At 41.9% G+C, this 1,153,433-nt stretch overlaps 2 protein-coding genes and 2 pseudogenes across 2 annotated transcripts; 1 reads left to right on the top strand and 3 right to left on the bottom strand.

The window, feature by feature from the left end:
* The first annotated feature begins 211,357 nt into the window (after positions 1–211,357).
* On the top strand, positions 211,358–893,664 carry LOC126471216 (rho GTPase-activating protein 45-like). The gene is made up of 19 exons (XM_050099339.1): positions 211,358–211,371; positions 211,458–211,626; positions 401,125–401,290; positions 546,882–547,025; positions 648,736–648,817; positions 648,949–649,024; positions 668,931–669,170; positions 677,425–677,532; positions 700,226–700,354; positions 765,754–765,948; positions 775,887–776,082; positions 776,549–776,682; positions 783,009–783,197; positions 783,287–783,471; positions 801,766–802,015; positions 817,703–817,964; positions 826,701–826,834; positions 871,772–871,910; positions 890,912–893,664. The coding sequence occupies exons 1-19, from the start codon at positions 211,358–211,360 to the stop codon at positions 891,280–891,282; spliced, it is 3,183 nt and encodes a 1,060-aa protein (XP_049955296.1). The 3' UTR covers positions 891,283–893,664.
* On the bottom strand, positions 630,697–630,814 carry LOC126471662 (5S ribosomal RNA; annotated as a pseudogene).
* LOC126471730 (5S ribosomal RNA) lies at positions 716,077–716,194 on the bottom strand (annotated as a pseudogene).
* Positions 893,665–1,066,335: 172,671 nt separating the features above from the next.
* On the bottom strand, positions 1,066,336–1,146,726 carry LOC126471215 (Hermansky-Pudlak syndrome 3 protein-like). Its single transcript, XM_050099338.1, is given in 8 exon segments — positions 1,066,336–1,066,633; positions 1,066,750–1,066,875; positions 1,077,913–1,078,231; positions 1,088,357–1,088,441; positions 1,103,187–1,103,470; positions 1,121,515–1,121,782; positions 1,126,911–1,127,152; positions 1,146,516–1,146,726. Coding segments are annotated over 8 exon segments (1,833 nt in total).
* Between the last annotated feature and the right edge of the window lie 6,707 nt (positions 1,146,727–1,153,433).

Below are 1,153,433 nucleotides of genomic sequence, written 5' to 3'. Positions count from 1 at the left end.
CTTAAGCTGGATTTTCGCATCTTCAAAGAGGTGAAAGTGAAACGATCGGAGATTGGTGATGTCACTAATTAAAGTATAGAATCAAATAGCTAAACGAGACCAGTAAAAGAATGTAAATAACTCAGTAGATACTTTGTTACCATGGCATAAATAATGTTGTGATATAACTACTCGGTATTTCTAATGTTTTCGCCCTTTGTATAGCTCAGGAATGATTTTTAATGTACTTCTTAGTGCTGGAATGAAGGCACCAAAATTCTTGAATAGTTTTGTTGTGGAAAAGAGTTGTGTCACATGTTAATAGTTAGTAAGGAATATATAATGTTCCATTCCTAGTATTTTGGACAAGTGATTCAATTTATCATCACATGAAGGACAGCATGGGGGAGCTGTCAATAAGCAGTTCCTTGTGTTTTCTACTGAATTGTTTCAGTGAGGCAAGAGATTGATTGGAAATCAGTTTTGTTTTCCTATAGCTTGTGTTTGAAATTTTTCAACATCTATCTGATTTGTAATAATTCTTCTTTGATGTTGTAAGTAGTACACTAAAACATATTGGCTCTTCATTTTAGAGTAATTGATTGAGAGATGTGCAATGTTAGGAGCCATCTATATACACACAGTGCCTTGGTTTTTCAACATCCTGTGTTATATTATTGGGTAATAGAGAATTTGAAAGATTTGTGATTTAGTGTTGTTGCACTAAAGTATAATACATAGCTATAATTTGAGGTCTATTATAAAAAAACCAAGGTATAAGAGTTACATTTGCTTGTTATTATTATATAGTCTTCGGAGATATTATCTTTTTGGATAGAAGTCATGTTAAATGTTAAATGTAATTTGGGAGGCATTTTAAGTGGCAACAAAAAGCGAGAATTAGTAGTTGCATGACAATATTACTTTTCTGGCCTGATAGCAACAAACAATGTTAATAAGGGTGTTAGTTATGACAGCTGGTTGTTGGATGTCATGTTTATCAACCTTCGCAGTGTTATATGTTTGCTAATAACACATTTACAGGTAAGACATCATTCCCAATACATCGTCAAAAAGTTGTGGTACTAAGTGCATAAGATATACATTGTGAAGAGTTATTTTCTGCACAGAAGTAATGTTCTGAGGTAGGTATATTGTGTGAATCATGTGATATTAACAGATAGTGTAACATGTGAAATAAGTTGTGTTTTGCCTTCCTGTATCTTTTTTCCCCTATACATATGTGTTGTATTCATAATTTGTCAAACAAAATGTCTGTGAAGAAAATTTTGATATATACAAGATTGGCTTATGGTAGAACAGCCTGAGGAATGATGAAACCTTTTATAGAACAGAAAAACGAATCTTCTACTGATTTCAATGGCCATCATGAGAAACTTTACAGGTATTTGCCAGAGTGTATGTCTTTTATTTCTGTCCACTCGACCACTAGATTCAGATCCACTGGAACTTAAATCAGTGCACACAGGACATGTTTCTTATCAGCCACTTTCATCACAAAAGTTTCCTTCATCCTCAATGCCTTTGTGAAGCCACCTGACCAAATCTAATGATGTTTTGTCTGAACAAGAGACAGACAGGGCAAAAGCACCACGGGCACATGGATGCAAGCTGGTGCCACTGACATAGACTCACTACATGCAAATGTTTTTACAGTGCAACGAGCAGTGCTGAGGATGAAGGTATCAACTGCACCTCGGCGCATTGCTGGCTGAGTACAGTCCACCAGTTAATGGACGATAATGGACAGAAGGCCACTCAAAAGACAGAAGAGCAGCTCTTACACTTGGTTAAAGATTATTGTCCAGGGCTGACTTAGTCAGGGAAAGTCAGTTAGAAGTGAACAGATGGTTGCTGTAACTTGTGTCTGGTGAATTTTTTATTTATATTACAGATGGTGTGGCAGGCTTCAGTATTCAACTTGTCACAAGGATAAATAACACTTTAACACATTTGTGTGACTTTATTCCTAATTTGTTGGAGTGTTGTAGAGCCTTATATATCCTATCCTGTTACCTGACGCTGGGACATAGCTGTTCAGTAGTGGCAGAGAAAAATTGTCTTAGCCATGTACTCTACTAGAAGCTGTTTCACGAACCCACGAGCTCGGACTTCCAAACCAATAGTGGCTATTCGGCATCCACATCAGTGGCAACAAGGGCTTTTGAAAACCAGTGATGAGGCTGTACAAAATGTTCATCACGCATCTGTTTTCCACCGGTTGATACTGTGCTTTAAGCATATGAGCACAATATTTTCATACTAAGTGCTGCTATGCACCACACGAATTCCATAGTGGGGCGGTTTGGAGGCATCATATTGGAATAATGTCAGACATTTTCTGACATCGGAGCCATAGTGGAAAATAGTAATGTCAGACATAGTTTGACAGTGGATCAGAAAGGATCAAAGGTATCAGGATACCATCTTCCCTCTTTATGAAGTTGTGGGGGACTCTGAGTTGCTGTATAAGTGCATTTGATGGAACAACTAAATAGTGATCAAAGGTAGTGTGGCACAAATTTCAAAAATGATGTGATAAGAAACCAGATGGTAAAATGTATAGTTTTATGTAGATTTACAGTTTGTGATATAGGTATGTCTTGAGATGTAAAGTGTTACTAATTCAGTAGTTTCATTATTCCATTTGACTGTATGAACACAAAACACCTGGGTACTGAAATATTTTGGATGGTAATACATTTTATTTGCAGGCACTGGGTGTGAAATTCACTTTCATATGAGCTGAAAGTTGTTGTGCATTAGTGTAGAGTCTGCATGGATTCTAGTTAATGTCTCTGTCTATAGCAGCATAAGCCTCACAGTTATCACAAGTACTGTAGAATTGTTTGTATTGTCGTTCTTATAGTAAACACACAATTTTGGTTTTATGCTTTATGATAAGGCCTAAAACAATGACTAGTAAAATAGTGAGGAGTTGTAACTTGTGATAAGACAGAATAACATTTTAAATTGGAAGTTGGTGGTATGAGGTGGGATTGTGCTACTGGACAATGATAGGATACAATTTCTTAAAAGACATGATATGTGTAGTGCAACGCTTATATCAGGGTAGGTGTGCTGTGTTAATACATAGAATCTTATGTTTATTCATTGTCATACCTCTTGTTGATGATAACATTATGTACTATTGCAGATGTGCAAGAGCGGGTTTTCTTGGTCTTGTTTCTAAAATAATTATCGTTTAAATAGGCCAATGATGTATGTGTTTAACTGCGCTGACACCGGTGTACTCCAGAAGATATGGACATACATTCATGCCAGCGCATATTAAAGGGGACTTCTGTGTGCACATTGAAACATATTTTGATGTTGTCCTCAGCATTTCCAACAGTCCAGCCATAATGCATAGGTGTTTGTGGATATAATTTCTTAGCTACTACTATTCTGTATTTTGCAAATACTGTATGGATGTGAGCAATTATGAAACGTTTGCAGTGTTTTTTATATGTTGCAAGAGGTCTTACACACTTTTAGATCGATATCAGTCACATGTACTAGGACTGAATTGTTGTGGTGTGGTGGAAAATAAGACCTCTATAGATTGAGATACTGTGCAATAAGGTTTCAAACACAAAAACGTGAATGAAATATCAAATACTCAGATTTCACTTTGTAGAACTTGTATCAGGATGCATTTGTGTAAAAACTGTAATGCACTGTGGTGTACAATTGATGACATTAATGCATATAGACTGCAGTTTATCGTTTGAGTTTGCAGCTTATAGCTTGTCTTTGCAATCAAGTCTGGTAGTCTTATGTTGACTATGTTAGGAGCTCCACATGACATACCATGCAAATAATAAGTAGTTGAATCTTAGGTCAGTGAGAGTAATTATTTTTGGGGTTGTTTTTGACTTTTGTGAGACTGAAATTGACAACTGCAAGGAATGTGATTCTCTAATTGATGGTTTTACTTGTCCAAAGTCAGTTGTCTACATGATGTGGATGTTCTGCTTATACAGAGGAGAGGCAAGGTATGAGTTACACCTATAAGCTTTGGTTTAGACTGTGTGCAATTGTCAAGTACTTTATCAGCAAACCTACATGTGTAATTACAGAGGCCAATTGTTGCTTTATTATTACAAGGTTTCCTTGTGATGTCAGTTGAATACCGAGCTATAAACTCTGCACTAGTATCACCTTCAGTAAGGCATAGATTAAAAATTTCCACAGTGAACAAGTTCATCATAGTATAGAGAACTGTAAAATTCAACCATTACTTTTGAGGACTCTAAAACATATTGGCTCTTCATGTTAGAATAATTGATTAAGAGATTTGCAAATTCAGGAGCCATCTATATACACACAGTGTCTTGGATTTTTAACATCCTGTGTTATATTAATGAGTAATTTGAAAAATTGTGCTGAAGTATGATACATAGCTATAATTTGAGGTATATGTATCAAAAAACAAATGTATAAGAGTTACATTAGCTTGTTACTATTATATAGTCTTTGGAGACATTATCTTTTTGGATAGAAGTCACATTAAATGTTAAATGTGGTTTGAGAGGCATTTTAAGAGGCGACAAAAAGCGAGACTCAGTAGTTGCATAACAATAATTCTTTTATGGCCTGATAGCGACACACAATGTTAATAGGAGTGTTAGTTATGATAGCTGGTTGTCGGTTGTCATGTTTATCAACCTTCACAGTGTTATGTGTTTGCTAATAACATGTTAAAATCTGTTTACAGGTAAGAGACCAGTCCCAATACATCGTCAAAAAGTTGGGGTACTAAGTGCATAAGATATGCATGGTGAAGAGTTATTTTCTGCACAGAAGTAATGTTTTGAGGTAGGTATATTATGTGAATCATGTGATATTAACAGATAGTGTAACATGTGAAATGACTTGAAATTTATAACATGAAGATTATTTGCACACATCAATGTTAACCCAGTAAAATTCCCAATGGTCCAAATTAGTGTCTTGCACACTGCTCATGAAAAGCGGTCTTCTTGGACTAAAGTTGGATTGAAATAGTACATTAGGATCATACTGAGGTAAGTGATTTATTATTCTTAGTTTTGCATAAAATGGTTGATGCTTTGTGTTGTGTGTTATACACTTCAGGAGTTGAAGTGTAGCACCGTTCGAAATGCAGGAATGAAAATAGTTAATTAACTATAGCTTCAACCAAATGTGAAGAAATTTTCAAGTATTCCCAACAGTTCTGAAGTGCTGTATTTGAGTGTGTGATCGGTTAGAATAGTACATGCGTTACATATTTCGCACGTAATGCGAATGAGATGGGGCTATTTCATAGATTTCATCACGGCTTTGTATAGTAGGAATGTAGACTGTTTTGTCGGTAACAGGCGTTTTACTACTATCCGTTACAAATTTCTAATCTGTGCATTCTCCCCAATTCTTATTTAAGTGATGAGGGTAAGGTATTTTGATACCAGTTAATAAGCTTCTGTTTTAACAAACGAAATGCAGTGTGAGGTCGCTTTGACAGCTTTGTTATCTGTTACTCTGCTTTTGAAACTTAGTTATAATTGCTTTTTGTATGTTCTGTATTGCACTTCTTAAAATACGATCATGGTTGAAGTCTAGGCTTCTTCTTGCGTTCTTAAGAAGCAAATATTGTTTCCCTTTGTCTTCCTTTCTCTTTGTGGGTGCTGCAATTGATGCAGTAATTTGTTAATTTTTCTTTCATGATGAGGAATGAAATGTATCCTCCCTTTTAGTATCTGCCGAGTGTCGGATGATGGTGGTCCTCCTCTTTTCTTAGAATCTGTATTTCTCGCCTGATCAGAAAGCCATCTGTATAGATTTTTTGTGAAGGAAATGTGAGGCTGCAGTTTTTCTCAACATTCAATTTTCTCTATTGAGTACAGAATATAATTCTCCATTATAGCAACTTCAGTGAGCCGAGGAAATAATTTTTGCACCAGTTGTAGGGTTTTGTTGTAAACAGTAGAAACCACAGTAACCATCAGCCCTCTTCACTCCAAGGATAAACTCCATGTGTTCCAGAACAACAGTGGTTTTCAGGAACTGCACAGGCTGTTTGTTACTTTAGGCTGTGATGAATTGAGTATGATGATGAAAAAATGTATTCAGTATTGTCAGTAACCATTTGTCATGGAAAGAAAGATACACAATTAGCATCTGAATATTGTATATGTTTTCATTGTATATGTTTTCTTAAGAAGTCTTACTGTTAGATCAATATCAGTCAGATGTACTCACTATTGATTTCCTGTGGTGTGTTGGAAAATAAGACCTGTATAAATTGTATTACTGTGCCGTAAGAGTTAAACACAAAAAAATGAATGAAATATCAGATATTCAGATTTCACTTAGTAGAAGTTGTTTCGGGGTGCATTTGTGTAAAAACTGTAATGCACTGTGGTGTACAATTGATGACTTTAATGCATGCAGACTGCATTAAGGGATAACATCGAATGGACGGGGTGATCAATTGAGATGGAGCTGTAACGAGGCATGATTTAATGAAAGACTGATGATGCATTCTAGGGAGGGAAGGACATGTTGGCACAGGTCATTTGACCATTTTTTCCGCTGATCTGTCAGGATCAGTCACATGACATAGCTGGTGTTTGACTCTTATCAACCACTTGTTCTGTGTGGGTCTTAGAGCATTGTCTACTTACGATTGTTAACAGTAAATCTCTCGGTCATCAGAGGACTTCCATCCCACATGTGATGAACCATAACATATTCCTGTAAACGAACGAAGATTTATGTGATGTACTCCATTCCCCTGTCGCATCTTTATTTTGAAATCGATACTTCATTTTCAAAACTAAGATAGCTATAGACGTTTGTGAGACACTGCAATCCCTGCGTATATGTCTGCTTGACGGATGTGCTGTTTACAGAGTTAGTGGCGGCAAGACTTCTAATTTCACATCTCGGACACTGCTGCTATGCATTTATCTGTTTCCTTGTCAGAGGTATTCTCAGTTATTAACGATCATTTTATACAGGACTGATGTGGGCATAGTATAATTTCTGAACCTCGATAGGATGTTCAGAGTGAACGGTATACATCTCTAGAAAGTTATATTGTTCATGTATCTCACAGAGCCAGTGCTTTACAGTTTTTTAGCATAGTTTATCGTAGAGACACCTGCAAGAAGGATGTATGTCATGCGCTGGAAATATATTTCTTACATTGGAATATTAACAGCACTGCATTCCACATGACTGATAGGTCAAAAAGGCAAGCAATCTAACATTATAGCCCGTTTTAAGTGCAGAGCATTGTAGCCTTAGGAGTGCATGTGTTTATGTTCTCTCTTACCAATACCTTCCAGGTACTGATCCTAGACTCTGAAACCATACTTTAGAGTTGATAACGTAGTTGATTTACGTAAAATGCTTCGAACTCCATCTATCTGGAGCTCCATCATGCATAAAAATCACCCGTTTCTTGTTCTTCTTAACCTTGTGCTATTTCATCACAACACTATCAAATCTGTTACTGTACACCGATAAGGGGTACTAACCTCCTCAGCATGGGTGCATATGGGGAAATCTTGTGCACTTGGATGGGTGAGGACTCAGCAAGCTCCATTCATTCATGAGACATGGAATGTAGCGGTGTATTTCTAGTCAGCTGCAGATTAAATCGGTAATGGTGCTGCAGGGCGGGCTATCCTAAGACTGCGAGAATGCTCTATGACCCCCATCCACATAAAGATAGATCGTAAATTATGTACTATGCTCAAGGTGTTAGGAATATGTAGAGCACTGTCTAGTATACTTTGATGATTTGTGTGTTCCAGAATTAACAATGAATGGATGTACTGTACAGCCATCTATCTACATTCACAATAATACTCGCAAAGTAGAGAAGGGGCAGTTTTGCTATGATACTGAAACTGGGGAAATATGCTGTCACATCATTGGCCGATGTTGAAATTACTGTAAAATTGCTAAAATTGTTCACACTATCAACTGTGATGCTTATTATTAGAGTACATCAGCGGTGCCTTTTCCATCCTATCCATCCACTGACAGGCTGTTAGTTACCACATAATGATTGACTGAAAAAGCCTGATGTCCTTGTTGCCTGCGAGAGGCTGTGGATCAGAATGTCTTAATGTCAGTTTAGAGCCAGACACAGACCTCAAAGTCGTGGCATAAAAGCAAAATGTTTGGTAGTGTATAAGGTGTGTTAGAAAATAATGTTTCAAACAATGGGACAGGGCCACAGGGGTGCGACTCACAGTATAGTCCACAGGATACGATCATCCTAGAGTACATGTGATGGAACTTTAAACTGGTCTGTGTAGTAGATCAATGCCTGTATATTTAATAGAATTGTCACATGTGTTTGTTGCCTGCATACATGCGTTATTTGGATTTGATATATGGGAGGAGAGAGATCTTTAAAAATCGTATCTAGTTCTCTATCGGATGAAGTTAGTTGAGCTTTTATAGTTCATAATTTTTCTCTGATGGATGGTACAGAATAACGAAGGTAGAGAGAGATAGATGTGAATGGACTTGGATCTGTAGTATCTGTATCTAGTTTGAGGATGCACCACAACGTGCCCATTTCTACCGAATGGTCAAACCATGGTCCTGTTACAATAACTCAGGTCGCTCTGTTTCTACACGGGTTGCATGACGTGGTGGATATGGTTTTCTCTGACTTCTACCCAGTTCCGACTTAAATTGGAACGATCACATGCGCAAAGCTGTGAAAATGGCAGCAGACGCAGGATGCGTAGGGACTGACTAAAACCACGTTGGAATTTTACTGTAGCAGACAGGTTCAAGAAAGATGACTCGTTTAGAGATATGAGAGTGTCAGAAATATTATTCACTTGTGGCTGTAGACTTTAAATGACTTCTCAATAGGATCAAACGCAGGTATGTGGTTGAATGGAGAGACTTGATTCCAAATCCCAGACAGCATTTCTAGCAGATAGCGTAGCATTAGAGATCTGTAAAGTAGTCTACATTTCTTACGACCCGAATCAGCACACCATCTACTGTTTGTGATTGTTCTCAATCAGTCATCGCCTATAGTCCAGTGGATATATCACCAAAGCTCTGGCATGGTGTCGAATGCGTTACAAATACTGTAGAAATATCTAGCTATCGTAGCGTGAGGGATTTTCAAATACCAGTATTATACCATGTTCCTTAGCCGAATCACTTTCAAAATTGAGTGATTTTATGATGAGGTTGCATCGTGGCTTACGTGAAAGCAGACTGCCGGTCTGATAACATACACTCGTACAATCACCGTCTCGATATTTGTTTGGAAAAACCACGTGATTCATAGGGAATGTCTACCTCAATTTATAAAGCAAGTATAGCTTTTAACATGGATACTTGTGTGAACCTGTAGAACCAAGACTCCTTGTGACAGTAACATACAGTAGTTGTTGAGATCAAGTTTTTTATCATCTGACGGTTTGTAAGATTATTACTCCTATCTTTCTAAGACACAGTGGTACCATTCACAAGAAAAACTCATTAGACATGTCCACCCATCATTGATTTTCTCTCAGTGTTATTTTGTATCGTAGGCAATGAGTTAGTGACGAAGTGTTATACTCAGTAGTAGTAGGGGATGTGTGATAGGTTCACCTTGAGCATCAGGCTTATAAAGTATGTGTTTGTGTTCCGACATGTGCCAAGGATATGACTATGTCCTGTTGTAAGGAAAGTTTGCAAAAAACTAAGATGAGACAAAATATCCATGAAACATGGAGTTTGTCCTAGCTTGTCTTGTGTACACTGGTGAGCTAAGACATTATGACCACCTGTTTAACAACAGGTTGTCCCACTTTTGAAACACAGTTCAACAGAGATTTTACTTGGCATGGGTTCTAAAAGTCCTTGAAATGACTCCAGAAGTATGTTGAACCAGACATCTATGCACAGATCAAGTAATTCCATAATATTACAGAGTGGTGGTTTATGTGCACGTAGCTGGCATCAGCTTCATGTTCCAGAAGGTACAGATCAGGCAGATTTGCTGGCGAAGACATCAATGTGAGTTCACCATAATGGCCCTCAAACCACTGTAGGATGATTCCGACATTGCAACACAGACAGTATCCTGCTGGAAGATGTCATCACCATAGGGGGAGATTTCAAGCATGACGTGATAGAAGTCGTCTTCGATAATGTTCATGTAGTTCAATACTGTTATGATGCTTTCGATTACCACCACAGGTCTCATGGAAGCCCAGCTCACCGTACCCCATAATATAATTGTGTCGTCTCTGGCATGCATCTGTGACATAGTGTGTGTTTTCTGCAGCCATTTTCCTGGATGACAGCATGTAGGGACACAACCATTGACCTGGTGTAATAAGAAATGGAATTCACTTGACAGGCAACACATTTCTATCAATCCACGGTGAAAAACTCAATATCCTGTGCCCACTGCAATCATAACTGATGATGATGTTGGGGGATCACAGGGATATGTACGGAATTATGTGATGTGTAGCTTCATGTTCAACAATGGTCTTTGAACGGTGTGCTCTAAAACACTTATACTTGCACCAGCATTGTACTCTGTCATTAGAACTGCCACAGATCACTACCTATCCTGGATCACACAGGGGGAGAATGGCTGATCTCAACATTTTGTGATGAGACGTTGTTATGCAAAACCAAACAGCCCACTCATTATTTCACCATTCTTCAATCACTGTCCATACGAGCTGATGACAGTAGTATGCCAACAAGTGACCAGCATCGCCATTTCAGAGAAAATTGTTTTTAGCCACGGCAACACAACAGCGTGCCCTTTGTCAAAACCACTTATATCAGTGGATTTACAAATTTGCACCTGTATCTTCACTATAATGACTGCCCATTAGTCTTTCTTTGACTTATGTTTTTCCTTTCTGTGTCAAATGCCACCAACATCACCAGGAGACATTCAATTCCAAATTGGGCATTTTGGCTCATAAGTGTAAAATAATTCTACCTACACGTTGAAGGCCATGTTCAATATTGCACTAATAAAAGCATCAGTTCTTCTAATGAAACATCCCTCCTCTAGTACCACATAGAGTATATTATAAGTGGAGTGACTTTCTGCATTTTTTTCTATAGCATTTGCAGTTTCACAAATGGGATCGTCAGTGAAGAAGAGTTGGCAATATTGAAGTCCAGATATTGGTCGAACACCATGAGGAGTGGTGAAACCTTTTTGCATGGCTGATAAAGGAAACTCAATGTGCTAACCATCATCTTCACAATATTTTTCCCGTGTATGTGCTACAGGTTGCGTCCTTTCACACCTGTCCACTCTGTCGGAACATGTATCACTGCACAAGTTTCATCCCAGTCATTTTCAACACTAAATTACCCTTCATCCTCAATATTTTTGGGACACCACCTGGCAATATCATAATCACTTACACGTTTTCTACCTGGCATTATTATGCTATAAACACATAAATGCAAAATGCTTAGATAAGTTAGATCCTCATAATAAGTGCTGTCTTGTACCTAGCAAATTACAACAAAGGAGCAGACGGAAAGCACAATACTTGAAACGTGTTGCACATTGTCCACAATCAGAGGCATGAGTGAAAATCATAATGTTACACTTAGTCCTACACTGGATCACAAGGTATTAAATATATAAGAATATCATCTCTCCATTTTATGATATTACAGAGAACACTGAGCTACCATGAATGTATGTATTAGGAAACAGATAAGCGGTGAACCAAAGGAGTGTCCAACAAGTGTGGAAAATGAAGTGATATCAAATAAGCAAGTAGACTACATCATTTCATCTATTTGAACATGAAGTGTTATAGTTTGTGCTCTAGGCGTGTCTTGAGTTGCATGTTCTCACTAATGCACTATGTTCATGCTGTCATTTGGCTGTATGAACCTAAAATTCCTGAGTGCAGTAGTATTTGGGATGTTCATACATTTAAATTACTTGCATTGAAAATACACTTATATTTCATTTCAAAGTTTTCATACGTACCTATAATGTCTGCATGGAATCAACATATCTTTTAACTGTGGGGACTTATCAGTGCAGGTTTCTCTTGAGATTTACATCTTTGCTTAATGTTCCTATCTATAAGATCATAACAGAAATACCATACAGTTCTTTTCATTGTCATCCATATGATAAACTTATTATCTCAGTTTTGTGGTTGGTCATCAACAGTAACACATTCACATGTAAAATCATGGGGTGTTGTAACTTGTGATAGCTCCAGAATAACATTTTATTGTGGAAGTCAGTAGTGTGAGGTAGATTCATGCTACTGGACGTCGGTAACTTACTGATATATTACATTTTATTAAAAGGCTTGATTTGTATAGTGCAAGGCGTATATCTATGTAGAACAGCTGAATTAATATATGATCTCTTACTCATATTTTTTCTGAACCTCTTGTTCATGGTAATATTATCTGCTAATGCAGATGTGCAATAACATCTCTTCTTTGTGAGAGAGTTATTGTTTAAACTGGTCATTGATGTAAGTGTCTCAATGCACTTACACCAATATACTCCAGAAGACGAGGACATATCTTTTTAACAGCACAGATATCTAAGGGGGCAAGTGAGTTCACATTTAATCAGATTTTGATGTTATCAGGTTTTCATATAGCCCAGCCATAATGCACTGGTGGTTGCTCTCTTTTATACGTTGTCACCCCAGAGCTGTTAAAGGTGGAACTAAATGCGGACTCCAAAATATTTGGAAAAAAAATGAGATGAGAAAAAGTATCGTCGAAAAATGGAGTTTGTTCTAGCTAGTCATGTATACACTGATGAGCCAAAACATTATGACCACCTGTTTAACTGCAGTTTATTCCACTTTTGAAACACAGTACAATAGAGCTTCTGCTGGCATGGATTCTAAAAGTCCTTGACAGGATTCCAGAAGTATGTGGTACCAGATGTCTATGCACAGGTGAAGTAAATCCCAAAAATTACAGGGTGGCAGCTTATGAACACGGAGGTGGTGCCAGATGTATGTTGCAGTGGGTACAGATCAGGCAAACACGATGGCCAAGACATCAATGTGAGTTGACTATAACGTACCTCAAGTCACTGTATGATTATTCTGACCTTGCAACACAGACAGTTATCCTGCTGGAAGATGTCATCACTGTAGAGGAAGACTTCAAGTATTAAGCAATGCAGGCCATCAGCAATAGTGTTCACGGAGTTCACTGCTGCCACGACGCCTTGGATTACCACTACGCATCCAATGGAAGCCCAACTCAGTATACCCCGTAGCATAAATATGCCCTCTGAGGCCCACATCTGAGGTGCAGCGCATGGTTTGTGTAGCCATTTGCCTAGATGATGGTGTGTAAGGATCCATCCATCATCCTGGTGCAACAAGAAACGCAATTCACCTGACAGACGATACATTTCTATCAATCCACTGTAAAAACTCAATGATGCTGTGCCCACTGCAGTCATCACTGATCATGTCATTGCATCAAAGAAGTAACACGTAGAATAAAAACTACATAATTAAGTTTTTATTTATTTGCAGGTATATAACTAAAACTCCTTTACATATTAAAGTTGGCACATCACAATACTACAGCACACTGTAAAAACAGCCAGAACCAATGGTGTATTCACTTCATAAAGTGGAGTATCATGTGGTAAATGGTTTTTTGCATTTGAAGGATAACAACACTGCAATACTCTGTGTATAGTTGGTGGAAGCGTACAGTAGCAGTACATGATTATATGACATGGTGGTCATGTGCCACAGAGCTTCCAGTGTTGCCAAACAAGTATGAATGAACAACGAAGCGGCAGCCCAACTCTGTGTGAAGAACCAGGAGTCCAAGAGAACTAGAGGCCCGGGTGCTCGAATAGCAGTGTCTCATTCGAGGCGATATTGGAAAAGTAAAAATCGGATGGGATACAGTCACATGTGCTTTTCCTTTTATCCATCATCATTCGTATTCTCCTGACATTACACACGGTGACATCTTCTTTCCTCAGATTAAGAAAACGTTGCGTGGCCAGTATTTCCAGAATGACCGCAAGGTGATTTTTGAAGTGGAACGTTTCCTGAACAACTAAAATGCGTTGAGGAAAATGTGCCGCATTTTATATATTACCATAAGTAAAGTCCTAGTTTCAAAGAGCTGTAGAAGGGAACCACTGCTCAGAATGATATCAAATTTGAGCATGATATTACTGACGCAGGGAGAAACGTCATTGAACAAGAAAAGGAAAAAAATGGAAAATGTTTCTAATAGATGGCGCTGTAAGCGTCTTAACATGAATGGGGTCGGCTACAAATGACAGATGAATCGCAATACGACAGCTCTTGTTTGAGTTGCACATTAAGCCAGCTGTACTGTTCACTGTGCATGACTGCACAAATTCAGCAGTTAGCAGTTATGGCACTGTTAGTTAGATAAGCCTATCCAGCACGGCAAGGATGTACCACATTGGATGGGAAAAAGCGGTTTTCATTATCCTAAGGCCAAGAACCACATAAAATGCAAAAAACATTTATTTCTATTTGTCGTCAGACAGGTGTAAGACATGTTCAGTATGCTGTACACTGTTTCTGACACAAGTTGAAATAGAGAACCAACATGTTTCAAAACAGGTCGGAGTGTCTCAGGGGTCACGTTCAGAATGCGTTACGCAGCGTGTGCCTTCATGTCAGCTACGTCCGTTATAGGAGTACTAAACACAGAATCTTTCACATAATCCTCCAGCCAGAAGTCACACAGATAAAGATCAGGTTATCTGGATGGCCAGACTGTAGGGAATTGACGGCTGACAATTCTAGCGTTTCCGAAATGTATCTACCACACCCGCTTCGCTGGCTATGCAATGTGTGGAGGAGAGCCATTTTCGATGAGCAAAAGCTTCTCATAGTGTTTAACAGGACACATAGGACTCATCTCCTCGAAGAAATACGGCTTTCTGATAAACGATGCCATCAACCTGCTCCACACAGTCACCTTTGCAGAACGAAGTGGTACCGGTTAATTTGCATGGCGATTTTCCGTTACCCATATTCTACAATTCTGCGTATTGACATGTAGATGGAAATGAGCTTCGTTGGCCCACAGAATGTTCCATAGCCATTCATTGTCTATTTCCACGTGAGTCAGAAATTTCAGAGTGAACGTTTGTCATGCTGGCTGGCCAACAGGAAGCAGCTCCTGAACATGGATACTTTTACATGGATAGCAATGCAGGATATTTTGTGGGATTTTATGCACAGTTGTCGCAGGAATGTCCAACTTTCAGGCCGTCTCTTGTGCATCACATGTTTGTACACCACCGCTCCACCCCTCTTACAATACTGTGACCACTTCGTCGACAGAAGTCGGATCAACTGCTTTCCTGCCTCTACCACACTGCACTTCAAAAAAGAACTTGTCTTTTCGAATTTCGTAATCATTTTCTCCAGACTCTTAGCAGACATCTGACCAATGCCTCTTTCATACCCTTAAGTGTTGGGAACTTCTTCAGGGCTACTGGTGCACAGTTACCATTCTGGTAAAAGAGCTTTACCAGCAATGCGCCATCCTTCATGGAAACAGTCATGTTGTGTGTCCCAGACACAAACTGAGGGACAGTCGTGTGCCGCACCTCTGTTGGTGTGCATATTCAGATGCTTACAGCGCCATTTATTCGTAAAATTTTCATTAATTTTTTGGCCTCTTCTTGGACACCTTGGACCATTACTGCACTCTCCAGTTTTTATGTTGTTGTGCCCACTGCAATCTTCACACCTTATTTTGTCTGTGCAGTTAAGGATTTTTGACCACTATGCAGTCCTTTACCCTTTCAGGTACAAAAGAAAACTAAAGTGCTAGTGATTGAAATTTTTGTATCTCTTTGGTAACTGGAGGTTTTATAAACAAAATATGTTATTATTTCAAACATTTTTATTTGTACTGCTAAAAAAAAAAAGCTGGGACGTATTTGTCCCTGTGGTCCTTAAAGGACAGTTACAGAACACATTACACTTAACACATCGAAAAATTACAGAGACTGTGTATATGTTGTCTATTTGATGTAAAATTCTGCAAAACAGTTTCTGCTTGAAGTAAAGCATTCACTGCTCACAAATATTGTAAGTGTGATTTTCAACACACTTTGAAGCACAATGAACACATCTCTTCCTTACGTCTGATTTTATCATTCGGTGCTCTGGACTCTTTGGATTGCAACTGGTCTGCAACCTTCTTGTTGTTCTCACTACTGTTGATAAATTCCTTCGTCGACTTGAATAATTGTTTACAGCAATGTCAAGAAGATCAAAGAAAATTCTCAGGTAATACTTAATCTTCGCCTTCCTGTCGATTTGATAAGTCACTTTTTTCTGGTCCATAAGTTCCACCCCTCCCATCCACTCGTTGTACCTTATTATCATAATAGGACACTGAACATTGATCTTTTCAGAAGAACCAGACTGACGCCTCTTCATTGTCGTACATGTTGTTGGGGAAACAAAATTAGTCAGTAGAAAAACTGGCTTGTTATCCATCCATTTGAGGATTGTCAGACCATTGTTATTGAGACTATATGAATCACCTCTTTTCTTTTCATTGTCTGGAGGGAATGTCTATGGGATGTTTTTACGATTGGTGCACACTGTTCCACATGATCTGATATTTTCTAAACCAAGTTAATACTGCAAAGCTGGAGAGTTAAAAAAGTTATCTATGTAAATTTCACATCTCAGTCCGGATAGTGATTTTGTCAGTTGCAGAACTACTGACTCACCAAGCCCTACTTCAGAACCTGAGTTTTTTTTGCCAATGTATAAATTACATTCAAATAGGTAGCCAGTTTCCGAATCACATCTGCAACACATTCTGAAACTCCATTTGACTGGATTATTTTTGACATACTGTCGCATAATATTATGTCCTTTGAATCTGATCATATGCTCATCTACAGTTTGAGCCCTAGTTGCACTAAGAGATTCCTGGAAGGTTTTATTCAAATGGGTAATTACAGGTCTCACTTTGTATGTGCGGAATTCCTTTATTGACTGATCTGCATTGTTGGAAAAATGTAAGTACTTTCAAATCTCTTCAAACCGATGTAGTGGCATAATCTGAGCTATATAAGGAACACCTAAATCGGGTTCAGTTGCCCAGTAGCTTCTAAATGGAGGCAAAATATGGTACCCCATTACCAGGTTCATACCAAGAAATGGCTTGATTTCATCTTCATTTGTGCTGAATGCGTTGCCTGAGTGTTCTGCATACCGAGTACTTTCAGGAATTAATATATCATGCACCAAATATTTTAGGCCAATAGTGGAAGAAAAAATTACAAATGGCTGTGGCATTTCACAATTTTCACTGACACTAAAGAAAAGCACTTTCCCAAATTCATGATTCATGTTATTACTGAACTGTCTCGGTTGGTAAGTCCTGGACCATTTAAATTCTGGTAAATCTGGAAGGGAATCAGGTACCTCAGAATTTGGTTCTGATATTTAGTCTGTATGCCTTCTTTTGCTAGGTGGGCTACGCATTTCTTTTTCAGGATCTTCTATAGTAACATGTTCTCTTTCACCTTCCATATCTCCTTCAAGAAAATTTTTATCTTCTTCATTCAGTAACAGATTATCTTCGTCATCACTACTGCAAGCCTCCAAAATCTGCAAAACACTTTCATCAATTATGAAAATTCTCTTTTTCTGGAGCACGTAACCTAAAAGCAGATTTGAAATTATACCAGTACAAATTTTTTCCGCTTATTTAATAAAATGAAAAATAATATATTTTCAACCGAATTTTAAGTACCGTTCTGCTCGTTTCTTTTATGTAATAGTAACGATATCATGACATTCAAAAACAAGTACACAAATTACCATTGTGGTACATTGGGACAAGAATGAAAATAAAGATTTCCACTGATGAAATAGTTATTTTCTAAATGAATGGTCTAAATTAAAAGAGAAACTTACTTGAATATACCTTCAAGCTGTGACAGTAAGGCAGAGAACACAATATGCACACAATAAGTGAATAAATTTGTGTGTCTGCTCGAAGTGAGAACCACCAACAATAACCGACGACTAATGGTAGTTCTACTAATTGTTGCCACCAAAGATGTACGATATTAAAGAAAACAAATATCTCTGCTTGAAGTAGAGCATCTGCAGCACATCAATTCAGATTACAGTCCAATTAGTAAGGTGATTTATATGAGGGACAAATGTGTCCCATATACGTGAAAGGGTTAAACACTGTTCACAGATCGCATTGCACTGTCCAGGTAGAGATTGGAGCTGCTCGCATATTATTTACTTTCTCGCGAATGTCAGGTGCAGTATGGGTCTTCTGAAGTTCTCTTTGTGCACATGATCTTCCATGTATGATGTAACTTGAGGTCTTTCAGATAGCAAAACACTTGCATTGGCATCAGTTTACTTGAACCAATGCCATTTATGAATCAGTGTAGATTGGGCTGCGCCAACTTTTGTTGCTATTGTTATGCTAGAATAGACTTTCTGATGGAGAACTGCAATTACAGCAAGTTGTTCAATTCTAATAACCTGCTCCTGTTCGATTTGGGGTTACTTTGGTATGATCCTGATCAGATATACAGACACAGAGCTAAATGCACACACTGTATCATATACTAAGATGAACTGATTGATACACAGACAGCTGAAGAATGAGGCCTATGTGAATGGATCCGTCTTCGATAAAGGCACATCAATCTTGTTGTGGATGGTCATCAGTGCCACTCTGTGTGAACAGCCAGTTAGATACACAACACAGACGGTTTTTCTTTACATGTTTACATATGTTTTATTCTCAGAACAGGGATATGACACAATATTCAAAATGAAATTTCTGTTTTAACCACAAATCCATAATTTTGATTGGTGACCGAAAACTTTCAATCATTCGCGATATATATGGTTTTTAAACTCACATTTGAATACACGGTAATAATATTCGATCTTTAGATACATATATTTCAGTATGGTTAAAAGTTTTGTGTCATATTTCTCTATGAATAGCCCTTTTTATATTTAGTTTAGTAGTGGAGCTATATGCTGCTGAGCCCAGCATGCATTCTTGCCAGATCTGCGCTAAAATCAGCGTCAATAATAACCCCTCCACAATCCTGCTGTCTCATAGCCCCGTTGGGTCTCATGTAATGGTGGCAAATTAAAATATGGGGAATGGGGCGTGGTCCTATTGTTCGAGGCATGTGAGTTCAGCCTGCATGATTGCAGGATTTCTGGTACCTTTATTGCAATTATTTATTACCCAGTTACTATAAATAATGACCATTATTATTACAATTTATTACTCAGTTAATATGATTCATGACCCAAGAAATAGTTGCCAAGATATCGGATATATAAAGGATTGTATGGTATCACATTTAAAAATTAATGTAAACTGAGTAAGATAGCATGGTTTCTCCATTTAGGAATGCTTCTGTCATGTACAAAGCAATATTACATTACAAAAATATGCTGCAGAAACAATCAGCACAATGCTAAGTATAAAATTGCATGCTGTATTCTAGTTTCGAATTCGAAGAGGTCCTCAACACATGGAGCACCTGGTCCTTCAGCATGACAATACCAGACTGCATATGAGCGCTGCAACATCTGCAACATTCCAACGTCTTGTGTTCACTGTCGTTGATCATCTTCCACACAGCCCCACCTTGGCCCCATCTCATTATCTGTTTCCAAAAACTTAAAGAACACCTTCCAGGTCTTCACTTTAATAATGATGAACTGGTGCAAGAAGGGGTGAAGTACTTACTCTGTCAATGAAATCATACATTCTTCAGTGATGGTATCAACAAACTTGTCTCTTGTTGGGAGAAACTTGTTGGCTGCCAGGATGAGTATGTTGCAAAATAAACAGTAGACATGAAAATAATCAAGTAGAATTTTCACAAGATTTGTTTTATTTAAAAAGCCTTGAGCACTTTCACATAAAATCTTTAGAGGCATTAGTTTTCAGAATGGCCTCGTAGAACTCTAAGCCACTGCAGCACTGCTATGCTGTGGATTTGTGCGCACCGGATTACTGCAGTATTCTTAAACATATTTTCAGTTCAAACATAATAAATGTCCTTCAGGGGAAAAAGCTTCTGTCCACGAATCAACGTGGTTTAAGAAAGTATCAATGATGAGAAACTCAGATTGCCCTTTGCTCACACGATATCCTGTGAACTATGGGTGAAGCGCAACAGGCAGATTCCATAACTCTAGCTCTCCTAAAAGCATTTGACACGGTACTCCACTGCAGACTGTTAACATAGGTACGAGCATAAGGAATAGGTTCCCAGATAGAGCAGTGGTTCAAAGACTTCTTAAGGAACAGAATATAGCATGTTGTTCTCGATAGCGAGTGCTCATCAGAGACAAGGGTACCGTGAGGAGTGCCCCAGGGAAGTGTGATAGGACCGCTGTTATTTTCTGTATACTTACATTATCTGGCAGACATGGTGAGCAGCATTTGGCGGCTGTTTGCTGATGCTGCTGTGGTGTACAGGAAGATGTCGACGCTGAGTGACTGCTGGAGGATACAAGATGACTCAGACAGAATTTCTAGTTGTGTGGTGAATGGCAGCTACCTCTAAATGTAGAAAAAGTATGACACTGTAGATGAGTGAGGAAACTATCATGTGATGTGAAATAGAGCATTAGTAGTATGATGATTGACACAGTCGCGTCGATTAAACATCTAGGCGTAAAGTTGCAAAGCGATATGAAATGGAACGAACATATAAGGATTGTATTAGGGAAGGAGAATGGTCGACTTCGATTTATTAGGAGAATTGTAGGAAAGTGTGTTTAATCTGCACACGAGACCACGTATAGAAAACTGGTGCAACCATAGTTGAGTACTGTTCGAGTGTTAGGGATCCCCAACAGGTCGGATTAAAGAAAGACATCGAAAAATTCAGAGGCAGGCTGCTAGATTTGTTACGATTAGGTTCGATCGACATGTAAGTATTATGGAGATGCTTTGGTAACAAACACGGATCCCTCGAGGTAAGGCGACTTTCTTCTCGAGGAACAGTATTAACAAAATTTAGAGAACAGACATTTGAAGCTGAATGCAAACAATTCTGCTGCCGACCACATACATTTCGCGTGAGGACTATGCAGATAAGATAAGAGAAATTAGGGCTCGTATGGAGACATATAGTGAGTTGTTTTTCTCTCGCTCTGTTGCGAGTGGAACAGGAAAAGAAATGGCTATAAGTGGTACAGGGTAACCGCTGCTATGCACCGTACGGTGGCTGGCGGAGTATGTATACAAGATGTAGACATTATTTATACCATCTGCCACGCAGGGCTTCAAACCACAAGATATTTCAGGTTTTGGTAGGAGTTAATAATCCGTTATTCTCTGAAACACAAACATTCTCTAAATTTACCATCGTGACCAAGTGGTCATCTGGAACGATAAAATCACAACACTGAGATAGTGCACACATACTACATACCAGCACGAGTTGGGGTGATGGCATATTGCATTGCATAAGGTTTGTTCATTATCTGCTATTGTCTAAGTCTGTGTATACTGCCACATATTAAAATATTACTTAGTCAGCACCAATAAAATTGACTACCTACTTAACATTACTTGATTGCTAACTCATTATGAGCAAAAACAATACATATTATGCAACGGAAGTGCAGCTGACGCTTTCCACATGTCCGACCTCCCCCAACACCAAATGTATTCTCGCTAACATTGGCACATCGCCACCACTGCTACTCATCCAGGGCTGCAGTGATCTCAGACCATCAAATTAGGAATATTTAATGCTCTAAATATTATAATAACTTATACAGGATGACAATTATTGAGCTATATGAAATGAAATTGGCATAACGTCTGAACCGTTTGCGTTAGGACGTTCAAACAGCATGGTTGGCAGCAGGGCACGATGTGAATTTTGATGTGAAAATGGTTTGGTTTTGCGCGAAGCCTACTTTCATTTGGATGTTTTCTTCAGTAAGTAAAATTGGCGCATTTCGGGAACTGAGAATCCGCTTCCACCCCAAAAACGGGTGACTATATAGTGTGCAATGTCCAGTCACAGAATAACTGGGGGAATATTCCTTGATGTCATGGTGACTACTGAATGGTATGTGAAGATGTTAGAAGATGATTTCATCCTCATTACCCAATGTTACCCTGATTTCGACGAGATATGGTTCATGCAAGATGGAGCTCGACCCCATCGAAGCAGGAGAGTGTTTGATGTCCTGGTGGAGCACTTTGGGGGCCGCATTCTGGATCTGGGGTACCCAGAGGTCACTGGCATGGGCATCGATGGGCCGTCATATTCTCCGGATCTGAACACATGCGACTCCTTTTTGTGTTGCTATATTAAAGGCAAGATGTACAGAAATAACCCCAAAACCGCTGCTAAACTGAAAACAGCCATCCAGGAGGCCGTCGACAGCACCGATGTTCCAACACTTCAGCGGGTCATGTTGAATTTCGCTATTCGTTTGCGCCACATCATCGCCAGTAATGGCAGGCATATCGAACATGTCATAACCTAAATCCGAACATCTGTAGTGACCTATACGTGTTGAATAAAGTGTGTGCAGGCCGTAGTTTGTAATTAATTTACGTTTATTTCATATAGTTCAATAATTGTCGCCCTGTACCAATGGCTCCATTGGAGACACTTGGCAAGTGGTACATAACTTAATTTCTCATAACTTCTATGATAATTCTTAATTTTATGTTGAATTATTTATCCCTTTCTTTTCTACAAACCATTGGACTGTTCCACCAGATTGTAGCTGTAGAGTGTAAGTAACTGGAAACTGTGACGTATTTTTATTTTGGTCACCGTTAGTTATTACACCAGCCATCAAACTTCCAGATGCCGTAGTCTAAATTTCCGTCAAGCTGACTTGCATTTTTATATGTACCTTCACAAGAGTGGTTCTAGGCACTTTAGTCGGGAACCGCGCTGCTGCTATGGTCGCAGGTTCGTATCCTGCCTTGGACATGAATGTGTGTGATGTCCTTAGGTTAGTTAGGTTTAAGTAGTTCTAATTTTAGGGGACTGATGACCTCAGATGTTAAGTCCTACAGTGGTTAGAGCCATTTGAACCATTTTGAGCACTGCAGTTGTCATCTGGTACCTTTAACAGTTTGAGGATGTATGGATGGACCTCGGAGACTTCAGAGGTGCAAGACCAACATGTAGGTTTGTAATTCATTTCAGTCACGCACCCTTGTTAGGGTTCCACTTCCTCATACAAGCAGGAGGTTCAGGATATGTTGTTAGTGTTTGGATATAATTCATTTTCTCTCAATGTCAAACCAATGTGGCTTGTTTTTTGATTGTTCAAAAATGGTTCAAATGGCTTTGAGCACTATGGGACTTAATATATGAGGCCTTCAGTCCCCTAGACTTCGAACTACTCAAACCTAACTAACCTAAGGACATCACACACATTCATGCCCGAGGCAGGATTCGAACCTGCGACTGTAGCACCAGCGCGGTTCCGGACTGAATCGCCTAGAACCGCTCCTCCACAACGGCCGGCTGTTGACTGTCCTCCAAGAGTATGTTTTGAGATTCTGAACGCATCAGTGAGCATTAGCACCTAGAAGTAAAAAAGCATCCTACCTGCGGCAGCAAGTGAGAGTATACCAATGGGTTGACGACTTTAACCTATGCTGATAACATGACCGAGCGTTTGGAAACATGCGATAATGGGTAGTCCAAGCTGGCAGCAGAAGGACGAGGCAGAGCCACAGACGTGCAGACCTGAACAGAGGAGCGATCTTCCACCTCAGCAGCAGAGGCAGCAGGAGCGACGGCAGACAACACGGTGCCTAATTCTTCAAAAGGTAAGCTGTAAGTTTTTATCAGCTGTTGGGCACAATTGTAACACTACACAACAGAATGGCCTGTAGCGATAAAGGCCCAGTAGATTCCATTTCACCAGGAGAAATAGAGGGTATAATTGACATGCACAGAATTAAGAGGGAGCTAAGTAGTATAGAAGTACTGGGTATGTTGAACTAGCTAACGTGGAACCAACGGAAGTTAAGCGGAGTGAATCAGAGCTTGCAAGTATTGATGACACTCGGGCAATGAAGGATTCAATAGCAGAGCAGTTGTATCCAGAAGTCAGTGCAGATGGGAAAATGTTTTACTGTTGTCATTAATTGAAAATTAAAGTAATCGCAAGACGGAACAAGCCACTGACATAAGGAATGATAAGGATCACGTGTAGTTTAATGTAAAATCAGAGATAGACACGGTCAATGATCATATGTCAACCGAAATGATGATGTTAAAATAGGAAGTAAAGCACGACACTGATGAATAGTTTGCCCAATGCAAACTACAATTAGAGCAGCAGGTGGAGGAAAATTTGAAAAAGATTGTGTCAGAAGTGGATTCAGGCATATCGAGGTGCACAAAAATTGCGTAGGACGTGCGAAGAAATCTGAAGGAGAGATCTATAAAAGGTTTGAAGCTAACAGACTGTATATCGCACATTCTTGGTGTAAAGGGGCTTAAGTATGAAGAACAGGAGACAGTGGTCAAATAATTAACTAGTACCAGTGATAAGATAATACTCGATCAGCGTACTACTTATAAGTTTCCCGTAATCGAGATGAATCACATGCTGGATGCTGAACGAACAGCACACAAATCGTTTCAAACATAGCAGCTGGCGAATAATCATGTTTTGGTGAGAAACTGCTCAGACCAGACCTGTAGGTTTTAAAGTTGTCCGGTCGTTTATTACATCATTCGCCTACCTTATTGGAAGTGGTATTCATTCACTGTAGAAAATTTAATTATCTCGATCTGTACGAAAATGTGTATCCAGAATTGTTGACAGAAATTTGAAGAATTGTTACCACTAACCTGGTAGGCATAAGAACAAAATTCATTTCTATCAGGACATTAAGAGGTTGACGTCGTTAGGTTTGCGAATGATGTAACCAAAGGCTGTAAAAATTTAAATGGTTTCAAGTAAATAATTAAAAAGAGTACTGGTTTCTAGAAAAAAAATTGTTCAAATGGCTCTGAGCACCATGGGACTTAATTTCTAAGGTCATCAGTCGCTTAGAACTTAGAACTACTTAAACCTAACTAACCTAAGGACATCACACACATCCATACCCGAGGCAGGATTCGAGCCTGCGACCGTTGCGGTCGCGCAGTTCCAGACTGTAGCGCCTAGAACCGCTCGGCCACCCTGGCCGGCTGGCGCTGCAGAGCCCTAATACATACCATTGACACAGACAGTGGTACACATCTGATGTCACAAAATGACCATTATAGTCGATGATCCCCTGGGGAAGGACACGAGAGGACAGCCCTACAAGACATTACGCACACACTCTTTGGGACGCTCGATCAAGAAGCAGAGGCCATACCACTGGAGGAAATTAACGAGGACGATTTGGTAGAGGCTACAGGCAAGGGGGTGCTCAGTAAGTCACTGGGGCCAGACGGAATACCCCTGAAGTTTTACTGGAACACTCGATGGCCCCCTGGTGGACTCAAATCTGCGACAAACTTATGTCTCCCGACATGATACTTTCGCCTGCCTTTGTAGAGGGGCTGAATCATCACAATTTCTAAACCTTCAGGTGTCACACGACTCAGAGGCTACTACCCACTAACTCTACTAAATTGTATTTTAAGATTTTTACCAGGTAATTTGTTTGACTTACGAGAATACTGGGTCACTTGAGCAGACATCCCTCAGTGGCGATAGTAACATTTTGACCACACTTGGAGAATGCCGTCATTCGATCACAAAGATAAAAGCATGTTGACTATGTGGAGCTTTGATGTCCATAGACTTTTACTGAGCCTTCGACAGCCATACCTATGTTACAGAAGTGTTGACATGAATGATGTTCCTGCAGCCCTCCATCCCCACAGTAATGGGATTACTACATGGAGCCTCTTCTAAAGTGCTTGTCAATGGTTGATTGGTAGGGCCTCTTACTATTATGAGATCAATCCGACAAGGGTGTTCGTTATCCATCATCTTATAAGCACTGGATCTTGAACCACTTTTCAGTGGCCTATGCCAACATGTGACAAGACCAATGGTACAGGGACGCGCTTTTCAGTGCAAAGAGTATGCAGACAACCTATTGCTTGTGGTTTGGATGGCAGCAAGACAAATGCGGCATTGGATTGGATCAATAAGTATGGTGCCACTATGAGTAGCCGTACAAACGACAGATCAGTCACCTTGAATATTGGTCCTGGACTGCCTGCTAACTGTGTTGCACCCTTCCAGGTATGAGACAGTACTAAATGCCTGGGGATCGTGTTCACGAATGACGTATGATGCAGACTGTCGATCAACTTCTAGGGATTGCTCCAACCCGTCAAGAACAGTGTCAAAGCGAATGCCTTGTGAATCTTACACATGATTCAATGGGTCATCTACATAATTACGTACCTGGCGTCACGTATCCCCTATTATACGCATATTCTTCCGACGCTGAAAAAGATTGGTCGATGTATACTGGCAGCATTTGGATGCTTCGTCAGTGTGGGATTACTCTTCAAGATCCGAAACGATGCCCTGACCCCACCCATTGGTAAAGGAGATCTCAGGGTCATACACGTTTTCAGTCATATGGTGGCGCTTTATCTTGGTACAATGTTGATAACATGGGGTACACAACGGGATTCTTGATAGGGGAACTGGTGCCAGCTTCTCGAATTGGGACGGTGCTGCTGAAGAACATTTCCCAACCATTTCATCATATCAGAGTTTTTCCTTGAATGTAGCTATGTTACGCCAGTTCTAATTGCCAACATCCCAACGACAACGCATGGCATCTGCCAAATACTCATGAGCGAGCGCCCCACCAACACTGTGGAATCACAGCACTCCACAGTCCATTAGTCGGCGATATGGCGGACAATTCACTACACCACGCTTGACGCAGAAACACGAAAAATGTAGTACCTGCTAGTTAACGGTAAACAAGTCACTGGATCGTACCTCCACGTCATCAACATGCTGAACTTCCCATTATGCCATGTGTCAGGTTATATACGACGACGCCTACCGACTTATGCACGGTTCCTCTGCGGAATAATGCCATTTAGTGACGAATATGATTGCATTTCTTCTCTGCAGAGGACAACAAGTTGTTAACTCTAACACTGTTCTGTTTCCAGACAGAACGTACTACCCATGAGCCACGAAGAACGCAGTGACATGCCTTCGAGCCCATACAGTGCATTATCTGTTTAATGATGGCCCGAAGAATGTGCTGGACTTTTGGAACCACCTGCCTGAACGACATACAGCATAGCCCGAAACATCAACAATATTTTTCTACTTTCCTGGGCAGTGCATTACGAGAGCCTCCACCCAGCTGGAACTTCTCGGGTATGAGAAGCTGATCTTGAACGTGATGAAGAAGCATAGAGTGACCGCGACGAAACGGTTGTCTCTTCCAATTCTAAGACATGACGTGCCTGGAGGCAGAAGCGCCGGAGAGGACTGCTATTATACTCACCCACCAGAGGAGATTTACCGTTTTTCTTCTCTTTTCCTTAGTTGTTTGACAATATGGATAATTTCTCTAGTGAAGAGCGACCAGTGGATGGTATGTGTATGTAGAGTGATTCACCTGAAACTTGCACCCAAAATATTGGGAGATTGAAAGTGCTATTGATGTCCAGTTTTTACAGAATGAACTGGTAGTCAGGGGCTCGTACTGTTAGCCAATAAACAGATCGCAACAATATTTAGAAAGTGTACTTTTGTGCAAACATACACTTTTTTTAAATGGAACAATTCCTTTTGACATTAACAAAAGAAAAGGATTTAGGAACGAAGAAACAACCGACATGCTAATGGTGTTTGGAGAGTGTAGGAAAAATGCAGTTGTTCTTGACGGTGTATGCAACAAGATATCCCAACAGACATTAACTATCTCTGAAATTATTTATCAACGTCTTCAACCAGTTACGTGACAATGGTAGTGTAACACCTAGACAATCTAACAGAAGTAAGAGACGATAGAAGAAGGGGAAATTAATGTTCTTACTACTGCTGCAGTTGATCCCCACTTTAGCTCCCACGCAATCGCACGAGAAAGTGGCATGAGTCAGGCAAGTGTCCTACACATATTCATACATCGACATAGTTTCCATCCATATCACATCTCTCTTCATCAAGAGCTGCATGGAAACGATTATGAGAATCGTGTTAACTTCATAACTTCTGTACATGGGCATGAAGACAGGATATTCCAGACATATCTTGTTTAGTGATGACTCCACATTTACCATTGATGGGCAGGTAAACCACCGAAACCCGGATTATTGGTCTGTTGACAACCCCATTGGTTTCGTCAGGTAGAAAGCCAGCATCCATATACTGTATACGTTTGGTGTGGGATAGTGAACCATCAGCTTATAGGCCCATTTTTCACGGATGGAACACCGAATGCGCACACACAAGTATCGCAGCCTCCCACAGATGCTAGAAGACGTTCCTCTGCAGACTAGGAGGGACCTGTGGTACCAATGTGGTAGCTGTCCAGCCCATAGTGCACGAAGTACTACAGCATGTCTTCACGATTCATTCCCAAATCATTGCACTGGATGCAGAGGCCCTGTACCTTGGTCGTACTGTTCCCCATATTTGACACCTGTAGACTTTTTTTCTATGGGAAAGGCTGAAAGACGCTGTGTACAAAGATATACTCACTACATTCGATTATATGATATGACGCATTATTGTAGCCTGCTCCGACATCTCTGCTGCAGTGCTGGCATGTGTCCAGCAGTCGTTCCATAGCAGCCTGGAAAAGTGTATTGCAGCTGCAGATGGTTATCTTGAACACAACCTGTGATGGTCAGTTTCTCGTTACTAGTCAGAATCCACATAACTAGTGTCTGCACTTGTGCTTTTCTTCAGTGTGTGCTGCCACAGGTATTGTACAAGTGACAGTGTGGGACCATTTCAAAATACGATACCTCATAAATGACTCCTACAAGAATCCTGCAACAAACACCACTTACATTATAATTTCCCATAATTTCAGTTTGTTAGTGTCAGTAGGTTATGTTCTATTTAAGGAAATGTATGTTTGCACCAAAATACACTTTCAAAGTAATATTATAATATGTTGATTGGCTAACAATACGAGCCCCAGACTACTAATCCATTCTATGAAAACCGCACATCAGTAACACTTTCCATTTCGGCAATATTTCCGGTGCAACTATTAAGTGATTCACCCTATATATGTGTAGGGTGGCCCACTCAAACCTTACAGCGCAAATATCTCTGGAACATCAATAGATACTGAAACCTACTTTCACGAGTATAAATTTAAGGCAGGGGCTCATGAAAGTAAACGCTATGAGACATTCTGAAACATAAGCAAATATTAGTTTCAACACAGAGCTATGGCTTGTTTTTTATTGGACACCCCGTATTCTCTGTTACGAAATCAATAATATGAAAAATCGCCAAGGGAATTGCCTCGGTTGCATCGCAATACACCAGTTATTCCCCCCCCCCCCCTCCCCCCCGCGAGAAACTCCAAAGCGAAGTAGCTGCTTGAATCCGAGAGGTGAGCGTGGACCCCTGATGTTTACGTTTTAAAATGTCTCAGCTTTCACGAACCCTTTCTCTAATTTCATATCCGTGAAAGTCGTTTTTCAATATCTAATGTTATTCCAGAGATATTTGCGCTGAAAGCGGTCGCAACACAAAAACATAATTAATGTAAAGTAATGAAATTACAGGAATACATTTTTATAGCTAACGTATTTAAGTGATTACCCGTAAGAACGCTTCTATCATATGAAATGGTACTCTACATCATAATTACAGGTGGAGGTCCTGTGTGTCTAATACACAGATAGGGTGGTCGCAGGACCTCAACTGGCCTCCTTCTAATCAACACATGGCAATCGCTGACACCGAGGCAGAACCAGCTTTCATCAGAAAATACAACAGACCTCCACCGTGCCGTCAAATCAGTTCTCACATGACACAACTGAACTCGCAAACAGCGGTGGTTTGGGGTCTGTGGAATGCATGCTACAGGGCGTCTGTCTCGGAACCGTGCTCGAAGTAACACATTTTTAACAGTTCGTTGTGCCACTGTGGTGACATGTGCGCTAAAAATGCAGATGCAGATGCAGTACAGTGCGCCAGTGCCATAACCCAAACATGATGGTCTACCCTGTCTGTAGTTCTAGTTCCACTAGAACGTCTGGAGTCCGACCTTCTTGTGACTGTACAGTGTCACCTCCCGCAATCATGTACATGGTTACAGTCCTGCCAAGTCCTTCTGCAGTACTGCTCGAAGGAACATCCAGCTTCTCGTAGCTGTATTACACGACCTCATTCAAACTCAGTTAGGTGTCGATAATAGTGTCTTTGTCACCTTAAAGACATTTCTGGCTAACATCAATGCACCACGTTGAGTCTCAAGGGTTACTAACGCTCACGACTGTTGCAGCTTTTATTTAAAGCAAACCTGGTCTGTATCCACATTTATGCAACTGGGGTGAGATTTGAATAGCCATCATCTTTCAGATGCAGAAACGCACCTACCAACGTTCGTTTCTGTCACACAACTCCTTGGTGATGTGATTTTTTACCCGTCAGTATATACAAGGTGAAGAAAAATTCACGCACTAGGACTTAGTAGATCGATTCCACACATACTAGCAATACAAAAATGTCTGTCACAAAATTTCGTCCTGCACATATTTCTGGCAGTAAATGGACGTTAAAGATTGGGAATCTGGCAACACTGTAATCACATGAACGGCAACTAACTCTTGTCATCAGAGCTGGGCACCGTTGTGCTATAGGTGCAGTGAATAGCATTTTGGGTTAGCATGTAGGAGGTCGATGGTCCTATTCTGGGTCGAGGCGGATTTGTTTTTATATGCTAAATATAGCCTACATGATACGGTATCTGTGGTCTTAACCGCCCTACGGCGATTACAGTGGGTCTTCTATAAAACATTTGCATTTATGTACTACGAACGGAGAAACAGAAGTACAATCGTTTTTGAAGGTCAGCTTTCAAAGAACCCTTTTAAACGCCGTGGACTCGAATTGTTTCACATCACTGCATCTTCTATATCCCAAACCTGTTTTCTGTGAACCCTCCCCCAATGGTCTCATCGATTAGTATCAACTATTACTCTTGCCACGTTCAGGTCCATTACATTTCAATATGGTCTTGCATCACAAGTAGGGCTAGTAATGTGCTTTGAAAATAATTTCGGTACTCTGTTCCCATTTGTATGTATTATCACCATGGAACCACTAATTATGACTTTCAACATTGAGTCTGATACGGGCGTGCTGTTTAGCAAGTATCTCCAGGCGTTACCATAATAATAATAATAATAATAATAATAATAATAATAATTATTATTATTATTATTACTCATGGAAATGAGGAAACATCACGCGCATTGTTGTTAGCGTAACAGTGTAATTGGAAAACGAACATTTAACAGTTAACAATGTCGAGATGAATCGTGTAGAACGAAAGCTGTAAGAGAGGTGATGTGCATTAGGTGGAATGGCCGGCTGCGTGTTCATACTGTGTCCGCTGGTCACCAGACAGGAACTAAAAATGGGTCTAAGCACTAGGGGACTTAACTTCTGAGGTCATTAGAACTACTTAAACCTAACTAACCTAAGGACATCACACACATCCATGCCCGACGCAGGATTCGAACATGCGACCGTAGCGGTCGCGCGGTTCCAGACTGTAGCACCTAGAACCGCTCGGCCACCACGGCCGGCAACAGGACCTAGTTGCTAGCAGAGTAACGTGCCCATGACAGACTTCATGTACATTAGTACGCATATACTATTTTCTTCTTGTGTTATTCTAAAACAGTGTATCAAACGATGACTATGTGGAAATGCTTCTGGTCCTTGGTGCAGCTGCTAACTGGGCTTGTGTTACTGCTCGTGAGTATGCTGCTAGATATCCTGGTCGACATCATCCAGATATAAATGTGTTTCGTTGTCTTGAGGCATGGTGCCTTATATCGCTCCTGTCTAGAGCCTGTGTACTGAGAGAGACTCATGCGTGCACAGTAACAAATGGCCTGAAGCGGGTTCAGTCGAGTATGCTGTTCTAATTTTCATCCACCAGAGTCCAGTAGTGCCCAGAGACATTCAAGAAACAGGTCAAGAGAATGTTTTCGTGAATTGTTCTATTTATTTCTTGAAACATTTTAGTAGCTAAATAAAGCTGGTTCTGGCTCAATAGCCCAATTTCTGGCTCAACCTTCGGTTTCACTAAAAATTGAGCTATTTACCAAAAACCCATTTTATTTAGATGCTATAATATATATTTTCTGTTCAAGTTTGCTATATTTTTTGAAAGGTGAATGTATGAAATTAAATTTAATATATTTTTTATGAAAGCTGAACAGAAAAAAAGTAATAAAATTTTTTGTAAAAGGTGAATGTAAGAAAATAAATAAAATGAATTGGTTAATGAAAATTATTCACTAACAGTCATCAGATTTTTATGAAGAGCAGTTTGTAAATGTCTTTTTAAATAAGATCTGTTAACAATTGTACCACATTCACATGGAACTTTAATTGTTTGGTGAGTCACCTAACATTACCGCTGGATATATTTCGTAAACCACATCAAATACTGACGAATCTATTCCACAGATCGAACGTGAGGAGAGGGGCTAGTGTAATTGGTTAATACAAACCATAAAAAAAAAAATGCACGGAAGTATGTTTCTTAACACAAACGTACGTTTTTTTAAATGGAACTCCGTTAGTTTTGTTAGCACATCTGAACATATAAACAAATACGTAATCAGAGCCATTTGTTGCATTGTAAAATGTTAATTATATCAGGAGATATTGTAACCTAAAGTTGACGCTTGAGTACAACTCCTCTGCTGTTTGATCGTGTGTATCGGAGAGCACCAGATTACATAGGGATCCAAAGGGAACGGTGATGGACCTTAGGTACAGAAGAGACTGGAACAGCACACTACGTCCACATGCTAACACCTTTTTATTGGCCTTTTTCACTGACGCACATTGTGGGGCGGCGGGTGGAATTAATTGTTGTTAAAATGTTCCTGTTATTTATACTGTCTTTTGCCATTCTCAACACTGGCTCTCTAACTACAATATTGGCAACCAGAAAGTGATTAGCAAAATGTGAAGCCTGTAATTAGAATTCCTAGTGCCCACTTCATCTGAGAAATACACTTATAGCTACAACTTATAGCTCTGAGGAATTAGGAGATTGTCTGGGATTCATAATCAAAAACGATCTGTGAAAAAACGTTCGCTATATTCTGATAGTCACAGATGAAAAAAAAGAATCCACACAATCTGACTAACAGAGCAGTTCAGAGTCTAATGCGCTGATGCAACTATAACTGTCCAAATTAAATGTTTAAGTGAATGCTCGCCATAATTTGATGATAATGCTCATCAAACGCCACGCTAAATAATGGTAGAATGTTTGTCCCGCGACGGCTCGTGAAAATACTACATACGCAAACTGAAGATAGATAATTAAAGTCATCCCAGAATTAACACTTCACTCGAAAATGATTTCATGGTTACGCGTATCCCGAGTAACTTAATACGGCATCCGAGGCTGTTTATAGCAATGATACCGACGCGACGCGACTCCCGACACAGGTGGTGTGCTATTCAGTGTCTGGAGAAATCTAGGGCCTTTCTTCCTCGCGCAGCGTTCTTATATATAAAGCCGCGGTGTGGACACTAAGGGAACGCCTGATCAAATAGGCTCTCCCGACCAGCCGCTGGGCTAGTAGTGCACCACATTAAGTTATTGAATAAATCATTGCTTCCTTTGCTGATGGCCGATGAAGCTCTCAATTTAAATGTGCATTCAACACACAGGTAAGTAATCATAATAAAAGTTTGACGTGGCTAAGTTAAATATTTTAGGCGAGAGAATTAATTTAATTACACTACACGCAGTAGACGAGCTCTGAACTTGCCCTTTGGAGATACACTATCGCTATAGTTTTATAGTTATTCAATTGAATCTTCTCACATCTTTATGATTATAGCGAATCTCCCTTTTACTTAAATCTAAACATCCTAGCCTTATTTATTAGCCTAGTTAATCTATCTTGCTTCCTCAAGTTTTAAGACAAAAACCAGAGAATCATGAATTTCCACTAAAATTTTAATTGGTGGAATCCAAAGTACTGTTTCTATTAAATTATTATGAAAGAGGAATCTAAATATAAATTATCAAGTCTCTAGCTCTTTTCTGTTGCGCCAATGATTTTTACAGAAAAACATCCAAATTTCGAAAACGGTTAAAGTTATCGAACTGATATTCAACACATATTAATTTAGTATTACTCCTGACATGCTAGAACCATTACAGGTTATTTACTTGATTTTTAATGTATTGCGCAACATTTATGACGTCAGAGCTAGTTACAGCAGACTGGCTGGCACACCACGGAAAGACTGACATGAATCTATTACGGCGTGAGTAGGCTGCTTCCATACATCACCCTCTACTTAATTTTTTTTTGAATGTTAATGAATGAAAAAAAATTTAATTACAAAGAGGGAAGCAAGAGTACAGCTTAACTCCCTATGAAAAATTAAAATTGAAATATAAACATATAGAAATATTAAAAGAAAACTGATTACCTACTTCGCCGGCCGAAGTGGCCGTGCGGTTGAAGGCGCTGCAGTCTGGACCCACAAGACGGTCTACGGTCACAGGTTCGAATCCTGCCTCGGGCATGGATGTTTGTGATGTCCTTAGGTTAGTTAGGTTTAACTAGTTCTAAGTTCTAGGGGACTAATGACCTCAGCAGTTGAGTCCCATAGTGCTCAGAGCCATTTGAACCATTTGAGCCATTACCTACTTCAATTATTTAAATTATTGGCATGTTCACTGCCTCTTAAGCAATATTATCCCTCAAAATTTAAGCAAAATCAATGAAACACTTTGGCATACATATTGCCTTAGACAAACAATCACATAAAAATATGTAAAATTATGAAAATCTTAAATCCATTAAATACATTTTTACATACACAAATTCAAAGAAAATAACACAGTTATTCATGATACATAAACAGATGATTATATCTTAGCAGTCTTTTCCAAACATGAAAGAAAACTTCACAAATCATTTTTACACACGTGGTTGTAGCCTCTTTGGCTAGCGTTCTACACTTCCATTCACAAGGGTAGAGGAGGGGAAGTTGCTATGGTGTGCGTCCTTCACGTTCACTCTAAATTAAATGGGGAAACGCGAGGGGTCACTGTGAGTTGTGTCCAAGTCACACCACCCTTTCACGCAGCTACCAGGCTGCCATTATCTGGTTTGTCCTGTAGAACAAACAAAAAGAGTGCCTCAGACTCTGTTCACTTAATATATAAGGGTGGGTCACAATGAAATGGGGATATATACATTTTATCCTTCAATATTTTGCTGGAACTAAGTTAGCAGAACGTTTTCAATTTTACTCTCGTGGTTACTTAATTGTCATAAAATCGGTAAACAAAGGCTCAAAACGCCGTTAGTCACGTACTAGAGAAAATTTGTGCTCAAGGCATACAATCATAAATCCTATTTAATTTCAATTTATTATTTCTGGGCCAGAACACTGAACCAATGCTCGGTACATTCCTGATACATTTGTATTTTATTCACTTAGCTGACTCATCTTTGATTACCTTATTCTTAGAGATAGTATGAGTATATTTGATTAGTAGTTGTTTTCTCAGTTTCTTTGTACATGTGAGTAACTTTTGGTAATAGTACAGTTCTGAGTGTTCAAAACACACTACGTTTAGTTGACTACAAAATCCTCATATAGGTCCTCTGCTGCTGTGTCAGTTCCACATCTGCAATTATGTACTTACTTCATCCAAGTGTATTTATGCTGAGCTATAAATAATGTTTCACGTCTGCTATTAAGTTACTCAATTATGTTGCTAGTCTATGTACTTATTTAACTCTCACTCTATTAACATTTAAAGCATAGGATAGTATTTCATATCCATAGTGTATTGCAGCTGATCAGTTTGCTCATGTGGCAATCCATTTCCACTCGATCGGACGCTGAAACCACAGGTAGTCTCTCTCGACCTACCACTAAAGTGCATCAAGTAATTATGGACGAGCGTAATGCTAAATTCCTTAAACCTATAGGACATCATGAGCTGCTCTGTCTCATCTAACGTAAGGGTACCTATGGTCGCATTCACGCCTCCAACTCATAACCTCAATACGTGTAGGTGTGTCCTGTCACATACTACACCAAATAACGGCCAGCTTCAACCTTATAAATACTTCATGGACGTGTCCTTCACGTCTCAACCACAAACACTGTTCAATTCTATTACACTGCCATTCCTTGCTACACAAGGTGAGTTTATTCTTACAACTTATCTGCATTTTTTCATAACACTAAGCAATCTCTTTTACTATTAATTAGTTAGCTCTACAGCATACAATAGGTTTCACTGCCACTTCAGATCCTGCTTATACACGAATTCGTATATCTTTTTAAAATATTATTGTGGGACCATTTCCAATAAAACAACACTTTGTACTTACTATATTACCAGGGTTCTATACATAATTGTTACTCAAATACATTTGTATCTTAATTACGTCATACTTCTCTATTGTTTATGTCACTGTTAGGTTTGTCACATTAGGTTTTTTTTTCACTTATCGGTGGATAGAATGGTTACAGAACTCATGGCTTGATAGCCATGACGGAAAATTTTCATATTGGAAAGAAGGGGTCGAAATTTTTGTGGATAGGAAAGATGAAGAATGAATGAGACCTGAAATGGAAAGAAGATCTCACACAGCTGGGACTGCACAGCTGACACACTGTGTAGAGGTTACAGAACAACCTCCTCCCTTCAGAATTCATTAGTTTATTATTGGTTTGATAACCATAACGGAAAATTTTAGTGTTTGAGAGTAAGAGCCGAAATTTTGGTGGATAGAAAAGATGAAGAGTGAGTGAGACCTGAAAAGGAAAGAAGATCTCACACAGTTGGGACTGCACAGCTGCCACGCTGTGTAGAGGTTACAGAACAACCTCCTCCCTACAGAATTCATTCACTACCTATGAACTTCTTTAGGTCGATCACGTTCCTGAGACCTAATACCTTTTTACTCTTAGGGTACTCTAGCCTATATGCATTGGCATGTGGTTTTCCCAACGAGCTAAAATTTCATAGAGTGGCTATAGGTCCGCCATGTTTGAAGCAAATTGAAGTTCTGTCCGCCATGTTTTATTTAGTCAAGGCGTTCGTCTGATGTGTCCCGCCCCCTTGTAACTGCGTTTGACTTACTTGAAATAGCCCATACTAGCCTTATTTTTTCTAAAACAAGCAATAGACAGCAATGATTTCTGTGTACACTGACAGCAAAAAGGGATGTTTTTGTCGAAATATGGCTAAACGTTTCGATGTAGATACCACTACAAGACAACTCAAAGAAGTCCGTCCATCCACTATAACGTCACTTGTTGCCCATAAATTAATGCAATTAGAGCAGGTACCACCAGAATATTACGGTGAAACTTCTAGACATGCTGTGGTTAACTATTAGAAACAGTAACTGGGGCAGAAATGCGATATTTTTGTCGCTATTTCAAAGTGAACAGTCAAAGCCTCAAAAACCAGTACACTGTGAACGAGAATATTATTTGAAATATGTGTTACAAGTAGTTAACACAAGCATAGTAATTCAATAATAATAATAATCTACAAGAAAAGTAAAATAATTTATTTACATTTAATTTTTACAATGTTTTAACTGACGTTCGAATTTTTTCAGTCTTTTCACTGACTTTTAAATAAAATAAGCTTGGTGTGTAGTTGTCTCACAACTTTACCTCTCTGCTCAGAAGATTTTGATATGCATAAGTGATTTATTCGACGTATAAAATAATGTTTGAGCAGCAGTTTTATCAGTTTAACATAATGAGTTTCTTCACCAAATTCAGTTTCTGTAAAAAGATGTTCATTGTTTATAAATAAGGAGCCTCTCACAAATTGCAACACTTCTGTCTGGAACCTCGACAAAACGTTTTTCTGGCATTTGAGGATTATGTCCTCATTATTTCTGAAAACCTTCTTAGCAACATTACAAAGCTTAACAACGTTATTAGCTGGATTGATTAAACTGGTTTTCACATCTTTCACTGCAATCAATCAAGTTCTTTTCGGCTCAATAGAGGCAAAAATAACTTCTAAGCAGTCAGTACAGTTAATTTATTTGTCACCTGTCTCACTACACTTCCAGCTATGTACTCAATGACACATTCAGAGTACATACTCAGTGAGGCATAATCTGGCACATAATCATGGTCTACAGCTGCAGGGCTTACCTTAGCAAAAGGAAGTGATGGAACAGTAGCAGGAGGTAGCATACTAGTATTTGATTCTTGGCAATTTCCATTTTGAGAACCTTCTATCTGTGCAATTAAGCATTTCCTGTATGCTGATCTAAACTGCACAGCATTTGGGTTATTTCTGTTTCCTCCTCTACTACGAATGCTGGAGAAAAATAATTCCAAGTTATCTTGACTTATTCTATGGGTCAAAATATAATTGATCTCTGCATTTTCTTTCCAAACATACAATTCTGCAATTTGCCTTAGGCTCATTAAACGCAGCATAAGTTCATACAAAGGCATTTTTCTGTTAGACAGAATAACATGACTTCCATCAGAAAGCTTTAAAGACTTGAAATAATTAATGTATTCATTGATCCTTTCACTGTGCTTCTGTTCCCTCTGAAAATTGGTGCCTTAGAGCCCTTGCCCATTGTGTGACAAGAATTTAATAAATCAAAGGCACTGTCTAACATTTTGATAAATTTAACTGTTTCGTCACACCCATAAAATTCTTTAATGCCTAAATCTTTGCAGAACAACATGGCATTTGCAACAGAATTGCTAAGGGTTTGTGCTGCCAAAGCCACTTTCATTTTTTGAGTATGGTACAAACTGTGCTGTCTCCTAAGTTTGTTTGCAGCATGCAAACCTTGCCTTTCATGCAAGTGTACTAACTTTTTAAAATATTCCCATTTAATTATGTCATCACTGCCTGAAATGGTACCATCTAACAAAAAATACTTTTCTACAAGTAAATTACATGCCAGCTTTAGCATGTGAGCTGTGTCGAACATGCAAAATGCCCTCATATCATTATTTGAAGGGTGGGGAAACCAACACTGTGCTCCCTGATCCCTAAATTTGCCATTAAAGATTTGTGGCGGTACCATTGCAAACCACAGCTACTATAGTAACACCAGTGTCTTCAAATTTTCGGAGATACTGTTGTACCAAATTTAGCCTTACAGTAGAAGATATGGAGTGAACTAAACAATAACCCACAGGAATTTTCCAATTTCTGTTTAGCACTGTGCCCATGAACACAAGAGCCTCTTTTGCTGCCTCGCTATCATCACTTTCTATGCCGATCTCCCCAAAATCAACATAGCCTCTTATTTTTTCCCCATCCCAAACAAGGTCCTTCTTAATAGCCATCTCATCAAACATCAATGTTGCAAAAATTTGGGTTGTGCTATTCTCAACTTCAGAGGCAATTTTAGTGAAACCCTCTTCAGTAAAACCTGGATGGCCACCCATTGACATTGCCCAACGGCGAAGCGTTCTTGGGTGGGGTAATTTCACAAATTTTCGTAAGTAACTATATGCCTTGGCAGAATAAAAGTGTAGGGTCAGGGCAAATTTCCTTATTTGCTGAGAATAATGGCATACTTTACCACTGCACTGAAGTTCCAATAGCTCCTTCAACAAACCAACTACATGTTCACTGTTTAACATATCAGAAACTGAACTACATAGCCTTCTTCTCAAACCAGCAACTAAGGTCTGTAATAGCACTATTCTTGTTTTGTGTCGTACACTAAGTTGCTACATTTGCTTTATCCGCTTTTTTAGTGGCACATTCTCTGCTTGTACTCTGTTATATTGTGTTTTCAACTTCTTAGGGCTTGGTAAACAGTAATTAAAGTCAGCAGAAACAGATGTGGGTCCAATACGCACTGCAAGAATGCAGTTACGTCATAAGTTTATAACAGAGTTACACCATAAGATTATAATTGAGTATGTAATTCAAAGTAATAAGAACATGGAGTAAAATTAAATTATTGACTTACTTTATGCTAATGATGTCACATTAGCAGCACTGTCTTGTAAATTGTCGAAAGATCGCTTTCTGGGTTGTGGTCATAATACATTATCTTTTTTTTGTAAATGTGGTGGAAAATTAAAGACAGTTGGTGCTGCTTTTGACAAAAGGTGCCTCTGGACATTTGTGTGGTACATATATTTCTCTTCAAAATGAGCTGAACAGAGGTAATTGGCACTGTAGTAGGAAACCAGTTTTCTCGCTTCATATTTATAACCCAACTTTTTCTAATTTACTTATCTTTTAAAGGAAATCTGTAATCAACTATAAATAAATTACTTCCCCCATTTGTCTTAAGCATAATTACAATTCCAATGCAAATGACTCTTTAATAAACATTAAAAACGTGTGTCGTATTTCGTTACTAATATACTTACTTATAATATGAAATATTTGTTGTTATATCGTTGCGATTTGTGCAGTTGAACGCTGAACAAACTGCAGGTATGTTGACTTTATATTTTCTAGCAAAAAAGTCAACTAAAAACGTTAAATGTTGCAGTAATATCACAACAGCTGACACACTTCCAACACAAACAAAAGTAACGCTTTCGTAATATTTTGACTAAGGAGAACATGGCGGCCGAGTTAGCATTGGTCGCCGCTAAGAGCGCTGTAACTAGTATCTCAGCCACTCTATGAAATTTTAACTCGTTCGGTTTTCCTATGATCCTGAAAGGTCCTTGGTATACAAACATGAATTTCTTTGTTTCTGCATTTATTTTCTTTGATTTTTCCTTGGTTTTGACAAGGACTAACTGACCTATTTCAAAACTGGTGGGTACAGCTTTTGCGTCATGACGCTTCTTCCTTTCGAATTGTCTTTTTCTTATATTTGCCCTAGCCATTAACTTCTTCTCGTCTGTGGATATTTGCATTAGAATAGGAAATTCTACCATATCTGCAATCACATTGTGTGGTTCTTGGCCAAACATCAATTCCAAGGCGCAAAACCAGTTGCATCATGCCTTCAGTTGTTAATTACATTCTCAAAATACTTAATGTGCTCTGCCCAACTTCAGTGTTTCCGAGCAGAATAAGTCCTGCAAAGCCTATTCAATTCTCTCATAATACGTTCACTCGTATTTCCTTGGGGGAAATACGCAGATATTTTCAGATGTTTCACGCCGACCTTATCTAGACATTCCTTAAATCTATCAGAAGTAAATTGAGGCCCATTGTCTGACAGCAAATTTTTCGGAACGCCAACGTTCACGAAGTAATCTTTTTCCAACTTTTCTACCAACGTTTTTGCATGTGCTCTTTTAATTGTGTATAGCTTAACACATTTACTGAATCCATACACAACAACAAAAACATGGGTGCAACCACCTCTCGAAGCAGGAAGAGGGCCAAACAAATCACAAGCCAGTAATTCTAGGGTTTCAGATGGCTCTAATGAATGCATATCCCCTTGTATTCTAGTGTTAGCAGCACGGACTTTCTGGCACACTACACAAGATGCTAGACGCTTGGCCACACGGCGGTACATGTTGTCAAACACAACCTTCACTTTTAATTTTGCAATGCACTTCTTTGCACCGTAGTGCCCATACCTCAGGTGTACATAGTCGATTAGTAAGTCTACATGTTGTGAGGGAAAGCACAGCTTCCACTCAGAAACACCTACCTTTTTCGTTCTAAACAGAATACCTTTATGCAGATAATAGTATTGCGAAACCTTAGGATAGTTTGCATTTTCTAAATAGCTCTTCACTAATTTCAGCTGGTCATCTGAATTCTGCTAACGTCTCGAGATCTTAATCACTCTCAGTAATGCACTTTCTTTCTTCACTTCGTGCAACGCAAACATTCGTACTTCACTTAGGTCTGTTGCTGTAATTCCCGCGTCATCACCTAGCTCCGCACATCTAGATAACCCATCAGCTACCAGGTTGTCTTTCCCTTGAATATATCTAACCTCAAGGTCAAACTGCTGGAGATACAATGACCATCTTACCAAACGAGCATTCCTCAACTTACAGGTCTTTGAAAAGGTCAACGCCTTATGGTCACTGTAAACAATTATCTTGTGACCTAATAGATACTGCTCAAACTTCTGTACCCCAAACAATTGCCAGTGCTTCCAGTTCTGAGATGCCATAATTTCTCTCTGCTGCCTGTAAAGATCGACTTGCGAAAGCTATAGTCTTGTGCACTTCTTGTTCGTTTTCTATTTCTACTTGGAATATCTCCACAGCTATACCATAGCCACTACCATCAACAGACATACAGAATGGTTTTTCAAAATGTTTAAAATGTTAGAGCTCATTGTATGGAGAGTGCTACGGGAGAATCAGTTGTTTCCGTACCGTGTATCAGCAACTGATTGGCCTCCACGGGTACACTTCTGCGAATGGTTCATCCAACAATGTGTCAATCCTCATTTCAGTGCAAATGTTCTCTTTACGGATGAGGCTTCATTCCAACGTAATGAAATTGTAAATTTTCACAGTCAACGTGTGTGGGCTGACGAGAATCCGCACGCAATTGTGCAATCACGTCATCAACACAGATTTTCTGTGAACGTTTGGGCAGGCATTGTTGGTGATGTCTTGATTGGGCCCCATGTTGTTCCACCTACGCTCAATGGAGTACGTTATCATGATTTCATATGGGATACTCTACCTGTGCCGCTAGAACATGTGCCTTTACAAGTACGACACAGCATGTGGTTCATGCACGATGGAGCTCCTGCACATTTCAGTCGAAGTGTTCGTACACTTCTCAACAACAGAGTCGGTGACCAATGCATTGGTACAGGCGAAGCAATTCCATGGCCTCCATGCTCTCCTGACTTAAACCCTCTTGACTTCAATTTGTGGGGGCATTTGAAAGCTCTTGTCTACGCAACCCCGGTACCAAATGTAGAGACTCTTCATGCTCGTATTGTGGACAGCTGTGATACAATACGCCATTCTCCAGGGCTGCATCAGCCCATCAGGGATTCCATGCGACGGAGGGTGGATGCATGTATCCTCGCTAATGGAGGACATTTTGAACATTTCCTATAACAAAGTGTTTGAAGTCACGCTGGTAAATTCTGTTGCTGTGTGTTTCCATTCCATGATTAATGTGATTTGAAGAGAAGTAATAAAATGAGCTCTAACATGGAAAGTAAGCGTTTCGCAACACATGTCCACATAACATATTTTCTTTCTTTGTGTGTGAGGAATGTTCCCTGAAAGTTTGGCCGTACCTTTTTGTAACACCCTGTACTGTTCTCTATTATCAAACAAACAATTTTTATAGTCTTCTAAACTTATTCTATTGTTAACAACACATTTCTTAACCGGTTTGAACTTTTTCTCTATTTTATCACAAACTTTATAAGCATACATTTTTGCTCTTATACCACAGAATTCTTACCATTATTTTTCCATTACATTAATCTTTAATTTAACCTAAAACTTTCTTGTTTACTTGTGGAACGCCGAAAATATTATTTGTTGCATAATCACTTGTCCAAAAGTAATTAAGCATCGATTTCATGTTCCCATAAAAATCTTCCATTTCGATATTGTAAATCTAACTGCCTGTGTCTTCATAATATAACTCAATGTTTTCTCCATATTTCAGTTTCACTATTCTATGTTTGTTAATTAAACAATTCTTTGTATGTTCATTTAATTTTTCTTTACTATTGAAATGAAGTAAACGTAAATCACAAATAAATTCTGTTTCTTTGTCTGTAGTTATTTGAATCGAATCAAGTCGGGATGAATTCTTTATACAACAGTAGTGTGAATTATTTACATTTTTGAAATAAAGTTGATTTACATATTTCTATCTTTTACATTTAGCTATTTTTCATGGATACACATAATATTTTTCGACAAACGATTAAACATTAATAGACACATTAATTCCACTCTCAAATTTTGGAATATGATCAATCACTATAGGAAAGTCAAAATTTTCTAGTTTCTGATTAAGATCAAGATCAACATTTTTATATTTTGTCACTCCTTCTAAATTTTCTTCTTCAGGATATAATGTAGATTTTATAGACCAAAACAAAATTTTGGTCTTTATTTTTTAACATTAATACATGCTTTCTTACTTTACATTTTATCTGGTAATTCAATGTAAGTTGATCCTCAATGGTTCATATCTATAAATTCCTATTTGCAATCCAATAATTCTGTTTAATGCCCATCCTGATCCATGAACTTGAAAACCAAATATTTCATTTACCTTTTTTAAATCTCTCTCTCTCTCTCTCTCATTTGATCCTATAGGTGTGTTTCTGAAACTGAAATTCTGTAACATTTCTGTTGGTCTGCATTTGTTACTCACAAAAAACGTTTAAAGTTATTTTCAGTCCACAACTTAGTTTTAAATTGTCTTTCACAGCCCGCATCTCGTGGTCGTACGGTAGCGTTCTCACTTCCCGCGCCCAGGTTCCCGGGTTCGATTCCCGGCGGGGTCAGGGATTTTCTCTGCCTCGTGATGGCTGGGTGTTGTGTGATGTCCTTAGGTTAGTTAGGTTTAAGTAGTTCTAAGTTCTAGGGGACTGATGACCATAGATGTTAAGTCCCACAGTGCTCAGAGCCATTTGAACAATTTTGTCTTTCACAATTTTCAGTTTTACTGCAGTCAAGAAGCGATTAGAATCAACTGAGTTTATGTCTTTCTCAAAATTTATTGTTTTTAATCTGTTTTGAAATGCGGTATAATCTAGATAATCTCTTATTTTTCTTCAGTCTTATGATTTCTCAAGTAAATTTGTATAAAAAGGAAATAATAATTCATTGTTATTTTTAGTGTTTTGTTTTGCAAGCTTGTTGGTAGAAAAATGAAATTAAACAATTTTTCAATTATTTCAGTTAAGTGGTAAGTCAAATGTTCTCGAATAAAGATTGACTGTACCTATATGAGATAGTTATACTAATATTTACTTTTTAGTTTTCAACAGCTTCTTTAACTCCAAATATAACATCGAAAAATAATAGATTATATAGTGAAGGAAAACGATATAAATTGCTGTTGGTCAGTATAATTTTAAAAATTTAGAAAAATGTATAAAACCAAACATTCACATTAAAGCAGGTTAAATTTTAAACAGAGTTAATACCAAGAGCGATGTTAAATTATGTATGGATGTGGAAGATTGTGTTGAACAAATTTTGGAATTTAATAATCAGATTTTATTGAGCACAATCAAAAATCTGTTGCTAAAGATGTTCCTAACATTATTCCATTACAAATAATAAATATAAATTTTAGTTGGCTGATGGGATGTTTGTAAAGCATTCTGATCATTTTCATTATTGCCTCATTCAAGCCTAATGCGGAACTTGGTGGACCAATAATACATGAGCCATGTTATCCCATAAATATTCCAATTATTGGTCCTATTCAAGATTTAAAAATAATTGTAATTGGTGAAAATGATAATTTAATTGACTTTAATAGAGCTACAGTAACACTTCTTTAGAAATGTTTTTATCTTAATGATTTTCTCCTTAACAAATCATGAATAAAATCGAGAGTTACCAACTCTACTAATTCTTTGTAAATGAGAAAACTAAAAATAATTAAAATGCGCCAAATAAGGATACAGAAATTGAGATAAATATTTTTGATGGATGGCTTCTTCCAAATAATGTACAACTTAGTATGAATTTCAGTATTACTGGAACTGATTTAACAGATTATCCAACATATGATGGAAATTCAAAAAAAAATTAATCGATAAATATGTGGTAAAATTGTTTGATTTTAAAACCATAAAGAAAGGAAATAATATTTTATCTACAATCGAACATTCCTTTATTTCCTCATCAGTTTTACTGCATTTCACTGCACCTGTTACTCATAAAATAAACTTAGAAGGGCATATTCTTAATAATGGAAAAATAAAAAGTAATAAAAAATAAGTGCTTTTATCCGTTAGCAATGTTTGGTGGATGTTTTAGGGATTATGAGAAAATTATGTGGGAAGGAGATCTAATAGTAATTTTTAGAAGGTCATCAAGTTCTGGAGATTCTATTGTTCAATGGGCTGATCGTAATGATGCTGGAGTTGAAATTAAAGATATACCTCCTTAGGAAGAAAAAATTGTCGTTGAATCGATGGAAATTCGTGTACCAATTGTTAAATATGAACCAAATTATGATTTAGAACATCGAGAAAATATTCTGAAAAATCCAAAAATTCTGCTATCCTTTTACTAATAACAAACTGCAGAAGTTGCTGGATTAAGTAGCAAGTTAAATTTCCAACAAGATATCACGAACTACTATAACTTAGTGGAATTTGACATGGCATATTTTGTATTTGCTACATTTCAGATAAATCGTAAGAGTACTCAGGTAATTGATTCATCATTATTCAATCACGTTAAACTACATTATATATATATATATATATATATATATATATATATATATATATATATATATATATATATATATATATATATATAGTTTATGAAAAATGGAAGTAAGCAAATTTTCCAACAGGAGGTGTGGAATATTAATTCTCCAGATAATATTCTCAAAGCATACAATGCATTTTTTGATTTTAAACAAGTTACTCTACTAAAATGAGATGTAGTTGCGAGTCCATTTAATTTCATAACTAATTATCCAATCTATGTGATTAAGATGATTCAAAAAATTATTGTATTGCCACAGAAAACTACCATGAAACTTTGTGCAACTTTTAATGATAAAATTACTGCAGGCACTTTAGGCTATGTAGTACTGTATGGGAAGAATAACCTTACATATGATTCACATCACCGAATACTTACTGAAAATTTTGAATAGCTCTTTGTGTTAGCACTTAGAATTTTTTAAAATCGATCAAATCACTTACGATACATATTGTATAATATTAACTGAAAATTTTTAATTATGTATTTTCCAGATAATTCTTTTGATGTACATTATGTTAGCACTTTGAATTTTTAAAATCAGTTACTATTTGGGTGAAAAGTTAACTCAGAATCTTCTGGATGCATAAAAATAGTGTAGGCCTCACTCTCTCAATGGCTCTGAAAAGACCAACAGATAGAGAATGTGTATGCATCGAGTGTCTGATTGCACAAGGCCTCTGCCCGCAGATAAATATAACTGACCTAGAATGAGATTTTCACTCTGCAGCGGAGTGTGCGCTGATATGAAACTTCCTGGCAGATTAAAACTGTGTGCCCGACCGAGACTCGAACTCGGGACCTTTGCCTTTCGCGGGCAAGTACTCTACCATCTGAGCTACCGAAGCACGACTCACGCCCGATACGCACAGCTTTACTTCTGCCAGTATCTCGTCTCCTACCTTCCAAACTTTACAGAAGCTCTCCTGCGAACCTAGCAGAACTAGCACTCCTGAAAGAAGGGATATAGCGGAGACATGGCTTAGACACAGCCTGGGGGATGTTTCCAGAATGAGATTTCCACTCTGCAGCGGAGTGTGCGCTGATATGAAACTTCCTGGCAGATTAAAACTGTGTGCCCGACCGAGACTCGAACTCGGGACCTTTGCCTTTCGCGGGCAAGTGCTCTACCATCTGAGCTACCGAAGCACGACCCACACCCGGTACGCACAGCTTTACTTCTGCCAGTACCTCGTCTCCTACCTTCCAAACTTTACAGAAGCTCTCCTGCGAACCTAGCAAAGGTCCCGAGTTCGAGTCTCGGTCGGGCACACAGTTTTAATCTGCCAGGAAGTTTCATATCAGCGCACACTCCGCTGCAGAGTGAAAATCTCATTCTGGAAACATCCCCCAGGCTGTGGCTAAGCCATGTCTCCGCTATATCCTTTCTTTCAGGAGTGCTAGTTCTGCTAGGTTCGCAGGAGAGCTTCTGTAAAGTTTGGAAGGTAGGAGACGAGATACTGGCAGAAGTAAAGCTGTGCGTACCGGGCGTGAGTCGTGCTTCGGTAGCTCAGATGGTAGAGCACTTGCCCGCGAAAGGCAAAGGTCCCGAGTTCGAGTCTCGGTCGGGTACACAGTTTTAATCTGCCAGGAAGTTTCATATCAGCGCACACTCCGCTGCAGAGTGAAAATCTCATTCTGGAAACATCCCCCAGGCTGTGGCTAAGCCATGTCTCCGCTATATCCTTTCTTTCAGGAGTGCTAGTTCTGCTAGGTTCGCAGGAGAGCTTCTGTAAAGTTTGGAAGGTAGGAGACGAGATACTGGCAGAAGTAAAGCTGTGCGTACCGGGCGTGAGTCGTGCTTCGGTAGCTCAGATGGTAGAGCACTTGCCCGCGAAAGGCAAAGGTCCCGAGTTCGAGTCTCGGTCGGGCACACAGTTTTAATCTGCCAGGAAGTTTCGTAACTGACCTAGCTCACCCAACGAAAAGTGTTATCACAAGAACAAATTCCAGATGCTGCTTGCTGGCGACTAGGCAATTAGAGAGCATGAGAAAATGATTTTAGAAACACACAATCACTTTAGAGATTATGCTGTCTTAGTAAAGCAACTCACAATATTTAGTATAAGTTAAAATTAGAGCAAAATTCTGTTAACGGATGGTAACACTGTTTGTTTCATTTAAATTAATATAGGAACATTCTTGACTTTAAATTCGAATAACTTTTTTTCAAATGATAATTTGAGCATTTTAACTATTATTACATTATATTTACAGTTCCACTCTTCAAATAAAAGTATATTTTGATAAAATAATTCGCTTTTTACTTTTAGAAAGCACTTTGTCACTCGAATACCAACTATATATACGATTTGTAAGTAGAATTGCGTTGCTCTGTGGGGCAAAAAGCTGAATTTCTATAGAATTTGTTCGGCCAACCAGTACTATTGTTATTTCCTGTTCTCGCTTACCGCTCGAGCCCATCAAGAAGAAGAATATGTCAACATCACTCATCAGCAGCTCTTCCATCTATTCCAGAGATAGATGACAAGATGCAGCAAGAAGAAAAAGAAGGTGGTGGGTGGACGAATAAGCAACTAAAGTCACAGAACAACAGTGACATTCAGCAAAAAAGAACAAACTCAAAGGGTGAAAATGAAATAAAGGGGGTACCAACTAGAAGAAAAAAAACAACCTCTGGGTTTTCCTACAAATGTGCCAAAGGTTTTGCATGTCTTGACAATGATTTTTTATTTTTATGTATCCTTTAAATGGAATAATTTTCGATTTTTTTAATGTGTACGAAATGTTCGCCTGTTTATTTTCTACCGTTCTCCTTTTAAAAAGTCGATATTGAATTTATTTTCTTAGATTCACCTTCTACAAAAAATTAAGTTAAATTTGTTTTGTTACATTCACCTTGTAAAAAAAATATATTAAATTTATTTTCTTACATTCACCTTTTAAAAAACATAGTGAATTTAAACTGAAAAAATATATTATACTAACTAAATAAGGCGGGTTCTGGGTAAATAGCTCAATTTTTGGTGAAAACGAAAGTTGCGCCAGTAATTTAGTTATCGAGTCAGAACCCGCTTTATTTAGCTACTCCTTTTTTGTTTATTTATGTTTGTGCAGTTTTGTATACGCTTTTAGTAGTGTAAAGGATGCGTGAATGTGGTCTAAAGTAAATACGTATATCATTGTTCTACTGATAAACGCTGTACCAACTAGCGTGAGAAATTTTTAAGACAGTGTGAATGCAGACGACAGGGAATTTTGTATCATAATACGTTAAGTAAGTTTATGGTAAAAGGAAAGCTAAGTTGAGTGTAAATGAAAAACTAAAATATCAAAATGTTAAATACTTATTTCGAGAAAAATTGCAGTTCGAAAGTGTGTTATTTGTTGATTGGTTATTCATGAAAAGCGCAGACTAACGCGGTAGAATAATGTTTTTCTTTTGGCCTTAAAGAAAAGTGACCAATCAGAACGGAATATTCTTCGCGCGTCTTTTATCTTGGAGATACAGAATGTGTACAGCAGTCTATGTAGTCGGAGCCCAGCCTTTAAACGGTAGCGCCGTGTGTAGTATGATGTCCGAATGAATTTATAATTTGCGGGCTTTAGTTTTGCTACATGTTTTAAAACTGTTTTAAAGTGGAGGCATATTTATTCCGGTGTGTTTTAATAGTATTCCTGGCCAGCAATACCTTACGATCATTTCATTTCGTTTTTTCAACTGAATAGTATGGCGAGCATTTTCATTTAAGAACAATCCGTGGTTAGTAGCTGTTCAGAATTCCGGAAATACGTTACCATAAACTTGCTAACGTGAATAAAAGGGTCCGTACATGACTGGGTTAAGATTAGCATGGGCTTGGCAGCGAACATGTACATTATCAAGATTCAGAATATACCGATGCTTTGTCAGTATTTCCATCTTTCATTCAAAATTAAGATCTTTATCCGATCCTTAAAATAGTTGCGTTGTATGAAGACTGGTGCGTGTTGCAGTACGGTACGTTTCCGCTCGGTTTCCCTACCAGCGATCTGCTGCAACGAGTTCACAGGTAATGGACGAAAGGAAACGTGCCGCCGCAGTCTGGAGCTTCGCCTTCAGGAGAGAGGTTCTCTCCTTCCATCATCGCGTGACAGAGGTCGTCCAAGGACTCTCCATACTCCGGCTACTGGGAAAGCTATTCTGGGGATCATACACTAAGAATCCCAGAGAAATACAAGTAGCGTAGCAACGTTGCGGAGTGTCTCGCAACGTACTGTCGCTGATGTGCTGCTCGTGCATGGTCTGCAACCCTGCCATTATTCCTTATCGCAACACTTGCATCCTGCAGACGGTCTTCTTCGGATGCTATCCTGTGAATGGTTCGAACAACAACAGGTAACCAACAACGACTTCATAAATACTGTAGTATGGTCGGATGAAGCAACGTTCACTCGTGAGGGTGTCTTCAATACGCATAATGCCCACCGTTGGTGTGACGTTAACCCGCGCGTCACCCACGATAGTGGATATCAAGTTTGCTTTGGGAATCTACGTCTGGTCGGTATACTGGGAGACAGGAGTTTGGGTCTCTACTTGTTGCCTGATCGGTTGAATGCATGAAGGTATCATGCATTCCTCTGAAACTACTTGTCTGATTCACTGGAGGATGTTCCACTTCATGTTCAGCAGTGATTATGTTTGCAACATGAAGGGGTACATCCACACTTTAGAGATAATTTTTGACGGTATTTAGGCACACATTTTCCAGGAAATTACTCCGACGGGGAGGTACAGTTGTGTGGCCTCCAGGTTCACCTGACCTAAGTCCCCTAAATTTCTTCCTGTGGGGACACTTGAAGAAGGATTTGTATTCTACTCCGCCATCAAATATGGACGAACTGATGATGCATTTTCATGCTGCTCTTGTATCTGTGTATGATGTCATGTTGCGAAGAATCCAAAGTTGTAAGATCCAGCGGATCGCATAATGTTTAGACATGCACGGGCTCGCTCTGAGCAGCTGCTCCGAGGACAATAATATGGAAATTGCTGTTGTTACTGGTTCCCAATGTGTTACACTTTGCCGGACGTACTGCATGCAGTATAAATGACTAGTAATTCTTGAGTTATTTAACTGTACAGTAATCTTCAGCATCTCGAAATTGATATTGTTTCTGTAGTTATTCTGTCCTATGACAGCTCATTTGTTTCAGCTGCTATTTCCGACTTGTCTGACCATGTTTTAGTTATTTGTTCATCGTTACAAAACACTGTACTGTGTAAGTGTCGGATACGTATGGCTTAAAAGTGATGTAAACTACAGTATTGTGTGGCAGAACGAAACTGGCAAATAAAAACGAATCCGCTTCGTCTCAGAATCGGACTCTCGACTTCCTATATGCTAACCCAAAACACTATCCACTGTACCAACTGCACAGCACTACTCAGATCTGCTAACAGAAGTAGTTCCCGTAAAAGTGGTTACAGTGTTGCCAAACTGTCAATCCCTAACGTTCATTGACTATGCGCAGGATGAAATGTTTTGAGAGATACACTCCTGGAAATGGAAAAAAGAACACATTGACACCGGTGTGTCAGACCCACCATACTTGCTCCGGACACTGCGAGAGGGTTGTACAAGCAATGATCACACGCACGGCACAGCGGACACACCAGGAACCGCGGTGTTGGCCGCAGCATTTGTGCACCGCCGCCGTCAGTGTCAGCCAGTTTGCCGTGGCATACGGAGCTCCATCGCAGTCTTTAACACTGGTAGCATGCCGCGACAGCGTGGACGTGAACCGTATGTGCAGTTGACAGACTTTGAGCGAGGGCGTATAGTGGGCATGCGGGAGGCCGGGTGGACGCACCGCCGAATTGCTCAACAAGTGGGGCGTGAGGTCTCCACAGTACATCGATGTTGTCGCCAGTGGTCGGCGGAAGGTGCACGTGCCTGTCGACCTGGGACCGGACCGCAGCGACGCACGGATGCACGCCAAGACCGTAGGATCCTACGCAGTGCCGTAGGGGACCGCACCGCCACTTCCCAGCAAATTAGGGACACTGTTGCTCCTGGGGTATCGGCGAGGACCATTCGCAACCGTCTCCATGAAGCTGGGCTACGGTCCCGCACACCGTTAGACCGTCTTCCGCTCACGCCTCAACATCGTGCAGCCCGCCTCCAGTGGTGTCGCGACAGGCGTGAATGGAGGGACGAATGGAGACGTGTCGTCTTCAGCGATGAGTGTCGCTTCTGCCTTGGTGCCAATGATGGTCGTATGCGTGTTTGGCGCCGTGCAGGTGAGCGCCACAATCAGGACTGCATACGACCGAGGCACACAGGGCCAACACCCGGCATCATGGTGTGGGGAGCGATCTCCTACACTGGCCGTACACCACTGGTGATCGTCGAGGGGACACTGAATAGTGCACGGTACATCCAAACCGTCATCGAACCCATCGTTCTACCATTCGTAGACCGGCAAGGGAACTTGCTGTTCCAACAGGACAATGCACGTCCGCATGTATCCCGTGCCACCCAACGTGCTCTAGAAGGTGTAAGTCAACTACCCTGGCCAGCAAGATCTCCGGATCTGTCCCCCATTGAGCATGTTTGGGACTGGATGAAGCGTCGTCTCACGCGGTCTGCACGTCCAGCACGAACGCTGGTCCAACTGAAGCGCCAGGTGGAAATGGCATGGCAAGCCGTTCCACAGGACTACATCCAGCATCTCTACGATCGTCTCCATGGGAGAATAGCAGCCTGTATTGCTGCGAAAGGTGGATATACACTGTACTAGTGCCGACATTGTGCATGCTCTGTTGCCTGTGTCTATGTGCCTGTGGTTCTGTCAGTGTGATCATGTGATGTATCTGACCCCAGGAATGTGTCAATAAAGTTTCCCCTTCCTGGGACAATGAATTCACGGTGTTCTTATTTCAATTTCCAGGAGTGTATTTTTGTATTGCTGTATGTGAGGAATCGCGCTGCGAAGTCCGAGTGCTTGAATATTCTTCACCTTGTATATAAAACAGATGGATTGTTTAAGATTTGTTTGCTTTGCAAAAGTGTTTTGATTACTCTCCTACTTTTGAGTTGTAAAAACAAGAAAAATGTGAAACTTCCTGGTAGATTAAAACTGTGTGCCGGACCGAGACTCGAACTCGGGACCTTTGCCTTTGGCGGGCAAATGAAAATTTCATTCTAGAAACATCCCCCAGGCTGTGGCTAAGCCATGTCTCCGCAATATCCTTTCTTTCAGGAGTGCTAGTTCTGAAAGGTTCGCAGGAGAGCTTCTGTGAAGTTTCGAAGGTAGGAGACGAGGTACTGGCGGAATTAAAGCTGTGAGGACGGGGCGTGAGTCGTGTTTGGGTAGCTCAGTCGGTAGAGCACTTGCCCGCGAAAGGCAAAGATCCCGAGTTCGAGTCTCGGTCCGGCACACAGTTTCAATCTGCCAGGAAGTTTCATATCAGCGCACACTCGGCTGTAGAGTGAAAGTTTCATTCAACAAAAATGTGGATTTTGTACAGTTTGGGTTGCTTCCTTTTCAAAAGTACTTCAAAAATAAAAAATAGGGAAAAAGAAAAAGTATACTGTTGGGGCATCAAACCTACAATAAAAAAAGACAGTTATGGCAACCGTTCTAGAAAAGTGGAGCATCCGATATCGAGTCCTGACCCGGCACAACTTGTCAGCTCTTGCCGTTGTAATGCCGCAATGCCCTGTATTGCTGGAAGCCATTATTTCCTTCCTATCTCTTTCCCATCCCGTTTCCTTTCCATTCCTTTCACCTCAGCTATTCACGAACACCTCACGAGATGTTACCGGCGAGGGGCGACTGCGGTATGTCAACCAGTTCCGCTCTCTGTCTTACCTCCCGACCAATACCCCACCCCGCCCCGCACCAGGCCGTCATTTTTTCTGCCTGCGTAGAAGAATGGCACTTCAGCGGCCACTGGACAAGCAGCACGATCAAGTGTCGTCCAGTATTATTACATCAGCTTGTCTTCTAAAGATACAGTTTTCCGACCCATCCAGTGTCAGGGTGACAATGCTCTGTAAATAATAAAGTGGGTAATAGCTCACATACATTATTGTACGGAAAGGACGTTCCACAGTACGCGTTTCTGGGGGTGCTAGACTTCCCTCGTTTAAGTTCCATAAAGCTACCACAATCGTAGTGATCAGAGATACAGGTTGTCCTTCCTAAGATTCTTCATGTTTATTTTCTCTATTGTATCTGCAGATTGAGGAAAGGAGCCTATTATGCGATAGTTCCCTAATATGAAACTCCCCAACTGTGCTCATGTTGGGGGTTGCACTCTGGTGGAGAGTTTCTTAAACACGTCTATTGCGTGCCAGACGACGACATAGCGAGTAGGACGCCATAGTTGATCCGGACACCGTACTTAGAGGTTGATACAAAATTTCTTGTGTTTGCAGTTTTTGCGACATCGGTGTTAAGAAAATATTTCAGCTTAAAGGTGAATGAATATTACTGCACTCTTTTATTGTTGTTATTTGTGACGGTATTACCTATAATTATTGACAATTAGGTTCATTTTCCAATGAACGTTGATAACAAGTGCGTGATTCTTTGTGTAACATTGCGAAATTCCTAATATGCGATAGTATGGGAATCCAAATATGCGACAGTGTCGCGTATTACGATACCTATCGCATATTGCGGGAATTCGTTCTATCACGATTTGTTACATGTAATATACGCAATACTATCATGAGATAACAATATTTTATCATATTTTGTAGTAAAATTTTGGCAACTGCGTTTATTTTAATTTGATTTAATTATCATAAACAGGGATTACTTTGACTAGTCATATTATCAGAAATAGGAATGTTTTCTGGAACTTTCTTTCAAAGCAGTATTTTGCTCAGAGGTTGAACAATATTACTCCAAATTTAAAATACTCCGTTCACAGCACTTATAAAAATAATCTAACAAATAAAATCATAGAAGTTGAAGTCCTTTAAGATGTATGTCTGATTATTGTATTTATTCTTTGTAGATGGCATTGGCACCTAAAAGGAAAACTTGGGATAAAGGCGCCATGGTTTGTGCCATTACATGTGTGAGAAATGGCGAGATGGGGTACATAAGAGCCTCAAAAGCTTTTGCTGTACCAAAACGTAGTTTGGAAAGGTATGTGAAGGATAAAACTCGTACACCCGATAAGCTGGTTGGCAGAAGGCCTGTTCTCTCATCTCAGCTGGAAGATGAACTAGTGAAATGCTGCCTTGCAATGGAAGAGCGATTTTATGCTCTTAAATGTGAGGACATACGAAGCATGGTCTTTCAGTTAGCTGTCAGGAATAGGCTGAAGAATCCCTTCAATTCAGAAAAGGCTTCAGCAGGAAAGAAATGGCTCCGAGCTTTCCTTAAGAGACATCCCATTTTATCAATGAGAACTCCTCAGGGTCTTGCAGCAGCAAGACTGAAGGCTTTCACTGCAGAAAATGTGGAGAGATTTTGTGATATTTACGAATCTGTGCTATCTAAAGTCAACCATAACCCGCATCGAGTCTTCAATGTTGACGAAGCTGGGATGACGTCCGTGTAGCACAAACACAGCAAGGTTATTGCTATGAAAGTGAAGAGACAAGTTGCTGCCTTGACTTCAGCGGAAAGGGGAAATCTCATCACAGTTGTAACGTGCATGAGGGCAGCTGGCACTTACGTTCCACCACTGATCGTCTTCCCAAGGAAGAATATGAAGCAGGAATTGATGGACGGTGCACCTGCAGGATCAATATCAGCTTGTCATCCAAGTGGCTGGATACAAACTCACTTTTTTACTCAGTGGTTTGATCATTTTGTGAGTCATGTAAAGCCATCTTCAAATGACACTGCAATTTTGATTCTTGATGGACATTATTCCATCACAAAGAATCTCGATGTGTTAGATAAAGCACGTGAAAACAATGTTAATATTCTATGTTTGCCATGTCACTCAACGCATAAAATGCAGCCACTTGACTCCGGATTTATGGGGCCTTTGAAAACCTACTATGCCCAAGAGACAGAAACGTGGTGGGCAAGTAACCCAGGTCGTGTTATCACCCCATTATTAATAACCAGGTTATTTGGGGCAGCTTACAACCGAGCAGCGACAATGGAAGCATCTGTGAATGCCTTCAGAAAAACAGGTCTCATCCCATGCAACAGATACATCTATAGGGAACGAATTTTCATTTCATCGCCATGCTGACGCTCTTCAAGAAAGAGATGTCAAAAACGAAAATGAAACTACTGATGGAGATGGTCAAGCAGTCAGCCCGGCAGACATGAGACCTCTCCCACACATCGCAAAACCACCTAGAGATAGTCAAATAGGTCAAACATCGCGTTCGTGCTCTGCTGCGTTCAACTTCAACTACTTATGTGAAGCAATTGCAAGAATCTAAACAGAAGAAATCAGAGGCTGAAGCTAAGAAAGCAGCCCGAAAGTTATTTGTGGAGAAGAGTGGAAAATCTTCAAATCGTACACCTAACACAGAAGAATCGTCTAGTGACTCGGCATCCGATGTTCATCTTGATGACAGTGGGGATTCAAACAGCAGCGATGATGATGACGCAGAGTGTCTGTTCTGTACTGGCCGCTTTTCTGACGACAAACACGGGAAGAAATGGGTACAGTGCACGAAATGTTATCTCTGGTCTCATGAAGACTGCGGTGTCACAGAAGACAATTTTGTTTGCCCTGGATGTCGTAAATATAAACCTAAGTAGTGTGAAATGAGTGAAGGATAACAGAAATGAATGAACATGTAAAAATTGTATATTCATATGTCATTATTGTGTAATAAAATAATTAAAGCAAAATATTATTACTGTCTCATATTAGGAGAAGAGAAGTTTGTGGCACAACTTCACCAGAAGAAGGGATCGGTTGGTAGGACATGTTCTGAGGCATCAAGGGATCACCAATTTAGTATTGGAGGGCAGCGTGGAGGGTAAAAATCATAGGGGGAGACCAAGAGATGAATACACTAAGCAGATTCAGAAGGATGTAGGTTGCAGTAGGTACTGGGAGATGAAGAAGCTTGCACAGGATAGAGCAGCATGGAGAGCTGCATCAAACCAGTCTCAGGACTGAAGACCACAACAACAACAACAACATATTAGGAAACCTTGATCTCATTTCTACGAAATACCTTGTTTGTGAAGATTTAATAACTACTCTGAAAGATTGTTTATTATTGCAAATACGATAATTGTACGATAAAATTAAATAATGCAAGATATTATTACCATCATAAAAAATACAAATGCACTTACTTTTAGGTCTTTCAAACGGGTTTACAAAAGTGTGTCTGATATTAGGCACCTTTCCTCTATTTGTATTTTCGTTGTGGCAATGTGTAACAGGGGTAACTTAAACAAATATTGCTGATCATGTGTTTCGCGTGATGTCCAATGTTGACGAAAAGCTTCGGTTTGTTTCCCATTACGAACAAATTGATTTTTAAAGCGGAGTTTTTCTTGCCCATTCGACAGAGCGGTCCCAAATTAGTCTATGCGATATTCTTTTAACCGGTATGTATTAACAGAAACATTAAAACATATAGAGAATAACCACTAATCTAGCAGCAATGAACTTGCTTCCCTCCGAGCTGCTTGAAGTGCGTTCTGTGCTATTTGCATTATACATACACTATCTGACTATGAAGTATCAGAATACCTACTGGTGGTCATTAATAAGAATATTTCTACCAGCTGATACATACACCGTAATTAGGTTCTCTGGCACTGCTTCATGTTGATGGTAACCACTCTTTAGGTCTGTTGTGGAAAAGCACCTATATCATCCTAAATCATCCAGAACTTCTGTAATGTTAGATATGGCATACGCTCTACAATTTAATTAGCGATGGTCACAACAAAATGTATACTTCTTTGTTCCTCCCGACTACTTATTTGGAACAATGACTAGCGCCGCTCGCAGAGACCAGTACTTTCCTACATTATGCCATCGTTCAATTGCTGGGTGACAAATTGTCCATAACCGGTTGTGACAGGGGACTCAATTCAGTTTTAGATATGCAGCTGGTTTATCTGCATTCGGTATTCTGCAGTGTGTGATGGGTGTCACCAGAAACGAGCCATGAATATTGAACAGGTCCTTGAATTCCAACAACATCTTCTCCAAGCTACTCTAATGGCTCTCTTCAAATGCTCCACCTTTGCACGTAATGCAGCTGTGGCTTGCTTTTAGCTATGGTCCATGCCTGACCTGTCTAGATCAACTTTGTCTGGGACGTCTAAATTAGCAACTAACAACACCTTAACCAAATGTACTTTATCGATGTCGAAATTATGCACACTGTCGGGAAACAGACGCTCCCCACTTATATCCTTTATCTATACGACACCTTTACATATAGAACACTGTGATGCATCCAATAAATCATCCTCCTGTAGTGGTTCCCCTACACGCTACATGTCAAAAGGTAGTCCCATTCCCACATGCAGCGAAAGTAATTTCCCGCAACCCTGTGGCACTTTATCATGTGAATCAAGCTTTACTGATTTTGTCTGCAGTTAAATTGGTTCAAATGGCTCTGAGCACTATGGGACGTTACATCTGAGGTCATCAGCCCCCTAGAACTTAGAACTACGTAAACGTAACTAACCCAAGGACATCACACACATCCATGCCCGAGGCAGGATTCTAACCTGCGACCGTAGCGGTCGCGCGGTTACAGACTAAAGTGCCTAGAACCGCTCGGCGACAGCGGCCGGCGCAGTTAAATTGGTTTGTCCTTAACGACGGACTAACTCTGCGACTGTACATGACTGGTGACAGTTTCCCCAGTTGGAAAAATATTCTCCCGAGGTCAGCTGTGCGTCGCCAAAGGTCAGTTTCAGCATGATGATTAAACACAAAATCCAACACTAGGACTTCTCAGTACCCTTACTGTACATGGGGTACAATTTCAAAATTCTTCAGGAAGCGTTCTGTCCCAACCTGGAAGTTCAGTTATCCTAAGCTTTGTGATTCGACGTCAAAGCACACTATCCCACTTACCCTATAACGTGGAGTGTTCAACTCTACCCAAGAGGTCTTGACTCACTGTTGACACATGCATGCTAGGATACTTTGTGATATTGCGGAATGAAAGGATATGCTTTTTGCCCTTTTCCCTTTTATTCCCCTTCTTGCTGCTTTCCTTTTCTTGTATGGGGAATCTTATAACTGGAACTTAACACATATGAGTAAATGTGTTTCCACTGTACATTATGGGACGAGGTGATATTGACAGGATGATGTACCTGATGAATATACACTGTAGGAAAAAATATATCGACGCACCACGATGGAGTTATTCAAATTGGTCACAAATTGATGTTCATACAGATATCGACGGAAAATCCAAAATTGTAAATTTTTGCGAGAACGATGTACGCAGATATCAGCATTTGAAAGAGGACGCGTGGTTGGGCTGAAAGAAACCAAATGGAGTAATCGGCGAATCGCACGACATTTGACGAGGAGCGATGGCACTATTCGAGGATGTTGGGAGGAATGGATGAACCATTGCCAAACGCAGTGTCAATTAGCAAGTGGTCGAACTAGAGAGATGACTGAATGTGAGGACTCAGCAGTCTTCAGAGAGGCACTAGAGCTCCTGATTCACGATTATCACCGATCCGACGTGCAACTGGTGCATCAGTTACCACCATTAATAGGCGGCTCACAGAAACGAGACAGCGATCATGGCGCCGTTTGCGCCTGCTACCATTGATCTCTGTACGCCAACAACCTCGTTTGCGGGGGTGTCGAGCACATTCGACCTGGAATTATATTGAATGAAGTAGAATTGTCTTCAGTGATAAGTCCCGCTTCGAAGTGAGCCCAGCGAAGACGTGTCTGCAGACGCCTGGGATAGCAGTGGAATACCAACCTGATTGTTTCCCGCCATACAGCCAAACAGCTAGAAGTCATGGACTGGGGTGCCACTTCATTTCATAGGAGTTTCTCTTTGGTTGTCATCAGTGGTACCCTTACAGCACAGCACAGTGGTGATATTTTATGTCCCGTTTATTGCCCTTCATAGAATGTCATCCTGGCCTTTCGTTTCAGCAAGGTAATTCCCTCAATCACACGGCAAGAGTTTCTGCTGTTTATCTTCATTCTTTCCAAACTATTGACCAGAAAGGTCGCCGGATCTCTCCCCAAATGAGAAAGCTTTGAGCATTATGGGTAGGACCCTCCTTCTAGCTCGGGATTTTGACGATCTAACGAGCGAGTTGGACAGAATTTGGCACGTTACCCCTCAAGAGAACAACCAGCAACTCTATGAATCAATGATAAGACGAATAATTGCTTGAATAAAGGCCAGAGGTGGACCGCCACAATACTGACATGCTCAATGTGTGAAGATCTTTCTCTTGAATAAATAATCCAATTTTTCTGAAAATGTAATGTACATGTGCATCACGTCTACTGATTTCCCTCCCATTTGGTTAATTCTTTCGTGGTGTATCTTTTTTTAAGGGTGATGTAGCTATGAAGATATTTATGTGGTATACTGATTAACGATGTAAGGATAATTGAAGTTGAAATTGAATGCTGACAGTGAAATAATGTGGAGATTATTAATGTGATAATGTACTGCACTGATATTGAAGTTATTGTGGGTGAACAAATCCTCTTCTTTTGCTGTACTATTGTGGCAGGAAGTTCTGACTACCTTATGTAGCGACTTGATAATATAACATGAGTGACTGTAGAACGTCTAGGATGGCTCATAGTCGCCACCTTGCGACGAGCCAGGACTGCTGCTCCAAACATTCCCCCTTTCCCTTTCCCTCCTCACCTTCAGCACCTACCTCACCTGCCTCTTCCTCTCCAGCAGAAACTCAGAAACTGTGTCTCCACGAGAAATAACCTGTCCTCTCGGCTCTCAACTTCTTGGCAGCTATCAAGGAAGGTCAGACCGTCACAGCCCGCTACAACTTACTGTACACGGGGCCCCATGTTGACATGTGCTTTTAAATGCCATGTGACAGTTCCTGAACGCGCACGATTGGTCACTCCGCTGTCATATTTTACTGTAACATAGCTCTTTTATACTTCGTGCGCTTTTTTAAGTTAACTACTCTTTCAGCCGGAATTTATTTGATGACTTTAAGACTCTTATTATTTTTTCAGTCGACAATAAACTCTACCTTCTACACGTGGGTTGGTACTGTGAAGTTTGTAAATCCGTGGGATATACAGTGTGATTCTTACCAACGTTTAGAAACCCCGGAAACGATATACACTGAAGAGGCAAAGAAACTGGCACAGCTGCCTAATATCGTGTAGGGCCCCCGCGAGCACCCAGAAGTGTCGCAACACGACGTCGCATGGACTCGACTAATGTCTGAATTAGTGCTGGACGGAATTGACACCATGAATCCTGTAGGGCTGTCCATAAATCCGTTGGAGATCTCTTCTGAACACCACATTGTAAGGCATCCCAGATATGTTCAATAATGTTCATGTCTGTTGAGTTTGGTGGCCAGTGGAAGTGTTTAAACTCAGAAGGGTGTTCCTGGGGTCACTCTGTAGTAATTCTAGAGTTGTAGGATGTCGCAGTAACTGCTGGAATTGCGTAAGTTCGTCGGAATGCACAGAGGATATGAATGGATGCAGGTGATCAGACAGGATGCTTACGTACGTGTCACCTGTCAGAGTCGTATCTAGACGTATCAGGGGTCCAGTATCACTCCAACTGCACACGCCAAACACCATTACAGAGCCTCCACCAGCTTGAACAGTCACTTGCTGAAATATAGGTTCCATGGATTCATGAGGTTGTCTCCATACCCGTACAAATCCATCCATTTGATACAATTTGAAATAAGACTCGTCCGGCGTGTTTCCAATCATCAGCAATCCAATGTCGGTGTTGAGGGGCCTAGGCAGGGACGTAAGGCTTTGTCATTAAAGGTACACGAGAGGGCCTTCGGCTCCGAAAGCCCATATCGATGATGTTTCATTGAATGGTTCGCACGCTCACACTTCTTGATGGCACAGCATTGAAATTTGCAGCAATTTGAGGAAGGACTGTACTTCTGTCGCGTCTTCAGTCATCATTGGTCCCGTTCTTGCAGGATCTTTTTCCGGCGGCAGCGATGGCGAAGATTAATGTTTTACCGAATTCCTGATCTTGACGGTACACTCGTGAAATGGTCGTACGGGAAAATCCCCACTTCGATTCTGAGTCCTATCGCTCGTGCGCCGACTAGCCGACAATAACACCGCCTTCAGACTCACTTAAATCTTGATAAAGTGCCATTGTAGCAGCAGTAACCGATCTAACAATTTCGCCAGGCGCTTGTTGTCTTATATATGCGTAGCCTAACGCAGCGCCGTATTCTGCGTGTTTACATATCTCTGTATTTGAGTACGCATGCCTATGCCAGATTCTTTGGCGCTTTAGAGTTCATGACGCTGAGATAAGTAAGATAATGCGAGACACATCAGGCCGCAAATGTTGAACATGTGACGTCACTGGATGATGTATCTCGCCGCACGTGCGGCGGTTGAGCCCATCGGTCTGTCGCACCTAATCATCGCAAGCCAATTCAACTACTCAGGTCGGTGTGATTCCGGGCCTACATGCATGACTTCAGAGCGTGGGGCTCAGGATTCGAGTCTTCCGTGTGGCATGCAGTACTGTTTTGCACTGCATTTCAGAGCTGTGTGTTTACACTAAGGTAAGAATTATTATTTTGTATACTGGTATTATGGTCTCCACTGGTTTATTGCAAAGTGCAGGAAAATAAATGTGTAACGTCCATAAACGAAAAAAAGAAGGACAAAAGGAAAGAAACACAAAATAAAAACATCTGCTTGGTTGCAGCGAGGACAATAAATTTGTAACTTCGATCTTTACAACACATCACATTTGCAGGTGGTGTTGGAAAAAAGAACAGCCCAGCGGGGTGACGTTCAGAACTGCTCCCTTCCGGCGAGGGGAGGCTCAACAAGCCAATCATCTGGTGAGATCAGATGCTCAATACTTGTCATCCACTTCTGGGGTATTTCCCGACATTTGTGGCACCATGTGCTTTATTTTAAATTACACTGCCGGCCATTAAAATTGCTACACCATGAAGGTGTGCTACAGACGTGAAATTTAACCGTCAGGAAGAAGATACTGTGATATGCAAATGATTAGCTTTTCAGAGCATTCACACAAGAATGGCGCCGGTGGCGACACCTACAACGTGCTGATATGAGGAAAGTTTCCAACCTATTTCTCTTACTCAAACAGTAGCTAACCGGCGTTGTCTGGTGAAACGTTGTTGTGATGCCTCGTGTAAGGTGGAGAAATGCGTACCACCACGTTTCCGACTTTGATAAAGTTCGGATTGTAGCCTATCGCGATTGCGGTTTATCGTATCGCGACATTGCTGCTCGCGTTGGTCGAGATCCAATGACTGTTAGCAGAATATGGAATCGGTGGGTTCAGGAGGGTAATACGTAACGCCGTGCTAGATCCCATCGGCCTCGTATCACTAGCAGTCGAGATTACAGGCATCTTATCCGCATGGCTGTAACGTATAGTGCACCCACGTCTCGATCGCTGAGTCGGTAGATGGGGACGTTTGCAAGACAACAACCATCTGCACGAACAGTTCGACGACGTTTGCAGCAGAATGGACTATCAGCTCGGAGACCATGGCTGTGGTTACCCTCGGCTCTGCATCACAGACAGGAGCGCCTGCGATGGTGTACTCAACGACGTACCTGGGTGCACGAACGGCAAAACGTAATTTTTCGGATGAATCCAGGGTCTGTTTACAGCATCATGATGGTCGCATCCGTCTTTGGCGACATCGCGGTGAACGCACATTGGAAGCGTGTATTCGTCATCGCTATACTGGCGTATCACCCATCGTGATGGTATGGGGTGCCATTGGTTACACGTCTCGGTCACCTCTTGTTCGCATTGACGACACTTTGAACAGTGGACGTTACATTTCAGATGTGTTACGACCCGTGGCTCTACCCTTCATTCGATCCCTGCAAAACCCTACATTTCAGCAGGATAATGCACGACCGCTTGTTGGAGGTCCTGTATGGGCCTTTCTGGATACAGAATGTTGTGGATTGGCAAGACAGCCAATCCACTGGGAGGAAGCCGAAAGGCACTCGTTTAAGCTCACGCAGGCTGGCGTGAGGTCTGGAACAGGACACGGAAATGAGAATAGCCAAAAACGTACGTAGCTGCTGGAATACTTAACTTTAATCCATAATTGGTGAACATTGCTCTTGACGGTACATGTTTTACAGCATCAATAGTGACTGGTAATGGCGCCTTGCTAGGTCGTAGCAAATGATGTAGCTGAAGGCCATGCTAACTATCGTCTCGGCAAATGAGAGCGTAATTTGTCAGTGAACCATCGCTAGCAAAGTCGGCTGTACAACTGGGGCGAGTGCTAGGAAGTCTCTCTAGACCTGCCGTGTGGCGGCGCTCGGTATGCAGTCACTGATAGTGGCGACACGCGGGTCCGACGTATTCTAACGGACCGCGGCCGATTTAAAGGCTACCACCTAGCAAGTGTGGTGTCTGGTGGTGACACCACATTCCTCCCCCGCAAATCGGCGGATGGTTGTGGCATAAGGCTTCCGCCCGTTGGGGGAAGGACCCCATGTTGACGTATGGGACGAGGTGGGGAGCCTAACAACAGGCGAGGCTGTGCCACCCGCACCCTGCCATTCGGTCCGAGGGGAGCTAGGAAACGCCTGAAAACCTACAACAGGGGGCACGCCAACATGCGGTGCATGCGCCCGTAGAGAGACAGTAGGGGCCGAAGGGTCGACCTCCATCGTGTCGGGGCACCCGACGGGCGAAGACGACATATGGTCCGGAGTGGGAAAGACAACTGGTCACGGGAAGCGATCGGCGGCGCGTGACCCAGGGAGGCGCCCGGCGGTTGCAGCGACGCGTCCACTGCCGGCGGCGCCGGCGGGAGAACAGGCGGCGGCGGCGCGTCGCCATGGGGCAAAATGGAAGGCATCGTCGGTAACACCTGGGGCTGAGGCGAGCCAGTAGATGGGTCCCCAGGGCGCTGACCGGACGGCACCGTCGCTGAAAGCAGACGGGGAGCGGCAGATCCCGTGCGACGACAGAGGCGCAGTTGATTGAGATGCCGACGCACCTCACCAGAGGCCCCCAAAACCAGATACATAGCGCGGCCGAGGCAGCGAAGAATGCGCCCTTCGAGCCAACGCCGTGAACCTCGATAGTTGCGGTAGTAGCCAACGTCGCCTGGAGCAAAAGCAGGTGTCTGCCGCTGCTCAGGAATCTGATGCGGCGGATGTAGCAAAGACATCAAGGTTCGATGAGGGCGACCGTGGAGCAACTAAGCCGGTGAGCGACCATCTCGGGGCTGAGAGCGATACGAGGACAAAAAGAGCAATAACGCGTCGTCCCGAGAATGCGACTCTTTCAACTTCAACATCTGTGACTTGAAAGTCCGGACCAATCGTTCAGCGGCACCGTTTGACTGTGGCGAAAACGGCGCGGACGTCAGATGTTGAATACCATTGACCCTGCAGAATGACTGAAATTCTGCGGACATGAATTGTGGGCCATTGTCGGAAACAATAGTCTGTGGAAGACCTTTGATGCAAAAGATAGCGGATAATGCTTGGATGGTGGCAGAAGACGTCGTGGAAGACATCCGGACAACAAAAGGAAAATTACTGAATGAATCGACCAGAACCAACCATGGAGCATTCCAGAATGGACCAGCAAAATCGATGTGTAAGCGTTGCCAAGGGGAAGTGGCTTTTGGCCATGCAAAGAATTGCCGCGGTGGTGCGGATTGTTGTTCGGCACACACCATGCAAGAAGAGCACATGTGTGTAATTGCAGCATCGATTCCGAACCAAGTACAGTGCTGATGACCAAGTTGTTTCGTTCTCACTATACCCCAATGTCCTTGGTGGAGAAGCCGTAAGACAGAGGACTGTAACGAACGTGGGACCATAACCCTGGACTGATCATTATCAGAACGCAACAGCAAAACACCACGTCGTACAAAAAGTCTCTCCTTGTGAGCAAAAAATCGGTGAACCAACGGATCCTCGATCCGTGACTTCGACAAGGGCCATTGCGTAGCAACAAAACGCAGAACGGTAGCAAGGACAGGGTCGGCAGCTGTGGCTGTAGCTACACGACGAAAATCAATCGGAAACGATTCAACCACGTCAACGGTTTCCGCATCAATGAACATGCAAGCAAGTTCGGAGGAATCGAATGCTCTATCCTCAGCAACAGGCAAACGGGATAACGCATCGGCGTTTCCGTGCTTAGCAGTGGACCGATACAAGATATCGTAGTGGTACTGCAAGAGGAAAATAGACCAGCGAATGAATTTCTGCACTGTACGTGGAGGTACAGGCTTGTTCGGATGAAAAAGCGATGTCAAAGGTTTGTGGTCTGTGATGATGGTAAAGTGACGACCATACAAGAAATCATGAAACTTTGTAACACCAAATACGAGAGCCAATGCTTCTTTCTCGATCTGTGAATAATGTCTTTGCGCAGACGAGAGCAATTTGGACGCAAAGGCAATAGGGCGATCGTGCGAACCATCTTTGTGCACAAGCACAGTACCGATCCCGAAATCCGATGCATTCACCATCATCAAAAGGGGTTTCTGGGGATCGAATGGCGTAAGGCAAGTATTGGAAAGCAACGCCGATTTCAACTGGCGAAAGGCGCGTTCGCATTCCGTCGTCCAGACGAACGGAACACCTTTACGGCGTAAGTGATGAAGCGGAGCTGAAATGGAAGAGGCGTGGCGCACATAGCGATGATAATAATTAATTTTTCCCAGCACACTCTGTAGCTGCTTCAAATTCTGCGGCAAAGGCAAGTCTTGTATGGCACGGAGGTGCTCTGGACTGGGATGTATGCCTTGGGCATTGAGTACATGTCCCAGATAGGGTAAGTCACGAGCAAAAAGCACACGTTTGTCCTTCCACAAGCGAAGACCATTTTGTCGCAAGACCTGAAATAATGTTCTGAGATTGGCTAAATGTTCTTCTTCCGTCTTTCCGGAGATCAGAATATCGTCCAGATAGTTTGCTGCAGTAGGGACTGACGCACAAACAGTTTGCAGATATTGCTGAAACAATGCAGGGGTGGATGTTCACCCGAATGGCAGTCATTTGAATCAGTACAAACCAAGATGCGTGTTAACCACCAAAACGCGCTGGGAGTCTTCGTCCACCGGTATTTGCAAGTACGCATCTGCTAGGTCCAATTCGAAAAATATTTACCCGGGCACAGTTTGTCAAAAAGATCTTCCGGGCGGGATAAAGGAAAAGTTGCAGTCACTAGTTGGGGATTCACTGTTGCCTTGAAGTCCACACAAAGTCTCAATTTTCCGGAAGGTTTTTGCAAAATTACTGGGGGTGATGCCCAGAGAGAAGCCTGCACACGTTCAATCACACCTTGTGATTCCAAATCGTGTAATGTTTTTGTGACCTCATTACGCAATGCGTGGGGAACATTGCGCGCTCTGAAAAATTTCGGTTGTGCGTTTACTTTCAGTTCCAAATGTGCTTTATAGTTCTTAGCGCAACCGAGGCCCGGTGCAAAAATGTCTGCAAATTCTTCACATAGACGAGAAACACTGGCTGAAGGCACAGTCTGGTTCACTGAGAGGACCTGATTTACTATAGACAAGTTAAACAACTGAAATAAATCGAAACCAAACAAGTTCACTGCATTTGCTTGCTGCCGCGGGACACGTGGCTGAGAGCCAGGCGGCTTTGGCGCGGCCGGGCGCGAGGACTGTTTACTGTGCTGTGCAGCTCGCCCGGCGGGCCGGTTAACCTGACACACGGGTGGCGAAGTTTCAAATGATTCCTGAGCAAAGTCAAGTGTGTCCTGCCGATCCAATATGTCCATCACTTGTTGAAGGGAGGGATTGACTAGTTTCAAAATCTGTTCTCTTATACGAACATCAGAAACGTTCTGTGCAATTGCATCACGTACCATAGTATTTGAATAAGGGAGCCCACATTCACACTCAAAAGCACAATCCCTAGTAAGGCCTTGCAAGGTTGCAACCCACTCTCGATTAGTGTGACCTGCCGTACGTTTTGTACGATAGAAGGTATACCTTTTCGCAACTACATTGACTGATTCTTTGAAATATGCATCTAATGCAGACAAAAGTTCGTCGTAGGACAGAGTTGCTACGTCGCGTCGGGGAAATAATTTGACTATCACACGGTACGTGTGGAAGCCGACGAATGAAAGAAGATATGGCTGCCACTCATTACCTTGAATTCTGTAGGCGGCGAGATGGAATCCAAATTGGCGTGACCACTCCGTCCAGCTTTCCAGTGCCACATCAAAAGTACGAAAAGGCAGTGCAACTGCGTGTTGTGGCTGTGTGAGCGGTGGAGCGGCGGCTGCCGCATCGTTTTGCATTGCACGTTAACCCTGGACGAGCTGTCCAAGGGCATCCAGTAAGGCCTGCGTCTGCTGATTCTGTAAGCAATAAAATTCGGACAGTACATCTGGAGACTGTGGCGAAGCCATTACACTAGTAAATCAGGGCAGTATAGTTACGAACGCGAAGTGGCCTCGTCGCCACTTGTTGTGGATTGGCAAGACAGCCAATCCACTAGGAGGAAGCCGAAAGGCACGCGTTTAAGCTCACGCCGGCTGGCGTGAGGTCTGGAACAGGACACGGAAATGAGAATAGCCAAAAACGTACGTAGCTGCTGGAATACTTAACTTTAATCCATAATTGGTGAACATCGCTCTTGACGGTACATGTTTTACAGCATCAATAGTGACTGGTAATGGCGCCTTGCTAGGTCGTAGCAAATGATGTAGCTGAAGGCCATGCTAACTATCGTCTCGGCAAATGAGAGCGTAATTTGTCAGTGAACCATCGCTAGCAAAGTCGGCTGTACAACTGGGGCGAGTGCTAGGAAGTCTCTCTAGACCTGCCGTGTGGCGGCGCTCGGTATGCAATCACTGATAGTGGCGACACGCGGGTCCGACGTATACTAACGGACCGCGGCCGATTTAAAGGCTACCACCTAGCAAGTGTGGTGTCTGGTGGTGACACCACACAGAAAATGTTCGACTGATGCCCTGGCCAGCACATTCTCCAGATCTCTCACCAATTGAAAACGTCTGGTCAATGGTGGTCGAGCAACTGGCTCGTCACAATACGCCAGTCACTACTCTTGATGAATTGTGGTATCGTGTTGAAGCTGCATGGGCATCTGCACGCATGGGCAGCTGTACCTGTACATGCCATACAAGCTCTGTTTGACTCAAGGCCCAAGCTTATCAAGGCCGTTATTACAGCAAGAGTTGGTTGTTCTGGGTATTGATTTCTCAGGATCTATGCACCCAAATTCCGTGAAAATGTAAGCACATGTCAGTTCTAGAATAATATATTTGTCTAATGAATACTAGTTTATCATCTGCATTTGTTCTTGGTGTACCAATTTTAATGGCCAGTAGTTTACTTGTCTCATCGTCATCTACGTCGCTTTGAGAGTTTTTAAACACTAATAAGAATCGTTGTGTATGCTCCAGCTGGATGCACCGCATGCCTCATTTCTCAAGCCTCCTGCCTTAATACAGGGATTAGGAATGTGTTAATAATTTCTTGTAACTGATTCCTTTACGTATTAGGAAGTTTCCATCTATAAACTTTGTCTTTAGTAAGTAAGATGTGAATCAAGTATCTCAGTATAAGGTACTATATGGAAAGCTGTGTTCTAGAAAATTTTCATGCACGTGAGTTGAAAAAGGACTGTTAGACATTGTCTCAACTTTTTTGAGAATCATATTGAGGTAAAGTTCGGCAAGTGACATGGTGCTACTTAGATATTGTCCTCTTTTCAGAGGATAATGTTTTTGAATTTGCTTTGATGGTGCACGATTCTTTATTTCTTGTATGAATTTTCTAGTTGTAAGTATTAATAACCTACTGTTTTTCCCATATGAGTTTTGTCTCCCCACGTCAACTTACCCAAGTCGAGTGAGTGACATTTTATCAGATGATCTGACTAGTTCATATTGCCATTTTTCCAGTTGAGGCTATACATCGTCAAGATTTCATGATAATAGGAGTTTATATATTTATTGTTAGTTCTACCCCTTACATGGATTTCTTGTGTGTATGAGTATGCACTGTCTTAGCGTCTATAGTAACACAGTCCCAGGTTAATTGTGTTTATAGGACATAAATGGGATTCAAGGGTTTTATACAATTTTCCATAAGCAGCGAGAGAACTATATATGGTCAAAAAATTTTTGAAGTTTACATAACAAGTGCATTATTTCAATTAACATTAATTTTCAAATGTTTTAATAGTGTGTAGAGCCTATGAGCATTTTTGCAGTGGCCAATGCAGACTTTTGCGTTTCTGTCTGCATTTCATTATCAAGGTTGATGTAGTACAAACAAGCCATGGATTTCTACACATTCGAAAGTAAACTAAAAGTATGATGTAACATCATTATAATTGCAAGGAACAATTCCTTCAGATTGCTCCTCAAATTTTGTTTAGAAGTTCGGTAAGTACGAGTGACATGTAAAGATGGATTACTCTGAAACTTGAAAAATTTAATTATTGAAAGATATTGCATTTGGTGCACATATTGAATATTTAGTGTATTTTTATTTGGAAAATTTGTGACACATAATTACATGAAGTCTCCCCTTTAGACAAAAGATAATTTATCATACCTGATTTCTCCCACACTCCGTATGTCACCTACCGTGGCAAACGCGTCCTTCATGCAGCTGTTTGATGCCTCTTGTTAACAATGTAAGTCATCACATCTTACAGAAGGGGGAAGGTTGTACAGTGGGTTGTACTCTCTGGAGATATTTAGAAATTTTTGCAAAATTTTATTTCAACCTTCTTTTCCATCGAGTCTTTCAAGTAATCAGTATAACTTCACGAAATCCTGCGCGCCCTCCCATCCTGCCTTTCAGGAGACAGGAAGTTCGATGCAGTGTATGAACCAGAATCCAAAATCACGCCACTTTTTCGATGTTTCTACTGAAACTGCCACCGAGTTAACCAATAGCAAGCGTGGAAGGCGCGCCAGGTGGCAGTTGCTGGAGGGTCCTACGGTGGAGAGCACAGTTGCATTTCTCTCGTATTGGATGCTTTAGCCTGAGTGGTCGCCTTCTACAATCTTCCTCCGTCTCTATTATCTAGGACCAAACGAGCATACAGCGGAAAATCAGAATTTTTAACGAGGGAGATGACATTACATATGTGCACTTCAATGTCATGAATGTCCACCTGCATTGTTCTGTGGCATTTGTCTCGTGTCGCAGCTCCAGGGGGCATGTGGCCGACCTTAGCGGGGCTGGCAGTGTTCCATCTGCTGGCCTACAAGAATGGTCTTGTGAGACTAGGCAGCAGTGTTTTTGAAACGTGTAATTGGTCGAAAGTTAAATAAAGCACCTTAGATGTTTGAATAAATGAATGCAGCGCCCCGAGCCTTACTTCGGTGTCACTACAATACTCGCCATTAAAATTGCTACGCCAAGTAGAGATGCAGATGATAAACGGGTATTCATTGGACAAACATATTATACTAGAACTGACATGTGATTACATTTTCACGCAAGTTGGGTGCATAGATCCTGAGAAATCAGTACCCAGAACAACCACCTCTGGCCGTAAAAACGGCCTTGATACGCCTGGGCATTGAGTCAAACAGAGCTTGGATGGCGTGTACAGGTACAGCTGCCCATGCAGCTTCAAAACGATACCACAGTTCATCAAGAGTAGTGACTGGCGTATTGTGACGAGCCAGTTGCGCGGCCACCATTGACCAGACATTTTCAGTTGGTGAGACATCTGGAGAATGTGCTGGCCAGGGCAGCAGTCAAACATTTTCTGTATCCAGAAAGGCCCGTACAGGACCTGCAACAGGCGGTCGTGCATTATCCTGCTGAATTGTAGGGTTTCGCAGGGATCGAATGAAGGGTAGAGCCACAGGTCGTAACACATCTGAAAAGTAAGGTCCACTGTTCAAAGTGCCGTCAATGTGAACAAGAGGTGACCGAGACGTGTAACCAATGGTACCCCATACCATCACGCCGTGTGTTACGCCAGTATGGCGATGACGAATACACGCTTCCAATGTGCGTTCACCGCGATGTCGCCAAACACGGATGCGACCATCATGATGATGTAAACAGAACCTGGATTCATCCGAAAATGTTTTGTAATTTGTGCACCCAGGTTCGTCGTTGAGTCCTTACTACTTCAGACGTCGTCGAACTGTTCGTGCAGATTGTTGTTGTCTTGCAAACGTCCCCATCTGTTGACTCAGGGATCGAGACGTGGCTGCACGATCCGTTACAGCCATGAGGATAAGATGCCTGTCATCTCGACTGCTAGTGATACGAGGCCGTTGGGATCCAGCACGGGGTTCCGTGTTACCCTCCTGAACCCACCGTTTCCATATTCTGCTAACAGTCATTGGATCTCGAACAACGCGAGCAGCAATGTCGCGATACGATAAACCGCAATCGCGATAGGCTACAGTCCCACCTTTATCAAAGTCGGATACGTGATGGTACGCATTTCTCCTCCTTACACGGGGCATCACAACAACGTTTCACCAGGCAACGCCGGTCAACTGCTGTTTGTGTATGAGAAATCGGTTGGAAACTTTCCTCATGTCAGCACGTTGTAGGCGTCGCCACCGGCGCCAACCTTGTGTGAATGCTCTGAAAAGCTAATCATTTGCATATCACAGCATCTTCATCCTGTCGGATAATTTTCGCGTCTGTAGCACGTCATCTTCAAAGTGTAGCAATTTTAATGGCCAGTAGTGTAGTTTGGATACAGTTGAGTAATACAGCGAAGTAATGGTTAAAAATGAATCCCACAATTCCACTGTATTTTTCGTGCATACCAAGAATGAATCTCAAACCACCAACTCCTGTTTAATTTAGCTATGTCCTAAGACGGCGCATAACTGCACATAATCCCTTTGATTTTAGGTGTGGGGAGGTAGATTGTGTTGACAATGGATACAGAAAAATTCTTGGAAAATGATTAAAGTGAAAACATGTAACTCAGAGTGATATATTGCACTCCGTCATCAGGCCACAAGTGGCCCACCGGGACCATCCGACCGCCGTTTCATCCTCAGGGGAGGATGCGGATAGGAGGGGCGTGTGGTCAGCACACCGCTCTCCCGGTCGCTACGATGGTTTTCTTTGACCGAAGCCGCTACTATTCGGTCGAGTAGCTCGTCAGGTGGCATCACGAGGCTGAGGGCACCCCGAAAAATGGCAACAGGACATGGCGGCCCGGATGGTCACCAATCCAAGTGCCGGCCACGCCTGACAGCGCTTAACTTCGGTGATCTGACGGGAACCGGTGTATCCACTGCGGCAAGGCCGTTACCTAGAGTGATGTATCAGAACTTGAAAATTTTATCTAGTAATAGCTGGTTGATCAGTTATGGTGACATGGCACACAGTCTGTGGATAATAAATTTCTGTAAATTTTACTGTCAGCAAGACATTCACAAGACATAAATTTGTGTGAACATGGCGGACGCGCTACGGTCGCAGGTTCGAATCCTGCCTCGGGCATGGAAGTGTGTGATGTCCTTAGGTTAGTTAGGTTTAAGTAGTTCTAAGTTCTAGGGGACTGATGACCTTAGCAGTTAAGTCCCATAGTGCTCAGAGCCATTTTAACAATGGCGGACATCAGAGAGGGAAGACAACGCCTGGTGTAAAAGGGTGGCTCGTGCGTGAGGCTTGCAAGCTGTGGACCAATTTTTTTTGTAGAGTGGAGGCTGCAGCTTGTAGAAGGCGAGATAGCACCCTTTCTGCAGCTCATTCAGCTCAAGCTGTTGGCAGTCGAGATGCGTGTATGCTGTGAATGCGGTGCTGTGCCTGTTGCCTTCCACTCGCTGGTTGTCGGCTAGGGAATATACACACACTTCCTCCACCACAGTGTAACTGTTAATGCGAGCCACAGTGTAAATGTGTATCATGTAATAAAGACGTGAAATTGTCCCAAAAAACGTTCTTTAAACAGTGTACTGACCTCCACGGCGTAGTTGCTGAAGTGAGCTATGTGTAATTGTGCTTATAAAACACCCTGTCAAATAAATCGTAATCTTGAACTTCGCAGCATAATGAAAACTTTTGTAATTGCACTCTTCCTTCCTGATCACATCCCCACACTGTAATTGCTAAAGTGAACCACAGTGTAAGTTGTGACAGGATCGCATCTATTGTCTATATAAATTGAGGCATTGACATGGGAAATGCAGTAAGTCAAAACAAATAATTTTTCAAATTCTTTACTGAAAAGGTAGTAAAACGTGTCGCCTGTGGCATTGAAATAGCAGAATGTCAAATTTATGAGCGGTTGCTTTCTTACAAACGACGCAAGATAGCACTTGTAGTAACGTCATGTGAGCTGGCATGGCTATGGAAGTAAGTCAATAAGCCACCGAGTTACCAGCTTTTACTCTATGACCAACCATTCATTACTGTGTTATTAATTCAGTAGCAGCGTTGATAGGAGTTATTAGTACAACAAAATGCCTCCGAAACCTGTTACATAAAAACCCGTTAGTCACATTTTCCGTCTTCAACGAATCTTACTTGATAACAGTCAGTGGTACCGAGTAGTTTTGTACTTTATTGTGACTAACCGGTTTGTATACTTCCTTTGTGCACTTCTAAATGCAAATACAGCTGCCAAGGCTTTGAAGAGAATGGCGTACAGAAGCTGGAGCCAAGATTCGGTAACGCAAGGTAATTTTCTTTTTGGTTTAATCAACATAGTGTAGATAAAATAAAGACGGCTGCGTAATATCGACGATCCTGCTTTGAGCAGAAGACAAATATCTGTCACTGACTCTAACTTTGCGGTGTAACCGTTGCTCCAGCTAAAATAAAAGTTGGATGGTTTTAATGGGATTAATCTACGCTGTGATAAACACTATGGTTGAGAATGGCAATTTGAAATTTCTAGTGTCAAGGCATTCGTACATGCCTTGTGAACGAGATTTCGCCATAATAGAGAAGAGGAAGCAGGGTTTCAACACCAATGACTCCTGACGAAGTAGCTAATATGATTACAGAAGCAAAGAGTGTAGAACCCTGCACTGTTGTAATGATGACAGAGGAAGATTTCTATGATTTCTCCTCAGTATGCGATACATTACTGCATACAACAACAATTAAGATCAATTCTGATTCTGCCCATCAAAGACATAAAAGGTTCACACTCAATGAAATAGAACAGTGCAGGGAGCACAATATTTTGAAAAGGATTAAATCTGTCGAGAAAATCTCTGGAGTTCGTTCTCTAGTAACAGCTGAACGAAGGACTTTCATTAGTGACGCTTAAAAAGAAAAAAAAAAAAAGACCACCTGATGATGTTTGAGTACATGGATACAAATATCATGCATCTTACCGCAATCTTTGTACTTTATAATTATATTTCTTATAAAAATGTGAAAACTTGCTGTAGGTATATTCATAAAGATAATTTGGAGCTTCTGGAACCATTTTGTAAATAAAACTTCGTATTTCGTAGTGTCAAGACGGTTTTTTGCTTCTCCTGTCAAATTTGCATTTCATAACTTACTCCCTTGCCCATGTAAACGCCTCAGTAATCTGACGGACGAGATGAGCAGCAATTTACGACTGTTTGCTGACGACGCTGTGCTGTGTGATAAGGTGTTGTCGTCGTTGAGTGACTGTGGGAGTAATCAAGATGACTTAGCCAAATATTCCAGTTGGTGTGATGAAAAGCAGCTTGATCTAAATGCAGAAAAACGTAAGCTAATGTGGATGAGTAGATGAAACAGTTTTGGAAAGTTCGTACATAGCATCAGTAGGGTGCAGCTGGACATGGCCACATTAATTAGATATCAAGGCATAATGCTGCAAAGCGATATGAAATGGAATGAGCACATCAGGTTGGTAGTAGGGAAGGCAATTGTTCGACTTTATTTTTTTGGAAGAATTTGGGAAAGTGCAGCTCATCCATAAAGGAGACAGTATATAGAACTCCAGTGCAACATGTTCTTGAGTACTGTTTGAGTGTTTCGGATCCCCACCAGGTCAGATTAAAGGAAGACATCGAAACAATTCAGACGCTTGCTGGTAGATATGTTACTGGTTATGTTTGATACGCATGCAAATATTACAGAAATGCTTCGTGGACTGAAATGGAAATCCCTGGAGGGAAGATGATGCTCTTTTCACAAGGCACTATTGCAGAAATTTGGAGAACCAAAATTTGAGACCGACTTCAGAAAGATTCTACAGCCACTAACGTACATTTTGCGTAAGGACGATGAAGGTAAGAAGTGAGAAATTAGGGTTAATGCGGAGGCTTTTACACATTCACTTTTTTTGCGATTCTTGACCTTTAACTTGGGCACAGTCTAACCACCTTGGCTGGTAAATTGGTAACTGGCAACAACGCAAACTGCTATCTTGTCCCCAACCAATATGACAATGCCCCTTTGATATTGCCTTAGTTCCAACTCGCCAAATTGGCCCGGAGAATGGGTCAGGCGAAGGGGTTACCTTGACCTTGACAGATGTCTAACAACAGTGCAGAATGCACTGGAACTCTCTTTATCCCATTACTCCCTCTGCCATACCTTTCATACCGATTCACAGTGTATACAGTAGGTGTAGGTGTAGAAATATTGTATAATGTAGCTTCTACATTCACACACCTTTTTTGAGACTGAAACTGTCCTCTGGACAATATGTGTCTAAGGACTATTGAGACAGGTATGTATCTGGACTGAAGACACCAGAACGAATAGAATACAGCATGTCAGTCTTCGAGGAAAGACGTCATTAGAAGCACAGTTGTTTCCTCTGTACCTAAAAGATATGTGACAAGACATGTAAATTCCATAGCAGTCGTTAGGCTGTTCCTGGGGCTGTAAGCAGGCTATACACATATATTCCCGGTGGCTATATCGATATAATAAATGAAGGAATACTTGCAGACGATCATGATTTGGGACAAAGACTAGCTGGTGACACGGAAATTAAATAACTCTTATATAAAAGACACAGGTGGAAGATAAGACTAGACGTCATATGCGTTTAATTATTTATCTGTCGTTTTCCTCAGACACTTCCCGTGTGATCGGTAGTTTCGAATTCCTCCAATTTGTTAGTCTCAGTGGAGGTACTCGTTACTTACACGGACTACCAAATACATTATCAGTCGCCAAGTTTTGTTTTCCGCGTGCAGTTCGTGTTCGGCTCAGGCAGAGGCTGCAGTATTCATGGTACTTCAGTTCTTAACTTATCAGATATGTTTCATGCATACAATAGATGGCACGAGTAAGTTGTGCAGGAGCAGCATGTCTTCGTTCTACCTATGATGTTTACAGAATGTTCAGTTCTATTACAAAACTAAATTATGATTTCAGGCGAATGACGATATTAGTTCCATTTTATAACTACTCGTCACACTGCTCGTATGAATTCACATTAACATTAATTTAGTACATATTTGTCTATGTGGGATGCAATTGTTATGGAGAAGAAAAGATGTAAACTGTGGGCTTTCTTTTCAGACAACAAGAGAACAGAACAAAGTGCGATTTATGCTGATAGTCAAACTCAGTCAGAGGAGGGTACACAACAAATCTGGAAGAAAATTACTTAGAAACATATATCTACCTATGATGGTTTATTACCATCAGAGCTACAACGTCTGACATAGGTTTGTACAGAAGCATTCACCTCGTCATTGATTCAGTGTAAAAGTACTGAGAAATGTGATACTGTATAGTCGAGACAGACAAATCTCTGACCCATTGTAAGAGTACCTATGAATGTAGTTAAAAAATGACTTTGTCTTAAAACTGATTGTTAAAGCTCTCGCCGGCCGAAGTGGCCGTGCGGTTCTAGGCGCTACAGTCTGGAACCGAGCGACCGCTACGGTCGCAGGTTCGAATCCTGCCTCGGACATGGATGTGTGTGATATACTTAGGTTAGTTAGGTTTAATTAGTTCTAAGTTCTAGGCGACTGATGACCTCAGAAGTTAAGTCGCATAGTGCTCAGAGCCATTTGGATCATTTGTTAAAGCTCACCAAACTTTTTCTATTGTAGAAGGTTCAGGTTTTTCTGAACTACTGCATTACCTGGGTGCCAATTACACAATTTCATCTCTATATTTGTTGGGTACTGGTTTACTTGAAGCACAAACAGGTTATTTCAATAAACAGAACAGAAACGATGCATTTTGATAGCTCCACAATACGCCGCGGATAGAAACTAGATTTTTTCGTCGAACTCAGACTGTTATACAGAAACCATCCCACACGGTACTTTAACTTCAGAACTATGAAAACATATGTGACCTAACTCTAACTACCATATACCATGTTGAAAAATGTTTATTCCGTTACATGTCACGTCATTAATTTGTCAATAAATACCTGCGTGCTCATTGCTCAGTGGTAATGGCACGTTTTAGACGTTTTATCCGTAACGACGTCCGGTACATCTACATCTACATTTATACTCTGCAAGCCACCCAACGGTGTGTGGCGGAGGGCACTTTACGTGCCACTGTCATTACCTCCCTTTCCTGTTCCAGTCGCGTATGGTTCGCGGGAAGAACGACTGCCGGCAAGCCTCCATGCGCGCTCGAATCTCTCTAATTTTACATTCGTGTCTCCTCTGGAGGTATAACTAGGGGGAAGCAATATATTCCATACCTCATCCAGAAACGCACCCTCTCGAAACCTGGACAGCAAGCTGCACCGCGATGCAGAGCGCCTCTCTTGCAGAGTCTGCCACTTGAGTTTGCTAAACATCTCCGTAACGCTATCACGCTTACCAAATAACCCTGTGACGAAACGCGCCGCTCTTCTTTGGATCTCTCCTCATCAACCCGACCTGGTACGGATCCCACACTGATGAGCAATACTCAAGTATAGCCGGCCGCGGTGGTCTAGCGGTTCTAGGCGCGCAGTCCGGAACCGCGCGACTGCTACGGTCGCAGGTTCGAATCCTGCCTCGGGCATGGATGTGTGTGATGTCCTTAGGTTAGTTAGGTTTAAGTAGTTCTAAGTTCTAGGGGACTGATGACCACAGATGTTAAGTCCCATAGTGCTCAGAGCCATTTGAACCATTTTTTACTCAAGTATAGGTCGAACGAGTGTCTTTTAAGCCACCTCCTTTGTTGATGGACTACATTTTCTAAGGACTCTCCCAATGAGTCTCAACCTGGTACCCGCCTTACCAACAATTTATTTTATATGATCATTCCACTTCAAATTGTTCCGGTAACGAGTAACGAATACTTTGGAACGCGTTTATGTCTCGACAATACGAATACACACACTACAAAACTTAGCAGTCACCCAGCCCAACACACGAATATACTGCACGGTTGAATCTTTTTGACATGCGCTGTGTACTTTTACGGCCCAGTTTCAAAACGTATTCTGATAAGGAACTGTGCATTTACTTAAAGGAAAATACACACACCAGCCATCTGTGTGACAGTATCCTTAGCATTTTTCAGAGAAATCTCTGCCTTTTACACAACTAAATGTATGTCAGACCGGTACTCGCAGGCACCTGGTGGTTTGTCTTTTTTCCAATGTAATCGTCCAGCTTCGGCTCTTCTCGTCTCACCTTTAACGTTAAAATTATTTTCTCCTGTAATACAACACCAATGCCACTTCCTACGAACGCTACACTGGGGAATTGTATACTTCGACTACTAAATTACTTAAATTCACTATTCCAATGATGGCAATTTGTGTATTGCTACAATGAAATTATTGTTTACAATCCAGTGAGTAGTGAATTCAGTTTTCATACTGTAAACTACCTACACTCAAGTCATAAATGCAGTTTATATGTCCTGCAAATAAATATGTTATATTTTGCATGCTTAACCGTGGTTTTTCAGTGGCTCTACCTGGAAAAACACAACAGCGTCCTGCTATAGCAGTATTCTCTTTTGGGGTGGTCTGTAGGAGTGTAACTTGAGGTTCTGTTTCCAAAACATCACTTCATCACCGAGTACCACATCCTCTTCAGCATGATCATAATCATTGCACTCATTTCTTGGGCCTATATTTGTCTCCTCCTCCAGTATCACTTTCATCTTCACAGTAAAGTATCCTGACAATCTCTTCGTCTGGGTAAAATGAAAAAGATCTATTACTCATCTTTCGGACTTGTAAGATTTGTAATTGTTATTATTGGAATAGTAGCATAGTTTTATACCGCTGCAAAAATTTCATTAAACGGAAATTTGGAAATGAATACTTAAATTAACATTATACAAGGTTACGTGGTGTCCCAAAAATGGTGCTAGTGAAAAACACAACTGCTTAAAACAAACTTATATCTGCCCAGAGATTACTTGGAATTCCAAATCATAAATTGTTGCCGTCTATTAGCAGTTTTTAAAAGAAAAGTAAGTGTGGAATACAGTACCCACACTATAACATTCTGGGGGTAATCTGAATGTCATCAGCCTGGCTTTGCACCAAATGCTGATCATCTGTTAGTCTGCCCGCATTTATTAAACAGTTTATATCCATATATTCTCCCAGTACGTAACTGCGTCGTCTTCTAACAGCCTCACAAGAATAGTATTCATCCAGTGCTATAAATACGTGAAAATACGGGTTCCTTTTTACAATTTCTAAGGAATGAAAGTAAAATACAGCAAACCCTGGTAATTGCTTTTGAACTCTGTGATGTGTTATGATAAATTATGTGCCTCATTGAGCTCATATCTAAGACGGAAAAATACACAAACTGAGGACCAGACTAGCGCAAGTGTAGGAACTCACAACTAACACAGACTAGGCATACTGACTTAGTGCACAACACTGACGATATTGTAACGAATTTTTTCACTATATAGAATTTTAAAAAAGGCTAATAACTACTTTAAAGTATATAAATGAAGGAAGACGCTCTGTTTCAGTAAAGGAAAGTTCTAATTCCAGAATGATATTGTCCCACAAAAGAACGAGCCTTATAAAATGACGTTGGAAACGCACATGTTCAACAATGAAACTTACAACACGAACTAACGCAGAACAGCTTGACGTAGTGGCGGCCGTTGTGTTTGCGGTTGCATAGCCGCAACTAACACTGGGTGCGCAGCTGACTGCGTGGCTAAATCGTCAGTGTGTCAAGCATCATAGGAACTGCTTGTTTACTGACTTCGAGACTCAGTTCTAGTGAGAAAACAACCTAAGGAAATGTAAAGCACGCATCCAGTTCGATCAGTTCTTGAGTAATTTTAACGGTGTGACACCCGTACCAATTTCGATTAATAATAGCGGCAGAGAGAATTCAATCAAATGAGAAGTGCTCTGTTTACCACAAGTTTTCTCGTTCGGCACGATATGCTCAACGAACTCAAGTAGGTGACTCTGCAAGAACAGCTTTGTACATGCTTTCAAAAGTTATTGTTCTCACGTTCCTGTAGGAGTCAAGAATCATTATTTACTCCAACATACATATCTGGCAATTACAATCATAGTAAAACTGAGGAATACCTCTTTAAACAGATGGGTGCTAACAATTTTTCTTTCTGTGTACCATTACGAATGAATGTAATTGGCAGGGAGAAACATGATTTGCGTCATTCTTTAACTCCCACCACACGAGTGACGGTGGCTTCCGCGTCAGTGGATGTGGACTGTACAAGTTACTACAAGTTGCTGACGGCAACAAACGAAATTTTCGATGAATAGAGAAAAGTGATTATGAGAAACAAGAGCAATCGAATAAAAATCAGCGAAATTTGACAAACACAGCATAGCTTCTAGGGACACCTACGCTTCAGCCACGCAACGACTGTACTCGTTAAGGTTTTGGTTCTTAGGCCTGCCTCTAGCTGCTCGATAACTTCAGAGAACTGGTCACGTTTATGAGAAGAATCATCTACAGATTTATACGTGGTCTCTAGCACTGCCGACACGTGCCGTGAAACGAAAGGTCGTATCATCGGATACTAAATACTCGACGTCAGTACTTCAGAACACGCTGGAATCGATAACTTGTCAGTTCTCGATTTACACAGCAAAGGTCAGTAGGACGACGCCTGCCGCCAGCACAGAGGCAACCTGGCATACGCCGCAACAGCTCTACATCAGCGCTGTGCTATCATTTCAATCATAATGTCTTCGAACTCTCTGCAACGTGTGTTGCATTCTGTTAACGGATATAAACCAAATTAGCTTACCCCATTATTGATTAAAAGAAAACTACTTCGGAAGTGCTCAAGGAGATGAGACCTACACAAATTGAAAGCAGCAGCAGTTGTTGAGAGGTTCAAAGACATCATTATTCAGCATTTGACTGAAACAGAGAAAAGTAGCCATAAACAGAATAGATCTTATCGACAGTGTCAGTACAGAGTCAGGGAATAGTGATAATGATGTCATCACAGCGAGGATGGTTACAGAAATCAGTAAAGCTATCAAGAAGGCTAGCAGAGTATTTATGGTGGAAGAAGCAGATGAACAGTGGTTTGCATCCTACTTAGACAATGAATGGAAGGACGTAGAGGAATTATGGACAGAGTTTAAACCGATTGTAAATCGCATTCTGGAGATGTAAATGGTTAAAGGACAGAGAAGACCCAGCGTGGTTTTATAGGAAAATTCGGAAAATGCCGAGGATGCATAGACCGTTACATCCTCGGTTCAAAAAAGAACCTGGAAATCTCGACAGGCAAAGTTAGAAGAGAGTTCTGCGTCTATAAAAAGTTTTATGTGAGAAGCATACAACAATTACCACTGTATTATTGCAGCGAAAGATACTGCCGAAGAACCGAGAAAATTCTGGTACTACGTAAAATCAATAAATGGAGGGAAATCTCTCGTCGACCGGTGTGGTGTAGCAACAGAAGAGAACAAAAGGAAAACTGAAGGTCATCACTGATGCAACATCGCATAGACTCTCGTATGAAGGACATAGTAATGGACAGCTCCTGGGGTGGAGAAGCAAATACAGGAGTTGGAAACAAGTAAGTCACCAGGTCCTGATGGAATCCCAATTTGGTAATACAGAGACTACTCCACAGCATTCGGTCATTACGTAGCTTGCATTTATAGCGGTTCTGTCGCCCAGCATGAAGTCCGAAGAGAGTGCAAATAGTGCAGGTGACTCCCGTATATCAGAAGGGTAAAAGAACGCACTCTCAAAATTACAGAACAATATCCGTAACATCGGCTTGTTGGAGAATTTTTGAGCGTATTCTAAATTGGGAGAAAATAAATTTTATTGAAACAGAAGAGCTTCCGTCCACGAATCAGCACGGATTCAGGAAGCACCGCTCATGCGAAACTCAGCTTGCCCTTTTCTCATATTTTATCCTGCAAAGCCTGGAAGGATAAGAGACACATTCCGTATTCCTAGATCTCCGGAAAGCTTTTGACACGGTGCCCCACAGCAGGTTGTCAATGAAACTCTCAGCATATACAGGGTGTTACAAAAAGGTACGGTCAAACTTTCAGGAAACATTCCTCACACACAAAGAAAGAAAATATGTTATGTGGACATGTGTCCGGAAACGCTTACTTTCCATGTTAGAGCTCATTTTATTACTTCTCTTCAAATCACATTAATCATGGAATGGAAACACACAGCAGCAGAACGTACCAGCGTGACTTCAAACACTTTGTTACAGGAAATGTTTAAAATGTCCTCCGTTAGCGAGGATACATGCATCCACCCTCCGTCGCATGGAATCCCTGATGCGCTGATGCAGCCCTGGAGAATGGCGTATTGTATCACAGCCATCCACAATACGAGCACGAAGAGTCTCTACATTTGGTACCGGGGTTGCGAAGACAAGAGTTTTCAAATGCCCACATAAATGAAAGTCAAGAGGGTTGTGGTCAGGAGAGCGTGGAGGCCATGGAATTGGTCCGCCTCTACCAATCCACCGGTCACCGAATCTGTTGTTGAGATGCGTACGAACACTTCGACTGAAATGTGCAGGAGCTCCATCGTGCATGAACCACATGTGTCGTACTTGTAAAGGCACATGTTCTAGCAGCATAGGTAGAGTATCCCGTACGAAATCATGATAACGTGCTCCATTGAGCGTAGGTGGAAGAACATGGAGCCCAATCAAGATATCACCAACAATGCCTGCCCAAACGTTCACAGAAAATCTGTGTTGATGACGTGATTGCACAATTGCGTGCAGATTCTCGTCAGCCCACACATGTTGATTGTGAAAATTTACAATTTGATCACGTTGGAATGAAGCCTCATTCGTAAAGAGAACATTTGCACTGAAATGAGGATGAACCATTCGCAGAAGTGTACCCGTGGAGGCCAATCAGCTGCTGACAGCGCCTGCACACGCTGTACATGGTACGGAAATAACTGGTTCTCCCGTGGCACTCTCCATACAGTGACGTGGTCAACGTTACCTTGTACAGCAGCAACTTCTCTGACGCTGACATTAGGGTTTTCGTCAACTGCACGAAGAATTGCCTCGTCCATTGCAGGTGTCCTCGTCGTTCTAGGTCTTCCCCAGTCGCGAGTCATAGGCTGGAATGTTCCGTGCTCCCTAAGACGCCGATCAATTGCTTCGAACGTCTTCCTGTTGGGACACCTTCGTTCTGGAAATCTGTCTCGATACAACCGTACCGCGCCACGGCTATTGCCCCGTGCTAATCCATACTTCAAATGGGCATCAGCCAACTCCGCATTTGTAAACATTGCACTGATTGCAAAACCACGTTCGTGATGAACGCTAACCTGTTGATGCTACGCACTGATGTGCTTGATGCTAGTACTGTAGAGCAATGAGTCGCATGTCAACAGAAGCACCGAAGTCAACATTACCTTCCTTCAATTGGGCCAACTGGCGGTGACTCGAGAAACTACAGTACATACTGACGAAACTAAAATGAGCTCTAACATGGAAATTAAGCGTTTCCGGACACATTTCCATATAACATCTTTTCTTTATTTGTGTGTGAGGAATGTTTCGTGAAAGTTTGGCCGTACCTTTTTGTAACGCCCTGTAGAATGTGTTCACAGGATTTTGAGTGGTTCGAAGACATTTTAAGTGATAGAACCCGGTACGTTGTCCTTGACAATGAGTGACCATCAGAGACAACGGTACCGTCAGGAGTGCCCAGGGAAGTGTAATACGACCGCTCTAATTCTCTATGGTCTGACGGATAGGGTGACCATCAAACAGCGACTGTTCGCTGATGACGTTGTGTTATAATGGAAAATAGCATCACTGTGTGACTTCAGAAGGGTATAGGACGAATTAGACAGCGTTTATATATGATTTGATGAATATCTGCTTGCTCGAAATGAAAAAAAATTTATGTAAGTTAATGCAAACGAGCAGGAAAAAGTATCCTCTAATATTCGAATACAGTGTTATTGGTGCGCTGCTTGACTCAGCCACATCGATTAAATTTCTGAGTTTAACACTGCATAGCGATATGAAACAGAACGAGCACATAAGGACGATAGTGGGGAAGACGAGTGGTCGACTTTGGTTTATTGGGAGAAGTTTAGGAAAGTGTAGCTCCTCTATAAAAGAGACTGCGTATAAACACTAGTGCCACCAGTTCTTGCGTACTGTTCAAGTGTTTGGGATCCCCACAAGGTCGGATTAAAGAAAGACATCGAAACAATTCAGAGGCATGCTGCTAGACTTCATACTGGTAGGTTGGATCAACATGCGAGTATTACGGAGATGCTTCAAGAACTCCAGTGGGAATCCCTGCAGGGAAGACGACGACGCTATTGAGAAATTTTGGAGGGCCGCCATTTGCAGCTGATAGCAAAACAATTCTACTGCCGCCAATATACCGGGTGATCAAAAAGTCAGTATAAATTTGAAAACTGAATAAATCACTGAAAAATGTACATAGAAAGGTACAAATTGACACACACGCTTCGAATGACATGGGGTTTTATTAGAACAAAAAAAAAAAAAAAAATACAAAAGTTCAAAAAATGTCCGACAGATGGCGCTTCATCTGATCAGAATAGCAATAATTAGCATAACAAAGTAAGACAAAGCAAAGATGATGTTCTTTACAGGAAATGCTCAATATGTCCACCATCATTCCTCAACAATAGCTGTAGTCGAGGAATAATGTTATGAACAGCACTGTAAAACATGTTCGGCGTTATGGTAAGGCATTGGCGACGGATGTTGTCTTTCAGCATCCCTAGAGATGTCGGTCAATCACAATACACTTGCGACTTCAGGTAACCCCAAAGCCAATAATCGCACGGATTGAGATCTGGGGACCCAGGAGGCCTATGAAGAAAGTGGCGGCTGAGCACACGATCATCACCAAACGACGCGCGCAAGAGATCTTTCACGCGTCTAGCAATATGGGGTGGAGCGCCATCCTGCATAAACATCGTACGTCCCAGGTGGTGTTTTTTCAGCCAGGCTGTGGATGATGCGATTCTGTAACATATCGGCGTACCTCTCACCCGTCACGGTAGCAGTTACAAAACTAGAATCACGTATTTCCTCGAAGAAAAAAGGCCCGATAACGGTAGATGTAGTAAATCCAACCCATACCGTGACTTTCTCGTCGTGCAATGGAGTTTCCACGACAGTTCTACGATTTTCGGTAGCCCAAATTCTGCAGTTGTGGTCACTGACAGACCGTCGGAGCGTGAAATGAGCTTCGTCGGTCCACAACACGTTACTCAATCAGTCGTCATCTTCCGCCATCTTTTGAAACGCCCACACCGCAAATGCCCTCCGCTTCACTAAATCACCAGGTAACAGTTCATGATGCCGATGGATTTCGTACGGATAGCAGCGGAAGGTACGCCTCAGTGCCAACCAAACAGTATTGTAAGGAATGCCAGTGCGACGTGCGACTGCACGAGCGCTGACTTCCCCGTGCCTAGACGAACCCAATACAGTCTCCATTTCTTCCTGAACTGTCTCAGCAGCATTACGCCTTGTGCTTGGTCGGCCACTACGGGGTCTATCGTCTAAACAACCCGTGGCTTCGAACTTCGAAATCATTCTCGCCACAGCTGAATTTGTCAACGGACTTTTACCCGTTCTGGCCGGCCGCGGTGGTCTCGCGGTTCTAGGCGCGCAGTCAGGAACCGTGCGAGTGCTACGGTCGCAGGTTCGAATCCTGCCTCGGGCATGGATGTGTGTGATGTCCTTAGGTTAGTTGGGTTTAAGTAGTTCTAAGTGCTAGGGGACTGATGACCACAGCAGTTGAGTCCCATAGTGCTCAGAGCCATTTGAACCATTTTTACCCGTTCTAATCCCCTTCCTACGGCGATAGGATCGTAACGCTGAACTTGCACATTCCCCATTCTAATAATACAGTTTCACTAAAAGCGCCTTTTCAGGTAACGTCAACATGCTGCGACTGCTGGCACATCTGATTCTCTCCCTCATTACAGCTCCTTTTATACACAATTGCCATGCGCAGTCACTGACGTTTTGCTGTCCAGCGCCATCTGTCGGACATTTAGTGAACTTAGGTTTTTTTTGTTCTCATAAAACCCCATGTCATTCCAAGCATGTGTGTCAATTTTTACCTCTCTATCTACATTACTCCATGATTTATACAGTTTTCAAATTTATACTGACTCTTTGATCACCCGGTACATTTCATATGAGGACCATGAAGACAAGATATATGAAAGTTGGGCTCACACGGATGCAAAAAGACAGTCGTTTCTCACGCACTTCATTCGCAAGTGGAACAGGGAAGGAAAAGAGTAGTAGCCGCACTGAATTTAACTCATGAAAGAAGAATATGTAAAAATCAGCAAATCTCCAGCATCACAGTAGGTACACAGTGGAGACAATGAGGTCGGACTCTTGTGCTCTCTGGGAGTCCATGGCATGGGCAATGGTCCGATTACTCGTCTTTTAATTCTCTTCTATGCGGCTAAGGACATCCTCTTCGATCTCGTTAGTGGGAACGTCCTTGGAGCACCACAACCAACCCTTCTAGTGCGAACGTTCCAGTTGCTCGCAGCCGATGTTGTAGTCGGGCGAAAATGTTGTGTCATGACATACTTAAAACAGGGACTGAAGACTGAACGCTCTTCTGAATTAGTTTGCGTGGTTTGATTAGGGATATTTGAAAGTTATCCAATCTCCAGTCTTATTTTAGACACATTTCCGGACATAGGTTCCTTATTAAAACTTTACCTGCTAAGTTCCCTCTACAGCCCCTAGAACCCTATGATAGGAACTGTGAAATACCTCCTGTATAGTAGGCCTACGCAAGGGAGATGAACGAGACGATAATTTTATAGGAACGAAAGAAGAAATAAACGAAGTTGACATGGTAGATATAATATCGCGAGGAAAATGTGACAGAAAACTATAGGATATTAGACGAAATGAGATCTTCGGAATAGACGACATTCCAGTTAGAATTATTCAGATCCTTTTGACAGTCAGCCGTGACAGAACTATTCCACTCGGTGTGTAAGATATGTGAGACAGACGAAAACCCTTCGACTTCACAGGACGAATGTAATAATTCCAATTAAAAAAAAGTGTGAATATTACCAAACTATCAGGTTAAAGAGACATGATATAAATTAATTACAGAAGAATGGCAGAAAAGATAGAGATTACCTTGATGAAGATCAGTTTGAGTTTGGGAGAAATGTAGGGACACGTGAGGCAATACTATCCCTACGATTTACCTCAGAAGATAGGCTAAAGGCAAACCTCCGTTCATAGCATTTTTAGATGCACAGAATGTTTTCTTACACATATTATGAAGGTATCAGGGATCAAATACAAAAAGTGAAAAGATATCCAAAACTCGCACAGGAAGCCGATTGCAGTTGTAATGGAGTTCTAAGAGCCAGAGGACATGAAAGGAAAGCACTACTTCAGAAGGGAGTGAGACAGGGCTTTAGCCTATGCCCGACGATTTCAATCTGTATAGTGAACAAGCACTAAAGGAAACCAAGGAGAAATTTGGAGAGGAAATTGAAGTTCAAGGAGAAGAAATAAAACTTTGTGATTAGCCGATGCTGCTGTGATTCAGTGAAAAACGGTAAAAGAAATGGAAAAGCAGTCCAGCGGAATGGATACTGTCTTGAGAAGAGGTTATAACATGGGCAACAACAAAAGTAATCAAGATAAGGTAATACAGTCGAATTAAATCGGGAAATGCTGTTGGATTTAGATTAAGAAATGAGTTACTGAAAGTGGTAGTTGATTTTTGCTACTTGTATTACAAAATAACTGATGATGGATGAAGTAGAGAGGATATAAAATGCAGACTGGCAATAGCAAGGAACGCATTTCAGAAAAAGAGAAACTGTTAACTTCACAAATAAAGTGAAACGTTAGGAAGGTTTTTTCTGAAGCTGTCTTAAATTTAGTCTAATGGGGAAGAGAAATCTGGCCGATAAAGAGGTCTATAAGAAAAGAATATAAGCTTTTGAAATGTGCTTTTACAGAGCTGGTCAAAGTTAGATGAGTAAAACGAGTAACTAACGAAGAGGCGGTAAACGGAATTGAGGTAACAAGTAATCTGTGGTACAACCTGACTAAAAGAAGGGATCCGGCGATAGTAAACTGATTGAGGCATCAATTAATCACCAGTTTTGTAATGGAAGGAACAATAGTGGGTAAAACGTTAAGGCTAAGAGCCGAATACATAAGAACTTTAAAACTGACACGGATTGCAGTAGTTACGCAGCGATTAAGAGATTAGTACAGGATGGACTAGCGTGGAGAACTTCGTCAGACTAGTCTTAGCACTGAAGAACACAACGCCAGCAACATGTAAAAATCATAGCAAAGCGATCGCCATTTAGCCCTTGCTATAAACCATGATTATGAGATTACTGTCACATATATACGAGGGCGTGCTCAATAGTAATGCCTCCGAATTTTCTATGTGAAAACTCTTTAACCGTTAGAAATAAAAAACCGTTAATAACTTTCTACATCTTCATTCTTCATGTCTACATATCTATTCCTCAACATAGTCACCCTGGCGACGAACGCAATTCTCCCAGCGAGAGTCCTGTAGAATGTTTGACTTTGTTGACGGAACCGCAACCTCACCTCTACTTGCGCTGCTTCATCACTATCAAAGTGAAGTACTCGCAGGGATTCTTTAAATTTTCGAAGGAGATGAAAATCGTATGGGGTCAAGTCGGGACTGCATGGAGGATGATCGATGATAGCGAGCCCAAGGCGTCGGACTGTTGCAGATGTCGCAGAGCTCGTATTTGACTGGCACTGTCATGTTGAAGGAGAAGGTGGTTCATGTGTGGACGAACTCTTCCATTTCGAAACTCGATTACAGAACGCTGTTGCCCACTCATCGACATAGTTACGTCACACATCGCCATGTTCCACGCTACAATACGCTGCCCTCTAACGACAGAGTGTTGCAGTTTGCGTAAGCGAAGAGGGAAAGTCGACCCAGTAATATGCGTGGCATGTAATGCTTCAATCGCGATTAACGGAATAACAAATTCGGAGGCATTAGTTTTCAGCACCTTCTCGTGTTTTAGAACCCCAAAATTTCAATTTTTCAACTTCATAAAATAACTTTTGACATAATTTTATTGTCTGATTTTTGCAAGAATAAGAAAGGGAAAGTTTATATAAAATGATTGATAATGCCAAACACGGATGTTATTATAGGCATTCATTTCAACAATTCATCTTTTAGAACATGTTACAAGTTAGTGTTTTAATATATAGGATTGAATACCCGCGAAATTATAAGTAGGTGGTTGGCAGTCAGTATGTGCAATGTGCAATTAGTCTTTGTGGCTCGGTAAACGTCCCCGGCGTAATAACTGGTTGTTTTCATGTCGGGTCTCCAGACGGAACACATCGCCATTTGGACACAATATTTCGGTGGTGCACCTGGCCACTATCTTCAGGTGAGTAGGGCGTTGCACTAACTCGCCGGAACTGAAATCAAATAGGCCGCGGCGGCTCCTTTATACACCGAACGTGAGTCCATTGCACGTGCGCGAACGGAAGTTCCCTCCAGCCCAAGGCACAACAGTGCACCAGTGGTTAGTTAGTGAGTTAGTTACGTGTTCCATTGATCAATAGCACGCAAAACCGTTATGATGTGGAGCGTGTCAAATGCACAAGAAATGCGCACAGGAAACAAGTTTTTTTTCTTTTTTCGTTTACATTTTAGCATTATACCTAAATATTTCTATTAACTATCCCATTCCCTTAAATGGCACAAAATGCATATATTATGTCTCCAGATTTATTTACTCATATTCAAGAATTCATCTATGGTATAGAAGGAGTTGTCAAGGAGGTATGATTTCAATTTGTTTTTGAGACTATTACTCCTGTCTGTCAGACATTTTATTTCATCTGGTAACTTATCAAAAAATTTTATAGCCGCATATTTTACCCCTTTCTGTGCCAAAGATAGGTTAGGTAAAGGATAGGGTAGGTCTTTCTTTTTTCTGGTATTGTAATCATGAATGTCGCTGCTGATTTTAAACTGGTCCATGTTGAGAAAAAATTTCATTACTGAGTAAATGTACTCTGAAGCAGTTGTAAGAATTCCTAACCTTTTAAACAGATGCCTACAAGATGTGAGACTATGAACCCCACACATTATTCTAACTACTTTCCTTTGAGCAGTGAATACCTTTTGCCTAAGTGTTGAGTTGCCCGAGAATATTATTCCGAATGTCATCAGAGAGTGGAAGTATGCAAAGTATGTTAGCTTACTAATTTCTACATCCTCAAAATTGGAAATTATTCTGATTGCAAAAGTAGCTGAACCTAGTCGCTTTAGGAGATCCAAAATGTGAATTTTCCAATTAAGATTCTCATCTATATGTACAACCAAAAACTTAGTATGCTCTACCTTGGCTACTGACTTCTTTTGATGTGTTATGTTTATTGAAGGAATTATATTTTTTTGCAGCAGAAAATTGGATATACTGTGTTTTTTCAAAGTTCAGAGCAAGCCCATTCGCAGAAAACCAATTAATAACTTTTCCAAAGACCTTATTTTTATCGTTTTCTATCGGACTTTCTTTTACTGGATTAATAATTATGCTTGTATCGTCAGCAGACAGTGTTAGTTCAGCATCTTGTTTCACATAAGAACGGAGGTCATTCACATATATCAAGATCAGAACCTTGTGGAACACCTAATGTAATTTCACCCCAGTTAGACGAATTGGCAAACTCCTTTGAATCACTTGAAGCATATAAAGAGACTTTTTGCTTCCTGTTCTGTAGATATGACTAAAACCACTCATATGCTGTTCCATCTATACCATAGAATTGTAATTTCTCTAACATAATGTCATGGTTTACACAATCAAATGCTTTGGATAAGCCACATTTTACTATTTAAAGACTCTATTATGTGGACCGTGAAATTGTACATTGCTGTCTCAGTGGAACAGCGTTTCTGAAATATGAACTATGATTTACAAAGTATCCCATTACTGTTGATATGGCTAACCACTCTTGAGTACATTACTTTCTCAAAGATTTTTGAAAATGCTGTAAGCAAGGATACTGGCTGGTAATTGTTGACATCTGTGGTTTCCCCCTTTTTGTAGAGAGGCCTGACAATGGCATGTTTTAACCTGTCTGGAAAAATACCCTGAGTCAGTGATGCATTACATATGTGATTCAAAACATCAGCTGTAATTGCTCCACATTGTCTTAATAACTTGTTAGAGATGTCATCTACTCCAAAAGAACATTTGTGTTTCAAAGATTTAATGATTTTCCTTATTTCACAAGAGGTTGTTAGATGAAACTTAACGTGACTAAAATTTTTCAAAACTGACTATTCCATGTACTGCCTGGTTTTTTCTTTTGAACTATTCTCACCAATTTTTTCTCTTCACTTAAGAAATGATTGTTAAATACATTGGCTACCTGTGTACTGTTGGTTAAAATGGTCTAATTCTCTTTAACAGTAGTACTACCTACTCCAGTGGTTACTTTTCATGTCTCCCTTCTAACATCTTTCCATATTGATTTTATTTTATTGCTGGAGTTGTTAATTTCTTCTCTAATATACATATTTCTGATTTCCTTACAACTTTTCTCAGTATGTTACAATAATTTTTATAGTGTAAGACCACTTCTGGATCTTTACTAGTTCTTGCTGTCTCATATAGTTTTCTTTTTCTTTCTGAAGACACTTTAATACCTGTATTAATTCAAGGTTTCTTTGAACAGTTTGTGGTGTTACATTTAGTAATTTTGTTTGGAAACAATGTTCAAAAAGGGATATAAATTTATCAAGAAATAGCCTGCATTTATCATTAGCATTTGGCTCATTATATACGTCTTCCCAGTTTACATTTCCTAAACTTTCTGTGAAGTGATCTATAGATACCGGGTTGAGTACCCTCACACTTTTACTTAAAGGCTTCTGAAGTATACACCCTGTTATGTTTTGTAAGTTAATCAGTTATGCATCATGATCAGATAATCCATTTACCACAGGAAAAACATGTGTTTGTTCTACATCACCTTGCTGTACAAATACATTATCTATTAGAGTACTACTCTCCTGAGCTATACATGTAGGGAAATTTATCACTGATTCTAAGTCATATGTTGTTAACAACACTTCTGGTTCACTTTTCCTATCCGAATTGCTTAGAAAGTTAACATTGAAATCACCACAGATTAATAACTTCTTCTTTTTGTCCGAGAGACAGCATAATAGGGAGTCAAAGTTTTTTATGAATAGCTCCCAATCTCCTAGTGGAGACCTGTACACTGTTGCTAATATCAACACAACATTATCAGGCTGAAGTACACATGCACAAACCTCAAAGTGCTGATCAACACAAAATTTGCGTACTTCAACAGTTCTGTATTTATACCCTTGTTTTATCAAAATGGCAACTCCTCCTTTATCCATACTAGATCTACAAGTATAAGAAGCTAAACTATACCCATTAATACTGACATTTTCCATCCTGACAGTTACATGGTGCTCAGACACACAAAGTATACGAATATCATTCTTATTTTTGAGATCATCTAAACACATTATCTGCTCAGCTACTTTATTTTTTATTCTCCTGATATTTTGGTGAAGTAAGTTGTAGGGAAGCAGCATACTCACGCCTTATAAAATTCACATCAGTCTTTCCATTGTGTGCCAGCCTAGTCCACTGTAACTAGCTCTGATGTCATAAATATTACGCAATACTTTAAAATGAAGTAAATAACCTGAAACGTTTCTAGCATGTCAGGAGTAATACAAAATCAATATGTGTTGGGTATCAGTTCTCTAACTTTTAACCATTTTCGAAATTTGGATGTTTTTCTGTAAAAATCATTGGCACAACAGAAAAGAGCTAGAAACTTAAAAATTTATATTTATATTCATTTTGCATAATAATTTAGTAGAAACAGTATTCTGGATCTTACAAATTAAAATTTTGGTTGAAATTCATTATTTTCTTGTTTTTGTCTTAGGAATTAAGGAAGCAAGATAGATTAAGTAGGCGAATAAATAAAGCTAGGAAGTTTAAATTTAAGTAGAAGGGAGATCCGCTATAATCATAAAAATGTGAGAAGTTTCAACAGAATAACTATTAAACTATAGCTATAGTGTATCTCCAAAGAGCAAGTTCAGAGCTTGTCTACTGCGTGTAGTGTAATTAAATTAATTCTCTCGCCCAAAATATTTGACTTAGCCACGTCAGACTTTTATTATAATTACTTACTTGTGTGCTGATTGCACAATTAAATTGAAAGATTCATCGGCCATCAGCAAAGGGAGCAATGATTTATTCGATAACTTAAAGTGGTGCATTACTAGCCCAGCAGCTAGTTGGGAGAGCAGATTTGATCAGGCATTCCCTTAGCCGTCCACACCGCCGCTTTATATGTAAGAACGCTGTGCGAGATAAAGTAGGCCCCAGTTCTCTCCAGATGCTGATTAGCGCACCACCTGTGCCGGGAGCCGCGTCGCGTCGGTATCGTTGATATAAACAGCCTCGGATGCAGTAATAAGTTACTTGGGATATGCGTAACCATGAAATCGTTTTCGACTGAAGTGTTAATTTCGGGATGACGATAATGATCTATCTTTAGTTTGCGTATGTCATATTTTCACGTGCTGCTGCAGGACAGACATTCTACCATTATTAGCGTGGCGTTTGATGAACATTGTCATCAAATTATGGCGAGCATTCACTTAAACATTTAATTTGAACAGTTATAGTTGCATCAGTGCATTAGACTCTGAACTGCTCTGCTAGTTGGATTGTGTGGATTCTTTTTGGTCTGTGACTTTCAGAATATAGTGAACATTTTAGAGAGAATAGTTTTTGATTATGAATCCCAGACAATCTCCTAATTCCTCAGAGCTATAAGCTGTAGCTATAAATGTATTTCTCAGATGAAGTAGGCACTAGGAATTCTAATTACAGGCTTCACGTTTTGCTAATCACTTTCTGGTTACCAATATTATAGTTACAGAGCCAGTGTTGAGAACGGCAAACAGCATAAATACAAAACATTTATTCTATTATTCCACCCACCGCCCCACAAAGTTGATACCACCCTTAGCTTTATCCCTATTTGCTGTGCATGAAGTTTCTTTTCTTCTATTTTCCTTGGTTGTTGTCTGTCTGGAATTTGGCTTTAACCTAAAAAACCTGTCTGCCTGTTCCCAATAACCACAGGGATCACCCCTTGTATGACTGTGGCCCCACTTAGAGTATCTGCTAATAGAGAAGCTAACTTATCTTTCACATTCCTATTTAGGTGCAGACAATGTGTAGTGTAACCCCACCTACCAATAGCATCAACTGGAACAACACTCATGTACGACTTTGCCGGTGTCTGGAGCATCCAGTTCAGCTCAGTGTTAACAGGCCTTACAGCGGTGTTTACCCAGGGCTGATCATGGCTCTGAAAGAACTCCACAAACCCCACATTCGTGTGGGCAGTTTCTGCTCCTGTTTTATCCAGGTCACTCCTAATACTATATTTTGTTTCATAACCAGGCTGTTTCCGGCTCCCCCAACTATAATTACCTGATCTTCCTTCTCAAAGTCCTTGCATAGGTGACCTAAGTTTTCTGTCACCTGGTTAAGTCTAGCACTTGGTTTCACAAAACTTGTGACCTGGCACTCTGTCCCTAATTTCTCCTGAAGCTGTTGGCCCACACCCTTCCCATGACTGCTACCTATAAACAGAATTCTTCTTTTCCTATTCTGGTTTGATCCCGACCTATCTTTTTTCTTTAAGCTAGTATTCTGTTTCAACCTACATTCAACTACAGCTGAATGAGGTCCTTCCTCCACTACTTCAGATAGCAAGCCAAACTGATTTGCTAACTGAATTTCAGACGTTTTATCAATTGTTTCCCTTTTTCGCCCTTTGCTTCATACCTTTTCCCAGCGCCCAGAGCCCTTTTCCTCCCTTAGCTTACATAGTTCCAAATTCTCGATTTATAATTCAGCCTTAAGTGCACAAATCTTTGTCTCCTGTTCCGCAATTTTTCTGTCCTTTCTACATAACCTACACTGCCATGGAAGAGCCTCATTATCTACCCTTGTTTCCTCTCCGCTGCACTAGCCCAATGAAACCACGACCTACAGTCTATACAGAAAACCCCCTCTTTCAAATTTCTACGGCAACCACCACACTTCTCACACATGGTTTGTTAGTAAAACGTAACACAAAAGCAGAAAATAACTTCAACAACGCAATAGTTTCGTAACCTGTACTAATACGTAACTAAACACTAATGTAAACAATCTTATAAACTTGCTTCAGAAACTTTTAATTAACCCCACAAATTCTGGATGAGAGACACGAATTAATTTAACTTTGAAGCGCTAAGTCTAATCAAAAACAAATATCTACGCTCGTCCGAAGTTTACGCTTAAGTATGTAGACAAACTCGCGACTGCCGGCCTTTACGAAATACTTCCTTTTCGATGTAATTACGTTCAGGAAAGCGAAACCTCCAATAGATAGATTAGATAAGAAGTAAATGTACTAGTCTAAAATGTAATATTAACTAAATTAGCTCTTATTTCAATATTAATCGCTTAACTTAGTGAGAGGTTCGTACTCGCGCGTCCGCCTGGCTGCAGGGCTGAAAGAACGCGGAAACGATAAATCGATGTCAAACACTACGACGGCTTTTGATGACCAAAACAAAGACCGTTGTTTCTTGATGTCAGACAGAACAGGGTTCCAGCTCTTACTTAAAGGGGACCTCTTATCTCTGTTTATAATACTGTCAGAGAGCCGGATTTCAGTGGCTTCTTTCACTACACAATACCAATACCGCGACGCAGGGCACCCACTTGTGTCTCCTCATACAACATTATATGTCCTTCAGTAAGACAATTTTCCTCCTTTGCTGATTTTTCTGGCTGAAATAATCGCATGTGGTGATGATGCTTGACGCAAAGATCCTGGACTGTACGAATCGTCTGTCCAATATAGGCTTTCCCATAATGGCAGGGAATCTTGTAGACCACGGGTTTTATCAAACCCAAATAATTCTACACTGAACCCAGCAGAGCCCTGATCTTAGCTGGCGTACGGGATACACTTTTCATATAAAATTTCTTTAAAATATTTTTGAAGATATGCTTCCCGCAAAAGGTAGGAATGTCACCGATTTGCTTGTATCTTCTCTTTGTTCCCGCGAAGGGCGAATCTGTAAAGCACTACGGATCTGATTGTCAGTATAACCACTCTACTTGAATACAGCTTTTAGATGATTTGGTTCTTGTGTCAAACTACCTGCATCTGAGATGGCGTAATCTCTTTTTACCAATGTTCGTAGGGCCCCATTGCATTGGTACGATGAATGACAACTTTATGCATGAAGACATCGGTCCGTATGCGTCGGCTTACGATAAACAGTATGTCCTAATGTCCCATCATCCCTCCTGTAGATCAAGACATCTAACACCGGAAGTTTTTCAACTTCCATTGTGAACTTAATATTGAGATGCAGATAATTAAAATGGTATAGGAAACGAACCAGAGCATCCCTCCCATGAAGCCGTACCCTAAACGTATCGTCGACCCATCTCCAGAAACAAGTTGGTTTTCAGAACGTCGTGTTCAGTGCCATGGCCTCAAAATCTTCCAGCGGAGGCGCCTTGTTACGGTCCGTGAACCTCCCCCCGTCGGAGTTTCTAGACCTCCCTCGGGCATGGTTGTGTGTGTTGCCCATATCGTAAGTTAGTGTAAGTTGGATTAAGTAGTGTATAGGATTAGAGACCGATGACCTCAGCAGTTTGGTCCCGTAAGACCTTACCACAAATTTTCAGAATCTTCCATAAACGAATTGGTGACTATGGGGGATAATGGTCTTCCCATAGCCACTCCGTCAGTTTGTCATTAAACAAAATATACGTCGACGTCAACGCACGACGATAAAGCTTAGTTGTTTCTTCGTCCAATTTTTCACTAATTAACTGCAAAGAATCTACAAGAGGTACTATGGTAAACAGAGACACAACATCAAAATTAACAAGCAAATGCGTGGGATTGAGACACCAAGACTTCAAACGCTGAATAAAAACCACGTTCGGTGTAGTGTTTGATTTCAGTTCCGGGGAGTTAGTGCGACGCCCTACTCACCTGAAGATGGCGGCTAGGTGGACCGCCGAAAATTGTGTCCAGATGACAATATGTTCCGGCTGGAGATGCGACATGAATACAACCAGGCATTAGTCTTGGTTTCAGCGCGCCTACAATAAGTCTTTTATCTCATAAAGGCGCGAGTGAAAAGCTCTCTTTAGTGTTAAAAGCTGAATATTGCATTTTTACTGTTGTCAGGAGCTGAAATGTGAAGTAAAACATGTGCTACGATATTGTGAAAAAGTGTTTTCACGTTGTTAGTAAAATACCCGATGCCTGAGACCACCACCTAGCAAAAGACTAAGGCCGTATTAAAGACACAATATTAATGAACATTAATAAAACCGACAAACTGCAGGGACAGATTCCCGCCTGGAAATAGGGAAAAAAGGTACAATGAACATGTGTGCGAAAATGCATCATTACCACGGTAGATGGCGCTGACGAATGAACTTCCTCTGATCACGTGCCGTGTCTTCCATGTGTGTTGCAAGTTTTGTGATAGACGCAGCGTACTGTAAGCAGGACAATGGTCCGGTATTCATGCGGGGAACAAGCCGAGATGCCGGCCGGGGTGGCCGAGCGGTTCTAGGCACTACAGTCTGGAACCGCGCGACCGCTACTGTCGCAGGTTCGAATCCTGCCTCGGGCATGGATGTGTGTGATGTCCTTAGGTTAGTTAGGTTTAAGTAGTTCTAAGTTCTAGGGGACTGATGACCACAGAAGTTAAGTCCCATAGTGCTCAGAGCCATTTGAACCAAGCCGAGATGGTGCACGTGTACGGCCAGGCAGATGATAACGGTCGAGAATCCGCACGGCTATACCAGAACAATCACCATTACAGATACCAACCACATCACACATTTCAAGGGATTTTTGGGCGTTTGTGTGACCGTGGGTCCTCTCCGACAGACGAAAGTGCCGGTAGGCGGCGGACTGCGCTTATAGTAGATTTGGAGAACGAGGTTCTACGGGATATTGAGACAAACCCTACTACAAGCTCCAGGCAAGTGGTCCGCAAACAAGATGTAAGCCAAAGTACGATTATGTGGATCCTGCATGACAACCGATTGCATTGCATCCCATGAAATCCACTTTGAACATTTGTTATGACGTGGATGTGCTGCAACTCTGTACTGCGTTCCTGGACGATTTGTTGTCGTTGCACGTGCACCGCCCATTTCCGGACACATGCTCATAGGACCTTTCTTCCTGCATTTCCAGTCAGGAATCGGTCCCTGCAGTTTTATTAATGTTCACTTTATATATATATATATATATATATATATATATATATATATATATATATATATATATATATATGGCTGCAGAAGTTTCGCTGTGAAGCTCTTGGACAGCCTCCATATAGCCTCGATCTCTCCCCATGCAATTTCCACATTTCTGGGACCCTGAAGAAAATCATGGGTAGCCGTCGATTTGTTTCCTAAGAAAAGATGCACACCTGGGTACAGTCATGATTCTGTAGACAAACGTTTTTCCCTGGAGAGATGAACAGCCGGCCGGAGTGTCCGAGTGGTTCTAGGCGCTACAGTCTGGCACCGCGCGACCCCTACGGTCGCAGGTTAGAATCCTGCCTCGTGCATGGATGTGTGTGATGTCCTTAGGTTAGTTAGGTTTAAGTAGTTCTAAGTTCTAGGGGACTGATGACCTCAGAAGTTGAGTCCCATAGTGCTCAGAGCCATGTGAACCATTTTGAGAGATGAACATCTTGTCTCACAGTGGGATAAATATATTAACAGTTATAGCGATTATTTTTGAAATAATAAACAGCTTACTTGCTTTTGTTTCCATCTGTCTCGTTTTCATTCGACTGACCCTTATATTTGTGCTAGTAGGAATCCAAACCATTGTAGGACAGAAAAAAAACTGATTTAAACATTAATCTTAGTGAATTGCAAGGTGTTATCCCAGAATTACTCTCACTTGTTGATGTAAGTAGTGTTCAAGTTATTCCTGGAACAGAGAGGTTATTGAAATCAGAAACGCAAATAAATTGCAGCGAATTCTTAATTTCCGAATGGACTACATACCGAAAAGGTAACGTACACGACATTAACGGTGAATAGCTGTTTGCATAATGATGTCGGTACTTTATGGTAAGATGAATACAGAGAATGTGAAATTTGTGCCATACCGTGATTCGAATCAGGATTTTCTGGTCTTGGCGAGCAGTCGCATTTATCATTCAGATGTCTGCAAACGTATGAAATTCTCTCTATCACTCGAGATCCATCAACGGTTCCGGAACACTACGAGCAGATGTTCTTCCACAAGATATTTAGGAACAGCACCATTGTCGGATCGGATCTGGTAGAAGATCGTGGCATACCCTGTACCGAGCGAGGTGGCGCAGTGGTTAGCACACTGGACTCGCATTCGGGAGGACGACGGTTCAATCCCGTCTCCGGCCATCCTGATTTAGCTTTTCCGTGATTTCCCTAAATCGCTTCAGGCAAATGCCGGGATTTCCTTTGAAAGGGTACGGCCGATTTCCTTCCCAATCCTTCCCTAACCCGAGCTTGCGCTCCGTCTCTAATGACCTCGTTGTCGACGGGACGTTAAACACTAACCACCACCACCGCATACCCTGTACGCGGGAAGAAAACTGCGTCACTCCCGTAGCTTGCGCAGTCTACTTTTTTCCTACTTGAAACCTATATCTCAATACTCTAGATCTTAGGAAACCTCCGCGGCCAGCCACTTTTGTGATAAAGATACGTGTAAAACGCTTTCTCAGTGCAGCTGGATCTCCAATGATAGAACGATCATTTCAAGCTCAGACCACGATTGAGTTACCAAGCGAATCGACTTACACCACAGTGAAGTCATTCGAACATTCAGCTGATGTAATGAAGTACAAAACATTGAATGTGTATACATTCGGGGTCGATACTACCTCCTGACGATCGTTGTGTACAATTTGCGGTTCCTGGGTAATCCGACAACAATGAAAAAGAACCGGATACTGCCTTTTTGGAGACGAGTGGGCGCGATGTGTCGACCCAGACTGTAGGGAACTATCTGCAAACAAACAATTTCGAATCCAGGTGCCCATTATGAACAAACAACAGCGTTAGCCCCCTCCCTTCCAGAATGGTGGTGCGTAAAGAAGATTGGTAAATGAACACCTGGAATGGAAATTCGATCAATACCTATCTACATCTACATGATTACTCTGCCATTCACATTGAAGCGCTTGGCAGAGGGTTCATCGAACCGCAATCATACTATCTCTCTACCATTCCACTCCCGAACAGCGCGCGGGAAAAACGAACACGTGAACCTTTCTGTTCGAGCTCTGATTTCTCTTATTTTATTTTGATGGTCATTCCTACCTATGTAGGCTGGGCTCAACAAAATATTTTCGCATTCGGAAGAGAAAGTTGATGACTGAAATTTCGTAAATATATCTCGCCGCGACGAAAAACGTCTGTGCTTTAATGACTTCCATCCCAACTCGTGTATCACATCTGCCACACTCTCTCCACTATTACGTGATAATACAAAACGAGCTGCCCTTTTTTGCACCCTTTCGATGTCCTCCGTCAATCCCACCTGGTAAGGATCCTACACCGCACAGCAATATTCTAATAGAGGACGAACGAGTGTAGTGTAAGCTGTCTCTTTAGTGGACTTGTTGCATCTTCTAAGTGTCCTGCCAATGAAACGCAACCTTTGGCTCGCCTCCCCCACAATATTATCTATGTGGTCTTTCCAACTGAAGTTGATCGTAATTTTAACACCCGGGTACTTAGTTGAATTGACAGACTTGAGAATTGTACTATTTATCGAGTAATCGAATTCCAACGGATTTCTTTTGGAACTCATGTGGATCACCTCACACTTTTCGTTATTTAGCGTCAACTGCCACCTGCCACACCACACAGCAATCTTTTCTAAATCGCTTTGCAACTGATACTGGGCTTCGGATGACCTTAGTAGACGGTAAATTACAGCATCATCTGCGAACAACCTAAGAGAACTGCTCAGATTGTCACCCAGGTCATTTATACAGATCAGGAACAGCAGAGGTCCCAGGACGCTTCCCTGGGGAACACCTGATATCACTTCAGTTTTACTCGATGTTTTGCCCTCTATTACTACGAACTGCGACCTTCCTGACAGGAAATCACGAATCCAGTCGCACAACTGAGACGATACCCCATAGGCCCGCAGCTTGATTAGAAGTCGCTTGTGAGGAACGGTGTCAAAAGCTTTCCGGAAATCTAGAAATACGGAATCAACTTGAGATTCCCTGTCGATAGCGGCCATTACTTCGTGCGAATAAAGAGCTAGCTGCGTTGCACAAGAACGATGTTTTCTGAAAACATGCTGATTACGTATCAATAGATCGTTCCCTTCGAGGTGATTCATAATGTTTGAATACAGTATATGCTCCAAAACCCTACTGCAAACCGACGTCAATAGTGCAGGTCTGTAGTTCGATGGATAACTCCTACTACCCTTCTTAAATACTGGTGCGACCTGCGCAATTTTCCAATCTGTAGGTACAGATCTATCGGTGAGCGAGCGGTTGTATATGATTGCTAGATAGGGAGCTATTGTATCAGCGTAATCTGAAAGGAACCTAATCGGTATACAATCTGGACCTGAAGACTTGCCCGTATCAAGCGATTTGAGTTGCATCGCAACCCTTAAGGTATCTACTTCTAAGAAACTCATGCTAGCAGCTGACCTTACTTCTTCACCAACGAGAGCAATATTTGACTGTCAGTCACATAAAAGTGTACAGGAGGCAGTAGTACAGCACTGTGAGTTCTTACCAAATTAATGATCTTATCTGAAGGTCATTGGTAAGATAAGGGGGTATCAGGTTACACATCTGGTGTCAGGTTACACACTTGGCCCAATTATAATCGTCATCTCACACTACTGTACCCCTGGGGAACCACTGGAAATTGGTTAGTGTCATCTAGGGGAACCCCTTCCCCCTCCCCTCCTCTCCCCATACACCAGTCTGCATCTATAGAAAGGCTGGACCAACAGGAATGATCTCCCCACCTCTCCAGTTATTATAGTATGAATAAGGCTACCTGACCTTTCCTCATTCGTAGTTGGATCAAATAGTGAAAGAATGATGAAGCTTCAGTAGCAGCAGTAGCAGAGATTAGCCAGCGCCCCATGGCAAAAGCGGAATAATACTGCAAGATTTGAAAGTAAGTATCTAATGATATTATAATTTTGATTGCTTTTAACAAAAGTATATTGGATGTTCAAAACGTCTCTCTGCAGTGCCGTATGATTGTTCGCCAGCCTGGGTTACTTCCCTTCTAGTGGACTCTCCCAACATTCCAATGTTTCGTTTATCTCAGTCAGCGTCAGTAAAAACGAATATTCAATAAATTAATGACTTGTATTTCACAGAGTTTCTTTTCGGTATATTCACTGCGGCATACGGCACGCGCGGCTGTCAATCATACGGCACTGCCGAGAGACTTTTTGAACACCCCGTATTTGAATATATACTTATAGTTTGTTGTTGTTCCAGCAGCACAATGCACCTCTGAATCTGTAGTAGCAGAACTGCTCGACGAGGACATGCGCGTATTATTGGTCACACAGCCACAGCAGCAGTCCGCTGATGGGTTTTCTGATTTATCAGACCTGGTGTCATTCAAGTACACTTTACAGCCACGGCAGCCACTGCCATTCACCGCCACAGCAGCAGCAGTGACTGACAACATTGTAGCTGCCACAGCTTACAGAACCACAGTCAAGTCACACATAAAAAGTACTGCTGTTTGCCAACACATATAACATTGCTGCATATAGATCGAAATGAGTACATGTGGGTCTGGATAATGAAAAGGTGCAGTGTGTTAATTCCAAAGTTCAATATTCATCGTAAGAGTGGGAATGTGTGTGCAGTATTATGTGTTACACAAAGAGTAAGGTAATGGATGAGTATGATCCATTCCATACATTGAGTGATGTTAAAATTCTTGGATACAAAGTCACCACAGTCGACATGTAGAGCAAAGCCACTTAGGATTAACTTCACAGGACCCAAATGCATACTTAAAACATTTGTGTGTTGTGAAATTAGATGATGCGTACTACACAACATTGATAGCTACAGAGAGACTGTGCCATTGGCATCCATATCTAAGGGCTATTTGCGCAATATACGTCACAATGAACCAAGTGAAGCAGTGTATAAATTCCTGTATACCCCCTGTGCCAAAGTGTGTAACTTTGCAACCCTTAAAGACTGTAGATGGCGAGTTCACAGAGGGAATTCCTATCTGGTGGTGCCACCCATTGTCCTGAACGCTACACAGGCCGAATTTAAGGCCTACACAGGACAACTTTTTTTCGAGTTTTTTTGAGGATTACCTAATCAAGCACGGTGTGTTTCCTACAGAACTCTTTCACTCACAGACCCTGACCCACCTATGTCCTATCTGACTACTTATTAAAAGAATATACAACTTCTTACCACTAATCAGAGCGCTCAAGCACCGCCTCGAGCTATGAGGCTGCAGCTGTCTCCAGCACCATTGCTTGCTGGTGCCACCCGTCACTGTCTGCCACCGCCTAACACACCCAGCGCCACTCCCTATACCACCTGCGCCACCGCTTGCTGCCATGCACTGCTGCCTTTACCGCCAAGTCCAACATATGTGAGCAACTGTTTCGTAAGAAAATTGTGCTGAGAGGGCCGAAAGCCTGCAGCTTATTGGCGCTTACTCATGGGGTGCTTCACACTGTTCAGAAACGGTCCAGTTAGAGCAATACTCAACTGTGTCTCATCGAATTAAAGTTGCGGCATATTTGATAGTGTTTTACATACTTGCTAAACCGCAGTGTCTTCACACATATCATTTTTTAAATAAATTTAATAGAAAAAATGATTTACTACCATTTTACATTTTACAACAAATACAGTGCAGTTTTACTGGGAACACGGCCATCAATTTGGCATCATTTATTAACATCATAATGTTTATAGCAAGGTTCATACATGGAAAGGAACACATCATTTTTAAACAGTTGAGGCAGTAATTTACATCTGTGTGAAATAGCACATAGCACAGGTATAAGTTGTATAGGAAACGGGTAGTAGTCTACATTATTCAAATTGTTAAGTTTTTCAGTAAATTTCCTATGAATGTCCAAAAACATTTAACAAATATTTCGTGATTTCAGCCATTTGAACATGGAATAGGCAGTAGTAACTCAATCGTCATCATCTTGAAAGCCATGATCTTCCATCTGAATCGTGATAATATATTCAGGAACATACAGAACGTCTGAGTTAAGTCTGCAGTCGCCGTCCTCCCTAAATAGCGAGGTAATGGTCGACATATCAGCGGAACTCACTCACAGAATACACACATTGCCCTCACTTAAGTTAACGTCGAGCACAGTTGTTCCAGAAAGCATCAACACCTTGTTCATTCTGATGATAAACTGGCAATAGAGGCCAGTATATTCGTCTTCTATACTCTGATTTTTATTCCTTGTTAAAAGTTGCATACACTGCTGAAAATAATGTACCCTGCTGGAAAAAAAATTAGTGCACATGGAAAGACGACATCGATTTTGATCCGGTGACGGCATATGCCACCTGGTGTGTAGTAAATCTACTGATAATGGTTTTAACGTCGTCCGTGAACAGATAGCATAGTGGCATTGCTACCAGAGTGCCATCTGTGCGTAAACCATAATAGGGAATGCTCAATGCCAGAATGCTCAGTGTGGTGCAAACGCGTGAAGCAAGCAGTCAACCACGCACGAAGGCGCACTCTACACCCAACTGAGCGAGTTTGAAAGGGATGAAATTGTGGTCTACCAAGTGGCAGAATAGTCCATTCGGAGCACTGCCACGCTAGCTGGTCGTGCTGAGACTATTGTGTAACAATGCTGGTATCAGTGGTCAGTGAACATTTTCACACCTGCAGATGAGGTTCTGGACAACTCAGCACAGACGCCCACCAGGATCGTCGTATTGTAAGAGCAGCAGTGACAGATTGTACAGCTACCACAGCACAGATAAGAGGTCTTATGAGCCCAGACATGTCAACACGTACTGCTGCGACCTTTTTACTAGCAGTGAGACTATGGACATGCACATCTGTAGCCCATATTCCACTCACGCCACAGCAGCGACATACTCAGCTCGAATAGTGCAATGAGAGGATCACTTGGGAGATGGAACGGCGCACTGTGGTCTTCAGCAGTAAATGCAGAATCTGCCTGTAGGAAAGTGATGGTTGTTTGCACATACGATGTAGATCTGCTGAGGGCTGTCTCGTAGAGGACATTGACCCAAGGCACGCTGGCATCGCCCCAACCTGTTGGTCTGGGGTGGGATAAGGTATAGCTTCCGTTCACTTGTGGTGTTTTTAGAGGGGATGCTAAGCAGCACTCGGTACCAGCAGAATGTTGGTAGGCCCTTTACTTTGTCGTTCTTGCAACGGGAATGTGAAGTGTTGTTCCAACAAGATAATCCTCGCTCATTCACTCTTTAGGAGATACATGCGTGTGTGTTCTCTGCAAAATGCCCTGTACGTCACTGTGAGCACAAAGTCTTCATCGTGATAGAGTATGAAACATCCCATTCACAAGCATGTCGTAGGAACCAAGTGGCCCTGCAGTGATGATACTGGGAGCTGGAGGAGAAAGAAGAATGGCTCATTATTTCCCGATAACTTATGTGCTTTAACTATAGGACATTCAGACTGTGGGAAGAGTAAGCTTTTTCTAATACTTTTATCACATCCTGAATGGGTACATTCCGTAAATGTGTATATTTTTTCAAAACCTCTGTTTCAGTCAAAATGTCAGCTATTGCAGAAGATCTTGCATGGTTTTGAGGGATTAATGTACCAGACATTCAGTGAAAGCAGCAGTACTCCACCACCTGAAAAATGAAGCTAAACAATGTATTCATGTTGACTGACATCACAGTGGAAAATGAGAACGAGATCGGGAAATATTTTCGCTTTGGCTACCATATGCAAGTTGACACATTTTATTTAAGGCAGACATACTCAAGGGTCCTGAGTATGTCCGGAATAAAGCAATCCTTATTATCGGTTTCAAACAGGAACATCTGAATTTATAGCATATAGGAATTCGTCACCATGTGTGGGATTTGCTGGAATAATTCTCAGTATGGCTTTCTGGTCACTGATAAAACTAGAAATCTGAATGAGGGTCAATTTAGACGAAACTTCAATGAGATTCTGCATTAAAGGTAGTGTACCAGAAAATAATCCTGTCAGTATATTGTATGCTCTCGACAAATTCGCATAAATGCAGTGTGCTCACATGCAATTAGAAAAACTGAAACAGTCTACGAGAGTGTCAATGTACAATTAAAGAAACTGGATGGGTTTATCAAAGGATTAGCTATGCAAATTTAGTTTTACAAGTCCCTGATGGGGAGAAAAATGAAAGAGCCCATTGACATAAATCTGAGACAGAAGAGTTAAGAAGGTGAACAACCCATCACCACAACTAGCTCCCCTCCTCTCCCCCCCCCCCCCAAACACACACATCCCAAAGATGTGTACCATCTCGAAGTGCGATCAATATGCGACAGATCATCGGCAAAACGCAAGGGATCATTGAGATGTGGAAAGCGATTCGTTACAAACTGTGACTCTTAAAACCCGGACAGTTGGATTGCGAATAGTCTCTCTCCGAAACTTCTAAACCTACACAGAAAGTATGAAACAGGTCTCGCGCATGGTGGTGGCGTAAGATAATGGCCGAGGAGAAGAAGAAGAAGGAGGAGGAGGAATAGAAGAAGTCCAGGAACGATAGTCTATCATCAATTTCATCAACTGTCACATTGCTAGCAAAGTAGATATGACAATAAAAGAAAGTGGATGGGTTTATCAAAGGTCAGTCGGTATCAGCCATATTTGCTCAGGAAGCTACTTATATGCTTAACGAAGGACACCATCCATGTCGGAGACAGGGAGCTTGGTGAAGTGGAGCTACTATTCCTAAAACCGTTGAACACCCGAATGTATATACTGAAAGAGAAGATATCGTATGCTGAAATAATACAAATGACTAATGCACATAGAAAGACAACGCTACAAATGAACAATATAGAAGCACAAACAGTTAGAAATACGTTAATGTACGAGACTAGTGTTAAGCGCTGAATATGGCAAAGGGCAAGGCGTTGACATTAAGCATAAAAAATGAAGACATTGTATCTGTAGTATGTATATTATGATGACACCAAGGAAATGATAGACCGACTTTGGCTACTGAGAGCATCAACCACCACAGAGATTGCAGTTCACGTGATTGAAATAATATCGATCATCTCAGGGATTCGGGAAAGGAGCATTATTGCATAATGGAGACGGTGGTCTGTGAACTTCATAGGTCTGCTGGATAAACGTTACACTGCAGACGAGTCATAAGGCGTGGTCTGGGTGATAAATAGTAGGCTAACCTCGTGAACATGAGAGAATACTCAAGATCGAATCCAGCGTTCAAATAAATTCGAATGATCATCGATATATATTCTGAACTCGCCTCGGCCCTTCCTGTGAGGGCTGAGATTTGGAGGGGCATTACACAAGCGTTCAAAGAACTGGTGCAGATTGGTAAAAATCGGTATCGTGACACCCTGCAGGCCGACCGCAGAAATGAATTTTACAACAAGTTTTGAAGTTGGTAATGGAGTAATACGGAATAAACTAATGCTCAGCACTCTACCACATGAAAGATAGTGCTGTGGAGTGTCTGAAGAGAACCATAAAAACCGTATGTTGATGAAACTTAATCTTCGTGGTTCATACACATGACTAGTCCTTCTCCCACAAATTAATGTGGAGTATTTTCGAACTGATCATTCCACGATTAAGATGAGACCTATCGAAGTACATGGCAATAGACTTCTAAATGCAGCATACAATCGTATTAAGATGGTGGGTCCATGCAAGCTTCTAAGTTCAATGTACGTGACTTGGTGTGTATTTCGAATTGAAAAAAAAAATGTTTGAGAAGTCTGTCGTTGCAAACTGCCCAACGGGTATAATTACATTACGGTGTCAAAATTACAGGAGACAAACCCGAGAACCTACATCTTAAAGGAAAGGAATTTACTCAGAATAATTACAAAACAGTTCTGAATCAAATGTGTTTCTCGTAGAGCATGTGGTAAGGCATCACGGGAATAAGGCTTTAATGAAATAGCCTGGATTTCCTGCATCACGAAACAATTGGATGAACGATCGCAATTTGCAATATAATGACATGCGCAAATCTCAGACAGTGCAGTAGCTTACCGTGAGTGCTAGGAAGCGTAGCAGCAGAGGTGGCGGTGATATTCTGGATAATCTGCCAGTTAAATTCATATCCCTGGATACAGCTTATGGATCTGGCACAAAACCGAAAAAGCATCTGGCTCGTGGTGATAAGGGAAGTAATCTACTTGACAAAAAAAAAAAAAAATGGTTCAAATGGCTCTGAGCACTATGGGACTTAACATCTATGGTCATCAGTCCCCTAGAACTTAGAACTACTTAAACCCAACTAACCTAAGGACATCACACAACACCCAGTCATCACGTGGCAGAGAAATACTTGGCAAAACCTGCAAGGAGCATGATTTAACGTACTCTGCAAATCAAGGTGTGGCAGAATGTCATGCTGCATATTGAATTTTATCTGATAAAGTGACGCAAATACATCTAAGAGTGGACAGAGGCATAGGACAACGAATTGCAACTCTCACAGTTAATAAAGAATTGAGTACCAAATTTAAATTGGAATAAATTTCAACTAAAGAACCAGCAGTGGTAGTGGCAAAAAGTGTCTTCGTCTTGAAGAAGTGAGTAAGAAGGGACCATGTCAAAAGTGCAGAGGGTTCTGCCAGTATCTAAGACTTCTGGTGGAATTATCTCGTTTCTAATTACAGCATTGGTAGTACTTTCGGCCTCGTTGGTGGGAGGAGTTGCTGCCGTAGTCCGAACAGTGAATAATGTGCAGAAGACTCAGGAGGAACCACTGGAATGTAAAAGGCATAACAGGATGATAGCGACTACCATTATCAGTAAAGATATAGATTTAAAACCATCCAAGAAAGGCCTTGGGGTGTTTATTAAAAGAGTCCCCTAACTACACAACCCGACAGACTGTTACCAATACTGATCTGCTTAAATTCGTAAAGAAACTCAAAATCCAAAGATTTAGTGGTGTGTTGATGTGGAATATTTGTGAAAAATATTTGAAAATGAAAGGAATTTGGGATCATAAATTTGGACGTTGCAGTACAATAGACATTAGTCAGGAAGGCTCAATAGGATCAATACCCAGTTTCTTTAGGAGTCAAAACATTTTGTGGTGGTGGTAAGTTCCTACGGAACCAAGCTGCTGAGGTCATCGGTCGCTAGGCTTGCACACTACTTAATCTAACTTAAACTAACTTACGCTAAAGATAACAGACACCCATGCCCGAGGGAGGACTCGAACCTCTGCCGGGGGAGCCGTGTGAACCGTGCCAAGCCGCCTTCAGAACGCGAGGCTACCTCGTGCGGCTGGTTTCCAGAGTCAACTTTTGGCTAATAATAGTGAGAAAATTTACGAGTGGGATCAACCAATAGACATTCCCCTGTTTGTCAGCATGACTAGTGTTTAGTATACTCTCGCAATGAGTTATACATCAACTAACTTTTAATGGATACCATAGAAGGTTTTTTCTCCACTGTGAGATCAGGATACAAACTTGTTGAGATTCCCAGCAGTATAATACATCTCCCAGCGACTACGCAAATGTTAGGCCATCTCAGGTTGTGCATTTCTTAACCATGACAGAACACTGGTTGATTTTCGAGAAGAGGAAATTGTGGCACGTCTTCATCTTAAGCAGCAGTAACAGCAGTGCTGTGGGCATTAAGTATGAAAACAGGGCACAAAGCAGTCAGTATTTCAGCCTGCAGCTGAAAGACAAGGCGATAGTATGTCAGCATTACAAATTACTGAAGTCGATATGAGTGAAACCTCGCAATGATGTCACTCGAAATAGCAGCTCCAGTTCAATACGACATACAAATCAGTCCTTAGGAATACAAGTCATACAAACCTTTTGCTTCAACGACGTTCAATAATAACGATCAGATTAGAATTCAGATTTAGCCTCAAGACGATTTAACAATTCTGAGTAACAATTTCCCACATGTATAAGGCACGTTTATAAAGACTGACGCAGGTGGTCGAGCACAAACATTGCTACTTACGTATGATTCATTTGCCTTCTTGTTTCAAGCAATATGAAATAAACTTAATGGTGTTGTAGTCGATAGTATGAGAAAAAATGGAACCACAACACTCAAAACTTACGTACCTGCATCAAATTTGGACCTGAGTGTTCTACAAAATGCAGAATAGTTCATTGACAGACCGATCACTTTAGTATGTGCATCTCTCTCAAAATGCTTATAGGACTGTTTGAAGACAATAAGCAGGCCATTATGAACTGCAATTAGGAAATGATTTTTGTTCACATTGTTACAGGTAATAATGCATACATTCAAGAAGCACAAGAAATGGAAAATAAAATTGTTTTTCACAAATTAACATGGAAAGTACTGCACGTTTCTACATCAGATGAGGTCTGCCTGAAACTTTTATGTCTTCTAGACTCTGGAGGTCAGCTGCCATTAAGTTTCTGTTTATGCGATTTCTACGAGTACCCAGTTCTACCGACAACTTCATGCCTCGATTCATTATTCTAAAGCTACAGACAGACGGAAGAGGGAATGTGCCTAAGGATTCCATCGTATTTAGCAACTGTGACCTAACCAATCCAAAAGTGTTCCTAAATTCAGTAAATTAACCAGACGATAATCTACAACTTAACTGGAGCAATGACAATATCGATCTATTGACAATATGTATTCGAGATTTGGCTCTTCTTATTATGAGAGCAACGAATTTGGATGTAAGCTCAGCCCACAGAAGTTAAAGAATTAGCACCAGTTGGCATGATTGAAGTGACTGAAGCAATAGAAATGTATCAAGGCAAGTCCTACAAAAATTCGCATTGAATTTCTATCATCAGATTATTTCTCCCAAAACACATCAGTGCCCACATTATTCTTGCATGATCATATTATTTACTCGCTTCTCACAGGAATCGCGCGGCAATTAGTGTAAATGTGGTAGAACTACTTCATACCAGAGGCGATCCTCGATGACATCTCAAAGTGTGAGCATCGTTACGGATCTGCAAGGGTTTCACGACTAGTGTGGACTATTTGTGCTCAAAAATGTTGCATTCCTTGCATTCTAAAACAGTGGGCGAGTACTGACAACGTTCTCAGCAACTGTCGCTACACTAAAACACTTTAAAACAGTAGGCCAAGTGCCAAGACTCGCCAGATAGCTGTTTGGTTAATCCATACTCACTACAGAAAGTGGTGATACGACGATGGACTGCAGTATGAAGAAATTGTGACATTACTCTGAGTCTATGATCGTAACGGCATCATTATATGCGTCAGAGGTCGAAAAAAGATTTTGTAGCTTCGTGACATTTTCAGAAGTGTTTCAATACGGAACGTTGGAGATTATATGCTCAACTATTTGGAGACTCAGGAGAAAGTATTGTGGTGGATATATAAGTGATTATATTTGTAAAAATACAATGTAGATTTTAGAGGCCATAGAAAATTATTTTTTATCATTATTTTTAACATTAATACAAGCATTTTCCCTTCTTAGAGTAATTCAATAACGATAAGCCTCTTAATGAAACATAACTATGAATTGCTAGTTACATTCCATTAATTCAGTTTAATGTTTAACCTGAAACACAAGCTTGAAAATTAGTTAATCTTTGTTGTTAAAATTTCTTGTTTCACATTCCTAAAGCTTTTAAATATATATTTTTCTGCAGTAATCATAAATATTGGGACTTTGATGTCCATATTAGTTAACATGAACATTTCCTTGCATTTTGTATTCACAAGATAAATAAATATTTATTTTTAAACGTTTAAACAAGCTTAAATTTTATCTAACTACATTCATAATTATAGTCTTTATTGCATTTAAGACATAATTACACCTAACTGTGTTTATTTTATTTTCGAATTATGCAGTTTGTAATTTTTTAAAATCATTTTTGAACTAAATAGTAAATAACTGGTGCTGTAGAAGGTTTATTTTTAAGAACTTCATCATTATTTTCAATATTAAAAAAGGTAAATCGTTATCATTCTTCGGTTTTGTATTAAATGTTTAATTATAAATATAACTAAATTAAGTTTTTCATTTATAATGTCTATTTGAATATTCTAACTTACAAAAATCAAGAAAATAATCAACAGTGATGTAATTTTTAATGAAGTCATGAGCTCCAACTGCATCCGCATATATTAGTAATTCTAGATTTAAAAACTTAATATTTTTAATTCCTTTATATTTTAGTTAAGAAATACCGTTTACATTAAACAAAATGCTACAAAACTAAGCAATAATGTTTTATACCAATTAAATGTTTAAAAAATATGACCCAGATGTGGTTAAAAGGTAGATAAAATTGAAATGTAAAATAACAATAAAAATAAAAATAAAAAGAAATCAGAAAAATCAACCTAGAAAAGAATATGAAAAATAGTCAAAAGATCAACATGTTATTGATCTAATTGAAAAAGTGGGTGATAGTGTATTAAAGGAGTTGAAGAGTACAGTGAAGTTGGAAAACAAATTGTTCCTTATCATCAACAGCAACAATTTTAAAAGAATTTAATAATATACCAACAATCTAACAATATGACAGTGATTATACCTTAAGCATATAATAAATATAAGAGTTATTGTATAAATATGAAAATTAAGTTAAGGATAAAAAGTTAAATGATGATGAACAAACATCAAATATTAAAAAAATAAATGTAAGTTAAAGATGTCTTGAATACATCAACCATAGTGAAGATAAAGTTTTTTAATTATGATCATTCAGTGCATCTAAATTACTTGGTAAAAGACCAGTTAAATTTGATGGTAATAAATTAACAGTTAGTGATGAAGCATATGAAGGAAGAAATGTATTAATGTACCTTTTAACTAAAAACAGATTACTAAGGATGATATGAATAAAAAACTTGGTGCTGTTGAATTATCAGATTATGGGGATTATTATACGATTCAGCTGAATTATATCCTCATACTAATCCATATAAAAATTAACTGTACATTTAGATTAACATCGAGTTTAGCTGAAGAAATGGGTATAAGATTAAAAAATACAAAAAATATTATTCCAATGCTTTTAGTTGAATGATAATCTTCATTAATCGACAGATTACCAGCAGCAATTCATGGAAAAGAACTACTGGCAAATAAAAATTATTATAATGAAAACATTGGAATAACTAAAATTTGAACAGGTAAATTTAAAGATTTTATTATTAATAATACGATATCGCTCTTATTTTAAGTAGATTTTTCAAGAATTTTCGTCACACATTTTGAAAGTCAGAAAAATGGAAAAGGATAGTTTAATACTATAAATAACTTTGTAATACAGCTTCCTGGTTATAAATATTACGGTCCTGGAATAAAATTAGAAAAAAGGGATTAGTTAGATGTAGCTAAATAAGCAATGGAAAAGAAGGGTACAAGAGTAAAAAAACACAACAAATATATAAAAACCTTTATCAAATTTGATTTAGAGAATCTTGTTAAGGAATTAAAACTAACACATTTTAGAGGTGATTTATGATTTGATGAATTAGCTAATAAACAAAAATATGTGAATGCTGTATAGTCAATTTAGTTACTTCTGATAATGTTGTTACCCACTGAATTTGTTTTATTAGACAGATAATTCAAAAATTGTTTTCGATCATTCGGTGGAAATATACCAAAAGAATTAATTAATTATGTGGAAAAATTATTTATTTGAATAGAAAACGTTAAGGAACTCAACTGTGATCATTTGTGTTTAGTAACAAATATTGTCAGCTGATTACAAATTTCATGGTCATTTAATTTCGAGAAATGGAGAATTTTGGAATAAACTAAAAATGACATATTAAGAATTATAATAATGTTAGAATAAAATATTAATATAAAAATTAATAAATATGAATTAGGAGGAATAGTGTCAAAAATTAATACATAAATTACACTCAAAATATAATTCGAAATAAATGAAAACGAATTAAGAGGGATTAATACTGAAGTACACTGAAGAAGTTACAGACAAGAGTTAGCAAAAATATAAAATGAAATAGATAGAAAAATAGAAAATTTAAATAAATATGAATTAAAAGTACAATAACAAAATGTTTAGAATGTATTTTGAAATACAATCAAATCTAATACAAAGATTAATAAACATTAATTACAAAAAGTGAAAAATGAAAGGGAGTTAAAAATAGAAAATGTAACTAATGAATCTCTGAATTAATTAGGTGCATTTTTTGAATAAGTAACAATTTTATTTCTTTTAAAAGTACGAGATTAGTAGAAGTGAGTGAACCATGTAGTGTTAATGATGTTGTTAGCCAAAATTCGTTAGAAAAAGAATTTCAAAACCTTCTTACTGGAACTGAATATTTGAGTATTCTTACACAATGTAATGACTAGGTTACTACACTACTGGCCATTAAAATTGCTGCACCATGAAGATGACGTGCTACAGATGCGAAATATAACTGACTGGAAGAAGATGCTGTGATATGCAAATGATTAGCTTTTAAGAGCATTCACACAAGTTTGGCGCCGGTGGCGACACCTACAATGTGCTGACATGAGGAAAGTTTCCAACCGATTTCTCATACACAAACAGCAGTTCACCGGCGTTGCCCGGTGAAACGTCGTTGTGATGCCTCGTGTAAGAAGGAGAAATGCGTACCATCACGTTTCCGACTTTGATATAGGTCGGATTGTAGCCAATCGCGATTGCGATTTATCGTATCGCGACATTGCTGCTCGCGTTGGTCGAGATCCAATGACTGTTAGCAGAATATGGAAGCAGTGGGATCAGGACGGTAATACGGAACACCGTGCTGGACCCCAACGGCCTCGTGTCACTAGCAGTCGAGATGACAGATTCATGGCTGTAACGGATCGTGCACCCATGTCTCGATCCCTGAGTCAATAGATGGGGACGTTTGCAAGACAACAACCATCTGCACCAACAGTTCGACGACGTTTGCAGCAACATGGACTATCAGCTCGGAGACCAAGGCTGCGGTTACCCTTGACACTGCATCACAGACAGGAGTGCCTGTTATGGTGTACTCAACAACGACCCTGGGTCCAGGAATGGCAAAACGTCATTTTTCGGATGAATCCAAGTTCTGTTTACAGCACCATGATGGTCGCATCCGTGTTTGGCCACGTTGCGGTGAACGCACATTGGAAGCATGTATTTGTCATCGCCATACTGGTATATGACCTGCCATGATGTTATGGGGTGCCATTGGTTACACGTCTCGGTCATCTCTTGTTCGCACTGACAGCACTTTGAACAGTGGACGTTACATTTCAGATGTGTTACAACCCGTGGCTCTACCTTTCATTCGATCCCTGCAAAACCTTACATTTCAGCAGGATAATGCAGAACCACATGTTGCAGGTCCTGTATGGGACTTTCTGGATACAGAAAATGTTTGACTGTGGGCAGCACATTCTGCAGAACTCTCACCAATTGAAAACGTCTCGTCAATGGTTTCTGAGGAACTGGCTTGTCACAAAACGCCAGTCACTCCTCTTGATGAACTGTGGCATCTTGTTGAAGCTGCATGGCAGCTGTCCCTGTACACGCCATCCAAGCTCTGTTTGACTCAATGCCCAGACGTATCAATGCCGTTATTACGGCCAGACTTGGCTCTTCTGGATACTGAATACATTAAGGAAAATGAGTGTCACATGCAACTAGAAAAAACTGTAAAATCGGCAGTAGGAGAACATCATGAGAACTGTCACTCAGACATCAATTTTAATCATATACATGTGCTGCCTACGGAAGCAAACACTCATAGAAGAAAGATCCGAGAAGCGGTTGAAATTTCCAAGAATTCATATCATTTCAATAGAGAGGACAGCTATTGGCTTCCAGCAACGTGACTTCCTGCCATCAGGGAAGTGAATATGCACCCGCGGTGTGCACGTAACATAAACATCCCGCTTCAAATCACCTCGGCGGCCAATAATATTTTGGGTAAGCATTACCTCTCTCCTGCTCTGTCCATATCACATCTAGCCAATGATGACTGCCAACCAATAGCAGTAGGAGGAATTTCAACCAATAACCCTTCTCCAGCGTAATTGTGGAATAGTGCCTTTCTATCCGATTGCGATAGGCCTCCAATAGTATTCACAATAGTTTAGCCAATAACGTCCCTTCTTCTGCATCAGCGCCGGAATATTAGCCTATGACTATGGCCCATGGCGATGGCCCATGAGGATGGCCCATTAGTGGTAGCCACAAGAATTTTAACCAATACTCCCACTTCTCCAGCACAATGGGAATACTTACCTTTATAAGACAACGCGACAGTGCTCTATGACAGTGTCCTAGCAGTATTGGACACTGGAAGATCCTGAGTGAGACCCTAGCAGAGGGGTTGAAACGTCGATTATTTTAGAGGGGATACGACGCGACATAATAACCCAGATTTTATGATCTGTCCCATGAACAGTATGTCTTGGGTTACAGAAAGTAATGTGCAAGCTAACGCCAAAGTTAAGCCTAATTATGGAACTCAGTTGACAAAACCTACCTTTTTATTACCACATAGCATAAGCAGAAGTGAAAACTGACCGCGCACGATTGTTTACTGTTATTCGATGCCCAGTAACAAGTAATGCACAGTTTAAGTGTTGCAACTTTCACATGTACCAAGTAAAGTGGGAAGTTCTTGGAAAACTCACGGAGGTTGGCATCCGTGTGGTACTATTTATTTTGGGAGATAGTAGTAGACACGCAGTAATGATGGAGGACGAAAGGGGAAGGTCACAGAGTGTCCAAACATTGTAATACAATTCAGCCAGAACACTTGCACACCACAATTGTTCTTAGCCAGGCAGAAGAGGCAAGATTATCTCAGGAATATCATAGAATCCAGACTGCATTTCCAGCAAGCAGCTGTTGATTGGAGTTGTTCCACTTATGATTACTTGGTAATTGTGGCAAATTGTTATGAGCAAGGTAAGCTCACAGAGGGCTGACAGAGTGAACTGAAAGGCTGTGGGTTTTGATCATTGGGAGTACATGCGACATAATGGGGCCAACAATACGTCTTGCAGCCATGATTATGGGAATGAAGAAAGTGAAGATCTCACAATCACAGTTGTGTTGGCCATGTGTACCTCTCAAATTATTGCCAGCACGAAATAAAACATATCTAAACTAAACTCTAGAACTTTACCAAATCCATTCCTCAGATAGGCTCATTTAGGCAGAGGAATGATGCTGTTCAGCTGAGCAATTAATGCAGCATGCAGACCAATTAACAGGACAAAGATGCATTGCAGTGATGTTGAGTACCGTGATACCATGTGCCATAACGCATCTAGCTCTCTTGTGCATAGCTTTTGTTATTTTGAGGCCGATAGACAATGGTCAGAGTTCTCCACCAATAGTCCAGATTCCAATAGACTGGGCCTTTTGAGTGTAAGAGAGTGAGAGAGAGAGAGAGTGAAATGAAACTTTTTTATGTGAATGCAGAACTGATGTATGTTTAGTGCTAAGAGAGCACAAGCAGAGAAGGTTTAATTGCCAGAAGTGAAAAGCAAAAGTGAAAATTAGATTCATAAGTAAAGGAACAACAAGCAACATAATATATAAGATTGGATGCCTAATATAACCCATGCTGACAAGTCACAATTGTTTAGTTATAAAATTTCTCAGAATTCTGTACATATGTTTAGTTTGATATGAAACTGGTTTTAAGGTTGACCCCAGGAGCTACATCTTCTTCATAGTGAACCGTACTGTAGTGTAATGACCATATGTGGGCATTTGATGTATGCCTGAGTAATATGTTGTAGCTGAACTGATGACATGCAAGAACAGATTGTTGTAACTGTAATAATTCAAGAAGGTCAACACAAAGTTACAAGGCAGATAGACTTGCTGAAAACAGTGAACTAAACTGCACTACACCAAATAGTGTAGCAAGGGGCGAGGTAGATTTCCACACTGACAGTTGCAATAGTAGTTTAGGTTAGGTAACTAGAAATGTTGCAGATGCACAAGAAGCATGCAAGAAGTGAATATAAATACTGGTGATTTTTGTAATAGAATTCTGTTACATTTTCCGGTTTACTAAGGATGATGAGGCTGTGCTTGCCGAGGGCACCTCATGTAACTGCTGGCAGAGGTCACTGGTTGGAGGCGATGACAGGGAAACAGCTCTGCACGATAAGTAATTCCTTGCACTTAGTGCCATTGTGTGGCCACCCACAGTAGGTCATCTCTAACAGCTTCCTAGGCACTCCAACCACCATCTTCTATGGCAGGTGGACATATCAGCATGATGTGTATATCCAGTTGTGACTCCATTAGATGGTGCCAGGGGTAGTGGTCACTGCAGCACTATTCTTATGATCAGAGGTTGCTGCAGAAGGTGCAGGAATGAAAATGTCTAGGTAGTGATGAGAATTATCGTTTTTCATCAGATGGAATATGTGCTCTATCCTATAGAAAGGGACATTTCAGTGAGGACGGTGGTCTGATCACCAACAAGAGTCACTTCCCTCATTCTCATCAGTGAGCAGACTCATGAAAGCAACTCTCCCGTGCATCTCTGTATCTACCCCACTTCTTATTGAGTAGACTAGCTTAAGCGACATAATAGTAACCATTCTAGCACTGCTTTCATCTTGTAATGAGTAGACTGGCTGGAGGAATTATCCATTGCTTCTCAGCAGTAATCATCACAGCATTGCCTGCGTTCCTATTCCTATTGCCCCCATCTTTTCTTTCTTTTTTCATATCTACAGAGATAAATTACTGCAGCTTCCGATGACGACAATATCGCTAATAACATGCTAAGATTGGCCTCTGACAATGTTTATATAGGCATTTGAGAACAATTTCTATCCATGTTATTGTGTGTGTGTGGGTGATGAGTAATTCTGCTTTTTCTTCTTCTGTTGCAAATGGGGGTATACTATAATCCCTGTTGATCAACAGTACCCATTGCTCTTGAGGATTTAGTGAGATAGTGAGGCAACTTGGATTCCAGATTTTGGCCAGATAAATCTGGGTTTATGTGAATGTGAGTACCAGTCTCTATCTGCCTGTCTCTCTGTCTATCTCTCTCTCTCTCTCTCTCTCTCTCTCTCTCTCTCTCTCTCTCTCTCTCCCTCTCTCCCTCTCTCCTCCTCACTATATCCGTGGATATGCACAGTATACAGGAAATGGGGCTACGAGCACATATTTTGTGTGCAGTCCCAAGTTCTACCTACAATCAACTGAATTCCACATAAGTTTTAAGCACATCATTATTTTCAATCAAAATATCATAAAAAATGAATATTGGAAACAAAAATAAATAAAAAAAATATTTTAGGCAAATATTAAAATGAGTAAAAAATCATAAATTATAACTGAATATGAAAATGAATGAGAATCAGTTAATCATCAGTTTTTAACTGAGGGAAAGGGATCTATATTTTAAAAATAATTATATTTTTGAGATTAAATTTGTGCAAGTTTTAATGAAATTCTTTAGGTAATTAAAAAAAAAATTAATCAATTAAACTCTGGAGCACAAATGTTAACAATCAAAGAATATTCTTAACTCACTAAATCTAATCTTATTGAAAAAATCGTTAATATTAATAATGATTTTTTTAAATATTAATAATGATTTGAAAATAATTTTTGACAATTATCTTATATACGAATATATATATATATATATATATATATATATATATATATATATATATATATAAATTTAGAATTTATAGAATTATGTAATTTATATTTAGAAAAGAAAGATATAGAATTTGTGTTGGTAATTCTAATAAAAAACTTTTGAATGGGCTGTTATTTGTCTTCCCTGTAAATTATTTGAAATGTTTATAAGAGAGTTTAAAGCTAAAGTAAATTGTATTTATCTATCACCAAATAATAGTCACAAAATTTTATTTAGGAATTTAAATATAATGTAGATTAGTTTTGTACTTCTTTGAGTCAAGATTTATCAGGAAATTTTATTAAATAATTTGAAGGTAAAGAATCTGATCTTGTATATCTAAATATAAAAAATACAAGAAAATCTTGTATGAGAAATTAAAGATAATGTAAACTGAAGGAATATATATATTTATCAAGATTTATTCAAAAATTTTCAAAAAGGATTTCAAGACAACACATACAGAATGGAAATTTTTATCATTTTCCGAACATGAAGAAATGGATTGTTATTGAAAGACATAAAAATAAAAAATTTCAGTTAATATTCAGTTGTGAATGCCGTAATACTAACTCTATTTTTCATAAAATATTATATAAGCTTATACATAATTTTATATGTATTTTTGTTTTGTTATATCATTTTTTTGTTCATCACATCTACAACATAAATAGAATAATTCGAAATGAAATTATGTGGATATAAAAAATTTTTTAAATTGTGTTACTCGTTTAAATTCCCGAAATGAATCATAGGCTTTCAAAAAATTATTTGATGGATCTCAGTGCCACATTTATTGAGAAAATTTGATTCCTTCCATTTTTACTTATTCTTAGTTAATCATCTACTTGTGTTTAGGCTTAGTAACATCACAATTTTCTTATAAACAGTTTGCAATAAAATTTTAACATTTTCTTTACTTACACCTTTTGGCTTCATTTTATCATTGAGTGTTTTGTATTGTTATATTCTCATTAATTAAGAAACTAAATCAATTCAATGTTAATTTCTATGTAAGTTTAATTCTCTCAATGTTTTCTTTTAATGTGCTATTAAATCTTTCAACAATGGATGTTATCAATCCAGTAAAAGCTGATTAGTTGTTAATAATATAATTTTCAACAAATTCTAAAAATTCCTTGCTATAGATACTTCACAATTATAAGTTCATAAATTTCTTGGTGATCTTTGCCTTAAAATTTTCCAGAGTTTATATTTTTATGATTAGCTGTATATTTTTGATTAAGACCTGTTATTATATTTTTAATTCTTTTCCATATGTTGGTTAATAACCTAGCTATTACATTGTGTAAGAATACTCATATATTCAGTTAGAAGGTTTTGTAATTCCTTTTCTAACTTTTGTTGTGTAACAACATCGTTACCACGAAGTGGTTCACTCACTATTTAGAAAAGAAATAAAATTCTTACTTATTTGAAAAATTTTACCTAATTGATTCTGTGTTTTCTTAATATCATTTTCTATTTTTGCCTCTTTTATTTTTTACTTTTTCTGATTTATGTTTATTATTCTTTGTAGTAAATTTGATTGTGTTTCTAATTCATTCTAAAGGTTTTATTAATTGTATTTTTGATTTTTATTTAATTAAATTTTCTATTTTGTATCTATTTCATTTTTTCATTTTTCTAACTCTTGTCTGTAAATATTGCATCATACTTCAGTACTAATTTTTCATTCTATCCTTCTTAATTCATGTTAATTTATTTTGAATTATATTTTGAGTGTAATTTATGTATTAATTTTTTACACTGATTCTCCTGATTCATGTTTATTACTTTTTGTATTAATTTTTTATTCTAAGTTTATTATAATTCTAAATATTTCGTTTTAAATTTATTTCAAAAATGTCAATTTCTCGAATTTAAATAATAATGAAATTTGTAATCAACTGACAATATTTGTAATATAAACACAAATGATCACATTTGAGTTCCTTAAGGTTTTCTATTCAAATAAATAATTTTTCCACATAATTAATTAATTCTTTTGGTATATTTCCACCGAATGATCGAAAACAATTTTTGGATTACCTGTCTAGTAAAACAAATTCAGTGGGTACCAACATAATCAGAAATAACTAAATTGACTATACAGCATGCACATATTTTTGTTTATTAGCTAATTCATCTAACCATAAATCAACTCTGAAATATGTTAGTTTTAATTCCTCAACAAGATTCTCTAAATCAAATTTGATAAGGTTTTTTCTTTATTTGTTGTGTTTTTTTTAATCTTGTACCCTTCTTTTCCATTGCTACATCTAACGTGTTTATTTATTTATCACCTATAACTAAACCTTTTTTCCTAATTTTATTCCTGGACCATAATAATTATAACCAGGAAGCTGTATTACAAAGTTAATTAAAGTATTAAACTATCCTTTTCGATTTTTCTGACTTTCAAAATGTGTGATGAAAATTGATGAAAAATCTACTTAAAGTAAGAGAGCTATCGTATTATTAATAATAAAATCTTTAAATTTACCTGTTAAAATTGTAGTTATTACAATTCATCCATTATAATAATTTTTATTTCCAAATAGTTCAGTGCTGACGAGCTGGTAATCTATTGATTAATGATGATTATCATTCATACGCAAGCATTCGATTAATATTTATTTATTTTTTAATCTTTTACCCATTTCTTCAGCTAAACTTGATGTTGATCTAAATGTATTGGTAATTTTTTATTTGGGTTAGTATGAGGATATAATTCACTTGAATGGTATAATAATCCCCATAATATCATAATTCAACAGCACCAAGTTTTTTATTCATATCATCTTTAGTAATCTGTTTTTAGTTAAAAGGTGCATTAATACATGTCTTTCCTCATATGCTTCACCACTAGCTGTTAATTTTGTACCACCAAAATTTTGAAAAGCACAGCTATCAGTGATGAACATAATTAACTTGTAGCCTACGTTTCTGTGCCACAAGGGACATCTTCTTCGGACAAAATTGTACTAAATGTTACAGCATAACATACCAACAAATACAACAGCTGCGGTCATACCTGACAGCGTCAGATAATCAGAATTAAAATGAAATGCAACAGAGGTGCAAGCCACTAGGAGCTGCCATGTGTCCTTTGCTACAGTCAATACAAAACTGAAACATCATTTGACTTCTGCACCATGGCAACTTCAAGCCAATACCACCATCTTTTGGCTAATTGATAAAACTAGCTATTTTGTAAACATCTCTTCTAACCGCAGGGAGGGGAAATAAACAAATACCTGAATTGTTTACATGAAGTAATTACAATAGCGGGATACTGCATGATATAAAATACAATGAATGACTGGCTGTAGTACAAAATTCACAAAAAAAATCCATAAAGAAGACATACAAGAAATAATCCATTAAATGACATTACTGCCTTCTATAATAGATATGTTATAAAAACCAAAAAAGTTTTTTTTAATTTACATATATGAGCGGTAAAAAGTAGAAAGAAAAGGTCTCTCTGAATCTACAAGAAGTAGTTGGTACGTAAAAGTGTTAGATCTCGTCAAGCAGCAGCTTTATACCTTTGAAATAACTTCTTCCACGCAACTGCACATTCTCCTTGAGAAAAAGTCTGTCAATCGAAAGCAAATGCTTGAAAATTTCCAACTCCTCCAAAATATCATGTTTACGCCATTTTTTTCAGTATGCAAAATTTCCAACTTCTCAACCCCTTTAGAAGAGTGCCCTGTGATAACAGGTGATCTGAAAAAGAAGAATTAGGGGCACACAAACCGTTTTTCCTCAAAAATTGTTCTTTCCAGCGAATTGAAAAGGCATGTTCTGTTTGACCAGAATAATAGGCATTAGGCATTATATAGACAACAGTTTAAAAAAGAACATAGAAGACAAATTACTTTATTATATGTTGTAGAAGGAAAGATTTCACATTATTGTTCGATAAAAGATTTATTTAGACTTGTTTTACATCAAATCCCAAACCATAAGGAATCGAAATTTATTTGTCATATGGGTTTAAATATTATAGTAATAAAGAGAACTTAAAAATCACGTAAGTAATAGTTCAGTTAGTAAGCCAGCAAAAGCAGAATTACCAGAGAAAGGTTAATATATAAAATTCCACAATTATGAATATCCTTAAAAAGTTCCTTCTGTTATTTGTGTTGGTTTCATATGTTTCTTATGATAGATTGATTAATGTCTAACAAAGCTGAAAATTATAAAAAATATTTACAAAAATATTTACAAAATAAATTTATAGTTTGCATTAAATATATTTAAAAAAATGGTATTTTTGAACTCATAGCTAAATGATTAACTGAAAATTATTATTTTTCATTTTTTGTGAATTTAAAAATAATTATTTCTTATAAATGGAGAACTTAACGAAATTCAAACAAAATTAAAAGGCACTTAAGGACTAATTGAGGTATGTGAAATAGATGTTGATTGTCCTATTTGTTTAAGTGATGAAAATAGTCATCAATTTGTTAAAACAAGTCGGAATCAAATTTTCATAAAGAATGTATCGATAAATGGTTACAGAAAAAGAAAATTGTCCACTTTATAGAAGTATTATTAAAAAATAAGCACAAGAAAAAAATTGAAATAATTATTTTTAGGTAACCCAGCATATTATTATGATTATAATTAATTAAATATTTAAATTGGGAAAATTTTAAAATTTTTTCCTATTCACAAATGTAGTAAATTTTTTATATATAAATGGAGTAAGTTCAACAAGAATCTTCTGTGAAAACTAAATTTATTAAATATTGTAATACAGATAAATCAATTGATAATTTTACTTCACAAAATATACAAAAATGGTTATAGAACTATATGTAGACCATATATAAATAAGTATCATGCACAAATTAACAATAACAATCGAATTCCTTGTGTATGTGGGATATGTGTTGCTAAATATTATTTCAATGAACATTTACGACGAAATCCAAGTGATGAAGATACAAAAATATTATTAACAATGGATAATGGAGGAAGACCTCAATGGCAGTGAAGGCGGAGATGAAGAGCATTGGTACAGCGGAACTGGCGGAAGAGGCATCCTTGCTTTTTGGGATACTATAAAAGCTATCGTCCAAGGTTATTTGGACAAAGGGCATGACGGTTCCACAGGTTAGTGGCGGTAACCCTACAGCGTCTGTTCCACATGTTAGTGGTGGCTGATCTATAAAACTCAGAAGTGGAAATCTGAGCTTAACCAGACTGAAATCTCAATTTCAGTCACAAACCCAGTCCAATTAAATCAACATGGATAGAGCACCTTCAAAGACAAATTACCCCAGTGGGTCGAATCCCATGGTTGAAAAACCGCAAGTGGTCTATTCAGATTCTGGGGAGACCACAGAAGTGTGCATGGAGGTAAATCGGAGTACCTCAAAACCCCCTAATAACAAAATCAAACCAAAATCTAAAATTTGGCTAATGACATTTTATGTAAATTCTCTCTTAGAAATGGGGAAACTAAAAAACATCCTGGACGAATCCAGAGAACGTAAAATCAAAATTATTGCATTTCAGGAATCACGATATGCAGATGAAAATCCTTTTAATTCGGACAGATACAGGATATACAAAGGAAAACTTGGAAAATGAGCCATGGCAAATTGCCACAATTTGGAGCTGAATTTATAGTAGATACATCAATACTTGATTCAGTCCCAACTTTCAAATCTTACTCAGGTCAGCTCTCCACGATGACAATAAAATCAGCTAATAAGATATACACCCTAATCAACAGACATGCACCAACTAACATCACTAACAAAAACAAAATAGAAGAATTCGAAGAATTATGGAACCATTTAGATAATATTCTCCAAAAAATCCCAAATAACCATGTCAAAATCCTTATGGGCGATTTCAATGCACAAATCGGTAAAGAAAAGAAATATCGATATTGGGTAGGTAAATGGTCAGGGCATACACAGACCAACTGGAATGGCATGCGACTCATTGAAATTTGCAAAAACCATGACCTATTTTTCAAATCAACATTTTTCAAGAAAAAGCCTTGAAAACGAGGACTTGGATCTCACCTAATCCATTAGTAGGTGAATATCAGTTGGATCATGAAATGATCTCCTACGTAAATACAGTAGAAATCATGAAACTTAAAGTCTTTAATGGACTAGACCTAGATTCTGACCATTACCCAACAAAATTCTCCCTAGATGTCATTCCAGAGAAAAGGAAATTCACTAAGAAATCTCCACACCGTAAATATGATGTACAAAAGATAAACGGCAATGAACAATTTACAAAAGAAACGCAAAATTTAAAACCACAAAATTGGCAACAACTGCAAGCAGGACTTTTAAATGCAGCTGAAACTGTAGCACCACGAACAAGAACATGTAAATACCCATGGTGGACAGATGAGTGTGACCAACTGATAAATCTCAGACAACAGGCGTGGCAAAATTGGTTGTGCAACAAAAATCAAAAGACCCTGGAAGCTCTCAAAGATACCAGGAAAACAGTCACAAAAGCAATACGAACAGTCTGTAAACAACATGGGGACAAAAAATTCCAAGACATAGAAAATGATTTCAAGAAAAACAATTCTCGAAATTTCTACAGAGTATTCAAACAAAAATTAACAAAGTACTCTTCTCCATCACTCCAGTTCAAAAAAACCATGGGGAAATTGCCCATACCAACACAGAAAGCTGTGAAATTCTTGCAATATACTTTTCTAAATTACTGAATTGTGAAAAGCGTACCGAAAAATTTGAGTTCCATCGTACACAACGAAACCCAGACTCAAAGCCACCAAGTTTACAAGAGATTAAAGAGATAATTCAGTCACTGAAAAATAGCAAAGCATCAGGAGAAGACCAAATCATCGCAGAATTATGGAAAAATGCAGGAGAAAATCTTATTGCAATACTCAAAGAAATTATATATGAAATCTGAAAACTGAAAAAATCCCCACAGATTGGAAGACTGCAATCATACAGCCTCTGTACAAAAAGGAAGTAAAACAGACCCCAACAACTATCGTGGAATCTCTTTATTGTCAATAACATACAAAATTCCGTCTAAATCCCTACTAACCTGCACAGAACCTCAGCTGGATTCAAAACTAGGCGAATACCAAGGTGGGTTCAGAAAAGTTCGATCTTGTGTAGAACAAATCCTTAACTTGAAAAACTCAATGAAATATTTACATTGTACTTCAAACAAAAGTTATGTCATCACGTTTGTCGACTTTAAAAAAGCATATGACAGTATAGACTGAGAATCCCTTTTTGAAGTATTAGCAGAATTTGGACTAGATCAAAAGACAACAAACATCATAAAAGAAACACTCACGGAGACCAAATCCAAAGTAAAATATATGGGAGAATTGAGCACAGAATTTGAAATAGACACAGGAGTACGACAAGTGGATGTACTGTTCCCAGTGCTCTTCAGTTGTGCTCTTGAAAAAGTTGTTAGAGAATGGAAAAAAGCAGGTGCACCAGCACACAGACTGGGACCAAGACATAAGGGTATAGAATTACACTGTTTAGCATTTGCTGATGATGTGGCACTGATCACACAAGACATTACCGATGCACAGAAACAGCTAAAATTATTACAAGAACAGGCAGCTAAAATAGGATTACAAAATTCATTTGAAAAAACAAAATTTATTACTGACATCAAAGATGCACCTTCTGATCTCAAAATTGGTAATAACTACATCTCTCGAGTAAAAGAATTTAAATATTCAGGTGAATGGATTGCAGAAAATTGTAATGAAAAGAAATCTGTTAGATCAAGAGTCCAGAAAATGGAGATGGCGTTTCAGTTAACAAAAAAACATTTACAACAAAAAGAGTCTCTCGAGGAACTACAAAATATGACACTACACAACAGTAATTAGACCCAAAGCTCTCTACGCATCTGAGATACTAAACCTTCAACACAGAACACTAAAAGAGGAATTAGAAGTGAAACAACGAAAGATAATGAGGAAAAACCTAGGACAAAGAACTAAAGATGGGGTATATTATCCAAAACCCAATGCAGAAATATATAAAAATATTTCCAAAATAACAGGCACAATGTGCATGAGAAGAATCCAATTCATGGGTCACTTAGAAAGAATGGACTGAAACAGGTTAACGCACAAAATCCATACATTTTTAAAGAACAAAACTACAAGACCGAACTGGTACAAACAGACGGAAAAAGACCTGAGAGAATTAGGGTCTCCAAATCTACATGATAGAAATGAGATCAGAAAAATCACAAACACACGAGGTTTTGAGGAAGAAGAGAGAAAAACTAACCGGCATACATGGTCTACGCAAAGAAAGCTAGCCCATTTGTTGTTTATGATGGAATATTGGGCGAAAAGGAAGGCCAACAAATATTGATTACACGTGGTCCTAAGTGATCCATCTGCGAAGAAGAAGAGGAAAGAATGGATAATGAAGAAATATCTACATCTACAATGAATAACGAAGATGTTCTAACTGAAGAAACATCTACATCTACAAAGAAATGTAAAAGTTGTCAAGAAATTAAAGATTTAAATTGTTTTTAAATAAATCCTTCACATAAAGATAAACATAATAATAAAGGTTAGAAATGTACATTAGAATATATTAAGAGTAAGAAAGCTTTAACTGTATGATTTATTATTTATTAAAGAATAATTCCTTATGGTTAATTAAATAAATAAATTAAAAGTATTTGATTGTTAAACTAAATAATAAACTAATGATTATTAAACTAAATGATTGTTAAATTAAATAGTAAACTAATTCTTTTTATTTTTAATTATGAATGTAGCCAATGTTTCAAAACTAATTATTGAACTAAATAATAAACTAATTCTTTTTTATTAATTAACTATTAAATAATAATCAATATCCATTTATTAAATAGTTATCGTTTAATCAAAAAATATTTTTTTCAAATCTAATAATATTTTTGTAAAAAATTAAAGAGCAAAAAAGAAAGTTACATTGATGGTCGACAACTAGAACAATTTACTTCGTGAACTTTGTGAAATAAATAATTTACAACAATGTTCAAATTTACGTAAAGCTGTTAGAAATCTACCAAATATTGTTAGAAATTATATATCTGAAGTAAGTGAAAATAATACAAATATTGTTAGAAATTATACATCTGAAGTAAATGAAGATAATACAAGTATTGTTAAAAATTATACATGTGAATGCAGTTCTAAGACTTCGACAGTTGTCGTTGAGGAATCACCAAAATTAAGTAAACGAAGTAAGTGAAAATTATACTAATTTTGTTAAAATTTATTTCCTGAAGTATGTGAAAAACATAAAAATATTGTTGAAAGTTATATATCTGAAGAAAGGGATAATTTTAGGAAATGTTAGATATTATGTTATTTATAAGTTTTTCTAACTAAAGAAGAAAACTGTTAAAAAGAATATTTCCATTTTTTACTAATTTATTTGTAAAACTGGAACCAAGAGATAGAAATACAATTAAAGATTATTTAGTTGAAAAAGTATTTGAAAACAGATTACAAACTATAAATGTTGAAAATGGTATAGATATACTTGAGCCTAATCATTTCTTAACTGCAGTAAAACCAAAATTATTAAAATTGTTAAATTCTATTTGGAAGTACATCATGGTTTAAAGACAAATTTTAATTTCTATTGTGAATATAAACTACTAACAAATGACATAAATGAAAAAGTTCACGAATTTGGACAACAAACACGAGACAATACTACTTTAACAGAAAAAGACACTAGTTAAAAATTTCAACAAAGCGAAGAGATATTTTAGAAAAAATATCTAATTTTCAAGCATAAGGATCAGGATGGTCATTAAATAGAATTATTTGTTTACAGCTAGCAGTTAATAAATATATTCCACTAAAAGGACCTTCTTATATTGATTTCCTTACAATATCTAACAAAAAACTTTTATTATTGTAAAAAAATAATGATGAAGGAAGTTTTCTATAGGCCATTAAATCTGCTTTGTTTCCTGTAGACAAAGATGCTAAAGGAATAACAAAATATAAAAATGTTGGTCTTGATCTTGATAAAATAATCAAGTGTATCCATTAAAAATTAAATAATCTAAAAATGAAAAACATGTAAATTTACTTTGCTTCAACAAAGATAATAATTCACACTATTGTTGCATAAAAAGTTTGTGTAGTCTAGTATCACGTCAAATCACCAAAAATGAAACAGTAGAATTTATTTGTGATTAGACTTTACTACACATCAATAGTAAAGAAAAATTAGATAACCATACACCAAACTGTTTAACTAAAAAACAATATATAGTTGGAAAGCCAAATACAGAAGAATGTGTATTTTTTTAAATTATCAATATACACAATTAGTTCCATTTGTTATTTATGCTGACTTTGAAAGTTTACTTATAAATATGGATAATTGTGAACCAAATCTTGAAAACCACATACAACGAAATGTAAAAAACATGAAGCAAGTGGATTTTGGCATTATACTAAATGCATATATGTAAGTTGTAAAAATCCTGTTGATAATAGAAGACTAAATTGACATAAAAAAGTTATTTAATGTATAGAACAAGATGTTGAAGAAATTGGAAAAGTTTATTCTGAAATTGAAGAAATGAAACTATTTACATTTGAAGGAAACAAAATACACTATAATTCTAAAGTTTTTACATTGTGTAAATGTAATTATAAAACAAGTTCATCATCATGATCATCTATCTGGAAAATATATTGCTCCATTATGCAATAATTGTAATTTAAAACTATATCAATCTCATTTAGTACCATCTTTTTTAAAACAACTTGGTTATGATAATAGAGAAACAGAACTAAGAACAAACAATAAAATAAATACATTAGTTTTAGTAAATATACAAAAAATTTGAAAATGAGATTTGTTGTTCATTTAAATTAATGGCTCTTTACTTGATAAACTTTCAACACATTTAAAGAAAAATCAATTTAAAATATTAAAAAATATTTTTCTCCAGAATTACTTAATTTAGTGATCAGTAAAGGTGTTTATACATTTGATTAAATGGATTCTTGAAAAAAATTTGAAGTATCACAATTAACAACAAAAGAAAAATTTTACAATATCTTAAATGATTGTAACATAACTGATGAAAATTACGAAAATGCAAAAATTGTTAGGGAACATTTAAATATAAAAAATTTTGATGAATATCATGATTTGTGTCTTAAAATTGATGTACTATTATTAAGTGAGGTATTTCAAAATTTGGAAAAACATCTATACAAACATATAATCCGGATCCTTCTAAGTATTATACAGCACCCAGTTTAACTTGGGATGCAATGTTAAAATTAACTGAACAAAAACTTGAATTATGATATGATCATGGAAACTGCAAAAAGGTGGGATTTTAAGGAGGTGGGACCTTGATAAACTGACTAATCCATAGGTTCTACAGAGTTTCAGGGAGAGCACAAGGGAAAAGTTGACAAGAATGGTGGAAAGAAATACAATAGAAGGAGAATGTGTAGCTTTGAGGGATGAAGTACTGTCCCTGGTTGACAGAAGAAATATTGAATTTAATTGATAAAAGGAGAAAATATAAAAATAATGTAAATGAAGAAGGCAAAAAGGAATACAAGCGTCTCAGAAATGAGATCGACAGGAAGAACAAAATAGCTAAGCAGTCATGGCTAGAGGACAAATGTAAGGATGTAGAGGTTTATCTCACTAGGGGTAACATACATACTGCCTACAAGAATATTAAAGAGACCTTTGGAGAAAAGAGAACCACTTGTATGAATATCAAGAGTTCAGATGGAAACCCAGTTCTAAGCAAAGAAGGGAGAGCAGAAAGGTGGAAGGAGTATATAGAGGGTCTATACAAGGGCAATGTACTTGAGGACAATATTATGGAAATGGAGGAGGATGTAGATGAAAATGAAATGTGTGATATAATACTGCATGAAGAGTTTGACAGAACACTGAAAGACATGAGTCAAAACAAGGCCCCGGGAGTAGACAACATTCCATTTGAAGTACTGACAGCCTTGGGTGAGACAGTCCTGACAAAACTCTACTATCTGGTGAGCAAGATATATGAGACAGGCGAAATACCCTCCGACTTCAAGAAGAATATAATAATTCCAATCCCAAAGAAAGCAGGTGTTGACAGTTGTGAAAATTACCGAACTATCAGTTTGATAAATCACGGCTGCAAAATACTAATTCATTACAGACAAATGGAAAGACTAGTAGAAGCCGACCTGAGGGAAGATCAGTTGGGATTCCATAGAAATATCCGAACACATGAGGCAATACTGACCCTACGAGTTTTCTTAGAAGCTAGATTAAGGAAAGGCAAACGTACATTGCTAGTAATTGTAGACTTAGAGAAAGCTTTTGACAATGTTGACTGGAATACTCTGTTTCAAATGCTGAAGGTGGCAGGAGTAAAGTACAGGGAGCGAAAGGATATTTACAATTTGTACAGAAACCAGATGGCATTTATAAGAATCGAGGGAAATGAAAGGGAAGCAGTGGTTGGGAAGGGAGTGAGACAGGGTTGTAGTCTCTCCCCAATGTTATTCAATCTGTATATTGAGCAAGCAGTAAAGGAAAGAAAAGAAAAATTCGGAGTAGGTATTAAAATCAATGGAGAAGAAATAAAATCATTAAGGTTTGCCAATGACAATGTAATTCTGTCAGAGACAGCAAAGGACTTGGAAGAGCAGGTGAATGGAATAGGCAGTGTCTTGAAAGAAGGTTATAAGATGAACATCAACAAAAGCAAACCAATTATAATGGAATGTAGTCGAGTTAACTTGATGATGCTGAGGGAATTAGCTTAGGGAATGAGACACTTAAAGTAGTAAAGGAGTTTTAATATTTGGTGGGCAAAATAACTGATGATGCTCGATGTAGGAGTAGGTAAAAATCATAGTGAGAGACCAAGAGATGAATACACTATGCAGATTCAGAAGGACATAGGTTGCAGTAGGTTCTGGGAGATGAAGAAGCTTGCACAGGATAGAGTAGCATGGAGAGCTGCATCAAACCAGTATCAGATCTGAAGACCACAACAACAACAACATGCTTCGCATGGTTGGAAAAGGAATAAGAGGAGTAATTTCCCTATGATGTAAAAGATATGTAAAAGCAAATAATAATTATTTAAAAAAATTTAATAATAGAGAAATATCAAATTATAACATATCTAGATGCAAATTATTTATAATCTTAGGTTATGAACCAATATTTACCATAGGGTCGACTTAAATGCGATGTACCAAATAATATTAATTGTTCAAAGATAAATGAAATCGCAAACAATTGTGAAAGTGGTTAGATATTTGAAGTAGATTTGAATATACAAAAGAATTAAATGATTTACATAAACAATTACTATTAGCCCCTGAATCATAACTAGTTCCAGATACAAATGAAAGTGAATTAAATAGTACTTTAGATAAATAACATTATTGTGTAGTACATTATAGAAAACTTAAGCAATATTAATCTGTAGGAAAGCAACTTGCTGAAATACATAAAGTTTTAAAATTTAAACAGACTAATTGGTTAAAGGAGGATATAGATTTAAACACTCAGTTAAGAACAAAAGCTACAGACAATTTTGAAGATGATTTCCACGAAATAATGAATAATTCTGTATTTCGTATAACAATGGAGAATATAAGAAATGCACAAGATATGAAATTAGTTTCAAATGGTAAAATATGGGTTAAACTTGTAGCTAAAACAAACTTCAAATGTGGAACTATATTTAATGAAAATCTTACTGCTATTCATATGAATAAAACTAAAATAAAATTTGATAAACATAGTTATGTCGGATTAAGTATAGTTGATTTATGTAAAGAATTTATATATGATTTTAACTATAGAGTTATGAAACCTAAATATGGAGAAATTATTGAATTATGTTTTCAAGATACATGTAGTTATATTTATAACATTAAAACTGAAGATTTCTATGAAATCAGTGATTTATTACTTTGATAGAAGTCATTATTAGTCAAACGATAAAATATATAATATTTCTCAAAAAGACATAAACGTTGTTGGAAAAATGAAAGATAAATATAATGGAAAAATATTTGAAGAATTTTGTAGTTTTAGAGAAAAAATGTATGCTTATGAATTTGGTGACAATATAGAAAAAATCTAAAGAAATTAAGAAATGTGTTGTTAAAAACAAAATAAGTATTTAAGATTATAAAGATTGATTAACAACATAGATCAGTTCAGGAAAATTAATGTAATTAAAAGAGAAAAACATGAAATATAAGCACTTCAAGTAAACAAGAAAGCACTAAGTCCTAATGATAATAAAAGATATATATTGGAAAATAGAACAGATACATAATCATATGGTATTTATAAGTTATTTAATAACTAAAATAATATCTATATAAATTTAATCAATTTCTTTTAAATTTTTACATTTAAAATTTTACAAAGCTTATTGTACACAATAACTACAAAGATTGAATAAAAAAGTAAAAATACTGAATAAAATAAGGATGAAATAATTAAAATAAATGATGATAGAATTAAAGAAATAATGAAAGAATTAAAAAAAAAGTGGATAAACTAAAATGAAACATAAAAGTATTAAAGTAAAAGATGAAATAATTAAGTACAAAATGTTCGGATTCAAAATTTAATGGAGATCATTGATACTTATTTAAAAAGTAATGGATTTTTAAACTAAATAGTAAACAAATTATTTAAAAAAACTATTTGTTTAAAAACTGATTGATTGTTGATTTAAATAGTAAACTATATCTTTGTAAAATTACTGCATCTTTATCTATCCAACTGTTATGAGACTTATCAAAACCTAACTACATAACATAACCGTGATTATTTTTCTTTCTTAAAACATTTTCAACAAAATTACATATGGATAATTTGTTTTCTGTTGTTCTTGTTCATAAAAATTTCCTTTTATATCTTTTAATTTATGTGTAATGGGATCAGAATAATAATTTCAAAAATTTCTGTTTACCAATTAGCTGTATAACCTTTATCAAAGAGTTTTTTTTACTAATTCTAACATAATCAACTGTTTAAATTAGGTTCTTCATTACATACAATATTACTTATTTATTAATTTTTTTTCATTTACTACTATTGGTTTAAATTTTATTGTAGAATGTTTAGTGTTATTGTATTCATCACTTAGAATTGAACTAAATATAATAATTAATAATTTCCCTGTAAAGCTAATTTCTTCCACATTTTTCTTTAAGTGTTCTGTTCAAATGTTATACAACAGATACTTTTAATTCCGAAATAGTTTAATAGTAGTTAATGTTACATTTTTCCTTAATTTTTGAAAATCTTTATTATAAAATTCATTTACATTAACTGTTTGTAAATTATTTGGTTTCCTAACAACTAAATTTTTTTGAAAAGCACAACTAAAGTTTTAGCTTTTTTATCTTTAATAGGAACAGCAAATGCCAATTTTGAAAAAAACTTCAGTTATTGTTAATAAATATTTATAAATTTCAATTATTTTTGAAATTCCTTTTACATTACCTGAATCCAACTCACCTAGATCAGCTTGCCATAAATCATCTATATTTAAAGAAACAACATTTCTTCTTTTAAAATTTTGTCTAATTGGTTTATGTAATTCATTAATAATATTTTCACGAATAATATATAAACCATAACCATCTACTAAACTTTCTTACTAAATTTACTCCTCTTAGTTTACAAATCTTAATGATACCCTCAATTCGTTTTATTCCGTTTTTAGATGTAACTCTATGATGGTCTTTAAGTACTATATGTGTATTTAGTATATTCATTTATTTCGATAAATAATTTATTGTATTTTAAATTATTTCACGAAATACTATTATATTTTTATCTATATGAATAGTTTAACAGTATTTTTCAATTTTACAGTAACAAAATTTAATATGTGTGCCATTATTGATTAATTATTATTGTTTATTTGATATAGGTTCTCAGATACACTTACTGTAATATCAAAATCATTAAAGCTTAAATCTCTATTTATATTTTTACCAACAAAAATTATCCTTTTAAGTATGAAATCATATTCGAAACTGTACATTTTTTGTTCACAATCTGTTATAAAAGTAAATTCAGTTATTTGTTTGTCAGGGACTTTGTCTGTAAGATTACTCAACTTATTTAGGTATGGAGTTAAATTTGCTTTTGAGAAATAATCTGGAAAAGCTTATCTACATCTTTTTTGGTAAAATAATTATTAAATTGTGTTAAATTCATTGTGTATTCTGGTTTTGTAGCATATTGTTTTTCTAAGTATGGTTTAGTAACTACATTTTTTTCATCAATTGGATTATTTACAGTAACATTTATTCTAGTTTTAAAACCAACATAACTTTTAATTACTTATAAAATAGAATTAAATTCTTTTTAAAATTGTTTAATGGCATTAGTTATAATTGGATCTCCTTGTAATTGAGGTTGTTAACTAAAGTTTTATATATTTTCAATTTTGTCTAAATTGAATCCAGTTTTTTTAAGTAATTGTTCATTTTGTTTATTGAGATGTATCTTACTTCGAAAATTGTCCATTTATGAAATCTAATATATCATTAAAATTATAATCTTCACATAGGAATAGGAAAACAAATAAAGATAAATTACTTCATCAAAATTTTGTATTATTTCTGTATTGTAATACGGTTCAATTTTTCCTAAGTTGTTAACTAATTTTTTGTATATTATCACCAAATGAATCAAAAACCAATTTTTTGTCTTTATTTTTATTGATCAAATCCAATGAGTACCAGAATCAAGAGATATATCTAAATTTAATATACTATATTGAATTTTTTATATTTTACTTACTAATTTATCAGTCATGTATAAACCAAAAAAGTGCTTAAATTTTGAATGTTTAGAAAGTTTTTCTATATCAAAATTACTTAATGCATTAGTATATTTATCAATTTTTTCGAAAATTTTTTGTTTTCTTTATTCCATGACCAGCTCTTTTCCCATTTATATGTCTTTTTTGTTTTTGTAATTCTTCATCATTAACCTTTTTCTTTAATATTGCATTTGGAATTAATGCAGATACACCAGCTAATGGAACAATTGTTCTTAAATATGGTAATGCAGCTATTAAAAATGGTAAAAATTAAAATTCATGTTGTGTTAATTCTATAGCATCTTTCTCTTTTGTTCAATACCGAAAAAATTTTGCGACAACAGGAATAGCTAATGTAACTACTATATTTCGAGTGACTTTCTTTTCTTTTTGCCTTTTTTTACTACTGTTAAAAATGGTTCTATTGCATTTAATTGTTCATTATTTAACTTTTATTTAATTAATTTTGGTTTAATTTAACCGCTAGGTAGCAAATTATGATCAATTGAAAAATTATACATTTATATAGCTATAAATTTAATAAAGATTTTTATATAGTTACAAATTTAATAAAGATTTATATATAGATCAAAAATTTATAAAAATTTTTTGTTTTGTTTAAAAATTTATAAAGATTTTTTATAATCCCCAACTATTTTAATAAATATTAACGTTAATTCCCATACCTCATTTTCTTTTTCTGTACATTATTCCTCTAACTGTTTTTGCTGCAAGTTTTTCACCAAATGAAGCATCATTTACATACATTGTTTCTTTTGCAGTTAATTGAAGTTCTTGTCTTATGTCTTTTTTCTAATTCTTTATTAACTCTATAAGGTACATCATGTTTTTTACAAACTTTATCTAATGGATTTATACATTTATCCCCATTGGCTAATCTTTCTTCTATTTTTGTATCTGGACCACAATAATTATAGCCTGGAAGATGCATTTCAATAGGTAATTTGTTAATTTTTCCATATTTATAACTTTTCGAAAATGTATGTGGAAGATTATTTAAAAACCTAATGAAATATGGAATTCCTTTTGGATTATCATTTATAAAATCACTTAATTTGTTTGTCAACATTTGTGCAGAACTAACTTTTTCATTACGATAATTTTTATTTCCAGCTGGTTCTTCAGCATGAATAGCTGCTAATCTATCAGTTAATTGTCCTACATTATTTAACCAAATATATTCAATTCTCTATCTGTATATTTTTAACAAACCTTCACCTATTTTATGTATTTCAGGAGAACTAATATCTGAAGAATCTATAGTTGATTTTCTTCGTATGTTTGGAAAATAATCATCAACAATTGGTTTTATTAAATATAAATATTTATAACCTTTACTTAATCTTCTTTTATTTGGATTGGTATCAAAATAAACCCAATATGCACATTAATAATATATCTGCACAATTTTATAAATCTTTAACATTAAACTTATCATTTAAATCATATATAGTAATTTGTTTTTTAGTTAAAAGTCTCATTAAACCATCAGTAGCTTCATATGTTTTTTCTTTAACTTTTAATTTATCACCTTTAAATTCTATAGGTAAAACGCCAACGTATTTAAACATACCTAGTGGTTTAAACCAAATACTTTATCATCACTATGATTAATATACTTTAACATTCTTTCTCTAACATTTATCTTTTTAGTTTAATTTATATTCTTACTTCTATTTTCATTTATATTTTTACTTTTATTTTCCTCTTCATATGTATTAAATATATCATTAATTTCTGTGTCACTTAGTGTATAATTACATTTTCCAGGAATATCATCAGACGAATCTATAAATTTGTTATTTGTTGATCAGTGTTCAAAATCAGCTATATGGTAATTATATGGAATCATTTGTTTTTCAACTACCCTATTTTCTTCAGTTACTTTTAAAACATTGTCACCTAAACCTTCAAGGGCTTTTTCACATTTTCAATAGCATTAATAACAGGTTCTTCTTCCTTTTTATATTTCTCATATTCTGTTCTTGGTTGCTTTCTCCAAAGTTTAAATTTTTCTTTTAGTTCTTCAGCTTTCTTAATATTTTGTTTATCTTGTTTAACGACTTTTTCATCATACTTTGCAAACATTCAGTAATGAATTAAAACATTAATTATCTTTATGTTAATATTTATGTTAATGTTAATATTTATATTTGGTGTTGTTTTGGTCTTCAGTCCTGAGACTGGTCTGATGCAGCTCTTTATGTGACTCTATCCTGTACTAGCTTCTTCATCTCCCAGTACCTATCACAACCTACATCCTTCTGAATCTGTTTAGTGTATACATTTCTTGGTCTCCCTCTACGATTTTTACCCTCTACACTGCCCTCCAATACTAAATTGATGATCCCTTGATGCCTCAACACATGTGCTACCAATCGATCCCTTCTTCTAGTCAAGTTGTGCCACAAACTTCTGTTTTCCCCAATCCTATTCAATACCTCCTCGTTAGTTATGTGATCTACCCATCTAATCTTCAGCATTCTTCTGTAACACCACATTTCGAAAGCTTCTATTCTCTTCTTGTCCAAACTAGTTATCGTCTATGTTTCTCTTCCATACATGGCTACACTCTATACAAATACTTTCAGAAATGACATCCTGACACTTAAATCTATACTCGATGTTAACAAATTTCTCTTCTTCAGAAACACTTTCCTTGCCATTGCCAGTCTACATTTTATATCCTCTCTACTTTGACCATCATCAGTTATTTTGCTCCCCATATAGCAAAACTCCTTCACTACTTTAAGTGTCTCATTTCCTAATCTAATTCCCTCAGCATCACCTGACTTAATTCGGCTACATTCCATTATCCTCATTTTGCTTTTGTTGATGTTCCTCTTATAACCTCTTTTCAAGACACTGTCTATTCCATTCACCTGCTCTTCCAAGTTCTTTGCTGTCTGTGACAGAATTACAATGTCATCGGCAAACCTTAATGTTTTTATTTCTTCTCCATAGATTTTAATACCTACTCCGAATTTTTCTTTTCTTTCCTTTACTGCTTGCTCAATATACAGATTGAATAACATTGGGGAGAGACTACAACCCTGTCTCACTCCCTTCCCAACCACTGCTTCCCTTTCATTTCCCTCGATTCTTATAAATGCCATCTGGTTTCTGTACAAATTGTAAATATCCTTTCGCTCCCTGTACTTTACTCCTGCCACCTTCAGCATTTGAAACAGAGTATTCCAGTCAACATTGTCAAAAGCTTTCTCTAAGTCTACAATTACCAGCAATGTACGTTTGCCTTTCCTTAATCTAGCTTCTAAGAAAACTCGTAGGGTCAGTATTGCCTCATGTGTTCGGATATTTCTATGGAATCCCAACTGATCTTCCCTCAGGTCGGCTTCTACTAGTCTTTCCATTTGTCAGTGTTCTGTCAAACTCTTCATGCAGTATTATATCACACGTTTCATTTTCATCTACATCCTCTTCCATTTCCATAATATTGTCCTCAAGTACATCGCCCTTGTATAGACCCTCTATATACTCCTTCCACCTTTCTGCTCTCCCTTCTTTGCTTAGAACTGGGTTTCCATCTGAGCTCTTGATATTCATACAAGTGGTTCTCTTTTCTCCAAAGGTCTCTTTAATATTCTTGTAGGCAGTATGTATGTTACCCCTAGTGAGATAAGCCTCTACATCCTTAAATTTGTCCTCTAGCCATGCGTGCTTAGCTATTTTGCACATCCTGTCGATCTCATTTTTGAGATGCTTGTATTCTTTTTTGCCTGCTTCATTTACATTATTTTTATATTTTCTCCTTTCATCAATTAAATTCAATATATCTTCTGTTACCCAAGGTTTCCCACTAGCCCTTGTCTTTTTACCTACTTGATCCTCTGCTGCCTTCACTATTTCGTTCCTCAAAGCTACCCATTCTTCTTCTACTGTATTTCTTTCCCCCATTCCTGTCAATTGTTCCCTTATGCTCTCCCTGAAACTCTGAATAACCTCTGGTTATGTAGTTTATCAGGGTCCCATCTCCTTAAATTCCTACCTTTTTGCAGTTTTTTCAGTTTTAATCTACTGGTCATAATAGATTGTGATCAGAGTCCACATCTGCCCCTGGAAATGTTTTACAATTTAAAACCTGGTTCCTAAATCTCTGTCTTACCATTATATAATCTATCTGAAACCTGTCGGTATCTTCAGGCTTCTTCCATGTATTCAACCTTCTTTTATGATTCTTGAACCAAGTGTTAGCTATGATTAAGTTGTGCCCTGTGCAAAATTCTACCAGGCGGCTTCCTCTTTCATTTCTTACCCCCAAATCCATATTCACCTAGTACATTTCCTTCTCTCCCTTTTCCTACTGCTAAATTCCAGTCACCCATGACTATTAAATTTTCGTCTCCCTACACTATCCGAATAATTTCTTTTATTTTATCATACAGTTCATCAATTTCTTCGTCATCTGCAGATCTAGTTGGCATATAAACTTGTACTACTGTAGTAGGCATTGGCTTCATATCTATCTTGCCCACAATAATGCGTTCGCTATGCTGTTTGTAGCAGCTTATCCGCATTCCTCTTTTCCTATTCATTGTTAAACCTACTCGTCCATTACCCCTATTTGATTTTGTGTTTATAACCCTGTAGTCACCTGACCAGAAGTCTTGTTGTTCCTCCTGCCACGGAACTTCACTAATTCCCACTATACCTAACTTTAACCTATCCATTTGCCTTTTTAAATTTTGTAACCTACCTGCACAATTAAGGGATCTGACATTCCACACTCCGATCCGAAGAACGCCAGTTTTCCTGATAATGACATCCTTTTGAGTAGTCCCGAATGGGGACTATATTACCTCCAAAATATTTTACTCAAGAGGACGCCATCATCATTTCACCATATAGTAAAGCAGCATGCCCTCAGGAAAAATTACAGCTCTAGTTTGCCCTAGGTTTAGGCAGTTCGCAGTACCAGCACAGCAAGGCCGTTTTGGTTAGTGTTACAAGGCCAGATCATTCAATCATCCAGACGGTTGCTTGTGCAACTACTCAAATGGCTGCTGCCCCTCTTCATGAACCACACGTTTGTCTGGCCTCTCAAGAGATACCCCTCCGTTGTGGTTGCACCTGCAGTACAGCTATCTGTATCGCTGAGACAAGCAAGCCTCCCCACGAATGGCAAGGCGCATGGTTCATGGGGGGATTTATGTTTATGGTTATGGTTATGATTATATTTATGTTTAGGTGTAATGTAAAAAAAATGATTCAAATGGTTCTGAGCACTATGGGACTTAACGTCTTAGGTCATCAGTCCCCTAGAACTTAGAACTACTTAAACCTAACTAACCTAAGGACATCACACAGGCAGGATTCGAACCTCTGACCGTAGCAGTCCTGTGGCTGGCTGCAATGTTAAAGTGATAGTTTATATTTAATGTTGATTTTGTTACCAAATGTTTTATTTTATTCCTAATCTTACCTTTGTTTGATTTTCATGTCATATCTATTGTTAAAAAATCAAATTCATCATTCCAACATTTACTACCCATTTCTTTAAAATTACTAAACTTTAAATCTCAACCAACGAATTATGATAAATGTGATTTAAATTTGTAACACCCTGTGTAAAAATATTTAGTTAATTAAAACAGTCTCAAACTACGTGATTAGGTATTTTTGAATAAGATTGTTCTAAATAAAAGCAATCTATATCTTTGTTTCTACCTCTAGTAAAATATTTTTTTACAATATCTTGATTTTCTAGAATAAAATCATTAACTACAACAACTGAATTATCATCACATTCATCTCAAGGAATAATTTCTTCAGTATTTTCAATAAAATTAACAATTTATCATGAATCGAATTTGAATATTTTTACATTGTTTTATAAATTCTTGATACTTTGGTTTTTCTAAACTTTTTGAATAAACATACAAATGTATAATTTTATTCCAATTTAACCATCCTGGAAGTAAAATATAATTATCAATCATTAATATTTTTTCTCCACATCCACTTGGTCCAATTATTGCACATCATATAGAACTTGGTAAAAGTTTAATATGTACATTTTAAAATTATTTTCTGGAATTTTTGCTTTTGTTTCCAATCTCTTTTGTTGATTTATTAATAATTTTTTCATTTATTTATACTTTTTCATTTATTAATAATTTTTACATTATTAATAATTTTTCAGTAGTTAATGAATAGATTATTTCAACTTAGTTATAATTCTTCTATACTTACAAAAGGATTAATTGTTCCAATATGTGATAATTATACTAATGTTTCATTAGTTGACTTTTATTCATCTTCTCTAGCACCAAATTATTCAACAAAAAATAATAAATTTCTTTGTGATGGAGAAACAATAGAAATTATACGTTTGAAAAACCCAATATACACATTAAAGCAAATGAAATTTTAAACAGAATAACTATTGAAAATGATGTAAAATTGTATATGGATATAGCAGATAGTATTGGAATATTACTTGGGTTTAATAATCAAGGTTTTCAAGCTAATGAAAAAGCTATAGCTAAAGATGTTCCTAAAATAATTCCTTTTGAATTAATAAATATAAGTTTTAACCTTTTTGACAGAATGTATGTAAAACATAATGATCATTTTCATAAAGAAACTAATATTATAGCTTCATTTCAACATCATGGAGAATTTGGTGGAGCAATAATTTATGAGCCAAATTATACTGTAAAGATTCCTATTGTTAATACAATTCAAGATTTAGAAGTTACTATATAAAATTATAATTAAATTGACTTAAATGGTGCTACTGTAACAGTTATTTTAAAAACATCATAACAAATTTTACCTTAATAAATCATGAATAAAATTGTAAGTTATCAGTTTTGTTCATTTCCTGTTAATGAAAAAACTAAAAATAATTTAAATTTTCCTAACAGAGATTCACAATTTGAAATAAATATTGGTGATGGTTGGCTACATCCTAATCATGCCCAATTATTCTGAATTTTAGTATTATTGGAGATGATGGTACAGATTATCCGACTTATGATGGAAAATCAAACAAAAAGTTTATTGATAATTATATAACTAAATTATTTTACATTATAACAATAAGAAAGGAAATAATATATTATCATGAATTGAACATCCTTTTATTTCAGCTACAGTTTTACAACATTTAACATCATTTGTTACTGACAAAATGAGTTTAGGAGGACAGATGCTTAATACAGAAAAAATAGATTGTAAAAGAAATGAAGTACTTTATCCTTTGTCAATGCTTGGTGGATTTTTTTAAAGATTATAAAGAAATCGTGTTTGAAGGAAACTTAACTGTAGTTTTTACAAAAAGTTCTTCTTCTGGAGATGCAATTTTACATTGGTTTGATATAAATGATGCTGGTGTTGAAATAGAAGATACATTTCGTAAAGGAAAAATTATTATTGATTCTATGAAAATTCGTGTACCATTTGTTAAATATGAACCAAATTATGAACTTGAACAATGTGAAAATATTTTAAAATTCCTATTTCTTTTTATTATCTACGGACAGAATAAATTACTAGTTTATCTAGTAAAAATAGTTTAAAACTAGATATAACAAATTTCTATAACCCTACAGAATTTGATACGCCATATTTTGTTTTTGTTGTATTTAAGACAAATCATAAAAATAATCTATTAATTGATTAATCATTATTTGATCATGTTAAACTACATAATATAGATTTAAAAAATGATAAAAAAAGCTTTTCCTCAAGAAATGTGGAATATTAATCCACCGAATAATTTTTTAAAAGCATATGATGAATTTCTTGATTTTAAAAGAATTACTTTACTAAAATCAGATATTGATATTAATCCATTAAGTTTTGTAACTAATTATCCAATTTATGTAATCAATATGACATGTAGAAGAAATGTTATAGCTACACAAAAAACAAATATGAAACTTTGTGCAAATTTTAAAGATAAAATTCCAAATGATACATTTGCTTATGTAATTATATATGGTGAAAATAATCTTACATATGATGCACAACATATATTACTTACTGAAATGTATTAATTATTAATATTTGCTTCTATATAAATAAATGAAAACTTACAAAAATTATTAAAGTGTTAACATCATACTTATATACATTTCTGAAACATTTTAAGAAAGATAGAAAAAGTAAAAGCTCACAATTTTAATATAATTTACTTTTATTATCTAATAAGTTTTGTTTACTTACTTACCTTCACAGTGTGATTTTTAAAAATAATGTACTTTTTTAACTAATACATTTTAATTTACTTACTTACTTTCACAATGTGATTTGTTAAAGTAATGTACTTTTGGTAACTAATGCATTTTAATTAATTTACTTACCTTTACAATTGATTTTTTGAAAAATAATGTACTTTTTTAACTAATACATTTTAATTTATTTACTTACTTTCAGAATGTGATTTTTAAAATAATGTACTTTTGGTAACGCATTTTAATTAATTTACTTACCTTCCCAATAGATTTTTTAAAAATTAATTTCCTTTTTTAAGTAATACATGTTATTTTTCTACAACACATATTAAATTAAATAATGAAGACAAAGTATTTAGTTAGTGTAAAAATCGGTATTTTAGTTAACATTGTAAAAACAGCTTGATTTAATCAAATGTACTGAATTTTTAAATTAATTTTTTAAAATCACTTGTTTTACTTATAAAATACAAAATTTATATTAACATTGCATTAGTGCACCAGAACCTACAAAATTATTCTACTTACATAACTTCAAAATCAAATTCACTTAGTTTTACTCCCCATAGTGCCAACCAGTTACAAGGATCGTTTAACCCCAGCAACCATTTTAATGCGGCATGATCTGTTATTATTATTAACTTTTTACTGTACAGATAACATTTGAAATTTGTGAATCCTTAAAACCGAGCGAGGTGGCCCAGTGGTCAGCACCCTGGACTTGCATTCGGGAGGACGACGGTTCAATCCCGTCTCCGGCCATCCTGATTTAGGTTTTCCATGATTTCCTTAAATTGCTTCAGGTAAATACCGGGATGTTTCCTTTGCAAGGATATGGCCAATTTCCTTCCCCATCCTTCCCTCACCCGAGCTTGTGCTCCGTCTCTAATGACGTCGTTGTCGACTGGACGTTAAACACTCATCTTCTCCTCCCCCTCCCGAATCCTTAAACAAAGCTTAACGTCTCATTCTGCATTGTGGAGTAATTTCTTTTTGCAGAATTTAGTTGTCTTGTGATAACACACAGCCAATTGCATGATTTGATGCATTGTATGATAAGACACGGTCTCTATTAAAATTCGGAAAAACCGATATCGGATTCAATGTTAAGGCTTCTTGTAGCTCCTGAAATGCATGCTGGCATCCTTCTTTAACAGTTGTGTCAATGGTCTGACAACATCCTTAAATTCTTTTACAAACCACTGATTATAGTTCGCGAGTCCCAAGAACGATTGCAGCTCCTTTACAGATTTTGGTACAGAAAATTCATGTACACATCTAATTAGTCTTAGTTCTATTTTAACCTTAATCTTTACCTATCATATGACCTAAGTATACTACCACTTCCATCACAAAATTACACATTTCTGTACTCAGTGTTAACTTAGCTGCTTTTAATCTTCGGAATACTTCCCTTAATTGTGCATCTGCTTTTCTATATCTCTTTCATAGAAGATGTTGTCATCGAGATACATTAAGCATTGCCATGCTTTTAAACCTGTGAGTACTCTGTCCAGTCATCTCTGAAACGTTGCAGTTCATTTTTTAATCCAAATGGCATTCTTCTGAATTGGTAGTGCCCCCATGGTGCCGAAAACGGTGTTTTCTGTCACTCTTGCAGTGGAACCTCTATCTGGTGATAACCACTCTTTAAATCCATTGTTGACAAATATTTCCTTTCCTCTAAATGATCCTAGGTTTCTGTGATATTTGATAAATGGTGCATGTCAGGTTTTACTCATTGTTATGTCTACAGTCACAACAGAACCTATATTTTCGTGTTCCAACCATTGATTTCTTTTAGTACAACCATTCCTGGCCTCCATCGATTATTACTTTCTTGAAATACTCCATCTTTCAGTTGTTGATCGATAAATTAATTTAAAAGTGGCTGCAAGTACCTAGGTATTCTGTATGGTTTGCTTTAAACTAGTGATTCTTTTCCCATTGGAATGTGGTGCTGTGTCATATGCACAGCTGGTAATGGCCGTTTCCGAAAAAATAAATCCTTATATTTTTGAAGTAATTTTTCCATCCATTCCCTATTGCTTGCCTCTAGGTGCTTCACTTTTCCTTATAATATAGCTCCAATGGCTTTTGGCGATTATTCGTGGCTGACATCCCCTATGTCCCATTGTTCTTCCTTCAGGATATCCAATTAGCAACTAAAAAACCCTTCGTCAGTCCTACATCCTCTGTGCTAAAACTATCTATAGAAGCAGGTACCTTCTTTTTACCCTTCATTTCTTGTATGCATACAATACCTCTTTTAACGAAGCAGCCCACCTGATTTAATATTTCATTCTCTTCTATTGGTTCTACTACACACAAAATTGCTACCGGCAAGACAGACTCAGCACTGACCGAAAGTGGTTTCGCAGTACTCTTAGGTACACAATCGCGTGACTCAAGTATTAGTGTGGTCGTTCGCGGTTTAATCGGTTCGTCTTTCGCAACAGCCCCCTTTCCTGCCAAATTCAACACTATGTTTCCAAAGACCGATTATAGGACAATGCTGATATAAGAAATCTAATTTCAGGATCATGTCATAGCCCTCACTAAATTGTGGCAAAATCTCTACACGGTGTTTAAACTGAACGGTATGCAGGCAAAAGTCTATATCCACCGTTCCTAATGGTGTACATCTTTATCCCCCACTCTACGCAGTTTTTACCATGATGTGTCCCACTGCTTACATTTCACCATATCACTACTGGCCACCAACACATGGGCCCCTGTGTCCAGAAATATCCTGGAAACTTTTTACCTTACTTTTTCTCTTATCACACAATCCTTCTCTGCATACGATTCTGTAGCGTTCAGTCTCACTGGGAATTACCGTAGGTGGACTTGGAGTTCCCGTTGGTGTTTAACATCTTATTGCTCCCCTGTCCTCTTCTTCTAAAACTATTACTTCCTCTTACTTTATTCACATCACCCAGGGGTTGGCGACACTGCCTCCTTACATGCCCCGTTCCTCCATGCCTGAAACCTTTTATGTTAGCAGCAAACACTGTCCGTTTACACTGCATTCCAGTCGACAAATCGATCTCCTCACACCCTATAGCTAACTGCACTACTGTGCACTCGTCCATCGGAAACCCTGTCTGCATACGTCTTGACATTTCCACATGCAACCCTCTTAAAAACACATCGAGCGCTCTCTGTTCAGCTTCTTGAAAAATAATTTCATTAACTACAGCACCGTGTTCTAACTCATTGATCCATCCATTAACTTCCCTTATCCTATCTGCAAACTGTTCCAAAGTTTCCATATTTTTCTTAGTTATTACCTGTAATTGTTTCCTATTGTGTCTGATACTATTTCGTTTTGTATATCCCTGAATTAACCCTTCTTTAAATTCTTCGAATTCTGTGGCTCCCTTAGAAGTTTCCGTATACCCTACATAATTTTAGCTTCCCCTGTTAGTCTTAGTTTTGCAACACTCAATAATTGCTTATCAGACAAACCTTTCGTCTCAGCCAGATTTCCAAGGCCTGCACATACTCGATTGCCGTACCAAAAAAAGGAGCAATTAAACTTACCACTGACAACTCTACACCTCATTGTGATGAACATGACCCTACCAATACAAGCAGTTCTGTTTTATCCATTTTTAATTGTACTACCTTTTCTAACAGTATGCATTCTGCTTCCACCTCTCACACATCTTACGTCTCTGGTTCTGTCGAAGCTTTGTCCTTGACAACACATATTTTGAGAACTAACATTCACGAGCCAACGAAACAAAATACATTAAATACATTCTTACGTCTATTCATAAGCCACCCCAAATCCAGAATTGGCAAGCCATATGCACTGAACACGTATAACATTTTACTGGAACTGATTTCATACATGGCACTCAGAGACCCTCAAGCTTACGCTTTGCACATCTAACAGGCACTAACCAGACGTGACTTACATTATCTTTAAAATTAGCCAAATCCACTGATTCTCTAATTGCAATAAAATCTACTTCACAAGATTCATGACCATCAAACTTCTTCTCCATGACCAAAATACAACATTTTCTTTTTTAGTCACCATACCGCAAACTGTAGGTTCAGACATTGCTCCAAGAAGGTGATGTAAGTGTTTTGGCACCAGTGTTAAATGACCCTTGGGTTGTCATCCGTGAAGAGTGAAATGAGGCATCAAGATGACAGTAGTATTGTTCAGTTAATTTCTTTATTCCAGCCCTTGGCCATAGTACATCAGGAACAGCTTGGTGGAAGTATCCAGTGGCCTCTCATAGGTCTAGCATCGCTGACAGCGTAAAAAGTGTGACCAAGCGTGGTGTCTCCAGCTGCGACCGTGATGACAAGGCGGCGGCGCAGCTGACTAGGGCCGTAAACTCCCTCCGGTGAGCGGACTGCTCCCACATGACTCAGGGCAGGCTGCCCTGTCTCGTGGTCAAGGGGCAAACCCCATACCGTATTCTGGGATGTCGCTCCAGGTGTCACAGTCTCGTGGTGTAGGCTGTGATACTGAGAAGAGAATGATCTAGTACACGAACGACTGTGTACTTGTACACTCCAGATTAGATTCATTTGGGGCTTAAGGCACACTTCCATGGTGGTAAGCGAGGTTAGGCTTCCAATGACATGGTGTTATGAAGTTCCTGATGCCTGCTAGTTTCTATTATTGTTTAACAAATAACAGAAACAAGTCTCAGCATCAAAATAAAATGTATGTAAAAGAAATTTTGGGAATACATTTGTCTAGGTAACATATTTGAGTGATTAACATTGCAAGACCACAGCTTAATGTGAGCGCAACACAAGCCATTGCAAGTGTGGAATGTTGATACATAATAACTGTAGGCACCCCGGGGGTCCCGGTCGCCTACGGTGGACTGGAAGCTGAGCGGTCACCTCTCCAGTTGTCAGGATGCTAGGAAATGACTGTTGACGCGCCAGAAACGCCAAAGAAACATTATTAATTCGTGATACCTTTATTCCTGTCGAGAACAATGTGGCCCACGTAACACAGGCTGGCTGAGCTTGGTGATATCAACGACCTTCCCCGAGTCGTCGCTGACTCGGAGTGATGACACCCGCACCGGGCCGCACCAGTCTTGCTAGCGTAGCGCCGCGTGCTATGACGTAGCGGTGGAATCGCCTTACTTCGGCCGCACATGGCTAGTGGCGCCCGGACGGCTCAGCGGCGGACAGCAGGCCGCTGCACATAGGAGGCTCCGGGTTGGAGTCCTAACGCTGTTGGCACGAGAAGCGTTCTCGTAGTGTGCAGTGTATTCTGTCCCACTCCGTCTTCTTCCCTGCTCCTCCTGGTGGCTCGTCCGCGGTGGACGGGCGGAACGGGCTGCAATCCCCCAGCGTCGTCGGCTCACTCGGTTGTGATGGCAGATGCACAGGGCCTAGGCCCCGCACGATCTCGATGATGGCTCACTGATGCGGTCAGCAATGGCGGCGAGCGAGTCTGCCGCGATGTCTGCTAATCCTAGGTTGATGATTGACAGCGGCAGCAGAGAGGACGAGGGCTGGTACCGTCCCCTCACGTCTGCTGCTGGATCGGGCGCCCTTACTGCAACATCTCCTTAATAAAGATTAACATGTCGATCGCCGAGCTGAGCGCTATGCAGCGACCCAGTACACATCTAACTTCAAGTCTAACTGCGAGTCCCTTGTTGTTATCAAAGCTGGCGTATTTAAAGGAAGCACGAGCGACGTCCTGATGTCATGCTCGTTTGTAATGAACGCATTCGTTCCACTTATACTGCTGATTTATCTGTCGTACTCGCCCCTTAGGTGTTCTTGTGACAGATTTACGTGTTGTTATGGGAAATTTACGAGAAGTTGTGAAATGCAGTACAGCTGACGCTATACCTCTGTCTTACACTCTACGAAAGTCTCCGTCTGTCTCTCGCCTGTTGTGTGTAACCCGGCCATTGCACCTGCGTGACGACACATTCCGATACGTGTGCAATCGTCTTACCTCTTGCCTAACATGTTGCCTCTGGCTCTCGGCATAGGTAACGAAACTTTGACAATAGTCCACATTTCCAACTCTTTACTATTCCGCGACACTACACATCCCCCTCCTTTATAAGAAAATTCGTCCAAAATTTTACAATTCTGGACTTACTGGTTGTGCACGCCATACTTCCTTTTACTCGACAGGTATCTTACAACTACTCCTACAACACTGTCAAAGTTTTCTTATCCACTAATAATCTATTTACACTTAATACTGATTCCAATCTTATCATTGGTTATCTATTTACATTACGTTCCACTATTTCCGATCCATCCCATAGGTATTTGATGTAAGGTTGTTATTTCAGAACGAGACATCTTTTTCCGTGTACAAAAGTAAGTTGCACAAATAAACACTAGAACTAAGATTATGCTAGTCGTTGACACACCAAATATGATTGTGTTTTGCTTACGTTTCTCCCGATATTGCTGCACGTGCTGCAGTAGTTGATTAACTGAGATCTGCTCCTTTTCTGAGATAATCAGGCTATCTAAAGATTGTAGCAATGTGGGATCCAAGAACTCATTAGTAAACGTTAGGTTCTGGCGAGGCAATATGTGTGGTGGTTCCTCTGGATAATACAAGATAGGCTGTGTCACGTTAATCATTGTTGTACCTGTGAAAGTAGCTGGCAGGTGAAAATGCTTCCCCACTATTTCACATCAAGTGGCATTAATCAATAATCCACTGCCCTGCAATTCAAGCTTTGATGTATCTGTCAATCTACCATTTCTGTAACAAGTGGCCACTACGGTCTCTAGTTCGAGTAAATCCTATGTTCCCCAACTTTCTGAAATTTCGGTCTCGGAAGTAACACCTTCTTTTCGCATTCTATGGTTCCCATATTCCCCAAGAACAACTGTATCTCACACGAATGATTGTGGGTTGCCACCTCCTATGCTGGACAAATAAAAACACTTCCTCTGAAATAGTCTGTCAAATCTTCCGTAGACATTACCACATGAGCACTCCTCCGTCTTGACACTAACAACACTTCCCGAGTTTGCACTTGCACCCACTTCCCAAGTGCACCCCATCTAATTGGATACGGGTGCACTGTATAACACTGGTACCGCGAATTGATACCCATCACTGGTATTTGCACTTCTACGTGTATATTCGCCTGATCCGTAATTACTCTCACTTTAGACATGCGATAGAATAACGGTAAATTCCGCTTCGCCGGAGGCACGAGATGACGCACTCCTTCCGAAAATTCTTTCTGCGCTTTCAGCAACGCCGTCAGCATCTGATCTGGACCTAACAAAGTGGCACTCAATTGACCATGCACTGCGTGATACATAGCTTCGTATAACGCTTCCAGTTCGACACGTGCATCATCAACCCTGTCCGCTAATGCCCTCAATAAAGCTGTAACTTGTATTTTCCCGTCTATTCGGCTCAATCTCGCCTGTATAGCCTCTATATCCCCATTAAACACTTTCCTATTTGATCCATACCGTTCCAGGTCTGGCGTCAACTCCCGAACTGTTCTAGTGACATTCAATATCCCCTGCTCCATGTTACCTATACGTGTCATGTGCCAATCCACTTTCGACTTTGTCTCCTCCGCCAACTCCTGCACCTCCCCCACTGCACTATTTAAGCTCCTTATATCTTCCTCGTTCGCGGTTCCAAACACTGTTTTCAGCAATTTTCCCCCTGCATCCAACCACCCTCGTTTTCTGGGAACGAGCGTCTGCGGGACCACTTCCGTTACTTGTTGCAGCTGCGTTCTCAGCTTTTCATATGAGAGTTTCAATTCCTGATACTTGTTCCGTATGTCTTAAAACAACCCCTCCTTCCCCATGGCCACCTGTAGCACCGTAAACCTATCCTGTGGTGTCTGTACATCATTCCTCACTCCCCATATATTATACGTGAACACAATGGTCCACCTGCGGCTTGACAATACCACATCTAATTGTCTTGCAAACAAAATTCCCTTATCTAGTGGTTGCACCTGCACCACGTCTCCTCTGCAACAGTGTAGCAGTACCAGACTGACGAAAAGTTTCCCGGGCCACATCCTGGCACGGCACCTGAAGGAAAAGGAAGCCATGTCAATCGCTCCCTTCCTTACCACGTCTAAAACACACAAATGACAAGTAAAAACCACACATACCTTATTACCTAATAACAATAAATACGACATGTTCCTCCCCGAGGACACTTAATCTACTTATCCCTAGACCTAACTGCGTAAGGAACGTTCCTCTGCTGTTCTTTTAGCTTCGGTACCCTCACACCCTTTGTTACTGATGGAGGAATCTGCGATAACGCATCCACTGCGCCCTTAAACGGCTTAATCCTACTCACATGAACTACTGACGACTTGGTTGGTAACTGCAACTTTACGTTCACTGAAGACACTATTTCATTTACCTGATACGGTCCAGAATATTTCGTCAAAAACTTCTTCGTTTTATCCTTCGGAACATAAGGAATAGCCAACAATACCCATTGACCAATTCTGTATTGCGGCAGTTTACCTGTTCTTTGCGCAATACTCTCTTGTTTCTTCAATTTAGTATTAGCACGCCGTACCCTTTGCCAAATATCTCTCAATTTCTTGGCGAAATTCTTCACTGACTCATCCTGTGAACCTACCTGAGGTTTGAGCACATCAAATGGTGATGGCATTTTCCGACCATAAATTATCTCATACGGAGCGTTCTTGCATGAACTTTCGCGTTATATGCGCTTGTCAACAGATTTAAATACACATCCCAATCCGTGTGTTCTGGATTTACGTAATGACTAATCATCTTAACTAACGTCCTATAAACCCGTTCTGTTCGTCCATTCGACTGAGGATGAAAGGGGCTTGTCCGCAATTTCTTAACTTTCAATAAACGGCATAACTGCTTCATCAGCTCCGACATAGAGTTACTACCCTGATCTGTAATTATGGTATCAGGTACACCATGCTTCAGCAACCAGTTATTTACTAAGGCTTGCGCAACAGTGCTTGCCTTCTGATCTGGAATAGCTACCATTACCAGATATCGGGAAAAATGATCTAATATTGTTAATACGTATCGATTACCCACTTGGGTCTTGTTAAATGCTCCGATTACGTCTAATCCGATGAATGCGAACGGACGATCCGCTTCAGGTAGTCTCTGTAACTGAATTTTCTCATAACTTAAATCTGCTCTCTGCGCACACGGTATACAATTTTGCACATATTGCTCTACATCACTGCGACGTGTCTTCCACGAAAACCTTTCAGCTACCCGTCTATCAGTTGTTCTTTTACCACCATGACCCGACAATACATGGTCGTGCGCTTGTTTCAACACTTCTTCCCTCAGCGACTCCGGTACTACGACGCATAGTCCGCACTTCGTCTTCCTGCAAAGCAACCCATCCTGCATTTCAAACAGCGGTTGCGTTCGGAACAATTGACACTCTCTGTCAGTGGCTTGCGACTTTATCCACTCCTTCCCACGTATGCCCACAACTTGAACAGCTGCTATTTTTCTACTAAGCGCATCTGCATTCGTATGTTTTACCCCTGGTTTGTCAATTACCTCGTAGTCAAATTCACTTAGTTTCAGTGCCCATCTCGTTAAACGACTCGTAGGATCTTTCAACCCCAACAACCACTTCAATGCTGCGTGATCTGTAATCACCTTGAACTTACACCCATATAAATAACAGCGAAAATACGAGATACCGTAAATCACTGCTAACATTTCTTTCTCTGTAGCTGAATAATTCTTCTTTGCCTTATTCAATTGCCTGGAAGCATAAGCCACTGGATGTTCCTGTCCATTGACCCTCTGAGAAAGAATACAACGTACAGCAATATTACTAGCATCACAAGATAGTATGAACTCTTGTTCGAAATCAGGAAGTAGCAACATTGGGTCTGATGTTAATATCTGTTTGAGCTTCTCGAATGCCCCCTGACACTGTGCTGTCCATTCAAACTTAACACCTTTATTTAACAATTTCGTTAATGGATGTGCAATTTCCGCGAACCCCTTTACATATCGTCTGTAGTAATTACATAAACCGACATATTGCAGAACTTGTTTAGTGGTCTATGGTACTGGAAAACCATGCACAGCCGACGTTAGACGAAGATCCGTTCTTACCCCATCCTGACTGATAATATGCCCAAGATAAGTCACTTGCGTCTGAGCAAACTGACATTTCTCGACATTAAGCGTAAGATTTGCCGCTCTTAGCCTACTAAATACTTCGTTCAGTCGTTCCACATGCTCTTCTATATTACGCGAAAAAGTAACAATGTCATCGTGGTATACCATAGCAATCTTCGGTTTCAGTCCCCGAAGCACACCATCTGACAGACGCTGGAAAGAAGCAGGAGCGTTTTTCAACCCAAATGGCATTCTGCGATACTGAAAGTGACCAAAGCTTGTTTTAAAGGCCGTCTTCGGTCTATCCTCGGGACTTACTTCTATCTGATGGTACCCACTCTTTAGATCTAGTGTCGAAAAATATTTACACCGACCTAGGTTGTCCAATGTTTCCGTGATGTTCGGTATTGGATACGCATCTGTTACAGTTCGTGCGTTCAAAAAACGATAGTCACAACAAAACCTATACTTTTTAGTACCGTCCAATGACTTCCTAGGAACTACCACTATGTTGACAGACCACGAGCTTTCATTGTTCTCCATAATACCGTCCCTTAGCTGTTGATTAATAAATTCTTCCACTAGTGGTTGTAGGTGTTTCGCTATCCTGTATGGTTTTCTATAGACCGGCGGACAATCGCCAGTCGGTGTACGATGCTGTTCAATAGGAGTTGCTGGTAATGGACCTTCTGAATTAAACAAATCTAAATACTCTAATAACAAAGCTTCCATAGCTTTACGATCACCATTCTCCAAATGATGAATCTCATCACGTAGTACAGATGCCTTGACGGTTTGCTTGACGTTATAATCACCTTGGGATTCACCTATATCCTCATCGTAGAGTATTTCCAAACTTGCTACCACTAAACCCTTTGGGAGATCCACTTCATCTGCCCCAAAATTATCTGCACTGACCGGAATCATCAGTTCCCCATTTATATCCGTTACGCGCACAACGCTCCTCCTAATAAAACAATGCATTTCATCCAATGCTTCACTGCTCTGCAGTGGCTCCACCACACTTAGTCTCTACTGTGGTACATCGGTAACTACTGACAACCAAACTAACTTCCCTGTACCCGAAGGCACTTTGACATGCGTAATCATCTTTAATGCCCTTGTACACGGTTCAATTGGTGACATCTTAGCAACGGATGCACCTCGCGATGTAGAAACATTTACAGCTTTTGTACCCATTGAAAAGAAGTTTCCACTAAGTTCAACTGTACGCTGTGAAAGACTAATTTTGGCATAGTGTTTATCGAGGAAGTCCAGTCCGAGAATCACAGAGTACCCTTGTCCCACAGTTGGCAACACTTCCATTTGCTCTCCGAACTCTACAGTTCCAATCTTAAAAATGAGCTGTGTTGTACCCAATGATTGCAACTCATTATTCCCTACTCCACGTAATCTATACCTAGGAGTACCTAGTCTTCTCCTACCCACGAGGTCTAGACCAGTAACAGATACATGTGCCCCTGTATCAATCAAAAACTTACATCTGTTATTCCTTACAACACCTATCAAGCAACAATCCGTCTCTGTACTAGTTTTCACCGTACTTCTACTTACCGGGAATGTCTTGCGACGGACGAAAAACTCCCGATCCCGTTTAACGCTTTTCCCTGTTTATTCCCGTTACCATTCTGCTAGCTACGACACTCATTCGCCTTGTGACCATAAGGTTTACAAGCGTAGCACTGCGGCTCTCTACATTGAGCCTTCACGTGACCTTTCCTCTCACAACGGTAACACTTCCTCTCCGACGCAAAGATGCGTTTACCATTGCGAACCCTTGTTGCAATGTCTATCGCCTGCACATGCGTTGCAATACGCAGTGCTGCAGCTAAATCCCCAGGATTCTCCATCCTAACCCTACGAGAAAATTCTGCAGGAATTCCCCTGAGGAAAAGGTCGAGGGCTCTATTTTCTGCCTCTCGTAGTAATACACGGTCCGCATCAGGAATACCCGATAATTCATAGGTCTGCGAATTAATTTTCCGTATCCTATCTGAAACATTCAAGAGGGAACTCAAGACTTACATATTAGGGACGGTATAGCCACCACTGTTCTGCCCCTCTCATCTCTTTCTTTCTCCTCTCCATCATAGCTTCGAATTTTACCATTCTATTTCTCTTCCTCTAACCTATCTACCTCTTCTACATCTCTTTCACCCCATTCTATGGTCTTATGTATCTCCTTGATGAGAATAATTCACAAGCTGCAAGAATATAACGAGAAAATTCCCAACTAGCAATAGGACTGACATTCATAAAAGAAAAATATGTTTACTTTCATATACATAGTCATTATTATTATTATTATTATTCTTGATTGTTATAATAATTTTTTGATTGTTATAATTATCATTGTACTACTTTTATAATCTCTATTTTTTTTCTTTGACATTAATACTGTATAACATGTTATATGTCCTTAATGTTCTGTAGAAACTGAAATTAGTTGAATCTGAGTATGCCTGGTTAGGTGTAAGAGAGGGCCTGAAGGCCCTAATCTTGCCCGGTAAAATAAATGCATGAATAAAAAGACTCCATAGTCTCACTGACATTCTGTGAGAAATTAGCTAACTTCTCCCTAAAAAGTCTTACACTATTCTGCTTACGATATGTTTGCCGTAACCTATCTGCCAATTCTTCAAACGTACTCGCCTTACTAAGCGTCTCATGGTACAGTCATACCCAAAAGTATCCGAACGCCCTGAATTGCATTTCGCCTGATTCGCATGCAACCCACATAACGCAGCTGTCTAGCAGGTCCTCTAATCGCTCCTTGGTACAGTCGTTTGACTATTGAAAATGGTCCCAACAAGTCACCACAAGAAAATTCTGATCTTTATCGCAATAACTCAAGATATAAAGTAATGCCACGATTCTACAAATATCAGGGAACACCTTATCACAGATAAGACTGTCCTTAAGGCTTGTAAGCTCACATTTATTGCAATAAATGAAATACGTGAAATGTTACCACTCTCATTGTTATGTCAAATAGGTAATGCACGTAGTAAGTTGGTCGTATTCTTGATTTCCTCTTCAAAGTATCATATCGTACTTGTTATTTAACACAAAATGACATTACAAATTTACGTTATTCTCTAGCAGCTAGTTGAGAATATGTATTAACTTCAAATGACACGACGAACCGCCTCGTTCTGCATATGGATTCAAACCCAGGTAATGCAGACTGAGATTTCGTGACTGACGAAAACTAACAGACATTCCTGACTAGGCATAGAGAGAGTGATATACCTCGATTTTAGACAGTATCAGTTAGCAAATATCAACTTTAAATTACAAAACGTAAACATTTTCAACGGGCGCGATTTCCTACCGAGCATCTATTGTCCCTGTTAACGAACTACGAGAGATGATAAATATTGCTTCTTCACAAGTAACTTACTTGAAATGCCGTGAGGCAAAGCTTTGTGTTGGACAGGGATTCGAACCCAGAACCTAATAGGATTGTTATCAAAGCACAATCAACTGTGACACATCGGATTTTCTCGGCAGTAGCTAGATGTTTTAACTGAAATGACGAGACGAAACATTAATTTTTTCCTTCCCAGGACACCAAGCCGGCACCTATCGCTGTTATATTCTAAAGAAATCGAACGTTAAATATGGGTTTGTTACACCAGCAGCGACACGTGAGCATGTTTGAACTAGAAATAATATGACGAAGAGTTCAGTGCTGACTAGGAATCGAACCCCACACATATCATTATTGACTACACACAAAGAGACGTCAGCTACCGAATTCTTCTCCACCAGCAGCTCCTAATAACATCTTTGAACTTACAGTGATCTCTCAAATAGTTCTGTGTCTCACTGGGAGTCAAAAACGTCAGATATTGTTAGTGCTGACAACGAATGAAAAATGCATTAAAAATCAAAATTATTATCCACCAGCAGATAGGTGTTCTCATGCTGCAGCTTGAAAATACATAATGAAATTTTTAGTGCCGGCCCAAGATTCGAACCAGTTCACGCGCAATCTGTGGAGATGTTGAGGAATCTGCAGTTTTGAACAAACAACAGATAGTAGTCGAGCTGTATTGTCACGAAGGGATCAAATTACGCGTTATGGGCGGTCTGAGTTGCATTCCAAGTTCAGATCCAATTTTATCGACATACAGAAGCTCAAATAAGAGGTGGAATAAGTGTCCTGTGACCCTACATAGCGTTTGTTTCGTCACTACAAATAAATAACTAGTATAATAAAGATTACAGGTGATAGAGTTTCCACATTTCGCCACTCCTGTCTTTACTGTGGTTCAACCTAACGTGTACTTGGTAGAGAAGGAATAGCATGTTTAATGTAAATTTCAGACCACAGTGCCATTATACCTCTTCACTTGGCGTAGTGAGAAGAGAATAGAATCTGTCTCTCCATATTAAAAAATCATCAGCAGAAGTTGGAATCGAACACATGCCACCAGCACATGACCCTATCAGCAATCCAACAGACCACCAATCACTCTTCGTTGAGGCTCATTTTTCTTTTACAATACCGTTGCGGCACACTCGATGAGAATTCTGACACACTGACTCTCTGTAGTGGGTTTCAGCATGTTCAGTACATTCATTTACTTGGTTGACCGAATTGCCATGAACTAGCTGCCTCGGCTACCCAGTGCATACATTCGACTCTATTTTGTAATCACCAGAATAAAATCACGGAACTGCCACCTACACAGAACTGCCAACAGTGTAGGATGCAAAATTTAAATAGGAAGTGTTCCTATCCATTTGAGCTACTCTATTGCGCTTTCTGTTTGTTGAAAACGTCGTGCAGTGCAAAGCAAAAGCTGTAACTGTCTCACAGAAGTCTAGATACGACCATATGCTTTATCTCACAGCACTGTGGACTGCGGAAGTTCTGGAAGAACTGCTGTTGACTTCCGGAGCTACTACAGCTAAATGACAGCTAGTAGCGTAACGGTAAGCCTCGCGCACCAAAGATAAAACGTCGCGGTACCTCTTACACTCACTGCTACATTTTTTAAAACGCAATTCTGCTGTCTGCTGAAGTTATCAAAATAATGGAACTTTGAACATAATTTTCTTCACTTCTCAACCCAAAACAGCTGCATGTGGAAAAAGGGCTAACTTCTGTCACATTTTGTTCTTTTCAGGTTTCATAGGTGGCCAGGCAGCAGATGCGTCTCGAAGCTTTTGTATTATGTATGGGGAGAGCGCAACGTGCCAAAACAGTCAGAAAAGTATTTTCTACATTAGCAGTCCTCTGGTAGTGGCATTTTATTCTTCTTCAAACCTTGTTTGACAGCTTTAACTCAGAACAAGTTTTCTACATGCATGTAATCAATAAACTGCATGTGCATTGTCAGATTGTTATAGATAACATCAGAGAAGTCGCATATATCGTTCATGATTAATTTCTCTCTCAGGTGTTGTATTATTTTAACAACACTAAAAGAAACCTTACGAAAATTGTGCACTGTATTATAAGAAATGAAATAAAACTACCCACGATAACCTTACGACGAAAGTCTGTTTTAATAAAACTGAGTATCTGTACACAAGCGTGCCTCTATCGGCACAAATTAGTAATATACTGCTCACTCACATTTCGCTTGGGTTTGTGTTTAATTGGTATACTGTGTCATACTCAACAGGTATGCAAATGTGGCATTTCATAAACAAAGTTATGTATTCCTAGAAACCCAACATTTGCTTGTCAGCAGCGAAAGAGGTGTTACCTGTTGTGCAGCATTGTAAGTTTTTCACCACTGCGCAATGAGCTGAAAGTATTTACTTGCTATTTCCTTATCGATGTTTGATCTCACTGCTTGCAGCTCTTTCACAGAAGGGATAAAAACGTTGCAGTCTGCAAGACTGGAACCACGAGCCATAACACAAACTTTTTCACACACCAGCACTTCCACACAGAGCCAGCGAAGAGGTACGTGCTGTGTTTTGATCTTATGAGGACAATAGTGGCTAGAACTCGTAAAGCGCTTTTTAAAGGACGGGATTAGTTGCGATTTCCACGTGCAACGACTTTCCTGGACTGAAAATCGTAAATTTTCAATCATTTGTTACACCTGAAGCGATAATAACGCAGATTATTCAATGGAAGTGACAGGAAAAGTCAAGTGAAATTTGAGGCTTAATTCCGTGCAAACCAGGAAGTAACTCCTCGATCACAGAGTTGCTAAACACACCTTGCTTTGTTGCCAAATCTCAGTTACAGTACAAGCAGGAAGAAGACGAACCGATGTGATCCTACAGCGGGCTGGGAAGTGACCATAGCTGGCGTCTCAAAGACGCGGTTGCTACGGCATGGAATACGTAATGCGTCTGATTCGCATTTCTGTAACTAGGTTTAGGGACTGGAGCGTAGTTACTAATAATACTCAGAACTGAATGCAAATTAAGCATCATAAACCAGTAACTCTCATAGTTGTTTTTATATTTCTTTCGTAACTGTACTCAAAACTAAGATACTCATTCACGGACGTTTTCGTGCCTCGCCGATAGTCGAAAACACCAAACAAATAAAAAAAAAAGAATGTATGTGTGTGTGTGTGTGTGTGTGTGTGTGTGTGTGTGAGTGTGAGAGAGAGAGGAGAGGGAGAGAGGGAGATGAAACTATAAAAAAGAATGAGAGAGAGGATGAAGGATTGTTGTAAAGAAATTGTATACTGGTATGTAAGGAAATCTTTCATTAAATTGACACGTTCCACATCATTACGAAATGTTGTATTCATGATCTATGGAACAAGTATCAGTCTAATCTAATCTAATCGTATTATATTGCTGACTAGCCGTGAAGAGTCATGAATTACCGAAATTTTCACCAATATCAGTAAAAAAACTTGAAGACAAAAGACGACAGTTTTTGTAATAAACCGGGACTCCTATCAAGACCCTTTCATCCCTGTTAACTAAGCACGAAAGATGTCTGATATACCTCCATTCAGAAGCAACAAAGTGTGCCTGCATTTAAAGTTGAAGTGCATGATGTGAAGTTCTGTGTCGTAGATACGAACCCAACACGTAATCGGATTGTTAATTAAGTAAAATCAAACGTTACTTATCGGTTTTTGTTACCAGCTGCTAGGTGTTTGAATCTAAAATAAGGATAAAAATTTTTGTGCCTGAGCAACAATCGAACCACACTCCTATCGTTCTTCTTTATCGTCCATGAATATAGCTTAAGTATCAATTGCTTACTCACCAACAATAAGATGTGTGCGTGTTTGACCTGAAATTGTTGGCAACACGTGAACAGTCGTTAAAAATTCCCGTTAATTTTGACTAGCAGGCCGGTGTGCACGTGATAGGGCTTGAAATGAAATTATGAATATTTTTTTACTGCATCAGGATTCGGACCCACATACTTACTTTTGGAGGATAGGGCTTGAAATGAAATTATGAATATTTTTTTACTGGATCAGGATTCGGACCCACATACTTACTTTTGGAGGAGACCTAGAGAAGATCGAAGTCTTGGAAAAAGGAACGAAATGATGGAACAATACTGTACCGAGAGATTCAGATCCTCGAAAGAGGAGATACGAATTCTAATCACAGTCCTGCTTCAAATTTTTCAACGTCTCCAGTTCAATCAAGTTCATGTAAAACAAGAGCCCTGTTCATTTAAATGGATATCAGTTCATCAAATAAAACAAAATTTTTAAATGTAGTAAGTTTACTGGCGACAGTATTTCTGTTTACCTCGAACTCCACCTATATCATTTCCCAACGTAAACCGGCTCTGCCCAGTTGGGAATGAAGGAACGTGATGTTTAATGCGGATTCTGGATTATAATATCTTTATCTTGAGGTTACCAAAGGTAACATAAATCTGTTTGTGCCTCTTAGAAGTAAATGCCTTGTAAGTAGGCAGTTTAGGTTTTCTTACTGGTAACGCCACGTAGAGCTCTGTATGAAAAATCACTGGCTGTGCTGTGTGCAGTCTGTGGCTAGTTTGCACTGTTGTCTGCCATTTTAGTGTTGGGCAGATGGATGTGAACAGCGCGTAGCGTTGAGCAGTTGGAGGCGAGCCGCCAGCAGTGGTGGATGTGAGGAGAGAAATGGCAGAGTTTTGAAATTTGTAAGACTGGATGTCATGAACTGCTATATATATTATGACTTTTGAACACTATTAAGGTAAATACATTGTTCATTCTCTATCAAAATCTTTCACTTGCTAACTATGCCTGTCAGTAGTTAGTGCCTTCAGTAGTTTGAATCTTTTATTTAGCTGGCAGTAGTGGCGCTCGCTGTATGGCAGTAGTTCGAGTAACGAAGGTTTTTGGTGAGGTAAGTGATTTGCGAAAGGTATAGGTTAATGTTAGTCAGGGCCATTCTTTTGCAGGGATTTTGAAAAAAGTCAGATTGCGTTGCGCTAAAAATATTGTGTGTCAGTTTAAACACAGTCATGTATAATTTTTCTAAGGGGACGTTTCATATGTCGACCCTTAGCCGAGGATACCTCACTGGAATCTTCTGATTTGTTCTTGCAGTTTGTGTAATTAGTGTATCTTTTGTTTATTGCTAGCGCGTAATTGTAGAGAGAATCTCCTTTGTAGTTGCAGTCTTTCATTGTCGTACAGTAAAACAGTTGAGGCAAGCATGTAGATTTGCACCAAGTATTTCGCAGCTGCGCTTGCAAGTAACTAGATATTATTTTCAGCGCTATGTTAATGTGTTCTCTTATTTTTGCTCTTCAAATTGTGCTGTTCTGTGTTATCGTATGAAGTATTATGACAATAATGGCGTGTGAAAAACGTAACACTAGGCTCCAAAGTAAACTGAGAAATAATAGTGACGACGAGCGTAGCTTACCAGCACCACTGTGTAATGAATTAACAGACATTCAAAGTAGTAATTTGGTAACTGTGCATAGGGAAATGGAGCGGGCGTCAAATAATGGTGTAGACAGTGAAACAAGTAGTGAACAGGGAAGCATTATCGATCGATCGGTCGGCAACAGCTCGCCTCAGGAATCGGGAATGACAGAACACAATATTGCAAATACTGTAGACTCAGGTTTTGCGTCCTCACCGTTTTCTCAAATAAGTCAAGACACATTTTCTGCTTGTCAAAATGTGAATGTTGCCGGTGCAAATGCACTGCCGAAAAGCATAGAGGAACAGATTCCAGACACTAATACATTATTATTGCAATTAATGCAACAAATGAAACAAAATCAGAGACAAACACAGCAAAAGCTTCAAAAGTTAGACACAGTGGAACAAAATCTTCAAACGTTAGACACAATGGAACAACACCAGAGATAAACACAGCAACAGTTAGACACTCTGGAACAAAATCGGAGACAAACACAGCAAAAGCTTCAAAAGTTAGACACCACACTTCAACAAACACGTGAAAATTTAACTACTGAGTTGCATAACATTGAACCGAAGTGTCAAAAAGTCTGTAATGACGTAAAAACACAAATTTGTGAGCATTTTCAACCTATTTTTTCGCGGCATGAAAATGCATTACAGAATCACGAAGCAGCCATAAAAGAACTGCAAACTATTGTTCATGAATATCATGAGACCTTGCAAGCTAAAATTCACTCAGTTGCATCTACCGATTCGGTTACGCAACTTGCAAAAACTGAGGAAAACTTAAAGGACACAGTAGATACGATTTCAACACAAATGGACACTCTGAAACTTGGTTCAGAAAAACACACAGAGGAAATAAAATCACTATCGGATAAAGTAGCCGAACTTTCAGATCAGTTCACTAACTTACCTACAAAGGTAGATGATGATCTGAATGACACAAGACCTGTAGCCTTCACTGACACTGAAGAGTATGAACAAATTAGAAAATTCAAACAAAATCAAAATCAAATCAATACACTGTACAAAAGAGAAATCCGGGAAGTACAAGTTCAGTTGGCACAAGTAATACAAGAATTACATATTTCAAAGGACACTCGCGCTCCAGTACGGGAAGAAGGACATAGAAATACGGAACAACCGCAAAATAATAAAACAGGACACTTCGGAAATTATGAAAGAAATTGGCAAGGCGCATTGAATTTTGAGATGGAACCGCCGAAACGACGTAACAATGAGCGATGTGCGACTCGACGACACGATGATTTTGACTATAAGCTGTTCATTACTACACCTAAATTCAAAACATTTAAGAATTCTGGCAACGACATTCATCCACGAGCATGGCTTCATCAATTCTCTCATTGTTTTCCTCCCAACTGGCCATTGCAGCACAGATTAGAATTTATGTGTGGCTACTTAGAGAATGAACCAGCTGTAAGAATGCGATCGGTCATTCACGATTATCACAGTGAAGGAGAATTTTATCATGCCTTCCTCTCAGCGTATTGGTCTCAAGCTACACAAGACCGAGTAAAACATAGCATCATAATGATGAAACATTTCGAACAATCTGAATTTTCCAGTCTTGTGAAATATTTTGAAGACATGTTGCATAAGAATCAGTATCTTTCAAACCCATACAGCCCCTCAGAACTCATCCGCATTTGCTTAATCAAATTGCCTGAACATTTACGACATATTATTTTGGCAGGACGTTGCAAAGACGACATTGAAGCTTTTCAGGGACTCTTACAAGAATTGGAAATTGACACTGACAATCGCGGGACGCGAAAACAGGAACACAACAATTACAGGTCACATCCGTCACAATTCCGCAACGAAAGAAATAATAACTGGACATGACAAGGCTATTCTTACAACGTAAATCGTGACCAAAACAGACACCACTCGTATGACAACCGTTGGCAGAGTAGTAATAATTACAGGGAAAGATCACATCTCTGCAGTAATGACTATCACAGAGACAATCAGAGAAACAGACAATATGGGAATCAAAATAATTATTATCAAGGGAGACAGTATAACTTCAGGCGCAACGGTCCAGCGCGCAGTTACGATTCCGGGAGACATTCTCCACCACGTGACTGACAAGAAAGAAACTATGGAATCTACCGACATGACGACAGATGATATGATCACATGACAGACCTGAATTGCATCAGGACTGGCGGGATTCAAACAGAGCAGGGCCCTCTCTACAAGGTGAATTTGTAGAAGTTAGGTCTCCAAATCCCAATAACGACGCGCGCCAACAAAGAGACAGGCAATGACTCGCACCGCAGGCAGCCACGTGCGCCGGCTGACTCAGCGAAAAATAACATAGATGCTAACCTTGAGAAAAATTTTATCATTTCTTACCGACGTATACAACATGATAATTACTTTGCACTTGAAACTCTGCGTACTAGAAAGGGTAAATGATTGCACCACATTTCACATGTAAAACCGTTTCTTGTGAGATAATCTGCTTTTTAACTTAGCCTCTGACATAATAGTTTTCGCTTCACGTTACTAGTACTCTTTGTCACACTTAGAAACTGTTAACATGCAACAATGTTTGAAGTTAACTATCCAGTCTAGAACCTATGGAACATATGTAGACAGTAATTACAAATGCATTGTTACAGTGAACAGACAACACAGTGTTACTGTGTGTGTACATTCTTGCTTGTTAGTTGCACGATTACATAATGACTATAAGGCTGACATACTTAGAACATGTACCGGTACTGCTAATGAGATTTTAATGTAACATTTTGGTTTACTTGAAAATACATTCTAGATTTAAAGTACTTTCTGAGAGATACCAGATGACACAGTGGTTAGTTTATTTGACAGTTACACAATTATGTCACGACACTACTAATATGTGACACAATTTACATTGTTGCTTTTGCGGTGTATCTGTTTTATATCTGCACAGTTTTTCTGTATTATTCTGGAAAGTAAAACATGTTTTAGTAGTAACTTTGGTGGTATAGCTACAATGAGATAGCCTTTTCAGTAGCACAACAATACGTTACGTTATAGTACTTTCTTGATCACGGTAAGGTACGTAGTAACTACGATATCTATACACAAAGCATTTCACTTTCGTTTGTGATGAGGTAAGTACATTGACTTCAGCAGAACTTTGCTTACAGAGGACGATAACTACGACACTTCCACAGAGTTATCTTACAGCAAGACGCACATTTAGCGCTACAGGACACGCATTTGAGAGATAAATTTAGTACTTAAGCCATTTATTTTTCAAGATTTTTGAATTACAAAGAAAGTCTTCCATGATACATTTCATTCCATTGCTGTAATCTGTAACACCTGAGGGTATAATTACATTAATCCTCAGGGGGGTACACGCTTACTTTGTGTACCATGTGTTTGGCAAGCACAAGGAGCCGTAGCTAATATGGTATTTGCTTATACAACTTTACATATCGGTACCATATTTCTCTAACACATAAAATACACAGCTATCTGATTATTTAAACAGAGAAACAAACAATTTTTTACTATGTCAGTGACAGATGTTTAGCAATTACACAGTTAGATAACTTCACACTTATGAAATTGTATTTCGTCTGTACTTTGTGAACTGTTCATATTTTTTCAGAACCATTGTGATACTATGAGAGCTTTCAATGATGTATTAGGTATGTGATCATGATTTTTAAAGTACGTTTGAGGTAGATGACACTACTGAAATGAGCAGAGAATTTTTTTTAGGTTTTGAAATTATTGGAGGAAGCCATGACGATTTTGAGAATTGACTGAGATGTTATGATATTATTACGACGACGATGTGTTTTATGCTGTTGAGATATGTTTATGATCAATAATACGATGCTACCATATGTGAGGAATTTCATTATGCTACGTATTTCTTATGATGAAATATTGAAGAAGTGTCGACGAATATGTATATGTATAATAAGGTAAGGAATAATGAGTAGTGGTTAGGGACTCTGATTTGTGGAAAAGGATGTTGGAAACCAAGAATCGTACTTTAAGAATTATGAAATGTGTGTACATGCGTGAATGTATCACAATGCTGTCGAAAATTTTTTGGACACTGTTATATTTATAGGATTTTATTTTCTACACATTTGTATCGCAAATTCGCCATCTGTGAAATTATTTTTATATGAGACTGTCACTGTAGCGGAAACTGCTGTCGTAAATATTTCAGTAAGAAAGGTAAATGACCTTGACATAATGCGTTTTGGGCGCCCAGCTGAGAGATAGTCGTCTGACAAAAGAAAGCCATTAGGTGGAAAAAAAAAGAGGCCATTATCCTCGCTATTGACATTCCTTTTTAGAAAGCATCGCAAATACGACACGCTCAGACTTGAAAACATATGATTACACTCTGGAGCTCGTAATTTATGATATTTACTAAAATGTCTAATGAAATAATGAGAAACATTTTACATCTATTGTCTTTCTAGTTGAGAGATTTTTTTTGCCTTTGGAGACGCCATTTGCATAGTGAATGACGTTTCATATGTTGCTTTATATATATATTTGCTCATTTTGTTTAATATCAAGTTTCTAGCTGCACTGCAGCATTGGTTAAAATAAAATTTAATAGATGTACTAATATCACTATTTTCTGTCTACAGAACCAGTAAAGAATACGTTTATGATGTACTTTCGTAGAAAAGAGAGCACAAATAGACATTTCCTTTCACAGGAATTTTTTAACGGTTTGGTAACTTGTCTGCTAGAGTAAGTTGTTGTGATGCATCACTCTAGTGTTGAGATGTGACATAGGTATTAAACATGGCCATTTTTACTGTAATATTTTTTCTGCTTGAGCTTTGTCATGATTAGATATAAGTTATAGCATTTGCTGCTGCTGTTTGCCAGGCCTAGTGTTACTGAATTTCACTTTGTATTACTCTGTTAAGTCAGTTTTACTACTGATTTATTTTTCTTGTTGCTGCACGTTGGCTCATATTATTTGTAATGTTGCATTGCTTGGTAATTTAGATCTACTGTAGCTTGCTTTGACAATTTTCATTTTTTTCATTGCTGTTTGAATTAATTGTTTTGTGCTGCTGCATTGCCTCGTCCCTTAGTTTAGCATCTGAGCATAGTAGATTTAAGTTAGCTTAAGAGGGGGTAGACTATATAAGAGAATGAGTTGCGATGAATTGGAAGAAATGCATTGAGAAGTTATACGAAAAAAGTACCGAAAGCAGGTATAGATAGGACTTTTAGAGAATATTGATGAACGAAGGGAGATCCCCAAGAAAGGAAAAGGTTTTGTTTGCCAAATACTGCAGTACCAAATGTTACACTGAAAACAAACCCTGTCCTTCCCCCCTGTGTTATTCTGCTGTGTTTGTGTACTCTTGTATATTTGTGTTTTTCCTGTCTTTATGTGTTTAGCTAATAAGATTTATGTTGTAGAATTTTTCAAATACTATGTTATTTTCTTCGTAAAGATGTTGAGACATTATTTATTCTTTTTGTTTTAATGCTCATGTGTGAAGTTGATGTTTCGAAAGTTATTCTGATCTTTTATGTAGGTACTCATGTCATAATTCCTGTAACACTGATGTATATGTTATTTCGATTGTTTTGTAAGGCTTGTACTACAAATGTTATCTGTATTGTTATGTTCTTTAATGATATATTTTGTACCTTTGTAATTGTATTCTTATGTTATAAAATTGTAATTGACACCAGTTCATCATATTATTAACTTGTAAGTTCCCTTTCACTGCACACGTTTCTGTTGGTCACAGTAATGCACAATATGTGAGAAGTTGGGACTGTTGGTGTTTGCATGTGTGTTAATAATTCAGCAAGGGACTGGATAACAGCATTGCTGGTTCATAGGACAATTCCAAAAACTTTTTGAGTGCACAAGTGGTGGTTATGGACTTGCTATATTGCCCGCAAGACTCTTCGATGGTGATTGTGCACCTACACAGTCGCAGCGGATGGCTGCTGGCCATCTCTACAAGGACTACAGTGGGTCTACACCTTTGATGACTCACCAATACCATTATTTCTACAAGGACTGCAGTGGGTCTGCACCTCTGGTGGCCCACCAATACCGTAATCTCTAACAAGACTAGATTGGTCTGTTCTGTGATGACCTACTTACCAATATTCTTCAAAACTTCGACTGACTCTGCGGTGGGTTTGCTCTGTTGTGGCCCATTACGTTTCAGCATGTCAAGAGTCAGCACTGTCTTTCCGTTGGAAGGACAACACTACATCTTCAAGACTCCATGGAAATCCACTGCTTCCGTGTGCATTGTCTTTTACTGCTCAGACTTTGAGAAAAGAAACGGCAGTTTTACTGTGATGAATGATCAGGGCTGTCTTTATGGACTGTGAGAAAATTTTAGTTTTTTGACCAACATTGTATTAATAAGTGTGTGCATTTGATATCTTTATTACAGTAATTATGAAAAATTTTTTCAAATCTGTATTGGCCAGTGCCCAAAACAATTTGTAAAATTTTTTGTGGTGAGCATGGGGGCTATGTAAGTAGGCTGTGTAGGTTTTCTTATTGGTAACGCCACGTAGCGCTCTGTATGAAAAATCACTGGCTGTGCTGTGTACAGTCTGTGGCTAGTTTGCATTGTTGTCTGCCATTGTAGTGTTGGGCAGATGGATGTGAACAGCGCGTAGCATTGAGCAGTTGGAGGCGAGCCGCCAGCAGTGGTGGATGTGAGGAGAGAAATGGCGGAGTTTTGAAATTTGTAAGGCTGGATGTCATGAACTGCTATATACATTATGACTTTTGAACACTATTAAGGTAAATACATTGTTTTTTCTCTATCGAAATCTTTCATTTGCTAACTACGCCTGTCAGTAGTTAGTGCCTTCAGTAGTTTGAATCTTTTATTTAGCTGCCAGTAGTGGCGTTCGCTGTATGGCAGTAGTTCGAGTAACGAAGATTTTTGGTGAGGTAAGTGATTTGCGAAAGGTGTAGGTTAATGTTAGTCAGAGCCATTCTTTTGTAGGGATTTTTGAAAGTCAGATTGCGTTGCGCTAAAAAAAAATATTGTGTGTCAGTTTAAGTACAGTCATGTATAAATTGTTCAAAGGGGACGTTTCAGCCTGAGCACACGCATTGCACTTGTGATAGTTCGTTCCACCACACTATTGTGGCCACATTTCCCAGCCCTAGTAGTGTGCTGTAGCGTATGATGTGCTGAGCTTACAAAATTAGTCACGGTGGAAAAAATGGGAGTCTGTTAAATGGTTAAGTAGAAGCAAGCTTCTGTCACGGAGATTATGCTATTCTCATGTCAGCAGGGTGTAAAGACTTTTCTAGACATCATAGCATCGATGAAGCTATTTTGAAATTTTCACTAATTAAGGAAATTTTTTAGTTCGAGAAAATCCACAGTGAAATGTGAAGTTACCGGATAATTCGATTATTGCTGTCATTATTACTATCATTTTCTTCATACCGCTGCTGAAACACACGTGCTTGAAGATCATTTAAGGCCTTTTGGTCACTACAGAAGTTGTTGCCCAAGAGCAGGCTCTTTCCCTGTCTACGGAATCCTTTTCATGTTAATATCAAACATCAGCAATTACTCGTAGATTACATTAAAACTAAAGTAATATATGAAGACGTTACTTGATAACAAAAACGCACTGCCTTTCTTCATTTACTTGCGCCTAGAAATGGCTGTCGAATACTACCAAACCAAAAGCCAAGGTATCTTACTGCCTTCCGGTGTACGTTGCTGTCAGTTCTTCCATATGATTTGGTTGACGTGATCTGTTTCAAGTTGGGTATGACAGAGAATGTTTTAGAAAATCAATTGTTTTCCTTTGCAATAAACAGAAAGATTTTTATTCTAAGCTACCTAAGTTCAAAATATTCGTAGTATTAGTTCAAATTCAATATTCGCTTCTATAATGTAGGAAAGTATTTCACGGTTGCAAAATCCGCATCCGAATCATTGTCCTTACACTTAGTCGCTGACCATGAATTCTAGCTCAGGGTGACACCAGTTTAAGTAACCTAATGTAGCGAAGACTGTTTTCCAGTGTTCTTTCTCACCGGAAAATATGCAATTCACTCATTGGGCTCCATAAGTACACTATAACAGTAATTTCTGTGTGTATACAATGCATACGGATTGTAGAATTTAGTGGTGCACTCTCTTCCACTTCTGTATACAATATACCTGACCTAAACGGGCCCTTTATCATTACAGGCCCTGGGCGGTACAACATCATACTGCCAACAGTAATGTGCTCATACTGACAACCTCATTGTTCATTTTACCTAATTTTGTAATCATTTAAATAAAACAACACGACCTTTCAGAGGGAGACATTTCGTCCCCGTTTTCCTTCTGTGAAATTTGTCAGTAAGCTTTTTGCCTTGCAACCACCGAAATGCGGCAGAGTACGGCCGGTAAACGATTCACAAACCACTATTTAGTGCCGTTAAGACGAGTTGTTTAAACTTTGGCGTACCTGAAGCAATTTAGTTTCTTCTTAAATCGTTTTATGCAGGAACGTTCACAGATATCTCAAATAGGAAAAGCTCTTTATCCAGGTACGAAGGTTGTAAAACAGACTTCCCACAGTTTGTGTCAGGTTGATCTTTTAGTCTGATAGCACTGCGTAAGTATTTTGTCTAAGAGGTATCACAAGTTGTGTTCCTGTAGCCGTGGGAGTAATTGGTTGAAAACGAGTTTAGCACCAGCGGGTACAGCACTGCTAAATATTCAAAATGATTATCAACCTAAGTCTGAGTTCATCCATAAACTGCGGCTTATTTACAATATTAAAGCTAGACTGTGTATCATTGTCTTCCTTGAGTGGTCATTGGAAGGCACACACGTATACAATAAAAGAAATACTTCGAACGCTGTAGTTAACGTTGCTCTTATAACCTAATTTGTTTTTTCAATACTTCTGGTTCTTAAGCATGCAATATGTGTTGCAGACACAGTCTTTGAGAAAAACACTGACGGCCGATTCGTTCACGTAAGGTGGACAATACAGTTGTACTCCCCTCTGAATTCTATGTTCGGCAATATGCTCGTTTTGGCAAAGTTGTAGACTGATTCACCTCCCGGAAGAACTCTTGACTGCAGTCTGAGTACATGACTCTTAGTTACGACCGTAGTCTTGAGGTAAAACGCGGTACTAACTGATACTATGTCTGGTAACCAAAAGCACACGTCGACAAAATTTTTATCGCCCCTTTCCTCTCGGTGCTGAAGCTATGAGTATAATTCAAGCGAATCTACAGTATATTTTGCTTTCTGTCACATTGGTAACAACAATTTGATTCAACAATATTGTAGCGAGAGATTTCTTGGTCGACTATCTGCCTCTGAACACCGCATGCGTCTCACTTCTTTGGGACCCGTTTGCTGCCTACCAGCGGGGGCTGAGGCACATCCTGTTCTTTTTCCTTTCACAGGAGATTCTTCAAATATAATGTCACCAAAAGTAAGATAACAAACACTTTGCCCCTCGAAATCGATTGTATCTATGTGCAGTCTAGTGATCATTCAAGTAGAATTTCATGAATTGCACGTAATAATCGATTCATTTGAAAATTCAGAAGAAACTAAAAGTTATGCCCATTAAGACAGAAACTAAAGTGCAGATGCGGGCACTGTGCAGATCTGCGCTTTTTCATCTTCAGATCTATACAAATAATGTATGCTAACCAGCGTATTCATTGCTTTCGTAATGTTTCCCTCTTGTTTAGTCTTCTAGTGATGAATTAGATCCACACCCATGAGTCTGACTGTTTCTTTGTATCCTTCCATCTACTGTTTTTGTGTGTTATTGTTCAGTGTTTAAAAAGCAAAATATTATGCCTGTTCCCACGAGGTATTAAAACGAGGTAGCAAGAAGGCTAACGAATTATAATAGAAATACAGTGAGACGCAAATTTATCTGTCGTCATGGTGTTAAGTTGACAGAAATAGTTGGGTGTTATTGCCTGCATCACCAGCATCCTGTTGTCGTCTGCACTTATTGAGATTTTCATATTACCCTTAACACAAGACGCCGAGATAAATGTGTATATTCTCCGCGACGAAACATTCCACATTCCATTCATACTGATCAATTCGTTACGTGCATCGGCAACATGAGTGATAGGAAAGCTGTTGTGAGGTGACGAATAACAATAAAAATGGTAATAACAAAAAAATCAGTAAACAAGGATGTTTACTGCATTTGAGACGATTAACAAAATAACCAAGAAAGGCTGTTTAATTGGCCCACTGCATAGGTGTTCTTACCACTTTGTTACTGAATTCTGTTCTGGTTGTTTGCAGAGAAAAAATAAAGAAACCTCTAGCCACACCTGTCGCTAGTACAACGAGATATTACCTACCAACTATATTTGCTTTACATCATGAGACGAACACGGCGTCACCGAGCTGATATTTGAAATACATTTCTGTTTTCTCTCTCTGTATCTCTCTCTCTCTCTTTTTCTATTTATTTTTATTTTTTGAGGAAAGCATCGAGAAGAGCGATTAATAAGCAAGTAGGCATTTAACCTGTTTACAGTTATTTTCATTGGGATACAAAATGCAAAAATACAACTTTTAAGTGTATTATTGCGTAATATCCAGTTATTGAGAGTCTATTCACGAGCTTGCTCGCATTCAGTGGGGTAAACCTATCACAGAAGCAAGCAAAACACAAATATTTCTTGCACCATGCGCAACACACAAACGAAATCTCGCTGCACTTAAGTGTTATTCGATATATTGCACGGAAAACATACTGATTCATGTTGCTAAATACAGCTGTATCAGATATCAATTTGGATGCGTACCAAGTGTATAAAAGTATATCTTGAAATACGCAGAAAGTCACATAGAGGTATTCGACTGAAACATAACCATGACCAAGACTGTAACTGGGGTCGACAGCATCGTCGTTTACCACCTTGACAACTCGAACGGTGACAGTGGTCGGCCATTTACTTACGTTAACTGGTATCAAAGCTACAGCATGAAAGCACAAAAATATTAATATAACCCGAAGGTTATTAACATTGGAACCCATAGAAAGTAAAGCAGTCATCAGTCGAAAGAGTGGTTTGAACACCACAGTCTTTAGTAGGCACGGTCTTGTTGGAGAGGTATGCCGTTCCTGTCCTCCGACATTTGAGTTGACTTTACTAGCCAGTTAATAGGGGAACGTACTGTTTAACGTGGCTTTCGAACCACAGTGGAACTCGCCATTTTTCACATCAATAAACACTACCTGAGGTGAAATAAGTGTAAAATGGCACATAAAAATGGTAGGCCAGACGAGGGACAGAACCTGACACCTTCAAATCAGTAATCTTGCTCTTTATCACTTTGCCACAAATCAGCTAATACGGTGATTTCTGCTTGACACTAAAATTAAGGATCTCTCGTTTGTGCCTGCGTTGGCACTTGCGTGTCCCTTAGGTGACCTCGCTTTGGGATTACACTCGTATACGTGTGAGTAAACGATTTCAGATGTCCACTCAAGGAAGACAAGGATACACAGTCTAGATTCAATATTATAAATACACCTCAGTTTGTGGACGAACTCAGACTTAGGTTGATAATCATTTTGAATATTTAGCACTGCTGCACCCACTGGTGCTAAACTCGTTTTCAAACCAATTACTCTCACAGCTACAGGAACACTACTTGTAATACCTCGTAGACAAAATTCTTACGCAGTGCTATCAGACTAAAAGATCAACCTGACACAAACTGTGGGAAGTCTGTTTTACAACCTTCGTACCTGGATAAAGAGCTTTTCCTATTTGAGATATCTGTGAACGTTCCTGCATAAAACGATGTAAGAAGAAACTAAATTCCTTCAGCTACGCCAATGTTTAAACAAATCGTCTTAACGGCACTAGATAGTGGTTTGTGAATCGTTTACCGGCCGTACTCTGCCGCATTTCGGTGGTTGCAAGGCAAAAAGCTTACTGACAAATTTCACAGAAGGAAAACGGGGACGAAATGTTTCCCTCTGAAAGGTCGTGTTGTTTTATTTAAATGATTACAAAATTAGGTAAACGAACAGTGAGGTTGTCAGTATGAGCACATTATTGTTGGCAGTATGATGTTGCACAGCCCAGGGCCTGTTATGATAAAGGGCCCGTTTAGGTCAGGCATATTGTATACAGAAGTGGAAGAGAGTGCACCACTAAATTCTACAATCCGTATGCATTGCATACACACAGAAATTACTGTTATAGTGTACTTATGGAGCCCAATGAGTGAATTGCATATTTTCCGGTGAGAAAGAACACTGGAAAACAGTCTTCGCTACATTAGGTTACTTAAACTGGTGTCACCCTGAGCTAGAATTCATGGTCAGCGACTAAGTGTAAGGACAATGATTCGGATGCGGATTTTGCAACTGTGAAATACTTTCCTACATTATAGAAGCAAATATTAAATTTGAACTAATACTACGAATATTTTGAACTTAGGTAGCTTAGAATAAAAATCTTTCTGTTTATTGCAAAGGAAAACAATTGATTTTCTAAAACATTCTCTGTCATACCCAACTTGAAACAGATCACGTCAACCAAATCATATGGAAGAACTGACAGCAACGTACACCGGAAGGCAGTAAGATACCTTGGCTTTTGGTTTGGTAGTATTCGACAGCCATTTCTAGGCGCAAGTAAATGAAGAAAGGCAGTGCGTTTTTGTTATCAAGTAACGTCTTCATATATTACTTTAGTTTTAATGTAATCTACGAGTAATTGCTGATGTTTGATATTAACATGAAAAGGATTCCGTAGACAGGGAAAGAACCTGCTCATGGGCAACAACTTCTGTAATGACCAAAAAGCCTTAAATGATCTTCAAGCACGTGTGTTCCAGCAGCGGTATGAAGAAAATGATAGTAATAATGACAGTAATAATCGAATTATCCGGTAACTTCACATTTCACAGTGGATTTTCTCGAACTAAGAAATTTCCTTAATTAGTGAAAGTCTTTACACCCTGCTGACATAAGAATAGCATAATCTCCATGACAGAAGCTTGCTTCTACTTAACCATTTAACAGATTCGCATTTTTTCCACCGTGACTTATTTTGTAAACTAAGCGCATCATACGCTACAGCACACCACTGGGGCTGGGAAATGTGGCCACAATAGTCTGGTGGAACAAACAATCACAAGTGCAATGCGTGTGTTCAGGGATTTACTTTTAAGAGGCACAAACAGATTTACGTTACCTCTGGCAACCTCAAGATAAAAATGTTATAATCCAGAATCCGCTTTAAACATCACGTTCCTTCATTCCCAACTGGGCAGAGTCGGTTTAAGTTGGGAAATGATACAGGTGGAGGTTATTGTAAACAGAAATATTGTCGCCAGTAAACTTACTTACATTAGAAAATTTTATTTTATTTTATGAACTGATACCCATTTAAAGGAAAAGGGCTCCTATTTTACTTGAACTTGATTGAACTAGAGACGTTGAACAATTTGATGCTGGATTGTGATTAGAATTCGTATCTCCTCTTTCGAGGATCTGAATCTCTTGGTACAGTATTGTTCCATCATTTTGTTCCTTTTTCCAAGACTTCAATCTTCTCTAGGTCTCCTCCAAAAGTAGGTATGTTGGTCCGAATCCTGATCCAGTAAAAAAATATTCATAATTTCATTTCAAGCTCTATCACGTGCACACCGGCCTGCTAGTCAAAATTAACGTGCATTTTTAATGTCTGTTCATGTGTTACCAACAATTTCAGGTCAAACAAGCACACATCTTATTGTTGGTGAGTAAGCAATTGATACTTAAGCTATATTCATGGACGATAAAGAAGAACGATAGGAGTGTGGTTCGATTGTTGCTCAGGCACAAAAATTTTTGTCCTTATTTTAGATTCAAACATCTAGCAGCTGGTAACAAAAACCGATACGTAACGTTTGACTTTACTTAATTAACAATCCGATTACGTGTTGGGTTCGTATCTCTGTCACAGAACTTCACATCATGCACTTCATCTTTAAATGCAGGCACACTTTGTTGCTTCTGAATGGAGGTATATCAGACATCTTTCGTGGTTAGTTAACAGGGATGAAAGGGTCTTGATAGGAGTCCCGGTTTATTACAAAACTGTCGTCTTTTGTTTTCAAGTTTTTTTACTGATATTGGTGAAAATTTCGGTAATTCATGACTCTTCACGGCTAGTCAGCAATATAATACGATTAGATTAGATTAGACTGAAACTTGTTCCATAGATCATGAATACAACATTTCGTAACGATGTGGAACGTGTGAATTTAATGAAAGATTTCCTCACATACCAGTATACAATTTCTTTACAACAATCCTTCATCCTCTCTCTCATTCTTTTTTATTTTCATCTCCCTCTCTCCCTCTCCTCTCTCTCTCACACTCACACACACACATACATACACACACACACACACACACACACACACACATACATTCTTTTTTTTTATTTGTTTGGTGTTTTCGACTATCGGCGAGGCACGAAAACGTCCGTGAATGAGTATCTTAGTTTTGAGTACAGTTACGAAAGAAATATAAAAACAACTATGAGAGTTACTGGTTTATGATGCTTAGTTTGCAGTCAGTTCTGAGTATTATTAGTAACTACGCTCCAGTCCCTAAACCTAGTTACAGAAATGCGAATCAGACGCATTACGTATTCCAGGCCGTAGCACCCGCGTCTTTGAGACGCCAGCTGTGGTCACTTCCCAGCCCGCTGTAGGATCACATCTGTTCGTCTTCTTCCTGCTTGTACTGTAACTGAGATTTGGCAACAAGGCAAGGTATGTTTGGCAACTCTGTGATCGCCGAGTAGCCGGCCGGAGTGGCCAAGCGGTTAAAGGCGCTACAGTCTGGAACCGCGCGACTGCTGCGGTCGCAGGTTCGAATCCTGCCTCGGGCATGGATGTGTGTCATGTCCTTAGGTTAGTTAGGTTTAAGTTGTTCTAAGTTCTAGGGGACTGATGACCTTAGAAGTTAAGTCCCATAGTGCTCAGAGCCATTTTTGATCGCCGAGTTACTTCCTGGTGTGCACGGAATTAAGCCCCTAATTTCACTTGACTTTTCCTGTCACTTCCATTGAATAATCTGCGTTATTATCGCTTGAGGTGTAACAAATGATTGAAAATTTACGGTTTTCAGTCCAGGAAAGTCATTGCACGTGGAAATCGCAACTAATCTCGTCCTTTGAAAATCGATTTATGAGTTCTAACCACTATTGGCCTCGTAAGAGGAAAGCTCAGCATGTACCTCTTCGCTGGCTCTGTGTGGACGTGCTGGTTTGTGAAAGAGCTTCTGTTATGGCTCGCGATTCCAGTCTCGCAGACTGCAACGTTTTTATCCCTTCTGTGAAAGAGCTACAAGCAGTGAGATAAAACATTGATAAGGAAATTGCACGAAAATACTTTCAGCTCATAGCGCAATGGTGAAAAACGTACAATGCTGTGCAACATGTAATACCTCTTTCGCTGCTGACAAGCAAATGTTGGGTTTCTAGGAATACATAACTTTGTTTATGAGATGCCACATTTGCATACCTGTTGAGTATGACACAGTATACCAATTAAACACAAACCCAAGCGAAATATGAGTGAGTAGTATTTTACTAATTCGTGCCGATAGACGCACGCTTGTGTGCAGATACTCAGTTTTATTAAAACAGACTTTCGTCGTAAGGTTATCGTGGGTAGTTTTATTTCATTTCTTATAATACAGTGCACAATTTTCGTAAGGTTTCTTTTAATGTTGTTAAAGCAATACTAAACCTGAGAGAGAAATTAGTCATGAACGATATATGCGACTTCTCTGATGTTATCTATAACAGTCTGACAATGCACATGCAGTTTATTGATTACATGCATGTAGAAAACTTGTTCTGAGTTAAAGCTGTCAAACAAGGTTTGAAGAAGAATAAAATGCCACTACCAGAGGACTGCTAATGTAGAAAATACTTTTCTGACTATTTTGGCACGTTGCGCTCTCCCCATACATAATGCAAAAGCTTCGAGACGCATCTGCTGCCTGGCCATCTATGAAACCTGAAAAGTACAAAATGTCGCAGAGGGTAGCCCTTTTTCCACATGCGGCTATTTTGGGTTGAGAAGTGAAGAAAATTATGTTCAAAGTTCCATTATTTTGATAACTTCAGCAGACAGCAGAATTGCGTTTTAAAAAATGTAGCAGTGAGTGTAAGAGGTACCGCGACGTTTTATCTTTGGTGCGCGAGGCTTACCGTTACGCTACTAGCTGTCATTTAGCTGTAGTAGCTCCGGAAGTCAACAGCAGTTCTTCCAGAACTTCCGCAGTCCACAGTGCTGTGAGATAAAGCATATGGTCGTATCTAGACTTCTGTGAGACAGTTACAGCTTTTGCTTTGCACTGCACGACGTTTTCAACAAACAGAAAGCGCAATAGAGTAGCTCAAATGGATAGGAACACTTCCTATTTAAATTTTGCATCCTACACTGTTGGCATTTCTGTGTAGGTGGCAGTTCCGTGATTTTATTCTGGTGATTACAAAATAGAGTCGAATGTATGCACTGGGTAGCCGAGGCAGCTAGTTCATGATAATTCGGTGAACCAAGTAAATAAATGTACTGAACATGCTGAAACCCACTACTGAGAGTCAGTGTGTCAGAATCTCATCGAGTGTGCCGCAGTGGTTTTATTATAGAAAAATGAGCATCTCGGAAGAGTGTTTGGTGGTCTGTTGGATTGCTGATAGGTTCGGTTGCAGGTGGTATGTGTTCGATTCCAACTTCTGCTGATGATTTTTTAATACGGAGAGACAGATTCTATTCTCTTCTGGCTACGCCAAGTGAAGAGATATAATGGCATTGTGGTCTGAAATTTACATTAAACATGCTATTCCTTCTCTACCAAGTACACGTTAGGTTGAACCACAGTAAAGTCAGGAGTGGCGAAATGTGGAAACTCTATCACCTGTAATCTTTATTATACTAGTTATTTATTTGTAGTGACGAAACAAACGCTATGTAGGGTCACAGGACACTTATTCCACCTTTTATTTGAGCTTCTGTATGGCGATAAAATTGGATCTGAACTTGGAATGCAACTCAGACCGCCCTTAACGCGTAATTTGATCCCTTCGTGACAATACAGCTCGACTACTATCTGTTGTTTGTTCAAACCTGCAGATTCCTCACCATCTCCACAGATTGCGCGTGAACTGGTTCGAATCCTGGGCCGGCGCTAAAAATTTCATTATGTATTTTCAAGCTGTAGCATGAGAACACCTATCTGCTGGTGGATAATAATTTTGATTTTTAATGCATTTTTCATTCGTTGTCAGCACTAACAATATCTGACGTTTTTGACTCCCAGTGAGACACAGAACTATTTGAGAGATCACTGTAAATTCAAGGATGTTATTCCGAGCTGCTGGTGGAGATAAATTCGGTAGCTGACGTCTCTTTGTGTGCAGTCAATAACGATATGTGTGGGGTTCGATTCCCAGTCAACGGCGGCCGGTGTGGCCGTACGGTTCTAGGTGCTTCAGTTTTTAACCGGGTGACCGCTACGGTCGCAGGTTCGAATCCTGCTTCAGTCATGGATGTGTGTGATGTCCTTAGGTTAGTTAGGTTTATGTAGTTCTGACTTCTAGGGGACTGATGACCACAGATGTTAAGTCCCACAGTGCTGAGAGCCATTTTGAACCAGTCAGCACTGAACTCTTCGTCATATTATTTCTAGTTCATACATGCTCACATGTCGCTTTTGGTGTAACAAACCCATATTTAACGTCCGTTTTCTCTAGAATATAACAGCGATAGGTGCCGGCTTGGTGTCCTGGGAAGGAAAAAATTAATGTTCCGTCTCGTCAAACCATCTAGCTACTGCCGAGAAAATCCGATGTGTCACATTAAATTGTGCTTCGATAAGAATCCGATTAGGTTCTGGGTTCGAATCCCTGTCCAACACAAAGCTTTGCCTAACGGCATTTCAAGTAAGTTACTTGTGAAGAAGCAGTATTTAACATTTCTCGTACTTCGTTATCAGGGACAATAGATGCTGGGTAGGAATTCGCGTCCGTTGCAAATGTTTATATCATGTAATTTAAAGTTGATATTTGCTAACTGATACTGTCTAAAATCAAGGTATATCACTCTCTGTATGCCTAGTCAGGAAATCTTAATCTGTATGACTTGGGTTTGAATCCATATGCAGAACAAGGCGGTTCGTCGTGTCATTTGAAGTTCATACATATTCCCAACTAGCTGCTAGTGAATAATGCAAATTTTTAATGTCATTTTTTGTTAAATAACAAGTAAAGTATGTTACTTTGAAGAGGAAATCATGAATACGACGAACTTACTACGTGCATTGCCTATCTGACGCAATAATGAGAGTGGTAACATTTCTCCTATGTCATTTATTGCAATAAATGTGAGCTTACAAGCCTTAACGACAGTCTTATCTGTGATAAGGTGTTCCCTGATATTTGTAGAATCGTGGTATTATTTTACATCTTGAGTGATTGCGATACAGAGCAGAGTTTTCTAGTGGTGACTTGTTGGAACCATTTTCAATAGTCAAACGACTGTACCAAGGAGCGATTAGAGGACTTGCTAGACAGCTGCGTTATTTGCGTTGCATGCGAATCAGGTGAAATGCAATTCAGGTCGTTTGGATACTTTTGAGCATGACTGTACATCACAAACGTCTTGGCTTCCTCTGCAAGTCGCAAATTTGCCATATGTAATGTGGTTATGTCCGACCAATTGCTCACTGAAGCTGTGGCCAAAACATCATTAATGAACGCTGTGACATCCTCTGTTGTTTTACACAAGAAAGGCGTGATCAGGTAAGCTACTGAAGGATATATTGCAAGGTTGGACATTGCTACTGACTTGCACTCACTGCGCCGAACGCAAGGTCTCCATTTGCGTCATTAATTCTACATGGCGTAACTTATGCTGCGGATTCTCTTCTAACAATATTGAGACTTGCTCCGTCAGAGCAACTATACTCACTTCAGTACTAATAGATTTTGTTTCCGGTATGGTTTGTCCAAATTACCAACAACTTACTCTATACTGAATTTACTCCTCTGAATAATAACCAGCCGGCCGGTGTAGCCGAGCGGTTCTAGGCGCTACAGTCTGGAACCTCGCGACCGCTATGGTCGCAAGTTCGAATCCTGCCTCGGGCATGGATGTGTGTGATGTCCTTAGTTAGTTAGGTTTAAGTAGTTTTAAGTTCTAGGGGACTGATGACCTCAGATGTTAAGTCCCATAGTGCTCAGAGCCATTTGAACCATTTGAACAATAACTACACTAGCTACGCATCTCCTTTGTCACAGTTGAACACTACACACAAGAAGACAAACAAGACTCACAATGCACAACTAAACAAAATTAATACTTCCGCCTTGTTATTGCCCAGCGACACTCTCTACAATTGTGCGCTGCGTCACCAAACCGTCTACAAATTGAACATTCTACTGGTACAAACTTCGTGCATGGCTCCCCATGCCCCGTAAAATTACACACAGTACATCCGACTGGACCAAGTACATTTCCCAACTGTTTCCCTTAAACTCAGATAAATCTGCTGTTTCCGTAGGTCTCACAAAGTGCACTCCCAACAAAGAACGTGCATCCATAGTTATTAACAAAAATCGCCTCGTGCACATACCACAAGACTGCGTAGAGTCGATAGTCCTGACCGCAACTCTGTGGTGTCAGTCCTGCAGTGGCGGTGTCGACGACTCCAGATACCAGAGTTACAGGCCAGTGCTGTAGTGGGCGGTTCGAACACTTCTGATACCAAATCCATAGGCGGTGGGCGCGAGGACTTCTGACACCAAATCTGTAGGCACCCCGGTGGTCCCGGTCGCCTACGCTGGACTGGAAACCGAGCGATGACCTCTCCAGTTGTCAGGATGCTAGGAAATGACTGTGGACGCGTCAGAAACGCCAAAGAAACATTATTAATTCATGACTCCTTTCTTTCTGCCGAGTACAATGTGGCCCGCGTAACACAGGCTGGCTGAGCTTGGTGATATCAACGACCTTCCCCGAGTCCTCGCTGACTCAGAGCGATGACACCCGCACCGGGCCGCACCAGTCTTGCTAGCGCATCGCCGCGGGCAGTGACATAGCGGTGGAATGCCATTATTTCGGCTGCGCGTAGCTAGTGGCCGGCTGGGCGGCCGGCTCGGCAGCATACAGCAGGCCGCGGCACGTAGGAGTCTCAGGATTGGAGTCCCGGCGCTGTCAGCACGAGAAGCGTTCTCGTAGTGTGGAGTGTACTCTGTCCCACTCCGTCTTCTTCCCTGCTCCTCCTGGTGGCTGGTCCACGGTGGACGGGCGGAATGGGCTGCAATCCCCCAGCGTCGTCGGCTCACCCGGTTGTGACGGCAGATGTGCAGGGCCTAGGCCCCGCACGATCTCGATGACAGCTCACTGATGTGGTCAGCAATGGCGGCGAGCGAATCTGCCGCGATGTCTGCTAATCCTGGGTTGATGATTGACAGCGGCAGCAGAGAGGACCAGGGGGTACCGTCCCCTCACGTCTGCTGCTGGATGGGCCGCCCTTACTGCAACATCTCCTTAGTAAAGATTAACATGTCGATTACCGAGCTGAGTGCTAAGCAGCGACCCAGTACACATCTAACTGCAAGTCTAACTGCGAGTCCTTTGTTGCTATCAAAGCTGGCGTATTTAAAGGAAGCACGAGCGACGTCCTGACGTCATGCTCGTTTGTAGTGAACGCAATCGTTCCACTTATACTGCTGATTTATCTGTCGTACTCGCCCCTTAGGTGTTCTTGTGACAGAGTTACGTGTTGTTATGGCACACTTACGCGAAGTTGTGAAATGCAGTACAGCTCACGCTATACCTCTGTCTTACACTCTACGAAAGTCTCCGTCTAACACAAACCCGCGTGCTAAGCAATTCTCTCTCGCCTGTTGTGTATAACCCGGCCATTGCCCCTGTGTGACGACACGTGTGCAATCCTCTTACCTCTTGGCTAACCTATTGCCTCTGGCTCTCGGCATAGGCAACGAAACTTTGACAATATTCCACGTTTCCCACTCTTTACTATTCCGCGACAATACATAACCAGTATAATCGCCAGAATGTTGAATGCAAGCAGGCAAACGTGTATGGATTGTGCTCTACAGGTGCCAGATGTCAGTATGTGGGATGGAGTTCCATGCCTGTTGCTCTTGGTAGGTCAATACAGGGACAGTTAATACCGCGTGTGGATGACACTGGAGTTGTCTTCCAATGATGCCCTGCATGTTCTCGACTGAAGACAGATTTGGTGATCGAGCAGGCCGAGGCAACATGTCGTTACTCTGTAGAGCATGTTGGGTTGCAAAAGCGGTATGTGGGAGAGCATTAACGTGTTGGAAAACACTCCCTGGAATGCTGTTCAGGAATGGCAGCACAACAGGTCGAATCACCAGACTGACGTACAATTTTGCAGTCATGGTGCGTGGGATAGGTAAGAGAGTTCTCCTGCTGTCATACGAAATGTAATGCTGACCATTACGCCAGGTGTAGGTCAGTGCGTCTAACACGCAGACAAGTTGGTTGCGGGCCCTCAACTGGCTTCTTTCTTACCAACACACGACCATCAATGACACCGAGGGAGAACCAGCTATCATCAGAAAATACAACAGACCTCCACCATGTCCTCCAATGAGCTCTTGCTTGACACCACTGAAATCGAAATGGCGGTGGTTTGGGCTCAGTGGAATGCACAGTATAGGGATTCACTCTTGGACCTGACCTTGAAGTAACCGATTTGTAACAGTTGGTTGTGTCGCTGTGGTACCAACTGCTGCTCAGATTGCTGCTGCAGCTGTAGTACGATGCGACAGTGACACACGCCGAGCTCAATGGTCTTCCCTCTCGGTAGCCGGTAGTGCCACACGGCCGTCCGGAGCCCAGTCTTTTTGAAACCGTACATTCTCGGGACCACTGCTGCCTATATTTCTGCCAAGTCTTCCTGAAATGTCGCAAAAGGAACATACAGCTTCTGTCGTCCTATTACACTACCTCGTTAAAACTGAGTGAGGTGTTGATTATATCCTTAACATCGGTTTGTTGGAGGATTCTCGAACATATTCTCAGTTCGAATATAATGAATTTCCTTGAGACAGAGAAGTTGCTGTCCATACATCAGCACGACTTTCGAGAGCATCGCTCCTGCGAAACGCAACTCGCCGTTTTTTCACATGATATCTTGCGAACCATGGATGAAGGGTATCAGACGGTTGCCAGATTCCTTGACTTCCGGAAAGCGTTCCCACTGCAGACTCCCAACTAAGGTACGAGCATATGGGATTGATTCCGAGGTATGTGAGTGGCTCGAGGACTTCTTAAGTAATAGAACCCAGTACGTTGTCCTCGATGGTGAGTGTTCATCGGAGGTGAGGGTATCATCTGGAGTGCCCTAGGGAAGTGTGGTAGGTCCGCTGTTGTTCTCTATCTACATAAATGATCTTTTGGATAGGGTGGATAGCAATGTGCGGCTGTTTGCTGGTGATGCTGCGGTGTACGGGAAGGTGTCGTCGTTGAGTAACTGTAGGAGGATACAAGATGCCTTGGACAGGATTTGTGATTGGTGTAAAGAATGGCAGCTAACTCTAAATACAGATAAATGTAAACTAATGCAGATGAATAGGAAAAAGAATCCTATGATGTTTGCTTACTCCATTAGTAGCGCTTGACACAGTCACGTCGATTAAATATTTGGGCGTAACTTTGCAGAGCGATATGAAGTGGGACAAGCATGTATTGGTAGTTGTGGGGAAGGTGTATAGTCGTTTCGGTTCATTGGTAGAATTTTGGGAAGATGTGGTTCATCTGTAAAGGAGACCGCTTATAAAACACTAATACGACCTATTCTTGAGTACTGCTCGAGCGTTTGGGATCCCTATCAGGTCGTATTGAGGGAGGACATACAAGCAATTCAGAGGCGGGTTGCTAGATTTGTTACTGGTAGATTTGATCATCACGCGAGTGTTACGGAAATGCTTCAGGAACTCTGGTGGGAGTCTCTAGAGGAAAGGAGGGTTCTTTTCGTGAATCGCTACTGAGAAAATTTAGAGAACCAGCATTTGAGGCTGACTGCTGTACAAATTTATTGCTGCCAACTTACATTTCGCGGAAAGACCACAAAGATAAGATAAGAGAGATTAGGGCTCGTACAGAGGCATACATGCAGTCATTTTTCCCTCGTTCTGTTTGGGAGTGGAACAGGGAGAGAAGATGCTAGTTGCGGTACGAGGTACTCTCCGCCACGCACCGTTTGGTGGATTGCTGATTATGTATGTAGATGTTGTCTTTGTAGCCTAAAAGGCAGTCTTGATTAACATCAACTCACAACGTCCAACCTCAAAGTTTACTAACGCTCAGGTTCGTAATAGCGTGCATTTAAAGCAAACCTGATTTGAATCCTCATACTGGCACAACTAGCGCCAAAATCAGAGGACTGGCACGAAATCTTTCAGGCGTAGAAACACGCCTACTAATTTTCGTTTATGTCGCGCAACTCCTTCTTGGTGTTGCAATTTTTTTCCGTCGGTGTAGTTATAAATTATTTTTACTATACTGCAAGATTATTTATTAACGTATTTCCTTAATGACGACAATTCGTTTATTAATTATGTAATTATTGTACAAATTTTTATGCTAATCACTGTACTACATAAGTGATCGATGTTTCTATAAGTGCTTAAAACAGCAGTGCATGACCGGACTATTTTTGTGTGACGTACACTCTGCTGGTCAGGCAGCAAATAATTGATACTGAGTGAGGATAAAACTCATTTATTGTTGCCAAAGCAGCAGTAAGGTTACAACTTGCTAAGAAACCAATTCCCAATAATACACTATAAGATGTAGAAAAGGAACTACAGCATTTATGGAAGTCAGAAGGCGCTGAATACCTGAAACATGTCTGGAACTGTTAGTAAACAGCAAGCGCATCAACGTCAAATGCAAGGATCTCGAGAAAAGCAAGTAAAGCAGATGCACAGGACCACAGAGTTGCAACGTCAGTTCTACAACTAAAGGTTATTTTAAAACGATTCTTCCGATTTCACTAGAGTATATCATTATGGCTTTTTCCGCAATTTTGTGAACATGCCGAAATTTCATTTCTCAACAGGCTGAGGTACCACTACACCGCTTCAATGATGAATCGATAGTGAAAGACGCATATGGCATTACACCATTAGTCTTTCAGGACGCCTGATTTCACTGTATGTCACTTTTTGTGGGGTTCCGTGAAAGACCCTGCTTATGTGTATATCCTTCCAACATCTTTGGGTATACTGCGACGCCATGTAGTAAGAGCAGTGAATGCTGTTAACTGCAGACATGCTCGCAAAAATGAGGGACCATTCTGACTGCCGGCCGGTGTGGCCGAGCAGTTCTAGGCGCTACAGTCCGGAACCGCGCGACCGCTACGGTCGCAGGTTCGAATCCTGCCTCGGGCATGGATGTGTGTGTTGTCCTTAGGTTAGTTAGGTTTAAGTAGTTCTAAGTTCTATGGGACTGACGACCTCAGCAGTTAAGTCCCGCAGTGCTCAGAACCATTTGAACCATTCTGACTCTCTTTGATGTTTTACTCTAAAAAAAAAAAAAAAAAAAAAAAAAAAAAACAAACCAGCGGATTACATTACCCGTTTCAACGAACTCCCCTTTTTCTTTAAAGAAAAATTTTGTGTACTGTGACTGCGGCTTCACTATTGTAGTGGCAAATTAACATTTAACAATATTATAGTCACACTCCTTTACAATAGTTTAATGTGGGAATACAGAATCTCTTCTGTCTTCTGATGTTTGCCGAGGACCCAGTGAAGGGAAAGTTGTACATTTGTGAAAAGTAGATGACAGCTTTGATCCTAAATGTATTCGTAAAACATAACCCAACTTTGCATATTAATGCATGTAAAATATGTACTCTTGTAAAACAAGATGTTAAATTTGAAAATAAAATGTTTGTAGTCACATACGGATTTAAAATTGATTTCGAGTAGAAGATATAGTTTCATGAGACGGCGTGAATGTTACTGAAATATCTGATTTTCTTTTCATGAACACACAGAAATAAGTTACAATCAAAGGTATAAATATACACTCCTGGAAATGGAAAAAAGAACACATTGACACCGGTGTGTCAGACCCACCATACTTGCACCGGACACTGCGAGAGGGCTGTACAAGCAATGATCACACGCACGGCACAGCGGACACACCAGGAACCGCGGTGTTGGCCGTCGAATGGCGCTAGCCGCGCAGCATTTGTGCACCGCCGCCGTCAGTGTCAGCCAGTTTGCCGTGGCATACGGAGCTCCATCGCAGTCTTTAACACTGGTAGCATGCCGCGACAGCGTGGACGTGAACCGTATGTGCAGTTGACGGACTTTGAGCGAGGGCGTATAGTGGGCATGCGGGAGGCCGGGTGGACGTACCGCCGAATTGCTCAACACGTGGGGCGTGAGGTCTCCACAGTACATCGATGTTGTCGCCAGTGGTCGGCGGAAGGTGCACGTGCCCGTCGACCTGGGACCGGACCGCAGCGACGCACGGATGCACACCAAGACCGTAGGATCCTACGCAGTGCCGTAGGGGACCGCACCGCCACTTCCCACCAAATTAGGGACACTGTTGCTCCTGGGGTATCGGCGAGGACCATTCGCAACCGTCTCCATGAAGCTGGGCTACGGTCCAGCACACCGTTAGGCCGTCTTCCGCTCACGCCCCAACATCGTGCAGCCCGCCTCCAGTGGTGTCGCGACAGGCGTGAATGGAGGGACGAATGGAGACGTGTCGTCTTCAGCGATGAGAGTCGCTTCTGCCTTGGTGCCAATGATGGTCGTATGCGTGTTTGGCGCCGTGCAGGTGAGCGCCACAATCAGGACTGCATACGACCGAGGCACACAGGGCCAACACCCGGCATCATGGTGTGGGGAGCGATCTCCTACACTGGCCGTACACCACTGGTGATCGTCGAGGGGACACTGAATAGTGCACGGTACATCCAAACCGTCATCGAACCCATCGTTCTACCATTCCTAGACCGGCAAGGGAACTTGCTGTTCCAACAGGACAATGCACGTCCGCATGTATCCCGTGCCACCCAACGTGCTCTAGAAGGTGTAAGTCAACTACCCTGGCCAGCAAGATCTCCGGATCTGTCCCCCATTGAGCATGTTTGGGACTGGTCTGCACGTCCAGCACGAACGCTGGTCCAACTGAGGCGCCAGGTGGAAATGGCATGGCAAGCCGTTCCACAGGACTACATCCAGCATCTCTACGATCGTCTCCATGGGAGAATAGCAGCCTGCATTGCTGCGAAAGGTGGATATACACTGTACTAGTGCCGACATTGTGCATGCTCTGTTGCCTGTGTCTATGTGCCTGTGGTTCTGTCAGTGTGATCATGTGATGTATCTGACCCCAGGAATGTGTCAATAAAGTTTCCCCTTCCTGGGACAATGAATTCACGGTGTTCTTATTTCAATTTCCAGGAGTGTACACAGTCCAGTCACAGTAACGTGACCACGACCTTGATCCGACATCAAAGTGAAATAATCACTCACAGACGACAGATGGCAGCACTACCAATGGAGAGCATTTAAAGCCTGTTGGGCAGACACCCAGTACAGTGAATTTACTGTCGTAATGCGTAAACGGAGCGATTTATCCGATGTGCAAAAGGGCATAATCATTGCTTCCGGTCCAGGGATGGAAGCATTTCGGAAACGGCTAAGTTTGTGAACTGCTAGCGTGCCGCCATAGTTAAAGTATACCGTGCATGGCAAAATTGAGCCATCCAAAACTAGTGCCTAGGCAACCATGGTGCAGCACGAGCCATAGATGACAAGGGTGAACGACGGCAGCGGAGATGTCTGCTACATCTACATCTACATCTACATCCATACTCCGCAAGCCACCTGACGGTGTGTGGCGGAGGTTACCTTCAGTACCTCTATCGGTTCTCCCTTCTATTCCAGTCTCATATTGTTCGTGGAAAGGATTGTCGGTATGCCTCTGTGTGGGCTCTAATCTCTCTGCTTTTATCCTCATGGTCTCTTCGCGAGATATACGTAGGAGGGAGCAATATGCTGCTTGACTCCTCAATGAAGGCATGTTCTCGAAACTTCAGCCCGCATCTCGTGGTCGTGCGGTAGCGTTCTCGCTTCCCACGCCCGGGTTCCCGGGTTCGATTCCCGGCGGGGTCAGGGATTTTCTCTGCCTCGTGATGGTTGGGTGTTGTGTGCTGTCCTTAGGTTAGTTAGGTTTAAGTAGTTCTAAGTTCTAGGGGACTGATGACCATAGATGTCAAGTCCTATAGTGCTCAGAGCCATTTGAACCATTTTTTCTCGAAACTTCAACAAAATCCCGTACCGAGCTACTGAGCGTCTCTCCTGCAGAGTCTTCCACTGCAGTTTATCTATCATCTCCGTAAAGCTTTCGCGATTACTAAATGATCCTGTAACGAAGCGCGCTGCTCTCCGTTGGATCTTCTCTATCTCTTCTATCAACCCTATCTGGTATGGATCTCACACTGCTGAGCAGTGGGCGACCAAGCGTACTCTAACCTACTTCATTTGTTTTCTGATTGCATTTGCTTAGGATTCTTCCAATGAATCTCAGTCTGGCATCTGCTTTACCGACGATCAACTATATATGATTATTCCATTTTAAATCACTCCTAATGCGTACTCCCAGATAATTTATGGAATTAACTGCTTCCAGTTGCTGACCTGCTATATTGTAGCTAAATGATAAGGGATCTTTCTTTCTATGTATTCACAGCACATTACACTTATCTACATTGAGATTCAATTGCCATTCCCTGCACCATGCGTCAATTCGCTGCAGATCCTCCTGCATTTCAGTACAATTTTCCGTTGTTACAACCTCTCGATATACCACAGCATCATCCGCAAAAAGCCTCAGTGAACTTCCGATGACATCCACAAGGTCATTTATGTATATTGTGAACAGCAACGGTCCTACGACACTCCCCTGTGGCACACCTGAAATCACTCTTACTTCGGAAGAGAATGACATGCTGCGTTCTGTTATCTAGGAACTCTTCAATCCAATCACACAATTGGTCTGATAGTCCATATGCTCTTACTTTGTTAATTAAAAGACTGTGGGGAACTGTATCGAAAGCTTTGCGGAAATCAAGAAACACGGCATCTACCTGGGAACCCGTGTCTATGGCCCTATGAGTCTCGTGGACGAATAGCGTGAGCTGGGTTTCACACGATCGTCTTTTTCGAAACCCATGCTGATTCCTACAGAGTAGATTTCTAGTCTCCAGAAAAGTCTTTATACTCGAACATAATACGTGTTCCAAAATTCTACAACTGATCAACGTTAGAGATATAGGTCTATAGTTCTGCACATCTGTTCGACGTTCCTTCTTGAAAACTGGGATGACCTGTGCCCTTTTCCAATCCTTTGGAACGCTACGGTCTTCTAGAGACCTACGGTACACCACTGCTGGCGAATAGACGGGGAACTGTTGAGCAACTGACAACGCAGATGAACCACCCACTCTAACTGCTGTCAATCGGCGACGAAGGCGGGAATTTATACATTAATACCGCTGCTGGACGTTCACTAAGTGACGACAAGTGGCCTTTTAGGATGAATCACATTTTATGCTCCATCGGACGGATTGCCGTTTGCGTGTACGACCTGCAGCAATTGTCGGAAGGATACAGGTGGGAGGCGGGAGCCTTATGACCTGGGAAGTGTTTCCGTGGCATTCTGTGAGTGTCCTTGTCATTCTAGAGGCACAATGGGCAACATAAGTATACACATAACCTTAGGGACCTCGTCCGACCCCTACACGCAGTTTGCTTTTCCTCGGCACAATGCATCTACCAGCAGCGCAATGCAACGTGTCACGCAGCTCTCACTGTACGTGATGAGTTTATAGTACTTCCCTGCCCACGAAACTCCCGGGATTGACACCCAATATGTGGGATCACGTCGATCGAGCTGTTTATAACTTGGATTCTCAACCTAGGAACCCAGTGACGGCACTGGAGTCGACACGGCTCCACATTCTTCTCGATACCATCCAGAACCTCATTGACTCCCTTCTTGCACGTCAGCGCTGCAAAAGGTTGTTAGGCTTTTTGACAAGTTGTGAAATGGTTCAAACTGCTCTAAGCACTATGGGACTTAACATCTGTGGTCATCAGTCCCCTAGACTTAGAACTACTTAAACCTAACTAACCTAAAGACATCACACACATCCGTGCCCGAGGTAGGATTCGAACCTGCGACCGAAGCAGCAGCGCGGTTCCAGACTGAAGCACCTAGAGCCGCTCGGCCACAGCGGCCGGTGACAAGTGGTCACATTTATGTGGCTGGACCTGCATACTATTTTAGATATTTCGTCTGCGACTCTGCAGAACCAATAATGATGAGCTAAACACCAAAACTTCACATGATTATTGAAGCCTCTGAAACGAGTTGTAATTAAAAATTAAAGTTTTGTGACTGGTAGCGTTGCGTTTGTTTATTTATATTGTGACCGTTTTGATGAACGAAAATCTCCTCTATAAGTATCAACAAGGATTCCGGAAACAGGGATCCGGTGAAACTCTATCGCCCTATTCGTCCATGAGATCCCAGGTTGGTATAATGTTCCTTTACTTCCGTATGTTTATTGATAATTCCTGGCAGATAGCATTCAATACAATGTTCTTAAGGAGATACGTAGAGGCGTTACTGCTGAGGATAGAGATAAATGATCTAGTAGATAATATTAGAATCTTCATGAGTGTGTTCGCTGATGATTCTATTGTGTATGAGCAAATCGTAATGTCAAAAAATCGACCCTTGTTGTAGGGACTGGCAGTTAATTCTCACCATATGTAAATGTAAATGTAAATAGGTAGAAAGACCCGTTATTGTTCCATTACAGTAGTATCAGTAATTCAGTAATAACCGTAATATATGAAGATGTGGGGCGGCGGGTAAAGTAAGATGAGAATATAAAAGATTCGCCGTCTTTTTACAAGAGACTGAAAACTACTTTTGGGGTCAGCCAGAACGCGACGGAGAATACACTGACCATAGTTTCCAGTCTGCAAGTCCACATTCTACTTGTGGTCACTGAAAGAAATGTTTCTGCTCTCTGTTTACTCAGCGGGATTAGGAACTATGAATATAAATTCAGTAAAAGTTCACAGGTACAAACATAATTATATTCCTGATAATAATAATAATGTCAGTGTCATAACAACATTATGAGGAGCTCAGAGGCGACCTCTACGGTAAGTTCCAATTAAATTGTCTTTCCCTGACTTCTTATCATCAAAGCTAATTGCTCGCCTCAGAAGTGGAACATACTCTCACCACTTGCCACACGGTTTTGTCAACATTACGGGCGGCACACAAACAATTGCTTCCGTGACATCAAAGAATTCCAGAACAGTGTACAGTCCTCGCAAGTTCACTTCCTATTTGTACCGAAAACATGCGCTTAGCAGCAGACTGGCTGTGACGTCATCCGAGGCAGCGCGTAAGCCGGCGTTTGATTGACGCGGACAAAGTGATAGCTCGGTGCGAAGTGTCTCTGTCACTGCCTCTCAGGCATTTGACGCAGCGCATGGGTACAGCGGACGGTGGAACGGAACCTCTGCCATCATCTTCTCTATGACCAGGTAGCTTGGCCACTTTCTCGGGCACATTGTGGCCGAGCGGTTCTAGGCGCTACAGTCCGGAACCGCGCGACCGCTACGGTCGCAGGTTCCAATCCTGCCTCGGGCATGGATGTGTGTGATGTCCTTAGGTTAGTTAGGTTTAAGTAGTTCTAAGTTCTAGGGGACTGATGACCTCAGAAGTTAAGTCCCATAGTGCTCAGAGCCATTTGAAACATCGGACACATTTTATAGCACTATTGTGTATCAATTTAAATCTTCGTAATTTTTATGAATAGTTTTAGCTTGACTGCATTTAAACTTAGCAGGCTAGAATTTTTAGAACGGAACCGGCAGCAGAACATGACCTCTGAACTACTTCTTTAAGAGACCTTGTGTTGATTGTTTTTTACATTAATATCTTTACACTTGTTACAACTTTATTATTTAATGGGTGTAATCAAGTGCTGTAATCAGAACTTTCTATCACTGATGTAAGCGATACTTATTCTACTACAAATAAGGACGTTTTTGTTCCAAATTTAGATTTTTTTGTAAATTACTTGAAAACCATTAGAGGTAGGTTAATGGAATCACATAGTTAATGTTTTTATATCAATTTGAAGCTTCAAACCAATTTTCATTTGTCTGAGTGTAATATTTAGAGCCTTTGATTTTTCGTAAAACTACCGATTTTGACCAAACTATTTCTCCGATCAAGTTGAGACTTGTAATAGTTGGTTGTGACATACATTTTTACATTTTGAACAAATTTTTGCTTCCTAGCTTTATTATTTAGCGTCAATTGTTTTTTACTTAAAACAACGTATTTAGTGAAACATACTCATCAAATGACCTTGAGGTTTAAGAATTTTAACATTAATTTACGGAAGCATATGTTGACGAAGTTTGGAAAAGCTACCTTAATTTTTGAACTCGCTCGCCTCTATATCTCTCAAATGTTACAGCGTTTGTTTCGCCACACAGAGGTACTTTCCAGACTGACCTAATGTGGAACAACGACTTGAACCTAGATATGTGGAAGCAGATGCGAAACTGAGAATCAGTGGAAGAATGCTGTGGAAATGCAATTCATCCACGAAAGAAGTGACTTACAAAGCCGTCATTCGTGCAATTCTTGAGCATTTGTTAAATTAGCCCCAAAACGTCACGGTGGCGCTGTAACAGGGATGTTGTGTGTTACGGGAAGGATTAGAGACAAAGTTAGTGAATGCACACACAGCATATTACCTCCTCCCACATTCATCTCGTGAAGTAATTATTGCAGAAATATTAGTGAAATTAAAGCTCATACGGAGAATTATCGACAGTTATTCCCGCGCATCTTTCGTGAATAAGCAGAGAAATGGGGAATTATAGTAAGTTCTGATGTACCGTCCACCACCGACTTGTGACTTGAGGAGTATAGATATACAGGGTATCTGGGAAATCGGCATGCACCGTAACAAAACGAGTACCACACTCTCCAGTGTCTCTCTGTCAGTTGTCCTGCATTTCCAAAACTGATTGTGGACAGCGTTGCAGCCAGCGTGCCCTTGGGACAGCCACCTATGCAAATCCAGTCACAAAAATACAGCTAAACTTCAACAAGAGCGGTCAACAATGCATGTCTACATTAAAAAAGCCTCACAAGTGAGTGTTGGACTCGCACTAAAAAGGATTCCGCACAAACTTCATTAGGATATAGATAGTCCAGCTATAAGCTTTCGCGCATCGAACTATGTGAAATATATGACCGTATCTTTGATGCTTTAGCTTAGAAGCTTAAAATACTGCTGGCCGCCGTGGCCGAGTGGTTGTTCAGTGCTGGCCGGAGTGGCAGAGCGGTTCTTGGCGCTACAGTCTGGAACCGCGCGACCGCTACGGTCGTAGGTTCGAATCCTGCCTCGGGAATGGATGTGTGTGATGTCCTTAGGTTAGTTAGGTTTAAGTAGTTCTAAGTTCTAGGGGACTGATGACCTCAGAAGTTAAGTCCCATAGTGCTCAGAGCCATTGCACCATTGGTTCTTCAGTTTGGAACCGCGCGACTGCTACGGTCGACTGGTATCGCTGCGTTTTTCTGTCCTTACACCACCTTCATTGGGTGAAGGAAAGATATTCTGGTCGCCGACCAGTGAAAATTGGTCTCGAGCGATTAACCAGTGACAAGGTGACTAACTGTGTCTTGTCTCTGTCTTTCTCTGTTTATGGCCAGTGACAATGGTCCTCTGGAACATAGCAGTGGGTCTCTCTTCTACTGCTAAATTATTTGTATTGCCCTATCCTAGCGGATTTTACGTTCTGTTAAACATTATTTTTGTAGTGTCTAAGCTCAGTGGTGGCGTCTCATGACTTCAAAGGCGTCCTAACTTTCCTACTCCTCACTTAACTCTCAGATGTTATCTATTGTGGTCAGTGTAGTACGAAGAAATCCTGGTTTCTAGCACACTATTTACAAAAGCATTCTTCCAGGTTGTAACACTTATATCGATTAGAAGTAGGTTTATGTTATGAAACTATGTATCTGCAATTATGAAGTGTGTATTCTGTGTTATTTAAACTCCTTGATCTGTGGCAAGAATTAGAGTTTTTTAATGTATGTATGACAAAAGCAAAAGGATATGTTAAAATGATAAATTGTTATAATATGTGTATGTTAAAAAAAAAGAAAATGTTTATTGAAAGCTGGTTCATACTTAGGGCACTTGTATTTGTAACATGTAAAAGCTATAGGGAAGTCCCCCCGCAACGGAAGTGGAATGGCCGGATGTAAACGGTGGTTTTGGTGGTCGAACTGAGCGGTCCCTTTGTGTGAATGGCACGCAGTATGTGGCTAGTCCTAGCACAGTAGACTTCGACGGTGCTAAGAGAGGCAATAGGAAGCTGCTTCACAAAGCATTTGCCTCGGATGTGGATCTGGCTATTATTTGGTATTCTCGGCATAAAGGAATGGCTCTAATATGTGGAAAATTCGACGCCAAGAAGAGATTTTGTAGAGCATTCGAACATCAAGAGCCGTTGAGTACAGTTAGCCGCCATGTCGCTTGACACCAATCCTCGCCACTGCTTCACTAACTTCATACATTCAGTAATGTATATCGGCATGGACAAGTTAATTTGTGTGTTGTTTTAATAATAATCACAAAAACATAAATTCGTGTCCGGAACCATATTTTCTATCCTGATCACTGACCTATGCAGTATCCTCACCTAAGTGCTACTAACAGCGAGTATCCTGATTTAAATGAATAATTCCTGCATTCAAGTGTTTAAAAGTAAGTTTTTGTCTAATGCAAAAGGAGTGGTAAAAGTTAAAGCTAAAACCACAAAAGTGAAGTTGGATAGGTTTTTGCTAAACTATATTTAGTTTATTACAAAATATAGTTTTGTACGATTACTGTACAAGATTGTGTAAATGTTATTGTCTAGAATACCTGCTTCACAGGTGATAAAAAGGCAAATAAGTTATGCTCATTTTCTAAACTGATGTGGTTTTGATTTCTACCATTAATGGTTCCTTTTTTTGAACTTAATTAAGCCCAGTGTTGTATTTTATTATCTTTCAAAGTAAATTATGAACTACTCGAAGTGAAGTGAGTTATTAGCTTTTTGAATTAGTCTTTTCTACTATAATAATCAAAGAGCGTTGATTGGTAAAATTATACTAGTTTATTGGTCCCCATCATATTCTCCACCTATTAAGAAAAAATTGAACTATTACTGTTTCTAAGGAACAGTGATATATGTAGAGAAGTTTAAACAGTGTATTTATGATATTATTAATCTTTGTTTGTGTTTTTTTTTCATATCAGTCAAGATACAAGCCCCTCATGTCCCAATTTAGTTCTGCACTACATGCAGTAACATTTCAGTATTTGATTAAGTAATGCTCTTGAGTGTAGATGTCATTAGTATGAGCTTGGTGAAAAATTACTTCCTAAAATTTGCTGGTGTGTGCGTTATTGGTAACTATTGCTACACAAAGTTCAGAGTGCACTGTGTCAGTTTGTATCCTGTGTGCTATTCAAAGGGAAATCTCAGCGACAGAAAATTCAATAACAAATATTCAATTTTCTCAAACATATATTTCCAAGTTAATGTACCTGACTGGGCTGGCGACCGTTCATTTGTTTCATTCATTTATGATTTTACCACTTTCATTAACTCACAAGGTTAAAGTCTGTTTGGTTTTTCTGTTAATTTCACCAAATCCAAAATTATAATCTGATACCTTTGTCCATTAGACACACGCGCGATCAATCTCCGAAATCATCTCAGAGGGTGACAATAGCGTGTTTCACGTTAGAGTGGTATACGTTAGTGTTATATTTGGCTTTTCCCGTGACAGGAGTAAAGGCTAGGTTTTAAGGGAAGAGTGACATACAACCAAATGTTATAAGGTCTCTGCTAAAACGGCGAGTTCCCCCCTACCACACAGACCTCTTTATTACAGACTCTGGTTTCCTGTCTCCATGGGAGATGCTTCCTGTATGGTGACTTATAGCATCCCCCATCCAGACAGGCTCTTCAGAGTGTTTATGAACTACAGTGCGCTCACTCGCTCGGATCTAAGGACAACTTGTTTCCATAGAGCCTTCTTATTTAGTAAACATCCAATTCAATATGAACATGTAATCTACCTTAGTTAGGTATAAGCCATCTCTGGTACTGATATCTATTTCATTTCCCAGTGGGGGTAATTATTGTGTTTTGATTTGTCTTTTTAATTGTGGTTTTACATATGTTACAAGACAGTTTGGGAAAAACGGACGCGTAATAGCTTCGCTACTTATAGCATCCCCCATCCAGACAGGCTCTTCAGAGTGTTTATGAACTACAGTGCGCTCACTCGCTCGGATCTAAGGACAACTTGTTTCCATAGAGCCTTCTTATTTAGTAAACATCCAATTCAATATGCACATGTAATCTACCTTAGTTAGGTATAAGCCATCTCTGGTACTGATATCTATTTCATTTCCCAGTGGGGGTAATTATTGTGTTTTGATTTGTCTTTTTAATTGTGGTTTTACATATGTTACAAGACAGTTTGGGAAAAACGGACGCGTAATAGCTTCGCTACTTTTGAGTAAATGTTTAATGTGGCGACCACTAATTTCGTTACGTAATGTGCGACGATGAAACATGTTTTGTTTAATTCTCTGTCAGTTTCCACGTTTACCTCTGATTATATCAAATGCTGTAAAGATGTGATCATTAAGTAGGGGTACTGTTCGAGCTGGTGTTAAGTACGCTAGGGATTTTACATAACTCCAGAGGAAATAGTCAAGAGGAGTGAGATCAGGGGAGTGTGCAGCCCAGGGGAGTGGGTATCCCCTTACAATTACTCTCTGCCGGAAGTTTTCTGTGAGATACACCCCGGCTGGACAATCAAAGTGCGCTGGAGGACCACCGTTATTAAAATACAAAATAACACACAGTTGCAAGAGAACGTCCTCCAGACGTTCATGCAAGGCATTCTCCAGAAAGTTGAAATAACGTGAACCATTCAAACGATACGGTAAGATGTGTGGTCCAATAAGCTAATATCCAAGAAACTCAGGCGAAATGTTTACTGAGCATCTCACCTGGTAACTTCTTGATTAATTAGTGAGTGGAATTTTAACAGCCCTATGGTGGCTGCAGAAATCTCATTCCACATTTACAAATTTCATCCTCTTCAGTCTCCCAAACTTCTAAAGCGTCGTTCTGTTGCAGCCTGTAAACATTCAGCATCACGTGATAGTAGTAGTACTCTCTGTACCGATAAAATTATGCACATACAGCTTCCGATTTAGTAGCCAGTTTTGTCTTTGAAGATAGCTCCAGCACTGACGGAAATCGAAATTGTTACACTACCAACACCTATAGTCATTTTGTGGTGTTCAGCTCTGAGTATTTCTTTTGTTTGTAGCAGTCAGATCAACATCACAGTGTCCGTAGATGACCTGCTAAAAACTCGCAGAAATCAGCGATTCTCAGACCTCTGGGACTCCTGGAATCATTTGGTGGGGAGCAGTTGGATACGACAAAGGTCTGATTTGGTAGTGTTGAAAGGAGACCGAATGCATGCCAGTATGTGGCACGGATAGTAAACCTTGTTGTCATCCCCTTTACGAACAGAGTACGAAATTGCATATTTCAGCATGATAACGGATGAACCCATACAGCACTTGACACCATATACGCCTTTTGGAAAATATCAACCTTTGACTGGCCTGCCCGGGCACCCTATACGTCACCTGTTGACCATGTCTGGGACGCGATGGGAAGACGGGCACTCTCTGGTGAAAAGCATGCAGACACCCCTATGTAATGCGAAATTGACTACGAAGTCTCTTGAGAGTCCGGCCCCTCGGTGTAAAAGGAGGCGGCGAGTATCGTGTTGTCAGTAGAGAAGAAGTAACAGCAGAATGGGTAAGTTAAAAGAAGTAAATTACTTCGAACAAGGACTAGGTATTGGATGTGACTTTAATAAGAAATCAATCAGGGACGTTTCAACCCTTCTTAAGGTACCCCAGTCGACTATTGGTGATGTGGTTGTGAAGTGGAAACGCGCAAGGACAACCACAGCTAAACCAAGCCCAGGCAGACCCCACGTACTGATGGGCAGGGAAAGTCGAGCATGTAAAAATCGCATGAAATCAGCGGAAGGAATCACTCATGAGTTCGAAAGTACTACCAGAAGTCCAGGTAACACAATGGAGTTGCGTAGGAGGTTGAAAATAATGGGGTACAATATTCGAGTAACAATTCATAAAGCACACATTTCTGTAATCAATGTTAGGCGATGCTTGAGGTACCGTAAATAGCGACGCCACTGGACATGGGACGACTGGAAAGTGTGAACTGGAGTCATGAATGACGCTATACCCTGTGCATGAATTTAACGAATTACTGAAGAACGTTACCTCCTGCCATCATGGGTAGTGCCAACAGTCAAGTACAGAAAAAGTGGTGGTACAGTATGGGAGCGTTTCTCGTGGTTACATTGTGATCCCCTTATTGCTCTTAACAAAGCTTTAATGCTGAAGCATATGGCCGGCCGGTGTGGCCGAGCGGTTCTAGGCGCTTCAGTCTGGAACCGCGTGACCGCTACGGTCGCAGGTTCGTATCCTGTCTGGGGCATGGATGTGTGTGCTGTCCTTAGATTAGTAACGTTTTAGTGGTTCTAAGTTCTAGGGGACTGATAACCTCAGATGTTAAGTCCCATAGTGGTTCAAATGGTTCAAATGGCTCTGAGCACTATGGGACTTAACATCTGTGGTCATCAGTCCCCTAGAACTTTGTTGTTGTTGTTGTTGTCTTCAGTCCTGAGACTGGTTTGATGCAGCTCTCCATGCTACTCGATCCTGTGCAAGATTCTTCATCTCCCAGTACTTACTGCAACCTACATCCTTCTGAATCTGCTTAATGTATTCATCTCTTGGTCTCCCTCTTCGATTTTTACCCTTCACACTGCCCTCCAATGCTAAATTTGTGATCCCCTGATGCCTCAGAACATGTCCTACCAACCGGTCCCTTCTTCTTGTCAAGTTGTGCCACAAACTCCTCTTCTCCCCAATTCTATTCAATACCTCCTCATTAGTTATGTGATCTACCCATCTAATCTTCAGCATTCTTCCGTAGCACCACATTTCGAAAGCTTCTATTCTCTTCTTGTCCAAACTATTTATCGTCCATGTTTCGCTTCCATACACGGCTACACTCCATACAAATACTTTCAGAAACGACTTCCTGACACTTAAATCAATACTCGATGTTAGCAAATTTCTCTTCTTCAGAAATGCTTTCCCTGCCATTGCCAGTCTACATTTCATATCCTCTCTACTTCAACCATCATCAGTTATTTTGCTCCCCAAATAGCAAAACTCCTTTACTACTTTAAGTGTCTCATTTCCTAATCTAATTCCCTCAGCATCACCCGACTTAATTCGACTACATTCCATTATCCTCGTTATGTTTTTGTTGATGTTCATCTTATATCCTCCTTTCAACACACTGTTCATTCTGTTCAACAACTCTTCTAAGTCCTTTGCTGTCTCTGACAGAATTACAATGTCATCGGCGAACCACAACGTTTTTATTACTTCTCCATGGATTTTAATACCTACTCCGAATTTTTCTTTTGTTTCCTTTACTGCTTGCTCAATATACAAATTGAATAACATCGGGGACAGGCTACAACCTTGTCTCACTCCCTTCCCAACCGCTGCTTCCCTTTCATGCCCCCCGACTCTTATAACTGCCATCTGGTTTCTGTACAAATTGTAAATAGCCTTTCGCTCCCTGTGTTTTACCCCTGCCACCTTTAGAATTTGAAAGAGAGTATTCCAGTCAACATTGTCAAAAGCTTTCTCTAAGTCTACAAATGCTAGAAATATAGGTTTGCCTTTCCTTAATCTATTTTCTAAGATAAGTCGTAGGGTCAGTATTGCCTCACGTGTTCCATCATTTCTGCGGAATCCAAACTGATCTTCGCCGAGGTCGGCTTCTACCAGTTTTTCCATTCGTCTGTAAAGAATTCGAGTTAGTATTTTGCAGCTGTGACTTACTAAACTGATAGTTCGGTAATTTTCACATCTGTCAACACATGCTTTCTTTGGGATTGGAATTATTATATTCTTCTTGAAGTCTGAGGGTATTTCGCCTGTCTCATAGATCTTGCTCACCAGATGGTAGAGTTTTGTGAGGACTGGCTCTCCCAAGGCCGTCAGTAGTTCTAATGGCATTTTGTCTACTCCCGGGGCCTTGTTTCGAATTAGATCTTTCAGTGCTCTGTCAAACTCTTCACGCAGTATCATATCTCCCATTTCATCTTCATGTACATCCTCTTCCATTTCCATAATATTGTACTCAAGTACATCGCCCTTATATAGACCCTCTGTATACTCCTTCCACCTTTCTGATTTCCCTTCTTTGCTTAGAACTGGGTTTCAATCTGAGCTCTTGATATTCATGTAGGTGGCTCTCTTTTCTCCAAAGTTCTCTTTAATTTTCCTGTAGGCAGTATCTATCTTACCCCTAGTGAGATAAGATCTACATGTACATCCTCTTCCATTTCCATAATATTGTACTCAAGACATCGCCCTTGTATAGACCCCCTATATACTCCTTCCACCTTTCTGCTTTCCCTTCTTTGCTTAGAACTGGGTTTCCATCTGAGCTCTTGATATTCATGCAAGTGGCTCTCTTTTCTCCAAAGGTCTCTTTAATTTTCCTGTAGGCAGTATCTATCTTACCCCTAGTGAGATAAGCCTCTACATCCTTACATTTGTCCTCCAGCCATCCCTGCTTAGCCATTTTGCACTTCCTGCCGATCTCATTTTTTAGACGTTTGTATTCCTTTTTGCCTGCTTCATTTACTGCATTTTTATATTGTCTCCTTTCATCAATTAAATTCAGTATTTCTTCTGTTACCCAAGGATTTCTACTAGCCCTCGTCTTTTTACCTGCTTGATCCTCTGCTGCCTTCACTACTTCATCCCTCAGAGCTACCCATTCTTCTTCTACTGTATTTCTTTCCCCATTCCTATCAATTTTCCCTTATGCGCTGCCTGAAACTCTGTACAACCTCTGGTTTAATCAGTTTATCCAGGTCCCATCTTCTTAAATTCCCACCTTTTTGCAGTTTCTTCAGTTTTAATCTACAGTTCATAACCAATAGATTGTGGTCAGAGTCCAAATCTGTCCCTGGAAATGTCTTACTATTTAAAACCTGGTTCCTAAACCTCTGTCTTACCATTATATAATCTATCTGATACCTTCTAGTATCTCCAGGATTCTTCCATGTATACAACCTTCTTTTATGATTCTTGAACCAAGTGTTAGCTATGATTAAGTTATCCTCTGTGCAAAATTCTACCAGACGGCTTCCTCTTTCATTTCTCTCTCCCAATCCATATTCACCCACTATGTTTCCTTCTCTCCCTTTTCCTACTCTCGAATTCCAGTCACCCATGACTATTAAATTTTCGTCTCCCAGCACTACCTGAATAACTTCTTTTATCTCATCATACATTTCATCAATTTTTTCATCATCTGCAGAGCTGGTTGGCATATAAACTTGTACTACTGTAGTAGGCATGGGCTTCGTGTCTATCTTGGCCACAGTAATGCGTTCACTATGCTTTTGGTAGTAGTTTACCCGCACTCCTATTTTTTTTATTCATTATTAAACCTACTCCTGCATTACCCCTATTTGATTTTGTATTTATAACTCTGTATTCACCTGACTAAAAGTCTTGTTCCTGCTGCCACCGAACTTCACTAATTCCCACTATATCTACTTTAACCTATGCATTCCCCTTTTTAAATTTTCTAACCTACCTGCCCGATTAAGGGATCTGACATTCCCTAGAACTTAGAACTACTTAAACCTAACCAACCTAAGTACATCACACACATCCATGCACGAGGCAGGATTCGAACCTGCGACCGTAGCGGTCACGCGGTTCCAGACTGAGGCGCCTAGAACCGCACGGCCACACGGGCCGGCTAAGTCCCATAGTGCTCAGAGCCATTTGAACCATTTGAAGCATATGAACACAAAAAATGGTTCAAATGGCTCTGAGCACTATGGGACTCAACTGCTGAGGTCATTAGTCCCCTAGAACTTAGAACTAGTTAAACCTAACTAACCTAAGGACATCACAAACATCCATGCCCGAGGCAGGATTCGAACCTGCGACCGTAGCGGTCTTGCGGTTCCAGACTGCAGCGCCCTTAACCGCACGGCCACTTCGGCCGGCGTATGAACACACCTTCTAGCAAGGTTAACTGTGTACAGAAAAGAAATAGTTCAGAGACGATGTCTGTTTGTATCAGCACGACAATTCATCCTGTTATAAAGCAACACGTGTGAGGTAACGGTTTTTGTACAATAACGTTCTGGAAATGGACTGACCTGCCCAGAGTAACGACATGAACCCAAATGCACTTTATAATGAGTTAGAACTTCGACTTAGCTCAAGATCCCAGCGTCCGACATCACTACCTTCCTCTGCTTTCTGGTCTTGAGGAAGAATGGACTGCCATTCCTCGATAGATACTCAGACACCTCACTGTAAATGTCCCCAACACATTTCAAGCTGTCATTTAGGCGAAGGGTTGTCATACTTCATATTAATGTCCAGTAATATCTGCCGAGATAGTCAGATGTTATATACTTTCGTACCAATCTCCAGAGAACAATCTTAATGAAGTACACTAAGTTGACAAAAGTCATGGGGTACCTCCTAATACCGGGTCGGCCCTCCTTTTGCCCATCGTCCAGAATGTTCTTCAAACCGATCAGGAACAATTGTGGCCCAGTGACATGGCGCATTGATATCCACAAAAATTCCAACGTTGTTTGCTAACATAAAGTGTACGAATGGCTGCAAATGGTCTCCAGATAGCCGAACATAACTATTTCCAGTCAACAATCGGTTCAGCTGGACCAGAGGTCCAATTCGATTACATGTAAACACATATTATGGAGCCACCGCCAGCTTGCACAGTGCCTTGTTGACAACTTGGGTCCATGGCTTCGTGGGGTCTGCGCCACACTTGAAAGTACGATCAGCTCTTACCGGAGTGGCCGAACGGTTCTAGGCGCTACAGTCTGGAACAGCGCGACCGCTACGGTAGCAGGTTCGAATGCTGCCTCGGGCGTGGATGTGTATGATGTTTTTAGGTTAGTTAGGTTTAAGTAGTTCTAAGTTCTAGGGGACTGATGACCTCAGAAGTTAAGTCCCATAGTGCTCAGAGCCATTTGAACAATTTTTGAGTTCTTACCAGCTGAAATCAAGACTCATCCAACCAGGTCACGGTTTTCCAGTCGTCTAGGGTCCAACCGATATGGTCACAAGCCCAGGAGAGGCGCTGCAGGCGATGTCGTTCTGTTAGCAAAGGCACTCACGTCGGTCGTTTACTCCCATAGCCCATTAATGCCAAATTTCCCCGCACTCTCCTAACGACTTCTTCGTCGTAGTCCCACATAGATTTCTGCGGTTATTTCACTCAGTGTTGCTTGTCTGTCAGCAGTGACAACCATACGCAAACCCCGCAGCTCTCGGTCGTTAAGTGAATGCCGTCGGTCACTGTGTATTCAGAGGCGACGGGTAATGCCTGAAATTTGGTATTCCCGACACACTCTTGACACTGTGGCTCTTGGAATATTGAATTCCCTAACGATTTCCGAAGTGGGACATCCCATGCGTCTAGTTCCAAACTGCCATTCCTTGTTCATGTTAATTCCCCTTGTGCGGCCATAATCACGTCGGAAACCTTTTCACATGAATCACCTGAGTACTAATGACAGCTCCGACAATGCGCTGCTCTTTTATGCCTTGCGTACGCGATACTACCACCATCTGCATATGTGCATATCGCTATCGCATGACTTGTCACTTCAGAGTAATAAAAAATGATTCAAATGGCTCTGAGCACTATGGGACTTAACTTCTGAGGTCATCAGTCCCCTAAAACTTAGAACTACATAAACCTAACTAACCTAAGGACATCACACACATCCATGCCCGAGGCAGGATTCTAACCTGCGACCGTAGCGGTCGCGCGGTTCCACACTGTAGCGCCTAGAACCGCTCGGCCACTTCGGCCGGCTCAGAGTAATACAGCATACGTTGAGGTATAAAATTCTCCGGATGACATTCGGATTATGTTGGCTTTCATGGTACAATGAACGCAAGAGTGTATTCGTGCTCACTGGGGCCGCAACTCGTAATTATGGATATAAGTTCCGAATAAAATGAATGTACACTACTGGCCATTAAGATTGCTATACCAAGAAGAAATGCAGATGATAAACAGGTATTAATTGGACAAATATATTATACTAGAACTCACATGTGACTACATTTTCACTCAATTTGGGTGCATAGATCCCGAGAAATCAGTACACAGAACAACCACCTCGCCGTAATAACGGCCTTGATACGCCTAGGCATTGAGTCAAACAGAGCTTGGATGGCGTGAACAGGTACAGCTGCCCATGTAGCTTCAACACGATACCATAGTTCATCAATAGTAGTCACTGGCGTATTGTGACGAGCCAGTTGCTCGGCCACCATTGACCAGACGTTTTCAATTGGTGAGGGATCTGGAGAATGTGCTGGCCAGGGCATCAGTCGAACATTTTCTGTATCCAGAAAGGCCCGTACAGGACCTGCAACATGCGGTCGTGCATTATCCTCCTGAAATGTAGGGTTTCGCAGGGATCGAATGAAGGGTAGAGCCACGGGTAGTAACACATCTGAAATGTAACGTCCACTGTTCAAAGTGCCGTCAATGCGGGCAAGAGGTGACCGAGACGTGTAACTAATGGCACTCCATACCATCCCGCCGGGTGATACGCCAGTACGGCAATGACGAATACACGCTTCCAATGTGCGTTCACCGCGATGTCTCCAAACACGGATGCGACCATCATGATGCTGTAAACAGAACTTGGATTCATCCGAAAAAAATGACATTTTGCCATTCGTGCACCCAGGTTCGTCGATGAGTACACCATCGCAGGCGCTCCTGTCTGTGATGCAGCGTCAAGAATAACCGCGGCCATGGTCTCCGAGCTGATAGTCGATGATGTTGGAAACGTCGTCGAACTGTTGGTGCAGATGGTTGTTGTCTTGCAAACGTCCCCATCTGTTGACTCAGGGATCGGTACGTGGCTGCACGATCCGTTACAGCCATGCAGATAAGATGCCTGTCATCTCGACTGCGAGTGTTCCGAGGCCGTTGGGATCCAGCACGGCGTTCCGTATTACCTTCCTGAACCCACGGATTCCATATTCTGCTAACAGTCACTGGATCTCGACCAATGCGAGCAGCAATGTCGTGATATCGATAAACCGCAATCGCAATGGGCTACAATCCGACCTTTATCAAAGTCGGAAACGTGATGGTACGCATTTCTCCTCCTTACACGGGGCATCACAACAACGTTTCACCAGACAACGCCGGTCAACTGCTGTTTGTGTATGAGAAATCGGTTGGAAACTTTCCTCATGTCAGCACGTTGTAGGTGTCGCCACCGGCGCCAACCTTGTGTGAATGCTCTGAAAAGCTAATCATTTGCATATCACAGAATCTTCTTCTTGTCGGTTAAATTTCGCTTCTGTAGCACGTCATCTTCGTGGTGTAGCAATTTTAATGGCCAGTAGTGTATAATCATTTGAGAACTGTTATGTGATTGACATCTCCACAAATTCTGATAAATATCAGACTGACGTTTAATAACGGTAATTTTGCATTTCCGTCAATGTAATGTTGTTCACCGCCACAGCCTCTCAGCTTAATAGATAGAACGTATATACTGTATATGAATGTGGAAAAAAGATGTATGCAGTTTTAAATGGGGAATTCATTCGTTATCTGTATATGGGAACGGAAAACTAAAGCACAGCGAAGTAATTGTGTCGCAAGCAGTGTTGCGAGGTGTAAGCGGGCGTGCAGCACGAAGCCCGCCCAACACCGAAGCGCGATGTCGGGGTGGAGGTGGAGGTGGTGGTTATTGGCAGGTAGTACAAAAAGGTCGCAGCACAGTGGACGGCGGTAGATAAGGGCGCGCAGTTGTATAGCAGCGCGCTGAATGGTGCGGGGGCGAGGGGCGGCGGCGGCGGCGGCGGCGCTAAAGATAGCCGCCCCACGGCAGCCACGCAGCAGCACGCCGCAAGGCAGCGGGCGCGGCCCCGCCGTTGCTCAGTCGCCGGCCGCGCGCCCACACGGCATGCCGCACCAGCGCCCGCAGAGGTAAGCTGTCACGTGCCCCACTGGCGCCGTGCTAAAATCTCGTGCCGTTCTCTTACAACAGTATCATCACTTCCTTACATTGTGGCCTAATGGTGCACAGTGCAGATACGGATATTTCTTTTATGTTTCAAGTGTGACTGATTACAACATTGACTTGTGGTTAACGTTCCTAATACTTGCTCCCGCTCCTGCGTCATTGCTATTTTATAGAAATAGCTTATCAGTCGATTTGCTTGCCACTAGCATTACTCTAACAGTAGATCACTCCAATTCTCAAACCGTCATACACACAATCGGTAATTTAAAAAATTGAGGATTACACGATTAGTGTAAGAAATAAACTATTATTTCCATATAATTAATATTATGCTTGAATAATGAAATGTGAGTGCAACATTCCTTAGACGAGGGCTCAAATACCTGCAATAAGCTTCTACACATATTCTATGCCAATCACTCTGGAGTATGTGGTATATAGCACTTTTTATTGTGCCAAATGTCTGAAGATTTCCTCGCGCTGCGACAACGTATGGAGCGTCGAACGAATGACTTCCTGTACGTTTGGGACAAGTCTGGTATTTGTTTAATTTCATCTCCAAGATCTCCACGGGATCGAGAAGTAGTAAAATGAAGAAAATTCGTAGTTTCCGTTCTGATAGCTGATTTTCGGAAATTCCTGGACAAGCTCTCGCGAGAAACAGCGCGTCTTTCTTGGAGCGTCTGCCTGTTGAGATCTTTTATCATTCCTGATGCTCCTTCCCAGCAATCAATCAAGCCCTTTACCATTCCTTTAGCTTTGTACATTCTTCACGTCACTTAAAATCCGACCTGAGTTGGATCTCGAGCATTTAAGCGGTACTCCGACACGAATCGTGCAAGAATTTTGTAAACAACTGCAACTGCAAGAAAAATTGTAGTGTAACCCAAAGACTGTCGTTCGCTAGTGCTAACCTTTACGTGATAATTCCACTTCACATCTCTACTCACTGTTGCTCTTAGGCATTTGTGTGACATTAATAACTCGACTGTCACTCCTGTTTGGAATTTGCATCTAGATACGTACTCTGTAAAACTGTGTGAAGTACGTGACACACGTATCACGTATTAGGATTTCCTGCCATTCCATTCCCGTGTAGAGTGCGGGAAGCCGTGTGTGAGCTGTAATTGGACGCCTTGTCTTCGCGGTTATACGCCGGGTGCTGTGGTGTGTTCTTAGATTCTCCCATTTAATACTGGTTCTTCAAACTGTGTGAGCAAGCTTACTTGACGTGTATCTTGAAGCGTCCGCCAGTTCACGTCATTCAGTATTTCCGTGACGCTTTCCTGCGGCGTAAACATACCTGTGAACATTCTAGCTGCAATCTAGCAGCTCGTTAGCGTTCACGTTACCTCTCCAGTAATACAGATGCTTGTTGCGTTAGGTTATTAGGATAAGTTCCAAAAACACTCATTTCCTAATCCTAAGTTTAATGGGACAAAATTACGTTATTACCTACACTAACAGAAAGCAAACCACTATCTTCACAGATATACTTGGCAAGTTAGTTGCAGCGACAACTTTTTGCAGCAAATACATGTTTTTAACCGAGAAATGTGACACTCTTCATTCAAAAAGAATCTTCAGTATCCGTTCTGAACATTTACATAGTTTTGTACAAAAATTCATTAAAGATTTAAAAACATTTTAGGCCTAAATTGTTTTTTGAAAAAAAATAGAGGTAGTTATTGTCTACTGGACAGCAGTAAGGTAACTCAACTGTAAATACCATTTCATTTCGGATAAAAATCAAGAGGTGAAAAGTTCTTTAACGTATGTTTTTATTCTTAAACAAAATTCGTGCAGTATTCAGATCGCCCGACGAAGATCCTTTTTCAGAAAGTGCCACCGTGTCTTAATGAAAAATATTTATGACGCAGCCCAAAGAATGCAGTCGTGCTTATTGCATATGAACATACAAAATATACTTATAATTGGAAGATGTCCCCAAACCACTTCATGCATACCAATATAAATTACTTGCAGCTTCCTGTGAAAATGAACACTTTTTAACATTAATATCCACTACTCTAATCATTTTCATTATTGTGCAGCTTCATTCTGGATAGGACCGTTTTAGGTAATGAGTGGCTAGGACAAGATTTGTTTGACAATGCTTCGCGCTTTCACTGAATGACTTAATTCTGAACAGACTCACGTCGGTGCACTCATGAGATCTCACAGCTTCATTTACACGTCTGAATCCTGTACTTTCCCTGAAAAAGTCAACCTGAGGGTAATATTACGGTTTGAACCACAGAGAGTTATAGATACATTACTCCTTTTGCTATTTCTTCCCATTCAGTTTCGCAGTGCAGTGATAGTGATGATATTCTAATTTCGATACTACAACAACAATTATCTATTTAGTCATTTTGAGATTCCAAGAAATATACTCGCAGCGATATGTAATATTTCCAGCGATTTTCAGAAATAAAGTAATAATTGGGTACCGCACTGCAGAGCCAAGAACTTGACTGCAGGCAAATAGCATGAGTAATTACAGAAGACAGGGGAGGACCATGTACTAATGTTGTGTACTAAGATCTATTGCGTTTGGATAACATAATTTCCTCAGCCGTGGCACTCTCATGATTTTTTTTTTCAGTAAACGCATAAACATGTCAGCTCGGAATCGCTTAATGGGCGTTCCGTAATGAAATGTGTGCCTCACTGTACTGTTATGTATATGCGATAGACAGTTCCACTCCAAGTAACAGATTTTCATAACAGTAATACATGGATATCACTTTTGTTTTCACAGTGAGGTTAACGTGAATTAATACACTCTTGTAACTGTTTAAAATAATCTAAATGATTTTGTATGAGCCACTTTTTTGACATATAAAGTGTGCCAGCGTGTGCGTATCCATGCGAGTGAGCATGTGTGTGTGTGTGTGTGTGTGCGTGTGTGTGTGTGTGTGTGTGTGTGTTTGTTTGTTTTAATGAGTCGTCTACAAGAAACTGCATTGATGTTACCGGCGACTAAGTTAAATATAGGCTCATATCATGAATCCATGCTTTACGTGGCACCGCTACGCGTTTTCTTAACCTCAAAATGGCTCTGAGCACTATGGGACTTAACATCTGTGGTCATTAGTCCCCTAGAACTTAGAACTACTTAAACCTAACTAACCTAATGACATCACACACATCCATGCCCGAGGCAGGATTCGAACCTGCGACCGTTAACAGTCGCACGGTTCCGGATTGAGCGTTTCTTAACCTCAACATTACGCAACGACATAACTGGAGCGACTACAACCAATCTTAAAATCTGTGGATTCAATATTGACAGTTGACGGCATGTGTGGTGTAGATAATGAATTTCTATTAAGGTGAAAAGTAGTTCTTACGAAATGCATCCGGTCACTGTGATCGAGGATGCTGTCGGGTATTTTCTCACACCCCCGTTCTCCCCCTCCCCCGCCACCATCCGTTTTGTTGGTGTAAAGCAAAAGTCACTTGCTCACAAGCTGAGTTAAATGGTAGGACTTCTTTCTATGTTAAAAATTTCTTACGTATCTGCTCTTACAGGCATGATTTGAAAGTTAAAATAGATATAAAGGTGGCCACTTAACTTTCTCATACTAAAAAGGTCAGTAGTTGTCGTCTTGCATACAGACATTAGCCATCTGTCTGTTCCGTTTTCACAGAGCTGTATCCATTGTCTTCTTGGTCACTTATGTCTCTCCATTCTTCCGGATCCTAGTTCAGGATTTCCTTCAACTATCTTTCATCTCTCATTTTATTTGCATTTGTTTCACCTTATCTCTGTATTCAGCTTTTTCCTCATTAACTGTGTGTGCATTAACTCATTGCGGACGTTAATTAAATCTTTTGGTGTGCAGACCGTTACTCTCTTCACGAACCCCGTCTTTGCTGATGCTGTTTTGATGTCTTATTTCTCTTTTAATTACTCAGTTCTCACTTCCCTAGTGTCATTGGCATAGTTCCATTAAATTTCATTTTTCTTTTTCTTTGAGTTTTGTAATTAATTTTTCTGTTCATAGTTCCACGCTTGAAATTAATTCCAGGTTTCTTCTATCTCATGATCTTAATCATGACTCTCGTTGCAGCCCAGATATTAAAGCTCCCGTTCAATTATTTTCGAGTTAATTACCGTCTTTGATCAAGAAGGACATTTACCTTGGAGTTTCGACTTCCGTAATCAGATGTTAAGGTTGTATTCAGTGCATAATTGGTTTAGATTATGTACTGCTATCTATCTAACATACTTCATAAAAGCAAGCAAAAGCTTATATCATGAAAGAAAACACACATGGAAAAAACGGACACATTTGAGTAAAATAAATCAAGAAGTCAGACAAGGGTATTCTCCTCCACCCAGTTTTTTACCATTTTGACTGACGAAGTCCTTAGAAAATTGGAAAACAGATAATTACACAGGAAACCTTTGCACAATCCAAGATGTTTTGCAATGACAGAATACTACGCATACGAGCTGTAGATAGGGGGTAGCTACTGTGTTGGACGCAGCCAGTATCTGGACTAACAAGAAGCGCATTTCATCCATCTCGGACAAGCATCCACGATCTGGCCCCAGTTTGGTACGAAAAACGCGCTTCTTGCTTATTCTTAGCTCAACTGTCATTCCGACGTCTAATACCAGCTTTATTTGAATACACACCCAGGTGCATCTGAATTAGACTTGGTTGCAACGTTACTAAGAAGATGTGGCTGTCGCCACGAAGAATGGAATAATTGGGTCGATCACATGACTGATATGTAGTAAGCCTTTGTATGGACAGACAGTGTAACACTTGACCAAGTCCAGATCATGAGTAACAGACAGATTGGGACACTTCATTCCTACGGTTGGCCAAAGCTATACCGGGAGTAGAGCGATTCTTGGAGAACCGTTGCCGTCTGAGTCAGCTGCCATAAGCACCGACTGTTGCTCACATGAACAGATGATAGGCGAGCTACAGCGCATCTATCACTTGGATAATAAGTGACGACTAACAGCCACACAATGGTTCAAATGGTTCAAATGGCTGGGAGCACTATGGAACTTAACATCTGAGGTCATCAGTCCCTAGAACTTAGAACTACTTAAACCTAACTAACCTAAGGACGTTACACACATCCATGCCCGAGGCAGGATTCTAACCTGTGACCGTAGCGGTCGCGCAGTTCCAGACTGAAGCGCCTAGAACCGCTTGGCCACAGCGGCCGGCGCCATACAATGCTCAACAACAACAGTGCTATGTCACAGAGTATCCACCGGCCAAAGGTGTGCCAATGATCATTGCACGTCACACCGCACAGAGATTAATATGGGCGCGGAAACATTACCATTCGATGGTCAAAGCGTCCAAGAACTTGGCTGGAATAAAAAAAATCTAGAAACACGGTGATGCACTTCGAAAGCCACATGAAATGACGCGTCCTTTTTTTTTTTTTTGGCAGATGGTACAGCTATTCTCGCCTTCGGGATGTTTATATGGGATGAAACAGGCCCCCTGATACGTTTTGCATCCTCTTTCAGCGGTAAAGGATTCGTGAACGTTCTGTCCAATTGTGTGCATCTGTTCGTTCGCCATTTGCACCCTGCAAGTGATCTGCATCTTCAGCACGACAATCCACCATACATTCACTTTCGAATGCGACGAAAGGGAGTCTTCTCATTCAGGCGATTCTCAACATACATAACAGCAGACAGCATCAATCTCTACCATTGTCATCCACCGTTAGTAGACAACAATCTTGAATAGCGAAACAACGCATCGATCACAGTTATTGTCATCTGGAGTTAGTAAGTAATAATCATGGTGGCAGTGAAAAACTGTCTGCACCTAATTTGGAGAGATTTATTAGATTTGTGACTTTTTTACTTCGATAGATTCCCAAAAACGACTTCATTGACAGCAGCCAGTAGCTTGGTAATCTTTGCGAAAAGTGTACTAATAGCAATCTAGGTTACACTGAAAGTGCATATAGTCATTTTTTTATGTCTTCCACTTCTTTTAATTCTACTTTTACTTTCCAGTTTCATAATGTGGAACTAGTTTAAAAGGCACGATTTACATTCAAGTAATGAAATATGATATGAATCAGATGGGACATAAAAATAGAAAACATGTTAAAAAAGATCATAGTTCATTAAAAATGGCAGAACAGCTCAAAAAAGTGTCAGGATAAGGTCGAACAATTGCTTTACGTCAAGGTCACAGAACGAGGTGACGCGTCAGTAAGACACGAGACTTGTTCTCGGGAGAACGGCAGCCCAAATTCCCGTTGGGACATTCACACTGAAACTTCTGTGATTGCCTAAACAGCTTAAGGCTAACGTTGGGATGGTTCCTTACTTCCTTTTACAGTTCGAGTTTGCGTTCCGTCTCTAATCCGTTCATCATCGCAGGTACTTCGAGGTGAGCCCACGAACCGCTCATTGTTTACTGCAGACAACATACCGGGCGATGAAAAAGTCAGTATAAATTTGAAAACTTAATAAACCACGGAATAATGTAGATAGAGAGTTAAAAATTGACACACATGCTTGGAATGACATGGGGTTTTATTAGAATAAAAAAAAAGAAAACAAAGTTCACCCCATATTGCTAGACGCGTGATAGATCTCTTGCGCGCGTCGTTTGGTGATGATCGTGTACTCAGCCACCACTTTCGTCATGCTTGGCCTCCCAGGTCCCCAGACCTCAGTCCGTGCGATTATTGGCTTTGGGGTTACCCGAAGTCGCAAGTGTATCGTGATCAACCGACATCTCTAGGGATGCTGAAAGACAACATCCGACGCCAATGCCTCACCATAACTCCGGACATGCTTTACAGTGCCGTTCACAACATTATTACTCGACCACAGCTATCATTGAGGAATGATGGTGGACATTTTGAACATTTCCTGTAAAGAACATCATCTTTGCTTTGTTTTACTTTGTTATGCTAATTATTGCTATTCTGATCAGACGAAGCGCCAACTGTCGGGCATTTTTTGAACTTTTTTATTTTTTTGGTTCTAATTAAACCCATGTCATTCCAAGCATGTGTGATAATTTGTGCCTCTCTAACTACATTATTCCGTGATTTATTAAGGTTTCAAATTTATACTTACTTTTTGATCACCCGGTATAATATAGTAAGATGAACAAGGTTTTTGCGCGATGTCAACTGCGATGTTGGCAGAGACGGAGAAAGACTACAGACTGAACAAGGATGGGCAGGAAACCGGATGTTGGCCTTTCAAGTGAACTATACCAGCATGCATCGTGCGTCATTTTCGAAATTCACGGAACACATAAAGTCTGATCTCCACCACACCTGACCGAACCCTCAGCGTCATCGCAACAGATAATTAATCTATAATACGAATTGAAAGCTACAGTTTCTCTACTTTCAAGCAAACTGCAGTGTTTTTGAAGTACCATAACTACATGCAAAGATCTTCGTTACTACCGCCCGACACTGAAACTGGTTGTGACTGGCAAAAATCTGAAGTAGTTCGAAGCTATGAGCGAGTATTGTATTAAAAACATAACATTATCTAAGTCGAGCTGACGAAAAATGTCACGAGCCAACAGTAAACACGCTACAAATGCAGCCTTTAAGAAGTCACAATTGATTACTCCATTTGTGGAGCCACGTTTCTGCAGCCTGCGGGAATAATACCCCTTTGAGTTGCGGCGGCCGGCTTAATTCCTTTCATTCATCTGCAGGCACCACAGCCGCCTTTGAGGTCGGCGGCGGGAATACGTCTGCAGTCCCTTCTCTCCGCTGCTGGCCATGTGAGCTCACAGTAGGACCCGCCACGATCGACCAGCTAGCTGAAAGAAGACTGTGGCATTGTGCCGATCCGACAGCTACCTCCTAACGTTGCACGGCTATTTTCTAGCGGAATTTCTTTCCCGTCGTCTTCATTTAACACCGCGCCGTAGGGTCCGAAATTCATTGCTTATTGTGAGTCCGACACTTTTTTGCATCATCACAACACTAAGCTAATAAATGACATGTTCATCTGCATCCACATGATTACTCCATAATTCACACTTCAGTGCTTGGTATAAGGCGGTAGACACCACATTCACAGTTTCAACTAAACTCATACCGTATGAACTCTGATTTTCTTTATTCTGCCATGTTGCTTAATCTCTCTCTCCCCAGCCCCCCCTACCCGATTTCTATAGGTAATGAGAGATAACAATATATAGGTTCAAATGGCTCTGAGCACTATGGGACTTAACATCTATGGTCATCAGTCCCCTAGAACTTAGAACTACTTAAACCTAACTAACCTAAGGACATCACACACATCCATGCCCGAGGCAGGATTCGAACCTGCGACCGTAGCGGTCACGCGGTTCCAGACTGAAGCGCCTTGAACCGCACGGCCACAGCGGCTGGCAACAATACATAGGGTGGTTACAATTAAACTCTCGCTACTTGAGAGGGCCCCCATCAAAAACGAGTAATCGTAGGACAAGAAACTTCGCAGATACATTTTTAAGGACATTCGGAAGACAGATAACCAATAAATCATTGGAAGAAACACATTTTTTGATTTCTACATTTGTTAATGCGTACTATATTTACGTTCCAGCTTACAAATATTGCTCAATGTGGCGACCATCTGCATCCACGACGGCCTGGAAGTTTGTAAGGCTACAATTTCACGATTGTTCGCAGCACTTTCCGACCGGTGGATCGTGGAACGTTCAGTTCATCTACATGTATATCTACCTCTGCATCTACATCTACATTTATACTCCGCAAGCCACCCAACGGTGTGTGGCGGAGGGCACTTTACGTGCCACTGTCATTACCTCCCTTTCCTGTTCCACTCGCGTATGGTTCGCGGGAAGAACGACTGCCGGAAAGCCTCCGTGCACGCTCTTTTTGAGTCACTCTAAGTTTACATTCGTGATCTCCTCGGGAGGTATAAGTAGGGGGAAGCAATATATTCGATACCTCATCCAGAAACGCACCCTCTCGAAACCTGGACAGCAAGCTACACCCGCCGGCCGGTGTGGCGGTGCGGTTCTAGGCGCTTCAGTCTGGAACCGCGTGACCGCTACGGTCACACGTTCGAATCCTGCCTCGGGCATGGATGTGTGTGATGTCCTTAGGTTAGTTGGGTTTAAGTAGTTTTAAGTTCTAGGGGACTGATGACCACAGACGTTAAGTCCCATAGTGCTCAGAGCCATTTGAACCATTTTGAAGCTACACCGCGATGCAGAGCGCCTCTCTTGAAGAGTCTGCCACTTGAGTTTGCTAAACATCTCCGTAACGCTATCACGCTTACCAAATAACCCTGAGACGGAACGCGCCGCTCTTCTTTGGAGCTTCTCTGTCTCCTCTGTCAACCCGACCTGGTACGGATCCCACACTGATGAGCAATACTCAAGTATAGGCCGAACGAGTGTTTTGTAAGCCACCTCCTTTGTTGATGGACTACATTTTCTAAGGTCTCTCCCAATGAATCTCAATCTGGCACCCGCCTTACCAACAATTAATTTTATATGATCATTCCACTTCAAATCGATCCGTACGCATACTCCCAGATATTTTACAGAAGTAACTGCTGCCAGTGTTTGTTCCGCTATCATATAATCATACAATAAAGGATCCTTCTTTCTATGTATTCGCAATACATTACATTTGTCTATGTTAAGGGTCAGTTGCGACTCCCTGCACCAAGTACCTGTCCGCTGCAGATCTTCCTGCATTTCGCTGCAATTTTCTAATGCTACAACTTCTCTGTATACTACAGCATCATCCGCGAAAAGCCGCATGGAACTTCCGACACTATCTACTAGGTCATTTATATATATTGTGAAAAGCAATGGTCCCATAACACTCCCCTGTGGTACGCCAGAGGCTACTTTAACGTCTGTAGACGTCTCTCCATTGAGAACAACATGCTGTGTTCTGTTTGCTAAAAACTCTTCAATCGAGCAACACAGCTGGTCTGATACTCCGTAGGCTCTTACTTTGTTTATCAGGATACAGTGCAGAACTGTATCGAACTCCATCCAGAAGTCAAGGAAAATGGCATCTACCTGGGAGCTTGTATCTAATATTTTCTGGGTCTCATGAACAAATAAAGCGAGTTGGGTCTCACACGATCGCTGTTTCCTGAATCCATGTTGATTCCTACAGAGTAGATTCTGGGTTTCCAGAAATGACATGATACGCGAGGAAGAAACATGTTCCGAAATTCTGCAACAGATTGATGTGAGAGATATAGGCCTATAGTTCTGCACATCTGCTCGCCGACCCTTCTTGAAAACCAGGACTACTTGTGCTCTGTTCCAATCCTTTGGAACCTTCCGTTGCTCTAGAGACTTGCGGTACATGGCTGTTAGAAGGTGGGCAAGTTCTTTCGCGTAATCTGTGTAGAATCGAATTGGTATCCCATCAGGTCCAGTGGACTTTCCTCTGTTGAGTGATTTCATTTGCTTTTCTATTCCTTGGACACTTATTTCGATACAGATACAGATACAGATATTGCGTTGCATGAAGATCGCACATTGCGAACAGCATTCTCAGCCATTGCAACAGTAACCTCTTCAACAGCTTGTGGCGCAGTTGGACGTCAGCCTCTCTCAGGAACAAATCCCAAATCGCCAGTTAATTCGAACTTCCGAAACATGTTCTTCAACCCCGGTGCGGAAAGGGGACCTCTCCGTATTCCTTTAATGTGTCGATGGTTGCGAAAAGCAGCAGCACTATTATTGTTGTTTTGATGAAACAACTTTACAAGTAAAGCCCTGCTCACCTTGACTAGACACATGTTGACAGCGACTGTAATACCAACTGATGCTTGTATTTCAATTCTACGTCGCCGTAACAGTACCATCCACTGGGGCCGAACCGCACAATATCCCTGGGTTCGGTGTGGGACTGCTGTGGCATTGTACCACTGACAAGAGAACCTCCCCATCGCACCCCCCCCCCCCCCCACCACCACAGATTTAGTTATAAGTTGGCACAGTGGACAGGCCTTGAGAAACTGAACACAGATCAATCGAGAAAACAGGAAGAAGTTGTGTGGAACTATGAAAAAAATAAGCAAAATGTACAAACTGAGTAGTCCATGTGCAACATAGGCAACGACAAGGATACTGTGACCTTAGGAGCGCCGTGGTCCCGTGGTTAGCGTGAGTAGCTGCGGAGCGAGAGGTTCTTGGTTCAAGTATTCCCTCGAGTGGAAAGTTTACTTTCTTTATTTTCGCAAAGTTATGATCTGTCCGTTCGTTCATTGACGTCTCTGTTCACTGTAATAAGTTTATTGTCTGTGTTTTGCGACCGCACCGCAAAACCGTGCGATTAGTAGACGAAAGGACGTACCTCTCCAATGGGAACCGAAAACATTTGATCGCAAGGTCATAGGTCAACCGATTCCTCCACAGGAAAACACGTGTGATATATTCTATACGACACTGGTGACGGCATGTGCGTCACATGACAGGAATATGTTGACGACCCACCTAACTTGTACACTTGGCGAATGAGTAAAAAGATTCTTCTACCTATCCCGATTTAGGTTTTGTTGTGGATGTGATAATCACTGCCGAAAAGTGATGAAGACATAAGAGTTTGTCACATAAACTGCAACAAATGAATGCAACAGTTTCAGAGTCGCACAGTTTTCCCTGTGCTCTGTCAAAACATATGTTTTTCACGTTTTCAAATTTTTCCGTATGTAGACCGTCAGTTACCACGGATCGGACGGACGGACGGACAGTTAGTATTTGTCTAAAAATAAAAAATTATATTTTTCACTCGAGAGAAGACTTGACCCAAGGACCTCTCGTTCCGCAGCTGCTCACGCTAACCACGGGACCACGGCGCTTCTGAGCTCACACTCTCCTTGATGTTGCCTATCGTACACATGGACTACTCAGTTTGTATATTTTGCTTATTTTTTTCGTAGTTCCACACAACGTCTTCCTGTTTTCTCGATTGATCTGTGTCCAATTTCTCAAGGCCTATCCACTGTGCCAACTTACAACTAAATCTGAGGGGCGTGCGATGGGGAGGTTCCCTTGTCAGGACTACGGCGGGGACGAAGCCTCTCCATCGTTTCTAGGTCCCCGGTTCAATACATACATACATACCATCGCCTAACAGCATGTCATGACACTACTAACAACGCAAATCCTGCAGCACCCAGTCTGCACATCATTCCATTGAAGCTGAGTACTAGCTCAGTAAATTGTTTTCCGTCTACACTGACTCCATTACGATAAGTTTATTTATAACCACTATGTACTTTGGCATACAGAGAATAAAGGTGTCAATAGGAACTTCCTGAAAAGATTTTTCTGCACTGAGTAACGGCTTTGTTTTAGTGATGGCCATCCAAAGCCTTTTATCAAATCTGTGACACTCTCTTCCCTATTTCGTGATATCACAAAACGAGCCGCTCTTTTGTGACTTCTTCCGTTTGTTCTGTCAATCCCGTCTGAAAGAATCCCATAGTGCACAGCAATACTCTAGAAAAGGATGGATGAGTGTAGTGCAAAGAGTTTCTTTAGAGGATTTGTTGTATCTTTCATCTGTTTGGCCAATGAAATGCAGTGTATCGTTTATCTTCCCTACAACAATTTCTGCGCGATTTTTCCACATACTGAAACTTTTAAATTTGTGTCATACACCACACAACAGGAATTCAACAGAATTCTTCTAGCACGCACATAGAGGACCTCATAGTTTTATTGCTCGGGATCAGTTACTACTTCTCCTAACATTAAGATATTTTTCATTACTTTTTTCTTATTATACATGGTCTTCTGTTGATTTCCAAATTTTTTTATTTTCGTTTATTGCATGGCTTTTTGAACATTATAACGTATGCATATATGGGGTGTTACAGAACGATACCACCAAACTTCGAGGGGTTGCAGAGAATGTCTTGAGAGTAAATTGAGGATAGAAACCCCTGTCCAGAATAGTCGTCCAGTGACGCTACAGAGTGCCAACGCGATAGGCGCTGGCGCCTGCTGCTAGGCCACCCTCTCGGCAACAAATCAGACTATCCGCTGACGGTCTGTAGGAAAACGTCTCTCAAATATGTTTTTTATTTAGTGATCGCGACTGATTGCCCCATCGCCAGTGAAGAAATTAGAGCTAGCTGCTGCGTGGACAGGCCTCGTCTTTTATGAATGTCATGTTCTGTTGCCTTGGCGGATGACGATTTATGGACACAGGTTTCCAACTGAAGTTCATTTTTCTCCTGTACACTGAAAAACACTGGAGATTTTAGAGAGTTCCCAGAGAAAATCCCTATCCGAAACCATCATTCATTGAGGCAACAGATGATCACAGTCATAGGAGACCAGGTCTGTTAACGCAGCAGGTATCTTCATCTCTTCGCCGGCCGGTGTGGCCGTGCGGTTCTAGGCGCTCCAGATTGGAACCGCGTGACCGCTACGGTCGCAGGTTCGAATCCTGCCTCGGGCATGGATGTGTGTGATGTCCTTATGTTAGTTAGGTTTAAGTAGTTCTAAGTTCTAGGGGACTGATGACCACAGATGATAAGTCCCATAGTGCTCAGAGCCATTTGAACCATTTTTCATCTCTTCCACTGGCGATCGTGGCAGTCATTCACGTTAATTGAATAACAAAAAACATTGCAAGACGTTCCGCCTACGGACTGTAAGTATACAAAGTCACGTTTTTTGCTGTAGTGCTGGTCTAGCGGTAGGCACAGGCGCCTATAACTTCGCCACGTCGTAGCCTCATTGTCTGAAACATATACCTATTCTCAATTTATAGTAATTAATATAGGCCAAAACAATGAAATAAAATTTGTACCAAGGTCTCCTGCTCACTGGGCAGATGCACTAACCTCTGGAGCTCCCTGGCGGTGCGGCTAACATAGCTGCACGGATTAGCCTACTACGTCTCCTTCCCTAACTTGAATTCACGCTATTTTAATGTAGGAGAGCCTCTGCAATACTGATATAAGTTAAGACGGAGCACATCAAGATGGGCTGAGCCATGAACTGAAATTTGTATTGGTGGCGGGGGGGGGGGGGGGGGGGGGGAAGGGGGAGAGGCATACTAAGGTAATCCGTACAGTTGTGTTAGCTGCAGTACCAGGGTGGTACAGAAGTTGGGGGTCTTTCTTGACAGTGGCCAGTACCTGAAGTGGTGGAGCTGTTCTTTTAGGACTCTTCTCAAACATATGGGGTAAAGGTGACGGTAGCATTACCTCCTTTTTTTTGTAGATTTTAGTTAATTTCAGGAATGCAAGGATAAAAAAGTGGTAAACGTCTCTCAGTGTAGTCACGAAGTCGCTAGATCGAGTCCACCCCATTGAAAAAAAGAAAAAGTGGTTATCACAAGTGCCTAATGAGCAGGAGACCTGGGTTAGAATCTTGGCCTTGGTACAAATTTTAATTCATTACTTTGGACTGTATTCATTATCACAGATAAAGTTGATACTTAATATGTTTCTGGAAGATATAATTTATTTGATCATTATCAATTCGTTCCTCAATACACCCTCTACAGCCTTTCAAAGATTGTCGGTATCGTTTTGCAACACTCCGTATATACGGTATGTTCCGAAACTGTTGGTCCAAATTATTTCAGGAGGTAGAGGACATAAAAACAAATATATTTCGGTAAGGAACATATGATTCCTGAAAACAACTTGTAATTTTAGGGCATATTGTGTGAGTGGTACTGACATAAGCTGTTGTGTCGGTGCCACTGATTGGGAATGTGTACTGTCATTCGAATATCTATAGTTCGCATGATGGGGAATGGGGTACTCGTCCTCGGGTTTATCAACAGCGATTCAGGGTTAATGTGTGGGCTGGCATTCTCGGTGATAGATTGATTGGACCATACATTCTTCCATTCCACCTCAATGGATGGAGATATCGTATCTTAATCGAACATGTACTACCAGGACTGCTGGAGAAAGTGTCTCTGAATGTTAGACAAAGGATGAACTTCCAGCCTGATGGGGCATCAGCCTATTTCAGCAATGATGTGAGTTATAGCGTGAAATTAATGGATCGGCCGAGGTGGCTCTGTGGTCTGGCCACCCAGGTCGCCTAACGTCGCGTGTCTGGATTTCTTACTCTGTGGGCATTTGAAACAGATGGTCTATGAAACCGTTGTGAAAACTGAAGAAGATCTCGTTGCTAGATTTGCCGCCGCTGCTGGTACCATTGCGGACGTGCTAATAATCTTCTCACCGGCACGATAATCAATGGTCCCACGATGAATTGCGTGCATACACGCATTCGAGCGATTCCTGTGAATGCCACTACTGTAATTAGCAAGCTAAGCTTCCTTCAAAGGGCACGGCCGACTTCCTTCCCCGTCCTTCCCTAATCCGATGAGACCGATGACCTCGCTGTCTGGTCTCCTTCCCCAAACCAACCAACCAACCAACTAAGCTTCCTTCTGTGTAAATCGTGCCAAGCTTCAGAAACTGCCGTCAGGGGCTAAATGTACCATAGCTAAATGTATTTGTTTTGCTATTCACTACCTCCAGTAATAATTTTAATGAATAGTTTCGGAATACCCTGTCTAAGTAATAACAGAATGTAGAGAGAGATATGGGTTGTCCCAAGAGGAATGATCAATATTAAAGGATATGACAGGAATGATCATTCGTAGCAAAAATTCCGGTAAACATCGGCTCTAAAATGCATACCTTAAGAGATATGAGCACTTGTGTTTCCCAGTAGCGAGGATTAACAAGTGTCCTTAGTTCTTAAGGTGTGCACTTTAGAGCCCATGTTTATTGGACATTTTTTCTTATTTTGGTCCACACAACCACTTCTCAAAATATGGAAAGCAAAGAGCTTGCAACAGAAGAGATTGTTTCACAGTACCGAAAATGAAGAACTGCTCATAACTCTTAAGGTACGCTGTTTAGAGCCCATGTTTACTACACTATTTCGCTCCGAATGAGCATTCCTGTTATGTACCGAAATAATGACCATCCCTCCTACGACACCCTGTAATGTACTGCAAAATATTACAGACACTTAGAGTATTTATGTAATTTATCGACACTGGGATGGCCATCAGTAGGTATTCTTGTCTACGATCTTGTGGGATATTCTTCTGTGATGAGTCCGATTGTCTGTGGCTCTCCAAAATCACAAAGTGGGGATGCTTTCTTTCCCCACTCGTGTGAAGAAGATGCGCAACTGCCATGAAGGTTCTAATTGTGACTATCACAGACAATGTTTTGCGTAGCAGGTCAAAACCCGTTAGTTTTTGAAAGATAAAAGTCAAATTATTATTATTTTGGTCCAGTCCAGTCTTGAGTCTATCCGTTGATGAAGTTGACCCCGTCTTCCACTGAGAGTCTTGCTATTTTTATTGGTGATCGTCTAGAGCGGAGTTGTTTGTGGTTGCCATCACCAATATCTTGATGCATTGGTAGATTTCTCTTATTCTTTCTCTTCTTGCAGTCGTTCGTTAGAGCATTTATGAGTCGTAGTTAAGGGAGCAGAATGTGCCTTAGTACTAGGAGCCGTTGCATAGGGGTTGATATGATTATACAAGCAATCATTCTCATAAATGTAAATGTACCGAAATAATGACCATCCCTCCTACGACACCCTGTAATGTACTGCAAAATATTACAGACACTTAGAGTATTTATGTAATTTATCGACACTGGGATGGCCATCGACTAAACCGTTCGCCGGGTGCAAGTATTTCGTTTTGACGCCACTTCGCCGACTTGCGCCTCGATGGGGATGAAATGATGATGACTAGGACAACACAACACCAAGTCCCTGAGCGGAGAAAATCTCCGACCAGGCGGGAATCGAACCCAGGCCCTTAGGATTGACATTCTGTCGCGCTGACCACGTAACTACCGGGGGCGGACAATCATTCTCATGATGTTATTTAAATAGATGTATATTTTGTGTACGTTGGCTGTTTAACCAGACTGGGTTACAATACTCGACGGCTGATAGGGCAGGATGGATGTCGAATCTCTTCACATCGACTTCAAGGAACGGTAAACAACGACATAATCAGCAAATAATCTATGAAAACATTTCATATTGTTTCCTAACTCATTTACATCATCTGATGAAAAGTCCGCTCCCGGTAGCTGAGTGGTCAGCGCGACAGAATGTCATTCCTAAGGGCCCGGGTTCGATTCCCGGTTGGGTCGGAGATTTTCTACGCTCAGGGACTGGGTGTTGTGTTGTCCTAATAATCACCATTTCATCCCCATCGACGCGAAATTCGCCGAAGTGGCGTCAAATCGAAAGAGTTGCACCCGGCGAATGGCCTACCCGACGGGAGGCCCTACTCACACGAAATTTACATTTATCTGATGGAAAGCATGCGCAGACCTGATATGGGCTTTAATATGGGGTGTCTGCACCTTTCGTTTTTACACCGGATTGAACTTATGGGAAGACACTTTCCATGAAGTGTGAATGTCTCCGGAGGAATGGAAGCCCATTCTATCTCAAGAGCCGAATTAAGAGAAGGCAATGACGTTGGATGCCGGGGTCTGAAGCGGAGTCGACGTTCTAACTCATTCCAAAGCTGTTACATTAGGTTCAGATCCAGACACTGGCCAGCACAGTCCATTTCAGGAATGTTAATGTCCGCAAACCATATATTCACAGATGCTGCTTCATCATAGGACGCATTGTCGTGCTGATCGAACACTCCCCGTCTCCGAACTGTTTCTCTACTGAATGCAGTACGTAATGCTGGAAAATGTGACCGTATGTTTCCACAGTTAGCATTTTCTTGCGTGTACGCAATAAGGGGAGTACAATCTAACCACGAAAAACACCTCCGTTCCGTAAAACCACCTTCCCCGTCCTTCACTGCTGGCGCTACACGTGATGGCAGGCAATGTTCTCCAGACTTTCGCCTAAAACAAACTTTCCATCTGATCACCACATCATACAGCATCATTCCTCGCTCCGAATCACTCGTTTCCAGTCATTCATTGTCCAGTTGGGTCGCTCTTTACAGCACATCATGGATTTGTTACTGAGGTAATATCCAGTGAGTAGTCCACGTTCGAAGTCACGGAGCTCTCCTAATCGACGTACGAGTATGTTCCTGTCTGAGCTTCTCTGTTGACAACACAGTACTCTTCGCCTCCATTCATACTGGCGGGTACACCTCTCGTGACATCTGGTGATCAGTTTCATATTACTTTGAGGTTTCCGAATACTTTCAGTCATATATTCTGTATAGATCAAGAACAACAGGGGCCTACCATACTGTGACTTTTGCTGAAGGAAATCGCGATTACGAATGCATAGGTGAGGGGATATTTCATAAGTCCGCAATTTGATTAGTTCCCGCTGGTTCGGAACGGTGTCAAAGACCTACTGGAAATCTAGGAGTACGGAATCACCTTAAGAGTCCCTGTCATCTCATTTCTTCTTGAGAGTAGAGCCAGTTGTCTTTCAGATTAACAATTTTTTTTGGATCCGGGCTTATTATGTGTCAGTGAACCGTTTTTCTCGAGGTACCTCATAATGTTTGAGTGTAACGTATGTTCCAAAATCCTGCATGTAAATTATTTAGATTACTTCTTTGTTGTTCTGCTATTTACGCTGTGTGCTAGCCAGTTTCACTGTGACCGACTACACTATACCATGTTGAAAACGCAGGACTGGCAGTTGCTATGAGCAGGATTCAGTTTCTTCCGGCCATTCCGATTTAGATTTAATGTAATTTCCCCAGACCACATAAAGTGCATGCCCGGATACTCCCTACATGGTTCACAGCCGAATTTGTTTTTCGTTCTTTGTCATTCCGCACCAGAACTCCCTCTCTAATCTACTTTCTGTTGTCGGGACATAGCTCTAACGTTCCTTTCACTGTTTCCATTGTCTCGCTGAGGTGGAGCGACAAAGAAAATGAGCATTCGCCAAAAGCTGTGTGGGAAAGCGCTAAAAACCACATTCACGCTGATTGAATGTATCACAAAATCAATAGTGAAACCGATGCTGTTAGTCGGCTCGTATCTAGCTCAATTCCCTATCTGGCAAGCTAGTGCTCAGCGCACCGCTTGTTACCAACAGATCACGTCGTTCGCACCCTTGAATAATAGCGCTTTATTTGCAGCGTGTATTTCTGAATCTTCTAGCTGATTAATGTTTAAGATTTCCGGCAGGGAACAACACAGTTGTCCGCTTGGAAAAATTATAGTTTCGTCATCCTTCTCCTCCAAGCTTGGTTCATAGGACGTTGTCAGTTTTGTTCTCAGTTGATAATTCTAATGACATCCTGCAGCTGGCTGTATGCCTTTGTTCTGATATAAGTACATGCATAAATGACTTACAGGTACAGATCACAATCGCTGCTTTGCGTAACCATTATAGTGTAATACATCGAGGCGACAAAAGTCATGGGATACCTCCTAATATCATGCCGGACTTCCTTTTTTCCCGGCGTAGTGCAGCAACAAGTCACTGGAACTCCCTTGCAGAAATACTAAGTCGTATGTCTCTATGTATGTATGTATTTTGTGTTCTGCCTTACGGCAGGTCGTGGGGGAAGCCTCGTCAGAGAGGTCCACCGCATGAGCGTCTAGGGAGGTGATTCCAGTGGTGGTTTCCCGTTGCCTTCCACTGATTATGATGAAATGATAATGATGATAACTCAACACCCAGTCCCTGAGCGGAGAAAATCTCCGACCCAGCTGGGAATCGAACCCGGGCCCCTTGGCGTGGATGTCTCTATAGCCGTCCATAACTGAGGAAGTGTTTCCGGTGTAGGATTTTCTGCACGATCTGACGTCTCGATTCACGTCGGGGGATCTGGGTGTCAAGGTGACATGGCGCATTGTCCTCCATAAAAGTTCCATTGTTGTTTGGGAACGTGAAGACCATGAATGGCAGCAAATTATCTCCAAGCAGCCGTACATAACCATTTCTATTCAATGATCGGTTCAGTTGGACGAGAGGACCCAGTCCATTCCATGTAAACACAGTCCACACATTATGGAGCCACCACTAACTTGCACTGTGCTTTGTTGACAACTTGCGTCCATGGCTTTTTGGGCTCCGCACCACACTCGAACCCTACTATCAGCTCTTACCGACTGAAATCGAGACTCATCTGACCAGATCACGGTTTTACAATTATGGTCCAACCGATATTGTCACGAGCCCAGAAGAGGGGCTGCAGGCGATGTCGTGCTGTTCGCAAAGACTCTAGCGTCCGTCGTTTGGTACCATAATCCATTAACGCCAAATTTGGCAGTACTGTCCTATCGGATACGTCAGTCGTAGTCCCATATTGATTTATGCGGTTATTTCATGCAGTGTTGCTTGTCTGTTAGCACTGAAAACTCTACGCAAACGCCGCTGCTCTCGGTCGTTAAGTGAAGGCTGTCGAACACTGAATTGTCCGTTGTGAGAGGTAATGTCTGAAATTTGGTATTCTCGACACACTTTTGACAGTGTGGATCTTGGAATACTGAATTTACTAACGATGTCCGAAACGGAATGGGTATAACTTCAACTACCATTCCACGTTCCAAGTCTGTTAATTGCCGTCGTACGGCCATAATCAAATCGGACACATTTTCACACCAGTCACATGAGTATAAAAGATACCTCCGCTATTGCACTTACCTTTTATACCTTGTGGCCGGCCGCGATGGTCGAGCGGTTCTAGGTGCTTCAGTCTGGAACGACGCGGCTGCTACGGGCGCAGGTTCGAATCCTGCCTCGGACATGGATGTGTGTGATGTTCTTAGGTTAGTTAGGTTTAAGTAGTTCTAAAATGGTTCAAATGGCTCTGAGCACTATGGGACTTAACATCTATGGTCATCAGTCCCCTAGAACTTAGAACTACTTAAACCTAACTAACCTAAGGACATCACACAACACCCAGTCATCACGAGGCAGAGAAAATCCCTGACCCAACCGGGAATCGAACCCGGGAACCCGGGAAGTAGTTCTAAGTCTAGGGGACTGATGACCTCAGATGTTAAGTACCATAGTGCTCAGAACCATTTGAACCATTTTTATACCTTGTGTGCGGGATACTATCATCATATGTATATGTACATATCGCTATCGCACGGCATCTGTCACCTCGGTGTACTTAGCCGAGTGGATACCATTCGACAACTAGCGTAATTTCTATTTGCAATCGTCATTCGAATTTGACACTTTGGAGAAGGTAGTATCTAAGAGGTGGGAAATCATAAAATTTCCGAAGTCTTTCACCAACACGGTTTACCATTTCTCATAACTGTTACCTATTTTTGACAGAGTTCTGTAACCCGCCACTGTAGCTGCAAAATTGGAATACATGCCTTAAGATGGATCGCATGCGAGTCGACCTGTGGGATGCATTCCAAAATAGCCACGTCTTTGGTTTACAAGAAGCTCGTTGGACCTTTAGGTGCATCGCGTAACGCGTGCATGGGCGAGAGAACGCACGCACCGTCGACTTAAGGAGGCACCCACACAACGCCAATTATGGAGCAGATGATTAGTTTACTATTTTACAATTCTGTCTCTAGGTATATAGTGTTGCCAGGATAAATAAATACATAAAACAGTATCGCAATATATAGGGATTTACCAAGATGAAAAATTGAATCTTCGAACAGGGCATCCAGTTGTTGTTGTTGTTGTGGTCTTCAGTCCTGAGACTGGTTTGATGCAGCTCTCCATGCTACTCTATCCTGTGCAAGCTGCTTCATCTTCCAGTACGTTCTGCAGCCTACAATCCTTCTGAATTTGCTTAGTGTATTCACCTCTTGATCTCCCTCTACGATGTTTACCCTCCATGCTGCCCTCCAATACTATATTGGTTATCCCTTGATGCCTCAGAACTTGTCCTACCAACCCATCCCTTCTTCTAGTCAAGTTGTGCCACAAACTCCTCCCCAGTTCTATTCAATAGCTCCTCATTAGTTATGTGATAAACCTATCTAATCTTCAGCGTTCTTCTGTAGCACCACATTTCAAAAGCTTCTATTCTCTTCTTGTCCAAACTATTTATCATTCATGTTTCACTTCCATACATGGCTACACTCCAAACAAATACTTTCAGAAACGACTTCCTGACACTTAAATCTATACTCGATGTTAATTTACAGGTAATCACGCTTTAATAGCATGCGTTCTCAGGAATGATAAGTGCACAAATGTGTATGTATCACACTGGAAGAACCGAAATAAAATGTTTAAACGTACCTACGTTCTGTATTTGAATTTAAGAAACCTACCTGTTACCAACTGTTCGTCTAAAATTGTGAGCCATATGTTTGTGACTATTACAGCGCCATCTATCACAAAGCGAAAAAAGTGGTCCAACTAAAACATTCATATTTCTTACGTACTACACGAATACGTAATAAAAATGGGGGTTCCTATTTTAAAAATGCAGCTGATATCCGTTTGACCTATGGCAGCACAATCTACCGCGCCAACCATAGCGCCACCTGGTTTCCCCCTTCAAGCTAGACAAGTTTCGTTCTTTGTAGTTTTTTCGTTTGACGCTTATTTCGTGAGATATTTTGCCCGGTCACGATCAATGGACCACCACGTATATGACCAAAACGTCTCACAGTTTTTAGTCAGATCGGTTAGCAAAATCTTAGTTTCAGTCATTTAAAGCTTCTGTCATTGCTCTCCTTGCGCATATTTTCGCTTCGTACAGCTCTTCTTTGTCAATTAGATTTTGACTTTCCTTGAATTTCTTATGAATCTCTCTTTGTTTGCGTACCTGTTTTCTAACATGGATAGTAAATCACGGCGGATCTTTCCCATCCCTTACAACCCTGCTCGAAACACACTTGTCTAAGGCATATTGAAGGATGATTTCATTTTTTCCCATTTGTGCTCTACAGTTTCGTCCTCAGCACTGAATATTTCATGTTGACTATCCAGATAGCAATTACTGTCCTGTCACTCCTGTTAAGTAAAAATATTTGCCTAATTTCCTTAAGATTCCTTGTAAAACACGTAGTCGTAGATGCTATCACTGCCTAGGGATCATTGATACCCTCTTCCACGTTAACTAATTCGAAACGTTCAGGTCTATTTGTTTCCAGGATGTCTACGACGTTACCTTCACGAGTTGGTTCATTATCTTCTCAAATTAATTTTTGGAAAACACACTCAAAATAATGTCACACGAATACCCGACTCTCACACCAACAGTTTTGACCGCATGAATCTCCCACTCTGTACCTGGCAGGCAGAAGTCACCCCCTATTATAATAGCATGATCACGAAACGTGTTCACAAAATTCTGCACGGTCTCCCTCAAACGCCTACCTGACGCAGGCGGTCTACAAGAGCATCTGCTTAACATTTTTGACCCACCTTTGATGCTTAACTTCACCCAGATTAATACACTTTCGGAATCCATGATGACTTCAGTAAATATTATGGTATTCCTTACAACAATAAAATCGCAGCGACTGTTGGCGTGTAACCTACACTTAAAATAAATATTCCAGTCCAAATTTAGAGTTTCATTGTTATTCACTTACGGTTGCAACCAACTTTCTGTTCCTAAAACTATTTGGGCATAATTTCCTTTAATAAGGGTTACTAATTCTGGGACCTTGCCAAAGATGCTCCTGCAGGTTTATGGTATCTTATGAACATCTTCTGTTTCTGATCTTTGAGGACGAGCATTCTCTGAGAATAGTGAGGCTGATGATTCTTCGATTTTGCCAGGCATTTCATCTATGATCCTATGAGGCGGGAGAAGGAAGTCGGAGGGGAGGGGGGGGATTACCTCAAAATCCTCCTTGTGCACACGTCACGCTGCCTCGATAGCTGTCCATAATTGCGAAAGTGTTGCCGGTGCAAGATTTTCTGCACGAACTGACCTCTCGTTTATGTACCGTAAATATTCGACTGGATTCATGTCGGGAGATCTGGGTGGCCAAATCATTCAATCTAAATGTCCAGAATGCTCTTCAAACCAATCGCGAACAATTGTGACCATGTGACATGGCGCATTGTCGTCCATATAAATTCCGTAATTGTTTGGGAACATGAAGTCGATGAATGGCTGCAAATGATCTCCAAGCAGCCGTAAATAACCATTTTTACTCAATGATCCGTTCAGTCGACTGGAGGGCCCAGTCCATTCCATGTAAACACAGCTATAGGCCCACCACCAGCTTGTTGACACCTTAGATACAAGGCTTCGTGGGGTCTATGCCACACTCGGACCCTTCCATTAGCTCAACAGGCATGCCAGCTCCCTAACGTCATGACGACCTTTTTCTATGAATGCAAGGGGCCGTTACTCATTGACTTTCTGGAACAAAGAGCCACAATTAACACGCAACAGCACAGAGACACTTTGTAAAAACTGAAGCGCATTAAGAAGTCCAAACACCAAGGAATGTTGACGGACAGCATAATTCTGTTGGAGGATAATGTTGCTCACATTTTGCCAGGGTTGTTTCTGGAGTCCTGAAGAAAGACAATGGTGGCAGACGATTTGTTTCGGACGAAGATGTGCACGCCTGGGTCAATCATGATTTCGTAAGCAACCGCAAGAACTTTTTCACGAAGACACTGACCGTACTGTCTCACAATTGGATAAATGTCCGCTCCTGGTAGCTGAGTGGTCAGCGCGACGGAATGTCATACCTAACGGCCCGGGTTCGATTCCCGGCTGGGTCGGAGATTTTCTACGCTCAGGGACTGGGTGTTGTGTTGTCCTGATCATCATCATTTCATCCCCATCGACACGCAAGTCGCCTAGGTGGCATAAACTCGGAAGACTTGCACGAGGCGAACGGTTTACCCTACGGTAGGCACTAGGCACAAGGCGTTTCCATTTTCTAACTGGATAAATGAACCGAAATTTATGACGATTAATTTTGAAATACTAAACAGCCTACTTACCTTTCTTCCATCTGTCCCGTTTGGATATGACTCTTCCTTATATCTTAAACAGCAGCGGCCTTGTTTTAAGACAGACTCTAGCTTCGCTCCTATCAACGCCTCCCCCTTAGGAAAGACATATTGAGAAATGTCAGTCTGAAAGTCTTCGATCCAATCGCAAACGTCTTTGGATATTCAGTATGCACATATTTTGTTTGCTGGGCCACGTAGCTGAAACGTGTCAAATAAAAATAGGCAAAAAATATGTCAACCTTAGCTGCGCTTTTAACTGTCTTCTGGATTACACGAAAAAACAGAGCAAGCTGGGATTCATACTATCGATGCATGCAGAAACAATGTTGACTGTTAAATGAGTATGTTCGTTTTCCAGAAATGTCATCATGAGCGAGCTCAGTACCCTATCTGATCAATTTGCCTTTATGATGGCTTGTACTCTACTGGGGGCACTTTCAGAAATGAAACCAAAGAGGCAGTGATGTTGGATGCTGGTGTCTGTAGCGGATTTGACGTTCTAACTCTTTTCAAAGGTGTTCCACTGGGTTCACGATGGGCTTTGGGGAGGGTAGTCTATGTCAAGGAAGTTACTGACCACATACCGTTGCCTCACATACGTTACTTTATGACAGGGTGCATTGTCATGCAGATAACACATTCAGCTTTTTCCAAATTTTCCTCTACAGTGCGCGGTACGCGATGCTGCAAAATGTGTTTCTACCCTTTCCATTTAGCGTTTTCTTAAGTGCAATGAGAAGACCACATCCAGACCACGAAAAAAAGCACCCATACTGTAACAACACCTCCTTCGTACTTCACTTTTTGCACTGCACATGATGGAAAGCTACGTTCTCCAAGGAATCGCCAAACTTAAACCATTCCGTCGGATTGCCACAGGCTAAGCGTGATTCGTCGATCAGAATTACTCACTTCCAATCGTCCACTGTCCAGTGGCGTCGCTCTTTGCTTCACCGCAAACGTTGCTTAGCGTTGGCTACAGAAATGTGTAGCTTATGAGGGGCTGCTCTACCATTTTAATCCATTAATTTTAACTCCCTAAGCACAGACATTGTGTTTGCTGGATTGATGGTAACTCATTAGAAGTCACGAGTAATTCCATCCTCTGATTTCACGCAATTTTTTACATCAACTCTCCGCAAAGCTCAACAGTGCCTGTCTGTCAATACATGAGGTCTGCCTGGTCTCGGTTTAACTCTGCTTGGTCCATTAGAGTCGAGGGGCATGAAAGGGAAGCAGTGGTTGTGAAGGGAGTGAGACAGGGTTGTAGCCTCTCCCCGATGTTATTCAATCTGTATATTGAGCAAGCAGTAAAGGAAACAAAAGAAAAATTCGGAGTAGGTATTAAAATCCATGGAGAAGAAATAAAAACTTTGAGGTTCGCCGATGACATTGTAATTCTGTCAGAGACAGCAAAGGAATTGGAAGAACAGTTGAACGGAATGGACAGTGTCCTGAAAGGAGGATATAAGATGAACATCAACAAAAGCAAAACGAGGAGAATGGAATGTAGTCGAATTAAGTCGGGTGATGCTGAGGGAATTAGATTAGGAAATGAGACACTTAAAGTAGTAAAGGAGTTTTGCTATTTGGGGAGCAAAATAACTGACGATGGTCGAAGTAGAGAGGATATAAAATGTAGATTGGCAATGACAAGGAAAGCGTTTCTGAAGAAGAGAAATTTGCTAACATCGAGTATTGATTTAAGTGTCAGGAAGTCGTTTCTTGAAGTATTTGTATGGAGTGTAGCCATGTATGGAAGTAAAACATGAACGAAAAATAGTTTGGACAAGAAGAGAATAGAAGCTTTCGAAATGTGGTGCTACAGAAGAATGCTGAAGATTAGGTGGGTAGATCATAGAACTAATGAGGAGCTATTGAATTGAATTGGGGAGAAGAGAAATTTGTGGCACAACTTAGCTAAAAGAAGGGATCGGTTGGTAGGACATGTTCTGAGGCATCAAGGGATCACCAATTTAGTATTGGAGGGCAGTGTGGAGGGTAAAAATCGTAGAGGGAGACCAAGAGATGAATACACTAAACAGATTCAGAAGGATGTAGGTTGCAGCAAGTACTAAGAGATGAAGAAGCTTGCACAGGATAGAATAGCATGGAGAGCTGTATCAAACCAGTCTCAGGACTGAAGACCACAACAACAACATGGTCCATAACGTTTCCACATGACAATCACATTACCAAGAATGACTTGGGTGGCTTTATAAGTGGTGAAATGTCCTTGATGGATTTGTTACTCAGGTTACATCCACTGACTAGTCCCCTTTCGATGTCACTGAGCTCTCCTGGCCGACCTGTTCCATTGTTACTGCTTCACTGCTGACAGCACAATACTCCCCGCCTCCTTTCTTAATGGCGGGTTCGCCTCTCGTTATATCTTGTGGTCAATTCCGCATTACATAGGTGGGTCTGGATATTTTTATCAGATGGTGTACGCGTTCTATAATTCTATGTGAATTTAATGGCAGTGGTGTTGTCGATAGCTCGGCTCGTCCCTCTTGTGACCCTTGCTATAGACTGGATGGATCTATATTTATTTTTACAATCCATTATCTCCTTCCAGCCAATAATCGGATGTGTTTTCGTGGTGACAAGGAAGGCATTTAAAACGAAGAGCTGTAGGATTTAGCACTGTGTTCCACAAAAAGACTATGTATGGTTATGAGCCGGTTCCTTCATAGTCACAGTAGTGAAATGACTGGTCCGATGGATGGCAACAAGAACGCCAGAACTATTTCCAAATCCCATAAATTTTCCACCCTGTAATGTGTTTGTCTGCATGGTCATCTTCCGCTGCAGCTGTTATATATCAATGATTATAGGTTTTTCCGTCTTAAGCAGTCTGAAATTTGAGAGTATTTAGCCATATTTATGAAGCATATTCAGTGATCAGTTTTCAAATGTCAGATACGTTATATCTCTCAACATTTACTGATTAAACTTGTATCTCTTTATAAAATTAGCGTACAATATAATTACAGCATCTTTGCCTGTTGTTTATGTGTCCGGAAGTCAACTGCTATTTCCTCTGTTGTTAACAGAGATTAGAAGACGTAAAAACCTGGTTTTACTTTGATGTTTCTCAATTTTTCAGCTTTTAATAATTGGTTTCCACCCACTGCTTGTTTTACAGCAGAGTTTAGCATGTCCTGTCAACCAGTACTTACCAGTATCAGGTTCATCATCCCCTGAGTGGTAAAATGTAATATTCTGAGGGGTAAGAACTAGTGGGTTCAAGTTTGTTTCGGTCATGAAACAATATTATTTTTAAGTAGTTGTTGCCATTATCAATATTACGTAAGACTGTAATACTGGTTACAAAAGTTACCGCCGGCCGGAGTGGCCGAGCGGTTCTAGGCGCTACAGTCTGGAGCCGCGCGACGCTACAGTCTGGAACCGCGCGACCGCTACGGTCGCAGGTTCGAATCCTGCCTTGGGCATGGATGTGTGTGATGTCCTAAGGTTAGTTAGGTTTAAGTAGTTCTAAATTCTAGGGGACTGATGACCTCAGAATTTAAGTTCCATAGTGCTCAGTGCCATTTGAACCATTTTTGAACAAAATTTACCAATAATAACATATTTTTAAGTACTATCATTAACGTGTGAAACAATGTGGAGGACGTTACGGCTTTTGAGACGGATGTATGAACGTCTTACTCACGTATCTACGCACCAGACACATACTTTGTACTTCTGTATCCATGCCTCTATGGCAGTAAAACTGAGAAGCATAAATCACGTATTTTAAATGTCTCATTAAAATGCCTTCTAAGAACTGTAGGTAGTCCCGCAATAGACCAGAAATTGCTTCATTATCCATTTCGCAACCATACCCGAGCTGACAACACAATATATCTCTAACTACGTAACTGCCAATACACCGGTGTTGAATCTACAGTGTATATTATTCTTAAAGGAAGTGGCAAGACACAAAGCATTGGCAGCCTCGAATCTTCCAGTTTCTACCAGTTCAGATGTAAGAATCCCAGTAGTTTAGTGATTTATCAAAATAGACCTGTATGTAGTGCACACATATTAATTTCGTTGATTTTAAATGGGGTGCTGTAGATATTGAGCAAGTGTTGCTATGAAGAGGAGAGGTGCAGAGGTAACATGATCTGTAATAAGTGTCTGCCCTCAATGTGAATACTTAGCTTTTCGTTTGAGGAGTTGTAGGTAATACTCGCAATGCACTGAGAATTGTCTCATCATCCTATAAAAAAGGTTGTTAGGAATAAGCAATACCAGTTGTATCATTGACTCATGAGTTTCTGGTTTCTGGTTTAAAAAACACCTACAAATATAAGTATCGTTTATCTCCAGTAATTCTGAAAAATAAAGTGTTCAAATAAAGTTATTGTCTTTTCTGAAGAATAGTAAGGAGCTAATTTCGATGATGGAGTAGGAAGGGTATTAGCTAATATCTATATCTACGACAGTAAAACTCATTAAAATGACTTTTCAGACCTGTAGGTAGTTCCATACTCAGTGGTATTAACATGTGTGGGACTGTTTCTGATCTGTCTTCCTACCACTGTACCGCCCTGGCTCAAAGAGACGTGTAGTGATCTCAAAAGTGACGCTACCTTTTCCCATGTCTATCACAGCCCGTGTTTCATTCAGAAAACCCGCACCTATTGTCATGTCCACAGTTAATTTTGGTTTAATAACGAAATTGGCTTCGATCTTTCGACCTTGGCAGAAAAGAATTAACCTTTTTGTTTATTGACATCCGAAGCATGATTTTTGATGGGATCCTTCACTTTAATCTTCTTCGTTTTCAAGACTGATAGTTCTTCATTAGCATTGCATTGGTTAAATAAGTTATCCGAAATCGCGGTTAGCTCGCTTCCGCTGTCTATGACTACATTAATTGGGATTTTTGCTACCATGGCTTTAACAACTGGTTGAATCTCGACCTGTTTGCTCTGTTCTTCCTCGTCTCCCTGCTTTAAAGCATTCTCTATTGAATCATACGTGAATCGTTTCTGGATTTTCACCTGTGAATTCGAATCTTCAATTGGATATGCCTAGACCACTATCTCTCTCTCTTCTACAACTTCTTTTCCACATTTAATTTCGTCTTCCCTCAGATCAACTACATCTGCCTCTTCTTTCTCCGTAGAAACTCCCAAATGATCGCATCTAAATACCCTCATTATATATCTGTAACTCCCATCATTGTACACATTGGGACCTGCGCCCAATTGTACTTTATTTTCAACTTCCATCGACTGCACATTATCCTCCTTGAGTTCGTTTTCCCTGGTCTCATTTTCAAATAACTCTGCAATTCTAATTATTTCGTCCCTTCTCTCTTCTTCCATTGTTCCGGCCTCTAGTAGTTCGCTTTCTTGGTAGCTATCTTTCCAGTTAATTGCTCCCCAGCATGATGTTGTTGTTTTCCTGCCTTCGTTTGATCCCTGCAATCCTATTTCCTCATTTATTACCAGTTGTGACAAAATGTTTATTTTTCTCGATGGTACGTTATCCTCTTGGAATCGGCTCTCACTAGTTTCAGTATTAAACAACTCTACAATGCTAGTGGCCGAGCGGTTCTAGGCGCTTCAGTCTGGAACCGCGAGACCGCTACGGTCGCAGGTTCGAATCCTGCCTCGGGCATGGATGTGTGTGATGTCCTTAGGTTAGTTAGGTTTAAGTAGTTCTGAGTTCTAGGGGACTGATGACCTGAGATGTTAAGTCCCATAGTGCTCAGAGCCATTTTCTACAATGCTAACCACTTTGCCTTTTAACTCGACTTTTGTAATGCTTGGCTCTTTTTCTTCCGGTAGTCCGTTTTTTTTTGGCTGGGTGTGGGGAATCCTCCCAACCAATTCCTGTTCAGTCTGATGTTTGCGGTATCTCGACTTTTTTCCGTCCCTGCGGTTTTGTTCCTTCACCTTTCACCTCTCGTGATGAGGTATATATTTCTTTCGTTATGTTGCTGCTGCTTGCTCGGGTAGGTACGCTGTTCTCCTTGACGTGGGCGCTCTCTCGTCAATTCGAAAGTTATGGGGGTTTGGTGGCCTTATCTCCACGTCGTCTTTCGATCCTTTCTGTCTTTGTTCAACTTGGTGACATGGGTTTCTTTGCTGGTAATTTGTCAGCCTGTTTGTACTCCAATACCCATTGCGATTACTGTTATTCCCCCCTGTAATAGTTATTGCCAGTGCTGGGTGGACAACCGTTACCATTTCTTGTCCTTATCATTTCTTTGTTGGAATCTATTGTCACTTGTAGTCGCAAAGTTAACACGCTGTCCGTAATAGATGTCACTCCTTCGTGAGGTCTCCAGCGCATTTCGCGGTCTTTCATTCACGTTTTCACTATGGTTTCGCTTTTTTCTTGCCTCATCTTCTGAGAATATGAATTCTAGTTCTCTCAAAATTCCTTTGAAGGCTTCTGCGTCGTTGCCTCCGCGCCCTACCAATGACTGCTGGTATTTTAGTGACAGCTTCATGGTACACAATTTAAAAATTCTCCATCGCTGTATGGCACATCGAAACATTGGTTTTTCTTTGCCATTGCTTCGAAAATTTTACAGGTCTCTTCACTCCTGAATTTTCGAAGTATGGATTTTGTAATAGTTCATACTTCACCCTATTTTGCGCTTCACTCGGTATCTTATCTCTGAAATCTTCATATGATCGACATGTAGCTGCTAAGTTTTTCATCGTCTCTGCTACTGTTCCAGTTATATGGGCACATATAAAGTCTAGTTTGTGTGCTAATGTCCAACGCTCTGGTAGTCATACTCTGAATTGATCAATGAGGGTTCGTGGATGTAGAGAGTTTCCTTCACAGAAATGCTGAAACTTTCTTACAGTGAGGAAATGATCGTTGTCGTACCTCGTCATGGTGACGTGCTAAATTCGAGAGTTCAAAAAATGTTCAAATGTGTGTGAAATCTTATGGGACTTAACTGCTAAGGTCATCAGTCCCTAAGGTTACACACTAATTAACCTAAATTATCCTAAGCACAAACACACACACCCATGCCCGAGGGAGGAATCGAACCTCCGCCTGGCCTAGCTAAATTCGAGAGTCCTAGCCACTTCTGTTCCTAATCTTTTTACGTGTCATCCTTTCAGGTTGTGGTAAATCCATTGGATATTGCCCACTGTAGCTTTCACGTAGTCCTGCATGATATCGTTGTAATGGAACGCAATCATCTTCTTCCATTGGCTCTGCGCGAATGGTGGGTTGCATTACGCTGTAACCTTCGCGCCCTTGCGCTTCCCTGTCATGTATTGGCTCGGTATCTTGCTTGCGTGGATAATCTTGCCGCTTCATCACGTGGTCCGTTCTGAAAAGTATGCCTAAGGTACCGGATGTCTTCGTGGTGGCGTCTGCTCTTCGTAAGTTTCGAAACTTCCCCGTGGCATCGCAGGTGGTCAGCTATCGCGTAGCTTCTTTTTCGCCTGTGATTGGAATTGTATTTGCAGGAAATCTTTTTTCCTTCCTTGTCAGACTTCTTGCTGTCTGGTGGCGTTATTGACGCGGAAGTTTTTAGGGATTAAGAGCTTGTATGAACTTGATCACTTCGCTCTTGTATAGTTCCCAACAGTTCTTCTCTGAGTTTTTCGAATTGATTCTTCGGTTTCACTTCTATTCTCACGATGCGAGTATCGTACCTCTTAAGGATCGCTTTGGTGATGCGTTTTTGCAACACACTATCTTCAATGATTTGTCGTGCTGTGCCTGCTGCTTGGCGTGTAATTGCATTAACCTCTTTGGTTATCTGTGCAATTTCACCGTGATATCATCACGTAATGTTTTGATTTCGGTCTGTGTGTCGTCACGCAACGTTTTTTTTTTTTTTTCGGTCTGGGTGTCATTCCGCAATGTCTGCACGTTCACTTGGACCATGTCAATATTTGTTCTTAATTGCGTGTGACCTATAATTAAATTTTCGATCACATCTCGGTATTCTTTTGCCTCTTCGTCAATGTGACGTAATTGTTCTTTGGCCTGCATGTGTTGTTTTTTAATTTCACTTTCACGCAGTTGTTTCTGTGTTCTGCTCACATACTCGTTACAGCTGTTTCGCTGTTCTCGCACTCTGCTCACTCTGCTCACGTATCTGTTTTTTATCTCTCTGTTTTGTATCGTTATGGTGCGCGTTAATTGCTGGAGAATTCCCGACAAATTAACTGGTCGTACTACCTCTTATTCCAACGCATTTCGTTCTGCGTTTACATTCTCGTGTCTGTCCGCAAATGACTGCAGCGAACCATGCGGTGACACCTTTCGACTTGCATAGCCTATACTCGGTTGTGAGGGAGGTCTTATTACATGTACCATGGTTTCTGCGTATTTAAGACGTTCCCCATCTTCCTGCACCTCTGCATTATGTTGGTCGCCTCTTACGGCGCCTAGTTGCTCGGCATTTACGTCCTGCAGCACCCCCTCATCTATTTCTCGTTGCACTGTGCCATCTGTTGTTATGTCCTGAGGTTCCCGTACGTTGTCTTGCTGGGTGTCAATCTCAACTCGGTCAAGGTCTCGATCTGCCATTGCTAAACTCTCTGATTCCCGTATTTGCAATTTTAACTGAGGCCCCCTACATCGCGTAATCATGCAACCATACGACCTTACTTGCGTCATAAAATTATTACCTTCACCCTTTTTCTGCTATTCCTAGTTCCCGCGACACAATAACAAGACTGTACGACCGTCATTTACCAGTTGGGACAGAACCAACTTATCAATGCTGTGTCAGTCACCTGTGCGCTTGCAAGAAACACTTAAAGCTAAGATTGGCGTTAAAACTATACTATGGGGGTACTGCGTACGTATCTCAGTGCATTGGATGTCTGTCTCCCTACTGACTTGTAGGTAGCCACTAATATTTACCATTGGTAGATACAACACAAAAATTTAATATGAAAATTTTGTAAGAGTATATTTTTGTGTCCTACTGATTACATATGGTTGACCACCTTTCCATGGTATTTTACCACCATGGCGGGGTCGCCATTATGTAACATGTGTGAGATGGATTCCGACCTATCTTCCTACTACAGTTGCGCAAGGACGCTCTGTGAGTGTTGTAAGAATTTGTGTTGAACCTACAGCCTGCAAGGTAATAAGACACCAGCTCACCATGCAGCGGTCATAAGAGTGCAGCAGTATGGACAGTGATGTAATCAGACAGTGATCTCGATGTCAGTTCCACTACACTCCCTGTAAAGGAAATGTTATCGCTAACCGAAATTAGTATATGGATTCAGGCGTAATTATATGTTAGCAAAAAATGAAAATCTTAGATTTTCGTTATTAAGGTTTATTTTTAGTCTAAGTACCACTTCATGACATATTATAATACGTACAGGATGGTAAAATATTGATATTGGGTGTTGACGACTGTGAAGCGAAATTCGTAACTATTCTAAAGTTCTTTAATAGTAAGATTGTTGATGACCATGTCTAGAGGTCGATAAAATACGAACAAATTAAATACAATTGAGGCCAGAGATATCGATTAAGCTAAAATGCACAATGAAAATACCCAAAAACGAATGGGGGTCGGTAAAGGTCAATGAGAAAGAAGTACACAATTAAAACAATTTCATAACTTAAGAGTATAAAGCACTCTACAGTGGCTGATCAATTCTTTTCGTTAAATCGGATATCTCGCATTTCTGCTTCAATTAAACCCACAATCACGAATGGTTAAAAAAAAAAAAAAAGGAATTAGGAGAGATGGAGACGACCGCAGCTCTGAATGTCAACTGAGTATCACTTGCTGGCATAGTGCGAGCACTTGCGTTTACTTTTCGTCGTTGGTGGCAGGGACGGCTGTCGGGGCGAGCTGTGAACCTGAGAAGCTATTCTAAATCTCTCTTGACTGTTAAACACCAATCTGATACATTTCCTACATCTTTGGTGAAGCTGAGACTCCTAATTGTTCTTAGATAAGTTAATTGGCATGGTACACGTCGTTTCCCTCAAATCGCTTGCAAGCATTAGCTCGGAGCGATTCTCCGCACTAGGAGACTTTGCAGTTTAACTCTTTCCGACTTAAGACGATCTTGTGACCAAGTATTCACAGAATGACTCTTGCAATCGTCTCAGCGCAGCGCGAGTCGCCTTGCACAAACACTTGACGCAATTTGCTGCAGGAGAAAGAGCGAAATTCTCTGTTTACATTTGCCTATATCAAAGCTGGTGGCCACACGTTTTCTTTCTGGACAATCAGAGCGTCCGTACTTTATATAACTCTACCCACTAGAACAGATGGGTACAGTCAGTCAACAATGTTTTGAGTTGGGTTTCTCCAGACGTTTATCCGCCATCTCCAGCTGTGTTCCTGTATAAAGGCTTTCCAAAGGATCTTCGTTAAAAGCAGGGACAAGGGCAGCTTTTGCCGACGACCTGCACTGTACCTCTGGCATCTGATTGTGTCTGCTAGATGTTCCACTGTGTGAGTTTCGACGTAACATTGTGATGGGCATTGCCGTCGTAAAATTCTCCTTTCCTCAGAAATGCATCTCGTAGCTCAGGTTTGGGAAATTACTTGCATGCAGTTACTAGCGTGAGTGAAAGTGGTTTATATTCACAAAATACTGGCTTGTTTATTTGCTATGTCTATCAATAATTCGTACATTTGCAGATAACTATGTTGTGCGGCATATCGATTTACCCGGAATTGTTTCAGGAATTCAATGTAAGGTGTGTTATTTTTTGACACCTTAAAGGGTAATGATCTCAGAAAGGTTAGGAACCAATGCTGTGGACAGTAGTTTATGTATTGTCGATGAAGGCAATTAAAGTCATGGAAAATTTGAGTAATTTTTTCGAGTTCACTCGGTTAGCTTGCCAATACAATGATGTTCACTCCTGAAACAGTTACAGCACTAAACAGTGGAGAACGCTGGAAGAAACAGTCGTCAGTCGGCTACCCATATGAGGTAAGTCTAATATGTGACAGTGACAAATAAGGACAAAATATTTCATGGGTCTTGTATTTGAGGTGCTTGTGGAATAAGTTTCATTTAGAATGGATGTTACAAAATACTCTAAATTTTGTCTGGTCTGGAGTACTATTGATTTAATTAATACTGTGTCCTGGAATCCAGAAGAATGTGTAAAAGCTGTACGGCCATCCAATAATCGCCAGTGTGAATCCACAGAATTTCATGAAGACTGACAGCGGAGATGGGGCGTTGAAGGGAAACCATGAAAAAAGCAAAGCGTTGGGGAGTCATTCTGATCTGTAAGCACCAGCTGCCCTTCTGGGAACACAGAATGATACTGTTCAGTACTGTGCAGAGCTCGATCGGTAACGTACTGCAAGTGCCGATAGGATGGAGGTCACATAAACTCTATGGCTACATAACCATCCTCATGCCATTGCAAAGTACATTACACATTGCTGACACAATTTGTGAATTACGGGCTGATGCGCTGCCTTGCTGACGATACAGATCGCCTGTTGCGTGCATATACCAACAAATGGATTCACGTGATTGGGTAGTAGCTTCCATTATCGTTCACCGGCAAGAGATCGTGCCAAATGTATGAGGGATATTCCGAAAGTAAGATCCGATCGGTTGTGAAATAGAAACCTCAGTGAAAATAAAAAATGTTTTATTTGAAACAATGAACTACACCTTCCAGGTACTTCTCTACATAGCCGCCGTTGCGACTGAGACATTTGTCATAGCATTGTACTTTCCAATACCCTCGTCACAGAAGGAAGCCACCTACGCCTTCTGTCAATTCTCTACGCTGATCTGCAGCTCGTTATTTGTGCCAAAATGTTGACTTCATAGACAGCGGTTCGTGTGAGCAGAAATAAAAGTCAAAGGGAGCCAAGTCCGGGCTGTGTGGTGGGTGATGGAACACTTCCCATCGAAAACGCTTCGAGAGCTTCCCCATTGCCCCTGTAGTGTGCAGCCGAGAATTGTCATGAAGGAAGAAATGCATGTCAGTTACGTTGTGTGCGATGCATGAAATCTCTCACAAGCACTGATACTTGGCGGGAGACACTATTTTCTAGGCGTCTTTACGTGCGCACTATCAGAACTGAAAAGGGCGTTGTCACGCGATCGATAGGTATCCTAGAGACACTGTCCAACTCATCTACGCAAAGCGTCATCGGATTTTCACTGTGGTTTCCATTTCGCAAACGATCGGGACATACTTCCCGAATAGCCCCCATATCAACAACCATATTTAATCACGCTTCACCTGCACCAAAATACTTTCACTACCTACAAGGATGGTGCCCTTTTGGCGAGATAGTATGTATTGGTTCATTTCGTTTTTAACATTCTCACGCCCGGACACTTGTATGATGAAGCGTCTACCACCAGTCACCAATGCAGGTGACTCCTTCATGCTGCGAGCCTCCAACAGTTGTGTCCTTGAACCACGTCAATCTGTATGTCCTGTGGTGTGCAATAAACAGATGTATACCTTTTGGTGGAGAACGTGTCATTGACTTCAGTATCCCACTGTAAATGAGGGTTCCGCATGTTATGGATCTTAGCCAGTTGTTTCCCAGTTCCGGTCTATCCGCTTTTCAAATCCGCAACAGTTGACATCGATCCCTGTCTGCAATACTTCGTTGTCTGCGTCATTTGATTACAGCAGTGGTGGCTTTGCCGAATCAATGTACTTTTGGAATGTCCTCGGCATGGTGGTATGCGAAAAGCGTGGACACTGTACGAGGTAACGTATCATGCGTCTGCCACGATATTGGGTGTTGCAGATTCTGTTCTCGCGGCGACGTACAGCTAAAGCTCGGACGACATTCCAGTCAAGTGGCAAGTCCAACTAGTTCACTCAGCGCGGCGAAAGGAGCGCTCCTCACTTCAACAAAGCAGCAGTCTCTAATACATCTACTCAAGAGTATGAGCTACATATTCCTATGACAAAAACCGTTCCACGGAGTAATGAATAACTGTGTACGATGTTATGAAAATTGTTGAATGGATAGTGATCCCAAATTTATGGGATGTGTGAACAATATTGGTCGACTTATCAGAACGTAAATTATACACACTATGGATGTGCGTATTTCCTGCTCTGTGTCAAGTTGCTATCCAAGGGGGTTAAGACTAAAGGGGACAGTTGTTCTTCTATCATTTTTACATCTTAGTACGAGGGCGTGCTGAGAAGTAGTGCCCCGATTTTTTATGTCTAAACTCTTACGGCTATTTAAATAAAACAAACGCCTTTAACATTCTACATCTTTGTTTTTCATTGTAGCGTGTAACATGGCGGTGGGCAACGCGACTATACAGGGTGAAAAGTATTTTAACCGACAAACTCTGGGAGAATGTAGGGGACATCAAAACAAATATTTTTCCCTAATGTCATTTTTTCATATGAGGATTATTTAAACCAGTGGAGGCCGTATTATGATCTTCAGTTGTTAGGGGCCGTAATACTATCTTCAGTTGTTAGAGGGCGTATTGCGCTCTTCATTTGTAGGCAACTGCTGTCCACCAGTGTAGTAGTGCATTGTCTCTGTTTACTAAAGGAGCGATACACCTGCAGTGAGTACACTGATATGGTTGGTGCGTACTACGTAGTGCACCACAACGGACGAACTGCACAGCGGGTTTATCAACAACAATATCCTAATCGCCGTATTCCGCATCATACGACCTTTCCTGCTGTGTACCAACGTCTGTGTGAGACCGGGTTATTTAGCAGATTACCTGGACAGAGACGCCGTCGCACGGCAAGAACGCTACAATTTGAGGAAGCTGCTTGTAGCATGTGGAGCGGGATCCTTCAATCAGCACTTGTGCAGTTACACGTAACATGGGGACGAATCAAACGAATGTAAGAACAGTCCTTCGAGAACAATTGTTACGTCCATGTCACTTACAGCGTGTCCACAACCTGGAACCAGTTGATTATCCACCCAGAGCACAGTTTTCGCAGCGGTACCTGGAACAGTGTGAAATGCATCCTACATTTCCATCCTCTGTGTTGTTTACCGATGAAGCAATGTTCGGGCGTGATGGAGTCTTCAACATTAAAACCGTGTGCCGGACCGAGACTCGATCTCGAGAACTTTGCCTTTCGCGGGCAAGTGCTCTACCAACTAAGTTACCCAAGCACGACTCACGCCCCGTCCTCACAGCTTCACTTCTGCCAGTACCTTGTCTCCTACGTTCCAAACTTAACAGAAGCTCTCCTGCGAAACTTGCAGAACTAGCACTCCTGAAAGAAAGGATATTCCGGAGACATGGCTTAGCCTCAGCCTGGGGGATGTTTCCAGAATGAATTTTCACTCTGCAGCGGAGTGTGCGCTGATATGAAACTTCCTGGCAGATTAAAACCGTGTGCCGGACCGAGACTCGAACTCGAGACCTTTGCCTTTCGCGGGCAAGTGCTCTACCAACTGAGCTATCCAAGCACGACTCACGCCCCGTCCTCACAGCTTCACTTCTGCCAGTACCTCGTCTCCTACCTTCCAAACTTAACAGAAGCTCTCCTGCGAAACTTGCAGAACTAGCACTCCTGAAAGAAAAGATATTGCGGAGACATGGCTTAGCCACAGCCTGGGGGATGTTTCCAGAATGAGATTTTCACTCTGCAGCGGAGTGTGCGCTGACATGAAACTTCCTGGCAGATTAAAACTGTGTGCCGGACAGAGACTCGAACTCGAGACCTTTGCCTTTCGCGGGCAAGTGCTCTACCAACTGAGCTACCCAAGCACGACTCACGCCCCGTCCTCACAGCTTCACTTCTGCCAGTACTTTGGGTAGCTCAGTTGGTAGAGCACTTGCCCGCGAAAAGCAAAGGTGTCGAGTTCGAGTCTCGGTCCGGCACACAGTTTTAATCTACCAGGAAGTTTCATATCAGTGCACACTCCGCCGCAGACGGAAAATCTCGTTCTGGAGCACTGTGACGTCTGCAAAATTTCAACGCCTTAGGTTCACCGTCATCGAACGTCCTCCACACATTCCGACGTGGCCCCATCTGTTTTTCATCTGTTCCCAAAACTTAAAGAAGACATCCGAGGAATTCACATTTTATAGTGACGAGACGGTACAAGCAGAGGTATTGTTTTGACTCCATCGACGAAGTCAAACATTCTACAGTGACGGTATTAACAAATTGGTCTCTAGTTGGAATAAATGTGTTCGTTGGCAGGGTGACTATGTTGAGAAATAAAAATGTAGACATGTAGAATAAAGGTGTAGAATGTTATTAACGTTTGTTTTCTTTATAAAGCTTTAGGAGTTTTCACATAACAAATCAGATGCACTACTTTCCTGCTCACCTTCGTAGATACAGTTGCACGTTTACAAAGATTAAATCACTTACAGGTGCAAAAACGTTTAAACCACACACAGTTTCTTACGGATGCCAGGCTTTAATTTCATACTAAGTTAACCTTACAGAATATTAGCATTGCTCTTAAAGGAACACACTGGCTCCTTCGAAGATCTATAAATTGTGTAGAAAAGGTGGTCATGTAACTCCTCAATCGTTGACGTAAGTCATTACTGTGAACTGCTATGCATTTATCAGTTGATTGTTCGAAACGTGACAGAATGGCAGAAAAGAGCTATCGTGTTTGGACGTGACCATCGGTATACCATGAATATAACTGGTGGATGAACGCAGATATACCAAGGTGTCTTCACCACTAGCAGCCATCTAAGACGGCGCAATGACAACGGTCATTAAAATATCCTGACAGGGATCGGAGACTGAGGCCACGCCTTTGTCAGTGACAATCGGTTTGAAACCCAACACGAAGTTTCTGCTGTCAGTGAATACAGGTCCATTTCAACTAGTTTACGCGTGAACGCTGCGGAGAAAATAGCATGCAATGGTCATCTGAAGTCAGGTACCTCGTAAACGTCTATTGCCGACACGGCACATAAAGCAGTGCGAATTCTATGCACCAAACGACGCAGAAATTTGACGGTAGCTGATTGGATTAGTGTAATGTGGCCCGATAAGTTGCGATTTCACCTCTTTTCAAATGGTGTAAGGAGTTGAGTGTGCTGCAAGCCCTATGAAGCGTTTAATTCGCATTGTTTGGATGATTGGGTGAAGGCCGGACGCAGAGCAGAAGTGATGAGTGAGGGTCACAGGAATATATTAGCTGTTAAATACGCCATACTGTATGTTAATTTTTTCTCATTGTGCACAATGTCAGCCATATTATGTACCTTTCGACGATGTTATGTCACAGGCAGGTAAGAAATATTTTAACATTTTAACATGTATTTGAGAATGGCTACAGAGCCGAAATCATGATTGTGCAAAATAAGTGAACAATCAAAAGTCAAATGACGGAAATTTCTTTCAAAACGTGAAACATGGTGTTTATTTCAACATTCTTGCTCACCAAGTGCTACCGTTTCGTCTACAGCTTCATGAGGAGCATGCTGCAGATACTCACTCCCCTCTTGAAAGATGGCAACTGTCACGTTACAGGCAGCACTATTATACTCTTGGTTTGGCGACCACTCATGTGCCCTATCTGAACTCAAGCGATCCACTAAATCACCCAGTCTTAATCCGATAACATCCATCATCCCCGCTATTTGGTAGCTTTGTGGGATGTAATCACAGATAAGTGGCTTGAAAAGGATATGGCATACCTGGAGAAACTTGTGTACTCTCTTTGTCCCTGAACTGAGGCCATTACGTAGGCTAGAGGAGATTACATGGTACTAGCGTGATGCCTCCTACAGGTAACTAATGGTTTGTTCGGTGTGATTATTTATTTAATGCAGTGAAACACAGATGTACATGATAACATGCTAAAGGACTTACGACCAGAACTTACAATTTTATGAAATACTCGTAAGACATATAGCGACTTAAACAGTTACTAAGAAAATTGAGTAAGTAGATGAGAGAAAATTAGGAGACAGTGGTATCTTAGAACAATTTTGATACGTAAAAACGCATATATGAGCAAGTTTAGCAATGTAACGTGTGTACATTAATATGTCTGCACACTGCATTCGGTAACGGAACAATAATGCTTTAATGAGTAGCAAAACGTGTTGAGAGCAGAAATAATGTTCTTAGATTCGAGGACCGAGTCTGCGTATGGACTATTCAGAGAAAAAGTAAATTTCATTGAAACGGGCTGTGTTACGGCTCAGTGGTATCATACAAGCTTCAATATTCTATGTCACTTACGAAAATACTAACCATACATATACAAAAGTGCGTATTGTGATAGACAATTTTTTTTTACATTTCTATGTTTCCGTCTAAAACCGCAGTTCTGCAATTTTTGTTTGGTTCAGTTTACTGATCAAAGCACTGAAGTGCTGAGCAGGAATAGACTGGGCTACAGTGAATCCTAGCTCGAAAGTAAAGTTTTTTAGACAACCGTAAGACTACACTCTAGACTTAGTTTCTTCTACGTCAATCTGAAACGGAAAAATACATTTTGATCAGGGCACGTAACACCTGTCATCTGCTAAATAATTTATTCATTTATTATTAATAATTTTATCTGACGTGCCGTATACGACAATGGTCAGAAAAGGTTTAGATATCTTCAATGTCACAACGAATATTTAAATAATACCAGAAATACAATGCTAACAAACAATATTCTTGAATATTTAGCTTACATTCTCGCAAAGTAACGTGTATACAAGAAAAAAATCACGGATTGGCTCTATTGGGCTCGGACAGCCATTCTGTCACAGAGAACGTAAAATTCATATTGCAATAGACGCAGTTATATATAATATCATATAAAACTTAGTTTTAAGAGCTAAGTCCATACCTGTAGATATTCTTTTAAGAGCTAACTCCATACCTGTAGATATAGCTTTATCTCCTCACGAAATCACTGTCCGCTCTATGAATTTAGATACCATTCGCAACCATCAGAATCACCACCCAAGTGATAAGACTGCGTATCAGTTGAAGAACAGAAATGCGAAACTGTTGACGAAAGTTTCCTACAAACAAGCATAATTAAATTAGTTACATCAAAATGTCAGTTATCACAGACGTTAAAATAAATGTCCTAAAGGTTCATTACGAGGAGATGCAGGGAATATTACAATGTTTACATCTCAGACGGTTGATCAGTGACATGAAGCCTCAGTGGCCATCAGGACAAAACAAGAGGAATCAATGCTCAAATGAAAAATGTGGGTGTCATTATTCCCACACGCTTTCCGACAGTGGTATGATAAAGATATAGTTTGAAAGTGGTGTCCTCCGCCCTCTGCCAAACACTTATGCGTGAATCACAGAGTGAGGTTGTAGTGGATGGTGTAGATATGTGGACTCGTACCAAGGAAATTTCTTCATTCGGTAGGTAATGTAACATTCCACAGCAAAATATTTTAGCGCGGGAGGACTTAATAGCGTCGAACATGTTTCCTAAGTTCGTGCAGAGGTAATTACTGCCAGATCGCCCCTATCAGCCGATTGCGATTCGAGCCTTTCTCTGTACGAGGAGCACTCTTTACTCGTAATAGAATTCACTCTGATTCGGCTGCTTTCGCCGACGTTGCTGGCAAGTATTTTCATTTGTACCTACCTACATACAGAGTGAATCACCTAAAACTTGCACCGCAAGTACTGCGGAAGTCGAAAGTGCTACTGAGGTGCGGTTTTCAAAGGATGCATTGGTAGTCAGGAGCCCGTATTGTTAGCCAACAAACAGACTGTAATAATACTTATTTGTGGTTTTCAACCTGCGTAGTTACTGGGTACTTTGTTGCTATGTTTGCTAACAGTGTGCATGTGTGTTCCTTGAGTGCATTGCGACCTGTTAATCAGTTAGTGTCTGACAGTCCAAACAGTAGATCGTGAGTGGACAATGGGACTTACCAATGCAGGAAAAGCCGACATGCCTATGGTGTACGGAGAGTGTAGGAAGAAAGCAGTTCTTTCTTGTCGGTGTAGGCTGCAAAATATCCCAACAGAGGTCAAACATCTCAGAATCGACATAACTAGTGTATACACTTGCGTAGTTCTTTAGTGTGTGTTACCAAAGGTATTGTACAAGCTTCTGTGTGGGAACTTTTCAAAATACGACATCTCGTAAACGAATAGCATTAGAAATTCTGCACAAACACCACTGACATTCTAATTTACCCTAATTTTAGTTTGTTAATGTCAATAGGCATCGTTATACTTAAAAAGTGTATGTTTGTACAAAAAATACACTTTCTAAGTGTTATTACAATCTGTTGAATGACTAACACGAGCGCCGGAATACCAATCCATTCTGTGAAAACCGGACTCAGTAGCACTTTCCATTTCGAAAATATTAGCGGTGCAACATTTAGTGATTCACCATGTATAATCTACAAGCTACTGTACAGAGTGTGGTGGTGGGTACTTTATACTAAATTAGGGAATTTATGTCCTGTTCTATTCGCCTAAATTCATTGCCTGTATGTCTCTATACGTCCCGAATGACTGTTACCGTGTTCTCATGGCCCCCATGCGAGATAGAAAGGGGAAGCACTTTTCTCCTCGAACTTTAGTTCTCGAAATTCACCGAATAGAGTTCCGTAAGATCAGCACCGCCTTTACTTCCAATCCCTTCACCAAGCGTCTCTATTACACTTTCTTATGGGCTGTATCAATATGTTACGATCTTGGTAATGAGTCTCTGAATTCATTCGATTTCTTCTATCATGCCTTCTTGAAAAGCGCACCAACCGCTGGAACAGTGGAACAGTATTGTAGATGTAGGTGGTTGATTGAAATGGGTGGAGGGGATCAAATAGCAAGGTGATCAGACTCATAGGATTAGAGAAGGATGGGGAAGAGAGTCGGCCTTATCCTTTCAAAGGAACCATCCCGGAATTTGCTTGGAGCGATTTAGGTAAATCATAGAAAACCTAAATCAGGCTGGCCGGACGCGAGTTTGAACCGTTGTCCTCCGGAATGCGAATCCAGTGTAGACTTAGTTGCACCAGCGTCTTGTATGCAGTTATCTTTACAAATGCACTGTACTGTCCCAGAACTCTTTCAACAAACCTAAGCCTTAAATTCGCTTCTCCTTTTCCGATTTTATGTATTTGTCCCATTGGACATGGATTTTTAGTAATATTCCTAAATACTCACGCGAGATGACAAACTCCATGTGGAGATCGACTCTCCTCGCACACGGTGGCAACTATTTGCTTCTGTGATGGCGTGTGTCTTCTTACTGCAGAGTTGTCCGGGAGGCGTGTCTACCCTTCCGGCAGGCTACGCGGTTTCCACGTGAGTAGCGCCGCCCATGCATGTGAGGCAGCGGGGGGCGAACCATTACGTACGCATTACTCACGCTTCAGCAAGACTCCAAGCGAGGCGCCGGGAACCTCCACATCGATCTCCTTGCCCCTACTGCTTTCGGAAGTCCTTATCAGTACTGTACTAACCACTTCTAACATCATATTATGCCAGAGAAACATGGTGGATAACCTCTTGCACTGATGTCACCCAGAAACAAGATATTTGCTGCTTGTTCTGAAACAGGTCTGAAAAGGAAACGATTCAAGTCACGTTGTTGTAAAAGAAGAAGGAAGCTCATACTCAGCTGTAAAGGGTGAACCCGATTGTCAACGACTAAATTTTGGAGGTTTTTCTGGGATGTTTTCTAAGCATTTGGTTTAAGGGACTCATGACTGAGGTGGCTCGTTACAGACTAATAATGTGATCATGATTTATTCGCTTTGTTGCCCAAATAATCTTTATTCCTGCGAAAATACCATTACAGTAGCGAATATGGCCGTAATAGGCAATCACCAAAATGTACAACAGAAGACATATAATAATACAACGACGCTTAGACGACCCAAGGACATTTTCATCCATATGTGTACAGTCAGTTCCGTCAGTGTACAGTACGTGACAAACTCAGAACTGTTCCCTTAAAAGTATTACTCAAAATGTCCATCAGAATGATCACGATAGAATGAGCTGCGACGCAACAGCAACTGCTTTACGCTCTCAAGAATACCGAAGAGTTTGCCGAACTACTATAGCGGCTGCGAGAATCATTGCAACCAGTTACATGTGAGGAGTCTTGTAAACCATGCTGCTCACATGTATCTAGAAGAAGAAGTCCATTGGTGTCATGTCTGGTGACCAAGATAGTTGCTGGCCGTGGAAAAAGATTATCTCGGCCAATCCATTATTGTCGAAACTGTACAGCCTCTGAGGAACTGCCAGCGGTACATTTCTAGGAACTGTGGGACGATAAGTTGAAGGAATGTGTTGTACACGACAGCATTCAGCTTATCGATAAGTACGCAAAATTCAGTTACATACTCCTCCAATACCACCCCATAATTTCACATCGAATTTCTGTGGATAGGATCGACACACCACTGCGTGCGGATTTTCGTCATCCCATATACGACTATTCCTACAGTTAAACATGCCCTTTCATAAACATGGTCCCGTCTATTAAACAATTTGGATGCAGGGAAATCGTGGTTTTCTGCACATTTCCGTGGTAACCCACTCGAATGGGAGGTTCGCTAGTTGTAATAATGGCTGCACCTTTTGTGACAGATAAAAATGCAATTGTTATTCATGTAAGACACTCAAAACACTCGTTTTGCTAACACGCGACCGCTGGTGGCACGATAGTTACGAATCACATCTATATCTACAGCTTTACTCCGCAAGCCACCTGAGAGCGTATTGTAGAGGGTAGTCCTGGTAGCACTATCTGATCCGCCCTTTCCTATTTCATTCGCAAATGACACGTGGAAAGCATGTTTGTCGGTGAAAATGAATATTAGCTCTAATTTCTCGATTTTTCTCGTAATTTCACATGAATTATGTGGGAAGAAGTAGTAAGCCTCTCCGTGATGCACAACGCCTCTCTTGTAGCGTCTGTCATTGGGGTTTGCTGAGCATCTCCGTAACGTACTCGCGCCAACTAAATGATCCCGTGACGGAACGACTCGGTCTTCGTTGGGTCTTGTCTTCCTCTTCGGTTAATCCAGCCTCATACGATTCTTGAGCAATACTCAAGAATAGGTCTAACAAGTATTTTGTAAGCCACTTATTTCGTGATCGAATTGGATTTGCTTATTCTTCCTCTGAACCTTTATCTGGCAATTTTCCTACAATTTGTTTTATGTCGCCATTCGACTTAAGGTCGCTCAGGATGATTACCCCCAGACATGTTTCCAGAAATATATTGCAAGTGCTGTAATAATATACTAGTGGATTTCTTCTTCTATGTATGCGCAATATTTTTCATACATTTACGTTGAAAGTCAACTATCAGTCCTTGTACCAGTCATCAGTTCTCTGCAGGTCTTCCTATAGCTCGCTTAAAGCCTTCTGATGATGTTACCTTCTTATTGCTAACCGCATAATCTGCAAATAGCCTCATGGAACTTCCGAAGGTATCCATTATATACACATGCTGTAAACAGTGACGGTCCTGTTACACTTCTTAGATACCCTTGAAATTACCTTTACATTTGTCGACTTTGTTCCGGTAAGAGAGACGTTTTATGTTCTGTCTGCAAAGAAGTCTTGAATCCAGTTAGTAATCTGAACAGATACTCGATTATCTCTTATACATTTCATTAAATGACGCTGCAGGACTGCATCATATGCCTCCCTGAAGTCAAGCAACACGGCATCAACCTGTGCGTCGATGACTGTAGGGCTGTGGATCCAATGGACGAACGGAGCGAACTAAGACTCGCAAGATCTCTGTTTGCGGAATCGATGGTGTTTTTGGTAGCAAAGAATTTCGTTCTCCAAGAACATCGTAGTAGGTGAGCATAAAACATGATCCATAATTCTAAAACAGATTGAAGTCAGCGATATAACCCTATAATTACGTGCATCTGTCCTACGACCCGTCTTAAAAACGGAAATGATCTGCACTTTCTTCCAGTCGCCAGGTACCCTTCGTTGCTCCGGCGACCTACGATAGACAACTGCCATAAGGGGACCAAATTCTTTCGCATAATCTCTGTAAATACTTAAAGGTATCTCATCTGGTCCATATGACCTTTCAGTTCTAAGCGATTGTAGATACTTTCCTGTTCTGCGATCACTTATCTCAATATCTCTCATTTTGACGTTCATGCGAAGGCTGAAAAGAGGGATCGTATTACATCTTTCCGCGATGAAATTTTGGCTTTCTCTCCGTTATCTTCCGTTTCTGCTTCAGTATGGTCTTTGAGTGACTGAATATATAATTTAGATCTGATTGCTAATTATACTTATGACTAAATCTTATTACGGTTCTTATTCAAAATGGTTCAAATGGCTCTGAGCACTATGGGACTTAACTTCTGTGGTCATCAGTCCCATAGAACTTAGAACTTCTAAAACCTAACTAACCTAAGGACATCACACACATCCATGCCCGAGGCAGGATTCGAACCTGCGACCGTGGCAGTCCCGCGGTTCCGGACTGCGCGTCTAGAACCACTAGACCACCGCGGCCGGCTTACGGTTCTTTTTCAGATCGACTGGGAGTACGTTACTTTCAAGTCCATTGAATGCTTCTCTCATTGCCCTATGTGCGCTTATTTTCGCTTCGTCCAGCTTTTGTTTTTACACCTAGGTGTTGACTTCTCTTAAATTTGTGATGACACTCCATTCCTTTACGTATCAACTACACACTGAGACTTGTACTCAGGCGAGAAGGTTTCCGACGTGATTTTGGCCGCACGACAGGAATTAACAGACTATGAACGCGGAATGGTAATTGTAGCTAGACGCATGGAACATTCCATTTCGGAAATGCTTAGGGAATTTAATATTCCGAGATCCACAGTGTCAAGAGTGTGATGAGAATACGAAATTTCGGGCATTACCTCTCACCATGGTCAACGAAGTGATCGACGGCCTTCACTTGACGACCGAGAGCAGCGCCGTTTGAGTAGCGTTGTCAGTGTTAACACACGAACAGCACTGCGTGAAATAGCCGCAGGATTGTATGTACAACGTACGAAGAACGTATCCGTTGGAAGAGTGTGGCGGAATATGGCGTCAGTGGGATATGGCAGTATATGACCGATGTGAGTGCCTTTGCAAACAGAACGACATCGCCTGTAGCGCCTCCCCTGGGCTCGTGATCATATCGGTTGGACCCTAGACGACTGGAAAATCGTAACCTGGTCGGATGAGTCTTGATTCAACTGGTAAGAACTGATCGTATGTTCGAATGTGGCGCAGACTCCACGAAGCCATGCACCCAAGTTGTCAACAAGGCACTGCGCAGGCTGGCGGTGCCTACATAGTCGTGTGCGCTGTATTTACGTGAAATGAACTGGGTCCTCTGGTCCAACTGAACCGATCATTGACTGGAAATGGTTATGTTCTGCTACTTGGAGACCCCTTTCAACTATTAATAGACTTCACGTTCCCAAACAACGATGTAATTTTTATGGATGACAATGCGCCATGTTACCGGTCCACAATTGTTCACTATTGGTTTGGAGAACATTCTGGACAATTCGAGAAAGTGACCTGACCGCCCAGATCACCCGACATGAATCTCGTCGAAAATTTATGGGAAATAATGAAGAGGTTTGTTCGTGCACAACACAGTGCAATTACGGACGGCTATAGAGATAGCATGGCTCAATACTTCTGCTTCTCTGCCTTGTGATGACTGGGTGTTGTGTGATGTCCTTAGGTTAGTTAGGTTTAAGTAGTTCTACGTTGTAGGGGACTGATGACCATAACTGTTAAGTCCCATAGTGCTCAGAGCCATTTGAAGCAATACTTCTACAGGGGACTTTAATCAACTTGTTGAAACCGTGGCACATCGAGTTGCTGCAGTACGCCGGGCAAATGGAAGTCCGGCACGATATTAGGAGGTATCCCATGACTTTTGTCAAAAAAAAAAAAAATGGTTCAAATGGCACTGAGCACTATGAGACTTAACTTCTGAGGTCATCAGTCCCCTATAACTTAGAACTACTTAAACCTAACTAACCTAAGGACACCACACACATCCATGCCCGAGGCAGGATTCGAATCTGCGACCGTAGCGGTCGTGCGGTTCCAGACTGTAGCGCCTAGAACCGCTCGGCCACTCCGGCCGGCGACTTTTGTCACCTCGGTGTGTAAACGGCATGTAACACAATATCTTCCAGTTCGTGTAATCTGGCATACTTCGCAGTGCCGGTATCTAGCATTCCAGTACGGGAGGATCTGGATTCTCGTGGTCGCCTGCTACGGATTCAAAAGTACAGCGTCTCTGTGCCACTCTTCCACGTCATTCAGTGAACCCATTCACGAAGCACACTTGACAGCACAAAGAGTGGAGTTGAAAAGTCGCAAACAGAATCGTAATCTAGTATAGCAGTGACGCGAATGATTTGCGACATACTATTTCTCTAGATCACGTTGAGCAACGGGGAAGAGGAATCATCGCTCGAAATATTACGCAAAAATTGTACTATCTGTATTTTGCACATACTCGAAAAAGACACAAAAGGATTTCTGCAAGTAAAATACGCCGTTAGTAACTGTATATACACTAAATACATCGTTAAGAGGGATATTCGCTGGACATCGTAGCAGCTGAATGGCTCAGCTGTGCTGCGATAACGCGCCGGTGTGGACACCTCAGCATTTCCCTCCCGTACTATCGGGCGCAGGTTGTTTACACAACTGTGAGTACTGTTAGCTTTACTAAAAGTGGATACATATGTTCCGAGATCTACATTTCGATTTGGCTCCCGTTTGGGCAAGAACGTTCCAAGGTAAATAGTGATAATAGACGGAAAGCAGAAGAGATTTAGTTGCAGGACCCAGATTTTATCGCGAATTCGGTCAGTGTGAAAGTAATAGATGATCAAGAATGTATACGAATAATGATCTTTAAGGACGGAACGGCTAACTTTGCAGAAACTAACGGAGAAATCGGTAACGTGACGACCACACAAGGCGGTCTTAGTTTGTGTACAGTTCAGGTACGTCGATCAGCTTGAACATTAAGACGGGGGGCGACCTGTGATGGAACTAAAATCAGACCTAAATGCTGGACACAGTAAAAGTGTATCTGAACACGCGGTGCACCGAACACTCCGAACTATGAGCCTACGCAGCCGACGACACATGCATGTGCTAATGTTAACACCAGGAACTACGACTGAAATGGGAACGTGACCATCAGCACTAGACGTTGGTTCAGTGGAAGAGCGTTGCGTGGTTTTATGAATTCCAATATCTTCTTCATCATGGCGATGGGAAGGCGCGAATCCGTCGTCTTCCAGGGGACAGCTGCTTGACACCTGTACTGCAGGACGGACACAGGCTGGCAGCGTTTCCATTATGCTCTGCATAACATTCATTTGGGCGTCCATGGGTCCAGTGGAGCTCGTGCAAGGCATCATGACGGCCAAGGAGTATCGTAAACTGCTTGCAGACCACGTAAACCCCTTCATGATTATTATATATCCGGATAGCGGTGCCATTTTTGAACAAGATATGGTGCCGTGCCACTAGGCCAGGGGTGTGATGGAGTGATTTCGAGGAACACAGTGGCAAGTCCGCTTGATGTGGTGGCCCCACCCCTCGCCAGATCTGAGCCCGATCGAAAACATGTGTTACATGGCATTAGAGCTCATCGCTCCCCTCCCGTGAATTTACGAGATGAGGTGACTTGTGTGTGCAGATGTGGTGCTCACTCCCTGCAGCGACCTACCAAGGCATCACTGCTTCCATGCGATGAGGTGTCGCCGCTGTTATACTTGCCAAAGTTGGGCATATCGATTATTAGGTAGGTGGCCATAATGTTCTAGTTGATCAGTGTATACATTGTACTCTTTGAAGTTCTCTGTGCACGAATTCAATAAGCGCTGGCTCTCTACTTCAAGGATACTGAGCGAGCCATACAGGAGGTACAAAGCTTAAAATGCGAGCAGACCATGATCGTGAATGGCATATGCAACTGTTGCAAGCGAAAGAACATATTGCAATCAATGAGGCAGCCAAGAACATCTACATCTACATCCATACTCCGCAAGCCACCTGACGGTGTGTGGCGGAGGGTACCTTAAGCACCTCTATCGGTTCTCCCTTCTGTTCCAGTCTCGTATTGTTCGTGGAAAGAAGGATTGTCGGTATGCCTCAGTGTGGGCTTTAATCTCTCTGATTTTATCCTCATGGTCTCTTCGCGAGACATACGTAGGAGGGAGCAATACACTGCTTGACTCCTGCGTGAAGGCATGTTCTCGAAACTTCAACAAAAGCCCGTACCGAGCTACTGAGCGTCTCTCCTGCAGAGTCTTCCACTGGAGTTTATCTGTCATCTCCGTAACGCTTTCGCGATTACTAAATTATCCTGTAACGAAGCGCGCTGCTCTCCGTTGGATCTTATCTATCTCTTCTATCAATCCTATCTGGTACGGATCTCACACTACTGAGCAGTTTTCAAGCAGTGGGCGAACAAGCGTACTGTAGTAACCTACTTCCTTTGTTTTCGGATTGCATTTGCTTAGGATTTTTCCAATGAATCTCAGTCTGGCATCTGCTTTACCGACGATCAACTTTATATGATCATTCCATTTTAAATCACCCCTAATGCGTACCCCCAGATAATTTATGGAGCTTCCAGTTGCTGACCTGCTATATTGTAGCTAAATGATAAGGGATCTTTCTTTCTATATATTTGCAGCACATTACACTTGTCTACATTGAGATTCAATTGCCATTCCTTGCACCATGCGTCAATTCGCTCCAGATCCACCTGCATTTCAATACAATTTTCCATTGGTACAACCTCTCGATATACCACAGCATCATCCGCAAAAAGCCTCAGTGAACTTCCGATGTCATCCACAAGGTCATTTATGTATATTGTGAATAGCAACGGTCCCACGACACTCCCCTGCGGCACACCTGAAATCACTCTTACTTTGGAAGGCTTCTCTCCATTGAGAATGAAGTAGCAAAATGAAAAATATTTTAATGCCGGTAATGGTATGGGTTTGTAAAGAGAGAATCGGAGAAGTATGTTCCATCCCGTGTCGTGATACGTGGTTTCGAATCATTGACGGTATACAAAGGCAGCCACGCACATGTGCAACATGCAGTTGCCTACTAGCAACACGCTGCCGCCAATACTTCTCCGCATTAAAGGATGAAAAAGAAAAACCAGTGGAATCCAACAACATCACACTCGTTAGCAGGCTAACGAGTCAGTGGGCTCCGATTGTGGATATACCGTCATGGCTACACGCCTACAAAGAAACACTGCCGGCCGTGGTGGCCGTGCGGTTCTAGGCACTACAGTTTGGAACCGCGGGACCGCTACGGTCGCAGGTTCGAATCCTGCCTGGGGCATGGATGTGTGTGATGTCCTTAGGTTAGTTAGGCTTAAGTAGTTCTAAGTTCTAGGGGACTGATGACCTTAGAAGTTAAGTCCCATAGTGCTCAGAGCCATTTGAACCATTTGAAACAAACACTGTTCAAGCTGAAACAAGCACTTGCGATACTGAAACAGCCATACAGGAGATAAAAAGTCTAAAATGCTAGTAGAGCACAAACAACATGAATAACATACGTGACTGAGTGCAAACGAAACGACATATTGCAATCCATGAGGCATTCAAGAACGAACTTCTCCGGAAGTGCAAACAGACGTACTCAAAGGATACAATGAATGAAACTTTAATGGTCGACTTTCACGCTGTAGTCTTTCACAAAAAATGCATCTGGCAAGGATTCAGCTCCTACGTCGAACCCTTGGCGGTCTCTTGGCCGAAGTTAGCAAGCCAAGTCAGGAACGCCCGAAAAAATACTACAGAAACAGAACAAAAAATACAAGAAGCAAAGGGAATGAAATTGCCGAGAAAAAGGAAATCGAACCAAAAAAATAATAAAGGAGACACAGTGGGTGTCCATATGTATTACTGTTGTGAGGGGAAGACACAAGCAGACATGGGTTCAGCAAGATAGTAATCGGAAACATTGAAGATAGCAGAGGATGTGTGGCAGTCTCCTCAATTGGTCTCCACCAGAAGGAAATTAATGACTCATGACACTGATTCTGCTTGTATGGCTAGTTGAAATAAATGAACGAGATACGGGTCGCCAGATGAATGTTACCTAGCGATTCTTCAAATGGTTCAAATGGCAGTGAGCACTATGGGACTTAACATCTGAGGTCATCAGTCCTATAGAACTTAGAACTACTTAAACCTATCTAACCTAAGGACATCACACACATCCATGCCCCAGGCAGGATTCGAACCTGCGACCGTATCGGTCGCGCGGTTCCAGACTGAAGCGCCTAGAACCGCACGGCCACCCCGGCCGGCTCTAATGAAAGTGTCCACGGGTGAAAACGAAAGTATCATTTTAGATATCACAGGTGAAGACCTACAAGATACAATTCTTGTGGCTCTAAAAATAAGTTGGCAGGTTCGGAAGGACTTCCAGTTGAGTTTTGGCAAAAGTTTTGACACTTGATAGAAGAAGAATTCACGTCAACGTTATAAGAACGACTGATCAGTGATATATTTCCCACAACATTTACAAAGGCCTGGTAGTTATCAACCCGAAGACGAATTGAGCAATTAGAATAGCTAGTGGCTCCTGCAACCGTCTCAAGCACAGTTTTAAATGAAATTTTTGCTTCCTCGTTTGGTTCTCACTACAAAAATTCAATGGCATTGCGTATAATTGTACATTCCTGATTATGAAGAACATCCCCTTCATCTGTGGTGTACGAATATTGCGGTGCCATGGTGCGTAATGCAGAGATTAGCTAGAACGCTCGAAGTGTGCAGCTCGGAAGAGACAGTCAGCACAGGTGGCATGCCCTTTGGATCCACGGGAGGGAATTGCCCAGCGACCACGAGGAAAATGCGTTTCTGCGAGCGGTGCTACGTTTTTTTTTTGGGGCGAACCCTGCTGCTGTCGGTGTGACATCGAGCACAGCAGCGCAAGACGTAGAAGTGTCTATCGTTGCCTTATTGGTGACTCCCGTCGCTATGGAGTCTAAGTCTCTAGCTACTGCTTTCATTTTTTTTTCATTCGTTAATTCAATGCTTGCCTACGACTACTGGTGAGCAGCCGTACCATGTCATCGCTATGGGGTACAGCAGCCACTGCTTATACCTGCACCTCTCCTCGTGATTTCTTCTAAGAAAGGTCGCAGTTCATGGTGGTTGACGGACTGCCATAGAGTAAAACAGAAGTGATAGTTGGCATTTCCCACCGAACTGTTACAGAACCTCTGCTGTTCCTAATCCGTGATTTAGGAGACAATCTGAGCACCCTCCTAAGAGATGATGCTGTGATTTACCGTCTAGTAAAGCCTTCAGAGGATAAAAACTATTGTGGACTGAATTAGAGGAGATATCTGTATGGTGTGATACGTGGCAATTGACCATAAATAATGAAAAATGTGAGGTCACCGACGTGAGTACTAAGAGGAATCCACTAAATTCCGGTTACACGACAAATCAGACTTCTGTAAATGCTGTCAGTTCATCTAAATAGATAATAATTACAATACCAACAACTTAAATTGGAACAATCATATGCACTACTGGCCATTATAATTGCTACACCACGAAGATAACGTGTTATAGACGCGAAATTTAACCGACAGGAAGAAGATGCTGTGATATGCAAATGATTAGCTTTTCAGAGCATTCACACAAGGTTGGCGCTGGTGGCGACACCTACAACGTGCTGACATGAGGGAAGTTTCCAACCGATTTCTCATACACAAACAGCAGTTGACCGGCGTTGCCTGGTGAAACGTTGTTGTGAAGCCTCATGTAAGGAGGAGAAATGCGTACCATCACGTTTTTGACTTTGATAAAGGTCGGATTGTAGCCTATCGCGATTGCGGTTTATCGTATCGCGACATTGCTGCTCGCGTTGGTCGAGATCCAATGACTGTTAGCAGAATATGGAATCGGTGGGTTCAGCAGGGTAATATGGAACGCCGTGCTGGATCCCAACGGCCTCGTATGACTAGCAGTCAAGATGACAGGTATCTTACCCGCATGGCTGTAACGGATTGTGCAGCCACGTCTCGATCCCTGAGTCAACAGATGGGGACGTTTGAAAGACAACAACCATCTGCACAAACAGTTCGACGACGTTTGCAGCAGCATGGACTTTCAGCTCGGAGACCATGGCTGCGGTTACCCTTGACGCTGCATCACAGACAGGAGCGCCTGCGATGGTGTACTCAACGACGAGCCTTGGTGCACGAATGGCAAAACGTCATTTTTCCGGATGAATGCAGGTTCTGTTTACAGCATCATGATGGTCGCATCCATGTTTGGAGACATCGCGGTGAACGCCTATTGGAAGCTTGTATTCGTCATCGCCATACTGGCGTATCACCCGGCGTGATGTTATGGGGTGCCATTGGTTACACGTCTCGGTCACCTCTTGTTCGCATTGACAGCACTTTGAACAGTGGACGTTACATTTCAGATGTGTTATGACCCGTGGCTCTACCCTTCATTCGATCCCTGCGAAACCCTACATTTCAGCAGGATAATGCACGACCGCATGTTGCAGGTCCTGTACGGGTCTTTCTGGATACAGAAAAAGTTCGACTGCTGCCCTGGTCAGCACATTCTCCAGATCTCTCTCCAATTGAAAACGTCTAGTCAATGCTGGCCGAGCAACTGGCTAGTCATAATACGCCAGTCACTACCCTTGATGAACTATGGTATCGTGTTGAAGCTGCATGGGCAGCTGTACCTGTACACGCCATCCAAGCTCTGTTTGACTCAATGCCCAGGCGTATCAAGGACGTTATTACGGCCAGAGGTGGTTGTTCTGGGTACTGATTTCTCAGGATATCGCGTACGTATATAACAATTAAAACATGATGACTAGACCAGTTCCTTTTGTCAGTGCAACCACTACAAAGCACAAGAACGAACACAAAAAAACCAGAAAGTCACCTTAGAAAATTTTTTGTACTGAATAATCTTCAAATTAAAAATGTTTGAAGGGAAACACAAATACAAAGGTAATAACCTATCACTCATGATAACAATTACAGCATATGCGGAATGAGCATCATACGTAAATATAGTATTGTAATATTTAGATAACCAGAATATATTGATATGATTGGTAATGCCCATTCCCCTCTCGACAACGATACAAAACGTCTTTCTTCCGTTCAATGATTCATCAACTATTCTGTCTGTTGTTACTGCAGGATGAAATCGATAAATCGGGTATCCTTAACCGAATTTCAGTGGCCAATGGATATAAAATGTCCTAAGTTAGTAAATTATACATCTACAGATGAAGAAGAGAGCCTCTGATCGAGTATCAAATGAACAGAAGGAGTTTAATCAGAATAATTTTTTTGGTATTTTTAACGAACGGCTACAGAATTTTCGTCAAGTTGTAATGATGAGAAACCGCAATATTTCCGGCCCGAGGGCAACGTACTTCTCATGCCATCTTCCGTCATCTAGCTGCGCCTGCGCGTTCGACTGCAGGCTGGATCGCTTTCACGTCAGTTGAGATGCTACCCCATCTGCACCAGCTGTCTTCTCGCCGTAGCTGTTAATTTGATTTTATAAGACGATATGTTGGCAATATAATAATTTTTATGTATTTTTTATTGTTGCGGCAACAGGTCATATTACTGTTTTATGTTCTGCTTGCAATTTTCTTTCGACCAATACTGAGACTATTTTATGGCCTCTGTTTTTATATAATTAGATATCTTTGTCAAGTGTTTTTAATTATTGCATTGTTCTTTTTCCACGAAATTTTAAATAAATTACCTTTTATTCTTTTTATATGTTCTATGTAACTGTATACATTTGCGCACTGAACTGATAATGGTCAAGGCTGCCCCACTGGACACACGAACATTTTATTACGCTATCTACAAGTCACACGTTGTAACGATGACCTTCTCATGTTTTACGGATTTAACTTCGATTATATTGCCCGTGGTATGTCCTTCCTCTTGAATACTGTCGCAGCTATTAACTCGAGATTTAATGTTTTACAGTTTATTGTTTATTTGGTTCGTTTATTCCTACAGGTGTGGAGCCGATCGCATTTTTGTTGTGCTGTTACAACCGAATTTTTCATTCAACTTGCGTCTTATAGAAGTGCAAGTTATTGCATGGTGCGGTTATTACTGGTACATATAGTTTTTATTGAACATGCATCTCACATGATCATGGTATGTTTAAAATTTTTTCTTCGGTGTAACAGGGTATAGTTGCAAGTAGTTACATTCAAACAAAATTTGTATTTGGAAATTTGTGGTAAGCGCTATGGGCCTAAGCTGCTGAGGTCACCGGTCCCTAGGCTTACACACTACTTACGGTAAGGACAACAGACACACCCATGCCCAAGACGGGGGAGAACTGCGCGAACCGTGGCAAGGCGCCCAAGACCGCACGGCTACCCCGCGCGACCAATATGTATACATTATTCTCTTTACACACGTTATATATTGAAATTTCTGCCATGCGTGGCGGGTTAATACCTTTTATTTATGTTTAATTTCAAACATTTTAAGCTTGAAGATTATCCTCTAAATAACTCTTCCTAAGATGACTTTTTTTTTTCTAGTTCGCAGATCTGAGGATTGTTGGATTGACAGCTGAAACTAAAGTAGTCATCATACTCTTATTTTTATATATGTGCGCAATATACGCAACTAAAAGATTTCTCTAAGAAAATATTTTTTTTAACTTTTAAGAGATTACGTAAGATCGATTTCCCCTTATCTGAAAATTACAGGCGTTACTTATGATATTCTTCACTATCTCCTTCTTCCAGCGTTAGCTTCAGGAGTAAAGCATGGCACGTAGGGGCTGTTTAACGAAGAAATTTTTTCGTGTTCTTCAGCTTTTCCGAGGTTTTCCATCGCTGCCTCTGCCGTCCGCATATGCAGCTCATGAGCATTTTTTTAATGTTTCCTTCGTTTTTCATTTCCAGTGTGAATATGAACCTAAATTTATCACATATTTGGCAAGTATAATTTTTGGAACATGGAAAGACAGATAAGAATCTTTATTGAAACATTGGCATAGGCCCATTGCTTGAAGGGATGCAATTCTTTCACAGAAAGAACCAAGCCAGATGCTTGAATTACAGTCGTGACTCTTATCTCACTATACAAATTTTAAATGAAAATTTGGTTAACAGGAATATGTAGTTCACACTTGTCTTCTTATTCATTCTTATGGTCTCCAGAATCGCTGAAAATGCGAAACCCCAAAACACTCTCCATTACGTTCGATACTCAATGACACGGACTACTGTGATACCGAACAACGAGCTCTCTCTTCTTAGAAGTACTCAAATCTGTTACTATTTAGGTAGGAACAAAATACACATGGTCCTTTTCTATCAGATCTCCTTCTCAGTTTAAAAAAACGTCAAATTAAAAAATGGGAAAATTCGACATGGTGTACTTTCCTATTCACGCGTATTTCAACTTAAACAGCGACGGTCCTATTACACTTCCCTGGAGCACATTCGATATTACGTTAGCGTCTGTAGATGACTCTCCATCTAGGATCACGTGATGCATCCTGTCTATCAGGAAATTTTCGATCCCGTTGCCACTCTGATGAAATTTCTATGGATTGTATTTTGTTTAGAAGATGCTGCTGAATTACTGAATCCAAAGCTTTCCGAAAATCTAGACACACTGCATGAACTTTATTCTCTGTGTCCATTGCGCTCTTTATTCCTGACCCACGGGCGCTGTCTCCCTCACTCTTTTCCTAGCACTTTTTTGTCACTGTCAGCTATGTTCTGCTGCCACTATGTCCCTCTCTTCCTCTACACTGCTGTTGTCTCCTTCGTTGTTGCTGTACAACAGCCAATGTCTACTACCTTCCAGTAGTTATCACTTTTCCGTCTCTTTCCCACTGCCACTGTCTCTCTACCTTTTCAGCATAAAAAAGCTCCAGTATTTTCGCATGACAAAATTTTCGGAGAAATTTTGAAAGGTGCGGAGGAAGGTAGAATGAGGCAACTTGCACCCCACTTTTCAGAGTCTTTTAAACCAGGACCATATTACAATTTTTTGTGCTCCGATAGGAGAATTTTACGTCTGGTTCCCTTCTTTCCCTGTTACAGCAGGGAATGTCACTCATACGAAAAGAACTTTATGACTCAGTAAAATATTGAAAGTTTGCTTATGTGAAATTAAAATAATGTAAAACTAATTTTACACCTCAGATCAGATTTTGCGTAGACAAAAATTTTTTTATGTGCTTTTGTACTACAACATGGGATTCCCAGAACGCTTCTGGTGATAACGGAGACACTCCGTGCAACGATACTTTATTAACTACTTTTTCGCCTCACACCGGTTTTACGTGCGTATTTTAAGTAGACGAATTGGTTAGCTTTGAACCTCGGTATCTCGAAAACGGGAAAAAATTGTAAGGTTTATTCGAGATCGAGATCTTAGGAATACATCGTAAAAATTTTAACCATTTACTGTGCATAGCCGCCTTGGAATACATGGGCCGGTTATGGTACGCAAACACTATGTTTTTGGGGTATTTCACGATAACGAATAAAGATTTTTGACAACGGGAAGATGGCACTCCTAGATAAAAGCCTAGACAGTATTCGGTTAACATTTGAGCAATGTGCTATGGTTAGTTATTTAGATATCCTTTGCTGACTGCGAAAAAATTGTGACAAACACTTTTTTTGGTTTTTTTCCTCAGAAACCGCTTATGAACTAAATGGTGTCTCCATAAGCTCCTTAAGGCGCACCGTAGACCACGTCTAGTGCAAAAAGAGCCAAGGAATTTGCTCCATTTGCCTAAGCTGGAGGAGGTGTGTAATATTCAGACTTTGACGCTGTACTATAGGATAGTTAGAGTAAGACTATCCTTCTGTTGGGTACACAAATGGTCCCTAGCCCAAGGGGTATCCAAAACACTTGACCCTACCTTTCTGTAACCTACATAGCCAGAGGTAAGAGCACCGGAAAAGTCACTTTTTTATGCGCGACAGTTTCGTACGTATTGGTAATGCATGCTGTCGCATTCGAGCGACCTGTATCAGTTTCGAACCACAAGTGCTGACGTCACTGTTCCTAAAGATTTGTGGAAGCGAAATATCTGTTCCAAATTTATCAGACAAAAATTGATAACTAGGACGGGATCTTCAGGAGATTCCATTTTTACGTGTCGTAGAGATTCATCATCACAATCGGTGAGACATGTTGTTACCTATTCGGTCCATAATAGATTAGGAAAATACTTTGATCTCAGCGCATAGCATCACATTTCAACGAATATTGAAAGAATTTCGACACTAATGCTTAGATAAAATCCAAAATAAGCCTATGTTAATATTTTTCAATAGCGTTATAAACGTTACCAAAAGTGTTTTGAGATGGTTCAAATGGCTCAGAGCACTATGGGACTTAACTTCTGTGGTCATCAGTCCCCTAGAACTTAGAACTACTTAAACCTAACTAACCTAAGGACATCACACACATCCACGCCCGAGGCAGGATTCGAACCTGCGACGTAGCGGTCGCGCTGTTCCAGACTGTAGCGCCTAGAACCGTTCGGCCACCGTGGCCGGCTAGTATTTTGAGACAAATGTAGATTACTCTGAAGACAATAAAAGGTAGCGTGTTGTGATTTCTTTTGTTTTTATATCATGTAAATGAGCTGCAAATTGCATACCATTTGCATGCTTCATTCATGGTTCTGCAATTTCCAGACATTAAGCTATTCCAAGTGTAATCCCACGCAATGTGCTTTGAAATAAAGCGCATGTACCCGATTTTGAATGGCACTTTATGTTTTATTTCAGTTCCTTATTATATTGTTTTCAATGTAGCACTTGATATAAGGTTATGGCCAGGGTCCATTACATTATGAGTGCAGTGAATATGGTATATTTCCTGCTTAAAAGTGAGAAATGGGTACAGTATCAAAATATTCGTGTCTATAATACTCGTATGTGTCAAGTAGTTATTCGCGGCGAAAAAATATGTTAACGGTATCGACAACCATAAATGAATAAATACTTTCCAAATAAATCATTTTAACTTGATATCGTGGAATTATTCCAACAACCAGAGCTGCATTTTCGCTATGTTAACTGCCTTAAGGCCAATGAAGAATTATCACTGAACTTTTCCGTAACTTGTCTTGATACACGATTCGTGTATCTAGGACTAACTCAAAATTGCTTACTCGTCATACGGTACTAGTAGAGGCCTTAATGAGACAGTAGTTTTCGACTCTTTCACATCCTCACCACCTTCTCACATGTGAAAACAAGAAGTCATTTCATACAGTAAGGCTGACGTCCATATTTCGCTCCGAGGGGAATGAACATAACACAACAGTATAATCATTCGCTGCCTACAAAGTGGGCGTATCGGGTCATATATTTGTCGGGGATATGTTGACCGTTGTAGTGTGTGCTAGTGAAGTACACAGTCCCATCAGAAGCATCCGGACACCCCTATGTAATGCGGAGCTGACCACGAGATGTCAGGAATTGCTCGGTAAGGAGATCGAAGCGACTCCGAGCGTGTCACTGGACACAAGTCACTGGATATCACTTGAGTAACTAATCCATCAGGGACACTTCAGCTTTTCTAAGGCTGCCCAAGTCGACATATCCCAACATCCTACATCACTACCTTCTCTAATTTCGGTTGTTGAGGAAGAATGAGCTTCTATTCCTCCACAGACATTCACTGAAAGTGTCCTCAGAAGAATTCAAGGCGTCATAAAGTCGATGGGTCGACATACCCTATATCAGTGACCACTGACAGATGTACGGATACTTTTGATCAGATAGTATACAGTTTTTCAGTTCTGTAACGAGTAAATGATTATGGGAGTGAAAGGAAGGAGTTCATGTACTGCAGCACGTTCCCCTGTCGATCAGCATTACCATGACTTCTTATTCACATCAGATGGATGTTTTAATGACAATATTGCCTGACGCTGTCACTAAGCAACCTACATCTACATCTACATGGATACTCTGCAAATCACATTTAAGTTCCTGGCAGAGGGTTCATCGAACCACTTTCACAATTCTCTATTATTCCAATCTCGTATAGCGGGCAGAAAGAACGAACACCTATATCTTTCCGTACAAGCTTTGATTCCCTTATTTTATCGTCTTGATCGTTTCTCCCTATGTAGGTCGAATATTTTCGCATTCGGAGGAGAGAGTTGGTGATTGGACTTCCGTGAGAAGATTCTGTCGCAACGAAGAAAGATTTTTTTTTTAAAGATATCCAGTCCAAATCCTGTTTCGAGATAATACAAAATGTGCTGCCCTTTTTCGATTACTCCGTCAAGCCTATCTGGTAAGGATCCCACACCGCGAAGCATTATTCTAAAAGAGAACGGACAAGCGTAGTGTAGGTAGTCTCCTTAGTAGATCTGTTACATTTTCTGTGTGTCCTGTCAGTAAAACGCAGTCTTTGGTTAGCCTTCCCCACAACATTTTCTATGTGTTCCTTCCAATTTAAGTTGTTCGTAATTGTAATTCCTAAGTGGTTAGTTGAATTTACAGTTTTTAGATTTGACTGATTTGTCGAGTAACCGAAGTTCAACGGATTACTATTAGCACTCATGTGGATGACCTCACACGTTTTGTTATTTAGGGTCACCTGACAATTTTCGCACCATTCAAATATCTATTCTAAATCGTTTTGCAATTTGTTTTGATCTTCTGCTGACTTTATTAGTCGATAAACGACAGCGTCATCTGCAAACAGCCTAAGACGGCTGCTCAGACTGTCTCCCATATCGTTTGTATAGATAAGGAACAGCAAACAGTATAAGACGGCTGCTCAGATAGTCTCTGAAATCGTTTATATACAGGGTGGTCCATTGATAGTGACCGGGCAAAATATCTCACGAAATAAGCATCAAACGAAAAAACTACAAAGAACGAAAGTCGTCTAGCTTGAAGGGGGAAACCAGATGGCGCTATGGTTGGCCCGCTAGATGGCGCTGCCATAGATGAAACGGATATCCACTGCGTTTTTTAAAAATAGGAACACCCATTTTTATTACATATTCATGTAGTACGTAAATAAATATGAATGTTTTAGTTGGACCACTTTTTTCGCTTTGCGATAGATGGCGCTGTAATAGTCACAAACGTATAGGTACGTGGTATCACGTAACATTCCGCCAGTGCGGACTGTATTTGCTTCGTGATACATTACCCGAGTTAAAATGGACCGTTTACCAATTGCGGAAAAGGTCGATATCGTGTTGATGTATGGCTATTGTGATCAAAATGCCCAACGGGCGTGTGTTACGTATGCTGCTCGGTATCCTGGACGACATTATCCAAGTGTCCGGACCGTTCGTCGGGTAGTTACGTTATTTAAGGAAACAGGAAGTGTTCAGCCACATGTGAAACGTCAACCACGACCTGCAACAAATGATGATGCCCAAGTAGGTGTTTTAGCTGCTGTCGCGGCTAATCCGCACATCAGTAGCAGACAAACTGCGAGAGAATCGGGAATCTCAAAAACGTCGGTGTTGAGCATGCTACATCAACATCGATTGCACCCGTAACAAATTTCTATGCACCAGGAATTGCATGGCGACGACTTTGAACGTCGTGTACTGTTCTGCCACTGGGCACAAGAGAAATTACGGGATGATGACAGATTTTTTGCATGCGTTCTATTTTATTCACCAACAGCGGTAACGTAAACCGGCATAATATGCACTATGGGGCAACGGAAAATCCACGATGGCTGCGACAAGTGGAACATCAGCGACCTTGGCGGGTTAATGTATGGTGCGGCATTATGGGAGGAGGGATAATTGGCCCCCATTTTATCGATGGCAATCTAAATGTTGCAATGTATGCTGATTTCCTGCGTAATGTTCTACCGATGTGACTACAAGATGTTTCACTGCATGACAGAATGGCGATGTACTTCCAACATGATGGATGTCCAGCACATAGCTCGCGTGCGGTTGAAGCGGTATTGAATAGCATATTTCATGACAGGCGGATTGGTCGTCGAAGCACCATACTATGGCCCGCACGTTCACCGGATCTGACGTCCATGGATTTCTTTCTGTGGGGAAAGTTGAAGGATATTTGTTATCGTGATCCACCGACAACGCTTGACAACATGCGTCAGCGCCTTGTCAATGCATGTTCGAACATTACGGAAGGCGAACTACTCGCTGTTGAGAGGAATGTCGTTACACGTATTGCCAAATGCATTGAGGTCTACGGACATAATTTTGAACATTTATTGCATTAATGTGGTATTTACAGGTAATCATGTTGTAACAGCATGCGTTCTCAGAAATGATAAGTTCACAAAGGTACATATATCACATTGGAACAACTGAAATAAAATGTTCAAACGTACCTACGTCCTATATTTTAATTTAAAAACCTACCTGTTGCCAACTGTTCGTCTAAAATTGTGAGCCATATGTTTGTGACTATTACAGCGCCGTCTATCACAAAGCGAAAAAAGGGGTCCAACTGAAACATTCATGTTTCTTTACGTACTACATGAATATGTAATAAAAAAAATGGGTGTTCCTATTTAAAAAAACGCCGTTGATATCCGTTTGACCTATGACAGCGCAATCTAGCGGGCCAACCATAGCGCCATCTGGTTTCCCCCTTCGAACTAGACAAGTTTGGTTCTTTGTAGTTTTTTCGTCTGACGTTTATTTCGTGAGATATTTGGGCCGGTCACGATCAATAGACCGCCCTGTAGATAAGGAACAGCAAAGGCCATATAACACTACCTTGGGGAACGCCAGAAATCATTTCTGTTTTACTCGATGGCTTTCCGTCAATTACTACAAACTGTGACCTCTCTGACAGGAAATCACAAATCCAGTCACATAACTGAGGCTATATTCCATAAGCATGCAATTTCACTACAAGCCACTTATGTGGTACTGTGTCAAACGCCTTCCGGAAATCCATAAATACGGAATCAATCTGAAATCCCTTGTCAATAGCACTCAGCACTTCACGCGAATGAAGAACTAATTGTGTTTCACAAGAACGATGTTTTCTATATCCATGTTGACTGTGTGTCAATAGAGCGTTTTCTTTGAGGTAATTCGTAGTGTTCGAACACAATATATGTTCCAAAATCCTGCTGCATATCTACGTTAATGATATGGGCCTGTAATTTAGTGGATTACTCCTACTACCTTTCTTGAATATTTGTGTGACCTGTGCAACTTTGCAGTCTTTGGGTGCGAATCTTTCTTCAAGAGAATGGTTGTATATGATTGTTATGTATGGAATTAATGCATCAGCATACTCTGAAAGGAGCCTAGTTGGTATGCAGTCTGGATCAGAATCCTTGCTTTTATTAAGTGATTTAAGTTACTTCACTACTCCGAGGATATTTACTTCTACATTAGCAGCTGTTCTGGATTCGAATTCTGGAATATTTACTTCGTCTTCTTTTGTGAAGGCATTTCGGAAGGCTGTGTCTCATAACTCTGCTTTGGCAGCACTGTATTCGATAGTATCTCCATTGCTATCGCACAGAGAAGGCATTGTTTGTTTCTCGCTGCTAACATACTTCACATACGACCAGAATCTCTTTGGATTTTCTGCCAGGTTTCGAGAACAAAGGTTTGTTGTGGAAACAATTATATGCATCTCCCATCGAAGTCCGCGCTAAATTTCGAGCTTCTGTAAGAAGATTGGCGAGTTTGCGTCTGTTTAAATTTGTCATGTTTGTTACGTTGTTCCTGCAACTGTGTTCTGACATGTTTTGTGTACCAAAGAGGATCAGGTCCGTCATTTGTTAATTTCTTTGGTATAAATCTCTCAATTGATGTCCATACTATTTCTTTGATTCCAAGCAACATCTTGTGTACACTTATATTATTAATTTGGAAGGAATGGAGATTGTCTCTCAGGAAGGCGTCAAGTGAATTTTTATCTGCTTTTTTGAACAGGTATAATTTTCATTTATTTTTGGAGGATTTGTTGGTTACAATATTCAGTCACTAATCCCTGTATCCGTTTGGATACTCGTTATTAACTCAGGATTATATGTTGCTAAGAGGTCAAGTGTGTTTTCACAACCGTTTATTCTTCGCGTGGGCTCATGAACTAACTGCTCGAAATAATTTTCAGAGAATGCGTTTAGCACAATTTCGGATGATGTTTTTTGCTTACCTCCGGAATGAAACATGTATTTTTGCCAACATTTCGAGGGTAAATTAATGTCACCACCAACTATAATCGTATTAGTCGGGTACCTGTTTCAAAGGAAACTCAAGTTTCCTTTGAACCTTTCAGCAACTGTATCATCTGAGTTGGGAGGCCAGTAAAAGGATCCAATTGTTATTTTATTCCGGTTTTCCAACAATAACCTCTATCCATAATAACTCACAGGAACTATCTACTTCCATTTCGTGACAAGATAAACTACTTCTGACAGCAACAAACACGCCATCGCCAACCGTGTTTAGCCTATCCTTTCAGAACACCATTAGGTTCTTCGAAAAAATTTCGGCTTTAGCCAGCTTTCAGTGCCTATAACGATTTGAGCATCAGTGCTTTTTGTTAGCGCTTGGAGCTCTTTTACTTTCCCAACACAGCTACGACAATTTACAACTGTTATACATATGGTTCCTGTATCTACGTTCTTCCTGTGTTCGGCCTGCACCATCTGTGACTCAAGCCCTTCTTGTGTTTCTCCGAGACCCTCTAACGTAAAAATCCGCCCAGTCCACGCCACACAGCCCCTGCTACCCGTGTAGCCACCTCCTGCTTATAGTGGACACCTGACCTATTCAGCGGAACCCGAAACCCTACCACTCTTTGGCGCGAGACGAAGAATCTGCAGCCTACACGGTCGCAGAACTGAGCCTCTGATTCAGATCCTCCACTAGGCTCTGTACCAGAAGTCCGCAATCGGTCCTGTCGACTATGCTACAAATGGTCATTTCTGCTTTCATCTCGCAAGCAAGATTGGCAGCCGCTCGAATCCAGAGAGAATTTCTTCTGATCCAAAGTGACATACATTGTTGGTACATACAGTTGGCTGCACCCTGTGCTCTTCATGGCATCTGGGAGGGCCCGTTCCACATCTGGAATGACTCCACCCGGCATTCACACGTAATACACATTGGTTTTGACCTTCTTTCTTGGCGACCATGCCCCTAAGGGGCCCCATAACGCGCCTAACGTTGGAGTTCCCAACTATCAATAATCCCACTCTCTGCGATTGGTTCAAAATGGTTCAAATGGCTCTGAGCACTATGGGACTTAACATCTATGGTCATCAGTCCCCTAGAACTTAGAACTACTTAAATCTAACTAACCTAAGGACGTCACACAACACCCAGTCATCACGAGGCAGAGAAAATCCTTGACCCCGCCGGGAATCGAACCCGGGAACCCGGGCGCGGGAAGCGAGAACACTACCGCATGACCACGAGCTGCGGACCCTCTGCGATTGTCCGGATCTTGCAGGCTGTGAGGTTTCCTCTGAAACAAGGCTGGCGACGGCACCTGGTTCAGCGGCAGTGTCAACCATAGACAGCACATGGTACCTGTTTGTCAGACCACTACAGTGGTGCCCATCCACTGCGGCCTCAAGCTGTGTAACCGAAGCCATCACAGCCTGTAGATGGGAGCGAAGTGTCGCCAATTCGGCTCGCATTCGCACACAACAATCGCAGTCCCTGTCTGTACTAAAGACCGTTGAAAACTAAATTATGCAGATAAAGGGACTATCGTCATGTGGTGTGCAACTCTAGTGTAGACATTGACGAAAACGCGAGAACTATGTCTAATAAATTAGATTAATACGCAGAGATTCAAAGAACTAACTACCGAAGCATTGAGGCGAAACTAAATATTTCGCCCCTGATTGGGAACTTGTAATATGTCATAAAATCGGTTTACTTTCCGACGCAAACGAAAACGCGAGAACTGTGGCTATTAGGTGTTAAATTAAGACGCAGAAAATCAAGAAACTAAACTATTAAAGCACACAGAGGATATTATAAAATTCACTCCTGGTTAGGAACTCGTAAAAGTCACAGAATCGGTTACTTCCCTGTTGCTGCGTGTGTCTCGGCCGGCAGCTGCTGCCTGACTCAATATGAGATTAGAGATGTAGCCCTGAACACATTAACAAAATATGATAATGTGAGTCTACGTCGGGTTTCCTACGGGAAATGAAAATCTCTTAGACCACTGGGATTCGAATGATATTGTATGACCGTAAATCAACGACCTCGGCAATTAATGCCCTCAGTTCAGTTATGGTAACTACTTATTGACGGAAGAGATTGCAGCCCAACACATAAATTGATTAACTAAGCTAGACGTCCTGAATGCATCAAATTGTCGATCACAAGAGAGTATCTGAAACGTCATTATTACCTTTCCAGCATGCGGGAAGCATGCAACAAGCAAGGATAACATACCGGTCGATCAGAAATCACTGTTATCAGGATTATAATACGGCGTGAAAGCGTCGAGAAGTATTTCGTGGCGGATTCTTCCATTAGAGTGAAACACTGGAAGACCATCCGAACTGACCTCGGATGACCCAGCAGTAACTACCAAACGCCGTGCCATCCGCAGTCCATAGGCTTCACTGGATGCAGATTTGGAGTGGCACGTGGTCAGCGCACCACTCTCCCCGTCGTTGTTAATTTTCGTGACCAGAGCCGCTACTTCTCAATTACCGAACTTCTCAAGTGACCTCACAAAGGCCGTGTGCACCCCACTTGCCAACAGCCCTCGGCAGACTCAGATGGTGAACCCTTCAAGTGCTAGCCAAGACCGACAGCGCAACGCCGAAAGATTTATTCTAAAATAGTGGCATCTAAGGAAATATAATGGTAAAGTAGGAGTTCCTTAGAAATTTCTAACTGCTGTATATTACCCTGGTTTTGAATACTGGCAGCCTCTGTTGTTTATATTGAACTATTAAAGATTATGTGCTTTACCAAGGGATGACCGGTAAGATCTGGAAGCGCCATTGCATCCAGTTCGCTGTATTAAGGGTCAAACGTGTATGTGTTAAAGCGGACCAGACGTATTTTTAAGAGAACGTGCTGAAAAGTAATGTCTTAGAATTTTTTATTCTGTTCTCAATATCGGCTGATGTAAGACATATCATGAATATTACTCGGTCGACGTACCCGCTTGGCTGACGCAATTTGCAACATTCTGCCACCAGAGGGCTCCGTAAAATGGCGGTGTGTACCATAAATATGTCTTTGCGTGACAAACAGCGTGCTGTAACTGAGTTTATAATGGCAGAAAATGTACCGTAGTCCATAGAAGAATGAAAGTTGTGTATGTGATTGTATCGACATCAGTAATGTGCGACTTTGGTTTGTTCGTGCTCATAACGAAGAAAACGGTGGTGCTAACCTCAGCCTGCGTGACGTCCAGTTTTCACCAATATAAAAAACTCAAAGAACACCTTCGAGGCCTTTGATAGTGATGAAATGGTTCAAGCAGAGGTAAGATTGTGGCTCCGTCAACAAAGTCAGACACTCTACAGTGACAGTATCTGTTGTGAATTGGCAGGAGCCAATTCACGGAGTTTGGAGGAAGCCGAAAGGCACGCGTTTAAGCCCACGCAAACTGGCGTGAGGTCTGGAACAGGACAATGTAATTAATATAGCCAATAAGGTACGTTGCTGCTGGAATACTTAACTTTAATCCATAATTTGTGTACATCGCTCTTGACGGTACATTAATAACAATCTCAATATAAACTGGTAATGGCGCCTTGCTAGGTCGTAGCAAATGACGTAGCTGAAGGCTATGCTAACTATCGTCTCGGCAAATGAGAGCGTATTTGTCAGTGTAGCATTGCTAGCAAAGTCGGCTGTACAACTGGGGCGAGTGCTAGGACGTGTCTCTAGACCTGCCGTGTGGCGGCGCTCGGTCTGCAATCACTGACAGTGGCGACACGCGGGTTCGACGTATACTACCGGACCGCGGCCGATTTAAAGGCTACCACCTAGCAAGTGCGGTGTCTGGCGGTGACACCACAGTATCAACATACTGGTGTCGTCTTGAGAAATGTGGTCCTCGCCAGGGTGACCGTGTTGAAAAATTAATATGAAGAATAAAGGTGTAGAATGTTAATAATGGTCGATTTATTTAAAAATGTTTAAGCGTTTTCACATTCCATATTCGGAGACATTACTTTCCCGCAGGCCATCATACGTATAATGTCAGTTCACTGCTAGGGCGGGGACTGGATTGAGTGTGTTGGCTGTATCCATTCCAAAAGACTAGAGCGAAGCTGTCACTGCACGTTGGATGGTGATCTGAGTAGCTGTTTCTGAGTGCAAATAGGTGTCATGTTGACCAAAACAACGTCTAGTGACTATAGAGGGTCCAGAACAGTGCGTTGAAGCTGTTTACGTATTTCACTCTTGCTGGAAACTTCAGGGCTATGTAAGCGTGCGTTCTTCGACAAGTCGGGGTGTGTGTTGGACACACTAAGACATAAAATCCATTGACATACCAGCACACATTCTTTGTTTACGTAGCTTTGGAAATTTGTGGTAAGGACTATGGGAACAAACTGCTGAGGTCATCGTTCTCTAGGCTTACACACTACTTAATCTAGCCTAAACTAACTTACACTAAGGACAACACACACACACCCATGCCCGAGGGAGGACTCGAACCTTCGACGGAGAGAGCCACGCGGACCGTGACAAGGCACCCTAGACCGCACGGCTACCCAGCGTAGCTTTCTTAATGACCATTGTCTAGGTACGTAATATAAGCTGTATATTTTACAAAACTATTTTTAAACAACTTGTACAAAGGTTATATGCAGTGTTATTATTATTTCATACGTTACTCAGAATATTGCTGTGATCTCGTTCCCTGCCACTGGACGATCGCTCCGGCAGTGTGCGATATTCTGCACGTGTTTCCTCTAGAAAATGTACGAGGCTTAATGGACGATTACACATTTACCAGAAAACTGCCACAGCATAAAACTGCAGAAGATAAAAATCTGACAGTAAGAATGACCGAACTATAAATAATAAAAAACGAGACAGAGGGAGGAAATAGGAGAAAGAAGATAAAAGAAAAAAATAGTCACAAAGAGATGACAACTACTCTCTCAGTTTTTTACTAATATTAAGTAAAATCATTGTGTAGGGTACTCTAAGCTGAGGTGGCAAAAGTCATGGGACAGCGAGATGCACGTATACAGATGGAGGTTGTATCGCATACGAAGTGTATAAAATGGGACATTTCATTTTGGAAATCGTTAGGGAGTTCAATATTCCGTGATCCACAATGTCAAGCGGTGACGAGAATACCAAATTTTAGGCATTACCTCTCACCGCGGAAAACACAGTCGCCGACGTCCTTCACTACGCCCGAGTGCGGTGGCGATTGCCTGGAGACGTCAGTGCGGACATACAAGCAACACTGCGTGAAACTACCGCAGAAATCAACGTGGGACGTACGATGAAGATATCCGCTAGGACAGTGCGGCGAAATTTGGCGTTAATGGGCTATGGCAATAGGCGACCAACGCGAGAGCATTTGCTAACAATGTGACATCGCCTGCAGCACCTGTCCTGGGCTTGTGACAATCTCTGTTGGATCCTCGACTACTGGAAAACGTGGCGTGATGACATAAATTCCGATTTCAGTTGGTAACAGCTGACGGTAGCGTCCGAGTGTGGTACAGGCCCCATGAAGCCGTGGACACAACATGTCAACAAGGCACTATGCAAGCTGGTTGTGGCTCCATCACGGTGTGGGCTGTGTTTACATGGATTATATTTATTTAACCTGATCAGATTAGGGCCATCAGGCCCTCTCTTACATCGGACCAGTGTTCCACACATGCAGCATTTCACACATCAGTTACATCATGACAATAGTTTAAATGAGAAAATTAGATTACTCTAGTGACAATATGAATAAAGAGTAGTGACTAAGACCTAATAAAGTAAATGCGGCAGTATTTTTACAGCAGGTGCTATACATACAGATTATGATAAAAGCAATAATAATAGCAGTAAAAAAATCAAATAATAATGATAAACATGAGAAAAATTGGCAATAGTAATGAAGATTTGTGCAGATGTACATTAATATCTTGGTGTGTAAAGTAGATGTTTACTAGTATAGCGAGTTTTGGTTCAAATGGTTCAAATGGCTCTGAGCACTATGGGACTTAACATCTGAGGTCATTAGTCACCTAGAACTTAGAACTACTTAAACCTAACTAACCTAAGGACATCACACACATCCATGCCCGAGGCAGGATTCGAACCTGCGACCGTAGCAGTCCCGCGGTTCTGGACTGAACGCCTAGAACCGCTAGACCACCGCGGCCGGCAGCGAGTTTTGGGAAGGGAGATTTAAGGAGGGGGAAAGAGGGAAGTAATGAGGTGAAGTGCATTCATGTACAGAGGAAGGTATTATTGTTGCTTAAGTAGATACGTCACTAACTGTTTTTTGAAGCCGGACATGTTTTCAATTTCTCTAACATAACGAGGGAGGTTATTCCAGAGTAGGGTTCCCGCTACTGTAAAGGACTTGGAGAAGGTGACTGAGCGATGCAGTGGAACCGAGAGGATTTTATTATAATGGGAACTTGTGTTTCTGTCATGTTGTTCCAACATGAGCGTTAGGGACGAGGAGAGATATGAGGGACAGTGTACAGTAGATGAGACAGAGTATAAGGAAATCTCTGCGTTTGTCTGCATGCAGCCAGGACAGTTTTACATATGCTGCTGAAATGTGATCAAAAAGTCGAACGTCACAGGTATATCGGACGCAGGCATTCATGACCAGTTTTAGACGTCGCGAATTTTCCTGAGAGAGGCCTTGTAGGATAATATCGCTGTAGTCAATGATTGGGAGTATAAGCGTTTGTACTAATTTCTTTTTCAGATCGAAAGGGAAGAGTTTTTTATATTTTTGTAGGACATGAAGGGATGCTGATGCTTTTTTGCACACTGCAGTTACGTGCTCTGTCCGATTTAGATTTTCATCTATTATTACTCCCAAACTGTATCCTCTGGTCCAACTGAATCGATCATTGATCGGAAATGATTATTTCCGGCTACTTGTAAAACCAGAAATGTGGTGCTACGGAAGAACGCTGAAGATTAGATGGGAAGATCACATAACTAATGAGGAGGTATTGAATAGAATTGGGGAGAAATGGAGTTTGTGGTACAACTTGACTAGAAGAAGGAATCAGTTGGTAGGACATGTTCTGAGGCATCAAGGGATCACCAATTTATTATTGGAGGGCAGTGTGGAGGGTAAAAATCATAGAGGGAGACCAAGAGATGAATACACTAAGCAGATTCAGAAGGATGTGGGTTGCAGTAGGTACTGGCAGATGAAGAAGCTTGCACAGGATAGAATAACATGGAGAGATGCATCATACCAGTCTCAGGACTGAAGACGAGAACAACAACAACATGCTCGGTGTTATGGCTGCCTACAGATATCACACGCGCAATTTCGACACTCGCACTGAGCGTATTTAAACCACGATAGCGCGCCACTCATTACGATGCTCTACTTAACTGTTGGTTTTTACTTCGCCTTCGACCCGAGTTGAACAGTTTGCAGCTTTTCATGGACTTCGTGCCCCCAAACAACGATGCAAGTTTTGTGGATGACAATGCACCATGTTACAGGACCGCAATTGTTCCCCACTCTTTTGACAATTCTATTGAATGATTTGGCCACTAAGATCCCCCTACGTAAATCCAATTGAACTGTTATGGGACGTAATTGAGAGGTCAGATCGTACATAAAATCCTGCAGCGACAACACTTTCGTCAGTACAGACGACTGTAGAGGCAGCATGGCTCAGTATTTCTGCAGAGGACTTGCAACGACTTGTTGAGTCCATGCCACGTCGAGATGCTGCACTGAGCCGGGCAAAAGGAGGTCCGACACTATATTAGGAGGTAACCCGTGACTTTTCTCACCTCAGTGTAATATGTTTATATCTTCACTCATCAAGCCCCCATATGGTGTGTGCTGATGGGATTTCATAAAACAAAGAACTTATTTGTAAGGTTTGTACAGAACTAGCATCTAGCGGAATTTAAATGCTGTTTGCTGATGACATTGTAATTGTGTCAGGGACAGCAAAGGACTTGGAAGAACAGTTGAACGGAATGGACAGTGTCTTGAAAGGAGGATATAAGATGAACATCAACAAAAGCAAAACTAGGATAATGGAATGTAGTCGAATTTAGTCGGGTGAAGGAATTAGATTAGGAAATGAGACACTTAACGTAGTAAAGGAGTTTTGCTATTTGGGGAGCAAAATAACTGATGATGGTCGAAGTAGAGAGGATATAAAATGTAGACTGGCAATGGCAAGGAAAGCGTTTCTGAAGAAGAGAAATTTGTTAACATCGAGTATAGATTTAATTGTCTGGAAGTCGTTTCTGAAAGTATTTGAATGGAGTGTAGCCATGTATGGAAGTGAAACATGGATGATAAACAGTTTGGACAAGAAGAGAATAGGAGCTTTTGAAATGTCGTGTTCCAGAAGAATGCTGAAGATTAGATGGGAAGATCACGTAACTAATGAGGAGGTATTGAATAGAATTGGGGAGAAGTGGAGTTTGTGGTACAACTTGACTCAGGACTGATGACCACAACGACAACAACATGCTCGGTGTTATGGCTGCCTACAGATATCACACGCGCAATTTCGACACTCGCACTGAGCGTATTTAAAACACGATAGCGCGCCACTCATTACGATGCTCTACTTAACTGTTGGTTTTTACTTCGCCTTCGACCCGAGTTGAACAGTTAGTAATACGCACCTGCCAGAACTGCAAGTGCTGTATACCAGAACAACACTGCCTCCCTGTCCCGACTCTCTGCTCCATCAGATTCCTCGCTGACTGAGTTTGAATCTGTTTAAACCTGTCAAATTAAAAAATGGATCATGCCCCGATTCCGGTTGACGTATCACACTCTTAATCTTTCCAAGATGTTTACGAAGATTCCTTGACCCTTTCCTCAATATCCTATTAACTGTTAAAGGTGTCCAGCCTGTCTCGTGAATGACCCTCCTTTGAGTTACCTTCTGGTCATTTAAAAATTTCCGTTATGAGAAATCATACAGCCAAGCTCAGTGCTCACAATAAGTTGGTCTCGAACATTGCAGGTGAAAGATACGCTTCGCAATATACACCATATGGTAACTTACCTAACACGATATAGACAGTAAGAAAAGCATGAGTATTATGTGCATACTGACAATTTTTATATCTTGGCAGTTATAACTATTGTTCACAAATTTTTATGGATTGGTAGAAAATAGTAAGCTACTTCACTAAATGAAGTATTTATCTGTACGTTTAGCAGCCGTCTTACTCTACACAGTATTGTTTTAAATTGAAAACTCCGTGGTTGTTATTAAAATCAACACACTATGTAAAATAAGGAAATATTAACAGCGGTTTGTTGTTACTTTGGCGAGCAAAGTGTAGTACAAAGGGTCTACGGTTATTAAGTGGTTGCTACTTCCACTTCTATGGATCTTTCGCTTTCTAAAACTGGAATAGTACGGTATCTGGAGCTGCTCCGATCAGAAACAAGTAACAGTGTAGAGAGAGCGACCTAATTTTTCTTGGACGTCTCTCAGTCTGCCGTTTACTTGCCTGCGCGAAGCTGTTAGGGTACGTTGCCAAAATACGACTTGTGTTATCTACATACCACCCATACTTTCGGCGGCCTAAAAATTTCTTCGCAGAGCTGCCACTCCCTACGAATTAAACATAATGAAAACTACGGTCAGGCCTGTGTTTGTAACACAATCACTCTCAAGTAACTGTACATAATATCGTCTTTTTATTTTTCTTATCTATTATTCAAACATTAGCCACATGTTGTATCGAGAACATTTCACACCAAGGACACTGTACTGAGTGCGGTGGCACAGTGGTTAGCAAGCTGGTGTCTCACTCGGAAGGATGGCCGTTCAAATCTCCTTTTGGCTATCCGGATTTAGGTTCTGCATGACATCCCTAAATTATTTAAAGCAAGTGCCACGATGTTTCCCGTGTGAAGAACACTATCAATTTTCTTACCCACCCTTTCCCCAGTCCGAGCTTGTGCTCTGTGTCTAATGACATAATGACGTCATCACCAATGGGACGTTTAACTATAAACTTCCGGTAAGGAAATTAATTTTTTTTTGTTTTCCAGACGAGAAATCATCAAACAATATGGTATTCGATAACAGACATAATCGTGTATCTGCGTTTTGAAACTCGGTGTTGTAATCTGGCTTTGGAAAATATTAGTATGTTCATTTCATTACTTCATGGTATTATCCCTGGTATCAGACGAGAAAATGTGCAATAGAATAAGAAAATTATATGTATGTGTAAACTAATGAACTGTATTAAGAGTCACTGCATTTGAACGATAGCAAAAAAGCTGGCATATATTCAGGAGTCTCTTAATATCAGAAAAATTATAAGTAGGTTGTATTCATTGCTATGTTCTTCATCAAAGTACGCCATTAGATGTGCAAAATCCCACCTTCTTTAAGAAGACAAATTAATAAAGTTTCAGGTTACTTATGGTAATTTAGAAAAAGGGTTTCGGACTAATGTTACCAAATCGTTACAATAAATTATTATGTGAAGCTGAAGTAATAGTTTCTGCACATCAAGTCATCGAATAACAGAGTATCCCATTAAGCCTAACAGACTACGTTCATCCAAATCCACAAGTCATCTATATTTATTGCCTATGATGACTGACACTTCACTTGGAGTAGTTCATTCTTGCAATATGGTATATAAACATTGATTCCGGGTGCCAAAGAGGTTCCGAAGTTATTTTGGACGGAACACGCTATTTTGCTAAGGACTTAACACATAGCTCAAAACCGAGCGAGGTGGCGCAGTGGTTAGACACTGGACTCGCATTCTGAAGGACGACGGTTCAATCCCGCGTCCGGCCATCCTGATTTAGGTTTTCCGTGATTTCCCTAAATCACTCCAGGCAAATGCCGCGATGGTTCCTCTGAAAGGGTACGGCCGTCTTCCTTCCCCATCCTTCCCTAATCCGATGAGACCGATGACCACACTGTCTGGTCTCCTTCCCCAAACCAAGCAACCAACCATAGCTCAAAACCAGAACATAACTTTGCCGAATTCAGGTCAGAGTGCTCCGTGGCCGTAGATGTCAAACTGTTAAGAGAGGGTTAGTTGAATCAGCTATTGCGTCACTAAGTTGAGCTCTTTTTCTATCTCGTGTTGTTCAGAAGTTTCCCGAAGCCATCTTTGGGCGCTTGCCGCCTCCAGTGAACAATCTAGCTCTTCTGCCCAGCATCCTCCGATCTCTAGACAGAAAACTTTCAGGTTAATAGTTAAAAGCATGAGATCCAAAAGTCCTACAAGTTGAAGTACCTAATTTGCTACATAAACAACTCATTTTACTAAGGTTTGAAGCTCCTCTTTTCGTTCGTCCGTGTTTGCGATTTAAAAACTGGATTGTTTTGGGAATCAGCCCTATACAAACATAATTAGTTTATTTTTTATATTTGCCCAGACGTGTTTCGACACCAATGGCTCATCTTCTGTGGGTCAAATTTTTATTTCTTAAAATTACGTCGCTAACTGAATTGTATTATTATACATCGATTTTAGTGCTCGTTTTCGTCGTATTTTTGACAGCATGTCATCTGCAAAATTGTTCGTCCTGTTTCGTGCCCCTGGTTGGTGTCTCAATCAACTGCTATTCAGAGCATTGTTTTCACTTAGTTTTTCACAAATTTCTGCTCAGGCTGAGTGTGTTGTCAGAAGTGTCTGCTCAGATCACATTTGGCCACCATTTGTGTAAGTGCATGTGAGGTGAGGTAGTGAGCGGAAATTTGTGCGAAACTGTTACGTCTCTTCCGCTCATTAAACTTTGTTAACTCCTGGTAAAACCTCTTGTTAGCATAAATTTCTCACTAACGGCTACAAAAATTTTCATTTGTGTCTTCATGTTTTATTTCTGGCCACAAACATCAGTACTAACTACATGAGAGCCCTGGAATCCTCTGTAACAGTGGCATTTACTGGTGTCAGGAAAATCCAACCTCTGCTAATATCGGCCGCCCAGAAGAAATACGTATCCCGATGCAGAGATTCGACACCACTACCAGCAAAAGTTATCAAATATTGAATAAGTACGTAAAATCGTTCTAACAATCAAAAACTGGAGCGAACAAATAGCCACTACCATGTCCCGCAGCGCACGGCTAAGAAACCACACGTTTCATAAATTGACATTCGGCAGTATGGATAGCAAATAGGCGCAAACGGGACATGGTAGTCATTCATTTAAAAGAGCACACTGGTCGCCTTGGAAAGCTGTAGGTAATGTGACCCTCCACCGCTGACATAAATTGTGGCAATGAGGTGGTATGTATGAGACAGTCTCTTGCATGAAGTCCGTGCAGGAAGATGAGTAGAGTATTTGGATGTGCCCATGACCACACAGTTAAAGAAGTTGCCCGATTTTGATATTTGAACAATATACTGCAAGCTAGCTTCAGACAACTAACAACTAACGAAAAGAGGTACACTCATGTTCATAAAAAAGCATAACACCTTGAACGACTAGAGGTAGGACGATCGTATTCACAGGACATGTGCATTAGTATGTTCCACAGAAATGATTAGCATTTGAACCACGTCGGCAAGCGGGTTCAGGGTCAACATTGATATCGCGGCGCAACACCACCTACCGGTAAAACGTGTTTGCGGCTCTCTTTGTCGCCATAAACTGAAGGTAATGGATCAGTGTGACTTGAGCAAACGTGCAGGATGCCCCGCAGACGTATGCGAGAATCGTACCGTCAAGTCAGCGATTTTGAAACAGGGTGCATTATTGCCGTAAGAGAATGTGATACAGTCATCCGGGAAATTGTTGCTCGTGTGGGACAAAGAGTTTCGGCAGTGCAACGGGTGTGTGCCATTCACACGACGAGATAGGTAAGATCGCAACACGCAGACCCACCATCTCCCGCCCCCCCCCCCCCCCCCCCCCCCCGAGGAGATCGACGCCTCATCCCAATAGCATTGCAGGACAGATCTGCGTACTCGTCGGTTCTGGCGCAAAGGCAGAACAGTGTAACACATCATACACTATCAGAGGTGACAGTCCGTCACCGTTTATTACAGCATGGGTTACGTGCGCGCCGTCCACTTCTCTGCCTACCTTTGACGAATGTGCAGAACCATGCTAGATAGCAATGGTGTACGGAACGATGTCACTGGGGACATGAGTGGCATCAGACAGTGTTTCCTGTTTGTTTGACAATGATGGCCGCATTTTGGTTCACCGCAGATAGGGGAAGCGGCATCACGGTGACTGCATTCGCGAGAGACATACAGCACCAACTCAAGGCCTTATGGTGTGGGGTGCTATTAGGTACAAGAAAAAATCACAATTGGTGCGTTTACAGGGCACTGTGAATAGTGGGACCTACATAAATGACGTCCTGCGACCCGTAGCCATACCCTTTCTGCACAACACCCGAGACGCCAATTTTCAGCAAGACAATGCACGACCACATGTTACTGCACGAACACGTGAATTCTTGGTGCCACAGGATGTCAGCCTTTTGCCCTGGTCCACCAGATTACCAAGCTTGTCGCGAATCGAATATGTGTCTGATATGGCGAATCGACAGGTGCAGCACTGTGACCCAGTGCCAATCATCACACATGAACTTTGGAACCATGTGAATGCAGCATGGATGGCTATACCACAGGACGTCATTCGCGCCTTAAAGCGTCGATGCCATCACGCATAGAACAAGTTATCAAGGTCCGTGGCGGATCCTGTGCCTGTTAGGCAACAGGACACATGCTGAACTGATGTGAGTGAAATGCTAATCATTTCTGCAGAACATACTAAGGTACATGTCCTGAGAATATGAACGTCCTATCTCAAGTCGTTCAAGGTGTTCTGTTTTTTTTTTTCTGAACATGAGTGCACTACCATTATCTCATTCAGGACAGTGCAAGAGCACATACCATCGTTGCACCTACGAAAATCTGTCTTCTTTATGATAAGGAAGTGTTAAATGGGGTAAGAGCTTTTTCAAACTACTCTCCACTGCCACTCATAACTCGTCTAGTTTATTCTCATCTGAAACTGGTATGCCACCTGACATCCTGTCTAAAAAAATGCACCAGAAGTGCTGCACCAACTGAAGCCTGCTTACAGGAGTTTGGGTCCCTGCACATTGCCAGACACAGCAGTTCTGTTGTTCATGAAATACAATTTATTTGAAAAAATAAATCTGTGTGCAAAAAATGTTTCTATGATGGTGGAACAAAGTTGGGGGAATCTTGAAAACACTGTTGGAAAATAAGATAGGGAACCCTGGAAGGGAAATACCACAGCTAAAACGTATGAGCCTAATACCTTCACTGGGAGGTAGCGACAATGCTTATGCAATTTGCAGCAGAGCAGGAGAGCTGGATAACATGTAAGGGCGTGTTATGGAGAGCGGTTCCGTGTGAGCATCAGTAGAGTTGGTTTGGGTTGTTCTGGGGGAAGAGACCAGACAGCAAGGTCATCGGTCTCATCGGATTAGGGAAGGACGGGGAAGGAAGTCGGCCGTGCCCTTTCAAAGGAACCATCCTGGCATTTGTCTGGAGCGATTTAGGGAAATCACGGAAAACCTAAATCAGGATGGCCGGACGCGGGATTGAACCGTCGTCCTCCCGAATGCGAGTCCAGTGTGCTAACCACTGCGCCACCTCACTCGGTGAGCACCGGTAGACGCATAGATAAATGCATCATACGTTTTATTTACAGAGAAATCTAAATTAGGAACATCAGATTATAATTTGATAAATCCTACAGTAAAACAGTACCACTCCTGTGTTAGTTGACATCGAAGCGGTGCATTTATTGTGGGAGTGAGCGGTACTAGTAAACTCAGTTTCAGTCAGTAACGACAATGAAATATCAGTACACTTGAAAGTTGCTATTACAAGTGCATCAGTTCCCTAAAACATTTTTAGTGGAATGCTATTCGTATTCTCAAATTCTGAGGCAAATAAAAAGTTTAGTAAATAGCACTTAAGGTGCAGCACACAGGAAGTTGCAGGCACTGCCTACTCGATGTAGCACCGCTCCTGCCAGCCAGTTAGATCCCACCCTTCCTCTGGCGAAGGACAATCAGGCAGGTTATATGTTCTGCTCATATTCTAAAGCACTTGGTGTTTACATGATGAAGAGTTAATCGTCTATGTATACGTACTGACTACTTACCCCTTCAATGCTGTATGACCAGTGAGACGGAATAAGTCTTTCGTAACGGAAACTTATGGTGTTCGCTTATGGACAAGCTAACAGAAACAGAAGAGAAGCTGAAATTGTGTTTCAGAGCAGCTATACACATCTAAACGTCCACCAGTGTACGTGGATTCAATATGATAGAACTATCTGCCATTGACCATACTGCTTACAAAATAGTCAGGCTTACCATGAGGGTAGAAATAAATATTGGATCATTCAGACACGTAGAAGCAGGAGCAAAACATGCCAGATGATGGGGACCGCTAAAAGTCTCGAAAGATGTACATGAGATCATGAGATTGAAGTAAGCATGGGTGACCTTGAATTCCACCAGTACTCCTATTCCCCCACTAGTGATATGAAAAACTGCACCTTGCCTTCTGCAAAATAGTTTTCGTATTACACAACCCACTTTCAGCAATGTTTATAAAACTCTTGATCAGCGCCAGTGAAGACTCATAGTAGACGTCGTGCTACATGTCTTACGTTATCCGTAGCAATGGCGGCTGTGAACAGCGACCAACGTAGACACCTACCCACCTCTATAATGAATAGGTAGCACAAGGTCTACTCCACTGTGATTTATGAAGAACGTGTTTCCCAGTCGTAAGTTATCTAAGTCTCCAGAGTTTATAGGTAAAGTAAGGTGTTTATCAATGTGAAGGCAGGTTTGAACACCACGCTTTTGTTTGGCACATGTCCCTATCAGATACTGTATGACCTGAATCTATAAATTAACTACACAGACTGATAAAGAAGAGAAACGTCCAGCAGAGGAGGAGGAGGGAACAAAATTAAGCCCATCGGTTTGAAAGGGTGTGTTTTTTATTTCAGTGATTACAAAATCGAGTCAAATTTACAAAGAACTTCTTAGTATGAGCCAAACTATCAGTATCACATTGCAGCACCTCTGATCTATGTGCATGCACTGATACGGTTCACCGACCGGTGTGGCCGAGCGGTTCTAGGCGCTTAAGTCTGGAACCGCGCGACTGCTACGGTCGCAGGTTCGAATCCTGCATCGGGTATGGATGTGTGTGATGTCCTTAGGTTAGCTAGGTTTAACTAGTTCTAAGTTCTAGGGGACTGATAACCTCAGATGTTAAGTCCCATAGTGCTCAGAGCCGTTTGAACCAATTTTTTGATACGGTTCGGAAAGGTCTCATGAAGATTGTGTACCCTCACCTTAGGCAACCTGACCCACAACTGTTGCAACTGACCGTTGATACTCTGAACACTGGCAATTGGACGGGGTTGATGTCCGAGGTAGTCCAGCACATGCTCTATTGCGGACAGATGTAATATGGGTATCTTGCTGACCACTGAAGTACCTATAGATCGTCGCAGAAAGTTCATAGAGAGACGTGCCATGTGTGGCCGAGGACTACCCAGTTGAAAAATAGCACCACGATACCTTCACATGAGAGGAAACACATGACGACGTAAAATGTTCGTGAGAAACCATTGCACCGTCAGAGTCCCCTGAATCACTGCCAGCCGTGGCCTGAAATCATACCCGACGGTCATCACACCATAACGCCATGAGTAACACCGCTGTACTTCTCCAAAACATTGGAAGAATGGGACCTCTGTCTATGTCGCTACCATACTCGCCGACGATGGTCATCCGCGGCCGTGAAAAACAGCAATTTAACGCTGAACACAAAGCGACGCCAATACCGGCCGTTCATGCTTCCCCATCCAAATGCAACCTTTTGTGTCATGATGTTAACGGCAGCCCAAACAGCCCCTGCTTCCCGGTCACGGCCCCACTCCACGCGCAGCCATTTGTGTTGTTGAGTGAACATAGCCTGTGTATGAGATGGTAAATCCGTAGTCCGCCTGCTACTGAATTCCGACCAATGGTGCGGGATGACACACAATGCTGCCAGAAGTCCATTACTTATTGTCGGATGGCTGGCGCAGAAGTGAAGGGGTTATTGTGTACTTACATACAACACGGAGATCCTTCGTTGTGGTGGTCAGAAGTGGTCGACCGCAACCTTGACGACAACTATGCCTGATGTTACGTTTCTATGTCGAATCCGAATGATCCACATCTCTGGTAACTGCACTATTCGTCGAGCCGGGCAAACGGAGATTCACAATCAGGCTCTTGACAGATTCTATCAAGTGCTGATGATGCAGTCTCACATGACCATACGGCTGCTCCGTTTCCTTCATAGTGATCATTCAACATATGATGCTGACCACGCCTATTATATACCGTACCAAGCTTGATAACAACACTTCATACTAACAGCACTAATACACACTGTTGACTGCTCTACTTGTCATAGAGTATTGCAGTTCTAATCAGTTTCATATCTACCAACGATGTTTACGTGTGTGAAATTACACTGACATCCGATCATGTCTTCTGGGTACTTCACCTTTTTCGTCAGGCAATATCCTGCTTGTTCGCCAGATAGACTTACGCTTAGAATGTTCGACGTTACATAGAGTTTTTCCAAGCGTCCAATCGCGTCAACACTAAAAGTTTAGCCCAGCTACAGTTTTAAGTTGGTAGTTCATGTAGCTTCGGTAGGGCTCACCATGGTGCAGCTACCAATGTGCGCCACATTGACATGACAATAGCCGGCCGAAGTGGCCGTGCGGTTAAAGGCGCTGCAGTCTGGAACCGCAAGACCGCTACGGTCGCAGGTTCGAATCCTGCCTCGGGCATGGATGTTTGTGATGTCCTTAGGTTAGTTAGGTTTAACTAGTTCTAAGTTCTAGGGGACTAATAACCTCAGCAGTTGAGTCCCATAGTGCTCAGAGCCATTTGAACCATTTGAACATGACAATAACACAGCAACAAAAGGCGTTTTCCGTCTTCCTTTCAGCAGGTGGAATTCAGTAACAACTGTGTGGCATGAGTTTCGTCGAGCCGGGCAAACGGAGATTCACAATCAGGCTCTTTTCAAATTCTATCATTCTCCTACAGTTCATATTATTCGACCATGGCACGAGAAGTTTCAAGACACTGGTTGTCCACATGAGGATGGGCTTTCAGAAGGTCGAGTACATTCAACAGATTCAACAGAGTTTCGCATGTAGTTCCTATAAATCTACCCATTGTGCCATCCGAGAGCTAGCAATTCCTCAAGTGTATGTATGCGGCTACATTTCAAACCATGCAGGATTCAGTTAGTAGAAGCCCCTCATGCGGTTGATCGGTTGATAAAAAACAACGTGCAGAGTTTTGTGAATTTACTCTGGTAGTGAATACGGAAGAAAAATGGCTCAAATGGCTCTGAGCACTATGCGACTTAACTTCTGAGGTCATTAGTCGCCTAGAACTAATTAAACCTAACCTAAGGACATCACACACATCCATGCCCGAGGCAGAATTCGAACCTGCGACCGTAGCGGTCGCTTGGTTCCAGACAGTCGGCAGCTCGTGGTCGTGCGGTAGCGTTCTCGCTTCCCGCGCCCGGGTTCCCGGGTTCGATTCCCGGCGGGGTCAGGGATTTTCTCTGCCTCGTGATGACTGGGTGTTGTGCGATGTCCTTAGGTTAGTTAGGTTTAAGCAGTTCTAAGTTCTAGGGGACTGATGACCATAGATGTTAAGTCCCATAGTGCTCAGAGTCATTTGAATCATTTGGTTCCAGACTGTAGCGCCTAGAACCGCACGGCCACTCCGGCCGGAAATACGGAAGACATCCATTTCCTTTCACGTTTAGTTGTTTAGTGCTCAGTGACTGAACTACTTTCCATCCCATAACAATACGGATAACACGGCAGCTGTGTACTATAGTCGAGCACGAGATTTTTTTTTGGGGAGGGGGGGGGGGGGGAGAGTAAGGTTACAGGAATGTTCGAGATGTGGCTTTATACACAATTGCGAGAACAGGGTAGTGCACCACCGCACTGCCGCCTGCACGCAAAAGCATTTATTAATATGAGCTGCCTCAGCGATGGATCGAATGCATTGGTGATATGAATCTCGCACTGCACCATTGGCCTCCAACGTCGACTTGTCTCACTGTATGTGGTATATTTTTGTGTGAGGAGGGGGACGGTGAAGGAACCCGTATTTGTGCCTGCCGTGCTACCATCTTCGGTTGAACTGTAACGTCGCATAGGGACAGGAACGAATGCAGTGATTCCAGATATGGGATGAGTTTGACCATCACCTGGACGGTTGTTATGCTTCCGAAGGAGGTAGCATAGAACATTTATGGAAGATAAGTAAAACTTTTATCCTAAACGTGATTGTGAAAAGCACTGAAATACTGTATGTGCATGCATGTAAATGATATACCCTTGCAAAATCGGATGGCTATTTTGAGAATAATAATTTTTTATTCGTATGCGTAAATTAAAATTTACCCCAAGTTCACCGAGCGAGGTGGCGCAGTGGTTAGCACACTGGACTCGCATTCGGGAGGACGACGGTTTAATCCCGCGTCCGGCCATCCTGATTTAGATTTACCGTGATTTCTCTAAATCACTTCAGGCAAATGCCGGGATGGATCCTTTGACAGGGCTTGGCCGACTTCTTTCCCCATCCTTTCTTAATCCAAGAAGACCGATGATCTCGCTGTTTGGTCTCTTCCCCCAGATCAATCCAATACTTACCCCAAGTCCCTCTCTTTATTGACGTACAAGATATAGTTCTATGAAACGGGTTGAATCTTTTTGGAACGCCGTGTATTGTGTACATTTGAAGTCCTATCCCTGTTGAGGACAATCTCACACGGAACGTATAGGCTGGACGTGGAGGTAAATATGGTTCCCAGCAAGGTAGGTGAGCACTCACAAGGGATGTGCTCCCCGACATTATCTGCCACCGCAACTATCTCTAACGGCACTCTCGACCAAGCCAGTCACCCAGATATTGCTTTCGACAGTGGGAAATTAGGAAATAGCTGAGTTAAATTCATATGCATGTCTCAAAGAAGCATGGTGAAACTCTCGAATAACACTGCAAAATGCCACTGAAAACATACTTCAATAAGCAACCAAGGCTTTGAACATTTGTGGGGAGCTGTAAGTTTTTGTCCGTCCAGGAGTCAAACATAGACCCTCAGATTTAGAAAGCAGAACATTATCAAATATGTTACATGTTTTAATTTCTGCACAATCAAAAAAATGGTTCAAATGGCTCTGAGCACTATGGGAGTTAACTTCTGAGGTCATCAGTCCCATAGAACTTAGAACTACTTAAACCTACATAACCTAAGGACATCACACACATCCATGCCCGAGGCAGGATTTGAACCTGCGACCGTAGCGGTCGCGCGGTTCCATACTGTAGCGCCTAGAACCGCTCAGCCACTCCGGCCGGCTCTGCACAATCAGCGGAGGTGCAAAACTAATTGGTTGAGTAAAATATCTGGAGAAATACGACGGCCTATTGAAAAGTAATACCTGCGATTTTTTTATGTCAGTAGTTTTAAATTTTTTTGGATAAAACAAACGTTATAAACTTTCTACGTCTCGATTCTTCATGTATAAATATTTGCAGCCTTCTGCAGCCAGAGGGCTCCGAATTATAGCGTGTATATGTATCATAATTATGTCGGTACGTAAGAGGCAACGTGCTGTAATTGAGTTTCGAATTCGAAGAGTTGATGCGCCCATGGGGCACTCTCTCCCTCAGCAAGATAATGCCAGACCACATATCAACGCAGCGGCGCACAAAACAATGCGTCACCTTTGGTTCATTGTCAGCGACCATCCGGCATACTGTCCGGACTTTGTCCCATGGAATTTTATGTGGTTCCAAAACTTAAAGAACACCTTCGAGTACTTCACTTTGATAGTGATGAAGCAGTGGAAGCCGAGGTGAGGTTGTGGGTCCATCACCAAACATTTTACAGTAACGGTATCAACAAACTGGTCTCTAGTTGTGAGAAATGCGCTCATTGCCAGGGTGACTATGTTGAGGAGTAAATATGTAAATATGGAGAGTGAAAAGCTTTAAGAATTTTTCACATAAAAGATTCGAAGGCATTACTATTCAGCACGGCCTCGAACATATTTCTACTCTATGCCTTAGGACATAGACGCATGGTAGCACTTTTAACCATCAAAGTACAGTTTCGCGTAATTTTACTATAACGTATCGTACCAAAAACGACGAGTTTTAGAAATATCCTTGACACTCTAGTGCCTTGAAACAGCACGTTTTTATATTTCACAAGCTCCGACACAAAAACCTCCAAACATGTCACTTCAGCTTGGTAAGATGCATTCAGATAGGGCACATTATGATAGAGACAGCGATTTCACATTATTATATTTTCATGTCTCGTAGCACTTTCCTGAAATCCAACAAGACCAAATGTTTTTCATCCACGTGAATGCTTTGCAACGTGGCACTACACGTTCTGAAGTAACAAACTTGCTCCGCTTCACGCCCACGTTAGCTTTCGTGTAACGTCTCGGGACGGCTTGAAGTATGATGTCGTATACTTTAAGCAATATTAGCTTTATTTTGTTTCATATCCCACACATGGATAGTAACGCGAGTAGTGGACTCTGTCACTGAGCTGGACAAGAAATACATACCAACCACTAAAGATGTTTAATTTTTTTATTTGATATAGCAGATTTTGTATCACGTTAACGTATATCAGTTTCTTTACAACTGGAAACGTTAGCGGAGTGCGTTTGGCTGGCGAGTGCAAGAATCTTGTGGTGTCACGAAAATTGTTATAGGGGGGAGCCGAGTTCGTCATTTTGTTTTACAAACAAAATGCGCTTGCGACAGCAGGTGGGTAGACGATTTGCGGATAGCTAGAGCGGCAGTGTCAGAGCCGGCGGCCTGCACGTAGCCAACTTGCACAATGGCCTTCCCGTCCATTCAGAGAGCCCACACTGTGTCCAGTGCCCCACTTCGATGCTGCGACTCGGACACCTGTCGGGCCTGCGCTTAACCAAACAAACTCCTGTCACCAAGTTCCTCTGCTTCTCGTTTCCTTTAATGCCCGCGTGCTAGTCTTCACAAATCCTACCCTGGTATAGTCAATACTGTATCGTAGTGTATGCGGCGTAATATTTACGCGCAGTGAGAAGGATGCATCCATAGTAGTGAATCAAGGCCTAAAGTAATGTTACAGCCTGTTTTTTTCTTTGTTTGACTACACGTAACTCCCAGAGAAGAACTCAAGTGTTATATTTATTACGAAACTCTTGTTGTCTAACCATCGCGTCTCAATTGGAGATTCGGAAGACCGCATACAATGAAATGTAATACAATTTAATAGAGTTCCTGGAATGATTAACATTGACCACTAAATCGGAAACTATGACTGCGGAAGAAAAATCTCTTAGGATGGTTACAATGATGGTCACTGGGAAAACAGATCGGCAAATAAACTCTTTATAAAAGCAGAACTGCTACGTTCCTGTATACGTATTGAATGCTTACTTAGTGCGTAATATGTTGTTATACGTAAAGCGACATTTCATGAAACATTTGAGGAAACACTTAAATATAAATTCATAATAAAATATCAAAATCTGTATCATTTTATGTTAGTGAGAAACTAAGCCAGCAAGATAAGTTACAAGAATGTATCTGAAATTAATTTTTTACGACGTGCTATGAGATATAAAATGAGAATCAATGATGAACAAGCTGAACTGAATAACAGTAGTACGGTTCAAGACATCCAGAGCTGTAGTAAGCAATGGCTCTCACATTTACGTGAACAACAGTCGGTAACTGTGGAAAGTTACACTTTTATTTTGACAAAAACCCAAAGGAAGACGAGATGACAATGATCCCTTTGCAAGACGGAATAAGATTCCACCCACCATCGTCTGGAAGAAATGACTATCCTACTCAGTGTTCGTTGCAATGGATAACGTATTCACATTTGCGGAAATAACCTTAAGGCCAACGTAAGCAGTAGATCATACATTGTGCCATTAATAGCTACTCCATTTCTTGTTACATTCGGGAACGGAGCAAGGAGAAAATGGACTTTCTTATGTCTTGATTCTCATCCGAAGCTCTCCTATTTCATCATGATGGTCCTTATTTGAAATGTACTACGAAGATCATAAAACCTGTTTTGGGATTTGTTTCCAGAGATTTCTGATACAAGAATCCCTTAGTATGTAACATCTCAGGCTCAGTCTTTTGCTTTAATAACACTTGTCACTGCAATGCACTGAGCATACCTAGCACTAGTCAAAATTAGTATAATGCTGGAAATGTGTCGTGTTTGTGAAGAAAACGTTTGGGCTGACTTATGGTAGTAGCTGCTGAAAGCACATGAAAATACTTATTACCAAAAATCAAATGGCTCTGAGCACTATGGGACTAAACATCTCTGGTCATCAGTCCCCTAGAACTTAGAACTACTTAAACCTAACTAACCTAAGGACATCACACACATCCATGCCCGAGGCAGGATTCGAACCTGCGACCGTAGCAGTCGCGCGGTTCCGGACTGAGCGCCTAGAACCGCTAGACCACCGCGGCCGGCATTTATTACCTCTTTGCTCTCAGGCTTCTGTTACACAGGGTGAATTACGTAATACATGAACAGAAAACATTTCGGAGATGTAAGGTGCTGTTGACGTTCAATTTTCATGGAAATGAACCGTCACCGGGGGTCTACAACCTCTTTCCACACACAGATTTTAATAAGCATTAGAACATATATTTATTTTACAAAGTCAAAGTTATTAAATGGGACAATGCCTTATTACATTATCAAACTGAAACTAATCAAAACTAAAATCAAAATATCAGAGATTAATTTTTTCATGATTGTTGTACAAGAGCCCACGAGAAGTCTCAATTTGAAAATTTTAACACCGGCAGTTTTATGGTCCATGTATTAGCACTAATGTAAAGAAAAAAGTGAATAAACAAATGATTTGGATTCTAAAAAAGGGAGAGGACTGGTCTTCAAAGGTGTTGTTGCAAATGACGTCCACCAGCTTCGTGAGAAACTTCCAGCGTGCCATGTAAATACTGATACACACAACATTCCAACATTTCATAAGAAATTTCGCCACGGATGACGGAAATACGTCGTTTCATACCATCGTTGATGCAGCGTCTTTTAGCTTTCTCAAGACAAAAGTCTAACATGAATCAAACCCGGCCGAGGACAATACCTAGACACAATTCCCATTCGTCCAATCAAATGATTTAAAAACAGTCTGAGAGACAAACAACAGTACATCATGCATAATGCGTTGGACAACCATTATGGTGATGCCACATGAACAAACAACATGCAAATGCCATTTCTCAGTGAATAACCCTCTTCATGGCTGTTATAATCATTGTCGATACCGTTACTCTTACTTGCTTTGTGCGGTTGCGCTGAAATGATAATCATTTATATATGCAGGCACGTAATACACGCCGGCCGGTGTGGCCGTGCGGTTCTAAGGGTTTCAGTTTGGAACCGCGTGACCGCTACGGTCGCAGGTTCGAATCCTGCCTCGGGCATGGATGTGTGTGATGGCCTTAGGTTAGTTAGGTTTAAGTAGTTCTAAGTTCTAGGGAACTGATGACCTCAGTAGTTAAGTCCCATAGTGCTCAGAGCCATTTGAACTATTTTGAACGTAATACACCTCATGTCACTTTAATGTTTGTCGCACGCAACATTCATGATTTTGTATTTTAAACGGCTAGAAATTAAGGTGTGTACTCCGCACCTTACGTTGTTTGGTGGAGGACAGACCGAGTACCGCTGTCACCTGCCACCCACTCATTCCACACACGATTGTTGCGCGGGAGGAGCCACTGTAAGTAAACCTTTGTACAACGTCGTATTTTTCTAAATTCAGCCCCGCGTGATGTATTGTCTGAGAAAATAATGGTACTTTGCTCGTATTAAATTCTTCACTATCGGAATTTTAACAAGAGCCCTCTCTGTTAAAAAAAAAAAAAAAGTTTCAAATGGCTCTGAGCACTATGGGAAGTAACTTCTGAGGTCATCAGTCCCGCCGGCTGGAGTGGCCAAGCGGTTGTAGGCGCTTCAGTCTGGAACCGCGCGACCGCTACGGTCGCAGGTTCGAATCATGCTTCGGGCATGGATGTGTGTGGTGTCCTTAGGTTAGTTAGGTTTAAGTAGTTCTAAGTTCTAGGGGACTGATCTCAGAAGTTAAGTACCATAGTGCTCAGAGCCATTTGAACCATCTTCTGTCCCCTAGAACTTAGAACTACTTAAACCGAACTAACCTAAGGACATCTCACACATCCATGCCCGAGGCAGGATTCGAACCTGCGACCGTAGCGGTCGCGCGGTTCCAGACTGAAGCGCCTAGAACCACCCGGCCACTCCGGCTGGCACCCTCTCTGTGATGCAAGATGTTTTTCTTGTAGCTTAGCCTAAGGGACTGGGTGAAAGTGTCTGTGAAGATGTCGCTATGGCTTTGTAAGGCTATAAAGATAGCACAGCTCTGTTTTGAATATTTTCTATGTCATCTGTTGTTCCCATGGGCTTATCGTAGTGGTGACACGGTTTCTCACCAGACCAGGGAAGTTAAGTGCTGTTGAGTTTGGCTAGCACTTGAATGGGTGACCGTCCAGTCTGTCGAGCGCTGTTGGCAAGGGGGCTGCACTCAGCCCTTGTGAGGAAAATTGAGGAGCTGCTTGATTCAGAAGTAGTATCAAGCCTGATCCAGTATCCATTCGTTGAGGATGACACGGTGGTCGGTCAGTACCGTTGGGCTTTCCAAGGCCTGTTCCAAAATGGTTCAAATGGCTCTGAGCACTATGCGACTTAACTTCTGAGGTCATCAGTCGCCTAGATCTTGGAACTACTTAAACCTAACTAACCTAAGGACATCACACACATCCATGCCCGAGGCAGGATTCGAACCTGCGACCGTAGCGGTCGCTCGGCTCCAGACTGTAGCGCCTAGAACCACATGGCCACTCCGGCCGGCAAGGCCTGTTCCGACGGAGTTTTATATCATATATTAATCCCCCCTTATTGGATCCCACGTTGATTAATCCCCGCTGATAATAAACCTGGTCTGACGAGCAACACCTGTCCATTGGACGAACATGCTGAACCACACAATTCACAAACTATCGATAAACTGTGGGCCATCTTGTTTTTCTTCTTACTGGATTCGTAAGGAACAAACTGCTGAGGTCATCGATCCCTAGACTTAGACACTACTTAACTAACTTATACTAAGAACACCCATGCCCGAGGGAGGGGCCACGCTATACGTACATGGCGCCTCAAACCGCGCGGTCACTTCGCGCGGCTGTGGACCATCACTTTGTCTTTCCGAGTGGTGTAAATGGATTTTAGGTATTAAGGATAAACGACAGAGAGAGGGACGGCACCGCGTACAACATATTCAAATTACATTTTTTTCTCAAATCCAGTGTGCAAAGCTGTATCTGAACAATAAACATGACTGACTGCATTATCTGGCGTAGCCCTCTGGGTATGTCTACCAACTGCATTCACTGCATCTGGAGCAAAAGTACAGGAAATTCTAAGGGCAGCTCTGCTGAGGGGAAGTCATATTTGACTGTTATACACTATCTGATCAAAAGTATCCGGACACTCCTATGTACTGCGAAGTGGACCTCTAGATGTCATGAGAGGCGGATCCGTCAGTTTAAACCGAGGAGTAATAACAACAGAATGGATCGGTCAGGAGTGTTCACTGACTTCGAACATGGACTAGTCATTTGACGTAACCTGAGTACCAGATCTATAAGGCTCATTTTAACCTTTCTAAACCTACACAAATCGACTGTTAGTGATCATCATCATCATTTTCCTTTCAAGTATTAGGCTGTTGCCTGTTTCTAACTCACAAACAAAACCATTCCCATCTTTTAATGGACTTTCCAATATTTCTTTTCCCATTCGGCTTGTAGTTCGGGATCTTATGAGTAATTCTGTGACCTGGCATTCTCATGAGGTGTTATTTCCAATCTTCACGATATTTTTGAATTTCTTCATTCACGCTGGAAATATTTAATTCTGATCTAATATCTTGTTTCTAATCATCTCTCTTCTTGTGCAGCCGTTCGTCTTTCTTAAGAACCTCATCTGTGCTGTTTGAATTTCATTTCTTTATTATTTTTATTTGGTTTCTGTTTGTATTTTATGGCCCAGTGTTCTGCTAATGGTACCACAGATAGCTAGGAATTTGTGTATTTTATTTTCAATATAAGGGTCCAAATCAAAACTTATAGCGCAGCCTAAATAAGGGGTTTGAGACACTTGTTCTGATACTGAATTATCCAAAACAGTTTTTGATCTAACTGGATATTTTCCTCGGAATGTCATTATTTTTATTTCGTTACTAGAAGTTTTAAAGTTGTACTTCTTACAAATTTCGTTTAGCTAGTGTATTGATCTTTGGAGGTCATCTTCAGTCTTCTGAATGATAACCATGTCATCAGCAAAAAAAAGTACATTCACGTATTCCTCATTCGTTATCTTAATTTCTTTGTTTACTTTACATTTCCATCTGCGAATAATGAAGCCAATGTAAATATTAAAAAGGTTAGATGATAGTCCACATCATTGTCTAAATCCTTGGTTATTAATTATTTCTTCTAATCGATTCCTACCTGTGTTTATTGCAATGTGTATAGTTTTGTAAAGACTTTTGACTACCTCTATTAGGTGATAGGTATATACCCGTTGCGATGTAATCTTTCATAGACTATCTCGGTTCACACGGTCAAAGGCATTCTCAAGGTTGATAAAGGTGATATAGGTTTCTATATTAAATTTTCTGTGTTTTTTATGATGGCTTTAATTACAAACTCATTGTCTGTACATGACCGATTTGATCTAAATCAATTTTGTTTCAGGAATAATATCTTCTGTAATATTCTTCATGAGATTATTGATTATCATTGAGTATAGTTTGCAGCCAGTGTTTAGAAGACTTATGCCACGATATTTTTTACAGTCATTGCGTTTCCCTTTTTTAGAAAAGAGAAATTACTTCTGCTGTTTATAAAGGATCTGAGATCTTTTAGTTTGATCAACATTCATTTATTAATTGTAAAAGTCTCTTATCATGTGGTAACCCTCGATGTTAAATTAGCTCTACATTTATTCCATCTATTCCAGTTGCTTTTCTGTTTTTCATGCCTTTCAAAGCCTGTTGTATTTCGTCCATAGTAATTGGATCTACTGTTTGCTCGTACTTTCCCGAGTCTCATCCTCGTCCTCCTGTGTACAATACAAATCGGCATAATGATTTATCCATTGTTCATTGGCTATGACGTTCAGTGAGGCAATGTATTTTTCTTTCTTGTTAAGGGCTTTCATGACCGTTTATACACATTGCTGTCTGTCATGTACGTCGTGTTCTAAGACGCTTATGAATAAGTCGCATAACTCTTGCTGTGCTTTGCACACTATTTCTTTCGCAGCATTCCTCTTTATTTTGTATATTTCCCTGCTTTTTGAAGTTTTGTCAGTAGAAAATTCAAATAAGCTATTTGTCTTTCTTTAATGGCTTCTTTAATTTCTGTGCTCCAAATTCTGAGTCTTCTTTCCCCATCTATTCCTTCCTTTTACCAAGTGCTTCTGATGCTGCTTCAATGACGCAGATTTTTATATTATTCTATTGTATATCGATGTCTTTATTGACTTGTAGTGAAGCAAGATTTTCTTTGAGTCTGTACTGATAAAGTTTCCAAATACTGATTCCGACAGGAGATGTACTTTGAACAACTCTTGTTGTGGTTTCTGTTGGAATTTCTTTGTCTTCTTCGATTTTGTAGTAACCTTATCTTACCGCCTATAAGGAAGTGGTCACTACCTATGTCACTTCCTCTATAAGCACTTATATATCGCACAAGATTCTTCATTTAATCATTAATTAGTGTGTAATCAATCACATACCTCATTCCTCAGGCACTTGTGAATGTCTTTCTTTCTGTAAAATGTGTTAGTAATTTTAAAACTGTTGAAGGAGGCAAATTGGCGTAGTTCATGTCCGTTATTATTAAGGCTCTTTTCTCCAAATAGTCCTACTATTCCTGGTATAGATAGATTTCTGTCTCTTGCATTAAAATCACTGGCGATGACAACATGATCTGTCTTGTTGATTTTATTCATTTATTTCTGAAGATCATCTTAAAAAGTATCAATATCATCCTTCCTTCCATCCTCTGGGCCGTAGACACCTACAAGTGTTAAAAGACCTCTTGGAATTTGAAATCTGATTGTCATTATTCTTTCATTTATGAAGCTGTATTCACGAATCTGTCCTCTCCATTTGTCATTGACTAAAATCGCTACTCCAACACTAGCTCGTTTCCTTTATGGGACGTCTCTATAAGTGATGTGATTGTAAAATATAAAGCGAAAGGCCAATAGCAGCTGAACCGAGACCATGCAGACGTCATCCACTGACAGACAGGGAGCGTCAATAACTGAGTAGAGTGATAAAAAAAATCACTTGAATTCAGCGGCAGGAATGAAAAGTGACTTCCAAAGCGCCACCAGCAGTCCACCTAGCGCATTGACTGCATGTAATGGGTTAAAAAGAACGGCTTACAGTGGTAGAGCAGCTCACCATAAGTCTGTAATCAATATTAAGCGACACTAGAGGTGGTGTAAATAGCGACGCCACTGCACGGTGGATGACAAGAAGCGATTAATTTTGGGTGATGAATCACCTATACCCTATGGATACGCGACAGGAGGTTTGGGTTTGGAAAATACTTGGAGAACTTGCCTGCTGTCATCTATACTGCCAACAGTGAAGTACGGAGGAGGTGGTGTTACGATATGGGTGTGTTCTCCTTGATCTTCACATTGTGCTTAAGAAAATGCTAAATGCGGATTGGTATAGACATTTTACAGCATTATGTACTGCGTGCTATACAGCAACATTTCGGAAAAGATGATTGTTTGTATCAGCATGACAATGCGCCCTGTCATCAAGCAGCATCTGTGTGGCAGTGGTTTGTGGACAGTAACATTACTGAAATGTACTGGCCTGCCCAGAGGCCAGACATGAACCCAAATGAACAACTTTTGGATTTAATAATTATTCCTTGAATTTAAGCATATTGCAGCCAATTTTGTATGTGAATTTCTACAATCTGCCGTAGTTCACGGTCAAAGTGTCACGCCGTCTGAAACTTTCCCACACTTCCGGTCAAGGTGTCCTAGCATGTGTTGTAGGGCAGCGTATAACCTACAGGGATTGGACAGAAATATGGAAATAGCGCGAAAAGTGCACGGTTGAACATAAATTCAGATGTGAGCCAAGTCAAAATGTTGCACTGTTGTATTTGAACACGAACGACATCCTCTAAGTCACAACGCAGACGAAAGTTTGTGTTGAGTCATCGTAACAGGCGGTTGCTGAAAAGGATTGTGGCGAAAATGAAGAGGTAGAGAGCTGAAAACTCACTGCAGAACTGAATGTCGTACTAGCGAACTCTGTCAGTACCAAATCAACACGAAGGGATATCTTTAAGCAGGAAATTTTAAGGCGAGCTATAATCCCTAAATCACTAATTAGTGATGTAAATGCCAGTAACAGGGAAATCTGGTGCCGAAGTAATAAAATTTGGACTATGGAGCAATGGAAGTTAGTCATTTGGTCGGATGTGTCGTGTTTCACGCTGTTTCCAACATCAAACCGAGTTTACGTCGCAAGAGTGAAACTAACCAGGAAAGTACTTGGTCTCGAACATACACAAATATACCAAAATCGTGTGAGAAATAATGTAAAGGTCTCTTATTGCACTAGTGATACTTCCGCATCTGCAAAGCTTGGCAGTCGTCCGTTAGAGGCCTCTGCGTATGCCGTGCCGCATTGCACACTGACCTGCCGGTACGCCAGTCGGGACCAGTAGGGACGGTGCAGTGTGCCTCTGAAGTTGCGTCTTGTGACATTATTTGTTTATTGAAGTGTCAGATGGCTCTGCGATTGGTAATCAATCCTGCTAATGTATTGCGATTGGTTGAGAGGAAGTTACGAAGAACCCTTCTTCGTGAAGATGGTATTGGTGTAGAAGACGAATCATTCGCATGTTTTCTGGTATTTATTATAGTGCAGAAATATGAGCATAAGTTAGAAACAGGTACTGTTGTAACACTAACACATAATGATGATGATAGGGATGATAATGACGAACAACTCATTGCAAACGGTAGTGCTACTGCAAGTGCGGGAAGAGGCGATGGAGGCAGTGACAGTGAATACCAACCGTATCCCAAGAAGAAGGTTAAAGCTGCAAGTATTATCACGGCGTTTGATGACAACACACTGGAGAACATGTACAATGATTATTACGTAAGAGGTTTCTACACATACGACAAGCTTCTGAAAAGATACCCTAAACTGAAGTCTAAAAGCAATATTAAAAACATACTGGATTACTTGGCAAAGAAAAGAGAAGGAAATACAGTTTTCAAAGGAAATCGTACACTGCTGTTCAAGACCATCAAGGAGCGTGTAATGGCGAAATTCGATGAAGCGCGAGAATGCGGTTCCGCCGTTCATTATTGGCATTTACAACATTGGGCATTGGACGTAGCGAGAAATCTCAGGTGTACAAACTTTACAGCTTCACTAGGATTTATTACTAATTTGAAAAAGGAGTTTAGGATAACATCACGCCGTATCACTATGCTCCAAGCACGAAAAGATAAGGGTGACGAAGAAGAGCTGATTGAAAGAGCTCAAACGTTTGTCGCTGACGTCAATGAGCATATCACGAGAGAAAACATCGATATTAGTTCTGTATGGAACTGTGATCAGAGTCAGTTCAAATACGAACTTTCTTGTGACAGCACACTATCCATGAAAGGGGAGAGAAACACTGTCGCGATGTTGCAGTCAGTTAACTTTGCAACACACAGTTACACGATCGATGTTGCTATATCAATGGACGGACGATTGGCAGACAAACTCTATATTTGCTTCTAAGAATCTAGTGGAAAGTTTGGACCCCGCGTGTCAAGGGAAATAGAAATGCGGTGCCCTCCAAATGTCGTCGTCGATGCAAGTGTGAGTGGGAAGATGACGAAACAACATCTGAAGACGTTTCTTCTGTCAGTTTTGAATCCACATTTGTCGAGAAAGTCATTAGTACTTTGTGACTCCTGGTCTGGACATAAGGATGAACGAGTACTACTGGAAGCATCTGGCAGAAAACATGTAGATTTAAAAATCATTCCGCCTAAAACTACAAAATATGCACAACCTCTGGATGTGTATTTCTTCAGGCAATATAAAATATATGCCAAGAGAATAACAGACTTCATTAAACTACGTTCCAGTAATATGCAGCAGAATTTGCACGACAGATTCTTTGTCATGAATATGCATTCTGTCATTTACAATCAGTTATCTGCGGGAGTATACAGACCAATGCTTCGTTACGTGTGGCAGAACGCTGGCTACGATATTGGTGAACCAGTGAACAACTTCAAAAGTGTCATTGACGTGGCGTTCAACACTGATATTATAGAATGTGCAAATACGCCATGCGATCAACTTGCATTTCTTCACTGTGCGTTTTGCAGTCATTCGTATTGCTCGGAGCATTTTATTGACATTCCGCATTTACATCTATAGTTAAGATTGCTGCATTCCGTATGGCGTCTACAATTACATGTGCAGTGATATCTAGAGCATGACTGCAGAGTTTTGCAGAAAACCGACACCCACCAGCACATTCAGAGGTACATAATGGTCCTGTAACCAAACGTTCATACAGATCTGTTTGTTCGAGCCCAAGTACTTTCCTGGTAAGTCACTTAGGCAGCGTTATCGTGGTATTTCGTCGCCGCGTGGTTACTAAGCAATTTCGCATTACTGCCAAAGATTATGCGACCACTATGGCTGATCAGATCCATCCCACGATACAATGTTTGTTTTCGAATGGAGATTTTGTGTTACAAGGCGACAGGGCACATGTTAACACGGCTCGCATCTCCAGGATTGCATTTGTGATCACAATGAAGAATTATCGCCTCTCCGGTGGCCGCCACAATCAGAAGGTCTCAACATTGTTGAACCTTTGCGGTCTGCTTTGGAGAAAACGGAGCATGATCGCACCTCAGTCATCGTTACCTGAAATTGCCATTATTTTGTAGGACTTCTCTTCCGACAGGCACCACTATAGAAGTATGACTGTACTGAGGTTAAATTATGACCTTCAACAGGGTCTAAACGCCACATAGCCTTTCCATTTTTAAACCAAATTTTTAAATTCGACTCATCTGGATCACCAAGCCTAACTTTAATCATATTTAAGAAGCAGCTAACATACAACATCAGAGGCAGGTAGCTAGTGTCCATCATAGTGGACCTCGTACCTCTAACACAGGACGTGACGCATACCGTGCTTGATTCGTGAATTACCTTCATAGTTTACGCAAACGGGAGATGAGCTACCGACCCAGAGTCTGCATCTACAAATAGAAATGCTGTAGACTGGAGCTCAGGTCACACGCCGTCATGTTCTGCTGTCACTGGTCACTGCTCACAATCTCTCTCTCTCTCACTCACTCACTCCAGTCAACCGCACGGTGCCTTTCTAAATATCGGCGATATTATTAACCAGTGAAGCAGTATTGGTTCAAATGGCTCTGAGCACTGTGGGACTTAACATCTGAGGTCATAAGTCCCCTAGTACTTAGAACTACTTAAACCTAACTAGCCTAAGGACATCACACACATCCATGCCCGAGGCAGGATTCGAACCTGCGACCGTAGCGGTCGGGCGGTTTCAGACTGAAGCGCCTAGAACCGCTCTGTCACAGCGGCCGGCGAAGCAATATTATGATCCATACAAATGCTCTCTTTGCCTCTGATTTCAGAGTAAAATGTTTGTTTCGTTAAATAAAGAAGATTCGTGACGCTCAACATATTTCAGTTAACGAATCACATTTGCCTCCTCCCGGCGATTATGACTTTAGGCTTATAATCGGTCAGATTTTTCGGTTCACTCGAGTTCGTTCAGCTGCGTTCCAGCATCCCATGCTCAAATGGTCTGACTGTCTAACTACCCGATCGTCGCTCATTTGCCTGCTGCAGGAATATATCTTGTGAAAGTCAAAGTAAAGAGAGTGTGAAAGCGTAGCTAAAGTCCAAGGAATATGTTTTGACTGTGAAAGGTTTTGGTCGTAGCACTGTTTGGAAAACATTTTTCCACGTGATTAAACGGGATATTTGTTATGTGTTTTCTGGCAGATGCTTCGCTGTAGCTAAAAAGCGCTTAGAAATAATTGACAGAGAACTACGCGCATTTATATTACAATTATATTACAATATATATTACAATGGATGATTTCGCAAATTATGTCAGGAGGGTTTGGACTTCGGTTCGCAATTTGGACGTGTGGACGCCTCTAATATTCTGCCTCGATATACAACACTGTCATACAACATTTAAAGTCAGATCGATGAAATATGGGTGAATATGATGCCCATCAGTATCGACACCGAAGGTGCGAATGCCTGTTCGTTTACAGCAGGTATCTAGGTCAATACTTATGAAAAAAAGTCTGCAGTGTACTCGAAACAACCTTGGCTGCAGGAGTTTCGCTGAGAAGTCCTTACACATCATCGATACAGTGCCGATCTCTCCCACTGCGATTTCCATAATTTTGGAGCCTGCTTCGGACGAAGAGGTGCACCCCTGGGTACAATCATGATTTCGGAGGCAACGCCAAATAGTTTTCCATGAAGGCTTTGACTGTCTCGTCTCACACTGGGATAAACGTATAAACAGTTATACAGTTTGTCTTTAAATAATTTCCAGTTTACTTTCTTTTTTTTATGTGGTTGTTTTTCATTTCAATGCCCCTTTATATACGTATATATCTACATATAATAGCATTTTATGTTAAAAACCGTTCTTGTATTGTAACGCTGCAATTAGGCAAATGGTCTAGCGGTTCTAGGCGCTCAGTCCGGAACCGCGGGACAGCTACGGTCGCAGGTTCGAATCCTGCCTCGGGCATGGATATGTGTGATGTCCTTAGGTTAGTTAGGTTTAATTAGTTCTAAGTTCTAGGCGACTGATGACCTCAGAAGTTAAGTCGCCTAGTGCTCAGAGCCATTTGAACCAATTAGGCAAATGGATTTTTTAACCGTTCTATCTAGCTCAGTTTTATGTTCTAAACTGTGACATATTTTTCTAGTGAAGTCCAATACGTATCCTATTTAAGCCTCGTTATGTTGCACAGCTGTATCTGATCAAAATAGAATTTGGTTTGAACCAATAAAATAAAAATAAATACTACGCTACAGATCAGGCATTTCACTGTAGCTATGCTCAGAGTTGTGTCGTCTGAAGCTTCCTACATCACATAAATACCAGCACGAACAGAACGAATAAGAGAAAATGAAAATGCCTGAAACAAAAATCCTCTTTGAAAGGACAAAATGGTTCAAATGGCTCTGAGCACTATGAGACTTAACATCTGAGGTCATCAGTCCCCTAGAACTTAGAACTACTTAAACCTAACTAACCTAAGGACATCACACACATCCATTCCCGAGGCAGGATTCGAACCTGCAACCGTAGCCGTCGCGCGGTTCCAAACTGTAGCGCCTAGAACCGCTCGACCACTCCGGCCGGCTTGAAAGTACGTGTCGCACCTTGTTAAATAAATCCTGCTAGGCTTGCCCTGAGTGTCGTACAGGAAATTCCGAAGTCCAAAGGAAAACCATTCAGTGTGTTAACGACTACTGTACATCACTCATTATGCGATGGTGGCAGGAAGAGTAGCTGCTGTTCCGACTATCGAAATTCCTTACGACTACCCAAACGTAAAGAGGTCGCATACTGCAATTGGGTATGTGATGTTGTCTCAAGGCTCATTTAGGATCTCCAGAGGAAAGGATGTGATGACACTGGTGGACTCTCCTCAGTATAACCCATTTTAAAAATTCTCTGTTCTATGCCCAGAGCCTACATTTAGTTGAGCTATGGTACCTGCGTTGTTCTCCAACCATTGTAATCATTATTCATATTGGCAGTATTGATTTTCAGTGACTGTGGTATAACGAAGGTTTTATAAACTAGTCACTATGTTTGTGTATCATTATTTACATTTCCAGCCACTGGTGCTCATAATCATGGCTCAAAATTATACAGACTCTACTATCCTATTACGTCAACAAATTGAGGTGGACCTCACGGTTGAACCCTACCCTCCCGTGGAAGGCGTAAGCGCTTTGTGTGAGCATATGTGAAATATAGGCGAAACTCAGGTAATAATAAGTGTGATAATCAACTATTTAACTACATACTTTCAGGTAATGAATCCTTTTATTTTTTTTATTCACCTCGTATAGTATTTTTTTGATTTTGGTTCACGTCTTTTTTTTAGCTTAGAGGCTTTGATATTTCTCGTGATTTATACTTCTCCAGCAGATCTTACCCTTTCCTCTTCTTAACTATTCTCGTAGATGCAAATTTTTGTCCGGTGGATGTGCTTTCTGTCAGGTGTCCTATACATCGTCATGCCAATAGAAGAAAAGTATCAACTTGGCATCTCGTTGGAGCGTGGCATGCATCCCTGGGACGGCCACTTCACCACCAGCTGAGTCAGCAGGCTGCTGATATTTGTGGAGGTGACACGGATGCTCGCTAAGTGCAGGTGCAGCGCAACATCAAAGCTGCTGCTACCGACACTTCTCACGCTAACTGGCAAGCAAACTCGCTATTTAAGACGGGACAGACTGTATATGTGTAGATGCTAGGTACTTGAGAAGGTTAAGGTAGACACTAAGAACCATCGTCTGTATAATTAGCATTCCATCACATTTACTGAACAGCGACTAAATCTGCCATTAATTACTTTTTTACTGGAATGTCTTACAGGCTCACCCTCCAGAATTTAAACAGTAGGCCTTTACATATTAATTTTAGATCGAAGCCTACAGTGCAACGTTATACAATTATGGTAAGTTCAAATAGTCATATTATGTGACTTTTGTTTTTGAAACTTTACGATATGTACATGTATCTCTAACTTGTGGAATAATTATAAATGTCCAAAAATTACCAACCAGATGATACTAAACATACATCCTGGTAAAGCTAAATTAAAGGGAACAGTAGTAAGAGAAAAACTGGTTATATTAGAAGCAGATTGAAAATACTGTATCGTTATAACTAAAGTGCCTTGATGCATCCATCCTATTTGGCAGTTAGTTGAGTGTGAGCCTTATAAGAACACCAAGTCTTGTACTAGCCTCGTGAACAATGGAGGCCTTATTACGCTTCTTCGGAGTATACCGGCGTTACGTTTGTTATTAGGATCCAGGCGTACTCGTGTGATTAATATTAAGACCTTTGCGAGAACCACATATCACACTGACAGGCGATGTAATGTAAGGTTTCTAGAACAACGAAATAGTGTCATCACCAAAAGAGGGAAGTGCTGACAGGTTTACTATTGAACCATTAGTTTAGTACGTCATCCTTACAAAGCACTAACATTAAGTTTTTTTTTTTTTTTTTACTCTAGAAAGGAGAGCATTTTCTGCCGTGACTGTTATTAAATATGTTTATTTATGAGCACAAGTTCAGTATGTATGGCATTCTCACGTATTAGCTCATTACGAAGTGAATCAACGTATTTTCATTCCAGTTGAAAGAAAACCGTCCTCTCGTGTCAACCAAATTAACGTATTTAATGTCAAATGCATGAACAAACAGAAATCCTCGTCTTGACACTTGGTACACGCACAGTTGCATATAATAGTGCAGGTTTCGCATGAATGCAATAATAACTATTATGTGAAGTGCTATGTCTTTTTATATAGATGAATAACGAATCTGTTTTTTTATGCATTTTAATTGAAAAATGCAAATAGTTGGCAGAGGGAGGATTTCTCTTAATGGTAATGAATATGCATTGACGCACTTTATAATGAACTGTTTCTTGAGAAAGGGGCACCTAATGAAATTGCGTACTTCAGTAAAATGAATTTACTACGTTGATAATTATTACTTTGAAGACGTCTGGTTACAACAAAATAAAACAAGTTTTTGTTACCATATAGTTCCCGCCTTTATTATTTGCAAGGAATCTTCAGTGGCCTGAAATATATTCCTCTTCAGTGACCTCAAACATATACGAATTTGTGTTTAAAGTATTTTATTTTACTGTGCAAATTATACATTGAGATCATAAAGAGTTCTGCCATTTCCTGCTTTTCTGTGACGTAATCATAGTATAAATTTCTACTTACGAATTTCGTGTATCTTACTCTACATGAGTACTGTTTCCCGTTTTACAGATATTCTTCTGCTTACTGCCATACAAAATTTCGTTAGCACAGCACTAGGGAATCAACACACATTTATTGAAGTAAAGTTATATATCTCGTTGTCAACTTTCAAATGTTATTGTCAGCTATCGAACGTGTGTTTGTGATATCAGTGATCTGTTTGTGTGTGTGTTTGTGTGTGTGTGTGTGAATTTGTAATGTTTTAGTATGTTTATGGATATAAATGGGTACATTTTTTTATTACGTTATCACTTCTTTTACTAAATTTAGCAAAGAATTGGTGTTGATATATTTTTTGTCGTTTATCATGTGTTTATTCTCTGCATTGGTTTTCTGGACATGGTATTTTTTTCCTGCATTGGTTTATAAGGCTATTGTTGTAGTTATTTACCTTGATGACTTTCATATCTTGTTCTAAGTTGTAGGATAATGGTTACGGTGTTTCAAGCCAAGCGCTCTGTAAATATGGAACGTTTATTTTCATACTTACATCTGATGTGTTTTAAAATTCCTACAAGTAATCCCTGTGTATACGCTTCACAACTTTGACATTGAGGTTTGTATATTCTCAGCCTCTGGAATGTTTCCTTCTTGATTGTTAGTTGGATACGTTTGGAGAATTTGCACTGTTTTTTTCTGTATGGATGGTCCTTTCTTTTGTATATTTGTGTCTGTGTATTTCAATTTATGGCGTACGGCACGAAAAATTTATTTTATTTAGTTGTCATATATGGGATACAAAGTAATAATTATCAATATAATATTGCACGCAACTGAGGACGACAGTACAACACTTAAAGATGAAAATATATTTAATGCCAGCTTAGGCGGAAAATATTATAGCTTCAGAAATCCGCAGAACTATGGACACAAGTAAACAGATAATAATCCCTGTTTTCATGAATAATACTTAAGTTTCTTTAGCATGTGCGTGTAAATTGTTCCGTAAATCTTCTGCAGATAACCCTAAACTTGTACATCTTGTCTGCCGTTGCTTTAGTCTGCTACGGTGCCAATCTGTCACTCGTGACATATCTACAACGGAAAAAGGATGTATTTGCGTATGGATATAATTTTGAAACGTGGTGACTTATGGGTTATGGATGACACATTATTTTTGTAGCCCACTGTGCTGTTAGAGGAAAGAACTAGATTTATACAGAATGAGATTTTCACTCTGCAGCGGAGTGTGCGCTTATATGAAACTTCCTGGCAGATTAAAACTGTCTGTCGGACCGAGACTCGAACTAGGGACCTTACCTTTCGCGGGCAAGTGCGCTACCATCTGAGCTACCCAAGCACGACTTACGCCCCGTCCTCACAGCTTAACTTCTGCCAGTACCTCGTCTCCTACCATCCAAACTTGCAGAAGCTCTTCTGCAGACCTTGCAGAAATAGCACTCCTGAAAGAAAGGAATATTGCGGAGACATGGCTTAGCCACAGTCTGGGGGATGTTTCCAGAATGAGAATTTCATTCTGCAGCGGAGTGTGCGCTGATACGAAACTTCCTGGCAGATTAAAACTGTGTGCCGGACCTAGACTCGAACTAGGGACCTTTGCCTTTCGCGGACAAGTGCTCTACCAACTGAGCTACCCAAGCACGACTCACGCCCCGTCCTCACAGCTTTACTTCTGTCAGTACCTCGTCTCCTACCTTCCAAACTTACAGAAGCTCTCCTGCAGACCTTGCAGAACTCGCACTCCTGAAAGAAAGGATAATGCGGAGACATGGCTTAGCCACAGTATGGGGAATGTTTCCAGAATGAGAATTTCATTCTGCAGCGGAGTGTGCGCTGATACGAAAGTTCCTGGAAGATTTAAACTGTGTGCCGGACCGAGACTCGAACTCGGGACCGTTGCCATTCGCAGGCAAATGCTCTACCAACTGAGCTACCCAAGCACGACTCACTGTGAGGACGGGGCGTGAGTCGTGCTTGGGTATCTCAGTTCGTTGCCGGCACGGTAGCTCAGCGTGTTCGGTCAGAGGGTTTAGCTACCCTCTGTAATAAAAAACTGAGTAAACAGATCAACGAACAACCTGAACGAGTGTCATCGGACGTCCGCTACGAACAAATTCAACGAATAATATAGAACAAAATGAGATTAAAAAAATGTTGGTAGAGCACTTGCCCGCGAAAGGCAAAGGTCCCGAGTTCGAGTCTCGGTCCGGCACACAGTTTTAATCTGTCAGGAAGTTTTAGATTTATACAGTTGTTTTATACACGTTAGCCTATGTTAGTTTCTCCATAACTTGTAAATTACTGTTTGATTTTCTTTAGCCAATTTTAGCTTGTCATTAAGTTGTGAATGCCCGTTTCATTCATTTGAGCCAAAGTTAGCGTCTCCGTAAGTTGTACACAACTGTTTCATTCACTTTAGCCAATGTTAGCTTACACGGTCGGCTGTGGTAGTCCTTCCGCTAGCCCCAAGGCGCGGGGATCTACTCGTAATTCCTGCGCCCGCAGTGAGCTGGTGTCGGTGCAGCGTTAAACAGCGGCCTGACAGCTCCCAAAATGAGGAAAGAAGGCGTCCACGTCGAGATAGGAGCGCTGCGAGGTCGGCTGCGTGGCGGCGCCCAAAATAAGCGTGATGGCCGCGCCGCAGCTGGCCGCTTGCCACGCTGCATATTACCGCCACTGCGCTCCCCGCACACCTTTTGTTTCTTCCTTACCACTCACACGTGCAAACCAAGTAAGCAGCTAAGTTTCACTTCCACGTCTTTCCACCCCAAAACCAGTTTTGAGCTCTGTTACACAAGGCTGGAGACGGAATCTACCGTGACCTTGGCTGTTCCAGTAGGTATAATATGCAACAAGTCGCTGTTTGGATTTGATACCATTTATTGAATCAGTAACTATTTTTCGAGCCACTGTAGTCTCATCATCAGATAGAGGTGTTTGACATTGATCATGCAGCGGCTCTAACACTAGTTGATGGTACAATAAATCGTATTAAATTAAAAAAAAGGACTGGTTGCGTATTGCACCTACATAAGCCGCCCATTTTTATCTCTGTTGCAGTTGGTTGTTCACAACAGATATAAGGAATCTGCCGTGACCTTGGTAAAACTATCGTCCAGGAATTCACCGCAAGAGAGTTGGTTCAAATGGCTCTGAGCACTATGGGACTTAACATTTGAGGTCATCAGTCCCCTAGAACTTAGAACTACTTAAACCTAACTAACCTAAGGACATCACACACATCCATGCCCGAGGCAGAATTCGAACCTGCGACCGTAGCGCGCAAGCGAGTAAATTGCAGAATTCATGAATGAGGATAGTCTGAAGGTGATTTCCGCATCTTGCGAAAGCACTGTTTGTATTTTTGTCGCTATTTTCTGTTGCGAGAGTGACAGAACTTGCTTCATCTTCCGTGGATCGATTTTATCGTGTTAATACAGTTAATCCTGAAGTTGATACAATGCAAAATAGAAGATTCTCTCCCAAATCAGCAGATGACCATGCTGGTTTCCACTAATAAGTTCATTACGCTGACGGAGACCTAAAGTGCAGAAAATAATTAATGTATAGCAATGAAATTTCGGGAATACGTATGTCTAGGTAACATATTTAAGTTATCAACATTGCAAGATCACAGGTTGATGTTCTAACAACTCTACCACAACAAAGGTCAAAAATTAATTGTGATTGTAGTGTTGCTCAAGCTGCTAAATATTGCATTTTCGGGCAACAACAAAGTTATATTATGTGGCAGGTGTCATTAGAGCATAGTTAATAAAGTCATTTCTTGAAATAATGAATAAACTAGGCACTCATATTTTCTTGTTTCCCACACTGGTCTCGTTGTGAACTCATGGCTCAATCGTCGAAAATCTAGGTAGTGATGATTCCAAGCTCGGATGAAAAGAGGCCTAGGTGTTATTCTGCGATATTCAAAAGTTTTATAGATGTGTTTCATAAACCATTCTTGAAGATTAAACTTTTGCTAGTTAGGACAATGGTGATGTAAAAAAGTAATCAGCACTCCGAATTTAAGTTGCACATCTTTTTTATTACTTTTGTTGCAATATCACGTAACTCGTTCCAAAACATCACTTCACAATATAAAACGTACTTGAAAATATCTTCCTCACTGTTAAAGTTCACATTTCATAAACTGACAACAATTTGCGTCTTTTTAACATGGCGACCAAAACTTGACTTTCTAATAACCGCTTACTCGCCCAAAAATCAGAGTTACAAGTACGTCAAAGATCATAGTGACAAAACAAAGAATACACATAAGCATAATATAATTGCAATATATACATATCGATGTATCGAAGTACCTCTACATTAATGAAATCAAATCTGAATGTTGTCACAGAAATATGTTAACTATTTTACAGAAACACAGTAGAATATTGCTGGTATCGAGTGGTTGAGGTGAGGTGCCGTAATGGTTACGTAATTCAAGTACCATTACAATGTGAACAAGAGATAAGCCGCTGCAAATGTGACATGCTGCTACATTAAAAATCGATATAACCACCAGAATGTTGAACGCAAGCATGCAAACGTGCATGCATTGTCTTGTACAGGTGCCGGATGTTAGTTTGTGGAATGGAGTTCCATGGCTGTCGCACGTGATCGGTTAATAGAGGGACGCTTAATGCTGGTTATGGATGACACTGCAGTTGTTGTCCGATGATGTCCCATACGTGTTCGATTGGAGACAGATCTGGTGATCAAGCAGGTCGAGGCAATATTTTGACAGTCTGTAGAGCATGTTGGGTAACAACAGCGGTTTGTGGGCGAGCGTTACCCTGTTGGAAAACACTCCCGGGAATCCCGTTCATGAATGGCAGCACAACAGGTCGAAACACAAGATTGACGTACAAATCTGCAGTCAGGGTGCGTGGGATAACCACGAGAGTGCTCTTGATGTCATACGAAATCGCACTGCAGCCCATAACCCCAGATGTAGAACCGGTGTGTCTAGCACGCAGAAAGGTTGATTGTAAGCCCTCAATTGGCCTCCTTCTAATCAAACACGGCCATCACTGGTGGCGCGGCAGAACCAGGCTTCATCAGACAAAACAACAGGCCCCAACCTGCCCTCCAATGTGTTCTCGTTGATACCACTGAAGTCACAAATGGCGGTCGTTTGGGATCAGCGGAATGCACAGTACAGGGCGTCTGGTTTGGAGCTGTCCTTGTAGTAACCGATTTGTAACAGCTCTTTGTGTTACTTTAGTGTTAACTGCTGCTGCTAAACGTTTTGTTGTAGGTCCAGTACGATGCACCAGAGCCATACGTCGAACACGATAGTCTTCCCTATCAGTAATGCCACGTGGCCGTCCGGAGCCAGGTCTTCTTACAACTGTACATTCTCGTGACCACCGCTGCCAGCAATCATGTACAGTGGTTACATTCCTGTCAAGTCTTTCTGAAAAACTGAAGGAACATCCAGCTTCTCGCAGCCCTATTACACGACCTCGTTCAAACTCAGTGATGTGTTGATAATGGCATGCATGTAGCGTTAACGACATTCTTGTCTAGCATCAGCTTACCAACACCAATCTCACAGGTAACTAATGCTCACAAGGGAACCTCCCCATCGCACCCCCCTCAGATTTAGTTATAAGTTGGCACAGTGGATAGGCCTGGAGAAACTGGACACAGATCAATCGAGAAGTTATGTGGAACTATGAAAAAAATAAGCAAAATATACAAACTGAGTAGTCCATGCGCAAGATAGGCAACATCTTGGTCAATGTGAGCTCAGGAGCGTCGTGGCCCCGTGGTTAGCGTGAGCAGCTGCGGAACGAGAAGTCTTTGGTTCAAGTCTTCCCTCGAGTGAAAAGTTTTATTTTTTATTTTCAGACAATTATCAAAGTTGAGGCACTCACACATAATCAACTTCGCTTTCCAAAATTCCAGTACATGTTCACATTTGCTTGGACATATGCAGGATTTGACGGTCTATACACGGAAAAATTCGAAAACGTTAAAAACATGTTTTGACAGAGCACAGGGAAAACTGTGCGACTGTGAATCTGTTGCATTCATTTGTTGCAGTTTATGTGACAAACTCTTATATTTTCATCACTCTTTTGGGAGTGATTATCGCATCCACAAGAAAACCTAAATCGGGCAAGGTAGAAGAATCTTTTTACCCATTCGCCAAGTGTACAAGTTAGGTGGGTCGACGACATATTCCTGTCATGTGACGCACATGCCGTCACCAGTGTCGTATAGAATATATCAGACGTGTTTTCCTGTGGAGGGATCGGTTGACCTATGACCTTGCGATCAAATGTTTTCTGTTCCCATTGGAGAGGCACGTCCTTTCGTCTACTAATCGCACGGTTTTGCGGTGCGGTCGCAAAACACAGACACTAAACTTATTACAGTGAACAGAGACGTCAATGAACGAACGGACAGATCATAACTTTGCGAAAATAAAGAAAGTAAACTTTTCACTCGAGGGAAGACTTGAAACAAGGACCTCTCGTTTCGCAGCTGCTCACGCTAACCACGGGACCACTGCGCACCTGAGCGCACATTGGCCTTGATGTTGCATATCTGCGAATGGACTACTCAGTTTGTATATTTTGCTTATTTTTTCATACTTCCACACAACTTCTTCCTGTTTTCTCGATTGATCTGTGTTCAGTTTTTTAAGGCCTGTCCACTGTGCCAACTTATAACTAACTCTGAGGGAGGTGCGATGGGGAGGTTCCCTTGTCAGAACCGTTATAGCGTGTATTTACAGGAAACCTGATTTGCAACATCATACTGGCACACCTAGCGCCATTCCTATGAGAAGGACGCGAAATCTGAATAGATATCATATTTCAGATGTAGAAACTTTCGTTTATTTCTCACGAATCGTTCTTGTCGTTGAGATGTTTTACCGTCAGTGTACTTCAGAAAAAGATGCAATACATATGGATACAGTAGGCAAAAGTGGGAATCACATTTCTACACTCAAATAATGACCTCTAAACATTTCTTACTTTGAACGTAACTGTTTTGTTTCTGCGTAGTTTACAAAAGTCTGGAAGTTTAGCTACTGGCTCTCACTTTGACACCATATGTTACCTAGGATTGAAGATGAATAGCCGGCCGGGGTGGCAGTGCGGTTCTGGGCGCTACAGTTTAGAATCGCGTGACCGCTACGGTCGCAGGTTCGAATCCTGCCTTGGGCATGGATGTGTGTGATGTCCTTAGGTTAGTTAGGTTTAAGTAGTTCTAAGTTCTAGGTGACAGATGACCTCAGAAGTTAAGTCCCATACCGCTCAGTGCCATTTGAAGATGAATATTCACTACAGTGGACATCAGTACTTGCTAGAGCTTAACTTTGAAGGATGAGTACATATGCTGAGAAATTTAGTCAAGTGTCGGAAAAAATATCGACTAGCCACAACGGTGAGGGAATTAGCTTTGCATATAAAGCTACGAGGTAAAGAGGGACTAGTAATCGGTTGTCATATTACACTACTGGCAATTAAAACTGCTACACCACGAAGATGACGTGTTACAGACACGAAATTTAACCGACAAGAAGAAGATGCTGTGATAGCTTTTCGGAGCATTCACACAAGAATGGCGCCGGTGGCGACACCTAAAACGTGGTGACATGAGGAGAGTTTCCAACAGATTCCTCATACACAAACAGCAGCTAACCGGCGTTGCCTGGTGAAACGTTGTTCTGATGCCTCGTGTAAGGAGGAGAAATTCGTACCATCACGTTTCCGACTTTGATACAGGTCGTATTGTAGCCTATCGCGATTGGAGTTTATCGATCGCGACATTGCTGCTCGCGTTGGTCGAGATCCAATGACTGTTAGCAGAATATGGGATCGGTGGGTTCAGCAGGGTAATGCGGAACGCCGTGCTGGATCCCAAAGGCCTCGTATCACTAGCAGTCGAGATGACAGGCATCTTATCTGCATGGCTGTAACGGATCGTGCAGCCCCGTCTCGAACCCTGAGTCAATAGATGGGGACGTATGCAAGACAACAACCATCTGCACGAACAGTTCGACGACGTTTGCAGGAACATGGACTATCAGTTCGGAGACCATGGCTGCGGTTACCCTTGACGCTGCATCACAGAGAGGAGCGCCTGCGATGGTGTACTCCACGACGAACCTGGGTGCACGAATGGCAAAACGTCATTTTTTTCGAATGAATCCAAGTTCTGTTTACAGCATCATGGTGGTCGCATCCGTGTTTGTCGACATCGCGATGAACGCACATTGGAAGCGTGTATTCGTAATTTCCATGCTGGTGTATCGTCCGGCGTGATGGTATGGGGTGCCACTGATTACACGTCTCGGTCACCTCTTGTTCGCATTCACAGCACTTTGAACAGTGGACGTTACATTTCAGATGTGTTACGACCCATGGCTCTATCCTTCATTCGATCCCTGCGAAACCCTACATTTCAGCAGGGTAATGCACGACCGCATGTTGCAGGTCCTGTACGGGCCTTTCTGGATACAGAAAATGTTCGACTGCTGCCCTGGTCAGCACATTCTCCAGATCTCTCACCAATTGAAATCGTCTGGTCAATGGTGGCCGAGCAACTAGCTCGTCACAATACGCCAGTCACTAGTTTTGATGAACTGTGGTATCGTGTTGAAGCTGCATGGGCAGCTGTACCTGTACACGCCATCCAAGCTCTGTTTGCCTCAATGCCCAGTCGTATCAAAGCCGTTATTACGGCCAGAGGTGGTTGTTCTGGGCACTGATTTCTCAGGATCTATGCATCCAAATTGCGTGAAAATATAATCACATGTCAGTTCTAGTATAATATATTCGTCCGATGAATACACGTTTATCATCTCCATTTCTTCTTGGTGTAGCAATTTTAATGGCCAGTAGTGTACTTCACGAATATTGGGACGATGTGGCCAAAGCCTGACGCACACTCCCGAGAGTAACGCCCAGTACAGCACGAGGGTAGTGAATCCGAAACCATTGCGACTTAGTGCCTACGATCACTTCTAGATATTCCTAGCATTTTGAACCTCAAGAGCTGATGTCCAGTACAACCCTAATATGAAATCGCCTCTGCATATCGCATTTCGTCCGAGACTGAGTTAACATGAGCTGAGAGCGGAGTAAATCAAATACATAATTTCGTTACCTCGCTCCTGGAGGAATGACATAGGCAGTTCGCGCCTCCAAGGGGACCCTATGCCAGCACAACTGGTGACCAACAGGACACGGCACCCTTGTTTCTTTCCATAGTGGCAGTGTGAGGCAGTCTTGTTTTTGAAGTTGCTAGATATACAAAGTAGACCTAGCGGCCACGGAAGCGTATTCGTCATGATGGGTTGCGCAATTTCTTTTTAACGTAACCTGCTAGGAGATCCATCCGCTTATCAGTCGTTTCGGCGTGCTCTTGCGTGATCAAGAAACACAACGTTTTTGAAATCAATTGTCCGCTATTGTAGCTAACATTTTTAATATTTGAAAGTTGAGAACTATAATGAAATCTGAAACGTAGTTCTTCAGGTCTTCAGTAGCACACTGATATGTCCAGTCCATCTTCTAATACATTCAACTGCCGTTATATCAGCCCATCAATTTATATGAATTATTAAGTAAACATGTAATCAACGTCTTAAAACAAGTGATCTACTCTACATCCATACCTCAATAACCCCTTACATTTCGTGCTTCCTTCTCCGTATTTCTCAGAGAAATGAGACTTCTCTTGGAATATTTGGAGAAAATTACTGGTGAAAAAAAAAATACTACTGGCGTCCAACTATATAAACGTATCTGAAATAAGGTGGGCCGATATGGACAACAATACTTCCGAAAGTACAGCTCTTTAAATCAACCAGAGCATTACAAGCTAACAAAATGGCGCTTACACTATCTCATCAAACGTACCCAGACGCTCTTTTGTATTCTACATTTAGATTTATACTCTCCGCAAGCCACCCAACGGTGTGTGGCGGAGGGCGCTTTACGTGCCACTGTCATTACCTCCCTTTCCTGTTCCATTCGCGTATGATTCGCGGAAAGAACGACTGCCGGAAAGCCTTCGTGCGCGCTCGAATCTCTCTAATTTTACATTCGTGATCTCCTCGGGAGGTATAAGTAGGGGGAAGCAATATATTCGATACCTCATCCAGAAACGCAACCCTCTCGAAACCTTGACAGCAAGCTACACCGCGATGCAGAGAGCCTCTCTTGCAGAGTCTGCCACTTGAGTTTGCTAAACATCTCCGTAACGCTATCACGCTTACCAAATAACCCTGTGACGAAACACGCCGCTCTTCTTTGGATCTTCTCTATCTCCTCCGTCAACCCGATCTGGTACGGATCCCACACTGATGAGCAATACTCAAGTACAGGTCGAACGAGTGTTTTGTAAGCCACCTCCTTTGTTGATGGACTACATTTTCTAAGGACTCTCCCCATGAATGTCAACCTGGTACCCGCCTTACCAACAGTTAACTTTATATGATCATTCCACTTCAAATCGTTCCGCACGCACACCCCCAGATATTTTACAGAAGTAACTGCTACCAGTGTTTGTTCCGCTATCATATAATCATACAATAAAGGATCCTTCTTTCTATGTATTCGCAATACATTACATTTGTCTATGTATATATATATATATATATATATATATTGCAGAATTGACCACTACTTTTCACGATAGGCGGACCCGTCAGTGTTAAAGGAGGCTAATGATGTTCGTAGAGAAGCAGTAATAGCAGAATCTGCCCGTCAGGCGGGCTCAGTGACTTCGAACGTGGACTACTCATTGGATGTTACGTGAGTAAAAAATCCATCAGGGACATTTCTAAAGCTGCCTATGTGAATCTGAATGTGAAGTGGAAACACGAAGGAACAACCATAGCTAAAGCAAAATCGGGCAGACCTCATCTGCTGTCGGACAGGGACCGCCGAGCATGGCGGAATGCGTTTGTAAAAGATCCACGAATCATGCCATATCCTGTGGAAATCCAGTGGAACACTTTACGTTTCTCAAATGCCTGGAGAACGAAATCTGCCATCATGTTCTAACAACCCTACCACAACAAAGGTCAAAAATTAATTATGATTGTAGTGTTGCTCACGCTGCTAAATATTGCATTTTCGGGGAACAACAAAGTTATATTATGTGGCAGGTGTCATTAGAGCACAGTTAATAAAGTCATTTCATGAAATAATGGATAAACTAGGCACTCATCTTTTCGTGTTTCCCACGCTGGTCTCGTTGTGAACTCATGACTCAATCGTCGAAAATCTAGGTAGTGATGATTCCAAGCTCGGATGCAAAGAGGCCTAGGTGTTATTCTGCGATATTCAAAAGTTGTATAGATGTGTTTCATAAACGATTCTTGAAGATTAAACTTTTGCAAGTTAGAGCAATGGTGATGTAAAATAGTAATCAGCAATCCGAATTTAAGTTACACTTCTTTTTTATGACTTTTGTTGCAACATCACTTCACAATATAAAACATACTTGAAAATAGCTTCCTCACTGTTTAAGTTCACATTTTATAAACTGACCACAATTTGCGTCTTTTCAACATGACGACCAAGACTTGACTCTCTAATAACCGCTTGTTGTTGTTGTTGTTGTTGTTGTCTTCAGTCCTGAGACTGGTTTGATGCAGCTCTCCATGCTACTCTATCCTCTGCAAGCTTTTTCATCTCCCAGTACTTACTGCAACCTACATCCTTCTGAATCTGCTTAGTGTATTCATTTCTTGGTCTCCCTCTACGATTTTTACCCTCCACGCTGCCCTCCAATGCTAAATTTGTGATCCCTTGACGCCTCAGAACATGTCCTACCAACCGGTCCCTTCTTCTTGTCAAGTTGTGCACAAACTCCTCTTCTCCCCAATTCTATTCAATACTTCCTCATTAGTAATGTGATCTACCCATCTAATCTTCAGCATTCTTCTGTAGCACCACATTTCGAAAGTTTCTTTTCTCTTCTTGTCCAAACTATTTATCGTCCATGTTTCACTTCCATACATGGCTACACTCCATACAAATACTTTCAGAAAGGACTTCCTGACACTTAAATCTATACTCGATGTTAACAAATTTCTCTTCTTCAGAAACGCTTTCCTTGCCATTGCCAGTCTACATCAGAGTTATAAGTACGTCAAAGATCATAGTGACAAAAGAAAGAATATACATAAGAATAATATTATTGCAATATATACATATCGATGTATCGAAGTACCTCTACATTAATGAAATCAAATCTGAATGTTGTCACAGAAATATGTTAACTATTTTACAGAAACACAGTAGAATATTGCTGGTATCGAGAGGTTGAGTTGAGGTGCCGTAATGGTTACGTAATTGAAGTACCATTACAATGTGTAGTACCGACAGGGTACTACGAAGGAGGTGGTGTTACATTACGTGGGTGGTTTTCGTGGTTAGGGTTGGTCCGTTGATTGCGCGTAATTTTGAGGAATGTGAAAACATTTTCGTGGTTAGGGTTGGTCCGCTGATTGCGCTTAATTTTGAGGAATGTGAAAACATTTTACAGCATTATGTACCGAGTACAATAGAGAAACAATTCGAAGACGTCGATTATTTGTATCAGCATGAGAATTCATTGTGTCATAAAGCGACATCTGTGAGGTAACAATTTGTGTGCACTAACATTTCTGAAATGGACTAGCCTGTCCAGAGTCCCGACCTGAATCCAATTGGATCCCTTTGGAATTACTCAGAACATCGGCTTTGCTCCAGACGCCGGCGTCCAACATCACTACCTCCTCTGGTTGGGGCTCTTGAGGAATATGGACTGCCGTCCCTCCACAGGCATTCAGACGCCTCATTGAAAGTCTCGCCAGCAGAGTTCAATCCGTCGTAATGGCGAAGGGTGGGCACATCCCAGATTAATGTCGACTAATAATTATCCAAATTCTAAAATGGTTCAAATGGCTCTGAGCACTATTGGACTTAACATCTGAGGTCATCAGTCCACTAGACTTAGAACTACTTAAACATAACTAACCTAAGGACATCACACACATCCATGCCCGAGGCAAGATTCGAACCTGCGACAGTAGCAGCAGCGCGTTTCCGGACTGAAACGCCTAGAACCGCTCTGCCACAACGGCCGGCTATCCAAATTCTTTTCGGTGATTTTAAGAGTGAGCGTATTTGGGCTAATCGACCTGTTACACGTGTGTTATCGATTCAGCACGCGACGATGTTACGTGGGCGAATGCTACATAAAGGATAAATCTGCTGTTATCCACTTACTACATAAGTGAAAAAGCTGTCCGTGTGTACCACAGTAATGTTTCTATAATATATATTGCTAGGGGCATACGTATGAGTACATAATTCAAAGATAAAGAAGTTCTACATTGTGTTCAAAACGCAAGTTCCATGCCTTATAGCATCAGAATGCGTGTGTGTGGTACAAGGGCTAGGGGCTAGTATACAGCGATAAGTAGGAGTACTGCAACTGCTTAGGACTTGTACGTCAGAGTAACTCGACGATGTCTGCCGCAGGCTCGAATGTTGGTATGCATGTCACTGTCCAGAAATGGGTCAGTCTTCAATGGGCACGTGAACGCCGGCGCTGAGTGGCTAAATATACACTCCTGGAAATGGAAAAAAGAACACATTGACACCGGTGTGTCAGACCCACCATACTTGCTCCGGACACTGCGAGAGGGCTGTACAAGCAATGATCACACGCACGGCACAGCGGACACACCAGGAACCGCGGTGTTGGCCGCCGAATGGCGCTAGCTGCGCAGCATTTGTGCACCGCCGCCGTCAGTGTCAGCCAGTTTGCCGTGGCATACGGAGCTCCATCGCAGTCTTTAACACTGGTAGCATGCCGCGACAGCGTGGACGTGAACCGTATGTGCAGTTGACGGACTTTGAGCGAGGGCGTATAGTGGGCATGCGGGAGGCCGGGTGGACGTACCGCCGAATTGCTTAACACGTGGGGCGTGAGGTCTCCACAGTACATCGATGTTGTCGCCAGTGGTCGGCGGAAGGTGCACGTGCCTGTCGACCTGGGACCGGACCGCAGCGACGCACGGATGCACGCCAAGACCGTAGTATCCTGCGCAGTGCCGTAGGGGACCGCACCGCCACTTCCCAGCAAATTAGGGACACTGTTGCTCCTGGGGTATCGGCGAGGACCATTCGCAACCGTCTCCATGAAGCTGGGCTACGGTCCCGCACACCGTTAGGCCGTCTTCCGCTCACGCCCCAACATCGTGCAGCCCGCCTCCAGTGGTGTCGCGACAGGCGTGAATGGAGGGACGAATGGAGACGTGTCGTCTTCAGCGATGAGAGTCGCTTCTGCCTTGGTGCCAATGATGGTCGTATACGTGTTTGGCGCCGTGCAGGTGAGCGCCACAAACAGGACTGCATACGACCGAGGCACACAGGGCCAACACCCGGCATCATGGTGTGGGGAGCGATCTCCTACACTGGCCGTACACCACTGGTGATCGTCGAGGGGACACTGAATAGTGCACGGTACATCCAAACCGTCATCGGACCCATCGTTCTACCATTCCTAGACCGGCAAGGGAACTTGCTGTTCCAACAGGACAATGCACGTCCGCATGTATCCCGTGCCACCCAACGTGCTCTAGAAGGTGTAAGTCAACTACCCTGGCCAGCAACATCTCCGGATCTGTCCCCCATTGAGCATGTTTGGGACTGGATGAAGCGTCGTCTCACGCGGTCTGCACGTCCAGCACGAACGCTGGTCCAACTGAGGCGCCAGGTGGAAATGGCATGACAAGCCGTTCCACAGGACTACATCCAGCATCTCTACGATCGTCTCCAAGGGAGAATAGCAGCCTGCATTGCTGCGAAAGGTGGATATACACTGTACTAGTGCCGACATTGTGCATGCTCTGTTGCCTGTGTCTATGTGCCTGTGGTTCTGTCAGTGTGATCATGTGATGTATCTGACCCCAGGAATGTGTCAATAAAGTTTCCCCTTCCTGGGACAATGAATTCACGGTGTTCTTATTTCAATTTCCAGGAGTGTAGTTCGTTCTGACGAGTCCCGCTACAGCTTGGCCTACAGTAATGGCCACAAATGACTCTTCAGCAGTGACAACTGTATGGCAACATGCGCTACTGTGTAGCATAGAGGGCAAGAAAGTGGGATAATTTGGAATGTCATGGGATTCAATATTTGATCTCGATTTATACTCCCCACTACGTCAGGGAGGTCTTAGAGGCAGTGGTACTGTTCTCACTTGCTGTATTGTAGCAGTCACTGTCGATACCCGTGGGATGACTACTGTATAAGCCATTATTAATAGTATTGGTAGCGGTTTTTGCTGTATTAGTTCTCAGTCTGTACTGTTAGGATAAATGACCTAAGATGTAAACAAATCTTGTTGCACATCATCCTTACTACTATATTACTGCCATTAACATTAGAATTGATAGTATCATAACTGTTATCATTACTCATGTAAGATGTAATGGAAAACGCCTTTTATGCATAAGATGTAAGAGAGAGCCTTCAAGATCAGGTTAAATAAATTATCAATCAGAAATATGAATGATATGGTTGGTTGGAAACTTGCTCATCGTGGTCTTCCAGGGATCATAGTCACATACGAAGTAGGGACTTTTGGATTCCATACTACGTAATATAGAGACTCTTTTGTAGTAGGTAAAAGTTTCGTAAGATACTGAATTCTCGAAGTCAAAGATCACTTAGAGCTCTGTGCTGCCAATGATTTGTGTTCTCTCATTTACCTAAGATGGGATGCCAGTTTCATTTCAGGCATGTGTATATTTCTTGACGTTTTTATTTTACAGCCGTTAGTTGTATCAAAAGCGTTACATATATTTTCCGCGGCGATACGAGCACAAAGGTATCAAAGCAGTATCGAAACACCCTGTAGTACTCAAGTGCAAAACACTACGTATTAATTCTTTCTGGGAAACGAGCTGATAGCACGAGAGAAATTTGTTTGGTAGCCTTGGGACGGGGAGCGACCTGTGGAGAGCCGTATGTCTGTCTTCTAGAAGCAGAGTGCTCCTACACAAGGACACTCGCGCTTTGCTGGGACGACAGGCGCAATATGTGGGACACTGAGGCTTCCGCTAAACAATTTAGAGTGCCCCTAAAAATAGAGCCGGCTGCCAGTATGGCTGCAAGTGCTGGCGCCATGCTTACAGCGTGTACCCCAAGTTAAATTTAGCGAGGGAGCAAAGGTGTGCTCGAGGACGGACCCTGACCCTGCGGGGAACACTTTCGCTGGAATCGTCATGTCAACTGCTAGCAACGTGCGTGCCTTGATCTAATGGTGCGTCACCGAAAACTTACAGACTGCTTGTACCACCTCCAAAGATTAGCGTCTTCGTTTGCACTTAAGCAGTACTCACGCGAGACATGAATGCAACCGAGACGTGTCTGACAACGCACAGCAGACATACTCGCTCTGCGACCACAGCTATCACCAGCGGCAGTTGACGACATTATATGGCGCACCTTTCTCGATAAGGGACACGTTCGAAAGAGCTGCGTATACTTTATTTAAGATTATCAAAGATAAGCGGGGAAAGTCCGGAACACTATGGGGAAGTAATTGATTCCAAGGTCACGTAACATGTTTAAGAGAATGATTTAAAGGTATTCCATTTCCTGCGAGACATAGTGATGGGACAGCCGATTAGTTTTGACAACCGATGGTAGTGTATTTTTCTCAGTCGGCTTTTTTTTATTTAGTCGAATGAGATAATCGAATGAAACTAATCTCTGTGGTCACGTCAGGTGTATGAGTGTTTTCACTCACTCTTTAGGTTTGAGTGGTTTCAGTTAATGTGATACAACTGACTGACAGAAGCCTCTGACGGTAACGTCCGTTACATGAATGTTTTCAATTCTACATCTACGTCTACATAGATACCCCGCAAGCCACCGTAAGACGCGTGGCGGAGGGTACCATGTACCTGTACTTCTCATTTTCCCACCTGTTCCACTCGCAAATAGAGCATCTGTACGCCCTCGTATGAGCCCTAATTTATCGTATCTTATCTTTGTGGTCCTAACGCGCGATGTATGTTGGCGGCAGCAGAATCGTTCGGCTGTCAGCTTCAGATGCCGGTTCTCTAAATTTTCTCAATAGCGTTTCTCGAAAAGAACGCCGCTTTCCCTCCAGAGATTCCCATTTGAGTTCCCGAAGCATCTCCGTAACACTTATGTTTTGTTGGAACCTATCTGTAACAAATCGAGCAGCCCTCCTCTGAATTGCTTCGATGTCTCCCTTCAATCCGACCTGGTACGGATCACAAACACTCAAGCAGTACTCAAGAATAGGTCGCACCGGCATCCTATTTTCGGCCTCCTATACAGATGAACCTCTCTTTCCTAAAATTCTCCCAATAAACCGAAGTCGACCATTTGCCTCCCCTACCACAGCTTTCACATGTTCGTTCCATCTCATATCGCTTTGCAACGTTACGCCCAGATATTTAAACGACTTAACTGTGTCAAGCTGTTTACTAGTAATACTGTATCCTAACATTACAGGTTTGATCCTCCTACTCAGCCGCATTAACTTACATTTTCCCACATTTAGGGCTAGCTGCCATTCAACAAACCAACTGGAAATTTTGTGTAAATCGTCTTGTATCTTCCTAAAGACACTCAACTTCGACAGCTTACCGTACACCACGGCATCATCACCAAAAAACTGCAAACTGCTGCCCACACTGTCCGCCAAATCATTTACGTATAGAGAGTACAACAGCGGTCGTATTACACTTCTCTGGGGCATTCCTGACGATACCCTCTGATGAACACTCGCCGTCGAGGACAACATACTGGGTTCTATTATTTAAGAAGGCTTCGAGCCACTCATATATCGGTGAACTTATTCCATATGCTCCTACCTTCGTTAACAGCCCGCAATGGGGCACCGTGTCAAATGCCTTCCGGAAATATGGAACGGTCCCGTTGCCCTTCATGCATAGGTATCAGTATATCATGTGAGAAAAGGGCAAGTTGAGTTTCGTACGAGCGATGCTTTCTAAAACCATGCTAATTCGTGGAAATAAGCTACTCATCCTCAAGAAAGTTTATTATATTCGAAATGTAAATGTGTTCAAGGATTCTACAGCAAACAGAAGTTAGTGATATTGATGTGTAATTCTGCGGGTACTTTATTTTACCTTTCTTATATACTCTAGTCACTCGCGCTACAATTCAATTTGCCTCTGGGTTACTGTGATTTCACTTACACTCCTTACTTTTATCCATTGCTTTCAGTGTTGCTTCCGTGAGTGTGTTACTTTAATATTAATTTACTAATTCTCAGCAGTTTGGTCCCATAGAGCCTTACCACAAATTTCCAAAAATTTCCAAACTGCAGGTAAAGTCGCAGGTGAACTGTTACAGTAAGAAATGAAGAGATTCTCTGCAGAATCGATGATCAGAGGGGCACGAGGAAGATATGGACAAGACGAATGGAGAAGATGGTAGGACATGTGCTACGGAAACATCAAGGAATAACATACACGCTACTTGAGGGAGCTGTGGACGGAAAAACTGTAGGGGAAGACAGAAATTGGAATATATCAAACAAATAATTAAGGACGTTAGCTGTAAGTGCTACTATCAGATGAAGAAGTTCGCATAGGAGAGGAATCATGGCGGGCCGCATCAAATAAGTCAGAAGACTGACGACAAGGTCCAATTCATTTTGAAAGGGCCTCTTGCTGGATTTAAAGTGAAGACTGCAACGTTCTGTGAGACGATCACCAATACGGCTCACAAAGTGAAACAGCAACCCTCTCTGTTAGGAATTGTACATAGAGAAGCTTCACCTTCGACGAAGTCAGTAGCTTCTACAATAGTACAGGATTAAATTTTGATCCGAAAATGGATTAGATATTTCAGAGAATACACTCTGGGGAAAGGTTAAATTTAATGAAGAAATAACTCTCTATAACAACAGCGTCCAAGCAAATAAGGACTGTGCAGAATTATTCACGGGCTTGTTACAGCCTATGTGCCCTAAAGTATCATTGAGCTGTCGAGCTTCCAGCAAGGATAAATATCTAATTACGCATCACAACTAGACACACCCTTTAGTATAAATTGTTAGCATCAATATCTGAGGAAGTAAGTGACGGTGCCAAGCTAAGAAAAAATTTCGGTCTCCAGGATTTTTAGTCTTCCATACCAAAAAGACTACCTTTCTCGAGTTTATCAATGAATTCTTTCAAACACCTATATCGTAAGCGATGGGAGCTAATCAAAATGAAACCGGTCCTCAAATAGCAAAAAAAAATCTGGCGTGAGTTCACCATTTCCTCCCATTATTCTTAATCTCATGTATCTGGAAGATTGTGAGTAATATGACTAAGAACAGAGATGAGAGTGTTTCGTAGAGCTTACTAAAATATTTCATAATAAGGTATTCCGTTTCCCGAAAACCGTCAGCACAGTATATTCACCAAACATCTTTGATACAGATGTGTAACTGAACTTCTCCTACAAGCTGTGTACGTCTGCACCCTTTCTATGTACAAAAGACGGCTACGACAACGTTGATATTACTATATTACGACAAACCCTATGTGATCTGTGTGTACCACCGAAAATAGTCAACTGCCGAAATGCACTACTTTTTTTGTTCAGAATTCTGTTGCAACCTTTTGCTACATTCCTCATCCACATTAACCCCAGGAGCATCATGTTATCTTAGTTAACATAGAGCAACAACCAAACGCAAAATCTTCCCGTCTTAAAATGTGCGTTTTGTGCATCAGCATAGTATTAATAATTCTTGCCTCACAATGTTGTGTAGTCAACATCAAAAGATTTTTCTTCTGTTTTTCCTTCGTGATGTTAGAGACAACTGTTTCCGGAGGCTTCTTAGTCGATGGATCTGTGAATGCAAACTTACAGGAATACTGCTCTCTGCTTGCTGTCGACTTAAGTCCTTGCGGTATGTGTTTTCTGCCGGATTTGAGTGTTCCAACTAAGATAAGTTTGTAATTTGCATAGAAAGTGTCCACCAATTCTACAGAAGTGTAGAACTGGTCAGTTGTGATACTGTAGCCTGAGTTCTTCATTGGCTCCAACTGTCTCTTACCAATCTCAAAGAGACTTATTTCACAGGCAGGTCTACTGTCCTTTCCAGCCACACATATCCATTTTTATTGTGTATTGTTCAATTGCAGTGCTGAGAAGTACAATAAGTATCCCATATTTCCGAAGATTGTCTTTGAGGAAAATTTCTAATGGACAACGACCTCTGAAAAAACAGAGCATTTGATGAATTGCATTATGAAGTCGACTTATAATTTACCTCGGCAATATTCCATTCAGTTCTTCCAACACTTCACGCAGCAGCGCAAATTTGTCACTTACACGTTTTACTCCTCTGGTGTCCTTATCATGAAAACGAAAAATTAGTTGGTAAGCTGTTGTCTTACACATAGCATCTTTATACATGACTCTTCACAATAAGTTTGATCATAAATCATTTAATGGCATACTGGTGTCCTGATAAACTCTCGTTAAGAATAGTCCCATTGAATCATATATTCCAGAATTGCTAGCAGAAGATACATATTTTCTTTCAGCTTTTTCATTTGTATGGTCTGCAAGTGCAGGAGTGAAAAATTTTTTGAACAATTCATATATACTCGTTACTTTCCCAGCAGTCGTTATTCTCTGAGTTACAAGTTCTATGCTGCAAAAATATCATTTACGTTGCTTTGGAGCTTCTACAAGATGCAATCTGCGAGAACTTTAACATACTTACTTAGAGCATTGTCTGCGTGATTGGTTTTTCTTCTTCATTTGAGTCCTCTTCAGCTACTGTGTAATCCGGCTCGAAATCACTGAACTCTGATAATACGTCGTCTACTAAAAGTTCAGCAAGAATTTATAGAAAATCTTACTCACAAGAAACACGTTTGCTCTACTGTGACAAACTGCTAATAATGATGGTTATGTTGTAAATTAACAATGAAAATGAAACTCAACAGTTAGACTCTCAACAATTCACCATAAAACTGGCATTCAAGGTTGCCAAATGAAATTAGAATCTTGGTCACAGGTAGTACCAACCCCAGAACGAAGTATGCCCTTAAGCATAAACGTTACATATTGTGTTTCCAGTTTTAAATTTTAACCAGATAAATGTACAGTATAGTACTTCATAAGATTAAAGACAAATAGCTCTAATGTTATAGTTGTATGTTCACCTGAAGAGGTACTTTTGAGTTCCACGAAACCGGTAGTGACCAAATAATAAAGGACAAAATAGAGTTGAATCTATTTATTAATACTAAAGATGAATACGCAAGGAAACAGAAAAGGGTCATAAACACAGAAGGATATTTGTGCTGAGTTTTTAACTAAATAAAAATGTACGGTCAATTTTTGCCCGTGGTTGGTGGTTCTAAGGTTAAAAAGCTTTCAGTGTGAGCAGATATGAGGACAAATGCCTTCGACAAAGCATCTACCAGTGTTCCTTTCTCGACAAATGCCCACCTCTATCACTTTATGGAGCCAAGGCGAAGGCAAACAGCTGCTACGTTACTCGTCGTTTTGCAACTGCTTGTAATGTGATTACATATGGCCACCAGACAATTAAAGCCAAGCCCAGTATACAGGGTGAATCACAACTACAGCGACAAAGTTTCGGATGCTGTCTAGGGACATATCCTGAATACTCGTATTTCTGTGTAAGAGACTGGTGGTCTCCGGTGGCGCATTAGATAGTACATTTCGTTTGATTTTTTACTCTGACCTATCTTAGTAGCTGTATCCCTCTGAAAATATCTACACAACAGTGCAAGTGTAGACGATATGCGCCGTTCATCATCTTCGAAAATAAACTTGTTCTACGCACTCACAGCACTTGCTGTTGTCAATGGTAATATGCCTACTTCACTGTGCGCCCTAAAGTTTGCATTTAGTACAGCTCGGATATGTCATGGCTTTGTTTTTCCGGCAATGTTAGTTGCACATTAACAATGATGTACAGAAGTACGGATAACTTTATTGATGAGAAATTCGATGATATTCTGCATGAATTAAGGCAAAAACCTGAGGTAATTTTTAACTTGTTTCAAAGTTTCCGTCTACAAAATATCCATCAGATTTTGCAAGTACAGATCTTTTACACGCATGCACCCACAATCTTAGCATTATTACAGATTCTAGCAGATGACCATATTCCCCAATGACTTACAGATAATATATACAACATTTACAGAAATAATTAAATCTGAGCTCTGTTGCTCCATTGCAGACGCGGGACAGCGGCTGGTCAGATATTTAACAAGGAAAATTGCCAAACTGCCATGCAATTTGAGAAGTTATTTAATTTTATTTTCATAACCAGTTTCGGCAGTTCAGTATGCCATCTTCATGCCCCTGTGTATTAAAAAAGGGTATACATGTATTGTATATCAAGGTATAACACAGCTGACTTTATAGAAAGTAAAGTATAATAATAAAAGTTCTTAGAACCTACAAAATTCAAGTAGCAGCGTCAAGACAAGTACCTGTGCACATACAGCACGACAAAGTATAATATGTACACATACTGGTAAGCACTGAAAGTATTTGAACATCAAGGAGTTGTAAAAGAATATGTCAAACATTAAAAAAGACCAAAAATAGACAATATGCAATCAGAAGCTGAACGGAACAAAGCTTGTTTAGTTTTATTATATATTTTTAATTTCTAATTTATTTTTTAAATAAAAAACCTACATAATTTTTCTAGGTAAGAAAAACCCTATTTCATATTAAGACCTATACGCATTCAATGCAAAACGTCGCGATACAATTTATGAAGCACACAGAAGTGTGCGCATCTATAGCCTAAGTGTTATCACTACTGGTGATATATCAGAATTAGTTCTCACAACGTCCAAGAAGCAACCAGACGCAATACTCAACGGCAGACAAAATTTCAAGTGAATAATGATATGCAAAGAACATTCGAGGAATACTCATAAAATACCTCGACAGCATACATTTACAGCAAACAAAAGTTCCAAGGTATGACTTGGTGTCCCATACATAACTGGATAGGCGGGAAAATACAAGAGTGGAACAAACGAGGACCTCAAATACATATTAACTAAGGGAAGTTCCCCAAAATCTTAGCTGAAAATTTAATACTAGGTCCCCGGGAGAATAAGGTAACACACTAACAACCTATCTATCAAATGACAAACACGTCCAAATAGAAAATGACACATTGCAAGTAGTATCGCTATAGGTAATGCGGGGAACGACCATGCTACAAGTAGGATATGTATGAAAAGACCAAAAAAACACCAAAGTATAAGCCCACTAATTAAGCAACATACTGGGGCATAAAAGGGAGGGGGGGAAGGAACAAAAATGGTGAGCAAATAAATGAGTTGTTATATGGCCTTATATTAGAAACTAATCATGGCGTGGATCAATACTACTCAAATATTGTAAGTGATGGAGGAAACCAAGGCGATAAAACAAAGTATTGTCACAAGCCTAAATATGCCAGAAGTCTTAAGCCACACAGAAAAACTTGAGGCCCACAACAGTAGCCGATAAACTCGAAACTCGTAACGATAATCAGGTTGGCATCAATCCAAAATCCATAAACACCATAAAATACGGGTATATAGGCAGAACGTAGCAACATTCCTTATAAGTTGTATGGTGAAAGCTAGAACCATGCTACACTGAAACACTACTCTTGAGATGCAGTCAAGAAGTCCCGAATATCCCACATGTGACCTGGGAATATGTCAGTTTCGGTCTAAAAATGTAGCCTGCTGAAAATGGTATGCATACGAATAGATTACAACAAATCACAGCATCAGGAAACAGCAAAGACCTGGCTGTCCTGAAGATCAAGAAGACCTCACTATCATAAGGAACATCCCCTTGGAGATGGCAAAAGCTTATAAAAGACCAAAACATGGTCAATAATAAAAACGTGCTACGTACCAACAGATTGGAGCGTTACGAAGCGAGATACAGAGAGTTGCAGAATCAACCAAGACCTTTGAGCTAAACCAAGATTCATAGTAAGGGGATCTACCGTATGTCACAGCCAGACAAATAAATGAGTTACTGTAAAGCCAACATAATACATGCATACTAAGAATCTAAGACCAAAGATTACAGCTAGAGGAAAATGTAGAATATCGGAAACACAAAAACTTGTGTTAATATGGAGGTACACGTATAGGTAAACCAAGGTAATACCTGTAAGCCAAAGAACACAATGAAATAAAAAAAAATTAAATTTACTAGTATAATACCTATAAATGGCACATCATGTTCAGACACTAATGATACCCTCCATCAGTGTAAAAATTCATCTAAAACTGTAGTGGGTTATTCTATCCAAATGAAGTAGGTAGTGTAGTATTAAGGACAGGAAACGCTCAAATGGTATGTAAGTGGAAATGAAGTCCCATGCTTCTTGATAGAGCGTAGTGGAACGATGCGGGAGACCCGCACCGCCGTTCTAGGCAAGGTCCTAATGGAGGTGGTTTGCCGTTGCCTTCCTCCGACCGTAATGGGGATTAATGACGATGATGAAAATGACACAACACCCAGTCATCTCGAGGCAGGTGAAAATCCCTGATCCCGCCGAAAATCGAACCCGGGACCCCGTGCTCGTGAAGCGACACCACGACCGTGGATACCCCAATGAGATACATAATATATAATATTTAGCTAATAAACTACATACCTCGCGCGCAGAACCGACTATATCACGGTGACCGTATTATAAACCATAGTGTCGGCAAATATAAGTCGTCAACGGAAATAATGATGGAGGCCTAACCAGTGACGGCCATTTAACAACTTTTTTCGCTCCCAATCGTTGTCACCCTTTTTGGGCAAGTATGCTACTTAATTAGTGTGCTTGTACTTTTGTGTTTTGTTGGTCTTCCCACATTTACTTTACTTTCAGCTTGGTCCATCCACGCATTACCTATAGCGATACAACGTGCTATGTATCAGTTCCTATTTGGATAGGTTTGTCATTTATTAGACAATCGTCAGTGTGATGTCTTATATTCCCAGGAAAACAGTTTTAAATTGTCATCTGAGATTCTAGAGGACTGCCCTTAGTTAATATGGGTTGGAGATCGTCGTTTATTCCACTCTTGTATTTTACCGCCTATTAGGTGATGTATGAGACACGAAGTCTTTTTATTTTTATCTGCTATATAACAAACGCTGCCGAAATATTTTATGAGTATTCCTCGAATGTTCTTTTTATACCGTTATTCACTTAATATATTGCTGGGTTTTGCTTCTGGTCGCTTTTTTGATGTTGTGACAACTTATTCTGATACATAACTAGTAGCGATAGTATTTTGACAATATGGTTCCAGTCATCAACAGTCAAATGTCGCTGTTGACGGGCCCAGGTGGGGCGGAAAACTTTGTGTCGTGCAGCCATCAAGGGTACACGAATGGGCCTTCTGTTCCAAAAGACCATATCGATGATGTTTCGTTGAATGGTTCGCATGATGATATTTGTAGATGGCCCAACACTGAAATCTGGAGCAGTTTGTGGAAGGGTTGCACCTCTGTCACGCTGAACAGTTCTCTTTAGTCATCGTTGGTCCCGTTCTTGCAGGATCTTTTTCCGGCCCCAGCGATGTCGGAGATTTGATGTTTTACCGGATTCCTGATATTCACAGTACACTCGTGAAATGGTCGTACAGGAAAATCCCCACTTAATCGCTGCCTCGGAACTGCTGTGTCCCATCGCTCGTGCGCCAACTATAAAATCACGTTCAAACTCACTTAAATCTTGATAATATGCCAGTGTAGCAGCAGTAACGGATCTAACAACTGCACCAGACACTTGTTGTCTTGTATAGCCGTTGCCGACCACAGCGCTGTATTCGACCTGGTCACGTATATCTGTATTTGAATACGCATGCCTATAGCAGTTTCCTTGGCGCTTCAGTACACTATTGTGTACTTCATAAGGTATATCGCGACGTTTTACTTTGAATGAGGATGGGTCTTAATATGAACTGGGACTTTTCTCATCTATAAGAATTAGGTAGGATTTTTATAAAAAAAATAAAAAAAAACTGGATAAGCTTCCTTCGGTTGAGTACATATTATATTTTGTTGTGCTGTATGTGCACAGATACTTGTCTCAACGCTGCTAAGAGGGTTGACTGAAAGGTAATGTCTCCATCTTCGTAACTCTTCAACAGTTGGCAGCATTGGTATGCGGCAGGCATTGGCTTGTTCCGTAGCCTCTTCTCTGCAGCACTAGTTGGCGGGAAGCCTTAGCATTGAACGGTTATGTTGCAACAGTGTAAAGTATGGAACCCTGCGCAGGCGGTCGGTCAATGCGATTTAAGCAACGTGCAATCATTGAATTCTTGACAGCAGAAGGTGTCACCCCAAAGGAGATTCATCAGAGAATGGGAGCAGTTTATGGTGATTGTGTTGAAGTGATTACTGTGCGTCGTTGGGCGAGTAAGTTTAAAGATGTTGAGGCGGGAACATCTGACCTATGTGACAGACAAAGAGTTGGACATCCTGTGACAGCAACCACTGAATTTCACAAGCAAAATGTTGACAAATTGATTCAGGGCGATCGTCGTATCACTCAGAAAGAAATTGCAAGCACAATCGGCATTTCAAAATAACATGTGGGTCATATTATTGCTTTGCTTGGCTATCGGGAAAAGTGAATATTGGTAATTAAAGATCACATTCTAAGGATTTTTCGGCATCTGATTTATTAAAATATTCCAATCCAAACCCAATTAACAAAGGTGGAGGCATTACTTTTCATTCAGCGCTCGTACTTGCATTTTGTAGGTCCTAATAACTTTTATTATTATGCTTCACTTTCTGTAAAGTTAGCTGTGGTTTAGCTTGATATACGCTACGTGTAAACTTTTTTAATATTCAGGGGCCTGAAGATGGTATATTACATTGCCGAAACGGGTTTTGATAATAAAATAAAATAACTTCTCCAATTGCACGGCTGTTGACGATATTCCTTGAGAAATAAATATTTAATCTGTGTCAATAAAGGGCACAAATTATGAGAGTGGGGCAGAATACATGCAGAAGTGTGACAATGATGCAGTCTTTCGCCAATTTTATTAATTATTTGTATGAATAAAACTGTCCAAGAATGGAGACAACTGCCACACGGTTTCATGAAGATCAGCAGAAACACAAAACTAGATGATTTACATTTTGCTGATGATGTCAGCTCTTGTAGCATCTTCAGAGGATGACCTACAGCTTTCTGTACACAATTTATAGATTATCTCCGAGAAATACAGCTTGGATATCAACACCGAAAAAACAAAACCTTACCTTCTGCGGAAAATACCAAGTACAATGTAAAGATCCGTTTGAAAAATAATATTCTAGAAAGAATGAACACATTCACACATTTAGTCTATAAATTATCCTTTCTATAAGAAACAGATCTAGCTGAAAAAGCCATCAGCTATACAAAAGCAATGGGAGACCTTAATAATATAATGAATCTTTTCATAGTTCAGAAGCACATCGGAAGAAGTCTTTGCAAGACATTATCAAGACTTGTGCTGTGCTCACAAAGCCTGGACAATAAAAGCAGAAAATATGCAAAAACTAAGACCCTGTGAAATGAAATTCTTGAGACGAACAGCTGGTTACACCAAACAGGATCACAAAAGGGATGAAGATGTTTGAAGGAATTCCATCGCACATTATAATCATACAGGGCTACCAAGAAACGAGAAAACATCTACAACGAATGAGCTCAAAGAGAATCAAAAACTCAATGCTACACTACCATCCCAATGGTGTAAGATCGCTAGCTGGACCAATCGAAAGATGGCAGGAGAGCTTCTCAACGAGATCGTATGAGGTCTAATACTTGGAAGGCAGATGATGATGACAATTAGGACCAAAGTTTTCATTTAACTTTCACATACGTTCATTACCCTCCGCTAGATGAGTGAGAAACATCCAGACGCTTGGTAAACTCGTTCCACAGTCTTACGATCACGTCTGGAGTTATTATATTGGTATGTTGCATCGCAGTTCATTCAGAATTGTTGGAAAGGAAGGCACGTGAAGGCAGTTTTTCACAACCCCTCTCCCACACACACACACAAACACACACACACGCACAAATGAAATATAATGGGGCCAATGGTGCAATGCGAGATCCTTTCGCCCCAAACGGCCGAGTAAGCGTTGAGTCTCTACTTTCCATGAAAACCACGCTGCACAGCTATGATTAAATTAACCCAGGGTTTCCTACGAGCAAGAGTTTTGCATCGTAGTGCCTCGTTCACTTAACAGTGAAGGTGTTTGCGGCTGAGTGCAATGTTTAGTGTGCCAACGCTTTACGTCAGGCGTGACAGGCCGAATGGTACTGGAGAAGCCTACTACATTGTAAGCTGCAAAGTATATAGAAAAAGCGTACGCTGTGTTCTAGTGAAAGGGTGCTAAAGACGCTGGCAGAATATTCTTGGGCACTACAGAATGCAGAGACAAGAAGAACCAGAACAAGTTCTGCTGCAGGAAAGCAAAGATCAAGCTACTGCAAAAGGCTGAGATTTCTAGAATATGTAGAATATGAAAGGAACACTTTTCCAGAGTTATAGTACGCACTAACAATATAGGAAATAACCCTAACGTGTCTGCGGAACCCAATAATGGGCTCTGTAACAACGCTATCGATAACTGTCCGTCGCGCGGGATTAGCCGAGCGGTCTCAGGCGCTGCAGTCATGGACTGTGCGGCTGGTCCCGGCGGAGGTTCGAGTCCACCCTCGGGCTTGGGTGTGTGTGTTTGTCCTTAGGATAATTATGTTAAGTAGTGTGTAAGCTTAGGGACTGATGACATTCGCAGTTCAGTCCCATAAGATTTCCCACATATTTTTGATAACTGTCCAGAAACAATTGAGTGTGAACCACTTTCCCCCGAATCTCAGAGAAAATCGGAACCACGAATTTTAGCCACACGCCAACGGTCTCCGACCAAAGTGATGTCCTTCTCAAATATTTAAATGAGAACAGATAAGACAGATTTCACTTTGAAAATCGCCTGGAAGAGCTGGCGAAACCACCTGGATGAAATACACATGTTCTTCCAAAGCATGGCTGTGACCGTGGAAAAATTTCGGCCAGATCCCATTACGCAGACCAAGATTCAACTATTCCGAATCTTCACAGAGATGTAAGTGTTAAACCAGCAGCATCAATACGATTTAACTTCATTAGGGAATTATACTGACAGGCTTTCGTCATCGCAGCAGTTGTTAGTGCGGTTCCCCACGCTGACGATTCACACGCCTACAACACCTCTTAATGATGTTACTCAGACAAGTGACATTGCCGCTCAGGCACTCAGTTTTTCACTAAATGACCTTACTGATGAACAGTACTAATACAACAGTTAATGCAGAAGAAGGCAGTGGTTTGTATAAGATTCTATAATTTATTTGCTTTATAAAACTCACTGGAATAACCAATGAAAATAGCTTTGTGGCTGTGTATAGCTGAGGCTTTTTTGTGTGTAAAACGTTTGTAAAAGGTTTATTTTTTCTGGGCAGGTAAGAAACGTAAAACTTTGAACATAGCTGCTAAGGTTCAGTGACCGTGTCAGAATTATATTAGAACAAATAAGCCCTCGGTCACAAATATTAAGTCAAAATTGACCAGGTTTCGACGCCACTATGAGCGTCGTCTTCAGAATTAGACTAATTGTTCTAAAACATATTAGGTATATAATACATTAGTAAAATTAAAGTTTGTACTGACTGGAAAAAGATGCAGTACGTACAAGTCACATATTAAAAAAGATCTAAGCCGGAAAGGCGACGTCATGAATAGTTGTAAGTAAGATGGCGAGCCGCTAAGGGCTGCTCGTACTTTAGTGAACAAGGGTTGCAACGAGACTGAGGTGCGTTGTTGCAACCCTTGTTCACTAAAGTACGAGCAGCCCTTAGATCTTTCTTAATATGTGACTTGTAAGTACTCCATCTTTTTCCACTCAGTATAAACTTTAATTTTATTAATGTATTATATACCTAATATGTTTTAGAACAGTTAGTCTAATTCTGAATACGACGCTCATGGTAGCGTCGAAACATGGTCAATTATGACTTAATATTAGTGACCGAGGGCTTATTTGTTCTAATATAGTTTATTTTTTCATTGACTTTCTTGTAAATAATAAAACTTATTAATGACTACATAGGAAATCTATTTTCACACACTGTGCTTCCCAGTCAGCACATATTGACTGAATAGTGAACGCGCTTGCAGTTCCATTTTCTGGGGAAACATAAATGTAACGTTGGCTACTCAAGCTCTGCGTCCCCGCCGGTGCAAAACGCCTTGTTCTTTTCGCGCGGCGCAAAGCTCGCTGCTAGAAAATCCCAGATTTACAGCTGTTAAACGGAGGACGTAAATCGCCAACCGTTTCTGTGTAACAACCATCTGGACTCGACGCACACTGGGTAATGAACGAGCGAGAAAGCGAACTAGCTATCAGCTACCTGCAACTACACGAACCGGCAATTTATAACTTGCGCCATGGTAAACTTTCATCAGGGACGATAAAATTTTCGTTTGTGAACTTTGCTGCAGCGTATACGCAACCCAACACGACACCAAGATAAGCACCGACATGTAGGACTGGGGTTAGTGTGGCCTTCAAACGGAAAATTTTTGATCGCTCCTCACACACTGCGCAACAAAATTTTTAAAAATAACGTTTTCGTAGCCCCGTAAATGTTTCCCATAGTGCCGCATAAGTTGAAAATTTGGCTCAAATATTGTGTACAGCCTTCCTTTGTAGTAGTGAAAAGCGTAGCGCGCTGCGATGTAACCCTCGGGCTCGACGACTCTTCAAACAGCAAGGTGTCAACACATGCGGAAGAAAAAGGCCACTGCTCAGGTGTTCACGTGAGGCACGAGGTGGGTTAATGATGTTACATTGGTGCCAAATTTCACGACAATTCTGCCCAGCGCCACCGTGGAAGTGGTCACACTACTGGAAATTCGTCACACTCATTTTTACTCACATTTCGCTACTTCTTTTGCAGCATCTGCGATGGAGGTCACAACCGCGACACCTAGCGTTGAAGTCACCACGGTTTTCTTATGAGTGACCAAGAAAAACATTTCAGACACACCGCTGACCATAATCGACACGAAAAGGCCTCCAGAGGTGGAACAAAGGGCCTCACTGTTTCCCGTACATTTCGCGGTCGAAAATGAAAGCTCACAGTGTGATGAGCGAAAGCACAACGTTGTTGACAACGTTCGACACTGCTGCCATCCGCTGGGCATTTCAATCCTACTCTAAGGACATCGTAGGTCTGCAAACCCACTGAACGTGATCTGATTCCTTTGGAGTATAGTGTGACCACAATTTTTGCTCTGTTATACAGGGTGGAACCACTAGTGATTGTTCAAATCCTTTCGACGAAATCTGAACGTTATCCAAAGTAGTAAAGAGCCATTATGCTTTTTCAGTCCTGTTTCGAGCCCTGCAATCCTTTAACGATTTTGTGCCGGTTCTCCATATCTTCGACGAGACCTTTATCTTCACATAGGCAAACGGTTTCGGCTGTTGTATAGTTACGTATCCTAATGATCAGGGTAGATAATATTCTGTTGTAGATTGTTTCTGACGGTTGGTAAGCAATCTCAAATTTGCTTACTCGTTCCCTAGTTGCATCATCGTCCAATCTTTTTTTCAAAATTGTCTTCCCCATGTTGATGAACTCCAGGCATTATGGAGTAGACGGGCAATATGTTTCTAACACCATCTACCAAGTAGTTAGTGTATAAAGGGAACTATGGTAACATTATTATCGTAGTCTAGGGCACATCAGAGGATGAGTCTCTGTCTCTGGAGGGCTCTTCATCGATAACACCACCAGAAATTCTTAATGCAGCGACAAACCTGGGTATTTATTCCATATTAATATATTTTCTTTGGTGGACGCGTGTGTGCTACTGAATCATAAGTCTTGGATTACTCGTATCCGTTGCTCTCAGAATTTCATGTTTAGAGAGCATGAATTAGGTTTCTCAGTATCAAAGTTTTGGGAAACCAAGTAGAAGCAACGGAGAAGGTAATTTTGCTGCAATGAAACGTTTACTTTTTCGTATCTGTGTTATGCAGATTACTGCAATTAATGGTTGCATCATGTAGTGCTTGTAGTTGCAGGGAAGGCTACGAAGTGGAAAGAAATGCACGGAATGACACCCAGTGTGGGAGCATATCATCTCGAATTGCACGAGGTGATTTGGCGAGCTACCCATCCTCATCTGACAGACGGGTCATAATCAACGATGTTATATTGATCTACCGAAATTCTGTCAATGCCTGTTTACTTGTTTTACTGTGATACGTAGTAAATACATTGAGGTGACAAAAGTCATGGGATACCTCCTAATATCGTGTCAGATCTCATTTTGCCGGCGTACTGTAGCATCTCGACGTCGTATGCACTCCACAAGTCATTGGAAGTCCCCTGCAGAGACATTGAGCCTTGCTGTCTTTATAGCAGTCCATAACTGCGAAGGTGTTGCCGGTGCAGGATTTTGTGCACGAACTGACATTCTGATTATGTCTCATAAATGTTTCGGTGAGATCCATGTCGGACGATCGCGGTGGCCAAATCATTCGATCAACTTTTCGAGAATGTTCTTCAAACCAATTGCGAACAGTTGTGGCCTAGTGACATGACGCATTGTCATCTATAAAAATTCTATAGTTATTTCGGAACATGAAGTCTCTGAATGGCTGCAAATGTCCTCCAAGTAACCGACCATAACAATTTCCAGTCAATGATCGGCTCAGTGGCACCAGAGAACCCAGTCCATTCCATGTAAACACAGCCTGCACCATTGTGGAGCCACCACCACCTTGCGCTGTGCCTTGTTGACAACTTGGACCCATGGCTTCGTGGAGTCTGCGCCATACTCGAACCCTACCATTAGGTCTTACTAACTGAAATCGGAACTCATTTGACCAGACCACGTATAGGGTCCAACCGATATGGTCACGAGCCCAGGAGAGGCGCTGTAGTCTATTTTGTATTGTTAGGAAGCGCACTCGCGTCGGTCATTTGCTGCCACAGTCCATTAACGCCAAATTTCATCACTCTCGCCTAACGAATACGTTCGTAGTACGTCACACATTAATATCTGCGGTTAACTCACGCAGTGTTGCTTGTAAAGGCTGCTCTCGGTCGTTAAGTGAAGGCCATCAGCCATTGCGTTGTCCATGGCTAGAGGTAATGCCTGAAATTTAGTGTTCTCGGCATATTCTTGACACTGTGGCTCTCGGAATATTAAATTCCCGAACGATTTGGCCGGCCGGAGTGGCCGTGAGGTTCTGGGCGCTACAGTCTGGGGTCGAGCGACCCCTACGGTCGCAGGTTCGAATCCTGCCTCGGGCATGGATATGCTCTCGGTCGTTAAGTGAAGGCCATCAGCCATTGCGTTGTCCATGGCTAGAGGTAATGCCTGAAATTTAGTGTTCTCGGCATATTCTTGACACTGTGGCTCTCGGAATATTAAATTCCCTAACGATTTGGCCGGCCGGAGTGGCCGTGAGGTTCTGGGAGCTACAGTCTGGGGTCGAGCGACCCCTACGGTCGCAGGTTCGAATCCTGCCTCGGGCATGGATATGTGTGATGTCCTTAGGTTAGTTAGGTTTAATTAGTTCTAAGTTCTAGGCGACTGATGACATCAGAAGTTAAGTCGCATAGTGCTCAGAGCCATTTGAACCATTTTGAACCTAATGATTTACGGAATGGAATGTTGAAATGGTTCAAATGGCTCTGAGCACTATGCGACTTAACTTCTGATGTCATCAGTCGCCTAGAACTTAGAACTAATTAAACCTAACTAACCTAAGGACATCACACACATCGATGCCCGAGGCAGGATTCGAACCTGCGACCGTAGCGGTCGCTCGGCTCTAGACTGTAGCGCCTAGAACCGCACGGCCACTCCGGCCGGCGGAATGGAATGTCCCTTGCGTCTAGCGCCAATTACCATCCTGCGTTCAGAATCTCGTAATTCGCGTCGTGAGGCCATAATCACTTCGGAAACTTTTTAACATGAATTACTTGAGTACTAGTGACAGTTTCCGCCAATGCACAGCCCTTTTATAATTTGTGTACGCGATACTACCGCCATCTTATATTTGCACATCGATATCTCATGACTTTCGTCACCTCAGAGTATATGAATTATGTGGCATCAATTTAACATGTAAATAAGGCAAGTGAAACCTGTTACTTTTGAATAAATGGATATAAACTTTCTACGTCGTACCGAAGTCTTTGTAAAGGTCATAGGAACGTCTTTTAGCATGTCATCTGTTTCACTATCGCTGCAGCTGCTGTAGCGTTTCAAATCTTGCACTCAGCCTTCTGGTATCCTTATGTTCGTTCTAACATGGAACATCATCCTAAAGAATAATATTAATCTACGGTAAATTTCTCAACGAGGAAGCTATGGCGTCGTGTAGCTGATGTATTAGTCGCCGAAGACTGCATAGGTTGCAGTCCAGGACAAAACGCTACGGGGGTCTAGCTCTCCCTCAAGAAGTGTCCCTTCTCTGAGTGCGGCTGCGTTAAAATAAGTGCTCCGCCCGTTGTTAAGAATATCTTCAATACCATAATATTCCTTAATTCGATAGAAGCACTCAGTAGGAGATTGACAGCTTGACGTTGGGGCGAAGTCAAATTATCAGGAAATGGACACCACATCTCCAACTTTATCGGTCAGAAAACGAAGATGAAACCATATTCCACCGAATTTCCCTACTTTTGAAACCGTCTCCAACAACCAGCATTCGTACCGTCTACTTTTAGGTCAAGCGTCACAATATAGGAGGGCTATATTAACCTCGACTACAGGGGAGGATCATCGCACGTCTTAAGCCAAAATCCTGTGGTAATGGCCCACACTACATCTTTGAATTGGTAAAGAATTGGTTTAATAGATGTAGAGTCTTCATCAACATATAACGATGAACAATTAAAATGGTTGCTCGTAGCTGCTTCGTAACACTTAGCACAGTGAGGTGATCTGGCCACATCCAAGCGCCCTACTTAGCGACATTCGACGCTCCACGCTCAACGACAAAATACTTCCCAAGTCCACTCTCACACTGTTGACACGGATCTGCGAATAACATACATAATCTTGACATGCAGCTCATTCATTCATAGTTTTGTGGATAAGACACACGCTGCACGTAGCGTGTAGGAGATGCTTTTGCCCTAATGACGACTTCGTGTACACCTCCTGACCTGGACTTTAATCCACGATAGGTCGTCCCTCACGGTGACGGCTGAAACTAAGTCCTGAATATCTTGCTGTATGGCGTTCAGTAGAAATCCGGTCAGCAGTCCTAGGGTCAACACAAGTACAGTCATGGCGGTGGAGTACTTCTCAAACTATTTGATGTCGTGGTGCACTGTCTTGCTGCAGGTACAGGTTGTCTCACCTGTGGTAGGAAACAAGCGGATGTGCATGATCTGAGAGTAGGTTCCTGTATCTTACTCTGATAAACGTCTATGGAATACCATGCAAGTATTTTCCACAAGAGGATAATTTTTTGCTGTACCCGTACTCTGCCATCGGCGCATATCAAGACATAGTATGATCCATCAGTCCATATTAACTTCATGCTATTTTTCAATTCCCAGTGTCACTGTTGCTGTGTCTCTCTACCTAGAGGAGTAACCAGGCTAGGGCAACTGGTGCAATACTGGTCATCGGGGCTCGGTTCGAAGAGGGACGCATCACTGAAGACAGTTCTGCTCTATTCAGTGAGATTCCTGGCCGAAGACGTGTCTAGAGACGCCCCGGGCAGCGGTAGGATACCAAACTGCCTGTCGTCCGCCAACGGCGCATCATTCAGGAATGATGGTCTGGGGTGCCATTTCTTCTCATAGCAGGACACCTTTGGTTGTCATCCGTCGCATCCTTACAGCATAGCGGTACGTCGATGATATTCCATGCACCGTTTTGTTGCCCTTCATGACAAGCCATCCTGGGCTTGCATTTCAGCAAGATAATGCACGCCCGCACCAGTCGGGAGTTTCTACTGTTTGTCTTTGCGCTTGGAAAATCCTACCTTGGCCAGCAACGTCACCGGATCTCTACCCGATTGTAACCCCTGGAGTATTATAGACAAAGGCCCTCTAACCACCTCGATATTCTGAAGCTCTTACGAGCCAGTTGAACAGAATTTGGCATGATATCCTCCAGAAGGATAGCCAACAACTCTTCAATCAGTGCCAAGCCGGATAACTGCTTGCAAAAGGGCGAGAAGAGGACCGACTTGCTCAGTTTGTGAAGCTCTTCATCTTGAATAAATCATCCATTTTCTTCTGAAATGGTAATCACTTGTTTGTCTGCAAATACACATCACATCTACCAATTTCCGTACCATTTGGTTATTCATTCGTGGTGCTTCTTTTTTTCTCTCTTAGAGTCTGTATTCACGAGATTTCCATGGAAAATATTCAGTCAACAACTGTGTTCCGAAACCAGTACTCTGCATGCGAGCTAAATAACTGAAATTCAGTTTGTTCATCGCTGTAATTCTCCATAGTTTTCAAAATTGAAAAGAACTTGTCAACGCTATTTTTAAAAAACTTCGGGAAAATGATGGAACAGAAACAGAAGCATGAAAAAGTTCTTCCTCATTATTAATATTGCTAAATCAACCTACAGAAAATGAAAACTCAAAGATCAACGTTATTAAGTCCACGGCTAAGAATAATTATTAATGTTGTGCCACAACAAAGACGCACACTGTTAACGTTTGACAGAAAGAAAATAATAGAAGCCTAATCTATATAACAATGTTTACTCATTTGTTACATTCTGTATACTTAAATAACTTACGCTAATCCAGGATAGCCGGCCGAAGTGGCCGTGCGGTTCTAGGCGCTGCAGTCTGGATTCGCGAGACCGCTACGGTCACAGGTTCGAATCCTGCCTCGGGCATGGATGTGTGTGATGTCCTTAGGTTAGTTAGGTTTAACTAGTTCTAAGTTCTAGGGGATTAATGACCTCAGAAGTTGAATCCCGTAGTGCTCAGAGCCATTTGAACCATTTTTTTAATCCAGGATAAAAACTAAAGGCTCCTTGTGTGCTCCTTGTGCTACTTATTGTGTGAAATTTAATATGACTTGAGATACTTATTGTTTATACATCGAAAATTTCTGAGTGTGTGTATCAAGGCTTTAAGTAGCATAGTAAACGTGGTGTCGTTTTCTCGATTCTCGTTTCGTTTCTAATCTTTACGTCGCAGTACAAATGTGTCAGAGTTGCGTAAACATAAAAATTTAGGTCACTTAGTAGGCCTACATACATTTTATTGACAGCTAATCCTGCAACAACGAAATTCACACTTATGTACTTCTGTCAATATTATTTTTGGTTTTTGGTTTGTATTCAAATGCTTTGTTAGATATTATTGCATTTTTGTAATATTATTATGTGTTGTAGTTAATTAATATTTCGGTGTTTTTATTCCTAGCGTAAGAAGATTAAATATACATATGTTTGTGATGTTTGTGAAAAAATTTGTCTTTCTATAACTTAAAATTTACTTTGGATACTGCAGTTTTATGTACGATCCTTTAAGGACAAATGGCTGTCTACATTTTTTAAAATTATATTCAGTTTTAGGTAACTACACTCCTGGAAATGGAAAAAAGAACACATTGACACCGGTGTGTCAGACCCACCATACTTGCTCCGGACACTGCGAGAGGGCTGTACAAGCAGTGATCACACGCACGGCACAGCGGACACACCAGGAACCGCGGTGTTGGCCGTCGAATGGCGCTAGCTGCGCAGCATTTGTGCACCGCCGCCGTCAGTGTCAGCCAGTTTGCCGTGGCATACGGAGCTCCATCGCAGTCTTTAACACTGGTAGCATGCCGCGACAGCGTGGACGTGAACCGTATGTGCAGTTGACGGACTTTGAGCGAGGGCGTATAGTGGGCATGCGGGAGGCCGGGTGGACGTACCGCCGAATTGCTCAACACGTGGGGCGTGAGGTCTCCACAGTACATCGATGTTGTCGCCAGTGGTCGGCGGAAGGTGCACGTGCCCGTCGACCTGGGACCAGACCGCAGCGACGCACGGATGCACGCCAAGACCGTAGGATCCTACGCAGTGCCGTAGGGGACTGCACCGCCACTTCCCAGCAAATTAGGGACACTGTTGCTCCTGGGGTATCGGCGAGGACCATTCGCAACCGTCTCCATGAAGCTGGGCTACGGTCCCGCACACCGTTAGGCCGTCTTCCGCTCACGCCCCAACATCGTGCAGCCCGCCTCCAGTGGTGTCGCGACAGGCGTGAATGGAGGGACGAATGGAGACGTGTCGTCTTCAGCGATGAGAGTCGCTTCTGCCTTGGTGCCAATGATGGTCGTATGCGTGTTTGGCGCCGTGCAGGTGAGCGCCACAATCAGGACTGCATACGACCGAGGCACACAGGGCCAACACCCGGCATCATGGTGTGGGGAGCGATCTCCTACACTGGCCGTACACCACTGGTGATCGTCGAGGGGACACTGAATAGTGCACGGTACATCCAAACCGTCATCGAACCCATCGTTCTACCATTCCTAGACCGGCAAGGGAACTTGCTGTTCCAACAGGACAATGCACGTCCGCATGCATCCCGTGCCACCCAACGTGCTCTATAAGGTGTAAGTCAACTACCCTGGCCAGCAAGATCTCCGGATCTGTCCCCCATTGAGCATGTTTGGAACTGGATGAAGCGTCGTCTCACGCGGTCTGCACGTCCAGCACGAACGCTGGTCCAACTGAGGCGCCAGGTGGAAATGGCATGGCAAGCCGTTCCACAGGACTACATCCAGCATCTCTAGGATCGTCTCCATGGGAGAATAGCAGCCTGCATTGCTGCGAAAGGTGGATATACACTGCACTAGTGCCGACATTGTGCATGCTCTGTTGCCTGTGTCTATGTGCCTGTGGTTCTGTCAGTGTGATCATGTGATGTATCTGACCCCAGGAATGTGTCAATAAAGTTTCCCCTTCCTGGGACAATGAATTCACGGTGTTCTTATTTCAATTTCCAGGAGTGTATTATGTATAATATATGTCGTCGTCGGTTTGGTGAGCTGGCAGAGGAGCGATACGTAGTGGCCGTGGGGCCCTCACGACCATAGTCATGTCCCTGTCTTTATCCTATCAGTACAAGTAAGCGTGTGAGGTCGTGGCTCTTTAACTCCATAGTGTCCGCCCCAGTAGCTGAGTGGTCAGCGTGACGGATTGCCGTCCTCTGGGCCCGGGTTCGATTCCCGGCTGGGTCGGAGATTTTCTCCGCTCAGGGACTGGGTGTTGTGTTGTGTTCATCATCATTTCATCCCCATCCGGCGTGCAGGTCGCCCAATGTGGCGCCGAATGTAATAAGACCTGCGATATGGCGGCCGGACCTGCCCCGCGAGGGGCCTCCCGGCCAATGCCGCCAAACGCTCATCATCATCAACTCCATAGTAATCAGGTGGTTCTGTACGCTACTGCTATTCACCGCATTTTGTTCTCCAAGCAGTGATCTGTAAAATGCTTTGCCATCTAACCCGTCACACAATCTGCTGTAGCCAAAGACCGTCCCAATTGAAAACTGAATTCCTGTCCACGGCAGTTGACTCGGTTGGCAGTGGTTTTCCCTGAATAGACGAACTCGCGGTACAGTCTGGACAACCACCCACAATATGGCCGATAACAAATCCGTTAATATTGTGCGTCTTACACATCGTGCGCTGCACTCCGACGATGAAGGCCTGTAAAAGGTCTGTCGTCACGCGGCAATACGAACTTTTTCATTCACTATGGCGACAATGTTTCTCTCTCTCTCTCTCTCTCTCTCTCTCTCTCTCAAACACAACATCTATTTATAATTCAATTGCTCATAAGATTGTTTCGTCTGAGCCAAATACTCACTATAAATATAGGTGGCATAACCCACACATGGCAGTGAATGTTTAAAATGGTTCAAATGGCTCTGAGCACTATGCGACTTAACTTCTGAGGTCATCAGTCGCCTATAACTTAGAACCAATTAAACCTAACAAACCTAAGGACATCACACACATCCATGCCCGAGGCAGGATTCGAACCTGCGACCGTAGCGGTCGCTCGGCTCCAGACTGTAGCGCCTAGAATAGCACGGCCACTCCGGCCGGCACAGTATTTTGAAGTGCGTACGTAATAACTGTACTCGTGCTCCAGGTGCTGACTGGAAACGTAAACTATAGTACAATGAAATTGAAGACGACCTTCGAGTGTTACTTTCTCGTTGTGTTGAAACTATGGCACGAATAACAGGAATAAAAAGAGGAGCTACGGCAAGTTTTTGCTGAAGCAGAAGGCACTGATTTTTCGCGCTGATACGTGCGTCCCGCGAGTGAAGAGAGGACGAAGAGGGGCAGGACAGCGGCGTGGGGCCGACTGCGCATGCGCCGTCTTTGATGCAGGCGGTGCCCCCGTGCTGTGTCGTGTTGTGTTTCCGCTGACTGCCTCACTTTTTTCGTCCTGATATTTGCTCAGCCGTGGCCCTAACGTTTACGCCTGCTTTGTGCTGTTTCGTGACAACATGAAGCGATGGCACCGAATGAAGTGACAGAGTTACGGTATGATGGGTATTAACTGTTTGATTCAATCGTAAGAAACAAATTTAACGAGACAACTTTCATGTAATTATTATAATTTCCTTGAACAGTCAATAACCATCCTGATTTGTTTTTCGATCGTGAATGTTTTTTTTTTAAATCAGTGAACAGGCACTTTTAGAAATTTATGTGACATGTTTGGAGGGATAAACGATGCGACGCAGGTATGGCATTACAAAAAACATTTAGCATACGTCTGTAGTTTTGTTGTGACGTGTACTGCTAAACGTGTAGGACGAATGAGAAGCACACTTGTTTTTAACTAGCGTTGGTTCCTTCATCGATTTGCTGTATGTAGGGGTATAGCAGACGGCCTTTTATCGGTGAATCAGCCAGGCAGTTCTTGTTAAACATTGTGCGGTATCTTTTTTGATTACCGTTGTCTAGTATTTTCAAGTTCAGCAGCAACACGCTATAAACTATGCAGATCGCCACGTAACACTAAGATGGAAAGCAAAACAATGATTCTTTTTCAATTTCACTATTAAAGTTTTAATATTATTGCTTATTTTCTTTCAGACACAGATTCATGGACTGTATACTGATAATCAGAATCTTATGGATCTTTAATTAGCCTTTCTCTTTGCGTCCTTAAGTTCAAGTTTTACAATTTGTTTTTGAATAAATGGAATAATTCATCCGCTTTCGAGGTCTTAATAAGTGAATCTAGGAACGTAGTGTGTACCTTTAGAAAACGTGCCACGATGGTTCAGTGCAGGAGTCGCACAGTTTTGATAAATATGGCGACCCTGAGATTTAATATGTGTAATAAGAGAACAAAATAAAGGACCTTTTTGTTTTTTTTTTTTCAGTTTTCCGGTGGCAAAGAAAACACGTGTGAAAAGAATTTCTGGCTTATGATACTATCAATCTCGCCAATGGATGCCAAAGATTTAGCATCTCTTCCCCCTTTAACTGGCGGACGGAACCAGAAATCTAGATCTACGTACATACTACACAAGCCACAGTAATGTGCGGGGCCACGACTTGTACCACTAACAGCCATTCCCCTTCCTGTTTCACTCGCAGATACAGCAAGGAACAAACGACTGTCTATATTCTTCCGTACGAGAGCTAATATCTCTTATCTTATCCTCGCGGTCCTAAAGCGAAATATACATCGGCGACAGTACAGTGTATTTGATTTAAATTTTCTGAATAGTTCCTCGAGAAGAAGGTCGCCTTCTCTCCTGGGATTCCTATTTCAGTTCCCGAAGCATCTGCACAATAGCTGCGTGTTCCTCGAACCTATCGATAACAAATCTAGCAGCATGCCTCTACCCTTAATCCGACCTGGTGAGGATACCAAACACTCGAGGAGTACTCCAGAATGGTTCACATTAGTTTTCTATAGGCGGTCATCTTTACAGATGAACCTCACTTTCCTCAGATTCTCCCGATACACCGATGTCAACAGTTCGCCCTCCCTACTACAATTCTTACATGCTCGTTCCACTTCATGTCGTTTTGTAGCGTTACGCCTAGATATTTAATCGGCTTGCCCGCGTCAAGCAGCACTCTAATAATGCTCTATCCGAACATTACGGGTTTGTTTCTCCTACTCATCTCCATTAACTAGCAAAAAAATTGCTCTGAGCACTATGGGACTTAACATCTGAGGTCATCAGTTCCCTAGAACTTAGAACTACTTAAACCTAACTAACCTAAGGACAGCACACACATCCATGCACGAAGCAGGATTCGAACCTGCGACCGTAGCAGTCACGCGGTTCCAGACTGAAGCGCCTAGAACCATTCGGCCACAGTGGCCGGCCATTAACTTGCATTTTCTACGTTTAGAGCTGGCTACCATTCGTCACACCAACTAGAAATTATGTCTAAATCATCCTGTATCCTCTTATAGTCACTCAACGACGGCACCTTCCCATACACCACAGCATTATCGGCAACCAGCAGTAGATTGCTGCTCTTCCTGTCCGTCAGATATCTATATGGAGAATAATACAGATGCTGCCACACTTCCCTAGGGCACTCCTGACGATACCCCTATATCTGATGAACACTTGGCGTCAGGGACTACGTACTGGGTTCTATTACTTAAGAAGTCTTCGAGCCACTCGCATATCTGGGAATCAACTCCGTAAGCTCGTACTTTCGTTAACAGTCGACAGTGTGGCACCGTGTCAAAGCTTTTTCGAAACATAGATACACTCCTGGAAATTGAAATAAGAACACCGTGAATTCATTGTCCCAGGAAGGGGAAACTTTATTGACACATTCCTGGGGTCAGATACATCACATGATCACACTGACAGAACCACAGGCACATAGACACAGGCAACAGAGCATGCACAATGTCGGCACTAGTACAGTGTATATCCACCTTTCGCAGCAATGCAGGCTGCTATTCTCCCATGGAGACGATCGTAGAGATGCTGGATGTAGTCCTGTGGAACGGCTTGCCATGCCATTTCCACCTGGCGCCTCAGTTGGACCAGCGTTCGTGCTGGACGTGCAGACCGCGTGAGACGACGCTTCATCCAGTCCCAAACATGCTCAATGGGGGACAGATCCGGAGATCTTGCTGGCCAGGGTAGTTGACTTACACCTTCTAGAGCACGTTGGGTGGCACGGGATACATGCGGACGTGCATTGTCCTGTTGGAACAGCAAGTTCCCTTGCCGGTCTAGGAATGGTAGAACGATGTGTTCGATAACGGTTTGGATGTACCGTGCACTATTCAGTGCCCCTCGACGATCACCAGTGGTGTACGGCCAGTGTAGGAGATCGCTCCCCACACCACGATGCCGGGTGTTGGCCCTGTGTGCCTCGGTCGTATGCAGTCCTGATTGTGGTGCTCACCTGCACGGCGCCAAACACGCATACGACCATCATTGGCACCAAGGCAGAAGCGACTCTCATCGCTGAAGACGACACGTCTCCATTCGTCCCTCCATTCACGCCTGTCGCGACACCACTGGAGGCGGGCTGCACGATGTTGGGGCGTGAGCGGAAGACGGCCTAACGGTGTGCGGGACCGTAGCCCAGCTTCATGGAGACGGTTGCGAATGGTCCTCGCCGATACCCCAGGAGCAACAGTGTCCCTAATTTGCTGGGAAGTGGCGGTACGGTCCCCTAAGGCACTGCGTAGGATCCTACTGTCTTGGCGTGCATCCTTGCGTCGCTGCGGTCCGGTCCCAGGTCGACGGGCACGTGCACCTTCCGCCGACCACTGGCGACAACATCGATGTACTGTGGAGACCTCACGCCCCACGTGTTGAGCAATTCGGCGGTACGTCCACCCGGCCTCCCGCATGCCCACTATACGCCCTCGCTCAAAGTCCGTCAACTGCACATACGGTTCACGTCCACGCTGTCGCGGCATGCTACCAGTGTTAAAGACTGCGATGGAGCTCCGTATGCCTCGGCAAACTGGCTGACACTGACGGCGGCGGTGCACAAATGCTGCGCAGCTAGCGCCATTTGACGGCCAACACCGCGGTTCCTGGTGTGTCCGCTGTGCCGTGCGTGTGATCATTGCTTGTACAGCCCTCTCGCAGTGTCCGGAGCAAGTTTGGTGGGTCTGACACACCGGTGTCAATGTGTTCTTTTTTCCATTTCCAGGAGTGTATATTGAAACTACCCGTCGCCCTTCATCCATAGTTCGCAGGATGTCATGTGAATAAAGGGCAACGCTGGTGTCGTGATCGCCGTATCAGTAGGGGGAAGGTGTGGATGGGCAAATCAGCTAAATGTATGCAGTCCGTTGCGACGTCTGGTTTGATTGTATCCTCTACTTCCTGTTGTGGCTTGATGCTGATGCTGTAGTTGGCTGGAGATAGTATTCCAGTCTCCAGATCCGTGCAGGAAGTCAGTGGTGCTGGGGGTGGAAACGAGTCCAATTCCATGGGGGACCAGTCCCGACAGCGTTGATCCTGTGGGCATCTGAGCGCGTATCGAGCCGGCTTCAGGGGCGATCCTGTTTCCTTCGAGTTGGAAACCACTAAGTGTGAGCACAGTTGGTTGGCGAAGTGGGTCAGAACCTCGGCTCTGGGTGCGTCCAACAGCATCTTCTACATCCAGACCTTAAAGTTGCGGATTGACCGCTCACCTTCACCACTGTAGGATGGGTGGAATGGTACCATAGTGACATGCGTTATGCCAGTCCAGCCGCAGACATCCTCAAACATACTGGACGAAAATTGAAAGTAAATGAAGCCAAATAATTTTAGGCGTTGTGGCATGAGTAGGACTAAAAAATAATGTCTTCGTTAATCTCTGCATTAATGATGTATCATGTATACCTGTGAACTGACTCATCTACATCTACATCTACATTTATACTCCGCAAGCCACTCAACGGTGTGTGGCGGAGGGCACTTTATGTGCCACTGTCATTACCTCCCTTTCCTGTTCCAGTCGCGCATGGTTCGCGGGAAGAACGACTGACGGAAAGCCTCCGTGCGCGCTCGAATCTCTCTAATTTTACATTCGTGATCTCCTCGGGAGGTATAAGTAGGGGAAGCAATATATTCGATACCTAATCCAGAAACGTACCCTCTCGAAACTTGGACAGCAAGCTACACCGTGATGCAGAGCGCCTCTCTTGCAGAGTCTGCCATTAGAGTTTGCTAAACATCTCCGTAACTCTATCAAGCTTACCAAATAACCCTGTGACGAAACGCGCCGCTCTTCTTTGGTCTATCTCCTCTGTCAACCCAACCTGGTACGGATCCCACACTGATGAGCAATACTCAAGTATAGGTCGAACGAGTGTTTTGTAAGCCAACTCCTTTGTTGATGGACTAAATTTTCTAAGGACTCTCCCAATGAATCTCAACCTGGCACCCGCCTTACCAACAGTTAATTTTATACAATCATTCCACTTCAAATCGTTCCGCATGCATACTCCCAGATATTTTACAGAAGTAACTGCTACCAGTGTTTTTTCCGCTACCATGTAATCATACAATAAAGGATTCTTCTTTCTATGTATTCTCAATACATTACATTTGTCAATGTTAAGGGTCAGTTTCCACTCCCTGCACCAAGTGCCTATCCGCTGCAGATGTTCCTGCATTTCGCTGCAATTTTCTAATGCTGCAACTTCTCTGTATACCACAGCATCATCCGCGAAAAGCCGCGTGGAACTTCCGACACTATCTACTAGGTTATTTATATATATTGTGAAAAGCAGTGGTCCCATAACACTCCGCTGTGGCACGCCAGAAGTTACTTTAACGTCTGTAGACGTTTCTCCATTGAGAACAACATGCTGAGTTCTGTCTGCTAAAAATTCTTCAATCCAGCCACACAGCTGGTCTGATATTCCGTAGGCTCTTACTTTATTTATCAGGCGACAGTGCGGAACTGTATCGAACGCCTTCCGGAAGTCAAGGAAAATGGCATCTACCTGGGAGCCTGTATCTAATATTTTCTGGGTCTCATGAACAAATAAAGCGAGTTGGGTCTAACACGATCGCTGTTTCCGGAATCCATGTTGATTCCTACAGAGTAGATTCTAGGTTTCCAGAAATGACATGATACGCGAGCAAAAACAAAATTCTACAACAGATCGATGTGAGAGATATAGGCCTATAGTTTTGCGCATCTGTTCGACGACCCTTCTTGAAAACTGAAACTACCTGTGCTCTTTTCCAATCATTTGGAACCTTCCGTTCCTCTAGAGACTTGCGGTACACGGCTGTTAGAAGGAGGACAAGTTCTTTCGCGTACTCTGTGTAGAATTGAATTGGTATCCCGTCAGTTGACTTTCCTCTGTTGAGTGATTTCAGTTGCTTTTCTATTCCTTGGACACTTATTTCGATGTCAGCCATTTTTTCGTTCGTGCGAGGATTTAGAGAAGAAACTGCAGTTCGGTCTTCCTCTGTGAAACAGCTTTGGAAAAAAGGTGTTTCGTATTTCAGCTTTACGCGTGTCATCCTCTGTTTCAATGCCATTATCATTCCAGATCATTACGATAAATGAATCGTTGAAATGATCTGTGGAACATGTAACTACCTAACGATTGTTCATTGGTGAATATCTTCTGCGAGGTGCTTATTGTCTCCGTTGTCATTGTATTTGACATTCTAACTACCTAAGGAAACTTTGAAAATGAGTGTATAACGATGAGCGACGTGTTTCTGAGGTAGGGGCCGGTGAGGTCGACATGGACGCGCTCACTGCACGCTGTGGTGTCGGCTAGATGTGGAAACCTTGCGGGGCTGCTGACTTTGTTGACGGGGAGCAGGCCACCCAAGAGCGGACTGTTCTCTCGGTGTCCTGAGTGATGTAGGGCCCGTAGGCGTGCCGCCTTGTGATCGCTTTCATCCATGTCATTCCACAGTGGTCAGATTATTGACACGCTGGTTCAGTGGCTGCGGGATGACCACTCGGCAGTGTTCGTTGTCTGACGTCAGCATCAGTAGTCCCTGTAGCATCTGGACTTTTTTTTCTTTCTTTGGAAAAATATGTGCTGGGTTCTAGAAGGGTGTGGGGTGGTTCATAAATGGTTCAAATGGCTCTGAGCACTATGGGACTTAACATCTGAGGTCATCAGTCCCCTAGAACTTAGAACTACTTAAACTTAACTAACCTAAGGACTTCACACACATCCATGCCCGAGGCAGGATTCGAACCTGCGACCGTAGCTGTCCCGCGGTTCCGGACTGCAGCGTCTAGAACCGCACGGCCACACCGGCCGGCGTCAGCTGTTTGGAAGCACAGTGTGTCCTGATGCTAGATCTGGTCTCATAGGTAGTCCAGATAGGGCTTCGGCGTCAGCATGTCGTGCTATCAGTGACAGTGGACTGAATAATTGTAATTGCTGAGGAAGTGGGCCAGTGTTGTAGACATCATGCCGTTTTTTCTGGAAGATAGTTCTTAGGATCAAAAAGGAAACTGACGGTTTAGGGTACGTTATGAGGTGAGATTTTGTGCCGTAAAGATAAGTACGGTATTTGTGCATGCCAAATATGATAGCCAGTGCTTCTTTTCGAATTACTGACTATTGATTTGGACTGAAGTGATCGCTTTAGACGTATGTATGTTGGGCTGTTCATGTTCATCATCGCTTTTGTAAGAAATAACGACCCTGATGCCATATTGAGAAGCGTCAGTGGCCAGGATAAAGCGTTTTGATGGGTCGTACAGGGGTCAGACAAAAATATGGTAACACAAAATTGGAAATTTGTGGTAAGTTGTATGGACCAAACTGGTGAGGTCATCGGCCCCTAGGCTTACACACTACTTAATCTAACTTACGCTAAGGGCAAAACACACACACACACCCATGCCCAAGGGAGGACTCGATCCTCCGACGGGGGGAGCCGCGCGTACCGTGGCAATGCGCCTGCGACCGCACGGCTACCTCGCGCGGCTGGTAACACAACAAACACAGCACATTACCATCCTTAATACGGAATAGGAGACCCGTCGGCACTCGAAACTGCCTCATGTAGTCTCGAAATGGATAAATGCTGTTGCTAAATGGTTTAAAGAGAGTTTTAGAACAGTATTCCTGCAATATTGAGGTAGGTTCAGGGAAGGATGATGGAGGTGGATAACGACCACGTATCCTCCTCTCACAACCAGACCACCAAGGCTCAATACTATTGAGGTCTGATGACATTGGTGGCCAGGAAAGATGCGACAACCCATCCGCGTTCTCTCGTTCTCACAAAAGCAGCCCTGGACTATGCGAGCTGTGTGAACAGGAGCCATGTCACTTCGGAAGACAGCATCACCACTGGGGAACAAACATTGTGTCATAGGATGGACATGAACAGCCGAAATGGTTACGTAATCCTTGGTAGTAATGCGACTTTATAGAGAAACCACGGAGCGTTGTGACTTAGCGGACGATGTTTCTCCGCTTTCCCTGTATGCAGTACAAATCTTCGATACAGTGCCTCTTGAAACACCAAACACTTTGCCTCCCTTGATTACGGAAGCACCAACCATACGAGCACCAACAGTCTGTCCACATTCGAATACACTTAGCTCCGATCAAATGCACTCACAACTACACGGACCACTGTTCTGACCACGACCGACACTTGCGACGTATCGAGGACATTTTACAGGTACCGTTCGTGGTCAAATGACAGCGCTACCTGCAGGCGCGGCCAGCATCTGCATTTGTGTTAAAGCATGCATTTCTCGAAGTTTTACCATATTTCTCTACATCACTCTAGGTCGCCAGCAAAGGAGTGCACTTTAGATAATTTTTTGACTTGTGAAAAGGCTTTTTGATTAGGATGAGGCCCCTCCACGCCCACACCAACGTGGTGACCAAACCAAAAATTCTGCTGTCACCTCCGTAAAACATGTTAGTTTTTGAATCAGGAGTCACAGGATACGGGCTGTGATCCATGCGTCTGGGTAAGATTACTCATTAACATGGACCATCAGGAGATAGAAAGTGGACGAAAGTGATCGAAGGGTAGCGGTTTTAAGGGCAGAGGAAAAAAAAAGTGTCAAGGCAAGCGCCAAGGGAAAAAATCCTCTGCGACAGTAGGACGGGTAGTAAGGGCAGTAGCGGCTTGCTAGCTGCGACAGTGCATGCAAGGTGCGGTTATGTTAGTGCGAGGTATCGTGCATCGTGGCCTTTGTCGTTGCGGAAGCTCGTTGTAGGGCTTGCTGCAGTTGCTGCGTCCCTGTAACAGTTCAAGGTTGTCATACATTAGTGGGCTGTCGGTCATAGTGTAGAAGGGAGGGGGGGGGGAGGCTGGTTTGCGTGCTGTGTACAGTACGGTTTCCCTGCGGTTGCCTGTTTTTCGGTGGGTCGAGCATCTGGGGTTACCAGTAGTAGCTGTGTTGCAGGGGCTCGCCAGTACTGTCGCTTTAGCGTGCTATGGACCATAGATGTTTAGTTTCTTGCCAGTAGTGTCTTTGGTCTATTATGTTTTCATCTATGGTTGTGGTCGTAGTTACCCAGAGAGAGGATAAACGGGTTACGTGAGTGTCTCATGTTATTGTACAGTCGTGTAGAGAGTTTTTGGAATACCTGCAAGATGGTATCCAGCCGATATTCCCGGTGAAGGTCCGCGGTGAGTGTATAGAACGGTGCGTTGCTTATGATTCTGAATACTTTGTTCTGTATGAGCTGCAGACGGCGCAGGCGCAGGCGTTGTGCTGTCGGTCATAGTATTTGTTTGTGGTTCTCAATAACTAATGGGATCGAAGATGGAAAAGGCTTTGTCAAAGTTAAACGTATGTAATAGCAAATATAGGAGCGAAATATATCCTCACAACAAAATGAAAATTTCATTCTAGGAACAACCCCCAGGCTGTGGCTAAGCCATGTCTCCGCAATATCCTTTCTTTCAGGAGTGCTAGTTTTGCAAGGTTCGCAGGAGAGCTTCTGTAAAGTTTGGAAGGTAGGAGACGACGTACTGGCGGAATTAAAGCTGTGAGGACGGGGCGTGAGTCGTGCTTTGGTAGCTCAGTCGGTAGAGCACTTGCCCGCGAAAGGCAAAGGTCCCGAATTAGAGTCTCGGTCCGGCACACAGTTTTAATCTGCCAGGAAGTTTCATATCAGCCCACACTCCGCTGCAGAGTGAAAATTTCATTCTAGTAACCGCAATAGCTGTTACATAATCCTTTATTGAAATGATCGGTTTCGCAGCTTATAGCTGCATCCTCAGGTATACATATGAGTAGAAAATGGAGGGGGGGGGGATGGGGGGGGGGGGGAATAAAATACATCACGCGTACCTAATATGTTCGAAACTCTGCGCATATAAACGGGATTTTCAGGTGGTCATACCCCGTGTTCTATTGGTGATAAAAAGGTATGGTCAAGTGTTTTGAATACCCATTGGGCTACGGACCTTTTGTATACCTAACAGAAGGCTCGTGTTAGTGTCATTATCCCACAGTACACGTTCAAAGTATCAGTATTACACACTTCCTCCTGCTTAGGCAGATGGAGCAAACCGATTGGTTCTCTTTTAATTTGGTGTGGTCTACGGTAGGCTTACTGGGACTTACGGAGGCACCATTAGTTCATGGGTGGTTCCTCGGAAAACCCAACAAAAGTTTTTTACAGTATTTTCGCCGTCATCAGGTGGATAAAACCCAGCCGAGGATTCGAGGACGACTGTGAACAAGAAAAGGCTGTAATATTTTCTATGTATTCCTAAGGTCCTTATCTCGAACAACGTTCAAAAGTTTCTTCACTGAAGCACATGCAAAATTTTTTGCATGTAAAATACGATCTTCAAGCCAGGAAACACCTTCACACATCCTGCGAGGAATAGGAGGCAAGTCTGTCACAAGCCAAAACTCCACCCCCCTCGTGCAAAGAATAAGGCCCGTCAGTAAAGCGTCAGCGTCACAGTTAGCGGAGCTTGTGGGAGTTTGGGGTAAGTTGAGGGTTAAAGAAAAAAAAGCGCGAATATGTGCGCAAGCCAAAATTTTCTTCGAATTTTTTAAGGGGCTGATACTCCCCTTTTTAACAAATATTGCGAATGTAATTATTGCGTTGATGAAATTGGAACAGTTGATCTGCAGACACCATTCGTGTAAAGTAACTGAAGCTTCGAAATCTGATATTTGAGCAGATAGGAAAATCTGTTCAAGGACTAACGTGTAAATACGACAGCGAAAAATGATTTCCAAAATTATATTTTTGCCTTCCGATAGTTGTGTCGCATGTAAATGTAATATGTGCGTTGGCTACAGGTTTGGTCAGCTCTTGGACAGCGCATTTAGGTGGACGAAATCTGCACCTACACCAGGTGCTCTCTAAGCTTTTTAACAACGCAGTCACACAAAGACGAGTCCACAAGCAGGCCTCGCACGTTGTGATCTCAGTACCCAGACAGATAAGTATCCAAGTCTTCTGGTTGCCCTTGTGAAAGTCATTCATCTAGCAGCAGAGAGTGCTTAGCTGACCCTTCAGGCATCTCAGTTGTTCTCTGGCTTATCTCCCTTCGCTTTAGCTTTGGTAGTATTGAATGGTATCCGAAGCCCAACAGAAAGTCAGATACAGATGTCTTAGCCGTATTCCTACCTATGGCTGCTCATATGACCGACATGATACTACAGTTCTCCCAGGTGTATGAGACTCACACATCCTGAAATTATGCGATGTGTTTCATTAATTGGAAGGAAATTCTGCATGTGAATCCCTTCGGAAGGAATCCCTTGGGATTTCAAGCTTATCGTGAGAAGTCACCTTCGTTTTTAGACAATATGAGCACGCTTGCAAGCATTTCCAAAACTTACATTGTAACTAATGTTCCCAGAGTTCCTGTCACAGGGTAAGTGGAAATAACAATTAGAAACACGGAAATGATTACTGACCGTGGCTTACTCCGAAATAAGGGATACACTACGTGAGTCAACTTAGAAATGGTACGCCAATTTCATGTAGAACGAATAAATATATCGACACGAGGTTTTCGTTAAATTACTCGTATAATCAAAAACGTATCCATTTGTCTGATATACGGGAGTAATTGTTAACGTTTATAGTTACTGTAGGACTATGAAATCGGATTTTCTTAGGAAATATATATTTTCCCATGATATTGAAAAGAGCCTTCAAAGAGCATTTCAATAACATGAAATGTGTCGAACTCGATCATATAGTAACCAGATAATATCGCCGCGCCGACTGCCTCGCTATCAGGAAAACAAATTCTATAAACGTCTGCTCTGCTGTGTCACATGTAAGTAGATAAGTAACTCATATATGGTTCTTGAATTTATTATTATAACTGTTGTTTGAAGCACTCAAAATATTGACCTCGAGGATTGAGACATGCTATAAACAGGCAATACTGCACGTAGAATTTCATATGTATTTATGGCAGCAAAGGATTGTGTTACACGGCAATTCATGCGTTCGGGATTTTTTTACTTTAAATATTATTTTATTTTCAGGCCCCATTCGCTTCTATCCAAATAAACGAACTTGTCGTATAGCGCTATTAATCACTGTACAATTGAATTCACGATATCCAGTGATTTGTGGCACTATACGACAAGTTCGTTTATTTGGAGAGAAGCGTGTGGGACCTGAAGATGGTATAATGAAATGCCAAAACTGTTTGCCTTAAGAATAAAATAAAATAATATCTTAAACTACACGGCTGTTGGTGATTTTTATTGACAATGACAATGGTTTGCGTGTTTTCACTGAATACGTCATTTTCTGTTTGCATGACTTGAGAATGGGTCCTAATACACGAAACTGGACATCAGTTAAACAAAAAGAACTGAATTTCGTAACGTTCGCTGTTTACAACATCAAACTGGTTAACGCAAGTTGCTATCCTGTTATTAATCCAGTATGAAAGAAATCCAAAGTCAGCTGCTTACTTCGGCAACTATGAACGTTAAAAATTGCTTGCGAACGTTACAAATTGCGGTGCACCGTGTGCTGTAGCTTAGTGAACATAGCAGCTCGATGTATTTACTTATCATCGATATACTTTTGGTCGATTGTTTGGGCTGCATCAATCTGTGTATCCACTGAATCAGAGTCAGTGATCCGCACTGACTGGATCAATGGATGTGTAATCGATGAACATACAATAACGTAAAATGTAGATCTACATCTACATCTACATACATATTCCGCAATCCACCGTACGGTGCGTGGCGGAGGGTACCTCGTACCACAACTAGCATCTTCTCTCCCTGTTCCACTCCCAAACACAACGAGGGAAAAATGGCTGCCTATATGCCTCTGTACGAGCCCTAATATAGGTAATGAAAAAGGTCAGAAACCCTGACCATGCAATGTAATGGGTATGTCGTGATTGCTGAAAATCGTGTCAGATCGGTAGCCGAACAGAAATTTCCTGTATTTCATCAGCAGTCTCCAGAACTATTAATACATCCAATCCCGCTTCAAGCCCTGGCTCTCGTGTCACTGTGGTTACTATTATTACTCCAGAACATTGCTACCACAATTTCTTCGAGGGGTATACCAGGGTAAGCTACCGTTCTCTCGAAAAATCGTTCATATGCGACACAGTTAATGGTTTATAAGACTTACTTACAAAAACTCGTTCTCCCAGTGGTGCTGTTCCCACATAATCAATGAGAGAACCAAGTTTACTGTTCCTAGCTCAAATGCGGAAACAGCAGTGACACTGACAGATTGAGTCAGATCGGTAGACGTTTTCGGGCAGATGGATAATTAATGTGACTGATCGCGAAAATTATTATTCGGATTCTGGAGCCTCAACTGGTACAAATTTTCATTGATCATGACGTATTTATTACATTTCAGGTTCAGTGTTCCAAATGTTTTTCACTTCCAACGATCCACACATTTCATTTCAGTGAATCTGAATGAGCTCTGCTCCTCAATAGGATTTACCTCGTGCTCATTCTACGCGTCTAATGAGCAAGAAGAAAGACGGTTTAGCCAAAGTTGGAAAGTTTGCAGCGAATGTTGAGAGGGCGTGTGTACAGCAGGAGCAGTGCTGGCTTTGATTGGGTGTTATCGCAGGCGCCCAGCTCCGGCCGCAGGCTGAAACAAAGCGCACGTCACCCACACATCCATCTAACCTATAAAGTCAGCCAGCTCGATGCTTTCATGCCCCCGTGCACGGGTTCTCATTCAAACATTGTAGCGGTCGGTCCTGAATGCCTGTGGCCTATATACTTTCTTGCCGTTGTCTCTCCAAACGTGAACAGAAGCGTTGTGAGTGTAATGACATCGGCGTTGAAAGCGCATTACATAAACTCATTTCAGGCACAGTGTGACCTGCTTGTCCTCGAAATACTCTTATTTTATCTGAGAGCTTCGGCACACAATTATTTCTAAATGTAACGAGTATAGGTTTCCGTCTACCCCTGAGGTATTCATTTATGAAGGTATGTCTCTTTGCTCGAATATAAAATTTAAATAGTCCTCCACCAAAATACGCTCTTAATTCCAATTTATACTCCTAGAGAGGTGAGTTAAAGTGTGTTAAATTATGAAGCAAAGAACATACAAAGACAATCAATATATGAAAGAGATGTACGTGCAAAGAATGGTGTAGCATGCTGTACCAAAGAAGAAACACATGCCGATGCAACTTGCAGGAACAACTGGTAATTTGGAAACTCTTAAAAGTTCGTTAAACCATACCGTAAAATAAAGAAAACTGAAAACGTGAAAAAAATATCTTCATTCGTTTAGGCAATAATCTCCTGAGACCACAATAGAATTCTGGCCGCGTTTCTAAGCCCATGCAAACCGTCAGCGAAACCTATTCTGCAACTGATCGAAGTTCTGATTTCACACACCCTCGCATTTTTTTCTTGTTATGGACGTTGTTGTTATTATGAAATTCGGTCCAAACACTGGTTTGATGCAGGTCTGCACGCTAATCTATCATGTGCAAGTTTCATCAACACTGCAGAACTACTGCACCTTACATCCTCTTGAATCCTCTCACTGTAGCCAAGTCTTGGTTCCCCTCTACGATTTTTATCTGCCTTCCCCAATCCACATCCCAGCATTACCAAACTGACGACTCCATGATGTCTCAGGATGTGTCCGATCTAAAGCTTCCATTTTTAGTCACGTTGTGCCATCAATTTCTTTTCTTCCCAGTTCGAATCAATACGTCCTCAGTAGTTGTCCGATCTACCCATCTACTCTACATCTACCTGCAGTTCTCAGTTAAGTGTTTTCCAAAGGGCCCACATAGCCGGTGCATGAATTACAAAAGGTCAAGAAATAAAATGTACATAAGCATGTTCCATCGCTCAACGTCAGAACGCACAAGTACAAATTATACATTTCACAAAACACATGATGGGCAAAACACAACCCTAAAAGCCATATCCTAGGCCAGGTTTTCTGTTATTTTTAGTGACATAAGTACCGACACGTAAAATGTATCCTTTACGAAAGTAATGTGAAACGCCTACAGATAACTTGTGGTACCTATATACAACGGTAATTAGGCCCACTATGCATCGATGCACATCGACTTCCCATTCTCAGACCGGCCGGAGTGGCCGTGTGTTTCTAGGCGCTACAGTCTGGAGCTGAGCGACCGCTACGGTCGCAGGTTCGAATCCTGCCTCGGGCATGGATGTGTGTGATTTCCTTAGATTAGTTAGGTTTAATTAGTTGTAAGCTCTAGGCGACTGCTGACCTCAGAAGTTAAGTCGCATAGTGCTCAGAGCTATTTTTCTCATTCTCATACACAATGAGCCCATGACCAGACCTCGGTCAACGATTAAGTATTGCCAAGGATTACTGTTTTAAAAATCATACAAACTTACGGTGTATAAAGTTTGTATTGCGATGTAAAGGATTGGAACTGGCAATTGACCCTAAAAATAAACACAAAATTTGATCAGAAGTATCCGCTCCTTTGTGACAGAGTGCATTATTAACAACAGTCTTCACCTCCGAACTGTTTCTCTACTGAACGTATTACACAAGGCTATAGAATGCGTTAAAATCCTGCCGCACTTAGCGTATTCTTAATTGCCGTTAGGAGACGACATTTGAACCACGAAAAACACCCTCACACCGCAACACCACCTCCTCCTCTGTAATTCGCTCTTGGCACTATACATGATGGTAGGTAGTGTTTTCCAGGCATTCGCCAAAAACAAACCGTTGTGGTGTCACCGCCAGACACCACACTTGCTAGGTGGTAGCCTTTAAATCGGCCGCGGTCCGTTAGTATACGTCGGACCCGCGTGTCGCCACTGTCAGTGATTGCAGACCGAGCGCCGCCACACGGCAGGTCTAGAGACACGTCCTAGCACTCGCCCCAGTTGTACAGCCGACTTTGCTAGCTATGCTACACTGACAAATACGCTCTCATTTGCCGAGACGATAGTTAGCATAGCCTTCAGCTACGTCATTTGCTACGACCTAGCAAGGCGCCATAGCATTTGATATATAACTTGTGAAGCATGTACAGTCAAGAGAGATGTTCTACAATTGTGGATTAAAGTTAAGTATTTTACCAGTTACCTCCTGTTTTGCTAGTCTTAATTGCTTTACCGTGTTCCAGACCTCAAGCCAATCTGTGTGAGCTTAAAAGCGTGCATTTCGGCCTCCTTTAGCAACACGGTGTTGGCTCTTCTGCCAACACTTCAACCGTCATGTCGGTTTTCTACAGGTTGCAGCGTAATTCATCATTCCAAAGCGCTAGTTACAAGTCATCCACTGTGCAGAGGTGTAGCTCTTTACACCACCTCAAACATCGTTTAGCATAGAGTACGGAAGTACGTGACTTACGAGGAGGTGCTGCTCGACCATTAATCCCATTCTGTTCAACTCGCTACGCACAGTCATCGTGCTACCTGTTATACCCATACCTCTTCTTTAGTCTTTTTCTTCTTGTTGTTTATCCTGGCTTCTTGAGATATCTTCTGAAGAGACACGATACAACAAGTTCCGTAGTGATGTAGGACAATCAATGAAGTTACACAACAGTTAATAATTTAACTTTTGAAACTGCCGGTTTATTGGCATTTATGGAAAGGAAAACACTCTCATACTCTCATGCTGTCAGAAAACTTCGTGTAACATTTTGTGTGTGTAATGGGCCTTACTGCGTCGCAAATCGTTCTAATTAATTAATTAAGCTGCTTTACATTGTTGCTAGGCGACGTAATCAGCAGGGTGATACGTGTCACAATTAAAACTGGACCTCGATATCTTGAGTAAACTTTCGGTTCATTTTTTGTCAAAATCAGCACTTGTCTCAAAATTAATTTCCAACTTCGTGCATTAACTCCAAACGCATTTGTAGCTATTGTACGCGATTTACTGGACAGCTCGATCACGAACTGACGTGTAACGTATTTCAAATCGAGCGCGCAGGTTTCAGTTTTCCCTAATGGGCTAAAAGACTCTTTTGAAATAACGTGATGTGTCTATCTCACGTAAAGTTTAAATGAAACTGGATTTACTCTACATTCGGGTGAAGATCACAAAATGAAATTCACCACATAGGTCAGCGAACTGTACACGCGCACTTTCAGCACTCTAAGTGATAACTCGTCTCAGAGTAAAAGCCACACATAAATTCACACTTTACTTTATGCATACAAAATTCAAAACACCTTTATATTAAACAAACAAATTATGACATGTAATTACTAATAAAATATTTCCGATTCTGAATAAACTTCAAGAACTTGTATTTCACGATCAATAAAATTTTAGATCTCAGAGAAAGTACACTACTGGTCATTAAAATTGCTACACCACGAAGATTTCGTGCTACAGACGCGAAATTTAACCGACAGGAAGAAGATGCTGTGATATGCAAATGATTAGCTTTTCAGAGCATTCACACAAGGTTGGCACCGGTGGCGAGACCTACAACGTGCTGACATGAGGAAAGTTTCCAACCGATGTCTCATACACAAACAGCAGCTGACCGGCGTTGCCTGGTGAAACGTTGTTGTGATGCCTCGTGTAAGGAGGACAAATGCGTACCACCACGATTCCGACTTTGATACAGGTCGGATTGAAGCCTATCGCGATTGCAGTTTATCGTATCGCGACATTCCAGCTCGCGTTGGTCGAGATCCAATGACTGTTAGCAAAACATGGAATCGGTGGGTTCAGGAGCGTAATACGGAACGCCGTTCTGGATCCCAACGGCCTCGCATCACTAGCAGTCGAGATGACAGGCATCTTATCCGCATGGCTGTAACGGATCGTGCAGCCACGTCTCGATCCCTGAGTCAACAGATGGGGACGTTTGCTTGACAATAACCATCTGCACGAACAGTTCGACGACGTTTGCAGCAGCATTGACTATCAGCTCGGAGACTATGGCCACGGTTACCCTTGACGCTGGATCACAGACAGGAGCGCCTGCGATGGTGTACTCAACGATGAACCTGGGTGCACGGATGGCAAAGCGTCATGTTTTCGGATAACTCCAGCTTCTGTTTACAGCATCATGATGGTCGCATCCGTGTTTGGTGACATCGCGGTGAACGCACATTGGAAGCGTGTATTCGTCACCGCCATACTGGCGTATCACCCGGCGTGATGCTATGGGGTGCCATTGGTTACACGTCTCACTCACCTCTTGTTCACATTGACAGCGCTTTGAACAGTGGACGTTACATTTCAGATGTGTTACGACCCGTGGCACTACCCTCCATCGATCCCTGCGAAACCCTACATTTCAGCAGGATAATGCACGACCGTATGTTGCAGGTCCTGTACGGGCCTTTCTGGATACAGAAATTGTTCGACTGCTGCCCTGGCCAGCACATTTTCCACATCTCTCACCAACTGAAAACGTCTAGTCAATGGTGGCCGAGCAACTGGCTCGTCACAATACACCAGTCACTGCTCTTGATGAACTGTGGTATCGTGTTGAAGCTGCATGGGCAGCTGTACCTGTACACGCCAACCAAGCTCTGTTTGCCTCAATGCCCAGTCGTATCAAAGCCGTTATTACGGCCAGAGGTGGTTGTTCTGGGTACTGTTTTCTCAGGATCTGTGCATTCAAATTGCGTGAAAATGTAATCACATGTTAGTTCTAGTACAATATATTTGTCCAATGAATACCCGTTTATCATCTGGATTTCTTCTTGGTGTAGCAATTTTAATGGCCAGCAGTGTATTAGTTTGCTAAAACGGATTCAGATTCCAATCAACTCGTGTCTGGACGATGACGTCTCGAATCGACAGTTGCTTCGAATGAACGAAATACCTGTACTGAAAAATACTGTCCGTTGATTAATTTTCTGACTTTCATAACAAAATTGATGCCCCTTGCATCGCTACACTGGCCCGGTGGTAGCAGTTTGTAACTCACGAATGATACCTTCCGCAGATTTCATGAGATTTTTCCGTAACGTTCGACGGTCCCTGTCCGTCAGTACACGAGGTATGCCGGGTTTTGGTTTAGCTGTGGTTGTTTTCTCGCGTTTCCACAGCGCAGTCGAATCACTAACCGTCGACTTGTGCAGCTTTAGAAAGGGTGAAATGTTCCTGATGGACTTGTTACTTGGGTGACGTCCATGTTCGAAGTCACTGAGTTCTCCTGACCGACCCAATCTGGTACTCCTGCTTCTCTGCTGACATCACGATACTCCTCGCCTCCATTTATACGGTAGGCTCCGTGACATATCGTCGTCAATTCCGTATTAGATAGCGGTGTCCGGATACTTTTCATATGATAGTTTGGACGATTTGGTGGTTAATGCATTATACATCCATTCATCATACGTGACAAACACGCTGTTAGTTCTCTGTTGTCCAGACCACGACACACCTAGTGAAATACTGTCAAACTACCACCTTGGTAACGTAGTTAACAATAAGGAACCTAGCAAGCATAAATGAAATGGGGCATTTGATCATTATAACTTCTCCTCCTCCGAAATCCGCCGGGATACTTGTTCTCACAACACCTATTCGCTTTCCAGACACACACACACACTCACACACACACACACACACGCACACACACAGAATGATTTCTCTCTTAACGATGGGGAGTATTGTTTAGTACAAAGACTACCTATTTTATGACCTTTGTATCCTACTTCGAAACATCTGTAATCTTGCTTCAAGTCGACGATTGCAAACGTATAAGCAGTTTCATGGTGCGAAACTCTGGTTAATTCGATGTGTGGCGTAGACACCGAATCGCAGTGTTGTGTGGTAATGTGTCGCTTCAACGTTTTCTTGCATTTCATTTATGACTGCTGAATCACTAGCGATTTCACTTTTATCACTGAACAACTCATTTAAAGTGACTTCTGTGCACCTAGCTCCCTGAAAAATAATTTTGGATCCTACACTGCATATCTGTTTCGCTGTTTCTAAGGTACCAATTAACGGCTAGTTAGCAATAACTTCATATTATCAGTTTGGTGGTGGTAAGTTCTATGGGACCAAACAGCTGAGGTCATCGGTCTCTAGGCTTACACACTACTTAATCTAACTTAAACTAACTTACACTAAGGACAACACACACACTCATGCCCGAGGGAGGACTCGAACCTCCGACGGAGGGAGCCACGCGAACCGTGGCAAGGCGCCGTAGACCGCACGGCTACGACGCGCGGCTATTTTCAGTTTATACATTAACAATTTTATGCACTTTTCATCACCTCAGCGGGATGAAAATGGGACTCAAGTATAAATTCATTACTCATTAGTACCCTAGCCGTTCTGGCGCTTCCATTCCCCCTCTTCCTGTCTTACCACCCCTCCCGCCGTCCTGATGGCACAGTCAACAATTAATTGCTGTTTTTGTGCCCCTAACTCCTGAGGGAGACTGCTTTCCATTTATTCTATATTTGCGCAGCAATATGTGACACACACACACACACACACACACACACACACGCACACACAGCAGCTTTATAACGGAGATGTAACTGACTACTTTCGAGGAGACAGCACCCCACATTCGTTTATTGCTGTGTGAGGGACTTTAATTAGGTATTAAAAATATATACTGAAATAAATTGTATACACAGAAATATGTTACAAGATATTGTAATCTCACAGACTTGATCCCTACTATTATTCCTGCAACGTAGTCCAGCTGTTACATTTTTTTGTTCAATAGTAGCCACTTTGTTAAAGCTTTGACCCCTTCTTACATAAAATTTCTTCCGCGCCTTCATTATATGTCATTACTGGATCGTTTAGTTTGAGCACGAGCGTGACAGAGTTGTCTGTCATCAATGCGCACACCATCCGATCGCTCACAAATTGAAGACCAACGAATTCCTACCTCTCTAAGGCTGTGGCAACTATACTGCCAGACAAAAAAAGTCTAACTTGGTATACGTGCACATTATCGAAATAATTGCAAATAATTAGAGCTGAAATTCTCTTTGACAATGAAACGTCCCCTTGGAAAAGTTAATGAATTACTGTGCTGATAAATCTCTTACGTTATTTGATTTTCAAACAGCTGAGCAAAACTGAACGTTCTCAGACATTTCTCTCTTTACTTATTCTGGTCATCACTAAACTGACACACAATATTTTTAGCGCAAGGCACTCTGACTTTCAATAATCCCTACAAAAGAATGGCCCTGACTAACAATAACCTATACCTTTCATGAATCTCTTACCTTACAAAAATCTTCGTTACTCGAACTACTGCAATACAGCGAGCGCCTATACTGCCAGCTAAATAAAAGATTCTAACTACTGAAGGCACTAACTACTGATAGGCATAGTTAGCAAATGAAAGATTTTGATAGAGAACAAACAATGTATTTACCTTAGTAGTGTTCAAAAGTCATAATATATATCAGTTCATGACATCCAGTCTTACAAATTGACTCTTTCTGATGGACACACGTCCAGATCGCCCGTTCTCAAAATTCTGCCATCTCTCTCCCCACATCCACCACTGCTGGCGGCTCACCTCCAACTGCGCAACGCTACACGCTGTTCCCATCCAGTTGCCCAACACTACAATAGTAGATATTCCAACAATGCCAACCAGCCACAGACTGCACACAGCACAGTCAGTGATTTTCATACGGAGCGCTACGTCACGTTACCAACATAAAAACGTAAACAGCCCACTTACAACAAGAATAACGGTCAACAAAGTGCAGTAGTTTTGATTATGTTTAGTGTTGTTACCGGGCATATAATGAAAGTGAACATTGTCAGATGTTGACTTATCACTGTGAAAGACACACAGATGGCGCGTACGAGTATGAGGTAGCGTTATCAGAACCCAACAAAGTTTACAGGGGCCTCACTGTGCTTCTCTATTTTGCTGGCTGTTCGAGTCGTGCAATATCCACATTTCTGGGGTATTCGTTTGTGTAAGTGATCCACTGTTAGACCGTAAGGAAACGTGAGGGCAGGCATGTCTGTTGTCAAGGTTTCGGTCGATCACGTCTAACCACTACGAGGGAGGATCATTGTGTTGCGCACCAAGTACATTCTAACCGTTCACATCTGCGCTTGCCAAGCGCGAACACGTAATGAATCCATGTAATATTCTGTATCATGGTGCTACATTGTTCGGAGTCTGGCAGCAGCCAGACTATGGAATTACCGTCCCATGCTTAGGCTACCATCAACACCACAAGAAAAAACAAAGCGACTGCGCCTGGAGGGGTGCAGTGACCGCAAAGCATGGAGTGCTTATGAATGGCGTCCCACTACGCTCAGTGATTAATCTGGGCCCTCCACTACTCCAGATGACCATCGTTAGTGAGTGTGGTGGCGACCTAGGCATAGGCCTCACATTTTCAATGTTCTTAGAAGGTACAGCGGTATTACTCCAGGCGTCGTTGTGGGGGGAGACATCAGACATAACGTGAGGCCGCCGCTGGTTGTGATTGAGAGAACTCTGACAGCTCAGTGGTACTTCAGAGATAGTGTGTGCTCATGTATTACCTCTCATACTACACTATCGTGACCCCAGATCCGACCGCGATAGAAGGTGCGCGGGAACAGCTCAGACGCCATATCCGTCCCACTGCCAGTATCCAGGATGTCAAGGGCCAGTTACAACAGTTGTGGACCAGATGTCTCAGGAGAGGATGCTACAGCTTTGTGACACCCCCCACCCCCCAATCGAATAAATGCATGTATGCAAGCTCGACAGAGTGCAACGTCAGACTGTTGATTGAGCTCATACCACCAAGTTCTGTATACATTTACCTCTATTTTATAATCACAGAAAAACACCCACGCACGCACACACACACACACACACACACACACACACACACACGTATATATATATATATATATATATATATATATATATATATATATATATATACAGGGTGTTACAAAAAGGTACAGGCAAACTTTCAGGAAACATTGCTCACACCCAAATAAAGAAAAGATGTTATGGGGACATGTGTCCGGAAACGCTTAATTTCCATGTTAGAGCTCATTTTAGTTTCGTCAGTATGTTCTTTACTTCCTCGATTCACCGCCAGTTGGCCCAATTGTAGGAAGGTAATGTTGACTTCGGTGCTTGTGTTATCATGCGACTCATTGCTCTACAGTACTAGCATCAAGCACATCAGTATGTAGCATCAACAGGTTAGTGTTCACCACGAACGTGGTTTTGCAGTCAGTGCAATGTTTACAAATGCGGAGTTGGCAGATGCCCATTCGATGTACGGATTAGCACAGGTCTATAGCCGTGGCGCGGTACGTTTGTATCGAGACAGATTTCCAGAACGAAGGTGTCCCGACTGGAAGACGTTCGAAGCAATCGATCGGCGTCTTAGGGAGCACGGAACATTCCAGCCTATGACTCGCGACTGGGGAAGACCTAGAACGACGAGGACACCTGCAATGGACGAGGCAACTCTTCGTGCAGTTGACGATAACCCTAATGTCAGCGTCAGAGAAGTTGCTGCTGTACAAGGTAACGTTGACCACGTCACTGTATGGAGAGTGCTACAGGAGAACCAGTTGTTTCCGTACCATGTACAGCGTGTGCAGTTACTATCAGCAGCTGATTGGCCTCCACGGGTACACTTCTGCGAATGGTTCATCCAACAATGTATCAATCCTCATTTCAGTGCAAATGTTCTCTTTACGGATGAGGCTTCATTCCAACGTGATCAAATAGCCAATTTCCACAATCAACATGTGTGGGCTGACGAGAATCCGCACGCAATTGTGCAATCACGTCATCAATACAGATTTTCTGTGAACGTTTGGGCAGGCATTGTTAGTGATGTCTTGATTGGGCCCCATGTTCTTCCACCTACGCTCAATGGAGCACGTTATCATGATTTCACACGGGATACTCTACCTGTGCTGCTAGAACATGTGCCTTTACAAGTACGACACAATATGTGGTTCATGCACGATGGAGCTCCTGCACATTTCAGTCGAAGTGTTCGTACGCTTCTCAACAACAGATTCGGTGACCAATGGATTGGTAGAGGTGGACCAATTCCATGGCCTCCACGCTCTCCTGACCTCAACCCTCTTGACTTTCATTTATGGGGGCATTTGAAAGCTCTTGTCTACGCAACCCCGGTACCAGATGTAGAGACTCTTCGTGCTCGTATTGTGGACAGCTGTGATACAATACACCATTCTCCAGGGCTGCATCAGCGCATCACGGATTCCATGCGATGGAGGGTGGATGCATGTATCCTCGCTAACGGAGGACATTTTGAACATTTACTGCAACAAAGTGTGTGAGGAATGTTTCCTGAAAGTTGGCCATACCTTTTTTGTAAAACCTTATATATATTTGGGTGCGTGTTTGTATTTTTCTTTGTGTATGTTTACATTACTTTTTACTGAAGAGACCGTAACATTATTTCAGGAAGTTTGGGAAGATGGAACTGTGGCTAGTCGAGGGGAGTTCCAGAAATTTGAATGTGGATTTAAGAACTATTAGAAAGTGGATAAAGAGTTATAGGTGTTCAGGTGATAAGATTTTTGGTTTAGTGGTTATTTTGAGGGGATCAGTGATCAGCGAGCCTGCGGGGGGGGGGGGGGGGGAGGGTTCTGTGGCAATAGTCTGATGATAATCTGTTGTGGTATTACTCTACTATATTATCGGGTCATGTGAATAGCGAGCTGCTGATCGTGTACACTTGGTCATATAAATTGGTTTTCTTTTTGCCTTTGGGTTTTTTGTATATGATAGTTTTCTTCAAAGTTTAGATGATGTTTTTCTTGTCTTCTTCTTACTTCGTTATTTTCATTTCTTGTGATTATTTTCTCTGAGGTGCTATGCGGATGAGAAGTAATTTGTCACATACCTCCAGGCACTCATATACACTCCTGGAAATGGAAAAAAGAACACATTGACACCGGTGTGTCAGACCCACCATACTTGCTCCGGACACTGCGAGAGGGCTGTACAAGCAATGATCACACGCACGGCACAGCGGACACACCAGGAACCGCGGTGTTGGCCGTCGAATGGCGCTAGCTGCGCAGCATTTGTGCACCGCCGCCGTCAGTGTCAGCCAGTTAGCCGTGGCATACGGAGCTCCATCGCAGTCTATAACACTGGTAGCATGCCGCGACAGCGTGGACGTGAACCGTATGTGCAGTTGACGGACTTTGAGCGAGGGCGTATAGTGGGCATGCGGGAGGCCGGGTGGACGTACCGCCGAATTGCTCAACACGTGGGGCGTGAGGTCTCCACAGCACATCGATGTTGTCGCCAGTGGTCGGCGGAAGGTGCACGTGCCCGTCGACCTGGGACCAGACCGCAGCGACGCACGGATGCACGCCAAGACCGTAGGATCCTACGCAGTGCCGTAGGGGACTGCACCGCCACTTCCCAGCAAATTAGGGACACTGTTGCTCCTGGGGTATCGGCGAGGACCATTCGCAACCGTCTCCATGAAGCTGGGCTACGGTCCCGCACACCGTTAGGCCGTCTTCCGCTCACGCCCCAACATCATGCAGCCCGCCTCCAGTGGTGTCGCGACAGGCGTGAATGGAGGGACGAATGGAGACGTGTCGTCTTCAGCGATGAGAGTCGCTTCTGCCTTGGTGCCAATGATGGTCGTATGCGCGTTTGGCGCCGTGCAGGTGAGCGCCACAATCAGGACTGCATACGACCGAGGCACACAGGGCCAACACCCGGCATCATGGTGTGGGGAGCGATCTCCTACACTGGCCGTACACCACTGGTGATCGTCGAGGGGACACTGAATAGTGCACGGTACATCCAAACCGTCATCGAACCCATCGTTCTACCATTCCTAGACCGGCAAGGGAACTTGCTGTTCCAACAGGACAATGCACATCCGCATGTATCCCATGCCACCCAACGTGCTCTAGAAGGTGTAAGTCAACTACCCTGGCCAGCAAGATCTCCGGATCTGTCCCCCATTGAGCATGTTTGGGACTGGATGAAGCGTCGTCTCACGCGGTCTGCACGTCCAGCACGAACGCTGGTCCAACTGAGGCGCCAGGTGGAAATGGCATGGCAAGCCGTTCCACAGGACTACATCCAGCATCTCTACGATAGTCTCCATGGGAGAATAGCAGCCTGCATTGCTGCGAAAGGTGGATATACACTGTACTAGTGCCGACATTGTGCATGCTCTGTTGCCTGTGTCTATGTGCCTGTGGTTCTGTCAGTGTGATCATGTGATGTATCTGACCCCAGGAATGCGTCAATAAAGTTTCCCCTTCCTGGGACAATGAATTCGCGGTGTTCTTATTTCAATTTCCAGGAGTGTATTGTTTTCACTGGACATCAAACTTTGTACCTGTTTGACCTACATACATTGTAATTGATATATATTTGCTTCCTGGTATAAGTCAATGTCAGTTAGTTTTGGAATTATTTTTTATACAATTGTCTGTTGCTATCTTTATGCCTTGTCTTTTGAAAATGTTGATTCCATACTACTCTGTGTTCTGTATTAAGTGTGCATGTTGGGTGATGTTATGTTGCTGATTGTGGTTGACTGGTTGATCTTTTTCTTGGGATAGTAAGGGTAGGGACCGAACAGCGAGGTCATCAGTCCCATCGGATTTGTGAAGGATGGGGAAGGTAGGTCAGCAGAGGCTTTTCAAAGGACCCATACCTGAAGTTTCTGGAAGCGATTTTGGGAAATCACGGAAAACATAAATCAGTATGGCCGGATGCGTGTTTGAACCATAATCCTCCCGAATGCGAGTGCAGTGTGGTAACCACTGCGCCACCTCGCTCGGTACTGTTTGTGGCTTTGTGTATACTGTTGTTCTTTGCATGCTAATTATGCTGTCTAGCTCTGTCACTCTGTTACTATTTGTGGGGCGGCGGGTGGAAATAATAGAATAAATGTTTTGTATTTATGCTGTTGTTTGCCATTCTCAACACTGGCTCTCTAACTACAATATTGGCAACCAGAAAGTGATTAGCAAAACCTGAAGCCTGTAATTAGAATTCCTAGTGCCCACTTCATCTGAGAAATACATTTATAGCTACAGCGTATAGCTCTGAGGAATTAGGAGATTGTCTAGGATTAATAATCAAAAACCATTCTCTCTAAAATGTTCACTATATTCTGAAAGTCACAGACCAAAAAGAATCCACACAATCCAACTACCAGAGCAGTTCAGAGCCTAATGCACTAATATGACATACGCAAACTAAAGATAGATCATTAATGTCATCCCAAAATTAACATATCACTCGAAAACGATTTCATGGTTACGCGTATCCCGAATAACTTATTACTGCATCCGAGGCTGTTTATATCAACAATACCGACGCGACGCGACTCCCGGCACAGGCGGTGCGCTAATCAGCATCTAGAGAGAACTGGGGCCTTCTCCTCTCTCGCAACGTTCTTACATATAAAGCCACGGTGCGGACGGCTAAGGGAATGCCTGATCAAACCTGCTCTCCCGAATAGCCGGTTGGCTAGTAATGCACCACTTTAAGTTATCGAATAAATCATTGCTTCCTTTGTTGATGGCCGATGAAGCTTTCAATTGAATTGTGCAATCAGCACACAAGTAAGTAATCATAATATAAGTCTGATGTGGCTAAGTCAAATATTTTGGGCGAGAGAATTAAATTAATTACACTACATGCAGTAGACGATCTCTGAACTTGCTCTTTGGAGATAGGCTATAGCTATAGTTTTATAGTTATTCTTTTGAAACTTCTCACATTTTTATGATTATAGCGGATCTCCCTACTACTTAAATGTAAACATCCTAGCTTTATTTATTCGCCTACTTAATCTATCTTACTTCCATAATTTCTAAGACAAAAACCAGAAAATCATGAATTTCAAGTAAAATTTTAATTTGTGAGATCCAGAATACTGTTTCTACTAGATTATTATGCAAAAGGAATCTAAATATAAATTTTTAAGTTTCTAGCTCTTTTCTATTGCGCCAATGATTTTTACAGAAAAACATCCAAATTTCGAAAATGGTTAAAGTTATTGAACTGAATTGATTTTGTATTACTCCTGACCTGCTAGAAACGCTTCAGGTTATTTACTTCATTTTAAAGTATTGCGCAATATTTATGACGTCAGAGCTAGTTACAGCGGACTAGGTTGGCACACAATGGAGAGACTGATGTGAATTTTATAAGGCGTGAGTATGCTGCTTCCCTACATCACCCTCTACTTAATTTTTTGAATGTAAATGAAAAAAAATTAATTACGAAAAGGGAAGCAAGAGTACAGCTTAACTACCTATGAAAATTAAAATTGAAATGTAAACATACAGAAATATTAAAAGAAAACTTATTACCTACTTCAATTATTTAAATTGCTGGCATGTTCACTGCCTCTTAAGCAACATTATCACTCAAAATTTAAGCAAAATCAATGAAACACATGGGCATACATATTGCCTTACACAGACAAACACATAAAAATATTTAAAATTATGAAAATCTTAAATCCATTAAATTGTCTGTAAATATTTTTACATACACAAATTCAAAGAAAATAACACAGTTATTCATGAAACATAAACAGATAATTATATCTTAGCAGTCTTTTTTAAACCTGAAAGAAAATTTCACAAATCATGACAATTTCATATTTACACATGTGGTTGTAGCCGCTTTGGCTGTCGTTCTACATTTCCATTCACAAGGGTAGAGGAGGGGAAGTTGCTATGGTGTGCGTCCTTCACGTTCACTCGATATTACATGGGGAAAGGGGAGGGGTCACTGTGAGTTGTGTCCAAGTCACTCCATGCTTTCACGCAGTTACCAGGCTGCCATTATCTGGTTTGTTCTATAGAACAAACAAAAAGAATGCCTCAGACTCTGTTCACTTAATATCTAAGGGTGGGTCACAATGAAATGGGGATATATACATTTTATCTTTCAATATGGTACTGGAACAAAGTTAACAGAACTTTTTCAATTTTATTCTCACGGTTACTTAACTGTCATAAAATCGGTAAAGAAATGGCTCAAAACGCCGTTAGTCACCTACTAGAGATATTTTTATGCTCAAGGCATACAATCATAAATCCTATTTATTCTCAATTTATTATTTCTGGGCTGGAACACTGAACCAATGCTCAGTACATTCCTGACAAATCTGTATTTTATTTACTTAACTGATTCATCTTCGATTACCTTATTCTTAGAGATAATATGAGTATATTTGATTAGCAGTTGTCTTCTCAGCCTCTTTGTACATGTGAGTAACTTGTTTAAATAGTAGAGTTCTGAGTGTTCAAAACACACTACGTTTAGTTGACTACTAAATCCACTTATTGGTCCTCTGCTGCCGTGTCAGTTCCACATCTGCAATTATGTACTTACTTCATCAAGTGTATTTATGTTGAGCTATAAATAATGTTTCACGTCTGCCATTATGTTACTCAATTATGTTGCTAGTGTATTTACTTATTTAACACTCACTCTATTAACATCTAACATATAGGATAGCACATTTATTTCATATCTATAGTGTATTGCAGCAGATCAGTTTGCTCACGTTGCAATCCATTTCCACTTGATTGGATGCTGAAACCACAGGTACTCTCTCTCGACCTACCACTAAAGTGCATTAAGTAATTATGGCCGAGCGTAATGCTAAATTCCTTAAACCTATAGTACACCATGAGCTGCTCTGTCTCATCTAACATAAGGGTACCTATGGTCGCATTCACGCCTCCAACTCATAACCTCAATAGGTGTAGGTGTGTCCTGTCACACACTACACCAAATAACAGCCAGCTCCAACCTTATAAATATTTCAAGGACGTGTCCTTCACGTCTCAACTACAAACATTGTTCAATTCTATTACACTGCCATTCCTTGCTACACAAGCTGAGTTCATTCTTACAACTTATCTGCATATTTTTCATAAGACTAAGCAATCTCTTTTACTATTAATTAATTAGCTCTACAGCATACAATAGGTTTCACTGCCACTTCAGATCCTGCTTGTACATGAATTTGTATATCTTTTTAAATTACTGTTGGTGGACCATTTCCAATAAAACAACAACTTTGTACTTATAATATTACCAGGGTTCTATACATACTTGTTAATCAAATACCTTTGTATCTTAATTACATCATACTTTTCTGTTGTTTATGTCACGGTTAGGTTTGTCACATTAGGTATTTTCTTCACTAATCGGTGGATAGAATGGTTACAGAACTCATGGCTTGATAGCCATGACGGAAAATTTTTGTATTGCAAAGAAGGAGTCGAAACTTTGGTGGATAGGAAAGATGAAGATAGAGTGAGATCTGAAATGGGAAAGAAGATCTCACCCAGCTGGGACTGCACAGCTGCCACACTGTGTAGAGGTTACAGAACAACCTCCTCCCTACAGAATTCATTAGTTTAATGCTGGCTTGATAGTCATACCGGAAGATTTTAGTATTTGAGAGTAAGAGCCGAAATTTTGGTGGATAGGAAAGATGAAGAATGAGTGAGACCTGAAAAGGAAAGAATATCTCACACAGCTGGGACTGCACAGCTGCCACCCTGTGTAAAGGTTACAGAACAACCTCCTCCCTACAGAATTCATTGGTTTCAGAAAATTTTCGTATTGGAAAGAAGGGGTCAAAATTTTAGGTGGATAGGAAAGCTGAAGAGAGAGTGAGATCTGAAATGTGAAAGAAGATCTCACACAGCTGGGACTGCACAGCTGCCACACTGTATAGAGGTTACAGAACAACCTCCTCCCTACAGAATTCATTCACTACCTATTAACTTCTTTAGGTCGATCACGTTCCTGAGACGTAATAGCTTTTTACTCTTAGGATACTCTAGCCTATATGCATTGGCATGTGGTTTTCCTATGATCCTATTAGCAGAAATTTTATCGATTTCCTGCAATTTAGTTTCTATTTTGTCCAAAATAATTGCTTCTTCTTCTTTTGTGTTTAGCTTACTTTTACTAAGATTAACACCTTCGTCCCAATATCTCCTATTTTTCAGAACTCGTATAGGCAGCTCCCAAGTTTCATCATTAGTTACCACATGTTTATCAGTAAACGGTAACGTAATTACTCCAGTTATCGGCAAGACCAATTTTAACTGGCTTCTTTCAAAGTCAACAACACCCTGATATTTAGACAAGAAATCTATGCCAATTAAAACCTCAATACTGAGATTTTTTACAATTAAGCATGGATGATCAATTAAATTACCATTAATATCAAAGGGCAGTAAAGCTTTTTGCTTTACCGTTTTTGACACCTTGCCAGTAGCACCAATTATTCTTAGTCCTGATACCCTCATTACTGTAAGCTTGTCTTTACCAGGTAATGCATCAAAGAAGGACTGAGATATCGCACTCACCTCACTTCCACTGTCTAAGAGACAACATACATTGATACCAACATATTCGCTATTATTATAGGGTGGCTTATTCTAGGCTGTACAGGTGGTTCCTCAAACTCATCCAATAGTTCCTTTTGGATTTGTCTCCAACTAAAGTGATCGACATCTGTCTTCATTACATTTAGGTCAAAGTGTGTAGGGGTTTCCTGAACTACATTTTCAGCTGCCTTTTCCAGTCGGTCTATTAATTTCAAATCGAAACACCGCATGACTTCATTACATTTAGTTTGCTGAACATGACCCCAATTACTGTAGTCTGAGCGATTCTTCGCCTCCAGACCGGGCATAACACTAGTTACAGCTAAACCACTTTCACTATTATCGTCGAGTTCCTTCTCCAGTGGCAACTGTTCACAGCTACTGGGTTCATCGACCTCCAACAGGCTATCCTCTACATTCTCACTTACCTCCTGTCCTAAATCTATTAGTACACTATCAACATCCTGCACAGGCACTTTAGATAAGAGCACATCAACCTCATCGTAAATATAAGCATGAATTTCTTCTGCTTCTTCACCTGACAATTCAGTATTTTGTAACTCTTCCCTACCGTTACACTGCTGCGCCTTCTCTTTCTCTTCCCACTTAGAAAGCGTCTCTAACACGGTATCTATCAAATACTGTGAGTGGTTTAATATTTCTGCAGTATCATTGGATACTACCGACCCATCATCCGAATCCTCAGTTTGAGTATTCTGATCTGTCATAATAATTACTGTAGTTACTGGCTTAGGAAAAGCAACCGCCTGGTGAGCGCCAGTATCCTCATAGACGGGAACTAGTTTTCCAGCCTCTGCCTACTACTGTTACCTTTATTAGCATTGTATTTAACTGGCACAGCATTGCTTTCAACACTGTTGTTTACTTGCACATTTTTGTTAGAAACAAAATTACTATCTTTTGGATGCCATTGTTGGTTCTGGTAATTATTTCTCCAACTCCTACCTTTCTTAGGATGGTCAACACCTACTGTTCTGATGTTTACATTGCCATTCTGCTCGTTCTTAAAATTACTACTATTGTTATTAGCATTTCTGTTATTACGTGCTTGCTCCTCATTGGCAGCCACACGCTCTACACGTTCCAAATATTCAATGAAACGATCCAGATTGTCTGTAGGGGCAGATATAATTCTAGTTTGCCAATACCATGGCAGTTTGGCTTCAAGACCTAGTATTATCATTTCAGGTTTTAGCTTTTCGGCCAAATGTGACAAACGTGTGATTCATGACCTGGGAAACTCTTTAATAGATTTCTTGCCTGCATTGAAGCGTTTTCCACTCCAAAATTCTCTCAACACTTCATTTTGCTTATTGCTAGACCAATACTCATTAATGAAAGCTGTTTTAAATTCCGCTAATGTTTTACACTTCAACATAACATCAGCTGACCAACGCATGGCGTCATCCGCTAAATGGCTTCTAATAAATGAGATTTTCTCTCGTTCAGACCAATTTGGTGGAATCACATCTTCAAAATCGTTCCAGAAATCTAGCGGGTGGATATTTTTATCTGGATCGAACCGCAAGAACTGCCAACACCCGATAAAATCGGCGTTCGCAGCTACAACTTGTTGCATACTACCATTACCAGAAGTTACTGAAGCTACTTTACTCTCAATGTTAGCAATGTTAGTCCTAATATTTTCTACTCTCATTTCAACATTATCTACTCTTTGCACAATATGAGTAGTATCAGTTTTGATTGCGTCTATTTCTGCTTGACATATGTTTACTTTTATATTAACATCTTTAAATCTATCTGAGCACAGTTCAGATTCCGCCTCGATCTTTTCTGTTAACTTGTGCTCCAGCTTCGCATCTTCCATTTGGAAGTCGTTGCGAACCTCGGAAACTTCGGATTTTACTGTTTTATACATCTCAGATAACTGTTGAGCAACCTTTTTCTTAATATCCTCATGATTGTAATCAATTTTATAATTCAAACTGTCCAGATCCTCTTTCAGCTTATTGCAGCCAGTCTTGAAGGAAGTTTCTAATTCAGCTTTATTGGATTCTAATTTATTGTCTATTGCCTCAAACCACATATTAAAATTGGTTTGGCTGGCCACAATCCTGTTATTTCCCTCAATTATATCAGATTTTAGCTCAGCTGTCATTCTAGCATTACTGGCTGACATTTTTGCATTACTGGCAGCTATTGCTTGTAATATTACATTTAATTCAATAGCTCCAGTATCTTTGGGTTGCTCGCTAGCTGGCTTTTTATCACACTCAGGTGACAAAATACTAGCTCCAACACCAGAATCATCAAAACTAAATGAGACTTCTGATTGACCAGTCATATCTAACTTCTCCTTTTTAAACTCTACCATCTCTGATGACTGTTTCATTTTTAATTCATCAGAGAAACTATCATCCAATAACTTAACACTTTCTAATTTCTGCTTTACTACAGGGGTCTCTACTATTGAATCGTTGCCTTTCTCACACTACTGTAAGGAGACACTAGTTCGGATTTCACTTTAACATTACTATTTTCATGCATATCTACACTTGAAACGTTGCCTGGATTTACAGTTCCTTCAACAGACATAGGTCCTGATTTAGGTTTAACTTCTGTTTCTCTTTGCGGTTCCATCGTCGACAGTCTTTTAGTGCAGGTTAGTAAAAGTTTTAACAGCTATTTGCTTAACTTAGTTCCTTCTGCAAGACGTATGGCGTTGCAGGCGCGACGTACCAGGATTACTGATGTGATGCGGTGCGCTGAACTGCAGACGGCACCTCGACAACTGCTGTGTTGTGGGCGTAGCCCGCAACAGCAGACGCGGCTCCGGTCGCTCCGACGGATGACTGCGGTGTGGCGAGATTGAATTCTCGTGATGCCAGCAGTGTAGCTAGACTCAGCGCCAGCTCCGTCAATCCAGATGCGTTGTTAATCCAATTGCGTCGTCCACATGCACACGTAACACAGTCTATCACTGATCCATTGCTCAGTTGCTTGTCGCATTTCACTTCCGAATCCGAATATTTAAAAAGCACTTTCACTTTTACTCAGTTTGTTTCCTGGCTGATTAGCAACATATGTGGGGCAGCGGGTGGAAATAATAGAATAAATGTTTTGTATTTATGCTGTTGTTTGCCGTTCTCAACACAGGCTCTCTAACTACAATATTGGCAACCAGAAAGTGATTAGCAAAACGTGAAGCCTGTAGTTAGAATTCCTAGTGCCCACTTCATCTGAGAAATACATTTAAAGCTACAGCTTATAGCTCTGAGGAATTAGGAGATTGTCTGGGATTCATAATCAAAAACCATTCTCTCTAAAATGTTCACTATATTCTGAAAGTCACAGACCAAAAAGAATCCACACAATCCAACTACCAGAGCAGTTCAGAGCTTAATGCACTGATGCAACTATAACTGTTGAAATTAAATGTTTAAGTGAATGTTCGCGATAATTTGATGATAATGTTCAACAAACGCCACACTAAAAATGGTAGAATGTCTGTCCTGCGGCGGCACGTGAAAATACGACATACGCAAACTAAAGATATATGATTAACGTCATCCGAAAATTAACACTTCACTCGAAAACGATTTCATGGTTACGCATATCCCGAAAAACTTATTACTGCATCCGCGGCTGTTTATACAACAATACCGATGCGACGCGACTCCCGACACAGGTGGTGCGCTAATCAGCGTCTGGAGAGAACTGGGGCCTTCTCCTCTCTCACAGCGTTCTTACATATAAAGCCACGGTGCGGACGGCTAAGGGAATGCCTGATCAAACCTGCTCTCCCGACTAGCCGGTTGGCTAGTAATGCACCACTTTAAGTTATCGAATAAATCATTGCTTCCTTGATGGCCGATAAAGCTTTCAATTGAATTGTGCAATCAGCACACAAGTAAGTAATCATAATATAAGTCTGACGTGGCTAAGTCAAATATTTTGGGCGAGAGAATTAAATTAATGACACTACATGCAGTAGTCGATCTCTGAACTTGCTCTTTGGAGATAGGCTATAGCTATAGTTTTATAGTGATTCTGTTGAAACTTCTCACATTTTTATGATTATAGCGGATCTCCATACTACTTAAATGTAAACATCCTAGCTTTATTTATTCGTCTACTTAATCTATCTTGCTTCCTTAATTTCTAAGACAAAAACCAGAAAATCATGAATTTCAAGTAAAATTTTAATTTGTGAGGTCCAGAATAATGTTTCTACTAAATTATTATGCAAAAGGAATCTAAATATAAATTTTTAAGTTTCTAGCTCTTTTCTGTTGCGCCAATGATTTTTACAGAAAAACATCCAAATTTCGAAAATGGTTAAAGTTATTGAACTGATATCCAACACATATTGATTTTGTATTACTCCTGACCTGCTAGAAACGCTTCAGGTTATTTACTTCATTTTAAAGTATTGCGCAATATTTATGACGTCAGAGCTAGTTACAGCGGACTAGGCTGGCACACAATGGAGAGACTGATGTGAATTTTATAAGGCGTGAGTATGCTGATTCCCTACATATTCTATCCACTGTTTCTCATTATGTGCATTATGATGGCTAGTTCTCGTTAATAATTTTCATTCGTGAGTGATACTACGTTGAGTATACGGAGCATAAGCCGGAGTACTGCTCCTTTGTGTGAGTTCGGGTGTTACGAAGTTTAGTGTATGGTACCGTCAGTTGTTAGCAGTTTATGGTACATTTGAGGTACGTGTATGTTGTTTCATTTATTGACTGTATTGCCTGGGAATGTAATTCGATTATAATGTTCTCTTTGTATTGCGAATTTAATCATTTTATATAATTTGTTAATAGCAGTATCCATTTTTTGTTTGTGATTCACCTGTTAAGCAGCAGATGTCACCCATTTGTCTGAAACAGTACGAGTTGTACTCCATTGAAAATATTTTTGTAAAAATAGCCTGTTCTAAATTTGCTAAGGCTTCTGAAACTAGGTAACCCATTACTAATCCATCCTCTTGTAAATAAAATATTTTGCTGAATTGGAAATACACACACAAAAAAAGTTTTGCATCACCCCACTTCCCAGACGTCCTGAAGATAGACGTTGACTGTGGATACTGTATCACAGACACAGTCTCTTTGACTTTTCAGAGATGTCACTAAACCCACCCAAGGATGTAAACAACCATGCATGAGCAGCGCCTATTAGACAGCGGGGGTCTGACAGCCGATCACTCCAAGTCATTCCACCAGGAAGGTGGTACACAGCTCGTGTTGTCTGTAGTCCAACCATGCCTAGACGGTCAATAGCGCTGTGCGATCCCGTCTGCATTGTTACTTTGTGACAGGAAGGGCTCTCAACAAGGGAAGTGTCCAGGCGTCTCGGAGTAAACCAAAGCGATGTTGTTTGGACATGGAGGAGATACAGAGAGACAGGAACTATCGTTGACATGCCTCGTTCAGGCCGCCCAAGGACTACTACTGCAATGAATGACCGATACCTACGGATTATCGCTCGGAGGATCCTGACACCAACACCACCATGTCGAATAACGCTTTTCGTGCAGCCACAGGACGTCGTGTTACGACTTAAACTGTGCGCAGTAGGCTGGATGATGCGCAACTTCACTCCCAATGTCCATGGCGAGGTACATCTTTGCAACCACGACACCATACAGCGCGGTACAGATGTGTCCAACAACATGCCGAATGGACCGCCCAGGATTGGCACCACGTTCTCTTCACCGATGAGTGTCGTATATGCCTTCGACCAAACAATCGTCAGGCTGAAGGCTTTAGACACACTGTCCAGCGAGTGCAGTAAGGTGGAAGTTCCCTGCTGTTTTGGGGTGACATTATGTGGGGCCGACGTACGCCGCTGGTGGTCATGGAAGACGCCGTAACGGCTGTACGATACGTGAATGCCATCCACCGATCGTTAGTGCAACCTTATCGGCAGCATATTGGCGAGGCATTCGTCTTCATGGACGACAATTCGCGCCCCCATCATGCACATCTTGTGAATGACTTCCTTCAGGATACCGACATCAGCCGGCCGGTGTGGCCGTGCGGTTAAAGGCGCTTCAGTCTGGAACCGCGTGACCGCTACGGTCGCAGGTTCGAATCCTGTCTCGGGCATGGATGTGTGTGATGTCCTTAGGTTAGTTAGGTTTAATTAGTTCTAAGTTCTAGGCGACTGATGACCTCAGAAGTTAAGTCGCATAGTGCTCAGAGCCATTTGAACCATTGATACCGACATCGCTCGACTAGAGTGGCCAGCATGTTCTCCAGAGATGAACCCTATCGAACATGCCTGTCATACATTGAAAAGGGATGTATATGGACGACGTGACTCACCAACCACTCTGAGGGTTCTACGCCGAATCGCCGTTGAGAGGTGGTACAATCTGGACCAACAGTGCCTTGATGAACTTGTGGATAGTATGCCACGAGGAATACAGGCACGCATCAGTACAAGATGACGTGCTACTGGGTATTAGAGGTACCGTCGCGTACAGCAATCTGGACTACCACCTCTGAAGGTCTCGCTGTATTGTGGTACAACATGCAATGTGTGGTTTTTATAAGCAATAAAAAGGGCGGAAATGATGTTTATATGATCTCTATTCCAATTTTCTGTACAGGTTCCGGAACTCTCGGAACCAAGTTGACGCAAAACGTTGTTTGATGTGTGTAGCTTTGTATCATTTAAGCAGTAATAATGGCAGTATTTTATTAATCTGTCCATCAGGTTTTTGGGTGTATGTCTTCAGATTTTTCCTCTAATATCATTTATCTCGGTTACTGGTGTATTGGAAAACATGCTTTTTATGTTGAACGAGAGAAGTGTTGCTATGTATAGAATTTTATTAATTTTTTATTTGTTTTGTAGTGTATGTAATTGTTCTGTCTTCTAGAACTTTGAAGTCTTCAGACAGTAGTATTTCAACGTAATGTTCGTCAGTGTTGTATCTGGGGGTTTTTCCGAAGTTTACTGTGGTTCTGACTGGGATATCTTGCTTACGGAGACAGTGTGTACATGACAAATAACTCACTATTTATATTAAGGGTAAAATATAAGAGTAACACCACAACAGATGATCCTGACAATAATGTCACACAACTTCTTTTGCTCGCTCACCCCTGATAACCTCAAGATAACCTCTAAAGCAAAAATCCGAACATTCAAATGTCTCCAACTCTTCATCCACTCCCTGAAAGCAGTTAGATTGGGTGCTTATAACACTGTCTCACATGAGTGTGCCGTATCTCCATGTCCTTCACAGTAACCACTTAATATCTAACACTGCTCGCGCCCCTTACATTCCCAAATAGGCCTGGTAACAACAAAGAACACGAAGAGCACTAGTGCACCCTGGTGACCACTCAAATTTTTCCAGTGAATTACAACTGTATTCATTTACATACGAACTGATGGTGAGTACATGTACGAAGTTTCATTAACATCCAAGCATGTCATGTGTGTGCAACACTTTTATCGTCAGGTATTATATTTCTTCTAACTTTCAGACTTTATAGATATACGCTGATACAAGCTGAATACTTAAATAATTTTGGTATTTCCTAATCCTGTGTTATTTTAATCACACAGCCACTTTTTATCATGTTTTATCATGCATATACAATTTTATGTGTAACTTTTCCTTTGTAAAAATGCAACATAAGCTCCTAATTATGAATGTTTGGGCCTAATTACACTGTACATAAATTTATGCTGTGACCATTCATTTTAGTGTGACTAACATCTGTCTTAATATTATAGGATCTTGTTCTTTGACAGGCTGTATTGTTTGACGGCATGTGTAATGTTTTGCTTAAAAATATTTTGGTCTGATGTTTTGCAAGAATATCGGTCACTTGTGACAAAAGTAGTCTCTCCCGAGGAAAATATACACCACTGTATTCCTTTCACTGGTTTGCAGAAGCCGGCCGCGGTGGCCATGCGGTTCTAGGCGCTGTAGTCCGGAACCGCGCGACTGCTACGGTCGCAGGTTCGAATCCTGCCTCGGGCATGGATGTGTGTGATGTCCTTAGGTTAGTTAGGTTTAAGTAGTTCTAAGTTGTAGGGGACTGACGAACTCAGATGTTCAGTCCCATAGTGCTCAGAGCCATTTGTTTGGAGAAGATACACTGTGAATCTACGTAGGCTGCAAAGAATGGTAGCCTATAAATTGAATACTTAAAAGTCGCATCTTAAGGCGAGAGGTTGCATTGAGATAGATGCAGACTTAGTAGTTATATCAGAAACCATGTAAAACTACACTCCTGGAAATAGAAATAAGAACACCGTGAATTCATTGTCCCATGAAGGGGAAACTTTATTGACACATTCCTGGGGTCAGATACATCACATGATCACACTGACAGAACCACAGGCACATAGACACAGGCAACAGGGCATGCACAATGTCGGCACTAGTACAGTGTATATCCACCTTTCGCAGCAATGCAGGCTGCTATTCTCCCATGGAGACGATCGTAGAGATGCTGGATGTAGTCCTGTGGAACGGCTTGCCATGCCATTTCCACCTGGCGCCTCAGTTGGACCAGCGTTCGTGCTGGACGTGCAGACCGCGTGAGACGACGCTTCATCCAGTCCCAAACATGCTCAATGGGGGACAGATCCGGAGATCTTGCTGGCCAGGGTAGTTGACTTACACCTTCTAGAGCACGTTGGGTGGCACGGGATACATGCGGACGTGCATTGTCCTGTTGGAACAGCAAGTTCCCTTGCCGGTCTAGGAATGGTAGAACGATGGGTTCGATGACGGTTTGGATGTACCGTGCACTATTCAGTGTCCCCTCGACGATCACCAGTGGTGTACAGCCAGTGTGGGAGATCGCTCCCCACACCATGATGCCGGGTGTTGGCCCTGTGTGCCTCGGTCGTATGCAGTCCTGATTGTGGCGCTCACTTGCACGGCGCCAAACACGCATACGACCATCATTGGCACCAAGGCAGAAGCGACTCTCATCGCTGAAGACGACACGTCTCCATTCGTCCCTCCATTCACGCCTGTCGCGACACCACTGGAGGCGGGCTGCACGATGTTGGGACGTTTGCGGAAGACGGCCTAACGGTGTGCGGGACCGTAGCCCAGCTTCATGGAGACGGTTGCGAATGGTCCTCGCCGATACCCCAGGAGCAACAGTGTCCCTAATTTGCTGGGAAGTGGCGGTGCGGTCCCCTACGGCACTGCGTAGGATGCTACGGTCTTGGCGTGCATCCGTGCGTCGCTGCGGTCCGGTCCCAGGTCGACGGGCACGTGCACCTTCCGCCGACCACTGGCGACAACATCGATGTACTGTGGAGACCTCACGCCCCACGTGTTGAGCAATTCGGCGGTACGTCCACCCGGCCTCCCACATGCCCACTATACGCCCTCGCTCAAAGTCCGTCAACTGCACATACGGTTCACGTCCACGCTGTCGCGGCATGCTACCAGTGTTAAAGACTGCGATGGAGCTCCGTATGCCACGGCAAACGGGCTGACACTGATGGCGGCGGTGCACAAATGCTGCGCAGCTAGCGCCATTCGACGGCCAACACCGCGGTTCCTGGTGTGTCCGCTGTGCCGTGCGTGTGATCATTGCTTGTACAGCCCTCTCGCAGTGTCCGGAGCAAGTATGGTGGGTCTGACACACCGGTGTCAATGTGTTCTTTTTTCCATTTCCAGGAGTGTATATTACATTTGTACAATGTACAAGTTGGGCGCCTACATGGCATGTAATAATTAGGGACACATATTTAAATGACCAAAAGAAAAGAAAACCCTTGTTATGTAGAAGGAGGTAGTGGAAGTGGACCATAGGAAACGTTAGATTATCTAAAAATTTTACGGAAACTAGGCTACAGTTATATGAGTTGAAGGGCCTGTAAGAGAGGCAGTAGTTAAAAAACGAGGGAGTTAGAGAAATTTTTAAAAATGGGTTGAAAGTTCAAGAAAAAGAAATGAAAAGTAATGTTTTACCGTTGACACTGTAGTTATGTCAGAGACAAAAAGTGACCTGGAAGATCGATTTATTGGAATGGATAGAGTCTTGAAAAGGTATCATGAAATGAACTGGAATAAAACAACGGTAACTGAGTGTAATAAATTTAACTCAATGTTGCTGGAGGAATTTTATAAGATATGGACTGATCCATGCAGTTGATGAGTTTTGCTGTTGGGGTAGCAAAACAAGAGACGACAGTAGTTGTACAGAGGATATACATAATTTATCATAATTAATAGCCAAAACTGACGCGGCGATAAATATACGACACCAGAAGCAAAACCATTCCGCTAAACATCGGTCGGCAAACAAGCCGTTTTCGAGATAATTGCGTTTATGTGGTTCCGAGCCACAACTGCTATCAGTGCGAAATATTGTCCTTGTTAGTATAGTTACATCTGAAAAGTAAACTTTTCGATTAAGGTTTCATCTAATAAACTCAAATTTCACTCATGGCTTACCTTAAGGCGACAAGCAATGCGACTTCAGCGCGTTATATGTTACAATTTACTATACACTCGTACTTGTTAAAGGAGACGTTCCACATCCGGGATCATCTTGACAAGGTTCTGTAATATCCTGATCCAGTTCATCAATGGTATTAACAGAAGTGCTGTGCGCTTCACTGCTTTCTATGTATTCACAATACATTACATTTGTCTACGTTAAGGTTCAGTTGCCACTCCCTGCACCAAGTGCCTATTCGCTGTGTTCTGTTTGCTAAAAACTCTTCAATCCAGCCACGCAGCTGGTCTGATATTCCGTGGGCTCTTACTTTGTTTATCAGGCGACAGTGCGGAACTGTATCGAACGCCTTCCGGAAGTCAAGGAAAATGGCATCTACCTGGGAGCCTGTACCTAATATTTTCTGGGTCTCATGAACAAATAAAGCGAGTTGGGACTCACACGATCGCTGTTTCCGGAATCCATGTTGATTCCTACTGAGTAGATTCTGGGTTTCCTGAAACGACATGGTACGCGAGCAAAAAGCATGTTCTAAAATTCTACAACAGATCGACGTTAGAGATATAGGTCTATAGTTTTGCGCATCTGCTCGATGACCCTTCTTGAAGACTGGGACTACCTGTGCTCTTTTCCAATCATTTGGAGCCTTCCGTTCCTCTAGAGACTTGCGGTACACAAAGACTGGCAAAGCTTAACTTGATGCACTAACCAACAAACCGTTCTCTTGAGGTACAACGTTCAACATTAACAACACTACAAGTTAATCTGAAACTTTACCGACACGTTGGTCCTGGAGTATGATGTTAACTGTTGAAGCTGAGATCTCGAACTGGGCGAGTTGTTCCATGCTCGACGCTATGCAGGGTGTTACAAAAAGCTACGGCCAAACTTTCAGGAAACATTCTTCACACACAAAGAAAGAAAATATGTTATGTGGACATGTGTCCGGAAACGCTTACTTTCCATGTTAGAGCTCATTTTATTACTTCTCTTCAAATAACATTAATCATGGAATGGAAACACACAGCAACAAAACGTACCAGCTTGACTTCAAACACTTTGTTACAGGAAATGTTCAATATGTCCTCCGTTAGCGAGGATACATGCATCCACCCTCCGTCGCATGGAATCCATGATGCGCTGATGCAGCCCTGGAGAACGGCGTATTGTATCACAGCCACCCACAATACGAACACCAAGAGTGTCTACATTTGGTACCGGGGAGCGTAGACAAGAGCTTTTAAATGCCCCCATAAATGAAAGTCAAGAGAGTTGAGGTCAGGAGAGCGCGGAGGCCATGGAATTGGTCCGCCTCTACCAATCCATCGGTCACCGAATCTGTTGTTGAGAAGCGTACGAACACTTCGACTGAAATGTGCAGGAGCTCCATCGTGCATGAACCACATGTTGTGTCGTACTTGTAAAGGCACATGTTCCAGCAGCACAGGTTGAGTATCCCGTATGAAATCATGGCGGTGGATCGAGGAAGTACAGTGCATACTGACGAAACTAAAATGAGCTCTAACATGGAAATTAAGCGTTTCCGGACACATATCCACATAACATCTTTTCTTTATTTGTGTGTGAGGAATGTTTCCTGATATTTTGGCCGTATCTTTTTGTAACACACTGTATTAACCTCGACGTGAGGTCGCTGCAGAGCTGATATGAAAGGCGTGGTCTTCAGCAGCGCTTCCCATACTTCCCATACTTCGTTGCGGACTGCAGTGAGCCCTCGGTGGTATCATTCGTGTTGCCAACTTTGGTGTGGCAACGCGATCTCTGTACGATACCACATTCTCCATTTCTGTCAGCGTAGTTTTTGACGCGATTGCAATGTTTTGTTATTGTTGCAGATGAGCGAACGGGGTGGGGATGCGGACAGCAGCTCGTGCTCGGAGCCCAGCTCCGGCACAGAGGCGGAGGACATGGCAGCACTCACCGCAGACGTGCGCAGCCTCAAGGAGGCGCTCGCCAGCCTGCGACACGCCATCGCACCCGCCTCCGGCTCCACCAACGCCGGTAAGCCTGCAGCATTCATCACTGGTCGTAAGGCGGTTCTGGCTAGGTTAATAAAAATTCAGGGTGCCATAAGGTTACAGCAGTAATCTCTAAATGACTTTTGGTAGGCCGGCCGGAGTGGCCGAGCGGTTCTAGGCGCTACAGTCTGGAACCGCGCGACTGCTACGGTCGCAGGTTCGAATCCTGCCTCGGGCATGGATGTGTGTGATGTCCTTAGGCTTAAGTACTTCTAAGTTCTAGGGGACTGATGACAGCAGCAGTTAAGTCCCATAGTGCTCAGAGCTATTTGAACCACTTTTTGACTTTTGGTAGCCGCATTAGCTGTTAGTAGATCCTCTATTACAGGATCATACACTACCGGCTTCGCGATGATTTAATCGCATCTGAGATGTATACATATAACTAATTAAATATTATTTCGTTAAAAATACGCGGCCTCCCGACGTTCGGACTGTGTTCGAATTGCCAGGACCGCCTAAATTGTATGGTTATGAGATGAAACATCAAAGATTCCAATGAGTAACAAGCGCAGGCAGTGTACATGAGCATTGGTAACCGCAGGTATTGAGAAGTGACGAAAAATGAACAAATGCCAGCACATTGTTGCATTAGTTATATGTACATCTACATCTACATCTATACTCCGCGAGCCACCTTACGGTGTGTGGCGGAGGGTACTTATTGTACCACTATCTGATCCCCCCTTCCCTGTTCCATTCACGAATTGTGCGTGGAAAGAACGACTGCTTGTAAGTCTCCGTATTTGCTCTAATTTCTCGGATCTTTTCGTTGTGATCATTACGCGAGATATATGTGGGCGGTAGTAATATGTTGCCCATCTCTTCCCGGAATGTGCTCTCTCGTAATTTCGATAATAAACCTCTCCGTATTGCGTAACGCCTTTCTTGAAGTGTCCGCCACTGGAGCTTGTTCAGCATCTCCGTAACGCTCTCGCGCTGACTAAATGTCCCTATGACGAATCGCGCTGCTTTTCGCTGGATCATGTCTATCTCTTCTATTAATCCAACCTGGTAAGGGTCCCATACTGATGAGCAATACTCAAGAATCGGACGAACAAGCGTTTTGTAAGCTACTTCTTTCGTCGATGAGTCACATTTTCTTAGAATTCTTCCTATGAATCTCAACCTGGCGCCTGCTTTTCCCACTATTTGTTTTATGTGATCATTCCACTTCAGATCGCTCCGGATAGTAACTCCTAAGTATTTTACGGTCGTTACCGCTTCCAATGATTTACCACCTATGGCATAATCGTACTGGAATGGATTTCTGCCCCTATGTATGCGCATTATATTACATTTATCTACGTTTAGGGAAAGCTGCCAGCTGTCGCACCATGCATTAATCCTCTGCAGGTCCTCCTGGAGTACGTACGAGTCTTCTGATGTTGCTACTTTCTTGTAGACAACCGTGTCATCTGCAAATAGCCTCACGGAGCTACCGATGTTGTCAACTAAGTCATTTATGTATATTGTAAACAATAAAGGTCCTATCACGCTTCCCTGCGGTACTCCCGAAATTACCTCTACATCTGCAGATTTTGAACCGTTAAGAATGACATGTTGTGTTCTTTCTTCTAGGAAATCCTGAATCCAGTCACAAACCTGGTCCGATATTCCGTAGGCTCGTATTTTTTTCACTAAACGTAAGTGCGGAACCGTATCAAATGCCTTCCTGAAGTCCAGGAATACGGCATCAATCTGCTCGCCAGTGTCTACGGCACTGTGAATTTCTTGGGCAAATAGGGCGAGCTGAGTTTCACATGATCTCTGTTTGCGGAATCCATGTTGGTTATGATGAAGGAGATTTGTATTATCTAAGAACGTCATAATACGAGAACACAAAACATGTTCCATTATTCTACAACAGATTGACGTAAGCGAAATAGGCCTATAATTATTCGCATCTGATTTATGACCTTTCTTGAAAATGGGAACGACCTGCGCTTTCTTCCAGTCGCTAGGTACTTTACGTTCTTCCAGCGATCTACGATAAATTGCTGATAGAATTATCAAAAAGTCAGTATAGATTTGAAAACATAATAAACCATGGAATAATGTATATAGAGAGGTAAAAATTGACACACATGCTTGGAATGACATGGGGTTTTATTAGAACCAAAAAAACACCCCCTATTGCTAGACGCGTGAAAGACCTCTTGCGCCCGCCGCTTGGTGATGATCGTGTGCTCAGCCGCCACTTTCGTCATGCTTGGCCTCCCAGGTCCCCAGACCTCAGTCCGTGCGATTATTGGCATTGGGGTTACCTGAAGTCGCAAGTGTATCGTTGATCGACCGACATCTCTAGGGATGCTGAAAGACAACATCCGACGCCAATGCCTCACCATAGCACCGGACATGCTTTACAGTGCTGTTCACAACATTATTCCTCGACTACAGCTATTGTTGAGGAACGATGGTGGACATATTGAGCATTTCCTGTAAAGAACATCATCTTTGCTTTGACTTACTTTGTTATGCTAATTATTGCTATTCTGATCAGATGAAGCGGCATCTGTCGGGCATCTTTTGAACGTTTGAATTTTTTTGATTCTAATAAAACCCCATGTCATTCCAAGCGCGTGTGCCAATTTGTACCTTTCTATGTACATTATTCCGTGATTTATTCAGCTTTCATATTTATACGGACTTTTTGATCACCCGGTATACCTTCACCGAGGAGTCAAGCAGTATATTGCTCCCTCCTACATACATCTCGCGAAGAGACCATGAGGGTAAAATCAGAGAGATTAGATCCCACACAGAGGCATACCGACAATCCTTCTTTCCACGAACAATGCGAGACTGGAACAGAAGGGAGAACCTATAGAGGTACTCAAGGTACCCTCCGCCACACACCGTCAGGTGGCTTGCGGAGTATGGATGTAGATGTAGATTAAAGGATGCTAAAAAGTAATCGCAAAACTGGTTCTGTATGATCCTGTAATAAAGGAACTACTAAAGCTATGCGGCTACCAAAAGTTTTCTGGAAGATTTTAATATTTCTTTACATTTATAAAAGAACAATTGTATCATGTATCTAAGTTTTCGATGTCCAAATTGTAAGATTATATACTGCACAGTAGCTTGAAGCATTACTATCAGACGGCTGTCGTTGTCCGGTCGTAAGCCATGCAACAACCACACTGCACCAACCGCTGGTCTCGCGCACTGTGTGGTTTCACTTCGTCCGTACTATAACAATCTACGTATTTTCGTTAATGGCCCTGTTTAGGGACGTTGGTAATAACTACGTTTGTCATATAACCTAATTTCGAAATGTACCGCGGCTTCATTTATGCGCTTCAAAGCAACCAGAATCTTATTACCAAAAAAAAAATATATATATAAAGTAATGATACTTCGGCCAACAAGTTTAATTGACTAACATTGCAAGGTTGTAGGTTAATGTAAACTCGAGATAAGCCATTGCAAATGTCAATTGCTGGTACATGAATAACCGGCGTCACCGTCAGAATGTTAAATGCAAGCATGCAGACATGCTAACTGTGGTGTCACCGCCAGACACCACACTTGCTAGGTGGTAGCCTTTAAATCGGCCGCGGTCCGTTAGTATACGTCGGACCCGCGTGTCGCCACTATCAGTGATTGCAGACCGACCGCCACACGGCAGGTCTAGAGACACTGCCTAGCACTCGCCCCAGTTGTACAGCCGACTTTGCTAGCGATGGTTCACTGACAAATTACGCTCTCATTTGCCGAGACGATAGTTAGCTTAGCCTTCCGCTACGTCATTTGCTACGACCTAGCAAGGCGCCATTACCAGTTACTATTGATGCTGTAAAACATGTACCGTCAAGAGCGATGTTCACCAATTATGGATTAAAGTTAAGTATTCCAGAAGCTACGTACGTTTTTTACTAGTCTCATTTCCGTGTCCTGTTCCAGACCTCACGCCAGCCTGCGTGAGCTTAAACGCGTGCCTTTCGGCTTCCTCATAGTGGATTGGCTGTCTTGCCAATCCCCAACACAAACATTGGGTTGTACAGGTGTCGGATGTCAGTTTGTGGGTTGGAGTTTCATGCATGTTTCACTTGGTCGGTCAATAAAGGGACGCTTAATGCTATTTGTTGATGACGCTGGAGTTGTCGTCCGATGATGTCCTGCGTGTGCTCGACTGGAGACACATGAGGTGATCGAGGAGCTCAAGGCAACATGTCGACACTCTGTAGAGAATGTTGAATGACAACATCGGTATGTGAGCGAGAGTTATCGTGTTGGAAAACACCCCCTCGAACGCTGTTCCTGAATGTCAGCACAACAGGTCGAATCAACAGACTGACATACAAATTTGCAGTCAGAGAGTGTGGGATAATCATGAGAGTGTTGCTGGTGTCATACGAAATTACACCCCACGCCTTAGCTGCAGATTTAGGTCCAGTATGTCTAGCACGCAGACAGGTTGGTTGCAGGCCCTCAACTAGCCTCCGACTAACACACAGCCATGACTGGCACCGAGGCAGAACCAGCTTCATTCAGAAAACACAATAGACCTCCACTCAGCCCTTCGATGAGCTCTCCCTGGATACCACTGAAGTAGCAAATAGCGATGGTTTGGGGTTAGTGGAATGCACGCTACAGGCCGTCTGGTTCGAAGTTACGTCGAAGTAACCGATTTGTAGCAGGTCGTTGCTTCACTGTGGTTGCAACTACTGCTCAAATCGCTGCTAGGAGATGCAGTATGATCAGCCAAAACAATACGCCGAACACTATGGTATTCCCCCTCGGTAGTGCCAGCCGGAATGGCCGAGCGGTTCTAGGCACTTCAGTGTGGAACTGCGCGACAGCTACGGTCGCAGGTTCGAATCCTGCATCGGGCATGGATGTGTGTGATGTCCTTAGGTTAGTTAGGTTTAAGTAGTTCTAAGTTCTAGGGGACTGATGACCTCAGCAGTTAAGTCTCATAGTGCTCAGAACCATTTGAACCATTTTGAACCTTCACCGAACTGTCATGGCGAATGCAACTTCCTGTAATTAACGAGGATAGTATCCTTCCCAGTCAGAAATGAGAACCTATCTCATCGTATCTGTCAAGGAATTTCTCTGTCGGGGGAGGTCCTACAATTCTCCACTCTAAAGTGCAAACCGAGAAATCCGCATCCCAGATCGTCAGAAAATCGTCAGAGTCTCTGGTTCAATCCCTCCACTCCATTCCAAACCAGAGGACCGCGATCGGTTCTGGGAAACGCTAGCTCTGTTTCTTTCCACCCTATGAACGAGGAGAGCTGTCTTCATCAAAGCAGCCAGCCATCTGTAGGAACTGAGGAGATGATTTCTGAACCAAGCCGTCACTCGTGCCGACATGAGCTACGATTTGCATCCGGGTGTACTTGGTGCACTCAGTTGCTTCCGGTAGAGCGCGGGCGTGACTGCCCGGCAATTCGGACTTATGAGGAAGATCGGCCATAGTCCCAACAGAACAGGTGTCCCGTGCTGGCTCAGATGTACTTTCAGCGATGGGGAATACCTCAAACCCGTTTTTAAGGCGTAGGGAAACAATCTCTCGGTCAGATTTTCGCGATCCCAGCGCTCTTCGCCAAAACCGTCAGGTAAGTGTCGACGGGCCGGGACGTACGCATCGCAAGGCACTGAGCTATCAGGGATAACAGTGACAGTACAAGACCAGAGTAGTTGGTGTAAGTTCTAGGGGACTGATGACCTCAGATGTTATGTTCCATAATTCTCAGAGCCATTTGAACCATTTTTTGAACCCCTCGATAGTGAAACGTGGCCGTCCGGAGTCCGGTCTTCTTGAGGCCGTACATTCTCTAAAGCACCGGTACTAGGACTCATATACAGTGGCTACATTCCTGCCAAGTCTTTCTGCAATAACGCAGCTTCTCGTAGCCCTGTTACATGACCTCGTTGAAACTCAGTGAGGTGTTTATAATGGCGCCTTTGTCGCCTCAAAGACATTCTTGACTAAGATAAACTTATCAGAAGCAGTCCCAGGGGTAACTAATGCTCACGACTGTTATAGCGCGTATTTAAAGCAATACGATTTGCATCCTCATAGTGGCGCTACTAGCGCCAGTCTTTGCCACTGGCGCTAAATTTGAATAGACATCGGCTTTCTGATGCAGAAACGCGAACTTCCGTTTGTGTCACCCAACTCTATCTAATTGTTAAAATTTTTTTCCATCAGTGTATGTTTGATGCTCTTAAATCCAGCAGTAGTTCAGTGCGGTCTTACGTTCCCCAGTTGCCAATAGTGTATGGTTCAAATGGCTCTGAGCACTATGGGACTTAACTTCTGAGGTCATCAGTCCCCTAGAACTTAGAACTACTTAAACATAACTAACCTAAGGACATCACACACATCCATGCCCGAGGCAGGACTCGAACCTCCCTCCGTAGCGGTCGCGCGGTTCCAGACTGTAGCGCCCAGAACTGCTCGGCCACTCTGGCCGGCAATCTGTGTATGATAAAGAATAAATTATCGTTACGTGCCTTCTGCTGTGTAATTCCTGACGTTCACTGTTATTTCTGCTTTACCAGGTTAATCAGACCCCTCAGAGCTGCGACTTCATTTTAATGCTTTTCTCAGCAAATTTCTAAAATCCTTTTCAATTTGCGAACTAACCAACTAATTGACGAGAACTGAAAATTTAATGTACTGTCTGCATTGATATTTTTTCCACTACTACATATTTTTTCCACTACTACATATGAGCCACCTGGTTATGTTCCTAATTTGACACTTGTTTGTGAAGAATAAAAATACTTTCCCTGACTTATTGAAATATTCTGTGCCTAACTGCGAATAATCGTCTGCTTCACTTCGCAACATTACCAACGTAGAAGCGTCCAACGTGTGTTCCAAGAGCCTTAGGCCTCATTTATTGCCATGATTGTGAATTTCATCACACTTCTTGCAACAGCACCTCCTCCTTCCATCGATTCTGAAACTGGATCAACGAAACGAATGGCGATTATTCTCATTAGGGTGGTATTGCAACAATAATTTTTATAGCTGTTCACTTGAAGCGGCGACCTCTCGTTTAAATTCGGGGAATACGTTCTTTCCTCCGCCCTGCGACTGCTTAAAGCAGTACCTACTCTCATTCATTTACTTTCGCTCTATTTACATGAAAAATTACAGAACACGAATATATTAGTATTCAGCATAAAAGATAACAACTAAGTATAATCACAGTACCGTACACATCATCATTTTGTTCCTCGATGAGTAAGTAGTCACATTCCCCAAATGATTACAACACCCAGAATGTGTATTCAGAATCCAGAGAAAATATTAACCCAGCCATGATTGTGGAGCCACTGATTTATCCACCTTTGGTCTACTGGTCTACTGAAATGCCCAACTTATGTGACCTTAATGGCAGAATGTAGAGATCAGCTTCAGATCACTTCTGTCTGCGAGGCATTTCGATGATGTGAAATATGGCTTCTCGAGCAAAATAGCTTCAGTCATTGTGGTAGACAACCAAATGAGAGAGCGTTTACTATACAGAGTGTCTCAGGGAGAATAGTTTAATATTAAGGAATATGACACCTACGATCATTCGAAGCAAAAAAGTTTAGTAAACATGGGCTCCAAAATGAATACGTTATGAACTATGAGCACATCTTCATCTTCGATGTTGTGAAACAAATCTCTTCCACTACAACCTCCTTGCTCTCCATATTTTGGGAGAAGGTAATATGGATAAAAATTAAGAGAAAAATCTAGTAAACATGGGCCCCAAAACGTCTACATTAAGAGCGATGCGCACTTGTTCAGTAGATGAAATGTGTTTCACGTTAGCGAAGATGAATAAGTGCACATAGCTCTTAAGGTATGCACTTAATAGACTGTTTGGTCCATCCTACCACCTCTCAAAATATGGAAAGCAAAGAGCTTCTAGTAGAAGAAATTTGTTTCACTGTATCGAAGATGAAGAAGTGCTGATGGTTAATTAGGTATGCATTTTAGATCCCACATTTACTAGACATCTTTGCTTCGAATGATCTAGCCTGCCATATCCCTGAATACTGACCATTCCTCCTGGGAAATCGTATATAATACAGAAGCATATGAAGTGTCGTGGAGGAAGAGAACGGCTTGGTATCAGCGTCCAAACACACAGAGTGTAGGGAAATAAGTCCAGTGAACCGTCTGCACGTCTTCATATTCGAGGTCGAGTTTGGAAATGAGACTGGATTTCCAGAATCTAACTTACCAAACAGATGCTGAAACTGAAAACACTCTTGAAACTAATGCGAAAAGGAAACCTGGACAGAGTACTCTAACTACTGACATGAATTAAGATGACTCAAAAACTGCCATAGAATACTTCTGGCCATTAAAATTGCATCCCAATGAAACCGGCATGCAATAAACGTTAAACCGGCGTGTAGTATGCTACATGCTTGGATATGCAGTTATTAGCATTTCAGCGCAACTGAAAAGCATGGTTCGGAGTAACGCCCTCTATATCATCTAAATAAGGAAAATTACACTGCGGATTTCTCATTCAGAGATAACATTTGAATGTCGATTGTTTCTCAGGAGGTCGAGTTTTGCCTCTTGTATAGAAGATGAACGCTTACCGGCAGTGTCGCAGTTCGGAGACGGCAGAATTGTGGCCTATGAAGGATGCTGTTTATCATTCCGCGATATTACTGGTCACGTTAGTCGGGATCCCGCGACTGTCATACGAATATAAAATTTATGGGTGCAGGCGGGCAGTTCTCAACGTCATCAGCACTTCAGAGAGCTCAAGTGATATGGGACCAATATGAGAGACATTTTTCGCTTGGCTGTACAGGATTTTAAAACCACGGCACGCAAATTGCGTTAGTAAATGGGCTTGTTTGTAACGAGACAAGTATCCACGCGAACAATGTGACGACGTCTGCAGAACCACGTAATGTCAGCACGGCGATCACTGCTGCAGATCCCCTTCAGGTTGCATCAGAGAGAGGCGCTCTGACAAGCGGTCCTATCAACGACACACTGAACACAGGAGTGACACCATGTCGACTCTTCAGCCATGTCCCAGTTTTGGATACAGTATCACAATGGACGTATCCTTCTGTGGAGGCTCCGAGAAATTACGTTCATCATCACCATACGGATCCAGCACCCGCATAGTGATATGGGATACTACTGGGTACACGGCACGATCACCACTAGTTTGCATAGCAGGTAATCTGGACAAAAAAAAAAGTTCAAATGTGTGTGAAATCTTATGGGACTCAACTGCTAAGGTCATCAGTCCCTAAGCTTACACACCACTTAACCTAAATTATCCTAAGGACAAACTCACACACCCATGCCCGAGGGAGGACTCGACAACTCCGCCGGGACCAGCCGCACAGTAATTTGGACTGTAGGCATAATATTTTTGACGTGTTAAGAAGACCGGTGACTGTGCTCAATCTTCGAGGACTCTGTGACATTACCTTTCAACAGGATAACGCAAGACCGCATGTAATCCGTGCTGTAACTAGGTCGAAAGTATATACTGGATACTTTACGAAACAACAATGCGTACTGTAAGACAGATTCTAAGAAGGCAGTTAAATGTAGAAGGCCGGTAGTTGTTATCCAGTTAACAAAGAGAAATAATAATAATAATAAAACTCGTAAGTAAAATTCACTGCTGTATAAATGTCTTCTATGGACTTAAGACTTCAGCTGTACTACGAGGCCTGTTCAGAAAGTAAGCTCCGATTGATTGCCAAATTAAACCACAGTGAACATCAGAAATGTTTTACTTCTAACAATTAGCTACACCTTTCAGCTACTTCTCTACGTAGTCGCCGTTCTGACTTAGACTTTTGTCATAGCGTTGTACCAACTTTTCAATAGCCTCATCATAGAAGGCAGCCGCCAGTGCTTTCCGCCAATTCTCCACGCTGGCCTACACCTCGTTGTCTGTGTCAAAATGTTGTCTTCAAAGACAGCGGTTCATGTGACCAGAGATGAAACTCAGGGGGAGACAATTGCGGACTGTATTGTGGGTAATCTAACATTTCCCTTTGAAAACGATGCAGGAGCATCTTCATTGCCCCTGCAGAATGCGGCTGAGAATTGTCTTGAAGAAGAAACAGCACGACAGTTATGTAATGTTAGCTGCATAGCTTCAGGCGAAATTTCTCACCAGGCCCTCGTACTTGGTGGCAGACACTATTTTCTAGACATTTTTACGCACTCACTGCGAGCTCAGAAATGAGAAGAGCGACGTGATGCTAACTGGGGTTATACTAGAGACACTACCCAACACATCTGTGCAAAGCTTTATCGGATTTTCATAGTCGTTTCCATTTCGCGACTGATCGGAGCTTACTTTCTGAACGCCCCTCGTAGAACTGCGCTGTAAGAAAACTAAGGCTGGGTATTTTGGTACAGTAATAAGTGATGTAGTAAGTGATAGAATTAACTCTAGTATTGGTAGCATTGTTAGGGAAAAAAATACAAATGAATATGTAAAGGAGGAACTAGGAACCGACTATTTCTCTTTGTTTTTTTGTTTGGTTGGTTGCTTGTTTTGCACGTAATTAGAACCACACATCATTCAGTGTTAGTTCATTGTGTATTTTATTTCCTTACAGAACATTAATTGCTTTTTGTAAGTAAGAAAACTTACTTGATCGCATAACTTCAGCCCTTTTATGCAACCAAACAATTGTTTTTGTTGCAAGTGCAGTTCATGTGCATAAACATAATAAGATATATAAGTAATAGTTGTTATTTTGTATTCAATCATATACTATTCACCATGATCAAAGGTAACCTTTTCGCGTTGGTATTGATAAATGCGAAAGTTGCTTTTGCAGAGAAACGTGTTTTATATAAGCTCGACGATGTATTGAAGCTATGTTATGTTAACCGGGGACTTAGAAACGACGGAGAGGCTCCGTCCCTGCCGCAGCCGCAGTGGTCCGTAACCCCACGACGACTACCGCAGTCCACTTCACCCCTCCGCCGAACCCAGGGTTATTGTGCGGTTCGGCCCCCGTGGACCTCCTCAGGGAACGTCTCACACCAGACGAGTGTAACCCCTAAGTTTGCGTGGTAGAGTAATGGTGGTGTACGCGTACGTGGAGGACTTGTTTGCGCAGCAATCGCCGACATAGTGTAGCTGAGGCGGAATATGGGGAACCAGCCTGCATTTGCCGAGGCAGATGGAAAACCGCCTAAAAACCATCCACAGACTGGCCGGCTCACCGGACCTCGACACAAATCCGCCGGGCGTATTCGTGCCGGGGACCGGCGCTCCTTCCCGCCCGAAAAGCCGTGCATTAGACCGCACGGCCAACCGGGTGGGCTGTATTGAAGCTATGTTCCATATATTTTTGTTCTGCGTGTTTTTTATTTTATCCCTTTTTTTGAGAAAATTGTGTTTCTAACGATGTGTGATAAATCTGTATTTTTTCAAGTTTTCACCACATCATCCTACTTTTCATATCATAAATCAACAATTTTCGAGTAAAACACTGACAGTTTCAATTTTGTTATAAATACTGTTTATTTTCATGTAACCGGCAGGTGGATAACTATATAGAACAAAAATGTTTCGTAGGTTACGCCGCCCTTTGTAAATCATCACTCAGTTTCTAGATGATTCACCGCCTGCGGTATCTACGGAATCAAGTCAGACACAGATCACAAACGTAAACAAAGCGTTCGATATGAGGTAATATTCGATGGGTATGCACGACACCTATCGTACAGGTAACACAGATTCAGTCTTAATTGACCAAGGCGACTAAGAAAACTACCACAGTCTACGCTTACTTACGATAGTCTACTGTACCCTACGGTAGTTTTACAACTCTTAAGCTATACGCATTCATATAGCTACTCAATATTTGTTAATACTTTTTTTTAGACTTTCTGTAATGTTTTTGGTAGGTACATCTCTTCACTAGCCACAAGATGCATTTCATAAGGGCAAAAAACATACTCTACTTCTGATTTACGTACACACATCACATTAAATATGAATCAATGATAAATAAACATGATATAACTAATATTTCATTTCTCTATAACGTAGTAAAAATATTGTAATAGCTTTCAGTTTAAGTATCAGTAAGTAATTATTTTAGTGAACAGTAATAGTGACTTCCGCAATATCGTTCGTTAGCCAGAGGTAAAAATTAAACCGTACGACCGAGTATAGATGATCTAAGCGACTGGTTATACCTGTGTTGGAATAGATAAAAATTCGTTAACTTATTTCACTGTTTAAATCTGAACATGCTAGACACCTTTCCTTAAAAGAGCTTTTAGAAATTTGAAAAATGTAATTTCTAACTTCCTCATACATATCCAAATTATAGTCAACGAATATTTAATTATTATTTTGCGTCTGAATAACATGATACATTGAATACAAGAACAACTTTCTTAGGTCACAGGTTCACTGAAATCATCAAAATGAGAAAGTTATTGAAGAATTCGCTCTGAAAGTTAATGACCTCATAAAAACAGCAAATACGGTACAACTTAATGATTTTAACAACAGAATAACCAGAGAGAGCTGGCCTTAGGAACAATAGCTTCGTATCTCACAGTGGGCTTGTCCTCTTCAAATAAAAATACGATGAAAACAAGGTACACGACATACATCCTGCATGTTGAAATCATTACACAATAAATGGCAGCATCTTTTTCATATTTTACAGTAAGGAATTATTCATAATCCGAGTTACTGATAACTCACTATACATTGCTGCATTTGGTCAAATGGCCGCTCGTCTCACATGTTGACGTAGTACTTGTCCTGCTGCCATTTTCCACATGATTGCTGGGTTTTCCGTGATTTCCCTAAATCGCTTCAGGCAAATGCCGGGATGGTTCCTTTGAAAGGGCACGGCCGATTTCCTTCCCAATCCTTCCCTAACACGAGCATGAGCTCTGTCTCTAATGACCTCGTTGTCGACGGGACGTTAAACACTAATCACCACCACCACGGGCAGGTCCGGCCGCCTTGGTGCAGGTCTTATTATATTCGACGCCACATTGGACGATCTGCGCGCCGGATGTGGATGAAATGATGATGAAGACAACACAACATCTAGTCCCTGAGTGGAGAAAATCCCCGACCCAACCGAGAATCGAACCCGTGCCCCTTAGGACGGCAGTCCGCCACGCTGACCATTTTTTTCCGTTGATCTTATTTTATTCTATATAGTTCGTTGAATTTGTTCGTGGCGGACGTCCGATGACACTCGTTTAGGTTGTTCTTTGATCCGTTCGCTCAGTTTTATTATTATTAGAGAGGGCAGGCAAACCCTCGGACAGGACACGCTGAGCTACCGTGCTGACGATCTCTCAGCTATCGGGGCGGACGTTTCTCTAGTGTACACTCACGAATTACACCACACTGACTTGAAGTTACTGTTACATAGTAGACTGCCAGCATCAATTAACACAGCGTTCCCATAAATGCAGTTGCTACAAATTTACAATTTTTTTTTACTGAAACTATAAATTCTTCTTGTTTGGTACTTTAACGTTAAATAAAATATAAAAATGTATATTTTAAAAGAACGATGGGAAGACAAAGTTATCATTTCAAATACGTTTAACAAGAATCATGATGTAAAAGAACTAGTAATCTAGGCTGCTCGCAGGTGATAGAAGGGGGAAGTTACTACGATGATTTGGATTTCACATGCTGCCCGATTGTTGTTATATAAATATTAATTCAGCCGCGTTTATCGCGTGCATGATTGGATACAATAAATTACTGATCACTGAAATAAAATCCGGTACGCAAATAGTTATATCACAGTGTTTCAAATGTTTAGGTATCTTAAACGAGAATTCTTGGAACAAAGATGAGATGTACTGCAAAGCATTTCTGGGTAAATTCGAAGAAGATTGTGTGAAAATTCTGCTTCTACCATCAAATATCGCATGTACGGGGCATACGTATAAGATGCGAGAGATTAGGTAGCTTACTGCAGAATATAGGGAATCATTTTTTCCTCTCTCAGCACTGAGTCGAACAGAAATTCGATCATTTTGGTACGAAGTATCCCGCCATACACTGCACGGTGATTTGCTGAGTATATACACTCCTGGAAATGGAAAAAAGAACACATTGACACCGGTGTGTCAGACCCACCATACTTGCTCCGGACACTGCGAGAGGGCTGTACAAGCTATGATCACACGCACGGCACAGCGGACACACCAGGAACCGCGGTGTTGGCCGTCGAATGGCGCTAGCTGCGCAGCATTTGTGCACCGCCGCCGTCAGTGTCAGCCAGTTTGCCGTGGCATACGGAGCTCCATCGCAGTCTTTAACACTGGTAGCATGCCGCGACAGCGTGGACGTGAACCGTATGTGCAGTTGACGGACTTTGAGCGAGGGCGTATAGTGGGCATGTGGGAGGCCGGGTGGACGTACCGCCGAATTGCTCAACACGTGGGGCGTGAGGTCTCCACAGTACATCGATGTTGTCGCCAGTGGTTGGCGGAAGGTGCACGTGCCCGTCGACCTGGGACCGGACCGCAGCGACGCACGGATGCACGCCAAGACAGTAGGATCCTACGCAGTGCCGTAGGGGACCGCACCGCCACTTCCCAGCAAATTAGGGACACTGTTGCTCCTGGGGTATCGGCGAGGACCATTCGCAACCGTCTCCATGAAGCTGGGCTACGGTCCCGCACACCGTTAGGCCGTCTTCCGCTCACGCCCCAACATCGTGCAGCCCGCCTCCAGTGGTGTCGCGACAGGCGTGAATGGAGGGACGAATGGAGACGTGTCGTCTTCAGCGATGAGAGTCGCTTCTGCCTTGGTGCCAATCATGGTCGTATGTGTGTTTGGCGCCGTGCAGGTGAGCGCCACAATCAGGACTGCATACGACCGAGGCACACAGGGCCAACACCCGGCATCATGGTGTGGGGAGCGATCTCCTACACTGGCCGTACACCACTGGTGATCGTCGAGGGGACATTGAATAGTGCACGGTACATCCAAACCGTCATCGAACCCATCGTTCTACCATTCCTAGACCGGCAAGGGAACTTGCTATTCCAACAGGACAATTCACGTCCGCATGTATCCCGTGCCGCCCAACGTGCTCTAGAAGGTGTAAGTCAACTACCCTGGCCAGCAAGATCTCCGGATCTGTCCCCCATTGAGCATGTTTGGGACTGGATGAAGCGTCGTCTCACGCGGTCTGCACGTCCAGCACGAACGCTGGTCCAACTGAGGTGCCAGGTGGAAATGGCATGGCAAGCCGTTCCACAGGACTACATCCAGCATCTCTACGATCGTCTCCATGGGAGAATAGCAGCCTGCATTGCTGCGAAAGGTGGATATACACTGTACTAGTGCCGACATTGTGCATGCTCTGTTGCCTGTGTCTATGTGCCTGTGGTTCTGTCAGTGTGATCATGTGATGTATCTGACCACAGGAATGTGTCTATAAAGTTTCCTCTTCCTGGGACAATGAATTAACGGTGTTCTTATTTCAATTTCCAGGAGTGTATGTCAAAACAACTGAAGATAGTTCAAATGGCTCTGAGCGCTATGGGACTTAACTTCTGAGTCCATCAGTCCCCTAGAACTTAGAACTACTTAAACCTAACTAACCTAAGGGCATCACATACATCCATGCCCGAGGCCGGATTCGAACCTGCGACCGTAGCGGTCGCACGGTTCCAGACTGTAGCGCCTTGAACCGCTCGGCCACCCCGGCCGGCTCAAGTGAAGATGTAGAAAGAGATGTGTTAATGAAATATTTTGTATCTTTCTAGGTCCAGCCTATGTGACAGAATACATAAACAATGTACTCTTGTCATTCACTTTTGTAACGACAAAGATGAATACTATACTTTCTGTGGTGACGCTGTATATAGCAAATGTTTCACAAGCGCATAAGTGCCGCTGAAGTGTGGTGGGCTGACAGTGTGTGGTTTTGTGTAGCGGACAGCAGACGTGGCTACCGTGCCTTCGGCATTATTTAAACGCTGCACCGGCAGCTCTGAGCAGCGTAATAAACCTCCGGGACGCCTTCTCCCTAGTGGGTGGCGTGCTAGCATTCATCTCCTTCGTGCACACCACGCAAGGGAAACCGATACTGCGTAGACAGGATGAAGCTCTTAAAACAGTCTACTGAAGTAATACTGCCACATTAGTTTTTACAGAGAAGTACTTTACGCAGAAATTTCTGGAGACAGGAGCGGTCCTAGCCTGCCCATCGCCGGGGTGCGAACACTACCTTGGCGGGCCCAGCTGATGTTGAAGTTATATTGGCTGACCTCAGTATTAAAAAAATTTATTGGATATTAATTTTAAAGACGAGCTCAATAAAATGTATGTCATAAGTGATTAGAAGACTGTCATCCGTATAAAACGAATCTAGTGTCCATATTCATGTGTGAAATAAAATTAGTAATAAAGTAGCTTTGGATACAAAAGAATGGTTGGCTTAGGGATGGATAATGGGCGGTATGGCCGCCACTTGGTGAAACGACGCATGAAGTGGTGCTACCTGCATGTGTTTACATGAATGGATAGAGCAGACATTGTTATCTGATGTATAACAATGCTGCGATTTTCTCCAGTATTGCTGTATTTGGTGTTTCTATCTCAGTGATATACATATTTCATGGGCCAGACAACAGACCACGGAGTAAGAATCTGTTTATAACTGAGATATTTCTGTTACACTTGGGGCAAGTTACTGAATGGCATGCCCTCCTGATATTTATGGCATTCTCAAAGGAAACTGGTGTATGCAACATACGGTACTTTAGTAGTTTGTATTAGCCTTAGGAAGATCTGAATTGAGTTCAGTGAAACCACTGTGTAGAAGTGTTGAGGAATGTACTTGCAAAACATTCACTAGTTCTTCAATAAGACAGTTGACTCCCCAGAACTCAAAGTTCGATTACCTAACAAAAAATTCGAATAACTAGTTCTTCGAGGCTTCCTGGTAGATTAAAACGGTGTCTCGTACCGGGACTGGAACCTGGGATATCTGGCCCGGCTCGAATCCCAATCCAACAGACAGTTTTAATCTGCCAGGCTGTTTCATATAAGCACACACCCTGCTGCAGAGTGAAAATTCATTCTGGATATTGATGGTTAGGTATAAGCAAGTTTGAATGATCATGGCCCGCTTGGTGCTATCAGAGAATAATAGGTTATTTGCCCGGACTGGCTTTCACTGTCTCGCTTCAGTCATCAACATCATCATACAACACAAAATTAACACTACATTGTACACACATCCATTACAGTCATTCACACTCCGCAAGCACGTATGAGATAACTCTCACATATCTGCGAGGAAAGGGGCCAATGTGGGCGGTGGAAGAACAGCCCTTCGGCTAGACGGCTGAAACCATCCCATGAGATATCGCAGTTAATATTGCCATACGACATTTACATTTTTCAGCCTGACACAGCAGAATTCCTTCTCCTTCCTCCCAATATCTTACCTTGTGTTCTGTACCTAATACCGTCGAAATCGACTGGAAGTAAACACTTCGATTTTCCTTTAAATAACAACTTCTCTCTCAGGAGCGACTCATTTTTAGCATTACTTCTCCGCCAATCTCCTTACACTTCGTGAATTTCCGGTGTGTAATACAATTACAATACTTACATCATCTTTAATTAAGTGAATGTGGAAAGAAATAGCAATTTTTGAATTTTTCCGTCAGCTGTAACCTCATTTAGACGCACTCCTGATTACACATGGGGGCCGAAAGCAAACTGCGTACGCCACTATAACCGTTCATAATTTTAAATTGGAAATGTACATAGATATCTCTTAAGAAATCTGCTGAAATAATTACCCCCATCAGTTTTGTTGATCTCTGATGAAACAAGTATCTACAGCTGATAAAGAAATTTACAATGGAAATTGAACTCGTATATGTTTCAGCGATGAGAAGTAGCAGTATCATAAGCGTGCCGACAGCACAGGAAAAGATTTCCTATCCTCCAGGACTTACCAAGTAATTCCATTTGCGGACAACTTCCGAAAAGATATGAAATGGTAAGAACACATAAAATCAGTATCAGGGAGGCGAATGGAAGGCTTGGCTGTGTTGCAAGTGTTCTAGGAAAATACAGTGCATCTGTAATGGAAATCTTATATAAGACACTACTGCGGCCAATATTATTGTTCCTGTTTGAAGTCGTTATCAAAAAGACATGACAGCCAACATTGTAGGAATTCAGAGACATGATCACCATAGGTCGGTATAGCCCTCACGAAAGTGTAACACAAATGCTCGGGAAAATTAAGAGAAATACCCTGGAAGAAAGATGAAGTTGTTCTCGTGGAATGCTGTTGGGTACCTTTAGAAAATTCGAAGTAGAAAGTGCGACCGTTATCTCGCCAGCATAGTATATCTTACGTAGGGATTACAAGAATAAAGTTAGAGAAATTAGGGCAGGTACATACAGACGCATAGGGACAGTTATATTTGCCTCACTAAAAGCGCGAATGGAATAGAAAAGAAAATCGGCACAGTGTAGATGTAGAAGCACCGAGGAACAAGTGTCTATAGAAAAAAATTTTGCAGCAGCCTCCAGGAAACACATTTGTGTTTACGTAATCGGAGAAATACTCCACACATAGCAAATAGCTTGTGAATCAACTTTGAAGTCATATTGGATGTGGGATCCAGAAAAGATATACAAAACTGATGGTCTCTGGAGGTTCACGCGACCTTTGTTTGGCTATATCCAGTTGTTATCAGTTCTATAATTCACTGAATACTACTACCCCAGGGACTCACACGTAGTGAATATGAAGCTGGCGACCACGACGTCTCGCGTGGACTATGGTATTGCTTTCACTTACTTACGTCAGGCTCCTCTCTTTTCATCCCTCCTGTCTTGACATCCTCGGTCTCTTCTTTTTCTTTCACGACTCCGATGCTATTAGGAGTCGAGGCCTAGGGCGTCTTTCATATTCCAGTCTCTACTTCTCAGGTAGGTTGGTCAAGACGGAAGAGTCCGGTTTGTAAGACGTCAACGTCGGAAAGGGAGGCTGAACCATCTTCAACAAAAAAAGAAGTCCTAAATGACAACTACAGCGGAGATAGAGACCATCGGGATGTTCCAAATGGCATATAAGTCAGAAAGAAACGCAGCATCTGTTCTCCAGAAGAGCGGCTACAAAAGGTGTCTCTCCTCCATTCAGGAGCACCCTAACTTCGTGCTGACTGAAGCTTCTAAAATGCTTGGCGACAGACTTTGTGACAAGCCGGCAGTAAAGACTACTATCATGTGACTATGGAAATGCTGCCCCAAGGATTCGGTGCCATGGTTAGATTGTCCCTCGTAAGCGAAGTGTGTTGTCGGGGTCCAATCAGCATGGCAATTATGAAGGGGTTACCGTCGCAAGGTCGGCGACGGCTGAACAAGCGAGCCCTCGCATTCTGTCTCTCGTTATTGAAGGCCGTAACTGTGAGTAGTCGATGTAGTGAAGCAGCTAAGGAACTCTAAAAGAGGTGCATCGACGTTTGTGCAGTACAAGAAACAAGGTAGAATTGGCAAGTGTCATATGACACTCGTATAAGTTGCGGTTACAAACTTTTATGTAACAGAACCAACGGAACAACTAACGGCGTCAGTATTGTCATATCAGAGAAATTTGATGGTTCTGTCTCCGAGGTGCAACGTTACGACGATAGCCTCAGAAAAATTTTCTACATTGCAGACAGACTAAAAGTACACTTCTTCAATGCGTGTACTCCACAAGCCGGCCAGAGCGCGGAAACCAGAAATGCCTTCTGGGCATTGCTAGGCGAGAAGACTGCTGAAGTCCGAGCAGAAGACTGTCTCATCATCGACGGTGATCTGAATCGACATGTCCAACAAGGAAAAGATCATGACGCCCATGGTCGGCGTGGATATGAACAGAAGGACGATGATAGGCAGCGAATCCTTGATTATACGAAAACTCACGATCAGGTCATTTTGAACAGTTGGTTCAGAAAATGTTAAACTCACCTAATCACTTACGAAAGTAATTCGAACTCAGATTGGCTATTTCCTAGTAAGATCTCGGAACCTTAAATATGTGCTAGACGCAAAAGTTTCGATGCAACGCAGACCAGTGATCTGTAAGCTCAAAATAAAAACATTGTGATCAGTGTACTCTGCCAGAAATCGTCCAACAAGAATAAAATGATGGCACTTCAAGAAGAAGAAGGCTGACCTTATGACAGAATTTACAGTGCCACCAGTTACCACAGTTGAGGACAAAAATGTGTGTGAAATGTTATGGGACTTAACTGCTAAGGTCATCAGTCCCTAACCTTACACACTACTTAACCTAAATTATCCTAAGGACAAACACACACACCCATGCCCAAGGGAGGAGTCGAACCTCCGCCGGGACCAGCCGCCCGTCCATGACTGCAGCGCCTGAGACCGCTCGGCTAATCCCGCGCGGCAGTTGAGGACAGCTGGACTAATCTGAAGGTTTGTGCTGATGACGCCGTACGCTCTATTCTCGGAACAACGAAACTACCCAGATGAAGGATCTACAAACACACGTGGCTTTTGAATCTACATTTATAACTACATATATACTCCGCAAGCCACTTTATGGTGCAAGGTGGGGAACCCTCTACCACTACTAGTCGTCTCCTTTCCTGTCCCATTCGCAGGTAGAATGATGATGTTAAGGATGCCATACGCAAGAAAAAATTGTACCACGAGTTTGTTGAAGACAAAACGCTATGCTGTTGGAATACCTACAAACAAGTCCGCAGAGAAGGGAAGAAGGTCATTGCAGTCACAACAGCAGACAAGTATTCAGATCTCTACGCGAAACTTATCACACGTGAAGGAGAGAGAGGCATAAATCGACCAGTCACATCAAAATATCCAAAAACGGAAGTATCCAACGTGTTAACGACATCAATGACGAAATGGACAAGCTGCTGGTCGACCGGGAGTGAGCAAGGGAACGCTGGCGGAGCTACTTGGAGAGAATTTCGGCCGAGAAATCTCTCTATCCACCAATACGAAACACGTCAGCTGTTGAAGGACCACTGAACGAAATTAACAGTGGCGAAGTCGAGGCTGCTCTGAAAGATATGAAGGGAGAGAAAGCCACTGACCCCGACGATCTTCCAGCAGAGTTGTGATATTCTCAACAGCAAATTGCGGCAGGTTGTCTAACAGATATTGTCAACCACCATCAGAGAAGGTCGAGTACCAACAGACTGGTAGCGGAGCATCATTATACCAATCTTCAGAAAGAGAAGAAACCCGGCTGAGTGTTCTAATCAGATAACTGAGCCACGTGATGTAGGTCTTCGAACGCATTCTCGACAAAGGGATTCGCGAAATAGCACAAATCATAGGTAGCCAAACCGGATGTGTGAAAACTGTGACATAACTGAAGCAATCCATGTTGTACGGTTGCTGGCTGAAAAACAACGCACAAAGAGAAAGCTTCTGCACCTCGGTTTTCTAGAAGTCGAAAAGGCTATCAATCGGATACTTCATGACCTAATCTGGTTAGCGCTTCGAGAACAGCTCATTCCATAGTACCTTATCAACAGGGTACAGCTTGTGTGTGTTGAACCGACGAGCTACGCCCAAGCAGCTGCATGAATATCCTGTGGTTTTCGCATCACAGTTAAGAGTCCACTAAGTCTTGGCCTTATCACCCCTGCTGCTCATTCTTGTAACGGACACCGTCACATCAGAGCTGCACATGCCACTACCATGGACACTTCCCTATGTCGATAATGTCCTGTTGGCTTCGGAGAACAAGTTTAACCTCCAACGCCGAACACAAGAGTAGAACGGCCGACTAGCTCGATATGGCCTGTGGCTCAACAAAAAGAAAATTTTGTGTATGATATCAGATACACGAGAAATTGGGACCATCAAGGTCGACGGAGAAGCTCCACCAAGATTAACAAATTTTAAGTGTCTCGGTCCTACAATCTCTAGCGATGGCCAACTTACAAACGCAAGGACGCAGCGGCCTGCAAGAAGTGACGAACGACCGCCCCGTCGGTCCCTACGGCTCTGTGTTGGTCATGAGAAAGAAAATATTTAGATGGATAGGTGGCATTACTCGACCGTATCGCATTTCGAACGATACTACCAGGAAACTTACTGAGGTCGCACCGATCCAGAAGAAAATGCTAGAAAGCTGTCAGTGACTGTCTGGACATATGCTGCGCGCAGAGCACGATACTATAGCAAAGGCAGCCTGGCAACAGATGTCATGAGAAAGAGACCCAAGGGACGACCAAGATAGCGATGGACCGATACTCAGCACAAGGCTGTAAATCTTCATCAAGACATGCCCCACGATCGAACAAAATGCAGACAGCGAATGCACTCAGTGGACTCTGCCATCAGGCGAGAGAAACGCTAAGGAAAAGGAGGACTGAATACTAGTTTACCACTTTACTTCGTACTGTGGGTCTAAATTAACTTAAAAAGATGTGTTTGATCACTACTGGTAGAATGGGTGAAAATGCTGTCGATAAATGGACATACCATAACACGATCTATTAGAAACGACGAATAAAATAAGGATCAGGTTTACTCTGTATCAGTTTGGACAACTGGAGGCAGGTATCCATACGCGAAGAAAACAGAGATTGTTTCAGGTTTATCACAAATTAGGTATCGAGTCCATACTGTGTTATTTGTTATAACTAAAGTTTCCTTAGAGATACTGAAATATCCCACCCATTCATTACTGAAGAGTCTACTTCTGTGAGTTAGCCGGCAGAATACGATTTAAAGCAGACCACAGAGGCAGTAGTTACGTTTCGGTCGCTCTGGAGAACTTTTCCCCAAACAAAGGCAGAGTGTTGCTTTCAGATGTCAAGCTATATGCTCTGCCCAAGCCCTATTACAGGAACCAACACATGAGAGCATGCGTATTTGAAACTGTAATGACGGATCGTAATAAGGTCATAATAAAGGTTATTGGCTACAATGACAGATATTTAATAAGGTTTGGAAGTACTATTCGCAAACTAGTGCCTACAGGGACAGGAATGACCCATTTCTGTGTAATGCTGCCACATGTTGTTGGATTTACGAGCCACGGGAAGATAAAAGGCCAATTTTGTGGCACCAAAGGCGCGGAGTTTCGCTTTGTTACTTCAGAGGTGCATCGAGTATACAGAGTGTTCATTTTAACTGAAAAAAAATTAAACTCCGTCCTAACAGGTGTGGGAAGGCCCAACGTTGCTGACCGACCGCAGTGTTATCCTCTGTCGATAGTCGTCACTGGATCAGCATACCGGTCTCCCGGCCGTTGCCAGTTTTCGTGAATGGAGCCACCACTTCTCGATCAAACAGTTCCTCAATTTGCCTCACAAGGGCTGAGTGCACCCCGCTTGCCAACAGCGTTTGGCAGATATGACGGTCACCCATCCAAATGCTGGCCAGGCCCGACAGCGCCTAACTTTGGTGATCTGACGGGAACCGGTGTAACCACTGCGGCAAGGCAGTTGCCCATTTTAACTGAAGACATTCAAATATCTCGAAAACTATACATTGGATCAAAAAAAGTTAGATTTAAAATTGTTCGTCTAGGAGGGGGACATCCAACGACACCAACTAAACCTGCCACCCCACCCTAGGCGTGGGGTGGTGGGGGACAACTCTGAAATCTCCCATGGGAACCCCCCGTTTTTTATTGCACATTACGGTTCTACGGAAAAATCTGCATACGTTTCATCTGAAACATTTTCTTCGCTTTGCCATAGATGGCGCTATAATCGGAGGAGTAGAAATGTTTACCCAATCGTAATTTACGACATGCTACTCAATGGTCCTTGAATATCCAGTGGCACGTGGGATCTCACCTCCATGCTGCGAAGGTAGATCAGACCAGTATTTCATAATTTCTGATTGGAGGCTGATGACCTTAGCAGTTAAGTCCCGTAAGATTTCACACACATCTGAACTTTTTCTTTCACAAACCATGGTAGCGTTAACCGGCATAACGTGCATTACTTGAGTGTAGGCAATCCCCCACAGGCTGCGGCAAGTTGACCATCAAAGTCCTTGGTCGGTTAACGCATGGTGTGGCATCATGGGGGAAAAACTCATTAGTCCGTATTTTATTGACGGTACGCTGAATGGACGCAAATATCGAACGTTTTTGCAACGGGAACTACCGATACTACTTCAGGACGTTGCCCTGGACATTCGACAACTTATGTAGTTTCAGCATGGCAGTTGCCCAGCTCATTACGCATTTGAAGCGCGGGAGAGATTAGACAGTGTTTACACTGGTCGGTGGACTGGCAGTTGGGGCCCTATTAATTGGCCAGCGAGGTCGCCGTATTTGACGTCGGCAGCTTTCTGTCTGTCGGAATATTTAAAAGATAAGGTGTACCAGCAAGTGCCAACAGGTCGTGAAGACATGGTCGAACACATCAGAAACAGCTGGGCTCACATTCCCATAGATATGCTTCTGTCCTGTGTACGATCATTTGGAAAGTGGATCACTAAATGTATTGAAGTTGGCGGTACTACGTTTGAATACTAATTGGAAAAGTAGAGTATCGTTCGCCTCGAGCCACTGCCACAGTGGCGCGTCGAATAGTCTCCTGTTTGATATGTAGATGTTCAAGTAGAATCGTAATTTGCAATAAAAAACGGGGGTTCCCACTAAAGATTTCAAAGTTTTCTCCCGCCTCCCACGTACGGGACACGGTGGTATCGCTGGGCGTCCCCTCCGAGACAAACAAACTGGAATTTTAACTTTCTTTGATCCGTTTTGCACTTTTCAAAATATTTCATTGTCTTCAGTTAAAATCAACACCCTGTATTGCGTAGAGGCTGTTTCGCTACTTATTTCATTCTTTTGTGAGAAGTAAGACCAGTGAAGATACTATTCGCTTTTATTTCGTTGTTTACCACACATGTATTGCACGACGGGGGCAAGAAGATTCTGACTGTTGTCTTCAATAACTCGGTGTGCTACTGAGACTTTTCACATGAAATCTAATCGGTCTTTTGGCTTCGATCATTTCTTTACTTCTTTTTGTCTATTGATGTTTTTACATGAATGTGTTCTTTATGCAGTGAGCACAGTGAGGCCAAATAGGAAGGGATTGACCGAAACCTTAAAGAGGCAATACCAGTTGCAATACAGGGAGCTTGACTTACGTCCTACTGTCTGTGTATCTAATATGAACTTGCAAACAAGAAGCCAGCAACGTCTCTTAAAGTAATGCTGCATCATCTCACAAGAAATAAACCACGAATTAGTGCAGGTACTTACGAAATGCGGCTACAATGACAGGAAATTATTTTTAGCCAAGAACATAAGAAGGTGGCATAGACCACGAAGCACATGAAAACAACATAACTAATATTACATGTAGTCTTATCAAAGTGATATTGTATATCCGTCGTTGCTTTGAGGTACCGTACAGGTATTAACTTCTGAATAATTAAATATTTTTGACACTATTTTACTGTTTATTCTCTTACTTTACAGAGTCCACTTTTTACCTCGTAAAATAGTTTTCTAAATTTATGTAGACTGTAGTCCAGCGGAACTTCCCTTCGTTGATGTGTTGGACAGGTGGAAAGATAATGGTACACTGGGACATACTGTTTATACGAAGCCAACTCACATTGATTTGCATCTTCAGACCGATATCTGTAGTCATCCAGCTCAGTGTGAACCGGTATTTCGTACCTTTGTTCATTGAGTTCACTTCACCTCAGACTGTCAAAGCCTGTCGGTTGAGTTAGTCCATCTTGGTGTTATCTTTGCCAGAACATGCATTGCGTTATAGACCAATTGTGAATCATGAGAATCGTGGGATGGTGCCGAAGGCTTTTGATTTTTAACTTCAAGCGCATAATATTTCCAATATTATTCGTGGTACTCTGGAGACACACACTGCTAAGTGTGTTTTTTGGACTTCAGGCTAAGATAATAGTTCTTTTGGTTGCTGAAAAACATGATTTTTTCGTAAGGTTTGTTTCTACCGTATTGGTCAGAACATAAGGATCGTGGAGGATCGTTGTATGCAGCATAATTATCACACACACTTACCACAGAAGGGCAAATCACCAATTGTAAAACATGACTTTGGTATCGGTCATCCGATGGAATAAAATTAAAATGACACATCGATTCTGCTCAGTACTTCCAGTTACTGGAACAGTGTCATTAAGGAAACTGTTAAGACTGAAGTGGTAAGTTACCTTATAAATACAGACGGAAAGAATTATTTAAATTCTGGTCGACATACTACCCACGCTGGTTAAACATCAAAGGTACAGGGTCAGTGCTGCTTTCTCACCTGTTGTAGGTTAATATTCCACTATTGATAACATCTGACGTTCGCCATCTATGGTCGTTTTATGGCGCTAGTTGTTTACTGTGTGTTTTATCTTTGCGTGTACGCAATATTTGTTTTCCGTTTGGAGGAGATCCACCAATGGAAACTTAAAATTGTCATGCATAATAATCTGTCTTTGCATTTGTGCATTGAAAGGAACGGGATGTTCATCTTTCGAAATATCGGTGGACGTCGAGGAAGTTATACGACTGTAAGGTATTTGGGTCTTATTTCTATGTTAGATTCATTTTTAACAACATTTTGTAGTAAAATAATCACGGTAAACACACAGGAACAGGAGATATCACATGTCCTCTTGCTTACGTCTGGTTACTGTAAATGCCACTCGGCTTCAAAGCAACAGATCCCGTTACAGATATGAAATGTATTCACAGTTGCAGATATCATTCACCTCCAGCTTTAATGGAATGGCAACAATGAAAATTGATGTCGGACTGGGATTCAATCCCGGATTTCCCGCTTTACACGAGCAGTCGCCTAAACTTTTTTTTAATTTTTTAAATTATACAGTGTAAAAAGAATGACAGAAAACTCCTTTAAATAACGTAGCAAACGGGAAAAATAACTCCAGGATGCTCCTAGTGCGCAAAAACAAATCGGGGACCACCCGTTTTGAAGACTGCAGACGCCGGCTGGGGACATGCATTCCGAAAACAACGCCGAACCTTTGATGATCATGAGAATACAGGTACACCTTTTAGCCTCTCTCACTGGGGAGTTCCAACTGCAGGATGCGTTGGAAGTAGTTAACAAAAGTGGACTGGTATATGGCGTGTCGTCTCATTATGTGGTGTCGTGTTAGCACCAAAAATCGATCAAATTCTTGGATCCATTTCTGAAAAGATAAGGGACAGCCATACCATTTATCCAGGTGACCTCACGCATCTTTGATGGCGGAAAATACTCGCCTCAGGATAGAGGAGCATTTCGGGGACGATCATGTGCGTTGGCACCCGTAGATAAAGGGCCACACCACAGAACAGCCGGTGTCCGTTCGTGTCGTCCACTTTATACCTCAGGCATGATGTTTGTGTCCCGTAGGGCATTTTCAGTTCAGGACAATGTACCAGGTGCAGCTCGTTTCTGTGGTGAGGTACGGTTGATGAACTGTGTACCACTCCGCCGGCAACTTAACTCTGAGTGACGTCCTTCGACAGCATTCCGAGCTTGAGTCCGCATGAAGAGGCGATAAATATCTCACTTGAGGGAAGCCCTAATGCGAGGAAGGTCTCCATGGACATAACTATACTCAAGAAGAAAAAGGTTGATATGTGATAGCACTGATGCAATGTGGGCCACGGCGAACGGCGGTTAAGGTAATTAGGTGGGAGTCCATCGACCAAAAGTCCAATGATACTGCTTAGGCTGTGATTCCGTAACTTCAAGATTGTATGTACGTAAAGATCACACGCATGGACGTTGACCAGGGCGAGACCCTCTTCTTGCTTAGGGAATGTGAGGCTGTCATACTTGATCTTGAATACGTGATCGGTGCTGACAAAAGAACGGAAGGCTGTTTGGATCTGATGCGCCATCACTGTGGAGAAAGGCAAAATTTGTGTGGTGTGTGTCATGCGGAATGCCATATAAATGTTAATAGACTGCACATTTTCGAACATGTCCATTGCTCACAACAACTGACTTCTAACGCCCATCCTGAACTTCTGAAGAAGGTGCCAAAATCTGATCGCCGTAATGTGACGGAAGTCTCGAGTGAAAACTATTCCCAGACAGCATAGCGTCTCCATCGTCCTGAATGGAGCCACACTTTCATTTGTGAGTCTACATCCAATGGTCATCTCGTAGAATTTGTCGAGATTCATATGGCTGCCTGCTCCGCTCCATTATTGCCTGACTGATCTACAGTGCTGTCTCTTAAACCTCCTCATTGGTGCGTATGACGAAGACGAGGACGTCTGCATAGGGACGGCATTTGAATGTGTGTACCCGCAGGGTGACTTCTGTTAAACGACACTGAAGGCGGCAGAGAAATGGTCCATAATCGCTGAAAGGGAACAATCTTGTTGGACTGAATGTGCGATAGGTATGGGCGTCGTCATCCGTCCATTTACCGTCACCCTTGATGAAGAGTCACAAAGTAGGTGCACGATTATGACGACGAGGGCAGGTGAAAAAGCCATCCTTTTCATGACCTTGGCGAGGGAGGTGTGGTTCACACGATCATAAAACTTGATCGAGGTCGATGGGTATCATGGCTCTCTGCAGCCGACAGACTGTTTCAATGACGATGACGTCCCTATGATCACAGAGCGTTGATTTTATATTATCTCCGCCCAACAACGTCTGCAGGAGCGACAGGACCTGGTACAGGACTCGTCTGAGACACATCATGAGGAGCTGCATAAAAATCTTCAAACCTAAGTTGAGTAAAGTGATCGCGGCTGATAGCTGTCCGGTCATATGCCTCCACAGGGTTTGGTATCGGACCTCTCAGGAATACAGTGGTGGTGGTAGTGGTATCGTAAGGGGCAGTAGCTCCTCGTACATTTCCCTCCATCGCGGCAGCATCTAGTCCTTAAAGGTCCTATAAAATTGTAACGGCAGTCCGTCTGGTCCTGGCGATTGGCTGAGAGCCTCCCTGGCGAGCATACCAGTGATGCCTTCAGTGGAAATGTTTGCTGACAGGGAGAGCGTCGAACCATCAATGGTACGATGGACTGTCTTTGGTATGTCTGTAAGTGTGACAACATTAGGGTCTTCCTCACGATAGAAGTGACGAAAGTGAACTTTGAAGGCTGTTGCGATGTCCGATAGTACCAACAGCCGTCGTTTGTCAGGTAAATCTAAAGAATGAGTCAATGATTGTCGACGTGGTCTGAGATCTGCGACGACATGATAGACTGAGCGAGGTTCTCCGTTGATGCTGTCCGACAACTATGCCTTCCAAACGGCGCCAAGTACGGTCCAAAATCTTATACTTGACGCATTGAACCTTCACCTGACGTTCCAAGGATGTCAGGTACTCCATAAGGTTCCACAGTATCATCTAATAAAATTCTGTCGTATGTCGTAGCCAATGCATTCGTTCCTTGCTACACTGTCCACCATAGAAGTATGAACATCTATTGTGTGATGCGTCTTTCACAGGTTTCCCATGTGTTCATGACTATTCGTCAACAGTCCAGTTCCTGTATATAGGCAACGTTAAGTTTCGACTGACCGTGACTGCGCCATATTGTTTGACATCACAGGTTGATTGTGCGCACATAAACGCTATGGTCTGAGAAGACCGAGGGCCACCCTTCCACATTCAGGACATCTGAAGCGGGGGGAAAAATCACATAGATGGGATGCAATCGATTAGCTGAGTGGTTCGTGATGAATGTATATTGCAGGCAATCGCTGTGCAGCGCTTTCTGGGTGTATAGTGACCGAGTCGACGTAATAAATAACGCAGATCGGGACAAATTGTAAAATTTGGATACTGGTCCTTCCTCGCAAGAACACTGCAAGCACACACACACACACACACACACACACACACACACACACACACACACACACACACACAAACTACTACCCGGCACTCCCTGGTATTCATTTTGCCAAGTTTCTATTAGAAACGAAAATATAAAAATGAACTGTGTTGGTGATGTAATATTGAAAACATTTCATACCCATGTATTATACACTATTGGCCATTAAAATTGATACGCCACGAAGATGACGTGCTACAGACGCGAAATTTAACCGACAGGAAGAAGATGCTGTGATAAGCAAATGATTAGCTTTTCAGAGCATTCACACAAGGTTGTGCCGGTGGCGACACCTACAACGTGCTGACATGAGGAAAGTTTCCAACCGATTTCCCTTACACAAACAGCAGCTAACCGGCGTTGCCTGGTGAAACGTTGTTGTGATGCTTCGTGTAAGGAGGACAAATGCGTACCATCACGTTCCCGACTTTGATAAAGGTCGGATTGTAGCCTATCGCGATTGCTGTTTATCGTATCGCGACATTGCTGCTCGCGTTGGTCGAGACCCAATAACTGTTAGCAAAATATGGAATCGGTGGGTTCAGGAGGGTAATACGGAATGCCGTTCTGGATCCCAACGGCCTCGTATCACTAGCAGTCGAGATGACATACATCTTATCCGCATGGCTCTAACGGATCGTACAGCCACGTCTCGATCCCTGAGTCAACAGATGGTGACGTTTGCAAGACAACAACCATTTGCACGAACAGTTCGACGACGTTTGCAGCAGCATGGACTATTAGCTCGTAGACCATGGCTGCGGTTACCCTTGACGCTGCATCACAGACAGGAGCGCCTGCGATGGTGTACTCAACGACGAACCTAGGTGCACGAATGGCAAAACGTCATTTTTTCGGATGAATCCAGGTTCCGTTTACAGTATCATGATGGTCGCATGCGTGTTTGGTGACATCGTGGTGAACGCACATTGGAAGCGTGTATTCGTTATCGCCATACTGGCGTATCACCCGACGTGATGGTATGGGGTGCCATTGATTACACGTCTCGGTCACCTCTTGTTCGCATTGACGGCACTTTGAACAGCGGACGTTACATTTCAGATATGTTACGACCCGTGACTCTACCCTTCATTCGATCCCTGCGAAACCCTACATTTCAGCAGGATAATGCACGACCGCATTTTGCAGGTCCTGTACGGGCCTTTCTGGATACAGAAAATGTACGACTGCTGCCCTGGCCAGCACATTCTCCAGATGTCTCACCAATTGAAAACGTCTGGTCAATGGTGGCCGAACAACTGGCTCGTCACAATACGTCAGTCACTACTCTTGATGAACTGTGGTACCGTGTTGAAGCTGCATGGGCAGCTTTACCTGTACACGCCATCCAAGCTCTGTTTGACTTAATGCCCAGGCGTATCATGGCCGTTATTACGGCCAGAGGTGTTTGTTCTGGGTACCGATTTCTCAGGATCTGTGCACCCAAATTGCGTGAAAATGTTATCACATGTCAGTTCTAGTATAATATATTTTTCCAATGAATACCCGTTTATCATCTGCATTTCTTCTTGGTGTAGCAATTTTAATGGCCAGTAGTGTAGGTGTTCTGTCCGAGACTCCTACAGTCGTCAGGAGAGAGCTGTGTGGGATGTGGTGGCGAGGACCTATTTATGCTCGAGAGTGCCAAGGAAATATCATTGGCAACAACTCACTTACTGGGCAGTAATACAGGATTCGAAAAGTGGTTCAGATGGCTCTGAGCACTATGGGACTTAACTTCTGAGGTCATCAGTCCACTAGAACTTAGAACTGGTTAAACCTAACTAACCTAAGGACATCACACACATCCATGCCCGAGGAAGGATTCGAACCTGCGACCGTAGCGGTCGTGCGGTTCCAGACTGTAGCGCCTAGAACCGCTCGGCCACTTCGGCCGGCTAATACAGAATTGTCTGCCCAAGTGCCGTGCCTCAGCCGGACCGACGGAGCAGCGCCTCGTCAGCAGTGGAAAGCAGCGTTCGCTCGACTAGTAGTGCCACCAGCGCAGCAAAGCGTCCGGTGGTGGTTGCTGTCACTGGCATCCGTCGACCAGTGGACGTTGGCAGACTCTAGCTCTACGTATCCGTCTCCAAAGTGCTCTCATTGACGTCAAAGATTTGCACTCACAAGTCTCGATTGATGTCTGCCTGAAGTACTCGTTGGCACGCAGGGGTCGTCTCTCAGCCCCTCTTTAGGAAAACAGGAGCAAGCAGCATGGATGTCGGCTCTGGGATGAGGAAGAGCAGCAGCAGTGCTGCCCCTCTAGAAGGCGGAAGACGGGCAGCGTCCAGTTCACGCAGGTCAAGTCTCTAGCAAGCTTGCAGAGTGATGGCGGCCTCCGCTCCCAATCAGCATTGCCTCAGAAGTTTACAGTGCAGCCGACACCAGCAGCGTCCTTCCAAACGAACTCGTGGTTCTAGAGACGATCCCAGACAGCTTTCGTCCGGTCGCGTCTTGACTATGGATGCACCGTGTATGGATCAGCGAGGCCTTCGTATCTGAAGATTCTTGTCACAGTACACCATGAGGGTATCAGGCTGACCACTGGTGCCTTCCGTACCAGTCCCATCCCCAGCCTGTCTTCTGAGGCAGGGGAACCGCCGCTCGCCATCCGGCGGAAACTCCTCATGGTGCGAAAAGTGTGTGTCAATTCCTTGCCTGTCCTGCCTCCCCTGCGTACCCTACCGTTGCCCGCCCGCCTATGGAACATCTCTTTTCCTGTCGTCCCAGGGCAACGAGACCATTTGTGATTCGTGCCAAGCTTTCGCTAGAGTCCCTTGGTGTGGAGCGTGTGGCACCCCAACTCCAGGGTTTTACACGCCTGCCTCCCTGGATGCTCCAGAGGCCCAGCGTCCTTTTAGATTTGTCAGAGTACCGGAGGAGCTGCACTCCTGCGTTTGTTTTTACCTCTTTATTTTACGATATTTTAAACCAGCATCCCGATCATGTACCAGTATTTACGGATGGCTCTAAACAGGGGGACTCCGTTGGTTGTGCTGTTGTTTTCCCTGATCGAGTCGTCAAGTTAAGGCTTCCTGCGGCGTTTACCATCTTTGATGCCGAATTGTTTGCGATCTTGCGGGCATTGGAGCAGATGAGATGTGTTCCCAGTCTTAAGTTTCTCATCTGTTCTGACTCCCTGAATGCCCTTCAGACCATGCAACATTTGTAGGCAGTGGATACGGTCGTCCAGAACATCCATGATGCCCTACTCCACCTGCAACAGCATGGGAAGGAGGTTTCCTTCTGCTGGGTGCCGGAGCACGTGGGTATTAGGGGAAACGAGTTGGCGGATGTGGCTGCCAAAGCTGCATGTTCCCTCCCTCACGTTGTTGAATGTGCCGTCCCCCTCCATGCTGTTACCTCCCTTTTGCGTTTTCGTATTTTGCGTCAATGAAAAGAGGAGTGGCTGGCAGTCGGTGAAAATAAGCTGAGTCTGGTCAAGACCACCACGCGGCCGTGGCGTACGTCCTACCAGTCATGCAGGCGGGATGAGGTTCTCCTCACTCGCCTCCGCATCGGGCACAGTCCCTTAACGCATGGTTTTTTACTCCGGCGGGAGGATCCCCCAATCTGCAGTGCTTGTGGCGTCCAGATTACTGTCCGCCACGTTTTACTTGATTGTCTTTTATTCTCTAACCAGAGGGCGGTGGTTTCCTTGCCACCGGATTTGCCCTCTATTTTGCAAGACGACGCAACGACTGTGGCTAAGGTCTTACGGTTTTGTGTCCTGTCCAATTTGTTGCCTCGGATTTTAGGGAGAGGATTTTAATGTGCTGCTGGGTGACTGGCTCACCCAGGTTTTAGGTAAGAGGTCTGCCAGTCACGATTACCTACTCGTTTCACTTCGATTTCTGTTCTCTTTTCCTTGTGTTTCCTTTCCTTTTCTAGTGCGTTTCTTCTCTTCTTGTTTTGCCTTTGTATGTCAGGATTTGGAACTGCGTCAGGCCTGTGTCTTTTAGCCGCTCTCCTTGTTCGCTGTCCGTCTTCGTCCCTTCACCGCATGTTTTCCCGTTTCTATGCGCTGATGTCCATGCTGTTAGCGCCAGAAAACCTCAAACCACACACACACACACACACACATACACACACACACACACACACACACACACACACACACACACATACACACAAGACAGCTAGGTGTGCCGAGGGTCGACCTCCACAGCCTCCCCTATCACTGCACAGCTGCAACTGACAAAAGGACTCAGAATACACACTGGGCAGTCTGTAATAAGCACTGAGCAATTAGCAACTGAGACACTTGTTAAGGAGTGTGGGGTATTTATGTTGGTGTTACCCCTGTGCTCTGCGGCGGTTGGGATGGCTATGACATCATGTGTCCTGGTTTTTTCTCGCTGTCAGCTCTGCTAGTGGCTTGAGACTTTCGCAGCTTCACGTTTCAGAGGCTCTTTCCTGCTGGGTCGACACATGAATATTTATTGTTGCTTTGTGCCTAACCTTCCGAACGAAACTCTGCTTTGTCACTAGTGTGACGCCGTCTCTCAGCTTCCATGATGACATTATGCTTAGCTCCCAGTCTTGGGCGCTCAGTCGTTCCACAGTTCTGCCATAACTTCCGTGTTGGCCGCAACTTGCTCAACATTTTCCGTAGCGACAGCCTACTGATCACTGACACAGACGGTTTGCCTTCAGGGAGCTGCCAAGGTGGAACTTGTACGAATTTTTAGTGTCCGCCGGGAACGCTATCCTGAGATATAACAGTATTCACGGAAACACCTTTGAAATTGTGAAACAATTTTACAAAGAAAGATGTATACCATACAAATGTAATGGCTCTGAGCAGTATGGGACTTAACATCTGTGGTCATCAGTCCCCTAGAACTTAGAACTACTTAAACCTAACCAACCTAAGGACATCACACACATCCATGCCCGAGGCGGGATTCGAACCTGCGACCGTAGCAATCGCGCGTTTCCGGACTGCGCGCCTAGAACCGCTAGACCACCGCGGCCGGCTACAAATGTATAAGAGTAAAGTATCCAAAGTGAGAAATGTGTTGTTGTTGTGGTCTTCAGTCCTGAGACTGGTTTGATGCAGCTCTCCATGCTACTCTATCCTGTGCAAGCTTCTTCATCTCCCAGTACCTACTGCAGCCTACATCCTTCTAAATCTGTTTAGTGTATTCATCTCTTGGTCTCCCTCTACGATTTTTACCCTCCACGCTGCCTTCCAATACTAAATTGGTGATCCCTCGATGTCTCAGAACATGTCCTACCAACCGATCCCTTCTTCTAGTCAAGTTGTGCCACAAGCTCCTCTTCTCCCCAATTCTGTTCAATGCCTCCTCCTTAGTTACGTGATCTACCCATCTAATCTTCAGCATTCTTCTGTATCACCACATTTCGAAAGCTTCTATTCTATTCTTGTCTAAACTATTTATCGTCGATGTTTCACTTCCATATATGGCTACACTCCACACAAATACTTTCAGAAACGACTTCCCAACATTTAAACCTATACTCGGTGTTAACAATTTTTTTTCTTCAGAAACGCTTTCCTTGCCATTGCCAGTCTACATTTTATATCCTCTCTACTTCGACCATTACCAGTTATTTTTCTCCCCAAACAGCAAAACTCCTTTACTACGTTAAGTGTCTCATTCCTAATCTAATTCCCTCAGCATCACCCGACTTAATTCGACTACATTCCATTATCCTCGTTTTGCTTTTGTTGATGTTCATCTTATAACCTTCTTTCAAGACACTGTCCATTCCATTCAACTGCTCTTCCAAGTCCTTTGTTGTCTCTGACAGAATTACAATGTCATCGGTGAATTTCAAAGTTTTTTATACAGATTGAATAACATCGGGGATAGGCTACAACTCTGTCTCACTCCCTTCCCAACCACTGCTTCCCTTTCATGCCCCTCGACTCTTATAACGGCCATCTGCTTTCTGTACAAATTGTAAATAGCCTTTCGCTCCCTGTATTTTACCCCTGCCACCTTCAGAATTTGAAAGGGAGTATTCCAATCAACATTGTCAAAAGCTTTCTCTAAGTCTAGAAATGCTAGAAACGTAGGTTTGCCTTTCCTTAATCTTTCTTCTAAGATTAGTCTTAAGGTCAGTATTGCCTCACGTGTTCCAACATTTCTACGGAATCCAATCTGATCTTCCCCGAGGTCGGCTTCTATCAGTTTTTCCATTCGTCTGTAAGGAATTCGCGTTAGTATTTTACAGCTGTGACTTATTAAACTGATAGTTTGGTAATTTTCACATCTGTCGACACCTGCTTTCTTTGGGATTGGAATTATTATATTCTTCTTGAAGTCTGAGGGAATTTCGCCTGTCTCATACATCTTGCTCTCCAGATGGTAGAGTTTTGTCAGGACTGACTCTCCCAAGAGAAATACAGTATGCAAATGACAAATTCTCTGTAATGTTTAGTTATTGCAGAAGTGCATTGTAAGCAATATTTCTAGTTACCTACGTGTCCAGAAGCTACAATGACTAAATTCTCGGGTGAGCCCACCCTTGAGCAAGCGACATAAAGTTGACCATGAGATAAACATAGAGATATCAAAGCCATTTCACAGCACTTATTAGACTGCCCCTGTGACTTGTTAACTATAGTGGCAAACGCAAGTCTAAAATGTGATTTTTTAGACGTTTCTGTGACAACGCCTCTTCGTAGCTCTATAGGCGACTATTGTTTTCGCCTATAGCCGTTGGCGCTTCGTAGCTGTCAAAAGCGCTGCCAGGTGTGATAGAACTGTTTAGCAAGTAATAAATGTATTAAATTTACATGCATGATGCTGCATTTTTTCCACGCATCACAGTGTTTATGACGTCATAGCTGTTCTACTCTGTGTCGTAAATGACATATTTGTGTACGTACGTTCAGCAGCATATGAGGATACTGTCTGCAAAACGTGTTGCGAATGTAAATAGTATCAAAGGAGTAAAACATTTAAACGTCATGCACAATGTGGCAGTATTTAACACATCTCATTGTTTATGACGTCATACATCCTGAACTATGGTAGGTAATTGGTTCTTACGCCACAGCGATTGTTGTCTGACAGTAAGGATTATGCCTTCGAAGCCTGGTTGAAATCAGTCCAATGGTTTAGGAGATGTGAAACGTACGTACACACATCCACCTATTTTTATGAAATGTTTATGTATCTGAGATAATTACATGACATATTCAGTTATATGTGTCAATGCAACACATTCGAATACTTTTTGCCTTAAATTTGTTCAACATATACCCACAATGCAAATCTACAAGAAGCGTCTGAGAAATATCTCAAATAGCCATTCATACAGCTATGTTGTTTGTCAAAAACAATGTTAATTCTATTTACCTCATCACACTTTTCTCAGCCTTATTATCAATATACGGTTTCATCCAAAGATCTTCACGAAATGATAATATCTGTTGAATATTGCTTCGAATAAGATAATTTTTCACACTGCTTTAAACTTCTGCAGTGAACCACATAATTTTCTTACCGTATAACGTGGATATCAGCCTCTTTGGTACTCCTGGCTTCTTGATCCTTGGTGGTGGTTCCATTTCATCTGGGCATAATGGTAGATCGAGCTGAAGTTCGTGGATGATTATAGGCTTACAGTTCTTAATGATAGAAAGTCTGCAGGACATTGGTTGTTTCGAATTAAGTGGCCGTGTGTACACGCACGATGAGCCGAATGGATGGACAAGTAACCAGACCAACGAAATCGAGAAGTAAATGCACCAAAAGCTGTTATTTGATCGACAATAGAATAGTGGAAATGTCAAACGTTATGTACTGTAAGTGCCAACTTTCCACGTAACACGATGTGAGTGATATTCGAATAATAAAATCACAGAGGAAATGTTTCAGAAATTCATTACTAGATGGCGCATGATCTTTCTGCCAGACAGGCTTCTTCTGGGTCTCAAAGTGTCAAGCGGCAAGGTTTCCCCCATTTAGTTCACGCACAGTTTGTGTGGTAAGAATAATGTATATAAGCTTTCGTTCAATCAATAAAACATCTTTGTAATGGATGGCGATAATGTGAGTTTCAAAGACAGTAAGATAGAGTTAGAGATTTAAACACACAGAACAACATGTATGTGAAGAATAGTATGCAAAGATAAAGATAAAAGGTAGAGTTTCCGATAAACAATGAGGGTAGAAAGTCACATAACTTCGGAAAGATTTTATTTCCAATTTCATGTTGTTTTTATCTGGTAAAATATCTAAAAGTAACGCGAAATGGTTTTTGTTTGCTACATTCCTAATACTGCTGTATTTCTGTACTTATATTATCACATATAAAAATTAGTGCCTCAGTATTAATGGCACTTGAAACAAAAACCTTCTCGTAAACACTTAGAATCAGTCAGTTACCTGGCTTGGCACCTGGAACGTTCTCAATAAATTATTTATTTTCTAATTTGTCCTGTTATATTTTCCAGTGATATGGTGAGCAACATAATTCTGTGGTATCTGAATATCGTTTCAACTTTTGGGATACAAACAAGTATGCACAAAAAGATATAAATTTATTTATGATTCCCCTGACAAATGTCAGGTTTGGCACTTAGAGCGTTTGGCATTTCACCTCTTCTACTGACAATTGCTGCTCTAGATGATTAATTTTCTCATACTGAACTCACCGCTATTTAACATTTGCCATGGAACGCTCAGATCTCGCAAATTGGGTGCAATGTGGCAGCGCAAGTGCCTATCGACCAACACAAAGAGCCAAGAATGTCAAGCGGACGAGCGGTATTCTTCCGATTTGTTTTCCAACATTGTTGTGGACAAAGAGACCTGAATATCCTACAGACCTACACCGACGCTAGAATCAAAATAACACTCAATACACGGGCTCTTTCCGCTTCGTCAAAACTGAAAAAGTTCAACCGATCTTCTTACTCGTGGCGAAATTTTGTGGCTACCGTTTGCTGGTACGAAAATGGCGTTCTTTTGGTTGATTTCAAGAAACTCTGATTTTGTTGTGTTCTTTAGCTACTTTTTATTTCTCGGCTAGTGGACTGCTACGCATTGGAATTTTCCTAACAAATGGCAAAGAAATGAGTACATTGCAGTCGGCGTGCAACAGACTATATCGGTATTCTGGAGCATCAGATAAAGTAAAAATCACGCGCTGAAGCAGGAAACGAAAACTAAATTTGGGAATGCTGTAGGCAGGGCGTGGCTATAGCAGGATCGCTGGCCGCAGAAGCGAGTGATGGATCCCGGGCACGGCAGTCTGTAAGCCCACCGGCAAAGCACGCGATCGCTATGGCAGTGCGTGTCGTTCCTCTAAGCTTCGTACCAAGCCCATTTAGGAAAAGATTATAATCGGCGAGAATTACAGCGAAAACGCACGGGGTCTGCACTGCAGTGGAGCCGTCTCAACTTCCGAGAACCCTTATTTCGCTCAGTTTGTCTGACGTTTCGGAGGGGCACTCTTTCTTATCTTCTGAACTGATCTGTTGTCCAACACAAATTAGTATAACGATGCCAAGAACTTTCCAGTGGAAGACATTAGCAGATATTGCAGTCTTTCAATTGGCAACATTATAGGAAATTATCCACAGAAATACGCGACCAATTAAAGAGGCCCTGATGGGACAAGGTGTTAGTTTACATTTTTTCTCTCGTTAGGTTAGAATGTGAAGATTTAAATTGCAATTCATTAGCCATAGATATAGCGGGTGATTCTTCTATCTGCCGTCAAGCACATTTTTACGGTGTTTCTGAATATTTTTACTGTTCCGTTTTTGCAATATTTAATTTCGGAGGTAGCCGGAATAGAAAACAGGGAAAGAAAGATTATCTACAATTTGTACAGATATCAGGCTGCAGTTGTAAGTCTCGAAGGACATGAAAGGAGAGCAGCAGCTGAGATGCGACGGAGACTGAGTTATTTCCTGTCATTGATGTTATTCAATCTTTACAGTGAGGAAGAAGTAAAGGAAACATAGGAGAAAATAGGAGCGGCAATTAGAGTCCACGGAGAAGAAATAAAACCTTCGATTTTTCCTATGACCATGTATTTCCGTAAGAGACGGTAATGGCCTGGGGACCACAGTTAAATGGAACGGATTGTGTCTTGAAAATACGAGGGGCGTTTGAAAAGTCCGTGCAAAGTCCGAGAGATGGCATCACCGGTGCGTATCGAGGTCATATTTAGTTAGTAGCATCTTTGGAAAGAACGCACACCGAGTTTCAGCCATACTGGTGTATTTATTTGTGTTTGGAATTCGTGTGAATCGAGGAAGTCGAGTGAGTGTCAAAAAATGTACGGAAAAGAATGTCGTGTGGTGATTAATCATTACCTTATGAAAGGCAAAACGCCTCAGGAGACTAAGGAGAAGCTTCATAAACATTACGGTGACTCTGCACCTTCGATTAAAACAGTTTACAAGTGATTTAAAAATTTTCGGAGTGGCCATATGGGCACAAGTGATGCTGAACTTTCTGGACGCCCTGTGGATCATTGATAAAATCCATGATATGGTGATGGATGAGAGAATAGTTAAGGTGCGTGAGATTGCTAGTACTGTGGGCATCTCGAATGAACGGGTACATAATATTTTGCATAAACAATTGAACATGAGAGAGCTATCCACGATTTCTCACCCTTGACCAAAAACGGAATCATGTGAAGTGATGCAAGTATGGTTTGTAGGTGTTCAGGAAGAATCCGTAGGACTTTAATCGTCGTTTGCTTACTGTGGATGAAGCATGGATACATTACAATACTCCTGAGACCAAACAACAATCTAAACAATGGGTTACCAAGGGAGAATCTGCACCAAAAAAGGCGAAGGCCATTCATTCGGCCGGAAAGGTTATGGCGACTGTCTTTTGGGATTCGCAAGGGATAACCCTCATCGACTATCTGGAAAAGGGTGAAATTATTACAGGTGAATATTATTCATCGTTATTGGACCGTTTGAAAACCGGGCTGAAAGAAATACGCCAACGATTGGATCGCAAGAAAGTCCTTTTCCATCACGACAATGCACCAGCACACACCTCAGCAGTTGTGGTCGTAAAATTAATGGAAATAGGATTCCAACTCAATTCACATCCCCCCTATTCTCCAGACTGGGCTCCCTCGGACTACTATTTGTTCCCCAATTTGAAGAAATTGCTGGCGGGACAAAGATTTTATTCAAACGAAGGGGTGATAGAAGCAACTAATAGCTATTTTGCAGACTTGGACAATATCTGTTATTCGGAAGGAATGAACAAATTAGAACAGTGTTGGACGAAGAGTATAAGTCTAAAAGGAGACTATATCGAAAAATAAAAAAGTTTTATCCCAAACACGTAAGTAGTTTTTATTTTTGCACGGACTTTTCAAACGCCCCTGGTAGGTTATGAGATGAACATCTACAAAAATGTAAAAAAGCTGATGGAAGTAGTCAGATCAAGAGAGATCGAGAGAAAGAAATTGTAAATGAGACACTAGAGGTAGCAAATGAGTTTTTCCATTAGGCAAAAAAGTAACTGACTGTGTCAGAAGTAGAAAGAATTTAAATGCAAACTATCTGTCTGATTTGTAACCTTGAACAGAAGTGAAACGTGGATGATAAACAGCTCAAACAAGAAGAGAATAGATGGTTTCAAGATGTGGTGCCAAAGAAGAATGCTGAAGATTAAAAGGGTAACTTCGATAAATAATGAAGAGGTATTGAATCTAAGTGGGAAGAGAACGAATTCGTGGAAGAAGTTGATTGAAAGAAAATATCAGTTAACAGCAAACACCCTGAGGCACGAAGGAATCGCCAGTATGATAATTGAGGGAAGTATGGGGTATAAAAGTTGGAGAGGGAGACCAAGGCTTGGCTATAGTACGCAGGTACAAATGGTTGTACGTTACAGTAGTAATGCAAAGATGAAGATGTTTCCACATGACAGACGAGCGTTGAGAGCTGTATTAAACCAATTCCTGCCAGAAACAAAACTTTCTTAAATTTGAAATTTTATGTTCCAATTCGATAGAGCAGCTCGAAGAAAATCTAATGAGATACACTGAGGTAACGAAAGTCACGCAATACCTCCTACTATCGTGTCGGACCTCCTTTTGTCCGGAATAGTGCAGCAGCTCGACGTGGCACGGACTCAACAAGTCGTTGCAAGTCCCAAGCATAAATATTAGCCATGCTGCCTCTAAAACCGTCTATGACTGGGAAAGTGTAGCTGGTGCAGGACTATGAGCACGAACTGCACCTTCTATTATGTCCCATTATTGTTCGATGGGGTTTATGTTGGCCGACTGGGGTCGCCAAATTATTCGCTCGAATTGTCCAGAATGTTCTCCAAACCATTCGCTTCGACTCGGTGACATGAACTATTGTGATCCATAAAAATTCCGTCGTTGTTGGAGAACATGAAGCCGACGGATGGCTGCGAATGGTCTCCAAGTAGCCGAAGAGGATCATTTACAGTCATTGACCGGTTCAGTTGGTGCAGAGGACGAAGTCCATTCCATGTGAACACAGCCCGCACCATTATGGAACCACTAGGTTGCACAGTGACTTGTTGACAACTTGTGTCCACGGTTTCGTGTGGTCTGGCCACACTCGAACCCTACCATCAACTCTTAGCAACTGAAATCGTGACTTATCTAACTTGATCACGGTTTTCCAGTCGTATATTGACTCTGCGGTTATTTCCTGCAGTGTTGATTGTGTTTCAGCACTGACAACTCTACGCAAGTGCCGCTGCTCTCTGTCGTTAAGTGAAGGCCGTCGGCCACTGCGTTGTTCGTGGTGAGAGGTAATGCCTGAATACATCGCATTTTCGGCACACTCGTGACACTGTGGAGCTTGGAATACTGAGTTCTCTAACGACTTCCGATACGGAATGTCCCATGCGTCTAGCTCCAACTACCTTTCCTCGTTGAAAGCCCGTTAATTCCCATCATGCGGCCATGTTCACGTCGAAAACCTTTTCACGTGAATCACTTAAGTACAACTGTCAACTCCGCCAGTGCTCTGCCCTTTTATAGCCTGGAACGTTTTACTACAGCCCTCTGTGTATGTGCATATCTCTATCCCATAGCTATTGTCAGCTCAATGCACAGCCAATACTCTACTAGCGATTGGTAGTTGTGCTGCACAGCAATAAACAGAAAAAACGGTCTGGCATATGTAGGCTGAAACAATGCCGTTCTACCAAAACATATTGAAAGTGATACTTTACGGAGCTGTATTAGGAGTGCCCCTACGTGCCTTTCAATCTTTGTCAAATTCAGTCCATAAAAACGACAGACAACAATGCGTTAAAGGTCATATAACGTCCTGAAGCCAGTCGGTGCCACTGCGAAGACTTCTGCCTGCGGTCCGTCAGCGTTACAGTGGGCAGACATTCCCTCTTGCAGTTTCTGTGGTCTATCGCGAGGATGAATGACGCTTCCGAATACGGACACATCTTTAAACCGATTATACAGGGTGAAAAGTATTTAAACCGATAAACTCTGGTTGTAGGGGACATCAAAACAAATATTTTTCCCTTATGTCATTTTTTCCTATGAGGATTATTTAAACCAGTGGAGGCCGTATTACGATCTTCAGTCGTTAGAGGGCGTATTACATAAACTCTTCAGTTGTAGACAACTGCTGTCCACCAGTGTAGTAGTGCATTGTCTCTGTTTACTAATGAATCGATACACCAAGAGTGAGTACACTGATATGGTTGGTGCGTACTACGTAGCACACCACAACGGACGAGCTGCACAGCGGGTTTGTCAACAACAGTATCCTAATCGCCGTATCCCGCATCATACGACCTTTGCTGCTGTGTACCAACGTCTGCGTGAGACCGGGTCATTTAGCAGATTACCTGGATAGGGACGCCGTCGCACGGTAAGAACGCTGCGATTTGAGGAAGTTGTCTTGCAGCATGTGGAGAGGGATCCTTCGATTAGCACTTGTGCAATTGCACGTAACATGGGGACGAATCAGACGAATGTAAGAACAGTCCTTCGAGAGCGATTGTTACGTCCATTTCACTTACAGCGTGTCCACAATCTGGAACCAGTTGATTATCCACCCAAAGCACAGTTTTCGCAGTGGTTCCTGAAACAGTGTGAAATGCATCTTACATTTCCATCCTCTGTGTTGTTTACCGATGAAGCAACGTTGGGGCGTGATGGAGTCTTCAACATGCACAATTCGCATGTTTGGAGTAAGGATAACCCACATGCCACAGTCACTAGCGCTCATCAAGTGCGGTTCTTCGTTAATGTGTGGCTCATTGTTGTTGGGGACTGTTTAATTAGGCCGTATCTGCTACCTAGGCCATTAAATGGCAGGCACTATTACAATTTTCTCGCCAGAGCATTGCCAGAATTGCTGGAAGACGTCCCGCTCCCTACAAGACAACGCATGTGGTTCCAACATGACGGGGCGCCGGCACATTTCAGTCGTCGTGTGCGTCGATTCCTGGACCGACGGTTCCCAGAAACCTTGATTGGCAGACGTGGTCCTGTACCACGGCCTGCTCGATCCCCAGATATGTCTTCTCTGGACATTTTTGTGTGGGGAGAGATGCGCAACCTTGTTTACGCAACTCCTGTGGCATCAGAAGAGGCTCTGGTTGCTGCCCAGCAGCAGGAACAATTCAGGAAACTCCTGGGGCTTTTGCCCGTGTCAGACAGAACATGATCCGACGGTGTAACCTTTGTTTACGTGTCAATGGAGGCATTTTTGAAAATCTACTGTAATTGAAATTGGGTTGTGTCAATGTGTTGTCTCTTGGTCACAGAAAAGTGTGAAAGTGTTCGTTGGTTTAATTAATTTGCCGCCAGATAAATCTTCCTCCTCCGGTTTTAATATTCCTCATAGGAAAAAATTACATTAGGGAAAAATATTTGCTTTGATGTCCCCTACAACCTCCCACAGTTTGTCGGTTTAAATACTTTTCACCCTGTAGAGCTACATCTACACACCAAAAGTCACTTCATGGTGTGTGGCGGAGGGTATTCTAATGTCTCTAATATTACCTTCACAGACTTTTAAAGAGATGCACGTAAGAAAAAGCTGTATATTGGTTAACTCTTTTAGGAACCTAGGCCCTCGGAAATCACACCGTGAGGCACAACGTTGTGAGGTAACGGGCGAATTGTGGCGCCCTGAAAATATTCCAAGTTGGCGTGGCCGCACAGAACGTTCTTCAGAGCCGCGGCCCGGCAGCAACCACGTAGTCCCGAACGTTTACTTAGCAACAGCGTGATGCCGCACAACGGCCGGTCCAGCCGCTTGGCTGGGAATTCCGCTGTGACGAGCACGGTGCTTTGTGTCGATGAAGGAGATGTCTATGTCGGGAGTGCCAAAGATGGCGGACTTTGTGAAACACAGTGCGTATAGAAATTAACAGTAGCCAGATGAATCAAGATAACTCAAAAATAAACATGTACATTACTATTATTTGCACGACAATTCTGATGGTGTAATCAGATTTCAGTATCTTTATTAGTTTAAAGTTAAGTATCTGACGGTAAATTATATAAGTAACACCCAGAAACGAATTTTCAAAATCTAAACGAATCATCCGATTTCATCGATCTACGTGTCTTTAGAAAGCTATTAATATGAACCTAAATTGGTATGAATTACACTCATGTATCTTAAATAGTACTTGAGTTATGGGAGGTCATAGTGGCCGATTACTATTGATTGCGTCAGGCCGTAAGTACTCCACAGTTACACGAAAAAACGGTAGCAGCATGCTTATAAATATATTTGTACATCTATGTCTTTGTTTATATCCGATATATACTATTCATGAAGAAATTTGTTAAATATTTAGTGTGTTTTAGAAAGCACAGAGACATTAGGCTACCGGCCTACCTTTTGTTGCTATTCCTTTGATATATGTTTATTTAATTGTTTTATGTATTTAATAATGTATGTTTGAGTGTGTTTATGGTCCAGCCACAGGAATATTTATTTAATTTCGAGTTATTTAAATTTAAATATAGTATTTGGTATATGTTTCAATATGTTTGTGAGTGCACGTTGGCTTTGAGACATGGAGGGAGCGCTCTAGCCAATTACAGCGCTCGTTACTAAGAGAGACGTATGGAGGTTGGGGAGGAGCATCGCTTCCGGAGAGGACACGAGGGAGTTCTGGGCAGTGCGCAGTTCGGAACAGTGCAGCACAGGACACGGGAAAGTCTTGGACAGTGGAGCAGTTTGCGCGTGGTCGCGGCAGATAGAAACACTTTGGAGTGCCTTCTTGTGCATTCTGAGGTTTCCGTGGCTTCTACAATGAAGACGTAGTGTGCGTTCGGAAGTAAACATCTCGCGAGCTGTGTTGTTGTTCACAACGAATTACATGCTGTAGGAATCTATTGTTTCCCTGAAATTCAACTTATATTTTATTTAATTGCTGGACCATCGACACCAATAAGTGCTTTGCAGAAATATACCGCATTCTCAAAAATACTTCTACTATCGTAGTCATCATTTAAAGTCGGCCGGCTGGAGTGGCCATGCGGTTCTAGGTGCTACAGTCTGGAACCGAGCGACCGCTACGGACATGGATGTGTGTGATGTCCTTAGGTTAGTTAGGTTTAATTAGTTCTAAGTTCTAGGCGACTGATGACCTCACAAGTTAAGTCGCATAGTGCTCAGAGCCATTTGAACCATTTTTATTTAAAGTCGTTAAGATAGTACTTGCAGATTTAATTCAATTGCGATCTTTCATTTCTAAATTTATATGTTACATTCATAATTCGCAATTGCCGAGTGATAGAAACCTTCGACCATTCGATTCCTGCGTGTATTCTTATCGTAAAATGTTGACTCAGCAGTATCTGGCCTGTAATGCGGCAACTACGTATCGCCGCCTCTAGACAACGAAACCAGCCAAAACTTTAATGTTTCAATACTGAGTCGGAGGGTCATAGTTGAGGGCCACCAACATCTCATTTCATTTCATTATTAGAAAGCCCGCAACGTGTATCTCGCAGCGCCTGTCAGTGGAGCTGGCTGAGCATCCCCGTAGCGCTTTCGCGCTTACTAAACGAACCTGTAACGAAACGCGGTACTCTTCGTTGGATATTCTCTATTTCATCTAGCAACACTATTTGGTTCGGATTCCATACTCACGAGCAATACTCAAGTATAGGGCGAACGAGGGTTTTCTAAACTATCTCCTTTGTGAGTGGACTACCCTTCGTGATGATTCTTCGGTTGAATCTCAGTCTGCCATCTGCATTACCTGCGATTACATTTATGTTGCCGTTCTCCTTTGAATCACTCCGCACGTGTACTGCCGGATAGTTTATGGATGTTATTGCTTCCAGCGATTGTTCTGCAATTGTGTAATAATACAAAAATGGCTGACTGGCTTCTCATGGTCGGGGTTCACAGTCATGTAGAATTTTTTTAAGGACATCATATTCGCCGTCGGCTGTAGAAATTATTTATTTCGCTATCGCAATTTCAGCCTTAGTGCTATTTTCAAGCGGTGCTACAAAAGACATTACTTCATCACATGTCAGACTTTAAAACCCTCTGACATGTATACATGTCGTCGTCAATAATACGCCTTTTCGATGTAGAAATACAGCAAAATCAGACGAGTGTCAAGCTCTGCAAGACGTGAAATGATGTAAATTACGTGAAATATTACCAATATAAACATCATTCACGTAAATCGTTAGAAATCGATATTCTAGCACACTGTAGACACTTAAACGCCAACGACCTTAGTTAACATGTAATCAGTATGCTGGAACAGAAGTCGAGAAAGACGGCATCGACCTGGGCGCCGGTATTTATTTCTTTTTGGGTCTTATGGACGAACAGAAAAACGGTTTAAATGGCTCTGAGCACTATGGGACTTAACTTCTGAGGTAATCAGTCCCATAGAACTTAGAACTACTTAAACCTAACTAACCTAAGGACATCACACACATCCATGCCCGAGGCAGGATTCGAACCTGCGACCGTAGCGGTCACGCGGTTCCAAACTGAAGCGCCTAGAACCGCACGGCCACAACGGCCGGCGGACGAACAGAGCGAGCTAGGTTTCACACGATCGCTGTTTTTTGTAACCCTGTCGATTCCCACGCAGATTTTCAGTCTCAAGAAACGTCATAACACTTTAGCATAAAAAATGTCCCAAATTTCTACAACAGTCTGATGCCAGTTTTGAGTGTCTGTTCGACGACCCTTCTTGAAAACGGGAATGATGTGGGCTTTTTTCTGGTCATTAGGGACGCATCGACGATATACTGTTGCTGGAGGAAGGGCACGGTCTTTTGCATACTCTATGTCCAACACATTGTTATCCCCTCAGATCCAGTGGGCTTCCATCTGTTGAGCGATTTTACTTGCTTTTCTGTCCCATGGTCACTTATTTCGGGATATGTCATTCTGACGTTCGTACGACGATTTAGAGAAAGATCTACAGTGTGATTTCCCTGCGTGAAACAGTTATGAAAATGGAGTTAGTATGCCTTTCTTGTGTCATACACTGTTTGGATGCCACTATGGTCACAAGGTGTCTAGAAAGACGACTTCGATCCGTTTACTGATATAAAATTAGACCAACACTTCAGATTTTCTGTCAAGTCAGACGGAGGAAGTTTATTTCCGATTACGTTCAACGCTTCACGCATGGCTCTCCTTGCGCTAGTTTTGTCTTCGTTTAGCTTTTGTTTGCCTGTGATATTTTTGGTAGGGATAAATTTGCAATGAAGTTCTCTTTGCTTCCCTAGAAGCTTTCCAACGCGGCTGTCGAACCACAACGGGTCTTCCCCATTCCTCATAACTTTGCTCCGCATATACTTATCTAAAGCGTAGCGTACAATACTATTGAGAATGAAATTTTCACTCTGCAGCGGAGTGTGCGCTGATATGAAACTTCCTGGCAGATTAAAACTGTGTGCCCGACCGAGTCTCGAACTCGGGAGTTCGAGTCTCGGTCGGGCACACAGTTTTAATCTGCCAGGAAGTTTCAATACTATTGAGCTTCGTCCATTGGCGCTCAGCATTGTCAGTAATGGAGATGAAATATTCATGTTCGCCATCCAGGTAGCGTTAAATCTATTTATTGTTGCTTAAAGTAGTAAAGGAGTTTTGCTATTTGGGGAGCAAAATAACTGATGGTGGTCGAAGTAGAGAGGATATAAAATTTCGACTGGCAATGGCAAGGAAAGCGTTTCTGAAGAAGAGAAATTTGGTAACATCGAATATAGATTTAAGTGTCAGGAAGTCATTTCTGAAAGTATTTCTATGGAGTGTAGCCATGTATGGAATTGAAACATGGACGATAAATAGTTTGGACAAGAAGAGAATAGAAGCTTTCGAAATGTGGCGCTACAGAAGAATGCTGAAGATTAGATGGGTAGATCACATAACTAATGAGGAGGTATTGAATAGAATTGGGGAGAAGAAAAGTTTGTGGCACAACTTGACTAGAAGAAGGGATCGGTTGGTAGGACATGTTCTGAGGCATCAAGGGATCACCAATTTAGTATTGGAGGGCAGCGTGGAGGGTAAAAATCGTAGAGGGAGACCAAGAGATGAATACACTAAGCAGATTCAGAAGGATGTAGGTTGCAGTAGGTACTGGGAGATGAAGAAGCTTGCACAGGATAGAGTAGCATGGAGAGCTGCATCAAACCAGTCTCAAGACTGAAGACCACAACAGTAACAAGCAGAAATGGATTCATACCTTTCTTTAGATCCTTATTTCTGCCGGCCGCTGTGGCCGAGTGGTTGTAGACGCTCCAGTCTGGAACCGCACGACCGTTACGGTCGCAGGTTCGAATCCTGCAACGGGCATGGATGTGTGTGATGTCCTTAGGCTTAAGTAGTGCTACGTTCTAGGGGACTGATGAACTCAGATATTATGTCTCATAGTGCTCAGAGCCATTTGAACCATTTCCTGTTCTACACGGAGTTGGAAAGTTCTAGCCGGCCAGTGTGGCCGCTTCAGTCTGGAACCGCACGACCGCTACGGTCGCAGGTTCGAATCCTGCCTCGGGCATGGATGTGTGTGATGTCCTTAGGTTAGTTAGGATTAAATAGTTCTAAGTTCTAGGGGACTGATGACCTCAGATGTTAAGTCCCATAGTGCTCAGAGCCATTTGGAAAGTTCTGGCCTGTAGGTGATAAGGAGATCTAGCCTGTTGCCTTCGCGAGACGGTTCTCTGATTAACTAGTCAAGATAATTTTCTGATAAGACGCTTAGAATAATTACATATAGTTCCCTGTCTCTACTAAACGCCTTAATCACTTGAATCTCAGTCTATAGCTGTTAAGTTGAAATATCTACCCAACGCTATCAGAATTTATACGCGAAATATTCTCTAAGTTTCCCCTTAAATAACCAGCTACTGCTGCTCCTGAGAGAGGGGATGTATAAAGAAATCCGATGATCATGTTTGACCCACTTTCAACGTTTACCTTCACCCGAATTATCTCACTTTGGAAATGTTTACTACCTTACTAGATATTATCGTATCTTTCTCGAATATAAACATTCTCCTACCATTGGCGTCCAGCCTATCTTTGCAATATGCATTCCAACTAGTTTAGAATTTCATATCTATTAAGATCTGGTTTCAGCCACCTTTCTGTCGATAGCACTAAGTGGGCAGTCTTACAACCGTTTGTAAGCGAGACTTCTTCTGGGAGCTTCCCACATACGCTCCTGCAGTTACCTAATACCACACTATCTGATCAAAAGTATCTGAGGGGTGTATTCACCTTTCGCCTTTCTGAGGGTTTCAACTCTGCTAGGGATCGAGCAAGTTGTGACAATGGTTAGTAGATCGCATTCGCATTGGAGAGGGCTACGTGTCAAAATTCCGTCCAGTCATTCAGAATTAGATTTTCCATGATTTCCCTAAACTGGACGGGTAAACTGCCAGGATGATTCCTTCATCAAAGGATACGGCCAACTTCCCTGCACGTACTCCGGTAATCTGAACTTATGCTCCGACTCTAATGAATGCGCTATCGACGGTGAGTAAAATTCTGATCTTCATTTTTTTTCTGGGGAAACTTTCAATGATGTGTCTGAAGAATGTCTTTGGAGGACTGACAGCTCATTCATCCTCAAGACCGAAACCAGAGAAGGCAGTGATGTTGGACGCTGGGCCCTGCAGCGAAATCGACTCATAACAGAGATGTTCCCTTAGGTTCAGGTCGTGCTCCTGAGCTTCCCTGGTCTATTTCAGGAATCTTACTCTTCACACGCCATTGCCTCATAGATGCTGCTTTATGATTGGGTGCACTGTCACGCAGATACCCTCATCTTCTCCGAATTGTTCCACTTATAAACGCAGTAGCCAATGTTGTAGATTGTGATCAAATCCTTCCGCTTGTAGTGTTTTCTTAATCGCTATAAGGGGACCATACGCTAACTATGACAAAATACCGTAGCACCACCTTCTCTGTGCATCACTGTTGACACTACACTTAATCTCAAGTAACGTTTTCATGAATTTGCCAAACCAAAATTGTTTCATCGGGTTGCCACAGGGTATAGCGTAATTCACCTCCCCAAAACTCGCGTTTCCAGTAATTCACTTTCCAGTGGGGTCACTCTTTACACCGCCTCAAGCGTCGCTTAGCACTGACTACAGAAAGGCGTGGCTTACGAGGATCTGTTCGACCATTGCGGCCCATTCTGTTTAACTCACTACGTGCAGTGATTGTGCTATCTGGACTACTGATAGAACTTTGGAACTTACGAGTCATTCCTTCGGCTGGTTTCATGTGATCTCTTACAAAAACTCCCTCAATGCTGGGCAGTCCTTGTCCGTCAGTACATTAGGTCACCCTGGTCTTGGTTTAATTGTGATTGTTCCTTCGTGTATACAGCTCACAACCACATCACCAACAGTCGACTTCGGCAGCTTCAGAAGGGTTGAAATGTACCTGATAGATCTGTTTCTCAGCTAACACCCAAAGTCTAGTCCACATTCGAGTCACCAATCTCTCCAGATCAAACCATTCTGCTGTTATTCATTCTCGACTGATGGTGCAACAGTTCCTGCTTCCCTTTGTACTGGGGAGACCGTTTCTCGTGACATCTGGTGGGCAGTTCCACATTACGTAGGGGTGTCTGGGTACTTCTGACAGATACTGTGTATTAACAGTTTCCTTCACCGAACTGCCATGGCGAATGCAACTTCCTTTAATTAACGGGAATAGAGGAACTGAAGGTTCCAAATGATTGGAAAAGAGCACAGATAGTCCCAGCCTTCAAGAAGGGTCGTCGAGCAGATACACAAAACTATAGACCTATATCTCTGACATCGATCTGTTGTAGAATTTTAGAACATGTTTTTTTGCTCGCGTATCATGTCATTTCTGGAAACCCAGAATCTACTCTGCAGGAATCAACATGGATACCGGAAACAGCGATCGTGTGAGAGCCAACTCGCTTTATTTGTTCATGAGACCCAGAAAATATTAGATACAGGCACCCAGGTAAATGCCATTTTCCTTGACTTCCGGAAGGCGTTCGATACAGTTCCGCACTTTCTCCTGATAAACAAAGTAAGAGCCTACGGAATATCAGACCAGCTGTGTGGGTGGATTGAAGAGTTTTTAGTAAACAGAACACAGCATGTTGTTCTCAATGGAGAGACGTCTACAGACGTTAAAGTAACCTCTGGCATGCCACAGGGGAGTGTTATGGGAACATTGCTTCTCACAATATATATAAATGACCCAGTAGATAGTGTCGGAAGTTCAATGCGGCTTTTCGCGGATGATGCTGTAGTATACAGAGAAGTTGCAGCATTAGAAAATTGCAGCAAAATGCAGGGACATCTGTAACGAATAGGCACTTGGTGCAGGGAGTGGCAACTGAACCTTAAAGTAGACAACTGTAATGTATTGTGAATACATAGAAGAAGGATCCTTTATAGTATGTTATATGATAGCGGAACAAACACTGGTAGCAGTTACTTCAGTAAAATATCTGGAGTATGCGTGCGGAACGATTTGAAGTGGAATGATCATATTTAACTAATTGTTGGTAAGGCAGGTACCGGGTTGAGATTCATTGGGAGAGTCCTTAGAAAATGTAGTCCACCAACAAAGGAGGTGGCTTACAAAACTCTCGTTCGACCTATACTTGAGTATTGCTCATCAGTGTGGGATCTGTACCAGGTCGGTTTGACAGAGGAGATAGAGAAGATCCAAAGAAGAGCGGCGCGTTTCGTCACAGGGTTATTTTGTAAGTGTGATAGCGATACGGAGATGTTTAGCAAACTCAAGTGGCAGACTCTGCAAGAGAGGCGCTCTGCATCACGTTGTAGCTTGCTCTCCAGGTTTCGAGAGGGTGCGTTTCTGGATGAGGTATCGAATATATAGCTTCCCCCTACTTATACCTCCCGGGGAGATCACGAATGGAAAATTAGAGAGATTCGAGTGCGCACGGAGGCTTTCCGGCAGTCGTTCTTCCCGCGAACCATACGCGACTGGAACAGGAGAGGGAGGTAATGACAGTGGCACGTAAAGTGCCCTCCGCCACACACCGTTGGGTGGCTTGCGGAGTATAAATGTAGAAGTAGATGTAGATGCATCCTTCCCAGTCAGAAATAAGAACCTATATCATCGTACCTGTCAAGGAATTTCTCTGTCGGGTAGGTCCTACAATTCTCCACCCTAAAGTACACACCGAGAAATCCGCATCCCAAGTCGTCGGAGAGGGGGGGGGGGGGGGTCCTACAACTCTCCACCCTCCTAAAGTGCACACCGAGAAATCCGCATCCCAGATCTCGGGGGGGGGGGGGGGGGGGGGTCCTACAGTTCTCCACCCTAAAGTGCGCACCGAGAAATCCGCATCCCAGATCGTCAGAGAATCGTCAGAGTCTCTGGTTCAATCCCTCCACTCCTTTCCAAACCAAAGGACCGCGATCGGTTCTGGGAAACGCTAGCTCTGTTTCCACCCTATGAACGAGGAGAGCTGTCTTCATCAAAGCAGCCAGCCATCTGTAGGAACTGAGGGGATGATCTCTGAACCAAGGTGTCATTCGTGCCGACATGAGCTACGATTTGCATCCGGGTGCACTTGGTGCACTCACTTGCTTCCGGTAGAGCGCGGGCGTGACTGCCCGGCAATTCGGACTTACCAGGAAGATCGGCCATAGTACCAACAGAACAGGTGTCCCATGCTGGCTCAGATGTACTTTCAGCGATGGGGAATACCTCAAACCCGTTTTTAAGGCGTAGGGAAACAATCTCTCGGTCAGATTTTCGCGATCCCAGCACTCTTCGCCAAAACCGTCAGGTAAGTGTCAACGGGCCGGGACGTACGCATCGCAAGGCACTGCGATATCAGGGATAACAGTGACAGTACAAGACCAGAGTTGCCAAAGCAATCGTCTTAGTTGCCCCATCGCCACCGCAGCCCAGGACAGCAGTCTACAGCCTGTCGCATGAGGCAACCACAGTTTCCAGATGTTAACGAACCGTGACCAATTCCGCTGCACCCGTACACAACAGCCGCAGTCGTTATCAACATTCAATCAATTTTAGTCTATACCAAAAGCTATACAACGTTAATACAAGCTGTTGATGGGTGCATTCTAAGTTCTGTTCCTATATTAATTTTTTTTTTACTGCATTCCAAAGTCAGTTGATGCTATGCAAATGCACTGACATTCACCAAAAATTTGCAGGAAGTTAGTATAAACTGGGGAGGCAAAAATCATTGGATAGCGATATGCACACATACAGATGGCGGCAGTATTTCGTACGCAAGACGTAAAAGGCCAGTGCATTGTCGGAGCTGTCATTTATACTCACGTGGTTCACGTGAAAAAATTTCCTACCTGATGCTGTCCGCGTGACGGGAATTGACAGATTTTGAATGCGGAATGGTAGTGGGAGCTAGACGCATGGAACATTCCATTTCGGAAATCGTTAGGGAATTAAATATTCCGAGGTCCATAGTGTCAAGAATGTGTCGAGAATACCAAATTTCAGGCCTTATCTCTCACCACAGACATCGCTGTCGCCGACCGCCTTCACTTAACAACGAAGAGCGGCGCCGTTTGCATAAGAGTTATCAGTGCTAACAGACAGACAACACTGTGTGAAATACCCGCAGAAATCGATGTGGGACGTACGACTAACGTATTCGTTACTGCAGTCTGGTGAAATTCGGCGTCAATGGGCTATGACAGCACGACATCGTCTGCAGCGCCTCTCCTTGACTCGTGGCCATATCAGACAGACCGCAGACGATTGGAAAATCTTGACTATGTCAGATGAGTCCCGATTTCAGTTGGTAAGAGCTGAGGGTATGGTTCGAGTGTGACGCAGACCCCAAGAAGCCATGGACCCAAATTGTTAACAAGGTACTGTGGAAGCTGGTGGGGGCCTCACAGTGGTGTGGGCTGTCATGGAATGGGCTGGCTCCTCTGGTCCAACTGAATCGATCATCGACTGGAAATGGTTATGTTCGGCTGCTTGGAGACCATTTATAGACATTCATGGATTTCATAGTCCCGAAAAACGACGGAATTTTTATGGATGACAATGCAGCATGGCACCGGGCCACAGTTGTTAGCGACTGGTTTGAAGAACATTCTGGACAATTCGAGAGAATGGTCTGACCATCCAGATCGCCCAACATTAATCCTATCGAACATTGATGGGACATACTCGAGAGATTCCTTCATGCAAAAAATCCTGCACCGGCAACACTTTCGCAGTTATAGACGGCAACAGAGGCAGCATGGCTCAAAATTTCTGTGGGGGACATCCAACGACTTGTTGAGTCCATGCCACTTCGAGTTGCTGCACAACGCCGGGCAATATGAGATGAGACGCGATATTAGGAGGTACCCCATGACTTCTGTCACCTCAGTGTTGAGTATACAACACAGTAGAACGCACAGATTCAATTCACTTCTTCGCAGAAGCACCTGACAAAAATTAAACTAAATCCTGCGTCTAAACAGAAACTACTGCTTCTGCTGCTGGCGAATACTCTCTTCTGCGTCTAATTTCCTTGAGATTAGACTATTATATGGAAAAAAAGCACTCCATCTTCAGGCCATAAGTGGCCTACCGGGACCATCCGACCGCCGTGTCATCCTCAGGGAAGGATGCGTGGGGTGAGCACACCGCTCTCCCGGCCGTATGATGGTATTCTTGACCGAAGCCGCTACTATTCGGTCGAGTAGCTCCTCAATTGGCATCATGAGGCTGAGTGCACCCTGAAAAATGGCAAAAGCGCATGGCGGCTGGACGGTCACCGATCCAAGTTCCGGCCACGCCCAACAGCGCCTAACTTCGGTGATCTCACGGGAACCGGTGTATCCACTGCGGCAAGGCCGTTGCCCAGTATATTATATGGGGACATAAAATTTAAATTCTGTTACGAGAAACAAATCTAAGATATCCATTTACACCTGTTATGGCATCACAGATGAGCGAAAACGCTGATGCAGCAAAAACCCATCTCTAGAATAAAAGGAGGACAAACAACATGACAAAATAAAAGCGGAAGTTCAGCCCGCTTTCGAAAAGGAAGATATTCCGCGCAAAGACTTCAGTATGACAGACGAAGTGGAAAGTCAAGATATTAAAATAGAGCGAAATACCCAGGACTTTGGTACCTATTTACGTGGAATTATTCAGCAGTTCAGAGCAGATGACAGTGTATTATTATGCGAAGACTGGGGTAAACTGATAAAAAATTTAGAAAAAAGTGCAGTCCTCCAAAGAACAGACATAAAACCTCCACATCTTCGTTGTCTGATGACAGATGACTGTCAATACAATGGCAGTCAATACAATGACAATATAATCTTTGTAAATTAGTCAACATAGCCTTGCTGTGCTGGTACTGCGAATGACAGAAAGCAAGGAGAAACTACACCCGTGCTCTTTTCTTCCCGAGGGCATGCTGCTCTACTGTATGACGTAGTGATGATGATATTCTCTTAAGTATAATATTGCGAAGGTAAAATAGTCCCTGATTCTAATCTCCAGGCGGGGACTGTTCACGAGCATATTTTCAGCAAGGAAACAAGGCTGGTATTCTACAGAGCGGAAAGTGGGTTGTTAGATCACTTACTCGGTTGGATACCTTAGAGAACTGAAAAAAGGAAAGAGATAAGTTGCAGTTAGGTATTGTAGGAATTAGTAAAGTGTAGTGGCATGAAGAACAGGACTTCTGGTCGGGTGAGTACAGTGTTATAAATACAAAATCAAATGGGAGTATATATGTGTTGAGAAGAAAATTTAATTGTAATGGGTGACTAGAATTCTGTAGTGGGAAAACGAAGAGAAGGAGAAATAGTAGGAGAACTGGGAATGATGGAGGGGAATGAAAGAGGAAGCTATCTGGCACTATTTTTAAAACAGTATAATTTTATCATCGTTATCTCTTGGTTTTAGAATCATGAAACAAGGTTGTATAAGTGGAAGGGACCTGTTAATACTGAAGATTAGATTTAGAGACCAGATTCTAAGCTGTAAGATATTTCCAGGCGCAGATGTGAAATCTGACCATATTTTATTGGCTATGAACTGCAGACTAAAACTGAAGAAATTGCAAAATGGCAGGGACCACGATAAATTGAAGAAATCAAAAGTTACTAAGATTTTCAGAAGGACTGTTTCAGTTGGACTGAAATAGGGGAAGTAAATACAACTGAAGACGAATGGATAGCTTTGAGATATGAAACAGGTAAGACAATAGAGGGAAGGGAAGTGATGAACATCAGTTGGGTTGGTTGGGTTGTTTGGGGGAAGAGACCAAACAGCGAGGTCATCGGTCTCATCGGATCAGGGAAGGAAGTCGGCCGTGCTCTTTCAAAGGAACCATCCCGGCATTTGCCTGGAGCGATTTAGGGAAATCACGGAAAACCTAAATCAGGATGGCCGGACGCGGGATAAGACAATAGGGGATCACATAATTAAAGAAACAACGCCTAGCAGGGATCCCTAGATAACCCAGGAGATATCGAATTTAATTGGCGATAGGACAAAACACAAAAAAATGCAGCAAATGGAATAGACGGTGGGAATACAGAGGTCGAAACCACCGTACCAAACGGCTAGGAGGGACTGACTAGAGGACAAATGCGAGGCAGTAAAAATATACGTAAGTAGGAGAAATGTAAAAGAGCTTCAAAAATAGAAGTTTTATTGCCCAGATCGCAGCTGATAGATATCCCGATTACTAGTTTCGGCAAAGTTATATTGCCATCTTCAGAAAATTAGACACGTAAATTATGAAGCCACTACATGTGGCACATTGCCATCTGGCCACTGAAAACGTGGAGTAGAACTCACAGAAAAGACCTTCTCATGCAACACTAAGTACACTTAAATGAAACGGATAAATGTATCAGCAAGGCACTGAAGTGTCAAATACATCAGCTAGAGCTCAAATGGTTCAAGTGGCTCTGAGCACTATGGGACTTAACATATGAGGTCATCAGTCCCCTAGACTTAGAACTACTTAAACCTAACTAACCTAAGGACATCACACACATCCATGCCCGAGGCAGGATTCGAACCTGTGACCGTAGCAGCATTGTGGTTATGAACTGGAGCATTTTTACTGTTGTCATATGTGTGAGACGGTTATCAACATACACACATCTGACAGCAGTCTTAATACTCTATTAGATGCATTTGACACCTCAGTGTCTTGCTGAAACGGTTAAGGCTTTTTTTTTAATGTACTTAGTGTTGCATGGTAGTGTCTTTTCTGTGAGTTCACCTCCACGTTTTCAGTGGCCAGACGGCAATGTACATGTAGTGGCTTTCTAATTTACGTATCCGATGAACTGAAGATGGCAAATCAGTAATCTGGATATGCATCAACTGTAATGTGAGCAATAAAATTTCTATTTTTGAAGCTCTTTTACGTTAATACAGAGATCGCTCTCCTTCTGACGATGTCAGCCATTTAAAGTAGGGGAAATATAATTACTGTCTGAAGGAAAATGAAAGAGATGGTTGGAGAGAAGATTAGCAACTGTGTGTACATAAAGAGCAGATGGCAAACCTGTACTCAGCATATAAGGAAAAGCTAAAAGTTGGAAGGAATATACAGAGGGTCTACATAACGTCCATTTTTAACGGAAACCTCGTATCTCAGAAAAGTGTTGGTTGGTTTTGTCGCTTAATATCGTTTTTTTTTTTCTTTTGCTCACTAGAGCCCAGCACATAGATCGTCACTGGCTTACTACTAGTTGAGATACGAGCTTTTCTAACTAACAATGCAACAAATATATTTTCGCTTTATTTCTAAGACATAAGGTTTTCTTTCTGATACCACGATAAGTTGGACTAACCTAGGGATATCCAGCTCATCGTCGAGGCAGACAATGAGGGAAGGCTGCCATTTTTAGATGTTTTGGTACAACGAAAGTTGGATGGACGTCTCGACCACTCAGGGTATCGCAAGCCGTCGCACACTGTTTTATTTCTTAATGCCCAGCGTATTGACCACCCAGTCCAGAAGAGAGCAGCTTTAAATGTACTGGTACCCAGGCCAAGAACTGTTTCTGACGAGGAACCCTTGGATTCCGAAACTAATCATTTGGAGTATGTGTTCCGAAAGAACGGCTAAGGGCTACGTGATATGAACTCACCAGTGTTCTCCAAGGAAAGGAAACATGAAAATGTTGAACATTCACGTCATAAGCCACCGATTGCATTCGTTCACTTTTGCGGAACTACATCCAGCAAAATAGGTAGAGTCCTGGGAAGACAAGGTATCAGATCTATTTTCCAACCTCCTAAGAAGATAAAGGAGATGCTACGCTCCGTTAAGGCCATCTCGTCCTATGGATCCCTGGGATATACAACATCTCTTCTGACTGCGGCGGTAATTACATTGGTCAACCCATCCGCACCGTTGTCGACCGCTGTACAGGACATCAGCGACAAATAAAAATCGAGAACCGAAGAAGTATTCAGTTGCTGAGCATAGCCTCACAAAGAAACATAAAATGCTGTTTGACGAAACAAAGGTTTTGTCCCAGGCACCTACGTACTGGAAGTATGTAATTAAACCAACTGTAGAAATAAGAATGTGCGGGAAAATCTTCAACCTAGACAGAGGATATAATCTTAGCGGTGCATGAAGTTGAACTCTCGATGCCGAAGAGAGCCAGAGATATTCGTCGCAATGTTTACACTACGGCGGGAGCGATGGCACCGCCAGCACAGACATTGAAGCCATTTGCGGCAGAATGAAGTAATTACTGACCAATCAGAAGTCGTCTTTGGATTATGTAAGGCGACCACAGCAGCAGTTTTGATAGTCAGTTGCTCCTGACGAAGACGATGGAGGGAATCGTCGAAAGCTCGAGGTTTTCCCCTCAACTGACACGCAAGATTATTTACCATTAGAACAGTATCTGAAATAAATGACAGTTCAACACAAAAAGTAGTCTACTTCGCATATTTTCGTACGCTTATGTCATATGGTATTATATTTTGGTGTAATTCTTCTGATTCAAAAAAGGTATTTTTGGCTCCGAAACGGGCTGTTCGAGCTATGTGCGGTGTAAGTTCGAGAACCTCTTGTCGACCCCTATTCAATAGTCTGGGAATTCTGACATTGGCCTCACAGTATGTATTTTCTTTAATGTCGTTTTTTGTTAGCAATATTAGCTTATTCCCAAGAGTTAACAGCTTTCACTCAGTTAATACTAGGCAGAAACCAAATCTGCATGTGGAATGCACTTCCTTGACTCTTGTGCAGAAAGGAGTGCAGTATTCTGCTGTATCCATTTTCAATAAGCTACCACAAGAACTCAAAAATCTTAGCAGTAGTCCAAACACTTTTAAGTCTAAACTGAAGGATTTTCTCATGGCTCACTCCTTCTATTCTGTCACGGAGCTCCTGGAATAGCTGAAAAATTAAGCAAATTCCAGTGTTACATTGTTGATTTTCTTTATTTAAACTTACGAATTGTCCCCTGAATTTGTTTCTTATATTTCATTTTATCTGTTTCTACTATCGTGTTATAGTTTCATGTATTAACTCGTTCCATTACAATGGAGACTTCTCCTTAATTTGGTCCCACGGAACAATAAATAAATAAACAACAGTGCCATAGCGAAAACTTCGTTCTCAACCTAAGGATATTATTATAGAAAGCTATGACAAAATAAGTTAAGATGGGATGGGAGATCTGATACTGCGAGAACAATTAGAAAGAAGTAATTGAAAACAAGGCCCATTGAGTGGACAACGTTCGCCTCTGAATTATTGAGATCCTAAGGGCAGCCTGCCATGGCAAAGCTATACCAACAGGTGTGTAGATATACGAGACAGACGAAGTACCCTCAGACTTCAGGAAAATGTAATAAATCCGGATCCAAAGAAGGCAGATGCTGACAGGTGTGAATAATATCGAACCATCAGTTAAATAAGTCGTGGCTGGAAAAGTTGCAAAACATAGACACGGATTATTGACAGGAGACTGGAAAAACTGATAGAAGCCGACCTTGGTGAAGATCATTTGGGTTCCGGAGAAAATAAATGTAGGTTATATTGACCTTACGATATACCTTAGAAGATAGGTTGACTAAAGACAACCTTAAATCCATAGCATTTGTTAATTTAGAGAAAGCTTTTGAAAATGTGGACTGAACTACACTCTAGGGAACTTAGAAATTAGAGACGATAATATGCAAGGACCGAAAGGTTATTTATAACTTGAACAGAAACTAGACATTAGTTTAACAGTCGACGGACATTAAAGGGAAGGCATAGTTGAGAAGGGAGTGAGACAGGGTTGTAGAATATCGCTCAAGTTATTCAATCTTTACATTGAACAAGCTGTGAAGGAAATCAAGGAGAAATTTCGAAAGCGGATTAGAGTGCAGGACGAAGAAATAAAAACTTTGCAATTTTCCGATGACATCTTAATTCTGTCAGAGACGGCTAAAGACTTGGAAGAGCAACTGAACGAAATGGATAGTGTCCAGAAAAGAGACTATAAGAAGAACTTCAATAAAATGAGAATTCGGGTAATGAAATGTAGCAGAATGAAGCCAAATGATGCTGAGGGAATAAGAGTTTTGCTATTTGGGCAGCAAAACAACTAGTGTTTGCCGAAGAAGATATATAATGCATACTGGCAATAGCAAGGAAAGTGTTAGTGAGAAATAGGGACTTTTTAAAGTCTAATATAAATTTAAATGTTAGGAAGTCTTTCTAAAGGTATTAATTTTGAGTGTAGCCTTTTATGGAAACGAAACCTGGACAGTAAGCAGTTCATGCAAAAAGAGAATAGGAGATTTTGAAATGTTGTGGTATATAAGAATACTGAAGATTAATTGGTAGATCCAATAACGGATTAGGATGGCATTGAATCGAATAGTAAAAGAAAGAAATTTATGGCACAGGTTGAGTGTTAATAGAGATCGATTGGTAGGACACATTCTGAAGCATCAAGCATTTAAATAGGTGTGTGTGTGGGGGGTGGGGGGGTGGGGCGGGGGTGGATAAGATGTGGTGGGGGGGAGGAGGTTACAAATTGTAGAGGGAGACCAAGGAATGACACAATAATCGGGTTCAAATAGATGTTGGTTGCGGTAATTATGTAGAGAAGAAAAGGCTTGTACAGGATGGACTAGCATAAAGAGATGCATAAAAACAGCCTTCGGACTGAAGACAACAACAACTACGATACGACTACAATCTTTTTTTTATTCAAAGAGTTGAAATTATATCTTTCTTATGATTAAATCTACGGTATGCAACGCTTTGTCTACAAAAATATTTATATTCATAAAACAAAAACGTTAGGTTTATAATGAAAATTAGAGCTACTTGACCGGAAAAAGAATGATTGAGAAAATCAGTTTGGATAGCAACAATACCAACAAACAACAAAAGCCATATCAGTTCTTCTCAAAATGAGAAACAGAAAATAAACTTATGAAACGTCTTGTTCAACTGTGATTCTATCCATAACAATTTGTTTGCCTGCAAAAGTTCACATCTGATATGTAAAAGGATTTATTCCATTACTTCCTTGACATCTATTATTTAACTAAACATTATTTAATAAAATATCTGGGCGTAACATTGCAAAGCGAGATGAACTGAAGGAGCACGTAAGGTTAGTTATAGGGAAGGAGAATGATCGACTTCAATTTATTGGGAGTTTTCTAGGAACTTGTAGCTCATATACAAAGCAGTTCGCATACAAGACACTTTTGCGATACGTTCTTGAGCGCTGCTCGATTTCAGGGATGATGGAAAGGAGTATAAGTATCAATTCGAGGTAAGAGACCCTGGTCTGGAAATTACCGAGTGGAAAGTTATAAGTGAAAATCGTCCTTATAACTAGAATGTAAGAGGGTTGCCCAGAAAGTAATGCACCGTATTTTTTTTCTCAGCCGAAAACAATGATACGAATGCGAAACGTTACTTATCTATTATTTGAAGTCTCCTGAATGAGCGCACCAAGTTTCCATCACTTCTGATAGATAGCGTAGCTGCAGGACAGTTTCAAAATGGCGCCTGTAGGTGATGTACGTTGCAAACAATGTGCCGACATGGAATTTCTCACCCCTGAAGGAAAACAAAAAAAACTGTGGGAAATATTCACAACCGCTTGTGCAACGTCTATGGAGCATCTGCTGTCGACAGAAGTACTGTTAGTCGCTGTGCACGGAGAGTGAGGTCATCAGAAGGCGGTTCGGCGGAGCTCGACGATTTCCAGCAGGGGAGACCATCCATGGCTGTCATACCTGACATGTTGCAGCGATCTGATGTTATCATTCGCGAGGACTGACACACTGCGACTCGGCAGTTGGCGCCGCTCCTGGAGGTGATTCACACGGTGAAGCTCCCCGCCACAAGGACAAGGGTTGGTACCAAAAGGGCATACTCGCCCTCGTTTCGCGCTGGAGAAAGGCCATAGAATGGGATGGAGATTACTTGGAAAAATAGGATGTGCAGATAAAATATATAAGATGTATAAGAAACTATCAGACTCTATTGCGGTCATGAAACCAACATTTACCTAGCTTTCAGCCCAAATAATTGAGTCTTCTTCAGAAGATATACCTGAATCTATAATTTTTGTAAGAGCACATGGTCTAGAAATAAAACTAAAACAGCCTGAATAGGCGTAGTCACATTTTAAAAATCTGGTACATAAGTACTACACTACTGGCCATTAAAATTGCTACACCACGAAGATGACGTGCTACAGACGCGAAATTTAACCGACAAGAAGAAGATGCTGTGATATGCAAATGATTAGCTTTTCACAGCATTCATACAAGGTCGGCGCCGGTGGTGACACCTACAACGTGCTGACATGAGGAAAGTTTCCAACCGATTTCTCATACACAAACAGCAGTTGACCGGCGTTGCCAGGTGAAACGTTGTTGTGATGTCTCGTGTAAGGAGGAGAAATGCGTACCATCACGTTTCCGACTTTGATAAATGTCGGATTGTAGCCTATCGCGATTGCTGTTTATCGTATCGCGACACTGCTGTTCGCGTTGGTCTAGATACAATGACTGTTAGCAGAATGTGGAATCGATGGGTTCGGAGGGTAATACGGAACGCCGTGCTGGATCCCAGCGGCCTCGTATCACTGGCAGTCGAGATGACAGGCATCTTATCCGCATGGCTGTAACGGATCGAGCAACCACGTCTCGATCCCTGAGTCAACAGATGGGGACGTTTGCAAGACAACAACCATCTGCACGAACAGTTCGACGACGTTTGCAGCAGCATGGACTATCGGCTCGGAGACCTTGGCTGCGGTTACCCTTGATGCTGCATCACAGACAGGAGCGCCTGCGATGGTGTACTCAACGACGAACCTGGGTGCACGACTGGCAAAACGTCACTTTTTCGGATGAATCCAGGTTCTGTTTACAGCATCATGATGGTCGCATCCGTGTTTGGCGACATCGCGGTAAACGCACATTGGAAGCGTGTATTCGTCATCGCCATACTGGTGGATCACCCAACGTGATGGTATGGGGTGCCATCGGTTACACGTCTCGCTCACCTCTTGTTCGCATTGACGGCACTTTGAACAGTGGACGTTACATTTCATATGTGTTACGACCCGTGGCGCTACCCCTCATTCGATCCCTGCGAAACCCCACATTTCAGCAGGATAATGCACGACAACATGTTGCAGGTCCTCTGCGGGCCTTTCTGGCTACAGAAAATGTTCGACTGATGCCCTGGCCAGCACATTCTCCAGATGTCTCACCAATTGAAAACGTCTGGTCAATGGTGGCCGAGCAACTGGCTCGTCTCAAGACGCCAGTCACTACTCTAGATGAACTGTGGTATCGTGTTGAAGCTGCAAGGGCAGCTGTACCTGTACACGCCATCCAAGCTCTGTTTGACTCAATGATCAGGCGTATCAAGGCCGTTATTACGTCCAGATGTGGTTGTTTTGGGTACTGATTTCTCAGGATCTATGCACCCAAATTGCATGAAAATGTAATCACATGTCAGTTCTAGTATAATATATTTGTCCAATGAATACCCGTTAATCATCTGCATTTCTTCTTGGTGTAGAAATTTTAATGGCCAGTAATGTAAGTCAACACCAAGACTTAGCTTAAGCTCCGGCGTGCGCCTCGTCTCCATGGACGCCGTGCAGTTGGCCTCGGGAGCTCACGTGAAGATAAAACACCATTCTTTAGTATGTGTAATTCTCATTATATCCAATAAAGAGCTGTTAAAAAAAAATACCATGCGTTACTTTCTGGGCAACCCTCGTAATAAATGTACTGGTACTTGTTCATGTACCGGTGTGATTGTAGGAAAAGGTATAGCCGGCCGATGTGGCCGAGCGGTTCTAGGCGCTTATGTCTGGAACCCCGCGACCGCTACGGTCGCAGGTTCGAATCCTGTCTCGGGCATGGATGCGTGTGATGTCCTTAGGTTAGTTAGGTTTAAGTAGTTCTAAGATCTAGGGGACTGATGACCTCAGATGTTAAGTCCCATAGTGCTCAGAACCATTTATGAAGAGGTATAGCGGGCGAAAGCAAGGAAAAAATGTTTGGTCAACATGGGCTCTCAAAATGCGTGCCTGAAGAGCTATGAGCACTTGTTCATCTTCGTTGCTGTGAAGCACGTATCTTCTACTGCAAGTTATGTGGTTTCCATATTCTTGAAGGAGTTAGCATGGATCATAACAAGAAAAAAATGCGCTGAAAATATGGTTTCCAAAATGTATGAATTAAGAGCAATGAGCACTTATTCAATTCCGCCCCTGCGAAACACATCTGTTCTACTGAACTAATGCCCATAACTCTTAATCTATTTATTTTAGAGCCATGTTTACTAGACCTTTTTCTTGTTCTCGTCCATATTACTACCTCTGAAAGTTACTCCCTCCATACTTAGCAACAACAGTACCGGTTCATCTATTGGACTGTCAAAGGTATCAAAACGATTTTAGATTGTATCTTACGACTCTGTCGTTTCAAGACCGGGCTCCGTACCTCAAATTGATACATATAGTCTTCTGCATAGTTTGTAACAGTACCACGGAAACAGTCCCCAACAACATTGACGAAGAACCGCACTTGATGAGCGCTAGTAACTGCGGCATGTGGGTTATCCTCACTCAAAACATGCGAATTGTGCATGTTGAAGACTCCATCACCCCCGGACATTGCTTCATCGGTAAACAACACAGAGGATGGAAATGTAGGATGCATTTCACACTGTTCCAGGTACCACTGCGAAAATTGTGTTCTGGGTGGATAATCAACTGGTTCCAGGTTGTGGACACGCTGTAAGAGAAATGGACGTAACAATAGCTGTCGAAGGATTGTTCTTACATTCTACTGATTCGTCCCCATTGCAGCGTTCTTACCGTGCGACTGCGTCCCTGTCCAGGTAATCTGCCAAATGACCCGGTCTCACGCAGACCAGCCATATTAGTGTACTCACTCCAGGTGTATCGCTCAATTAGTAAACAGAGACAATGCACTACTACACTGGTGTACAGCAGTTGCCTACAACTGAAGGGCGTAATACGCCCTCTAGCAACTGAAGATCGTAATGCGGCCTCTAACAACTGAAGATCGTAATATGGCCTCTAACAACTGAAGAGCGTAATACAGCCTCCTCCGGTTTAAATAATCCTCATAGGGAAAAATGACATTAAGGAAAAATATCTGTTTTGATGTACGCTACAACCTCCCAGAGTTTGTCGGTTTAAATACTTTTCACCCTGTGGAAAGACAACGAAGCCGTTCAGAGGCGTGCTGCTAGATTACTTATTTGTAGATTTCAACTGTAGGTTATTACGGGTATCCTCCATGAATTGAAGTGAGAATCTCTGGAAGGAAGAAGACGTTATTTTGGCAAAAAGCTGTTACTGAAGAATTTATAGACGCTGTGAACGCCTGCTGCTTGAAGTTTATAGTATCACGAAAATTTAGAGAACTATCATTTGTGAGAGGCTGCAGAAAGCTTCTACAGCCATCAAGATACATCTCGCGCAAGGACGGGAAATACAAGACGAGAGAAATCAAGAGCCGTATAGAAGTAGATAGACAGTTGTCTCTCGCTCCACTCACGAGTGAAACAGGCAAGAGAGTCGCAAGCAGCGTTATAAAGTAGCCTCAGCCTTTCACCTTCCGATGGCTTGCAGAGTACATATGTAGATTTAAATCGACGTGCAGACTACGAGCAACAGCAGTCATAAAACCTATTTCGTTCGCTTCGTTTACAGACTGACTTCTTAAGTTTGGTGTAGCATTGCAGTGCCCTTCAAACAACACTTTTTTTGACATAAATTGAGTTGTAATTCTTGCTGAAACAGAATTACAATAATTTAAACGATTCTGGTAATAATTGCGATTACCATCTTAGTTGAATCATCCTGTACGTTGCAATGGCTGGATAGCTTCTTTTCTCATAAAAAGTCTGTGATTTGACGGGTTACCTTCTTTTACAGAAATTAGTTTTCCTTTCAAGTCAGTCTCGACTGTTAGTTTCGTAGTGGTAGCGCGGGAACGTACTTCGTTTACGTTGCGTGCCACCACGTGTTGAGAGCTCACCAGCACGCGTGGTCCTACCGCGCTATCTGCAGTGTCGTGACGTTTAACATTTCGTGCTTCCACTGCAACTGATGTCCTTGTGTAGATGTGCGTGCACAGGTTGACAGCGAAGAGTAGCCAGCGACGAACTCGACGGAGAAGAGATATGTGTTGGCTGTTCAAATGTGTCTGTAAAAAACACTGTGCGACGTAGAGCAACGGTTAAGCCACTGCACTCCTAATCAGGAGGAGCAGTTCAAATCCCCTACTTTTCATGTTGACAGAATCTCACAAGACATAATATTAGTCACCCCGTGATAAGGGCACACAGGTCGATTTGCAGCGCTGTAGATGGTGTGAAACTTACACTAGCCAGTCACGTAACCTTTCATCACTGACATACACTATGTGATCAAAAGTAACCGGACACCCCAAAAACATACGTTTCTCATATTAGGTGCATTGTGCAGCCACCTACTGCCAGGTACTCTATATCAGCGACTTGAGCAGTCATTACACTTCGTGAGATTGCAGAATGGGGAGTTCCGAGGAACTCACGGACTTCGAACGTGGTCAGGTGATCGGGTGTCACTTGTGTCATACGTCTGTACGCGAGATTTCCACAGTCCTAAGCATCTCTAGGTACAATGTTTCCGATGTGATAGAGAAGTGGAAACGTGAAGGGACACGTACAGTACAAAAGCGTACAGGCCGACCTAGTCTGTTGATTGATGGAGACCGCCGATAGTTGAACATGGTCATAATGTATAATAGCAGACATCTATCCAGATCACCACACAGGAATTCCAAGCTGCATCAGGATCCACTGCAAGTATTATGAGAGTTTGGTTGAAGATGAGAAAACTTGGATTTCATGGTCGAGCGGCTACTCATAAGCCACACAGCACGCTCGTAAATGCCAAACGACGCCTCGCTTGGTGTAAGAAGCGTAAACACTGGACGACTGAACAGTGAAAAAACGTTGTGTGGAGTGACGAATCACGGTACACAATGTGGCGATCAGACGGCAGGGTGTGGGTATGGCAAATACCCGGTGAACGTCATCTGCCAGCATGTGTAGTGCCAACAGTGAAATTCGGAGGCGGTGGTGTTATGGTGTGGTCGTGTTTCTCGTGGAGGGGGCTTGCACCCCTTGTCGTTTTGCGTGGTACTATCACATCACAAGCCTACATTGATGTTTTCAGCACCTTCTTGCTTCCCATTGTTGAAGAGCAATTGCGGGATGGCGACTGCATCTTTCAACACGATCCAACACCTGTTCATAATGCACGGCCTGTGGCGGAGTGGTTAAACGACAATAACATCCCTGTAACGGACTGTGCTGCACAGAGTCCTGACCTGAATCCTATAGAACACCTTTGGGATGTTTTGGAACGCCGACTTCGTGCCAGGCCTCACCGACCGACACCGATACCTCTCCTTAGTGCAGCACTTCGTGAAGAATGGGCTGCCATTCTCCAAGAAACATTCCAACACCTGATTGAACGTATACCTGGGAGAGTGGAAACTTTCATCTTGGCTCAGGGTGTGCCAACACCATATTGAATTCCAGCATTACCGATGGAGGGCGCCTCGAACTTGTAAGTCATTTTCCGCCAGGTGTCCGGACACCTTTGATCACATAGTGTAAGTCGTGGCAGTGGAGCGGTATGTATGCGCAAGGCTGTTCTGTGGAATTAGCGCAGTAAGATAGACGGACGTAAGAATGTTATAAAGGAGCTACCGTGTGTGAGCTTGCCCTTGACAGCTCTAGAATTAAGCAGGCCAATTTGCTAATGTATTAATGTGAAATGTCCAACGTCTCTTTGGTGTGACGTCACGTGTGCTGGACTGCTGTTGAAATTGCTCGTCGATATTTGATAAAGTATTAGTCATCAGTTACTTATTTTAAAGTTTGTGTTAATATATGCTGTAAAAGTAACTTATTAGTTAATTTTCATTAATCTCAGTCTTTCTTCCTATGTTATTGACACGAGTGGTCTGTTATTCGCGAGTGTGCTTCGTAGTTCGTCCAAGCCTCACGCCTCAGTAGTGTAATTACATGCGATTGTAAAGCTAAGTTATTTGTGCACTGTTATACAGTTATTAAATTTAATAGTTTTCAGCAGTGATTCGTGCTGTTTGTGGAGAAATAACGATGTAATAAACTTTTGGAATCGTTCGCTCGCTGTGTTTTTTAGAGTTTTCTGTGCGTTGAAGTCGTTGTAATAAATTTTATGCTCTTGTTTTCAGCTGACGTTTATAATTGTTTGTAATGAAATATTTTAGAGAATAGTTTTCATTTAGTGTTTTAACTTCATTGAGTGTTCCAGTGGCCGCTTGAATTTTTGGTTTTAGCTGACAATTTTGTGAAGTTTTATTGGTATTAGTATTAGCTGTGATGTAGTAGTATTAATATAAGTAGTTGCTTTCTTAGTAGACAGAGAATCTCGAGACAGTTATTGTTAGTTCTATAAATAGTTCCACTAGTGTAACTGAACTTAGTAACGTAGACGTGCAGTATTTTTCAGTAATTGTAAAATTTTGCTATGAGTGAGAAGCGTGGCCTCTGTCGTAGTTCTGTGAGTATAGGTCACGGTTTGGGATTTGTTCAAAGTATTTTCATTGGGAGAATGCAGTGGGGAAGCCAGTAGGCATTCTAGCGAGATCCTCTCCTGGGAGAACAGAATCTGTAGTGAAATAAGTTGATAAAGGAGTAGGAGGGTAAGATCTGTGCCCTTCAGGTGCAGTTACAACGCGCAAAGGAGGAACTAGATATGTTGAGGAGGGTGAAGGGCGGTGGGGAATAGGAACTGGCAGTTGACATGCGTCACATTTCAGTTGTGCCAGTTGGGTCTATCAGTAGATGTGGTTTCACTAGGCATGGTCTATACCTCAATAGGTATGGGAAAGGGAGGCCGGCAAAGCTTACAGGTAACAGTGTAGTGGGTGATGGTGGGATTACTGATGGAAAAATTCCTGTAGTAGTTGGTGTTAGAGTTGCACCCTTTTAGATTGAAATCAGTTGATAGGTATACCTGCTTAAAGGAAGTTCCTCTAAGTAAGGGCTCACTTTCACAAGACGTCATGTTTCCAAGTAGAGAAGGAATTAGCATATTTCATCAAAATATAAGAGGTATTAGAGATAAAGTTAGTGAATGGCTTATAGATGTTGACGCTGAAATTATTGGTATATCGGAGCACTACTTAAATAATTTGACAATTCAGAGGCTTCCTTTATCAGAATACAGATTAGCTGGCTGTTTCTCAGGGAGTTCCTTGCGGGGTGGGCGAGTGGCAGTGTACGTAAAGAACAGTATTCCATTTGAGTCCATAGACGTATCACTGCACTACACTGAACAGATACTTGAATGTTGTATAGGGGCAGTTGAATTTAGTAAAACTAAACTCCTAATTGTTGTTATTTATAGGTCCCCTAACTCTGACTTCGGAGCATTTCTGCTCAAGCTAGAGAGGATTCTTGATTCACTTTGTAGGAAGTACCAGAAATCAGTAATATGTGGCGACTTCAATATATATTTTGTATATGGTGGTGCAAGAAAACTGATGTTGGTAGATCTCCTAAATTCATATTATCTGGTGCATATTGTTTTTTTTTTCACTAGAGTGCAGGAGAACAGTAGCACAGCCGTAGACAATATTTTTGTTCATTCTTCATTACTAGATGGGAATTTTGTTATAAAAGGGTGAATGGCTTTTCAGACCATGATGCACAAATTTTAACACTAAAAGGCTTTTGTACTCAAACCAATGTCATATTTAATTACAAACTATGTAGGAAAGTTAATCCAACAGCATTAGAGAGTTTTTTAAACCTTGTCAAGGAACAAGATGGCAGGATGTTTATAGTGCCGACAACATAGATGATAAACATAATGCTTTCCTTGATACATTTCTCATGTCCCTTGAGAGTTGCGTTCCATTAGAACGTTCTAAACGGAGTACCAGCAGTAACAGGCAGCCTGGGTGGGTGACTAGTGGGATAAGGATATCATGTAGAACAAAGCGGGAATTACATCAAAATGTTAGAAGTAGTCACAATCAAGCTACAGTAGTCCATTACAAACAGTATTGTAAGGTGCTTAAAAATGTTATTAGGAAGGCAAAGAATATGTGGTACGCAAATAGAATAGCTAATTCACAGGATAAAATTAAAACCATAAGGTCAGTTGTGATGTAAGTGTCTGGTCAGCAGCACAAGGTATATAAAGACAGTTCGTAGTAAAAATATTTCTGTTACTGATAAATCAGATATAAGTACAGTATTTAACAATCATTTTCTGATCATTGCTGGGGAATTAAATAAAAATTTAGTTTCTACAGGGAATCATATATCTTTTTTGGCAAATGCCTTTCCGAGATTTTTGTCTGAAATACTCCTCTGTGATACGGACAAGGGCGAGACTGATTCAGTAATTAAATCACTGAAGACTAAGCACTCTCATGAATATGATGGAGTGCTTAGCAGAATATTAAAGTATTGTGCTGCACATGTTAGTCCTGTATTTAGCCAGATTTGTAATTTTTCCTTTAGGAATGGTCAGTTTCCTGAATGATTAAAGTACGCAGTAGTAAAGCCGCTTTATAAAAAGGGGGAAAGGGATAATGTAGACAATTTTAGACCTATTTCTACACCATCAGTGTTTGTTAAAGTTATTGAAAAGGCTGTGTATGTAAGGATAATTCATCATTTTATATCACCAGATTTGCTATCAAATGTACAGCTCGGCTTTAGAAGTTGTTCAACAACTGAAAATGCTATATTCTCTTTTCTCTGTGAGGTACTGGATCGGTTAAACAAAAGGTTTCGAACGCTAGGCGTATTTTTTTTATTTAACTTAGGCATTCGATTGTGTTGATAACAAAATATTGCTCCAGAAGTTGGACCATTACAGAATATGGGGAGTAGCTCACAATTGGCTCACCTCTTACTTTAGCAACAGACAGCCAAAAGGTCATTAGTCAAAATGTTCAGAATGGCTGTGACTTGGGGTACAGTCAAATGGGGGATGCCCCAGGGATCAGTGTTGGGACCACTCCTGCTCCTTATTTATATAAATGATATGCCCTCTAGTATTACTGGTAACTCTAAAACATTTCTGTTTGCTGATTACACTGGCTTGGTAGTAAAGGATGTTGTGCGCAACATTGGTCTGGTTACAAATAGACCAGTTCATGACCTAAGTTCTAGGCTTGTAGAAAAAAAACTAACGTTAAATCACAGTAAGGTTAAGTTTTTACAGTTTCTAACATACAATTAAAAAAAACCTGACGTTTTAATTTCACAGAATGGGCATATGATTAGTGATGCTGAACAGTTCCAACTTCTAGGTGTTAAGATAGATAGTAAACTGTCGTGGAAAGCCCACATTGAGGATCTTGTTCAAAGACTTAATGCTGTCATTTTTGCTATTCGAATGGTATCTGAAGTGAGTGATCGTTCGACACGAAAACTAGTCTACTTTGCTTATTTTCATTCGCTTATGTCGTATGGTATTATATTTTGGGGTAACTCTTCCCGTTCTAAAAGGATATTTTTGGCTCTGAAACGGGTGGTTCGGACAATAAGTGATGTAGGTTCACGAACCTCTTGTCTCCCCCTTCTCAAAAGTCTGGGTATTTTGACGTTTGCTTCTCAATATACATAATTCGTAATGTCATTTATTGTTAACGATATTAGCTTATTCCCAAGAATAAGCAGCTTTCACTCAGTTAATACGCAGCAGAAATCAAACCTGCATTTGGATCGGACTCTTGTACAGAAAGATGTGCAGTATACTGCTACATCAATTTTCAATAAGCTATTACTCGAATTGAAAAATCTTAACAGTGAGCCACGTACTTTCAAACCGAAATTGAAGGTTTCCTCATGGGTCACTCCTTCTATTCGCCGAGGAGTTCCTTGAGAAATTAAGCTGATTCTTGTTGCATTGTTGATTGCGTTTACTTAAACTTATGGATTGACTTTTTTCAAATTCATAAACATTTTATTTTAATATGTTCTCTTGTGTTGTAATTCCATGTACTGACATGTTCCATGACCTTGGAGATTTGCTCCTCAATTTGGTGCTAGGGAACCTGAAGTGTAAATAAATAAATAAATAAATCTCTGCAAGGAATGGCGTTGTATTGTGTATTGTGCACTTAAACTGGGGACCTAAAAACGGCGGAGAGGCTTCGTCCCACCGTAGCCCTCACAGGTTCACAACCCCGCAATAGGCCACAGCAGTCCATCCACGCCACCGTCGCTCCACACCCAAAACGGGTTTATTTTGCGGTTCGGCCCCCAGTTATGTTAGTGTTTTCAGAGCACATATTAGCTGATAATTAAATGTTTAGATTACAGTCTATGTCCTGAAGCGTATGAAGTGGTGATATTGTTAGAAAACTGATGTTTCAATTTGCTTAGCTACTTGTATAGAGTTATTTGCTGATTCTTATACCACTTACGCGAAGACAATGTGGTGTTTAAATCACTGTTACTGAGTCTCACGAACAGTTTGGGGTGTTTCGTACGCCTATCCTGTTGAGTTCTTTAGTGAAGTTTCTGTTGCAGATATGCATTCTTATTATTTGCGGTAAAAAGAAGGAAGGAAGATAAGGGTTTAATGTCCCTTCAACAGCGCAATAATTAGAAATGAAGGACAAGCTCTTTTTAGGGAAGGATGCTGAAGGAAATGGACCGTGCTCATCCCGGTTCTGGATGGTTGGATGCGAATTTTAACCGTCATCCTCCCGAATGCGAGCCCAGTGTGCTAACTATTGCGCCATCCCGCACAATTTTATTGACTGTAAAAATCGTTTACCGCTTGTCCAATCCGTTCATCACAGTCTTCTGGAAAGTGGACTTTCACATTAGAGTACTGATGGGTTCTCTGCCATTGTCTTTTCCCTGTTGATAGAGTTCCTTTACATTTAGGCTGCCGACTACGTTTGTACGCACCTGTGTCTTCAAGTGATCCTTCAAGCTGAAGACATTTGAGTTTAAATCTAGTGATCACGGTTCTCAACCTACTGATCCGCCTCATGCTAATAAATCGTTCTCAGTACTCTTCAGTCGTTTAATGCTCCGCTGTATTACTAAAGCGTGCTGGTGCACCACTGTACATGTTTAACATCCGGCTGCGTAGATCTAGCAGCGAATCTTCAAGTACCGGAAACTCCGGCAGGATGTAATTCAAAAAGCTTTGATACAAATATCCGGATATCCATGCAGGAAAAACGTTTTGCCAAATTAAAATCTCACGGATAACCCCTGCCAAATGTTCAGGGAAAGTGTTTACTGAAATTGTGATTCTTGTGCTACATTGGTTGATGTGTGCCCATACATGGTCGTTATGGACTTTGAATGAAAATGATTCATGAAGTCATCGCCTTATCTGACTGTAGAACCAAGTACAATATTCTAAACAGGGAGTCTGTCAGGGTGAAGAAGTACACGCTGGTAGTGACATGCATGGAAACTATTTCACCATTAAATGAGCCACGCCATAGGAAGTTCTGCGAGCAGTGCAACAGAATTTCATCGTGCACTTAAATGAGAACACCGACCGGGGTGGCCGAGCGGTTCTAGGCGCTACAGTCTACAACCGCGCGACCACTACGGTCGCAGCTTCGAATCCTGCCTCGGGCATGGGTGTGTGTGATGTCTTAGGTTAGTTAGGTTTAAGTAGTTCGAAGTTCTAGGGGACTGATGACCTCAGAAGCTAAGTCCCATAGTGCTCAGAGCCATTTGAACCATTTGAAATGAGAACGTGAATATTTTCCAATAAATTGTCTTTATATTAACCTAGGGCGTGCAACCTAACAGAAACTTGTGCATGTAGCACCTGTTGCACCTCGACACCTGTGAAGCGCAGTGGATTCACATGCATCCCGTTAATTGATGAGTTGGAAACATTTAAGCATATAGACGATGGGCATGTGATGGAATATACAGTATTATAAACACACAAAAACATGTTTTGCATCACCTCAATTCCGAGAGTATCGGAACCTGTACAGAAAATTGGAATAGAGATCAACGTAAACTTCACTTCCATACTTTTTACTGTTCATGAAAACCACACATTGCATGTTATACCACCATACAGCGAGACCTTCAGAGATGGTGGTCCAGACTGCTGTACACACCGGTAACTCTGATACCCAGTAGCACGTTCTGTTGCATTGATGCATGACTGTATTCGTCGTGGCATACTATCCACAAGTTCATCAAGGCACCGTTGGTTCAGATTGTCTCACTCCTCAACGGCTATTTGTTGTAGATGCCTCAGAGTGGTTGGTGGGTCACAGCCGTCCATAAACAGCCATATTCAATCTATCCCAGGCATGTTCGATAGCGTTCATGTCTGGAGAACATGCTGGCCACTCTAGTCAGACGGTATTGTTATCCCGAAGGAAGTCATTCACAAGATGTTCACGATGGGGGCCTCGCCAATATGCGTCCAATATGATTGCACTATCGGTCGGAGGATGGCATGTAGGTATCGTACAGCCGTTACGGTGCCTTCCTTGACCACCAGCTGCGTACGTCGGCCCCACATAATTCCACCCCAAAACAGCAGGGAACCTCCACCTTGCTGCACTCGCTGGACAGTGTGTCTGAGGCATTCAGCCTGACTGGGTTGCCTCCAAACACATCTCCGACGATTGTCTGGTCGAAAGTATATGCGACACTCATCAGTGAAGAGAACGTGATGTCAATCCTGAGCAGTCCATTTGGCATGTTGTTGGACCCATCTGTACCGCACTGCATGGTGTCGTGGTTGCAAAAATGGACCTCGCCATGGACATAGGGAATGAGGTTGCGCATCATGCAGCCTATTGCGCACCGTTTGAGTCGTAACACGATGTCCTGTAGCTGCACGAACAGCATTATTCAACATGGTGGCCTTGCTGTCAGGGTTCCTTCGAGCCATAATCCGTAGGTAGGGGTCACCCACTGCAGTAGTAGCCCTTGGGCGGCTTGAGTGAGGCATGTCATCGACAGTTCCTGTCTCTCTGTATCTCCTCCATGTCCGAACAACATCGCTTCGGTTCACTCCGAGACGCCTGGACACTTCCCTTGTTGAGAGCCCTTCTTGGCACTAAGTAACAATGCAGACGCCGCTGGTGTTGACCGTCTGGCCATGTCTGAACTACAGACAACACGAACCGTGTACTTCATTCCTGGTGGAATGACTGGAACTGATCGTCTCTCGGACCCCTCCATCTAATAGGCGCTGCTCATTCATGGTTTGTTTACATCTTTGGGCGGGGTTAGTGACATCCCTGAACAGTCAAAGGGACTGTGTCTGTGATACAATATCCACAGTCAACGTCTATCTTCAGCAGTTCTGGGAACCGGGGTGATGCAAAACTATTTTTGATGTGTGTATATCACTTCGTCATACGTGAGGTACACGCCGAGATTTCTATGTTGCCCCACTCTATGATGCACATAGTCAAAGTCAGACAAACTACCATCTCAGTATCAATGCTAACAATAAGCAACCTCTCCAATAGCTGATGAAGCAGCAAGCATCAGTGAAATAGGACTCTTGACCGTAATGGCTTTTCATTCTCTCATATCTTCTGGGATACTGTTCACGCAACATCTATTCGCTTTCCATCTCAAAAACCGATATCTGTCTTAACGAGGAGGATCAGTGTTTACTACGAATACGACCTATTATATTATCTTTGATTCATACGTCGGAACTTGTGTAATCTTGTTTTAAGTCTGTGATTACAAGGTTATAAGCAGTTTCGTAATGAAAACCTCTGGTTAATTCATGGCGGGCTGTAGACATCGAATCACTGTGTGGCGTGGTAATGTGTCGCTTCAACGTTTTCTTGCATTTCAGTGACGACTGCTTAATCGCTAGCGGTTTCACATTTTTCATTGGGAACACATTTCAAGCCACTACACTTCGGTGCTTCTATAGCCTAAAAAATCATTTTCAACAATCCATTACGTAAACGTCTCGATATTTATTAACCCCAAGGAATGTGTTCATGGCTAGTTAACGAAGAGTAGTATAACAGGCTTTATACATTCGAGTTAAATACCGCACTGTATCTTAAATTTCGTTCCATATTTTACACACTTGTATGTGATAATACAACAACAATTTGGATGCATATTTCATGTCCTTACTAGAACGTTAATTGATTTTATGGCTCTCAATAAATGTACATAACACTACACCGATCATTGGTACCCTATCCTTCCTCGCATCTCCCCTGCCCCCGGCCTCATGGCACAATTACCGATCATTTGCTGTTTTTGTGCTCCTGTAGGAGGCAGCTGTCCAGTCGTTCATTATATGCCTAACAGTTTGTGATACGCACACACACGCACACACGCACACACACACACACACACACACACACACACACACACACACACACACACACACACTTACACATACACATACAAAGCAACATACAGGGTGATAATTATTGAACTATATGAAATAAAATAGTCATAACGTCTGAACGATTTGAATCAGGATATTCAAACTGCACGGCTGGCCGCGGGGCATTATGGCAATTACTATGCGCATGCACACGCACTTTGTTGTTGTTGGCCATGTGTACGTGAAAATGTCATGGTACAGCGTGCCTGAGTGTTTGGAGCTTGTGACGGCCCACTATGGGAGTCATAGCAGCCCAGCTGCGGCTCAAAGGAAGTTCGCGACCGAGTTCAAGCTGAAGACAACCGGTACAAGTGTGCTAACAATCAAGAATTTGATTCGCAAGTTTGATAGAACTGGTAGTTTCCTAATGACAGTGTTAGCTATGTCGGTCGACCACAAAGGATGAAACGCCTGAACACATCGGGAACATACGCGCTGTGTTTCAAACCAGCCCAAGGAAATCGATCAGACGAGTTGCAAAACAGGTTGGAATCAACAGGGAGACACTGCGACAAAATGTTATTGAAGATCTGCATCTCTTTCCATACAAAATTCGAAGCCATCAGCCATTAAACCCCAGGGCTATGGAATAGCGGTTGTGTTTCGCCAACACTACTGTCCATATAATTAACGAATAGGACTTTGATGTGAATATGGTTTAGATTAGCGACGAAGCCCACTTTCAATGGATGGGTTCGTCAATAAGCAAAATTGGCCCATTAGGGGGACTGAGAGTCCTCAGTTCGCGATCGAGAAGTCTCTTCATCCTCAGCGGGTAACTGTGTGGTGTGCAATGTCCAGTCACGGAATAATCGGTGCGATATTCCTTGATGGCATGGTGACTACCTAACGGTATACGAAGGTTCTGGAGGATGATCTCATCCCCATTGTCCAAAATGACCCTGATTTAGACAAGATGTGGTTCATGCAAGATGGAGCTCGACGGCATCGAAGCAGGAGACTGTTTGATGTCCTGGAGGAGCACTTTGGAGACCGCATTCTGGTTCTGGGGTACCCAGAGATCACTGACATGGGCCTCGATTGGCCGCCATATTCTCCCAATCTGAACACATGCGTCTCCTTTTTGTGGGGTTATATTAAAGACATGGTGTACAGCAATAGCTGTTCAGGAGGTCAACGACAATATCGATGCTCCGACACTTCAGGAGGTTATGCTGAATTTCGCCATTCGTCTACGCCACACCATCGCCAATGATGGCAGGCATATCGATCATGTCATAAGCTAAGCCTGAATATCTGTAGTGACGTTTACATGTTGAGTAAAGTGTGTGCACGCCATAATTTGGAACTATTTTACGTTTTTTTCTCATATAGTTCAATAATTGTCATCCTGTGTAACGGTGCCCAGCTATTATTTCTGCAGCATAATTCATTTGTGATGTGCGTTGTTGAACTGTAATTACTTTAGCAAATATTTGCCTCCTTTCATACATAAATTTTCTCCATGCCTCTTTTATGAGTTGCTATGTGAGTGTGTGTCTGTGTGTGTGTGAGTGTGTGTGTGTGTGTGTGTGTGTGTGTGTGTCACAAAATATTTTTACACACATAGTGAACAGTGGTGGATAGCTGTCTCCTACAGAAACACAAAGCAGCAAGGGACGGCGGGACGGGAAATAAGACGAGGAGAGGTGGGGAGGGAAGGGATGGAAGAGAACGGGAGGGGACATACAATGCGTACTTACCGTGAACCAGAAGTCGCAATAACATATTTCTCGCTTTTTCTGTTCACATTCATGTATGCATCTGGTCATTGCTTAGCCACGGAACAATCTGCAGCTGCGTTGAACTGCAAGTGGTGCTTGCTTTGGCATAGTGTTCAGGCACTGAAAGTGATAACAGAAGATGTATGCAAGGGCAGGTGCTACGGCCTATTGTTCATTCTATAAACTGAGAACTTTGAGAAGAGATTAAGGGTGACACAACATGCTTCTAGTATGTTCTGCAGAAATGGAAAAGAAGACTAAAAGCGCTTAATTTAAGTGATCTACGGGTAACATGGATAAAAGTGTTTCGAAGCAGCTAACTCTCTGATACTGTACCAACACAAGGATATTCTAAATCTGCTGAATCTTAATAAATTTTGGCACAATTAGTTGAACTTGAATGGGAGTAGAAATAAACAAAATAATGGTTTTGTGTTATAATTTCACTTAGTCACCAATCCATGTGGCTACTATAGTTTCCGTACATTGAAAACAGCCTATGAGGTGTCGCTGGTATGCATGTATGAACAGGGGCTCCACTCCTAGCAAACAGTGTCACGTACGCAGACACAACTGCTGACACATCTCCAAAACACTGAATTATTCAGTAGCAAAAATACTAAACCTTCACGTGATCGTTGTACAAATAGTCCTAGCCTGTGCCAGTGTACACTTCAGAGTTTATGTCCAAAAGGGTAAAGGCGATTATCTCTTTCCCGGCGTATGCACTGCTCCGTGGTGATGTCTTGCATTGTCTCTGGGCTGCTGACTTAAAGTCGGACTCGTCATCGACGAGTTTAGCGATTCTTTCAGCGAACGGATCGTGACTCTTTGGCAAGTAAGCTGTGATGAACTACTGAACTCGGCAGTGTTGCAACTACGCGTTCAGTTGCGGAACGCGGTTTATATCCTGGTTTGCGGAGTGGTATGAAACTGCGCCCTATTTATTCTAAGTGGTGATTCCCGGCGTCCAACGTAGTATATATACTAAGATGGTATCTGTTGTTTCGTACATGTCCGAAAGAACAGATACCATAGGTGACCATGCAGCTCGTTAGAATGAAATTACAATGAAATGAACACCCTCAGTTGCTTACAGGCGTTGACATACGTCAACGGGGACAGATGAAAATGTGTGCCCCGACCGGGACTCGAACCCGAGATCTCCTGCTTACATGGCAGACGCTCTATCCATCTCAGCCACCGAGGACACAGAGGATAGCGCGACTGCAGGGATTGATCTCTGGCACGCCTCCTGTGAAACCCACATTCTCAAGTTATTGTCCCGCACTACATTCGTAGTGCCCCCACCCATTATACTCATTACTCGCGGCGCGTTGCCGATTCCCGTAAGAGTTCGGGCACTGTTTATGCATTCGCACACAAGAAGAAGATGGTATCTGTTCTTTCTGCATGGAAGAAGGCACTTCGGTCAATGGAAAACTACGCCAACGATTGACTTCAGGGCATCTATCAAACGGAGTAGTGTTTGCTGGGAAGTCCCTCATCCACAATTCCTGTGTACACAGTCACAGACAGTGCAGTTTTGAGAAGACGCCTACCAGACTCTCTGCGGCAGAAGGTCTTAGGAATTATGGAAGCAGGACAGTCACAAACTCATATGACCCGATGGCTTAACGTGAATCTTTCTCTTATTTCTCAGATGTGGCGACAGTTCATAGAGACCGAAACTGCATGAAGAAGATCAGAGGAGGGCCGACAACGTTTAACATCAGAGAGACAGCACCGTTATGTAAGGGCACGATGGTACCGCCTTATTTCTGCGCAGCAATTGGCATCTGTCCTCGCAGCATCCACTGGATGTGTTGTATCGAGACAAACAGGGTAGAGAAGGCTTCGACAGAGTGGCCTTTATTGTCGGAGACCTGCTGTAAGTGTGCCTCTGACGCGTTTTCACAAAAGGGAACGTCTAGGATGGAGTCGTCAACAATTCATCTGGGCAGTGGAACAGTGGGCTAATGTTCTTTCCACAGATGAGTACCGATTTGGTCTGGAGAGTGGTTCCCAACGGATTCGCATGTGGAACACTGTTTTGAGATCCGAACATTGTGGGAAGATACCGATGTCGAGGAGGATTGCTAAAGGTGTGCGCAGGAATTATGTTGATCACTCGAATATGTCTTCATGAAATTGTACTGGTGAATCGGAAGGGTTTAACTGCTGTCAGGTATCGTGACAAGGTCGTGGGACCTCATGTACCGTTGTTGTGAGGTTCTGGACGCCCAGGTTTCGTAATGATGGACCTCATAGGGCACAAATGGTTGATTTTTTCTTCGAAACGGAAAATACTGCAAGCATGGCGTGACCTGCTCGCTCCCCCCATTTGAATCCACAGAGCATGTCTGGGATGCACTAGCGAGACGGGTTGCATCGCGTCAGCATTTACCAGTCACTCTTCAAGACTTGCGAGCAGCTACGCAGGAAGAATGTTCGTTATTGCCTCAACATGACATTGATGACGTTATTCACAGCATGCTCCATCGTTGTCAGGCACGCATTGCTGCCGGAGGTGGTCACACCCCACAGTGAGCGCATTAACCAGTTGTCGGAATGTGTGTGCAGATCAGTTAAGTTGGGAAAAACGAAGAACATTTTCGTCTACTATTATGCATGTTGCAGCTGTTTACGTTCTGAATTCTTTACATTGTTTCTACTTTGCTGTCACCTGTTCATATTGTTTTGTGTCAAAATAAACGCCATCCTGAAATATTTCCGTTTGTTGCTTTAATTTTGGACACATATATGTTGCAGTCTCCCTTCGCCTGGCGGATAGGCTTCCCGATACATCCTTTTTTGCTAAATACACTCCTGGAAATGGAAAAAAGAACACATTGACACCGGTGTGTCAGACCCACCATACTTGCTCCGGACACTGCGAGAGGGCTGTACAAGCTATGATCACACGCACGGCACAGCGGACACACCAGGAACCGCGGTGTTGGCCGTCGAATGGCGCTAGCTGCGCAGTATTTGTGCACCGCCGCCGTCAGTGTCAGCCAGTTTGCCGTGGCATACGGAGCTCCGTCGCAGTCTTTAACACTGGTAGCATGCCGCGACAGCGTGGACGTGAACCGTATGTGCAGTTGACGGACTTTGAGCGAGGGCGTATAGTGGGCATGCGGGAGGCCGGGTGGACGTACCGCCGAATTGCGCAACACGTGGGGCGTGAGGTCTCCACAGTACATCGATGTTGTCGCCAGTGGTCGGCGGAAGGTGCACGTGCCCGTCGACCTGGGACCGGACCGCAGAGACGCACGGATGCACGCCAAGACCGTAGGATCCTACGCAGTGCCCAAGGGGACCGCACCGCCACTTCCCAGCAAATTAGGGACACTGTTGCTCCTGGGGTATCGGCGAGGACCATTCGCAACCGTCTCCATGAAGCTGGGCTACGGTCCCGCACACCGTTAGGCCGTCTTCCGTTCACGCCCCAACATCGTGCAGCCTGCCTCCAGTGGTGTCGCGACAGGCGTGAATGGAGGGACGAATGGAGACGTGTCGTCTTCAGCGATGAGAGTCGCTTCTGCCTTGGTGCCAATGATGGTCGTATGCGTGTTTGGCGCCGTGCAGGTGAGCGCCACAATCAGGACTGCATACGACCGAGGCACACAGGGCCAACACCCGGCATCATGGTGTGGTGAGTGATCTCCTACACTGGCCGTACACCACTGGTGATCGTCGAGGGGACACTGAATAGTGCACGGTACATCCAAACCGTCATCGAACCCATAGTTCTACCATTCCTAGACCGGCAAGGTAACTTGCTGTTCCAACAGGACAATGCACGTCCGCATGTATCCCGTGCCACCCAACGTGCTCTAGAAGGTGTAAGTCAACTACCCTGGCCAGCAAGATCTCCGGATCTCTCCCCCATTGAGCATGTTTGGGACGGGATGAAGCGTCGTCTCACGCGGTCTGCACGTCCAGCACGAACGCTGGTCCAACTGAGGCGCCAGGTGGAAATGGCATGGCAAGCCGTTCCACAGGACTACATCCAGCATCTCTACGATCGTCTCCATGGGAGAATAGCAGCCTGCATTGCTGCGAAAGGTGGATATACACTGTACTAGTGCCGACATTGTGCATGCTCTGTTGCCTGTATCTATGTGCCTGTGATTCTGTCAGTGTGATCATGTGATGTATCTGACCCCAGGAATGTGTCAATAAAGTTTCCCCTTCCTGGGACAATGAATTCACGGTGTTCTTATTTCAATTTCCAGGAGTGTAGAAGGCAATCTTGCAGTAGAGTTGCAACTCGCTGTCACATCTTCTCCCATCCCCAACCCCCTCCTTCACGATTCACGAAGGGAGTGATGAGAGCATCTTGTTCTTTTACTGCTACTTCTATAGGTGGATGAGGTCCACCTCCATACTGACTTCGACACAACAATTGCTGAACTCAACTTTAGTGGGTTCTGGTTGCTGTGGGGTGTTGGTGCTGGTTGACGTCAGCGATTCAGCGACTTCTCCTTCCCTATCCAGAGTTTACATGGTCCCCATCTGAAACTGACAAAGGTTTGTAACTTCTGGAAGGGGGAAGGATATCAGGTTACCATGTTGTGGCTGTAACGGTTATATACTACTGGCCATTAAAATTGCCGCACCATGAAGAAATGCAGGTGATAAACGTGTAGTACAAATATATTATACTAGAACTGACATGTGATTACATTTTCACGCAATTTGGTTGCATAGATCCTGAGAAATCAGTACCCAGAACAACCACCTCTGGCCGTAATAACGGCCTTGATACGCCTGGGAATTGAGTCAAATAGAGCTTGGATGGCGTGTACGGGTACAGCTGCCCATGCAGCTTCGAGACGATATCGCAGTTCATCAAGAGTAGTGACTGGCGTATTGTGACGAGCCAGTTGCTCGGCCACCATTGACACAGATGTTTTCAATTGGTGAGAGATCTGGAGAATGTGCTGGCCAGGGCAGCAGTAGAACATTTTCTGTATCCGTAAAAGCCCGTACAGGACCTGCAACATGCGGTCGTGCATTATCCTGCTGAAATGTAGGGTTTCGCAGGGATCGAATGAAGGGTAGAGCCACGGGCCGTAAAACATCTGTAATGTAACGTCCACTGTTCAAAGTGCTGTAAATGCGATTAAGAGATGATCGAGACGTGTAACCAATGGCACCCCATAACATCATGCCGGGTGATACGCCAGTATGGCGATGACGAATAAATGCTTCCCATGGGCGTTCACCGCGATGTCGCCAAACACGGATGCGACCATCATGATACTGTAAACAGAACCTGAATTCATCCGAAAAAATGACGTTTTGCCATTCGTGCACCCGCGTTCGTCGTTGAGTACACCATCGCAGGTTTTCCTGTCTGTGATGCAGCGTCAAGGGTAACCGCAGCCGTGGTCTCCGATCTGATAGTCCATGCTGCCGCAAACGTGGTGGAACTGTTCATGTAGATGGTTGTTGTCTTGCAAACGTCCCCATCTGTTGACTCAGGGATATAGACGTGGCTGCACGATCCGTTACAGCCATGCGGATAAGATGCCTGTCATCACGACTGCGAGTGATACGAGGCCGTTGGGATCCAGCACGGCGTTCCGTATTACCCTCCTGGACCCACCGATTCCACATTCTGCTAACAGTCATTGGGTCTCGACCAACGCGAGCAGCAATGTTGCGATACTATAAACCGCAATCGCGATAGGCTACAATCCGACCTTATCAAAGTCGGAAACTTGATGGTACGCATTTCTCCTCCTTACACGAGGCATCACAACAACGTTTCGCCAGGCAACGCCGGTCCACTGCTGTTTGTGTATGAGAAATCGGCTAGAAACTTTCCTCATGTCAGCACGTTGTAGGTGTCACCACCGGCGCCAACCTTGTGTGAATGCTCTGAAAAGCTAATCATTTGCATACCACAGCATCTTCTTCCTGTCGGTTAAATTTCGCGTCTGTAGCACGTCATCTTCGTGGTGTAGCATTTTTAATGACCAGTAGTGTATATACATTGCCAGATTTAAGGAGTGCAGCAATTCAGAGTACGTTAGCTGCTACTTACAGCACGAGCACTTAGATTCCATTAAGTATTTCACTCTCAATAGTACCTCTACTACTGTCACTGCTTCCGTCGTCACTTTTACGTCTAGTGGCAGGCCTGTTACAACTTCATCGATCTGAAAGCAAATTTACGGTAATGCGTCAAAATTCTATGCCAGCTGGTAAACGTGATAGGATATCTGCACTGCTGCCTTTTGGGGAAGAATGATATTGTATTTTATAATTGTACACTGATAGTAACAATGACCATCTTTGCAAACTTTGTTGACTTTTTTGCGGAATCTGTATTGCAGAACAGAATATCTTTACTAAAATTTATAGCTGGTAAAAATAATCACGAAATTTCTCTACAACAAATATGAGGGCTACAACATCTTTTTCTACCTGAAAGTAAGTCTACTGCACTGATTTCTAAGTCTTGGATATGAATACAATAGGTCAATCCTTCGTTCCCACTCTTTGTGATAACATTGCATCAGTTCCTATAACTATTAACTGCTTCTTAGAGTCATACATCACTTAACATTTAGAATTTAATAAAGCATCTTTGTTTATCAAAAACCATTTGACAGTTCTTCAACCAATTCCATTTTCCTCCTTTTTTTAGAAGCTTGTGTTTGGCTATTGTGGCTGCCACAGAAATGAATATTCTATAATATCCAGTTTGACCTAACGCCGATTGCAACTGTTTCACTTCTTTCGGTACTGGATGCTTTGCAAATGCTTGGACGTGGTTGGTGGTTGGACGTATAATTTCACCTGATGCTGCGTGCTTTAGATACTCTCCCTCTTCTTGAAAGAAGAAGAATAATTACGTTTTAACGCAGAGTTGAGCTTTCATTAGTGCTTTAAACAATTTTTGTAAGTCTCCTAAATGTTCTTGTATCGCACCTCCTGATATTACTGAACTATCTCCTAGAATCTTTCTGATTAACTGCTCTAAGTATCTTGGGTGTAACGTCGGAGCAGAAATTATTCTTAAAGGTAAGGTATTCTATACATAGAGAGCAAAATATGTGATTATGATCATGGCATTCTGGTTTTCCGTGTTGACTGGTAGTTGAAGATAAGCGACTTTCAAAATAATGTGTGAATAGTAGTTTCCGCTACCTAATTTTGCCATTACGTCTTCTGCTCCCGGGATTGAATACGTATCTGTTATCGACTGTGCAATCACGGTTGATTTGAAGTCACCACATCTTACCACATGGTTTATCTGCTATTGCGAAGGATTCAGTTACGCCATTCTTTTCTAACCTATTTAAATGCTGTTTTCCCTTGTCGCGCATTGTGTAGCGTACTGGTTTAGCCTCGCAAAACTTTGATCTACATCTACATCCATACTCCTCAAGCCACCTGACGGTGTTTGGCGGAGGGTACCTTGGGTACCTCTATCGGTTCTCCCTTCTATTCCAGTCTCGTATTGTTCGTGGAAAGAAGGATTGTCGGTATGCCTCTGTGTGGGCTCTAATCTCTCTGATTTTGTCCTCATGGTCTCTTCGCGAGATATACGTAGGAGGGAGCAATATACTGCTTGACTCTTCGGTGAAGGTATGTTCTCGAAACTTTGACAAAAGCCCGTACCGAGCTACTGAGCGTCTCTCCTGCAGAGTCTTCCACTGGAGTTTATCTATCATCTCCGTTAGGCTTTGGTTAGGTGGAGTATGTAAACTTCTACGCTTCCTCGTGTTTCGCTAACATTTCTGTATACTTTGTATACAGCTTTGCAAGTTATTCTTTCTCTTTCGTTACTTTTATCTGATTTTTCTGAGTAATCTGCTATAACCCCGAGTTTCCCAAAGAGGTTGAGTACCGTGATATTTGTAGCCCTTTGAGACCGCATCTACAAGTACTTATATCTCTATATGTCTACTCTGCAATTCACATTTAAGTGAAACTTCCTGGCAGATTAAAACTGTGTGCCCGACCGAGACTCGAACTCGGGACCTTTGCCTTTCGCGGGCAAGTGCTCTACCAACTGAGCTACCGAAGCACGACTCACGCCCGGTACTCACAGCTTTACTTCTGCCAGTACCTCGTCTCCTACCTTCCAAACTTTACAGAAGCTCTCCTGCGAACCTTGCAGAACTAGCACTCCTGAAAGAAAGGATATTGCGGAGACATGGCTTAGCCACAGCCTGGGGGATGTTTCCAGAATGACACATTTAAGTGCCTTGCAGATGGTTTATCGAACCACTTTCAGACTATTTCTGTGCCGTTCCGCTTCTGAATAGCGCGCGGGAAAAACGAAAACTTAAATCTTTCCGTGTGAGAAGATTGGCGTCAACAAAATATTTCTGCATTCAGAAGAGAAAGCTGATGATGGAAGCTTCGTTAAAAGATCTCGCTGCATAGAAGAACGCACTTGTTTTAATGATTGCCGCGCCAACCAGTGAATCATATCTATGACACTCTCTTCCCTTTTTTGCGATAATGCAAAATGAGCTCCCTGTCTGTGAACTCTTTCAATGTCCTCCGTCAATCCTGTGTGGTAGAGATCCCATAACGCGCAGCAATATTTCAGTCTCTTTAGTAGCCCTCTTTCATCTAAGCGTTCGGCCAGTAAAACGCAGTGTTTCGTTCGCCTTCCCCACAACATTTTGTGTGTGATCGTTCTAGTTTAAGTCCACTGTAATTGCATTATCTATGTATTTAGTTCAACTGACAGTCTTTTTGACCGGGGTGATTTATGGTGTAACCTAAATTTAACGGGTTCTTAGTATTCAAGTGGCTGACCTCACACTTTTTATTATTTACTATCGATCGCCACTTTTCGCACCCTTCAGATATCTTATGAAAATCATTTTGTAATTGTCCTTCGGTGACTTTGCTAGACGGTAAACGGGAGCATCATGTGCAAACAACTGAAGTGCGTTGCTCAGATTGTCTCCTAATTCGTTCATATAGATTAGGATCAGCAGAGAGCCTATAACACTTCTTTGGGGGAACACCAGATATCACCTCTGTTTTACTCGATGACTTTCCGTCGATTACTAAGAACTAACCTTTCTGACAGATATCACGAACCCAGTCGCACAGCTGAGACGATACTCCATTGACACGTAGTTTTATTAGAAGTCGCTTATGAGGAACAGTGTCAAAAGTCTTCTGGAAATCTAGAAATATGGAATCAATTAGAGATCCCCTGTCGATGGTACTCATTACTTCATGTGAATAAAAAGCTAGTTGCGTTTCACAAGAACGATCTTTTCTGAATCCGTGATAATGATGTGTAAATAAACCGTTTTGTCATGTCAATTTGCAATGTTCAGACACAATATATGTTCCAAAATCCTACTGGAAATTGACGTCACTGATGTGGATTTGTAATTCAGCTGACAACTTCTGTTTCCTTTCTTAAGTATTGGCGTGATCTGTGCAACTTTCCTGTCTTTAGGTACGAGTCTTCCGTCAAACGAGCGATTGTATATCATTGCTAAGTATGGGACTATCGTATCAGCATAATCTGGAAGGTACCAAAGTGATATAAAATCTGGACCTGAAGACTTGCCGTTATTGGCTGACTTAAGCTGCTTCGCTATACGTGAGACATCTGCCTCTATGTTATTCATGTTGGTAGATGCTATTGATTCGAATCCTTGAATATTTCCTTGGTCTTCCTTGGTGAAGGAATATTGGAAAACAAAATTTAGTAAGATTATATTCCGTTGGGGAGTTGGTGCACCACAACCACACAATAGGTACTACGAACAAGGGAAACTCCAGCATTCGTCGTATAAATTTGAAATCGTTTTTTATTGTTATTGCTTATCGATTTCAATCACAGAGTTATCATCTGCAGCCAAGACTAAGTCCTGTGAACTCATATAATGATGCACAAAAAATAACTATAGGCATAGGTGTTTATCATGAAAAACATGCCAATTAGCAAGTAAGATTTTGAATCTTACCTGCTAGTTGGCATATTCTTCACGATAAACCCCTTTGTTTGAAGTTATACTTTGTGCATGATTATGTGAACCGACGGGACTCAGTCTTGCACTGAAGATGATCACTCTGTGATTGAAATCGATATACAATAATAATAAAAACGGTTCCAAATTCACACGACCAATGCTGGAGTTTCCCTTGTTTGCAATACGCATTCAGTAACTCCGCTGTAATGACGCTGTCATCGGTAGCATTACCATTGATATCACTTAGTGACTGGTTATGAGAGCCAGAAGGCAGTTGACAGCTACACCCAGGTTGTTGTCGTTTTCTGCCTGGAAAAAGTAAGAGTTGACGGAATAATTGTATTTACATCTACATTCATACTTACAGAGACACCCTTCGCCTCTTTTCTGTTCCATTATTCGCTAAAGGCGCGCCTGAAGAACGATATCAACACTGCTTTGTGTAAGCTCCAAGTTACCGTTAATGTCATTTCCAGACGTACATGTGGGAAGAAATAATTTGTTGCTTGACTTTCCTTGAAACGTGGTTAGCTGGAATTTTACCAATAAATCCGTGATGCACAACGTATGTCCTTTAGTCACTGACAATGGAGTTGGTTCAACATCTCCGTGAACTATCGTGCTCACAAGGCAAATTAGTGACGCAACGCACAGCCCTTCGCCGGCCGATGTGGCCGTGCGGTTAAAGGCGCTGCAGTCTGGAACCGCAAGACCGCTACGGTCGCAGGTTCGAATCCTGCCTCGGGCATGGATGTTTGTGATGTCCTTAGGTTAGTTAGGTTTAACTAGTTCTAAGTTCTAGGGGACTAATGACCTCAGCAGTTGAGTCCCATAGTGCTCAGAGCCATTTTGAACCACAGCCCTTCTTTGAAAATGTCTTAGCAACCACGTGCTAAGCATCCAGACTGACAATTAAAATTCGGCAATCAGTTGAACGAGGGTTTGGTAAGCTACCTCGTTCATCGGTGAATTATACTTCTTTAGGACTCTTACAATGAATCTAAACACTGTGTCTACCTTTCCTAAAACTAGTTTCACATTAAGCTGCTACGGCCCCATACCATGAGAAATTTTATACAGGTGCCTGTTTCCAATGATTTATCGTCAATATGGTAATCAAATAATAATAATAGATCCCAGCGCCTATTTACGCGCAGCAAGTTACATTTGTTTATGTTCAGTTGCTAGTCTCTACGCCAAGCGTCACGGTTTTTCTTCGTTTCACTACGATTATCTGTCGAAGTGACTTTTCTATTTACTGCAGCAGTATTCACTGGCAGCTTCAAGGAAATTATAGCGTTGTCCACCAAATCATTTATGTGCTCGGTGAACAGTAACTTAGCCATAACGCTTCATTGCGGAACACCCAAACCAACTTTCATATCTGAAGAATACTCCTCATTGAGCCTTATGTTTAAGGTTGTGTTAGCTAGAAAATCTTCAATAAAGTTACAAAACTTTCCAGAGAATCTCCTGACTCGTATTTTGTTCTTAAAAAGCAAGGTCATTATGACATTGCTGGAAAGGAGACATCGACATGTTGTTCAGCCTCCTACGTGGTAGAGCATTCCTTCCTCCGCTCACGATGGCCCCTTTCCTCGTGGTGTTTAAAAGAGTTGAATGTAGGCGACTGTAATGGATGTGTGTATAGTCTGAAATCATATTTGTGTTGCACACTGTCGAGTAAGATTAATGTGACCACTTGCAAAGATCTACACAACCACATTTTGCAACGCGCGCCACTGCGAGACGTGTTAGAAGAGGGTCAATGAGGTTCCGCAAGGTACCGATAGGGATATGGAGCCATGCCGATTTCTGTGCCGTGGCCAGGTGCTCTAGGTTTCTTGGTTGAGAATCCATGGCAAAACAGCCTGGTCGAATAGATTCTCGATTGGGTTTAAATCCGGACACTTAGGTGGCCAGGCAAGTATGGCTAACTTATCCTGGTTCTCTTCGAACCACGCTATGACGCTGCATTCTGTGTGAAACTATGCACTGTCCTACTGGTAGATGCCATCGTGCCAAAGAAAAACAAACTTCATGTGGGGATGGACATGGTCTCCAAGGATAGATACACTACTGGCCATTAAAGTTGCTACACCATGAAAATGACGAGTTACAGACGCGAAATTTAACCGAGAGGAAGAAGATGCTGTGATATGCAAATGATTAGCTTTTCAGAGCATTCACACAAGGTTGGAGCGGGTGGCGACACCTACAACGTGCTGACATGAGGAAAGTTTCCAACCGATTTTTCATACACAAACAGCAGTTGACCGGCGTTGCCTGGCGAAACGTTGTTGTGATGCCTCGTGTAAGGAGAAGAAATGCGTACCATCACGTTTCCGACTTTGATAAAGGTCGGATTGTAGCCTATCGCGATTTCGGTTTATCGTATCACAACATTGCTGCTCTCGTTGGACGAGATCCAATTACTGTTAGCAGAATATGGAATCGGTGGGTTCAGGGGGGTAATACGGAACACCGTGCTGGATCCCAACGGCCTCGTATCACTCGCAGTCGAGATGACAGGCATCTTATCCGCATGGTTGTAACGGATCGTGCAGCCACGTCTATATCCCTGAGTCAACAGATGGGGACGTTTGCAAGACAACAACCATCTGCACGAACATTTCGACGACGTTTGCAGCAGCATGGACTACCAGCTCGGAGACAATGGCTGCGGTTACCCTTGACGCTGCATCGCAGACAGGAGCGCCTGCAATGGTGTACTCAACGACGAACGTGGGTGCACAAATGGCAAAACGTCATTTTTTCGGATGACTCCAGGTTCTTTTTACAGCATCATGATGGTCGCATCCGTGTTTGGCGACATCGCGGTGAACGCACACTGGAAGCGTGTATTCGTCGCCATACTGGCGTATCACCCGGTGTGATGTTATGGGATGCCATTGGTTACACGTCTCGCTCACCTCTTGTTCGCATTGACGGCACTTTGAACAGTGGACGTTACATTTCAGATGTGTTACGACCCGTGGCTCTACCCTTCATTCTTATCCCTGCGAAACCGTACATTTCAGCAGGATAATACAGGACCGCACGTTGCAGGTCCTGTGCGGGCCTTTCTGAATACAGAAAATGTTCTACTGCTGCCCTGGCCAGCACATTCTCCAGATCTCTCACCAATTGAAAACGTCTGTGTCAATGTTGGCCGAGCTACTGGCTCGTCACAATACGCCAGTCACTACTCTTGATGAACTGTGGTATCGTGTTGAAGCTGCATGGGCAGCTGTACCTTTACACGCCATCCAAGCTCTGTTCGACTCAATGCCCAGGCGTATCAGGGCCCTTATTATGGCCAGAGGTGGTTGTTCTGGATACTGATTTCTCAGGATCTATGCACCCAAATTGCGTGAAAATGTAATCACATGTCAGTCCTAATATAATATATTTATCCAATGAATACCCGTTTATCATCTGCATTTCTTCTTTGTGTAGCAATTTTAATCTTCAGTAGTGCACATGCTTGTCTTGATGCATTGTGCCACCCACAGTGGCAAGATCGCGTATGAAATGCCATGAAACCATTGCGCAGACCATAACGCTCACTCCTCCGGCCTGCATGTTTGCTTTCAGACGTTTTATGCCATAAATGCCAACGGCTATCTGTCCAATGGAGCATAAAGCGTGATCCATTGAAATGACTACTGGTCGCCACTCAGTGGACGTCCAGTTGCGGTACTCAAATGCAAATTCCAGCCTTCGTCGCCGATGAACAACAGTCAGCATAGATGAATGAACCAAGTGTCAGCTGTGGCAGCCCATACGCAGCAAAGTTCGCTGAAACGTCGTTGACGAGACACTGTTGGTAGTCCTTGGTTCATCTAGTTTGTTAGTTGCTCGATAGTTGCACTTCCATTACTTGCTCAACAGTTACACTTAGATTCGCCCGAACACGTCTCCGTAGCTGTCGTTCAGCTATGTCATCTACCGTCCGTGAGGCGCCACAGTTGCTATGGCGTCGCTTTTGAATAGCGTCATTGTTGCCTGCATGGTATACTTTAACCATGGCAGCACGCGGACAGTTTACAGACTCGAACATATTCACAGTTCGAAAATAATGAACTTCCTTGAGACAGAGAAGTTGCAGACTATGCATCAGCACGGCTTTAGAACATATCGCTCCTGCGAAATGCAACTCGCCCTTTTTTCACATGATATCTTGCGAACCATGGATGAAGGGTATCAGACGGATGCCATATTCCTTGACTTCCGGTAAACGTTTGACTCGGTGCCCCACTGCAGACTCCTAACTAAGGTACGAGCATATGGGATTGGTTCCAAAGTATGTGAGTGGCTCGAAGACTTCTTAAGTAATAGAACCCAGTGCGTTGTCCTCGATGGTGAGTGTTCATCGGAGGTGAGGGTATGATCTGGAGTGCCCCAGGGAAGTGTGGTAGGTCCGCTGTTGTTTTCCTTCTACATAAATGATCTTTTGGATACGGTGGGTAGCAATGTGCAGCTGTTACAAGGATACAAGATGACTTGGACAGGATTTGTGATTGGTGTAAAGAATGGCAGCTAAATCTAAATATAGATAAATGTAAATTAATGCAGATGAATAGGAAAAAGAATCCTGTAATGTTTGAATACTCCATTAGTAGTGTAGCACTTGACACAGTCACGTCGATTAAATATTTTGGCGTAACATTGCAGAGCTATATGAAGTGGGACAAGCATATAATGGCAGTCGCGGGGAAGGCGGATAGTCGTCTTCGGTTCATTGGTAGAATTTTGGGAAGATGTGGTTCATCTGTAACGGAGACCGCTTATAAAACACTAATACGACCTATTCTTGAGTACTGCTCGAGCGTTTGGGATCCCTATCAGGTCGGATTGAGGGAGGACATAGAAGCAATTCAGAGGCGGGTTGCTAGATTTGTTACTGGTAGGTTTGATCATCACGCGAGTGTTACGGAAATGCTTCAGAGCTCGGGTGGGAGTCTCTAGAGGAAAGGAGGCGTTCTTTTCGTGAATCGCTACTGAGGAAATTTAGAGAACCAGCATTTGAGGCTGACTGCAGTACAATTTTACTGCCGCCAACTTACATTTCGCGGAAAGACCACAAAGATAAGATAAGAGAGATTAGGGTTCGTACAGAGGCATATAGGCAGTCATTTTTCCCTCGTTCTGTTTGGGTGTGGAACAGGGAGAGAAGATGCTAGTTGTGGTACGAGGTACCCTCCGCCACGCACCGTATGGTGGATTGCGGAGTATGTATGTAGATGTAGACGTAGTCGTTTTGGGAGTGTTTCACCACTGGCACGAAAGCCGATGATCATGCCCTTTTGGACGTCAGGTAAATCGCTTCGTTTCTGCATTACGACAACGACTGCTTTGTTCTCTGTGTCTCCCGGACACGCTTCGTATACCTTCCACTGCTAGTCCTGCCACCTGCCGCCTTGAATTGCTTCTGCTCGTTGACGTCGAACGTAGATAGTGGTCACATTAATGTGACTGGACAGCGTAGTTCGCAGTACGAGAGTGTAAAAGTACATTGAATACCTTCCTGAAGACAAGGAACACTGCATCAGCACGAGCTCCGCCGTTTACTATCTCCTGAACCACAGAGACAAACCAGAGCGAAGTCAGTTAAGCACGATCGATGTTTCCGTAACCCACAATGACGCGTATAGTGGAGATTAACTCTCTCAAAAGGCTCATAACACGTTATGAAGTAAACTACCTTCTATAACTGTATAGCAAACTGACCAGAGAGAGACAAACCTGTAGCTATCAGACCAACGTTGCGACTGGATAAGCACATTATCGAAAAAATTTTTAATTTTAATTTTTACTTTTTTCATGAATGTACGAAGTGCTAGTGGGAAGACGTCCTCCGTGGATGGTGAAGGTGTAACTTTATCCTTATTACAATCTTGATAAGAACAGTGCGCTTCGTGCCCTCTGGTCCTCATATCATATAGCTCGAAGCTGAGGTGTATAGTTAATGTGGGACTATGATAATCGCCTGGGAAACCCTCACCTGGGACCAACGCTCACAAGAAGTAGCCAGAAGTAGTCAGATGTCGCGAATATGGAGGTTAATCCAAGCCTGCGCCAGTAAATTTGCAATAATCCTACGCAGTGACTCTACTCCTGAAGTATTCATCAAGAAAGCGAAACACCTGTTGTTATACCGGAGCCAAGGTGGCCCCTGAGGACCGGCAACCCATATAACACCACAGAGGACAAGGTTGTCTATGCCCAAAGGCGTACCCAAAAGCACCATGGTAAACACAGGCTATTTACACTCAAGATAATGGAAACAGACATTCCGAGCACTACTTCCAGCAGTGGGAGCTCGAGCCACGGCTTGGAGGAAGTATCACTATACCGAAATCTGATTGGCTGGAGACAGCTATTTAGGGGCTAGAACCAGGCCCAAAGTTCAGTTCACGCCAGATGCCGACCTCGTGTACTGCAACCGTCAAAGATTACGTCTTCGTCTCGGAATTGGACTGTTACTAGTGTGTGAGTGTGTTACCACGAACCTTTGTGGAAAATAAGAAGTGAACTTTTGTTTGCCTCAATTAGGAGACTTTTTTTGTTATTGTTACCTTTCGTTTGTATGTTCAGCATCAACCTTGCGAACTTACATCAATAAAAGTTGTGTTGTAAAAAATTGTGTATTGTCAGTCACAATACCTGCTCGCTGCGATTGGTCTAGTCCCACCTTGCATGAACAAATCGGTGCCTCGACGATCCTACAACGCTTGCCGTCTGGCAATAAATTGTTCCAAATGTGCGACATTAAGTTCCCTAGTGATCGTTTCTCGCATGTGAAAAGGGCCAGTAATGCCTCAGCTGCATACCGCAGCCCAGACAACTACTTTGGAAGAATACAATGGTATCATTTCACATAAATGTGGACTTTAGGTGCCCCAAAATTGCAGTTTTATTTACCACTCCATTCAGGTGAAAATGTGCATCATCTGTAAACCAGATGCTGCCAAATCCTTCGTTATAATAATTATGAAAATCTGTTTTGTAAAAGCCATTCCTCTGGCTCACTATTCGTACAGGTATGGCCTTGGTGAATTTGGATTTTGAATGGAAAGATGTGTAGGATCTTTCTCAGTATTTTCTATGCGCCGGAGCGCTTCAGACAAGTCTCTGCTGCAATTCTTTGGACGGATACCCTTGGATTTTGCTAATCAATTTCATGAGTAACTACTGTTTGCCTGAGGCCTAAATTCCCCGCTAGATTATCACCTGCACTGCTTGTCCATCGGATTTTGGCGAAGAGCTTGCGAATGGTTTTCACATTCGATGCTTGTGGAATGTTAAATAGTATTTGAAAACTGCGTCTTGTTCCAATAGGACTTGGCTCTAACATGTGGTAGTCCAATACAGGAAAAAGATGTTCAACGGAATACATGATTTCAACGTCTTTATTCGCTTTGTTCGGAAAGCTAACATCCTTCCACTTTACATCGATGGAAATGATTACTCTGATCTGCGCCACACTATTTATAGGCTCTCCGTATTGCGATTACAGCGTCATCTGTTAACATCTTTTCGATATGCACTACGGAAAAAATCGCATCACCAAAAAATAATTTATATAGAGCAATGAAATTTTGGGAATACATTTGTCTAGGTAATATTTTTAAGTTCTTAACATTGCAAGATCACAGGTTAATATAAGTGCGAGATAAGCCATTGAAATTGTGAAGTTGTAGAACATTAATAATCGGTGTAGCCGCTAGAATGTGGAATGCAAGCATGCAAACGTGGATGCATTGTGTTGTACAGGTGCCGGATGTCATTTTGTGGGCTGGAATTTCATGCCGGCCACACGTGGGCGGTCAGTACAAGGATATTTAATGTTACATTGAAATGAACACCCTTAGCTGCTTACAGACGTTGACATACGTCAACGGGGACAGATGAAAATGTGTGCCCCGACCGGGACTCGAACCCGGGATCTCCTGCTTACATGGCAGACGTTCTATCCATCTGAGCCACCGAGGGGACAGAGGATAGCGCGACTGCAGGGATTTATCTCTGGCACGCCTCCCGCGAAACCCACATTCTCAACGTATTGTCCCACACTACATTCCTAGTGCCCCCGCCCATTATACTCATTATTCGCGGCGCGGACATGTCCTAAAGAATAGATACCATCTTAATATGTATATAGTTAAGGCTCACCGGCCACTTGACCATCTTCTTCTTCTGTGCGAATGCACAAACAGTGCCCGAACTCTTACGGGAATCGGCAACGCGCCGCGAGTAATGAGTATAATGGGTGGGGGTACTACGAATGTAGTGCGGGACAATACGTTGAGAATGTGGGTTTCACGGGAGACGTGCCAGAGATAAATCCCTGCAGTCGCGCTATCCTCTGTATCCTCGGTGGCTGAGATGGATAGAGCGTCTGCCATGTAAGCAGGAGATACCGGGTTCGAGTCCCGGTCGGTGCACACATTTTCATCTGTCCCCGTTGGCATATGTCAACGCCTGTAAGCAGCTAAGGGTGTTCATTTCAATGTAATTTCATTCTAACGAGCTGCATGGTCACCGATGGTACCTGTTCTTTTGGACATGTCCGAAAGAACAGATACCATCTTAGTATGTAGATAGTTAATGTTATTTGTGGATGAAGTTGGAGTTGTCGTCCGATGATTTCCCACACATGCTCAACTGGAGACAGCTCTGGTGTTCGAGCAGGCCAAGGCAACAGGTCTAAATTCTGTTGAGCATGATGGGTTGCAGTAGCGGTATATGGGCAAGCGTTATCCGGTTAGAAAACACCCCATGGAATGCTGTTCATACCACGACAATGCTCCTGCTGTCATACGAAATTGCACCCCTGACAATAACTCCAGGTGTGGATCCAGTGATTCTAGCACGCAGACAGGCTGGTTGCATGCCTTCAACTGACCTCCTTATAAACAACACACAGCCATCACTGACACCAAGGCGGAACCAGTGTTCATCTGCAAACACAACAGACCTCCACCCTGCCCTCCAGTGAGCGCACGTTTAACACCACTGAAGTCGCAAATGACGGTAGTTTGGGGTCAGTGGACGCATAACGCTATTCCACTATGAACACTGTCAGTGCATTGCCAAGTAGTGACCTGCAATACTGAAAAGAAGTAAAAGTCCAGCTGCAAATGTTCCATTTGCCGTAAGCTAAAACTAACAGCCAGGAAAGCAAACCCTGGAGTAATTAATGATACAAAACGTATATTACCATTTTCACTTTCATTCTAGTGTACAAAGGGCACTCAAACTAAAATGGAACACATGGGAAAATTGGCAAAATACGAGTAGAACTTGTGATCTGAGGGCTCCATACAAACTTAATTATATATATACTCGGAGATAGATAACGAGGAAGTCGTTTCTGAAAGTATTTGTATGGAGTATAGCCATGTATCGAAGTGAAACATGGACGATAAATAGTTTGGACAAGAAGATAACAGAAAGTTTCGAAATGTGGTGCTACAGAAGAATGCTGAACATTAGATAAGTGCCCGCCGTGGTGGTCTCGCGGTTCTAGGCGCGCAGTCCGGAACCGTGCGACTGCTACGGTCGCAGGTTCGAATCCTGCCTCGGGCATGGATGTGTGTGATGTCCTTAGGTTAGTTAGGTTTAAGTAGTTCTAAGTTCTAGGGGACTTATGACCACAGCAGTTGAGTCCCATAGTGCTCAGAGCCATTTGAACCATTAGATAAGTAGATCACATAACTAATGAGGAGGTATTGAATAGGATTGGGGAGAAGAGAAGTTCGTGGCACAACTTGACTAGAAGAAGGGATCGGTTGGTAGGACATGTTCTGAGGCATCAAGGGATTACCAATTTAGTATTGGAGGGCAGCGTGGAGGGTAAAAATCGTAGAGGCAGACCAAGAGATGAATACACTAAACAGATACAGAAGAATGTAGCTTGCAATAGGTACTGGGAGATGAAGAAGCTTGCACAGGATAAAGTAGCATGGAGAGCTGCATCAAACCAGTCTCAGGACTGAAGACCACAACAACAACAACAACAACAACAGTTCATCCATCTCCAGAATCGAGAATCTCGAAGATCTGCCTGGTACCTATATCTTTACTAGCAATATGTGTCTCCCGGGAATTTCAAGACGTTCGAAAACTTTTTAAGTTCAAATGTTTGAGTAATTTCACACATGTTATTGTAATTCCTGAGAAAAAGACAGTAGCATAAAAATGACAAAATATTTTTTTCGTGTGATACAATTAAAAGTTAACAGTTTTCAAATACTTTCCTTTACTTGTGCTGTGAAACCTTGTTTCTTGCCAAATATCTTGATTATACATGAACGGGAAGTTCAAAATGGTTCAAATGGCTCTGAGTACTATGGGACTTAACATCTGAGGTCATTAGTCCCCTAGACTTAGAACTACTTAAACCTAACTAACCTAAGGACATTACACACATCCATACCCGAGGCAGGATTCGAACCTGCGACTGTAGCGGTCGCGCGGCTCCAGACTGAAGCGCCGAGAACCGCTCGGCTACACCGGCCGGCTGAACGGGAAGGCCCTATAGGTTTTCATGACAGAGTTTGCGATCATCAAAATATGTGACATAAACGACCGTATCTCTTGATCGCACTGACTGAGAAGCCTAATATTTTTACACTGCGAAAGAACCATGGAAGTTCGTATGTGCCATAAATCTGAACTTGACACGTCTTACGGTTCCTGAGAAAAAGGGTTCTTAGGTCGCTCAGACGGACAGGCAGACAGCAAAGTGATCCTACAGGGGTTCCGTTTTTACCTATTGAGGTACGGAACCCTAAAAGGTAAGTAACTAGTTTATTAACTCAAAATAATCACCATAACTGTTAATACTTTCATCTCGCTCTCAGACAATATGATGAATGCCTTCATGGAAAAATGTTTGCAGTAGACTACGGAATCTTGAATGTACCCAGTAGATCACTTCGTCGTCCGAAGCATACCGATGGTCTCGAATGTTTTTCTTCAGGGCGATGCTCGAAACATTCTTGTCAACATCAGGGCGGGCCCTCGTGTTGCTAAGTTTGTTTCGACTACTAGCAACATGTATTCCAAATCAGTCACATTGGTTTGTATTTCAAGACTGACTTGACACTCATCTTACGTAGGTGAGGGGACCATGGGAAATCCCAGTCAGGATAGCACTCTAAGAACAAGCTCAGAATGTAACACATTCCACTGCTACAAAGTCTGGTGTATGCGAACTGTAAACCACCATAATTCTTCACCTTGTCGGCCAAATACTAATAACGAAATTTAATTCTACTGTCGTGATTCTAACCGCTTATCCCCGCGATTTACGCTCCAAAAAGCTATCCCCAGATTCGGAGGGAGTTGGAAACACGTTGAATGAAGTATTCATGGCAACTGAAATCAAAACAATGTTCCTCTGCGTTAATGCTGTGTCCATGTAGTAATGTTATGCCTTAGTCATGGCTTCTTTAAAAGTCGAAATCACAGTTCACGCTTACCCTTTTGTTTCATAGTACGGTGTTAGCACTGAAATAATAGTACACAATAATTCCTAGTGCTTTCCTCACTTTTATTTGTAAAACATCACTAAACATGTGGAAGTGAACCTTCTTGGTCACAATTTAGACGTTGGAACTTACTGAATAATATAGTTAACGTCTTTATTCGTATTCTACACTTTTACATTTATTATTATTTATTTATTCGTTGTTGCTGACTCGCAGCACGTTAAGACTTATTGCATGTGGCAAGATGCTCCGATTTCTTCTGGATCCAAGATTGCTTCACTCTTTTTGAATGGGCCTGTTTGCACTCATCTGGCCAGAGGGCACCAGTTCTATTTTTAGTATTCGCTTCTGTTACTTCTTTTTATAATCTTTTTTTCGGCGGAGTTCTTCACCGAAAGTACCTCTAGTCTTGACTTATAATTTTATATATTTTATTTTCTCAAAAGGCACAATACTTCACTCAGCACTATATGAACAGGAACACTCAATCAACCAACATAAAACTCTGACTGGAATTGTTCCTTTATTATTACTGTCAGCAACAAGCTCTGATATACATACTTTTTTTATAAATTTCTCACCTAATATTGTGTTGAAGAAATCGTGTGGAAATAGAGAACTGTGCTCTTCATGGTTAAACAGACACATAAACTAAAAGATCATTGCACCACCATCAGTCCTCAGCGTTCGTATCCTTGACTGACCAGGAAGTGCTCCTTATTCTGTCATTCTAAATATTTGTTTTTCCAAATAACATTATGTGAGACAGTCTCCGTTACCTACCTTAGACAAATGGCATTCCAGTTCCCTTAGACACGAGTCTTTAAATACATTTTATCTAATCACGCGCTATTTGCCTTCTGTAGTCCCACATTTCCTCCCTCTTCTTGCTACTATGATACCACATTGGCCCATTGTAAACTAAATTTCGCAATCGCTACGTGTCCATTCAAAGTACATCATAAAAATCATTAGTCACCCCTAGGGGACGTAACGGTAATACCGTCTAACATGGCCTTTAAACTTGATAATGGCCTCAGTTCAGCAGAAAAGAGAGTCCACAAATTTCTTGAGGTCTCATTGATGATTAGAGCCAGCAAAGATACTAAACAGTGAGGATATTGATTCCTACGTTTATCCAGATATCTCATGTGGGATTACGATCGGGTAATTTAGAGAGCCAGTCGAGGCACGCAGGATGCATGACACATGTGCGTGCATACCATCTGTGAAGACGGCAGGTGTCATCTTCGAAGACAACAGCTTCCAAAGCACATTTATAATGAAGATGTAGACGAATGTGTAATACTTGGCTACCGAGAACGGGCGACATAACATCCTAGTTCATGTTTGCAGTAACGTGAGTGATTGAGCTCAATGTGTGCTGCCAAAACTCCAACAAAACAACACAGAACAGCTGCCGGCCTGAGATACACCCTCCACACTGTTGGTTAAATGCTTTATTGCACTCGAAGCCTTGAATAATTTGAAAACAGGCCGACATGCGTCTCGTTGCGCGCCACTATACACATCCAGACAACTTCTGTCCAGTTTCTCTGTTCTTTGGTCCATTGAAAACGTTGTGTACTGCTGTGAGCATTATCATTTTGCAAGTTTCGTGACTACCAAAGTGTACGTACTCCCCGGAACTCGTTGAGATGGGGCTACACCGAACTACAGCGGTAAATCCTGTCGTATTTGAAACCGCTTGTCACTGAAAAGGCGTTATGCTCGTCTCTGATCCCTGTCGGTTAGGATCGTTCTACGACCACCCTTCTTTTGCCTTTTTACGTCTGTGCGATTAATATAGCTTTCCTTGGAGAGACATGGAACAGTCCGCGGTCCTAACTCGATAGCTCCTTTATACCATTCTGTGACGTTTCCACGTCGCTGATTCACATAACCGCCTGGTATCAGTTCTACACCATCACCTCTATAATGAGGTGACGAGTATTTTGTCCAGCGAGCATATCTTGGTGGACGTTCTTGTACAGAAAAAATAAAACCAAAGGTAATAATCAAGCTCTCTGTAAACGTCTGTTCAGTACCCCGGGGATTTTAACTACACTATGTGAGGGCATTTAACAATCAGTTTTGCACATCAAAAATAATATTGCTAATTACTGCATACACAGATGTACGCTGTTTCGTCAGAAATTGTAAATATTATAAACAGCTCTGTCCGTGACCATGGAACGAGATGTAGTCTGAACTTATATTTATCAGAAAGTAACAAATATAAAACTCAAAACAGCATTTAATGTCGAGGGATCAAATTGTACGATAAATTGCTCAAAGAGATTAAAGGGACTTCTAAAATGACAGTTAAGACGTACTCGTTATATAATACATTCTACACAGAGAACGATTATTTAATTAACACAAATTAGGGATTTGATAAAAATGGAACACCAGTAAATAATAATAATAATAATAAATCATCTACCATTTTACATAACACTTTCAAACTCTGCTTTTCTTCTTTCGCTCGAAATTAAATGCTGTTTTCTGTTTTATGTTTATTCCTTCTTGGTAAATACAAGTTCAGTCTACATCTCGTTCCATGGTCACGGACAGAGCTGTTTATAAGATTTAAAATTTTTGACAAAACAGCATAAACCCACTTATGAAGTAATCCTGGATAACCTTACTCCAAAAGTTTACCGATTTATAATACTAACACCTTATCGTCTTTCTGAGCGCAACATCGCATTCATTATAGAGGGACACCGACTCGATATTTCAAGCTAGCTAATTGGAAACTGCGGCTCACAAAATTAAAACCAAACATCGACACTATGGTCCTGATGTCAGTTGATAGAGTGAGTAGAGTTACATCGTGAAATAATGTGAATATATAGTGTGCAGTATGTGTAGTAACTGGTAATGAGAAATGCTCAGTGTACTGCTAGCCTTTACATTACTAAATAACGTCTTTGCCACATGCTGTTACACACTGAGGATAAACCGAAGGAAGTAATGCTGACCCTATGTTCAGAAGGACGGAAGCTCCAATCTTTATCCGGCCATCCTGATTAAGGCTTTCCAGATTTCCATGACTGATCCTACTACAGGGTGCAAATTTTAAGTTGACAAACCAGAATAAATCGATAAATAAGCTCCACACCAAAAAATGTGTAGAATCCAAAGTTCATTATTTTAGAGAGGGACATCTGCTGTTGCTAAAATTAGCCCGCCACCCCAGGCCCCTGGGGGTCGGGCGGGAGGCAGCTTTAAAATTTCAAATGGCCATCCCCATATTTTTATTGCAGAATCAGATTCTACATAAAAAAACTACGTACATTTTGTCTTAAACGTTTGTTTTGATTGTTGGTAGTTGCCGCTGTAATGCAAGAAAATCCATGTTTTCATTTTTGCATGCAAAATGGTTACGGATAAATAAAAATTACTTATATACTTCGTAGGATGTTTGGTTAGTTAGTTAGCTAGTCAGATGATTTGTTTGATAATTAAAAGTTGTGTGGCCACGAAACAAACAAAACTTATCCGAATCTGCGGAAAAAATTAATATTTGCGTCAACATTTGTAAAACTCTAATTCCTCTCTTTCAAACCCCACCCAGTGGGGAGAGAGAAAGAGTTTTAGTTTTGGCGAATCAAAATTTACGAAGTAAATAAGTATTTTTTATTAATCCGTAACCATTTTCCACGCAAAAATGAGAACATGGATTTTCTTTAATTACAGCGCCAACTACCAAGAATCAAAACAAATGTTTAAGAAAAATGTACGTAGTTTTTAATTTAGAATCTGATTCTGCAGTACAAAATGGGGGTTCCCATTTGAAATTTTAAGGTTGCCTCCCGCCCCACCCCCAGGGGACTGGGGTGGCGGGCTAATTTTAGCACCAGCAGATGCCCCCCTCGAAAATAATGAACTTTGGATTCCACAAATTGTTTTGTGTGAAGCTTATTTTTCGTGTTATTCTGGTTTGTCAACTTAAAATTTACACCCTGTATAATGCCACGGCTGACTATCTGTTCCATCCTTGTCAAACAACACCTGTAAGTACATAAACGTCTGCATATTTCAAGTATTTTTTTTTGTTATTAAATTTTAATACAGAGACATGTACTACATCCTTGTGAAAGTTAGCCACGGATGAATAAAAGTACTACTACTACTGCTATTACTACTATTACTAGTTCGCCGTGGTTCACTCACTTCTGATCTGCGTCTTTGAAGCACATATTTTATATATACTTTACTTCTGGGAAACAATGCATAATTACAACAAGTGAATGTTGTTGTTGTGGTATTCAGTCCTGAGACTGGTTTGATGCAGCTCACCATGCTACTCTATCCTGTGCAAGCTTCTTCATCTCCCACTACTTACTGCAACCTACATCCTTCTGAATCTGCTTAGTGTATTCATCTCTTGGTCTCCGTCTACGATTTTTACCCTCCACGCTGCCCTCCAATGATAAATTTGTGATCCCTTGATGCCTCAGAACATGTCCTACCAACCGGTCCCTTCTTCTTGTCAAGTTGTGCCACAAACTCCTCTTCTCCCCAATTCTATTCAATACCTCCTCATTAGTTATGTGATCAGCCCATCTAATCTTCAGCGTTCTTCTGTAGCACCACATTTCGAAAGCTTCTATTCTCTTCTTGTCCAAACTATTTATCGTCCATGTTTTACTTCCATACATGGCTACACTCCATAAAATTCTTTCAGAAACGACTTCCTGACACTTAAATCTATACTCGATGTTAACAAATTTCTCAAGTGAATACTGAAAGGCAAATCAGCTCTATGTTCGTAATTTTCAATTTTAAATATTTGCGAGTACGGGATGATATATAAGAGCTACTGCCATGCCAGTTAGAGACAGAATATTGGATACGATAGATCTAGTTTGGAAGGAACTGTATTTGTGTTATAAAATGTCTTAGATAATTTGCGACTGCATAGTACCGCAGCAATATGAATTAATAAGCCCTTCTCAGGCTTCCAACCACATGAAATGCTTCAACTCTGAATCAGCCTTCTTTAGATCCATTGTCTTCTGATTCTGACATACTTCAAAGTTCCAACTATGTGCCCCGTGGTATGCTCCGTTTTTACTTCGCAGTTATTCACGTTGCACGCTGCTCTTTGATCTGTGAGATCTCTGGACTTTTCACCAAATGAACACATTTGGGATACGGAGCTTTACCTGGTATTCCTCTAACCGAACAAGAAATTATTTACGATGACTCTTTCTACTGTTTCTTTTTTTCGGCGTACTCTTCACTGTGGGCAGGACATTAGACTATAACAAAAAGAAACTACTCTTCCTGATTTGCCGTTATCTGTCAGAAGCCGAATCGCAGGATTTGGAGAAACAGCTGACCTACTTCCTCCTTGCTTTTAGATGTGGGTCATTTGCTGCGATGTCCCATAACAGACTTTCTGCAGTATTTTATTTGAGCCTTATAACACGAAACTTATTAGTACCTGACTTCAAGGACAAGACTGGTAGAAACGGCTCATTGTACTTGTTCATTTCGAGGTAGTTGGCATGAGACGCTAAGAGGTTGGAGTTTATAGTCGATTGTAAATTTTTCTCCTTCTTGTTGTCCCCTTGGTATGAAGCTACGAGAGTATATGCGTTTTGTGGAACTATTAGACAATCACTAACAACTTACTTAAACAATGAACTCAGCATATTTGGTAGAAAGCCAACAAAGGCTGGACAACTGTGATTTAAGTTGAAAGATACCATAATGCCGGATTAGATAAACGTTTCCCAATTAAATTAATAAAATACGGAGAAGACTTACTTAAGTTTAAGGGTAGCATTCGGAGAATGTGGCGTCAACAGAAATCGCTATGTTTTTGCTACAAAGTAGAATGTTGGGAAACTAATAGGGAAAATGTCATAGCAGTTTTTGCATTCACAAGAATTGCTCAGTTAGATTCTCGCCAAGGACGCATTACAAATTACTAAGAAGTTCTCCTCACATGGAAAGTCAATGAACGGATCCCAAACTACGGTCGGATATATTGTTGATCAGTATGGTGTTGAAACTGAAGGCAATAGACAGGGAACCGCAATGTCGAATTATATTCAGCTTGTGGATACTACCACACACATTTGGGTACCGCGCAGACTCACAAATGAGAGATGTCAAAATAAGCATTTCTGGTATTGCGAAATAATTAAGACTACTCAATGTGAACAAGGTATCAAGACATTATGGAAATCCTATAGGAAATTACATTTATACGCTGCGAGATAAGCCCATTATCTAGCTCACGTACATGGAGAATATTTCTAGTTACGCGTCACTGAAAATGAGCGTAGGTCACTCGTGTGAGCAAATGGGATAAAATAACGGATGAACAGAAATACAAACCAATATATCTAACATCTGTCTGTTGCACGGTATTAGTGCATGTTTTAAGCTCGAACATTATGTCGTTGTTACAGGGGTAAGAAAAAACTTCTCTTAAGTATTCTGCACGCCTTTCGGAAAAACTACTCGAATGAAACATGGTTTGTTTTATTAACCCACAATGTCTTGCATAAAGTGGACGTGAGTCAACAGAATTTCCGTCTCCCTAGATTTACGAAATGCGTTCTACTCTGTAACGAGTTGTCGACTAACAATCGGGATACGATCTACAGATTGTCTTCACAGCTACAAGACTGGCTGGACGAGTTTTTAACAAACAGTAATGAAATTAGCCTCACTTGTACCCCATGGAGGCCTGAGAAGGACAACAGTTGGCCTCAATGTACATTAACGATTTATCCGATTCTTCGCTGACGACAGAGTTCCTACTTGATCTATGGAAATGCAGCTACTCTCCAGTGTTAAGAAACGCACAATAGTGTCCGTAAAAAAGCGAAAGAACCAGTCAGCATCCCATTATTAAATTTATGACTCGCTTCCGGATCCCGTCACATCTTTTAAATATTTATGAGTAATACGAGGAAGCGAAATGAAGTGATGGAAACGCGTTAAATCAGCAGTATGGAAGATAAACGGAAGACTTGGATTTGTTGGAAGGCTTCTAAGAAAGGGCGGAGCAACTCTCAGGGAAACCATATATAAGACGTTAGTGCGACTAATTACAGAGTACTACTCCAGCATTTGGAGTAACAGTAGATATACAGACAGTTTACTAACGTGGTGTTAGGATCGTAACAGGTCAGTGATAGTTAACAGGGGTGTTCAGGAAACTTAACAGAGAAGAAGAGAACATTAGGATTGAACGTCCTGCCGATAAAGAGATCATTAGAGACAAGGCACAAGTTTGTATTATGGAAGGAAAGCGGCAGTGTGCTTTTCAAAGCAACGATCCCTGTGTTCGATTTAAACGATTATCACAAAGCTCAGCATTCACAAATCTGGATTGTGGCACGGGAAATTGAACCGGTGCTGTCCTGAAAGCAAGATGAGCGACTTATCACTGCGCCATTTCGCTCGGTAACTTAAATGAGTATCTTGGATAGGATGGCGACGTTGTTCTCGTGAAACAACATCGCTTAAAATTTAGAGAACTGTTTGTTTGTAGGCGACTACCGTCACAACTTATGAGAATAAATAAGAAGTATGTGAGATTAGCGTGCGTGCAGAGGTAGACAGCCTGTTTCTTCCTCGCTAAGTAAGCTAATGAAATGGTTAATACTGACGTGAAGTACCCCCTACCAAGCACTGTACAGTTAGTTGCGCAGTACACAGGGTGACTCAGCAACGCTGTTCAGCTCAGATATTTCCTGAACCGTTTCAGACGTCGTAATTCTGATTTCACCCAAATTAGTTGTGAAGAAGTCTTCACTACATGATATATGATTTCATTTCATACCTATAATAATTAAAGTGACATCGGTATCAATATTCCTTTCTAAAACGGAACTAAAGTGATTTCATTACTGGTAACATAGTTCTAAAAAGACAATTTCAACGGCGTTCTACTATTCGAAATAAGTTTAGTAGTTAAGAAGAAATTATCGTATTTTGAACTCAGGATTTATATGGTTGAAACATGAAACCATTTGCTGACTTAGTTGGAAGGTGGTGTTGTTATACGGAACTGTCGCATCAGGATGCTGATGTACTCCAGTTTCACACAGTTAAGAAAGTATATTTACAAAAGCAAAACAGTGAGAAAATTCACACTTGGCTATATGTGGTTGGACCAACACACCAATTGGAAGGCAAAGGACGTGGCACCTAGAGATGATTCACAGTTAACTACGGTAACAGTTTTTCTCTTATTTCTCTTACTTATTTGTAAAATATGGATTTGACGTATAAAGGTGTTTAGATAACAGACTAACGTCGTTGGTTTGATGCCAAAATACTCAGTTACACACAGCTACAAAAATGAAATCACAGAAGAATGTGGTCATAAACACTTCCTTAAAACTCCATTTTTGTCTTGAAGAGCTCGAAATTCCCACCGTCTACAGCAATATACACTGAGGTGACAATAGTCATGGGAAACGTTCTAATATCGTGTCGGTCCTCATTTAGCCCTGCATAGTGCAGCAACTTGACGTAGCATGGACTCAACAAGTCATTGGAAGTTCCCTGCAGAAATATTGAGCCGTGCTGCCTCTATAGCCATCCATAATTGTGAAATTGTTGCCGGTGCAGGATTGTGTGCACGAAGGGATTCCTCGATTATGTCCCATCAATCTTCGATGGGATTCATGTTGGGCAAACCGGATGGCAAACCATTCACTCGAATTGTCCAAAATGTTTTTCAAACGCTAACAACTGTGGCCCGGTGACATGGTGCACTGTCATCCATAAATGTTCCATCGTTTGTTAGGAACATGACGTTTATGAGTAGCTGAATATCCAGAGGACCCAGTCCATTCCATATAAACACAGCCCACACCATTATGGAGCCACCTCCAGTTTGTACAGTGCGTTGGTGAACACCTATGTTCTGGCAAGTACTATTTCGAAAATGTAACAAAAACCGGTACTTGCTTCACATAGTTTGTAAATTTTTAATTCAGATCTCTCTCTTTTCGATAGATCAAATTCTCTATATACTAAACGCCCTTTCTATTTCATTAAGGATTCATCAACATTGACTTTTTCAGCCGGTGTGTAAATTTCTTTAAATTTCTCATGCGTAAGTCTCAGTCGTAAATCATGTTCGTAGGTCTCACCTTCCGAAGACGGCCAGTACCGTCAACAGCCCCATTCCTAAAAAATAAAGTAAGAATCTTGAAATCCTTTTAAATTAAAAGGCATTACATTTTTAAATACTGGAGTTTCTATTGCTGGTCTTTTAGAACAATCTTCTTCTTCTTCTTGCGTTACGGCCTCTGTAGCACCACGGGTAGCTCCTTCGTGGACTGCATTTTCCTCTTCTTCTCCCAGAACCTCTTCATTCTTTCTCTCCTTCTCTCCCGCTCTTCTTCCGAGATCTTCAGTTTTCGTTTCTCCTGTCGACTCTACTGGTGACACTCTAATCTTTTCCTGTATTCTTCTTTCTCATTGATCTCCGGCATATTGGTCGGTGTATATTTGTTCCTCCAATTTTCCTTTCCTTCGACCTTGATCCCCAATTCCAACCAGTCCTTCCGAAGTTCAACAACCCACTTGGTTCCTGTCTTTCCCCTTGTCCTCCCTGTTGTTTCCCACACTCTCTTCGTCATTCTGTCCATACTCATCCTAACTACATGTCCAGGAAACCTTGCCCTTTTGAGTTTGATTTCCCCGGATATTGTTCTCATGTTCTGGTACAATTCTTCCCTAGTATTTTTCTAAGTATTTTTCTCTCTTCTTTCTCTAGTTGTTCTGTCCCATTTCTTCCTAGTGTCATCGTCCCAGCAGCATATAATACTGCATTCCTCACCGTTGCCTTGTAGTGGCGTAACTTTGCCTGTGTGGATATATTATTTTTATTGTATATGTCTCTCGACATGCAGAAGGCTGACCTCATCTTCTATATCCTCTCTGTTATTCCCTCCTTGCTCCTGTTCCTTCCTGTTATAAATTCTCCCAGATATTTAAATTTGTCCACCATTTGCACAGTGCCTTCCGGTGTTTCCCAGTCTGCAGTGGTATTTAATGTCTTCGTCTTGTTATAAGCGATCTTCAGTCCCACCTTTCTGGCTACTTTACTTAAGTTGTCAAGTTGTGTCTTTGCGTCTTCTTCCGTCTCACTTACTATTGCTATGTCATCTGCAAAGGCTAGGCAGTCCACTTGAGCACTGTTGTCCTTTTTGTCCCCCACATGGGTCTTTGGTATTCCCATTTCCTCGTTTATTGCTCTCCACTGCCTGATCACTTCGTCCAGTGCTATATTGAACAACGATGGTGACAATGCATCTCCCTGTTTGACACCATTCTTGATCTCAAATTCTTCTGACAGTGCTCCTCTGAATTTCACCCTTGCTTTTGTGTCTATCAGAATTTCTTTGATGAGTTCTTGTGTAGTTCCATCAAGTCCTATGTTCTTCAGGATCCTAACAAGAGTCTGTCTGTCGATGGAGTCATATGCCTTTATGAAGTCCACGAATGTTATTACTGCCTTTTAGTTTTTTAAGGCTCTATGTTCTATCAGCTGCTTCAGGATAAATATCTGTTCTATACAGCCTCTTCCCTTCCTGAATCCCGCTTGGTAGTGGCCAACTGTACTTTCTACCTGTTCTTCTACTCTCTTGAGCAATATTTTTGACAGCACCTTGTATCCGACCTCTAGTAGCGATATTCCTCTGTAGTTGTTTGCATCTCTCTTGTCGCCCTTCCTATGTATTGGTACTACAATTGCATTCTTCCATCCTTCTGGCAACTTCTTTGTTCTTCAGATCTGGTGAATTATGTTGGTCATGTTGTCTATTGCTTTGTTGTCTCCCCACTTTATCATCTCTGCTGCTATACCATCTTCTCCAGTTGCCTTATTATTATTTATATCGCTTATGGCATGTGCGACTTCATCCCTGGTTGGAGGTCGTGGCTCTCTCTCTTCTGTGTCAGTCCCCACTTCCAGGTCTTCTTCAGGTGGTTCACAGTTCAGCAGGTCGTGAAAGTGCTCTGCCAAAATCCGACAGAACAATACGTACGAATATTAGGTTCTCTGACTTGCGCCATCTTAATGCACAATGCATAGTACCCTGAGGTGACAAAAGTCATGGGATATCGTGTTGCCCGGCGTAGTGCATCAGCTCGACGTGGTATGGAGTCAACAAGTCGTTGGAAGTCCTCTGCAAAAATATTGAGCCATACTGCCTCATTAGCCGTCTATAATTGCGACAGAGTTGCCGGTGCAGGATTTTGTACACAAAATGACCTCTGGATCATGTCCCATAAATATGCGATAAGATTCATGTCGAGAGATCTGGGTGGCCAAATCATTCGCTCGAATTATCCAGAATGATCCCCAAACCATTTGCAAACAACTATGTCCCAGTGACATGGCGCATTATCGTCCAAAAAAATCCATCTCTGTTTAGGAACATGAAGTCCCTGAATGGCTGTAAATGGTCTCCAAATAGCCGAACGTAACCATTTCCAATCAATGATGGGTTCAGTTGGACCTGAGGAACCAGTTATTCAATGTTATCAAAGCCCACGCCATTATGGATCCACCACCATCAGCTTGCACAGTGCCTTGTGAACAACTTGACTCCACGGCTTCGTGGGGTCTGGGCCACACTCGAATCCCACCATCAGCTCTTACTAACTGAAATCGGGATTCATCTGACTAGGCCACGATTTTCCAGTCGTCTGTGATCCAAGCGTATGGACACGAGCCCAGGACATGCACTGCAGGTGATGTTGTACTGCTAGCAAACGCACTCGCGTCGGTTGTCTGCTGCCATAGTCCATTAACACCAAACTTCGCGACACTGTACTAACGGATACGTTCGTCGTACGTCCCACATTCATTTCTGCGGTTTATTGTGTGTTAGCACTAACAACTCTACCCAAACACAGCTGCTCTCGGTCGTCGGCTACTGCGTTATCCTGTCACTATGGATCGCGAAATATTGAATTTCGTTCCAATTTCAGAAATGGGATATTCCATACGTGTAGCTCCACCTACCATGCCGCGTTCAGAGTCTGTTAATTCCTATCGTGCGGCCATAATCACATCCGAAGCTTTTCCACATGATTCACTTGTGTGCAAATGACAGCTTCACCAATGTACTGCTCTTTTGTACGTTGTGTACACGATACTACCACCATCTGTATATGTGCATATCGCTATCCAACGACTTTTGTCACCTCAGCGTAGGTTTACAGTAGCTGATGCGAGGACTTCCGGGCAGACTGAAGGTGTCTCTTCGATATCATTGTACATACTGCAACACTGAGACGTTTTCTACATCTAAATCTACATACATACTCCGCAATCCACCATACGGTGCGTGGCGGAGGGTACCGCCTACCACAACTAGCATCTTTTCTCCCTGTTCCATTCCCAAACAGAACGAAGGAAAAATTACTGCCTATATGCCTCTGTACGAGCCCTAATCTCTCTTATCTTATCTTTGTGGTCTTTCCGCGAAATGTAAGTTGGAGGCAGCAAAATTGTACTGTAGTCAGCCTCAAATGCTGGTTCTCTAAATTTCCTCAGTAACGATTCACGAAAAAAAAACGCATCCTTTCCTCTAGAGACTCCCACCCGAGTTCCTGAGGCATTTCCGTAACACTTGCGTGATGATCAAAGCTACCAGTAACAAATATAGCAGCCCGCCTCTGAATTGCTTCTATGTCCTCCCTCAACATGACCTGATAGGGGTCCCAAACGCTCGAGCAGTACTCAAGAATAGGTCGTATTAGTGTTTTATAAGCGGTCTCCTTTACAGATGAACCACATCTTCCCAAAATTCTACCAATGAACCGAAGACGACTATCCGCCTTCCCCACAACTGCCATTACATGCTTGTCCCACTTCGTATCGCTCTGCAATGTTACGCCCAAATATTTAATCGACGTGACTGTGTCAAGCGCTACACTACTCATGGAGTATTCAAACATTACAGGATTCCTTTTCCTATTCATCTGCATTAATTTACATTTATCTATATTTACAGTTAGCTGCCATTCTTTACACCAATCGCAAATCCTGTCCAAGTCATCTTGTATCCTCCTACAGTCACTCGACGACGACACCTTCCCGTACACCACAGCATCATCAGCAAACAGCCGCACATTGCTATCCACCCTATCCAAAAGATCATTTATGTAGATAGAAAACAACAGCGGACCTACCACACTTCCCTGGGGCACTCCAGATGATACCCTCACCTCCGATGAACACTCACCATCGAGGACAGCGTACTGGGTTCTATTACTTAAGAAGTTTTCGAGCCACTCACACACTTGGGAACCAATCCCATATGCTTGAACCTTAGTTTGGAGTCTGCAGTGGGGCACCGAGTCAAACGCTTTCCGGAAGTCAAGGAATATGGCATCCATCTGATACCCTTCATCCATGGTTGGCAAGATATCATGCGAAAAAAGGGCGAGTTGCGTTTCGCAGGAGGGATGCTTTCAAAAGCCGTGCTAATGCATGGACAGCAACTTCTGGGTCTCAAGGAAATTCATTATATTCGAACTGAGAATATGTCTGAGAATCCTGCAACAAAATCACATTCAGTCGTCAAAACTAGTGGATGGATGGCATCTTAGAGACGGTGGCCAGAGAAAGAGGTCTAGCGACGTCCAATCAAGCTAACGTGCAGATAATTTGATTACACCTTCTTGTTTCATACAGCTACCAGGAAAGAGTTAGGTTAGCTCTTTCCTAGAAAGAAGCAGGTAGTGATCTGGGTCACCAATCATAGTGTTACCACATACATTTATGTGTAGCAAGTAGTACTTCCTCTAGAAGAGCTTGTAGCGTATCAGTAAGAATTTCTACATGTAAATCTACATTTATACTCCGGAAGCCACCCAAAGGTGTGTGGCGGAGGGCATTTTACGTGCCACTGTCATTACCTCCCTTTCCTCTTCCAGTCGCGTATGGTTCGCGGGAAGAACGACTGTCTGAAAGCCTCCGTGCGCGCTCTAATCTCTCTAATTTTACATTCGTGATCTCCTCGGGAGGTATAAGTAGGGGGAAGCAATATATTCGATACCTCATCCAGAAACGCACCCTGGCGAGCAATCTACACCGCGATGCAGAGCGCCTCTCTTGCAGAGTCTGCCACTTGAGTTTATTAAACATCTCCGTAACGCTATCACGGTTACCAAATAACCCTGTGACGAAACGCGCCGCTCTTCTTTGGATCTTCTCTATCTCCTCCGTCAAACCGTTCTGGTACTGGTCCCACACTGATGAGCAATACTCAAGTATAGGTCGAACGAGAGTTTTGTAAGCCACCTCCTTTCTTGATGGACTACATTTTCTAAGCACTCTCCCAATGAATCTCAACCTGGTACCCGCCTTACCAACAATTAATTTTATATGATCATTCCACTTCAAATCGTACCGCACGCATACTCCCAGATATTTTACAGAAGTAACTGCTACCAGTGTTTGTTCCGCTATCATATAATCATACAATAAAGGATCCTTCTTTCTATGTATTCGCAATACATTACATTTGTCAATGTTAAGGGACAGTTGCCACTCCCTGCACCAAGTGCCTATCCGCTGCAGATCTTCCTGCATTTCGCTACAATTTTCTAATGCTGCAGCTTCTCTGTATACTACAGCATCATCCGCGAAAAGCCGCATGGAACTTCCGACACTATCTACTAGGTCATTTATATATATTGTGAAAAGCAATGGTCCCATAACACTCCGCTGTGGCACGCCAGAGGTTACTTTAACGTCTGTAGACGTCTCTCCATTGATAACAACATGCTGTGTTCTGTTTGCTAAAAACTCCTCAATCCAGCCCCACAGCTGATCTGATAATCCGTAGGCTCTTACTTTGTTTATCAGGCGACAGTGCGGAACTGTATCGAACGCCTTCCGGAAGTCAAGAAAAATAGCATCTACCTGAGAGCCTGTATCTAATATTTTCTGGGTCTCATGAACAAATAAAGCGAGTTGGGTCTCACACGATCGCTGTTTCTGGAATCCATGTTGATTCCTACATAGTAGATTCTGGGTTTCCAAAAACGACATGATACTCGAGCAAAAAACATGTTCTAAAATTCTACAACAGATCGACGTCAGAGATATAGGTTTATAGTTTTGCGCAACTGCTCGACGACCCTTCTTGAAGACTGGGACTACCTGTGCTCTTTTCCAATCATTTGGAACCCTCCGTTCCTCTAGAGACTTGCGGTACACGGCTGTTAGAAGGGGGCAAGCTCTTTCGCGTACTCTGTGTAGAATCGAATTGGTATCCCGTCAGGTCCAGTGGACTTTCCTCTATTGAGTGATTCCAGTTGCTTTTCTATTCCTTGGACACTTATTTCGATGTCAGCCATTTTTTCGTTTGTGCGAGGATTTAGAGAAGGAATTGCAGTGCGGTCGTCCTCTGTGAAACAGCTTTGGAAAAAGGTGTTTAGTATTTCAGATTTACGCGTGTCATCCTCTGTTTCAATGCCATCATCATCCCGGAGTGTCTGGATATGCTGTTTCGAGCCACATACTGATTTAACGTAAGACCAGAACTTCCTAGGATTTTCTGTCAAGTCGGTACATAGAATTTTACTTTCGAATTCACTGAACGCTTCACGCATAGCCCTCCTTACGCTAACTTTGACATCGCTTAGCTTCTGTTTGTCTGAGAGGTTTTGGCTGCGTTTAAACTTGGAGTGAAGCTCTCTTTGCTTTCGCAGTAGTTTCCTAACTTTGTTGTTGTACCACGGTGGGTTTTTCCCGTCCCTCACAGTTTTACTCGGCACGTACCTGTCTAAAACGCATTTTACGATTGCCTTGAACTTTTTCCATAAACACTCAACATTGTCAGTGTCGGAGCAGAAATTTTCGTTTTGATCTGTTAGGTAGTCTGAAATCTGCCTTCTATTACTCTTGCTAAACAGATAAACCTTCCTCCCTTTTTTTATATTCCTATTAACTTCCATATTCAGGGATGCTGCAACGGCCTTATGATCTCTGATTCCCTGTTCTGCACTTAAAGAGTCGAAAAGTTCGGGTCTGTTTGTTATCAGTAGGTCCAAGATGTTATCTCCACGAGTCGGTTCTCTGTTTAATTGCTCGAGGTAATTTTCGGATAGTGCACTCAGTATAATGTCACTCGATGCTCTGTCCCTACCACCCGTCCTAAACATCTGAGTGTCCCAGTCTATATCTGGTAAATTGAAATCTCCACCTAAGACTATAACATGCTGAGAAAATTTATGTGAAATGTATTCCAAATTTTCTCTCAGTTGTTCTGCCACTAATGCTGCTGAGTCGGGAGGTCGGTAAAAGGAGCCAATTGTTAACCTAGCTCGGTTGTTGAGTGTAACCTCCACCCATAATAATTCTGTGTATCTTTTACCTGTTAAGGTTTCTTTCATGCAATAAGGATCAGTCACGTAGTCATCACCGTTCTCACTCCACTGCCTCTATTGTTCAACCTGCTCAAACAATACGGATTCCTTGAAGAAAGAAACTATTGTCTTGGTTCCGGGTGGAAACAGAGTGGCAGTATCCCTTGCATGTTCTGATCCCTATAATTTACCTGCTGGTGAAGTGACACATGATACGGTTGGAAGCTGCGGATTATGAGTAACAGCTCCCGCATCATCGAATTCGTTCGCATCGCTCGCTGCAGGACTGCTCCTTGCGTAGTTCACTGCTTGACAGTTGCTAATAAATAACAGATATTTGCTAAGGAACAACTGCTGGTTGGTACAGAACAAATGCCAATTGCTACGGAACACCCGATCAATGACAATAAAAACAAATGCAGTGGGTGGGACGTGTTAACTGCTGTAATTCTGTGCACGAATGGTCTGTATGCTTTCGACAGTTCTTGCAGTACGGTGTTTGACGAAGGTTGTTGTGCAACCAAATAGGGCGGCGATCCGTGTGGTACAGCAACATGTGTACGAGACGTCATTTGAATGCTCACGGTCGTGGGCGAGCAGCTGGACAGCCTGAAGTCGGTCAGTGCGCCACTAATGTGACTACAATCATGGGTGTGTCCAAAAGTATCATCTCGCAATTAAAAAAGGTCGCTTAAGATGGAAATGCTATTCGAAAGCATGCTGGTGGTAGTATACGGACCACCACACTGCGAGAGAATCGATACTTACCCCTAGTGGCGAAATGAAACAGGCATCTCACTCCTAGGCAGATAGCTGCAGACCTTGCATCCGCTACCGCTACACCTGTCTCTGCCAGAAACACTTTGCTGCGATTAAATCAGGCTGGTCTGTATGCTAGTAAAACTGTTAAAAGCATCCCACATCCACCACTCCATAGCCGAAAAAGATTTCTTTGGTGTAGAGAGCATGTTAGTTAAGGTCAGCAACGGTGGTCCAGTGTGATGTTCTCCCGCTTCACTGTGGCGAGTGATTCTGGGTACCTGTTAGTGTGGAGAGAGAGGGGAAAACGTTCCGCACCATTGAATCTTCATGAACGCCATCCGTCATCCACATGGCCTAGGCGTTATGATGTGGGCAGGCAATATGCACAATGGCCGAACACCCCTACACATCTTTGCGCGAGGAGCCATCACAGCACAGCGATATTGCAGGGAAATTATTCTGAATCATGTCCATTTCTTTAGGGGCGGGACAAGTTCCGACGTTCTGTTTATGGACGACAATGCAAGCCCACACAGGACCACTGACTCGTCATGCACACTGGAAAGTGAAGATGTTGACCGTATGGAATTCTCTGCCTACTCGCTGGACCTAATCCCTATAGGGAATGCCTAAAATGCTTTTGACAGATGTATCTCCAAAGGAACACTCCCTCTCCGAACTGTTGAAGATCCGAAAACCCTCTTGAGAGAGGAATGGGACACGATCCCTCAAGGACTCCTCAACAGTTTCGTAGCCAGCATGAATAATTAGTGGAAAACGTGGATTAGTGCCCTAAGTGGGCACATTCATTACTCAGAGCCTGATATAGATCTTTATGTTGAGCGACTGATGTGTGTCAAACACGAAAGTTATTTGTGTCTGTTATCCTGCTTTCCCATGTGGTAAAATCTGTACCATTTTTCTAATAAATATACCACTCCACCTTTCACGTATCTATTGTGTTTCTTGTCGTCCAACTTTGCCTGTGATTATTCCTGTCCAACACTATCTCTGTTCCTTAGCAGTTGTCAAGCAGTATACTCTGCTGCTCTTCCAATAACGATTGTTTGCACATTTGATAATTGTTATTCTTGTTGGATACCGTCTGCCGAGATACCTTCGTGAGTAGAGCTCAGCTGTTCTCTTCATATTCTTTTTTCATTCTTAGTAAAGAAGTAGGATAGCTAGTTTTTTTTTGGTTTGTGAAGGACATTCATTTTTCCAGGCTAACCAGCACTCGACACGTCTAGACGAAAGGACAGAATGAAAGTTACATTTCCTCTGTTCCCTTCTTATAGCAGTGTCACAGCGGTGCAACAATCTTTCCTTTCGTCTTGATGTTGAAGCACTTGTGTCCTTACCTGTTTAAAAATAAATTTATATTTGCATGGGAACCACCTTGCGGGATACACAGTTTTTTTCCTCATTTATCCAGGCATGTTTCGCTGAAATTACATCAGTAGGTTTTTATTTTATTTCTTGTTACCATACGCTGCAGTTTTTATGGCTTTTTATATTTTGCATAACAGTTTTTCTCTTTTCACAGTTTGTCTTTCTTTCTGGTTTCCCCACTATCTTCACTGTGAAAAATACCACTTTGTAAAATTTCACTGACAGTGCAATTTTTAACAGTGAAAATAATGAGAAAACCAGAAAAAAACTAACTTTGAAAGGAAAACGACTGCAATGTAAAAGATATAAGACCACAGCAGTGGTAACAAGAAGGAATAAAAAAATTCACTGATTATGCTTTAACTTTAGCGAAACATGTCTGGTTAAATGAAGAAAACTGTATTTCTGAAGATGAGACCCATCCAGAAACTAATTTACTCTGTTTCTTCCTTATCCAGTGTGACATATTTCGTCGTATGGGTATAAGATCATGAACTTAAGCGTAAGACACCAATCGGTTAATTTTGAAATAGATAAATTCGAAAGTCTAAATATTGTAATTACTCCGAAGCTTGTAAACGTGTTTTGAATAGTGAAATACCGTTGAACTCGTCACTTTAGAACTACGGCATTAGCAGCGGAAGTTCTTATAGTTCCACTTAAAAAGTGAAGTTTACACCAATACCTCTGTAATTATTATAGCTGTGAAAAGAGCATGTACGTCGTAGTGAAGACTTTCTAATAGTTCATCTGCATGGAAATAGAATGATGATATCTTAAACTGTTCCGGAAATACTTGAGGTGAACAGCATAGCTTAATCATCTTGTAGGTATATGCCGATGTAGTAGTGTATGGGAACCTAGCTTAGCGGCACAACTGTTGACATAGGAGGAGGGGGGGGGGGGGGGGGAGCGGGGGCTTCCTTCTCATTAAATATTTTATCCTTTAGGATTCGCGCAAATATCTACGCATACTTGTGCCCTGCTGGGTTATATCGCAATAATACAGGTTCAGCAGAAAGAGTGACTGCAGAAATTTCCGTTTCTCTTCTTGTGGAATGTATTCCGAAACTTCACGATGATGTTGAAGCAAGCGGTAATTTGATTACACGTGGTATCAGTGCTTTCTGCTGAGTTGCGATTCTTATCTAAAGTTACACTTATCTTACTTAAGGTTTTCTGGTACGATATTGCATAACATCAAGAACAGTAGGGGGAAACTGTTTGCCAAATTTATGACTAAGTAATTTCTGGTGATACACTAAAATTATTTGAGATTTTGAAATTTTCCCAGGTTTTTTTATCTAGGTGAAGTCAGAAGACAGGTTATCATCATTTGGACTTTGACAGAGTTGACATCTTCAGGACTGGCACTTAAGTAAAGCTGGATGTTATTGGTACGGAAGTAATATTTACAAGAGGATGGAAACGACGAGATGTCACTGTCCTACAACGGGAACAATAGCTGAACCCAGAACTGATCCCTGCGTCGCTCCTCAGAGAAAGCACTTCCAAAACTAGTTTTGATTCCCATAGGCAATATGCTATTTCTCTAATAGCTTTACTCAGACTGGCTGCAGTTGAGATAGTTCTACATCTGTCTAAATCTACATCCATACTCCGCAAGCCACCTGACGGGTGTGTGGCGGAGGGGACCTTGAGTACCTCTATCGGTTCTCCCTTCTATTCCAGTCTCGTATTGTTAGTGGAAAGAAAGATTGTCGGTATGCCTCTGTGTGGGCTCTAATCGCTCTGATTTGATCCTCATGGTCTCTTCGCGAGATATACGTAGAAGGGAGCAATATACTGCGTGACTCCTCGGTGAAGGTATGTTCTCGAAACTTCAACAAAATCCCGTACTGAGCTGCTGAGCGTCTCTCTTGTAGAGTGTTCCACTGGAGTTTATCTATCATCTCCGTAACGACTTCGCGATTACTAAATGATCCTGTATCGAAATGCGCTGCTCTCCGTTGGATCTTCTCTCTCTCTCTCTTCTATCAACCGTATCTGGTACGGATCCCACACCGGTGAGCAGTATTAAAGCAATGGGCGAACAAGTGTACTGTAACCTACTTCCTTTGTTTTCGGACTGAATTTCCTTACGATTCTCCCAATGAATCTCAGTCTGGCATCTGTTTTACCGATGATTAATTTTATATGGTCACTCCATTTTAAATCACTCCTAACGCCTACTCCCAGATAATTTATAGAACTAACTGCTTCTAGTTGCTGATCTGCTATATCGTAGCTAAATGATAAGGGATCTTTCTTTCTATGTATTCGCAGCACATTACACTTGTCTACATTGAGATTCAATTGCCATTTCCTGCACCATGCGTCAATTCGTTGCAGATCCTCCTGCATTCAGTGCGATTTTCCATTGTTACAAACTCTCGATATACTACAGCATCATCCGCAAAAAGTCTCAGTGAACGTCCGATGTTATCCGCAAGGTCATAAATATGAATAGCAACGGTCCTACGACACTCCCCTGCGGCACACCTGAAATCACTCTTATATCGGAAGACTTTTCTCCATTTAGAATGACATGCTGCGTTCTGTTATCTAGGAACTCTTAAATCCAATCACACAGTTGGTCTCACAGTCCATATGCTCTTACTTTGCTCATTAAACGACTCTGGAGAACTGTATCACACGCCTTGTGGAAGTCAAGAAACACGGCATCTACCTGGGAACCCGTGTCTATGGCCCTCTGAGTCTCGTGGATGAATAGCGCGAGCTGGGTTTCACACGATCGTCTTTTTCGAAACCCATGCTGATTCCTGCAAAGTAGATTTCTAGTCTCCAGAAAAGTCATTATACTCGAACATAATACGTGTTCCAAAATTCTACAACTGATCGATGTTAGAGATATAGGTCTATAGTTCTGCACATCAGTTCGACGTCCCTTCTTGAAAACGGGGATGACCTGTGCCCTATTCCAATCTTTTGGAACGCTACGCTCTTCCAGAGACTTACGGTACACCGCTGCAAGAAGGGGGGCAAGTTCCTTCGTGTACTCTGTGTAAAATCGCTCTGGTATCCCATCGGATCCAGAGGCCTTTCCTCCTTTCAGCGATTTTAATTGTTTTTCTATCTCTCTCTCATCTATTTCGATATCTACCATTTTCTCATCTGTGCGACAATCTAGAGAAGGAACTACAGTGCAGTCTTCCTCTGTCAAACAGCTTTGGAAAAAGACATTTAGTATTTCGGTCTTTAGTCTGTCATCCTCTGTTTCAGTACCATTTTGGTCACAGAGTGTGTGCACATTCTGTTTTGATCCACCTACCGCTATGACATAAGACTAAAATTTCTTAGGATTTTCTGCCAAGTCAGTACATAGAACTTTACTTTCGAATTCACTGAATGCCTCTCGCATAGCCCTCCTCACACTACATTTCGCTTCGTGTAGTTTTTGTTTGTCTGCAAGGATTTGGCTATGTTTATGTTTGCTGTGAAGTTCCCTTCGCTTCCGTAGCAGTTTTCTAATTCGGTTGTTGCACCACGGTGGCTCTTTTCCATCTCTTTACGATCTTGCTTGGCAGATACTCATCTAATGCATATTGTACGATGGTTTTGAACTTCGTCCACTGATCGTCAACACTGTGTCCTTGTGGATGACATCGGACGTTCACTGAGTCTTTTTTCAGATGATGCTGTGGTGTATCGAGAGGTTGTAACAATGGAAAATTGTACTGAACTGCAGGAGAATCTGCAGCGAATTGACGCATGGTGCAGGGAATGGCAATTGAATCTCATTGTAGACAAGTGTAATGTGCTGCGAATTCATAGAAAGATAGATCCCTTATCATTGAGCTACAAAATAGCAGGTCAGCAACTGGAAGCAGTTAATTCCACAAATTATCTGGGAGTACGCATTAGGAGTGATTTAAAATGGAACGATCATATAAAGTTGATCGTCGGTAAAGCAGATGCCAGACTGAGATTCATTGGAAGAATCCTAAGGAAATGCAATCCGAAAACGCTTGTTCACCCACTGCTTGAATACTGCTCAGCAGTGTGGGATCCGTACCAGATAGGGTTGATAGAAGAGATAGAGAAGATCCAACGGAGAGCAGCGCGCTTCGTTACAAGATCATTTAATAATTGCGAAAGCGTTACGGAGATGATAGATAAACTCCAGTGGAAGACTCTGCAGGAGATACGCTCAGTAGCTCGGTACGGGCTTTTGTTAAAGTTTCGAGAACATACCTTCACCGAAGAGTCAAGCAGTATATTGCTCCCTCCTACGTATATCTCGCGAAGAGACCAGGAGGATAAAATCATAGAGATTAGAGCCCACACAATAGCATACCGACAATCCTTCTTTCCACTAACAATACGAGACTGGAATAGAAGGGAGAACCGGTAGAGGTACTCAAGGTACCCTCCGCCACACACCGTCAGGTGGCTTGCGGAGTATGGATGTAGATGTAGATGTAGGTGTAGATGTAGATCTGTACTTGAGATAAAACTTTTGTGTTGATCCCTCAAGTACTCTAAAATCTGTTTCGCCGATATCCTTCGTACCTGTCCCACAAGTTCTTGTTTGCCACAAATTGCACAGTTATCAACATTATTTTATCGAGTACAGTTAATGAAAGATATCCTGACCGGAGATTCGAATCACGCGATGTGTCTAGCGGTGCACCATGTCCCACCATTGAACACGTTAAGCCATGGCTAGACTTGACATGGCTTCTCTTTAGCCACTGTCAGATATTAGAGAAGAATGACTCATTAGCTTGCCTACATCAGTTTCGCTTTACTCCATCTAAAGCACTGACTGTCTGGCTATCAAGCTAGGGGTCCGCAATTCGTGGTCTAGTAGCTAGCGTTGCTGCCTCTGGGGTCCTGGTTTCGATTCCCATCCGGATTGGAGATTTTCTCTTCCCAGTGACTGGGTATTGTGTTGCCCTCGTCATTTCATCCTCATTATCATCATTCGTGACACTGGCTCGATTGGACTGTGTAAAACTTTGGACTGTGAAAAAACTTGAGACTTTGTATGGGCGCTGATGACTGTGCAGTTGAGCACCCCACAAATCAATCGTCATCATCATCAAGCTAAGCCTCACTTTCTGTGTTTACTCTTGCTGTACTTTTAAAAATTTCAAATTTACACCTCTTCGACGAGTATGTTACAGGCATCCATGTAAAGTTCAAGTGTGTCAGGCATATTCAGAATACCTCAAGTGGTCTTTAAGAGTACGACTGCACCAACGCTTTTATAAACTAATCTGGGTGTGGACAATGTACGACCTAGACTATTAGCCTGACTCGCTTCCATGTCGTTTCAGTCGGTCGTACAGCAGCATATTAAAGCCAATGCATCTATTACAGAACCGATCCTTAGATCATTATAATGTAGCAAGGTGGATAGCAAAATAATTTAGAAGTAAATAAACTTTATGGAAAAATCCTGCGGGATTAAGGATAATTACCATTTATACGAAATAAATTTGTCTCTTTTGCAACTACGACACCACAGCATAAATTACTCTTGTTCCACTTGAAAAATGCAAAGTTCATTCTAGTATAACTGTAATTAATGTAGCTGTGAAAAGAGATTATTAGTTGTTGAGTGAAGACTTTCTAACAACTCATCCAGATGAAAACGAATTAACAAATCATAAGGTATTGGGTGCAAATTTGAGGTGAACAGCTTAGCTGACTCAGTGTGTATAATAAGCCCATGTCAGAGCTGTAAAACCCAGTGATGAACCAAAACTTTATGACCATACACTTAATAGCGTGAGGTTCCATTCCCAGAGTAAAATACAGTAGCGATTCTGTGGGCAGGTGGATTTCTAGAGGAATATGGCACCAGATGTGTACCAACGGTTAGAGATAAGGCAAAGTAGGTGGCTGAGCCAACAATGTGAGTTCAGTATCATGCTCCTGAAATCATTATAACACGATTCTGACCTTGTGACATGGACAGTTATCCCGCTAGACGATGCCATCGCTATCGGGGAAGACATCAAGCATGAAGGCATAAAAGTGGTCCACACTAATGTTGATGTAGACTACAGGAGTAGATTGATATTTCTAGTTCAACCTCAGGCTGCATCAAGGCCTGGAACTACTGGCAATATTCGTCTACTTCTGCTGATTCCCGATTACCTCCTCGTATCCCAATCTAATTTATTCAGCAAATTTAACAGAATCTAATAAATGAAAATAAAAATAAACAATCTTGTGCACAAAAAAATTAGATCTCAGAATAAAGGGATACAAAATATATTCGACCAGACCACGGTTTTACCATTCAGAAAAAATCTAAAAACTATGTAAATTGACAGTTAAAATCACAAAGAATTTGTGAACAACTGCACATTTCAAAACAAAATATCCGATCGTGAAATTCATTACATTTTTTTTTGGTTTTCTTCACGGCTTTGTATACCAGTTTAATATTTACTTCCTCAAAATATTGGATATCCCATCCACTCATTATTTTCAAGTACCTGCCTGGCAAAATAATCTTAAATTTGTTACTGATCTCCATACAAATTTTGTCCTCATATCTAGTTTTCAAATATTCGCAGCCTGTAATGTTATATAGAGCATTTATTTGTAGCTCACTAATCTTTTTAAAAAAATTACAACTGTTAACATAACTGACTTCATCAGTAAGGGTTCCACTTACACAGAAAAAAATTTAATAACATTTTAAAAAATTCCTCATAAATTATTTCTCACATTTGTCATCTTTCGATAAAAAAAATATAAAAAATAGAAAATCTAATGTTTATTTCCTTGTAAATGAGAACAAAAATAAAACATTTTATTGAGGTTCAAAAATATTTCAAAAGGAACTGCTCCATTGTTGATCTTTAAGAATATTGTTAACTAAATTATTTAAAAGGGTGTTGTTAATTAAATAAAATTCATTTGAATAGGTTAATGATTAAATATTTAATAAGGAAGAAAGGCAAGGAAGAATTGGAAATGATTATTATATTATAAAATAGAAAATAGTTATGATGTATTTAAAAATAACAAGGATATACAATTAAAAGAAATATTCCCACTTTCTACCAATGTGTTTTGGTAACAAATCGATAGCGGAGAGAATACATTTCAAAAAATATTACTATTTTCCACCAATGTGATTGTGGAAGAAAGAAATAGAAAAATTGTTTATTGTTATTTAGTTGACATAGCATTTAACAAAAGATTAGACTATAAATTTCGAAAATCCAGAATGAGATTTTCACTCTGCAGCGGAGTGTGCGCTGATATGAAACTTCCTGGCAGATTAAAACTGTGTGCCCGACCGAGACTCGAACTCGGCACCTTTGCCTTTCGCGGGCAAGTGCTCTTCCAACTGAGCTACCGAAGCACGACTCACGTCCGGTACTCACAGCTTTACTTCTGCCAGTACCTCGTCTCCTATCTTCCAAACTTTACAGAAGCTCTCCTGCGAACCTTGCAGAACTAGCACTCCTGAAAGAAAGGATATTGCGGAGACATGGCTTAGCTACAGCCTGGGGGATGTTTCCAGAATGAGATTTTCACTCTGCAGCGGAGTGTGCGCTGATATGAAACTTCCTGGCAGATTAAAACTGTGTGCCCGACCGAGACTCGAACTCGGGACCTTTGCCTTTCGCGGGCAAGTGCTCTTCCAACTGAGCTACCGAAGCACGACTCACGTCCGGTACTCACAGCTTTACTTCTGCCAGTACCTCGTCTCCTACCTTCCAAACTTTACAGAAGCTCTCCTGCGAACCTTGCAGAACTAGCACTCCTGAAAGAAAGGATATTGCGGAGACATGGCTTAGCCACAGCCTGGGGGATGTTTCCAGAATGAGATTTTCACTCTGCAGCGGAGTGTGCGCTGATATGAAACTTCCTGGCAGATTAAAACTGTGTGCCCGACCGAGACTCGAACTCGGGACCTTTGCCTTTCGCGGGCAAGTGCTCTTCCAACTGAGCTACCGAAGCACGACTCACGTCCGGTACTCACAGCTTTACTTCTGCCAGTACCTCGTCTCCTACCTTCCAAACTTTACAGAAGCTCTCCTGCGAACCTTGCAGAACTAGCACTCCTGAAAGAAAGGATATTGCGGAGACATGGCTTAGCCACAGCCTGGGGGATGTTTCCAGAATGAGATTTTCACTCTGCAGCGGAGTGTGCGCTGATATGAAACTTCCTGGCGGATTAAAACTGTGTGCCCGACCGAGACTCGAACTCGGGACCTTTGCCTTTCGCGGGCAAGTGCTCTTCCAACTGAGCAACCGAAGCACGACTCACGTCCGGTACTCACAGCTTTACTTCTGCCAGTACCTCGTCTCCTACCTTCCAAACTTTACAGAAGCTCTCCTGCGAACCTTGCAGAACTAGCACTCCTGAAAGAAAGGATATTGCGGAGACATGGCTTAGCCACAGCCTGGGGGATGTTTCCAGAATGAGATTTTCACTCTGCAGCGGAGTGTGCGCTGATATGAAACTTCCTGGCAGATTAAAACTGTGTGCCCGACCGAGACTCGAACTCGGGACCTTTGCCTTTCGCGGGCAAGTGCTCTTCCAACTGAGCTACCGAAGCACGACTCACGTCCGGTACTCACAGCTTTACTTCTGCCAGTACCTTGCACTTGCCCGCGAAAGGCAAAGGTCCCGAGTTCGAGTCTCGGTCGGGCACACAGTTTTAATCTGCCAGGAAGTTTCATATCAGCGCACACTCCGCTGCAGAGTGAAAATCTCATTCTGGAAACATCCCCCAGGCTGTGGCTAAGCCATGTCTCCGCAATATCCTTTCTTTCAGGAGTGCTAGTTCTGCAAGGTTCGCAGGAGAGCTTCTGTAAAGTTTGGAAGGTAGGAGACGAGGTACTGGCAGAAGTAAAGCTGTGAGTACCGGACGTGAGTCGTGCTTCGGTAGCTCAGTTGGAAGAGCACTTGCCCGCGAAAGGCAAAGGTCCCGAGTTCGAGTCTCGGTCGGGCACACAGTTTTAATCTGCCAGGAAGTTTCATATCAGCGCACACTCCGCTGCAGAGTGAAAATCTCATTCTGGAAACATCCCCCAGGCTGTGGCTAAGCCATGTCTCCGCAATATCCTTTCTTTCAGGAGTGCTAGTTCTGCAAGGTTCGCAGGAGAGCTTCTGTAAAGTTTGGAAGGTAGGAGACGAGGTACTGGCAGAAGTAAAGCTGTGAGTACCGGACGTGAGTCGTGCTTCGGTAGCTCAGTTGGAAGAGCACTTGCCCGCGAAAGGCAAAGGTCCCGAGTTCGAGTCTCGGTCGGGCACACAGTTTTAATCTGCCAGGAAGTTTCATATCAGCGCACACTCCGCTGCAGAGTGAAAATCTCATTCTGGAAACATCCCCCAGGCTGTGGCTAAGCCATGTCTCCGCAATATCCTTTCTTTCAGGAGTGCTAGTTCTGCAAGGTTCGCAGGAGAGCTTCTGTAAAGTTTGGAAGGTAGGAGACGAGGTACTGGCAGAAGTAAAGCTGTGAGTACCGGACGTGAGTCGTACTTCGGTAGCTCAGTTGGAAGAGCACTTGCCCGCGAAAGGCAAAGGTCCCGAGTTCGAGTCTCGGTCGGGCACACAGTTTTAATCTGCCAGGAAGTTTCAATTTCGAAAATGTTAATAGCTCACTTGAAACAAAATATTTGTAGAATCTGGCAAAAACGAAAATTATTAAAACACATAGAGAAAATCTTAAATTATGTGACAGTTTGAAAACAAATTTTAATTTACTGTGAGAGTATACAATGCAGATGAATAGTAAGCCTGTGGAATTCGGGTATCAAACTCATAATTATAAGATTCTTATAGAAAACGATATAATTAATAATTTAGGAATGGGAAAAAAGATATTTTAAGAAAAATCTCTACTTTTCAAACATGGGGACAGGGATGGATGTTAAATAGAATTATTGAATTACAATTACCAAGTAATAAATATATTTCATTAAGAGGTTTGTCTTACATCAAATTACCAGAAAAAATAAAGGAAAATGGCTTGTGTTACTGTAAAAAATAATAATAAAAAGTTCCTCCTATAGGCAGTAGTTTCTGCATTAAGACCAGTGGATGGACAAATATAAAAATATTGATAGAATTTGTAATTATAAAGATTCTGTTACAGAACTTACAGGAAAAATACCTGATATTTCGTTCCCTGTTGAAATTAATGTTATCTTTAAAATCATACTAAAATTAATGTATCTATTAATGCTTATTCCTGCAAAGAGAAAATTTCCTCCAGAGGATAATATTAGAATGTAAATCTATTAAAAATAACAAAATAAAAAAAAAACAAAATGTATTAATTTATTACATTTTGATAAGGAAATAATTCAAACTATCTCAATTTGTTTCTAGCCAAATTATTAAAAATGAGAACCAAAAATGTGTTTGGGATTTGTGTTTACTGAATTTTTTATAGTAAAGAAGAATTGTTTAATTAATAAACCAATAAAAGTAGAACTACCAAAAAAATGTATATACATACAATCTAGAAGTTGTGAGTTATGTCCAATCGTAGCTTTATTATTTATGCAGATTTTGACTGTTTATTATGAAAAATGGCTAATTGTCAGGGTAATAAAGAGAAATATCAAGAACATGAAGCAAGGGGTTCTTGTTCTTATATTAAATATGTAAATGGACATTATAAGAATCCAGTTGTTTATAGAGGACCAAACTGTCATGAATAATTAATAGTGTATATATTAAGAAAGAAATTGAAGGAATTGGGCAAATTTAATCTGAAATTGAAGAGATGAAACAGTTAATATCTGAAAGCAGTAAATACACAATACACCTAAGTTTGTTCTTTACATCGAAAACATTATGCAAAAAATGATAAACAAGATCTTCATGACGATAATTTCACTGGAAAATATATTAAACCATTATAATTTGTGTTGTAATTGTAATTCTAATTTACAACTGAACCCCCAATTATGTAATAATTTATTTACATAATTTATCAGAGTGTGTTCTCACTTATTTGCAAAAGGAAATTGGTTATGGTGAAAAAGATAAACAATTTACAGCAAACACTGAAAATAAATAATTAATTTTGAGGAATGAACCAAAAATTTGGAAATGAGATGTACAGATACATCTAGTTTTATGTTTCAGGCCTTGATGAACTTTGTTCCAATTTAAGCAAGAATCAAATGAAAAATAGTAACAAATTCTTTCCAGAAGAACTAAGAAATTTAGTAACTAAAAAAGCAGTTTACCCTTCTGATTATATAGACAACTAGCAAAAATTTCAAGAAACAAAACTTGCACTTAAAAAAGGATTTGATAATGATTAAATGAATGTCATATTAGTTAACATTTTAAATATGCTAAACTAATTCGAGAACACATTAATATGAAAATTATAGGGAATATCATGACTTACATTTTAAAATTAATGTTCTATTATTAACTGCTCTTTTTGCAAGTTTCATAAAACATATATAAACACATTTTATTTAGATCCCTCCTGGTGTTATAAAGCACTTAGTTTATCTTTTGAAGTGATGTTGAAAATGATTGATTGAACAGTTGAATTATTACATTGTTATGACATAAATTCAATGATTGCAGAAGAAGCAAGAGATGGCACATCCTAATGTTGTAAAAGATATGTTAAAGCAAACAATAAATATAAAAAAAAATTTGATAAAAATAGGATGGCAAAATATTTAAAATATTTAGATTAAAATAATTAAGCCTGACGCACCAAAGTAGCTGGTATATGCATGTGTATTCAAGTACAGAAATATATAAACAGGCAGAATATGACTCTGCAGTCAGCAACACCTATATGGGACAACATGTCACCATTATTATAATTTAATATATAGTCAAAATGCTCTATGTGTTTATTGCTTCTCAAATGTTCTATTATGAAAGTTGGTTCAAAACAGGTTTTGTAAGTATTACATTTGACTATTTTGCTCTCTTATTTATTAAAATATTTATGTCAAATTTAAATTCATCCCACACATTAGATACATTTTTTGGTTTAATTTCAAAGGAAAAGTTTTATTAGAGTTTTAAAAAATAAAATATTTTATTAGAATTTGTTAAAAAGATTTATCCCTTTATTTAAAAATTAAATGTTTTCTTCATGTGCAACATTTTTAATGATTTTATAGTCAGTAAAATATTAGTTCTTCTGATCTTTTCTTATTGATCATTAGATTTAGTTAAATTTACTAAATAAATTAGTTTCGGATGTGATGGTATGTTAAGGAATTGGCAGTAGTAGATGGATATTGGTGGTAGCCCCAAGCCTTGGGGCAGCCTGCAGCAGAACCAGCAGTATCCATCTACTCCTAGATCCCATTGCGCCTTCGAATTTTACCACAGATCCCATGCAAACCAAGGTAAATGTCCCAATAAAAAATTCGGCCCTCACTGGCATTTGTTTGTGCCACAGTGGATGTTTCAAGCTGCCGTTCTCGTGGATGATGGCGATTCTGGGCACGACTATCAACCAGATATAACAGGAAATGTGATTCATCCAACCATATGTCATCATTCCACTTATCCGTGGCCCATTTCAATGATCTCTTGACCACTGCAAATGTAATTAACGATGTGATTGGGTCAGCATGAGAACATGTAGGGGTCGTCTGCTGCGGAGTCCCATGTTCAATAATGTGTACTTAACGGTGTGCTTCAAAACACAGCTACGCCATCATTGTACTCTCTCGTCAGGTCTGCCACAGATCGCCTATCCTACTGTACAGAGCAGTCATGCCTCCGACGTTCACGTTCTGTGGTGAGGCGTAGACATCCAGCAACTTGTCACAGATTCGTGGCTTCACCATTGTAACCATTTGTTTTCTGTACATATGAATCACATTTACCGATTTGCGCCCCATTCGGATAATTCCTCAGGTGTACAACCTTTCTTTTTTTGAGTGGGTGTATATGCAGCCAACTCCATGGGATATGAAAAACCCTCCAACCCATCGCCTCTGTACAGTGCGAAGAGGATGACATTCAATTGCGTCCTTAGCAGAGAATAATGCAGCAGTCAGCTGTCTCTCTGGCAAGAACTGAATGCATTCGTGGGTTTCATATCATGAACGTTTTTATGAAATACACCTTTCTGACGGAATGCAATAATGCATATCTGTGGCCTTGGAGTCATTTTTTAATATTACACAATTTTACATATTAGGTGTTGGACTTTATGGCATATAGATTATGAAACGTTAGGCTTTTACTTTTAATTGTTACTCATTAGCCATTAAGTGTGCCTGGATGGAAACTTAAGGGGAATTGTGACAACCCGGGAGGAGTGGTAGCCATGTAGTTGGAATGGTGACAACCCAATGGGGGATGGTAGACACTCTGAGCGAAAGACAGACTGAATCTTTAGATGACAGAGATCACTATAGAGAGAAATGATTACTTTGAATGAGAGAGATGTTTGAGGAGTACAGTATTTGACGTTTGAAACGCAGATATATGTGTGTACATATATAATACATATCTTTGAAATTGGAATAATTTTAATATTACGACACAGGTATGTACTAGTGCGTGCTGAAAAGTAAGGCCTCCGAATTTATATTGTCAAAACTCTTGAAGATTTTTAAATAAAGCAAACGTTACGAACATTCTATGTCTTCATTCTTCAAGTCTACATATTTATTTTTAACATAGCCACCCTGGCGATGAACGCATTTCACCTAACGAGAGACCAGTTTGTTGACACCTTCTCTGTAGAATGTTTGACTTTGCTGACGGAGTCACAACCTCGCCTCTGCTTGAACCGCTTCATCACTATCAAAATGAAATCGTCGAAGGTTTTCTTTAAATTTTGGAAACAGATTAAAATGGGGTATTACACGTGTTGAGGTTAGCACCACCGTTTCCTTCACTGGGAGTACGAACAACCCAACGTCGCACGTTACTGATGTCGATACAATCATCACCGTTCACAGCTTTCATTCTTCTATGGATTTCAATTGGAGGCACGTTTTCTGCAGTTAGAAACTCGATTACAGCGCATTGATTCTCAGCACCGACATAGTTACATTACACATCGTATTGTTAAACGCTGCAATTAGGAGCCCTGTAGAGACAGAGGGCTGAAAATACGTAGCCGTGAAGAATAAAGGTGTAGAATGTTAATAACGTTTGTTACATTTAAAAAATATTTAATAGTTTTCACATAAAAAATCGGAGGCATTACTTGCCAGGACGCCCTCTTATGTGTGGGTAAATACGCGTTATTTTGATATTGGCTTCACTATAATATTCAGTCTGAGGTAACAGAGAGGAATCATTAATTTACGTGAAGGGTGTTTAAGCAGGAACGTTTTGCTTACATATGGAATATAGACAGAACACAAAGAGTAAAGAATTTTTGAAATTCAAATATGTGTGTGTGTATGTACCTCTTCGACCTTGGAATCATTTGAATATTACGCCAGAGAGATGTATGTTTCAGTAAATAATGCATAACTTTGACTTTGGTTTCAATTTAATATTATGTTTGAGGTATGTGATTTTCACGGAAACAATGGCTATATATTTGACTTTCAAACTGTCATGTAATTCGTTTACTGCATATCTGGCATGTCATTTTAGTACCAAACTCTAATTGGCTGGAGGCAGCAGAAGGAAACTGGGAACATCACATCTAATGTAATTTGAAACTATTTTTACGCGTCATTGTAATACTATACACTGAGTCTACCCTTAGGACTTGTCACCCCCTAAAAGGTGATCAGTTGTAGACACGCTGCGATGTTCATATGCAATTTGTGCTGCCTACCATCTAGTTTTCTGCTCCACACATAATTCCTTAGGCCTGGCAAAACTAGAATTCCAGATTCGCTTGTAAAATATTCTTCGTCATTTGTAAACAACCATTGTCATTGTTTTAATGTTCAAAAAGTCACTCTGTCAGTTCACTGGGATAGGTAGCATGCAAGACAGCTGGTTAGTAGACCCTGCCACTTCCATGAAATCTCCTCATCCCACAGCCAGCGAACACTAAAGGATGCCTAGCATCGCTGGAAAGTGTCAGCGGCCATCTAGAAAAAAAGTTGTTCTCATATATGTATTTAGGGTATAACAGTTTTAGGAGGAGATATTTTATATGCCGTACCTTAATATGTACACATATCAGTGTGTTGGTTCCTTTTTTTCTTGTGTCAAACAGTCTTTCAACAAACACGTCACGAACTTTATGATTTCATGTCTTCTGCATGGTTGTAACAGCACTACTAAGTGTATTACTCTTCTCACTGTAGGATTCTTTATTTGTGTCCACATTACAATATCTGAGCTGCTGTCCAGGAGTAAATAAGCGTTAACGACTTATTTGTGTACTTGGAGGTACTAACTAAACTAAACATTTTCTTCTCGTAATAGCTACAATTATTAGTCTGCAAAGAAAGTAAATACTGATGTAATGTTGTTCGCAATACTGTCATTAGTCATCAACAAAAATGTCTGCACTTACGCCCCAGACCAGATATATGTGAGCCAACAGGAATATTCATAATAACCATCAGCCAGAGAGTCTACGACCTTACCACGGTAGTAACAATGGTTCTTGTCAGATCTGACAGGCTAGGTGAGCATTGTTGTCAAGCAGTGTGCACTCAGCCCTTGAGAGACCAATTGAGGAGACATTTAATTCAGAAGTAGTGGCTGTGGTCACGAAAGCTGTCAACGGCAGGGAGAGCGGTATGCTGACAACATGCCCCTCCATGTCTACATCCATTGTCGCCTCTTGGAGTTGGGCCTTCCGAGGCCTGTTCGGATGGAGTTATTGGAGTAGGGAACAGATGGATGAAAGTAGGGTAACGTTTAGATCGTATGTATAGGAAACGTCAAGCGTCGTAAGAAATCGTATTTATATCTATATACATTTCACTATCTCAAAAGAATGTAGTGTATCATATTGCTTAATGGTCGTTTGAAAGTTATCATTTGAAAAAAATAGTAATGACACAAAATTTACATTATACTTATACGTTAATATTCATATTTACATGCCCTGATTTAGTCCAAACACATGTTTGTGCTTCAAAATCATTTTAATGCATTATGATACACTGGTCACCGATGCAATACAGTGCTTCGTCACATATCATCAGCTGCTCTGCTTTTCAACACAGTGTCTACATGTTGACGAGTACGTCAAACACAATTTAAAAAATTCTTGAAGCAATGATCTTTGAAAACTACGACGCTGCGAACTAAGAAAAGCATTGGAAAAGTGTCTTGGCTATATTACTATTTGCTCTGCTCTTAATACACTGCCCACATGTTGAGCCGTACTTCACACGTAACTGCATTATCAGACTTCATATGCGGACAGCTCTCTTCCAAATCCATCTTACGTTTAATCTCTGTCAACCAGTCAATACCGACGACTAAACCAATGTTAAGCATATAACCCTAACATGATCTGTTCGTACTCATCTTCCTCAAGTTCGAACCTTAGCACTAGCTGACCTTTGATGGGCCTGCTTCGATTACCTACAGCACTGAAAACATCTGCTTTAATAACAGGAAACGTTGGGAATGGAGCTAGATTATTCAGTTATCAGAATAAATTTTCCGAGATAGCACTCGTCTCATTCGCTGAGTCCACAATGGTGTCCATACTTATTCTTCGAATCTTCACTTCCACAATAAAAGTGTCTTTGTCAGCATCATCTTCCTCGCTGTACAGGTCGTCTTTCAGGTCTGTGATACGTTCGCATTTAATGATATTTATGGTGATATCTGACTCGTTTCCTGTGATATTAGTTTCGGAGGATGAGGTTTCCGAAACTTAATTTAGTTTGCAGCAGCACGGTCTCATGGATGCTACTTGCACGTTCTGGGTATTGATGCTATGCTCTGTCTCCTGCATCGGGTAATCTGATTGATGATTCGAATTAAATCCGTTCGTCCTATCTCTGCATGTCGTCGTCTCCTCGATCGAATGTACTTGGTTCTCCGCAATTTTGAATTTATCTTCATGGTGGGTTAGTATTACAATTTCGACTTCCATCATTATTTCTTCCTCGTTATTCCCATTCTGCTGCGACGACTTCGATTCGATCTATCATTAATCACAATTGCTCCAAATTCAAATATGGCGTGAGTGCCAACATTTTACACGTACCGCCAGTCATAACTTTAGTGTTTGAATTAACATTAATTTCTTACTCTTTAACTGGTTCATCGACGTAGGCATTGTCATTCTAGTATTTCAGCATATATTCTCGCGTTGTACCATGATATCTTCCGTAGATCGCCTGTGGAAGAATTTATAATTTTATGTATTATTGGTTTTCTTGTGAAAAAATTTCTTTTAAAGAATTCTATTTGAGGTTCTTTGTATGTGGAGTAATTTTAGGATGCATTGATACCCCAGATATGTGCTTCACCTTTCATGTAGGTGGTACACGTATCTATGTTACTCTGATCTGTATAATGTTTCGGAAATACATATTTTAACTGTTCGATAAAAGCAACGGCATGAATACGTTGTTTGGGTTAATATTATTGAACGTTTTGTGTAGTCATCGCGTTGTCTATGGTTACTTGGGGCATTTTAACAATGTTACGATCTGTTATACATAGTGCCGCATCAATCTCTTCCTGTACAAACTTTTTATTTGTTTCGTTCATTGCCCTTTCGCATTCTGAAACTTACCGGTAGATTTTTTATACTTCGTTATTCAACTCATTGGAATGCGTCTGAACGCCGCCACTTACTAATCGTCACTTTGTTACTGTTACAAACACCATTTGTGTGTGCAGCTTGACTATCTTGGGCACGAATTTTATTATGAGCCTTGTTAATTTTAAGTTTTCGTTTGTTTGTTTTGTTCGGCAAACTGTCTTAACATCTTGAATTTCTGGTTTGCTTCCATCATGTTTAGACTGAAATCCGTTCGGACTTCGTCATGCCTATGATTAAATGTATTGCTGAGCTCCGTTCGCAGTCTACCAATAGCATCAAATAATTTATTGCAACAGTGTTCTTTTTCCCTTTTTATTTCCCGATAACTGTATAATTTCGTGACTCAACTACTGACGAGAGCTTTTAATGTCATATAGTATTTGAAACAGCAACTCGTTGCTAAGAAAATCGCTACCATTTTGCTCTGCACCGGCCACTGAAATAACATTCACTATAGTCAACGACCGTTACAACTCACGTCGGTATGTAATTTTAAAAAACTTCCTTCATGAATTAAAAATTGTTAATATAGTGCACAGTTTCCTATTCACTCCCAAACAAAGTTGCATTCAGCTCTACACGAAGCGATACTGTCGCAAATAGCTGTTACATTCACGATATTGCTGCGTTGATTTTTTGGACCCATTCGAAAGTTGCGTTGAATTAACAGTCGTGTATCAATTTTCACTATATGTAAACGTACTTCTTTCGCTTACACTTACACCTCCTGCAGTGATCGTATATTTGCTATTGGTGATCTATTTTGGTATCGGACAATGGCTGGGTCAAGTTGCAGAAATGCAAGATTAACTGTATACAACTTATAAAGAATGCAAAATATGGAAGACGAGCGATTCAAAAAAAAAAAAAAAAAAAAAAAAAAAAAAAAAAAAAAAAAAGAAGCTTGCCGTACCCTTTGAGAATCTGTCTCATAGTTGGGAAACAGACTATCATTCTTGATGATCACTTTCACTCATTCCGTTATTGTATTTCAGGATGCATTCGGGCTTCATTGTTTTCCTAAACTGTTTGCCTGTATGTTTCAACCATCTCTACAATTCGACGTTTCGTTGATATCGTGTCTCATACACGTCGCGATTGTCTTTCTATTTCAGAGCCAACAAATTATTGAAACATCTCCATAAACATTATTCATTGTATAAAATTTGTTTCTCAATATTTTTAGCATATTTTGCCTACTGCTGCGTACTGTATCGGTAACATTTTCGTTCTCCTAGTGTAACTTTAAAAAACAGTTGGGGGAGGAATAGGCTACCAGTTGTCAATGTTCCTTCAGAGATGCGTGCATGACCGAAGGAATACAGATGGAGGTGGTTCATATTCGCAACTGCAATTATATTTCCTGTCTTTCATAGCAGCTATAGTCACCGTTGTGCCTGTTTCTTCGGACATCCATGTATGTCTGAAGCAACATTTCATCATACCTGGCCAAGCGGTTAAAGGTGCTACAGTCTGGAACCGCGTGACCGCTACGGTCGCAGGTTCGAATCCTGCCTCGGGCATGGATGTGTGTGATGTCCTTAGGTTAGTTAGGTTTAAGTAGTTCTGAGTTCTAGCGGACTGATGACCTTAGAAGTTAAGTCCCATAGTGCTCAGAGCCATTTGAACCATCATACCTCTTCACAGCACAGGCACTGAAATTTAGTTTTTATCGGCCAATACCGGACCTGCAACTTAAAAATAAACATTAATCGGAAGTACAAGTACAGGTGTGACACATGCACGACGTATTGAAGTTTGGAGCTGGACGTGAGAGTCGTGTTCAGAAAGGTGCAGCAGCGCCGGAGCAGTAGCTCAGCGCATTTACTAAGAGGGTTAGCCCTCTGTAACAAAAAAAAAAAAAAAAAAAAAAGTTACTTAAGCATTCAACTAAGAAATTGAAGGTGTGTCGAGGCTTACGAGAAAGACAGGCCGCGGTGCATACGTCACGAAGGTAGGCCAAGCTCACTCAACTCAGCAGACAAACTGCGTTTCTACACCTGTTAACTCGTAGCTAGGTGTGTATGTACGAACAAGAATTGCATCTTCTACTGGAATCCACTATTATGGGATCTTATTGTTTTTAGTTCTACAATGATAAGAAGTCCATAGGCCTACTAATAATTTGTTACGCCTGCACTGGGGTACAATATAATTAAAATCTGGCCAAAATGGTTATCAGTTGCATAAGGCAGCACATCTTTTATGAAATGAGGATTGTTACGCAGAAGAGACTAAATACTATAAACAAGCCGTTATACCATATATGTCGAGAATTGATTTAAAATTTTGTTGTACAACTAGTAATCAGTAATACTTCATAATAGCAGATCCCAGTAGAAGATCCAATTCTCGTTAGTACGTACACATCCAGTTGTGAGTTAACAGGTTTAGAAACACATTTTGCCCGCTGAGTTAAGCGAGCGAACGAGCTCAGGCCTACCCTCGTGACGTACGCGCCGCGGCCTGTCTTTCTTGGGGGCCTCGAGGTGTATCGTGTGACGTGTGCGTAGGCTAAATGACGAGGACAATAACAAATAAAGTGAAAATAAAAGGGGAAAAAGCGGTTAAGATGACTGCTCGTATAAAGCGGGAAGTCGTGGTCCGTGTCCAGGTCCGGTACAAATTTACATTGACGCCATTCTGTTATACAGCTGGAAGTGGTTCATTTTCGCAAATGCGAATATATTTCCTGCCCTTGTAACAGTCCGCGAAATGGTCCAGGTTGGAGAGCGTTCCCTGGGCGATGTCATCGCTCTGGAAGGCAAAATGGATCAAAACAAATAGGCACATATCCTAGGGGATCACGTCCACTCCTACATGTTTTTCCTCAGCACGATGGCATCTAGAAGCAGGACAATGCAACTTGTCACACAGCTCTCAGTGTAAGTGTGTGGTTCGAAGAGCATCAGGGTGAGTTTACCGTTCACCCCTGGGCACCAAACTCCCCAGATTTAGACTTAATCGAGAATCAGTGGGACCACCTCGTCCGGGATGTAGGCGTTATAGATCTTCAACAGAGTAACCTAGCGCAGCTGGCTGCGGCACTGGAGTTGACATGGCTCCACTTCCCTGTCACTATCTTCCACAACCTCATTGATTCTGTTCCTGCGCGTCTCGCTGCGCTTCGCGCTCCGAAAGTTGGTTATTTAGGCTTCTGACAGGTGGTCACATTAATGTGAATGGAAAATGTACAAGACATAATGAATGGGCAGAAAACATGGGGTTAGAGTAAACCAAAGAAATACAAAAGTAATCAGAAGTAGCAGAAATGAAATTAGTGATAAACTTAACACCAAAATTGAGGACCACGAAGTGAAGGAGCTGTGCTGCCTTGGAAGCAAACTACCGTATAAAGGACGAAGCTAAGAGGACATAAGACGCAGACAAGAACAGGCGAAGAGGGCGAAAGAAGTCTAGTACTGACATGTGGAACAATCGGGTCTACTGCCGGATGTTTGTGTCGCTCTGGCACAATATTTCGGCCACGTAACTCGTTGGCTTCTTCAGATGCTACCTGAGACTGCCGTATTGGAGGATTTTTTTTAGCACTTTTCATTCCTTCCCATAAGGGGAAGGCGGGCCTTTCTAGAGCTTGCTTTGCTCTTTTTCGGCCGAGGGAGTACATGGGACATCACTGGTTATTTTATTTTATTTGTTTGCATGTGTGCTAATGGAAATTTGGGGGGAATTTATCTCCCAGTTGGGAATTTATTTGCAGGAAGTTCGGGGGAGAGCTCCGGTATTTACCTTACGGCCTAAGGAAAACCTGCAACCCGGCCAGAGCTGCTGGTGTTGTCACCTTTGGTTGTTGTTTGTTGTTTCGTTTTGGTTCTTCTCGTTCATTCGTCTCCTGCCGGTCAGTATCGGTTGTAGCAGCGGTAGTTGGAGTAGTATCCTTGTCTGCGCCGTCGTTTCTCCTCTTCGTCCCGGAGGCGACCTTCTTCTTCTTCTCTTGCCCTTTCCGCGCGGTACTCTAGCCAGCTGCGTTGATCCCTGTTTCGCGCTGCGGGATTTGGGCACGCCTCGTCCATCACCTCGAGGTTAACTATAGATCTGCTGTCTGTAATGACTTCTTTGTCGATCAGTGTGGTGCGGTTTGTTTGCACAGCTTGGTCGATTGCAGCAATCGGTCATCATTTCCGATTGCGTCTCCGCTGCTGTCAGTTGCGGTCTGCGCTCGAATGCCTCCCGTAACTTGAGGCAGGCAGCTTCCATCTCCGCATGCAGCGCGATCTTGAAGCGCGTTTCCGCCTCTTTCAGCGCATCCTCGATGGATGCGTGCGATTCTTTTCTGTTGCTGTCCTCTCGTGAGCCGCTTTCTGCCACTGCGGCGTCTTCGGCTTCTCGGCGGTCAGGCGCCTTCCGATGTCGTCTATTGTCGGTCAGCCCCTTTGCCACTCTCACTGGCAATGGGGGCGGCTGTCCGCTCAGGTGGGCAGCTTGTTGTCATCTCTTTGTTCCTCTGCGCTGGGGAGGAGCGTGAGGACTTCTTGCGTCTTCTTCTCCGTCGTCTCTTGGTTTTGGTCTTCTCATGTTCTCCCGGTGCAGCTCACTGCGTTTGGTCGATTTTGGCGCGGTCTGCAAAGGCCTTGCAGCCACGCCAGCTGGCCACGTGCGGTCCGTGACAGCGGACGCACGTCGGTGCATCTTCTCGTGGTCTTGTGCATGTGTGGCTGTCATGATTGCCAGCGCACTTGACACAGGTTGATTGGTTGCGGCAGTATTTTGGAGGATCTTGTCCAGTGTTTATGCCCAGAGGGCGCTGGGTGCTCTCTCTGCAGTCTGAGGGAGCACCGGGGAAGAGACAACACATTACAGGCAGCGCCAGGCGGACGCGGACGGCAGAGAGAGCACCCAGCGCCCTCTGGGCATAAATACTGGACAAGATCATCCAATAAGGCAGTCTCAGGTAGCGCTGTGCTTGAGCAACACTAGCATCCGGCAGTAGACCCGATTATTCCACATGAAAAGATCTCGCCAGTGAAGCCTGAAGAGTTACAAGTCTAGTACTGTCAACTTTGACCTCGAACTGAATAAGAAATTTCTGAGAATTGTACAAAAGTGCATCGTAGAATGTGAGGAAACCGGAAAAGAGAGAATCGAAGCGTCTGGGATGGAATGCTTTAGAAAGATGTCGGAAATTTGGTAGACTGGCACTAAAAGAACTGAGGTTCTCCGCATAATCGGCGAGGAAAGAAATACGTGGCGAACACTGACGACAAGAGGAGACATGATGATTGGACATGAGTTCAAGGAATAACTTCCCATGGTACATGCGGGAACTTGTAATGGTACTTGAATTACGTAACCATTACGGCACCTCACCTCAACCTCTCGATACCAACAATATTCTACTGTGTTTCTGTAAAATAGTTAACATATTTCTGTGACAAAATTCAGATTTTATTTCATTAATGTAGAGGTACTTCGATACATCGATATGTATATATTGCAATGATATTATTCTTATGTGTATTCTTTCTTTTGTCACTATGATCTTTGACGTACTTGTAACTCTGATTTTTGGGCGCGTAAGCGGTTATTAGAGAGTCAAGCTTTGGTCGTCATGTTAAAAAGACGCAAATTATAGTCAGTTTATGAAATGTGAACTTTAACAGTGAGGAAGACATTTTCAAGTATGTTTTATATTGCGAAGTGATGTTTTGGAACGAGTTACGTGATATTGCAAAAAAAGTAATAAAACAGAAGTGTAACTTAAATTAAGAGTACTGATTACTATTTTACATCACCATTGTCCTAACTTGCAAAAGTTTAATCTTCGAGAATGGTTTATGAAACACATCTATAAAACTTTTGAATATCGCAGAATAACGCCTAGGCGTCTTTGCATCCGTGCTTGGAATCATCACCACCTAGATTTTCGGCGATTGAGCCATGAGTTCACAACGAGACCAGCGTGGGAAAGACGAAAAAATGAGTGCCTAGTTTACCCATTATGTCAAGAAATGACTTTATTAACCGTGCTCTAATGACACCTGCAACATAATATAACTTTGTTGTTGCCCGAAAATGCAACAATGGTTCAAATGGCTCTGAGCACTGAGCGACTTAACTTCTGAGGTCATCAGTCGCCTAGAACTTAGAACTACACTCCTGGAAATGGAAAAAAGAACACATTGACACCGGTGTGTCAGACCCACCATACTTGCTCCGGACACTGCGAGAGGGCTGTACAAGCAATGATCACACGCACGGCACAGCGGACACACCAGGAACCGCGGTGTTGGCCGTCGAATGGCGCTAGCTGCGCAGCATTTGTGCACCGCCGCCGTCAGTGTCAGCCAGTTTGCCGTGGCATACGGAGCTCCATCGCAGTCTTTAACACTGGTAGCATGCCGCGACTGCGTGGACGTGAACCGTATGTGCAGTTGACGGACTCTGAGTGAGGGCGTATAGTGGACATGCGGGAGGCCGGGTGGACATACCGCCGAATTGCTCAACACGTGGGGCGTGAGGTCTCCACAGTACATCGATGTTGTCGCCAGTGGTCGGCGGAAGGTGCACGTGCCCGTCGACCTGGGACCGGACCGCAGCGACGCACGGATGCACGCCAAGACCGTAGGATCCTACGCAGTGCCGTAGGGGACCGCACCGCCACTTCCCAGCAAATTAGGGACACTGTTGCTCCTGGGGTATCGGCGAGGACCATTCGCAACCGTCTCCATGAAGCTGGGCTACGGTCCCGCACACCGTTAGGCCGTCTTCCGCTCACGCCCCAACATCGTGCAGCCCGCCTCCAGTGGTGTCGCGACAGGCGTGAATGGAGGGACGAATGGAGACGTGTCGTCTTCAGCGATGAGAGTCGCTTCTGCCTTGGTGCCAATGATGGTCGAATGCGTGTTTGGCGCCGTGCAGGTGAGCGCCACAATCAGGACTGCATACGACCGAGGCACACAGGGCCAACACCCGGCATCATGGTGTGGGGAGCGATCACCTACACTGGCCGTACACCACTGGTGATCGCCGAGGGGACACTGAATAGTGCACGGTACATCCAAACCGTCATCGAACCCACCGTTCTACCATTCCTAGACCGGCAAGGGAACTTGCTGTTCCAACAGGACAATGCACGTTCGCATGTATCCCGTGCCACCCAACGTGCTCTAGAAGGTGTAAGTCAACTACCCTGGCCAGCAAGATCTCCGGATCTGTCCCCCATTGAGCATGTTTGGGACTGGATGAAGCGTCGTCTCACGCGGTCTGCACGTCCAGCACGAACGCTGGTCCAACTGAGGCGCCAGGTGGAAATGGCATGGCAAGTCGTTCCACAGGACTACATCCAGCATCTCTACGATCGTCTCCATGGGAGAATAGCAGCCTGCATTGCTGCGAAAGGTGGATATACACTGTACTAGTGCCGACATTGTGCATGCTCTGTTGCCTGTGTCTATGTGCCTGTGGTTCTGTCAGTGTGATCATGTGATGTATCTGACCCCAGGAATGTGTCAATAAAGTTTCCCCTTCCTGGGACAATGAATTCACGGTGTTGTTATTTCAATTTCCAGCAGTGTAATTAAACCTAACTAACCTGAGGATATCACACACATCCATCCCCCAGGGCATGATTCGACCCTGCGACCGTAGCGGTCGCTCGGCTCCAGACTGTAGCGCCCAGAACCGCACGGCCACTTCGGCCGGCCGTGAGCAACACTACAATCATAATTAATTTTTGACCTTTGTTGTGGTAGGGTTGTTATAAACTGTAGAGGGTGAGAACTGTAGACGCTAGGTGCAAATCCTAGCTTGAGATGAAGAGCTTGGCGGCCAACATCATACCAGCGGCCAACGTCATAACAGTCAGAAGACGGGATCCTAAAAAAAGCTATTTACACAAAAATAATGCTAATACCAATGATATGTGAACTGCGGATGTGGTTTGTCTGATGGTGTACTGCTTCTTGTTGCAGTGGATCGGGAGAGCCAGCGCGTGGAGGCACACGCGTGTGTGGGCGAGGTGACTCGCATCCTGCGAGCAGTGCTGGACAAGTATCCCGCCATGCAGTCGGCGCGGCTGCTCGCCGCTGCGGGTGCGCTCGTGCAACACATGAAAGGTAACACCTGCTGAATCTTGTTCATTAAAATTTCAGCTCTAGTCAGCCATTATCTGTAATCATACTTGTCACTCAATACCCTGCCTGTAAATTAAAGTGAAACACCCAGAAGACATGGTCGTATGTCAGTATAACTTTGTAGACGTACACACCATCGAAGGTTATGTAAATAATTACAGTTGCACTTCTCTGTAAAAGGTAAGCCGCCCACCAGGGTTCATTAGTGATGTTCGCGTTTATTGTTGTTACCAATCCTGGTAAGGGGTATACGAGTGGGGACCCAAAAGAAACCGGACTGTTGTCATAAAAATTGTTGATGAACCTTTTTACAAAATTACTTTAATCACCCTCAAAATACTCTCCATTACATGCGATGCACTTGTCAAGTCTCTTTTCCTACTGTTGGAAGCATGTTTGGAACTCTTCAAGTTTGATATTGTCCAGTGCCCTTTGCGAAGCTGGTTTTACCGTCTCCACATCGTCATAATGCTCCTCTTTTAGCATTTTTTTCATTCGTGGAAATAGGAAAAAGTCGCACGGGGCTAAGTCCGGCGAATACGGAGCGTGGGGAACGATAGACCACCTCTGAGGTGCCAAATAGTGGGTCACTCCTAAGGCCGTTGGTGCTGGAGCGTTGTCGTGATGCAGAAACCAGTCACTTGATCGCCAAAGTTCCGGACGTTTCCTCCTCACATCCTCTCGCAGACGCCTTAAAACATCCAAGTAAAAGTGCTGGTTAACGGCCTGGCCAGGGGGTACGAATTTCCGATGCACAATTCCACGAACATCAAAAAAGACAATGATCATCGTCTTCACATTTGACCTCACTTGCCTTGGGAGAGTTGGGAGTCCTCCACTGGCTTGACGCCTGCTTGGTTTCTGGGTCATACCCGTAACACCAACCCTCACCCCCTGTAATGACTTTGTACAAGAAGTTTGGATCACGTGCAATCTCTGTTTTCAAGTCGTGACACACATTCATGAGGATGGTTTTTTACTCCTGTGCGAGAAGGCGCGGAAAAAAATTAGCAGCAACACGTCTCACGTGCAAATCCTCACTCAAAATCCTCTGGCACGTGCTCCAACTGATTCCTGTCTCTGCTGAATTTTGGTCGATCGTTTGGCGATGATCCTCGTTGATCTTTTGGCGGACCTTTTCAATGTTCTCCTCATTTCGCGATGTTGAATGGCGTCCAGAACGAGCTTGGTCTTCAACACACATCTCACCACGTTTAAAGAGCCCAAACCACTCGAAAACCTGTGTGCGGCTCATAGCGTCCTCCTGGAAAGCTTCCTGAAGCATTTGGTGTGTCTCCGTTGCTGTTTTTTTAAGCAGGAAACAAAATTTCACACACACTCTTTGTTCTTTTAAAGTTGCCATAACGACTTCGCAGGGGTAACCCGCCAACAGTCAGAGAAACACAATACCACACTTGCACGTTCAGCTCTACACTGACGCCGTCTGTACAGCAGTTTCATGAAGGTCTCTACTACACCATCTAGCGTCAGAACCCTGTACTACGTCTACGAGTGGCAGCGCCCTCGGAGTCCGGTTTCTTTTGGGTCCCCCCTCGTATAAAGGGCGTGAACAGTTTCAGATGTTACGACTTTGTGCACGACTCGGAGACGCCACATATTAGTTTGAGACACCGTTATCAGCTTCTGAGAGTTTGATAGGTGCCTCATTGTAGGTCTCCATTGAGCTGGTTGACCTAATCATGCAATATCCAGATTTGTGAGACTTTCGGATTTGACAGCGACCTGATGTCGTGGGAAAGTGACGGCAGGCATACTCGTCGTCTACGCTCCGACCGATCACTTCTGACCTCCAAAAGTAGGGACCGCCGTTTTGTGCAACAAGCACATCGTAGTCCCTTCACATCTGCGCCTCCCATCCCAGAACAATTAATGGACTTCCTGTAACATTCTGTGTCATCGTGCACCGTTGGTTGGAGAGTAGCAGCAGCTGGACCGTCCGATGCTTAGGGTGGCATTAACACTACAACACAAACGGCTACGTTTTGCGTGGTGCAGTGGACTGAAAGCATGGACTGCTGATGAACTGCGTCGTACTGCGTTCAATGACGAACCGTGTTTCAGCACTACGCCGAGTGACTATCGTGAACGTGTACTGCGGCAACCTGGGTGTCACTTTTCAATAGGATAATGCTCGTCTACACATGACGCTTGTTTCTATGAACTGCGGTGTGATACTGATTTACACCCGTGGCCAGTAAGATCCTCAGAGCTGGCCCCGACAGAACATGCAGAGCTCAGCTCGGGCAACTGCGTCCTACTGCCGCTATCCAGGACAGTTACAACACTTATTGGCAAGCTTGCCCGAGGAGAGATACAACAGGTTTAAGACACCATTGCAAACCTAATCAATGGATGCATCCAAGCGAGAAAGGGTGCAGCTTAACAGTGGTAAGTGGGCTTATACTGCAAATTATTTTTCAATTTGACTCGATTTTGCAATCAATGAAATATCATCACAAACCCTTTCAGTCCGTAAAATTTCATTTCGTTTGCTTCTCTCTTTCATGGTGCTTCATTTTTTTTTCTCAGGCTGAGGATCAGGCAGTACATTTACATATGTAGTCCTAAGGAAACTGTACGGTTTATTGCAGAGAGTACGTCGTGGAAAAAAAAACATTTTTTTTTTCCTGTCGTATTCCATTCGCGTATTGAGATAGGGAAAATTACTATCTGTTTCTCTTTTCACCATGAGCACTTTTCTTTAAGAAAATGGAGAATTGAGTTTAATTCTCTGTGTATTTTGACGTATTAGACGACGAAAAACAGTAAAAATATTCTTTCACTAAAAACATAGATGGTTAGAGGATCAGCACGATCGTGCGAGTCCGGGTTTATTTTAGCGTAAATGTTCGCCGAGTTACTGCAACATATTCGACATTATGAAGAACAGTAATAAATAAAAACTTGTCCTTATTCTATCTTTATTTAACAGAAATGCTAGCAAAATGTTACACAGTTTACAACTGATATTTTATGGCATAAAAACGTAATAATCTCAAAAAATTAATAAAACATTTTACGTTCCTTTAAAAATAACCGTAAGTAGCAGATCGCCAAAACACCTCAGTTTAACGTATTTACAACCTACCGACCTGGTGACAGCATGGTGCTTTGTCTTTACAAATATTACATGTGCCGCTATGTTTTGGCACCGAGCAGTATCATAAACAAGAGAATTATGTGGCGCAGAACGTGCACAGTCGCCGAAAGTCAGTTGGAAGTAAGACTATGGACCCAATGCGGCAGAAAGTAGCTAACCCACGCTCTTTTGTGGGTTCAGGTGCAAAGAGTTTGCACTGAATCTTATGATCTTCTATCCATGATCCCTATGCGAGATATAAAACTCGAAAAACATTAGTCCGCCAGGAAACATCAAGCCAAAACAGTCTAAGCCTTGATAACGGCTTCATTTCGGTGGAAAAGGAAGTCTGTAAGTTCCTTTTGGTATGCCATATCCAGCTAAAGCAACTCATTGATGACTAGATCCATTAGAGCTACCATACTGCATCTATATTGACTGCTACGTTTATCTCGCTGTTCCAGACAATCTCAGACATTTTTTGTAGGATTAGAATGTTACGGTATATTTATAATTTTTAACTTTTTGGGTCGTCTGACTACAACTGAATGAAACACAATTTTCGTGCCAAACGCGTTTCGCCTTTCTTCTCTGCAAGGCATCTTCAGTGGCTTGGAATATATACATATTTTTACTATTTAGTTTTCATTTTGGGGCAATGTTCCTATAGGTTATAAACATTTCAGGTGGTTTGTTTTTGCTACGATGAAGTAATATTTTAAATTCTACTTACAGGTTGCGTGGAAGATTTTCCACGTATTACGTTTCTGTTCCATTTTTGGTGCCGTTCCTTTTCTTACAATTGCCACTTCGGTTTTTTTTCACATTTCACAGCACTAGGAACTGAACACTTGTTTTGATGCAATGTTTTAGTTTGTGTTGCCAGCTGTCGGATGTTATTGCCAAAGATCGAATGTTACTGCCAACTACACAAACACGCGCACGCGCGCGCTTACACAAACAGATCACAGATACTTCAAAAATTACACTCGATAGTTAGCAATAACATTAGATCTTTGGTAATAACATCTGACAGTCAGAAACACAAACCAAAACACTCCATCGAAACAAGTGTTCAGTTTCTAATGCTGTGAAATGTGGTAAAAACCTCAAGTGGCAATTACAAGAAAAGAAACGGCACCAAAAATGGAAAAGAAACATAATATGTAAAAAATCGTCCACACAGCCCGTAAGTAGAATTTCAAATTTTACTACATCATAGCAAAAACCAACAACTAGAACTGTTTATAACCTATAGGAACATTGCCCCAAAATGTAAACTAAATGGTAAAAATATGTACATATTCCAGGCTACTAAACATGCATAGTAGAGAATACAGGCGAAACGCGTATGGCACAAAAATTGTGTTTCGTTCAGTTGTAGTCAGACGGTTCAAAAAGTAAAATGTTGTCAATATACCGTATTACACGCAACTAAGGAAGACAGGACTACGTAAATTGAAGATGATTAGGATGTTTTCAGCTTCCAATCATGAAATGTTCACAACACAGTCACCATTAACATGAAGAAGAAAGGGCAATACTTTGCCCCTAAGAATGTTGAAATAAATATCCTGGTTCACATTCACGGTAACAACAAAAAGTGGGTCCATGTCATGATACGAAAAGCACCCCAAAGCATCGCAGAACCACCTCCAGGGTGAACTACACTCTCAGCTACATGGTTTAAAAGACTGATTGTGCCTTTGGTGCACTTCATTCTTTGCATCATTTAAAAAGAGGCAAAATAGCGACCAGCCAGATCACACTACACACCACTGTGAGAGATGATTTTTTTCTAAGGTATCATGCTCTAAATGTGCACTGCATGTCGATCTCTTCGCGTTGTTAACTCGGACATTGGTTGAGACTGTTGTATCCTGCCTGTTCGTCAAATATGGGGTGCCTAGGAAACCTGCCTTCTCAGATAGCTAGACAACAATTCCAGCAAATCGTATTAATGAATTTTATTTACACACAATAAATAACAATACTTAACTTTGAGAATTTACGATGATGTGTCGCAAGCAAAGGGAGACATGCAACATAAGCAATCTCTTCAGTATATACAATTCGCAAAACAAGACAAGTATTACTGTTCCTAAGTCGCTGCTGTACAAGTGCCTATTTTTCATACCGCTGTCGAAGTCGGCGAACTGCTATAGTGGCCGGCACGAAAATACGGCTTCAATGTCATCTCGCCGTCTTACAGCATTGTCAACTTTTTATAGTGATAATTTCAAATATTTGTAGAAATTCAAAAAAAATATTCGGCAATGTTTAGTCTACAATATGATGGAGTACTTTCCAAAAGAAAATTCTCACTATCTGCTGGGAAAAAAATGAAAACTAACGTTACAAGAAATTTTGGAGGAAAATAATTTTTTACTTCAACCTGTGTTAGTAACAGAATCACTAATGTAACTGGACTGAAAAAAAATGAACGTCTTCAAAGTTTACAGATGCATATGCTGCGTCTTTTATTCCAGAAACATAAAAGTATTCTAAGATAAAAAATAAAATGTTATAAGATGTGTGAAACTGCCGACTGCGGAGCGAAAAATGTAGTCGCTGATGAATTTTCGTTCTGTAGGACTGTAGAGGAACTTCCCCCTAGAAGGTTGTTAAGAAAACTACAAAATTATTTTTGGTAAGATTTCAGATATCATTATTGTACCATATCACGCACAGAGGCCAATTACTTCCTTGATATTCCGCGCGCAGCAACGCGCGAGTCGTTGTAGGCCGTCGCCAAGAGTTTTGTTCGGACTGTTTTCCTTAATATGACCGAGAATATTCCCTACTTCCCGAAAATATTTTACTGGCTGCAAATACATATCCTTCGTCCTTGCATCCATCAGACAAAACGCAAATATATCCTACGCAAAAATAATTGTACTAATTTAGAAGCCAATATTTTCACTGAAGTCGAGCAAAATATTTATTCGAAAGTATTTGTGAAACCCAAGTTTTATCTAAATTTTTGTAAGCCTATTATTCTCAGCACGCAATATGTGCTTGGTAGACAAAACCCTTGTTCTTACTACTGCAATGTCCCTGTCTTTTGTTACAAATCTCGTCCATCATTACAATTTCTGAATTAAAAATCAAGTGGGCGGAGAAGACAGTGCATTGAAGTGACGGGCCAGAATAATCAATTTATCATGGACATTACCCTGTATTTCCCTAGCCATCGGATACTATCGTCTGTCATATTAAAGTAGCACAATTTTACGTTCTAGCTTTTTGTAAAAGTCGTCAAGTATCATAGATTTCTATGCTGTTCTCGAAGAATAAGAATAGGTGCTGTGACTGTTCTGATGTGACTGCATTGTTTATGTATACAGTCTATACAGAACCACCACAACATTTGTCATTTTATGAACTGCATTACTAATACTACGAAACAGCCAGTAACTCCTTCTATGAAAAAAAGGAGTTACATCTCGAATGTACAAGTAAACCAAATTCAGTAAGATTATATCTGAATGTAAAGACATTCGATACCGGTTTTTAGCAAGAACTGTTGTTAATTAATGCATAATTGACAATCTTATTTTACAATGAAATAAACACCCTTAGCTGCCTACAGGCGTTGACATACGTCAACGGGGACAGATGAAAATGTGTGCCCCAACCGGGACTCGAACCCGGGATTTCCTGCTTACATGGCAGACGCTCTAGCCATTTTTTTTATAATCTCATTTTGTTCGTTTTCGTTCGTTGTATCTGCTCGGGGCGGACGTCGGAAGACACACGTTTCAGTTCGTCGCTAATCCATTTACTCAGTTTTTTTTATTACAGAAGGCAACGAACCCCCTGACCGAACGCGCTGAGTTACCGTGCCGGCATCCAGCTGAGCCACCGAGGACATAGAGGATAGCGCGACTGCAGGAATTTATCTCTGACACGCCTCCCGCGAAACCCACATTCTCAACGTATTGTCCCGCACTACATTCGTAATGCCCCCGCCCATTATACTCATTACTCGCGGCGTGTTGCCGATTCCCGTAAGAGTTCGGGCACTGTTTGTGCATTCGCACAGAAGAAGAAGATGGTCAAGTGGCCGGTGAGCCTTAACTATTTATATACTAAGATGGTATCTGTTCTTTCGGACATGTCCGAAAGAACAGATACCACCTTAGTATATATAGTCTTATTTTAACTGACAGTTACTTTCGAGAAAACTAATCACCACCAGTTGTGATAAATTTATCAGACATCTACTGTAAGGGAAAAACATTCGAAGTATGTCCTTTCAACTGAAATGAATAGACAAACATTTAAATCAAGTCAGCTTTTTACATAGACGGCTCTTACCTAACTGACGGATCTTCTGGCTCCGTGTCTTCAGATTCACTGTCGCTTGTTTCAGCCATGTGTATCATCACAGATTCTACTGTTGTGTCTCTTAAACCCTGGTTCAAGAAATCAGTTTCTTGCCATGCTTCTACGTGTTTTATGCACCTCTCCCAGTCCTGTTGAGTAATATTGTCAAGAGCTTCTCGACATCAGCAAGTTTGAAAGTAGTATTCCTTTTCGCTACTTCTGGCTTTACTTGGGCCCATATCAATTCAATACGATTATACTGGCTGTGATACGGTGGTAGACGTACCACTTGGTGTCAGATTTCGTTTGCCAGGTGATCTAATCCGTGAGTCTTTTTGGCACGTACGATTTCTTCCTTAGACAGGAGTTCACCCTTCGTTTCATGGACTGAAAATGAAACATTCTTTCTCTTTAACCACACCATAATATCTATCTTGCGCCAATTTGAACATGGCAGCTTTTCTATCTCAGTTGAATGGTAACTGGCATTATCCATCACGATAATTGACCCTTGTTCCAGGCCGACATCAATGGACGAGATGTTCTAGGCGCTTCAGTCCGGAACCGCGCGACTGCTACGGTCGCAGGTTCGAATCCTGCTTTCGGCATGGATGTGTGTGATGTCCTTAGGTTAGTTAGGTTTAAGTAGCTCTAAGTTCTAGGGGACTGATGACCCCAGATGTTAAGTCCCATAGTCCTTAGAGCCATTTGAACCATTTTAACCCCCTTCCAGCGCTGACGACAGTCGAATAAACCAATTCCTAAAAACTTCTCCATTCATTTCTGAATGGTAATCGGATTGGCAAAAAACTTTTCCCACTACGGAAAACAAGTTTGGCCTCTGCTATTAAGCCTGTGGTTAATGAACCAGCGTGGGCGATGATTAATCGGTCACCTCTACCAGTAGGCACTTTCAAACCGCCGTTTCCTTTGGAGTCGTGCCATATATACTTACTGGTGTGGTTCTATGGAACCCAAGTTTCATCCAAGTACACTTCAGGCCTGGTGCCTTCAGCACGCAAGAAGTGCATTGTACGCAAAAACTTAGCTCTTGCTGCTGCAATGTATGTGCGTTCCGTTAAGAATTTCCGTCCGGCATTACAATTCTTGAATCGGAAACCGACGGAGCGGAGAAGACGAAGAACGGAGATTTCTGAGGCCAAGTAATTAATTTTTTCACGGAGGTCAGCCTGTATTTTTGTAGCCGTTGGATACTCTCCTCTGTCGTGATATTCAAGTACAGTTCTACGCACGTTCTCTTTGTTAAAATCGTCAGAGTCGGTTGATTTCCGTTCACGTTCGTATCCCTTTCTTGGAGAATCGAAACACTCATTCATGTCTGGAAATTCTCCCAATGACACAGATTTGCTAGTATGGCCTACAGTTGACTTGGAGACACCACACCCTTTAACAATAAGTTTATGAATTTGCGTAAAATTTAAGTTATTCCTCGCTTCTTCATTGTCGGCCAGATCAGTAAAAAGCTTGAGTACATTCGATATGATATTGTTCGAATGTTTACGAAACTCTTTCCGCCCTTTACGCACCGACCGGAGGAGTGCTACATCTACATCCACATAATTACTCTGCAATTCACATTTAAGTGCTTGGCAGAGGGTTCATTGAATCACAATCATACTATCTCTCTACCATTCCACTCCCGAACAGCGCGCGGGAAAAACGAACACCTAAACCTTTCTGTTCGAGCTCTGATTTCTCTTATTTTATTTTGATGATCATTCGTACCTATGTAGGTTGGGCTCAACAAAATATTTTTGCATTCGGAAGAGAAAGTTGGTGACTCAAATTTCGTAAATAGATTTCGCCGCGACGAAAAACGTCTTTGCTTTAATGACTTCCATCCCAACTCGCATATCATATCTGCCACACTCTCTTCCCTATTACGTGATAATACAAAACGAGCTGCCCTTTTTTGCACCCTTTCGATGTCCTCCGTCAATCCCACCTGGTAAGGATCCCACACCGCGCAGCAATATTCTAACAGAGGACGAACGAGTGTAGTGTAAGCTGTCTCTTTAGTGGACTTGTCGCATCTTCTAAGTGTCCTGCCAATGAAACGCCACCTTTGGCTCGCTTTCCCCACAATATTATCTATGTGGTCTTTCCAACTGAAGTTGTTCGTAATTTTAACACCCAGGTACTTAGTTGAATTGACAGCCTTGAGAATTGTACTATTTATCGACTAATCGAATTCCAACGGCGGATTTCTTTTGGAACTCATGTGGATCACCTCACAATTTTCGTTATTTAGCGTCAACTGCCACCTGCCACACCATACAGAAATCTTTTCTAAATCGCTTTGCAACTGATACTGGTCTTCGGATGACCTTACTAGACGGTAAATTACAGCATCAACTGCGAACAACCTAAGAGATCTGCTCAGATTGTCACCCAGGTCATTTATATAGATCAGGAACAGGAGAGGTCCCAGGACGCTTCCCTGGGGAACACCTGCTATCACTTCAGTTTTACTCGATCATTTGCCATCTATTACTACGAACAACTGATACTGGTCTTCGGATGACCTTACTAGACGGTAAATTACAGCATCAACTGCGAACAACCTAAGAGATCTGCTCAGATTGTCACCCAGGTCATTTATATAGATCAGGAACAGGAGAGGTCCCAGGACGCTTCCCTGGGGAACACCTGCTATCACTTCAGTTTTACTCGATCATTTGCCATCTATTACTACGAACTGCGACCTTCCTGATAGGAAATCACGAATCCAGTCGCACAACTGAGACGATACCCCATAGGCCCGCAGCTTGATTAGAAGTCGCTTGTGAGGAACGGTGTCAAAAGCTTTCCGGAAATCTAGAAATACGGAATCAACTTGAAATCCCCTGTCGATAGCGGCCATTACTTCTTGCGAATAAAGAGCTAGCTGTGTTGCACAAGAACGATGTTTTCTGAAACCATGCTGATTACGTATCAATAGATCGTTCCCTTCGAGGTGATTCATAATGTTTGAATACAGTATATGCTCCAAAACTCTACTGCAAACCGACGTCAATGATATAGGTCTGTAGTTCGTTGGATTACTCCTACTACCCTTCTTAAACACTGGTGCGACCTGCGCAATTTTCCAATCTGTAGGTGTGCCGGCCGGGGTGGCCAAGCGGTTAAAGGCGCTACAGTCTGGAACCGCGTGACTGCTACGGTCGCAGGTTCGAATCCTGCTTCGGGCATGGATGTGTGTGATGTCCCTAGGTTAGTTAGGTTTAAATAGTTCTAAGAGCCATTTGAGCCAATCTGTAGGTACAGATCTATCGGTGAGCGAGCGGTTGTATATGATTGCTAAATAGGGAGCTATTGTATCAGCGTAATCTGAAAGGAACCTAATCGGTTTACAATCTGGACCTGAAGACTCGCCCGTATCAAGCGATTTGAGTTGCTTCGCAACCCCTAAGGTATCTACTTCTAAGAAACTCATGCAAGCAGCTGTTCGTGTTTCAAATTCTGGAATATTCCATTCGTATTCCCTGGTGAAGGAATTTAGGAAAACTGCGTTCAATAACTTCGCTTTAGCGGCACAGTCGTCGGTAATAGTACCATCGCCACTGCGCAGTGAAGGTATTGACTGCACTTGCCGCTTGTGTACTTTACATACGACCAGAATTTCTTCGGATTTTCTACCAAATTTCGAGACAATGTTTCGTTGTGGAACCTGTTAAAGGCATCTCGCATTGAAGTCCGTGCCAAATTTCGCGCGTCTGTAAATTTTAGCCAATCTTCGGGATTTCGCGTTTTTCTGAACTTCGCATGCTTTTCCTGTTGCCTCTGCAACAGCGTTCGGACCTGAACTACAAGTAGGCCGTTGCTCCTGCACTGTTGTTCACCATCGAATACACGTCAAAACACCTTTTTAAAGACAGTAAGACACTGAAACCAGACGTGAACACTCGATATAGCACGGTAACATTGAGCTTTCAGCTGCTCTGGCCTATCGCACCACTACCTACATGGTAACAAAGCCGAGAGGCGGGAGAATCACAGCCCGCCCCTGCTGGCCGCAGGCAGCGGCCGTGACTTTGAGTACTCTACTTCCGTGCTGACCACTTTAGTCTTCAACTGACCGCGGCCAGGCGGCGCGGCGCTTATGTCCTCTTCGTGTCGAGGGCATTGCCGCCCTGGAGTGGCGTGCAACTGACTGACGTCTTCTTCACAACCCTCTCTGCTCTAACGTTCCGATCGGCGTGCCGACCCTTGACGATACGCCGGAACAGAGACAGACCAGCATTCTACATCTACATCTACATCTACATCTACATCCATACTCCGCAAGCCACCTGACGGTGTGTGGCGGAGGGTACCTTGAGTACCTCTATCGGTTCTCCCTTCTATTCCAGTCTCGTATTGTTCGTGGAAAGAAGGACTGTCGGTATGCCTTTGTGTGGGCTCTAATCTCTCTGATTTTATCCTCATGGTCTCTTCGCGAGATATACGTAGGAGGGAGCAATATACTGCTTGACTCCTCGGTGGAGGTATGTTCTCGAAACTTCAACAAAAGCCCGTATCGAGTTACTGAGCGTCTCTCCTGTAGAGTCTTCCACTGGAGTTTATCTATCATCTCCGTAACGCATTCGCGATTACTAAATGATCCTATAACGAAGCGCGCTGCTCTCCGTTGGATCTTCTCTATCTCTTCTATCAACCCTATCTGGTACGGATCCCACACTGCTGAGCAGTATTCAAGCAGTGGGCGAACAAGCGTACTGTAACCTACTTCCTTTTTTTTCGGATTGCATTTCCTTAGGATTCTTCCAATGAATCTCAGTCTGGCATCTGCTTTACCGACGATCAACTTTATATGATCATTCCATTTTAAATCACTCCTAACGCGTACTCCCAGATAATGTGTGGGATTAACTGCTTCCAGTTGCTGACCTGCTATATTGTAGCTAAATGATATGGGATCTTTCTTTCTATGTTTCGCAGCACATTACACTTGTCTACATTGAGACTCAATTGCCATTCCCTGCACCATGCGTCAATTCGCTGCAGATCCTCCTGCATTTCAGTGCAGTTTTCCATTGTTACAACCTCTATATATACCAAAGCATCATCCGCAGAAAGCCTCAGTGAACTTCCGATGTCATCCACAAGGTCATTTATGTGTATTGTGAATAGCAACGGTCCTACGACACTCTCCTGCGGCACACCTGAAATCACTCTGACTTCGGAGGACTTCTCTCCATTGAGAATGACATGCTGCGTTCTGTTATCTAGAAACTCTTCAATCCAATCACACAATTGGTCTGATAGTGTCTGATAGCATTAAGTGACAGCACTCGTGTTTGAAACCAGTTTGACTGACAATGTGTAACACTCGTGTAGAGGTTTGGGTTGGATGACCTCTGATTGGTGGTGGAGCTGAGCTGCTTGTGGTCGCGATAGCCTGTAGTTTTAAATCACAGGAGTGGTTGCTGAGATTTGGTGGGTAGATATCAGGCCGTTGTTTGACGTTCCGTCAGGAATACTACATTACTAAGTAAACTTTTATTTAAGAACCTTCAACATCGCAGGGCGTCAGCAATTATTGGTTAATATACTAAAAGCTAAAAACCCGCCTCGATTACGAAAAAAACACCTAGTGTTGAGTGTTAACCCAGGTTTCGACGTAGATAACTACACCTTCTTCAGAACAACAATAAAACCCACAAGTGCCTAAGAAGACCTTTTTCAATGATTAAAAAAACACCATAGCTATACCTTTATAAACCAAAAAGAAAAGGCATACACAAACAGTACATATGTACAAAGTCAAAACCACTACTTAACTTAATGGTGTACGTTCCACCTCACACCGGCCTATGTTCGATGAGCCATGACCCGTCATAAACTGCAGCTACAATTGGTCGCTCACTTACAAGCCTGACCCGCTACCTACGCACATGTGCAAGACAAGGGACGTTACTTGAATGCGCATGCGCATACGAATACGAGAAAGTTTATACATGGGTCGGGGCTAAATAGCCCATATATTCCCAACCGTGGATCAACGTATATAAAAAAAATGGAGTGGATAGAACAAGACACACGCTAAATAGGGGATGAAACCATTTGTAGCGGCAGTTTATGGCGGGTTATTCTGTGTTATCACGAGACAACACGGAAGGAGCATTGTTGCGTGGTACACGAAGTTTAAACAGACTGGTGGTACGATTAATCTTCCATGAACAAAGAATCTTGAAGTCTTACAGATCTACTCAATGTACACGTCGTGAGTTACAGATTTCTAGGACCAAGTGTACAGCATGGAACGTGTCGAGGAGTTCTTTTGTGACTGATATATTGACACTAGCGATGAATATCCTGCACCGTTGTCGCGATGGCCTTGGTTGGGTCATACATATGACACCGACATCTGATCTACACAGGCAGCGAACACCCCATCTTCTGACAGGAGCAATTCAGAGACCCAGAGGGAAAAGAAATCATACGAGAAACTGAAATGTCGAAGTAGCCGAATTGTTTGTTTTAAATTACGCACTACGGTGGGAATACTGTCGTAATGTTTTTTGTTTGATAATAATAAATAAAAATAGTACGTTGTCGTGATGGTTCATCAGACGCTCTGTACGATGCGGTGTGCACGCGTGTATGTGTCTCTGATATGACGACACGTAAGGTGCGTGGGAGCGCGACACGATGCCAGAATCGCGTGCTGGAGCGAGGGAGATAGCGCAGACGCTGATCTGCACAAATGAGCGATGTGCCGCGAGCCCATCTCGTGGCCGTTGTAGTGTCTCGTGGCAGTAAAACGCTTGGCTGCGTTGAAGTTTCTGACCGGAAATTTACATCACGTGACCATACCCACCCGCCATCAGAGAACAAACTGGCTGCGAGTGTTTTATCATTCTGAAAGTAGCTGCTAAGACGTGTGCTAAGCTTGCCTACTCACATATCTCATGCTTATTCTCATTTCGCTTACTTTCTTTGTGACTTTTTGTTTGTTGTTTTATATTTCCTGCTGGAACTTACTTATTTTGTGTATTGTTTATGCTATTAAAGCGTCGAATCTAGTAAGCAGATTCAAAATGATGTAGGTTGCATGAGTTATTGGGAGATGATGAGGCTTATACGGAACAGAGTAGTGTGGAGATCTACATCAAACCAGTATTCGGACTGAAGATAATAATAGCAACAACAACAACAACTACAACAACGTTGTTATGATGAAGACTGTCACTGTTCAAATAGTCTGCTATTTCTTGCCCATTACGTTAGCTTAAAAAAACTACAGTCTTCATACTATAAAAACACAGTAAATGTAGAATGTCTAAACTGTTAAACAGGGGATAAACAGGAGTTTCTAGATTTATATCCTTTATGATTCTAATCGCCTATTATTATATTCTAAAAACAGGTTTAGCTGCTGCCAAATTACTCCAGAATATGACCCCGTACATAAGGTGGGAAAGACAGTACGTATAATAAGTAACCTTAATGGTTTTTTAATCTTCACATCCATATTTTAAATAACATTGAAGGTGATGCTATTTACATTTGCCATCAGAAACTCAGTAACTGAGTTAATACGAATGTTAGTCATACAACTAGATCTCAAATGGACATGGTATGCACACATTCAGCAAGGATACAGCAAGCTACTGAAAGTGGTTTTATCCTTCGCAAATTAGGAACCATTGTAAGTGGAAAACAGTTTCTCATGTCCTACACTTTCCTCTCTTAAAATTTTCATCTTTGTATTATTCTCTGTGCAAACTATACTGGACACTAACAGTATTTCTGTGGCAAAAGAAAACAGTCAGAGCTATCAAAGGACTATTGAATACGTGATTGAATCGTACAGGCCATCCTACTCAGTTATTTACAACATTAATTGTATAATCATTCTATGCTAAAATTATGCCTTGTTCCACCCAAAAAGCAAAGAAAAGGTGGTTGAGTCATCATCACAAAGACGTGATTTACACAGACATGACCCTGCATACGGTAGTAATCTACTGTAGATTTTGAATGTAGACTGAACAAATCTTAATAGTCTTAACTTCGCTGCAATGTAGATGTCAATTAATTACCTTTAACACTGATACAGACACCTAGAAAAATTTGAATGTTTCATGTCATACACCAAGCTGTAGCAGAGAAGTTCTTGTGAAATTTTAAGGTTGTTTACTTGATTTAGACAAACGCTTATGCAACATTAAAGTAATTTATGGGCATAGTGTAATAATTATATTTAAAATATTTGTGTAAATGTATTTAAAGTGCTCCCAATCGTGTCAGTAGCTTATGGTATTGTTTCTTTGCATTAATTTTGCGAGAAAAACTTCAATACCGTAGTACATTGCTCAATATTTAATACACAGTGATAATTAATTTGACCACATAAGTTACAACAATTGTTGACTAATGTTTAATCTTGAGTCTGCTTCCTCACGGGCTCACACACATGTCTTACAAAAATATCTCTGTCACGCCAAAATCCTTAAACACAATTGAAGTGTAATTAGCACCATATTATTCCCTTTAATAGCAGTCAGCCATTTTATCATATTCGCTGATTTGTTTAGAGCTTCTGGATAGAGGATGGATCAAAATGATGAAAAGTACACGAATTTTATAGCTACGAATATACAGTAATATTACATTCGAGCATAGAATTCCGCGTCAGCTGTTTATCTGCCATTGCAGCCAGGAGTTACACTGGCACGAGTCATTCCCCTTGGCAGCGCAACGCGATACCAGAACTGTGCGCTGGAGCGAGAGAGATAGCTCAAACACTGATCTGCATAATTGCGCGATGTCGTGAGCCGATCTCGTAGCTGTGGCCTCAGACTTCTTCCGCCGCCTTTAGTGCTGTGAAGGAAAAGTAAACTGTCAAAGCACCTGATTAAATAACGCACCGTTCTACTTCGCACTGAAAACATACTACTGGTGGACAATAACAAAAAAAATCGCATAATCGAGATGTATTACAATAAAAGCTTAATTACACACGGATGGTGTATGTTCAAAACACGTAGTTACGTGCTTGTTTGTATACGTCGCAATGCTAGCTGGGACATAAATTGACCCCAAAAAAGGTATTCATCCAATTTTAGCAGATAGAATACAACAAGCACCATCCTAAACATGTAACTAAGAAACAAACAATAATTATTTGCCTTACATCGGTTAACATCCACATCTAGAAATAAAACACTATTTCAGTTCATACGTTGTTTAATGTGGGAACAAATACATGTTATTTAAAATCATGCCCCAGTTAATGTCAAACAAGATGCCATGTATGCCAATGCACTGACACACACCGCTCTCTCCTTCCTTATGTAGCTGTGTTTTATCCACTATAGTGGACATAGAGCGATATTTAAGGAATGTAGGTCGAAAACGTAGCGAAACTACAAAGGAAGTGAGAGAAAATCTCCATTAGTTTGATACTAAAAAGAGAACCCTTTCACAAAATCTTAGAAACCATTGGCAGACCCACCAGTACAGTGAAGAATATTATATATACGTTTAATCTAAGTAAAACGTACGAAAACTAGTCATGAAGCGATCCAGAATGAGATGGATTTGATTTCTGGAAGAAGGTTGCATCTGCTTAAGACAGTCGTTTTGAGCTGTTTAAGTCAAATGAGTGAGTAACATATGGAGAAAAAAGAACTGTGAACTTGAAGACAGAAATGTAACAGCTTCAGGTAAACATGAATAAGTAGCAGTACTTGTATGGGGCTGCGTAAGTGCAAATGCTGTGGGGGATACTTTTTGTTTTTTGATGGACGTATGGACCACAAGGTTTACATAAACATCCTTAAAAACCACTTTTATCCAAAAGTGTGAATAATGTAGCTCTTTTCGAGGATTATTTTTTCATACGTGATAATGATCCCAAACAAACAGCTCTAAAGGCAAGGCTGCGGCTGTTGTACGTATAACATCTCTAGACATCAATCCAATAGAGAATTTCTGGAATGTACTCCATGAAAATATGATGAATCATCATGTATCCAATAATAATGATCTAAAGAACGCTCTACTAGAGGAATGGCATAAAATTACAATGCAAACAGACTATCTGGTTGAATAAGTACCAATGAGAGTGCAAGAGTTATAAAGAAGGAACGAGGGCCTACCAAGCACTAACATAACATATTGTATTCAGTACTGCGGGCGAAAACTTATTTTGCATCCTAAACTATCTTTACTTTTGAATGTTTAACTAAATTTATGTAAATGGAAATCTGTGTTTCTTTATTTATGCACTGAGCGCCAGCTGGTGCGTTCCGTCCTCGACACCTGATGCGCGAGACGAGGCACAAATAAGTCACTTAAACTGCAGAACGATATGTTTTGTTTAAATGCTCTCACGGGATGACAAAGGATTCTAACAGATATTAACACTTGCCAAAACTAACCTGACCAGGCTCATAACTTTGGAAAAAATAGGTCTTAGCTAAAAATACGAAGGTAAGCATGCAAGCAGATTGATGATCTGAGTATACTGAATTAGGCCTAATCTTGATGCAACTTACTATTCACCCTCAAATCAAAATGACACAAACCTCCACTAAGTTTTCAATCAGAACAATAGTACCAAGGCTCTCTAGAAGGTTTATAGACAGTAATGAACTATTAAAATAACACATAACATAGTCAGAAAAGACACAGCATATTAGGAAGATAGAAAGTAATGAGTTATTCGCTTTGAAGAAGGAAGGAAGAATATTTTTATAACAATATGTTTTCCTTGAATACATTCACGAGACGATGAAGGACGATGACAGAGTCGATATCTCGAAAATAACTAAAATTATATTCCCATTTCCAAAAGTACTTGGATAGTTTAGTTTTGGATATTTTATTTTTGGGGTAATTCTTCTGATTCAAAAAGGGTAGTTTTGCCTCAAAAACGGGCTGTTCGAGCTATATGTGGTGTAAGTTCGAGAACCTCTTGTCGACCCCTATTCAATAGTCTGGGAATTCTGACATTGCCCTCACAGTATATATTTTCTTTAATGTCGTTTGTTGTTAACAATATTAGCTTATTCCCAAGAGTTAGCAGCTCTCACTCAGTTAATACTAGGCAGAAATCAAATCTGCATGTGGAATGCACTTCCTTGACTCTTGTGCAGAAATGAGTGCACTATTCTGCTGCATCCACTTTCAATAAGCTACCACAAGAACTCAAAAATCTTAGCAGTAGCCCAAACACTTTTAAGTCTAAACTGAAGAGTTTCCTCATGGCTCACTCCTTCTATTCTGTCGAGGAGCTCCTGGAAGAGCTGAAAAATTAAGCAAATTCCAGTGTTACATTGTTGATTTTCTTTATTTAAACTTACGAATTGTCGCCTGAATACGTTTCTTGTATTTCATTTAATCTGTTTCTACTATCGTGTTATAATTTCATGTATTGACTCGTTCCATGACCATGGAGACTTCTCCTTGATATGGTCCCACGGAACAATAAATAAATAAAAATAAATAAAGTACACACAGCCTATCATAGTATACCTGACTTCTACTAAAAATTCGAGCAAAAATTATTCAGCTGATATTTATCTATCAAGTATGAGGGACTTTCGATAAGTAATGTAACACATTTTTTTCTCAAAGCAGGTTGGTTTAATTCCGTTTTCAAACGCAGCATATTATTTCCCACTCAATGCTACAATAGCATACTTTTCAACATAATCTCCGTTCAATGCGACGGCCTTACATCACTTTACAAGGAGGGCCTGTGCGCGCGCATGGTACCACTCTACTGGTCGATGTCGGAACCAACATATTCCTGCACCAATCAACTCCCCATCATCCACGTACTGCTTCCCGCGATGTGCATCCTTCATTGGGCCGACAAAATGGAATTCGGAGGGTGCGAGATCCGAGTGGATGAGGAATAACATGCAATTTTGTCATATGATGACATGATGAAGACCGTGGCAGTTGTTTGAAGACAAATGTAGATGGTGTTAGGACAGCAACCAGCCACAAATTTACTTTCAGTTCCTTGATTCAAAGGGTACCGTTACCGGTTTCGAATCGTTGTGATTCATCCTCAGACGGTTTACACGCTTTCTTTATGACATGTGGTGTGTTTTTTACAGATTAACTGTCCTAAAATATAAATAATACATAATTATAAACACGCCACACACAGATGGTTGCGTTACAGATTTTCGTTGCATGTGACTTACGTGAAACGTCGGTATGGAGTGTTTGTTTCCATAACATTCGTCCAACACATATAAATGCATTCCCACTGCATTCTTATTGTTGCACAATTAAATTGTTCTCACTGAACACTTAAGATTTGTCACTGAGAAGATTTCTACCACGCACCACATGTTTTGATACATACAAAGAGCTTACAAACATATGAGTATCACAGATGCTATGATATATCGTAACATTTGACGATGATGTCCTATGTTTGGAAAGGATCATATATTGATTTACGCAACTGTAATGCCTTTTACACTAGTACAGAGACATTGAATTTTTGAGTAGATATTGTTAAATTAATTATAATATATATAGGTAAAATAGTATATATTTTAATTACATTTAGCATCATGAGAATTATAGTAACATATAAATTTGCTACTTGATCTGCAGATAGGTGTACTAATATTATTGGCTTTGGAGGCTGGACAGTAATTTTTGGAAATTTTTCAGGAAAGGGGTGTTAGCTAACTCTATGTTCGTTAAGGATATAGTCTGGGGTGCTGTTTTTGTGTGTGTGTGTATTTCTAATTCTTCTAATATATTCATAGTAGCTCCTTTTTCTACTAGATGCAAAATTTTTAAGTTGTCCTCAATGTTTCCCTCTGAAAGGTTTTCTTCAGCAATATGGGATGCAAATGCTGATTTGTTCAAGTTACCAAGTCTTAAAGCATCATCGTCAAATGTTACGATATATCATTGCAGCTGTGATACTCATATGTTTGTAAGCTCTTTGTATGTGTCAAAACATGTGGTGTGTGGTAGAAATCTTCTCAGTGACAAATCTAAAGTGTTCAGTGAGAACAATTTATGTGTGCAACAATAAGAATGCAGTGGGAATGCATTTACATGTGTTGGACGAATGTTATGGAAACAAACACTCCAAACCGACGTTTCACGTAAGTCACATGCAACGAAAATCTGTAACGCAACCATCTGTGTGTGGCGTGTTTATAATTATGTATTATTTATATCTTAGGACAGTTAATCTGTAAAAAACACACCACATGTCATAAAGAAAGCGTGTAAACCGTCTGAGGATGAATCACAACGATTCGAAACCGGTAACGGTACCCTTTGAATAATGGAATTGAAAGTAATATTGTGGCTGGTTGCTGTCCTAACATCATCAACATTTGAGGAATAACAGTTCAGTAAGTTTTGTCAGCTCCTCTTGTGAGAGGCCTTGTGTTGTCATGGAGCAGGAGAAACTCGTTTGCATTTTTGTGGCGACGAACACACTGAAGTCGTTTCTTCAGTTCCGTGAGTGTAGCAAAGTACACTTCAGAGTTGACCGTTGCACCGTGGGGGAGGACATCAGACAGAATAACCTGTTCAGAGCCCCAAAAGACCGTCACCATGAATTTCGTGACTAAGGGTGCGGCTTTGAACATTTCCTTCGGAAGAAGGGTGGTGTGGCGCCATCCATGGATTGCTGTCTTGTTTCTGGTTCGTAATGATGAACCTATGTTTCATCGCGTGTGACGATGTTCGACAAAAATTGTCACAACCACCCCCGTAACGTGCAAGCAATTCCGCACAGATAGTCCTTCGTTGCACTTTTTAATCTTCTATTAGGCGACGAGGAAACCAGCTGTCACACACCTTTGAGTATCCCAGCTGGTGGACGAGTGTGTCAGCACTACCACCAGAGACCTCCAGTTGAGCAGCGAGGTGTTTGTTTGTGATCTGTTGACCACCTCGAATGAGAGTGTCCGCACGTTCCAACACTGCTGGAGTCACAGCTGTGTGCCGACCGGCAAGCTGGAGGTCGAATAGTTCTGTGCGACCTAGTCGCAATGATGACAGTCAAATAGCCCAACGACTCGTCGTGCTTCTGTTCACTTCTAGGTCTCCGTAAACATTCTGGAAGCGCCTATGAATATCTGCGATGCTCTGGTTTTCCGCCGAAATAAGTTCAATGACAGCGCTCTACCATGAACGCATTTCTGTTACAGACGTCATTTTGAAGGCTACGTGTAGCGCCAGCACCTATCGGCACTTCATGAAACTATAGGGGCTGAAGCAAGATTATTCGACATCCCACAATAAATTATGCATTTCCTCAACCGAAACTGGACGGGAAAAAAAGTGTTGCATTACTATTGAACGTCCCTCGTACAATAAGTTTACATATTTAGTCGGTGATATACCTTTCAACTATCGAAAGTGATTTCTGTGTTAAGTAGACTGAAAATTATTGTTTTCAGAGCAACAAAGAAATGACCAAGGTGGTGGCGCCAAAATGAGGCCGTGAGTTCCTAAAACGTCCTGATGCAAGACAACCGCATATTTGATATTTAGAGAAAAGTGATATGTACATCTAAATAACGCTGATTTTTTACTTCTTCTGGCTCGGGAGCGTGGGAGGGTGACATCGATTTAGCAATAGAGAGTACTCTGGCAAGTCTAGTTTTATAGCCATTTGAGGATTTGAGCGCCCATCAAACCAGAATAAGTACAATAGTGTGTATTTTTTTCAATTAAAAATGTCTGCATCATGAACACACATGGATGGTTTACTTAACATTATCCGTTCTAGCGATGTCACATGATGCCGCACGATGTACTCATGTCGCTCGTCGCTCTGCATGTGACAGATTTACTGCGAGTTGGCCTCTACAGCCGCGTCCTTGGATCGTGCCCGTGACATCTGATTCTGATGGACTACTAGTCACCAACTGTCTCTTCATACAACTTCAGTGATATGCCTCGATGTAAAGAGGGAAAGAACATACCATGCAAAACTACGTATTTTAGTTCGACATATTCTGGGCCAAGTACCTGAACGACTTGCATTATTTCTTTCAACAATGCTTTGGGATGAGATATCGACGTAATTCGTAAAGTAATGCACACAACCATGCCAGAAGTCGACCAAATACAGCGCTGGTACTCACCTACCCACCCATACATACACACACGCACACACAAAAGTGCGCGCACACGGGTGCGCTCTCGCGCCAACCTAATACACACGTGGCTGGAGCACGGGCTGGAGTGTAATGAAAGAACGAGTCACAGCATGTCTCTTGGTGCTTGTAGCGATCAGGTTGAAAAAATCATTCGCATAAACTATATACACTCCTGGAAATTGAAATAAGAACACAGTGAATTTATTGTCCCAGGAAGGGGAAACTTTATTGACACATTCCTGGGGTCAGATACATCACATGATCACACTGACAGAACCACAGGCACATAGACACGGGCAACAGAGCATGCACAATGTCGGCACTAGTACAGTGTATATCCACCTTTCGCAGCAATGCAGGCTGCTATTCTCCCATGGAGACGATCGTAGAGATGCTGGATGTAGTCCTGTGGAACGGCTTGCCATGCCATTTCCACCTGGCGCCTCAGTTGGACCAGCGTTCGTGCTGGACGTGCAGACCGCGTGGGACGACGCTTCATCCAGTCCCAAACATGCTCAATGGGGGACAGATCCGGAGATCTTGCTGGCCAGGGTAGTTGACTTACACCTTCTAGAGCACGTTGGGTGGCACGGGATACATGCGGACGTGCATTGTCCTGTTGGAACAGCAAGTTCCCTTGCCAGTCTAGGAATGGTAGAACGATGGGTTCGATGACGGTTTGGATGTACCGTGCACTATTCACTGTCCCCTCGACGATCACCAGTGGTGTACGGCCAGTCTAGGAGATCGCTCCCCACACCATGATGCCGGGTGTTGGCCCCGTGTGCCTCGGTTGTATGCAGTCCTGATTGTGGCGCTCACCTGCACGGCGTCAAACACGCATTCGACCATCATTGGCACCAAGGCAGAAGCGACTCTCATCGCTGAAGACGACACGTCTCCATTCGTCCCTCCATTCACGCCTGTCGCGACACCACTGGAGGCGGGCTGCACGATGTTGGGGCGTGAGCGGAAGACGGCCTAACGGTGTGCGGGACTGTAGCCCAGCTTCATGGAGACGGTTGCGAATGGTCCTCGCCGATACCCCAGGAGCAACAGTGTCCCTAATTTGCTGGGAAGTGGCGGTGCGGTCCCCTACGGCACTGCGTAGGATCCTACGGTCTTGGCGTGCATCCGTGCGTCGCTGCGGTCCGGTTCCAGGTCGACGGGCACGTGCACCTTCCGCCGACCACTGGCGACAACATCGATGTACTGTGGAGACCTCACGCCCCACGTGTTGAGCAATTCGGCGGTACGTCCACCCGGCCTCCCGCATGCCCACTATACGCCCTCGCTCAAAGTCCGTCAACTGCACATACGGTTCACGTCCACGCTGTCGCGGCATGCTACCAGTGTTAAAGACTGCGATGGAGCTCCGTATGCCACGGCAAACTGGCTGACACTGACGGCGGCGGTGCACAAATGCTGCGCAGCTAGCGCCATTCGACGGCCAACACCGCGGTTCCTGGTGTGTCCGCTGTGCCGTGCGTGTGATCATTGCTTGTACAGCCCTCTCGCAGTGTCTGGAGCAAGTATGGTGGGTCTGACACACCGGTGTCAATGTGTTCTTTTTTCCATTTCCAGGAGTGTATGATCAAAAAATTTCGAGACATTAATAAAGACAAATTTTCTTCTCGCCTCCAATGTGATAGAAAGCACTGCTTTGGTCCGAAAAAGCGTCGATATACCTAATCATTGCGTTGACAAGAGTCATGGGATGCCTCCTAATATCATGTCGGCACTCCTTTTGCCCGGCGTAGTGCAACGACTGGATATGGCATGGACTCAACAAGAATGAGTTTTTCACTCTGCAGCGGAGTGTGCACTGATATGAAACTTCCTGGCAGATTAAAACTGTGTGCCGGACCGAGACTCGAACTCGGGAACTTTGCCTTTCGCGTGCAAGTGCTCTACCAACTGAGCTACCCAAGCAGGACTCACGCCCCGTCCTCACAGCTTTACTTCTGCCAGTACCTCGTCTCCTACCTTCCAAACTTTACAGAAGCTCTCCTGCGAACCATGCAGAACTAGCACTCCTGAAAGAAAGGATATTGCGGAGACATGGCTTAGCCACAGCCTGGGGGATGTTTCCAGAATGAGATTTTCACTCTGCAGAGGAGTGTGCGCTGATATGAAACTTCCTGGCAGATTAAAACTGTGTGCCGGACCGAGACTCGAACTCGGGACCTTTGCCTTTCGCGGGCAAGTGCTCTACCAACTGGGCTACCCAAGCACGACTCACGCCCCGTACTCACAGTTTTACTTCTGCCAGTACCTCGTCTCCTACCTTCCAAACTTTACAGAAGCTCTCCTGCGAACCATGCAGAACTAGCATATCAGCGCACGCTCTGCTGCAGAGTGAAAATCTCATTCTAGAAACATCCCCCAGGCTGTGGCTAAGCCCTAAGCCCTGTACCCGCAACATCCTTTCTTTCAGGAGTGCTAGTTCTGCATGGTTCGCAGGAGAGCTTCTGTAAAGTTTGGAAGCTAGAGGACGAGGTAGCGGCAGAAGTAAAGCTGTGAGGACGGGGCGTGAGTCGTGCTTGGGTAGCTCAGTTGGTAGAGCACTTGCCCGCGAAAGGAAAAAGTCCCAAGTTCGAGTCTCGGTCCGACACACAGTTTTAATCTGCCAGGAAGTTTCATGGACTCAACAAGTCGTTGGAACTCTCCAGCAGAAATATTGAGAGCCATGCTGCTCTATAGCCGTCCATAATTGTAAAAGTGTTGCCGGTGCAGGATTTTGTGCACAAACTGACCTTTCGAAAATGACCCATAAATGTTCGATGCGATTCATTTTGGGCGATCTGGGTGGCCAGATCATACGTTCGAACTGTCCATAATGTTACTACTTCAAACCAATCGCTAACAATTGTGGCGAGGCGACATGGTGCATTGCCATCTACAAAAATGTCATCGTTATTTCAGCACATAAGACCGCTGAATGGCTGAAAATGGCCTCCAAGTAACCGAACATAACTATTTCCGGACAATGATCAGTCCATTTCATGCAAACATGTGCCCAAACCATTACAGAGCCACCAACAGCTTGCACAGTGCCTTGTTGACAACCTGAGTCGTTGGCTTCGAGAGGTCATCGCCACACTCGAACTCTATCATCAGCGTTTATCAACTGAACTCGGAACTCATCTAACCAGGTCACGATTTTTCAATTATCTGGGGTCCAACTGATATGGTCACGGGCCCAGGAGAGGCGCTGCTGTGCTGTTAGCAAAGGCACTCGCATCAGTCGTCTGCTGCCATAGCCCATTAACGCCAAATTTCGCCGATCTGTCCTGACTGGTAGTCCCACATTTACTTCTGCGGTTATTTCACGCAGTGTTGCTTGTCCGTCAGCACTGACAACTCTACGCAAACGCTGCTGCTCTCGGTTGTAAAGCGAAGACCGTCAGCCACGGCGTTGTTCGTGCTGAGTGGTAACGCCTGAAATTTGGTATTCTTGGCACTCTCTTGACACAGCGGATCTTGGAGTATTGAATTCCCTAAAGATTTCCAATATGTAATGCCCCCTGCGTCTAGCTCCAACTATCATTCCGCGGGCAGAGTCTGTTAATTCCAGAAACCTGTTCACACGAATCACTCCGCCAGTATATTGCCATTTTATACTTTGTGTACGCGATACTGCCGTCACCGGTCGGTTAGTTGATTTGGGGGGAGGGGACCAAACAGCAAGGTCGTCGGTCGTCCGCCATCGGTATATGTGTATATCTCTATCCCATGACTTGTCACCTCAGTGTACATCACCTAACATTATTACACACGTAGAACAAGGAGATATGTATAGATTTAGGGTGGGATCTGCCTGTTACATACATCATCCCATCACAAATTAGTCTAGTCCGCTATTGGTATAGTTAACAGAAAGCATCTACATCTACATCTACATCCATACTCCGCAAGTCACCTGACGGTGTGTGGCGGAGGGTACCTTGAGTACCTCTATCGGTTCTCCCTTCCATTCCAGTCTCGTATTGTTTGTGGAAAGAAGGATTGTCGGTATGCCTCTGTGTGGGCTCTAATCTCTCTGATTTTATCCTCATGGTCTCTTCGCGAGATATACGTAGGAGGGAGCAATATACTGCTTGACTCCTCGGTGAAGGTATGTTCTCGAATTTTCAACAAAATCCCGTACCGAGCTGCTGAGCGTCTCTCCTGCAGAGTCTTCCACTGGATTTTATCTATCATCTCCGTAACGCTTTCGCGATTACTAAATGATCCTGTAACGAAGCGCGCTGCTCTCCGTTGGATCCTCTCTACCTCTTCTATCAACCCTATTTGGTACGGATCCCACATTGCTGAGCAGTATTCAAGCAGTGGGCGAAGAAGCGTACTGTAACCTACTTCCTTTGTTTTCGGATTGCATTTCCTTAGGATTCTTCCAATGAATCTCAGTCTGGCATTTGCTTTACCGACGATCAACTTTATATGATCATTCCATTTCAAAGCATCTTAACAAGAAGAACAGTAAGGGAAATGTTTGAGCTTCTGAATTAACACTAACCTTAAGAGTGCTGTATGGAGTTTTGAAGGCTCCAAAATGTCGTTGCAGATAGATAATTTATGTTTGCTCTTAAAAAGCTTTGACGTCCGTATTTCCAGCTATTTTTCTTCCACAATACGTCCTTGTAACACCTTTCCACGATATAATTCGTTAGGTTGCATTCACAGTGGCACCGACAACGAACGTCGGACACCGTCGACGTAGGCCATCCAATAACGTCGGGCGACAGTTTGGTCATAGTAAATACAATCTCCTTCGTCAATTTGTAGTGGGTTCAGAGAGGCACCTATTTTAATTTCCGTGGGTACAGTTGATGCCGCAACGCCTCTGTGCTCGGAGACTTGTGCAGCTTTTGATATTAAAAAGACGCTGAAAGCGTGTGAACGATTCACGATAACAAGGTGGCACGTATTATACACTCTTTCCTCTGTTGTTGGACAAATCACACAAATTTTACGAAGATATGAGATGGGGCGAGAGAGAAAAATGTTCTCAGCATTACAAACACTCTGCACGACTTCAAATAAATACAGCGAAATAAACATAGGTCAATTACGCTTCAGTTATTTTCATTCCTGAAGAGAACCATAAATTTTAAAATAACTACTCTGAATACATAAAACACTGAAAAGTGGAATCATGTACGGTACTCCCCATTTGCAAACCATCTCACATAACGGAATCACCACCATACTGGCTTAAAAACGTCAGCAAACAGTAATAATAATATGAAGATAGCTAATACCTATCACAACCCAAAAAGATCCTCTACAGTGACTTGAAGCATAATATATGTCACCCTTCTCACATGAAAAAATTATAATTTACACGTAAAATTTCTGATAAAGATTTTGCCTATTTTTGGTCTTCAATAAAGCGGCATTTTCAGTCCATATATTCCAAACTATGTATCAACTATGACATTTTCCATCCTCAGGATACCGCCAACTCTTTTCTTGGACGAAACTTATGAGATTCTCACAGTCCATGTTGTGTATGTTAGAAAGTTAGCCGACTTGACCGACGATAACAAACTGATTTGAATTCGTCCGAAGTCTGTACGTTCAGGTGACGAGATCGGCAGCATTGTTATCGTGCACGTAGAGGCATACTGATTTGAAAAAGTCAGCTGTCTCAGCTCGATATTAGAATCTTCCGATATAGGTACCACTGCGGTCGCAGTCTTACAGAACTTCGATTTCTTTTTTTAGTAGGTGTGAGAGACACGATGTTTCCATTTACAACCATGTAATGTACGGGGAAATTCTCACTGCTTGTTGCCTGTGACGCAGCACACTTACGGGGTGTAGTGCGAATTTCGGAAAGAGGTCAATGCTTCACACCATATTTTCTAGACAGCCGATCTGTTAACATGAGGAAGTGTTATAGGCCGTTTGCTGTTCCTTATCTATATAAACGATTTGGGAGACAATCTGAACAGCCGTCTTAGGTTGTTTGCAGATGACGCTGTCGTTTATCGACTAATAAAGTCGTCAAAAGATCAAAACAAATTGCAAAACGATTTAGAAAAGATATCTGAATGGTGCGACGATTTACATTTGACTAGAATATCGAAAAGTGTGAGGTCATCTACATGAGTTCTGAAAGGAATTCGTTAAACTTCTGTTACACGATAAATCAGTCTAATCTAAAAGCCGTAAATTCAAATAAATACCAAGGAATTACAATTACGAACAACTTCAATTGGAAGGAACACAGAAAATGTTGTGGGGAAAGACTGCGTTTTATTGGCAGGACACTTACAAAATGTAACAGGTCTACTGAGGGGACTACCTACACTACGCTTGTTCGTTTTCTTTTACGAGGGTTGTCCAGAAAGTAAGCTCCGATCGGTGGCTAAATAGAAACCACAGTGAAAATCAGGAACATTTTATTTGCAGAAGTTTGCTACACTTTCCAGGTACTTCTATACCTAGTCGCCGCTACGACTTAGACATTTGTCAGAGCGTTATACCAAATTTCCAACACCATCGTCATAGAAGGCAGCCGCCTGTGCCTTTTGATAATGCTCTACTCTGGGATATAGCGCCAAGCCTGCGCCCAAGAGTTGTCTTTGTATCCAGCGTTTCATGTGAACAGAGATGATACTCAGGACGAGTCAATTAGGGCTGTGTTGTGAGTGATGAAACACTTCCCATCGAAAAGGCTGCAGGAGCGTCTTCACTGCCCCTGCCGTGTGCAGCTGAGAATTGCCATGGAGAAGGAAGTGCGTGGCAGTTGTGCTAGGTGGGCTGCGTTCAGCCGGCCGGAGTGGCCGTGCGGTTCTGGGCGCTACAGTCTGGAGCCGAGCGACCGCTACGGTCGCAGGTTCGAATCCTGCCTCGGGCATGGATGTGTGTGATGTCCTTAGGTTAGTTAGGTTTAATTAGTTCTAAGTTCTAGGCGACTGATGACCTCAGAAGTTAAGTCGCACAGTGCTCAGAGCCATTTGAACCATTTGGGCTGCGTTCTTTAAGGCGAAGCCTCTCAGCGGGCCCTCCTACTTGGCGGGAGACATCGTTGTTCTAGGCACCTTCACTCGCTCAGAGTGCGCTCATAACTGAAAAGAGCATCTTGATGCTATTGACGATCATACTAGAGACACTACCCAACGCATCTGTGCAAAGCTACATTGGGTTTTCACTGTGGTGTCCATTTCGCGACCAGTTGGAACTTACTTTGTGGACAACCCTCGTAGAATACTGCTGCGCGGTGTGGGATCCTTACCAGATAGTACTGACGGAGTACATCGAAAAAGATCAAAGGATGGTGGCACGTTTTGTATTATCGCGAAACATGGGAGAGAGTGCCACTGAAATGCTACAGGATTTGGGCTCGGCATCATTAAAAGAAAGGCGTGTTTCGTTGCGACGGAATCTTCTCACGAAATTCCAATCACCAACTTTCTCCTCTGATTGCAAAAATATTTTTTTGACACCGACCTACATAGGGAGGAACGATCACCACGATAAAACAAGGGAAATCAGAGCTTGTACGGATAGATACAGGTGTTGGTTCTTTCCGCGCGCTATACGAGATTGGAATAATAGAGAATTGTGAATGCGGTTCGATGATCGTTCTGCCAGGCACCTAAATGTGATTTGCAGAGCATCCATGTAGATGATGATGTAGATGAGAAGTCCGCTGGCTACAACTTCTTGTGTTTCTTTTGAACTGGGAGTGGAAGTGCCAGGCGACTAAAAATCCCTAGCTGTATGCAGTATCAATCTTCGTTACAGTGCTTGATGCACATCACCTGCTGTGCACGGTCTCGTGATTATCACATTTCTCCAACACCGACACGCTGCTGTGAACCTAGTGTACACGTGCACAATAATTTTTTAGCAAGCACAGCACTGTGTAACAGGGAAAATTGGAAATTTTTGGTAAGGTCTTATAGGACCAAACTGCTGAGGTCATCGGTCCCTAACCCTACACACTACTTAATCTAACTTAAACTAACTTACAATATGGACAACACCCCGTGCGGGTGTGGCAAGGCCTATGAACTTGAGCCACGGTGTACAGCTGGTATGTGCCGTATGAGCGGCGGACGTCCGCGATCTGAAATATTTACCTGAATGAATAAATATATGATATCATTTGACTTATAACCCAGAGCGATCGGACAATGAGGGGAACAAAGTTCATTTTTTATGAATGAGGAGTGCATAGAGGCATAATAGATTGCTGCTGCGGTCTCAGCAGGTCAACCAAACTCATTCAAAAGTACGAGGGGCGTTCAGAAAGTAAGCTCCGATCGGTCACGAAATGGAAACGACTATGAAAATTCGATAAAGCTTTGCACAGATGTGTTGGGTAGTGTCTCTAGTATAACCCCAGTTAGCATCACGTCGCTCTTCTCATTTCTGAGCTCGCAGTGAGTGCGTAAAGATGTCTAGAAAATAGTGTATGCCGCCAAGTACGAGGGCCTGGTGAGAAATTTCGCCTGAAGCTATGCAGCTAACATTACATAACTGTCGTGCTGTTTCGTCTTCACGACAATTCTCAGCCGCGTTCTGCAGGGGCAATGAAGATGCTCCTGCATCGTTTTCAAATGGAAATGTTAGATTACCCACAATACAGTCCGCAATTGTCTCCCCCTGAGTTTCATCTCTGGTCACATGAACTGCTGTCTTTGAAGACAACATTTTGACACAGACAACGAGGTGTAGGCCAGCGTGGAGAATTGGTGGAAAGCACTGGCGGCTGCCTTCTATGATGAGGCTATTGAAAAGTTGGTACAACGCTATGACAAAAGTCTAAGTCAGAACGGCGACTACGTAGAGAAGTAGCTGAAAGGTGTAGCTAATTGTTAGAAGTAAAACATTTCTGATGTTCACTGTGGTTTCAATTTGGCAATCAATCGGAGCTTACTTTCTGAACAGGCCTCGTACATTTACACGAATGTGTTGCTCTGCCATGATTAATCACAGTGCTTGAAGTAAGAATAATAAATTAAAAACTTTTGGAGTACGACAATGTGTAAACAGAACATTAATTACAATACATGTGATGAAGACTTAACTGAATAATTAAAATATTAGTCTCTGTCTAATATCAGCCAGATTACATTGTGTCAAAAAAGCTCCTGTAATAATTGTTTCCACATCCTCAACATCATGTTTTCCTTTATTACAACACTTTCTTATATATTTATTGTCTTCAGCAGAAGAATCAAGAGATTTCGTTATACAGGGTGTTACAAAAAGGTACGGCCAAACTTTCAGGAAACATTGCGCACACACAAAGAAAGAAAATATGTTATGTGGACATGTGTCCAGAAACGCTTACTTTCCATGTTAGAGATCATTTATTACTTCTCTTCAAATCAAATTAATCACGGAATGGAAACACACAGCAACAGAACGTACCAGCGTGACTTCAAACACTTTGTTACAGGAAATGTTCAAAATGTCCTCCGTTAGCGAGGATACATGCATCCACCCTCCGTCGCATGGAATCCCTGATGCGCTGATGCAGCCCTGGAGAATGGCGTATTGTGTCACAGCCGTCCACGATACGAGCACGAAGAGTCTCTACATTTGGTACCGGGGTTGCGTAGACAAGAGCTTTCCAATGCCCCCATAAATGAAAGTCAAGAGGGTTGAGATCAGGAGAGCGTGGAGGCCATGGAATTGGTCCGCCTCTACCAATCCATCGGTCACCGAATCTGTTGTTGAGAAGCGTACGAACACTTCGACTGAAATGTGCAGGAGCTCCATCGTGCATGAACCACATGTTGTGTCGTACTTGTAAAGGCACATGTTCTAGCATCACAGGTAGAGTATCCCGTATGAAATCATGATAACGTGCTCCATTGAGCGTAGGTTGAATAACATGGGGCCCAATCAAGACATCACCAACAATGCTAGTACTGTAGAGCAATGAGTCGCATGTCAACACAAGCACCGAAGTCAACATTACCTTCCTTCAATTGGGCCAACTGGCGGCGAATCGAGGAAGTACAGTACATACTGACGAAACTAAAATGAGCACTAACATGGAAATTAAGCGTTTCCGGACTCATGTCCGGAGTTTTTAGCACAGAACACAGCATGTTCTTATCAATGGAGAGACGTCTACAGACGTTAAAGTAACCTCTGGCGTGCCACAGGGGAGTGTTATGGGACCATTGCTTTTCACAATATATATAAATGACTTAGTAGATAGTGTCGGAAGTTCCATGCGGCTTTTCGCGGATGATGCTGTAGTATACAGAGAAGTTGCTGCATTAGAAAATTGTAGCGAAATACAGGAAGATCTGCAGCGGATAGGCACTTGGTGCAGGGAGTGGCAACTGACCCTTAACATAGACAAATGTAATGTATTGCGAATACATAGAAAGAAGGATCCTTTATTGTATGATTATATGATAGCGGAACAAACACTGGTAGCAGTTACTTCTGTAAAATATCTGGGAGTATGCGTACGGAACGATTTGAAGTGGAATGATCATATAAAATTAATTGTTGGTAAGGCGGGTACCAGGTTGAGATTCATTGGGAGAGTGCTTAGAAAATGTAGTCCATCAACAAAGGAGGTGGCTTACAAAACACTCGTTCGACCTATACTTGAGTATTGCTCATCAGTGTGGGATCCGTACCAGGTCGGGTTGACGGAGGAGATAGAGAAGATCCAAAGAAGAGCGGCGCGTTTCGTCACCGGGTTATTTGGTAACCGTGATAGCGTTACGGAGATGTTTAATAAACTCAAGTGGCAGACTCTGCAAGAGAGGCGCTCTGCATCGCGGTGTAGCTTGCTCGCCAGGTTTCGAGAGGGTGCGTTTCTGGATGAGGTATCGAATATATTGCTTCCCCCTACTTATACATCCCGAGGAGATCACGAATGTAAAATTAGAGAGATTAGAGCGCGCACGGAGGCTTTCAGACAGTCGTTCTTCCCGCGAACCATACGCGACTGGAACAGGAAAGGGAGGTAATGACAGTGGCACGTAAAGTGCCCTCCGCCACACACCGTTGGGTGGCTTGCGGAGTATCAATGTAGATGTAGATGTAGATGTAGATGTAGATGTCCACATAACATCTTTTCTTTATTTGTGTGTGAGGAATGTTTCCTGAAAGTTTGGCCGTACCTTTTTGTAACACCCTGTAGAAGTAGGCGTGGCAGTTACTTATGTACTTGGTACTTTTGTTTGATTACTGGTAATAACAGGCTTTGTTATATTCCATTCCTTATCACGCAAAAGTTCACTAGGAAGTTTTGAACCCTGGACACGAATATGTGGAACAACATTTTGCAAATGTTTAGCAGCTTGACTTGATGCTTTGAAAGTACTACTAGTATTTTTCAGCTTTAGCAGCTTCTAAACTATTGTATGTACCAGTAACGGGTACGTCTGAATCCCAACGAACACCAACACTATCACACTTCATTCTAAAATCGGTATTATCAATCCACAAAGATTTTGCATGACCAATAGCCCGACGATGAGGAGAGTGTGTTTCAAAAAGTATTGAAATTTTACAATTGGATTACATCAACAAGAATATATGACATCATGATCACGAGCCTAGGTGTGCCATCGTCTTGCATCTTTAGAGTATACAAGAACGTAATGAGGTTTAATGTGTGCTATGCAGCAGAGATCTATTTCAGCCAGAGTAAGAGCTCATTTGCAGGAATTACTATAAGTTTGGTTGGTTGGTTGATTTGGTGGAGGAAACCAAACAGCGAGGTCATCGGTCTCATCGGATTAGGGAAGGATGGGGAAGGAAGTCCGCCGTACCCTTTCAAAGGAACCATCTCGGCATTTGCCTGAGCCGATTTAGGGAAATCGCGGAAAACCTAAATCAGGATGGCCGGACGCGGGATTGAACCGTCGTCCTCCCGAATGCGAGTCCAGTGTTACTATAAGTTTATTACACGTATTGCAGAAAACGAAATACATGTATTCCTAGGCAAGCATAATAAAATGTGTAGTGTCAACGTCTACAGCTACATATATACACTGCAAGCCAACATACAGTGCGTGTGTAGTGTGTACATCTACAGATACACATATACACCACAAGCCACCATACAGTGCTTGGTTGTGGATGCCCCGTCCCGCCACTAGCTGTATCCTTTCCTGTTCCACACGAAAACAGAGCGAAGGATAAACTGCTATCTAGAAATGTATGTTGGTGGCAGTTGAATCGTTCGGCAGTCAGCTTCAAATGCCAATTTTCTAAATTTTAATCAATAGTTTTCCTCGAAAAGTTCGCCGTCTTCCCTCGAAGGATTCTCATTTGAGTTCCGGAAGCATCTCCGTAACACTTTGGTGTTGTTAGAACTTACTGGTAGAAAATCTAGCAGACCGCCTCTGAATTGCTTCGATGTCTTCCTTTACTCCACCCTGGTACGGATTCCAAAAAATTGAATAGTACTCAAGAACAGGTCCCACTAGCGTCCTTTACAGATGAACCACACTTTCCCAAAAGTTCTCCCAATGAACGAAATCCACCATTCGCCTTCCCTACCTCAATCCTCATGTGCTCGTTCCATTTCATACCGTTTTGGAACGCTACGCCCAGATATTTAAATGACGTGACTGTGTCATGCAGGACACTACTAATGCTGTATCTGAGCATTACCGTTTGTTTTTCCTACTCATCCGTATTAACTTGCAGTTTTCTACATTTGAGGCCAGCTGACATGAATTACACTACCTAAAAACTATTTATAAGTCATCTTTTATCTTCCTGCAGTCACTAAACTTCGACACGTTTCCGTACACACAGCATCATGAGCAAACAGCAGATTGCTGCCTAACCTGTCCGCCAGATCATTATTTATGTAGAAAAAATAGCTGTCCTATCACGCCACCCTGGAGCACTCCTGACTATACCCGTGTCTCTCATAGATACTCGTCGTCGAGGGCAACATACTGGGTTTCTTTTACTTGAGGAGTCTTCGAACCACTCACATGGAATTAAATACATATTACAAATTGTAGAAAGAAATTGATTTATTACAGGTTCATCTCATATACGCATGTGTTGTTCTTGTGGTCTTCAGTCCTGAGACTGGTTTGATGCAGCTCTCCATTCTACTCTATCCTGTGCAAGCCTCTTCATCTCCCAGTACCTACTGCAACCTACATCATTCTGAATCTGCTTTGTGTATTCATCTCTTGGTCTCCCTCTACGATTTTTACCCTCCACGCTGCCCTCCAGTACTAAATTGGTAATCCCTTGATGCCTCAGAACATGTCCTACCAACCGATCCCTTCTTCTAGTCAAGCTGTGCCACAAACTCCTCTTCTCCCCAATTCTTTTCAATACCTCCTCATTAGTTATGTGATCTACCCATCTAATCTTCAGCATTCTTCTGTAGCACCACATTTCGAAAGATTCTATTCTCTTCTTGTCTAAACTATTTATCGTCCATGTTTCACTTCCATACATGGCTACACTCCATAAAAATACTTTCAGAAACGACTTCCTGACACTTAAATCAATACTCGATGTTAACAAATTTCTCTTCTTCAGAAACGCTTTCCTTGCCATTGCCAGTCTACATTTTATATCCTCTCTACTTCGACCATCATCAGTTATTTTGCTTCCCAAATAGCACAACTCCTTTACTACTTTAACTGTCTCATTTCCTAATCTAATTCCCTCAGCATCACCCGACTTAATTCGACTACATTCCATTATCCTCGTTTTGCTTTTGTTGACGTTCATCTTATACCCTCCCCACCAACGGCAAGGTCCATGGTTCATGGGGGGCATATACGCATACATTCAGTATGTACTAACTTTTCCTCCGCCAAAACCATCTCCCATATGACAGTATTTACGAAATAATTTTTTTGCACTCTTCGTTCATCATGTATGTAAACTAGTCCATGGGCTGCTATGAAGTTACCCAATTCGGAGCCAACACACAGGCGATGTTGCAGAACACCTCGTGCGGTATCATCGAACACGTTACTCACATCGTCACTTAATGGATGTATCTGGTCAGCAGGAAGACATATTGCATCACACAGCACTCGGATGTTTGTAACACTTTGCCGTTTTGCTAATACAGTATACGCCGTCACAGGATGCAATAGTTTCAGTGTTGTACCGCTAACTACTTAAGCACTAGGATCTTCACTGCTGGTGAATACACCGATGTTGATGTCGACGTTGTCTGGCCTGAACTTGTCGGTGAATAGACACTCCATGTGCAGTAGTCTATTACACATCTATTTCAACTACCACCTGCCGTAACTCAATGTCTGGTGCGTCGCTCAAATAAAATTTTCTCGTGAACAGCAGCATTCTATTTAGGCCGATGATTTGCAGCCTTTGCATCACTTTACAGTGGGACTCAGCAACAGCAGCATTCTCCTGAAGACGGTGGACAGTTCGATCGCCGAAATATTCAGTCATGTTGATCTTACAATCCGGCAACAACCCCGAAGAGACTTTCAAGACGTATTACGCCGGGAAAGCCTACGAAGTCACAGTAGCTTCGTACTTACCAGTTGCTGTTGTTTACCAATCACCTCTCTCACACCTAGCTAAAGGGACTTAACCACGTGAAAACACAGCTAGAATCATTCTCCATGGGGAATGATGTTTTGTGTATGAAACTAAATAAAAAAATCAATATTGTAATATGAATCGTAACTAAGTAGCTAAGTAGTTGTACCGTGTGTGTGTGTGTGTGTGTGTGTGTGTGTGTGTGTGTGTGCGTGCCAAAATGCTCCTCGTCGTGTGCGTAAGCATCGTATCTACCATCGACATTGGATTTATAGGTTAGAACTGTCTTCCATACAACGGTTGTCATAATATTATGCATCAAGTGTTATTGATCTTACTGTGTATAGCGTTTTGCACAATAAGTGTGGAGGTGGAGTATTGTGAGGTGCGATGTCGATGGCGGAATTAATGTGAGACTTACTTTGATTTTTTTCTATAGAATACCAAAACTCACACATGGAATGGTTGGTGTACTAAAAATCACTGGTAGTGTTATCCTTATGGAATTTAAATGAGGAAAAGACCATCGAATTCGAGTGATAATCGTTATTTAAAGTGGCTGGGTTACACCCATGTCGTAAGAAAAAAAAAAAAAATGTGTCTCATAGCTGAGCGCAGAGTGTCTCTGGAGAGAGTACATCTATAATGGATATCCTTCCACATTCAACCCCTGAATCAGTAACGCAGAGTAGTTCAACAAATGATGTGGACGCATTGGGACAGACTACACTAAATATAGAACATATGGTGCGAGGCTGACATCATTTGATGTTTGACGGTTACCTTTTAAGTAGCTTCCTGACAAACTAAGTGAGGCTTGAGTCTTCTAAACTGGTGATGGAGATCAAACTGCATTATTCCACTGTGGAGTAGGATTAAGATGCTGGGAAGAAACACATAATCCATGGGTCGAACATACTGTATGATTTTCCAAGTGCCTCCTCGCAATTGCTACAAAGGGTAAAGATTTTGCTGGAACAGAGGTTTGAAAATTGCCGCGAGGCATGTGGTTAATATCAAAACTCCATCATATCCTCTGAAAGCAGCGTCAGAAAGCTAAGTGACTACGAGAGCTTCTGGCACTACACGACACTGCAAAATCTGCTTCCACGAAGAACTGGGAGTAATGTTAATACGCGTAGGCATATCGTTTTTTGTATTAAATGTGGATTTCTGCTTTCCTCATGTGCTGTGTGCCAGAGACCTGATTCAGCTGCAGTAAAAGCATTTTTGTAGGAACTACCATTATTTTATTATACGTATTGTGAAGATTGGAAGAGTAGTTGAACGGAATGGACAGTGTCTTGAGAGGAGGGTATAAGATGAACATCAACAAAACCAAAACAAGGATAATGGAATGAAGACGAATTAAGTCGGGTGATGATGAGGAAATTAGATTTGGAAATGAGACACTTAAAGTAGTAAAGGAGTTTTGCTATTTGGGGAGCAAAATAATTGATGATGGTTGAAGTAGAGAGGATATAAAATGTAGACTGGCAATGGAAAGGAAAGCGTTTCTGAAGAAGAGAAATTTGTTAACATCGAGTATAGATCTAAATGTCAGGAAGTCGGTTCTGAAAGTATTTGTATGGAGTGTAGCCATGTATGGAAGTGAAAGGTGGACGATAAATAGTTTAGACAAAAAGAGAATAGAAGCTTTCAAAATGTAGTGCTACAGAAGAATGCTGGAGATTAGATGGGTAGATCACATAACTAATGAGGAGGTATTGAATAGATGTGGGAAGAAGAGGAGCATGTGGCACAACTTGACTAGAAGAAGGGATCAGTTGGTAGGACATGTTCTGAGACATCGAGGGATCACCAATTTAGTATTGGAGGGCAGCGTGGAGGGTAAAAATCGTAGAGGGAGACAAAGAGATGAATACACCAAGCAGATTCAGAAGGACGTAGGCTGCAGTAGGTACTGGGAGATGAAGAGGCTTGCACAGGATAGAGTAGCACGGAGAGCTGCATTAAACCAGTCTCAGGTCTGGAGACCACACCAACAACATTGTGAGGATACCTTCATCTATTCCCATGGTGACACATTAATGTTAGGTGACTCACTGAACCGCAGTCCGTCAGATACAAAATTTTCGTGAATTTATATCCAAGATAGGATCGTTATCCGTGAATGTTTTTTGTATATGAAACTAAATAAAAATGTCGGGAACTGATTACGTACTTGTCTTCTAGTATTCAAACCCATTAGTCATATGAGTGGCCAGGTGAAGACAATCTGTAGTTAGAAGTAATACTTCTCTTTTACTTCAAGACAGCTAGATATATCATGTCTTAATTTAATAAGCATGCGTTCATCGATTGCCTCGATAACTAAAACACTAAGCAACGACATTTTTCTATCCTTTTTATCTTATAAGGATATTGGGGGTCCAAACAAACTCTCATATCTTACTTTGCGCGGAACACACATAACAATAATTAGAGAGATGTGTGGATATTTACCGACAGGTGCTGCAGCACGTTGTTCTGATCCTCTCTCTCTCGCGCTCTATCTCTCCCTCCCTCCCTTCCCCTCTCTCTCTTTCTGTCGCTCTCTAGACTATAGTGATTGGTGCATATAAAATCCATGTTATGCCTCGCTCATAGTGCTACTGTTGCCAGGAATAATGCAATTTTGTATGAAATTATTATTTATTTTTGCTTCTTTTATACATCAGTAAAACCATGCATCAAGCACAGTAATCATTGTCTTTAGAAAAACGCTGTGATAGTGGGAACAGTTGTTGTACCACTGCACGGCCTGATTCCAATGACAGAGCTCCTGATTATTCGGTAATACGAATAAACTGTCATACCCTCTCCCTTTATCATGTCTTTCCAGTCCACATTTAGGCGACTGTGAATATATTCCTCTGTCAGATGCTTGTAAGAAATACACTTGTTAAAGTCTTCCCTACTCGACACAAGCGCCTCATGATGGAATTATCTTCAATGTTATGTACACACCCCCTCTTTTTGTTTATACCGAGAGAAATGTATATACGCATCTTTAAACTGCGTAAAGAAAAGAAAAATTTTCCCTTCTGCTACCACACACCTTGAGGTTAGTCACATCTCTCTGTCACACACACATACCCTCGCATCATGCGGACCGTCTGGTGAACAATTACGACAGCGTATTATTATTACTATTATTATTATTATTATTATATAATAAAAAGATTACAACGTTATTCCCACTGCAGGGCGTTATTTAAAGCAAATAATTCGTGTACTTTGACTGGTTTTCTAATCATTGTTTTTTCTCCACCTCCCTGTACTGTCGCTGTCGGAAAATAGAACTGTTTACGAATAGTGAAGTGAAGCATCGATCTGAGGAACAGATGATGGCGGAAACTCAAAGAACAGTTAAAAATGGTTCAAATGGCTCTGAGCACTATGGGACTTAACATCTGAGGTCATCTGTCCCCTAGAACTTAGAACCACTTAAACCTAACTAACCTAAGGACATCACAAACATTCATGCCCCAGGCAGGATTCGAACCTGGGACCGTAGCGGTCACGCGGTTCCAGACTGAAGCGCCTAGAACCGCTAGAACCGCACGGCCACACCGGCTGGCTCAAAGAACAGTCCGATGATACAAATCATTACTTTCAATCTGTTTCTGATGATAATGTTTCATTGCGGTCCTACAGGGTGATTGCAATTAAACTTTCGATGCTTGAGTTCAGACTGTTTACCGTTATATGTGATAAAACACATGCGCACATTCAGCATGGACCTGCGTGAGGTGAGCACTGCTTAGTATCACTGACGGGGAGAGTATGTTTCCATGGTATAAAACTGAAATCTGCTATGAGACACCACGCAGACGATGTCACTCATCTAGGGATAATATTACTTCAACGTCACTCTATGACGGAATTTCGAGTACAATCACTGGATGAAACTCAAGACGATGACGCATCTACATGTGCTCTTGTTTAAGTTGTAACTGACTATAAATAGCATTGTTGGCGATGACATGGTTAGCCTTTTAAAGTTCAATATTAATAACAATAAAGCCATAATTTGCCACAAAAATATATTATCGGTGAGTCACCACCCAACTTTAAAAGGCTAACCATGTCATAGCAAATAATGCTGTTTACAGTCAGTTACAGAGCACTGCAGATGCGTCATCGTCGTGAGTTTCATCCTGTGGTTGTACTCGAAATTCCGTCATACAGTGACATTGAAGTAATATTATCCTTTAAATGCGAACATTTTAGGTTAGGCTTTACCGTGACTGTTACTGACATTAAATGAAACAAGTTTACTGTTACCAGTCACCGTTTTATTTTTTCCACGACGCGTTTCGAAGGTTTAAACCTCCATCGTCGGGTGGATTTGCGTTAGTTAGTATTACATATGTGTGTGTGTTGTGTTACGATTTTGGAGGAACTGGTGGCACTGCCTCCAGTGGTCACAGGTTCCTTTTGCTGTCGTAACACATCACATGTATACATGTATACCACTGGAGGCAGTGCCACAAGTTCCTCCAAAATCGTGACACAACACACACACATATGTAATACTAAATAATGTAAATCCACCCGATGATGGAGGTTTAAACCTTCGAAACGCGTCGTGGAAAAAATAAAACGGTGACTGGTAACAGTAAACTTGTTGTTTCATTTAAATAATATTGTGCCTAAATGAGTGGCATCGTTTACGTGGCCTCTCATAGCAGATTGCTGTCGGGTGGTGACTTACCGATAATGTATTTTTGTGGCATATTGTGGCTTCATTATTATTAATGTAGAATGATTTTATTACTCTTCACTGAAACGCTACGATCTTATTTCCAACTGGTACTCAACACATGCATGTCTCGGCTAGCATTACAGAATATAGAAACAGCATGATCTTATATCAGAGGTTTGTTTCAGTGTATGTCATCCACGGGTGCAGTTACAGACGTCGTACAAATGATTTAGTACATCGTGGGAAAAAGAAGGAAGCATGAATGGGTTCTAACACACAAATAAATACTTTATCGTATGGGTACCAAACTTTATAGGAATAATATTCAGACTGTTTGCCGTTGCACTGTAGTGAATGTGTGATGGTTCAAATGGCTCTGAGCACTATGGGACTTATATGCTGAGGTCATCAGTTCCCTAAAACTTAGAACTACACTCCTGGAAATGGAAAAAAGAACACATTGACACCGGTGTGTCAGACCCACCATACTTGCTCCGGACACTGCGAGAGGGCTGTACAAGCAATGATCACACGCACGGCACAGCGGACACACCAGGACCCGCGGTGTTGGCCGTCGAATGGCGCTAGCTGCGCAGCATTTGTGCACCGCCGCCGTCAGTGTCAGCCAGTTTGCCGTGGCATACGGAGCTCCATCGCAGTCTTTAACACTGGTAGCATGCCGCGACAGCATGGACGTGAACCGTATGTGCAGTTGACGGACTTTGAGCGAGGGCGTATAGTGGGCATGCGGGAGGCCGGGTGGACGTACCGCCGAATTGCTCAACACGTGGGGCGTGAGGTCTCCACAGTACATCGATGTTGTCGCCAGTGATCGGCGGAAGGTGCACGTGCCCGTCGACCTGGGACCGGACCGCAGCGACGCACGGATGCACGCCAAGACCGTAGGATCCTACGCAGTGCCGTAGGGGACCGCACCGCCACTTCCCAGCAAATTAGGGACACTGTTGCTCCTGGGGTATCGGCGAGGACCATTCGCAACCGTCTCCATGAAGCTGGGCTACGGTCCCGCACACCGTTAGGCCGTCTTCCGCTCACGCCCCAACATCGTGCAGCCCGCCTCCAGTGGTGTCGCGACAGGCGTGAATGGAGGGACGAATGGAGACATGTCGTCTTCAGCGATGAGAGTCGCTTCTGCCTTGGTGCCAATGATGGTCGTATGCGTGTTTGGCGCCGTGCAGGTGAGCGCCACAATCAGGACTGCATACGACCGAGGCACACAGGGCCAACACCCGGCATCATGGTGTGGGGAGCGATCTCCTACACTGGCCGTACACCACTGGTGATCGTCGAGGGGACACTGAATAGTGCATGGTACATCCAAACCGTCATCGAACCCATCGTTCTACTATTCCTAGACCGGCAAGGGAACTTGCTGTTCCAACAGGACAATGCACGTCCGCATGTATCCCGTGCCACCCAACGTGCTCTAGAAGGTGTAAGTCAACTACCCTGGCCAGCAAGATCTCCGGATCTGTCCCCCATTGAGCATGTTTGGGACTGGATGAAGCGTCGTCTCACGCGGTCTGCACGTCCAGCACGAACGCTGGTCCAACTGAGGCGCCAGGTGGAAATGGCATGGCAAGCCGTTCCACAGGACTACATCCAGCATCTCTACGATCGTCTCCATGGGAGAATAGCAGCCTGCATTGCTGCGAAAGGTGGATATACACTGTACTAGTGCCGACATTGTGAATGCTCTGTTGCCTGTGTCTATGTGCCTGTGGTTCTGTCAGTGTGATCATGTGATGTATCTGACCCCAGGAATGTGTCAATAAAGTTTCCCCTTCCTGGGACAATGAATTCACGGTGTTCTTATTTCAATTTCCAGGAGTGTAGTTAAACCTAACTAACCTAAGGACGTCACACACATCCATGCCCGAGGCAGGATTCGAACCTGCGACCGTAGTGGTCGCGCGGTTCCAGACTCTAGCGCCACACAGTGACTGTGTGATCTTCAATCAGTGCAATGTAATTAATATACGCTCAAGTTTAATTTACATTTACACATCTCGATTATCAGGATAAGTTCTTTTAGTGTCTCTCTCTCTCCGTGTACGACTGCTGTCAGATGGCATGCGCCGGCTTCGCAACGCCAGAACAGAACTTCGTCTTGGTGTGTTCGCAAAAACTGCGCGGCGCCACTTTTGCAGAAGAGATCGCCACATGTGTGTATGTGTGTGAGTGTGTGTGTGCGCGCGCGCGCGCGCGTGCGTGCGGTGGGGCTAAGGAGAGATTCGCCATCGTAACATGAAAAACATAATCGGTGCGTGCGCAAACTCGCGGGTTAGCAGCGCGTCGCGTAGGTGCAGCGTCGCGTCAGTGTCGGAGTCGACGCTGATGTGACGCTTGTGCGACGCCAGCGTCACGACACCGCTTCCATCGATCAAATAATTTTTAGAAACAATAATTACTCACAAAAAGATCAAAAAGGCTTTACACTGCAAAACACAAAACTCGAATAATTCCTATTGGATGAGTGCAATGTAGAAACCTCGATTCAGATTGGATGATCTCCCCCTCTCCCTCTCCCTCCCCCCCGCTCCTCTCCCCTTCCTCCTCTCCCCTCCCCTCCTCTCACTTCCCATCCCTTGGGTGAACTTGCTACACGCTGACATTGGCCTTCAAGAAAGCTGTAATATGACACTGATCAAAAATTGGTGACGGATGCTGAGTTAATGATTTGGGCTGCATTGGGCTACATTGCCCCACTTCTGAAGGTTTTCTGTGTGCTAGGGCTGAATTCAGCGCCAAGGCATTCCATGTTCTGATTCTCAGTTAGTAGTCTTTTTTATGATTTTTTTATTCCTGTCTCAGGGTATTACTGTGAATTTATCTCGAAAATTTGTGCAGTTTACGTTGCAGCACCTTTACATTATCTTGAAGAAGCAGAAGCAATAGAAAATGTGGTTTTAAAAGTATTTGTGGCTGGTTGCGTAAATACAAGGGTCATTCCATAAGTCATGGCAAATTTGTATATATTGCGATAATGAGACAGCATGAAAATTCCACGATGTGTTTTGAACTAGTATGGCAGTGTGTACTTGAATACCAACATAAAATGCGGTTCCAAAAAATGGTTCAAATGGCTCTGAGCACTATGGGAGTTAACTTCTGAGGTCCCCTAGAACGTAGAACTACTTAAACCTAACTAACCTAAGGACATCACACACATCCATGCCCGAGGCAGGGTTCGAACCTGCGACCGTAGCAGTCGCGCGGTATCAGACTGCAACGCCTAGAACCGCTCGGCCTCCCAGGCCGGCAAAATGCGGTTCCACTACATGACGTCACCATGAACGATGAAATGAAACGTAAGTATTGAAGCTCTGTGTTAATTTACTATACTTGACTAGAAATGGAACAAAACTGCGTCCAAATCAACCACCGTGCTTCAAAATAGTCCCGCAGCGTATCACAGAGTGTCGCCAACGATGGGGAAGACGTTGAATTCTATTGGCAATGCCATCAGTGTGTGTTATCACTCGCCGAAACGCCGTGAGAACATTCGCCCTGTTAGCAAAGCGTCTCCCACACTAAGATTTCCTCAGCTGCAAAATGATGTCGAAGTCGCATGGTCTGAGGTCTGGTGAGTGGCTGAGGAAAGATTCATCTTGTACCAAGACTAACCACACACTGGATGTTTCAGGCGATGGTTGCGAGCCATCCTTGCATTCGGTCGCAATCTGTCGGAAGATTTCGGTGATGTTTGCCGCGAGATTTCGGATGTATTTACAGCGAGTACGGTGATTCCATACGTTCGCAAGATATACCACAGCTGGCATGAATAAAGGAATGACTCTTGTACATATTCAGGGTGTATGGTAAACTTACATGGGTTGTAGAGGGTCTCTTGAGAAACAAGTGAGAATAGAAACCCGTGAACGGAACGCCATCCAACGGCACTACAGAGCGTTGAAAACAGAAAAAACTGGAAATATCTGAAGATTCCTTAGAAAAATAAATTATGGATGGAAACCAGTGTATGAAACCGTCATCCACAGAAGCAACCGAGCATCTCATTCATAGCCGGCCGTTGCGGCCGAGCGGTTCTAGGTCGCAGGTTCGAACCCTGCCTCGGGCATGGATGTGTGTGATGTCCTTATGTTAGTTAGGTTTAAGTAGTTCTAAGTTCTAGAGGACTGATGACCTCAGGTGTTGAGTCCCATAGTGCTCAGAACCATTTGAACCATGTCATTCACAGGAGACGAGGCCTGTCTTCGCAGCACCTAGCTCCATTTTCTGCACTAGCGATCGTGGCCATCAGTCGCGATCACTGAATAACGAACAACATCGCAAGACGTTCCACCTAAGTCCGTCAGCAAACAGAGTCCCGTTTGCTGCCGAAGGGATGGCCGAGCCGCAGGCACCGGCGCCTATAGTTTCGACGCTCTATAGCGTCGTTGGATGACGTTTCCGGACACAGGTTCCCATCCTCAATTTGTTCTTCAAGACACCCTTCAAAACCTATGGAAGTCTGTCGGTATCGATTTATAACACACTGTCTGTGATGCATGGTCAGCAACAGTCTGAAAAGCTTGTTAGGGTGTGCAGGTTAGGTTGCGCTGAGATATAACTGTTAAGAAAAAAATTAAATACTTTACACCGTTTCATGTTTAATTAGCATTGTAGTTAGCAAATCAGGACTTTGCTCGCGCAGGTTCCGGCAGCCTGACAGAAACAGTGTGGCCAAACATGTTATTTATATGGTTTCGTAAAAGCAAACAAGAGAGAGATGAAAAAATTAGACATGGGATGGTAGCAATGATTGAACCCGACCCAACGACTGAGCAGTCTCTCTACGCCATGAGAACAACTGACACAAATTTTATCTGACAGGCCACTTGAATTCACACATGCATCAACCATATTAGCTAACTTCAATGCTACTTAAATCGGAAATGGCATACACAAATCGAATTTTTTTCTTAACAGTTATTTCCCGCCGTACCCTACCGTGCAATACCGTTAGAAGCTTTCCAAACGCTTTCCGACCTTCCTGTGTATATCGAGGGTATATCTCCAGAGGTGTTGGGGTGGTGTGTCATAAGAAATGGGTCTATGGCATCTTTTCTCAACAAAAGGCAGTCAGTGAATCCAAATAGGTGAAGAGTGCCTCCTTTGGAGATATGGGCAGTTTTTATGGAAATCAGGTAGCAACCTAATCCGCAGCTTTATATAGCTACACTGGCACCTGCATCCCCTGTGGCCCGTGAACACCTCAGACGCCCTACAATCCTCAGAGAATAGTTCAGCAGAAAACTTTATCTTTCTGCATGAACATCAAAGAGCAATACACGCCGCAGCAAAGTCTGACGAGATTTGGAGACTCAGTTGCATACGCTCTAAAAATAATTGGTTCAGCCAATAGAATAGCATCGCTCTTGACTATGTTCTTGCCCTGTAGGGCTGACCAATCATGAAAACTCGGCTTTGGTTAAGTGCCAACTTTGTTTTTAAAAGTGTGCATCTTGTACACAAAAGGACGAATATTATGTCTGCTCTCCTCTGATTTTTCATGAACTGAGCCATTGTTCTCACTCGACATATTGGCAATAGTGTACTCTCGTCCCCTCCATTTAGAGTTTTCTGAAACGAGGATTTGGGTAGGAGCTAATAGGTGAGGGGAATCGTTGACTGAATACTGTTTAGAGAGGAATCGCGTCCTGGCGGTTCCGTGATGTTGTTCAGCACATTTATTGACGAAATCTAAGTTCACAATATGTAGAAGTGTGATCCATATCCTTAGCAGCTCCCTTACTTGCGTGTTTCTAACACACAACTTGTGTTGATTTATTGTAAATTGTAATATTGGATTCTTTATAATTGAATTTGCCAGCGGAACGGATATGTTTCTTGGTTCTTTATTCTTCACGCAATTTTCCACGTAAAGTTGGTACCTCGTGCGGAGTTAGCGTCATTCTTGAATGTATGTAATTGGATATTCGGATCACTTTTTCCTCTGACAATTTGTTGTTAATTTCTTGAAGCATACATAGCAAATAAACTCTTGTTGTACCCGGACTTTACTTAAATTTCAAGAGCCTTTAACTTTCCCTACAACTTTTCCTGGGTAAGTGACCCATTAAAAATAAATATAACTTGTCGTATACCCAGTTGCTTAACTTCACTGTGTCGGTGTTGTCCTTGTGCACAATAGCCAAGTACAAGGATAATTCACTTATTATTTTCTGAAGGCAATGACCATTGAGCTTGCCTGTCTTGCATCAGTACGATTTAGTTTTATTTGCTGTTGGGTGACAGCAATGAACATTGCCCTCGCTACTCTTGTATTACTACGATACGGTTTTATTTACTAGGGAGAGTTGATTTCACTTTCCTAGAAATATAAGCCGGACATGTGCTGACATTAATTCACAATTTAACTACCATAGCACGAACTTCCATGTCAACGCTGATCCAGGATCTTAGTTTTGGTTACTCTGGGTTTCCCGCAGTTAGGACGCCACAATGAAACACGGTTTCGGGTACAAAAAGTTGTAACGACTATTTTGCCCCATTCATATATGCTTGCTCCAGCAGCAGCAAACGTTTTTTGTGTGTTAGTATTTTGTATGTACGTCTATATCAGGGGATTATATTGAGATTTTTGCGTTGCGTGTGAAAATGATGTATTGCGTATGAAGCTTTTTTTGTATCGCAGGTAAAGATTTTGTATTTTTGTGTGAAGGTATTCTTGCACGTACATTTATGTCTTCACATTTTTTGTGCTAATTTTCAATTTAAGTTCTTCCATACATTCATGAGGTTAATCGGGAGTGACCTAAAGAAGCAAGGAAAGGGTTGAGCCAGAAGGATTCGTTGGAATCAGAGCAAGCGGTATCAAAAATTTGTGTTTGGTTGAGGTGTCAACAGCGGCTGCGATACCTGGAATCCAGTAAACCGTAGCGCGAAGTCAACAGCGGGAATAGAGTGAGACTTGCGCAACGGAATCGGCAGTAGCAGAGAGCAGTTCAGACTCTGGCAACATGGGAGGATATTCCATTGTGGGCAAAGCAGATCCTAGAAAATGAGGAGAAAGATCGAGAAAAACCAAAGTAGACAGTAAAAAGACACAGGAAACATATAGAAAAGTCGAGGATAATAGAAAACGATCTGAGACCGGCAGAGAAAATGGGGTAGCAGACAGAAATCTGTTCATAAAAGTAATGACAACATTACGACGGGAATTCGATGGTCATATTAATTCGGTAGAGGAAAAAGTGGTTTGAAGTGTCTAAGGTAGTCTAAAGCAACGTACCAGGCTGAGACAAATCTGAAGAAAATCGAGGAGAAGAACCACTCGCTTTCTCAACGAGCTAGGCTTGGAAGGGGCATACTAAATCTGAAACCACACAACCCATGATCTTCTCGGAAACAAGAGTCTGCTTCACTTAAACGAGGTTTACGGGTCCTAAGAAAGAAGACTGAGCGGCTGCGAGTTGCGAAGTTCGGCATTGAGTAGGGTCCGAGCTAATAATAAAAGGTATGTTTGTGATAATTCTGTGTCTAGTGGCGCACCGTCAGCGACACAATGTAGGGAGGGAAACGCGTCCATCATCGTCCATGTCCATCAACGAACAGGACTTTGAAGATAAACACTTCTTTTCACAAAGAAAATGTCTCACCTTAACTGCAGGCGGCCTGCATATTAACAAGGAACCCCTTCAATCTGCAGTAAGGCTCATTTGAAAGTGTTAACAAGAACGACAAGAAAAATAATAGCTGCTAAAGACTCACTGACTGTATATTGAGCAAGCAGTAAAGGAAACAAAAGAAATATTCGGAATAGGTATTAAAATCCATGGAGAAGAAATAAAAACTTTGAGGTTCGCCGATGACATTGTAATTCTCTCAGAGACAGCAAAGGACTTGGAAGAGCAGTTGAATGGAATGGATAGTGTCTTGAAAGGAGGATATAAGATGAACATCAAAGAAAGCAAAACAAGGATAATAGAATGTAGTCGAATTAAGTCGGGTGATGCTGAGGGTATTAGATTACGAAATGAGACGCTTAAAGTAGTCAAGGAGTTTTGCTACTTGGGGAGCAAAATAACTGATGATGGTCGAAGTAGAGAGGATATAAAATGTAGACTGGCAATGGCAAGGAAAGCGTTTCTGAAGAAGAGAAATTTGTTAACATCGAGTATTGATTTGTCAGGAAGTCGTTTCTGAGAGTATTTGTGTGGAGTGTAGCCATGTATGGAAGTGAAACATGGACGATAAATAGTTTGGACAAGAAGAGAATAGAAGCTTTAGAACTGTGGTGCTATAGAAGAATGCTGAAGATTAGATGGGTAGATCACATAACTAATGAGGAGGTACTGAACAGGATTGGGGAGAAGAGGAGTTTGGGGCACAACTTGACCGGAAGAAGGGATCGTTTGGTAGGACATGTTCTGACGCATCAAGGGATCACCAATTTAGTATTGGAGGGCAGCGTGGAGGGCAAAAATCGTAGAGGGAGACCAAGAGATGAATACACTAAACAGATACAGAAGGATGTAGGTTGCAGTAGGTACTGGGAGATGAAGAAGCTTGCACAGGATAGAGTAGCATGGAGAGATGCATCAAACCAGTCTCAGGACTGAAGACCACAACAACAACAACAACAACAACAATGACTCACCATGTGAATCTGGAGAGCAATAGAAAATGAGAGTCCGGGAGGTGCAGAGATCAACCTTCTATCGGATGACTGTATAACATTTCACAGTATGTAAGTCGTCGATATTAAAGAAATGTTCAAATCAAACCATTAGCTTGTACCATGAGCACCGAATGAAATATGGCGTGCAACAGCGAGAACAAAGGTTGGTGTCATGAAGATCGAGGGCGAAATCCTTGGGAGCTACAAACTGTGCAGGATGTTCAGCTAGGTATCCGCTCTTAACTTTGCTACAGTGCTTATTTTGCACATACACTTCAGATGTTCGGGTCAAAAAAGACCCGTTTTTTTAACTTATTAAAAATTCAAATTGCATAAAAGAATAGTACAACAATACAGGGTGTACATAAAGTTCGGGAACACTTTCAATTATTGCACAAGAACTAAACATCCTACACGTGTCATACATATTGCATTTTGAAGAGAAATTCTCGAAGTTTTTTTTTTTTTTTTTATACAAACATTCTATATGTGAACTGTGAGTGGCGAGGCAGACATCAATATGGTAATCGAATTCTTGCCATACCTGTCTCTCTTACGCGCTCCACATTCACTTCACTCACGCTGGGACATCCGCATCTCCCTGTCGGGCACAAGCAACCCATCGTAACGAATTTGTAGTGCCAGTGGTAAATGGCCTTTCTTGTTAGTGGCTTCTTACCGTACTTGGTTCTAAACATCAGTTGAAAAGCTGTAGCACACTTGTTATGTCGAACTCCAACACTCAGAAAGCTCACTCCGCACATGAACTCGCCATGTTTTCGACTAGCGCTGACTATAGGCAAATTACCAAACTACGCTGTGGCTGTATACATGAAAAAGATTTTCAGGGTTTCTCTTCAAAATGACATATGTATATCTGCACAATGTTTGGTTCTTGTGCAATAAATAATTGAAAGTGTTCTCGGACTTTATGTACACCGTGTATTATAATTGTTTATACACTGATTTCATTACATTATGCCTAACTTTCACTAACAGTTTCTACGTGTGTATGTAAGCTGTTTCTTGCAGGTGAATTTTTTACACTTGACACATTTCACTGAACTTTTGTTATCGGTTTTTCCACATGCATATCTGCCTCTCTACTGACTCCTAGGATCATTTCCTTCAGATGTAGAGGGTGCAAGATCAAACACACACACGCATGCCCCTGTCTGTGATGTAGCGTGAAGGGTAACCGCAGCCACGGTCTCCGAGCTGATAGTCCATGCTTCTCTTATTTTCTCTTGGAAGATGTCTTGTTTCTTCATATCCGCATCGATTAGCCACTCTCCAAGAGTTTCTAGGAATAATCTTCTTCGCTGTAGGAAGTTTGCTGCCCTTTGGGGTAAGTTCCCTTGTATAGCACATAATGGCTATATGGAGATATATCGACGATATTTGAGAACACAACAATAGACCATCCGTTTGTCACCATATTGTCTAATGTGCCCACAGCTGCTTTCGTAGCGTTGTAGTCTAAAATACACTATTGGCCATTAAAATTGCTACACCAAGAAGAAACGCAGACGCTAAACCGCTATTCATTGGACAACTTCGTGCATTATCCTGCTGAAATGTAGGGTTTCGAAGGGATTTAATGAAGGGTAGAGCCACGGGTCGTAACACATCTGAACTGTAACGTCCACCGCCCCGCCCGATTAGCCGAGCGGTCTGGGGCGCTACAGTCATGGACTGTGCGGCTGGTCCCGGCGGAGGTTCGAGTCCTCCCTCGGGCATGGTTGTGTGTGTTTGTCCTTAGGATAATTTAGGTTAGGTAGTGTGTAAGCTTAGCGACTGATGGCCTTAGCAGTTAAGTCCCATAAGATTTCACACACATTTGAACATTTTGTAAGGTCCACTGTTCAAAGTGGCGCCAATACGAACAAGAGGTGAGAGAGACGTGTCACCAATGGCATCCCATACCACCACGCCGGGTGATACGCCAGTATGGCGATGACGAATACACGTTTCCAAAGTGCGGTCACCGAGATGTCGCCAAACGCGGATGCGACCATCAAGATGCTGTAAACAGAATCTGGATTCATCCGAAAAAATGACGTTTTGCCATTCGTGCACCCAGGTTCGTCGTTGAGTATACCATCGCATGCGCTCCTGTATGTGATGTAGCGTGAAGCGTAACCGCAGCCATGGTCTCCGAGCTGATAGTCCATGCGGCTGCAAACGTTGTCGAACTGTTCGTGCAGATGGTTGTTGTCTTCCAAACGCCCCGATGTGTTGACTCAGGAATCCAGGCGGGGTCAGGGATTTTCTCTGCCTTGTGATGACTGGGTGTTGTGTGATGTCCTTACCTTAGTGAGGTTTAAGTAGTTCTAAGTTCTAGGGGACTGATGACCATAGTGCTCAGAGCCATTTTTTGATCGAGACGTGGCTGCACGATCCGTTACATCCATGTGGATAAGATGCCTGTAATCTCGACTGCTAGTGATACGAGGCCGTTGGAATCCAGCACGGCGTTCCGTATTACCCTCCTGAACCCACCGATTCCATATTTTGCTTACAGTTGTTGGATCTCGACCAGCGCGACCAGCAATGTCGCGATACGATAAACCGCTATCGCGATAGGCTAGAATCCGACCTATATCAATGTCGGAAACGTGATGGTACGCATTTCTCCTCCATACACGAGGCATCACAACAGCGTTTCACCACGCAACGCCGGTCAACTGCTGTTTATGTATGAGAAATCGGTTTGAAACGTTCCTCATCTCAGCAAGTTGTAGGTGTCGCCACCGGCGCCAACCTTGTGTGATTGCTCTGAAAAGCTAATTATTTGCATCTCACAGCTTCTTCTTCCTGTCGGTTAAATTTCGCGTCTGTAGCACGTCATCTTCGTGGTATAGCAATTTTAATGGCCAGTAGTGTAATTTGAGGTTTTCTTTTGGTACCATGACTGACTTTTGCATCGTTGTCCAGAGCACTTTGATCAGTATCACACTTGCTTTTGTTTGGGACGTATGACGGAAGCGATGAGTCCTTTGTGAAAGCAAATGTTGTATGAGTAATTAGGAATCCTCCTGGTCTGCAATAGTTTTGGTGGGATGAAAGCTTCCCTTTTTCGTACTGTTATAATCATTGTGCTATTTATTTACATCAGCATTTGTCCTAGCTCGCAGAAGGTGAAAAATTTGTCGCAGTTAATTTTATTCCCATTTAGCCATAAGACAAGTCAGTCAAGATTCTTAGACCTTGGTCCTTTCCAGGGGCACTACCGGGTCGTTTCCCGGTATACGGCTGAATATTCCATGCATGACTTGTTTCACAGTCAAAAAGTAGGCCTCCCCAAAACTGGATACTTTGCCGGTTTAATAGGCAAAAAAAAAAAAAAAAAGTATGGTTCAAATGGCTCTGAACACTATGGGACTTAACATCTGTGGTAATCAGTCCCCTAGAACTTAGAACTACTTAAACCTAACTAACCTAAGGACATCACACACATCCATGCCCGAGGCAGTATTCGAACCTGCGACCGTAGCGGTCACGCGGTTCCAGACTGAAGCGCCTAGAACCGCACGGCCACACCGGCCGGTTTTACTAGGCATATACTAATGGAAAGGGCAGTTCCCTCTGAATGCAACCAGTTGTTCGTCTTTTGTAACAAACATATTTGGGTTGTATAATTAAGGGAAAAAAAATAACGAGCGTATGGCATCGTTGGCCGGGAAGCCCCATCTGGGGATGTTTGGTCGCCGAGTCTTATCTCAGTCGAGGCCACATTGGGCGATTTGCGTTGCGGTGATGAGGATAAAATGATGATGGCAACACAACACCCAGTCCCCGAGCGGAGAAAATCTCCAACTCCTCCGGGAATGGAACCCGAGCCCGCTTGCATGCGAGGCAAAAACGTTACCGGCCAGCTAATCAAGCGGACATAACTAAGGTAATATCACGACACATTTCTCCCAAAAATCCCTTATAGGTGCCAACTGATCGTTTTTGTAACTTTGTCTCAGGTTTATCAAACAGAATAACTCTTGATATCTTTTTCGTGGTTTCTAGTGACATTGTAGATCTGGAAACTTGGCGATTTTTATACTCATCCCACTTACTTTCAGTAGACTCATTATGTGATTTAAAAACTTCTTCTAATAACAACCGGCCTATGTAAGTATCTAGGTCAAGAACATATAAGTTTTTTCCACTTCTCTCCATATAAGCACATTCCTTCATCATTAGAATGCGTGAGTATGCCGGCCGGTGTGGCCGCGCGGTTAAAGGCGCTTCAGTCTGGAACCGCGTGACCACTACGGTCGCAGGTTCGAATCCTGCCTCGGGCATGGATGTGTGTGATGTCCTTAGGTTAGTTAGGTTTAATTAGTTCTAAGTTCTAGGCGACTGATGACCTCAGAAGTTAAGTCGCATAGTGCTCAGAGCCATTTGAGCCATTTTTTTGCGTGAGTATAATGTTTTCAGTTGCTGGAGGAAGGAACAGTTTGAAAGCTGAGTATTCATTTGTAATGCGAGAAGTGGCGGTCCTGGAGTCAGGTGAACTATATTACATGTTGCATGCCGTCCCATTTGAGGTACGGGTTCTGTCTTCCATTCAATTGATTTATCCTTTGACGTTATAATTGCACAATTTACCGTTTCTTGTTCTGGTGTATCATCTGCGCCTTATAACGAAGATGAAGAACTGCGTTCGGAAACATGGCCTTTATTCCCCGAAACTACTTCATCACTATCATGTGTTTGCTGTGTCATCATCTTGGAAAGAGGTCATTATCTTGAGAAAACGACTTCCAACATATGTGAATTGTAAAGGTAGAAACTTAATGAACTGAGTAGAAGTGGATCAGTTTAAATACTGATATGTTTACAGACGGAAACTAAGACTCGCAGTCCTCTTTCCTTCCTTTCCACAGAAATAGACATTCAGTTGTTCAAAGCATGAGTGACTTCACCTCTTTATACCCATTTTCCTGCACGCAAACACGTTCCATTGTTGGCAAATCGAATATTGTCGGAATTTGCTGTAATAATGAAAATTAAAATACACAGAATCTAAGAAGGCCCGAACAGCCTGAGAATACTACTTCTGTGGACGCCAAACTAAGGCTCCAAAATATATATTTTTCTGTGAGAAAACAGACAAACTAAGTCAATGAAGGCAATTTATTAAAACCAAATATTTTTAGAATTATAAATCATCAGGAATCCTTTTGCATCAAAATAGATCCGAACACTTTACGACGGGTAAATTATACATATAGAATCATATTGGTGTAACGGGGTGATGAGAACTGATGGAATGCGATGACGTGCAACAAAATAGAAAAGTGTCTGTTGTCGAACTTATAGTGCAACCGGCTATCCTTTAAGAGGTTGCTTCAGATAGTGTGATAATATATTTTATAGGCGCGGAAAAAACATGCAAAGGCTGAATTTGTCCTGTGGTTTCAGGTGATATGAACTGCAATGTCACACAGTTTTCAGAAGGGATAGTTTGCTCTAAAAGAGTAAGATTTTGATACGCAGACCAGGCATCAAGCAAAAGCAGGTTATTTTGACCAACTATTGGCCAAAAGCAATTACGCCGATTTTCCCACTCTTGTTTGCTGTGACATAAATATTTCCTACTGCCCTTGCAACATCATGCGCACGGGAAAGAATCGTAGGGCGCAGAGCATCTAGAACCTTATGGAGAACTATAAATTACATTTCAGCCGATTTGCTATTAAGATTAACAGTCGGCGTAATTGTATACGAATGCCTTAAGAAATTGATGTTAGCTGATCTTGATACAACTCTCTTAGTACCTTTAATTTTCAGGGTTCCTCTTCAAATCCTGGCTGCTTGGAGTTCAACGATGGGATAAGTTTTTTTATTCTTCTGCGAAGTTTCGAGCCGATTCGCAGTTTGCTGTTCATCGTCAATTTGACGCTTTGTTTGAAATTTCATTATCTTACGTCTTCCAGTTCTGTAGCACTGTTCGAAGTTATGCGATCATCCACTGATTCCTTTGAAATCACTGTGAACGATGCGGCGTGCAGTTTGATGTGCATGAGGTAGTAGGTCAATATTTACAGGCGAAATGTCAACTTCGGAAACTGTTGTTGTAGATATAATGCATTGTTTGCTTTGTTTTTTTTTAAAAAAAAGTTTCCATTGTTCTGCTTTGTATAAACCACCAGCACTGGAGCACTGTTGTGAGTTAATCGTCTACTAAGCAGTTCAACTACGGTCCGTAGCCTCATGCTGTGTTCTCCATCGGATACCTTTAGTCCCACCTCCTGAATGGTAGACAATATGTAGGGCATCGAATGCCGTAAACATCATTGGCCTTTCACGACCTCGTACACAAGGGGTTCCTTGTAAGACCTGGATATGGCAATTTAAGGACACTCTGACGAACCTCTGGCCATTCCAAAGAAATTTAGAATTTATGAATAGTCATATTAGTGGAGAGATTATCATGAAAGTATTGCCAGTCACCGGACAGTGTACTACCTTTGCGTAATTCGGACCTGAGATAATAAAGTTGTAGTGGTCAGCTGCAGAACAACATAGCGCATAATTATCATAGAAGCCCCCTCCACTGGCAGCAACATCTTATCTACAGTATCCTCGGGAGATTTGTAAACGGCATCAATTCTCTCACAACTCAACCAAGATTTTAACGAGCACAGAACCAGAACACAGAATCTGGGAACTAGTGGCATTTCTGTCACAGCAGCTAGCCAGGCATGGACATAACGAAAGCGGCAATACGATGGCAGAGGAGCAATGTCAAGAATGTAAATTAGTGTTTCTTCTACACAGAGGGAAGGTGCTGTAAGAAACCACTGCCTCCCCTGCAAGGTGAAGAATGAGTCATCTAAGCTCTTTTCCCTGTACGTTTTGCCATTTGGTTTTTGTAAACGTGCTCCAATCTCTTTGTCCAATATGGTTACAATAGTTTTAGTTTATGTTGTGTAATTTGAGTTTGTTGTGTAAGTTATTTAGAGATGCTCCTTACCCGCAAGTTCTTGCTAGTGATTATGAGTAAGGTTTTAGCATAATCTGTGTTGTGATTTGACTTGGAGGTACTATGTTTTGTACATGTGCGTGTGGGCTTAAGCAGTATATAAAGAGTAAACTGATGAGTAGGACTTCAGAGTTAGATGCATCTCATAAGATAATTTTTATTTTAAAATTCGTGTGCAGACACACAGCGCACAAGCACAATGCCTTTCTTTTCCACTTTGAAGTGAGGTCATTATCAACGAGAATTATCAGTTAGTTCTGACAACATTGTTGTAGTTTTGATTCAGTAGCTCGAAGAAGGTACAAGGAGACAAACTGATATCGTTTCTATAAAACTGTTTTCCTTTTCTTTAACATCTAGTACATACGTTGTGTGGCATAAGTTTTCTGATGAGAAAGTAAATTTTCTTTGGGACAAACCTTTAGTTTAAACCGTTTGTCGCAGAGTTTTCGAGGCTGTAGCGAATCATATTGTATCGTAAAAGGTAAAGTTTTGAGTGTGGTATGAGGAGGATTAATGGATTTCGAGTTTCGCGTGTTCATAGAACTCACTGCAGATGTTATTATGAGAGTTTTGGCCTACCAGCCCCAAAGAAGAATGCTCTGCGATACTAGCCAAGCTGGTTTTTAGGATTTGTTGGAAGCCACTTTTTGCCACAGAGTAATCTCAACCACGTTTTGCCTTAGCTATCGTGAACTCCTCTGTCATTTTTTGTTTGTTTGTTCAGTGGCCTGTAGAGCTAGAAAACGTTGTCAATTTCAATTTATGCCGCCCTCTCTGAACTTGATGCACAGCATATATCTCACTTTGCTTACCATTCCGAAAGACCAAGCTGTGTGCTTCGAAAAATAGTCTTTTGCCCTCCACATACATGTGTACGGGTGGTGCGTCGCCACAAATGTGTGCGTGGCATCTTTCCTCGGCAGATTATAGTCTGTAGATCTCAACAGGTGAACAGTGCCTTCTTTGGTGACATGGACAGTTTTCGCAGAAGTCGGGTAGCGACCAGCTCTGGGACATTTCAAAGCCAGGCTTCTGCCTACACCTCCTCTGGTGAGTGAATGCTGCAGCTGCCTACACTGATAAGAGAATAACAGAGCATCACAATTTTTACCTTTCTGCATGAACACCAATGGTCAACACACCACAGAACCATCCAACCAGAGTGGGACAGTTACGGGCCACAATTTTCGCCCGTCACATAGGCAACAGTATACTGGTGTCCCTTCATTTAGAGTTTTTTTAAAGTGAGGAGTTCCGTAGGAACTAATAAGTGACGGGAATCAGCGACCGACTACTGTCTAGACAGGTGAATGGAAGGGATCACATCCTAGCGGCTACCTGGCGTAGTTCAACACACTTTGCTGTTCTTGAGGAAACGTAAGTTCACAATCTGCAGTGGCTCGATCCATATTCAGAGTAGCTCACCCACTTCCGTGCTTCTGATTTGCAACTTGAGTTGATTTACTGTAAACTGTAATTTTGGATTCTTTAACTTTGAATTTGGGAGCTGCACAGATAAGGATCTTGTTGCCTTATTCTCCGTGCAGTATTCCACGTACAGTTTGGTACCTCGCATAGAGTTAGTGTCATTTTTGGATGTGTTTAACTGAATATTCGGATATGTTTGCTCTCTGACAACTGGTTGTTAATTTCTTGAAGCCTACAGAACAAGTAAACTCCTGATGTACGCAGACTTCACTTAAATTTCGAGATTCCTTAACTAGTCCTACAACCTTTCCTCGTTATGCGAACCAATAATTTTAAGAAAACCACTTCCGCAATAGATTTTGCGAGGCCTTACTTCAGCATTACAGCTTATTTAGTCGGTTACCTAAAACATATTTTGAAAAATATTTCATAGCAAAAGAATAACTCATTACTTGAAATATATATTATCGGAATGCACTCTAAAGTAATGTAGATAACCGTACTGAAAAGTAATGCCTCCCAACATTTTACGTGAAGACTCATAAGTTTCTTCAATAAAATAAACGTTATTGACATTCTATGTCTCCATTCTTCATGTCTACTTGTTTGCATACCTGTGCCGCTACAGGTTTCCGACTTGTAGTGTGTAAGATGGCAGTGTATAACGTAGCTATGTCACGTGTGAGGAACAGCACACTGTAATCGAGTTTCGGATACTAAGAGTTGGCCCACAAATGAAGCGCTCTCCCCGTCAGCCATACGATACGTGAGAGCTGCGACATTTGCAACGATCCGACGCCTTGGGTTCACTGCCATCGATCATCCTCGATACAGTCCCAACTTCGGCCCATCCCATTTTCACCTGCTCCCAGAACTTAAAGAACACCGTCGAGGCTTTCAGTAGTGATGAAGCGGTGCAAACAGAGGTGAGGCTGTGGCTCCGTGAGCAGTGTCAAACATTTCACAGTGACAGTACCAACAAGCTGGTCATTCGTTGGGAGAAATGTGTCCGTCGCCCTGGTAACTGCGATGAGAAATAAATATGTAGATATGAAGAGTAAAGATGTATAATCTTAATAACGTTTGTTTTATTTTAAAATGCTCAAGAGTCTTCGCATAAGAAATTCGCAGGCTTCACTTTTCAGCTAACACCTGTATGTCTTGCGTGAATAAAAGTAATCAATAAATAATAATAAAACTATATGTTTGATCATTTTCATATCTTAATCATTGAAATACTTAAGAAAGTGAATCAACTATAATCCAAACAGTGATTAACTTAACTTTTTAAGTACACATTTTCGTAGCCTTGTCTGGGAGGCTAGAATTTCAGAGCGGATATTCAGACTATTTTATTTTGTTGGTCAATGAACCTGCCGATTTTAAAGATTCAGATTATTCAGTTTAAGGCCTCCAACAAACAGAAAGCTTATTTAACGCCAACCACCGGCAGACAAGACGGTGTTGTTATTGTACTGAACAACAGCACTCGAAACCAATGAACAACTGCCACTATTCTCGTGGAAGTCGTATATTCATAATCGTGATTGGCAAATGCTATTATTGTACTGCCTTGTGTGTTGGTAAAACGTTTGTAAAGAATGATTACGTTTCACATACACAAAGAAAGTATCACAATTAATAGCGAGTAACTTATATAAATGGAAGTACACAATAGCAAATGCAAAAAACCAAATGTGTCTGAAAATATGCCGTTTGCAAGATGTCTGGGAAGGCGTGGTTAAGAACCAACACTGATATAAGACTGCGCAAAACTTGAGCTGGTGGCAATTTTTTTCAAACGGAAGAATGGCAGACGGATACGCTAAAATTACACATGGTCACAGACTTGCGAGATACGCATCCAGCTGGCTACCGTTGCACCACCAAACATTAGTTGTCAAGCAGCTAGTGTGACTTATTAAAAATTGTCTGAATTTTGCGTGATAACGTTATGCTTAAAAGTATCTGAACGATCTGAATTTTCTCGTTGATTGCAACTGTGTTCTAATGTTTATGAACGATTTGTTGGTTAATTTAACACAGCCGGCCGCGGTGGCCGTGCGGTTCTAGACGCTACAGTCTGGAACCGCGTGACCGCTACGGTCGCAGGTTCGAATCCTGCCTCGGGCATGGATGTGTGTGATGTCATTAGGTTAGTTAGGTTTAAGTAGTTCTAAGTTCTAGGGGACTGATGACCTTAGAAGTTAAGTCCCATAGTGCTCAGAACCATTTGAACCATATTTTAATACATTCCATTAATTATTCTACTTATGTTATGGGTCTGGGTTAATGATTTAACTGATGCGTGATAAAATAATGCTTGATGTAAAGCACCTGGAAAGCACAGGAAAAAGTTTTATGTGGCTCACGATTCTCGCCAATACATTGTACTCGGCTTGGAGTAATATGACACACATCCTGATTCCTTTGGGTACGCAGACAGTTACCAGCAAGTCTGAATTCGTTGACGGAGTTTTTGCTTGTTGAAACAAGTCTTAACTTGTCCTGGCTTGTCTGTTTGAGAAAGCATACAAATAAGTTTTTCCTGAGTCAGTAATGTATGACATTCTTGGAGATTGTGAAGATGTTGACTCGCTAATAAAGACAACAAACAGGTATTGAAAGGATGAGTCAGGCACTTGCAGAAGTAAGTTATTTGTTGCTTCTGCCCTCTTTGCGTGTGTCATCGAGAGATTTTGCATATCAGAATACTGTGACATAAGCAACTTGTTGGTAATGAAGAGGACTGCTATAGACAGTTCAGTAATATAAGATACGAATAAGGGTTGAGTCATCTATGAAGTGTGTTAAAATTCATTATGATAGTCTGTAATGGGTTTGTGTTAATTCACCTTTAAAAAATCGAATATGTGACGTAGTAATGGCCAGTTGTGATGAAATGGTCAGTTGTGATTAGTTGGAAGAAAGAAAGCAATGTACAGGATTTTAACACCAGGATTGGATACTGATTGCCAATAGTTATCAATGGTTAACACTTTAACAGAAGACTGTTTCACATCCTTTGCTCTGTCTTGAGTGCATAAATTTTAGCTCACAGATTGAAACATTGAGTAATATTTTCTATGTTCAACTCATCTTACAGTAACCCATTTTTTCCTTTTTTTTTCAAATGAAATATTATGTTGGTTATTTTCAGGGATACCTATAGTATTAACCCACCTGATATCTTTGTAACACAGTTTTGTATCCTTTGCTGGAAACTTGTTACGTATGAATCTATAATTAAAGTCTGTAATATGGGTCACTAATATATCCAGAATAGCCATTCCTACAGCTATTTTCTTATCGAACACTACATCAAGCCTGTTTCATTGAATAGCACCTAAATTTTCATTAAAAATAAGGCTCCTTTGAAAATTAGGTGTTTCAGTCAATGCATCTCCTCTATATCTACCTTCTCAGGATGTTACTTTTATGTTTCTTATCTACTGTGCATTTTACATAGTTTTACCAAGCACTATTGTTCATAAAAGTGTAAAAAAGATTCTTTTCGACTAAAGATGATAAACATTTCACACTGGATGGTAAATTCAGAACTGTTCCGTAAGATCATTGCTGTGTGTGCAACAGTTGATTTAGCAGAAGCCTACTGAGACATAAAAGAAGTTTACATGTTATGGTACACATTTCTACATCTACATCTACATATATACTCCGCTAGCCACCAAGCAGTGTGTGGCGGATGGCACAATTCGCGCCAAAGTCATGTATCACCCCTTTGTTCCACTCCCGAATCGCGTGAGGGAAAAACGACTGTTTGAACGCCCCTTATCTTTGAATAGTGATTATTACGCGACTTGAAAGTTGGTGGTAATAATATATGCTCTACATCCTCGGTGAAGATCGGCTTTTGGAATGTAGTGAGCAGCCCCTTCCGTTTAGCGCTCGTCTATCTGCAAGTGCGTCCCACTTCAAACTTTCTGTGAGATCCGTAATGCTCTCGCGATGGCTAAATATACCAGTCACGAATCTTGCCGCTCTTCTTTGGACCTTCTCAATCTCTTGAATCAGACCCAACTGGTAAGGGTTCCATACAAACGAAAAATACTCTGACTGGACGAAATAAGGTAATGTAAGCAATTTCCTTTGTTGAAGGACTGCATCGCTTCAGGATTCTACAATAAACCGCAATCTAGAGTTCGCCTTACCCGTTACTTGTGTAATCTGATCGTTCCACTTGAGATCATTTCGAATAGTCACATCCAGATACTTGTCGCATGTTACCGCTTCCAAAGAACGGGCATTTATTTTGTACTCGTACAATAATGAGGATTTTCGCTTTGTTATACATTCTAGGTTACACTTACTAATGTTGAGAGATAACTGCCAGTCATTACACCACGCATTTATTTTCTGCAAATCCTCCTTGATTTGTTCACAACTTTCGTATCATATAACTTTCCTGTAGACTACAGCATCATCGGCAAGTAGACTAATGCCGCTGGCAATATCATCAACCAAATCGTGTACGTAAATCGTAAAAAGCAGCGGACCTATTTACACTGCCCTGGGGCACACTTGATGTTACGCTTGTTTCTGTTGAAATCTCCCCATTCAGGACGACTTAGTGTTCTCTAGAATGGGATTTTCACTCTGCAGCGGAGTGTGCGCTGATACGAAACTTCCTGGCAGATTAAAACTGTGTGCCGGACAGAGACTCGAACTCGGGGCTTTGCCATTCGCGGGCAAGGGCTCTACCAACTTAGCTACCCAAGCACGACTCACGACCCGTCCTCACAGCTTTACTTCTGCCAGTACCGCGTCTTCTACCTTCCAAACTTTATAGAAGCTCTCCTGCAAACCTCATCTCTTATGAAATGAACTTTTGGCACAGACAACGAACTGTGGACCAGCGTAGGGAATTGGTAGAAAGCATAGGTCGCTGTCATCTATGACAAGGGTATTGGAAAGTTGGCACGACGCTACGACAGATTTCTAGGTCGAAGCAGCGACTATGTAGAGAAGTAGCTGAACGGTGTAGCCAACTGTTGCTAATAAAACAGTTTTTATTTTGATTGTGGTTTCCATTTTGTGACCGATTGTAATTTACTTTCCGGATAGACTTGGTATTTTGTTCAACAAGTACTGGAATAGCAACAGATGGCAAGAAAATGAATTACCTGATTGTGGCCACCGACACAACTTTGCGAGGTGCCGGGGCTAGCAGTGTATTTAACACTAAATTCTAGAATCTACACATGTAAATAATGCTCTAAGCCCCCCCTATTCTAACTCCGACTTTTGCTGTTGCACAAGGATTAAAAAATATACGCGAACTGACTGTAATCAACCCTGCAAGTGGAGTAGAAAAGAGTTTGGCACCTGCAATAATTTAATTTGATAAATAAGTTAAATAAAGGAAGGTTTCATTAACGTAGTGAGAAATGATGGGTTCCTCTACCAATTAACAAAATGAAAGTTCTGTCCAAAATAACAATATGATTTATTAAGACTAAACACAAAATAATAAACAAAAACACATGAAACATTTATAATACATCAAATTGGCTCAAATTGGATACACAGACAAACGCTGTGAAGGTGAAGTTGTCCCTAAACTAGATTGTGAGATTTATGACGAAGTGGTATGTGGAGCCAATTCCTTGCCACTCAAATCTTAAGAGAGACACACAGCTAACCCAACATTAATTGCTGCTACTCAAGACAGAACAAAGTTAGAAAAAGACGAACAGGCGCACTCTGCTGGGCTCTGATTATCACCTAAGAAAATCCCTATCTGCCGGTGCTGCGGACATACATTACCAAACTGTCTTCTTATCTGCCAGAACACGATCTGGCGTATCGGAGGCGAGGGCTGGTTGCTTCGACGTCCTCGACCGAAAGGCGAGAGCCGACTACCCCAGAGCACCCGTACATGCCGAACACAGAACATTCCCGTCCCCACGACAGTGGCCATGGTAAACGTTCCAATCAGCAACTCGAAAACCGGCGGAAAATTCCACTCCATTGCCGGACCACTACCATTCCACCAATGGAGATTCTTGGCGCCAATTTCTGCGCTGATTTTGCTACGTCACGGGGCTATGCCCTGAGCAAGCCAATCACAGTTACTATTTTGCAGAAAGCGCGGGAATTTTCCCGCCACAACTGCCTGGGTACACAAGTCATTCCCACGCCTCGCTGGTAGCTCGCCAGAAAGTGTTTTCGCTAAGCTTCTGCGAAGTAACGGAACCTCTAGCCCAGTCGCTACTTCAGGCCCCGGCGGGCTTGTCTCTTGACAATGTCGGCGTCTGGAAAGCATTCACTCGACTGCCTCCCACCCGTCGGCTTAACCCTCTCGAGATCAGTTTAGCCCGCCTGTCACCGGACCACCTGGGTGACGAGAGACGCTGTGTGGGAAGTCCGCGTGTGAAGGAATAGTAACTTTCCACCGCATGCAATTAGAGAGGAGAATCGTAAGATAGAAATATGAGAGGGGGCTCATGCCACCTCTCATTGCCCCTACGCCATTTTAGATTGTAATTGTTGAGCGGTTGGCTCACTTAGGCGCAAGGTAGTGAGTCAATCGCCGAAGGACAATCTTACAAACTGACTCCACATGCCGCACTCTATAAAAGAATCACTGCAACCGAAAAATGCAGCTCATAGAGGGAGGATTATATATGATGTAGCCAACTTCACCTTCTTAATATGGAACACTAACACTCACATCACACATCCATACCCAGGGAGCCCCTTCCAAACACCGATTCACACAGACATTCACGCTCTAAATATGGCCCGGGCATGTGAGCCAAATATGGAGCAGTTTATTCTTTACAATCAGAGTTGGAGTGCTCTGCAATTAAATGCCCAAGATTTTACAACAATTTGAATCATGAAACTAACCTGAACTCACTCACACATGATACTATTTAAGTTAACAATCTCTTTGTGAGCTTTCAGAATCTAGTTACAACCTCTAGGTCTCTTCTCTCGCTGGACAGTACTTTACGTTTCCCTTTCTGTCCTGAGGCACATGAGGCGCAGGTTCTGACCGATATGTGATGGTCCATTCACAATGACATTGGTGGTATCTGCTTCAGTTTATGGGGACTTCAGGCACACTGATTGCATACACACAACAATAAATACAAAATACAAAAAAAACATGGTGTGGAGAACAATACAGTAATTTGTAATAAGAATTACAGTGTAAAACACAAACACATACAAGGTATAACATATATTACAAAAACAACACTAGAGAAAGAAAGTTAAGAAAAAAAAAGGTTCATGGGGCATCAAGTTGTGTGTGCACATTGCACGAAGTTCACGACTGTGCTGAGAATGAGACACTAAATCACATTGTTAGAAATATTCGAAGCACTTCACAAATTCCACAGTACTGACATCACATAGGGCTAAACGTCGGGTGTTGTTGCTACGTTGTTGCAACGGCAATAGGGTGTGCTGGAGCATCTGCAGTACTCTGTTGAGATTGCACCAAGACCCACGCATATGATCACAGCAGTACGGTAGGAAGACACAGTGATAGGCTCTCCTCACGTCGATTAATTGTCTCTGAGGTCTACCTGTTGGGATACATCACTAGTCTAGGTCTCTTCTCTCACTGGACAGTACTTTACGTTTCCCAATATTGCAGTTTGACGAGGGATGATGGCACGTGGAGTGACTCCACAAGTGTGTGAGGACATCCATACAGGATCGAACTAGGAGCGACGATTGCTACAACTGCTCTCAAATAGAGAGGAGAAGTTAGAAATGAGACCATTCATTTGTTAGAGTGTGTGGCACGATACTGCTTTGTGTATGCAGATCGGCCAATGCTAGTGAGTTGTAAAAACCCAAACAGGTGAGTATATAGCGTCCCTTTCTGTCCTGAGGCACATGAGGCGCAGGTTCTGACACGATATGTGATCTTCTTCGTGTACTCACGACAACGTGGTCTGCCGCAGGGAATCCCTCGAAACGGCTGCTGCGTCCGGAGAGCTAGCAGGCTGTCGCGTGTGGGTCGCGTGTCAGTGTCAACGGCCAGCCTCACTTTCGCTTGTGGCCCGGCGAGGATTGTCTGCCGCCTAATCCCTCAGGTATACGGCCCGGTGACTGTCAGCTTGTAGGACCGGATGCTCTCGCGCCCTTCAAGTCAGGTGGTGCGCTGACGCTCTCTTCTAGCAGGTAGCCGATGACCTCTTGTCATTGCTCCGGCTGGCCTCTGCATTGCCTCGATCCCCGTCATCTGCACAATTCTTACAAAAATCTTATGCCTAACTTTTCCCCTTGACCTTCTATATTATAATAAATTTACATAATGACACATTGATGGTCTGTCAATTCGGACACTCTTATTTTAATTTTATAGTTATTTATCTGTAGCTATCATTATAACATCTAATCTAGACATGCAAATAATTTATTTTGATATATGTGTAGAGACCGATATCAGTATTGTACATGGTGTGTGATAACTGATGCTATGTAATGGATGAACAACTAAATGTGCGGGCCCGCACTAATATTACTATTAATTATATAGATCGACAGTAGACATGCTCAAGAATTGAATACCATTTGCCAACGATCTACATTCTATGTCTTTTAATTAAATTATGTTGTTAGGCAGGTCTAAGTTTTACTGTGATATAAAGAACATGCAACTATGCTACTTTCGCTCGCCCGTCGTCCCTCCATCTCGGGTCTGTGGTTTGGTGACCTGAAAAATAGCATCTCAACAGGCGCGCGCCAAACACTTGTGGTAGAGAACCGCCACAATATTAAGAATCTAGTTATTGTAAAATCCTAAAGTTTAATTTATCCTAGTATATGGTACTCTCTCTATTATTATTATTATTATTATTTTTTACCTTATACAACACTCTTACATAATTCCTGTTACGCTGAGACGTCTCGCTGCTCGCCGCTATTGACGACAGTGATGTGCGCGCCGTACGACATGGCCTCCGAGTTCTCACTACGCCTCACTGAAACTCAAGAGACTGGGTTAGCCATGGCTATACAAGACAATAAATTTATAGTTGCAACTTCTTTTTTCTATGTTATGCAGTATTCGCAATCAAAGCACACCTTTCCAGAGGCAATGTAATATGACCAAGCCAGGACTGGTTCCTGTTGAGGATTCCGTCTCCCACCACACATCAGCTACACAGTTTGTCACGAATTTCCAAGTATAATTCCTTGGTTATTCATCTGTGACAGTCACAAGCAGCACGCTAAATCCCCAACCAGCACATTGGCATGGTAGGCTTTATGCCCGCATTTCTACCGTCTAGGCCCTAGGGCACCATTGGAGTCAAACGCTCACAGGTTCACCCCGACTTGCAAGACGACGATGCTGGCGCATCACTGTAAAAACTATACTGCACATGTTCATCCTCGAAATCACGCAATATACCACAATCTTGCAGTGCACTGACGCGTGCCTGCAAGCATTGGTATGAACGTCTCACGAACTGGTTTTGGCCGCTATGGAGCGTATCACGACTTCTCAGAACGCTTCTAAGAGCACGTTCTTGTATGCGCCCGTTTGTGCGACATCTCCTCATCATTATCCCTCAACATGGACACCAGACAGGAAAGGACTAAAACATTGCATCATGGAAAGATAGGGTCTCCTACTCCACCGACATTGGAAGTCGCGAACAAAAAAAAAAGGATAGCAGCAGTAAATTCTTATGCGAGACAACGCAGCGTGTTAATACTTTAGCAATCTTAATCTATTAATGTAACGATTATTGTTCCCCGAAGAAAGGTTCTTATATTTGCCTATTCTACTATGTACACCACTTCCACTACTACTATAGCAAGGTTCATGTATTTGCCCATTCTACTATGTACACCACTTACACTACTACTATTCCACGAACTCCTTTATGTGAGAGATGTGGTGGAGTCCTATGGACTCCTTTCCTTTCAGCGTCTCCAATTCATAAGCATTGTGGTGAGCTGCTCTCCTTATACGGTACGGGCCGTTGTAAACAGAATAGAATTTTTGGCATTTCATTTTTTGTTTGTTCGAAAGTCGGAAAGACTTCACGAGCACCTTTTGTCCAATTTGGAAGTGTCGTAGACGAGCTCCCCTGTCGGCACGTCTCTTCCTGGCCTCTGCTGCAGCCCGTATCCTCTTGAGAGCCAAATCCACTATAGCTTGGTGCTGCGTTCGAGCCCTTGGTGGGAAGTTTACGACCTCAGTTATCAAGCCCTTAGGAATCCGGTTTTTCAGTACTGTAATGGGTGCCAATTTTGTTATCCCATGGGGTGCCTCGTTGATCACCTCCTGGAAGTCTTTAAGGAAAACGTCCCATGTCGTGTGCTGTTTGTTACAGTACAACCGGCACAAGTTTCCGAGTTCCTTAATAACCCGTTCTGCAGCATTCGAGCTCGGATGGTGTGAAGATATAAAAATGGGATCAATTTTACATCCACGCAACGTCTCCTTCCATGTTTTTGACTTAAACTGTGGCCCGTTATCAGAAATAATTTTACTCACATGACCAACCTGTGGTAGGAAATCCCGGATTAGGGCTCGTGATACAGTTCGTCCTGTCGCCCTCTTCAGTGGCGTAAAGGTAACGTATTTGGACGTTAGTTCAACAAACACTAATACGTAAGTATATCCTCTTCTTGTTCTTGGCAAAGGTCCCATCAAATCTGTTGCTGCTAATTGTCTTAATTTGGTCGGTACGATTGGGTATAATGGTGCCTGCATGCTCACAGTGGTGTGCTTAGCCTTTTGGCAATCTTTACACACCGACAGTACCCTCCGAATTCGACGTTCCATGTTTCGAAAGTAACACATGGTCCCTAGCTTGAGACTGCACTTGCGTTGTCCGAAGTGTCCATAGCTGATGTGAGTATGTCATATAACCTTGTTTATTAGGTGTTCAGGGATGCATACCCCCCATTCAGTGTCATTGGCATAATTTCGGTGGAAAATTATGCCTTTCCGCAAGAGGTAGAACTGCCTGATGGTGGCGTGTCTTCTGTCTATCCATTTCTGTTTCAATAACACTAGGGCAGGGTCCTTGTCTTGCTCCTTCTTGATGTCCTGCATACTACAGGTAATAAAATTTTCAAAGGCTACTTTCTGTATATAGAAAAGGCAGTAGTGATTTTCCTCCAGATCTTCTTCCATGTTGTGCTCAAATCCGATCGGTGACCGTGATAAGGCGTCTGCAATAATGTTCTGACTGCCGGGGATATATTCTATCGAAAAGTTGTACTGCTGCAGATATGATGCCCACCTAATGAGCCGCCTGTGATTAAGCTTTGCAGTCATCAAGAACTCGAGTGCCTTGTGGTCTGTGTAGACCCTCGTCTTGCGACCAAACAGAAGGTATCTGAATTTTTCAAACGCCCATACAATAGCCAGCGCCTCTAACTCGGTTACTGAGTAATTCCTCTCACTCTTGGCTAGTACTCTGCTACCAAACGCAATTGTCTTCCACACCCTGTTTCCTTCATGTACATAGTCTTGGAACACCATGACACCCAGACCTGAGTATGAACTGTCCGTTACTATGCAAAGCTGTTCTGCTAAATTAGGGTGTGATAGGATGGGTGCTTGTAATAATGCGAATTTTAATGCTTTCCATTCGGATTCGGCCGCCTCATCCCATTCCCAAGGAATCTTCTTTCCTGTAAGTTGATGCAACCAAGGACTGCTCTGAGTTTTGACATGTATAAAGCGGTTGTAAAAATTTATGATCCCCAAGAACCCTCTTAACTGCTTCTTTGTCGTAGGAATGGGAAACTTTTCAATCGCTTCGATCTTTTCGGGATTTGGAGCAATGCCCTCACCCGTGTTGATATGTCCCAGAAATTTGACAGAGGACGTCCCAAAATTCGATTTTTCAATATTGATAGTTAATCTGTAATCCTTGAATGTCGCAAGGAGTTCACCGAGTACCGCATTGTGCTCTCCCCAAGTTTTCTCCGCGATCAGCAAATCGTCCACATAGCTGATGACATGACGTTTCAAATTATCGCTTAGTATGCCGTCCAGCCCCCGAATGAATGCGGCAGATGAAACGTTCAAACCAAATGGTAGACGACGAAACCGGTAACATCTTCCAAATGCTAAAAAGGCTGTGTACTGTCTGCAATTTGGATGGAGCTCGATCTGCCAGAAACTCGATTTTAGATCAACTGATGAGAAGATTGATATTCCATGGAAGTTTTGTAAGAGTTCCTCTAATCGTTCCGGTCGGTCTGTTTCGGGTTCTATTATGGTATTAATTTGTCGCGAGTCCAAGACTAAACGAATACTACCATCTGCCTTCTCGACTACTCTTAACGGGTTATTATAGGCTGAAGCCGTAGGTTCTATTATTCCTTCGCTCAGCATTCGCGTAATTTCAGCTGCTACTTTCTGTCGATATGCCAAGGGGATTGGATAGGGTGGCACACGAAACTGGTTGTGCGGACGTACACGAAATTCATATTGGAAGTTCTTTATTGATCCTGTCTTGGGAAGGAAGACCTCCGCATGTTCTACTAGTAATTTATGAAGTTCTTTGCGGTGGTCGCACCTTATATTCTTTATTGCTTCCACTTTGTCTCCTATTTTTTCCTTTATTTCTCCCATTATTCCGACTTCATTCTCATCCGTGTCCTCTCCCCTACCCGCAACGTCGACCTGTTCTTCCTTTCTGTCTTTCAGACCCACATAGTTTATCCGTACACAGTTAGACGGTAGTTGAGCTGGGATCAGCTGGTCATCGAACTTAATGTGGACGGGATTCCCTTTCCTCAAAACCACTTCACCTAGTCCTAGATCAACTATCGCTTCATGTTCAATTAGGAAGTCCGTTCCTATTATCATGTCGATCGCCAGATTTGGCACGATCCAGAAGTTAGACTCTATTTTATGTCCTTGGCAGTAGAATTCCAGTCTTGTTTGTTGGGTGACCTCCGTACATTTACCCGCTAATGCCCCTTTTATTTTGGTTTTCTTAACCGATAGGACAGGCCAGTCCATCTCCTGAGAGCACCTCTTGTATGCTGCCTCAGATATTGCTGTTATGTAGCTTCCACTATCTATTATCGCATTCATACTCTTCTCAGCTATTGCTACTGTGATAAGAGGCTGCCGATGTTGTCTAGGAGTTGCTTTATGTTCCTCGAGCAGGATTTCTGATAAATCTTCGTAATGTATCATCCTTAGTTGGCCAGGTCCGAGATTACGTGCGAAATTCCGGCGGCCTGTGTTCGCACTAGTCTGGCGTCAATCCCTTGTTAAGCTCCCCCTCCTCTGACGTGCATTAGGATTTGCGGGTCTAGTTTCAATCTCCTGGTTCCACTGTTGTCCTTGGTTTCGCTCTCTCCAGTTACGGTCGCTTTGCCGTTCGTTATTCCTCCTATCCCAGATTCCTTGTCTAGATTGACCCTGCTCCCTGACGTTCTGGTTTCCGTGTCTTTGGTTTCCATAACCTTGAATAGCGTAACCTTGACTTCCGTAACCCTGGTTTCCTAACTGACCAGTGCGATTATGCGATCTGTTGTCGTCTTCCCTTCCTGGCCCGTGGTATTTGTTACTTTGCCCCTTCTTCCTGTCCTTTGCGTCTTGTTTATCAAAGACTACTTCGAGTTCGCGCAATAGACTCTTGAATGCTTCTATGTCAGATCCACACTTGCCGACAAGTGTCTGTTGGTACCTAACTGGCAATTTGGAAAAGCAATATTTAATGATTTCTCCTTTGCTATATGGACTATCTAGAAATTGATTCTTCTTGAGTAAATCATCAAGAAATTTGGTTGCGCTCCTATGCCCGGACACTTCCAGTTCAGGACAAAATATTATTTTCTCTTTAATCCTGTCTTGCGTTTCCTTTGACCAGTAGGTCCGCAGGAATGCACCAACAAATTCCTGATAAGTCCGACACGTCACTGCCACACCCCGCATCTTTTCCGCGGCTTGGCCTTCGATGTGTCCACACATGAATTCTAATTTTGCCTGGGTTGGCCATGATGCCGGTAATGAATTTGTAAACTGCATCACCCAGCTCTTCGGATGCATCGACCCTCCATTTTCTTTGAACTTCTGGAATTTTAGTATCGACAGGAAGTGATTGTGATCAAAATCCTGTCTGATCCTCGCACTGGTGTTGTCACTCGTTTCCGATACTTGCACGTCTGCTGAGTGTCCTGTTCTATCTTGCTGATAACTGTGATGTGCTACCTCTGTATCACAGTGGAAGTGGCACTCAGAATTTACTCTCCTAAGTGGGCTATAATTATTGGAGCTATTACTCGCTGTTTCTGCGTGTGCATTATTAGTTCCGCACTCGGTCATTGGGCTAGAGCACGGCGGGCTTTTCCTCGGAGACACAATTCTGTGTATTCCATCATTGGTATCCGAACGCGCAGTGCTCATGTGCCCATTTTGCTCTAGTTTTGCTATCCGACTCTCTATTTCTTCCATTCGTTTCGTGGTGTTCGCAACCGCTATATTACATTGAGTTTTTAAGAATGCTAGGGATTTTGAGTGGGATTGTGTTGTACGTCGCAAGCGCCCTGCGAGTTTAGAAGTTGCTTCCGCGACTTTCATTGCCCCTATTGCTGCCGTTTTGGCCAGGCCTGCTACTTTTTGTGCAGCCATTGACGTTTGTTTTGCTTCTCCACATTCTTTCTTTATTGTTAGTAATTCCCCATGAATTTCCCCTATTGCGAAATTATTGCCTCAGTGTCCTTCTTACGCTGTTCGTCAGCTTCTTCCTTCTCCTTCTTACGTTGTACGTAAGCTTCTTCTTTCATTGATCGTAGGAAGCTCAGTATTGGGTTTACGTCATCTTTTTGATCCTCTTCAAACGTGGGAGATGTAACTCTGGACACCTGGGCGCTAGAGCTCTGACGTGGCCGAGCTAGCCCTTGTCTGCTCTCGTTCGTTTGATTATAAACTTCTGCTACCGTCTTGACCTGTGTGCCTGTCTCTGTTTCATCCTCTACTTCACTATCATAATCACGGCCGCAACGCTGCTCTGAGATCGCGTCCAAATCACCTTCCTCATCAATGACCCCGTCGTCCTGTCCTGCTAAAAATGTGCCCATCTCACCTCCGAACCTATCCCCGTCAGTAACGTGCCCCTCATCCATTATAGTATCCACTTTTGTTTTAGCTTCGCTCACTAATAGTCGTGCCTTACTTCTCGTGATCATTCATGAGAAACAAAATTTATCTAAAATACACAGTAAAAATAATCTACTCCCTGTATTATTACACATAGACATAAAATTTCAATAACGCTGTTCCAACGCTGTAATCACAAACGCAATTTGATGTGGTACAGAAACCGCACACAAATCCGACAAAGTGCGATGTGGTACGGACACCACATCAACGAAACACAAAAACAATGAACAAGCAAAAATATATACACTGAAAACAAAATCTGTAATCATGCGCCGCTACTTAAAACTAAACGTGGAACTACCAGAAAAAAAACTTGAGTATTAATCAATAAAAAAAATTAAGCAAAAAAAATTCTGAGTGTCCCTACTACTAATAATACTTGCTTATCAGCGATTCACAGGAAAGATCCGAGGCTAAGGGTCGCCATTTTATGCGAGGTGCCGGGGCTAGCAGTGTATTTAACACTAAATTCTAGAATCTACACATGTAAATGATGCTCTAAGCCCCCCCTATTCTAACTCCGACTTTTGCTGTTGCACAAGGATTAAAAAATATACGCGAACTGACTGTAATCAACCCTGCAAGTGGAGTAGAAAAGAGTTTGGCACCTGCAATAATTTAATTTGATAAATAAGTTAAATAAAGGAAGGTTTCATTAACGTAGTGAGAAATGATGGGTTGCTCTACCGATTAACAGAATGAAAGTTCTGTCCAAAATAACAATATGATTTATTAAGACTAAACACAAAATGATAAACAAAAACACATGAAACATTTATAATACATCAAATTGGCTCAAATTGGATACACAAACAAACGCTGTGAAGGTGAAGTTGTCCCTAAACTAGATTGTGAGGTTTATGACGAAGTGGTATGTGGAGCCAATTCCTTGCCACTCAAATCTTAAGAGAGACACACAGCTTACCCAACATTAATTGCTGCTACTCAAGACAGAACAAAGTTAGAAAAAGACGAACAGGCGCACTCTGCTGGGCTCTGATTATCACCTAGGAAAATCCCTATCTGCCGGTGCTGCGGACATACATTACCAAACTGTCTTCTTATCTGCCAGAACACGATCTGGCGTATCGGAGGCGATGGCTGGTTGCTTCGACGTCCTCGACCGAAGGGCGAGAGCCGACTACCCCAGAGCACCCGTACTTGCCGAGCACAGAACATTCCCGTCCCCGCGACAGTGGCCATGGTAAATGTTCCAATCAGCAACTCGAAAACCGGCGGAAAATTCCACTCCATTGCCGGACCACTACCATTCCACCAATGGAGATTCTTGGCGCCAATTTCTGCGCTGATTTTGCTACGTCACGGGGCTATGCCCTGAGCAAGCCAATCACAGTTACTATTTTGCAGAAAGCGCGGGAATTTTCCCGCCACAACTGCCTGGGTACACAAGTCATTCCCACGCCTCGCTGGTAGCTCGCCAAAAAGTGTTTTCGCTAAGTTTCTGCGAAGTAACGGAACCTCTAGCCCAGCCGCTACTTCAGGCCCCGGCGGGCGTGTCTCTTGACAATGTCGGCGTCTGGAAAGCATTCACTCGACTGCCTCCCACCCGTCGGCTTAACCCTCTCGAGATCAGTTGAGCCCGCCTGTCACCGGACCACCTGGGTGACGAGAGACGCTGCGTGGGAAGTCCGCGTGTGAAGGAATAGCAACTTTCCACCGCATGCAATTAGAGAGGAGAATCGTAAGATAGAAATATGAGAGGGGGCTCATGCCACCTCTCAACTTGTTACATTTTCTGTAATTCTGTACGCTTTTCTAAAAGTCTATCCCCCCTCCCACCATGCAAGGGATTTGTCCAGTGACAAATAAGGCGCTGCACTTGCTGGATGGACCCTCACTGCAGTTGCTGTTGAGAGCTCTCAGTACGTATTCATTCATCTATTATTATTATTATTGTTATTATTATTATTATTATTATTATGTGTGGATGAAATCAGACTTACGGGTTTGTTACAGTTACAGTGCTAACATGGCTACAACTGGACCAGGATATGGAGGTGTTCCAGATGTCAAAATAGCCACAACAAGCTGCAGTGCAGTGGGACATAGAGGTGCTTCACACAACACAACAGCACAAGCAGCAACAGTCCACACTTGTATATAGCATTCAGGAGGATCAGTGTTATAAAACGACATTGAAGTGCCTGTATTATTCTGATGACAATGCACTGCTGCGATACAGCCGTTACGAAATACGTCAGATGAATTCGCAATTGCAAATAATTACTACCATCAGCTGCAGAATGGAATGACGAGAATAAAAATTTTTGACGGACTGAGACTCGACCCCGGATTTCCCGCCTATGGCAAGAGGTCGCCTAACAATTTGGCTATCCATGCACGACTCACGGCCAGACCCAAACTTCCATTTGTCGTCAACCACAGGGCGATCGCTCGCGATAAGCAGGAGGTCCGGGTTCGAGTCCCTGTTCGGCACAAATTTTCATTGTCGTCATTCCACTCTACAGCTCAGCTGATGGTAGTCATTATCCGCAATTGCGAATTCATCTGACGTGTTGTAAAACTGTCGCATTGTAAATAAATATGATCTTGAAGGAACTTGCCTTTTATTTTGAACCCTGTTAAAAAATCTTGAACCATTCGTGCCTATGAACAAACTTTTCCACAATGATTTTGTGTAACAACACATACACACACACACACACACACACACACACACACACACACACACACTTGTCGTTTATAAAGTGTTAACAGTTGAACTGTCTCTAAGAATGGGAGTGTAGCACTGATGATGGTATTACAACACATTAATGTAGGGAGTGTTCATTGACAGATATGACTAATGCTAGAGACACGGCACCATATTTGTGATAATGTAATAATAATAACAACAATTGCTTTAGATGTCTACCAATGAATCGCCGAGCAGATGCTATGTACTGCTCGATGTGTAACTGCATTGCCTTAACTTTGTGGCACTGAAGCTGTGCTGCATGCTTGTGGCATGATATTTAGTACTCAGCTTGTCATAACTTATTAGTAACGACTAGAATACTTCCCTGACTCAAAAAAATTCTTGGAATCTGCAACATTCACATAATTGCATAGTTTCCTGTTAAAAAATCTTTAACCATTCGTGCCTATGACAGGAACTTTTGCAATGTATGCTTGGGTAATCGCCTCTATAATATCCATGACACACCAGTGTTACGAATTAATGACTGTATTCAATGATGCTACAGTGGTATCAACTTTGATGATGATGAACTGGCAGAAGAAGTCAGCGTCATCGTTAAAAAAAGTCGCGAATGTTATATGTAGAATGTGATCAGTAAACAGTTCACCCACTTGCGAGAGAACCGTCAAAAGGCCTCGATTGTGTGATGAGTCAATGAAGTGCATCCATCTACAATAGCAGACATTTGAAATTCTTATGTACACAGCCTATGCAATACGAAATGAGCTAGAGTGTCGACTAAGGTGGCAGCCATATATCAACTGAGTCTATCGGACGTTGTGGAGTAACCTGCAATAGTTAGCTCGCCAAACTCTCCACCCACTAGAATAAACCACAGCTCAACTCTACAATTCATGCTGTGTATCAATGAATGTGGAAAGGCGTGAATAAACTTTGCCAGATATTGGTTCAGAGCTACAATATCATATAAGTTTCTTTGCAAACCGAGCTTTATGTAAAAGTTTATAAATAAAAAAAGTTTAAGAAATGTAAGTGTTATTTATTCCTCTATCTGACCTGTATATACTAATGTAAGCGAGCAAACGTCGCAATGACCGAGTGTACGAAACAAACTTTTCCACAATGATTTTGTAGTGAGCGACTTGTCCTCCAAAGATACCGGAAACCTGGAGAAGAAGAGGAATGGCTCGCTACATATTAATAATATAGGTCCTTTGGGTGTCAGACTATGAGACTGCAGGAAGGGCTAATCTTATTTTGTTACTGCTAACACATCCTGTAGGCATTAGCTTCGAACGTGTATATATATTTTCAAAAACCCTGTTTCAACTCAAGTATTAACTATTACAGGAGATATGACATAGTATCAAGGGGATAATCTATCAGACACTAGCAAAAGCAGTGATATTCCATCGACTATGAAAGTGAAACCAAACATTGCATTCACATTTTATGACATCGCAGTGGAAAACCAGGATACAATGAGTAAATATTTTTGTTTCAACCATCATATGAAAACCGATGTCTTTCATTTGAGCCACACATATTCCAGGATTCCAGAGCTGTTTGAAATGGAAAATGCGGATCTTATTTTCACATTCAACCAGGTCATACAAATTTAAAACCATTTACGACGTACATGTAGGAACTGACATGGTGTGTAATGAATTTGTTAACGTATGTTCTGATTGCTGCAGTCACACGCAGTACACCTTTCTGATTGTTGACAAAATGTGTAAAATGAATGACGGCCGATAGGAATGAAACTACCAGGAGTTTCTACTTAAAAGGCACTGTACCAATACACAATGTTGTCTACTTACTGTAGACTATGGACAAATTTGCACTTGTGTTACACACAGGGGCCGAGTGCGCAAAACACCTGCAGCTATACATTTCCAGTAAAATAGCGACAGGCAGTGCAAGAATGATGGAAGTAGAAATTCTTATCGAGGCAGTAGCTAGAAAAGGTGATATACAGATTGACAGAACTGAAGTAGTCAATATAATACCAATTGATGCACTTCGTTTTATGCAGAAAATATCTAAAACAGTTGCATCCTATCGCCACCAGTTGTCTCAGAGTAAATATAAGTTGTATGCCATGACAAAAGCATGACGACAACCAAGTGTAATGTTACTGAAGTGCAGAAAGCTATTCAACAAAAATTACGATTGTTAAAATTAGGGCATTTTTAACGAGATCAGCCTCTCCCGGGAACACGTAAACTAGTAACTGAAACTCTAAGTAGGTTCTCACACAATATGGATGGAGGCGGAAAGGAAGAAGAAAAAAGTTTATTACTGATGTCATTAATCGTCACATTATAGTGTGACACAGAACGTGTGGAGTCAGCAGGAAGAAATCATATATGTCAGGTAATCACCACATAAATTTAACCGAGAATGAAATACATGTTGCGAATAAGGAATTTGGAAGAACGCCTGGTTCGTTACAGCTAATATACTGCGAGACTCGATCTGTTCATAGAGTAACTTCTACTTTCTGATTCGAATCATAAATTTTATCAGTATTATTCTCCACTACGTGACCCATTGAGAAGACTATTAGCGATGCTATTGAACCTCTTGGCTAAATCCACTGTTCCTTCTGTTATTTTTCTTTCTGTTTTAAACGAAATAACTTTTACATGAATTGAGACCCTTTTACCAACCGTTTTATATACACATTTAAATCATCAGTATACTAGAAACCAGGAAGTATTACCACAACTTCACCACTTCCTAGATACAGTTTATTGTTCACCTTTGCAACATTAGCTAAGCTTATCTGTGTTTCGCGACCTTCTCTGCGTTTGTGCATTCATTGTTACTTGAGTTATGGTGACAGTTCCTCCTGCTAACGAACCAGTGGCTGACGGTCTGGCAAACGCAGGAATTAGAAACTGAATTATTCCACTAGATGTCTCAGGTACTGGCAGAACCTCAGGCGTTTCAACACATAACATTCACCCTCCTTCCTGCCTCAGCGCTCCTTTCCTCACTGCAACTGTTGATTGGCTGCAAACATTCCATAGGTCTTTTTTCTTTTCCTTCACTATACGACAAGCTGCATTCATAATTTCCCAGAAATTTATTCCAGCACCCAATCTAAGTTAAGTAAGCATTGCCTTAGAGACTGTGAACCTAGCAAAATGTTGTCCTGTATCAGTATCCTTTCTTCGATGTATCTGCATGACTTTATCAACTAATATTCAGCCCGAAATGTGATGATCTTTATTTGCTGCAAAACCAATATTTTACTCCTTGCATGTGTTATCTAGTACCTTAATTCCTTTATCATCATGTTCTAGACTCTTCTTCAGCTTTGCTCGATGACCACAGAAGTTATATTCAGGGATAAGAAGTTGAACTGGTAGGTTATGGAAAATACCATCGGCACCTCTGCTGATCGCTTTCCCAGCACTCATGTTACGCTACTGCATTGATTCTGCATCTACATCTACATACATACTCCGCAAGGCACTATGCAGTGCTTGGCGAAGGATACCCTCTACCGCTACTAGTTATTTTCCTTCCTGTTATACTAGAAAACAGAGCGATGGAAAAATGGTTGTCTCTATACCTCCACATGACCCTAATTTCTTCTATCCTTTCTTCATGGACCTTAAGCAAAATGTATGGCAGCAGTAGACTCGTCCTGCAGCCAGCTTGAAGTGCCGGTTCTCTAAACTTCCTCCATAGCGTTTCCCCCTAAAAAAAGGTATTTCCTGTTCCCATTTGAATTCCCGAAGCATCTTTATAATGTGAGTTTTCATGCTTTCTCGACGGATCTGTTGCAAATACGCTTCTCGCGTGTGCCGCCGGATCGTATTGTGTAACTCGCACTGCAACTACTAGACATCATCAGGTGGTGGTAGCTGCTGCTGTCATTGCTGCAAGGCGTGACTGATGATAATCGAGTTTTTTTTTCCTTTATTGACTTTAGATTCTCCCCGAAGGAGTGCGGGCTGGCAGCAGCTTATTACGCTGCTCTGCAGCCTACAGACTTTTTAAAACGTAAGAAGAAGATAAGACACAATAAAAGCAGGCGATAAAACTCTGACTTAAATTGTAAAATGGCGGAAAATTGTGGAAAGTTAAAACATAAAGCAAAGGTTTGGCAAAGCGAATAAAATACACAGGAAGCAGACAGGTAACATAGTAGACAGACAATTAAAAAACATGGCGACAGTCTGGTTTCTGTTCGCAAGAGATGTAAAAATCACACCCAGCGACAGTATGATGTCCGCTCGCAACACTTCGGAAAAGACACACAACACTGAACACTCACTGTAAACACTGCACTAAAATGTCGGCACAAAGAGGACACACCATAGGCAAGGGCAGATGAGGGAGATGGACCTGGACAAATGAGGGGGAAAACAAGGAGGGAGGAGAGGAAAAACGAAAGGGGGGGGGGGGGAACCAAAGGAGGGAGAGGACTTATAAAGGGGGTGGGGAGGGGCAGGGCAGACGCGAGAAGGAATGGGAAAAGGCAGAAGAGGGAAATGCAAAAGGACTTGGGGGAGAGAAGGGGGTGCATACGATGTCCCGTGTCCAGGCAATGCTCCGCTACCGCTGATTTATCAGGTTGCGCCAGGCGTGTATGACGATCGTGTTCGACGCAACGTTCTTGCGCGTTCCGGCATCCCTCTCCAATATAAGATTTGCCACATTGGCATGGGATTTTATACAAGCTACGTTTCCTAAGGCCCAGATCGTCTTTGACCAAGCACAATTAATTACTCTATTTTGCTGGTGGGCGAAAAACACACTTGATGTCGTGCTTTTTGAGGATCCTTTCTATTCTCGAAGACATGCCGCCAAAATACGGCAAGAGCGCTGTTGCAGTGGGTGCCTCCGCATTTTCATTTACATCCCTGTTTCTAGTTTACTTAGAACGGAATGCATGGTGTATCTGCCTAACGGAATAGCCATTCTGTTGGAATACCGTTTTCAGGTGTTGTCGCTGACCAGGTAGATTGTCAGCATCTGAGACTACATGTGCTCTATGCACCAAAGAGCGTAGGACACTGCCGCGTTGCGCAGGATGATAACAACTTGAGGCCTGCGTCGAACACCATCGTCATCTTTCTGTGACTATGTTGTTAAGGAGGCCATACATATCCGTACGGCGGACCATCTTATCAATAGATATGCAAGTTTTCGACTAAGTGCCGCCTGGAATCCTGCACTGGCTGACATTAAATGAAAACAGGGAAAACAAGAACTTCCGGTTCATCACGTGACGCAACGCGTTACTGAGATTTAATTCAGCCTTTAACTGCAGGCCGCACAGCCATTGCCCATAGCGCACGAACGGATGGGCCTTCCGCGGCTCCCAGTAGGGGGCACCAGGAGCGCCGCTTTCCTCCAACTACGAGCGTCTTCCCGAGCACGCCTATTGCCTGCTCCCGGCATGATAAATTTCGACGCCGCCGCGCGATTATTATCAGTCGCTCCTTTCTGCAGTGGCATCAGCAGCTACCACCACCTGATAATGTCGAGCAGTAGCAGTACGAATTACACAATACGATCCGGCGGCAAAACCGAGAAGAGTATTTGCATCTTCATAATACTTGCATGTTGTTCGAACCTACCACAAACAAATCTAGCAGGTCGCCCCTGAATTGTTTCGATGTCTTCCTTTAATCTGACCTGGAGCAGTACTAAATCTCTATTATGTATCTTCTTCATGTTATTCTCATTGTCGACTCGAAGGCTGAAGAGCAGCGTAAGGTGCTGCTGCCAGCCTATCTATGTTTAGGTGTAAAAATTACAATAAAGGAAAAAAAACAGTACTAAAGAAGAAGTCGCACTAGCGTCCTATATATGATCTGCCATACAGATCAATCATACATTCCCAAAACTCTTTCCACAAACCAGATTTGACTATTCGTCTTCTCTCCCACAGTCCTCTCATACTCGTTTCATTTTATATCACTTTGCAACATTACAGCTAGATAATCAAAGAACATGACTGAGTTTGAGATTTTTGTCTCCTATTGTATAGCAAATTGTAAGCATTCATCCAGCTGTTGTGCTTTAATGGGAAAACTAGGAGTTTCACTAATGCCTTGCTCCCTCCGCGTCTTATAACCTGCTGTATGAGAAACATATCTGGTTCAGAGTTCTTCTGTAGTTCCCCTGTGTAGCAACTGCAGTTTCTTCACCATAAGTGTCCTTTAATATGTAAGTCCCCAGGACTGTACGCAGTACTTTGAAACCTATACATAATTCCACTGACAAATTCGGCAAGTAAGACTTCTCAAACACTATCTTTTACTTCGAAATAAGTACCAAATCAGACATGCCGACCTTCTGCTTGTGTGGATTCACAATCTTAATAGAACTGTATACTATATTAAGAAGACCATAATCATACACATCAATACATTTCATATTAATTGTATGATGAGTAGTTCCATTACAGTCACCAACAATTTTTGATAGAATATCTGGCAATTTGTAAGTCCTCAAGGATAAAAATGGCATTCTGTTAAACTGTTCAGCAATACTAGCTTTCTAGCCGAGCGGTCTAGGGCGCTGCAGTCATAGACTGTGCGGCTGGTCCCGGCGGAGGTTCGAGTCCTTCCTCGGGCATGAGTGTGTGTGCTAGTCCTTAGGATAATTTAGGTGAAGTAGTGTGTAAGCTTAGGGACTGATGACCTTAGCAGTTAAGTCCCATAAGATTTCACACACACATTTGAACATTTACTACCTTTCAAATTGGAGAATGTTGGTTAGTGGTTTATTCCGTATCCTTCCACTAGCTCCGCCCGAATAGGCCATGAAGGCTCAACGGTACCGACCGGCCGTCGTGCCATCCTCAGCACAGCAGGCGTCACCGGATGCGGATATGGAGGGCCATGTGCTCACACACCGCTCTCCCGGCCATATATCAATTAACGAGACCGGAGCCGCTACTTCTCAATCAAATAGCTCCTCAGTTTGCCTCACAAGGGCTGAGAGCACCTCCTTGCGAACAGCGCTTGGCACACCGGATGGTCACCCATCCAAGTACTAGCCCAGCCCGACAGCACTTAACTTCGGTGATCTGACGGGAGTCGGTGTTACCACTGCGGCAAGGCCGTTGGCCTATATCCTTCCACTACCACTTTGAAATTCATATTACAAAATTCACGTCCATGGTCGGTTTTGGAGGTTGTCGGCTCACTTATTCATTCCAGTCTGCAGCAGTTGTTCAGTGTCTGCGCAACATCCTTCCTCATACTCACCTTCACAAGCAGATCATGCGAATTGGGAATACGATTCTATTATCATTAAATGTGCCTGAAACCTTTATTTGATCATCATTATTCTCATGTGTCTATGAGATCAGACTGCTATAAATCATCCAGTCTGCATATTATGACATATCCGTTTGAGAATATTTTACATACTTGCCTGTCGACCTCATGACCAATTGTCTCCATAAATATTACTTCATATATCTTTCTTGACAATCTGACGCGATTGATATGCTTTTGTTCGTGTGATCTGAATTCGTTGCGGCAGCTGATGTGGTGAATAGTCATAGCTGCTCTATAGTTTCGTTCGTGTTATCATAAAATACTCTAAGGAACAAAAAACACTGCACCCCGAAGGAGTTATCTGAATGGGATGGATATTGGAAGGTCCAAATGGCTCTGAGCACTATGGGACTTAACTTCGGAGGTCATCAGTCCCCTAGAACTTAGAATTACCTAAATCTAACTAACCTAAGGACATCACACACATATATGCTCGAGGTAGGATTCGAACCTGCGACCGTAGCGGTCGCGCAGTTCCAGACTGTAGCGCCCAGAACCGCTCTGCCACCCCGGCCGGCGTTATTGGAAGATGTGACGCTGATGTACAAACAAGCACATGACTACAATTTCAGAAAAATTGAATGATTTATTCAAGACAAAGAGCTTCACAAACTGAGCAAATCAACAATATGTTGGTACACCTCTCGTCCTTATGCAAGCAGTTATTCAACTTGGCATTGATTGATAAAGTTGTTGGATGTCCTAGAGGGATATCAAGCCAAATTTTGTCCAACTGCTGCTTTAGTTCATGAAAATCCCGAGTTAGGTGGAGGGCCCTGTCCATACTGCTCCAACAGTTCTCATACGGGGAGAGTTTGGAGGCCTTGGTGACGAAGGTAAGGTTTGGCAAGCATGAACACAATCAGTAGCAACTCTTTCTGTGTGCAAGTGGGCATTATCTTGCTGAAATATAAGCCCAGGATCTCTTACCACGAGACACAATAAAACAAGACATAGAATATCGTTGACACACTGCTCTGCTGTAAGGTGCTCCGGATGACAACCAAAGCGGTTCTGCTATGTAGAGAAACAGCACCCAAAATCATTAATGCAGGTTGTCGGGCCATATAATGGACGAAAATTATGTTGATATACTGCCGCTGTCCGAGACGGCTCCAGGCACTTTTTAGGCCTGGAATCTTATTGACTGGTGTAGTGTCCCACTTCGAACTGTACTCCAATGACAAGCGCTGAAGCGTCTGGAGACGCCCTAGACGGAGGTGGGGAATCGATCTGCCAGTCGCCCGCCACACGGACTGACGGCCATGAGTGACGGTTTGGGGTGCCATTTGTTTTCCTAACAAGACTCCTTTGATTTTCATCCACTGTACCTTTACAGCACAGCATTATGTTGACGAAATTCCATGCCGCATCTTGTTGCCCTTCAGGGCAAGGCAACCTGGGCATACATTTCAGCAAGATAATGCCTGCCCACACACAACGAGAGTTGCCACTGCTTCTCTTCATGTTTGCCAAACCCTATGTTGGCCAGCAAGGTCGCCAGATCTCTCCGAAATTGTGAACGTATTGAGCGCTATCGGTAGGGCCAAACAACAAGATCAGGTTTTCAACAATCTAGCATGCCAGTGGAACAGAATTTTTCACGATATCCCTACGAAAGACATCCAACAAATATATAAATCAGTGCCAAACTGAATAACTGTTTGCGTAAGGGCCAGAGGTGGACCAACACATTATTGACTGGCTTAGTTTGCGAAGCTCTATCTCTTGAACAAATCGTGAACAAATCATCCAATTTTTCTGAAATTGTAATCGTTTGTTTATTTGTACGTGCACATCAGATTTACGGATGTCACTCAGTTCGGATAATTTCTTCATGGTGTGTATTTTTTCTTCTTTCATATATATACTCCAGAGGTACATTGTTCAGATCCTAATGTGGGATTAATTATATTCCTGCATTTGTTACTGCTTGTGCCTTTCTTTCATCCTTATGAGGTGTTGCTTTTCCTGTGAACATTAGTTACACATGCATATTTCACCATAGGCTTATATTTTGCTCGGGAGATGTTTCTTGACGCTTGAAATTTTTAGGGTTCAAAAAATGGTTCAAATGGCTCTGAGCACTATGGGACTTAACTTCTAAGGTCATCAGTCCCCTAGAACTTAGAACTACTTAAACCTAACTAACCTAAGGACATCACACACATCCATGCCCGAGGCAGGATTCGAACCTGCGACCGTAGCGGACGCGGTTCCAGACTGTAGCGTCTTTAACCGCTTGGCCACCACGGCCGGCAATTTTTAGGGATACTAGCTCTAAGAGACCAGGTGAAATTCGTTATTCCCAACTTCTACTGCATTTTCGTTAAACATATAGGGTGATAACCTAACGTATACGGTATCTTCGTGCTGCCCCCACATTGTTCTGTCTAACTCACTATCACTGTGACAGTTAATGAAAACGGTAGTAAATCCTTCTTCCTACCTGTTTCTTTTCTTCTTCTTCTTCTTTTTCTTGTTCTTCTTTTCCACTGCATCCATAGTGTGAGAAAGTCTTTTCAGACTTTCAGTTACTGGTTTAAACGTTTCTGATGATGATCTTATCGCAGGTGCCCTAATTTAAAGAATCGTAATTTCCATAAAACAGAATGCAACGCTTCAATAACTTTACGCTTTGTGGTCGACAATATTTTGCATACTAAGTTAGTTTTATCATGGCATGTAACTTATATATATTCTGAGACTATTGGTGGTGAGATGATGCTACTTCCTTAGATATTGTCTGGATCAATCTAAGCACATTCAATATTATTGCATTCACTTCTTCAAGATGATCCATGCACATCTCATTTTTTCTAGCTCCTGGCTCTTCGATATTTTCCGGTTCCTTTATTTTTGCGTTGGTAGCCTCGATTCTTCTAGGAACAAGTTGACGCATGTGTATTGCACTCTCGGGACAAGCTTTCAAAACATGAGCAAATTTGTCCAGAATCTAGAGTATACTGATGCTGTTGCATATTGGTTCACTATCCTTTATGAAGAAACTGTCGAATGTTTCGTTTATATCGACCGTCATTCAATTTCCTCACTTTGTCAGTAACGAAGTAGCGATATATCACATGATTCCAGTAATCAGCGCATTTGCTAACAAACTGTTTGAACCTCATGTCTGTTCCTACATACGCTTGGTAAATACGTTTTAAATTTTTGCCGTCCTGTTTGAAGGCACTAATAGGTAGGCATTATCGCTTAGCAGCCGCTTTGGAATCCCTGATTTTGTCTGTCTCAAATAAAAGATATCAGCTGTAATATGATGGCGGAAAAAGCATTTGCATATCGGATCCTGTTTTTTCCACTACGATGTCATAAAAGGTGAATACACTATTTAGTTTTCCTTTCTCAGGTGGCAGAATACAGCTGCGTTTTCCGATTGTCTTGCAGGTTATCAGTACGATGCCATTCCAAATTTCCTGTAATACTTGCCCTTTGACGTGAAGTATGGCTTTAGAAAATGTATACACACGTGCTAGCAGCGAATCCACTCAGTGTATGTTAACAGTGACAGGAAAAGATTAGTCTTCCCACCATCAGGTAGCCTGATAAAGCACATATTTTGTCAGGAAGTACTGACCCATTCCTCTTCTTCTACAGGTTTTCGGTATCATAGCACGACCAGTTGCCCACTACAAGATCCTTGCAACAATGTTTTTTCGTCTACTCGGTCATGGCGACAACTGCTCATTTACATTAGTACATACGTGTTTGATACAGGAATAAATAACACTCATATAGCACTTAGCTTTTTTATTTACAAAGTCTTACGCTTAGCTGGATATGTAACTAAACTTAAATGAGATTGTAGATCTGTGCCTAAGTTCGTCAAAGTTGATTCATGTACTTCCGCCCACAACGATGAACAACATGAGTCGTAGAGTTGAGCTATGGATTCTTCTGATGGATGTAGAGTTTAGCGAGCTAACTGCAGCAGATTATCCACAATGTCTCATATAATCGATAAACATACTGCTGCCAACTTGGTCAACACTCTATGTCATGTTGTATTGCACTGCACTGACTCATTACATATTCGAAATCATCTATGAATAATATTACTTTGATATCACTAAATTGAGGGGTATTGAATAGCACAATCGGGTAGAACTTCTGGTTCGATGTATCGACACTGACACACTTATAGTCACTAGGGTTTAAACTAGAGGTTAGACTAAACAGCATTAATTTCACGTCAGGTAGCTGCTGCAGCAAAGACTTCACTTCGCCTGAAAGGGAAAAAAAAAAGAATTATTAGGCATATTTGTGTTTCGCCTATATTTTTATACATCGCCATGAATACTAATACTTATACTGCCTCACGGCAGGGAATGTTGACCGAGCGAGGTGGCGCAGTGGGTAGCACACTGGACTCGCATTCGGGAGGACGACGGTTCAATCCCGCATCCGGCCATCCTGATTTAGGTTTTCCGTGATTTCCCTAAATCGCTCCAGGCAAATGCCGGGATGGTTCCTTTGAAAGGGCACGGCCGACTTCCTTCCCCGTCCTTCCCTAAACCTATGAGACCGATTACCTCGCAGTTTGGTCTCTTCCCTCAAAACAACCCAACCCAACCCAGGCTATGTTGACATACATCTCGGCATTTTTACCCTTGAAGATTGTGTCACAATCGATGAACTATTTATCGATTGCTGTCTGTATACAGGATGTCGCAGAAATGTTGCTGCAAGCTTTGAGTGGTTTTAAAGGGTGTTTGAGGAACAAATTGAGGATAGGAACCCGTTTCCAGAAACGTAATACATTGACGCTACAGGGGGCACACCTTGTAGCCACCGAAATCTGCCACTAGGCCACCCCTTCAGCAGGAAACATGACTTTGGACGCTGACGGATCATTGGCTGAAAATCTCGTATTGTTGTTTGCTATTCACTGATCACGACCGATTGCTACGATCGCCAGTGGAGAAGATGGATCTAGCTGCTGTGTAGAAATGCCTTGTCTCCTATGAATATGATGCTCTTTCACCATGGTGAATAACGGTTTCAGACTTGGGTTTCCATCTAGAATTTATTTTTCTTCTGTATACCGAAAAACACTGGTGATTTTAAACGGTTCAAGGAGAAAAATGAGCTGCGTATAGAAACTCGTGTCCAAAGCCTTCATCCACTGAGGCAACAGAGCATTGCATTCCCTTCATAAGATAGAAAGCCTCTCTACGCAGCAGCTAGCTCCATTTTCTCCAATGGTGATCGTGACAATTAGTCAGCATTGCAAACCGTTCTGCCTGCGGTCCATCAGCATACAAAGTAACGCTTACTGCCAAAGTGGTGGGCTAACACAGGCGTAGCCGCCTATAATTTCGACGCTCTGTAGCGTCGATGGATGACGGTTTTCGACACAAGTTCCTGTGGCCGATCTGTTCCTCAAGACATCCTCTATTACCCGTCGACGTCTGTCGCAACATTTCTGGGACACCCTATATACTATTCACGAATTTTTCAAAAAATTAAGTGACTAACATCTCCTACCAGTTCATCATCATTAAAATGATTAAGTTTATTATAACCTTCAGTACCAAATGCAGAACGATGATGCTCATTGCCACATTATATTACATGCTAAGAGCACTGAAGGGTCTTTGAATAGTCATTAATTCGCGAAACTGGTGTATCATAGATATTCTGTAACTAATTAACCGCGTATACATCGTCAACGATGCTTATTATGTAGTGCGTTTCTTTTTTTTTTTTTTTTTTTTTTTTTTAGTACAGGGAAGTATTCTAGGCGGATTTTGTGTGTACTGTGAAGTGGCACGCTGATCTCATGGTTCACGTCTAGCTGAAGACGCAGCTGTGTCTGTTATCGAGAAATGATTACACCATGTGCAAAGTACTGAACAGCGTGCTGAGTGACTTACAAGCACCCAGCCATATCCCCAGCACCTCAGAGTCAAAGTGTAAGGCAGTGCATTCACACAGCGTGCAGTGCATGGTGTCTACTCGGTGCTATGTTGGCAGGGTAAATAAAGTTATTGTTATTATTATTATTATTATAACATCACAAGCATTATGCAGTGCGCCCAACATTAGTCATAACTAACAGTGAAAACACCCTACATCCACCTGATATACTACCGTCGTCAGCAAGGCTCTCCCATACTTACAGACAGTTTAGCTGTTGACACTTTATAAATTGCAAGTATGTGTGATGTTATTGATTGCTTTGGTTGAAAATAAAAAGACATTTTTGTACAACATATTTACAATATGTGATCAAAAGTATCCGGGCAACCCTAAAAAAATACGTTTTTCATATTAGGTGCATTGTGCTGCCACCTATTGCCATGTACTTCATATTAGCGACCTCAGTAACCATTAGACATCGTGAGAGAGTCCGCCCCAGTAGCTGAGTGGTCAGCGTGACGGATTGCCGTCCTCTGGGCCCGGGTTCGATTCCCGGCTGGGTCGGAGATTTTCTCCGCTCAGGGACTGGGTGTTGTGTTGTGTTCATCATCATTTCATCCCCATCCGGCGTGCAGGTCGCCCAATGTGGCGCCGAATGTAATAAGACCTGCGATATGGCGGCCGGACCTGCCCCGCGAGGGGCCTCCCGGCCAATGACGCCAAACGCTCATTTCCATCGTGAGAGAGCAGAATGGGGCTCTCCGCGGAACTAACGGACTTTGAACGTGGTCGGGTGATTGGCTGTCACTTGTGTCATACGTCTGTACGCGAGATTTCCACAGTCCTAAACATCCCTAGGTATACTGTTTGCGATGTGATAGTGAAGTGGAAACGTGAAGGGACAGGTACAGTACAAAAGCGTACAGGCCGACCTCGTCTGTTGATTGACAGAGACCGCCGACAGTCTAAGAGGGTCGTAATGTGTAAAAGGCAGAGCTCTATCCAGACCATCACACAGGAATTCCAAACTGCATCAGAATCCGCTGCAAGTACCCTGACAGTTAGGCGGGAAGTGAGAAAACTTGGATTTCATGGTCGAGCGGCTGCTCATGAGGCACACATCACGCCGGTAGATGCCAAACGACGCCTCGCTTGGTGTAAGGAGCGTAAACATTGGACGACTGAACAGTAGGAAAACGTTGTGTGGAGTGACGAATCACGGTACACAATGTGGCGATCTGATGGCAGGGTGTGAATATGGCGAATGCCCGGTGGACGTCATCTGCCAGTGTGTGTAGTGCAAACAGTAAAATTCGGAGGTGGTGGTGTTATGGCGTGATCGTGTTTGTCACGGAGGGGCCTTGTACCACTTGTTTTGCGTGGCACTATCACAGCACAGGCCTACATTCATATTATAAGCACCTTATTGCTTCCTACTGTTGAAGAGCAATTCGGGGATGACGATTACATCTTTCAACACGATCGAGCACCTGTTCATAATGCACGGCCTGTGGCGGAGTGGTTTCACGACAATAACGTCTCTGTAATGGACTGGCCTACACAGAGTCCTGACCTGAATCCTATAGAACACCTTTGGGATGTTTTGGAACGCCGACTTCGTGCCAAGCCTCACCGACTGACATCGATACCTCTCCTCAGTGCAGCACTCCGTGAAGAATGGCTGCTATTCCCCAAGAAACCTTCCAGAACCAGATTGGACGTATACCTGAGAGAGTGGAAGCTGTCATCAAGGCTAAGGGTGGGCCAACACCATATTGAAAATTGGAAATTTGTGGTAAGGTTTTATGGGACCAAACTGCTGAGGTCATCGGTCCCTAAGCTTACGGACTACTTAATGTAACTTAAGCTAAGAACAACACACACACCCATGCCCGAGGGAGGACTCGAACCTCCGACGGAGGGAGCCGCGCGGGCAGTGACAAGACGCCCTTAGACGGCGCGGCTACCCCGCGCAGCCCCATGTTGAATTCCAGCATTATCGATGGAGGGCGCCACGAACTTGTAAGTGATTTTCAGCCAGGTGTCCGGATAAGTTTGACCACATAGTGTATTTACAAAGCGACAGTTTCACTACCGCGTGTTCTGTAGAGTACAATATTCCCCCTCACTGCTACGCCCACTTGCAGGTTGTTGCTTCTGCTGCTGTGTTGTGTGGAGCACCACCATATCCCATTACGATGCAGACTGTTGTGGCTCTTGTGACTGGAGGAAAAATTCCATCTCCTGGTTACTTATTGATAGGTCTGTCCAGCAACTGCACCCCTCCCAGCGCTCCCACACTCTTTCCCAAATCGCCCTCGCTGCCCGTTCCATCTTCCATCTTACCACCTATGCCACTTACTCCCACAACCAGGCCCACTTCATCTTCACCCCCCTCACCACCCTCGTCTAACTCTCCACTCCCATGGTACAACAACCATACCGTATCTTGTACCACAACATTCGCTCCCTGCCCACCCACAAACTCCTCTTCCTCCACACCCTACGTCAGCACCGCGTGGATGCCTTCGTCCTCAATGAAACCTTCCTTCAGCCCCGTATCTCCGTCTCCACTGCCCCTTACACCCTACATCGCACCGATAACCCGTACCCTCTGGCACGTGGCGGAGTTGCTATAGGCCACCTCAAGCACCTCCCAGTCCGGCCCCAACCTCTCCTTAACAATCCTGCCGAGCATCTCACCCTCAGCCTCTTCTTCCCCGCCCTTACCATCAGCTGTGCCACCATTTATGTCCGCCCTCGCACCCCCATCCCGTACGATTTCCTGGCCCACATTGACCGCACCTTCTCCACCTACGTGATTGCCGCCGACCTCAATATCCACAGCCGTGATCCTGCCGACCTCCGGCGGTGGCATCAGTTTCTCACCACTCTCTAGGGAGACCTGGTTCCCCTGCCCCAGCACACCCGGCCCGAATCCAACACCACTCCTGATGTAGTCCTTGCCTCTCCCAACCTTCTTGGGCGCATCACCGCGGATGTCCTTGACCTCATTGGCAGTGACCATGCTCCTGTCCTCCTCACTATCTCTAACAGTCGCCATCCCCGCCACACTCCTCGCCCTGACGTCCCTCCTAAACTTGTCCATGATTACTCCCGTGCCAACTGGGATGCCTACCGGGATTCCATTCACACCCAGGTTGACAGCCACGACCTTACCCTCCAGTCTCCTGATGACATCTCTCGCACTGCTGCCTTCCTGCACCAGACCTTGTCTGACGCCGTCGCCACCCATATCCCCACCAAAGCCATCCACCCTCACCGCCCTGCCCTGCCTCCACAGGCCGTCCTTCTCCTTCGGGAGTCCTGCCGCCTCTACCGCTCTTTTCTCCGCACTCGTGACCGGGATACACTTACCCACCACCGGCAATTACAGCGACACATCCGCAACCTGCTTGTTGCGAAGAAACGCCGAGCCTGGCGCCAGACATGTACACACCTCAACACCACGCTCCCCATCAACTCTTCCAAGTATTGGTCTGCTTTCCACCGCCTTACTGGGAACCGCCCCACCCCCCAGTACCCTCTCCTCCTTAATGACCGTCCCTTTCCTGACAACCTCAGTAAGGCCAACCACTTTGCCTCCCACCTCTCTGATGTTTTTTCCCTCCCAGATGATCCCCACTTTGATTATTCCCTCTTCCCTGATGTCGTGGACCGTACGGATACCTCTGTTCCTCCCCTTGCTCCTAGCTTCCAGTACTTGGGCCACACCCCACCATCTGCACTTAACACTCCCATCACTACACAGGACATCAGCCTCACACTCCGCACTAAACGCAACACTGCTCCCGGCCACGACTGCGTTACCTACCGCCACCTCAAACACTGCCCTCCCTCCTTCCTTTCCCTCCTTGCCGCCCTCTACAATGTCATCCTTGCCACTGGCTTCTATCCCGACCTGTGGAAAACCTCCCGTATCCTGATGTTCTCCAAACCCAATAAGCCTCCATCTGATGCCTCTTCCTATCGTCCTATCTGTCTCACATCGGTGTTCAGCAAGCTCTTGGAATCCATCCTTTCCCGGCGCATCCATCTCCACCTCCACCAAAACCACCTCCTCCCAAACACCCAATGTGGCTTTCGACCTTCCTTCTCTGCTGATGACCAACTCCTCCGCCTCACTCATCTCCTCTCCCTCCAGCTTAACTCCCGTCGCTGCGCCATTTTTGTCTCACTTGACCTTGAAAAGGCCTACGACCGTGTCTGGCATCCCGGTCTCCTGTTTAAACTCCAAACCTACGCCCTTCCTATCAACTACATCTGTCTGGTGGCCTCCTTCCTCTGCCGCCGCCCCTCCTACGTTACCATCCATCATGCCAATTCCCACACCTTCTACCCCTCTGCCGGTGTGCCCCAGGGCTCTGTCCTCTCCCCTCTCCTCTACCTCCTGTACACGGCCGATATGCCCCAACCCCCCCCCCTCCAGTGCACCTCTTGCAATATGCTGATGACACCGCGTTCCTCGCCCTCGCTCCTACCCTCCAACGGTCCCAACGCCTTCTCCAGAATCACCTTGACCTTTTTGCTGCATGGTGTAACCAATGGCTCCTGAAACTAAATCCTTCCAAGACCCAGGCAATCATCGTAGGTCGTACCACTCACTCCTTCCGGCTCCTGGATTTCTCCCTTACTGTCTGCGCACGTCCTGTCCGTCTCACCCCCACCCTCACCTACCTTGGCCTCACCATTGACCGTCACCTCACCTGGATCCCTCATCTCCGATCCATCCAATCCAAAGCCCACAACCGCCTCCGCCTCCTCAAACTCCTCTCTGGCCGGACATGGGGGTTGCATCCCTCCACCATCCTCCACACCTACAAATCCTTAATCCGTCCCATCCTCTGTTATGCCAGTCCTGCCTGGATATCTGCCCCCCCCCCCCCAAATTCTATCAGTCCCTCCAGATCCTTGAGCGTCATGCACTCCGCCTCGCCTTCCGTATCCGCCTCCCGTCCCCCACGCGGATCCTCTATGATCTCATTCCTTTCCCCCATCTGCTCCTCTTCCTCGAACATATCCGCATCCTCTACACCTCCCGCCGTCTTGAACCCCCTCACCCCCTGGTTGCTCCTCTCCTCTCCCATCCTTGCCCCCTGCCACGTCTTCACCGTTGTGTCCCCCCTACCCTCCATCTCTACACCCTCCATCTCCTTTCCCAAGTTGGCTTCCGTCAGCTCCCCCTCCCGGATGATGCCCTCTCTCTCTCCATTTATACTTCCTATCAACTCTGATCCTCCCTCGCCCTCCTTTCCTCTGTCCTTTCCCTGGGCTCCCTCTTACCCCCCCCCCTTCCGTCCTGTTTCCTCCCCACTACGGCTCTCCCTACCTCCCTTCTCCCCCCCAGTCCTTTTGTATTCCCCTCCTCTGCCTACCCCCCTCCCTGTCGCGTCTGCCCCCTACCCCTCTTATGGGTCCTCATCCTCCATCAGCTCCTTTCCTGGTTCCCCCCCCCTTCGCTTTTACTCTCCTTTCCCCCCTTTTTGTTTTCCCATCTCCTGTCCAGTTTGCCCCCACCTGCTCTCGACTGTGGTGTCACCTTTGCCGACTTTTTCGTGCTGTGTTCTAGTGCCTATTCAGTGTTGTGTTGCGAACAGAAACCATGCTGTCGCTGGGTGTGAATTTTATATACTTTGCAAACAGAATCCAGACTGTCGCCGTGTTTTTTTTTTTAACTGTATATTGTTTTCCCTGTCTGCTCCGTATGTATTTTTTTCGCTTCATCATCCCTCTGTTGCTTGTTTTAATTTCCCCATTTTCTTTTCACCTTGTTACTCACTAAGTCCCCGATTTTATCGCCGTGTTTTTTATTATTATTTATTCTCCTGTTCTTTGTCAGAAAATCTGTAGGCTGCAGAGCGGCGTCCTAAGCTGCTGCCAGCCCGCCCCCTTTGGGGGGAATTGAAATTCAATAAAGAAAAAAAAAGAAAAAAAAAACAGCAACTGCAGCGAGGGTCCATCCAGGGAATGCTTTGCTATTATTTGTCACTGCACAACTTGTTACTACTTTTTGCATGGTGGAAGTGTGGGTGGACATTTCAAGAAGGATATACAATTCGAGCAAATGCAACATGGTGTGTTAGTGGACCAGGTCAGGTAATGCATCTTCCTGCCAATGTGCTGCATTGCCATAATTAGTTGAACGATTTTCCATTTGCCTAGAGTCAAATGCACCTCCATTACCAAGCCTTTCCATTCTTGATGCAGAAAACTGTAATAGACGTCTATAACAAATAGATTAGTTAAAATCTTTTTCCTCAGCTTAAGCAATTCGTCAATTGAACGCATGAGACTGAGATATACCCACAGACAGCAAATCTAATTATAAAAATTGTAATTGCTCGCGGGATGGGGAACTGACCTTGTGTGCCAGTGTTATGCGTATACAAATATCATACATATTAGTTACAATAACAATGACTGAAACTCTCGGCAGTGCACTAAGTCGTCAAACTTTTATGTAAAATACATGCAAGCTATTCTCAAGGCGACAGAATTGTAGGTCCTATCAGCTCATAGCTTCCCCGCAACAATCAGTGGTGGCGGTAAAACTTCACCACACGCAAATTAATTGTGTGACGAGTGGGGCATGGTGTCTTAGGCAGTGACAAGGATTTCTTGCAGTTGTCCAGATGTGATTATGTCAGGATTCCTGGAGCGATGATGTCGTAGTCTTACTGTCTTATTGCAATTGTCCACGTGCGGTGACGTCAGAATTCTGGGAATGATGATGCTGATGTCAGCAACTTTTATGCAATTATCCTCATCTTTTGCTCACACCAAATCATTTGTAACAGCACATAAGGACTGTCTTTGTGTTTATAAAAGCGCAGGTGTGGACAGGTATCAAGGAAGGAACATTGGTGGACAAAGATTTTATGAGGAGCTTCTTTGTAGAAGGATTTATGAGGAGGGAAGTACACCTCAGACGAGAAGAAAAGCACTGAAATATTTAGCAATTCGAATGAAGTAATGGCAAGCGTATGTGTAAGTCTATTCTCACACTATTTTGATCGATTATGATTTTTAGTCCTCACCAATGCAAGCAGATCAAAGTGACTGTTTATGTTTACGGGTGTCATACTAGCCAGGTAATTTTCTCTGGGTACAAGGAGAGATCCCCAGTGATGCAATCGACTTTTTGAAACCATCTATGCTGTGATGTAGGTTAAAGACCCAAATATTACACCGAGCACCCATTCACCATGATGGGTCCTCGTTTGCTGGTAATCGACGAAATACAAATTCGGAATTTCGCATGTTGCTCTACAGATTTAAACAAGCGTTGATCCTCACAAATCAGATTGCCTGGATAGCGTAATGGTTAAGGTACGGTCCACACATGAAAAGGGTTGTGGGTTTGAATCGTCATGTGGTTTGATATTTTTTATTATTAAATCTTTGTCGTAATGAGTTTGATCATTATTTTTATTGAGTTAATTGGTTTAAGTCTAATTTTTTAGTTGTATTCCTTTGTCTCATCATATTACCCATCGTATAAGCTTTTCAACTGCTCCCATTTTTTATTCCTGTAATTCTCTTTCGACATGGAGTCTTTGTGCGTGCGAATCTAACGCTTATTATTTATCTATCGTAACATTTAAGCATTTGAAAATGCCAACCTATCTGTTAAAAGAACTTAAGACGAAACAATCTATTTATATTGGCTTTGAAATAGTGTCGAAAATGTGTTTTTCGTTAAAAGCTGCACTTTTTTTTTAGTGGTAATCTTCATACATACAATTGAAACAGAAATTCGAATCGTACTTTGGACTAAATAACGCAGATAAAATATTAAACAAAAGAAAGGACTGAAGTAAAATGAAATTGAAACTAAATTAGAAAAACCTAGGATGAGAAAACAGAAGAAATTAAATCGAAGCTAATACACAGAAATAATGAAAATAACATGAACGAAGATTCTAAGTGGAAAAAGTGTTATGAAGAAAAATGAGAGCAAATGAAAAAGTTAATACAGTGATTGAAACGACGTGTCAAAGGAACAGAAATAAAAGAAATTACAATTAAATGAACAAAAATAATGATCAAAGTCATTTCAATAAATATTTAAAAATAAAAAATTTCAGATCAGCTGATGAGATCCGGAACCACAACCTTTACCATGTGTCGACTGTACCTCAACCATTACGCAACGTAACCTGCTTGTAGAACAATAGTTTTTCAAAGGTGGAGAGACCATGCTGAATTTTGAAATTTTTTCCATAGATTACTCGGAAACGAGGGCCCATCAGGGGCAATGGCTTCATCCGTGTGTAATACCTGGGACCTTAACCTGCGTTAACCTTTAGATGATTTCAAAAAGTCGATTCCACTTCTGGGGTCTTCTGATAGTTACTGAAAGTTTTATATGAAACAGAAAGCATAAAAATGGAGTCTCAGGTCCTATCCCTAGGGCCTTACAGATAATTAATTCTTAGTTATATCCAATAACTAGCATTTCTCATCTTCCCATTCGCTAAGACTGCATGATGGAAAGAGATATGGATTTCATCATTATGGAAACAGGTCTGGGTTCGTATCTCGCGATTTTTGTGGTCCAGTGGCCTTGGTTTCGATTTTTAAAACTTTCTCAAGAGCACTCGAGATGAATGGCGGTATGATTTCCACCGAGGACCCTAGCAGGCTCAGCTTATATCAGATCATTATTAACTACTCGAATTTTAGTGTAAACTTGATTCCAATGGAAATATTACTGGGGGTGTTTCGTGTAAGACATAAAATCTGTACCCAGCGGCCTAGACTTTGTTCACATCATATATTTCAGCAGTTCCCGAGGCACTGTATGAGGCGCATCAGCTTTAGACGAAATGGACGAGATAACTGCGCCTTTTTAAAATAGTCTTAGAACGTAGTTGTGCCACTTGATGAAGGTCAATGCAAGAGCATGCTCCATCAATTTGCCTGTGACTGTGTTACATAGTTCCTATAACCAAAAACGCACCAGCGGAAAGTGCCAAATGCCTGAACTATTTCCTCGATCTTCTTTCCAGTGCCACACCTAACTCATCCTTTGTATTAAAACTGAAATCCCAGTAGCGAAGTTCCACGATACGCTGTCTCCCTAGGATTTTTTCCCACACAAAGTCGGACAAAGCGCTTACAATGTACGCTGAAAGCCTTGCATTTCTCAACGTATCTCATGACTGCACTTGTTTTTCAGTATGTGCCTAGAAATGTGCTTGCGATTCTTGTAATGAATATATTCAGTTTGCATTTGCAGCCATTGTCAGCTAGTAAATCATACTTTGAAACAATTTGAGTACATGCAGAGTATATTTTCGACTTATAAGGTTGCTTCATATGATAGGCGCAAAGTAGTATGATTGGGGACATGAGCGAAAAGCTTGTTCACTCCACTAACTCAGAAGCGAGCCCTCAGTCTTTTAGCTATTCAGAAAGACTTTACTGTTCTCTAGGCCTTCTTATTCATAAACAAAATGAAATAAAAATGTAATGAATAGGCTTCCAAATCACAAAGAAAACATAATAAATGCGTTTTCCCAGCAAAGATTATAAATAAAACCTATTAAAAGAAGTAAAGCAATGTCGTTAAGTTTTTAAGGGACTGGTTCGTGAACCCAGGGAGAAATCTTGAAAAATTTGTCAGTTTTGTAAATAATGTAGATCAAAAAATAAGACTTGTAAGCCTTGTACTGCTTAGCATCTTTTAACCGATATAACGGAACAATGTGATCTAAGAGCCACAGGTTGTAGTTTTATACTTTTTTCTGAATTGCATTTTTGTTTGCAGGTAAAATAAAGCATATTAACTATTTGTGTACAGCATAGGTAAATATATCTCAAAATAAAGACAAAGTACGAGCTTGTTTTTTTCCCTGGAAGTTTCTCACACTATTATGTTAAAGCAGACTTTCAAAAAGATGTTGTCATAAGTTATGGTTCAAGAAACTTTTTAATGATAATAAAAAATTTCAATAATGAACTCGTAGTTTTGCTTTAAAGAATCTTTAGTTTTCAAATATAAGTCATAAGAGTTGTCTGCATTTTAGATAAGTATGTTCCAAGACAGTACACAAAATTTTAGCTCTCTATCTTCAATAGTTTTTAACCAGTGTGTACCAGAACATTAAAAAATTGGACTTCTGGGAAATTCAAGTTAAAGTTAAATCTCGATTTTCTAATTACTCTGAATAACGCTAACGCATCCTAAGTCCATACTCATACTCACCTTGCTCTCCCTCCCTTTTCTTGTTATGACATTTCCTTCTTATCCTTGCTTCTTTCGTGGTTTCTAGCACTGATTTCTCTGCCTTTGAAGACTCTCCTGCTGATAACGGCAGTTAAAGTTCTTTGCATATTTAGTCCACAAGGCATTCCCATCAATTTCATAACCTTGAACTTTGATAATGCACCATCACTGAAATATAGCAGAGCATCCAGCACACCTATTTTCAAAGTATTTGGTCCTACCAGAACAGTGTGGGTATCCGTTCTGTAATCTCCCCCTCCTCCCCATTCCTTCTTCCATCAGTCGTTCACATTAAATAATACCCACTCCAAGTAATTAATAAGCGAAGTCTTTTATGAAGATTTTTTCTTAACAAACGATTTCCTACTAGTTTTCGTTACATTATTAATTTCGATTATTATTTCATAAATGAATCTAGAAATAAACATAGTAGACAGTACAGGATTGCGTAATAATAGAAATTTTAAGTGTAAAAATAATTCGTAATTTCAAATATTTCTAAAAAAAATTATTTTAACTGTACATTCAGAACTAGTAATCATCGATTATAACATAGAAACTAAAATATTTTATAAAGTAATTCCTTTCCATAAATTTTAGATTTAAGTGTAGCATATTGGTATAACATTATATGAAAGCTTGCAACAAAGCGACTGAGATAATATCAACCAGTCCAAAATTCGAAATATAATACTGGTATCGACAATTACTGTCGAGGAAAAGTAATGCTAGAGGAGGATGTCCCGTTACAGTTCACATACACAGTTATTAAAACTTTCATTTGGCTTTTGAGCCTTACCGCATATAATCTTATGTCACTAAGAGATTAGAGACTAAAAATTCATTAAAAAAACGAGTGAGAACAATCTTCTGTTTCTAACAGAGCTGTCAGTGTGACTTGGAGGTGTCGTCATGTGGCATAACTTTTAAATTCCTCTAATTTTGGGGATTTTAGCGGTACACTTTCTCTTGTTCAGAAAAGTATAGAGAATTTTTCAAGACAGAAATATCAAAATTCGATTTTTGACACTTATTCGCATACTATGTAGTTCACTAAGTACATAAAGTGAAATCAGTAGCCTGTATATTCTAGCCAAGTAAATTCAATGATAGTTCGTATTCATAAAGATAATATTGTACTACTTAATTCTGTCACTGACGTAAACTTCTGAAAACACATCTGTCACTGAGTTCATCTGCTGGTTTTTAGTTTACTACGAAACTAGCAGCATCATCTATGGCCCTTTGGTGTACTAAGCCATGATGATTAAATGTCCAAAATACGAAGCTGAGTAGACGATTTTAGATAAAACTTGAAATTAGGATATATTTTTTCTCTCTTAGTTTGATGAAATAAAGCCTATATGTTGCCCCAAACTACACTCAAGTTACCTATGAAGACCCCCATGAAAATTATTCCAGCAGTTTTGGAGATAACTGTATTCAAACAGACAGACAGGCATGACAGTTTTAGTTTTATTAGTAGTATAGGCATATAAGAGAGATTATAATTACCGTTTTATTATTACTATTACTACAGGTGTTACTCTAAGCATCTTTTTCTGTTCCTGCAGGTTTTGACTTCGAAAGTAACAACTCAGAGCCCAAAGAATTCTTCGAGTGCATTGATCAGTTGGCCCTAGCATTCAGCAGTAGGTATGTAAAAGTGATGAATAAACCACTACTCTGCTTACCGCTATAGATTCGAAAATATAATAATCCTCGATTTTATATTTTGATGTTGTAAGTTGATGTTGAACAAGCCTACAGCTGGTGCTACGTTACAGGGTTTCCGAATATCTAATGGGGGACCTGGATGCTCCAGGTGCCTCACCTGAAAATCGGAGTCTTAGCAGAGCAAAGGTACGGTAGTCTGTGAAACATGTCACTGTTTTCACTACTGTAGTTGGACTGGTGCTATGTATGAGCATGTATAGCTGCTTTCAAACACACTTTCGCATAGTATCGTAATATGTACTTTGTAATCTATAACTTAACTGAAATGTTTCGTGCTTTCCTTGTGAGGATTCAGTGCGACAAGGGCTTTCGCAGTACCACACAGACACTATAATATGTGACTTCAAAGAAATAATAATCGCAATAAGAACGATTATAATGACTTTCATGCCCAATTTCTTCGTATTCAGTCTGTATCGACTTTGCTATTTTGTCAAAATCTGACATTTTGAACCCGTGGCTGTGTACAAAGTATAGGTTGACCCTTACACAGAAGATTACAGCAACCAGCCACTTTTTATTTCATAATGCTATTTATTTATTTAAGTAGCGCCGTTAAAGTTCTGAACCGATAGGTTCATCTTCAGATTACACAGAAGATTACAGCAACCAACCACTTTTTATTTTATAATGCTATTTATTTATTTAAACAGCGCCGTTAAAGTTCTGAACCGATATGTTCATCTTCAGACGGCTATTTCACGTATTACATTACAAGTCATGTTTTGTATCCCCACTTGAAGAAACTTCCTTGAGGTGGTGGTGCCTTACAACCAAAACATTGTAAAAAGTGGCTGGTTGCTGTAATCTTCAGTATAAGAGTCAACCTGTATACTGTATCGACTTTTCAAGGACCTTACAGCGCATTTCATCCTTCAGAAATATTTAGTATTACATAGCATTTTTTCTGCTATGTAAATAATTTAGGTGAAAATCTGACCAGCCCTCTTCATCTATTTCCAGACGATGCAATCCTCTGTTGTTTTGACTCCAAGCAATAAAAGAATTGAGTTCCTCCACCAGAGACCTAAGAGAATTCCTTTAATTTATTTTACTTAAGAAATGACACTTATTTAAAGACTGGCTAATCTTAAATCATATTCTTAGACCTCTGAACAAATTTCTTGGATGAATTTTGTTGTGACTTGGCAAGACAGCCAAGCCACTATGAGAGGAAGCCGAAAGGCACACGTTTAAGCTCACGCAGGCTGGCGTGAGGTCTGGAACAGTTAAAGGAGTTGAGTCTAGTAAAAAAAGTACGTAGCTTCTGGAATACTTAACTTTAATCCATAATTGGGGAACATCGGTCTGACGGTACATGCATCACAAGATAAATAGCAAATGATAATGGCGCCTTGCTGATGTAGCTGAAGGCTATGCTAACTATCGTCTCGGCAAATGAGAGCGTAATTTGTCAGTGAACCATCGCTAGCAAAGTCGGCTGTACAACTGGGGCGAGTGCTAGGAACTCTCTCTAGACCTGCCGTGTGGCGGCGCTCGGTCTGCAATCACTGACAGTGGCGACACGCGGGTCCGACGTATACTAACGGACCGCGGCCGATTTAAAGGCTACCACCTAGCAAGTGTGGTGTCTGGAGGTGACACCACATTCTTCCCCCGCAAATCGGCGTACGGTTGTGTTATAAGGCTTCCGCCCGCCGTGGGGAGGACCCCATGTTGACGTATGCGACGAGGTGGGGAGCCCAACAACAGGCGAGGCTGTGCCACCCGCACCCTGCCATTCGGTCCGAGGGGAGCTAGGAAACGCCTGAAAACCTAGTCCAGGGTGCACGCCAACATGCGGTGTACGCTCCTGTAGAGAGATAGGAGGGGCCGAAGGGTCGACCTCCATCGGGTCGGGCACCCGACGGGCGAAGACGTCGTATGGTCCGGAGCGGGCAAGAAGTCCATGGCGGAGGACAACGGGTCACTGGAAGCGATCGGCGGCGCGTGACCCAGGGAGGCGCCCGGCGGTTGCAGCGACGCGTCCACTGCGGGCGTCGCCAGCGGGAGAACAGGCGGCGGCGGCGGCGGCGGCGGCGGCGGCGCGTCGCCATGGGGCAAAATGGAAGGTATCGTCGGTAACACCTGGGGCTGAGGCGAGCCAGTAGATGGGTCCCCAGGGCGCTGACCGGACGGCACCGTCGCTGAAAGCAGACGGGGAGCGGCAGAACCCGTGCGACGACAGAGGCGCAGCTGATTGAGATGCCGACACACCTCACCAGAGTCCCCCAAAACCCGACACATAGCGCGGCCGAGGCAGCGAAGAATGCGCCCTTCGAGCCAACGCCGTGAACCTCGATAGTTACGATAGTAGACAACGTCGCCCGGAGCAAATGCAGGTGTCTGCCGCTGCACAGGATCCTGATGCGGCGGATGTAGCAAAGACATCAAGGTGCGATGAGGGCGACCGTGGAGCAACTCAGCCGGTGAGCGACCATCTCGGGGCTGAGAGCGATACAAGGACAAAAAGAGCAATAACGCGTCCTCCCGAGAATGCGACTCTTTTAACTTCAACATCTGTGACTTGAAAGTCTGGACCAATCGTTCAGCGGCACCGTTTGACTGAGGCGAAAACTGCGCAGATGTCAGATGTTGAATACCATTGGCCTTGCTGAATGACTGAAATTCTGCGGACATGAATTGTGGGCCATTGTCGGAAACAATAGTCTGTGGAAGACCTTCAATGCAAAAGATAGCGGATAACGATTGGATGGTGGCAGATGACGTCGTGGAAGACATCCGGACAACAAAATGAAAATTACTGAATTAATCTACCACAACCAACCATCGAGCATTCCAGAAGGGACCAGGAAAATCGATGTGTAAGCGTTGCCAAGGGGTAGTGGCTTTCGGCCATGCAAAGAATTTCCGCGGTGGTGCGGATTGTTGTTCGGCACACGCCATGCAAGAAGAGCACATTTTCGTAATTGCAGCATCGATTCCGAACCAAGTACAGTGCTGACGAGCAAGTTGTTTCGTTCTCACTATACCCCAATGTCCTTGGTGGAGAAGCCGTAAGACAGAGGACTGTAACGAACGTGGGACCACGACCCTGGACTGATCATTATCAGAATGCAACAGCAAAACATCACATCGAACAAAAAGTCTCTCCTTGTGAGCAAAAAATCGGCGAACCAACGGATCCTCGATCTGTGACTTTGACGAGGGCCACTGCGTAGCAACAAAGTCCCAAATACGGTAAGTCACTAGCAATAAACACACATTTGTCCTTCCGCAAGCGAAGACCATTTTGTCGCAAGACCTGAAATAATGTTCTGAGATTGGCTAAATGTTCTTCTTCCGTCTTTCCGGAGATCACAATATCGTCCAGATAGTTTGCTGCAGTAGGGACCGACGCACAAACTGTTTGCAGATATTGCTGAAACAATGCAGGGGCGGATGCACACCCAAATGGCAGTCGTTTGAATCGATACAAACCAAGATGCGTGTTAACCACCAAAACGCGCTGGGATTCTTCGTCCACCGGTATTTGCAAGTACGCATCTGCTAGGTTCAACTTCGAAAAATATTTACCCGGGCACAGTTTGCCAAAAAGATCTTCCGGGCGGGGTAAAGGAAAAGTTGCAGTCACTAGTTGTGGATTCACTGTTGCCTTGAAGTCCACACAAAGTCTCAATTTTCCGGAAGGTTTTTGCAAAATTACTAAGGGTGATGTCCAGAGAGAAGCCTGCACACGTTCAATCACACCTTGTGATTCCAAATCATGTAATGTTTTTGCGACCTCATTACGCAATGCGTGGGGAACATTGCGCTCTCTGAAAAATTTTGGTTGCGCATTTACTTTCAGTTCGAAATGTGCTTCACAGTTCTTAGCGCAATCGAGGCCCGGTGCAAAAATGTCTGCAAATTCTTCACATAGACGAGAAACACTGGCTGAAGGCACAGTGTGGTTCACTGATAGGACCTGATTTACTATAGACAAGTGAAACAGCTGAAATAAATCGAAACCAAACAAGTTCAATGCAGCAGAAGAACGAAGTACGTAAAGTGACACAAGTTTTGTTTGTCCTTTGTATGTTGCAAGAAGGCTGCACTGTCCTAACACAGGGATTGCTTGTCCTGAATAACTACTTAACTTAACATTGGCAGCACGCAATGGAGGGGTGCCCAGCAGTTTGTACGTCTCTTGATTGATCAAGGAAACTGCAGCTCCGGTATCGAGCTGGAATGGTATCACGTTGCCATTAATGTCCAAAAAGTTTATTGTCCTGCTGACGACAAGAGCGACTGTCTCGTGCAACGTGAACTGACACTGGTACAGAATCACTTGCGACTTGACGGGATTTCCGGCGATGTCGACGCACACTATTCGTGGGACAAACACAGTCCCTGTTAGAGAGAGTGGCACTGGGCGGAAGGGAATGAACTACATGAATTTCCATGGGCGAAGGTTCACGAGCCTGAGTATTCTGGGTTCGATTCCGATTCTGGCGCGAAGCAAAGGGCCTGGAATGGTTGTGAGTGTCCCATCGGAGCTTTTTCTGGCAAACACTCTGAACATGTCCTTTTTTATTACAGAAAAAGCAAATAGCCTGGAGTGACGGGCAATTCTCACGCGAATGTCTACTAGCACACCGCGTGCATGATTTCAGCACTGCATTTGCTTGCTTGCACCACACACGTGGCTGAGAGCTTGGCGGCAGCTGCGCGGACGGGCGCGAGGGCTGTTTACTGGTCCTTTCAGCGCACCCGGCGGGCCGGTTAATGTGACACACGGCTGGTGAAGTTTCAAATGATTCCTGAGCAAAGTCAAGTGTGCCCTGCCGATCCAATATGTCTATCACTTGTTGAAGGGAGGGATTGACTAGTTTCAAAATCTGTTCCCGTATACGAACATCAGAAACGTTCTGTGCAATTGCATCATGTACCATAGTATCTGCATCAGGAAGTCCACATTCACACTCAAAAGCACAATCCCTAGTAAGGCCTTGTAAAGTTGCAACCCACTCCCTATTAGTCCGTACGTTTTGTACGAAAGAAGGTATACCTTTTCGTAACTACATTGACTGATTCTTTGAAATATGCATCTAATGCAGACAAAATTTCGTCGTAGGACAGAGTTGCTATGTCGCGTCGGGGAAATAATTTGACTATCACACAGTACATGGCCACTCCGACGCAAGAAAGGAGAAAAGGCTGCCGCTCATTACCTTGAATTCTGTAGGCAGCGAGATGGAATCCAAATTGGCGTGACCACTCCGTCCAGCTTTCCAGTGCAGCATCAAACGGACGAAAAGGTGGTGCAACAGCGTGTTGTGGCTGCGGTAGCGGTGGAGCGGCAGCTGCCGCATCGTTTTGCATTGCACGTTGACCCTGGACGAGCAGTCCAAGGGCATCAAATAAGGCCTGCGTCTGCTGATTCTGCAAGCGATAAAATTCGGACAGTACATCTGGAGATTGTGGCGAAGCCATGACAAGTAAAGCAGGGCAATATCAGTATTGGTACAAACGCGAATTGGCTCGTCGCCAAACTGTTGCGACTTGGCAAGACAGCCAAGCCACTATGAGAAGAAGCCGAAAGGCACCCGTTTAAGCTCACGCAGGCTGGCATGGGGTCTGGAACAGTTAAAGGAGTTGAGTCTAGTAAGAAAAGTATGTAGCTTCTGGAATACTTAACTTTAATCCATAATTGGGGAACATCGGTCTGACGGTACATGCATCACAAGATAAACAGCAAATGATAATGGCGCCTTGCTAGGTCATAGCAAATGACGTAGCTGAAGGCTATGGTAACTATCGTCTCAGCAAATGAGAGCGTAATTTGTCAGTGAACCATCGTTAGCAAAGTCGGCTGTACAACTGGAGCGAGTGCTAGGAAGTCTCTCTAGACCTGCCGTGTGGCGGCGCTCGGTCTGCAATCACTGACAGTGGCTACACGCGGGTCCGACGTATACTAACGGACCGCGGCCAATTTGAGGGCTACCACCTAGCAAGTGGGTGTCTGGCGGTGACACCACAAGTTTTATGTGTTTGTCTATTTTATGTGTGTGACAAGTTCTTACCTCGAAAATGTCAGCCACTGACATTTTAACATCAGAATCAGTAACTTTTTAAGCACGAATGGAATATCTTGTAAAAGCTTGTAATATGTGTTACTCACTTTCATTTTGTTTATTTTTAATCAAAACTAGTAAAGCAGATTTCTGATCATTTCTTTGAGTAATTGGTAAATTAGTTTTCTAAAGAGGGTCAATACATGTGCAATCGATTTTTCGCTCTGCGGTGGAGAATGCACTGTTTTGAAACTTTCAGGCAGATTAAAACTATCTGCCACATCGGAACTCCATGCCTGAACATTGACTTCTGTGGCGAATATTCTTACCAATTGAGCTTACCAATGACACGCCTTTATAGCTTTACTTCTGCTGATATCTGCCAGTATATTCATATAATGGCACTAGGGATTTTGGACTCTTTATTTGACAAAACCAATTTGTAGAAACTTTGTCCAATAAATAACCTAATGTTACCATGTTCTAAGAATAGTTTATACTCTGAATATACGTTAGTAATGTTGAGAAAAATCTAATAATTGTAGTCAGTTGATGAAACTTGTGAGAAATATTTATTAATGGAATTGTAAATATATTAGGAGTGATTAGTAGCAAAAGAGTCGGGAATTTATCAGCAGAAATGAGTGCTATGCTGAAATAATGTAAGTTTCTATGCGCAAATTTTGTGCTTAAAGAAATTGAAAGTATCACCCTTCGGATTACTGAAAATAAGTTTCTTGCAGCCGTAATATCATAGATGGATAGTAAACACTTCGATCAATAACATATTATTTAACGAAACTTCCTGGCAGATTAAAACTGTATGCCGGCCCGAGACTCGAACTCAGGACCCCTGCCTTTCGCGGGCAAGCGCTCTACCAACTGAGCTACCCAAGCACGAATCACGCCCCGTCCTCACAGCCTTAATTCCGCCGGTACCTCGTCCCCTACTTTCCAAACTTCACAGAAGCTTTCCTACGCACATATTATTTAGTTTGAAGATAAGACATTTTAATGAAACGGTTCCCACTGATGCAGTTATATCACATGCTGATAAGTGCTTAACACAATGTGCGGTCATTGTAGGCTATCTACAATGACCGTACATTGTGTTAAGTGAGGGAACCCAGCAGAGGGATGCCAGTGATCCCTCTTGTCGCCTAATCGCATGGATTTTCTTAGACGTTCGTAAGTTCTTCTGGATAGCACGACCCGATATATCCTCCATTAGATAAGTAAGATAAGATAGGGCTACATCGAGGTTGCCAGCATCAGCAATATTCATTTGTCAGTTGTTTCAAGGTTGCTTGCACCATCCCTATGAACGTGTCTATGAACAATTACAAGATCTTACTGTAACTAGATGAGGCTGCAATTTTAAAAAATTCAGAAACCTGGTTTCCAACACATCCAGCCCCTATGAAAATCAATGACAGTTACTTGATCAGACACAAGTGTCCCAAGATTAATAAAACATTGTTGTAACTAGGTGTCAACAGAGTAAAATGTCATGTCGAAACCACAATCAAGATTAAATCCGAAGGCATTGTCATCAGTCAAGTACAACACTTAGCACTGAAAGCATGTTTATTATTAACACCAATGTACTGGGAGAAAATATTTGACGTAGTCAATGGAGAATGCAGCTTTTATACAGACATCGAACGTTCGAGGACGTAGAAAAGCAGCATATTTTGAGAACCTTCCAGAAATGATAAATACTGAATAACAATTGCAGGTGGCTGGGTTTGAACTGATGACCCGCAGCAAGCCGAACATGGACTTTGACCACTATGTCACACTGCATGCGTAACAGCTCACAGTTTTACTTCCTATCCTGGGGAAACATCGATCCACTGTTTAAGTCCTCATTGGTGTCCACTACCGCACCCTGGATCTAGATATTATCAATGCTCCTCTGTATGGCGGTATTGGTGCATTCTTGTGTTCTGGCCGTATTGTTACATCCTGAGCAGCATAGGTAGCTCCTCCCACGAAACTTTGCAATCGTCGAATGCGTCTTCAGTTTCCTTGAACCTCCCATCGTTGACCTCCTCCTCTGGACGGAGGTAGGTGTGTCTCTACCAGCCAGTGATTGGCGCCCACCATCGAAAGTCCTCATATGGAGTGCTCTGTGCCTCAGAATGATCTATCTTATAAGGAACGTATTTCCACAGCTTTGACAGTTGACATAGCTTTAATGAAGGCATAGCAGCCGATGTAGAAATTGCAGACAATTATCAATCGATTCCCTTTTGTTGGCCTTAGGAACCTCTGCCAGAGCTAGACTCCATTTCAGTGGAATGACACTCTGGCAGGTGGAATTTCCATTAAATTCCCTGGAGGTAATTTTAGCACATGCCTCCATTGTTGGCATTCCTTATCGTTGCTATCTAATGGATAGAGACCTGACCAGTGATACCTTTGTCAGATTCTGTCTACAGTCTTCATAAATCCAAGGTAAACACATCTCAGAGTGCGGATATACTTCAAGATGGCTGGCCATAGATAAGCTGGGATGATCAAGTACCATCCCTCCCCCTCCCAATTATATCATAGTTCCTTATACAATATTATGTTTATTAATCGGAATTCTCCTTCGATCAGTCCCTTATTCTTCAAGGTTTCTATGGCTCTCATCAGTGCTGGATCTTTCCTCTGTTCAGCAGCGATGCTGTTCAATGCAGTGATGACTGAGATATCATATCTGCTGTTGTATTCTGCAAAATAATCGTTGACAGGCAGTCCTTGTGTTGTGTCAGTTTTTGTATATCACTGTGCTTGTCAGTCGACCTGTCGGATACTTCAAGCTAATCAGCCAGCATAGATAATAGAGGTTCTTCACAGTGGTGAGTGGTCTGCCAAATAAATATATCTGGAACTGCAAGACATTCTTTCTCGGTTGTAGGATAGTTCATTTTCGACATGGAAAATACTATGGAAGTAATCTTTTCAACACCTTCCTGAATTTTCACTAGAACTACACCTATTCCATAAAAGCTAGTGTCGGTGTCAAGTTCTGTTCGGTATTCTCGTTATACAATTGTGAGACTGAAGAAGAAGTTAGGCCCCCTTAAGAAGCAGGGAAGATCTTTATTCCACCTCGTTCAAGAAATTTTTGATGTCTCCTTACAGTAGTTCTTGAAAGGGATGTTCCTTGTTACAGAAGCCCTTTATGAATCACTGGTAGTATGAGCACATTCCAAGAAAACTTCTCACCTCACGAATGTGTCAAGAATTCAGAAAAACCATGAGTGCTCTTATTTTCTCTAGATTGGGACTCCATCGCAATTCGGTACATATCCCAAGGTTTTGGTTTACTGGTCGGCGAAGAGTTACTTTGTCAGACTCTGGCCGAGACCTGCAGACTGAACTCCCTTCAACACTGTGGTTAGGCAGTTTTGATGTTCTTGAAACGTCTTCAGAAAAACAACATTGTCCTACAGACAGCAAAGGAACGTTGTCCATTTAACGAGTCAAAACAGGCTGTCCATCGTATGTTCAAAGATGGATAGAGGTCTCTTTTTGTGATTTTGTTCATTGGTCAGTTGTCGAGGCAGAAACGAGATGTGCTGTCCTAATTCACGGGGACCACAGGAGAGGACCAAGGACTCTCTGAAGGCTGAATGATGTCATCTAATATCATCGTCTCCACTTCCTCCAGGACCGTCTGTCGTTCAATCAGCAACACTCTATGCGAGTGCTGGCTAACTGGCGGATGATCCACAGCGTTGCTATGACGTTTTAATATGGGCTGCTCGCTCTGCCTTTTCTCCACTCTGGGTTTGAAAGGATGCAAAGTCTGATGCAGTATGGCTAACACTTGCAAACGTCGTTCCTTAGTCAGGCCAGATTCAATAGAAGTTTCATCCCCAGCATTGTCTGTAGTGGTAGCGAAGCAGGGTTCTTCGTCGGTGATGGTTCAAATGGCTCTGAGCAATATGGGACTTACCTACTGAGGTCATCAGTCCCCTAGAATGTAGAACTACTTAAACCTAACTAACCTAAGGACATCACACACATCCATGCCCGAGGCAGGATTCGAACCTGCGACCGTAGCAGCAGCGCGGTTCCGGACTGAAGCGCCTAGAACCGCTCGGCCACTCCGGCCGGTCTTGTTGGTGATACTAAACTGCCCTTCCTGAACTTTACGTTTAGGAATGAGTTGTGGCTGCTCATCACAATTAGTGATCCAATATTCTCCTTGATCACCTGCAGAGGTTATGATAATCACTGATGTGTAGTTTTCTTTTGTAAGCGTTAGTAGCTTCTTGCACTCGACAAAAGCTTCGCAATTTGACTGATCATCTGGACTGACCACTGGAATTCGTCTCATTGATGACAGCTGGTAACAGCTTCTTAAACGGCAAATAACTGCCGAGAGTTATCTTTGCCTATGTGTGCTTGTTGCAATAACTTCGTCTGTCTGTAGGTGTGCACTCCCACAGTCTCTGGCTGCTTGTGATGGCTACAAAGTATTCCTTCCTAAAATAATACTACGTCTAAATTTTTTCGTTAAACGGAAAAATTCGAACAGCTGTGTTCCGTCTTTGATAGTTACTCTTGCAATATATGTTTCTTTCAGTTGGGCGAATTTGCCATTTGCGAGTTTCAGCCCAATAGCATTCGTATCACGGAACATAGTCTTCTTTAGCTGACTACGAGAAGCATCTAACATTACAGAAAAGGAAGCTCCTGAGTCGACCGGCGTTGGCCGTCGATGACGACTTCAGTGGGATCTCCTGACACCTTAGTGACTGTCGTCCATGGAGGCATCAACTCCATAGATGGTTGCCCCCCCCTCCCAACTTTCCTAAAGTCGACGGCTACGCAGCAGCTGGTACGTCTGGACAACGACGTGAACGACTACAGCATGTTGGGAGCGACATCATCCAAGGCATGGCGATATACTTCATCCCACGCATGGATGATAATCGTCTGCAGTTGACTGGCGTTGATATAACTCTTAAGACGGTTGACATCTTGCGGTGTAAAAGTCGTAGAAAACTTTCCTTATTTCTCTGAAGTACCTTAAAATGAGTCCAGGACGTCGACTGTTGTAACTCACCGGCGTGTTGTCCTCTGTCCTCGGAATGTCTTTCCTCCTAAGGGGCGTTGTACTTGGCGGATTAGTTGGTTGTTTCTGCAATGGTCGGGTGCTAGATTGTCGTTTGCTATTGCAGCATTAGTCCGGGTAGACCAAGTCATAGCGTGCTCGCCTAGTGGAGGAGAATGGTGCTAAAGATTAGTACACATCTTTCTCAACGTTCTCTATTACCTCCGGATGGATGGGGTCAACGTTCATGGCTGCCGGTTCTTGCTTACTCGACCCAACATTTCGGACTGTCCTGCATCAGCGTATCTCTTCTCTTGCTACCTGGCATATGTGAGAGGAAAGCTCAAGGTGGTCTTCCACAGCTTCAATAAGGACCACTTTAGGCAGTCGGTCATTCTTTTTCGTCCGGCTATTGTCTGTTACATTTAATTGAACCGCTCGCACCAGTTGGTGAATTCCTCTGTAGTTGTGATGTTCTTTATCAGGAAAGCTTTATATATGTCTCCTGCCACTTCTTTCATCAAGTGTGAGATTTTGTCGGTTCCGGTCTAATTCGGATTCATAATGTGACGCAGCGTCAAAATATCGTGTATGCACGGCTGTGTCGCTTTCGCTTGATGTTGAGAACCGTTCTTAAATTGTTCTTCCACTAATCCTATTTGCTACTAGTTGCCACCAAATGTTTCCTTCAGTTCGGCCAGGAGTTTGTACCGGCTACTGAGCTTTTCTCGTTGTTCACGAACCTCTAACACATTACCCAAACTCATCATGTGATCCCACTTGTTGTTTTGGCAACTCGATCTAATCCTTTCAGTTATTTCATCGGATCGTGACCAAAGTCTCCAGAAAACACTCATGGATGCCTGATGTGCAGCTGACTTACTGCTGTTTTGGAAACCATCTGTCTTGTATGTGACGCCTTTTATGTTGCCTGCTTGGAGGCACAGTGATGTAAACGTTTTGGAGTACCCCGCGTTCCTAACAAACAATATCACGTCGAAACCACAATATAGTTCAAATCTCAAGGAAAGATCGCCAACGAAGTACAATATTTAGTACTGAAAGCACCTTTATTACTGACAGCCGGAACAGAGCTGACCACCTGAACGGAGGGTGCAGCTATTCATGCAAACATTGAACATTCTGGGATTTTCATATTTATAAAGACATCGAATATTGAGAATATACAAATATTATAAACACAAATATTTAATATATTCCAGAAATCATAAATATTAAATAACAAATAAAGGCTGATGGTCGCGTCTGAACTGGCGATCTGCAGCGCGCCAGCCAGCAATGCTACTTACTACATCAAATTGCATGCACTATAGCTCCCCGCAATTTTAACTATCATTTGCTCGTAGATGCATGAAGGCGCTCATAGGCACATGAAGTGTAGTCCTAGAGACACCAAGCATCAAATCTGATGCCTCTAAGAACACACGACATTGAGGGCATAAAAGTGACTTTCACTGCTTTTTCTATAGTATAATTGGACCAGATAACAACACCCATTAACAAATGTTTTGCATCACCCCGGTTCCCAATACTCCCGAAGATAGACGTTGACTGTGGATATTGTATCACAGACACAGTCCCTTTGACTGTTCAGAGACGTCACTAAACACGCTCGAAGGTGCAAACAACCACGCATGAGCAGCGCCTATTAGACGGATGGGGTTCGACAGCCGATCAGTTCCAGTCATTCCATCAGGAAGGAGGTACACGGCTCGTGTTGTCTGTAGTTCAACCATGTCTAGACGGTCAATACCGCGGTTTGATCGCGTCCGCATTGTTACTTCGTGCCAGGAAGGGCTCTCAACAAGGGAAGTGTCCAGCCGTCTCGGAGTGAACCAAAACCATGTTGTTCGGAGATGGAAGAGATACAGGGAGACAGGAACTGTCGGTGACATGCCTCGCTCAGGCTGTCCAAGGACTACTACTGCAGTGGATGACCGCTACCTACGGATTATGGCTCGGAGGAACCCTGTCAGCAACGCCACCATGTTGAATAATGCCTTCGTGCAGCCGCAGAACGTCGTGTTACGACTTAAACTGTACGCAGTAGGCTGCATGATGCACAACTTCACTCCCGATGTTCATGGCGAAGTCCATCTTTGCAACCACGACACCATGCAGCGCGATACTGATGGACCCAACAACATGCCGAATGGACAGTTCTGGATTGGCATTACGTTCTCTTCACCAATGAGTGTCACACACGCCTTCAGCCAGACAATTGTCGGAGACGTGTGTGGAGGCAACCCGGTCAGGCTGAACGTCTTAGACACACTGTCCAGCGAGAGTAGCAAGATGAAGATTGCCTATTGTTTTGGTGTGGCACATTGGCGAGGCATTCGTCTTCATGGACGACAATTCGCGCCCCCATCGTACACATCTAGTGAATGACTTCCTTCAGGATGATGACATCGCTCGACTAGAGTGGCCGGCAAGTTCTCCAGACATGAACCCTATAGAACATGCCTGATATATATAGAAATGGGCTGTTCATGGACGAAGTGACCCACCAACCACACTGAGGGATCTACGCTGAATCGCCGTTGAGGAGTGGGACAATTTGGAGCAACAGGGAGTTGATGTACTTGTGGATAGTATGCCACGACGAATACAGGCATGCATCAATGCAAGAGCACGTGCTACTGGGTATTAAAGGTACCGGTGTGTACAGCAGTCTGGACCACCACCTCTGAAGGTATCGCTGTATGGTGGTACAACATTGAATGTGTGGTTTTGATGAGCAATAAAAAGGGCGGAATTGATGTTTATGTTGATCTTTATTCCAATTTTCTGTACAGGTTCGAGAACTCTCGGAACCGAGGTGACGCAGAACTTCTTTTGATGTGTGTATTAATAACTTTTAGACAACATTTTAGGAGTGAATAAAGCTAGGTCAGCAATACTACCATTCCTTCACGAAGCCACGTTCGCCTGTTCGGAAATCACTTGTTAGTAGTTGCTGCAGATCCGTGGGTAGTTCTCTGGCGATGACTGAATATCTTGTTGTGATTTTACGGGGTGCATCGAATACGATGCACTTGACAGTCATGTGAAACAGAGATCAGTCTGAAACCATTAGAATTTGTTCAGATATTTCAAATAAGATATTATTAGAACCTATACTTTGCAGTATGTTGTGGTGGTCATCAGTCCGAAGACTGGCTTGAGGTTGCTCTCCACCTAGTCTGCCTTAAGCTAGCGTCTTCATCTCTGCACAATTAGTGCAACCTACATTCTGTTTATCCTTGTAACAGTCAAGACTTGGTCTCCCTCTACAATTTTTGCCCCCGAACGTGGTCCTGACGATTTCTTAATGCCACAGAATGTGTCCTAATAAGTGATCCCTTCTTTAAATCGAGCTGTGCCATAAATATCTTTTCTCACCAGTTAAATTCGGTACCTCCTCATTAGTAACTCGATCTACCCATATAATCTGCAGCACAATATTCCGAAAAAATCTGTTCTGTTCTCGACTAAACCACTTATCGTCACCGTTTCACTTCCATACAAGGCTACACTCTGCACAGATGCCTTCAGAAAAGAATTCCTTACACTTAAACTTAAATTCAATTTTAGTAAATTTATGTTTTCCGGAAGCGCTTTTCTTGTTATTTCCACACAGCATGTTATAGCCTTTCTACTCCGGCCGTCGTCATTCATTTTGCTGACCAAATAGCGGAACCCATCGACTACTTTTAGTGTATCCATATCCCAAGTAAATTCGAGTACATTCCATTACTTCTGTTTTATTTCTGTTGTTGCTCACCGTGTAACCTGTTTTCAAGACGCTATCCATTCTATTCAACTGCTCTTCCAGTTAATTTGCTGTAACAGACAGAATTACAATCACATCACCAAACCTGAAAGTTTTTATTTCTTCTCCATGAACTTCAGTTCCTTTCCTAAATTTTTCATTCCCAAGCAAGTAATAAAATATTATTGCTTGCTTGTTTTAGGGATTGAGTAACATCCGGTAGAGCGTACAACGCTCTCTCACTCCCTTCTAAACAACGGTTTCCCTTTCACGTCTTTCGACTGTCTATAAAAGCAGTGTGTATTTTATCCCTACTACCTTCATAATTACAAAGAGTATATTCCAATCAACGTTCTTATAAGCTTTCTATGACGCTATAAATGCTATAAATGTAAGTGTGCCTTTCTTCATCCAATCATCTAAGATGAGATTGTAATGGTACTTGAATTACGTAACCATTACGGCACCTCACCTCAACCTCTCGATACCAGCAATATTCTAATGGTTCAAATGGCTCTGAGCACTATGGGACTCAACTGCTGAGGTCATTAGTCCCCTAGAACTTAGAACTAGTTAAACCTAACTAACCTAAGGACATCACAAACATCCATGCCCGAGGCAGGAACGAACCTGCGACCGTAGCGGTCTTGCGGTTCCAGTCTGCAGCGCCTTTAACCGCACAGCCACTTCGGCCGGCAGCAATATTCTACTGTGTTTCTGTAAAATAGTTAACATATTTCTGTGACAACATTCTGATTTGATTTCATTAATGTAGAGATTCTTCGATACATCGATATGTATATATTGCTATGATATTATTCTTATGTGTATTCTTTCTTTGACAGAGCACTGAAAGACCTAAGTCGAAACAAGGCCCCGGGAGTAGACAACATTCCATTAGAACTACTGACAGCCTTGGGAGAGCCAGTCCTGACAAAACTCTACCATCTGGTGAGCAAGATGTATGAGACAGGCGAAATTCCCTCAGACTTCAAGAAGAATATAATAATTCCAATCCCAAAGAAAGCAGGTGTTGACAGATGTGAAAATTACCGAACTATCAGTTTAATAAGCCACGGCTGCAAAATACTAACGCGAATTCCTTACAGACGAATGGAAAAACTGGTAGAAGCCGACCTCGGGGAAGATCAGTTTGGATTCCGTAGAAATGTTGGAACACGTCAGGCAATACTGACCCTACGACTTATCTTAGAAGAAAGATTAAGGAAAGGCAAACCTACGTTTCTAGCATTTGTAGACTTAGAGTAAGCTTTTGACAATGTTGACTGGAATACACTCGTTCAAATTCTGAAGGTGGCAGGGGTAAAATACAGGGAGCGAAATGCTATTTACAATTTGTACAGAAATCAGATGGCAGTTATAAGAGTCGAGGGACATGAAAGGGAAGCAGTGGTTGAGATGGGAGTGAGACAGGGTTGTAGCCTCTCCCCGATGCTATTCAATCTCTATATTGAGCAAGCAGTAAAGGAAACAAAAGAAAAGTTCGGAGTAGAAATTAAAATCCATGGAGAAGAAATGAAAACTTTGAGGTTCGCCGTTGACATTGTAATTCTGTCAGAGATAGCAAAGGAATTAGAAGAGCAGTTAAACGGAATGGACAGTGTCTTGAAAGGAGGATATAAGATGAACATCAACAAAACCAAAACGAGGATAATGGAATGTAGTCGAATTAAGTCGGATGATGCTGAGGGAATTAGATTAGGAAATGAGACAGTTAAAGTAGTAAAGGAGTTGTGCTATTTGGAATGCAAAATAACTGATGATGGTCGAAGAAGAGAGGATATAAAATGTTGACTGACAATGGCAAGGAAAGCGTTTCTGAAGAAGAGAAATTTGTTAACATCGAGTATTGATTTAAGTGTCAGGAAGTCGTTTCTGAAAGTATTTGTATGGGGTGTAGCCATGTATGGAAGTGAAACATGGACGATAAATAGTTTGGACAAGATGAGAATAGAAGCTTTCGAAATGTGGTGCTACAGAAGAATGCTGAAGATTAGATGGGTAGATCACATAACTAATGAGGAAGTATTGAATAGAATTGGGGAGAAGAGGAGTTTGTGGCACAACTTGTCCAGAAGAAGGGATCGGTTGGTAGGACATGTTCTGAGGCATCAAGGGATCACCAATTTAGTACTGGAGGGCAGCGTGGACGGTAAAAATCGTAGAGGGAGACCAAGAGATGGATACACTAAGCAGAATCAGAAGGATGTATGCTGCAGTAGGTACTGGGAGATGAAGAAGCTTGCACAGGATAGAGTAGCATGGAGAGCTGCATCAAACCATTCTCAGGACTGAAGACTACAACAACAACAACATTCTTTCTTTTGACGTACTTGTAACTCTGATTTTTGGGCGCGTAAGCGGTTATTAGAGAGTCAAGCTTTGGTCGTCATGTTAAAAAGACGCAAATTGTAGTCAGTTTATGAAATGTGAACTTTAACAGTGAGGAAGGTATTTTCAAGTATGTTTTATATTGTGAAGTGATGTTTTGGAACGAGTTACGTGATATTGCAACAAAAGTAATAAAAAAGAAGTGTAACTTAAATTCGGAGTGCTGATTACTTTTTTACATCACCATTGTCCTAACTTGTAAAAGTTTAATCTGCAAGAATGGTTTATGAAACACATCTATAAAACTTTCTTTTGAATATCGTAGAATAACACCTAGGCCTCTTGGCATCCGAGCTTGGAATCATCACTACCTAGATTTTCGACGATTGAGCCATGAGTTCACAATGAGACCAGAGTGGGAAACACGGAAAGATGAGTTCAAATGGTTCAAATGGCTCTGAGCACTATGGGACTCAACATCTATGGTCATCAGTCCCCTAGAACTTAGAACTACTTAAACCTAACTAACCTAAGGACAGCACACAACACCCAGCCATCACGAGGCAGAGAAAATCCCTGACCCCGCCGGGAATCGAACCCGGGAACCCGGGCGTGGTAAGCGAGAACGCTACCGCACGACCACGAGATGCGGGCGAAAGATAAGTTCCTAGTTTACCTATTATTTCAAGAAATGACTTTATTAACTGTTCTCCAATGACTCCTGCCACATAATATAACTTTGTTGTCTCCAATGACTCCTGCCACATAATATAACTTTGTTGTTGACCGAAAATACAATATTTAGCAGCGTGAGTAATACTACAATCATAATTAATTTTTGACCTTTGTTGTGGTAGGGTTATTAGAAGATGTAAGGTCAGTGTTGCCTCGCGTGCCCCATGTTTCTAAGGAAATTAAGCTGATCTTCTCTTAGGTCAACTTCAACACTTTTTTCCATTCTTCTGTTAGTAATTCGTACCTTGCAACCATGATTATAAAACTGATGGTTCCGTATATTCACACCTATCAGAACCCGCTTTCTTTGAAACTGCAATTACTACATTCTTCTTTAAGTCTAAGGGTGCTTCACCTGCCGTGTGACATATCTTTCACACCAGGTGGAATAATTTTTCATCCGTGGTTGCACCGTGCATATGTGAATAATACGAGTCATGTGGCGCGATTGCTTCTGGGTGCTCATTTCTTAATTTATTATGCCGGGTGATCAAAAAGTCAGTATAAATTTGAAAACTGATTAAATCACGGAATAATGTAGATAGACAGGTACAAATTGACAAACATGCTTGGAATGACATGGGGTTTTATTAGAAACAAAAAAATACAAAAGTTAAAAAAATGTCCGACAGATGACGCTTCATCTGATCAGAATAGTAATAATTGGCATAACAAAGTAAGACAAAGCAAAGATGATGTTCTTTACAGGAAATGCTCAATATGTCCACAATCACTCCCAACAATAGCTGTAGTCGAGGAATAATGTTGTGAACAGCACTGTAAAGCATGTCCAGAGTTATGGTGAGGCATTGGCGTCGGATGTTGTCTTTCAGCATCCCTAGAAATGTCGGTCGATCACGATACATTTGCTACTTCAGGTAACCCCAAAGGCAATAATTGCACGGACTGAGGTCTGGGGACCTGAGAGGCCAAGCATGACGAAAGTGGTGGCTGAGCACACGATCGTCACCAAAAGACGCGCGCAAAAGATCTTTCACGCATCTAGCAATATGGGGTGGAGCGCCATTCTGCATAAACATCGTACGTTCCTGCAGGTTTTTATCAGCCAGGCTGGGGATGTTGCGATTCTGTAACATACCGGCGTACCTCTCACGCGTCACGGTAGCAGGTACAAAACCAGAATCATGCATTTCCTCGAAGAAAAAAAGGCCCGATAACGGTAGATGTGGTAAATCCAACCCATACCGTGACTTTCTCGTCGTGCAATGGAGTTTCTACGACAGTTCTAGGATTTTCGGTAGCCCAAATTCTACAGTTGTGGGCGTTGACAGACCTTCGGAGCGTGAAATGAGCTTCGTCGGTCCATAACACGTTACTCAATCGATCGTCATCTTCCACCATCTTTTCAAACGCCCACACCGCAAATGCCCTCCGCTTCACTAAATCGCCAGGTAACAGTTAATGATGCTGATGGATTTTGTACGGATAGCATCGGAGGGTACTCCTTAGTGTCAACCAAACAGTAGTGTATGGAATACCGGTGCGACGTGCGACTGCACGAGCGTTGACTTCTCCGTGCATAGACGAACCCGCTACAGTCTCCATTTTTTCCTTGTGCTCGGTCGGCCACTACGGGGTCTATCGTCTAAACAACCCGTGGCTTCGAACTTAGAAATCATTCTCGCCACAGCTGCATTTGTCAACGGACCGAATTCCCTTCCTATGGCGATAGGATCGTAACGCTGAACTAGCAAATTCCCCATTCTGATAATAGAGCTTCATTAAAAGCCCCTTTTCAGGTAACGTCAACATGCTGCGACTGCTGGCGCATCTGATTCTCTCTCTCGTTACAGCTCCTTTCATACACGATTGTCATGCGCAGTCACTGACGTTTTGCTGTCCAGCGCCATCTGTCTTGCATTTTGTGAACTTTGTTTTTCTTTTTTGTTCTAATAAAACCCCATGTCATTCCAAGCATATGTGTCAATTTGTACCTCTCTATCTACATTATTCCGTGGTTTATTAAATTTTCAAATTTATACTGACTTTTTGATCACCCGGTACATCTGGTGTCTTATAAGGACCTGCACGAATAACATCTTTGACTGGCCAGAGATATTACGTGCGATATTGCAGTCGCTGGAGGACGTGCGGGACGGGGACTCCGGCGGAGGGGCGCTGCTGAGCGCGCGGCGGCTGCAGGCACAGCTCCGTGGAGAGCGAGTGGTGCCGCAGCTGCTGCAGCGCGCTAAGGCGTGGGCGCGGCACGCCAAGGAGCTGGCCGCCTACGTGCACAAGCGCTCCTACCTGCACGCAGAATACGCCAAGGGGCTGGCCAAGCTGGCGCAAGCCCTGCGCCCTGCGCTGCACCAAGCCGTGAGTACTCGCTTTCTTGCTGCTCGCCTTACGAATCACACAGATCACGACTTTTCTTCGTAATCCATATTTAATTTACGAAAAGGACACAAGGTCATTTTTAGCCGTACGTTTATTTGCTCTCTTGGCCGGCCTGTTGTTCTTTTCAGTTGTCCTAAATAAAAGTAGTCATCAACTCTATCTGTTTTTTTATTCTTAATTTGTATTGTTTTATTTTCATTTGTTGTACTCCATTTTAGTCTTACTGTAATTGACTTCCCGGTCTACTTTCAAATTTGTTCTTGAAAATAACCTGAAACAGAGGAAAAGACGATAATGTTATCCATAACGCGTAGGTGGTTCACATATGATCTGTGAAAATCTATTCCTTCTTCGTTTTAGATATTTAAGAATCTGAATACTACCTGTGACATGGTTTTGGAATTTCACTTGCCTGAGTACTCTTTAAATTCTGGAATTATCACCGTCCTGCAGAAGTTCAACTGAAGCAGTAGCACTGACGTATATCTATTATAATATTAACATGACTTGTTTCTTAGGAACTGTTGGTAAAGATTTTGTTTCTCTATTTATACAGAGAAAAAAATTTCAAGACTGATAATAAAATAAGTGGTAGAAATATAAATCGAAACGGAAATGTTAATTGTTGAAAGAAAAATGGGATAGGAATCCTACTTATAAGTAACAATGCTCTATGACACAGCAAAGGACTTGGAAGAGCAGTTGAACGGAATGGACAGTGTCTTGAAGGGAGGGTATAAGATGAACATCAACAAAAGCAAAACGAGGATAATGGAATGTAGTCAAATTAAGTCGGGTGATGCTGAGGGAATTATATTAGGAAATGAGACACTTAAAGTAGTAAAGGAGTATTGCTATTTGGGGAGCAAAATAACTGATGATGGTCGAAGTAGAGAGGATATAAAATGTAGACTGGCAATGGCAAGGAAAGCGTTTCTGAAGAAGAGAAATTTGTTAACATCGAGTGTCAGGAAGTCGTTTCTGAAAGTATTTGTATGGAGTGTAGCCATGTATGGAAGTGAAACATGGACGATAAATAGTTTAGACAAGAAGAGAATAGAAGCTTTAGAAATGTGGTGCTACAGAAGAATGCTGAAGATTAGATGGGTAGATCACATAATTAATGATGAGGTATTGAATAGAATTGGGGAGAAGAGGAGTTTGTGGCACAACTTGTCCAGAAGAAGGGATCGGTTGGTAGGACATATTCTGAGGCATCAAGGGATCACCAATTTAGTACTGGAGGGCAGCGTGGAGGGTAAAAAGCGTAGAGGGAAACCAAGAGATGAATACACTAAGCAGATTCAGAAGGATGTATGCTGCAGTAGGTACTGGGAGATGAAGAAGCTTTCACAGTATAGAGTAGCATAGAGAGCTGCATCAAAGCAGTCTCAGGACTGAAGACCACAACAACAACAACACGTAATGAAATATCATTAAATGAAGGAGAAATAGAGAATTTGTAAGTAATGTTTGATAAAGCATGGTATACGTTGGGACGATTGCTTCTGTGTGCTCATTTGTTAATTTGTTTTACATTTAGTGTCTGATAAGATCCTGCATGACTAGCCTCTTTCGTTGGCCAGGGATAAATGATAGACTAGCAAATAGGGAAGGTTGAAACAATGAGGTGACAAAATCATGGGATAACGATATCCACATATACAGATGGCGGTATTATCGCGTACATAAGGTATAAAAGGGCAGTGCATTGGCGAACCTGTCATTTGTACTCGTGTGATTCATGTGGAATGGTGTCCAACGAGATAATGGCGCACGACGGGAATTAAAAGACTTTAAACTCGGAATCGTAGTTGGAATTAGACTCATGGGACATTCCATTTCGGAAATCGTTAGTTAATTCAATACTCCGAGATCAAAGTGTGAAGAGTATGCTGAGAATACCAAATTTCATCCCACCACGGACGACGCAGTGGCCGACGACCCTCAGTTAACGACCGAGAGCAGCAGCGTTTGCGCAGAATTGGCAGTACTAACAGACAAGCATCACTGCTTGAAATAACAGCAGGAATCAGTGTGGGACGGGAAAATCGTGGCCTTGTGAGATGAGTCCCAATTTTAGTTAGTAAGAGGTGGTGGTAGGGTTCGGGTGTGGTGCAGACTCCACAAAGCCATGTATCCAGGCTGTAAACAAGGCACTGAACAAACTGGTGGTGGCTCCATAATCGTTCAAATGGCTCTGAGCACTATGGGACTTAACTTCTGAGGTCATCAGTCCCCTAGAAATGGTTCAAATGGCTCTGAGCACTATGGGACTTAACAGCTATGGTCATCAGTCCCCTAGAACTTAGAACCACTTAAACCTAACTAACCTAAGGACATCACACACATCCATGCCCGAGGCAGGATTCGAACCTGCGACCGTAGCGGTCGCGCGGTTCCAGACTGCAGCGTCTAGAACCGCTCGGCCACCACGGCCGGCACTCCATAATCGGATGGGCTGTGTTTACATGGAATTGACTGAGCCCTCCGGTCCAACTGAACTGATAATTGACTGATAATGGTTGTTTTCCTCCGCTAGGAGACCACTTGCACCCAGTCACCGACTTCACGTTCCCAAACAATGACGAAATTTTTATGTAGGACAATGCGCAGTGTAACCGCACCACGGTTGTTCACAATTGATTTGAAGAACATTCTCGACATTTCGGGCGAATGATTTGGCTACTCAGATCTCCCGATATAAATCCCGTCGAACATTTATGGGACATAATCGATAGATCACTTGCTGACAAAATCCTGCACTGGCAACACTTTCGCAATTATGGTCGGCTATAGAGGTAGCTAGGCTCAATATTTCTTCTGAATACTAATAAAGACTTGTTGGGGCTATGTCAGGTGGAGTTGCTGCATTACGCTGGTCACAGGGAGATATCCGATGATTTTTGTCACCTCAGCGTATGCCGATTACGATATGTCCTCGCTAATGTTTGTTGCCTTGTTTTATATGAACTTTTCTGTACTTCCTTCATTGCTTACATTGTTATTCGCGCTTACGATGTCCTCAGGTCTGCCCAAGGCTATCGATTCAATCTTCTCTTCGAGTGTTATTTTACAATATAAGTACACCGGACGACTAATTACTCACCGCCGGCCGGTGTGGTCGAGCGTTTCTAGGCGCTTCAGTCTGGAACCACGCGACCGCTAGGGTCGCAGGTTCGAATCCTGCCTAGGGCATGGGTGTGTGTGATGTCCTTAGGTTAGTTAGGTTTAAGTGGTTCTAAGTTCTAGGGGACTGATGACCTCAGATGTTAAGTCCCATAGTGCTCAGAGCCATTTGAACCATTTGATCCCCTACTGAATGGCTAAAGCACTCATTTACATTCGCCTGACACAGGCGCAACACTTCCGTTCCCACCGGAATCGAATTACCGAACAATACTCCACCTTATCAGTGGGATGTAGATATTGTTTTAGCTCCTTAAGAGGCGTGCTACGGTATTGAGGCACAGAGATTTCATGGTTGACCGGGGCTGTAGACGTGTACCTGCCAACAGCCAAAAAATTAAATATGTACACTCACGTTCAGAAAAAACGGAACACCTTGAGCGACTAGAGATAGGACTTTCATATTCGCAGTACACGTATATTAGCATGTTCTCCAGAAATTATTAGCACCTCGGTTCAGCATGTATCCCGTTGCCTAGTAGGCACAGGGTCCGCCATGGGCCTTGATAACTTGTTCCATGCGTGATGGCATCGATGCGAATGGCGGTCTACAGTTTAGCCATCCACGCTCCATTCAGCTGGTTCCATAGTTCATCTGTCGTAGTTGGCACTGGGTCACAGCGCTGCACCCGTCGTTTCACCATATCCGCCACATTTTCGATTGATAACAAGTCTGGTGGCCCGGCAGGCCAGGCCAAAAAGTTGACATCCTGTGGCACCAAGAAGGAACGTGTTGTCATCCATTGTCGTTCTCAAAAATGACATCTAGGGTGTTATACAGAAAGGGTAGGGCTACGGCTCGCAGGATGTCATTCACGTAGGTCACACTGGTCACAGTTCCCTGGACACGCACCAGCTGTGATTTGTTGTTGTGATCAATAGCATCCCACACAATAAGGCCTTGAGTTGGTACTGTAAGTCTTGCGCGAATACAGTCACTGTGATGCCGCTCACCCTGTCTGTGGCGAACCAACATGTGGCCATCATTTTCAAACAAATAGAACCTGGATTCGTCCGAAAACACTGTATGATGCCATTCCTGTCCCTAGTGGCGTCGCTCCACACACCATTGCCGTCTAGCATGTTTCTGCACATTCATCAATGATAGGCGGAGAAGTGGACGACGCGCACGTATGCCATGCCGTAATAAACGGTGACAGACTGTCACCTCTGATAGTCTACGATGTGTTCCACTGTTCCACTGTTGCTCCAGAGCCGACGAGGACACAGATCTATCCTGCACCGCCTTTCGGATTAGGCATCGGGAATGGGGGGTAGGGAGTCTGGGTGATGCAATCTGTCCCATCTCGTCGTGTTGGGCCTTCTGTGAACCGTTCGGTACACACCCGTTGCACTGCCGAAACAGTTCGTCCCACATGAGCAGCAATTTCCCGGATGGATGCATGACATTCTCTCATGCGAATAGTGCGCCCTCTTACAAACTCACTGATTTGACGGTACTTTCGCGATTACGTCTGCGAGGTATCCTGCACGTCTGTTCAAGTCGAACTGATCCATCACCTTCGGTTTATAGCGACGACGAAAGCCTCAGGCATATGTTACCGGTAGATAGCGTTGCTCCGCAATATCGATGTTGACATCGAACCCGCGTGCCGCCATGGTTTAAATGCTAATCATTTCTGCAAAACGTACTTATGTATATGTTTTGTGAATATGAAGGTCCTATCTCTAGTCGTTCAAGGTGTTCTGTTCTTTCTGAACATGAGGGGAATTTTATTTTTTGGGGTTTATCAACAAAGATTTATGTCTACCATTGAAGTATCTGTTTTCATTTTAGTAAACTCAATTTATATTTTTGACGTGATTCAGTGTGAAAAACCGAAGGAAGAAGAAAAACACACTACTGCCACGACAATTGTCGAAAACTCTACGATCCCTTGAATCACTGGAATTACTTCGTCATTTTCTCGGAAGTACTTGAACACTAGTTCCAACTTCAACGGTGGAAAAATTTGTAGCATAGTATAAAACCTGACATTCGACTCAGAGGCCTTAAACCTTCGTCGCCAATTAAAGTATCTAACTCTGTCGAATACTCTTATAAGTAACATGATTTAGCAAAGACTGTAGTCCACATTGTTCGTTTACACAATCAAAAACGTAACTGATTTACTGGGCTTTATAACTACAGTATATTAGTTATTTCATGTGTAAGTAGTACTTTCGGATGACTGAATTTAATGGCGTTTTGGTTTCGAGCTCTGCATATGCCTGAGCTAAACCTGCTAAAACCTATTAACCTATTTTTTTTATTAATGATTGTTGTACTGAATTGTCGGACGTGAGGAGACATTGCGATGTCAGAACTACAGAATGAATATCGGAAATAGCGAAATTAATCGAACAAGACAACAACAGACTGAAAGAAAGAAATTTATTGAGCAGCCTGGAAACCACCTTCATGGTGTAAAAAATCTCATCCATTGTGGCGCTGATTCCGTTATGACAAAAATCATGAACGAACAACGTGTTGACCTCAGTGATCTGATGGAATCATTCGGACTTGCTATGCTCAATCAAGTCGCAGCAGCAGAGTCCAGCAGATGTGCCAGCAGCAATATCAATTTGTGTTTATTACACTAAATTTAATTTAGTTTTTGTCTCACATTTGAGCCAGCACGGGATGCCTCTTTTTTTTTTTGGGAGGGGCGAGGCTGATCTTCGAGAAAGACACGAACAGGCGCGGAGGGCGGAATTGTGTGTCAGCGGGAACTCCAACGCGAGACGGACGATGCAGGCCTTTAGGGATGTAGCAGGCAGATCGGGAAAGAAAGCCAGTGTCCACTCTGTTTACTTGTCGGGGTGTCACTCTCGAGATGCGAGGAGGCTCTGCTGGCTGTACTTGAGCGCGCTGGCTGCAGCCAGTTGCAATTCGTGGCTTATGTCGGCACGAATGACGTCTGCCGCCCGGATTCGGAGGCCATCCTCGGTTCCTATAGGCGGCTGCTTGCTTTGATAAAGGCAAGGTGGAAGCAGAGCTAACGTTTTGCTGCATCCTTCTCAGAAACAATTTCAGTTCTCTCGTTCGGTACCGAATTGAAGGCTTTAACTAGAGTTTCAGACGATTCTATGACGATCTTGGTTGCGGATTGTTGTCCGGCCCCCCTCTCCTCACTTTACCGGTCGGGTGCGTATTACACGCAGGAAGCGGCTATTTGGGCATCGGAGTAGCTAAGGTGTGTGGGTGTGGGACTTTCTGATGGAGAAATCTCTCCACAGGTCCCATCTACATCTACATCTACATTTATACTCCGCAAGCCACCCAACGGTGTGTGGCCGAGGGCACTTTACGTGCCACTATCATTACCTCCGTTTCCTGTTCCAGTTGCGTATGGTTCGCGGGAAGAACGACTGCCGGAAAGCCTCCGTGCCCGCTCGAATCTCTCTAATTTTACATTCGTGATCTCCTCGGGAGGTATAAGTAGGGGGAAGCAATATATTCGATACCTCATCCAGGAACACACCCTCTCGAAACCTGGACAGCAAGCTACACCGCGATGCAGAGCGCCTTTCTTACAGAGTCTGCCACTTGAGTTTGCTAAACATCTCCGTAACGCTATCACGCTTACCAAATAACCCTGTGACGAAACGCGCCGCTCTTCTATGGATCTTCTCTATCTCTTCCGTCAACCCGACCTGGTACGGATCCCACACTGATGAGCAATACTCAAGTATAGGTCGAACGAGTGTTTTGTAAGCCACCTCTTTTGTTGATGGATTACATTTTCTAAGGACTCTCCCAATGAATCTCAATCTGGTACCCGCCTTACCAACAATTTATTTTATATGATCATTCCACTTCAAATCGTTCCGTACGCATACTCCCAGACATTTTACAAAAGTAACTGCCACCAGTGTTTGTTCCGCTATCATATAATCATACAATAATGGATCCTTCTTTCTATGTATTCGCAATACATTACATTTGTCTATGTGAAGGGGCAGTTGCCACTCCCTGCACCAAGTGCCTATCCGCTGCAGATCTTCCTGCATTTCGCTACAATTTTCTAATGCTGCAACTTCTCTGTATACTTCAGCATCATCCGATAAAAGCGGCATGGAACTTCCGACACTATCTACTAGGTCATTTATATACATTGTGAAAAGCAATGGTCCCGTAACACTCCCCTGTGGCACGCCAGAGGTTACTTTAACGTCTGTAGACGTCTCTCCACTGAGAACAACATGCTGTGTTCTGTTTGCTAAGAACTCTTCAATCCAGCCGCATAGCTGGGTTGATATTCCGTTAGCTCTTACTTTGTTTATCAGGCGACAGTGCGAAGATACGTTATGATTTCATACAGGAAGAATACTGTCTAAAAGTAATTAAAGACGATAGCTTTCGCCATGGCATATCTGAGAAATAAAATGTTATTATAGCGTAAGTTAACTGCAGAAGCGCCTGTGGAAATATCCCATATGTAATCTCCCCTACAAACTGTAAAAATTCCCACATCGTACTAGGGGCAGAAGCCCGGCTGAAACCAGACGTCAGTAGAAAAGAGATTCTGAATTCTGGTTAGAAGGTATATCGCAAAGGTAGGTTGAACGCAGGAGATAGAGGCGTGTTTATAGCCGTAAAATACATGAAAATATGTAGTGAGATTAGTGCAGATTTCGAAACCACCACCGGAATTTGTTGATCTACTGTGCAACGCTCTCGCGGTAATTAACTGAACCCGTGACGAAACACACAACTCTTCGACGGGTCTTCTCTACATCGTCTATTAATCGAACCTCTTAAGGTCCCAAAGTCACGAGCAACACTCAAAAATACAACGAACAAATATTTTGTGAGCCATTTCTTACGTGGATCCTGGAAACGGCTTATCCTACAATTAGTTTAACGTGATAATTGTACTGTAACAGTAAAGACGAATTCAAGAAATTCATATAGTCCTTATTACTCTGTGCTCCACCATGTTATTAACAGAGGTGAAAGGGAACAAAACAAAATATGTATAAGCAACGATAATAACAGTATTTAAAAGTCTTACTACGAAATGTTATTCCTTTGTTTCAGAGTAATCTCCCTTTCCAGTCTGAGTATTCGACGGCGCTGGACCACGACGTAGAGCTGTGTAACAACAGCCAGACGGTCTGCTGTCAGTTGGATAAGAAGTACGTGCAGGTGAGTCAGAAATATTTTCTCAATCCGATTCTGTGTCTTCTGTCTCTGGGCTATTCGATGTAACAAATATAATCTCAGTTTTGATAATCTCGTATATTATCTTGTCTGTAACTGGCGTAAGCCTGCCTACAAAATACGAAATTCCGACAAACAACTAAGATATAACAACACCTCCCCCTACAAATTCAAACATCCTCCTCAGAGGAGGTCGACGATCACAGATCATAACAGAGACATCACTAAGTATGCAGTAGCAGCAGTGAGAAATTTAGCATATCCAGGAGCTCATGGTATTAAAAGTAAACCTCTGACAAGGTCCTCGTCTTCTATCGAATTTATGCTGAAACTTATTTTCTAAACACCGATCGTATTCCATTTAAGTAAATGAGATCAGGTCTCTAATTTTCTCCTCATCAATAAATTCAAATCGACCCATAGTCCATAAACTGCAAAACTCGTGGCTCTTCTGTGGTTCACTACAATACCTTCTTTCTAGACTGAGAATGTCTTGTAATACGCGAAACGTGATGTTCATAAACCGGCTCATTATTAACAACAAAGTGTTGGGTTTATTATTCGTAAAACTGTCGATCTACCGATAACAATCTTTTTGCTTCTTCCTTCGACTATGAATATGAATCTGTAAGCCTTCATCTATTTCTAGATCAGTCTTCGTCCCTCAATCAACAAGAGGAAATCTGGATGGGAACACATTGCTATCTTCGTCCAAACCGGCCATTACAAATGAACTCTTGCATTCGTACACTATGCATACAGAACCCATTGTTGAGTCCAGGGGGCAGTTTCACTTGCTCTTGCAACACTTTAATGCTCTTGTCCAAAGAGGCTCGCACACAGACATCAGTAAATGAGCGAAGAGCAACAACACATTCTTTCAAGGCTACTATTACACGGAAATATTCGATAACATATTGACAGTTGGACGGACAAATCTTGTAGGGTAAGAGAGATTACTGGATGAATGCTCTTGGTTACCTTGCCGCATCAGGTTCGTTTATATATTCAAGCTGTCACTGACTTTGTCTTTCGTTATCATCAGGATGGACCTTTCGTACTAATAGACCGCGAGGTACTTCCGGATGTAGTTGGCCGAATCATGTCATGGAGACGTCACGAACTCACAGGACTTCTATATGCTACCAGAAATGACTTCAATAGCTATAGTACAACATCAGTAGCAGTACTCATTCCATCTGTCCTCTTTCAGTGTCGAGCCCCCGTTCCCATTCACCACTTCAGGTGTAGATGCTGTCGCGGTTAAATTTGTTGCACATACTGTTCTCTAAGGCTTCACTGATGACAGAAACCACTGCGCAGATGCGTGGGATAAGATCTTCGTTTCATCAAACATAATCGTAGGTTTTATTTGTCTGAGTTCGCCAACAGATTTGTGAAAATCGCAATATGAAATATGGCGTCGGTGCTTTGTTCAGCGTTATGAAATTTTATGTACAGCCTGAACGATGTAGCCGCTACAGCATTCAGAGGAAGTTTTACAAATTCAAGGGGAAACTGGGACCAGATCTTCTACTGGGCACAAAATCTCTTTACTTTTCCTTGGAACATGGATTAAATATCTAGTCATCCTAGAACTGTGCTTATTTTATTTGATATAGCTCAGAAGAAACAAAGGAGTCCACTAGACACACAAACACTCAGTGTTCAGGAAAGATCATTCGACGTGCGGCCTCCTACGACATTAGTGTCCGGTAATGCGGATATATATACTGCATGTCCGTCTTATCGTCCGACACTGATACAGCACGAAGGATTGCTGGACAAGCACAGGTATTACTATTTCCCTGACATCACAGTGGTCTAAGGATTTTCGTTGCTGGGTAGCGATGGAAACGGATCAGGTTCATTTTCCGACAGCCGTATGACAATTTCCTGTGTTGGAAAGATCTGAAATCGAGACTCAGCCTCGTGATTGCAGCTGAGAATTTGACGGAATAAACAAGTAGCGGCCGAATAGAAAATCCCTGCTCTAGCTGATATGCCACAAACTAGACAGACATTACTGAAAGCCAGACGCATTCTATTTTCGTAAACTATAAGATAGCAAACGTATGCACACTAAGCAGAAGGAAGAGTAATAGCTGTTGTGCCGTCGACTACGAGACCACTAGAAAGGCAGCACAAGCACAGTTTGTGCAATGTACTTCATTTGTGTTACTTTTGTTAGCTAATGATTTTCTCAAAACAGTTTATTCACTTTTACCACGTAATATTGTTATTACATATCTTCACACTCTGTTTGCATTCTAAATAACGAAATGTGACGCAGAGGCTACATGATATCACTGTGTCACAGACGTTTTCCAAGGAAAGTAAAATTCACAATTAATAATCTATCATATGGTACATTTAAGTTACATGTCACTACACTGTTATTCAGTTATCAGCTTCTCTGCAGCACTAGAGTTACGATGTACAAGTAGAACCAGGCAGAAAATGGACAGCCCATAAATAAGCATTTGTCTCTGAAAACCAACTGTCTGTTCGATATTTAATTGGCAAACAGAAAGACTGTGTGTGTGAATTCCTAAGGGACCAAACTGCTGAGGTCATCGGTCCCTAGACTTACACACTACTTAAACTAACTTAACGCTAAGGACAACACTCACACCCATGCCCGAGGGAGGACTCGAACCTCCGGCAGGAGAGGCCGCACGATTAGTGACATGACGCCCCTAACCGCTCGGCCACTCCGCGAGGCAAACAGATAAACTACTTGGAAATGTACGTTCATTCAAATCAGTGTCTGCATTAATTCATTACCTTCGTTAATCTGCACTTCTTTCGAATACTTATTTTCGACTGCTACTCATCAGTTTAGTAAAGCAGGTTAATTCTCGACTAAAACCAATTTACTTCGTAATATGTAAAGCAGAAATTGCAATACGACTGTAGCCAACATTCTTTCACTAACGTGAGGTAATCTAACAGAATTTGCTTGGTGAATCAGTTTTCTGTTTCTGAATGTAGTTAGAAAATATACGCCAAATAATACTGCTAACAATCCACTCTTTATGTTCATTTTACCAACTTCGATAATCTTGTCACGATCAGTTATACCCTCCCTGTACTGAAACAATAGGCTTTGTTTGAAGTAAGTTAAACTGTCAGCTTTATTCATGTACACTCCTGGAAATTGAAATAAGAACACCGTGAATTCATTGTCCCAGGAAGGGGAAACTTTATTGACACATTCCTGGGGTCAGATACATCACATGATCACACTGACAGAATCACAGGCACATAGACACAGGCAACAGAGCATGCACAATGTCGGCACTAGTACAGTGTATATCCACCTTTCGCAGCAATGCAGGCTGCTATTCTCCCATGGAGACGATCGTAGGGATGCTGGATGTAGTCCTGTGGAACGGCTTGCCATGCCATTTCCACCTGGCGCCTCAGTTGGACCAGCGTTCGTGCTGGACGTGCAGACCTCGTGAGACGACGCTTCATCCAGTCCCAAACATGCTCAATGGGGGACAGATCCGGAGATCTTGCTGGCCAGGGTAGTTGACTTACACCTTCTAGAGCACGTTGGGTGGCACGGGATACATGCGGACGTGCATTGTCCTGTTGGAACAGCAAGTTCCCTTGCCGGTCTAGGAATGGTAGAACGATGGGTTCGATGACGGTTGGGATGTACCGTGCACTATTCAGTGTCCCCTCGACGATCACCAGTGGTGTACGGCCAGTGTAGGAGATCGCTCCCCACACCATGATGCCGGGTGTTGGCCCTGTGTGCCTCGGTCGTATGCAGTCCTGATTGTGGCGCTCACCTGCACGGCGCCAAACACGCATACGACCATCATTGGCACCAAGGCAGAAGCGACTCTCATCGCTGAAGACGACACGTCTCCATTCGTCCCTCCATTCACGCCTGTCGCGACACCACTGGAGGCGGGCTGCACGATGTTGGGGCGTGAGCGGAAGACGGCCTAACGGTGTGCGGGACCGTAGCCCAGCTTCATGGAGACGGTTGCGAATGGTCCTCGCCGATACCCCAGGAGCAACAGTGTCCCTAATTTGCTGGGAAGTGGCGGTGCGGTCCCCTACGGCACTGCGTAGGATCCTACGGTCTTGGCGTGCATCCGTGCGTCGCTGCGGTGCGGTCCCAGGTCGACGGGCACGTGCACCTTCCGCCGACCACTGGCGACAACATCGATGTACTGTGGAGACCTCACGCCCCACGTGTTGAGCAGTTCGGCGGTACGTCCACCCGGCCTCCCGCATGCCCACTATACGCCCTCGCTCAAAGTCGGTCAACTGCACATACGGTTCACGTCCACGCTGTCGCGGCATGCTACCAGTGTTAAAGACTGCGATGGAGCTCCGTATACCACGGCAAACTGGCTGACACTGACGGCGGCGGTGCACAAATGCTGCGCAGCTAGCGCCATTCGACGGCCAACACCGCGGTTCCTGGTGTGTCCGCTGTGCCGTGCGTGTGATCATTGCTTGTACAACCCTCTCGCAGTGTCCGGAGCAAGTATGGTGGGTCTGACACACCGGTGTCAATGTGTTCTTTTTTCCATTTCCAGGAGTGTATTTATGTCAACGTTCCATGTTACCACAGCAATATTGCATGCAGGTTCGCGCTGAAATACATCACATTAGGTTGCAGTGCGACAAGGCACGGCGCAGTGAGTTATTGATAGGACTACGATCATCGTATACCAAATCTTCAGCCTCTTTTACCTCCGGGGATAATACGACAGGTTTCACTCCCAGTCGCTTGCATCCTAGAATAAACGTTTACATTGTAATGGACCACGAGAGAACGAGAAGTTGGTGCCACGCTACGAACGCAACTTCTAATCTTCACACAGGTTTCACTCGATAACAACATTAGTTACAGCCACGGAGCAGAACTTTCTATTCAGATAGAATCGTTTTGTATGGCAATGCAAGCAAAATTACGAAGGAAAAGAAAAATGTATGTTCTGAACTTACTCGTAAACGTGTATGGCATGAAGTTATTTCACTTAACATCAAATTGTAGCTCCAGTCATATTTAGCATTATTCCAAAACATCGAACACATTGGGATCTGAATACATCTAACGAGAAAATACGAAAACAGAACACTAATTATCGAAGATGAATACAGCCTTAAGAATGGCTAGCGTGTACCCTCTGGATATTAGCAACTGGAGATATTTACGTTAGGAATTGTTTCGCATTTCAATTGCTGCTGTATCTTAAACAGTTCTTGAGATTTGGAGTGATATACGTGAAGCACTTCTAGGATTTTATTAAAATACATATAAATAAGACTAGTCCAATAAAATATGATTAAAGAAATATGAAAGATACATATAACTTATCACATAGGCTACTTGATTAATTCCGCTGTATAGTTTAGTAGAGGGGCGACAGCGTGGCTATGGGAAAACAATTTTTATATATTAGGTCATTTCATAAAAAAACTTCTCTAATTACAGTGATGCATCAGCTATGTCATTACAGTCACTATGTACGTAAGAAACGAGAATGTTCATGTCTTTCTCATATTTTTCATTTTCATCAGCATAATACAGGGTGTTTCAGAAGTGATGGTCAATATTCAGGTATATGACAGGAATGACCTTTTTAAACAAAATAGTCAAGTAAACTTGGGCTCTAAAACGCATATCTTAAGAGCTATGAGCAGTTCCTGATCTTCAATACTGTGAAGCAAATCTCTTCTACTGCAAGCTGTTTGCTTTCCATATTTTGGGAAGTGGTAGTATGGACCAAAACAAGAATAAAATGCGCAGTAAAAATGTGCTGTAAAATGCATACCTTAGCAGCTATGACCACCTGTTCATCTTCGGTACTTTGGATCACAACTCTTCTAATGAACAAGTGCTCATAACTTTTAAGGTATGCATTGTAGAGCACATGTTTACTGGACATTTTTTTCTTGTTTTGGTCCATAATACCATTTCCCAAAATATGGAAAGCAAAGAGCTTGCAGTAGAAGAGATCTGTTTTACAATATTGAAGATGAAGAATATCTCATAGCTCTTTTGGTTTCGAATGATCATTCCTCTCATATCCCTGAATATTGATCATCACCTTTGAAACCCCCTGTACACACATTTACATACTGGTTTATTTTCAAGGAAATTTATTATGCAACTCCTTTTTGATAAAATAATTAAAAACCCTGCTCTCATTTACTCCAGTCTCACCTGCTGGAAAGAACTAATAAATCTATCGTCTAGCTCATGTCCCCAGTTGGGCCATTGAGTGTTTCGGCAATTTTCTGCCGATCGTATATAATTCTCTTCGGCATTTTTGCTCCTTATCTTTTGTGTCCTATAAACAATTATGATATTCAGATTCTTCTATTACTAACATTACATTCTCTGCGTACCACTCCACCTTTCACAGAGGTCATGTCAACAACAAAAGCGTTGATGATATCGATGTTGAGCGCACATAATATCCATCAATCCAACAACAAAAGTACTTAGTAATCCGCACAGAAAACAACAAATAAATATTCTCTCTACTCCTAGCGCCAAAGCGGAGAGGACGCGAACATCCATTGATGATTCGCTAGAAGACCGACAACCAGTGTGGCACGAGTGAACCGAAAATGACTCATTGTTGTTTGCTCAAACTCTTATCGTTTATTCCAGAAAGAATTCTTATTCACTGATGCTCGTCCACTTGTGTACGCCATGATTTTCGTTTCAGACTTTGCTCGAAGGACAATAACAGTGCTAATATTACGTTACTTTTCTCCAACTTCGTACAATATTGATCTGGATTACCATTTGTACTACGCAATACACACTGTTGTTATGATGACGACTAAACAAAGTCACTTTATTCTTGTGGAAAGTCTGTTACTTCTACAACACCGACCGAGAAGTCGCAGTGGTGAGCGCGTTGGAGCCGTTTTCGGGAGGCCGATGGTTCAATCCGGCCGGCCGGCCATCCAGAGTTTCATTTTTCATGGTTTCCCTAAATCACGAATGCCTAGAGTGTCCCTTTGAAAAAGGCATAGTCAAAGTCCTGCCCCATCCTTTTTTAATCCGAGCTTGTGCTCCGTCTGTAATGATCGCGCTGCTGGTGGGACGTCAATATCTAATCTTCCTTCTTTCCTTACTTCCATAATAGCCTTCATACATTCGAGATTAGACTAGCTAAGATGATTGTTTCCACCTCCAGCGATTTAAACCCTACCTCTTTCAAAATGGTTCAAATGGCTCTGAGCACTATGGGACTTAACATCTGAGGTCATCAGTCCCCTAGAACTTAGAACTACTTAAACCCAACTAACATAAGGACATCACACACATCCATGCCCGAAGCAGTCGCGCGGTTCCGGGCACCTCTTTCAAATCATAGTGTAGTCTTTTACACTACTGGCCATTAAAATATCTACACCACGAAAATGACGTGCTACAGATGTGAAATTTAACCGACAGGAAGAAGATGCTGTGATATGCAAATTATTAGCCTTTCAGAGCCTTCACACAAGGTTGGCGCCGGTGGGGACACCTGCAACGTGCTGACATGAGGAAAGTTTCCAACCGATTTCTCATACTCAAACAGCAGTTGACCGGCGTTGCCTGATGAAACGTTGTTGTGATGCCTCGTGTAAGGAGGAGAAATGAGTATCATAACGTTTCCGACTTTGATAAAGGTCGGATTGTAGCCTATCACGATTGCAGTTTATCGTATCGCGACATTGCTCCTCTCGTTGGTCGAGATCCAATGACTGTCAGCAGAATATGGAATCGGGGGGTTCAGGAGGGTAATACGGAACGCCGTACTGGATCCCAACGGCCTCGTATCACTAGCAGTTGAGATGACAGGCATCTTATCTGCATGGCTGTAACGGATCGTGCAGCCACGTCTCGATCCCTGAGTCTACAGACGGGGACGTTTGCAAGACAACAACCATTTGCACTAAAAGTTCGTCGATGTTTGCAGCAACATGGACTATCAGCTTGGTGACCATGGCTGCGGTTACCCTTGACGCTGCATCACAGACAGGAGCACCTGCGATGGTGTACTCAACGACGAACCTGGGAACACGAATGGCAAAACGTCATTTTTTAGGATGAATCCAGGTTGTGTTTACAGCATCATGATGGTCGCATCCGTGTTTGGCGACATCGCGGTGAACGCACATTGGAAGCGTGTATTCGTCATCGCCATACTGGCGTATCACCCGGCGTGATGGTAGGGGGTGCCATTGGTTACACGTCTCGGTCACCTCTTGTTCGCATTGACGGCAGTTTGAACAGTGGACGTTACATTTCAGATGTGTGACGACCCGTGGCTCCACCCCTCATTCGATCCCTGCGAAACCCTACATTTCAGCAGGATAATGCACGACCGCATGTTGCAGGTCCTGTACCGGCCTTTCTGGATACAGAAAATGTTCGACTGATGCGCTGGCTAGCACATTCTCCAGATCTCTCACCAACTGAAAGCGTTTGGTCAATGGTGGCCGAGCAACTGGCTCGTCACAATACGCCAGTCACTACTGTTGAACTGTGGTATCGTGTTGAAGCTGCATGGGCTGTTGTACCTGTACACCCCATCCAAGCTCTGTTTTACTCAATGCCCAGACGTATCAAGGCCGTTATTACTGCCAGAGGTGGTTGTTCTGGGTTCTGATTTCTCAGGATCTATGCACCCAAATTGCGTGAAAATGTAATCACATATCATTTCTAGTATAATATATTTGTCAATGAATACTCGCTTATCATGTGCATTTCTTCTAGGTGTAGCAATTTTAATGACCAGTACTGTAGATTCTCACTGTTTTTAGATATTTGTCTGACACAACTTTACTTCATAAATCCATCGCCGAACGATTGTGTGATTTATTCAACAATTGTCGTTAACGAATTCATCCAGAAGCAATTAATTGGCATCGTTTGATACACAGAAGGTGTGCGACACGTAAGTAGTATGAAGATGGCTTCTGTTCTTTCGGAGATGTCCGAAAGAACAGGTGCCATCTTCATATCGTTAAGGTTGACCAGCTGATGACCTTCTTCAGTGCGGATGCACACAAATTTCCTGAACTCGTACAGGACTCGGTGGATTGTCTGCCGCGAGTAATGGGTATAGTGGCAGGGACACTACGAATGTAGTGTGTGGTCTATATGTTGAGGATGTGGGTCTCACGGGGAGCGTGCTGGTGATAAGTCCCTGCAGTCGCCCTATCCTCTGTGCCCTCGGTGGCTCAGATGGATAGAGCGTCTGCCATGTAAGCAAGAGATCCCAGGATCGAGTCCCGGTCGGGGCACACATCTTCAACTGACCCCGTTGATGTATATCAATGCCCGCCAACAGCTAATGGTATTGATTTAATTGTAATTTCACTTAAGTATTAGGCTTGACTATGACACTTGCCGCATGCTTAAAGGGTGATTTCAATACTGGTATAGAACGTAGCCGGTAGATGCCATACATATATGGCTTAATTACAGCTATATGTTGCTACAGGCTCCTGCTCATCTTCTCGTAATAGGGAGTGAACATTCATTAAAAACAGTATATAACGTGTTAGGCTCTGTCGTCATAGGCTGCCGTTTATTCGAAGGAAGTAACCCAACATTAGCTTTAACTGATTTACGGACAACGTAGGTTGCCTGTCGAGCGTTAGTCAAAAGTATTTTAGTATGTTATAAGGACAATCAAGGATGGTTAAGGTGAAGCTATGAGGATGAAAAAAGATTAATGTTCAGTCTGTTATGTCGACCACTGTCCCAGAATTTGTTAGTCACTTACTCTATTTTCCCTACATCTGCATCCGCAAATACAAAGTACGAAGAATCTACGTGTACATAATTTTATAGTTTGTAGGGAAAATAAAAAGAAACACTTTTCTTCTGTGACAAAAATGTCGCAGGTGCACCGTTTCCCCGTTAGGTTCAAATGGCTCTGAGCACTATGGGACTTAACATCTATGGCCATCAGTCCCCTAGAACTTAGAACTACTTAAACCTAACTAACCTAAGGACAGCACACAACACCCAGTCATCACGAGGCAGAGAATATCCCTGACCCCGCCGGGAATCGAACCCGGGAACCCGGTGTGTGAAGCGAGAACGCTACCGCACGACCACGAGCTGCGGACTCCCCGTTAGGTGTCCAAGATGTTGTCACGCTATTGATGCTTACAGGCCATGTTCAAACTGCAGTGTGATGAATTGTTTTAGAGATGTTGCTGAAAATGTCATTTGTTTATATTAATGCACAACTGGCATCTGCGTGCCAATGATTGTATCTCACTCTCAAAACTACCAGGTTTATAACGCATAACTGCTGCAGTACCAGCCAAAAATGGGCAAGCGGCTCTTCGGAAGTGTCTTTCGGTGTCTCGTGCACAGACGCTTCATCTCCCCAAACAAAAAGAAAACCATAAAAGTAGAGTCGGTGAAACTTGGAGGCTATGCTACCGGTTCACCCCTCCAGATCCAACAGTTGGGGAAACATTGTTTAAATCTTCTCTGGCATCAACGGCAAAGTGCGAGGCTTCTCCAACATTTCAGTTAGTACTTCTCGGAGAAAGATACAGTAACGTCCTTCGCAGAGCGTGTTAGGCAGAAGCTACGGCCCAATCAGATGGCTGTGAACAACACCGTCAGATACGTTGGCACGCAGATGTCAGTTGTGCATTAATGTAAGAGGGCGCCATTTTCGGCAGCATCTTTAACAAAAAAAGCATCACACCGTCTCCGAATATCACTAGCGTCAAAACTTTCATGGATTCCTTGCGGGGCAACGTTGCACCTGCGACTCTATGTCACAAAAAAGTGTCATTTTATGTGTTCCAAACACTCCAAAATTTTTTGTATGTTATTCTTTTACACCGTGTATATTGTGAAAACCACTGCGACGTGCATGGTATAGGGTATTTCGCATGCTACAACTTCTTAAACTTTCTTCCCTTTCCAGTCCCATATGGAGAGCGGGAAGGATGACTATTTAAATACCACTGTGCGTGCTGTAAGTAGCGCCAATTATGTCTTTATTGGCAGTAAGGGAGCGATACGTAAGGGGATGAACGATATCTTTAGAGTCTTCGCCTAATACCAGTTCTTGAAACTTTGTAAGTAGGCTCGAAGGGGTATGAGTCACACACACTTGAACAATATTTTAAGATGGGTAAGTAGTCTCCTTTGTAAACTGACTGCATTTTTCCAGTGTTCTGCTAATGAACCGCCAGCCATCTTACCTTCGAGTCAAACTATACGATCATATCAATCCATATCACTACAAATTTTGTTTTTTTCTGTCTTGTTATTTCGCCCCCAACACTCCGTGTGGGTAGAGGGTGAGCTGCCAGAGGTATAATACCCCGTTCTTCAGTGAAAAGTTATTACAAAAAATTAAAAAAAATGAGATAAAATTAATCTATTAGCAAATCTGGATGACAGTAAAAACCTCAGCAGACTGGAAGGTAGCCTTGGTACATCCACGACACAAGAAAGGCTGCAAGGTGCTGGGGCTAGCAGTGTGTCTAACACTAAATTCTTCTAGAATCTTCTTATGTAAATGATGCTCTAAGCCCCCCCTTTTCTAACTCCGACTTTTGCTGTTGCACATGGATTAAGAAGAAACGCGAACTGACGGTAATCGACCCTGCAAGTGGAGTAGAAAAGAGTTTGGCAACCGCAATAATTTAATTTGATAGAAATAAATTTGATAAAGGAAAGTTTCATTAACGTAGTGAGAAATGAAAGGGTTGCTTTACCGATCCACAGAATGAAAGTTCTGTCCAAAGTAACAATTTGATTTATTATGACTAAACTCAAAATAATAAACAAAACACATGAAACATTTACAATACGTCAAATTGGATACTCAAATAAATGCTGTGAAGGTGAAGTTGTCCATAAACTAGCTTGTGACGTTTATGACCAAGTGGTATGTGGAGCCAATTCCTTGTAACTCAAATCTTAAGAGAAACACCCAGCCAACCCAACATTAATTGCTGCTACAGTAGTGAGAACTCTGACAATGAACATCCAAGACAAAACCACGTAAAAAAAGAAAGGAACAGGCGCGCTCTGCTGAGCTCTGATTATCACAGAGCAAAATTCCCTAATCTAGCGGTGCTGCGGACATACATTACCAAGCTGTCTTCTTAACTGCAAGGACACGATCTGGCGTACCGGAAGCGATGGCTGGTTGCTTCGACGTCCCGTCGTGGTGATGATAATGTCACGAGTATAGCCCGAATCAAATTATTCTGGTCTGATTGTTCCAGACTAAAGACTACCTATCAATACAAATGCGCCTCTGAGGGAAACGAAGAAGGCTCGCTACACAATCACTGACGGTACAGTGATTGATTTTAACAAGCGAAGTCACACAGTAACTCCGATACAGTCAACTTTAGCCAAAACTGCTCAAGACGGACATTACAGGGCGCTTGTATGCAGAACGCTCAATTGCCAACTGTACTCGGAAAGTTACATTGAAGTCGAAACTTCAGCAACTTCGTCAAACAGTTACAATTAAATGAAAGTATATTAGACAGCCAACGGAAGGCAGGCTGTCCAGAGCAGCGAGAGCTCAGTCTTGTAACCTACCCCGACCGAAAGGCGAGAGCCGACTCCCTCAAGAGCACTTGTACAAGCCGAACACAGAACATTCCCGCCCCCACAACAGTGGCTGTGGTTAAACGTTCCAATGAGCAACTCGAAAACCGGCGGAAAATTCCACTCTATTGCCGACACACTACTATTCCACCAATGGAGATACTTGGCGCCAATTTCTGCGCCGATTTTGCTACGTCACGGAGCTATCCCGTGAGCAAGCCAATCTCAGTTATGATTTTGCAGAAAAGGCGGGAATTTGCTCGCTAAGACTGCCTGGGAACACAAGTCATTCCCACGCCTCGTTGGTAGCCCACCAGAAAGTGTTTTCTCTAAGTTTCTGCGAAGTAACGGAATTTCTAGTCCAGCTGCTCCGTCAGGCCCCTGTGGGCGTGTCGCCGCCGTTCTTATGACAATGTCAGCGTCTGGAAAGCATCCACTCGACTCCCTCACACCCGTCGGCTTAACCCCTTCAAGATCAGCAGAACCCACCTGTCACCAGACCACCCTGGTGACTAGACACTGCGTGGGAAGTCCGCGTGTGAAGGAATAGCAACTTTTCACTGCATGCAATTATAGAGGAAAATCGAATTACTCAGAGTAAGATAGAAATATGAGAGGGGGCTCATGCCACCTCTCAAGGCAATAAACAAGACGTTAACAACTACAGAGGAACTTCTTTGAGGCCAACTGCATGTAAAATATTTTTCAAGATTTCACTTAACTGAGTAGAATTACCACTGGACAGTCATTTAGGTGCATGTCATGATGTTTTTAGGAAGGGAAGATCGTTTTCTGAACAAATATTTAATCTGAAGTCACAGATTAAAGAATTCACAATAATTATAGAAATGATTGTCGATTGCAAAAAGATGTTTGATTCCATTGAAGGACTAACTGTGGATATAATAATTCAAGGATTTTGTACAAAATCTAAATTAGCAAACCTAGTTCATAAAACACTAACAGACACTATCTAAAATGAACTTTATGGCAACAAATATTAGCCCTTCGAAATACACACAGGTATATGGAAAAGTGATGGACTATTACCAGTTCTTTTTAGCTATTTGAATGAAAAAGTGCATAAGTAATAGATTTCAGTGCTAAAGTTGGGAAGAGAAAACGAAAATATTCGTACAAATTGTCTCACATTTGCAGATGGCTTTGCTGTACCTTCTGAAAATGTGACATTTACTGTAACAGAACTCAGTCTTTTAGGGAAAAAAATAATCAGTAGGAATGGGATTAAAATTTCTTCAGAGAAAACCAAAACTTTTACAAACATTGAAAACGCACAGAATTATCTGAAAATAGATAGTGACCAAATTGAAAAGGCAAAAAAAAATTAAATATCTTGGAGATATAACCCAATAACCCGTGTGGAGAATGGTGCAGGTCGGGTCGTGTGTAGTTATATAAGCCACTGTGTGTTATCAATGGAAATGAAGGTAGGTGGTAGGGTTGACAGTGGGAAGCTGGAAGGGGAGCATAAGTTTGGTAGGTAGAGAGCCATGATGTGGAGTTATAGTTTGTAGGATTGATAAATGTCGGGGCGGATTTCATTGTCTGGGAGAGCATGTCGGCTGAATTTGTGTTGGAATAGGATACGCAGTGCGTGCAGGTTTATGGATGGTGGTAGTTGTTTGTAAACACGTGGCATTATACTAGCATTGGTGATTAGAAGGAAAATAGTGTGGTGACTGTAATCAAGATTGTGGATAGCATAGGATATGCGGTGGTGTTCGATGTGGGTGTGGAAGGGTGGAATTTGATGAGATTGTAGAAGATCCACGTAAGGGAGGGTAAGTGTCTGCGGAAAACAGTGTGGAGTGCATGAAATTCTAGGATATGGAGAGACTAACATAAGAGGGCCGGAAATGCATGCAACATTGACGTAAGAGAGGACAGGTCAGGGTTTCGTAAGTATGTAGGATAGTGAAGGGGTATAATTTCCAAGTTCGGCCAGTTAGTATTTTAAGCAGTTCTAGTCTATTGTGGGCTTTTATTGGATGATTAGTAGGTGAGGGTTTTATGTTAGTTGCCAGTCGAGGATTATTCCAAGATATTTTAGTTTGTTACTTACAAGGGAACCTCCCCATCGCACTCCCCTCAGATTTAGTTATAAGTTGGCAGAGTGGATAGGCCTTGAAAAACTGAACACAGATCAATCGAGGAAACAGGAAGAAGTTGTGTGGAACTATGAAAAATATAAGCAAAATATGCAAACTGAGTAGTCCATGTGGAAGATACGCAACTTCAAGGGTGACCCGCCGGCAGGAGCGCCGTGGTCCTGTAGTTAGCGTGTGCAGCTGCGGAACGAGAGGTCTTTGGGTCAGGTCTTCCGTTGAGTGAAAATTTTAATTTTTTGTTTTGAGACAATTATTATCTGTCCGGCCGATGCGATCACTTTTTTGGGAGTGATAATCACATTCACAAGAAAACCTAAATCGGGCAAGGTAGAAAAATCTTTTTACCCATTCGCCAAGTGTACAAGTTAGTTGGGTCGACAACATATTACTGTCATGTGACGCACATGCCGTCACCAGTATGGTATAGAAAATATCAGACGTGTTTTCCTGTGGAGGAATCGGTTGACCTATGACCTTGCGATCAAATGTTTCGGTTCCCATTGGAGAGGCACGTCTTTTCGTCTACTAATCGCACGGATTTGCGGTGCGGTCGTAAAACAGACACTAAACTTATTACAGTGAACAGAGACGTCAATGAACGAACGGACATATCGTAACTTTGTGAAAATAAAGAAAGTAAATTTTTCACTCGAGGGAGGACTAGAACGAAGGACCTCCCATTCCGCAGCTACTCACGCTAACCACGTGACCACGAAGATCCTGAACTCCTGTTGTCCTTATTGTTGCGTATGTTGCACAAGGACTACTGAATTTGTATATTTTGCTTATTTTTTTCATAGTTCCAAACAACTTCTTCATGTTTTCTCGATTGATCTGTGTTCAGTTTTTCAAGGCCTATCCACTGTTTCAACTTATGACTAAATCTGAGAGGGGTGCGATGGGGAGGTTCCCTTGTTAGAGGTTTAGGGCGGTAATAGATGGTGAGGCAGAAGTCATGAAGTTAGAAGCTGTGAATGGTTCGTCCTATAATTAATGCCTAGGTTTTTGGAGAGGTTGGTCTTGAGGAGGTATTGCTTGCAGCAGAAGAAACAAATTGTTATGTACACATATTATAAATTAAAGTCCTCAGCTGCATTTTCCTTTCTCTATGCGAAGGCCAATTTTATGAACTATTGTCAGAATTTTTAAACGGTTTTCAATAATAAATAGACTCATACAGGCAAAAGATTTACGTACAAAATTATAGTAACGATGAGTGGGTAATATACAGACATCAAAAAAAGTTTTGCATCACCTCGGTCCTGAGAGTTCCGGAACCTGTACAGAAAATTTGAATAGAGATCAACATAAATATAATTTTCGCCCGTTTTATTGCTCATGAAAACCACACATTCCATGTTCTACCACCATACAGCGAGACCTTCAGAGGTGGTGGTCCAGACTGCTGTACGCACCGGTACCTCTAATACCCAGCAGCACGTCCTCTTGCATTGATGCATGCTTGTATTCGTCGTGGCATACTGTCCACAACTTCATCAAGACACTGTTGGTCCAGATTGTCCCACTCCTCAACGGCGATTCGGCGTAGATCCCTCAGAGTGGTTGGTGGGTCACGTCGTCCATAAACAACCCTTTTCAATCTATACCAGGTATTTTCGATGGGGTTCATGTCAGGAGGACGTGCTGGCCACTCTAGTCGAGCGATGTCTTTTCCTGAAGCAAGTCATTCACAAGATGTGTACGATGGGGGCGCGAATTGTCGTCCATGAAGACGAATGCCTCGCCATATGCTGCCAATATGCATCTACATCTGCCCCTACGCGATTACTCTGCTATTCTCAACAAAGCGCCTGGCAGAGGGTTCAATGAACCACCTTCAAGCTGTCTCTCTACCGTTCCACTCTCGAACGGCGTGTGGGAAAAACGAGCACTTAAATATTTCCGTGCGAGCCCTGATTTCTCTTAATCATTTCTCCCTATGTAGGTGGGTGCCAACAGAATGTTTTTGCAATCGGAGGAGGAAACAGGTGATTTAAATTTAATGAGAAGATCCCGTCGCAACGAAAAACGCCTTTGTTTTAGTGATTGCCACTCCAGTTCATGTTTTTGGCACCATCTCCCCTACTTCGGGATAATACAAAACGAGCTGCCCTTCTCTGTACTTTTTCGATGTCATCAATCAGCCCCATCTAATTCGGATCCCACACCGCACAGCAATACTCCAGAATAGGGCGGACAAGCGTGATGTAAGCAGTCTAATGGTTCCACTATCGGTCGGAGGATGGCATTCACGTATCGTACAGCCGTTATGGCGCCCTCCATGACCAGCAGCGCCGTACGTAGGCCCCACATAATGCCACACCAAAACGGCAGGGAACCTCCACCTTGCTGCAGTCGCTGGACAGTGTGTCTAAGGCATTCAGCCTGACCGGTTTGTCTCCGACGATTATCTGGTTGAAGGCATATGCGACACTCATCGGTGAAGAGGACGTGATGCCAAACCTGAGTGGTCCATTCGGCATGTTGTTGGGCCCATCTGTACCGCGCTGCATGGCGTCGTGGCTGCAAAGATGGACCTCGCCATGGACGTCTGGAGTGAAGTTGCGCATAATGCAGCCTATTGCGAACAGTTTGAGTCGTAACACGATGTCCTGTGGCTGCACTAAAAGTATTATTCAACATGGTGGCGTTGCTGTCAGGGTTCCTATGAGCCATAATCCGTAGGCAGCAGTCATCCACTGCAGTAGTAGCCCTTGGGCGGCCCGAGCCAGGCGTGTCATCGACAGTTCCTGTCTCTCTGTATCTTCTCCATGTCCAGCTGGACACTTCCCTTGTTGAGAGCTCTTCCTGGCACAAAGTAACAATGCGGACGCCATCTAACCGCGGTATTGACCGAATGGGCATGGTTGAACTACAGACAACATGAGCCGTGTACCTCCTTCCTGGTGGAATGACTGGAACTGATCGGCTGTCGGACCCCTCCGTCTAATAGGCGTTGCTCATGCATGGTTGTTTACTTCTTTGGGCGGGTTTACAGACATCTCTGAACAGTCAAAGGGGCTGTGTCTGTGATAGAATATCCACAGTCAAGGTCTATCTTCAGGAGTTCTGGGAACTGGGGTGATGAAATTCATTTCTTGACGTGTTTATGTGTTGTTATCTGTCCCATATTAAATTGGCGTTTGGAGTAACATCTCGTAGCAATGATGGGAGCTATGAGTTGGCCAGGTATAAAAAAGGCTGTATTTGTCAGGAAAATGGAGTAAATCAAACAGCCGCCGCAACATGAGGCAGCAAAGAAGCTTGACCAGAATCTATACATATGTATCTACACACAGCTTAAATGAAAGTCACCCTCTGCATTTTTGTGTCTGTGTTTCACGACTGTACTCCGATTGAAATTACTTTGTGACTGACTTTTAAGCGAGTCGATTGGTAGGTGCCAGCCGACATCCAGTCGCAGCTCTTTCTCGAGAGCCTGTCCGGTAGGTACGTACAGCGCCTTGTGAAGAGTGGCTGGGTTGCACGCCGGCGACGCTGTCCTCTGTCAAGCACCAAGTAATTTTAATTTGAGTATAACACCGAGTATTACGGTACACATTTCGGTACGGTTATCACTAACAGATAGATTGATGCACGATGTAGTTATGTGTTTATAATTTATGACCGCTACGGTAGAGAAATCGTCCGGCCGTAGATACTAGCGAAGCTTTGTTGGTTCGCTGGTACGCAGGTTTTTGCATGAGCTGTTTGAATCTAATTGTGAATCATTGATATTGTAGTCATAGCTTACTACGTCTTTTCGTTTTGCGAAGCGCTTTATTATAAAGTTCTGTACATTTATGGGGAGTACGTATGGCGGAACTGGTCAAAAAGTGACATTTTCGGATTATTATCTCTTATTAATATTTGATCTCTCCTGAATAATTTGATGCTTTATATGTCGAAAAATTCCAATTGGAAGTTAATATTGCGAGTGTAAAATTATCCGGTCGTTCTGCACTGACTTGCCTAAGTATCACTATCTTTTGAACTATTCAATCTAGAAGGCTGTGGTTTTCAGCTATTTATTCCTTGAAATCATGTTAATGTTCGTGTCAAGAGGTTGGATGCACTGTGTAAACAGAAATGGCGGTATAGCACATGCATTTTGTTTATTTACTTAGTGGTTGTCGTGTTTCATAAGTTTAGAACTGAAAACATAGTGGTTTGGTGTGTTATTATACGCTCTTGTACCTCTTTTCAACATGACGAAAAGAAAGGGTTGTTTTAAGAACCGACGTTTCCGTGGAAATCAGCATATTACAAAATCTACATCCAGTTTTGATCCTGAAATAGATTTTTCACAGACCCGTGATAAGGAAACGCCTACTAGTGCTTCAAAGAGGAAAGTTGGATACAATGAGGATTTATTTATTGGCAAAGATCAAAATAGTTTAGGTTATGTTCTTTTAGATTTAAGTGTGTTAGGACAAGTTTTACAAGATGCTGTGTCATGTAAGGTTTGTGGTGGGCAAATTAGCATCTCTGAGGAGTGATCTGCAAGGACTGGACTGGCTAACAAACTTGATACTCAGTGCGAAGTTTGCAGGCTCTCGACATCATTTTGGACTCTGAAAAGTGCAAGAATGACTTGTTTTAGAGCAATGTTAGATTCCTGTATGGAATGAGGTGCATTGGAAAAGGATTGACTGCAGTTGAAGTATTATATGCAACGCTGAACTTGCCAAACCCACCAACCAGATCAAGTAAGTACACAAAAGTAATTGGTGAATGTGTCAAATCTTTTGCTGTTGCTTCTATGAAAGCTGCTACTAAAGAAGCAGTAGAATTAAATAACACAACAGACTTATCTGTGGCAGTTGATGGCACATGGCAGAAGAGAGGTCACACATCAAAAAATGCAGTTGCAACTGTCACTGGTGATGACACAGGTAAAGTTTTAGACATTGAAGTGCTAACTAAATACTGTCATCAGTGTAAATCAGTTGATGAAACAAGTGAAAGCCATAAAACAAATTGCGCTAAGAATTATGAGGGAACTGATAGGGATATGGATGCTACTGCAGTTGTTTCTATGTTCAGACGCTCACAACAGGAGAGAGGTGTGTGTTACACCGAGTACTTGGGGGATGTGATTAAAATACTTACAAACCAGTAGCGGAAAGCCAACCTTATGGTAATATGCAGATTGTTAAGATTGAATGTGTGGGCCACGTTCAAAAACGGATGGGAACACGTCTCCGAAGATTGAAGCAGACAAAAGGAAGAGAGAAGTTATCAGATGGAAAGACTCTAAATGGTAAAGGAAGACTTACAGACAAAAACACTGATGAACTCCAGCATTATTATGGAATGGCAATAAGAAACAAAACACTTGACTTACAAGGGATGAAACGAGCAGTGTGGGCTACATTCTTCCACAAATCTTCCACTGATAATACACCTATACATGGTCTTTGTCCGCCTGGTGCTGATTCATTGTGTAAGTACCGCAAAGCTCAGGCAGCGAGTAGCCAGGAACAATTTAGGCACGAAAATAGCATACCATCTGCAGTGATGGAAGCTAAACCAATATATAGAGAATTAGCTCATCCTGACCTTCTTTCCAAATGTCTCCATGGTCGAACACAAAAACCGAATGAGTCTTTGAATAGTGTAATTTGGACCCGCATACCAAAAAATTTCTTTGCAGGAAGGAAAACTCTATGCTTGGGTGTTTGTGATGCTGTGATAACGTTTAATGATGGTATAATTGGAAGAATTGGAGGAATAGAGGAACTTGGTATCACTCCAGGTGCCAACACACTGCAAGGCTTTCAGCAAATGGATCGACTTAGGATCATGAAAGCCCAGCGTGCAGCAGAGGAAATGACTAGAGGCAAGATGCAGGAAAAGAAGGAAGCTTCTAGGTTTGCAGGATAGTCAAGAACAGGATCCAGATAATGCTGATTATGGGCCTGGCTGTTTCTAGAAGCTGTCATGCCTCCATGTGTAAGTTAATATCAAATACACTCCTGGAAATTGAAATAAGAACACCGTGAATTCATTGTCCCAGGAAGGGGAAACTTTATTGACACATTCCTGGGGTCAGATACATCACATGATCACACTGACAGAACCACAGGCACATAGACACGGGCAACAGAGCATGCACAATGTCGGCACTAGTACAGTGTATATCCACCTTTCGCAGCAATGCAGGCTGCTATTCTCCCATGGAGACGATCGTAGAGATGCTGGATGTAGTCCTGTGGAACGGCTTGTCATGCCATTTCCACCTGGCGCCTCAGTTGGACCAGCGTTCGTGCTGGACGTGCAGACCGCGTGAGACGACGCTTCATCCAGTCCCAAACATGCTCAATGGGGGACAGATCCGGAGATCTTGCTGGCCAGGGTAGTTGACTTACACCTTCTAGAGCACGTTGGGTGGCACGGGATACATGCGGACGTGCATTGTCCTGTTGGAACAGCAAGTTCCCTTGCCGGTCTAGGAATGGTAGAACGATGGGTTCGATGACGGTTTGGATGTACCGTGCACTATTCAGTGTCCCCTCGACGATCACCAGTGGTGTACGGCCAGTGTAGGAGATCGCTCCCCACACCATGATGCCGGGTGTTGGCCCTGTGTGCCTCGATCGTATGCAGTCCTGATTGTGGCGCTCACCTGCACGGCGCCAAACACGCATACGACCATCATTGGCACCAAGGCAGAAGCGACTCTCAACGCTGAAGACGACACGTCTCCATTCGTCCCTCCATTCACGCCTGTCGCGACACCACTGGAGGCGGGCTGCACGATGTTGGGGCGTGAGCGGAAGACTGCCTAACGGTGAGCGGGACCGTAGCCCAGCTTCATGGAGACGGTTGCGAATGGTCCTCGCCGATATCCCAGGAGCAACAGTGTCCCTAATTTGCTGGGAAGTGGCGGTGCGGTCCCCTACGGCACTGCGTAGGATCCTACGGTCTTGGCGTGCATCCGTGCGTCGCTGCGGTCCGGTCCCAGATCGACGGGCACGTGTACCTTCCGCCGACCACTGGCGACAACATCGATGTACTGTGGAGACCTCACGCCCCACGTGTTGAGCAATTCGGCGGTACGTCCACCCGGCCTCCCGCATGCCCACTATACGCCCTCGGTCAAAGTCCGTCAACTGCACATACGGTTCACGTCCACGCTGTCGCGGCATGCTACCAGTGTTGAAGACTGCGATGGAGCTCCGTATGCCACGGTAAACTGGCTGACACTGACTGCGGCGGTGCACAAATGCTGCGCAGCTAGCGCCATTCGACGGCCAACCCCGCGGTTCCTGGTGTGTCCGCTGTGCCGTGCGTGTGATCATTGCTTGTACAGCCCTCTCGCAGTGTCCGGAGCAAGTATGGTGGGTCTGACACACCGGTGTCAATGTGTTCTTTTTTCCATTTCCAGGAGTGTAAAATGTTTCAACTTGACTTGCCGGAAATGACATTTTTAAAATTATTTGACCCATTATCTCAGGAACTATTACAGATACAGATCTCTAATTTTACACTACGTTACCACTTAGTATACTGCAGCTATTGAACCTCCCAAAACATCTCTAACTCTATCGGTTTTTTACTTACGGAAGAAAAAGTGGACTTTTAAAAGAAAATATTGAACAACATTTTTAAAAAAATCATAACTAGCTAATTATTTCTCTGTCCATTTTGATTCTGGTTCAGTAATCAGAAAAGGAGTGATACTATACATCCCAAAAATTTCAGATCTCTATCTGTCACAGGTTCTGAGATAATGCGTCATCAATATTGCAAATTTAACACTGTGAGTATAGGACGTACGTACTCCCCTTAAAGGAAGTCTCTATTCTTTGCACACATTGAAATCATATCAAGGACAAGTTGAATATTCTGCAGCTTTTCCATTCATTGCTTAGTGCGTGGCTCGTGGTAGAATGCTAGGACGTTTCTAACGTTAAGAAATGATGGATCGTTGCTGATACGAGTGTGGTGTGCGCAGGTGCTGACGGACCGCCGGTCGGAGCACGAGCGCGTGCGCAAGCAGCTGAAGGCGCGCTGGGCCCGCGAGGTGGCGCGAGCGCTCGCCGCCGCCGCAGCCGCAGCCGCCGCCTGCCTGCCCGACGACGAGGTACGCCTACACTCCACTCTGCTCTACCTACAGTATATGACCACAAGCGCCCGGACACCCCTATCCAATGAAACGGTGGACATTACGAGAGGCGCACCCACCGGTGTAAAAGGAAGTGGGGGGTATTGTGTTGTCAGTAGAGAAGCAGTAACAAAATAATGGGTCGGTCAGCAGCACTTACTGAGGTACGCCTCACCCTCACTACCCTACACTCTGCTCTACCTACGGTATATGACCAAAAGCACCCGGACACCCCTGTCCAATGAAACGGTGGACATCACGAGAGGCGCACCCACCGGTATAAAAGGAAGTGGGGAGTATTGTGTTGTCAGTAGAGAAGCAGTAACAAAATAATGGGTAGGTCAGTAGCGCTCACTGACTTCGAATGTAGACTAGTCATTAGAACTCAGCTGGATAAAAAAATCCATCAGAAACCTATCAACCCTTCTAAAGACGCCAAATTCTACTGTTGGTGATGTGACTGTGAAGTGGAAACGCGAAGGAATAACCACAGGCTAAACCCCGATCAGGCAGACTTCATGTACTGACAAGCATTACGGAGGGGGATTGTAAGCAATTACAAGGAATCATTAGAAGAAATCACTCGTGAGTTCCAAAGTGCTACCCGCAGTCCGGGTAACACAATGACTATATGTATGGAGTTAGAAACAATGGTATACAGTGGTCGAGCAGTTAGTTCCTCACACGCCACAAATTTCTGAAGTAAATGATAAGCGACGCTTGAGGTAGTGTAAATAGAGATGCCACTAGGCTGTGGGTGACTAGATACCAGTGATTTCTACATCTACACGTACATGGATACTCTGCAAGTCCTGACAGAGGGTTCATCGAACCACCTTCATAATAATTCTTTATTATTTCACTTTCTAACAGGGAGCGCACAAAACGAACACTCATACCGGGTGATCAAAAAGTCAGTATAAATGTGAAAACTTAATAAACCACGGAATAATGTACATAGAGAGGTAAAAATAGACACACATGGTTGGAATGACATGGGGTTTTATTAGAACAAAAAAAAAAGTTCACAAAATGTCCGACAGATGGCGCTGGACAGCAGGTAATTGCTACAGGTAACTGCTACCGTGACGGGTGAGAGGTACGCCGATATGTTACAGAATCGCATTATCCCCAGCCTGGCTGATAAACACCTGCTGGAACGTACGATGTTTACGCAGGATGGCGCTCCGCCCCATAATGCTGGACGCGTGAAAGATCTCTTGCGCGCGTCGTTTGGTGATGATCGTGTGCTCAGCCGCCACTTTCGTCATGTTTGGCCTCCCAGGTCCCCAGACCTCAGTCCGTGCGATTATTGGCTTTGGGGTTACCTGAAGTCGCAAGTGTATCGTGATCGTCCGACATCTCTAGGGATGCTGAAAGACAACATCCGACGTCAGTGCCTCACCATAACCCCGGACATGCTTTACAGTGCTGTTCACAACATTATTCCTCGACTACAGCTATTGTTGAGGAATGGTGGTGGACACATTGAGCATTTCCTGTAAAGAACATCATCTTTGCTTTGTCTTACTTTGTTATACTAATTATTGCTGTTCTGATCAGATGAAGCGCCATATGTCGGACATTTTTTGAACTTTTGTATTTTTTTGGTTCTAATAAAACCCCATGTCATTCCAAGCATGTGTGTCAATTTGTACCTCTCTATCTACATTATTCTGTGATTTATTCAGTTTTCAAATTTATAGTGACTTTCTGATCACCCTGTATGTTCCGTGTGAGCTCTGATTTCCCTTACTTTATTACGATGATCTTTTCTTCCTATGTAGGTCGGCGTCAACGTAATATTTTCGCATTCGCAGGAGAAAGCTGGTGACTGAAATTTCGTATGAAGACCCCGCCGCAATGAGATACGTTTCGTTTTAACGATGTCTACTCCAAATCCTGTATTATGTCCGTTACACTGTCTCCCCCATTTCTCGATAACACAAAACGTGCTGTCTGCTTTGAACTTCCTCCATGTACTCCGTTAATCCTATATGGTAAGTATCCCACACCGCCCAGCAGTACTGCAAGAGAGGATGGACAAGCATGGTGTAGGCAGTTTCTTAAGTAGATCTGCTGCATCTTCTAAGTTTTCTGCCAACAAAACGCCGTCTTTGGTTCGCCTTCCCCACAACTGTTTTATGTATTCTTTCTAATTTAAGTTGTTCGTAACTGCAATTCCTGGGTATTTAGTTGAATTTACGGCCTTTAGATTTTATTGCTTTATCAAATGGTTCAAATGGCTCTGAGCACTATGGGACTCAACATCTTAGGTCATAAGTCCCCTAGAACTTAGAACTACTTAAACCTAACTAACCTAAGGACATCATACACACCCATGCCCGAGGCAGGATTCGAACCTGCGACTGTAGCAGTCCCGCGGTTCCGGACTGCAGCGCCAGAACCGCACGGCCACCGCGGCCGGCGATTGCTTTATCGTATAACCGAAGTTTAACAGATTCCGTTTAGCATTCATGTGGATGACCTCGCGCTTTTGATTATTTAGGGCTGACTGCCAATTTTCGCACCATAGAGATACCTTTTCTAAATGGTTTTGCAATTTGATTTGATCTTCTGATGAATTTACTAGGCGATAAACGACAGCATCATCTGCAAACAACGTAAGAAGGCTGCACAGGTTGTCTCCTAAATCGTTTACATACAGGGTGATCAGAAAATGTGGGAAACACTTGCAGCGCATATTGGACAGAGATATATATGTTAAGTTATTTAGCATTGAAGTTAGTCAGTCAGGTCGTCACGCTCACAAATTCAAGTTTCAGCTCTTCAAACAAAGCACTTCTTGGGCAACACAGTCCCTGGCAGGCCGTTTGAATGTGTGCGCGCGACGTCGCAGTTGGATAATTTCAGTGCTAAATAACACGGAAACGACGCAACGTGTAAACTTTTTAAGGGAAGACCAGTAGAACGTGCCCTGCAGCATCCCTAGAAGCGTTTCAGACATTTTCTGACGTCCCGGTAGATAAACGATCTAGGAGGCAATCTGGGCAGCCATGTTATGCTGTTTGCAGATAATGCTGTCGTTTATCGTCTAGTAAAGTCATCAGAAGATCGAAACGGAGGGCCTATAACAATGTCTTAGGGAATTCCAGAAGTCACTTCTGTTTTACTCGATGGAACTGTGACCTCACTGACAAAAAATTACGAATCCAGTGGCGTAACTGAGACGATATTCCATAAGCACGCAGTTTAATTATAAGCCACTTGTGAGGTACGGTCTCGAAAGCCTTCTGGAAATCTATAAATACTGAGTCAGTTTGGAGTGATGCATCACATTATACGCTGCGGAAATCCGAAGGAAGAGTCTTCGTTCGGCGAATGCCTCGAGAACGTTACCTGCCTTTATATGTTGTGCCAACAGTGAAGAACGGAGGAGGTGGTGTTACGAGCTAGCGGTTTTTCGTAGATCAGCTGCGGTCCCCTTATTACACTTAAGAAAACGCTACATACGGAAGGATATGACCACATTGTAAAGCGTTCTGTACTGTGTACAGTTATGGAACAGTTCGGAGACGATGCTTGTGTAACCTGTCGTACAGCAGCATATGTGAGACAATGATCTGTGGATAATAACATTCCTTAAATGGACTGGCCTGTCCAGAGTCCAGATATGAACCAAATGGAACACATTTTGGATGATACTGGACATAGAATTCGCTCCAGACCTCAGCATCCAACAAAACTACCATCTCTAGTTTCGGTTCTTGAGGTCGAATGGTTTGTCATTCCTTAACAGACAATCAGACGACTCAGTGAAGTGTCCCCAGCAAAGTTCAAGCAGTCATAGAGGCAAAGGGTGGACACACTCTGTGTTAACGTCTACCAATAGGTGTCCTAATACTTTTCATCAGATAGTGTACTACACAACTCCGTACTTCCTCCTCGAAATATTTTAACAGCTTTCGTGTAGTTTCCACCTCTCGCAAGTTCTATCATCCATTCCTAATCTTCTAACATCATACACTTCCTCTCCCCATCAATATTCGTTTACTCTTCTCCCCAACCCCCATCCACCACCACCTGCTGAAGTTCCCAAGCCTCATCAAATGCCTACAATGTGTTCGGTAGGCCTATGTTTTCCGCAGAAGCAACTCGCTAGAATTCACAGTATTCCTTGAGAACCATGGCCAGATGGCGCATCCGTATACAATGTGTCCCCTTCCTCACATCTCCACACACTACACGTACTTCCACAGGCTGACATAAATCACCATGTCCTCCCATACCATGCAATCAATGTCGTATCAGTTATAACACCCACTATCTCTTCACCCCCTTCCGAAGGTCGCTAACGCACACCTGTGATGTGGCGATCGATTCTTGGTAAGCAGGTTCGAATGCTGGTGATAGAACCAATTTTCACTGCCAATATATGGCCTGCAAGAGGAGGATAGGCGGTGGCGTAAAATTTCTGATCACCAGTCTTTGCGACAATGTCTTAGATTAAATTGCAAACCACTCCGCAGTGTCTCATGTAGTGAGTGCATTTGACACTTTCGATGGTGATCCCTAAGTCGAATACAGACATCAAGATCGGAGACTCCCTTTGTGCTATTCGATAGGCGTAGGCTATGTCCCATCACCGGATTTCATCCCCTCCCTTCTCTCGTCGTCATCATACCACTACATCGCACGCGCAGCCATTAAACTCACCTACACTCTACCAATACACATACGACACAATTCTCACATACTCGCAAGCAAAGGAGTCACTGAGAGCGTACGTAAAGCACCTTGAACCTGAACTACCTTCTTACTGAGCAGTAAGAGTTGCTGAAGAGAGAAACACATTTTGCAATAAAAGCTGTTTATTACAAGAACCAAACTAAATACAACTACTGAGAACGAATGTGAGACCTGAGTTTCTCCTGACGTATACAACTTTCAAATAAATTCCGGGAATTCAGCCAGGTAACATTTTCAGCGACCGCTGACAATTCGGCGGGAGAACACCCCGCTGTTTTCAAGGCAAACTGCAACGGACAGGCGGCTTACATGCAAATTTAAAACCTCGGCCTCATGGTAGGGAGAATTTGAATGTCTTTTTAGAACATCTGAGCACGATCCACCCGAACATTCGTTTTACGTTGGAGGTGGAAGAGGATGGTTGCCTTCCCTTTCTTGGCGTGTTGGTTAGGAGGAAGGATGATGGATGATTGGGACATGCAGTCTACAGGAAACGTACTCACACCGACTTGTACTTACAGGCTAATAGTTGTCACCATCCGGCTCACCGTGAAGGGGTACTTCGTACCTTGGTACACAGGGCACATGCCGTTTCTGACGCTGAGACTTTGCCAGCTGAGCTGTCCCATCTTGAAGTTACATTTCGTCAGAATGGTTATAGTGATAGAGTGAACGTGCGTTGCGCTATCGACCAACTGTAAATCGGGTGATTGATGGTAATTCTGAGTCAACACCTAAATCTACTGCCTTTTTGCCTTACGTAGGAAACATGTCCAACAAGATCGGTCGTATTTTACGGAAATACGATGTGAAATGTGTTTTACGACCTCCATCTAAAATTAGAGCACTATTGGGTTCCGTTAAGGATGACCTTGGACTGCGTAAGGCGGGTGTATATCGTATTCCTTGTAGCTGCCGCATGGCATATATTGGTCAAACTATCAGGACCGTGGAGGACCGATGTACTGAGCATAAACGGCACACATGATTACAGCAAGTAGATCTGCTATTGCCGAACATTGCTTGGATACTGGTCACCCCATGTTATATAATAACACCGAGATATTGGCATGCACGTCCAGCTATTGGGACAGTGTTATTAGGGAGCAGTTGAGATTAAATTAGTGAGCAGCCTCGTTAATAGGAATGGAGGTTTCTGTTTAAACTCTGTTTGGAATCCGGCTCTCTCCCTTGTCAAAAAAAGAGGGACGGAATCAATGCTACCTCACCTGCGAATTCATAGTTTCACTATCGATAGCTCTGACTTTGGTCATCTTTGGTGGCACTAGTGTTCAGTGTGTGTGTTATCTTTTCTGCTTCAGTCCGACAACCGAGGTTTTAAATTTGCATGTACGCCGCCTGTTCGTTGCAGTTTGCCTTGAAAATGGCGGGGTGTTCTCCCGGCGAAATATCGGCGGTCGCTGAAAGTGTTACCTGGCTGAGTTCCCGGAAGTTATCTGACTGAGAATGAATGTCTACACAATTTGAGAACAACAATGTCTTGAGCACCAGGGAAGATTAATAACGACACGGTCCCACTAGGCGATGAACTCGTAGACAGTCACATGGAAATTCTGCAAAGTGGTGCCCTCTGGAGCGGCTGACGGAAGTGCAGCGGCGGACGTGGCTCACGAAGGGGCGAGGCGACAAATTGGCAGGCAGCGGCAGGTGGGATTCGTAGCGGAGACTCGTGGCAGAGACTTGGCGCGCCTGTTGGTCGGTCGGAGCCAGGCCGACCTAACTAGACGCCTGTGGGGGGGATAGAGAGGCGGTATCGTCTGTACACGTGACTGCGTGGACGTAAGGTAGTGCCCACGAATGCAGCGCTATGTGGCGAGGCTGCCGCCCCCGGACGCTGTGAAAGCTGCTGGCGGCTTAGTACCCTAACTCTTCCTTTACAAACAACCTCATAGATGAAGCAGGGGCCGTACCTGGCCCCCGAGACATATACGTAATTGTGGTGGTCGAAATATGCAGGGGGAAGCCCTCCCTTGCATCACAGAACGCACCCCACAGGATATTCCAGCCAGCAATGCCACATGGAATTCAATTTTTACTACCTCATTCATTGCAAATAAAGCTTCCCACCCACTCTCTCCACGCATACGAGTCATCTCCTATCACATACAGGGTGATCAAAAAGTCAGTATAAATTTCAAATCTTTAAAAACCACGGAATAATGTAGATAGAGGGGCAAAAATTGACACACATGTTTGGAATGAGATGAGGTTTTATTAGAACCAAAAAAGAAAAAAACTAATTTCACAAAATGTCCGACAGATCGCGCTGGACAGCAAAACTGCTACCGTGACGGGTGAAAAGTACGCCGATATGTTACAGAATCGCATCATCCCTAGCCTGGCTGATAAACACCTGCTGGAACGTCCGATGTTTATGCAGGATGGCACTCCACCCCATATTGCTGGACGCGGGAAAGATCTCTTGCGCGCGTCGTTTGGTGATGATAGTGTGCTCAGCAGCCACTTTCGTCATGCTTGGCCTCCCAGGTCCCCAGACTTCAGTCCGTGCGATTATTGGCTTTGGGGTTACCTGAAGTCGCAAGTGTATCATGATCGACCGACATCTCTAGGGATGCTGAAAGACAACATCCGATGCCAATGCCTCACCATAACTCCGGACATGCTTTACAGTGCTGTTCACAACATTATTCCTCGACTACAGCTATTGTTGAGGAATGATGGTGGACGTATTGAGCATTTCCTGTAAAGAACATCATCTTTGCTTTGTCTTACTTTGTTATGCTAATTATTGCTATTCTGATCAGATGAAGCGCCATCTGTTGGACATTTTTAGAACGTTTGTATTTTTTTGATTCTAATAAAACCCTATGTCATTCCAAGCATGTGTGTCAATTTGTACCTCTCTATCTACATTATTCTGTGATTTATTCAGTTTTCAAATTTTTACTGACCTTTTGATGTCCCTCACCTAGAAAATGTTACTAAGAGTCTACAGCACACTCATTACAGATTTTGGTGACTGCACAAATGAACCCATCAGTTTCCAATCGCCAAGTTATCCCTATCGATGTGTCATACTTCTTTGTATATCAACAATTTTAATCAAAGACTGAAGAGCAGCAAAATTTTTAACATCGTTACTCACTGGTGGGTTCTAATCAAATTGCGAGCCTATGGAGTTGTGCGAATAGACTGGTTATTGCCTGTCAGAGAGGTCATTATTCGTAGTAACTAAGAGGAAGACATTTAGTGAAAGCAAAGTGATATCTGGGGTTTCACAGGCACGTGTTGTAGGCCCACTACTGTTCTTAATCTATGAAAACGAGTTAGGGGACAATCAGAGCATCCGTCTTTGGTTGTTTTGTAGATGGTGCTGTCGTTCACTGTCTAGTGAAGTGATCAGACGATAAAAGCGAGTAGCAAAAGGACTCAAACGAGATATCTGCACGGTGAGGAAAGCGCCAGTTCACCTTTCACAATTAAAATTTCTGTTACACGATAAATATCACAAACTCTAGGATGAAGAGTCAGCTAAATACCTCGTGATTACAATTACAAACAGCTTAAATTGGAAACATCACATAGAAAATGTTGTGGGGAAGGCATGTCAAAGGTTGCCTTTCACTGGCAGAACCCTCAGGATAGATTGCCTATACTGCGCTTGTTTGTCTTCTTCTGGACTATAGCTGCATATTATGGGATCGTTACCAGTTACAAATGATGTATGACATCGAAAAAATGCAATGATAGAAGCTTGTCTTGTGTTATCGGGAAATACGGGAGAGAGTGTCACCGATAAGAGAAGAGAATTGAGGTGGTAATCACAAAAAGAGATTCATTTTCCGTTGCGGCGAGATGTTTTCTGCAAATTTCAATTATCAATCTTTTCTTCCGAATGCCAAAATATTTGTTTACTCCCACCTACCCAAGGAAAAAATTACCGTCGTAATAAAATAACAGATATCAATGTGTTCATTTTTCCCACCTGCTACTCGAGACTCAGGATGTCGAGCAATAGTCTGAAAGTGATCCTGTGAATCCTCTGTCAAACATTTAACTGTTAATTGCGGAGTAAACATGTAGATGGAGATTTAAGGGTAGCTATCAGCTCGCTCCCATACAGTGATAAAGGAAACAGTGGATAACAGTTTTTAAAAATTTGAGCACTTCTCTTCTCAAACTTCTCCAATACCTTCGCAAATCTTACACATCACGTGAACTCAAATATCAACGCTTCATTGTTTTCCCAATTCCCTCTAATCCTATGTTGCTGCTGCGCACATATTGACATGGCTCCACCTCCACTCCCTCGATACCTTACCCCACGAAAACTTCAACAGACTCCCACCTCGTGGCCCAGATAACAGTGCTGATATCTGCTCATCATACGAGCTACCATCGTAGCCCCCACATTCTTCTCATACATTCCAACCTTCTGACCATTATAAAAAGACCCTCGGTCCTTGTATCCCTGCCTGCACGTGTCCAATAATAATTCCCCCTCATTCCCCTTCTTCCCCAGTCACCCTCCCAGGCGTAAGGATTCATCTATCTAGCCTCCATACCCCTTTTCTACTCTCACTGCAACTTATGGAAACTGACCTCTGAGGACTTTCCATCAAAAGCAGTATCGTCGCTCGCACTTTAGCAGCAGCGCCAACATGGACGCTTCGACGAAAAATTTAGTTCACGAACCTCGCTGTCACTCGATGACAGCGTTACTCAGTCTCAACTACTACGTAGCTCATTTAAGCCCCACTGTTACTCACTTAGTGAAAGCAAAGTGATATTTGGGGTTTCACAGGCACGTGTTATAGGCCCACTTAATGCTCGTAATGCACTTACGGAATTCTGAATTGACCACTGGACTAGACGACATACTTCTCATACTTCTCGTGCTGTCTCCACGTTAACAATTCATCGGTTCCCATCAACGTTGTTGTCTCTCTGGACAGAAAATTCTCGTGACAGTCAACTGTCACTCAACTGCACATGCTCAGGCTTCCACAGAAACAAGACAGCTTATTGTCATCCTAACAAATATAACCCAGTCAGTCTCTGATATATATATATATATATATATATATATATATATATATATATATATATATGTGTGTGTGTGTGTGTGTGTGTGTGTGTGTGTGTGTGTGTGTTGTATTTAAAACTACCTAGAAGCTTAGACTACGGTAGTCTCCGTAGTAGCTTTAGTCAGCTATGGTCGTACCCCCGTTACCTGTTCATTATGTTTGTCATATCCACCAGGATTTACGTGATAACCATCTTTTTCTTTACGTATGCGATCAGTGTCTCACTAGATACCCCTAGAACTGGAAGCGGTGAATCATCTACAAACTGAAAGAGGATATATAACTGTCCAAGTAACCTACGGAACGTCTTTGTTCCACGTAGTTGCCTCCCTGATTATTACGTAAAAATAAACGGTATTTATAGTAAATTTGAAATTTCAAACATTTAAGTCAGGTTTTATGCAAACATTGTGGATTTGTAGCGTGAAACAGAGGGATCTTGTAGCAAAAATAAAGGAAACCATACAGATTTATCATATAGCGCTAGAAAATGCAATTTCCTCAACAAAAAGATAAAATAAAACACTGCAAAACAACAATATATCAAATATCGCTTGAATACTTCGTCGAACTTATATGAAACATGTTTCTGTTATTCATAAATAACTTTAGCATTTATCAATAATAATAAGACTCTTGCCTTTGATAATAATGGAGAACGTTCTGTGGAATACAAAATAACAACAATATTCCTATGTATTTTTATGTTTGTACATGTAAACTGTACTTACACCAAAAGTGATTGCTTTGGTTGCATGCAAGCGCAGAACTTACTCTATCAGCTAATATTTATTACCTACAAAATGAAATGATGGGTTACTGACTAGCACTGAATGATGTACCCTTCTAATTACGGGCAAAACAAATAAGAAAAAAATAGATAAGTCGTCGGTTCCCAGTTCCTCTCTTAGACTTTCATTTATGTTCTTTCCCTACCAATGCTACTTATACTACCGCTAATCCTAACATTTACTATGTCATCTATGTAGTGTAGCAAAACTACCGAACCGCAGTCTTGCCACAGCCCAACTCTACGTGTGACAAACAATATATTTAAATAAAATTTTAAATCCATTTGAAAATGTCGGCACTATACTGTTTTATGAAGGAAAGGGAAATAGCTAGGAGAAAAGAGGAATGGAGAGAAAAAGAGAAAGAGAGAGGAAGAGTAATTATAAGTTAACAAAACATGTGTATCTATTTACTATGGTTTTGCTCTCTGGCACGCAGATATTTGGACATCCAGACTCCAGGAAACACTCTACACGCTTTTGAATTCCTCACTGGAAATCAGCAAAGTAATTCTTCGTTTCGGAGCGACGGTACTGGTAGTTACTTGTTATTTACTGGTATGTCTATGTTCTGTCGGATGCTGCTATTTATCCGTTTCGCGTCCCAAACAGAATTGAGATGAAAGTCACATTCTCTGTTCAATAGATTTTCATATACTCTCATTTCTATCTTTTCCTAGATTATAGAATCCTATCAACCTCTACGGTGACAGACATTGATGACCAGAAACATTAGGATCATTGTCCATCGCGAGACTGAATGCCTCCTAGCGGCGTTTCTGGCACGTGACGCGACAAGGAAAGTATTTAAGCGAAGCATAGAAGAAAGAGAAATAATTCTATCGACGACACAGGCCGCAAATCTGGAAATCCACTGACATAAGCGAATCTGGAAAAGGGAAGATTTTTATGTCCCAGCCAGTGGTAACGAGCATCTCTCGTCGTCATCATACCACTGCATTCTACGCGCATCGATTACGCTCATCTACACTGCACCAATACACATACGACAGAACTCTCCCGTATTGGCAAGTAAAGGGGTCGTTGAGCGCGTACGAAGAACACTCTTTCTGACTAGACGGATGTACCTGAACTATCCTCTTACTGATAAGTTGGATTTGCTGAACAGAGAAACGCATTTTCCAATAAAAACTGTTTACTACAAGTATCATACTAAATACAACTGCTGAGAATTAGTGCCTACACAATTTGAGTACAGCAATGTCTTGAGCAGCAGATAAGATTTAACGACACAGCTCCACAAGGCGATGGACTCGTAGACAGTCACACGAAAATACTGCGAAGTGGAGCCGTCGGGAGAGGCTGACGGAAGTGCAGCGGCGGAAAAAAAGCAAAACTGGTTGGCTGTTCGTGTACTACTATCAGGAGCATGAATGGAAACTGACTGGAGGGCGGTGAGAGCACGAAAAGGCGGCAAGTTGTTGAAGGTCCACGCCCCATTACAGAACGTGGAGGTCGGAAACTTGCTCACTCTTTAAAGTGGGATAGACGGCTGTTTTACGACAGATTACAATGCTGGTGCAGATACATGTGTTCCGGTGCACACCGTTTGGTGTACGTTGTTGAACATCGGGCTCCGCCGTAGACGACACCAATGTGTGCCCATGTTAACCCAACGACATCGTCAATTACGAATATAGCGGACACGAGATGACACGAACTGGACCGTGTTACACCAGGTCGAGGGTCATGTCCACATACGCCACGATCTACGCGAACATCTTCTCGAAATATGCACCACATCATGGACACAGTTCGGTTTGCGCAGATTATGCTATGGGGTACTATGACAGTACTATGTAAACAGTATTGCGTGCCGTCTGCATCCCTTTATGCTTGATATCTTCCCCGACCTCGATGGTATCTTCCAGTAGGATAGCTGTATGTCACAGAACGCCAGAATGGTGCTATAGTTCTTCGAGGAGGATGGCACTGATGACTGTTCACCAAATTCACCACTTACAGGTAAACAATGTGAGACTTGAGTTTCTACTGGCGTACACAGTGTTCGAATAACTTAAAGGAATGCTGCCAGGTTACACTGTCGACAACCACCCATGTATTAAATTCCCTTGCAGAGCTATTACGGTGCCATAGCTTTTCCTTGAAAATGACCCGTCAAAATACCGGCTAGTAATTTATGGTAATATAAATATGGTAATATGCGTAGACATCTGGTACCACATACCTCCAGAGACTTACGAAGGACTTGTCGAAGTCTTACCACACAGAATCCCTGATCGGTTACTTTCCATAGGTGGACCAGCACTGTCGTCATGGCTCATCAGTGTAGTGCATTTTTGTCTTCGAAGTTAAAACGTGTTTCCCTCAATGGTGCCACGCTTCGCTACCGTATAGCCGAGGTGAACGTTCCAGAAGTGTCTTGCTAGTCTCTGTGAGAAGCAGCGTTGCGTTTTCCGTTTTACTGCTGGTCATACTCACCCGTGATGGCGTACACGCCAAGTGTTCTTAACTAAGCGATCTTTTACGAAACCAAGCGTATCCCTGATTTTGCATGACATGGAAAACCGTCTTTCACAATGCTTTTTCAAGATCCTGGAGACCTTTTGCACGGGCGGTAAGCGTGCGATAGGAGCCATCATGTTCTTGCAGTAATATACCGTCTTTTCCTTTTTTCTTACCATCTGTCTAGAGACTGCGTTTTATTTACGTCTCCTGTGAAATGCTTGACGTAAATGTAAATAAAGGGTAGGCTCTGTTTTTCGGAGACGCCTCAGCCTCTATGTATCTACGTGGTAAGTACCGAGAAGCGCTACACTGCATATTGGCAGCATCTCGTGTTTCGACAGAAGTCATCATGTATGTAATTGCGTGTTATCGGTTAAAATTGTTAAGAAAGGATGTTAATCCTTCCGTCTCCCATCCCGCCCCCCATGGTGAACACGCTTTCGTGTACACTGTTTGTGTGCCAGTCTTCGCCGTCTGGCCACCCAAGACGAAATTGTCGTCTACGTATGTCTAGAAGAACTTTGGCTTGAGTCGAGAAGTTTCAAGCGCTGTTTTCTCGAAGTGCTCCACGTATAAATCGGTGGTCACTGGAGTCAATGGAGAGTCTATCGTTACTCCGTCTATTTGTAATACCAAACTGAAAACAAGTGGTGGCACCATTGTGCTACTTTATTGTCCGCTATTGCTGTACCACACATTTTGTACTTGATATTCAACACTACACTATACTATACAGCACTGCACTTCACTCCACTACATTATAATACACTACTGTACCCGGAGACAGGAGCGGAATTATTGTTTTCATTTCCTTCTGACTGGTTACCACTCGTCCACCTAGTCGTTGTTCAAGTATCACAGGGACTGTATTGTCATCGCAGCTTTATTGTTCTACTCTCTTGCACGGCTGTAAAGATGAGAAGAGAGACGGCCATTAGGTCTCAGGAAATCTTTCCTGGTGCTTTATGTGTCCCATCCCCTCACAGCTTTCGAAAGGAAATTGTGGTGGGGTGTTCTGTCTCGTTGTCATCGTGTATGGCTTCTTGCAGTCTGTTTCTCGGCCATACAGGATTCCAGCTGGTAGTCCAGAATTCTTCCTGCCAGGAGCTTTCAACCTTAAACTTCCTTTTTCCTTTTGCTGTTTGGAACAGTGGAAAGAACCATGGTGAATAAGACCGCTTCAGATGTATGATAAATCTTTATTTCTGACCCACCTAGTTTCGTGGCGTTAGAGCCACATTTTCATGGATACTGATTAATGTTGAACTACCGACTTCTTGACGATTAAACAGTTTTATCACAATGGGAGAAAGAATGTTGGGTCATCTACTGCTTATCGTTTGAAATAAATTATAAATCTGTATACCTAAAAATGTTGCTCTAATGCCATGAGACTAATATTTTTAGAAATAATGATTTATCATACAGCCGAAGCGAACTTACTCATCATGGTTCAATTCTAAAGCTGTGGACGCCCACAGTACAAAATTTGCTGCAACAGTGGAAAGAGTTATTAGATACCAGTGCAACTAAAGCAGAATTCATGCTGTACAACTTCGACAGCATGAGACCCAGCCTACCAATGACAGTGAAAAACTCGACGGAATCAGGTAGCCAATGGTTAGCAAGATGAAATATCTAAGATCAGTAATATCATTTACGGGAGCTATAGATGTGGAAGTGGCCCGTCGGATTAGTCCTGTGACCGCGAATCGCAACTCATGGTAGCCAGACTGGTGACGTGGGCTTTCCGACAGTGATGTTCCTGACCTTTTTGTAGGTGCCGCATGTACCATGGGTCTTCCAGCCAACCAGTTTTGCACCGTGCGTTTTCCTACCAGAGCCTTCCCCACTGCTAGCTTATGCCACTCGTTCACCAACAGCGGGAGTGTTGTCGCTATCAGTCAGTCACTGCCCTCGCCGACAGCCTTTGTTCCTGTGTTGATTCGTTGGGCTAAGCTATTTGTGTTCTATACACTGTGAGTAATGGAAATAATTACAACAGCGAAGGGGAAGCTGTGTCCTCCCAACGATGGCCATCGTTACCAGGAGCCAAGAAAATGTGATGAGTATTCGAACTGGTTATGCGTGAGTTTCGAACGGAATAAATGCCAATGCCGTTTAAAAATTTTAAATGGTAGAATCATGGCTGAATAATAACATTCTTCCCAATGAAGAATCAGATGTGCAGATTAAGAAACGGATGCGTAACTGCAGAAAGAGGATCCACTTAGAAAAGACAGTGCCTGTTTTCCAAATTTTTTAAGAGAAATTTCGAAATTTGAGAGCTAGAGATTTATATTTCGTCGCAATTATGCCATATTATGAGAACTCCAAGCCTGCATTTTGTAAAGCCAGAAGGGAAGCTATTGGGGCGACCCAAAAACCTGGCACTAACCTGGAGATTCATCAGAGCGAAGTCATTTTGAAATTAAAAAAAGCACTCCGTCTCCAGGCCATGAGTGGCCTACCGGGACCATCCAACCGCCGTGTCATCCTTAGTGGAGGCTGCGGATAGGAGGGGCGTGGGGTCAGCACACCACTCTCCCGGTCGTTATGATGGTATTCTTGACCGAAGCCGCTACTATTCGGTCGAGTAACTCCTCAATTGGCATCACGAGGCTGAGTGCACCCCGAAAAATGGCAACAGCGCATGGCAGCCTGGATGGTCACCCATCCAAGTGCCGACCACGTCCGACAGCGCTTAACTTCAGTGGTCTCACGGGAACCGGTGTATCCACTTCGGCAAGGCCGTTGCCCATTTTGAAATTAACTGAAGGTAATAGTTTTTTTTTATATTAACGATGGATCTGTTCCTGCCAAAAGGATCCTGGCGCTAGGTTGTGAAGAAGCGTAGAAAATCTTGTGTGAAAATGGAGCTGATCTTACGGATGGCACATTTCACAGTATTCGAAACAATTCAGGTAACTATGCTGTCGTAGAGTGATATTCTGTCCGCCTGGTTTCACGGATAAGAAATGTTCATGTAGATTTGGTAGTACAAAGCTTATTTAAAATGAGAGAATGCATCTTTTCCGACGTTTGTTTTACAACAAATTAAGATTTAATTGCTTGACAAGACAATTATTTCTTGAAAAAGGAGTGTTGAAAAGAAAGTTTCTTCTCATGTAATGAAATAACAGTATTATTAGGAACGCCAGATGTCTAAACGAAAACAGTCACTTCTTCGAAGGGCGAATAAACGTCAGTGTTGTCTAAAGGCTGAAGACCATTAGGAAGAAAGTAAACACTGCTAGAAATTACCACTAACTAGTAAGTACACAATGCACCACTCTAACCAAAGTTCAGAACCTGACGCGACAGTCCAAAGTTAATGTTTTTTTACACTGAGACACAGTACGAGTTAAAGTTTCAGAGAGACAGTTCTGTTTCAAAGTTCTACTGTGATAGCAGAAATAAAGGCAATAAATCTTAAAAGTCCACTAGCTGATCACTGATATAAAGCACGTCTTCGTCATTGCGGCAGCTCGAAAGTGAATTCCTCATTGGTAGAACGTGACTGCATTCGGCACCGGACCCAGGAAGCCCACTCGGAGTGAATTGTTCATTGTGGCTCGAGCGCCGGCCTAAATACAGTCCGGGTGCCAGGAGAATATAGGCACTACTTTCAGTCAAATGGTCTGCGGAGAAGAATATGTCCGTGAGCCTAACGACCTCTAGTGGCGCCTGGTATGGTGTTTGGGGCCACACAGATCGTGGCCGAGTTTCATCTGTCTTCGGGAAGGTTGTCCCCTGCGAGTTATGTGATCGCTTCCCTCGGATGTAGTGTCGGCTGCAGGGCATAGGAAACTAAATTCTTCAATAAATCAAAAACATCAGAACCTATACTTTCTGATAAATAAGCGCATGGAGGAAGCTATATTTGAAATTAAAAATTATTCCATTGGTCTGCCTGCTTAAAAAAGTTTCATAGATTTGACTAAAGGTTAAAAGACATGGCAAGAATATATAACGACTCTAGCTCTTTAAGTTGCTTAAGATCTCCAGCTGTTTAAGTTGTTTAAGATCTCTGGCTTTCTTAATAAAGAACTGAGTGAGAAATTAAATTAAAACAACGAAAGAAGTTCAATCATTTGCTGTAGTAATGCTGCAGAAAAAAGTGAAAATAAAAAATATAAAGGTAAAAATTAAAAACATTTAAACATGCCTATGTACTATGTGCATAGCCAGTCCTAAGCCTGGATAAAATGTGAAGGGATGTTGTTCTTACAAAACGGCAGAGCCTCCCCCACTATTGAGTCTTGCTCTGAGGGTAGGGAACTCCATAGTTAAAATGTCTGTGGTTTGCTAAATCACGTTAACGTCACGGGTCGGAAAGCCCATGGTCGAAAAATGCATGATACGACACCATCAGACTTCCCTCCAGCACGAAGGGTAAACGGAGTAGCTTACACGCCCTAGTGGAGCGAGTCCTCCAAAATTCTACGAGGGGCGTTCAGAAAGTAAGCTCCGATCGGTCGCGAAATGGAAACGACTATGAAAATCCGATAAAGCTTTGCACAGATGTGTTGGGTAGTGTCTCTAGTATAACCCCAGTTAGCATCACGTCGCTCTTCTCATTTCTGAGCTCGCAGTGAGTGCGTAAAGATGTCTAGAAAATAGTGTCGGCCGCCAAGTACGAGGGCCTGGTGAGAAATTTCGCCTGAAGCTATGCAGCTAACATTACATAACTGACGTGCTGTTTCTTCTTCAAGACAATTCTCAGCCGCATTCTGCAGGGGCAATGAAGATGCTCCTGCATCGTTTTCAAATGGAAATGTTAGATTACCCACAATACAGTCCGCAATTGTCTCCCCCTGAGTTTCATCTCTGGTCACATGAACCGCTGTCTTTGAAGAAAACATTTTGACACAGACAACGAGGTGTAGGCCAGCGTGGAGAATTGGCGGAAAGCACTGGCGGCTGCCTTCTATGATGAGGCTATTGAAAAGTTGGTACAACGCTATGACAAAAGTCTAAGTCAGAACGGCGACTACGTAGAGAAGTAGCTGAAAGGTGTAGCTAATTGTTAGAAGTAAAACATTTCTGATGTTCACTGTGGTTTCAATTTGGCAATCAATCGGAGCTTACTTTCTGAACAGGCCACGTAGCAGCCTGCTGCGGAGGTCGCTAATAGAGCGGAACTGAGGAAGAACTAGTGAGGAGCTTAGTATTATATATCACTTCCACTAGAATATAAGTCGCGCTACGCGGCTTAACCGGCAGAGTCTCCGAGAGTCTTCTTGAAAGTGTCCTCCAGTGCAGCAGCGAGGTTTTCGACGACAGCCAGTTCCAGTCGCAATCACCGCTAAAGCTCCATTCATCACAGCTCACCTGTCCGAAGAGGATCAGCCGCTGTTCGACAGTGCACTATGCAGCAATCAGACTTAGCCTCAGAACAGGACTGTCATAGGCTAGGAATAGTGTACAACGATGTCTTGAAGTTGAGTATTTGCGTGTCATTGTATAAATATGTGTCCTAGGAAGCAGAATTATGGTCACCTCAGTACTTGCGTCATGTTACTGATGATCCGCTGACCATACGTACAGAACAAGACACGTCCTTTCCACTCAGCTAAAATGCATTTTTTAATTTTTAAGCGACATAGCACAAAGAAAGAAGTTTATAAATATGGTATGGTATATCAGAACCGTTTGTCACAAGCAAAAGCGCTGAACAAAGCAAGTAGGGAACTACAAAGAGAGAAAAAAAGGGCTATTGGAAAGTGAAAACGGAAATGAAGCAGCCGGAAACGAATGCTTTTGAGTATGTTACTTCATCTTTATATGATCAAAATCAGAGGACGAAGATCATCTGAGTTATATATCTGGAGAATACGCTGAAATTTAGTTGAAGAATGACATTTTGTAAGGATCAAAGATTCTGTATTGTTAATGTCGTTCATTTTCCTGTTACATAATTAACAGGATAGAATCTTTGGTTCTTTCAAAATTTCATGGCAAAGCAGTGCAGCATTACATACAAGAAATTTACTGAAATGTTGCCTACACTTCATTTGTGTCATTAGGGTGGCCACAAGAAATTTTTGACAAAGACACCACATATTACCAATTCCAGACAAAAGAATCATTTCACGTTGATAATGTTCATTCATGTTTCAGTAAGTTTATAGTTTAGAAAAACTTTCGATTTTAGCAAATAAAAATCGCTGTCTCCCTACACTAAGCGGAAACCATTCATCGTAAAAACTGATTCTAGTCTAATTTCACAGAAAATTTGGTTCCCTTGAAGATTTACTCTCATCAAACTTATAGATTTTGTGATTCTTGGAATTTTCAGGTGATACCGTGATGCGTATTCTCAAAAGAAACTAACCATATTAAGGCTAAAATCACGTACATTCTCCACATATTATTTGCACTCTTCAATTTTTACATTAAAATGTTTTCAGTAATATGTCTCCTGAAAAGTAAGTCAAACGTAATTCAAACTGAACTAATTCAGACAAAGGAATAAGAACGGTATAACAATGACGACAAGTAGTGTTCCAAAGCATTTCATTATTAATAATATCAGATTATACTGTATACCTATATTAAAATAATTTCATATACAGTTTTCCGATTAACTTGCTACCGGCTTTGATAAAATGACTTATGAAGATTCGTGAAAAAAATTTGTATATTCAGATAGTACTTGTAGAATTAACTGCCCCCCTCCTTCGTCTTGCATCTTATGAGAATCGAAGTTTTAAATTAAATATACCCCTGTTTGGCCTCTTCGCTATATTCTTAACTTTTAAATTATACTGTCTGGTCAAAAGCATTCAGAGACCTGTTAGTGGGTATATATACGCGGTCTGTCCACCCTTCGCCTGTATGATGGCTTGAACTCTCCCGGGGAACACTTGCAGTGGGGTGTCTAAATGTCTGTGCAGGAGTGGCAGCCCATTATTCCTCAAGATCCGAAACCAGAGGAGGTAGTGATGTTGGACGCTGGCGCCTCGAGAGAAGTCGATGTTCTGACACATACCAAATGTCGGAAGTCTGGGCTGACTAGCCCATTTATGGAATGTCATTGTCCACAAATCATTTCCTCACACATGCTGCTTTATGACACAGTGTCTGATACAATCATCGTCCCCGAACTGTTCCTTTACTGCAAGTAGTTCACAATACCATAAATATATTCACATCCTTCCATATTTACCATTTTTAAGCGCAATAAGGGGATCACACGTTAACGACGGAAACCATTCGCAAACCGTAATATCACCTCCTCTGTACTTCACTATTAACATCACATGATGGCAGGTAACCTTCTCCAGGCATTTGCCAGCCCAAACTTTTCCATTAGTTTTGTCACAGGCTACAGCGTGATTCGTCACTCCAAATCACTCGTTTTTAGTCACTCACTGCCTACTGCTGTTGCTCTTTACTCCATCTCAAGCGTCGCTTAGTACTGACTACAGAAATCTGTCGAATATGGAGAGCTGCTCCATCATTATATCCCTTTCTTTTTAACTCCCTATGAGCTCCTCGTCCAGGTTATGAGGCCACGAGTGACGTCGACCGCCTGTCGTGTCATCCTTTGCCATTCAGCTGATGCGGATATGTTGCGGAGGGGCATGTGGTGTCAGCACACCGCTCTCCCGGCCGGTTTGTCGACTTTCCAGACCTTGGAGCCGATACTCCTCACTGAAGTAGTTCCTCAGTTGACATTACCAGGCTAAGTGCTCCCGTGCCATTCCTTGTCACCAAGGAAACATCCATGGCACTATTGGGAATCGAACCCTGGTCCCCCTCATGGCAGCCATTTAAGTTGTCCACTCAGATACGGTGGAGGACATTTTAACATCGTATGCACAGTCATCGTGCTAACTGGACTATTGTTAGCACTTCGGAACACACAAGTGATTCTTCCCGTTGATTTAATGTGGTTTTTACAACTAACCTCTGCAACGCTCTATGGTCCTTCTCCGTCAGTACATGAAGTCTGCCTGGTCTTAGTTTAGCTGTGGTTGTTGCTCCGTGTTTCCACTTTAGTCACACCACCAGCAGTCGATTTGGGCAGCTTTAGAAGGGCTGAAATGATCCTCGTCGATTTGTTACTCATGTGACATCTTTTATTTTTGCACCCAGGTATAACAAGAGTTAAAGACAGGCAGCACTTCACTACATTTATTAATAAAGCACTTATAACTGAACAAGGTTCATTGGCCAGTATACACAGAATAGTTGAAATGATATCGTAGTGAACAGTTCAGACTTCGTAGTTAATCAAAGAAACAGAAGTTCTTGGTGATGATAAGACAAAATGAACAGTCATTTCTTGATCGAGTAAAATGAATTAATGAAACTTCCTGGCAGATTAAAACTGTGTGCTGGACCGAGACCCGAACACGGGACCTTAGATTTCTCATTCTGGAAACATCCCCCAGGCTGTGGCTAAGCCATGTCTCCGCAATATCCTTTCTTTCAGGAAGGTTCTGCAAGGTTCGCAGGAGAGCTTCTGTAAAGTTTGGGAGATAGGAGACGAGGATTGGCAGAAGCAAAGCTGTGAGGACGGGGCGTGAGTCGTGCTTGGGTAGCCCATATGGTAGAGCACTTGCTCACGAAAGGCAAAGGTCCCGAGCTCGAATCTCGCTCCGGCGCACGGTTTTAATCTGCCAGGAAGTTTCATATCAGCGTACATTCCGCTGCAGAGTGAAATTCTCATTCTGAAAATGAATTAATATCCTGAGCACATCAAACAAAGTTCTGTTCCACAATAACTCTCGACTAAACGGAATCAAAAGAGTCACAGGAAGAAAATATCGTAAGTCGCAAGCTGAAAGTTTGTCAAAATCGGTAAACAATCATAAAAGTTAAAGTCCGCCAATCTGAAAATAGTCAGAAAAAGTTAAAGTCCACCAAGCTAAGTTAGACACAGACTTGACGGAAACTGGCACATGAACAAAATATACCAACAGCCTGGAAATCGACCAGTGTTCTGACAGGCAGCAGGCCGAAGCTACTAAGTCCTACTACGATGATGATCTTGGTGATTCTAAAGTTTTATGCTGCAATGTAACGGCCAGTGAGATTTCTTTTGGGTGGGGAGGGGGAGGAGGGTGCGGTACAGCGTCGCCAGTGTAGCAATGAAGCTTTCCTATATTACAATGACATCATTGTATTCTACGTTGAAGGTGTAGAGGAGAGACTTTAAGTCCCGTACCACCTTCCGATGATGGGAGCTCAGTTTTGTTAGTAAGGAGTTACACAACTACATTGGTAGTTACAGCGGTGGCCGTACCAAGGATTTAATTTTATGAGTATCCATACCAAACCTGTCACATTATGAGAGGCCGCAACAGAGCCATCGTTAGGCATGGTCCGAATCCAAGTGTAGAGGATGGTAAGACGAACAGGGAGACGGTGCCAGTGCCAAGAGTCATGGTATCAATTTGTTGCAAGCCATGACCGAGTGAGCGGAGGGCGTTCACTTTGTCATATAGGCGCCTCGCCTAATCTCGAATGGTCGTCTTTAGAGCGACAGTGTTTCTCTCGTTGTGCAGGGTAATAATCCTCGTGAATGGAGGGGCATGCAGGCTTCATCAAAGTGCTTTATTCTTCAGACATTGGAAGGTCTGTATCCTAGAGGCACTAATAGTGGCCCGCACATTGGAGGCATATGTGAGACAGGGGTGGATAAAAGTACAATACAGTCGGAGCTTGGTATCTAAGTTCATATCCCTGCTGACAAAGAGCAGGTAAAATGCTTTTGTCAGCTTCAGTCCATTTTGGGAGACGTATTCTGTGTGTTATGGTTTGTTAGCCATCCAGACTCCTAGATATTTGGTATTTGGGGCCCAGGCGCCTCCAATAGTGATGCTGGGGTGGAGGATAGCGCGCCGTTTGGTGAAGTACACCGTCTTAGCTTTGGCGGCATTGAGGGCAAAGTTGTTTGAGAGACACCAGGTGAACGTTACGTCCACCCACCTCATGAGCTGGCTGGTGTTGCGGCTGGTCATATAGGGCGCCGTATCGTCGGCGAACTGCACCACGTGGCAGTTTGTATGATTGACATTTCATTAACATGAATGTTAAAAAAGATGGGAGAAAACACAGAGCCCTGAGGGCTCATGTGTCGTATGCTGGGGCGTTTTCCTCGCTGGGTAACCAGGAGGGTCCTACCGCAGAGAAAAACGATTCACAATCTTATCATAGATGTCTGGGATGGTAATCTGCGTTAGAATTTTATATACGAGATTGTCTTGCCAAATCTTGTTGTAGGCATTTTACAGGTGCTGGAAAACTGCTGCTGTCAACAAGGTGATGTTAAAGCCGTGATTCTGAGAACGTGTACTCCTTCGATGGTTTGGGGATTGCTATGAGTTTTGCTTCCTTTCATTTTCCAGGAAAAAGGCCAATCGTGAGACAGTAGTTCAGAATTCTGGTGAATAAGACCAGAGGCATGCACAGGAGTGACGAAGGTGTTCAATTAAGATGCCGTCGAATCCAGGAGCCAACTGCACATGCTTCCACTAGTGGATCCATTGCACACCATTTGAGGGTAGAAGGTGAGGGGCAGCAAGAGGTGGTCTGTTTCTGAGAGTGGCAACTTCTATCAGAATATCATGTTAATCTTAGAGTTCGTCAGACATGAGACGCTGGACGAGAAGTTGATTCTGGGCTTCAAATGTATCGGCCAGAGTTTCCACTACAGGCCGGCCGGAGTGGCCATGCGGTTCTAGGCGCTACGGTCTGGAACCAAGCGACCGCTACGGTCGCAGGTTCGAATCCTGCCTCGGGCATGGATATGTGTGATGTCCTTAGGTTAGTTAGGATTAATTAGTTCTAAGTTCTAGGCGACTGATGACCTCAGAAGTTAAGTCGCATAGTGCTCAGAGCCATTTCTTCCACTACATGGAGCACATCATAAGTTAAGCCATACAATGTGCAGATGGGATGGCTCATCCTCAATGTGGAGTGCCTCATGGCTCAGACAACAGTCGGTTCCAGCTAACTGTGGAAGAGAAAGGTGGATGTCTTTCTGTTCTTGGCGATGGCGACATCGAGAATGTCTGGCTGGCAGTTGAAGTGGACTGGTATAATTGTTGGAGTTTGGGGGCCATAGACGGTCACTGCCACAGTACCCCTCCCGCCTCCATCTGAGGAGGAGTCTGCCTTTGGGATTGGCGATGCAAGAATGCAAGCTGGATGCTTGGCATTGAGATCTGCCCAAATGACGAGTGTGAAACGATGTCAATCAGCGGGGGTCTGCTTCGAGAAGTGACTGTTAGACCTCAAATACACCACAGCAAAAGTGATGACTCCAGGGAAGGTAGACAAAGTGACAGTTGTGTCCTCTATCTCTTCCAGTGGTTGGAATCCATTTTAATTGTGGAAGGGTGCACTGAGGGCAATCTTGTTTGCGAGACGCCAGTACTGTTGCACCCACCTGCGTAATGATTTAGCCAGTGTTGCGGCTGGTCGTATAGAGCGCTGCAGAGTCGGCGTATTGCTCCAAGTGTCAGTGTTTTATAACTGGCGTATCATTAACACAAATGTTAAAAAGGAACATTGTCCTCTGTGCCCCCATGTCGGCGAGGGAAGAGGTTAGTGCAATAGCAGTCCATATTGTGTAGACAAAAATCGTCCTCCAGTTTCAGGTGTGTTTCTGTAACAAGTAAAATAATCACATGGTAGTCATAGCTGAAGGTGCTCAATCCAATATTCATCTGTTTAATGCCATTGGAATGAAAAATACAGATGACTAGATTCCTAGCGAACTGGTGGCTGTGTGGTGAGCGACTTGCCAATAGAACAAAATGTGGCTCAGCCCTTCATCCTTTGTGAGCCTGTCCTCCAATCGATGGACCTGCTGAGCTCTTTCATGAATGACTGCCTTGATGTTGAACTGCATGAATAGAGAGATGAAGTGGAAGTTTTCTTGCATGTCATCCCAAAACGGAGCATCTGTCTCCATCATTGGAGGGATATCCTAGGTGGGCTGCTTGACCATTCAGCTATTAGGAGTAAAGGAGTAGGTGTTGTGAAAGGAGGAGAAGGTGTTGCTGTGGAGGGTTATGACTCTTCAACAGGTGGCTGTGAGGAGGCTGCAAATGGCCTTTCTGTTTGGTGAGCATTGGCATTCATCACAAGAGATGTATGAGCAGGAGGAGACCAAGCTACAGCAGCAAAGATGGTCGGAGGGGACTGAGCTGGAGGGGTCCTGTGCCACAGATGTGTTATGTGTCTGAGCATCTGCAGTTGGATGCTCGTCAGGTTGGACCTGTAAGATGGTTGAATAGGTGCAGTTCCATGGTGGTGGGGGTCGACAATTCGTCCTTGGTTTCTTTCGGAGTGCAGGCAGACTTCTTCACCTTCTTGTATAGAGGAAGATTCCTCCAGGAGGCCTGGTGGTAGGGGTCGCGAGAAGTGTCCAAGCATCTGGTGCAAGTGAGTTTTCCAGATGCTGGGAGTTGGCAGTCCTCTGATACATGCGGACTGGCACACTCGACTTACCACAATGGCAGTGATCAGTAGTTACCTGTACTTACAAACATTTACACCTACAGCACATGGATGGTCCATCCCAGCATTTGTAAGATTCAGCACACATCTTGGTGCACAGGAGATACCTGATTTGGTAGACATGCTCAACATCTTCTCCCCTATTAAGAGAGACTATATGGATTGGTAAATGGAGATACTTCCATGTCTCAGGGTCTCCCTTGTTGTGTTGGTGGACCAAAGAATCCATGAAGTTGAGACAGAGCAGTTCAACCCTGATGCCCTAAACTGTAACTTGTGGTGGGAGATGTTGCATTACAGTTTTTGTTTTTCTGTCTCCAGAAGCCTGACGAGTGTTACATTCAATACACTTGACTTCACAGAAAGTGAGGGACTGTGAGGTTGTTTTCTTTCATGTCAAGCATGTATCTGGCATGTTCTGGTAAACTGCCTGTAACTGGCCTTTAATGAGGCGTCGCATTCCAATATTCGGTTTAATGTAATTCATGGGATTGTACACCACAATAGAAGGTATCTTCTCCTTCTTTCGTATGACTGACACTGTATTCTGAGACGTGGGATTGGGAGGGACACTCATTTCCTGGTCCATGGCACCAATAGGTGTGGCTTCCCCTGGTAAAGATGCATCCGAATCTGTGCCACTGCCATTGCAATTGACACAAGTGGAAGACCGTTTGGATGTTTTAGCCATGGGGAAACCGGCAGGGGCAGAGTCCCCAATCGGCCCACTGAGCCAGTGAGATGGTGTAGACGAAGCAGCACTCGGTGGTGCGTCCAAATAGTGGTTGGTTGCACCAGTCTTTGCTTCTGACATAACATAGTAGTGGTTGAGTGGCCCATCACCAGGCGGCCATGGGAGTCGTTGGACGATGAGGTGGAAGTGGAAGATTGGTCCCACACGCGAGGCTGTGGACTAGGCTCTCGTGAATCGTTATCATTGGCAGAGGCTACTGGTGATTCGTGGCAGGAGGCAGGGTGCATTTGGTCCTTAGACCATTGAGTGGCGTCAGTATCGGCGCCTCCAGCAGCATGCCAGGTTGGCCGTACATCTTCAGGTGTCACACCGCCACGTGGAGGGGCTGCGGAAGATTCGCCTAGCCACAGATTCCTGTCCTTGGCCCTATACATGATTAATCCAGGCCTGATTGACGCAACCACGGCCCCAGCCAACAATCACCCTAACTCTTATCGTCCATAAATCCCAGTTAGTCCGGGGCAGTTGCGAAAAACAACAGCAACCTAGAAGGAAACGGCGAATCAACGTCTACTCCGACACTACGACTAGCACCGCTGAGCACAACTCGTGATCGTTACGAACGACGTGCACTTACTCGGCAATAAACACTGTCAGGGCTCAAATCTGACTGAGGCCGGTAAGAGTTTTTCTTTCTTTATTGTTATTTGTATCCCCACAACGGGAGCAGTCTGGCAGCGGATAAAACCGCTGTTCAGTCAAAGGTTACAAAGCTGTATTTGAATATGGTTAAAATACATAAAAGATGAAAGTAACAAACGATTTTGTAAAAAATACACAGGTGCGCGATATTAACGATTTTTACATAAAAACAGGTTATAATAAACGAGGGTTTGTAAGATACACATAGGTGGAAAATACTGATGTTTTTTTAAACTCGTTGACGATTTTATATTACAGTTAAAGTATAGACACTGATGAAGGTGAATGATGGCTTTGTGTAAGGTGATGCTAGACGACACATGAAAAAATTGTCATGACGAAAGTGCGATGATGAGTACGACTATGGGGCGCTATAGAACTGCATGTAGCGACTAGAAGTCAGCAATGTGGGTAAAGGAGCCGGAGGGGAGGGGGGGGGGGGGGGAGAAAATTGGATGATGGTACTAGGTGGAGCATGGTGACTAGGGATGGAAAGAGGGCTATATCTAGGGACGCATTTCATCGTTGAGGAGGGATGTTTGATTAAAATTCCGGCGGGATAAGATGGATAAGTCATGGAGGCGCATAGAAGGTGGAATATTGGTGTAGTGACCACGAAGATTACTTAGATTGGTGATTAGCGGATGAGAAATTGGGTGCTGGGACTAGGTTTTGGGTTTAATGTATCAGATCCGAAGGTGCTTTAGGAAGAGATGAAGGCGTGGAAAGTGGTGCGTTGGAACAGGATGTGACTTGGGGTAGGTAGACAGATGCAGAAGTCAAGGCGGAATGCATGTCTTTTCAGGATTTCAAGGGATTTATAGAATTTAGGCGAGGCAGAGATACAGGCAGCGTTAGCGTGGGTTAGGATGTGAAGGATGCGGGATTTATAAGTGAGGATAATGGTAGAAGGATGCATACCCCAGGTGCAGCCATTTAGTGGTCTCAGTAAGTTTAATCAGTTACGTGCGTTGTGTTGGATGGTAATGAGATGTGCGTTCCATGTTAATTTCCTGTGGGAGTTAATCCTAAGTGCTTTACTGTGTTAGTCAGAAGGATGGATTGATTGCAGATAGAGAGATGGAAATCTGGACGACTAAAAGGCCGAGTGGTGCCACCAAAGTTGATGGATTGGCTTTTCTGCGGATTTGCTTGAAGTTGGAGGGGCATGGCAGATTTGAAGGGTGTGATGAGTGTCTAGGTAGGCGGTGTCGTCAGTACATTGCAGGTGGTATGCTGTGGATGGAAGTTTGGGAATGCCAGCAGTGTACAGCACGTAGAAGAAGAGTGAAAGTATAAACAGCCGTGAGGCACACCTGCTGTGGGGTGAAAGATGCGGGAGCAGGAATGGTTGCTTGTGACATAGGTAGGTTGGTGTTCAAGAATAGATGCTGTAAGGTGGACAAAGTTACCTGAGAGTGCATAGGTTTGTAGCTTGAACAGCAGTCCAGAATGCCATACCCAGCTGAAGCCTTTTTGGATATTAAGGGAGACAAATATGACAGACTTTCGTTTATTCAGTTGATAGGAGAGTAGATGGGTAGGTTAAAAAAGTTGGTCGTCTATGGAATAGTAGGGATGAAAGTCACGTTGGGAATTGGGAATGGGTAGATGGGTCGCAAGGTGGTGGTGGATTCGTTGGGTAAAGATGGTTTCAAAGATTTTGCTGAAAACTGACATGAGGCTGATGGGTCGATATGATAAGGTTTGAGAGGGTGGTTTATCAAATTTCAGGAATAGGAAGACTTTGGACGTTTCCCATTGCTGTGGGTAATAATACGTGTACAGGATGGAAGGCTAAAGAAAGGCAAGGGTCTATTGAAAGACCCTGGGAAATTCTTCGAGATGGCAGTAGGTAATTGTATCATGACTGGAAGTTTCACTTTTTAGCAAGTATTTGTGTAATTTTGCCAACTGTTATTGGCGTGTTTAATCCTATTCGTGGAGTGCTATGTAAGTACTGGAAGTTTGGCGCTAGAGGAGGGATAATTGTGTCAGTACATTCATACACACAAGGGTCTATCGTGTAATCAAAGTTGGGATCATGTGGAATGTTGAATGTGTCTTCCAAGTAGGACACAAAGTGGTTGACTTTTGTGAGGTTGTCTGGAAGTGGTCTATTGTTATGGAGGATGGGAGAGGTGGGAGTGACGTTGATTCTGGGGAGTCTTTGGAATGCATTCGAATACTTTGCGGATATTATAGGTGTTTACTTCAGTTTAGTGCATGTATTGTCCCAATCCCAACATCGTTTGGCTTGTATGTAACTACGAGCATGCTGCTGGAGCTATCGGTGGCGTATGAGTTTGTCCTGGTCACGAGTGCGAATGAATTCTTTGTATGAACGACGGAATTCTTGAAGCATGCCAAGAGCACATGGAAGAAGAGTGGGACAGTCATAGTAGAGAGTTCGAAGGATATGGTGGGGAATGGCATACAAGACGGTGTCTTGTAGAAAGTCAACATTACTTAAGATGTCAGCAGAACTTTGAAGGTTGGAATCATGGTTTTCGATTAAGGTATGAAATTTGGAACGGTGTGCATTCCAGTCTGCACGAGAATAATCCTGGATATGTGGGAATGGATGACTAGAAGTGACAAGACTTAATGTGAGCTTTGGGAGAAAGGTGGTGAGTATGAGGCACTCAGCTGAATCATTTAGGAGCAGTTGAGCAGATAGAGAGGATATTTCGGCGATGACTGATGGCTGCTTTGCCATGGGCAATAGGCTGGGGATTATCAGTGTGATGTAGAATGCAAGGAGACATACGTATGGAATAGTGGAGGTGGAGAAAGGTTTCGTTGAGGAAATGGCATGGATTTTGTGTTGTTGGACGATATGGATCAGAAGTGCTTATTAGAGCAGTGGGATTGAATATTTTGGTAGAGGATGTTGTATATCGGCTGCGCCATTTTCAGTAAAACAAGGAGGAGTTTGAGGGTAAGTTAGACTTGTGTTTCGAGATGAGCTAAAATGAAATGGGCTTGAATTTGGGAATGTATGACGTAGGTACTGAGATGGAAGGTGGTGTGGGCAGAGAGGATTTTTTGTTGCAGGGTGTGGGGTCTTTCAAAACGATGTATATATTGCTGGATTAATGTTATGAAATGGATTATATCTTCAGTCGTGGGAGGAGAATGGTGGGAGTTGTTTGTATGGAGCGGTTAATCAACTGTGTGTATAGGGATGGTGAGCTCAGGCTTTTGGGAAAAGAATTTGGATTTGCATTTGTGGGAGTAGGTGAGGTGAGATTGGGCATGGGTGTTGCAGCTAGGTGGGGAGTCTAGGTTCGAGTATTGTTTGTGATTATGGTTTTGCTTGCAATGAGGACAGGTGGGAGGGTTCCTGCAATGTTCTATTAGATGGTCAATTTGTTGGAGGTATCGCTGACATCTATATGCTTGTGTAGTGGAGTGTGATACTTCTACTGGATTCTTCCCGCGGTGCATCAAGGTCCACTGTTCGATGAGTGTCAATGATTTTGGGTGATTCTGAGAACACTCGTACTAAGAAGCGAGGTCCATTATCACTTTGTATGAGGAATGCCTTATGAACACTGCTTTCCAGTCGCGAACTGGGTTCACTTTCGATCTATTCGTCGGTGTACTCTAAGTTGATCTTTTTGGCCACTGCTGTGAATGTGGAGGGCCGGCGTGGAGATTGGGGTTGTTTAGGTAGATAGTCTGGAAGGGTCATAATGGTAGCATTTCCTTCAAAAGAGGGAATAATTCGGAGAAGTGATGAAAGGGAATGAGAATCTTTAGTTTTAATGATGATGGAATCTCTCCTAGGGATACGTTGCTGGTTTTGCATTGCTGGTATGTGGCACTTAATCTGAGTTAGGAAAGTCTTTGGAGTGTGAAATTTGGTAACACGTCTGCTGAGTAAAATGGAAAAGAAATGTACTACATGTTGCTGTTCTGGGATTGTCTCAGCATGCATGTCGTCAACGTCTGGGAGAGTGAACTGGATCCCTTTAGTTTCACCCTGACGATAAATGGTACTCGGCCATTTGTTAGTTTTAGTGTTAGTTTTAGACGGGGTGTGGAAGGGTGGTTGTGGGATGTCTGGGGGTACGAAATGTTTACTTGTTGATATCGGTGTATGCGTCGCAGCTTGTGGTGTGGCTGGCAGTCTTGGGGCTGTTGCTGGAGATGATGTGGCTTCTGCTGTTGTGGCTGCACCTGATGAGTGAGTGGCTGCTGCTGTTGCTGACGATGCTGTGGCTGATGATGTTGATGGCGTTGACGTGGCTTTTGTTGTGAGACCTGGCAATGATGGTGACGGTGCTGTGTCCTGGGCGGTGGTGTTGAGTGTTGTTAGAAGGTCCTGCGGACGTTCGACAGGTAGTTGTTATCCACGTTGTTGTCCAGGTAGCAGGCGGTGTTGTGTAGATTGCAGCTGTATTTGTTGTGGCAGCAGTTCCGGGAGATGTGCTCATTCTGCAGCCTTGTTCGTCGTAAAGCAATCCGGCGATGGATGTAGCGTCCGTCCCCGACAGAGGAAGCTGTCCTCTCGCACGATGATTTTGTGCACTCTGCTAGCGATGGGAGTCGCGGCGGCGGTGACAGTCCTACGCGATAACAGAGAAGTTTTGACTAACAGATTTGGGAGTCGCGGCGGCGGTGACAGTCCTACGCGATAACAGAGAAGTTTTGACTAACAGATTTCTAATCTACACTACTGGCCAATAAAATTGCTGCACCAAGAAGAAATGCAGATCATAGACGGGTATTCATTGGACAAATATATTACACTAGAACTGACATGTCATTACATTTTCACGCAATTTGGGTGCATAGATCCAGAGAAATCAGTACCCAGAAAAACCACCTCTGGCCGTAATAACAGCCTTGATACGCCTGGGCATTGAGTCAAACACAACTTGGATGGCGTGTACAGGTACAGCTGCCCATGCAGCTTCAACACGATATCACGGTTCATCAAGAGTAGTGACTGGCGTATTGTGACAAGTCAGTTGCTCGGCCACCATTGACCAGACGTCTTCAATTGGTGAGCGATCTGGAGAATGTGCTGGCCAGGGCACCAGTCGAACATTATCTGTATCCAGAAGGGCCCGTACAGGACTGCCACATGCGGTAGTGCATTACCGTGCTGAAATGTAGGGTTTCGCATGGATCGAATGAAGGGTAGAGACACGGGTCGTAATACATCTGAAATATAACATCCACTGTTCAAAGTGCCGTCAATGCGAACAAGAGGTGACCGAGACGTGTAACCAATGGCACCCCGTACCATCACGCCGGGTGATACGCCAGTATGACGATGACGAATACACGCTTCCTATGTGCGTTCACCGCGATGTCGTCAAACACGGATGCGACCATCATGATGCCGTAAACAGAACCTGGATTCATCCGAAAAAATGACGTTTTGCCATTCGTACACTCAGGTTCGTCGTTGAGTACACCATCGCAGGCGCTCCTGTCTCTGATGCAGCGCCAAGGATAACCGCAGCCATGGTCTCCGAGCTGATAGTCCATGTTGCTGCATACGTCCTCGAACTTTCGTGCAGATGGTTGTTGTCTTGCAAACGTCCCCATCCGTTGACTCAGGGATCGAGACGTGGCTGCACGATCCGTTACAGCCATGCGGACAAGATGCCTGTCATCTCAACTGCTGGTGATACGAGGCCGTTGGGATCCAGCACGGCGTTCCGTATTACCCTCCTGAACCCACCGATTCCATTTTCTGCTAACGATCATTCGACCTCGACCAACGCAAGTAGCAAAGTCGTGGTACGATGAACCGCAATCGCGGTACGCTACAATTCGACCTTTATCAAAGTCGGAAACGTGATGGTACGCATTTCTCCTCCTTACACGAGGCTCACAACAACGTTTCACCATGCAACGCCGGTCAACTGTTGTTTGAGTATGAGAAATCGGTTGGAAACTTTCCTCGTGTCAGCACGTTGTAGGTGTCACCAGCGGCGCCAACCTTGTGTGAATGCTCTGAAAAGCTAATCATTTGCATATCACAACATCTTCTACCTGTTGGATAAATTTCGCGTCTGTAGCACGTCATCTTAGTGGTGTAGCAATTTTAATGGCCAGTAGTGTAGAAGAGTGGCTTCTAGCGATGCAGTCACTGCGATTTAAGGAATTCCTACCATTGCTGTAACGGTGAGAGTGGCCGCGAGAGCCAAAGTAGTCACTAGTGCAGTGATACTATATTTCTGACTGGTTGCTGTTGTATCCTCAAGAACAGCAAGTAAGGCGTCGTGCACACGTCTCCAGGTGATGCACGCGCGCGATGTGCTGGCCGGTACGTGGCTGCCGCCCTCTGTTGAGCAAGGCGCGTAGCTTTCATGTGTGTTCGTCCGGCAGCCGCCGTGCGGTCTGTGTTGCGCGGCGTGCACTGGCTGGACTGAGTGGCGAGAGGTGCTGTCGGCGAGGCGTAGCCGTCGCACCACTGGTTGATGGTTCAAATGGCTCTGAGCACTACGGGACTTAACATCTGAAGTCATCAGTCCCCTAGACTTAGAACTACTTAAACCTAACTGACCTAATTACAGCACACACATCCATACCCGAGGCAGGATTCGAACCTGCGACCGTAGCGGTAGCGCTGATCCAGACTGAAGCGCCTACAACCGCTCGGCCACATCGGCCAGCAGCACCACTGGAAACATCCGGTGACTACATGACGAACAAATTCAATACTTTAGCCTGACCGACCAGTTCAGCTGTTGCTGCTTCTCTACTGACGAAACAATAATCCTCGCCTCCTTTTATACCGGCGAGTCCGCCTGTCGTGACATTTAGAAATCGATTCCGCATTACATAGGGGTGTCCGAATACGTTTGATAGTGAATTTTAATTTACACGTGAGACATTGAGATCACTGTTAAAAAATTCTATATCTATTTCAAACCTCTTTAAAATAGAGTTGAAGAAGAAAAAAAAATCAATATTTGGTGCAATAAATTAACAACTGTATTAGAGTGAATTTTGTCTCTACATACCTGTCAACACAATCATGTTTATTACTTTCGTCCTTTTGCCAGAATTTTTTGTTTTGTCGTGCTTAAATCAGTCAGTCTGGAATTTTTATAAAATATTTGGCCGAGGACAAGTTTTCGTGCCCGGTTTGTAACTAAAATTCGCTTTTATAGTAGCTCCTACAATATGGTGGCGACATGCTAAATACAGAAGGACGCTTTTTAATAATTTCTCTAGCAAAGCTTAGAGTCGCTTAAGGCGACTATTATTTGCTACGATTGCGTCGGTACACATGACCTGAATTTTCCCGTTGCCCACTGTTCAAGTTTTTGCCTGAGCAATTTTCAAACTATTTATAACCTGAGGAGCAACAATCAACTTTTCTCCATTCTGAAAAATAAAACAAATTCTGTCCTTTCTACATTTTCAGTAGCAGTAGGTCATAGACTGGCAATAAATTTCCCATTACAGTACGTTACAACTCCCTCTGAATCGAAATTACTGAATATATTTTTTATCGGATCAGTTACTTGTCGGAACTCCTGTCTGATGAATACTATTACTCTTGTACTTAACCAATCTATTCGTCAAGCACTAACGCCTCTGCTCTTCCTGCTATTATTTTCACAGCCTCCCCATGAGAAATGTCACACCTATCTAACAATTAAAACAATTTTTGAGTAACCATCTCTTCAGTACCACTACTGCACCGCTTCCTCTTTGTTTTTGTACCGCATTCTCTCGACACGGAAAGTAATCCTCCATACATACTTGCATAAGCGCTTCCCGTTCTGATGTGCCGCTAGACTTTGCTAATCAGGGTATTTGTTTTAACTTGAGACAACTAAATGCCTGTCACGATTGGGAAACAATGGTTTGAATAAACCGTACGTACTTATTCGCTTAGAATCCGAATATGCAATAAAATGGGGGCTTCCATTTGAAAATGCAAAGTTGACCCAGCCCACGCAGGAGAGGTGATTAGGCTGGTTACGAGGTGGCCATTTGTAGCACTGAGAGAAGTCCCCTTTATGAATATTAACTTTTCACCTAGAAAATTTTTTCGTACGTTGCGTCGTTTTCGAGATATTTAGCTGTAGCAAGTTAAAACAAATTCCTTGTATATTCCAGTTGCACATCTTCTTCACCGTATGAAAATAACATTATCTTCATCATGGCAGCGACAGCAGCAACCATTACGAAAATGTCGCGAATGAAAAACAGCTCACAGTTGCAATAAATTCTATTATTATAGCACAAACCATGGTCAAGGTTTAAAATAAACAGAATTTAGTGCATCTGTGGACTGTTTTTCATTCGAGACAATATGAAACTAAAATATGAATTTTAGTTAATGTTATCAATAAGCCTAAATATCGCTAAGCACATGAATAAATGAATAATAACTCAAACTCACCAACATTTTTTCCTGATTTCTCCCATCTTCTCATCTCATCTGCTCGCCTCTTTCCTGTTCGTTACTCTGACTGTACAAATTTCATGACAGTGCCTCCCAGGAAAAGCAAAAGTCCCCTCTGGAGTAACAGAAACTGCCTGTCTTCTTCAGTCGTGTTTATAAAAGCAAGTTGAAGAAGTAGGTCAGATAGATTATCAACGGTATACTCGAAAGATAACGCTTTTCAATTTTGAGTAGCGTTTGCAGACCCGATAGCTATTTATTTATTTTATTTTACATTTTTTCAGTTTTATCACGTGTCACAAAATTTTTTCCAAACTTAACAAAAGTATTATCTCCTGTATACTGTGCCTTATAGCTTCCCCATTGTTGAATTTCACTTGGCGCGTACTATAAGATAAACAGCTTAAGGCTACACAATTAAAAGGCAAAGTAGTGTCATTAATTTGATGACACGTAGTTAATACGGTCCTGTCCTTCTGTCGTTAACTTCATTGCTTGAAAACTTCAAATGCAAACACATCTACAAACTGTAAATTTTTTTACCAACATAATGCAAAACAGAATTCCAAAACTAATGAAATTAGTTGTGTTCTCCTGAAATGAAAGATACTAAACGCTATTTAATCTAAATATTTTAGCAATAGTGCTAGAGTAAAATATCCACTAAAATTATACGAAAAAGGAACGAATGGTACCCAATACGGAAGCAAACCTGCGATATTTTGCTAAAAGTAATCAGGATATCAAAGCCTTGACTTCACTGAGGCATGTGGTAATAACTTGTAGTTCTTGACATTTTGGCAGTTTTATTTTGTAGGAAACTGGTAACTTTTATGGGGTCCTTCGACGGCCGGAAAAATAAGGAGAAAAATATTTTTCCATATATTGTTTTCGTGACCACTCCTTTTGCGCCACCCAGTCAACGGCAATTTCCATCTGCCTCAGAGCTATTGCATATCGAATATCTTCTAATACGTGGATGCAAAGTTAAGTTTTATTGCTTAAATGGTGAGCGTAAAGTACGAAAGGTAAGCTATGATATCGCAGATACATTAAATAGGCGATACGTTAGGCGAAATAAGGCGTAATAGAAGCGATGGTATTGTTCTTGTACAGATTACTGAACACTAGCTGAGTACCCGACATTGACTGGGTATGTATTTATCTTCTATATATTTATCCGCTGTTAGTCCATCTCTTTCTTCCCGCTCTTTGTGTTCATCTCGTGTTCCCCCTCTCGCCGTCCATCTCCTCCACCCACCACTCCACTTCCATCTCCTCCTGCCCCCACCCCCGCCTCTCTGTCCATATGTGTTCATCTCCTGCTGCCCCTCTCTCTGTCTATCCGCTTCTCTCCCCTCTGTCGATTTGCTTTTTCCCCTCTGTTCATCTACTCGTCGGCGTCTAAGACCATATCCTCCACCTCTATCTCTTCTTCATCCCCTCTAAGTCCATCACCTCTTCCCCGTCTCTCCGCCCACCTCCTCTTAACCGCTCTATATCCATCACCTCCTCCACCTCTCCATGAATAGCTTCTCCTTATCCTCTTTCTGTTCATTTACTCTCCTTCTCTTTGTCTACCCATTTCTCTCCCCTCTCTCTCTGTTCATTTCTGCCTCCACCCTATCTGCGTCCACCTCTCTGCGTCCCCCTGTCTGTCTGTCTATCTACTCATCCTCTCGTCTCTCTCTCCATATTATCATCACCACCCCATTAGGTGGTCGCTGGTTCTTACTCCCACAGTGTTTCTTTCCAGATAGTAGGTAATATGTGTATCAAATTTGGTTGACATCATTCCACGGGATTAGGATGAACTTTATACCCATAGATTTGCCCGTGTACGCACATTTCTCATATATTTAACAAATATCACAGCATTTGTACACATATTTCACCTGTTTCTAAAGCGAATTTAGGCCTGCAGTTTCATTTTCAAGCAGCGCAATGCTTGTGACGTCATATCTCCTGAACTATGTGTCATATAATGATATGCGTCGCCGTGATGAAAAGTAATGCCTCCGAATTCTTTGTGTGAAAACTCTGAGAGGTTTTTAAATATAAGGAACTTCATTAACATTCTACAACTTTATTCTTCATGTTTACATATACATTTCTCAACATAGTTACCCTGGCGACGAACACATTTCTTCCAACTAGCGATCGATTTGTTGATACAATCGTCGTAAGATGTTTGACTTTGCTGACGGAGCCCCAGTCTCATCCCTGTTTGCACCGCTTAATCACTATGAGATTTAAGTCCCACTGATCTCTAAGTTTTGGAAACAGATGAAAATCGGATGAAGCATTGTCGAGACTGTAAGGAGAGTGATCGATAGTAGTGGATCCAAGGCGTCAGATTGTTGTAAAAGCGCTCTTATGTGGTCTGGCATTGTCATGCTGAAAGAGAGGATGCTCCAAATGTGGACGAACTCTTCGAATTCGTGCTCTCAGTTTTCTCAGGCTATCGTAGTACCTTGCAGACTTTATGGTGGTGCCTCCAGGCATGAATTCCAAATGCAGCACACCCTGAACATTCCACAATACTGTTTAGTATGAATTTGCCTGTTGATGGCACGCTCTTGAACTTTTTTTTTTTTTGTCGGTGCTCCTATGTGGCGTAACTCAATTGATGCACTCTTCTTTTCAGGTCCAAATGGTGAACCCAGCCTTCATCACCTGTCGCAAAGTTGTTAGGGAACCCATAATCTTCCTGCTCAAAGCAAAAAGAAATTATTCACACATGTCCATCCTCCCCAGCTTCATGTCAGGAGCGAGCATTCGGGGCGCCCATCGTGCCCACAATTTTCTGTACAGCAGTTGCGCAATGATGCCATGTACACACTTTCGTGATATGCCACTCTTAAATGAGAGCTTTGTCTGTGTTATCCTACGATTTTCTCTGATGAATTCATCATCCCGATACAGATGAGTGTCGTTAGATGCTGTATACCGGGGGTGGCCAACAATTCGACCTGCGAATCATGCCCTGGCACAAGGGCCGTAGCGCTCTGTCTGGATGGCACTTTTCCCTTCCTGCCGCACCACGCTCTCTCAGCGTTAGGACGGGGAAGCTACGAACGCTCCAGATTTAAATAGTAATGCAGTCACACTTTGTACGACTTGGTTTTATATCTCACATTTCTCAATGATATAGATCAAAAACAAACCAAATTTTCAGTATATGGCTCTAAGAACTATGGTACTTAACATCTGAGGTCATCAGTCCCCTAGACTTAGAACTACTTAAACCTAACTAATCTAAGGATCCATGCCCGAGGCAGGATTCGAACCTGCGACCGTAGCAACAGAGCGGTTCCGAACTGAAGCGCCTAGAACCGCTCGGCCACAGCGGCCGGCTTTTCAGTATAGCAGCTCGCTGAAAACAAATAATTTTTATCTGTCACAAACTGTCAGCATACTGACAGACGCAGACCATTTCACAGATTTTCGCTCTCAAGTTGATACGTAATCTTCACTTATTTAGTTTCGTAACCGAAAAAAAGTCTTTCACACTCATATATTAGTCGAAATATAGTGGCGCCTTAGCAATATCATAATGAAGACGTGAAAACTACCTGATGAAAGTAATGTAGACGTACTGGACAATTTTAACATTAAAGGAATTTGTATTTAAAACGGAATTACCCTGCAGATCAGTCAGTTACATCTTCACATTCACAGGGAAGCTCTTAACTGAAACGGCACACCGTCTGGAAAAAGAGTTCAAACACAGATGTAAGGATATGAGTGTAGCCGGCCGGGGTGGCCGAGTGGTTCTAGGCGCTACAGTCTGGAACCGCGAGACCGCTACGGTCGCAGGTTCGAATCCTGCCTCGGGCGTGGATGTGTGTGATGTCCTTAGGTTAGTTAGGTTCAAGTAGTTCTAAGTTCTCGGGGACTGATGACCTCAGACGTTAAGTCCCATAGTGCTCAGAGCCATTTGAATCATTTGAAGGATATGAGTGTCCTCAAAACGTTTAGGAAACTATCCTTGTAATTCCTTCAAGGCCACAATAAATTCATCAAATTTCGCATTTTTTAACGCCTGTGAGCGTAGGAAACTGGACTGTATTTGTCAGAATGTGTTCCTCCTACAACGCGATTTTCTTTTTAAATGCGTACCCACCAGACCAGTGAGAAGTTGTTTCTCATCTTGCACTGTGCAGTCAAGTTCATTCGAATTTCAATGCGAGGTCTGCAATCCATTCCGAATGTTGTAATTTTCATTCATATACTCATTTTTACTTCATACAATCAATAATAACGAGTTTTAAATCAGAAAGAAGATGCTGTGATATGCAAATGATTAGCTTTTCAGAGCATTCGCACAAGGTTGGCGCCGGTGACGACACCTACAACGTGCTGACATTAGGAAAGTTTCCAACCGATTTCTCATACACAAACAGCAGTTGACCGGTGTTGCCCGGTGAAACGTTGCTGTGATGCCTCGTGTAAGGAGGAGAAATGCGTGCCATCACGCTTCCGACTTTGATAAAGGTCGGATTGTAGCCTATCGCGATAGCTGTTTATCGTATCGCGACATTGCTGCTCGTGTTGGTTGAGATTCAATGACTGTTAGCAGAATATGGAATCGGTGGGTTTAGGAGAGTAATACGGAACGCCGTGCTGGATCCCAACGGCCTCGTATCACTAGCAGTCGAGATGACCGGCATCTTATCCGCATGGCTGTAATGGATAGTGCAGCCACGTCTCGATCCCTGAGTCAACAGATGGGGACGTATGCAAGACAACAACCATCTGCACGAAAGTTCGAGGACGTTTGCAGCAGCATGGACTATCAGCTCGAGACCATGGCTGCGGTTACCCTTGACGCTGCGTCATAGACAGGAGCGCCTGCGATGGTGTACTCAACGACGAACCTGGGTGCACGAATAGCAAAACGTCATTTTTTCGGATGAATCCAGGTTCTGTTTACAGCATCATGATGGTCACATCCGTGTTTGGCGACATAGCGGTGAACGCACATTGGAAGCGTGTATTCGTCATCGCCATACTGGCGTATCACCCGGCGTGATGGTATGGGGTGCCATTGGTTACACGTCTCGGTCACCTCTTGTTCGCATTGACGGCACTTTGAACAGTGGATGTTACATTTCAGATGTGTTACGACCCGCGTCTCTACCCTTCATTCGATCCATGCGACACCCTACATTTCAGCAGGATAATGCACGACCGCATGTTGCAGGTCCTGTACGGGCTGCCCTGGCCAGCACATTCTCCAGATCTCTCACCAATTGAAAACGTCTGGTCAATGGTGGCCGAGAAACTGGCTCGTCACAATACGCCAGTCACTACTCTTGATGAACTGTGGTATCGTGTTGAAGCTGCATGGGCAGCTGTACCTGTACACGCCATCCAGGCTCTGTTTGACTCAATGCCCAGACGTATCAAGCCCGATATTACGGCTAGAGGTGGTTTTTCTGGGTACTGATTTCTCAGGATCTATGCACCCAAATTGCGTGAAAATGTAGTAACGTGTCAGTTCTAGGATAATATATTTGTCCAATGAATACCCGTTTATCATATGCATTTCTTCTTGGTGTAGCAATTTTCATGGGCAGTAGTGTATGAAGTTTTTTGGAAGCGACTAAGTGCTTTCTTTCTCAAATACAGGATGAGTTAAGGCTGAATTACAAGAGTATTTATCACCTCCCCCCCAACCCTTTCATATGTAGGTGGTTCTTACACCCATAGCGATTCTTTCAGATAGTAAGTGATATGTGTACCAAGATTGGCTGAAGTCAGTCCAGTGGTTTATGAGGAGATGTGGAACGTGCATACGTGCACTGAGATGGCAAAAAATCATGGGATAGCGATTGCTATCGCGTACATAAGGTATAAAGAGGACAATGCACTGGAGGAACTGCCATTTGTACTCAGATGATTCATGTGAGAAGATTCCCGATCTGATTGTGGCCGTACCACGGGACTTAACAGACTTTGAAATTGGAATTTTAGTTGGAGTTACATGTATGGGACATTCCTTTTCGGTAATGGTTAGGGAATTCACTATTCCGAGATCCACAATATCAAAAGTGTGCTGAGAATACCAAATTTCGGGGCATTGATTCTCACCATGGACATCACAGTGGCCGACGGCATTAACTTAATGGTGAGAGCACCAGCGTTTGCGTGGAGTTGTCAGCTCTAATATACAAGCAACACTGCGTGAAATAACCGCAGAAATCAATATGGGACGTACGACGAACGTATCCTTTAGGACAGAGCGGAAAAATTTGGCATTAATGGGCTATGGCAGCAGATGACGAACCTAAGTGCCTTTGGTAACAGCACGATATAGCCTGTAGGGCCTCCCACTGCCTCGTGACCATATCGGTTGGACCATAGATGATTGGCGTCTTCTAATGATTTCCGATCTGGGTTGGTAAGAGCTGGTGGTGAGGAACAAGTGTGGCGCAGTCCCCACAAAGTCATTGATCCAAGTTGTCAATAAGGCACTGTGTGAGCTGATGGTGAGGAATGGTGGAGTAAGCTGCGTCCCCTGGTCCAACTGAACGGCTCATTGACTGGGGATGATTATGTTAGGTTATTTGGAGACCATCTGCAGCGATTCATGGACGTCATGTTCCCAACCAACGGTGGAATTTTTATGCATGACAGTTCGCCACGTCACTGGGCCACAATTGTTAGCAATTGGTTTTAACAACGTTCTGGACAATTCGAGAAAATGATTTGGCCACACAGGCCGCCATACATGAATCCTATACAACAAGAAGTCACTTCGTGCACAAAACCCTGCACCGGAAACACGTTCATAATTATGGACGACTGTAGAGGCAGGATGGCACATTATTTCTGCAGGGGACATACAACGACTTGTTGAGTGCCTTCCATGGCGATCTGCTGCACTATGATGGGCAAAAGGATATCTGACACGATATTAGGAGGTATCCCATGACTTATGTCACCTCTGTGTACACACATACGCTGACGGAAAAGAAAATCGAAGCATCAAAATATAATGAACATAGAGTAACTAAATTTCTGGAATATATTTGTCTAGGTGATGTATTTAAGTGATTAACATTGCAGGATCACAGGTTAATGTAAGCTCGAGATAAGCCATTGAAAATGAGAAATGATGATACTTTAAAACAGGTGTAAACGCAAGAACAAGGAATGCAAACATGCAACCATTGTGTTGTACAGGTCCTGGATGACAGTTTGTAGGATGGAGTTCCATGTCTGCTGCACTTGGTCAGTTTTTTTGTAGCTGACGCTGGAGATGTCGTTCGATGATGTCCCATATGTGCTCCATTGGAGACAGATCTCGTGATTGAGCAGGCCACGTCAGTCAACATGTCGGCACTCTGTAGAGCATGTTGGGTTACAACAGCGATATGTGAGCGAGCGTTAACATGATGGAAAACACCCCCTGGAACGCTTTCTTAAATGAAAGCACAACAGGTCGAATCACCAGACTGGCATAAAATTTGCAGTAAATGTGCATGGGATAACCACGAGAGTGCTCCAACTGTCATGCGAAATCGCACCCTTGACCATAGCTCTAGGTGTAGGTCCAGTATGTCTAGCACGCAGACAGGCTGGTTACAGGGCCTCAACTAGTCTCCTTCAAACAAGCACGCAATCATCAGTGGCACTGAGTCAGAACCAGCTTTAGCCGGCCAGTGTGGCCGAGTGGTTCTAGGCGCTTCAGTCTAGAACCGCGCGACCGCAACGGTCTCAGGTTCGAATCCTGCCTCGGGCATGGATGTGTGTGTTGTCCTTAGGTTAGTTAGGCTTAAGTAGTTCTGAGTTCTAGGGGACTGATGACCTCAGATGTTAAGTTCCATAGTACTCAGAGCCATTTGAACCAATTTGTAATCAGAACCAGTTTTCATCAGAAAACACAACAGACCTCCACCCTGCCAACCAATGAGCTCTCGCTTGCCACCACGATAGTTTTAAATGGCGGTGGTTTTGGATCAGTGGAATGCACGCTGCAGGACGCCTGGCTCGGAGCTGTTCTTGAAGTATCTGATTTGTAACAATGCGTTTTGTCACTGTGGTGCCAACTGCTGCTCACCCGCTGCATTACGATGCGCCAGATACATACGCCGAAATGATGGTCTTCCCTCTCAGTAGTGCCACATGCCTGTCCAGTCTTCTTGCGAGCGTACATTATCGTGACCATCATTTCCAGTAATCATGTATAGTGGTTAGATTCCTGCATAGTCTTTCTGTAATAACGCAGAAGGAACATCGAGTTTCTTGTAGCAATATTACACAAACTCGTACAAACGCAGTGAAGTGTTTACAATGGCGTCTTTGTGACCATAAAGACATTCATGACTAACATTAGCTCACCACGCCCAGTCTGAAAGGTAGCTAACGCACACGATCATTAAGGCGTTTATTTAAAGCGAACCTTGATTTGCATTATCTTAGTGTCGCTACTAGCGCCACTCTTACGCAACTGGTGCGAAATTCGAACAGATACCAGTAGGGGGACAACAAGGACGCGGCCCTACATTCCATTGTAGCCCGATGTATCCAAGATGGCGGCCGTGACGTCACAGACACACCCCCTGTGACATCATCCAAGATGGCGGTCGTGACGTCACAGACACACCCCGCAGTGACCAATCAAGATGGCCCATTTAGAGGGGAAGTTTGATTTTGGCTGAGAGAAGGTCAATTGGGCTACGTCCACTAACCTAACCCCCCTCCCCCCCAGAAAATGGCGGGAAGTTCAAATTCCAACATGATAATACGACACATCCAGGAAAATGGTGGGAAAAAGAGACTTGATTTTATTTAACAAATTTCAAGCAGATGTGTCCACCACGAGCTCCAGAGCCCAACTGGCTTATTTCATATCCTTGCCACCAGGGAGTGCCACTGTGACGTGTTAATCTGATGCAAGTAGCAGTATTCTAGATGACGGCACCCACTGTGTTCACCTCGAGTTCCATAGCCCAACTGACATAGTTTGCATACATGCAGTGTTGTTTGTGGAGAAATAATTTACAGTCTATATCTTATGCAATATGTTGTGTTAGCGATTGGGAGGCTACTGCTGTGTGCTTGATATCGAGAAGTACAGCGAAAATTGTATAATATTATGGCAAAAATACAGGCGTTCCTGTGATCAACGAGTCTGGAGATGTCTGTAGAAATGTGAGCAAGAAAGCAGAAACAGTAACACGATTGTGCCAAGGGGAACCGAGCCTGTCTTTTCACATCGGTTCTGAGCGTTACTTTGGTTCGCTGATGTAAAGGGGATGATTTAGTATGGTGGGCGGTATGAATTGCATGTTTACTAGATCGAGACGGTACTCGGTGATATATTCCCTGGTTGGAGATCAGTTTGACGATCCAATATTCTTGCTAGTGTCGTATGTATTTGATGACCTGTAGACAACTTTCCGATATTTAGATGTCGGTGCAACATGGTGATCAGTGTAAAATAGTTTATTACCACTGAGTGTGGCGTCTGTAGAAGGAAAGAACAGGTTAGGGGTATATAACTTGAGGGAACTGTCAGTGCAATTTAGCAATATTTGCAAAATAACGACAGGAAGCCCCATAAAAAAAGGTGGATGGTGCTTCGATACCTATGGCGTTAGTAATTCGACTGGTAAATTCGATAAGAGCCAATGAGAATGCTCGATTGATTGTGGTGGGATATAGGAGCGGTGAGAACATTTGCGTACGTTGACAGCAGGAAAGCTATTACATTATCAGTGTCTAGCAGATAGGAATTTCTCAGGTGTTACATATGAATGGGGGTGCCACATCCTCATGCTTGTGGAAGCTGAGCAGGGACCTGTGCGCAGTTTGACATCTGACTGATGTGTCACTTATCGCTACCTCCTGTCTCCTCAACTGGACAGAGGTGGTGGTCTGTGCTTGCGTGCATTGATTGCATTATTTCACGAGGGGCACTGTTGGCCGTGCTGTGCGCTATTTGGACAGTTTACAAGTACTCAGTGTGTCTACAAATCAGTGTGATGAATTATTTAGGAGCAGTTTGCTATTCTCTACTGAAATTACGATATGGTTGCGTGTCTGTAGGCTGTGTAACATGGCCCCAGGCACATCAGGGTGGATCTTTTGTATCGGTGTGATAGATATAGTCTATTGCTAAATAAGTTGTTTCAAAATAAATAGAGTGCAGTAACTCCTTACTCTCCGCAGCAGCCCAGAGCAGGCTGAGTCGTCTTGCCACCATTTTTCCTAACCATCTTGGTTTACGTCAGGAAACGGACGACAGCGTCCTCTGCTGGTGGTACTGAGTACTAGACCTTGTGGAGAACACACCATTTGCTGCCATCATGGATAACTGTACTTGTGTCATCAGCTGGTGTCATGGTGGTGTCCTCTGGCGGCGACGAAATGTACTGAGCCAGTTGGGGCCTGGAGCTCGTGGTGAAGCCATTAGGTGGCACCATCTTAGATTACGGTACTTGTGTCATCATCTGACGTCACTACAGCATCCTCTAGTGGCATCGATTTGAACCAATTCAGTTGGGCTATGTACTCAGTGGCGAATACACTTGGTGGTGGTGTTACCTCTAAATGTTTAAATTAAGAGTGGTGTATGATTTAGACAGTTGACGATTAGGAAGGAGAGTGATTTAGATGAATTATTATTTTGATAATTTAGGAGTTGTTTGGCTATCTGGACGTAAATGTATTGCATTATTTACGAGTGGTTCGCATGTCTGTAGGCTGTGCAATGCATTATTTGGCTCTGAGCACTATGGGACTTAACTTCTGAGGTCATCAGTCCCCTAGAACTTAGAACTTCTTAAACCTAACTAACCTAAGAACATCACACATCCATGCCCGAGGCAGGATTCGAACCTGCGACTGTAGCGGTCGCGCGGTTCCAGACTGTAGCGCCTAGAACCCCTCAGCCACTCCAGCCGGCAATGCATTATTTATGATAGTTTACAATTAACAAGCGTGTGTGTAGAGCCTTATACATAAGTTATGTAGGAGTACTTTGCAGATGTTGTGGGGCATGTCAGATCATGTGCTCTGTGATACATATACTCCATCCCTAAATAAATTGCGCCCAAATAAATAAAGCACAATCCTTCCTCTCTCCATCAGCCAAGTGTGGGCTGAGTCCTTTTACCAGCAACCCCTACGAAGAGGTTGTGCCCTGGAGACTTAGGTTAGTGGTGGTGAGCTTCGTTTGCAACAATTTTCTTAGGTTGGTAGCGAAAGCCTAAGTGACCTTTCTCTACTCCCAGAATTCAAACTCAGTGACGGTCCTTAGGCAGAGGTGGCGGTCTGGTCCTTGAAATGTAGTTGAAACTAGGTAGTTTAAAGTATAGTGAACACCTTTTCTTACCCATATGAAGTCGAATGACGTAACTAATGCAGTAGCCAATAGGAGTATAGCATTATAGAGGTGGGGGTGCTAGGTCATGAATGAACATCGCGCTGATAGTGGGAAAATGTGAAACTTCTCATTTGATAATTGAATATTGAAATTGTAAATTGAATTATTGTATATGATTAAAATTGAAACGAAATTAAGTACTTAGGTAATTGATGGCTTAGATGCACAATGTGGGTGTTACTTTATATAGTATATTTACAGAAAAGTGTGTCTGGTGTGTGTATGGAGGTGGTGGCCGAAGGTGTGTGACATAAGCGGTTGGATGCCCGTGGGCTGGTGGCATGGCATGTGTCCGGTTATAATGCATGCGCAAGAGAGAGCAGACGATCTTGTGTCATCACGCGACTTCACGGTAGCGCCCTCTGGTGGGCACAATATGAACTAAGTCAGTTGGGCTATGGAACTCACAGTGAACACAGTGGGTGCCATCATCTTGAATACCGCTACATGCGTCATGATCTGACATCATGGTGGCGCTCTCTGGTGGTGAGGATATGAACTAAGCCAGTTGGGCTTTGGAGTTTGTGGTAGACACATCTGCTTGAAATTGATTAAATAATAAAGACAAGTCTCTTTTTCCCGCCATTTCCCTAGGTGTAACGCATTATCATGTTAGAAATTGAACTTCCCGCTGTTATCAGGAGGGTAGAGGGGTTAGATTAGTGGAGGTAGCCCAGTTGACCTACTTCCGGGCAAAATTCAAACTTCCCGCCAAATTCGTCTATCTTGATTGATGTCACTGAGGGTGTCGCTGTGACGTCACTGCCGCCATCTTGGATGACGTCACAGGGGGTGTGTCTGTGACGTCACGGGCGCCATCTTCGATGATACCACGGGGGGAAGGGGTGTCTGTGACATCACGGCCGCCATCTTGGATACATCTGGCAACAATGGAATGTGGTGCCGCATCGTTGTTGCCCCCTACTGACACCATCTTTCAGATGTTTATGTTGCACAGCTCCTTCTTGATTTTGCGTATTTTTTCGTCAGTTTATATACATATATATACGGTTGCCATAAAAAGTCTGAAAAGCTTGTAAGAATGTTGCAGGGTAGGTCGTACTCCGAAATAATTGTTAAGAAAAAGTTTTGATACGCTGTGCCTTTTCCGAGTTAATTGGCATTGAAGTAAGCCAATCAGGTTGTTGCTCGCTCAAGTTTAAGTGTCCTTCCAGAGAAGGCATCGTCGAACGTGTTCTTCATTTGATTCCCTTAAACTAGAGACGAAAGCGATCCAAAAATTGGACATGGGCCCATAGTAAGGATAGAACTCGAGCCAAATGCTGAACAGCCTCGTGCGCTACCATCTACGCTATGAGTACAACAGACACTAATTGTATCCGGTGGGCCACTTGAATTTGCACGCGCAACGGCCTGTTTGCTAACATCAATATTGATTAACTCGGAAATAGTGCAACGTTTCGAATTTCTTTCCTAACAATTGTTTCTCAGTACAACTTATTCTGCAACACCCTTACAAGCTTTTGAGTCTGTTTCTGACCACCCTGTGCACATACATACATATATTTTTCTAATATGTGTGGATTCCTTACAAAACACTGACGAGCACTCTTCTGGTGGAATATAACTCTTCAAATGCAGCCAAGAAATTTTACCACTTCGTACTATTCATCAACTCTTAAGTAAGAATAGCGGTTAGTAATGTGTACCAACATTTCGGCCGTTCCCTTCTTGAAACAGTGTCTCACATTACTGGCTCTAGAGAGCTTTAAACATTAATTTACTTGCGTCCATGAAAATTGAAACACTACGAAGGTGGTTTGCAACATGCTTCATACTGGTATGAAATCTACTACATGCTTGGACATGCAAATGATTCGCGCTTCAGCGCAACCATACAAAGTAGGTGGGAGTAACGACATTTGCAGTCTCTTTGTAAATGAAGTTGACATTCGCAAATCGCATTTGAATACTGTTTTTCTTGTGAGGAGCTCGTATTATGCGTTGCCTAAGGAGGAGAAAGATCTTCCATTATCGTGACCTATCGAGACTGCGGTGTATCGTTCCGCTATATTGCTGTTCAAGTTGGTCAGGATCCCAGGACTGTCTTGTACGTATGGGGACGATGGGTTCCAGATTGCCATATTCTGCACAATACAGAATGTCAGTCCCCCTCGCTACTAGAGTACACAGACGTATTGTTCGCTCGGCAGTAAGGGATCGTACTGCCACGTCAAGTACCGCGAGTCAGGGAATGGACTTGTTTGCAGCGAGACTAGTAATACACACGGACAGTGCGACGACGTCTGGAGAACCACCACCTGCCATTATGGCGACCATTGTTGCGGCAGCTGAGAGAAGCGCATCGACTACACTGGGCAAAGGAGTGGCAGCATGCCGTCTTTTAAGATGAATCCCGCTGCTGACTACATGGCACAATGGACGTATCTGTATGTGGAAACTCCGAAGAGAACGAACGTTGCCAGATTTCATTCGTCATTTCCATGCGTACCCAGTACCTGGCGTAATTTTAAGGGGTACCACTGGAATTACAACGCGACTGTATCTGGACAGTAGCCGCTACTTTTATGACGATTTAAGGCCAGTGACGGTGCCCTTCTTCGTTGCTTGCCGTTAACATTCGGCAAAATAACATTAAGTCGTTATATTTTCCGTGTTATCATGACCTGTTTCAATACAGAAGGCGTTCGACTGTGGCCCTGAGGAGCACATTTTCCATATCTCTCACCCAATGGTTTCTCATTCACAAATGATGTTTGGATGTTGATTCTATGTGAGGATATCGGGTTGTTCCCCGTGTGAGAAGGAGAAACGTCTTCCACTATGTGTCGGTATTCCACAGAGGCAGGAAGGTTGCCAAGAGACTAGTGCGCCATTACAAGCCAGCCAGTGCGATTAAAGAGTGATGGAATAGAATTGAAGCAGCATGGAATGAGGTAACCGATCTGTCATCCAAGCTCAGTTCGACTCCATGCCCAACTGCGGTGAAGCCATTGCTGCTATCAGAGTTAGCATCTATGTGTACTAAGTTTATCACCTTTGTACTCCCACATCAACTAAAAATTTAATAATATATTCTTTCTATTCTGTTGTCTGCGCATAACACGTAAACTTTCGTTATCTGCTGTCGTTCCTAGTGTTGCGGTTTTCATGCCTGGCACGTTAGATGCTTATTCCTTGATATGTCTCATGAGAGTTAACAACTATTTTGTACGAAGAGTTGTATTTGAATCCCTATAGTCTCACAGGTCAGGTCCAATTAGTTGTGAGTATATGGAAAGTAAATAGCTTCTGACTTTAGCATCCAAAGTCAGAAGACGGAAAGAGAGCTGAGTTTATAACAGCACATTTAATTTATTCGTATTGTGGTCACAATACCAAATTTAAAAATACTGATTTACAATCTACGTAAGAGCAATAAACTTGATTACTGTTTGCGCAACATTTTCTCATCCTGTGAACAGAAAAGGCCATACGTCCCGCTCCACAAGAAGAAAACTACAACGATGGGCCGGAAGCTGTCTACAGGGAAACAGATATGGACCTATCGATAATAAACAATGAGAAGAACCGAAACATCACTGACGATGCTTTGTTGAAAAAGAGCGAAATGCGTCTGGAGCGGATAAATAAACTACAGAAACTAGCCGTAATATGTAGACTGTTTCTCTTTCGGTATAAACACGAAGTGTCGAAGGTAGCCACACACACCAAGAGTAAATAAACCTTGGCACTGAAAATTCTGTTACATATCACTTAAATTTGCTATTTTTTCACAATAGACTTCAGTGTTTTCTTGACTGTACTTTTTGCTTTTAACTGGTGTAGACTTTTGTTTTCTATTCAGCTGACTGTGGCTAGCTCACTTCTATTGCATATAGGCATGCAAGCCATATGATTGCGGTGGAGCAAATGTCTTCCACCGAACTGACTGTTCAAGCCACAATATCTGGAGCCTTAAGAAAACATATATTTTTAACCAGGCAAATTATGGAATGTGGATAACATAAGATTACCAAGAGAATCTTCAGTAGAAGATTATGATGAGCAAGACGCCCGCGTAGAATTCCTTATAGTAAATAAAATGTTCGTAGAACCATCTGCCCCGTTGTTCTGATGTCATTTTATACCCCACTGAGGAACTGTATGACCTAGAGGTGAAAATTTAGTTCGAAATAGCTAAACAACTATTTACGACTGATTTCGAGACTCATACTTTCGTAAATTATACTGATTCAGCGATTCGGATCAAAAGGATTAAACCTACACTAGATGCAATCCCACATCGTATTCACGTCAGGTGATACACCTCCAAATTGGAGAGATATGTTTCCATTTGCTGTTATTCGTTCGATGGTTATTTTGTAAATACAGCCGAGGCTAACAGAGTCTGGACTGTCATCACTTCTAGAACTTTATTTATATTTATTTCCGTGCATTTCCTTTAATGCCCTGTTAAGTGTACGACACGTTCATTGAAATATACTTCTTCTACTGGTAACATCAGTTGTCTCGCAGTAACATACGTCATGCCCGAAGTAATTAAAATTTCGTGGTTCCTCTATAGTTTTAATATTTATAACTATTTTAATAGTGAAATGCTTTCATTCTAAGCCCACCGCCTTGGATTACAGATATCCTCAGATTAAATCTTTGCCTCTATTTTACAGCTTCTTTGCTCGTAATTGCAGGTCATCTTCGGAGTAGCTAAATGAATAGCAAATGGAAGGGTATTTAAAATCAGACTGTGCCATGAAAACTATTTCACGTGCTACTATCCCACTCCTGTGTGACTGCTCCTATGTATATAGGACAGAGAACTGGTGATATAATAATAATAATAATAATAATAATAATAGTAATAGGGATACTGAAATTAATTATACCAATTGTATTAGTGCCGCTACGTCAGCCCTGTCAACACAACTCGTCTGCCAACTGACAGTAATGGCATGCCGACAGAAAGCATGGCACTGGTTAGGGGGAATAATAAATTCTCCATCAAAAGATAGTTGTTCTACGGAACAGTCAGGAAGAATAGGAAAAATATAGCAAAAGAAAAGAAAAAACGGAAGAGAAATAAAGTAGAAACATGAGAAAGCTTGTGTATAATGCTGACAAGTGTGCTTCTTTTGCAGGAGCGCTCGACACCGCGCGGCTACCTTCGTCGTAGCCCTGTAAGCCTGTTTCACACGAGCGACTTTCTTGTCCGAATCTGTTCCTCTAGGTGAGCGTGCGTCAAATGCTAGCGTGTAAATTAGTCATCAGTCAACTCACATGTGTTTCGGTGACGTCAAGGATTAGCTGACTCTGCCGAGGGTACAGTTCTAAGATCCTGAGTATGCTGAAGTCTGCGTATGAGCACAAACAAGGGACATATGCATTGTCTGCTTACGTCAAGTAGTTAACCAATTCTCTCCTTGCTCACTCATGTTACAGAAATGGATATTGTGTCTTCTTAATATTTATTTTATTGTTCGATATGTTTTTGTGCTTCTGTGTAAACGTGGGACTCTATATTGTTCTCATCAGTGTTCTCCCAAAAGAGAGACCAAATATCTCATAGAAAAATGTTACTTATGGTATACAAAATGGGATCAAGAAATACACTGCAGAAAGAAGAACGTTTGTATATTAATTTTTAAAATGAAACTGGTTTCAACAGCGGAAAGGTCAACGCTTTCCAAGGACAGAAATAGTTTTGTATGTTATTTAGCGGTTAAAAATGAAAAAAAAATACACAAAGGATAAAGTGAAATACAAAAAGTGCTGTCCCCTAACTATAGTTAGATGGCTTTGTTATGTATATTTTCTGAAGCAAATATATATTGATGTTTTAAAATGGGTGGCGACACTTTCTCAACGAGCTAGGTGGCGCATGGTGAGCTCACTGGGCTCGTATTCGGGAGGACGACGAGTCAGCTGTCCGGCCATTCACATTTAGATTTGCCGTGATTTTCCTAAATCGCTCACAACAAATGCCGTGAGAGTTTCTTCGGAAAGGACACGACCGATATCCTTCCCCATTCTTTCTCAGTCCGAGCCTGTGCTCCGTCTCTAATGATCTCGCTATCGGCAGGACATTAAACTCTAATTTCACTGTTTTTGACCATTTCTCTATTACTTGTATTCTTAGCTGTCAGGAGAAACTACTATACAGGGTGAAAAGTATTTAAACCGACAAACTGTGGGAGGTTGTAGGGGATATCAAAATAAATATTTTTCCCTGATATCATTTTTCCCTATGAGGTGTATTTAAACCGGTAGAGGAAGGTTTATTTGGCGGCAAATTAATTAAACCAACAAACACTTTTCCATTTTTTATGACCGAGAGACAACACATTAACACAACCCAATTTCAATTACAGTAGATTTTCAAAATTGCCTCCATTGACACATAAACAAAGGTTACACCGTCGGATCTTGATCTGTCTGACACGGGCAAAAACCCCAGGAGTACCCTGCATTGTTCCTGCTGCTTCTGCTACTATACAGGCAACCAGATCCTCTTCTGAAGTAACAGGAGTTGTGTAAACAAGATTGCGCATCTCTCCCCACACAAAAAGTCCAGAGGGGACATGTCTGTGGATCGAACAGGCCATGGTACAGGACCACTTCTGCCAATCCGCGTTTCTGGGAACCGTCGGTCCAGGAATCGACGCACACGACGATTGCACGAGTGCTGATTGAAGGATCCCGCTGCAGATGCTGCAAGACAGCTTCCTCAAATTGCAGCGTTCTTACCGTGCGACGGCGTCCCTGTCCAGGTAATCTACTAAATGACCCGGTCTCACGCAGACGTTGGTACACAGCAGCAAAGGTCGTATGATGCGGGATACAGCGATCAGGATATTGTTGTTGATAAACCCTCTGTGTAGCTCGTCTGTTGTGGTGCGCTACGTAGTACTCACGAACCATATCAGTGGCTCAAATGGCTCTGAGCACTATGGGACTTAACATCTGTGGTCATCAGTACCCCAGAACTTAGAACTACTTAAACCTAACCAACCTAATGACAGCACACACATCCATGCCCGAGGCAGGATTCGAACCTGCGACCGTAGAGGTCGCGCGATTCCGGACTGTAGCGCCTAGAACCGCACGGCCACGCCGGCCGGAACCATATCAGTGTACTCACTCCAGGTTTATCGCTCCATTAGAAAACAGAGACAATGCACTACTACACTGGTGGACAGCAGTTGCTTACAACTGAAGAGCGTAATAAGCCCTCTAACATCTGAAGATCGTAATACGGCCTCTAACAACTGAAGAGCGTAATACGGCCTCTACCGGTTTAAATAATCCTCATAGGAAAAAATGACATTAGGGATAAATATTTGTTTTGATGTCCCCTACAACCTACCAGAGTTTGTCGGTGTAAATACACTCCTGGAAATGAAAAAAAGAACACATTGACACCGGTGTGTCAGACCCATCATACTTGCTCCGGACACTGCGAGAGGGCTGTACAAGCAATGATCACACGCACGGCACAGCGGACACACCAGGAACCGCGGTGTTGGCCGTCGAATGGCGCTAGCTGCGCAGCATTTGTGCACCGCCGCCGTCAGTGTCAGCCAGTTTGCCGTGGCATACGGAGCTCCATCGCAGTCTTTAACACTGGTAGCATGCCGCGACAGCGTGGACGTGAACCGTATGTGCAGTTGACGGACTTTGAGCGAGGGCGTATAGTGGGCATGCGGGAGGCCGGGTGGACGCACCGCCGAATTGCTCAACACGTGGGGCGTGAGGTCTCCACAGTACATCGATGTTGTCGCCAGTGGTCGGCGGAAGGTGCACGTGCCCGTCGACCTTGGACCGGATCGCAGCGACGCACGGATGCACGCCAAGACCGTAGGATCCTACGCAGAGCCGTAGGGGACCGCACCGCCACTTCCCAGCAAATTAGGGACACTGTTGCTCCTGGGGTATCGGCGAGGACCATTCGCAACCGTCTCCATGAAGCTGGGCTACGGTCCCGCAGACCGTTAGGCCGTCTTCCGCTCACGCCCCAACATCGTGCAGCCCGCCTCCAGTGGTGTCGCGACAGGCGTGAATGGAGGGACGAATGGAGACGTGTCGTCTTCAGCGATGAGAGTCGCTTCTACCTTGGTGCCAATGATGGTCGTATGCGTGTTTGGCGCCGTGCAGGTGAGCGTCACAATCAGGACTGCATACGACCGAGGCACACAGGGCCAACACCGGGCATCATGGTGTGGGGAGCGATCTCCTACACTGGCCGTACACCACTGGTGATCGTCGAGGGGACACTGAATAGTGCACGGTACATCCAAACCGTCATCGAACCCATCGTTCTACCATTCCTAGACCGGCAAGGGAACTTGCTGTTCCAACAGGACAATGCACGTCCGCATGTATCCCGTGCCACCAAACGTGCTCTAGAAGGTGTAAGTCAACTACCCTGGCCAGCAAGATCTCCGGATCTGTCCCCCATTGAGCATGTTTGGGACTGGATGAAGCGTCGTCTCACGCGGTCTGCACGTCCAGCACGAACGCTGGTCCAACTGAGGCGCCAGGTGGAAATGGCATGGCAAGCCGTTCCACAGGACTACATCCAGCATCTCTACGATCGTCTCCATGGGAGAATAGCAGCCTGCATTGCTGCGAAAGGTGGATATACACTGTAGTAGTGCCGACATTGTGCATGCTCTGTTGTCTGTGTCTATGTGCCTGTGGTTCTGTCAGTGTGATCATGTGATGTATCTGACCCCAGGAATGTGTCAATAAAGTTTCCCCTTCCTGGGACAATGAATTCACGGTGTTCTTATTTCAATTTCCAGGAGTGTACTTTTCACCCTGTATAACCTCTGTAAAGAAAACTCACTATAAATTTTGCTTTGTGTCTTAATAAACCCATAGTTCCTGAATGCTTTTACTATATTTTGACTTTTCGTAAGAAGGGCAGGGACCTCATTGCACTATTCTGGCGCCGAAATGCGTAGCAGACAGCACTCACAACAAACGCAATTTTGGCGCTGACGTGTAAACACAGATTTGGGTCCCAGGTTCTATTCCGGGGCGGCTCGGAGATTTTATCCGCCCGGGGACTGGGTGTTGTGATATTCTAATCATCATTTCATCATTGACGCACTAGGTGGCCGAAAAATCCCAAATGGGGATCTCCTCGCCAAAAATGCCATCTGATCACTTCATAAATGTGTCTTACTACAGGAATTAAACGCCAAAGGCGCTGCAGTAGACTCACTTTACCCGAGTGGTCGACTGACACAAGAAATTCGCTTGTGTGAAAAAGGCTTTACATCAGGCTGGTGTACGGTGCCTATGTAGGCAAGATCTGCGTTTCACAGTGATTACTTTGTCCACAGTCTCATTCGTCTTTTGCTGCAGTGGATGGATATGCTTATTCACAAGTAGCGCGTTATTACTGCTAAATATTTCTCAGCTGTTTCCTGCAGCCAGTTCTTTCGATCTGAAGGGCTATCTTTTTTTCCGTAGCTGACATGAACAATGAAATGAGTTGTAACTGGGACAGTGTTTCCGAAGTCCACGAACTTAAGACTACGAATGTAAGGAGCAAACTTAGGCAAAATACCGAACGCAGTCAGACTATACAATATTTCCTTCCATCGGAGGACAACAATGCGAAACGTATGAGTAAGTACACACGGTGTTATTTTTTAATCTTTAATCTTAATACTTTTACCCTGCATTAAGAAACACCGCACACAAAAACTGTCGTAAATAATATCCATGGAAAAATTAGACAAGTTAAGGAATTCCAAATTGGTAAGTATCGTAATTATGCCCCTTACTAGAAATCATGGACTAATGTTGCGTAAACTTATATTTGTGGAACGTACTGAAAAGGTAACAGTAATAAATTGTAATTTCTGCTACGTATTCCTTCCTGTTAAGAGTGCAAAAATGAAAAACGAACGAAGATTAGTGTTTAACGTCCCATCAACACGAAGGTAATTAGAGACGGAGTACAACCTCTAATGAAAGAGGGATGGATCAGGATATCGACCATGGCCTTTGAAAGGAACCATCCCGACACTTGCCATAAGGGGTTTAGGAAATCACGGAGGACCTAAGTCAGGATGGTCGGACAGTGTCTGAACCGTAGTCCTCGCGAATGCGAGTCAAGTATGTTAACGATGGCTCTATCTTGCTCGGTGTAAGGAATGCAGAGTATTTGAAGAAATTTGGAACTTGGAGATCTCACTTGTGATTCATAACCGTTTCATTGCTGCAGATGAAAACCAGGAACGCTAAGAAACTCTCACTCAGCGGTCAAATACTTCCCTGTCGAACGACATCCCCTAACTCGCAGTCATCCCTGCACCCTCCTTTCCTACCCTCAAGCGCTTATTGTGAGATGAGCTCCAGTGACTGACCACAAACAGCTTGACGATATACATTGTTGCACGAATCGTACCATTCCCATCTGTGATTTTTATAATAATATCATCCAAAGGAATCGTTCTTTAGTCATTTTATTCATTTTCAGCAGCTTCGTAGGCAAATTACACTTTGCTGTCGTTCTTTCAATGATTCTTAGTTCGGCATATGATTTCCCCCCAACTAGACTTATCTGGTCGCTCTGGAGAGGTACTCCTAAGTACTTGAAAGTTGTGATTGCTTCCACTGACTAATCGCTGATTGTGTTGTCAAATGATGCGGCGCCTTTTCGTCTACATTGCATTCACTTATGATGAGGGCCAGCTGCCAGGCGTGACTAGGTTCTTCTAAACCATATTTTAAATTTGACTGTTCGTGTGGTGCTATGCAAAGAGTAGAAATATGCTACGTTATTATCTATAAGCTGACTTAGGTATTCAAAGAATGTTCTTTATTTATTCTATTGCAGCATTAGTATCGGACACATCCCCAGCTTCAGCGGCATCACATATATTATTTCCTTAAACATTCCAAAAATATTTTTAATAAATTCGGACTATTCTTCCTGCCACACTTGTTTTGAGGCAGCTGTCTTTCTTTGCTCTCAGTACGATGTTCGCACGTTCCTCTCGCGCCAATCATTCAATCTTTCTCAAAATCCGATAGCAACACGAACACGTTATGTGGTAATATTGTGTTCCAAACTCCTCCTGAGAAGTTCCAGTAACATTAGACCCACTTGATAGCGACGATGTACTCACCTCATTCATCAGCTGATGGGTTGATTCCTTTGCGTACTGAAAATATTCTTGTGCAAGGATGAAATTGTAATCAACATACCCCACAGGCATATAAATACTGGAGTATGAGTTTGCTACAGTTCGGTAAAGCTGTTCATTGTATACAACTTTTCATCTCCGTCAGTGTATATAAAACATGACATACTTTGAATGATCTGAAATTAACATGGTCCATAAATGTTAATTTTGTATGTCTGTCTTTCTTGTTCGTATACATCGACGGCCATCCATCGATGTCGCACGCTTAAATTCGCCCTCTGTCGCCTATCAGTCATAAAATAAAGATTCATTCGTAATTTTAGAGCTTCTATGGTAACTTACGCGTCATGATGCGTGGAATAGTGCGATATTTTATCCGCTTTTTCAGAAAGGCTTTCTGTATAATACGAGTAAATGACATCATCACCACTGTCAGTTCTGGTGCTTCACTTCTTTCTAGTCACCAGTCAAACTTCAAATGTCCGCTTCCGTAGCTGAGTGGTTAGTGGGGCTGACTGGCATTCTTAAGTCCCAGGTTCGGTTCCCGGAATCACCAGGATGTGTCCTCGGAGGGAGGACTGGACAGGGGTTCAGCGGCTCCAGGCCAATAAAAGTGACAACGGCCGGGAGAGCGATGTCCTGACCCCACGCTCCTCCATACTGCATCCAATGACGCCATGATGGAGGATGACATGACGATCAGTCCGTACCGATGGTCCCACTAGGACCTCTTGACGGAGTTTACGTTTTCCGTGGAACTGGAAATACGTTACAGAAATATTGCGTTAGTACCTCTTTGGCTTAATAAGAATTCTGTTGTTGCTGAAAGATTTAATACATCTATTAAAGCTGTTGTGTCTAGACAAGACAGCCTAGACACAATGAGAGGAAGCCGAAAGGCACGCGCTTAAACTCACGCAGGCTGGCGTGAGGTCTGAAACAGGATACGTAATGAATGCTATAAAGAAAAGTACGTAGCTTCTGGAATACTTAACTTTAATCCACATTTGTAGTACATCTCTCTTGATGATACATTAATAGAATCTCAATATCAATTGAATACAGCGCCTTACTAGGTCGTAGCAATTGTAGCTGAAGGCTCTGCTAACTATCGTCTCGGCAAATGAGAGCGTATTTGTCAGTGAACCTTTCCTTGCAAAGTCGGCTGTACAACTGAGGCGAGTGCCAGGACGTCTCTCTAGACCTGCCGTGTGGTGGCGCTTGGTCTGCAATTACTGACAGTGGCGACACGCGGGTCCGGCGTATACTAATGGACCGCGGCCGATTTAAAGCTACCACCTAGCAAGAGAGGTGTCTGGCGGTGACACCACAAAAGCTGAGCTGGCTCATCTTTTCTGCCACGAATTATCGCATTGAATTTGTTGTGTACATAGTTCCGCGCAGTCAGCGCATACACAACTTTCCCAATAGAGCGCGCCCCGCTAAGCACAACAGCACAGGCGCAGTGCTCGTCTGTCTCCGCACTACGAGATGGCGCCATCTTAGAGACGGACCAAATTCTGCTTCCGCCGATCCGCGAATTAACCCATTACTGGCCATTGTCTCTTTTTTGGGATGCGTATATTTTACTTATTTCTACGTAAGCAATGGAGCTTTCAGCTTTTATTGTTGCACCTCTAGGTTCAACTAACTGCTATTATGCCTTTAAATGTAAAACAAATAACTTTGTTTACGTACCTCACGTCATGAAAATTATAAACTTGCCGATTTTTTGTTCTCGCACTTGACACACTGTATGTCTGCTGGTAGTTCCTGGACAACAATGAGCTGTGATTTAGTTGTCTGGTCGTGTTTGTTATGAACATATTGATGTCTGTGTAAGATTAAGTATACTTCAGATTTTTTCTAGAAAGTGCAATATCGATATATTTTATGCGTCCCAATAAAGGGACAATGGCATATTACACTATCATTTATTGTTGATGTGCCCTGTTCTTATATACACGTATTATACAGAGAAGAATTGCACTTTACGTTCTTTACATCTGCGTTTTTTCATATTCTATTCGAATTTTACGATTCCAACAGGATAAAAACATGCCGCGTGGACTTACACTTGAAGAAATTCTAGCAGAATTAGAGAACCATCAAGAGAGTGATGATGAAGATGATGACGTAGAATGGGAGATTATTCCACCCGATGCAGATGTAATAACAGATGAAGAAGACATTGACGAAAATGTACTGAACAGTGAGTCTGTTGTACAAAATGTACTATTACTCCTCTGAGTTCTACTAAAACATACTCACGGGCAAAGAAAAAGGAAATATCTGTAACAATGCCACATCTCATTGAAGAATACAATGCCCCTATGGGTGGCGTTGATCTACTGGACAAGCAGATATCACTTTATGGGACGAGGATAAGGTCAAAGAAATGGTACTGGCCATCCTTCACACAGATGATAGATATCTGCATAGTAAACACATGGCGTGCATACTGTGGTGTCACCGCCAGACACCACACTTGCTAGGTGGTAGCTTAAATCGGCCGCGGTCCATTTAGTACATGTCGTACCCGCGTGTCGCCACTGTGTGATCGCAGACCTAGCGCCACCACAAGGCGGGTCTCGAGATACGATAGAGCACTCGCCCCAGTTGTACAACGACATTGCTAGTGACAATACGGACGAAGCCTTCCTCTCATTTGCCGAGAGACAGTTAGAATAGCCTTCTGCTAAGTCCATGGCTACGACCTAGCAAGGCGCCATTAGCCTTACCTACTTTGAGAGTTATCGTATAAATGTCTCAAGAAGAACGCTGTATTCATCAAAGAATAAAAGTTAAGTATAAAGCAGCTACGTACTTTTCTTGCTACCATTCAATAGTTATCCTGTTCCAGACTTGACGCCAGTCGGCGTGTGTGTACGCGTGCCTTTCTTTCGGCTCCCTTCCAGTGTGGCGTAGCAAACTTGTTACGCCACAACACATACCAAGTTGCTAACTCTAGCAACTTGGTATGCTCTGACTTTTGGATGTCCGACGGAGAATAGTGATGTTTTACCTATCAAAGAAAACAGGATCAGTACCAAAACGCAGAGGACCACAAGGAAGCAAATTGATGGGAGGACGGGTGAGCACTGATGTACGACTAGATCCAGGAAATTATTTCATTGTGCCAAGTAAAACACAGAAGAGATGTGCTTACTGCAAGAAAAAAAAATTGTGATAGGTGCAATGTTGGTGTACACGACAAGTGTTTTGCTTCATTTCATACTTAATAGACATTCAATAATATCAAAACATTCTTTATGTATTGTTTGTGTTGTTTCTTACAATATTATGCATGGAGAATAAGGCTGTGAATTTGGATACCGCATTTGGCCAATGTCCCAAAAATGGGACGGTCTATAGTTTTTGTTCTAATAAATTGAAAATTTTGAAAACAACTTTTTATTCAATTAATCACTCAATGTAACGTATTTATGTATAAAAGTTTGCAAAAAATGATCCGATAGAGTTTTGGCCAGTAATGGGTTAATAGGTAACGCAGCCAATGAGATTGCTGCTAACGTAGAACCTTTACTCCTAGCGGATCACACTCGTGCAGTGATACCTGAACGCGCGAGGTATTATAACGAGTGTACAGACCTCCGGTTAGTCAGTCTGCATTAGTCTGTGCGAGTCTGCATTAGTCTGCATTTGTCTGTACCAGTCTATAGTCAAGTTTCAGTCTGCGCCTAATAAGATTATCATATTCCTGTACATAGCCATGAAGATAAATGAATAGACACTTTGTCAAGTATCAGAGATATGTGAGAATAAGATTAACGTACCAAGACCAAAGGAACTTCAGATTGTCAATTGCAAACAGCATCCAGAATCAAATGGTTCAAATGGCTCTAAGCACTATGGGACTTAACCTTTGAGGTCATCAGTCCGCTAGACTTAGAACTACTTAAACCTTACTAACCTAAATACATCACACACATCCATGCCGGAGGCAGGATTCGAACTTGCGACCGTAGCAGCATCGCGGTTCCGGACTGAAACGCCTAGAACCTCAGGGCCACAGAAGCCGGCGAATCCAGAATCAAGTTACATAATGTCTACTCTTTTTATTTTTTTAATAAATGTGTGTGAAAATTAATCAAGTTCTGTTTAAAGTTGGTCACCGTCAATCTGCTACTCTAAGCGTGCAAGTGGCATTTCTATCGTCTGACCTAACGGCAGAAGATAAAGACGCCACGATAAGACCACGAGACATATTGCTGACACTCGCCTACTTCGTTAGAGCGACAAGTCAAATAATCTGATGGTGTGTGTACCGAAGGTCTTGCAGTACGCACACCACAGAACTGAGGTACATAAGCACTACACAGTATGAAACTGAAATAAATAATAAAAAAAAGCGCAAGGTCCGATAGCTGCCGAACCGAATATCACAGGTGCAACATTAATCGCATTTGACTGTTTCACACAGTTTATTCTTTGAAGAATGTTATCAGAGCACTGTAACAAGACAGTTTCCATCGACGCTTCCCGACTGTATCTATCACAATCGGTAAAAGCATAGCTCTTGCCAACGGCTTGACACAAATTATGAGAGAAGCTAAGAGATGTATTGGGGTTTGGGCTCTTTGGGGGAGAAGACCAGACAGCGAGGTCATCGGTCTCATCGGATTAGGGAATGACGGGGAAGGAAGTCGGCCGTGGAACCATCCCTGCATTTGCCTGGAGCGATTTAGGGAAATCACGAAAAAAATCAGGATAGCCGGACGCGGGGTTGAACCGTCGTCCACCCGAATGAGAGTCCAGTGTACTAGCCACTGCGCCGAGAGAGGTATTATAATGGCACAGAGAAGCTGGATGAAGCAGGCGGAAGGCAGCTGGAATATACTGAGAAGGAAATTACTCCAATCATACGAGTAAACGATTTAGTTCCCTCTTGAATTTATCGTGATTTCGGACCACAAGCAGGTTACCAGGTAGTTTGTCTCCTAATGTATGGCTAATGTGGAGGGGGAGACAGGGAATGATTGAGAGCTATGTACAGATATAAAGACGTTGGGCATATCAGACCCTGTTATTACAATTATGGGAATGTGGTAAGTATTTGATCTGTGATGAATGCTTTTGAGGAGATCACAAACTGAAAAACTGACAGAGAAACACAGTCTGAAAGACAGATCGCTATTCTAGTCGTATCTACGTCAAGTGAGCATTATACTCTAGTCGTCTCCAATTTTCAATACTTGTACCATGCTGAACCGCGTAACAGTGTTAGCGAATCCGCAGGGAATGACTGAAATATGGTTCAAATGGCTCTGAGCACTATGGGACTTAGCTTCTGAGGTCATGAGTCCCCTAGAAGTTAGAACTACTTAAACCTAACTAACCTAAGGACATCACACACATCCATGCCCGAGGCAGGATTCGAACCTGCGACCGTTGCGGTCGCGCTGTTCCAGACTGCAGCGGATAGAACCGCTCGGCCACTCCGGCAGGTTGACTGAAATAGTTTTGATGTTAGATGGAAATATATTCCTGAAGTTTCGAAGTACCTGTACTTGGATGGCGGCTTCTTGCATGCTGTGAGACTCTGTTAACACAAGAAAGAGTGTTCATCGAGGATTATACTGGAATATTTTACGATTTTTCGTTAGTTAGTTTGACAATATCAAGAATTATGAGAGTAACTGCCTCAAGAGACATTTGTTAAAGGTAATTTTATTTTCCATCAGTTACTTCCTGGCAACTACTTCCAGACTCACCTAGTGTGATTAAATGTGTTAATGTTCTTGGTGAATAACTAGTAAATAGAGTAAGTTCTTTAAGAAAAGATTTTGAAAGTAAAAATTAACGGTTCAGCATTGGTCAGTGAATCTCATATTTACATGTTAATTAGATTAAATAAATTTCGTTGTGATACTTAATTTATTTATCAGTAGGAGTGAGTTGATAAATTTCATTTAGTGACTATTTTTTGTAACGATTGATTGTAGAGACTGATTAGTAACTTTATAAAATTATAGCATGTGTGCAGCCCTTTTCACTCTTCATTTACAATTTTATTCATTCTGTTAGCGTTCATTTCTCCATTGCTCATGGGTGGTTGAGCGTATGAGCAGCTCTCATGAAAATCAGCTGAATCCAAGTGTTACACATATTTCTGCACCATGGGGCATCGCAACCCAAACCATCAGTAGGGAAGTTGGTGCTGAGTATTTCTTTAACGCTCTGATGTTGTGGTGTAAACATTTTATGCTTTTAAGGGGAAAACCATCAAAGAGGCATACGAGATTACAGAAGGCTGCCAAGACGAAGTGTTGCAGGAAGTTTTCCTACATGGTAACTGTGCTACACGGCAACACACAAGCCAATTCTGCACTGGACGCAGGTACAAGGACATTGATTCATGATTCTTGGCGCAATTAAATATTGTCTCACCTCCCCAGAGTCCAACTCTTGTATTCTCTTCACGCAGCATTTGGTGACTTCTTTGAGTTACCTTCGATGAACAAACCATTGCATGGCAGGTATATCCAGGGGGAATATTGGTGATTTTAGAGGTGAAACGTTTCCTGTACAGCAAAAATTCTGACTACTACAACCACTGTTGCTAGCAAGTTATCCATAATTAGGAAAAATCTGTGAAACTGAAGGGTGAATGCATAGAGAAGGACTGACATCACTACTGAATTCATGGTTGTAGGTAGTAACTAAAACTTTATGACCAGTGTCGCACCTTGTACAGAAGCTGATGTTTATTGAAACATGAGAAGCCGCCACATATTCCAGTGCTGTCAACAGTTAGCTGTGTTACGAGCAGAGATAACTTGGCGCTGATAATGAAACCGCTTCCACCCACAGAGATGCGTAATCCAGTAAAATGCATCATACTGCATATGCTCTGCCTAACAAAAAAAAGTGAAGCATGCAGAAGACATGGTTGGATTCTAATATAACTTCGTACACGTTGTAGTCATCACTGCCAAATGTAGGTGTTGGCATGCAGTGGAGGAATAGTGGACATGGATGGAAACTGTCAGGATGCGCCATATTAAAACTCGGCCATGACAAAGTGTTTTGCTGTTCCCAGCTACAGTTCCACGTTCTGTGACTTCTTAGACATCAACTTCTTCTTCGTCTTCTCTGCAGCTGCATTATGTATTTACTTAATATTTCGAATAAATCCAAGTTGTCTATTGGTCTTCCCTATAACTGATTTTGCGCGTGTTCTCCTTCATATCATTTTGTAGCGCTGCGTGTAGATATTCAACCGTCGTAACTCGGTTCTGCTGGATCCTACAAGTCTCTCTAACCCATAACTCCTTTCAAATCAGCCATCTCTTAAGTATTGTATTTTAAGAGGCAGACTGCTTATTGGAAGCCTTATCATGGAAGCAGTTGACGAATTAAAGTGTAAGCCGATTAGACTATTGATCGATGAGATTGTAGGCACATGTCGCAAACACAGGTATTTTAATGGGCTAACGCCTAGAAGTGACGTACACTACTATGTTATTAACGCACTGATATCTGTTGAGCAGATGTACGAGGCAAACGCGAGCTGCAGGGCCAGCGTCGCTGAGGCGAATGAATGCTACCAGCAACTACAAAGGACCAAGAATGAAATTCTACAGCAGGGGCAAGAGTTGATGGTGGAAAGTGACAGAGTCCTCAAAACCGCCACAGTGTCTTACTTCGAATCTCAGCAGTCCCTCGCAGCACCCCTACCCTCACAGGTAAGTCACTTATAAGCAATTCACTTATTTAATGTCTGTGTACCCAAACTTATTTCGATGACTGATCAGAATGACGTACAACGGGAGTGAACTGAGAAAGGAATTTTTCTTCAGTTTGGATGTCTGGAGGCGATACTACGTCGTGGAATAGTACACCGTTACAAAACTGATCGCTCTGCCAAGGACCTACAAACTCAATGAAACGTTATAAATGACCGCTCATCAAATTGCTTTTTCCACGTTTCGATCAGATGAAGACCACTGCGTGCTAGTTCGTACTCATCCAACGGACTATGTGAAACATTGCACCTCAGGTGGGAGATATGGGACCACCCACCCTCATAATGGTCTTTACATGTCACCCAATAATTTCCCATACATGGGCTCTGTGAAGGAATACTTTACTAGTAATCGAATCACAGAAAAATGGGACATGCAGTACGCCGTCGTGGTATTGCTTATATGCAGGCATAGGCATCTACCATAAAGAATGTAAATATCGTGTGACATTATGGACAAACAAGTCACGTAGAGGTTTTGTCACCAGTATTAGAAAAGGTTTTTTTATTCAGAGCTTTTGGGCATTTTTCCTTGGGGAAGTATGAAATTTCTGTCTTTAGTGGAGCTGTTTCGTGTACCTGACTGTGAAGATTTGGGGTGAATGTTGTTTCGTGTCTGGGCTGTTAAGATATAGTTTATTTACGAGTATATAAGTAGGTCTAGGGAAACCAGGCGAAACTTAACTCTGGATGATCTACAGAAATTTGAACCCCGCTCCAACCGAAGTCGAATTAAATTGCTTAACTGCGGATCCACGAATATCGGACACAGTCATTGCAGTGTGTGGCTCATTGTCACGCGTCCCATTCCTAGACAAGCACCCTTTCGGGGTTAGCTACGCACCGTGATCCGGGATAACTGCAATCTTCAATCCTTTGGCTTGTAGCGTTCCATTGGAACGGGAGGGGAGGGGGGGGGGGCAATTCTAAAAAAGAAAGATACGTTGTCATATTCATTTTTTTATTCAGTTAAAAGTTTCGACTGACAAGAATGTTCCCTATCCTTAACTATCTCTCTCAGTTTGGCCTGGTATTAATTCGTATTGAACTTGTCATCCTCTTAAATAAATTTCGCAACGCGACCTGACTAAATACTGACAAAAAGGATGTCGTAGAGTTACATAACAAAATTATCCAACTCCCAAATGAATTTGACAGCTTTCGAACAAAGCACAATGGCATGTAACTCAGCACATTTATTGCATTAAGGTGATATATTCCGACGAACTGAGGTATCACCATGTCCTAAACAACAGTGAAAGCGACTGCTGCTGACTGTCTGATTGCAGTTCCCGCACTTTCGGTAGACGCTCGTTGCTGCTCTGAAACTTGCCTACTTACTTGGACTAATATTGTCCTTAATACTCCTCTCTGTGAACTGCTCTGGTATCATACTGTGTGCGAGTGAGAACAGCTGCTTGGCCACTGATCAGATAAAAACAGAGCCTACAACCACGCGAGAATAAAGAGCACTTCTAATGTCCAACTGTTGTTAGAGCTGCTAAATTTCCCCATTCTGCTTACAGAGGGATGAATATACAACTCACAGAGACGTGCTGGTATATCTACTCGATAATCAATCGGAGTCTAACTGCCTTTGCCTTGCGCGCAAGATGTAGCAAACAGTGACACGTTCTCTCTACTCACGGAGAAGGTTCAGACCCGACAGCTCTTTACACAAAACTGACAGCTCCACTATTGCAGAAGACCAGCAGAAGGACCACACTTTCCTGTCCAATCACGGGGCTCGTCTCTAAACGAGTGCCTCCTTTCTACTTCGAGCCATACAGCCTGCCGCCAGTCCACCTAGCAGAAGAGCGGAAATTTCCAGCAAAACTGTCACTCCTGCCTAGTTTTTTCAGAATAGTCAATGTCTGTTTTTTTCTTCAAATTTAAGCTGTCGCCGTTGGACTGTGGATGGGTTGAAGTCGTTTCGTCGGAACAGGCTTCGCTTCCCACTCCACCATCCTCTCAAACCCGTAACAACATGTACTGCTACGTGATGGCTTTCATTCTTCAGGCTGTGTCTCCTGTTGTGCCATTTGCTATGGAACACCGCCACCCCCAACGACACTGCACTGCGAAAACGCTACTCCGCCCCTGACAGGTTCGCAGAAGAGCTTCTGTGAAATTTGGAAGGTAGGAGACGAGGTACTGGCAGAATTGAAGCTGTAAGGGCGGGTTCTGAGTCGTGCTTGGGTAGCTTAAATGGTAGATCACTTGCCCGTGAAAGGCAAAGGTCCCGAGATCGAGTCTCGGTCCAGCACACAGTTTTAATCTACGAGGAAGTTTCATATCAGTGCAGTAGCTCAGATGGTAGATCACTTGCCCGCGAAAGGCAAGGATCCCAAATTCGAGTCTCGGTCCGGCACACAGATTTAATCTCCTATACAGTTTCATATCAGCGCACACTCCGCTGCAGAGTGAAAATCTCATTCTGGAAACATCCCCCAGGCTGTGGCTAAGACGTGTCTCTGCAATATCCTTTCTTCCAGGAGTTCTAGTTCTGCAAGGTTCGCAGAAGAGCTTCTGTGAAGTTTGGAGGGTAGAACACGAGGTAATGGCAGAACTGAAGCTGTGAGGGCGGGTTCTGAGTCGTGCTTGGGTAGCTCAAATGGTAGATCACTTGCCCGTGAAAGGCAAAGGTCCCGAGATCGAGTCTCGGTCCGGCACACAGTTTTAATCTACGAGGAAGTTTCATATCAGTGCACACTCCGCTGCAGAGTGAAAATCTCATTCTGTCTACTTTATTGTTCAATAATAGTAAAAAACACGTGTGGATGAAATAACTTGCTAAGGAGGCAATGCAGCAATTATTCACAGTTCCTCTTGGGCCTTGAAGAGACTATGTCATTCTTTAGACAAACGAGCTCTCATCATATGATCAAGCACCATTTTAAGGAAATAGTTCAAATGGTTCAAATGGCGCTGAGCACTATGCGACTCAACTTCTGAGGTCATCAGTCGCCTAGAATTTAGAACTAATTAAACCTAACTAACCTAAGGACATCACACACATCCATGTCCGAGGCAGGATTCGAACCTGCGACCGTCGCGGTCACGCGGTTCCAGACTGAAGCGCCTTAAACCGCACGGCCATACCGGCCGGCCTCCTATATAGAAAATGTAATTAACGTGATTGACTAGCTCCTTTTATTGCTCTTTTTGTTACTTTCGATATTGAACCAACCTGTGTCTATGTTTCACTGATGAATAAACACGAAATTTCGAGGAAGGCTGACACATTTACAGATCGAAACTGTGGTTTTAGTTCTCTACATAACTTTGGAAACCGTATCTCCATAATCAGCCACTTAGTAATATCAGTACCTGTAGTATGCTTATGCAGTGACATCACATTTTGCGACAGTTTAACGCAACGAAGCGTACTAAAAATTAAGTGTTTTAGGAGAGATCTTTGATATGGTCTATACGTTAAACTACAAAAAGCAGTATAACTTCGAAAGGCACCAAACACGATATTTTATCTTCACAATCACTTGGATAAACATGGCGGCTGCTAGGTTTGTTTCTGTCAAAGTCCGTAATTGACAAGGTTATACTCTGAGAAAAGTTCGAGCTACGAAAATTCTGTCCTTACACCAAAATAAAATTGTCTGTATTATTTATCAGGTTACGTAAAGATTATTTCTGTAACATAACAAAACACATTTTGCAGTAGTGATCTAACTTACATGTCAAAGTCCACTTGTTGACGACTAAACCTCAATGATTGTACCCACTTTAAAGAAATGAATAAATTTTCGGTATTATTTATCAAAAGACGCATGTGTCACTTATAGGTACTATTGAATGAACTTGCAGGTTGAAGTGAACCTGTTGACAACAGTACTTTAGTCTTTGTGCCGCACTTTCAGTGACAACTAGTCCTACTACAACTACTAAATATCGAAGTATTTGATTTTATTCCTTCTCAAGGATTTTCTTTCTTTTCCCCATGTCTAGCTACACTCGGAAAACTGAAAATTTTGAACAAAATAATGTGCTAATCAGGCAAGGCATTGATAGCTAGCAGTTGAAAACAAACAAATAGACATTCAGAGCTGAAACAGTATATTAACACCAGAAGCTGACAGTGTGTGTGTGTGTGCGTGTGTGTGTGTGTGTGTGTGTGTGTGTGTGTGTGTGTGTGTGTGTGCCAAAATCTAACAGTGGGTGTCACCTATTGGATCTCAAATATTATTATAACACCTGAAGCTGACAGTGTGCCGGCCGAAGTGGCCGTGCGGTTAAAGGCGCTGCAGTCTGGAACCGCAAGACCGCTACGTTCGCAGGTTCGAATCCTGCCTCGGGCATGGATGTTTGTGATGTCCTTAGGTTAGTTAGGTTTAACTAGTTCTAAGTTCTAGGGGACTAATGACCTCAGCAGTTGAGTCCCATAGTGCTCAGAGCCATTTTGAGCTGACAGTGTGTGTGCTGAACCTGGTTTTCAGCTACTGGATCTCAGCTATCCCCCATCTAACAGCAACACGGATCAGAACACTGTTGCAGAAAGAATGAAACAGACATGTCAAATTTAAAAAGATGCAAAATCCCCAAGATTGGCGATCTTTTACAGAAGCTCGAAATTTAGCGCTGACTTCAATGCGAGATGCTTATAACAGTTTCCACAACGAAACTTTGTCTCGAAACCTGGCAGAAAATCGAATGAGATGCTAGTCGTATGTGAAATATGTTAGCGGTAAGAGTAATCAGTGCCTTCTCTAAGCGATAGCAATGGGGATACTATCTAAGACAGTGCTGCCAAGCAGAGTTACTAAACATAGCCTTCCGAAATGCCTTCACAAAAGAAGACGAAGTAAATGTTCCAGAATTCGAATCAAGAACAGCTGCCAACATGAGTAACGTAGAAGTAAATATCCTCGGAGTAGTGAAGCAACTTAAATCACTTAATAAAAGCAAGTCTTCTGGTCCAGACTGTATACCAGTTAGGTTCCTTTCGTAGTATGCTGATGCATTACCTCCATACTTAACAATCATATACAACCGTTCGCTCGACGAAAGATCCGTGCCCAAAGGCTGGAAAGTTGCACAGGTCACACCAGTATTCAAGAGAGATACTAGGAGTAATCCACTTAATTACAGGCCAATAGCATTTACGTCGATATGCAGCAAGGTTCTGGAACATATATCGTGTTCAAACATTATGAATCACCTCGAAGAAAACTATCTATTGACAAACAGTCAACATGGGTTTACAAAACATCGTTCTTGTGAAACAAAACTAGCTCTTTATTGGCATGAAGTGCTGAATGCTACTGACAATATAATTTAGATCGATTCCGTATTCCTGGATTTCCCGAAGGCTTTTCACACTGTACCACACAAGCGGCTTGTAGTGAAATTGCGTGCTTATGGAATATCGTCTGAGTTATGTGATTGGATTTGTAACTTCCTGTAAGAGAGATCACAGTTCGTAGTAATCGACGGAAAGTCATCGAGTAAAACAGAAGTGATTTCTGGCGTTCTCGAAGGTAGTATTATAGGCCCTTTGCTGTTCCTTTTCTATGTATACGATTTAGGAGAGAATCTGAGCAGCCGTCTTAGGTTGTTTGCAGATGATGCTTCCTTTTATCGACTAATAAAGTCATCAGAACATCAAAACAAATTACAGAACGATTTAGAAAAGATATCAGAATGGTGCGAAAATTGGCAGTTGACCCTAAATAACGAAAAGTGTGAGGTCATCCACATGAGTGCTAAAAGAAATTTGTTAAACTTCCGTCACACAATGAATCAGTCAAATCTAAACGCCGTAAATTCAACTAAATACCTAGGAATTATAATTACGAACGACTTAAATTGGAAGGAACACATAGAAAATGTTGTGAGGAAGGCTAACCGAAGACTGCGTTTTATTGGCAGGACACCTGGAAAATGTAACAGATCTATTAAGGAGACTGCCTACACTAGGCTTGTCCGTCGTCTTTTAGAATACTACTGCCTGGTGTGGGATCCTTACCATGTAGGACTGACGGAGTACATCGAAAAAGGTCAAAGGAGGGCAGCACGTTTTGTATTATCGCGAAATATGGGAGCGAGTGTCACTGAAATGATACAGGATTTGGGCTGGTCATCATCAAAACAAAGGCGTTTTTCGTTGCGACGGAATCTTCTCACCAACTTTCTCCTCCGAATGCGAAAATATTTTGTTGACACCGACCTACATAGGGAGAAATGATCACCATGATAAAGTAAGGGAAACAGAGCTCGTACTGAAAGATATAGGTGTTCGTTCTTTCCACGCGCAATACGAGATTGGAATAATAGAGAAATGTGAAGGCTACTTAACGTGATTTGCAGAGTATCGATGTAGGTGTAGATGTAGAACCTGATATACGAGCAGCGCAACGAGAGGAAAGAATTGGAGGGGTAAGAGGAGTACCACACGTGTGTGATGTCAGGGGGAGTGTGCTCAGATGCGTATGTATGCTTACTCAGCAAGCTCTGAAATGAGTCAAGACTTATTTTAAATTTAGGAGGCATAACTGGAAGTAATGTCATGATATGATAACATGAGGGGTAGCTGCACAAAGATGTGAACGTCTGGTTAGTCAGCAAGTTCTCAGACATGTTGTGACTTGTTGACGAGTTCAAACTTGCACATGTCTTATTTTTCGTGTTACGGAGATGTGGGCTGAACATGTCATGTTCCTGCCAGATGAGGCAGCTGAGATCTAGTTCCTGCAGAGCAAGTATGGATAGTATCGCACAGGTGACTGATTTGGACAAGACTTGTTTCTAAACACTGGTCCAAGTGACGGCTCTTGAGGCAGCACCGCAGAGTGAACTGTGGAGGATCTAGGCCATTTACGTGATTCTGAATCAAAGCAACTGTGCATTTCGGAGTGGCAACAAATTATCTGTTCCTACTCAGTTTTTTGTTGCATGAATGTGGCTTTTGTGTGCTGTGTTTTACTTGCAAACAATATTACACTTTATTGGATCTTTGGATACAACTGATTGTATTATGTATATTGTAGCCTGTGACAATTTCCAGCCTGAGTTAAAACAATTGAAATGTTAAATTACCACATCCATACCTTACGTCTCGGACGAAACGCTATTTAAGGTTGTATCAGACAAAACAGATCGCAGAAAAGTTTTAATTTTTGCAGTTTTTTTTGTTTTTTTTTTTTTTTTTTGTTTAACAGACATAGGCAGAAATCAAGACATAATCACGATCAAAATAATAGAAAGGATGCCGTAGAATAAGTCAGATTTCTTGACATGACAGTCAGGGGTTCGACTGAGAAATATTCACTACTAAGAAGTACATTAAATAATAGACTTAAAGCTTTAAAGGGAAACAAAGAGGCGACCGTGACTCTTGTTTCATGAAACAATAAGTTTTTCTGAGAAAATTCAGTCATGAACAGGAAACAGTATTGTACGGTCATGTTAAAAACTTCGTTAATCAGCTTATGCCTTTGAGTAAAGGTCAGGTCTTAAATGTAGTGTGCAAATACGCAGAGCAGTTGAAGAGTGGAAAGGGAAAACGTTCTAGATGCCAGATCTAACATTAGGCAGGGGAATGAGAAACCAGTTTATCTCTGATCGTACGTAACTGATCTGTATCCAAAATTTGAGGATGCTTTCTGGTACGACAGAACTGCTACTTATTGCATGACCACACAAAATAATGAGAAATCTTAGAATATAAACACTTCATTAATAAAGTTGTAACGACCATACCAGGGAACTGAAGGGTTCTAAGCGCCAGTAGGAGACCTTCACAAGCTGATTCTTGCAAAGAAGACAACACGAAGCAGCCACTGTTAATTTATTTCACGAACACCGTTGATATCGGTTTCGAACAGCCAGGTTGATGTTCAGATGATTGTTCATGTTTATATTACATTTACACATTAGTTATTGGGGCTTACAAAACTGATGTAAACAGCAACGAATGTAATATAAACGTGACCAGACTTGTAACCTGCCGGTATGAAACATGTAACGACGCTGATTGTGCAAATAAATAGAATTATTATTAACTGACTGATTGCTTTTTTCTTCTTTGCAAGAATAAAGCAGTATTTTGTGCACAGAGACGATCTCAGAATGTTAGTTTTCGACAGAATATAAGGAAGGGAGTTTTTGTTCCAAGTACCATGAATACTGAGGCAGTACATTTTATTTGTGACAATACAAGTACAGAAATACAGCATTAGGCTTTTCATTATTAGAGCTGCAGTCAACAAAAATCGCTTCTCAGATCTTTCCGATTTTCGAGCTCCAGAGGAAAGGGCAGCTTGGAACCAAGACTATGCACCAAGTAATAGCGCACATTTCAAAGAATTTCTTCGTGGTTTGGCACCTGGATCAAGTCTACGTATATATAACAGAGTGTTGGGAACACAACAGCACGAAAATAAGTTTTGTGAAAAAATATAACTCCAAAGGTTTTCCATTTTCACTTTTCGATAGAAAATAAATCATCGGTCCAATAACTCAAAAATGAAAGCATGTAATGAGCTTTACTACGATTTTATGGAACGATATGAAGACTTAGGGCTGAGAACAGCTGAACCGACGATTTTGCAACGAGCAGCAGGTTTCAGAAAGAAACAAATTCAAAGAGGTTTTGACGGTCTAGGTCAATTGATGGGCAGATTCAAGTTTATAACCATTTACAGTCCTATTAAACCCTTTTTTTGCAATAAAAATTTGACTTGTTACGTATTATGATTTCATGTCCGGTATAACCACCCAAAAATTTAAACGACCAAATGCAAAGGGTGGAAAATAAATAAAAATGTCAACAAATGAAAGTCCTTATATAACATATTTTCATAATTCTAGTGAGTTACATATCTTGTACTGTTTAGTGTTAAGAATGTTCCAATACAATCTTCAGGAAATATTACAGAGTGATCAAAAAGTCAGTATAAATTTGAAAACTGAATAAATCACGGAATAATGTAGACAGAGAGATACAAATTGACACACATGCTTGGAATGACATGGGATTTATTAGAACCAAAAAAATACAAAAGTTCAAAAAATTTACAACAGATGGCGCTTCACCTGATCAGAATAGCAATAATTAGCATAACACAGTAAGACAAAGCAAAGATGATATTCTTTACAAGAAATGCTCAATATGTCCAACATCATTCCTCGACAATAGCTGTAGTCGAAGAATAATGTTGTGAACAGCACTGTAAATCATGTCCGGAGTTATGGTTCAAATGGCTCTGAGCACTATGGTACTTAACTTCTGAGGTCATCAGTCCCCTAGAGCTTAGAACTACTTAAACCTAACTAACCTAAGGACATCACACACATCCATGCCCGAGGCAGGATTCGAACCTGCGACCGTAGCGGTCCCACGATTCCCGACTGTAGTACCTACAACCGCATGGCCACCCCGGCCGGCTGTCCGGAGTTATGGTGAGGCATTGGCGTCGGATGTTGTCTTTCAGGATCCCTAGAGATGTCGGTCGATCACGATACACTTGCGACTTCAGGTAATCCCAAAGCCAGTAATCGCACGGACCTGGGAGGCCAAGCATGACGAAAGTGGAGGCTGAGCACACGATCATCACCAAAGACACGAGCAAGAGGTCTTTCACGCGTCTAGCAATATGGGGTGGTTCTAATAAAACGCCATGTCATTCCAAACATGTGTGTCAATTTTTACCTCTCTATGTACATTATTCCGTGGTTTATTAAGTTTTCAAATTTGTACTGACTTTTTTGATCACCCGGTACAATTTTTAGAAAGCTTACGTGTCCGGTACTACGCACCCTCTCCTATACGTAAATGAAATGGTAAACTTATTTCCGTCCGTAACATCGGCGTATACGTAGAGCGGCTGATGTGAGCACACTGCTGTAGCATGGGGTGTGTAGTTCCAGGAGCTGTGTGGACGGAGCGCCTTGTACGAGCCAGGAGCACACTATGCAGAGCTGGCCAAGAACCCTGCAGACTGTGAGGAGGAGCTACTGGAGGACCCGTTCATGTTCCAGCTTTACTACTCGCCGCACAGCATGATCGAGGTCGAGCGCAAGTCAACGGGCTCCATCGAAAGTGAAGATATGTACCAAGGTGAGCAGGTCTTCAGGATTTTCATCATTGTCTTCATTAGATAACTTTCATTCACATGAGTTCACATACTTTTATGCTTCCGCAGTTTGTGTGTGTGTGTATGTGTATGTGTGTGTGTGTGTGTGTGTGTGTGTGTGGTTGGGGTTTGTTAGTTCGCTCTGAAGAAGAACACCGACTGTAACCGTTACAACGTTCGTAATTTTGTTTATGTGACACTAGAGCACTCAGTGCCTCTAGTGTACGGTGGGTGATTATCTTTATGCCTTTCATTATTTGTAATTTTAAAATAAGTAAATATAATCCAGTTCACACATGCCATAGCGGAAATAAGTCTTTCGTTGTGTACCTCCTCAAGAGAATCATTGGCAAATGAGGTTCAAAGGATGGTAGGTAAGTGAAAGGTAATATAGATATCTAATTATAAAGAAGCTTGCGACTTTCTCAGAGAACGCTATTTTTTCTGTAGATTCTTCTCTCTTCGAGCCAGACACTAAGCAGTCGAAAGCTGCTCTGACACACAATTTTCGCTCTCTGAGGACACCTGGCCGTTGCCGAGAATGTGATTCGTACGTCTACTTCATGGGTGTGGAATGCATAGAGGTCAGTAATGTTGTTTCTTCATGTCCACATAACATGACACGCTAATATAGTTTATACCAGATTAGATACTGTTATCGTTAAGAACCACAGAGGTCAATTTATTAGACATACATACAAAATCCGGTCTCGTGCCATTTTACTTGTGCGTCTTCCTGTATCATATATGATATGTAAGCACCTGACACTGATAGGATTCCTGCCAAGATACAGTGGATTCGAGCGGGAGATCTTATAAAAAAGCTTAATCAATCCGTTCAGGTTGGTGTCAGTCAACATACACCTAAAATATAAGATATGTATTGTTTTATTTCTTGCGTAGCAAAGATTTTCAAACGGATGATAATCTTGTGAATTCATTTAGATCACACTACCACTCAACACTGAACTAACACGTAATACTTTGAATACCTACAACGACCAAAAGCTTACTTAGTAGCTGCCTTATAAATGGAACAAGTATAGTTTTTGCATGGTTGCATAGTTTACTATTTGCTTGTTTTATTATCTGGCATTTCCATCAGTGGACAAGTGACGTTAATTCTAAGGGTGCACATTTAATAAAATTAAAATGTCTCCAGTAAATAAGTTACTTGTTTCTATTTTCTACTATGTCCCATGCGCTTAGGTGTTACAGTCCATTTTCAAGAGTTACAATTTACACTTTGAGCTTAAAGTTGCTTTTGCTTCCCACGTAGTATTAAAAACGAGCCTGCTGTAAATTTTGCGAAAATGATAACATGGATGGTACTGACCGTAAAAATAACTGTGGGTTTTTTTGCATTGAACATTATAAATGTGTCATCTACATCTGTGAAAAAAAATCTGCATTCACATTCCCGCTTGACAAAAGTTCCAATTTTATCAACAACTACGACACCAATTGACTGCTCACTTGCTTGATAGGTCAACATTCCAGCCCTGTAAAATTCGTAAATGGTTCGTGGGAATAACGTCTATCGTTTATCCTCTGTGTAAGCTCAAATTTCAAAACTGTGTGATCTTACCGTCGTGGTCATTTTGTATGATATACACATGGGAAGGAGTAATACAAAGTCTGTTCAAAAAATTTCGGAACATTCGTAATTTCGCGCAAATTGTGTGTTGGATCGAAATGAGGTTGGCATCCCTGCATACGCCTGTGTTTAGTGTATAACTACAGGAAGTTTCATTGTTATGTTTGTCAGTTATAGTTCAGTGCTGTATTGAGGAGAACGTTGTATCGCACAGTTAGCGAACTTCGAGACGGCAGAGTTAGAGAAGCAAAGCGTCTGCATTAAATTTAGAGTGAAACTCAAGAAAATCTTTACAGAGACACATTAAATGTTGCAGGAAGCCTACGGTAATGAGTACTTAACTCGTACTCGGTGTACGATTGGTTCACAAGGTTTAAAAACGGCCGGGCGGAAGTTAAAGATGCCTCTCGTTCAAGACGCCCTTCGACGTCGAGCGATGACGCTCATGTCAGGTACATCAAGGAAATTGTGCGTGCCAATCGAAGACTGACCGTCCGAGAAGTTGCAGAAGAATGTAACATTTCAGTTCGATCATGTCATGAAATCCTGACACAGCAGCTAGAAGCGCATCGTGTTGCCGGCAAGTTCGTCCCACATCTCATGAGTCAAGACGAAAAGGACCTTCGCCTCGCAATCTGTAAAGAGCTTTTACATCGCGCAAAGGAGAAGGAGATGTTTCTTAAGAAAATCATAACTGGTGATGAGACTTGGGTCTACCGTTACGATGTTGGTACCAAGGTTCGATCTTCACAGTGGGTCAAGAAAGGTTTTCTAAGACCAAAAAAACTCGTTAGTTCATGTCAAACATCACTGTCATACTGATAGTTTTCTTTGGCTTTGAAGGATAAGTTCATCATTAATTCGTGCCACAGGGACAAACAGTTACTCGATGGTAACATCGAGACGTGTTGCGATGCCTGTGAGAAAATGTGCGAAGGAAACGGCCTGAAATGTGGCGAGACAAATCAGGGCTCTTGCATCACGATAAGGCACCTGCACATTCATCCCTGTTGGTGCGTGACCATTGCACAAAAACCGAAATCACTGTGCTGAGTCGTCATCCGTATTCTCCATGTCTGGTCCCTGCGGACTTTTCTTTATTTCCAAAGCTGAAAACCCCGTTGAAAGGACGAAGCTCTGCACCAATAGAAGAGTTAAAAAAAAATTCGCGCGATCCAACAAGAGGCGTGTGATGACTGCTTCCGGAAGTGGAAACAGCGCTGGGAGCTGTGTATCAGTTATGAAGTAGAATATTTCGAACCATGTAGAAATACACTACTGGCCACAAAAATTGCTACACCACGAAAATGACGTGTTACAAACGCGAAATTTAACCGACAGGAAGAAGATGCTGTGATATGCAAATGATCACCTTTTCAGAGCATTCACACAAGGTTGGCGCCGGTGGCGACACCTACAACGTGCTGACATGAGGAAAGTTTCCAACCGATTTCTCATACACAAACAGCAGTTGACCGGCGTTGAATGGTGAAACGTTGTTGTGATGCCTCGTGTAAGGAGGAGAAATGCGTACCATCACGTTTCCGACTTTGATAAATGTCGGATTGTAGCCTATCGGGATTGCGGATTATCGTATCGCGACATTGCTGATCGCGTTGGTCGAGATCCAATCATAATATGGAATCGGTGGGTTCAGGAGGGTAATACGGAACGCCGTGCTGGATTCCAACGGCCGAGTATCACTAGCAGTCGAGATGACAGGCATCTTATCCGCATGGCTGTAACGGATCGTGCAGCCACGTCTCGATCCCTGAGTCAACAGATGGGGACGTTTGCAAGACAACAACCATCTGCACGAACAGTTCGACGACGTTTGCAGCAGCATGGACTGTCAGCTCGGAGACCATAGTTGCGGTTATCCTTGACGCTGCATCACAGACAGGAGCGCCTGCGATGGTGTACTCAACGACGAACCTGGGTGCACGAATGACAAAATGTCATTTTTTCGGATGAATCCAGGTTCTGTTTACAGCATCATGATGGTCGCATCCGTGTTTGGCGACATCGCGGTGAACGCACATTGGAAGCGTGTATTCGTCATCGCCATACTGGCACACCACCCGGCGTGATGGTATGGGGTGCCATTGGTTACACGTCTTGGTCACCTCTTGTTCGCATTGACGGCACTTTGAACAGTGGATGTTACATTACAGATGTGTTACGACCCGTGGCTCTACCCTTCATTCGATCCCTGCGAAACCCTACATTTCAGCAGGATATTGCACGACCGCACGTTGCTGGTCCTGTACGGCCTTTCTGGATACAGAAAATGTTCGACTGCTGCCCTGGCCAGCACATTCTCCAGATCTCTCACCAATTGAAAACGTCTGGCCAATGGTGGCCGAGCAACTGGCTCGTCACTATACGCCAGTCACTACTCTTGATGAACTGTGGTATCGTGTTCAAGCTGCATGGGCAGCTGTACCTGTACACGCCATCCAAGCTCTGTCTGACTCAATGCCCAGGCGTATCAAGGCCATTATTACGCCGAGAGGTGGTTGTTCTGGGTACAAATTTCTCAGGATATATGCACCAACACTGCGTGAGAATGTAATCACATGTCAGTTTTAGTATAATATATTTGTCCAATGAATACCCGTTTATCATCTGCATATCTTCTTGGTGTAGCAATTGTAATGGTCATTAGTGTAGGTTCCATACCTCATTTTGACAGTAATGTGCTTCTCCATCTTCATTGAAAGTTAGCCTCATCTCAATAGAAAAAAAATGTACATTTCGAAATACAGGTTATAAAGATTAATTGCGTTCTTAATTAGGTAAACTTAATTTCGAATTTGATGAGATCGCTCTGATCACAGGCGAAATGCTACAGGTAGTATTTTTTACGTCTACAGAATGAACACAATGGCCATAGACAAATTTTAGGATGTCGTTTATGGTTATTTTCTGAATATTTTTTCGTAAGGGACCATAGTCTCCGTTACAGATATTTTGTTAATAATATTTCGTCTTCTTTCACAAAATTTTGATATCCAACGTAATTACTGACCAATGCGTTTCAGAGATACACCTGCGTTTTCAAGGACAAAGACAATGGCGTTACATGTGCTTCAGCTTTTTACTCTACGGTTACAGAACGACACCGTTGTTATTTCCAACGAGTAAACTGTCTCAAGTGAAATTAATAAGGAGAATCCTAGGGGAATAAAGTACTTTCAATAGGTTACTTGTGTTTGACCACATAATATTCGTCCCCTGCATTGGCGAAAAACAAATAATTTGTACCACATTAAAGTAGGTTCCTTAGTAAGAGAGCTATAAAACTTTTTGAAGGGATGATGCAGCCAAAACAGTACGTCTGAGATGTCCTTTCAGAGTGTGCAGAGAATAACGAGTTTCTCCATACGGGGGCCCTGTCAGATGGCCGACGATGGCATACAAATGCTAGAACGCCCAATATATGGGACAGTCACGGAGCCAGTGACAGGCTATCATGTAGTCAGTGCCATTCACTCAGTGGAGCATATAAAAGATGTGGCGTCTTGCTAACTAGAAGTTTTCTGCGATAGTGGCGTGTTAGGTCGTTTACATGTAATTGTGTATGAGTCTGGGCCACGGAGCCCATTGTCGCATTTGGGATATAAGTTGGTAACGCGACAATAGCATATACAGTCGTGAACGGTTCGGAGATGTGCTCTCGGTCTTCTTTCTTTTGCGATTCTAATAACTGTGTTGCATCCTTAATCCCGTGGGCATGGAAATATTTTTCCACGGCAGTAAAGACATTTCCGCGTGGCAACGTCTATGTACCAGTGGACAGAGTCATTTCGCTTAGTGAATGGTTACTCTCTTCACGCGAGCTATTTTTATTTACAGACCGTGAGAAATTGTATGTCATTCCACACACTAATTACTAAGTAGCATATCATTGTTGTACAGCTGAGCCCTACTTAGTATTCATTATAGACATTGTTGAGGTACTTTGTATGAAACGCTTGGACGTCTTTATGGATATTCTGGAAGTTGATAACAATCGGACTAACAATATAGGCCAGCATTTATAATTTCAAAGATATAGCCAGTTTTCGTTAATCTCTTAATACAGACACAGGTCGATGCAACATTCGAAATTTCGCAAGATGCAGCTGCCCAGTTAGCTGCAGGATAGTAGTTTTGGCCGACTATTTTTTTCAGTCGACTGGATAAACTAAGATATTCGCACACTCTGAGTGAGAAGAATATACGACAACATAAATGGTAGAACTGAGACTATGCAATGACATTTCAGTATCAAGTTAAACAAGCTCAAAACTTCTCGCTTCCCACGCCTGGGTTCCCGGGTTCAATTCCCGGCTGGGTCAGGGATTTTCTCTGCCTCGTGATGACTCGGTGTTGTGTGATGTCCTTAGGTTAGTTAGGTTTAAGTAGTTCTAAGTTCTAGGGGACTGATGACCATAGATGTTAAGTCCCATAGTGCTCTGAGCCATTTGAACCATGCTCAAAACTTGATTGCCTCATTTCTGGTGTACAAGCTCCCTTTGCCCAGAGCTAGTTGAGCTGCCACAAACAAATTTTGCAGCAACCTCTTTCTATCATAACAGTGTGTACCGAAATGTAAGGAAATAAAATAGCGTAGTACGTTATTGATATTTGTAAAAAATTCTCAGGGCTACAACCAAGTTCTCTGATAATGCTGTGTGCCAATCACATCTCGTCAGTACTGTCCTCCTGCAAATACCATTTCTATGCCGACGGCACCCAGCTTTACCACAGCGCCCTACCTGAAGATTTCGGTACTGTGGTCTTCCAGATGAATGATGTGATCGTCCAGATGAATGATGAATGATGGTATTTAGCGGTAAGGTGGACCGAAATCTTGAGACTAAAACTAAATGAGGAAAAGTCCCACTTAATGTTAGTATCCCATCAAAAATAGTAAGTTCTGCACCCCGTGAGAGTTACCACCCACTCTTCTCAATGGTATTCCAATACCATATCATAAAACAGTGAAGAACTTGGCTGTAACTTTGGATGAGCATCCCAACCAGTTAGGAAATACTGTCGCTACATGCAGGAAGACTTTCACTTTACTCTATACCTTCAATATGCTTCGTAACAAATCTTACTAAACTGCGTTTTTGTCTCAACTATAGTAATTTACAAATATTGTAGTCCATATTAGATGTAACTTATAACGTTGCTTGAAGAAAATGTAAGATACATAGAATGCCCGATCAGATGTAAGAGAGAACCTGATGGCCTTAACCTTGCATTTTAAATAACTCAATAGATAAAAAGAAGTAACTCGTACATGTGGCTTCTGTGTTCCAGTGTGGAATGGTGTGCCACAAGAAGTGCGTTGTCGGGCTTTCTATCACGTGTGGTCATCGCCGTCTGCCTCGCAAAGTACCAGTGTTCGGAACAGACTTGAATAACTACTTGTCAGAAACGGCACACCTCATTCCGTTTATTATCTGTAAGTGTATCGATGAAATAGACGCCCGTGGTCGGCAGTCAAAGGTAAGTCTACTGCATACAATTTACACGCTCTCTCACAGCCACCTAACGTACAACATCGATCGAGAAGTTCATTTCTCTGTGTGTCACAGGGCATATACAGGGTGTCTGGAGTGAAGACAAAATTGGATAAGCTGTGCAACGCTTTTGAAATAGGTGGGGACCTTGTTGACCTCTCAGATATTCATCCAAATGTGATCGCAGACGTGCTGAAGATTTACCTACGGCAGCTCCCCGAGCCGCTGCTGTCCTTCAAGCTCTATCCAGATTTTGTGAGGTGAGCTTCTCTTGTTATTAACAGTGATCTGTGCAACTATAGTTTAGGTACATCACCAGCTTAATACACTACTGACTTTTTGCCGTGCTGAGCCGCTAAAGTACTTAATACTAGTCTGCGCTCAGTTTCCTCTGATCTTTCTACATCTTAATAACAAATTCTTTATGTTGGTGCTACTGTTTTGATAGTGTTAAAAGTACGAGGAGCATTCAGGCAGTAGTGCAATACATTTTCTTCTGAAAGCTCGTCGGTTTTATTCAGGATTCCTATACACCTAATTACTTTCAATCTTTTGGCTAAAAACCCTATTCTTCGATGTAACCTCCATTAAATATGAAGGCCTCCTTACTGGGAGGGCCTGCGTGCCGACATGGTACCATCCTGCTGGTCGACGCTGAAGCCAACGTCTTACTTCTTCAGTAACCTTCCAATCATCCACGTGCTGCTTCCCGTGAAGTGCATCTTTCACTGGGCCTAACAGATGGAAGTCGGTAGATACGAGATCCTGGCTTTAGGGTAGATGACGAAGAACTATTCATTAAGTTCTGTGAGTTCCTCTCGGGTGCTCAAACTTGTTTCAGGCTTACCAACAGGGGTGTCCAGTTGTGAAGAGGGGTGTTTCATTGTGATGCGTCGATAACCTCTAATAAGAGTATATAAGAATATACAGCCTACAGTTGCAGGTTAACTTTATCGTTTACCTAGGTTTCAACGTTAGTAATAACGTCTTCTTCAGAACCTGGAAAAAGTTAATATTGTAATGTGCTAGTAAATTATATTAGATATGGTCATCCTACAGGATGCAACGTGTAGTACTTACGTAAAATATTATTTAAATGTTTGCCTCAAACAAGCCATGTCCAAAGTCAACTTTATAAAACTTGATGCATAACCATAAGGTTTTGTCACTTCTATTAAACAAGCTGTAGCAATTCACTTTAAGCCCGTTGTATGGGCCTCGTCGTGTGACTAGGGACTGCGGACCGCGAGGGCTTCGGGGTCTGCCTTACAGAGGGTGGCGCGCATGCGCGAGACGTATAGAATCAAACTCTTATTACGCACGCGTCAGATAACATTTTTACTATCCATTAATTTTATACTTTACTGTTGTAAGTTAATTACAGTATCCAGCATGACTACATTTTACATTCTACTACAGAGCCTTATAAACTGACCAACAAATCTCGTATGAACATCTGTAGGAAAGGTTCTATTATTACAGAAACTGTAATGGTTACATGCATTATGAATTATTGTAAACCTAATATAGGCTGGAAGCCCTCGAAGTATGCCGTATTTTGTAGATACAGTTGATCGTTCAGTAAATTGCCTCTATCTTTAATTAGGTGTGCATAAATTTGTAGTTCCTCAAGTGTGTCGAGTCTATAGCCCTTAACTTCGTGATGTAGTAGCTCTATGTCACGTAAAGGTTTTGGTGTATGAGCCATTTGCACCAAATGTTCCGCAAAGGCGTGTTCCTACGCCCTTTATTGGAAGAGGTTCTTTAAACCTTACTGCTGTAGCTCTGCCTGTTTGACCTATGTAATAACATGGACAATCGTCACACATAATCTTATATACGCCTGATTTCGCTGACTTATCACAGTCTTTCTCAAGGGTATGAACCAAATTAGGACATGGCTTGTTTTAGGCAAACATTTAAATAATATTTTATGTAAGTACTACACGTTGCATCCTGTAGGATGACCATATCTAATATAATTTACTAGCACATTATAATATTAACATTTTGCAGGTTCTGAAGAAGACGTTATTACTAACGTTGAAACCGAGGTAAACGATAAAGTTAACCTGCAACTGTAGGCTGTATATTCTTATATAAACAATATCAGTTGCTGTCGCTGCATAAAAATGTTAAAAATTATCGAATAAGAGTGTCCTCATGTTCCTACATTGTAGGAGTTACAGCGGTGTGTGGCCGGCCGGCACGCGGGCGTGGGGCAGATTTGCGCGACCGTGCTACGATGATGACAAACGCTTCACCCAACAACAACTCACTGTGCATTTGTTCATCGCCAGGACTCCGTAGACTTTCTGCAAGCGCCTATGAACATCTGCGATGCTCTGGTTTTCCGCCAGAAGAAACTCAGTGACAGCCCTCTGCTGGGAACCCAGTTCCATTACGTACCCCATTTTGAAGGCTATGCATAGCGCCACCATCAATCAGAACTTCATGAAACTATAGGAGTTGAAGTGCGGATATTCCACGATGTCCCATAACAAATTCTGCGTTTTTCCAACTGTAGCGGAGAAAAAATGTGTTTGCTTTACTGACTTAACGCCCCCCTTATATACAATAACCATTCCGCTGATGTACGGAGTGAACCGGCAGTGTTATTTGTTGAAGAATATAGGGTGGATGTTTTGAAGAACATTCGGGAAGAATCAGTTTATATCTACAGTGTTGAGACAGGACGAACAGAATATGTTGGTTGAGGCGACGTGTTAGTCGTTTTGCGATAACTTCGTCTAAGTTACGAATTCTATATCGGTTTTCACGTCACTTAGGGCCAGGCCAGGCTACAGGGTTTCCGCTAGCAAGCGATTATCAGACTTCGTAGATGGAGACGATAACCCATCTCCAGTATCGAACTAGTGGCTGCTGACCATTGAAAGAATATCAGTCTGAAGTTTCAGAAATCTGTAATATAAATGTCGAATAGAATAGAATGCCTAGTAGATTTCCAGAGCTGGAACCTGCTATTTGCTAACAAAAGTGATCTTCGAGATGTCAGCTACTCCTCTTTCCACCATCTTCCAGAAAGAAAACTTCTCCCTAGGGCCTATAAAATTCTTGTTGGCCAGGTGGTGACATTTTGTTGATAGTCGTCAAGTCAGCTACAAAATAGGTTCTTCAGAGTGACTTATACTACTATGTAAAAACTTAGAGCTGATGCATTCCCCTTGAATTTCTACTTATTTGAAATGTATTTCATCTAGTAGCGTGCCTCATCCTTTCTGGGATTAGAACCTTGTACTTCACTGGTGTCCAATGCTGTAAATATTTTACATCCTTACTTTTCGCAAAATACTAACCTCTGCGAATGGACTGTTCTTGATTCATCGAAAATAATTCACGTCTCACCTCCTGCGTTACCCCATAATAATATTACTAATTGTTATAATTCACCATCCAGTCATATAACAATCAGTTTGTTTTCAATCTTTTTCCATGCCTCTTTTGTCACACAGACGTTACATTCTGTTGCGGTTTTATAATAAATGTAGATTGATGTTTAAAAGTGAAAGGCACACAAACAAGGTTTTGTTACCCTACTCTTTGTTGATTAATAACAAGCCTTATTAAACAATAGCTTATTAAATTAGCATCAGATAACAAATGTCTAGCGTCTGTGAAGCCAATAGTGTGCTATAAACCAAATCTTGGAGACTAAAGATGTTAAGTACAGCACAGAATATTTTGTCATATCTTTAGGCAGGAAATGTCTAATGGAGTGGTCATCACACATTCTATGTTACAACTGTTAAGGGCTTTAACTGACTATAGTGTGATGCATCTGAGTAGGGAAAGAAAATGAGAGAGAGTACATACAAGTAAATGATAGGCACTGCACAAGAGTCGCAGTAAAGTACCTGCATTGTATGATCTCTGATTTGTAACACACAGTGACACAAAATTATTTTTCCTCTGATGAGACACACATGATTATGTATAATAGAGGAGATGAGTTCCTCACTACAGTATAACGATACATTTATTTTAAATTACAGTGTGATAATAAAATGGGACATATTCAGATCAAAATTTATTGCCACACTGAAACACACAATTTCTATGACTGTAGAATAATTAAATTCTAAAAATTTTAACACAGATACTGAGTTAGGTGATGCAGTGCTTACACTTGCATTAGGGAGGAAATCGCCATCCAGCCTTCCAACCATCCAGATTTAGGTTTCCCACGATTTCCCTGAATCAGTCCAGGAAAACGCCAGGATGATTCCTCTGGAAAGGAACTGGACAATTTCCTTCCCCATCCTTCCATAATCTGAGCTTCTGCCCCATCTCTAATAACCACACTACAGACATGATGTTAAACTCTAACCTTCCTTCCTTCATTTCTTAACACAGGGAAGAGAGAAATAAATTATCTTACCCACAATATATGAAATATACAAACATAAATGAACATAAATCCCACAAATCACGTTCAAACTACACGCAATAGTAGTCGGTCTATGAGTGTTTTGGTGTAAAGAGCATTTCTGAGTTAAATTCCTAGGATGCCAACCTAGAACCCGGTTTCTCACTTTCCCCCAACCAAAAAATTGTATTTCCCTATATCCTAAAGTTAAATTCTACACAATTACAATGGAAAAAATGGTGAACAAGGCTGAGTTATTTAAAACCCTCAGAAAATTATAGCAAAGCAAATCTTAATTAAAAGGAAATACGAAAATGTTAAATTTATTCAAATTACAAAACATGAGTAGGATGAACTTTATTTACTTTTTTACTGTGATACACAAAATGTAAATTTACAGGTTTATCGAATTATTCATCATCACCTTTAAAAATTTTAGTATAACAATCTGGAATAGTAATTTTATAATTTTATCTACAGGTAGGAAAATTTTATCTCCAAATTTAGTAGGTAAAAGTTCAGCTTTTGAAATTACACAAGATTTATGTTTCTTAACTTCTTATAATTTAGCGAAAAATTCTAATGAGCCATTACTATAATTGTTAAGTTCACTTAATAGGTTTTCAGTGTTACAGTTCTATGACACTTTTATTTATATGGGAAAAATTAAAGGAATAAAATTCAAATCTTTTCCATACATTTGGAGAAAATTTTAATTTTTGAAAAACAAAAGAATTACAGTTTCGGTGTTCTTCAGTTTTATGAAAATAATTCAAATAGGAACGAAAACAAGAGGTTAAGAGATCTTTAATTTTTTTCTAAATTTTCATTCCTTTACTTAATCAAAAATCTTGAGTAAGTATATTATGTTGGGAATCATAAGAGAAGCAATAGTATTATTTGGAATATTCCCATTAAAGAATGCATATAATTTCATTGTTATTTTTTGAGTATTTAAAACATTCGTTCTTCCAGTCAAATTGATCACATAAATCTGATGATTTTGAAGAAAATTGAAAGAACTTATATTTACATAATTTTTTTTATTTTTTTAAATCTCTAAGAGAATCATCAGCCTTTAAGAAGTTATTTGGTGGATCAAGATACCATAAATCTTGTGGAAATCTTCATTTCTCGCATTTTTAATATAGTAATTATGTAATTGAACATGATCGAATAAAGAAGAATGAAGTAATTGATATTTTTTGTTAGTTTGGAAAACAACAAGAATATACTAAGGCATGTCTTATTTTGTAGAATTACAACAATTAGTAACATCTAGTTCAAAATTCTTTTTCCATGTAAACAAGCAAATTGAATTGCTTGCAGTTCAAGGAAAGAAACTATAACATTTTGATTCTCCAGTCTTTCTTGTTCAAATACAAGTGAATATTTTGGTTCATATTTTACAGCACAAACACGAATTTTCTTAGTTTTAACAACTATTTTAACTTCTTTCTAGAGTGTAGATTTATTATTATCAGTAGTCCAATGAAGAATAGAATTAGCTTCATCTTTTCTTGAACTCCAAGTAAATACAACAATTAAATCACCTTCAAACATAATTCCATTACAGTCTTTAAAAAGTCCACCAAATAATTGTAGTGGATAACAAACTCCAATTTGTTTAGTTTTAATTTTTCCATGGTTAAGAATATGTCCTTCCTTCTTTCATTCATTCAAGGGAAGGTAGTTAACTGAATAAGAATTGAAGCAGTTTTAAAAGGAAGTTAAATTCTAGATAAAACATTATTGGCTACTTTAATAGTACTAGCATCAATAAATTTCAAAACTTAATTATCAGTTAATTTAATATTTGATTTTCCATCATACACAAAAAATCCATCTGTATGAATAACATCAAAAGTCATATAAATTGCGAAAAATTAGGATGAATCGAAAAATCATCAAAGTTCATATTAATTTCGGTTTCCTGGTTACGAAGATTTAAATTATTTTATTGTTTCTGTATTAACAGGAAATTAAAAAATTGGTTCATTATTTAATAAGGAAGAAATTCATTAATTCATCATTAAAATAAGTGTTACATTAGAACCAGTGAAGTCAATGAAATTATCATTTTAATCAGTTATAGTAATTTCTAAATACTGAAAAGTATTGAAAGTTGGAATTTTAATATGATGATTTGGTTCACAAATTATAGGTCCTCCAAATTCAGAATTTGGTTTGAAAGAAGCAATAATATTAGTTGCTTGATGAAAATGATAATTATGTTTGACAAATATTCCATCAGCTAGATGTAAATTTATATTAATTAATTCTAATTGGGTACTTTTAGGAAAACCTTAACCACAGTTTATGCATTTGGTTCAATAATTTGATTACTAAACAATAAAACATCTATAACTAAATTAGCTGCTTTAATATAGATAATATTGGACTTTTTCAATGAATAAATTTGTCTATATTTTTCAAACTATATTGCCCAAAAGCAATTTCTATCGTTTCGCCAACACAGTACAATTAATTATTTTTTGATGTAATATTTGGAGTTAAGAAATCTGAATAAAAACCAACAAGCAAAATGTATTTATCAGTTGCTCTTACACAAACAATCTATGGTCTTTTTCAGAATAGAAGAATTATCACTCAATTGAAATAATATACTCATTTATATTAGTAAAAAATTATGTAAATAAATGACAGATTGCGACACAAAAACGTAAATTATAGAAAAGAAATCTAAAAATCAACTTGGTAAACATTCACCAAATTTTATTCAAAGTGCTATTGTATGACCAAGGGGGTTGAGAAAAAAACTTTAATGATTTATAATTACAGTTTAGCACCAGGATAGATAATTAAGAAAAATTAATCATTTGTATGTTTATTGAAAAAACTTAGATCAGCCACAATATCAAGAATTTATAAAAAGGACTGAAGATAAAATTAATGATCAAATTGTTAGTTTCATTCAAAATCATGACGAAATTATTCCATTAGATGAATGTGAAGAAAATTAAGTTGTAGTTTTCGATGATTTTAGTTCCGAAAATCAAGATATAGTTAGTGAATATTTTACTAGAGAAAGACATAAAGGAATAGATTGCTTTTGTTTAAGTATAAGAATAGATATGGATAGAACTATTAAGGAAGGTATATATGGAGAATGGTTTCAGAACATTTTAAATTTTGAACATAAACATAAAAATGAAACATAAACATATAAAATTAAACACTAAACATAAATGATAAATGAAATCATTAAACTAAAATTAAAAACGATTACCCTAATTTTGTTATTAATAAATGTTTTCAAAACATTATCACGAATTTTTAAAAAAAGCGATATTAAACGGAAAAGTGAAAGAATGAAGAGTTTAAGAAATGGAAAAAACAATTAAGAAATGCATAAGAAAAACTTAAAAAAGAAGATCTACCTGTTATCGATACAATAGAAAAAGTTAACCAATCAATTGAAAAAAACAGTAAAGTTGAAAAACAGATGCTCACTTATAATTGACAATATTTATACAAATTTAATGTTAATCCAATATATGGAAAAGATGATGATATTATTCCTAAGAGTGACTACACATTTAGTGAATGTAAAATGAATACTTAATTAGAAAATTATTGAAAAGAAATAATATTAAAATAAAAAGAAAAAATGTTAGAAAACAAATATAAGTCAAGGGATTTTTCGTTTTATCAATCACAGTGAAGATCGTGTTTTCGGTTAATACCTGTTGCTCATTTTAAATATATTGGTATGTTACCAATGTAGCTCAATGGTGATAAAATAAATTAAGGTGTAAAAAATATGAAGCAACATATGGATTAATGATATACTCAATTAAAAAAGAAATAACTGTAGGTGATTTAAGGAACTGAATTTTATTCTCTTGATTTACAAAAATTTGCAAGAATTTTGTTTGATTCAAATGCTGTATATAATAAAGGAAATCTACATAGACTAGAATCAAGTAGGCAAAGTAAATATAATAATTTGATTAAAACAATTGCTGAAGAATATTTTCCTAGTTTTCCAGAAATAAATCTTAAAATATTCTGAAAAACCTGGTGTTTCTATTTGGATCAATGATGTTAGAAATTTAACTGATAGATTAACAGTAATTTATGGTGAAAAATAGGTAGCAAATAAAAACTATCATAATGAGAAAGTGAAAATAATGCAAATGTTAACAAACAAATTTAACGATTTTATTATTAATAATCGCAATGTAATACCATTTTTGATTAGATTATTGCATAATATACCATTTACATTTTGGAAAAGTGAACAACATGGTAAGGCATTACTAAATTGGGTGTAAGTAGTTTACCAAAGCCAGACGTGTATCTATTGAATATTTCTTAGTGTGGACCTTTTACTAAATTAGAAGAAAGATTAACAGCTGATAATCCAGGAAAAAAATTAGATGATTTTGCCTATCTTGATCATAAAGATTAAGAATCTAGACATCAAGTTGATAAAGACCTTTAATTAGCTGCAACTGAAAGAATAAATCCAGTCTTCATTTTGAGAAGAAATAGTTGTAACTGCAGTTATAGGAATTATGTATCAAATTTGAAAATTAATAATGGGATGAGAAGTTGATTAAAATGGATGGAAATCATAAATTTCAAACATCTTTAAACTGTATAAATTAAAAACTTTTGACTGATTTTACTTTGCTACTAAGTAGGAAAAGAAAACCAAAATCAATTATACTTAAACTCAATGGCGAACAATTAAATATTAATAACTAATTTTTAACTGGCGTTCAAAAAAGATATAAGAAGAAACAAACAGGTGAAAATTTATTAGTTTCATGAATTATTCTTGTTGTGAAAAAAAGGTTGAACATGTAACAAAACGGAAAGATGGTTGCCACTTCAATTAGCTGCATTACCTTCTTTAGCAACAATTGGTTTGAAACTTCCTGGCAGATTAAAACTGTGCCAGACCGAGACTCGAACTCAGGACCTTTGCCTTTCGCGGGCATGTGCTCTACCAACTGAGCTACCGAAGCACGACTCACACCCGGTACTCACAGCTTTACTTCTGCCAGTACCTCGTCTCCTACCTTCCAAACTTTACAGAAGCTCTCCTGCGAACCTTGCAGAACTAGCACTCATGAAAGAAAGGATATTGCGGAGACATGGCTTAGCCACAGCCTGGGGGATGCTTCCATTGTGGAAACAATTGGTTTGCTTGCTGGTGAGTCTACAGCGATTGCAAATGTCGTTTTAAATAATAAAAAAAGGTGACAGAAAATGAAGAAGAGAAACAACCATAATTTTAAATGAAAAAGAAAGGAAAAGGAATGAAAATAATTTCAAAGAAATAATCCTAAAGAGAATTAGACATTTATCTATTTTCGATATAGAAAAATTAATTAAGCAATTAGAAATTAAACATTTTCCATGTGTTTTTATGATTGTTGAATTACCTAATGAAGCAAAAAATTAAAAACGTGGAATATTTAAATTAAATTTATCTGATCATGTCAGAACTCTGCAATTAAATAAATGGACATTTTTAGAAAGAAACCCAATAACGATTGAGGAAAATCCAAGGATTTTTCAGTCATTAGATCATAATATTCATAATGGGTTAATTTCAAAATTTGAAGATTTTCAGTTAAAAATAAAACATTTTCAGTTATTAATAAAAACATAAAACCATCATTAGAATAGTTACAATCAACAATCAATGATTTTCATTCACAGTAGACCCAAAAAGTAATTAAAGTAATTAAGCATTCAAATTTGTAAAATAACTAGAGGTTATGGTGGCTATATTGGTAGAAGAATTGTGAATGTAAATAAACTAATTCATCCAAGAGATGTAGTGCACCTACGCTATTCACAGAATTAATTATCAAATCCTCTTATAAAAACTGAATATAGTAGTATTTTAACTAAGTTGTGCTAGTAAAACAGAGTTAAGTAATCTTTAAGAAAAAATATGTGATAAAACAGTAACTGAAGTTATTTTCATCAGCAGAGGTGGACAAATATGAATGTGATTTTATGCTTCAAAATTTCTAGTTGTTGGTCAAAACATAAAGATAGTTTTAATATTTACTGATATATCATATTCTGATGAGAGTTGTTGACAAGCATTATAAAATAACTCATGATACTCAATCACTTAAAATAGTTCACAAGTCAAATTATCTAACTGTAAACTTAAAATATTGCATTAAAAATGTTGCTCATGATGTAACGGTTCCTTGGTTTGACAAATTAATTTATTTATTTATATTCTTAATAATGGAGAACGATAATAACATTTATTGTGCAAAAAGTTTACTGAGCACTTCATCCTCATAGATTAACTACAATTAATGGAAAACAAAGAACATAAGGAATTCGTCCCATCTGTAAAAAACAAAGAGGAAATTTGTTAAAATTTTTTTGTATATGTTGTACTAAATATTCGTGAAAATATTACTAATGAAATACATAAACCAATTAGAAAGAATTTTAAAAGAAAATATTTAATTTCTTTTGAAATAGATGATTTAAGGCAACTTGCTTTACTCAAAAAGGATTCTCGAAAATTAAAAACAATTTAAAAAACAAATAAAGTATATAAATATGTATTATGTGCTATAGATGTTTTTTCAAAATTTGCTTGGACAATCAAGTTAAAGATGAACACCAAAATATAGCTGATTTTTTCGAAAAAAATAACTGTCAAAAAAACTAGAAATATTGCATTTATATTATATATATATATATATATATATATATATATATATATATATATATGATGGTAAAGACTTCTGTATTTAATAATTTCAAGAATTATTGAAAAATTAATCAGTATTCAACTTTTAATGAACTACAAACAACTGTTGCTAAATGGGTTGAAGGAACATAAAAGAAAAAAATTTTGATAAACTTTGCTGTTCAAGGAAATTTTAAAAGGGGTGACATAGTTTCTAAATTAATTCATGAATATAATTTCACAAATCTTTCAATTATAAAAATGGCTGTGAATGATGTAAATTAAAGAATTTGAAAAATTTTATTTAAAACCGCAAATTTATTACATACTGAATCTAAATAGAAAATTGTTGATAAAGAATTAGCCAATTAGAGGAATTTTTGAAAAAGGATATAAAACAGATTGGTCATCGGAAATTTTTGAATTTGGAGATGTTAATCATTCCAATCGAATCAGATATAACCTGAAAGATTTAAGAGGTGAACCAATAAAATGTTTTTTTGTGAAGATGAACTTCTGAAAATGAATTTTCGAGATGTTTGCCTTCTGAGAAACCTTCAAATAAGAATGGTAATAAAGTTTATGTAAAATGGTTAGCTTTCTATAATTCACACAAAAGTTAGTTAAATAAACTAACACTAATTTTTTGAAATGTTAATACATTTTCTATATAAATGGAATACATTGTAAATCTAGACATGTTTGATATTGAATATAATTTTAATAGTGTTTATTGGGTTTATTAAAGAAGATGGTATCTACTTTGTTATTCAAATAGGGGTAACAAAAAAGAATGAATGTCAAAATATTTTATGATTTTAAAATTTAGTTGCTAGAACCAAGTAGGGAATTAGAAAATTTATTAGATATATACAAATATACTTATGAATGTTATATGAAATTTAATTATCAAAAAGTACTTGGGAATTTAGTTTTATATTCAAAAAAATTTGTTAGGCAATTTCTATCTTCACTCAGTTGTTCCAATGAATAATTATGTAAAATACTGAAGTAATTTTGATAATATAATTTCCTTTCATTTAGTTATTTAAATTTACTGAATACGGCACATAATTAATACTTAAAACAATATTTATATTTATATATCTCTTATTATGTATTTGATAATGTACATTTTAACTGAGTTGAAATAACATAATAATCATCAATAAAATTATAATCATATAATATTAAAATAACTATAGTAAGCCTTAAATTTTCATCGTTTAAATCAAGAGATGCATGTGGTAATAATGTATGTATTGCTTCACTTGCTTCAACTATTATTTCAACTGCATCATGAATTACTTCTTTTAAATGTTCTATAGTTTTACCTTTGATTTTATTGAAATTTTCCAAATCAATTATTTTCTCTTTCATTTTACATTTGGCATATTTTCTAGTGGATGGTGAAACATCATGAGTAACCCAGATTCTAAATTATTTAATAACATAAATTATTTAATAACATAACAATATATTCCAGATTTATTAATAAGTATGGTGCATTTTTAATTTTTTATGGGTGATTGAATTACCCCTTTAAAATTCCAAATATCATAGAATCATCTTTGTCATTACTGTTTCTAATAGTTGATCAGTGTCCTTATTTCTAATAACTCTGCAACATCTTTTGCTTTATACTAACGATTATTATTTGCATCAATATTATTAAATCATTTTTACAATTATCAATGAGTTAATTATTTTCTCGATCCATGTTCAACTCCTTTCATAGGTATAACTATTTAATTATTTTTATTTTTAAAATTCAATAAAATCTTTTCCTTACAAATGGAAAGCGAAATTAAAACGATTTGTCCACTGTGCAATGAAGTCAAAAAATTCATAAAGAAATTACAACAACAAGACATAATTTTCCCCAAAATAGGGTTGTAAAGATTGTTAGATACAAGAGTACTTCTTTGTATCTGGTATATTAGAAGAGTTATATGTGAAAAATGTGCAAAGGAAATTAAAAATTCTTCTAAATATATTCATAACAGTGATCATTCAAAAGATGTGTAATTAGCTTTGAAATGTAAAAACGATAAAGGAAGTGATTATCTAAAAGTTGAATTTTTTGTGAAAAATTAGTTTGCCAATTTTATTTACCAAAACATCAAATATTAGCATACCATGAGAAAATATGAAATACTAATTAAATTTTTACTTTTTACTTACTCTTCTATGCAATTGCTTCCTTCTTTTAAAAGTCTTTTTACCAACTGTACAACTGTTTAAATCTGATATTAAATCATTTATATATTCTTTACAACTGTTTAATTCTTGTAAGAAAAAACTTTTTGCTCTGGAGCTGTATAATTCTTTTAAATTTTTTCAGAATATTGTAGTATTTTCGTAATTTGATTTTGAAATATTATACGTATATTTCCCTGGATCTGTTATTTTTTAATATATCTTCAATTTCTAATATTTGTCATTGTCTTACCAAACAAAGAATTTCCCATTAAATTGTCCATATCTTTTGCAAAATCTTTAGCTGTCTTTGTTCTTATTTCTATAATAAAATCGCTAAATTTCTTCGACTACTCTGATTGTTTAAAAGAGAAGACTCTATGAGTTTTCTTTAATTTTAATCCAAGATTTAAATATCGCTTAAGATTTCTATTATGTAAAACTAATTTTCTTTATTATTTATTGTTTTTATAATTTATTTCCTCCTATTCGTGGTAAAAGTAAATCATAATGTAAATCATGTGTTCCTCTTGAATATTCTAAATCAACTTTGAAAATATAACTATCTTGTGTTTTAAGTATTTTTTCAACATTAAAATATTTTCGATCTGTCCACTCGAATATTTGAAATTGAAGAAACTGCGATATTTTTCAACCAAATATATTATTTGCATCTAAATTTGCAATATAAACTGATTGTTATGTTAGTATAAATTTTTTCATGTATTTGGTATTTGATTATGCATGTCTTTAATATTTTGGGAAATTCCACTTTGAATTACTTTTTCAATATACGTAATCACACATTAATCATGAAAAATTTAACATACATTCCCAAGATAATCTCAGAGCTGTAAAGGACCATGATGGGTTAAGGTCATGAGATTTAATATATGTATCTCTAAAAATTTCAAAAATATTTGCTTAAATTAAAACATTAGATTTATTATATGTTTGTATATCGGTCTAGATTTTTTGATATAGAATTATCTAAAACTGAGTCTTTCATAATCTTGATTAGAAATATTATATTAATCAAGGCTTGAATAAAAACATTCTCTTAGATGATTTAGTTTTTTCTAATTTTTCTACAGAGTCCATATCTTCATGTCATAAACCTCTTTTTTTAAATATTCATTCTAATTGTTCACATTCAAATATTTTGCTGTTTATCTTAATTGTTGTTCTGTAAGATCAGAAGAGCATTTATCAGTACTTGATTTCATAAATTTAAATGTATCTTCAATTCTTGAAGATAATCCATCTTCAATTTGTTTACTGAAAGAAATATATTTTTGTTCATTATTTGGAATTGACTCAATATCTTTTATAACAACTGCTAATTCTTTAATTAAATGATGAACATCGAAATTTGTTTGATTTGGAATAAAAACAGGAAGGATTCTTATAATTAAGATTGCAATCTTGTTGTGCAGCTCCTAAATATTTTCCCAATAAGACCAATGATCTATTTGTTTCTTTTCTCCAAATTCAAATTCTTTTTGACAAATATAATAAGTTTCTGTATTTTTATAACTGATTACATCTCCTTTAGTCAATTTCAGGGTCGTATTTGACTATATATTCTAGCAATTCCCTTGATTCTTCTTTTAACGTTTCAATGAGTTTTTGTGGTGTATAAATAAGAGGATTTTTATAATCACTATTGAAAAATTTAAAATAATAACTTAATATTATTGGTAAATATTTTTGTAATTTATTAAATTTAATATTTTCATGATTTGGTTGACAAGTTTGAAAATATTTTAATAAACATTCGAAAACTGCATAAATTACAAAAAGGACTTCTAATGAAATATAATAATTTCTAAATTCAAGTGTAATTCTTTCTTTTCTTTACAATAGTTTTCATCAGTGTCTAATTTTTCTTGTGAATCAAAATATCTTAGACATCTATGGCAAAGATAAATTCTTCCATTGTCCTTGGTTGTTTGTGTAGTAACTGTTCTAGAAAGATTTTTGATCCAACAGTATTATTTTTATTTTGAATTAAAAGAAGATTAACTTGCTTGTCGTGTGTGTGGTAAAGAGGATATACAAACTTCTTCTTCTTTTTCTTCACTGTTTTCTATGCTTAAACATTAAGTGAAATATTTTATTTCTGTTAAGTGTTTGGAATATATGTTAGCTGAACAAGAAATTTAATTTTCTCTTTTTCAAAATTTTCATCTAATTCTAATCCATTAATGTTAAATTTACTAACTCTTTCTGCATCATGTTCTACATGCTATAATGATGATTTTACTAAATAATGAAAACTATTTTGATTGTTATTTTTTATATTCACTATAGCTCGTCTATCTACAATTATTTTTGGTACAACAATATAACAAGAACCTAAATTTGGATGGTGTCTATTAACATTTAATTCTAAATTATCATTATAAAATAAAATGAATCAGGTTATTTCCTTTGCATACCTGTCATTTCAATTAATAGTTTATTTGTTGATTTCTGATAATATTCCTCTAAATCGGTTTTTCTTAATAAAAACTTCATTAGATGTTTTAAAATTAAACTCTCGTGATTCTTCTTGTATTTTAAAATTAACATAAAATTTCATGTTAACATTCTTTGATTTAAAATATTCTTTAATTTGGTGATTATTTTTGCTTTAACTTGATTACAATTCTTGTGGCCCCAAAATTTTAATAATATTATTAATTCCATAAGTTATTATTGTTGATGCAAAAGCAGAAGCTTTTCTAAAAATGCATTTGTTGATCTTAAAAAAATCTTCATCAATTTAGAAAATTGGAATTTGATAAATTTTTCTGATTACTTTTTGTTTAATTTTTTATATTTATCTACTAGAAGTTTTTGAAAATATTTCTTATTATTATTATACTTAATTTTATTCTCAGATCTGTTGCTAAGATCGGTTAATTGTTGTTTATTATGGAGAGAATAATTTTTTAATTTTTCGTTTTACTGATTTTTTGAAGGTCTTTTGAAGATGTTTTACTGAAATCGTTATCATTATTAATTTTAACTTCACTTCCTTTAAAAAGATCACTGAATGGCCACTTTCTAAATTGAGAACAATTTCTTATTTTTTCAACAGACTTCATATAGAGCTTTTGCAGATATTTACTCAATTCATTACAGTTTTCATCGTTATTAATATAGCCGACAAGATCTGCTACATGATCAGTTAACTGGATTTTCTAAGTTTATAATAATTCCGCATTTTTTCTGCTTTAGCAATTGATCGAAATTATTCTAATGTCTTATGTTTTACTTCTTTCTTATTTCTTTCTTTATTCATTTCTTTCCTAGTCAGTTGTTCAATAAATTGAAACAAATCATCTATAGTTACATTTGAATAACCTTTTCTTTACAATAATTTTCTAAATCTTTTTAACTCAATCTGCACATACCTTTGCAGTAATTTTCTAAGTTCTTAAAGAACTCAGCTTTGCCCATCATTTTTTTATCGCATTTATAGAGAAGGAAATTTTATTTTTTTAATAAAATGTTTACTGTTAGAAGTACCTTTTCAAATATTGGGTTTGGAGGTTCTTATTTATAAAGATCAAAATTTATGAGATTTGAAATTGTTTAAATGATAATTTGGTTTTTTCAATATAGACAAATAATATTTTTGGGTCTGATTTATAAACAATAAAATTTGTTATATTTGAAAATTTTTAAATGAGAAATGCGAATTTTTTCTCGAATGGGCACATGCAGTTTTTTGGTTTGTATTTACAAAGTACAAAAGATATTAGATCTGAAAACTTATAAATGAGAATTAGGTTTTTGGAATAGGAAACTGAGATTTTTAAAATTTTATTTTTAATGCAAATTAAGATTTCCTTAACAATAACTTTCTAAGTTTTTTAATTATCTCATTTTTTTCTCAATTTCACTTTTCATTGTGTTAATGTAGGTTTTAATTTTTGAATATAGCGAAATGAGATTTTTTTGGTTGGGGGAAAAGTGAAATTGGGTTCTTGATCGTCATCCTGGAAATTTGATTCAAAAATGCTCTTTGCACCAGAACTCTCATAGACATAGTATTCAGATTTCATGTAAACTACATTCTAGTAAGTAAAGTCTGCACATTCCAGTAAGACTAAAAGTGCAATAGACACAAAATGTTAATACAAAGACTAAATGCCAAATAATTAAATACTGTTTTAAAAAATATGTGTTAATCACAATAAAACATTAACAGTAGACCAGTAACATTGCAGTAGACCAGCACATAATGTATGATAACTAACGTCTGCTACAAAATATTTAGAAATTACAGTAGGAGGCAAAGTACAAGTCACACAAATTTGCTGCAGCTTCCACTACTCAAATGATAATATTAAAATATAATGAAACTATTTTTAGATTTCTCAGTTTTGATTAAAAACACTGGTGGCACACATCTTGGGGATGGTCACTTGTTTGCAGATGAAAAGTGTGTGCCAGATCGGGACTTGTATCTGTGATCTTTGCCTATCATGGGCGAGAACTCTACCGGAGACGAGGTACTGGCATAAGTAAGGCTTTACAGACGGTTTTGAGTCATGCTTCGACGTCTCAGTTTCTAGAGTATTTGACCCAAAAGGCAATGGTCACAGATTGGGGTTCAGATCAGGCATACTGTTTTAATCTGTCTGGAAGTTTCAAATCGGCGCATAGTTCGCTACAGAGTGAAAATTCATTCTGCAGCTGTGATAATTTTGTTACATGCATGTGAGTGGTTGTTTAGATTTAAAAGACGATGCTGTTTGACATGATTAGATGATGGATGTTGTGCTTGTGCAGTTGGGGAAGGTCCTGGAAAAAGCAGAGGGGAATGTTGAACATTTCACGAACGCAAAAGAGACTAGGACAGTTAAAGGCGTTAGGACGTGCACGAGGAATGCTAGTGCTTAGAAGAAAAGAGGTAACAATAGGATTTTACTCAAGTAGTTTTACAAAAATCTACAGAGAAATAGGAATAATATGAGAAGACGACAGATGTAGGTGGGGAAGACAGATGACTGTGCACAGTGATTAAGGTGTTTGAGGGCATACATAGTGTAGGAGAAGTTTGGAGGTGTGAAGATAAACGTAAAGTTGATAAAGATAATGACCGCGCAGCCCATTTATATGGTGTGCTCTCAAAATCTCGACTCGAGGTGAGACCAGGGAGGAAGCAGTTCAATCACTTACACTTTTTTGCACTGGTCGGTGTGCAGTACAAATCCAGCAAACAGTGGACGGCTTCGTCAATGTACAGAAGCAATAATATGTATGTTGCAGGCTGGCCAAAGAATTCGCTTCTGACGAAGACCTGGACCGGGCGCGGTGCGTACAGAGCTTCCGGGAGCTAGTGGCGCGGCTGCCCAAGTCGCACTACCTGACACTGGCGGCCCTCATGCTGCACCTAAAGAGGGTGGCCGACGAGGCGGACGTCAACAACATGCCCGCCAGCAACCTGGGCATCGTGTTCGGCCCCACGCTGCTGCGCCCAGACGAAAGCATGCCATCCATGAACTCTCTGGTCGATACTGTGAGTACGCTTACTGCTGTATGAGAAAGACTCGATTAAATTAACCTGTCCACCGTACTCCCACATTAGACTTTTCCTTCACTCTAGAGATCGGAAGTAGGATATACAGTCGTGAGCAACTGAACTGAATTGGTAGTAGAGCATAGTATCTACACTACTGGCTATTAAAATTGCTACACCACGAACATGACGTGTTACAGACGCGAAATTTAACCGACAGGAAGAAGATGATATGATATGCAAATGACTAGCTTTTCTGAGCATTCAAACAAGGTTGGCGCCGGTGGCGACACCTACAACGTGTTGACATAAGGAAAGTTTCCAACCGATTTCCCATACACAAACAGCTGTTGACCGGCGTTGTCTGGTGAAACGTTGTTGTGATGCCTCGTGTAAGGAGTAGAAATGCGTACCATCACGTTTCCGACTTTGATAAAGGTTGGATTGTAGCCTATCGCGATTGCGGTTTATCCTATCGCGACATTGCTGCTCGCGTTGGTCTAGATCAAATGGTTCAAATGGGTCTGAGCACTATAGGAGTTAATAGCTGAGGTCATCAGTCCCCTAGAACTTAGAACTACTTAAACCTAACTAACCTAAGGACATCACACACATCCATGCCCGAGGCAGGATTCGAACCTGCGACCGTAGCGGTCACGCGGTTCCAGACTGAAGCGCCTATAACCGCATGGCCACACCGGCTGGCAGGTCTAGATCCAATGACTGATAGCAGAATGTAGAATCGGTGGGTTCGGAGGGTAATACGGAACGCCGTGCTGGATCCCAACGGCCTCGTATCACTAGCAGTCGAGATGGCAGGCATCTCCTCCGCATGGCTGTAACGGAACGTGTAGCCACGTCTAGATCCCTGAATCAACAGATGGGGACGTCTGCAAGGCAACAACCATCTGCACGAACAGTTCGACGACGTTTGGAGCAGCATGGACTATCAGCTCGCAGACCATGTCTGCGGTTACCCTTGACGCTGCATCACAGACAGGAGCGCCTGCTATGGTGTACTCAACAACGAACGTGGAAGCACGAATGGCAAAACGTCATTTTTCCGAATGAATCCAGGTTCTGTTTACAGCATCACGATGGTCCCATCCATGTCTGGCGACATCGCGGTGAACGCACATTGGAATCGTGTATTCGTCATCGCCATACTGGCGTATCGCCTGGCGTGATGGTAAGGAGTGCCATTGGTTACACGTCTCGATCATTTCTTGTTCACATTGACGGTACTTTGGACAGTGGACGTTACATTTCAGATGTGTTACGACCCGTGGCTTTACCCTTCATTCGATCCCTCCGAGACCCTACATTTCAGCAGGATAATGCACGACCGCATGTTGCAGGTCCTGTACGGGCCTTTCTGAATACAGAAAATGTTTGACTGCTGCCCTGGCCAGCACACTCTCCATATCCCTCACCAATTGAAAACGTCTGGTCAATGTTGGCCGAGCAACTGGCTCGTCACAATACGCCAGTCACTACTCTTGATGAACTAAGGTATCGTGTTGAAGCTGCATGGGCAGCTATACCTGTACACGCCGTCCAAGCTGTGTTTGGTCCAATGCCTAGGCGTATCAAGGCCGTTATTTCGGCCAGAGATGGTTGTTCTGGTTACTTATTTCTCAGTATCTATGCACCCAAATTGCGTGAAAATGTAATTACATTTGTCCAATGAATAACCGTTTATCATCTGCACTTCTTCTTGGTGTAGCAATTTTAATGCCTAGTAGTGTACCTATCATCCTGATTATGAGAGCGACACGTCGTGGCATCGACTCCAGAAGACTTCGAAAGTGTTGAGGAGCCATCCTCAATTATGACCGTTCAGCTGCCGCCCACAACATAATGAAATCGGGCGCAGCTGATTCGAAGAAGCACACGTCTCGCTCGATGGCGTCCCAGATTTACACAATAGGACTGAGATCAAGTACGCTAATGGGATGGGTTGCACAAGCGTGCTCACATGTGTGTGAAGTGTTGCTCAAATCATTCTAACTCAGTTCACGAGTATCGAAATGATACACTGTTCAGTTGAAGGTGCAGGTCACTCGTGTATTGCTGTATACAGGGTGTTACAAAAAGGTACTGCCAAACTTTCAGCAAACATTCCTCACACACAAATAAAGAAAAGATGTTATGTGGACATGTGTCCGGAAACGCTTAATTTCCATGTTAGAGCTCATTTTAGTTTCGTCAGTATGTACTGTACTTCCTCGATTCACCGCCAGTTGGCCCAATTGGAGGAAGGTAATGTTGACTTCGGTGCTTGTGTTGACATGCGACTCATTGCTCTACAGTACTAGCATCAAGCACATCAGTACGTAGCATCAACAGGTTAGTGTTCATCACGAACGTGGTTTTGCAGTCAGTGCAATGTTTACAAATGCGGAGTAGGCAGATGCCCATGCGATGTATGGACTAGCACGCGGCAATAGCTGTGGCGCGGTACGTTTGTATCGAGACAGATTTCCAGAACGAAGGTGTCCCGACAGGAAGACGTTCGAAGCAATTGATCGGCGTCTTAGGGAGCACGGAACATTCCAGCCTATGACTCGCGACTGGGGAATATCTAGAACGACGAGGACACCTGCAATGGACGAGTCAATTCTTCGTGCAGTTGACGATAACCCTAATGTCAGCGTCAGAGAAGTTGCTGCTGTACAAGGTAACGTTGACCACGTCACTGTATGGAGAGTGCTACGGGAGAACCAGTTGTTTCTGTACCATGTACAGCGTGTGCAGGTACTATCAGCAGCTGATTGGCCTCCACGGATACACTTCTGCGAATGGTTCATCCAACAGTTTGTCAATCCTCATTTCAGTGCAAATGTTCTCTTTACGGATGAGGCTTCATTCCAACGTGATCAAATTGTAAATTTTCACAATCAACATGTGCCGGCTGACGAGAATCCGCACGCAATTGTGCAATCACGTCATCAACACAGATTTTCTGTGAACGTTTGGGCAGGCATTGTTGGTGATGCCTTGATTGGGCCCCATGTACTTCCACCTACGCTCAATGAAGTATGTTATCATGATTTCATACGGGATACTCTACCTGTGCTGCTAGAACATGTGCCTTTACAAGTACGACACAACATGTGGTTCATGAACGATGGAGCTCCTGCACATTTCAGTCGAAGTGTTCGTACGCTTCTCAACAACAGATCGGTGACCGATGGATTGGTAGAGGTGGACCAATTCCATGGCCTCCACGCTCTCCTGACCTCAACCCTCTTGACTTTTATTTATGGGGGCATTTGAAAGCTCTTGTCTACGCAACCCCGGTACCAAATGTAGAGACTCTTCGTACTCGTATTGTGGACAGCTGTGATACAATACGCCATTCTCCAGGGCTGCATCAGCGCATCAGGGATTCCATGCGATGGAGGGTGGATGCATGTATCCTCGCTAACGGAGGACATTTTGATCATTTCCTGTAACAAAGTGTTTGAAGTCACGCTGGTACGTTCTGTTGCTGTGTGTTTCCATTCCATGATTAATGTGATTTGAAGAGAAGTAATAAAATGAGCTCTAACATGGAAAGTAAGCGTTTCCGGACACATGTCCACATAACATATTTTCTTTCTTTGTGTGTGAGGAATGTTTCCTGAAAGTTTGGCCGTACCTTTTTGTAACACCCTGTATGAACAATGGGACTCAGATTTTCAGGTAGTAATGTGAGGCGATGGTAGGAGTAGCCCCTTTCCATACATGTAAACCGATCGCATGAGAATAACTCCATCACGTGCCTCCACTGTGGCTTGTTACCAAGTGTGACACATCGTCTGATACTATCTTGGACGTATCCATTCTCTGCCACTGGTGTGTGTGTGTGTGTTTGTGTGTGTGTGTGTACTAACGTGTACCTAGACTCATCAATCCTGGTATTGTTTCTGCAGCCATGTTAATATATGTGCTCTTTTACGCGTACTTAGCCAGAAGTATTATCGTACTCCAAAACATCCGAACGATCTTAACTGTCTCTGGAACATATGTGTAATTTCGTGTGATTTAAAATGCGTTCGCCTGATTTGCATGCTGGTTTTCCTGCAGTTCCTCTGATCTTCTTACGGAACAGTCGTTTTATTCCACAAAATGCTGACCGCAAGAGATCACTAGAGGTCACTGCTCTTTATAGCAATCAGTCTATATGAAAATTAATACCATCTTACTACAAATATTGTTGCTAGAGTTGAGACAGTCCGTAGCGTTTGTAAACTAAACTTTATTACAAATTAGTGACTGTTTCAAATGTACCACCAACCTCATTCGTATCTACTAAAAAAATAACACCAGTAACTCACTCACATAAATCATTCAGTAATTCTTGGTTGAAACTAAATATTTTTATGAAAGAAATAAAGAATACTTAGACTTATATAGTTCTGTGAAAATTCCAAATAGCCGGCCACTGTGGCCGAGCGGTTCTAGGCGCTTCAGTCCGGAATTGCGCTGCTGCTACGGTCGCAGGTTCGAATCCTGCCTCGGGCATGAATGTGTGTGATATCCTTAGGTTAGTTCGCTGTAAGACAAGTAGTTATAAGTCTAGGGGACTAGTCCCATAGCACTTAGAACCATTTGAACCAATTCAAAATATTTTTGCTCTCTTAAGTCTTTCCGACCATCTATTAACCAGAGGCGAGGTACTGGCAGAAGTAAAGCTGCGAGGACGGGGCGTTAGTCGTGCTTGGGTAGCTCAGTTGGTAGAGCACTTGCCCGCGAAAGGCAAAGGCCCCGAGTTCGAGTCTCGGTCCGGCACACAGTTTTAATCTGCTAGGAAGTTTCACCTATCAACCGATGTTAACTTGGCGACAGGTTTTTGATAAACTGGTTAAAAAACTAATCAGTGAAAAAAAAAAACATGATTAACATCAGCAAGCGCCATATAGAATCCGCAACATGAAAAACCTATTTCTAGTAATGCACTATAATCATGATATGTCGTGATTCTATGTGCAGTTTCAAATTCCGTTATTGCCCTAGTTATCTAGCACCAAGTGACACTAAAAGTCTTAAGGTACTCATATGCATATGTTTGAAATTTGTGTGAGAAAACGAACTGTTTTGTTGTCAATCTGGATTCAGACGCAATTGCCAAGAAACCAAAATTTCGTGCCTAACCGAGAATCGATCAAGGCACCGATTTTCATTGTTGACTAGGCATAAAGACATGTGAAACATCAAACTTTTCACCAATATCAGTTAATAAGTCAGAACTTGAAAATAAATGACGAATTTTCTTCTGCCCCAAAATCCTATCAAGCGCCTATTGTCCTTCTTAACTTAACTAACCACAAAAGATTTTTAATATATTTTCATTCGCAAGTAAAAAGTGTGTTTATAATTGGAATTCAGTGAAGTAAATTTTTATGACTGTCGGGGGATCGAGCACATCACATAATTGGATTATTATCTAAGCACAATGAGATTCTGGAAACATCCCCCAGGCTGTGGCTAAGCCATGTCTCCACAATATCCTTTGTTTCAGGAGTGCTAGTTCTGCAAGTTTCGCAGGAGAGCTTCTGTAAAGTTTGGAAGGTAGGAGACGAGATACTGGCAGAAGTAAAGCTCTGAGTACCGGACGTGAGTCGTGCTTCGGTAGCTCAGATGGTAGAGCACTTGCCCGCGAAAGGCAAAGGTCCCGAGTTCGAGTCTCGGTCGGGCACACAGTTTTAATCTGCCAGGAAGTTTCATATCAGCGCACACTCCGCTGCAGAGTGAATATCTCATTCTGGAAACATCCCCCAGGCTGTGGCTAAGCCATGTCTCCACAATATCATTTCTTTCAGGAGTGCTAGTTCTGCAAGTTTCGCAGGAGAGCTTCTGTAAAGTTTGGAAGGTAGGAGACGAGATACTGGCAGAGGTAAAGCTGTGAGTACCGGACGTGAGTCGTGCTTCGGTAGCTCAGATGGTAGAGCACTTGCCCGCGAAAGGCAAAGGTCCCGAGTTCGAGTCTCGGTCGGGCACACAGTTTTAATCTGCCAGGAAGTTTCATTTTGATACTACTTCTCTACCATTCCACTCTCGAATGGCGCGTGGGAAAAAGGAACACTTAAATCTTTCCGTTCGAGCTCTGATTTCTCTTATTTTATTATGATGATCATTTCTCCCTACGTAGGTGGGTGTCAACAAAAAATTTACGCATTCGGAAGAGAAAGTTGGTGATTGAAATTTCGTAAATAGATCTCGCTGCAAAGAAAACCGCCTTTGTTTCAATGACTGCCAACCCAACTCGCGTATCCCATCAGTGACACTCTCACCCCTTTTGCGCGATAACACGAAACGAGCTGCCCTTCTTTGCACTTTCTCGATGTCCTCCGGCAATCCTACCAGGTAAGGATCCCATACCGCGCAGCAATATTCCAGCGGAGAACGGACAAGTGTAATATAGGCTGTCTTTTTAGTGGGTTTGTCGCATCTTCTAAGTGTTATACCAACAAAGCGCAGTCTTTGTTTCGCCTTCCCCAGAATATTATGTATGTGGGCTTTCCAGTTTAAGTTGCTCGTAATTGTAATTCCTAGGTATTTAGTCGAATTGGTACCCCTTAGATTTGTGTGATTTATCGTATACCCAAAATTTATCGGATTTCTTTTAGTACCCATGTGGATGACCTCGCACTTTCCTTTGTTTAGTGTTAATTGCCACTTTTCGCACAATAAAGAAATTCTCTCTAGATCTTTTCTAATTGGAATTGATTGTCTGATGATTTTACTAGACTGTAATTACAGCGTCATCTGCAAACAATGTAAGGGGACTGCTCAGATTATCACCTAGATCACTTATGTAAATCAGGAACAGCAGAGGGCCTATGACACTACCATACGGAACGCCAGACATCACAGCTGTTCTACTCGATGATTTAGCGTCTGTCACTACGAACTATTTGTACTGTATATTACAAAATGTGCTGTAACTGATGGCCATCAATCTCATTGCAAGCAGGATATTGTCGAACATGATTCTGACGCACGCTGACAAATATCCTTGGTGTGTTTCGAATAACGTCAGAGGTAGCTACAATTCTGGCAATTAATTCCATCTCCGTATCCACTAGGTTCTCATACACAAGTGACTCAAGTGACTTTACCTATACCCATAGGATAAAATCAGGCGGACTCAGGTCAGGTGACCTCGCAGGCCACTGAATAGGACATCCCCTTCAAATCCAGCGACCACGATATCCGCACTGAAGTGAGGCGGTGCACAATGTTGTAACCACATCCTCTCACGAACAGCCAAGGGTGGCCACTCAGACGGCTAGGTAGAAGATACAGTATAATGAAATTGTCCTCTTTGTTTCCTTGGGGGAAATAAAGAATGTATACGTGAATAAACAACACAGTACGTGTATACTTGTAAGTGTGTTAGTTGTGCATCAGCTGGAAAACAGTAATTCTAGACAAAGCGGTAGACAAGTTTATTTTCATATCTCCTTAAGCTGGCTTCTCCGACCCGAGGGTCACTTCCTCGAGTTGTCCGTGCGGTTCTAGGCGCTACAGTCTGGACCCGAGCGACCGCTACGGTCACAGGTTCGAATCCTGCCTCGGGCATGGATGTGTGTGATGTCCTTAGGTTAGTTAGGTTTAATTAGTTCTAAGTTCTAGATGACTGATGACCCCAGAAGTTAAGTCGCATAGTGCTCAGAGCCATTTGAACCATTTGAAACTCGAGTTGTTCAGTGGTGCATCTGTATATCCTCTCGAATTTTTGCACGCTCGTACGGAAACGCCCTGTATGTATACAATAATATGAATAGTCCGAACGCCATATTTGATGTTGTTCTCATAAACTAATAACTCATAGTTTACAACCAATTAAAGTTTTTGTAAGTGATATAACGCGATACCCACAGATTGCAATTTTATCACTTTAACTCCAACGCAATCTTTGAGCTGCTATTACCAAATTGTTTGGTGTGATAAGTGATGTAACATCTTTGCGTCAAAACACACTATAGCCGGAGCAGCATGGACTGTAATTGTACTTTTAATCTCTGAAAACGCCGTTGTTATTACTACGTACGATGTATCGAGACAAAATACGTACCACCGACATTCGAAACAATACTTACGAGTAAACTATTTATGAAATCTTTCTGCTCATCCTGAACTTGTTTAAACAGTTGTAAGCTGTCTTCTAAAATAATACCTTCATAATATTGATCGCATAATGGTTTAAACTCTAGATATTTAACATGTGTGTGGTATAATCCACAGCAGAGTTTAATGGAACGATCAATTTGGCCCAAATATCCATAAACTGAGCCCAGTTATCTGCTGTAAATAAGAGAAAACGGGTTTCATTATCGATATTGCACTAACCATATCAGTGAAACAGTGATTTAAATCTCTTTTCATATTTTTCAGAGTATGTCGTTGGAAATGAATTTGACTTTCGTGGTAGTGCTCGCCACCTTGTAAGACACTTCGTTTCCTGCTGTCTACATCTACAGCTATATTCTGCAAACCACTGTGAAGTGCATCGCGGGTGCTACTTTCAACTATGTCAGTTATTAAGGTTTATCCCGTTTCATTCATGTATAGATTGCGGAAAGAATGATTGCTTAAAGCCCTCTTTGTACGGTGTAACAAGTGTAATCTTGTCTTTGCGTTCTCTGTGGGAGCAATATGTACCGGTTTGTAGTATATTCCTAGATTCGTCACTTAAAGTTGCCTCTAGAACCATTCTATTTAGGTTTTCACAGAATATTTTGCGTCTTCAAAGTGTTCCAGAAATGTTGCGACAAATTTAGAGAGGTTCAGAGGATGTCTTGAGGAACAAATCGAGAATAGGAACAATTATTAGAAGACATCATCTAACGACGCTACAGAGCGTCGAAGTTAAAGCTCCGGCGCCGGCCGCGGTGGTCTAGCGGTTCTAGGCGCTCAGTCCGGAACCGGGGGACTGCTACGGTCGCAGGTTCGAATCCTGCCTCGGGCATGGATGTGTGTGATGTCCTTAGGTTAGTTAGGTTTAAGTAGTTCTAAGTTCTAGGGGACTGATGACCACAGATGTTAAGTCCCATAGTGCTCAGAGCCATTTGAACCATTTTAAAGCTCCGGCGCTTGAGAATAGGCCACCCCTTCGTCACTTAACATGGCTTCATACGTTGACAGATCATTGGCGGTACGTCTCGCAATGTCGTTTGTTAGTCAGTGACTGCTACTGATTGACACAGTCGCCAGGGGAGAAGATGGAGCTAGCTCCTACGTAGACAGGCCTTGTCTCTTATGAATGTGATGCCTTGTTGGATGACGATTACGGACACGGGTTTCCATCTGCGGTTTATTTTTCTCCTGAATACCGAAGAAAGGGAGATTTGAGAGGGTTCCAGGAAAAAATTATACAGCGGATGGAAACCATTGTTCGAAAACGTCATCCACCGAGGCAACAGAGCATCGCTTTCATCCGAGACCAGGCATGTCTAGGCAGCAGCTAGCTCCGTCTTCTCCACTGGTGACCGTGGCAATCAGTCGCCATCAAGGAATAACAAGCAACTTTGCAAGACGTTCCGCCTACGGTCAGTCAACGTACAAACTCATGTTTTCTGTGGAAGAGGTGGTCTAGTGGAAGGTGCCAATGCCAATAACTTCGACACTCCATAGCGTTGTTGGATGATGTTTCCGGACTTCCATTCCTATCCTCAATATGTCCCTCAAGACACTGTCTCCATCCCGTCGAAGTCTGTGGCAAGATTTTTTGAGACAACCTGTATATTTAATCGTCTATCAGCTCAGTTCTTTCAACATCTCCGTCGCACTCTTTCATGATTCTGATTAACCTGAGACCATTCGTGCTGCCCTTCTTTCTTTACATTCAATGTGCACTGTAAGTTACATTTGCGACGGGTCCCATACATTAGAGCAATATTCTACTATGGCTCGTATGAGTGTTTTCTATGAAATCTCCTTTGCCGACTGTTGCAATGTTTTTGTATTCTAAGAATGAACCAAGGTTGTCATCTGCTGTACCTACGACTAAGCCTATGTGAACGCTCCAGTTCATATCCTTACAAATTGTTACACCCTAGTATTAGTATGACTCGACCGACTCTCACTGTGAACCATTGATATTGTAGTCAAAAGATACTAGATTTTCTCATTTTGTAAAGCACAAAAATTTCATATTTTTTTAAAATTTCAAGCAAGTGGCCAATTTTTGCTCCAGTTTGAAATGTTATCAAGAACTGGCTAAATATTTGTGCAGATTTTTTCAGACAGTACTTGATTACAGACAACTGCACCACCTGCCATAAATCTAAAGTTACTGTTAACATTATTTGCAAAGTCATTAATGGACAACAAGAACGCCGAGCGGGATTGGCCGAGCGGTCTAGTGCGCTGCAGTCATGGACTGTGTGGTTGGTCCCGGCGGAGGTTCGAGTCCTCCCTCGGGCATGGGTGTGGGTCTTGCTTGGTCCTTAGTATAATATAGGTTAAGTAGTGTGTAAGGTTAGGGACTGATGACCTTAGCAGTTAAGTCCCATAAGATTTCACACACATTTGAATTTTTTATTTTTTTATTTATTTTTTTTACAACAAGAACAGTAAGGGTCCCAACACCCTTCCCTGGGGCACGTCGGAGACTATTTCCACGTGTTTTGTTGACTCTCCCTCTAAGACACGTTGTCTGATGAGAAGTATCCGGACTCAATGCGGAACTGTCCACTAGATGTCACGAGAGGCTGATCCGCCAACATAAAAGGAGGCGATAGTTATTTTGTTGTTAGTAGACAAGCAGTAACGGCAAAACGGATCGGACGGAAGAGCTCCTGAACTTCGAACGTGGACCAATCACTGCGTGTCACCTGGGTGACAATTCCGTCAGGGACAGTATCAATCCTTCTGAAGTCCCCATATTGATTGTTGGTGGTTCGATTGTCAGTTGCAAACGCGAAAGAATAACCACACCTAAACCTAGACGAAGCAGACCTCACGTGCTGACGCACAGGGAATGTCAAGTTTTGCGAAGATTGGTTGTAAGAATCGCACGAAATCCGCGCAAGAAATCACTCGTGAATTGCAAAGTGCTGAAAGCGACCCAGCTAGCACAGTGACTGTGCCTAGGGACAGTTAATAAAATGTTCCGGGCTAATATGACGTGGTCGAATCGATTTCACATTTAAATCAAACTTTTCAAGGGGGTCGTAGCTTCTTTGAGTGCCAGATTCACACCCTTGAACGTTACTGACTGCAGCAAAATTCCGTTTACTCGTGCTTCCACGCAGTGGAGTGACTTTACATGTTTTGAATACCCGAGCGCAATTGGCCGCTGTCGACTGTCGCCGTCGGCTGTTGCTATCACCCCATGGAAGAAGACTGGTACACATCTTCTTCAGCACAAGAATCCGGATATCATCCAATTTCACCCTTCCTCCTTCCTATTGAAATTCCTGGGGTGTTTTACAATCTCTTAAGGCCTCTCAGTACAGCCTTTCATGGTATCTGCTTCTGGCTGCCAGTGCTTCAGTCCTATGAAAATCACGGGGTTGGAACTTAAAAAGTGGCAACTATTTATTCACAACCGATACTAAAGAATTACATGTTTTCATCTGTTACTGTCCTTCAAAGTAGTCACTAGCGTTGCGTTGAATTCGTTGCCAGCGATGTGGAAGGCGTAGTATACCGTTAGCACAGCCTGTTCTCTTGGTGGTGCGAATGGAGCTGTCTACTGCCTGTCGAATCTCTGGAACAGTTCTGAAGCGAATGCCACGAAGTGGTTCCTTCGTCTTTGGAATCAAATCAAAGTCATAATGACTATCCTGTGGATAGTACAGTACTTCGCATCTATTTCTGCATTTACGTCAAGTCATGCGGAACCCATCGTGATGCTATTTTTCGCATGCCCAGGCGTTCCTTCAGGATGCGAAGCATAGTCGTATGCGCGAATCCTGTTTCGTAGGCGAGCTCGAGAATCGTATGGCGTCGATCACTGTCCACTAACCCGGCAACTGCATGCACTTCTTCTTAAGAGACGCTAGGACGACCTGCCCGATGCATGTCTGCCACAGTTCGCCGACCTTCGTTGAAGGCTTTTACCCAATGTGACACTGTTCTGTACGGCAATGCCGATTCGCCACATACCTCTTGAAGACCTTGATGACACTGTTGTGCTGTACGACCCCTGGCACATTCAATCTTGATCCAACTCCGTTGTTCCTGTTTCGAAAACATAGTGACACCATTAGGTTAGACAGCTCGCTCACAAGTGACTGTGTTTCCCTCGATTGTGCGCACGCCGGTGACATAGGACGTGCGAGTCCATTTGCCCGTAGGTAAGGTAGGTATGTCAACAACGTGTGCTATCAGCGACAATAGTAGATTCCATTGCATGGTGTCTCCACAGCAGTGTTGCCACTATTTACGTTTCAACCTACGTATTGTGGCGGTCTCCTGGCTGCAAAGCATTCCACAACAGCTGATCTGTGAAACTCTTCTCTTCTGCAAGTGCCCTTGTGCTCTCTTAGTCGTTTCTTGACCGTTCTTTTTGTAGCACCCACGTACACCTCCCCACAACTACACGGAATCCTATAAATCCCAGGTTTTCGCAGCGGTTGGCGAGCATTCTTGGCAAATTTTAGGTGGTCTTTTATCTTCCAGGTGGGTTTGTATATTACCGCGATGTTCCGTGTTTCCGAGATTTTTCCTATGCGATCAGTAACGCATAGTCAGTTATATGCAGTATGCGGAAGCACTCGTAAACGAAATTTTGGTGCAGTCAGTAGTAACCCAGGATGTCAATCGGACATTCAAAAAAGCTACGATCCTCCTTTGAAATGTCCTCTGCAGATGGGGGCGAAAGGTTGGGTTTAAATATGGAATCCATAATAGCCCAGAAAATTTTATTAGCTGAGACATTTCCAACCTTGAAAGTTTACATTTTGCACTGAAGAGCCAAAGAAACTGGTACGCCTGCCTAATATCTTGTAGAGCCCCCGCGAGCACGCAGAAGCGTCGCAACACGACGTGTCATGGACTCCACTAATATCTAGAGGGAACTGACACCATGAATCCGGCAGGGCTATCCATAAATCCGTAAGAGTACGAGGGGGTAGAGATCTCTCCTGAACAGTACATTGCAATGCATCTCAGATATGCTCAATAATATTCATGTCCGGGGAGTTTGGTGGCCAGCTGCAGTATTTAAGCCGCGCGGGATTAGCCGAGCGGTCTAAGGCGCTGCAGTCATAGACTGTGCGGCTGGTCCCGGCGGAGGTTCGAGTCCTCCCTTGGGCTTGGGCGTGTGTGTTTCTCCTTAGGATAATTTAGGTTAAGTAGTGTGTAAGCTTAGGGACGGATGACCTTAGCAGTTAAGTCCCATAAGAATTGACACACATTTGAACATTGGAAGTGTTTAAACGAAGAAGAGTCTTCCTGGAGCCATTCTGTAGCAATTCTGGGCATGTGGGGTGTCGCATTGTTCTCCTGGAACCGCCCAAGTCCGTCGGAAATCACAATGGACATGAATGGCTGCAGGTGATTGGACAGGATACTTACCTACGAGTCACCTGTCAGAGTCGTATATAGACGTATGAGGGGTCCCATAGCACTCCAACTGCACACGGCCCCCAGCATTACAGATCATCTTGAACACTACCCTGCCGACATGAAGGGTCCATTGATTAATGAGGCTGTCCTCATACCTGTACACGTCCATCCGCTTGATACAATTTGAAACGAGAGTCTTCCGACCAGGCAACATGTTTCCAGTCATCACCAGTCCAATGTCGATGTTGATGGGCCCAGGCGAGGCGTTACGTTTGGGACCTGCAGTCGTCAAGGGTACACGAGTGGACCTTCGGCTCCGGAAGCCCGTGTAAGTGATGTTTCATTGAAAGGTTCGTACGCTCCACTTGCTGATGGCCCAGCATTGAAATCTGCAGTAATTTGCGGAAGGGCTGCACTTCTGTCACGTTGAGGGATTCTCTTCAGTCGTCGTTGGTCCCGTTCTTGCAAGGCTTTTTTCCGGCCGCAGCGATCTTGGAGATTTCATGTTTTGCCAGATATCTGATATTCACGGTGCACTCGTGAAATGGTCGTAGGGGGAAAATCCCCGCTTTGTCGCTACCGCGGAGAATCTGTGTCCCATCCGCTCGTGCCCCGACTATAGCACTACGTTCAAACCCACTTAAATCTTGATATCATGCCATTGTAGCATCAGTAACCTATCTAACAACTGCGCCAGAGACTTGTTGTCCTATATAGGCGTTGCCAACCGCAGCGACGTATTCTCCCTGTTTACACATCTCTGTATTTGAATAAGCATACCTATATCAGTTTCTTTGGCACTTCAGTGTGTAATGAGACTGTTGCTGTTGTGGTCTTCAATCCTGAGACTGGTTTGATGCAGCTCTCCATGCTACTCTATCCTGTGCAAGCTTCTTCATCTCCCAGTACCTACTGCAGCCTAAATCCTTCTGAATCTGCTTAGTGTATTCATCTCTCGGTCTCCCTCTTCGATTTTTACCCTCCACGCTGCCGTCCAATACTAAATTGGTGATCCCCCGATGTCTCAGAACATGTCCCACCAACCGATCCCTTCTTCTAGTCAACTTGTGCCACAAGCTCCTCTTCTCCCCAATTCTATTCATACCTCCTCATTAGTTATATGATCGACCCATCTAATCTTCAGCATTCTTCTGTAGCACCATATTCCGAAAGCTTCTATTCTCTTCTTGTCCAAACTATTTATCGTCCATGTTTCACTTCCATACATGGCTACACTCCATACAAATACTTTCAGAAACGACTTCCTGACACTTAACTCTATACTCGATGTTAACAAATTTCTCTTCTTCAGAAACGCTTTCCTTGCCATTGCCAGTCTACATTTTATATCCTCTCTACTTCGACCATCATCAGTTATTTTGCTCCCCAAATAGCAAAACTCCTTTAATACTTTAAGTGTCTCATTTCCTAATCTAATTCCCTCAGAATCACACGACTTAATTCGACTACATTCCATTATCTTCGTTTTGCTTTTGTTGATGTTCGTCTTATACCCTCCTTTCAAGACACTGTCCATTCCATTCAACTGCACTCCCAAGTCCTTTGCAGTCTCTGACTGAATTACAATGTCATCTCCGAACCTCAAAGTTTTTATTTCTTCTCCATGGATTTTAATACCTACTCCGAACTTTTCTTTTGTTTCCTTTACTGCTTGCTCAATATACAGATTGAATAGCACCGGGGAGAGGATACAACCCTGTCTCACTCCCTTCCCTACCACTGCTTCCCTTTCATACCCCTCGACTCTTATAACTGCCATCTGGTTTATGTACAAATTGTAAGTCGCCTTTCGCTCCCTGTATTTTACCCCTGCCACCATCAGAGTTTGATAGAGAGTATTCCAGTCAACATTGTCAAAAGCTTTCTCTAAGTCTACAAATGCTAGAAATGTAGGTTTGCCTTTCCTTAATCTTTCTTCTAAGATAAGTCGTAAGGTCAGTATTGCCTCACGTGTTCCAACATTTCTACGGAATCCAGACTGATCTTTCCCGAGGTCGGCTTCTATCACTTTTCCATTCGTCTGTAAAGAATTCGTGTTAGTATTTTGCGGCTGTCACTAAAGAGTTAAAAAGAAGGGGGTACATTGGTCCTCACAAGCCTCACATGGGTAACGACGCTCGATACGGTGTATTCAGCTGCCTTTCTGTTGTGGGCTGTCAGGCGCAGAATTCGCGCGCGGTGGAGCTGATGATCCGACTGAGCGACGAGCTGTTCAGCAGCGAGGAGGTGTGGGAGGCGCGCCAGAAGCAGCTCAAGATGCGAGAGCGGCTGGCGCAGGCACAGGCGCAGCAGAAGGCGGCGCGCGGCGGCTCCTTCCGGCTGCCCGGCACCTCGCGCTCCCACCACGAGCCCGACGCCAAGCCGCGGCCCAAGCCGGACCCGCCGCCGCAGCCGCCGCCTCAGCAGCAGCAATCTCACCCTGGTGCGTACCACCCTCTGCCGCTCTCAAGTGCATGGCAGACGCTACTTCCCATTGTATCACCTATTAGAACATGTCTCTCTTTACTTAACGTACGGAATCCGATAAGAAAATTACTTAAACGCCTCTTTGCGCATTGTAGACAGTCTAATATTGTCTTCACGATCACTATGGGGGCGATACTTAAGAGACTGTACTACAAAGGGGTTGTAATTAAACTTTCGCTACTTGAGCAGGTACAGTCGGAAAACTATTTACCGTGTGGGTACACAACTTTACAGGAATGACGTTCAGACTGTGCGCTGCAAGATTTGCGTAGTTATAGTTCAATTCTTTTATCTTGGCGGCTCGCGCATGCCCGCCCAGACGCGGGAGATTCCTGCGTTGCCAGTTGCACGCGCCAAGAGAAGAAGCGCCATAGTAAAGTATAGTTCGCAAACTTACGTTTAGGGGGGAGCGTGCAGTTTATGAAGTAAAGCCACCACGGCCGCATTAACCCTTTCGCTGCTTCAGAGATGTGCTCCCCACATTCCGCGCTGTGCGCAATTTTGTCATCACTGCATTGCTCGCCTGTGCAGACACCTGGTGTTCCGACTGCTTTGACACACTTATCATTCGATTTCACAAAAACTATTTGTCCCAAAGTTTGATTTTTACACATCTTCTTGACTGATACCTTCCCCCCATAAATGACTTAATTTTGTTTCGATGTTCAACGCAGTTGTGCAGCATTAAATGTAGTAAACCATTGCACAAAATTTTGAAGAGTTTGCAGAGGTAAAAGTCCACAGCGTATACTTTCCGTATGATCGATTTTAGTTGCCACTAGAAATTTCAAAAAATTACATTCAAAGGAATAAAATTCATGAAGTAAGTCACTTCGATATGGTTTTTAAATAAAGAAAATATTAAGCGTCGAATAAGATTTGAACTTGGAACGTTTTGCTTAGCAGCTTTTCTTTCTTTTTTTTTATTTTTAATATCATTTTGTTCGCTTTTGTTCGTTGCATCTGCTCGGTGCGGACGTCGTAAGACATCCGTTTAAGTTCGTTATTGATCGATTAACTCAGTTTTTTCAGTTTTTTTTATTACGGAGGGCAGCTAACCCTCTTACCGAACACGCTGAGCTACCGTGCCAGCGAGCAGCTAAACACTTTAACCGTTATGCTAACGCAGCTCGTCGTTCAACAGAAATTGTGGACGAGAACTTTACAAAGTGACGCAAAATACCGACAAACACTGTTGGTGTGACTATGAATTACTCACGTTTCGTCGAAGTACAATAGGAAATAAACAATTACCGCTGTTCTTTATTGCGAAAAAGCGGTTGGTGAGAATGAATTTCCTTGCTCTCGCCTGAATTAGGAGGCTTATTGCTTGTTTGGTTTAATTAATTAATAGAATATGGAGCAGTTGGTATAAAGAATGCTTTTTCCAAACTTTCCTTTATAGAAAGTCTGCTATCAAGACATTGATTTTGTTCAATTACTTTATTTATGACTGAACGTTTCTAAAACTGAAAACACTCGTCCGTGCTCTGCACTTCAGTCGAGCTCTGGCAACGTCGTTCTCTGTTCTTTGGCTGACTGTGTGACGTCAGATGCGCAGAACGAACCTAAACTCTGCCGCCGTCGTAAATGACGCGTACTTTAGTAGGGTTAATGCCATGACTTGCCAGGAGACGATGGGACTGGTACAGCGACCTAGCGTTGAAACCTAAGCATCAGTGTGCATTAAAGTTGCCGACAGTCAACTTGGGTCTGGAAAAAATGAGCAGGGCTTTTTCGTAAAGCTGCTTTATCCTAATGTTGTGATCTTTAGTCCGAAGACTGGTTTGATGCAGCTCTCTGTGCTACTCTATCCCGTGTGAGCCTCTTCATTTCTGAATAACTACTGCAGCCTACATCCTTCTGTATATGCTTACTGTATGAACTCATCTCTTGGTCTCCCTCTACGATTTTTACCCCTTACATTTCCCTCCAGTATTAAATTGGTGGCCGGCGTGTGTGGCCGAGCGGTTCTAGGCGCTTCAGTCTGGAACCGCGCGACCGCTACGGTCGCAGGTTCGAATCCTGCCTCGGGCATGGATGTGTGTGATGTCCTTAGGTTAGTTAGGTTTAAGTAATCCTAAGTTCTAGGGGACCGATGACCTCAGATGTTAACTCCCATAGTTCTCAGAGCCACTTGAACCATCATTAAATTGGTGATCCTTTGATTTCTCATAATGTATCGTATCAACCGATCCCTTCTTTTTATTAAGGTGTTCCACAAATTTGTTGTCTCCACAATTCTACTCAGTACCTCTTCATTAGTTACGTGATCTACCCATCTAATCTTCAACATTCTTGTGTAGCACCACATTTCGAAAGCTTCTGTTCTCCTTTCCCCTACATTGTTTATCGTCCATGTTTCACTTCCATATATGGCTATACACCACACAAACACTTCCAGAAAGACTTCCTAACCATTAAATCTATTTTCCATGTTAACAAATTTCTCTTCTTCAGAAACGCTTTTCTTGCCATTGGCAGTCTACATTTTATATCCTGTCTAATTAGGCCATCATCAGCTATTTTGCTGTCCAAATAGCAAAACTCATTGACTCGTTTTCCAATCTAATTCCCTTGGCATCACCTGATTTAATTCGACTACATTCGATTATCCTTGTTTTCCTGTTTCTCATGATGACGACTTCCTCCAGAGTAGTTCCCTCTCGGAGATCCGAATGGGGGAATAATTTAATTCCGAAATATTTTACCCAAGAGGAAGCCATAATCATTTAACCATGGATTATAGCTGCATGCCATCGGGAAAAATTAGAGCTGTAGTTTCCCTTGCTTCACGCCGTTCGCTCTACCAGCATAACAACGCTGTTTTGGTTTATGTTTCAAGGCCAGATCAGTCAGTCATCCAAATTGTTGCCCCTGCAGCTGATAAAAAGGCTGTTGCCTCTCTTCAGGAAGCACACGTTTGTCTGGCCTCTCAACAGACACCCATCCGGTGTGGTTGCACCGACAGTACAGCTATCCGTATGGCTGAGACACGCAAGCCACTTCACCGTCTGCAAGGTCAATGGCTCTTGGGGGATGGGGGTATCCTAACAACAGCAATAGTGCTGCTGTTGGTCGCGAGTATCGACACATTAAAGGAATACGGAGAAGTCCTCTTTCGGCACCGTGGTTGAAGAACATGTTTCGGAAGTTCGAATTAACTGGCGGTTTGGGAATCGCTCTCTGGTGAAGCCGACGGCCACTTGCAAAGCACATTGTTGAACTAGCTGCAGTTGCCATAGCTGATGAAGCTGGACGCAGTGTGTGGTCTTCAACTGGTGTGCGAGCTGTGTCACGGTAGCTAAACATTTCATGGTCCACTGTTTTTTCTGGCAACTGTGGAGCAATCTCTAGTGCGGTTCCAGGCTGCTGTGGACACAGATGGTAGTCACACAAAACAATGTTTATAAGTTGGAACGTAACCGTGGTATGTAATAACAAATTTTACCCTCCTGGACAGAAATTAAAATGTGTTTCTTTTCAATGGTTTATTCGGTAATTGTTCGGTAATTCGATCAAAAAGTCTTGTATCCTGTTTGTATATCGGTTGGATTACACCCAAGGTCCATTGCTCCGGGATTCTTTCTTGACTCCATATCTATCTGATAAATACACTCCTGGAAATTGAAATAAGAACACCGTGAATTCATTGTCCCAGGAAGGGAAACTTTATTGACACATTCCTGGGGTCAGATACATCACATGATCACACTGACAGAACCACAGGCACATAGACACAGGCAACAGAGCATGCACAATGTCGGCACTAGTACAGTGTATATCCACCTTTCGCAGCAATGCAGGCTGCTATTCTCCCATGGAGACGATCGTAGAGATGCTGGATGTAGTCCTGTGGAACGGCTTGCCATGCCATTTCCACCTTGCGCCTCAGTTGGACCAGCGTTCGTGATGGACGTGCAGACCGCGTGAGACGACGCTTCATCCAGTCCCAAACATGCTCAATGGGGGACAGATCCGGAGATCTTGCTGGCCAGGGTAGTTGACTTACACCTTCTAGAGCACGTTGGGTGGCACGGGATACATGCGGACGTGCATTGTCCTGTTGGAACAGCAAGTTCCCTTGCCGGTCTAGGAATGGTAGAACGATGGGTTCGATGAAGGTTTGGATGTACCGTGCACTATTCAGTGTCCCCTCGACGATCACCAGTGGTGTACAGCCAGTGTAGGAGATCGCTCCCCACACCATGATGCCGGGTGTTGGCCCTGTGTGCCTCGGTCGTATGCAGTCCTGATTGTGGCGCTCACCTGCACGGCGCCAAACACGCATACGACCATCATTGGCACCAAGGCAGAAGTGACTCTCATCGCTGAAGACGACACGTCTCCATTCGTCCCTCCATTCACGCCTGTCGCGACGCCACTGGAGGCGGGCTGCACGATGTTGGGGCGTGAGCGGAAGACGGCCTAACGGTGTGTGGGACCGTAGCCCAGCTTCATGGAGACGGTTGCGAATGGTCCTCGCCGATACCCCAGGAGCAACAGTGTCCCTAATTTGCTGGGAAGTGGCGGTGCGGTCCCCTACGGCGCTGCGTAGGATCCTACGGTCTTGGCGTGCATCCGTGCGTCGCTGCGGTCCGGTCCCAGGTCGACGGGCACGTGCACCTTCCGCCGACCACTGCCGACAACATCGATGTACTGTGGAGACCTCACGCCCCACGTGTTGAGCAATTCGGCGGTACGTCCACCCGGCCTCCCGTATGCCCACTATACACCCTCGCTCAAAGTCCGTCAACTGCACATACGGTTCACGTCCACGCTGTCGCGGCATGCTACCAGTGTTAAGGACTGCGATGGAGCTCCGTATGCCACGGCAAACTGGCTGACACTGACGGCGGCGGTGCACAAATGCTGCGCAGCTAGCGCCATTCGACGGCCAACACAGCGGTTCCTGGTGTGTCCGCTGTGCCGTGCGTGTGATCATTGCTTGTACAGCCCTCTCGCAGTGTCCGGAGCAAGTATGGTGGGTCTGACACACCGGTGTCAATGTGTTCTTTTTTCCATTTCCAGGAGTGTATGTGGATTCGCTTATGTGACCAGTTCCTCTATTTTTCAACATTCTGCAATTATTCCTTCAGTTCCTGGTGCTTTTAAGTTTTTTTAGACAGTGCACTATTTACTGTACTTCCTCTAATGTGAGTTCTCCTGTTCAGTAAATGGCTCTGAGCACTATGGGACTTAACTACTGAGGTCATCAGTCCCCTAGAACTTAGAACTACTTAAACCTAACTAAGCTAAGGACATCACACACATCCATGCCCGAGGCAGGATTCGAGCCTGCGACCGTAGCGGTCGCGCGGTTCCAGACTGTAGCGCCTAGAACAGCTCGGCCACCCCGGCCGGCAGTTCTCCTGTCTCTGGATCTGCAGTGTAATAGAGTGGCTGCTTACTCCTGGTAGGATTGCCCTCCAGAATTCTAATTTATCTGTCAGCAATTTTCCCTCTTTGTCGCTGCGTGCTGTTGTTTTCGGTCTATATTCATGGGTACCTTCTTTAATTTTCTTTTCAAATTTTCTGCTCTCATTCCTTCGGCAGTGCTCTTCTGTCTCCTCTATCTTCTTCATTACAATTTCGCTTTTTTCCCTCCTACAAACCCTTGCTGCCTCTACTGTCTTTTCATCATATAATACCTGATTTCATCTTGTATTTCGCTATAATTCATCAGTGTTCCTTCGTTTTCTTGTTGCACTGCCTGTCTACATTCATCACACCAGTCTTTATTTCTAAGTATCCTTGTTCCTCCCAGTATTTCATGCACTGTTGTCAGAACGACATTTTTCATAGAGTTACGTCCTTTGTCTATATGTTATTCACCATCTTTTGTTTGTAACTCAGTAGACCTATTTTCTAGCTGATCTACATTCCATTTCTACACTCTGGTACTGTTTCCTTTGGCAGCCATAGAACGCCTCTGTCTCATATTGGCTCCTACTAGATAATGGTTACAATTGGAACTATCTCCTTGCAGTCATGGACTGCGCGGCTGGTCCCGGCGGAGGTTCGAGTCCTCCCTCGGGCATGGGTGTGTGTGTTTGTCCTTAGGATAATTTAGGTTAAGTAGTGTGTACGCTTAGGGACTGATGACCTTAGCAGTTAAGTCCCATATGATTTCACACACATCTGAACATTTTTTTTGAACTAGCTCCTCGGAAAGTGTGCACATTTTCCATAACAGATGCCCACTTCTTCGACACCAATATATGATCTATTTTGTTCCTGGTGTTTTCCAGGTCCCTATGTAGATGTTTTTCCTTGGAAAACAGATTCTAACTGTCTTGAAGTTGTTCGCAGAGGCAAACTGGGCAATCCTCATACCGTTATTATTAGGTTTCTCGTGCAGACTTTCCTCACGATCATGCTTCTGAAAGTCTCTTTTGCCCAGTTTGGCATTTTAGTCATCAAGGACTATTTTGAAGTCATATCTAGGTATTCTCTCACAAACCTCCTGTAGCTCTTCGTAGGAACCATCTACCATATCCTCATCTGATTCTTTTGTTGGTGCATACACATTCAGAATATCATATTGTGTAATTTGCCTTTGATACGCAGAGTACGTATTATGTGGAGTGAAAGCAATTACAGATGTACTCGTACCTTTGGAGACTATAAACAGAGCTCCATGCTCACCTTGTCTTTCATCTATCCCTGAATAATATGGGGAAAATTTATGTTTACGAATCTCACCCCTTCCCTTTCACCTTATTTCCTGAAGTCCAACAGCTACCGTTCCACACCTTAGCGTCTCTTCAGCAATACTATTCATAGCTCCTATCTGTAGCAATGTTCGAACATTTCATGTTCTAAACTTAAGCACCAGTACATCCATATTCCCGTTCCTTGGCGCATTTCGCCTTCATAAGGGAAATCTTACAAACCTTGTTAAATTATTCGTTATTATAGGCTCTTACAAGGTAGGGGTATCGACCCTACACTCAGCGCCAAACCTGAAGGAACAGGCTTTATTTTCAGGGTTAGCTCCCGTAGAGGGGTTGACGTCTTAACCTATGGACCCTACATCCTCTGCCCCCCATCCTATCCTATGGTGTGGTACACTCATAGTCTGGCTCCTCCACTGGGAGCAATCCGGCTTGGGTGATCCTATTAGCAGCTACGCTACAGCCAATAGACCCCCAGGTTCTTCAGAGTTGACAAGCCTCACCACGCGGCACATAAGGTGCCTTCGAGATGGCGGTATCTCCTGGGAAGATCCACTGGACGTCACCAGACAATATTAATTGTTTCCGTTCATCAGTTGTTAATTCCCAGTGTCATAATCCGACAGCCAGAAACTTTATAAATTACATGTGTACAACAGACAATTCGGTATGTTGTTCGCTTCAGCTTAGCGGAAACCGCACCTCGAAATATTTACTCTTTCTTGATATATTATGAGTGGCCTGTTTTACCTGCATTACCCTATACACAGTTTCGATCTTCACACAGGACCATCTGATGCATAGAAAACAACCTACTATTTATATATAGTGCCTGACAAAACTAATTAGCACCCGGAATACATGGTGGGATGTTAATGTAACTTCGTACAAATTCACACCATCGGCGGTTACGTAAATTATTAGAGTTGTAATTCTGTGTGACTGGTAAATAGGCCACCGGTGTGCGTTAATGCTGTTTGTGTTAACTGCTTTTACAAGACCTGGTAGAGTATATAAAGGGAGTGAACAGCGTCAGTGATTACTTTGAAGGATCCGAAGATGCCGCGTACACGTATGAGATAACATTATTAGCATCTGACAGATTTTGAAATCGGCCTCATTGTGGCTCTCCATTTGACCAGGTGGTCGACTCGTGCAGTATCTAGGTTTGTGGGGCACTCGGATTTGCGAGTGGCACGATGTTGGGTCGCATGAAAACGTGAGGGTAAGCTTCCGAGAATCAGCAGAATAAGTGATTTCGAGCAGTTTCAGATTTACTTGAGAAGGGGAGCCCTATGTAATGAGGATGGCGATGCATACACCACAGCAAACATTCGTGCGAATGGATTCGAATTACACTTCGTATAACATTTTTTACTCTTCGGCAATAGTAAGAAAGGTGTTCCACAGTTAATATATTTTTATTTTAAATACGCATTTCGTCGCCAATAGGGTGGCCGTATCGACGTATTGAGGCCGGTCATGATGTAGAAAATACACTACAAGAAAGGCATTATGCTTCAAATTCCAACGTTCCGGTGCGAGTCAAAAAACATGCTACTACATCGAACATATGTCACGCTTAATGACAACGAAGGGAAAGCTACAAGAATTCCAGTGCGTACAGATGGGTCTTTCATACCGCACACCACTTGTAAATGTAATAGGAAGTGATAGAAATGACTCTGAGACACTATGTATCCTCCACCACACATTGCATGATGTGATAAGGAAATGAAGTCACTGCAGGTGAGATTCCCTTTCTTTTAGTTAGAAGTTTTTCTTAGTGTGAGACATTATCTGGTTATGTGCAAACACTTACAGTCTCTTATATCCAATAGTGACTTAATTTTGTAGAATATAATAGTGCTTCCACGCATTCTGTGCCTGGCGATGAAACGCAATGTGACATTATCATTAAACATAAAATGAAATGTGCACCTCACTTTCCTAGTACTTTACTTCTTCGCACTTATGTCTCTGAGTTAGAGAGAACGTTTTCTTATGTACTGCAGGAAACGACATGGCTCCATACGAGTTCCCATACTTCGTGGACATGGACCTCGCGACGGTGTCACAAATTCACAGAAGCGACTCCACACCAAAGATATTCAAAGGTTCACTTAAGGACTACCAAGGACTCGAAGGGGTACGTACCGACAACTTATCACTGTTTCGACGTGACTAGTGCTATGAACCTAACAGGCAATTTCATTACTTACTCATAAATAGCAGTATAATCTTTTTCTGATACGTTCTGGATGTGCCACTTAGTAGATGATTAGAACGTAAAGTGAATGAATGTTATAGACCGTACGATGTTTCTTCATTGTTATGTATATACCATTTACTGCAGCTATGCTATATACACACGAACCCTACCTGTTCACAAGCACTGACTACATTAAAAACAGTAGCCATGTAAACTGAACAGTCTTCCCATATTTCTAAATTGATTATTGGGTGATCAGACGCCAATACTTATATGTGATGGACAAAATTTTTCTTTAGCTCATTGTTTAAAGGAGTATACATTTAACTAAATTTTAATAGATTTACTCGATGCTTGTAGATTTAAATCAATGCAACATTCATTATTTCACTGTCGCTGATAGAAGTTGCTAGAGAGCTCTTTCAAGAGAACAAAATAATGTTCTTGAGGAGGGTTCTGTCTTGGGTATCGTTCGAAATAGGTAATGTGTCTATAGGAACTCTTTATTTCACATGACTATTTCTGTATATTCTCGAATTATTGGCCTTTTGTTCTGCCACACGCAGTATGGCACGAATAGTAATAATCTTAAGATATTTTTGCGAGTACACATTGTGATGCCCTTCTGACAACGACGTATTTAATTCTATCCGCAAGAAAGTCCCCAATCATCTGTGCCTCTGGTTCCATATACAGAAAGCACGTAATTTGTTTACTGAGAGGCGATGTGGAACTGTATGGCCAGCAATCTTCGTAAAAAGAAAAAAAAGCGTCAAATTGAGCCCTCTGAATCTGAAATTTCATTGTTCACAAAACCGATTACACGTGACCACTGTACATCAACACTGTACTGCACACGCAGAAGTAGCTCTGTATGTTACGGTTTCACGACCAAACTGCTGAACCGATTTTCATGGAATTTAGTTGGAGATAACTTCAATCCTGTGGAAGAAGTAGGTAACTTTAGAAAATTGTATTATTTTTTGAGTATTATTAAATATACTCGTGCTTCCGGTTTCTGAAATTTTGGAAACAAATGCTACACCACATACAGAAGCTGGCCAGTTTTTACGGCGAAATATTGTGGAGATAGGATAATAGATTCCGACGGTAAGTCCGAAAATAATATTTAAAATATGACTTCTGGAAAGCCTTAAGAAACATATTGTTAATATTATGTATTTTACGATATGTCTGATTTAGCGCATAGTTCTTAGAGAGCTCGAGTTTTGAAGGGTACTCGAACCCAATAAACCTCGGAGCTGATTCAGATTCGCCGGACTTACAGGTAGTACGTCATGTGACTTAAAGAGTTGGCGACGGCGTTATTTAATGGTGTAAGGTAAACAGACGTCGTGCGTTCACATGTAGAACGTGGTAGGTTTTAGTGAGGCTGCATTTGAATTTAACCCATATCTAACCACTATATACCCAGATATTTAATAAATACTAGCTTATTTACCCACAATAACTCGTCATAGAAAAACTGCACATATGCGAACGCCGTCACGGATAACACCTACTGTACCATACACACATAACAACACCGATTTAGTCTTTCCGATCTACATGAGACGCTCTGCTCGGCCAGCGATATTGATAAATGTCTGCTAGAAGAGCTGTCATTTCTGTTCTCTAATGCATAAAGAGGCTAATAGTCATCCAATAAGTTGCAATAGACGTGAAGTTATCGAGCGAGTAATCGTTTCTGATCAGCATAAACATTTACCTGTTGTCTCTATCACTGTACACCCAGAAAATGCGAGATTGTGATATAATGTCTTTCTTCCGTGAAAATGTTTTGTAAAACTTAATCATTATTTCATCCTGCGTCCCATTGACGTATTTCTACATATTTGACCTTAGATAAGGCCAAAGTTTCGTTGAATATTTCAGCACATTGGTGATATAATTTTGCTTTCTGATTCTTTGGTCACTTCTTGCATACCTTACCCTCTTTCACTCTTCCGTTACCAGTAAGGCTATAACTTCTTTTGACTGTAAGACTGAAAACTCTGCTTTTAGTATCGTTATTGACATCTAGCCAGAGGCGGCTCTTTGTTTCAATACAAGGAATCCTACCATCTGTTACCAATGTCATGAATATAGCGAGTGCACAAGAGTTCCTCCGATATTTTTTGTTCCATTCAGTTTAACACATATTCTTCACATTAACAAATTTTATCAGGGGAGAAAAAGAGAAATGTGTGAAACAAAAACATTAGGACTGACTGGGGATCGAACATGAGATCTTATATCTCTAATCTGACCACTCTTTCTTACGGCCTTGACGCTAGACCACGACGCTACACTCCGTTTTAACCGTTTCTCAAAACATATGTTTTTGGCAGTTATATGCACCGTAAACGTTGCGAAAGTCAAATACGTGCACTTCAAATAACGAAAAGCAACTTAGAAGTAACAGACTTTATCAAACAAAAGTCGCTATCAAACAAGGAACTTTGTAGCAACTAGAGGTACCAAAACATACTTTGCGCCTTTATTTCATATAATTTTCGTGAAACTCTTGCTAGTTGGTGTCACTTATGTTACCGTATTTTAACTGACTGTAAAGAGACATTCAGAAACGTAGGATGCCTTTGTGGACAGAATTACCAATGCTAGAAATAAAAAAGTATCTCTAATACAATCAAAACATTAATATTAAGCATTGACTAACGACGCATGAAAGCATAACAGCGATATACAGGGACAAGGATTCAAAAGAGAAGGTTCAGCCACTCTGATTATTGCTCTTCGTTGTAAGTGGTGGAATGAGAAAATCATGTAGAAGTTAATTCAACTCCATTAGTCTCAATGTTTAGAGTCTTCTGGAATACCATAAGCCAATACTCCGTAGAAATCACGCCACTAGACCTAAGCTACGAGGAGCTAACTGGCATTTCTAGTCGTCGCCTAAAGTCTACTACTTGTTTAAAAAACATCCCTTAGTAAGAACTGTTTTAAAAATATTGACTGACATTATTTCAGTTTGAGTAGAAAATATTTGAAATGCTTCCCCTAGAAGCAGACCGTTAATTTCAATTCTGTAATATAATACTGAGAATCACATTTTACTTAGTCTTTTTGGATGGCTCAAACTCAGAGCCTTTAGAAACAAGCCGGACCAGAACCTGGTGAATTCGTACCTTCACAGTCTCTATGGCAATTAGTTACGTATCCCATTTCTGTAGTGTGTGTTGAGTATAATGTGGCCAAGAGATAAATAACACAGAATTCACAGAATTAGGTACACTGGCTGCCAGATTGTTCTAGTTCATTAAGTTTGCATTATGGGAACAATCCAATCTACTCTGATTCAGTAGCTTCGCATACTGTTAGTAATCGCTACATCAAATCACCGAACATCTGACGTTCTCATGAGAAAGAACAAAGAATTCCGCCATGGTCAGAACTGCCATTCATGGATTGGAATCAAAAGTTCGTACCGAAAGTGCGTCGCTTCCCTCCAAAATTAGGACTCTGAAGAGACACTTTCATGTAAATGTCTTGCGCCCAAGCAAACTATCAACAACATTGTGAGGGCATGTACGCTTCCAGTCCATCAAGGGTAATGGAATAAATTTTTAGAAGCTTCTCCATATCGTCTGATCTGAACTTTAAAGTTAGATACCAACTTACGAATAGTTCAAAAATTTATTTTCTCTTTGAAGTTTGTGCAGACTGTTCCAACCTTATACGTTTTTATATTTCTCTTTTGCATCTTGCATGCCTAAATATTCATTTCCTCTTCTTGTTCCTTTGTCCCAAATCGCCACAGGGGTGGCTGGTTATCAACGGTTTTGGGGTAGGCGGATGCCATTCCTGTCGCCACCTAATTACGCACCAGGACGGAATACTTATACGCCGACTGTTTGTGTGTAGTGTTATTCAAGTGGAAGTGAGCAAAACTTTTCTAAATGTTTGTAACTGAGACGGGATTTTGGTACCAGCCCGATAAACACCTTGTAGGATTTGGGAAACCGACCAAAAACTCGTCATTAACCCACCGGGCGGATTCGATCCGCTTACGGTACATAGCCCCGTCCTGGAAACGGCGCTTTAACACGCACGGCTCTGCGACCGTTTTCGTGCCTAAACACTCATTCATACGTACATACGCCGACGGAAAAAAATCGCAGCACCAATATGGTGTTATGCGACATAAACTAAAGCAAGTAGCCACGTTTAGACATATAAAATATAATATCTATTCAAATTTCGCGCCAGTAGCACAACACTGGTGCTAGTAGCGCCACTAGGGGGATACAAATCATGTTTGCTACAAACAAATCCAGTAGCGGTCGTGTGCATTAGTTACCTTTGAGATTGGACGTGGTGAGATGATGTTAGCCTATAATGGCTTTAAGGCGACAAAGACAACATTATGAACACCTCACAGATTTTTAGTGAGAACGTGTAATAGAGCTACGAGAAAATGTATGTTCCTCACCAGATATTGCAGAAAGACCAGGCAGGAGCGTAGGCACCGTACTTGATTGTTGACAGTGGTAGTCAAGAGAATGTACGGCAGCAAGAAGACCGGGCTCCAGACAGCCACTTGGCACTACCGAGAGGGAAGACCATCATGTTCGGTGTATGGCTCTAGTGCATCGTACTGCATCTGAAGCAGCAACCTGAGCAGCAGTTGTTGCCACAGTGACGCAACGAACTATTACATATCAGTTACTTCAAGGACAGCTCCGAGCCAGACGCCCTATAGCGTGCATTCTCCTGAACCCAAACAACCGCTCTTCGCGACTTCAGTGGTGTCAAGCGAGAGCTCAATGGAGGGCGGGGTCGAGGTCTGTTGTATTTTCTGATGGAGGCTAGTTCTGTCGCGGTGCCAGTGATGTCTGTGTGTTGGTTAGAAGGAGGCCGGCTGAGGACCTGCAACCAGCCTGCCTATGTGCTATACTCACTGGAGCTACCCCTAGATTTATGGTCAGGGGTGCAATTTCGTATGACAGCAGGAGCACAGCAGGAGCACATACCACTGTTGTAACCCAACATGCTGTACAGAGTGTCGACATGTTGCCTTGGGCAGCTCGATTACCAGATCTGATTCCAGTCAGGCACATACTGTACATTGATCAGCCAGAACATTATGACTACCGACCTACCGTCGATATAAACCTGCCCAGGCGATAGCTGTACTATCTAGCGAGGAATGACCGCTAGTCACATACATGTACGGTGAGTGTAGCATGAGTGAGTGTGTTGTCAGTGTGTAGAATGGTGTTTGATTGGAGGCAGACTGTGATGGCCCAGAGGCCCGGCACGAGCATTTCGGAAACTTAACGATTTGTCGGATGTTCGAGTATTACTGTGGTGAGTGCCTTCAACAGGTAGCGAAACCGAGCTGAAACCACATCTAGACGTCGTGGGAATGGGCGGCCGTCCCTCATTACAAATTTCGGACGTCATAGGCTGATCAGACTGATAATATAGGACACTCGGCAAACTGTGGAGGAACTAGCATCAGACTTTAATGCTGGGCAGAGTAGAAGTGTGTCTGAACACACAGTGCACTGAACACTCCTAACGATGGGCCCCTGCAACCGATGACCAATGGATGTTGCAAGGTTAACACCACGACATCGTCCACTGCGACTGATGTGAGCACGTGACCATTGGCAGTGGACGTTGGCAAAGTGGTAGAGCGTTACATGGTCTGATGAATCCCGATACCTTCCTTATCATCCTGATGGGAGGACGCGAATCCGTCGTCTTCCAGGGGGACAGATCCTTGACACCTGCATGCGGGACGGAGTCAATCCACTGGTGGGTCCATTGTACTCTGGGGAACATTCACGTGAGCATCGATGGGTCCAGTGGAGACCGGGGACCTCCTTACACTGGTACTAGACTACATGCACCCCTACATGACAACCATATTGACCGACGGCAGTGGCATTTTTCATCAAAATAATGCGCCATGTCAAAATACCAGGACTGTGATGGAGTGGTTCGAGGAACAAAGTGCTGAGTTCCACTTGATGTGCTGAGCCTCAACTCGCCAGATCTCAACCCGATAGAACACATCTGGGATATGGCTGAATGTGGCGTCTGAGCTAATCTTCTCCCTCTCCGATATTTGCGGGTATTAGGTGACCTGTGTGCAGGTGTGGTGCCAGCTCCCTCTAACGAACTACCAGGGCCTCATTGCTTCCACACCACGACGCGTCGCCATCGTTATACATGACAAACGTGGACAGGCTGGCTATTAGGTAGGTTGTCATAATGTTCTGGCTTATCAGTGTATAGAACATCATCGAAACACAACTCCAATGTCATCCAAAAACAGCACTAACCATCCTTGTATTGACCGAACAAGTGCTCCATGCATGGAACTACATCCCACAAACCGACATCCGACACCTGTATTACACAATGTATGGACGTTTGCATGCTTTCACTCAACATTCTGGCGGTTACATCTGTTATTAATATCCCAGCATTTCGCATTTGGAGTAGCTCATCTCACACATTAAGGTGTGCTCTTGCAATGTTAATCACTTAAATACACTCCTGGAAATGGAAAAAAGAACACATTGACACCGGTGTGTCAGACCCATCATACTCGCTCCGGACAATGCGAGAGGGCTGTACAAGCAATGATCACACGCACGGCACAGCGGACACACCAGGAACCGCTGTGTTGGCCGTCGAATGGCGCTAGCTGCGCAGCATTTGTGCACCGCCGCCGTCAGTGTCAGCCAGTTTGCCGTGGCATACGGAGCTCCATCGCAGTCTTTAACACTGGTAGCATGCCGCGACAGCGTGGACATGAACCGTATGTGCAGTTGATGGACTTTGAGCGAGGACGTATAGTGGGCATGCGGGAGGCCGGGTGGACGTACCGCCGAATTGCTCAACACGTGGGGCGTGAGGTCTCCACAGTACATCGATGTTGTCGCCAGTGGTCGGCGGAAGGTGCACGTGCCCGTCGACCTGGGACCGGACCGCAGCGACGCACGGATGCACGCCAAGACCGTAGGATCCTACGCAGTGCCGTAGGGGACCGCACCGCCACTTCCCAGCAAATTAGGGACACTGTTGCTCCTGGGGTATCGGCGAGGACCATTCGCAACCGCCTCCATGAAGCTGGGCTACGGTCCCGCACACCGTTAGGCCGTCTTCCGCTCACGCCCCAACATCGTGCAGCCCGCCTCCAGTGGTGTCGCGACAGGCGTGAATGGAGGGACGAATGGAGACGTGTCGTCTTCAGCGATGAGAGTCGCTTCTGCCTTGGTGCCAATGATGGTCGTATGCGTGTTTGGCGCCGTGCAGGTGAGCGCCACAATGAGGACTGTATACGACCGAGGCACACAGGGCCAACACCCGGCATCATGGTGTGGGAAGCGATCTCCTACACTGGCCGTACACCACTGGTGATCGTCGAGGGGACACTGAATAGTGCACGGTACATCCAAACCGTCATCGAACCCATCATTCTACCATTCCTAGACCGGCAAGGGAACTTGCTGTTCCAACAGGACAATGCACGTCCGCATGTATCCCGTGCCACCCAACGTGCTCTAGAAGGTGTAAGTCAACTACCCTGGCCAGCAAGATCTCCGGATCTGTCCCCCATTGAACATGTTTGGGACTGGATGAAGCGTCGTCTCACGCGGTCTGCACGTCCAGCACGAACGCTGGTCCAACTGAGGCGCCAGGTGGAAATGGCATGGCAAGCCGTTCCACAGGACTACATCCAGCATCTCTACGATCGTCTCCATGGGAGAATAGCAGCCTGCATTGCTGCGAAAGGTGGATATACACTGTATTAGTGCCGACATTGTGCATGCTCTGTTGCCTGTGTCTATGTGCCTGTGGTTCTGTCAGTGTGATCATGTGATGTATCTGACCCCAGGAATGTGTCAATAAAGTTTCCCCTTCCTGGGACAATGAATTCACGGTGTTCTTATTTCAATTTCCAGGAGTGTATGTTACCTAGACAAATGTATTCCCGAAATTTCATTACTCTAAATTAATTTTTTTTTGTTTTGCGATTTATTTTCGTCAGTGTATTTTATTGCCATTTTTTCATGTATGACATACGACTAATAAATAGCCCGGCGTGTGACTTACAGTACGTTAGAGAATGGGATCTGAGAACTACAAAAAACGAAGATAGCGTAAGAGGGATCTGCAGCCCATTTGTCACGTATAAGTGTGCAGCGTCTTAAACACTGAGTCGTCTAGCCTGGTAACGTTAAAATGAGTTGAAACACTCCAGTGTAGCTCACCTAGAACCTTCTCTTCGTTCAGCTATCGCACAACCGTGTGAAATTTAGTAGCGGTTGCGTGGAACGTAACACGCATACACACATCAAGACTGTAACGCTGTTGCTCTAACTTGCTTCTCTGAAATCGGCACCGTAAGTGCCCTGTTCTAGGATCCTCCTGGTTTGTCCTCCGTCTTCCCCCATCAAATTTCCCACGCAGTTTGTTGCAGATATGCACACAAAAAAGTATCACCGCTGGAAGGTATCGCACCTACCGTATTGCACTTCCTGTAGCTTTGATTATGATCTCGATCTTCGAGGAAGAGAGTCCACAAGTGTCTACAACTGAAACCAGTCATCGAGGATTAGATCTCACAGAGCTATAAGACTGCTGGGATGCTGACTGCTACGTTTCACACTTTGTTCCAAACAGTCTCAGACGTTTCCTGTAAGGGGCAGTCAATTAGAAATATGACAGATGGAAAGAAGTAAGTAAACTGTTTATTATTAAAAAAAATTGTTCAACTGGCTCTGAGCACTATTGGACTTTACTTCTAAGGTCATCAGTCCCCTAGAACTTAGAACTACTTAAACCTAACTATCCTAAGGACATCAACACATCCATGCCCGAGGCAGGATTCGAACCTGCGACCGTAGCGGTCACGCGGTTCCAGGCTGTAGTGCCTAGAACCGCTCGGCCACCCCGGCCGGCTATTATTCAAAAGTAATCGCCATAACTCTTAACACATTTATCCCACTGTGAGACAAGGCGATCAGTGCCTTCATGGAAAAATGTTTTCTGTTGCATATGGAACCATGACTAAGCCCAGGCGTGCACTTCTTCGTTCGTAGTAAGCTGACAGTCACGAATGACTTTCTTCAGGGCTCCAAAAATATGGAAATCGGAAGAGATTGAAACAGTAAGGGCTTCGCAGCGAAATTTCTGAAGCATAGTCGAAGCATCAGGCACGCCAGCTCCTGGAATGTCATGAGGACTTTTTCTTTGACTGCAAGGGCCTTTTCCACATTGAATTCCTGGAATACAGTGCCGCCGGCCGGAGTGGCCGAGCGGTTAAAGGCGCAACAGTCTGGAACCGCACGACCGCTACGGTCGCAGGTTCGAATCCTGCCTCGGGCATGGATGTGTGTGATGTCCTTAGGTTAGTTAGGTTTAAGTAGTTCTAAGTTCTAGGGGACTTATGACCACAGCAGTTGAGTCCCATAGTGCTCAGAGCCATTTTTGAATTCAGTGCCACAAATAACGCACACTGGTACATGAGCATTCTACAAAAGATGAAGCGCATCATCGGGCCCAAACGCCCAGAAAAGTTGACGGACGGCATATTCTGCTGCCCACATGTTGCCCAGGTTGTTTCGACTATGCTGCAGGGATTCCGCTGGGAAGCCCTTACACATTCTCTATTAATCCCGCTCTCTCTCCAAACAATTTCCATATTTTTGAAAACGTGAAGAAATACATTCGTGGTAGTCTGTTTGCCTGAGATGAGGAGTTTCACCCCAGGGTACGCTCATGGTTATCTAGGCAACCACAAACATTTTTACACTGACCTTCTTGTCTTACAAAGAGATAATCGTATTAACAGTTATAGCGATTACTGTTAAAATAATAAAAAATATGCTGACTTATTTACCATTGTCTCGTTTTCATTTGATTGCCCCTTATATGAGAATGTGATCGGATGACTTAGAAGGTCAGTCGATATGCGATAGGGTGTCTGAGTTTTGGTCCAACCAGGAGGGTTTGCGTATAGCCCTTGGAACAAAACTGCGTCCTCTTGGAAGATGGGAGTGTCCGTAGCATACTCATCATGAAGATGTAGAACAAAGTGCATCACTTTATCACCGAGAATGTTGAAGTAAATATCCTGGTTCACGATCACGGTAGCATGAATGAATGGGCCCAAGTCATATTGCGAACAAGACCCCAAAAACATCATAGAACCTCCTCTGGCCTGAACTACATATTTCCGATACTACGAGTTAAACGCGTAATTGGGCCGTCGGTGCCATGCATAATTTGAGAACAGGCAAAATCGGGACTCGTTGGAACACACCACTCGCCTCCAGGCAACCACCGTCCGGTTTCTGTGCTGCCTGGGCACTGAAGACGTCCACCTTTTTCTGCCGCTGTCAGCAATGGTGTTTTGCGATGTACCTGGCTTAAAATGTCCATTGTATGCAGTGTCCTTTGCAAAGTTCGTTCGAAATCTGGTTGAGATGGACATGCGTTCACTGCCAGCAGAAATTCTTGTTCGACTTGAAACAGATTGTCATTGACAAGCCGTGACACTCGCCTCTAATACCAAACAGTTAGGATTTTTTTTTAAGACTACTGTTCTTAACGCTGTGTTGCGTGGCAGCGAGTGGAACATCACTCCTTGTTGACACATTGGACGGTCCTCTTTGATACGACAAAAAATCAAGCCACTTGACTGACAGTATGGAAACGTCCATACACGGCAGCTGCTTTCTGCTGTTCTGTCAGGTCCACACGTCAATCCATCTTAGTGTGCTGATTCCATACAACAGACGGGCTCATAGACATCATTTCAGTGCCTTGACCTAAGTCAGCGGTGGAGGCTCACATAACAGCATTGTACCAGTTCCACAACAAATACAACGCTGTGACAGTGACCAGTATCTTCCCTAAGTAAATTACCATTACTTTGGCAGGTTTTGTTTTATCTAGTCATTTCTAAAGAAGAGAGGAAATTTTATAAAACGTCGGCATTGACGTCTTTAAAAATGGATAGACATGGGAGGGGATTTCCCCTTCAGCTCTCTACCTGAATAATCTGGGTAATCACCTGATGTGATATAGAGAAAACTCGGAAACATAAATCAGGATGATCGAACAGAGATTTTAAGCCTGTTTCTTCTGGATATGGGCACTGAGTAAAAATTGCCAACTCTTCTCCTTGCTGATATTTTAAACTCTTTACCTGGCAATGTTCCTCGCAAGTTACACATCTACATTTACAAGCATATTTCTCAAACCATCGTATGGTGCATGGCAGAAGTTACACTGTACCACAACGACTTACTCCCTTTCCTGTTCCACTCGAAAATAGAGCGAGGAATAAGCGACTCTCTACATGCCTCTGTACGTAACCTGATTTATCTTATCTTCGTAGTTCCTAAGTGAAATGTATGCTGGAGGAGGTACAATCGTTGTGCAGTCAGCTTTAAATGCCGGTTCTCTAAATTTCCTTACTAATATTCCGCGATAACAACGTCGTCTTCCCTACAGGGATTCTCATCTGAATCCACAAAGCATTTCTGTAACACTCGCGTGATGACTGATTTTATCAGTATCTAATAAGGCAGCACGCTTCTGAATTGCTTCGATATCTTCCTTTAATCCGACCTGGTGATGATCCCAAACCCTCAAGCAGGACGAAAGAATTGGTCGCATTAATGTTCAGCAAGCGGTCTTCTTTACAAATCAGCCACACTCTCATAAAGTTCTCCCGGTAAACTGAAGTCGACTACTAGCCTTCCCTATTACCGTCTCTGCGTGCTCGTTCCATTTTATACCCTTTGCAACGTTGCACTTAGATATTTAATCGACGTTCTGTGTCAAGCAACAGACTACTAATGTTGTATTCGAACATTAAGGGACTGGTATCTCGTACTTGTGCGCATCAACTTAATTTTTCCACATGCAGTGCAAGCTGCTATTCATCACACCAACTAGAAACTATGTGTAAGTCGTCCTGTATCCTCTTACAGTCACTCAACGACGGCACCTTCCCGTACACCACAGCATCAGCAGCAAATAGCCGCAAACTGCGCCGGCCGGAGTGGCCGAGCGGTTCTAGGCGCTACAGTCTGGAACCGCGCGACCGCTACGGTCGCAGGTTCGAATCCTGCCTCGGGCATGGATGTGTGTGATATCCTTAGGTTAGTTAGGTTTAAGTAGTTCTAAATTCTAGGGGACTGATGACCACAGATGTTAAGTCCCATAGTGCTCAGAGCCATTTGAACCATTTTTTGAACCGCAAACTGCTGCTCACCCTGTCCGTCAGATCATTTATGTATATGTCCGCAGCTCGTCGTCAAGTGGTTAGCGTTGCTGCCTGGCAGTGAACGCATGTCGTGTTGGGGACTGGGTGTTTGTGTTGTCTTCATCATTATCATCATCATCATTCGTGACAGTGGCTAGACGGGACTGTGAATAAAACTGGATTGTGTCAAAATTGGGATTTTGTACGGGCGCTGATGATCGCTCAGTTGAGCGCCCCACAAATCAAACATCGTCATTTACGTATGTAGAGAATAATACCATTCCTATCACACTTTCCTGTGGTACATCTGGTGACACCCTTGTCTCCGATGAACACTCGCTGTCGGGGGCAATGGACTTGGTTCTGTTTCTTAAAAAGTCTTTGAACTAGTCGCATATCCTAGAACCTAGACCGTACGCACGTATCTTCGTTAACAGTCTGCGGTGGGGCACCGTGTCAAATGCTTTCTGGAAATCTACCACTTGCTCTTCATCTATGGTTCGCGGGATATCATGTGAGAAAAGAGCAAGCTCAGTTTCGCACGAGTGATGCTTTCTAAGGCTGTGCTGATTTGTAGACAGTAGCCTTTCTGTCTCAAGGAAATTTATTGTATTCGAACTGCCAATATACGGGCTTCCGGAGCCGAAGGCCCATTCGTGTATCCTTGATGACTGCACGACACAAAAGCTTTATGCCTCGCCTGGGCATGTCAACACTGACATTGGACTGTTGATGATTGGAAAAATGTTGCCTGGTTGGACGAGTCTCACTTCAAATTGTATCGAGCGGGTGGACGTGTGAGGGTATGGAGACAACCCCAAGAGTCCATGGATCCTGCATGTCAGCAGGGGAGTGCTCAAGCCGGTGAAGGCTATGTAATGGTATGAGGCGTGTGCAATTGAAGCGATATGGAACCCCTGATACGTCTAGATACGACTCTGACACGTGACACGTACGTAAGCAGCCTGTATGATCGCCTGCAGCCATTCATGTCCATTGTGCTTTCCGACGGACTTGGCAATTCCAGGAGGACAATGCGACACCCCACATGTCCAGAACTGCTACAGAGTGGCTCCAGGAACACACTTCTTAGTTTAAACACTTCCGCTGGCCACCAAACTCCCCAGACATGAATATTATTGAGCGTATCTAGGATGCCTTGCAACGTGCTGTTTAGAAAAAATCTCCACCCTCTCGTACTCTCACGGATTTATGGACAGCTCTGCAGGATTCATTTAGTCAATTCCCTCCAGCACTACTTCAGACATTAGTCGAGTCCATGCCACTTCGTGTTGTGGCACTTCTGCATGCTCGTGAGGATCCTACACGACATTAGGCAGGCGTACCAGTTCCTTTGGCTCTTCAGGGGATATGCGGAGAGATTTGAAGCATGTACAACATTCAGGTAACACAGACGTAAGGGCTGCACTGTTTGTGAGTGTAAACTAAAGTAGTGTCTGAAGCAGACTTAACTTCACCTTATGTAAGTGATGAAACCTGAAAAGCTTAAAGATTACGATTCCTAGCTGGGTAGTACGAAGATAAAAAAAAAATGGCATTGTTTCTCATAGAGTAAAAAGTGTATGGTTACAGTAACTAGAAAATATCTTTTTGAATGTGACATGTATAATCAGCTATTGCAGATGCGAATTGTAAACAACAAGGAAAATACAATAATGGTCTGTTTGTAATCGGTGTGATTATGATTTGTAATTGTTATTTGGTTTTCACCTGAAAGGACTTTCGATTTGTTTAATAAATAATGTAAAGTATTGTGGGAGGCTTGATTCGAACCAACGATCTAGGGGTATCATGTTTTAATATTTGACAGTCCACCCCTCTACAAACGGAGCTACCAATGATGTGCACAGAAGCGGGTATAACGATAATTTTTACTGAGAGTTTGATTTCGTCGACTGATGCCATCCTTCTATGTAACAGTGGGAGAGCGTATGTCGGAGGTAAATTAATGTTAACTTCAGAGTGCAAGAAATTTTTAATTAATTAAGGGCACATGGGCATCGACGTGGCCGCATTTTGCCGGTAATGTGCAACCAATTTTTACGCTCCTTGTCGTTCTTTGAAACATTCAAAAAACTTTTTTCAAAACTTTTTATGGATGTATTTGTACAGTGTAGTACTATACACCATTTCTAAACCATTTCCCGAAACGTAAATTTTCGCCCCCAGCTACTATTACATGATCTAGGTATTTTGGCGCTGCTGATCGTAGGCTTTCTTTGAACTATTTGAAAACGTCACGGCGGAATCATGTGGTCGGTAAAAACTTCCGATAATTAATTCGAGTACGCCCAGATAATTTCGTAGACAGACACCTTTCTCTTCCATAGACGCAATATTTTTTTCGACTGCAATCAATTTTCTCCCTCCTATGGCACCTAATCAGTTTTTCCGATATACGTACCATGCCTCGCTAAATATTTCGGAGCTTTCGAATTACGGTTTTAGCCAGCTTTCGGTTCCGAGAATAATTTGAGCACGACAGCTCTCCTAGAGGATATTAAATTTGGGAACATTAATAATACTTCGACAGTTTACTAAGAACCTTTTTACCATCTCAATGTCTTTTCTTTCTACGGGGGTCTGCTTTTGCTCTCTGCTTATCGACTGACGATCGTTGATCGCGAGAGCCTCAAATTATCGTCTAACCTAAAAAAAAATTATGTGCAATCTATAAGTACTCTGGTACCCGACTAGTTGCTTCATTTGTGTAGTGCACGCCGAATCTATCAAGGCAGTCCTACAATTCTCCAGCTCATAACCCAGGTCCAAAATTCTAAAGCCAGTACCGTCACAGGATCGAATTATATGGGCACTGATACTATTGTCAGGCTGACCCAAAAGCCTGTTAACATTTGAAAATGCAATACTTCGTAGAAAAATGTAGGTAGAGAACTAAAAATTGATACACATGTTTGAAACACCCATGGAGTTTTATTGAAACCAAAAAAATGCACCAAATAACGAACAGATAGCACTTCATGTGATACAAAATCAGTGATTATCATACAACAGATTTTTAGCAAAGACGATCTCCATATAACAAATACTCTGCATGTCGACCGTTAATCATTGCTAACACCTGTAGTCGACTTACAATGTTGTGAACACCACGGTGCAGTATATCAATAGATACAGTGAGACAGTACCATGATATGTTGTCTTTTAGCATCCCCAGGCGTGTCGGATGATCGCTGTAGACTTACGACGTCAGGTAACACTACAACCAATAACCACACGGACTGAGATCTGGAGACATCGGAGGCCAAGCATGACGGATGTGGCGTTTCAGAGAGCGATTCTCACCAATCGATGTCCACAAGAGTAGTAGGGTAACAGTGGTACTGGGACCATTTATATCAAACTGATATACATTAATTAAATTATCAATTAATTACCACCACCCCTCTGATGACGTCATGAGACTCACCTGGCAGGCACAACTGGACCACTACCACTAACTGAACTGCCCCAACTCCTATGACATAACCCAACCCCATCAACACTCCCAGTGCTGAAAATGGCTGGAGATATCCCTCAGTCATTTGACTGTTGGACTGGAGAAGCTCATGACAGTAGGCTAATACACCGTCAATCACATTGCATTAAAACTTTAAGGCAATAGAATATTGTTTAAACAATTTTTTGGATATTGTTCATTTAAACAATTTGCAGGAGCCAAGGCAGTGCAGAATATCATTTACTTAAACAATCTGCAGGGTTGGATTTCACGCAGTTTATTTATTTCTAAAATCACAATACACTTCCAAATTGACGATACCACTTAACTGCTGCAAATAAAATTCACAGTACCACTCGAAACTAGTAACATACAGATTCAAACTCTACATTTTGCGCTCCCGTTACCTAAAAATGGAAATAAATAAATAAATATCTTTGCTACTCTACATAAGATGTTCATCACATTTCAAGTTTTAGTCGCTTGTTGCGAGGCATGGTCAGAGAGAGAAAAATTTCTGAGTCCTACAGCTGCTCTAGTGTTCATCACTTTTCTGAAACGCTGAGGAGGCTTAGTATATATTTGTTGCTAGAGTCAGGGATGATAACGCTCTTATTTTTTTATTTTCTCACTTTTCGAAGCACACTGGTGTCTAAGCACAGACAGGAAAATCAGAACAATTATGTATCTAAAAGCTCATTACATAATTCGAAACCCACAACAGATTGTGAAAAATAAAAACACAGACACACAGCAGATCAGACATCTGAAAGATTCTCCTAGAATCCAAAGCACTGTCATACATAAGAAAAAAATGGCTGGAATTTTCGGTGCATTTTCGATGTTCTACAGCCACAATGGTGTGTGGGGGACAGCATGCCACCTGTCAGAAGTAGAGGAGCCTGGTATGCCTGGACATGTCTCTGAACACTTGAGCAATGAAGACGTCACGTGACTCTATTGTGACGGAACATTCTGTAGATACCATTTGCCTGCCCCTGGATTGATCGAATCAATCTGTAGACATTTCTATGTCCCCCACAAAGGATTTCTTGTGACTTCCTGCCATCATGCAACTCCCTGTGAATGGAGCATCCTTATTGATTCTTACTGAATTTAAACTCTAAACTGCTGCTACTGGTGTGGGAGCACTGTCCATCACTTTCTACAGTTGTATCAATTACGAGAAGTTCAGCGAAAAACCATTTCGTATAGATCGAAAAACATACTGAAGTCATATTGCCCTGACACTGGAAAAGTGGTCTATAGATCACGAAATATGAAAAATATCGTCAACGACACTTCATGACTTATACTGCTCTGCTACTGTCGATGAAAGCTGGAATTTTCCGGCGTGAAACCGATCTCCATCCACGCTATATCACCACAAACGATTGTACCATCATATCATAACGTTGTAGTAAACACAAATCGTATCTTGCACCATACAAAATCATCTGCATCCTGCATACAGCTCGTCTGTCACTTATACATATACCGGAAAGACACACAGGTCCCAAAAAACATAAGGACATGCACCATATATATATAGTCACACCTACAAAGTCAGTCGGTCATCCACTGCAGCAAATGCCCCTACCCACGCTGGCATGATGCACGATCACGGCGCCCTCCGCTGACCACGAGCACTCTCTAAATTGGAATACAAAAGCTGGGCTGCTCCCCCAGACACAAAAGCGTCCGATAATGGTACTGTTTCCGGTCTGGCCTGTTTCTGCCGTGTTTTCTGCAACGAATTGTGACCATCTCCATACTCTGGGTTTATAAGAACATTTACTTTCTGAATACTGTCGATGAGAAATGCTTTGTCACTTAGACATTAATTTACCGACCTCGAAATAGATATCAGCTGTATACCAGATTTTACACGCCAAAAATCACGTTGGTATGACTCTTTTATGCTGAAATCATCGAGTAGCATAGATCTGTGATATGTCGCTGAGAAATGCTTCGTCATTAGTCAATAAATTTACCGAATTTGAAACCGATATTAGCTGCAATATTCGATTTTATACGTCAAAAAGTCAACTGAGGTCATAACTGTATGTGTTTTTCATTTCTAGAAAAGCAGCAAATGTCTCTTCGACCTGTGTTTCACCATCTAGAGGCAAACAACATATCGCAATCTACGTTTTCTCAACCAAATAAAGACTAAAAATATGTAGAGTCGTAGTACAAACAGTCATCTGTTCAGTTTATATGGGAGGAAAGTAATTCTCCAGCGTAAACATTCGTCATATTGAATCTTCTGAAATTTACACATAACAATCGTAGAATTCTCGCAACACACGCCATCACGAAGGCTGCCCAACACATACCGACTATTAGTTCGGTATTCATTCGTCCAGAAGGCGACAGTGTTGGGTTAACTGCATCCACATTTTCCGAATCATCGGCTTGGAAAGCCCATTGGTGACCCGCTCTTTGCCGGCCGGAGTGGCCGAGCGGTTAAAGGCGTTACATTCTGGAACCGCACGACCGCTGCGGTCGCAGGTTCGAATCCTGCCTCGGGCATGGATGTGTGTGATGTCCTTAGGTTAGTTCGGTTTAAGTAGTTCTAAGTTCTAGGGGACTTATGACCACAGCAGTTGAGTCCCATAGTGCTCAGAACCATTTGAACCATTTTTTTGACCCGCTCTTTAAGCCGGAAATATCCACCCGTCCCAGCCACCAGCTACCATCTCCAAGCACCCTGTACCGCAAATGGTGTCGTCCTACGAAACCAGCAACATATTTATGTGTTAAATTACAACTGAATATTACGATTTCAGCACCAATCTGGTGACATTCGACAATGAGCGCAGTACTGCAAATAGCCTCTCCTCGACTGTGGCTCTTGAAATATCAATTTCCGATGTAAATCTATATCCTCCTTATCACTGAACATAATTTTCCACGTAAAGTCACTCATATCTCTTACAGCTATCGATGCACTGGAATCGCAGTTTTCCACGTCAAATCTATACCTCCCTTACGAACGGATGTAGACATTTTCTCTGCACATGCCACAAAACTAATCACAGCAGCATTACGATCCAACTGCATAACATTCCTGACAAATAGCATAATTATCATTTATATGTGTATGGCATCCGAAAAATTACCTTGTGTACACTCTCACACCAGATGGGTATCGTTTCGCAAGGCCTACCATAGCTTCCCAATAGCAAAACACAACCGCCCCATTGTCGTTATTACATATTTGTCTAGGAATAAAAAGTGTAATTACAATTAAAAAGCCCTCGCTTTTTTATGTTAAGTACGTTCTTTCCCGATAGATGGCATTTGTCAGAGCAGGTAGAACTGATGCCCCCAACCAAGTCACAGAACCATGCTAATTCTCTCGAAACCCGATCACATTACAACAGTAGTGTTTCATAGTCAGAAGGCTGTCAAGTCTACCATCCATCATTGATTAGATATAGAGGTACCACAAAGATAAAAACAGTACACTAACTTACAGGAGGAAATTCACAATCATGCAGCGTATACATGGATTACATAAAGAAACTTAGAAGCATAAAATATACAAGTCATCGATGCCAAATGAAAATCTATACATATCCCCCTGTACATGTCCTAATCCCCTTTATCGCATTCCTAAGAGACCCAGAGTACTGGTTTCTCATATTGGTGGTACACCACATTGCCCCCAGGTATGTGATCACTGTTGTGATGTCCTAGTTGGTATTCATCACCGCTCCCACCCCCCCTCCCATCCCCCCAAACCCTTGTATATTGCATCTTTAATTTTTATGACTTACGGTGCATAACAACATGTGGATCAATGGTGTATGTGCATGAATTAAGCCCATAGAGCATGGACAGTATACACCGTAAGTTTTCAATTCGATCAGTGGAGGAACGGAAGGACTTTCATACACTGAAGCAAGCATATACGTATATTCATCCCTATACAGTTTTCGTCGTATTTTCATAAACTTTACGTCTTTTCCGTCATTTTTCCTGATATTACAGGGTTTTCCTTAATTTCCCCGCAATTTACTCAATTACTCAAGGTCCATCCCACCATTCTTGAAGAGTTGTCACGTCAACAAGACGTCTCATCACGTCGATCCCCTGCTGCAACAGCCAATGACATTGCAGCACAGTTCACAATTTTTGTATCACTGCCAAACCACCCCCTCCATTACTATGAGATGGTCATATACATGTGAACATATTTTGAACCCTGTTAAACTGCCTACATCAAATGACAAAAATACTGTTTCTTAGTGTAGGAAATATCCATCTACAGCGAGGAGTGCAAAAATTATGTCCTGCAGAATACCCCATTGTTTCATATGCTGTTTTGCATCGTAAGTTATAAAAATTAAAGATGCAACGTCCAAAGATTGGGAGGGTCATGATGAATACCATCCAGGAGACCTAAACAGTGATCACATACCTGGGTGCAATGTGCACCACCAATATGAGAAATCAATGCCCTGGGTCTCTTCGACAACAGAACACTGAGGCATCTTCTGCCCTGTTACTGTGGAAAATGAGAGTATATGTAGAGGTCATCACGTTTGAATAGCTGTTTGGAAACGCTCCACAATGCCGCAAAACTTCCAGTTTCCGTATATTGAGATGTTTTCCCCCTTTTTTTTGTCAATAAGAATCAGGCCTCTATCTTTTATTTCAACCACTCTATGTGTTGTGGTGGCAGCTTATTTTACACCATGCTACGTTCAGATTTCTTAGAGAGTCAGTGGATAGGAACGTGTTTTTGTCAGTTTAGTACCTAACACAAACCTCCAAGTCAAGGTAGAAAAACAAATTGTATGGATGTGTACTGAACTGTAGTCACACACCGCTTCGATTTGTTACAGCAAAAAACAATGTATCGAACTGATTATGTAACAGCAACATAAGAACCCTCCATTGTCACTGATAGCATGTGTAATATGGTCTGACTCCAGTACAAGTGACAAACCTTTAGGCAGGCCCATGGAAGTGATTTCCATCACAGCTAACCTGCTCCAATTGGACCAATACGTATATACTTAACATGTTCGATGTCAACACGCACACATGATCTGACTTCAATATACTGGAGGAGAGAGACGTGGTAATATATTACTCAGTTCTGTACCGGGTGACGTTAGTGAAGTTTCTATACTTCCTAGTTTCATTCTGTTGGATGATACAAAAATAACGATGAGAGAGAGAGAGGGGGGGGGGGGGGCTGTGTGCCGCCAGTGACCATCCTGACACCATTACACTGTCGTATCTGTGGCATGATGATCATAGGAATACGATAAAGCAGATTAGGAAGTTTACAGTACGATATTTATAGACCGTCATTTGGTATCGGCAGAATTTTATATTTTATGGTTCTTAATTTCTTTGTGTAGTCCACCTAAACTCTGCAGTGTTGCGAAATACCTCCTGTAACTTCGTGTGATATTATTATCTTTGTGGTAGTTCTCTATCTAATCAGTGATGGATGGTAGACTAGACAGTCTTATGATTATGAAACACTCCTGTTGTGATGTGACCAGGTTTAGAGAGAATTAGCATGGATCTATAACTTGGTTGTGGATATCAATTGTGCCTGCTCTGGCAAATACCATCTACTGGGCAAGACCGTACGAAACATAAATAAAAGACGGGAAGGCTTTTTATTGTAATTACACTCTTCATTCCTAGGTAAATATGCAATAATGATGATGGGGTGGTTGTGTTTCGCTACTGGGAAATTATGGTAGGCCTTGCGAAACGATATCCAGCTGGTATGAGTGTGTACACACCATAATTTTTCGGCCGCCATACACCTATTAATGATAATCATGCTACTTTTCAGCAATGTTATGCAGCTGGATCATAATATTACCGTGATCAGTATTCTGGCATGAGGAGAGAAACGACTAAGTCCGTTCAAAAGGGATGTGCCGATTTGACATGGGAAATTGTTATTTCAGTGCATCTATTGCCATAAAAGGTATGAATGATTTTACATGAAAAATCATGTTCAGTCATAAGGAGGATATAGATTTACTTTGGAAATTGGTATTTCCAGAGCCACAGTCGTGGTGGAAATATTTCCAATACCTTACTCATTGTCAAATGTCACCAAATTGGTGGCGATATTGTAATATTTAATTGTAATTAAACAGATAAATACGTGGATGGTTTCCAAGGACGACAATGCTTGGCGAAGATAGCCGGTGGCTGAAATGAATGGGCATTTCCGCCTTAAGGCACAGGGTACCCCTGAGCTTCCCGAACTAGTCAGTCAGGAGCGGGGTTTCAGTTTACCTAACCATGCCACCTTCTGGGCACGTGAATAGCGAACAAATAGTCAGAATGTGTTGGGAAGCCTTCGTAGTCGCTTGTGTTGCGAGTGTTCTACGATTATTTTATGAAAATTTGAGAATTTTCAATATGGCGAGTGTTTGCCCTGGGGAATTACTCCCCACCCATGTAAAATGACTAGCTGACTGTTTGTACTACCATTCCATATCAGTAAAAAAATACTGGTGGAACTATCGGTTTACTTCAGTTTCGAATTTTCACGTACAAATCTTCGCAGACGAAATACTTTTGTAGTTACTATTTTGCTTGCAGCATGTCTGACATAATGATATTGCTGAAGGTGCAGTTTTCTAGAAGTATAATTTCCATTCTTTATCTTCGGAATTATACAGTGACAGTGATCGGTGGGTTGCTGCTATGTGGTTGATATCGAGACCAGTACTATGTAATATGATATTCCGGCAAACCATGTGAAAATACACGAACCTCTGAAACTTTTCGTATGCTACTCGATGATTTCAGCATAAAAATGTCATACCAACGTGATTTTTGGCGTGTAAAATCTGATATACAGCTGATATAGGTTTTTAAATCAGTATACTAATTTCTGATTGACAGAGCATTTCTAAGCGACAGTGCTCAGAAAGTAAATTCTCTTGTAATCCATGAGTATGGAGATGGTCACAGCTCGTTGCAGAAAACACGGCAGAAATAGGCCAGACCGGAAACAGTACCGTTACCGGACGCTTTTGTGGCAGGGGTACCAGCCCAGCCTTTGTATTCCAATTTAGAGAGTGGTCGTGGTCAGCGGAGGGCGCCGTGATAGTGCATCATGCCAGCGCGTGTAGGGGCAGTTACCTCATGAGCGTTGGCTGCGGTGGATGACAGACTGACTTCGTTGGTTCGACTATATATGGTACATCTCCTTATGTTTTTTGGGATCTGTGTGTCTTTACGGTATAAGTGTCTGGCGGTCAATAGCTGTATGTAGGATGCAGATGATTTTGTATGGTGTAAGATACGATTTGTGTTTACTACAACGTTATGATATGGTGGCACAATCGTTTGTGATGATATAGCCCGGTTGGAGATCGTTTTCACTCAGTGAAATTCAAGCTTTCCTCGATAGTAGCAAAACAGTATAACTAACGAAGTGTCGATGGCGATATTTTCCATCTTTCATGATCTGTGAACCACTTTTGCAGTGTCAGGGCAATATGAATTCTGTATGTTTTTCGATCTATACAAAAAAGTTTTCCGCTGAAATTCTCGTAATTTGTCTGTCTGTAGAAAATGGTGGATAGTGTTCCCAAACCGGTAGCAGCAATTTAGAGATAAAATTCAGTAAAAAACAATCAGGATGCTCCATTCACAGGAAGTTGCATGATGGCAGGGAGTCACAAGAAATCCTTTGTGGAAGACATAGGAGTCTCTGCAGATTGATTCGAACAAGACAGGGGCAGGAAAATGGTATCTACAGAATGTTCCGTCACAATAGAGACTCACGTGATCTCTTCATTGCTCGAGAGTTCAGAGACAAGTTCATGAAGATCAGCTTCCTCTTCTTCTGATTGGTGGCATTCTGTCCCACACCCACAATTTTGGCTTCAGAGCATCTCCATATCAGCAGCTGTAGGACATCGAAAATTCACCCAAAATTCCAGCCATTTTTCTCTTATGAATGACAGTGCCTGATCTGACGCCTGATCTGCTGTGTACCTGTGTTTTCTTTTTCACAGTCTGTTGTGCCCTTAGAATTATGTCATGAGCTTTAAGATATGTAATTGTTCTGATTTTCCTGACTGTGCTAAGACACCAGAGTGTTTAAAAAGGGATGAAAATAAAAAATAAGAGCCTTATCATCCCTGACTCCCGCAACAAATATGAACTAAGCCTCCTCAGTTTTTCAGAAAAGTGATGAACACAACAGCAGCTGTAGGACTCAGAATTTTTCTCTCTCTGACTGTGCCTCCGAACAAGCAGCTAAAACTCGAAATGTGGTGAGCGCCCTGCGTAGAGTTTTAGAGATATTTATATATTTATTTCGAATTATAGGTGATAGAAGCGCTCTATGTAGAGTTTGATTCTGTATATTACTAGTTTTGATTGGAACACCAGTTATGCAATACCAACAATTTGGAACTGTATTGTGATGTTAGAAATAAAAAGACTGCGTGAAATTCATCCCTGCAGATTGTTTATTTAAACAATTCTGCACTACCTTGACTCCTGCAAACTTTTTAAATAAACAATATCCAAAAAAATTGTTTAAGCTGTATCCGAGTGCCTAAAATTTTTTAATGCAATGTGATTGACGGTGTATTAGCCTACTGTCATGAGATTCTCCCAGTCCAACAGTCAGACACTGACTGAGCGATTTTTCCACAATTTGCCGGGTTGGGTGGGTTGTGGTGGTGGTGGGGGGGGGGGGGGGGGGGGACGTCCTAGAAATGGCGACGAGTTAGGTTGGTTTAACACTAAAATATGAATTTACCGTTTTTTCTATGTAGGGTTTATGGAAAGAGGTGGGGCAAGTATTTCCAAAAAGGGGGGCAAAGGGGCATGGGAATGTGCCTGTGTGGGAAGTCCATAATATAATTGTGTGGGTGTGCAGTAGAGGTAAATACTGAATCAGTTTAATTTATTTGCATAATCCACTTGATACCAATTTGATGTTTATTGATCCAGTACCACCATAATGCTATTACTCACCAGAGATGTCTTACACGAATTGCTGAAACGTGATACCGCACAGAAATCGTACCTTCCAGCAGGCCAGAAGTGATCTGACTCCATGTCTACACCCATATCTATATCGATACCCCACAATTCACCTTACAATATGTTGCGGATGGTACTACTAGCCATTTCCTTTCCTGTTCCACTTATCTTCGTGTTCCTTACGCACAATGTATGTGGGGGCCTCTCTATATCTATACCTGCATCTACATCTACATCGATACTTCACGATCCACCTTACGATGTGTGGCGGAAGGTACTACTAGCCATTTCCTATCCTGTTCCACTCGCAAATAGAATGAGTGAAAAACTACTGTCTATATGCCTTTGTATGAGTCCTAATTTCTCGTATATTATCTTCGTGTTCTTTACGCACAATGTATGTGGGGGGGGGGGGGGGGAGTAGTAGAATCGATCCTCAGTCAGCTTCAAATGCTGGTTCTCTAAATTTTCTCAATAGTGCTCCTCGAAAAGAAATATTCCCATTTGAGATCCCAAAGCATCTATGTAACACTTGCATATTGTTCGAAGCTACCAGTAACAAATCTTGCAGCCTGCCTTTGAATTGCTTCAATCTCTTTGTTCAATTGTACCTGGTACAGATCCCAAACCCTCGACTAGTAGTCAAGAATACGTTGCACTAGCGTCCTGTATGAAGCCTCCTCTGCAGATGAAGCATACTTTCCTTGAAGTCTCCCAATAAATCGAAGTCGACCTTTCCCCTTTAATACCTCAATCCTCATACGTTCAATACATTTCGTATCGCTTTGCAACTTCATGCCCAGTTAATTAAACGATGTCACTATTTCAAGAATGACATTAGTGACACTGTATCTGAACATTACGGATTTGTCTTTCTTCTTCATCCGCATTAATTTACATTTTTCTAGATTTAGAGCTAAATGCCATTCATCCTGTTGTTGTTGTTGTGGTCTTCAGTCCTGAGAATGGTTTGATGCAGCTCTCCATGCTACTATATCCTGTGCAAGCTTCTTCGTCTCCCAGTACCTACTGCAACCTACATCCTTCTGAATCTGCTTAGTGTATTGATCTCTTGATCTCCCTCTACGATTTTTACCCTCCACGCTGCCCTCCAATGCTAAATTTGTGATCCCTTGATGCCTCAAAACATGTCCTACCAACCGATTCCTTCTTCTAGTCAAGTTGTGCCACAAACTTCTCTTCTCCCCAATCCTATTCAATACCTCCTCATTAGTTACGTGATCTACCCACCTTATCTTCAGCATTCTTCTGTAGCACCACATTTCGAAAGCTTCTATTCTCTTCTTGTCCAAACTGGTTATCGTCCATGTTTCACTTCCATACATGGCTACACTCCATACAAATACTTTCAGAAACGACTTCCTGACACTTAAATCTATACTCGATGTTAACAAATTTCTCTTCTTCTGAAACGATTTCCTTGCCATTGCCAGTCTACATTTTATATCCTCTCTACTTCGACCATCATCAGTTATTTTACTCCCTAAATAGCAAAACTCCTTTACTACTTTAAGTGTCTCATTTCCTAATCTAATCCCCTCAGCATCACCCGATTTAATTTGACTACATTCCATTATCCTCGTTTTGCTTTTGTTGACGTTCATCTTATATCCTCCCTTCAAGACACTGTCCATTCCGTTCAACTGCTCTTCCAAGTCCTTTGTTGTCTCTGACAGAATTACAATGTCATCGGCGAACCTCAAAGTTTTTACTTCTTCTCCATGAATTTTAATACCTACTCATTCATCCTACCAACTAGTAATTTTGTAACCCAACCTAACATAACGTAACGTAGCCTAACCTAACGTAACCTAACCCAATTCATCTTGTATCCCCCTAGAGTCATTCAACTTCGACACCTTACGCAGATTGCTGCCCATCCTGTGCGCCAAATCACATGTTTATAGAGAATAACAGTGGTTCTATCACACTTCCCTGGGACACTCCTGACGTTACCCTTGCCTCTGATGAACACTCGCCGTAGAAGACAATATATTGGGTTCTATAACTTAAGAAGTCTTCTAGCCACTCACAAAACTGTGAACTTGTTCCATATGCTCGTACTTCTCTAATGCAATGGGGCACTTTGTCAAACGCTTTCCGGAAATATAGGAATATGGAATCTGCCTGTTGCCTTTCATACATAGTTCGCAGTATATCATGTGAGAAGAGGGTAAGCTAAGTTTGGCACGAGCAATACTATCTAAAACCATACTGATTCGTGGACATAAGCTTCTCGGTCTTAAACAAATTATTTTATTCGAACTGAGAATGTGTTCAAGGATTCTGCAGCAAACCGATGTAGGGGTATTAGTCTGTAATTTTGCGGCTCTGTTCTTTTTGCCTTCTTATACGTAGTAGTCACCTGCGCTTTTTCCAGTCGCCAGAAACTACGCACTGGGCAAGATATGCGATAAATGGAAGCTAATTAAGTGGCCAGTGCCGTAGAGTGTTCCTTGAAACATCGATTTGGCATTCCATCCCTAACTGGTGCCTTATTTGTTTTCAACTCTTGCAGTTGTTTCTCTGCGCCATGGATGCTTACTACTATACCGTCCGTACGGGAGTCGGTTCGATGGTTAAACACAGCTCATTTCATACACGATATTTTGTTGTCTACCGCCATCTGTTGGCCAGTTTTTTCCATTCGTTTTCGGTCTCAATAAAACCCCATGTAATTTCAGATATGTACATCAATTTTCACCTCTCTGCCTACATTATTCCGTTAATTAGTGCAGGCAGTGTTATTCCCAGTTATCCATTGGCTACACAAAGTAGCAGCGCCTACCTCCGGAGCACGTTATGCTATCACCAGATTGCATACATACGGCAGGTTGCATGAGAACTGCTTTCTATAACAAGAATGGAAATTCCTGGATGGAATAATATGTAAAATAAAGGACAGGCAATATCCCACCTATAGCTCACTGATGTGTGGCACATAGAAATACCCAACAAAATACGTTATTTACATTAGATTTCAAGGTCTTGTATTTTCTCTAGCAAAAGTACACACATTCATATTCACAGTCAAACACACAGATACGCAAACGCTCAGACCCGCAGAAGGGGAGAGACTGACTGAGACACTGATCGAGTCAGTTTCGTCGTGGTCAGAGGTGTGAGCATTTGGGTATCTGTGCGGTTGTGTTTGTGAATGTTAATGTGGATATTTTCTCTAGAGAAAGAGAAAGAGCTCGAAAAATAGTGTAAATGCTGTGTTCTGTAGAGTGTAAAGTAGTATTTTAGTTAGAATACAAACAACATCCTATATTTTAAAAATACATTTTGTATAATACATCACACTTTCAGGACCCTCCATTTACATGCAAAAAGCACTAATTGACTGGCGACTCCATGGAGTGTTCTGTGCACCACGACCAGATAATGGATATACTTGAAAGGAGAAACAGCATTGGTCGTATTTTTTTGTTTTATTATCCACAAAATCGATTTTCGGTCACTTTGTGACCATCCTCAGCGCTGTAATATACAATTAAAATTGGTAGGCACTGGTATCAGCAAGCCGGTATCGCTCTAAGCTTGTTGATACCAGTGCCTACCAATTTTAATTGTATATTACAGCACTGAGGATGGTCACTAAGTGACCGAAAATCGATTTTGCGGATAATAAAACAAAAAAATACGACCAATGCTGTTTCTCCTTTCAAGTATATAAAAAAGCACTAAGATAAACCTTTTCTTAGAACTTTAAGACTGTGCCAAAAAAGATTAAAGGTAAACAAACATCAGAAGTTTTCTAGTTACTGCATGAGAAATTGCAGTTTTTATAAACATCAGTGAAAGTCACATTGTCTTTATAGCGACCTCAGTTATGTATTAATACTGAATCACTTCCTCCGAATGTGACAACTCGTGCAGACATTGTGCGGCTGTAAGCAGAATTGCGCTCTACCAAAACTACAGTTCAGTAGTTTTGGTACAGCACATGACGTAGTAAATGGTAGCATTGCGGATAGTATTGATGGCATTGGTAGGGAAAGAAACACAAATGGATGTCAGAGAGAAAATGGGAGCCGTTGACTTCTCTTTGTTTTTTGCTTGTTTTACACATAATTAGAACTGCATACCGTTCAGTAGTAGACCATAGAGAGTTTTATATCCTTATAAAATATAAATTTCATTTTATAAGCAATAGAAATATATTGAGCGGGTAACTTCTGTGCTTTTATGTAACCAAAGCAGTTACTATTGATGAAAGTATAGTTTTCATGCACAAACATAAAAAATCTATATAACTGCTGTTGTTATTTTGTACTGAATTGAATGTTCTTCATCATGAACAAAGGAAAAAGTCTCCTGTTGTTACTGATAAGTGCGACAGTTGCCTATGAATAACAGAAGAATTTTTTATATAAGCTCATAGAAGTACTGAAGCATTTGATATGTTTTTGTTTTAGTTTTCTTAATTTTACCTTTTTTTAGGAAGTTGCAGTTTCTGCCGCTAAATTACCTTCTTTTTTTATTTTTACTACTCTAACGCCCCTCTGTTTCACGTTACAAATAAACAGTTTTCCAATAAAACCGGAATTAAACACTGACAGTTTAAATTTTGCAATACATACTGATTATTTTCAAGTAACATATAGGGGGATTACTATGTAGAACAAAACTGTTCTGTAGGTTACGTCCTCATTTATATACCCTCACTCAGTTTCTAGACAGTTCACCACTTTCGGTTTGCCGGTCAACTATGACCAAGCGGTTCTAGGCGCTTCTGTGCGGAACCCGGCTGCTGCTACAGTCACAGGTTCGAGTCCTTCCTTGGGCATGGATGTGTGTGATGTCCTTAGGTCAGTTATGTTTACGTAGTTCTAAGTCTAGGGGACTGATGACCTCAGATGTTAAGCTCAGTGTCTCTGGTTCAAATGGCTCTGAGCACTATGGGACTTAACATCTGATGTCATCAGTCCCCTAGAACTTAGAACTACCTAAACATAAGGACATCACACACATCCATGCCCGAGGCAGGATTCAAACCTAAGACTGTAGCGGTCGCGCGGTTCCAGACTGAAGCGCCTAGAACCTCTCGGCCACACCGGCCGGCCAGTGTCCCTGTTTGGTGTCTGATTGGTATCCTAAACGGTGGTTTGGCCGATGTTCAGGTTTGACGTCTGGCTCGGTCTGGTGTAGGCTGGTTTGTGTCTTGGTTGGTGTGCTACGTTGCACAGGATCGACGACGAGTCAGAGTTCGGCCGGCACTGAAGACTGCTGCTGAAAAACGCTACCAACATATGAGCTGCAGGGAACAGCCCACGTTGACATAAAGAGTGGGCGAATGCTGTTAAGTAGTAGTTGCACAGCTTCTTAAACTATCTGGTGTAAGGATTTCCTTTAAGTGCCACGTGACGTGCGGAAACGTGTCACGTGATGTACAGAGCAAACTTAGCGCCATTCTTGCAGCGCCACGATTGGATGCGAGCGCTACTGGCAGGTGATGCTGACACCTCTTGTGGAGTCTCCTGGAGTCTGGCGTGTACACAGAGAGGCGTGTTTCTGTTGTCGTCTGACTTGAACGCAGATCAGCATGTTGCTGCAGATGGGCCAGCTGTGGAGAGGTCGGCTATGGTGGGGTCAGTTGCGGAGGGGCCAGCTGCAGAGGGCAGAGGAGACAACTGTGTAGGGGCCGACTGTGGAGAGATCAGCTGTGGAGTAGCAGTGGTGCCTGGGCCAGTGGCATAGAGGCTGGTTGCACTGGGGCTGGTGGTGCTGGAGCCAGAGTGCTCTGGCTCGTGTGGAGAAGGGGTTCAGGCTGGGGTGGTGTCAAAGACTGAGGTGGCAGGAATACTGAAGAGGGTGGTGGAGCCAAAAGTGCATTAGACCACGAGAGGATATCATACACAAAGGAAACAGTGCTGGAGGTAGTGGTGCCAGAGGCAGAGGGGCCAGAGGCAGCCAGTAGAGAAACATTAGGAAGCACAGGCATGAAGGTGGTGGTATAACGCTTGCAAGGAAGGTAGGCCAAGAATCCAAAGCATTCTCGAACTCCAGAAGAAGGGGAAGCAGCATTTTATAGCTCTGGGCAGGGGCGAGTCGTCATCATAGAAGTTCAGAGGTGTGCAGGAAGTATCATGCGAAATGTAGAACCTGTGCCATCTCGTCCATTGCTCATTGGGATGTCGTCACTGAACACTGCAGCTCAGTCAAATGAGTGATGTACTAGTTCAAACAGTGCAACTGCTACCCCCTAACTGGAAAAGCTACAGAAGAAATAGTTCCGATGGATATGGAGAGATGCGATAATTGCAGGGCCAAACTATTATCATCATAATTTTTTATGTCTCGGTCCTTATGGCATGAACAGGACAGTATGTAATAAAGTCAGTCCACAGGTTATAATGAAAGAAATACTTTTATTGGTCAACAAATAAATGAAATGTTCACCATTCTAACGTGTAACAGAAACTAATAGCCACATCTCGTAGACTGACAAAGTCTCCCACTGTAGAGAAATTGCCTGTTCGCTTCTCAAGTTCTTCAGCCATGATTTTTTCTGACGTTTCCCCAGCACGAGAGGCTGGCAGTTTCAAAGCTTCACCTGCAATGCTAGTGGTGGACTGGAGTCGAGCTCGCGGCCACAGATTATGTGTACATGGCAAACATGGTATAAATGCTATTTATAAACTGACAAAGAAGGTGAAAGAGTGTCTCAGATCAGCAAAGGAAAAAAGGAGCTCACTTGCAATGTTGAGAATATACTGCATACCATACATGTACCACGTACATGTGGAAAAGTCTACGTTGGAATATTGTCAGTGGACACGAGCACGACTCCAGTCCACTGCCATCAATGGAGGGTGAAGTTTTGACAATGCCAGGCAATCGTACTGGCGAAACATCAGAAAAATCATCAAACAAACTTTGACCGGAGAACCTGAGTAAGAAACCAACAGACAATTGGTCAACAAGTGGCCACGAAAGCTTTAACAATTTTACTCCCTCAATCTCGTTCATAAAGCCTCTCACTGAAGTCTAGCTCAGTATTCTTTGTCAGTGTCCAGTCAGTGTCCTAGATAATGTTATGACTGGTGTCCTGGGTTGGTGTCTGTCTTGGATGGGTGTAGACTGGACAGTGTTTTGGTTGGAATTCTAGGCCACACTGTATCGACATGTGGTCAGAGTTCTGGGTGGTGCTGCAGGCTGCTGCTGAAGAATGCTGTCAACAGACGAGCTGTGGGGCACATCCAGTGTTGAGCCAGGAGTGTTAACGAATGCTGGTCGAAAGTGGTTTATCAAAGTCTTCAGTAATCCAGCAGAAGGATCTCCATTCCGGGCCACATGATGCGCAGATGTGTGTCAGTAACGTCCAGACTAAACATATTGACATTCTCACAGTGCCGTGATTGGATGTGAGCGCTTGCTGGCAGGTGATGTGGGTGCCTCTCATGGCACTTGCTACATTCTGGCGTGTACACAGAACGATGTGCTACTGTTGTCATATGACGTGAATACACATCTGTGGGTTGCTGTTGTGGCCTGCCCATTTTTCAAGCACATGGTGCTTTGGGCCATGTGTATATGGCTTCAACAGATGATGCCTGGAGTCTCGCTACCTGCCAGCAATGGAAGTATGTGCAGGTGGCATTACTAGCCAGGCGACTGACCCTGATAGTGCAATTTCCGTTTGAGTAACCATTTTTAACGTACATCTTCCTTTTCCTTTCATTAGGTGATTGCAACAGTGCTGTCAGCGCTATATCAGTCCCCTGGTATTTCGACAGAGTAGTTTGCATAGCCCTTGTGTGTGTGTATTCTGCCAAGTGACAATATTTGGCGCTATGCCTGACCATCTGGATGCCACATCACGTTTAGTAGGGCCGAACAAATCAGACTGTCTGTAGGACACTTAACAAAGAGATGGCTGATTCATCCCACTACTCGTGTTTCGCGTGAGCACATGGCACTTCCCTCTCACCATACCGATCCCCCTTCCACCCCCATTAACCCCCACTCCCACCCCTGGCTATCACCCATCTGTAATTTTCCAATTCCTGGCGCAACTACATTTTATCTGTGAGCTTGGTTGCATGCACTTGGTACCATGTGAATGAGGTTCAGCTCGTTTCCTTGCCCCAGGTCCTGTTTAGCCCGCTCTCACAGTTGATGTCAGGTGACCATCACAGAGTCCTCCATCATATGTTTCCATGAGGTGTCGTTCGCTCCGTTAAGACTGCTGCCTCAACAGCACGAATCTATCACAAATGCGTATTTACAGCGCCAATGTTTTAATATTTACAGAATGTGAAGATGAGAAACTGTATAAACATCAATTCAAAAAAGAAGGAAAATAAAAACTGAAGAGAATGTAAAGCAGATAAATAGTGCTGCTGATAAGACTCATGTAATTGAAATGCTGATGAGACACATAGCAAGTTTTCAGCTAACCGACTTCGGATTACCCAGTTTGTAGGTTATCCATGCACAGTTCAGCGAATGTTGGAAAAATCTACACTACTGGCCATTAAAATTGCTACACCAAGAAGAAATGCAGATGATAACCGGGTATTCATTGGATAAATATATTTTACTAGAACTGACATGTGATTACATTTTCGCGCAATTTGGGTGCATAGATCCTGAGAAATCAGTACCCAGAACAATCACATCTGGCAGTAATAACGGCCTTGATACGTTTGGGCATTGAGTCAAACAGAGCTTGGATGGCGTGTACAGGTACAGCTGCCCATGCAGCTTCGACACGATACCACAGTTCATCGCCGGCCGAAGTGGCCGTGCGGTTAAAGGCGCTGCAGTCTGGAACCGCAAGACCGCTACGGTCACAGGTTCAAATCCTGCCTCGGGCATGGATGTTTGTGAAGTCCTTAGCTTAATTAGGTTTCACTAGTTCTAAGTTCTAGGGGACTAATGACCTCAGCAGTTGAGTCCCATAGCGCTGAGAGCCATTTTGAACCACAGTTCATCAAGAGTAGTGACTGGCGTATTGTGACGAGCCAGTTGCTCGGCCACTATTGAACAGACGTATTCAGTTGGTGAGAGATCTGGAGAATGTGCTGGCCAGGGCAGCAGTCGAACATTTTCTGTATCCAGAAAGGCCCGTACAGGATCTGCAACATGCGGTCGTGCATTATCCTGCTGAAATTTAGGGTTTCGCAGGGATCGAATGAAGGGTAGACCCACGGGTCGTAACACATCTGAAATGTAACGTCCACTGTTCAAAGTGCCGTCAGTGCGAACAAGAGATGACCGAGACGTGTAACCAGTGGCGCCCCATACCATCACGCCGGCTGATACGCCAGTATGGCGATGACGAATACACGCTTCCAATGTGCGTTCACCGCGATGTCGCCAAACACGGATGCGACCATCATGATGCTGTAAACAGAACCTTTTTTCATCCGAAAAAATGACGTTTTGCCATTCGTGCACCCAGGTTCGTCGTTGAGTACACCATCGCAGGCGCTCCTGACTGTGATGCGGCGTCAAGGGTAACCGCAGCCATGTTCTTCGAGTTGATAGTCCACGCTGCTGCAAACGTCGTCGAACTGTTCGTGCAGATGGTTGTTGTCTTCCAAACGTCCCCATCTGTTGACTCAGGGATCGAGAAGTGGCTGCACGATCCGTTACAGCCATGCGGATAAGATGCCTGTCATCTCGACTGCTAGTGATACGAGGCCGTTGGGATCCAGCACGGCGTTCCGTATTACCGTCCTGAACACATCGATTCCATATTCTGCTAACAGTCATTGGATCTCGACCAACGCGAGCAGCAATGTCACGACGCGATAAACCGCAATCGCGATAGGCTACAGTCCGACCTTTATCAAAGTCGCAAACGTGATGATACGCATTTCGCCTTCTTTCACGAGGCATTACAACAACGTTTCACCATGCAACGCCGATCAACTGCTGTTTGTGTATGAGAAATCGGTTGGAAGCATTCCTCATGTTAGCACGTTGTAGGTGTCGCCACCGGCGCCAACCTTGTGTGAATGCTCTGAAAAGCTAATCATTTGCATATCACAGCATCTTCTTCCCGTCGGTTAAATTTCGCGTCTGTAGCACGTCATCTTCGTGGTGTAGCAATTTTAATGGCCAGTAGTGTAAAACGAAATCTATTATAATTAGAACGAATATTTTCGTTTAGATGACGATGTAGGGAATCAGTCCTAACGCCCGGTGTGCCTGGAATAATTTACCATTCTTTTCCCTTTCAACTTCAGGTAAATCTGGGAATTCTACTCCTATAACATTTCCGCAGCTCATTTTCTCCCTACGGATATGCATAGCCCTCCCCCCGGAGGTAATGGTGGATAATTTCCGTTTACGAGGAGAGATAAACCGCAATGCTAAATTTCAGATCTTTGCTACCTCTTCTTCAGAGACATATCAACGTCAGTAATTCTTGATTACCTGTTATTGGTCATGCGCAGGAAGCTACTATAGTCCACAGGCTATCGACCATAGAAAGTTTGCGGATCTGGGATTCGGTTCACCCTCTGAAATCTAACTGACCATCTCCACTACTTTTAACATGCCACAGACGCCTCTCATTACACAGTAATAACAATAAATCTACATCTATATTCCGCAAGCCACCTTACAGTGTGTGGCGGAGAGTACTTCTATTAATGTATGACAATGTCTTAAAATATTTTAATACACTGGCGTGCAAACATAAGAACAAAAGTAGCTTTCGCATGATATGCCACTACCAAGTAACATAGCTCGATAGAGCTTTGCCCATACACAGAAAGAACGCCTACAGTAGGTACCTGAAAGAAATAAGCAATGACACTTCTACAGAGATAATAATTACACTGAAATCGCCGCGATTTATGGTCTTTTCGTAGACGTTAAAAAGGCGACACATTGTTCATAGCAGAGTGTGTAAAATCTACGGAAGGAGTCACTCGTGAAATTCAGCAATCCACTTAGCTCAACGACTGTGTGTAGGAAGTCAAATGGAATGCGGTACAGTGGTCGAACAGCTCCTCATAAATCAGTCGTTTCTGTAGTCAGTGCTAAGCGACATTTGTGGTGGTGTAAGGTGCCACTGAACAGTGGATGATTGGAAACAAGTCAATTCTGCCCTACAAAGCTGTGTGCGGATACTTTTAATCAGATAGTGTTTATGTACAAATACATGAAAGTGGGATTCCTTTGACAATTTCAGTTTATTTCTCTCTTAGAGCCTTCAAAGTACGAAGTTTTCTTGATTCACTGATGTAGAAAGATCTCCTCTAATCTTCCCAATGAATTACAGTATTCAAGCAAACCCATCAGTTTGTAACCGAAGGTTCACAATTACACGTTTGATATCAGTCTTTTCTTTTATCTGGCAACAAATCGCATGTAAGCGTATCTTATTATTTCGCAACAGTTACTAAAACAATAGAAGAGATGCATATCGTCGGGGAAAATTAAGGCTGTAGCACTTGCTTTCAGCCATTCGCAGTACGTGCACAGCAAGGCTGTTTTGATTGACGTTACAAGGCCAGATCAAACATCCCAACTGTTGCACCTGCAACTACTGAGTAGGCTGCTACCTCACTTCGTCTCGTTTCTCAAGAGATATCCCTCCGTTGTGATTGCACCTACGGTAAGGCTAACTGTATTGCTGAGGCACGCAAGCCATCCCCCCCCCCCCCCCCCCCCCCCCCGACGGCCAGGTCCATGACGCATCAGATCAGTAAACGAGACAACTTAAAGTAGAAGATGAGTTTTGCTATTTGGGTAGTAAACTAAATGATAATGGCCCAAGCAGAGAGGGAATAAAATGCAAGTGGCAATGACAAGGAAAGCAAGCGTTTGTGAAGAAGAGAAATTTGTTAACATCGAATATGGATTTAAGTGTCAGGAAGTCTTTCCTCAAGATATTTGTCTGGAGTGTAGCCATGTATGGAACTGAAACATGGACGATAAAGAGTTTAGATAAAAAGACAATAGAAGCTTTCGAAATGTGGTGCTACAGAAGAATGTAGAAAATTAACTAATGAAGAAGTACTAAATAGAACTGGGGAGACAAGATATTTGTGGCACAGCTTGACCAAAAGAAGGGATCGGTTGACAGGACACATTCTGAGATATCAAAGAATCACCGGTTTAGTATTGAAGGGAAATGTGAGCGGCTAAAATACTTACAGGGGGATCAAGAGGCGAACACAGTAAGCAGATTCATAAAGAAGTAGGTTGCAGCAGTTATTCGGAGACGACATGTCTTCCATTGAATTTCGATTCCCCCCTAAAGGGGTGGGCTGGCAGCAGCTTAGTACGCTACTCTTCAGCCTACAGGTTTTTTGTAACGTAAGAAGAAGGTAAGAAATAATAAAAGCAGGCGATAAAACGGTGACTTAAATTGTGAAACGGCGGAAAATTGTGGAAAGTTAAAACATAAAACAAAGTGTTCGCAATGCTAATAAAATACACAGGAAGCAGACAGGTAAAATAGTAGACAGACAATTAAAAAACATGGTGACAGTCTGGTTTCTGTTCACAAGAGATATAAAAATCACACCAAGCGACAGCATGATTTCCGTTCGCAACACATCGGAAAAGACACACAACACTGCACTAAAATGTTGGCACAAGGATGACACACCATAGCCAAACGGCAGATGGGGAGGGGGGGACCTGGACAGATGAGGGGTAAAATAAGGATGGAGGAGAGGAAAAACGAAAAGGGGGGAACCGAAGTTGGTAGAGGACTCATAAGGGGGGGGGGGGGGGGAGAGGGGCAGGGCAGAGGCGAGAGGGAATGGGAAAAGGCAGAGGAGGGAAATGTAAAAGGACTCGAGGGAGAGAAGGGGGACAGAGAGAGGGTAGTTGGGGAAAAAAGAGGATGGAAGGGGGGGAGAGGGAGCCCAGGAAAAGGACGGAGGAAAGGAGGGAGGGTGAGGATCAGAGTTGATAGGAGGGACAAATGGAGGGAGAGAGAGCATCATCCAGGAGGAGGAGTTGATGGAAGCCACCTTGGGAAAGGAGAGGAAGGGTGTAGAGATGGAGGGTAGGGGGGAAACAACAGTAAAGACGTGACAGGGGGTGGGGATGGGAGAGGAGAGGAGCAACCAGGGGGTGAGGGGGATCAAGGCGGCGGGAGGTGTAGAGTATGCGGATATGTTTGAGGAGTAGGAGCAGATGGGGGAAAGAAATGAGGTCATAGACAATCCACATGGGGGACAGGAGGCGTATACAGAAGGCGAGGCGGAGTGCATGATGCTCAAGGATCTGGACGGACTTATAGAATTTGGGGGGAGCAGATATCCAGGCAAGACTGGCATAACAGAGGATGGGACAGATTAAGGATTTGTAGGTGTGGAGGATGGTAGAGGGGTGCAACCCCCATGTCTGGCCAGAGAGGAGTTTGAGGAGTCAGAGGCGGTTGTGGGCTTTGGATATACAGGGTGGTCGGAAATTCCCGTTAAAAACTTCTAGGACATGTAGAGGGTAGTGAGTACAGAACATTTTGAATAGGAACCCATGTCCAGAATCGTATCGTCTCCATTCTACGACAGTTTCAATTCAGATGTGTACCGCGTCAACGTTTCCTTAGAGCAAGAGAAACGTCTCACAGTTCCCTGTCCTGGTATGCAACAGTGTAGACACGATGACATGTACTACGTCAAACGAACCCCAGATGTCACTTATTGCTCGCTTTACTGTGAGACCGAGTCAATACCTGTGCATCATCGATAGAGGAAGCATGGTGCAGTACACGTTTGCGGAATACACAGACATGCTCCTTGTGCATGGCGAAGCTGGAGTTAACGGAAGAGCTGCTAACCAGCTGTATCACGAACGTTTTCCACACCGTCACACTCCATTGCAGAAACTGTTTACCCAAGTTATATAACGGCTACGAGAAACGTGTATCTTCACCATGAGGAGGCAGGTCTGTGGTGCTCCACTGCGATGCCGCACTCCCGAATTCGAAGAAGGTGCAATGCGTCGCATTGAAGATAGCCCATCAACGAGTTCGCGAACAATTGCGCGTGCAATGGCTGTTAGTCACAGTACCGTCTTGGACGTCCTACATGAGCAACAATTACATCGGTACCACTTTCAAAGGTTACAGGCTATGGGTCCAGCAGACTTTCCACAATGCGTCGCCTTCTGCATATGATTTCTGCCACATTGCATCGACGCGCCCCTGTTTCCACGTCGAGTTCTCTTCACAGATGAATGTAAGTTCACACGGGATTGTGTTCTGGATGCTCGAAATAGCCATGACTGGACGGAAGAAAACCCTCATGCCACCCATGTTCAGGGATTTCAAGACAGGTTTGGAATTAACGTGTGGGCAGGTATTCTGGACGGTCATGTGATTGGACCATACCTCCTTCCATCCAAGCTCACAGGTCCAGCATACTTAGTCTTCCTACGACACGTAATGGACCCGTTCTTGGAAGCTGTGCCATTGAATGTCCGTCAGGAAATGGGGTTTCAGCATGATGGAGCACCACCTCACTTTTCACTGGCTGTCCGGAGACATCTCAACAGACGGTATGGTGAAAGATGGATAGGCCATGGTGGCCAACCACGTGGCCGCCACGATCGCCGGATTTAACCCCTATGGACTACATCTTGTGGGGTCGTATGAAGAGCCTAATTTATGACTCACCTGTAGAGACAGAGGAAGATCTGCTGGCACGAGTTCTGGTCGCTGCACAAACATTGAAGAGACACCAGGTGAGAAGGAGAGAGAGTAGCAGAACATGCTTCGGAGGTACAATGTGTGTAACAACGTTGGTGGTCACCACATCGAGCCGTTTTTGTAACGCATCGGTACGTTGCGGCTGGTGCCGTAGATGCTGGGGTCTTGTTGTCGACTAATGTAAACCATAAGGTGTAAGTTGTAATGCAAATACGTAAGTAATAACGGAACGAGTCAGTATTCTTTTCAAATGGATTGCAACAATTGTACAGGGTCACGCCTAAGTACATTCCTCAAGTGGGTGTGGATGAGATAATCATTTGCATTGAAACTGTCGTAGAACAGAAACGATACATTTCCGGACACGGGTTCCTATTCAAAATGTTATGTACTCACTATCCTCTATATGTCCTAGAAGTTTGTAACGGGAATTTCCGACCACCCTGTATGTTACCTAGATAAATGTATTTCCGAAATTACATTACTCTACATTAAATATTTTTTGGTGTTGAAATTTTTTTTTCATGAGTGTATAAATGATTTGGTCTACCATTCAGTGGGGTATAAGTAATGTTACTAGACAGTCCAGTCACATTGATGACCACCGCCTATGGTCGACGTCAATGTGCAATAGCCACTCATAGACGGCATTTGGCAGCACTAGCAGTGGAAGGTATATAAAATGTGTCTGGGGAACACAGACAACAGTGCAGTCATGGTCGGAATGCAGAAATGGAGCGCATTATCTCACGTCCAGAAGGGCATGATCGTTGGCTTTCGGACCTGGAGTGGAAGCATTTCTGAAACGACTAAATATGTAAAATGATAGTGTGCCACCATGGCAAAATGGTGCTATACAAAACCGACCTGTGGTGACAGCGGTGCACCACAGCCCATACTTGATAGGGGTGCATGACGACTGAAGAAATGTGTACGGGCGAATAGATATGCAAATGTTGAGGACTGACCACCCACACGAAGCAGGTAGCTACAAACAGTGTCCCCTCAGCGACCGTTCAGGGAACGTTGCTGCATATGGGCTTCCATAGCACTTACCTGATTCATGCACGAATGCTGACTGCTGTCCATCGGCGATATAGGCTGGATTTTCACACCAATACCGCTATTCGATGTTCAATAAGTGGCGGCAGGTGGTCTTTTCAGATGATTTACGTTTTAGGCTCCAAACACCATGCAACGACAAGGAAGTGTTATGACCTGAGGAATGTTTTTATGGCATTCCCTGGGTGATCTCGTCGTTTTAGAAGTCACAATCGATCAACAAAAGTATGCCTCTATCCTTGGGGATAGATAAAGTTTATGTTTTCCTTGGCACGATAGCATCTACCAGCAGGACAATACAACGTATCACACCGTTTGCAGTGTATTTGTGAGGTTCGAAAAGCTCCAGGATGAGGCTATCATACTCCCCTGGCTACTAAGCCATCCGGATTTACTGTAAATCTAGTCAATAATCTGTATGGATCCTCAGCCGAGAAAACTGGCTGGCCACGGCACTGGAGTCGACATGGCTCCACTTCCCTGTTGGGGACTTCCAGGACCTCAATGACTATCTTCCTGCACGTTCGCACTACAAAAAATTGGTTATTCAGACTTCTCGTAGGTGGTCATATTAATGTGACTAGATCATGTATGTTGACAACCGTGATAATACTAGCAAATTGTATGAATATTAAATCATGTGTGTCCTAAATTGGTCTACTGTTAAACAAAGCTATCGACTAGTAAATCCCAAAGTAACTGGTGGATACAAGGATTCGATAGTAAATCTGACACAAACATAAATACACTTTACTCCGTTTGTCATTGCCTGCGTTCGTTATAGTTGCTGATAACGTGTTTATAGCTGTCAGTAATATAGTTGTCCTCTGCAAGAACAGGACGAGAGCTGATTTTAACTCTCCTTATGATCAGCCCTATGCAATCAATACTGTAACTACGAATCTCTTATCGCTAAGCTCTGAAGGAGCAAATTCATTTCATTGATCCCGAAATTTACAATGAATCAGTATTTATTTTTATCAGCGTAATTTGTGCTTAAAAATCAGTATAGGAGCAAGTAGTATTGTTTCTGATTCAACATTTCGGCAGCCATATTTAAAAATTTTCACTTAAGCAGTTACTGAAAATTGTTCATCAGTACCAGCACTTTCTTTCAAACAAAACTAACGTTAGCAAACAGAAAAAAGGCGACCAATGCTTTAATTTTTCTTGCCGTTCTGTTTATATGAACTGAATTAGAAGTTCATAACACTTAGGAATCTGAGAAGTTTTCAGATTATACAAATACAGCCGGCCGCGGTGGCCGTGCGGTTCTGGCGCTGCAGTCCGGAACCGCGAGGCTGCTACGGTCGCAGGTTCGAATCCTGCCTCGGGCATGGGTGTGTGTGATGTCCTTAGGTTAGTTCGGTTTAAGTAGTTCTAAGTTCTAGAGGACTTATGACCTAAGATGTTGAGTCCCATAGTGCTCAGAGCCATTTGAACCATTTGAACCATATACAAATAAAATTTTTAATATTGTGATTTTAATACGAGTCACTAATTACACTATGTGACACAGGAACCAGGATTGTGACTGGATTGTATATGAACTTGCTACCACGAAAAGGAAGAAAAACATATCCAAAACTACCTAGAGTTTAACTTGCCTTTCAGGCCTAACACTCATACCATACAAGATGATGCTCTTTTCCAATTTAGGGGTACTAAAACGTTCTATAATGATAGAAACTCTAAACTTATTGAATAATAGACATTATCAAATTTAAAATGCAGTACATAATGACATCAACACAAAAATTATAAAACAATAAACATTAAAAAAATTTGAATCCAAGTATCCTTCTCGATAAAAACAAAAGAGCTTCATGGACTATAAGAAAGTGAAACACAGTAACATCGATAAATAATAAATCTCATGAAATAGTGTAAACTATATTTCACTTAATATTGTGTAAATTTCTTCTGGATAGTCCAGCTGTGGTGACCTTATGCAGCCCAAAGACGTCTTCTCATTGGTCGGTAGTTACGTCGTGCTGTCGCAGATGGTGTCAACGTCTGTGCAGGTGACGCCATCTGCGACGGCATGACGTAACTACTGACGAATCAGAAGCCGTGTTTGGGATATATAAGGTCACCTCAGCAGCAATGTTGACAGTCAGTTGCTCCTGACGATGACAACGGTGGAAATCGTCGAAAGCTCAAGTCTTATACAACAATGCCGTCGCGAAAGACTTCGTTATCGATGATTAAAACTGCTTACACGCTTCCTATCTTAGATTTGTATCATAATTAGCAACATACCACACGTTAGTCTAAATCAAAATACAGGGTGTATCATAATTAATGGCGTAAACGCATACAGTTGAAAGTATACGATACTAGGAGCAAAAAAGTCTCCCTAAACATAGGGTCTAAAATGCATACCTTAAGAGCCACGAGCACTTTTTCATCTTCGATACTGTGAAGCAGATGTCTTCTACTGCAAGCTCTTCGCTTTTCACATTTTGCGAATTAGTAGTATGGACCAAAACAAGAAAAAATTGTCCAGTAAACATGTGTTTTAAAATGAATACCTCAAGAGCTATGAGCACATGCTCACCTTCGCTACTCAGAAACACAACTCTTCTAATGAGCAATTGCTCATACCTCTTGAGGTATGCATTTTAGAGCAAATGTTTACCGGACATTTTTTCTTGTTTTGGTCCATACTACCGCTTCCCAAAATGTGGAAAGGAAAGAGCTTGCAGTAGAAGAGATTTGCTTCACAGTATCGAAGATGAAAGATTGCTCGTATCTCTTAAGGTATGCATTTTCGACCCCGTGTTTACTGAGACTTTTTTGCTTCTCGTATGATGTACTTTCAACTGTATGCGTTTACGTTATTAATTATGATACACCCTGTATATGTGGTATTATCAAGAACGAGCTGTAGACGACTTGATATTGGCTAGTTTCAGTGCTGCTGTTGCATATCTACGGTCGTACTGTCTAGTGCAAGAGCTGCTCTTCGGGGAAAAGCACCTACACGCGCATTATTAGCGTGTGTCTTTTATGTGTGACTTGGTGAGGGTTAGTTGTTTACAAGGGAACCTCCCCATCGCACCCCCTCAGATTTAGTTATAAGTTGGCACAGTGGATAGGCCTTGAAAAAATGAACACAGATCAATCGGGAAAACAGGAAGAAGTTGTGTGGAACTATGAAAAAATAAGCAAAATATACAAACTGAGTAGTCCATGCGCAAGATAGGCAACATCAAGGATAGTGTTAGATTATAAGCGCCGTGGTCCCGTGGTTAAGTTTAATTTTTTTTATTTTCAGACATTTATTATCTGTCCGTCCGTCCGTCCGAAGCGATCACTTTTTTGGGAGTGATTATCACATCCACAAGAAAACCTAAATCGGCCAAGGTAGAAGAATCTTTTTACCCATTGGCCAGGTGTACAAGTTAGGTAGGTCGACAACATATTCCTGTCATGTGACGCACATGCCGTCACCAGTGTCGTATAGAATATATCAGGCGTGTTTTCCTGTGGAGGAATCGGTTGACCTATGACCTTGCGATCAAATGTTTTCGGTTCCCATTAGAGACGCACGTCCTTACGTCTACTAATCGCACGGTTTTGCGGTGCGGTCGCAAAACATAGACACTAAACTTATTACAGTGAACAGAGACGTCAATGAACGAACGGACAGATCATAACTTTGCTAAATTAAAGAAAGTAAACTTTTCACTGGAGGGATGACTTGAACCAAGGACTTGAAGCAGCTGCTCACGCTAGCCACGGGACCACGGCGCTCCTGAGCTCACACTATCCTTGATGTTGCCTATCTTGCGCATGGGCTACTCAGTTTGTATATTTTACTTCTTTTTTTCGTAAGTCCACACAACTTCTTCCTGTTTTCTCGATTGATCTGTGTTCAGTTTTTCAAGGCCTATCCACTGTGCCAACTTATAACAAAATCTGAGGGGGGTGCGATGGGGAGTATCCCTTGTTAGTTGCTGACGGAGCAGTAGCATAAAGCGGTGATCAAGATGTTCGGTATGTGCAGTATTACTGTGAGTCACTTACGGAGGACTTGCTAAATGTAGAGCTGTTTGTGTTACAGCCGTCACGCAAGCTGGCGAGCGAGCTGCTCAGTGAAGAGAACCGCTCTCGCCTGTATCATTATCGTGAGCTGTAGATGACTTGGTAATGGTGAATTACTTGTGTTGCAGTCGCTGAGTGAGTGGTCGCAACAACGGCTACATGAGCTGCTCAGCAAGGAGAGTGCCTAGGCTCACAATGTTATCACTAGTCAGTTGTAGATGACTAGGTAATCATGAGGTGCTTATGTTGCAGCTGTTGGGGAAACGTATGCACATGGTGGTGCATGAGCTGCTCAGCTAGAAGAAACTCCTGCACACGCGAGTCAGTTGTATACGACTGGGTAATGGTAAGTGGCCTATGTTGCAGCTGTTGGGGGACCGGTCGCACAAGCTGGTGCACGAGCTGCTCAGCGAGGAGAAACGCTCGCAGTCAGATGCGGCGCCCAGCGACCAGTCCCTGGCGCGCAACGACTCCTTCTCCAGCGCTGGCAGCGCCCTCAACTCGGGTTAGATTTTTACACAAGTTACATCATTTTCTTGTTCTGGTCAAGAAGTGCTTGGCGTGCAGTTACCTCGTCAGTTTCAACATCAGTGACAAATTATCCGACACTGGCACAAGAGGCCACAGCTATCCACTGAGCCATGCTCACAGAAGGACTCAAAACTTTAACTTCTCACCAGTTTTTCTATATACCTTACGAACTCCACAGAGTTTCTCGTGTCGTGTTTTGGGTCTAACGTCCGTATCGGAAGTCAGAGAGATTTTGCTCCACATTAATGTTCATTTTTCAGGTGTTGGTATTGGTTTACACGGTACACTAGTAACCACAAACTTAATGTATAATCAAGTGGAAAAGCACATATAATTAAGTGTATACCCTTCGAAGAGCAGTTGAACGGAATGGACAGTGTCTTAAAAGAAGGATATAAAATGAACATCAACAAAAGCAAAACGAGGATAATGGAATGTAGTCAAATTAAGTCTGGTGATGCTGAGGGAATTAGATTAGGAAATGAGACACTTAAAGTAGTAAAAGTGTTTTGCTATTTGGGGAGCAAAATAACTGATGATGGTCGAAGTAGAGAGGATATAAAATGTAGACTGGCAATGGCAAGGAAAGCGTTTCTGAAGAAGAGGAATTTGTTAACATCGAGTATAGATTTAAGTGTCAGGAAGTCGTTTCTGAAAGTATTTGTATGGAGTGCTGCCATGTATGGAAGTGAAACGTGGAAGATAAATAGTTTGGACAAGAAGAGAATAGAAGCTTTCGAAATGTGCTGCTACGGAAGAATGCTGAAGATTAGATGGGTAGATCACATAACTAACGAGGAGGTACTGAACAGGATTGGGGAGAAGAGGAGTTTGTGGCACAACTTGACTAGAAGAAGGGATCGGTTGGTAGGACATATTCTGAGGCATCAAGGGATCACCAGTTTAGTATTGGAGGGCAGCGTGGAGGGTAAAAATCGTAGAGGGATACCAAGAGATGAATACACTAAGCAGATTCAGAAGGATGTAGGTTGCAGTAGGTGCTGGGAGATGAAGAAGCTTGCACAGGATAGAGTAGCATGGAGAGCTGCATCAAACCAGGCTCGGGACTGAAGACCAGAACAACAACAACCAGAAGGGCGCATAACTGAGTTTAGAAACCTGCTCGTATAGAGTAAAGCGTAGCTAACTGATTTGCGGGACAGGTATGTGAACCGTACCCGGATCGAATCGGCGTGGCGCATTAACGGCTGTAGCCTAATACAGCGGCCAGCGTAAATATGAATTTTAGGCAGTTTCCCCGCGTTCTTTGGGAAAAGTGCTGAAATACCGACCCTGTACTATACGTAATAAACGATAGAGGGAAAAAAAAAAAAGAAAAGCCAGCCGCGGTGGTCTCGCGGTTCTAGGCGCGCAGTCTGGAACCGTGCGACTGCTACGGTCGCAGGTTCGAATCCTGCCTCGGGCATGGATGTGTGTGATGTCCTTAGGTTAGTTAGGTTTAAGTAGTTCTAAGTTCTAGGGGACTGATGACCACAGCTGTTAAGTCCCATAGTGCTCAGAGCCATTTGAACCATTTTTTTTTTTTTGAAAAAAGAAAGAAGCAGGACCTGAGATAAGTTTAATTAGAAGACATGTTGCATACGGGAAGAAAGGATGATTGGAGTTAAACGTCTTGTCATAGGCGATGTCACTGCAGACGAAATACAAGTTCCAAACTGACAGGAGTGGAAAAGAGAATCGAACATCCCTGTTGGGAGTACCCGCCCTGACATACCTCTCTCATCACTTAGGGAAACAACACAAAGTCTTTCACAGAAATGAAAAGCCTGAGGCAGCTGTATGCTCTGTAGACAATTGTTTACAGACACCGATGGTTTTTGCTGTCAAGGCCAGATGTCGGCCTTGCTGTCAAGTGGCTACTCCTACTCAGCTTTGTCCTATCATGTGACATTTCTGCGTCTCGGAATCACCTCTTCAAGGCGTCCAAGAATTTTAATTGACGAACGTGACTGTGTTGGTTGGTTCATTTGGGGGACGGAATCAAACAGCGAGGTCATCTGTCCCATCGGATTAGGGAAGGTTGGGGAAGGAAGTTGGCTGTGTCCTTTCAAATAACCATCCCAGCATTTGCCTGCAACGATTTAGGGAAATCACGGAAAACGTAAGTCAGGATGGCCAGATGCGGGTTTGAACTGTCATTCTCCTGAATGCGAGTCCAGTGTGCTAACCATTGCGCCACCTCGCTCGGTCCAAAATTTCACCAAGAGACTAAAATCTGCTCGCAATGAAACACAGTTAAGCGTTTTAGGTTTGACGCTTTTCTCTCTCTCTCTCTTTCTCTCTCTCCCTCTCCCTCTTTCTCTCTCTCTCTCCCTCTCTCCCAGTCTCTGTCTCTCTCTCTCTCTCTCTCTCTCTCTCTCTCTCTCTCTCTCTCTCTCTTTCCTAGCGTTTATCCCTCTGTACGGTATCCGCTGTTTTCATGATGTGAAAAATTTACCTTTATTTTAATTTTGTGACCTGGTACTCTTTCCGTCATCACAGTCATCAGTTAACCGAAAGTAGTAAAGACGTGTGCATCATGTATCTGTGATTCGTGTAAATTTGTTTTATGTATTATCGTATTTTAACTGTGTGTGCATCGGATTCTGTGAGGTGGACATTAGAGACCAACCAAGCATTCATCTCAACGAACAAGGAAAACCACCTAAAAACCACACTCAGGCTAGCCATTTTACCAGACCAACGCTCATTCCATCTCAAATCGCCCCGAACAGATGATGGATTTTACCCATGCCAGTCACTGATCACCATTCACGAAGCTAAACGAAGCCGGTGCTGTCGTACATTTGCACGTATTACATTACGTTTCCTTATATTCATGATCAGTAGCCAACCTTTCGATAATGCACTGACAATTTGCAAGCCTCATAACATTTCGTAACAAGTTTACAACGATGTCACCTCCTTGAACACAATTCCGTTGTCTACGATCAGCCCCATCGGGTTACAGATTTTATCCGCCTGATATTATTTATACATATCGTATACAGCAGTAACCCAGTTATACTAGCTTGAGGACGCTAGTTGCTATCTTAGTTTCTAAAGATTCTTCCATATTAAGAACGATGTATTTGTTTCTATTGGCTAAGAATTCTTCATTTTAATCTTATACCGGTTCTGATGGTTCGTATACCCATATCTTATTTACTAGATGGTTGTACAGAACTGTCTCGAAAAATTTCTACAAGTCAAGTGACACGCCAGTCACCAATCAAAGCTCCGTTGTCTACTACCTTCTGGATATCATGAACGAACGGAGCAAATATACCTAGCAAAGCCATCATACTACAGGAACCACTGCCGCGGGCCCCCCGTTAGAAAACAATTACGCAGTGAGTCTCTTATATTCACAGTCATTTATAATGATTTCTGGGCGCCAGAATGTATAAATTTCTTGATAATAACGAAAATCATACATTAAAACAAATGGTTCAAATGGCTCTGAGCACTATGGGACTCAACATCTGAGGTCATCAGTCCCCTTGAACTTAGAACTACTTAAACCTAACTAACCTAAGGACATCGCACACATCCATGCCCGAAGTAGGATTCGAACCTGCGACCGTATCGATCGCGCGGTTCCAGACTGAAGCGCCTAGAACCGCTCGGCCACTGCGTCCGGCTACATTAAAACAAATCAATACGTTATTTATTTGAATGCTAGCTGAGAAACCCGGCTTTGCCCAGGTATTTATTTCTTCCAACTTTCTGTTAGTTCATCTTCCACTCCCTCCTCTCTCTGGCCGTCTCCTCCTTTCTCCTCTCTCTATCAATCCCCTCTCGCTTTATCCACCTCTCCTCCGTCCTCTGTCTATCGCCCCCCCCCCCCAAAATCCCTGTCGATCATCTCCATCTCTCCCTCTCTCTGTCCAAATCTACCATTCTTTCTATCTGTCTCCTCAGCCCCCTACTCTCTGTCCAACTCCTCCTGCCCCTCCCTCTGTCTACCTAAACCTATCTCCTCTCTCTATCATGCTCCTCACACGCCTGTCCATCGCCTTCTTCCCCCTCCCTCCGTCCATCTGCTTCCACCCCCTCCGTTTTCATGTTCTCTCGTTGTTTACTTTCTGTGTCCACCTCCTCCTCTCCCCACTCTCTCTCTATCTCCTCCTCTTCCCTTCTTCTACCCATTTCCTCCTTCTCCCTCTGTCTGTTCATTACCTCCTCCCTCATCTCTCTGCTTTTCTCTTCCTCCACCTGTCTACCACTATCTCCTCCTCGTTCCTTTCTCTGTCAATGTCCTTCTCTCACCTCTCTCTTTCCATTTCCCCTTCCCCTACATCTGTCCATCTCCTCCTCCTATCTGCCCTTACGTCCTCCCTCCCCCTCGCTGCCTGTCCATCTCCTCGTCCTCCCTTCTCTCTCCATGTTATCGCGTTCCCCCAATAGGAGGCTGATGGTTCTTAGGCCCACAGTATTTATTTCCAGATTGTAATTGATGTGTGTACCAAATTTGATTGAAATAATTCCTGGGGTTTAGGCTGAGCTTCTTTCCCGTGGCTTTGCTAGCATACGTACAAGTCAAATATACCGGGTGATCAAAAAGTCAGTATAAATTTGAAAACTGAATAAATCACGGAATAATGTTGATAGAGAGGTACAAATTGACACACGTGCTTGGAATGACAGGGGGTTTTATTAGAACCAAAAAAATACAAAAGTTCAAAAAATGTCCGACAGATGGCGCTTCATCTGATCAGAATAGCAGTAATTAGCATAACAAAGTAAGACAAGGCAAAGATGATGTTCTTTACAGGAAATGCTCAATATGTGCTCCATCATTCCTCAACAATAGCTGCAGTCGAGGAATAATGTTGTGAACAGCACTGTAAAGCATGTCCGGAGTTATGGTGAGGCATTGCGTCGGATGTTGTCTTTCAGCATCCCTAGAGATGTCGGTCGATCACAATACACTTGCGACTTCAGGTAACCCCAAAGCCAATAATCGCACGGACTGAGGTCTGGGGACCTGGGAGGCCAAGCATGACGAAAGTGGCGGCTGAGCACACGATCATCACCAGCCGATGCGCGCAAGAGATCTTTCACGCGTCTAGCAATATGGGGTGGAGCGCCATCCTGCATTTTGGTTCCAATAAAACCCCATGCCATTCCAAGCATGTGTGTCAATTTTTTCCTCCCTATCTACATTATTCCATGGTTTATTAAATTTTCAAATTTATACTGACTTTTTGATCACCCGGTATTTCACACATAAGTAACATATTTCACGAGTATTTGTTCACATATTTAACCTGTATGTCTAGCGAATTTCGCCCTGCAGTTTAATTTGCAGGCAGCTTAATGTATATGACGTTTTATCTCCTGAACCATGTGCTGTACAATGATATTATTTTGCAGATACATCCAATGGTATATGTGCCTACTCTCTGCGAAATGTGTTGTGAATAGAGTAAGTAGTAAAGAAGTAATAAATTAAAATTTTACGCATAATGCGGCAGTTTCTCATGCATCTTAGTGTTTATGACGTAATATCTCCTGAACTATGTGTCGTACAACGATATATTTTTGTAGGTACATTCAGCGACAAATGTGAATACTGTCTTCGAAGAGTGTTGTAAACAGAATTAGTAGAAAAGGAGTAATAAATTTAAACGTCTTCCATGATGCGGTAGTTTTCCACGCATTCAGTGTTTATGACCTCGTATCTACTGAACTAACTGTCGTACAGTGATGTATTTTTTCTGGTTCACTCGGTGGTATACGCAATACCGTCTGTAAAATGTGTCGCGAATACAGTTAGTAGTAAAGACGTAATACATTAAAAGTCGTGACTCATGTGGCACTTTTACTACATGAACAGCGAAAACGTAGTAAGCGACAATTTTTTTCCTTTCAAAATTTTGCGGGAGTCGTCAGCAAGAAAAAGTTTCGTAAAAGTTTCAAATCATGTGTAAAGTATATTACAGGTCCTGGTGCTCTCATTTTCAAATACTGGATGACTGTCGTATGGCTGTTCTCGCGTAGTGACCTACACTGCTTTTGCACCACTATCCTTACCGCCATGAGAGATGGGTGGTTTTTACCTCCACTGTTATTTTTTTCGGACAGTAAATGATATAGGTACCTAATTTGGTTGAAATCGGCCCAGTGGCTTAGCAGGAGATGTGGAACATACATACACAGTTTACATGGATTTAATTAAACAAAACCGAGCGAGGTGGCGCAGTGGTTAGACACTGGACTCGCATTCGGGAGGACGATGGTTCAATCCCGCGTCCAGCCATCCTGATTTAGGTTTTCCGTGATTTCCCTAAATCGCTCCAGGCAAATGCCGGGATGGTTCCTTTCAAAGGGCACGGACGACTTCCTTTCCCGTCCTTCCCTAATCTGATGAGACCGATGACATCGCTGTCTGGTCTCCTTCCCCAAACAACCCAACCCAATTAAACAAAAAGGGAAGATCACTGCCCTGAACTTCAGAGAATGCTTGGCCTGAGTGGAACGTTTGCTGTATGTTCATCATTCCAAGTGGGCCCCCGAAATCAGCTGCGTTAATAATCTGCATTTTTTCTTTGTGCAGCTCAATATAGATTCGTGTTATCTCAGGCGAAATGCTAGGGTTCTTCTGTGGTGGCAGGGCAGGTAGAACGGTCTATTTTGCGAAGCCATCCCCGGGATTTTAAACGACTCAGTCTCCTGCTGGCCGTTTGGGTTATCGGTGGAGTGCGTGTCTGTCAGCGGCTAGCGATCATAATTAATCAAAAGGGAAGATGAGACATGTCTGGCGACTGTGCTGTGGAAGACTTGGGACGTTAGAAATGAGCGACATGGAATAGGCGACTTCTTGGCTGTGCAGACATTTCCAACTTTTCAATCAATCTCCCCTCTTCCGGGACACCAGCAAGAGTATGTTTCGTGCCATTAGTCAGAAGCAAAGCACAGTTTCCGCCAAAGGTGAAGGCGTTACCCGCTGTGCAGACTCCTTTCATCTATCCACTCAATTGCCGATTCTCTTCCACTGCTCCGTTAGATTTCACCTGTGATTCTAAAAAAACACATTCGGTTTTTTCGATAGATTCCTAGGCATCATATGCCTTCTACTACAGAAAGCGTGGACTGCGTCCAGACTCTCCTTGAGCAATGGAACAGTGCAGAAGGTGATAGCAAAAGGAACAATGGACGGCACTTTAATTGTACAAAAGTCACTCTGGACACCCGTAGCGTGCTGTCTCATACACTATCTGATCAATAGTAGACCAACATCCCTATTTAACGCAATGTCACGAGTGGCGGACCCGGCAGTATAAAAGAAGGCGGGGAGTATTGTGTTGTCAGCAGAAAAGCAGTAACAGAGGAATAAGTTGGTCGGGAGAGCTCAGTCACCTCGAACGTGAAGTAATAATTGGATGCCACCTGAGTTACAAATCCATTGGGTATATTTATGTCCCTATAAAGCTGCCGGAGTCTACTGTTGACGAAGGAACAACGACAGCTAAACCAAGATCAGGCAGACCTGATGTACTGACTGACAGGAGACGTCGGGCATTGGAGAGGGTGGTTGTATAAAAACGCAATCAATAAGCGGAAGGAATCATTCGTGAGTTTCAAAGTGCTACCAGCAGTTCAGATAGGACAAGGACTGTGTATGTTGTTGTTGTTGTTGTGGTCTTCAGTCCTGAGACTGGTTTGATGCAACTCTCCATGCTACTCTATCCTGTGCAAGCTTCTTCATTTCCCAGTACTTACTGCAACCTACATCCTTCTGAATCTGCTTAGTGTATTCATCTCTTTGCCTCCCTCTACGATTTTTACCCTCCACGCTGCCCTCCAACGCTAAATTTGTGATCCCTTGATGCCACAGAACATGTCCTACCAACCGGTCCCTTCTTCTTGTCAAGTTGTGCCACAAACTCCTCTTCTCCCCAATTCTATTCAATACCTCCTCATTAGTTATGTGATCTACCCATCTAATCTTCAGCATTATTCTGTAGCACCACATTTCGAAAGCTTCTATTCTCTTCTTGTCCAAACTATTTATCGTCCATGTTTTACTTCCATACATGGCTGCACTCCATACAAATACTTTCAGAAACGACTTTCTGACACTTAAATCTATACTCGATGCCAACAAATTTCTCTTCTTCAGAGCCGACCGCGGTGGTCTCGTGGTTCTAGGCGCTCAGTCCAGAGCCGCGCGACTGCTACGGTCACAGGTTCGAATCCTACCTCGGGCATGGATGTGTGTGATGTCCTTAGGTTAGTTAGGTTTGAGTAGTTCTAAGTTCTAGGGGACTGATGACCACAGATGTTAGGTCCCATAGTGCTCAGAGCCTCTCTTCTTCAGAAACACTTTCCTTGCCATTGCGAGTTTACATTTTATATCCTCTCTACTTCGACCATCAACAGTTATTTTGCTCCCCAAACAGCAAAACTCCTTTACTACTTTAAGTGTCTCATTTCCTAATCTAATTCCCTCAGCATCACCCCACTTAATTCTACTACATTCCATTATCCTCGTTTTGCTTTTGTTGATGTTCATCTTATATCCTTCTTTCAAGACACTGTCCATTCCTTTCAACTGCTCTTCCAAGTCCTTTGCTGTCTCTGACAGAATTACAATGTCATCGGCTAACCTCAAAATTTTTTCTCCATGGATTTTAATACCCACTCCGATTTTTTTTTTTTTGTTTCCTTTACTGCTTGCTTAATATACAGATTGAATAACATCGGGGAGAGGCTACAACCCTGTCTCACCCCCTTCCCAACCGCTGCTTCCCTTTCATGTCCCTCGACTCTTATAACTGCCATCTGGGTTCTGTACAAATTGTAAATAGCCTTTCGCTCCCTGTATTTTACCCCTGCCATCTTTATAATTTGAAAGAGAGTATTCCAGTCAACATTGTCAAAAGCACTGTGTATAGGGAGTTAAAAAGAATGGGGTGCAGTGCTCCAGCAGCTCCTAATAAGCCACACATAACTATAGTCAATAGTAAGCGACATGGGGTGGTGAAAATATCGACGCCACTGGACAATACACGACAGGAAACGTGCGATTCTAAGTAATGAATCACGCCATACCTTATGATCGAAGAGTTTGGATTTGACGAATGCACAGCGGACGTTACCTGCCATCGTTGGTAGTCCCAGCAGTGAAGTACAGAGGAGGTGGCATTACGGTACGGGGTTGTTCTTCGTGCTTAGTGTGAGATCTCCTTATTGCTCTCAAGGAAATGCTAATTGCACAGGGATCTGAACACATTTTAGAGCATTGTGCACCCCATACAGTAGATGAACAGTCCAGAGACAATGATTATTCGTATCAACACAACAATGCACCCTGTCATAAAGCAGCCTCAGAGAGGCAATGGTTTGTGGGAAATAACATTCCTGAAATGGAATGACCTGTTCAGGTTCCCGATGGGAGCCCAATGGCACACATTTGTGATGAATTACGATGTACGTCGCTACAGACCCCACAATCCAACATCACTGCTTTCTTTTTCCCCGGCTCTTGAGGAAAATTGGCTTCACTCTTTCACATACATACAGGCACCTCACTGGAAGTAGCCTCAAAGAGTTTAAGCCGTCATAAACGCGAAAGTACACACATCTCTTATTGATGTGCATAGTGTCTGGGTAATTTTAATCAGATTGTATATATATTCACACTGAGAAGATGAGGACTGTCGCATGCCTAGCGATTTTCTGTGGCGTCAAAAAGCTGTCGGAATGGGTAGGAATCGAAGGGAGATATTTTGGTCTCGGTGGTAGACGACAAATTTATGGGTGCTTTGTAGAATGATTTATAGCTGTCTTGCTAAATGCTAGCAGCTCATTACCAAACTTGGAAACTGTATCGTTTTGCCCACGATTATTAGAAGAGGCAACACTCTTACACAGCTGCAGAAGAATTTCGTAATGGAACAGCATCTCATGTTTCACGATGCATTATTTTCCATCACAGGTCTTCACTAACGATTACTTATCATCAGTTATCCATGAAATGTTATCCTGCGTTAGAAAGGCAATAACATATATTCTAGTGTAAGTAACTCGAAGTACACACCACGTACAAGGTTCGCGTATGCTTTATGTATGTCTATTACAGTCAAAATTGATGGGTATTGTGTTCAGATCAAGTTGTAAGTGACACGAACTTCATCCGCTTATACAGCTTGAAAACAGCTCTATGTGTGTCACAGAAGGCGTTGCCTTTCGTCCATAATCATAAAATGTAAACATTAAAATTAAAATTTATGAAGTAAAACATTTATTTGCAAAATTTTAATTGTAACGGATTTATCAGGGAGAGCACTTGTTTTTTATGATGTTCTTCCACAGAACAGAAATTTTATTCAGTTATAATACTGTCACTTTGTCAGTTTGTTGATTCGGTACTATGAGATTTTTTACATATGCTATCTACGACTCATGCGTGTAATTCAGCTATTTCTCTGTTTCGTCCTTACTTGGTAGAGGACTGAGAAATCTTATAATTATACTGTGGGAAATGTGCTTTCTTTTGCTCTACTGGATAGCACGAGCTGTTGGTGATAATTTATTTCATCTACGCATGTAGATGTAGAGAAGAAGCTCAAGATGTGTTTCTTATTTTTAAAAGTGAGTTTTGGTGTTTTATTGTGGTTTGGTTTTATGCTGTTAGAAACAGATCCACTTTTTTGAAGGGAGTTTTTGAGCATATGTAGAGTTTCAGTAAATCGTCTATATGACGTTTAATCATACTAGTTATTCAGTTCTTTTTGTGGGTCAAAAACATTTAGTTTCTAAGTGACTAATAAAAATTGCATCTATCGTAACAGACAAGGGAACCTCCCCATCGCACCCACCTCAGATTTAGATATAAGTTGACACAGTGGATAGGCCTTGAAAAACTGAACACAGATCAATTGAGAAAACAGGAAGAAGTTGTGTGGAACTATCAAAAAAATAAGCAAAATATCCAAACTAAGTAGTCCATGCGCAAGATAGGCAACATCAAGGATATTGTGAGCTCAGGAGCGCCGTGGTTCCGTGGTTAGCGTGAGCAGCTGCGGAATGAGAGGTCCTTGGTTCAATACAGTATTCCCTCCAGTGAAAAGTTTACTCTCTTTATTTTCGCAAAGTTATGAGCTGTCCTTTCGTTCATTGACGTCTCTGTTCACTGTAATAAGTTTAGTGTCTGTGTTTTGCGACCGCACCGCAGACTTACTGTTCGGAAAATATTCATTGACCTTGTTATTGAAGTCGCGAGCTATATTTGCTGGATTCGTGTTGCCCACGGAATATATCTCACGTATTTAATGCACTCTCGTCCAAAGTAGCGAACAGTCAATTGCCACCCAGGGAGCCTCGTTAGCAGGAATACTCTCTCTTCCGTGCGCTTTAGTCGACTGACGTCGTGTGTTTCGATGTTTGTTTAGGTGTAGCATCCCCATACTACGGCGCAGTTATTTCGCATCGGACGGACGGACAGATAATAATTGTCTGAAAATAAAAAATTAAACTTTTCACTCCAGGGAAGACTTGAAACAAGGACTTCTTGTTTCGCAGCTGCTCACGCTAACCACGGGACCACGGCGCTCCTGAGTTCACACTATCCTTGATGTTGCCTATCTGGCTCATGGACTACTCAGTTTGTATATTTTGCTTATTTTTTTCATAGTTCGACACAACTTCTTCCTGTTTTCTCGATTGCTCTGTGTTCAGTTTTTCAAGGCCTATCCACTGTGCCAACTTATAACTAAATCTGAGGGGGGGGGGGGGGAGGGGGTGCGATGGGGAGGTTCCCTTGTGAGAATTGCACGTCATAGGTGAGCTTCCTTTTCTATGCAAATTTTTTTTGGAAAAGGGAAGTAATTGTGATTATGCACTCTTGTTAATAACTCAACATCCTCAGTTCTTGCCTATTGTCATTAAATTTTTTTATTACAGTCAGTTAGTTTATTACTTCCTATTATTCTCACCGACTGCCTTATAAGAATATAGGTATACAAATTAGTAATGTCGAGGCATGGGAATCTTGCTGCTTTAGGAATGTCAGTAGCTCTAAGCCGTTCAGACAATTGCTTACTGTTTTCAATAATGTACTTTATTTTGTTCCTCTGTAACTGGTAATATTAGTGGCGTTTATAATGGGGTCTATTGTCTTCACGATTTTCAAATTGAGATCTAAGATTTAGTTCTATTTAGCCATTTATCGTAAAATTATTGTTATTTAGTTAGTTAGTAACATGTTCCATTGTTCATTTGAACGATTCGTTTATCAATATAATGAGGAACGAGTCATTTTACTGGATATGTGTAAATTAATGAACGCATTATTTTTTAGCCCTATCCAAACAGCTACACTTAAAAATAAGGTTTTTTTTACGCTACCAGTTGTTAAATAGAAATTCGTCCCTGGAATAGAAGGAGTTGTCCAGGGTATATGATTTTTGGTTAGATTTAAAACTTACATTTATACCTGTCAGATATTTTATATTATTTGGCAAATGTTCAAACATTTTGGTTGCTGCATGTTGAACTCCTTTCTGAGCCGCTTACAGTTTTAATAATGAGTAATAGTGACCATTTTTTCCTCAAGTGATGAATCTATAGATACGGGTGAACACCACATATCGTTCTTACTGCTCGTTTTTGAGCAAACAATACCTTCTTTCTAAGCTATGAATTAGCCCCCAAAATTATTCCGTAAGAAATTATTGAGTAGAGATATACAAAATATGTCAAGAACATAATATGTTTGTTTCCAAGACTTCCAACTACATGAATGGCAAAGGTAGTTGACTTAATTGTTTGAGCAGCTCATGCTTCTTTGAGTTCAGATTTTCATCAGTATGGACACCCGATAATTATGAGCATTGTGTCCTGTTTACTGATTCCTGTACATGTGGTACACCAGTTGTTGCTATGCCTCTTTACTGTACAGAAGTGAATATAGTGTGTTTTCTCGAAATTAGGGGAGAATCCATTTTCAGAGATCCACTTAACAATTCTCAGAAAAAATCACAACAATCTCTTCTGATGCTTTCTCTCTAATTTGAGTTGTGATAGCCAGCCGGTGTGACCGAGTGGTTCTAGGCGCTTCAGTCTGGACCCGCGTGACCGCTACGGTCGCAGGTTCGAATCCTGCCTCGGGCATGGATGTGTGTGATGTCCGTAGGTTAGTCAGGTTTAAGTACTTCTAAGTTCTAGGGGACTGATGACCGCAGATGTTAACCCCCATAGTGCATAGAGCCATTGGAATTGTGATAACACTAGTATAGTCAGCAAAAAGTGCCGATCTTGCTTGAAATACTTTAAGTGGAAGGTCGTTCACATAGATCAGGAATAGGAATGGACCCAAAATTAAATCTCGTAGGACTCCCTTCTTCATTTCTCCCCCGACACTAAATGTTATCTCCTGTAAACATTGTTTGAATTATGTAGCTCAACTTTTTGCATTCTGTTTGTTAAGTATGATTCAAACAAGTTGTTCAATGTCTGCTAGTGTGCTGTCCACATGTGTTCAGTGAGCTAGTGTTCTTATAGCAGCTTGCGCTTTTCATGTTGTGTAATTAGTTATTAGTACCGCTTTCAGTGCCGTCTAAAATACACCAAAGCTTGTTTTCGTTTTGTTTGATATCGATTAAAGATGGAAAGGAAATGCGCCTGTTGGGTACGGTTGCAGGGGGAGTTGGCCACGGTCTGCAACGGGCTGGAAGCAGCGTTGACCATGGTCGGCACGCTTTAAGTTGCTGGTCTTGGCTGCAGTGGCGTTGGGGAACCTGAGGCGAATGCGTTGGCACCTATGACCCCTATAGTGACGTCTGGGATCCCTTATGCCATTGTGTCCCTCATTCGCTCGTCCCGGCCGGTCGCCAGTTACCTGACAATGACTGGCGAACAGTGGTGGGATTACCAATCGTTGGGAGGAAGGCAAAAGTGGGTACCGGCAGTATGGCTGCCCCTTTACGTCTTAAAAACAGGTTTGAGATATTTTCTCCTGCTGAAAGTACATCTGAGCCAGCACACGATGTCTTGTCTATTGGTACTGTTGCTGATCTGCCTGAGAGGACCGAAGTAGTACAAAGGGTGGGACTGTTTCTCTTTGGGAGCTCCAGCGTAAGACGGGTGATGGAGCCCCTCAGCAAATTAGCGAGTGTAAGGGGACACAAGGCCAGTGTCCATTCTGTCTGTTTGCTGGTGTTTCTCTTCAGAGACGTGGAGAACGCCCTCCCGGCAGCGACTAGGTGCACTGGGTGCTCAGGGCTGCAAATTGTGGCTCATGTAGGCACAAATTACTCTTGCCGCCTGGGTTCAGAGGCCATCCTCGGTTCCCACAGGCGGCTGGCTCATTTGGCGAGGAGAGCTACCCTCGAAGGCGAGGTGGAAGCAGAGCTATCGTTTTGCAGCATCGTTCCCAGAAACGATCGTGGTCCTCTGGTTTGAAACGGAATGGAATGTCTAAACCAGAGGCTCAGATGACCCTGAGACGCTATCAGATGCAAATTTCTCGACCTCCGCTATCCGGTTGAGAATTGTAGGGTATTCATTAGCGTGTCAAGCGTGCACTGAGAGCAGGAAGCGATTACTAGTGTAGCAGAGTACATGTGGGTTTTTTTTTTAGCGATTTTATGAACTGAGAAATCCATCCAGAGACCGCACAGATGCCTTCTGATTCCAGACAGAGTACCATCCATCATAGTAGATCGGGGAAAGAAAATGTTTCTATAGTATTCGTTAATTACAGCAGCGTCCAAGGAAAGGTCCCGCCACTAATCTCATTTGACATTGTTCACATAGTACTAGGGACAAAAAGCTGGCTAAAGCCAGAAGTTAATAAGAAGGTAACTCTAATCTAAAACTGGAATGTTTATGGCAAATATAGGTTCAACCCTGGTGGTGGAGGGATGTTTATAGTAATCAAAATATCTAGTGAGATCAGTGCAGACTGAGAATGCGAAATAATTTGGGTAAAGATAAGTGCTGAGTGCAAATCGGACATGGTTATCGGATGCTTTTTATAGACTCCATGTCTCAGCGACAGTCGTGGCGAAAAAATTGAGTGGAGGAATATTTCGCGTAATTTCCTGGTTATGTTATAGTTTTAGAAGGGTATTTTAACTTACCAGCTATAGACGGAGAGACTCAAGTGATTAGGACGGGTAATACGGACAGAGATTCATGTGAAATTGTTTTAAGTGCCTTATGCGAAAAGTAACTTGTGCATTTAATCAGAGAACAGTCTCATGAAGATAGTATCTGAGACCTACGGGTGACAAACAGACCCGAAGATTTCGACTCAGTTAGCGTACAACAGGGTATAATTGACTATAAGGCCGTTACAGCATCACTGAATGCAACTGTAAATGGAACTACAATGAAAGGTGGGAAAATATTACTGTTCAGCAAGAGCGACAAGAGACCAATTTCAAATTACCTGAGGGATCGTCACAAAAAATTCGTCTCCCCCACTGATAATGCTGAGTATCAATGAAAAAAGTTCAAACGCGTCGTACAACAGGCTTTAGACAAATGTGTACCTAGAAGAGTTGTGATGGATAGAGAAACTCACCGCGGTTTTAAAACCGTGTTAGGAAGCTGCTACGAAAATAAAGAGAGCTTCACTGCAAATTTAAACGTAGCCAAAGCATCACGTACAAACCAAAACTTAACGAAGCCAAAATCAGCGTAAGGAGGGCTATGGGTGAACCTTTCAACGAATACGAAAGGAAAACTCATCTGCCAACTTGACAGATAATCCTAAGAAATTCTGGCCTTATGTGAAAGCAGAAAACTGATCGAATCCATATGTCTAGACACACTGTCCCCATAATGCCACTCAAACTGTGGGTGGCACAGATAACTACCTTACCTGGTATCATTGTACCGTAGGTTTCTATAGGAGCGAAGCGTTTCTAATGATTGGAAAAAGGCGTTGGTCATTCCCGTTTTCAAGAGAGATCGTAGAGCAGACGCACAAAACTAGACATCGGTCTTTGTAGAACGTTGGAACTTGTTTTACTCTCGCGTATTATGACGTTTCTGGAGACCGAAAACTTTCTCCGTAGGAACCACCATGGGTTCCGAAAACAACGATCGTGTCAAATTCTCTTAGTCAACGAGATCTAGAAAGCAGCAGATACAGGCGCCCGTGTGGATGCCGTGTTTCTTGACTTCCGGAAGGCATTCCATATAGTTCCGCACTGTCGCCTAATGAACATAATACGAGGGTACGGAATCTCAGACCAGCTGTGTGATTGGATTGAAGAGAGAACACAGAACATCATTCTCAATGGAGAGTATTTTTCAGACGTAAAAGTACGCCGAGTTGTATTAGCCGAGCGGTGTAAGGCGCTGCAGTCATGGACTGTGCGGCTGGTACCGGCGAAGGTTCGAGCCCTCCCTCGGGCATGGTTGTGTGTGTTTGTTCTTAGGATAATTTAGGTTAAGTCGTGTGTAAGCTTAGGGACTGATGACCTTAGCAGTTAAGTCCCATTAGATTTCACACACATTTGGACATTTCGCATTTCGATAAAGTAACTTCGGGCGTGCCCCAGAGGAGTTTATAGGCCCATTACTTCTCACAATATATATAAATGACCTAGCATATAACCTCGGAAGTTCCATGAGGCAGTTCACGGATGATGCTGCTGTATACAGAGAAGTCGCAACGCTAGAAAATTGTAGCGAAATGTTGGAAGACCTGCAGAGGATGGACGCTTTGTTGTAGGAAGTGTCAATTGGCAGCCAACACAAAAAATGGTTCAAATGGCTCTGAGCACTATGGGACTTAACTTCTGAGGTCATCAGTTCCCTAGAACGTAGAACTACTTAAACCTAACCAACCTAAGGATATCACACACATCTATGCCCGAGGCCGGATTCGAACCTGCGACCGTAGTGTTCGAGCGATTCCAGTCTGTAGCGCCTAGAACCGCTCGGCCACTCCAGCCGGTGCAGTCAACACAAACAAATGTAAGGTGTTGCGAATACACAGATAGGAAGACCCTTTATTATATGATCACAAAATTGCAGAACAATTTCTGGAAGCAGTTGCTTACATGAAACATCTAGGAGTATGCGTACTGAGCGGTTTGAAATAGAACGACCGCATAAAATTAATAGCTAATAAGGCAGATGCCACATTGAAATTCATTGGAAGAATCCTCGGGAAACGTCATCTGTCAACAAAGGTAGTAGCTTACAAAACACTCGTTCGACCTATTCTTGAATATAGCTCGTCAGTAAGGGATCTGCACCAGATAGGACAGAGGAAGTGGAGATGATCTACGGAAGAACAGCACGTTTCGCTACAGGTTCATTTAGTTAGCGCGAAAGCGTCACGTGGACGCTCAGCCAATTTCAGCGCTAGACGCTCCTAAAAGAGGTGATCTACATTACGGTGCAGACCATTGTTACAGTTCCGAGAGCCTACGTTCCTGAAAGACTCAACGAACATATTTCTTCAACCTATGTATACGCAACTGAAACAGGAAAAGGAGGAAGTGGCTCAAATGGCTCTGAGCACTATGGGACTTAACATCTGAGGTCATCAGTCCGCTAGAACTTAGAACTACTTAAACCTAACTAACCTAAGGACATCACACACATCCATGCCCAAGGCGGGATTCGAACCTGCGACCATAGCGGTCACGTGGTTCCAGACTAAAGCGCCTAGAACCGCACGGCCACACCGGCCGGGTGCTACACAAAGTCCTGGTAATCTTTTATATTGGAGGGTCCACCCCTCATGAAATACAGAGGTCAGCTCTCCATTATGAATGGATGTCGGGATACTTTTGATCAGATTTTGTAGGTACATGCAACATTATAGAGCATCTCCTGTTCCAGATAGAATCACTCAGTTGTTTGCGAAGAGCATTGTGTATAGAGTAGCGTTATTTGTTTGAAACTGTCGCGGTAATAATTTTTGCTGTTTATTTATGACACAGGCAACATATAAAAATTAACAGAGTAGGTGACAGGGGGAACCCGTGTCTATCAGTTTCGGCAGCAACACTGTAATTTTTGAAACTTCCTGGCACATTAAAACTGTGTACCGGACCGAGACTCGAGACCTTTGCCTTTCGCGGGCAATTTTCTGCTAACTGAGCTACCCAAGCACGACTCACGCCCCGTCCTCACAGCTTTACTTCTGCCAGTATCTCGTCTCCCACCTTCCAAACTTTACAGAAGCTCTCCAGCGAACCATGCAGAACTAGCACTCCTGAAAGAAAGGATATTGCGGAGACATGGCTTAGCCACAGCCTTGGGGATGTTTTCCAGAACGAGATTTTTCACTCTGCAGCTGAGTGTGCGCTGATATGAAACATCCTGGCAGATTAAAACTGTGTGCCGGACCGAGACTCGAACTCGGGACCTTTGCCTTTCGCGGGCAAGGTAGGAGATGAGATACTCGCAGAAGTAAAGCTGTGAGGACGGGGCGTGAGTCGTGCTTGGGTAATTCAGCTGATCCCGGCGGAGGTTCGAGTCCTCCCTCGGGCATGGGTGTATGTGTTTGTCCTTAGGATAATTTAGGTTAAGTAATGTGTAAGCTTAGGGACTGATGACCTAAGCAAATAAGTCCCGTAAGATTTCACACACATTTTGAACATTTTAACGCCGGCACGGTAGCTGAGCGTGTTCGGTCAGAGGGTTAGCCACCCTCTGTAATAAAAAAAACTGAGTTAACCGATCATCGACGAACTTAAACGGGTGTCTTACGACGTCCGACACGAGCAGATGCAACGAACGAAAGCGAACAAAATGAGATTAAAAAAAAAAAAAGAAAGCTGGCAGAGCACTCACCCGCGAAAGGCAAAGGTCCCGAGTTCGAGTCTCGGCCCGGCACACAATTTTAATCTGCCAGGAAGTTTCATATCAGCGCACACTCCGCTGCAGAGTGAAAATCTCATACTGTAATTTTTGTTTTCTCTAATACAATGAAGAACGCAGCTGTTGCCTACCACAGTGTGAAATATCCTCCAGTAGTCTCGATTTTTGTTGCAGATGAAAAGGCCAACTACATTCCGCAGCTGCACAAACAGATCCGCGTATCGCTGTCGCTGAGCAACGCGTCCTACTCGGACCAGACGACGTCCAAGAGGCAGCAGAAGAGGAGCATGAGCACTTACGGCAAGACGGCATTCCAGAGCACGGAGGCGGTTTCCAGCAAGGTGTCCGTGTCCAAGGTGGAGCACGAGGGCAAGCTGGAGCGCGCCTGCAGCTACCGCCGGCGCACGCTGCAGAGGTTCGACGCGTCGGCCGCCGGCTCCGCGCCGCCGCCGGGCGCCACAGATTACTTCCCGCTGACCCTCACAGACCTCAACGACAGCAGCTCGGGCAGCGAGGACGCACACAAGCCTCGCCGATACCCCTAGCACAGGCGCCTCCTTTCCTACCACTCTGGGGGCAAAAGATAGCCTGACGAGTCAAATGAAAGTGAGCCACGGCCTTGTTTTATACATTTAGAGCGTCACCGACGGAAGGGTATGCAATGACGAAGTAGTGCCGCGTTTTTCTTTAAAAGGGCAGCTCTTCACGTTTCACAGAATATTAAAACAAAAGAACTATGTACAGTCGTGGACAAAACGAGCGGGACCCGTCGCCATTTCGTTATGCTGATCCGCACAGCTTTAAAGTCTGCTACACAGCATAACAGGCAAGCCGACGAAGTGCTACCAACAACTATGCACAGGTGTGGAATTGACAAACTATCTGAACTTTGTCAGACTGAACCCCGAAAACATATTGTTAGAGCTTTGAGTATTTTAATCACATGAAATGAGGTCGACAAAGATGAGAGCATTGTCCTCGCAACGTGTTGTGTTGTGTGAAGTACAGTGAAACAGCTTGAATGTCACCAGTTTATACTGAGTCGCTGAGTGAATGATGAGGGCCATAAAGTGCGTCTTGTGGGCTTTCCCACTTAAGCATATCGTAGATTTCACCATCATAATCGCCGTATGGGATCTGGCACTGTCCTGAACGGAGACTGCACCCCCAGAAAACATAACCCGGCACGTATTTTTAATTACTATGCGCAAACGTTGGAGGATCGTATGACAATAATCGTCGCTAATGATATGCTCATGCCCAGTTGATGTGATGAGTATAGCCATCTTGTTTTTAAAGTACCGGGTGATCAAAAAGTCAGTATAAATTTGAATAAATCACGGAATAATGTACATAGAGAGGTACAAATTGACACACATGCTTGGAATGACTTGGGGTTTTATGAGAACCAAAAAAATACAAAAGTTCAAAACATGTCCGACAGATGGCGCTTCATCTGATCAGAATAGCAATAATTAGCAATACAAAGTAAGACAAAGCAAAGACGATGTTCTTTTCAGGAAATGCTCAATATGTCCACCATCATTCCTCAACAACAGCTGTAGCCGAGGAATAATGTTGTGAACAGCACTGTAAAGCATGTCCGGAGTTATGGTGAGGCATTGGCGTTGGATGTTGTCTTTCAGCATCCCTAGAGATGTCGGTCGATCACAATACACTTGTGACTTCAGGTAACCCCAAAGCCAATAATCGCACGGACTGCGATCTGGGGACCTGGGAGACCAAGCATGATGAAAGTGGCGGCTGAGTACACGATCATCACCAAACGACGCGTGCAAGAGATCTTTCACTCGCCATCTGTCGGACATTTTGTGAATTTTTTTTTCTAATAAAACCCCATGTCATTCCAAGCATGTGTGTCAATTTTTACCCCTCTATCTACATTATTCCGTGGTTTATTAAGTTTTCAAATTTATACTGAAGTTTTGATCAGCCTGTACATTATGTCAGTATCGGTTTTACTCTAAAATTGAGTTGTTTTATTTGCTGAGAGGAAGCTCTTTCTCCTTCGCAGCCAAGGTCCCTAGCGCTCGTTTATGCAGTAGCGTTCGTCTCTGAGTTAACCTATTTGCATTTTGGTGCGAAAGAAACACAAATAAAACTGAAGGTAATTAAACTGTGTGCCTTAGTCACATGCTAAATTATAGATCTCTCCGCCGTGTCTCTTAGAGCGAGAGCATGTGCCAATGTTGTTAGTGACGCAACCGTGAAGCTTAATGGCTTCCTTTACCCAACAGACTTGTGCTAACTCCGTGGTTCAGCTTTTTCATTCTTTATAATCGGTACAAACACAAGAATTGCGGATGACACGGACTCATCAGTCAGACTAAAACAGTTACCTGTGAGATCTAGAGAGACGAGCCGCCGAAGCTGCGTCATCTAGAAGGGCTTGTACCAAAGGAAGCAGCAATGTGAATTAATAAAAATAATTATGAGCTGAAATACAGTAATAACATTAACCAGTCACTTTCAATTATCTTTATACTACACAATTAGGAAGTCTTTATCTCCATCATCAGTTCGATTTGTTTAAGTTAACAATACGTAGACGCTCAGCATTTACGATTTTTCGGGGCAACCCGTGGCACTGTCTGACATTAGAGGACAAAAAACTGTTTTAGTACATGACTCGAAGTTTTGTTGATGTATTGGTTGCGAACGCAGCCAATAATACAATTATAAGTACCAGTAGTGGTCGCAACTGCTTTTCGGAATTGTATTTCCCTCACGGACACTCTCTATAAAAGAAAATAAGCAGAAATTGTAGATTAAGAACTAACGTGAGTCCAAAGAACATAAAAAACATGATTCTGCCAACAGTAGTGAATCGAAATTATTGTTTATCTCTCTTCTTATCGATGTGTGTGTGTGTGTGTGTGTGTGTGTGTGTGTGTGTGTGTGTGTGTCAGACGCTGCCATAGGTTGCCCGGAAAAATCGTATGTATGAACGTATACATGTTGTTAATAAGAGTAAATCCATGTGATAATAGAGGTACGGTTATCAGAAAACGCGTACTGAATAGATTAAAAAATGTGACGTTATAGTTAGTTGTTTATTTCATAACTAATAGCTTAGCCTAACCCAAAATTTTTACATTTAAACATAAAAATAATGGTAAAAATTTGTTTGACTGTGACGATTGTATACCATACTCACTATTCTTTTCTGTCTCTAATAGCGTCACCGAGGAACGTTAGAAGTTGATATAGCTTTCCTACCTTTTACCATCACTGTGTTGCATGACAGCGACATGCAGCAGTTCCATTGATAGTGCCCAGAGAGATAGCACAACCTACGTTCCAGCACGACACCTACAGGTATAAGTTGGCTCACTTTCAGTTGACCCGTACGTACAAACTGCAGCCACTAAGACACAGTCTTATGGATTCCCGTTAATGTCTCTGTCAATAAACTTCTGTGTTGCCCGATATCTTAGCCCCGTTTCGTGCATAGGGCAGAACGGAAGCGGAGGCAGTTCAAATACCTCTGTTTTCTCGTAACTCGTAAGATTACAATCATCTCAGCATACTTTGTTATTACTGTAGTCGTTGCTGAGAAACTGTTTTCTTCTATTAAAGAGCTAGCTAGAGATGCATTTAACTGTGAATACAAATTATGCAGTACACATTATATTGGAAACTCGGCACTGTAGCTGATACCGCATATCAAATACTCCTGGCTACCCTATTCCATTATTCTACTGTATTTCACGTGAAACAGATTTTTATATCATTGCTTGTACTTTTCATAATGTGCAGTGTACTTGCGATACACTATCCCAATCGAAAATAATTCTCGTATATTTAATTACATGAAAGTTGTAGATATTGTTCAAATAAATATGTCGATGGAAAAAAACAAATATTACTGAAAGTTGTGACTGTTCTTTAACAGCGTATTCCCTTCTTATTTATTTAATACTTCTGTTAGAAAAAACTTATGCCCAACGTCAACGTAAACTGTGCTTTCGTAGTGCATAACTGCCAATGAGTACACTTAGCCTAAACTAACAGCGAAGACGCATAATTTGTACGTTGCGTTGAGTGCAGTCGTTCCGGCGACGCGCCGGAAAGCTTTGTTACTTCGACATGACATCAGCTCTACGAGGTACGTAACGCGTTTGGGAGCCGTCCTCATCCATGAGCGCTCGACTCACTGACACAGCGCGCTAAACCGCATACACTGAAAACAGTCCAATGCGACATCTGGTATAAATTAAAACCTTTACAGTAAAAGTACCTTTCTAAAGTTCGCCTGCTTAGCTGGGTGGTAACGTGCTTGCCTCCGCTGCAGCGGGCCCTGCTTCAATTTTCGGCCGGGTTGGAGATTTATCTCCGCTCGTGGACTGGGTGTTATGTTGTCCTCATTATCATTTCATCCTCATGAGCGGCGCGCAGATCGCCCAATGTGGTGTCGACTGAAATAAGACTTGCACTTGGCGGCCGAACTTCCCCGGATGGAGCCTCCCGGTCAATGATGCCACACGCTCATTTCCATTTTTTACCTTTCTAAAAATGCAAATATAAGGAGTTACAATACATTAGTGAACTCAAAATGTGTATCTGCAAACCAATGTCCAGCCTTGAACTACAATCAAAACAAACTGGAAATATCAGAAAACGAATCATTAGGAAAATATTAAGCCCACGAAAACCTACCCAAGATTCGAAATTACAAAGTATCGAAACATCGAAAACATATCAGACGTAAAGAGGAAAAGAAGACCGGTATTTTTTGGACATTTATGGTATAAAAAGTTGAATGAAACTGAGTTCACAAAATAAAAAATTATTTTGAAAAGATATATAAAATCTGAAGAAAAGTGTTCGGGGAAAAGTGTCCAATATGAAGGGATTGCAACGGAGGAGAGCGGAAAAAAAACCTGGTCTAATGTCGGAGAACAGGAGAAATCAACACATTGAACAGCTGAAAGAGTATTGGAAGAGAAGATGGGAACAACGAATAAGGCTTTGGAATTGGCACGTGACTCTAAGTCGACACATCCGACAAGAAACAAAAAGTAAGAACAATTAAAGTCACAGTAATACCGGGTGATCAAAAAGTCAGTATAAATTTGAAAACTGAATAAATCACGGAATAATGTAGATAGAGAGGTACAAATTGACACACATGCTTGGAATAACATGGGGTTTTATTAGAACCAAAAAAAGACGAAAGTTCAAAAAATGTCCGACATATGGCGCTTCATCTGAACAGAATAGCAATAATTGGCATAACAAAGTAAGACAAAGCAAAGATGATGTTCTTCACAGGAAATGCTCAATATGTCCACCATCAATCCTCAACAATAGATGTAGTCGAGGAATAATGTTGTGAACAACACTGTAAAGAATGTCCGGAGTTATGGTGACGCATTGGCGTCGGATGTTGTCTTTCAGCATCCCTAGAGATGTCGGTCGATCACGATACACTTGCGACTTCAGGTAACCCCAAAACCAATAATCGCAAGGACTGAGGTCTGGGGACCTGGGAGGCCAAGCATGACGAAAGTGGCGGCTGAGCACACGATTATCACCAATTTCCTGTCAATAAGTATCAGCTACCGGATCTCAAATTGTACTCCCACATCAAAAGCTTACAGTGTACCTACCTCAACTTGACATGGGATGCCAAATGCTGGATCATAAAGCTGCACTGTAACACCAGAAACTGACTTTGTATGGGCCTTAACACGACACTAGGTGTCAGCTACTGGATCTCAAATAGTATCCCAAGCATCAAACCAAATTGTAAGATCCAGAATGTGATTTTCACTCTGCAGCGGAGTGTGCGCTGATATGAAACTTCCTGGCAGATTAAAACTGTGTGCCGGACCGACACTCGAGACCTTTGCCTTTCGCGGGCAAGTGCTCTACGAACTGAGCTACCCAAGCACGACTCACACCCCGTCCTCACAGCTTTACTTCCGCCAGTACCTCGTCTCCTAATTTCCAAACTTCACAGAAGCTCTCCTGCGAACCTGGAGAACTAGCACTTCTAGAAGAAAGGATATTGCGGAGACATGGCTTAGCCACAGCCTGGGGGATGTTTCCAGAATGAGGTTTTCACTCTCCTGCGGAGTGTGCGCTGATATGAAACTTCCTGGCAGATTAAAACTGTGTGCCGGACCGAGATTCGAACTCGGGACCTTTGCCTTTCACGGGCAAGTGCTCTACCAACTTTTTTTTTTTTTTCATCAGATTGCATTGTCAACAAAGGTGTGTCTGGTTTAAGCCGATCCCCTATAATCTCTCGTTGGCGCTGATCACATTGTTAACTGTTTTGTACCATGCGGAAATAGCGTCTGTAGATAGCCCGGCATAGTTGATGTTCCGCCATACAGCTTTCCAGTCACAATTAGGGAATTTCGTTTCAGATTTGTTAAAAAAAAATGGCTCTGAGCACTATGGGACTCAACATCTGAGGTCATTAGTCCCCTAGAACTTAGAACTAGTTAAACCTAACTAACCTAAGGACATCACACACATCCATGCCCGAGGCAGGATTCGAACCTGCGACCGTAGCGGTCACGCGGTTCCAGACTGCAGTGCCTAGAACCGCACGGCCACTTCGGCCGGCTTCAGTTTTGTTTCTGCCCTCATTTAACTTCCTTTCAAGTATGATGTCGCACGCTGTGATACATGTGTTGCTTCTGATTTCGTCACTAAGATAACTTGCTTCGAGGAAAAAGTTCCTCACATACTGCAGACGGGCATTAATCCTTCGTACATCAATCGGTGATTGCAGGCTATAGCGTGTGACAGCCTCAAAGAGCTTTGCGGTTATACATTGTGGAAGTTCTCTGAGTATATGGAAAGTCCGTTTGAGGAACAGAGAAGACGCTTTATTTCGAATATCCACCAAACCGAGGCCCCTGTTTCTGACATTCAGTATAACGGTAGTCGCACCAACCCTGAATATGTCTCCACGCCATAAATAATTGGTTACAGTAGACATGATCCCTTTCGCTACTAGTTTAGGGGTTGGAAATACCGGCGCAGTGAAATACGCTTTAGACAAAATGGAGGAGTTGATGAATCTGACGTTTTGCACCTAGTCCATAGTTCGATGGATGTTCTCCATTACAGCACCATGAGCTTTCCTCCTAGTTTCTGTCCAGTTAAAAACAGCCATCCTCATCGGACATGCCATTAAGGTTATTCCCAAAGTTTTATGTTTGTTGTCTTGTTTTGCCCATGCCTGTCGGAGGTGATCTAGGCCCCGTAGATTCAATATTTTACTTTTTTTTCATTTGTTGTCGCTTCCGAGGCTAGACAATACTTTTGGATTTCTCTTTCCAGTGTGTCTCCTCCTTATTCCTTATTACAGCACCCACGTCATCAGCATAAGCTCGTATCACAGTTTTCTCACCACTCAATGTTATGCCTGTTAATCTTGCGTGGACAGTGACGAGAAAGGGCTCTAAAGATACGGAAAATAAAAACATAGATAAGGGACTGCCCTGTGGAACCCCTCGCCTTATCTGTATGGGTTTAGATGTTTGGCCATTGATTGCTATTTTCGCATTTATACCTGTTGCAATATTTCTTAGCATGTTGACAATCTGAGAGTGGAAAGCCATTCTTGACAGCGTCGCAAAGAGGTATCTATGACTAACGCGGTCAAAAGCTTTATTGAAATCTATAAAGATTAAAACACATTTTATAGTTGTCACTGAGGTAATTGCAATGACGTCTCAGTATGCAGATAGACTTTAGAATATCGTTCTGGTCGGGGAACAAGATTGATGATGACTCAATATTTTGTTGGAAAAGGCAGAGAGTCTTTTGTGGATAATACGCGAAATTATTTTGTAATCAGAATTTAGTAGCGAAAGAGGCCGAAAATTGTTTAAGTTGGGTTTGCCTTTACTCTTAGGAATCAGTACTATTTTACTTTCCTTAAACTCTGCAGGGGCCGCTTTTCCGTTCAGGACCTCATTCGCCATGGAAGTGATCTTGTCCCCAATTATAGACCAGTTGCGGGCATAAAACTCCACAGGGAGGCCATCAAGTCCCGAAGAGTTTTTGAGAGGTGAGTTACGCACTGCCGCATGCACTTCATCTTTAGTAATAGGTGACAGGATGTAAGCGTTTTCTGTTCCCGACAACTGTGGACCTAAAGTAGTGAGAAAGTCCTCGAGAGCTGCATCTTCCACTGTGGTAGGGGCATATAAGGTTTCATAGTACCTGTGGACTTCGTCCAGTATTTCTTTCTGGCATGTGAGCCTTGTACCAGTATGTGTCTGGACTTCATCAATAAAAGTTGGACGCCTGTTTTTAGCATGCCGCACGATGTGATACAGAGAAGCTGTTTCATCTGCTACTACTGATGTGGCTTTCGATTTAATTTTTAGTCCCTCCATCTGTTGCCGTTTAATGCTTAATAACTTGGCTTTTATTTTTTTGATATCATTCAGACGAATTACGTCATCATGTGCCTGTTGACATAAGTCTCTTAAAAATTTATAATAAAACTCCATTGTATTCCTTAACTCCCTGTGCCTCTCTGCACTAAACTGCATGACAACTTTCCGCAGTCTTGGTTTAGCCCTGCTAGTCCACCACTCAATGACTGTTGCGTGCTTGTCTGCTGTGCGGAGGCACATAGTCCACGCTATTCTTATTTCCTGTTCCAGTTCTTCGTCAGTTAAAACAGAGATATTCAAATTCCATTGGCCTCTGAATCGGTGGGTTGGCTGTACACTTAAATTAAAGCAAGTTAAAAGTGTACTGTGATCGCTAAAATACAAGGGAATAGTTTCAACGTTTAATAAAAAAATTTTGCAAGTTTGGTGACACGTAAATTCTATCTAGTCTGCTGCGGGAGTGGCTGGTCATATACGTGAACTCGACTGACGTCGGGTGCTGAAGTTCCCACACATCCTTAAGTTGTAGATCACTTACTAACTTTTTTAACTGTGACGAATAGTTGAAATTGGGTTGTTGATCTTTCTGGTTTAAAACACAGTTAAAATCTTCACCTAGTATAAGAGAACACGGATTTTTCCTCAATAAATAAATCAGTTCATCTTGAAAAAACTTCGCACTATCCAATTTATGGGAATTTCCTGATGGGGCGTAAATGTTAAGCACGGTGACATCGAAAATTTTTATGCCTATGGCTCTTCCTGGTTCTAGTCGTTCGATTTCAGTCACCGGAATGGCTGTACCGATATTGGCTTCCGTGGGAACATTAACCATTTCAAAAAAGCCTGGGATCTGAAATTCCGTTATCGCAACTTCTTGTAGCAACGCGATATCTGTCCCAGACTGGAACAAGCATTCTTTCAGTGCTGCCAATTTCAAGGGTAACTGTATTTTATTAATGTTAATAGTAGTAATGCTATAAGCTTGCATCACAGACTTACCAGAGGAAGCTATTTGGGTGAGGATCGGTATGATTATAGCAGCAACGTGCTTCTCTACAAGTCACGATCCTTACAAGCTGTGTGCCCATTACATGTACTACCTTCCTAGAAAATGTTTTACTGCTCTTAAACAAAGTGTTTGAAAAGAAAATTATCCTGAACTCCTGACAATGCATTGCTATAAGTCACTGTGGTCTTTCTCCTCGTCAGTGTTGGCTCTGATGACTTCATATTTAATATTCTTTTTCTTGATGTCTTTCTTCTCTGGTGTGGCTTTCGCTTGATGACGCGTGACAGCAAGACCTGGTTTCGGTCCAGCTTCCGACGGTGGCCGTCTGGCGCAACGGCGGTGGCTTGCGAGTCGTCAATATTTGGCTCCGGCGTGTTGTCTGATGTGTTGTCTTGCTGGCGAGGCGGTGATGCTTGTTTATTTCCTCCTTCGGCGTGGTGTTGCGCTTCGGAGTCAGCAGGTTGTTTACTTGGTACTTCCTCGTACTGATCGCACTGTATGGGCTGTGCACTTGATGCGGTTATTGCAGCTGTGACCTCAGGCTCAGGGTCACATTTCCGTGAAAGGTCACTACCAGCTGCGTCACTATCTGTTCGTGGCGGTATAATTCCTTGTGCGGAAGTGGGAGCCACATCGACCTGCATTTCATCTCCATTTTCCACTTCCAACAGATCTTCAGGACTTGGCTTCGGCTTCCTGGCAACGGGTGTTTCACAGGAAGAGTCCTCATCAACATTTTTGTCAGTGTCTTCTAGAGGACGCTTTTTAGTGGGAATCTCGCTGTTACGGGACGGAATTTCAGAAGTTAATGCAGGTTTTAAAGACGGAAATTCATTAACATTAAGTGCAACGTTTTCAGAGGTAGTAACAGGATCCACGACAGCCGCCGGCTCTGTTGTATTACTGGCTGGCAACAAAACGTTGAGTGTTAATTTCCGGCGTTGTGTAAGGTTATTTTTTAGCACAAAAACACGGCGAGGGCAGTCCTGACGGAGGTGACCACACTCGTTACATACATGACATGTGGGGGTTTGCCCTGAGTAAATAACATGCGCCTCGTGCCCGTCAGCAAAGATGTGGGAGGGAATGTTTGCCTTCACTTCCATCTCCACGGAGCGAATGCCGTTAAAGCACTGCAGCTTGAAATTCGAAACCCACTTTTCGTTGACTATTTGCCTGACAACCCCATACTTTGAAAGGACATCTTTAATTTTCGAGTTGTCTACTTCTATGTGAATATTCAAAACCCTAACATTTATAATTACAGACTCGGAATTCCTGAGTTTTACAGTACTTTTAGTACCATCTCGGTGTATAAATTCCGTTTCATAACCAAATTTTTCCAGAAAGCGGTCTACACTCACGAAATCGTTAAACCTTACAAAAATGCAGTATTCATCAGAGTCTAGCTGCATAGTATGAACAGATTCAGAATGAAGGCCAATTACGTCGGTAATCCAGTCGTGTATTTCAAGTGCAGAGGGCTGTACTCGATGGGTGTACTTGTCGAAGGTGAAAATCACGGTGTTTTTTCTCACGGAGTTTACCATGGTGTTCTGCAGCGAAGAATTTCGGACAACGCCGAAATCCCAACGGCACTACTTAGAAAGACGACACGAGCGAAGACCAATAGCTCCATTTATAATACTTAATTCACGTGCAAAACGCCAATAAACAATCACGAAACACGAAAACACTGGCGTAAACACTGAACGTTCACGGAGCAAACTTGAGGAGCGTGCGACCGCGGCGACAGCTAAAGCCAGTCTGTGCTGAGCTACCCAAGCTGCCCAAGCTCTGAGCAGGAGAGCTTCTGTGAAGTTTGGAAATTAGGAGACGAGGTACTGGCGGAAATAAAGCTGTGAGGACGGGACGTGAGTCGTGCTTGGGTAGCTCAGTTAGTATAAGCCTGCATTGCGCCGAGCGTTAATTGCATACGGAAGAGAGCAGATGATGTGGAGGCGACACACGACGGAATTTTATTTCACGATGCTCCGCGAACTTTCTGTACAAGCACTTTCACAGGAGCGTCGTGCCGGTATAAAACGAGCACAGGCCCAAATAATTTCCATAACGCGCCGCCGTCTGGAGGGTGTCGCAATCCGTGCAAGGGCCTTTGAACGAGTCCGTGGAGAATCACCGTCGATGTATCACATTATCAGAGAAAAACAACGTAGCCGCGGAACCTTAATACAGACGGTCGTACTGCCAGATGGTCGCCGTATGACAACGCAAAAAGACATTGCCAACGCTTTTGTGGAACACTACGGTCATCTCTATGAAGAAGCGGAACACGATCAGGCAGCCTTTCATGAGGTCCGACGAACGCTCTCCGCGTGTCTCGACGAGACGGCCAACCTGGAGTTAACAGGTGAAGTCACAGTTGACGACGTAATGGAAGCGATTTATAAGGGAGCGTCGCACAAATCGCCGGGGCCCGACGGGTTTCCGTTGGAGTTTTATCGTACATATAAAGATCTCATGACTACACGATGGACTGCCATGTACTGCGAATTGATGTCTCCCAACGTGCCTCTTCCACCCTCCTTCGTGGAAGGAATGATCATCCCCATCCACAAACCATCCGGCGGCACAGGGATACAGGCCTATCGGCCACTGACCCTTCTTAATTGCGACTACAAGATCTACACCAGGATACTTGCAGTACGCTTTAAACGCGTAATACGCCAAGTGATATCACTCGAACAAACCCAGCTAGGAGGAGATAGCAATATACAAACGGCACTCAGCGACTACCGCGATGATATCGCACTGGCAGCTACATGTCGTCTCCGGGGTGCATTGGTATCGATAGACTTCGATCGCACATTTGACAGGCTGAGCCATGCTTATCTCACGGACGTGATGACCCAAATGAAGTTTCCGGAAAGTTTTGTCACCGTCGTCATGAGACTATTCCACGGCGTCGCATCCAAAGTGCTCATCAATGGGCGCTTGGTGGGGCCCATCACCATCTCACGATCGGTCAGACAAGGGTGCCCGCTGTCAACGATATTATATGCCATCGCTGTCGAGTCGCTGCTCTGCGGGCTCCGGAATCGACTTCAAGGAATGACCATAAGGCACAACAAGTTTATACGCAGAACATACGCGGATGACCTAGTGTTTTTAGCACGGTCAGGCTACGAGGCAAGAGTGGCCTTAAAGGGTTCTGAGCACTATGGGACTTAACATCTTAGGTCATCAGTCCCCTAGAACTTAGAACTACTTAAACCTAACTAACCTAAGGACATCACACACATCCATGCCCGAGGCAGGATTCGAACCTGCGACCGTAGCAGTCCCACGGTTCCGGACTGCAGCGCCTAGAACCGCAAGACCACCGCGGCCAAAGAGTGGCCTTGCATTCGATTAATTTGTATTGTATGGCTACGGGAAGTCGCCTGAACATGGCAAAGTCGGGAGCCATGAACATCGGGAGAGGACTCCCGCCAGGAAGTGTGGCACCATTCCAGCCGATTAACAAGATGAAATGCCTAGGAATTATATTCACTACAGACGTTCGACGCACGGCGGCACTAAGTTACAGACATCTTCTGCAAACAATTCGTGCGAGTGTCCGAAGTCACAGGTTAAGGGCACTGGATATGATACAACGGGACACCTTTGCCAAAACTTATCTAGCTTCTCGCATCCCCCACTTGGCACAAGTTCTTCCTATGCCGGTGGTGTTGGCCCGCCGAATCCTGGCGGCACTAGGATATTTTGTGAGCACAGGTCTGCTTTTTAAGGTCGGATACGAAACCCTCACCCTTCCTCGTAGTCGTGGAGGTCTTGGACTAGTCAACGTACGCGACCGAGCAGTGGCTATTTATGTAACCACAAAGATAAAGATGTGGACACGACACCAGACAAGTCTGACGGGCACCTTGACAGACGAACTCGCTCCACCTTCACGTTCGGCTCCGGTAGCGGTGTCTCACATCTCACCATCGCTTGCCCATATGCGAACCTTTTTTGTGGAACACAGTTATGTACATATGGAACTACCGACAACCAGGACGGCAACGGCACGTGATATATATCACATCTTTACTCGACGACGGCCGAATAATGCCGTAGAGCGCCGCCAACCAACAGTTACGTGGTCAGTGGTATGGCGTACAGTGCACCACCCACACCTTGGTACGGGAACGCGCGCACTGTGGTATCAGGTGGTAAATGGGAAATACGTCACTCGTTCCAGGTTGCATACAATTCATATGGCGGACGAGCCACTGTGTCCGCCGTGCAATGTTATAGACACAGAGGAGCATCGCCTGATATGCGGACCTTCGGCGGACGTATGGTGTTTGGTCAAAAAAATGATCGCCTGCCTCCTTCGGGTGGGGCCGCAAGCAATAGAACCACGGATACTACTTCTCCCAGATAGGACATATTATCCCCGAACAAAGACAAACGCAGTGACCTGGATTCGAGGTTTGACTGTGCGTTATCTTTTCCGAGACGGCAGTAAGAATGTGCTCGACTTTTGGGCCTGACTACAAGATCATCACTCACAGCTTATGAGACATCCGAGATATCGAACGTATCACGCAAATTTTTTAGGGAGTGCCTTGCTTGATCCCCCATCCAGTTGGGGTGTCCCGGGTAGGAGAATGTAATTATTGACTATAAGTATCAGAACAAGAAAGGACCAGGACAGTGGAGAGGATCCACAACCACACGTGTAGACGTACCCGACACCAACGCGAGGTATAACGGGATTAGCGAGGTACGCGCCCAAAAGAGGAATGTAGACCGTTATTGTTTTGTACTGACAGAAGCAGGATTTTTTTTTACTATTATGTAAAAAAAGGTCCACTTATTTACGTTTCCCAGAAATATTTTATTTTATAAAAGTCATCATCTTATATATTTTTTTTAAAAAAAGGCTAGAAGCAGTTTATCTTTGTTATTGTTACACCAGACTGCAAGAAAAAAGTCCATTTATTTACGTTTCCCAGAAATATTTTATTTTATAAAGGTCATCGTCTTATATAAAAAAAATGAAAAGAATGCTAGCAGCAGTTTGTTTGCTATTGTTGCCCCATAAAAATATTAAAAAAAAAGTGGTCAGCGCGACGGAATGTCATACCAAAAAATAAAAAATAAAAAGTTAGTAGAGCACTTGCCCGTGAAAGGCAAAGGTCCCGAGTTCGAATCTCGTTCAGGCACTCAGTTTTAATCTGCCGGGAAGTTTCAAATTGTAAGATGCTGTATAATAATTTGTCATTGTTGTAGACAAGTATCGAACAAACCTGTAAAAAATGTACCAAACTTTGCCATTGATAAACAAATTTATAAGAAATTGTCCCATATATAACCATTGATACATTAAATTGTAATAAGCAGCCCCATAAATCACCAGTTATATGCGATGTATGCAGAAATTCGTTACAACTTTCATATAACATGTCGATGTATTGGGCATTTTCTTACAATATTTGTTAACATGTCGATGTACAGCACATTTTGTTGCAATATTCTTTGATGCTTCTAACCAAATATAAAATGGTAGCAACTCCAACAATTTTGTGATAGCATGGTGATCTGTTGTGCAATCTGTTACACTTTTGTGTAAAAATGGTGACATACAGGGTAATTTATTACAATTTCACTGTCACATAGCGATGTATGGGGCAATTTGTTACAGTTTCGCTGTAACATAGTGATTTGAGGAACAATTTGTTACAATTTATCATAAAGTGGCGATGTATGGAGTAATTTGTTACAGTTTTTCAGTAAAATGGCGATTATGGGGCGAAGAGTCATGTTGTCTCTATTGAACAATACCATAAGCTAGCATTATCAGCAGAACATGACAAATGTTTTGTAGTGTAAGGTAAAGTTAATACTCTACCATGGGGTTCTACAATGTTTGCGTGACTTTGAAAGGTAGTTGAAACTGTGTAGCTGAAATCAAATGCAACCTTTGTTTCTTTCTTACCTATATAAATGTATATTGCTACTGTTCAGTATGCTATTTCCTCATAGCTTCAAGTAGGCTCTACTGTGCAACAGCAAAAGTTAGCGTTATCAGCAGAATATCACAAATGTTTTGTAATGAAAGACAAAAATCTTACTCCCAGCTTGTGGTGTCTATAATGTCTGGCTGACTTTGGAAAGTAGTTGAAGGTATGTATATGAAAGCATGGCAACACTTATTTCTTACCTATAGAACTGTGACTTATTACAGTTCACTAGTACTACAGTAGCATTACTACAGTTCGTCCTCTCCAGGGGAACACCGTCACCTAGTCAAAGCATTTATTGTGTGAGCGGAGGGGCTTGCATGTTCATATGGAACTGAGAGCCAAGCATGCTGTAACACAGCTACTGTCTGGGTCTCCCATGATGGACAGGCCTTAGTAGACGAACCAGATAAGAGTGTCCCACAGCATCCCTCCCACACAGATTCCCATAGTCGATACCCAGTTCCCAACCGAGCGAGGTGGCGCAGTGGTTAGACACTGGACTCGCATTCGGGAGGACGACGGATCAATCCCGCGTCCGGCCATCCTGATTTAGGTTTTCCGTGATTTCCCTAAATCACTCCAGGCAAATGCCGGGATGGTTCCTTTCAAAGGGTACGGCCGACTTCCTTCCCCGCCTTCCCTAATCCGATGAGACCGATGACCTCGCTGTCTGGTCTCCTTCCCCAAAACAACCCAACCAACCCCAATTCCCAAGGTACTTAAACCCTTCCATGGTACTAGAGGGAGCTGTAGAAGGTAAAAACCGTAGATAACCACAAAGAACAGACTACATAAAACAAACAATTGAGAATGTAGATTGCAAGTGCTACTCTGACATTACCAGTTTGGCACAAGAAAGTAATTGACGATGGGCCTCATGAGACCAGTCAGAAGCCTGATGACTCAGGGAAAAATGTCAAACAATGGCATGTGACATTAGAGTCATCATTATCTGACCAAATGTATATCAAATTTGAGATTGAAATTATTGCTAAATAGACCATGGCCTACAGCAATTCTATAAAAATAGATTGGGACTCATACAGGAAAGACCTAAGCTCACACATATCTGAGGTCAGAACTTCAATAATAAATCTAGTAGCTCTTCAGGAAATGGCAGCTGAAGTGACGACTGCCTTCATGACTTCCTACTAGCAAAACCGCCCAACCATCAAAAAGTACACAATCAGGAATGTACCTCGATGGAACAATAGTTGCAAAGGAAGCAAATAAGACAACTTTTTCATGCTGAAAGGAGACAATGGGCAAAATATCTGGAGGCCATTGACAAATTCAACCTTGTGACAAGCGACACCGTCATCCTGGAAGGTATTCTATGTGGAGGTAGAAGGTGCAGCTACCTGAGCCTTTCTTCATAAAACCCTCACTTGAATACCAACCAATTCTGGAAGAACGCTAATGAAGGAGGATGGTGAGGATACAAAGGCAGAACGTTAGAAGTTGGGTGCGCTCCTCAAGACTATCTGCTGTCAGTGTAGTCTGGTAGATAACATAGACCAAGATTCAGTCTCTGGGACCTACTGGTTTACAAGAAGACAAAGGGATAGTGGGGAGTCTGCCAGAGAATATGTTGATTTCAAATGAATCCAGTGGGCAGTGTGAATGTTTAAACCATTCAAGTAACGAGCACCTGATGGACTCTTTTGGCTCTACTGCGTAGGTTCCTGTGCACACTGTTATGAGTCAGCCTAGCAGCAGGAGTCATTTCTAATGCTTGGAGGGCAGCAAAGAATGTCTTCATTGCAAGGCCAGGGAGGGCTGATCATACCAAAGCTAAGGAGATGAGACGGATCAGTTTGCTTTTCCTTTCTCATTAAGACATGACAAAAACTTTTTAATGTTCATGTTAACTGAGGTTCCTCCATAGCTTTGTTCGTATGGAGTGATTGTGCATGTATGGCAGTGTCTCGCACCCCTAGTGCACACTTCCCACTCTACCACGTATCATTATCTGAGAGAGAAGACCTAGTGGGCTTGCGCAGTGGTTAGCACACTGCATTCGCATTTTGGAGGACGACGGTTCAAACCCCCGTCCTGCCATCTTGGTTTAGGTTTCCCCGATTTCTCTACATCGCTCAACGCAAATGCTGGCATGTTTTCTTCAAAATTGTGCGGCCGCTTTCCTTCTTCATCTTTCCCTAATCTGAGCTTGTGCACCGTCTCTTATGACCTCGTTGTCGACGGGACGTTAAACACAAAACTCCACCTGCTCCTGAGGGGAACAGGGGGGAGGGGGGACTGTGAAAGTGCCAGTTTTGTTTTATATTTCTCAGCAACTTAGAATACAAACAAAACAAATATTTTGTATCATTTCATTATTTTTGGGGCACTGAAGACATAATTAAGTATACATCTGGCACAAACTGTTGGCATACGGACACACACAGCCAGTTACACAGATTTTCGTGACTCAGGTTGCGACGTAGTCGTGGTCGTGACTTGTTTGTTTTCATACTCGAATAAAGCCTTTCACGCACTATGTTGAGCGACACATTGATATCAAGTTAGCAGCCTTATTGAGACGTGGAAACTCACCCCGAGGGAAAAAACATAGAACTCCTCGACAATTGTTTCGTAAGAGAATTTGTTTTTAAACGGGAGTTCCATCTGCAGATCCACAGGGGCGTTTAGAGCTGAAATGGCAAACGGTCTCAAAACGATTAGCAATGTCCTCAAATGCTTACAAAGTTATTCCTGCAATTCTTTCACTGCCACAACTGATTGTTAAAAAATCGAGTTTTCCTTAACGACAGTGAGCTTATGGAAATGGATGGTATTTCACAATACGACTTTATATTTAAATGCCTCCACTATCGCCATTAAATCATAAATAAGTTGCTTCTCACCATGAAATGTCTTACTGAGGGCTTCTCCAGTCAACGTTATTTAAAATGCAATGTCTGCAATCCATTTAGAATCTTCTAGCCGGTCTTAAATCGAAATTTCGTCAGTAGCATCCTTTGATTTAACATACGTACTTTGCAGTAATGTATAAGGTCTCCAAATCCTTCACTCAATTCCATCAAAACTCTGGCCACTGAAAATGTAATAATGCATGCGACTTCACAAAATTTGCTATTCGCACCATGAATTGCATCTCGTGTTCCATGCCTGCATATTTAAAGCAAAGTGCTACATGATATACAGAACAATGAAATCTGTTCACATCGTCTGTCGATAGTTATAACTTTTAGCTCTTTCATCGACAAATAAATCTTTAAATTCTTTCTGTATCGTGCTGTAATGCCGGTTCATAGCAAGTCTGCGGTAGCCGTCGATTATGCGACTACGCAATAGATACTGAGAGCTCTCGTCCTTCTCCATGTGATTCCCATTTATTCTCAAAGGAATGCAACAGCAGGTCGCTAGACTGTCTTAATCTGCACAAACAGCCACTCGACCTGCAAACTTCTTGTACGCTGAGGTGACTAAAGTCATGGGATAGTAATATGCTACTATACAGATGGCCGTACTATCGCTCATTCGAGGTATAAAAGGGCACTGCATTGGCGGAGCTGTCATTTGTACTCAGGCGATTCGGTGATTCATGGGAAAAGGTTTTTGACGTGATTACGGCCGCATGGAGGGAATTACCAGACTTTGAACGCGGAATGATAGTCGGAGCTAGATACACGGGGCATTCATTGGCAAATCGTTAGGCCATTCAGTATTCTGAGATCCACAGCGTCAAGAGTGTGGAGAGAATACCAAATTTCGTGCATTACTTCTCACCATGAACAAAGCAGTGGCCGAAGGCCTTCACTTAGCGACAAAGAGCAGCGGCGTTTGCGTACAGTCGTCAGTGCCAACAGACGACAAATACTGGGTGATATAACCACAGAAAGAAATGTGGGAAGTACGACGAATGTATCCGTCAGGTTAGTGTGGCGAAATATCGCGTTAATGGGCTCTGCCAACATACGATTGACGCGAGTGTCTTTGCTAACAGCACGACATCGCCTGCAGTGCCTCTCCTGGGCTCGTGACCATATCGGTCTGACCTTAGACACCTGGAAAACCGTGGCCTGATCAGATGACTCCTGTTTTCGTGTGTTAAGAGCTGATGGTAGGCTTCGAGTGTGACGCAGACCCCAGGAAGCCAATGGCCCAAGTTGTCAACAGGGCACTGTGCAAGCTGGTGGAGACTTCATAATGGTGTGGGCCGTCTTTACGTGGAACCATACTGGGTTGTCTGGCCCATTTGAGTCTATCATTCACTGGAAACGATTATGTTCATTTGTCTGGAGACCATTTGCAGCCATTCAAGGAATTCATGTTCTCAAACAACGATGAAATTATTTTGGTTGATAGTGCTCCATGTCACCGAGTCACAATTGTCGCTATTGGTTTGAAGAACATACTGGAAAATTTGACGAATGATTTGGCCATCCACATCGTCCGACATGAGTCCCGTCGAACATTCGTGAGACATAATCGAGAGGTCAATTCGTGCACAAACTCCTGCACCGGCAACACTCTAGCAATTATCGACGGCTATGGATGCACCATGGCTCAATATTACTGCAGGGAACTTCCAACTACCTGTTGAGTCGATGTCACGTCGAGTAGCTACACTGCGCCAGGCAAAAGAAGGTTCGACACGGTATTAGGAGGTATCCCATGACTTACGTCATCTCAGTGTGTACCACGAACAAACAGCGAATGCTAAACAGCGCTTACTGCAGAAAGCCGTGCCAACCAAACAAATCGCGCCAAATTCTGGAAGGAGTCGCTTCGCACTGGTAAGGGAATGTCGCGATATACCGAGAAGGACTGCGCAAAGCCGAGATGGACCGAGTAGGGCCGATAGGCTGCTGAATATTCATGAATGAAGTTTTGCATGCCATGGCCGACCCTGCTCTACATGTAAACCCACCCACATATTAATCAGACAAATCATGTGAAACATCACTTCACCAGCTGATGAGCGTGGCATTAAGATCATCATATCTAGATAGATTATGACCACGCTGAGTAAACGAAAGGTGAAAGCAATCATGTGGATGAGAAAATGTTGATCAGCACCGCCAGAGAGCTTCCGCAAAGGAGGATGAGGGTGCAGTGGGGGGAGGGGGGGGGCTCCGTCACCACTACTATGGAACCTAGTGGTGAACAGACTCATCAAAAAGTTAAATTTTAGTGGTTACATTTGCCAAGAATATGCGGATGATTTAGTCACAGTAATACCTAGAAAATTTGTTAGTGCATTTGGAGCAATGGCACAATGCATTTTGAACATTGTGGAAAATTGGTGCAGGAAACAGGATCTAAAGGTCAATCCCAAGAAAACTATTGTGGTACTGTTCACAGGAAGGCATAGCCAGGATATGTTCTGGAATCTCAAGCTCTTCAACAAAACCCTGCCACTAGCGGTGGCACTGAAGTATCTAGGGGTTATTCTGGATGCGAAGTTGTCTTGGACAGTACACATAATTAATATATGTTCCAAGGTGAAAGGTGCTCTTATATGCACTAGAAGAGTCTGTGGTAAAAACTGGGTTGGGTCTAAGCTCCTAGAGCATGTACTAGATACACACCACTGTAATAAGAACTACGGTAAGTTGTGGGACTACTGTATGATGGATTGAAGTACAACAAAAGGTGGCTGTTCGAGCTTGGAAGGTGCGGAGATTGGCCTGCTCAGTTATAACAGGCGGAATTAGTAGCACACTAACAGCTGGGATGGAGACCGTCATTGATATGGCCCCATTAGACATTTGGTTACGATAGAGGCAGAAGCAGCTGCATACAGGTCAGAAACAGGACATAACTGTAAACTTTTAGGAAATTCACAATCCCACACAAGCATAGTGAATGTGGTAAACACAAGTTCGGGAAATGTCAGCTGACTAAACGACAACATCCAGCTACTTTAACAAACATTTCAAGGTAGGGACCACCCAGGAAACATTTTCTGTTTTACCGACGTTCCATAAACAGAAGAAGGTTTTGGGGGCTTGCATACAGGGTATTGGCTAGACTAGAGAGAGCAGTCTCTCTAGGAAAGCTGGCCACAGTATTCCAGGCAGACATATCTACTATCAGAGTGTGCACAGAGGAGAATTTGCGTAGGTGCTACAAGGATCATAACATCTACATTCATTCAGAGAGCCAGACAGCTCTGAAATCCTTATCAGCCTCTGCAACGAAATCAATGATCCTTGCAGAATGCCGTGAAGCCCTTTTAAGGCTAGGGGAAAGCACCAGAGTAGACCTGCTGTGGGTCCGTGCTCACCCAGGAACCAGTGGCAATGAACAAGTTGATATGCTGCCGGAGCAAGAACAATGGCCCCATTTTTTGGACTGGAATCTGTCCTAACACTCACTAAGGCGATGGTGAGTGCGAAACTACTTACATACATTTGGGGGAAGCAAGCAGAATATGGGACAAAGATCAGAAAATATAAACATAGCAAGCTAATGATCCAAAGCCCATGTTTCAAAAGAAGCTCTGTAATCCTGAGCTTGAATAGCAGACAGATTAAACTCATGGTAGGATTAATGACTCGTCATTGGAACTTTATGAAATGATGGGTATTAGGAAAAAAAACGCTAAGTGCAGATTATACCACGATGGGAAAGAAACTATACCACATTTAATCTTCCAGTGTGAGCTGTTGGAGACCAAAAGACACAAAATACTCAGGTCATTAAATCCTGAAGGAATTGTGTCTAATAAAGAACTAGTAAAAGACCAACTGCTACTCTTTAAAAAGTTACCAGCTGGCATTATTAGAATTACAGAGAGAGAAACTGAGTATCAGTGTGGGCAACAGTGAACTAATACCACTGCAGTTTTGTCTCCCTGCATAAATCAATCAATCAATGATTGCTATTTCGTAAATGTCTCAAGTAGTTTGCACTATGTGACAGTGTATGTCAGACCCACTAAGTGCAGTTTAACCTGTCATTTAGATTAGTAACGCCACGTGTGTTTTATTCTGTTATAGAAGAAATTTTCTACGTATTTTATAAATAATAAAGGTTATTTCTGCTTTCTTAATAGTGTGGTACATAGACTAAAATGTACTTGTTGGACAATTCGGCTTACCCTGTAAGTTCGAGCAGTTGTAGTGTCAAGTGTATTTTGATAAATAATACAGGTATTTTACAAGTAGAATTATTTAATTTTAGGGTCTATTGAGTCTTGTAGCAAGTGAGATACAAGGATCAAACTATGCTTATTGCCAACTGCCGTTTAACTTGCAAGATAGGTCACTAGCGGCAATATACAGGCCATGTGTATCACTTTTTAAAAGTTAAAAAACAATTAAGCTTCGACAGCATTACCACGTACGTATCCTACAGTTATAGAAAATAACTTTATGTATTTTTAAAAACTTTATGGGCAGTATTATTTTGGGGAAAGATTGACTTTTAGTTCTTAACAAAAACTATGTACTTCTACTTGCATAATATGGTAAGTAACTTCAATGTGGCTTGCAGTCGGAATCTTCACGTATTTTGGTAAACATTTTTATTCTGGAATAAACATAATATTTTTGAGAGATAAAATGTTCCTCACTTTGTGACACATTGTCCATTATTTTCTTTCTTGTGTTGTGTTTGCGTATCTTATTTGGTCCATTATTAAGCTATACTTATGCATTACGTAAATATGCAGTTTAAGTGATATAAAACGTCGTAAATCTCATTAAAATTCTCAATTTTTGCTGCGGTTTGTTCTGCTAAAGCGTTGGAAAATGTGACGTCGGTGGATAAACACGCAACCACAGCTATGTCTAAGATAAAAAAAGGCTCTATTAGCCAATCAGCAATGTTAATTATATTTTTTGATGCATTATCTTCTTCTCCCCTAGAAAGCTGCTCAGTCAGTTCGTTTTTATACTACCAGTGACATGGCCTCAATTAGGGCTAAGACGAAATGTTAATAATTACAGCAGTGTACATTATACTTTTAATAGGGCATATGCCTTTTGCACTCTATGGAACAATTTAGATATGAATATAGCATTTGGGCACTTGATTTGAGAATCCACAAGTAGTAGGGCAACAGGGTTGGCTCTGAGCACTATGGGACTCAACTGCTGAGGTCATTAGTCCCCTAGAACTTAGAATAGTTAAACCTAACTAACGTAAGGACATCACAAACATCCATGCCCGAGGCAGGATTCGAACCTGCGACTGTAGCGGTCTTGCGGTGCCAGACTGCAGCGCCTTTAACCGCACGGCCACTTCGGCCGGCAGGGCAACAGGGGCACCAATGAATTTTATTAGTGTGGGTTGCCTACATCAGGGGCAGGTACTCTCAGAGGCAAACCTGTTGTTCTTCTTTGATTAAAAGGTACTTAATCTCTGGTTCTCCTTTGATTGACAGGTCCTTAATCTATTGTTCTGCTAAAAGGATCCTTGCTTTTGATTGCCAGGTCCTTAACCTATTATTTCCCCTTTCCTCCCCCTCCCCCCGCCCCAACACCTCAGGAAACCACCAACCCATCCCCTCACCCTCGCTGCCACAGGTACACTATTCAGGTCTGAGTTATTGGAATAGTCCTTCTCACTCTTACCAATTCGACTGACTACTTAATTAAATTGATCAATTCATTAACATTTCCCTCTCTGGTAAATGCCCACCCACCCCTGTAAATTGGCACACAAGGACTCAGTTGATCGGTCTTTTGGAGGGAATTCGATTTCAGTTTATGGAATATTGTTTAAACAATTTGCACAATGTATAGAATATTGCTTAACTATTTATGATGTGCATAGAATATATTTCATTTATTTAGTTAAAGAATTTGTCAGGAAAGCGATTGCAATATATGGAATATTATTTAAACAATTTAGACAATGTGTGGACTATCGTTTATTTAAACAATTTATGGGATTCAAGGCCATATATGGAAGATATGGAAATTGTTTGCTCTGTGGTGGAGAGGAAGGATCTCATAACAGGAAATTCAAGGGTTTATTGCTTATTAATAAAAAATTCATTTTGTGGGGGTTGGATTTCTCTTGCTCATCGTTCTCTGCTCTTTGGAAAGACGTTTTCTTTTTTATTCCAGTCATGCAAGGAATACCATCATGAAATACCTTTGACACATAACTACAAAGTTAAAAACCTTTCTATCTCGAAGCACGCAGTGCCCGCCATCACCTGTTCACTGGACAACACAGAATGCCACCGCACACGCTGCCAGGAGTCGGGATGCACCGGCAGCCCATGCGGAGTGACGGCGCGGCCGTCAGCTACCAAGCCATGTTCAGGTGTCCGTTCAAGTCCCGCAAGCATGAGGCGCCGGCATCCTTCTCATACTTCACATCTGAGAAATACTTCTTGAGACACGTGTTCACTTAGGAACTACTGCTGGCGCGATGACGCATAGCCTTTGTACTTGCGGTTCAATGAGATGGTCGCATAGCGCATGACCCTCAGCAACTTGTTATGTTACATATGTTAATGCACATTAGCATACGTTTATGTACGTAAATGTATGTGACACTCTTCCCTTTAAATATATCACTTGGAGTTCATTCTATTGTGTAGCCGTTGTAGCTCAGCCGTTGTAGCTACACACACACATTATTTATCATATAAAAGCCTATTGCACGCCAGTACCTAGCACAGTAAGTATCATGGCAGGCTGGGTGAAGCACCCTCGCCGCAAGGACTTTGTTGTATGTGACTGGTCCTGTGAAGATGACCAAGACCGGAAGACCAATAAGAAGAAGAAGAATGGAGCACTCCTTCCTGACAGCATACAAGCAATAATTGTAGGTCCTCCCAACTGTGGTAAGACAAATGTCCTCATGGCTCTGTTAACGCACATAGACGGAGTCTGCTTCGAGCATCTTTTCGCCTTCTCCAAAACACTCTTTCAACCCAAGTACCATTTACTGCAGAAAATATTAGATGGGGTAGATGGTGTAACGTACAGAGCATTCAGTGAAAGCGACGACATCCTCCTACCTGAAGAGGTAAAGCCTAACAATGTCTTCATATTTGACGATGTGGCTGTTGAAAAGCAGGATCAAATCCGTAGATATATCTGCTTTGGTCGTCACATGGGTATTGCCGTATTTTATCTGAGTCAGACATATTCCAGGATCCCAAAACAGTTGGTGAGGGATAACTCCAACCTCATTATAGCCTTCAAACAAGACAATCTCAATTTAAAACACATTTACCAGGCTCATGTAGAGACCGACATGTCATACAGTGAATTTGTAAATATATGTGCTGATTGTTGGAACCACTCACAATACGGGTTTCTCGTTATTGATAAAAGTCGGAAACTGTATGACGGTAGGTATAGGCAGAACTTCCAGGAATTTCTCCATATATAAACGTACAAAATAGCTGAGTGCGCCGGTAGACACTACACCATGGACAAATTCGCACTCATGGCGGACACTCAGTCTGTGAGGTTAGATGTGCATAGGCAGAATGCTCGCATGTACACCGATATGAAATTTAAGAATCTTCAGGGAAGACTCAGTAAGGTTGTAAGGGAATTAAAGGACACTCAGAAACTTCTTGCGCTTAACCAAAATCGTCTAGAGAATAGAATTAGCGCAACTGAGGGGAAGATAGAAGCTGAGGTTGTTGTTATTGAAGAAGGAGGTGTAGGAAACAAGAAGATGAACAACAACAAAGCATATATAAAACCACGTGATATGCAGAGCTCTGATTGGTATGCTCTGAGACCTCGACAAAGCATAAAGTCATTCAGGCGCACAAAGCAGTTCAAGAGAAATTACGTTTGATGAGGTTGGGACATATGGATCGCGAGTAAACACTAAGAGAAACTTTTAAACCCGTTACCGAATCTATTAGTAAGATGTCTTCGCGTGATAATGATCCAATCACAGAATTCACCAACCAGTGTGGGGTTGGTAATATAGATAGAACATTTGGTGTCAGCAGGGAGAGATCGTACATGCTAGGCTCTCAAACTATAAGATTATCCGATACACATCAGGGATACAGAGTTTAAAAGAACACCTGGCTTAATGAATCTAATCTCCCTAAGGCCCTCAAAAAACTCAAAATACTCTACCAATGATCGCAAAGTGTATAGTGAAATACTACAATTGACTGAGCTTTATAAAAATCCTGACGGAACACTGAAAAACCCGCAAAACTCTAAATACACAACCTTTCCCAATGAGCAACCTAAAAGCATTGGTGAGGGTGTAGACTTTCAGCATAAAGGCGTGAGTAATCAACTCCCACAGTATATACATTACGATGAGCCAGATGAACTAATTGACAGACTTCGACTGTTGATGGCTTCGGCTGCTGCGAGCAATACGGCTCATTCGAATGAGGTTGTTTCGATAATCTCTGAGCTTCGAGAGAGAGGTATCATCGAATAAGTATGGAGGCGGTAGTTTGAGAATTTCACAAGCCAGCACGCAAAACATACCCTCGCAGGCATGTCATGATAAACGGGCTGGATGACTTGTGGCAGCCGACCTTGTAGATATGAGTCAATATTCAAATGAGAATAATGGATTCAAACACATTTTAATGGTTATTGATACATACTCTAAATTCGCATGGGCATTACCTGTCAAAACCAAAACGGGTAGAGATGTTGCTGTAGTGTTTGAGCGTTTGCTGCAGACAGGAACGAATCGATGCCCGAACAGTCTTCAAACCGATCATGGTGGTGAGTTTTACAATGAACATTTCAAGACTGTGATGGAGCAGAACGGGATACACCACTACTCCACGTTTACCCACCTGAAAGCTAGTTTCGTGGAGCGTTTGAACAGAACAGTCAAAGCTCAAATGTGGATGCGTTTTAATCTTAGCGGTTCGTACAAGTGGCTACATATCGTTCCACAGATAATTGTACGGTATAATCGAACCAAACATAGTACAATAAAAATGAGACCGATCGATGTTCGCTATAATTCACTCATGGGCACAGTATATTTCAGCATTAAAATGCTTGACCCCTGCAAACAGGTGACATAGTACGTATTTCAAAACACGAGACAGCATTCGAGAAATCGTACTTACCAAACTGGTCAGCGGAGATATTCACAGTATCCAAAGTGCAGAGAACCAACCCTAGGACATATATCTTAAAGGATGGCAAGGGTGAAAAAATTGCAGGATGCTTTTACACGGAGGAATTGCAGAAGAGCTCTGACCCAGATGTATTTCCCATCGAACGCGTGATAAGACGTCGCAGGAATAGAACGCTAGTTAAATGGTTAGGATTTCCATCATCAGAAAATAGTTGGATTGATGTGTAGACCTCTATCTCATCAGTAGCGTACCATGCATGATATGAGGCACACCATAATAAGAGGTGGAGGTGGTATTACAGACAAATTGCTTGCTGAATTGCACATTCCCGGATATAACATCTCTGGGCCTGGAACAAAGCTTCAGAAACGCCTGGTACGCGACGATAAAGGTATTAACCTACTAGATGAAGCCTGCCTTGTACACGACCTCGCATACGCTGCAAATAAAGATCTCCCAGCAAGCCACGTTGCCGATCGAATATTACCCGATAAAGCTAAGCAAATAAGACGAAGAAAAGATCTCCGAATAGGTCAGTGCGTTGTTGCATTCGTAGCTGATAAAACCACGCGTGGAAAAATTAAGTTTGGATTGGGGGTGATGCATTTCAAACGAATTATGAATGCAGCGCGAACAGCTTTTAGGACGAAGAAGAAGAAACCCGGTTGTTTGAAAAACTGTATTCTCACTTCGATGTGTGCAGCTATACGTGTGTTGAAGGGGAGGAAGAAGAACAAGAAGAAGAAGAAGACTGCAATTAAATCACCTAGGGTCCTACCACTACCAAAGACATCAGGTGGAATTATTCCGTCCCTCATTCAAGCACTTGCAGCTCTGTCGGCGGTAGGTTCACTTACAGGTGGGGCTGCAGCTGTAGCCAAAACAGTCAAAAAACGCACAGAATGCACAGGCACTACTAAAGGAAGCCAGAAGACATAATCGGGTCATGGAAGCAGCATCTGTCGGAAAGGGTCTCTACTCCAAACCATACAGGAAATGACTAGAGCCGGGTTCATACAGGCAACAAAAGTATCGCCAGTGCTAATGGCGAAGTGCAGTTGCTTTGTAGATGCATGTGAGAACTCCTAGTTTTCGGTGGCGCCATTTAAGAAGCGCAACTTTTGTCACGCCACAAAAAGTTGAACTTGGTTCTACTTTGTTGCGCCATTTTGCCTTCTCCACAATCGAATAACGTCATTCGATTGCTACATCGTGGCTGGATTTAAACCTTTTTAGTGCGTATTCGTTCGCAGATAGTGCTTTTGTTTGTGCGTTTGTAGAAAAAGTGGTCAACAGCGACAATTATGAGATTCTTGGAGGTGCATCAAGAACGAGAATGCCTTTGGAACCACATAAGGGAATCATACAAAGAAAGGAATTTGAGAGACGCTGCATTAATTTAAATAGTAAACAATGTGCATGAATATGTACCTGGAATTGATGTAGCTACAACAAAATTAAAAATTCGAAGCATTCGAAATGCTTACATGAATGAACATAAAAAAGTACTGAAATCACTTAAGAGTGGTGCGTCTTTAGACGGTATTTATAAACCCAGCCTTGCTTGATTTGAAGCTGCAGAACGGTTCTTAAAACATGTAGTCAAGACAAGAGAGACGAGAAACACTTTGGTAAGTAATATTTTACATTTATTATGTTTCCAAAACATTTTCTTTAGTAATATGTACAGCCGTTTAATCAGCTGAGACAGGTGACGCCATTTTGCAAACTGCACAATTACGAAGAATTTGTGGCGTCCTGTGTGAACGGTAGCTCACAGCGCCACTTCAGAATGACTTGACTTGTGGCGATACTTTCGTTGCGTGTGTGAACCCGGCTTAGGTCTCTTCATAAATAAAAAAAAGTCAGTTAGTTATCCTACCTGATCGAGCGCTCACAAATAAAGATCTGGTTAATATTGTTAAAGAAAAACTTCACATTCCTCGGTTCTGTGGGGTCTTTATGCGGGATACATTACCGAAAACCATGTGGTGGACTATTGAGAGCGGAATTGTAAATTTTGATGTTGCTGCGGGTCCAGGGACCCATTGGGTGGCGTATGTTAAGAAAACTGCAAATACAGTACAATATTTCGATTTATTTGGGGATTTACAGCCGCCTGAAGAATTACGACGCTACTTCACCAGCAAAAGACGTGTCTTCTACAATTTCTGGCGATATCGGGGCTTTAACGCATACCGGTGTGGGCATCTCTGCGTTATGTTCCTCATCACAGCCATGGCAAATTAGCCTTCGCCCGCATCAGCGAACCTCTGGAATGCGCGCCATATTTAGACCGAGCGGTGAGAAGTCTGGAATGTGCGCTTTCTCCTTTCCTCGTCATAACCGGTGTGCAAACATCCCCACATATAAAAGAGTCATCATTGAACACACGCCCATCATTTTAGGTTTACATGCAATGTCATCCACTCTGACTTTAAAAGAGCGAGGATCAGTATTACGTGCAAGTTACTTTCCACCGATTGATATAAGTGCAGGGGCCTGGAGTATTGCGCTGATTGGTCTGGAGACGTATAACAGCATTCCAAATATCACAAAGAGCATCAATATACTGCATCTGGAAATTGAAGGTCGGAAGGAGATTCTATAAATAAACATGGTGCCTACGATACTGATGATTTATACGAAGTCTTAAAACAGTCAGGAAAAGGTATTGAACTACAGGCAAACATTAATACCCTTAAAACTTAAATACGGACAGAGAGTGGTACGATCGACTTTAGACAGAGAGATTTAATAGGTCCACTGCTAGGTTTTGCAAGGGATTGTGTTTTGGTGAAGGACACCAGTAAATTTTACGCATCGGTTCAAGCTGTAGATATACTTCCAGTGAGCACAATCCACGTTGAGTGCAATATTGCCACAAACTCATACCTCACAGATAACTTGATTCACTCAATTTACGAATTCTTCCCTACAGTCGGTACTGGGTATAAAATAGTTCAAGCACCTACAAACGCTATATATCCCGCGGTGACAGTTCAGACATTGGATTACCTATAACTGAGTACTGTTGTCCAGAATAATCAGCTTGTTAACTTTCGAGGAGAAGAGATCATTGTACGCTTGCATCTAAGGCGGGATGGGAGTAAGGCACACCGAGCTCACAACCCGTCAGTGTATCACGGAAGCGCAAGGTGATAACACGCCTTAATTACGGATTCCTTATTTCAGCAGGTTTCAAACCGCAAAATGATGTCGCTCAACGTAACTCAGTCAGTAGAGTATGATGATCGAATTATACGTGATGAATACCACTCACACAAATCGTACGTCTCAAGCACATTTAACAAAAATCATGAAATTAGGACTGTTATCCAGCATCAGGACGCCGTAACACTGCCTTGCAAGAGCTTCCTGTATCTGGACTGTACATTTAAGAAAGCTGACGGCACTGTGGTAATGCTCTCGAAGTTCACACGAAATGCTCTAGCATTCCTGTTTCAAAAGATATGGTATGAACTTAACGGTATCGAAAGCGAACACACACACAATGTCGGCATAATGTCAACCCTTAAAACATACGTTTCAGCCTCAGCCTGTAATTCAAACAGCTTGGAAAATGCGAGATGGATGGTTCATAGATGCGCCGGTCGGCGTGGGGGGGGGGGGGGGGGGGGGATACAGCAGATTTACCGCGTGCGTGCCACTAAAAATGCTTATGGGTTATTTTGAGGACGTGCATTGAATTATTATAAAAAGCTAAGCAGGTGCATTGAATTATTATAAAAAGCTAGGCAGGAGCTTATTTTGGTGTGGAGTGCAAGTGATACGAATTCGTTCTTTCAAACAGCTGCAGAGAATGTTCAAATCAAGATTAATAGTATAGTATGGAAAATGCCTCACATCACTGTTGCTGACGAGGAACGCTTGAAGCTCTTAAAAGTTCTGAATGCCGGCAGCTATCTACCACTAACATTCTGATCATGGGAGCTTTTTGAATACCCAGTCCTACCTACAGCATCACACATACTTGGGCTACTAAAACATCAGTGCAGTTGGAAGCACCTCGATTCATCATAATCGTATTTCAAACTCAAAGGCATGGGAATGTATCAAAGGACTCATCTGAATTTGACCACTGCAAGTTAACCAACGCCAGAGTCTACCTGAATTCCGAATACTACCCATACAACAATCTACATCTACAGTGGGACAGCAATGTATGCAGTCTGGCATTTGAAATGTATGCGAGATTCCGAGCATCTTACTATTAAGGTGTTGAAAATGAAGGATGCCTACTCAGTCCACAGAGTTTCAAGAAGCTAGCAGCAATAATCATGATTGACTGTTCAAAACAGAATGAGATAATTAAAACAGGGCCTGTAGATGTACGGACTGAATTTTAATCTTCAAAAAACTGCCCAGATAACCCTGCAGTATGTGCTCTAGTTCTGCATGATTGTGTTGTTAACTACTGCCCACTCACTGGTGTAGTGCAACGAGTTGTATAAATTAATAGGCCTTCTGCTAGCACTAAGGCAGATCACAATGTTACACCAAGGTGTGAGCATCATAGCTGATGTTCAAGGATTTTATTATGATAAATGCAGGCAATTCATGATTGAAGACTGTGCATTAATAGCATTCGCACAAATTGATGGAATGATAGAAACATTTTCAAAAATGGCTTCGTTCAAATGGCTCCGAGCACTATGGGACTTAACATCTATGGTCATCAGTCCCTAGAAACACTTTCATCAAGAGTTGCATCGCCGAAACCATTCAAGGATGTGAAGTGAATTAAAACACGTAGAAGTGCAATGTGGTTACAACACTTCTATCATGGAAATAAGTGGGATGACCCTGGCATGTCTTATAAAGATTTGGTGAGAGTACTCCGAGTATTTGATCACAAGGAGACGATTGTCTACGTTAAAGATGATGCAAAGATTACCTGGCTGCGTGGAATATTTAAATTTGCTTCTGTCCAAGACCTGGAATTGTACAAATGTCCATCGATCCATCGACTGGATAACATTTACCAAAAAAGTGATCTTGTATCTGCATATGAGAATGTAAAATTGCTTTTAAGTTGGATTACAAATAAATAATCATTTATAAAATTTGCTCTTTCTCTTTCTTTCTATGACACCCAATGTGCGTAGAATGTAATTTTATTGGGTGATATTGTATTTGAAGCGAATTCCAATGGAACTGTCTGAGACACATACCTCAGCCTTGACATGCTGAGTAACGTTACCTGAGTCAATAATAGATCAGCTTTCACCTCACCTGAGTGGTGATGCGTCAGATGCCAGCCACGCAGCTGCGAGCGCATGGGCTGAAAGAAAGTGCTGAGGCAAGCTGCGTGTTCATGACCGTCGGACGAAGTCCAGCACGGGTCATTCAAAAATGATTTGTTTTTAAAGCAGCAAACCTTATAGCCCTGTGCAGTGCAATATGGCTGTATCCACGTCTTGTAGACACACAATAACATATTTATAATATTTTTTAATAAAAAGAATGACGTTTATAGAGGGGAGGAATAATAACAAAATTCGACATTTTTACAATAAAATAAGTGAATTTATTATTGAATTCAGAATTTTTTTAAACAGTGTTTGCGAAATATCAATTTAAAGTTACATGATTCAGTTTTCACATTTATATATGAGTTTACAGGTATATGATTGGTTTTTGACGAAAAATATCAACCTTTTGCTCTTTGCAAATACGTGTTTAACATTTTACATTATTGAGAAATATAAGCATTCTCCTCACACAAATTATATATATATATATATAGACACACTACTGGCCATTAAAATTGCTACACCAAGAAGAAGTGCAGATAACAAATGGTATTCATTGGACAAATGTATTATACTAGAACTAACATGTGATTACATTTGCAAGCAATTTGGGTGCACAGATCCTGAGAAATCAGTACCCAGAACAACCACCTCTGGCTGTAATAACGGCTTGATACGCTTGGGCACTGATTCAAACAGATATTGGATAGTGTGTACAGGTACAGCTGCCCATGCAGCTTCAACACGATACCACAGTTCATCAACACCAGTGACTCACGTATTGTGACGAGCCAGTTGCTCGGCCACCATTGACCAGACATTTTCAGTAGGAGAGAGATCTGGAGAATGTGCTGGCCACGGCAGCAGTCGAGCAGTTTCTGTATCCAGAAAGGTCGGTACAGGACCTGCAACATGCGGTCGTGCATTATCCTGCTGAAATGTAGGGTTTTGCAGGGCTCGAATGAAGGGTAGAGCCACGGGTCGTAACACATCTGAAATGTAACGTCCACTGTTCAAAGGGCCATCAATGTGAACAAGAGCCGAACGAGACATGTAACCAATGGCACCCCATACCATCACGCTGGGTGGTACGCCAGTATGGCGATGACAAATACACACTTCCAATGTGCGTTCACTGCGATCTCGCCAAACACGGATGCGACCGTCATGATGCTGTAAACAGAACCTGAATTCATCCGAAAAAATGACGTTTTGCCATTCGTGCACTCAGGTTAGTCGTTGAGTACACCATCACAGGCGCTCCTGTCTGTGATGCAGCGTCAAGGGTAATCGCAGCCATAGTCTCCGAGCTGCTAGTCCATGCTGCTGGAAACGTCGTCTAACTGTTTGTGCAGATGGTTGTTGTCTTACAGACGTCACCATCAGTTGACTCAGGGATCGAGACGTGGCTTCACGATCCGTTACAGTCATGCGGATAAGATGCCAGTCATCTCGGCTGCTAGTGATACGAGGCCGTTGGGATCCAGCGCGGTGTTCCGTATTACCCTCCTGAACCCACCGATTCCATATTCTGCTAACAGTCATTGGATCTCGACCAACGCGAGGAGCAACGTCGCGATACGATAAACCGCAATCGTGATAGGCTACAATCCGACCGTTATCAAAGTCGGAAACGTGATGGTACGCATTTCTCCTCCTTACACAAGGCATCACAACTACGCTTCACCAGGCAACGCCGGTCAACTGCTGTTTATGTATGATAAATCGGTTGAAAACTTTCCTCATGTCAGCACATTGTAGGTGTCGCTACCGGCGCCAACCTTGTGTGAATGCTCTGAAAAGCTAATCATTTGCATATCACAGCATCTTCTTCCTGTCGGTGAAATTTCGCGTCTGTAGCACGTCATCTTGGTGGTGTAGCAATTTATATACAGGGTGTTACAAAAAGGTACTGCCAAACTTTCAGGAAACATTCCTCACACACAAAGAAAGAAAATATGTTATGTGGACATGTGTCCGGTAACGCTTGCTTTCCATGTTAGAGCTCATTTTATTACTTCTCTTCAAATCACATTAATCATGGAATGGAAACACACAGCAACAGAACATACCAGCGTGACTTCAAACACTTTGTTACAGGAAATGTTCAAAATGTCCTCCATTAGCGAGGATACATGCATCCACCCTCCGTCGCATGGAATCCCTGATGCGCTGATGCAGCCCTGGAGAATGGCGTCTTGTACCACAGCCATCCACAATACGAGCACGAAGAGTCTCTACATTTGGTACCGGGGTTGCGTAGACGAGAACTTTCAAATGCCCCCATAAATGAAAGTCAAGAGGGTTGAGGTCAGGAGAGCGTGGAGGCCATGGAATTGGTCCGCCTCTACCAATCCATCGGTCACCGAGTCTGTTGTTGAGAAGCGTATGAACACTTCGACTGAAATGTGCAAGAGCTCCATCGTGCATGAACCACATGTTGTGTCGTACTTGTAAAGGCACATGTTCTAGCAGCACAGGTAGAGTATCCCGTATGAAATCATGATAACGTGCTTCATTGAGCGTAGGTGGAAGATCATGGGGCCCAATCATGACATCACCAACAATGCCTGCGCAAACGTTCACAGAAAATCTGTGTTGATGACGTGATTGCACAATTGCGTGCGGATTCTCGTCAGCCGGCACATGTTGATTGTGAAAATTTACAATTTGATCACGTTGGAATGAAGCCTCATCCGTAAAGAGAACATTTGCACTGAAATGAGGATTGACACATTGTTGGATGAACCATTCGCAGAAGTGTACCCGTGGTGGCCAATCAGCTGCTGATAGTGCCTGCACACGCTGTACATGGTACGGAAACAACTGGTTCTCCCATAGCACTCTCCATACAGTGACTTGGTCAACGTTACCTTGTACAGCAGCAACTTCTCTGACGCTGACATTAGGGTTATCGTCAACTGCACGAAGAATTGCCTCGTCCATTGCAGGTGTCCTCGTCGTTCTAGGTCTTCCCCAGTCGCGAGTCATAGGCTGGAATGTTCCGTGTTCCCTAAGACTCCGATCAACTGCTTCGAACGTCTTCCTGTCGGGACACCTTCGTTCTGGAAATCTGTCTCGATACAAACGCACCGCGCCACGGCTATTGCCCCTTCCCATACATCAAATGGGCATCTGCCAACTCCGCATTTGTAAACACTGCACTGACTGCAAAACCACGTTCGTGATGAACACTAACCTGTTGATGCTACGTACTGATTTGCTTGATGCTAGTACTGTAGAGCAATGACTCGCATGTCAACACAAGCACCGAGGTCAACATTACCTCCGCTCAATTGGGCCAACTGGCGGTGAATCGAGGATGTACATTACATACCGACGAAACTAAAATGAGCTCTAACATGGAAATTAAGCGTTTCCGAACACATGTCCACATAGCATCTTTTCTTTATTTGCGTGTGAGGAATGTTTCCTTAAAGGTTGGCCGTACCTTTTTGTAACACACTGTATATATATAATTTTACAACTAATGCAGAGGTACTGCAACCTAATTATACATATCTTACACCGTAAATACTACCGCTAGTGAAGTTCCACCCGAAAAACATTTTCCACTACCACGAGCAAATGAAAATATATTTCTCTGAAGTAAGTGGCTCTAAACATTTTCCACTACAAGAGTGAGGTGAACATATGTATATTTTTCATTGAACTCGATGCCTCTAAACATTTTTCCACTACAACAAGCAAGTGAACATATATAAAAAAAATTAATTGGTGGAACTCACACACTTATAACTAGGTCTGACTGGATGGCTAGCAGTAGGTGAAACTTACAAACTAAAATCTAATCTCCATAACCACTCAAACGGAAGCACATATGAAGTGCGAAAAGTTTACTTTTTCTTCATATAGGAGGTACAAGTCAAGTGGGAAAATTTACCTTTTCTTCATATATTACGTACTAATGCTGGTCAAAACATATTTACATAAATATACTTTTTTTAAGTTTTAATTCTTTTTTTCATTTTTATCATTTTTCTTTCAAAAATAATTAACATATATATTTACATACACATAAAAGATACACAGGCGCCCACACTCATTCATACACTCAGAGATACACAGAAGCACGCAAAGTGCTACACACCAATCAACACTCTCATCCAATATTTACACTCTGATAAAAGAGTCATACTATTTCCACGCATAACCCCCATTCACAGCATTCACATGCTCATTCCCCCCCTATCAATCATCCAGAGTCCCCCACCCCTACTTCGTTTCAAGTAAATAGTGCGATTATGGGAGGGTTTCCACCCCATCCTCACAAATGACTCTTTTATCGTCATGAGGAGACAATCCGACTTTAGACTGTATCACAGTGTACACCTCATGAGCTCGTGATCGAACGCTAGTTTGTTGAACCATGTGTGGACGAGCACTTTCAATGCTGTGACTATATAGGCATTGCAAATAGTCCTCGACCATAAGAACACGAGATGCCATGCGTCTAACACCCTTTTCCCACCTCGGAGTGACCCTCATCCACTGTGTAATATGCATACATTTTGGACCTCAATCCCACAAACTGTACAATTGGTAAACCATTTGACTCATCTTTCATGAGACCGATAACATTCTTGTTCTGTCGAACAATACCATAAGGATTATTGGCCTCATAAGGAGACGTGTTGAATTCTCTACCACTGCACCTAATTACTTCATATGGATCACAGTTCTTGATCCAGTAGATAAAGCTGTCTGTATCCGTATAAAGTAACTTTGGTTCTACGAAATGAGGTTTTACAAACTAATAGTGGAATTGGTACATGTAGAATTTGGAGATATCCAGTATGCACATCCCCAAATAGATGGGCTTCATAAATTCTATTGCTGTCTTCGACATCTCCACAGGAACAAAGTTTTCATTAAAGATTGTGCCCGCTTAAAATTTGGCCTGGCTATACATTTTCTCATGTCATAACGCCCTTCACATGAGGTTCTAATGACAATATCGCGTTCAATCTGCACATTCTGCATAGTTTTCCCGAAAATCGAATTATTCATTAATTTATAAAAGTCTTTTTTAAAATCATTATTCGCGACCGCCCACTTTTCGGTATTTAGTTCCATATACTCCTTCAACCATGGGGATTGCTTGAAGGAGATTGCCCGGGTGACTCTAACAAGCTTCATCTCTAATCTGAGGCACTGCTGTAGGTTACAATAATGAATGATATACCTCGGCTTATCCCCAATAGTAGCCAGCAGTTTAGGGATTGTGCTCCCTGGCAGAATTTGTTCCTCTGGACATAACGGCAAAATGTTTGTCTCTCCATGCAAATTATTAGCATATCCGATGTCTGCCTCAAACACATACCCCACATCAGAATCAGCTGCAAGACCCATTATTTGTCCACCTAATCCCTTCAATTCGTCTTCGGACAGCCACCTAAACCCACCAACCGGCAGCGGTTGTACCATGGCGTGCCCATATAAGTTGTTAACATTGAAGTACAAAATGTAACTAGAATAAAGGAATGCGTTGAACTCGAGACCCATCCACGGGTTAATTGCCTTGGCGTGCATGTGAACACATTGACAAAGTCCCACAGGCATCCCTCGCTCAAAAAATAGAAACATTGCGGGATCTGTCAAAAGTTCAATGTTCAATTTTTGGAGCATAGTGTCTCAGGACAACCCAGGTGACATGTAATAAAAGGCAGGGTCCAGAGAGTACATGGTCATACATACACTCTGGAACTTTTCGAAAACATCTGCAAGCAAAGGCACATCCGTGTCCATATATAACCTTGGAAATTCTCCCAAATTGGGGATGTTGAATTCCCGCCAGACATTTACAGCATGCTCATAATCTGAAGTGGTTATGGCATCGACTGTAAGAGAACTGATAAAAGCAGATATGTCGGGAAGCCTGGTTTCATTGAGTTTTGCCATACTACCAACATACTCGTATGGGAAAACTCCTTTCCTAGTCGCAAGTTGGAACTCTTCGTCATCGCAAAATGCAGATCGAGTGAAATGCATATCATTCTGAGGTAAAGTCTCAACCAGTTTCTGGAGTGAAGTCTGCATACAGCGTAAAGAGTCAAGGAAGCGGAGCATAATTTTTGGCGTCCTTTGTTTTGAAAAAGATATGTACTTCTCAACACTTTGAGGGAGGACACTGACCTGATCATTCTTCATACCGAACTTAGCCAAGGGCTCAACGAGAAAATGAGCGTCATACCAGCTCAAATTATGAAAAAAGACGGGTATACCTCAAGTTACATGCGTTGTGAGCTGCACCACGGAACTTAACCGTAAGATTACAGTGGTCTCTACGAGGAGTTTCCGGTTTTCTATCTAAGACCAGCCTATCTAAGACCAGCCTTTTCATACATTTCATCATCTTCCTTTGATTTGGTCATGGGAATGTTGGTGCTGTAGAGCCTGTCAACTTCCCATGAAAGTTTTTCAAGCTCAGTGAGAAGCCAAACCGCTGGATCGTTACTTACATAAGACTGATAACGGTTAAGTTTAGAATCATATCCACATACAACTTGGAACGCTGCCACATACGGTTCATGTTTTGTGTGAAATTTGTGTGTGAGGCTATGGTGTTTCCTTCACAACGAGTAATAGGAGCCAAGAAGCATTAAAAATCGGCGTACACAACAAAAGGACAACGCTGCTGGTGGTGAGCATTTTGAAATTTAATGGAGTTCTTTTCTTCAGTGGGCATAATCACACGTACAGCATCCTTGGAAGCACAGTCTACTAGATGTGTCACTATGAACTGTTCAGATGAAAAATAATACAAACACCTTGAAAAATATGCTTTTATGGTAATTTTTTGATAGTTGGGTGGAGAGGAGTCGGGACATGTCTTTGATCCACATGTAGTGGTAATTATCACCTTCAGAGAAGAGCAGCATGTTTACATGCTGTTCTCGCTCACCTGCAAATTTTGAGCAATGGAGGGGACCTACTACTGTATGCTTGTCCTGTTCGTCTGAATCGTCCTTTTTATCTCCAGGCCATAAACGTGGACCGATATCCTGGTATTCTGAGCCTCAAACTTATGTATGTCCTGGATCATTACAGAGAAGTCTATTTCATCAAAGTTATACTGTCTCTTAGTATCTTTGACTTTGTAACTGCCCGGATGCTCGGGATGATGTTTGTAATTGTAATTTCTCTGACAAGCCAGAACTGACCATGCAAAACAAACATTACCATGCTGATTTTGAACATTAATGCACGCATGTTTTTTCTCAATATCATTAGGGAGTTTAATATAACTGTACCCTCCATTTATTGGATATGGATGTATATGGATGTAGAGGTGTGGTACACTGCTAAGCGCGTTAGCAGACCCACGTACTCCCATCTCGGAAAATAGGGCCATAATAGTGCTCAAGGTGGATTCTCGCTACCACTCAGCAATGGATGTGCTCCAAGAAATAACGCCATTATCACCCCATATATAGTGCAGAGTCCTTGTCTCCACCTCACCTTGATGTTTAGATGGGTGACTCAATTCACAGCATAACACTGCAGTGCATTTAATGGCGCTAATTCCCGGATCTTGTAGGACTTTGAGGAGCTTGGTCTCCAGGACAGGGAGGCACACTTGTAAAAACCCAAGAGGATCGCGATACCTCCAACCAGATTCTAAATTCTAGTGAATGAGATTCCCCCTTCTAAAGCCCTAGCTACTGGTGAGTATTCTAAGGGGGTCATTATGTGATTCTGATCTAAATCATTATCGATAGGACGGGGGAGACAACTACCGCTAGCCACAGGATAATTACTATTACTACCATTACAGCTAGGGGTCCACCCGGTAGATGAAGCGGCTGGCAATGGTGCGTCGTGATCATTTGCAGGGGGGGGGGGGGGGGGGAATACATGTAGGAACGCGTACCTTGGGAGGACAATGGAGGCGAGCTGGTTTGGTAAGAGGAGGTGGCGACAGCCGACTCGAAGGGCCGGGCTGCGGCGACGGCTTATGGGGGTGCATTGCTGCTGCCGCTACCTGCCTGTGGCGTGGGGGACCGTTGTTGTTGTTCTTCTTCTTCTCGGTCGCAGCAAACCTGTTGAGTTGCCCACGGACACCAGAGGGACTGTGCCGGTGCTGGGGGCGGAGCTTTCATGCCTTCAGCCGCATCTTGCACAGCCCTGATCGGGGCTCTACAAGGCACCGCGTGTCTTTGAGGCTGTGCGCACTGGATTCCCGCCCTCGCAACTGCAGCTCAAGGTACACAGACTACACCATGTGATATACCACTAACATAAATAAGAAAAAAATTACTTTAATGAGTTAGATTTAAAAGAGCGATAAATAATAATAAGAGTAAATAATGATAATTATCTGCAGTAATGTTAATCTTCAAAACTATTCACCTTCTCTGCACTGCCTCCATGGTTTGAGCAACTCATTGCCACATTCAACGAGGCCCCCAAACCAGTTAGGTAGGTCGAACTCCTCTTCCTCCTCCTCTAAAAACTGGGTGCCCCCTGGAGCGGACATCATTTGACTGAAATCGCCTTGTACGTTTTGGTTGATGCACCCCTCCCTCTGCACAGAATTAGGGACATCTACAATGAAAAGACTAGAACATGAAGACTGAATGTATACCAATGGATATATATATATATATATGTATATATATATATATATATATATATATATATATATATATATATATATATATTAGATTAAATTATTTTCATCTAAGAACTACGTTTTTATTAGAAATGTACTTACATTCGAGCTGCGCTTGTGCCCTCTCCAGCTCCAGCTGCTGGTCTAGAGCAGCAAGCATTTGAGGGATGAAATCTAGAAAGATGGAAAAGACTGAGTATAATATCGAGTATGGAAAGGAAAATCTGCAGTGACTTAAATGATACAGAAATCAGCAGACCAGAACATATAGGCAAAAAAGGAAACAAATGAAATATTTATAGAGAGCACTACAAAACAAATATAACAAGTAAGACTAAATCTGTTAAATGACATATCAATCTGGGTAGAATGGGCTACAATACAGATATATAAGATAGAGACGCACAAACAAAGAATGTGTTAAATGACACAGCATTTTGTACAGAATGCGGTCCAACGCAACACAGAACATAGAAACACACATCACTAATAAGCTCAATCTTTACAGAGAGCACTAGAATACGGACATAACACAGAACACACACAATCCGTTAAAATATGCAGCAATCTTTATAGAGAGCGATCAAAAACGGATGTAGCACTCATACACAGAGTTAAAGAGAACAGATATCGGACCACTGAAAATGTACTTACCAAGTAATGTGACATCCTGTAAGTGGGATCCTTTGCTCCTTCCACTGACACTGTCAGTGCTACTGGCGGATCCTGATCGCTTCATATTGAAAGTTTGCTAATGACGATAAACGCACTCGACCAAGTATAGGAGCAGAGCAAGGGCGAGTTAGGTTGTGGTCTGGTTTATATAGGTCCTATGACGTAGAGTGAAGAGACTAGTGCAGTAGTGAATAGGAGAGCTGCATTCTAGGGGTGGGGGCTGGTACATCATGGCGGACCACAGCATCCCTAGTGGGAAAATGTGAAACTTGTCAATTGCTCATTGAACATGGAAGTGGTACATTAAAATTGAAGTGGAATTTAGTACTTGGGTAATTCATACATTAGATGTGGGATGTGAGTGTTAGAATATTTACGAAATACTATGTCTACAGCGTGTATGGAGGGAGCACTTGGCTGCTCGCGGGCCTGTGACGTCAGGAGATGACTCAAGGTCGCCAGCTTTCTCTCTCGCACAGTGTCATGGTGGCGACCTCTGATGGCATGGATATGAACTAAGGCAGTTGCAGTCCAGACTCAGTGGCGAACACATCTGCTTGAAATTGGTTAAATAATAAAGACAAGTACATTTTTTCCGCCATTTTCCTAGGTGTGATGCATTATCATGTTGGAATTTGAACGTTGCACGATTTTTATTGGGGAGGGGGTTATGTTAGTGGAGGTATCCAAATTTACCTTTTTCCCGCCAAAATTCAAACTTCCCACCAAAATCAACAATCTTAGATGACGTCACGGTGGCGCTCTCTGGTGGTGACGATATCAGGTAAGCCAGTTGGGCTCTAGAGCTCATGGAGAACACACATGCTTGAAACTGGTTAAATAATAAAGACATGTCCCTTTTTCCTGCTATTTTTCTTGGTGTGATGCATTATCTTGTTGAAATTTGAAATTCGCGCCATTTTTCTGGGGGAGGGGGGCGTGTCACTTTCTCACCAAAATTCAAACTTCCCGCCCAAATCCGCCATCTTGAATGATGTGACGGCCACCATCTTGGATAACGGTACTTTGAAACCGACCTGGCCTAGCCCCAATACTGTCATGTAAACACTTCAAAACAGATCCTGGAAATCCAATTCTAGTTGCCTGTTTTCCAATTTTGCAGTCGATTTTTGCTCCCATGTAAACGCAACCGGTTTTGAAACGTGCTTGGGTTGTTCACTTACATCTTGTTTTCAGAATATTCGGTTAATATGGATTTACAGTGCAGTGAAGGGGGAGCACAAATGTTAAACTGAGCATGAAGCTGTCTACCTGTAATATTTAAGTGAAGAGAAATAAGTATTGTGATGACTGAATCAGAAACTGGTACAGCTGTTTTCAGAGGCCATATTTAACTGGGCTGGCAAATCCGCAACAGACCTTAACATGTAAAATGACAGCGAAAAATGGTTTCTGAAGTTCGGTTTTCGTCTTTTGGAAGTTCGGTCACATGCAAACGAAGTGACCGCACTGCTGCTACGGTCGGAGGTTCGAATCCTGCCTTGGGCATGGAAGTTTGTGATGTCCTTAGGTTAGTTAGGTTTAAATAGTTCTAAGTTTAGCGGACTGATGGCCTCAGATATTAAGTCCCATAGTGCTTAGAGCCATTTGAACTATTTTGCAAATGTAGCGAGTGTGAGGACTGATTTGTTCGGTGGCAGGCAGCAGAGCGGGACGTGCTCTTCAGGCATGGCCTGTTGTGATTTGATCCATGCCATTTCTCTGTCAGACTAATGAACTTCAGTATACCACTTATCCGGGAATAAGTTTCCATCCTGGGGGCTCCGAAGGACAAGAGGTGGCGGAGACTATTTCTCTTGCGGAAGCCCGTGGCTGTGGCCACTTGGTTAAGTGGGAAGTGTGCTGTCTTAGAATTATGGTATGGTACCTTAAGTATGTTGACTGAATTTAGGGACAGCGTGAGGTTCTCAAAATGTTCCTTCCTGTTGCCTTTCACAGTGCGTTGCTGTCTGCATATGTACCTTACCCACCTTCACTGCTATTACAACTATAAAAATACTGGTTCAACCTTCCTGCTTGCTCAAGCCCTGTTTGTGGGTGCGTTGAGTTGAAGTGAAGAGGCTTGCACATGTTTCTGCCAAATTCTTGTCTTACCAGCGTAAATTTGTGATTTTCTGTCGTCAAGACGTACTGTGTTGTTGCCTTTGTGGTCTTTGATTTAAATTACCTTGTTAGAATTCTCAGAGGAAAGGATTCGTGGCAAATTTTTGATATTTAAGGTACGGTTGTTTGCCAAACATATGCATCCATTTTAAGGTACTGTCGTTTGCCAAACATATGCATCCATTCAAATTTTGTTGATCTTCCGTCCCGCGTGGTCGCCCCTGAATTGCAGAATTGCAGTTGGCAGGCCATTCTTCTTAGTCCTTGTTGAGATTTTGGTTAGCCACATTGTGTTCAGTTTCATGATTGAGGGGTTAAATAAAGATCATATATGATCTGATTATTTGTTGAACTTTTTCTTGCCAGGTTATACTACATGTTACTAGCGCCAAGTGAAGAATTGTCTCGAGGCGGGAGGTGTCCCCATCTGATTTACGCTGGGTAAGTACCAGGGTACATCTGGTTGGTTTCTGAGGTCGCTGGTTGCGCTGCCTCTTGATCAACAGTACTCCTGTGGCCCAAAAAATTCCTCGACGCTACACTGTAATTGTCTTGGTTTTTTTTAAAGTATGTATTTTTTTTAAATGTATACGTGTGTCTTTTTGGGGAACAATGTAAATTTTAAGTTCATTATTTTAGTAAGTTTTCATTTCTTTGTTAAGTAGTGTTGTGGAACATTCAGTGATACCAAGCAATTGTAAATCATTAAACAGCCTATCAGAAAATACAATAAGATGAATTGCTAAATTCTTTGTCACAATTTTTTCTTCTTGCAGCTGTCGTTTCGAAGTATAGATACCGTATTAAAATTTTGCTTCGTTCTTTTGTGTCAACAGCTTGTACAAAAAAAAAATTATGTGCCCTAATAATTACATGGTATGTCGTTATAGGAACTGAAACTTTGTGATAAATGATTATAATTCTCAAGGACATACAACAGATTTCTTTGTCTCTGTAATGTGGGTTGCTGAAAGTATTTAATTCCATAAATGTGATAGTTAAGTGAAAAGCTCATTTGTTGTTTTTGAACACAGAGATTTTCATAACCATATACTACATTTTAGGTTTCCTATGTTTTCAACAATACAATGAGGGCAGTGTGACGGTGAATTAAAGTCTTACTTGCATCCAAAGTAAACACTGTAGCACATGATCAGGGATGTGCACATTTATGAAATTTTATCACTTTTGAGGCATTTTGTTGTTCGTCACGTATTTCTAATTACTTGCTGAAAGCTTACAAGTAAATTTTCCTTAACTGGTTTGATTTATCTTTTAAGCATACATTGTTCAATAAATACTTTTAGTCATGAATGATGTTCAACCCTTACTTTGGCCTAGTCCTCCCCTTCCCAGGCAACTCCATACAGTACCACTGTTACATTTTGATAGCAGAGCATTATTATCTTTGAGTATAAGAGAGTTGTACGGTACTAGACATTATTCATACAAGTTTTCTTTTGCATAATTGTTGGTTGTAGCTAGGCAATGTTGATACTTTTTGTGGGCTTTGGTGTTGAAGATCGATTTCCTTCTCAATGGAGCCTCGATCTTAATTGGAGTGGTCTGTTTCATAAAGGAACATCTTCCGTATGAATGTAAGATCCTAAACCTTTCGGATGATGGGGACGTTTTCGACTTATCAGTGCGACTGCGGGCGGCGACGTGTGTTCTGCTGCATGTAACAGAGGAGCTCGTTAGTCAGGTAAGCGTCTCCATGCAGCACTGGCCACTTCCCTATCCAAACTTTAGAAAAACGTGAACCTTTTAAAAATATAGTGTTCCATTACATCATCCGATTTACCATATGCGAGCTCGAATTTTGCACTGGCTGTGGAGGGTACGGGACCTAGTCACATTTGCTACCAATCCCAGTTCAAATAATTTTCAAGTAACAGCATAGCAAAATAATTAGCTTGCTAATTGGTTTGAGTAACTTAGAGTGGCGAGGCAGCCAGGTTGGTGGGGAGGCAGATCCTGAGGTTGTCGGGAGGGAGGTAGTTATTCCGGGAGCAGGAAATCGGCTCAAGTGCCCTTCGCTAAGTTACCTACTCCTTTTTTGCAGGTGTTGCGTGGGATAGAGCGTCTCAGCGACGATATCCAGGAAGAACTAGTTGAGTTTTTGTTGTTTATTGTAAAGTTGGAGCAGCAAGTTAGTGTTTTCGAGCTATCATGGGAGACCGTTTTCCGGTTGCTATATCCGTTGTATCAAGGGTCCTTGGCGGGATAACTGGGGAGGTCCTTGTCAAAAGTGGGTCCATAAAGGAATTGCGTGCACGCGTACCCAGAAAGCATCTATTGGCCACAGTCAAAAGTGACCTTGTTAACGAACGTTTCTATCATGTTCAGGAGATTAACGAGAGTTTGCCTAAGTCCGTCCAGGACGCGCATACTTCTGCTGTAGCCTTTAATTTGCTACTACCTGAATGGGAAATTGTTGCAACTATCCTGCAAGGCATTGATAAAAAAGATCGGTGTAATTTTGTTTGCGGAGTGCACACGAACTTATCACGATTTGGATGATCTTGTCACGCATGTGGAAGGAGTTCAACAAGTGAATCAGAGGAGAGGAGGAACCAGGGCAGTTGTTTTAAGGCATGTGGACTCCAATCCGGAGGCTGCCTCTTTGTCTAAAGAAAAAAGCACTATTATAGGAAATTTGTACCGTTGCTGCCAGCCTGTCTATTTTGCCTGACAGTTCCGCACTTACGTTAAATATGCTCTGAACACGTGACGCCAGAGGAGCAGATGACGGGGATTTCATCTGTCGTGTCTACTCACTAAGCTGCAACTACTATTGCTCTTCCCTTTTTGTGTACTTATCTTAACAATGAGTCCTTGTGTGCATTGCTCGATTCAGGTAGTAGTGTTTCCTTGACGAGCCAGGAATGGTAAGTTAGGTATCGCCACATTTGTAAGTTTCCGGATTTGCCTTTGGTGGGTTTTTCTTGCAGAGCTGTTATTGGTGAAGCTCCTCCTATATAGCGTTGTATACAGGTCTTTTGTCGTGTTGGTGGCTTTACCTGGCACATAAAGGTTTTAGCCACGAAGGGTCTGAATACTGATACTTTATTAGATTGTGATTTCGTCAGTAATACGAGGCTTGTGTTGAATCATGCACTTAAGCGGTTGTACTTTGTTTTCCATCTGGAGGTGGAGTTTCCTTTGTCTCATCATCCTAGGCGAGTTGCGTTGTGTAGCAACTATAATAGTGTGATTAAAGAATGGGATTTTGATGTGCGGCGTTTGGAACCTGAACAGTCTCAAGCTCTCCTTAGGACGTTACGTGACTTCCCTGACGCTCTAATCGACAAACTTGGTGTTACCAATCATATAGAGTATAAGATTTCGCTGTCTGATCACGTCCCGGTTAGGCAATAGCCTTATTGCTTGTCACCTCCTAGAATAAATATATTGTGGGAGTTGATGAATAAGATGCTCAAAGAAGGCCTTATAAGACCTTCTAACTTGCCATAGTTCTCACCAATTTTCCAGGTTCCGAAGAATAAGGGAGGGGGTTTAAGGAAGTCGTTGATTATCGAGTTCTTAACGACAAGATGACCTTGGGGTCTGTACCCTTCACCGTTTGCATAGGTGTTTCATGTGGTTTTCGTGGGTCTGTTTTATTCGATCATTTACCTTAACTAGGTCTAATATCAAATTTGTTTAGCTGAGGAATCCAAGCCAGCCACCGCCTTTTGCGCTGACTGGAACCTGTATGATTTAATTGGGTTTCATTCGGGTTGTCCACTGGAGCAGCAGTTCTATCAAGCTTACTTGATTCTGTGCTAGGTGATCTTCAGTTCAAATTTGTCTATAACTATTTAGACAATCTTGTTATTTACAGTCCCTACTCAGATGATCATATTCAGCACTTGCATTTGATTTTGGAACATCTGAAGAGAATTTGCCTCACTGTGAATTTGCCCACAGTCAGTCTAGCTTGAAGGGAGATTTCCTTTCCTGGACATTTGGATAGTGTTAGCAGAGATCAGTCGAGGACCTGGGCCATTTATAGCTTCTGTCCTCCCAAAAATAAGAAAGAGGTGGCACGATTCATTGGGATGACCAACTATTTCAGGAAATTCATACCCAGGTTCGCTGAATTAGCAGCTCCTCTGAATTTTCTGCCCAAGGAAGCAGAGCCCTTTGTGTGGATGAATAGTCAGCAAGCTGCCTTTGACTCTCTTAAGGTTGCCTTAAGTAATGGTCCCGATTGGCCACACCTGATTGTAACTTGCCCTTCATCGTTCAGATGGACATCTCAACCTCTAGGATGGCTCCTATTCTTCTTCAGGAGCAAGAAGGTGAGCGATGGCCATTTTCCCAGTGTTTATCAGCGTCAGAGAGAAAATATTTCACTTAGGATTTGGAGGCACTTGCTGTTCTATCCGTCCTCGAGAGGCCGAATACTATTTGGAACATCTAGAGTTTACGCTAGAGACCGACAATCAGGCTGTCATTTGGGTTCTGGCCCGTCCTCATAAATCTGGACGCATTGTGCAATGGCAGTCAGGATTTGCACCTTTCGGATCAACGTGTGCTGTATAAAAGGGTATGATAACGTTGTAGTCGATGCCGTGAGTTGCATGTCTTAGAAGCAAGAAGGAAATGAGTGCTCGCCAGGTATTCTCGAGGCAGTGGAGCAACAGGTTCATTTTGATCTTACCAATATTTCCTCATTATTTGGTAATTTGGTAGGGTATCAAGAGGAGGACCCCAGCGAGCTGAGATATATCAGGGGGTAGTTAGTGTCCGGCCTGTTGGTCCCCGGTTGCGAGTTGAGGAGAAACGAAGACGAAGATCTGCCTTCCAGCCATGTTGATCGCGGCGGTATTTAAGTACTATCATAATTCAGTAACAGAAGTCCATGTAGGTCTCTATAAAACCATCCATAAAATTAGGGAATCCCTTACGTTTCCTACATTCTATCGAGATGTTAGGAGGATGGTTGCTCATTGTCAGGACTGTAAGATGGCCAATCCCAATCCTGATAGGCAAAGGGGGCTACTTCAATCTACTGGAACCAAGATCCCTATGGAACGCCTCTTCTCAACTACATCAGTCCTCTGCTTCATACCCAGGGTGGGTACAGATATATTTTGGCCATCACTGATGGGTTCACCAGGTTAGCTGGTTGTTATCAAGTAGGGGTGTTATGCCTGCACAGAGTATTAGTTATTTCAGTTCAATTTTTTCTTGGTTTGTACTGCCCAGAGTTCTAGTTAGTAATAATGCTCCTGATTTTACTTCTAGGGAGCTTCGTAGCTTTTTTACTGCTCTGGGGTTAAACATGTCACCACTACACCCTATTACCCCAGCCATCATTCACGGAATGGATTAATCTTACTTTGACATCTTCGCTTATTGTCTTTGACTCTGCGGCTCAAACTAGTTGGGACCATACTTTTCCCTCGTTAAATTTCGCCTTTAATAACGCTAGGCACAGAACCAATCAGACTACTCCTACTTTGCTAAAGTTATCTTATCCCCTTAATTCTCCCTTGACCAACCTGTGCTGCATACAAGATCTGTTGCCAAACAACCTCCTTACTGAGTCTATCAAAGATTCCTGGTGAAGGGCCAAGGCTACCACTGGGTGTGCCCATAGCAGGGAAGTGGCATGGTACAACAAGAGACGTCGTTTGGAATGTAGTCCGTGTCAGAAATGTTCATAGTAGGGATTCATGTGGTAGGTTTGCTAGTAAGTTGTCTCCCCATCTTCTGAGACTGTATAGAGTGTTTGAAGTTTCCACTCCAGTCACACTCATGGTCAAAAAACAGGAAAATGAAATAGACTGAAGGTCCATGTGAGTCAAGACAGATGATTTCAGAAATAGTTGAAGGTTTGTAAATCCTAGCCTGTGGTTTCGAGTTTGGGGTGGGTAGGAGATTGTCCCATACTGTGTCGATAGGTCACGGTGCGTCTTTTGCATGCACTCTTTGTCTCTAGTAGAGGGCATGCTGTTTTGACGTAAGCAAGTGGCAGTGTGAGGAGGGAGTCAGACAGCAGCAGGCAGTGGACCAGGAAGGGTTCTTCAAGCATGGCGTGCTGTGATATGAACCATGCCATTTCTCTGCCAGACGACTGGACTTCATTATTCCACCTTAGGTCATATATCCAAGACTAAGTTTTCATCCTGCGGCTCCAGAGAACAAGAGGTGGCAGAAGATATTCCTACTGCAGAAGTCCATGGTTGTGGCACTTTAGTTGAGAGGGAAGCGTGCCGTCTTGGAACTATGGTGGGGTACCTTATTTCTGTTGAGTGAATTTAGATACACCGCGAGCTTCTCAGAATGTTCATTCCTACTGTCTTTTCCAGCACGTCAGTGTCTGCTCATGCGCCTTACCCACCTTCACGGCTATTAGCGCTGTAAAAATACTGGCTCAGTCGTCCTGCTTGCTTAAGCCCTGGTCGAGAGTACGCTGAGTGCAGGTTCAAGGGGCATGCACGTGTTTGTACCAACTGCTTATTATACCAGCGCAAGTTTGTAGTTTTCTATAATTAAGACATACTGTGTTTTTACCTTCTGATTTATGATAAGTTTGTGGACTTTGGTATAAGTTACCTCAATTATTGCTGTGAGTGGCTCTGATGCTTGCTGGTTAACTTGTTAATTCTCAGAGAAAAGGATTTGTGGCAAATTCTTGGTAGTTTAGGTACTGCCTGCTAATGTCATCAAAGTTCATTTGCCAACCATATGCATCCATTTAAATCTTCTTGATTTTCTGTACCGCATGGCCATCCCTTGCTACCAGTGAGCCGTTGGGGGTTGTTTTTAAACTGAATTGCAATTGGCGGGCGAATCTTCTTACTTCCTTATTGAGATTTTGATTTGTGTTCAGTAATAACGCCATGATTGGTGTTTTGCTGTTTATACTGGAGTTCTTGGTTGTTGCCCTTTTATTGGTATGCGTGTTCGTAATTATGCTCACAGCCATACTGTGTTCAGTTCCTTGACTGAGGGGTTAAAAACCATTATAATCTAATTATTTGTTAAAGATCTTTTTCCTTGCCAGCTAATACTAGCAGTTATTAGTGCCATGCGCAGAACTGTGTCGAACGTGGAGGTGTCTATATTTGATTTACGCTGTGTAACTACCTGGGTACAGCAGCATGGATTCTGAGGTCGCTGGTTGCGCTGCCTCTTGATCAACAGTGCTCGCATGGGCAAAATTATGTATCATTTTTAAATAAGTGTGTGTGTAGTTTTTTTAGAACTGAATGTAAATCTTTAGTTCATTGCTTTAGTAAGTTTAAATTTCTTTGGTCAGTAGTGTTGTGAAACATTCAGTGATACCAAGCAACTGTAAATCATAAATAGGCTGTCAGAAAATATAATAAGATGAATTGCTGAATTGTTTGTGGCACAAATTCTTCTAGTTGTAGCTGTCATTTTGAAGCTTAGGGACCGTATTAAATTTCTGCATCGTTGTCCTGTGACATAAGGTTGTATAAAAAAAAATTATGTACCGTAACAATTACAGTGTATCTCGCTATGGAAATTCAAACTTAGTTACAAGTGATTAATTCTCAAGGAACTACAACAAATCTCTTTGTCTCTGTAATGTGGGTTGTTGAAAGAAATTACTTCCGTAAGGCTGACAATTAATTGAAAAGCTCATTTTTTTTTCTTGAACATAGATGTATTCATAACCATATACCACATTTTCGGTTTCCTATGTTTTTAGCAGTACAGTGTGGATCAGTGTGACAGTATATTAAAGTCTTACTTGAATCTAAAGTAAACACTGTAGCACATTATCAGGGATGTGCACATTTATGAAAATTGATCACTCTTGAAACTTTTTGTTGTTGTTCTTCATGTGTTTTGTAATTAATTGTTGGAATCTTACAAGTAAATTTTTCTTAATTGGTGTGATTGATGTTTTAAACATACATTGTTCAGTAAATATTTTGATCACGAATGATGTTCAACCCTTACTTGGGCCTACTCCTACCCCTCCTAGACAACTCCACGCAGTAGCTGTGCACCAACCACGACGAGAACATTCGAGAAATTGTAACCAATCCCAAGACTCACCGACCATCATTTTTCTCACATGCCATTCACTAGTGGAACAGGGTAGGGGAGGTTGTTTAGTGTTACTAGAAGTACCCTCCACCACACACCATTATGTGCCTTCCAGAGTATGATGTACATTTATCAATAATCATTTTCTTATTTAGAGTTCTAGTATTCATGTTGCTGTTATGAATTTGATTTTGCGTACTTGAAACCTTAGGATCGTCTTCAAGCATTATAAAATAGTTGCAAGTGGAAAAGTGTCTCCCACATGGAACACATTGTTCGCTTTAGGGTTAATAGAGTAGTGAAGGCAGCAGTAGCAACTTGAAACATATTTGTTGTGTATGGAGCAAGTGTATTGGGCAAATCACGTGAGACAACGATTTTCTTGTTTCCAGACAGATCGTTTTACATGAATAATGTTTGTCATTTGGGAAGTTTCGATAAGTCACATGCACGATGAACCGCAGCGATTCAGTCTTCATCAGACATTTGAATTCAATAGCTAAAGTTCAGAAGTCAGGTGCAGGAGAGTAGTGGGGCAAGGGGACTGTTGCTATATTAAGTTTGCATGCGTTACATACATTCAGGGACAAGTATATGTTTGGGGGCAAATTACCCCCTCCTTTCCTCTAACCTAAAGCTATGCTAATTGATTTACAATCTCCTGGGGGTTGATTTATGACCCCCTGAGGATAATCTGTCCTTCTGAGAAACACCCCTTCCCTCTCCCTCACCCACCCCTCTGGGAGAAGGATACCAATCCTGGGACACTTATTTTGTCACCCTTTCCCTGGTTCAGTTCTGAGCCACCTTTCTCCCTCTGGAAAATCCTCAGCCCTTCCCACCCTTCCTCCTCTCCTTCGTTTCCCCTTCCACTGCCCCACTTCACCCTCCTCTTCCGCACTTGGGAATTGGCAGGAAAAGGACTCAGTCTGTGCCAAGCTCCTGGAGAGGAAGAACAAAAGATACTGTCTTGTGTATTGTGTTCATTTATTTATATGTGTATTATCCTACTGGAAGAATTTCCTAAATTTAGCCAGGGAAACCTGCCAATTACCCTACAGCTTTGCTGCTTGAAATCCAAATAAATTCAACTGCTTAAAATTTCCGTGATGATAGAAAAACGCTCTTATGAAAAGAGATTCATCCATACATAGAAAAACTCTCAAAATCTATAACTGAAACAAAACTATAATCTCGCCTACACATCGAAAAATGCTTTGTAACTCACTGCACATCATAGAGAAGTTTGAACTACAACAGAAAAACAATGGGGAAACTTTGAAAAAAAAAACCCTGTTCTAATGACTTGCTGCTTGCTACTGACGTAAGAACTTTGTCCATACAGGTATAAAAACAAACACATGGAAAAACGTCTATGAAATGCTCACACAACAAAACCACTTATCATGAGAAAAAACATCTATGGAAATTGTTCTATTTATATAGTGCTAAGAAAACGATAGTGAAACAAAAACCATAAACATACAAAACAGCCTGTCATAAATTGTCTTATCATTAAAAAATAGCAGCTCCATAATGTAGGGAAGATCCCTCTACTGCAAGACATGAAACAGCTGCCACCCATGAATGTAAACAAGGTGGCATACCCCCTGTGGCGAGCTCCCATGGTCAGAGACAACTGATGTACTGGCAATTGTATCGTGGTACCTGCATGATCCTTTTGCCTCACTAGCTGCTCGCTGCCCAGACAGCTCACATTGTCCTGGCTCAGGTGTATGTGTGTGTGTGTGTGTGTTTGTGTGCATCCTTCACCACCACTGAAACAGATGAATGCCTGTTAGAAAATAACCAGAAAATGTCTTGTATCTCTTAACAACCAGTTTTACTTGCAAATAAGCGTATGCCCCAGAACGACTGTGGGTGCCTTAACAATACATGACTCACCAGTGTCGTTCCTAGATATGGTTCCGAGTATCCCAGAAAAACTGGAACTCATAACTTTGTCTGAAACACAACAATATATTTCACTGACAAGGACGATAGCGATCTTTTCCTGAGAAGGACAATGGAGCAAGGACCACCCAGTGGAAGCCAACAGATCTCTTTCCCAACAGATCTCTTCCTCCTGTGGGAACTCGTAGCTTTGTCTGAAACACTGCAATTATTCTCGTTACCAGAGGCAGTAATGAGCCACCGGTTCCTAATAAGAGGAGCTATGCTCACAAAGGTTTCCAAACCATCCACTAGAAGTCATCAGGTCTCTTCATACCAGGAAAACTGGGATCATTGCTTTGTCTGAAACAGAACAAAATATTTAACTGTCAAAGGCGATAACGACTCCTTGCAGAAAGGAGATGTTTCCCCATAACAAGGGGGACTGGACCACCCCAGGTGAAGAAGTAGTCAGTAGCATCATCTGTGGGAACTTGCAGTTTTGTCTGAAACATGGGAACTTATCTCGCTAGCAATCCACCGACTCCTTCTAAGAAGGAGACCACCAAGTAGAGCCAGAAGGTCTCCTCCTGTCAAAGACAATGGTAAAAAATGCTCGTGGGCAGGACAAAGGTTCTTGGTCTAACTTTTTGAGACAGGTAGTCTAGTTGCTAATCAGAGTTCCTGCAACCCTATTGGCTGCCACCAAAATAGAAGGAGGAGCTTGGAGTCATATAAACCCTACCCCCTGCACAATCGTTCTCATTCTACCATCATTCGCGATTGTGTTAGATCACTTGTCTCGTTGTTGTGTGCTAATTGTCAGTCTTTATTCGTTAATTATTGCAAGATGAAGCGTTCAGCCAACAGCGCCAGCAGTGCCAGTGGAAAACGAACCAGGTAATCAGAGGAATGGGAAATATTAGGTAAGTACATATTCAAATCAATAACTGTAATTTTTTCACCAAGAATTCCATGATATTATTGAATACATGTAGCCTTATTGTTTCAGAATATATCCACCAAATCATCGATCAGCTGGTAGCTGAGAGGCAGCAGTGGCAGCAGCTGCATCATAATTATATATATTTTTAAAGTCGTACTTCTGTGTATACGAAATATGATGCAGTTATTTAGCGATCGACGAGTCTTAGACATTTTTCTCGTTAAAAAATTACTTTCTAAAAAAAAATATTTTCTAAAATTTCATCATAGTGCTGTGTATACGAAATAACTTTTGTTATTTCATGGTCAACAAGTCTTAGGCATAGCAGATGATTTCGAGGATTAGGAGCAGGGAGGGACAGTGGTTGTGATAGAGTCCACATCACGGCTATCATGTAAGTGCACATTCTAAAAAATTTTAGTGTCTGGCAGTTTTTGCATGTATACGTTTTTTATTGGATCAATATGTTGCCCAGGTGATGTAGAGGAACTGGATCGATGGGTCAATGGTGATTCAAGCGAGAATGATGAGATGCCGTAACGCGTGGAGGAGATGGAGAGGTAACTGTGTCGCTGAGAGGAGATGCCAGAGGTGACTCCCAATGACCTGAGGGATATGTCACGGAGTCAGAGCCATATAGGTAATTTATTTACATACTCACTCTGTTTATATAATCAGTGTTCTTTCTATTCTTGGAGCAGCAGCAGGCGATGTCTGGAACATTTTTTCGTTACTCTTCCAGCACTCACGTTTGTGGGGCAACAACCATCCCCACAGTACACTGTGGGTCTGGTACTGCGGGCAGTGAAGAAACAACCATTTAGACGAGGTCCTCTGTAAGACTGACACCGTAGCTGTGCGGAAAGCTGCAGCCGCAGCTAAGCCATAGACCCCCCACCGCCGCCGCCCCTGCACCAGCTCTGCTCTGGCGTCAATGGAGCACCCTGCCTCTTGCAAATGGCTCAGGGCTGTGGCAACAAGTATCTGTGTAGCTGAAGCTGTAGCCAGGCTGCTCACAGTGAGGCAACGCACCATCTCCTCCACCAATTCTCGCTGAACCGCAAGGTACATGCACTTCCATGCTCCAAATCAGACCCAGCATCGGCATCGTCACCGTATAGTTGTAGTACTGGTAGTAGGAATCCTGTGGCTAGCGACAGTTCCCTTCCCTGTCCACTTTAGTAACGCCTTGGCTGCAATTATAATACTCGATGATTTCGGATGCCTTTGAGGTGTGAATCTCGTTCACCAGGATCGAGAACCCAGCAGTGTAGTACTGTGATGCTGCAGGGTTTTCCGAAGTTTGCCATCCTGCTCTGGAAACGGAACTCCTCAAGGCTGTTAATGGTCTGCAGTAGCCCCAATTGCCGAATGGTCTCGTGAGTCCATCTTGAGTGCTGTACTGGACCGGTTTTCCAAGATGGAAGTTAGAGGGTCAGCTAAAGCACTCATCTGAGTACTACACCTCGGCATCCATGATCCGGTATATGGGGGGTGGGGGGGGTGGTGGTGTCAAACGATATGAAGCTTCATGATGATGCAGCAGCCAAGTGGGCATGTATTAATGTAAAAAATATAACGGACAGGGTTTGTTTTGCATGATCAATCCTGGTTTGCGAAAGAAATTAAGAGAAAAATCTTTTAGTGCACATCTCGAGATGGTAGACACATAGACATTCACAAGTGTTATTAATTTGATGGGATCGAGTTCTCTGTCAAGATCCAGGATATACCTTGATTTGAGGCGCAGAATACCGGAATATTAGTTCATGCTTATAGTCTGGCTATATCCTTTATGCAATCCCCCTGGCTGAACGAGTGTATTGATTAAATTACGGAATACTTCAATTTTGGCAAAACAGTGGCGAATTTGGCGGAACATCGTGAAATTTTGATTAGAAATGAATGGGATGACAGTTTTATCATAAAGATGTGTATAATCAGAACAAATTTTAAACGTGTCATAATATTCAATAAGAACTTTATTGCTGTGGACATGGCGAGGGTTGCAGTAGAGTTCGCAAAACCTATCTATGTGGTGATATGTATACTAGAACTAACCAAATTCCATATGTACATGAAGTGCATGTGGAGCCTGAAGATGGCATACTGAAATAGTGAAAGTAGTTGTCAAAATGAAGTATAATAACTTCTAAAATAGGTACAGCTCTTTGGAGATCTTCGTTGGATAAAGATTTTACCATTCGCTGTTCTGGGACCACAATAGATCAACAGAGACAGATACCTTCATCTGTTGGACGAAAAACAGCAATCCATATGAAGTAATGAAGTACCATTGTGAAGACTTCCACATATCTTCATACTCAGTCTATAATTCTTCACCCAATTCCTCTGAACAAGAAGGTTGTCAGCCTAACGAAAGATGAAGCAAATGAGTCACCGATTGTGGAGTGTTCAGACCTCTGAGCAAAAATGTATGCATGTCACACATTGGGAGGTGCCACCCAGAGGCACGCTAAGGATGTGCTTTTGTGGAATTGAGAGACCTCTCAATCAGAGACTATTTGCAGTGCCTGTAGAGTGGTGTTTGTGGTGCTCCACCGCAGTAGCAGCATACGGTGCAGCAAACTAAGATTCAATCGTGAGAACATCAAGTGTGCGCTATGCTGCAAACTAAAGTCACCCTGTCGCCTCACTATGATAAAAGGGTAATTTGTGATGACGAATGGAATCTCTCCCATACTCACACTATTCATTTGTTGAGAAAGAGGGAGTGGAGGACACTGTGTGAGAGGCGGAAAAGGAGACTGGGTGTAAATGTTGCAGACTGGTATGATCCTTTCATCATAATGTAAAAAATTGTGTGTGTGTATGCGTGTCAAGCTACACTACTGGCCATTAAAATTGCTACACCACGAAGATGACGTGCTACAGACGGGAAATTTAACCGACAGGAAGATGATGCTGTGATATTCAAATGATTAACTTTTAAGGTTGGCAGAGCATTGACACAAACAGCAGTTGACCGGCGTTGCCTGGTGAAGCGTTGTTGTGATGCCTCGTGTAAGAAGGAGAAATGCGTACCACCACATTTCCACCGAGCGAGGTGGCGCAGTGGTTAGACACTGGACTCGCATTCGGGAGTACGACGGTTCAATCCCGCGTCCGGCCATCCTGATTTAGGTTTTCCGTGATTTCCCTAAATCGCTCCAGGCAAATGACGGGATGGTTTCTGTGAAAGGGCACGGGCGAATTCCTTCCCCATCCTTCCCTAATCCGATGAGACCGATGACCTCGCTGTCTGGTCGCCTTCCCCAAACAACCCAACCCTCACATTTCCGACTTTGATAAAGGTCGGATTGTAGCCTATCACGATTGCGGTTTATCGTATCGCGACGTTGCTCCTCGCGTTGGTCGAGATCCAATGACTGTTAGCAGAATATGGAATCGGTGGGTCCAGGAGTGTAATGCGGAACGCCGTGCTGGATCCCAACGGCCTCTTATCACCAGCATTCGAAATGACAGGCATCTTATCTGCATGGCTGTAACGGATCGTGCAGCCACGTCTCGATCCCTGAGTCAACAGATGGTGACGTCTGTAAGACAACAACCATCTGCACAAACAGTTAGATGACGTTTCCAGCAGCATGGACTAGCAGCTCGGAGACTATGGCTGCGGTTACCCTTGACGCTGCATCACAGACAGGAGCGCCTGTGATGGTGTACTCAACGACTAACCTAGGTGCACGAATGGCAAAACGTCATTTTTTCGGATGAATTCAGGTTCTGTTTACAGCATCATGACGGTCGCATCCGTGTTTGGCGAGATCGCAGTGAACGCACATTGGAAGTGTGTATTTGTCATCGCCATACTGGCGTACCACCCAGCGTGATGGTATGGGGTGCCAATGGTTACACGTCTTGGTCACCTCTTGTTCGCATTGATGGCACGTTGAACAGTGGACGTTACATTTCAGATATGTTACGACCCGTGGCTGTACCCTTCATTCGATCCCTGCAAAACCCTACATTTCAGCAGGATAATGCACGACCGCACGTTGCAGGTCCTGTACCGGCCTTTCTGAATACAGAAAATGTGCGACTGCTGCCGTGGGCAGCACATTCTCCAGATCTCTCACCAACTGAAAACGTCTGGTCAATGGTGGCCGAGCAACTGGCTCGTCACAATACGCCAGTCACTACTCTTGATAAACTCTGGTATCGTGTTGAAGCTGCATGGGCAGCTGTACCTGTACACGCCATCCAAGATCTGTTTGACTTAATGCCCAGGCGTATCAAGGCCGTTATTACGGCCAGAGGTGGTTGTTCTGGGTACTGATTTCTCAGGATCTATGCACCCAAATTGCGTGAAAATGTAATCACATGTCAGTTCTAGTATAGTATATTTGTCCCTTGAATACCCATTTATCATCCGCATTTCTTCTTGGTGTAGCAATTTCAATGGCCATTAGTGTATATATATATATTGTTTTTTGTTTGTGAGAGCTTGAGAGGGATATTAACGAATTTGCACCCAAATGCACTTAGTGCTCTTAGTAGTTGTAATTAGAGACATAAAAATTAATACAGTTTAATTGTAGTTGAGATCAAAGTAATGTGCTTTCTTACCTTTGGTTTCATTTTAAGTCTCAAATTATTTCAAAAAACTTAATTCTAGTGCACTCAAAATTGATATGGATTTTTGTATAGTAGTAGTTGGCATGCTTTTATTGCACATCCTTTTTTTGACGAATCACTTTTCAAGTGTATAGCACCCGATATTTTCATAAATAACATTAATGAAAATGAAATAAAATTAATTAACAACTGAAGTAAGATTAATGTAATTAATTCATACCAAATAAAGTTAATTTAACTAATTCGTTAAAAAGAAGGGTGTGCAATAAAAACATGGGAACTGCACTCAATGTAGTCACTTACTACTTATGGCCATCCTGACCATATATATAACACCTGATTGCAGAATCAAACAGCTGCTGGTCCACTCTTTGCTTTGTCACAATATCCATTGCCTCTATATCCGCTACAATCCAAAGATCTGATGCGGGTATACCACACAGAAATCGTCCAGTGCTCTGTTTTCTGCCTCTTGTAATAACATCCTGTTAGCTTTTGCATTCTTGGTCTGTACATACGTCTTTGCATTCAGTTTACCGATTCTATCTGAGAACATTACCACGGACTCGTCACACTGCATTGACAAAGTGCTTAGTATCTCCCAAGAAAACAGCTCACTGTTTTGGTTTTGGTACCGCTGGCCCACTTTTAAGCGGCCGACAACAGAAACGTTTGTGCTTTACTCAAGGTCTCATGGTATTCAACGTTGCTGTGGCATCCTCCGCCAAACGCTTACTAGCAACATGCAGAGCTATTTCGCCTGACCACCCATGCGCTTCCGTAATGTCCCTAACATCCCTATTAAAAATTGTCACGTCTACCCCTAGAAGGGATTAAGTAATGCGAGAACTGACAGGTTGTATCCAGCAAAAGGCACTCTTAACCCAAACTTGTTTTTGCCTGACTCCAGTTGCAACTGAATATGATTCAATTTCCCAACTTCTAACTCAAGAGTAAGTTCGAAATTTCTCTACTTATTAAGCTCCAATTCCTCTGTTAACTCGTGCACTCGCTGAGTTATAGCATCAACTGCATCTGCAGTAGTAGCAGTACGTATTTCCACCACTTTGCATACTCTACTTCTACCTTAATTCAACTGTCATAAAACCAAAGAAACACAGACTCCCTCTTACCCACCCCAGACAAAATAATCTAACAACAAATTAATTCTTCCAGCGAATCATCACCTATCTACATTCAGTACAGCTACTAGCCAGACAACCAATTTGTCTACATACAGAATACGTAGCTGGTACAGCTCTAGTACACAGCCAATTCTATCCGGACAAATCACAAAATGTACAGCTCACTGGCACTAAATTATCATGTCCACCATTACCTCTAAACAAAGATAAGCCCGCAGGCTCCTGTGTCCTCACGTAACTCACTCTGAACATCACATACCCTAGCTCACACCGAGCTCTGACACCGAGAGCAAACGCTAAAAATAAATAAACAAAACTAGACTCAAGACACCACAATGTGCTGAGCTGATACCACGAACCCCATGTCATGTGTCACTGCCTCACTCACCACTAAACAAAACTAAATCTCGCACTAAACCATAATGTTTGGAGTGGATGAACACTTTTCAACACATCTTGTGTTGGGAAACGAAATGACCATCAAGACATCAAATGTTAGGACCCCGGACCTAAGGGCTCACAACGCACCAAGCTGACAGAGAGATATGGTGTAGGAAACAGGGGTGAATCACTCTGGGACCCCCAAAGATACACAGACAAATTTGAACTGAATTTTATTCCGCCTCTGCTTATCCATATGATAGCGGTGCAGCAAGTGTACGTCTGTCAGAGCAAACTAGAGAGACGGAATCTGCTACTATTCCACCCAGAAGCTCCATGTCCATGATGCAACAGCTCCTGTCCTCGCCCAGGTGGCGTGGCTGGCAGCATGTCGGTTGACACAGAAGTCCTGTACCTGCCCTCCAGAGTGCTGCTAGTAGTCACCATGTACAGCGCCATAGGGTAACAATGAGCAGCTGTCACTGTAGTAGAATCACAGGAATCCAGTCACCCATCTTGGGCAGCTCAGTCATTGATAGAGGACAGCCTTGAGCCTAAAAGACTGCGAGATCGAATCCTGGCTCTGCCCCTACAGATGACAGTTTGCAGTCCATCAGACGACTTCATCCAGAGAGTGGAGACTGGTCACCCCCCAGCCTCCTGTAGCCATGCTGTGCATGCTTTGGAACCACCTTGCCATGGCTGTGGCTTGTCCATATCACACAACTAATATCATATGACAGAAAAATGCATAACAGTAGACTGCTACAGACCCTCACAGGCCAACACTGACTACAGCACAGCACTTCAGCAACGAAGACCCATGAAACAGCAATCAGGCTGACACATCTCAAGAGTCTCCCCTCTCTCTCTCCAGCAAGCGTTAATTCTCCTCCAAAACGCACCAATGTGGAAATGTCGAACGCAATAAATTTCCCAAAAGTGATACCACAAGAGAGAACAATCGAAAAAACGATTAAATGTGAGACAAATGGGTTTAAAAATTGGACAAACGCCAAACAGTAGCACAAATGATTTCATCTCAGTAACATCAATATGCAATCAAAGTTTTTCGCTCCTTTCGGTTCTGAAATCATACCATTTTACACCGCATCTAAATATTTTTTTATGATACTAAACACAAATGATTTAACTAATACAAATGAGGTTGGTGAATAACACAATATTGAGAAGAAAACACACTGCTGTTATCACACACAAGCACAGAACTAACGTCAGTACGCAATTTTGTCTTGTCTCAGTCTAGAACGCACCATCTTTCCACTATTAAGGTATATGTGGAGCCACTCTCTGTCCTATATCTACTTGTTACAGCTCCTCTCGATCAGTTACCCTGTCTGTCCAATGATTTTGTTTTCTCGAAGTATATCTGTCACGCCATGTCTATCCCTCTCTCTGTACAAATAACAAAATCCATATATTTGTTTTCCAAAGGGCCTATGATGAGTTCTCACTCAGCCTGTAGCACGGATTTCCGTTGATTTAGAGCCAGATAGTGCTGTGATTCTTATAGCTCGCTCACCTGTGTTGCTTTCTAAAAAAAAAAAACCTGCAGGAGATCTATTTAGATACTTTCATCTAATGCTTATGTTACATTTCGACTACACTGTAATTATTAATGCTGCACTCAATCCCTCCCTCCCTCCACCGATGCCAAAGGCATCCTCGGAGGCAGTAGTGGTTTTGGGGGTGGCTGCAGCATGGGGATTATTTCAGAGGTGCATCTGAAAGGTGGATCCGCCTGCAGTAAATGTTGGATGTTGGTAATGGTGGATCCACAACACAATAAACCTGGGAATTTCTTTGGGGGTCGATAAATATCTTTGAGTAACAACTAACTGTCACTCTTGAATTTCTACAACTGCCAGATAATAAAAAACGTATTATAATATGCGTACAGCAGCAGATTATCGAAAAACTGTAAAACGTTGCTAAAATAAAATATTACATCCAACAACTACAGACAACAATAACGGTTTCCTTAAAGTTGACATATGTCTATCTACAACATCAGGACATGGCAATAAAGAGAAAATAAGCTTATATACGAAAATAAAAAATCAAGCAGCTTACGGTGTTCCAGTTGTCTGCATAATATCCTACTGTTATATACACTGCAAGTGTAACAATAAGGAAAAATCGAATAGCTTTGCCATATAGTTATCAAATAATATTTTATTTTATTTCCCATCATATGTCGGATAATCTGATCGATCATCTGTAGCAATCCTAAAGCTCATGTATAACTGAGCATAATTAGGATGAAGCCATCCATCTCCTATATTTATGTTAATTTCAGTGTCCTTTCAGGAACATTTAGGTTATATTTACTTTTCTCGTTCACAGGGAATGAGTAAAACTGATAGATCTTTATCTTGTTCGTTTAATAAGGACAAAATTGTATTAAGGCATATCTAAAATAACTATTACAGTATCACCATTGAAGTCAATTAAATTATCATTTTCATCAGTTACAGTTATTTCTAAATCTTGTATAGTAGGGGTGGCCAAGATTTCGCCTCACTGGCTATGCCCAGGCCCAAGGATCAAAGCGCTCAGCCTGGCCAGTACGTTTCCCCCACTGCCACACAGAGCTATCTAAGCGGTAGGAGGGAATAGAGTGGAAAACGGCCAACGTGCTGCACTGAAATGGCAGTCCAATGGCACTACATATGATATTGTGGACTTGACTTGTTAACATAGATCATAAACAAAACAAATTTTCAGTATTGTTTCAGTATTTTTCAGACGCTGAAGACATAATATAGTTTTTATTTTGTACAGGCTTCCGGCATATGGACAGATGCAGAAAATTTCACAGAGCTTTGCACTCAGGTAGCCACGTTATCGTGACTTATTTAGTTTCATAATCTAAAAAAGATCTTTCACAAATATTTGTCGATAGAAACTTTCGCACTTTTGCAACTTCATTATGGTGGCTCTTCCTCAGGAAAGCAATGTAGACGTCCTGGACCGTTTTAACGTAAAAAGGTTTGTCATGGAAACTGGAACTAGCTTGCAGGTCAGTCAATTACATTCGCATGTGCATAAGGCGCCTTCAACTGAAATGGAAAACGGGCTTTAAAACAGCTTGAAAACAGATGGAAGATAGACAGTGTCCACAAAATCTTTATAAAACTATCCTGATACTTCTTTGAAGGCCATAATGGGTTCTTTAAGTCTCACGTTTTCTTTCATGCCAGTGAGCTTAGGGAACTGAAGTGTCTTTGTCAGAATGTGTCGCTTATACAAAGCACTTTTCTTTTTAAATGCATCCCCATCATATCAGAAAGAAATTACCATACAATGTATTACTGTGAGCAGTGTGCAGTCAAGTCCACTCAAAATGCAAAGTCTGCAATCCATTCTGGATGTTCTAATTTTCGATCCTTCAGTCCCTTTTCCTTCATAAATTAAACAATAGCTAGTTTTAAATCGAAAAATCGTTCTAGGCGATCCCCTTAACTTAACCAACGTACTTTGCAGTTATATAATATGAACTCTTCGTTCAGTTCTATTGCAGACTGCTGCAAATGAGAATGGAATAATGCATGCCACTTCAGAAAGTTTACCATTCATACGACCAATTTCTTCATGTGCTCCATGTCTGTAAATATAGCACAAAGTGCTTCTTGATGTGCAGTACAATAAATCCCGTCTATCGATCGTTGTAATTTTTTGCTATTTCACTGTCAACTAAATCTTTAAATTCTTTCTGTATAGTATTACAACGTCTTTTCGTAGCATATATGCAATATCTGTCACTTATGAGAATTGAGAAATCTCATCCCTCTTTCCTGTTACTCCCACCCATTTTAAAGGATTGTGATGATAGGTCACTAGACTGCATCTCTTTGTTCAAACACCCACTGCACCTTTCAGCGTTCTTAATAACATGAGCAAATAGCGAAGGGTGAACAGTGTTGACACCACAATTCTCCCAAACTCAGAATTTGGTTGATTGAAACATGCTGCACCGAAAAGCTAAATGAAATTTGGCTCTGTTCCATGTACTTCCAAGAAGAACCGAGCAAAGCCAAATGACAGCCATGCCTTGACCTGCACAAGGCCAGCACATGCTGCACACATGAAATCTGGCATGCTGTGGCTGGCTCTGTTGTACAGTGTCAAAAATGGGAATATATATGGGATAATGTGGCTCATGAATTAATGAGGCAGCAAATTAAGCATTAGGCTTGATTGAAGCAATATTATTATTATATTATTAGTCTCCAAAGAAAATGTTCAGTACACTACACAAACATTCTATCAGCTATGATTAAAATTTCTACTGATCAATTCGAATGGAATAATTTTTGGGGCATCATTAGCAACAGTTTTTTTAATGAACTTCAATAATTTGGTTACCAAATTTTAGCACACTTCCGATACTATCCTTATATCCATACGTAATTTAACATTACTGTCAACAGTATCTCTATTTAAAATTTAATCTGCTTTAACATGTGTAGCTTAGCGGTTTGCCGCTGTGGCCGCTTAGCTGTGTGTGGTAGATGCGCGTTCGGGCGCGCATGACAACGTATTAGGCCGTGACGGTCCACTCGTGCATGCATCCCACCCCGGCAAGTCAGGCCGGTTCCCACTAGGGCTGCAGCGTAACAAAACATGGCAGCGGGCCCTTGGTTGCCATGGAAACGCCGTCAGAGGCGCTGCATAGCAGACTCTGCACACCACTGCATCGCAGCTTGCCCATGTCGAACCGCTGCCGCGTGCCGCGCTGCAGGTCGCCGCCGCCAATCACAGAACGTCCTGAGCGTGACGTTTGGTACGGAACCCCGGGCCACACGAACTTTCGCCGAAGTGCTGGCGTGGACGCGGTGGCTGTTATGGAATACTTATCATCCGATTTCAAGGAAACTATTTAGTGAAAATTTTGATTCTTTTGCATCTTACAGCCTGATATCTTCTCTCGATAAAGGACCGAATTTCTTTTCATTGTTCGTCGTGGTTACTTGCTGTATCGCATCTACATAAACCATTACACGAAATTTTAATTGAGTGTGCAGAGGTAAAACGGCTTTGCGTGGACCATGCGTGTAGTTCATTTTAGGTAATACATTATTGCTCATGAAATTTAGTCAACATATCGAAATTAATTTAAAGTTGAGAGCAGAACGATAGCTATCACCATTCTCGAGATATTGAATGATACGTCAGCGGACTGGCTGTGGGGTGGCCACGTGGTTGTATCAGCCCCAAATTTCGTAAACGGTTCAAGGAATCGAAACGTGTTTTTTTGCAAATAACTTGGAAAGAATCATTTATTTCGTCGCATGATAAATATCCACAACCTTTCATCTAGCGAGATATGAAAGTAACTACAGTTTCTCAGACTGGATCGATGAATTTTCTTAAACAGCCTTTAATAGCATGTGAAATGAGAATTACAGTGACATGGAACATGTTATTATTTACAATATTCTATATACACCTACAGAAGTTAAACGGAAACTAATTTGCTGGTATGTCATAAGATGTAATTTGGTAAGTATTCACAGCTATTGATTATTTCCTTTGGTAAGTAACCAACGCTTTCTTCTAACTGCCGTTTATTTTTATTTGTTCAAAACACATTTTGTCTTTTACGTTAAGACGTATTCGGTGGCATCTACAATCATTCAATTTTGTTTTGATGTGTGACTTTGGAGATTTTAAAACAGTTAGGCTGGCCGAAGTGGCCTTGCGGTTCTAGGCACTGTAGTCTGGAACCGCGAGACCATTATGGTCGCAGGTTCGAATCCTGCCTCGGGCATGGATATGTGTAATGTCCTTAGGTTAGTTGGGTTTAACTAGTTCTAAGTTCTAGGGGACCAATGACCTCAGAAGTTGAGTCCCATAATGCTCAGAGCCATTTAAACCAAAACATTTCATGTCTTATTTTTTACTTGAATGAGTGATCACTTACAGTTAATCGAGTTTTTGGCTTTCCCCCTAACCTGGTCACATGCTGGAGGTTGAACTAAAACTTAGCTTATGGAACATAAGCACATTTTTATGTTCACTCTTTTTTCTTCTGTCATTAGTTGTAGACATTTCACCGAAAACTGTGATTTAAAGTCATAACTACAGTGTATTCACCTCTTGTATCTTGTTTATGTACATGTTGCCAACCTAACGAGTTATATGCTGAAAAGTAATGTTTGTTTATTTCTGTTTTCCTTATATCTGAATGTGTGTGTGTGACTAGTCAGTGAGAGTTATAGAAAGCTGAAAGTGAATGCAGTACTTGTCAGAGAGTGTTTAAAAGGTTTGGTGTTCAACTGATTCCAATATTGGTGTAAATGTTTTGTGGAGGAGTTCATGTAAGAGTAAACTCACTGCGTACATTAATAGATAAAATAGTAGAATAACATTTCAACAGATTATTATTATGAGAATACTAGCACCTAACTCCTTTGCTCTCACTCTTGAATGAAACCCTCCACAAAATATTTAAACCAAAACTCGAATCAGCTAAACACGAAAACTTTCAACTACGCTCTGGCAGATGTTACATTCACATTCAATTTTCTACAACTCACACACATAAACATAAACCGATATAAAGGGAATGGAATGAACAGGCTTTAGTTTTCAGCATATACTTCATTAGGTTGGCAACGTATACATAAACAAACCAAATAAGAAGAGACGTAAATTGAACACACAGTAGTTATGGCTCTGACTCAGTTTTTGGTAAAGTATTCGCAGCTAGTGACAGAACAATAATTGTGCTCCACACCAATTAGTGCAAAGAACATGAAAATTCTGAAGAAAAAAGTTTGCAACGTAAAAATGTGCTTATGTCTCTTAAGCGATTTTATAGTGCGATTTACAGCCTGCGACCAAATGGGAGGAAACGCAGATGCCAGCCAAAAATTTGATTAATTCTAAGCAATCACTTACTCACGTAAGAAAATAAGACCAGGACTGTTTCATAATCTACAAATATCGCAAAGATTCCACTGGGAGTGCCTTAAAGCAAAAGGCGAAAAGTGTCTACAACAAATAAAATACGTCACAGGAAGAAAATGGCGTTTGTTATTTACAAAACGAGAATTTCTGTGCGTGCTGCAGGTGATGGGCAGGTAAACCAGTTTCTTATTTATTATTTCGTTTTGCCTTAAGACATTTTGTTTGTTTGCAACGCTTAGCACACTTTATAATTACATGTACTAACACAAGATTGCCAATTAGGCCTACTCTTTCCAGCATCGCTAAAATAGTCTCAAAACCAGGATGTATAGCCTCTGATAGGTAGATTTCTTTTACCGACAGATTTTACATCCCTGATCGAATCTTTATGTCAAACACCTTGGCATGAAGTACCCAACATAATATTATGTGAATCGTTTTCGACATCCATAAAGTCTCACTCATCACAGTCTTGCAAGTAGTGATGAAGGACCACTGATAATAATTGGTTTCACAATTACTACTTTAGTTGTTATAATCCAACTGCCGATTCCATATTTGGTTGCCAAAATACCGTATTTATTTTCTGATTAACCTGCTTTCCCTGATATAAACAGTAGTTAATAATAGTTTCATACGACGTTCGCGCATCCTTTAATAAGCTTGAGAATGGTCACATGATATCTGAACTCAGCGGAAAAGCCTCCACTGCACAAAAACGTATGGCAGCGTATGAAAAAGTGCATTACGATACATTTGCAACCGATGACTTCTACACAGTTTGAGAACTGTCAGTGCATTCGAAAGTCATGGATAATACTTAACCAGTCATTGGTTGTTGTTTCATGAAGTATCAGATGTGTTTTGGGAAATGCTACAAATGTCAGAGTGGCCATGACAGTAATTAAACTTAACATTTTGCTGACAGTCGCCAAAAGATAACAGCATTCAGGTTGTAACTTTTCTCTAACATAAGGCTGTTTGCAGAGACTAATAGAGATGTATACACAAATACATCACAAGTATATGTGCTAGAGGTTCAAAAATGGCTCTGAGCACCATGGGACTTAACATCTATGATCATCAGTCCCCTATAACTTAGAACTACTTAAACCTAAATAACCTAAGGACATCACACTACGCCCAGTCATCACGAGGCAGAGGAAATCCCTGACCCCGTCGGGAACCGAACCCGGGAGCCCGGGCGTGGGAAGCGAGAACATATGTGCTAGAGGCTATACTAAACAAATATTCTGGTAATAAATACGCAAATGACCTATCTAATTAAAAGTGATGTTATTTGCTGTTGGGCTGCATTAACAAGAAATACAATTCGTCTGTGTGTTGATACAGTGTTCCACAGTAGTCTATCCCGTGTAGATCTCTTCATCTCTACATAACTACTGCACCCTATATCCATTCCAATCTGCTTACCACTGGCAAGCCTTGGTCTCACTTTACAACTTAGCTTCCATTACCAAACTGGTGATTTATAGATGCCTTGTAGTATGTCCTGTCAGCTAAACCCTCTTGTAGATAAGTTGTGCCATAATTTCCTCTTCCTCCTCTATTTAATTCAGTACTTCTTCTTTAGTTATATGATCTTCGTATCTAATCTTCAGCATTCTTGTTTATCACCTCGTTTTGAATGCGTCCATTGTTCTCTTGACAGAACTGTTCATTGTCCACGTTTCACTTACGTAAAAGGCCACACTCCACAGAAATACTATTATAAAATAATACCAAATCATTAAAATTTTTGTTCGATGTGAATAAATTACCTTTTTCAGAAGCGCTTTTCTTGCCATTGATAGTCTGCATTTCATATCCTCTGTACTTCTCAGTTACTGCTTCCCTTCCAAGTCATTGAAGTCTTAGAACAGCAGTTTGATTTCTGTACACATTGTAGATAATCTTGCGTTTTATTGCTGATACCTCCAGAGCTTCAAAGAGTATCTTTCAGTTAATATTTTCAAAACATTTCTCTAAATATGCAAATGCTTTAAACATAGGTTTGCCTTTCTTTAGTCTGCCACATAGCTACGTGGTAGGATCAGTATTGCCTCGTGTTCAAGCATTTCACTGGAATCTAACATTGTGCTCATGTTAGTATTTATAGCCCCTACCCCTCTCCCCTCTATGGATTCCTTTCTCCTTCTAACCTTCTCTTATTTGCTTAGTTCTGGGTTGCCAAATGAGCTCTTGAAAGTTGCTTCTCCTTTGAGCAAAGTTTTCTTTCTTATTTAATGTCGGCAACTGAGTTTTCCAAGTGCAAAATAACTGTTGTGATTTTGGACACTCTGTCAACGTCATTTTTAGACAACCATATTCCTCATGGTCTGTTTTATTTGCTGCATCTGTATATTTTCCCCTGTCAGCTAAATTCAACATATCGTTTTATCCAAGGATTTCTACCGTTCCTTTTTCCCATTTACATCCTCTGCTGCATTCGCCACTTCTTCTCTGAAACATATTCTTTCGTATTGTAGTAGATTCCTTCCTCTGTTTCAGTTAGTAGTTGTCTTGTGGTTCCTTTAAGATTATTTAAAAACTCTGGGTCTTAACTTACTCAGGTTCAACGTTCTTAATCTGCAGTTCATAAACAATAAATTATCGTCGGTCTGCATCTGCACTGGGAGATGGCTTACAATTTAAAATCCGGTTTCGAAAACTGTTTCAGATAAGTATTATTCTTTCATGATTCTTGAGCAAAGTGTTGGCGATGATTACATTGTGCTATGAGGCGACTTCCTTTTTCATGAATGCAAGAAAAGCCTCAAATATCTGGTGGAGAGGTCGAAAACCTGACGTTGGGAAGTACGTACAAAATTGCTTGCCTTGTGTGCAAAGAGCGCCTACACCAAGAACTAAAGCTCCTTTACAAACGTTACCAGAAGCATCGAAACCATTTCAGATTGTGTCCTTGGATATCGTCAACCCATTTCCACAAAGCACCAAGAACAATAAATACATATTTTCTATTACCGATCACTTTTCGAGATACTTACACTACTGGCCATTAAAATTGCTGCACCACGAAGATGACGTGCTACAGACGGGAAATTTAACCGACAGGAAGAAGATGCTCTGATATGCAAATGATCAGCTTTTCAGAGCATTCACACAAGGTTGGCGAAGTGGCGACACCTACAACGTGTTGGCATGAGGAAAGTTTCCAACCGATTTATCATACACAAACAACAGCTGAACGGCGTTGCCTGGTGAAACGTTGTTGTGATGCCTAATGTAAGGAGGAGAAATGCGTACCATCACGTTTCCGACATTGTTAAAGGTCGGATTGTAGCCTATCGCGATAGCGGTTTATCGTATCGCGACATTGCTGCTCGCGTTGGTCGAGATCCAATGACTGGTGGCAGAATATGGATTCGGTGGGTTCAGGAGGGTAATACTGAACGCCGTGCTGGATCCCAATGGCCTCGTGTCACTAGCAGTCGAGATGACAGGCATCTTATCCGAATGGCTGTAACGGATCGTGCAACCACGTCTCGATCCGTGAGTCAACAGATGGGGACGTTTACAAGACAACAACCATCTGCACGAACAGTTCGACAACGTTTGCAGCAGCATGGACTATCAGGTCGGAGACCATGGCTGCGGTTACCCTTGACGCTGCATCACAGACAGGAGCGACTGCGATGGTGTACTCAACGACGTATCTGGGTACACGAAAGGCAAAACGTCATTTTTTCGGATGAACCCAGGTTCTGCTTACAGCATCATGATGGTCGCATCCGTGTTTGGCGACATCGCGGTGAACGCACATTGGAAGCGTGTATTCGTCAGCGCCATACTGGCGTATCACCCGGCGTGATGGTATGGGGTATGGCACCCCATGGTTACACGTCTCGGTCACCTCTTGTTCGCTCGCACTGATGGCACTTTGAACAGTGGACGTTACATTTCAGATGTGTTACGACTCGCAGCTCTACCCGTCATTCGATCCCTGCGAAACCCTAAATTTCAGCAGGATAATTCACAGCCGCATGTTGCAGGTCCTGTACTGGCCTTTCTGGATACAGTAAATGGGCGACTGCTGCCCTGGCCAGCAGATTCTCCAGATCTCTCACCAACTGAAAACGCCTGGTCAATGGTGGCCGAGCAACTGGCTCGTCACAATAGGCCAGTCACTACTCTTGATGAACTCTGGTATCATGTTGAAGATGCATGGGCAGCTGTACCTGTACACTCCATCCAAGCTGTTTTACTTAATGCCCAGGCGTATCAATGCTGTTATTACGGCCAGAGGTGGTTGTTCTGGGTACTGATTTCTCAGGATCCATGCACCCAAATTGTGTGAAAATGTTATAACATGTCAGTTCTAGTATTATATCCTAGCCAGTAATGCCAACCGAGCCCGCTGCCAAAAGGTTGGCAGCATCAAAGTCCGGACGCCGTCCGCATAAGCAGCGCCAGCGATACAGGAAATCGCCGCAAGTCTGCGCGCGCCACCGCTGGCTTCTGGCTTCTTAAGCGCTGGAGTCGCGAGCGCTAGGACAGTTCTGTATTCGCCGCTCAGTTGTATACTCGCCACCGAATTGTGTACTTGCTAGTCAGTTGTGTGTTCATCGCAGAGGAGTTGTTGTTTGTCGTCAGCCGACGCTGATCTAGCCGCTCCGACTCGAACTAGACAGATTTCTGTAGACACGGAGTTCACTATTGTGTTGCTGTATCTTCGTTAATAAAGATAAGTACCGACTTTTATTTAATCTGAGTGTTTGGGCTTTCATCTTTCTGTTCACTGTTCCAGCGGACCGGTCGGCCCGCTATTAAAAGTGTGGCGGTGACTTCGTAAGCCGTTTCTACAGCGAATTGCTTGTCGCTACGAACACCGCCACAAAATCTAGTATAATATATTTGTCCAATGAATAACCATTTATCATCTGCATTTCCTCTTGGTGTAGAAATTTTAATGGCCAGTAATGTAATTTTCACACTGCTGAAACTGTTGCTTGCACCTTTGTCAGTCACTTGGTTCTGCCTTTCTGAGGTCCTGACGCAATACTCACCAACCAAGGCTCAAATTTTATGTCAGCACTGTTTGCACAAATTTGCAAAATGCTAAAAAGCAAAGAACGGTGAACTATGCCCTTTCAAAAGAAAATAGGCGCCTAGAGCGAATGCACAAAACAGTTGAGCGAATGCTATTATATTATGTAGGGAAGAGTCAGTTACATTGGGGCAGATATGTAGGATTTGTCGCCTCAGCATATAATAGTCGTGTCCACGAGGCAACGGGGTACTCCCTATACGAAGCAGTCTATGGGAGACCCATGAATTCACCATTTGAGATTGACAAATTGCTTTCTGACGTCAGCATATGCAAAGTAAAAAGGCTACCCGCCGTATCAAGGTCATAAGTATCCAAGTTAAACGCAGTATTTTTAAAGCCAAACAAAAAGAGATGGAATGCAGCAACGAAGGTACTACACTACCTCAATATAGAGCTGGTGGTTTGGTATTGGTCTGAAATCCTATGGTAAAAAAGGGACGAACTAAAAAGTTCACTCCACGGTACAAGGGCCCCTTCCCTCTATTGCACATCACCTCCCCGATGAATGCCTAAATTCAGTTACTTGATCGTACTACAATAGCACACTTTGGTCATCTAATGCCATATCATGGCCTAGCTGTGCCACCTCAAGCAGAACCGACTGCTCCTACCCTAAAGTCAGTCTGACAGATAAAGGTGTCACAAGAACGAAGCGCCGGCCGCGATGGCCGAGCGGTTCTAGGCGCTTCAGCCTGGAACCACGCGACCGCTATGGTAACAGGCTCGAATCCTGCCTCGGAGCATGGATGTGTGTGATGTCCTTAGGTTAGTTAGGTATAAGTAAATCTAAGTTCTAGGGGACTGATGACCTCAGATGCTCAGAGCCATTTGAAGAGCGAAGCAGAGTAAGAAGAAAGATAAGCTTTTACCAGCGCGCGCCTTAATTAACAAACATTCTTATGTCCTGAGGTCTAGTGGCTAAATGAGAAAGATGTAGTGATAAAAATGTCATAACAGGATAAGAAAGATAAGAAGCATTTGCTTATTTGTTTGTACCTATAAAATGTATTAGCGGGGCAGAACTGAATGCAACAGAGACACATGCTGTTCCCCCAAAACAAAACCGAAAAAATTGCAAGTTTCGTTTGTGCTCTTTTATGTGTCCAGTTTTGTCATATTATAGGTCGTAGTGTTGGGCATCATCAGCTAGAGCAGAGGAAAATGATAAAATTTAAGTCATAAGAACTAACTGATAAGCCAGCTAATTAGTTAACACTTTTTCAGTTGTGGTAAATTTTTTCCAGTTATATAGTCTTGATGGAGATACGCGTGGAATTTATTGCATATCAGAAAGCATTGTTTCGGAAATGCTGTACAGGTGTGAAGAAGAAGATAAACCAAGAGTCTGATGATTTTTTTGAAATACTGCAACTGATGTATGATATTTCAATAAATAATATATGTATATACATAATCTCAAACTGGTTTTGTGTATTATTTCATAGCTCTCTCATTATAGTCCAAGTATTACTTCTATTAATATCATTATTTTTCAGTGCTACACCTATAATGATACAGCAGCAGCACACAGTTACCGCAGACATCTCCTCACCAGTCACTGATGAAATGAATGATCAAGTTACTCTTCGTGGGTAATATATATATAGGCGATTTCTCTGTGTAGCCAATATAGCTCAGTTGGTTAAGTGATGGAACTATAGTAGCTACATATACTATTACCATCCCTTTAAGTGTATCTTTGTATATATGCCAACTACTTGTCAGTACTTGGCGTAGTTAGTATCATGGCAGTGTGTGTGAAACATCCTCTTCACAAGGACTTTGTTGTCGGTGACTGGGCCTGTGAAGATTCAAAACAAGGTCTGAACAAGAAGAAGAAGAAGAATGGAATACTCCTTCCTGATAATATACGAGGAATTATTGTAGGTCCATCCAATTGCGGCAAGACTAATGTCCTCATGACGCTGGTAACACATGTAGATGAAGTCCCATTTGAACATGTTTGTTTATTTTCAAAACACTGTTTCAGCCCAAGTATCAGCTATTGCAGGACGTATTGCGCGGTGTAGATAGTGTTACATACACAACATTCAGTGAAAGCGGTGATATCCCCCACCGGAAAAAGCAAAGACTAACACTGTCTTCATATTTGACGATGTTGCTGTAGAAAACCAAATTCGAAAATATTTCTGTTTCGGTCGTCTGTATTTTATCTGAGCCAAACATATTCCAGAATCCCGGAACACTTGGTTAGGAATAATTCAAACCTCATTATAGCCTTCAAACAAGACAGTCTGAATTTAAAATACATTTATCAGGCAAATGTAGGAACTGACATGTCGTTCAATGATTTTGTAAAGATAAGCGCTGATTGCTGGAATGGGTTTCTTGTTATTGATAAAACAAGAAAACTGAGTGATGGTAGGTACAGGCAAAACTTTCAAGAATTTCTGTATATTTAGCCTCGTAAGATAGGTTAGTACATCAGTATACGCTGCACAATGCACAAATTCGCTAGTATGTCTAGCTCTCAAAGCGAGAGAACTGGTGTACACAGACAGAACATTCGCCTGTACATGGATGCGAAAATTTAGGCTATTGTGCATAAAGTTGGAGGTTGCGCAGAGGACTAGAGACCTATTACCAGACTCTTCTGAGAATGGTCATTGTGTTAAACGACTTATTTAATAAAATCGGTAAGAAAGTAACCGACCTAACTGTAAAGGTGGAGGCTATTGAGGGGAAAATAGATGCAGAGTTCTTTGTTGTTGAGAAGTGGAGGGGGGGGGGAGCACATAGAGGAAAAGAAGAACGGATATATAAAGCCTGACGCTGCAGAGATCTTTGATAAGTATACACCGAGATGTCAACGAAGCAGAAAGTGATTCATGCGCGGAAAGCGGTTCGAGAGAGAATACGGTTGCTAAGGTTAGGGCATACGGATCAACAACAAACACTAAGAGAGAACTTTAAGCGAGTTACTGAATTTCTCAGGCAATTCTCAGCAAAAACAAAAACACACGATAATGACAGTGTTGCCAAGGACAAATTCATTATCTGTCATGCACCTGGTCAGATAGATAGAACATTCGGCGTTAACAGGCTGAGACCGTACATGTTAGGCAAGTTAATGTAACTGATCACACAATACAGTTTGTTGGTAGGTGGTCTGAGAGAACACCTAGCTTAATAAATCTTATTTTCCTAAGATCTACCAAAAAACTTATAAATTATTCGGTTAATGATAGGGAAATGCACTGTGAAATATTGCATTTGACTGATGTGCATGAGATCGCAAAAAGCCTGAGCAACAAGGAATATAAAACCATTATAAAACCAATACTTGATGCTGAAAACAACAACAACAACAACGGCAACAACAGTGGTGATGGCATTAACAACCAGCACGCAAAACATACCCTCATAGGCATGTTATGATTAAAGGTTTGGATGACTTATGGCAGGCTGATCTTGTAGATATGTGGGAATATTCACATGAGAATAGCGGATTCAAATATATTTTAATGGTTATTGGTCCATACTCCAAATTTGCCTGATCATTACCAGATAAAACAAAATCGAGTGGAAATATCGCGGATGTCTTTGAGTGTTTGCTACAGACAGGGACGAATCGATGCCCAGACAACCTCCAAACCGATCACAGCGGAGAGTTTTACAATGGGTACTTCAAGGCCGTGATGCAGCGGTATGGAATACATCACTATTCAATATTCACTCACCTGAAGGTGAGTATCGTGGAGCGTCTGAACAGGACAATAAATCATCGAATGTGGATATGTTTCAAACTTCGCGGCTTATACAAATGGACAGATATCCTCCCAAAAAAAAAAAAAAATGCTCAGTATTATCAAACCAAACACAGCACAATAAAAATGAGATCAATAGACGCTCGTGATAATTAACTCATGGATACGGTGTACTATTGCATTAAAATGCTGGATCCACGCAGACAGAAATTTAATGCAGGTGATTTGGTACGTATCTCAAAACACAAATATTCTGGTATTCTGTGCCTCAAATTTAAGCATGTCCTGGGTCTTGACGAGGAACTCGATACCATTTAAGTTATAAGACCCACGAATATTATTAACTACATGGTATGTAGTGGGATGTTCAAGATGATCCCTACGATCGTACTTTCTTTCACAAGCCGGGATTGACCATGTAATGCAAGCCTGATCCATTCTGTTTTTGACATTAATACAAGCCTGCTTATTAGCTATATCTTTAGGGAGCTTGATATAGCTTGACCCTTCATTTATCGGATCATAGACATGTGTATGGGTCTCCAGGTATAATATTCGTCTGGGTGCTTTAGCTGGCCCTCTGACTTCCATCTCGGTAAACGGGGCCTGTATAGCACTTAAGGTGGATTTACGAAACCACTCGACGATTGACACGCTCCGCATTATCACGCCTTCTTCCCCCCACAGATAATGAAGAGTAGTCTCTTCAACACTAGAATCAACATTGTGTGGGTGCAGTAGTTCGATGCAGAGCAGGGCTCTGCATTTAATGGCGGGATACCTCGGATCATTGACTACCGTTTGGAGCTCCTTTTGCACGACAGGAAGGCATGCTCTTAGGAAACCAACAGGGCTGCGGTACCATCCTACTGGGTTCTCAATCCTTGTGAACGAGGTAGGCTCCTCAAAGGTGCCTGCAATCATCGGGTATTCTAACTGCGATATGGTATCACTGACCTGATGTCCTTCACTACAAGGACAGAAGAGAGAACTGCCACTAGCCTTAGGATCATCTCTATTACTAATAATGCTATTCTGCACCCACCCTGTTGCAGATGGCGCTGGGAAGGGGCAAGTCGGTATGCGCCGAGGCACACATACCTTGCGTTTACGTCGATTATGACGAGGCTGATATGATGATGCTGATGGAGGAGGGTACTGTGCTGCTACCAGGTCAGACTGATGGGAACAGCCAGGCTGCGGTGATGGTTCCCGATGCTGTTGTTGCTGCTGCTGCAGACCCAACCTGGTAACTTGAGGGGTGGTGATTCGTTGCTCAGCCCACGACGCCAGAGTGGTGGTGTTGGAGTGGCGGCTGGGGCTTCCCTGGTGGTGACTAGCGGCGCCCTTATAGGCGATGTGTGTCTTACCAGGCGCCGCTTTGGGGAGGAAGCAGGTTTAGCCACCACCGGTGTGTGTGCCGCACTGTGTTGCAGTTGTGGAGACGTGACCACTGTAGAAGAAGAGATAAAGAAAATAATAGTTTAGTACGTTGCTTACTGCTGGTGGTGCAGTGAAAGAAAGAATTCTGGCGATCACAAAGTTATAAGCAGAGTGAGTAATTACCTTTTTCGCTCAGGCATTAACACTTCTCAGGTGACTCCACCACACCCTCAAAGAAGTCATCATCATCATGTAACTGGACCCGATCAGAGCACCTTTCCTCTTCCTCTAGTTCAGTGGCCCTTTGTCTGATCCAGTCAGGCATGTCATCGTCCCCATCAGAATTGGCACCTGGCAGTTGATCTGTCTCACCTACAATAGCAACAACAACAGCAGCAAACAAGATATATAAAACGAAAAAGCCGGCCGGATTACAGTCTGGAACCACGCGACTGCTACGGTCGTAGGTTCGAATCCTGCCTCGGGCATGGGTGTGTGATGTCCTTAGGTTAGTTAGGTTTAATTAGTTCTAAGTACTAGGGGACTGACGACCTCAGAAGTTAAGTCCCATAGCGCTAAGAGCCATTTGAACCATAAACCAAAAAAACAAGTATGAAATAAGAAAATTTTCAATCGCTAATATACAAGAGCAAATTACAACGAAAATTATACTCATATGGCAATCCTGGCTGTGAACCCACTACAGGAGACTGGAAGTCGAGAGTCTGCCATTGTCTAGCCTCTTCCGTTCTCTCCTCACACTCCAAGATAAAATCCTGGAGTTGTACTATAAGAAGGAGACGGAATTAACCAGGCAAATTTAACATAAACACTTCAATTTACACACAAAATGCAAATTATTTACTCACTTGGTAGTCCTGCCTCCAGAAGTCTACACCTCTTGCCACTACACTCTGAATCGTTACTGCTGCTACCTCTCTTCATCTTGGGGAGGAAAATCATGTACACACAGAGATGAGAGTACTCACAACAAGGCAGACAGCAGCGGACTGAGGACAATGAAGATTGGTTGTGGGTTTATATACAGACTGAGGCGACCAATGAGAGAGCTTCATTTGAATGTACAGCCAATGAGAAGCTTTTATAAAACGTCACTATTTCCTGGAAGCGCTTCATGCGACCATCATCTCTCTTTCCAAATAACAAGAATGCTTTTATGATTAACAGTGTTATCGCATGTGTGCACATACATGATGAAGGCTTTTAGCGGTGTGAAGTTTATCATCTCTGAGATGTATGTTGAAATCCGGGCATGACGATTTCTGTGAAGGGTAACACATGATGCCTCATTAGGACCATCAGGAAGATTGCAATCGGTGTTATTCTGGGCTGTTTTCGTGAACAAGTCCTGTTAGGACAAGAATTTCCATGCATACCAGCAGAGAGATCAGGAACCTCCTACAACAACAACAAAAGCGACCATTAACTATTTCTGCGACACTTTACGAATTCCGAGAAGGGATGAGCGTTAGGTTAGTGGAGGTAGCCCAAGTGACCTATTTTCCCGCCAAAATTTGAACTTCCCACTATGACGTCATTACGATGTTGCCAGTTCTATCGCCACCATCTTGGATCCGCCATCCTGAATAAATTTGACAACAGTGCAACATGTGGCCATGTCCTTGTTGTACTACTACTAATGCATGGAGACAAAGACCTCCAGGAGGCGTATAGGAAACCTAGTCAGTTTCCATAATGTCACTATAAGTGAAATAGACGATAAATGTAGCAAAAGGCCTCTCAGATACTTAATAGTAATCCATTCCTTAGAAACACATGTGGTTGTAAGTGAATGTACGTTTCACATACATGTGAAGAATGCAAGTTATGCTCCACTCGAGAGTCAGTCAGAAACTACTTCTTGTGCCATAAATTGAACACCAAAAAATGCAGAGTTAGTTAATTGGCATCTCACACAATATTAGTAGTACCCTTGGATAGCTTGAGACATAAAATCTATCACTTGAAAGTAACAGCTGTTACCAGTACACAACTGTTCCTGTTCTTTCTACAGTGCTTCATGCATAGTGCAGTTCTATTTCTTAACAAGTATTATGAGAAGTACTGTTGGTCAATTATTTATTTTGACACAAGTAAATTGGTATGTATGTCTACAAAAGGTGTAATGCAAACGTATCACGTTACCCACTGCCATTACTTTTGAAGTCACCCAATGTTACTTACATGAAGATGAAATGGTTCACTAACACAACTAACTTCTATGCAGTGCTTAACACTTACACGAGTTTAGTTAGAACCCTACTTTTAAAGCAAAGCCATGACTGTTATTTTGAACTCAGGTTTCGCACACTGGAGCAGCAATTCACTCCCATTTAGGTTCAAAATTGTTGATTATTATCTGGTAGTGAGGAAATGTTACTATAAAACAAAAACTGAAAAAGATAAGCTTACCCTCGTCAGCTTAGAGGCAACACGGCCATAAGCGTGTCACTTAAGATTTCTACACCGTAGGAACATTTACCATACCAAGTGCCTGGTAAACGTCTTTCCATTCTCCTAATAAGAACTATTAACAAAGGTACCGTTGGAAATACACTGCCGGTACGGCGAGCGACGCCACATTGTCGCCCCCGCGCAGAGGTTCGAATGTGCGCTTGCTCCCCCACCACTTCTAACGCCAACCGGCGGCCATCGCTCTGACGTGGTATGGGAACCAGCTGTCCCGTCATGAGCACGCTTCTTGTTTGACCTGCACACGTGGAGTATACTGCAAAAATTAGTTCCCTTCATAAAACACTCACTGTACCCAGCTTGGCTAAGAATTATTAAAATGTAAGGTTAAAACATAAAATCCTTTATCAAATAAAGGGTTACGTGCTTGTTTCATGGTTAAACTAAGTCCAATGTTAGACTGCTCATAGCTCACCTCAAACCATTCTGCACAATCTACCATATCAATCCTGGCATCCAAGCTAATGCTAATAGCTTTGATTGGATAAAGGAAAATATTTCTAGTTTCTCACGCAACTTGCCTCCGTTGTGAGAGTGAATAATCAGAGCCATAATGGACGTATTTTAGAGTAGAGTAGACACAAGTCTACCAGCCCCACCTGAAAATTAAGTTACCACTTCCTGGCAGATTTGGCCATCTTATCTGTCACTGTAGCAGAAGTGATTAACAGAGATCCATATTTTACCAATGGCCCCGGCTATGACACGCATTTTCATGGATATCCTTGTTACATGTGAGAGAGACAATATAATACACCAGTATAGTCAAATCCTATCTACGTAAACGTACTCTAATAGAGATTTCAAACTAAGCAGAAATAGCATATTAAGATACAAATACTGCGAAGTTCTACTCAGGATACCATGTAAGTAGCATCAATTATCGATCATGTTCAGTAATGCTCCATTCAAATTGGGGCAAGAACTACCATTTAATTTGTAGTTGCAATCGCGGTATGAGGACTTGAGCATCTGGAGGTGACTAAGCGGAACCAGATTTTCAATCTGCATATTTCCAGTCGTATCCTTACGTCACAAAACTTAGTTGAAGTGAGTTACGTGCTTTGCATATGTAATGATAACAGAAAACAATCGAGCATTACAAATCAGTATGGATTCAACCATTGCGCCAACGAGCTAGATACATTTTCTAACGTTTCTCAGCAGCGTGAATATTGTTTCATCATAAAGACATCGAAGAAGCAGCTCGCGCAACAGACATACGCTCGCTACCAGGGCGACACAAGAATCCTGTGACTACAGTACATACCACTAACATCACGCCAAAGCGACTGCACCGAGCCTCACTTAGCTACAGCATCCAGAGCCTTTACATAAAGCAGTTAGAAAACTTGGGAATACAGCCACAATCTTCCCTTGGCACATCAAAATAGCGTATCGATTTTACCAAACACAATTATACTTGTTCTCACAAAATACATTAAAAAGAGAAACACACTTCAAGCTACTTTTTATGATTTACAACGCCGACTTGCGGTTATCAGACTTCAAGGTTAGTCCATCACTCAGCTTTCGCCCTCTGCGAGAATCTCCGATGCAGCTCAACAATTCATAGAATATTGCGGGTAGGATGAATAAATCACTGCAATGGTCAAGGAGTACAGGCACAAAGAAACAAAGCACGTAGAGATACAAGATTATAAGTGAATGTATCACCCAGTATTAAAGCAATTGAGAGAACCAGAAATTGTTACGGAGATTGTGTCTTAGCAAACAAGCAGAAGTAATATCGGAGTTCATGACGCACCATAAGGTACAGGAAGAACAGTTTGGCGCACATTGTTCAATACTTACACGTGAAATATATAAACATATAAGCATAAGTAAAAGACAGCAGATATAGCTAGTGAAAAGTTACTGCAACAGTCCCTGCTCTAGCTACTTCTGAAAAGCATATGTGAAAATGTTTATTGCGCTTACCTTAAGATTTTGGAGCTCCTCTTGCATGTCTTTGTATTTCAGGATGTATTTGCGTATTTTATCTGACAGTCTCCCCCTCTCTCTGTGCTTGCCTGCCCACTTTGAAGTGTATTTTTATTTTTATTTTATTATGTCATGTACAAAAACGGTCAATGTAATTAGAGGATGCTCAAACTGAGCCATGGATAAATAGCAAATATAGGTACTTCATATAATTGTATCTTTGTTCCTTTGAAAATAGCAATTGAGGGAAACATTCCTTATACGAGGACATACCTTTTTATCTAAGTATTATAAATAATAATTTGCTCACACTGAGAGACGTGCACACGGTGCACTTTTTGTGCTAAACTCAAGCATGGTGTGCATGCCATGACGCATGTTGCTTTAATAATCAAACTACAGTAGCAATCCCCAGTAGAACAAGGGATAGGAAAAGATTAGCCAATAAAACTGATCGTAGTTACCTGCACTAGCACATATTCAGAATCACAGTCACTAACGGTGATGCCACTGGTTCTACTGGGTATGCCAAAATATGGCACCCCGGCTTGCAAAGAACTCGCTTATTGGCGACGCCACTACGCCCTTTGGCAAATCGAGACACCTACTGGTTTCTATGGTAGACCGAGTAAGCTTGGATAGATTCTGATGGTACGATTATTTAAGCTACTGACGCAGCACAGTGCTTGTGCATCCGTTTTTCTGGAATTACCAGTGGCCGCCTGCATACTCCAGCAGTTAAGTTTTTGACCCTCCCACTTTCATTACTTACTCTATTGCCGTGTTGTCAGCTTCATTCTTTATTTATTTCTGCTGTCGATGAGGAGCTAGCCGAATTAATCGGGACTAAGCCCTCCGACAGTACCAGGACTGTCACATTCTTTTCCAGTTACATTATACCATACTATCACTCCTCTCTTGTTGCAGGGATCTGACTCGCTTTGTCAGTTCTTGCCGTAAGGCATCAACAGTGTCCCAACAAAAGAAAAACCTTACAAAGATGTCGAACGCTTCGCACATCGGTAACACACGCCTAATCTTAAAGGATAGAAATACAACTTCGCTGCTTGTTGTTGTCACGAAACTGTGTTCCTGCGTCACTCCACTTGCTACTGCGCACATTGCTCAATGGTGCACTGAGAATTATTCCAATCAAGTGCTCATTTCAAGCGTTACATCTGTGCCTGTAGCTCTAAACCCATTGGCATCATTGTATGGATTTTGTATAAGTATGGCTACTGTAAATCACAGGAGCCATCACCACAGGTTGTACCAGATCCCAAGCCAGACGTTACCGTGAGTAAAGTCTGATGAATCACACCACTTCACAGGCACGACCCTCACAATGGTTTAAGCTAGACAGTTTTGTATAACTGTCCACTCAAGTTTTAAGCTAATTTGTTAAAAGCAGTTTATGGGAAAGTAGTTTTCAGATACCATGACTGAAAACTAACTATTTGTAATGAAAGCCTTTTATACTTTGTTTCTTCATTTGCCAGTTACGCCTATTACAGGCTCATTCTGCATTCGTATCTATAACTTATTGGTAGGTTACCCCCTGTTTGTGAGTCACTTGAGCCTCCATTGATGCGATTCCCACCTGCGAGTGTTACCGTCGCTGGTACTCGATATGCTCATTCCGCCATCTAGCCCTCTGACCATCTTTACTCTGGGTCCATATTACGGCGCCCGGATGCCAACGCACTTAGGCTCAGCTGCAATCCAGCTGGTCGCTGCCACTGCGACCACCACCACCTTGGCTCACGATGCGGTCAGCTAACGGCTACTGCACTGACTCCAACGGTTTCACAAAGTGTATAGAAAAGGACACATTATATTACCAGATACTTCCAATTATGACAGCTCAAGCAACACCATGGATAATGATATTGTAAAGTAAATAAACAAACTTTGTACCCCCTGCCCCTATTGCATATTTCATGATGAATTTTTGAAAATGAGAATTCAACCTTCTAGTAGTTTTAAGACCCCATTTTTTTAAAAAAAAAACACTGAATGTACGTCACGTTCCATGTGCATCAAACGCGAAACTTACTGTGTTTTGAATTAGTCGTTAAGAGTGATTAGTGTCAAGCATTGTAACAATCACAGACCCATAACCGGCTCTCATGGAAGGAGTAAGGAATTGTACATGGTAACAGGTAAAAGTGGTAAAAAATCTGTAGCCTATTCTACTTTCATCATTTTAACTCTCAGGCAGTGGCGTGAGCAGTTACATAAACTACTCCACAGTACTTGTGGCTGGCACCCACACCATTACTCTGAGCTAGGGACACCACCACGTTATTGCTGAGTGAGAGACGCCAACTTTCTGTCAGAAACCCACCAATGGGAGGACCGGATGCCATCACATGAGATACACAAGAGGATCAGTGAGGAAGCGGCTGCAACAGCGCGTCACTCTTTTGCCTGCCAGCTTCCTTACCCTCTGGATGTGTCCACCTGTCCTTCCTATTGAGGGCAAAGTGCTCTTTCCGTTCCATGTCCGGTTCACTCTGCAGCTGTAGCCAGTTTTCATTAACACTGTATGTCTTAGTGATAGTTCTCGGGAATAAAATCCATTTTTTCCCTGAATCCTGGCATCTATCATTTCACTTGTAGGAAAAACACCCTGGATGCTCACCTGCTGCCATCTTGAAATGTCCAGTACTAATAATCAAAATATATTGCTTTGACATTTTGCTGTGTTAATATCAATCTCCAAGTACCATATCACCTCCTTTTCCTTATGTATTTCTAATGGATTGTTACTAATATTTGGAAAAAAATGTCAAACTAATGTACTACGTTTTCCATCTGTCATGGACATTGAATATTTTTATCAATTTCATATTTATGTTCTGGTCTTTTATTTCTAATTAAAATGTTGGGGTTATTACTATTATGATCGAACTGAATCCCAATTTATTTCTGTCATAAATTAAATGCAGCTTATTCTAATTGTAGTACTTTCTTGTTTGCTCCTTTATAACATTGGTCTATATTTTTTAAATTCTATTTATAGGTGCTGGGCAATAGCTGCCAAATGAATATTTTATACTGCATCTTGGCACATTTATGAAATGTAAGGTATTTTCATATAACTCACCATTTATTTCAAGATCAAATGTTAACATAAATAACATTATCTTCTCTGAATAGATCATCAAACACATGACTATTTATATTATCTGCTACATACAAGTAACCAAAATAATTTAAATACCTTATTGTTTTACTTTTATCATCTCAAACTGTTATTTTCTCCATCAACAACAGCATTACTATCTTCCTCTATATATATTTAAAATAGAATAAGAAGTAGATTACATGTATAATACAAATTAATAATACTAAAGAAAAGACATTTTCTGAGAAAAATGTTTTCCTATTAAATAGATACATTCATTGACATCATCAACAATAAACATACATATAATGATAAACAACTATTAGTGTTTATTGCTGAGATGAGGAATCATTGGTTTAAGGCTAAAGATATAGCAGAGATCCTAGAACATTAAAAATAGCAAAGATGTTATTATAAAATATTTAGATGAGGAAGATAACACTGGATTTAAGAATTTTATAGAGGTCACAATTACTGAGCTCAGGAATATTGATGTACAAACTGTATTTATCAATTAATCTGGATTATATTCTCCTATTGTATCATCTAAAAAAGAAGAAGCAAAACAATTTAAAAACCAGGTATCAAAAGATGTTTTACTATCAATTTAAAAATCAACACAATTTACAAAAAGAAAAAGAACAACTTACATTCGAATTTGTAAATAACTAAAAATAAAAGAAGAGGAAAAAGAAAAACTTACTATAGAGCTTGGAGTGGAAAAATCGAAGATTAAAAATTAAGAATGAGAAGCTACAAAATACCAAAAACGGAGTTGAAGACATAAGCTCTATAGTTACAAGTGACTTACTTCAAAAAGATCGTTTCTTTAAAGTTGGTGGTACAACTAAGGAATTAATTAAATTAATATTATCAACATACAATATTGAGGAGTATTCTGACAATAAATTTCGTTATGTAAATATCAAAAAAAGTATCAACTATAAAGTAACTATAAACTATAAAGTACAAAGTAAATCTGTTTTTAAAACCTTTAGAACAGAAGGAGGTAAAGTGCTACACAATATGAAATCTGATAACATTAAATACTTTTTAGATTGCTGTGTAGATAATGAAAATAATTTACTGCTACAGAAATATGAACTAAATAAAGAAAAAACAAAAATTAGTTATATGGAAATTGTGTAACATCAGCAGTATGTGTATTAAATCTGTTATCATCACTCAAGATCTTACAACTTAACTTAATAATGGGATAATTCATAAAATTGTAGTATATAATCTCAGTAAAGAAGAAATAAAATAAAAAAAATAACTGTTTTACTCAATATATCCTAGCAAAGACAGAAAATAAAAAGTAAAATTTTGATCAGTACTCATGTGATAATGGTTATAAAATAAACAAAAGAGACCTATATTTAATTTAACAAAAGAAATACTTGGATATTAAGTGTTTATATTAATCTGTTTTTGACACGGTTAAGACTGCTCCTATTGCTTGTAATATTTATAAAAATTACTAATTTTATCACCATTTATATCAAATAAATAATTCACACAATTATCAGTCAATTGATTTATGAATGTAGGTATATAGACACAGCCTTTGGCATTATCACCAGTATAGCAAACAGAGAGAAATAATGAGAGTGTAATTTTCTTTGTTGGGACTATATTCACTTATATACAAAAAAATTTATGAAACAATTTTATCTTTATTTACCCAACTATTATATGAATTATCAAATCATAACCATTTAACACAAATATGATCACCCTTCTTTTTATATCTTCAATGATTTGTTTTTGCAGGTCTTGTTCATAAAAGTTTCCTCTGATATCTTTCAATTTGGATGAAATTGGATATGAAAATATAGCATCTCAAATATAAAAAATTTCTGTAGGCCGATTTGCACTATAACTGTTATCAAAAATATTATTCAGTTTGCTTATTCTCACCTCCTTTTATATTTCAAATGCTGGTTTAGAATTATTAGCAAGAATTTTAGTAAGATTTAAATTAAATTTATCTCCATCCTTCAGTTTCATCTTTATTCCCAAATGTCGTCAACCAGTTTTATTACTAATCGATCCACTTCTAATTACCTTGAAGAGCAATTTGTCTTTAATTCTGTAAATGTTGATCAGTGGTTAAAGTTATATTTTTTTGTAATCCTTCGAAAATCTTTGTTCGAAAATTCTCTTCCATTATCTGTTTGATGGTTTCCCAGCATTATTATAAAATAATTTTTTTCGAAAGCTTCTCAAACATTTTTACTAGTTTCATCCATAACTGGAATAGCCTAAGTAAATTTACAAAAACAATTAGTTACACTTAATAAATATTTAAATCCATTATCTATTTTTTAAATTCCTTTTTATTGTAGAGAATCCATTTGTTCTGAATCTGCTTGCCATAAATAATCTACATCAAGTGACATATCATTTCATCTTTTAAACGTTTGTCTCATTTAATTTTTTTCTTTTTTGCTGACTTGATGTTAATGGTCATCTGGCATCTGTCATCCATCATCTCTAATTAAAGCGAGCATATCTGTGACGGCTACAACATGATGGTTTATATTCGATGAACTCAGTTCTGGGGCATCCCCCACTCCTGCACTGAGCCGCCACAATAGCAGGAATCTGCTTATAAACTGAAATAAATTATTTCCTTTCCTTTATCCTTATCTACTTAAAAACCTCAATGGTGCAAACAATATAAAATTGTTTAAGAAAATTAATGAACCAGAAGTAGATGTTTTAGAGTATGTAACATCACTGTACCTAAATGTAAAATACAGTGAAAAATTTGTACTGAGCTGTCATGAGTTTAATATTATTTTGCTAAACAAATATTTAAAAATAATGATTGAGTTCAATTTTAAATTTGTTGAAGATGGAAATATTAAACAGTACGGAGGAAACAAGATGATTGTACAGAATTTCATGATATTGAGTTTGTAATATGAAAGTTATTTTGCCCAAAATTTTTCAATGCTTTATTGAGATTTTTTAATAGCAATAAGTGTAAATTCTATGTTCTGGCTCAAACTGGAACAAAATGAAAAAGTTATGAAAGTTCAAGTAAAAGTCACAGGAAGTAGTAGAAGTATTGACGAAATGACAGGGAAATGATTGGTCATTAGAAACGCAATTTAGGAAAAAGTATGATAAAGCTTGAAATATAGTGAAAATATCCAAAAAATGATAGAAATACTCAAAAATGCTGAAAATGTTCTGACAATTAACGAAAAAACTTTTGCTTTTATTCAGTGACCTCCAACTGAAAACTTTTGCTGTTGTTTCTGATATTTTGAGAAAACATGGGAAAACTTGTATTTTGTAGTAATTTTGGTTACTGTCCATGATATTTATTTGAAATTTCATGATTCTTTCATTTTCTAGAAAACTGAGCCAGAAAATACAAATTACATGAACTATACTTACAGCTTTCAGTCCTCTCTGAGAGACTTGCGCGGTTTCTAACTTTTTGTAAAGATTTAAGATGAAGGAGCACTCAGACATATGCAGTTCCTCAGTATTATCGCGAAACAGTAGAGGCTGAAATTGGTGCTTTGCTTCCTCAAGATGTAATAGTGCCAACTGCACCATTCTATAGTAGCCCCATTGATTGTGTGGAGAAGAGGGTCAGATCGATACATTTAGTCTTCCATTCATGACAGATTAACTACAATATGAAGCCAGAGACAGACTGATCAGAAATGGAGAGGAGTTCCTCCACCGCTTTCATAGTGTGAAGGTGCATCCTTCAGTAAATTTCAGTGCCAGCAATAGGCAGATGAAGATTCATCTGGAGTGCCAAAATAACATGCCATTTCACTGTTTTGTTCACTGTTATCACTCCCACAAACTGCCATTCGGTCTTTATAAGAGGTCTAGACCCTTATAAGAGGTCTAGGCAATGTCATTCCAGAAGATTTTAAAAGTAAGAAGTAAGATAACTGGATATGTAGATGAAGTTCTTATCGAAAGCATGGGAAAACGGCATTGCAAAATTCAATTTCGGTTGTTCTGAGTAGAAATTTTTGAAACACATCACCAATAATTTTTTATAAGGAGATCATAGTGAACGATATAAAGAGTTGGAAGTCGTACCGCCTCACAGGCAAGAACACTGTATGTGAATGGAATGAAGAGGGGCAATGCCAGTTTGAATTAATAAAAAGGAGTCTCTTGGAGACAACCATTCTATCTCACCAGGGCTTATGTAAGGATTACTGCCTTAACACTAACAGTGCTCAGGTTGATCTTGGTGTGCATCTGTTGCAAGAGGGGGTGCAGAATTGTTGGGATGCGCAAAAGACAACTGCATTTGCAAGTAGAATGTTGAACAAAGTCGAAAGGTACTAGAGGCTCTAGCGATTATTTAGGAATTTACTAGTTTCCATTATTTTTCTCTTTGGAAGAGCTATGAATGTTGGAGAAACTGTCGCATTGACATATGAGGCATTGGGTCTTACTGTTACAAGAATTCCAATTCACAATATATTACATTCCGGGGAAGGAACAATTTGTGGCCAGCACTCTGTCACGTGCTCAGCCAGGACTCACTCAAAAGATAAACTGGAACTTCAGAGATGTTTGTATCAACGTTGTGCAATTTAAACGAGTCCTCTTCGAAAACTTTGTTGGAATGACACTTAGGAATATAGCTAGGGAACAAGAGAAAGCTCCTATACTGAAGAAAGTGAAGGAGAAGTGTTACAACCGTCACCAGGCCACTATCAGGACTTTCCACAAGGTAAAGAATGATATCCTGTTCCGTAGGAGTGACTTAGGTATTGACAACTGGATGCATTGTATACCAGAAAGGCTGCTTTAAAAATTCATTTGGTATGTACACCTGAACCATGAGCACTACAGACTTAGAAAGTGTTTTAAAAAGTTGAAGGAATCAGTGTACTTTAGAAACATCTAGAAGAGAGTTCACATTGTGTTGGTGTCATATAAGATTTGTCACTTGGTTAAATCTTCAACATTATCACATAGGGCCAAACTATTTTCCTATTGTACCCAACAGGCTGAGAGAACAAGACATGGTAGACCTTTCTGAGGCAGTAGCACATACACCAAATGGATTTCGGTATGTTTTAGTGCCCACAGAACTAACTTCTAGTTATGTGACGTTCACTCCTTCAAGATCTGGGACAGCACAATCAATTGCATAGGCGTTTGTGAGCAAATTTCTAAGGGAGGTAGGCAGTGTAAACGGTTATTTCAGACTGTGGGCGGCGGTTACAATTTACGAAGGTGGAAAGGTATGCTGAGACAGAGGGGAAGCGTCCGTGTATTTACATCACATTACCACTCAAGTTCGAACCTGGCTGCGAGAACAATAAAGAAACTGATAAAATTATGCCACACATACTGGGATCTTTATCCTCAGGACTTTCAGGCCACTGTGAATAACTTGTCTCCCAAAACTACAGGAATGGCTCCAGTCGCTGTACTCAGAAATGAATCCCCAACAGATATACATACATGCTCATAAACAAAGACACCAAGATATATTTATAGTAAATTCTTTATTGTTTATGCAGGACCTTTCAGAGCGAAAAGGTTTGTTTGCTTGAATTGTGTCAAGATTGAGATCTTGAGAACCAGACGCTATAAAGATGTATAACATGTGAATAATTTAAAGAGCTTTTGGGAATAAGGTGAAGGATTGAAGGGAGAGATGAGTGGTTACCGACCTGTCAACAGTATCAAGATCTTTAATTTGTATCTGACGTTCTCCAGTAAATTGTTCATAGTTAACCTATACTGTGATTGTTGATGTTAGCAAAATTATGATTGTTGTAGTGGACTACATATGATTGATGTAACAGGCCAACATCATTCTAGGTACTAGGAAAGCACTAAGGATAATTATGCTGATGGCTAGTCCAATCAGAGATATGGAGGGACTGTTGAGAATGGAATCTGCTGTAAGAGCATGTACTATTTCCTTTTGTAACCATGTTTCACATCGTGTCAGCATGGCATGAGTGATTTACAACTGGCATCACTTGAGCTGAATCCCAGTCTCAGCAGTTGATGGTGTAGCAGACATTGGCTTGATGAACATGAGGTCCATCCAGACAAGTTCGGCAGATGATGACTTTGAGGAGGGCATCAGCTATTCCAGTAGCAGACACTGGTGTTACAAAGGCGAGGTCTCTCCAGCCTTGGTGCGCAGGTGACGACTTTGAGAAGGGTGTCAGCTGACACAGGCACTTGCAGCATATTCCCAAGTGAACACACCATACCAACAGCCTCACTCACTGTGAGCCACTGTACACCCTGGAGCGACCCAGGTAAGCTGCTTCATTGTCACCAACATGGAACGGGCTACCTCAGTATCAGTTTGAGAACCAATCTTCGGAAGAACTAACCGACTACACGCCTTTGTCGTCTCGCCGCAAAAGCGACAGCCATCACTCAATAGATGTTGGTTATCAGCAGTCTCTTAGAGCCATCTCACTTGCCCAACAATGCGAGGATGATAGTCCTAGCTATTAATGTTGCTTATAATTCACCTTGTCTGAGTTGGCAGGAGAGAGGATTATGTAACTTGTCTCTGAATGAACAGCTAGGGAATTGCAGAACATCACTGCTGCAACATGACAACATGGACGTTTAGTAGTCACAGACATTTTCACATTTCTTCGAACTTACAGCATCATTATGTACTGGCACAACTAATGTAGACTTACTTGTGGGTAACTGATTGCGAGTGTAAACAGTATAAAAATAAGATTAACATGAATATGTGCAGATTAACACAGCCAAGATACTATACAACTATGCCAGGTCGCATAATAAAACGTCTGTTACCAAGGACCAAGCTTAATCAAGAGAAAACAAGTGACAGAGACCGGTACACACATGTTTAAATTAAACTAACTCCTAAGATATGAGAAAGAAGCTAGATAAAGTGAAAGACACGCATATAAAGAGATAAAGAGTACAGAGTGAGAGACAACACAACTCAGAACAAGTCGTTAAAGACAATATGCTTGAAAAGTATACCACAATACAAGCAGTAACAACAATAGTAAACAGACATATTGAATAGGCATTACAAAATCAAAAGTGCCCCATCGGCAATTCAGGCAGGTACACTGAACTTTACTAGTCTTGAACTATGTGGTTGCATACACTGAACAATCTCACTTCGAGCACTGATAGGCTGAACATGATGCACGATTTGCAACATTAACATTTGATTCAACTGACAACATCAAGCGATGTGGGTGCACTTAAACATACTTGCCAAGAGTACAGTTGGATTGATGGGAATAGACTGCACCTTCCATCGATTTAATGTATTCTCAATTATATGGAAATTGGTTGTTTTTTGTACCCCTGTTCTCGAACAGACATGGTTGGAGTTATCAAATTTTCTGCAGCATTGCTAATGGTAAGCTGTAGCCACATTGACAAACTGGGTAGACTCTACAACCAATGTACATTTTTTTATCCCTCAAGTGTTGGTGAACAGTTAGACCTTTGAACACTTGGTAGTCAAGGGGTGCTGTGTGAATGACTTCTTACCTCAGTACTACTAACAAGGACATCCCATACTTGGAACAGTGCCATCATTACAAGTGTAACTCACATCAACAGTACCTAATCTCATGTGAATTGAATAGCTAGTGTAGTGCTACAGTTAATGGGTAATCTGTAACATCAAAGGGCTGTAGTGTGTCTATCATGTGAATATGATCCGTGAGGACTGTTCTTACTGCTTATGTTGTGGGATACGTTTCAATCACATTGTCTTTAACGACTTGTTATGAATTTTATTGTCTCTCCCTCTGTGATCTTCATCTTCTTATATATGTGTGTTTCTCTTTATCTGTATTTTTTCTAGTATCTTAGGAGTTAGTTTAATGTAAGCATGTGTGTATCATTATATGTCACTTGTTCTCCCTTGATTAAGCTTACTTCTTACTAATGGCCGTTTTTAGTACAACCTGGCCTATAGCTGTATAGTATCTTGGTTGTGTTAACCTGCACATATTCATTTTACTGTCATTTTTGCACTGTTTACAGTCTCACTTACCCATACTTAAGTCTATATTAGTTGTGTCAGTACATAATGATACACATCCTTAGGTGCTGCAAGTTCCTGTTTTGTATATGGTAACTTGTTCATTGTGATTTAATCCTTGTTTTACGTTGTTTACATTATGATTTATCCACATTCACTATACCTACAGTGATGTGAATCCTTGTTCTGTTCATTGTATAACTATTACAACCATCTATACTAGTTGGGATCTCTTTGTGTCACACTGTTTACGATCTTTGCTAGTAATATGTGTTTCCATTTAGCCTTTACTAATAATATGTTGTGATGGGATTACCGGAAAATAACCCCTATTTTCTATGTATGCTTTACCATATGTCATAGTATTAGTGGAAAAATTTCCTTCAATTGTTTTCCTAGCGATGCCTGTTTGAGAGTCATGACTTGTATTCAACAACACTCTCGTCTTATCCTTATTAGTCATCCCTATTGGTGATATTACAAGTATCTCAATGATAAATGCAGTTATAATTATAGTCATTGAGTTTATGTTATCTGGATTCCCAAGCAGTTGTATGATAATGATAACAAACTTACGCTCTCAGTTATACTTTTACAAAACTCAGTGCTTGAGAAAGTGAAAAGGTACACTAACTGTGCCATACTAGGGTAAAAGTAGTTCGTAGTAATGTAGATTTTGGATCACTGGGCATATTCAGTGTTTGGATTGGAACTAGTGTCCCCTCCAGTTCTATTTTTTATGTATGTGATGATGTTTGTATGTCTCTGGAGCCTAAATATCATTGTTCCTCGTCCTTTTATGAAAAGATGATTCCCCACAGAAATTTTCTCTGGGAAAGAAGACGTTGTTTTTGTTACTCTTTCACTGATTACACACACCCATTAACTTAATTATAGATCATATAAATTTTTAACTGTGTTATTTCTATGAGGTAATATCAATGTAAAGAGGAAGTGCTTGCATAAACTGTGAGGCCGATCTGGCCAGCACTACCTACCTTGTGACTGTTCACTACACTGCATGGGAATATAAGTTTAGCTCGTGTTGGGAGATGTTTCTGCTCTGCCTTAGTGGAACAGGACAGAGAGTGTTCGTTAGCTTTCGCGGCACAATAGCAGCATGAGCGCACGAAAAAAATGGAGGAACGAACAATGGCACATTCCTGTGTGGTCTACATGACTTTTAGTGCAATCGTTGATGGACAAACGGTCCTTCCTGCCAAATTATTAAGTGAGCCGTTTACATTTCTCGGGAGAAGCTTCTCGAATCATATGGTAGCATAATGCCAAAAGCATGTATTCCTGCACGCTGTACTCAAGGCCTATTTGGACTCGACTGTCACACAAACAAATGGGACAGGGTATTGGTCAGTTAGGACTGTGAAAAATGAGGGCATGAAGCCATCTTCTTTTGCTGGCGAGAAGCAGAATGCTTTGGGGTCTTGGAGAGAGCAGTTCAGATAGCCATGGACTCTCATTAGTGTACAGGCAGACAGCTATGTTGTAGCATAAGATTCAGTCACATTGTATTGGGGGCATAATACGGAATATGAAGAATAACTTTGATGCAGAGTCCAATGATATAATAGTGGGAATTTATGGGGAGTAATTTCCATGCTCAGAGTATGATATCGATATTGAGTGCTATATAAATCAGGTCTTTTTGAGGGAAGACAACCGAGGTTACTGCCAAGCAGAGCTGCTTCAGTCTTCCTCACTGAAATAGTAAGAAATATGTAACTGCTAGGGTAGAGATTTAGACCTCAGTGTAATTAATAAATTCCTCAGTAAATCAACTTTGCTCTCTCAAAGATGACATAGATAATGGATAATTTTAGATTCATTCGTTCAGCTCACGTAAGCGTTCCGTTTGCTCTTTCAGAAAAACGAGGTCTCAGAAACGTCCATCCTACTGATATCTACCAAAGCTTTAATAAGCAGTGCTCTTACTAGCTATTCCATGATTGTATCTTACATGTTCTGCAACATTTTCTGCTCAGGCATCAGTGTTCTCTGTCAGGAACCGTAATTCAATTAACTGAGCATACCTGATGCTTACATGGTGTAACACAACAGCCTATTGTAAATGGGAGACACATAGTCACAAACACACGACTGCGGACGCACAACCAGCGACTAAGATCGTTTCATATTCGTGTTGACAGCTGAAACCAGCTTTACAGGAGCATGTCGAGGGCCAGTATCATCCTACGCTCTACAGATGGTGTTGTCTCTGGACATCCACCGGCCACTAAGGTGACCGTGTGAGAAGGAAAACCCATCCGTTGGGCAGCACAATGGCTGCTCGTTCCTCATGGCGCTTTTGCATTCAGTGCAAAGTTAAAGCTTACCTCAAAATTAATAAATAGTGAATCATGTGTCTCACTGAAGAGACAGTAGCCTCATTTGAAGCGTAAATGATGGACAATTACGAATGTGGAAACACGTATTCGATATCCGAACCAATTTATAAATTATTGTAAGTTAAATGTTATAAATAACTCCTGAACTGTGAAAGTGAATATCTTGGTAACACATTATGCGACTGCAATAAATGAGTGTCTATGGTTACAGCTAGTAGAACTGTATTGGACTGCGATAGTAGATTTACTGATATTGTTCACATATTTAAATGAGAGGTCGAAAAGTGGATTTCACGCAATTGAAAACAGCTTTTGCTACAAAATATATAGAAAAACAAAGAAATTGTTATTTATAAATAAACTACGGCAGATGCAAGAAAACTGATAACAACATAATATTTATCGAAAATTTTCCCTGTGATTTGACGTATCATATATGTATAAAAAGGTTAATATTCAGAATTTCAGTAATTTTCATGTTCAGTAGTTTAACTGACTTCAATGGTGCTTCACCGAGGTTTCCTGTGTGAAAAGGGGCATTTTAGAGGGGAGTCTATGTTCGGACGCCGTTGGAGGCAGGCAGGCTATGTTAATCTGTCTTTCGAGAAAGTTTTATCTGATGAGTGGCCAGATAGCCGCTAGTTCGCGTGTGTGAATTATTCAGAATTCCTCCTTTCGGAATGTAGAAATTTTTCAGCAGCTGATGGACTTGTTATTTTCATACGATACTGCAGTGCCTGTGCTATTCTTATTACGCGGCAAATTTCTTTTGGACATGCACGCATGTCGAAAGGAACAGGCACTGCGGCGACTACAGCCTTTAGGAAATAGATTAAACTGTTATTTTTTAGGTTGTGTGTGACACAAATCGTATTTAGAAGTTTTCAGCGTGTAGCAATTGTGGAATTTATAGTTTGAGATACTGTGGAACTTTAACAGTTTTCTAAAGATAACACACGCAATTTATTGTAGTTTGTTCAGCTGCCTCGAAGATCTAAAGAAACTCGACCAGGCTCCGAAATTAATTGATTACAAACTGTGACTTTCGATTTTTCTATGTTCTTATTGGAAATAAACTCAAATTTGTGAAACTTAAAGAAATACATGAGTGCATATGTGAATTTTGTATAGCCAGTCCTACCTGCATACTTTTGTGAAACATTGAGTACATTGCGACGAATGTAGGTTGGCCCCCCATAGCTGAAACGTTAGCTGAATGACATTTACGGGACCCATTGAAGTGTTTGTTCTGTTTAATCAGTGGGTAAACCTTTTCGTGCAGTTGCATGTAGGGTCTCTGAGTTGATGTAGACCATGAGAACAGTTAAGTGCAGAGATCACCTGCTACACCCAGATGTCTCGGCCACCACTCTGTCACCAGAAAGCCGCTCCACACCCCACCGCAACAGCAGCATAGCAGTGCAGCATTCGTCAGCAGCAGTGGCAAAGTGACAGTTGTAAGTTAAGTGTTGCAGCAGGCGCCATTACCTTTGTCATTTCAGCTTTTGTGACAGCTAGAGCGACGGAGCAAAAAATTGTGAAAATCAAAAAACCACTTAGTGTTTGTGAATGCACAGCTAGCGGAAGCGAGCCTCGAAGCCCACAGAGACAAGAAAAAGTAGAGGGTACAACCATGATGAATATGCTTAAGTCATCGATGAGCGGGATGAGATATGTGAGAACGGGTATGGACAATATGGATACTTCTGTGAGGAGTTCAAAAGATAAATTGAGTGGAAAAATTCAGGTATTAACCACTCAAGTCGAGGATTTATCGATAAAATTTGGGGAGATTGAAAAGAACGTGGCTGCCAGAACTGATCAGCTTGCCCACCTACACACTGGCGAAACATCTTGCCAAAAATGGGCTATTGGGAACACCGTGTTGTAAACTCGCAGACATTTGTTGAAGCACTCAGGAACTGAAAATAGGCCGAAACGAGCCTGGACGTTGTATTACCTTTTACGACGGTTCGGGTACAAGATACGCTGGATCTTTTGGTCAAGAGTTTCCACCTGGAATCGTCTAGTTCTTCTGTCATGTTCTAATGACAACGTACTTCTTGCACCGCGATGAATATTATGAAATGACAGATGACAAAGCGATGGGCTCACCACTGTCTCCTGCAGTCGCTAACTTCTCAATGTAGCACTTTGAGGAGCATGCTCTGAATTCTGCAGTGTTGCGTCCGTCTCGCTTCCTAAGCTATGTCGATGACACATTCCTGGTATGACGTCATGGTGAAAATACACTGCAGCAGTTCGTGGATCACATGAAAGGTGTCCACCTCAACATTAAATTTACCACTGAGATGGAGAAGGATGGAAAGCTTCCGTTCTTGGATGTTTTAGTTTGAGCGGAAGGCAGGAGGCTGGCTTGGTCATTCAATATACTGGAAACAGACGCACAGTGATCGAAGTTTGAATGCCGATAGTCTTCACCACCCTACATACAAAAAAGCGGTCCTGAACACGTTAATACACAGAGCAAAAGTTATTTCTGGCGGCGACCACCTGCAGTCTAAACCTTAGCACTTGAACACGTGTTCAGAGAGAATAATTATAGCAAAAGAGACTTTGCAAACGCTTTCATATGCCACTGAAGAAGGGAGGCCTGTGAATCGGCAGAAGAAGCCAAACTGCAGGCGTTCCTGTGTTACAGTGGGGCAACTAGCAGCAAGTTAGCATGTGTACTGCAGAGACATGACTGAGACCAGTATTCCGCCCTCCCGCATGATACGAGATATGCTGCGCACTGTTACAGACGACATAGCAGTGTGTGGTGTCCCTTGCGAGTGCGGCAGTATCCACATAGGCCAGACAAAAAACTGGGTGTGAAATCTTATGTGACTTAACTGCTAGGGTTACCAGTCCCTAAGCTTACACACTACTTAACCTAAATTATCCTAAGGACAAACACACACACCCATGTCCGAGGGAGGACTCGAACCTCCGCCGGGATCAGCTGCACGGTCCATGACTGCAGCACCTAAGACCGCTCGGCTAATCCCGCGCGGCATAGGCCAGACAATTCGCACAGATGCAGAGTGTTTTACCGAGCACAAAAGACGTATTAAACACAGGGAGCTTGACAAATTGGCCATAGCTGAGCATTACCTGGAAAATGGGCACAAAACACAGTTTCAGAACACGAGAGTCCTTGCTCATGTCTCATCATACTGGAATTCCGTTTTAAAACAGGCAGCTGAGACTAGAAAGAACAGCAGCAATTTTAACAGAGACCAGGGACTCACAATTAGCAGGGTGTGAGGGGGGGGGGGGGGAGGGAGGGGGGGTTTGGTTGTCGAAAGGAAGCAACGGTGGATGCTTAACGCTTGTAGGGAGGTGGGAGCGGCAGTTTCAAAACTGGGAGGGGACCTAACAGCGAGGTCATCAGTCCCATCAGATTAGGGAAGGATGGAGAAGGAAGTTGGCAGTGCCCTTCCAAAGGAACCATCCTGGCATTTGCCTGAAGCGATTTAGGGAACTCACGGAAAGCCTATATCAGGAGGGCCATACTTGAGCGTGAACTGTCGTCCTCCCAAATGGGAGTCCAGCGTGATAACCACATTCATAACCCCATAGTTCACCGCAGTGAAACTCCCCACGACCTCACTCTGTATAGTATACTTGAACAAACACGCATTCAAAAACAGACAAACATTGGAAATTGCTTTGCTGACAATATATTATTCATGTAAGCTCTGTAAATTTTAGTATTTCAAACAGTCATTGCGTGCACATGACAGAAATAATGAACATGAAACACTCGTAAACAGTAGTCTGCTAAGGTTTTGAGCTACTTAATATGGCGCCCACATTGGCTTCAAAACAACGTACAGTGTAAATCTGTAGTGTCATCTCCCTTCTTTTTTTTTATCACCATGGTGCACGTATTAGTTCAGCCCTCTCTGATTTGTGCCACAGACCGTAATCATGGCTATACAAGCAGAAAATCGTGCCAGCTCCGGCAGTCAGTAGTTTTACTCCTGACGAAGATGATGGAGATAGCCATCGAAAGTTTGAGAATTTTAGTTGAATTCCTTATTCCTAATGCTGAGCAACAAATGGTTATACACACATCAAAAAAAGTTTTGCATCACCTCGGCTCCGAGATTTTCGGAACCTATACAGAAAATTATAATAGAGATCAACATAAACATCATTTCCGCCCTTTTTATTGCGCATGAAAACTACACATTGCATGTTGTACCACCATACAGTAAGACCTTCAGAGATGGTTGTCCATATTGCTGTACCCACTGGTACCTCTAATACCCAGTAGCGCGTCCTCTTGCATTGATGCCTGTATTCGTCGTGGCGTACTATCCACAAGTTCATCACGGCGCTGTTGGTCCAGAGTGCCCCACTCCCCAACGGCATTTCGGCGTAGATCCCTCAGAGTGGCTGGTGGGTCAGATAATACATAAACAGTCCTTTTCAATCTATCCCAGGCATATTCGATAGGGTTCATGTCTGTAGAACATGCTGGCCTCTCTAGTCGAGCGATGTTGTTATCATGAAGGAAGTCATTCACAAGACGTGCACGATGGAGGCGCAAATTTTCGTCCATGAAGACGTATGCCTCGCCAATATGGTTGCACTCTAAGTTGGATGATGGCAATCACCTATCATACAGCCATTATGGCGCCTTCCATTACCACCAGCGGCGTACGTCTGTCCCACATAATGCTACCCCAAAACATCAGGGAACCTCCACCCTGCTGAATTCGCCGGACAGTGTGTCTAAGTCGTTCAGCCTGACCAGGCTGCCTCCAAACTCGTCTCTGAAGACTGTCTGGTTGAAGGCATATGCGACACTCATCGGTGAAGAGAATGTGATGCCAACCCTAGCAGTTCATTCAGCATGTTGTTGAGCCCTTCTGTACCGCACTGTGTGGTGTCATGGTGGCAAAGATGGGCCTCGCCAAGGACGTCGGGAGTGAAGTTGCGCATCATGCAGCCTATTGCACACAGTTTGAGTAGTAACACAATGTCCTGTGGCTGCACTAAAAGCATTATTCAACATGGTGATGTAGTAGCCCTTGGGCGGCCTGAGTGAGTCATGTCATTGACAGTTCCTCTCTCTCTGTATCTCCTCCATGTCCAAACAACATCGCTTCGGTTCGCTCCGAAACGCCTGGACACTTTTTTTGTTGAGAGCCCTTCCTGACACGAAGTAACAATTTGGACGCGATTGAACTGCGTTATTGACTGTCTAGGCATGGTTGAACTACAGACAACACGAGCCATGTACCTCCTTCTTCGTGGAATAATTCGAACTGGTCAGCTGGCAGACCCCCTCCGTCTAATTGGCGCTGCTCATGCATGGTTGTTTACATCTTTCGGTGGGTTTAGTGACATCACTGAACAAAGGGTCTGTGTCTGTAGTACAGTATCCAGTCATCTTCAGGAGTTCTGAGAACCGGAGTGATGCAAAACTTGTTTTGATGTGTGTAGATGACATTGATTTAAATATTGAATGGTTCGGGAAGGAGGAGTTTGATTATGATGCTGATGACTGGAGTAATTTGCGAAGTTTCACCAGGAGTTAATATCAGAGACATGGGAGGAAGAGAAATATAGGGATATCAGGAAGCTAGGAGGTTGAGTGTAGGAAGTTTATAATTTACAGAGGCTTTTGAAGTAATATTTGCAGGGGATGATGATATAGAACTTTCTAGTGAAGATCACATTTGTACTATGACTAAAGACAGACATGAGACAGAGGAGCACGTGTCAGCTGGAACTGAACTGAAGCATGAGTTTTTTGAAAAAGTACAGCCAATTATAACTACACAAGTGGAAGGGCTTTGTGAAACTGTTTTGGTTCAAAATGGCTCTGAGCACTATGGGACTTAACTGCTGAGGTCATCAGTCCCCTAGAACTTAGAACTACTTAAATCTAACTAACCTAAGGACATCACACACATCCATGCCCGAGGCAGGATTCGAACCTGCGACTGTAGCGGTCGCGCGGTTCCAGACTGTAGCGCCTAGAACCACTCGGCCACTTCGGCTGGGAAACTGTTTTGGTGGACACTGGAAGTTCTACATGTGGGGTGGCAGAGAGTTTTTATGAACACATTAAAAAACAGAAAACTGTTGACTTTCCAGTCACAGGGTGAGAATTAAAAATACCACAGGGAAATATAATAAGCCAATGAGTAACGTGGTGATACTAAATGTAATTATTGGTGGAGAATTATTTAGTCATACATTTTTGATTATCCCAAATATAAGCATAAATCTGGTGTTCAAGATTGATTTCTTGATTAAATATGAGGCATATGTAAACTTTAAGGATCACGTGTTGGAACTTAACATTGCTGAGGGGAGAAAAATGGTAAAATTTAAAAGTCCACTCATTGATAATTTAGTGGGTATGGCTTGCATTTGGCACAGTGTTTAATGGATGAAATGGTGGTTTAGGAGGAGATAAAGAAAATAAATCTAAGGGTATTTCCGAAATTTACAAGACAGAATTATGCCAATTATTAATTAGAAACAGTGATATTTTATCAGAAGACCGTAGAAGGTGACAGACTCTGGATACTTACTCAGGTTAACCCATTATGATCAGGCCATATCCAACAACATTAACAAGCAGAGAGGCAGTTTGAATAGAGCTACAGCATATGTCGGAATGGGGAATTGTTGAATAATGCAGACATGAATATTGCAACTCAGTAGTAGTTGTCAAGAATAAGGACAAGTCAGTGTGTTTGGTTCTATGTGCTAGTAGGATAAATACAATAAAATATCGATAAACTAATCCTAGGTTCCAAAACGTAAAATTATTAACAACTGTGGATCTGTCTGCTGGGTTTTGGCAGGTCCCATTAACCATGGAAAGCAGAAACTATACCAACATCCTATTTTCGAAGGTATGGCACACAAGTACAGAGTAGTCACTTTTGGACTTTGCATATTGTTGCTGTATTTTGTGAGAGCATTAAGTTACATGTTGGGAAATGAGCTGATGAGAAGATTGACCATACACGTGGATGACATACTGACTGCCATGTCAACTTGGAGGGAGCACCATATATATACATGTGTGTGTGTGTGTGTGTGTGAGTGTGTGTGAAGTTTTCTATTTGTATGTTTGTGGGTTACTTCGGTCAGAGAGTTTAGAATGAGATTCTGTACTGTGTTGTGTATTGAGATATTTATCAATTTTTGCTTTTATTCATTTGCATAAAATATAGGTTAAATGGTAATGAACAGAAGTTAACTTAATGTTTGCAAAAGGAGTCGCCAAGACCGTAACTGACACCTGTCATGAATCCAGTCGTGTGTGTAGATATTCTCAGCACCATCCTCGTCACATTTTCAATTCACTTTGGTTAGAGGAACATTGCCTCAGTGTTGTACATTTGCAATGATTTGTGTTTTTCTGTCCTTGAATAAAACAATTTGTTGCTACCGAAATGAAAAATGTGTACCTAGCATGCATTCCTTGCAGACATGATCATTTGTTTGTCTGTGTTAGTTTTTCGCTCTAAAATTTTGTTTCAATGTGTTAAGCCTGGATGGCAAAGGGGGTGGGCTTTTACTCTGACACTTTTGCTGGTCGGAGATTGATAGCATGATTTTTGTTTCTCGCTAGTGTCATGTCAATTGGCTGGCAGGAGAGCTCAGAAAACTGTGCCAAATTACAGTTATGATGATACACATATGAAGACAATGAAGTTTCGTGCAGTTTATGTGTAAACTGTTTGCAATGAAAGAAATATATATAAGTGCGACGTTACATTCATTGTAGAACTTAGCGAGACATTAAATTTGTTTATTTATTGTTTGACATAGAGTTTAATGTTATTCGTCTCTGTTTACAATAATCATATTTAGATTAAGGCAGAAAGTGCTGCCACATAAGGTCGTTTATAGATTCCTTTAGTTAAGTTCTTTTGGTTTTCGTGTGAGAGTTTTTGGTGTAAATTATGTCTAATAATCCATTGCTGTGTTCGATGCTACTTGCGACGCCATTTACTATGTACATGGTATAGCAAGTGAGGGTATTGTAACACAACAGACTATTGCAAAGGGAAGAGACATTTTATCCAGTCACAAATATGCGACCGTGGGCGCACAACCGGCAACTAAGATCGGGTCATATTCGTGTTGACAGCTGAAATCAGCTTGACAGGGGCATGTTGAGGTTATTATCACCCTATTCTCCACATTTGGGGCTAACTCTGGACTCCCATCGGCCGTTAAGATGACAGCGCGACCGGGGAAACCCGTCCATTGGGCAGGCTGCTCATTTCTCATGCCGCTTTTGTGTTCAGTACAAAAGTAAATCTTACCCCAAAATTAATAAATGTCGAACCATATGTGTCGCTGAAGAGCCAGTAAGCTCATTTGAGATGGAAAAAGTGGAAGATTATGTGTGTGAAGATGCACCGTTGATATTCGTATCAGTTTATAATTTATTGTAAGTGAAATGTTATAAATAATTTCTGAACTGTAAAAGTGAGTATCTTGGCAACACATTACATTACGCGATTGCAACAAACAACGTGCGTGTCTACGGATACAGCTCGTGGAGCTGTAATCGACTGTGATAGTAGATTTACCGAAATTATTCACGTGTTTAAATGAGAGGCCGAAAAGTGGACTTCACGCAATTAATAACAGTTTTTCTTACTTAAATAAATAGAGAAACATTACAAGTAGTGGCAGTAATGTGTACTTTGGATATATAGGAAATTATTTAATGTATAATTTAAATTGTTTGTTAATATTTACACTTATAAATCCGAAAACAGAGAAAACCCATAGAAATTATTCATTATAAATAAAGTATTGCAGATAAAAGAAACCGATAACAGCATAATATTTCTCAAAAAGTACATTGCACATTAAAACTGTTTTAATGTGCCAGGAAGTTTCATATCAGCGCCCATTCTGATGCAGAATGAAAATTTCACTCTGCGAACATCGACCAGGCTGTGGCAAAGCCATGTCTCCGCAATATCCTTTCTTCACGGAGTGCTAGTTCTGCAAGTTTCGCAGGAGAGATTCTGTGAAGTTTGGAAGGTAGCAGTCGAGGTACTGGCGGAATTAAAGCTGCAAGGAAGGGTCGTGCCTTCTGCTTGGGTAGCTCGTATGGTGGAACACTTTTCCGCGAATGGCAAAGATGCTGAGTTCGAGTCTCTGTGCAGGACATAGTTTTAATCTTCCAGGAATTTTCAGGTTAGACCTTTGAATTTCGCGGAGAGTGTATTTTACTTCGTCACTCACAACACTTTCACATTCCCATACAACCCGTACATTCACAGTGGCTAACATTCCACTGAGATGTAGTATCTATTTGCTTATGGCACATAGTCTGCCCCATGCTGATCTGTCTTCCCTTCAGCTTTCACTCTGATACAAATTCGTACAAACCAACAATGTGTTGTAATTCTCCATAACTCTGTAGTCCAACACAATCTCAGTCACTATGGAGAATGTCAATAAATGTCATATTTCACAATGCTCCAATTTAAATTGACATTTTCTAAGTCCCAATATCATCATAGTGAGTAGTATAAACCAGAAAGTTACCAGTTATATTCGGTGATCAAGTAGTTATCTCCATAAGGCAGTACTGATTCAGCATTGCCGTGTGCAGGGCTAGATTGCTATTTCTCTCTCCTATGGGAGTTTAGATGATTCATTTAGGATAGTACGCGGTATGACCACTGCACGTATCACTGATTGGCAATGAAAATTGGGAAAGGTGCCATATCTAGTGAGGGAAGGAATTAATATGTTCTTGTAGTACAGGAACAGTCTGCTGTAGCTAAGTCGCAAGTCTTTATCAATGATAAGCCCCAGATTTTGCCAAAGGTTTCTACTACAACTAATCAGATTAAAACAACGAGTACCTTTCACTATAAAGGAGTGAAGTGCATGAACACAATGCAGTGACCTACCTTCCCTCATGCTTCTGCATCATACATCCCCCCATTCACCCTGTTACACCCTCAGAACACAATTTATCCCTTAATACCGCTCTACTGCACATACACATGGTACACACATTTGTTGTTAACCGACTTCAGTTAAGCATAAACACTAATTTTATATGGTTAAAACAGTGTGTTCAACAATCTGCGATCTTTCTATCCCCATTGACGTGGAAATTGTTAATCATAGAGAAAAACGGAATAAAAAAACGGTTCAAATGGCTCTGAGCACTATGGGACTTAACATCTGTGGTCATCAGTCCCCTAGAACTTACAACTACTTAAACCTAACCTAAGGACATCACACACATCCATGCCCGAGGCAGGATTCGAACCTGTGACCGTAGCAGATGCGCGGTTCCGGACTGAGCGCCTAGAACCACTAGACCATCGCGGCCGGCAATTCAATAAAACTTCTTTGTAGAAAATTTACTTTATTTCAATCTTGTACTGAAAAATTTTTTCGATAGGAGCCGCAATTTTCTAGTTATTCGAGAAAAACATAAAAAAAGTTACCTTTAAATGCCCCCTACCCTCCACGCCCACACCCTACCGGTCAGAATTTTTAGTATGTTGTTCATGACACTCCTAACACCTTACGAATACTTGTGGCTGCAAGATATCTCCCCTAACCGACCTTTTTCAGTCTTCATTGACTGGGTTATCCATGCAAATTGTGTTTATAATGTTTTGACTGAACCAGGTTAAAACGCTAAAAAGACACAAAAAACATTAAAAAACCAAAAAATTAATCATCATCTACATAAAAGAATTCAGTCTGACCAGAAGATTACAAAACTGTAATTGGATTTCGTCTAGGCAAAGTATTGAGCTGGGTTTCCACATACAACAAAAGTGACCACTTAGCCACCTCACGAGTGGTGTCACCGATATTGTATGTGTAAACACCCTTGTACCATTGGAGTGACGCCACTTTTAGACGTACCATAAAATTGTTTTAACTTTGTGACACCACATTTCTTCCCCAATAATAGAGTTATGTGTTTCGACTGCTATCTCATGACAGAATTTCGAAGCAACATGACAATATTTCGATTTGAGTGTTAGTTATTTTGCTACGTGTGTGTTTCAGAGTGTCAGAATATGTCTAAAAGTTCTTGTTTACAACAGTTGCGCAGTTTATTGAACCATACAAGGAGCAATTTTGTTTGTGGAAAGGCAGACATGGGTGCTATAGAGTTTAACATATCAAGACTGCCTGAAATTGTGTGTCTGTGTGAAAACTTCCTTGGTTGTGATTAACTTATTACAAAAGCTAAAACGAGGACTATTCACAATGCCTACACCAACCACTACAACAGAACTTCCTGTGGGGGATCTACAGGCCCATTTAGCACACAGAAAATTGATTTCTGACAATTCTGTAACAACTCTACAGTTTCCAGAACGTTGAAATCGAGACCTTTACCTTTCTTGGACAAATGCTCTGGTGACCAAGCTACCCAAGTACGACTCACGACACCTCCTCACAGCTTCTATTCAGCCAGTACCTCGTCAGTCGGTAGAGCACTTGCCCGTGAAAGGCAAAGATCCTGAGTTCGAGTCTCTGTTCAGCACACAGTTTTAATCTGCCAGGAACTTTCAACTGTACAGTTGTCAATAAAATAAACTATAGCTTACTTATTACTTTCTCTCATACATATTTAGAACTACATTCCTACATTTTCTTTAAAATAAAAGCCAGGCAGTTTTGAAAGTTATATAAATAATGCTCCATATTACTTTTCTTAAGCCAATACAAAAATAAGTAAGTGCACAGCTATTATGACAAGAAAATTACGTGGAGTATGATGTCATTATGTATGGTGAGTATCAAGTAACTATGACAACATGATGTGTGTCTTTTATGCTAATAGTATGTACTCTGAACAATGACAACGTGGTATTTTAACAGGAACATAACATTAGCTTTCTAAATTCAACGTTGCTGGTCTTTAAGGGTTTTACTACTGAAGTTATGAACATAATGGTTAATGTCTGTGGTGAAAGTATACGATGTTTCTCATAGGCGTAGCTAGGATTTGATTTCAAGGGGGTTCTGGTTAACAAACATCACAAATAAAGTGGACTTGTAATATAATGGCAAAGGCAATATACACTGATGACCCAAATCATTATGACCACCTATTTGGTAGCTTGTTTGTCCGTCTTTGCAACAAAATACATAACTAATTCTGCGTATCAGGGATCCGACAGTTTGTTTGTAGGTTTTTGAGAATATATTGCATCAGATATCTACGCACAGGTCATGTAATTCAATAACGGTCCACTGATTTATGTACTCGGTGAAGGTGCCCAATAGCGACCCAGTCAGGTTCCACAGGATTTACGTCAGTTGAATTTGGTCACCGAGACATCAACGAGAGTTCACTATAATGAGCCTCAAACCACTGTAGCACAACTCTGGCTTCGAGACACGGATAATTATACTGCTGAAAAATGGCACCGCCGTCGTTGAACACGTCACGCGTAAAGGAATGGAGTTGGTCCGCAGCTGTTAGTGTGTCTTCCATTACTACCACGGATCCCATGCAAGCTCAGGAGAATGCCTCCCACAGCATAATACTGCTCCAACTACTCTGCGTCTGTAGCATGCTGCGTGTTTCGAATCTCTGTTCATTTTGGTGACGCGTCTGTGGAGACGACCAGCGACCTAGTGTAACAAAAAGACGATTCATCCGAAGAGCCGACACGTTTCCATTGATCTACAGTCTAATCCCAATGGTCCCGTGCTCACAGCAATCACACCCGATGAAGTCGTTGGGTAAACATGTGAACACGTAAGTGTGGTCTGCTGCGGAGCTCCATGTTCAACAATATATGATGCACGGTGTGCTCTAAACAATTGTGTGTGCATTGGCATTGTGTTCCAGCAGAGATGCCACAGATCACCGGCTATCCTCCTTTACAGAACAAACAAGCCTCCAAACCTGGTGTTCTGTGAAGAGTCATGGATGTTCAATCATTTAGCACCTATTGGTATGTTAACTGTCTTTCTACCTATTTCTGTATATGCTCACAACAGTAGCACATGAACATTCGACTAACTTTGCCGTTTTAGAGATACTCGTTCACAGGCTCTGCGTAATAATAAACTTTCCTTTGTCAAGTCACTTATCTCAGTGGATTTCCCCATTTGAGGCCCATATCTTCGCTAGTCTGATCACCCATCCGTGTCTGCTCCGCTTGCATATTTTTTTTAGCTCGTCGTGTGCCCACAATGCCACCTGGTGGCGTCCAACGTAGCAGTGGGTAGTGGTCATAATGTTTTGGCTTATCAGTGTACAGAGTGTCTCTGCTAAGAGACTTACTATCTGGCGTTTTGTCAGATATTTGAAGTTCCGTTTTTGTGGAGTGTAGATAGAGTCAGCACAAACAAATACTGCTTGATATGTCTTTCATGCGACGTCGCACGTCGACGAAAAGCGTCATTTTGCTTCCTATTACAAGCAGAATAATTTTTAAATCGGAATGCTTCATGCCCATTTGACAGAGCAGTCTCAAATTAATCCGGTGCGATGTACTTTTTATTGACATTCATTAATAGGAACAGTCAAACACAAAGAATAACCAGCACTCCAGCAGCAACAGCACAGCCCATCCCCACGCTGACCACTGCCCCCATGCAACAGCCTTCCTCAATCACTGCTGGAGCACTGTTTATTCAGGCGTCACATGAGAGGCTTTCGAGCATTCTTCGTCTAGGCTGATTCCAGCTACTCATCGCAGAAACTAAATTACAAATATATGCTGAAACACCAGAGAAACTGCGCCTGAAACGGCGTAGAAGAGACACCCGTATATATATATATATATATATATATATATATATATATATATATATATATATATATATATATATATATATATATATATATATTAATAGAGGGAAACATTCCACATGGGAAAAATATATCTAAAAACCAAGATGATGTGACTCACCAAATGAAAGCGCTGACACGTCGATAGACACAGCGCTTTCGTTTGGTAAGTCACATCATCTTGGTGTGTGTATATATATATATATATATATATATATATATATATATATATATATATATATATATATATATATAATAGAGGAAAACATTCCACGTAGGAAATATATATCTAAAAACAAAGATGATGTGACTTACCAAATGAAAGTGCTGGCAGGTCGACAGACACACAAACAAACACAAACATACACACAAAATTCAAGCTTTCGCGACAAACTGTTGCCTCATCAGGAAAGAGGCAAGGAGAGGGAAAGACGAAAGGATGTGGGTTTTAAGGGAGAGGGTAAGGAGTCATTCCAATCCCGGGAGCGGAAAGACTTACCTTAGGGGGAAAAAAGGGGATCAAAACGACGCTTTTCGTCAACGTGGGACGTCGACATATACAGACACAAGCAGACATATGTCTGCTTGTGTCTGTATATGTGTGGATGGATATGTGTGTGTGTGCAAGTGTATACCCGTCCTTTTTTTCCTTGCCTCTTTCCTGATGAGGCAACAGTTTGTCGTGAAAGCTTGAATTTTGTGTGTATGTTTGTGTTTGTTTGTGTGTCTGTCGACCTGCCATCACTTTCATTTGGTAAGTTACATCATCTTTGTTTTTAGATATATATTTCCTACGTGGAATGTTTCCCTCTATTATATATATATATATATATATATATATATATACACACACCAAGATGATGTGACTTACCAAACGAAAGCGCTGTGTCTATCGACGTGCCAGCGCTTTCATTTGGTGAGTCACATCATCTTGGTTTTTAGATATATTTTTCCCATGTGGAATGTTTCCCTCTATATATATATATATATATATATATATATATATATATATATATATATATATATATATATATATATATATATACGGGTGTCTCTTCTACGCCGTTTCAGGCGCAGTTTCTCTGGTGTTTCAGCATATATTTGTAATTTAGTTTCTGCAATGAGTAGCTGGAATCAGCCTAGACGAAGAATGCTCAAAAGCCTCTCATGCGACGCCTGAATAAACAGCACTCCAGGAGCGATTGAGGAGGGCTGTTGCATGGGGGCAGTGGTGAGTGTGGGGATGGGCTGTGTATCGCTGCTGGAGTACTGGTTATTCTTCGTGTTTGACTGTTCCTATTAATACATGGCAATAAAAAGTACATTGTACTGGATTAATTTGAGACTGCTCTGTCAAATGGGCATGAAGCATTCCGATTTAAAAATTATTTTGCTTGTAATGGGGATCAAAACGACGCTTTTCGTCAACGTGGGACGTCGACATATACAGACACAAGCAGACATATGTCTGCTTGTGTCTGTATATGTGTGGATGGATATGTGTGTGTGTGCGAGTGTATACCCGTCCTTTTTTCCCCCTAAGGTAAGTCTTTCCGCTCCCGGGATTGGAATGACTCCTTACCCTCTCCCTTAAAACCCACATCCTTTCGTCTTTCCCTCTCCTTCCCTCATTCCTGATGAGGCAACAGTTTGTCACGAAAGCTTGAATTTTGTGTGTATGTTTGTGTTTGTTTGTGTGTCTGTCGACCTGCCAGCACTTTCATTTGGTAAGTCACATCATCTTTGTTTTTATATATAAAGTAGCAGCAGAGACTGTATGTGATCTGTTTCTCTGCAAGGTGGTGTCTGCTGTACGGTGGAGTTGGCCAGAGCATTTGCCTAAGGATGCTGATCTGGAATGATGCACATATTTTTCCTTATGGCACATGCTTAATGTTATCAAGGGGGTTATTTTGTTGGGTATGGATGATACTGAATGCCAAGTGGTAGTTCCTCACATGCTCCGCCCACACATAGTGCAACTCCTCATAATTGCACATTGGGGAACGTGCAAAATGAAGGAAATAGTGTGGCATCATGTGTATTGGCCTGAGACTGATGCCATCAATGAATGCACTACACGGAAGTGCCATGTCTGCACCAACAACCAGTCTGCCCCAAGCAGAGGTTCAACCCTTGGCTACCGCCTGACTGGCTCTGGCATCGGGCAAATGTCGATTTTGCTGGTCCATTAGGGGGAGTGAGGTAGTTGCTTGTAGTTGATGCCCTCTCTAGCTTTCCATATGTCACATGGATGGCTAAATTACAACAGCAACTACCATCCATGCGCTGGGCGTCATATCTGTGATACAGAGTTCCCTTCCACTTTAGTTTCTGACAATGTCCCTCAGGATTTTTGTCAGTACAATGGCAGTGAGCACCTGACCACCATTCCTTTCTATCCCATATTCAATTCAGAAACTGAACAGATGGTCAGGACCTCCAACATGCAGATGTGCAAACTAATAATGACAACTTAATTTGGTGGCCTAAGCTGCTCCCCAGACTCTGTTGATCAGCCAGGACTCTCACAGATGGCACCATCTACCACCCCAGCCAAACACGATAATGACCCCCTGAAGGTGTCTTTGACAAGCATTTGTACATTTCTCTCTCCCTTCCCATGGCAAAGTTGGCAGGGGCTGGGCCACTTTCGGTCCTATATGCCCATTAAAGTGGGGAGAGATTTATTATCTGAGAGTGATTTGGATTCTTGTGTAGCCTGTCATCAGAAATACTCAGGTTCCAGGTGACAGATGCTACTTGCAGCTGCAGAGGGTGTGGCTGTGGTGGCAAGCATGTGAGGTGGCACCACCCCCTGATGAGTGTTTACCAATATACCACAGCCCAGCAATTGCAGCCAATCTCTCACCAGTCACTTAAGTCTTAGTTACACACAACTGAATTGCATTTGCAATTGGATTTTTCTCCTTGGATGGTTGTATATGCTTTAGATAACTTAGCTATGCTCTGGACTTGTGATGGTTGTTAGTTCACTTCACGATCTCTACTGTGATTCATCTGCAGAACTGTATGTTTTTTGTTTTGTTCTGTCAGTCTCTATGTTACCGTCAGTTCAAGTTATCATAAACTGTCTTTCTACCTACACAGAAATAGCATAGAAAACTTAGCTCCTGATGAAGATTTTGGAGGCAGTCATCAAACGCTCAGTACTTTACCTGAAACTGATGTAGCAAGTAAACCAAGAACTCTTTATTTAAGAACTCCATCACAAAAGACTTTGTAACAATATGTGTATGCATATTATTATGATTGTGTAAGTTAGTCCTATAACTAGCATTAAGAAACTTTCTACAAATGTTGATAACTTGCAACCAAATGTATGATGAGCATTACGTACAGAAAACTTGTAAAGGGAAGTGTATAGTTTAACACCCTTTTGATAGTGAAGTACTTAAAAGGCGAGGAAGTTTGTACCCCATTCACCTTAAGTGGAAGCAACATCTTTACATCAGAAACTGTGCTTTGTGGCTTGAATTTTGTCACTGGATAAGTAATAATCATGCTGAAGCCACCTTTGAACAGGATGGAATCAATAACAGACTTAATAACCATTCATGGTTGCATTACAATCCACATGGTCCAGTGGAAAATAATTTCAGGGTTACTTTTATGTATCAATGTCTGTCTGTAATGATTACTGATATGTTCATAGGTCCAGCTATTCTTGGAGATCAAATTAAAGGATACAATAACTTGCATTTAAAAAAAAATACATCTATAGAACAATCAGAAAACATCTCATTGGCCACACATAATAGTTATACTTTCAAAATTATGGAGCTCCTTCACACCAGGTGCAGCTGCCCTCCACTGCACCTGACTAGGTATGACAGTGCTGTATACTATACAGTACTCACTCAGGTGATGAACAGGCTTCAATATGACAGACAAAGGAATGAAACTTGGAGAATGGAACATAAATGATTTCAGGTATGTTGATGATACTTCTCTTCTAATACAGAAGAGGAAATATATTGACCAATTGTTGTTCAGAGTAAAGGCATAAAATGAAACTGTTGAGCAGAAACAAATGTGAAGATATCCAACATCATGATTACTAAAATTAACAAGTTTGTATATGCAGCATCAGTACCATGGAAATTAACCAGCATTCACCAACATGACTGAAATGGCAAACCTCTGGACAAACTTTGTTGTAACCCTACCTGAGGAAACCACACAAGGTGTAAATTAGGCATCCTAACTAGGATACAAACTGAGACCGTTCTGATTATGATTCCAGTATTTTGCCACTGAAGCCATCACCCTCACTTTGAACACTTGCTAGCACTATGGGAGTTCTGCATTGTTTTCATATCAGATTTTGTGGAAGTTGTTCGTTACTACTTCCTTAAGATCAAAAGTAGATATTTCCAGAAGCATGAAAAAAAATCAATAACCAAATGTGGAATGAGAACCATAGTGTGGCTTGAGATTCTGCTTATAATTTTTGCCAAATACTGTGCACGTAAAAAAAATTTATCAAAGTCACAAGTGCCTGTCAATCTGGAACCTGTGCATTCCATATTCCTTGCAAAATCAACACAGACAGTCATATAAATACTTAATCTATGGAATGCTAAGCCATATATAACTGTGTACTGTTTTTAAATAACTAACAAACAGACCGGACATTTTTAATAAATCCATGAACTGCCAAACAAATTCACATCAAAATTAACATCACTATACTGGTAACAGATGCAGGACACCAAATAATGGAAAAACCTCCAACATAACTACATATGAAAAGTTCATGCTGTAACATCAGGTTAACAGTTGCAAATACATTTCTCGAGTTGTCACCAGAAAAAATTGTATAAGACCCATGATATTTGTTCAAAGCGACTGTTTGACATATTCAGATAGTTCTGGTATTTGCTATTGACACAAGTGATTATATTTCTGTAGCAGCATCCAAATTTATCAGGGCCATGAGCAGAAATGAGATATGTGGAAAAGCTCTTACGGCTGAACGAAAAGAGCACTCCCTGTGAACCCAGCTAGGAACTGAAGATAAGCATTATGCAAATTCCCCATGGGCAATGACTATGCTGTCGGACATCGCTATGGCTAAAAGCTGAATTAATTATATTATTAAGTAAGCCATATATATCCTTATGGCAGACAATTTCCTCAATAGGGACGTGGGAGTCAATTAAGTTCTGTCTGCCAGTAAATTAAAATGTGAGAAACAAAAATCTCTGATAATATACCCAACACAGCATGCTGCAAAGGTTTAATTCAGTTTTTAGAAGCAGGCAGCAGCATAGTTGTTGCCCATGATGCACTTTCTGAAGGTCTTGCTGTGGTTTTCAACAAGGAGCTCAATGAGTTCTACTTTTGTCACTGCATGACCACAATAAATAAATATTACCAGTTGCATTTCACAGCAGTAACCACCACAACTACATGAAGATATCAAGCAGCTGATTCAAAAAAATATTGTGGGACTTATCACAAAGTTATCCAGTGGCAAACCTAAAAAGCATATTTGTAATGCTGGGAAAGCTGCAATGTCACATCATGTGAAGACTTAATTACTTTATTATTCTTACAGTTGAGTAATAATGAAGAGACAGGTACTTGAGAATACATTAACAGAATAACATCTGATTTAGTATTGGAAGTCTTACCATTCATTACTCGCATGTAGTATGGCTTCAGTAACTCATCAGACAATGCACTGATTTTCTTGTGTAACAATGACAACAAATGTTTGTACTCACTGTCAACAGTATATCTGTCCTGTAAACAGAGACACAGTTTCAGTGTGATTCAAATGTATAACACTTCGGCTTATAGCAGCTATTTACAAACTTAAAAGTTAAATCTCAGATTCACTTAAAATAACAAGAGCTGTTACACAGAAATAACTTTATTTTTCCATGGAAAAAAGAAAAAGACACAATGTATAAATCCACTGGCAAGGCACATATTTAAAATTTACTTACATATAATTGCAAGGATTCTAGATATTATTTGAACGGAGCAGTGAGGTGTTGAAGAGAGAGAGGTGGTAAATGATTTACAATTTGTTTTCTGGTCCCCTTACCAGGAATGGAAGAGAGGTATGTCACTCTGCAATAATATTTTACTATCTTATTTTATATGTCTAGATCCATAGGATAAAACTGAGCAAATATACATAATGGAATGAATCAGTACACTAATTAGCATAAAAAATGTTAATAAAAGAGAAGACAAAATTTACATGAATTATATGAAGATGACAAGCTGCTGAGTAAGAAACTAGCATGATCAACAACATAACACATGAATTTGCTTAATTGTTATCCAGGAACTCCCCAACAGCATAGAAGGGATGTGGTATGAAGAAATACTTCAGTTTAAACTTAAAAATGTTTGGATTACTGCGATGTGATTTTCATTTTTGTAGTAGCTTACTGAAAATGGATGTAGCAGAATACTGCATGCCTTTCTGCACTAGAGTCAATGGCATGTGGTCCAAATGCAGATTGGATTTCTGCCTAGTATTAACTGAGTGAAAGCTGCTAATTCTCAGGAACAAGCTCATACTGTTAACAATGAAAGACATTTAAAAAATGTGAATATGTTTGTGAAAGTGATGCCTCATTTTTTCCCTTCAGTTCTATTTCATTACTGATTTATTAAACTGAGATGCATAAAAATGCTAAATGAACTTTCTTTGGTGTCCAAAATAAGAGTGTGATGCTAAACTTGCAACTTTATATCAGTATTTTTAGTTATTTTTCAGTTTCCTTCCAAAATTCTCAACAAATTTATTTATTATAGTATGCAAATAAATAGAACATTCGGCTGAAAAACGAACTGTTCAAATCATGAGGCACTGTCAGTTTGAAACATACTTCTGAAAATGTTGATATTCAGCTTTACTCAAAGAAACATACACTACCTGATCAGCAGTATCTGGACACCTGTTTGTGGACATTAATATGTGGTGTAGCCAGACTTTCCTCTTATGACTGCTTGAACTCTGTTAGAATCACTTTCAATGAGATTTCTGAATACCTGTGGAGGAATGGCAGCCCATTCGTCCATGAGAGCCAAATCAAGAGAAGGTTGTGATGTTGAATGCTGGGGTCTGGAGCGAAGTCAAAGTTCTAACTCATCCCAAAGTTGTTCCATTAGGTTCAGGTCAGGACTCTGGACAGACCAGTCCTTTTCAGAAATGCTAATATCCACAAAGTATAGCCTCACAATGTTGCATTGGCATGCTGATACAATCAATATTGTCTCTAAACTGTTCCTCCACTGTTCACAGGACACAATGCTGTAAAATATACTTCTGCATTTGGTGTTTTCTTAAGCACAATAAGGGGACTACACCCTAACCAAGATAAACACCTCTATAGTGGTACTTGAGAATACATAAACAGACTAACATCTGATTTAGTATTGGAAGTCTTACCATTCATTACTCGCATGTAGTATGGCTTCAGTAACTCATCAGACAATGCACTGATTTTCTTGTGTAACAATGACAACAAATGTTTGTACTCACTGTCAACAGTATATCTGTCCTGTAAACAGAGACACAGTTTCAGTGTGATTCAAATGTATAACACTTCGGCTTATAGCAGCTATTTACAAACTTAAAAGTTAAATCTCAGATTCACTTAAAATAACAAGAGCTGTTACACAGAAATAACTTTATTTTTCCATGGAAAAAAGAAAAAGACACAACGTATAAATCCACTGGCAAGGCACATATTTAAAATTTACTTGCATATAATTGCAAGGATTCTAGATATTATTTGAAAGGAGCAGTGAGGTGTTGAAGAGAGAGAGGTGGTAAATGATTTACAATTTGTTTTCTGGTCCCCTTACCAGGAATGGAAGAGAGGTATGTCACTCTGCAATAATATTTTACTATCTTATTTTATATGTCTAGATCCATAGGATAAAACTGAGCAAATATACATAATGGAATGAATCAGTACACTAATTAGCATAAAAAATGTTAATAAAAGAGAAGACAAAATTTACATGAATTATATGAAGATGACAAGCTGCTGAGTAAGAAACTAGCATGATCAACAACATAACACATGAATTTGCTTAATTGTTATCCAGGAACTCCCCAACAGCATAGAAGGGATGTGGTATGAAGAAATACTTCAGTTTAAACTTAAAAATGTTTGGATTACTGCGATGTGATTTTCATTTTTGTAGTAGCTTACTGAAAATGGATGTAGCAGAATACTGCATGCCTTTCTGCACTAGAGTCAATGGCATGTGGTCCAAATGCAGATTGGATTTCTGCCTAGTATTAACTGAGTGAAAGCTGCTAATTCTCAGGAACAAGCTCATACTGTTAACAATGAAAGACATTTAAAAAATGTGAATATGTTTGTGAAAGTGATGCCTCATTTTTTCCCTTCAGTTCTATTTCATTACTGATTTATTAAACTGAGATGCATAAAAATGCTAAATGAACTTTCTTTGGTGTCCAAAATAAGAGTGTGATGCTAAACTTGCAACTTTATATCAGTATTTTTAGTTATTTTTCAGTTTCCTTCCAAAATTCTCAACAAATTTATTTATTATAGTATGCAAATAAATAGAACATTCGGCTGAAAAACGAACTGTTCAACTCATGAGGCACTGTCAGTTTGAAACATACTTCTGAAAATGTTGATATTCAGCTTTACTCAAAGAAACATACACTACCTGATCAGCAGTATCTGGACACCTGTTTGTGGACATTAATATGTGGTGTAGCCAGACTTTCCTCTTATGACTGCTTGAACTCTGTTAGAATCACTTTCAATGAGATTTCTGAATACCTGTGGAGGAATGGCAGCCCATTCTTCCATGAGAGCCAAATCAAGAGAAGGTTGTGATGTTGAATGCTGGGGTCTGGAGCGAAGTCAAAGTTCTAACTCATCCCAAAGTTGTTCCATTAGGTTCAGGTCAGGACTCTGGACAGACCAGTCCTTTTCAGAAATGCTAATATCCACAAAGTATAGCCTCACAATGTTGCATTGGCATGCTGATACAATCAATATTGTCTCTAAACTGTTCCTCCACTGTTCACAGTACACAATGCTGTAAAATATACTTCTGCATTTGGTGTTTTCTTAAGCACAATAAGGGGACTACACCCTAACCAAGATAAACACCTCTATAGTGGAACACTACCTCTTTCGTATTTTACTATTGACATTACACATGATGGCAGGTAAAGTTGTTCAAGCATTTGCCAAACCAAAACACTTCTACTGGACTGCCACAGGGTACAGCATGATTCATTATGCAAAATCATTTTTTTAGAGTCATCCACTGTCCAATGGAATCACCATGTGAAGCATCGTTCAGCATTCCCTACAGAAATTTGTGGCTCATGAGGAGATGCTCAACCACTGTGCCCAATTTTTTTAACTTCCTGCACATACTCATTGGGCTAGTTGGACTGCTGGCAGCACTTTGGAACTCATAAGCGATTCCTTCTGCTGATTTCATGTGAATTTTTACAACCGCCCTCCACAATGCTCAACAGTTCCTGCCCATCAGTACGTGAGGTCTACTTGGTCTTTGTTTAGATGCAGTTATTCCTTCGTGTTTCCACTTCACAATCAAATCACCAACAGTAGACTTGGGTAGCTTTAGAAGGGTCAAAATGTTGCTGATGGATTTGTTATTCAGGTAACATTCAATGACTAGTGCATGTTCGAAATCACTGAGCTCTCCTCACAGACCCAATCAGTTGATACTGCTTCTGTGGTGTCACCGCCAGACACCACACTTGCTAGGTGGTAGCCTTTAAATCGGCCACGGTCCGTTAGTATACGTCAGACCCGCATGTTGTCACTATCAGTGATTGCAGACCGAGGGCCACCACACAGCGGGCCTAGTCTAGAGAGACTCCCTAGCACTCGCCCCAGTTGTACAGCCGACTTTGCTAGCGATGGTTCACTGTCTACATATGCTCTCATTTGCAGAGACGACAGTTTAGCATAGCCTTCAGCTACGTCATTTGCTACGACCTAGCAAGGTGCCATATTCAGTTACTATAATCTGAACAGATAATATTATGAATCACGTACCATCAAGAGTGACATTCATCATTAATGGATTAAAGTTAAGTATCAAACTAATTATGTCCACTTTCTGAATTCTCATTCCTTGTCATGTTCCAGACCTCACGTCCGTATAGTTCTTCCCTCCTCACGCCAGCCTGCGTGAGCTAAAACACGTGCATTTTGGCCTCCACTATTAACACGGTGTTGACTCTTCTGCCAACACAACAGCTTCTCTATTGACAACTCCCTCCCGCCTTTTATACTGGTGGGTCTACTTTTTCTGACATCTAGTGGTCATTCTGCGTTACACAGGGATGTCTGGGTACTTCTGATCAGATAGTATAATCTATTACTCACTATTACTATAATCTATTACTCACTATTTTGTGAAGTAATAATAATTGTTATTATTATTATAAAATCATTTAAAAACCACCTAACTTTGGCAAACTGCAGCAGTGTTTGAGCACAGAAATTCAGCAAAACATTCGTTGCTTCCTATGTTGAGGCACACAGGACCTGGAGGCTGAGGATTCCATGAAGTTGTGGGTGTGTTTGAACAAATTGGTAAACTTCTACAACACACTCCTTTGGAAGTTTCCCAGAGAAAAGAAGGTACTATGAAATGCAAAATTATATTTTTACAATCTGGGAAGATGTGAACCTTTGACATAATAATGTATACTTTTATCTCTGAGAAATAAGTCCAATTGGTCCCAAAAATTGGAGCCCACACAAAGTGGGAATATTGTAGTATCATTTTTTAAATAGCATAGCTCACTCTTAAGCAGCAAGAATATAATACCAAACATATGTTCTGACTAATTATAGCCACTCCTCTACAAACTGTACATAATATACAATTAAAAATTGATGAGTATTTCATTCTTGTATAAGAAATACAGAGGTGAGATTCATTAAAAATAAAAAATAAATGCTTAGCTACTTTCCCTGCAGAAATATTACAAAAGGGATAGGTGAAGCAGATGTTCTTTGCCCATGCACCAGTGTGTCTGACTATTATAGAAAGTACAAAAGAACATGAATTGCAGCACATTTCAGATGCTAAATGTAAACTTTAAGCTTTGCCTAATGTTAAGTTGTAATTGAGTCACTTAATATACTTTATGCATGAGGTTCAAAGTGACAACAGACAAGCTTTAAGCAGTTCAATGAGTATAATATGACCCACCACAATAGGAAACAAAAGAATGAGTGAAGAGGTGACTATCTGTAAGTTTATCTTCTCTTTTCTTTCTTTACAAGCTAGTTATACATTTGCAAGGAAAATTATATAATTTTATATAAAATTTTGGAACTGGTTCAATATCCCTGCCAGTGGATAAAATCGGTAGCAGTTCGAAGGTTTTAAAGCTAACAACAGACAGTTGTCACCAGAGGTGTCAGTGATGGGTCACGTGGCCTCAGTCAATAACAGCACAGGTCTAAGCAAGCAGCTGCACAATAGTCTTATTAGTATGCTGCATGACTAACTACCATTCACGCTTAGCTGCTATTGGGTACCAATCCTGCTTTCAGACTTTGACTTTCTGGCTATCGTTACTGTTGTTTCTTCCATGTACTCCTAAAGATACACTTGCCTTTGTTTATGGGTTACACATTTGTACCAGGAGCAGACATAGAAGCGGTGACAAGTTCTTACCCTACCATGTTTATGGTGACACATTCATACCCAGTGCATCAAGTCCCTGGAACTTTGGCAACAACAGCTCCAATTACAATGGCTCTGACTACAACAGCAACAGTTTGAAGTTCAAGAGCATGCTGTTCTCCTGCATCTCTTGTCTCAGCAGCAACAACCACATTAATGGGTGGCTGTGGCTATGCCCTCAATCACTGTTCATTGCCTTCAATGAGTCTTCATATGGCAGGGAAATCTATTTCTACCATTCTGAACTGTACTGTTTTGCTTATGGCATTTCTGGTGAGCAGCAAAGTGCATTACTCTTGTCTTGTAGTAGTTGTTTATACTAAGTAGTACAGAAATTGCAACCACTTTCGGATCCAAATGAATTATCCAAAATATGGATACAGCTTGGGCTGCCAACATGCAGGCTCTTTTGCTCACAAGTCCAATTTTACATGCCAGAGCTGTGCAGATTTGTATGCAGAATCATTGACTAAGGGTGTGATTTTGCACCTTGCCCCTGACACTGAGGTCACATCTAAATCTTTGGCCAAGTCCAATTCTAGTCTTTGTGAAGCACTTAAAACCACTAAATCTTTAAAGATTGCCTCAGCAGCAGACCATACCTTTATGGATGAAATTCAAATTCCCCAAGTTGTTAGTCACCATTACATGCAGCAGTCAATTGGTGATTCTAACTCATCATCTAAAATTATGGTTCTAAGTCTTGCCCAAGTCCACAGGTGTCTAGATCACCATCATCTCATAAGATATTATTCTGCTGTCCACTCAGCATCAAGTGATCTTTTTTGTAATGTTAATTGGGCAGGTTAGAAATGCCCTTGCACCTTGGCATTGCAATCTACTTCACATATGTCAAAGAAACTTCTGTCCTATGCACATGCCTGCACTGTGCAGCAGATCGCTAGGCCTACAGAAGGTGTGGTCACCTTGTAGAAGTTCATCAACAAGCGACCCACTGGCCGTGCCCTCAGCTGCAGCATGAGGACAACACTGTGGTCCACACCATCATTGCTACGGAGAATGCAGCTGCCCTGTTAACAAGTGTGAAGTGAAGTCACGTAAGAGGTATGCACCCATTTTTATGTAATTTGAAGGTTGTATCAGTGCTATAGTGGTTGCTATAAAAGTTCATAGAAGTCACAGGTTGTGTGGTGACTACTTTCCTTTCGGTGCACATTTGAATTTATACGTCATTATCAGATTAATCAGGCTTTAGGTAAACACATCACACATATGTATGGAGTTATTTATTTTATCCGTAAAACAATGTGAGTTTCATACTGATTTATGGATAAGATAGATGACTGCATACATATGTATGACTTGTTCACCCAAACCCTGAGTTAACAAGATGGAAGAAAATAGCTCATTACCAGCCAAGTTCTTTATCGACCTTACAATTAAGGATAAGGCAATCCAGCTACAGGTGGACACTGGTGCTATGGTCAGTTTGATTAATTGTCCAACACATGTCACTGAAGTTGAACCCTATATGGTGGTAAATTGCCAGCTATAACAAACAGCGAATACTGTTAAAAGGCCAAACATCTACATCAGCTTCGTACAGAACATAGCCCAACAAATAACAGTTTTTGTATCAAATAGTAACATCACAGAAAATGTATTTGGCATGTATGCCTTCTAAAGTTTTGGCTTCTCAATCCAATATTCTGTAAACCTGGTGTCAGATGATAGCCACATAAAGAAATATACGCATTATGCAAGGCCTAACATCAAGTTTTTGTTCCCAGATTGGGGAAAGCCAAATCATTCGAAGGTCATATAATGCTCATGCATATGGTGGTGCCGCATTTTTTAGGGCTTGCCAGGTGCCAAAGTCCCTTTGAATCTAGGTCAAGGAGGAAAGAGACTGGTTGGCCCAGTTGAATGTTATTGAACCAGTCACATCCAGCGAGTGGGTCATGTTGCTGGTTGTAGCCAAAAAACCATCCAGGAAGTTGTGGCACTGTAGAGACTTCAAAGTGGCTGTCAACTTTCAAACAGATCACGTGTCTCATTCCTTGGCTGGAGGAACTCTTCACAAAATTGAGTGGGGGCAGGTACTTCTCCAAAATCGACTTGGCTGAGGTGTATCTACAGCTTCCTACAGATGACACCTCTCAAAAAATTTTAGTGGTAAATACCCCCCACAGCCTCTTTAAATTAAAAAGAGTGGTCTTCAGCATCGCCAGCGCACTGGCAATCTTCCAACATTTTTTGGAGCAGCTGTTCCAGAATGTGTCATTGTGCATAAGTACTTGGACGACATCTTCATGAGTGGATCCATGCCAGAAGAACATTTAACAAACCTTGAAACTTTGTTCCAAGTCTTGCAGGAAGTTGAGTTAAGGTGCAGCTTAGAGAAGTGCAGTTTTTTTTAACTATAAATTGAATTCTTGGGCCACATTTTCTCTGCTACAGGGATTCAACCAACCAACAAACAAGTAGAAGCTATAGCCATGCTCCCCAGGATAACAAACATGAAGCAGTTGCAATCCTTCTTAGGAAAATATCATACTACCGAAAGTTCCTGCAACCTGTGCCAGACACAATATGACGCTGTATCAGCTGTGTAAAAAAGGCACTCTGTTCTCTGGACTGATAAATGGCTGGCCAAAGTGGCCGTGCGGTTAAAGGCGCTGCAGTCTGGAACCGCAAGACCGCTATGGTCGCAGGTTCGAATCCTGCCTCGGGCATGGATGTTTGTGATGTCCTTAGGTTAGTTAGGTTTAACAAGTTCTAAGTTCTAGGGGACTAATGACCTCAGCAGTTGAGTCCCATAGTGCTCAGAGCCATTTGAACCATTTGACTGATAAATGTGAACACGCATTCCAAATCATGAAACTACAATTATAGTCTGCACTGCGTATGGCCCATTATTAGCGAGGGAAACCACTCATTGGAGCTGTCAGTGCCTCAGATCACAGCGTGGGGGCAGTACTTGCTCAAAAAATGCTGACATGTCAGAACAGCCCATCGCTTTTACATCCAAGTCATTAAATGCCACACAGCAGACAGCAGAGATATTCACAAATAGAGAAAGAAGTATTAGGAATCATGTTTGCACTAAAACAAATCATTTTTATCTCTATGGAAGTACCTTCCAGTTCATCGCTGACTGCTAGCCACTGATCGCACTGTTCAATGTGGCCTTCAAGATTCCAGACAAAACTGCAAACTGCCTCCAGAGATGGGCATTATTCTTATCCTTATAACAGTATGCCATACAATTTAGGAATAGTTCTGCCCCCACCAATGCTGATGCTTTATCAAGACTGCCCATGGGTCTTGATCATGGTTTTGATCAGGATGAGCTCGTGGTTTTTCAACTAGACGACAACTTGTGGATAACCTCAGACAATTTTCCATTCACCAGTGAACTAATTGCCAAGGAAACTGAAGCAAATCCATACTTCACGTAGTACAAAAGGACATCTTACAGGGCTGGCTGGAGTCAATGCTGCAAAGAGGAAATAAACAACTGCATCATTATTTCTCATTAAGACACCAACTCTTGATAGTGAATACAATATTACTCTTGGATACTGAGTGATGTCAACCACAAGTCATACTCCCATCAACACTTGGCCACAGCATGCTGCAATTGCTCCATCAAGGACACTGGAGAATTGCAACAACGAAAGCCTTAGCCCACTGTTTTGCCAACTGGCCAGGGATTAGCTGGTCCATTGAGAGTATAATACAAATATACCATCACTGTGCAGCACAACAAGTGGCTCCATGTCAGATGTGTACCCCACACCTGGCAGCCACGACACTGTGGGATCGAGACTGCATAGATCTAGCATGGGCGTTTTTCAACACAATGCGTCTCAACATCACTGACGCTTATTATCACTTCACTTACACTGTCAACTGTCAGTATATCACCTCAGAATAAATGATCGCTGCCCTTTCCAAAGTTTTTTCGAATGAGGGCCTCCCTCACACTCTAGTTTCTGGCAATGGGCCCCAGTTCCAGAGCCAAGCTTTCGAACATTTCTGTACTCATAATGGTATGTATCTGACACATTTGGTGTCCCCCCCCCCCCCCCCCCGCTTCCATCCACAAATGTGGAGGCAGTGGACTGGTAGGCACTTTTAAAACCCAAATGAAAAAATATGTGAAAGAACAGTCAACCAAAGATGTGCTACTTCCGTTCATGCATTCATGCAGGTCCACACCGATGGGTGAGAAAAGTCCAGCAGAACTCCTTTGCTGGACACTTCTGCATCTGGTGGCGCCATAGCCCAACCACTCACCAGCAATGCCATTCAACAGGTATCGGCCAGGCAGACCAGTGAGGGCATGGGGGTTTGGATGGCAGGTACCCTGGTCCCTGGCCACCATTGTTCATCAGCAAGACCAGAAGGTCTTCACCATCTGGGTGGAAGACCGGGAGGTCTTCTGGGATCCCACAAGCCTGGACAACATCATGTCTCCTCCAGACACAGAGTGCTCTTTGTGTTCAGCAGGCAATACCCATCCCCATCTGGACCCCCTGCAGAACCTTCCATCACCATTCACTGACTCCCAGCAGCTGTCTCCTGTCAGCCAGCCCACTCCCAAGCAGCCTCAGGAATCACCCTCACTGGAGATTCTGGAGACAGAGATGGCTCTGCTATAAATAAAATTAAAATAAATAACCATTTGGTGACCCTGCCCTTGCACATAGAGTTGTGCCTCTTAGGAGCTGTTGGCAGTTCTGCCCAGGACACTTCCAGTGCTGCACTCCTACCCCAGCCAGCCAGCAGCTCTTGCAGGTCATTAATGACCCAGCACAGAGGGATGACCCAGCACCATACGAGACAAGCCCAGGTAGCCAGAGCAAATGAACATCGCCCACATCCTGATCTCACATCACTTTGATTGTCAACAGAGTCTGAGCAGTGACAGCACCATGTCCGGCTATGGCTATCTCAATCAATCTGCCAAAGAGATTAACAACAACAACAACAACAACAACAGCCACAGTATGCTGGGAAGACTTGCCAGCTGGCCAGACAGGTCGACTTCGATATGGGCTGTAGAGCAAGAACCATCGCAACGTTTGGCCACCACCACATTTGTGCAGGAACAAATACAATGAGTGGCCTTATTTAGATGAGCAGGCAAGCCACTACAGCTAGTTCATCTCAGTTTGCTGTGCTATGACATATCCTATCATTCACTGTCTACACTTGGCCAGACTACCTGGACACATATGAACAGATTTTGGGTTGTGAAATGGACTTTTATTTTAATGGTGCGAGTAATAAAAATGTATCAGTAATAGAGTTTGTGTTCTGTCAATCATAACAATAGTAATTAAAAAACCAAATGGGTCATCATATGTTTGACATGATTTAAATTCACAGTCCTCCATTCATTTCTATGCCCTGTCCCACACAGAGGGGTTCTTGACTTAAGTGTCTGGAGCCAGAATTATTTGGAGATAGATTTAAAGGATGTGTATCACCGACTGCTGCTTGCTGATGCTTCATGTCAGGCGCTGATCACTTTATAAAGATACAACTGCATACCGATTGGGATTATGTGTGCACATGCCATTTTCAAAAAGTATTTCAAACAATTTGTTCCAAGGTATTCTGCACTTTGTTGATTATTTGGATGCTGTGAGGGGCGTTCAATAAGTAATGCAAAACTTTTTTTTTCTCAACCAATTTCGGTTGAAAAAATGTGGACTTTTTTGTGGGACATCATGGAATATTCCCCCTTCAGCCACTGTACCAGTAGCTTCAGGAAGTTCTGATTGGTGGTAACACTGTACACAGCTTTCAAAATGGTGTCTGCAACAGAGGTACATTCCAAGCACGGAGGTGTCATTGAGTTTTTTTGGCAGAAAACCAGTGCACTGCAGATATTCATAGGTGCTTGCACAATATCTACAGAGACCTTTCGCCACAAAGATGCAAATGAACTTCGCCTTCTCAATGACAATGCAAGGCCCCACAGAAGTCTGCACACCTGAGATGAGCTCACAAAACTTCTGTGAACTGTTCTTCCTCATCAACTCTACAACACAGATCTCATACCTTCTGACTTCCATCTGTTTGGCCCAATGAAGAATGCACTCCATGGGAAGCAGTACACAGATGATGGGGAGGTTACTGATGCAGCTAGACGTTGGCTCTGACGTCAACCAGTAGAGTGGTACTATGTGGGCATACAGGGCCTCACCATAAGGTGGCATAAGGCCATTATGTTGAAAAATAGGGATTTTTAGCCAAAATAATGGGTAATAATATGGTGCATAGGAACCATGAATAAAACCAACCATCTTTCAGAAAAAAAAGTGTTGTATTACTTATGGAACACCTCTCATATTATTGTTACAGGGTTGATGCACGTGGAACATCACAAGATTCTTGAACCCCTTTGAAACGGCTCCAGGGAAATGGGTTATACTTCAGTTGGAAATGTGCAGTTTCTTTGCCCCAAGCATCAAATACCTGGATCACATTCTTAGTCACAAATGCAGCCCCCAATGCAGACTATTAATGAAGGTCGGAGCACATGAATTAGGTTCCCAGATATGTGAGTGGCCTGAAGACCTTTCAAGTAAAAGAACCCAGCATGTTCTTCTCAATGGTGAGTGTTCATCAGAGAAAACGGTATCACCAGGAGTGCATTAGGGAAGTGTGATAGGAGTGCTCTTATACTCTATATACATAAATAATGTGATGAACAGGGTGAGCAGCAATTAATAGCTGTTTTCTGATGGTGCTATGGTGTATGGAACAGTGTAACCATTGAATGACTGTATGAGGGTACAAGATGGCTTTGAAGTTATTTCTAATTGGTGCGACGAATGGCAACTTGCTCCAAGTGTAGAAAAATGTAAGCTAATGTGGATGAGTATGAAAAACAATCCAGTAACATTCAAATACAACATTAGTAGGATGCTGCTTAACATAGTTGCACTGATTAAATATCAAGGCATAACATTGCAAAGCGATATGAAATGGAATGAGCATGTCACGTTGAGAGTAGGGAAGGCAAACTCTCAACTTTGTTTTATTGGGAGAATTTTGGGAAAGTGTAGCTTATCCATACAGAAAACAGCCTACAGAATGCTAGGGCAAACAATTCATGAGTACTGTTCACATGTTTGGAGTCCCACCTGATTGGATTAAAGGAAGACATCAAAGCAATTCACAGGTGTGATGCAAGATTTAATATCAGTAAGTTTGATCAGCATGCAAGTATTACAGAGATGCTTCATGAACTCGAACAGGAATCCCTGGAAGGAAGAAAATAGCCTTTTTGTGAGGCACTACTGTGGAAATCTAAAGAACACACATTTTGACACCAATTGTAGAATGATTCTACTGCTGCAAGCATACATTTTGTGTAAGAACCACAAAGATAAGATGTGAAAAACCAGGGCTTGTACAGAGGCTTTTAGAGAGTTGTTTTTCCCTCTCTCCATTTTTGAATGGAACAGAAAAGAAAGTGACTAGTAGTGGTTAGTGGTACCCTCTGCATGCACCATATGGTGGCTTGTGGAGTACATAGGTAGACATAGGGGTAGATCATGCTCATGTGATACCATGACAACAAGATTATAAAAATGCCAACACCTATTTTACTTTTATATTAATAATAAACAGTTTACCTACTTTTTCCCATCTGCCTCATTTCCATTTGATTGCCCTTTATAGATAACACAGAAACAAAACTATAATGTATTTAGTTGCAAGTGGAAACACTTTCCCCCCACAGTTCTGAAATGCTCAAAGCTTTTAATCAAAACAGCAAACTTTCCCTGAAACATGCTAAAATAAGTTTCTATCTGCCAGTTTTACCCACCAAGGAGAAGAAATCATGACCAACAAAGTTGTATAGAGTGTGTGTTCAACAAAACAGCTCTCATGAATCATGCTATGAATGTCCAATTTGTCATGGACAGTTGGCTTCTTGAGTAGAAGAATGCTTAAAGATCATTCACCAATAAAAAAAACTAGTTTAATTACAATTTGGGACAAAATGTAAAGATTTTACATGTAAAACTTTATTATTTGTATGAGCTTTTGTATTCACATTTAAATTACTTTATTCCCAGTATGAAACGAAACAAAATTTTCTATCATGCCCATACAAATTACTATACATGTCTCTGATGCCCACAACCAGTAAATCACACATATCTGCTAGGAAAATTGTAGAAACTCATTTCATATAAGTTAACTTGTAGTTGTTGACGACAGTCAGATTTTCAACTGCAAAATAAGTCGTAGGTGACAGTCTATGACGCAAATGCACAAAAAGTCATGTCATTGATACCATTTGAAGCACCTAAAACCTCTGGAACAAGTACACACATTAAAACAATCAAAAATATTTACTTCTATAAATAAGTTCTACATCTTAAATGAATAAATCAATGGATGAAAAAACTGGAAAATTTCACAATTTTGTAGTCTTTCAATTATATTGCAAGTTCCTCTGTATATTTTGATCTTGCTGCTCAACAGTATACACCTTTACAGCACATTACTAAACACAAAATCGTGTACAAGTGTAAACATCCAAATCTATGACAATATACGAGTATATACACATAAACATAAACGTTACCTGAAGTTTAACAAGACTTTCATTTTTGTGGCCTTTATCTTCATCTGATGGTTGAATTTTTGGATCCGTGTTTTCACCTCTCTGATGCACTAGAAACTATTCATACAAATTAGGAGCAAATGGAGGCATTTTTTGAAGGAACACAAAGCGACAACTTTCAAAGAGAACTGGTGATTTATCTGCACTATCTTTAACTTCTGGAGTTTCAGGTGTGCAACTTTTGTCACTGGCATTCTTTTTACTAGCAAGATTATAGCACTGGAGGTCACTCAGGTAAGACCTCACCAGTATTTTCAGTGCTTCAATAACAGGAAGGTCATACACAGATTTGAAGTCACAATCTGGATACAATTCAAAACAATGCCCAAAGTAGTTTTCCAGGAAAACTTGTGAAACAAGACTTGCTGATGATCCAGAAATACCAATTCTAGATGGGAGATACTCCAAAAAAACCTGTAAGGAAAGAAGATAGAGAAAAACAAATTACTATATAGCTAATAACTGGGCATCTAAAGAATATGTAATACAAAGGAACGCTGGACTGTAACTGTAGTAATGTAGCAACACTCAGAATAATGTAAAAAGATGCAGTATGAATTTCTTTATATCAACAGCTGACAAACACATAAACAAGAGGTTCAAGTGTACTTCAGTACTGTATAACACCATGAAGGAGAGTAGAAAACCTTTTAATAGGAATGGGGTTCACTGAGATGTATACAGTCTGTGGGATGAGTGTGAAAGGAGAAGAAGGGGGGTGGGGGCAGGCAATGGTACAGTATGATAGGATAGTGTACCTAGGCTGGATGAGGAGCAGTTGATAAGTAAATAGTCTCTTCCCTTTCAAACATAAATTTATTAAGGGGCTCCGGAACGCCCTATACTTGCAATGTTAAAATAACGTTTATAAATTACATCTTTCCTCACAAAGTATTTGAGGTAGGAAGTTGAACTTCAGTACTGTATAACACTATGAAGGAGAGTAGAAAACCTTTTAATATGAATATGGGCTACAACTTAACACAGGGATTTTACAAAATTTTCGTTCAGTTATTAAAGATGATTTTTTTTCAATTGTAATGAAAATTCACAACATTTTTTTGCAATTTTTTATTTATATATTCAAAAATATACAGTTTTTTTGGAAAAAGGCTGTGTTAAATTATGCAGAAGGTACTGTGTAACATTTACTGAAAGTTTGAAACAAATATGTTTGGAAGATCCTTAGAAAACATGTAATTAGTATGAGAAAATAAAAGTTTTGGGAATCGAGTGACAAAGATTGGATTAACTTTTTAGTGCATTCCAGGTCCATCGGATGGATTATCTTCATCCTCTGCAAACTCCTCCTCCAGCTTCTTCTTGTTCCTCCTCCTGTTTACTCTTGCTTGTATTTCTAGACTCTTTACAGCCCTGTCAGCAGCCCGAAGGCGTTCCTTGCAAGCATCGCTCGTTGTCGTGTTCATAGATTTTGCTACCATTTTCTTCAGTTGCAGTTACTGCAACACTGTCCCAAAAGGTGGTCATGTATGAACACTTATCACATTTCAGTTGTATTTCACTAGCAAGTCCGACGTGCTTTATTATGGAGAGTTCCAGACCAACTTCACTACAATGAATACATCTTACACAGTTTGAAAAAATTCCTTTGAGAACCGACATATCAAATATTTCATTCACATCCGATTCGCCCATAAAACATTCATAGTTTTCACTCATTGAACCAAGCTTCTTCTGTGAAGTATTCTCTTTCCCACTTTGACTGCTATGGGCAGGTGTACTTGAGAAGTTAGGTTCACTCACTTGGTTATCGTCTTTATTGTTTACAGTAATAACACATACCTTTGGCTTTCCGACATTTCTCCTTTTCTTCAAAGCCTTCAGAGGATTTGTAATAACTTTACTTTTACTCATTATTATACTTCAACAAAACAGAGACTCAAGAAACAGAATTAATTACGAATATTTTCGAGATAGCGACAGAGTCAATAAACATGAAACAATCGACATTCACACCAGTGATATATATTGAACCATCACAGGTTAGCCACAACACATACTTTATCTCACATCACAAAAATGTACCTGATGAACACGGACGTTAATAATAACACCATTTGACAGCAGTTTAACAGCGCCACAGTGGGTCACGCCCATGTAGAACACATTTCTCAAAAAAAATTTAAAAATAGTTGTAGTCTTCGGAATTGAATAAATTATATATCTATTAAAAGGTAATAGTCTGCAGATTCAGAAAACACAAAAAAGTAAAAATTGAACTTTTCATGATTTTGAGCCTTTCCGGAGCCCCTTAAATTACAGGGCTACACGAAGCAATTGCCAAAACCAGTAGGCAGGAGGTAGTCTTTTGATGGTCTTGGCAAAAGAGTGGATGCTAGGTTGAGTCTATGAGGTGTGAGAGTATTATCAGGGAACATGACAGCACACACAGCTTATGGGAGTCCGAAAGAGAACACCCCAAAATCAGAAACCTTACATGTCTCATTCCAAGATGCATTCTGTACCAAAATTATCCAAGTAATTACAGGGTCTCAGCTGGTCTATGAAATCATAGTCACAGCAAACAATAAATAATGTTCCCCATTGGTTTTGTTTGCAGACAATACATTTATGTTAGGCAAATATCAGGATGTAGAAGGAATTCCCTGTCAGTATTCCCACCAGGTTTCAAACTTTGTTTCAGCTAAATGAGTTGAACCTGAACATATCTAAAACTCATGATGTTCAGAACCCAGTCAAAATGTGAACAGATTAATGTTATTCACAACAATGACAACATGCAAAAAAATAACTCCTTCAAAAGCTTAGTCTTGAATTTCAACAAAACTTTGAGTTGGCACATGTTTGTGTGTGTGTGTGTGTGTGTGTGTGTGTGTGTGTGTGTGTGTGTGTGTTTGTGTGTGTGCGTGTGTGTGCACGTGCGTGCGCATGGGTGCACATACATACTCGTTACTCTGACTCTATTATCAGGTATGGTATTGTCTTTTACTAACACAACTGTTCTCATGTATTTGTGAAATTATTATCTTTTTGAAGACCAGACAGGAATTATATGAGGAAAATCATTTTATTCATACAAAGAACACAACTTTATGCTTCCCACCCACCAACTGAAACTGTACATGCTGGCTCTTCTGTATGTATGGAAATCAAAATTTATAACAGTTTAAAAGTGAACAAGTTAATGCATATGAAGTTAGGTCCACTGAAAAAGCAATATGGAACACTAACGCATTAATGCTATTACTCAGTGGATGAATTCATGCAGGACAAACTGGCAATTTGAGGTGGGTACAGCTTATTACTTCTCCCAGTAAGTACATATTTCTGTTCACAGAAATATCATTTGACCGTTATACCATTTTTTTGTTACTGTGAAATTTATTGTATCTGTATGTCAATTTCTGACATGTCAAATATACACAAATCAATTCTTTTGCAAATCTATACTACGAGGTGAACACAATTTACTTATTACAGAACAAACATGACAAAATATTCTGATCAGCTGCTTTGCACTGTGAGTAGTTGCTATACATGAAATAACTTGGGACTGCCTGTCACATCGATAAAATTTTGGAATGAAATACTAAAAGAATGGCACCCTTGCTTTGTATAACAAGTAATAAAGGATTTCCAATTGAAGAGTTTTCCTCCCTTTAAATTTTACAGCATTTAGCCTACATTCATAGTCTCATGGCATTTTATTCCATGATTTTGGTCTGCTTTACTGTCAGACTGATGCAGTAAATTGTCACTGAGTTGGCTCATATATAAGAGCATGGGACACTGTGTGTGTGTGTGTGTGTGTGTGTGTGTGTGTGTGTGTGTGTGTGTGTTTGTTTTTATCACACTGAAATGAAGGCTCATGCAAAGGTGTCTCAACACAATGTCACACAATTTATACTACACTCAATTTCATTTAAACAATCTGCATCTGCAGTCACCAATTCCTCTGAATTGGCCACTGTCATCTTACTAATGCAATCTTACACAGATTCTTATTACAACACTAACTTCTCTTGATTAATCATTTTGAATTTTACTTACTATTAAAAACCCCATTCACATAATGTTTTGTCCGCACTGACCTAACTTTAAGACTTAGTGTACATATGTTACACATTCTAGTACTTGTACAAGTGTGTCAACCCAGATGCTATCTTGTAACCAGCAGTCCTGATTTTGTCTGCTCTGCTGTTTGTAGCCACCAGCTCTATTATCACTGCCACTTACACTGCTGTATCAGTTTCACATACTACAACTATGCCAGTGACATGCACATTGCTGGAAGGATACTGATCATACTGTAAAGCTACGTTGTACCTTCGATTGTTGTGAGAAGTATAGAGGTAGAAATTGGTGTAATTATCCTTAGTTTTAAGGCCCTGTTGTAACTGTCAATTCACCTACTGAGAACCATAGAGGGGAGAGGTGTTCAACCCGAGACACCAGTCTTTTAGAATTTAATTGCTTTACTCAAAATTTGTCTTAATTGATAGATAACCTGAGTTGTGTTTGTGTATAGTAGCTGCTTGCTCTGTAAAGTGACTTACTAGATAGTATTCTGGAATAAAACAGTACTTACTGTTTGCTATGGCCACAGCTTCATGGACCAAATGCCCCCACAACTTGTCAAGTTATATTGGTACAGGGTGCATGTCATAATGAGGTGCAGGAAGTTTATGGTTTTACAGTCTTCTCTTTCCGGACACTGACACTGACACTGACAGCCACATCAAGCATTTCTAGAGCCCTGTGTGTTGCCATGTTCCCACATAACAGTTCCTACAGGTGCAAACAGGGCAAGCAGCATATGAACATTGGATGACAGCCCCCCTCTCTCTCCCTCTCTTCTGCATGAATCACCCCTACCCAATTTGAGATGACAACTTCAATCCAGCTGCAGCATGTGTGTATCCTATTTGTGTGCTCTGAATAAAACTGCAAGTTTGAAAGCTAAGACAAAGTTTTCAAAACTTTTTTTACTTGCAAATCTATTGATCAGCATTTCTACTATATAGTGGTTGGTTGGTTGGTTTAAAAGGGGGGAAAGGGACCAAACTGCTTGGACGTAGGTTCCTTGTTCCTGCTGTAACAATTCCACAAGGGAAAGAATAAAAGAAACTAGACATACAGCACAATACTGAGAGGAAGGAAAAATCACAAGAACGACAGAAGAGCAACTAACACTACAAGGAACAAAACAGGACAAGAAAAACACAGAGGTGCAAAATACCAGTAGAAGAGGGTAAAAGAGGAGATCAGATTACCGTGGCTGGCTGACCACGAAAATAAAAGGATAAGCCAGCCACTCTGCAACACATTAAAACCTCCACCCTAAAAGCACTAGCTTGGAGGACACAGAGGGACAAAGGACATGTGCTAAAATTTAGATCAAAGGATAAAACCCACCCTCACATATAAAATGTAAAAACAAATAAGCCGATGAGGTGTTGCCTGCTAAAATTAATTATAATGAGTCAGGTAACTGAAGATGATGTCTCAGGGCAGCCAAACTAGGACAGTGCTAAAGAATATGGGTCTCCACGGTGCGGGAGGTAGCCATGGGTCACCCAAGGATGGCCAATGGAGAGCCGGCAGAGAACCACAGAGTCCCTGTGGGAGGCCCGCATCGTGGAGAACTTCCACACATTCATAGTCTCCTTAATGGCACGCAGTTTGTTGAGCATACTGACATACTGAGACTATCCCATTCCGTCTCCCAAAGCCAAAAAACCTTGAGACGTAATAATGAATGCAGGTCAGTTATCAGAATGCCGAACAACATTAGCGGTTCCCGTGTAGCCTGTTTGGCTAGCCTGTCGGAAAGTTTGTTGCCTGTGATTCTGACATGACCTGGGGTCCAGATAAACACCATTGAATGACTGGACCGTTCCAGGGCATAGATGGACTCCTGGATGGTCGCTACCAAAGGATGATGAGGGTAGCTGTGCTTGATAGCTTGTAGGCTGCTCAAGGAGTCAGTACACAGAGGAAACGAATCACCAGGGCATGAAGGGATGTGCGGAAGAGCATGAGATATAGCCACCAGCTCTGCAGTGAAAACACTGCTGCCATCAGGCAACGAATGCTGTTCAGTAGGGCCTCTGTGAATGGGGGTGAAGCCCACATGACCATCAGCCATTGAGCCATCAGTGTAAACCACTTCAGAGCCCTGGAACACGTCAAGAAAAGAGAGGAAGTGGAAGCGGAGAGCCGCAGGAGTAACTGAGTCCTTAGGGCGATATGAAAGTTCCAGGTGAAGTTTCAGCCTAGGTATCCACCATGGAGGTGTACGTGAATCGATCTCAAGTAGAGATGGTAAAGGGACGGACTCTAGTTCAGACAGAAGCAACTGGACGCAAACTGCAATCGTGAGCCCTGACCTGGGCCGCCAATGCCGGAGATGAACCGCAGTGGTTGGGAAAACGAGATGGTAATTCCAATGTGCAGGGCAACTACGAATGTGTGCAACGTAACTGGTGAGCAGTTGTGCACGCCTAACCTTCAATGGAGGGACTCTGGCCTCCACCACGATGCTGGTCACCGGACTCGTTCTAAAAGCTCCCGTCACTAGTGGTGCACTGGGTCAAGCAAACACAATGCTGAGGATGCCACCGAACTATAAATCAGACTCCCATAGTCAAGGCGGGATTAAACAAGGGCACTGTGGAGCTGCAGCAGCATAGAGCGATCTGCACCCCAGTTGGTGTTGCTCAGGCAGCGGAGAGCATTGAAGTGCTGTCAACACTTCTGCTTAAGCTGACAAAGGTGAGGAAGCCAAGTCAATTGGGTGTCGAAAACCACTCCTGAGAGTCAATGTCTCCACTACAGTGAGTGGATCATCATTAAGGTAAAGTTCGGGCTCCCGATCAAGGATAGCTCCCTGTAGGTGCCGCTCAGCAACACCAGTACTTGAGCAGCAGTACAAAATGCAGAAGTCATCTGCATATAGAGAAGGTGAGACGGATGGCCCTACAGCTGTTGCTAAGCTGTTAATGACCGCTAAAAAGAGAGATACATTCAATAAAGAGCCCTGCAGGACCCCATTCTCCTGGATATGGGGTGAACTATGGGAGGCACCAACCTGGACACAGAAAGTATGGAGTGACACGAAATCGTGTCAAATTTTTTGGATAAAAATCGGGAGCTGGTCCTGGAGACCTCACTCATACAATGTGGCAAGGATATGATGTCGCCAGGCCGTGCCGTAAGCTTTTTGTAAATCAAAAAAGATGGCAACAAGGTTTGGCATCTGGAAAAGGCTGTTCGGATGGCAGACTCGAGGGACACAAGATTATCAGTGGTAGAGTGACCCTGGCAGAAACTGCCCTGGCATGGAGCCAGTAGGCCAGGTGACTCAGGGACCCAACCCAACTGCCGACATACCATACGTTATACCAGCTTACAAAGAACGTTTGTGAGGCTGATGGGCAGATAGCTATCCACATCAAGCGGGTTTTTACCAAGTTTGAGCACTGGAATGATTGTGCTCTCCCACCATTGCAATGGAAAGACGCCATCGCACCAGATCCAGTTGAAGATGACAAGATGTCACTTGTAGTCAGATGAGAGATGTTTAATCATCTGACTGTGGATCTGATCCAGCCCAGGAGCTGTGTCGGGGCAATGTGCAAGGGCACTGAGGGCCTCCCACTCTGTAAATGGGGCGTTATAGGGTTCACTGTGGTGTCTAGTGAATGAGAGGACTTTTCCTTCCACCCACCGTTTGAGAGTGCAAAAGACTGGGGGGTAATTTTCTGATGCAGAGCTTAGTGCTCAACAAAGTTCTTAGCAATCATGTTTGCTTCGGTAGATAACACGTCATCGATCATAATGCCAGGGACACCTGTTGGGGATTGATATCCCAAAAATATGTCTGATCTTTGTCCAGACTTGGGAAGGAGATGTACAGCACCTGATGGTTGAGACGCACCTCTCTCAACGCTCCTGTTCCCGTCTTTTTATGAGCTGGTGAACGAGGGCACAGAGCCATTTGAAAGCTATTAGGTGCTTCAGAGATGGGTGCTGCTTTGCCGCTGTAGAGCCTGCCTACACTCTTTAATGGACTCAGCAATTTCCAGCGACTACCAAGTTACTGTCTTTCACCGGGGGCATCCTAAGGAACAAGGGATTGCATTTTCCACTGCAGATGTGATCATTCCAGTGACCCACTCAATCACATCGATGGTACCATGTGGGGGAGATTTAGCAGAGGTGAAAGCTTCCCAGTCTGCCTTGTTTAGAGCCCATCCGGATAGGAGTCCATGGGCATAATGCCGAAGGAGTGACAGGAAGATGGGGAAGTGGTCACTACCACACAAGTCATCATGGACTCTCCAGTCGACAGAAATGAGAAGTCCTGGGCTGCAAAGAGCCCCAGTATTTAGGAGGCAGAGGTCGAGCTGAGACAGTAAATTTTTTGCCCCTCTACCTCAGCCAGTGAGCATGGTTTCATTCCACAAGAGGTTATGGGCATTAAAATCTCCCAAAAGTAGGAAAGGTTTAGGGAGTTGATGAATCAGTTCAGCCCAGACGTTCAGGGGTGCCACACCACCTGGAGGAAGATGTACATTGCAGGCAGTTATTTCCTGTGTTGTCCTTATCCTGACAGCAACAGCTTCAAGAGGAGTGTGGAGGGACACAGGTTCACTACATACCAAGTTCAGGACACAGACGCAAACTCCACCTGACACATTATTTTATTCGCTACGGTTCGTGTAATATCCTTTATAGCAGCTGAGGGTAGGGGTCCGCATTGCTGGGAACTAGGTTTCCTGGAGAGCAATGCAGAAAGCAGGTGTAAAGCTTAACAGTTGCCGTAGCTCAGCCAGGTGGTGGAGAAAACTGCAGCAATTCCACTGGAGGATGACATTATTGTGAGGCAGGGAAGGCATGAAACACTCAATGAGACAGTTTACGCCTCAGGATCCCCTGCTGCCACTGACTTACTTTTCGAGCAGTCTATATCCATTGTGTCTGAGGGTCCGCGAGATCTAGGTCCTCAGCAGATGCCGGAATCTCCACCTCATTCTCAGATGCAGAGCTTGTAGGTAGCAGTGGTGTGGGTGCCACCGCAATTTCCTTGTTCTTGGGGGGTCTTCTTTTTAGATTTCTCTCGCTACTCCTTGGGTTTCTCTGGTTGGGAGGGCTTCTTTGATTCAGTCTCCAGGACTGAGGAGGATTGTGAAGCCCTACAACCAGCTGCTTTTGGGCACTTCAGCCACTGGTGGGTGTCATCTTTCCCACTAGTCGAAACCTGGGAAGTGAGGGACCCAAGGACCCCTTCCTAACAAGAGGAGCCGAAGACAACTTACGCTTCTCTGCCTGAGAAGTGGAGACTGATGTCCCTGATGGTTGGAGGGGGGAGAGTGCTCCCAAGGCAGGTAATGGGCTAGAACTGTTCTCGCAGTGGCAACATAAGATGATGTCAAAAGTGCAGGATGTAGGCAGTTAAATTTCCTCTTCACCTCAGTATAGATAAGTCAGTCCAGTGTCTTGTATTCCATGATTTTCCATTCCTTCTGGAGAATCCTGCCGTCTGGTGAGCAAGGGAAATGGTGCTCTCTGCAGTTGACACAGATGGGAGCTGGGGCACATGAAGTATTGGGGTGTGATGGATGCCCACAGTCGTGACATATGATGCTGGAAGTACAGCGAGAAGACATATGTCTGAACTTCCAGCACTTAAAGCACCGCATCTGGGGAGGGATATATGGTTTGACATCACACTGGTATACCATCACCTCGACCTTCTCGGGTAATGTGTCACCTTCAAAGGCAAAGATGTAGGCATAGGTGGCTACCGGATTATCCTTTGGACCCCTATGTACATGACGGACAAAATGAACTCCTCGTCACTCTAAGTTGGTGCGCAGCTCATCATCAGACTGCAAAAGAAGTCCCTGTGAAATACAATACCCTGGACCATATTTAAGCTCTTATGGTCACAGGCGAGTAGTGCCCGTGATTGGGCAGAGGATGCTGTTTTTATCAAGACTGACCCCGATTGCATTTTGGACAATTCCTCCACCTCCCCAAACTATCCTCTAAATGCTCCACAAAAAACTGAGGCTTCATTGACATGAAGGATGCCCCATTAGTTCTCATACATATGAGATACCAGGAGAAGTAAGATTCACTGCCATCCTTAGCCTGGCATTCCTCCCATGGTATGGTCAGGGAAGGGAATGATTTGGGGTCATACTTCTTTGCATTGTAGTTAGATCATGACTGCTTAGAGACTGCTGGTGTTAGGCCACCAGGAAGAGATGATGTAGTACACTTCACTGTGTGTCATCCGCCCTGATGCCAATCACTCCAACCAGGGGGTCTCCCCACGGGCACCACCCAACCACAGCAAAGGCCACCTGGCAGGAAACCATTGCCGGGAGTCCCAATGCCCCAGGGTGATGGGCATCTACTCCTTGGCATATGTGGCAATTTAATGGCACAGGCATCAGCAGAGCGATCCCTGTATAGTCAGGGGGCTACAAGCAACAGAGTACATGGCGGCCCCACCACAACAGACTGGCTACCATGCTGGACATCAGGTGCAAACAAGTCCATTATCATCATCAGTGCAGAAAACGATACTGCACAGTGGATGGAGGAAAACACACCCAGGAGGGTGACCTCGCCCAACAGCTGGAGAATGAGAGGAAGTGCAGTTCCACGTTGACAAGTGATGCGAGAGATCACAGCACATAACGGACACGATGCACCATGTAAGGCACCCTTCACTAGTTGGTTTGCTCTTCAGGAAAATTTAGAATAATGGAGGTCAAACCCAACAGGGGACCATCACATAAAGGTCAAAATGTGTGAAACTCCTTTCAATCACCTCTTACAACAGCAGGAATACGATACTATAAAGTGAGAAGTGGTCATTTCTCATGCCACTGTTTCAGTGTTTCACTGTCTCAGCTTAAGAAACAAATTCTAAATTCTAAAACAATATTTACAACAACAATATACAATGTTACATTTTTAGTAATACACAAATAAATAGAAAAGTAGGCATCAATGTTTGTCTACTTACTAGACATTGGAACAGAAACAACTGGAGCAAGTTTAAGGGAAACACAAATTAAAAACATAGATGAAATATTAACTTTTGGAATTTTTGAAAAATTCTTTATCAGGAAAAATGGAAAATGAAAGAAATATTAAAAATAAAAGGCAAGACCTAAAGATAAACAAGTGAACACTGGATCTGGAGAAACAAGATTCTGTAGAGAATTTTAAAGTAACAATTTCTATTTCTTATCATTTCGTTTGTTCTGATGATTCACCACCACTACCGGCATCATCATCATATTATACAGACTGAACTTTGTTACTGTAACCAGTTTCAAAAATGTCAAAAATGTGAAATGCTATAGACAGAGTAGTGCGTGCATGCACACGCATGCGCGCATGTGTGTGTGTGTGTGTGTGTGTGTGTGTGTGTGTGTGTGTGTGTGTGTGTGTATGTGTGTGCGTGTGCGTGCGGGCGCACGCGCGCACACTTCTTCCTATTGCAAGTGGTCACACTTCTTCTGTGCCAAAGAAAGTTAGTATCGGATGCAACTCATTTCACACACCAAAGGTACAGATATCATGCTTTTATAACACTCTCACATTATATAACGTATATTGTAATGTGAGCACATACATAATTGCAAAACCTCCTGCAGTGACATTTTCTGTGATGCAACCAATTCTGATAACACTCCTGCAAGTATTCTAGGTTTTGAATCCATCAGAACAACAGACAACTCTGAAAATGTTGTTAACTGGTCATTCCTTCTGCTGTAGAAATAAAAATATATACATTAAGAAAAATAAGTTTATAGGTGAATTTCTTTGACTTCAAAAAGTACAGACACAGTACAACCCTATTAATGAACTATATAAATAAGTTTTGACATTATTTTTTTCCTCTAAAAAAATGGGAAAAAGACTCCAAGGACTGGTCAAGAAAATAGAATTTTATAGTTATTTCATCTAAATTTCATACCTACTGTACACAGAATCGTGCTTGCTCATAGACTTCACTGGTGTAGTTGTGTCAAACAGAAGCATACTATTTTCAAAAAGTATAGCTGAAAGTTGGTTTGGTTCAAAAGAACTTAAGACAGCATTTGCTTGTTCTGGTGATCCCTTCTGGATGCATAACAAAACTAAGGCTAATGCGTCACTTGACTTGGGCACTGGTCTGAAAACAGAAGCAAAGTCTCTATATAAGTAAGGCTTTAGTGACTTCTAAAGAAAACAAAACTTTTAATACTTATTATAGATGTTATAGATAGTAACTCAAAAGCATGGCAAAAGAGAAATAATTCTCAATTTTTTAAGAAAATAAACATAAAGTGAAACAAGCCTCACAAAAAATTCTTTCATTCATAAAAAGTATAAATAATGCATTTTTCACCTTAAAGTCAAACGATATCACAACACAAATGATAATCATTATTGATTTTTCCCAGTCCCACGTTTCTTTGTGTAGTGAAATTGGATGGCCCATCTGGTCACATAGGCAATAGCCTTGCTGCAGTGGATACACCGGTTCCTGTGAGGTCACCGAAGTTAAGTGCTGTCAGGCATGGTCGGCACTTGGATGGGTGACCATCCAGGCCGCCATGCACTGTTGCCATTTTTTGAGGTGCACTCAGCCTCGCAATGCCAATTGAGGAGCTACTCGACCGAATAGTAGCGGCTTTGGTCAAGAATACCATCATAACGACCGGGAGAGCGGTGTGATGACCCCACGCCCCTCCTATCCGCATCCTTCACTGAGGATGACACAGCAGTCGGATGGTCCCAGTAGGCCACCACGTGGCCTGAAGACAGAGTGCTTTTTATCTGGTCACATAATGTGTAACCATGGCAGTAGTTTCTCTGTGAATACCAATAAGTTAACCTTCATGCATGTCATCCTGCGACTGCTGAATGTAAAAATAAAAAACAAGACAATGTCACACCTGCACCAATGCTTACCTGAGAATCCATGCACAACTTTTGTGAATGATTTCATAGTTTGTCAGCAATGGGTACCATTTAAATAATGTTATCTTTAAAAGTAATTACAGATGTGTCATATTGATTTTAATTTTAAACGATATTTTTGATTATAATTGCAGGAGAGAATATAATATGATGTGTATGAGAATATAATATGATGTATATGATGTATATGAGGAGAACCCACTACTAACAAAACAGAGGAGACAATGAGCAGGACAGAGGTATGTAGTAAAGATGGGAACTTGTTTAGCTTATGGACAATACTGGCCGCCAGTCAGCAGTACCAGCAGGTGTGTGTGTGTGTGTGTGTGTGTGTGTGTGTGTGTGTGTGTGTGTGTGTGTGTGTGTGTGAGAGAGAGAGAGAGAGAGAGAGAGAGAGAGAGAGAGAGAGAGACAGAGAGAGATACTTGGAGACTTGTATGAGTGAAAGAGAGACTTGTACCATGGATATGTTAAAATCTGGAATTACACACTGATACGCTAAAACATTATGACCACTGCCCTCCATTGTATGCCACTTGGTGGCTTTGCAGGCATGGATGAGGGATCACCCTAGCAAATATGTGTGCTGCAAATGGGGAAATCCATTGAGATGACAAAGGGCAGATTATTATTACACGGATTCTGTGAATGAGTATCTCAAAAATGACAATGCTGGTTGGATATTCACATGCTACTGTTGTGAGCATCTACGGAAAGAGGCAGAAGGGCAGTGAAGCTACCATTAGGCGCTAAATGGTTGGATGCCCACAAATCTTCACAGAATGTGGGGTTCGGTGGCTTGTCTGCTTTGTAAAGTAGGATAGATTGTACTCTGTGGCATTTCTGCCAAAAAAGCACAATGCTGGTGCATGCAGAAGTGTTTTGGAGCACAGTGTTCATTGTACATTGTTGAGCATGAAGCTCTGCAGCAGACCATCCCTACATATTCACATGTTGACCAAACAACACAGACAATTATCTGATATTGCAGTGGGCATAGGACCATCGGGATTTGACCGTCGATCAATGGAAATGTGTCGGCTCTTTGGCTGAATCAAATTTTTGCTACATGAAGTCAATGGTTGTCTCCACAAACACTGTCATTGAGGTGAACAGTGGGTCGAAATGTGCAGCGCGCCACGGATGCAGACTGGTGAAAGCAGTGTTATGCTATGGGAGACATTCTCCTGCACTTGCATGGGACCTTGGTAGTAATCAATGACACACTGACAGCTGCGAACTACATGCATCCCTTCATGCTTGATGTCTTCCCCAACAGCAATGTCATCTTTTAGCACTATAATTGTCTGTGTCTCAGAGCCATAACTGAGCTAAAGTGGTTTGAGGAGTATTATAGTGAACTTATATTGATGTCTCAGTGGCCAAATTTGCCAGATGTAAATCCTATGGAACCCATCTGGCCCACTACTAGGCACCATCACTGTGTACACAAATCGGCGGCCCGTTATTTACAAGATTACATAGCCTTTGTGTAGATATTTAATGTCACACACCTGAACAAACCTACCAACAAACTGCTGGATCCCTGATATGCAGAATCAGTGATGTATTTCATTCCAAAGATGGACAAATAAGCTATTAAACATGTTGTCATAATGTTTTGGCTTATCAGTATATATACTCATAATTTTTTAATAAACTTTTTAGACTCTAGCTCAAGAATTATTTAAACCTTTTGGCTGCTACAGATGTACTTGCTGCTGGCCACATTGACTGCTGTGCCACTATTGGTAATCTGGCTACCTACTCACTATGTGGTTGCAGTTTGGCTAATACATTTAGCCAAGTTAGCTGCATGGCCTGCTTTGCCCTTTGCTGAATATTATCTGGAGTGCATAGTGGTGATTCTGTCTGCCATTTAGTATCTGGGCGATGCTGATACAACATAAATACTGTGAGTGCATAAGTTATTTTGACACTGAAAATTTCTGATTCTGAGCTACTACTGATAAATTACAATACAAACTCACCGAGTCAGTACAGCTGTTTTGCCTAAGTATTATATTTTTCCAGTAGTTTTCAACACAATTTTAGTAGCCTATGAGGAAAATGATAAGTATCTTTAGATTCACCTGAATAGTTTCCTAAGCTACTTTTTCTTAATGCCTGCACTTCTCCATGTATTCCTAACTGCACCAACTCAAGAAAGAATGAAACAACCTGTAGCTTACTTGAAAGTGTTAGTGTATATCAAATTTCATATCACACTCCTTATATGTGAAAGGGAATGCCATTCATCTATCATATTTCTTTAATATATTAACAGTTACTGTGTAAACAGTTAGAGCTAAGCTCACCAGAGAAAACATTAGTCCCCCCTCGAGAAATCATTTTCAGCATAATTTAACACTGTGTAATTCCACTCCTGGACTTTATAATCACCTGGATTCAGTTAGGAAGCGAGTCCAGAAGGTTGCGCACATATACTGTACCCAGGTTAAGCCACTCACTGAGGATTTGATCGTGCAAAGCCATCAAATTGCGTGGATACTGATGTCAGTATTTTACCTGCTGTTCTAACATGTCCCACAGATTTTCTACGGGGTTCCAGTCAGGTGATTCTGTAGGCCAATTGAGATGTAATAGGGTGAGGGAGTGCTCAGAAAACCAGTCACATATTCTTCCAGCTTGATGACGTCTGCTGTTGTCGTCTTAAAAAATAGGGGTATCAATAGCAAACTCATCATATTGACTGAAAGGCACCAGCTAATCATTCATAATGTTTAAATAAACTTGTTGGTTCATGTTACTGATCACCTCAGCAAACAGGCCCAATTAACGATAAGAAAAACATCTGAATATAGGCAAAACATGATTTGTCACACCAAATTATGTTCCACAAGTCAGCTACTGTCCATGTTTTTGTTTTCTAGCCCACTGAAGATGCACAGCTTTATCAACCTGTGTGAGTGATGGCCTCTTGCAAGGTGACCAACTCCAAATGTTCACTACATACAGTTCCCATCGCATGTTCTCTCACTAACAAGTGGGGATGGACCTTCATTCATTGCCTGCAGCAATTCCTATTAGGTTTGGAAGTAGTTTTGATTCACAGCCTGTGAAACACGTCACTATTCTGATAATGTGTTTTGCGTTACCCCACAGCTTGTAGATATGTTGAACAGTCCACCAAAAAACACCAACAAATCCAGCAACTTCACATACCATATGGCCATGGGCACAACCAAACATGATTGCCCCTTTTTGCCACTCTGTTGGCTCCTTATATTTACCCATGTTTACCTACAATGTCCACTTGAAATATACGAGACGTGTGAATAAAATAATGAGACTGACAACAATGCAAGCAATCTGGCAATGCTGTGTTGTTCTACTTGTGCAGACTGGGGGTATTCATTCCTTCCAGATGCTCAGTCCAAGTTTCGGCTTGGTGCAACCATCACGTGATTTTTGAGAGCACCATCTGTGAAGTTGTTTTTTTGTTGTTTGTTATGAAAATGGAACAGCAGAACTGAGAGCAATGTTAGGCCATCAAATTTTATGTTAAGCTTAGGAATCTACAAGCTATGGGGAACATTCCTCATTAAGAGCACAAGCTTTTTGTAGCCACAAATCATTTTTGGAGAATTAAGAACACCTTGAAGATGAACCTCGCTCAGGGAGACCTTCCACTTCAAAAACCAATGAAAATGTGTGCAAGCTCTTGTGACATTAGACTGAATTTGTCAACCAAACTGTTTTACAAAGATGTCACTGAAAGACTCATGAAAAATGTGAATTGTGTGAGACTGGACACTGCAGACAAGTGGCTGCTGTAACATGGCAATGCCCCATGTAACACGGCTACTTTCATCTTGGAATTTTTGACCTCCAAAGGCATCCTTGTTGCTCCACAGCTCCCTAGTCACCTGATCTGAGTCCTTGTGACTTTTTTCTTTTCCCAAAATTGAGGAATGTCTTAGGAAGACATCATTTTGGGACTCTGGAGAACATTTGAAAGGATGTGACCCACATGTTAAAGGCCCTAATAGTTGAAGTCTTTCAGCAATGCTACCAAGACTCAGAATGACAACTCCAAAGTGTATAGCTGCCAAAGGGAACTACTTTGAAGGACATAATATTGTTGTTTGAAATAAATAAATAAAAGCTTTGGTAGATAAAAACTCAGTCTCGTTACTTTTCTCACACACCTTGTAAATGTCTCACTGATCACTACTTCCTTATTCTCACATAGAGGCACTGCAAGCATGGTAGAGCATGTGACCCAAACACTCCACTGTCTGTAAAAGCTTATCTATGCGTGTGCCTGTGGTGACTAATATTTTATGTATTTTATGTGGTGGGCTTATTTTGTTCCTCTTCGCTGAACCCATTTGGTAATTTCATGTACAATATGTCACTTAGACTGTAATAAAACCAAATGTGTTGGACAGATTGTCAACCTGCAATAAGTACGCTGCGTAAACAGTGTAAGTGTGGGACAGATTTTGCATGATATGTACTAGCAAATCAAAGTGATGCTTTATTTTTTTATCTATTATTGTGGACTGGAAACGGTTGACTGTGTGCAATGGTGTTTCTTTAGTGCAGCAGTGCCTAATGTTTTGTACATTAATTATGAAATAAACACTACAGCATTTGAAATGTTCAATCATTACTGTTCATCTGTGCCAGGTCCCTAGGCAATCTTTAAAACAAAATAATGAATGTTTCTGAATACCTTTCATTGCTGTCCAAATAACAGTTGCACATTGGAAATAGACAATTATGTACAATTTTGTTTAATTGACATAATATACACTCATTTTATAATTGCAGTGCTTCACATAAACAGGTGTAAAAGCATCTGAAGTTTGTGAGATCTGTGTGTCTGTCACATCAATAATGCAACTGGACAGTAGTTTCAAAGTCAGGAATCTAAATGGTCAGATACCTTTACACCTGTATAAAATCTGCATCCTCTATTTTGATCCAGCCTTTGACAGGAACTTGCAAAATTAAAAACATATACTACCTGGCAAAAAATTGAAGCACACCCACGATATGGCCAGATCTCAAAGTAAGTTCATACACATACATACCATCGGTGGCTACGTAAATGATTAAGAGTTGCAATTCTGTGTGACAAGTAGAATGGCCATCAGACTGTATTAGTATTGTTTGTGGTTAATGTTGGTACCAGGCCTGGTAAAGTATATAAGGAGTGTGAACAGTTCCAGATGTTCAGTGATCACTGTGAAGGGCATGGAGATGCCATGTACTCACATGAGGCAGTGTTATCAGCACCTGACAGAGTTTGGAAGGGACCTCATTATGGGTCTCCCTTTGGCCAGCTCATCAAATCATACAATATCCAGATGTGTGGGGTATTTGAATGTGATGGTGGCCCAATGTTGAACTGAATGGGAATGTGAGTATAGGGCACAGTCATTATCAAGGTTATGGTTGACTACATCTGGCCACTGTATATGCACCAAGAACATTGTAACCCCATCACATCTAAACCTGCGATTAGAGAACACACAATGGGCTCCCTGCAACATTCTGTGTCATCCTGCACCATTGGTTAGAGTCTAGCAGCACATGAACAAGGGAATCATCACTGCATGTGTAGGATGCCATTAACACCACAACACAAACGACTGCATCTGGTGTGGTGCAGTAACCAGGTAGCATGGTTGGCTGATGACTGGCATCACATTGTGTTCAGGTTGCATTAACCTGTGTAACCATTGTCAGTGAGTATGGCAGCAACCTGCAAAGAGGTCCCATTCTTCCAATGTTTTGGAGAGGCACAGCAGTGTTACTCCGTGTCATGGTGTGGAGCCATAGGGTATGACTTCAGTTCACAGTTGGTGGTGACTGAGGGAACACTGGCAGCACAATGGTATGTCAAAGACATTCTGCATCCTCATTTGTTACCTCCAATGCAACAGTACCATGGTGCCATTTTTCAACCGGACAATGCATGTCCACACATGATATGTGTCTCTATGAACTGTCTGCATGACGTTGAGGTACTCGCATGGCCAGATAGATCCCCATATTTGTAGCTGACAGAGCTTGTGGGGGGAACAGTTCAAACATTAATTCTGTGCCAGTGACCATATCCAGGATATCAGGGACCAGTTACAACAGTTGTGGCCTACACATGCTATGTGTCTCTACGAACTGTCTGCATGACGTTGAGGTACTCCCATGGCCAGATAGATCCCCATATCTGTCCCTGACAGAACTTGCGTGGGAGTAGCTCAAGTATTAATTCTGTGCCAGTGACCACATCCAGGACATCAGGGACCAGTTACAACAGTTGTGGGCTAGCATGCATCAGGTTTTAGCTGCATAGCACAGACAACTGGTGAGTACACCTATTTTACCCACCTGCTGGAAACAGAAGCACTATTATTATAAAGAGTTAGGAAATACAAAGATAAAATACAAAGCATACATGTCAAGCTAACTTATTAATTTTTTCTTCCTTAAAAGGAGGTGCCATGTATGCAACAACCTGCAAGCACTGGAATCTGGTAATGCCCTTTCTGGTTGCCCACATGAGTTACTTTTGATAGGAGGAAACCATTACCATCAGTGCTCTACGAAAGATGCTAGGGATCATTAGAGCTTTCTACAGAAGGGAGTGGCACACTAACGGAGTCAGATATAGCTACCTTTCCTTGTAGTGAGCGTGCTGTTTCCAATTAACATAAGCACTCCGTCTTCAGGCCACAAGTGGCCCACCGGGACCATCCGACCACCGTGTCATCCTCAGTTGAGGATGCGGATAGGAGGGGCGTGTGGTCAGCACTCCGCTCTCCCGGTCATTACAATGTTTTCTATGACCAGAGCCGCTACTATTCGAGCGAGTAGCTCCTCAATTGGCATATCGAGGCTGAGTGCACCCCGAAAAATGGCAACAGCACATGGCGGATGGATGGTCACCCATCCAAGTGCCGGCCACACCCGACAGCGCTTAACTTCGGTGACCTCACGGGAACCGGTGTATCCACTGCGGCAAGGCCCTAGCCTTCCAATTAACATGCAAGTGGAGAAATGTTTGCTTCTCTTCTTTAATCCTATAAAAATTTGTATCGCACATTTGTATCCATCTTTATCATAGTTTCCTCCCCCTTCCCTCTCCCCAAAAGAGCATATACACAAACACAAATTAAATTAGTAAATATAATAAAATATACCTTTTTGGAAGGATTTAACTTTACTTGTACACACACACACACACACATACACACACACACACACACACACACACACACACATGAGAGAGAGAGAGAGAGAGAGAGAGAGAGAGAGAGAGAGAGAGAAAGCTATGTGCAGTACAAAGATTTGACTTAAATCAAACTACCTGACAGATAGCTGTTTTTTCATTACATTCAGAACCCTGTCAGTAGCATACTCTCCCAACAGAGCAGAATGAAGGAGAAGTGTAGAAACTTCAGATGGACTATACTTCTCAAACAGATCCAGTAAAGTATTTGTAAATTCTTGGACGGATGGATTAAATGATCTGTCTGAATTATGATGCATGAATAATAAACTGGTCTTCAAATATTTCATCAATGCTTTCAGCTGAAAAAAAAAGAAAAGATGACTGTTACAAAATACAGTAATTGAAATTTTACACATAAACAACGGCTATGTATCATACATGTCCATACTTTATACAACAATCATTTATTTGTGATCTACCAGTAATCTGTCATATAACTATCCCTTTTGTGGGAAGTTTGAGAGGAGGCCAGATTGGGGGGGGGGATGCAATTGAATATTTTGAGCATTTTTTCACAAAGCCTTAAACTATCATAGAAAGAAGCATTATGGAATAGTCCTACTGATGATGATGATAATGATTATTATTATTATTATTATTATTATTATAAATGACTATAGGAAACTGCAGGTCTATTGTTATTAGGCTTTTGCCAACAAGACATGCTGAATTACTTCATACTGCATCAATTACAAACTAACATTCAATAGCTGTTTGGCCCCTGCATTTTAGCAAATATTTATCTATTATTATTAGTGAGGTAAGTTCACCTCTGCCAAAGATGTGTGTTTTGCTCACTTATATTGAAGTAATTCTGCATGTGGCTCAATACCATAAAATGTTATGTATTACTTATCTACTTGCACCCTGGTTAACAGTATATTACATTACACAGCTGATTTATTCCAGCTCATTATTAGAATGTAAGAATTTAAATGTCAGTTGATGCATCCTCAATTTACTTCCACCTTTTGTTATATTTTGCATGTATCTCTGACACAGGGTCTTAAGTGGCTTTTCTCATAATCAGAATCACATGGATACAGATGTAGATGCTGGTAATCAAATAGTGCTTCCAAGGAAACATCATCATCATATTTTATGGAGAAACAAGTACACTTGCAAGATATTAGCCTCAGAAATCGATCCCATGTAAAAATTTGGGCCATAATTCTGATAGAATGCAGTTATGACCTTCTGGATGTGCATCTTTTAAACACGTGCAAATGCCAGTTGTCACTCATTCTGTCACACTGCAGCTGATATCTTGCAAGTGTGCTTTTGAATGCAGCCCTCACTCATGCTCTCTCTCTCTCTCTCTCTCTCTCTCTCTCTCTCTCTCTCTCTCGTGTGTGTGTGTGTGTGTGTGTGTGTGTGTGTGTGTGTGTGTGTTTATGTTTTAAATGTGTAGACTATTTCTTTCATCATCCTCTGGCATAACCTCGCACTAGTTTCTCTCTCTCTCACTCTGCATTTAAATTCTGGAAAATAAATCTTTGCTTTCAGAGGGGCAAGGCCAAACACTCAGTATTTACTTCCAAGTATTCCCATTTGGTCTATAACAACAATACTTTTTAATAATAGTTGTCTGTTACAACTACCCTGGTCAGAGGTTTAGATGACATAGCACACATTATGTAAAATTAGTATGTAACATGATTCCCTTTCCTGTGTCTCCTTGTATGGTGTGTTGTTAATGGGTCTAGGTGCCAGAAGGATACTTATCATCACGCCTAAAAATGATGATCATCCTATCCACAGTCCTTTCCACCCAATCCAATGTAGTATTCCGCCACTCAACTAATCTACAAAATAATCCAATCCATCCTTGTACCATACCTACTCCCACCCCTGGCCACATTGACATTGTGGAAGACATGGTAAAAGACCAATCTTTCTCATCCACACAACACATCCCATTCCAGTCAAGCAAGAGGCACATACTGCCCATGAGGGCCTACTTTTAACAGCAGCTGTCATAAAACAGCTCTGCCATAAATTTTGCATATGACTTATGAAGGCATGACCACCAACTGGCTGTCCAGTCAAATAAATGGCCACCAACAAACTGTAGCCAGAAGCACAGTTAGCTAATAAGTGGCAGAACACAGTGCTAAGCAACATAAATGGAACTTCAATGGATTCTTCACATCCTGTACCATCTGATTTCCCCCCACCCCTGCCCCCACAAACCAAATACCAGCTTCTTACAACTATGTGCTGGAAAATCCTCCTGCTCCAATCTCTGCTAGTTCATGGTTGGTACCCACCTTCAAACCTGTGCTCATGCATTTCACTTTACTCACTCTACACTCATGCTCTCCTCTTCGCAGTCCCTCTCCCCCTTCTAATACAAACCTATACTTCCTTGTGTGTTGTGCAAAACTCCATTTGCTCAAGTAGGTGTGCTCACAGGTGCCACACTCCTACCTCGACCCCTTCTTGCCTCTCCCTCTCAGCTATGAACCACCCTTCCATCCACCCCTCACTCCCATCCTGCATCCTTTCTCCTCTCACCAACTCCACCACACACAACCCCTCACAGCACGTGTGCTGTGGTTCTGGTACAATTTAGTAGGCCAGGACAGTTTAACTCTCTCTCTCTCTCTCTCTCTCTCTCTCTCTCTCTCTCTCTGTCTGTGTGTGTGTGTGTGTGTGTGTGTGTGTGTGTGTGTGTGGATGGGGGGCTGTCAAAATAGTAGTATGTGATGGATAATGTCTTCATAAAAGTACAAGTTAACAAACTATCCATGGCATCTGATAAAGTTAATGAACACATTATATCCAAAAAATTAGATTTCTATATAATATGGGAACAAGTTGAAAAGTTCTCAGCCTGGCATAGAGATGGCATTAATATCAACATTTTGGTTTTGTTTCCATGGTTCACACAGTGACTGTCAACATGATCTGGGAATGTGCTCTCTTTATACAGCTTCATAAATAAGTTGTTGTGTGTACAATTTGTTCAAATGGATAAACCAGAACATCACGCTAATTAAATATTCATTCTTTTGGGCAGTGTATTACCTAAGGATATACATCCAATGTTACTGAAGTTTTATAAGAATTCTGTTTCCACTAGGTGTGATTAAAAGATGACATCAAAGCAATCCAGAAGTGTGTCGCTAAATTTCATACTGGCAGGTTCTATAAACATGAGTGTGTTACAGAAATGCTCTGTGAACTCAAATGGGAATCCCTGGTGGCTGGAAGAAATTCCTTCTATAAAACACTATTGAGAAATTTTAGAGAACCAACATTTTCAACAGATTGCAGAACAATTCTGCTGCCACCAACATACATCCCATGCACATAAAATGAAGAAAAGATAATAGATACCAGCACTTGTACAGCAGCATGTGGTCTGTCATTTTTCCCACACACTGTTTGTGAGATGAACCAGAAAGGGAATGATACAAGGCATCCTCCACCATGCACCCTGTAATGGCTTGTGAAACATGTGTGTAGATGTAGATTATCATCAATTATGAGAAGGTGGGCTGTGATCAACTGTGGTCAAACTTCCCTGGAAGATTATCCATGTGAAGGATACCCCAAAACTGCAATCATAGATGAAAATTCTGAAAAAATGCACAGTATGATAGTCAACTGTTGACGATTAAACATGTATGATGTCATATGAATGTAAGAAGAAAGAGTATGGCACATTTTACCAGAAAAAATAACTATGAGAAAATTTGCTGAAAATTCATGCTACATTACCAAAAGTACCTGAGAGAATGAATTTCTCAGAATGGTTTGGACTGCTTTAAAAATAATGCAACTGTTTTTGTGTGACCACAGTCTTAACTGAAACACTTTTCTACAAACAAAGATTATTATATGTGATGCTTCATGGTTAAAAAAACTTGGCAGTTTCTGTGGCTCCAGCAGTCAGTATAGAGGATGTGACTGAAGAAAGGAGACCATCAGTCCTACCTATTTATTCCCATTTGTTGATATGGAAAACCTGCACAAAGATACTTTCTAATCCAGTTGCATGGAACAGTTGCAGGAAGAATTGCTACCAGATAGCCTGGGGTTATTGAAGCATACGCTTCTGTCACTAACATTCCCTATAGTAGCTTTCTACATAACGTTTGACAGATTGCTGCAGTCCGGGCCAATGATATCTGTTTATAATTCAATCAAGGCTCTTCACAAATCTCAGATGACCTGATGCCAAAGCATTGTGAAAATACTTCAGTATGGTGCATCATAAATGAGCTCAGATGACCAGCAAACATTTCCCCACCAGTCCAAAACATTTAGAGACTGAATAAAAAAAAACAATAAATAAATAAATAAAAAAATAGAGAAAATCTAAGATTGTTAAGACTGTGGTTTTAATGGTTCAGGTATTCTACATAGTCTCCCCTCACTTGAGTACAATGCACAAAACATTCATAAAACCATTTGAAACTGTCAGAAAAGCCTTCCTTTGGGATGTTATTTAACTCACACATCACATTTGCTTCAATTTGGTTATGTCATCAACAAGTTAGCTCTTCATGAGAATTTCTGCACTTTGTCATATTGTGGTAGGTTTGTATTGGTAACATCAAGTCTCATCACTCATCATGAGCTTTTCCACAACAGAAGTGTCCATGGTTTTCATTTCAATCACATCGTGGCTGGCGTCTGTGTATCTCTGATTTTGTTTGTGAGCCAAGGTGTGTGGAGCAAACTTTGCACACATTCATCTCTTCTGAAAACATTCTAGGCATTGTCTTGAACACTTGATTCAGAGTTGTCGCTCCAGTGTGATATGCCACACCTGCATGTCCATTACTTAACACTGCCTGCTCACAACTGCCTGGTCGAATGCACATCTGTTGTTAGTTCAAGCTGCCACTATACTGATGTTGCTTGTACATCAGGAATGAAATCAGTCTCAGAACTTTTTGGACAGGCAGTGTACACAGTGTACATTCCACTGACTCAGAATTCCTCTTATACAATGTGCCATGTATCATTCTGAATTCTTCTTTGACAGCTTCTTCCTTCTTTAATGCCTCCAATGGATTTGGCCAATGGGATTTAGCACCTTTGTGTTTGCATCCTTTTTTTATACTACTGTGATGTCGTATTACTGAAGTTTCAGTGCCAATCTTGCCAAATGTACTGATGGATCCTACAGTTTTGTCAACTTACATACAAATAATGGTCAGACAGAACAGTGTTTGCCATATAATAAGGATCAGAACTTACTGATTGCCTAAAACAACAACTAGGCACTCTTTCTCAGTTTTAGAGTACTTACAGTACACTGGAGGCATCAGAAATCACTCTTTCAGTGCCTTCCTGAATTTTCATGTGTCCCATAATCACTACTATCATTGTGTAGTTCCATTTCAGCAATATTGTCAAAAAAGAGAGGAGCCATGAAGGTGGCATCTGCCCCCTCCTTAAGGATGCAGACAGATCTTTCTTGCTCCTTATTCCAAGAAAATCTGGTGTCAACCTACATCTGTGTTTGTACTGGCCATGCCTTGCAAATGAAATCCTTTATGATGTCTATGTAGTAGCAGCACACTGCAAGGAAGCCTCTCACATCACAAATGTCCTAGGGAATTGGGTATCAGTTATGGCTCTTACTTTATCTAGATAGGAACAGAATCGGTTTCCTTTAACTAGGCGTGTAAACATTTTTATTTTTGTTGGATGACAGTGAGGCACTTTCTGTGAGTCAGGCAAAGACCTGTGTTGTGGACACACTTCAGCATAGTTGTTAAGTATTTTAGATGTTCTTCAAATGTTTTATTGAAAACAATATCACCACCATCTAAGTTACAAAGCCTCGTCCCTAAGATGTTGAAGCAGTTGGTACACCAGGAGTTCAAAAATGGCTCGAGTGATGCACATACTTTTTTCATTTTATTAAAACTTTAAAATTTAATTGAGCATTCTGACTGCTGATTAGAATTCATCTTGTCTTCAGTTAGACAATCACCCAGAGAAACCATAACTGTCTGAAATTGATGGAGTTCCAATTTTCCATGGTTTATAATTGCTTGTGAGAGCTGCAAGCCCCATCCATGGATAACATCATCTATGAATTCTGGTGAAATAATAAATTCAAAGGGCTATGTCCTGTTATTGATAGTTAGTCTCACAACACAGGTTCCTGTTGGTTGAATGTCTTTTCCATTTGTACCTTTGATTACAACGGCATTTGAATCTCACAATGTAATTCTTTCTTCAGCTGGCAACAGAAGCATTCAATATGACAGAAAATGATACCTTAAGAGTCAACTACTGCCAGGGCCAGTAGGTTGTTGATGAGGACAGCAAAGTGATTTGGCAACATCATTGCAACTGCTGTAATGGTGGATTTTGATCTGTGGTGGTCTTGTTCAGTTTTCCTGACTTCAGCAACTGGTTGAGTAATTGGAACCACTGTGTGGTGACAGGGAATGACTGCTGTGGGTTGGAGAATGGCCTTGTTCAGGATATGGTGATGAGCTTCATTCCACAGATCAGCAGTAGTCATATGCGGTTGCCTAGTGTGCATTGAGTTGCTCTGTTGTTCGATATTTTATGGTGTAATAGTCATCAAGCACTCTTCTTCTTTCTTTACAGGGGTTGTACAATGGATCCATGTACATGGTGATCAAACCAGTAAGGGATCCCACGGTATTTGTGTTGTCAATAACCTCATATGTTGTATGATAGTCATGGTCTTAGTCCATGTTTCTGACTCCATTCCTCTATGTTGGTTTGCCTTGTTGAGATTGGTGTCAATGATCAAGAAAACTCTTCTCAAGTTAGCTATGCAACTTACACCTGGCTGGATTCACTGCAACTATTCATGTTTGATGTCAAGACATTATCCCCTCATATTTCTTCTCCTACTATTTGACGTTTTAGTGATGTGATGTCCTGATGGCCTTGCCAGCTGTACAACATACATGATTCTGTTGAACATGTTGTACTCTACAATACTATCTCAGCTTAGCAACATCCTCAGCAAATCACAGTTTGAATTTCAGAAGGGTCTCTACTGAGAATGTCATTTACATGTTCACTCACCAATTTTACAAGCATTAAATAATAAAATAATGCTGACTGGTATTTTCAGCAACCTAAGGCATCTGAATATATGAATTATGGTATTCTTCTAGATAAAATGAAGTTTTATGGGATTGATGGTACAGTCAACTAATGGATAATGTCATATATAACCAAAAGACTGCAGAAAGTTGTACTTAGTAATTGAACCAATATAGTCTGGGGACATAATTCTGACTGGGGGAGAAATCATGTATGGTGATCCCCAAGGCTATATCTTAGGTCCACTGTTGCTCCTCATAGGCATAAATGATCTTCTGTCTAATGTTCAACAACAGAATTAGTTCTCTTTGTGGATGACAATAGTATTGTAATCAATCCAAGCATATCCATTATAATTATCCGGGCTGTTCTGCCGTGGTCGGTTGATGAATTGTGTGTCGATTACCAACGTTTCGTCTCCGACTGCGGGAGACATCTTCAAGGGGGTCTGTAGCTCAATGGAAGGTCCAACACACCCACTGGCTCGCTACTGACTGCCGCTAAATTCCGTGTCCGCGCACTCCCACGCCACGGCATGACGTCATGTGTTTTGAAAACGTCAGTGCAATTGGCCGCTGTCCATCGCCGTCGATCGACACAGAATTCATCAACCGACCACGGCATAACAGCCCGGATAATTATAATGGACATGATATTTCCGGCTGTGAAAGTCTACATTTTAGTAATCCAAGCATACATACAGAATGAGAAGAAATGGTAAACAAAGGTCTTAAAAGTCTCATTGGTTTCCTGTGAATGGTCTCACTCTCAATTTTAAAAAGACACAACATGTTCAGTTCTGCACATCTAACAGTACTACATCAATGATAAGTGAAACACATAGTGAGGAAACAATAAATAGTCTGCAAACTTAAAAAATCTTAGATGTCCATATTGATGACAACTTAAACTGGAAAAAGTACATTTTGGTACTCCTAAAACAACTTAGTTCAGCCACATTTGCACTTGGAATCATTACAAGTCTTGCAGAGAGAGAAATCAGTAAGTTGATGCATTTTGCATATTTTGATTCAATAATGTCATCTAGAGAATGTTGTGGGATAAGTCTATCTGTAAGAAAGAATGTGCTGTAAGAATAATATGTGATGCTGATCTATAATCATCTTGCAGACATTGTGCATCCTGACTACTGCTTCACAGTATATTTATTCCCTCATGAAGTCTGTTGCAAATAATCTACTACAGTTCAAAAGGTATAATGATGTACATAATTATAAAACTAATAGGAAAAATTACACACATTACTCCACATTAAGGTTGTCTTTGGCACAAAAAGGGGTGCACAATGCTGCAACTAAAATTTTTGATTACTTATCCAGTAATATAAAATCTCTGTCAGACAGCAAAGTAAAATTTGAAAGCAAACTGAGAAAGTTTCTCCTTAATAACTCCTTCTGTTCTATAGAAGAATTTCCATTATTATAGTGTGTCAATGATGGTGGGTAGGAATTATTAACTCACATCTGTATATCTTTTTTCTTAAAAAAGAGGACACGTTAGAAATGTTCAGCATGTAACCAAATGTACAAATTAATTTGTGATGCAAATAATGACTCAGTCCACATCCTAACGATTTATTGTGTAAAATGATCCATGGAACATGAAAATAACTGACTAACTTTCAATATACCCTTTTAAAGTGCATTGCCTCAATGTGCTAGCACCACTTAGTCAAGTGATGACATCCTTCAAAAAAAGCACTTAATATGATACCTTCTGCCACACCGTTCATTACGTGTGAAATTTCATCAGCTTCCATCACATTCAGGTTCACTGTGTGATTGGCATTAAGCTCTGATCTTCCATTGCAATAAAGGATTTGCAGACCAACTGCTAGTTGGCACCAAATGTTTTCTTGATTTCTGCCTGTAATTTTTCCCATCTCATGAGCTGTTCCCTGTTGTTATCAAACCACAGCTGGGCTGCACTGTCCAAGAGAAAGTAGGTGTTGGCAAGACACACCATGTCTTACACCTGTTGTATTTGGTGACATGGTAGAAATTCTTTAACCATTTCATCAAACCCTGACCAGTGTCTCCTGAAAACACATATGGATACTTGACATGCATCTGAATCACTGATGCTTTCATATCCATTGATGCCTTTACAATACAGCCCGCAGGGGGCTATAATGTTTACGTTTGGGGTCCAGCTAGTAAAGGCGATGACTTTTGTACAGTCATATTCAAACCATAGCAATGTTGATGTCAGTGATGACCTGGTCCTTTTGCAAACTATGTGATGTTGAATCCAGGAACAAGTAACACTTATGAGAGGAATGTTGTCAAGAGAAACTAAAACATCACATTGAAAACAGAGCTATAGATCACACAGAAAAGTGTACATTCAGCTAAACTGCCTGCCTAAGCAGTGCGTTCCTTTTTATATATTTCTAAAATGTTCTAGTAAATCACAATATTTCTACATGAGTAAGTCCCAGAACCTTCCAGAAATTACAAATGCCAAATAATAAATAACCACAGATGGCAGAAACTGCACCAGTGACCTATACATCACCAGCCAACAACTATAAGCACTACACAAGGTGTACAGGAAAATACGGAGCATACGGTAATATAAACATGTTTTTGTAACAAATGTGAGCAATTTCTGATTGATTGACATATCACACATTACTATGATCTCTGGAGTATGTAACCAACTACATTAAAGAAAGGGGTGTGCAACACAACATACAACTGAAAAACAGGCTTCCTCAGGACTGTGGTTATTTGTGACCAAACAGGTTTTCAAACACAAATTGGAGACTTTTCTCCTGGCAAACAATTTCTATTTGCCGTACGAATATTCAAACATATACTGGAAGCTTTTCTCCTAACAAATTAGCTTTATTCACTGTAGGAAGTCTTTAGTACAACTTAATTTTCTTATTGGACTGTAATTCAGTAAAATGAATTTCATATCAGCTTGATAGTGCTATTATAAATGTAACTCACTAACATAAATCTAAATGTAGTTCAAACTGTTCATACAAAAAGTATATAGGTTTGTTTATCTGATGTGGTGGTTTTCATTGGTTTCCCTAAATCAATCCGGGATATCTGGAATGTGTTCCAATGGCTAACACACTATAAACAGAAAGTCTCAAGAAAGTAAATAATCATTTATATTTCGATTTAAATGTGGTGGGACATGAATGTGGGTTTTCATAACTGATGGAAGAGAGATGAAAACTTTAGTGGCAGAATGGTGAAGAAGACTTAGATGCTCCAGATCTCTACATAAATCATTTTTAGATCTAGGTTGAAATTTTCACTCTGCAGCAAAGTGTGCACTGATAAGAAACTCCTGGTAGATTGGAACTGTGTGCCAGATTGAGACTTGAACTCGGGACCTTTGCCTTTCATGAGCAAGTGCTCTATCAGTTGAGCTATCCAAGCATGACTCACAACCCGTCCTCACAACTTCACTTCCGCCAGTACTTCATCTCCTGCCTCCCAAACTTCACAGAAGTTCTTGTGTGACACTTGCAAGACTACCTACCACTCCCGGAAGAAAGGATATTGTGGAGACATGGATTAGCGACAGCCTGAGGGATGCTGCCAGAATGAAATTTTCACTCTGCACGCTGAGTGTGCTCTGATATGAAACTTACTGTCAGATTAAAACTGTATGCTGGAACTAGACTCGAACTTGGGCCCTTGTCTGCAATAGGCAAAAGTCCTGAGTTCGAGTCTCAGTCCAGCACACAGTTTTAATCTGCCAGAAAGTTTCACATTAGAGCACACTCCACAGCATTGTGAAAATTTCACTCTGGAAACAGTCCCCAAGCTGTAGCTAAACCATGTCTCTGCAATATCCTTTCTTCTAGGAGTGGTGGTGTTTTCTCTGAAGTTTGAAAGATAGCAGTCGAAGTGCTGGCAGAAGGGAAGTTGTGAGGACGGGTCATGAGTCATGTTTGGGTAGCACAGTTGGTAAAGACTTGCCCATGGGAAGCAAAGGTCCTGAGTTTGAGTCTTTGTCTGGCACACAGTTCTGATCTGAAGGGAAGTTACATTTCTAGATCTTGTGTTATGATCCATGGTATGCACTATTAGATGTAAAAAGAAAATAGTTATTAGAAACAAAAACCACCAAAGAAAATAAATTGAGATGTGATGGTTAATATTTGTAGCTTATGGAACACGTTTCTGCAAGAATATCTTGGAAGACCTCCACCCACAATTCTAACTGCTCTCTTTTGTGTAGCGAAGACTTTTTTGGTTAAAGGTTGATTACCCTAAAAATACACACATCAAAAAAATTTTTGCATCATCTCCGTTCCCAGAACTGAAGATAGACGTTGACTGTGGATATTGTATCACAGACACAGTCCCTTTGACTGTTCAGAGATGTCACTAAACCTGCCCAAAGGTGTAAACAACCATGCATGAGCAGCACCTATTAGATGGAGGGGGTCCAACAGCCGATCAGTTCCAGTTATTCCACCAGGAAGGAGGTACATGGTTCATGTTGTCTGTAGTTCAACCATGCGTAGATGGTCAATATCACAGTTAGATCATGTCTGCATTGTTACTTTGTGCCAGGAAGGCCTCTCAACAAGGGAAGCGTCTAGGCGTCTCAGAGTGAATCAAAGGGATGTTGTTCGGACATGGAGGAGATACAGAGAGACAGGAACTGTTGATGACATGCCTCACTTAGGTCACCCAATGGCTAATACTGCAGTAGATGACCGCTACCTACAGATTATGGCTCAGAGGAACCCTGACAGCAACATCACCATGTTGAATAATGCTTTTCGTGCAGCCACAGGACGTTGTTTTATGACTCAAACTGTGTGCAATAGGCTGCATGATGCGCAACTTCACTCCCGGTGTCCATGTCAAGGTCCATCTTTGCAACCATGACACCATGCAGCATGGCACAGATGGGCACAACATGCGGAATGAACTGCTCAGGATTGGCATCACGTTCTCTTCACCGATGAGTGTTGCATATGCCTTCAACCAGACAATCCTCAGAGACATGTTTGGAGGCAACCCGGTCAGGCTGAATGCCTTAGACACACTGTCCAGCGAGTGCAGCAAGGTGGAGGTTCCCTGCTGTTTTGGGTTGGCATTATGTGAGCCGATGTATGCAGCAGGTGGTCATGGAAGGTGACTTTATGATATGTGAATGCCATCCTGTGACCAACAGTGCAACCATATCAGCAGAATATTGGTAAGGCATTCATCTTTATGGACAACAATTCGCACCCCCATTTTGGACATCTTGTGAATGACTTCCTTCAGGATAACAACATCGCTCAACTAGAGAGGCCAGCACGTTCTCCAAACATGAACCCTACCAAACATGCCTGGGATAGATTGAAAAGGGCTGTTTATGGACAAGATGACCCACCAACCACTCTGAGGGATCTATGCCTAATCGCTGTTGAGGAGTGGAACAATCTGGCCCAACAGTGCCTTGGTGAACTTGTGGATAGCATGCCATGACAAATACGGGAATGCATCAATGCAAGAGGATGTGCTACTGGGCATTAGAGGTACCGGCGTGTACAGCAATCTGGACCAACACCTCTGAAGGTCTCACTGTATGGTGGTACAACACGCAATGTGTGGTTTTCATGACCAATAAAAATGGCAAAAATGATATTTATGTCTATCTCTATTCAAATTTTCTGTACAGGTTCCGGAACTCTCAGAATCGAGGTGATGGAAAACTTTTTTTGATGAGTGTATTATACCATATGACACGACAGAGCGAAAATAGACAGAATAAGCAGCTCTGATAGCATTCATATCACTGACCGCGGTAACCAGACGCAGGGGTAAGTTGCCACACTGAGTCTTTTTTGATGGTATAGAATATGCACAGACCAATTTAACCTGCCATCAATTAGAATTCCCTGGAAATTACAAAATTCACAATGTAATATATTTGGGTTATCATATTTCAAATGGATTACTTCATTTTCTTGTTGAGATAGATGAAACTGCATATATTGAGTTTTTTCAGTATTTAGTGCTAACCAATTAGACTTAAACCAGTGTAAGATGTCTACAAGTACAGCATTACATTTATTTTCTAGTGCACCCATTTTTCAGCTTTCAAGCAGAAAGTAGTGTCATCAGCAAAAAAGCAAATTTGTTCTCAGTATTTGTACAAAGTGGGAGAGTGTTGATGAAGATAAAACATAGTACAGGCCCCAAAACGGATCATCGTGGTACTCAGCACTATCATGTGCCTTTGCTCAAACTGTAAAAAGCAGCCTTCCTTAAAAGAATGTTGTAGTCTATGCAGTCAAAGGTCATTGATGAGTTGCAGAAAATTCTATATGTATGTTACACACCAGTTTCTCTAACATTTTTGAGAAGCAGCTTAGCAGAGATAATGGACAATGGTTTGATAAATTAGTTTTGTCACGCTTCTTAAAAAGTAATTCCACAATAGCAAACTTTAATCTCTCTGAAACACTGATAGGAGTCATTGAAAATGTGACATAGGACTTCATATAGATCTTTACAGCAGTGCTTTATAGCTTTGGATGATATGTTGTCAATAGCTGTGGTATTTTTGGTTTCTAAGATCTTGATTATATTTTCAGCTTCACTAATAGTGACTGGAGCCATACAAATTAGGTCATGTATGTTGTGATCAGCTCCTAATAAATTTACGGCCATATTTAACTAGTCTTTACAACTTTCACATTCTGCTGAAGTTAAGAAGTGATAGTGAAATACATAAAAAATTGTTACAGTACTATGTGATGCGCTATCACTCAATGATGAGTATGGTTGTCTTCTATGGAACTCAGTTTCTATGAGATCTTAAGTGACTTTAGAAGCCAATCCTGGAGTTGCAGATTTTTCCACATTTTGTTCTGGTGGGGACTGGCTGCATAGTGTTGCTTATCTTCAGGAGGCTCCATTGTTTTCTAGCATTGTGCTTGTCAGTTTCTATTTTCCACCTCAATTGCTCAACGTGCTTAATACCTTCCCAGACACTGCAATGCCATACTGAATGGCTAAGTGCAGTATTTTTCCAGTTATCAGTTTCAATTTGACATCTTTTCATGTTGTCCTTAAGTAAATCTTTGTATCTTTTCTGTGGACTTCCTAGTTTTCTTTGATAATCCTTTACCTGGGAATGCATAATTTGTTTTCGAAGACGGGATTCAGGCATACAAACAATGTGGCCCATCCACAGACTTGATGCTTGATGATCATGGCTTCAATGCTCATAGAGTTTTCTTCTTCCAGAACACTGATGTTAGTGCGCTAATCTTGCCATTTCACCCATACGATTTTTCTCAGACAGTGATGATGGTACTTTACCAGACATTGTATGTGCATTATGTAAGTAGTCCATGATTAGCACCCATATGTGAGAAATGGTATAACAGTATCATGGTATACATACAGCTTGGTCCTAATGCTGATGTTTGGTTATCAAAGAGTCTTTCCCACTGATGACCAAACGCCATACTGGCACATTTGGGGTGATATTGTATTTCACCATCACTATTTGCATTTGCTGAAATATGGCTTCCAAGATACGGGGAGTGTTCTATGTTCTACAGGACTTTTCCTTGTACTGTAATTCTTGGGGGTATAGCAATAGAGTTGGGTGCAGGTTGGTTAAGGATCTGCATCTTCTTGATGTTAAGGTTTAGACCAATGCTTGTGTATGCTTCATCCAATGCATTTAGGATAGTTTGTAGATCTTCTGAGCTGGCAAGAACGACATTATCATCTGCATATTGTAGTTCAATGATGACTGCAGTGGGTACTTCAGTCTTGGTCCATAGTCTGTTGAGATTGGATGGACCACCATCAGTCCTGTATTCCATTTCTATGTCCTTTGGCAGCTTCCTGTTTACAAGATGAAGTATAGTTCCAACAAATATTGAAAACAAAGTAGAAGCTATCACATAACCTTGCTTTGCACCTGCTTTATTTTGAAATTCTCCCCAGGGCCATTGTTGACAAGAATCATGCCATTGACGTTATCATGCAGTAGTCTAAGAATGTTAATGTATTTCACACAACAGCCCCTGTTTTAGTTAAGATCTTCCACAAGGATTGATTGAGTCAAAAACCTCTACAAGATTTATGAACTCCATGTACAGAGGATGTTGTTGTTCTTTACACTTTTCCTGTATTGGTCTGACACACAGAAAACCATATCTGTGATACTGTGATGAAGTCAAAATCCACACTGTGTTTCAGGTAAACAAACTTCAGCGAGAGGTATCATGCAGTTGGAAAGAATTCAAGCAAGTATTTTTCCAGCAGCAGATAGAAGGCATATTCCATGTAGTTACCAGAGTCAGTTCTGTTGCCTTTTTTGAAGATGGTAACTATCAGTGCATCTCTGAAATCTGGAGGAATGATTTCGGTGCTCCATATTTTGGCAATGAGAATGAGTATATGATCAGCAAGGGTATTTCCACTTTCCTTGAAAAATTTAGCAGGGATTTCATCCGACTCATCAGTTTTGTTGTTTTTGAGTTACTTAATAGCATTCTCAACTTCTTGTAGAGAACGGACTTCACCAAGATGAGGTTTTGTAGGTTCTTGCAGAGTTGTGGAAAGTACTGTTCCATTGATATCTGGGTCTTAATTAAGAGTTCATGGAAATGGTCGTTCCATCGTGTGCTAATGGAGTAGCTGTCCTTCAGGAGGGCAGGGGCATCCCTCAGTTTAGACCTCGAGTTACTGGGCCATATATAGTTTTGGTTATGCTCAAGAAATCTTGAGTGTTGTTAGCTTCTGCTAGATGTTGCATTTTTTGAGATATCAGCATCCACCATTTGTTTTTCACAGCATGAGTTTTCCTCTGCACTTCTGCCTTCACTTCTTGATATTCTCTTTTCTTGGTGATTGGCTTAGGATTGCTCTGCCAAGCCTGATGTACCTTTCTCTTTTTGTTTAGTAGTACCTCAATTTCTTGGCCATTTTTGTCAAACCAGTCTTGGTATTTAGTCTTGCAGTATCCAACTGATTCTTCGGCAACTGACATTATTGCAGCCTTTAGTGTTGCCCAGTGTTCTCTGGTGCTTTCAGTATACTTATCTGGTAGCCTTTCATCCATGAGTTTCTGGAATTTTTCTTTATTGTTACTATCCTTAAGACAGTCAGCATTCATTTTAGATCTTGCAAGTTTTCTCTGTTTCGTACATTGTAAGTGAATGTGGAGGGTCATCACAGACTGTATCAGTCAGTTGTCTGTCCAGCAATCATCAGCACTTGTAAACACTTTCATGATAATGACATTGCATTGGTCTCTGGTTTGCACAATTACATAATCAATCATGTGCCAGTGCTTAGGGCATGGATGTGCAGTGAGGTTTTAAACTTATCCTTCTGCCTGAAGATGGGATTAGTGAGAACTAAGTTGTGCTCTGACCATTTCATGAGCAGAAGAGTTTTGTTAGAATTGCACTTCCATATCCCCTCTTTTCCAGTTACTTTGGGTCAAAGTGTTGAGTCTCTACCAACCTGTGCACTGAAGTCTCCCAAGAGGATGACTTTGTCAGTTTGGGGTATTCTTCGTAGAGGCATTTCAAATTGGGCGTCGAAGTCTTCCTTTTCATCATCTTCACAAGTGAGCATCGGGGCATATGCACTGATAACAGTAACGTGTTGGTTATTGGTGAGTTAGAGGATTAAGCTCATTAGTCTTTTGATTATGACAGAAGATAGTTCAGCAAGGTGAGGAACAAATTTTTTTTGTGATAACAAAGCCACCACCATGAATGCATGGTTCATGAATTTCTTTTCCCTTCCAAAAAAATAGTGTAACCACCTCCTTGTTCTTTGATTTGTCCTTCGCCTGGTATTCTAGTTTCACTGAATGCTGCAATATCAGTTATAAATCTTTTAAGTTCAAGAGAAATAATAGCTGTTTGCCTTTCTGGTTGTCTTATTGTATCATTATCCATTAGAGTTCAGATGTTCCAAGCAGCAAAGTTTATCTTTATTTTCTGTCAAATGCATGTGGTGTGTTCTCCGAGTGTGGCTTCCCAGTTGGGTTAAAAATTGTGGCTGACTTTGTTTAGGGCACCTTTTATAGCCCCCTCCCCATTCAGGGTGAGCAGAGTGGTTCCTAAACAGGCCTTCTGAGTCACGAATGCAGCACATGAGTTGCTTTACAGCCTCTTCTCAAGCAAAGTGGTAATCACACATTTGTCATCTACATGCCTGTCCATCGGTAGGAGCTCCTAGACTACATAATCTTGCTCCTGTCACAATTCCCTGATCGCCGCAGGACTTGTGGCAAGTGCTATGTTCTTCAGAAGATGCCTGTGCATAATATCATTTAGTGTGGGAATGCTGCTGCACAACAACAGTCACATATTTTTAACAGGTTGGGGACCTGTGCCCAGTGGCATAGTAGTTACAATGACTGGAGATTCCAAACCTGCTGCAGCCTTTGTCCACCTTTCCAACTGCTGGAGACACTTTGGTTGTCCCTGCTCCTGGTCTGCTGTTGAGAACTTTAAACCCATACCAGCTCATCCAGCTTCCTAGAAGCCGTTGGTGTAGTAGAGGAGATTCTCTATATACCGAAAGGATATTCAAGATTTTCTGTCAGGGTTTACTCCCTTAGTCATCAAGGATCCCTTCCCATCCCACATGACAGTGGGTTCTGTCTGTATTAGCCCCAGAAAGATGGATTGCCTCTTCTGCCAGCTCTGCAATTCTGAATTCCACATTCTCCGCCTGTGGCGTCTTACCCTAACAAGGAGGCCTCACAAGGATAGGATTATGTACCACCTTGCATCATAGCTTATCTCTGTGGTATTATCATTCTTACTGCTCTTGGCACACTCTAATAATTCAGAGGGCATGTCCATTGAACATCCCTTCAGTAGTCTGCAAGTGCGTCATGCATTTATCTCAATCATCACCATCAGATCACATGAGCATATTCCATGATCTATAATTGTGGATAAAGCTACATTCATAGAAGAATTAATTAGCACATATTTATGTTTAACACATATTTACGTTTACTCATCTAGTACATTGTGTGAATGTTCTGTACTTGCCTGGACTTGATTCCTATCAGATATTATCTGGAATTGTTCTTGTACTGATGCAGATGTTAATTAAAATAGATATTGGATGTGAGTGGACTTCCTTTGGAACCCTTGCATTCTTTGCATATGAAAATGTGGCCTGGTGTGGACTGTTAATTGTGTTTGTGTGACATATTTTGTATCTGGGACTTAATTGCAAAAATAAAATTAGTCTCAAGAAAAACAACAATAATCTGAACTGTCATAGCTCCCACTAAAATAAGGAAATAAAATAATGGTCTGGATCTGTTATAAAATATTGTTTGACCTTATGTGGTCCATTTGAATAATAATAGACAAATGATTTACTTATGCTCTCAGTAATCAAGATAGCTACAAAGGATTCAAAACGATTAATTCACAGCAATTTTTATCACAAGTTTAAGAAAACACTTGTTTCCATTCCGCACTACTTAAGAGAAAAAAAAACTCATCACAGATATGTCAAAAAGCAGAAAAATAATGTACATTTGTAAACTAATACGAATGAATTCATACCTGGTTCTCTTTTTTCCACTCTATATCAGTCTCCTTTGGAATTTCAAGGTTTTTCACCCTTTCTATAATGTTTATGGGGCTGAAGCCAGTCATTTTGTAATAGTGAGCTGCAAGTGTCCAGTCTTCTTCACAATGACAACTCAAATGAACAAATGCAAAATTTAATTATTAAACTCATATGATCATTCTGCATAATACAATAAACTGTAAGAAATGTTATACGATCAGAGTCCTGTCTCCAGTCAATAGGGATAATAGCAGAAAATAAATTAGGTTTAAGTGTCCCATTAGTGGCAATGTTATTAAAGATAATAGAACTTCAGAATGGAAAAAAACAGACAGGAAATTAGCTGCAGCCTTCCTGGCATTTGTCTTTAATGAATACAGAAAAAAACCATGGAAAATCTAAAGCAAGAGATAGGGATTTGATGGCAAGACTGCAACCAAAACAAAGTGATCTATGAGAAAACATGGCAAACAAACTATTCAGTGAACAGAGAGACATTAAATGAAACCAAAACTGGTAAACAGCTTTTAAGTTAAACTAATTAAGATTTTTATGAAAGGATACTTTTATAAAAGTCTTTTTAGAACAGCATTGTTATAAAATATTTTGAGCAAATTGCAATTTTGAGGCATTCTTCAATTTTTTTCTTCATATTACCCCACACTACTATAGCAGTTGTCTTCCCTAAGAGTCGTCCAGTGTATTTTCTCTACTGTTTTAGCAGATATTTGAAATTTCACTTTTGCAATGTGTAACTTGAGTCAGACGAACCAAGTATTGCTAATCATGTCTTTCATGTAACATCCAGTGTCAATGGAAAGCATCAGTTTATTTCCCATTACAAACAAACTGATTTTTAAAGTGGAATTTTATGTGCCCATGCCATAGAGTGATCCCAAAATAGTCTAGTGTGACATTTATCTTATGTCACGGATTAACAGAAAAAGTAAAACATGAAGAATAACCAATACTCCAGCAGCGACAGTACTGTCCTGGTCAGTGTTGACCGCTACAGCTATGCAAACACGCTGCTTAGTCGCTGCTGAAGTACTGGTTATTTGTTATGTTTTACTGGTCCTGTTAATACATACACATAAAATGAATATCACAATAGACTAATTTGGGATGGCTTTATCAAGCAGGTATGTAAAATTCCCATTTAAAAATCATTTTGTTTGTAATGGGAAACAGACTGATTATTTCTATTGATTCTGGGCATTGCATGAACTGTGTCATGAGTAGTATTTCTTTGGGCCAACTCCATCTACATAGAGCAAAAATGAAATTGCAAATATCAGTTGAAACATCAGAGTAAATGTGCCAGATGACTCTTTGGAGAGACATCCTGTATACTGCTTGGTAGAGGCAATTCTTTTTCTTTTTACATTTCAAGAGCAAGAAAATACCTACCAGTCTGGTTTCAAATGCATCCAAATCTCTAATATGTTGTTCTGAAAAGCCTAACATGAAATATATGATTGCCACAGTATGGTGTTTCACAGTCTGAAATAATGCACGTTTAATTTACCCCACAAGATTTCAAAAGTAGAATATTCCCATTCCGTTTTTTCAGAGTAAATCCATAAAACTTTTGAATGGGTTGGTTAGTTATGAACCTAGCAACATTTTCCTAAATTTATTTTACTAATTCTTTAACATCAACATGATAAGAATTCAGAATATTCACACAAGACTATTGTGAACAGCGTTCTGTGCAATAATTTTCTAGAATTCTGTCAAATTACTGGGTGAGGTGACACAATGGTTAAGGTTCTTTTATTTATTTATTTATCCCACTCTAACCAGGCATTCTTCATATTTTACATTATACTCATTACAATACATGTTATATGTGGTCTTACATCTAACATGGAATCCAACACTTGGAAATATAAACATAAATAACAAAAACAGTACAAGCCACAATACAAAAAACACAGTTTTGTTTAATTCCATTCATGAAAAGTAGGATAATAAAGATAAATTATAGTTATATAGATTTAAGCTGGGAGCAGTAGCTGCAATGGACATGAAAAAGCTATATGAGATGGAAAGGAAGAAGAATGTGATAGGACACAAGTATTGAACAGACAGAGAAAGAAGGTAGCATGATTGATAGCAAAATAAAAAGAGAACTGAGTAACTGGGAGAAGGTGAGAGGATCTGTTTCAATGTTGACTGAGAGAGATGGCCACATACGTTAATTTTTAAGGAAAAGTTGTGATGTTGACAAACAGAAATGTTTCAAATTTTTCCTAAATGCAAGAGGACAGTAAACTGTGCACAGAGTGTGAGGCAGCTTGTTCCTGAGATGTACAGCAGTACTGGAAAAGGGATTCGCAAATGTTTTTGTTTTATGTGAGATCATGTAGTTAGAAGAGAGGTACTTGATCTGTGGTGTGAGGTACTGGAGCACATGCACACTGGGGAGCCAATGAAGTACTTGTAGACATGGATTTGGCAATCACATAATTTTTGTGACTGCAACCAATCCTAAGTGGACAAATGAAACACTGAAATGGTAAAATAGGTAGATGTTGCAGACATAACACAAACAAGCATTCATGGTTAGTTCAAACCATTGAGTCTTTTAGTACTCATGCAATGTTATATTACTAGTGGATGTTTAGCAGAACAATTGACTGCACAAGTTTTTGTTGCACATCCTTTGGAAAAATTTTCCAAAATTTCTGGAGGGCATAGTGACAAATGAAACTCTTCCTGCACTTGATGACATCTAGTTCATATCTTAGGAGTTGCACCCATTTGAACACTGAAGACAGATCTTCATTCATACAACATAAAAATAATATTTATAGGACAGAACTGATGAGATATCATTGGTACACAATGAGAATAATACTGGGTCCACAACTCATCGCTGTGGCACTACTCATATAGATTGCTTACAGGACACCTTTTCATTCAGACAGACAAAGGCTGCTCTCTATTTGTCAAGTAGCTTTCAACTGCATCAGTGAACTATATGAAAATTTCCGGTGTCACATTTTTCTGAGCACTACGTCAAAGTTGAAAATACCAAATGCTTTGCTGATGTCTAGTAATGTCAATATTGTGTTCTCATTGTTGTCAATGGCAAATTTCAGGCCATCTGTTGGCTTTCTTAGTTCAATGTTTGTGCTATGATGTTTATGAAAATCAGACTAGTATTTGTTACATAAGTTTAATTTGCATAAGTGCAATTGGTCATGAATGATATATTCCAGGGCTCCGTACACAGCAGGTAAAATGCTGAATGGTCAGTATTTATAAGGTGATTGTGGGTTTTATTCCTTGGGGACAGATTGGACTATGGTTCTCTTCCATTAGGTGGAATGTATCCCATTAATGAGAGAATCATGAAATATGTCTGTCAACACTGTTTCTAAGCTCTTTGTAACATTCTTAATCAAGATTATGTTTCGCTAATATGAAAGAGGTGTAAATTGTAAGTCCTTTCATCAATCTTGATTTAGGTTTTCCTTAATTTGCCATGATTATTTCAGGTAAATTTCAACATGAAATTTTAAAGTCTTTCCCCTGTCCATATCCAACTAAGCCAGTTGATGTTAACAGGACATTAAACTCTAATTTTCCTTCTTTCTCAAAACTTATGTTTCCCAATCCAACATTCCATTTTACGAAACACAGATTTAAAGTATGTCAACAGCACAGCATATATTTATATTAAGTATAAAGTTTATTTTAGTCCAGTTCTCACATATAGTATTTATGGGACTATTTGACTCAAACTTTGTAGTTAAAATACTGTGCTTGCTGATGCTCTCTGACAATAATATGAACTTTATTTTTATGACCCGTTTTTGATGTCACCCATTATCATATTACACAATTTGCAAAATGTAGTATGTAGACTTCATGTAACAACCAAAAATACTCTTCACACTCTCACAAAAAGTGTTGTTCATTCATACACTACATTTATATTTTTTCTTTGTGTCTCACTTAACTTGATAAAGGGCAATACCCAGTAACTATCCATGAAATTAAACAAGTCTTTTGCAACTGAAATGATTTAAACTGTATGGTTTTCATTCAGTAACTTGATACAGCTGTGGTACCTAAAGTGAGCAAACTTTTTATTTTGAAGTGACTTTTCTACTTCATGTTTCGACTAAAATTAGCACAGGAAATAATGATTAGAGAGAGAGAGAGAGAGAGAGAGAGAGAGAGAGAGAGAGAGAGAGAGAGAGAGAGAGAGAGAGAGAGAGAAGAGACTAACTTTTCAATTCAATCGCAAGAGCAATAGGAAACAAACTGCACAGTATGTGAGCAGTCAACATCAAGCATTCATCTCAGGGATAAAAATGGGTAAAACTCAACAGAATTGTACAATACGTTTTAGCCATGTATGTGCTGAGCATGGTTATAAGAATGGAAAAGACCCACAATGGTTCAGGAGCCAAGCAAAAATGTTGGCAAAGAGAGCTTCATCACAGATTTAAACTATGTAAAAGACTTGTTGACACATAATAGTTTAACTAAATATGAATACACATTGCTCTCATTAGAGCAATTGGAGAATGGTTTGATCAGTTTGAAAGACCATATCTGAACTCAGTAAACACATCAAAGATGTCTATGAAATTGCTAAGTTATTGTACTGACACTGAAATGGAGAATGAATTTTGTTTTTTGATCTTCTCTGTCTCAGTATTCCAAAATGTTTTGACTGCAGATAACCATAAAATGGCTCCTCTTGCAATCTTTACACAAGTGCTGAAATGACAGATACTGAAGTAAGTGATCAAGCAATACAAATCAACTAAAATCACTAACATTTAAGAGAAAACTGAACCTGATAGGATACATGGATTACTCTACACAGATTATGTGAAAGAATTTGCTCTAATTACAGCAGCAGTTTATCACAAGACACTAAAGTAAAAGGCATTCCTATAACTGAAAAATAAGCTATGGTCAGTCAGAGTTTTCTATAAAGGAACAAATGCACATAACTACAGGCCTCTGCCAACTTCAATCTGTTGTAGAATTTTGGAACACCTCTGACACTTATTTATCATGATCTTTTTGGAGAGCAAAAATCTCGTCTTTCGGAATCAACATGGATTTTTCCAACAGCAGTCTTGCTAAATGCAGCTCATGTTATTTGTAAATTAGAGGCAGAAGGCAGTATGCAATGGTCCCAAGTTGATGCTGGGTACCTTGATTTCCAGAAGGCATTCAATACAGTTCTGCCTTGTCACATAGCAAATAAAATACAAGCTTATGGTACATCAGACCAGATTTTTAACTGGATTCAGGACTTTTAGCACACATTGTTCTTAACTGGGTAAAATCCTGAGATGTAAAAGAAATTTCAAGCATAACCTAGTACAATGTTATAGGATTTATTACTGTTCATGATATACATAAATAGTTTGTTAAAAGACATCTTGTTAACACCATGAGCTCTACATAAAATATTTAATCGCCACACCAGTACTTAGGCTCAGAGCTCATTGTTAGTGGAATCTGATACAGAGGGCAAACAAACAATTGTATGCATACTGATTTCTACAACATATTATGTTCCTCTATATCAAATGATATGAGTGTTAATTACAAATTCTCTATGATGTCAAAATTGATGTTGATCTAAAAAATATAGAACTTCATGGAGTTAAAAATCAAATTTATAACCAAGTCCAAGTGATTATGATAGGATATAAGATCTGTCCTACCTCAGAGTAAACAGGTCATTTTGCATACATGTTACAGCTACCAAATGTTCAACAATGATACAATTTGGTCACACTGAACACTACTGTCACAGAATGCAAATATGAAACTGACAGGTAAGCCAAAGTGTTCATATTACAAGTAGCTTGTAATTCCTGAGATCATATTTTGATATATCTGTGGCATGTGCTTACATATGTATTAAACACTGTGCTTGGACAATCAGCATGTACGGGGAGAATACATAAAGTATACAAATGTAGTATATATGTAAAGAGATAAAAACTGATGTTAAATGGCCCAAAAACATATTGAGTAAGATGGACACAATGCAAAATCTGTCTGCCATGGAACAAGACTGTCATGGATCTAATGGTGAACCACCATCTTGTGTCAAATTAGTCAGTTTCACATGCAGGGAACAGGTAGGGAATTGCAGGGAACAGAGAGGAACTTGAATCTGAACCCACTTGTTTAAAACACTGTTGAGGTTCTGTATACACTTCTTATTTCGTAACTCTGTCTGCTCGTTGGGGATGTTATCTGGGTGGTTTGTCACATGTATATCTCAATTTCTTCCACGATGTTTGATAATGGGAAAGGGGATAGAGATAGATAGATAGAGATAGAGAGAGAGAGAGAGAGAGAGAGAGAGAGAATCTCCATGCTGTAGGCTTTTAAGACTTTATTTTAACTTACTTTATATAATAATCTCCGAGCAGAGCACATGATTCTCTTAGTGTATCTTCAAGTTGGGTTGCTTCATCATTCTTCATATTTGGTGTAATTATGCCAACTGAATGGTGCTGCTTTGAGAGCCATGACACAGTATGGGCAGCTATCTGCAAAATTGTGTGAGCTTCTGTCAACAGATGACAATATGTTGCAGGACTTGACCAACGGTGTTGTGATGCAACAGTCATAATATCATTATAGAGTGTTAGTGCACTAGGAACTTTAAGTGAATATAAAGTCCAGTTTGTGCTATGAGAACTGAAATGAAGAGACAAAGAGATGTATAAACAATACAGTAAATGGATGAAATGTGTACTGAGTCATACAAGTGTTTTGTTAATTATCATTGTATCATAGTTTGGTTCAGTTCTTACTCTTGGCTACTAATACTGGATCCTTCTGAACAAGCCAACAGTGATAAATATGAATCAGAAAGCAATAAATGTTCCACACCAAGGAAAGGTCGCAAGCCAACCAAACACACGGGGTCATCAGATTTTCTATATATCTGAAAGAAAAGGAAATGTAGAAACAAACGAAAATCTTTAAGATGAGTATGTAATCTGTAGCATTAAAACTACACTAAACTAAGATAAAAACAAAATAAAATTTAGGACTTTGTTGGTTGCTGGCAGAAATAGCAGTCCACAATAGTTTTATTTCCAAATTTATGGAATTTAATGTCACGGTTACTTGATCTCAAGTGCTGTATTGATTGCATTATATACTGTTAAAATTTGTGTGTGATTTATAATTTGAATTTCATTTTCAACAAATGCATGGCATTCACCTGAAGAATTCTGCTTTATATGGAGGTGTTTGTAAGCTCATTATGATTTTTCAGAACTTGGATTTTCAATAACCTTTCCCTCAGGAAGAGCTTTCTTATTTCTTTAATTTGTTCATTGGTTACTAAATTATGGTACTTCTGTTTCTCATGGATTTGTAACAATTATTGATAAAAAGTTTTCTAATAACCAGTCACACCAATGGTCTTGCCACAGTGGTAACACCGGTTCCCGTCAGATCACTGAAGTTAAGTGCTGTCGGGCTGGGCTAGCACTTGGATGGGTCACCATCTGGTCTGCCGAGCGGTGTTGGCAAGCAGGGTGCACTCAGCCCTTGTGAGGCGAGCTGAGGAGCTACTTGATTGAGAAGTAGCAGCTCCAGTCTTGGAAACTGACATACGGCCAGGAGAGAGGTGTGCTGACCACATGCCCCTCCATATCCGCATCCAGTGACACCTGTGGGCTGAGGATGACAAGGCAGCCAGTCGGTACCATTGGGCCTTCATGGCCTGTTCGGGTACAGTAATAACCAGTCGCAGACTCAGTGACCTAACTTACAATATCAGAAATTAATTAAAACTTTTGCTTCCAGTTTACAGCTATACATTCATTGCTGTACACTCGCTTGTACTGAAGAAGTATTCTGTAAAATTGTGATATCAGAGATATTGGAAAAGATGAAAAATCCACAATTAAATAGCACAACACAAGAGTACAGCTCAATTTCAGTATACACACTACTGAAAGAAATTTGCCCCTTCTGAAGATTGGTATCAAACAATCTGGAACGAACATAGTGAATAAATTTCAAAGACAAAATGGTGATTGGTTGCTATAATACCATTTACCAATTTTAATATCTGACAGTTATTCAGATTCCCTGCCTGGCCCAAGCATCAGTACTGACTCACAAAGGTTTTGGGCTACCTAGCCAGCAAGTTGTCCAGCAGTTCCATGGAGAGAACAATTGACGTGTGAGGCTGGTGTGGCTGCTAGAGGTGGTTTAGGCACACTCTTGCATTGTATGAAGCTACACCATATGGAAAATCAATATTTGACATTGCTTGTTTATTTTCATTAATTTCAGTTACTCCCTTGGCTGACTTATCACACTTTATGACAACCTCTGCTGTGCTTTGGACTCATTTCTGTCTGGGCATTTAGTAAACAAACTCTGTTATAGAATAGAATAGAATCTGTACCGTTGCATGACACACATTTGATTGTAACACTGGTGACTTGTCAATGAATACAGTTCCATGCCTACATAGATATATATAAAAACAGCATACATTAAAAGAAGGTGAATGCGTGCAGACGCAAGCATGTTACAAAAACACATTATATTTTTTCTTCTATCTTAAATTTTCCACACTGTATCTTTTTAGCTATTTTTAAGTTTTTGTTTCTGTAGTATATAAATATGGACACGTATAAAAAGAATCCATATGTCCATTAAAAGAGAACACACACATACACAGAGATCACAATGTAGAAAAAAATTAATATCTGCTACTTGTCTTCCTCATTTACAAAATCTTCCACATGGTAATAAGATTTACTTTTTAAATATTTTTCAGTGTTTGCTTATGCATTCCTTGAACGTGGACTGTATTTTATTGCTAGTCTTCAAGGAAATTTAATATGGGGTATTTTCAGATAAGCTCAGACCGTGGCATGGTAACATGTAATCTGATCTATGCCTTGTTTCATAAGTGTGTGCAAAAGATTTTCCTTCAAAAACATGCAGGTTTTTTAGCTCGAAGAGGAGTATTTTCTATATAAACATAAAAGGAGTTTTCATTAAGTGAAGATTTAGGAATAAATGTTTGCCTGATTGCCTATTGTTTGTTCTCATCATACCTCTGATGATTTTTTTTCTGTAGTCTGAATACAGTGAGGAGGTTTGCTTTTTCGACACCCCAAAAAATTATGCCGATCTCACAAATGATGTAAAATATGGATGATAAGAAAATTCCTTAACAGTCAAATCAGTTATTTTACTTAGAACCTGCATAAACAAAACTGTTTGATCACTTCACTAAACAGTCTACATGATCAGTCCATGACAAGATTTTCATTATAGTAATTCCAAGAAATTTAACACAGTCCACAGTGATCAGTTCTCTGCCCTCATAATTTAACTGTGATATATATTGTGCGTTTTCATCAACCACTTGGAACGGCCTGTTTGTTTCCCCACTATCTGTGTCATCATCTGCGCAAGTGATTGTGAACCCTGTTTTTAACAACTTCTGAGTAGCATAAAAAATTATAATGTGGCTATTTGTTATTGTACAACTACACAGTGTTTAGCATCGATTCTGACTTTTCCAAGGCTGTGGCAGCAGCAGCTGGTACAGTAACAGCAAATGTTTCTGTAGCAGTTAACCGACTAAGAACAGTAACCATAAGACAAAAAGAGAAATGCAACAGCAGTAGCAGTTGTAACTGCAACAGAAATAGCAGAAAATTCGGAAACAGCAGTTAACCAACCAACAGTGACAACAGCAACTGAGGTTACAATTACTACTGCAACAACAACAGCAAGCAAACAAACAAAAAACAAAAACAAAAACAATAATCTGCAGCCGCAGCATCCCCTAAACCTAATTACTTTGACAAAACAAGGGAGTGCTGGGAGTCTACTTCTGCCAGTTTGTTCTTCACTGAAAGACAAATCACACGATTCATTTTGACTGTCAGGGTACTCCCTTATTGTATTCTAGTAACAAATTGCATAAACTGGTGCAGAAATTGCAACCATTCTCAGACCTCAGTACTTTGACTATTCCTGATATATGTGGTTTGCTGACTCATTACTAGGGTCAACAAACCCACATGGTAGCAAATTCTTCAGTATTTTAAATAATGTAAATAAATGTATGCAGCATGGGCTGCAGATCTGCAATTCTTAGGATGTGAGTTTGATTTTTCATGCAAATAATGAGGCACTCATGTATGTGTGTGTGTGTGTGTGTGTGTGTGTGTGTGTGTGTGTGTGTGTGTGTGTGTGTGTGTGTGTATTTTTGTTGACGAAGGCCTTAATGGCCAAAAGCTTTAATTGTGAGAGTCATGCCTATCTGCGACTCAGCATCTCCGCTATATGGTGAGTAGCAACTTTTCTTCTCATAATATTATTACATTCCATCCTGGATTTTCCATTGTTTAATATGTGACTTTATCATACACCTACCTCTAAATAGAAAAGTCAGTACAAAAACATTACAGTCACCTGAGTCAAATTAATTGAAGTTCTTAAAATAAGTAAGCTGCATGAAATAACACTTCACTCCACACTATGTTTGATGATGACATTCGGACAGAATGACTTACTACTAGTCAACATCATCTATGGATGACAGGAGCGTAGAAGTTCTTAATAATAGGTGATGTCATACTCATCACTCAACTGATGACAATCAATCAATTTCATCATCTGAGGTACAAAGCACGTGTACGCCTGGTGATGGGGTGGACAGAAGTTAGATCAGTAGTTAATGATTAACTCCCCTCACTGAGAGTCAACTGGTGTAATAGGACATTAAAAACTATGAAAAATGAATCCACAGCCTCCCAAAATCTCAGATACTATAGACATTATATTCTCCATGACTTTTTTGTTATGTTTTTGTCTGAAAACATCTGCTACAACTTACTTCTTCTTCTTGTATCACTTGTCTCTTGGCACCTTAACTGTCTACATGGATGGTAGAAGGTGATGTTTTGGACTAATTTACAATTTGATTTAAACATGAATTAACTTTGTGTAATATTATTAATATTTTCTGTCCTAACCTTGTTTTTGAATGTATTTTGCAGACATGTGATTCGGGGATGAACATGTGTTGCTGTTACTAATACAGTTAGGCTATTGATTGGTAGCCATTGCTGCAGCCTTAAAGGGATACTCTATGGTCAATGAAAGAGACTGTTTTTTCCAGAATTTGGTTTTTGAAGTCCAATCCATTTAAGGAACGTTATTCTTCTGCGCTAATACTAGTGGTGAAATACTTGCCTTTGTCTCCACGGTCATGCATCGCTCTATTAGTAGTGGACCAACCATTAAAGATTGTGCTTATTCATAAATTAATTACCATCTTAAAATAACTCCGTCTTCTCTCTTTTTGCTAATCATATGGCATGAATAACATTTGATCATTTACCCAAGAGGAAAGAAGAATTATAGTGGTAGCTTTCAATAATGCTGTACCACATCAAAGTACACCATTTTCATTTGTGAGTTGAGATAGCTTCTCACTAGAAGTGACTTATTTTGAACTTCCTCTGTGCTCTTTAGTTTAAACTCCTACAGTTTGTGCACATTTGTTTTTGGCTGAAGAGTCACTTACAGTTGTTAGTCTCTTCAGTTGAGTGTTAGCTTTTGTTACTGCAGCAGTGCATCGAAGTACACCACTTAGTTTGTGAGCTGATGCAGCTTCTCATTTTATGTGATTTATTTTGAATTTCCTTTGCACTCTTTAGTTCAAACACCTAAATTTTGTGCATGTTTGCATATTTATCAGGCATAGTTCTGCGTCTTGTTAACTGTCTAGAGCATATTTCTGCCATTTTTGGTATGAACAGGCACTATGGTTGCTGTGTTCAGATCTGATCTGAGTTGGTGACCTTTTGCTCACAGTTCCAGGTGGTGCTGGCTTCAGTTACACAACTTGAGGCTGTTGCCAATGAACATCACTGTGGAGGGCCAGACATTGGGATCCAAGCGACGTCCAGTACATCCCGTGTGTCCCCTGATCGGTCCACTATTGTGGCCACCCTGGGTACTGCCCGTACCACTATTGACCCCTCACCCGTGGTCAAGTGGGAGGACATTCCAAGGTGTGACAGGCAGTGAACGACATTCCGGGGTGCCGATTGGAGGACCTCCCAAGTTTGTCTGATGAACAGGTTTCAGGTGCTATCTTTATCTGATAACTATCCCGAGCCAGATGTAGTCCCTTGCCCTGTTTCTGTGGAAACCCTTAGCCTGAAAAATCTGGGCTGTCACACAGGGTGGGATAACTGGTAGTTGCAAGCTCCAACATTAGGTGCATAGTAGGGGCTCTTGGGAATACTGTTGCCAACGAGGGGAAGGAATCCAGCATGCACTCACTGTGCAAACTTGGAGGGATCATTCCAGATATGGAATAGGTGTTCCAGATGCCATCAAGAGCACAGGATCCAGCCAACTGCAGGTGGCTGCTCATATCAGTACTAATGATGCGTGTTGCTTTGGATCACAAGAAATTCTCTCTGGGTTTGGGCAGCTAGCAGAAATGGTAAACACAGTGCCTCTTGCTTGCAAGATGAAGGCAGAGCTCACTATCTGTAGTATCAGCAACAGGACTGACTGTGGGCCTTTAGTATAGAGCTGAGTGGTGGGTCTAAATCAGAGGCTGAGATGCTTCTGTGCTTGTGAAGCCTGCAGATTACTTGACTTGTGCCACATGGTGGTGGGTCTTCAGGTTCTGCTTAATATATTGGGGTCCACTATACACAGGAAGCAGCTAAACAGGTAGCAGGTGCTCTGTGGAGAGGACTCAGCAGTTTTTTAGGTTAGACAGTCTCAGGAAACTACAGAAAGGACATTAGTCTTGAAGGGTGCTGGGAAAACACAGCACAAGGAGAGACCTGGCAACAACTAGTCATCAACATCATCATCATCATCTTCTTCTTCTTCCATTGGCACTACATCCTGGGGTGGGACTTGGCCTCCTCAATAATTTTCTGCCATTCCTCTCTGGACTTCGTCATGGACCTCCAGTTACGGCAACTGACTCGGGCAGCATCCTCTCCAACCTTGTTGTTCCATCTCAACCTAGGTCGTCCTCTTGGTCTTCTTCCTCCAGGTTCACTGCAGCAGGCTTTCCTTGTGAGATCTGTCTCATTGAGTCACATTACATGTCCGCCCATCTCAGTGTACACAGCTTTATGAACTTGACCACATCATCCTTCTTATAGCAGTCATAAAGTTCATCATTCCTTCGGCTTCTCTATGTACTATTTTGAAATACAGGTCCAAAAATACTCCTCAGTGTACTTATTTCATGTGATCTCAGTTTGTTTTCACCCTGCTTTGTAATTGTCCATATTTCTGAGCCATAAGTAAGTACTGGGTATATCAGCATTTTGTAATGTTGGCACTTAGTACCTAATGATAGAAGCTTGGATTTAAAATGTTGCAACATTTCAAAGTAGCATCGGTTAGAAAAACTTATGTGAGCCATAATTTCAGTAAATGTGGTGCCATTTATTTCTATCTTTGAGTCCAGATAGGAGAAACATTCCACTTGCCCAAATGTCATTCCATCAAGGGTTATTGTGGGCTGTAAGAGTTGGTTAGTGCCATTATACATATACTTCATCTCTCCTTCATTAATTCTCAGGCCTATCTCTGCATTCAGTTTTAGAGCTGAAAATGCACGTTGCAGAGCTCTATGTCTTCTTAAATCCAAGTCATCTGCATATCCCTGCAATTGCACAGACTTATAGTAGATAGTACCTCTTGTCTGAATACCCAATTCGCGTACCACTTTTTCAAGTGCCAGGTTGAAAAATAGGCAGGAAAGCCCATCTCCTTGCCTTAGCACAGTTCGAGTGGGAAACTGAGGTTATAGCCTGGACTGCACTCACACAGTACACTGGGGGTACTTTAGGGCGATTTCTATTAAACACCCCAATATTCCAGGCATTCGAAATTCCCGCATTGCATCATAAAGTTTGGTCCAGTTTATTGTGTCATGTGCAGATTTAAAGTCAATGAAAATATGATGCACACCAACACTGAACACATTGGTCTTTTCTACTATTTGTTGGAGAGTAAATATCTGGTCTGAACCCACACTGATAGCTTCCAATAATGTCTGCTGCTATGGGTGAAAGTCTACTAAACAGGATATTTGACATTACTTTATATATAATATTTAAGAGTGTATGCCTCTGTAGTTGCTGCATTCAAATAGATATCCTTTCTTGTGCAACAGACACACTATCCCTACATTCCATTCTTCTAGTGACTCTTCCTTTTCCCATACAAGGCACACAATCTTGTATATCCTACGATTTAGCTCAACTCCTCCAGCTTTCAATATTTCAGATGTTATATTGTCAGTCCCTGGTGCTTTATTGTTCTTCAATTGGGCAATTGCTCTGCTCACTTCTCCTTGCAGAGGGGGAGGTACTATGGCATATCTTCTGGAGGGACTGGGATATCTTCATTAGGGGGCTCTGAAGCATCCAACAGTTCACTGAAATAATCTAACCAATGCTCCAATACCTCTTGATCATCGGTTAGCAGTGTCCCATTTTTACTTTTGCACAAGTTGGTGCAGAGCTTAAATGCTCTTCTTTCACTATTAATTTTCTAATAAACTTTTCCTAACACCATTTGTTTTTCCAATTTCTCCAGTTCTTTAATCCGCTTTCTTTCCCATTCCCTTTTCTTTCTCTGATGCAGTTGCTTCTCTTCTTTCCTTTTATCTTGATAATTTCTCACCGTTAGATCAGTATATGATTTCTCAAGCATTTTCCTGTATGCCAGATTTTTCTCCTGACTTATTCTCTTACGTTCTTCATCAAACCAGGAATTCCTCTGTTGTTTTCCTTCTTTCTCTAGCACTTCTTCTGGTGCCTTAATGACTGCATCCCTGCAAGCATTCAATTCCTGATCCAGATTATCACGTACACTAGGGGTGTATAATGCAAGATTCTCAGCAACCTTCTCACAGTACATTTTAGAGATGTCTTCATCTTTTAGCTTTGATACTATATATTTTCTTTGAGCTGTTCCTTTGACTTTTCTTGCCTTGGATATTCGAGCTCTTATTTTCACAATTACAAGGTAGTGGTCTGAATCTATATTAACTCCTCTGTAAGTACGTACATCTAGTAAGTTTGAGGAATGCCTACCATCAATAATTACATGATCAATTTGGTTGAAGGTATGGCAGCTAAGAGATAACTATCACATAAATTAATAAAAGATGGTACTGATCCCTCATATGCACAAAACAGATCAGAACACTGTAGTAGAAACAAAGAAAAGAGCATGCCAAATTCAAAAGGACGCAAAACCTCCAAGATTGGTGAAGTTTTACAGAAGCTTGAAATTTAGCGCAGTCTTCGATATGGGATGCTTTTAACAGTTACCGCAACAAAATTTTGTATTGAAACGTGGCAGAAAACCCAAAGAGATTCTGTCGTATGGAAAGGAAAGCAGCAGAAAGACACAATCAATATCTTCACTTTGTGATAGCACTGGTCTTGTTATTGACAACAGTGCCACTAAAGCAGAGTTACTAAAAATCGTTTTTTAATTTCCTTCATAAAAGAACATGAAGTCAATATTTCAGAATTTGAATCAAGAACAACTGCCAACATGAGTAACTTAAACGTAGGTATCATTGGTGTAGTGAAGCAGCTTAAATCACTTAACAAAGGCAAGCCTCCAGTACAGATTGTATATGACTTAGGTTTCTTCCAGAGTATGCTGATACAACAGCCCCATACTTAGCAATCATATACAATCATTTGCTCACCAAAAGACCCGTACCTGAAGACTGGAAGGTTGCACGGGTCGCACCAATATACTCAAGAAATGAAATAGGAGTAATCTGCTGAATTACAGACCCATATCACCAACATTGATTTGCAGTAGGGTTTTGGAATATGTATTGTACTCAAACGTTATGAATTACCTTGAAGAAAATAATTTATTGACAAACAGTCAACACTGACATGCAGAATATCATTCTTGTGAGACACAACTAGGACTTTATTCTCACACAGTAGTAAGTGCTATCGACTGGGGATGTCAGATTGAATCCATAGTTTTAGATTTCCAGAAGACTTCTGATACTGTTCCTCACAACTGACTTCTAATCACATTTGTGCATGTGGTGTATCATCTGCTATGTGACTGGATTCATGATTTACTGTCATAGTGGTCACAGTTCATAGTAACTGATGGAAAGGGATGGAGTAAATAAGAAATATTGTGTGGTGTTTCCCAAGGAAGTGTTATAGGTCCTCTGTTGTTCCTGATCTATATAAACCATTTAGGAGACAATCTGAGCAGCACTCTAAGATTGTTTGCAGATGATGCTGTTATTTACCGTCTTGTAAAGTCATCATATCAAAACCAACAGCAAAATCATTTTGGCATGATTACTGTATGGTGCCAAAAGTGCAATTTACTCTAAATAATGAAAAGTGTGAAGTCATCCATATCAGTACTAAAAGGAATCCACTAAATTTTGGTTACAAAATAAATCACACAAATCTCAAGGCTGTGAATTAAACTAAGTATTTAGATATTACAATTATAAATAACTTAAACCGGAGCAATCACACAGATAATGTTGAGTGGAAAGTGAACCAAACGTCACAATTTATTGGCAGAAGACTCAGAAAATGCAACAGGTCTATTAAAGAGACTGGCTACACTATGCTTGTCTGTCCTCTTCTGCAGTACTGCTGCCCAGTGTGGTATCTGCATCTGATAGGCTTAATGGAGGACATTAAAAAAGTTCAAATAACAGCAGCTCATTTGGCATTACTGCAAAATAGGGAAGAGAGTTTCACAGATATTATACACGAATTGGGGTGGCAGTCATTAAGACAAAGGCGTTTTTGGCTGCGGCAGGATCTCTGCATAAAGTCTGAATCAAATTCTCCTCCAAATGCAAAAATATTTTGATGGTGCCTACCTACATATGGAGAACTTTCCATCATAATGAAATAAGAGAAATGAGAGCTCACATGGAAATATTTGCGTGTTTATTTTTCCTGTGAGTTGAGAGAGAGAGGAGAATGATAGAGAACTAGCTTGACGGTGGTTTGATGAACCTTCTGCCAGGCACTTAATTGTGAACTGCAGAGTAATGATGTTGGTAACTGCCCACAGAAAAAAGTACTTGGTTTGCTGTTATACTTTCAGAAAATGAGCAGAAGCTCAGAAAAAGAACCTGCTGCACCTGGTCCAATGACTACACACACAGCCATATTATCATGCAGGCTCCTATGTATGGATTTTTTATTTTGGGCAAAATCCCAGGTAAGTTCATTGTTTCATCAGTGGCAGTAGGGGTGACAACTGATGAAGTCATGGCCAACTACTTCCAGCCACAGCAGGTAGTAATATCCTTCTGTCACCCCTCCCCCACTTGGGCCTGTAACACCTAGTTTTGTTTACATATGATTACAAGGGTGTGACCCTCCGGGATTTACATATTACTCATGTCTTCTTAATAACTATAATAATCAGTAGTTCTGCATTCAGGCCAACTCGGTCACAATAGTAAAAATCAAACATCAGGCAAGGAATTTCTTGATAGCTTATATAATGTGTTTCAAAATTTATTCATCAGATACTCTGGAATGATTGCTACATGTAGATATAGTGTTTCCAGTTGTATGTGGAAAAAAAAAAAAATCACAGGTTACTACTAGTCTCTCATTTTCAGAAAAGGGGAAGTGGTTTAGTATCTTATAGTGTTACAAATTTCCAAATACTTGGAAGAGATTGTTTGAGAAGTAGTTTCATTGATTCTACATAAAAGTCCAGTAAATGGGCATACATTGCAAAATTGTTCTCTGTACACTTTATATAATCATAAAATATGCCAAGTATTTGAAAACTTTCTTCTTTATTCATAGTGCCAAATGACAAAATGAACTTAAGTGTAGACTAAAAGCACAGGGTGATGAGGCAATTATGTTTAGTTTTTGTTTAAGTGTAGAGACTACAAGCATATACTCACAGCACTGTCCAGTGACTCATTTTCCCTTATTAACTGATGAGAAGATTTCAAGGTGTAAGTTTCCAGTCCCATTTCTGTAAGGGCATGAAGCAAATAGCTCTCCAAAGCTATGTGCAACACAGGTGCTGTAAATGGATACACAGAGACACAAGCTGCCTGTTGTAACTTCAAGGGTTCTCCTGATGCTATCATTGGGAAATGATAAAGAAAACCTTCTTGTTGTGTAGCAACAAAACAAACCACACTTCCAAGATTTTTGTAATAAGGTGACCGCATTGGGTGGTTTGTTGATATTTTCTTGTTTGCTGTAAATGCATAGAGAATTCACAGAATTAGTGACCACACCAACAGAGTGCAACAATAGGACAACAGTGACATAAAATAAAACTGTAAAAATTACAATGTAAAATACTGATACTATAAATCACACATTAATGTGACTGCCTATCAAAAGGCTGAATAACCACCTTTTGCAGTACAGACCACAGCATGACATGTAGAAAGAGTGGCAATGAGGTTCTGGAAGGTATCAATAGGGCTGGGGAGCCATGCTGACTCTAATACAATGGCTAGCTGCACTAGGGTTCTCAGTTGAGGATACATAGTGCGAACAACATGATCAAGGTGGTCCCGCAGATTCCTGAGTTTAAAATACGGAGAATTTTACAGCCAGGAGAGTATGCTCTTTGAACCACACACGTACACTGTGAGCTGTGTGAAATATTGCAGCATGCTGCTGGTAGGTGCCATCGTGCTGTGGGAAAACAAACTGCCTGTAGGGGTGGAGATGGTCCCCAGAGATAGCTGCATACTTGTGTTGATCCGCTGTGCCTTCCAGAAAGACAAGATTACCCAAGGAATGCCCTCCAGCCTGGACCCTTCCGACGATTGTTGCAGGGTGTTTGCTTTCAGACATTTCATCCTGTACACACCAAAGGCCATCTGTTTGACGGAGCATAAAATGTGATTCATCTGAAAAATTCACCTGTCGCCCAGTGGATACTCAGTTGCAGTACTAGTGTGCAAATTCTACCGTTCATCACTAATGAACAGGAGTCAGCATGGCTGTGTGAACTAGATGCTTGCTGTGGAGGCCTATATGCAGTAACATTCACTGAAAGGTCATTGAGAAGACACTGTTGGTAGCCAATACAGCATTAGTGACCTGTGGTGCACCATAGTTGCCTCAGTGCCAATTTTCAAGAGTGCCATTTTGCCATGCATGGTGTACTTCAACCACAGCAACACACAAACAGTTTGCAAACTTTGCCACTTTGGAAATTCTTCCACCCTCAGCCCAAAAGCCAATGATCATGCCCTTTTGGACATCACATTCTCCATTTCTGCATTATGACAATGACTGCACTGTTTGCAGTATGGTTCAAATGGCTCTGAGCACTATGGGACTCAACTGCTGAGGTCATTAGTCCCCTAGTACTTAGAACTAGTTAAACCTAACTAACCTAAGGACATCACAAACATCCATGCCCGAGGCAGGATTCGAACTTGCGACTGTAGCGGTCTCGCGGTTCTACATCTACATTTATACTCCGCAAGCCACCCAACGGTGTGTGGCGGAGGGCACTTTACGTGCCACTGTCATTACCTCCCTTTCCTGTTCCAGTCGCGTATGGTTCGCGGGAAGAACGACTGTCTGAAAGCCTCCGTGCGCGCTCTAATCTCTCTAATTTTACATTCGTGATCTCCTCGGGAGGTATAATTAGGGGGAAGCAATATATTCGATACCTCATCCAGAAACGCACCCTCTCGAAACCTGGCGAGCAAGCTACACCGCGATGCAGAGCGCCTCTCTTGCAGAGTCTGCCACTTGAGTTTATTAAACATCTCCGTAACGCTATCACGGTTACCAAATAACCCTGTGACGAAATGTGCCGCTCTTCTTTGGATCTTCTCTATCTCCTCCGTCAGACCGATCTGGTACGGATCCCACACTGATGAGCAATACTCAAGTATAGGTCGAACGAGTGTTTTGTAAGCCACCTCCTTTGTTGATCGACTACATTTTCTAAGCACTCTCCCAATGAATCTCAACCTGGTACCCGCCTTACCAACAATTAATTTTATATGATCATTCCACTTCAAATCGTTCCGCACGCATACTCCCAGATATTTTACAGAAGTAACTGCTACCAGTGTTTGTTCCGCTATCATATAATCATACAATAAAGGATCCTTCTTTCTATGTATTCGCAATACATTACATTTGTCTATGTTAAGGGTCAGTTGCCACTCCCTGCACCAAGTGCCTATTCGCTGCAGATCTTCCTGCATTTCGCTACAATTTTCTAATGCTGCAACTTCTCTGTATACTACAGCATCATCCGCGAAAAGCCGCATGGAACTTCCGACTTCCAGACTGCAGCGCCTTTAACCGCACGGCCACTTCGGCCGGCTGTTTGCAGTATGTCTCCCTGCAACAACACTTTATATACTCTCCACTGTTAGTGCTGCCACCTTGCTGTCTGTGACTGGTTTTGCACATTGACATCGAACATAGGTGGTGGTCACATTAATGTCATTAATGTGACTGGACCGTGTGTGTGTGTATAACACTACTGAATCTGCAGTTCAGTATTTCTGTAAAGGTGGTGCTTAGGTTGTGCTCTCCTCACCTTCATAATTTAATACTAAAAACTGTTTTAAATAGTTTGTCTGAATATGAAACACTATACTGTGAGGTATTCATACAAAAATAAAGAGTTTACAGATATGTAAGAAATATAGTCAGTCACCAGCCCCCTTTTGCATGGTATACTGGTAGAAGGCATTACAGGGAATGATTCAGTGTATCATGCTACACATAGCCTAAAAATAATACATTGAATAGAAAAAACTGCTGGGACAATACAAACATTATCTCACTTGATGAAAGAATGATCTGTCATTTTCAGAACTTTATGGGATTACAATTCTTGTAAGCATTTCAGCCTGGTACAGCTGAACACAAATCGTAAAACTGAGTAACTCATTGAGGTCATACAACTGTAATAGAAAGGAAGACAGAAGGTCAAAGTAGTAGGGACACAATAAGATAACACTGCTGACAAACCTAAAGAAATGGACAGGATTGTGAAACTGCTGAACATCTTGTACACACAGCTATATATATGGATAAGATGAATCATGAGCTCATACACATCCATTTTTTGAGGAAGTGGCAAACGTATTGGGTATGAGATGTCAGCCGAGTATCACTGTCAATGTTGATAGATCAAGAAAGGCATTTCTCATCCAGAACATTTGTTATAGCTTTCACAGTATATTTAACATGTGCCAGACAGAGCAAAAGGTTGTGTTTTCTTAGTATGGTAATAACGATACAGCATTAGACAAAGAAACAAGATAAATTACATCTCTAGATGCTATAGCATCATCATGATAGCATCTAGAGATGTAATTTATCTTGTTTCTTTGTCTAATGATGTATCGTTATTACCATACCAAGAAAACCTATTCTGGTAATCTGCTGATTAGACTGCCACACATTTTTTGCAAGAACAAAGTAGAGACGTGTTCTTATACATGTAACTAGTTCTTTGGGGACAAACATTCATCATAAAACACTGGAAAAATGATGTTTTGATCAGTCCTATATATAAAAGAAAAACTGTGAAAGGTGTAATGTGTCACATGGGTCAGACTTGTACAACTAGTGGATATCACTAACATGAAACACAATTGATGACATAATTGGCCCTGTATATTTCACACGTAATGTAGCTTACAACTGATTCTGTTTCCTGATGCTAATCAATCATAATATTTATTTGTGCTCATTACTCCATTACAGATTAGTCATATATTTATGCAAAAATTGTTGCAGTTATATTTGTTTTACACCACTTTGTATGTTTTATCTATGTTGCAATAATTATGATGAATAATAATTTTATTACGAGGCACTGTTTCATTTAAGTTTTTGACAGACTGATAGCTTTTATTCCAGGAGTCATTGTCACTATCTAGCTAATCATCATAGTGATAGACACTAATGAGTAATTTTCTTTGTATTCGATGAGAATCACCAACCTTTATGGGTTCACAAGTGGCTGAGACCAATCTTGGAACCACATTTTGTGCTACAGTGAGGGTACGTCCTGCCATGCCTGCCAGGGATTGCTGCAGATTGTTTGTATGAGGTTTCCTTGTCCTTAAAATTTTTTAAAAGTTTTGACATTGCTGATTAGATCACTAGAAAAAAAATCCACTTGGTGTCTGTAATTCACATTTATTTGTGTATTTCAAGATTAAGTCATCATCAGAACATCGAAGAAGAAAGAGGGACTTCTTCGTACACAGTAATTTGTCATGTGTGAGCTAACTGCTCCAGAGCACTAATTTTTTTCTAACAATCTAATCAGCAGTGTTACAAGTTGTAAAAAATTTCATTAGACAATGGTTGCAATCTTCCTAAGCGACTTCATGTAGCACCTACAAAAATCCCTTGCTGTTTCCTACAGTATTGCTTGTCCGAGCTTTGTCTTTGCCATCACTGTTTGAAGTTTTGTGAGCCACTGAAACAGTCCAATGCTATGTCAGATGATCAGAGGCATTGGTTGCACTATCTCTGGTGTCAGTTTGACATCATTTAAAGTGACTTCAGAATGTCTTTGTATCGTTTCCGTTATCCCCCTTGCTTTGATTGTCCGTGTTTGAGTTGTGAATAGTATTCTGGCAATTTACCAACACATCAAAGTTGCTGTTTGATGATATTAGACTCCATCCTACATCTACATCTACATCCATACTCCGCAAGCCACCTGATAGTGTGTGGCGGAGGGTACCTTGAGTACCTCTATCAGTTCTCCCCTCTATTCCAGTCTCGTATTGTTCGTAGAAAGAAGGATTGTCGGTATGCTTCTGTGTGGGCTCCAATCTCTCTGATTTTATCCTCATGGTCTCTTCGCGAGATATACGTAGGAGGGAGCAATATACTGGTTGACTCTTCGGTGAACGTATGTTCTCGAGATTTCAACAAAAGCTCGTACCGAGCTACTGAGTGTCTCTCCTGCAGAGTCTTCCACTGGAGTTTATCTATCATCTGCCAAGCAGTATTCAAGCAGTGGGCGAACAAGTGTACTTCCTTTGTTTTCAGATTGCATTTCCTTAGGATTCTTCCTGGCAACATTTGTTTCTTCTGGGACACTGATTTTGATACACTGGTCTTGCCATTTCACTTTCAGTACTCTCCTGAACCATCACTTATGATATTTCTCAAGGAGCTTCAGGCGTCTTCTACAGGTGATAAAGGCCTCACTTCCATATGTAAGAGTTGGTATAATGATGGTTTCATAGACAAAGAGTTTAGTCTGAGTGCTGAGGTCATGGTTGTCAAAGAATCTGTCCTGCAGACAGCCAAAAGCTGCACTAGTACAGCTTCTGCGATATCAGATTTCAGCGTCAATATTTGTGTTTCGAGAGATGACTGCTAAGATAAGGAAAGTGATCAATATCTGGCAGGATTTCACAACTGAGGGTTTTTTTTTTTTTTTTTTTTGGTTGGTATTTGATGAAGTTTGATGGAAAATTTGTGTATTCCTCATGCTGAAGCCTAAGTCAATGTTCATGTTCACTTACTGATATACATTTGTGATAAATGTGGATACAGATGAAGAGTATGTCTCAAAATGCCAAAATGCAAGTTTACCTGAAAATACTATTTCATATCAATAGTTATCCGGATGAATTATTCTGTCAGAGGAAGTTTGAAATGGCTTTATTTTCTGCACATAAATATTGAAAGTAACCAATTTTTGGGTATTAGTACTGCATGACATTTTGTGAAGCCAAGTTTGAAAGACAATGTGCACAAGAATGTGTTTGAAAAATAAAGAGTGCATTACTACATAACACCACAACCTAGCAGTGCACCAGTAAGATACACACTGATGTCAAATCAACTGAGAGTTGGTGAATGATTTCCATAAGATACACACTGTGTGTGGCAACACAGGACTCTGCTATGGGCCCTACCATCTTACAACAAATAAATGCGTATGTTTGTCTGTTAGTTTAAATCTGTTATGAGTGGACACTTTCACATCACAGTTCTAGGTGGTGGGAGTTTTGAACTATGGTTGTCTTACTTTAGAGATCCAGTCTGAACTGCATCATTTATGATGCTACCAACTGCAACCAGGAATTGCGCAGTACCTGTTACCAAATGCTTTGTGCACTTCGCTTTGCTTTGTGTTGTATGTTGCTCTTTGTTTCCTGTTCTTATTTTGAAAATGGATAAAGAGAATAATCCTAGTCCATCATGGGATTCAAATAAGTTTATCACAACACCAGAAGGGTTTTTATTGATCCCTATGACAATGTGTCAGTTCTGCTTTTGCAGAAATACAGAACATGTGTGTAGGCTGCCTGCCAAGGAGAGGTGTGACCTGTTCCTCGACACTGTTCCTGCTTGTCCAGTGATCAAAGTTCTCACTTGTTTATGCTTGCAGCCAACTGGTATGTTATGTAGTGTCTGCACTACAAGAATAAAAAAACTTAACTTTGTTATCAAACAGAATGAGAAAAGAAAGATAATAACAAGAAATACCTTAAACCAGAGAAACACTCTGTTCACTGGTAAGAAACTGTTTTTTTTTCTTCTCAATAGAGGCAATAATTTATTGAAAGCTTAAATAGAGCCAAAAGGAGAAATCAAGTAAAGGCCATTTTGGTGAGAAAAACAAAGTTTTTGCAAGAGGCAAGATTCAACTCAAAAACATTCTTACAGAGAATAAAAATTATTTATTCTCAATTACTATTATTTTATCTCCAAGCATTTTTCCCCTCATTTCTATCTTCAGGCAACATATTAAATTTATGTCTAATCATTTACACAAACAAAAATAGGAGCTAATTTTGCCCAAAATAGATGGTAATTTTACCAAAAATAGGTGCTAATATTGTCAAACCTAATTGCTACATTTTCAGGCCCCTACATCAAATACATTCAAGTGTTGTAGGCTTCTGTAGGAAAACTTTTTATTTGCCAAGCTTGCAAGGAAGGATACAGTTAAATAGCCTATTCACAACTGAAGCATACAAAAGGTTACAGGCCATTATTTAGTATACAAAGAATTCTTTGTATTATAAATATTGGCTGTAGCCTTCTGTATACTTTCAGATCTGAAGATGGCCATTTTACTGGTCAAAACAAGTACCTGGCATATTCTTCCTTGTGATTGTGTCAAATAAAGGTTTTTCCATAGAAGACTACAACACTATATTTAAAGATGGCCCCTGCAACACTGACAATGTCAGGTAATTAAAATATATTCAAAATTTCTTGAAGGGCTTCCTCTGAGTTAGACAAAACATTACCATCTGCATATTGGATTTCTATGACACAGATTATTATTACTTTGATCAAAGTTCTCAGTCTGCTAAGGTTGAAAATCCCTTCACCTGTACTAAAAAATACTATTTTAACTCCTGATGGTAGTTTTCCTTCAATAAGTTTCAACAAATATTGAAAATAAAGTAGGAGCAAGCACACATCCTTACTTATTTTTTTCATTTTATTTTGAAAGCTTCTCTGGGTCCATTGTAATTGTCAAGTATGGTGCTGCTCATGTTGTGCAGTAGGCAAAGTATTTGTATCCATTTTGGGGAGCATCCAAATGAGGTCAGGAGCATCTGAAGAGAACTGTTGTTAACAGAGTCAGATGTCTTAACAAGATCTGTAAAAGCCATATAGGGGAAGAGATTTTGTTGTCTTCATTTCTCCTGCATTTTTCAAGTGCTAAATATCACATCAACTTTGCCTCAGTTTGGCTTAAAAGCACCCTGTGGTTCTCGCAGGGCATCTTCAGCAAGGGGCATCAAGTGGTTGGATAAAATCTGGGAAAGAATTTTCCCAGCAGTTGAAAGTAGAGATAGCCCATGGTAGATGACAAAGTCAGCTTTACCCCCTTTTTGAATATGGTTACAGTCAATGCACCTCATAAGTCAGCATGAAATGTTTCAGTGTCTCATGTCTTGGGTATATGGATGTGTATATGTTGAGTAAGCCTGGAGGCATCCTTTCTTATAGGACTCTGAAGGGACCTCATCTATACTAGCTGCTTTGTTGTTCTTCAGCTGATGACTAGCCTCTTCAATTTCCTGGTGAGAAGGAACATCGATGAGACAATACTGACTGGACCTTTCAGGAATTATGTTGAACATATTTTTCTCACTGTACATGTCCCTGTTTAGAAGTTCTTGAAAATGTTTCTGCCAATCACAGTTGATGGAGCAACTATCTTTGAAAAGTCTAGTTCCATCTTTGGATTGTAAGAGATTTATGCATTGGGTGGTCAGACCATAGATAGTCTTCATAGCACTGAAAAAAGTGTGGATTGTTACTATCTGTTAGTTTCTGCATTTTGAGTGATTTTGTTTCTCACCATTAATTCTTAAAGGGACTGAATTGTTCTTTGAACTGCAGCTGTGAATGCTACAAATTGTTGTTTCTTGGGGGCTGAGTTGGGATCATTCTGCTTGGCAATGTGAGCTTGCCTATTTCAATCTATGAGGCTTTGAATTTCGGTTTCATTTCCATCAAACCAGTCCAGGTGCCTTTTCTGAGTGTAGCCAACTGTCTCTTTAGAAGTTAAGAGAACTACTGACTGGAATGTCAAAAAATGTTGTCCGATATCCTGGGGCCATTCACATGGAGGTTTTTTGGTGAGGATTTGATCAAATTACGTTAGCAATTGCTTGTCTTTAAGCCATTCAGTGTTCAGTTTCTTCCTTACTTATTTTCTCTGTCTGCTTCATTTTGGAGAGGCATGCAGGGACATTATGGACCATATCAGCTTCTGATCAGTGCAACAATTATAACCATTGGTCAAAGCTCTTGTGACCAGTAAATGGCACTGGTCACGGGTGCAAACAATCGCTTAGTCTGTCGCATGCGAATACTTCAATCTGAGGTGTTGCAAGGATCATTTGAATTCCTCTTTTTTGCAGAAGAGAGTATTTGTAATGATGAGTTCATGTTCCAAGCATTTAGATGACAGTAGAATTCTGATGGAATTGCTCTTACCTACTTCATCTTTTCCCATGATACCAGGCCACAATGTCCTGTACTTACTAACCCTGGCACTGAAATTTCCTAAAAGTATGATTTTACATGACTGGTTATTCATAAACAGTGTGTTGAGTTGTGAATAAAATTACTCATTGTGATCATCATTGGATGTGTGAGGTGGAGCATAAGTGCTAAATATGACTGATGATTTTTAATGGGTTTATGACAGCAAGTCATGAGCCTTTAACTGATTCCGATGGAAGTATTTCAAGGAGATCAATGAGTTCATTTTTTATGGCAAATACAACTTTGTGTTTATGAGGTTCATTTCTATCCCATCCTTTCCAGAAGAGCGTGTAGTGCCATCATTTCCCTGAGCTGCTTTTTGTCAGCCTGTCTAGTTTCACTCAGGATACCAACATCTATGTTTAATCTTGTCATCTCACAAGATGTAATTGCTGTTCCTGTTGTTATGCATCAGAGTACAATTGTTCCAGGTTGCAAAGATTAAATTTATTAGTTTGTTTTAATCACATGTGTTGTAGCCCTTGGATGCAGTGACATTCTCAGATGGGTTATAGGCTGACTATGTTTAAGGTATATTTTACAGCACTTCCCCATCCAGGGTGAGCAGGGTGAATCATAAGGAGGACTCCTTAGTGTGGAGTGTAACATGCGAACTGTTCTACAGCCTGTCTTAGAACAGGAGTGGTGATCACACACCTGACGTCTATGTGCCAACTTGTCATTAAGGGCTCCAAGACCACACAATCTTGCTTCTGTCACAACTTCCTGACCATTGTAGAGCTCGGTTTTATGCATTTGGATAATAGTTGTTAGGTCCAATGGATGACACCTGTGTGTGGATTCATTTTACACGGGTATGCTATTATTGTGCATCAGCAATCACACGATCCTTGGCAATGATAGTGTCTGGCTCCAGTGCCATAGAAACTAGGATGACTCAAGGCTCCATCACTTTTTCAGCCTTCTTCCACCTTCCCAGTCACTGAAGCAGTGACTCACTAACTCTTATGCCTTGTTCAGCATTGAGAAATTCAGGAAGCTACCGAATATGAGACAGACGCTTCTGGATTTAATCCCTTTCTTAGGTTATGTAGGATTACCTCTTTCACCTTCTTCGCCATACCTGAGTCCATCTCTCCTGCCATTGAGGTCTTTGTGTAACCCTCCGAAGGGGTCCACAGATGGTACTATTACTAGATGAGGCAAGGTTTTTAATCAAGTGTTACTCCTCCCACTGCAACTTTCTCAACTGGGCTTGGGAGTGGACAGTATACTTAGTAAACTATGAACAGACTGTATAGCTTAGTGAATATATCAGAAAGTTGATCTGAATAAATTAGAAAGTTGAAACTGTTCCCTTTTCACAATATACCATCATCACCATCACAAAATAGGTTATCTGTCCTATTCCCATTTAACAATTCCTCTCTGTCTGGGAGATCCCACATTGCATCTTCCTGAAGAGATTTAAACTACTGATAATTTTCATCCATTCTTAGCAAATGTTTGAACCATTTATTTTTATGTTCATTAATTTTCGCTCCTACAGAACAGATGTGTAGTTCATTTCTGATATCTTCATTTCTTATGCAATATCTTTTGGAGAATTTCTTAGCTGTGCATAGGAATTTCATATCTGTTGTTTTGATCTGGTATTCATCTCTGCATTTTATCATCCACATTTTGTTCAGCATTCTTGCCAGTGGACATCAACATGGATGGACATAAGCCAGTATCGGTCTCATGGCAGAGTCATGTGTCAGGCTGTCATAGGGGGTGCACATGAAGCATTGGATGGACAGAACCGATGAGCCATGTGTTTATTTGCCAGCGGCGATGTGCCGGGCCTGTCAGTTCTTATTCTGACATTGACCTAGTTGATAGCCTTCACATTGCACTATGCTTTTGGTTCTGCTTGCTAGTTGTTCAGTCACTTGCATCAGACTCCCTGTTCCCCATAGACTGATCTGTACACCAAGTTTGTTTTCCTCTCTTGCTCTTCCAGGGCCAGTTCCTTGTCTTCTGAGCCAAGACACTGCTGGCTAGAGTAGTTACACATGTGCCAACAGGACAGTTTCATAGTGTTGAAAAACGTGGGCAGATACAAAAGTGGTGATGGAGGATGGTACTATGCATGTAACACTTTTCTTTTTTCGTAGTGTTAATTTGTGGTCACTATGGACCTGACATTTATGTAATGCAGTCAAGAACAGCTGCACCTACAGAAGCCACAACTGGAGCAGCATCAAATGCAGCAGGCACAGCTGCAGCAGCTGCTCATACAGAATTTGGGTGATCTGCTGTCACATGGTGCTGGTGGAAAGTCAGACAGCTGCAGATGAGTCAGTTTCGATGAGTCTTCAGAAAGGTGTGACATTAACAGCACCAGTTCTTGCCATACTACAGAAAATTTGTGTTGTTGATCTAGTGGATAAGGCTGCCTTGTTACTGTCCAGCAGTGCAAGGTTGTGAAATCTGAAAACCCTCCACTGAGCCCAAGAAACTTAACTTTGAGGAACTCTGACAGTTACTCATGCAGTATTCTGGCCATCAAATGTATGTGGTGGTGGCACAGTTGCAGTTTAACCAGCACTACAAATATGAGCCTGGATCACCACCCTGCCAGGTCTCTTGCACAAGTGTTGGTTTGCATGTCCCCAGTGAGCTACTTCATGTGCCAACTTAGGTATGGCGATTGTCCATTTAGCACCAGACCTGGAGATCCAAACTAAGGCATTTTCCTTGTCTGACCCTGACTCACAGCGAGCTTGGCAGGTACAAGTAAGTCAAGGAGTTGTGATCCCCACACATGATGTTTCTCAGTGTCACTCTCCTTTTGCTTCTGTTTCCACTCAATGGGCAAGTCTGTTGTCCCGCCCTGATTGTCATGTGGTGCATATTTGACAGGACTGCCCATATGTAGATGCCATGTGTGGAACCTACCAAATAGTAGGCCATTTGGAATCAGTTTGGGGCAGTTGGCAAGCCACAGGAAGGTTGGGTCAGATGTCCCAGTGTTTTTCTTGGACTCAGAGGCTGTCGCTGATACCCCACAAGCATCATCCCAGCATACGTTGGTTGTCAATATGTGACCAATTGAGTTTCAGCAATGGTCCACCTGGTTATCTTAGGCATGTACAGGCTCTAGTGGTTAATTCATCACATGCACAAAATATTTTTGAGTTACACCCAATTTTCGTTTTTTGTTTCCAGATTGTTAACAAAGTCCATTTAGTGTCCCACTTGGTCTTCTTTCAAGATTTGGACTCTTTACTTGAGTCGTATGGCCAGCTGTTTGGTAACACCTTGGGTCGGGCAGAAAATGTTGAGAACCTTGTCTCCCTTGAGCCATCAGCAATTCCTAAATTTAACACCCCCATCCCATCCCCTTTGCCATGTTTGACGAGGTTAAGGGTAAGTTGCAGTGCTGGCAGGCATTCCTGTTTCTCCTATTTCATCTAGTCAGCTCTTTGGTGGTGATTCAGAAGCCAAATGGTACCACTCCCCCTTGCGGCGATTTTAAATAGACGGTCAAAATGTGCTATTTGTATCACCTCCCATGTCTGGAAGAGTTGTTGGTGAAGTTGTCTATGGACTAGTGTTTATCACACATCGAGGTATATCTGTAGTTGGCAATGAACTATGCTTCTCAGTGTTTTTAGTGCTCAACACCCCCTTTGACTTTACAAGTTTAATTGCTTCCCCATTGGAATTTCATCAACCACAGGAATTTATAAAAGATATTAGGGGCATTTGATTAAGTTTCAAAGGAGAGACCTTCTCCAGCCATAACTGGACACTGAAATAATTTGACGGTGAAAGTTGAAAATTTGTGCTGGACCGGGACTCAAACCCGGATCTCCTACTTAATGCGAACGGTTGCCTTAACCAACTTGGTCATCCGGACAGAGCTCCTGTTCAGCCAAAATTCTCAACTTGTCACACACTAGTAGAGTCCACTGTCCATTCTCCTACTTGCTTGCAGCAAGTCATGTATCCCCACAAGAGGCACAGACCCTGTTGTGCACTTGCACTGAAGTTGTCAAGGTAGTCACGCAGTCACGCATACAGATATACTGTATATATGTGTGATGTCTGTCCTGTTGGGCTTGTCCAATGATGTACATGTTGAAATAATTACAGAAAAGAATGAGATCCACACAAAAGTAGCCCAGAGAATCACTCATTGTACTGAAAATGGGGCCTATTAAAGAGCTAATTAGAAATCACCTTACAATCCAATGTGGAACAGAAGTCCAGATCTAATTTTCTGAATATTTGCAAAGAATTTATGCATGCAGAAACGTGCATTGGAATATAGTAAGTCTCAGAAGTATCATACAGCAAATTTGTGAAGTTAAAGGTTATCGTACAGGTAACAAGTATAAGAAGTTACATAAATGACCCCCACCCACTCCGTCCCACCACCCACACAAATTTTACACAAATAATACTTTCATACGCAGATACGCAGTGGAAAACTTGCATGCGCGCGTGCCCCCACGCCCACACACACACACACACACACACACACACACACACACACACACACACACACACACGCACACACACACACACACACACTCTCTTTCTCTCTCTCTCTCTCTCTCTCTCTCTCTCTCTCACACACACACACACACACACATCTTCATTTTGTGGTATGTACACTCTTCTCTCTCTCTCTCTCTCTCTCTCTCTCTCTCTCTCTCTCTCTCTCTCACACCTTCATTTTGTGATACTTATGTTCAAATGGTTCAAATGGCTCTGAGCACTATGGGACTTAACTACTGTGGTCATCAGTCCCCTAGAACTTAGAACTACTTAAACCTAACTAACCTAAAGACATCACACACATCCATGCCCGAGGCAGGATTCGAACCTGCGACCGTAGCAGTCGCGCGGTTCGATACTTGTGTACATTGTATTTTGTGATGGTTGTGAAGTTATTCCTTCACACTTATATTTTATTTATTACTCATATCTATGTTATGTTTGGGGAAGGTGGGGGAAAATTGAAAGAGGAATCGAAAACAACTCACATTTTTGGTTTTGGAGGGGTTTAGCTTGTCTGAGGTACATTGGCTTCACCACTAAACAACGAAATTCTTGAGGATCAACAAATACACTCATATTTTAATCTCCAGCTTCTGGTGAATACAGCTGAAGTTGTAGCAGATTTGTAACACTAGTTTCCTCAGAAGGGCCCTGAAACACCATAGAAATAAATACAAGTCAAATACCACTTTGAATAATAGGTGTTATGCGTTTCAAAATTTCATTGTCAGACTGAAGCTGTGGAAGGAAGTGTACAATAAATTAATGATAGAAAATAAACATAAGAGTGTATCTAAGTATTGCAATATACGGAGATTTCACATAGTATTGTACTTACATAAAAATCAAACTTTAGTACAAAGCTCATGAAAGTGAGCACATAGACCGAATAAAATACAAATCTCATCACATGTACACATATTTGACAGTGCCTTGTATTCAACTACAATCAGTGCCAAACTGAGTCTAGTGACTGAACTATCAAAGAGGTAAACAAAGGCCAGTAGTTGGTGTTAACATTGACCACAGAAAGCAAGTCAAAGAGTGACTCTACACACTGCAATTAAGTACATGTCAGCACCTCATGAACGAATTTGACAAAAATATTTATGCTATTTTTATGAAAGAGAATCTCATACTAACAGCACGAAAAGTGCATCATTACGTAACATTGTAAGAAATCTAGAATGAAATTTTCACTCTACAGCGGAGTGTGCGCTGATATGAAACTTTGGAAGGTAGGAGACGAGGTACTCGCAGAAGTAAAGCTGTGAGGACGGGGCGTGAGTCGTGCTTGGGTAGCTCAGTGGTAGAGCACTTGCCCACGAAAGGCAAAGGTCCTGAGTTCGAGTCTCGGTCGGGCACACAGTTTTCATCTGCCAGGAAGTTTCATTGTAAGAAATGTCACAGAGGTAGTCTTTAGTCAATAATGAAAACAGGGGACAATTGTGACTAATAACTGCTATGGTACAACATAAACATAACATAGATATGAGTAATAAATAAAATATAAGTGTGAAGGAATAACTTCACAACCATCACAAAATACAATGTACATAAGTATCACAAAATGCAGTCAAATTACAATAGACAAATTTGTAATAAATGACATAACAGAATCACTTATGTGAGCCCATATTGGTGGCAATAACTTGAAAGGAAAGAACTATTACATGATAAAAGGTGACATTGTTTTCCCTTTTTTTTTTTAATATGTACTCTTTAACTTAGTATTAGACTGTGTAATTTTCCAGCTGTTATCAGTTTACAACCATCACAAAAAGAAATGTTACATGAGTATGACCAACTGTAATCATTACACTAGTCAAACAACCACTGGATGACATAGAATATAACCATTTAGGGAAGCCTCGATGAGTGTCAAAAACTTGAAATAAAATATTACAATATTTCTTTATTACTCGTATTTGTTCCACGTTTATATTGTACCATACAAGTTATAGCAATTTTCTTCCATTTTTTATGATGTTACCTAACAATGCACCTTTCATGCTGTTGGTATGAGTTTTTCTTCCATAAAAGTAGGCCTACCATAAATGTTTTTGTCAAATTTGTTCATGAGGTGCTGACATGCACTTAATTTTAGTGTATATTAGTTTGTAAAATTACTCTTTGATCTGCTTTCTATGATCAATGCTAGCACTACCTACTGGCCTTTGTTTACCTCTTTGATAGTTCAACTGCCACTCTCAGTTTGACACTGGTTCTATTCAAATACTTGGCACTGTCAAATATGCCTACGCAAGATAAGATTTGTATTGTATTTAGTCTATGTGCTCACTTTCATGAGCTTTGCATTAAAGTTTGATTTTTATGTAAGTACAATACTATCTGAAATCTCTGTATATTGCAATACTTAGTTGCACACTTACATATATTTTCTATCATTAATTTATTGTACACTTCATTCCACAGCTTCAGTCTGATGACAAAATTTTAAAACACATAACGCTAAAGAAAGGATTGTGTGATCAAGACCTTTCTATATCTCAAAGCTGTGCCAAATCTGAATGGTTGCCAGACTATACTATGGAAATATTCCTGCGTCAAGTAATGGAAATATATTATGGTTACAGCAAAACACAAGAGTAACTAAAATATAGTGCAGACTGTAATACATACTATGCTGCCTAAGTCAGTTATAATGCTAGTATTGCCACCGGATTTAGATACAAAAACAATAGAATTTGATTCTATACCAATATCCATACTCTGTAAACCACTGTGAAATTCCTGACAGAGCATACTTCCCTTTGTACCAATTATGTCTTCTTCTCACTCCATTCACGTATGGAGCGAGGGAAGAATGACTGCTTACACACTTCTGTGCATGCTGTAATTAGTCCACTCTTGTCTTCACGATTCCTATGGGAGTGATTCTTAGAGGTTTCTAGTATATTCATAGATTCCTCACTTACAGCTGGCTCTACACACTTTATAAGTAGGCTTTCACAGGCTAGTATGTGTCATCTTACCTGCCAGTTCAGTTTTCCAATATCTCTGTGATGTACCCCCATGGATCAAACAAAAGTTTGACTATTTGTGCTGCCCTTCTTTTTATATGTTCAATATATCCTATTGGTCCTATTTCATAGAGGTCCAACACATTTGAGCAATATTCTAGGATAGATCAGATGAGTGTTCTGTAAGCGTTTTCCTATGTAGAATGATTGCATTTCTGTAGTACTCTACAAGTGAACCAAAGTCTGCAACCTGTTTTACCTATGACTGAGACTAAGAGATCATTCCAATTTGCATCTTCACAAATTATTGCAACTAGGCACTTTTATGAGAGGATTGATTGCAACTGTGACTCATTGATAATGTAGTCATAGGATGCCACATTTTACACTTTGTGGAATGCACAGATTTGCATTTCTGAACATTTAAAGTATGTCGCCAACCTTTGTAACACTTTGAAATCTTATCAAGACCTGACTGAATATTTTTGCTTTTTTTTTTCAGACAGCAGTTCGTTATAGATAATCACATCAGCTGAGAAAAATCTGAGGTAATTACCAATATTGTCTGCAAGGTCATTAATAAACATGGTTCAAGCATCCAATGGCAGTGTTTCTGTGACCATTCTACTCTATGTGAAAGATGATGTGTAGACAGCAGTGGGACATTGACGTATGTACCCCATAGTAAGAAGCTTTTCTGAATGGTTTTTGCCCAGCACGAAACTGGCAAGTGAGCAGCTTCACTATGGCTTAGCTATCAACTGTTACTATCTATGGCAGTGAGGTTATTGCTTGCATGTGTTGATTCTAGCAGCAGATTTCTCCAAATCAAGATGTACGAGGTCTGTTCAAAAGAATCTGAAACATTAGTAATTTCACACCTATGGTGTGTTGGAATGACATGCGGTTGGCATTCCTGCACATGCCTGCTTTAATGTGTAACTGCAGAAAGTTTCATTGTTGTATGTTGGTTAGTTACTGCTCAGTGCTATATTGAGTAGAACATTGTGTTGCACAGTCTGCGAATTTCGAGGTGGCAGAGTTAGAGGGGCAACGTGTCTGCATTAAATATTGGGTGAAACTCAAGAAAACCTGTACAGAGATACACCATATGGCGCAGAAAGCCTATGGTGATGAGTACTTAAGCCGTACTTGGTGTAACAAATGGTTTACACAGTTTAAAAGTGGCTGGACAGAAGTTAAAGATGCCCCTCTTTCAGGATACCCTGCCACGTCTACCAATGATGCTCACTTCAGGAAAGTCAATGAAACTGTGCATGGCAATCGAAGAATGACCATCAGAGAGATTGCAGAACAATGTAACATTTCAGTTGGATCAAGTCATGAAATCCTGACACAGCATCTTGGAATGCATGGTGAGTCATGACCAGAAAGGCCTTTGCCTTGCAGTATGTGAAGAGTTTTTCACAAATGAGATAAGAGAATCATCACTGGTGGTTTTTATATATTTATATTTACACATCGAGTTCCATAGGACCAAATTGAGGAGCAAATCTCCAAGGTCATGTAACATGTCAATAAATGAAATTACAACATAAAAGTAATGACAGATGAAAATAAATGTTCAAGAACCCAAAATAGTCACTCCATAAGTTTAAGTAAACACAATCAACAATACAATAAGAATCAGCTTAATTTTTCAACGAACTCCTCAACAGAATAGAAGGAGTGACCCATGAGGAAACCCTTCAGTTTTGATTTGAAAGCGCGTGGATTACTGCTAAGATTTTTGAATTTGAGTGGTAGCTTATTGAAAATGGATGTAGCAGTATAACGCACACCTTTTTGCACAAGAGTTAAGGAAGTCCAATCTAAATGCACGTTTGATTTCTGCCAAGGTTTAACAGAGTGAAAGCTGCTTATTCTTGGGAATAAGCTAATATTGTTAACAAGAAATGACAGTATGGAATATATCGAGAGGCCAATGTCAAAATACCCAGACTCGTGAACAGGGGTTGACAAGAGGTTCATGGACGTACACCACTTATTGCCCAACCCACCCGTTCCTGAGCCAAAAATATCCTTTTATAATGGGAAGAGTTACCCCAAAATATAATACCATACGACATAAGCGAATGAAAATAAGCAAAGTAGACAAATTTTCATGTCGAACAATCACTCACTTCTGATACCGTTCAAATAGTAAAAATAGCAGTACTAAGTCTTTGAACAAGATCCTGAATGTGGGCTTTCCACAACAGCTTACTATCTATCTGAACACCTACAAATTTGAACTGTTCAGTTTCGCTAATCATATGCCCATTTTGCGAAATTAAAATGTCAGGTTTTTATTGAATTGTGTGTTAGAAACTGTAAAAACTGAGTCTTGCTGTGATTTGGTGTTAGTTTATTTTCTACAAGCCATGAACTGCACCATTTGGACCAATTGTGAGCTACTCCCCGTATTCAGTAATGATCCAACTTCTGGAGCAATATTTTGTGATCAACACAATCATATGCCTTAGTTAAATAAAAAAATCTGCCAAGCGTTCAAAACCTTTTGTTTAGCCCATCCAGTGCCTCACAGAGAAAAGAGAATATAGCGTTTTCAGTTGTTAAACAACTTCTAAAGCCGAACTGTACGTTTAATAGCAAATCGTGTGATATAAAATAATCAACTATCCTTACACACACAGCCTTTTCAATAACTTTTTCAAACACTGATGGCATAGAAATAGGTCTAAAATTATCTACGTTATCCCTTTCTCCCTTTTTATAAAGCAGCTTTACTACTGAGTACTTTAATCACTCGGGAAACTGACCATACCTAAAGGAAAAATTACAAATATGGCTAAATACAGGGCTAACATGTGTAGCACAGTACTTTAATATTCTGCTAGACACTCCATCATAACCATGAGAGTTCTTAATCTTCACTGATTTAATCATTGACTCAATCTCCCTCTTGTCTGTATCACAGAGGAGTATTTCAGACATCAACCTCGGAAAGGCATTTGCCAAGAAAGTTATATGATTTCCTGTAGAAACTACATTTTTATTTAATTCACCAGCAATGCTCAGAAAATTATTGTTAAATACTGTACATATATCTGATTTATCAGTAACAGAAATATTTTTACTGTAAACTGACTTTATATCGTCGACCTTGTGCTGCTGACCAGACACTTCCTTCACAACTTACCATATGGTTTTAATTTTATCATGTGAATTAACTATTTTTTTGCATACCACAAACTCTTTGCATTCCTAACAATATTTTTAAGCACCTTCCAATACTGTTTGTAATGGGCTACTGTAGCTTGATTGTGACAACTTCTAACATTTTGATATAATTTCCGCTTTATTCTACAAGATATCCTTATCCCACTAGTCAGCCACCCAGGCTGCCTATAACTGCTAGTACCCCATTTAGAACGTTTTAATGGAAAGCAACTCTCAAAGAGCATGATGAATGTGTTAAGGAAATCATTATATTTATCATCTATGTTATTGGCACTATAAAAATCCTGCCACTCTTGTTCCTCGACAAGGTTTAAAAAACTCTCTATTGCTGTTGGATTAACTTTCTTACATAGTTTGTAATTAAATATGACATTGGTTTGATTGCAAAAGCCTTTTAGTGTTAAAATTTGTGCATCATGGTCTGAAAGGCCATTCGTGCTTTTACTAACAGAATGCCCATCTAATAATGAAGAATGAATAAAAATATTGTCTATGGCTGTGCTACTGTTCACCTGCACCCTAGCTGAAAAAAACACAGTCTGCATCAGATGATATGAATTTAGGAGATCTACCAACATCCTTTTTCTTGCACCATCATATACAAAATTTATATTGAAGTCACCACATATAACTAGTTTCTGGTACTTTCTACAAAGTGAATCAAGAACCCTTTCAACACTTAACAAGTACTGGGTATAAATGTAGTTCAAAACACAAAATTATTAGGACTCACCACTTACTGTGGGAACACCACATTGCTACCACACCTAGCAATCTAAATTCAGCCATATTTATTCTCAAAACATTAAACCACTAACAGCAGATGATGTTATGTGAATGGTGTATTTCTCATATTTTAACTTATCATGAACTACGGAATAGAAATGTTACATCAGTCAAGTAATGCAATTAAAATCTTCAAACTGCAAAAAGTGACAATTAGAATAATGCCTAAAGTATTCAATTTTTGGAAAATATTCCATTCCAAATGGAATACAACTGAATATGAATGCCACATCTTTGATTCAACGATCTAAAAATTATCCCCTCATAAGAACAAATCTAGAGAAACTAAGAAGTTGTGGAGTATAATGCCAGAAAGCTTTCACAAGACATGTCATATTCCAAAAATGTTGGGTTGAACCAAAAAATTACACATCTGAAAGAGAAAACAAAAATCAGAACTACTGAGTAGGATACCAACAAAAACAAACAGTGTCCCATTAATACTCCTTGAAGTGGCAAAACATGGTATAAACTTTTAAACAGTTTTATTCAACCTTAATATCATTTACAACATTTTGCTTAGTAAATCTGAAGTATTAATGAATTTACTGCATTAAGTTTCAACAAAAATTAAATTTGAGCAAAATGTGTTCTGAAATCTATATTTCTGAGATTTTTTAAGTAAAGTGTAGCTTTGGGCCATCAGCCCATAGGGCTGGGGGATAAAAAGTTGAGAACATTCTAGTTCCTGGGAAAGACATCTTTTCGACCTTGAAATTTGACACTTCTTCCCCGTTCTTCTTGTGCAGAAGACGTCATTTGCTTTTCTTCAGAGTTTACTACAATGTAAAAAAAAATTTCTTTGTTGGGTAAAACTGGACGTAGAATCAGCAAGCCAACTGGAGTCTCTTATTGCACGCAGTAAAATGATAAACTACTGTAAGTGGAGGGAGTGTTCTTGTGGGAATTGGGGATGGATGATAGGCTCATGTATACTGCTGCTATGTTTGTGTTGTACAAGGAATCTGAGCTTCACAGTACTGGGCCCTACCTGCAACTCAGAAAGGGGTGTAAGAAGACGACACAGAAAAAAGTGTGAGGCCACTATTTCGGCAGTGAAAATGTGCATATGGTATATTTGGTTGGGAGTGCACCGCTCTGTACAGATTCAATTCATCTTGACCGGACAATGGCGTTGAAACCGCCACCACACCAAGGAATCTGCATAATTTCCCAAGAATATTGTGACACGGGTCTACAGTTATGATGTTGAGAGCAAGGTTCAGTCTCCAAAATGGATCAGGAAAGGTTCTCCAAGACCAAGAAAAGCTCACTAGGTCAGATCAAATGTCAAAGCCATGCTGACAGTTTTTTTTTTTGACTTTGAAGGAGTAGTTCATCATGTATTTGCATCACAGAGACAAACTGTTAATCGATGATACTATCAGGATACAGTGGGACGTCTGCAAGAAAATGTGAGAAGCAAATGGCCTGAAATTTGGTGAGACAATTCATGTCTCTTGCATCACGATAATGCAACAGCACTTTCATCCTTGTTGATGCGTGACTATTGTACAAAAAAACGAAATCATTGTGCTGCCTCATACTCCGTGCTCTCCAGACCTGGTCCCTGTGGACTTTTTTTTTATTTCCAAAGTTGAAAAACCTGTTGAAAGGATGAAGATTTGCAATGACAGACGAGATAAAAGAAAATTCACAGATAACACTTCACATGATCCAGCAAGAGGTGTACCAAGACTGCTTGTGGAAGTGGAAATGGCATTGGGAGCAGTGCATCAATGAGGCAGGAGAGTATTTCGAAGGAGACTGTGCACAATAAGTAAAAGGTAAGTGCAAACAATTTTGTGGACAAAGTTAAAGAATTTTTTGAATAGACCTTGTACAAAGAACACCCTTGATACAATAGTAACAGAAAATGCTAGTGTCTGCACACTCCCGTGCACCCCCTCCTACATTCTAGCAGTGATCAAATGTGGTGATATTATGTGTTTTGCCTATCCTGTACTTGGCTGTCACACTGGTCCCCAGTAAAAGTTTGACACATTCAAGACCTCTGTGTGAATCATTTGGCAGGGAGTACTACCTATCGTACCACATATAGGGTTTCTTCCCATTCCACTTGCATAAGGAACATGGCAGGATGACTAAACAAGCCCTTATGAGCCGTGATAAGTCTAATCTTGTCATTCTGGTCCATTTGTGAGGGATACATAGAGTATCATAGAATATATCCCCACAAGCTGTTACACTTTATTTATATTTATTTATTTATTTATATTTATTTACTCTCTACCACAAAAGAAGGAATGCTTGGTTCCAGAAACATTCATCACATTATTTTTATAAGTTAACTGATTCTTCATGCGAAGTGCAAAATTTTATATTTCCAAACATTTAACACAAGTTATCAACATTTGAGGCACTCTGGAACCTTATCAAGATCTAACTGGATATTTGTGAAGTGTTTACTCCATCATAGGTAACACACCAGACACCACACCTACCTTTAATTCATTTACTCATGATTGTAAACTGTGTGTGTAGGCTTGCATACCTCCATGGACTAGCACCACAACTAACGGCGAACATTTACTACCACTGGAGAAGCTGTAGTACCTCAAGCTTTACATAGCAGTACCACAACAATCCTCATCTTCACAGGTCATTCGCAATATTTCTTAAGAGTTTAATGGTTTTCTAATTTCATCTGTTTTCTGTATAACTAATTTACAGAACTGCTTATTCCACTTTCTTAACCTCAACCCAGAGTTTTGAGTGAGATTCCCTGCAAATTCTTTTAAGTTTTTATTCTTCCCCTTTCTCTATCTAACTCTCCACCACAAAAGAAGGAATGCTTGGTTCCAGAAACATGAGAAATAATTATATATTACTTATACTTGTAAGTAACTGAAAACATGTTTATCTATTTTCCTTTCATATCTGTAGACAAATATACACCATGTGATCAAAAGTATCCGGACACCCCCAAAAACATATGTTTTTCATATTAGGTGGATTCTGCTGACACCTACTACTAGGTACTCTATATCAGCGACATCAGTAGTCATTAGACATCATGAGAGAGCAGAATGGGGAGCTCTGTGGAACTCACAGACTTCGGACATAGTCAGGTGATTGGGTGTCACTTGTGCCATAAGTCTGTATGCGAGATTTCCACACTCGTAAATATCCCTAGGTCCACTGTTTCTAATGTGATAGTGAAATGGAAATGTGAAAGGACACATACAGCACAAAAGTGTACAGGCCAACCTTGTCTGTTGACCGACAGAGACTGCCGACAGTTGAAGAGGCTCGTAATGTGTAATAGGCAGACATCTATCCAGACCATCACACAGAAATTCCAAACTGCATCAGGATCCACTGCAAGTACTATTACAGCTAGGCAGGAGGTGAGAAAACTTGGATTTCACAGTCAAGCACCTGTTCATATGCCACACATCATGCCAGTAAATACCAAATGACACCTAACTTCGTGTGAGTAGTGTGAACACTGGATGGCTGAACAGTGGAAAAACATTGTGTGGAGTGACAAATCACGGCACACAATGTGGCCATCCGATAGCAGGGTGTGGGTATGGCAAATGCCCAGTGAATGTCATCTGCCAGTGTATGTGGTGCCAACAGTAAAATTCGGAGGCAGTGGTGTTATGTTGTGGTTGTGCTTTTCATGGGGGAGGGGGGGGGGGGGGCGATGGGGGGGGGGGCTTGTACTCCTTGTTGTTTTGCGTGGCACTATCACAACACGGGCCTACATTGATGTTTTAAGCACCTTCTTGCTTACCACTATTGAAGAGCAATTAGGGGATGGCGACTGCATCTTTCAACATGTTCGAGCACCTGTTCATAATGTACAGCCTGTGGCGGAGTGGTTACACAACAATAACATCCCTGTAATGGACTGTCCAGCACATAATCCTGACCTGAATCCTATAGAACACCTTTGGGATGTTTTGGAATACCAACTTTATGCCAGACCTCACCAAACGACATCAATACCTCTCCACAGTGCAGCTCTCCATGAAGAATGGGCTGTCATTCCCCAAGAAACCTTCCAGCACCTGATTGAACATATGCATGCGAGAGTGCAAATTGTCTTCAAGGCTAAGGGTGGGCCAACACCATATTGAATTCCAACATTACTGATGGAGGGCACCACAAACTTGTAGGTCAGTTTCAGCCAGGTGTCCAGATACTTTTGTTTCAGCCAGTGTTCCTCTATCTTTCACTTACATTCTCTCATTATCACAACAAAATTCATGAACAACATTCCAAAAACAAATTTACTTGCATCAGTATTATACAGATAGTATATTGGGACACAGTCGACGACGACCATTAACAAATGATTTAGACTGCCTCTCTCTCGCACGGCTGCCAGCCTACATCTGCATTCTGTGCTTCCATAAAAGCAGAACTGACATACTAATGGTCATAGGGATCGCTAATTCCTTGTGTTGTGGTGAGAGTTGCATTTGAATCCCTTCATACACCAAAAAACAAGCAATTCACAAGACAAACTAAACTGGAATACACAAAGAATTTGGCGATGGCTACAGTGCAACTGTTTGCTGCAGTTGGCAGAGGTAGTTTAGGCTTGACCTCTACCAGTATCTTGCGCAACCACAGTTCATAAAATTGCCACGATGTAGTGTCTGCATAATAGCCGAGAATAATATTTTATTTTTCACATACCTCAGATGGTGATGAACACTTCACATTAATTGTCATTTCCAAAGGAGCTACTTTAAATGGCATGTTTCTATATGGTGTGCCATCATTTGTTGAAGTATTTGTTGAACAATTACCCTGCTGAGTTGTTATTCCTGGCAGATGGATAGTAAGAGGAAATGAATTATTGTGGAGCTTCTCAACCCAGTTGTCTGCAACAGCATCTCTGCCTTTTGCTAAATTTTTATTGAATTTTGCTTCCAGCAGAGAATCCCAGTTAATTTCAAAATCTGTTTCTTTCTTGGTCCCTGAAAATGGAGACAGAATAAAACTAACTGAATATCTAATTGTCTTAACATTGATTTTTTTTCAAAGCAGAAGAGTGTATTTTACAGAAAATAACCAGTCATTTGGGTGCTATCACTTGAGAAGAGAGCTGTCTTACTTAACAAGTATACAAAGACATATAATTAAGTAATTATACAAATTCTCAAAGTTTCACTATCCCGGACACCAGAACATACTATGTATGACTGTACATACAAGTTAAATTTACTTTGAGTCATTATACCAGAAAATTAAATATAAACAATTTTAGGCATCATTAAAGCTTTAACAACATCAAAGATCATACTGCAGGTATATTTTGTAGCTTTCACTGAGTAGTAGTCTGATTTTATGCATGTGAAACAAAACAGAATGAAAATGCACAATGTTGATAACTTATTGTCAACAGAAGTATCTTCATGTGAATTCTACCAACAGCTTTGATAAATCTGATTAAGTTCTCAAATAATTAATTACTCAGCAACACAGCCATAAAGAATAAATACATAAAACCTCAAATAAAAACACCACCAAGAACCAGACACAAGGGAGCACTCCCTGGACTGGAAAAGCTGAATCATATCCTTCACCAGGGATTGATTACCTATCATCATGTCCAGAAATGAGGAACATCCTACCCAAGATCCCTTTCACCACTCCTAAAGTGGTATTCCTTCACACACACACACCCTACACAAGGTCACAGGGATTACATCCCTGTGGAAGATGCAGGTGCAAGATATTTCCAATGCACCCACCCAGCAATTCCTAATCTGTTCCTGGCATAGGCTTATCCTATCTCATCAGAGGCAGGGCCACCTGTGCCCTGCAGCAACCATGTCATGTACCAACTCTGCTGCAATCACTGTACAACTTTTTATGCTGGTGTGACAACCCACTAGCTGTCCGCCAGAGTGAATGGTTGCTGCCAAACTGTGGCCAAGAATAAAGTTGACCACTCTGTTGTACAACATGTAGCTGAGCACAACATGCTTGATTTCAATGGCTGCTTCACAGTCTGGACCACCTGGAGGCTTCATTCCACCACCAGCTTTTCTGAACTATGCAGATGGCAACACATCCTCTGTCTTGCCACTCCTTCACAAACCACATTACCTTCCACGTGCGCTGCACCCTACCAGCTATAGTACCCATGCACCTGTCACCTCTCTCTCTGGATTCCTAGCTAGCAAACCTGATACCTCATTCCAAGCCAATAGCAACCCACCCCAATCCCTCTTCCTGCCTCTCCCATCTCTATTAGGCCAACACTAGTCCACCTGCCAAAATGCAATCCTGGCATTGTGCATCCAGCTGGCAGTATGTAAGAACACAGGTGTGTGTGTGTGTGTGTGTGTGTGTGTGTGTGCTTTTGTTTGTTTATATATACACCCATGCATGCACGCGCATGGCGCCCACCCCCCTGCCCTCCACACACACACACACACACACACACACACACACACACACACACACACACAAATATCTCTCTCTCTCTCTCTCTCTCTCTCTCTCTCTCTCTCTCTCTCTCTCTCTCTAGCTCAACAAAGAATTTCTTCTGAAAGCTAGCTAGTTTTTTTCTGTGTGTGTGAATGTAGGGTGGTCTCCTTTAGCCCTAATTATTTACATTTTACCAGAACTTTCCCACATATTTAAGAACTTATGCTCTTACATGAATTCTTTAAACAGATCAAAATAACATGCAGAACCGTTCAGTGGTCATACTGGCACAAAAAAGAAAGATGACACAAGGAAGGACAAAATAATGAATTTTATCTTCCAAAAATTGTTTCACTGTGGACAAATTGTAATATGGTTACACACTCCTGTCATCATTTGAATGCTAGAATGCCAAATATTGAAGAAAGTATTCAGGATACGGAAAATAAATGGGACATGATGAGCTATCTGTGTTACGTGAAAGAACAGAGATCTTATAAAACTTAACTGACACTTTTCATCATTCACGAGATCCAGAGTGCCGTAGGTATCCATAATGATGCTGTTTCCCTGGCCTTCAGAAAGGCAGTTCATACAGTTCTGCACTGTCATCTAGTGAACAAAATACGAGTTTACCAAGTACTGGATGAGATTTTGATTGGATTCAAGGCTTCCTTGTAGATGGAATTCAATATGTTGCTCTTAATGGGACAAAATCGACACATGTAAAGGTAATTTCAGGACTATGCCAAAGAAGTGTGATAAGACCATTACTATTTATAATATACAGGGTGAAGAAACATTGCTGCACTTGGTGGTTGGCATGTGATTCCTCATCCCAGCTCATGACAACAGTGTAGCTAGAAAAACCTAGCCCTGCCAACAGGTTTAACAGAAATGTGACTTTAAAAAATGAGGCTCTGGCAACGCCGTAACTGCATGCAATGTGGCCAAGAACAGGTAGCATGGATTCTGTGCTGTGCTGGAGTTGTTTCATTAGCTCAGTGAGATGAGGCAATTCTGTGGGGAACGATATTACAAAGTTACTGAGGTTCGAGTCGCGTTCATGCCAAAACATTTTTTTTCCCTTTTTCCTTTTTTTCCAGTGGCACACATTAAAAGAGAAAAGCTGTGCATCACAGAAGAGAGGTTCACTATTGAAATTGTGAGATATTATGTTCCAGGAGGATATATTACTTCCTCCCATATACTGCTCACAGAATGACCACAATGAAAAATCAGAGAACTTGGAGCTAATACAGAGGCTTACTGACAAACACTCTTCCCACTCACCATCTGTGAATGGAACAGGGAATGGGGGGGGGGGGGGGGGGGAGAAGTTAGTGGTACCAGAAGCAACTCTCTGTTGTATATTGTAAGGTGATTTTCAGGGTACAGGTGTAGAAGTATCTTAGTTAATACCAGAGAGCTTTCTCTTGTTGCATAAATTAACTACTTAGGTGGGCCTCACATATTTGCCTTTTGAAGTTGTGTGCATTTGTTAAATACCTATTTTCATAGCTACAACCACCCAGAGGTGTCTCGACTAAGATTTTACTGAAGATAAAAGTAACTAAGTCAATATTGTCATTCATGAGTAAATAATCTTTACGGCTTAAGCTGCAAGTGTGCTTTTACGTATCAAGTGAGTGTTTGGTGAGCACATAAATCACTGTCGACATCTACGCCATTCTGCACTCATAAGATCTGTTTTACACTCTAAAAGGCGGAAAATATTATAGTGATGTTGATCACACACTACTTGCAAACTCCACTACATCACAGATAAAAGTTCTAGATTTAAGTACATCATATCACCTGCACAAATGCCAACAGTCACCTTTCAGTACTTCAAGTGCCCCTGCCATCCTCCAAAGCTACCTTCAACAGCTGCCTCAGAAAATCCCAGGATGCTGCAACTGACTGGACAAAATTATTATTTCGCAATAGAATAGAAGGCTCAAAACAGAGACTATGAGTGTCCTTGCAGCATAGGATTGAGACCTGTTGGGATGCCAGGTATGTGGCTGTTTGTGTGTGTGTGTGTGGGGGGGGGGGGGGGGGGCATATGAGGGGTTTTTCAGATTATGCGACTCTCCATCCAACGCATACAACAATAGCTGTATGAGACACCAACATATCAGTGTAAAATCCAAAGAAATGACCATTACATCTATATACACACTTTGCAATCCACTACATGGACACATGGCAGAGGGTACCACATACAATATTTCCTTTCCTGTTCCACTCACAAATATAGTGAGGGTAAAATGACTGTCTATATGCCTCTGAATGAGTTCTAATTTCTCTCATCTTATCTTCATGATCCTTATGCAAAATGTATGTTGGTGGCAGTATAATCGATCTTCAGTCAGCCTCAAATGCCGGTTCTCAAAATTTCCTCAATAGCACATCATGAAAAGTGTTGTCTTTCCTCAATAGATTCCCAACTGAGTTCATGAAGCATCACCATAATACTTAAGTGCTGACTGAATGTACCAGTAACAAACGTAGCAGCACACCACTGAATTGCCTTCGATGTCTTCTCTTCATCCAACTTGGTAGGGACCCCAAACACTTAAGCAGTACACAAGAATGGGTCACACTAGTGTTCAATACATCTCCTTTATACATACACTACTGGCCATTAAAATTGCTACACCATGAAGATGACGTGCTGCAGATGCGAAATTTAACCGACAGTAAGAAGATGCTGTGATATGAAAATGATTAGCTTTTCAGAGCATTCACACAAGGTTGGCGCTGGTGGTGACACCCACAACGTGCTGACATGAGGAGAGTTTCCAACCGATTTCTCATACACAAACAGCAGTTGACTGGCGTTGCCTGGTGAAACGTTGTTGTGATGCCTCCTGTAAGGGGGAGAAATGCCTACCATCACATTTCCGACTTTAATAAAGGTCAGATAGTAGCCTATCGCGATTGCGGTTTATCGTATCGCGACATTGCTGCTCGCATTGGTCGAGATCCAATGACTGTTAGCAGTATATGAAATCAATGGGTTCAGGAGGGTAATACGGAATGCCGTGCTGGGTCCCAACGGCCTCATATCACTAGCAGTCGAGATGACAGGCATCTTATCCGCATGGCTGTAACAGATCGTGCAGCCATGTCTCGATCCCTGAGTCAACAGATGGGGACGTTTGCAAGACAACGACCATCTGCACGAAGAGTTCGACAACGTTTGCAGCAGCATGGACTATCAGCTTGGAGACCAAGGCTGCGGTTACCCTTGACACTGCATCACAGACAGGAGCGCCTGCAATGGTGTACTCAATGACGAAAATGGGTGCACGAATGGCAAAACGTAATTTTTTTGGATGAATCCAGCTTCTGCTTACACCATCATGACGGTCTCACACGCATTTGCCGACATCATGGTGAACACAGATTGGAAGTGTGTATTCATCATCGCATACTGGTGTTTCACCCAGCGTGATGGTATGGGGTGCCATTGGTTACATATCTAGGCCACCTCTTGTTCGCATTGACGGCACTTTGAACAGTGGACGTTACATTTCAGATGTGTTACGACCCGTGGCTCTACCCTTCATTCGAGCCCTGCGAAACCCTACATTTCAGCATGATAATGCACGACCGCATGTTGCAGGTTCTGTACGGGTGTTTCTGGATACAGAAAATGTTTGACTGCTGCCCTGGCCAGCACATTCTCCAGATCTCTCACCAATTGAAAACGTCTGGTCAATGGTGGATGAGCAACTGGCTCATCACAATATGCCAGTCACTACTCTTGATGAACTGTGGTATCGTGTTGAAGCTGCATGGGCAGCTGTACCTGTACACACCATCCAAGCTCTGTTTGACTCACTGCCCAGACGTATTGAGGCTGTTATTACGGCCAGAGGTGGTTGTTCTGGGTACTGATTTCTCAGGATCTATGTACCTAGATTGCGTGAAAATGTAATCACATGTCAGTTCTAGTATAATATATTTGTCCAATAAATACCCATTTATCATCTGCATTTCTTCTTGGTGTCGCAATTTTAACGGCCAGTAGTGTATAAGAGCCACTGTTTCCCAAAATTCTCCCAATAAAATGAAGTGGAGCACTCGCTTTCCCTACTGCCAACCTGACAAAGTCATCCCATTGTGTATTGCCATGCAACATTACGCCTCGTTATTTAATTGATATGATTGTGTCAATCAGTACATTACTAATGCTGCATTCAAACATTACGGGATTTTTTTCCTACTCATCTAAATTAATTTCTGTTTTTCTACATGTAGAGTGAGCTGCCATTCACCACACCAACTAGAAATTCTGTCTAAGTAATCTTGTATCCTCCTACAGTCACTCAATGACACACGAGTGTCATCAACAAACAACCATAAATTGCTGTTCACCATGTCCGTCAGATCATTTATCTATATTGAGCGTAAGAGCGGTCTCATAAAACTTCCATGGGGTGCTCAAGACAATACTGTTGTATGTGATGAACCCTCCCCATTGAGGACAATGTATTGGGTTCTACAACTCAAAAAGACTTTGAGCCACTCACATATCTGGAAACATATACCATATGCTTGTAATTTTGTTAACAGTCTGCAGCGAGGCATCAAGTCAAATAGTTTCTGGAAGTCTAGGAATATGGAAATTGCCTGCTGCCCTGCATACATGGTATGTATGATATCATGTGAGAAAAGGGCAAACTGACTTTTGCATGAGCGATACTTTTTGAACTCATGTTCATATGTGCACAAAAGCCCTTCCATCTCATGGAAATTTAATGTATCGAAAATAAGAATGTGTTCAAGAATTCCGTAGAAAACCAATGTTAAGGATATTGGTCTGTAATTTTGCAGGTCTGTTTTTTTACCCTTCTTATACACAGGAATTTGCCTGTGCACTTTTCCAGTCACTTGGGACTTTGCGCTAGGCAAGAAATTTGTGATAAATGCAAGCTAAGTAAGGGGCCACAGCCGTAGAGTATTCTCTGTAAAACCAAATTAGGATTCCATCTGGAGCTGGGGACTTGCTTTCAACTCTTTCAGTTGCTTCTCTATGCCAGAAGTGCCTATTACTATGTCCTCCATATGGGAGTCTGTGTCAAATAATGGTATGCTTGTATCATCCTCCTGTGCGCATGATTTTTTAAATGTGAAATTTAAAACTTCAACTTTCCTTTTACTGTCTTCCATTGCCACACCAGAATGATCAATGAATGGATAGAACCCTTTGACTTGCTTAGTGATTTTATGTATGACCAGCATTTTCTTGGGTTCCCAGCAAGATCTTCCACTAAAGAATGATGATGGAAATTGTTGTATGCTTTGTGGATTGATCTTTTTAGGGATACACAGATTTCTACTAACTTTTGTCTCTCAACATTTCTGTGTTCTTTTTTAATCCAAGAGCACAGCAGTCTCTGTTTCCTCAGCATTTTCCGAATTTGATCATTAAATCATGGAGGGTGTTTCCATCCTTAATCCACTTGTGTCTCCAAAACATGATTTATAATTAGTTTAAATTTTGGCCATAGTTCCTTTATATCCATCATACTGGAAGTGAACGATGTCCTTTCATTGTCTTAGTGGGATGCTAACAACTCAACTACTTATCTACTTTTTCTAGTGTAAATACTCTTCCAGCCATCAACACAATGATGATATTATGATCACTAGTCCCTGTTTCTATACTGACACTGCCAATAATTTCAGGTCTGTTTATAGTTACAAGGTCTAAAATATTTCCATTGTGTGTGGGTTGTCTAACCGGTTGTTCACAGTAGTTTTCAGAAAATGTGTTCAAAAGGACTTCACAACACTGTCTGCTTGTACCTGCTGCAGTGAATCCATATATGTCCCACTCTGTATTTGGTTGATTAGAGTTGTTGTCAACTAATACCAATTGTTCTGGCTATTTCTGTGCTACTGAGTGTAGACTTTCCTTGAATAATTCTATAATTGTTATGGCAGAATTAGATGGCCAGTTAACACATCTGATAATTGATTTGAGTTCACCATGGCCTTCTACTCATGTCCAGATAACTTCACACTCAGACTTAATTTTGACCTCAATAGACATAATATTTTCACTGACAGCAATGAACACTCCCTCTTCAATGGCAATTAATCTGTATTTTCAATATAATTCCACACCTTGCTAAATATTTTGGACTTTCTACTTTGGTTTCAGCCAGCCCTTGGTTCTGTGAATAATTTTAAATTTTAGTGCAAACTACTTTCCTGGAGGGCAGTAAGAACAGAAAATTTGCTTCACATACTTTGCCAATTTATTGTTAAAATTTTGAAAGTCAAAGTGTGTCTACTTTGTACACAATCTGATTATGCTGTCTGCTTATCAACTGGCACACATTCATCAGAGGATCTCAAACTACTGCTTAGCCTAAAAAACCACCATGTGTACTTCACAAATACTCTGCTACCTGAGTAGCTACTTCCTATGTGTGGGGCATTCCTGGCCTATCAAGAGGAGTAATACAACTCTCCACTCCATAGCATATGTCCAGAAATCAGCAGCCATGATCATCACAGTATCAACAGAGCTTCTGGCTGAGACTGTTCACTTGGCTCCAAACCAAAGGAAGTCGATCAACTCTGTGTACAATGCTGCACAATGCGAGCTCTGCTTGCTATCAGTGAGTGAGGCCAGCAGTCTTCACCACTTCCACCAGCTGCCCATATGAACACAGTATGGCCTCAGAACCTAAGGGACAGGTGTCACTGGTGCCAATATGAGCAACAACTTTCAGACTGCGGCATCCTTTACCTTCAATAGCCAAAAGCAGGGCTCCTCCACATCTCAGATGAGGCCTCCCCAGCAAACACACTGAAGGCACAATGGCATTATTTCCAGTCCTGGACACTATCTAGGGATTCTCCATAATGCACCTAACATTGGCGCTTCTGATAACCAGTACAGCCCTCTGTCTGTGTGCCTGCTCAGACCTCAATGAAGGAGTGACCACCTGTCCAGTCACAGAGTGAATGTACGAGGCCAGACAGCCAGCCTCCACATTCATGCTCTGCTTCAAGCAATGTGACCGTGTAACAACCCACCACTCACCCTGCAGTGAACGCAGACCCCAAAATGAGCCCCAACAGCAAAGCCTGTGGGCAAAACAAGAGACACCTGAGGTGTCCATGCATCATGCCACTTTCTCTGCTGCCACCATATCCTGAGGTAGCAGCCTGCAGATGGCTGACAGTAGCAATAATAGCCTCCAGCTGCTAGCGGACTGTGGCCAACTCCTCTTGTGCACACACACCATATACATCCTACTAACTTAGGAACTTACAGGTGACAAAATTAAAATCCTAGAGATAAACTATTGAAGCATTTGCAATGAAGTGTCAGAGTTTGAAGTGTTTGTGAAAGCAATGGAGTTTTCAAAATACTAAATACAGAAAGCTGGTTAAAGCCCAAGATTGGTAGCAGTGAGATGTTTAGGAAAAATTAAGTGTATATCAAAAGGATAGACTAATGGGAAATAGCTGTGGTATATTTGTCCCATTAGACAAGAAACTATAATACACCAAGATTGAAATTGAAACTGCATGTGAGTCTGTTTGGGCAAAAGTCAGTTTCAAGGATGGACATCATGTTAAAACTAAAAAATGCCTAAGATATAATTTCATTTAAAATTACATTTACTCTCTGGAATTTTCACTCACATTCATCTACAATCATACCCAAACATGGTGTGCACAATGAAATTGATAAAGATTATAAGGCAGTTGCAGCAGCAGTGATTATCAAAGTAGAAAGGGCAACTAAAACAAGTAGAAAAAGTTATATAATCAACAAACTAGATAAAGAGGTAGTGTCATGCAAAATGTAGTGTCCTATGACTACAGTATCAATGGGTAACAACTGGAACTGGTTAACTCATACAAAGACCTGGGTGTAACACTTTGCAGGAATATGAAATGGAATTACCACAAAGGTTCTGTCATAGGTAGAACAGGTGGCAGACTTCAGTTTATTGGTAGAATACTAGGGAAATTAAATATGCTCATACATGAGTTTGCTTGCAAAATACTTATGTGACCCATCCTAGAATACATCTCCACAGTGTAGGGCCCATATCAAATAACACTAACAGGTGATATTGAGTATATAAAAATAAGAGTAGCAGGCATAATCACACATTTGTTTGGGACATGGAACGGCATCATGGATATGCTGAAAAAACTGAACTAAGGGATGCTTGAATAATGACATAAACTATCGTGGGACGGCCTACTTACAAAGTTTCTACAACCAACTTTAAGTGAGGAATCCAGGAATATACTAAAACTACCTCTGTATCACTCCCATGAGAACTGCAAAAACAAGACTACACTGTTACAGCATACACAGAGGTATTGAAGCAAACATTCCTCCAACATTCCATATGTGAATGGAACAGGAAGAAGCCATAATAACTGATAATGTGGGAAGTACCCTCCACCATGCACATCACAATGATTTGCAGAATGTGGTTGTGGATGTAGATATAAAGAGTGAAACTGGGTCTGACAGCATCACTTTCTGCCAAGACAGCAGACATAGCACTTCCACTGTCCTGATTCATAAACCTCAGCTGTTAGAAGACTGCTCATCGGTCCCCCTTGTGGGCCTGTGGATGTGAACAGATACTGTCATTTGCAACTAAAGATGGTCAAACAACAGATTACCTGAAACATTACTGAATGGAACACTTTAAAGTCCAAACAAGTGACTACATGTGTTGAACACCCATTAACTGCAACATACAAGTGACTAAATGTGGTTCGAGATCAAATTAAGTTGCTCCGTTAGTTTAGTTCTGTTCCTTCAGATTCACATTTATAACGCTTCGGCCCACTTTAGCCTACTGCTCTAAGATTCTTATCATCACTGACAAGCAGCAAGCCTTTGGGTCATTTCATGATATAGCATATCACTGTGCAGGAGCTGTGCTAGTCTGCTCCAGCTCTGTATTATTTCAAACACATTAAAGGAAAGTCCCTGGTGGAATATACATAATTTAACAACTTCCTCATTCAGGCCACAAAGAGCCAATGAATGTCTATTGACTGCCATGTCATCCCCTGCCTTGTGGCATCATTCGGATGTGGTATGGAGGGTGGTTATGTCAGCACACCGCTCTCCCGGCCGTTTTGCAGACTTTTGAGACCATGAAGTCACTACCATTCGGCCAAGTAGCTCCTTACTTGGCATCATGAAGCTGAGTGCACCCGTTACCAGTACTCCCACCAAGAAAATATCATTGGCAGTACTGGTAATTGAACCCAGGTCCTCTGCCTGGCAGCCACCTACACTGACCACTCAGCTACTGTGGCAGACTGGATTATACATAATGGAAGGAGTAAAGGTAAAACTCACCATGAATCTGTGGCATTGAGTCATTGATTGTCATATAAATAAGGCTGAGAACATTTCTGAGCTTTCAGATCAAAAAGAATGCACATATAACCTGCATGGCTACATTGTCCCAGCCACCTACATTGTACTGACACACCAGCTCGAGCTAAATACTTTCAATTCTCATGAACTCCATGTGGTGTAACCGCCAGACACCACACTTGCTAGGTGGTAGCCTTTAAATCGGCCGCGGTCCATAGTATACGTCGGACCCGCATGTCACCTCCATAGTATACGTCGGACCCGCATGTCGCCACTATCAGTGATTGCAGATCGAGCACCGCCACACGGCAGGTCTAGAGACACTTCCTAGCACTCGCCCCAGTTGTTCAACCGACTTTGCTAGTGATGGTTCACTGACAAAATACGCTCTCATTTGCCAAGACGATAGTTAGCATAGCCTTCAGCTACGTCATTTGCTATGACCTAGCAAGTCGCCATTACCAGTTACTATAGATACTGTAAAACATGTACCGTCAAGAGCGAAGTTCACCATTTATGGATTAAAGTTAAGTATTCCACCAGCTACGTCACTTTTTTCTAAGTCTCATTTCCTTGTCCTGTTCCAGACCTCATGCCAGCCTGCGTGAGCTAAAACACGTGCCTTTTGGCTTCCTCTAGTAGTACCGGGTTGGCTCTCTTGCCAACCGACAACATTTGGCAACGAGGCCACACCATGTTCGTAACTATACTGCTCTGATCTACTTGTGTAATGGCTTCGCCACCATCTACAGATGTACTGTCCGAAATTTATCACTTACAGAATCAGCAGACGCAGGCCTTACTGGATGCCCTTGGACAGCTCGTCCAGGGTCAATGTGCAATGCAAAACGATGCGGCAGCCACCGCTCCACTGCTAACGCAGCCACAACACGCAGTTGCACCGCCTTTTCGTCCTTTTGATGCGGCACTGGAAAGCTGGACGGAGTGGTCACGCCAATTTGGATTCCATTTCGCCGCCTACAGAATTCAAGTTAACGTGTGGCAGCTTTTTCTCCTTTCCTCCGTCGGGGTACAAACGTACTGTGTGATAGTCAAATTATTTCCCGGACGCGGCGTAGCAACTCTGTCCTACGACGAAATTTTGTCTGCATTAGATGCATATTTCAAAGAATCAGTCAATGTAGTTGCGAAAAGGTATACCTTTTTTCGTACAAAACGTATGGCAGGTCAGACTAATCAGGAGTGGGTTGGTACCTTGCAAGGCCTTACTAGGGATTGTGCTTTTGAGTGTCAATGTGGTCTCCCTTATTCAGATACTATGGTGCATGATGCAATTGCACAGAACGTTTCTGATGTTCGTATATGGGAACAGATTTTGAAACTAGTCAATCCCTCTCTTCAACAAGTAATGGACATATTGGATCGGCAGGACACACTTGACTTTGCTCAGGAATCATTTGAAACTTCACCACTCGTGTGTCAGGTTAACCAGCCCACCGGGCGAGCTGCACGGAACAGTAAACAGTCCTCTCGCTCGGCCGCGCCAAAGCCGTCTGGCTCTCAGCCACGTGTACCGCACCGGCAAGCAAATGCAGTGCTAAAATCATGCCCGTGGTGTGCTACTAGGCATTCGCATGAGAATTGCCCGTCATGCCAAGCTATTTGCTTTTTCTGTAATAAAAAAGGACATGTTCAACGTGTTTGCCTGAAAAAGCTCAAATCGGAAGCTCAAAAACATTCCAGGCCCTTTGCTTCGCGCTGGAATCGGAATCGAACCAAGGATACTCAGGCTCGCGACACTTCGCCCATGAATATTCATGTAGTTCATGCCACTCCGCCCAGTGCCACTCTCTCTAACAGTCACTGTGTTCATCCCACAAATAGTGTGCGTCGACATTGCAGGAACTCCCGTCAAGTCGGAAGTGATTTTGTACTAGTGTCAGTTCACGTTGCACGAGACAGTCGCTCTTGTCGTCAGCAGGACAATAAACTTTTTGTGGACTTGGACATTAATGGCAAAGTGATACCATTCCAGCTCGATACCGGGGCTGCAGTTTCACTGATCAATCTAGACACTTACAAACTGCTGGGCACACCTCCGTTGCGTGCTGCAAATGTTAAGTTAAGTACCTATTTAGGTCACGAGCTCCCTGTGTTAGGACAGTGCAGCCTTCTTGCAATATACAAGGGACACACAAAACTTGTGTCATTTTACGTCCTTCGTTCTTCTTCTGCAGTGAACTTGTTTGGTTTCGATTTATTTCAGTTGTTTAACTTGTCTATAGTAAATCAGGTCTATCAGTGAACCAGACTGTGCCTTCAGACAGTGTTTCTCGTCTATGTGAAGAATTTGCAGACATTTTTGCACTGGGCCTCGGTTGCGCTAAGAACTATAAAGCACATTTGGAACTAAAAGTAAACGCGCAACCGAAATTTTTCAGAGCGTGCAATGTTCCCCACGCATTGCGTGATGCGGTCGCAAAAACATTACACGATTTCGAATCACAAGGTGTCATTGAACGTGTGCAGGCTTCTCTCTGGGCATCACCCTTAGTAATTTTGCCAAAACCTTCCGGAAAATTGAGACTTTGTGTGGACTTCAAGGCAACAGTGAATCCACAACTAGTGCCTGCAACTTTTCCTTTACCCCGTCCGGAAGATCTTTTTGACAAACTGTGGCAGGGTAAATATTTTTCGAAGTTGGACCTAGCAGATGCGTACTTGCAGATACCGGCCGACGAAGAATTCCAGCGCGTTTTGGTGGTTAACACGCATCTTGGTTTGTATCAATTCAAACGACTGCCATTCGGGTGTGCATCCACCCCTGCATTGTTTCAGCAATATCTACAAACTGTTTGTGCATCGGTCCCTACTGCAGCAAACTATCTGGACGATATTGTGATCTCTGGAAAGACGGAAGAAGAACATTTAGCCAACCTCAGAACATTATTTCAGGTCTTGCGACAAAATGGTCTTCGCTTGCGGAAGGATAAATGTGTGTTTCTTGCTCGTGACTTACCCTATCTGGGACATGTACATGCACAAGCCATACATCCCAGTCCAGAGCACCTCCGTGCCATACAAGACTTGCCTTCGCCGCAGAATTTGAAGCAGCTACAGAGTGTGCTGGGAAAAATAAGTTACTATAACAGATATGTGCCACATGCCTCTTCCATTTCAGCTCTGCTTCATCGCTTACGCCGTAAGGGTGTTCCATTCGTCTGGACGACGGGATGTGAACGCGCCTTTCGCCAGTTGAAATCGGCTTTGCTTTCCAATACTTGCCTTACAACATTCGATCCCCAGAAGCCCCTTTTGTTGATGGTGGATGCATTGGATTTCGGGATCGGTGCTGTGCTATTGCCTTTGCGTCCAAATTGCTCTCGTCTGCAGAAAGAAATTATTCACAGATCGAGAAAGAAGCATTGGCTCTCATCTTTGGTGTTACAAAGTTTCATGATTTCTTGTATGGTCGTCACTTTACCAACATCACAGACCACAAACCTTTGACATCGCTTTTTCATCCGACCAAGCCTGTACCTCCACGTACAGTGCAGAAATTCATTCGCTGGTCTATTTTCCTCTTGCAGTACCGCTACGATATCTTGTATCGGTCCACTGCTCAGCACAGAAACGCCGATGCGTTGTCCCGTTTGCCTGTTGCTGAGGACAGAGCATTCGATTCCTCCGAACTTGCTTGCATGTTCATTGATTCAGAAACCGATGATGTGGTCGAATTGTTTCAGATTGATTTTCGTCGTGTAGCTACAGCCACAGGTGCCGACCCTGTCCTTGCTACCCTTCTGCGTTTTGTTGCTACACAACGGCCCTTGTCAAAGTCATGGATCGGGGATCTGTTGGTTCGCCGATTTTTTGCTCACAAGGAGAGACTTTTTGTGCGACGTAGTGTTTTGCTGTTGCGTTCTGATAATGATCAGTCCAGGGTCGTGGTCCCACGTTGGTTACAGTCCTCTGTCTTACGGCTTCTCCACCAAGGACATTGGGGTATAGTGAGAACGAAACAACTTGCTCGTCAGCACCGTACTTGGTTCGGAATCGATGCCGCGATTACGAATATGTGCTCTTCTTGCATGGTGTGTGCCGAACAACAATCAGCACCACCGCAGAAATTATTTGAATAGCCACAAGCCCCTTCCCCTTGGCAATGCTTACACATCGATTTTGCTGGTCCATTCTGGAATGTTCGATGGTTAGTTGGGGTAGATTCATTCAGTAAGTTTCCTTTTGTTGTCCGGATGTCTTCCACGACGTCATCTGCCACCATCCAAGCGTTATCCGCTTTCTTTTGCATTGAAGGTCTTCCACAGACCATAGTTTCCGACAATGGCCCACAATTCATGTCCGCAGAATTTCAGTCATTCTGCAAGGCAAATGGTATTCAACATCTGACGTCCGCGCCGTTTTCGCCACAGTCAAACGGTGCCGCTGAACGTTTGGTGAGGACTTTCGAGTCACAGATGTTGAAGTTGAAAGAGTCGCATTCTCGGGAGGACGCGTTATTGCTCTTTTTGTCCTTGTATCTCTCTCAGCCCTGAGATGGTCGCTCGCCGGCTGAGTTGCTCCACGGTCGCCCTCATCGAACCTTGATGTCTTTGCTACATCTGCTGCATCAGGTTCCTGTGCAGCGGCAGACACCTGCTTTTGCTTCAGGCGACATTGTCTACTATCAGCACTATCGAGGTTCACGGCGTTGGCTCGAAGGGCGCATTCTTCGCTGCCTCGGCCGTGCTATGTATCTGGTTTTGGGGGCCCCTGGTGAGGTGCGTCGGCATCTCAATCAGCTGCGCCTCTGTCGTCGCACAGGAACTGCCACTCCCCGTCTGCTTTCAGCAACGGAGCCGTCTGGTCAGCGCCCTGGGGACCCAACTACCGGCTCGCCTCAGCCCCAGGTGTTACCGACGCTGCCTTCCATTTTGTCCCATAGCGACGTGCCGCTGCCGCCTGTTCTCCCACCGGCGACGCCCGCAGTGGACACGACGCTGCAACCGCCGGGTGCCTCCCTGGGTCACGCGCCACCGATCGCTCCCCGTGACCAGTTGTCCTCCGACATGGAACTCTTGCCCACTCCGGACCATATGTCGTCTTCGCCCGTCGGGTGCCCCGGCCCGATGGAGGTCGACCCTTCGGCCCCTCCTGCCTCTCTACAGGCGCATACACCGCATGTTGGCGTGCACCTTGGAGCAGGTTTTCAGGCGTTTCCTAGCTCCCCTCGGTCCGAATGGCAGGGTGCGGGTGGCACAGCCTCGCCTGTTGTTAGGCTCCCCACCTCGTTGCATACGTCAACATGGGGTCCTCCCCACGGCGGGCGGAAGCCTTATGCCACAACCGTCCGCCGATTTGCGGGGGAGGAATGTGGTGTCACCGCCAGACACCACACTTGCTAGGTGGTAGCCTTTAAATCAGCCGCGGTCCGAAGTATACGTCGGACCATCATGTCGCCACTATCAGTGATTGTAGACCGAGCGCCGCCACACGGCAGGTCTAGAGACACTTCCTAGCACTTGCCCCAGTTGTTCAACAGACTTTGCTAGTGATGGTTCATTGACAAAATACGCTCCCATTTGAAGAGATGATAGTTAGCATAGCCTTCAGCTACGTCTTTTGCTACGACCTAGCAAGGCGCCATTACCAGTTACTATTGATACTGTAAAACATGTACCGTCAAGAGCGACATTCACCATTTATGGATTAGGGTTAAGTATTCCACCAGCTACATCAGTTTTTTCTAAGTCTCATTTCCTTGACCGGTTCCAGACCTCACGCCAGCCTGCGTGAGCTAAAACACGTGCCTTTCGGCTTCCTCTAGTAGTACCGGGTTGGCTCTCTTGCCAACCCACAACACTCCACCCAACACAGCAACTCATCCCAGTTGAGCTGCAGAGCCTGCTGGCACAATGTAGTCAGCCAGGACAATGAAGCCATGCAGGTTGATGTGTATTATGTTTGACTGGAGAAGGATTCATCCAAAATCTCAGCAACATTCTTAGTCTCGTTTATATACCAACTGATGACTTAATGCATCTACTGTACAATGACTTGTTACCTTTAGATCTGCCATTACTTATTTCAATTTTAGTATATGCACCACTGAAGCAATCAATACACTAAATCAAATGTTACATTTTAGCACATACAATGCATTTTAGTACATACAATGGTGCGGAGAGAGAGAGGGGGGGAGGGGGATGGGGTGAGGGAGGGCGAGGCCGGGGCGTGGGGTGGGGAGGGGAGGGGAGGGAGGGGGAGAACGTTTTAAATATATTTCAAGTAACCCTAATGCGCAAATGATGAGATTATTGAGAAAATTTTTCTTGCTAGTAGCTTAGTAGAGAAATAAACAACAAAATTTTTCTTTTGAACAATGGAATGTAGCAATATTAAGAAAAGGATAGTTGCTACTCACTATATAGCAGAGATGCTGAATCACAGATAGGCACTACAAAAAGCCTGTCACAAAATAAGCTTTCAGCCAACAAGGCCTTTGTCAAAAATAGATGACAGACACACACACACACACACTCACTCTCTCTTTCCCTCCCATACACATGTCCACAGCCTCTGGCAGCTGTGACTTCTGCTGCCAGAGACTGTGGTCATGTGTGTACAAGTTGCATTCATGTGAGTGCATGTGTCTGTCATCTATTTTGGACAAAGGCCTTGTTGTTCGAAAGCGCATGCACGGATGCCTTCAGACAGTCGTTCTTCCCGCGAACCATACGCGACTGGAACAGGAAAGGGAGGTAATGACAGTGGTACGTAAAGTGCCCTCCGCCACACACCGTTGGGTGGCTTGTGGAGTATAAATGTAGATGTAGAAGCTTATTTTATGACAATCTTTTTGTTGTGCCTACCCATAACTTAGTATCTCTGCTACATGGTGAGTAGCAACTAGCCTTTTCATAACATTTTTCTTTCAGTATTTTATGTACATCATTTTACCAGATTAAGTGTTAATATATTGTAAGGAAATGTTTGTCAGCACAACTACTAAGAATGAAACAATTTCAATAGCATAATAAAAAATAAAATACTAGACTTCCTTCAGGCACTCTCTAGGCATTCAGTGAATGATGATTCATGACAGTTCAGGACTTTAAGCTGTTTAGTGCCAGAATAGCAGTAAGCAAGCAATCACTGAAATTTTGAAATGAATTAATATAAAGCACAACAATGAAATAGAAACAGAATAAATTCTGCAGTACTTACCATTGTCCTTCTCATTTTTAATGGAAGTATTCACACGTTTTTTTTCTTTTTCCACCTGTCCCACTTTGAACACATGCAGATACTGTTTGGACATGCAAGCTACAATATCCTCACACATTTCAACTTTCATTGGTGTGAAACACATTTCCTAACTTACTGGAGATTCTTCAAAATCTATAAATTTCTGTCTTGATATATCATGTGCCCTCACTTTAAAATAATAAAGCACCAAAGTTCTGTCAAGGACTGCAATCAAATTTCCAGTTACCTGAAATAGTGTCAATAATTTGTTTTCAGTTTGTGAATATATATTACAACAAGCCACACTAAAACACAAAATAATTTTCATAGTGTAACTTATTTGTTACTGTGCATATTAAATGAAAAGGTGAAGCAACTACTTTAAAATACAATGGCAGACTGATGTATAGAGCTGAAAAATGAAAGAACTAATGTAATTTATTTTATATTTTTCATGGAAGATCCATAGCAGTATTTCAATGTTGCTCTGCTGCTTATGACACAGATACTTAAGAGAAGAATATTTGTCAACAGCTTTGAATAAGGGATAAAGCCATTCATCAAATCCACTGAGAAAAATGTTTTAAAACACAACAGAAACTTATTTCCTTCAGATCACTATCTCTCTCATTCAAATGAATATTTATTCAGTGAAACTATCATTTTGTACAAAATTTAAATGTATGTAACACAGTAACTGAATCATTGATTTGAACACCACAGTTTCTTATGAGGAATGATACTATAGTGTAGGAAGTACCCTGTATTTGCCTTCCTCCAACCGATGATTCAACTGACTCAACTAGTTCAGGATGAAGCTTCACTTTTGCCTTAAATTAGAATCAGCTTTGTTGTGCAGATTAACTACACCAGGAACTGAAAGTCGTATTAAGTGGCAGAATGCAGTAATGAAATGTTACAGGCATGAGATACACAAGTGGAGAAACCATAAAAGTTAACTACATCTAAAACTCAGACAATATGGATGTTCATGGCAGACATGGCCATATCTTAACTGCAACACTTTTTACGGAATACAGTGGAAACAAGTGAACCTGTGTGGACATTTGTGTAGTGCTACATTGTGAATGTATAGAAGGCAAATAATATCATACTGTGGCACAAATACATTAATTTCACTAACATTTATAAAACAACTCATGCTTTGTGTCACATGATAGTTTAATATAAAGGCAGACATGGCATTTATGATTCCAAGAAACTTGAAAGATTTTACTAACGACTTTTTATGGCATTATACAAAATAAATGCAATGGCCTCCAACGTGTTAACAGAGTTCAGAGTAATACATTCCAAATTCTATATTCGGGTAGACAAAGCTGATGAGGATGTTGTCAGAAGTGACAGGGACACACAGATATTCAATGAATCTCATGGTGGAATATTGGCATTATGAAAATAATTGGTATGTCTGGAAACCTAAATAGAGAGACAGATGGAACAAAGAAGGAAGGAAGATTAGGCTTTAATATCTAACTGACAATGAGGTCAATCGAGACATGGCACAAGCTTGGATTGGGGAAGGAATTTGGCCATGTTCTTTCAAAGAAATCATCCCAGTGTCCTCTTTAACTGATTTTGCAAAATTAGTAGCAAAATAGTGTCGACAAAACAGTCTTCAAAATGTAAATAACATCCTTCTTAATTCTACAACAGTCCTGATGGAGGCAGATTACAAGAGATGTGAGCTTCCTGTGTGAGGCTATCAGTTAAACAAGATATTTCATGTTAGTTTGGTTTATAATCAGTCGACATACGGCTGGGAGAGCAGTGTGCTGACCACATGCCCCTCCATATCCACATCCAGTGACGTCTGTGCGCTGAGGATGACATGGTGGCCAGTCAGTACCGTTGGGCCTTCATGCGCTGTTCCAGCAGAGTTTAGTTTAGTTTTTTGGTTTATAATGGATTAATACTTTTAATTATTTTAAAGTAAATCTCTTGTACATAAATCTAAGTGACATAAAATAGTATGGGCCCAAAAAGATGTACATCACATGAACATTTTAGCATCATTGCAATTATGTCACATAAAATAGTGGCCTCATGACCACTATAGATGGGAGCATGGCAGGTGGCCTAGTTTTAGCCCACAAAACTGAGCTGTAGAGACCAACTTAGTCTGCTGCATGGGTCAACCTGAGACAACAAGTAATTTAATGGCATGGATCGGAGGCTCTGGGTCTGGGGATGACTAGCAGTCTGCAGTGTAAGACACTGGTGCCCACTAAAACCTAGTTAAAAAATTATAAAGACTTTTGAGTTTTTAACATGGAATTTCACCCAATAACCCAAAGTAGTGAATAAAAATTTCCAAATACAGTAAAAGCCCTTTTTTACATGGGTCTGGGGATGACTAGCAGTCTGCAGTGTAAGACACTGGTGCCCACTAAAACCTAGTTAAAAAATTATAAAGACTTTTGAGTTTTTAACATGGAATTTCACCCAATAACCCAAAGTAGTGAATAAAAATTTCCAAATACAGTAAAAGCCCTTTTTTACATTCCCGCATTTTACATTTTCCCACTTTTTAAGTTAATTTTTGTCAGTCCCAACACAAGTCTTATTCTCACAATACAACACTTTCCCATCATTAATGATTCCATGTTACAACATTTACCACATTTTAAGTTTTCTTTGACATTATCGTGACCTTCAACACTGATTTTCATATACATTTCTGCAAAAATTGCATTGTATTCCTGCTCAAAGTCAGCCTTGGAACAAAGCAGAAAATGCAGCCTATATGCAAAGTTAATTATCATGTAATGTAGTGTTAGTACAGTAAGTAAGATTTTCATTGTCAGCATTTCGGATCATGGTCACCTGTTATAGGTTCGCAGTGTTTGGAAGAGTGGGAAAGTATGCTGAGTTACTGTCTTAATGATAATCACGATCTGATGATAGTGACTCTAGAAGCAACTTTCCTTCTGGTCATTGCATTGTATTACAACAGCCTTAATTTAATTTCACAGTCATTTATACAAATAAACACTACTTTTGAAGACGGACATCTCCATAATGAGCTTTCACAAATCTTTCTTGCTTTCACATGAAATAAGCTACTCTGTACCAGGCGCACAGTCTTAGGCTGGTACAAATTGATGTCAGACTTAAACATTCCTCCTTAAGATACTCCATATCATGGCAAAAATTTCTGCCCTCTTTCTCATCTAGGAAGTCCATGAACTGAGTTCCCTCGTTGTCGGCAACAAACTTAGATTTCATGCCTACTATTCTCTGTTTAGAAAGAAAGACTGCCAACTTTAGTGTTTTAATCAGTGTTGTGTTACAAGTTTTATTTATTATGATTTTATGATGATTATCAATAATAAGTCTTACATTAGAAGACTAATATCTTTTTAATATGATTTCTGAAACAGTAGAGTTAGATTAGATTAGATTCAGTTTTTGTCCCATAGACCCCAAAAATGAGATGATTCTCATAGGTGTGGAACATGTCAGAAAGTGTAACATAAAACATTTGACTTACTACCCTGATCATTTGTCAGGAGATTGTCGAAATCGGTGAATACAATGTGCTAAACTGGAACAGCTAATATTTACAGAGTTAACACCCTGTCAGAATGAAACACTGTTATGCACTATTAATAAATTTATCATACACAAAATACCTAATCTTGACTGTTGTGACCAAGTGCTGTCAAAACTGAAATCGAACAGACAGTTTTACTTAAGCTGGCTTAACAGTCTCTGTTAAGATATTTATCTATAGAGTAGAAGGAGTTGCCTATCAAAAAGTCTTTCAAACTCTGTTGAAACCGTGCTTTATCTGAAACCATGTTTTTAATGGTTGCTGGCAATTTACTGTAAATGTGTGTTCCTGAATATTGGACCCCTTTTTGGACCAAGATAAGTGATTTTAGGTCTTTATGTAGATTGTTTTTATTCCTAGTATTGATACTATGTATTGAGCTATTGGTTGGAAATAGAGATGTATTACTTGCAACAAATTTCATTAAGGAATAAATATACTGGGAAGCAGTGGTTAGAATACAAAGTTCCTTGAACAGGTTTCTACATGATGTTCTTGAATTTACACCATAAACGATTCTTATCACATGCTTTTGCACCCTAAAAACTTTTGCTTGGTTTGATGAGTTACCCCAGAATATGATCCTATATGACATAATAGAATGAAAGTAAGCAAAGTGTGCAAGTTTTTTTGTATTTATATCTCCTACATCTGACATCATTCTCACTGAATATACAGACTTGTTTAGGCACTTAAGCAATTCTGTGGTATGCCCTTCCCAACTGAATTTATTACCGAGTTGTAATCGCAGAAATTAAACACTGTCAACCTCTTCGATCTGCATGTTTTCATAGGTTATACACATGCTGAAAGGAAATCTTTTACAGGTTCTGAGCTGCATATAGTGGGTCTTAAAGTTTAATGACAGTGAATTAGCTTTAAACCACTTATTAATGTCAGTGAAAATTTGATTACCAGCAATTTCTAAATCTGTACTTGACTTGCTACTTATTGAAATGTTTGTATCATCTGCAAACAAAACAAACTTAGCATCTGGCAATGTAACACAAGAAAAAGCAATGGACCCAAGATGGAACCTTGAGGAACACCACATATTAATTACTTCCCAGTCAGATGAAGACTGACTGCTTACTGCACAGGTATTTCACAACAACACTCTTTGTTTCCTGTCAGATACATAAGACTCAAACCATTTCACAGCATTGCCAGTGACACCATAATATTCCAATTTACTTAAGAAAATGCTGTGGTTCACATAGTCAAAGGCTTTTGACAGGTCACTGAAAATGCCAGTAGCCTCTAATTAATTATCCAATGAATTAAGTACATTCTCACAGTAAGTGTAAATAGCTTTCTCTATATCAGAACCCTTAAGTAATCCAAATTGTGACTTAGACAATATTGATGGTATCTCTTTATCCCCCTTCTTGTAAAGAGGCTTAACTTCAGCATATTTTAGCCAATCTGTAAATGTTCTGCTGATAAGAGATTGATTACACAAATAACTTAGAGAAAGAAAAACAATTAACTGTCAAATTTTTTAAATAGGCTGAATTTAAATTTTTTCAATTTCATATTTTGAACAATATAATGAAATGACAGTAAGAATAATTTATTCATTCTCTCTTGCTGTGTTTCCTATGCTTTCCTGTATTTTACACTTTCCTGCATTTTGCACTTTTTTGGGTCAATCTACTGAAATGTGTAAAAAGGGGGGTTTACTGTACCTTCTATATTATCAAAAATACACATATCTCATCAACACTGTCCATTCTATCCAATAAAGTACAGTCTCACAGAAACATAAACAAATTAGGTATATAAGTGTCAGCTATACCTGGCAACAAGCAACTGCATTTGGGTCTTTTTTCAAAGGCAGTTTGATCATTTCCAATCCTCCTGAACTGATCTGTGCACTGCTTGGTGTTACCTGACCAGCAATTCTTGCACGCATTGGCTGCTGTAGAAATGTGCTGTCTGGGGGGTTATTAACTACATCCCATTTACAGTAAATTTGTACATAGTTGGAGATTGCACCTTGGCAATTTTGCTTGCGTTCAAGGGCTGCAATGTAGTCACCTGAAAATAAACAATATATAACTTAGAGTTATCATGTAGTGTTCAAAAAGTTCATTTCATTCTCATTTAAAACTGGGAAAAATAACAGAATACATTCAGAGGCATAACACAGAGGCATTCAGTAAGTGATGCAACATTTTTTTTTTTTTCCCACTCAGTCAATTTCGGTTGAAAAAAATGTGGAATTTGTTGTGAGAGATTGTGAAATATTCCTGCTTCAGCCTCTACAGTTTCATGAAGTTCTAATTGGTGATTGTGCTATACATAGCCTTCAAAATGGGGCCTGTAATGGAGGTGCATTCCAAGCAGAGAGCTGTCATTGAGTTTCTTTCGGTAGAAAACCAGAGCATCACAGATACTCATAGGTACTTGCAGAATGCCTACAGAGACCTGACAGCAGACAAAAGCATTGTGAGTCATCGGGCAAGGCATGTGTCATCATCACAACAAGGTTGCGCAAACTTGTCTGATTTCTCACAAGCCAGCCGGCTGCAGACAGCTGTGACTCCTGCAATGTTGGAATATACAGATACTCTCATTTGAGGATAAATCACAAACAAGCAACTTGCTGCTCAACTGGTAGTGCTGACTCACTTGTCTACCAGTTTGGGTACTCAAGGGTGTGTGCCTGCCGGTTTCCTTGTCACCTAACAGAAGACCATAAAGAGCAATGGAGGACAATCTGTGGGGAATTGCTTGCATGTTATGCGACTGATCATCACAATTTTTTGTCAAATATCATCACAGGTGATGAAACATGGGTTCATCACTTCAAACCAGAAACAAAACAGCAATCCATGGAGTGGTGTCACATTGCCTCTCCTTCGAACAGAAAGTTCAAAGTTACACCCTCAGCTGATAAAGTCACTGTGATAGCCTTCTCGGTCTCTGAAGGGCGTTATTCTGTTTGCTGTCCTCCTTCATGGTGCAACAATCACCTCTGAAGTGTATTACGCTACCATCAGGAAATTAAAGAAATGACGTCAGCATGTTTGTCATCACAAAAATGCAAACGGACTTCTCCTCTATGACAACGCAAGGTCTCACACATGTCTGTGCACCCAAGAGGAGATCGCAAAATTTCAATGGACTGTTCTTCCTCATCCACCCAACAGCCCACATCTCTCACCTTCTGACTTCTATCTGTTTGGTCCAATGAAGGATGGATGCCACGGGAACCAGTATATGGATAATGAGGAGGTTACTGACAAAGCAAGACATTAGCTCCAATGTCTACCAGTAGAGTGGTACTATACGGGCTCACAAGCCCTCCCAGTAAGATGGCATAAGGCCATCACATTTGAATGGAGGTTATGTTTAAAAACAGGGTTTTGTTTAGATTAGATTAGAGATTAGATTAGATTAGATTACATTAGTACTAGTTCCATGGATCATGAATACAATATTTCGTAATGATGTGGAACGAGTCAAATTTTCCAATACATGACATATTTAAGTTAATTTAATGACATAATTAAGTTAATATAACAACTTTTTTTATTCTTTTTGTTTTTTTAAATTTTTTATAATTTTTTTTTTTCTTAATTTATGTCTAAAAATTCCTCTATGGAGTAGAAGGAGTTGTCATTCAGAAATTCTTTTAATTTCTTCTTAATTACTTGTTGGTTATCTGTCAGACTTTTGATACTATTTGGTAAGTGACCAAAGACTTTAGTGGCAGTATAATTCACCCCTGTCTGTGCCAAAGTTAGATTTAATCTTGAATAGTGAAGATCATCCTTTTTCCTAGTATTGTAGTTATGCACACTGCTATTACTTTTGAATTGGGTTTGGTTGTTAATAACAAATTTCATAAGAGAGTATATATACTGAGAAGCTACTGTGAATATCCCTAGATCTTTAAATAAATGTCTGCAGGATGATCTTGGGTGGACTCCAGCTATTATTCTCATTACACGCTTTTGTGCAATAAATACTTTATTCCTCAGTGATGAATTACCCCAAAATATGATGCCATATGCAAGCAATGAGTCGAGAATAATGTGGTATATTGGAATCCTGAATAAAACCAACATGTTTTCAGAAAATAGATGTGTTGCATTACTTACTGAATACGTCTTGTATTTTTTCAGTGCCTGAAGAAAAAGATAGCAGAACAGATAGACCAAAGTTTTCTGTAGTCATGAAATGAGTCACCATTCTGCACAGTTATGATAATGCTGTGGAATTACCCTGTTGGCATAAGTGTCACTGCCCCAGCTGATGGTGGGTGCTCGATCTGGGGGGAGGGGGGGGGGGACCTTGGTATGCGGGTCAGTCTACGAGAGAGCAGACAGCCTGAACATCACATACAGACTGCCACAGAGAAAAGCACAAAATGCGATCAGTGTGAATGAACGAAACAACTAGCGTGTGGAACAAAGAGCACAGCATGAAGCAAAAGCCAGTTCTGTATTAGTCAACCTGAGCATGAGATCTGACTGGCCTGGCCTATCACTGCCAGCAAGTAAATACCTGGGTCAGCTGTTTGGCCCATATGGTACTTTGTGTGCACTGTCCATGATAGCTTTCTGCGTTGTTTGCCACAAGACCTACTCCAGCTCATCTGCATTCATATGTATGTATGCTATTGGGGATACTAAATGCCCCCTCCCACCCCCCCCCCCCCTCCTCCTGAAAAGGCCACATATGGCCGAAAATGGCTTGGTTTCTGCTAGGGCACCAAAATGGCAGAAGACTGTGGAGGCTGGCATAATGGCTAGTCTGGCGACATCAGCAGGAGTGACAATTCATCTACGGGTGACTAAAGAAAGGAGGGCTCAAGTCCTAAGTCCATAGCCTCACCGTCAAGAATCATGGGAATGATTGCTGCTAGCTCCCTATTCTGGAGTGAAAGCAGTGCAGAGAGGGTGCGGAGTGTTGGCAGAAGGTGTGCATGCTGTGGCAATTGGTAGTCTCCTGCTGGGCAAATGATGTGACTGATCCCATCACTCAGCTAGCGTGGAGATGGCAGCATTAAAAGTCCAATGGGTCATGGATGCAGCTGATCTGAATGATCGGTTAGCTGACTGATATCCACCACAAACAAATGCTTATCTTTCTGGTCCACCACTACACTCACCAGTCACCACTGCTGCTGGCTGAAAGACCATGCCCAGACAGCAGCCCCATATGGAAAATGCAGTGGGACGTGAAATTCCAGGGCCTGCAAATCAGCATGTAACAAATCTAAGAGGCACCATGGCTGGTGCCATTGTAAATGTTCCACTCAACTGCACCCTCTGACTGTAGTCGCACAGTACATGGCTAGAAAGCTAGAAAGTGCATCATCATGGGATGAGGTAGACATGGACTTCTTTGTTTGTGTCTTGAATGTTTGCATGAATCACTCCACCTCTGAGTTAGAAGCCATGTGAAATTGGGTGATATTGAGTTGCCGGATGCTTCTGTGAATGCAAAAAACCTTAAAATTTTCATGGCACAAATTGCCAATCATTATCAGATACGAGAGTCCATGGGGATCCCTTGATAGTGAAAACAAATAATAGCTCATGAATAGTTGCTGTTGACATCACAGAGGGCAGACTGGCTATATATGGGAAATTGGACAATGCATCCCCCACCAAAAACCACATGTTTCCCAAAACAAGGCCTGTAAAGTCAATGTGCACTCAGTCGCAACGGTGCTCTGGGACTGGCCAAGGGGAAGGGGAGAATTGATGCCCTGGTCAGCCTGGTTCCCTGCACCGGTCACACTAGCCTCCACAAGATGTCCAGTGTCATGATCAATCGTCAACCAGTACGCTCATCATCATGTCAAAGTCTCTGTATGAGGCATACTCCAGTGCAACATAACAGCTGCAGTATGGGAGGACACAATGCTGGAGGGACGACTTTTCAACAGCTTTGATCCCGCAAGACAAGCATGTGGAACTCCTGGACAAACTCAAGTCAATTTTGTAGTAGGAAAAATGTAAGTTACACCAAATCCACTCTTCCAGGGGCACACCTGTGCCATCCCATCTAGGTTGCGGAGATGTTTTTTTCAGAAAAGTGGGTCAGCAGGTATAGCGGCCCCAACTTCCCATCCAGTGAAAGAAAAAATCCAGCATCATCTGTTGGAAGGTATCGTCCAAAATGAAAATGAAAGCCTCCTGTTGATCAAACTCAGGATCAGGTACTGCTGGTGATTGCAATAGTGCATCTGCATTAGCATGCTGGATGGTGGGCCAGTAACAAATATCACAATAATAATTACTGAGAAAGAATGTCCACCCCTGCAATCCAGTAGTTTAGACTGAGGGACAAATAATGAAATCAGTGGCTTGTGGTTGGTGATGACTAGGAACATTGCTCCACACAAAAACACGTGCAATTTATTAGAAAATGATACCCAGTTCCTCCTTTTCCCCCTGTGAAAAATTACATTGCACTGCTAATAAAGTATCTTCGATGCACAAGCACTGGGCTACTTGGTGCCATCTGGATTCTGTTGTGATAGGACTGTACCAGCACCATACTGGGATGCGTCAGAGGCCAGAGTTAATGACTTACCCAGCATAAAATAAGCTGCACAGGGAGTGGAGCACAAACACTGCTTGAGGGACTGAAAATGTCATTGACAGTCCACAGACCGCATGAATTTGATGCCCTTTTGGTGAAGCTGGTTAAGAGAATGGCAAATGTGCCCACCTTGGGGAATAGCCTTAGGGTAATTAGAAATTTTGACCAATAAGGACTGGAATTCCTTCAGGTTCTTGGGTACCAGCAGGCTGACAATGGCTTTGATGTGCTTGTCCAAATGGATGTCATCCTTGCCAAACATGATCCAAAGAATGCACTTTTAGGGACAAAGAAACTACATTTTTCCAATTTGCAATGAAGGCTGTTGTCCAGAAGGCATTGGAAAACTTTCTGCAGATTTCATACATGTTCCTTTCGCATGGAGTCTGTGAACCAGATGTCATTAAAGTAGTTGACACAGCAGGGAATGTCCTTGATCAAATGCTCCAAATATATTTCATAAATTCCTGGGGCAGACAAAATTCAAAAGGGCAAGGAATGAAACTAGCAAAGTCCAAACCGATTTGCCCACTGAGCAGAAGGAGATATGGAAGGAGAGCAATACCAAAAGCATGAAAAATGTCATCATCAGGGATCACAACTCTTTGTCTTACTTGTACCCACCAAGCTCTTCGTCAATGGCGTCATCACACTGAGGCTCAGCGGAAGACCAGATCGCCTGGCCAGCCCCTTTGTGCATTGTGGACTACTTACTATGTGTATCTAACTTCACCACCTGTCGATTGTCTGAAAGTAAATCCCTTGCTGCTGCTGTAAGTCCATGTGATTCAGCAATCTGGGAAACTTCAGTTAAAGAAGGGTGGGACAAGGCCATGGTCCTAGTCTGGACCTCAGGGCTGTGTGCTCATTGGACCATCATGTCAGTAATTAATGAGTGGTAGCACACTGGAGACAATTAATTGCACAGGAGACTTGGCAAGTCAGTGATCCAGGCTGTGAGTGACTGCCCTGGGCACTTGTGATACTGTTTAAACTGCAACTGTGCCACCACCGCATACATTTGATATCCAAAATACTGTATCAGCAACTGACAGAATCCTGAAATATCAGTTTCTTGGGCTCAGTAGAGGGTTTCAAATTTTGCACAGCAGTATCAACAATACACCTTACCTGGCAGTGCAGCAAGAGTCAGTGCAGGTAATTCTGCCTTTCCATTGATTGTTGTTGTGGTCTTCAGTCCTGAGACTGGTTTGATGCAGCTTTCCATGCTACTCAATCCTGTGCAAGCTTCTTCATCTCCCAGTACCTACTGCAACCTACATCCTTCTGAATTGCTTAGTGTATTCATCTCTTGGTCTCCCTCTACGATTTTTACCCTCCACGCTGCCCTCCAATGCTAAATTGGTGATCCCTTGATGCCTCAAAATATGTCCTACCAACCAATCCCTTCTTCTAGTCATGTTGTGCCACAAACTTTTCTTCTCCCCAATCCTATTCAATATCTCCTCATTAGTTACGTGATCTACCCACCTTATCTTCAGCATTCTTCTGTAGCACCACATTTCGAAAGCTTCTATTCTCTTCTTGTCCAAACTAGTTATCGTACATGTTTCACTTCCATACATGGCTACACTCCGTACAAATACTTTCAGAAACGACTTCCTGACACTTAAATCTAAACTCGATGTTAACAAATTTCTCTTCTTGAGAAACGCTTTCCTTGCCATTGCCAGTCTACATTTTATATCCTCTCTACTTCGACCATTATCGGTTATTTTACTCCCTAAATAGCAAAACTCCTTTACTACTTTAAGTGTCTCATTTCCTAATCTAATTCCCTCAGCATCACCCGATTTAATTTGACTACATTCCATTACCCTCGTTTTGCTTTTGTTGATGTCCATCTTTCCATACACTCATCAAAACTGGCTAATGGTATGAGGGTGGTGGAAGAGGAGGCTTTTGTGCAGGTCCCTGGTCTGCCACCAGTATGGTGTGAGAGTAGATCAATTCTGTATTCTGTTTGAGTAGCTTCTGCATTTGCTCCTGCTGAAGTTGATGCTGTTGCTTCTGGAGACACAACTGTTCCTGCCAGCACTGCAAAAATTTTGGGTCCGTGGTAGCCACCAATGAACACTATGAAAAAAAAATGAAATAAAAGTGTCACATGTGGAAAAACATCCTCATTCACCACTTTTGTTGGCACAGACATGACAATGCCCCAAAGCCATGCTGTCAGCACAAACAGCACTATTCTAGCCAATGGTGTGTGCTCAACCTGAAAGCTGGTTCCAGGAGAAGAAGAAAAACTCAACATTCAGGTCAATCTATGGAGCAGCAGAGGGTCAGAACACTGCAAAGAGACTGGCACAGAGAAAACCACAAAACAATATCAGTGCGAATGACTGAAACAACTAGCACTTGGAACCAAGACCATGACACATGGCTGCAGCCACATTCGTGTTAGTTGACCAGAGCATAAGAACTGACTGGCCCAGTTTTTCACTGCCAACAAGAAAACATCTTTGTTGACAGTTATGCCCATACGACACTCTGTGAGTGCCTTCTAGCTTATGATGCTACTCTGCCACGAGACCCCTACCAGCTCATCTACATCCATATGCATGTACACTGGCGGTGATATTAAACTCACCTTTTGTAAATGTAACACAAAATTTATTGGCTAGTGCATAAACACAAAAGAAACATCAACATGTTGGTGAGCTATCACTGTATGGTAGGTAATGGAAGGCACTAACGTGCTTCACTAGCTGCAGCTCCTTGAAATGGTGCTTACAATCTTCTCATTACATGTCCATAATATCAGAATCCTCACATAAATGTCCTTTATAATCATATGAATATTCTGAATTTCTTTTTTTTTTTTTGAACCCATATAGTTCCAATTTTGTTTTTAAACCTAACAATCGTGACTACTGAAGACAGAAGAATCCATAGTAAAAATGGTAAATGATGTTTTCCTTAAAGTATTAGCTAGTTTTGCACAAATTTATGATGGTCCCCAAGACATTACAAATGGTGGGACATGGTTTTATGATAGGGTGTGTGGTCACCACAAAAAGCAACGCATGCTGTGCAATGTGCTCCCATGCTGGCAATAAAGTTAGTGTGGAGCTCTTGAGGTAGGGCATTCCCTTCCTCCTACAGTGGAGTTGACAACTGCTGGATGGTCAGTGCTACAACCAGATGTGCTACAATACGTCTCCCTATGCATCCCACATGTTCTCAATGGGGTTTACATTGGGGGAAAGGGCAGGTTAGTCCATCTGTTGAATATGATCTCATTCCTAGAGCTGCTCTTCTTGTACTGTTCAATACGATCGTGTACTGTCATCCATAAAAATGAAGCCAGCACCAAACACATGGCTGAAAAGTTTCAAATAAGGAAGGAGTAGAGTGTCACAATAACATCAACCAGTAAGTGCACCACGTTCAAGGATTTGGAGGTGAGTACACTCATTCAATGAGGTACTCCACCAGTGCCGTTTGATGCAGTCACACTCTGTCATCCCTTGGATAGGGTCAGTGTCAAATACACCCATCAAATGATGCACATGTGGAAGGAGTACAGAGTCACAATAATGTCAACTGGTGAGTGTATTGTGTTCAAAAATTTGGAGGTCAGTGTGCCCATGCAACATTATGTATCCCCACACAATAACACCTCGATCATGAAAATGGTTATGTTTGACACTGTTCCTGGGTGTATTACTGTGTTCCCACCTCTCGCCGCATGAGGACATGTCTAGAATCACTACCCACACTGAATTCTCTCTCATGCAAGAAGAGCACATGAGCTCACCCCTCATTCGTCCAGTTCCTATGCTCTTGGCACCATCAAAAAAGATGCTGCCAATGTGTGGGTGTCAATGGAACACAACATAATGCTTACTGGGCAAAGAAACCACCCCCATGCAGTTGCCATTTCACTGTGGAGCACAAGATTGCATGCTTGCAGTCCTGTTAAACATGTAAACGTAGGCTTCTGTGGCCGTTGTCACAGTCAGTTAGCAATACACCCTGAGGAAGGCGCCTTGCAACAGTGGCCGAAACGTAGGAATTTTACAGATGACAATACGGCCTCAAACTCAGAAGAATTTTATTAACTCTGTTAACTACGGTTGCAATTGCATCTGTTGTCTGATATGGGTCCCTTATTGCCTGTTGCACATCATAGCAGTCATCTGCTTCTATAGGTGGCCATGGTTGACTACCTTCTTTCCTTCTGGTGGCAATGCCTATGGTTTGGAATGCTTCCATGCTCCCCGTGACTGTGAAACAATGCTGTCAGCAATACCAAACTACTGGGCTACACTTGTCACACTTCACCCTTCTACCAGTTTCCTGATGATCCACCCCCATGTGAAGTCATCCAGATATTGTTTCCAGGCTGTGCTCTAATGAAGGACGCAATCATAGATCACCACAACTGCTTGCTGATAGACACACACTGTCTTTTCCCATTCCTTCAACTGCCTTGTGTTGCAGGGTAGCCCTGTTTGGTACTACAGTCATGCAGACCTCAAGCCATATGATTTTCAGCTTTCTGTGTATGACTCGGAATCTTCTGGCAACAGGCAACTGCACTTTCATTCATTTCCACTGAGTAGTTAATAAATTATTGTACTTTATCTTTGTCATCCTAAAGGTTTTCAGAGCAGTGTTTTGCACATTTTTTGGTTCACCTCTAAAGGAGACAACTTGTAAAGCACTAGTATGACCCATTCTTGAGCACTGCTGATGTGTTTGGGCTCTCCAAGAGGTCAGCTTAAAGGAAGACATCAAGGCAATTCAAAGACGGGCGGTTGGATTTGTTGCTGGTAGGTTCGATAGTATTATAGAGATGCTAAGTGAAGTCAAATGGGAATCACCGGAGGGAAGATGGCATTCTTTTTACAGAATAATATTGATAAAATTTACAGAAAAGGGAGTTGTAGTTGACTGCATAACGATCCCACTGCTGCCAATGTACATTTTGAGTGAGGGCCCTGATGATAAGAGAAATTAGGGCTCACACAGAGACACATAGCCAGTAGCTTTTCCCTCACTCTATTTGCAAGTGGAACAGGAAAGTAAATGAGTAATAGTGATTCAAGGTACCCTCTGTCATGCACCTTACAGTGGCTTGAGGAGAATGTAAGTAGCTGTAGATAGTAATTAGAAATGTACATGAAATTCAAAAATGTACATCTTGCAGACATCTGTTTAAACAATTGAAAACATTAAACAGTGCTGCCTTCTAGTGAATTTAACTTTTACACAGAAAAGAGTGCAACATTCAGCTATAGAAGTCTTCAATGATCTGCCCATTGAAATAAAATGTCTGACAGTCAGTATAAGTGTATTCAAACAAATATTAAAGTTGTTTCTCAAACCTGTAATCTGCCAGGAGGTGTGTGTGTGTGTGTGTGTGTGTGTGTGTGTGTGCGTGTGTGTGTGTGTGTGTGTGTGTGTGTGTGTTCTCTCTCTCTCTCTCTCTCTCTCTCTCTCTCTCTCTCTCTCTCTCTCTTTCTCAGCCTTTGTCTAATTTGTCTAATTGTCTCTTGTCTCTGTGCAACTGACAGGCTATGCATGATAACATTTATGGTGAATATAATATATGATCTACAAGACATGGAAACTAACAAACTAATTAATTACATCAGGTGGGCACAAATACATGAATACAGCAGTATTTACTGGTCATTAAGTTATCCAATCCATGACTGATGATAAGAATATCAGGCCTACAATCTTGTGCTGACAGTCAGTGACTCAAGGCATATTTACCGACAGTTTCAAATATGCCACATTGGCATCAGTATATCCAAATGGATATATGAAAATCACCTTCAATTACGTCCAAGAAAGTGTTTTTTATTAAAAACCTCATTCAGCTACATGGAGCAGTGTAACTGCTCTCTGTACAGCTTTTGTAATGGATTCTTTTTGTGGAGAATTCCTTGCATGATGACAAAAAGTAAGTCCTGGCAGATAAAGAACAAAAACTATACTATTTGTATATTTTATGATCTTGTCAAAATCTTTTTCATTATCTGCACAGGTGTCACAATGCAACTTCACTATATGGTGAGTGCAGATACTTCATGGCCCAATGGTGGCTCAATAATAGCTGAAGAACAGAATCCCATGAGAATGGAATGAACTCGCCATCTAGTGCAAGCAGTGGACCCCCCCCCCCCCCCCACCATCAGCAAGAGGGAGGGGGAGGAGGGTGGCAGATCAAATTTCGTGAGCTCCACATCAGCAGGCGCGGGTGTGGGCTTCACTGTGGGCTGCTGCTGCAGGTGCAAGCCCTCACACAAAATAACATTGTGACCCAATCAGCTGCCCATCACACCAGAAGACCACAGCAGTAATGCTCCCACAGGATGCAGGTTTAGCTGATTTGCATGATGGGTCAGCAGCTCCCTACCAACATCCACAACAAACAACTGCTGACCTTTGTGGTCCACCATGACAACTGGTAGCCACCCCCACTACAGCCCAAAGGACTGGGCCCAGACGGCAGCCCCCAGTAGGAAACCATGACAGTCTATGGCAGTAAGTGGGATGTGACTCATTGTGCAGCAAGTCCAGGAGAAGCTGTGGCTGGCACCCATGCAAACATTCTGCTGCACTGCACCCATCAACTGGCATTGCCCCGTATATGGCCAGAAAGCTTGACAATGCATCATAATGGGAAGTGGCAGATATGGAATTTCTTCATTTGGGTCTTAAACTTATGCACAATGGACTCCATCTCTGAGTTAGAAGCCTGGTGAAATGGAGTGGTAGTCAGATGCTGGATACCACTGTGAACACAAAAGTCCTCAAACTCTTGTGACACAAATTGCTGAGTGTTGTCAGATACCATGGTCCTGGGGGATCCCTCAATGGCAAAAATAACCGACAGTGCATGAACCACAGCAGTTGGTGATGTGGAGGACAGACTGGCTATGTACGGGAAACTGGACAATGCATCGACCTCCAACAACCACATGCTGCACACAAAGAGTTCCCCCTGTCCCAGGGGTGCTCCAGGACTGGCTAAAGAGAGAACTGGTGCAGCCTGGTCCTGTACACATGCCCAGGAAGAACACACCAGATGTTCAATGCCACAATCAATCACCAGCCAGTAGACGTGACGTCACATTGCCTTCATATGAGTCATACCCCAGTGTGATGCATGCGGCAATTGGAGTAAGAAATGCCGGGGAATGACCACGTGACAGCATTGTTCCACTGTGGCAAGCATAAGAACCTTCTGGACAGCACTGAGCTGATAATGTACAAGAAAAAACGTATTTCACATCTGATCCACACCAAAGAGAAGCGCTGCAGCCAACCCTGCTGGACCACTGAAATGACATGCGAGAAAAATGGGCCAATGGCTACGGAGGTCACAACTGCATCTGCCATCAACAGACAGTCCAACAGAGTTTGCCACAAGGGTTTGCCTGCCAATCAAACTCCAGATCAGGCTCCACTGATGGTCACGACAGCACATCACTGTCGGCATGCTGGCAGTGGTTAGTAACAAATGTCACATCAATAGTTACTGAGAAGAGGGCCCACCACTGCAACTGGGGGATAGTCCTATCTGGCAGCTTGGAACAAGAGCCGGCCGAAGTGGCCGTGCGGTTAAAGGCGCTGCAGTCTGGAACCGCAAGACCGCTACGGTCGCAGGTTCGAATCCTGCCTCGGGCATGGATGTTTGTGATGTCCTTAGGTTAGTTAGGTTTAACTAGTTCTAAGTTCTAGGGGACTAATGACCTCAGCAGTTGAGTCCCATAGTGCTCAGAGCCATTTGAACAATTTTTTTGGAACAAGAGCCAAATAAGGATATCAGTGGCTTGTGGTCAATGATGTGGAGGAAATTCACCCCATACAGGAAGACATTAAACTTTTAACCCTGAAAATAACATCTAGTGCATCCTTTTCCACCTATGAATAATTATACTGCACAGTAGAAAGCATCTCTGGTGCTTAAGCGATGGGCTGTTCTGTGCTATCCAGGTTCTGATGGGACAGAATGGCACCAGTGCCATACTTGGGTGCATCACAGGCCAGGGTTAAAGGTTTACCCAGCATAAACAAAGCCAGACAGGGAGCAAAGTACAAACACTGCTTGATAGACTAAAAAGCCCATTAACAATCCTCAGACCAGACAAGCTCCATTCCCTTCTGGCAAACCCAGTTAAAAGGCTGCAGACATGCATGGCCTGGGGAACAAACTGAGCATAATACCAAATCTTACCCAAAAAAGACAGGAGCTCCTTCAGGTTCTTGGGTACTGGTGTGTTGACAATGGCCTTGATGTGGTCGTATTTGGGGGCAAGACCATCTTTACCAAGCCCATGAACCAAAAAATGCACACCTGGGGAGAAAAAACAGCACTTCTCCCACTTAGAATGAAGGCCATTCTCCAGAAGACATTGGAAAACCAACTGATTGTTTCATAAATGCTCCTCCCAAGTAGAGCCTGTGACCCAGATGTCATCAAGGTAACAGGAAATGTCCTTAATCAACTGTTCCAAATTCCATTGGTAAATTCCTGGTGTAGATTATATCCCAAAAGGCAAGTGATTAAACCAGTAAAGCCCAAGGGGGTACTGAGGACCTGGAAATCCCAAGAAATCGCATCCAACATGAACTGCAGATAAACGTCGTGCAAGTTAATGCGGAAAAATACTGGGCCCACAGACAACTTCATCAAAAACTCTGTCTGCCACAGAACAGGATATGAACCTACAACAAAATGCGTGTTGATCATCTGTTTAAAATCACCACAAAGGCACATGGCACCACTGGGCTTTAAAATCACCACCAAAGCAGAGGCTCACTGAGTCGACGAAATAGGAGACATGATACCCTGATCCTGCCAATGTTGCAGCTCAGCTTTTATCTTGTTGCGCACTGTGAAGGAAATGGTTCAGGGATGACAAAATTTGGGTATTGACTGACAGCTTAAGAGAAACATGTGCCTCAAAATTTCTGTTTGGCCCAAGGTATTGTCAAATAGTAGGCTGTAGGATTGCAGTAACGAGTCCAGATCATGAACAGGAATGGATTGAGACACTGAATAAACTTCATCAATGATCTGGAAGCCAAAAACAGAAAACACATCAAGCCCCCATGTCGAGATGGGGAATTGGTCCTGAGCCTCTCCCTCTAAATGAATGCACTATTTGCTATAAGACATAACCTGATGGAGCGAACACTGCAATTCTCTGCACCTAAAGAGCCTGCATGTATCTAAGTTAATTAGGCTGACTGTCTCTACTGTATCTACCTGAAATTCTACTGCTCATCCATTCACTAAAAACAACATACACTGATGTGTCACATGAAAGGCCTCAAAGACAGCCCCAGAGTCCAGTGAAAACAGTGGAGTATCTGATGACTGACTCACAGCCTGTCAACTGCCACAAACAGTTGCAAAATTGCCTATCCACTGGTATACCCCACACACAGCCTCCAAGTGCGGACAGTCATGGTGAAGAGGCAACAAATGACATTGGGGCCAGGATGCTAGCTCACCCAATGAGTGGAAGGATAATGATGGCGAGGACCTGAAAAATGCTGCTGGTGGGAATTACAAAGCTGCATGCAGCATGTCACTCCACTGGCTTCGCCAATGGCAGCAACATACGCTGGCTTGGCAGGAGACGAGGTCACCTGGGGTGTGCTGAGAGGCACCGGGAGCTGTTTACCATCCACACCCAATTGAAACCCCCATCAATTCTAAGAAAGGACTGCTGTAAGCTCATGCGATCCCACAATTTGAGCAATACTGTCTAAACAAGGGTCAGACAAGGCTAACACCACAGTCTGAACATCATGATCAGGAGCTAACTTGACAATCACACCCCGAATTAGTTGGTCTGCATAAGAGGTAACACATTTGGGACACTCAAAATGACACTTGTGTGAGAGGCCCTGCAAATTGGCAATCCAGGCCACATACGATTGCCCAGGGCACTTGTGGTGCTGATTAAACTGCAACTGCACTGCCACCACATGGATTTCATGCCCATTATACTGTATAAGCAACAAAAAAAGCTCATCAAAGGGAACTTTCTCGGGTTTAGTGGAGAGCTTCAAATTTTGGACAACTCCACATAAACCTGTGCTGCTGGACGACAACAACAAGGCAGCCATATCAACTGGATCAATGATATGTCTTACCTAGCAGTGCAGCAAAAACTGATGCAAGTAATTCTCCCACCTTTCCACCAGCTCATCGAAACCAGGAAACTGCATAAGGGACGGCACAGAAAACTGAACAGCTGGTGCACAACTTCCCCAACACTGAGGCAAGGGCGTAAAGCAAGTCCGCATTTTGGGTTAGCAGCACCTGCATCTGCTCTTGTTGCTGCTGCTGATGCTGCTGCTGTGCAACTGTTCCTTCCAACACTACAGAAATGCTGTGTCCATGGTATCCCAAGTGAACACTAGGAAAAGGGAAAAGAAAATATAGGGGTATTTCATGTTTAATAATCGCTGTCAATGGCAGTTAAGTACCTGCATGAGCTGCTTCACTACATGGCTGGCACAGATATTTCACGAGCTAATGGTGGTTCAGTAATAACTGGAGAACAGAACCCCATGAGAGGGAAACGTACTCATGGTGCGAGTTAATCTACAGGAAGCAGAGAGTCTGAACACATGTAGAGATGAGCACGGGAAGAACTCAGCACATGGCTAGCAAGAATGGCTAGTGGCTAAGTACTTGGCACTACATATGACACAATATGCTAGGTGATGTCTGTGTTGGTCAAACTCTGAGTAAGCACTGGTCCACCTGGCCTCCTGCCACTTGCAGTTAAATTCCTCCGGCAGTGGGTCTGCTCAAACCTTGTGTCACAAGCACTTTCTGTGGCAGGTTCCTACATTATTCCACTATGCCAACTCATCTGCCTCCATACAGATGTGCACTGGCAGTGATACTACATCTTTGATTGAGGGGACCATAAAATTCTATTTGGGGAACTAAAATATTGTGACATTAATGGTATCTCTCAAATATGGACTGAATCCCAGTTCCACCACAATAGAAAGCTTATGACAAACAAGTGTTTTACACTAATAAAACTTAACTCAAAATGTAACTGAACAGACCCACAACTGTTTCACAGAGAACAGTTTATGTTTTGGGGTCTCAATTTTGAACAAATAAAACCTGCAGAACTAGTTGTCGGTGTCCAACAGACGTATTTCAGTGAGCAACCAAGAGTTCTTCAGTGCCCCTGATGATGGAAACAGGGTTGTTCACTGAAATAGTGTGCCCGTTGGACACCAAGTACCAGCAGTACATAAATGGACTGTTCTGTCAACAAATACACTGAAAGAAGATAAAGACTCATCAGCAAAACTAACTTGCTGGTATCACAGAGTGACATAAGTTGACATAAACTGATTGAAATATTATGGATAGAACTCTTTTCAGTCCACTTGACTAACAAACTGGAATACACATATGGATAAACAAATCAAGATTACTCGAACACTCCACGGGTGTACTAACGAATCATAGTGTCCAATGGGCACAATATTTCAGTGCTCAGACATGTCACCATCGTCAGATGAGCTGATGAACTGAGCTCCTGAGGGTGGGCGGCTGTCTTAAATCCCCTCCCCCTGTGAGGCGTTCCCTCCGCAGTCCACACCCGCGGCTGCACATCGGCGCTCACTGAGACACTGGCGTCGGCATCTGTGGTGGCGTCGGTGTAATTGCCTCTTCTTCCCTGGTCACCCATTCGTTTTCTTTGCTGAGCATCTTTTTAATTAGACTCAGTGCTGGTTCCCACGCCTTGCTGAGGTTATAGCCACAATCTCGGTTGATGAGTCTGTCCCTGGTACAAATTTCGATAGCCTCTCTAACAATTCTGTTCCAGTATTTAGATGTCTATACCAAGACCCTGGTATGTTGGTAGTCCATTTCATGATTTTCAGACAAACAGTGTTCTGTGACCACTGACTTATTGGGGTACCTAAATCGAGTGTGTCTCTGATGTTCTCAGCAACGATCTCTGATGGTGCGAACTGTCTGTCCAATATAAGTCTTCCCACACTGACATGGAATCTGCTATATGCCGGCCTTCCGCAAACCGAGATCATCTTACTATTCTTCTCAAATTGTGATGGAATGTTTATGACAAATTTCATTGGTGAATATAGGTATTTCTCTGGAGCAATTAAAATGTCTAACTCCTTGAAGAGGTATCAACATGACAACTGTGAGTGAACATCACATATCATTCTTTCAGCCCGCTTTTGTGTGATCAGTACTTTCTTTCCAAGTGATGAGTTACATCAGAAAATTATTCCATGACATATTATTGAGTGGAAATAAGCTACATGTGTCAGGAGGTTCATTCATTTGTTTCAAAGACTAGCAATTACACAAAGAGCAAAACTAGCTGAGGCTCAGTTCAGGACATTTTTGACTTAAAGGAGTCATCACTGTGATGACTTTAAAACAATGATTTATTAATTTTAACAACATGGTGCTAACTTATTTTTGATATGGCAATATCCTATTTTCTTAAGGAATTATCTTCTATGGCAATCCAACCAAAGTAAATAAAGAACACACTCAATAAAACTGAATGGTATGAGTTCCGTTTAGAGTAGATTATTGGACATCTTGCATAGAATCTTTAAAGGTATTGCAATTTTTCCTCTCATTGCACTAAACATATAATACTGTGCTTCACAGCAAATGTACTCCAAAAGCAGTGGTTGAGTGCAGCCCTGCAAGCAGCAAGTACTGTACCTCCCTCCATCATCATAGGGAATAGGTTGGGGAACCATGTGGTGACTTGGGTAAATGAGGAAATTGGTCTTGAGAGAAATGCTTGAAGAAATCCAGACTGTCTTTATATTCTCTGTCATATTACACAACAATTGCCTTAATTTGCAGATCAGTGCAAATTGGGTACTGAAAGCTTCTTCATTTTTCCATTCAGTTGCACTACGAATCCTGATATATTTTCCAACATGACTGCCACTACATAAATTCTATGACAAACTTATATTTTTGACAATTTCATCAACACTGCTATGAATGTTAGATCCAGCTGTGAGGCTCCAATATTTAACTTTCATTCAGCACCAAAGAACATGCAACAAACCCTGCCACTAAACATTGTACGCCATTGTCTGAATGAGACACATGATTGTCATGTTTGATAATGGCAGCATGAAAAATTATTCTACCAGAAAGGGACCTAAATGTTCAGCTGCAACTGCTGAGTATTATTTGATTCCTCAAAAGGCACAAGGTCTCTGCTAAAAGTAGTGTAATTTTGCAGCTCATTCGAACAACACAATTGATTCATTTTTTACTCTTCTGCTTCCTCTTCTTTTAAAACCTTGCAGATGCTCATGTCCTTCACATTTTCCATATTCTTTGACATGTTGAGATATAAACTGTCTTTGTAAATTAAGCTTCCTGATGGTAGACAGCACCCTACAGTTCACCACAAATTTTGTGAATGAATCTTTTTGTGTAAAATTAAAAGATAACTCAGAATACAATTGAAATGCGAAGACATTGTCATTGTTATGCAATGCCAACTCGCCCTGGTGCTATTTGATGGCACCACTGTCAAAATACATTCCCCTATTTCACACGTGGCATTTGTCCTGTTTTATCAAACCACATGGAGCACATACATTCCCCCCATTCCCCACTATACTGCAACTGCTCCATTCACAAGCAAAAGTGTGAGCAAGCACGAGAGCTCACACTCAAAATCAGCTAGTCGTCTGTGCTGCTGACAGTAAAAATCAGTCAATGTTGAACTGCAATTTATACCATCCCCATAAATGATGCAAACACAATTTTTGTGCATGCTTTGAAACTTTGTCTAATGCTAACATTGCGGTTCTGTATTCTGGTGCAAAGGTCTTCAACAAGTTCCCATGAGACACAAAGTAATGATAGGGAATCTGTAAATAGTCAAAAGAAAGTGAAAATGATGCACAATTAGGCACTGTGGCTACAAATTACCTGATTATACAGATTAAAGGCTTGAAGATTCCCATTAACTGCTTGGTAACTAAAAATGTCCATTGTAAGCAGAACTTGATTGTTAAAAATGTAGATAACTACTATTCCATGGCAAAAATGTCAATGTAATCACTTAGGTTCAATGGTTCAAATGGTTCTGAGCACTATGGGACTTAACTTCTGAGGTCATCAATCTCCTAGAACTTAGAATAAGTTAAACCTAACTAACCTAAGGACATCACACACATCCATGCCCGAGGCAGGATTCAAACCTGCAACCGTAGCGGTCGCGCGGTTCCAGACTGTAGTACCTAGAACTGCTTAGCCACTCCGGCCGACCTAATCACTTAGGTGTTAAGTTAACAGTAGGAGGTAGTTGGTTAGATAAAGGGAACCTGTCAACTGAACAAAAGATGCCACAGGTCTGTAATTAACTGCTAATTTATGTTCAATAATTTCTCTGTGGTGCAGAAGGAGTTATCAAGGAGAAAAAGGAACCACTTAATACACCTACAGAAGTATCAGTATTCTTCATTATCTTAATACATTACAGTTAATTTAACCTGAGTACACACAATAGTGTTTAGTAGTTTAACAACAGTTAACTATTAGTCCAGTTTCTAACAAGTGCTTATCTTTGTTAAAAAATAGCGCGAATAGTTTCACATGGCTGAAGTTCCTTCTTCAAAATGGGATCTATTAAATACAGTGAACAAGTAGATAAATAGCTGAAGGAACAAATATAATTTTCTTAGATTTGTTAGTATTCAGCTGCAGCTTTTCCATACTTATTTACAAACATCACAGAGTAATTCCATTGAAGAAAATTGATTTAAACATGAAAGTCTCTTTTCTTACCATTACAGCAATACACCATCTGATGTACTTCATCTACAGTAGGAAAAGTGAACAGAACATCTCCAGCCTCAGCTAAGACACGAACTTCAACAGCATGCTGGGCCTGAGCCAACAGCAAACGATCAGGTGGAGCAGTAGTTACTGTCAATGGTTCCTCACATTTATGGATGTCCTGATTTGCAAAATGATGAACTGATATTACTCGCACCATTCTTCAAAAATCTGGAAAAAAAAAGACATCAAGGAAATGAAGAGAATTTAGAGAAGGTTATTAGAACACATGTCTATATGAAAGACCCCTCTGTTTTACTGACAATCTGGAATATGACACATATACAGTAAATTATTGTTCTCACTATTTTTTGTAACATGAAAATGGAATAAACGGTGCAACACTGAAGGACTATTGAGTCTAAACACACAATATCGGCAAATGCGCAGTGCAAAATCCAGGTTTTACAGCACGAGCACAGTGTATGACTTCTCAGTCTGCAGTATTTTAATTGTGATTCAGGTTAACACATCTTTGAGTAAATATGTATTTACAGCCATGGGGAGACAAATTTAATACGTCAGTTACGTGTTATTCTCTAATTACAACTCTAGGAATCTTGTTTTCCAGCTTCTGTTGACAAAATGGTAATTTATTTTACTTAATTTTGTCTCTGTTACAAAATTTTGTTAAAACTTCTAAGCATAATTAAAGTATAGTTTTAAGCACTATTACTGAAATGCATTGGTGTTGTGAAAAAGCCTATGAGCTGTGCTGCTGAGGTATGTAGTGTACTCAACATGGTGGATCCGCCCTCACAGCAGGGTGCATGGTGAGCGGTACTGCACTCCTGTCGCTCAAGGAGGGGGGACAATGTGGAGGCTGGTCATCTGGCCTTGCCTATTTGTCCTGTGAGTGAACAGGTGGTGTTCCAATGTTACGCACATTATAGCGGCCCTTAGGAAGATAGTATTCAGGGGCGGAAAGAAGCCAGTGTGCACTCAGTATGTCTGCCAGGGCAGGGGGGCCTCATCTGATATGTGGAGACAACCCTTCCTTCTGTCATCAAGTCAGCAGGGTGAAGTCATCTACAAGTTGTGGATACATTAGCACCAATGATGCCTGTCACAAGAGTTGTGGGAACATCCTTAGTCCACACAGGCGACTGGTAGAGCTGGTGAAGGGTGATGAACTTGTGCCCGGAGTGCAAGCAGAGGTCACAATTTTCAGAATTTTTCCCAAAGTCTATTGGGGTCCTTTGGTTTGGAGTCGAATGGAGGGTCTGTACCAAAGGCTTTGTCAACTCTGTGACAGTCTTGGCTACAGATTTCTGGACATGTTTTATTGGCTGGGGATTTGTACAACTCTCCTTGACAGGTCATGGGATCACTGCACAAAGGAAGCAGCTTCTTAGGTAGTAGAGTACTAGTGGAGTCACAAGGACATTTTGGAGTTGGGTTTGGTTGTTTGTGGGAAGAGACCAAACTGCAAGGTCACCAGTCTTGTCGAATCAGGGAAGGATGGGGAAGGAAGTCGGCCATGCCCTTTCAGAGGAACCATCTCGGCACTTGCCTGGAGCGATTTAGGGAAATCATGGAAAACCTAAATCAGGATGGCCGGACGCGGGATTGAACCGTCGTCCACCCAAACAAGGACATTTTTTAGGCTAGGCGATAGTTTGAAGTACACTGACGAACATTCGCCAGTTGATATGCAGATAGGGAAGTCAGACCACATTCAGAGTGAAGACAACTCACAACTCATAAATAGTTCCTGAATTTACTACTCTCCGAGAAAGTTCTGGTACTCAAATTATTCTTGGGACCGAGAGCTGGTTGACCCAAAGTAGAAAGTTTTGAGATATTTAGCGAGTCATGGAATGTATTTTGGAAACATAGATTAGATGCCATCGGAGGAGGAGTGCTTGTTGCAGTTGATAAAAATATGTTATCCACTGAGAGGGAGAGTGTTCATTGCAGCTGACAAAAATATTGTCTCTATTGGGGTCAAAGTTGAGTGTGACAGTGAAATTATCTGGTTGTGTATAACAGGTCAAGGTGAACTCAAGTTAATTGTTGGATGTTTTTATTGGGCACTCAATTCTGCTGTGACAGTTCTAGAGTCATTCAAAGAAAGTCTATGGTCAGCAGCACATAAATACCTAGATCATGCAATATTAGTTGGAGCAAATATAAACCGGGAAATCTATTATGGATTCTTTGTGGGAGGGGGGAGGGGAGGGGGGTAGAGACAGACAGTCCTGCAAAGTACTTTTCAACACAATTTCTGAAAACTGTCTTGAGCAGGTAATTCGGCAGCCAATATGCAATGGAGATATCTTAAGAACTTGTAACTATGAACAGGCTGGATGTTATCGATAGTGTCAGTATAGAGACAGGAATTAGTAGTCATAATGTCATCATAGTGACTGTGGGTACGATAGTTAATAAATCAGTCAAGAACGCTAGGAGATTGCTTCTGCTAGAAAGAGCAGATAAGCAGTTGTTAGCATCTGACTCAGACAACGAATTGACATCACTCAGTTCCAGTAAGATGGAAACAGAAGCAGTATGGGCAAAGTATAAACAGTTTTCAAATCGTGGTTTGGAGAAATACGTGTCTAGTAAGCGTATTACAGATGGAAAAGACCCACCATGGTTTAGCAACAAAATTTAGAAAATGCTGAGGAAGCAAAGGCTGTTTCACTCTTGATTAAAAGAGAAGGCACAAATGGTGACAGGCAAAGGTTAGTAGAGATTCACGTGTCTCTGGAAAGATCTATGTGGAACACTTAACAACTGTCACCTCCATATTTTAGCAAAAATCTGGCCGAGAACCTAAGTAAGTTCTGATCCTTCATATTCCACCCAGTCTCTCGTTGACCAATCTGGTGTGGCAGTTGAAGACAGCAAAACAAAAGATTAAGTTTTTCACACATAAAAATTATTCACACAGAAGATTCATACAAAAATATTGTCATTTTACCTTTGTACAAAGTGCCATATGGATGACAAAGTAATAAGCATCCCTGACATAGAGAAGTTACTAACAAATAACTCGCTGGTCCAGCTGGAATCCCAGCTGGGCTTTACAAAGAGTGCTCTACAGCATTGGACCCTCACTTAGCTTGCATTTATCACAAATCTCTAACTCACCACAAAGTCCCAAGTGACTGGAAAAAATTGCACATGACTCCTGTATATAAGGGTAAGAGAATGGACCTGCTAAATTACATATCAATATCCGTAACATCGGTTTGCTAGAGAATTCTTGAAAATATTATCGGTTCAAATACAATGAATTTCCTTGAGACCAAGATACTTACGCCCATAAGTCAGCATTGTTTTAGAAAGCATTGCTCATGAGAAACTCACCTTGAGCTTTTCTCACACAATATATTGCAAACTACAGTTGAAGAGCAACAGGCAGATTCCAGATTTCTAGATTTCCGAAAAGCATTTGACACAGTGCCCAACTGCAGGCTGTTAATGAAGGTACAAGCATATGGAATAGGTTCCCAGATATGTGAGTGGTCTGAAGACTCCCTAAGTAATAGAATCCAGTATGTTGTCCTCGACGGATAATGTTCATCAGAGACAAGGGTGTCATCGGTGAGTGCCCCAGGGAATTGTGATAGGACCGCCATTAATTTCTTTATACATAAATGATCTGGTGGACAGGCTGGGCAGCAATTTCCAGTTGAGTGTGTATTGGAAGGTGTTGAAGTTGAGTGGCTGTAGGAGGATACAAGCTGGTTTAGGCCAAATTTCTAGTTGGTGTGGTGACTGGCAGCTAGCTCTAAAAGTGTAAAAATGTAAGTTAATGCAGATGAGTAGGAAATACAAACCTGTAATATTCGGATTCAGTGTTAGTAGTGTTGTGCTTAACACAGACATGTCATTGAAATATTTGGGCTTAATGCAGCATAGCCATAAGAAATGGAACTAGCATGTGAGGATTGTGGTAGGGAAGATGAATGGTCAACTTCAGTTTATTGGAAGACTTTTGGAAAGTGTGGCTCATCTGTAAAGGAGACTGGATATATGACATTAGTGCAAACTACTCTTGAGTACTGCTCAAGTGTTTGGGATCTGTACAAGATCAGATTAAACGAAGACATTGAAGCAATTCAGAGGCAGGCTGCCAAATTTGTTACCGGTAGGTTTGAACAACATGCAAGTGTTATAGAGACGGTTCAGGAGCTCAAAAGGGAATCCCTGGAGGGAAGGTGACGTTCTTTTTGAGGAAGACTATTGGGAAAATTTAGAGAACCAGCATTTGAAGCTGACTGTAGGATTATTCTACTGCTGACAACACATTTTCACATTTTCGTGTAAACAGCACAAAGATAAGATATGAGAAATTGCAGCTCATGCAGAGGCATTTGGACAGCAGTTTTTCCCCTCACTCTATATGCAAGTTGAACAGTAAAGGAAATGACAGGTGGTGGTACAGGGTAAGCTCCACCACACACTGTACGATGGTTTTTGGATTATGTACATAGATATAAATGTAGGACAACAGGACTAAAATTTCCTGTACAGACATCTTGTGACACGTAGTACACAAACTCTGCTTGATGGAGAATACAAGGATATTATTAATCAGTAATTATAATTATAATAATTATTATTTTTGAAAATGTGCCAAAATTTTTTCCAATATAAAATAACGCACTCTAAGATTCTATGGTCATATTAAAACAACAGATCCAACAAGATTAACTAGACAACTTGAAGAGTTCTATGAAACTTACAGAACAGCTAAAATTAAGACAACAGATTGGATTGCTGCTGTAAAAGACGATTTGAAAAACTGGGATAAGGGAAATATCTGTAGGCAGAAAATTCATAACTAGAAAGTCGGCCAGGCAGAAAAACCCAAAAAGATGAGAGCTACTCGATTTGATGATAGGAAAATACACCATTGTATGGGAATGAATGTAACATGGACACAAAGAAAGGCTAAATGAAAATCCTGGAATGCTCTTTTCTGGACATTGCGTGGCCCAATGTGACCCAAATGTGAATTATAATAACAAACCATCTGAACAGGCCTTGATAAGCCCAGTAGTACTAACCAACCGCCATGTCATCCTCAGCCGATAAAAATCGCTAAATGCAATTACGGAAGAGCACGTGGTTAGCACACTAGTCTCCTGGTCGTTGTGGGTTTTCATGAGCAGAGCCGCAACATCTCAAGCAAGTAGCTTCTCAATTGGCCTCACAAGGGCTACATGCACCCTGTTTGCCAACACTGCTCGGCAAACCTGAATGGTCACCAAGCCAAGTGCAAGCCTCGCCCAACAGCACTTAAATTCGGTGATCTGACTGAAACCAGTGTTTCCACCTTGGAAATAATAATAATAATAATAATAGTAATAATAATAGGATTGGCATGTCAATCAGGATTTTGTAATGTTAGTTGTACAGGGTGGCTGATTCCCCTCCTGTTGCCCCTTCTCCCTCTACCCCAGGATGAAATTTGTGCACCCCATCTGTCCGTGTCTATTGTTACCCCAAGTGAAAGTGGGGGGGGGGGGGGACATTTTGGAAATGTCTGTGAATTGTGTAACTGATATCGGATGTGAGTACAAACCCAGTATTCACTTAGTGAGCAGTCAAAGACCACCTAAAAACCACATCCATGTTGGACCGCACTCCAACTGTCATTGTTAACCCAATGGGCAGATAAATACAGGGCTGGAGGGCCTACCTGAATCCCAAAAGTGGCATGCTAGTACACATGACTATCTGAGTGGGGGAATGGTGGTAATATTGATGATGATAATAATAGCAATAAAAATAATAATAATAATATTTTTAATAATAATGATGACTCCTCACACAGCAATGTGTGCCTTTATACAGTAATTTACTGTCTTGAAAATTTGTATCTTTTCTTGCAGCAGACTGCCACGTTCCTTCAGTTTATGTTGTAGTGACAACTGGCTTATCAGTCACTGGGCATCTAAGTTGCACAGATGTTCAGTGGGAGCTAAGCGAAGCAAAAGAAGAAGTATACACATTTAATGGAGACATTTGGAACATGGGAAATGGCATGAGGCTGTGCGCAATGCTGCTGGAAGGAAGAGAGAGTATGTTTTAATAGTTCACAGAGGACAAGGTTATTAAAATGCAACTTTGACTGAGATAGAATGGCAAAGGATATTAGTCTTGCCATTTTCAAAGGAACCAATCCACGATTTGCTTAAAGTGATTTAGTAAAAACCATAGGAATCCTAAATGAGAATGGCCAGATGGGACTTTGAACCCTGCTCCTCCTGTATTAAACACTATGAAACCTGAGTCAAGTGATACAGTGCTTCTTGTATGACAGCCTGTGGTGATTTTTTTATAATTTCTCGAAAGTCTCAGTTTCTCTTCCAGTGACTTCTATACAAAAAGGTAATAGTGCCAGTGAATGGCTTGTCACTGGGTAGTTTTCAACGAATACAGGAACATAATTAGTCAGCCTGAGAGCACTACAGAAGTACTAAACAAATCTAGTGGAAAAACATGCACCACAGAAAGAATTACTCTTACAATTCAAAATACATCCCAAAGAAGTCAAGAAACCTAATTACTTCTTCTCACATACTTCTTGCTTAATGCCAGTCACATTAATATTACAGAAATTGACGCTTAAATGGAGGTATGTTTACTGTCATTTCTCCCACAGTTATCCTTGATTGGAATACGGAAGAGAAAAAATTTTAGTGCCAAGCTATGCACCTTCCACCACAGAATTTTCCACACTTAGCCATTAATTCCACAATTTATCCAGATATTTGGATTCACAGAGATAAATTGAGGTTCAACAAGTTTTTAACTTTTTTTATGATGGCAGCTGACAGAGGCTTCTGAAATCATTTAAGTTATGTTACATAAATGCTTAATATGATGTAGTGCATTAAAAGAGCAGTT

Source organism: Schistocerca serialis, chromosome 3 (genome assembly GCF_023864345.2).
Source record: "Schistocerca serialis cubense isolate TAMUIC-IGC-003099 chromosome 3, iqSchSeri2.2, whole genome shotgun sequence".
Classification (NCBI taxonomy): domain Eukaryota; kingdom Metazoa; phylum Arthropoda; class Insecta; order Orthoptera; family Acrididae; genus Schistocerca; species Schistocerca serialis.
This window is presented reverse-complemented; position numbering and strand designations above follow the sequence as displayed.

Bases quoted from the DNA above. Each gene is read 5' to 3' on its own strand.
- LOC126471216 (XM_050099339.1), top strand. The intron at 211,627-401,124 runs GTAAGCTGTCAC...TTATTGTTGCAG, and splicing joins CCGCACCAGCGCCCGCAGAG to ATGAGCGAACGGGGTGGGGA. The intron at 765,949-775,886 runs GTAAGTCACTTA...TGGGGTGTGTAG, and splicing joins CAGCACCCCTACCCTCACAG to TTCCAGGAGCTGTGTGGACG.